General features: G+C 38.8%; 5 protein-coding genes and 2 pseudogenes across 8 annotated transcripts; 4 read left to right on the top strand and 3 right to left on the bottom strand.

Moving 5' to 3' along the window:
* The first annotated feature begins 42,144 nt into the window (after positions 1–42,144).
* Positions 42,145–71,953, top strand: SERPINI1 (serpin family I member 1). The gene is made up of 8 exons (XM_068977189.1): positions 42,145–42,394; positions 43,402–43,632; positions 45,476–45,670; positions 47,519–47,723; positions 54,386–54,483; positions 70,037–70,123; positions 71,558–71,647; positions 71,877–71,953. The coding sequence occupies exons 1-8, from the start codon at positions 42,145–42,147 to the stop codon at positions 71,951–71,953; spliced, it is 1,233 nt and encodes a 410-aa protein (XP_068833290.1).
* An 83,121-nt stretch (positions 71,954–155,074) lies between these two features.
* LOC138076626 (peptidyl-prolyl cis-trans isomerase A pseudogene) lies at positions 155,075–155,570 on the bottom strand (annotated as a pseudogene).
* A 5,894-nt stretch (positions 155,571–161,464) lies between these two features.
* LOC138076724 (uncharacterized) lies at positions 161,465–188,035 on the top strand. Its single transcript, XM_068969057.1, has 7 exons — positions 161,465–161,490; positions 168,822–168,966; positions 171,829–171,922; positions 177,721–177,839; positions 180,152–180,294; positions 185,718–185,915; positions 187,990–188,035. The coding sequence occupies exons 1-7, from the start codon at positions 161,465–161,467 to the stop codon at positions 188,033–188,035; spliced, it is 771 nt and encodes a 256-aa protein (XP_068825158.1).
* A 100,475-nt stretch (positions 188,036–288,510) lies between these two features.
* On the bottom strand, positions 288,511–371,605 carry GOLIM4 (golgi integral membrane protein 4). Of its 4 annotated transcripts, none has more exons than XM_068965257.1 (16): positions 371,279–371,605; positions 324,254–324,328; positions 322,996–323,045; positions 321,127–321,180; positions 319,179–319,329; positions 315,125–315,207; positions 314,506–314,589; positions 311,223–311,381; positions 307,071–307,400; positions 304,701–304,951; positions 304,163–304,245; positions 302,008–302,117; positions 299,166–299,333; positions 297,923–297,991; positions 290,522–290,602; positions 288,511–290,208 (listed from the first exon to the last, which is right to left on the bottom strand). In XM_068965257.1, the coding sequence occupies exons 1-16, from the start codon at positions 371,463–371,465 to the stop codon at positions 290,059–290,061; spliced, it is 2,085 nt and encodes a 694-aa protein (XP_068821358.1). In that variant the 5' UTR covers positions 371,466–371,605; the 3' UTR covers positions 288,511–290,058. The 4 variants fall into 4 exon arrangements, with proteins under 4 accessions (XP_068821358.1, XP_068821367.1, XP_068821375.1 ...); XM_068965266.1 differs by having other exon boundaries at positions 304,166–304,245; XM_068965274.1 differs by lacking the exon at positions 314,506–314,589.
* A 140,912-nt stretch (positions 371,606–512,517) lies between these two features.
* LOC138076618 (EGF-like and EMI domain-containing protein 1) lies at positions 512,518–1,128,245 on the top strand. Its single transcript, XM_068968872.1, is given in 21 exon segments — positions 512,518–512,606; positions 589,037–589,171; positions 594,483–594,592; positions 596,126–596,230; positions 947,207–947,329; positions 1,019,525–1,019,647; positions 1,066,279–1,066,398; positions 1,068,334–1,068,456; positions 1,071,956–1,072,093; positions 1,077,004–1,077,126; positions 1,079,708–1,079,893; positions 1,082,731–1,082,862; positions 1,086,879–1,087,007; positions 1,087,517–1,087,617; positions 1,093,234–1,093,368; positions 1,096,964–1,097,095; positions 1,098,497–1,098,570; positions 1,102,218–1,102,454; positions 1,104,062–1,104,294; positions 1,110,603–1,110,750; positions 1,128,065–1,128,245. Coding segments are annotated over 21 exon segments (2,877 nt in total).
* LOC138083495 (small ribosomal subunit protein eS27-like) lies at positions 922,165–922,419 on the bottom strand. Its single transcript, XM_068977351.1, has one exon. It carries the CDS (start codon positions 922,417–922,419, stop codon positions 922,165–922,167), a length of 255 nt encoding a protein of 84 aa, XP_068833452.1.
* On the top strand, positions 925,892–927,691 carry LOC138083484 (HAUS augmin-like complex subunit 3 pseudogene; annotated as a pseudogene).
* Positions 1,128,246–1,153,433: the final 25,188 nt, after the last annotated feature.

The raw sequence follows: 1,153,433 nt of genomic DNA, 5'->3' as shown, positions 1-1,153,433 counted from the left end.
GAAATTTTCAGGAGTTGCACAAAATATTATGTAGAGACAGGGATCTTGATGTAAGAGACAAACAAATGTACAGAATAGAAAAGCCAGGACTTTAAAATACAATTAATAAAGACTGACTAGCGTATTGAATATTGTAGGAAGCTATGAGAGTCAATTAAAGAGAAATTAGGATACTTTATTAAAACTTAGAGGAAAATGAAATTTTTAAGTGAATTTAATAAAGAAGAGACATTACTACTAGCCTTGGAAAAATAAAAGATAGTAGTACGGAATACTATGAAAAATAATATGATAACAAATTAGATGACCTAGATGAAATAGACAAATAAGTACAAAAACACAAACTACCAAAACAAGAAGAAATAGGAACTCTGAATGTAAACTCAAAAGTCCTTATGTCAAATCTGACAACAAATAAAAATGATATACCGTAATCAAGTGGGATCCATTCCAGGAATGCAAAGTTGGTTAAATGTGAAAATCAGCAGTGTAATATACCACATCAGTAGAACAAAAGTCACATGGTCATCTCAGTAGATACAGAAAACATCTGACAAAATCCATTTTCTTGGTGAAAACACTCAACAAACTAGGAATTTAAGGGAACCTCCTCAACTTACAAAGGACATCTGCAAAAAACCCATAGGTAACATCTTTCTTAATAGTGAAAGACTGAATATTCCTCCTTAAGATCAGGAGGGATGTCTGAAGAGATGTCTCCTCTCATCTTCTATTCAGCGTTGTAGTAGGGGTTCTAGCCAGAGCCGTTGTCAAGAAAAAGTAATTAAAAGCATCCAGATTGGAAAGGAAGAAGTAATCTCTATTTATAGATTAACATATTTTATTTAGAAAATTCTAAGAAATACACACATATACACAAACTGTTAAGTTCAGGAAGGTTATAAGCCATAAGAGCATAATAAAGATTTCAGGTGTTTTTTTTTTTATACACTGCTAAGTTGCTTCAGTTGTGTCCGACTCTGTGTGACCCCATAGATGGGGGCCCACTGTCTCTGGGATTCTCCAGGCAAGAACACTGGAGTGGGTTGCCATTTCCTTCTCCAATGCATGAAAGTGAAAAGTGAAAGTGAAGTCGTTCAGTTGTGTCCAACTCTTAGCGACCCCATGGACTGCAGCCTATCACGCTCCTCCATCCATGGGATTTTCCAGGCAAGAGTACTGGAGTGGGGTGCCATTGCCTTCACTAGTGTATAAAAATGTTCACTTTTATACACTAGTGAACATTCAAAAACAAAATTAAAAGCCATCCTTTTATAATAGCATCTAAAAGAATTAAATACTTTGGAATACATTTAATAAAGGAAACATAAACTGGAAGATAATTTGTGTTCATGAATTAGAAGACTTAATATTGTTAAGATGGCAGTGTTCCCCAAGTTTAATCTACAGATTGAATGCATCAAAATATCAGCTGCCTTTGTTTTGCAAAAATTCATAAGCTGATCTTAAAACATTTAAAAATGCAAAGGACCCAGTGGAATAGAATTGAAAGTTCAGAAACAAAACCTTATGTTTATGGACAGTTGATTTGCAACAAGAGAACAGAGAGTCATCAATAAATGATACTAAGATAATGATGTGTTGTACTTAGCTGCTCAGTCGTGTCTGACTCTTTCTCACCCCATGGACTGTAGCCCACCAGGCTCCAGGCTCCTCTGTGGGTGAGGATTCTCCAGGCAAGAATACTGGAGTGGGTTGCCATGCCCTCCTCCAGGGGATCTTCCCAACCCAGGGATCAAACCCAGGCCTCCGGCACTGCAGGCGGATTCTTTACCATCTGAGTCACCAGGGAAGCCCAAGAATGCTGGAGTGGGTAGCCTGTCCCTTCCTCAGGGGATCTCCCCAGCCCAGGAATCGAACCGGGGTCTCCTGAATTGCTGTTTTCTTTACCAGCTGAGTTACCAGGGAAGCCCATGATATCCGCATGTAAAGAGTGAAACTGGTTGCTAACTCACACCATATATAAATGTAACTCAAAATGGACTGCAGGCCTAAACAGAAGAGCTAAAACTATAAAACCCTTAAAAGAAAACATAAGGAGTAAATTGTCATCATCTTGCATTAGTCAGTGGTTTCTTGGGTATGATGCTAAAAGCACAAGTGACAAAAGAAAATAATCAAATTTAAAACTTTGCATTTCAAATGACAAAATCAAGAAAGTGAAAACATAAGCCACAGGAGAAAATATTTGCCAATCAAACAAATCTCTTCTTGAGAAGAGACGTTCATAGGACCTATATTCACAGCCACTAGATGGCTAAAATAAAAAAGACAATAACAAATACTGGTAAGGATGTGGAGAAAATTGAACCCTCCTAAATTCTTGGTGGGGCTGTAAAATGGTGCAGCCACAGTGAAAATGGTTTGTGTGCGAAGTCACTTCAGTCATGTTCAACTCATTGCGACCATGTGGACTGTAGCCTGCCAGTCTCCTCTGTCCATGGGATTCTCCAGGCAAGACAATCAGAGTGGGTTGCCATGTCCTTCTCCAGGGGATCTTCCCAAATCCAGAGATCAATTTCATGTCTCTTAGGTCTCCTGCATTGCCTGGTGGGTTCTTTACCACTAGCACCACCATGTGGGAAGCCTGAAAATGGTTTGATTAATCCTCAAAATATTAACCATATATTAAGTATATGACCCAGCAGTTCCACTCAGGACACAAGCCTGGAGAATTGAAATAAAAATATTTCCATGCAAGAACTTTTACAAATGTTTATAGTAATGTTATGAAGACAGCCCAGTGTCCCTCAATAAATAAATGGATAAGCAAAAAGTTGTACAACAATGCAATGGAGTATTACTTAACCATAGAAAAGAATAAAGTACTGATAAACGCTACAACACGGATGACTCTTGAAAATATTATTCTAAACAAAGCCAGACACAACAGGCCACATTTTATTCTATATAAAATATCCAGCATAGCCAAATCCATAAAGGCAAAAAAATGTAGATTAGTGTTAAGGGACACGGGAAATGGAGAGTGACTGCTAATGGTTATAGGGTTGCTTTCTAGGGTAAAATGTTCTAGAAATAGCAGTGATGATTGCAGAGCTTTTAAAAACTGACTTGTATGCTTTAAAAATGAACATTCAAAAAGTGTAAGTGAATATGTATGAGGTGATTGTTTTTAAAACTAAGAGTTATAGAAGATTGAATTGTAAGGAATCCAGATCAGCAGATAAAAGTAAAGAAAATATTCTCATTATATATGATTTGGCCTTAGAACACCAGGCAAAATTAATGGAGACTGAAATCTAGCCACACTTTGGTAAAGTTGTTTTATTTTTTAATTTTAAAATGAAGGGGCAGAAAAGAACCTACAGTACTCCAAGCAGATAAAAATAAAGGGAGTGAAAACATTAGCTTGTGATCAGACTTCTCTTCTGTGGCATTTAATGACGGGAGGTAATGGAATAATGTATAGAGAGCTCCAGTGAAATAAGTTTATGATTCAAAATTGCTTATCGAGATGAGCTAGGATTCAGTGTGAAGAACAAAAGAATGATCTTCTCAGCCATATAAGGGCAGACACACACACATGCACACCACCACTGCTACAACAACAACAAAAAATGCTTACTTTGCTGGCCAAGTAATCAGAATTAGGGATTCAGGACTGGAACTGTAAAGTGATGAAGTGGATGACATTTAAATAAGCTGTTCCTATTTTGTTTCTAAACAACTCAGATGTTAAAAATGATTCTTATAAGATGCCTTATGGTAGAAAAAATAATGTTCTAGGTCAAATACCCAAGATCACTTCAAAAACAGAGAAAGATGTATAAGAAAGAATATTAAATCCCTTATTTTACAGATTGTAAAGTCAGTAGATGTTGTTTTATTCTTCATATTCCAGAAAAACAGTATTTAAGAACAAAGGAAATATGTGATCTATGCAAAAAGAAAAGAATAAACAAGAAGCATGACAAAATGCTAAGCAAATATATTACAGTTATCAACAGATTTACTCTCTTATTGAAAGGTAGAATCTGCCATGGTGGCTGAAAAGCAAAAACTTGTTTTTAAAGACAATGCTAAGCAAAGTAGCATCGGTTAAAGTAAAAGAACGGCAATGCAATAATAGGCAAAAATAAATTTAATAATACAGAGTGACATATTTGTGAGGTGATAGAATTCAAAGCAAAAACTTTAATCTGGTCAATAAAGACAATTTATATTGGAAAAGATATATTACACACTGAAGCTTTAATAGCCATGAATCTATTCATGCTGGTCATGTCGCCTTAAAATACATAAAACAATGTGACACAGAAAACATGGCTTTTGTTACCAGATCTGGACTCTAGGGAAACAAATAAACATGTAAAGCTGAGAATAAGGAAAGGACAAAAGTAGAATTTGGGAGGAAGCAGAAGTGACCACAGTGGCCCAAAGGTGGTAGCAGTGATGATATAGATTCAAGGAAGATCTGGGATACAGAATCAACAGGTTTTGTCCCTTTATTAGCTACAGGCCAAGGATTTCAAAACAAGTCAGAGGTCAGCCCACACGTAAGTGTGTGTGTGTGTGTGTTTAAATGTCAGTTCTCCACAACCATTCTCTGTTGTCTTATATTGAACTCCTTGGGGCCCATTTACCTTGCCTGCTCCCACTTCCCATGCCAGCCTCTGTGGGCATTTCAGCGTGTAATCGCAGGGATGCAGTAAGGGAGATGGCTAAGGAAGAATGACTAACAAAGTTGTGAATCTGAGTAATAAGAGGAAAATGGATCATTGTAATGGTTCAAAAAGTAACAATTGTATATACTTAAAAATGTTAAGATAGATTATTTTCTACTACAATAAAAAATAAGTTTAGAGACCTAAAAATGTAGTGATAATTATAAATCAGCTGAAGCATTTAAATCTGTCTTAAGAGGATTATGTTCATTTATCTATATTCAATTTGCTTCATTTCATAAAAAGTACTGGCTTACTTGACATTGACACCTCCCTATGAAAAAAAGGGTCTCCTTGCTTTTAGATTAAGGAAGTCAACTTTAATTAAAATATGTCTCATTTCCTTTCTTTTCAGTCTTAAAATTTTTGTCGTTGCTTTAGTTTACTTTCATATCATCTTCCTTTTTCTTGTCACCCTAATTGGAAAGTTTTAGTTTTTGATTTGACACCTGCTTCTTAACTGCCACAAAACATATTAATTATGCTTTTACTATTATAGAAACATAATGTTCAGCTAGCTAACTAGCATGAATAATCCATCACTAAGAATCATTAACTACGGTAATTGCTGTCTTTATACAGGTAAAGACAGTCATTTGATGATATGGCTGACAACTTAAAATCATAAGCCCAGTTTCACTTTAAATATAATAGTGTACCAGCTGATACTTCAAAAAATGTTTTCCTCTTTCTCTCTCTTAGAATAACTTTTAGAAAACCTTTAACAGAAAGATCTTATTTATCAAGTTGATCCAGAATTCATTCACCAAAACATACCTTAGAACCCAGCTTTCTCCAGCCAGATTTCTTGCGGTAAAATTACTTTATGCATTCATTAGCCCCTCAAGCCTTTATTCATAGCCTGTTTACTTTTAATAAGCTGTTTAATTTACTGTTTAATTTGTGTGTTTAGACAAATTGGCAATGGTTCAATAATATAAACCCTCCCAATAAAAATGGGGGTGGGGGGGGAAACTGTGAAACTAAAGAAACGTGGTCATCTGAAAGGTACATGTTTTGAAACCTCAGTGAAGACTTGTTTGACACATGTGCCCTGGGATGGTGAGGTGCTTAGTTGGATGAGTGAAGAACAGTAAGCTGAGTGACAAAGAGGTTAAATAGTTACATTTCCAGTTTTCTGAGAAAAAATAGACTATATGTTTTCTTTGTTTCATGCAAATGGTAATAGAAATCTTGGTACATAAGTAGTAAATTAACAGCTATTGGTAAAATACTCAGCCAGGATGACATTTTCAGAGAAGTTCAGAAAAAAACAAAATTTTGCTTTTTCTACATATAGTTACATATCTATTTATTTGAGTATCTAAAATAATGGTGTTAATGTTGGTATATTTACTTTAGATATGTGCATATGAAATGACTAATTGTACCTTATGTCGGCTTTCTCTTGTCCTGGTTGAGTTTTAGGAAGCTCTCTGAGAAGTATAATTTTATCAGCACAGTTTAGGGTGGGAAAATAAGAACAAGATGACTGCACATAGAAATTACTGAAATATAAAAGGCCACACTGAACAATGGGTTTACAATCCTATGTTCCTGATGCTTGTTTGCAGATCATGTGGAGACTATTATTATGAGAGAAGGTAAAGTGAAAGGGTTTGAGAAGGCAGTGGATGTTGTGCAGAGGGAAATCCAGGTACTTTGTTGTTTTTTGAATCTGGGTTTTTACCTCTACCTACACACTGTGCTAGTATCTTTATATACATACATGATTCCCCTTAATTTCTGTAATAATCCTATGAGACAAGTACTACTTTAGTCCCCATTTCAGAAATGAGGAAACTGAGGCACAGAAAGTTGTGTAGGTTGTCTCAGGTATGGCCTCACAGGATCAAGTTTGTGTTGTTGCTGTTTTTAGCTTAAACATGGCTTACAGTCATTTCTTCAAAAGTGACCAAAATCCTCTGTGTATTGCTATAGACTTTTCCATAGTTACTACGTAGCATTGGTGTCATGCACCTTGCATTCTGCAACTATGAAGTCTCCTTCACTCTTAAATGAGAACATTTACGATTGTAGGTCTTACCCCTTTAAAAAATAAAATCAATATTTTAAAATTCTAACTTCAGATAAAACTAGAGGATGTCCAATGATAATACCAAAAAACCCACTACAAGGTTACTTTAAATCATATGTGTCCAACTTCCAGCTGGGCAGACTGAAATCCTGCCACCTTATCTCATCTGGATTGTTTTTGCAGAGTTTATGTTTTAGGGGGAAAAAAATTTCTTTATTTGCTGCAGATGCCACTCCTCTCTATTACACTGGTCCAATTTACTCATTTGACATCTTCTAATCCCAGCTTGAAATCATGGAAGTGTGAAAATGAAAGTTGCTCAGTAGTGTCTGACTCTGCGACACCAGGCACTATATAGTCCATGGAATTCTCCAGGCCAGAACACTGGAGTGGGTGACCTTTCCCTTCTCCAGGGGATTTTCCCAACCCAAGGATTGAACCCAGGTCTCTGGTCTTGCAGGCAGATCCTTTATCAGCTGAGCCACAAGGCAAATCACAAGTCCTTGGTAAATTGAAAGTATATTGAATTATTAACTTTTGGGGGTGAATGAAAGAGACCTATGATTATACAGAGTAATTCAAACTTTCAAAGCATAGTCCCTTACGAACTAAGATTAAATTATAGAGCTGTCAACCATGTCTATTAGTTTCCTATTAATGTTTTCTTTTTCCCTGTATAAAGAACTGGGAAGTCAGATTTTTCTTAACTCAGATGGAAAATTCAAAATGTGTGAAATTGAAAATGCTTACCCTGATAGATATGTAGATTTCCCAGGGAGTAGTGGTTTGGGGATTGTCAGTAGTCAGAGTATGATAATAAGTTGTCAATGACATTTTCAGGCTGTCAGCTTGATTGCCAGGGTGAAATTAATTGGTTAAGTGGTATGCAACATTACCATGTATGATTTTTTAAAATATCTTTTGCAATATCTAAATTAATAATGAAGCTTCTAAAGTTAAGCAAAAGATTACTCTCCATGTGTGAAAGGACAACATTTTAGAACTGTATTCTGTGATATAATGGATTTTCTTACAACTTATGTTTGTTTAATAATAAACAATAAAAATGCCAAAATTTGACTATTTTTGACCTACAAAAAAGAAAAAGACAGTTGACTTAGTTTAATGTATTACATTAACTATTCCAGCCTAGATATTATACAATTGTTTCAAATTGGGAAAGTGTTTTTCACTAGACACTAAAATATGGCTTTGTTTCTCAGCTAATAATAAAGAGGCATTGTGTCCTTGCTTTCTGCCAGGCCCTGTGCTCATGTGGATGGTCATTTTCTTACTTCGTCTTCCTAGGTCTTACAAGTATTGGAATTTTCCAATGCTTGGCCATTGGCAGGCTGTTCACCACATACCCCTCCCCCGCCACAGAAATCTCATTTGTCTTGATAGGCTTAAATGTGCTGACAACTCCCAAATATCCCAGACCTATACTCTAAACTCTGTGTGCATTTGTGTTTAATCATTCAGTTGTATCCGACTCTTTGCAACCCCATGGACTGTAGCCCACCAGGTTCCTCTGCCCATGGGATTTCCCAGGCAAGAATACTGGAATGGGTTGCATTTCCTCCTCCAGGAGATTTTGCTGACCCAGGGATCAAACCCAGGTCTCCTGGTTTGGCGGGTGGATTCTTTACCACTGCACCACTTGGGAAGCCCCACTCTGAACTCCGCTAAGTCACTTCAGTCGTGTCCGACTCTGCGACCCCATAGACGGCAGCCCACCAGGCTCCCCCGTCCCTGGGATTCTCCAGGCAAGAACACTGGAGTGGGTTGCCATTTCCTTCTCCAATGCATGAAAGCGAAAGGTGAAAGTGAAGCCGCTCAGTCATGTCTGATTTAGCGACCCCATGGACTGCAGCCTACCAGGCTGCTCCATCCATGGGATTTTCCAGGCAAGAGTCCTGGAGTGGGGTGCCATTAACCTCATTTATCTAACTACACTTCTTTGACTCTTCAAGTGAATGTTTCAAGGGCATCTCAGATTTACCTATTCAAAACAAAATTTCTGATCTCCTTCTTCACTTCTGTCTGTTCTTGGCTCAACCTCCTGCATCCTGGAGAAGGGCACCTCCACCCTGCTTTTTGGTATAGGAGAAACCAAGGAGTCATCCCTCCTTTCCATTACCTATGTTCTATTCAGTCTGTCTCTTATAATATTGAGAATCTGTCTACTTCTCTTCTATCTCTATTTTTTTTTTTTAGCCACCTTAATCTAACCACTGTCTCCTTTCACTCAGATTGTTACAGTAACCACTCAATCTGTCTTTAGGATTGTACTTCTAGACTTCTTTGAAATCCATTCTGTAAACATCAGCTTCTTAAACTGTTCTTCATTTAGGAGAAAATGCAACATACTTGCTGCCCACAAGGCCTTATATGTTCTGACCCCTAGCTACCTAAGCCAGCCTCTTCCCTCCCTTTTGTTTAATGATGTCTATCAGTTCCTCACAGTCACAAAACTCTCTCCTGCACTCATGCCTTTGTGTCATTCCCTCCATCTGGAATACTGCTTCTCTTCTTAACTCTTACTTATCCATCAACGCTCAGCTTAAGTGACGCTGGCTCAGAAAGGCCTTTCCTGGTCCTCTCTCATCTAAACTAGGGCCCCATGATTCTATGACATAGCACATTGCCAACTTTTCTTCACTGCACTTTGCACAGTTTGTTATTGTTGTTAAGTCATGTCTGACTCTTTGTGACCCCATGGACTGTAGCCTATCAGGTTCCTCTGTCCATGGGATTTTCCAGGCGAAAATACTGGAATGGGTTGCCATTTCATTCTGCAGGGGACCTTCCTGATCCACATAGTTAGCAATTAAGATATCTATATGTATGGTTTATTTGTTTGATATAAGCTCCATAAGGCAGGCCCCTTGTGTATTTGTGTCCAGGGCCCAGTACATAGTAGCTGCTATCAGCTTGAAGTGAAAAACTATCTTGACATTGGTGGTCAAAGAAAACCAGATTGTTCAGAAGAGCATGCAGTGATGAGGGGCCTCTGAAAGTGTGTGTATGATACATGAAACATGGAGTGGTCTCAAATCTCATCTTTTCTGAGCCCCTAAATTAACCTTTAATATAAGATTTTGAAAGTACATACTTTATCTATTTTGTTCACTGCTGTATCCCCAACACCTAGAAAAGTCCCTGGTGAATAGCAGATGCTTAATAAATATTTATTGAGTAAACAAACTTCTGTTTATTCTTTGGCAGAGTTCCTTTCTAGTGACACTCTGAGAGGATTAATAAAAGAAACTATAGGAAGTCCCTAGTACATGGCAAGTACTCAATAGATGTTGGAAACCCTAATGCCTTTTTCAGATAGTAATTTTTTCTTTTTTTTTTTTTTTTTTTTTGCGAATCACACAAGTGGTTCTCAAAAGCCCTGGATCCCTGTGAGTATTAAAACTGTGGGTAGGTGCATGAGTAATTTCTGTAACATTTTTCAGACTCCTTACACTTAACACCTCACCTCCACTGCTTACTAGGGAGTAGGTATTTTTAAGTATATTATATTCCTCAGGTATATTGAAGCAAAAGTTGAGAAACAATTTTAAATCTTGCCTAGAACCAGTGTCACTGGAATAATAACTGATAAAGGCTCCATATTAGAAGGCTGTCAATTTTAGGCAAAAGTACTTTTAAAAAATAAAAGAAACTACACAATGGTTTTGTATAGTAATGCTACTGTCTCTCTGTAGGTAAAACATGTCAGAACGTGTGCTCGATAGAGTGTTCCTCTGGGTGTATTACTTTGGATTTAATCCTGAAAGCAGTTGCTAGCCCATAATTTGTTTGTTTTTCTTTAAAGAAAGGGGAGAGAGGACAATAGATTTCTTAACCCTCCCAAATCATGTCTTAGCCTTACTTCAGGCCCCTTTTTCAAGGGAAATATTTATATTCCCAAGGACTGGTTGGAAGAGACTCAGTCATGCCACATTTACCTTTGTGTTATTTCAGTTTAAGAATTTGTGAGCTCTGCATTCATTTTTATATCAGTTAATTAGGCATGAAATCCAGGAGGGAGAGAAGGATGAGGGTTAGAATCACCAGAGGATGTCCACAAATCCCAGAAATAAGGGAAGTGAGAATTCATCAACCAACAGAACCACATATTACAGCCCAACCTTGGGCTATGAGAAGTAAATTGAGCCATCAGAATAAATGAATGCCTCTTAAAGCCCTCTGCTGCTGCTGCTAAGTCTCTTCAGTCGTGTCTGACTCTGTGCGACCTCATAGACAGCAGCCCACCAGGTTCCCCTGTCCCTGGGATTCTCCAGGCAACAACACTGGAGTGGGTTGCCATTTCCTTCTCCAATGCATGCAAGTGAAAAGTGAAAGTGAAGACGCTCAGTCGTATCCAATTCTTAGCAACCCCATGGACTGCAGCCCACCAGGCTCCTCTGTCCATGGGATTTTCCAGGCAAGAGTACTGGAGTAGGTTGCCATTGCCTTCTACTAGTCTATAATTGTAAAATGTTTACAAGCATTTTATGCAATTGAAATATTAAACAGTTCTAAGTGCCCTACTTCTATGGGGCATGTATTTTCACAAGCTGCAGTTTTGAGCATAAAGCTGTGCTTTCTGTAGTATATGGAGGCTCTTCAAATTTGAATACTTTAAATGTCAACATAGAATAGCATTAAATTTTAGGATCTGGGTTTAAGGAAATAGATGGTGCAAAACTTGATTTTACATATCTTTGGAACACACTGGTAGTGTCACTAACCACATTTGCCCAGTAGAAATAAAACTACTTCTGGTAGAGCTATATTCAAGAGGAGAAGTTCATGGAACACATCCTCATCATTTGTTTCATGATAGCGTAATTCGTTTTAAGTTGCGATGACTTAAGCGACTATATGTATGTGTTAGTCGCTCGGTTGTGTCCGATTCTTTACGACTCCATGGTCTTAAGCCCTCCAGGCTCCTCTGCGCGTGGGGATTCTCCAGGCAAGAATACGGGAGTGGGTTGCCATTCCCTTTTCCAGGGGAGCTTCCTGACCCAGGGAACAAACCCAGGTCTCCTGCATCACAGGAATATTCTTTACCGTCTGAGCCACCAGGAAAGACTGACTATAGTGCTCTCACATGGAATGAGCTAAACCCTTTCATTTCCTTCCACTTTGGGGTTTCTCAATGTTCCATCGACGGTCTGGGGTCCCATTTCAGTTCAGGGCTAAGTTGATCTTGGCCATGTCTTCTGCAGCTCCATTAGCTGCTTGCTTCCTGGGCTCCCAACAGAACTTTTTTCCTCTTACTGACCACCTAGTTGGTCTCCCTGAGTTACTTTTCTTCCTTTCCTGCTGTTCACAAACATCATCAAAAACCCTTTTCTGCAGCCTCTAACAGCTCAATGAACCCAATCTGTTGTCTTAACTGGTATTCCCCAAAACATATTTATTCAACGAATCCAAATCCCCCTTCACTTTCAGCTCTTTCAACTTTCAATCTTTTCAACTCTCCCAACAGGTTACTGGGTCATATCTCACACACTTACTATCCCAGGTCTACATTTCATAAGCTTATCTGTAGGGGCGCAGGAAGTGGTACATTTTTATCCATGGTACATTTCAGGATGATAGTTTTGAAGTGTTTCTCCATTAAGAAACTGAAAGAAAGCAGATGGTATTGGTACTAAAGTGATTACTCTAAACTGATCTTCCTTTAGAATAAGTTCAAATTTTTATCTGCAGCACCCCTTTTACCTCTGACTTAGAGTAGGCAAGTAACCAAAGATATACTGGTAGATTCAATATTTTAAATCAATATACAAGTGAAAAATCTGTTCTTGCTTTAAAAAATGAAATAATAGTTTTAAAACTCCTTCATCCAAGCCCATTGTGATATGGCTATGCTTTATGAAAAGATTTGTTATTTTAGACTAAAAGATTGGAAAAGAGGGAACCATAAGAAGATTGTGATTAGTATTGGGACTTTGTACAATGCAGACCAGTATCACTCACTGTTCGTATTTGGACCTGCAGTAGTGTAAAATACAAATTTGATAGTGTGGTATCAGTAGTTTTTAAAATATCTTGGATTTTGTCTGTTTTTCTACTTTTCTTCTCTGTTTTCTCTAAGATACTAGTCCTGCTGTCATCGTTTAGATTTAGGTTAGTAAACTTAACACCTGTATTGTTAACTATTAAATGTGTTGCTGATTTTCTAAAATTGTTTTCTTAATGAACTTCCAAATGAGTATGTCTTACCATAAAAAAATATGGCATCTTTCTTATTTTGGAAGATACAGATAAGCATGTGCCCCTTGTAATGAATATGACAGTCATAGCCATGAAAGCAGTTTCTGTCCACGACTAAAATTATTTAGACTAGCTATTTGATTTCTCTTCATCAAGAGAAGACAAGAAAGCGAAGTAGCTACAACATGCAATGTGTATACAGTATATAATATGTATATGGTATATTGCATATACATATACAATAAGCGTACAATATACAATACGCTCCTGACTTTAAAAACTGTGTATTCTGAGTCTCAGCTGACTTTTCATTGTGTCAGAAGTCTAAGCCACTGTGTGAAAAATAGAGTTGGTGACTGTATGTAAATGAGATTTTCTACCCCAAGGGAATCAGCTCTGTGAGACTCAGTAAGCAGCTACAAAGGATTTATTAAAGAGAAAAGTGCATCTATTACTGATTAGGATATTTTGAGAGAAAGGCACATTAAGCAGTAATTTTTAAATAATCAGTTTAGCGAATTACAATATCAAATGACTTCAATGCTGGAAAGAATCTTAAAGATCAAAGACCAACTCTCCCATTTTACTGATGAAGCCCAAAGCTTTCTCTAAGACCACATGGAACATTCCAGCTTTCTGAAATGACCTCAGTTCCACTGAACTGCAAGGTCAGCAAAGACAGTGTTTAATTGTTGCTTATATCTGTGGTGTTTGCACAGTGCTGGGAACATTTTAAACATTCAGAGTGTGAGTCCGTGTGATGAATTAATAAGTGCTTTTATGAACAAACGTGATCACCTGTCTGTTGCACAGGGATTTGTGTTATACAAATCATATTCAAGGTTGATTTTATCTGTTTTCAAGACGTTCTCTCTCATTACAGTAGCCTAATCTGCTGATATCTTAATCTCTCCCTGTACTACGTACCCTGCCCTCTGTTCACACTCGAGCACGCACAGGCACACACATGCACACAAACATGCATAAACGTGTGAGATAAAGTTATTGAACTTGTAGTTATGGCTTCTGGCTGACCTCTGTATGTTCAGATGATACAGACATATAAATATTTTCTTAAACCTTCTTGCCAATTGCCAGACGGTCAGATCTCCAGCCACAGTATAAAAGTCAGGGGTAATTGCTACCCTGAGGTTCTGTATCCATGAGTCTTTTGTCTTTCATTTTTGGAGCAGCCAGGATCTGGGTTCAGTACCCTTTGTCCTTCACACCCCGGGCATTTTTCCTTCTCCACCTATACATTTTCATTTTTCCTCCTATGCCACATCTCCAAACAGGCATTTCTTGAAGTGGATTGATTTTTAGCAAAGCACTGATCTGTGAGCTGAATCATCTAAAAAGGCCATAGCAAACCTGGGACAATTTGTGAAATAAAATAAATAATGATAGTAATGGACTGTAATGCATATAAAACAAATACCCACGAGTCCATATCATACAAATAAATAACTTAAATACATTAATAAAGAAAAAAAAAGGGACAGCTGTTGCTTGCAGGAGAAGTCCGTTTGATGAATGAAGAAAGAACGATGGAAGTGGAAGAATCACCATTTGGCAAACACTGTGTTCATTGCTTCAGATAAGAATAGTTGATGGATGTTAAAATTAGTGGCCAAAAGTATGATGAGAAATAGGATATTTTCGGTCTTAATGCATCCACTCATGAGATACTTTTTTAAACATTGGAGGATACTAAGGGGACAGACAACAAAATGCAACGTGGGAACCTGGACAGAATCCAGGATCAGGAAAAGGACATTAAATGAATAATTGGAAACATTTGAATGAAATTTATAGATCAGTTAGTAGTATTATGTCAGTGTGAATTTCCTGGTTTTGATCATTGTGAGTCAGTTAGAAGTAAGATGTTAATATTTGGAGAAACTAAGTGAAGAGTATATAGGAATACTTTGTACTTTTCTTAACCTTTGTCTAAGGGTAAAATTATTTCAAGGCTAAAATTTGAACTTAAAAATAAATAAATAAAAAAGCTCTAACATCTTCTCTGACATTTGAAAACTTTTTTTTAAATGTTAAGAAATAGAGAAGTTTTTATGATCCTCCTTCGACACAGGAAATAGATGCCTGTCATTTCTGTGATTTGCTCAAGGCTGCCCATTATAGATGGCTTCCCTGGTGGCTCTGACAATAATCTGCCTGCAATGCAGGAGACCCGGGTTCGATCCCTGGGTTGGGAAGATCCCCTGGAGAAGGGAATGGCTACCCACTCCAGTATTCTGGCCTGGAGAATTCCATGGACAGAGGAGCCTGGTGGGCTACAGTCCACGGGGTCCCAAAGAGTTAGACATGACTAAGCGACTAACATTTTCACTTTCCCCCCTAATAAAGCCATGTGTTCATCACAGCTGCTTCTTATCGTAGCTACTTTACAAAGTAGAAGGAAAAGGCATTATGATTGCTATTTTGTAGACCTGGAAACAGAGTCCCAGCAAGAAGAAAAGCTTTACCGCCACAGAGTGGTGGTTGGGGGTAGGGGTGGGGGAGTGAGAGCTCAAGTTCAGGTCTTCTCATTCTCAGCCCAATTTTCTTTTCATTCATATTCCCTAAATATAGTTATCTTCCTCTACTATTCAACAAACATCTGTTTAGAGTTTTCCAGTCAAAGCATTACACTGAACACTATACATACAAAAATGAAAATTACTTTCTGGAAGCCACTTTCAATGAGGTGAGTTTTTGAAAAGAAATAGAAGTTAGCCAGGTTAAAAAAAAAAAAAAAAAAAAGCTAAGGACATCATTCTGGGCAGGAAAGAGGGTAACGGCCTTAAAGATTAATCAAGAGGGCAACAGAATTGGCCTTGAAGCCCACCATAGTCACAGTTCCTTTTATTTACAACTCTGTAAACATTTAGCACCCATTCACTAATGAAAGGTTCTTACAGACTGCTGTTTAAATGTAAAGTTCATTTTCTTCACCTTAGCTTTGCTTTGGAAATTGTTATAGAATTTGCTTGCATTCTTCTTCACTTGCAAGCTTAAATTAGTCTTGCCTGTACATCTCTGTGATCCAACCTCAACAGTTTCTCTGTATGGTACCACCAATGGGATCATCTTTCCAAAGTTATAATAGTACCTGAGAAAGGTGGCTGGATAACTAATGTCAAGAGAAGATGCACCCGCCTGGCTTTAGAACTCAGCATCACACACTGGTTGGACAGTAGGGCAGCAGAAAGCAACTGACCAGAGAACAAGTGTGACCTCCAGTCCTCTCACCCTGTGTGTCGCTGGGCTGATCATATCTCCCAGCTTAAATTCTCCAGCTGGCAATGGGAGATTCTTCAGTTCTGATAGCTTGGCTCCAAGTTGTGTGTGTGCATAGTCTTGACTGCTTTACAAGCCTTAACCTGCTAAACCCTTTAAATAGAATGCCTTTCTTGGATTTATCTAACGTGGCCACACATTACATAGTTCAGATTGTCTGAGTTTGCCTTTCCTTCCCTGATTTCACATGCGCTTTTATTAGTCTGTGAGGGAGTATGAATTCCACATTGTGAGGATTTAAGGCATTAAACTCTTTGGAGTCATTTATCACAGTCCTGCAAATAATTGTATCCAAGTTCAGGGAGAATAAAACCAGATGATTAGTCTCTGCATAATGGGTAATCTTGGATATTTAGCCTTGGAGTGACATTGTTTTGGTGCGTATGTAATTTATACATCTATATTTGAGCAAGATTTAATACTAGTGCAACAACTATTAGGGCAGATGAACTCATTGCTTGTACAAAGACTCTGTTCAATTTGACCTAGAAGGGAAGAAGACAGTGCCTTTTGTATGGTTTATTCAGTTGTGATCTTTTGTTCTGAACCTGCCTTCAGACATTAGTATGATAGACTTTTGGGGTCATCATAGGTTTTGTTACATTTATCTGTTTAAGACTAGCCACTGAGTTTCAAGAATCCAGTAATGCCTATATCAATTTGTTAAACCATCCATTGGCCCCAGGTTGAAAACTTTATGGGCCTCTACATTATGGCTGAGGACTTTGCCCAGATTCTATGTTAATAAAACTAAATTCCCAACTTTATCAGTTTCCAATTATATTATCTGTTGTGTTGGCATAAGAACTTCAAGCCATGTCACCCTTACAGATTTGATTCATATGATAGGGTGGAGGAATGGTGAGTAATACTTTTATTATCTAACTTATGTGATGGTGGTTTAGTTGCTAAGCTGTGTCTGACTGTTGTGACTCCATGGACAATGGCCTACCAGGCTCCTCTCTCCGTGGAATTCTCCAGGCAAGAATACTGGAGTGGATTGCCATTTCTTTCTCCAGAGGCTCTTCCCAACCCAGGAATCAAACCCAGGTCTCCTACATTGCAGGCAGATTTTTTACCAACTGAACTACAAGGGAAGCCCTGATCTAACTTATATATGTCTTTAAATAGTATGCTAGCTTTCAAGGAAAATTACTTGTTTTGCATTAACTCTCCAACACTTGTGTGTTCTACTGATGTCCTAATTTCATAAGACATTAGAGTGTTTTCTGTTGCATAAATGATAGCTTTCACTGCTTATAAAATGTGCTTCAACACACTCAATAATGTCTTCTTCACACTTATACTGCATTGATTACATCTGGCAATCCCATATGGTAAAACTTAGTTACGACCCTTCCAATTAAATTATGGTAGGAAACCCACTTCTGGGGTGCAGCTCAGCTATCTACTAAATTTCTCAGTGACATTCAGGACATGAAATAATTTTGAGACAATAAATTTGCAATATGAATGAGAGCAGATGAAAAGGTTTTCAATCTGTATTATTTTTCAAAATTCATTACTTATACAGTTTACTTTCCTAGCTAATTCTAACCAAAGATGAGTAACACTGCATTGGCAAAAGTTTGTGCACAAGGTATTTCCATATGCTTAAGCAGAAACTCCCAAGTACCATGTTTATATACGAGTTGAATCCCAGGGACAGAGGGGCCTAGTGGGCTGCCATCTATGGGGTCGCACAGAGTCGGACCGAAGTGACTTAGCAGCAGAATGCAGTGACAGAGAAGGCAATGGCACCCCACTCCAGTACTCTTGCCTGGAAAATCCCATGGATGGAGGAGCCTGGTGGCCTGCAGTCCATGGGGTCGCTAAGAGTTGGACACGACTGAGCGACTTCACTTTCACTTTTCACTTTCATGCATTGGAGAAGGAAATGGCAACCCACTCCAGTGTTCTTTCCTGGAGAATCCCAGGGACGGGGGAGCCTGGTGGGCTGCCGTCTATGGGGTTGCACAGAGTCCAAGGCGACTGAAGCAACTTAGAAGCAGCAGCAGCAGAGTGCAGTGAAAGATTTTCTTAAGGGTTCTCTAGCACATGTTCCCAGCCTTGTTCTCAGCTAATGCCTCTGCATCCTATTTCATGGAAAAAAGAGAACCTATCAAAAGATTGGCACAGCCTCTCACTACCACAGGGCCCGACCTAATAGCTCTCTACCCATGTACTTTGCTTTTTTCTTCTTTTTCTTTTTTTTTTTTTTGGCTGCACCACACAGCATGTAGGATTTTAGTTTTCCAACCATGGATCAACCCATGCCCCCTGCATTGGCAGCATGAAGTCTTAATCACCAGACTACCAGGGAAGTCCCTCCATATACTTTGTCTTTTCTCCTGTTTTTGTAGATGAATTGTCTGTGTTTCTAAGGCCACCCCCTCCCAGTGCACAGGTTCTCAGCCTTCTCAACCTCACAATCCGCTCCTGCAATGCCCTTCTCTCCTGAATCATCAATTCCTGCCTCTTCCCCTGGAGCATCCTGTGTTTCCTCCTACCTTAAGCAAACAAAGGAAACTCTATCTTGACTAACCACTTCTCTTCTCTGTTCTTCCAAAGTGTTGTCTGTACTGTTTCTGAATCATCTCTTCTGGTTCTTCTGTAACTCATTCTGATCAGGTTTCACACCATCCTCCCCACTCTCTCTGTTCCATCTGTGTTGGCTTGTTGTAGATCTTTGGATTAAACAGACCCACTCCTTCCTCAGGCATTTGCTCTTGGTGGTCCCTGGCCTCTGACCCCAGGTGTCAATAGCTTGCTTCTTCCTCTAAGGCTTTGTTCAAAAAAATCACCTGTTTAGTGAAAACTTTCCATCATTTTATTTAAAATTGAAATAGTTCTTCACATCCCCTCACTTCTTATCCCCTTGTGCTGTGTTGATTTTTTTTTAACACATTCTAAAGCACTAAAAACTTTTTGTTTTCTAAATAACCTCATTAATTGGGCTTTTTGAGGATTTGATTGTTTAATAGGCAAAGCTGATATACCTCTACCACCAAATTGAATGTCCCACGACAAGGAAAGGGCTTGGGTTTGGAGCCAGCCTGGAAGGACATTCTGCTCACCCTCTGAGTGGCTTTGGGCTATCTACCCTTTCCAAGCCTCAGTTTGCTCACCTGTAAGTGGGCATAATATACTTAAATCATTCACTCAGTGAATGTTGAAGGCAGTCTAGGTCAAGCAATGGGCTAAGACCCCAGACAATCCTGAGTGAGACAGAGGTGATTCCTGCCCTCGTGGATCTTGCAGTCTACTAAGGAGGTAGGTACGTAGGTATGTTTAATACCTAGGTATGTTCAATAATTCTAGAAACAAACGTAACAATGTTACTCTCTCGCCACCACTGCCTAAAAGCTCAGTTTTACTGAGAGGCATATGCTAGTTCATAATCTTCCCAACTTGATTTTCACACTTGATTGCATCCTGAAATATCTCATGAAAAATACAGGTGAGGGGGCAAGGGGTATATGTCTAGAATGATTCAAGAGGTTGGTAATATGGCCTCCAACCTGCATTTTCACCATCTCCTAGGAAATTCTGATGCAGACCACATACTGAGAAGTGCTGATTTAGAGAAAGAGTTTTATCATCTTTCTTTTTAATAATAGGTAATAAAAACATTTTAAAGTCATGTCATTCTGAATAAATTATGCTCTCCTAGAAGCCATTTATTCCAGGACTTTGCCTCATATTAATGATATTAATGATCCTTAGAGGCTACACACATGCTATCTAATGCTACTAGGGTCTAAATCTTAAAATAACTCACCCCCCTGAGAACATCTTTGGTTGCCTCGCAGCTTTATTGCAAAAAATACAAAGGGTTTTAAAATGTCGTCCATTTATGTGGCTAAGAAGTACGGACTAGCAAAGAGAGCCACAACCAAAAAGAAGATTGACCTCAGAGAGCCTTCCTGCCACAGACACTAAGGAAAGCAATCAACAGATAGTGCTGACTGCTGCCATGATTGAGCCATGGAGATTCAAATTTGAACATCATTTCACTCAGTTAACATAATTATGCTAAGGCAAGTAATTTTGATGTATGACATGTGGCCATGTTCTACAATAAGGTCATAAACCCACAAAATTATTCCTTTATAAATATCAGAAGGTGTTAGATATTACTCAATTCAGAATGATTGAAGGTGGAAAATCTGACTTGTGAGTTAAAAGCAAAAGGCGGAAAATCTGACTTGTGGGTTAAAAGCACACCAATGACAGTTTATTATTTGTCTCTCATTTTTTTGGCCTCTCTGCACAACTTGTGGGATCTCAGTTCCTTGACCAAGAACTGAACCAGGGCCACGGTAATGAAAGCCCAGAATCCTAACCATTAGGCCGTCAGAGAACTCCCTATTATTTGTCTTTTAATCTGTGAGTTTGGGTGATCTGGGAGTTGGTGATGGACAGGGAGGCCTGGCATGCTGTAATTCATGGGGTTGCAGAGAGTCAGACACAACTGAGCGACTGAACTGAACTGAACTGAATATCATAGATATTATGCGAAGATATCATGCGAAGAGTTGATTCATTGGAAGAGACTCTAATGCTGGGAGGGATTGGAGGCAGGAGGAGAAGGGGACGACAGAGGATGAGGTGGCTGAATGGCATCACCGACTCGATGGACGTGAGTTTGAGTGAACTCCGGGAGTTGGTGATGGACAGGGAGGCCTGGCGTGCTGCAATTCATGGGGTCGCAAAGAGTCAGACACGACTGAACAACTGAACTGAACTGAATATTATAGATAGCTGTGTCCAAGGAAAAATTTGTTTTTCTGTATGTCTAGAAAAAGACAATTGAAATTTATCCTGGTAAATATCCCAGTATTTTGTGTCAGATGACTTACGGTAGTTTGTCTATTTGTTATTTATATTCCTCCAGAATCTACTGAGCAAAATAAGCTAATGTTTTGAGATGGTTCAAGGGCATCGTCATGAATATCTAAAACTGGGCACTACGTTAATACCCTGATCCTCATAAGAAATGTACCTGTAGTCAGTCGTCCTAGACTTTAAGGCCGTTGTGTTATATCTGCATAGTTTAGGCCATAATATTACTTTTATCAGTCTGATAAATAACTAATGGTACCTCAGTGTAATTTTACTATAATTAATAATTGTAGAAAAGTTTGATCACCTTTTTATGTGTTTAAGAGCTATTAAAATCTTTTGATGTCTGTCCTTTGCCTATTTTTGTGTAGGATTTCTGTTGGATTTATTGATTGATAGAGGTCTTAGTAGAGTAGAGAACTTATCCCTTATCTTTAAGATTTAAACTGATGTTTCAGTTTATCCCTTCTGTTTTGACTTTACCCATATGATTTCTGCTGTGCAGAATTTTAATCTGTATGTATATAGTAAAATTTATTAATCTTTAATGGCTCCTGGGTTTTTGTCACACTTAGGCCTTCTCCATTCAACACTGTGTATATAATACATGTGTGTGTATAATACATGTGTGTGTATAGTATATATACATAAAGATAATAAAATATAAATATCTGTAACCTATGTATATATGTATATACATATATATATGAACTATATATACATGTATTTATATGTGTGTGTGTATATATATACATATATACATATATATGTATATATACATACATACATATATATACATATATATATATATACATACATGTATCTTTACTTATGAATGTATTATTTAAAATTCCCATACTTTCTCCCTGGAAATTTCAAGTTTCAGTTTTCACTTTTAAAGTGATCTATCTGAAACTTATTTTGATTTAAAATACAAACTACTCATCTTCTTTATTTTTAATACCTGGAAATTTATCTTCACCTCTTTCTAACACCAGTTATCACTTACTGAATAATCTCTGTTACCCCACTGATTTGACATGCTAAATTTTATACCAAATTATATTTTTTATCATTCTAATTATTGTAGCTTTTTTTAAAAAAAATTATTTTAATTGGAGGCTGACGACAACATTGTGGTGGTTTTTGCCATACATCGACATGAATCAGCCATGGGTGTACATGTGTTTCCCCCATTCTAAACCCCCCTCCCACCTTCCTCCCCACCCCATCCCTCTGGGTTGTCCCAGAGCACTGGCTTTGAGTGCCCTGCTTCATGCATCAAACTTGCACTGGTCACCTATTTTATATATGGTAATATATATGTTTCAATACTATTCTCTCAAATCATCCCACCCTCACCTTCATCCACAGAGTATTATCATAGCTTTTAAGTGCATTTTAGTATCTGATCACTATTTTATCCCTAGAGCTTTTCTTGCTGTTCCTGCTTTCTAAATTTTTTCTACATAAACTTTAAATTAGTTTGTTTAATTTTTTAAGTTGTTATTTTTATTGAAATTGCATTAAATGTACAGAGTAATATAGGAAGAACTTACAGCTTTATGATATTGAATTTAAGAATAAGATATCAATTTCCATTTATCCTAGTCTTTTCCCTCAATTGTCTCATGATGCCATAAATGATTTTTACAGCTTGTTTGCCTCAACCAGCATTCAGATAAAGTCCAAAAATTATAATTTGTTGATATGTCTCTGAAATCTTTTTACACCATCTGCCTCCCTGCATCTCACTGGCCCTTTATTTTTACATTTTATTTGTTGAGACAATCACTTGTCCTGTGGAGTTTCCTGCCATCTGGATCTTGTTGATTATACCCTGTTGGTGTTGTTTAACATGTTCATCTGTCCTTATTTTAGGAAGAATACTACATAGGAGGTGAAGTATTCTGTGTTTTTTAAAATCTATTTCTCAGTGACGTTTCCATTTTTCTTGTGTATATCTTCCTTATTTCTTTCTGAGTGTATTCCCAAGATTTTTTAATAATGATATAACCTCTAAGGAGAGCAGCTTGGCACCATTTATCAAAATTGCAAGTATTTGTGTCTTTTGACCTAGCAATTTAACTTCTAGGAATTTATCCTACAGAGGTAATTGCACACCTGTGAAATGATATATTTCAGAAATTACTCATTGTCTCATTATTTGTAATAGCAAAAGATTGCAATAATCTAAATTCCCATTGGTAGGAGACTAATTAAGTAAATTATGGCTTGCCTATGCAGTGAAATACTGTGAAATTTTTAAAAAAATTAAAATGAGGGACTTCCTTACATAAGGATAAGAAATATTTTCCAAGATATATTGCTAAAGGAAAAAATGAGGTTGCAAACCAGTATGGATATTATGCTATTATTTCTATAAGAAAAGGGGACATATATATACTGAATTTCTGGAAGATAACATTGATTCACCAAGAGAAATCGGCTGACTGAGGGACAGGAGAGTGAGGAAAAGAGAATCTTCATTATATGCCTTTTCATATACCTTTGAATTTGTATTCTGTGAATGCTTTACCTATTTAATGATTTTTACTTTAAAAGTTAAAGTATTATAATGTATTATATAACAGGTTAAAATCCAAATTAAGATGCTTTATGTTTAAAGCCTGTTGTAGCATTATTTGGCATACAGAATTCACACAGAGTCAGTGTTGTTGAGGGAATTCCTGCCCAACACGGTTGGCATGGCACAGTAAAACTAGCAAGGTGTTTGAAGCCCTCAGGCAAAAGTTCAGCTGCCTTTTCTCTTTCTTAGTAAACTTATCAACATTGTAAAAATATCTTAAACTTACTAGATTGCAGTTTCTTATTCTACAAAACAGGATTACCTTCACTTAACTTCCAACTTGTTATGAGAATGAGCAGTAATTTACTTTATGCCCAGATGCCTGGTCCATTATGTTATTTTTTAGCTCTAGAATTCCATGAATTAATTAGTCCCTGGGGAGAAAACGGAGGTCAAAGGATATATTTTATGGGAACATTTCTCCTTTTTATTTTGAAGCTGAGATACCCCTAATCGTGTTCTTGAATTTTATTAGCAATGCCCTCCTCTTCAGGCTCCCAGCAGCCATATGTAAACGCTCAAGCAATCCTAGAAATGAGAAAGCAGGCAGTGTTTCCCATTCTATTTGGGTGGACTCTCACCCACTTCTCTTGACTTGAGCTCTGCCTTTCATTGTTTTTCTCCTTGGGCCTATAAAACTGTATATTTAAAATTATAGTTCTGTAGCTCTGTTACAGGGTAAAATCTATGAGGCTCAGGTTGCCCACCGTTCAGTCATTCTCTGCAAGGCCAATTATCTGAATTTTTAAAAAGCTAAGTTGAGAGAGCTATTTCATTTTATTCCAATTTACTTATAGACATCTCATCTGCAAGATGGACTCTGACAGATACCTTGGAATCATAAAAATATTCTCTGAAATTTCTCTGATACAACTAGCTTTAACATTTTATAAATCTTAAGATGTGTAAGAGGCAGCCAGCACACAAGGTAACAAAATGAAAAGCCAATATCCTTGCCTCCATTTCTCCAGACTCTTCTGGATCCTTCAATTGTTAACCCAGAGGAAGACAGCTGCACCATCACAGGGTGCCATCAGTGCTGGTTCTCACGATATAAGAACCATGAGATAAGTCCCTCCATCTAACTGTACAATGATGGGGAAAGCCTTAAGCTGCTATGTAAGGAGCACGCTAAGGACCATTTCCTGTCACTGAAGACTATTAAACTTGGAAGACATTCAAAAGAAAAGAATTAAATCTATTGATACATCTCTACAGATCTCTGAAAATAAGACACATTGGTTACCATTTGGAATGATTTAACTCTGCCTTGTGGAGAAGTACCCTAGCCGTCTCTATTTTTATCTTTATTTTTTTGCCTTTGCAACATTTCATTGGCTGATTTCCTTGATTCATCTTTCTACACACTTCCTAAAGCTGTTACTATATTGTAAATATTATTCTGAAAATTACAGGAAGTGAAACCAAGATACTTTCATATAGCCCATATATCTGCATACAGGTTTCACTTATTTGCCCACACTCAACAAGAAAAATTACAAGTTGCTTTTTCAGTCATTCACAGTGATGAACAGGAAGGGGAAACCAAAGTACTTTTAGAAATCCCCTGTTATGGTGTGTGGCAGGTTTATAAATAGAGTTATCAGGTGGATATTTTCAAATAGCATTAATACATTAGTCAATATCAGGAAAATTTTGTTTTTTAAGTTTTAAGTGTATTAAACAACAAAGCAGTGAAAATTTTTTACATGTTCTTTCTTGCTTTCACTTTCCCCACTGTCTATAGTCCAACAAAACACCATTAAAAAGTAATGTATGTATCTGCCCTTATTTAGAATGTCTTCCCTTATAGGTCTGTATAACTGATTCACTTTGTTGTACAGCAGAAAGTAACACAACATGATAAATCAACTATACTCCAATAAAAATTTAAAAAATAAAAAAAGTACTTTTTACAACTGAGGTTTAAAAAAAAAAATAAGACATATAACAATTTCCACAGGGTACAGAGGGTGTGAGCCACAAGGATTTTGTGTTTTTTCTTCTAAAGAAAGAAAAGAACCACCTAATTTAGGTTGGTGTTTTGTATTGGTTGGAGAGTTCCTCTGTCAGTTTCTAGCATTTCCAGCAAAAGATAAAGAGAAAAGAATTCTGAGGAAATCATAATAACTGTTTCCCCAGATTTCTTAACTAGGATGCCTATTAAAAATATGAAATATTGTGACCTCTCAAAACAGTGAAACAACTGTATGAAATACTAAGTAACAAAACAATCTATTAATGTTTTAATATTTGGCCTGAGACACAATAGATGCTCAGTAAAGTGAAGTTGGAAGCTTATGAAGTTGCTGATACCTAACCACTTTCACTTACAAAAATGGCAACTTCACAAGACTTGATCTAATATATTAACATCTTGCTTTATTCACTTTGGTGTCAGAATTCCATGGCCTAAACCATATTACTAAAAGGGCAAGCTGATCTTGGGAATATTATAATTATTAGCCAGGATAAAGAAGTAGACTTGTATGGCCTTAACAGACCCTGAGGCAAAGAGAACCTATGCATCTTGCCTCAGGATAGTTTAGATGTCCCCTTACCTATGATCTCTTAAAATAAGGAGAAAGGGTAAAGCTCGGGGAGCAAATTAACAATAGCTGTAGGGCTCCATTATCATGGGGAGAATCAGAGAATCAAAAAAAGAAAAAAGGAAAGAAAAGAGAGGAAGGAGGGAATGAAGGAAAGGAAGAAGGAAGGGAGAAAGGGGAGTTGGAAACACTGTAATTATAACCCAAATATAATTTTAAAAACATGCAATATACTGAATATATGAGATTCTTCTGCGTGTCTGATCAAGAGCCCTAACCACTACTTTTCTCTGTTGGAAGATCAGTTCAGTTCAGTCGCTCAGTCATGTCCGACTCTTTGCGACTCCATGAACTACAGCGAGCCAGACCTCCCTGTCCATCACCAACTCCTGGAGTCCACCCAAACCCATCTCCATTGAGTCGGTGATGCCATCCAACCATCTCATCCTCTGTCGTCCCCTTCTCCTCCTGCCCTCAATCTTTCCTAGCATCAGGGTCTTTTCCAATGAGTCAGTTCTTTGCATCAGGTGGCCAAAGTATTGGAGTTTCAGCTTCCACATCAGTCCTTCCAATGAACACCAAGGACTGATCTCTTTTAGGATGGACTGGTTGGATCTCCTTGCAGTCCAAGGGACTCTCAAGAGTCTTTTCCAACACCACAGTTCAAAAGCATCAATTCTTCGGTGTTCAGCTTTCTTTAGAGTCCAACTCTCACATCCATACATGACCACTGGAAAAACCATAGCCTTGACTAGATGGACCTTTGTTGGCAAAATAATGCCTCTGCTTTTTAATGTGAGGTCTAGTTAGGTTGGTCATAACTCTCCTTCCAAGGAGTAAGTGTCTTTTCATTTCATGGCTGCAGTCACCATCTGCAGTGATTTTAGAGGCCAGAAAAATAAAGTATGTCACTGTTTCCCTCGTTTCCCCATCTATTTGCCATGAAGTGATGGGACCAGATGCCATGATCTTCGTTTTCTGAATGTTGAGCTTTAAGCCAACTTTTTCACTCTCCCCTTTCACTTTCATCAAAGGGCTTTTGAGTTCCTCTTCACTTTCTGCCATAATGGTGGTGTCATCTGCAAATGTGAGGTTATTGATATTTCTTCCAGCAATCTTGATTCCAGCTTGTGCTTCCTACAGCCCAGCATTTCTCAGGATGTAATCTGCATATAAGTTAAATAAGCAGGGTGACAGTATACAGCCTTGACATACTCCTTTTCGTATTTCATCACTTTACAAAATTGTATTTACACTTCTGACTGTACATTATCAAGACAAGTTGAAAACTGGATTTGTATGTTCTGAAAATCTTTCTGTAATTTTTTTTTAGGTTGACACACCATAAAACTTCTCTGGGTATTTTACCTCATTTCTCAGCCTTTCAGGGTGTACTTAAGTGTTAGTAAATGATCGCATGATGAGGTTACTGCTACTTCTACTCCTTCCACTGGCAAATAATTGAGAAGCAACCTTACACCTGGGTATTCTTTAGATTTCTAGAGACATATTCAACTTTTAAAAGCTTTATTATACAAGCAATATTTTAATATTGAAAAAATAGAAAATCTAATATTTTCATTGAAAATAGAAAAAAAACTGAAATCTGAAAAAAACTGAATATCTCTTTAAACAATGTAGAACTAACACAAGGAGGAAAATAACCACAAAGGCCTCTCTTGTGTCTCTGTTCTCATCTACATCCCTAGTAACTAGTGTAGGGTGTGACATGTATCTGTCAAGGACAGGTATTTATTGAATGAGTGAATGAAATTCATTACTCACACTGGAAGTTTTGGCTTTTCCTTTAAGTGTCTATAGTAGCTCATTAAATATTGTTTGTGTACAAGATGTTCAGTACAAATGACTTTGTTTCCTCATCTCTAACATGAGTGTCTGGGCAAAGTGTTTCTGACAGAAATGTTCTACAGTCTTGTAAACAGCTAAACCTTCAGGCTAGGGAGGAGAGTGAGAGCGAGCTCAGGATTTCTTAAAACATTAATGGGTAAGCTAAGGCCATTAATGTCTGGCTTAGTTCCAAAATGGCCTTGGGCCACGCGTGACCATGATTGATGGTGACTTTTTAACCTATCTCTCTGAAACAATTCATTGAATTTTGCTGTGGGGCTTGCATGTCACTTGTTTAGCTTTCCTGACAGTATTCCAGAGGAAGTTGTTTGTTGGCAAGTACAGAGTCTCTCCCAATTGTGCCAAACAGAATTATTCATTACCATTTTATGGAAAGCCCAAATCATATTTCTAGGAGGACTAAGCACCTGCTAACTCACCAGTTTTTGCTGTAATTGACTTTGTTTTCCTCAGTAATCATCAGCATTAACCAAACGTTTTTAAATTCCAAATGGAGCCTCCTTATGAGTTAAGATCTGAAGAAAGGGAGCATATTTTTAAAGACACGTGTTTTGTGAGGTCTGTGCTGATTTTCCTGTTTTTGTTTCAAGCACTTGTATCATGGTCGGTTATGAAGAGTAGATGTCTTTCGCCTGCTTCTAGCTCTACACTTTCAAATATGGTAGCCACTTGTTGTTGTTCAGTTGCTCAAATATGTGTCTGTCTTTTTACACGCCCATGAATGCAGTACGCCAGGCTTCCCTGTCCTTCAGTAACTACTAGCTACATGTAACTATTTAAATCAATTAAAATAAAATTAAAATTCTTATTCCTCAGTTGCAGTAACCACATTACAAGAACTCAATAATTACAAGTGTCAAATGGCTATCTTGTTGGACAAGGAAACATAGGTAATATTTTTATCATTGCCAAGAGTTCTTTTGGACCACATTTTCCTAACTTTTTGAAGGATACAGAGTTAAATCCACACACATATGGACACCTTATCTTTGACAAAGGAGGCAAGAATATACAATGGAGTAAAGACAATCTCTTTAACAAGTGGTGCTGGGAAAACTGGTCAACCACTTGTAAAAGAATGAAACTAGATCACTTTTTAACACCGCACACAAAAATAAACTCAAAATGGATTAAAGATCTAAATGTAAGACCAGAAACTATAAAACTCCTAGAGGAGAACATAGGCAAAACACTCTCAGACATAAATCACAGCAGGATCCTCTATGATCCACCTCCCAGAATTCTGGAAATAAAAGCAAAAATAAACAAATGGGATCTAATTAAAATTAAAAGCTTCTGCACAACAAAGGAAACTATAAGCAAGGTGAAAGGACAGCCTTCTTAATGGGAGAAAATAATAGCAAATGAAGCAACTGACAAACAACTAATCTCAAAAATATACAAGCAACTTATGCAGCTCAATTCCAGAAAAATAAACGACCCAATCAAAAAATGGGCCAAAGAACTAAATAGACATTTCTCCAAAGAAGACATACGGATGGCTAACAAACGCATGAAAAGATGCTCAACATCACTCATTATTAGAGAAATGCAAATCAAAACCACAATGAGGTACCACTTCACACCAGTCAGAATGGCTGAGATCCAAAAATCTGCAAGCAATAAATGCTGGAGAGGGTGTGGAGAAAAGGGAACCCCCCTACACTGTTGGTGGGAATGCAAACTAGTACAGCCACTATGGAGAACAGTGTGGAGATTCCTTAAAAAATTGCAAATAGAACTACCTTATGACCCAGCAATCCCACTGCTGGGCATACACACCGAGGAAACCAGAATTGAAAGAGACACATGTACCCCAATGTTCATCGCAGCACTGTTTATAATAGCCAGGACATGGAAACAACCTAGATGTCCATCAGCAGATGAATGGATAAGAAAGCAGTGGTACATATACACAATGGAGTATTACTCAGCCGTTAAAAAGAATTCATTTGAATCAGTTCTGATGAGATGGATGAAACTGGAGCCGATTATACAGAGTGAAGTAAGCCAGAAAGAAAAACACCAATACAGTATACTAACACATATATATGGAATTTAGAAAGATGGCAATGACGACCCTGTATGCAAGACAGCAAAAAAGACACAGATGTGTATAACGGACTTTTGAACTCAGAGGGAGAGGGAGAGGGTGGGATGATTTGGGAGAATGGCATTCTAACATGTATACTATCGTGTAAGAATCGAATCACCAGTCTATGTCTGATGCAGGATACAGCATGCTTGGGGCTGGTGCATGGGGATGACCCAGAGAGATGTTATGGGGAGGGCGGTGGGAGGGGGGTTCATGTTTGGGAACGCAAGTAAGAATTAAAGATTTTAAAATTAAAAAAAAAAAAAGAAATTTCCTAGGGCCTAAACAACAAAATGGGAAAGAGTAGAGATCTCTCTCTTCTGGAGAAGGCGATGGCACCCCACTCCAGTACTCTTGCCTGGAAAATCCCATGGACGGAGGAGCCTGGTAGGCTGCAGTCCTTGGGGTTGCGAAGAGTTGGACACGACTGAGCGACTTCACTTTCCCTTTTCACTTTCATGCATTGGAGAAGGAAATGGCAACCCACTCCAGTGTTCTGCCTGGAGAATCCCAGGGACGGGGGAGCCTGGAGGGTTGCCATCCATGGGGTTGCACAGAGTCGGACACAACTGAAGCAACTTAGCAGTAGCAGAGATCTCTTCAAGAAAATTAGAGATAGCAAGGGAACATTTCATGCAAAGATGGGCTCGATAAAGGGCAGAAATGGTAGGAACCTAACAGAAGCAGAAGATATTAAGAAGAGGTGGCAAGAATACACAGAAGAATGATACAAAAAAGATCTTCACGACCCAGATAATCACGATGGTGTGATCACTCACCTAGAGCCAGACATCCTGGAATGTGAAGTCAACTGGGCCTTAGAAAGCATCACTACAAAGCTAGTGGAGGTGATGGAATTCTAGTGGAGCTATTTCAAATCCTGAAAGATGATGCTGTGAAAGTGCTGCACTCAGTATGCCAGCAAATGTGGACAACTCAGCAGTGGCCACAAGACTGGAAAAGGTCAGTTTTCATTCCAATCCCAAAGAAAGGCAATGCCAAAGAATGCTCAAACTACCACACAATTGCACTCATCTCACATGCTAGTAAAGTAATGCTCAAAATTCTCCAAGCCAGACTTCAGCAATATGTGAACCGTGAACTTCCAGATGTTCAAACTGGTTTTAGAAAAGGCAGAGGAACCAGAGATCAAATTGCCAATGTACGCTGGATCATCGAAAAAGCAAGAGAGTTCCAGAAAAACATCTATTTCTGCTTTATTGACTATGGCAAAGCCTTTGACTGTGGATCACAATAAACCGTGGAAAATTCTGAAAGAGATGGGAATACCAGACCACCTGACCTGCCTCTTGAGAAACCTGTAGGCAGGTCAGGAAGCAACAATTAGAACTGGACATGGAACAACAGTCTGGTTCCAAATAGGAAAAGGAGTACGTCCAGGCTGTATATTGTCACCCTGCTTATTTAACTTATATGCAGAGTACATCATGAGAAACGCTGGACTGGAAGAAGCACAAGCTGGAATCAAGATTCCTGGGAGAAACATCAATAACCTCAGATATGCAGATGACACCACCCTTATGGCAGAAAGTGGAGAGGAACTAAAAAACCTTTTGATGAAGTGAAACGGGAGAGTGAAAAAGTTGGCTTAAAGCTCAACATTCAGAAAATGAAGATCATGGCATCTAGTCCCATCACTTCATGGGAAATAGATGGGGAAACAGTGGAAACAGTGTCCGACTTTATATTTTGGGCTCCAAAATCACTGCAGATGGTGATTGCAGCCATGAAATTAAAAGACGCTTACTCCTTGGAAGAAAAGTTATGACCAACCTAGATAGCATATTCAAAAGCAGAGACATTACTTTGCCAACAAATGTCCGTCTAATCAAGGCTGTGTTTTTTCCAGTGGTCGTGTATGGATGTGAGAGTTGGACTGTGAAGATGGTGTCAACTGAGAATGTCGTCTACCCAGTTGCAGTGGCATGATCTCTCATGGGTGCAAAATGCAACCAAAACCATTGAAAATATTTTAATGGCTAAAAAAATAAAAAAAAAAAAAACCCTGCTTTTTCTTTGAGCTGAAAAAATAATAATAAAAATAAATCTAAGGCTTCTTGTCATCCTTCTGAATTAACACTGAGCCATTAATTATCATGCATATGATGTGATACTTTACATAATGCATTTTCTGATTTAAAACTGTTAGTGCTTTTGTGATTGAAATGTAATCTTAAGACATTTCAAAGAATAGTGATGTGTTCTCTACATTTCCGTTTGATGATTTGATTAGTCCGTCACCATAACCCTACACTCCACATAAATATATAGCTATTTTTGAAAGTTATCGGGATGATTTTGACAGCTTAGCACCTGAGCAGTAGTCCTTAGGCTTTCTCTGGTGGCTCAGAATGTAAAGAGTCTTCCTGTAGTGCGGGAGACCCAGGTAGTATCCCTGGGTCAGAAAGGTCCCCTGGAGAAGGAAATGGCAACCCCCACTCCAGTCTCTTGCCTGGAAAATCCCATGAACAGAGGAGCCTGGCAGATTACAGTTCATAGGATTGCAAAGAGTCAAACACGACTGAGCGACTTCACTCCAGCAGTCCTAGTCCTTCACAAAGCATGCATAGGTACTTCATCCTTGTTGCTTTGAAATCACTGATTTATCCTGAGAGATTTGGTGAATTCTTCTGCCTTTAATTGTACTGCTTGACATCCAGCAGACAGTTCCTTGTATATATCCCAGGGATAAAAGATTCATCTACTAGCACAAATTAACTCTTTGTATGTGTCTTCTATTGTTGGGTGCTCTGTAAAAAACAAAAACAAAAACAAACCGTTGGTTGTTCTTTTACAAGAAAATGGGTTAGTTCATTTCTCCAGTAATGAATGCTTGCATCACTTACAGTAGTTTACATTCTCAATTTTATTCTCTTCAGTATATGTGGTCCTCTTTCTTTCTAGTACTGCCATCATACTATAGTCTTTTTGAGGGCAATTCTAGATCCAACTTGAAGCAAGAATTTAATTATGGGAGCCAACATCAGTCGAAATAAGTCAGCTTAGAGAGCAAGGGTAAACAAATAGCCTAAAGTTCACATTTCCAGGCTATGATGCGTATACAGGTAATGGCAACTTGCCTCTCTGTCTGAGGACCAGCTGGTTTCATTGAACATTGTTTAAAAGAATCATTCCAATTTCAGAAAAGTTAAAATTGGGGATAAGAAGGAACACCATGCATGTTACAGTTGATGAAGCTTGCTAAATTATGGGTTGCTTAAATATATGTTGTTTCACAAGTAATGACTCTTTTTTTTTTTATGTGACAAATTCTTTGAAAAATTTCCCAGTTTCATTTCTGCAGATCTAGGTTAAACCTGTCTCTTAATCAGGAAACACAGATCTAGAAACATCAACTTTCTTGTTCCAAATTTCATCAAGTGAGCTAGAACTAACCAAAATTAGAGTAGTGATTTCCAACCACTCAATACCTTCTCATGGGGGAAAAAAAAACCTTCATGAATTTAAGTATATATACTATAAGTGACTGTCTTATTTTCATTTGGAAATGTTTGCTCTTTTATGTAATTGTAAGAGGCATTATTGTGAATTTTTTTGCCCCATCCCAATATATGTACTTTGTAAAGTAAAAATTTAGCAAACCTAAATTTAGTTCCCTCAATTAAAAAAATGTACATGCAAAAATCTGAGAATTAATAGGCCAGAGGGCTTCAAAACAGTGTTCTTTAAAAAAAAAACAAAACACTTTCTGTTTTGTGCTAGAATATAGCTGATTAACAAAAACGTATTGTGATAATTTCAGGTATTTTTTGCAGTAGACAGTTCTCCCTAGTTAAGTCCCATGGCTGTTTCTTTCTGGAGAAGGACCTTCTTCAGCTGTTTATCTCACCTTCTAAAGAACACCTCCCTTGCTTTCTCAACTCAAAATATGAAACCACTTTTTAAAAATTTCAAATAATTGGATTACCAAAAAAGAAATGTTACATATATGAATAATCAACCTCTCTAGAAATAAGACTGCTATCTTTTTTTTTATTGTTCTAGCTTTGGGTTCTGTGATTCCTCATACCTCAATTATAAAATTATTTAGTTCTCTAACCTGTTTCAGTGAAGTGTTTTCTGGAGCAAGATGCTCATACATGTGTCCACAACCTACCCGACCAATAGCAACAGGAGGAGAAATGCAAGAATTAACATAGTCTATCCACAGCTCAGCTGCCTTTGCCTTTTCTAGCACCACAACACAGTCCACTATTAGTCTGGTACTGTAGCCCCTTGTTTTTACGAAGAAAGTATTTTATTCAGTAGCTTGAAAATGATCTACAAAGTGATGTTCCATGTGAGAGTAATACATTTTAGAACGCATGGATTATTATGATTAATGATGGGACCCTGGCATTTTGTAGACAAATGTTAATACAGTAAGATTTGGGTATCACCTTTTGCAATTTTTCAAGGTGGTATACGCGTTTGTTAATGCACCCCGTATCCAGCCATCGCATTACGCCTGCATTGGTTACAGTGCCACTCTGTCAGGCTGGAAAGACAGTCTCAGACTCAATAAGGAAACACTTTATCAAAGGGAGTAAAAAATGGAAATGAGCTACTAACTGTGGGCTCAAATTAAATTAGCCACAAGAATGTAGAAGCAGCAGCTACTCTTGCTGTTCCTTCTAATGCAGCTGTGTGGGCCTTTAGATCTCATGCTGTATTCATTCACAGATATTTATTGGGCACCTAATATGTGGGAGGCATTAGGTGCTTATTCTGATTATCCTAAGACATAAAAGATGAAAGTACTTCTATTGTGCCTTCAAAAAGCCTCGGAGAAGAGAGAACACATGTACAGAATTGTCTGTAATAGGAGGAAGCAGTCGTACATGCTGTTGGAGAGGTAGAGATAAAATGTGCTAAGATTTCAGAGAAAGGGGAAATAGATGTTTTAACTGAAGAACTAGGAGGGTATTCATAAAAGAAAAGGAAGTGTTTAGGAACCCTGATAAGTGGTTAGGATTTGAACAAATGGAACCAGCTTGAAGTTGTTCCAGAAAGAAAACTACACAAGCCAGAAACAGGAGAGGGAAATTCTGGGATATGTATTGCAAAAGGGATTCTCACTAGAAATGCAGGATCCAGGAAGGAGAGGAATGGATAGAAGGAAATGCTGGCATAGCACAACAGCGAGTTATATTCAAGACTAAAGATTTGGGGGTTTAGTCTCCATCCTAAGGGTGATCTCAAGGTTTTATAAATATAGGAATACCTGTTTGTAACAGCACATCAAGACAGTCATCGGGAGGATATGCACTTGTTGGAATGAGGACTGTAGCCTGGAATTCAGAGAATGGCCGAGGGTTCTTGGTGGAGTCCTTAGGAATGCATTAAAAGGAAGAACTGCCACCATGGCCAGGGGAATGATCATGGGATGATGGCTAGGAGAAGTGTCAGGGATGCAGTATGGAGTAAGTGTTGACCATTCCTTGAACATTAGGGGAATAGAGATGGGGAAGCGTCAAAGACTTTGACATTGACATTTTAAGGAAATAAAAAAGGGTGGGTTTGACTGATAAGACAAAGATTCCTATTTGAGCCACCTTGAATTTGAAATGCTGGCAAGAGTCAAAGACTAAATATCCCAAGAATGATTTGCAATGCATATTGGAAATGAAGATAAGAATAAAGCCAGAGTTAGAATTTTACTCATTTGGGAATAATATGAATAGAAACAATAGTTAAAGTACTTTTTTGTTTTGAGACATTCACCAGCAGGAACAAGAATAGCATTACATGGGAGGTCAGGAACAGATCCAGAGAATATACCTACTTGATAGAAGGGGAAAGGAAATCTTCCCATCTCCTCTGGGAAAAAACAAAAAACAAAAACACTCAGGAGGAGTCAGAAGCAGCAGAGGTGAAGGGGGCCAGGGACCAAGGGTAGAGTAGGTGGGATCACAATAGCTGGATCAGGCTAGCAGAGTTCATTTTGCTTGCACATGATTTTGCCTTCAAAAGAAGGAAAAATCACTTAACTATAGATCAGATGTCTGTTTCCAGAGGAGTGTTCATTAAATCTTTATTAAGGAGTTTCCTGATATCACTTGCTTCTGCTAGAGAGTTTCTAATTTATTAGAATTTCTAATTCTCTAGCAGAACATGTAAATCAGTATCCTGCTGCTCACTCCCCTGGGAAGAGCCCTGTCTCACAAACATACGGTTGGTCTTTCCAGGAATCCTCTAGAAGCTTGAAGGGGCATGATAGGTTTGGACATTTCTTTCCTCCAGTAAGGCAATGTTGCAGAGCTGTGGGTCCATCGAACACTTCTTTCTGCAATGGAACATCTGCTGAAGATCAGGGATTCCTAATGCGAGGCCAGCAAAAACCCTGACTAATGAATATAATGTTCTGTTCCCCATGCGTGCATTTGTTGAGGAGATGATTTTCCCTTCACCTGATTCTTAAAAGTACCTCTTTTCTTAAAAAGATGAGAAGCACTGTAATAGATCATAAAGTGTTGCACAATGATGTGAGTTTCTTGAAGACAAGAGCCAGTCCTTATAAATTTTGGTATCTTCCTGATACCTCTATCAGTCTTGGCTGAATGACTCGGTAATGGTGCTGCATTCAGTGGGCCAGCACTAATGATAAATGCTCATTTTGTCTCTACAATCTCTTGCTTGACTTAGCAATTGTATAAGCCTAGGAAACATATTTTCTAATAATTTTCTAGTGTCCTTTACTAGTATAACTTTTAGGATAAAATGAGTGTTTCAAACATACACACTGTCTCCTTTCTTTAATAAGTGCAGAGTAGGGATTGATATCTTCATGTAATGAATGAGGAAGCCAAGACACAGAATGCATGTGACTTGTCATAAGCCATATGTCATATGTCAGCTATTATTATTATTTCATGGTACATACATTAGTTCTGGAGAAGGGAATTTCTATCCACTCCAGTATTCTTGCCTGGAGAATTCCACGGACAGAGGAGCCTGGTTGGCTACAGTCTGTGGGGTAACAAAGAATTGGGACATGACTGAGCAAGCAACACACACGCACACACACACAAATACATTAGTAAACAAAAATGTCTACAAATGTAATAGTGTTGGCCATACTTCCTGAAATATTTATTGGTTGGCAATAGGTTTTGCTTTTATATGAATGAAGGCTTTTTATTAGCTTAAAATATAACACTCATATTCAGTTCAATTCAGTTCAGTCGCTCAGTTGTGTCTGACTCTTTGCAACCCCATGAATTTCAGCACGCCAGGCCTCCCTGTCCATCACCAACTCCTGAAGTTCACGCAAACTCACATCCATCGAGTCAGTGATACCATACAACCATCTCATCCTCTGTCGTTCTCTTCTCCTCCTGCCCCCAATCCCTCCCAGCATCAAGGTCTTTTCCAGTGAGTCAACTCTTCACATGAAGTGGCCAAAGTACTGGAGTTTCAGCTTTAGCATCATTCCTTTCAAAGTATACCCAGGACTGATCTCCTTTAGAATGGACTGGTTGGATCTCCTTGCAGTCCAAGGGACTCTCAAGAGTCTTCTGCCACACCACAGTTCAAAAGCATCAATTCTTTGGCGCTCAGCTTTCTTCACAGTCCAACTCTCACATCCATACATGACCACAGGAAAAACCATAGCCTTGACTAGACAGAACTTTGTTGGCAAAGTAATGTCTCTGCTTTTGAATATGCTATCTAAGTTGGTCCTAACTTTCCTTCCAAGGAGTAAGCGTCTTTTCATTTCATGGCTGCAATTACCATCTGCAGTGATTTTGAATGCCCCCAAAATAAAGTCTGACACTGTTTCCACTTTTTCCCCATCTGTTTCCCATGAAGTGATGGGACCAGATGCCATGATCTTCGTTTTCTGAATGTTGAGCTTTAAGCCAACTTTTTCACTCTCCTCTTTCACTTTCATCAAGAGGCTTTTTAGTTCCTCTTCACTTTCTGCCATAAGGGTGGTGTCATCTGCATATCTGAGGTTATTGATGTTTCTCCCGGCAATCTTGATTCCAGCTTGTGCTTCTTCCAGCCCAGTGTTTCTCATGATGTACTCTGCATATAAGTTAAATAAGCAGGGTGACAATATACAGCCTGGACGTACTCCTTTTCCTATTTGGAACCAGTCTGTTGTTCCATGTCCAGTTCTAACTGTTGCTTCCTGACCAGCATACAGGTTTCTCAAGAGGCAGGTCAGGTGGTCTGATATTCCCATCTCTTTCAGAATTTTCCACAGTTTATCAGGATCCACACTATCAAAGGCTTTGGCATAGTCAATAAGGCAGAAATAGATGTTTTTCTGGAACTCTCTTGCTTTTTCCATGATCCAGAGGATGTTGGCAATTTGATCTCTGTTTCCTCTGCCTTTTCTAAAACCAGCTTGAACATCAGGGAGTTCACGGTTCACGTATTGCTGAAGTCTGGCTTGGAGAATTTTGAGCATTACTTTACTAGCATGTGAGATGAATGCAATTGTGCAGTAGTTTGAGCATTCTTTAGCATTGCCTTTCTTTGGGATTGGAATGAAAACTGACCTTTTCCAGTCTTGTGGCCACTGCTGAGTTGTCCACATTTGCTGGCATATTGAGTGCAGCACTTTCACAGCATCGTCTTTCAGGATTTGAAACAGCTCCACTGGAATTCCATCACCGCCACTAGCTTTGTTCATAGTGATGCTTTCTAAGGCCCACTTGACTTCACATTCCAGGATATCTGGCTCTACATGAGTGATCACACCATCGTGATATTCTGGGTTGTGAAGATTTTTTTTTTGTACAGTTCTTCTGTGTATTCTTGCCATTTCTTCTTAATATCTTCTGCTTCTGTTAGGTCCATACCATTTCTGTCCTTTATGGAGCCCATCTTTGCATGAAATGTTCTCTTGGTATCTCTAATTTTCTTGAAGAGATCTCTAGTCTTTCCCATTCTGTTGTTTTCCTCTATTTCTTTGCATTGATCGCTGAGGAAGGCTTTCTTATCTCTCCTTGCTATTCTTTGGAACTCTGCATTCAGATGCTTATATGTTTCCTTTTCTCCTTTGCTTTTTGCTTCTCTTCTTTTCACAGCTATTTGTAAGGCCTCCCCAGACAGCCATTTTGCTTTTTTGCATTTCTTTTCCATGTTAAATGCAGTCATATCCCAATAGTTGAGTTATTGAATGACAGATACTATTATCATATAGTGACTTTAATTTCTTGGTCTTGTACTAGATAACATTAAATGAAAACAACATGTCTCTGCTGGGTAGAGTGAAAATGGCACATCAGATAGTAGCATGATGTCATGATGTAGAGCATGGGCTTTTGAACCCCATTTGGATTTCAGACTTTCCCTAAATACCATTACATCTTCAGTATTAAGTACTGGATACGTTTTAAGTTCTCTTTCAGCTTAAGAGAGTACGTGCTAAATTTGTTCCATCTGAAACTAGAGAGAAAACTCATATCTTCTACTTTGATTTTCCCTGGAGGGGACAGAGGAAAAGAGAATGCCGCATCAGTCTCTATGGTGGCTGAAGTCTGTGGACCAGCAGGGCAGCTGTGCCCTGGCATCTGGCTTCTGTCTGGATGCTGTTTTCACGGCAGACTCTGTTCTGCAACCATGCGCTTCATCTCCCACCAGTAGCCATTCTTGTCCTCCTCACTGCATGGTTGTGAGAGTTCATATTTACATACAGGCTAAACGTTATCTTCCTAAACAAGAAAAAATTACTCAAACCTTACTCCAAAATGTGTGGGCTTCCCTGGTAGCTCAGCTGGTAAAGAATCTGTCTGCAATGCAGAAGACTCTGGTTTAGTTCCTGAGTTGGGAAGATCCTCTGGAGAAGGGATAGGCTACCCACTCCAGTGTTTCTGAGGTTCCCTGGTGGCTCAGACAGAAAAGGATCCACCTGCAATGTGGGATACTCGGGTTCTGATCCCTGGGTTGGGAAGATCCCCTGGAGGAGGGCATGGCAACCCACTCCAATATTCTTGCCTGGAAAATTCCATGGACAGAGGAGCCTGGCAGGGTACAGTCCTTGGGGTTGCAAAGAATCAGACACAACTAAGCGTTTGCACACACACACACACACACACAAAGTGTGTGGGGGGATGGGTGCGGTGGTGGGGGAATTTGAAACTTCTCAGACAAAAAACTGATACCTAAAACTTAACCCTAAAATATGAACGATTTGCAGAATGACTAGGCAAATTCCTCTGAAATTGATCAGAAATATTACAGGACTGGTTAAGGCATTCTGACTCAAAAACCTGTAGGAAGCATGCTGCTCTTAGATTAAATGTGTATTCACTCTGTTAACTGAGTAATGAGGACTGTTTTGCGTCATACTAATTTAAATACAATTTTCCAAATGTGTTTGCTCACTACCACTTTACTTGCTGTTTTAGTGATAATTTGTTTTTTAAAAAATATCAAGAACAAGGAAGCTACTTAATTGTTTGAATAGGTAGTTTAGCTTACAGATGCCTACAGTGACAAAGTGTCAGAGTACGGGGAGAGAGGGGATCCTGTTTCCAGTGTGTGCCAGTCAGGCTCTTTGTGGGGAGACAGGGCATGGAACACTAGTTGCCAAGAGGCAGGAATATCTTTCTAAGATATCTGGGCACTGACGCTGCTTTCTCTTCCCAAGAGAAAATGGTTCAAGGGCCAGATGAGCTTGATATTTTGAATAGTTATTTAAATAGAATCACTAGTTGACTGGTATAAGCTGAAATAGTCCTATAAGCCTCAGTATGAAAGGATAGTATTGCTGGAGCAAGGCTCCTCCCTGCACAGAGACAGGCACCTAGGACAGCAGCCTTCTAGGAACTGATGTCTAAGGAAAACCACACAGGACCTGCCAAATCTGCTTTTCCTCAGGGTTACCACTTCCTATGGGTTCAGCAGCTTGGGCTGAGTAAACTGGGGCTCCTGGCAGGTGTGTGTCTGATATCTCTCCTCTAGTTGGTAACCCAACTAGAGTTAGTGCATTAATTTCATCTGAAAATGTGAGTTGCTCATTTGTGTCTGATCCTTTGTGACCCCTTGGACTGCCAGGGGGAGTAGTATCCCCAGTAGGCCACCAGGGTTCTCTGTCCATGGGGATTCTCCAGGCAAGAATACTGGAGTGGGAAGCCATTCCCTTCTCCAGGGGATCTTCCCAGTCCAGGGACTGAACCCAGGTCTGCTGCATTGCAGGCAGATTTTTTTTACTGTCTGTGCCATCAAACTGTAGTAAATGGCAAAGGGGCATTTGAAAATGCCTAACTTCAGTAACTGATCTTAAACCCTATAAATATTTTTTGTTTTTCACTTGGGTTGTCCTGGGCCTATATAGTTTAGTGTTAGCTAGAATAAACTGTTTCAAAGTCATGACCAAAATATGTATGATGAAAGTGGTAGTCGCTCAGTCATGTCTGACTTTGCGACCCCATGGATTGTAGCCAGCCAGGCTCCTCTGTCCATGGAATTCTCCAGGCAGCAATACTGGAGTGGGTTGCCATTTCCTTCTCCAGGGGGTCTTCCCAACCCTGAGATCAAATCTGGGTCTCTTGCATTGCAGGCAGATTCTTTACCATCCAAGCAACCAAAGAAGCCTCATATATGATGAGGCTGTGAAAACTGATAAATTAGCTGCACCACACATTGTTAAATATGTATCTATATCTACTTAACCTCATGAAGAGGGGACCAGGGCTATCTTGTTCCTGGGAGTATCCTCAGAACTCAGCAGCATTACTTGCTCATTTGACTATTAATTGATTAATAGGATCTTCCAACAAATCCCTTAATGAGCTTTTGTTATAGAGACAATAACACTGCATGTGTTTAAAAACTTTTGGTTTGCTTTACAGCTTTTCCAAGAAATTATTTTTATTATTATTTTATGGTTCCATTTCTCTGAGGTAATAATTGATATGTAAATTATTGTTCTTCAGGCTTGAGATTATTCTGGCATGGCTTTTCTTGGACTCTTCTCTTTGCTGGTTCTGCAAAGTTTGGCCTTAGGGACCACTTTCACTGATGAAACCATTGCTGAGTTGTCAGTGAATATGTATAACCATCTTCGAGCCACTGGGGAGGATGAAAATATTCTCTTCTCTCCATTGAGTGTCACCCTTGCAATGGGAATGTTGGAACTTGGAGCCCAAGGGTCTACCCTGAAAGAAATCCATCACTCAATGGGATATGACAGCCTGAAAAATGGTAAGTGTGCTTAGGTTTGATTTCTCAAAATAGTTTGACTTTAGCTTTCAGCTCAATTGTGTTGTCTATATCTGAGGCAGCAGTATTTACACCGGGTAAGAAGGTGGTCTCACTAAGATGGTATGAGTAAGACAAGCATTACAAAACCCAAGAAAGTTCTTTTTCTTAGCTGCATCCCTGGCTGAGTTAATCTAAGAAAATGATATCTTTATTATTATTATCATTGTTGTTATTTAAATAAACTTCACTGTGATTAACAAAAGCAAACATGGTTCTTGCTCTGATGGCATTTCCAATTTAGAGAGAGAGGCATAAATTAATCAATTATCACATAAATAAATGAGAAATTACAACTATTAGGAGTGCTTTACAGAAAAAATTCTCTAAATATCAGAAAATTTTACTTAAAATCAACTGTATCTTCATTGTTCAACTAGCAACCATGAATTTTTTTGGAATGTTGTGTTATACTATCATGACAATCTTTTGTATTGGAGAAAATTTCTAGCTAAAATGTATATTGTAATCACTTTGCTATGATGTACAGTTTCTATTTAACATTTCTAATATACATATGAATTAATGCATTAAAAGCTTGAGAGTTAATACAATTTTGACTGGATTTTCTATTTATAAAGTTAAAAAGTTTACTAAAAGGAATATTTTGATTTTTAAACTAGATAATAAAGATTAATTCATATTTCTGATAATTATAAGACTAATTTAAAGTAACCTAAGTACTTTAAAAGAAAACAAATATCTCTACTTTATAGATAAAAAATCAATAAAAAATAAAAATAATATCACTAATAAAACTGCAAAAGTTGAACATCTAGAAACTGTACAAATCTTGCAACTTCCTCACCATGTCAGTGTGCGGAAGAAGCCAGTGCTTTTGCTATGGGCCTGTTCTCTTAATCCTCCTTGCTGTATTTTCATGCTCTTCCACTCTCCAGGATCTTTCACTGTTTGTTCCACTAATGAACTTATCCTTTGTCATTTTGCAGGTGAAGAATTTTCCTTCTTGAAGGCTCTTTCTCACATGGTAACTGCTGAAGAGAGCCAGTATGTGATGAAAATTGCCAATTCCCTCTTTGTGCAAAACGGATTTCATATCAGTGAGGAGTTTTTGCAAATGATAAAAAAGTATTTTAATGCAGAAATCAATCACGTGGACTTCAGTCAAAATGTAGCTGTGGCCAACTATATCAATAAGTGGGTGGAGAATAACACAAACAGTAAGTCATTTGGCTCCTTTCTTTCTCTAATAGCTTAGTTTGAACTTTCTTTTACTTCTGACATTATTTGTCCCTTTGTTCCTTTTACATTTTAAATGTTAGATTGCATTTAGTTGAATGTCTACTAATTGTTTTATATAGATTACAACCGATTTTAGAAACCTTGTTCATGAATAAACATTGGAGAAACATGTTAAATCTTTTGACATATATAGAATATTGGCACTGATAAATTAATATGAAATGTGTATCTCCAGTGGTGAGTTTCATCTGAACAGTAATCTTATTACTGTATGGAATTTTACTAGAGCTGACTATTTCATAAGTTAGATACTATGTAGAATGACAGTTGGTGACTCTCTTAACAGTGTGATTAAAATAGAATAGAGTTTAAAGATATTTGTTGACTTTTAAACCACAGAACTTAATTGGTAATCAAAAAATTATACAGGATTCCTTTTAAAAAGAGAAGCCCATTTTAAGTCAAATAAATGGAAAGGGATTAGAAAAAGATGCATTTGTTTTAATTTTTATTTCTAAATCTTATTATCCAAATGTATTCAAACTCTCCAAATGTTTCATATGTTACCATTCTATTTTCCAATTTTACCAACTAAATAATTGAAATTGGAATTAAAAAAAAAAAGACCAAACTGAAAGTAGATTACTTTGGCTGTTCATTAAATTAATTAACTCATGTTGTCAAGACTCCAAAAATAATATTAGTCTTAATACATTTAATGCTGGGACAGCAACAACAAAAGACCCTGATCACATACTCTTTGTCCTATAGTCCCCAAAATGCTGACTTAAAAAAAAAAAAGAAGTGCTAACTAATAAAATGAGAGAGTACCAAGCGAATATTGGTTCTATGGTTTCTAACTATGAGATTAAAATGTAACATAAAAGAAATACAATTGTGTTTTAACATTCAAAGAGTAAGTTAAGAAGAATAATTCACCTGCATCAGACTGAATTATTGAAAGCTGTTAATTCCAAACTCCCCTTAAACAATTTCAGCCATCACCAAAGTCCCAAAGTCTTTCACAACAGATTTAGATAGGAACATTTAAATGATAAGAAATAAGATATCATGAGTTAAACTGGCTTTTACACATCTGTTTTCACTTACTCAGAAGCAGTTGTTACATTTGGTAAAAAGATATCCAATGTACATGGGGAAACCATTTGAATTGGATGACATTTAAATTATATACATTGTACAAGAGTAAACTTAGAAATGTTTGTTGAATGCTTACTCTGTGTTGGGGGGCTTTCCAGGTAGCTCAGTGGTAAAGAATCTGCCTGCCAATGCAGGAGACTGGGTTCTATCCGTGGGTCGGGAAGATCCCCCAGAAAAGAGAATGGCAACCCACTCCAGTATTTTTGTCTGAAAAATTCTATGGACAGAGGAGCATGGCAGGCTGTAGTCCACAGGGTCACAGAGTCAGACACGACTGAGCTACTGAGCGCATGCACACTCTGTGTTGAGTTTTACATTTATCATTGCAACTAGGAAGTAGTGAAGCCGGAGATTCTGTTGTATGTGGTTCTGTAGTTTGTGCAAAGGTCAGAATACTACTAGTGTTATTTTAGGTGATGTGGGTGTTTTAGATTTCCTTAGTCTGTAAGTATGTGTGTGTGTGTGTGTGTGTGTGTGTGTGTGTGTGTGTGTATAACATTTTTTCCTTTGAAAGTTAGGGTACTTTTAATTTTTATTGTAAATATTAAAATGGTATAAAGTTCTTAATCACTCTGTCAGATGATAGTTTGACCATCTTTTGATATTCTTTCATCTTTTGATTTAATATGAATTTTCATCCGTTTGTCTTTTCCTGAATAGGTCTGTTGAAAGATTTGGTATCCCCAAGGGATTTTGACGCTGTCACTCATCTGGCCCTCATCAATGCTGTCTATTTCAAGGGGAGCTGGAAGTCACAATTCAGACCTGAAAATACCAGAACTTTTTCCTTCACTAAAGATGATGAAAGTGAAGTCCAAATTCCAATGATGTACCAACAAGGAGAATTTTATTATGGTAAGACATTTTGGCTTTTTTTCTCTCTTCTTACAGTATATCAACAAATTTCTAAGAAAAAACATGAAATATTCATTATTCAGATTTCTTGTCAATCTGATTTGGGCTACAATTCAATTTTCTTGGCCCCATTTTCAAAGACTTTTGATTAGATCCTGAGTGAATATTATATGTTGTGACAGTTTTCCAATATGTTTAGTTTATAAAGTTGATTACACTTACAGAGTGGCTTTATTCATGTGAAAATATCTGACCTTGTATAAGAATGTTCTGGGTTCCTCCAGAAAGCCATTCACTTTGGGGTAGTTTTCAGTGAACCATATGTTCTACCCAGGTCTTGATTTGTACACCCATCACTTTTTGAACTATAAGCATTCTTTTAAAATTTTGCTTTCAGACTTGTGTATGTATATATGTGTGTGTGTGTGTGTGTGTGTGTGTGTGTGTGTGTGTGTGTGTGCACGCTTGCCCACTTAGTCTCTCATGTCTGACTCTTTGAGACCCCATGAACTCTAGCCCACCAGGCTCCTCTGTTCACAGGATTTCCCATGCCAGAATACTAAAGTGGGTTGCCATTTCCACTCCAGGGGATCTTCCTGATCCAGGGATTGAACCCATGTCTCTTGCATCTGCTGCACTGGCGGGCAGATTCTTTACCACTGTGCCGCTTGGGAAGCCCATAAATATGCATGATCAGGCATAATTACTCATAGTTTCACTTACTGAGAGTCTATAATTTGTGATACAAGTCAGCATCTTTGGCATTATTTTCAAGGATATTTTGTTGGACTTTTCAGAAGTTTAGGGTCCTAATCCTCTCTACCTACCATGCTGAACTGTGATAATTTATTGTCTTAAGCAGAAATGTAAGTAAGCTAAATATATGTTAGAACAAATATTTTATTCTATGCAAAGGTACATTATAAAAGTAACAGATTATAATCACAGTTAATTAAATTAATAGTCAAAATATGAAAGGAAAATATCCATTTATTTGAGAACCAAAATATTTAATGTGATATCTAGAGGATATCAGTTAAATGAAAATATTCAGAACAAAAACATTACATGTGTTATTTAAACTAGTTGCAGGGTTATTTATTTTAAAGACTTTATTATTATTATTAATAAAAGCCTGGTCAATTTAGCTAATTCATAGAACACTAAGCCAATTACCTAATTATCTAATTTGGAGATTTTTAATCACCATAAATGCTCTAGATTTCATGATGGCTGTGCTACCTTGGCCTCAAAACTTTTAGCTATGGTAATTATAATAGAGTAGGCTTCCTTGGTGGATGATCCCTGGGTTGAGAAGATCCTCTGGAGAAGTGAATGGCAACCCACTCCAGTTTTCTTCCCTGGAGAATTGTATGGACAGAGGAGCCTGGTGGGCTAGGATCTATGGGTCAGAAAGAGTTGGACATGACTGATCGAGAGTACCAGGTATTACATGGTCAGTTTTTCCCTTCTTAGAAATTAGGTAGATATTGGTAAATGTGATTTACATCCAACTTGGATCCAGAGCTTTATTTTTCTAATCATGACTTTTCCTTTTTTTAATGATATCCTTAAAATATATTCATTTGAGGTATCTCATTTAAAAATAAAATGTTAAGTCTAGAGAACATGCTATGACACATGTGAAACAATTCTGGAAATCCTAAAATTAATTTGGTAGGGCTGAGGAATCACAATTTTAGGGCCTGCTTTAAAATAAATTGTCTTCTTCTCAGATGCCTGAATTTTTTATATTCTATACATTATTTTGGAAGAAAGTTATAACGAATTTAAATATTTTATTCAAGCCTTGATGGGGGCCTTTTATCTCCTTTCTGTCCTTTTTAGGGGAATTTAGTGATGGCTCCAATGAAGCTGGTGGCATCTACCAAGTCCTGGAAATACCATATGAGGGAGATGTGATAAGTATGATGCTGGTATTGTCCAGACAGGAAGTTCCACTGGCCACACTGGAGCCATTGGTTAAAGCACAGCTGATTGAAGAGTGGGCAAACTCTGTGAAGAAGCAAAAGGTGGAAGTGTACCTGCCCAGGTGAGAGACTCCTGTATAACTCCCTCTGATAACATGGGCAGAGGGTATCAATGAGGGTTCTGACTCAGAGGAACTCTTGTCACTGCTTTTGAATTTTGTCTCGTGTTGCTCGTCTCTTCCTCCTTTTCCTTCTCCTCCTTCTTCATCTTTTTAAAGTATTCTTTCACACTCATTCAGTTCTGCCCAGAGACACAGGCTGACTCATTGATTCATTCAGTGCTACTTATGAAGACCAAGTTTCAGATATGAGTCAATATCCTTAGCTTAATTTTAGAAGATTTTTCAATAGATTATCTCTGAATATCATTTGCATTGACAGTCTCTGGTAGTTCATTAATATTAGAAGTTGATAGTAGCTGGGGGAAAATAACTACTTTGTTGGAAGTGCAAACAAGTCATGTTTTAGGTGTTAAGATGCAATCATAAATAAGCAGGAAGAAGCTTAAAATTTTCCCTGTGACTGAAAGAATTAAAGCTATGCGGGGCCTAGATATTCTGACTACCATCCACTTTCTCAACCCTTTCTCTGACCACTCACCATATAAAATCCTTTGTAGTAGGTACTGTCTGTGTGCTTGTACTTATTCCACAGTCACCTGCCCTTTTATGCCTCTAGGTGTCTATGTACATTTTTGCATTAACCTAAAATGCCCTCTTGGAGTCTTTGCCAGGTATTGTTTACTTGGCCTTCAGGTTACAACTCTGGCACCAGTTCTTCTAGAACCAGGTGATGGAGCAGATGACCCTCACTTTGCCTCATGTATTCACCTCCCTGTTATGACAATGCATTTATGTTATTACTGTGCATGTTTGCTAAGTCACTTCAGTCATGTCCAACTCTCTGTGACCCTATGGACTGTAGGACAGCAGGCTCCTCTGTCCATGGGATTGTCCAAGCAGAATACTGGAGTGGGTTGCCATGCCCTCCCCCAGGGGGTCTTCCTGACCCAAGGATTGAGCCCACATCTCTTACTGTCTCTTGCATTGGCAGGTGGGTTCTTTACCACTAGTGCCACCTGGGAAGTCTCAAATTACCATCCCATAGCAGAATTAAATTTTTTGTACGTCTTGCTTTTTTTTTTCTGTAAATTCTTTTAAAGTCAGTTCTCTCTCCCATCCTAGAAACACAATAAGTGTTTGCAAAAATCAAATCCAACTGAAGATATTATTCTGCCCTGAATACCTTAAAACCTAACAGGGGAGCTAGACCAGTAAATACAAACAACACATTTATAAACATAATGTGTAAATTCTAGGCTAGAAAACAAGACATAGATAAACAGCCAATAAGTATGCACCTGTGTGTATGTGGAGTACAGTTCCAATATTCATTCCATATTAAGAAAATTTTAAAAACATGATTAATATGAATACTGAAGGATGATAAATAAGATATTAGTATTAAAATTGAATTACTTAAGTTCATTGTGCACACATGCATGCTAAGTAGCTTCAGTCATGTCCAACGCTTTGCAACGCCCCTGACCCCATCAGATTCCTCTGTCTATGGGATTATTCCGGCAAGAATACTAAAACTCATTAACTAATTCATATTTATTCCTTTAATAACATTAGGAATTATCATTTGAAAGTTACATTTTATATAAATACTTATTTTTCCAAAACTTTAGCTGATGTTTGTTTCTGTTAATGAAAGACTGTTTGAAACTATATACATTTTTAGCTAGAACTATATATGTACTTTATTTTAAAGTTGTATATTCATAATATATAGCCATATATTTCTTAGTCTACATATGAAAGTTAAGGTAATCATAACCCCAATTTTTTTCTTTCTGGCTAAGGTACTTGTATAACTTCCCATGATAATACATTTATGTAGAAAGATTTCTGTTCTCAAGGAGAGATAGCCAATGAATATCTAACAAACAAAACCAAGGGTTTTTATAATAGATGATCATTTACGTCTATTATTTAGTACATGAATGCTTCCCTGATGGCTCATTGGTAAAGAATCTGCCTGCCAGTGCAGAAGATGTGGGTTCATTAACTGAGTTGCGAAGATCCCCTGGAGAAGGAAATGGTAACCCACTCCAGAATTGTTGTCTGGGAAATCCCATAGACAGAGGAACTTGGCAGGCTATAGTCCATGGGGTTGCAAAAGTGTAGGACACAACTGAACAATAACAACAATTTAATATATGAACAATGTATCTTAACTCTAAAGGAACCATTTACTTTTAATCTTTAAATAACTAAATCTGATTTAAACTCTTATCTACTGACCTTTTATCATTAATTTTGTATTTTCCCTTGTATTTTATAAGGAATTCTTTTTGATGACATCAGAAACTCGGTACAGAATTAATGCATCTTTTACTAAATTCTATGAATTAACTGTAGCATTTCCTCAAATATTTAATTCTATGAGGATGCAGTTATTTGGTATTTTAAAAGAATTCTAAATGAATGCTTAATCAGTATCATATATTATCATTCAACCATATTCACTAGAAAATGTGGCCTCCAGGTCCTGTCCACTGAGAAATTGAATGCGGCAGCAGAAGAAAATTAAATTTTCATTTTCTAAGAGATACTCTTCAATTATGAAATAGTTTAGCTTGCTTGCTTGCTCATATTAATGCCTGTTACTAAACTAGGCACAGTTAATTACCATGTATCCATTTTGCCAGAAGTACTACCAGTTCTCCTTCTGCATGGCTAATGCACAGAGTGGGAGGCTAAATAGCTACATAAGATAAATTGGGTTTCCTTTTTTAAGAGATTGACTCTTTTCAAATGCCAGTGTGTCAGTAATAATCAATGGGAACCATCCACCCCTCCATTTTACAGCTTTAGGACCCAGCAAATGTTCATTGAGGGTAATGATTAGGGTAATGATATATGTGACTTTAATTTTAGCAAAGGTAAAAATTTTCTAATAGCTGTGTTCCAGCTTTACTCAAATGTCTGTCTTAAAGGGCTTATATAGCTTGTTTGTTTGTTTTTTCACATGGAGACACTACTCTAAGAATTGAACTTAGTATTTCTGAATTTGCCCACATTCTGATTCTATCTGACAGGTATTTACTTTCTATTATATCAGATTGGTGGTGGACAGGGAGGCCTGGCGTGCTGCGATTCATGGGGTCGCAAAGAGTCGGACACGACTGAGCGACTGAACTGAACTGAACTGATATCAGATTTTATACAAATTTATTTAAAATGCTTTCCTTAAGAGGCATAGGGTATTTGGGGGTTGGGGGAGAGTGGAAAAGGCAATTACTTTTGTATTGTTATTTTTTTCCCCTGAACAATAAATCCTACAGGAATCAGATGCTGAATTGAAATTACATTTTTATCCAAAATACAAGAATCTGTTCAAAAGAGGGTAAGATTTCTATCTCTATGTGATATTAACAAATCCAGTGAAATACCACAAGGTTTATACACAGTCATACATACATCTCTAAGATTTAAATGAGATTCCCAAATATTCTTCTAATTTATCCATGTTAGAAAATATAATTTGGCTACTATATAAAATATATTTTATTTATATATGCATAATATATGTAAAATATTTAAAAAGCACTGTGGAGTAATGCCTGCCCTAAAGTAATGATCATGTAATTATTATTTGTTATTACTATTGTTTATTTCTAAGTCCTAGTATTTATCTTTTGTTAATCTATCTCTAAGTAGGATTTTTAAAACCTGATTCTAATGAAATTGCCATCTTCATTATATATTTTTACTTTTCTGGATTTACTGATACAGTTTAGGTATAAAAAGATTTTTCTAACATCAGAATCACATCTCTACTTGGAATGCAGATGGACTGGCTGTAGTATCTTTCCACTCTGACCTTTGTAGTCTCAGATTTTTCATTTGTGATCAGAGTGCTAGAAATCAAAGGATAAGTGGTTCTCTATTTTGTAATGAGAAACCATCCTGCTACTTTGAAATGCTTGTCTTCTAATAAAGCACTTCAGTTCCATGCCTTAAAAGAAAACCGGTGCATAAGCCATCTGATTTTGTTCTTTAACATGAATGCTTTTATTAGATTTTTTTACCAAGGGTTTAATTGATTCTTACACATATTTTTTTTTACAAATATCCTTATATGTAATATATATTTGTTCTTTTCTAACACTTGCTTCACATAATCTCCAGTGTTTCTGCCCTCCATATACCTCTTTAATTTATTCAGATATAATAGAAAGTTGCAAATGCAAGATTACATCAAATGCCTTTACAAAAACAGCCATGCCTTGTGGTTTAAAAAAAAAAGCAGTGTTGTGGCTTTTTATTTTTAAAATCAGTGGGTGAAATGTAAAATCTTCCTGTAGCTTGTTTGTCTGTTTTTAAAGAAGCCGTTGTTGGAATTATGGTGATTAGTTGGGGGGGGGGGCACTTTTCAGTCAGGAAGATCTCAGCTCATATCTTGATTCTGCCACCTACTAGCTGTGTGATTAGGACAAGTTGCTTAGTTTTGTTGAACTTCAGTTTATTCTTCTGTGGAACAGAGATAATAATACCTATCTCATAGGACTGCATGAGATTATCACAGGGATGAGTAGATGAGATTCTAAGCATAAAAGAATTTGCACAGTGCCCAGGATATGGTGGCACCAGCACTGATGGTAAAAACTCTCCTGCCAGTGCAGGAGATGTAAGAGATATGGGTTTGATCCCAAAGTCGGGAAGATACCCTGGAGAAAGGAAATGAAAACCCACTCCAGTATTCTTGCCTGGAAAACTACACAGAGAGAAGAGCCTGGTGAGCTACAGTCCATAGGGTCACAAAAAATCGGAAATGACTAAAGCGACTTAGCACTGCACTGCACTGGGACTTGGTAAACACTCAGTGTAAATGTTGCACATAGCTACAATATAGTAAGTACTGTTAACAGTATCTGCCCTTTATTTCATGCCTCCTACATGATAGCGCTGTCCTAAGACATTTGGAAACCTTATTTAATCTCCTCAATGATACTGTGAAGTAGGCATTATTATTGCTATTTTCCACATCCCAAAATCGAGGCTCAGAAATTAGGGAACTTGCTCAAAATCAATCTCTATCAAATACCATCTTCATCTGAACAGCCTCAGAAGTGTGAAACAAACAAAGCTGGTTTTAAGAAGTAAAAAGGATTTCTTACTGACATCTTCCTTCGTGTCCCTATTTTAGGCAGATCAGGGTATACACACTACCTGGATCATATCTCAGTTCTGTCACTTATTAGCCATGATCCAAGGTGGAGCTGCCTTGGTGGCTCAGCGGTAAAGAATCTGCAATGCAGGAGACCTTGGTTTGATCCCTGGATCAGGAAGATTCCCTGGAGAAGGAAATGGCAACCCACGCCAGTATTCTTGCCTGGGAAATTCCATGGACAGAGGAGCTGGGTGGTCTACATTCCATGGGGTCTCAAAGAGTCAGATGCGACTTAGTAACTAAACCACCACCATCACAACTTAATCAACTTATTTCTCTGCCCCTCAGTTTCCTCTAATATTAACTGAAGATAATAATACCTACCTCAAAGGGCTGTAGTGATATTTAAATTAATCTGTTTTTATTGATCTATTTTATACTGTTGGAATCCCATGGATGGAGAAGTCTGATAGGCTGCAGTCCATGGGGTCGTGAAGAGTCGGACACAGCTGAGCGACTTCACTTTCACTTTTCACTTTCATGCATTAGAGAAGGAAATGGCAACCCACTCCAGTACTCTTGCCTGGAGAATCCCAGGGATGGTGGAAGCTGCCGTCTATGGAGTCGCACAGAGTCCAACACGACTGAAGCGACTTCGCAGCATACTGTTGGAAAAGTTTCTGTTGTATAGTAAGCTCCATCTGTGACCAATAAATAAACGAACAAATAAATAAATGACAAAGCATACACAGAAAACACTTTAAAATTTCACTCAAGTCATTGAATATATTCTGCAGTATATTTTTCTACTCATCCCGCTTTTTATTTTCACAGTCACTATCTGCTTTTTGTGGTATCAAAGTAAACAATGTTTGAGTGCAAGTTAAACTGTTGGATATAGACAACATTTAGTACTTAGTTTAATATGTTTGCTATACATTTACTCATCTTTTGGTTTTCTCCTGATCATTCCTCTTGTTTATAGCAAACATTCTCTTGTCATTCTCCTTAAAACCAGAAAATCAGAAATGATGCTAGTATAACATTTAGTGACTATTACAGACTTAGCTTTTTAAGGACACAGCCCATTGCCTAAACACTTGTATTTATGATGTTTTGATTAGAAGGCAACATATTTTAAAAAGCAAATAGTTAGTACTAACCAGCTGTTTTCACGTTTTATAAAAAATTAATAAAAAGCCTTTGCTTTTAAAAACTGTGGTTGTTTATTAATACAGTCATGGCTGGTCCATATTTTTCACTGGAAATACTGGTGATACAATGCATTGATTTGGAAGAGATTCCCGATTAAGACCAACATAGCTTCCTATTTATTAATGTAATACTATTCTGTTGTTATTCTTTTTAATACTCCCTCTTTTTACAATAATAATCAAATGCTACATGCAGTCAAAAGCCAGGTTTAGCATAATTTATCCTCTATAAAATAGACTTTTAAAAAATCAACATATCTAACATTTTATTCTTGTCCCAGGTAACAATATGCTGTAACTAAATACTTCTTCCCCTCTATGTTCTCCAGGTTCACAGTGGAACAGGAAATTGATTTAAAAGATGTTTTGAAGGCTCTTGGAGTAACCGAAGTTTTCATCAAAAATGCAAATCTGACAGCCTTGTCTGGTAGGAAATAAACATCAATTAAAATATATATATATATTCCAAAAAGCTTTTTTATAATGATGATGGTCAAGCCTCTGTTTATTACAGAGTTCTGAGGTAAAATATATTTATCAATTGCCAGATAAATATAGCAAATATATTTAACTTCTATAAGAAAATTATAAATACAGCCATAACATTAAATTTATGTTATTCTGATTCATGTCTTATCTTTGACAGTAGATTATATTCTCCAGAAGACCTGTCTTATACATCTTATAACATCTGACAAAATGCCTTGTAGATAATCAATAGATGTGTTGATTGAATATCTCAATATATCTGGTTATAATAAATCATATAGGAAAGAAACAAGGAAAAAAGGATAACTGAGTACCTGCTGTGAGAACTAGATGTTTTATAAAGAACACCTGTGGGATAATGTAAATATTGTCCTGCTGCTGCTGCTGCTAAGTTGCTTCAGCCGTGTCCGACTCTGTGCGACCCCATAGACAGCGGCCCACCAGGCTCCGCCATCCCTGAGATTCTCCAGGCAAGAATACTGGAGTGGCTTTCCATTTCCTTCTCCAATGCAGGAAAGTGAAAAGTGAAAGTGAAGTTGCTCAGTTGTGTCCGACTCTTCTTGACCCCATGGACTGCAGCCTACCAGGCTCCTCCGTCCATGTGATTTTCCAGGCAAGAGTACTGGAGTGGGTTGCCATTGCCTTCTCCTAAATATTGTCCTAAGTCTTCAATAAAAAACAGTGGTTTTGAAGAAATAGCTTCAAATATACTTGGCATATTAGCTGTTGAGTAATTTATTTTAAATATCCCACAGGAAAACAACCAGTTAAATTATTTGATTTCTTAATTTGATCAGGATAAAATATTAACATATTAGTAATAGTAATGTTGAGGTACTTAGAAATGTACAATTCTTTTGGAAATACTTTAAAGCTGCCAATTCTAAGACACTTGTGAGTATAAGTCTTAGTTAGATTAGATGATTATTTTCCATTATTTCTATAGAACATGGGAAATAATCCTTTTTCTGATGAGATAAAGACAGATCAAGAAAAAAGATACTGAATGTGTAGGGCTTCTTTATATGCAACTTACTGAATCAAAGTCTCCAACTATAGAGAGGGTAGAGGTAATTTAAAAAAAAATTCCTTAGCCTTTCATGTGTTTATAGGAAATAACTTAGATTTTTCTCTCCTGAAGCAGCAACCTATAGAAAAATCAAGCTGACTGAATAATAGCTTCTCAACCTGGAGTGTGAAGGCTCATGGACTGAATTTAGAGAAGTGGATGCCTCCACCCCTGAAATTGCATATAGGGGTGCATGTGTGTGTATGTGTGTGTGTACAAGAGAGAGAGACAGGGCAGAGATAGCAGGTGCATAGCTTTCAAGAATTTCTCAAGGGGTCTACAATGAAAAAATGCTTTATCCTCCCAGGTTTTGGCTTGGGAAGATTGTTTTCTAACCAGCATTCAGCTTCTAGCAATGAGATGATACTGATGTATTCGATACCACAACTTCTACCCGTCATTTAGACAACTTACATCCCAAACACTAATAGAACTTTTCTACATGTCTACTATATAAATGTTCCTGTCCTCACGAGAGAAGTGAATGTTCCCTGAGGAAAGGTCCTCATGGCTCACATCCAGGCTTCTAGGGCTCTGAACTTTTGAGTAGGGTTGTCAAGAAAGGACTAGTGGAGATTCAGAAGGTAATGGGTACATTGTACTTGAGTCAGAAATATATTCATGGTTCAAGCATAGGATAATTTAAAGTTCTCATGCTCCTTTCCTTAGGGATTCAGAGAATTTGTTTGCTATACTGGCCAAATTCCAACTGGATAAGTATATTTTGCTTTCTTACCATGGCTCTATGTTCAGTTTGATTAGAGATTCCTCACTGTCTCACCCAAACATCTAGGCAGTTATTTCACACACACAGAATATTTGCTGCTTTTCAGTCCTGAGGGAGTATCATTGTAGTGACAAATCAATCATTGTGATCAGTGTGGCTCAAATTTTTTCACATATCTGGAAGGTTTATAAGGTAATACTTAATTAATTGCCTTTACTGTCAGGGACAGTAGAGCATAAATGTACATATTAGTGCAGATTTGAAATCACCCTAGTCTCTTTCAGAGTTCATATAGTCTATAGTGGAAAGTCTCTGCTCTTTGAACAAGCCTCCATCAGCACTGAATTTGTCTCAGCATCCTTCCTGCTCTCAGAGGCATTCCCAGTACTTGACCCAGGGCTGACACATAGTTGGTACACAATAGACATCTGCTAGGGCTTCCCTGGTGCATTGCAGGAGAGGTAGGAGATGCGGGTTCAATCCCTGGACTGGGACAATCCCCTGGAGGGCATAGCAACCCACTCCAGTATTCCTGCCTGAAGAATCCCATGAACAGAGGAGCCTGGTGAGCTGCAGTGCATAGGGTCACAAATAGTCGGACATGATTGAATTGATTGGGCACACAGAAACATCTGCTAGAGGATAAAACAAGGGAGAGAAGGAGAGAACAGGTTTATCTGGGGCCACCTTGTCTACTATATTTCTTGGATCATTTAACTCCTTAAAATATTGGTAAGAAATCCAGGATTGGCCTCAAACACTACCCAATTCAGATTTTCAGGATAACTGATGTAAGGTTAACTTCTCAAGCTTTCAGTGAGAATTCCTTGATTCTTAAATTTCTAGTTTTGCCAGAGTCTTGGAAATCCTGGCATACCAGCCACCCCAGCTAATACCTTCTTCATTCTCTTTCTCCTTCCCTCTCTCTCTCACACACACAAATATACACATTACCTTATAAATCATTCATTCAGAAACCTTCTAGTGACACAACTATAAAAGTTGCCTCTCCATTCCTCTAAATTCAATAGCATTTATTCCCTGCATCATTTTGGGGGCACCATATGCTCTGTCTTATGTGGTTGATGTCCTTTTCACATGTATACTTCTTTTCCCCAAATAACATGAAAACCTTGCTGATTAAAATGTTTATGACACTTAGTAATCCTTACAAGTACCTAGGAAAATTATAAACATGTATATGGTTATTAACATGTATTTGGTTATTACTTTCTGCTTTAATGAAAATTTCATGGTGTTTAAGTTATACAAATTAATTATATTCAGTGCCACGTCTATTCCTTTCATTTAACAACTCTTAGTAAGGCAGAGGGAGAAGGCAATGGCACCGCACTCCAGTACTCCTGCCTGGAAAATCCCATGGATGGAGCAGCCTGGTAGGCTGCAGTCCATGGGGTCGCTGAGGGTCAGACACGACTGAGCAACTTCACTTTCACTTTTCACTTTCATGCATTGGAGAAGGAAATGGCAACCCACTCCAGTGTTCTTGCCTGGAGAATCCCAGGGACGGGGGAGTCTGGTGGGCTGCCGTCTATGGGGTCGCACAGAGTCGGACATGACTGAAGCGATTTAGCAGCAGCAGCAGCAGAAATGCAAACCCCTCTGGCCACAATGGCCAGGCAATTAAGGGGCATACCTGCATGGACTGTGCTCACTCCCCGGCTTTAGTGATGCAGGCGAAGAGCACCGGGGGAAGGGCACACCCCTGCCTTTAGAAAGATTGAGGACGAGCACTGGGAATGGGGCACACCCAAGACTTCAGCAAGGCTGAGCCTGTGCAAGCAAGGTACAAGGCGAGAGCAAATACAGCACTCATCCATGCCACTTCTCTAACTCCTGCCTTTGTGTTGAATCCTGGGACAAGCGAGACCGTGTCATTTAAAAAGGAGTGTCTCAAGTCTCCCCAGCCCCTGGGTCCTCTGGACATAAGCCCCTTAGGTTTCCAAAGCCAGATATTTGGGGATCTCACCTCTGCAGTGCTGGTCCCTAGGGTTGGGTGAGTAGCTCTGGACCAGAAATCCCTCCCTACTGGGAGTCTTTGCACCAGGGTGTGGGATTTTTGGTGAGACGGATCCTCTGCCTCTCCTACTGTCTCCATGAGGCCCTTTGACTTATTGTGGTCCCTCCCGGTGGTCAGCTGCTTATTAATTCTTTTCTAGCAGTCATTGTTCCATACATAGCCATAGATTTGGTGTCTGTGGAAGCAGAGTTCAGGATTTTGCTCCATCACCATCTTAGACCACCTCCTCGTAAGTATGTGTTTAAGCTTTTAAATGAGCAGAATATTATGAATATCTTAGAAAATGATAGCAGTGGTTGCCTCAAGGACAGAAGCTATTAGGTGAGAGAGGGCTTTTGACGTCATAGGCCGCTGTATTTGGTTTGGAAATTTACCTTGTGTATGTATGACTTCTTTAATACTCTTTGGTAAAGAATCCACCTGCTAAAGTAGGAGATGTAAGAGACGCAGGTTTAATTCCTGGGTCAGGAAAATCCCTTGGAGAAGGAAATGGCAACTCACTCCAGGATTCTTGCCTGGAAAATTCCATGGACAAAGGAGCCTGGAAGACTGAAGTCTATGGGGCCCAAAGAATCAGACATGACTGGGTGCACACATTTAAAAACTAATAAAATCCTTTTAAAATAACATTATTAGCAGAATGTATAAATTTAAAAGCACCCAGAAAACAATTCAGTACTGTTGGGATGCTGCTACATTCTTAAATCATGAAATGAAAATTTTATCTTTCTTCAAAAATAGTAAATGTATGTAGCAGTGAACAACAGCAACAACAAAACACCCTGCTTCACATTTTCTTGCTTCAGGAAAAACTGAGTGACTTGAGAGTCCTTTGCTAAGACCCCTGGAATCCGCTCTTTCATTTTCTGTTCCATGACATCTACTTTCATTTCAGACTCTCATTACTGCTGCCCTAGACTATTTCAATAGCCTCCTAAATGGTTTCCAATCTCTCTTCCATCTAATCTGTCTTATCTACCACTGCCAAGATTAATCGCCTTAAAACTCGCTCTCAGATCATTCCAGTTGCTCTTCAAAGCGTCCCTTCAATCTGCCGTACACTATCCACTTCTCATCAGGACGTTCAGACCTCAGCTCCCTCCAGCCTCAGCTCCATCTGATTCCTTAGACACAGTTTGTGCTCCAGCCAAACTGAACACTCGCTTGGCACCCCACATCCCCCCAACACCCCATCTTTATGAAATCTCTCCCACCTGAAATATCTTTTGAACTGAGCCTCAGGTCAGATATCCCTAACTTTAATAAGTCACCGTGATTACACCAACCAGAAGCTACCACTCCTTAACTACTATCATATTCTATTATTTTTCTTATGTCACATATGATGGCTGCTGCTGCTGCTGCTGCTGCTAAGTCACTTCAGTCGTGTCCGACTCTGTGCAACCCCAGAGACGGCAGCCCACCAGGCTCCCGCATACCTGGGATTCTCCAGACAAGAACACTGGAGTGGGTTGCCATTTCCTTCTCCAATGAATGAAAGTGAAAAGTGAAAATGAAGTCGCTCAGTTTGTCTGACACTTCGCGACTTCGGCAGACCACCAGGCTCCTCCGTCCATGGGATTTTCCAGCAAGAGTACTGGAGTGGGGTGCCATTGCCTTCTCTGACATATCATGTCTAATCTCCTAAAATTATGTATTAGGTATCCCCTGCCAGAATTTAAGCTCCCCCAAATTGATCCTTATGTGTTTAAGAAGCACCCAGCACTGTTGCTTTCTGCTTTGTACTCTCTGGATGAAAGAGCAAATAAGATGAGACGCTCTGTATCTGTGGTGTTTATTTTTTCACCTCAGTTTGACGTCCATTACTTTTGACGCTAAATTCCATTAACATAAAACATAGTAAAGACTCATATAATAATCATGGAACCTAGAGAGTGCTGAGAATCATTTTCTTCTCAGGCTGTATTTTAAATGCTCATCTAGTTGCAGTGAGGATCCGGTTATAGAGTAGGACTATTTTTGTAATGGAAATGAATGTCAGCATTTGGATTAATAGATAATCCTCTTGCAAGGTGTAAGGGGAAAGAGAAAGAGAGTACTAAATCCTTCAGCACAAAGTATGAGCTTTAATAAAGGAGCCAATAAAATAAAGGAATTAAGAAGATACAGCAAAAGCCATATTCAGGTCAGACTCAAGTACGTGGATTTGTGCTGTACTGACTCTTACATCCTGCCCTTGATTGTTCTCTTTCTTCTTCTGCCTGTAAGTCAGAGAGCTGCCTTTCTCTTCCAGCTATGGTTCCAACTGAAACCAGAATTCCACTTCCCCTACATTTTTGCCTGGATTTTTGCAATAGCTGACAAAGTTGATCTTCTTGCCCCCAGCTGATTGCTCATCCAATTCACGCTTTACAGCTGCCACAGGTTTCTGCTAAAATCAGGGCATTCGTGTCCTGTTCCTTCTGTTTTTTGTTTTTTTTTTTTTACTTTCTTCTTTTTTTTTTTTTGTCTTTTTATTTTTTTATTTTTTTTAATTAATTTTTTTTATTTAATTTTAAAATCTTTAATTCTTACATGTGTTCCCAAACATGAACCCCCCTCCCACCTCCCTCCCCATAACATCTCTGTGGGTCATCCCCATGCACCAGCCCCAAGCATGCTGTATCCTGCGTCAGACATAGACTGGCGATTCAATTCTTACATGATAGTATACATGATAGAATGCCATTCTCCCAAATCATCCCACCCTCTCCTTCTCCCTCTGAGTCCAAAAGTCCGTTATACACCGCTGTGTCTTCTTTCCTGTCTTGCATACAGGGTCGTCAGTGCTATCTTTCTAAATTCCATATATATGTGTTAGTATACTGTATTGGTGTTTTTCTTTCTGGCTTACTTCACTCTGTATAATCGGCTCCAGTTTCATCCATCTCATCAGAACTGATTCAAATGAATTCTTTTTAACGGCTGAGTAATAATCCATTGTGTATATGTACCACTGCTTTCTTATCCATTCATCTGCTGATGGACATCTAGGTTGTTTCCATGTCCTGGCTATTGTAAACAGTGCTGCGATGAACATTGGGGTACATGTGTCTCTTTCAATTCTGGTTTCCTCGGTGTGTATGCCCAGCAGTGGGATTGCTGGGTCATAAGGTAGTTCTATTTGCAATTTTTTAAGGAATCTCCACACTGTTCTCCATAGTGGCTGTACTAGTTTGCATTCCCACCAACAGTGTAGGAGGGTTCCCTTTTCTCCACACCCTCTCCAGCATTTATTGCTTGCAGATTTTTGGATCGCAGCCATTCTGACTGGTGTGAAGTGGTACCTCATTGTGGTTTTGATTTGCATTTCTCTGATAATGAGTGATGTTGAGCATCTTTTCATGTGTTTGTTAGCCATCCGTATGTCTTCTTTGGAGAAATGTCTATTTAGTTCTTTGGCCCATTTTTTGATTGGGTCGTTTATTTTTCTGGAATTGAGCTGCATAAGTTGCTTGTATATTTTTGAGATTAGTTGTTTGTCAGTTGCTTCATTTGCTATTATTTTCTCCCATTCAGAAGGCTGTCTTTTCACCTTGCGTATATTTTCCTTTGTTGTGCAGAAGCTTTTAATTTTAATTAGATCCCATTTGTTTATTTTTGCTTTCATTTCCAGAATTCTGGGAGGTGGATCATAGAGGATCCTGCTGTGATTTATGTTCCTTCTGAATGAACCCTGGGCTCTCTAGCATCATGATCCAAGCTCTTGACATCGAGCACATTCCCGGCCGCTCCCCTCTTCCTATAGCCCCAGCTTCAGTTGGACATTCAGGCCATCACCACTGCTTCTCTCGCCTTGCAAATATAATTCCTGGCTTGGGAATGCCCTTGTCCCCTCCTCCAACTTTCACTCTTCTACTTATTCTTCAAGAACCAGTTCAAATGTCACCCTCCCTGAGCAGCTTCCTGGACATCGTTCCCTTCCTAGATGGTTTTTCTCTCCATCATCTGAACTCTAATAGTGCAAAGTGCTATCAAAGTTCTACTTTTCTTTAGATTGTTTGTTCTCTTACCTGTCACTAAGCCAAGAGCTCCTCAGAATCCTGGAATGTGTCATAGATGTATTTCTGTCCTCAGAGCCCAACACAATGTGCGAAGCAGGATAGATGCTGGGTGGGAGCATGCCCTTAGGAGATGATCTTGGGCCCTGCCTTTCTCCAAGCTGGGGGCTTCTCTCGAGGCTCTGGCCCTCCTCACTCCCCATGCTCTGGTCACACAGGCCTTTTCTGAGTCCTTGAACACAACTGGCTTGTATCTGCATTGCACTAGCCTTTCTCCCATTTTACTGGAAACTCTGCCTTCAGGTCAGCCCAGCGCTGACTCCTCTGTATTCTTTAGGTCTCAGCTCAAATTAATCTCCTCAGACAAGCCTTTCTTAATATCTGATATCAGGTAGTTCCCCTTACCTGCCCTAGTCACAGCTAACCCATCACTTCATCTTATTTCTTATACTTAATATACCCTGAAACTGTGGTCTTTCATTGATTTGCTTTTTTAGACATCATCCTTATTATTTAATGTCTGGACTTCCAAGGTGACTCGGTGGTAAAAAGTGAAGTGAAAGTGTAAAGAATCTGCCTGCTAATGCAGGTGATGCAGGAGGTGTGGGTTCAATCCCTGGGTCAGGAAAATCCCCTGGAGTAGGAAATGGCCACCCACTCCAGCATTCTTTCCTGGGAAACCCCATGGACAGAGGAGCCTGGCAGGGTCGCATGGAGTCGCAAAGAGTTGGACGCAACTGAGCAACTGAGCACGCGTTCATTGAATGTCTGCTTTCCCTCCCAGGAAGGAACTATTTAGTGCATCATAGTATACCCAGGCCATGGGGTCGCGAAGAGTCGGACACGACTGAGCAATTTCACTTTCACTTTTCACTTTCATGCATTGGAGAAGGAAATGGCAACCCACTCCAGTATTCTTGTCTGGAGAATCCCAGGGATGGGGAAGCCTGGTGGGCTGCCGTCTATGGAGTTGCACAGAGTCGAACACGACTGAAGCGACTTAGCAGCAGCAGCAGCAGCAGTATACCCAGTGCATCAACAATATCAGGCACACAGGAGGTACTCAGTACGTGACTAAGTGAATGAGTGAATACATAAATGAATATTTGCTGGTCTGTCACAAAATCTATGTGGAAAAACAAGCAAGCAAACACTATTCCCACATTGAAGGGGCTCAGATTCTTAAAACCTTTCTAAAGGTCGTGGGTGGGGCTGAAGCTCAAAATATTTTAGCAGCTAAATTACAGAGACAGAGACGTTTTTGGTACCCCAGGGTTCTGATATGGAACTCTGCTCATTTTGTTATTTTAAGCCTGTCTTTGGTGACGCAGCAATCTATTTAAATTGGCTGTTTAGGAACAGTGCCATGCAGGAAGTAGTGGCATCCTCCTGTATGAAGGCCAGCCTGCCAGCGTTACGTCCATCGCAGACACTCAGAGCCTCTGGTGCCCTGAACAATACCTCATGCAAGCAAAGTACTCAATAAATATTTGCTCAGCAGCTGAATGAATACCTTAGTATTTTGCTCTGCTTTTTTTGGAAGAGCTTGTATTATCTCCCAGTTCTTCTCTGGGGGATCTAGGCTTTGCTGGCCCTGTTCCCATCTTATCCATTGTGAAAAGCCTTGCACCATGCTGCCTGGAGGAAAGTAGGACCAGTTATTTGGCAGCAATATCTGCAGTGACCAGAAGACACCTACTTGGGAACAGTGTGTGGATTTTTTTTTTTTTTTTTGGTGTTTCTCTTTCCCAGTGGTTTCTTTATTTCCATTTTTAGAGAATAGTTATCTTTTCTTGAAGCAATAAGATAAACTCATCAGTGTGAATCTCTGTAGCTCCCCTCACATAGTGATTCCTCAAATACCTGAGTGCATATACTGGTGGCTGGCAGTGTGCCTGAAACTGGGGATTGAGACAGAAGATGAATAGCACAGGAAGGTCCAGGCCCTCAGGGAGTAAGTGGCCTAGCAGGAAAGATGGCCTTGATTGACACATAATTACGCAAGGATGAGCCATATAGGAGGGCAAACATAGAAGCTATGAACTTGCCTGTATTCCCGCATGACCTTATCTCCTTCTGTGATGTGGTGGCGGCATACTCTTTCTTAAGCCACTTACAGCTTATATTTTATTGCAATGTAACTGCTTGAAGTTTGTCCCAAAAGAAAAAGGTTCCATTTTCTTTTGTGCCCTCAGTATTCATGATGTGATTTCTCACTTTTTACGTGTTCTCTCCTACTTGTACATCCAAAGAGCTGGCATTTCTCTCAAGGTTAAGTGTCCTGAGATCTTGTTTACAACTGTAGAAACCTGCTGTCTCTGGTGGGGTTGGGACATTGGTTTCAGTCTTTATCTGCTGTCTTTGGAATATATATGAAGACATTGGTCGTTGAGCCACATTCCCTTTGCTCTTCCACTCAGTTAGATTTTCTAAGTTTTCTAGTGTGTGTGAGGTCTTTGTCTTCTTTGTCTCTCTGGGACTGTTTTCCATCCACCCTGATTAGTGTCATATGTTTTATTTATTATAAGAATAAACTCTATAGCCAGAATTGTGGTCATGGGGCCTGTAGAGTGACAATACCCACAGTCTTACTATTAAAATATGAAATAATTAACCCCTTTCATTTGGGCTTTCCTGGTGGCTCAAACAGTAGAAAATCAGCCTGCAATTCAGGATACCTGGGTTTGATCCCAAGATTGGGAAGATCCCTGGAAGAAGGGAATGGCTACCCACTCCAGTATTCTTGCCTGGAGAATCCCCATGGACAGAGGAGCCTGGCAGGATACAGTCCGTGGGGTCACAAAAAATTGGACACGACTGAGCAACTAACACTTTCTTTTTCTTTCATTCAACAATTACTAAATGTTGGACTGTGGGCTTTTCTGATGGCTCAGTGGTAGAGGAGCCGGGCAGGCTACACAGTCCATGGGGTTGCAAAAGAATCAGACACAATTTAGTGACTAAAGAACAACAACGAAATGTTGGATTAAATACTGGTAAATTCCGCATTACCAGGAAGCTCCCTCTACTTAGGTTAGTTCACCCCTTAGGCTCACTAGATGCTAAAAGCCAGAGGCGCTAAGAGGAAGGACACAATTCTTGCCTGAAGGAGGTGCAAAATCCACTGAAAAAGAGAGATAACAGTATAAATATGATATATTATGAAGGCTTAACAAGAATTAGATCCTGGTTTCAGTGGGAAAGAGTGGTTAGTTCTACTTTAATGGGGGGTAGGAATCAGAGGAGAGCAGAAAAGTCCTGGTAGGGTTGGGATAAAAAGTGAAAGTATTAGTTGCTCAGTCGTGTCTGACTCTTTGTGACCCTATAGACTGTAGCCCACCTGCCAGGCTCCTCTGCCCATTGAATTTTCCAGGCAAGAATACTGGAGTGGGCAGCCATTCCCTTCTCCAGGGGATCTTCCCAACCCAAGGATCGAACCCGGGTCTTCTGCGTTGCAGGCAAATTCTTTACTTCTAAGCCACTAGGGAAGCCCAGGTAGGGTTGGAAGCTGAGCTTAAAAGAAGATTAGGGTCTGACTGTACAATGGTTTAGGGAGTTTCCAGGGAAACAAAGACACAGAAGTGATAAAGTGTGGTATGCTCAAGCCACTGCAGTTCAAAAAGTCTGGAACACAGTGGGTAGAGTGAGGAACACTAAATGAAAGAGGCAGAGTCAACCTCATGGAGCCTTCACACTGCATCCTGAGCAGGCATGTAGGTATGTGATATACTGAACGGGAGATGGGAGGGTGGGCTACCAGGTTAGAGGATAAGGGTTTAAGTAGGGGAGTAGCAAAAATGTTTGTGTTTGATGGTCATCCCAGAGGAAACTTGTGATGTAAACTGAAGGCAGAGAAGTTTTAACTGCTGACATCCCCAGAAACTCATTTTAAAAAAGGATTTGTATATGCTTCTGGGTTTAATTTTCTGATTTTAAAGAATTTTACCTCCATGTTAAGAAGTGAGTTTGGCCTATGATTTTCTTTTTTTAGACAGTCCCAACCTAGACAGCATATTAAAAAACAGAGACATTGCTTTGCCAACAAAGGTCCATCTAGTCAAGGCTATGGTTTTTCCAGTGGTCATGTATGGATGTGAGAGTTGGACTGTGAAGAAAGCTGAGCACCGAAGAACTGATGCTTTTGAACTGTGGTGTTGGAGAAGACTCTTGAGAGTCCCTTGGACTGCAAAGAGATCCAACCAGTCCATCCTAAAGGAGACCAGTCCTGGGTGTTCATTGGCAGGACTGATGTTGAAGCTGAAACTCCAATCCTTTGGCCACCTGATGTGAAGAGCTGATTCATTTGAAAAGACCCTAATGCTGGGAAAGATTGAGGGCAGGAGGAGAAGGGGATGACAGAGGATGAGATGGCTGGATGGCATTACCGACTCAAATGGACATGGGTTTGGGTAGAGTCCGGGAGTTGGTGATGGACAGGGAGGCCTGGTGTGCTGCAGTTCATGGGGTCGCAAAGAGTCAGACATGACTGAGTGACTGAACTGAACTGAACTTGTTTAATTTTAATAGCAAGGTTAAGACTACCCAGAGATGACTTAGATTTCTTTTATTCTCTTCCTAGAGTCTGGAATAGTTTTATCTCGGAGAATTCTATCTATTCCTAGAAGATTTGGTTAAAGTTCCCTAGAAAACCATCTAAGCTTGGAGTCTTTAATTTTGAGGGTTGGGGAAGATTCTGTCTACTGATTCAGCTACTTTAATGCTTACTGGACTATTCAGACTTTCTATATTTTTCCTTGATTCAACTTTCTGATTTATGTATGTTTGTAAAATTGTCCAGTTGATGGCAAATCTTCTGTTTCAAAGTTATCCACATAAAGGAGCACAGGAAACTTTGAGGGGAGGTGGAAATATTCTTTATCTTATTTGTGGAAGTGGGGTCATAGATATACACATCTATCAGAATTTACCAAATTGTGTATTATAGACAGATACAGTGCATAGTAAGTAATTTATACCCCTTAAAGTTGATTAAGCTTCCCGGTGGTGCTAGTGGTAAAGAACCCGCCTGCCAATGCAGGAGATGTAAGAAATGCAGGTTTAATCCCTGGGTCAGGAAGATCCCCTGGAAGAGGAAATGGCAACCCACTACAGTATTCTTGCCTGAAGAATCCCATGGATGGAGGAGCCTGGTAGGCTACAGTTCATAGAGTTGCAAAGAGTCAGATGTGACTGAAGCAACTTAGCACACACACAAAGTTGATTAACGTTTCTCTGCAGAAAATTATACACAGCATTCTTTGTGATTTTTAAAAATTCTCTTCTATGGACACTCCTTACCTAGGTACTGCCACTTGCACACTCAGGGCCATTGATGTGTGACCCTGCATTAACTGGCAGACTGATAAAAATGGACGGCAGAATCTGAAAATAATATAGCACCATTTAAATACTAAATAGTTAATATATTATACTTTCTTGGAGTTCAGTGTTTTGCCAACTAAATTGTTTTTACTAGTTACTTAATGCAATTGATATTTTTCTTTTCATTTGCTAAAAAAGACTAGTCACCTGGATTTGAGAGAGCTAGGTATACTTGTTTAATGTAAAACGTTATCCCTTCTAATTTTGTTCTAGTTATTAAATGCATTCTAGAAGAAAATATCATAATATGTGAGATGGACTATTTCATAAGTCAGGGCTTATATCTTATTGCTAAATATAAGCTGAAGAAGGAATAGATCTATGAAAAGAATAATCAGAGATGCCACCAGTTTGTCTTGAGGCTTATTCAGAACAAGCAGGAGCTTTTCAAGAGGTGTACCAAAAATGTTCTCGAACATCATTTTCTAACCGTATCAGATAATTATGTGTTTTTGAAAGTAGTACTAAGTAGTTTAATGGGAAATCAATTCTGCTTTTACTGAGTGGAGCTCGGCATCAGCAACAAAGCTAATTATCTTAAATTTGAAGTAGACCTCCTGGGGTGAAAAAAAAAAGGTACAAACTTGAGTAATCCTTTCTCTTGCTTCCTTGTGCTATTTTTTCTTTTTTCTGTATTTGAGGTACCTCCTGGTTATTTTGTTTTAATGTTGAAGAGAAGTTGGAAGCGCAAGACTGAATGCTGTTGTATTGTATCATTTGCTAGGACTCCCATAACAAAGCACTACAGACTGAGTGGCTTAAATAACAGACATTTATTTCATCATAGTTGTAGAGGCTGAAAGTCCAAGATTAAGGTGTCTTCAGGGCTGGTTTCTTATGAGACCTCTCTCTTTGAGTTATAGATGGCCGTCTTCTATGTCTTCACATGTTGTATTAGTCAGTGTTCTCCAGATAAAACAGATCCAACAGGATGAATGGATATACACACACAGATGGCTATGTGCATTTGTGTCTATATAGACATTTACACACACACACACACACACAGATTGAGATTTATTTTAAGGAGTTGGCTTGCACAATTGTGCAGGATACGTGGGTTTGACCCCTGGGTTGGGAAGATCCCTTGGAGAAGGAAATGGCAACCCACTCTAGTATTCTTGCCTGGGAAATCCCATGGACAGAGGAGCCTGATGGGCTACAGTCCATGGGATCACAAAGAGTAAGATACAACTTAGCGACTAAAGAACAACAACAATTTCCAAATACAGTCCTATCATGAAATCTTGAGGGTTAGAGCTTCAATATATGCATTTTAGAGAACAAATTCAAGCTGCTACTGCTGCTAAGTCACTTCAGTCGTGTCCAACTCTGTGCAGCCCCAGAGATGGCAGCCCACCAGGCTCCCCCATCCCTGGGATTCTCCAGGCAAGAACACTGGAGTGGGTTGCCATTTCCTTCTCCAATGCATGAAAGTGGAAAGTGAAAGTGAAGTCGCTCAGTCGTGTCCGACTCTTAGCGACTCCTTGAACTGCAGCCTACCAGGTCCCTCCATCCATGGGATTTTCCAGGCGAGTACTGGAGTGGGGTGCCATTACCTTCTCTGAAATTCAAGCTACAACAGCCATCAACTTAAAAGTAAGCATAACTGGAAAGACAATTCAAAGGGAAAAACAGCCCTCCTAATATTAAAAGTGTTATTTAGCCTGACTTTAAGATAAAGTGTGTTTTTGAAACCTGAGATAAACCAATTAACTGGAATGGGAAATAACTTTTTAATATATTCATATTTCTACAATCTAGAAGTCGAGTTTGTTTTCCTTTGCCAAGGATATTTATATTATCACAGTAATTAGAGATTAGATTTTTTTAAAATTTCTTATTTTGGTTATATGTGAATTTCTACCCATTTTCATTTTATGTTTTTAAGTTTCAAGTTAGAGAGAAACAGGTAAGGAGTTTTTCTTGAGTTATGAACTAATTTGAAATTGTTATTAAAAACAAAGCCACATTTTGCTTTTCCTGGCAATATATGAAATAAACAATGGGAATATTACCAATAAAATGGAAGAGAAAATTAGCAAGAGAATATAATATAAAAGACCAAACAGAAAATACGTCTTCAACAGTTCTCTCAAATCGATAAAAGTAATCTTACAACATTATCTCATATGTTTTATATCAGTATCTTATGTCACTTATGTTTTTCAGATCTGTTTAACTAAAGGGTAAAGTGCTTCCCTATCTCTGATACCAAAAAAAAAAAGAAAAAAATGCTTCTGTTCCCTCTCTCTCTCTTTTTTTTTGCAGATAACAAAGAGATTTTCCTTTCCAAAGCAATTCACAAGTGCTTCATAGAGGTCAATGAAGAAGGCTCAGAAGCTGCTGCTGCCTCAGGTGCCAAACTATGGTTTTCCCAAATCTCACCTTTTCTAGATTTGTATTCTTAAAGCAATCTTGGGTGGGAGAATGGGAGTCATTTTTAGAACCAAGTCATAAAACTGATGCTGCCCTCACTTAGAAGTCAAGCTAATGATGAACCTGCTAGGATTTTCCAAATAGGATATGAAACATGCATTCATTTCAGTGCCCCATGCAGAGTAACTCCCATCTCTAATGAGAGGCAGGAGGAGATTGTCAGCTCTGCAGAACAGATTTTCCTGCTGTGCTGTCCATTTAAATATTTAAAATATTTCCCTTCTTCCCCGTTAAACATTTTTCTTTCTATTTAATTATTTGTGGGAGTTAGTTCTTAATTTTGTCAGTGACGAGCTTTGATTTTTTTAAAAGCCCATGCCCAAACAAGCATACATGATAGCATGCAATACAAAATTTTAAGTTAATAATAAAATAATAATTTTAAATGAAAATTTTAAAAAATTTACCTAAATCATGCATCAAAACAACAACAACAATAACAGTAAATGTCCTTAATTATTCTGAACATTCTGATTTCCTTAGTTAAATGAGGATTTCTCTTTTCTCATTTATTTGTTTGATTTTATTTCAATATCATGTTCAACAGCCATCACCAAATTTTAGAAGGATTTTTCCCTTCTCTAGTAAAATGTAACACATCATGTTTGCACACATTTTTAACCTCGGCATATATTTACCCATTAAAAGGATCTCATCAGTTAAAACGGTGTTTGAGGGAGGAAATAGAAACAGTAGTGTCAGGCATTGAGAAAGCTTCAAATCTTACATCATTTAATCTTGGCCTTTTCCTGACAACACATCACCCTGCAGCAAGTATAAAATGATTATCCCACAATAAGGACCTCAAGGGAATTCAGTTTCCCAGCTGTAGGAAACATCATTGAATCTCTCCCTGCTGTATTTTCTCTTTAATCACTGCTGTTCTGGCCACTTGCTAGAAGCCTGGTGACTTGCTATGTGAAATCCCCATTTCAGATAAAAGAAATGATGATTTGGTAATATAAAGAAACTGGGGGAGGGGAAAACTGGAGGAGGGTATTTGGTTTTTTGTTTTTGTTTTTTTTCCACTTTCCTTGACTTAAGTCCTTTTATTAAAGCCGTAAATATTTGTCTGAGGCTGAGAATAAAAATTTGTAATAGGCAGAATAAATTATCCTCTGTTTTCGGTGGGGTGATGGGAGGAAACTGTGTGTGTGTACATGTGTGTGTACGTATTTGTTTTTCTTTAAGATCAAATAGAGATGTTAGCTCATTTACAATTTTTCTCTCTTTAAGTCTTTACAATCTTGCTTTACATAAATCATTACCTTTGTGCTGAACATAGATGGTTTGGAGAAATTGCTCATTAGTCCCTGCATATCCACAGACATGTAATTACTTTCTGTGCTACAGGAATGATTGCAATTAGCAGGATGGCTGTGCTGTATCCTCAAGTTATTGTCGACCATCCATTTTTCTTTCTTATCAGGAACCGGAGAACAGGTAAGTCTGTTGTGAGAACAGAACTTTATTTATGGCCAAAAAGAAATCATTTGTTAATTGAAAACATATTCCTGCATTTTTATCAGATAATTTCTAATGTTCAAATGATTTTTTAAGTGACAATAATTTATTCACATTCTTATCTTTAGAACATTGCTAATTGTAAGCAAGAAGGAAAATAAATAGCTTTAATTCAACTCCTTTTTTGTTCACTCCCTACCCAATGCAGGTACCATCCTATTCATGGGACGAGTCATGCATCCTGAAACCATGAACGCCAGTGGACATGATTTTGAGGAACTTTAAATCATTTTATTTGAGTAACAAAGAAAACAGTAACTCAGCACATTATGTTTGCAACTGGTATATATTCGAGACTTGTGTTTTACAATATATCTTAAAATAATATTTAAAATAGTTCCTGAAAAAATAATGTATGTAAATTATAAGCCAACTTGTCAAGGAATGTTATCAGTATTATTGAGATAATGGTCCTGTCATGTCATTGTGTTTGTTGTGCTAGTATTTAAAATAAAAGTACATAGTGAACATGTGAACAGCTCTGTTTTTCATTTTAGAAGTTGTAGCATATAGATACCTCTAGGGAGAATTTGGAAACAGTGGTACTTCTGGACTTCTTAAGTCTTTCATAATTGTGCAGAAACAAAGCACCAAAGTAAATTAGTGTTGTTCACTTATACATAACAAGCAACAACTAGTGAGGTATTTTTGTGGACAGCTACTCCACAAAAACTCTGATTGCTATTTCTCTGAAGACAGTGTATAGTTTAAAATAAAAATCTGCAAACTAAACATCTTTCATGTGGCTCCATGAAAAAACTTGTTAGGAAAAAATTGGGGCTATGCCAACCCATAGCTTATAGCTATAGCTTATTGACTATGTCTTTAAAGATCCACTTGGCTTCATAAGGGTGATATAGATTACAAGCCTGGTATATCACCATGTAGTATATCTGACCTACAACTTAGTTCCCCCAAATCCCCAAATATACCTATATCTGATATAGATTACAAGCCTGGTATATCACCATGTAGTAAAATCTGACCTACAACTTAGTTCCCCCAAGTCCCCAAATAAGCCAGATGAGCAAATTAATAAGAAAAATATGCCCTCTGGTATGTCACTGGAGAATAAACTAGAAAAACTCTGCTGATACAGATATTGGAAACTAGCAGGTCACAGGCCAAAAGCTGCTCACAGGGATGTTCTTGTTTGTTCTGTGTAACAGGTTTTCCGTTTTTGAACTTAAAAGTCTATAATTGGAGTATTGCATTCCTTGTTTTTCCCATTGGCTCCTGATGGTTCCGGAATACACTTGTGTTTGAGACCTCTTGAGAGATATGTCCTTTGCATAATGTTTTGCTTTTATTTTCTAGTACAAATGTTGTCAATTCCAGTGGGGACAATATCAATTTCTTAAGTTCTCTAGTAAATTATTTTGTTATCCTGTGGCTGAAATAGCATTCCTTTGTTGAGGGGTGGGGGGTGGGTACATGGGGGAAGGAATAATCTCATCAGATTCCATGAATAGAACCAGACTCATTTAATGCCAAATGTTTGATTCTTTGATTAATAATTTCTGAAAAAGTTTGAAATGTTTCAAAATTTAACAGAAACAGTTTGATTGTGACTTTCTTGTATGTTAGGTATCTTGCTATGATTTGGAGCTGTTAAGAAGATTGATATTATTAACTTTAATTCTGTTCAAGAGAACTGTGGTTTAGAGCAAGCAGGCCTGACTTTGACATACTGAATTCTAAACTGAGAGGAAAAACTTGAAAATCTGCATTTTTAAAAAGTTCCTTTGGTGATTTTGTTATACACTAAATCTTGAATGTTGCTAAAATAAAGGATACATGTGGAACACTTAAATATTATTTGTTTGCATAAATGAGTATTCAGTCGTTCAGTCACGTCCAACTCTGTGACCCTGTCGTCTGTAGCCCACAAGGCTCCTCTGTCCAGGCAAGAATACTAGAGTGGGTTGCCATTTCCTCCTCCAGGGGATCTTCCTGACTCAGCGATTGAACCCACATGTCCTGCGTCCCTTAGCATTGACAGGTGGATTCTTTACCAATGAACCCCTGGGAAGCCTCACTAGTTGTTTAAATGTGGTTAATTTATAGAAAATTAGATCAATCAATGAAGTATGCTAAATTGCTTTTTTATGTGTAGTGCGATCACTTGGGTATCTAATTAAAAATGCAGATTCTTATTTAGTAGCTTTGGGGTGGGACCTGAAATTCTACATTTTTAACAAGTTCCCAGGATATGCCATTACTGTTGGCCCATTGACTCAGGTTGGTAGCAAAGCTCCACTTAACATAGGTTTACATGTTTGATATTTTTACATATTAAAACAGAAAAATTTTATAATTTTCATGCAACTTGGAGAGATTCAAGAGAGAGGGTTGTAGTTTACACTGAGTGCAGTAAATTTATTGAAAAATGATTCTACTTGAGTTCTTTTTTCTATTACACACTATAGAAAAATGCAGACTTCTTTTGCATATTAGAACACTTGAAATATAGTCTTTAAAAATATAAAGACATTTATAGGCAATGCCCACAAAAGAGTTTATGAGTATCCAAGGACACAATATTTAACATTTAATCTTTTACTACTTGTATATTCAGAAGACTCATAGTTTATTCATAAAGCTGAGGTTATTGGAGACCAGCATTCTCATTTTCATTTATAATGTACACAGGCTGTTGATTCAGTATTGATATTCTGAGTTTGTGATGTTCCTTATTACCGTTTCACTACTTCTTAAACATTACCTATATTGTTATACCTGTGTAGCCATCAGTCAACTAAATGAGTTACCTATAAGGGACAGTAAACATCATTAGACAAGCATGTGAATTTTGTAAAGTCCAAAATGTAATTTTTATTTGCTGATACAAAATTAAACTTTACCATTCAGAATGTTTACCTTCAGTTCAGTTCAGTTCAGTTCAGTTGCTCAGTCGTGTCCGACTCTTTGCGACTCCATGAATTGCAGTACGCCAGGCCTCCCTGTCCATCACCAGCCCCCGGAGTTCACTCAAACTCACGTCCGTCGAGTCGGTGATGCCATCCAGCCATCTCATTCTCTGTCATCCCCTTCTCCTCCTGCCCCCAATCCCTCCCAGCATCAGAGTCTTTTCCAATGAGTCAACTCTTCGCATCAGGTGGCCAAAGTATTGGAGTTTCAGCTTTAGTATCAGTCCTTCCAAAGAAATCCCAGGACTGATCTCCTTCAGAATGGACTGGTTGGATCTCCTTGCAGTCCAAGGGACTCTCAAGAGTTTTCTCCAACACCACAGTTCAAAAGCATCAATTCTTCGGCGCTCAGCTTTCTTCACAGTCCAACTTTCACATCCATACATGACCACTGGAAAAACCATAGCCTTGACTAGACAGACCGTTGTTGGCAAAGTAATGTCTCTGCTTTTGAATATACTACCTAGGTTGGTCATAACTTTCCTTCCAAGGAGTAAGCGTCTTTTAATTTCATGGCTGTAGTCACCATCTGCAGTGATTTTGGAGCCCCCCAAAATAAAGTCTGACACCGTTTCCACTGCTTCCCCATCTATTTCCCGTGAAGTGATGGGACCAGATGCCATGATCTTCGTTTTCTGAATGTTGAGCTTTTCACTCTCCTCTTTCACTTTCATCAAGAGGCTTTTTAGTTCCTCTTCACTTTCTGTCATAAGAGTGGTGTCATCTGCGTATCTGAGGTTTTTGATACTTCTCCCGGCAATCTTGATTCCAGCTTGTGTTTCCTCTAGTCCAGCGTTTCTCATGATGTACTCTGCATATAAGTTAAATAAGCAGGGTGACAATATACAGCCTTGACGTACTCCTTTTCTTATTTGGAACCAGTCTGTTGTTCCATGTCCAGTTCTAACTGTTGCTTCCTGACCTGCCTACAGGTTTCTCAAGAGGCATGTCAGGTGGTCTGGTATTCCCATTTCTTTCAGAATTTTCTACAGTTTATTGTGATCCACACAGTCAAAGGCTTTGGCATAGTCAATATTTACCTTAAAATATTTCAAAACAATTCAGATGTCTCTTAAGTGAAAATGGAGACTACCTTATTATTAGCATGTTTATGGAGTGCTTAAAAACAGAATATTTGATAGTACCAAGATTTTCCTATTATTTTGTCTTCTTTATAATTTCTTCAATGTTTCCTTTCCATTGAAAAATAAATCTTTTTTTAGTTTCTTTTTATTTAAATTGGGACATAGTTGATTTATAATATTATATTAGTTTCAGGTATAGAACATAATAATTCAAATTTTTTATAGCTTATACTCCATTTAAAGTTATTATGAAATACTGCCTATATTCCCAGTGCTATACAGTGTATTTTTGTTGCTTGTTTATTTGTACACAGTAGTTTTTACCTCTTAACCTCCCTACTTTATCTTGCCCCTCTGCTCTTTCCTCTCCCCATTGGTAACCACTAGTTTTTCCTCTACATCTATAAGTCTGTTTCTTTTTCATTACATTCATTCATTTGTTTTATTTTTTAGATTCCACATACATGTGATAACATACAGTATTTGTCTTTCTCTTGTTTTACTTAGCAGAGTATCCTCTAGGTCCATCCCTGGTTTTGCAAATGGCAAAATTTCTTTCTTTTCATGGCTGATTAATGTTCCATACATATACGTATGCCACATCTTTGTTATTCATTCATCTGTTGTTGGGCATTTAGACTGCTTCCGTATCTTGGCTATTGTAAATAATGCTGCTATGAATCTTGGGGTACATGTATCCTTTCAAATTAGTGTTTTCATTTTCTTAAGCTGCAAGCACAGGAGTAGAATTACTGGATTATATGGTACTTACATTTTTAGTGTTTTGAGGAGAAAAATTAAAAAGCATAGGCCAGTTTCATTCCCTTTAAAATGTATGTTAGCACACAAACACATAGACAGACACATATGATGTGCACAGCCAGCTTACAAAAACTTTTCTATTTGTCTCATATCTGGGGGAGGAAATCAACAACAATGACACGTTTTCTGCTTTTACTTTAAATCATTTTTTCAGCTTCACTGAGGTATAATTGACAAATAAAATTGTATTTATTTAAACTTTACAACATAATTATTTGATATACGTATACATTGTGATTAACACAACCAAGTTGATTAATAAATATATCACCTCATATGGTTACCTTGTGTGTGTGTGTGTGTGTGTGTGTGTGTGTGTGTGTGTGGTGAGAATGCTTTAGGTGTATTCTCTTAGCAAATTTCAAGCATACAATATAGTATTCTTAGCTATGGTCACCATGCTGTGCATTAGATCTCCAGAACTTATGCATCTTATAATCAAAAGTTTGTATCCTCTGCTCAATATCTCCCTACTTCCCCCACCCCTCAGCATATAAAACCACCATTCTACTCTCTGTTTCTATGAGTTTAACTGTTTTGGGGGGGTTCCACATACAATTGATACCATACAGTATTTGTCTTCCTTTTTATGACTTATTTCACATAGCCCAAGGCCCTCCAGGTTTATCCCTGTTATAAATAAGCCCCTCAGCCCTGGCTACCACCATTCTCTTTGGTTTCTATGTACTCTTACTTTTTATTTTATTTATCTTTTACTTTTTAGATTTTTCATTATGAGACCATACAGTATTTGTCTTTCTCTGTCTATCTTATTTCACTTAGCATGGTGTCCTTCAGATTCATCCACGCTATTGCAGGATTTCATCTTTTTGTGACTGAATAATATTCCTTTGTGTGTGTGTGTGTATGTGTATTTATATGTGTATTACACAGAAATACATATATTACACTTGTATATATATGTATTTGTGTGTGTGTATATATATGTATGTATTACACAGGAATACATATATTACGTTTCTTTATCCATTCAAACATCAATGGATGTTTAGGTTATTTTATGCCTTTATGAGTAATGCTGCAATAAATGCTAGAGTACAGATATCTCTTCAAGATACTAATTTTTTTCCTTTGGATATATACTTTAGATATTAAGTCCTTGTCATATATGGTTTGCAAATAATATTTTCTCCCATTTTTAGATTCCCTTTTCATTTTGTTGATGGTTACTTTTGTTCTATAAAAACTTTTTAGTTTGATGCAATCCCATCTGTTGTTTTTGCTTTTATTGCCTGTGATTTTGGTGTCATATCCAAAAAATGATGGCCAAGACCAAAATCAGGCTCTTTCCCTCTATGTTTTGCCCTAAGAAAACAAACATAGAGAATATGAAACTCAGCTTGTTTCATGTCTGCCAACTAAGTTATTCCTGAGGGAATTCTGAAGTCTCTACATGAACATAAAAATACCTCATGTAAAGAACTCCATCTTATGAAAACTGAGAGAGATATTTCCACAAAATAAGCAGTTTACAGATAGAATATAGTTTACCATTAATAAGTGAGAAACTAAAGGTGCATCCTAAATACACTGGCTTCTGATTTTGATGAGACAAAGATGCACCGAGTTGTGAAAAAGGTGTTTAATTAATGAAAATAAAACCAATTGCAAATAAGATACATACTGTCCTTTGTCCACATCTGGGCCTTATTATAAGTGAAATATAGATAAACTTTTCCTCTTGTTGAAAATTGCAGAGATCTTTCTCTATTTGGGGGAAAATTGCATTATTATTTGTGACATATGGCATGTTCCAGAAAATGTTTCTTTAGCAGTCATCATAGCTACTGGCTGATATAGCAGCTTTTTCTCTTCCTCAAATAGAAGACAATGTTTCATCTCTCCCCTCTTCTGAAAGTTTTGTGATAATTCACAAACATACAAATCTGATATTTGTTCACACAGTTGCTCTCTGTCTGTTATTTCAGGAAAATTGCCAGTGCAGAGCATATTCTTTTCCGCATGATTGAGTCCCCCCTGCTTCAACAGTTTTCTGCTTAAGTATTTATAACCAGATTCCTATGGAAAGACACAGACCGTGTGGCAAGAGAGAAAACCAAATTTAAACACCAGATCTGCCATTTACTAGATGTCTGTCCTTGGAACCAGTTGTTTAATTTTCATATGTGTATTCAATTAGTAACATCTACTTCGAAGGGTAATCTGAGGATTAAATGAAATAATGTGTATGAGGAATACAATAAGTACTTGACACATGGCAGTCAGTCACGAAAGGCTGGTTGTTAGCGTTAATGTGACCATATTTCAGCTCTTCTAAGGCACATCACTTTTCAGATTTTAACATTAAGAGAATGGAGTGATCGATCAATGGTGTCTTACAATTGCTGGTGAAGGTAACAGCCGTAACTTAGATGGAATTGCTTATATACGCAGCAATCTTGTTACATGATGGCGGCCGAACTCTTGACTTCTCAGTCCACAAACCACTGAGAAAGACTCATAATGACTGTCGGAGGAAGCACTGTGAATTGTCTAAAAACTTTTCATTGATTTTTCTGCCAGATAAAGTGCCAGTTTCAAAACTTGTGAAACAGGTGTCACTACCTTAAGGGAAAGTCCTAGAGGCACTCTGGGAATGTCTGTGTCATGCCCCGGCTCTTAATAGCATGGAGGACAATGGCGTGGGCAAACACAGACCTCAGTCACAGCATAGGAAGGGACTTAGAGCTGGACTCTGCTGAAGAAACATTAAAGTGAAAATATGAGCAAAATGCAATGTTTCTTCAGCAGAGTCCAGCTCCAAGTCCCTTCCTATGCTGTGACTGAGGTCTGTGTTTGCCCATAAGTATGATCCATAAAGGAGAAGGCAATGGCACCCCACTCCAGTACTCTTGCCTGGAAAATCCCATGGACAGAGGTGCCTGGAAGGCTGCAGTCCATTGGGTCGCTGAGGGTTGGACACAACTGAGCGACTTCACTTCCACTTTTCACTTTCATGCATTGGAGAAAGAAATGGGAACCCACTCCAGTGTTCTTGCTTGGAGAATCCCAGGGACAGGGGAGCCTGGTGGGCTGCCGTCTGTGGGGTTGCACAGAGTCGGACACGACTGAAGTGACTTAGCAGCAGCAGCATGATCCATAATAAAATGTATTTAAAATTTAAAGAAGTCTAAGAGATATACTTAATGTTTCAAATGAATTTGAAATACACCCTCTGTTTAATGTGTCATAGTTTAACTGCAAGCAGGTTTTTCCTTCTAAGCTTACATAAAACAAAGGGGTGTCCTAAAACTGATGTCTTGAATTGGACGAAATATATTATTCACAGCAAGATTTGTGAAAGAAGCATATTTGTTAAAGTACATAGTGAGTGGAAATGTTGTTATATATAATTTTCAAAAGAGGATGCTTTTCCAAACTTTTAAAAGAGGGCAGGGAGGCAGTGTGTGAGCAAGAAAAGGAAAATGGGAGTAGAACAGCAAATATTCACAAGCTACCTGCAAATGGTAATTATTTTCAGCAAAATGACTCTACAGTATCTAAAGTAGACTGAACTTGGTCATTAAAAAACATCTGAAAGAATTTTTCTGGTATTCATCACACAGAAGTGAATGCTAATGACTGGAATATGTGTGAGGAGAGCAGAGTGGGAGGGTGGGAGTATTGAATCTAGTTTTTATTTTATTTTTTAATTTACACCTCTTAATGTAGTTTAATGACATTCTCACCTTACATACTCTATATACTAATTAGAGGCAGTCCATGAGGAAGCTGATAAGTATCAGATTAAATAGCAGAGGTTTAATTTTGTCCTGAAAATTTTTTTCCTTCCAATAAAAACCTTTCTTCCAATAAAACTGTTTTAAATTAGCTGGTCTTGACAATTCACAGAAGCTATAATCACACAATACTTCGTTAGCAATGGAATTTTAATTTTTAATTTCATTGCCTTTGCATGGATCAATTTCTAGGGCATTTCCTATGTCATAACGATGCCAATGGAAGAAAATTTTAAATGAATGCTAGATCTTGGTATTTTCGAAAAAAATATTTTTCTAAGTGAAATTATCCAGAAGTATTTACTTGAACCAAATAAACTGGATTGCATTTTATTCATGTGACTTGTACTTCAAATAGTAGTTACTGAGTTTTTTCATTAATATCTATTCCATCAATAAAACTAAAACTCTTTAGCAAGAATTAAAGTCTTAAATTTTGACCTGGGCAAGTTTTAAAAGGGAAAATGACATGCCACAAGATGTCACTGTAATCCTAATAAACCAATAAGGGTAGTACCTGCTTTTATTTCAACATTAAAAGAAGTTACGTGAGAAAAAACTCACAATAGGCACAAAGCAGTCGGTAATGTTACAATCTATCTTTTCAAATCTATACACAACTCTAAAAAGTACACCTTGGAATGAGCCTCCATTATTCAATGACGACTTTCATAGAATAGAATATGAATCTTTCATTCTTTTGAAATAAAATCATCTTCATTTTTATGACAAATTCTATCTAGCCTATTTCTGATTCAGATTTCAAGTAGAATATACTTTGGACTGATAGGAAATAAAAACTCCAAGTTTAAGATCCACTGAAAGCTCTCACCAGTTCTATGATGCTTTTGATCTCTATGGAAGACTCCATTGCCAGCCAGAATGGAGATAAAATTGTGAGAAAAACAGAGTGTGGGCCATTTAAAAAAAAAGAAAAAGAAAAAATCTCTCTTTGTAATATACTTGAGACAAAAGTCATAAATGAACTACTCATTCTTGTTAACTTCCCTGTAGAAAATCTCCTTCTGATTCACATCCTACAGTCAAAGCACACAGATTAAAAGGGCATCTATGAACCTCTGTTTCAACTATAGTGACAAACTCATGGGGAAAAGTGAGTTTAGTTAGTTATTTTACTGATAGAACAACCTGTCACTTATTAAAGAAAGTCCTTTTAATGCTCTGAGCATGTAAAATGATACTACATTCAGTTTTATGCTGTAGTTACAAGGAACTGATTGTTTCGTATATATTGATTTGGGGGCATTTTTTAAAAAGTTGTCCCGTTTTTAAAAGGAATGTCTCCTTTACAATACTGTATTGGTTTTGCCATACATCAATATGAAGCTGCCATGGGTGTACATAAGTTCCCACTCCTGAACTCCCCTCCCACCTCCCTCCCCATACCATCCCACTGGGTTATCCCAGTGCACCAGCCCCTAGCATCCTGTATCCTGCATCGAACCAAGACTGGTGATTCGTTTCTTATATGATATTATACATGTTTCAATGCCATTCTCCCAAATCATCCCGCCCTCTCCCTCTCCCATAGAGTCAAAAAGTCTGTTCTGTACATCTGCGTCTCTTTTGCTGCCTCGCATACAGGGTTATTGTTACCATCATTCTAAATTCCATATATATGTGTTAGTATACTGTATTGGTGTTTTTCTTTCTGGCTTACTTCACTCTGTATAATCGGCTCCAGTTTCATCCACCTCATTAGAACTGATTCAAATGTATTCTTTTATATGGCTGAGTAATACTCCAGTAATAATGTTAGTATATAAAATCCATTCATTATAGAAAGTTTATACTACAATGTGTCATATATAAAAATATCATTTTTAGTCTTATTAAAAGTATCTTATGCATAAACATTAATTTTATTACAAGGGAATCATGAAAATAGTGCTTGTTGCCTTTCTTTATTAGCACTCTTTCATAAAGTAAAAAAAATCACTATTTTAGATCTGCTAGTCACTTTAAGGGGAAAAATGTAAAGAGAAAAAAGTTAACACCTGGGATTCTAAGAATTGGTGTTATTTATATCATGAAAGAAGATGTTATATGTTTCTTCCCACATATGATATAATCCTGTTTGTCAAATAAACAAGAAATTTTTATTTTGATCATTTTATCAGTTTTCAACAAGTTATTCAAAATAATAAAAAACTAAAAAAAAAAAAACTAAATAAATAAATAAAAGGAGTGTCTCATCAGATACGTTTTGAAAAACAAATTCTTCTGTACACCTGAAACTAGTAAAATACTGTAAATAATTATACTTTAATTTTAAAAGTTATAAAAGCAACTCATAACCAGTTATACGAAAGCCTTTCCACCAGTAACTTTGGTCATCACTTTTCTTTTACTGAATTTTTTTCCATATGTATTCACTTAATTACTAATTTATCATGCTACAGAGAGCTACAAAGATGAATGAGACACAGAGCCGCCAGATTCTTAAGGTTCTTGATATCCAGCTGAAGAAAGCAACTCTATTAGCAGATGATGTTGGGGTGAGTTCATACTGGGTGCAGCTGGGGCAGAGATGAAAAAGTGAGTTCCCCAAGAGGCAGAGTAAAGAGGTCCAGTCTATATAAATCTGAAGCAGGAGGCAACAAAGACCTTTAGATGACTCCTTTTTGTTCACTACATATGCTGATTTATTTTCCTCTATGATGAAAAAAACCTGCCAAAATGCATCATTTCAGCTTTCTTTCTGGTTTGATAAATTTACTTAACTCGTCAAACCATTGTCAAGGTGAAAGAAATGTAAGAGATTGTTTACTTGGAGATAGAAAATATTCCTAAAGAGAAGTTCTCTGAAGCAATGCTCATGTGGCTGCATAACCATACTGAATTCCACATTTGCTTGCTTCTGCCCATAACTTACTGCAAAAAAAAAAAAAAAAAAAAAAAGTGCTTGTCTATTGATCTCCTGGTCTGTAAAAAAGGAAAAGGTGAAAAAAATTAATGGAGAATAGAGATACAGCAAAGCTTAGGAGCTTATCTTGTCAGCTAGAAGTTCTCTCCTTATTAGTAAAGCATGTTTTGATCCCCAAACCTAGTCTCTGGAGTTAGAAAAACAAGTTCTTCTCCGTAATAGTCACAGTTAGACCTTCCCTTGTGTTCTTGCCTGGAGAATCCCAGGGACGGCGGAGCCTGGTGGGCTGCCGTCTATGGGGTCGCACAGAGTCGGACACGACTGAAGCGACTTAGCAGCAGCTAGCAGCTTGGAAAGCCCCAGCACAGGCATAAACATCCCCGTTGGCCTTGACATTCAGGGTCATGTAACAAAGATTATTCCAGTGCTGGCACAGAAAGATCTCTGTGGTCAGAGGTTGTATATCATTACAAGGTGACAAAAGTTCCTAAGCGGTAGATTTAGAGCCATGGACAGCATATTAAAAAGCAAAAACATTATTTTGTCAACAAAGGTCTGTATAGTCAAACCTATGGTTTTTCCAGTAGTCATCACCTGGTCCATAATGAAGGCTGAGCACCGAAGAATTGATGCTTTCGAACTGTGATGCTGGAGAAGACTCCTGAGAGTCCCTTGGACTACAAAAGATCAAGCTAGTCAATCCTAAAGGAAATCAGTCCTGAATAGTCATTGGCAGGACTGATGCTGTAGCTGAAACTCCAATACTTTGGCTGCCTGATGTGAAGAGCTGACTCATTGGCAAAGACCCTGATGCTCAGAAAGACTGAAGGCAAAAGAAGAGGGTGGGAAAGGATGAAATGGTTATACAGCATCACTGACTTAATGGACATGAATTTGAGCAAACTCTGGGAGAGAGTGACTGAAGGACAGGGAAGCTTGATGTCCTGTCGCCCATGGGGTTGCAAAGAGTCAGACACAACGTAGCAATTGAATAACAATAACAGATACATGAGCTGTTTCTGAGCAATTACCTGGTTGGAAGTAAACAAGAAGAAGTTCATTCTTATGGTCTTACAACTTTGGGGCAATCCCTTTCCAAAAATGTCACCAAAACCACCAATTCCTGGGCAACCTCTATAAGGGAGCCATTGAGTACAGTACCCACCTACTCACATCTGGCATTTGCATCTTTTGAACAGCTTCTTTGCTATATAGGGGATAAACCTAAGTATAGGCAACCTAAACTGGGTCTGAGTTATTTCCATATCCATCCTGCAACCCCAACTATCTTCCCTGATATGACCTAGCACCTGCTATTACTTCTTTTTTTGACTTAAAAAAACTTTTAAATATTTGTATTTACAAAGTTGAATGTAAATGTTTTATCAGTCTTTAAGTGTGTGTTTTGTTTTAACTTTTTATTTTGTATTGGAGTATAGACAGTAAAGAATCCACCTGCAAAACAGGGTATTGAAGTTCAATCCCTGGGTTGGGAAGATCCCCTGGAAAAGGGCATAACAACCCACACCAGTATTCTTGCCTGGAGAATCCCATGGTCAGAGGAGCCTGGTGGGCTACAGTCCATGGGGTCGAAAAAGTCAGACATGCTGAGTAATTAAGCACAGCACACATAGCCCATTAACAATTTTGTCAGTTTCAGGTGAAGAACAAATAGACTCAGTCATACATATGTTAATACATGGATCCACTCTCCTCTCAACTCCCCTTCTATCCAGGTTGTCTATGGCTTTTCTTAGAGTAAAAACATCAGCTACTGTCAAGCAGAAGATATTTTCTTCTGAGAATTAGATTTTTAAAAATTAAAAACAATTGGCAAAACAAAAAGCCTCAATAGCAAAAAACAAACAAACAAACAACAACAACAACAAAAACCCAAACCATCTGATTATAAAATAAGCAGAGGACCAAAGTAGGTATTTTTCCAGAGAAGATATTCAGATGGCCAACAGGTACATGAAAAAAAATATTTAACATTACTAATCCCTAGGGAAATGCACGTCAAAACCTTTTAGAATGGCTGTCATCAAAAAGACAAGAAGTAACAAGCATTGGCAAGGATATAGAGAAAAGGGAATGTTGTGCCTTCATAGGAATGTAAGCTTGTGCAGCCACAATGGGAAACAATATGGAGAGTCCTCAAAAAATTAAAATTAGAACTACTACATGATTCAGCAAGTCCACTTCTGGGCATATATCCAAAGAAAATGAAATCACTATCTCAAAGAGATATCTGCACCCCCATATTCACTGTAGCATTATTTACCATAGCCAAAACATGGAGACAACCTTAAGTACCCATGGATGGATGACTGGATAAAGAAAAGGTGATATATTATTATTTAGCCATAAAAATCCAGGAAATCCTGTCATTTGCTACAACATGGATGGACCTTGATGGCATTATGCTAACTGAGATACCATATGATATCCCTTATATGTGGAATCTAAAAAAATTGAACTCTTAGAAACAGAGAATAGATTGGTTGCTGCCAGAGGCCAGGGTTTGGGGGAGTGGAAGTTGAGGGTGGTCAAAAGACATCCCCAAAGCCAACAGTTCATAGGAAAAGATATGACTAGCTCTGTGATAAAAAATGACTACTTTTCACCACTGTTTTATTTTCTTCTGGTGTTAGCAGAGGAGGGTCTGGAGACTACTCCTCCCATAGGCCTCCATTCTTGTTAAGGAGGCAAAGAAGAATCTGAGGTCTTATCCACTGTAAGAGAATTTATTGAAGATAAGGAAAGAGAGAACAGAGACAATACCACAAGAGAGAGATGGGCCTGGCCAAGGGAGGCAATGGCCCCAGAGAGCTGGAGTGCAGAGTTTTTAAGGCAAGGTTATTTGCCTAATCCAGGAGATCACTGACTGACAGTCTTGATTGACAGCTGCAGGTTATGTAACAAGAGGCTCTGCATGTCCTTCCCATAATTCAGTCTGTTATACTTAGATGCATGCATTCATGGAATATTTATGAACATTTAATGGGTACAATGGCCACCAAAGATTACCTAAGTACATGATAGTGTGAGGTGTATGCATATACCAGAGTAAGGAAAGTCCTGCCAGTCAGTCAGTGGGGGATTTTTTTCCAGTCCCCTATTTTGGAGTACTGATGGGGGCATATCTGGGGTGGGTTGGTAAATAGCTTGGTAGGATTAGGTGGCCATTGAATGTTTAGCCAGTGGGGTCACCTCTCTTTGCTTGTAGCTAGCTTCCTGCTTAACACTCCAAACCCAGCAAATCCCAGCTTGCCCCAGTTATGTGCAGTCAAGTAACTAAATTTTGACCAGCTCTTTCTCTCCCCTTATCTGCTGACTGGGTGCAGAATATCTCTAGTGGGGCTCAGGCCTTCAGAGCTGGAAGAACCCCAAGAGGGATGGAGTTTGGTTTCCTGAGCTGCCACTTGTAGAAGAGATGTCTAGAAGGGCCGTGAGACCAGGAAGATGCATTTGACCTGTGCAGGAGCAAAAGCTAAAATATGTATAGTTGAGTCACTAAATTTGAGTTTGTTTATTATAGCAGCTTGCCTACTGTGACTTTTCTAGGCATACATATGACTGATTTATTCTTATAAGTATGCTGTATACCTTTACACTTTTTTCCATTTTTCTTTTCCTTGACATTTTGTCAAAATAATACACTACGTAGTATACTTACTCCAGATACCAATGTGGTCTCCAATCAACATATTTATTTTACATTAATGTTTGATCATTATGAGATTGCTTTCATTAGAAACTGAACAGAGTTCTCCTGGTGGCTCAGATGGTAAAAGAAACTGTTGAACAATGCAGGACACTATTTTCAGGAAGGATTTTCAAATGCTGGCAGCTTGTACAGCCCCCTTGCACAAGCCTACTGTGTCAGCTAATAACTATTGATAGGATTTTTACCACTTCTGCTTTTGATTCTAAGAGCCAAGTATTTGAAATAGCTCTTCGTTTCCTGAACCCGTCAGCCCCAGGACACTGCGTCTTTTGCCCGATTATCTTTCTCAGAAACTTCAAATTGTGCTGAAGAAGAGACCTGACTGGTAGATCACCCTCCAGCACCCTCAAGCCAAGGCTGCCACAGGTATTGACAACCCTTATTCCCCTCCCATCTCTTATCAGGCCCGAGCCACCAAGAAAAGCAGCCAGGCAGGATAATAAGATATCCTATACATGAATATTTATTCACTTATCAATTTATTCATCTTTCACTGAGCACCTTCCGGCTCTGTGAGGTCACAGAGAAGCCAGAGAACTTGGCTCAGACCTTACCCTCAGAGAGCTTACACTCTTACAGAAGGAGGTAGAGACAAGTGTCCACTAAGGCAGTTAAAAGCCTTAAGAGATATGTGATAGAGGGAAGCTCAGGAGTGGGTATCTGTTAAAATTAGGTAATGCAAACTTTAGATTTGTGCGTTTTATTGCATACAATGTAAGACATTTAAAAAACATTGTCTAAAAAGGAGCCTATTAAAGCATTTTTTAAATAGCATTTGTTATTAGCCTTCTGCTGTAAGAAACACTTCCTTTAGATTCATTTTCATGCTGCATTTATTTAAACATATTTTCCTGTTATTTCAATTTTTAGTTTGGGTCTTTATTTTCCCTTAAAAATCAAGATGTTTACTGATCTTTTATAAACTAACCTACTTTGGGAGTATTTATGGCATTCTCCTTTCACAGGCATAACACAAATTAAAACAGTGCTAAGATACTTTGAAAATATAACATACAGTGGAAGCTCCAAGTGATCACAGAGCAGATGAGGAAAGAGTTGCAGGCAATTAGTAGTTTTGTGTGCCTTTCTCCACTAAGAGACAGAGTTCAAGCTATGAATATAAGAACTCAGCTCTGAATTCTTAAGTTTCAAAATCAAAACAGAAATGATGAAATCCCCAACCCCAAATGTCAAGCAAAAACAAATAAAAGCAATAGCCTAAAACAAATGATCTGCCCCAAATATTATAAGTGGCAATGATAAAAATAGATTTTAAATAAAAGTATCGGAAAATGATAGATCACTGAATATGACCTTTGAAACATATTTTAAAATTGATTTTTAAAAGTAGTTCTATTGTTTAAGTTCTAAAATCATGACATATTTAGTAAATATAATTATCAAGTAATAATTTACCTGGTATTAAGACTGTGCATATTTACAAGGTAGACCTTAAAAGTTTTGCAAGTATGAAAAGAATATAATCAGAGTTCCTCTAATGGTGACTATTCAGCTTTGATCCTGACCAAGAACACTTTTTATTTCACTGTTTTAAAGAAAGTATGACCACAGCTAGGTCTTGGCATGAGACACAGATGTGGCAACGTAAGCATTATGGACACTTAGCTTGTGCACACCTCAGGAACAGAATTTTTATCTTTGTGTGTTTTGCACTTCCAACTAGCCCTTAAAGGCCTCCCAGGATGCCTAATTTATTATAAGGGAATGGAAGTACAAACGTTTTCTGCTAGTAGTTCTTCCCCGCCCATGGCCCCCATATAATCAATTATTTGCACTTAAAGAGAACCTGGTTCAACTCTGCATTTTATAGTTGAAGAAACAGAGACCCAAACAAGTGCAGTTCTTGCTGGACTTAACCATTATATAAACTTAACCATTGTGTTGACACTTGCACGCTCTGCGCTGGCCACTATGCTTTATATATTGCACCATATCATCCTCTTACTCCTGGGTGCTATTTTCCTTTCCATTTATTAATGAGGAAACTGATGCCTGAAGCATTGTATACTGTGCTCAGGATCACACAGCTAAAATGTCAGTCATGGGGCTTCTTTCTTCAGAACCAGCATTCTGAATCATTGCACCAACTGCTTGTTGGTTGTGGAACCACAGAATCCAAGCCTCGGGACTGCCAAGTATAGTTGGTATAGTTATTAAACAACTTGCCACATTTTAGACATTCAAAGATGCTGTTGAGCAAATGAATGAATGAAAATTAAATGCATAAAACATAGTGCTTTGTCATCACAAATTTATCTGTGGCAAATTTTCTCCAACACATTTGAAGGAGTGGTTCCATCCATATAATTAGTTAGATATCAGTTTCAAGATTATCTTTCAAAAATTACTTGTACATTACAATCACTATGTTGACAGAAAATAAAATATAAGGTAGTTCAGAGAGGGGAAATATGTGTTATCTGTTGAGAATATGGCTGAGATATCTGAGTGTGTCCTGAAGAAAATAAGAATAAATGTAAGGAAATTATCAATGATAAAACTGAATCTCTAATATTTTAAAAGAATTAATAAAACATCAATTTTTTGAAATTTCTAAAAAAAATCTATGTAGAATATAATAATAATATTTATGTAAATTATATCCATATTTCCCTAAATGGGAGCTGATTTCTATTCTAAAATAGTGCCATCTGATACTTCTTTATTGAAGCTCTAATGTCATTTAGCAGATATTGAATGCAAGGGACAGCAAAGCATACAAGAATCTGTTGTAATCTACCAAACTCATGTCTCAGACTTTCTGGGAAAATATCAATTTAAAAGACAGATTCTGCCCACACTACTTTTTATAGAATACCCAAGTGTTTCTGAAATTTCCAAGTTTTGATGACAATATGCCCTCTCCCAGACATTTTCTCAAAGCCAAAAATCAATAGATTCAATATCAACTTATTTAATGAATATTTACTGGCCATCTATTATAAGCCAGGCCTCAAGAAGAAAGGAGTGAGAATTAGTCCTACCCTTAGGTTCAGAGAAATAGGTAGCTTTATGTCAACTTGATGGTAAATTGTACATTAAAATTCCTTTGACCTTTAAAAAAGGCTAAAACTGTCTCTTTCTGCTGGATGTGTGACTGCCTAGGAAGCTTCCATTACAAAGAAGTTAAAATAGCTTTTTCCTTCTACATTCTTTTTAGTATTTCAGAGAGTAAATGGTTTTTAAAATTTTTAAGTGAAAAAACCATAAGTCATTATAAGTTTAAACAGAATTTACCTTTATATAAGTGGAATTTATACAGGAATGTTTGCATTTTAGTGGTAAAATCAGATAATCCCTGCAAGATATCACAGCCAATGTATTATTTGAATTTCATCATGTAATATTTTTTAGTAGTGCTCAATAATCTCAATACTTTTGTGATTTTTAAAAGATAATATCTATTTATTTGTATAAAATATGAACTGGGTCCATCAAAACAGGAATGGATGAATAGATTATTTCAGATTCATACAATTTAACACTATATATCATGGAGGAACATGAAAAAAATCTCAAAAACACAGCACTGAACAAAATTTTTATAAAATTTTAAGCCACACAAAACAGTACCATACAGTACTAAATGGATGTACATAGTAAAAATATAAAACCCTGTTTTGATCAAAAAGATAAGAAATGAGATCAAACAAGGGTATCCAAGGGAGGAAGATATCAAATGTATGTTTCCTACAGTCCAACAGTTACCAGCAAGTAGAAGTGATTTTAGGGCTCATCTGCCTTTCCTCAAGCATCCCAGTGCTGTCTGTCTGTAGTCCAGTGTCAAGAAGTGGTTGTTTCCTATAATTTAAATTTTTAAGTGTTTAATCCTCTTATTTCCTTATGGTTTGAAGTGCAAGTATTAATTCATTCTGAAAAATAACCTGAAAGAAGGAGGGAAAGGAAGGGAAGAAATAAAGTTGACATAGTAAAACAGTTGTTAAGACTTGGCACTTTGAGTTTCCAGTTCTGGGATGGTTATTATGTTATACTCCACACTTTTCTGTAGGTTTGAACTATGTCATAATTTTATAATTTAAGATAGAAGAGAACATTTAAAAACTTTCTGACAAGCCAAAGGAAAAACGAATTTTCATTATGCTACCACAATAAGTCTACCATCTAGAAATAACCACTGCTACTGTATTCTGTAGTCATATGTATGGGAAATGACACCATGCTTTTTGTTACCATTTAAAAAGTTATGTTATAAATGTATTTTAAGAATATTAAATACTTATTCTTACATCTTTCCTGAATGGCATTTCATTATATGTCTATAACTTGCTTTATTTAATCAATCCTCCCTGCCTGGAAATGTAGGCTGTTTTAATTTTCATAATTTTAAATAATGTTTTAATGAATATTCTTGGATGTATATTTTTTATTCATAACTGTGATAATACCCTTGAATATGGTCTTATAAGTAAAATTTATGAGATTAATCATGTTTTAAAATTGCTTTCCAAAAAGATTATATTAAGTTATGTCAATAGGCTATGTGACAGCCCATGCTCTCAGAGTAGCATCTATTATTTTTTGAAAATCTCCAATAATTACATAAAGTGGAATTTTACTCTTTTGGAAAGTATTTCACATCTTTGTCTGTATCTTAACTAGACATTTATCTGTTTTTTTAGTAGTTCTGTAAGATTTTGGTATTAAATACATTAATATTTTCTCATATGTTGTAAATATTTCCTCCATGTTATGTTTTGCCTTTTCTTTAGGTGTAGAGTGTTTTTAATGTCCCATATTTTGTGAAGTTATATCTATCAATACTTCTCTTTATGTTTTTTGCATATATATGTATATATATATAAGATCACTTATGTAATTGTTACCATTTCTGTTTCATTTTGATATTCAACCCATATGGAGTTTATTCTAGCATATTTGGACATATGGTGCTAGGATCTATTTTATTATAGATTATTACAAATAATTGATCAACTGTTTCAAAAGCATTCATTGAATAATTCAGACTTAACCTGCAAATTAAACTTTTTTCAATACTTAATTTTTATATTTCCTTTTTGTGAATTCTGAATTTCTTCTCATATTCAGACAAAATATCAGTCCACAAAAAGATATATTTCTAATACAGTTTTGAAAGAACTTTAAGAATAAGTTTGTGTATGGCAAAACCAATACAATATTGTAAAATGATTCGCCTCCAATTAAAACAAATAAATTTAAAGTTAAAAAAAACTGGCTGAAAAAAAAATAAAATTTTTAACACAAACTCATTGTGGTAAAATTTTTAATGCATCTATATAACTTAAATTATTGGTTTTTCTTACTTTCACTGATCTTAGAATTCTAGTCTTACTCATGCCTAGAGAAAAAAAAGTATTGAAACACGATCTATTGGTTACTGACACTTAGAACCATTATACTCAAAATCCTAGGAATTTGAACTCATAATGAAAATAATTAAAATATACCAAGCACAAGGATAGACAATACTGGCTTAAAGGTTAGTAACAGGAAATCACAAAGCTGGAATATATTAGCCTTGACTTAGGCTACTGTATGGCTTCCCTGGTGGCTCAGACGGTAAAGCGTCTGCCCGCAATGCAGGAGACCCGAGTTAGATTCCTGGGTTGGGAAGATACCCTGGAGAAGAAGGAAATGGCAATCCACTCCAGCACTCTTGCCTGGAAAATCCCATGGACGGAGGAGCCTGAAAGGACACAGCCCATGGGGTTGCAAAGAGTCAGACACGACTGAGCGACTTTACTTACCTAAGCTACTGTATATTATCATTTAAGAGATTACCTAAGTTTTACATCTCTGTGATTTGTTTCTCCTTTGGGTCAGTGGGCAGAATGAAAATTCACAGGACATGATCTGAACGTTCTTATTCTTATCCTCTTTCTCGCCCAGCCCACATACAAGGAGTACCTGCACTCATACATTCAGTTCAGTTCAGTTCAGTCGCTCAGTTGTGTCCGACTCTGCGACCCCATGAATCGCAGCACGTCGGGCCTCCCTGTCCATCACCAACCCCCGGAGTTCACTCAGAATCGCGTTCATCGAGTCAGTGATGCCATCCAGCCATCTCATCCTCTGTCGTCCCCTTTTCCTGCCCCCAGTCCCTCCCAGCATCAGAGTCTTTTCCAATGAGTCAACTCTTCTCATGAGGGGGCCAAAGTACTGGAGTTTCAGCTTTAGCATCATTCCTTCCAAAGAAATCCCAGGGTTAATCTCCTTCAGAATGGATTGGTATTACTTTGCCGACTAAGGTCCGTCTAGTCAAGGCTATGGTTTTTCCAGTGGTCATGTATGGATGTGAGAGTTGGACTGTGAAGAAGGCTGAGCACCGAAGAATTGATGCTTTTGAACTGTGGTGTTGGAGAAGACTCTTGAGAGTCCCTTGGACTGCACTCATACATTACCTCTTCTCAAATTACATGGAATACACTGCTATGACCATGGAAGAGAGAATGCTCATAAGGTATTTCTTCATTGGACAAGCGTCCCTAAGCCTTAAAATCTATAACTGTTTGGTTTTTCATTAATTGTACTGTGTGTATGTGTTAGTCGCTCAATCACGTCCGACTCTTCGTGGCGCCATGGACTGCAACCTGCCAGGCTCCTCTGTCCATGGAGTTCTCCAGGCAAGAATACTGGCGTAAGTAGCCATTCCCTTCTCCAGGAGATCTTCCTGACTCAGGAATTGAACCTGGGTCTCTCGCATTGCAGGCAGATTCTTCTTTACCACCTGAACCACCAGGGAAGCAATGTGTACAATTTAACTGATAAAAATTTATGGATGATTAGGCTGAATCTGCTCCAAAGAATACATTTCAGACCTTATCTTTCTAGGTTTCTTCTGCTGCTGCTAAGTCACTTTAGTCGTGTCCGACTCTGTGCGACCCCAGAGAACAGCCCAGCAAGCTCCCCCGTCCTTGAGATTCTCCAGGCAAGAACACTGGAGTGGGTTACCATTTCCTTCTCCAATGCATAAAAAGTGAAAGTGAAGTCGCTCAGTCGTGTCCAAACCTCAGCGACCCCATGGACTGCAGCCTTCCAGGCTCCTCCATCCATGGGATTTTCCAGGCAAGAGTACTGGAGTGGGGTGCTATTGCCTTCTAGGTTTCTAGAAAAGTTAATTTTGCTGTATTAGAAATTTTTGTAATTGGAGTATAATTCCTTACAATGTTGTGTGGGATTCTGCTGTGCTATATGTATACAGGTATCTCCTCCCTCCTGAACTTCCCTCCCACCTGCTCAACCCCACCCTGCCGGGGTCCAGCCCCAGTGGATCCAGGGTGATTCAAAGGTGGGGATGGCGTCGGCGTCCTTGGAAAAATACATATTTAATTACAGATATATAGAGAGATTAGAAATGGATAGTGTAGTAGGAAAATTAGTGGAGAAAAAGAGGCTGACTAACTTGGTTTACATGGAATAGCATCCATGCTCCAGATGAGAATTCAGCCAGAAAAACAGGGAGCAAGAAAGAACAACATGGGGGTATCAGTCTTTCCAGAAACTGATCCTATTTCTTTATTTTGGAGTTTCCTTATATACCTTTTGTTACACATAGGGATGAATACAGAGTCATGCGGGGGTCAGCAGTCCTGACCTTTATCAAAATCAGGTGCTTCACATAAAAAGGTCTTAGGGATTTTACATCATCTTCTGGCCATGAGTGAGACCTGCTGACATTTTATGATCCTTTCTTCCTGATAACCAAAAAAACATTTCTTCCAAGGATGTTTTTTCTTAAACCAGGCACCACCCTCCAAATAAAGTTACATTCCTATAGGGTGAGGGTGTAGTGAGTTACAATCAAGAAAGGAATTTATTTAACCCAAGGCTAACATGATTAATCTTAAAGGTTAATGCTTATTTCTCCTATATGCTTAAAGGTTAATACTTATTTCTCCTATATGTTAGTTATATTCATTATAAGGGCGGGGAACATGGAGATTTAGCAGCAAACATCAGCCCAACAAATGAAAATCCTTTCACCAATGCTCCCCTTAAGATCTATTTAGTCTTAAGATAGTGATAGAGTTACATTTTTACATAGCAAGGACACAGTGTTTATAACAAAGTACAGTGATCTATTACAAAAGAGAAAATTCATTAACTCAAAAAATCTAGTATTGCTAACCTTAAAAACTACTATATTTCCTTTTCTATATTCCAAATATATTGATTAATATATTCCCAGGTGCCTAAGGATATGGAGGCCTGGCAGCAATCATTGACTCAACAATGAGAAAAGCCCTATGCTAATTTAGACTCTCAAAATACTCCAAAACTCTCTGTGCTGTTTATGGTTGAGAGGTAGTAAACAATCATGTGCTAGTGACAGGAGTATGGATAACCCTGTCACACAAGCTAGTCTGTCAGCAGAGAGGTTTGACCTGAAACACCCTTGTCACACCCAGGGTAGGGAATTAGCAGCAATTATTGGCACAACAAGTGAAAAACCCTTCACCAATATAATTCCTAACCAACCCACTATACTAATAATTTCCAACTCCCCAAAAGAATTTGCCTTTAGTAAGTCTAAAGCATCTCATGCCTCTCAGATTGGGAGGCTGTAAACGATCACATGTGGCCGAACGAACCTATACAGGTGGGCTAGATAACCTTCAGAGGAGTCCATAAGCTGAAACACTCTTGTCATGCCCAGGAATTTTTATTGCCTTGGAGATGCACGTTTACTCCTTCTCCGAGAGAAACGGTTATTGGGGAGACCCCCCTGTAAAGTCAGAGGTGTAGGTGAGAGCATAAAACAGACTCTGGTTTTGGGGTAGATGCTCGGGAACAGGGGGTTTCCTGAGGCTTGATCACGCCTTTGCATATGCCAAGCCTCCTTCCTCATGACTTTTGCCATGGGCAGAGTTCCTCACGCTGGCCCCTGGCACTAGGACATCACAGAGCACAGAGCTTAGCTCCTTGTGCTACAAAGTAGCTTCTCACTAGCTATCTGTTTTACACACAGTAAGACTGTGAAGAAGGCTGAGCGCTGAAGAATTGATGGTTTTGAAATGTGGTATTGGAGAAGACTCTTTAGAGTCCCTTGGACTACAAGGAGATCCAACCAGTCCATTCTGAAGGAGATCAGCCCTGGGATTTCTTTGGAAGGAATGATGCTAAAGCTGAAACTCCAGTACTTTGGCCACCTCATAAGAAGAGTTGACTCATTGGAAAAGACTCTGATGCTGGGAGGGACTAGGGGCAGGAGGAGAAGGGGACGACAGAGGATGAGATGGTTGGATGGCATCACTGACTTGATGGATGTGAGTCTGAGTGAACTCCGGGAGTTGGTGATGGACAGAAAGGCCTGACGTGCTGCGATTCATGGGGTTGCAAAGAGTCGGACACAACTGAGCGACTGGACTGAACTGAACTGAACTGAGTGTATGCATGTTAATACTACTCTCTCAATTTGTCCCACCCTCTCCTTCCCACTCCTCAAGTTCATCCCCTACATCTGTGTCTGCCCTGCAAATAGGTTCATCAGTACCTTTTATTTTATAGCAAATTTGAGAGAGAATAATAAGCTACCATGTGTCCATCACTGAATTTCAGGAACTATCAACATTTTGTGATTTCTGTCTCAATAGTTTTGTGATTTCTGTCTCAACACCTCCCTCCTTTTCTTCAGATAACACGTTCTCCTACTTTGCTTTTTACTCCTCTGGGAGATGCTTCTCAGTCTTTTCTTTAAATTGTTAGTTTCCTCTTACATGCAACCACTCCCATAGCTTTATTTACCAACTCCTAAATTCATATGTCTGGCTCAGACATCTGTGAGGGAGAATACTAAACTCAGTGTGACTGAATGTAACGCATCATCTTTCATATTCTCCTCAGTTCAGTTCCTCATTCATGCCTCAAGAAATGATATACCCATCTAATTATTCCATAATCAGAGATATGATTCTTAATAATCCTCTTTCACAATAAATTATCAATCAAATTACTGAATCTAGTCTCTTAAACACTTTTCAAATATGTCTACTTCTTTCCGTCTTCCTTGTCAACACAATGAACACTGTCTGATGAAATATAATGTAATCCATACATGTAAGTCACCCATATAATTTTATATTTTTTAGTTAAAAAAGGCAAAAAGAAATTGATGAAATTAAATTTAATAAGATATATGAACTCAATGTATCCAAAGTATTACCATTTTAACATATAATGAATATAAAATATTGTTAATGGAGTGTTTACATTCTTTTTTTTTCCTTACTTGTTCTTTGGAATCTGATGTGTCCTTTATACTTACAGCACACTGTCATTTGGACAAATCACATTTCACATGTGCTCAGTAGCCCCCTGTGGCTAATGCCTCCCATATCAGACTGAGCAACTCTAGTCCAACCTCTGACCATCTCTTTTTGTGGGGTCTGTTAATGAGCTTCAACCATGCCCACTTGGTACCCTTTAAGTTCATTCTTCATGGGAAGCCAGAGTAATGTTTTCTCAGTGCAAAACTGCTTTTATGAGTAAGCTTAAATCCCTCAGAGACTTGCCATTTTTCCCTTTGGCTGAAGTTTCACACTCCCAACATAACCCACCACACTTTCTATAATCTGATCCCATTTGATATCTCCAATCTGTGTATTTCAAAGATTATTTTTTCATAACATAGCCTCCATAGAAGTTTGAAATGTTTTTGCTCCTCAGTTCACTCAGTTCAGTTCAATCGCTCAGTTGTGTCCAAATCTTTGTGAACCCATGAACTGCAGCACACCAGGCCTCCCTGTCCATCACCAACCCCCAGAATTCACTCAAACTCATGTCCATCGAGTCAGTGATGCCATCCAGCCATCTCATCCTCTGTTGTCCCCTTCTCCTCCTATCCCTAATCCCTCTCAGCATCAGAGTCTTTTCCAATGAGTCAACTCTTCGCATGAGGTGGCCAAAGTTCTGGAGATTCAACGTTAGCATCAGTCCTTCAAATGAATACCCAGGACTGATCTCCTTTAGGATGGACTGGTTGGATCTCCTTGCAATTCAAGAGATTCTCAAGAGTCTTCTCCAACACTACAGTTCAAAAGCATCAATTCTTCGGTGCTCAGCCTTCTTCATAGTCCAACTCCCACATCCATACATGATCACCGGGAAAACAATAGCCTTGACTAGATGGACCTTTGTTGGCAAAGTAATGTCTCTGCTTTTCAATATGCTATCTAGGTTGGTCATAACTTTCCTTCCAAGGAGTAAGCGTCTTTTAATTTCAAGGCTGTAATCACCATCTGCAGTGATTTTGGAGCCCCCAAATATAAAGTCTGACACTGTTTCCACTGTTTCCCCATCTATTTCCCGTGAAGTGATGGGACCAGATGCCATGATCTTCGTTTTCTGGATGTTGAGCTTTAAGCCAACTTTTTCACTCTCCTCTTTTACTTTCATCAAGAGGCTTTTTAGTTCCTCTTCACTTTCTGCCATAAGGGTGGTGTCATCTGCATATCTGAGATTATTGATATTTCTCCTGGCAATCTTGATTCCAGCTTGTGCTTCTTCCAGTCCAGCGTTTCTCTTGATGTACTCTGCATAGAAGTTAAATAAGCAGGGTGACAATGTACAGCCTTGACGTACTCCTTTTCCTATTTGGAACCAGTCTGTTGTTCCATGTCCAGTTCTAACTGTTGCTTCCTGACCTCCATATAGATTTCTCAAGAGGCATGTCAGGTGGTCTGGTATTCCCATCTCTTTCAGAATTTTCCACAGTTTATTGGGATCCACACAGTCAAAGTCTTTGGCATAGTCAATAAGGCAGAAATAGATGTTTTTCTGGAACTGTCCTGCTTTTTCCATGATCCAGAGGATGTTGGCAATTTGATCTCTGGTTCCTCTGCCTTTTCTAAAACCAGCTTGCACATCTGGAAATTCACGGTTCATATATTGCTGAAGCCTGGCTTGGAGAATTTTGAGCATTGCTTTACTAGCGTGTGAGATGAGTGCAATTATGTAGTAGTTTGCACATTCTTTGGCATTGCTTTTCTTTGGGGTTGGTATGAAAACTGACCTTTTCCAATCCTGTGGCCACTGCTGAGTTTTCCACATTTGCTGGCATATTGAGTGCAGCACTTTCACAGCATCATCTTTAAGGATTTGAAACAGCTCCACTGGAATTCCATCACCTCCACTAGCTTTGTTCATAGTGATGCTTCCTAAGGCCCACTTGACTTCACATTCCAGGATGTCTGGCTCTAGGTGAGTGATCACACCATCATGAAAATCATGAAAATCTTTTTTATACCATTCTTCCGTGTATTCTTGCCACCTCTTCTTAATATCTTCTGCTTCTGTTAGGTCCAGACGATTTCTGTCCTTTATTGAGCCCATCTTTGCATGAAATGTTCCCTTGGTATCTCTAATTTTCTTGAAGAGATCTCTAGTCTTTCCCATTCTGTTGTTTTCCTCTATTTCTTTGCATTGATCACTGAAGAAGGCTTTCTTATCTCTTCTTGCTATTCTTTGGAACTCTGCATTCAGATGCTTATATCTTTCCTTTTCTCCTTTGCTTTTCACTTCTCTTCTTTTCACAGCCATTTGTAATCCCTCCCCAGACAGCCATTTTGCTTTTCTGCATTTCTTTTCCATGAGGATGATCTTGATCCCTATCTCCTGTACAATATCATGAACGTCTGTCCATAGTTCATCAGGCACTCCATCTATCAGATCTAGTCCCTTAAGTCTATTTCTCAGTTCCACTGTATAATCATAAGGGGTTTAATTTAGGTCATACCTGAATGGTCTAGTGGTTTTCCCTACTTTCTTCAATTTGAGTCTGAATTTGGCAATAAGGAGCTCATGATCTGAGCCACAGTCAGGCTCCCGGTCTTGTTTATGCTGACTCTATAGAGCTTCTCCATCTTTGGCTGCATAGAATATAATCAATCTGATTTCGGTGTTGACCATCTGTTGATGTCCATGTGTAGAGTCTTCTCTTGTGTTGTTGGAAGAGGGTGTTTGCTATGACCAGTGCGTTCTCCTGGTAAAACTCTATTAGTCTTTGCCCTGCTTCATTCCGTATTCCAAGGCCAAATTTGCCTGTTACCCCAGGTGTTTCTTGACTTCCTACTTTTGCATTCCAGTCCCCTACTTTTGCTCCTATCATTCTTAATTCTTAAAGCATAACTTACAGAAACTTTCTTTGATACCACTTTCCTTTTGCTTCCCCCAGAACAATTTTGAATTCCAATTACATAGCCTTACTACATACAGCACATTTATTTTATGGCAGAAATGATGTTATTAATTGTTCAAAGTAGGCCTCCCATTCTTTTTTGTGTGTTTGTTTGTTTTGGCAGGCACCGCACAGCATGTGGGATCTTACTTCCCCAACTAGAGATGGAACCCATCCATGGAACCCAACCTCTGCACTGGGAACGCAGAGTCTCAACCACTGAATGACCAGGGAAGTCCTAGGCCTTTCATTCTTGTTCATCTTTATTTTCTGGCATCAATAACAGTGTTTAGCAGTGAATAAATAAATACTGAATGTGTGAATTTGACCCTCTTAGTGTTATTCAAGAGAATAACGAGAAATAATGAGAAAAAGTCAAGGTTGCTATGATCAGATTAGATCAGTTGACATCCCTGGGCTAGGGAATGGACTCTTCTTCCTTGAGCACAAACCTATTCCATTCTTGAAGAAAATTAATGTTCTGCTAAGACGAAAAAGAGAAAAGAGGTGGCTATTGGGTAGGCCACCAATATCATCTAATAGAATTTCCAATTTACCATTCTGATAGACTGCTCACCTACTTTGGCTTACATCAGCACTGAGAAAAACAAAGGAGAGCCATCTGGAGATAAATTTGTGGATGGAGGAGTTTTTGTTTTGAGCTGTAAAAATAAAGAGGAAGAAATACTATTTTTGTCAGGGTTCACCAAAGACACAAAACCAATAGGATATATAAAGATACATAAAGAGATCTATTATAAGAATTGACTCATGTGGCCATGGAGCCCGAGAAGTCCCACAGTCTGCTATCTGCAAACTGGAGAACCAGGAAAGCTGATGATATAGTACAATTTGTTTTTGAAGGCCTCAGAACCAGGAGCTGTGATGTCCAAGAACAGGAGAATATGGATATCCTAATTCAAGAAGAAGGAGAGAGAATTTGCCCTTCTTATGCCTTTTGTCCAGTCAAAAAGGGACTGAAGGCATCGCTTAATCCAGTCAAATTGACACATAAAGTCAACCAATACACATGAATTATTAACCAGGATTCACAAACATTTTGTTGCATCACTGAATTTGGTGCTCCTAATAATTCTGGACAAGTTCATTAACTTGGTATTATTACTATTATGCCTAATTTGTAAAAAGTGAAAATCACTCAGTCATGTCCGACTCTTTGTGAACTCTGTATGAACTACAGCCCACCAGGCTCCTCTGTCCATGGAATTCTCCAGGTAAGAATACTGGAGTGGGTTGTCATTTCCTTCTCCATGGAATTTATAAAAAAGAAGTCTCAAATCAGGAGCATTCGGTGATTTGTCCAAGGGACTTTGGCAATCAGATGCTACAACTTAATGAGGGACACAGGTGATCCTATTCCCAAATCTAGACTCTTTTCCCTACGCCAGTGGTTCTCAGTATCAGCCTCACCAAGCAACTTACTTTGTAAGTCAAATTCTTGGGTATCACCCCCATCTAAAGAATCAGAAACTCTGGGAGTCCAGCACAGCAACTTGTATTTAACAAGCCTTCCAGAGGATTCTGATGCACGCTTTTGTTTGAGAATCACTTACAATGCCCTGCTGCCCACATTTCCTCCTCTCAAGTTGATCAAAGTTTTTTCTAGTTATTTTATGATTTGAAGAAGAAAAACACTGCTATTCTTGGAGATGAACCCAAGAGATCTTGATATGGACACTAGGGTACATCATAGGAAGCCAAAGTTGTATTTACCCTACTTTCAGATTCAAAGGGCTCTTGAAATTAAGACTCTATCCAATAGACTCCTTTCCCAAGGTTACATTCCTGAATTAAATGACTAGTGGCCAGTTATTCCCCATACATAGCTCAAGTTAAATTTTTATGTGAGCAGACAAGGAGAGCTAGGGAAAATGTCTCAGAGAACTTATTTTCTTTTACTTAACAATGAGCAACATTAAACTCTCTCCTCTGCCAGATAAGGAGAAATATTGTATGACATCCCTTCTATGTAGAATCTAAAAAGAAATGATATAAATGAACTTACTTACAAAACAAAGGGACTCACAGACTTAGAAAATGTACTTATGATTGCCAGCTGCAGAAGGGATAATTAAGGACTTTGGGAAGGTTAGGTGCCCATTGCCTTATTTAAAATGGATAACCAACAACAACCAATTGTATAGCACGTAACTGTTTAATGTTATGTACCAGACTGGATGGCAGGGAGTTTGGGGGAGAATGGATACATGTAGATGTATGGCTGAGACCCTTTACCATTCACCTGAAACTATCATGACATTGTTAATTGGCTATACCCCAATGCAAAATTAAACATTTTTAATAAAAAAATCCATAATATCCTCCTTTAAAAGAACTTGTACTATTAACTTATTATCTTGATTAAAGGTATTGTAATTATCTGGGGGAAAAAGAAAAAAAAAAACCTCTCTCCTCTGATAAAATGAAAGCCCTTTACTTTCTAGTTTTCATATTCTTCTGTGACCCAAACTTTTTACCACAACTTGCAATGTTTTCTGCTTCTTAAAAAAACAAAAACATTTCAGGGACTAATAATCATCTCTGACAAAGACGCTCTAATTTGAGCACAAGATAAATTTGTCTTCTTCCAACTTTTGCATTCTTTTGCCACATTTTCAAAACCACAAGAATCCTAACCCATAAGTAATGGGCTTACGCTTTGTGTACTAGCTATTCTCCACCTTTCCAGCATATTTTGTGAGAATAAAAGAAATCATAGATACAGGGTCAATTTCAGGCCCAGTGGATATATTGCGAACATCTGTCTCCCTCTCCTGGTTTTGGAACCCTGCTAACTCTGCTGGTAATCACCTGGCCATAATGATTATCCACAGGCTTCTGCTACTGCTGGATTTTCTGAGTCCTTCTCTGTCTTACTTTGTCATATTTTCTCCCCAACAGCACATCTCATACCTTGAATCCTATTAACATTTATCTCTTTGAAGTCATGGCTGATGACCTTGAACAAGCAACTTAGTCCTTTAGTTCCTCCCCTATGAAATGGGCATATGCAGTGGTTCTCAAAATGTAGGGTACCTTAGCATTACCTGGAAGGCTTGAAAAAGAGAAAACAGAGTGTTGGGCCCTCCACAGAGATTCTGATTCAGTAGGTCCGGGGCAAGGCTTGAGAATATGCATTTCCACAAAGGTCCCAAGTGATGCTGATACTGCATTTCTAGATCTCACACTTTGAAAATCACTGAAATAATGTCATTAGGATGAGAAATACTGTTTATAAAGTGCTTGATTCAAAGTAACCACCTTGTGAATGTTACCCTCCTGTCCTCCACCTCTACATGTCCTCAGAGCAAAGGAAATAGATGATAAAAATGAATTAATGACATTGGATTTGAATGAAATTGAGCTAAATGCAATTATCTTTGGGCTAGGCTTTTCTGGAAGCAAACCAAAAGAGATATTTCTGTGGAAAGAAACCAAAGAAGATATTTTAAGTAAATGAATCTTTAGAACCTATTAATAAATATTGGCAAGGGCATCAGACAAAGGACACTCTTATACATCATTAGCAGAAAAAAAAAATGCCTGTAATTTTAGAAGTTGATTCGGTAGTATCTACCAAAATGTGAAAGATGTGTATCTTTTGATCCAGCATTTCACCTCTAGAAATATATCCTTCAGAAAGACACATGAATGCACAGGAATATTGTACAACATATTTGCACAACAGCATCCAAACGCAAGAAATGTAATTTTTTTTCCCCCTCTAAGTCAACTTGATGTATACTTCAAGCCCATTGCACCATGTGGTAAAAATAAATCTAATTCATTTCAGGATTCATTTCCTGACATTTTTCTGGAATTGCATCTGAGAACCAGGAGGCATGCAGAGAAAAGAGGGGTTGGGGTGTGTGTAGATACTTGGCTTTTTGTCATAATCCAGCCATGCTGTCATCTTTTGACTTGGCCACCTTTGTATTGGTACTTGGTAGATTTTATACACAGATGTCTACTCCCTTATCATAAGATTCCCTCCTTGTGGTCCCATCCGGCCTGCTGTTTGTACAACCCCTATACAAGATGCCAGACACTTTTGGGAGGCTGGGACCCTCATTCCTTTGATGCTACTTTCAGATGCTTGGGACATTCTGATGTTTTTGTATCTCATGAATTCTGAGGTTATCTGGGGATCTAATTGACTACATAACTACTTATTTGAGTCCTGCTAATAAAGTAGATTAATAAAGTTCAACTGCTAATATTCAGTGTCACAGATTGCTATTTGACATCTTGAATTAATTTTAGTTTTTATCAAATACTAAAGAAAAGAAAATAACCATTTTGATGGTGAAAAATCTTGTTTTCAAGACAAATCCCAGATGTAAGCCACCCTTAATCAGTGACTCAGTGATTATAACTTAGCAACATGCAAGTCTGTGTTAACTATATTTAGCTTTATTTTTGTATGCATTGAAATAAGCCTCTGATGGTCAAAATAGTTTATGTTTTAAAAATGATAGCAGCTGCTTATCCTTAATTTTGAGAATAATTCGGGGAGCTATGGACTCCACCTTTTGCCCAAAAGACAGGAATGACTTCACTGTTTAGATGCAGAAAGAAATATTCAACCAATGCTACTTGGAATAGACTTTTTTAAAGCGTATTTTGATTGTGTAACTGTTCCGAACTAAACTTGGCTTGCCAAGTCTCTGACTGTTATGTAACCTCTGAGAAAATATTCAATACAAAAGTAAGAAATAAAGAGAGAATTAAATGAAAGACAATAATGTTGAAGCATTTCAGCAGATGCATTTTTAAAGCACACATAACGTGCCAGATGTTGCAGATTCAAAGGTAGATTGAACACAGTTCCTGTCAATGAGATCTCAGACTAGGTGGGGAGATAATCAAGCAACAGAAGATTTCATCAAATAATAAATACAAACTACAGAGCCAAACAGCCTTTGTCCTATCTGAAGAAAAGCTTCACAGTGGAGGTAATATTTAAGCTGTGATGGAAGAGACACATACTCAAGAAGCAGGGACAGAATTTTACCAAGACAAAAGTATCTTATTTATTAGACTGTTAGCTCTGTGTTGAAAGGAAATATATCTAATTTATCTATACATCCTTAATGCCTAGAAGAGTGCTTGGATGCATAAGAGATGATATACATTTGTTGAATGAATGAGAACATGATTTTAAACCAAAATGAGCAGTTCCTGGTGGTTCTATCTGGTTAAAGCAGAAAGATTGGTGTTAATAGATGAGAGGCTAAAAAGTTGGGTATGGACGAAATTCTATAACTATGGTCTCCTAATAACTATGATCTTCTAAGGAACTACAATTTTGTCTTCCAGACAGTGAGATACCATTAATAGCCTTTGAGTAAGACAATGACACAAGTGAGTCTGTAGTAGAATGTTGGGATTAGCGCTGTGTACTTGGGACTAGAGTTCATAACTGAGAACCAATGTTAAGTACTTCACATTATGGAAAGAACAGTCAGTGATTCAGGCAACAGGTTTTACCCTGACCTCCCTTAATCATCACCTCCCTTCCCACACATGCATACAAGCAGCACTGGGATGAAGAGGGAGTACAGCATTCTTGGTGAGATGGAATGTCCCCTCCCTTGGCCAGGATGCCTGGGTAAACCTATAACCTCTGCTCCCTCCTGTAGCCTCTATGCCCCTTTATAGGAAGCCATGAGAATAAAAGTGATCTTCTTATATTCTTGCTGAGGGTCATGGGACTTGGGAATGGCTTCTTCCCTTTGACTTTTCTTTACAGGAAAATTACAGAACAGTCTCTTTTTCTAGGCATCCTGCTTTCATGCATTTCTAGACTGAAAGGAGAGACCAGTTTCCATGTTTCAATCCAAAAGCCACCTTCAAGCTTTCCCAATGATTCTTTCACCACACTCTCCACTGCATTCTGATGCCCCACCAGTGTGGTGCCCAGATCCTGCAACTGATCAGACATTCAGCCAGGGATAGAAGCAAAATACATAGCTCCATCACTGCTCGTCTTGCAGTGACCTTCAAGCTCTAATTTTCACCTCCTACTTTCAAACCTTATCACTTGGCTTGAAAGTGGATGAGATATACATGCAGGAAGGAGAGGCTAAAAGCCCTTTTCTACAAACATTGTCCTTGGGAGTGTATTGTTTGGTTGAAGTTGGGATTGTAGAAGAAATAGTTCCCCTACATTCTAATTCAGAGGGTTGTTTAGCCTAGTTTCTGCTGTTTTTGGAATGTGGGGCTAGATAGCACTTGTCCTTATGTATAGGTCCTAGAAGCCAATTTCAGGGCAATAAGAAAAGTTTCACTCAACATTCAACATTGTTTCCCAAAAGAAATATAAAGTAAGCCACTTAGGCAATTCTAAATTTTTCTAGCAGCCATATTAAAAAGATGAAGAGAAAGAGTTTGGAATTAATTTTATAACATACTTCACCCCAGCTTATCCAAAATATATTTCCACATGTGATCATATAAAATATTAATTTAGATAGTTTTCATTTTTCTGTCTTCAAAATCTAGTGTGTGTTTTATAGTTACAGGACCATTTAAATTTGGATTAGACTCATTTCAGTGCCCAGGATCCCTTTTAGACAATTCTGTTATAGACTGTCTTGTGAGGAAACTTAACAATGTTTTTTTATCACTCATAGAATAAGTCCAGCTTTCTGTTACAAACATGTTTGTGATTTAGACAATTTTTCTGAAGGGTGAAGGGGCAGGCACCTTTCCTTACCACAGGCTTGGAGATTTCACCCTCTTAATATGTCCTTACCTATTAATCAATTATATAGAAACTCAGCTGTTTTAAAATATCCTTAAAAAAATTTTTTTTTCTAACTCAGGTTATTGCTCAATTAAACAGAGAAAAATATCTAGAATAAGTTTTCTTTGAACTTTGTATCACAACTTTTAGAAAGAAGCTGATGAAATTTATTATCTCTTAAAACACAAATCAAGCTTTTCTTCCATGAAGGCAGCTCAATATAGCTCTTTGCAGATGGATGGGTCTACTTCAATGCTCAGGTAATCGAACACAGGCTGGATATGCCCCATCTGTTCTGTTTCAGATTTATTTCTTCAGACAGAGCAAGAAAGAATCAAAAATCAGAGGTAAAATTGAAGTCATTACTTTTCAGATTTTTTTTTCCTGTTTTTTTTGGTTTGGCAGCTTGCCTCATTCCACACAGACTTTATGAGGTATACTTATGTCTTAGATTTTTGAAGGTGAGAACTGTGGTCTAATCTGTATTCTATAGGTTACCTAGCACACAGAGGGTGCCCAATAAATATTAAACAGGATGACTTTATTGAACCACTCTACACCATACACTTCCTAGTTCATCCATCATGCCAGCTTCCAGGGCAGAATCATTATGAATAGATGGGTGGTTGGATAGATTAATGAGAGAATTTATTTGATAGTTTGCTGCCAAAATTTTGCTACCTATAATTAAATCATATTTCTTCGTCTTCTCCCATGAATCACAAGGAGAATACCTTCACTTATATTAATAAAAAGCCTAAGTCTGTATAAATACAGAGTAAGATCCTGGTCTCTGAAAATTTTAAAGGAAGTTAAAGCCCAATAAACTCCATTTCCATCAACCCATAAAACTAGAACCCCCTAAATGACCTTCTGGCACCTCAAAATCAAAATACTTTAATGATGTCAGGATACGTGGAAGTCAATACAATACTGACTTCCAGTTATTCAATACTGAATTATACTCAGTATAGTTTTAATGCTAAAAGGATTTAATTTTTCCAAAGCTATTAATTTATTAAATTCATTGATTTTAAAAGATTATATAGAATATCTATTATCTTCCAGGCATTATTTCCAGATCTGGACAATAGATAAAAATTCCTGCTTTAAGCAAGTTTACAATCTATTGGAATACTTAATTCAATAGGTACTCAGTTAAGATATTTAAAACATTTCATTTAATCAACTATTTTCATTTAATTCCAGTATGTAATGATTTAATTCATCTTACAAAACAGAAAATCCAAAAGGTAGGTAGTAGAACCAGGACAACAATCAAGATTATTTGACTTTAAAATGTATGTTCTTTTCACAGTACTGTGACAAGCGCTAGTCTTTCTATTCCATTAGTTCAGGATTAGGTTAATAAAACTACAAGATCTCTTCCAATTCTAAGGCTTTTTTTTTTCTAGCTCTGTAATAAAATATTGTAATGCAAATTAAATTTTAAAAAATGTGGATATCAATTTGAAAGTGAATATAATAAGTCTAAAGATAATACTGAGAAAATGACCCACACCTAAAGAGTTTCTACAAGGGAAATTTATGAAAAACTTGAGCATAAAAGGGAAGTACAGGCATATCTTTATAAATTTGATTAATATGACATAAATCATATGGTAAACTGGAACAATTCTATTTGATATTCAAATATATTACCACCCACACTTCCAGAATTGTTCCAAAATGTGTTTCTCAGACTTGTTAAGATTCAATTGTTTTCTTATAAATCATATGTATGGATTTCATGAATGCCCTCCTCAAATATCACCTTCTCCCCTCACCTGAAAGCCTCCAACAGTTGGACTGCTTTATATTACTCTTAAAGGCCCGTAACAAATATATTTATGTTTTAAAAGGTGGCTCAGATAGTAAAGAATCTGTTTGTAATGAGAGACACCTGGGTTCACTTCCTGGGTCAGGAAGATCTCCTGGAGAAGGGAATGGCTACCCACTCTAGTATTTTTGCCTGGAGAATTCCATGGACAGAGGAGCCTGGCAGGCTATGGTCCATGGGGTTGCAAAGAGGTGGACACAACTGAGCAACTAACATATTCACTTTAAAATATCAGAACGCAAAGATCTTCCCTGGTGGTTCAGTGGCTAAGAATTCGCCTTGCAATGCAGGGAACAGAGATTTAGTCCCTAGTTAGGAACTAAGATCCCCGTGTGCCTGGAGTAGCTAAGCCTGTGCACAGCTACTACTGAGTCCTTGAGCCACAACTAGAGAGTCTGTGTGCCACAATGAAAGATCCCACATGATGCATGAAAATCCCACATGCTGCAACTAAGATCCAATGCAGCCAAATAAATAAATAAATGAAACAAACAAAAAATTAACTTAAAAAAAGGTGGTAGAGGGGAAAAGTAGTGTTGAGAAGGAGTTGGGAAAGACAATCTCTTAAATATTAAAGACTATTCAATTATTTTTAAAAATCACTTGTCATTTTTTTTAAAAAATTATTTTGAAAATTCTGAAAGATGTGCTATTGTTCTGGCCTCACTGACTTATTTAAATAAAGGCTAGTTTCTAAAATTAACTTGTCTTTGAAATTTGAATGACAACTTTAAGAAAATTAAATAACTCTGTTTTCTCTTAAACTACCCATCAAGTTTCACTGTGTACTGAGGCAAGCCAGGGCACCCCACTTGTGAATGAGATAATGGATACCCTCAGTGCCATGGCATTCTGAGCTCCTCAGTTTCACTCTATATTATAACTGCTTTCCCAAATTTTGGTTTCTTAAAGAATTTGCTGGTACCTCAACATCAAAATGATACCTTCAAGTTCCCTACCTGAACTTCTTTTGATTTCATACATCCCAATAGCATTTATTCAATAATTTTAGATGCTAGATGCTATTTCCCAGAGATGTAAAAATAACTGTTTTGCTACTTTCTTTCAATTTACTCATAACCTGGAAAAAAAAAAGAGATATGAGAAAAAAAAATGGAGTTGGCATAGTGATAGAGACAGGAATATCCTAACAGAAGTATCATGAAAGGGTCTCTAGTCTAACTAGGACTTAGAGAGAAGGTGTCCTCAGGGAACTGGGGAATGATGCCCAAGAGAATCCAAAAGAGCAACTGGGATTCCTTAGTTAGGCACGAAGGCAAATCGCCCCTGCATTTTTCTGGAATGTATACTCATCGTGTGCTCATGATTAGTACATTCCATATGGCAAACCTCCCATTCTAGACAGTGAGTTCTGTGAGTCAAGGCCCATATCTGGCACAAATTTTTCTTTCACTGGGCTTAGAATGATGTCTTTAACATCAGTTCTCAAACAGTCCCATTCTGCAGTACACAGGTGATTCGGGATTAAGAGATCTACAAGCTTAGCAAAAAGGTTTATGTTAATTAGATTAGAACTACATCTTGCAAGACTTGACATTTTTCTCATGTTAAAGCAGATATAGACATCTGAAGCCTTTTAAGAAATAACTGAGTAACTCAGTTTTCATTTGGTTACTACATCAAAGGCCATGAAAACAACTCTAAAGTCTCATTTCCATTTTGTGCAGTGTGTGCATTTGTCAAATCTCACCTAGGACAGTGTAGACAGCATAAGTGAATACTGAATTAACCATCCCTTTAGCACTCATGGTGCTAAAGAAGGTAACCTGTCACACCAGACATCAAAATGATAGCACTGAAAAGCAATGCAAGACAAAGCAATATCAACTGAAAGAGACTGATGATTGAGCTGTAGCCTCCTTTATCCCTCTTCTCTCTCCTCTGTGGTCAGTCCCAGGAATTCACAGCAGGATACCACACAATGGTAGTATATATAATGCGTATATATTTGAGAATAAATGCATACAAAATCCTGGTCAATACAGTCCTAAATGCTTACAGCAATTATCTCCGATTGGCATGTTAGAATCAAATAGCTTCTTTCATTATTGTTCTTTTTTTTTTCTATTTTCTTTTGTCAGTGGATACATATAACATTGATAATCAGAGGATCTACTACACCATTAAAATTTGAATCCTAGCTTCTCTTACTCCGTGTATGTGATGAGTGTCCTGATTCGGCCTGTGATTTTCTCTCTCTCCAAAGTCCCGTGACGTGGACCCTGGTCTCTGACCAGTGTATTTGTCATGAGTAGGACATCCTGTGGTGTTGGAGAAGACTCTTGAGAGTCCCTTGGACTGCAAGGAGATCCAACCAGTCCATCCTAAAAGAAATCAGTCCTGAATATTTATTGAAAGGACTGATGCTGAAATTGAAACTCCAATACTTTGGCCACCTGATGAGAAGTGATTCATTTGAAAAGACCCTGATGCTGCAAAAGATTGAAGGTGGGAGGAGAAGGGAACGACAGAGGATGAGATGGTTGTATAGCATCACCAACTCAATGGACATGAGTTTGAGTAAACTCCAGGAGTTGGTGATGGACAAAGAGGCCTGGCATGCTTCAGTTCATGGGGTTGCAAAGAGATGAACACAACTGAGTGACTGAACTGAACTGAACTGAACTGAGGACATCTTCATTTTTTAGCTTGAAGAGAAAGAGGGCATTTGAAATTAGAAATCCTGGGAGAGGCATTTTGGAGTTAATCTGCACACAAATGCTGGCTGACATCAAATATTTTATTCTCATTCTCACATTCACTGTAAATCCTGACTCTGTTTATGTGGAATGTTCAAGTTACACGTTATGTATGCAAATTATTACAGCAAGCAACAGATTCTTCTTTGACCTTCAAGGTACTCAGTACAACCATGAAACAATATTCAGTTTTCTCTATTTTGTGGATGTGATTCTAGACTGTAAACTCTTTGAGAGAGGCTTTGTTTTTCCTTTTTGTAACTCCACAGAGATGAGAATTCAGCTAGTTTAAATAGAATACCCTATTCACTTCTTCTGTATTGTGGTGGGAAAGTTGAGTGCCTTGGGGAATTTGAAAATGTGACGTTTAAAAAATATTTTTTTTTCTCCTTTTTAAAAATGGCCTCAAACATGAAACCCCCTAACACATGTAAGAATTAAAGATTTTAAAATTAAAAAAATAAAAAATTAAAAAAAAAATGGCCTCAACAAACACATGTTATAATAGATATTTGGAAATCTTCCTCATAATGAATGAACTATTTACCAATCCATACTTCATTGTAAATAAAATGACAAAGTATATGTAGTTATTGTTGAAATCATACATTAGAAATATAATAGGCTGTCTAAAACAAACCTAGGAACATAAGAAAACAAATAAAAGTGCCCCTTCCTAGGCAGTTAATTTCTGCATTTTTGACAAATCTTGGCTTGCTTACAAGAGATTGTTTCGTTTGGAAAAAATGAGTTAAACAGTTCACATACCTGACGGGTGACTGTCGTGTAGGAAACAGAAGTAGTGAATGTAAGATGGTATTTCCTAATGAATTTAGAGTATGAAACCCTGACATTTTGTGAGATGAGAATTAACTGGTTCAGGGTTCTTCATCAGGAGATAGTCCTTTGCTGTCCAACTGAGTGGCATTTGCATTACATTCTTCAAACAGTAGGGCCCCAGAGGACCTGGAGAGCTAGACATTAGAATCAGATTCAGGGCTCCAGGCATGAAACAGACAAGCCATGTATACTGACAGCAATTCTCAGTAATCCTTGGGGCTTCCCTGGTGGCTCAGAGAGTAAAGAATCCACCTGTAATGTGGGAGACCCAGGTTTGACCCCTGGGTTGGGAAGATCTCCTGGAGAAGGAAATGGCTACAATTCTGTCTTCCTTAGTTCAAGACTTTTTAGCAACTTAAACCAGAGAAAAAGGTGGGGAACCACACACCACTCAAAGATCTTAACTTTAAAACAACTTCATACTTTTTCTTGGCTTAACTCTAACTTAGAAAGGAAATGGCCTGGTAGGCACTGTTTCTCAAATCAGAACATGCACACTGGTCAACTGGAGGTCTTGTCTCCCAAGATGCTGATGCTCCTGAACGCAGGACTGGGTAGCAAGCACCTAGAGTACCATAGAGTCCTGCATGGTACACTGAATCTGTTGGGTTATGGACTGGAAAAGTTCTGCCTTTTTTCAAAGCCAGTCATGTAAATCAGGTGGCATTGGGTGGGGTATAGGCAGCCCCTGATGTGATGGGAAGCTCCAAGCCTGACCTGAACTCTGCACTTGCTCAGGCCCCATCAGATGCATGTGATGTTCAAGGAGAGGCCAGCTTTATTCCTTGTGGGGCTGGAGACCGACAGCTCCCAGGATCACAGTTTAGACAGTGGAGATCACCTGCTGCCACAGTATCACATCTACAGTCAAAGCATCATGACATAAATGACAGCGTCCTCTTTTAGAGGAAGCAAGGTGGAGCACGGGGGAGAACACTAAACCTCTGCTCTTGTGGCTTCCCAGAATCCAACTTTTCAGAAGAAACTGTGTCCCTTCCTTCTGTCCCCATCTCCTGGTGGTGTTGAGCTAGACCTTTGCCTCAGCTCATCACTGAAACATCTGCAGGGCTCCCCAGATTTCTCTCTGGGACCAGAAATGGGCAGCATCTGACCTGAACATCAGGCAAGATGCCAGGCTGTATGAATCACAAGCTGGAATCAAGATTGCGGGGAGAAATAGCCACAATCTCAGATATGCAGATGGTTCCACTCTAACCACTGAGTGGCAGAAATTGAAGAGGAACTGAAGAGCTCCTTGGTGAGGGTGAAAGAGGAGAGGAGAGGAGAGTAAAAAAGCTGGCTTAAAACTCAACATTCAAAAACAAAGATCATGGCACCCAGTTTTATCACTTCATGGCAAATAGAAATGGAAAAAGTGGAAGCAGTGACAGATTTTACTTTCTTGGGCTCCAAAATCACTACGGACGGTCACTGCACCCACAAATTTAAAGATGCTTGCTCCTTGGAAGAAAAGCTATGGCAAACCTAGACAGCATATTAAAAAGGAGAGACATCACTTAGCTGACAAACGTCCATATAATCAGAGCTATGGTTTTCCCAGTAGTCATGTATGGATGTGAAAGTTGGACCATAAAGAAGGCTGAGTGCCTAAGAATTGATGCTTTCAAATTGTAGTGCTGGAGTAGAGTCTTGAGAGTCCTTTGGACTTCAAGGAGATCACACTAGTCAAATCAACCCTGAATATTCATTGGAAGGACTGATGTTGAAGCTGAAGCTCCAATACTTTGGCCACGTGATGCAAAGAGCTGATTCACTGGAAAAGACCCTGATGCTGGGAAAGATTGAAGGCAAAGGAGAAGGAGGAGACTGAGGATGAGATGGTTGGATGGTATCACTGACTCAATGCACATGAGTCTGAGCAAACTCCGTGAGATAGTGAAGCACAGAAGAGCCTGGTGTGCTGTAGGCCATGGGATCACAAAGAGTTAGACAGGACTTAGCGACTGAATAACAACAGCCTCCCTTCAGCCCAAGACACATTTGTGCAGATCAGAAAATGACCCTTCATGTGGGGAGAAAGATGTGGGCAAACTGAGGGGCCATGTGTGTGTGGAGCAGGGCTGGTCCTGGGAGGGCACTTGCAAGGCACAACCTGCACGACTGCGTCAGTGCCTTTCCTCCGGCAGCTCCCTAACACAGAACCATCAGCCTGCTGGGAACCACCCAGATCCTTGAGAGTGTGTCTAGCTGCCAGCGAGTAGATGATGATTTGCAGGGGAAAAGTGCTTGGAGCTCTTCCAAAGAGCCCTCATCCCCCAATCCCAGCAGCATCCTGCCTTTCTTGGCTCACATTGGGCTCCACCTTTGGGTGAGGCCACTTCTCTCAGAACCCTTTCTGCCAACCTGCAGAGCCTGCAGGAGGCCTCGAGGAGAACCCAGAAGGAGGCCAAGACTGCTGGTGGTTCAGGAGCCAACAACCTGGGGGAGATGCCTTAACACTCCCCTCACTGGACTGAGATGCCTCCTCTGCAATCCTAGTGGTGAATCCGCCCTGGGCCCTGCAGGGCCAGAACAGCCTGACTCATTTTGCTGCTTGTGCCAGAAAAATCATCAGAAATAGGCCTGAATCCTTGCCAGGTCTGCATCACCATGAATTCTGTGTACTATGACCTTAAATAGCCTAGATAAGCCGGAAGCCTAAAATAGTTCAACTCTTAGAGTAACAGAATTTAGCCTTCTTCTCCTTCCTTAAGTTGAATTCTTAATTGTTAAATTGTAGGCTTTCCTTGTTGCTGTAAAAATGTTCAAGGCCACAGTTCTATAGATTTTGAAGTGAAATGCTCAGAAGATTAATTAATTTGCCATTAATTAGCATCTGATTTCCACTCTGATCTGATGGCTGTTTAGAAGAGTACTTTTGGTTATTTATTCATGATTTTGTCATTGAATCCTAGTTTTACTGGATAGATTAAAGAATATATAGCTTCTATTGCTCTTTGTGAGATGAAGTATATAACTCACAATTGACTATGCTCTAAAATATGGGAAAAGAAAGCATATTCCCTTTCAGTAAAATATGAATGTTTTAAATATATGTATGTGTAATTGTAAATATTTGAAAAGGAGTCTGCTGAACTTATTTTTAATGCATTGTATCTTTAGTTGATTAAATTATCTTTGTATTTGTGAAAGATTTTATTTTATGTATTTTCGATGCTGTGTGCCTGGCAAATAAAGATATTAACTTTGTTTTGTACTTTAGCTTTTACCATGATAAAAGAAACCCTTTGTCTCATTTAATGCTCTTATATATCTTACTTCATTTCATATATCTATATTGCCAGCCCTTCTTGCATTTTTATTTGTATTTGCCTCTGTGATCTGCACATCCTTTTCTCAATTTTTATTTTCATTTTTATTTCAGGTATGTTTCTAATAGATAGTATATATCAGTATACATCAGTATATAGTTTAAAATTCAATTTGATATTTACTGTTTCATGATAGGAAATTTATTGTGAAGATTAATAGTTTTTTTAGTCTCATCATATTTAATCTCTATTAATTTTTTCTACTTCTACTATTTATTAATTTTTCTATTTTTATCTCTCCTTATATTTTTGCTAATCATATTAGTCCTTTTTATGGCAAACATTAATCATTAAATTAATGGTGTTTGATGATTCTCCATACCTCTAAATATTACCTTACGAATGTAAGAATACTACTTTAATTTATGTGTCTTTTTTGTTGAATTGCTAAGTTGTGTATGACTCTTTGAGACCCCATGGACTGCAGCAAACCAGCCTTCCCTGTCCTTCACTCTCTGTTGGAGTTTGCTCAAACTCATGTCCATTGAGTCAGTGATGCCATCCAACCACCTCATCCTCTGTTGCCCCCTACTCCTCCTGTCCTCAATCTTTCCCAGCATCAGGGTCTTTTCTGATGAGCCAACTCTTTGCATCAGGTGGCCAAAGTATTGGAGCTTCAGCTTTAGCATCATTCTTTCCAATGAATAGGGTTGATTTCCTTTAGGATGGTCTTGTTGGATCTCCTTGCAGTCCAGGGGGCTCTCAGGAGTCTTTTCCAGCAGCACAACTTGAAAGCATCAGTACTTCAGTGCTCAGCCTTCTTTATGGTTCAACTCTAACATCTATACATGACTACTGGAAAAACCAGGGCTTTCGCTATAAGGCTGTTTGTCAGCAAAGTGATGTCTCTGCCTTTCATATGCTGTGTAGGTTTGTCGTAGCTTTCCTTCCAAGAAACAAGTGTCTTTTAATTTTGTGGCTAAAGTCGCCATTCATGGTGATTTCAGAGCCCAAGAAAATCAGATCTGTCACTGTTTCCAACGTTTCCCCATCTACTTGCCATGGAATGATGGGATCCAATGCCATGATCTTCGTTTTTTGAATGTTGAGTTTTAAGTTAGCTCTTTCACTATCTCCTTTCACCCATATAAGGAGGCTCTTTAGTTCCTCTTCTCTTTCTGCCATTGGAGTGGGGTCATCTGCATACGTGAGGGTATTAATATGTCTCCCGGCGATCTTGATACCAGGTTGTGATTTTGCATGATGTACTCTGTATATAAGTTAAGTAAGCAGGGTGACAATATACAGCCTTGATATACTCCTTTCCTAATTTTGAACCAGTCCATTGTTCCATGTCTGATTCTAATTGTTGCTTCTTGTCCTGCATACAGATTTCTCAGGAGGCAGGTAAGGTGGTCTGGTATTCCCATCTCTTTAAGAATTTTCCGTAGTTTGCTGTGATCCACACAAAGGCTTTAGCATAGTCAACGAAGCAGAAATAGATGTGTTGTTGTTTTTTTTTTCTGGCATTCCCTTGTTTTTTCTATGATCCAGTGAATGTTGGCAATTTGATCTCTGGTTCCTCTGCCTTTTCTAAATCCAGCTTGTGCATCTGGAAGTTCTCGATTCACACACTGGTGAGGCCTAGCTTGAAGGATTTTTATCATTACCTTGCTACCATGTAAAATGAGTGCAATTGTACAGTAGTTTGAACATTCTTTGGCACTGCCCTTCTTTGGGATTGGAAAGAAAATTGACCTTTTGCAGTCCTGTGGTCACTGCTGAGTTTTCCAAATTTGCTGGCATATTGAGTGCAGCACTTTACCAGCATCATCTTTTAGGTTTTTAAACAACTGAGCTAGAATTCCACTACCTCCACTAGCTTTTTTCATAGTGATGCTTCCTAAGGCCCACTTAACCTCACACTCCAGGATGTCTGGCTCTAGACGAGCAACCACACCTTAGTGGTTATCTAAGTCATTAAGAATTTTTTTTGTATAGTTCTTCTGTGTATTTTTGCCACCTCTTCTTAATATTTTCTGCTTCCCTTAGGTCCTCGCTGTTTCTGTCCTTCATTGTGCCCATTTTTGCATGAAATGTTCCTTTGGTATCTCTAATTTTCTTGAAGAGAACTCTAGTCTTTCCCATTCTATTGTTTTCCTCTATTTCCTTGCATTGTCCACTTTAGAAGGATTTTTTTTTTTTTTTTTTTAAATCTCGGCTTGCTCTTCTCTGGAACTCTGCATTCAGTTGGTATATCTTTCCCTTTCTCCTTTGCCTTTTATTTCTTTTCTTTTTTCAGGTATTTGTAAGGTCTCCTCAGACAACCACTTTGCCTTTTTGCACCTCTTTTTCCTGGGGATGGTGTTGGTCATGGCCTTTTACACAATGTTACAGCATCTGCTCCCTCTGTAGTTATTCAGTTCAATTCAGTTCAGTCGCTCAGTCCTCAGTCGTGTCCAACTCTTTGCGACTACATGGACTGCAGCACTCCAGGTCTCCCTGTCCATCAACAACTCCTGGAGTTTACTCAAACTCATGTCCATTGAGTCGCTGATGACATCCAACCATCTCATCCTCTGTCGTTCCCCTCTCCTCCTGCCCTCAATCTTTCCCAGCATCAGGGTCTTTTCCAATGAGTCAGCTCTTCGCATCAGGTGGCCAAAGTATTGGAGTTTCAGCTTCAATATCAGTCCTTCCAATGAATATTCAGGACTGATTTCCTTTAGAATGGACTGGTTGGATCTCCTTGCAGTCCAAGGGACTCTCAAGAGTCTTCTGCAACACCGTAGTTCAAAAGCATCAATTCTTCAGCACTCAGCTTTCTTTATGGTCCAACTCTCACATCCATACATGACTACTGAAAAAACCATAGCCTTGATTAGATGGACCTTTGTTGGCAAGGTAATGTCTCTGCTTTTTAATAAGCTGTCTAGGTTGGTCATTACTTTTCTTCCAAGGAGTAAGCGTCTTTTCATTTCATGGCTGCAGTCACCATCTGCAGTGATTTTGGAGCCCAAAAAATAAAGTCTGCCACTGTTTCCACTGTTTCCCCATCTATTTCCCATGAAGTGATGGGACCGGATGCCATGACCTTAGTTTTCTGAATGTTGAGCTTTAAGCCAACTTTTTCACTCTCCTCTTTCACTTTCATCAAGAGGCTTTTTAGCTCCTCTTCACTTTCTGCCATAAGGGTGGTGTCATCTGCATATCTGAGGTTATTGATATTTCTCCCAGAAATCTTGATTCCAGCTTGTGCTTCTTCCAGCCCAGAGTTTCTCATGATGTACTCTGCATAGAAGTTATATAAGCAGAATGGCACTCTGTCTGCCAGATCTAATCCTTTGAATCTATTTGTTACCTCTACTGTATAATCATAAGGACTTGATTTAGGTCATACCTGAATATAACTGTTTTCCCTACTTTCTTAGATCCAAGCCTGAATTTTGCAATAAGAAGGTGATGTTCTGAGCCACAGTCAGCTCCAGCTCTTGTTTTTCTCTGACTGTATAAAGCATGAGATGTAAGAGATATGGGCTTGATCTCTGAGTTGGGAAGATCCCCTGGAGAAGGAAATGGTAACCCCCTCTAGTATTCTTGCCTAGAGAATCCCATGACAGAGGAGCCTGGTGTGCTACTGTCCATAGGGTTGCAAAGAGTCAGACATGACTGAAGCAATTTAGCATCCACACATGTATCTTCACCTTCAAAGAATATAATCGATCTGATTTCTGTATTGATCATCTGGTGATGTCCCTGTGTAGAGTTCTCTTATATTGTTGCAAGAGGGTGTTTGCTATGACCAGTGCATTCTCTTGGCAAAACTCTGTTAACTTTTTCCTGCTTCATTTTGTACTCCAAGGCCAAACTTGCTCATCACTCCAGGTATCTCTTGACTTCCTACTTTTGCATTCCAGTCCCCATGATGAAAGGACATCCTTTTTTGGTGTTAGTTCTAGGAGGTCTTATAGGTCTTCTTAGAACTGTTCAACCACAGTCATGGAAAGCTAACCAAAATGATCACATGGATCACAGCCTTGTATATGTCTTTACTAACACATAAAAATTAATATTTTATTTGCCCACCATCTCCTGCCCCTTCTTCCCCCTCACTCCCTTTCAGAGGAAACATTTCTACTTGTCCCCTACCCTCCATTCTGAGCTAATCCCCACCCTTGCCAACAGCCAATGCTTAGGTTTTTAGTAACAGTTTCATATTTTTAATGTTTTATATCCTGGCTAAATATTCTCAGACAGCATTTTCCTTGGTTCAGGAGTAACTACTCATAACTTAAATACATTCCATGCATATTATCTTATCCATTTTTTATCTCTATATTTTAAAATCCATCTCATAGTTCAGCATTAGAAAATTCATCACTATGATTCATTAAGTAAACAAATTAAAAAGTAGAACATCATATTGCTTTTTTATGCTTTTGGTTTTAGTAGTATCCTTTCACATTCATAATCCAGATCATGAGATAGGCAAGATTTTATGCATCAAGGCTCCCCTTCATTACTCTGCCAAACAGAAAAAAACATTGCTGCCATTTTAGTCAACAGTTAATCTTTACTATAAAATATTCTAACATGAAATGAACCTGCAACTCACACAGTGATGCTTAAATCTCATTTGGCAAATCACCAAACTAGCAGATTCTGAAACACGGTATTCTATGAGCTTTAGGGTGTGGATGTGTCCAGGCCCTCCATGAAAACTGACCTTAAATACTTCACAAATACCATACCATCCAGGAATTCACATTTCCTTTATTTAATATAGAATTGTGAAATCTGTAGAAATCTGTAGCTGAATCATTATTTCTTAACTATCTCCTGCTGTTAAAACAAGAACTATGAAACAGATCAAGGGAAGAGAGATTTCTTTGGTTATATTCAATAGTTTGCCCCTGTCCAAATCACATATGAAAGGATGTAGACAAATAGAAATTGAGATTAAACTTTGAAGTGGCTGAAGAACTTCCCTAAGATATAGTAAACGTATAAACTGAAAACTGATGTATGTCATGAACTCACTCCTAAATAAATAGACTGAAGGATCACAATGGTTTTGTGGACATTTTTCTTTTCTTCTTTTCCTACTTTCCCAGACTTCTACAAAGAGATCTGTTAGGAGTAATAAAAAGATAAATAAACTTTAATGATGCTAAAGATATGTACAAACAAATTCTCTTCACTAATGGTAAAGGTGTAAATCAGCATAGACTTTCAGGAAGACTGAAATGTATATACAGATCTTTCTCAACTTACTACGATAGGGTTACATCACCATAAACCCATCGAAAGTTGAAAATAGTAAGTTGAAAATTTGTTTACACGTAAACTACTGAATGTCATAGCCTAGCCTACTTTAAACATGCTTAAACACTTGAATTAGTTCGGTAATGGGTAAAATTGTCTAACGTGAAGCCTGTTTTATAATGAAGTGTTGAGTATCTCACGTAAGTTATCGAGTACTGTACTGAAAATGGAAAACAGAGTGGTTGTAAGCTGCTGTTTACCCTCATTGTCCCATGGCTCACTAGGAACTGTGGCTGCTGCTGTCGCCAGGCATCACAAGAGACTATCACACTGTATACTGCTAAACCAGAAAAAGACCAAAATGCACAAATTCAAAGTACAGTTTCTACAAAATGCATATAGCTTTTGTACCATCGTAAAAATAAAAAAATAAGTTTAAACTACTATAACTTGGGGATCATCTGTACTTTTTTTTGGTATATAATTGCTTTACAATGTTGCATTAGATTTTACTGTACAACAAAGTGAATCAGCTATATGTACACATGTATCCACTCCCTCTTAAACTTCCCTCCGCTCCCCCATCCTACCCAGCTAAGTATTCACAGAGGACCGAGCTGAGTTCCTGGTGCATACACTTTTAAAAACTTTAATTTCATAGTTTAAAAAACTTAACTTAAAGACTACATTTAAAACTTAAGGAACTATTTAGATGGTTGGGCCAAAATGTATGTAAAAGTAGGTTCATTCATTGTTCTCAACAGAAAAGTAATTGAAAAAATTTTACAGACGTCTATTAAGAAGGGCCTGGTTAAATAATATATCGTATATATTCAGCAATTTATTAATAAAATGGCCATGTAGATCGCTATATACATTTTTTTTCTTTTTATTTTAATTGGAGGCTAATTACTTTACAATATTGTAGTGGTTTTTGCCATACATCGACATTAGTTAGCCATGGGTGTACACGTGTTCCCCATCCTGAACCCCCCTCCCACCTCCCTCCCCATCCCATCCCTCAAGGTCATCCCAGTGCACCAGCCCTGAGTACCCTGTCTCACGCATCAAACCTGGACTGGCGTAGATTGCTGTATATTAACATTAAATAATACCCGCAATATACTACTTGAAAAGGCATAAATATGTAGAGAAATATGTCTAATTAGAGAAAGTCTATGTATACATTTATAAATACAGTACGTGGGAAATGTCTGGAAGGCTGTGATCTAAAACTTTATTGGTGCTGTTTTTCACAGGAGTGGGGACTACTTTGACCATATTGATTGTACTGTGGGCGTTTTTTTATGAATGGCTGCCAGTGTTTTTTGCTTCTTTTCTTCTTTATTATTTCCTGCTTCTCATTTTCCTCCCTTCACTGAATATTGACTCATTTGAAATGAATAAAACACTCACATTCCAATGAAAAAGAGAAGAGATTAAAATAGGATAAACATGAGAAAAATAGGGGAGATATCTTATAGAGCATAAAAATGTGGATACTGGCACCTTAACTTTTGCAAAACGAACAGGAGAAACAAAAGAATCACTGACTTTTCTGAATGCTGACATTTAAAATTCATTCCCGTTTGAAGTAGCAACAAGGATGTTTGCTATCATTACTAGTATGCAACACTTTCTGGTAAAGTTATATATTACTCTTATAATTAAAATTAAAGTCCACATGTGTAAAAACAGATAGCTAGTGGGAAGCTGCTGTAAAGCACAGGGATCTCAGTTTGGTGCTCTGTGACAATCTAGAAGGGTGAAATTGGGGCCGAGGTCGGGGGTCTGTCCATGGGATCACGGAAGAGTTGGACACGACTTAGTGACTAAACAAAACAAAACAAAATGGCTGGTTCATGCTGTTGTATGGCAGAAACAAATACAAAATAGTAAAGTGACTATCAAAAATAAATTAAAAAAATTAAAATCCAACAAGCTTTCTAAACCAACATATTATAATCAAGACTAGATTTTACCTTATGGAGGTAAAATTTTAAGTATATTTCATTGCTAAAATCTCCCCAAATAAAATGATATAAATGAGAAATTATGAACTAGTGCTGTAAGATATGAATTCTTTCCAGTAGGCTGGAGTTTGGGAGGAACACGAGAGAAATTTCCAGAAACAGAAAACAGCATTAAACGTATTGCAATTTATTTGACACTTTAAGTGTAATCTCTCTTCATTTTTATAGCTACACATAGGGTTGATTCAGGCACATACTAATAAGTAAGATGTACAAGGTACATCACGGTGAAACTTCTGGTACTTTCCCAAGTCTCTGCATTTATTCTTATTTATTCATGTGTAAATTATTCATTTTACATATATCTTCCTTTCTACTAAATTAACATTTAGGATATAATCAAGTTTTATTTTTTAGAGTATTAATAAATTAAAATGTTAGTGACAAACACAAATTTTTTTGCAGCTTTTTAGTGTAAACATCAACTCTTAAGCTTTAGAAGAGGTTAATGATTAAGAAGACACCAAATATTAGATGGAAAATGCTTCCTTTACCCTGCTTTTTAGAGAAAAGGTATTGGGTTTTCTATAAAATGATAGGTCCTTAATATTCCACTGGACCAAATAAAACAAAAATGGAACCTCTTTCAAATGTACACTGTCAATACATATACTCCAAATAGTATTTTTGAAGTGTGCTGTTTTATAAATATAAGGTCCTTCAACAACTTCCCGCTTCATAGCAGAGTATGCTCTCTCTACCCAGAGTATTACAGTGCCAGCCCGAGTTTTAACATCATTCACCTCTCCTTCCAGGTCACAAGAAATTGTTTTTCATTAAGATGCTGGAAAGAATTGAGGTGTGGATGTGGCCAAGCATCAGCTGGTTAGACTCTCACCCTTCATTTTGTTCCTAAAAGCAGATATTTAGTAAATGACAAAACTGTGTTTTGAGTTGTATTCCATGGTGACTGCAGAGCATAGAATTATTCAAACATGTTATTTTAGCAATCCAGACAAGCAGATTTGTCACTAGAGAGCAGAAGTATTTCTGGTACCCATAGAGATTAGATACTCATATTTACCCATATGAGAATTTAACAAGTCTTCTGATAATATTTTCCTAAATTATTCTTAAATATAGTCAGTATGAAACATATGATATTCAACTGCACTGAAGTTTTTAACATTTGCAATTTAGGAAATTTTGAAGTAATTAAAAAAAAAACCTTTTAACAAAGGCAGTTAAAAGTAATTGCTAATTACTTACTCTGGGTCAAAAAGATTGATGTAAGCCAGAAAGAAAAACACCAATAACAGTATAATAACGCATATATATGGAATTTAGAAAGATGGTAACTGTAACCCTGTATGCGAGACAGGAAAAGAGACACAGATGTATAGAACAGTCTTTTGGACTCTGTGGGAGAGGGAGAGGGTGGGATGATTTGGGAGAATGGCATTGAAACATGTATGATATCATATAAGAAATGAATCGCCAGTCTAGGTTCGATGAGGGTGCAGGATGCTTGGGACTGGTGCACTGGGATGACCCAGAAGGATGGTACGGGGAGGGAGGTGGGAGAGGGGTTCAGGATTGGGAACACGTGTACTCCCGTGGTGGATTCATGTTGATGTATGGCAAAACCAATACAATAAAAAAAAAAGATTGATGTAAACTTTTCAAGTATCTTTTTTCCCTAAGCCCACACTTTGTTTTTTACTTTGTAAAACTGCAATCAATGACTGTCCTCGAGCTTCTTTGCTTTCTTGCATCCCTTTGCTGCTATTTCAGGAAGGATGGATATAACAATCCCTGGGGAAAAAGAGTAACAACTCAAACTTAACAGTTGAATTTTAATGTAAAAGAAAGACATTACTGAGATTCAAAACAAATATTTTCTCAAGTTCCAACTATGCTTTTTGTCTGTCTCCTTGGTGGTTTCTGACTTGCCTGTCAGAGCTGAAAAGCTCCTTCCCTGTCAGTGCAAGCCAGGAACGCTAATACATCATCTGTCCTTGAAGTGGAACAAATATCCTTTACCAGCACAACTGATCCCAAATGAAAAAGAGTATATTACAGCAAACTGTGATGGTTGTCAATAAGGACACTTTCATTGTGACTGTTCATTCACCACATCATGAACAACTGCAGTATCCTCTTATCCAAATGAGAAATACCTTTCCTACTCAATCATGTCTTTACAAAGTTAGGGAGCTCTATTTTCAACTTTGCATTGAAGACAATTCTAGTATAATAAATCATCATGTACACATTTATTAATTCATTTTTTCCCCCTGAACTTCACCCCTTCAGAAAGCTATGTGATGCCAATGATGAGCATGATGGTTAAGAATTTTGTTGGTGAAGTCTTTCCAGGCCTCTGCTAAATCAGCACGAGAACTGACAGGATAATACCCAGTTTATAGGGATTGTGAGAATAAAATAAAATAATACATCTAACATGTGCTTTAAAAAAAAAAAAAGGAACAGGGCTCAGATGGATTCTCTTCCTCCAGTACAGGAAACAAAGCTTAAGACCTAAACTAACTTCACTTTCAGCCTCTCCCAAGAATGTGAATTTTCATCAGTTAATCTGGGATTACCTGATCAGAATTAATCAATCAGCTTGATAGACTCCTGTCTCTCCCCTAAAGGATGGCGACCATGCCTGAAACAGTCCACTCTTTGTCAGAAACTTCCTTTTTCACACCCTCCTGCCTATAAAAGGCTTTGATTGCATACAGTTCCCTGGAGATCCCTCCTATTTGTTAGACAGGATGCTGCCCAACTCATGAATCACTGAACAAAGCCAATTATATCTTCAAATTGACTCAGCTGAATTTTGTTTTTTTAACAATGGAGAGTGATAAAATAAATACTAGCTAATTTTTCAGTCATAATTTGAGGGTACTATTTGTATTACTTTATTATGAATAATTGAAAAATATTTTATTTGCTGTGAAAGTAGCCTAGAGTACTCAAAAGATCTCTGCATAAATAACTCGGCCCTTAGTACTGTCTTTTGAGATACAGTTCTCATACTGTAGTCTCACAATTGTCTTTATAAAAATGTGTCAGTGCTGAAAAAAACAAAGGAAGAACGAATTTTAAGAAATACTCCTCTTTAAAGGACTAGCTTACATAAAAGAGGAAGCTGTGATGAGGGGTTGTGCCCTCTTCAGAGGGGTTGTCCACAAAGAGCAAATTCCTGACTGTTCCCTCTGTTCATCTGACGTTTCAATATTGTAGACATTAAAATAGGGCCAGCTAACCTACTTCCATTCTCATTGACCCAGTCTTTACAGTTCACCATAGATTTTAGAAAAATACTCATGAGTTATTTTAACAAACAGTTCTTAAAATGCATCCTACATGAATAACAATATTTCAGTATCAGAGACTTCTGTCCCATGAGCAAATATGTTTCACCCCAAATCCAGCATAAACGATCTAACAAAGAATTCTTTTTCCGATAATAGACATTGCGATCTGATTTGTTGCCCCCACTCTGCACTAGCAACTGCACTATATTTTATTGCCGCTGTGGAAAGGGACTGTTGCCTGGCAATTACAAGTTAACAAGTAATGCTGCCTGCCTACCAGGAGTAAAGCTTCAGCTACTGCACATACAGCCCCCTCCTTACCCATCCTACCCTCCCTACACACCCACGAGGGTGTGTGTGTGTGTGTGCGTGCGCTCATTTGTGTGCAACTTTTAGCAACCCAGTGGACTGCAGCCTGCTAAGCTCCTCTGTCTATGGGATTTTCTAGGCAAGAATATTGGAATGGGTTACCCTTTCCTCCTCCAGGGAATCTTCCTGACCCAGGGATCCAACCCTCATCTCTTGTGTCTCCTACATCTCTTGAGTCTCTTGCACTGGCAGGTGGATTCTTTACCACTGTGCCACCCTGGGAAACGCCTCCCAAGGTTGTATACCCTGAGGTGAGTTCAGGACAGAGAAAAACAGTAAGAATCTGTGCTTTGGATAGTGAGTGAAAGTCACTCAGTCATGTCCAACTCTTTGCGACCCCATGGACTGTATAGTCCATGGAATTTTCCAGGCCAGAATACTGGAATGGGTAGCCTTTCCCTTCTCCAGGGGATCTTCCCAACCCAGGGATCGAACCCAGGTCTTCCACACTGCAGGCGGATTCTTTACCAGCTGAGCCACAAGGGAAGCCCTCAATAATTTAGATGAATAGCTAAGGAACAGTTTCCATGAGCCCATAGTCTTGCATCTTTTCATACATAAAAAAGCACTAGATTCACAAATTGAAATGTCTATGCTTTGTGATTAGCAATAATCTTTTGGTATTTGACTACATGTTTTTTTCCAGCTAAAAATTCCTTTATATCCTGGCTCCTCTTTTCCTTCTTTGGAACAGTTTTTCAGAGCTATCTGAGAGGCTGTCTCCTGGGCTATAATCCTCAGTATGATCCCCAAACAAAACTTAATTCACAGCTTTTAGGTTGTGCTTTTCTCACAGCTTACATTGGCTATTTCAGGTTGGACATGAAAGGGTTAAACAGTAAACTTTCTGAAGTGTCATGGCGTTCTCATTTGCATTTCTGTTTAGTGAGGGAAATCTGCTTTCAATTCAAACCCCAATAAGAAGGTTACTCTTATTGTCGACCAAGTAAGCTAAAAAACCCATCATGGCACAAAAGACAATGGGCAAAAACCAGAGGAAGCCTGCAAGAGAAAGGCAGTACCACCAGCAGAGAGAAACTGTAAGAGCTGCGGCAACATGCGAACCCAGGGAAGACAAGTCTTATTAATAAAAGCTCTAATCTGTAGGAATTTTGTACAGAACCGATGGGGAAAAAAGCAAAGCTTCCTTAGCAGCACTCCGCTGCCCTCACAGCAATTTGTGTGTGGCAATTCATGTGAGGGCAACGGGGTAAGAAAGTCACAGCCCTGGAAATAAGTGGGTATTCATAGAAGAGAAAGTGCAGCTGAACATGGACAGCATGAGGAAGACAAAGAGACCAGCCTGGATTGAACAGAGGTCAATACATTAATTGGATAAATCTAGCAAAGGAGTTTTAACAGTTCTTCATCAAAGGGGTACCAAAACCCAAGTGTCTTGTACATGTGCATGCTTGCATCGCATGATTAAAACCAAAGTATAATTTTCAAGATACACTGTAAGTTCAGCTACTGAAAAAAATGCAGTTGTTGCCTTCTTAGAACTTGAATATAGTCTTTTTAAGACATGTTTGTTTATGTATTTACTTATTGTTGCTGCACACAGGCTTTCTTTAGTTGCAGTGAGTAGTAGCTACTCTCTACTTGCGGTGCGTGGGTTTCTCATTCGTATTCTCTTATTGTGGGCTCTAGGGTACATGGGCTTCAGTAGTTGCGGCCATCAGCTCTAGATCTCAGGCTCAGTAGTTGTGGAACATGGGTTTAGTGGCCCTGCAGCATGCGGAATCTTCCCAGACCAGGGATCGAACCTGCGGCTCTTGTGTCTCCTGCCCTGTCAGGCAGATTCCTAACCACTGGACCACTGGACTACTCGGGAAGTCCTAAGCTGAGCCTTCAGTTATCTCATTTATTTGTGGTGTATGCTTCCTGATTTTTTCTCTTATGCACTAGAATGTAACTGCAGATTGCAACAGAGGCCTTCTCTGTCTTGTTCACCTTCATGTCCCCAGAATAAATAACAATGCTTGACACAGAGCAGGCACCAAGTATCTGTACTACAATATATACCATGTGCTCTTCTAAGTTATTTAATCCTTATATCAGTGATATGATGTAGGGTCTATTATTAGCCCCATTTACAGATGGGTAAATTTAAGAACAGAAAAATGAAGTCGTTTATCTAACTTAGGAGCTGGCAAGAGGCAGAATCAGGATCTGAAATCAGGCAGGCAGTCCCAAACCACTCTTGCTGCTGCTAAGTTGCTTCAGTTGTGTCTGACTCTCTGCGACCCCATAGACGGCAGCTCACCAGGCTCCCCCGTCCCTGGGATTCTCCAGGCTAGAACACTGGAGTGGGTTGCCATTGCCTTCTCCAGTGCATGAAAGTGCAAAGCGAAAGTGAAGTTGCTCAGTCGTGTCCGACTCTTAGCGACCCCATGGACTGCAGCCCACCAGGCTCCTCCATCCATGGGATTTTCCAGGCAAAAGTACTGGAGTGGGGTGCCATTGCCTTCTCCGCCCTACTACTCTTACTCCAGCCAATAACCTCTAATAATTATGCATCTATTCATATCTGTACATATTTACTGCATAAGTAAATGAAAACTTTTTTCTGCCTGGGTGCATGAGACATTAAATTATAACTAATCCTTTTGCATTTAATTCAAACTTCTGACCATAGACAAAGTAATGGCTCATAACAGACATGATTATCCCACCACACACTTTGTACTGCAGCATTCTTTTTTCAACTTGAACTACCCTGCTTTTTCACTATTGTGGTTTTACAAAACTTTACGACTGAAGTACCACATTCATAAAGTTATGCCTCATAAATGTTACACACTCAGGCATTTTCATGAGTAGTTAAAAAAAATCTTCAGGCAGACAGATTGCGCCCAGTTTGTGTTCCCACATTTTTTGTGGGGCAACAGATTTTGTGACTAGTTCATTTTATAATGCTGACTGACTTCAGTCAGTTATTATTTTCTATAAACTAGAATTGGGGAGGGGAACACTTCCTAATATATGGGAAAATCCAGAACTGAATATTTGAAATTGGAAGTACCCGAGAAAATCATGGTGTTTGTACATCTTTGACATAAATCTCATGAAGAATGATATATTTTCTTTCCTTGTCAAGTCATGCAACCAAAGTCACACTTCTACCAAAACTGACTGAAAATGTAAACATTCAGATAATCGGTTTGGTGGATGCTTCGCCAAATTTTCTAAACTACCAGTTACTTATAAACCAGTTACAGAACAGCCATGGTCTAAAACAATATATGCATCGTTATTATGAAGAGGCTCAAGTAACCATGCATCCAGAAAACACCAGGTATGCCTGATAAGCCTGCCCCTTCTTCCAAAATGGTCCCCAGGGGACAGGGCATCTCCAGAGTATTGTTGGAAAAACACTGAAGTAGACAGATTCTAAATTCCTTTCCAGTGCTGAAGTGCTATAGTGGTCTGAGAAGACCTCAAACTTCGAACAGTAGGTCATACAGATTAAGCTTAAAGAGTAATATACTATAATTCATTGATAAATGACTATTGTTCATTTAATGCAAACAAATTTTAGAGCTAAATTTGTGGTTTCGTGAATGGACTTTTGCACACATTAAAATATTTAATTCAATGGTTATAGTCCTCTTTGAGTACCTCATAGAATAGAATCTATTGAGGTTAGCAATTTACTTGCGTTGTCTCAGACTCCATCACTCACCAAATGGGTGGCTTTGGTCCAATTACTTAACCAATCTCAGCTACAGTTTCCTTAACTGTAAAGGGTAAAAAATCATAACAATGATTGTTTTAGTGTTGCTAAAAGGATTAAATGATGCCTGTGCCTTACCTGACAAGTAGTAAGTTATACGTTAAATGTTCATTAGTAGAAGAACCAAGAGTAGTAGCTACCATACTTAGACAGCCATCAATTCTGTTTTCCATGAATTCTGCTAGTGAGAATTACAGTTTGTTTTGTTTCAGCTGCATCGCTGTATACAAGAATGGTAACTTCCATATTTAAGATTACTCAAATAGCAAGTCAGGAGAAAATCTATTTGTCAAGAGTCTGTCTCAATTGGCTAATAACCTCTAAGGAAGATAAAACTGCATGCCTTTTTTGGGATGTTGTTGTTTTAAAAGATTTTGAACAAGAGAAAGAAATGAAGGGTCCCTCTCAAAAGAAAGCCCAGTTTGACAGTGAGAAAACTTTAGGGACAGCTGAGTAGAATGCGAGCCAGTAACTAGCTTTCTCACTGTGGGGAAGAAACACTAAGAGCCCATCCAGAGTTGAGAGGCAGGAGGGAGGATGGAGGGAAGATGAAAGATGAGGCTGTGATCATTCACCACTTCCACCTGAATAATTTTGAAAAATAAAGTAGTAGAAATGAGGAGAAAGAAAAGAGTCAGCATTTTATCCCCCCATTGTGATTCAATTAGGAAAAAAAAGATGCAGATACCAATAATCTCAGGTTGTGTTCTCTTGGTGGGAAGATTTGCTTGGTTCTGTGGCCTCTGAAGTTGAAGGCAGTGTCTGCTACTAGAAATAAAGTATGTGGCAACAGTGGTCCAAGACATGGAGATCCTTAGAGTGGCTCCTGAGAGGGTTCGGTGTAAAGTTGGAAGAGTCTAGAGAATTCATATTTGAGCAATTATTGGGAAAGAATAAACTAGGTTAGACACTACTTGTTCCTAGACTTTATGTTTTTCCAACCTGCAAATGAGATTTTTTTCATATTCATATCAAGAATAATGAACACAATGTTTTGTGCAGCTCCTATATTCCAGACACAGTATTAACCACTTTATTACATTTTATCTTATTTAATATTGAGCAGGTGGAATTATTAGCTCCATTATATAGCCCAAGAAACCAAAGCTTAGAGAGATTAATTAACTTATTCATATTCACACAGCTGGTGACTGGTAGAGATGGGATTTGTAATTATTTGATGCCATACTTCACGGTGAACACAGCCTTTTATATTTTACAAGAACTTTTCATTTTGTTTTATCTTTGAAACATATGTTCATTGTAATAAACAAAATACAAATAGGCAAAATAAATATATCTTTACATTAAAGGGTTTAATTTGGTGAAGTTATTTCAAAATCTTACTCAGCAGTTTTGCACACTTCTCTTCCTAAGGAGGGTTAACTTTCTGAGGGTTTTCTTTTGTCCACCCACTATTCCTGGGATAGTTCTTTTACCCATTATGGGCAATCATATGTATGTGGACCAAATAAGTCCAAGAGAAAGTTGCTTGTTGGGGCTGTCACACCAGCATGAGGTCACATTTTTTAAACTGTAGTTTCCAGAGTTGGGTGATGATACTTGCCCAGACAACCCAATTTCCTGGATACAGAGCACTGTGATGCTATAATACCTTCACAAGTGCCATCTTGTGAAAACTTGGTGAAGAGTGAATATCATGGAAGTGCTTGCTCCATAATTTTCTACTCTCAAAACATCTTTGAGTGGTAACATTCACAGACAAGAACATTTTTTTAATCTTCAATTTTCTCTTATTTTTGAATACTGTACTTGATTTTGCAGGAAATGTGCTCGGTGAAAGAAAGAACAAGAGAATATGGTTGACAAAGAATAAGATAATAAAAAGTATGTATCAAACTTGGAAAGTTTAGGTTAGGGAATTTTACTCTTTTTTTTTTTAATAAATTTTTATTTTTACTTTATTTTACTTTACAATACTGTATTGGTTTTGCCATACATTGACATGAATCCACCACGGGTGTACTTGTGTTCCCAAACATGAACCCCCCTCCCAAGGAATTTTACTGTTTAGGTGAGTCCTTATTTAAAAAATAATTAGAAACAAGAACCCAAAGATGAAAGCATTCAAATAAGATTCCTAGTCAGCTGTTTCTTTTGATGGATATATTTTATCATGCATTTGAGCTACAATATTTATTTATCAGGAAGAAGAAAATTTTAATTATAAAATTATATTACATTCTTTCAACATTTGATCTTACTAGTTTCTTCACATGCATGTTGGAGTCATTCCTTTGTATTACTATGTCCAGACAAGATCTTTGTTGTCTTGGGGAGCTGCTACTCTCACTTTCCAAAATATGGTCCTCATGGGGGCTGCTAATCACATTATTCTTCCCCCTTCTCGGCCCCAGGATGGGGCACGGGTGCCAGACTGGGATCAATCACATATGTCACCTTTCTAGTCATGGAAATTAGCTAAGGGACAGATGTGTCCATAGGACTCAGGCCAATCTGAATACCTGCATGGAATTTTTCTAACAGAAACTGGCAGGAAATAGCTTTGTTTCTTGTTAGTTACAAGCCTTCGGAATACAAGCCCAGAGCTTTCTGTTACCAGTTCTTGCCTCATGGAGGTCATAGGCCTAAGATGATGAAGACATCAATCAAAAATGGAAAGAAGTGTGCGTATGTGTGTGTGTGTTTGTGTGTGTGTGTGTGAGAGAGAGAGAGAGAGAGAGAGAGAGAAATCCAGTGTCCCTGAGGCTAAATCTACTCTCCAAGCTTTGCCTTTTTGCCTTTCAGAGCAAACAATTTGCCCACTTGCAGAGCAAGTTCAAGCTAAGTTTTTGTCATTTAACTAAAAGTCCTGACTAATAGCCAAAACTCAGGGTGCTAAGTAAACAAAACCTGCAAGACATCTATTTTCTAGCTTCTATTCCCTTTGACATCTGTCTTGAAAGATTTATATAGGAAATGTTGAAGTCTTTTTGGCAACAGCATAAAAATCATATTATTCAACAAACTTATTCCATGCCTCTTTTGGTCCAGGCATTGTGCAACTAAGCACTTAAAATACTAAAGAAACTGAGGCAAGAAAGTACCTTGTGTCCATGGCAGAAGCATACATGAAAGCCAGTTACTAGAGAACTGTGTAAGAAAGGCTTTGTTTCTTTTTAGCTTTTTGGCAGAGCTGGACAGCACATGGGATCTTAGTTCCCTGACCAAGGATTGAACTGGAGTGCCCGATGTTGGAAGTGTGGAGTTCCAACCAATGAACCACCCAGGAAATCCCAGAATGGCTTTAATAAACATCTGTGGCAAGTGTCATGCGAACTCAAAGGAGCAAGCAAGTTCAAACAATTGAACTCTCGAGTGTATTTTGAAGAACAGTAAAATTTTACCAAGTAGAGAACAGAGAAAAGGGCACTATGGACAGAGGAAATAACAAGTTGCTAGGTCATGGACATATGAAAAAGATACATGTCATGTCTGGGGAATAACAAAACCTTTGATGCAACTACAGCATAATGTTTTAGAGTTGGATAATGGTAAGAGAGAAGGAAATGGCAACCCACTCCAGTATTCTTGCCTGGAGAATCCCATGGACAAAGGAGCCTGGCAGGCTGCAATCCATAGGGTCACCAAGAGTCAGATACAACTGAATCGACTTAACAAGGACAACAATGGTAAGGGATTTGGCTAAACAATTGAGCAGAACTCTGTCTAAGAAGTCTTAAATGCCGTGCTACGAAGTGGACTTCATCCTACAGGCTATGAGAAGCCATCTGAAGTTCTCAGTCAAATGAATGACACAATCAAATTTGGACATACATGAATGTAATGAACATGCGCAAACTCATCACGCAGTAAACAATTATATCAACTCATGTGTGAGGTTGGACAACTTTTCATACTGTTAAGAGCAGTTTATATATCTTTGTCTATGAATTTTCTGCAGACCACTTCTTGGCCTTTTTCATCTCAATTTATATATCAGTATACCTTTCATTGTATATTTTGCAAATATTTTTCCCAGGCTGCTACTTGTATTTTTTTTTTTATTTTGTGAATGGTATGCTATATTTTTATAATGAAAAAAATTTAACTTTTACAAGGTAAAAATCTGTCAATCTTTTTTCTCATTGCTTCTAGATTTTGAGTCATATTTAGAAATGTTTTCTTATCTCCTGACTATAAAGGAATTCATTGAAGCTTTTTCTGCATGGTGCTTTTTTATATCTTCGATTTAAATATCTGATCTGTTGGGAATTTATCCTGGCTTATGATGTAAGAAATGGATCCAATTTAATTTTTCTCCATATGGCTACCCTGTAATCAAAATAACATTTATTTAAAGATCCATCTTTTCCCCAATGATGTGTGATGGCACCTATAATGTATATTAATTTCCATATGCAATTGGATCTATTTCTGGATTTTCTACTTTTCCCTTTGGTTTATATGCCTATTCATGTGCTAATGTAAATTGTTTAACTTACAGAAGCTTTATAGTTCTGTAAAAAGTCTGATATGGGACTTCCCTGGCAGTGCAGTGGCTAAGACTCTCTGCTACCAATGCAGGGGTGCTGGTTCAATCCCTAATCAGGAACTAAGATCCCACATGCCAAGTGGTGCAGACAAGAAAACAGAAAAAAATCTGACACGGCTTTTTCTCCCAGCCCTTAAGTCAGGGAGAATTGACATCTTTATGATGTTGCCTGTCTTTTTCTCTCCCAGAATTGATGTTTTTCCACTCATTAAGATACAGATTTTTTTCAAAAACAATCCCCAGTTTTGCTTACTTAAGTTTTGGATATTTATGTTATTTTTATGTTAAATTTATATTATTTTTTCTCTTTATTTTTTATCATAAATGGAGTCTTTACACTTTCTATTTTTGTTTATGCATATATATGTTTATAAACATAAATACATACATATATATCCTATTAATTTTTGTATCCTTACTTTATAAACTGGGGCTTCCCTGGTGGCTCAGACAGTAAAGAATCTACCTTCAGTGCAGGAGACCCAGGTTCGATCAGTGAGCTGGGAAAATCCCCTGGAGAAGGGAATGGCAACCCACTTCCATATTCTTGCCTGGAGAACTCCATAGACAGAGGAGCCTGGCGGGTTACAGTCCATGGGGCTGCAAAGAGTCAGACACGATTAAGCAACTAACACATACACATACACGCACACACTTAACTTATTATTTTATCCAAATTCTCTTACTGATTGTTGTATTTTTTCCATGGATCCTCTTGAATTTTCCAGATATATAATCACATCTTAATAGAGTTTTACCTACTTGTTTCCTTGTCATAATCCAGTAATTGCTTTCTCACATCTAACTGCTTTGGTTAGTATCTGCAATATGATGCTAAATGTTATGGATGTGGTAGGTATCTTTGTTTTTGACTTTAGAGGAAAAGCACTACAACATTAAATATTAAACATCAGTTTCCTCAGCTTTGGGAAAACTGATTCAGGGATTGTAATTCAGGGATTGTATATTGATCTGTAAGATTTAAATCTATCGTCTTAAGGCTTCAGTAAGAAGATATCAGAGTGAGGGCCTCCAGTGGATATGGACGGCTGTTTTTGAAAATGCTCTAGATGGGATATTTCAGTTCAGCTCAGTTCAGTTCAGTCGCTCAGTTGTGTCCGACTCTTTGTGACCCCATGAATCAAAGCACGCCAGGCCTCCCTGTCCCTCACCAACTCCCAGAGTTCACTCAGACTCACATCCAGCGAGTCAGTGATGCCATCCAGCCATCTCATCCTCTGTCATCCCCTTCTCCTCCTGCCCCCAATCCCTCCCAGCATCAGTCTTTTTCCAATGAGTCAACTCTTCGCATGAGGTGGCCGAAGTACTGGAGTTTCAGCTTTAGCATCATTCCTTCCGAAGAAATCCCAGGACTGATCTCCTTTGCTGCTGCTGCTGCTTTAGGTCCTTATTTTTTGCCCGATACTGTGCTAAATGCATTACATGAATTGCTTCATTCTAACCTAATCACAAGATATTAGAGTTATTATCATTCTCAAATTCTAGGACAGGAAACTGAGACAATGAGGTTAAGTAATTTATCAATATCACCTAACCATTAAGTGGTCAAACTAGTATTAGAATACAGGCAGCCTAATGTCAGAGCTTAAATATAACTCCTATGTATGTGGTGCTGACTCATAGGATTTGGAGAGAAACTATTTATTCATTGCAGCTGAAACACGGGGAATGCATCATATCCTTAAGATAGTATAGAGCAATAGTGAAGAGTGATAAGAAAAGTGCTGAGAGCCAAAGCATGAAAAAGCAGGCAGAAGAGGAATCCAGCGGAGACAGTGAGAAGAGGCAGGCAGAGAGAAACCATGGAATTAGAGAGAAAAAAGTCAGGAGTGATGGAGAATTCTTGTAGGGAATATGGTTTATTTTCTGACCCTGATTCTTTATTTTCAGGTTCCAAAATTTTCCACCATGTTAATCAATTATTGTTTGTTTGTTTGTTTTCATTATTTTCCAGGCAAGAATACTTGGCTGGTATGAAATATTGCAGGATAGTTACAACCATCTTAATGAAATGTTCACAAAATTGTAAAACTTCAAAAAAAAATCCCTTATCATAAGGGAATATCAGTATGTTACCTTAGGAAAATTGCAAACTAACAAAGGTGCACGTTTTGCTTAAAGATATTTTAAGTAATCAGTCAAAACATAAGTAATATGAAATTCCACAAAAGGAATTTGGTTAATTATAATTATAATCTCTATCAGATTCTAAATGGTGGCTCACAGTAAAGTGTCTGCCTGCAATGTGGGAGACCCTGGTGTGATCCCTGGATGGGGAAGATCCCCTGGAGAAGGAAATGGCAACCCACTCCAGCACTGTTGCCTGGGAAATCCCATGGACGGAGGAGCCTGACAGGCTACAGTATCTGACTTGCAAAGTCAGATACGACTGAGTGGCTTCAGTTTCAGTTTCAGCAGATTCTAAAAGTCAACTTTTGCATATGGGGGACAACATTAAATGCTGCAGTATAACATTATTTTAACAGCTCTGGTTTCTTCCTCCTCACCTACTCTTCAACTGGAACTGCCATATGAGGAATAATAGCGCAGTGGTCAAAAGAACAAACGCCTTATCAAAGCTTTTTTTAAAAAATGTTCTATAAGTAGTTTAGCGTAGCACTAAATATATTGGCTTGTTTTGTGATGTTTATGTCATGTCCTTCTTTGTAAGATATAAAATGCAAGATCAATGTGGTTATCCATTTGGCTTTGGTTGAAAACATTCCAGTACAACATTGCCATTCATCTTCATAGTCATTTAAATGCAATCTGTTACTCAGTTTTGTGATTTAATTTTATATTTTATGGAGTTGATAGGATTCCAGAATTGCTTTCTGAATCATCTGTCTTATACACATGTAGGAGAAAGCTTTAATCCTTCCATCTCTATGCAAGGAAAACTGTCACAGAAATCAAGCCCCCAAAAAGAGTTCATCAAGAGCGGGGAGGGTGGAGAGATGAATCAATAGGGTTTTATGTTTCCGCAACTCATAATTTTGAGTAATCTTATAACCAGTTTCCTTTAGAGAACGATTTGTTGAATATGGTAACATCTGCCATCTACTGGCTGAATTGAAGTACTACATAATGAACTCAGTTCAGTTCAGTTCAGTCGCTTAGTTGGGTCTGACTCTTTGGGACTCCATGGACTGCAGCATGCCAGGCTTCCCTGTCCATCACCTACTCCTGAAACTTACTCAACTCATGTCCATCGAGTCGGCAATGCCATCCAAATATCTCATCCTCTGTTGTCACCTTTTCTTCCCACCTTCAATCATTCCCAGCATCAGGGTCTTTTCAAATGAGTCAGTTCTTTGCATCTCTTGGTGGCCCAAGTATTAGAGTTTCAGCTTTAACATCAGTCCTTCCACTGAATATTCAGGACTGATTTCATTTAGGATGGGCTGGTTGGATCTCCTTGCAGTCCAAGGGACTCTCAAGAATCTTCTCCAATACCACAGTTCAAAAGCATCAATTCTTCAGCGCTCAGCTTTCTTTATAGTCCAACTCTCACATCCATACATGACTAATGGAAAAACCAAAGCTTTGACTAGACAGACCTTTGTTGGCAAAAAAATGTCTCTGCTTTTTAATATGCTGTCTAGGTTGGTCATAACATTTCTTCCAAGGAGCAAGCCGTCTTTTAATTTCATAATGAACTAGAAAATTTTATTCTTATGTAAATAATATGGGGATGGGGTAGCTTCCCAGGTGGCCCAGCAGTAAGAATCAAAGAATCTTCCTGCCAATGCAGGAGACACAGGAAACGTGGGTTTGATCCCTGGGTCAGGAAAAATCCTCTAGAGTAGGAAATGGGAACCCAGCTCAAGTATTCTTGGCTGGAAAATTCCATGGACAGAGGAGCCTGGCAGGTTATAGTCCATGGGTTCACAAAGAGTCAGACACAGCTGAGCAACTGAGCATGCACAAAGAGGAGGACAAAGGTTTTGGTCATTGCATTTCATCTACATTTTCTGTTGTTGGTATCATACAGATTTTTAACAAACTATTTTTTTGTGTGCCAAATTTGATCTAAAAACAATTTACTTTCTTTGTTTACACATGTTCAAAGCAAAGGGGAAAAAAAGCAGAAAGTAAATAAAAAGGAGAGAAAGAAAAATAAACATTTTTTAACCTGCCACGACAGAATATACAAACAGTAATAATTTAACTATATTTCTTAAATTGTTTCACTTTTAGGAAGATTCCATTTTATCATTGAACGAATGCTAATTTATTCTTGAAACATAACTAAATAGACTATTTAAATAAAAACATCACAGATAAAAATGTGTATAAATCTTGCCCTTTATTTTTACTATTGTTAACCTATTATACAGATGGTTAAGAATCTGCCTGCAATGCAGAAGACCTGGGTTCGATCCCTGGGTCAGGAAGATCTTCAGAGAAGGGAATAGCTACCCACTTCAGTATTCTTGCCTGGAGAATTCCATAGACAGAGGAGCCTTGCAGGCTGCAGTTCATGTGGTCACAAAGAGTCAGACATGACTTAGCTACTCACACAAACTATTACATGCAATACTTTACCATCTCTGACAGAACTGACTTTAATTGGATAGTCTCCATCGGAGAAGGCAATGGCACCCCACTCCAGTACTCTTGCCTGGAAAATCCCGTGGGCGGAGGAGCCTCGTAGGCTGCAGTCCACGGGGTCGCTAAGAATTGGACATGACTGAGCAACTTCACTTTCACTTTTCACTTTCATGCATTGGAGAATCCCAGGGACAGGGGAGCCTGGTGGGCTGCTGTCTATGGGGTCACACAGAGTTGGACACGACTGAAGCGACTTAGCAGCAGCAGCAGCATGGTGAAAGTAATGATCGATTTTCTGTCCTTACCTTATTCAGTTCTCAGCAGCACTTGACGTAGTTGACAGACTCCTCCCTCCTGGAAACACTTTCTTCACTTGGATTCCAGGACACCATATTCTTCCTGCGGCGCCAGCTACATAATTTGTGGGCCCAGAACAAGATGAAAATGTGGGCTTCCTTGTTCAAAAAGCAAGGGGAAAAAAATATCTAAAGGTCATAAATCATAAAAAAGCTTTTTCCTTTCTTCCACTGTGTCTCCGTCAACTTATCATTTTTTTTTTGCCTTTCAATGTTGTTCATAAATAAAGAAATATTTAGAATTTAAATTATCAACATGAATTTTACCATCCAGTTTTACAATATGCAATGCCAGAGTTAATGAAAATATAAGAGCGTTTAAGTCATATGAATTACACAGTTCATGCATGCATATATATTTTTTATTTTTCCCAGAACAGTGGAAGTGCTGCACAGAACTAACTCAATTATTTTTATTTCACTTCTTGTGATGCATTCATTCTATCAATACTCTCTACTTTGGCTAATAGATGAGAAAAGGAGGACTGAAAGGAAAAGGCTCTATGGGTTCTTCTGTCTTTCCCACTCTTGCTACATCACCCTTTCCAGTGTAAATGCTTGGCTAACACAGAGAAGTAATGTAAGCAGCTCTTTGCAGTAGACAGCCCTCAGCAGGAGGTGCCTTTTCTTGTCACTTTAACGAAGCTATACTGTAACTAACTTTTAAACCAAGCACCACCATCCTCTACTCATCTCTGGCTCTACCACACCTTTCAAATCTCTTACTCACACAATGCCTTGCCTAACCTGTTGGTTCTTTTTGTAGATCAAAGTAGAAATGAAGAATAAGTAATGAACAGATGACTAGATCTCTTCCCTAGCTTCCCTTTCAGTAATCTTCCTAACAAATTGTGTGACCAAACCATGCGAACAAGGTAACTTCTAGGGGAATGTCTTGAAGGGTGACAAGCCCACACACAAGTCTGCAACAGTGGGGGCTGGTGATGACCCCCTATCTCAATGATTAACTGAAATTACTTCCTTCCTTTCCTTTAAAACTTTCATGGCCCAGCAGAATCTACAGAGATGGTTTTCAGGGAACACTGAGTCTACCTCAGCCTTTCCTTTCTACCATTTGTGAGAAAATAATTGCTTTTGTAAGTGATGAACAGCAGGACCCCATCAAATGTTAACAGTAACATAAGTAAGAAAGGACAGGATACGGTTCTTTGGTTGTTCATGCTTTTAGGTCACCATTGCCTTCTTCTGCTCTAAAAGCAACTTTTGGTTTGAATGGAAAGTACCGCTCTAGGCGCTGTCAGCACCAGCACCACCACTTGCTCTGATGTAGGTGTAATTCGCTTACCTGTCCTTGATTTGAGTCTCACTGAACACCCAAGCAACATGGGTCCCCTAGAACTCTGTGCTTATGCAGCATCAGGAATATTAATGGGGGTGTCAAGGAATGGCCTATATACATAATGTGTGTATCTTCTCTCCTCACTTGCACACTCCATTGTCCCATCAAACTTCACCTACAAAACATAAGTTCAAAGATAAGTAAGAATTGGTGGCAGCTGAGCAACCAAGTATGGGGCCCTTCTGAGTGCAAATCGCTGTGTGCCGCATGGGTTACACACCCAAGAAGCTTGATCTGCTTCCTGGGTTTCTGCCTATATCATTGGCTGCACCTTCTCCATCTTTCTCATCGGCTCTAGATATTACGACTTGCGTCAGAGCTAAGCCTCTTCTTTCATTTATTTCTTCCTTAGGTGATGTCATCCAGCCCCTACGCTTCAAATGTCATCTATGTGAGGATTACTCCTTAATTTGTTCTCCCAACGCTGACCTGTCCTCCGAGCTCCAATTGTACATATCAAACTTCCTGCTCAGCCTTTCCACTTTGATGTCTAGGGTGAGGGTGAAAGTCGTTCGGTCCTGTCTGACTCTTTGCGACCCCATGAAATTCTCCAGGCCAGAATATTGGACTGGATAGCCTTTCCTTCCTCCAGGGGATCTTCCCAACCCAGGGATCGAACCCAGGTCTCCTGCTCTACAGGCGGATTCTTTATCAACTGAGCCACCAGAGAAGGAAGCCTCTTATATCATCTCAATTTCTCCACAGACTTCTGCCTCTTCGTACCACCTTAGCTCACTATTCACTATTCGCTTTATCACTTAAACACAGAAGTCTTTATTATTACTATTATTATTATTCTCCTCCAATTCCCTTAAATCTAAATCAGACACAATTCCTATCAGCTTTACCTTTACAGTATATCTCCAATTTAATCACCTCCCTGGTGGCTCAGATGGTAAAACATCTGCCTACAAGGTGGGAGACCTGGGTTCGATCCCTGGGTTGGGAAGATCCCCTGGAGGAAGGAAATGGCAACCCACTCCAGTATTCTTGCCTGGAGAATCCCATGGATGGAGGAGCCTGGCAGGCTACAGTCCATGGGGTCGCAAAGAGTCGGACACGACTGAGCAACTTCACTCATCTACCTATGGGGGCTTCCCTGGTGGCTCAGTGGTAAAAAATCCTCCTGCAAGGTAGGAGATGCCAGTTTGATCCCTGGGTTGGGAAGATCCCCTGGAAGAGGGTGCAGCAACCCACTCCCATGTTCTCACCCTGGAGAATCCTGTGGACAGAGGAGTCTGGTCGGCTACAGCCCATAGGGTTGCAAAAAGTTGGACAAGTCTGAAATGATTGAGGACACATGCATGCGCATCTACCTTTGGAAAGACATTTAAGACACCTGAGACACTTCTATTTATTTCCTGAACTGCTGTAATGGCCTCTTAGCCCGATCTTTGCTTCCACTTGTTTCTCTGTGATTATTTCTCCACATGGTACCTGGGGTGATCTTTCTAAAAAGAGAATCATTTCACAAACTTTCCCCACTTAAATCTCTTGAGTGGCTTCCCAGCATATTTTAAATAAAATCCAGACTCATCAAATGATCCTCACTCAGGTCACGTCTCCCCTCCTGACCTTATGTTCTACCAGCTTCTACCTGGGTCCCTGAGTTCCTTCACCTTTCTCTTTGCTGAAAACACCCCAAGTTCAGTCTCATCTTAGAGTCTCTATATCTGCTGTTGCTTCTGCCTGGAATACCTCTCCTGTCCCATTCTTCAAATTGCTCACTTTTTCAGTTCTCTGTTCGGAAATTGTCTTCTCAGAATGGTCTTTCCTGGCTATTGTACCTAAAATAGCATCCTCTCCTGCTCCCCGACCTTATATACTCTATGCCATTACCCGTCTTATATTTTTCAGATCACCTATCTGTAATTGTACTCCTTACCCATTTGTGTACTTGTCTGTCTCACCCACTAGAATATAAATTCCAAAAGCACAAGTCTTTGTCCATTCACTGCTGTATCTTCAAGGCTTAGGACAGTGTCTGGCATGTAGAAGGTGCTGAATATTTCTGGAATGAATAAAGGAATGCCTTATCTTTGTATCCATGGAACCTAGCATAGCACAATGTTTTGCTCAGTGCAACCATTCAATAAACATTGTGGAAGGAAGGAGGTTGGAAAAGAATTTCCATTTCTCAGTTTATTAGTTCTGTGTAAAATAATAAATAGCTTACTTAGTTCTTGTGATTGGCATCTAAAATATTATTTCAAAATTAGATGAATTCTGCCAACATACTTTACTTTTTTAAAAAACATATTTTATTATTCTACTAATAAGATTAAAATTGCTTTTTATTGGAGGGTGAATGGAATTAGGGTTTAAATTGCAAGAATTTTTTTTATAGTCCATGATAAGAATTATTAGTCTCTCTTTTTTTTTCTTAAAGCTCTGATTTACACTACTACAAAGGTATATACACAAAATACTTAATTTTCTATTTAGTTGTAATACTCTCACAGGCAAAAGTCAAAATGAGATTTGAATTATGTTTTGTTGATGGGTGACTGATTGCCTAATGAATATCTAAATAACATTTCATTGCCTTTGTTGATAAATATGACATTGTATTTTCATCTATTATGCATGAAAACTGATAAATATGATTGCTATAACTTTTGGAAAACAAGCATTTAGGAGATATCTTTAAGTACTACAAAAGCAATATTACATCTTAATAAGACTAACCTTGTTCTAATAGATTCAGTAAATATATGGTGATAACATTTATATGGCTTTATCATTTGAATTCAGTATATACACAGTTAATGAAATAGCTATTTTATTATGAATAAATTCAGAATCTGGAAAGTAGATATAGATAGGTAGATATAGTTAAATGAATGTAGCTGTAGTAAAATTTGGTTTTCCTTGTTTGCTCGCCTTTCAGCACTCTCTTTCTGAACCAACTCTCCACAGCTTCAGGAATAGTCACCTCCTTCTGGGTTAAGTTCAATAAGCCTTTTTAAATAACTCACATCCACAACACGAAGTGTGCTAATACTTGGGAATGTAATGAATAAGATACGTTTTCTGTTTGTTTGTTTGTTTTTTTTTTTGAGATTCACAGCTTATTGGGAAAAGTAACAGATTTCTTCTTATCCCAAAAAAGTTAAAATATAGGGGTACTATAAAGATATTGCCAAAGTAATAAGAAAGCAATGTGAACTAAATTATCTTGAAGGACAAAGACGGCAGTATTAGGTTGTGTTAAGGTGTGTGGAGAGTGTTAGAGAAAGGGCAGTTAGAATGAGACACAACACATGTGCCTTGGAAATATTCATATTTGAAATGTTCTAAATAAGCAACCACTCTGAAGTTCTCAGATATCACACTGTATACAATGAAACCCACTGAAGTGTTTCAGGCAATGGAGGGATGGAGGCTAAAGTTATCATATACAGCTGAGCTTCTCAACACTTCAAAGTTTATACAAATTACTTGGGTATCTTTCTAACTGTGAATTCTGATTTAATATGCCTGGTGAGACCTGCATTTACTACAAGCTCCCAGGTGATGTGCTGGGTGATTACTACTCTGTGAACTTCTCTTTGAGTAGCAGCATTTTAGGGGACTTTCCTTAGGAGTACCCACTAGGGGCAAACATGATAGTTTAGGTAAGAGATGAGGGTCTAAGGTAAAGCAGTGGTGGTAACTAAAGACTTCTTGGGGCAAATTGAAAGACTTTTCTAACAGATTCAATAATAAAAATAAACTTACAAAATGTTTAGTATCTTACAGTGAGTACCCATATTTGTTGTTGTTCAATAGCTAAGTCCTATTTGACTCTTTGTGACCCCATGGACTTAGCATGCCAGGCTCTTCTGTCCTCCGTTATCTCCTGGAGTTTGCTCAGATTCATGTCCATTCAGTTAGTGATGCTACTCAGCCATCTTATCCTCTGCCGCCCTCTTCTTCTGCCTTCAATCTCTCCCAGCATCAGGGTGTTTTCCAATAAGACAGCTCTTCCCAACAGGTGGCCAAAGTATTAGAGCTTCAGCTTCAGCATCAATCCTTAAAATGAATATTCAGGGTTGATTTCTTTTTGGATTGACTGATTTGATCTCCTTGCAGTCCAAGGGACTCTCAAGAGTCTTCTCCAGCACCACAGTCTGAAAGCATCAATTCTTCCTTGGATGCTCAGCTCGGCCTTCTTTATGGTCTAACTCTCACATCTCTACATGACTACTGGAAAACCATAGCTTTGACTATACAGACCCTTGTCTGCAAAGTGATGTCTCTGCTTTTGAATATGCTGTCTAGGTTTTGTCACAGCTTTTCTTCCAAGGAGCAAGCGTTTTTAAATTTCATGGCTGCAGTCACCATCCACAGTGATTTTGGAGCCCAAGGGGGGAAAAATCTGTCACTGCTTCCACTTTTTCCCCTCCTAGTTGCCATGCCATGAAGTGATGGGACTGGATGCCAAGAACTTAGTTGTTTTTAATATTGAGTTTCAAGTCAGTTTTTTCACCCAATCTTGTTTCACCTTCATTAAGAGTCTCTTTGGTTCCTCTTCACTTTCTGCCATCAGAGTGGTATCATCTGCATGTATGAGGCTGTTGATATTTCTCCTGGCAATCTTGATTCCAGCTTGTGATTCATCCAGCCTGATATTTCCCATGATGTACTCTGCAAATGTTAAATAAGCAGAGTGACAATATAGAGCCTTGTCATACTCCTTTCTGAATCTGAAGCCAGTCTATTGTTACATGTTCAGTTCTAACTGTTGTTTGTTGAATCGCATACAGGTTTTTCAGGAGACAGGTAAGGTGGTCAGGTACTTCCATCGCTTCATGAATTTTCTACAGTTTGTTGTGATCCATACAGTCAAAGGCTTTAGCATAGTCGATGAAGCAGAAGTAGATGTTTTTCTGGAACTCTCTTGTTTTCTCCATGACCCAATGAATGTCGGCAATTTGATTTCTGGTTCCTCAGCCTTTTCTAAAATCAGATTGTACATCTGAAAGTTCTCAGTTTACATACTGGTAAAGCCTAGCTTGAAGGATTTTGAGGATTAGCTTGCACGCATGTGAAATGAGTGCAATTGTACAGTAATTTGTACATTCTTTGGCATTGCCTTTCTTTGAGATTGGAATTAAAACTGACCTTTTCCAGTCCTGTGGTCACTGCTGAGTTTTCCAAATTTGTTGACATATTATGACTTTTCTTGTATAGTTCTTCTGTGTATTATTGCTCCCTATTCTTAATCTTTCCTGCTTCTGTTATGTCCTTACCATTTCTGTCCTTTATTGTGCCCACCCTTGCATGAAATATCCCCTTGATCTCTCCAATTTTCTTGAAGAGATTTCTAGTCTTTCCATTCTGTTGTTTTCCTCTATTTCTTTGCTTTGTTCATTTAAGAAAGCCTTCTTATCTCTCCTTGTTATTCTCTGAAACTCCGCATTTTGTTGGGTATATCCTTCCCGTCCTGCCTGTACCCATCACCTAATTCTACGATTAACATTTCATTATACCTTCTTTATCATATACCTATTCATCTATCCATCTCTCAATACCTTCACCTGTTGTTCCTTTTTCAATGTGTTCCAATGTAAGTTGCAAACATCCCCTTGCAATAAAAATGAAAATTTAAGATTAATTGAAAGTGTGGGTAAATTGAGTTTGGGTTGTTTCTTAAGTTAATGTTGATGAGGAAGAATGCATAAATAAAAGTTTATGGGGTGTATTGAGCTCAACCCAATAACACTGAACTAGAGACGACCATTTAATATGAGTATTATGCATATATGCATGTAACATCTGTTGTTGTTGTTCAGTCCCTCAGTTGTCTCCAGCTCTTTGCAATCCCATGGACTGAAGCACGCCAGGCATCCCTGCCCTTCACCATCTCTCAGAGTTTGCTCAAATTCATGTCCATTGAGTTGGCGATGCCATCCAATTGCCTCATCCTCTGTCATCCCTTTCTTCTCTTGCCTTCAATCTTTCCCAGCATCAGGGTATTTTCTAATGAATCAGCTCTTCACATCAACTGGCCAAGTTATTGTAGCTTCAGCTGCAACAGGAGTACTTTCAACGAATGTTCAGAACTGATTTCCTCTAGGATTGACTGGTTTGATCTCCCTGCAGTCCAAGGGACTCTCAAGAGTCTTCTCCAACACCACAGTTTGAAAGCATCCACTCTTTGGCGCTCAGTATTCTTTATGGTCCAACTCTTACATCGGTACATGGACCTTTGTCTGCAAAGTGATGTTTTTGCTCTTTAATACGCTGTCTAGATTTGTCACAGCTTTTCTTCCAAGAAACAAGTGTCTTTTAATTTCATGGCTGCAGTCACTGTCTGAAGTGATTTTTGGAGTCCAAGAGAATAATATCTCTCACTGTTTCCCTTAGTTATTCTTCTCAGTTAAAGATACGGACTGGGGATCATTAGTTGGTAGTTAAAATAAGAGTAAATGTTAGTTTTCAGACATAAAATGCACAAATAAAAGAAGATCAAGGGTGATAGTTTGAAAAAAAGATACTTAAGACATTAACAGAAGTTAAGTGATAAAATAAAGGAAATCTAGAAGAGATTAGGGAAACAAAAAAGAATCAGCAGAGGCAACAGGGACAGAAAACTTTTCCTTGTAAATCTCTTCACTGCTTGGGAATAGAGGTTTTAAAAATGCTGACATTACACTGTATATTTATGATATAATCTATATTATATTTATATATTTATATTTTAAAATGCAGACATTATACCATCATTAGTCAATCTCAACTTCACACTGCTTTGTGTAGTGGGAGTAAAGAGCCATTCAAAAAAGATGTTATTAAGTCACTTTCTCACTGAAACATCAATAAATGTTCCTTGTTTTGCCTGAAAAAGGGAAGGCAACTAACTGGACCCCCCGATTCTTGTTTCTCAAGTAAGAGGTCCTTTTCTTTAAGGATCACTGACCCATAGACATAGGTATACATCACAATGAAAAGTAACTTCCACTTAACTTTAGACTCTTAGGGCATTAGATGTGGTGAGAAAAAGGTCTCTTCTTACTTTAGATTTAATAAGAAATCTAAAAATTCATTTCATAAATTACTTTTAAAATTTTATATTTCAATTCCACATTATAGCTATTTAATGGAGAAAGAAAGAGTTAAAGAGGAGGAAACATATGGAAAAGAATTGTGGATGACAGGAAAAAAAAATGGGGTAAACCAAGTAAAAGAAAGAGAAGAAAAAATAGAAACAGGAAAAGCAAAAGATCTTCCCAGGAGGATTACTGCATGTTTTATTGGAGAACCATGTATTGTCTAAGGAGGTATAGCCAAACTTTTCTTAACAAGGATCATACAGTCAATGTTTTGGCTTTGCTCTGTTGTAACTTAAATTCTGCCACTGTAGTACTAAAATAGCCATAGAGAGTAAATTTTTAAAAATGCATGTGTGTGTATGTCTATGTTTCAATAAAACCTGACTTATAAAACTCATGCAACCATCTGGATGGCTGGCATGTTTTGCTGGCCTCTGCAATAGAGCAAAGGTCAGCAAGTTGGATCAACAAGCTATTTCTATAAGGACAGCATATACCTCTGTAGCATATTCTTCTTTGTTGCTATTGCTTGGTTTTTGGTTTGTTTTTACAACCCTTTAAAAATGTAAAAAGGGTTCTTACCTACAGGCCTTATCAAAAGTAACTGTAGGGCAAATTTGACCAGAGGTCAGGAGGTTGCTGGCCTTTATCTAGAACACACCTTCCTGTCTTATCTAATTTCAATTTGATGGGAGCTATTAACTCCGTGCTTTATAAATAACTGATACAATGTGGAATAATTTTTGTCTATAAACAATGATACTCAAATTCTGTTCCACAGAAGTCCAACGGTCTCCCCTCACTTACTATGGAAGAAGCTAGTTTCACTTCTCTTTGCATATAATTTTAATATTCCAGATTTATGCCATTCAGTTCAGTTCAGTTCAGTTGCTCAGTCGTGTCCGACTCTTTGTGACCCCATGAATCGCAGCACGCCAGGCCTCGCTGTCCATCACCAACTCCCGGAGTTCACTCAGATTCACGTCCATTGAGTCAGTGATGCCATCCAGCCATCTCATCCTTTGTCGTCCCCTTCTCCTCCTGCCCCCAATCCCTCCCAGCGTCAGAGTCTTTTCCAATGAGTCAGCTCTTTGCATCAGGTGGCCAAAGTACTGGAGTTTCAGCTTTAGCATCATTCCTTCCAAAGAACACCCAGGGCTGATCTCCTTCAGAATGGACTGGTTGGATCTCCTTGCAGTCCAAGGGACTCTCAAGAGTCTTCTCCAACACCACAGTTCAAAAGCATCAATTCTTCAGCACTCAGCCTTCTTCACAGTCCAACTCTCACATCCATACATGACCACAAGAAAAACCATAGCCTTGACTAGATGGACCTTAGTCGGCAAAGTAATGTCTCTGTTTTTTAATATGCTACCTAGGTTAGTCATAACTTTTCTTCCAAGGAGTAAGCGTCTTTTAATTTCATGGCTGCAGTCACCATCTGCAGTGATTTTGGAGCCCCCCAAAATAAAATCTGACACTGTTTCCACTGTTTCCCCATCTATTTCCCATGAAGTGATGGGACCGGATGCCATGATCTTCGTTTTCTGAATGTTGAGCTTTAAGTCAACTTTTTCACTCTCCTCTTTCACTTTCATCAAGAGGCTTTTTAGTTCCTCTTCACTTTCTGCCATAAGGGTGGTGTCATCTGCATATCTGAGGTGATTGATATTTCTCCCGGCAATCTTGATTCCAGCTTGTGTTTCTTCCAGTCCAGCGTTTCTATGCCATTCAGGTATGACTTAAATCAAACCCCTTAAGATTATGCAGTGGAGAAGATACATAGATTCAAGGGATTAGATCTGGTAGACAAAGTGCTTGAAGAAATATGGACAGAGGTTTGTAATGTTGTACAGAAGGCAGTGACCAAAAGTATCCTGAAGAAAAAGAAATGCAAGAAGGCAAAGAGGTTGTGTGAGGAGGTCTTACAAAGAGCTGAAAAAAGAAGAGAAGCAAAAGGCAAAGGAAAAAGGGAGATATACCCAACTGAATGCAGAGTTCCAGAGAATAGCAAGAAGAAATAAGAAAGCCTTCTTAAATGAACAATGCAAAGAAATATGGGAAAACAATAGAATGTGAAATACCAGAGATCTCTTCAGGAAATTTGGAGATACCAAGGGATCATATGCAAAGATGGGCACAATAAAGGACAAAAATGGCAAGAACCTAACAAAAGTAGAAGAGATTAAGAAGTGGCAAGAATATACAGAAGAACTATACAAAAAGGTCTTAATGACTTGGATAACCATGATGGTGTGGTCACTCACTTAGAGCCAGGTATCTTGGACTGTGAAGTCAAGTGGGCCTTAGGAAGCATTACTACAAACAAAGCTAGTGGAGGTGATGGAATTCCAGGTGAACTATTGCTAAATTAGAAAATGCTGCTGCTAAAGTGCTGCACTCAATATGTCAGCAAATTTGGAAAACTCAGCACTTGGTCATGGGACTGGGAAAGATCAGTTTTCATTCCAATTTCAAAGAAATGCAATGCCAAAGAATGTTCAAACAATCATACAATTGCACTCATTTCACATATTAGTTTTACTGAGTCTAAGCTTGCTCTGCTTGCCACAGGATAAGTCAATGAATCCAAGACAAGGTGTTGGGATCAGGAAGGGACTTTATTCGGAGCAAGTTGACTGAGAAGATGGCAGGCTAGCGCCTCAAAATAACCATCTTATCAGGGCCTGATTGCCAGATTCTTTTATGGATCAGAGATGGGCAGTGGAGGTGAGGAAACAAAGTAAAAAAAACTATTCAATCCTTGCAAATGTCCCCTAGTAGGGCAAGCCTTATCTTACAGAAGTGGCAAGATGAAGGTTAAAGTCACAGAAGCAGATCCAGCAAAAATTCAAAATTAACCTTTCTAGCATGGTAAATGAGTGCAATTGTACAGTAGTTTGAGCATTTTTGGCATTGCCCTTCATTGAGATTGGAATAAAAACTGACCTTTACCAGTCCTGTGGCCACTACTGAGTTTTCCAGATTTGCTGACATATGATTGCAGCACTTTAACAGCATCATCTTTAGGGATTTTAAATAGCTCAACTAGAATTCCGTCACCACCACTAGCTTTGTTCGTAGTAATGCTTCCTAACGCCCATTTGACTTCACACTCCAGGATGTCTGGCTCTGGATGAGTGACCACACCATCATGGTTACCTGGGCCATTAAGACCTTTTTAAAATAGTTCTCCTGTGTATTCTTGCCACCTCTCCTTAATTTCTCCTGCCTCTGTCAGGGCCTTACCATTCCTGTCCTTTATCGTGTCCATCCTTGCATGAAATGTTCCTTTGATATCTTCAATTTTCTTGAAGAAATATCTAGTCTTTCCCAATTCTAATAATCTTCTTCTCCTAAAAAAGCTGGAGGGCATGGCAACCCACTCCAGTGTTCTTGCCTGGAGAATTCCATGGACAGAGGAGGCTGGCAGGCTATAGTCTAAGGGTTACAAAGAGTTGTAAGTAACTTAGCATGCACACCCCTAAAAGAGCAACTCTTTATGACTGGGAAACATTGCTCATTTTACTGGACACTGGCAAAACCAAGTAGAATTCTTGGCATATATATTTTTGCAAATGAAAAAATTTTTAAATGAGTTTCATTGGGATTTGGCTGGTTGCCACTTCTGTAGAGAGCATAATTTTCATAACCTATTGGTTAGCATGTATTAAGTAAAAAAGATGATATATGTATAAGAAAAATTTTAGTATTCTAAGAATCAGCAGTAATATAACATCAGATGTGAGGCAACTCCAAATAGAATACTATTTAGTTTATTTTCTTACTTCTTTTATCAGAACCATCCTGTACTCAAAATTTAGGTCTCCAGAGCTGAGCTGTTAACTCATCCCATTATTTATCTGAAAGCAAGCAAGACTTCATATTTCACATAAACCCCTTGTGTACACATGATGTTATCATACCATAACACATGAGTTATATTAGCATGACATGCCCTATGGCCCTCTGTGAGTTTCAGGATGATAAATCTGCTAAATAAATATCAATAAAATGTTCCTACTCCATTATGCACAGTCCAGCAGCCTGCTTCCTTCTTAGAATTGACTCCAAAGCAGTGACTGCCAGGGGCCCAAAGAAGGACCACAAGTTAGTATCAGCAAAGCCAAGCGTAAGCAGGGAAAATAAAGAAAACATAGTAGAGGTTTCTTGCTTTCTTTTTTTTTTTTTTAACAGAGACAGTTTGTTAATTTAATGAAATATTTTTTATTTTAAGATAATGTTTTTCTTACATGGATTATGCAATCTTTTAATTTTAGAAATGATGAATGCGTATAGTATTTTTGCTGTTTTTGGTTATTTTATGTAAAAAACTGTTAATTCATTGCCAATTTACTAATTTTTTGTGTGTATTTATAAAAGACTCAAAATGGAAAGTACTACTTTACGACTTTGCAGCATGAGCTACTTTTAAGTGAATTAAACTTTAGATTAAAAATTTATATTATATATAAACATACACATGCAAAGGAGTTTCCCAGTGGCTCAGAGGTAAAGAATCCACTGGCCGTTTTCGATCCTTGGGTTGGGAAGATCCCCTGGAGGAGGAAATGGCAACCCACTCCAGTATTCTTTCCTGGAAAATCCCACGGACAAAGGAACCTGGCAGGCTATAGCCTACAGGGTAACACAGAGTTGGACACGACTGAGCAAGTGAACATAGCACAGTACATGCAAATATACACATAGCTTTCTCATGTAGCAAGGATATTTAAAAAGATTTAAAATGACAGAAACCTGACCCATCTCATACATTCTATCAATCATTTTTGCCTAATAATAATTTCTTCCAGCTTAAGTTTAGAACTCTCTTAGTCTGCCTTTTAATGGGTCCTGCTGAAGTCCTTTGGAGAAGGCAATGGCACCCTACTCCAATACTCTTGCCTGGAAAATCCCATGGATGGAGGAGCCTGGTGGGCTGCAGTCCATGGGGTGGTGAAGAGTCGGACACGACTGAGAGACTTCACTTTCACTTTTCACTTTCATGCATTGGAGAAGGAAATGGCAACCCACTCCAGTGTTCTTGCCTGGAGAATCCCAGGGACGGGGGAGCCTGGTGGGCTGCTGTCTATGGGGTCGCACAGAGTCGGACACAACTGACGTGACTTAGCCGCAGCAGCAGCAGCTGAAGTCCTTGTTCTGCTTCTCTGAAGGTAAGATCTTTTTCTCTTCTAATTAATAAAGTCATTTCTCAAAGAACTCCCAATTCTCTGGTGTCACCTCATGATTGAGTACCTGTTACGTACAAGACCTTAGCCAGGTCCTCAAAATTCTGCTACACGGAGCACAGAACTGTTCACATCACAGGAAAAAGAAAGGGATTTGTCTCCAATTTAACCTTACAGGGAGGAAATGAATGTTTTTTCTCATGGTTATTTTCTCCCCAAAGAATGGAATGTGAGGCAGAATCCATACATCTGCATTAGAAATGCCATGGAATTTTTCTCAGTTTTTCCCTTATTTGCCTATCAGTTATTCTTCACATTCTCATAGGAAAATATGCACTTCTTTTTCTGAAGATTCTAGATCAATCTGTTAGGGACGAAAGTGAGTTTCTACTGAAAGAAGGCTCTTGAAATGTTTTCCTTAAGCAATGCCTTTGTAAACACACAAGCTTTTCTCAATAGTAACACAGTGAAGCATTCTGCAGCTTAGTGACCACTTCTCAGCTGTGGACTCCCTCCATCTTCTGATTCAGAAGGATGGCTCTAGACCCTGTACTGTCACTCATTCCTTTAACCAATGCTTATTTTATGCTGATAATATTCTAGTCACTATGTTTGGCATGAGAGATATCAAGTAGTGAATGATATACACAGGGAAACTACTACAGATATTAGCTACTTAGTATAAGGCAAAAAGATCATTATGGAGAAAGAGCAGAGGACGGCTAGTTAGTTACTCATTTGTATATGTCTGGAAGATTTTGGTAGAGGTGTAGAAGGCTATGCCCAAGTAATCTTGTTTGATAGTACTCATTATAGGGCACCATCTCCAAACCTACCCTCTTCATCTCACCCTTCACTTCCCGAGGGCCCCTCTGCTTTCCCCTGCTGCAGTTTTGCAAACTGGCCTGCCCTTCCTGGTATCATGTTCTGAGTTCATTTTTCTGCTATTCTCTGGTTTCCATTTCCATGGGAATTGCCAATTATTAACCAGATTTTTATCAATCTAAATCTTATGCAGAAATCCATTTATAAAATAGATACAAGCACAACTCTGCCTCAAGTGTTGAAGGGGAAGTGGGGGCTTAGATGGATCACCTTGCCTGCCTAGCAAATCACCATTTCATGATAAAATACAATAAGTCAAAATGCATCAACAGTACTCCTAGTAAATATTCAGGTTCGTTTTAGAAGGGCTTTCTGAGTGTCAAAAACAAAGCAAAACAGTATTTTTTCAATGTCTGTAAGCAATGTATCCTTGTAAAGAAATAACCACTTAGTGGAACTCACATGTATAAAAGAGATTAGAGCAGTAGGCTGTTCATTTAAGCTCATTTTGAAGTTCAAATATACATTACTGATAAAGATAATCAGTGAGGAAAACAGGGCTATTTCCATGAGCACAGAAATTTGAGCTTATGAGTGGCTGTTATAGTTTTATTATACCTCCATATCATTTTACTTCTCATTCTATTTCCTTTTTCCTTCTCTCACTTCTCCTCCTTTCATCCTTCCTTCTTCCTCTCTGTGGCTCTGTCTTTCTCTCATACACACACACACACACACATGCACACACATTGACACAAACACACATACTCTTTCCCTGTCTCTCTGTGTATGTGTGTGTTGACATAAACTGCACAGATTTGAAACAAACAATTTGATAAGCTTTGACATATGTATATACCTGTGAAACCATCACAATCAATATAACATACATGTCCATTATCTGAAAATGTTTTTAAGTACACCTTCATAATCCCACTCTTTTTTTTTTCTTAAAGATAGAACACAAGTCAGATTTGCTGGGTTTGTCCAGAAAAGTCAGCAATGGTGATATTGCTGGTTTTTCCATTTCACGGCTCTCCATGGTGTCCACAGTATTCTTGCCCTCTTTCACCTTGCCAAAGATTACATGCTTGCCATCCAACCACTCAGTCTCAGCAGGGCAGATGAAACACTGGCAATCAGTTTTGTTAGGGCCAACATTTGCCATGGATAAGATGACAGGACCTGTATGCTTCAGGATGAAATTCTTATCATGAATTTCTCCCCAGAGGTGGCATTGCCACCAGTGCTATTACGATGTGTGAAGTCACCACCTTGGCACATAAATCCTGGAATTATTCTGTGAAAGCAGGGATCTGTATAACCAGATCCTTTCTCCCCAGTTCTCAGAGCATGAAAGTTTTCTGTTGTCATTGGAACTTTGTGTGCAAATAGCTAAAAGGAGATGTGGCCCAAGGGCTTGTTGTTGACAGTCATATCAAAGAAAATGATGAGGTTGACCATGGCTGGGCAGTGCAGGGGGCTTGGGGGAGGACCGTCTGTAAGGCCGCAATCCTATTCTTGCCCTGGTGAATGGTGGGCATATTCCCTGCCCAATTTCCAAACAAACAGATCTGCTTTCTGTCACTACAGATTACATTTCATTAATTAATTTGTTTTTATTGCTGTGTAATTCCCTAGTATGAACATATCATAATTTTTAGTCCATTCACTTCTTATGGCTATAAATTTGGTTTGTTTGCAGTTTTTTATTTTTAATTTTAAGCATTCTAATAGATGTGTAATGGCATCTTGTGATTTCAGTTTGCATTTCCTCAATGACTGATGAAGCTGAGCATCTTCTCACATGCTAATTCATAAGTACTCTAGTCAAATTTCCTTTCAAATATTTTGCCCACTTTTTTAGTTCCTTTCCCTCTCTCCTTGCTATTGAATTTGAGAGTTCTTTATAAATTCTGGATATATGTATTTGCAAATATATTTTTCTAAGTTGCTTGCCATTTCTTTTTCTTACAAGTGTCTTTTCAAGAGCATAAGGTCTTAATTTTGATGAAGGCTAGTTTATCAATTTTTTCTCTATTATGGATAATGCTTTTGCGTTACATGGCCTCTTTATTTGGCACATAGCCTCTTTCCATCTGCAAAGCCAGGAATGCCTAGCTGTTTTTCTCTGACACCGATTCTCTTTACTTCCTCTTAGGTTTAAGGGCAATTGTGATTACATTGGGTCCACCTGGAAAATCCAGAGAATCTTCCCTGTCTTGAGATAGGCTAATTAGCAAGGTTAATTCCATCTGTTATCTTGCTTCCGTTTTTCTATGTAAGGTAACACATTCCCAGGCTCTGAGTATTCAGATGTGGATATCTTTGGGGGAGATGGAGTTCCCTGGTGGCTCAGACAGTAAAGTGTCTGTCTACAATGCGGGAGACCCGGGTTCGAGCCCTGGGTTGGGAAGATCCCCTAGAGAAGGAAATGGCAATCCACTCCAGTACTATTGCCTGGAAAATCCCATGGACAGAGGAGCCTGGTAGGCTACAGTCTACGGGGTTGCAAAGAGTCGGACACGACTGAGTGACTTCACTCGGGGGAGATATTACCTGACACAGGATGAATTGTGAGTCCTTCCATCTAGAGACACTATTTCATTTTATTAGACCTTACATTTTCCCTTTTATCTTTGTCTCCACCTCCTAATTGCCAAAGGGAAGTTCTCACTTATTTTTTCACATTTTTTTCCTCTCCCAGAAGTTACATATTTCGGAGATGTCCCCTTTACATCATGCCTGGGCTTTTTCATCTGGCATACTCTGAAGTCTCTTCCCTAATAATCCTTCTGATTTGTGTGGATATTTTCATAACACATCCTGGTTAGGCTGGACTCAATCTTTTCTTGTGATAGTTCTAGATCTACTTTGGACTCCATCTTTTTCTGTCCTTTTCACAATTTTTCTTGCTCAGCTTTTGCTTTCCTTGAAGTACTGCTGTGGAGTAAGGCTAAGACTGACAAATGAGAGACACATGAGATGAAAAAAGATTCATCTGTTTTTTTAAAATTCATAGTTATTTTGAAGTTTTGGTACTGTCTGTTCTCAAGGTCTGCTGAGTTTTTGTGTAGACACACTCTTCCCTTTCTTTTGTTTTGTATACTTCTCGGAGGACTTTGTGCACGTGTGCTGCATGCTAAGAGGACCTCTTAGGGATCTGGTAACTAATCTGCTACCACTGTCTGAAGCTACCCACAAACTCTACCTTTTGTTTTTATTTCACAATATTGAGAAAATACTCCATTATACAGAGAAGCACTTGTAAATGGTAGCCTTTTTTTTAATAGCTCACATTCCAAATTTGGGACATTTCTTATTTTAACTGGTCCTGAAACTTAAGAGAAAAGTAGTGTGCATGCTTAGTCACTCAGTCGTGTACAGTTCTTTGCAGCTCTTTGGACTGTAGTCTGCCAGGTTCCTCTGTCCATAGGATTTTTCAGGCAAGAATGTTGGAGTGGGTTGTCACTTCCTACTCCAGGGGGTCTTCCCTACCTAAAGATCGAACATGAGTCTCTTGTGTTTCCTGCATTGGCAGGCAGATTCATTACCAAAAGCACCACCTGGGATGCCCATAAGAGAGAAAAGTAGAAGGATTTTTTTAAAAGAGTTAATTGTCTAACATCATGTATCAACCTGGGCTTCCAGGTAGTTGTCAAAGAACCGTAGTCAACTAGAATTTTGATTGTTTTGAGGACATTTCAAAAGTAGTTTTACTTTTGAGATATTACTTTTTTTAATGCCAGATATATCAGTGCCTTGTAGTTCCTTGTAAGGATGCTGGTCCTTTCTTTGTGAGATAGATAACCGTTTGGGTGTTTTATATGAAGAATGACTAACAGGATCACTCTGCATGCTGTGTTTGAGGAGAGAATGTGGGGGGCATTGTTTGAAGCAGGAGACTAGTGAAGTGTCTGTTGCAATAATACTGTTGAGAAATATGGGGGTCTCACATCAGTGTTCACAGAAGCACTACTTACTATAGCCAAGACATGGAAGCACTCTAAGTGCCCGTGAACAGATGATTAGTTTAAGAAGATGTGCTATATATGTACATTGGAATATTACTCAGCCATAAAAATAATGAAACATTGCTATTTGAGGCAATATGGATGGACCTAGAGATTATCATACTCAGTGAAGTAAGTCAAGCAGAGAAAGACAGATATGACATGATATCACTTATATATGGAAACTAAAAATATGATACAAATGAGTTCATTTACAAATGAGAACTAGACTCAAACTTAGGAAACAAGTTTATGGTTACCAAAAGAGAAAGTGGGGTAGGAATAAATAGTTTGTGATTAACAAAAATACACACCACTATATATAAAGTTGATAAACAACAAGGACCCATTGTATAGCACAGGGGACTATATTCAGTATCTTATAATAACCTATAATGGAAAAGAATCTGAATATATATTCTGAATATCTTTGCTGCACAGCCAAAACTAACACAATATTGTTAGTGTTCATTACTATAGTTTCTATAGTTCAATAAATAAATGAGAAATATGGAGTCTTATGGTACCATAAGTAGCACAGGGAACTTTGCTCAATGTTATGCGGCAGCCTGGATGGGAGGGGAGTTTGAGGAAAAATGGATACGTGCATCTGTATGGCTGAGTCCTTTTGCTATCCACCAGAAACTATCACAACACTGTGAACTGGCTATATTGCGATACAAAATACAAAGTTAAAAAAAAGAAATATGGGGTCTATGGTAGCCATAGAGTAGATGGGAAGTGGCCAGATTCTAAATATATTTTGAGTTAGAGCTGAAAGGATTTCATCAGGGACTGGATGCAATATTTGAAAGAAAATAGTAGTTAAGGATGATTCCATGGTTTTTGGTTTGTATAAATGAAGGATATAAAAGAGATTGATCTGGATAGGAGATTTAGAAGTTTATTTTGGGAATATTAAAATGGAGGTGACTATGAAACATCCAGAGGAATGTCAAGTAGGCAGGTAAGTAAATAGGCCTGGAATTCAAGAGAGAGAAAGGGGGGTCTAGGATGGAGTTATAAATATTGGAGTCATTAGCATATAAATTGTTTTTGAAGCCATGAGACTCGATAGGATCATTAATGGAGTGAGTTAAGAGAGAAAGAAGTCTAAAGACAGATTTGGACACATCGGTATTAAGACATTAGTCGGATGAGTAGGGAACAGCAAAAGAGATTATAAAGTAGAAGGAAAACCAGTGGAGTGTGGGGTTCTAGAAGCCAAATGAAGAAACTGCTTCAGGGAGAGAGTAACTCAATGTTTCCAGTACAGTGGTTAAATCAAGGACATGAGAACTAGGAACCAACCATTGAATTTAGTGACTTGAAGGTCATTAGTGGCCTTGCCAGACGTCGTTCCAGTGAAGCAGTAGAGGGAAAACAACACCTGAATGAGTTCAAGAGGGATGGGAGGAGAACTGAACGCAGCAAGCATAGGCAACTCTTGCAAAGCTTTCCCCACACTGTAATGGATGCAAAGCAATGGGATGAAGCTGGCTCGAGAAACGGATCCAAGGCATTTTTGTTTGGTTTCTGCTTTCAAATCACAGCATGTTTATATGTTTGTGAGAATGATGCTGTGAGGAGGAGAAATTGCTGATGCAGAAGAATTTCTGGACCAATGGTCTTGAGTAGAGATGAAGGGATAGGCTCTAGTCCACAAATGGAGATAGAAGTGCTGATGTCATCCCTGTAAATGAGGACAAAGCATGGAAAACAGGCAGGAAGATGAGAGTAAGTGGATGCATGGGTGATGGGACCCTGAGGAAATTTCTTTCTGTTTGCTTTGTGGAAGTAAGGATGGGAGCAGAGATCTTGGAAGTTAGAAGATAGAGAAGGTGTGAGGATCAACTGGGAGAGTAGGGGAGACATTGGATCTGGCAAAGTCAGAAGGAAAACATGAGTATGAATAGCTTTCGCCTGAGGTAGTGGAGCTATGGTGTGTTCCAGGGGGCTATAAAGCTAAAAAGATGAATTAAGACCAGTTTATAATTTAATTAATTCATCTTGGGATAGTACTGGCTTACAATTTTTGGACTTGGGGAAATTCTGAGGATGTTTAGAAATGACAAGGGTAAAGAAATGTCTGCCATTTGGCGTCACTACTCATCATGGGAAAAATAGAAAATTTGAGATGTAATTATTATAGATATTTGATAGATTTATTAATTATACTAACTGGGACAGAAACAAATCAATTGTGGATCTTTACCAAATATATCAAATGATATTTTTTAGCTTAGGAAGTTTTTATGCTAAGTTTCAGCCTGGATAAGTTCTAACAGAAACGTAATGTAGAGATGTGTTTACATTCTTTTGATATGAAGCACATCTCTAAGGTTACTGAAAATTTTTACCCTATGGATGGATTGCCACTGCATGGAAAAAGAAATGAAATGGAAACATAATGCTCTTTTCCAGGACACGCCAAATATCTTGTTTCGAAATGAGGTTTTGAATAAAATGGTTTCCCAAATGTCTTGTTCTCTGAATCAGTAGAGACTATGAAAGTGTTTACTGTGCTTCTGGCAAACAACAAATTCGCAGTCATCAAAAGCACAGCTAACATTTTCTATTTGGAGGAAAGAAGGCATGCAAGTAGCAGGCTGACAGAACTTTTGTTTTATCAGCTCCTGAAGTTAAAAATTCACAGTGCTATCTATATACATAGCAGGCACTCTAAGCAGACTTCTTCAATCAGTAAATGAGAATACAATATGATATTGTCTTCTTTTTCTGTGACAGGTTGCAAACATTTGCTTTGAAATACTTTCTCTTTTCTTGTGCTGAACAAGGCAGAATTCCCTACCTTCAATTCCAAGGTGTTTTATCTGAGCAAGTTTCAAACTGGATTTAGATATCTTCCCTTTTGCTTCTTCTGCTTGTTCTGAAACTACAGAAGAGGAGTACGAAACCAAATACTGAGGGATACATTGCATGAGTGCCACTTCAACTAAACCCAAGCCAGATGCCGACAATTCAAGAAATAATAGAGCTGAAGACAGCACACTTTTCAGGGATGCCAGGGCCATTTGCTCCCTCTGCTATAATTTACGTCTCCGTAGTCAAGGTTCAGTTATACCACAGTTTAGAAAACTCCCTGGAAACAACATTCACCATTAGCTGCTCCAGGAGCACAGGAATTCCTTTGATGGGCTCTAAGAGATTGGTAACAATACCTCCTCAAGGGCCAGGTTGCTAGGTAACAGCTTGTTTCCTTGGTCACGGTGAATCCATGCAAGACCCCAAAAGGAGGCTGCTGATTCTTGCTGGACAGCTCTTCTGGGAATGGGATGAAAAATGTCTTCAGAAAAATAGGCTTAGGAAGGCCAGAGGAACTTTATGCACCAACAAGACATGTCTGAAAGGTAAGCAAACGAAATGTTACAAGTAATCTTATTCATTCCTTACGAGAAAACAGACAACCAGAGGTTTGTGTGTTCCTGGATTAAATTTCATTTACAAATGTAAAATAATGAAATCTGGGTTACTGATGACTGTTGCTTAAAGAAATGAGCCACCGCCTCTCCTATACGCAGGCAACTGGCTACAAATGCAATTCAGGTAATCATTGCTGTAGCAGAGAGCTGGACTTACTGTCTAGTACTGGTACATTTATAGCTACACACAGCACTTTAAGAGAGCGTGTGTGAACTTCAGGAGGAAGATCAGATAGGACAGCCAGAAGGAAAAATCTATTAGTTAATACCCACTAATTATAGTTCATATTAGTTTTATCTATGAGTTACATTTAAATGAAATAACTACCAGAAAACAGGACTTTTACTAGATCAATAAAAAGTCATAAATCAGATTAAATTAGAGGCCAAAACCCAATACTTATTTTCTCATTCCTAAATTTTATAGCTGTTTCATAAATGTTTCTCAAAGCATGCTGATAATTAGACAATATATGATTAGGTCTCTTAAGGACTTGAATGTTTTGTCCTTATATGTGTTTAAATTGGCTCGAATCCTTAAAAAAGTGAGATTTGCACCTTCAGTTTTCAGGATGAAATACATTGTGCTTTCATGACTGTGTGAAATTTATTTATAGCTCCCTAAATTTACTGCCTATAGTTAAGATAGGAATCCTGCTTAAGTAGGGATTTAAAGGCTGAAGCAGTTATATTACAGAAGTTTTCTTTTAGTTAGCAAACTCTGAACATCTCATCTCAGCAGTATGTAGATATTATGTTTATTTTAATGTCAAAAACTGTGAAATAACTAGAAATGGGCAGGTGAATCAATAGTTTTTAAATGTATAGAAATTTTGTGACCAGGTATAAATTTATTTGTCCTACTTGCTAATACACTTAATACACTGTATCAAGAGGAAGTTTACTCATGAATTCTGTAAAAAAATTATACTTATGATCAATGTGATTATTTTTAAGCTAGTACATTTTATAAAATTATTTCAGAGACAGGGTAAAAAGTGATGCCCAGGCTGCAATTTAAACTTTAATCTTCAAATTCTGAAGGAGTGGGGAAAGAGTGGGAGGGAGGGAAAGAAGGAGAAAAAAGGAAAAAAAAAGTTTTCATAGTGCCAGTATTTGTTCAGTCACATTTCTGCACATCATGAAATAAGTCTTAGTCCATAGTACCTTCCTAACACACTGTTAATTTCATTTGAAATTTTCTAGTTTTATCTCTGTTAACAAAACTACCTAATCACACATTGTCCTTTGGTGTCTATATTCTTCTTCTCCCTTTCAGTGTTGTATGTGGTTGAATTTTCAAACTGTAACAATATAGGTCGTAGTAAAACATTCCTCAAGTACTGGGAACCTTCTAAATAGCAGCTATATATGTGGTTACAATAACATTCTAAAAATTTCTAACTATAATTTTATAAAGAAAACATAGAGGTATCTCAGTTTATCTTCATTGTTCCTAGGATTTTAATATAACTCTGTGTTTCTAAAAATATCAATGAACCCATTAAGAGGTACAGAAGTTTACAAGCTTTTCCTCTAGAGAATTGTGATACGTAATTGTGATACGTTTGTCCTCTTACTTTTGTTGTGCCTTGATATGGGGGCCTCTTTGTGTTTATAGGAATGCATATGGAGCTAGAGCAACAGGAACAGGAAAAATTCATTAGAATACAAGGTTACATAAAATTAAAATCTGACCATTGAGATAGAAATAAAGAAATGACAATTTTAGTTGTATATTTTTCAAAATTATAATTTGTTCCTCTATGTTTTTAGAATCAACAATCTAAATAATTTCAGATATATCTGTTAAAATTCTGGGCCTTAGGTACTAAAATTTTAGGGATATTTGTAAAACACAGGAGTATTTTAGAACATTCATTGCTATATGATTATTTAATTTATGAATTTAGTTCTAGGAACTTAATTTAGAGCCATCAGAAATTCGAATGCAATAACATGGTATACCAAATTTGCTATTTCAGACACTAACATGTTATAATTGCAAAAGACTTCTTGATTTCATGAAACCTCCTTTCTCAGTGTTTTACAATATCTCATCACCATCCCTAACATGTAGATAGCACAATCATCACCTGTCTTACAAATGAATAAACTTATACATAGGCATAGAGAGGACAGGGTTTGGGGATTGTAAAAGATAAGAAGAATGGTCAGAGTAATGAGAGATTGGATTGATATCTTCTTCCAGCAAATTTAATGCTCTAGAGTTCATGGTAAGTTTCCTCTAGCTGATAACCTAAGTGCATGGGTTTAGCAAGATCCCACTAGATCTGAGAACCTCGCTCAATAATCTGGGGCGGGGAAAGAAAGCATCTGAGAACTTGGGGAGTGTCCTTCGCTAACTGAAAAATGCAATTGAGCTTCTTCTTCTAAATACAAAGCTCTCATGATGCAGCACTAAATATAAATGGAACATTTAGAAATGGAGTTGTAAGCAATGCCGTCTTGACCAAGCTGACTGTCTGAAGCAGCCCCCTGGCCTTCTGGATGGTGTGTGTTCAATATGGCCTCCTTCGCTTCACCTTAGAAACTAGGCCATCTGCCACTTCCTCATTTCCTTTTCCTGCAAAGCTACATAATCACCAACTTGACATTTTAATTAAACAGATAGCATCCCTTTGCAGCCGACAATTTATGAGGCTTATAAATTCCTGATTGTAAACAACAATGCAATCTTCCAATGAAAGGGGCTCAAGAATTGATAACTTATATTATTGTTGTTTTTCATCCTGCAGTCTCAGCTCACCAGATTCCTTCTTGTTGGCCATTCTACACTTTTTGAAACCAAGAACAGATGGCCAATTCAGATAATACCACCTATTTTAAAGACATCATAAATCACTCCTGATAAATGCTGTACTGTTTCAGTCATGGCAACTTTATATTACAGCATTAATAAAATTAATTTCTCTTTCATAAGGTTTAGTTTCAATTTATGATAATTGTTTGTTCAATGCAAGCAGAAAGATTAAAAATGAGTAAACCAAAACATTAACTAACTACAAGCCTGGTTTTATTTTTCTTGGGGAGGGGAGACATGAGAAGGTTTTTAAAACAGCTTGATATCACCTGGAATGATGTTCTCATAGGTTCTACTACTAAAGGCTTACCTTTTATTTTCAGTAAAGAGTCACTGCTCAGATTTACATGTTCTATTAACTAGTGAATTATTTATCTGTAGTTAAGTGAAGTAATCAAAATAAGAAAAATCAATATTAATGATTTTCCTTAATAACTGCATCTGAATAAATGATACAGATTTACAGTTATTTAAAGAATCACAGTAACTTGTCTGAATCTTATTTGAATTGTAGTAATTAAAAACACTTGATCATTTACTTGTTTGACTTGGACAAGTTATGCCACTTCTTTGAGTCTCTGCGTCCTCAACTCTAAAATCAAAATAACAATGTTACGCATTTTGGTGATTTTAATGATTAAATACTTTGGCCACCTGATATGAAGAGCCGACTCATTGGGAAAGACCTTAATGCTGGGAAAGATTAAAAGCGAAAGGAGAAGGGGGTGGCACAGGATGAGATGGTTGGGTGGCATCACTGACTCAATGGACATGAATTTGAGCAAACTCCAGGAGACAGCAAAGGATAGGGAGGCCTGATGTGCTGCAGTCCATGAAGTTGCAAAGAGTTGGACACAACTTGGTGGCTGAACAACAATGATTAAATGAGTTAATCTCTGTAAAGTTCTTAGTGTAATGCCTAGCACATAGCATATGATTAATAAACGTCAATTATAAAATTATTATATTAGTAATAGTTGTCATCCTGTTAATATTATTGCCAAAGAAACACAAAACCAAACCAGAAAAGCTTTTTACTCAGGCAGAGTTCACATCATCTTCTAAATATGAAAGGTAAGGATCCACCAGGCGTGCTAAGTGACCCAAGGTCACAGTAGTAAGAGTTTTAGATTCCCAGGACTCATGGTTTTGCACTCTGAACATCAGTGGCATGTGCATGAAGGCAGATGGGGTAGAAGTTTGGATTAGTTAGATAACCTGGAAGATGCTCTACCTTTTCTTTTTTTAAACTAAAGGATCACAAATTATCTTTCTTTGCTAATATTTTTCCCCTGAAACCAGACCAAAGTAAACTTCTATATGGAACTTATGATAGAAGTAATGGAACAAAGAAGAGCTTCAGAATTCCCCAAAGGTTTTACTTCACGATGTCAGCACCCTGCTCTTCACCACTGACCTCTGATGTGGTGTTCAGGAGGAATATATGCATATGAGAGGAAGAATTCAGCCTTTGGGACTCACAGAAAGTAATCACACTGAAAGAGAGTCAGGCTAGTTATCTACTGGTTAGAATCTTCTCAGATAATCTGTCCTTAGCTGAAACTCTAGACCAAATTTATTTCATTCCCTTCTGGCAGGAAAAGAGCCGGTGAAAGAGAAAGAAAGAGTGTGGATGTTATTTGCCTATTTATTTCTGTTACCAAAGTTTTACTTACTTTCTGTTATTCATAAACGTCTAGTAGAAGTCAAGATAATGGCACAAATGGTTCTTCTAGTTTAAGCTCTCCAATAATCTAATGTAAACTAAGGTGATGAGATAATTTTCAGTTACTTGTAAATGTGATTTTCCCTTGAAGCTGTCGTACTTGGTCTTGCAGCACTATACAACCAAAGTACAGTGAAAACCCAATCAGCTGGCTCTTTCTTATCAGACATTTTGGCTCTGTGAACTTACGGTTCCCTGTGCTCTCCTTTAAACAAAATAAGACCGTTTTTCACACTTTAGGTTTAAAAACAAAAGAGAGAGAGACATGTCCAGATTTTCCTATTGGGTCTGCTTCTCATCACTGTGTTTTTGTTCAGTTGTGAAGTCGTGCCTGGCTTTTGGTGACCCCATGGACTGCAGCACGACCCCATGGGCTTCCCTGTCCTTCACTATCTCCCTGAGTTTGCTCAAACTCATGTTCATTGAGTCAGTGGTGCCATCCAACCATCTCATCCTCTGTTGTCCCCTTCTCCTCCTGCCTTCAATCTTTCCCAGCATCAGGGTCTTTTCCAATGAGTCAGCTCTTTGCATCAGGTGAGCAAAGTATTGGATCATCAGCTTCAGCGTCAGTCCTTCCAATGAATATTCAGGGTTGATTTCCTTTAGGACGGATTGGTTGGATCTCCTTGCAGTCCAAGGGACTCTCAAGAGTCTTCTCCAACACCACAGTTTGGAAGCATCAGTTCTTTGGTGCTCAGCCTTTTTATGGTCCAACATGGTCTCACATCCTTACATGACTACTGGAAAAACCGAAGCTTTGACTAGACAGACCTTTGTCAGCAAAGTAATGTCTCTGCTTTTTAATACACTGTCTAGGTTTGCCATAGCTATTCTTCCAAGGGCCAAGCATCTTTTAATTTTGTGACTGCAGTCAGTGTAAGCATTGATTTTGAAGCCCAAGAAAATGAAATCTGACACAGTTTCCACGTTTTCCCCATCTATTTGCCGTGAAGTGATACAACTGGATGCCATGATCTTAGTTTTTTGAATGTTGAGTTTTAAGCCAGATTTTTATACTGTTTATAAAGTTCTTAAGGCAATAATACTGAAGTGATTTGCCATTCTCTTCCCCAGTGGACTATGTTTTGTCAGGCCCTCATCACTGTGTAATCATGACTAAAGTTCAGAATCACAGAAGAGTCAGTCATGTCATTATCCTTATTGTCCTGATTTCATTTTGGCAGAAAACAGCTAGCATATTTTCATAAAGACAAGAGAACCAAAAGTCAGTTAAATGTTTACCCTCTGTTTATCTCCTGAAATACTATTCCATTTTACCTTATTTTATTCCCCCGATTGTTGGCAAAAAAAAACTCTGGTTAGAGATAGCAGGATTTACCTGCTTCAGAAGTAATTTTGCACACGGTAATGTTTTTCTAATGTTTGTTAATTTGTTGCCATAGCAAGGTATTCTTTGATGATGTCAAGAAAACCATATCCGGGTTATTAAAGAATTGCTGAATTGGGGAATATTGGAGAGATATATATTTTCTGACTTTTTCACATGATTAAGACCAAATCTTTTGCTATTTAGTGGTAGATGGAGGGATAATTTTTTCCTTGATAACAAGGCACAGTTGTTTTATTTTCTTAATGGCATAGTAGCACTATTTTTAGAATATGATGTAATGGCTATGCTCTTCTACTCTAACGCATCAGTTAATACATGAAAAATGAAAGACATTTCTACATTATACTTCATGAAGGCAACTTCAATATACAAGAGATGTGTCAGTTTCTTGTAAGCAAAATTGCTACAGAGCTTCATAATAACTGTGCCATAAAATATAGAATGCTGTCTCTTAAGATTCTCGGAGCCTGAAAAATAATCCATCAAGCATAAAAAGAGGCCAGAGATAGATACAATTTCTAGTTTTATTTAACATGGAAAAGCATACTCAGATATCATTTTTAAATTGACCTAAAGTAATATACAGTACCAGTTACAGAAAGAGAAATATAACCACTCCTGAGGAGAAAGGGAAAAGTGCAAGAATAACAGTAAATAATAAATGCAGGAAAGCAAAAAGACATTTTATATCTCAGTGGCATAACAATGGGAATACAGAGAGAATAGGACTGTTTTTAAGTGAACTATTTGAGCAGTATTTCAAAGTGAGTAAAATTGATTAAAGAACCTGAATTTTTAATATGTTTGCCACCAATTTGAGGAAATATAATAGGTTTGGGGGAAATTTCAGGGAAAACAGAAGACCCAGATCAATGGGAAAACCAGTAAGAAGTTTAAAGCTTATCTGGCACAAGCCAAATCTGTAAGAGTAGTTCTACTAGGAATGGTATTCCAAAATTAGGGCTGATTTCCTTGTTTATATCCTATGAGCATGTATTTGTGTGTATCCTTAGATTTACTTTTCTAAGATGTTCAGTCTCTGTAGACACTCTTACCTGGAGAAGAATTTTCCTTAAGTGACTGTCAGCCATAAAAAATGTGTTTAAGACTATGACAGAATTCCTAGGGTATCATTTATCTCTCCTATAAATGGAAAAGCTGGTGCTTATAATTTGTGGCTATTGTTTTATACAAAGATATTTACATTTAAAAACTTCAAGCATTTTTTAAAATGTTTAACTGGAGGATAATTGCTTTATAATGTTGTATTGGTTTCTTCCATGCAAAAATGTGAATCAGGCATAAGTATTCATATATCCCCTCCCTCTTGAACCTCTTAAGCATTTTCTTTCACTCAGCTCCTCAGGTCAAAACACAAGCGATCAGGAGACTTGTCCATCTAATTCATCCCACAGCTCCTATCTAAGTGAGACACACACCCTGTGGGCTCTCTCCAGGAACAGAACACTATATTCTCGTTTGGATTCTGGAATATCATCCCTGGTAAGAATTTTTTAATTAGTTCTTTACTTAGTCGTAAGTTTAACATGCATTTTACTTAACATTTTACACTTTTTAATAAGTGTATACATGTCTTCCAAGGGGGCACTAGTAGTAAAGAACCTGCTCGCCAAGGCAGGAGCGTAAGAGATGCAGGTTTGATCCCTGGGTAGGGAAGACCCCCTGGAGGAGGGCTTGGCAACTCACTTCAGTATTCTTGCTTGGGAAATCCCACGGACAGAGGAGTCTGGCAGGCTACAGTCCATAAGGCCACAAAGAGCTGGACATGACCAAAGCAACTTAGCACACACGCATACGTGTCTTAAACCAATCCTTGTAACTGGGGAGAAAATGAAAGTTGCTAACTCTCAGTCCCAACTCAGAAAGGAAAGAATCTGGGGTGGAGGAAGGAAAACAAAAGAGATAGAGATGAATAGAAAAGATAATGACCAGAGATAACAATGGTGTCCCTTCCTTTCCACACTGAGTTCAAATTCTGTCTGTAGTCTAAGAATTATCTCGTTTCTTTATGGAATATCCTTTGTCCACAAGATAAAAAATTTTCCTCCTAAACTCACCATTTCCAAGATTGTTCTTTAACCCATCTAAGTGGAATCACAAAGTTTTGTCCCTCCTTTCCTTCATTCAAAAATTTTCCACTTGTTCCTTGGATGAAAATGAGTTATTTCTATGTTTGCCTCTCAAATTACAGAAAATGAGTTTTTCAAGCACAAATACCATATTTTATTTAACTTTGTATCTTTAGTGTCTGAGATAGTCCCTGCCACATAGCAGGCACACCATATTTATTTTTCAATAAATTAGTGAGTTGAAATGAAGCATTCTAGTTTCAAAAATATTTATTGAACCAATGGATTAATCACTTGGTTCATCAAAATCAAAAAGGAAAAAGAACAGGGTAAGACACAGGAATATTCATCAGTCCTTTAAGAAGAAAGCATGGTCACACAACTGCAATATGTTGACAGCCTTTCATAGATATAAACAAAGAAATGCAATGGCTCATTTTCCTGTGATGTTAGAAACCCTCAAATCAACCACATAACTCCTTTAAAAAACTACCAGTTTCTTTTACACAACATTATATATTAGTTGAAAAACAGAAACTTTATTTTCAATATAGCTCTAGCTTAGATTCATTTTTCCCCAGCTAGAGTCTCATGAAATAGCACAAAAAGGCTATTGGATGTGGCAACTACAGGAAATTTAACTTAAAAAATTTTTTTATTCTATGACAGTAACAAGCAAAAAAAAAAATGCAAAAGGACATAACAGATTGGGAAAGATGCTTCCACAAACATGTAAACTGAATAGCCAAAGATAGACTACATTTTTCAAAAATCTAAAATGTGTTTGTGCTTCTTAGTTTTTAAAAATATAGTTCTGAAGAATAAGTGAATTATTTGAAAGTATGTTAGCAAATCCTCAGATTGTCCCAAAGAATTGCTCAAGCATTAATTAACTTTTAAGTGTTGCTGTTAATCAAGTTAGAGAATTTTGTTGTTTTTAAATGAATATGTTTAAATGTTTATGGACCAACTAAGGTCATCCAGTAAGTAAGTAATGAAGGTAAAAGATCAAAGCTAAATGATTATTAAAAACCCACCTGTTCCCAATTTATTTTGAGGCAGCTTGCCCCAAATCTTGCTTTATAGGATAGGCTAGTTCCATGTGCTATGCTAAGAATGAAAGGTTCTATGGTTTACAACTCCAGGAAAATACTTTGTAGTATAGACTCAAAATATATCTTAAGATACTAAAGGTTCAGAGCAGTCCTGTAGTAAAGATAAATGGTTAGCTTTGTTTAATCCAGTGCCTCATAAGCTTATTTAATGATGACAATGTTTTTTATGTTAGTCACACAGCCTCAAGCAAAGAAAAACTATACAAAATACTGTTCTGTGAGATGAATGTAGTTGTTCCAAATACTGTAATGGCATTTCTTCAAATCAAATGTCCTTGGTTTGTCTGTATAGGTATAACATGGCTAACAGAAGAAAGAATCTATGGTGTATGTATTCAACATTTTCTGTGCTGAGTAATATGCCTTTTTGTTTGTGCTAACCTTGAAACTAGCATAAGTCATGTAAGATACTAGGAATTTTGATTGGCTACAGCTTCAGTAGCAATAAACAGCATAAAATTGCCCCAGATGTGATCTTGACACATATTCTGGTCAGCAATACATTGTCCAGAACAAGAAAGTTGACCAGAGAGCTGAAATATCTCATTCAATATTGGCCACACATTTTAGGAACAATGTCAGTAAAATGGAACTCTTCCCAAGGAGAACCACGCTTTTCCTGAATAGTCAATAATTTGTAAACCATGGTCTATAAGTAATAACTAAATGACAAAGAGGATGACAACTATTACCAGACACTTAAAATAGTAGTCACATGTGAAGGGATTCTTCTGGGTAGCCTCAAAAGGCAGAGCTTTTGTAACTGGACTAACTTAGAGGGATTACTTCAGGTCCATATAATGAAGAACCTTTAGCAATTACAACTATTCTAAAATAGAATGCGATTCCTCATGAGCTATTCAATAAATAGCAGAGGACAGATTATTAGAGGTGGTGTAAAGTGGATTCATGAATGAGTGCATATATTTATTTGTGCTATCATTTGTCATCAAACATAAATCAGTTGCAGGTATTGGAAGATGCAAAATTGAATAAAAATAAATAATTTAGATTGGACTAACATAACATCAATAAGCATGTCATTAGTTACCTAGAGTTCAATTTAGCTCAATGTTTGGATGGGTTCACATTACTTGTACACATGAAGTAAGTGAACTATTTATCGCCAGATGATATTTCTCTTCTCTCTTACTTTAAAGCTTCCATCAGATTCTTTTAAGTACCTCACTTGGCACAAAGTAGAACAAAATGACATCCAAGGAAGTCAACTGCGTTGCCCACGAGTAAGAGAAGGTAAAGGAACAGAAGTGTGTGATCTTTTTGTACATGCTCTTGGTAGATGTTTTTTGAAGATAACAAGACATTACTTGGGGATAAAAACCTGTATGACCTAGAGGTAGAAAAATTTCCTTATAGTTGTTGATATAGTGAAATCACCTTTAAAAGCACACTCTCTTTCTTTTAAGATTTATTCCTTTATTTATTTTACTTTTGGGCTGTGGTGGCTCTTTGCTCCTGCGTGTGGGCTTTCTCTACTTGCCGTGAGGGGGCGCTACTCGTCATTGCAGGGCACGTGCTTCTCACTGGGCTTCTGCATGGGCTCTTGGGTGCAAGGGCTTCAGTAGCTTCAGCGTGTGGGCTCAGTAGCTGCTGCTCTCAGGCTTTAGAATGCGGGCTCGGTTGTGGCGCATGGGCTCAACTGCTCAGTGGCATGTGGGATCTTCCTAGACCAGGGATCAAATCAGTGTCCCCTGCATTGCGAGGCAGACTCAACCACTGACCACCAGAGAAGCCCTAAGAGCATAATCTTATAGCTGATCATATACATAATAATGTTCTATATTAAATATTAGAAAACAAAAACAGAAAAACCTGTAATTCAATTATCCAGAAATAGTCGCTGTGACTTTTATTTCCATTTAGTCTTTTTTTGAAAAGCACATATATATTTCCTTACAAAATAATATGGACATCTGTATTTCTTGAGTTTTTTCATCTGATACTGTGAGCCTTTCTTTGCTCCATGTTATAAACATTACTCTAAACAAATTGTTTAGAAGTTGCATATCCTTCCATCATAAGGATATTATTAAATTTATTTAACCAATGATCTTTGTTGGAATTTTATGGTCGTGAATAACACTGTTACTTCAGTGGATGACTTTAAGCTGGTTAATCCTACATTGATTTAAAAAACATTAAAAGAGAATCTAAATAAACCAGTAGTTTCATTACGCATTTTCACTAAACATTTTAAACTTGGTAAAATAACCAACGCTTTATTATTCCTCTTTCATACTGTCAGATTTTATAAGTGTGCTGGTGTGACAGTATGAAGGACTTTTAATCTGAAGTCCTTGATATACATAATGTTTGATTTCTAGAAGTAGCTGCAATAGATTAGAAGTTCTGTAGGAACAGAGACTGTTATCTTTTTGCATTCTTCATAAGCGGATGAAATAATATTAGACATAATTCCTGCTGCAGTGAGTATTTGGTCTTTATAAAATATCAAGTATCTTGGCTAATTTACATCTGTATTTGTAGGCTTGCAGATACATTGTCTATCATACAATTGTAATATTGATATAAGAAAAGTTGCTATCATCTGCCCATTTCCACCTCTCAATTGCGTTACTTTATCCACTAATTGCTTTTCTTCTTTCACTCAAACTCAAATGACAAAGGTGATCAAAATACCATCTTGTTATCAAATTGTGAGTTAAATATGTTCTTATGGTTTAACTCTACCATATCTATTTGCAGCTAAGCATTCACTGGCTTATATAATAAAACATTATTTTATGTAATGATTTAGATTATATATTATGTTAATATATTTTATAATAATAAAATGCTATTAGATAGTACTATTAGAGGTAAATTATACTTTCCTTTGGAGAACTTAGAATATTTTTCTAAGAGCAACAAATTATGGGAAATTAGTGACATGTATGCACATCTATATTTAAAGTAAATAACCAATAAAGACCTAGTATAAAGAAATTTTAATGAAAAAATAAATAATAAAAATAAAGTATGGGGAATTAGGAAGGAAGGAGATCAGAGGCCATGAGGCCATGTATGTCACAGGTATAGAGTTCATCAACAAAAGAAAGAGAAAGGGTTACATCAGGGGCTAAAGAAGGCAAGGTTTAGTAGGCTCTTAAACTTCGGTGTGTGCACAAGTTACCTGGAAGTGTGCAGAAAACACAGATTCCCAGGCCCTATGCCTGAAGCATCTGATGTAGTTAGTATGCAGTGGGGCCCTGGAATCTGCATTTATTAAAATTATTATAAGTGATTCTGTTGTAGGTGATCTGAGATTCCTACTATGGGAAAAATTAAGGGGGCTTGGAGAGAGGCAGGAAATGAAGACATTTGAATAGGAAGTGAAACACTGGGAACGGAATGTAAGAGTATTGGCATTTATGCAGGCGTATGTGGGTGGAGGTCATTGATAATTGTGGTAGCCACCATGAGGCAAAATAAATTGTATTTGGAGTGACAGGTGGAGAGTTGAGATTTAGAGAGAACTGCAGAACTGAAGAAAGTGAAGAAGATGACAGAAGAATAAAACTCTAGGAGTAAACTGAAAAGGAGCATGTGTAAAAAGAGTCCAGCTGTCTCCCGCCTTCTCTGATCTAGGCAGCCAAGTCATGTGCTGAGGTCATCAGTCAGCAAAATCGGCCCTCATGAAGATCCCAGTGGTCATTCACGCAGAGGATATCATCACTCTCCAGAGATAAGGCACATTTTGCTTCCATTAGGCCATTAACAACACCCAATCTCTCTCAAGTGACTGGTCGTAAAAGGAATAGAGCATGATCTAGGGGATAGGAAACAGTGAAAAATCCCATCAACTCAAGCCATGAAGAAAACAGATGTCCCTTGCTCCTTGCCCTAAATTTTAAGTGTTTTTTGTGTGAGATGGAGAACAAGTGCATTTCAAAAGCATTCTAAGAACACCCCTCTTTCTAGATTAGATCCTGAAACACCCATCAAAATTACTGCAGTTGATCTCAGTTGCCCCAGTTGTACATTCAGGAAGAGTTCCCAAGAAAAGAAAGGTTAGCTGGTGTGTGATAAACAGCAATTTCCCAGGGCTTTGATTGCCAGATACAGACTGACTTAACTCCTCCCAATTAAATGAAGCCAAAGAGCATATTATTGGCAGAATTATTTTAAAGAATAGATTCTTCCTGGTCGAAAATCCCCCAGCAAGTTAATTCAGTCACTGCTGTTAGGAGTTAGAAATCCAATGAAGGGACAAAGAACAAGCTCAGAGATGGCAGGTGAAAGCCAACGTCCCTGGGCTGTCAGATATTCCAGACTTCAGTTCTCAGCTGCTGAGATATATCTTCAATTACCAAGCAGGTCTGAGGTTTTTTTTTTTTTTTTTTTTATAAAAAGAATCCAATTTAATACATCTCCTCACAGTGGAAGTGACCTTTGGCTTCTAACTTCAAAGAAATATTTGCAAGCTGCTTTAAAAAGAAATAATTGAAAGAGCAGAAGATCAATAGATATCAAACAAAAAATACAGGGCAGAGTTTAATAACTCTGGTATAGCTATTGCACAAAGAAACTACCAAATTTGGTGTGGGGGAGAGGGTGTAAATAAAGACAGTAAAGCCTGAGATCTCCCCAGTCAGTGAGTTGACTGGTCCAGTTTTTCCAGTGCTATAACTTTTAATTCCAATCATCCTAATCAATGAAGAAGGTGATTTCCTAGTACAAGGATATTTAATTTGTAAAGTAGTTGGGATACTACCACCTTCAGGCTATGTAATTTCCTGAGTGGCAACATTACAGCTTGTTATGAGAGAAATGCCTGAAAGCGCAGGTGAGATTCTTGGTTTCCACCTGTGTCTGATGAAAGAACTGATGCTTTTGTCAAAATAATGAAGTATTGGTCTCTTGCTCTTATTGCCTTCCATAAATCCTTCATAAATGGGCTCATTATCACCCATCAGAGTCCAGACAGACTTGCCACAAAAAGCAAAGTTTGTTCTTGATACCTTCAATATCGTTTCTGTGTTCTTTTCACCTTTGAAATCATGCATTCCAGAAAAAATGGAGTGAGGAATAAGTGGGTACAAATGATGCCAGGTCTGACTCTTAGAAATACAAGATGTTAGAGTTGGAAGCAAATTAAAAGCAAACCTGGTGGCTCGGCAGTAAAGAATCTGCCTGCCAGTGCAGAAGATGTGAGATTGATCCCTGGGTGGAAAAGATCCCCTGGAGAAGGAAATGGCAGCCCAGTTCAGTATTCTTGCCTGGGAAATCCCACGGACAGAGGAGCCTAGTGGGCTACAGTCCATGGGGTCTCAAAAGAGTCAGACATGACTCAGTGACTAAACAACAATGTTTAGGGTGGCTTTCAGGGGCTTGATTGGCATCAGGAAAGAGTGAAGTTTGCCTGTGGCAGCATGATAAGAGTGTCAGGGTCTATGACAATAAGAAAACCTATGTTGGTCTAAAAGTATTAGAAATAATTTTATAAATTAGAAATTTATAAAATCTTTATAAAGTATTGTGAACTTCAAACACAATTTCTCACCAAATTCAGCCCTTGTTGGGCCCTTGATGCTAGACTTCCCCATATTTTTGCAGATGTGGAAAACTGAACAGCTCAGAAAAGTAAAATTAATCATCTGGAGTCAGACAATTACCTGCTACTTAACTCCAGACTGGAAACAAAATACCCTTTCCCCAACCCCGGAAGTTATGTGCAAACCTGATTTAGAGGACAATAAGGCTGGAAAATAGCAGGAAATGAGTTTGGAAATGGGGACTGGGATAAGATTGTAGAAAACATTGCCTGATGAACTAGGCTTTTCCATCTTTATTTGGTAAGCAATAAGAAACTTCTGAAAGGTTTTGAAAATATCAGTCCCATGGTAAACATTGTTTTTAGGAGAGCTGGATAGCAATTTGTGTCATTTATGCTGAAGAAGAGAAGATTACAAAGCAGGAGATCTAAGAGAAAGTAGCTACGGTTCAGGTAGGAAGATGTGAGTGTCTGGACATTGAAAAGGAAGGGACAGATTCTCAAGAGGAAAACTGGTAAGATTAGGTGGTTCATTGAATTAAGAGGCAAAAGAGAAAGAAAGTCAAGAGTGACTTCATGATCCCTAAAGAGAAAATTATATGAAGATTAAAGCTACTATACTGGTGATTTTTCTCACTTGCTTGAGCTAGAAGTAATTGATGTAAGATTAAAAGTTAACTCTACATGTTGACTTTTCCCTACAGTTAATAGAGGTCATTCCTCCCTTTTAATTACTCTAGAAAGTCATCAAATTATCTCTGAACCTCACAATATTTGTCATAGTAATGTGCTAAATTGCATTTAAAAAGAAATCTATATGTGAGAATTTAAGTTAAAGCTGACTTTTGATCCTCTACAGAAACCTAGACCATAGGTAGCAGACTTGTGAACAATTTAAATTAAAATAATCTACAGCCCTATTTTTTTCTGATAACTGTATTCACTTTACTGTAAACTGAAAAAAAAGTAAGACAGATGAAAAAGAATTAAAATTGCTGATTTGTTTCCTATTTCCTCTCTCTTGGATAACTCATCTGGTGATGGGAAGGCCTAGGAAGTAAGCTCATCAGAGATGGCCTCAAGGCTTCTGGCAGCAGGAAGAGAAACACAGAAACTGGGGGGTTTAAATATTTAATAATATTTCTTGATTAATCTATTATTGTCATACCTGGACATCTGATTTAGTGTTTTCACATTGGCGGTTTCACTGTATTTTGTTTGGACAACATGAGAGTTATTCAGCAAATTTCAGGGAAAATAATTTTAAACCATTAGAAAGTGTTCATAGTGGTCAAGTCCTGGCTCCTCTTCTGTCCCCATCTCTCCCCCAGCCTGATTAGGCAGGCAGAAGTGTATTTAGTCACACACACCACTTTTTGTTAATGCTCACACTATTGGGGCTTAAGAGTTCAATCCTGTCTCCCTCAGTCCTAATATCAAGCGGAAGTTTAAAACAACCAGTCATGCATCCAGTGAGGGTGTTGATCCTGTCTTCGGGAACCTACTTCCAAGATCTCACCTTGTGATTTCTGCTCAGGACCCTCTGCCGAAGAGCTGCTCTTCAGAGAGGAGGAATGTACTTTGCCTTCACAGAAAAGAGTCCTTGAAAAAAACAAATGGGAAACATGGCTGCAGGAAAACTGGGAGGACTGCACGGTGAGAGCTTAAAAAAAAAAAAAAAGCATATTTCCTTCGTTGACTAAGTTATGGCATTTAAAAAAAAGTCAATTGCCAGAATAAACAACAAAACACATTTAAGCACATCTCTAGAAATTTCTCTGAAAATAGTTGTGACTGGTGCTACATCTCTTTTCCCCACCCTTTATCTTCATCAAGACATGCTACTTGTTTTCTAATAGTCATTTTATATTGATATTGCTGAACTTTGGAAAAAGTTTAAAAGAACAGAGAGTGAAATTGGATTTTTTATAATAAAAAGTTAAGTGTTGAATGATAATTCTTATCAATGAGTTTATGATGTAATCTGGACTCCTTTGAATGATGTGGTAAAAGCTAAAAGTTTTGATGATCTGGGCAGCCATTGGGGTCTGAACAGAGCTATCTTGGAACAAATCAAACTTTCAACATTGAAGGATTTGAGGTGTGGTTTCTTGGTGCTGAAAATGACTCAGCTGGCTGAGCCACTAGCATTGAAACAGTTCCCATAGTTAGCTCTCAACCATTACCTACCTGTGGGGTTGCCATCACTCAAGTGTTCAAGTCATGGTTAAGCAGAGGACTGAAGACTTACTGTGAAAAATAAGCATTGGTAGCAATAAAAGAATAAATGAACTTCTTTATAACAGAGTAAGATGCCAATATTTGCGAGGTTTTTCAAAGTGATCAAATTGCATGTGAGGATTTTAGGAAATCTTCCAGAAATGAGACTTATTGGGATCTCCCAGTGCCTCTTCTGTGTCACAGATGAATCTTGTATGTCATAGAATTCTAGAATTAGGGGTTGGGAATGAGCTTCAGATTGGGTCTGGTCCAAACACTTTCCTTTCAAAAAGGAAAGGAAAGTTTAGAAAGAGAAACAATTTGCCCGAGGTCACACAACTTATTAAGGGAAGCTAGGAAAGTAGAATACTGTTTCCCAGTATAATGTTTTCTTTTCTTTCTAAAATTAATTTTAATTAGCCACATATAATGGATACATTCCACTCTTTAAAATTTATATACTGCACCTACTTATTTATTTGAAAAATGTAAACAACACACCTAAAACTTTAACCTCCACTCCCAGGATTCTTTTAAAAGTAATCATTCCAGTGTATACAAGCATTTGTTCTTTATAGCTGCCATTTAAACCATAGATATATTGCAAAGGCCAATGGTACCTTGCTAAAAATTTCTCATAGAAAGTTTAATTGGCCTTTAGATAATTATACTGCAAGAGAATGGCTAAATGAACTCTAATCTATTACATAAAAACTTGTTGGGAAAGCAGCCTATTTGAGAAGGTGATGTTTAATGTGGAAATGATAGATATAATCTCAATATTTCTTTAGTTTTGTTTACAATGAAGACCTTTTATACTTTGGGAAAATAGAAATTAAAGTATCAAATTTCATAATGTTTAATATCTGAATATATCAAGACCTTTTTTAGATAGAGATATCTGTATTTCTTTAAAAATGGTAAATTGTCTTGCTTCCAATTTAAAAAAGGAATGTCATCTTATGCAATAATTTCTAGTCACAGAAATTGACGGCAAAATTTTGGAAACAAAAAAAGTAAACTTGACTTTTAGAAATAGAGTTTATAAGACCAATGCTACCACTGAGAGTGGTTTTAATCTCTTTGACATCAAAGTTGACTGATGTTAAAAGTAACAATAAAATATCCACTATCTCAGAAATATGTCACACTATGTATATGTATATACCCCTGGTTATTTTAAAATAAAATCACATTTTCCATCTTTTGAATGATGACATCTAACTCTGAAATTTTTATAAATGAAATTTCTGAGAATTTCCAAGGAGGCTAAAGACCTGGGTTCGATCCCTGGGTTGGGAAGATCCCCTGGAGAAAGGAATGGCTACCCACTCCAGTATTCTGGCCTGGAGATTCCAGGGACTGTATAGTCCATGGGGTCACAGAGTCGGACACAACTGAGTGACTTGCACTTTCAAAGATAACTAATCATATAAACCCAAACAGTGCTTTACCCCCTCTACTTTTCACATCAGAAAAATTTCAAAATAGAAGGATCTTTCCATCTCTACCTGCCACCTCCCACCTGGTGTTTAATTCTAAACAATCCAGTCAATATCTTTACCCTGCTTTCCCATCTTGAAAATCTCTGCAATAATTCTGAGTGTTTGGATGTGTGAATATTTTAGAAGACCAAAAAACAAAACAGTAAAAACTGCTAACTTAAGTATATAACAGTTAAAATTAATAACAATTTCCAAAAGTTGACAAAGCACTTGCTTTTTCTTTTTCTTTGTTTTTCCCTTCAGAATTTGAACCTTTCATATCAGGATTTGGGGGACCCTTATCAAGTTAAAAATTGTAACAGGATTCTTAGAAGACTAATTCGAGTTGAAACCCTCTGGTTAGTGGACAATTCACTGGTGGATTTAAGTGCCTTAAGATTGCCAAGGTACCTTCTCCCTAGCATGTCCAGTTTCTAAGTTAAAGTCAAGTCTTTATTATATGGGTACATGTGATCAATGTCTTTACCTAATGTGGCTCTGCTCATGCGGTCAGGCCTTGAAAGTGAGAGTGCTAAGCGATGTCTGAGCAAGGCAAAATGGGAAATTTATAAATCAAACTGTCACACTTTAGCAAGAAAAATCTATTCTTTTTCAAATTAATATTGTTATTACCAGTTCTTAGGGGAATAATTAATAATCATAGGACATATTGGCAGAAAAGCTTGCTATCTTCCTTGTGTAGTGAACTGGAAATACAATCACATTATATACACATTATCATTGTAAGATAGTGATTTTTAGTCATGTTTATTGACCATTTACAGGGAAAGACTCTATAGGTAGTTGACAAGAGTCTTGACTTCAGGTTCACTTGCTTTAAAAAAAAATTTTTTTTAACCAAGAACATTTTATTTATTTTCAGTTTACTCTCTTATTTGATTTAAGATAAAATTCTTTACATTCTAATAGAGGGGTAGGAGTTGTCAATCAGAACAGTGACAGAAATAAAAGAATTTTTAATTCATATGGACTCTTTGATGTCCCAAGGACACTAAAGATAATAGCAAAGATAATCTGCCTCCTTGCTCAGGATTGCTTGAGAACTCTGTGGAGAGCTGCCCTTTGCTTCACCAAGCAGGTGTGTAGCTAGAGCAAGCTGTGGTAGCCATCAGAGGGGCAGACAGAAGTTCCCAGAAAAGAATTAGGAAATATCAAGCAGCCACAAGAAGGAAAGGTAAATCCTTGAGCGGATTAAGCTACATCTCTGAGCCGGGGCTGAGGCAGGGCAATGAAAAGAGCTCATCACAGTTACCAGGAACCATACGGCCCAGCAGACAGAGAAAGTGGCAGAATATGCAATGGTCCCTGAAGAGCTACAGTCATTTTCAAAGTCCCTTCCCAACTTTAGACAGACTTGTATAACATTTGATTTTACTTATATTCTTTTCAAATGACAAATTTTAAAATACCAAAATAAAATTTTTCAGAGGAATCTTAATATCACTGCCATTTTAATTTATTCAGTTGGTTGTTGTTGTTCAGACACTAAGTCATGTCCGACTCTGTGACCACACAAATTACAACATGCCAGGTTTTTCTGTCTTTCTCTATCTCCCTGTCCATTGAGACAGTGATGCCGTCCAACCATCTCATCCTCTGTCACGCCACTCTCTTCTTGCCCTCAATCTTTCCCAGCATCAGTTACTTGATGTTAATTTGTTCAATTTTTCCCCCTAGCCTCTCTTCTAGGGATAAAATAAAGATGTATTGGTTATTTTATGTAATATTTATTTAAATAAATGTACAAGAACAAATAGTAATAGTCACATAACATAATTTAAAATACTACACTAGAAGACCATTAATTTGGGGTATGTGAATTTGACTTGATCCAAATCAGTAAACCTCCAAATTTTTCCTATCTTATCTAAAAAAGAAGAGAGAAAAAGGGAAACTCTTATCATTAAAGAAAAGACTTGACCCAGTTTTAGTATTCTTAAGATGTATTCTTTTGGCCTTTCTTTCTTCAGAAATACAATGTTAATACAAAATTATATAATTGCAATTCAGACTCTACATCTGTCAAATCAATGTATCAAGAGAGTAGAAAATTGATGCATGTATATTCATAGCCTCCTCTTCTGCCCCAGGAGAAAAATCAAACTTGGTTTGTCAGTCATGTCCCCTAACATTATCTGATTGAGGATCTGTGATATGGTGAATATGAGAGGCTGATTTGGCCTTGGAGTATAGAATGAAGCAGGGCAAAGGCTAGTAAAGTTTTGCCAAGAGAATGCACTGGTCATATCAAACACCCTCTTCCAACAACACAAGAGAACACTCTATACATGGACATCACCAGATCGTCAATACTGAAATCAGATTGATTATAATCTTTGAAGCCAAAGATGGAGAAACTCAATATTGTCAGCAAAAACAAGACTGGGTGCTGACTATGGCTCAGACCATAAATTCCTGATTGCCAAATTCAGACTTAAATTGAACAAAATAGGGAAAACCACTAGACCGTTCAGGTATGACCGAAATCAAATCCCTTACAGTGATAGTGTAAATGACACATTCAAGGGATTAGATCTGATAGAGTGCCCAATGAACTATGGATGGAGGTTCATGACATTGTACAGGAGGCAGGGATCAAGACCATCCCCAAGAAAAAGAAATGTAAAAAGGCAAAATAGTTGTCTGAGAAGGCCTTACAAATAGCTGTGAAAAGAAGAGAAGCAAAAGGCAAAGGAGAAAAGGAGAAAGGAAAAAAACAATAGAATGGGAAAAACTAGAGATCTCTTCAAGAAAATTAGAGTAACCAAAGGAATATTTCATGCAAAGATGGGCTTGATAAAGGACAGAAATGGTATGGGCCTAACAGAAGAAGATATTAAGAAGCGGTGGCAAGAATACACAGAAGAACTAATACAAAAAGATCTTCATGACCCAGATATTCACGATGGTGTGATCACTCACCCAGAGCCAGACAGACATCCTGGAATGTGAAGTCAAATGGGCCTTAGGAGGCATTACTATGTACACAGTGAGTGGAGGTGATGGAATTCCAGTTAAGCTATTTCAAATCCTAAAAGATGATGCTGTGAAAGTGCTGCACTCAATATGCCAGCAAATTTGGAAAACTCAGCAGTGGCCACAGGATTGGAAAAGGTCAGTTTTCATACCAACCCCAAAGAAAGGCAATGCCAAAGAATGTTCAAACTACCTCACAGTTTCACTCATCTCACATGCTAGTAAAGTAATGCTCAAAATTCTCCAAATTAGGCTTCAACAGTATATGAACCATGAAATTCCAGATATTCAAACTGGATTTAGAAAAGGCAGTGGAACCAGAGATAAAATTGCTAACATCTGTTGGATTATTGAAAAACCAAGAGTTCCAGAAAAACATCTACTTCTCCTTCATTGATTATGCCAAAGCCTTTGACTGTGTCGATCACAACAAACTGAAAATTCTTCAAGAAATGGGAATACCAGACCACCTGACCTGTCTCCTGAAAAGTCTGTATGCAGATCAGGAAGCAATGGTTAGAACTGGACATGGAACAACAGACTGGTTCCAAATTGGGAAAGGAGTATGTCAAGGCTGTATATTGTCACCCTGCTTATTTAACTTATATGAAAAGTACATCATGAGAAACGCTGGGCTGGGTGAAGCACAAGCTGGAATCAGGTTTCCTGGGAGAAACATCAATAGCCTCAGATACACAGATGACACCGCACTTATGGCAGAATGCAAAGAAGAACTAAAGAATCACTTGATGAAAGTGAAAGAAGAGAATGAAAAAGTTGGCTTAAAACTCAACATTCAGAAAATTAAGATAAAGGCATCTGGTCCCATCAATTCATAACAAATAGATAAGGAAATAATGGAAACAGTGAGACTTTATCTTTTTGTCTCCAAAATCACTGCAGATGGTGACTGCAACCATGAAATTAAAAGATGCTTATTCCTTGGAAGAAAAGTTATGACCAACCTAGACAGCATATTAAAAAGCAAAGACATTACTTTGCCAACAGAAGTCTGTCTAGTCAAAGCTATGGTTTTTCTAGTAGTTACGTATGGATGTGAGAGTTGGACTATAAAGAAAGCTGAGCACCGAAGAATGATGCTTTTGAACTGTGGTGTTGGAGAAGACTCTTGAGAGTCCCTTGGACAGCAAGGATATCCAACCAGTCCATCCTAAAGGAAATCAGTCCTGAGTATTCATTGGAAGGACTGATGCTGAAGCTGAAACTCCAATACTTTGGCCACCTGACATGAAGAACTGCTGACTCATGGGAAGAAAAGACCCTGATGCTTGGAAAGATTGAAGGCAGAAGGAGAAGGGGACGACAGAGGATGAGATGGTTGGATGGCATGATTGACTCAGTGGACATGAGTTTGAGTTGGTGATGGACAGGGAGGCCTGGCGTGCTGCAGTCCATGGGGTTGCAAGAAGTTGGACACGACTGAGCAACTGAACTGAACTGAACTGAGAAGCTGAGAGAGTGGCAGCTGAAAATGAGAGAAAATGACTAGCACATAAGGAAATAACAGATTTCAGATGAAGACAGAGAGAGAGGCAGAGAGACAGAATCTGCTTGAGATAGGTTTTCCATTAGAAAGTGCAATAGGACTAAATTGCATCTAATGATTATGTGTGGGGCTCTCCAATGGCTCAGCAGGTAAAGAATTCATCTGCAATAAAGGAGACACAATAGGCACTGGTTTGATTACTGGGTTGGGAAGATCCCAGGGAAAAGGAAATGGCAATCTACTCCAGTATTCTTGCCTAGAAAATTCCATGGACAAAGGAGCCTGACAGGCTACAGTCCATGGAATGGCAAAGAGTCAGATACAACTGTTTACATGCCACACACCTAGGAAAGAGCGGAAACCTGAAATTATCAAAGATATGGTTAAGACTGCAAAATATCCCTATGGAGAATGGAAGGAAACAAGGGAAATGAAAATAATGGATGTGAAAAATTATAGTGAAATGTGTGGGGCCGTTCAAAGTGAATTTGTATTTGTCATGCTGCTGTGTGACTGTCATCTCTCTGTTTAGCACCATGTTTACTATTAGCAATAATTATTTACCAAGTGTCTTTGTGGGCTATGAGGTTTATAAATAAATACCCTGTGTTTCCCTCAGAGTATTAAATCCCAGCTTATGCATAAAGGAATTTTTCTGTAAGGCGAGGTGTCAGTGATAGATTTGGAATTATTTTCTTTAATGGCATGGTTTTATACAATTATGGTTTTAAGGCAAAAATATTAAGAAGCATTATATTCTGTCAGGAAAATGTATTCAACCTCAATGCCTAACACATATTTCTGTTTCCAAGGGTAGCTTTTAGCTCTCTTTTGCATAAAAAAAAGTCTTAAAATTTTTTTTAAATGCTCTTTTCTCAATATCGAATTTAAGTACAGAAAAGTAGAAAGAAAGGAAAACAATTATAATCTCACTACTTAGGGGCAATACTCTTCAGAAGCTTTCATGTGTCTTTGAGTGAACTTTCATATTGCTGAGATTTCAAGCAGCCCTTTACTCTTTCATCCAGGACTTATTGAGAAGTCACCAGGGACCAAATACAGTGCCAGGTACCTAGTATATACATTGGAAAAGAAAACGTATTCTTGCCTTCGACAAGCTTTCAGTCTTATCTGCCCTGTTTATTTTCTCTTGATACTTTAATACACATATTTCTTTTTTGTTCCCAACCATATTTGTAGAAAATGTCACTGTCACACCTTTGAGGGGTCATAGTCTAGGTGAGGCATGCTAGTGCTTTGAAATATTTGGTAGTTTACCATCCTCTTTAGGAGACAAATGACAAGATGTTTATACTTTATATACAGTTGCAGAGTTTTAAACATGAACAAAAATCATCTCACATCTTTCAAGCAATTGCCAAAGATACCTCAGATACAGCATTTATCCTTGGCTGACAACCATATTGAGACTCTGACTGGGCTGTCCAGTTTACGGTGCACACCACTGGAATCCCTTATGCTCAAGAGGAACCCTTGTGAATTTCACCAAAACTACCGAAAACGGTGAGGTCCCAAATGCTTTGTCATCTTTTCTACTTCATTGAATATTATATACTTTTAACCATTGTTCCCATCTTGCTTAAATTTGCTCAGCAGGTATTTAGCTTATCTAGTGTGTGTTGAACAATTCATGCTTCTAATCTCACCTAAAGAACTTTGAACTGATTTTGTGTGTGTGTTTAATTTTTAATATACTCTTCTGTCAGTTAATTTATGATTCTGTGCAAATTTTAGTCCCTGTAATGGGACTCTACATAAACTTAGATATTTAATTTTAGACTTGTAAATCCTATGCATTTTCTCTCATGATATTCAACAGATGTCTTTTATAAAATTTCTAAATGTAGGTTCCCATCAAGGCCCAAGTGACCATCTTATAAACTGTTTATTCTCTGGTTTTGCTTTCATATCTTTGGGCCACAAGTGCACCATTAATTAAGTGAATGCCAAAAAGTAATTGATTTGATCTACTCTAGTGGTTGAAAGAGCTGGAAACCTGCCAAGAATAAACCATTTTTATTTCTTTGTCAGTATTAGGAACATTCTTAATGATGATAATAATGGAATCTAACAACCCTGAGTGTGGACCAAGTAATATGCCCACCTATTTATCTGCAGCTAATTCCTAGCACCACTTTTAGTATGTGTGTGTGCTCAGCTGCTTCAGTTGTGCCTGAGTCTTTGAGACCCTATGGACTGTAGCCTGTTAGACTCTTTTGTCCATGGGATTCTTGAGGCAAGAAAACTGAAGTGGGTTGCCATGCCCTCCTCCAGGGGATCTTCCGACCCAGGGACTGAAATCATGTCTTCTGCATTTTCTGCAATGCAGGCAGATTCTTTACCGCTGAACCACCTTGGAAGCCCACACTATTAGTATACTCATAGAAATCAAAAAGGTAGAAACAAGCAACTGAGTTCTACACCAATATTTGCCCCCAGATGACCGCAAGGCATCTCGTCTCTCACTCTGAATCTGTCTCACAAAGGGTTAGATCATTTCTAGGCTCCATTCTGGTCTGTGATTATAGTCCTTCCTCCACATCCGATTTCTACAAAAGATAGTTCTCTCACCACTTTCCTTTCTCACACTGACATTTCCCCATAATAGCAACTATATTCTAGAGGCCTGTATAACATCAGACTCTTCAGTCCATGACGTGCAATGAAAATTGTCAAAATAAAAATTCTAATCTCTGTTGTTACTATGTAAATCTCATTACTGCAATTGTTTTCCCTTTGGCTATAGTCTGAAAGCAAAATTTCATATTCTCTGACAATAAATTCTCAAATTGATACTATATAAGCAAAATCTAGCAGCACAGTTGCTTTAGATTGAACTAATATTTAACCAAAATAATGTTTTGAAGCTTAAAATTGTTTCCTACAGTCAGAGGAGTTTTAGTTAGACATTTCAATGTCATTCATAAAATAGCACATATCTGTCTTAAAGATAATTTATTAGTATTATATTTCAGTTTGGTTAATTAATATGTGGGATTTTAGAAAACACTTTGGTCCCAACTCAGTCACTTGCCTCTCTTCAAAGAATGCCTTATAACAATAGTGTTAGATTAACTATCTGAAATCGGATATGCCCTGAGGTCTCACTATAAATCTGTCTTCAAAATTCATGAGGTGGTATAGAATTATGTGGAAAAGAAGGATGTAATGAGGTTCTTCTATTTTTTTAGTATTAATTCTATTGGATTGAATCCAAGGTGTATAAATACTGACAATCAGGCTACAAAAAGCCAGGTTGTATTGACCAAGGTAATGCAGGGTTGCTTTAAACAGAAAGATGTGGTCATTTTAAAGTATGAAAGAATTTAAGTATTCACTCCAACTGAAGAGCTAAGCTGAAGTCTCAAGTTCATCCAAATTTAGGTTTAATTATCTAGCCAAAAATCCACATGAGGATTATAGCAGCATTCATTTTGTCACTGGGTACTTTTGTGTTGAGGATTTAGGCCAGACTTTCAGTGACCCTTTACATCACGATCAGAATATTTAAGCATAAGCTTTTCTTGATCACTGACACCTAGAATTGTGACTGTCTTCCCTTCCTCCTTTGTTTCAGATCCTCCAATAAGAAGACAGCACAGTTCAAAAGAGAAAGGACTTAATGATAGAGCTAATGGTGTAAGTCCCAGGAGGTAGAGGACAGCCCACTTCTTGGGACACCCACACGCAAATTCTTTTACCATTCTTCAGAAGTCAGGGTTACCTTAGTTCACCAATAGTTTGACTTTAAAAAAAGAAAGGGGGGGACTAGGAGTTCCTGCCAAGTCTGAAAACTGGAGCCAGAAGACAGATTTTAATCTTTACTCCATCACCTACAGTCTTTATGATCTTAGATAAGTTACTTAAAATAGGGGGTAAAAACTAACTTGACAGGATTGTTGCGAGAATGAGATAATGTGCAGAAAGCATTTAGAGCTAAGAAAATCATGCAGCCAATGGGAGCATTCCAGGAGGTTGGCACCATCATTAGTTGACATGGCATGTCTCCTGAGAGGTTCAGCATCTTTCATCCTGGGCCAATGCCACTGCCATCCATTTCCTCTGGCCCGAGCCACCAGAACTCCCCAATCAGGAAAGCTGTCCACTTGAAACAAAATGCTGCTTTATAAAGCTGCTAGGCATATGGCTACTGTTTAACTGAGCTGACATGAAAGACCACCTCCTGAAGCTGGAAGTGACTGTCTAAACTTGAAATGTGAGCTTCTCTGTTAAGAGAAAATAACCCAGCAAAAATTATTTCCCACCCCCTCTTACAACTCTCATGCAGAATTCTTCCTTAACTATCACTAGACAACTTGGACTTGCTTTATTTTAAAAAACAGCTTCCAATTTTGTAATGTGTACATATCTCATGATCTCATTCTTTCTCTCATGGTTAGTTAGCTAAATCCACTCATTGATTTTTTTTTTTCTTTATAGGACATTGTAAAAACCGGAATGATGTTCTCTTATGAAAACAGTGTATACAGTTTCACTCCCTGCTCAATACTTAGAATCTGCTGAATGATCTAGTAGCTTCCAGAGAGGCAAGCTATGACAGGGTCATCAGCTCAATCAACACAAATTGTATTTTACCTTAATGTCATTGCAAAGATAAGGAAAACAGAGTAAAGTTATAGCCACTCATCTTTCTTTTAACAATAGGCAAAGTCCACTCATTATAGAGTAAGTGAAATACAATTCTTGTACAGTTACTTTTTTTTCTTTAAATTTTGCTTTAGAGTGTTCTCCTGTTTGCCAAACTTAAAAATGCTGGATGGGATCCTGAAGCTACCAGAAGATACTTCACCACCAGAAACCAATATTTTTTCAAAACTATGTATTGTATCCTAATGAAATCTGTGTAGAAAGAAAGCCATCACCATTGTTTTTAAAAATGAATAAACACGAAATGTATGACTAAATATTATGACTTCTTATGTATATATATATATACACACATATATCTATTGCTTTCCTATTATTCAGTTTTCTCCAGTTTTTTAAATTCTATGCCTTATCTGTAAATAAATTTTGAGCACATGAATTTTAAATAATTTTTAATAATTTTATTTTATTAATTTATTATTTAATTTTTTAGAAATTGTATACATAAAATACTAAAGTGACTGTATAACATCTATTTTAAAACATACAATTAAAGATTTTTAAATGATGGCAATAAAAATTTAACATAAATAAGGGCTCTAAGGTTTTCCCATGCTCCAAGGACTCATCTGGTCCACCCCTAAGACTATAAGCTCCTTACTTAGAATGTACTGCTTTAAATATCTGAACCTATCAAAAGGAAAAGGGACAATTAGAAGTAGCTTGTACAGTTTTAAACCACACGCACTGGAATCTTCATTTTAAATATTCTGTCATTTATTAGTGATTTTCACACAGCAGAAATTTAGGGAGGTCCTAAGCCATATGCTATTCATGAAGTACTTAGAAATAATGGCAAAGCTTCTTTTTGATCAGAGAATTTCACAAATATAATTTTAAGACTGCCTTCCCTACATGCTAATAAGAAAGAACACAATTCACTTTAATTGCTTTCAAAATTTACAGAAAGTTCAACACCCAGAACAACTTATGACTATATTGTTTTTATTTATAAAGATCAATGGAGTTGCAGAATTAAGATTTTCCTAAGATGGTTTATTGATTATCTAGAGATCCTAGCATGAAATAAATAGCATGCTTTCTAAATCATTTTGCCAAGTAAATTCTGCTTGTAAAATTATATAACAAAGATTCTAACAAGACCAAGACACAGGCCCTTCCTTCAAGGATCTTATGAATGATTGAAGATTGCACACAAAGACCTTAAATTCAAAGAACTGTGTTATGAATAGCTGTTATACATGTAAGTGAAAGGAAGAGATTTCATTTTAAATTACAGGAAGCCATCTGAGATGGATGTTGAATAGTAGACCTTCCCAGGTAGTAAGCACGTTCTTCCAGTCAGATAACACAGCATGCAAAGGGATACAAACCTAGAAATGGTATCTAAGTTAGGAATGGGCTTGGCTAGAAAAGTCAGAGAAGTATATTGACAGTGGTTTAAAAAAGAGTAAAATATTAATAAAAATAGCTGTAACTTTTGAATGTCTATTATGCATCAGACATAGGACAGATACTGTACATGCATCTTTCAGTCCTCAAAAAACTGAGGTTGTGGCTACTATTTATAGGCAGGAGTATCTGACGCTCAGAGGGGTAAGTAATTTGCTTAAGATAAAAGTAGGTCACTACCACATGGCAAACCCAAGATTCAAACCCTGAACACCTTTCAGCACTTTTGCTGACTCTTCTAATAATTTGGTTCTAATTTTAAAATTCAAGATGGCACTTTTGTATTTCTAGGAACAGCTTCATCTTCCCAAATTCTAGCATCACAAATCCTAGTATTTAATCATAATCAAGAATTCACTGTTCCTTGAACGTATCCTAAACTTTTCTTGTTCAAGTTTTTCAGTTTCTGCAATACTTTTCCCTTGAAAGCACCCCTGAGAACACCTTTCTCCTTTCAACGCTCATTTTGAATAGTATTTCCTCCAGAAATCTTCCCTCATCATTTCAATCAGATCTGTTTTCTCTGTAAAAAGTACTTAAAAAAAATATTGGTCTTATGGTATATTTTCTCATTACTGCTTCAATGTGATTTTGAAAGATTTAGATTTTGCCTGCTTTCAAAAAAACAGGGACTTTACTCATGAAGTAAATAAGAAAGGGGGACACATTTCATTTTAGGTGTTTACACATGTAACCTTCTGCCTCTCTAACTCAGTGTGGGAAAATATTTTCAGTAAAGGCCCAGAGAGTAAATACGGTAGGTTTTATTGGCCATATGGTCTCTGTACTACCACTTAACTCTGCCATTTTTAGTGCAAAAGCAGCCATAGACCACGTGTAAATTAATGGGTGTGACCGTGTCCCAGTAAAACTTTTGTTTAAGAAAGTATATGATAGGTTATCATTTACTGACCTCTGCTCTAAATTTTAAGGTCATATGGTTGGGTTTTTTTAAGATTTTTTTTTTTTTGATAACGTGTTTCTGTTTTATGTTTTGATTTTGGCTGCTAGGCTTGTGGGATCTTAACTCCCTGAACAGGGATCAAACTTGCACTCCCTGCATTGAAAGGTGAAGTCTTAACCAGTGGACCACCAGGGAAGTCCCTCACGTGGTTGATTGTTTTACTCTTTATCAGTATTCACTGCCTCCCCAGAAGAGGTGTATACTTCCCCCTTTAAAGTCAAATGTGTCAAGCAAATTGATTTGGCCAGTGAAATGTAAATGAGTCTGACGCAAGTCACTTATAGGCAGAAACTTTGAAGATGAGTTTGTGCTTTGTCACACTTTCTTTTCTTGCACTTACATTAGCAGGCAAATTGCCAGATAATGGCTACTCCATCAGTCTAGGTCCTTAGGTGAATATGATGAGGCAGAGCTACGGTCAACCTACAAAGGATGTGCAGCAAGAGAGGGTGGACACATGTCATCAACCTATAAGATTCCATTTGATGATACACCATAACCTAGCCTTTCCCAACCAACAAACCTCCTCAAATTTCAGTTCAGTTCAGTCCCTCAGTTGTGTCTGACTATTTGCGACCTCATGGACTTCAGCACTCCAGGCTTCCTTGTCCATCACCAACTCCCAGAGCTTGCTCAAACTCATGTCCATTGACTCAATGATGTCATCCAATCATCTCATCCTCTGTTGTCCCCTTCTCCTCCTGTCTTCAATCTTTCCAAGCATCAGGGTCTTTTTCAATGAGTCTGTTCTTCCCATCAGGTGGCCCAAATATTGGAGTTTCAGCTTCAGCCTCAGTCCTTCCAATGAACACCCAGGACTGGTCTACTTTAGGATGGACTGGTTGTATCTCCTTGCAGTCCAAGGGACTCTCAAGAGTTTTCTCCAACACCACAGTTTCAAAAGCACCAATTCTTCAGTGCTCAGCTTTCTTTATAGTCCAATTCTCACATCCATACATGACTACAGGAAAAACCAAAGTTTTCACTAGAAGGACTTCTGTTGGTAAAGTAATGTCTCTGCTTTTTAATATGCTGTCTAGGTTGGTCATAACTTTTCTTCCAAGGAGCAAGCATCTTTTAATTTCATGGTTGCAGTTACCATCTGCAGTATTTTTGGAAACCAAAAGAATAAAGTCTGTCACTGTTTCCATTGTTTCCCCATCTATTTGTTATGAATTGATGGGACCGGATACCATGATCTTAATTTTCTGAATCTTGAGTTTTAAGCTGACTTTTCACTCTCCTCTTTCACTTTCATCAAACGGTTCTTTAGTTCACCTTCACTTTCTGCCATAAGGGAGGTGTCATCTGCATATCTGAGGTTATTGATATTTTTCCTGGAAATCTTGATTCCAGCTTGGGCTTCATTAAGCCCATCATTTCTCATGATGTACTCTACATATAAGTTAAATAAGGAGGGTGACAATATACAGCCTTGATGTACTCCTTTCCCAATTTGGAACCAGTCTGTTGTTCCATGTCCAGTTCTAACTGTTGCTTCTTGACCTGCATACAGATTCCTCAGGAGGCAGGTCAGGTGGTCAGGTATTCCCATCTCCTTCAGAATTTTTCACAATTTGTTGTGATCGACACAGTCAAAGGATTTCACATAATCAATAAAGAAGTTGATGTTTTTCTGGAACTCTTGCTTTTTTGGTGATCCAGCGGATGTTGGCAATTTGATCTCTGGCCCCTCTGCCTTTTCTAAAACCAGCTTGAACATCTGGAAGTTCACAGTTCACATACTGTTGAAGCCTGGTTTGGAGAAGTTTGAGAATTACTTAGCTAGCATGTGAGGTGAGTCCAACTATGCGATAATTTGAACATTCTTTGTCATTGTCTTTCTTTGGGATTGGAATTAAAAATGACCTTTTCCAGTCCTGTGGCCATTGCTGAGTTTTCCAACTTTGCTGGCATATTGAGTGCAGCCCTTTAACAGTATCCTCTTTTAGGATTTGAAATAGCTCAACTGGAATTCCATCACCTTCTCAAATTTATGGACAGAAACTTTACTTATTCAGTGCAATAAAGTGTTTGATATTTGATATTGCCAACCAAAATAGAAGAACTGGCATGTAAAATGTTGAATAAAGAGATAAATGCCTACCATCAGAAACCATAAATGGGGTGGTATAACTATCAGGTAGGATATAATTAAAATAGTTTTGGTGAAATGTATTAAAAAAGATTTAATTAGGGCAATAGTGCTGGAAATAGACGTAAGTTATTGAAAGGTTGTTGCTGAATCATGCAAAGACGCCGGGATTCTTGGCCTCCAGAGGAGAAGAATTCAATCTGGGCCCAGAGACAAGGCTTGATCGCTCAGAGCTTTTATGTAATAAAGTTTTATTTAAGTATAAAGGAGATAAAGCTTCTGACATAGACATCATAAAGGGGTAGAAAGAGTACCCGCTTGCTAGTGTTAGCAATGGAGTTATATACTCTCCAATGAATCCAAAGATGTCTGGAGGTTGTAAAGACCTCACCAGACCCACTCCCATAATTTATATTTTAAGATAACAGAAATAGCCAGAAGGTTTAATCCAGAGACTGTCCTCAGGCAGGATACAGTATTGTTATATAATCTTAGGGAATGTAGAGGGAAAAAAAAGGTTTGTCCTTTCTTCCTCCTTGAGAATTATAGACCCCTTTCTCCTTGGGGAACCCTAGACTTCTTATCAACCTGCCTAGGAAATGACTCTCTAATTATGAAGACATGAAAAGCTGGGGAGTTATGACAGCCAGTAAATTGTCTTATTATTTAAATTACTTTGAATTAAGTTATTATCTGCAAGCAAAAACAGTCTAATTGCAAGGAAAATCATGGGTTTCATAAGAGGTGCTGGGTGGTAGATAGCTATGAAGAATAATGGCTAAATGCAATGCAATTAGGGTCTCAAAATATGTGTTACACTATTTCTAAGAGAAAGCTTGTATTGAATAGCAATCTGATTTTCTGATCTTAAGAGGTATAGGTCCTATGGTCAGTGTGGCCAGAGCACATTGACTGAAGTTGGTGATGCTTACCTACACCAGAGGGAACGAATTCGACCAAAGGCAATGGACTAAATAAAAGCTAAATCCCAAATTGAGGCCATTTATTCATTGTGGTGCCAGCAGTTCTAATAGCTATCAGCAATGATATTATATGTCCAATGGTGATATTGCTATTATTTCAAATAAATCTATTCACTTGACCTGTGTAAAATACTTCCTTGTATATTCTATAATCCCCGAGATCTGAACCACTTACTCTCATAGCCTAAACATACTAGCAGGCATACTTTGTTAGGAAATATGCAGGGATTAAAAAAAAAAAATCAACAACAGAGCTATTTTTGTAGGAATTTTGTACATAGGCACCAAAGATTTTCTGGCCATATTCTATTTAACTCAACAGAAACATATAAAGTTGCTATTATAAAAACTTTAGGTACATTCATCCTTCTAACAGTTCTAATATTCAGTTCTTCTTCAATACACAGGGTGATTGGCATAAAAGGATCTCCTAAAATCGTTTACTATTTCACGTCTGTGTTTGTGTCCCAGTTTCATTCTTCCCCTGAATGAAACACGTGTGTAGGTTCATGATTATCTTAATGGCTTTAGTTCAAAATAGTGGCAGGAATTAATTGTGTAGATACTATTCACAACTACAACTTTCTGGGAGACAGCACAATGCAAATAACTCCTTCATTAGAAAATAATTTCAGGGAGAGAAGCTCACTCATGTACAAAGAAGTTTTACATATCAACTAGTCCAGCTTCTCAACAGCATCCAGTGAATGTTTGAATCAACTCTATATTATCCAGTAAAAGGCTTTCCAGCTTACATTTGAACAAATTGAAGGATTAGAAACATTGAAGAAAACTATTTTTGATCCATCTGAATCTCTGGGATGTTCATCCTGTATTGAACTGGTATCTGCCTTTTGTAATTTCCAACTAACTGTTCAAATCTTTCAAATAAGTGTAATTAATTTAATCTTGTAGGGAATTTTCTTCAGCTTCCAGGTTCTTAAAAATACCCTGATATTTTCTCTTGTATGACAAGGAAAATTTAAATGATTAAACTAATTAATGGAGTGAGGATGACGAAGGAAGGGCAGAAAAGCTAACTAGAAATCTCCAAAGTTAGAAAAGAATTTTACCTTCTTCGAGTGCTATACATCTAAAGAGGAAAATTCCTCAAATAAATTCCCTGTGTCAACTTTAAAAAAACTAAGTTAGCAAGCTCACTCTTCAATTCCTTTAGAAGTCATCTGCTTCCAATTATTATTTCTTTCCAGAATAGCACAATTATAACTAATTGCTTGTCATTATACTAGCAAACTATGTTTATAGATGCTCATCTTTTTAAAGGCGAGTTGCAGTCATGAAACAAAATTTCTAATTGGTTTTAGAGCTTTGGAGCAGATGCATCAATATTTGAATTGTGCAGGTGTATATTTGCTTAGCTGCTTTTTTCTCTTTAAAAGATGTATTCTATCAGTTCTGTTCAGAATTTCTAAAAGGTTGTGCTGTGCTGTGCTGTGCTTCATCGCTCTGTTGGGTCCAATCCTTTGCGACCCTATGGACTGTAGCCAGGCAGGCTCCTCTGTCCATGGGGATTCTCCAGGCAGGAATACTGGAGTGGGATCTTCCCAACCTGTGGAATCAAACCCAGGTCTCCCACATTGCAGGAGGCTTCTTTATCATCTGAGCCACCTCCCAAACATACTACATTATAATTATCATAGTGAAATATATTATTGCTAATTTTTTAAAGAAATATTTCTCTAAATTCTGTGTCCTTGAGCTATAAATATTTTAAAGTACTTTTCAGTTTCATATTGTATACTCTAGCTATTTTGATAATGTCTAAAATGCAAGTTGCTTCAAGAGCTGGATTCATCTTAATTCTCCTTTGAAACTGAAATGAAGTCTCTCAGTCATGTCCGACTCTTTATTATCCCATGAACTGTAGCCTATCAGGCTCCTCAGTTCATGGAATTTTCCAGGCAAGAGTACTAGAGTGGGTTGCCATTTCCTTCTCCAGGGGATCTTCCCAACCCAGGGATCGAACCCGGGTCTCCTGCACTGCAGGCAGACGCTTTACCGTCTGAGCTACCAGGGAAGACCAAAGAAGGTATAAATTCTGCTTTATACCCCTCCAAAACAAAATTTTGTTCTTAATGAGTATTAAGTGGATGAAGGTGAAATCTGAGTATATTCTCCTTGAGGTCAAATCTCTAGGGTTGAAAAAAAGTTATATCTAAAGAAATACATTATAGGGCTGACAAAATATTTTATGAACACCAAAAATCTCACTGAGACAAGGGCTCTTGTGGGACAAAGGAGAGCCTTGGCATTGCTCCAGCTTCTTTTCTGCCCATTTTCTCACTCCTTCCCTTAACCAAATCAGACCTCAAGGCAGCAGTTCTGCCCTCCCTTTTCCTCCAGCCCAAGGAAAGAGGGCTGAACTGCCTTGACACTGATTACTGACTCCATTGCAATTTTTATGGGTGGAGGTTTTGAGGCGGCTAGTATGCCAGTCTGGTAGTCCAGGTGTGGTCATTGCTGGGCAAATAGAGCCAATGTTCTTTTGTTTGCTTTTGTTCTATTACAATGGTCATTTCCTAATGTTAAATCTGGGCTCAGCAGGATGGCACCCCCTCACATATCTAGCTGGATTTAGTAAATTCTACTAAATCACAGTGTGTGTAATTTACTAGACTTTGCCAATGGTCTTTGGGGCAGAGACTTAATTTATAATAAGATGTCCTTTTGTTTAACTAGTTATTGCTTTTTTCACTTATCACTTTCCTGAAAATTGTGGGAGGTAGGATTCTAGCATTCCTGAGTCCCATGGCCAAAATGCCATTTTAATAAATCTTACTCTACTCTAAATATTAGAGTATGTGTTTGCATTTGTGTGTGTGTGCATGTGTGTGCTGTCACTCAGGTGTGTTAGACTTTTTGAGATCCCATGGACTGTAGCCTGCGAGACTCCTCTGTCCCTGGAATTCTCCAGGTGAGACTATTAGAGTGGGTTGCCATTTCCTCCTCCAGGGGATCTCCCCAATTCAGGGATCGAACCCACATCTCCTGTGTCTCTTGCATTGCAGGCGGGTGCTTTGCCACTGAGCCACCTAGGAGGCCCCATGTGTTTACATATATACATACAAATATGCTGATGGATTTTGCATTAAACATTGAATAGAATTTTACCTAAGTAAAACCTGTAAACAAAGAAAACAATACCTTGATTAAGTTTTATAGATCCAGCTCTTACAGATTCTCAACCTATTGCCAATCTGGTCCAAGAGAGTTAATGCTATTCTCTCTGCCTATTGTATAACACAGAAAGCTAATAACAGCAAAGCTTTGTTGTGTAAATTAAGGATTAAAATAAGGAACCAAAATGAATGTACATTTATCTCACACAGAGCTATAAAATTCAAGCAAATAGCTAAATATTGGTCTGTATTATTCAAAAGAATTATGGCTTCTCTCTTTGGATTTCTAAACTAAAAATAAAGACAAAGCAATTGATCACTAGGTAAAAAGATCTAGGATGCCTTTCAAATGAATTTATATTAAGTGTCTGCAGGGTATATTGCCATCATTTTTTAGAAGTAAAACTCATTTTGGTGAAAAATTGTGTTTTAAAAGGTTCATTTATTTCCCTTTTGCAAGCACACACCTGTTCAATGACTGAATATATTTCCCCTGCTTTTAAGACCATTATCTGTCTAAAACACATTTTTTAAAAGCTGTGTGTCTTTTCTCTCAGTAAATTATCATGGATAAACATAGAAAATGGCTCACTGGTGAGAGGAAATAAATTTATGAAAAGCAAATGAATTTTATCGTGCATTGTTGTTCTAATACTCTAAATTTTAGGTGAGGGTTTATGCACATCTTTGGCCTGGCTCCTCCCACTCTTAACTCTCCACAGTTCTGTACCCTACACAAAAGAGCACACGTAATCTAGCTTTGATTTAAAAGTTGTAACAGTGTGTGTTTCACTAGATAAAAATCTGATATTTTATAATATTTTTATGGCAACTAACATTTACTTAGCACCCACAACATGCAAGACGCTATGCTCAGATTTTTCAAGTCACCTGTGTAGCTTCTACACCATCCTGTTTTGTTCATTTATTTAGTTTTGGCTGCACCGGGTCTCCACTGCTGCAGGGGCCACTCTCCAGTTGCGGTGTGTGGGCTTCGCATCGTGGTGGCTTCTCTTGTCACAGAGTACAGGCTCTAGGCACTTGGGCTTCACTAGTTGCAATGCAGGCTCAGCTGTTGTGGCATACGGGTGCAGCTGCCCCACAGCATGTGGGATCCTCCCAGACCAGGGATCGAACCTATGGCCCCTGCATTGGCAGGTAGATTCTTCACAGGTAATTCTAGCAGTAGATAGGTTTAGGGATTTGAGGATCCTCATATTTGCTGTTCAGTCTACAAACTCTCAGGATTTTTTCTTTTTTTTTTTTTTGGCATTTGGGCCTCAAATCCACCTGGGAGCAGATATTATTTCCCCCTGAGTCTTGACTGGGCAGAGTGGAAAGGAGAGAGAAGGAGGTAGATGTGGTCCAATTGGGTATATATCAGATGTGATGGTTAATTTTATCTGTCAACTTGATGAGATCATGGTACCCATTGTCAACTTGACTGGGTCATGGTGCCTAGATATTTCATTTGGCCAAACATATTTTAGATGTTAAACATGTTTTAGATGTTTCTGTGAAGCTTTTTTTTTTTTTTGGATGAAATTAATATTTAAATCAATGTATTTTGAGTTAAGCAGATTGCTGGCTATACTGTGGGTGGCCTCATCCAATCAGCTGAAGGCTTGAATATAACAAAAGACCACTTCCTATACTCCCTTCTCTCACCCCTACTGTACCCACCCACCCCCTCACCTCCCAAACTTCTGCCAGTGGGTGGGCGTCTGACTGGAGCTGCAACATTGGCTGTTCCCTGGGTCTCCAGCCTGCCAGTTTACCCTGCAGATTTTGGACTTGACAGCCTCTATAATTGTGTGATCCAATTCTTTAATAATAAGTACATAAATATGTTATAAACAAATAAACACACACACGCACACCCTATTGGTTCTGTTTCTCTGAAGAATCCTAATAGAGTAGATAACCAGCCTATGATGTGTATCTCTTGTGTGCTTCCTATTCTCTCCGAGCCTTCTACCCGCCAACCCGGATAAGTGATCATCATTTCTGTTTTTATCCTAATTTCTGTGTGGTTGGAAATGACTTCAACATATCCCTAACTCTTTCTCTCCTGTGGTTTCCTTATATGCCATGCCTGAGTCCACCAGCATCTAACTTTTGATACTTAAGGTTATTTTGAAATTCAAGAAACTCTTTTCTTGCTCAAGTGTCTAGTTCTTATCATTGAAAGGCAAGTTTTCAAAACTATTCTTTTTGCTATATACTTTCTGAAGTTCATCTTGAAAATCAGGGTGGAACAAGTTTTTTTATCCTTGGTTTTCACCTTCCCACCCTAAAGCAATGGCTGCTTCATCAGTTATGCTAACAGAGGCAAAGCAAAATAATTTATAAAAAAAATTTTGATCCATGAGCCCAGTATTTGTAAATATTCTCACTCTGCAGTAGTTGCATAAATGTGACTCTCAGCCTTGGGTTTACACTGAAATCATCTGGACCTTCAAAACTATTAATTCCCTAGCTTCATTCCCCAGAGATTTTGATCAGGTCTATGAAGTTCAGCTGTTAGGATTTTTACTAAATCTCTTAGGTGATTCTAATGTACAACCAGAGGTGGGAACTGATATTAAGCAAAGGCTCAAGGACTGGGTTCCAATGCTTGTTTTGTCAAGAACCAGCTCTGAGACCTGGAGGGATGCACTTCATCTATCTGGGCCTAGTTTGAAAGTGAAAGTGAAGTTGCTCAGTCGTGTCCGACTCTTTGCACTCATGGACTGTAGCCCACCAAGCTCCTCTGTCCATGGGATTCTCCAGGCAAGAATACTGGAATGGGTTGCCATTTCCTTCTCCAGGGGATCTTCCCAACCCAGGGATCGAACCCAGGTCTCCAACATTGCAGGCAGATGCTTTAACCTCCGCACTACCAGGGAAGCCCCAGTTTACTCATATGCAAAATGTCAAACTGAGTTTCAAGGTCTTCAGTGAACTGTCCAACACTAACATTCTATAAATCCATCACTGTGATACCTAAAAGGGTGACCTCCTTCAGTGACTAGTTGGAGTATCACAAAAAGAGTTAGTGTAGTCACACAAACAAGGTTTCTACTTTGCTCTGAAGTAACATACAACAGGGCTTCCCTGGTGGCTCAGATGATAAAGAATCTGCCTGCAATGAGGGAGACTCAGGTTTGATCCCTGGGTCAGGAAGATCCCCTGAAGAAGGGAATGGCAACCCACTCCAGTATTCTTGCCTGGAGAACTCCATGGACAGAAGAGCCTGGCAGGCTACAGCCCATGGGGTCCCAAAGAGTTGGACACGACTGAGCAAGCAACTAACACACACAGAACATATAACAGCTAAAAGAACTCAATGCTCTTTACAGTATAATGGTCTTTCCCTGTTGTAGACTGTGGGATTATTGCTGCTGCTGCTAAGTCTCTTCAGTCGTGTCCGACTCTCTGCAACCCCATAGATGGCAGTCCACTAGGCTCCCCCGTCCCTGGGATTCTCCAGGCAAGAATACTTGAGTGGGTTGCCATTTCCTTCTCCAATGCATGAAAGTGAAAAGTCAAAGTGAAGTCGCTCAGTTGTGTCCAGCTCCTACAACATCAATTTAGAAACACTGCTCTATGCAGTGCCACACCCTCTGTTCCTCAGCTAAGTTCAACGAGATAAGACTGTATTAATATTACAGGAATTTTTTGTTTGAGGAGTTATATATTCTGTTGCTGTCTAGCTAGTTGTATGTAATGTTCAGACTTCCCTGGTGGCTCAGCGGTAAAGAATCTGCCTGCAATACAGAGCATGCAGGTTCGATCTCCAGGTCAAGAAGACCCCCTGGAGAAGGGAATGGCAACCTACTCCAGTATTCTTGCCTGGGAAATCCCATGGACAGAGGAGCCTGGTAGGCTACCATCCATAGGGTTGCAAAGAGTTGGACACGACTGAGTGAGCATGAATGAAGACATTCTTTTTACTTGCCAAACAAGTCCATTCTTCTCACCCAAATTATTTTTAGTGAATGGGGGTTTTAGGTGAGGTTCTGGTACTTTGGCCTAAGGAGCTTATTGGTATACCCACCAGTAGGTAACCACATCATCTGATTTGTATGTAGCCCAGAAGACCTAAAAAAGACAACCTGAGCTTAGTTTCTATTGAGGAACAGGAGAGTCTAGACTAGGGAGAGCCCCAGTGAAATTCCTGAAAGAATAATCCCTGTAAATAAGGAAAGACCCTGTCCTGATAGACAAGATTCAACTGTGTCGTCTGTCCCAGGGAAAACTGCGACAGACTGGAAGTGAGGGTGAAGTAGCCACGAGGTGGGTCTATGTGGAAAGTCCATAGGCATGCTCTCAGTAGAGACCTAAAAACTTCCCCACTGGGCAACTTCATTGTCTTCTCCAAGAGAAGAAAGTGAAGAGTATAATCTAATCAACTGGAAAGAAAGGTAAATTAGACTCTGATACTGGGTGGGAAAATGGATGAGAGACTAGATTATCCAGAGATGCCAGAGGTCAAGTACAGATCAGGACCAAGATGAGAAGCCTGAGGGAAGCCTGAGCTAGGCAGCCTGGAGCTGTGTACATAAGCAACTAGCTCACAGCAAGAGCGGATGCTTGAGCAGGGGAAAGGCAGATCCACCCGAAGGCATTCAAACTGAGCTTGAAAAGTCTTTTGGGGGAACCCAAAAGAGAGATTCAAAAGGACTAGAAATGCCAAAAAAATTCTAGAAAATTATACAAAGTTCAAGGAAGTCCATGTTTCATCCATAGCGACTGATTGGTGCAGCAGCCTTAGGCAGAAAGTGCAAAATGAACTCATGAGAGAAATTGAGAGGACCTATTACTATGAAGCAGTATATCTGTGTACACTGTGTAAAACATTTCTTCATATATGATCATATGTAATCTTCACAATTTATCCACGAGGTAATATTATTTCCATTACATGGCTCAGGAAACTGAGTCTGAGAGGTTAGAGTGACTTCCTTAATATAACCCAGCTAGTAAGTGCGACTGCTGGCTCAATCCCAAGTCTTACAACTCCCAAGCCAATGGTTTTGCTGCATCACCTCCAGTCTTCACAGCTTTCAGTATAGATCTACCAGGACCCAATTTTGTAGACATTCTTCAGGAGCCCAATGTGCATTTTCATCACTTACAATGAACTTCACAACAGACCTAGTAAAAAATTGATAACATGCTGCCTGGAAGGCAAGATTACTTTCATCTGGGGCCTAGACCTAAAAATCATCCTCCTCATCCCAATACCGGAGAAGGCAATGGCACCCCACTCCAGTACGCTTGCCTGGAAAATCCCATGGACCAGGGAGCCTGGTAGGCTCCAGTCCATGGTATTGCTGAGTCAAATGCGACTGAGCGATTTCACTTTCACTTTTTGCTTTCATGCATTGGAGAAGGAATTGGCAACCCACTCCAGCGTTCTTGCCTGGAGAATCCCAGGGACGGGGGAGCCTGGTGGGCTGCCATCTATGGGGTTGCACAGAGTCAGACATGACTGAAGTGACTTAGCAGCAGCAGCATCCCAATACATGTAAAGCCTGGACATTGCCATTCCCTACTGACATATAATCTCAATAGCAGAAGCCTTTCAAACTTATAAAAGTGCAATATCTGGAGAGATATATTGCACATTAGGGTGACTGTCAGGGAAGCAGAGAGAGAGGTACATGTGTGTGGTTGGTGTTGTATATGTGTGTGTGTTCAATTGCTCAGTTGTGTCTGACTCTTTGTGACCCCATGGACCGTAGCCCACCAGTCTCCTCTGTCCATGAGATTTCCCAGGCAAGAACACTGGCATGAGTTGCTACTTCCTTCTCCAGGGGATCTTCCCGACCCAGGGACTCAAGATTAAATGTGGGGGAATAGATCTTCTTATTCTTTAATCTCTTGGACTGAACAAAAAATAGAACTATGATTTGCTTCAAAATCTTCAAACACCAGTATTCGTGCTGTAATATGGATCATTAAGGTGGGATCTGGCATCTTATACTTGCACTATTCTCCACTAAAATGCCATTTTTAAAGCTGCTGTTGCATTATACCAAGATATCTCAAAAGACTAAACGCATCACTTTTGGTGACAGAGTCAAGTGGTGCACTCAAAAGTAAAATTTGCTATTCCAGGAAGAGAACAAAAGAGACACATATTTTAGATTTTTAAATTATAGTCATCTACAGCAGTACCATCAATACCCCAATCACCACCACCATCATCATCATTAGGGACCATTGTGGCACATATGACAGGGAGGAAAAATAATTTAATATACCCCAAAAAAGTTTAGGTTTCTTTTATTTTTTAGCAAAGAAATGTAATAAATATTAAATGACACATTCTTTATGCTATTTTAATATTTCTAGAAATTAAACAGAGGGGAACCAACCAAGAAAGAACAAAGGCCAAGGTGAATAGAACAAGAGTAATTTCTTATGAGACTTTTTTGGTGGCTTGGTGGTAAAGAATCTGCCTGCCAGTTCAGGAGATGCAGGTTTGGTCCCTGGAGAAGGAAATGGCAACCCACTCCAATACTGTTGCCTGGGAAAGATCATGGACAGAGAAGCACGGCGGGCTACAGTCCATGGGGTTGCAAAAGAGCTGGACATGACTTAGTGACTAAACAACAACAATTTCTTATGTGGTAGATATATATCCATATCCTAAAACAAACCCACTCCATTCCTCATTTTTCATCTCTATAACCTATGGAAATTTCACTTAGATGATGTGCTTCATCACATACTTTATAGAAAATTGTTCAATTACAAGACATGCCATAACAATCTATGGAAACTTTGTTGTTCTCAGCTTCTAGTTTCCATTTGGGGCTTGGGTCTCATCTTCCACTGGAAAGCATGTTGCATTTGTTCTTTGCATGGAAAATCTAATATAATGTAAAATATCTCAGATATTAGACAAAGAAAAAAATATCTTGTTGGTATCTTGTTGATGATCTATAAAAAGCTGAGACCAAATCTGGTTTCCTACATTGTAAAGCATTGAGTTTATTCCATAACTCAAGCTTTCTTGGCAGAACTTTGCCCGTGGGTAACCATGAAGCATATATAGTTGGTTACAGTGAGCTTCCTTTCTATCATAAAATACAAGGAGTCTTCTAGAACTGAAGATATTTGCCCTTATGTTATTCACAGTTTTTACTAATTAGCTTGCTGTTTAGTTTAGTTGACTTTTTTCTCCTTGAGGTAAGACTTTAATGATATGTGAAACAGAATTTATTTACATTCTACCACAACATACTCCTTAATCTGGGGAACTACTCCAGACTATTCTCATGTCATTGCAACTGCATTATCAGAATTTATTCTCAAACTAAAATTAAATTCTGACCCATATTTGCTGACAGAGTAATCACCATGATGTTCACATCATATGTATATATATATAATATATATTTATATACATACATATATAATAATATATTTCTATGTAATAAATATATTCATATATTTATTATATAATATACATTTACATCTAAATTATATATATGTATATATATAAAAGAATTGCCATATTGGCAATATCTGTTCATTTGCCAACTTGTATAGGAAAAGGAGTACGTCAAGGCTGTATATTGTCACCTAAGTATATTGCTTATTTAACTTATATGCAGAGTACATCATGAGAAACACTGGGCTGGAAGAAGCACAAGCTCGAATCAAGATTGCCGGGAGAAATATCAATAACCTCAGATATGCAGATGACACCACTCTTATGGCAGAAAGTGAAGAGGAACTAAAAAGCCTCTTGATGAAAGTGAAAGTGGAGAGTGAAAAAGTTGGCTTAAAGCTCAACATTCAGAAAACAAAGATCATGGCATCTGGTCCTATCATTTCATGGGAAATAGATGGGGAAACAGTGGAAACAGTGACAGACTTTATTTTTGGGGGCTCCAAAATCACTGCAGATGGTGATTGCAGCCATAAAATTAAAAGACTCTTACTCCTTGGAAGGAAAGTTATGACTAACCTAGATAGCATATTCAAAAGCAGAGACATTACTTTGCCAACAAAGGTCTGTCTAGTCAAGGCTATGGTTTTTCCTGTGGTCATGTATGCATGTGAGAGTTGGACTGTGAGGAAAGCTGAGCTCTGAAGAATTGATGCTTTTGAACTGTGGTGTTGGAGAAGACTCTTGAGAGTCCCTTGGACTCAAGGAGATCCAACCAGTCCATTCTAAAGGAGATCAATCCTAGGTGTTCATTGGAAGGGCTGATGCTGAAGCTGAAACTCCAGTACTTTGGCCACCTGATGCAAAGAGCTGACTCATTGGAAAAGACTCTGATGCTGGGAGGGATTGGGGGCAGGAGGAGAAGGGGACGACAGAAGATGAGATGGCTGGATGGCATCACCGACTTGATGGATGTGAGTTTGAGTAAACTCCGGGAATTGGTGATGGACAGGGAGGCCTGATGTGCTGCGATTCATGGGGTTGCAAAGAGTTGGACACGACTGAGCGACTGAACTGAACTGAACTGAGTGAAAAGAACTTTGCTAGCTTTGTTTGTTATAACTTGCTTCCTTTATCTTTTATTCATTCCTGAATAGGCTGTGGTGTCACTGGAAAGTGCTCCAGCTACCATCTTTGTGGCAGAGTCATAGAAAACTTCCAAGCAAAGTCTTTACTACAGTCTTCTGCCTAAGCATCAGCAAATATATGTAATCTACATTGCAGAACCCATACAGCACTAATATTCATATGTGAAATATAATGTTTATGTGTGAAAGACTGAACATATAGAATATATATCAATACTTCTCTCAGCTTTTCATTTCATTATTTTTTCTTATAAAGAATTCTTTTAGATTTAAATATATTTCTTTACACTATGAATGCAAATCTTGCTTAAATGTTTATGATTTCATTATTTCTTTAGCCAGTACCTTTTCACTGAAGTTTTAGTACTTCTCCATCAATAATGGCCACAAAATTAAACACCATATATAAGTTATTATTTTTCCAGTTAAAGCAAGTGTTAGTTTTTTTGGTCTTCCTTTCTTGGTGAGTGAAGTGAAGTTGTTCAGTCATGTCCGACTCTTTGCGACCCCATAGACTGTAGCCTACCAGGTTCTGAGGAGCCTCTCAGTCCATGGAACTTTCCAGGCAAGAGTACTAGAGTGGGTTGCCATTTCCTTCTTCAGGGGGTCTTCCCAACCCAGGGATTGAACCCCGGTCTCCCGCACTGCTGGCAGACGCAGTAATCACTTATTTTACTGCAACATTCAGAAAAAAACAGTCTTTTCTCTTGACAAAAAAAAAGAGAGAAAATTCAGTGAACTAGGCTCAGAAAAAGGCCATCTGTAAATTAGGGTTAAGTATAAACAATATAAATCTGACATCAACTTTTGCTAACAATCTTTAAAACTATAAACTTAAAATTCTGAATCAAAATGTAAAATAACTAAAAACAATGTCTGAAGTATCTAATACTTACTTGTTCTCAGATTTCTATACACTTTTGGATTATGAGTGACAAACTATCTTTAAGATATTACCCATGACTGTATGCAGCTGAACCAAAAGCAAATTACCACCCAGCTTCAGCAGCATCTGTACTGATCTATATGCTATTAAACAAGATGTGTTTGCTACCATGAACTTGGTTACCATTGTAGCCAACTGCTATAATGGTTTCTATATTCTTCCTCCCATTTTCTCTATTTTCTCTGTATTATGTTGTTACAAGCCAATAATCAACAGCTTGCACACTGCTACCGAATGCACAACCCACTTTGTCACAACATAGTTATCTATCTACGTACCTACCTATCTGTCTATAAGGAAAGAGATTGAAAGACTTATTTTAAATCTGTTGTTTGTATTGTTACCTTTCATTATATGTTTTATTATAAATCTCTATATGAATCAAACTTATTTAGCCATTGAAACCCTAGCATCCTCTTCTATTTCCAGAAGTGTGTCCTGGTGTGATTTTCAGTTAACCCTTAGCAATGCCCCTAACCTCACCTCAGAACTTTTCTTTAGTAAAGCTAAGGCTAGCATTTATTGTAAAGGGGTTTTTTAAATAGAAAATCTGACTGTTTCAGTATCTCCAGATGCTCTATTTAAAAAACCCTTTTGTAATAAATGATATCCTTTGTTCTACTAAAGAAAAGTTCTGAGGTGAGGTTAGGTCCCCAGTGGCTTAGTGGTAAAGAATCAGCCTGCCAATGTAGGAAGAAATGGGAGATGTAGGTTCAGTCCCTGGGTCTGGAAGATCCCCTAGAGGAGAAAATGGCAACCCACTCTGGTATTCTTGCCTGGAGAATTCCATGGAGGAGCCTGTCAGGGTACATTCATGGGGTCACAAAGAGCTGGACATGACTAAGCAACTTCCCAGAACACACATCAGTATCTCCTTTTCTCATCTTATGAGAAAAACATTACCTTCTTAAAGGGTTTTAAAGAAAGAGATCACACAAGACTCCTTCAGAGAGGAGAGGGAAAGGTGCCAGCAGCCGTGGATCTCAAAGAGGAAGGTATTTAAGGGTTTTGTGAGAATTAGCACATGCCTCACTTCCTCACAGCTACCATGGAAGGTAGCGAAACTGCAGGATGCATGACTTAACAATGAACCCAGGGAGACAAGATCCAAGACATCAAGGCTCTAAACTTGGCAAACTCTGTGCTGTCAGAGCTTGGCAGAGAGGCAGCCCAGCAGATTGCCTCCAAGGCAGCATGTAAGTCTATCAGGAGAAGAAACCAGAGGCTGCTTGCCAAATTTTCCGGACCTCATTAGATTCCCAGGACCTTTACACATGGCAAAGGAGAGAGGAGGTCAGTGATGAATAATATATCCTACAATTTGGGCCAGATAGGGGCTCAGAGCAGAAATGTGACTTAGAGAAATGAAGAGCTATGGAATCTGCAAATTAATATCTACCATAATATCTATATAATAACAGCTAGCAGACAAATTTCACATTCAAGAGATTTAGAAAACCTTTTTAATGCTATTGGCTATGTGACAAGTGATCTCAACACATTCAACTCCTAGACAGATCTTCATGATATTCATTCAATTATTTGCTCATTCACCAAAATAAATCAAATATCTTCTATGTTTAGGAACTGTTTTAGGTGCCATGGATACAGCAAAAGAGACAATAGCTGCTGTGCCCCATGGAACTTTTAGCCATTTAGACAGTAAACAAGGTAGGCACAACCTGTAGTATCTTGCATGCCAAGTTGCTTCAGGCATGTCTGATTCTTTGCGACCCCATGGACTATAGCCTGCCAGGCTCCTCTGTCCCTGGGATTCTCCAAGCAAGAATACTGGAGTGGGTTGCTATGCCCTTCTCAGGGGATCTTCCCATACCAGGGGCTGAATGTGTGTTTCTTATGTCTCTTGCACTGGCAGGCAGGTTCTTTATCACTAGTGCCACCTGGGAAGCCCTGTGGTGTCTCACAGAGTCATAAGTCCTAAGGAGAAAAATAAAGCTCTAAAGGAAAACTTGAATTGTTGCATATAGGCTTCAATTTTAGAGGGCTAATCAGGAAAGGAGTCACTTAAAAGGAGAAATCTGAACAAAGCCCTGAAGGAGGTAAGCAGCATGGATATGTGGAGGGAAAGTATTCCAGGCACAAGGAATAGCATGTAGAAATCCTGTATTTGGGGAGATGCTTGCTGTGTTGGAGGAATTGGGAAAAGGCCACTGTGCCTGAAGCAGAATGAATAAGGCAAGAGAAACCAAAGATGAAACCCAAGAGGCAGTGAAGGTCAAATCATGCAGGGCCTTGTAAGCCAGTGTAGTTTCTGGCTTTCATTCCGAGTGAGATGGGAATGATTGGAGGCGTGTGCATGGAGGAGTGACATGATTTGACATATATTTTAAAAGGTCATTCTGGTGACTACAAAGAGCTTTTTTGTTTTCCCAGCAAAATCCAGCTGCATGGATTCAAAGTGAAGTAATCACATGATGAAAGGAAGGTTCACTATTTAATTCCTGTTCTTTCTTGGTGTTGTATTTAATTCATTCTTCTTCCAGTCTGGCCAACCAATACTGTCATTATTAGCAGACACAAAAACCACAATCTGTATTGTTGACAGGAGTGAATGATGGAAGGCTTCCTAAAAAGCAACTATATTTACACTCTTTAATTGGTTTTTGAAAGACTTGGCTCTGACAGAACTGCTGCTTTGGGACAATGACAGCTCCAGCCAACCCCCTGGAAGGAAATGTGCCTCTAGGTCTGCTGATGTGTGAGAGTACATCTCACTAATCCCTCCTCTCTTATTGAACAGTAAAGTTACTAACACAGAGGAACAGATTATTCAAATAAATCTAATACTCTTATTCCCCTTTTTTCTTTCTTTTGGTAAGTAGTCACAAATGTAGGTATTTAATTTCATTAACTGTATTTCTTAATAATACTTCTCAAATTTTTTGTGGGAAGCAGCTAAAGGAGTGCTAAAGGGAAATTTGTTGCAATAAGTTCATTTACTAAAAAGGAAGAAAGATCTAAAATCAATAACTTAAGCACCTCCAGAAGCTAGTAAAATGAGGGTAAATTAAACATAAGGCAGAAACAAAAGAGACCATAGCAAAAATCAACAAAGCCAAAAGCTGGTTCTTTGAAAGGATAAATAAAATTGACAGACCACTAGCCAGACTCATCAAGAAGCAAAGAGAGAAAAATCAAATCAATAAAATTAGAAATGAAAATGGAGAGATCACAACAGACAACACAGAAATACAAAGGATCATAAGAGACTACTATCAGCAGTTGTATGCCAATAAAATGGACAACGTGGGAGAAATGGACAAATTCTTAGAAAAGTACAATTTTCCAAAACTGAACCAGGAAGAAATAGAAAATCTTAACAGACCCATCACAAGCACGGAAATTGAAACTGTAATCAGAAATCTTCCAGCAAACAAAAGCCCAGGTCCAGACGGCTTCACAGCTGAATTCTACCAAAAATTTCGAGAAGAGCTAACACCTATCCTACTCAAACTCTTCCAGAAAATTGCAGAGGAAGGTAAACTTCCAAACTCATTCTATGAGGCCACCATCACCCTAATACCAAAACCTGACAAAGACGTCACAAAAAAAGAAAACTACAGGCCAATATCACTGATGAACATAGATGCAAAAATCCTCAACAAAATTCTAGCAATCAGAATCCAACAACACATTAAAAAGATCATACACCATGACCAAGTGGGCTTTATCCCAGGGATGCAAGGATTCTTCAATATCCGCAAATCAATCAATGTGATTCACCACATTAACAAATTGAAAAATAAAAACCATATGATTATCTCAATAGATGCAGAGAAGGCCTTTGACAAAATTCAACATCCATTTATGATAAAAACTCTCCAGAAAGCAGGCATAGAAGGAACATACCTCAACATAATAAAAGCTATATATGACAAACCCACAGCAAACATTATCCTCAATGGTGAAAAATTGAAAGCATTTCCCCTAAAGTCAGGAACAAGACAAGGGTGTCCACTTTCACCGCTACTATTCAACATAGTTCTGGAAGTTTTGGCCACAGCAATCAGAGCAGAAAAAGAAATAAAAGAAATCCAGATTGGAAAAGAAGAAGTAAAACTCTCACTGTTTGCAGACGACATGATCCTCTACATGGAAAACCCTAAAGACTCCACCAGAAAATTACTGGAGCTCATCAATGAATATAGTAAAGTTGCAGGATATAAAATCAACACACAGAAATCCCTTGCATTCCTATACACTAATAATGAGAAAGTAGAAAAAGAAATTAAGGAAACAATTCCATTCACCATTGCAATGAAAAGAATAAAATACTTAGGAATATATCTACCCAAAGAAACTAAAGACCTATATATAGAAAACTATAAAACACTGATGAAAGAAATCAAAGAGGACACTAATAGATGGAGAAATATACCATGTTCATGGATTGGAAGAATCAATATAGTGAAAATGAGTATACTACCCAAAGCAATCTACAAATTCAATGGAATCCCTATCAAGCTACCAGCCATATTTTTCACAGAACTAGAACAAATAATTTCAAGATTTGTATGGAAATACAAAAAACCTCGAATAGCCAAAGCAATCTTGAGAAAGAAGAATGGAACTGGAGGAATCAACTTGCCTGACTTCAGGCTCTACTACAAAGCCACAGTCATCAAAACAGTATGGTACTGGCACAAAGACAGACATATAGATCAATGGAACAAAATAGAAAGCCCAGAGATAAATCCACACACATATGGACACCTTATCTTTGACAAAGGAGGCAAGAATATTCAATGGAGTAAAGACAATCTCTTTAACAAGTGGTGCTGGGAAAACTGGTCAACCACTTGTAAAAGAATGAAACTAGATCACTTTCTAACACCGCACACAAAAATAAACTCAAAATGGATTAAAGATCTAAATGTAAGACCAGAAACTATAAAACTCCTAGAGGAGAACATAGGCAAAACACTCTCAGACATAAATCACAGTAGGATCCTCTATGATCCACCTCCCAGAATTCTGGAAATAAAAGCAAAAATAAACAAATGGGATCTAATTAAAATTAAAAGCTTCTGCACAACAAAGGAAACTATAAGCAAGGTGAAAAGACAGCCTTCTGAATGGGAGAAAATAATAGCAAATGAAGCAACTGACAAACAACTAATCTCAAAAATATACAAGCAACTTATGCAGCTCAATTCCAGAAAAATAAACGACCCAATCAAAAAATGGGCCAAAGAACTAAATAGACATTTCTCCAAAGAAGACATATGGATGGCTAACAAACACATGAAAAGATGCTCAACATCACTCATTATCAGAGAAATGCAAATCAAAACCACTTCACACCAGTCAGAATGGCTGCGATCCAAAAATCTGCAAGCAATAAATGCTGGAGAGGGTGTGGAGAAAAGGGAACCCTCCTACACTGTTGGTGGGAATGCAAACTAGTACAGCCACTATGGAGAACAGTGTGGAGATTCCTTAAAAAATTGCAAATGGAACTACCTTATGACCCAGCAATCCCACTGCTGGGCATACACACCGAGGAAACCAGAATTGAAAGAGACACATGTACCCCAATGTTCATCGCAGCACTGTTTATAATAGCCAGGACATGGAAACAACCTAGATGTCCATCAGCAGATGAATGGATAAGAAAGCAGTGGTACATATACACAATGGAGTATTACTCAGCCGTTAAAAAGAATTCATTTGAATCAGTTCTGATGAGATGGATGAAACTGGAGCCAATTATACAGAGTGAAGTAAGCCAGAAAGAAAAACACCAATACAGTATACTAACACATATATATGGAATTTAGAAAGATGGCAATGACGACCCTGTATGCAAGACAGCAAAAAAGACACAGCTGTGTATAACGGACTTTTGGACTCAGAGGGAGAGGGAGAGGGTGGGATGATTTTGGAGAATGGCATTCTATCATGTATACTATTATGTAAGAATTGAATTGCCAGTCCATGTCTGATGCAGGATACAGCTTGCTTGGGGTTGGTGCATGGGGATGACCCACTGAGATGTTATGGGGAGGGAGGGAGGGGGGTTCATGTTTGGGAACACATGTAAGAATTAAAGATTTTAAAATTTAAAGTAAAAAAAATAAATAAATAAACATAAGGCAGATAGAACAAAAGAAATAATCAAGATCAGAGCAGAATCAATGATATGCAAAATAGAAAACAATAAAGAGAAACAAAGAAACCAAAAAGTTGGTTCTTTGAAATGTTTAACAAAATTGATAAAGCTTTAGCTAGATTTTCCAAGAATAAAAGTGAGAAGATATAAATTACCAAAATCAGGAATGAATGAAAGGATATCACTGGAGACCTATGAAAATTAAAAATAATGTAAGGACAAATCAAACAATGTGATACACTGTATTAACAAATTGAAAGATAAAAACCATATGAAAATCTCAATAGATGCAGAAAAAGCCTTTGACAAAATTCAGCACTCATTTATGATTAAAACTCTTCAAAAAATGGGCATAGAAGGAACCTACCTCAACACAGTAAAGGCCATATATGATAAGCCTACAGCAAACATTATTCTCAGTGGTGAAAAACTGAAAGCATTTCCCTTAAGATCAGGAACCAGACAAGGGTGTCCACTTTCACCACTATTATTCAACGTAGTCCTGGAAGTCCTCACTACAGCAATCAGAGAAGAAAAAGAAATAAAAGGAATCCAGATCAGAAAAGAAGATGTAAAGTTCTCACTGTTTGCAGATGACATGACACTGTACATATAAAACCCTAAAGATACTATCAGAAAATTACGAGAGCTAATCAGTGAATTTAGCAAAGTTGCAGGATACAAAATAAATACACAGAAATCACATCTGTTTCTATTTACTAACAATGAAAAATCAGAAAGAGAAATTAAGGTATCAATCCCATTCATCATTGCAGCAAAAAGAATACAATATATAGGAATAAACTTACCTAAGGAGACAAAATAACTGTACCCAGAAAATTATAAGACACTAATGAAAGAAATCAAAGGCAACATAGACAGATGAAGAGATATTCCATGTTCCTGGAATAATCAATATTGTGAAAATGACTATAATACCAAACTCAATCTACAGATTCAACATGATCCCTATCAAATTACCAATGGCGTTTTTCACAGAACTAGAACAAAAAATTTCACAGTTTATATGGAAACACAAAAGACCCCAAATAGCCAAAGAAGTCTTGAGAAAAAAGAATGGAGTTGGAGGAATCAGCCTTCCTGACTTCAGATTATACTACAAAGCTACAGTCATCAAGACAGTATGGTACTGACACAAAAACAGAAATATAGACCAATGGAACAAGATAGAAAGCCCAGGAATAAACCCATGCACCTATGGGCACCTTATTTTTGACAAAAGAAGCAAGAATATACAATGGGGCAGACAGCCTCTTCAATAAATGGTACTGGGAAAACTGGACAACTACGTGTAAATGAATGAAGTTAGAACACTTCCTAACACCATACACAGAGATAAACTCAAAATGGATTAAAGACCTGAATGTAAGACCAGAAACTATAAAACTCTTAGAGGAAAACACAGGCAGAACACTCGATGACATAAATCAAAGCAAGATCATCTATGACCCACCTCCGAGAGTAATGGAAATAAAAACAAAAGTAAACAAGTGGGACCTAACTAAATTTAAAAGCTTTTGCACAGCAAAGGAAATTATAAGCAAGGTGAAAAGATAACCCTCAGAATAGGAGAGAATAATAGCAAATGAAACAACTGACAAAGGATTAATTTCCAAAATATACAAGCAGCCCATACAAGTCAATACCAGAAAAACAACCCAATTAAAAATTGGGAAAAAGAACTAAACAGACATTTCTCCAAAGAAGACATACAGATGGCTAACAAACACATGAAAAGATGCTCAACATCTCTCATTATTAGAGAAATGCTAATCAAAACTACAATGAGATATCACCTCACACCAGTCAGAATGACCATCATCAAAAAGTCCACAAACAATAAATGCTAGAGAGAGTGTGGAGAAAAGAGAATGCTCTTGCACTGTTGGTGGGGATGTAAATTGATACAGCCACTATGGAAGATGGTATGGAGATTCCTTAACAAACTAGGAATAAAAGCACCATATGACCCACAACCCCACTCCTAGGCATATACCCTGAGTAAACCAAAATTGAAAAAGACACAGGTATCCCATTATTCATTGCAGCACTATTTACAATAGTTAGAACATGGAAGCAACCTAGATGCCCATCAACAGATAAATGGATAAAGAAGTTGTGGTACATATACACAATGGAATATTACTCATCCATAAAAAGGAGTCAGGTGGATGAACCTAGAACCTCTTATACAGAGTGAAGTAAGTTAGAAAGAGAAAGATAAATATTGTATTCTAACACATGTATATGGAATCTAGAAAAATGGCACTGAAGAATTTATTTACAGGGCAGCAATGGAGAAACAGACATAGAGAATAGACTTATAGACATGGGGAGAGGGGAGGAGAGAGTGAGCTGTATGGAAGGAGTAACATGGAAACTTACATTACCATATGTAAAATAGATATCCAACAGGAATTTGCTGTATGTCTCAGGAAACTCAAACATGGGCTATGTATCAACCTAGAGGGGTGGGATGGGGAGTGAGATGGGAGGGGGTTCAAAAGGGAGGGGATACATGTATCAGCTCAGTTTAGTCACTCAGTCGTGTCCAACTCTTTGCGACCCCATGAACTGCAGCATGCCAGGCCTCCCTGTCCATCACCGAATCCCAGAGTCTACTTAAACCCATGTCCATTGAGTCAGTGATGCCATCCAACCATCTCATTCTCTGTCATCCCCTTTTCCTCCTGCCCTCAATCTTTCCCAGCATCAGGGTCTTTTCCAATGAGTCAGCTCTTCGCATCAAGTGGCCAAAGTACTGGAGTTTCAGCTTCAACATCAGTCCTTCCAATGAACACCCAGGACTGATCTCTGGTTGGATCTCCTTGCAGTCCAAGGGACTCTCAAGAGTCTTCTCCAACACCACAGTTCAAAAGCATCAATTCTTCTGTGCTCAGCTTTGTTCACAGTACAACTTTCACATCCATACATGACCACTAGAAAAACTATAGCCTTGACTAGACGGACCTTTGTTGGCAAAGTAATTTCTCTGCTTTTGAATATGCTATCTAGGTTGGTCACAACTTTCCTTCCAAGGAGTTAGCATCTTTTAATTTCATGGCTCAGCTTTCTTTATATTCTAACTCTCACATTCATACATGACCACTGGAAAACCATAGCCTTGATTAGACGGACCTTTGTTGACAAAGTAATGTCTCTGCTTTTTAATGTGCTGTCTAGGTTGGTAATAACTTTCTTTCCAAGGAGTAAGCGTCTTTTAATTTCATGGCTGCAGTCACCATCTGCAGTGATTTTGGAACCCCCAAAAATAAAGTGAGCCACTGTTCCCATTGTTTCTCCATCTATTTGCCATGAAGTGATGGGACCAGATGCCATGATCTTAGTTTTTTGAATGTTGAGTTTAAGCCAACTTTTTCACTCTCCTCTTTCACTTTCATCAAGAGGCTCTTTAGTTCTTCTTCACTTTCTGCCATAAGGGTGGTGTCATCTGCATATCTGAGGTTATTGATATTTCTCCCGGCAATCTTGATTCCAGCTTGTGGTTCTTCCAGCCCAGTGTTTCTCATGATGTACTCTGCATATAAGTTAAATAAGCAGGGTGACAATATACAGCCTTGACCTACTCTTTTCCTATTTGGAACCTATGACTGATTCATGTTGAGGTTTGACAGAAAACAACAAAATTCTGTAATGCAGTTATCCTTCAACTAAAAAAAAATAAAAAAATAATGTAAGGAAATGAGCAACTGTATTCACTAAACTAGACAATTTAGATGAAATGGGTAAATTTGTTAGAGACACACAAATTACCAAAATATAGTCAAGAAGAAATAGTGTATCAGAGCAGGCCTTAACAAGAAATTAAAATAGTAACTTACAATTTTTCTCACAAAGAAAATCCCAGATCTAGATGGCTTTACAGGTGAACTCTATTTAATATTTAAGGAAGGATTATGCCAATCCTTCACCAATTCTTTCTGAAAATAGAAGAAAAAAACACTTTACTTAATGCAGGGACTGCTCAGTCAGTGTTGTGTTTAGTCGCCTGGTTGTGTCCAACTCTTTGTGATCCCCATGGACTGTAGCCCACCAGGCTGCTCTGTCCATGGGGATTCTCCAGACAAGAATACTGGAGTGGGTTTCCATGCCTTCCCCCATAGGATCTTCCCAACCCAGGAATCGAACTGGGGTCTCCTGAATTGCAGGTAGATTCTTTACCAGCTGAGCTATGAGGGAAGCCCGCTAAGGATACATCTCAATGTTGACCAAGAGTGTACATCACCACTTAATATATAAATGCCTCTCCAAAGAGCATCAATGTCATCAGTGTCATAAAGAAAATACACTTCCACAGAGGGAAGTGCCTATCAAATATCAGTGATAATAATATATCATCTGGGTGGGTATAATTTCTGTTCATTCAATAGTTACTTCTTGGAACAGAATGATGCTCAATATAATTTATATATTAGAACAGCTACAGTATCTCAAAACATAGATCATAGTCAACAAAATCTGAGAATATCTTCTAAAATTGTTTATTTCCATGAAATCGCACTATAATTTTTTTAATTGTTTCCTTTGACTTCAAGGAATTCTACAATAGGAAAGGAGACACATCCAGTATTTTTGCAGTACAGATTTTTGCCAGAGGCAGTTTTGCTGTGGAACTAATTGGCTGAAACGCAATTTTCTCATTAAAGATAAAATAACAGTTGACAGTTTGGTTTCAAATGGCTGACATTTTGATTTGATTTTTCCATTGACAGGGCACTCTTATTTTTATGTTATGTAAATCGTAGGCCTCATAATAGTCTATACAGTGACAAGGAAATATGGCAGTCTTAGAATAGTAGGTGATAAGAACTATGTATATGGACTTGGAAAAAAATATGGAGATAAATAAACTTACTGGAGGTGTGAAATAACAGAGTGTAAAGCCAGATTGCATATTATACTAAAACATGATAACACATTGGTTTGCAGATCTTTCGGTGACCATAGTAATCCTTCCCATCCTCAAAAACCAAAGTTTACCAAGCTATGGCAAATATAAAAGATGTCAGTGGTAATTCACAACAGTATTCAAGAGCATTAATTATCCATTATTTCAGCTACAACAATTCAACAGCAGCTTGTCTTCTAATGCCGTCTTTACCAAATTCATCATGCAATATTATAAACTGGAGGCAAGTGAAGACTCAAGTTCTATCATGATTCTGAGGCAGACAGAATTTTAGTATTTGGCATGGATTCAGGCTTGGAGAGTTTGGTGAAATATAAGGACTAGGCTTGTGATAGAACATTTAAATGTAGTCCAAATATGTACTTCCAGTTACAGACATTACATTGATAAGAAATAACAGCATCTTTCTCTTCCCTTGTGGCTCAGCTGGTCAAGAATCTGCCTGCAATGCGGGTGACCTGGGTTTGATCCCTGGGTTGGGAAGATCCCTTGGAGAAGGGAAATGCTACCCACTCCAGTATTTTGGCCTGGATAATTCCATGGATTGGCATCACCACGAGTCAGACACGACTAAGCAACTTTCATTTTCACTTTTCTCTATTCGTTTTACTTCAGATTTATGGGTAAATCTAAAGAATCTTACAGTAGATTTTTTAAAATATGATAAAAATAAGATTTTTAATATTTTTGTTATTATTAAAAATTTATCCTGACTTTAGAGACTAAATCCTTAATGACTGACTTTGACAAATTATCATTGTTTTCTCTATAATATTCCTTAATACAACTGTAACCATGAATCTACAGACATTTTACATATATTGAAATATCGTTTGCATTTTCATTTTTCAGAAGACATTGAAAACTTTTATTCTTTTATGTTTCATTATGTTCTTTTTAATGTCCCTCTTTTATTTGACTTTTGTTAATGTACATTTTATGTCAAAGTTTCCTTCTGATCAATTGGTTGTGCAGAGAAACTGTAGGAAACTACTTGAGCAAAGATTCTTATTGTGAAAATACCTAGATTCTTATTGTGAAAATGCCTAGAACCAAAACAGGGTTTCTTTACAGTAGCTATTTGCATAATCTATATATAATCCATGCCTATGAATGTGGTTTTTTCCAAGAAACTGAACTGAACCAATTTTTAAAAATACACATATATTAAAGTGAAAGAGTTGCTCAGTTGCATCCAACTCTTTGTGACCCCATGGACTGTAGCCCACCAGGCTCCTCTGTCCATGGGATTCTCCAGGAAAGAATACTAGAGTGGATAGCCATTCCCTTCTCCAGGGGCTTTTCCCAACCTAGGGATCGAACCCAGGTCTCCTGCACTGGAGGAGTATTCTTTACTGTTTGAGCCACCAAGGGAAACACATATACATGTGGAAATCCCATATAAATATGTATATATTCACATACAGGATTTATTGTAAGAAATTGGCTCATGTAATTTTGGAGGCAAGAACTCCATAACCTGCAGTTGACAAGCTGAAGTGCCAGGAGAACCAATGATATAGCTCCAGTTGGAGTCCAAGTCCAAAAGCAGGGTGAAGGCCAATGTCCCAGCTTGCAGCAGAGAGTAAATTCTCTCCCACTCAGCCCTTTTTATTATATTCAGGCCTTGAACAAACTGGACAAGGCCCATCACATTGAGGGTGGCAATCTGCTTTACTCAGTCTGTTGATTCAAATGTTAATCTCATCAAGATACAGGGACACACTTAGAAACATGTTTAGTCAGGTATCTGGGGCACTCTAGTGGCTCAGTGAAGTTAACACATAAAATTAACGATTATACCCTGTCTTATCAAGCAATCTGCCTGAGATAATAAATGAGATCACAGTCATTCAACAAATTTGACAAATATTTATGAGTTCCTATCATGAGTCTGTTCCCCGTGTAGGCCCTAGGGATATAGCACTAATTAAAACAGACAACTCCTTGAGTTCTGGAGACATTAAGCAGTATATTCCCTAGTTTGGAGGTGTTGGTTTTCCACTGCCTATGAAAGAACCACCAGGCTCTAGCAAAGTTGTTCCACCCTACAGAGTCCAGTTATTCCAGGGGAAGAGGGTGATTTCTCTCCTTAGAGGCACTTCATTCCTAATAAAAATAGACTCCGGGTGAAGTCGCGTTGCTTGTCCTCCAGACATGCCTGGTCATGTTTTAGCTCCAGCAGTGTACATAACTGAAGATCAAACTGGCAGCCCAACTCCACACATAATGTTTGAATCTGAACTCCATTTCCTTGAACAAATCAATAGCAGACTTGTTTGGCCTCCCTGAGGTTTGAAGACAAATGTGGTTGAGGTCTTGCCATCTCAGTAAAAAAATTCAATTTTGTGAGTCATGATGTATCTGACAAGTTGATTCCATTCGAGGCCATTAATTCCACAAAGTTCTCAATTTGAAAAGACTTTTCTGCAAAGTTTCTGCTATGCATTCTATGTGACTAAAATCTAAAAATTACATTTCTAGAATTTGCTTTATTTTGTTCCCATGAGCCATTCAAAAAATATATGGTAATATTTAAACATCAAAATAAAAATTTCAAACTTGATGTCTCCTTTCTGTTCCACAATAAAAAATCTGACTCTCAAAGTTGCCAGCAAAGAATCTCTTACTGAATGATGCAAAAGACGTGTGAGACAGGTCAGCCTCCTTTCTGGCTTGCACAAACTGCTAAAATCTTGCTTTTTGCCTCTTCATTACAGATGCTCCTTCTATGATACGTTAACTCAACTATTCCAGGTATATAACACATTTCTCAAATTCTTCACTGGCAAATGTGTTAAACCCCTTCTAGTCTTTGTGTGCCTGTATATTGAATTTTATTTTGCTTCATTTCTGTATTGAATAGATAACCAACAACTACTATTTATTGAAAGCTAGTCATGGTTATGGGCTTCCCTGATGACTCAGATGGTAAAGAATCTGCCTGCAATGCAGGAGACCCAGGTTCAATCCTTGGGTTGGAAAGTTCCCTGGAAGGGAATGGCATCCACTCCTGTATTCTTGCCTGGAAAATTCCATGGACAGAGGAACTTGGTGATGAGCTACAGTCTATGGGGCCGCAAAGAGTTGGACACAATTGACCAACTAACACACAGGCATGATTGTAAAATGTTTTCTCTAATCCTTATAACAACCATGTATTATTCTTCACATAGAGCAATTGAGGTAACTGTGGCTGAAAAAATAACTTGACTAATTTGCCCAAGGTCACCAACCAAACACTGTAAATTGAGGTTTAAAAAAGTTTTTGCTAAACATCTTCTGGTTCCTGTGTATCAGTGATAGTGTAATAACGTATGATTCTATTACAACACAGCTACGGTTAGAAAGAAAGAATGAAATTTTGTGGTTTAGTTAATGCTTTGGAAAGATGTTTTGAAAACCAACCTTCACAGTTTCCTGTTCTTCTTATTGATAAGGGCCTACATGAAGGAGATACAATACTATTAGCTCTCTCTGATGGATATGCACAAGGACAATTTGCACATGAGATGCCCAATATGAACTCCAGCCGAAGCCAACCCGGTTTGTTTTTGTTTGGCGTCGGATTTTAATATATGGTCATGACTATGCCTTTACGTTTAGTAAAAATAAGATGATATAATAGTGGCAGTGACACAGTGGTGAATGTTGTATTCAATATTGCTATAGGAGCTTTAGAATATGAGAAAACCAAAAAGGGCCAAGGCCAAAATTTTTAAGTCGCAGAGACCTTCAGTTCAGTTCAGTTCAGTCGCTCAGTTGTGTCCGACTCTTTGCGACCCCATGAATCGCAGCACGCCAGGCCTCCCTGTCCATCACCAACTCCCGGAGTTCACTCAGACTCATGTCCATAGAGTCAGTGATGCCATCCAGCCATCTCATCTTCTGTTGTCCCCTGCTCCTCCTGCCCGCAATCCCTCCCAGCATCAGAGTCTTTTCCAATGACTCAACTCTTCACATGAGGTGGCCAAAGTACTGGAGTTTCAGCTTTAGCATCATTCCTTCCAAAGAAATCCCAGGGTTGATCTCCAGAATGGACTGGTTGGATTTCCTTAAAGTCCAAGGGACTCTCAAGAGTCTTCTCCAACACCACAGTTCAAACACATCAATTCTTCGGCGCTCAGCCTTCTTAACAGTCCAACTCTCACATCCATACATGACTACTGGAAAAACCATAGCCTTGACTAGATGGACCTTAGTTGGCAAAGTAATGTCTCTGCTTTTTAATATGCTATCTAGGTTGGTCATAACTTTTCTTCCAAGGAGTAAACGTCTTTTAATTTCATGGCTGCAGTCACCATCTGCAGTGATTTTGGAGCCCCCCAAAATACAGTCTGACACTGTTTCCACTGTTTCCCCATCTATTTCCCATGAAGTGATGGGACCTTACCCTTTACTAATATTTACCAGGAGGGAAGTCAATGATTGGGAGGAATAGAAAAATACACCGGGAAAAATGTACTCAAAAATTATTTAAATGGGAATTTACACAAAACTGGCTGTATTAGCACTGATCTTGACTACTAATTTTTTAACTATGGATATTAATGCTGTAAAAATTCTCATGGGTGAATCTTTAATTGTCAACTGTCTTGTTGTTATTTTTCTGACTATTCAACCTATATTTCAATTGAAAAGATGATTAACATTTTGAGTAGACTTGACTATTGTCTGATGTTTAGGTTGAGACTAATGTATCTCATGGGGTCTTATTTCTCTTCAGAAATTAATTTGTCACCAATTAATCTTTTCAATAAGCTTTTTGGTGAAAAATTATTTTTTGCTTTACAAATATAAACCGCATATAACTCCTCAGGGAATAAAATTGTAATAATATATGGAAGTTAATTTGAAACAGAAGAAATAGCAGAAATCATAGCTCTCAGTGTCAGTTGTTGACATTTGAAAAGTCCCCCAGAAGAACCAATTGCTACAGCAAAGTTTATTTTTATCAGATTTACTGCTATAAGAGAGAGTATCACCTTCACAGGTGGCTCTTTGGTAAAGAATCCATCTGCCAATGCAGGAGATGTGGGTTTGATCCCTGGGTGGGGAAGATTCCCTGGAGAAGCAACCCACTCCAGTATTCTTGCCTGGGAAATCTCATGGACAGAGGAGCCTGGTGGGCTACAGTCCATGGGGTCTCAAAAGAGTCAGACATGACTTAGTGACTGAGTATACATGCATATATACATCACCATGATAGAAACTTAATAGTGTCCTTAGAAGGGGGAAAGTGAAGTCGCTCAGTCATGTCCGACTCTTTGTGACCCCATGGACTGTAGCCTACCAGGCTCCTCTGTCCATGGGATTCTCCAGGCAAGAGTACTGGAGTGGGTTGCCATTTCCTTCTCCAGGGGAGCTTTTCAACCCAGGGACTGAACCCAGGTCTCCTGCATTCCAGGCAGACGCTTTAACCTCTGAGCTACCAGGGAAGCCTAGAAGGGGGAGGCCAGTGGAAAGTATCTGAAGGGTTTTGTCTGGGAGAGTTTGGGTAGGTTTTGTTGAGGAGAAGGACTGATTGGTTTTGGGCAAAGTTCATGACATGATAGGTTTGGATTGCAAGGCACAATAATGTGAGGACTTCAAAGTACTGATGAGTAAAATATTAGTCTTTATGAGTCAGTTATTGTAGTTGGTTCACCATCTTAGCTTACAGTAACAGTAATTCCCTGGAGCAAATGGCTGCTATTTTTGCTTGATTGCACAATCACTTTGCACAGAGAAAGAGAGTATGTTGGCTTCTGGTGAACTTGATTCTTTAACTCTGATGCAATCATTGCCAAAAAGTAGATGGACACTTAGCTGTAACATCCTCAAAAATATGAAGATATCTTCCCAGCTCCCGTTTCACCTACTCCGAGAACTATGTTTAAAACTGGTACTAGATGGGACTTCTCTGGTGGTCAGTGACTAAGACTCCATGCTCCCAGTGCAGGGGCCCCAGGTTCAATCCCTGGTCAGGGAACTAGATCCCACATGCCACATCCAAGAGTTCACATGCCACAACTAAGAACCAGTGAAAAGTAAAAATAAAAAATAAAAATGGTGACAGAGTAATATTTCTACTACATGTCCCTGCCCTCTCTACCCATCTTCCCACCCCATCTAATTGGGTTATGGGTAGACATCTGGCCTAAGCCAGTCTATTCCTGACCCAACTCTTTTGTCCCAAGTATTCAAAACTGGAATTTAGAGCACTTTGTTCTCTTTTCTGATCTGAATATGTGTAAACTCCAGAGTATAAATATATGCTGCTTATTAGTATATGTTTATTAGTCTCAAGTTATTTGTGTATAAACATAATATTTAAAAATAATTGCCTTCAATGGAACCATGTGGGCACCCATTTCCTGCTGGATGGTGGCTCTCTTGAATATATTTTGTCCCGATTCCATAATCATTTAGTCCCTTTTTATTATTTAAATAGTCTCATATTGGCATTTTAAGAATCAATACCAATTATTTGTAAAATTCAGCCTCATTATCTAATTTCATACCTCTTTCCTTTTCCCAATTGTAGGCTGTCTATTTCTCTTGGAGCTTAAATAAGAGGTATAATCTACTCTTCCCACATGTCCCCCTTTACCTTCTCTGAGTTGTTTCCTCTATCATTGGGGAAGAGGAGAGTTGGACGGGGTGCACATATGATATCTCAAGAGTCAGATGGGAGTCGTCTTTTATTCTTTATCACTGTTGCTTAACATTGTCTGGCCAACTAATTCCCATAAGATGCTGGTATCTAAATATTGGCTTTGTCATGGGACACAGGTTTCCTCCTTCCCTTCCCTGGAATAGAAGTTCTGATATGAGTTTGACCACTTCCTGAGTTCCTGCAAACTGCTGATGCTGCAACCTCTGGCTGTTGGGTCTCAGTAAATGGCTCTGTAGGACTGGGGGAACTGGTAGAACTGATCAAGCCCATGATCTTTTGGAGTCCAGTCCCTACAACAAACTCCATTTACATGACTGTCAGAAAATGAGAGAAAACCACAATTAGAAAATGTTTGAAAGGAGACATATTTCCAAGAAAAGGGGAGCAAGACAGGAAACAGCAGTAGAAAAGGTAGCAATTTTTTCCCCTAGCAACAAGACAGCTCAGACTCCAAAACATGAGACAAGCACAAATTGATGCTGTCATTCTGAAGGGAAGGGTGCAGAGTGGGGCTTGAAACAGGAGGAATTTTTGAATTTGTTAACCTTCTCTCTGCATCCATTCCCACACCCAGCATATCCAGGCATGTACACCTTCCTTTCCTTGGCAGAAAACTCAAGGTTCAGTCTTGCAGAGACAAGACAATAATTTCAAGAGCATCGGATATAGCTATGGAGACATTAGAGGCATGCAAGCATCGTATTAAAAACAGCTATTGGGACTTTCCTGGTGATCCAGTGGTTAAGATTCCAAGCTTCCAATGCAAGGGGCATGGGTTCAATCCCTGGTCAGGGAACTAAAATCCCATGTATCAAGTGGCCAAATTAAAAAAACAAATAGGTATTAAGAGAAAGAGAGATTCTGTATTCATCTGCTTGGGTTGCCATAACACAATACTATAGACTGGGTAGTTTAGACAGCAGAAATTTATTATCTTACAGCACTGTAGAGCAGAAGTTCAAGATCAAGTTCTGGTAGGACTAGTTTCTGGTGAGAGTTTTCCTGGCTTACAGACGATCATTTTCTCGCTATATCCTTACATGGCAGAGAGAGAGAGCTCTCTGGTGTCTCTTCTTGCTACTGCTGTCCAGTCGCTAAGTTGTGTCTAACTCTTCAACCCCATGGACTGTAGCCCACCAGGTTCCTCTGTCCGTGAGATTTCCCAGGCAAGGATACTAGAGTGGATTGCCATTTCCTTCTCCAGAGGATCTTCCCAACCCAGGGATCAAACACACGTCTCCTGCTTGGCAGGTGAATTCTTTACCACTGAGCCATCTGGGAAGCTCCCAGTGTCATTTTAAACAAAGACTCTAATCCTACTGTATCAAGGCCCTACATTTATGGCCCTGTGCATCTGTGTGCATACTCAGTTGTGTTCGACTCGTAGTGACACCATGGAGCCCACCAGGCTCCTCTGTCCATGGGATTATCCCAGCAAGAATGTTGGAGTGTGTTGCCATTTCCTCCTCCAGGGGATCTTCCCAACCCAGAGATCAAAGCCGTGTCTCCTGTAGATCCCGCACTGGCAGGCAGATTCTTTGTCGCTTGAGACATCTGGGAAGCCCATGGCCCCATTTAACCTTAATTACCTCCATTAAAGTCTTATCTCCAAGTGCAGTCACACTGAGGATTAGTGCTTCAACATGAATTTTGGAGGACACAGATGTTTTGTTTATGCTACCCTCTAGCCCTTTTCATAGTTAAGTCGCTCAGAATATTGGCTGTAGACCTTATCCAGGGCTTCCCTGGTGGCTCATAGCTCAGCGGTAAGTAATGCACCTGCCAATGCAAGAGACAGGAGTTTGATCCCTGGGTGAGGAAGGCATTGAATAAATTTGTATAAGTCAAGGTTCTTCAGAGAAATAGAACCAATAGGGCATATATAAGTATAAATGATTCTATATATGTGTACTATAAGGAATTAGCTCATGTGATTATAGAGGCTGAGAAGCCCTGAGATCTGCAGTGAGCACCATTTAGCAACTTTCATAGCAATAATAGATTCAGGAATGAATCATTAATGGATTATAGCTAAGTGGATGAAAGTTTATTGAATGACAGGAGGTATATACTTATTTATTAACTTTAGAGTGGATAACACTCTATTCAAAATATTAGAAGTTAAAATAATTTTGCCCATTGGGCAAAGCAACATCATGTGCCTCACTGAGAACACAGAACCATTTCTGTGGATTTCCTACCTAAAATCATTACTTAAATCTGATCATTAGAAATGTTAGATAAGTTCATATTGAGGAACATTCTTTCAAATTGCTAGCCTGAACTCCTCAAAAATATCAAGGCAACAAAAGAAAAGAAAACATTGAAGAAATCAGATCGGGGGTGAACTGATGAACTGTTATATGTAAATACAGCACATAATCCTGGATTGAATCTTGGATCAGAAGGGGAAAAAATGTTAGATATAAAAGTATTATTGAATTTCTAGTCAGGTAAATCAGGCTTTTCCAGATAGAAACTAAAAAGTGAAACTATTTGAATATGAAATAAACTTTTATGTAGAAAATCCTAAGAAATTCACTAAAACCTATTAAAGCTACTATATGAATTCAACAAAATTGCAATTATAAAAGGTCAATGTACAAAAATCAATTGCATTTCTATATACTAGCAATGAATAATCTGAATATGAGTTTAAGAAAACAGTATCATTTATAATAGTATATAAAATAGAATAAAATATTTAGGAAAGATATAACAAAAGAAATTTAAGACATACATTGAAGTCTATAAAACACTCTTGAATAAGGAAAACATTCATGTTCATGAATTGAAAGACATAATGTTAAGATGACAAAACGCTTTAAATTGATCTATACGTTAAATGCAATCCCTTTCAAAATCCCACCTGGCAGCTTTTTTGTAGAAATTGACAAACTGATTTTAAAATTCATATGGAAATGCAAGGGACTCAGAATAGCCAACATAACCTTGAAAAACAAGAATAAAGTTGAAGGATTCACACTTTTCAATTTGAAAACTTGCTATAAAACTACAATAATCAACAAAATGTGGTAATGACATACAAAGAGAGACATACAGATCAATGGAATAGTATTTAGAGTCCAGAAATAAATCCTAACATTTATGGAAATTGACTTTCATCAACAATGCCAAGAAATTAATTGGGAAAAAACAATCTTTTTTCAACATATACTGCTGTGACAACAAATATCAATATGCAAAAGAATGAAGTTGGACTTCTACCTCACATGATGAAAATTAACTCAAAATATATCAAAGACCTAAATGTAAGAACTAAACTGTAATACTTCTTGAAGGTGTAAATCTTTATAACCTTGAATTAGGTAATGTTTCTCTAAACTTAAAGCACAAGGCATCAAGAAAAAAAAACTAGATAAATTGGACTTCAGATTTTTTTTTAATGTCGTACTTTAAAGAATACTATGGATACATAAAAAGTTCTTGGATATACAAAGAACCTACAGTTCAAATACAGCTTGATATAAAAATAAGCAAAGTATTTGAATAGAAAATTCTACAAAGATATACAAATGATCAATAAGAACATTAAAAGATGCTCAGTATTATTAGTCATTCAGTTCAGTTCAGTTCAGTTCAGTTGCTCAGTCATATCCAACTCATTGTAACCCCATGAATCGCAGCACACCAGGCCTCCCTGTCCATCACCATCTCCAAGAGTTCACTGAAATTCACATCCATCAAGTTGGTGATGCCATCCAGCCATCTCATCCTCTGTCATCCCCTTTTCCTCCTGCCCCCAATCCCTCCCAGCATCAGAGTCTTTTCCAATGAGTCAACTCTTTGCATGAGGTGGCCAAAATACTGGAGTTTCAGCTTCAGCATCATTCCTTCCAAAGAACACCCAGGGCTGATCTCCTTTAGAATGGACTGTTTGGATCTCGTTGCAGTCCAAGGGACTCTAAAGAGTCTACTCCAACACCACAGTTCAAAAGCATCAATTCTTTGGCACTCAGCTTTCTTCACAGTCCAACTCTCACATCCATACATGACTACTGGAAAAACCATAGCCTTGATAGGGAAATTCAAATCAAACCATGCTGAAATACCACTTCACACGCTCTAGAAAAACTATAAATAAAGAGACAGACAATACTAAATGTTGACTAGGATCTGGAGAAATTGGTATCCTCATACATTGCTTGGTTGAAATGTAAAATGGTACAGCTGCTCCAGAAAACAGATTGTCAGCTCCTCAAAAGGTTACACAGAGTTGCCATATGACTCAGAAATTCCATCTCTAAATATATAACCCCCCAAATGAAAATATATGTCCATATAAAACTTGCATACAAATGTTCACAGCAGTATTATTCATAATGACGAAGAGTAGAGACAACCCAGCTAAGGAATGGATACGCAAAATGTAAAAACAGAATACTATTTGGCCATTAAAAGGAATTAAATATGAGTAAGTACTAAAACGTGGATGAACCTCAAAAATGTTACACAAAATGTTACGCTGAAAATCATTGAATTGCTGACTTTTAACAGATGAACTTTAAGGCATGTGAATTATATCTCATTGGAGCTGTTAATAAAAAATACACATGTGTAGAACCAGACTGATAAGGTAAATGTGGCAAATGTTTACAATTAAGGAACTTTGGTGACAGGTATATGGGATTTCCAAGGTTTGAGGATTTTCTGAAAGTTAGATTTATTTTTAAATAATAGAATAAAAATAAACTTTATGGTACCCTCCCACTTTTTAAACTAAATGCATGATGATAAATTTTTAAAATTGTAAAATAGATATGGGTTTAGAAAGGGCATCCCTGTGGCTCAGTTGATAAAGAAACTGCTTGCAATGCAGGAGACCACCTCCAGTGTATTAGACCTGAGTTTGATCTCTGGGTCAGGAAGATACTCTGGAAAAGGAAATGGCAACTCACTCTAGTATTCTTGCTTGGGAAATCCCACAGACAGAGGAGCCTGGTGGGCTCCAGTCCATGGGGTCGCAAGACTCAGATCTGACTTAGTGACTAAACCACCACCATGGGTTTAGAATGAAGCAAGAGATAATATCATCTAGTCAGGACCACTGACTCCAGAACTCCAAGGGGCACCATTCAGTAACAGTATAATGGCCAGACAGTCCCCACTGATCGGTAGCTTTAAACTCCATAATCAGGCCCTATATGGAAAAATTAGCAAAGCTCTAGAGTTAGACAACCGTGAGTTCAGATCTTGCTGCCACCAGTTTTTAGCGGGCTACGTTGGAAAGTTATTTATGCTTTCAGGGTGTAGTAGGTACCTCCTACAACACTGCAATGACTCCATCCTTGTATAATGAACCCCCCCCCTCCCTTCAGTGTGGGTATGAACTATGAAGGCAGGAGAGACACTCCCTTGATTAGAGTACGTCATATGTCATTGTTAGCTTTAAGAAAATTAGTTAATTTTAAGAAAGGATGGACCTGACCTGACCACCTGAGCCTTTGAAATATGGGTCTCGAAGTCAGAGAGAAAGAAGTCTAAGATTTGACATAAGTCATTCCCATTGCCTGCTTTAAAGATGGAAGGGCTATCTTTAAAGATGGCAAGGCATATGGGCGGCCTGCAGGAGTTGAGAGTGACCCCAGCTGACAGCCAGCAAGGAAACTGGTACTTCAGTTAGTTCTACTTTCTCAAGGAGCTGGATTCTGCCAATAGCCTCAATGAGAATGGAAGTGGATTTTTCCCCAGAGGCTTTGAATGAGAAAGCAGTCCAGTCCAGATAACACCTTGATTTTAGCATTGTGAGATCCTGAGCAGAGAACCAAATCATGCCATGCCTGGAATTCTTTTAAACAGACTGTGAGCTAATACATGGGTGGTGTTGTAAGCTGCTAGATTTGTGGTGATGTGTTATGAAGCAATAGAAGACTAACACACAGAGCATCCATTTCCTCACATATAAAATGAAAATAACAGCACTATCTACCTTGTAACATGTGTTTTTGTCAAATAAATAATCATGCGACCACAGCAGCCTTTCATATAGTATCTACTTAATTTAACTTGGCTCTCATTTTCATTACTACTGCTATCATTATTGAGATCAGGTAAAGCAAAATCTCAAAAAAGAAATCAGAATCTTCTCTAGTAAACCCATAAAAAACTTAATTTATTCATTAATGTGCCAACCAAGGTATTTTGGCATACCCAGGATATGAATAGTATTTCTAACATCATTCATATTAAAGCTTTGGCTTTTATTCAAAATCTGATTCATCTCAATGATGACACTTCCTAGTGAAAGATAACTTTCTCAGTCCTTCAAAGTATTCATCATAAGGCTACCTGTCAAGTTTTGAAGATGGGTGGGAAATGATGCAGACAGCAAAGAGCACTCTTATAAATAAAAGTCCCCTGAATAAGGTATTTAAAACTTTACACATTAACTGTAAAACTGAAATACTTCTGTCAGCTAACAGCCCCAATGTGATATTCATGACACATACAAGCCCACTACCTGAATAGAGTCACATTTGTAAAATGGACTGAGAAGTTTTGTGTCACCTAATCCCAGTTGTGGGCTAATGCTCAGTGCAGCTAACGTTCATATTCTAAAACCAAGGGACTATGAATGTGCACTTGTGCATTTAGAAAGCAAAATAGCACTTATTTCCAGGGGGTATTTGTCTTCAACAATGAAGCAGAGCTATTGCTAACCCATATAACATTAGGCTAGGCTGAACTTACCTAAAATACTCCATAACTTCCATTTGTTTCATAATATTTATTACCAAGATTGCTATGGAATTATCCTTCTAATCACTGACCAGGGGCTGCATACACTCCTTGATCTCAATTTTTATCAAATTTAAAACTATATCAGTATTTTAAGATATCTAGAATTAACAGAAATGCACCATTGAATAATCGGATCAACAGAGGATGCCACAGGTCACAAGCAGATCCATTGATCTGCAATAAATTTCTACAAAATTAAAAACACTAGAGAAATGAAATTGGAACATACCTTCTCAGCAAAGTGAAGCTGTCATTAACCTGCATGACTGTTTCTGAGATTGACTAATTTTGAGAAAATCATTCAAGAGGTATTAAATATCTGCCTTTGATAAACAACTTTTGATAACTGACATTTCTAGGTAAAAATTAATTTAAAAATTTTCATTTAAAGTCATTCAATTTTCCTCATCTTAGACATAAATCCACTCTGATTCATTAGAATTATTTCACATTGACTTTTATATTCTGAACACTAACAATATTCTTACTTTAATCATTCTTGAAACATTACTAATTTTTGGAAGAAAGTTTTCTCATAATTTTTATCAAACACCTTTGCTATTCATCAAAGGAGTGTTAACTTACAAAGCTTTTTTACTTATATATAATTTGTAACTTGTTTATTTATATGCGCATCACATTCAACATACTAGTTAAACAGAATGGTGCATCAAAAAGTCAAATCCAGACTAAATCTTGGTATCTGAATGATGACATAGGGAATGTTTCCATATGCCAAAATAGCTGGGGAAGTTGATTTTTCACATTAAAAGACTCAAAATAGCTTAAGCACTATTTTAATAAATTTAGTCAAGATTTAATAAACTTGAAAGGCATGGGTAGATATTTGAGAATATAATCTCCAAATACAGGGAAAATATAAATTTGATGTGTATATTTTTATTGTTCAGTTAGTCACTCAGTCATGTCCGATGCTTTGCGACCCCATGAACTGCAGCATGCCAGGCCTCCCTGTCCATCATCAACTCCCGGAGTTTACCCAAACTCAAGTCCATCGAGTTGGTGATGCCATCCAGCCATCTCATCCTCTGTCATCCCCTTTTCCTCCTGCACCCAGTCCTTCCCAGCATCAGGGTCTTTTCCAATGAGTCAGTCCTTCACATGAGGTGGCCAAAGTATTGGAGTTTCAGCTTCAACATCAGTTCTTCCAATGAACACCCAGGGCTGATCTCCTTTAGAATGGACTGGTTGGATCTCCTTAAAGTTCAAGGGACTCTCAAGAGTCTTCTCCAACACCACAGTTCAAACGCATCAATCCTTCAGTGCTCAGCTTTCTTCACAGTCCAACTCTCACATCCATACATGACTACTGGAAAAACCATAGCCTTGACTAGATGGACCTTTGTTGGCAAAGTAATGTCTCTGCTTTTTAATATGCTATCTAGGTTGGTCATAACTTTCCTACTAAGGTGTAAGCGTCTTTTAATTTCATGGCTGCAATCACCATCTGCAGTGATTTTGGAGCCCCCAAAAATAAAGTCTGACACTGTTTCCACTGTTTCCCCATCTATTTTGCATGAAGTGATGGGACTGGATGCCATGATTTTAGTTTTCTGAATGTTGAGCTTTAAGCCAACTTTTTCGCTCTCCTCTTTCACTTTCATCAAGAGGCTTTTTAGTTCCTCTTCACTTTCTGCCATAAGGGTGGTGTCATCTGCATATCTGAGGTTATCGATATTTCTTCTGGCAATCTTGAATCCAGCTTGTGCTTCTTCCAGCCCAGTGTTTCTCATGATGTACTCTGCATATAAGTTAAATAAGTAGGGTGACTTGACGTACTCCTTTTCCTATTGGGAACCAGCCTGTTGTTCCATGTCCAGTTCTTAAATAGCATCAAATATTAAAATTATTAAATGGTCTTACCACAACATGTATCTCTCTGGTAGCTCAGATGGTAAAAAATCTGCCTGTAATGCAGGAGACCCAGATTCAATTCCTGGGTCAGGAAGATCTCCTAGGGAAGGAAATGGCAGCCCACTTTGAACTTTAACCTATTACTCAGTAACAGTGACCACAGCTTTGGTAAAGTCTTATCCTTCTACAAAAATTACACTATTAACCTACAGTCTGAAACTGGAGCTGCTTATTCAGACTTGCAGACTAATTGTTCTGAATCATTCACATACTTTTGGATCTCATCTGCATGGAAACAGGATGCAGTTTATATCAGGGTACAAACATGCCCTGTGTGAAGGGAAAACAAACCAGTAACTAATGCAACAGGACACTTCGTCATTGCTTCTGTCCACTAGCTAAAGTCATTGATCTGGGAACAGCATGCAGTCTCCTAAACAGTTCAGAAGTTAACAAAATTCATAATCCCTGAACTTTTGATTTATATAACAGCAACTTACAAGTAATCAAACAGAATAGAAAAAGGAATAGGAAAATGTCCCATTTTAATTATCATTCAATAATACTTCTTAATGCCCTGTGTACTTAGCATGATTTTAGGCTTATGTAGGTCTTCCCTGGCAGCAGAGCTGGTAAAGAATCTGCCTGCAATGCAGAAGACCTAGGTTTGATCTCTGAGTTCGGAAGATCCTCTGGAGAAGGAAATGGCAACCCACTCCAGTATTCTTGCCTAGGAAATTCCTTGGACAGAGAAACATGGAGGGCTACAGTCCATGGGGTTGCAATGAATCAGACATGACTGAATGTCTAACACCAATTGTAAACAAGCCCTGCCCTCAAGGAGTCTGCATTTTGCTTAGCATCCAAGGAGATTGATAGAAGAGGTAAAAAATAAAAGGTGGCAATTTGAGAAGGTGTGGTGCTGGAGAAGGCTCTTAAGAATCCCTTGGACAGCAAGGAGATCAAACCAGTTAATTCTAAAGGAAATCAATCCTGGATATTGGAAGGACTTCATTGGAAGGACTGTTGCTGAAGCTGAAGTTCTGATACTTTGGCTACCTGATGCGAAGAGCCCACTTACTGGAAAAGACTGTGATGCTGGGAAGAATTGAGGGCAGGAAGAGGAGAGTGACAGAGGATGAGAAGCTTGGATGGCAAGCTGATTCCACGGACATGAGTTTAAGCAAACTCTGGAAGATGCTGAAGGACAGGGAAGCCTGGCATGCTACAGTTAGTCCAGGGGGCTGCAACGAGTTGGACATGACTTAGTGACTGAACAACAACTACTACTTCTAGAGGTGAATTTAATGATGCCTCATAGCAGTGCTATTATAAGAAATTATAATGAGCAGTATTCATTACAGCAAACACAATGAGATGATGAGAGAGCTGGCAGAGCTCAAGGAAGTTTCCCAGATGAATTAAATTCCCAGATATAGAGGTCTAAGACACAGGTCATGAGTTAGCATTCTGGTTTCTAACTTTCTCCTCAAATTAACATATTTACATTTACTCAGATACTACCATTTATTTTTTAAATTTTTTCATGAAGAAAAAGTTAATTTTCAACTTTCTAATGCCTCTGAGCATCACATATTTGCATAAATAGGCTTCAAAAGGCCTATACATTCTTTAAAAAGACTTTTTGTGAAAGAACATTCTTTAAATGGTATTGTTTTAATCCCAACAAAAGCAGGGCACTAGTCAACTCCCTCACTGGTGAAAATCAATATCCTTTTTGTATTATGTAAAAGTGTCTGCCAACGATCTCAAAGGCATTAAGCTAGAGTGAAATTTTTACACAAATTCTTAGAAGACATGAGCTTATATTTGTCTGTGCTCTCTGTATGATATTGTCCCATCATTTATCTTAATATGTTTTACTACACAACTTCTATTTTATTTCTTTATTGGAAAGGTACTATCACGTTGTTGAACCTGGTAGATAGTCAGCCAGAGGCTCACTAATGACTCAACTCTATAGACATTGATTGAACACCATCTGTGTGCAGATTAAAATGGTAGCTGCTAACGTAAATACTAAGATGAATTAATCACAGACTTAATTCTCCTAAAGTTCGAAACCAAGTGGCAGATATTGTGACAAGATAGATAATTCAGTGCCTGGGTAAGATGCTGAGGAAAAAAAGGAGGAGGAGACAGTGTAATCTTTAGATACTGAAAGTTCCTAAGTTACTGTCAGCCTAGAATTTAAATCGTTACATGAGTTTCATTGCAAAAAAAGAGGAAAAAAAAAGAACTCTGAACTTTCTATTTAAACATTTACTATGTTTCTCATTGGAGAAGGCAATGGCACCCCACTCCAGTACTCTTGCCTGGAAAATCCCATGGACGGAGCTGGAAGGCTGCTGTCCATGGGGTCACTGAGGGTCGGACACGACTGAGCGACTTCACTTTCACTTTTCACTTTCATGCATTGGAGAAGGAAATGGCGACCCACTCCAGTGTTCTTGCCTGGAGAATCCCAGGGACGGGGGAGCCTGGTGGGCTGCCATCTATGGGGTCGCACAGAGTCGGACACGACTGAAGCAACTTAGCAGCATATTTCTCATCCTTTCATTTGTTCTGTATGCCATCTGTTAGTGAGTGCCTCCTCGGTATACAATGCTGCACAAGGATATATCAGAATACTGAGTAATATAGTAGTATATAAAGATAAAACAGAGTTAAGGATTGTTATTTTCATAGAGATGCTTATCCTGAATTTTCTTCAAGATCAAAGCTTACTTTCATAGAAACTGCCTGTTATAGTTTATTGAACATTATTTTTATTTTAATTTTTAAATCTTGAAGTTAATGTTCTTGGACTTTTCATTTAGAAAAGACTTTGGATTAATGAGAAAAGTCAGTTTTCCTGTAAAGAGAAACACAAAATGTCATTCTAACACCTATGAATCTCAGTATTTATCTAGCAGATTTTGCTAGAAATGACAATATCCAAAACAGAGCTCTAATCCTCCTAACTGGCAACAGATATCAAGTTACAAGTCCAATTCCTCTTATATTAGTACTTCACGAAATTTTCCTAGGTCTGGAAGAAGATAGCCAAAGGGCTATAAATTAATATTGTTAACATTATTTTGATGATTTGCAAAATATTTAACAATATTGACACTGTAAACTACTTAAGTCCTTTCAAAGGTGGCAAAATACATTCTGATATGAAAATTCCCACTTAAAATTGCAAATGACAGTTATACTTACTTCAGTAATAACTGGAGTTAACAATTAATTTGCATTAAATCACAGTTAAAAAACAATTGAGAAAATTAATTCCTTCTTCTTAAAAAGAGAAGTGCTGCTCATAGAAAAATGCTGTGGGAACAATATTCAATTTTATAGCCAAATGGTAAAATGTGAGCAGTGATACAGAATTTGCAAAATTGTGCAGGGACTCAAAATCTCATATATTCATTTTCAGGAAGATACTATAAGATATGCTCTAGCAAAATGGGGCAGTAAAACAAGAAAGAGGCAGACTGGTGCCTAGAAAATAGAGGATCCAACACAAGAAAGCTACAGAATGGAGGATAGCCATCCCAAAGGCTAGAAAGCAACCAGCACAGGCTAAAACAGTGAGGGTAAGATCTCCAAAATATCAGATTTATTAGAACATTTGAAAAAACTCCTAGCAATGAGTATTTGAGTGAGATGACAGAGAATTAAAAGATATATTAAACAAAAAAATCAAACAAGACAAGGTGGGGAGCAAGAAAAATTATAGACTCCAGAGAAAATGAAAGGGTATAAAAAAATAAAATGATAGTATACTACTTGGCTTATTAATAAACATATCTACATAGTGAACACTGACCAGTGATTTAAGCAAATATTTTATAATGATATGGAGAAGATACAGGAAAGCAAGAGAGGTGAACGTAAAAACAGAAATCCATAATCAATTTTGGCCAAAAAGTTCGTTCAGGCTTCTCCATTACACTTTATGGAAAACCTGAATGAACATGTTGGCCAACCCAAGAATATCTAGCTATGATAAATAGTTATATACACATATAATTTATATGTGGAGAAGGGGAAAATAACAGACCAAGCAACTCAGTTGTTGAAAGTGAATGTTTCTAGGTAATAGGATTGGAAAAAAAATGGAGAGATGGCTCATGTTTATTATAATCCTTTTATTTTAAAAAACTATGTGCATAGTGTTTTTATAAAATCTAACAAATAACAAAATACATTCTGCTTAATCTAGTAGAGAAATCATTTGTTAAAGGATATTAAGGAATGCATAGGTTCATTAAACAGGGTTAGTGAAACAGGGTAGAGGTTAAGCATCCAGGACACACAGATATTTGGCCAATAAAGAGACTCCTATTGCCAAAAGCCACATATCCAAGCTACTCTTTCAGAAAAAAAAAAATGAATTTTACATTCTCAGGTGGCTTATTTTTGCTTATCTTCCAGAGTATAGATTCTGGAATCACAAAATGTAGATTCTATGCCCTTAGTCTGGGGCAAACATGTCTAAAAATAGATTCTACAATAACAAACCAAAACTCAAACTGTGGGAAATTATCAAAATGCAAAGAAGGTATTCAAAATATACCAGAAACGCACAAATGATGAATTTTTGCTACACCTGGATAAAATGAAAAAGAAAAGCAAAAAAGCAAAATGGCTGTCTGAGGAGGCCTTAAAAATAGCTGTGAAAGAATGAAAGTGACAAGCAAAGGGGAAAAGGAAAGATCTACCCATTTGAATGCAGAGTTCCAAAGAATGGTAAGGAGAGATAACAAAGCCTTCCTCAGTGAAAAATGCAAAGAAATAGAGGAAAACATTAGAATGGGAAAGACTAGAGATCTCTTCAAGAAAATTAGAGATACCAAGGGAACATTTCATGCAAAGATGGGCTCAATAAAGGATAGAAATGGTAGGGACCTAAGAGAAGCAGATGATATTACGAAGAGGTGGCAACAATACACAGAAGAACTGTACAAAAAAATCTTCATGACCCAGATAATCATGATGGTGTGATCACTCACCTGAAGCCAGACATTCTGGAATGTGAAGTCAAGTGGGCCTTAGAAAGCATCACTACAAACAAAGCTAGTGGAGGTGATGGAATTCCATTTGAACTATTTCAAATCCTGAGAGATGATGCTGTGAAAGTGCTGCATTCAATATGCCAGCAAATTTGGACAACTCAGTAGTGGCCACAGGACTGGAAAAGGTCAGTTTTCATTCCAATTCCAAAGAAAGGCAATGCCAAAGAATGTTCAAACTACCGCACAATTACACTCATCTCACACGCTAGCAAAGTAATGCTTAAAATTCTCCAAGCCAGGCTTCAGCAAAACATGAACCATGAACTTCCAGATGTTCAAGCTGGATTTAGAAAAGGCAGAGGAACCAGAGATCAAATCGCCAACATCCTCTGGATCATTGATAAAGGAAGAGAGTTCCAGAAAAACATCTATTTCTGCTTTATTGACTAGGCCAAAGCCTTTGACTGTGTGGATCACAATAAACTGTGGAAAATTCTGAAAGAGATGGGACTACCAGACCACCTGACCTGCCTCTTGAGAAACCTGTATGCAGGTCAGGAAGCAACAGTTAGAACTGGACATGGAACAACAGTCTGGTTCCAAATAGGAAAAGGAGTTCATCAAGGCTGTATATTGTCACCCGACTAATTTAACTTCTATGCAGAGTACATCATGAGAAACGACAGAAAGTGAAGAAGAACTAAAGAGCCTCTTGATGAAAGTGAAAGAGGAGAGTGAAAAAGTTGGCTTAAAGCTCAACATTCAGAAAACGAAGATCATGGCATCTGGTCCCATCACTTCATGGGAAATAGATGGGGAAGCAGTGGAAACAGTGTCAGACTTTATTTTGGGGGGCTCCAAAATCACTGCAGATGCTGATTGCAGCCATGAAATTAAAAGACACTTACTCCTTGGAAGGAAAGTTATGACCTAGATAGCATATTCAAAAACAGAGACATTACTTTGGCCACAAAGGTCCATCTAGTTAAGGCTATGGTTTTTCCTGTGGTCATGTATGGTTGTAGAGTTGGGACTATAAAGAAAGCTGAGTGCCGAATAATTGATGCCTTTGAACTGTGGTGTTGGAGAAGACTCTTGAGAGTCCCTTGGACTGCAAGGAGATCCAACCAGTCCATTCTGAAGGAGATCAGCCCTGGGATTTCTTTGGAAGGAATGATGGTGAAGCTGAAACTCCAATACTTTGGCCACCTGATGCAAAGAGCTGACTCACTGGAAAAGACCCTGATTCTGGGAAAGATTGAGGGCAAGAGGAGAAGCGGACGACCGAGGATGAGATGGCTGGATGGCATCACGGACTCGATGGATGTGAATCTGAGTGAACTCCAGGAGTTGGTGATGGACAGGGAGGCCTGGTGTGCTGCGATTCATGGGGTGGCAAAGAGTCGGACATGACTGAGTGACTGAACTGAACTGAACTGAACTGAACTAAAGCCAACTTTTTCGCTCTCCTCTTTCACTTTCATCACAAGGCTCTTTAGTTCTTCTTCACTTTCTGCCATAAGAGTGGTATCATCTGCATATCTGAGGTTATTGATATTTCTCCTGGCAATCTTGATTCCAGCTTGTGCTTCTTCCAGTCCAGCATTTCTCATGATGCACTCTGCATATAAGTTAAATTAGTCCGGTGACAATATACAGCCTTGATGTACTCCTTTTCCTATTTGGAACCAGTCTGTTGTTCCATGTCCAGTTCTAACTGTTGCTTCCTGACCTGCATACAGGTTTCTCAAGAGGCAGGTCAGGTGGTCTGGTATTCCCATCTCTTTCAGAATTTCCCACAGTTTATTGTGATCCACACAGTCAAAGCCTTTGGCATAAACAAGATATATCCAATTACAACATACACAAAGATTGTGAATATAGATTCTGGGCCTGATTACAAGAAAGCAAGTTAAAACAGGTTGCTGAGTAGGAGTAAGAAACTGGTTATATATGAAAAGTTGTAGATCAGATAAATACCTTGGTATCTTGTGGAATAGTTACAAATTCTGTCATAAGAATGGATTTCTACTGTTTTCTCTTCTACATACTACACACTGAAAGTTATTTTTACTTTAATTGGAGATTGAGCATCTTTAGTATAAACTTTGGTGACTGTATTTTTCTTTAGCTAAAATTATTATAAATTACTTCATTCATTATAGCAATTTGTGAAAGTGAACCATATTAAGAAGTAAACATATTTGTCTCCAGTGTAATTATGCACAGAGACAGTGACAATAAATAACAATGCAGATAATATAATTATAATATAATTTTTATGTGATAAAATGATAATCCAGATTTTGTTTACTAATTTGAGTCAACAATCATATATATATATATAAAACAACTCCTTGGAAGTAGTATCACGCTAAAATTCTTCAGATCTTCAAAATAGAATTAAAGAATGTAAATATACTAATCCAGCAGTTATGCTCTGCTTCTAGAAACATTACAGTAGTCATTGATTCCCAGTTGTACATTGTGGAAGTTAATTTAGAGTAGATCTGGAATATGACATCTTTAGATTATAAAACCCAAAACCTTAGAATTGGAGAAATTCATAACTTCATTTTATGTAAGTGAAAAGAAAAGCTCAGAAAGTAATAGCAATCCTATATGTATGGAAGAAAATGCTGTAGAACTCAGATTTCTGGATATCAATTTAGTGTGGAGCCAGGATATTATTTCAGACACTATACTCTTTCTTAACGACTACATTGTACTGCCTCTTGACAAAGAAGAAATATATATGCTCATTACATATAAAAGAGCTTCCCTGATGGCTCAGGGGTAAAGAATCTGCCTAGGTGCAGGAGATGCCAGTTCAGTCCCTGGGTCAGGAAGATCCAGGGAAGAAGGAAATGGCAATCCACTCCAGTATTCTTGTCTGGAAAATCCCATGGACAGAGGAGCCTGGTAGGCTACAGTTCATGGGGACGCAAAAGAGTCAGACATGACTTAGCAACTAAATAACAACAGCAACAATTAAACATGGAAAGGCCAATATCAGCTACAATAAAAGATGCATGTTAAAAATACGCAGAAATAGAACAGGTTCTTGCAACAGTCACAACATTTTCTTCAACTGATAAGTATATAAGTTTGTTCAACCATAGGCAGTGTTTCTATAATAAAACATCAGTTGAGAACATTATCTTGATGCTGGGTGACTATAAATTTATTTGGCTTTCAACTCGCAACAACTCTATCTACTACGGTTTTTTAATCAGTCATCATACCACTAATCCACAAATTTAACTGTCCCATAGCTTCATCTCGAACTGGTGGATGTTATTTCTGCAGTTTCCAGAGAAGCCTCACATACAGATCAGTGAATTTCCTCTCCCCTTCTCTGGATACATCATACCTTGATTCATTAACACTGAACTCCCAGCCAACAGTACTATAACTCATGCCTGAATAAAGCTTATCTACACTCGTATTTTTTCCAGAAGGCACATCACAGCTTCTTACACATGGGAACAGTAAACAGCACTTTAGCATATACTAGGGGACCATTTAAACAGCAAAATTAACAACAAAAGCACAAAATGTGATAACTGTGGCACTAAATTAACTGTGAAAAAGACACTTGTTCACAGTATAAAAGTTGAAACAAGAAAGCAGGAGATGGCCTTGTTTACCCATATGTGATTCAAATTTTTCACCACTCTGCACATATCCACAAACAACCAGGAAAGTGCCCTGAGTACTGACTTTCGAATTTCAAATAGACTTCAATGAGTTAGAAAATTCACAAATACAGAATTCATGAATAACTAGGATTGACAAGGATTTCAAAAGATTGATAAGACTAGTGTTGGCAGGGTGGGGAACAGTGGACATTCTCCGCTGCTGGAGTTTGCCTTCCGAAATAGGACAGAATTTTCTGAGGCCAACTTGGAAATACAAATCAGAAATTTAAAAACTGTTCACCTACTCTGATAATTTTATGTGCTGCTTGGACAGAACAAAAAGGCTGAACCTTCCCTGAGTAAGAGAGAATTCCTCTTATCTGATAGCCTTTCAACTTGGCGGACAGTTTTTTCCTGCCTTCAGAGTTGAAACATTGACTCTTCTTAGGTCGTGATCCTGCTGGCATTCTGATTGGAAACACAAATGTGGCTCTGTTGGGTCTTCCATTTGCAGAATTAACCTGCAAATTTTGAGAATTCTGAGCCTTCATAATCTTATCAGCCAATTTTTTATAAACTACTTCTTACTACATAATAAATCCTATTGGTTCTGTTTCTCTGGAGAAATCTAACACATATGCTTTGTTCTTGGAGTTGAACTTCTAGGAATATATCTCGAGAAATTAATCATTCAGTAGATAGATAGATATAGAGATAGACTGACAGATTGACAGAGATGTATATATACCTCTTGCGTTATAAGTTGTATAGAAGTATTATTATAATGGCAACGAATTAGAAAGAACCTAAACTTCCACAAAAAAAAGGTTTTTGTTTATTGTACTATGCTGATATAAAAGATTATGATATTGATATATATTTTGTATTCAAACACAGGTATTTATAAAATATTAAGTTAAAATGATTACAAGTTAGTATACGTAGTACAATTATATTTTAAAAATATGTGTGTGTGTTTAGTTGCTCAGTCATGTCCGACTCTTTGTGACACCAAAGGCTATAGCCTGCCAGGTCCTCAGTCCATAGGGATTTTCCAGGCAAGGATACTGGAGTGGGTTGCCATGCCCTCCTCCAGGGGATCTTCCCAAGCCAGGGATTAAATCCAGCTCTCCCACATTGCAGGTGGATTCTTTACCATTTTAGGCACCTAGACGAGCATATATGCATACGAAGAAGTCTTAACAGAAGCGGTTATCTTTAATGGGAGGAATTTGGGTAAATTCTATTTTTGTTACCCACTATATATTTATATTTTCTTTTTTTCTATACTAGGGACTTCCCTGAGAGCTCAGGTGGTAAAGAATCCACCTGCAATGCAGGAGACCCTGGTTTGGTTCCTAGATCAGGAAGATCTTCTGGAGAAGGGATAGGCTATCCACTCCAGTATTCTTGGGCTTCCCTTGTGGCTCAGCTGGTAAAGAATCCGCCTGCAATGCAGGAGACCTGGGTTCGTTCCCCGGGTTGGGAAGATCCCCTGGAGAAGGAAAAGGCTACCCATTCTAGTATTGTGGGCTGGAGATCATTCTGGCTACCTAAATGAACATACTACTACTACTACTACTAAGTCGCTTCAGTCATGTCCAACTCTGTGCGACCCCATAGACAGCAGCCCACCAGGTTCCCCCGCCCCTGGGATTCTCCAGGCAAGAACACTGGAGTGGGTTGCCATTTCCTTCTCCAATGCATGAAAGTGAAAAGTGAAAGGGAAGTCTATGAACATATATATGTAGAAAGAAGTCCTAACATAAGTGGTTACCTTGAGTGGGAGGAATGCAGGTAAATTCTATTTTTATTACCTGCTGCTGCTAAGTCATGTCAGTCGTGTCTGACTCTGTGTGACCCCACCAGGCTCGCCCATCCCTGGGATTCTCCAGGCAAGAACACTGGAGTGGGTTGCCATTTCCTTCTCCAATGCATGAAAGTGAAAAGTCAAAAGGAAGTTGCTCAGTCATGCCCGACTCTTAGTGACCCCATGGACTGCAGCCTAACAGGCTCCTCCGTCCATGGGATTTTCCAGGTAAGAGTACTGGCGTGGGGTGCCATTGCCTTCTCCATTTTTATTACCTACTACATATTTATATTTTCTTTTTTACTATATTAAGCCTATATTATTGTGTTTGAAATGAATCCCATGATCGGCAAAGACATGGTATAAAGAACTCTAGATTTGATGTCAGGTGACCTGGATTCTAAAACCCAGATCTTCACTAACTTGAGACAGTAGCTTAAGTACCCCGGTCCTTGTTTTCTCATCTATAATATCATAAAACTGAATTAAGAGATCTCTAAGACCTCTCCCAGTACCACACTCAGTCTTCCCTGGGCCCATATTTCTTTGGATTTTAAAGGTTCTAAGCGTTAATACCCTTGTGATTTCAACCCGGGGATGATAGGGAACACAAAAAGAGCAACTTCCGTACATTGGCTGTTGGGACTTTACCAACCTGTGAACCTACCTGGACCTAACTGGCTCTGTCCTGGGCTTGTGACAGCAGATTGGAGGGTCACAGATCAGACACAGCTTTGCACGTTTGGTGGCATTGTCCAAGTGTCCTAGAAAAAGAAAGAAAGCACATAGTAAAAAGAACATGGATGTTGGTGTTTGAATTCCCATTCAAGCCCTTGCTAATTCTAAGAAAGCTTTTCCTAACCAGTAAAGAGAAACTGTTCTTGTGGATTCTGAATTCACCAAGGTAGCAAAAGTATAGAATATATACTTTTGCACAGTCTACTATGTATATACTATATATACTAAAGAATATATACTTTGCATAGTATAGCATAGGCAGAAACTTGAAAAGATAAGTAATTGCTTCCTCTTCTTCCTTTCAAAGATGATACATTCTAGAATCAGGTTGATTCCAGGGAAAATGGGAAAAAGGAAGTGCGTTTTCTTCATAATTGTCCTAGAAGCTAGAGGTAATCCTGTTGTTCTACCTAATGATTATGTTAGACAGTTGATAAATTATAACTTCCAATGAATTTGTTGTCATAGCAATTTTTAAAAAGCAAGTTAAGCAATAATAGACAGGAAACAAGGATTTAATTTTGGGATCCAATTTAGAACACAATTAAGGTGATGTAGGAGCCTAATATTTCATTCACCTAATAAAATATCTCCAGGTTCAGGAGTGATTAGATGCAGAGTCATTTCCTGGCCCCTCTAGTAGATAATACATCTGACACTGTGTCCTTTAACAAAGCCCCAGAGGCACAGCTCAAAATACTCTGAGGAACAAATCACAAACTGTCGAACCTACACGAGCCCTGAATCCTGCCCACAGAAGCACTGACCATAATCTGATCTTATTTTCTCATGGGATCTTAGGATAAGAGGTTATTGCTTTATCTTGAAAACTCATTGTATTCTCTTGAAAGGGGGTTATGCAAACTCATGTTGATGCATAACTGGAAACAAATTATGATGCCTCTTATGAACTCAATGAATCTTCGTTTCTCACAGTGAGGAAACCACTTGATTATCCAAAGAGATGAGCTACGTGTTCTGTTCCCTGATCCCACACTGATTTTTGACTACCTCCTAATTCCCTAAAGCTGCAGTTCCTTAGCTGTATGCCATCTTCAGATGGCAGAGAATTTTTAGGGGTGTCGTGGAATTTTTACATTTTTAATGGAAACACATTGATACTGAGCATCTGTCAGAGAGTCCATGAATGACAAGCTAGAGGTAATTTTCAGACCACGTGACATTCCTTTGGATGACCTCTTTTAGAAACTGGGTTTTCTGTAGTGAGCAGTGCACAAAAATTAATCAGGAGCAGGAAATGAGGATAGTGAGGGATACAGTCTGATTCCAAGGTTCAAGAAGTTGTGTAGTGCTCAACAGAGGCATAGATCATTTTAGGAGGTAACTGTGGTTATTCAAGAATGATTTAAAATAATTTTTCTTTTAATGTATGTGTAATACTTTTTTTAAATGGCTGCTAAATTGCTAAGGCATAAACACTTATGAAGTTGTTTGGATCTAGATACTTAAAGCACCGAACTATCAGGTTCTTATTTTGGCCTAAGGATGCTGTGGGGAAAAAATACTGAGACACTAAGGGCTCCATGAACAAATAAAGTTTGGTAGCTTCTGCCCTGTAGCCCTTTTCTGTCTTGTCAATACGGCTCAGGTCGATATTTTATACTCAAAGGCTTATCCATCACAATACGCTGCTTGAGGAGGTAGGTGTTCACTTTCATTGAAGCAGAGAACGCTAAAATAAATTTTAGGTCATTAAGATCTTGTCAACCTACTGAGAAATGCCTGCTATAGCTCGTGTTAAATATTTATCACCTGAGGACAGCCATCTGTTCTTTCCAATTCTCATTTGGCCTTCGCCTCCTCTCTTCCTGCCAAAAGCATTAGATGCTTGATGGTTTGATTCCCCAAATCAGAATGCTTTGGGGTTGCCTATTGTATGCATTTATTTATAGCAATATTTATTCTGTCTGACTTGCTTCCTGCATTTCTCAAAACAAAACATCCACATCTCATAAATGTGCTATGAAATTTCTAATCATGTTGCAAGCTACAAGCACTCTAAAATAATTACTTCTCTTTCTGCTTAAATTGGAAAGCTGGAGAATAAATATTCAGACTTTATTAGTCATTCATATTAGAAATAAGGCAGAGAAACTCTAAGTTATACTTGCATATTAAAGATCCTAGGAATCTGAAAATTTTCACTCTTTTTCCAAAATGCATTCTCTGGGAGAACTCCACTAATGTAATTATTACCTCAGGGTGATACCTACATGGATGGCTCTCAGATGTCCATCCCCTCCTTTATCCTCTCTGCTGAGTCGCAGCCACACATTCCAAATTGCCTAGATATGCCACAGCCCCACAACCATCCTGGGCCTTAAATGTACTCACCACTTTTCCTCTTTTACTCCGCTTCCTTCCTCCTTCCTTTACATCCAACACAGGCTCAAAATCTTGGTTACCCTTTTCCTCCTTATTTCTCCTTCCCAATAACCAAAAGATTTCAAATCATAGCAATCTATCTCTTCAATTTTGCTCCCCACTTACAACTAATATTATTTGGAATTATTGGGATATCTTCCCAAACATATTTTGGACATATCAACAATATATTACGTGTGATAAATTTATAAACTTACTTATTTTTCCTTTTGTAACACAAATAGTAACATTTCCTACATGCTGTTCTGCCCATTGATTTTTCACTCAACAAAACACATTGGAATCATACTGGGGAGTGTGTACACTGTTTCCACTCTTTTTATGCCACCAAGTCATCCTCTCTATGGGTTTACCATGATTTTTATTTAACCCAACACATTGCAACTATAGGCATGTATAGTTTAGATTTTGATGGAGAAGCCAAATCATCTTCCATAAATGTTCCAATCTGTGCTCCCTTCAGTAGCGTCTGAAGTAAACATTTATAATTAAAATATAGTCATCCTATCATATAATCATATAAAGGTGCACTTCTGTGTTGGAGAGAAATACTGTTTTCTATTATTTCTTGATAATTACAGGATAGATACAAGATGCTACTCTTTCATTAAGTAAAAAGCTTTCTCTGACTAAAAATCTCTTTTGCAACTTTTTTATTCTCACTGGTAGGGCTTTGTACAAAATGGCTTCACTCAAACCCTTAGGAAAAGCATTTATAAGATTCGACACGAGAGAAATCTTTTTTGTATTCACTTCTCCATATGCCTTTTCTATCTCGTTATTACCACATGCACACAAAAAAGTACAAAATGATGTAGAGAATCTAAGTTAGGCACAGATTTATCAGAAAGAGCAGGAACACACATTTAAAATGCTCATCTTTATAAAAAAGAAGGAACAAGTTTCTTTAAATGATTTTACTGTACATCCAACAAAAGAATCAATATCTGGCTTTTGCAGAAACAGTCCCATAGTGAAAATAAAATCACTCACCCTTGTAGCTTGAAACAACAAACTTCTATGCCTAGGAAGAAAAGGGCATTTTAGAGAGAAGCTTTAAAAAATAATGAGAAGTGGAAATTAATCATGTTCCATTCTTTTAAAAGGCTTGTTTCTTGAAAATGAAATAATTAATGCACCATTTCTAATATCCCAAAACTTAAATAATTCTCTACAAGGTTTGCTAAACAGTCAAGACTGGAGTGCATACATGTTAGCGAAGAAAAATAAAAGAGAGAGAGAGAGAGAGAAAGACTACACTTCCATGAAGTATTATTTAACTTTATTATTATTTAGAAGACCTCAGGCAGGCAAAATGTCAGTGGAGTTAGAATAAGCTTTTCAAAAGCTAGACAGGCAACCAAAGAAAAGATACACAATATTTTTTTAATGAAATAAGGTAAAATGCAAAGAGGAAGAAGTCAATATTTTACAACAACCAGCAGCCTTTAGGTTGTGTCCCCTAAGCCTTTGATTCTACCATTTAAGGTACTTTGGAAATCTACAATATCTTTTAAAATTGAAAAAGGCGATAACGAGATTCATAGCATCAGCTAATACAAGCTACTACATTTCTTGCATCTAAAAGCACTTGCATATATAGGCTTGAATAAAACCTCTTTTTGTTGCATTGACTCTGGAAACCTATGGTCCAGCCCTGAGGACAAAGGTCCCCTTTACACATGCCTCTCACAGGATTCCTTTTACTACAGCATGTATTCGTTTCTTGCCTTCTATGTGTTAAAATGTACTTAAAAAGTTAATCTGGAGCATCTGAGCCAAAAGAAGTTCAGAAACAGGAAGCTGAAAATGCTCATATGAGGCTCAGATACATGTTCATGGTACTCTTCATAAAGGCCACAGTTAAACTGTGCAGTGAGGCAGAATGAGGGGAGGAGCGTAATGAAATAAAAATTACAAGGGAGAGGGAGCCAGTGAACAAACCAGGAGAGACCAAGGGGAATCTGCTACATTGGAAAGCAGCTGGCAGAGGCAGCCTAGCAGGGGGCCATCGGCAGAGCCCAATCCAGTCCTCAACCCTCTCTCCATTTCACTTCCCCCATCTGAAAGTTGAGGGCAGTGCTGTCCAGATCTGATACCCTCTGGTCTCCGAGTCTATGCTTATGCAGGTGTGTGACAGGAGGATGGAGCTGAAAGGCATGCCTAGGATACTGATTTCCTCCTTTCCCTCTGACAGCAACTGAGACATAAACACTGCTGCTCCACAAGCATTCATCCCATGTCCCAGCCCTCTTGCACTAACAGTGAAGCCACGACCTAGATCTGACTACTGAGATGTGAACAGCTGTGTCTTATACAGGCTGAGGCATAAGAGCCCAGAAATGGCCCTCCAGTTGTCTCCTTCCCACAACCAATGCCTTAGCCTGGGCCCTGAATGATGAAGTCGAGACAGAGGTCTCTACCGACTGACATGGGATATGTAACATGAATGAGAATAGACTCTGCTGTAGTTGTTACATGTATATCAGACATACCTCACTTTATTTAGCTTCACTTTATTGTGGTTTTTATGAAGTGAAGATTGTAGCAGCCCTGCACTGAGCTATTTTTCCAGCATCATTTGCATAGTTAGAGTCTGTGTCATATTTTGCTAATTCTTGAACATTTTATTATATATTATGCTGGTATGTGATTAATGATCACTGATGTTACTACTGTAATTCAATGAAGCCTCATATAATGACTAATATTTTTCAGCAGTATTTTTTAATTAAGGCATGTGCATTGTTTTTTAGACATAATACTACTGCATGCTTAATAGAATACAGTATGATATAAAGATAATTTTTATGTGCATTGGGAAATCAAAATATTTGTGTGACTTGCTTTATTGAGATATCAGCTTTATTTTAGTGCCTGGAACCAAACCCACAACATCTCAGAAGTCTGTCTCTATGTGTGTGTGTGTGTGTGTGTGTGTGTGTGTGTGTGTGTGTTTATATAGGCAGGGGGGGCTTCCCTGATAGCTCAGTTGGTAAGGAATCTGCCTGTAATGCGAGAGACCTGGGTTCGATCCCTGGCTTGGGAAGATCCCCTGGAGAAGGGAAAGGCTACCAATTCCAATGTTCTGCTTGGAGAATTCCATGTACTGTACAGTCCATGGGGTTGCAAAGAATAGGACATGACTGAGCAACTTTCACTTTCACATATAGGCAGACACTCTTATCTGATATGACAGCTTAACAGTAAACAATGGACATAAGAAATGTTTGAACATATGTGAATGAATAGAAAATAGTGAAAAGAAAAGTGAAGAAGAAGCTGTTACACATTAAATAAGGAAATTACTAATAGAAAGAGACTATGTGCGTGCATGCTAAGTCTCTTCAGTTGTGTCCCACTCTTTGCAACCCTATGGACTGTAGCCGACCAGGTTCCTCTGTCCATGGGATTCTCCAGGCAAGAATACTGGAGTGGGCTGCCATGCCCTTCTCCAGGGAATCTTCCTGACCCAGGGATGGAACCTGTATCTTTATGGCTCCTTCATTGGTAGGTGGGTTCTTTACCACTAGTGCTTCCTGGAAAGCCCAGAGACTATGAACAGAATACTCTAGAAAAGTGGTCAGACCCAGTGGGAACCACTGTTCTATATACTCTCAAGGAAACTCCAGTCTGTAAATCCAACTTCACAGAAAATCCACAAGAAATAAATAAGTGTAAGTTTCATGGGGGAGGAGAATATTAAATGGTTAATCATCCTGTGTTTCATGCATTGGTTCAGAATTCAGATTTTTTTTTAAAATATTCATCCTTTCATTTATTTCCAGCTAAAGCACAGTAACTAAGATATTGGCATTCAGGGGAAAGATCACACCTCAGGGGAACCTGTTCAAAATGAAAACTCAGAAACGGGGTGGTGAGAACATGTCTTCAGAGACCTCATTCAAAAATGCTAAAAATAAGCAGACAAGGCTAGCTTTCTGAGAAAAAAATCACTAAAAAATAGTGTCACTTCAAAAGAGCTGTTGCCTCCACACTGTGAGCAGTCATTTTCTCTGTCCAGCAGGATGTTGGAAGTGCAGAGCTGATGCGTAGATGCACATAGATCGGGAACTCTTCAACACGAAGGCCACAGTGAGGCAGATCTTCTTGTTTATGCAACAGCCATCCTCATACCTATCTCGCTTGTCTTGTTCTGCAGACGAGGCACTCTCTGGCTAGTGCTCCATGTGTAGCCTGTTTCCAGCAGCAACGAGAGGCAGCTGCCAGCGACAGGAAGAAGTCATTTTCCTATAGACAGGCATACTGGAGAGGTCCCTGGTCTCCTAGAGTAGCTGTCGTCAAGTGTCTGGCAACCCTTCCCTAGCTTCCTCTGGTCTGAGAATGGTAACTGGTTTTTACTGGACTTTTCTGCTGCCTTTATTATTGCTGGTTTTACATCTCAGCCTACTTCCCAGGACTTCTCTGGTGGTTCAGATGGCAAAGAATCTGCCTGTAGTGCAGGAGACCCAAGTTTGGTCCCTGGAGAGTGAACCAGAATTCCAGAGTCAGACACAACTGAGTGACTAACACTTTCACTCTCACTAGTTCCCAGGAATCCTGGAATTCCTGTAAGTTACCCAAGAGTGTTTTATGAGTCTCCTTATGTTTAAATTATTTGGAGTAGATTCTAGCCTGCATGTGAGCTCAGTTGCTCAGTTGTGTCTGACTCTGTGCAACCCCATGGACTGTAGCCAGGCTTGTCTGTCCATGGAATTCTCCAGCAAGAATAATGGAGTGGGTTGCCATTTCCTCCTCCAGGGAATCTTCCCAAACCAGGGGTCAAATCTGAGTCTTCTGCATCGGCAGGCAGATTCTTTACCACTGAGCCACTGGGGAAGCCCATCCTAGTCTGCAACTAGGAATAAATTACCTAAGGATTCAGTGAAATAACAGATCCAGGGTAAAGGTATTTGCCATTGCTAATGCAGTATCTGAGAAGAAGAGATGAAACAGGAAAGTTCAGAGTGCTTGTCCTATCCCCAGGTGAGCTTCAAGTTTATATACTATTCTGTCATTAGAGAGATGTCCTCCGTGTCCTCTGTTCCCCTTGTTTTGTCCAGGAGAAGACAGTCTACGAGGCCCTCTGTCAGGTGCCCTTCATCTTTTGCAACTGTTAACAGCATACTGGCCATCACTGCTGATTACAGAATCTTGGCTCTCTGTGGCTCTCTGGGCCCAGATCCATTCCTCTTCTCATCCTCTGCTTTTGAGCATGGTGTAGGTCCCAGAAGCTCTCAGGAGCTTTTTCCATGCCTTATTGGTAAGACAGAGACCCTTCAAAGCTCCTCTCAGACTCAGATCCCTGGAAACTCTGTCTGTTTACTGCCTGCTTGCCACGTGCCATCCAGAGCCATGGGAACTGGGAACTCTCTGAAGTTCATCACCTCCTCCAGCAATGGCCAGACAGTGAGCACAAGACTGAACGTCTGTTTGAATGATAATCTCATTGTCCCCTTTCCTGAATTTCAAACCAAGTTGGTGAAGCCAAAAACAGATGTTTTATGTATACTTCAGAAAATCTAGTTTGAAGATTTTCCACACATTTCCAGTTGGCATATCAGTTAGTACCACTTCTATAGAAAATAATTTGGCAATATTTTATAAATTTTTAAAATACATGGCCTTAAATGGCAATTAGGAATTTATACTATAGATACAATCATGCTATCAGAAAATGACTTTTTAATGAAGTTACTCACTATGTGACTGTAATCATGAAAGACAGTAAATGACTATCAATATGAGACTAGCTAAGTAAAAATTATGGTAAATCATGCAACAGAATATAATGAAAGTATGAAAAATAACAAAGTGACTTTTCATATACTAATTTGTAAAATCTCCAGGATATGTCTAGAAGGTTACACCAAAACCATTAGTATTGATTGACAGTGCAGAGAGGAAGTAGAATAATCTTCATTAGATGGGAAATTTTTCACCAGATAGTCTTTTATACTTCTTGACTTTTGAACCATGTGACTATAAAATCTATAACTACATTTTTTAATCTTCAAAAGCATTTGTTTAATTTTAAAAATAAACCTTTTTCCTAAACAAGTGTGTATAATATCTATATATATATGTGTGTTTATATAAAAAATTGCTTCAGGCTGAGCAATTATTTTGGAATAGCTACCTTCCCCTGAAGCTGCTATTGCTTCAGTTTTAATGAGAGAAGAGCCTCAGGGCAAAGAGAAGCAATTATTAATTCCTCAGAATAAGCACTTACTTGCTTCAGTTTAATGTTTCAAAAAATGCCATCTCTTTACCTATGGTCAACAGTTGGGATTTGCATCACCTTTACTCAGATCTTTGTGTGTTAAGTGTTTCTCCTTAGTTCGTCTCAATATTTATATCAAAAACCATTCTAAACCTTTCATTCTACAGTTAAATTCAAAGAAATTATATCACTTAGATATTAAATAACAACCACAAGGCAATCTTTTGGGGGCTCTCAGACAATTAATACCAGCTCTGTTTTATAGCGTGGTTAGCATGTAATAAGTATACTCCAGAAGGTTCTTTGCTATACTTGTTTGTTTAATCATCACTATAACCCTATTAAGCAAGTATTGTTATTAACTTCTCTTAGATGAGTAATCTCAGTCACAGAGATGTTCTCCAAGGTTACACAGATAAGAAGTGATGGGAGGAGGATTCAAACCCTTAGATCTGGCTCCAGTAAAGATGATTGTGACAACTAACATCTATTGAGCAATAACTATGTATCAGGTACTGTCCTAAAATTTTTCCATGAATTAATGGTTTTTTAAGGAATTAACCAATTTAAGCCTTATACCAGTTCTGTGGTAGTTACTGTTATCCTCTCATTAGATATGAGGGTATTGTCAAATTGCCAACATCTGCTGGATCATGGAAAAAGCAAGAGAGTTCCAGAAAAACATCTATTTCTGCTTTATTGACTATGCCAAACCCTTTGACTGTGTGGATCACAATAAACTGTGGAAAATTCTGAGAGAGATGGGAATACCAGACCACCTGACCTGCCTCTTGAGAAATCTGTATGCAGGTCAGGAAGCAACGGTTAGAACTGGACATGGAACAACAGATTGGTTTCAAATAGGAAAAGGAGTACGTCAAGGCTGTATATTGTCACCCTGCTTATTTAACTTATATGCAGAGTACATCATGAGAAATGCTGGGCTGGAGGAAGCACAAGCTGGAATCAAGATTGCCGGGAGAAATATCAATAACCTCAGCTATGCAGATGACACCACCCTTATGGCAGAAAGTGAAGAGGAACTAAAAAGCCTCTTGATGAAAGTGAAAGAGGAGAGTAAGAAAAATTGGCTTGAAGCTCAACGTCCAGAAAACGAAGGTCATGGCATCCGGTCCCATCACTTCATGGGAAATAGATGGGGAAACAGTGGAAACAGTGTCAGACTTTATTTTTTTGGGCTCCAAAACCACTGCAGATGGTGATTGCAGCCATGAAATTAAAAGACACTTACTCCTTGGAAGAAAAGTTATGATCAACCTAGATAGCATATTCAAAAGCAGAGACATTACTTTGCCAGCTAAAGTCCGTCTAGTCAAGGCTATGGTTTTTCCAGTAGTCATGTATGGATGTGAGAGTTGGACTGTGAAGAAGGCTGAGCGCTGAAGAATTGATGCTTTTCAACTGTAGTGTTGGAGAAGACTCTTGAGAGTCCCTTGGACTGCAAGGAGAACCAACCAGTCCATTCTAAAGGAGATCAGCCCTGGGATTTCTTTGGAAGGAATGATGCTAAAGCTGAAACTCCAGTACTTTGGCCACCTCATGCGAAAGGTTGACTCATTGGAAAAGACTCTGATGCTGGGAGGGATTGGGGGCAGGAGGAGAAGGGGACGACAGAGGATGAGATGGCTGGATGGCATCACTGACTCAAGGGACGTGAATCTGAGTGAACTCTGGAAGTTGGTGATGGACAGGGAGGCCTGGTGTGTTGCGATTCATGGGGTCGCAAAGAGTCAGACACGACTGAGCGACTGAATTGCACTGAACTGAACTGTCTTAGTCAGTTCCAGCTTCTATAATAACAGCAGAGACTGGGTAGCTTAAACTGCAAACATTTATTTCTCAGCGTTTGAGAGACTGGAAGTCCAAGATCAAGGTGGAGGCAGATTTGGTGTCTAGTAAGAGCTGGCTTCTTGGTTCACAGGTGGGGAACTTTTCCTTGTGTCCTTACATGGTAGGGGAACTGGGGCATAAACATTCAGTCTAGAGCAGACACCAAGGCAGAGAAATTCATTATATTCTTAGCCGCTATGATAACCACTACAGTGTTTCATCACAAACAAACCCATGAGACAAATATTTTTAATGAGTAATGGCGACAGTCTGAACTCGGCTGTCTGCCTCTACAATCTAGACTCTTTCCCACTGGAACCCAGGGCAGAATAATGGGGGTTTGGCACTAATCAGCTCTTTGCTTTGTCCAAGTTGCCTAACCTCTCTGAGCTTTAAGGGGCACAATTTTGAAAGGAGAGAGGAGAACCAGAAATTCTCTACAAATACTGACAACCCTGAGAGTTTCTGTCACTTGGCTTTCCCACTCCATCCCTTCTCTCAGTTTAGAAAATCTGTACAAAAATCTCCATTAACTTCATACTCTGACACTACTAGACTCAGGAAAAATGAGTGCTGAGCAAGAATGAGTGCAAGAGCAAGGTTTGAAATTACAGAAGAGAATTACCATTTGGACATGGGTTCTAATCATGCCTCAACATGTACCCTACTTAACACCCCTCATACCCACCACAGTCCTGGGCCTTAGCTCATGCTGAACTTTCTGCTTCAGGCTTTCTCCTTTCCTTTCTACTTTGAGGGCCCAAGTCAATAAAATTCTTCAAAGATTATTTTAATTGTCTCTTCTGTGAATCCTCCCCGTTCTCTCTCCATACTGGAAGCAATATTTCTTGCATCTGGTTGAATTTTTCTCTACAGGCTAATAAAAGTCAAAAGCACAGAGACTGCTGCCATTTCAATTATTTTGTGCTATCACTCTAACAATTTTTCTGGTCAAAAAATTCTTCATCATTTCAGATCAATTTTGCCTTCTACCCATCTTGATTTTTTATATGTGAAACCTAAAACAAGGTTATTTCTTTAACAAGAAAATAATCCAAGTTCCTTTGACCTTTTCTAAAAGGGCATTTTCCCCCAGTTAATATCTTGGTTGCCTTTCTGTGCCTCTCTCCAACCTTTCTCTCTCCTCATCATTCTCAAATCCTCTCTCTCAATCTCTCTCCCTCCCTCCCTCCCTTCCTTCCACCTTCTTTCCTCTCCTCCCTTTCAAAATCTCTCTCCCTCTCTCTCTCCTTCTTTTCCTTCTTTTAAAATCTATAAATTCACTGAAATTTAGAAAGTATTTGTTGAAGTCCAGCTAGGTACAGGACTCTATTATTGGTATTATAAAAGATTTAAAAATTCAGAAGTCATCTCTCCCCTCAAGCAATTTAACAATATACTTGGAAAGAAATATGTAAAAACTAATTATGACACAGTATAGTCTAAGACATATTTGGGGCTTGGAGATTAATCTTTCAAAACAATGCAATATGCACACAAAAACTATCTTAAAAACAAGCTAAAGAAATTTACAAAACATTGAAAAGTAGTTATTAGTTCTACTAAAAGAGGACCCAAGATAAAAATTAGTTATAATTTGAAAGGTTTTCCAACTTTAATAAGACAAAAAACAGTTTTGCTATTGTTAGTTTAAAAACTAATCGGATAAATTTATATCTAAATACGAAGTGCCTTTATTCTATAGCATTTAAGCAAAAAATTAGTGTAATTTTCATTTATGGTATAAAATTTCTTTTTATTTTTTAGGTTGGCTAGAAATCAAGCAGAATTTGAATGAACCCCAGGTGCTCTATGACTATATTCAGAGTAAAATGTTTGCTTTATATGGAAGGGCTTCAAGGGAACAGTGCAATGAAACGGTGAGAACGAATTAGCATCCCAGACAGTCCTGTAGTTATTCTTTACTCTAAAAGGCCAAAGAATGGTTTATTATTTCCCCAGGCTTATATTCTTATATTCTAGAAAAGGCAGCTTTAAAATCTTAGGAATCTAAGTAATGGTAGAGACTTCAGTGACCCATCTTGTCCAGAGGTACGCTCCCATCAGCCAGCTGAACCCCCACAAAGGCTGTACAGTCTCCTTCCCTGATAGCGTAAAGTGAAAGTGAAAGTTGCTCAGTCATGTCTGACGCTTTGCGACCCCATGGACTATACAGTCCTTGGAATTCTCCAGGCCAGAATACTGGAGTGGGTAGCTTTTCCCTTCTCCAAAGGCAGTTTTATTCACTTCTTTGTTTCAAATGAGTTCTTCCATATTTTATAACCACCACCACCACAAACACACACAAAAAAGAGTCTTCATGCACCTATTAATATATTAGGTAATAACATAATCAATGTATTGATATTTTTTCTTCTGTATTGAAGAAATAGAAATAATCTAAATGACATTGTCGAGGCAACATAGTGCATGTCTAGCAATTGTTATTGTAACATTTTTATTGTTGTTGTTTTTTGTTACCAAGACTGGAATGTCTCAAACATTAGACAGTATGCTTACTGAAATAAATCAAAATAATAGAAAAGTGTGGTTCAAGCACACGTATGTAAACATAAATAATTATACACATATATAAGTAGAGGAGGACTTCCCACATGGCGTAGTGATAAAGATTCCACTGGCCAGTGCAGCAGAAACAATAGACGTGTGTTCGATCTCTAGGTTGGGAAAATCCCCTGCAGTAGGAAATGGCAACCTGCTCCAGAATTCTTGCCTGGAAAATTCCATGGACAGAGGAGGCTGGTGGGCTAGTGTCCACAGGGTCACGAAGAATCAGGTATGACAGAGCACATACCAGCCAACAATATAAGCAGAGAAAGAAGTATCAGGAAAAGAGAGGTGGTTATTCCAGCCATCCCTTACTGTATGAACAAAACTCTACTATTGTATTGGCTTACATTTTTTTCTTCAGTTCAGTTTAGTTCAGTACCGTCACTCAGTCGGGTCCGACTCTTTGCAACCGCATGGACTGCAGCAAGCCAGGCTTCCCTGTCCTGAACCATCTCCCTGAGCTTGTTTAAACTCATGGCCATTGAGTTGGTGATGCTATCCAACCAGCTCATCCTGTTGTCCTCTTCCCCTTCCGCCTTCAATCTTTCCCAGCATCAGGGTTTTTAAAAAGTCGATTCTTTGCATCAGGTGGCCAAAACATTGGAGTTTCAGCTTCAGCATCAGTCCTTCCAATGAATATTGAGGACTGATTTCCTTTAGGATGGAAACTGGCTGGATCTCGTTGCAGTCCAAGGGACTCTCAAGAGTATTCTCCAACGCCACAGTTCAAAAGCATCAATTCTTCAGTGCTCAGCTTTCTTTATAGTCCAACTCTCACAACTATACATGACTACTGGAAAAACCATAGCTTTGACTAGGTGGACCTTTGTTTGCAAAGTAATGTCTCTGCTTTTTAAGATGCTATTTATGTTGGTCATAACTTTTCTTCCAAGGAGCAAGTGTCTTTTAATTTCATGGATGCAGTCACCATCTGCAGCAATTTTGGAGCCCCCAAAAATAAAGCCTGTCACTGTTTCCATTGTTTCCCCATCTATTTGCCTTGAAGTGATGGGACCAGATGCCATGATCTTAGTTTTCTGAATGTTGAGTTTTAACCCAAATTTTTCACGCTCCTCTTTTACTTTCATCAAGAGGCTCTGTAGTTCTTCTTCAGTTTCTGCCATAAAGGTGGTGTCATCATCATATCTAAGGTTATTAATATTTCTCCCGGCAATCTTGATTGCAGCTTGTGCTTCATCCAGTCCAGGATTTCTCATGATGTACTCTGCACATAAGTTCAATAAGCAGGGTAACAGTGTACAGCCTTGACATACTCCTTTCCCGATTTGGAACCAGTCTGTCGTTCGATGTATAGTTCTAACTGTTGCTTCCTGATCTGCATACAGATTTCTCAGGAGGCAGGTCAGGTGGTCTGGTATTCCCATCTCTTTAAGAATTTTCCACAGTTTACTGTGATCCACACAGTCAAAGGCTTTGGCATAGTCAATAAAGCAGAAATAGATGTTTTTCTGGAACTGTCTTTTCAATGATCCAAAGGATGTTGGCAATTTGATCTCTGGTTCCTCTGCCTTTTCTAAAACCAGCTTAAACACTTGGAGGTTCACAGTACATGTATTGTTGAAGCCTGGCTTGAAGATTTTGAGCGTTACTTTGCCAGCGTATGAGATAAGTGTAATTGTGTGGTAGTTTGAGCATTCTTTGGCATTGCCTTTCTTTGGGATTGGAATGAAAACTGACCTTTTCCAGTCCTGTGGCCACTGCTGAGTTTTTCAAACTTGTTGACATATTGAGGGCAGCACTTTCACAGCATCATCTTTTAGGATTTGAAATAGCTCAACTGGAATTCCATAACCTCCACTAGCTTTGTTCATAGTGATGCTTCTTAAGGCCCACTTGACTTCGCATTCCAGGATGTCTGGCTCTAGGTGAGTGGTCACACCATAGTGGTTATCGGTAATGAAAATCTTTTTTGTATTGGTTCTTCTGTGTATTCTTGCCGCCTCTCCTTAATATCCTCTGCTTCTGTTAGGTCTATACCATAGCTGTCCTTTATTGTGCCCATCTTTGCATGAAATATTCCTTGGTATCTCTAATTTTCTTGAAGATATCTCTAGTCTTTCCCATTCTATTGTTTTCCTCTATTTCTTTGCATTGATCAGTGAGGAAGGCTTTCTTATCTTTCCTTGCTATTATTTGGAGCTCTGCATTCAAATAGGCATATCTTTCCTTTTCTCCTTTGCCTTTCGCTTCTCTTCTTTTCCCAGCTACTTGTAAGGCCTCCTCAGATAACCATTTTGCCTTTTTGCATTTCGTTTTCTTGGAGATGGTCTTGATCCCTGCCTCCCGTACAATATCAAGAACCTCCATCCATAGTTCACTGGGCACTCTGTCTATCAGATCTAATCCCTTGAATCTATCTGTCACTTCTACTGTATAATCGTAAGGGATTTGATGTAGGTCATACCTGAATGGTCTAGTGGTTTTCCCTACTTTCTTCAATTTAAATTTGAAGTTGGCAATAAGGAGTACATGGAGCCACAGTCAGCTCCTTGTCTTATTTTTTGCTTATTGTATAGAGCTTCTCCATCTTTGGCTGCAAAGAATATAATCCATCTGATTTCAGTATTGACCATCTGGTGATGTCCTTGTGTAGAATCTTCTTTTGTGTTGTTGGAAGAGGATGTTTGCTATGTCCAGTGTGTTCTCTTGGCAAAACTATTAACCTTCGCCCTGCTTCATTTTGTACTCCAAGGCCAAATTTACCTGTTACTCCAGGTATTTCTTGGCTTCCTACTTTTGCATTCCAGTCCCCTATAATGAAAGGACATATTTTTGGGGTGTTACTTCTAGAAGGTCTTGTAGGTCTTCATAGAACAGTTCAACGTCAGCTTCTTCAGCATTTCTGGACAGGGCAAAGACTTGGATTACTGTGATATTGAATGGTTTGCCTTGGAAACTAACAGAGATCATTCTGTCATTTTTGAGACTGCATCCAAGTACTGTATTTTGGACTTTCTGTTGACTATGATGGCTACTACATTTCTTCTAAGGGATTCTTGCCTACAGTAGCAGATATAATGGTCATCTGAGTTATATTCATCCATTCCAGTTCATTGATTCCTAAAATATTGATGTTCACTCTTGCCATCTCCTGTTTGACCACTTCCAGTTTGCTTTGATTCATGGACCTAACATTCCAGGCTCCTATGCTATATTGCTCTTTACAGCATCAGACTTTACTTCCATCACCAGTCACATCCACAAGTGGGTGTTATTTTTGCTTTGGCTCTGTGTCTTCATTCTTTCTGGGGTTATTTTCCCACCTATTTCCAGTAGCATATTGGGCACCAACTAACCTGGGGAGTTTATCTTTCAGTGTCTTATCTTTTTGCCTTTTCATACTGTTCTTGGGGTTCTCAAGGCAGGAATACTGAAGTGGTTTGCCATTCCCTTTTCCAGTGGACTTCTTTTTGCCAGAACTCTGCACCCATCCATCTTTGGTGCCCTACATGGCATGGTTTCATTGTTTCATTGAGTTAGACAAGGCTGTGTTCTGTGTGATCAGATTGGTTAATTTTCTGTGATTGTGGTTTTCATTCTGTCTGCCTTCGGATGGATAAGGCTTCTGGAAGCTTCCTGATGGGAGAGACTGACTGAGGGGGAAACTGTGTCTTGTTCTGATGGGCGGGGCCATGCTCAGTTCAGTTCATTTCAGTTCAGTAGCTCAGTCATTTCTGACTCTTTGCAATCCCATGAACCGCAGCACGCCAGGCTTCCCTGTCCATCACCAACTCCCAGAGTCCACCCAAACCCATGTACATTGAGTCGGTGATGTCATCCAACCATCTCATCCTTGGTTGTCCCCTTCTCCTCCTGCCCTCAATCTTTCCCATCATCAGGGTCTTCTCAAATGAGTCAGCTCTTTGCATCAGGTGGCCAAGTATTGGAGTTTCAGCTTCAACATCAGTCCTTCCATTGAATATTCAGGACTGATCTCCTTTAGGATGGAGTGGTTGGATCTCCTTGCAGTCCAAGTGATGTTCAAGAGTCTTCTCCAACACCGCAGTTCAAAAGCATCAATTCTTTGGCGCTCAGCTTTCTTTAGAGTCCAACTGTCACATCCATACATGACTACTGAAAAAACCATAGCCTTGACTAGATGAACCTTTGTTTGCAAAGTAATGTCTCTGCTTTTTAATTTGCTGTCTAGGATGGTCATGACTTTTCTTTCAAGGAGTATGCTCAATAAGTCTTTAATCCAATTTTCTGTTGATGGGCGGGGCTGTGTTCCCTCCCTGTTATTTGACCTGAAGCCAAACTATGGTGAAGGTAATGAAGATAATGGTGCCCTCTTCAAAAGGTCCCATGCGTGCGCTGCTGCAAATTTTTCTTTGCATAACCAAAAGCCTACATTTAAAAATATCTCACACATTGGAAAGTTACTTAATTCAAAACTCAGTGAACAACTGCTCTACTGAAAACAATTTTGGAAAATGATTGTCACTATACTGGCGTTATTCACCTGCCTTGTCAGTCACATACATATTTATAATGTTCCAATTCATCAGCTTAGAAAACTCAAACAGCATTTAAGTGAAACATACTAGAGCTCTCATATTATTAACAACAACAGAAAACATAAATATAACCCTCTCTTTCATCCAGGGTGTCCTTAGAAAGATTTGCAATGCATTTTATTATTATATTCACATAAACTATGCCCAAGGAAATTTAAAGTAGAATGTAGAGGTCTGATTTATTTCTATTCTTTTTCAACATTGTCTTCTGATGTTGTTTGAAATAGTGAGTAACACTATATTTTAGTCAATAAGGTCAATATTCTGCTTTTAAGAAACGAATTTTAGAAAATTAAAAAATACTCAACAATAGAAAAAATAATACATTGCTTTGGATGTTCTGTGAATTTTAAAAAAATTCTGTTAACAGCATAAGTATATTTTAGGGCTATGAGACAAGAAAAAATTTATTAAGCCTATGAATTTATTTTTTTCTCTACAAGTCTTATTTTGAGAAACATTGATAGGACAGTTTGTTTCAGCCAGAAATTTTTTTTTTAAAGAAATCAAATGAAGTTTAGAAGTTTTTTTGAAATTTTGTATAATACAGAAAAGTAGAAAGAAAAATAATTGCCTGTAAGACCATTACTAGTAATATTTTTGGTATAATTCCTTTTTTTTTTAATGCATAATTTTGGTTTGGTGTTATTTTATCCCCATAGCTTTAAGTACAAGGAGAGGGACATTAGAATGCTATTTAAACCTCCATCTCAATGAGTTCTGCCTCTCACTTATTTTTGTTACCTTAACAAATCATGTATTTCTCTGTCTTTGGTTCTCATCTATAAATGAAAGTGAGAGTGAATGTCACTCAGTCGCGTCCCACTCTTTGCGACCCCATGGACTGTATGGTCAAGTCCATGCAGTTCTCCAGGCCAGAATACTGGAGTGGGTAGCCTTTCCCTTCTCCAGGGCATCTTCCCAACCCAAGGATCGAACCCAGGTCTCCTGCACTGCAGGCAGATTCTTTACCGAGTCACCAGTGAAGTCCAAGAATACTGAAGTGTGTAGCCTATCCCTTCTCCAGGGGAATCTTCTGGACCCAGTAATCAAACCAAGGTCTCCTGCATTGCAGGTGGCTTCTTTACCAGCTGAGCTATCAGAGAAGCCCCATCATCTATAAAATGGGGATAATACTGACATTTGTCTGTTGTGATCTGACCTCACTGAATGCATGTCCTCACAACTGTCAGGCTCTTTTTGGTAAGTATTGGTGATCTACCATAATTAGAATTCTTCTCCAACATTCTGGCTGTTGGGGGATCTGTAGCAATGAAAGCAAAGCTCAGACTGATTTTTGTCAAATATGAACATTTCATGACAACCAGGTAACACAGGTTCTCCATCTCTTTAGGTAACCTCCCAGCAGTTTTCTTGGAAGTTACACTCCAAGCCAAGGATGTTAACACTTTTCCAAGATGAAGATCAACAGTCCTTCTCATGGGAACAGATGGTTTCTAAAACACCATTCCAGAGATGTAGGCTTCCCAGGTTTAATACACTATTCAGGCAAATTTACAGGTGAATATAAAGTATTTATAACTGATCAACATAGTTGGAACATCACTCATTTCACCCATGAGAAATAACCACTAGCATTCCTTATGCTAATTAATGAATTCTCTAATAAAAAAGTAACAGTGATACATGAAACCTGGTATAGATTCCCCTGCAGGATAGATTCCTGATCAATGTCTTTCAAATACTACCAATCACCTCTGGAGTGTTTTTTCTATATGAATATTGAATTGTTGAACAAATGACTTTGGATTAGAAATAAAAATTAAAATACATACTTGCAGTCCACTGTGTAGAATCAAGTATTTTAGAGAAAATTATGGACAATTAAAATTATCTCTTTTACTGTCAAAAAGATTAAATGAAATTATTTAATAAATATTACTGAGCTGCTCAAAATGAGCCAGGCACTATTCTTGGCTTTGAGAAGATGGAAATAAAGAAGAAAAATTTGACTATCATGGATATTTATATTGACAATTAGTCCCTAGACATTGTGTTCTCAATAAACTCTCTGTAGAATGAATAAATGATTGATATTTTTATTTTTGTTGCTATCATGTATATGTTGATGATATTAATAATTTATTATATATCTACTATATATACAGTATATGTATATATAGATACATATATAAATATGCATATAGAAAATATATATATTTATTATGACATAAGCATTATTTCTAAACACTATTGTTAATTATTACATAGTATACCAAAGTCTGAAAGTGCAGCAATTTGCTTAACCATTCTCCCATCCTTGGAATAGGAACTATTTTTGATTTTTTATAAAGAAACTACTATTGTGAAAAACACAATAGTTTAATTTACTTTTGTGAGACATCCTATGAAAACTAACATAGTAAAACTCCTATAACTCTTTCTTTCCTTCTCTCAACTATATTTAAATTGACATACTAAGAAGGGGGCAGCAGATGATGAGATGGTTACATAACATCACTAACTCAATGGACATGAATTTGAACAAACTTCGAGAGAGTGAAGAACAGGAAAGTCTGGTATACTGCAGTCCATGGGGCTGCAAAGAGTTGGACATGGCTTAGTGACTGAACAACAATTTATGAGGGCCAAGAAGCAGCTCACATCTCTGAAAATTTTGTCATGTGTTCATATTAGAGTGATACTGCAAATTTTACTTTGTAAAAGGATAGCTCTGGCAAAGCCATGATGAGGAGCCACATGCTTGCACGTGCACACACACACACACACACACACACACACACATATAGGCAGTTAAAGCTGCCTACCAAGCATTGCCACTTCTCTTAAGTGGTGGGAGATGCAACATGTGACAATTTGTTCTTTATTTCTGAGAGGATATTCTGAAATGCCCCACATATATATACACTATATATGCATATATATATATATATATATATATATATATTAGAGAGAGATCTTAAGTATGGGATCCTCTCCCTTGTATTGTTCTTCCTCTTCCTAGTCATTTTCTTTATTTTTCCTATTAATTTTTGTTTTTTATAGTAGGGTTTCCTTAGAAAAGAGTCCTCTAAACCCACTGTCTTTTCCCGCAGACAGTTCCTTTGTACTAAAGAGGCTCTGGGTGAGCAGCTCCGGCAGCAGCCCCCTTGCCTGAGTCTGCTGCAGAAACCTTTCCTATGTCACATTTCACTCAGTGCTCGAAGCCTTTCTGTCATTTGGTAAATTAGTTAGATTCATTTTCCAACCCTGGAATATACTGCTGAAATATACTGCAGAAGCTGAAACTGCCTACCAAGCATCACCCTTTCTTCTAGGTCATGGGAGATGCAACATGTGACAGTCTGTTCTTTATTTCTGAGAGTACATTCTTGCCCCAGACCACTAGAGTCCTATAATATACACTGATGAGGACAAGATCTTGAACCTTCATCAAAGGGAGGGTTTATTTCCTCTCTTTCTGGCCTTTATTTGCCAATTCTTGTTTCTCTAGTCCAATTAACATATCATTTGCTGTGATGGACCAACATGATGTTCCGCACTTCATTTCAATAGTCCAGGTTTTTTGTTCTATTATGACAGAAGAGAAAAGTTAGCATAACTCTGGAACAAGACCCTAAATGAATATTCTAGTTTATCACGAGTGAAAACTATCTCTGACTCTCTTCCTAATACAATTGGAAAAGAATGAATTCACCAGATCAATGACTGCATTCTGTATACGTTGGGTCAGATATTCTGCTCTGGCAAGGATAATACCTGACACAGTTTATACTCATCCTTCAGAATTTATCTGGTTTCATTAGAATATGATGGGGATCACTAATTCTGTATCCCTTCGTTTAAAGGCCGCAATATACTCTAACATTTCCTTTGGAGCTTAAAATTGTTGTGGTTTGGTAGGTGACTGGGGAGCAGTTTTAAAGGCTTTGACCTGCCCTTTTCTTTTATGATAATTCTTACTTCACAGACAGGAATCTATATGGAGGATCTTCCAATTGCTGAGTATGTCTATGACAGCTATTCATTTAGGAATGAGAAAATGGCCACTGGTGGGTCTGTGGACCACTGTGAGTAGGACCCGGGCCAAGATTCCATTTATTATCTGACCTCAACCACTTTCACTACAACAGGGGAATTCTACATTACTACTTTGTAGGTCCTTCTGTGAAACGACTAGGGAATCCTCATCATGTATCTTTCAATCAACTTTCTCTGAGGAACTTGACCTTTGTTTCATCTTTAAGTGGTCTCTAAGTTTGAAAACTGACTCAATTCTGAAAACTAGGCAAAGGATCATGATTGTTTTATTGGTGACACTCCCTTCCATCTGCTGACCAAGTATCTTTGATTTCTTTGCATACATTTTGAAATATCTGTATTGGTTGCAACCTACCTTGCCCCTTAAAATACTACATTCCATTAATCATCTCCATAGCTCTCTTTATTCCTAAATAGAAAACGCCAAAAGGCTATTTGTAAAGGATACTGATTTATGAGAACTATGAAATGCCTGAGATTTTACCTAACTTGTATGCTAACAAGTTGGCCAATCCCAAGTTCATGAAAGACTATAGAAGGCTCAAGACTTCTGGGTTAAAGACATAGAACAGTTTATCACTCACAGCAATAGTGCAGTGGTCAGAGTATTAACATATTTTGTGCTGGTTCCCTAACCCCAAAGGGCCATGCAAAGGGAGTGAGATGATATCTGAGTATGCAGCTGGATGTGTTACAGGAGAGGAGCTCTGAATTTGGGGAATCTGGATCTTTTATAATGGGCAATAAGATGCCTGTCCTTCATTTTGGAGGAAGATGTTAACTATTAGACTGGGAAGTAAGCATGCCTGCCCTTTGTTCTGGAGGGAAACACTACCTCTATCTTTCAAAGGTGTTTACTATGCAAAAATCCTTGAAAAGATAATTGAAGCAAAGGACAGTTTGTGCTTCACTTATCAAGATGTCAAGAAACACAAGAGACTAATGGAGAATTGTGTCCCCAAACTGATAATATATATTGAAAAAGTATATAATATTTGCTCAGTAAAATATGTACAATCTCCTGAGGGATTACATTGCTGGTCCAGGGAAGTAAAACATCTATGAAGAAGTCACAATATTTATCTAGATGAGTAATTCAACTGTAATTACTTCATTAGTTGAGATTTTAAACTTCTAAATTATGTGATAATGTTTTGTTGATTATGAAGAGGATTTTTTTTCTTGACTTTACCTGGAATTATATTATAGTACTATATTCTATTGACGTTGAGAGCTGAAAGATTATAAGATATATTATTATTCCATTTACCACTGAGGGAAATAGTGTCTAATAACTATACATCGCAAAGCTATCATATGCTATAAACTGCTTGATAATTTTAGAAACATTAAATTAGGGGAAATGTATGTGTCTTCAAATAAATGAGATGTATTGTCTGCTTTTTCAAACTAGAATAGACACAAAAGGAAGAAATAGATTTTGTCTATGTTAATCATCAATATGTGCCAAGTGCCTAAAACAAGGTCTGGCACACAGTAGATATTTAGGAAATATTTGCTGAATTAATATAGGGAAAAACTGTAGGCTCTGCATCCCTCCCCCTTATGTCTCTCCACTCCCTGTAACTCTGTTCTAGAATAGTAATTCTGAACTCTACCTACATAGAGAATTATCTAGTGAGCTTTAAAAACATTCCAATGCCTGGGACCTATTCAGACTAATTAAATCAGAATTTCTTGAAGCAAGATACAGACACAGGCATGTTGTAAAAGTTGTCTGACTGAGCTCTCAGGGAAGCCCAAAAGTTGTCCAGGTGAATCTAATGCACACTGAGAAGTTCAGGCCCACTGACCCGTGCCACTCTACTAACAACACATACACACATGGCTCCCACGCATCTGTGCATTGCAGCTTCTTCTGCATATGCAGAGCTCTGATCACTTGGGAATGAGAGAAAATCTTCTAAAGGAAATCACTGATATTCTCTCAGAATAATAATCCAATATGTTTGTATAATATATCCTTATCACCTCTTTCATTTGATCCTCAAACAGGTGAGGAAGGAAGAGCAAATATTATCATTTCTAATATTAGAATCTGAATCTCGATGATTTACTCAAAAGAAAAGGAAGAATGTGCACATTTTTTCTTCTTTTCTGTTTTATGATTTAAAAAAAAAAGAAAAGTTGTTCTAAGTGATCATTTTTATGTCTATATCCAAACAGCATTTCTTAATCAGTGTGTTAGCACTTGCAAAATGCTAAGAGAAGATCTGATTACTACTGTGAGTCATCAATTCATTCAACAAATACTCACTGAATATTGACCTATTTGTTGGGTGTCTATTGCATTCCAGCTGTTATTCTAAGGCAGCTGAGCTTCTCCTGGAACTTTTACTCGGCTCAAGCAATCTGTACCTTTCCCCAAGCTCCGCCTCTCACCACCTCAAGACCTTCCCTTGTCTACCCTGTTTCAAACCCATACTCTATGTATGGCAAACAGCGCAAGTATGTATAGTCATATGATTCTACTGTCTGAAAGACAGTAATTTTCTTTTGAACTGCTGTGTCCTACTTCTTCATGCTTTAAATCATGATTCTCTTCTCTTTCTTTCCTCCTATTAGTTTTTATTCAGTGAGCTTGGAACAGACTGAAACATGCAAAGAATAATATCCAACTAACCACTGGAGAATTAAAGTTTGAGAATGGGGTCAATTTTGGTTTTTGTCTTTCCAGAGAAAGCAAAGTCCTTGTATCTCTAATGTGTTTGAAACCATTTTTCCTCTAAGGGAAAGAGAGTCATTAAACTCTCATTATCATTTTATAAAATTGGGAACATTTGCTAGAATTATAAGAGGGATACTTCCAGCAACTGGGAAATCTGCACCTAAATGATCTCATACCCATAAGTGAATGGGACTTAACAATAAACCATTTTTCTGAAACAACCGTAAAAGACTCTTAGAATCAAAAGTCACCATGAAGAAAATGTAGACAAAATAGGCAGACTGTTTTAATGATCTTTAGGGACAGACTTAATTTCCTCCTGAGGTATTATAACATTATTAAAAAGTTAATGGGTTATCAGCCATCCTTAGAAACCTTTAATCCCAAAGATTTGTATTACCCAGTTAATGTCCTCATTAAAGAATTTAACATTATCCATAGGCATTTAAATTGATATAGAAGTTATACTTTCCTCCTTTGGCTTTCATGTAGCTTCTTTTAAAATCTGAATGAGGATGGGAATGGAAAATTCATTATTTCTAAGTACATATTTGAAACCATTTCATAAACATGTTTTGTTTCATATAACATTTCAGACAGTGGTTCACTTAGACCCTTAATGTGTTCCAACAAAATTTTTGGAAATGCTATATATTATCTCCTTCCTAAACAAGTATTTCTTATCACCCTAAATAGGATCTAAGATGACATAGTTGGGTGACCATACATCCATGTTTGCCTGGGACAATATTGGACAATTTAGTCCTGTCTTTTTCTTCATAGCAACTGTAAAAAGCACTTGCAGGAGGTAGGTGTAATAGAAAGAAATGACACATTTAAGCAGGATGCAGATGCATCCTATCTTTTTCAGTTTGAAGACATTGTTAAATTGTAACTACGGAATATCTGGTCCTTCATGATCCAGTGAGTGGCGGAACCAGGCTTATCGCAGGTTTCCCTAAACCTTAATAAACACAGAGTGGATGACAGCTATAGCATCAGGTTTTGCCTTAACCACCTCCACTCACTTCCTCCCACTGCTTACAACTTATTCTCCCCTTAAATATTGCTGGTCAAGGCACCACCAATAAAATATGCACTGCTCAATAGCCAGTGGTGGAGTTTCACTCGTAGAAAGTTTGTCGTCACTCAGATTTCATTTCAGGTCACCTACTTAGCCTTGGCCAAGTTGGGGGAAGAAAACATTAAATCAGGATAATTCAGCTTCTCTAGTCTAGTACATTTTTGTCTGTTTCAGTAGATGTCCCAGAATGTATAGCTGGTCTGAGAAATCGACAGCAGCAAAAGATTCCACTCTAGAGACAAGAACACACGACCAGAGTATGCTCAAAGTAACCTGCCTATTTCGCTTGAACCAGTGTTTGTTTTTTTTTAATGGGGTGAAAAAAGAAAGTCTAGACTTTTATCATGGCCATCGTCAGAAGACCTCACAGAGTGCAATAAATTCACATGACCCTAAAAAAAAAAAATCATCAAATATTTTAAGATTTTTTCATTTACTGACTTTTCTGATTTACTTTTAACAGCAAACTCAAATCCAGAATGAATTATTATACTGTTCAAGCAAAAACCACACATTACATTGAAATAGACAAACAATTATTACTAATAAGAAAATAAACTACTGTCACAAATAATTTGTTTATTACTACCAAATTATTCAGGGCTCTCTGGAAATCATTTTTTGGAGACCATCTGGGCCCCGAAAGACCAAAAAAGGCCCCATATTATCCTTAAATATTTATATATACTAGGATTTCCCTGCTGGCTAAGTGGTAAAGAATCTGCCTGCCAATGGAGGGGACACAAGTTCAATCCTTAGTCTGGGAAGATTCCACATGTTGCAGGGCAACTAAGGCCTTGTGCCACAACAACTTAGCCTTCTCTTCAGAGCCTGTGAGCTACAACTACTGAGCCTGTGTGCTGAAAATACTGACGCCCCCATGCCCTAGAGCTCATGCTCTGCAACAAGAGAAGCCACTGCAATGAGAAGGCTGTTCACCACAGGTAGAGAAAGCCCTTGTGCAGCACTGAAGACCCAGAACAAATATGAAATAATAAATAAAAATTTTAAAAATATATTTATACATATTAGCTTTTCTTGTAACAATAGCTAATTCATATAAGACCTCCTGGGTCCATTCATGGTTCTAAACCCTCTTCACGCATCTACTCATTTAATCGTCCTAATAATCTTGGGTGGCATATAACACATATTACTGCCTTTACAAATGAGGAAACTGAGATGTGGAGAAATTTACTCACATGGCTAGTCAGTAGCAGGCTGTGATGTCCTCACCACACTGCTCTGCTCTCTTTATAATACAGTATATGATTAGTCACTCAATTGTGTCTGACTCTTTGGTGACCCAATGGACTGTAGCCCGCCAGGCTCCTCTGTCCATGGGATTTCCCAGGCAAGAATACTAGAGTGGGTTGCCATTTCTTTTTCCAATAATATAGCATATCTTTATTTGAAAGCTTTTGAAGAAAAGTAGGATATCTGTTTTTCTTCTTTTTGCCAATATCTCATGTCTTTCTTTGCAAGAAGGACATGGTGACCCACTCCATTATTCTTGCCTGGAGAATCTCGTGGACAGAGGAATCTGGTGGGCTGCTGTCCATGAGGTTGCACAGTCGGTTACAGCTGTAGCGACTTAGCCTACATGCATGCATTGGAGAAGGAAATGGCAACCCCCTCCACTATTCTTGCCTGGAGAATCCCAGGGACAGAGGAGCCTGGTAGACTGCTGTCTATGGGGTCGCACAGAATCAGACATGATTGAAGTGACTTGGCAGCAGCATGTCCTTCTTTATATACTGCAAGCAATCAAGAAGCGATACAATAAATATGTTAATCAATAGTAATCATGTTTCAGATAAATGAAAAAACCGATATTCCACAAAGACGTGCTTTGAGCAAGGTAAATATTTGTTGACTCTTTCTAATAAAGACTATGCCAATATTTCCTAAAAATAGTAAGTATTATTAAGTTACTTCCTAATTCTTTAGTTTGATAAAATTCAATAAAAACTAAACAACATCTTTCCCAAGTAAAATTATTTAACTGCCACTTCAAGTATTTAATACATGAATACTAAATATATATTCTGAATCACTTTTTTAAAGCTTCCGATTTTTCCTTTACAGTAGCTAAAACACTGTACTGGGCTGAATAATTGAATCATGTCCCCCCTCCCCCCACCCCCACCAAATTCATATTTACCTAGACTCTCAGAATATGGTCTTACTTGGTCATTTGCAAATAGTCTTTGCAGACATAAATAAATAAGATGAAGTCATACTATATTAATAGATTAGATTTATCCTTATAAGAAGGAGGCAGAGACAACACAGGGGAAACGCCATGTAATGACAGAGGCAGATTGTATACTGATGCGTCTATAAGCTAAGGAAGGCCAAGGACTGCCAGAGGGAGAAGCCTGGAGGGAAGAACAGAACAGATTCTCCCTTAGACCCTAAAAAAAGAACCAACCTTGCAGACACCTTGATTTCCAACTTTTAGCCTCCAAAATTGTGAGATTAAATTTCTGTCGTTTTAAGCCACTCAGTTGGTGGTAATTGGTTACGACAGCCCGAAGTAACTAATCTAGACACTACATTACATTTTAGTATTCGCTCATGCTTAGATAGAAATTTGCTGTTGCCTCAATTGTTGAGACATGAGCAAGAAAAACCATTTCATAAATGTCACTGTTTTTATTTCTGTTGTAAACATACATGGTCTTTATTTATCTAAAATGATCACTTTTTTAAGCAGTATTTAAATATCTTATTTAAGTTTTTGAATAAGCTTAATTTCTGCCAGTTAATTATTTGTTGCTCTGCAGTGATTTGATTGAGTACTATATTTTCACTATTAATACTAACAATAGATTGTTTCATTCCTGCCTAACAGAAAAAGTTTTGGGCTTCTCATACCGTACAATTCATTCAATAGAACTTACAGTCAAAAGCCAGTCAGACCTACCCGAGTTTTCAAAATGATGACCTTTCCTTCCTAATTTTTTATAAAGGTAATACAAGAGCTTTTGAAATAATTTCAAAAGCTACATTTAACCCATTTATTCATTGAATGTTAAATTATTAAATAATAAATTTGCTGATTATTTTACTGAATTGACAAAAAAATTGCTCAAGTCAGTTCTAACTATATGAAGCCTTTGGTAATTATACAAAACTGTTTTATTTACTCACACACGTCTCATAAATATTTTCAGCTTGAGATAATGAAAAGAAAAAGTATTGATATTTAGGTTTTGCTTCTGATACCACTTAGCAACTGCATTAAATTCTGAAAATATAAGTTAAATATTCTTAAAAATAATGACAATGATAATTGTAACCTAGAACTACTGACTTTTTTCTTATTTTAGCAATTTCTTGACTTTCTAAGAAATACCACTTAAGAGACTAACTGCATTTCCAAGCAACAGGGAGAAATACATGCTTTTTCAACTGGTAGGAAAGTAATATTTACAGTTGTAATTTTTTTCAAATTTTTCATTTGGGTTTTGTGTGCTCAGATCACTAGAGAACTTACTTGCTGGTATCACCTATAGATTTAAAGACATACAGGTACTGTATTCCTGGAGAAATAACACAGAGAAATTCATGGGAGAAGAGTCTGAGATGAAAGTATGACTAGTTCTTTATTCTAAATATAAACTGCTGCTGCTGCTAAGTCACTTCAGTCGTGTCCGACTCTGTGCGACCCCAGAGACAGCAGCCCACCAGGCTCCCCCGTCCCTGGGATTCTCCAGGCAAGAACACTGGAGTGGGTTGCCATTGCCTTCTCCAATGTATGAAAGTGAAAAGTGAAAGTGAAGTCGCTCAGTCGTGTCCAACTCCTATCGACCCCATGAACTGCAGCCTACCAGGCTCCTCCGTCCATGGGATTTTCCAGGCAAGAGTACTGGAGTGGGTTGCCATTGCCTTCTCCGGCTGTTCATTAACTTTTTATATATCAAGTGAAAGCGAAAGTCGCTCAGTCATGTCCGACTCTTTGCAATCCCATGGACTGTTCATGGAACTCTCCAGGCCAGAATACTGGAGTGGGTAGCCTTTCCCTTCTCCAGGGAATCTTCCCAACACAGGGATCGAACCCAGGTTTCCTGCATTGCAGGTGGATTCCTTAGCAACTGAGCTGTCAGGGAAGCATGTAAAGGAAGTATTAAAGTGGTAGTATAGTAACTGAATGATTTGCCCTCAAATTGTGAGCTGGTGACAATCCTAAAGGAAATCAGTCCTGAATATTCATTGGAAGGACTGATGGTGAAGCTGAAACTCCAATACTTTGGCCACCTGATGCAAAGAACTGACTCATTGGAAAAGACCCTTATACTGGGAAAGATTGAAGGCAGGAGGAGAAGAGGATGACAGAGGATGAGATGGTTGGATGGCATCACTGACTCAGTGGACATTAGTTTGAGCAAGCTCTGGGAGTTGGTGAAGGACAGGAAAGACTGGTGTGCTGCAGTCCGAGGTGGCAAAGAGTTGGGCACGACTGAGAGACTGAACTAAACTGACTTCCCTATGTGCAAAAGTCTTGCTTTCTAAAAATTTTGTCTCAAAATCTTAATTTCTTCCCTCTCCACACCTTTATTTCCAAATGTCTGGACAAAGGCATGAATGACTAAATTTTAAAAGCAGGCAATACAACAACGAAACTAAGTGAACAATTATCTAAATCAATATGGATGAATGTTAGGTGTATAACATTCAACTGAAAAGCATCTCAAAAAAACTAGGATGTGCAACCATGTTAATAAACCTCAAAATAAGTAGAACCAAACAATCACCATTTACAGATTTGTAATTCACAGCAATAAGATTTTTTAAAAGGCAAAATAGTGATACATGTTCAAAAAAAAACTGTGAACTGGGGAATAGACAAAAGTAAATGCAGTTCATCTTAATTCATCAATTCTATATATGAATGGGACTGCTAAAAAAACCTCTTCAGAAGAATTCCATAACCAGAAGAGCCTGGCAGTGTACAGTCCACATGGTTGCAAAGAGTTGGACATGACTGAAGCAACTTAACACACATGCAAAAAAGACTGTATGGTCAAAACAGACTCTCAGATATACACAAAATTAATGCTACACTGTGAAGTTTTATCATATATATTTACTAATGTCTATGGCCATCTTAAATGGCCACTGAGAATTCTATATTAAATAAGGAAACTCTCTAGAACATAGACATTATATAAAAATGTGTAGAAAAATTAGTACCGATCTTGACCACAGGTTGTTTTCCTAAACTATCTAAAAGCAAGAAAGTATGACATTAACAATCCTTTCAGAAGTCAGTTCTTGGATTAATTTAAATTTTGTCTTATTTGTTACTCTTATGATATCACATTTAAAAAAATAATAAAAGGTCAAGAAAGCAGACCAGTGGCCAGGTGATCCTTCACACTGAAAGCTGGCTCACAGAATCTTGGTTCTACCAGGCTACCAGGTAAGGAGAATAGGTGGTAGGGTGGAAAGGAATGAGCCCACAGCCAAGCTTGCCTATGAAGAGGAAGCATGGGTTAATTCAGGAGCCAAGAACAATTCAAGAGCTGAGAATGGGAAAATGTCAAAAGGATTAAAACCCATATATGTCCCCTCTGTGGTATGTGCATATGCACAGGTATTTATTAGTTCAGATGTGTGTCCTCAAAACCAAGAATATTTAAAGATGTGGAGCAGAAGGAGTGAAAAGCAGAAGAAAGGAATTGGAATCATGGTCTCCGTTCCACTAGCTTTGACATCGCAGCCAAGACTCTATGATGAAGCAGAATAGAAGAGGCTCCCAAGGGTTGTTAAAACCCACTCCAAAGCAGGGGTGCCAGACAAAATTATTAACCCATTTAAGAAATCAGGTTCAGCAATCTATTGGGATGAAAGTACTACTCCTAGACTTTGCAAAGAGTCAAAATCTTTGAACTTTAATGTCAGTTTTTTGGTTTTTTTTTTTTTTTTTAATTCTACTCACAGCTAAAGGCAAACAAGGAGAGTAGACTTTAGGCAAACTGGTCGGCCCTCTCTTTCTCTTTCTCTAGCCTTGAGGCACCAGCATTCTCTGGCTCTTTACCCAGCAGCATCTCAACTCCAGATCACCAATATTCAGTGACACACATATGGTTACCTGAAATTTAGGAGGTCTACTTCATCCAGACAGAACCCTGTACTAACCCACTCATGCCTCATTGAGGACATGAAGGCTTCAAGTCCTCCTTCAGTTAAGGACATTTCAAATATTAGTAATTTAATTAGCAAAAAAAAGAAGAAGAAGAAAATAAGAAGGAAAAAGAACAAATGGACAGTACCTGGTATAGTTCATTCAAGTTACAGAAAGCCTGTGAGCTTTAGGACACAGATGCCTCTGTAATGGGCTGTCCTGTGGTGTAACCAACTGACAGAATACAAAAGTCAGGCGTGTACATTCATGTTAAATTCAAGTGCATTTTCTTTCTATTTTTTTGGCTGTGCTGGGTCTTTGCTGCTACCCACAGGCTTTTCATTAGTTATGGAGATCAGGGGTTACTCTTTCTTCTGGTGCATGGGGCTTCTCATTAAAGTGGCTTCTCTTGTTGCAAAGCACCAGTTTTAGGCACAAAGGCTTCAGTAGTTTCAGTATGTGGGCTCAGTAGCTGTGGCACAAGAGCCTAGTTACCTGGAGGCATCTAGGATCCTCCCTGAACAGGGATCGAACAGGTGTCCCCTGCACTGGCAGGCAGACCGCCCCCAACCACTGGGCTGCCAGGGAAGCCCCTCAAGTGCCTTTTCAAAATGAGAAGACAAGATATCATTTTGCAGTCCTTTCCTGCCTGTTCTCTGGCAGATACAATTTATCACCTTCAGGGTCAACACTGAAGTTTCTTCCCTTTCTAAAATGTAGGCTATAAAATGCTAATTTTCCTCCCAATTCAGTTTCATTCTTATTAAGCATGGTTTGTGGTTTTTCCAGTAGTCATGTATGGATGTGAGAGTTGGACTATAAAGAAAGCTGAGAGCCGAAGAACTAATGCTTCTGAACTCTGGTGTTGGAGAAGACTCTTGAGAGTCCCTTGGACTGCAAGGAGATCCAACCAGTCCATCCTGAAGGAGATCAGTCCTGGGTGTTCATTGGAAGGACTGATGTTGAAGCTGAAACTCCAATATTTTGGCCACCTGATGTGAAGGGCTGACTCATTTGAAAAGACCCTGATGTTGGGAAAGATTGAAGGCAGCAGGAGAAGGGGATGACAGAGGATGAGATGGTTAGATGGCATCACCGACTCAATGGACACGAGTTTGGGTAAACTCCAGGAGTTGGTGATGGACAGGGAGGCCTGGCGTGCTGCGGTTCAGACATGACTGAGTGACTGAAATGAATTGTGCTCTTTAGCCACCTTAGTCATTTTGTGGCACTTTAAATAACCTATTGCTCCATCTGCTGGAAGAAGTCATGGGGAGGATGTGGTCATGTTTGACCCGGAAGCTGGATCAGAAATGGGTGGCTCCTCACCCTCTCAGGGTCCTCAGAGTGTACCTTCTACACATTGTTCCCGCAGGAGAAGATGGTTTCCAGGAGGCGGCTTTGAGAAAGCAATGTGGTGTTGAGACCATGTGGACTGAAAACGTGATTGAACCCAGTTAAGGCCTCTGTATAAACCATTGAGTTTCTGGCAGACGGGTGGGTGTGGAGATCTACTTGCCGTGCAGACATGGAAGACAAGCCTCCTGTGTAAGTTTCCTTGCTCATCAAAGCTGCCACCTGTCAATCTGGAGTGGTTGGCATCTTTCTTCCATCGCTCCCTGACCTTCTGTGTACAGGGGCTAGTTTCAGATTTTACCTTGCGGGTCGGAGGGGGATTCCCAGAATTGTGAACCAACACCTGCATTTCTCTCAAGATTAGCAATATGTTTGATAATCTAAACACTAAGCAATATGTTTCACAATCTAAACACTGACCTGGAGATTTCAATGTATTGTGTGTAAAGAACGCATACCCTAATTTAGCTGTAAAAGTTTTATCAGAGTGGCGATGTTTTCCTCCTTGTCTTGGAGAAATTTCTGGTCTTGACTTGAACACACATTAGGTTGAACAGCACATGTTGGTTAGTGCATTAGATTCCGTTGTCCAATCCGTGTGGATCAAAAGCAGGACTGATTGGCTGAGACAACCACCGTCTACCCCCTCCACTCTGGCAGCTTGTGCCCAAAATAACAGAAGTGAGAAGCTGAACAAGTAGATGTATTGCCTTGTGATTTGTTTCTTAGTATTCACTTACATTTTGTGTGTTTTATATTTCTATATATATATATAGCATATTTTTCCATGTCTCTGAAGCTTTAGGAAGTGCCCTAGTGAGCATGTGAATAAACTCTGCTTTAGTCAGCCGTGTCCCCAGATGCTCTGGGACCCCTTGGAAGTGACTGAATGTTGAGGAATTCAACTCAAACTGTTTGTGTGGCCATGCCCTTCCATTGAGACTGCTTGTACACCTTTTCTTTTCCCTAGAATAATCGTCTCATTTTTCCTCATATACTGTCGGTTTTCCATAAGGCAAATTCATAAAAGTGGTTTACTGGTTATTTTAAAGTAAGGATGTGGATGGGATAGATCAACCTGGATCACCACTCAATTGTCTTTGGCCAGAACAATTGCTTAATTTATTCTTCTTCCTCCAGACAGAGTATCTCAAATTACTGAGGATTAAAGGGTGTTCATACTATTTTTTAGATCCTTGGATGGTTCATGTATTGAAAGCTCTGCTAAGAATTAGCTACCACATTACATCATTCAAGGAAAAAGATCATAAATTCAGGTATAGTCTTCTGGCCTCTAAACTCCGAAATAGTTTAGGGCTTCTGTGTCCTGTCTCTGTCTTAATGAGTCTTATAGGTAGAGGGAGAGAAACTTAGGCATTGGGTTCCTCAGATGAGGACTCAGTGATCCCAACCACGGCATGAAATTTTCTGTGATCATTCCCATTTTATGAGTGGGAAGTGGAAACACAGAGATCAAGAAACTTGTCCAGCTCCAGAAAGCTTGAGAGTGGTGCGTGCTGTGGTCAAATTCTCATCTGTCTTCTTGCTGCGTGGCATTTACAAGCATTAAGCATCTGGTTATATTCTCCCCAAGCGTTTTAACTATGATTCTCTCACCTTTGTAGCAAGATACTGAGTCACGACCAACACTGCCATGAAATATTGATAAAATGAAGTAGAAGAGACAGCGGCTTCCCAGGTGGCACTAGTGGTAAAGACGCTGCCTACCAATGCAGCAGATGCCAGAGACATGGGTTTGATCCTTGGGTTGGGAAGATCCCCTGGAGGAGGCTATGGCAACCCACTCCAGTATTCTTGCCTGGAGAATCCCTGGACAGAGAAGCCTGGCAGGCTATGGTCCACTGGGTCAGAAAGAATCAGACACGACTGCAGCGACTTAGCATTAGGAGAGACATGAGCTGTTTCTTGAAATTTTGTTTCATTTATCTAATATAAACACACATATTCATGCACACTGTTTTGTGATATAAAGTGTGTTTATTTCTTCCTGTGATCCTACTCAGAAATGAAACTAATTAAACTGCCAAACTCCTCTCCTTTTGGGATTTTTTGTTATTCTATAAAAATCCCACTTTATGGGTTTGCGAAACATTGTTTTGAGGCAAAGCAATTGCATTGCAAGTGTTTTTCTCCACGAGCAAGAGATTAATAGAGCTATTCACTTGTGCAATGCCCCACTGTAATATTCTAAAATTCCTCAGTGTGAATCTGAAAAAGATAGCTAAGCCTTACTATTACAATATTTATAATTCACTTTAAAATACTTCTGCATAGACTATGTGGTGAGCTTATGTATGTGGATATGTGCTGGCAGTACCCTATGGATGTCCATCTCAGAAATGGTAGATCTGCCCTTGAAAGAATCTAATCAGTGACTTCCAACCCTGCCTATATGTTAGACTCTGAGACTTTTATAAAGAATTTAATAGATATAATATTTTGTTTTTACAATTATCATACAATAAGGTTGACCTTTTCCTTTGTTGCCATTGTACAGTTTTATGTGTTATACATGTACAGATTCATATAAAGCTCTCACAATCAGAACACAGATTTTCACCATCCAAAACCCTCCCTTGTATGTATTACACCCTTTATGAGTTGTACCTCCCTGCCAATCTTGATTTGGTGAGAGATTTTTTTAAAAGTACCAATGCTGAGGCTCTGCCCTCAGTGTTTCTGATTAAATTAGACAGGTTAGTATTGGAAATTATTTTTTTAAGTTTCTTTGGTGGCTCGAATGTGTTTCCAGGCTGAAAAGCTGGTGCTCTTACCTGGGCCCAAGTCCAGAGGCTGCTGTTAAAAGATCTTCACTTCCTTCAGCTCAATGTATTTAGTTACATAGGACCATGGATACTAAAGACTTTTTTTCACTGTAGAAATTAATGCTGCTCAAAACATGAGTATGAGCTGGAGGCAGTCTTGCACAGGCACCTTCCCTGCCCACAAAATAGTCTGGGAACTGGGGGAGCCCAGCATCTATTGCAGAAGGCTATGGGCTACATAAGGGAAGATTGTCAGGCAGGATCTGATCAGACATTCAGCCAAATTCTGTCTGTAGAATATTACAGGATCATGAGCAAATCCTTTAAGCCTCATGCCTGTCTAGAGTGCCTAAAAGGATAGATATCTGAGACTTCCTAAAAGTTTGTAGTCTGTTTCTGCTTACTTTTAAATGTTTGCTTTGCAAATTTAGTCTGAGACTTGTTTTCATTGTAATTTACCATCAAATAGAGCAGGAGACCCAGGTTTGATCCCTGGATTGGGAAGATCCTCTGGAGTAGGAAATGGCAACCCGCTCCAGTACTCTTGCCTGGAAAATCCCATGGACAGAGGAGCGTTGTAGGCTACAGTCCATGGGTCACAAAGAGTTGGACACGACTGAGCGACTTCACTAACTCAGAGTGTAGCTCAGATGGTAAAGAATCCATTTATATTGCTGGAAACCCCAGTTCGATCCCTGGATTGGGAAGATCTCCTGGAGAAGGGAATGGCTATCCACTCCAGTAGTCTTGCATTTACCTGGTGGCTCAGACAATAAAGAATCCACCTGCAATATAGGATACTTGGGTTCCATCCCTGGGTTGGGAAAATATATTTTGGGCTTTCCAGATGGCTCTAGTGGTAAAAGCTGCCTGCCAATGCAGGAGACATGAGAGACATGGGTTTGATCCCAGGGTCAGGAGGATTTCCTGGAGAAGGGAATGGCAACCCACTTTAGTATTCTTGCCTGGAGAATTGCATGGACAGAGGAACTTGACGAGCTACAGTCCATAGTGTCGGACAAAGGATCAGACATGACTAAAGCAACTTAGCAGCATGTACAGAGCGATATTGGGGGAAAACATAACTCTCTCAAGCTTCTAACTTATAAAGCAGTAGTTCTCAGTCTTAGCTGTATATTAGAAACAACTGGGGAAATTTTTAAATCCTGATGCCCAGGCTGTAGCCTAGTACAAGTAATTCAGAGTCTTTGGGAGTGGGACCCAGGTTATCACTACTTTTGAAATTCCTCAGATGTGTAGCCAAGGCTGAGAACCACTGTAAAGAGGCTACTGATATCTGGCACAAATAATCTAATAATTTTGGACAAATAAACTGGCTTAAATTTTTCAGCTAATTAAGCTGAACTTCATTTTCCCTCACCTGCACATCTGGCCCTGGCAACTGGCTGGATGCTCAGTTACACTGTGCTGCTACACATCACCACTGGCCTCTCCACTTAGAGCCATAAGCATTCTTAGAAGATGTATTAGCTAGCTTCAGTTGTGCAACCAGTTACTCTAAAACCTAAACAATAAACATTTATTATCTCTTAGTTCCTGTGGGCTAGGCATCTAGGAATGACTTATATAGGCAGTTCTGGGTCAGGGTTTCTAATGAAGTTAGTCAAGTTATAGTCTGAAGGCTTAATGGGGCCAAATGGTCCACTCTAAAATCACTCATGTGTCTGTTGGTGGGAGGCCTCAGTTCCTCACTGGTTGTTGCCCAGAGGCCTCAATTTCTTGCCACATGGATGTAGGTCTCAACATAAGGCTGTTTGAATACCATCATGACATGGTAGCTGGCTTCCAAGAGACAGCACAAGAGGAAGCTATATTGTCTTTTTGACCTAATTTCTGAGTCACACCATCACCCCTTTTAATTTTGTTAGAAGCCAGTAACTAAGTCCAGCTCACACCCAGAGGAAGGGAAATTAGACTCCACCTCTTGAAGGAAGATTATCAAAGATAATCTTTCGTGGCCAAATCTTAAAACCACCTCAGAAGATAATTGGATAGGGCCATTGTTGTTCAGTTGCCCAGTCATGTCCTGTTCTTTTCAGCCCCATAGACTGCAGCATGCCAGGCCTCCCTGTCCCTCCCACCATCTCCTGAAGTTTGCCCAAGTTCATGTCCACTGGTGATACCATCCAACCATCTCACCCTCTGATGCCCTCTTCTCCTTGTGCCCTCAGTCATTCCCAGCATCAGGGACTCAGTCAGCTGTTCACATCAGATGACCAAAATGCTGGAACTTCAGCTTCAGCATCAGTTGTTCCAAAAAGTATCAGGGTTGATTTCTCTTAAGATTGACTGGTGTGATCTCCTTGCTTTCTCCAGCACCGCAGTTTGAAGGCATCAATTCTTTGGTGTTCTGCATTCTTTATGGTCCAGCTCTCACAGCCATACATGACCCCTAGGAAGACCATACCCTTGACTATACTGACCTTTGTTGTCTCTGCTTTTCAACATAATGTATAGGTTTAAGGAAACATAAAAGGTGCTTGCATTACTTTTATGGAAGAAAATGTCTATTTCTATTAGGATTCATCAGCTTAACAGCAATCAGACTCCTACAGCACTCAAAAAACTCTGAGTTGAGATCACAAATTGCATGATTTTTAATACTTTAATGGGATCCATGGAAGCTGGTTTCCCTACCTTCAGTCTTTAGAAGGAGAAAGAATACACCAGACCAAGGAAGTCATCTCATCATATTCAAACCCCTGTTTTCCAATGTCCTTAAAAGACATGTACTTTACGGGGAATGCTATGCATGTGTTAACAGGTAAACAGAAATGACGTTTAATTTCAAGCTCCATTAGTAGCATACAGGGAATGGTGAGAACAAGGTCAGCCGACATGGTAAAGGACAAAAGTATTTCATTTCCAGTTACTTAAAACAGTGTACAAATGCAGCAGCTGGGATAATGTTGGGTGCTTGCCAACTCAAAATAGAAGAAAGGATTGTAGGAAAGAACTGGAAAGCCTTGATACCTAAAGATCTTAAAATGCTCTATTTTCTGTTGAAATAATTATTTTTACAGCAAACATTTGGATCATTTAAACTAGATAGCTATCATCTGTGGGCTGAATCTGGCTTGCTGTCTGTTTATGAAAATAAAGTTTTATTGGAACACAGCCATGCTCATTCCTTTACACATTGCCCCTGGCTGTTTTCACAATACAGTGGCAGAGCTGAGTAGTTTCAAAAGAGGTTCTATGGCCCACAGGGTCAAAAGATTTACTATTTGGCCCTTTACAGATAAAGTTTGCCAGTCTTTGATGTAGACTAAAGTTGAGAATATATAAGTATTCTTAACTTCATTACAATAATACCAAAGCTTTTGTGATGAATTCTCTGGGCTTAAAGACAGATCCAAGAGAAAAACATGATGATCAAGAGATTGGCAAAAAGCAGGGCCACTATTTATTAAAACTTGCTACATTTAGGGCAATATGACTAGAAGTTAATGAGAGTATTTCCTCTCGATACATAAATTAAAATATAATGTGAAACTCAGTCAATGCTGCTGCTGCTGCTGCTAAGTCACTTCAGTCATGTCCGACTCTGTGCGACCCCACAGACAGCAGCCCACCAGGCTCCCCCGTCCCTGGGATTCTCCAGGCAAGAACACAGGAGTGGGTTGCCCTTTCCTTCTCCAATGCATGAAAGTGAAAAGTGAAAGTGAAGTCGCTCAGTCGTGTCCAACTCTTAGCGACCCCATGGACTGTAGCCCACCAGGCTCCTCCATCCATGGGCTTTTCCAGGCAAGAGTACTGGATTGGGGTGCCATTGCCTTCTCCGAAGTCAGTCAATATTCTTCAGTATATAATTGATAAAAAAAAAAGACTCTTAAACTAGTTCAATGGGACAAAAGGGAGAGAAACCTTGGAAAATAAAGTCAGAACCTGGGAATCTGAGCACCATTCTCTTTCTTTGTGACTCTGTCTCTCTCCCGTTTTCACCTTCCCTCTGCTCCTCCACTCCTGCCCCAATCCTATCCCTCTCTGTTTTGACTTCATTTCTTCTGCTTCAACTGAGTTTTCTCCATGTCATAAAGGAGCATGACTTCTGGAAGCTCCACATGGATGATTCTGTCATCACTAGAGCAGCCAAGAGAACATTTCTCCTATCTAGCCTCAGTATAGAAATCAGAAGTAGAGAATCAGTATAGAGACAGAAGATGAAGTCCAATGATTGGTTGGGAGCCTACTCTAGCAGTTACAGGGTTAAGCCTTCCTGCAGATGAAGAACAAAAGAAATGGTGTGGAGACAAAAGGGCAACCAGTGGATGGATACACAGCCGACTCCAACATACCAGCTGGGCCTCCTACAATAGTTAGTGACAAGACCCAAGGAAATTCGAAGAGGATATTGCATCTGTTTTTTTGCTTAGGCATGGCTGTTATAAACTGAAATTATTTAATATATTCTGATTTGAAAACAACTCTAGGTTTCACAGCTTCATTCACTCATTTCTCAAGACATTCTTTATTCCTCATGTTACAATTGATGCTTCATAGAAGACAGACGTGGAGAAGGCAATGGCACCCCACTCCAGTACTCTTGCCTGGAAAATCCCATGGACGGAGGAGCCTGGTAGGCTGCAGTCCATGAGGACGCTGAGAGTCGGACACGACTGAGCGACTTCACTTTCACTTTTCACTTTCATGCATTGGAGAAGGAAACGGCAACCCACTCCTGTGTTCTTGCCTGGAGAATCCCAGGGATGGGGGAGCCTGGTGGGCTGCCGTCTATGGGGTCGCACAGAGTTGGACACGACTAAAGTGACTTAGCAGCAGCAGCAGCAGCAGAAGACAGACGTACAGTGTTACATCTTCCTTTGACCATATCTTTCTCAGGTCAAGTAATTGAAATTTTTTGGTTCTTCCTCAAGACCCTATGCCTGTGACTTCTTGCTTTTTAGTACTGTTACATTTATTTTTGCAAAATTTAAAACAAACCTTAATATATGAAACTCAGAATGAGACACTGGATAAAGATCCATACAATCCTGGCTGTATGTGGAATTAACATTGGAATCAGATTCACCTGCAGACTTCCTAGCTCTGCCATTTACTTGTATGATCTTGAAATAATCAATATTTTCATTTTACAGGTAAGGATTTTGAGATTTCATTTAGTAAATATATATTGAAGATCTTAGTGCTTGGGTTGCAACAGTGAACAAGCAAAATGTCTCCACCTTCACAGAACATTTATGTCATGGAATGCACAGACTTGTTGCTAGTCTATTTCCATGTTCTGTGGGAGGTACCATGATATGAAACACAGGTGCTATAGGGGAACAGGGAATATATATTCAACCTAGACAGGGGTGGGATGAGAGGTAGACACGTCTCAAAATTGGTATTAAGGTGAGACTTCAGCAATAAGCCAGGTAAAGGAGAGGAAAGCAAACTGATTGAATAGTGTTTGGTGGGGGGAGAGCAAATTTATCATGCTACAAGAGAGCACAATGATTTAAAGGAACTGAACATTAGTCAAGTATTAGTCAGGAATCTTCAGGTGGCAAGTGACAGAAATCAATTTCCCACTAGCTCAACTGAAAAAAGTAGAATTTATTGGCTCATTAATCAATCTGTGGGTGGACCTGCCCAATATCTGGGATGGCAGGATAAAGGGACTGAAAAATTGTCACAGTGCTTTTCTTCCCTCTCTCTGCCTTTTGCTTCTCTTTGCAGGTTAGGTTTGTTCTCTACCCCTGTAGACTATTTTCTCCACACAAGTGAGAAAACAGACATCAGCTGATGGGAATTTACAAATGGTAGCTTTGCTATTGGAAGGAAAGAGAGATGCTATTTTCCATTTGCTCAAGCCTGCAAAAATGTCAGTAATTGTGCAGAGTCTGAGATTCACCTTATGAGTTAACGAGTTAGACTGCCACAGATCCATGGATGCTGGTAGAAGACTCTAGACTGCTCGCTTAAAAACAAGTATTTCTCATGGCACAGCAGGCAATGTGAGCTTCGTGTTCACATCAGTTCCTCCTTGCTCCCCTAGTGTCATGAGGTTGATGTGGAACCTCCCAGGTCAGAGGATGTACCCACAGTGCTTGTGTCCCTCCTAGGGATCTCTGATCTTAAGAAATTCTCCATCTTACAAAAGGACTGCTAGTAAATCTGCCCAAATTTCACCCTGCAGGGAGACATTATCTTTTTTTATTCCAGCCAAGAACAAAAAAGCCCTCTGACCTAGCAGGAGATACTGTCTCTAGCAGCTGGCTGTTTGATAGGTAAATACCCTTGAAAAGATTGGTCAGGATAAAAGCTCACAAGATGTATAGAAACACTGTGGAGAATTGCCCTCCAACAAAAAAAATCCCAGGAAAGGAATTGAACTGGTGTGTCATGAATCGTGTGCCCATTTTGGATCAAGCACTTTGTTCCAAGATGTGGGGTAGTATTATCGGCTCTTGTCAAATCAACTTCCCACCCAAGGGCAGGAGTCAAGGTCAGTTACTAAGACATCAGTGCTTGACAAAGATGAGTCATACTTATTATGATACAGAATTAGAGTATAAATTACAAGGCTGAAGCAGTTAAGATGGGTTATGAAGAACTATGTCAGTCATGTTAAGGAGTTTGGAACTTTTTCTATGTGCAACAGCAATTTGTTAAATAATTTTATAATGGGTTGGTGTGTTATCTTTGGAAAGATCACACTGACACAGACTTTAGGGACAGGAGAGGGTAAACAAGGAAAAAAGTTAGGGGACTATTACAATAGTCCACATAAAAGATAACGAAGGCCTGAACCAGGACAGTAGGGATGAAAAGAAATGGGCAAATGATATATTGGTAACATCCATAGGGAAAGAAGACAGAATCAAGGACAAACTTTGCTTCTGTTTTGGGAAACTTTGTGAGCTGAGATGCAGAGCCTAGAAAGAGAATTAGGTTTCGGGAAGGCAACAAGACAGATTCAGCCTTGAAAATCATAAGTTTAAGGTAGGATGGGTCACAGAGCGCTAGGCTGAGGAGATAAATTGGGAGACATGTCCAAGACATGGATAGAGTCGAGTCCAGGACAAACGCTGAAGAGCACTGATATTGCTAGGGGCCGACAGAAGAGAAATCTGAGGGAAAAAAAGTTGGGAAGAGTAGCCAGGACGGTTAGAGGTAAGCGAGGAATGGACAGTACAAGGGAAGCCAGAAGAAAATTCAAGAGCAGAAATGGACTTTTTTTTTTTAATGCTGTGCAACCTGCCACAGGACAATGTACCAAAATGATGTAATGAGAACTAAAAGCAAAATAAAGAACTCAAAGCAGTTTAAACAACCAAAATTCTTCAGCTGTAAGGGAATTCCATGAGCCTTAAAAGAGCACTGTGGGGATAAAGTAGACCCTGTTTTCCCATTTCTCACAGTAAGAAGACAGCGAGTCCATCGTCATCCTTTACCACATTGAGTCACTGTGACCTCCATGTGGCTCAGATTATTCCTAGATCTAACTCAACCACTCTTAAATATCCAGTTATTCCATTTGTACTAGTATTAATATAGCTTTTTTTGTGCTCCATTCTACTTGTCCTTTAAAAATGTGCCCCCCCCCACTACCACCACCTTCTTATTATGTCACTGGTACCAAGTCACAGATTAATTGGCAAGGTAAATACAAGTGACATTTTATTTCTGCTCATCTCATTAATGTAGATCAGCTCTGGCTGATTAGTGCTCCTCCAAACATTGGCTAAAACAGCTCTATAACTTGGTGCTATCCAGAGTAAAATGGTTTGTGATTGCTTTGTTTGCTTTTTCAGGGAAGATATAATAGTTTTTTATTTTGTGTGTCACTGTCTTACATTCCTTTTTTCTTCCTCCAGAACTAGCTCAAATGAAATAAATATTTTTAGCTCTTTCATTAGAAAAAGGGGGAGAAAAACTCATGTGCCAATCCAAGCAGAGAAAGAGATAGCAAAATAGGAATAGATTGGGAAAAGCACTTTATAATTCTTTACTATATATTGGTAACTCTTAAAATTTTTCCTTTTATGAAAAAGAACTGAAAAATGTAAGATCAGAAACTAATAAAAAATCACATACTTTTAGAAGATTTACCACTTGCTCCTTTTCATTTTATTGACTATTACCAAGTTTCAATGTGTTTCAAATAATTAAATACTGCAACTGGGACATTAAAAATACAAACTAATTTACCAAAATAATTGTATTCTGAATATTATGTACAATATCATACATTTTACATTATATAAAGGGTTTTTATACATAAAGGTAAGATTTGATTCATGATTACTGAAAATCCAAAATACATTTGAACAAAGCATTCCTATGCATACATAATTAATGACTCATATGGGATAATCAAAAACCATACATGAGTGTGGTTATTAAAAAATAAAGTTACATTCATACAAAATAATAGTACAAATTGAAATCAGTTTTAATTTGAAAGTACTATTATAAAACCACATATATATGAATGAATGATATAACCTAATTCTATTTAGTTAAAAATTTTCATACTTGAGACTGAAATATGTCTCTATCCCATGGGAAATTTTTTATTTTTAATTTTAAGGGATTTGCATAATTCATCATCATTAAACGTGTATCCATGGATATAATGCAGACCTAATCCCAGCAAATAGAAAAGTCATGAGGGTCAATCATATCACCTTATGTACTTCACCATATAGCTTTTGAACAATATACTGTTCAGTTGTATAGTTTGGTACTTCTTCATATTCATGCTTGTCATCAATGATTAAGTGTTGAGGCACAGAGTTTACAGGGAAATATGTATTACTGTCAAGAATTAGATACTAAAACAAGGCTATCACTGGGTGACTACCGAAAAAGAAAGAAGGGGTGCTCATGTGGAAAATGCCACCCATACATACCAAATTCGTCATTAAACAACGTGTCAGTCCTTTCAAAAGGTTAATATGGTGATGTGTCATACCTTGTTTGAATCCTGAAATAGCTAAGTCCAGAATAGTGCCACGTAAGTTTTAGTACTATTTCACTTTTAAATTTAATTCAAGAGGAAGACCTGTGATTTTAAGTAAAATCAAACATTTTTCTAACTGATCCGAGAAGCCTGAAAAACAGTTTCTTTGTAACAAAAACGTCTTTCTAACTGTATGTCACTATGAATCTTATCCCAGAGATACACAGACAGGTGAAAATTCTATCAGAACTATACATAAGAACCTTGGAAAGGCACCAATTAGTAAATTGGCCATTCTCCTTAAAATGTGTACAGCATTTTTCAGTATTCCCTATCTTGAAATTCTGCATTTCATCAAAGGCAGACAGCAGAACATTTAGAAACTGGAAGAAAGAGAAGGAACAAGTTAAAACATATACAAAATCAAGGTCTTTTCCAACATCACATAATCTGTGAAAAATAAGATTCAGAGCCTAACGTCTGCTATATCATTTTTCTTTTCGTTCAGGTCTTGCTTGAATATAAAAAGAAGCTCTAACCTAGGTTATCAAAATATATTCATATAAATGTATGAGCATTTCTAATACAAAAGTTAAAAAAGGTCTAAATTTTTAATTTTTGTAATTAAATATCCTAGAGTTCAGTAGGCAGATTTATTTTTGAGCAGCTTGAAAAGCATCCGACAGCTGAGCTCTGCCTGTGAAATCGGGCATGACTACATTTCAGCTCTTCGCCGTGACTTCTCAGCGGCAGCAGCCCCATCCTCCTCCTCGTCGTCCTCCTCCTCATAGTGCTCCTCTCGGCCTTTGGGGTGGTTGTCATCTCGAACTTCTTGCTCTTCTCCTTCATTATTTTTCTCATCGGCCTTAAAAGTTAAAAGACAAAAAGGAAAACTGAGAGACAGGACACTGAGTTAGCGGTATAAATAATCCCTCTTAAAAAAAAAAAAAAAAAAAACCAAAACAGAAAGAAAACAAGTGAAGAAAATATTCCAATAGGCAAGAGTGCTACTGTCTTTTCTAATCTTCACACTGTCACACAATTTCCTAATTCCCAATGTTATACTCCGTGGCACCTCAGATGTACCCACTGGGATCTTTCCAACTATACACAGGTATCTCCTACTCATATGCACAAAGGCACACATGTGCAATGGAAATATGTATATCCTCACATACATTTTCATCATTTTCACCATAGGTCTCTTCAGCATTATGCTCCAATTCCCTTTTTTTCTCCTCAGTCAAATCTTCCTGAACCTAAAACAAACCAGAGACATCAAGTGGACACTTGTATCATTTCAACACTTGAAGCAACATATTCTGATTTCCAAAAAGTTCATTCAAATCAGTAAAGACAAAATTAAGCTAAAAATAAATCTGGAAAGACAAAGATTTGACTTGCCTATTGGCCATGAATAAATGTGTAACATACTTACTAAAAAGTTAGTGTTATTCAGAATCTAGGACTTTTGTGTGTTGAGTTTCTGATTTGTTTGAATAAGGGTTAACACTCCAAGTATGACACCTGAAGAAATTCACGTTATAAAGTTAAAAAACTCCTCTTTTCCAAAAGAGAGAACTGTGAAAGTCTGAAAGTTCTGACAGAATGTAAGTTCTTGTGAAGAACAGGAACCATCAGTCTTACTCAACTAACTACCTTCAATACCTAGATGCATGCTTGGCATGCTGCAAGTGCTTAATAAATACTGTTTTAAATGAATCAATGAATGAGTCAATGCAAAACATATCTGCTCTCACAGATATTTACAAGTCACAGAAATCAGGCACCACCACCTACACTTTAGTGTAATCGAGAACAGAGAAAAACCTGTATATATACATTTCTATAATTAAGAATAAACTTTTTTGGCTAAAATATCTAGAACACAGAACATAATCATTTCAGTTTCTTCATAGAATAGTTATTAAGCTACCTCAAATCTCTGCATCTCTTTGTATTCTAACACATTTCTGTTTTAAGTAGTTCTCTTTCATGTATGCTATTACTATTATGTGTTATTGATTCTGATTATCTCAAAATGCAAATCAGAGAAAGAATCCAAACGTTTTTGATCATTAAATCTCTATTTAATGATCACATCTATGAAAATAGAGGGCAATATATTTTATAATTTAACTATGACAATGGCATAAGAGTAAATCTTGAGTAACACAAAATTACCTAATTTGGGGAGGGGGCAGTGTATATGTGTTAAATATCCCAGAAATGGGCAAGAAAAAGAAAGTATACTGGTGTTATAATTAAGGAACAACAAATTAAGGGCTGTGTCAAGGTGTCCATAGCCCAGGTTCAGCGGAATGAACTGCAACCACCAGACCCACTCTGGAGGGACCCTGACCTATTAAGAGTCTACAAAGATGAACCTTCAGAGATGCCAGCCTAAGATGCTGGCCTTCATGAGTCTTGTCTAACCAGTCCATTATTGGCTGGACTCACAGCCCCTATACCACACTGGCACCAAATAAATACATTGTGGTGACAGATATAGAGTATATTTTGTATTTACGTGTCCTGGTAGAGCGAGCTATAAAGAAGACACTTCTGCCTCACCCGTAGGCTGTAGCAGTGGCCAATGACATCTCTTTGGCCCTTAGTCACAGAATAACAACACTCCCCAGGACATTATAGCGAAACCAGTGAAGCACTTATTTCAGATTGTACTAAGGTCTCACTAATTGAAAACTGCTAAAGTGTCTCGGTTGATTTCAGTGAGAAGACATGTCTTCTATGGCCTTTATAATGAAAATATACTAGTGAACAGTAAATACTGTTGTTGGGGTTGGGAGGGAACTGCCTTGAGACTGTGGTACAGTGAAAAGAATAAATCAGGGTTAGCAAATGTTTGCTATAAAGGGCCAGTTAGTAAATATCCAGGCTTTCTTGGCCATCAGGTCTCTAGCAATTACCCATCTCTAGCGCAGCAGTGGCCTTAGACAACACGTACACAAAAAGGCATGGCTTTTGTTCCAGCAAGGCTTCACTTATAAAATAGACCCAGGCCTATAGCCTGCCAACCCCCTAACACAGACCATGGAGTCAGACAGAGCTAGATTAGATCCTTGGCTCTGCAACTCTCCAAGCTGTATAAACAATAAGGTCATTTGTTTTTACTATGAAAAATTTCAAGCACAAAGACAATGATTCAATAAACTCCCTAATAGCCATCACCAAGGCTCAAAGGTTATCTCAATGTTGCCATGCCTGCATCACCTATCACTTTATTTTCTGATGAATTATTCTTAAAAATTCTAGATATCATGTAATTTCAGCCCTACCCATCTCTAAACACATTGCACTTTTCTTATATAACCATAATGCCATTATTACATCTAATAATAATTCCATGGCATCATCTAATGTCTAGTCCTTACTTACATTTTCTCAATTGTCTTAAATATGTCTATTTACATCTGGTTTGTCCTAATCTAAACAAAAGTCATATCCAACACCAATTCCACTTCCTTCTTTTTTCCTTAATGCTATATTATTGTCCAGTAGAATGACCCAGACTCTGGATTTATTTGCTTCTTTGAGGTGTCAGTTATTTCTTTAGCCTCCACATTTCTTACAAAAGGAAGGTAGCTTAAAGGCTTGAATGAATTCAGATTCAATTTGCAAAGTAAAGATTTCTCAGCAACGATGCTGTAGACTTCATATTTCCATCACCTCAGGAGGCATATACTGTCTGCTCTACTTTTAGTGAAGCTAAAGTTAGTCAGTGAGCTCAGACAGCTAGATCCCTCCATGGTAAAATCCCCTGACCTCCATTAATCTGGTGATGTCATCCACTGATGACTGCTCCTAAATCAACTGTTTTAATTAGGGGTTACAAAAATGGTGACTTTCTAATTCCATCATTCCTTCTGTATTCACTCATTTCTAAAAAGAAAAACTTGCCTGTATCAACTATTTAGTTACTATGCTTTAATGTAATGTGCATGTGTGTGCATGCTCAGTCATGTCCTAGTCTTTGTGACCCCATGGACTGGAGCCCGTCAGGCTCCACTGTCCATGGAATTTTCCAGGCAATAATACTGGAGTGGGTTGCCATTTCCTTCTACAGATCTTCCCAACCCGGGAATCGAATGCATGTCTCTTGAGTCTCCTGCACTAGCGGGCAGATTCTTTACCACTGAGCTACCTGGGAAGCCCAGTTACTATGCTTGGTATACTTAATTATGAGAGCTTTTAAAAGCAGACCCAGGTAGGGTCTAATCACGGTTCTAACAACAACAGCTGTGTGACCTTTGAAAACTTATGTAACCTCTTTGAAGTTCAAATTTCTTACCTGTCAAAGAAAGGGTTTAGATAAAAATCAGTGATTTTTAATTTTCTGTGTGTGTGTGTGGTATGGTGGGGGTTAAGGACCGCTTTGATGAGAAAGTCTTCAGTAAGTAGGCATACATCATTTTGGATAGAAGTCTCAAGAGGTTCAGACTTCTCTAACAGCGTGTTCCTGAAACATCAGCATTAGCTGCGAGCTTGTGGAAAAACTCCGATTCCTAGGTCCCACACAGATAGGAACAGAAGCTCCAAGAGTAAGAAGGTCTGATCCAGGGATCTATATGTTTTACACACTTTCCAAGGGGATTCTCATCCACAGCAAAGCCTGAGAGCCACTTGAGTGACAATGAATGTCTCTGGCTAGAGAGATAAATACTGTTTCACGAGTTCTTTCCTCTCTTGGAATCTACTGTAGAAAATCTAGGTTGTGGACCAACTGACAATATAAACTGAGGTGGAAACCATTGATTTAAGTTACTCTTTAATTTAGGTATTACACAAATGAAAATTTTATAATTTTTCAAATTTATGAATATGCCTTTTCTAATATTCTAGTAATATATTCTTTACATTTAGGGGCAAGAGTAATTCAAACTCATCTTAAAAGCATTACTGAAATGGGACAAAATGATATGGAGCTTGTCATTTTAAAATATGTTTTGACTAACAGCCGCCAAATGTTACTTTTTTACAATGTGGACATGCCAGTTATGTCTTCCACACTTGATCCTCTTAATTATCCTGCTAAATCCGATGGAAACATTTTGTTAAATATCTCCCTGAACCATTCCTTATTACTCATTCAGTTCAGTTCAGTTTAGTTCAGTTCAGTCACTCAGTCGTGTCCGACTCTTTGCGACCCCATGAACTGCAGCACGCCAGGCCTCCTGTTCATCACCAACTCCGGGAGTCCACCCAAACCCATGTCAATCGAATCAGTGATGCCATCCAGCCATCTCATCCTCTGTCATCCCCTTCTCCTCCTGCCCTCAATCTTTCCCAGCATCAGGGTCTTTCCAAATCAGTCAGTTCTTCAACATCAGGTGGCCAAAGTACTGGAGTTTCAGCTTCAACATCAGTCCTTCCAATGAACACCCAGGACTGATCTCCTTTAGGATGGATTGGTTGGATCTCCTTGCAGTCCAAGGGACTCTCAAGAGTCTTCTCCAACATCACAATTCAAAAGCATCAATTCTTTGGTGCTCAGCTTTCTTTATAGTCCAACTCTCACATCAATACATGACCACTGGAAAAACCATAGCCTTGACTAGACAGACCTTTGTTGACAAAGTAACTCAAATTACTGATTACTAAAATCTAATGATTCAGGCATTTTAGAAAAATGACCCTATGTGATGTGGCAAAGTATAATAAATAGTTAAAACAAAACAGATCTCCTGAATCTGAATGGACTTGGCTAGCTACCCAGTCCCCATATGTAATCATGCCTTTCTCTGATGCATCAAAGATCTTAGGGGGTGAGCCAGGAACTGGAAGGATGCCCTTAAGTAACCAAGAAGCCTAAAATCCAAAGAGATGGATGGGACATGATCACGGAAAGACCTTCAATCTGTGATGGACACCCCTGCTTGCTGGCTTATGTTTAGAGTTTCTGCCATCTGGACAGTTTCTCGATGTGGTGATTCCCAGGCCGACAAGCCACTAAAGGCAGCCAGGAAACCTTGTACCTGTTCTTATGTGAGTGTTCAGATCAATCTGGTTTTACTCAGATTGGGGAAACAGAGCACTTGGGTTTTTCACAGTAGTCATTTAAGCTCTCTATATTTTTAAACATTTAAATCATTTTAAAGTACACACAGCACTTTCTGGCAATGTCACAGTTTGTCTCATTTGCTCATAAGGAGATTTAAAAAATCTGTAAAGTATGCAACACGCGGATGGCTTTTCATAAGAATGTCTTATCATAGGAATGTCTTTCTAAGGATCCCAAAGCAAAAACAATCAGTTAACGGTCGTTTTTCGATCTCAAAAGGAAAACACTGTTGCACTACGATAAGAGAAGGCAGGGAGAGGGCAGATTTCCTAACATCACACTTGTTTGGGGTTCGGTACTCTCAAAGTTCAAGTCACAAGTCTCATGGGCTGTGCCTCTGAACAGGTACAACCCTGGCAAGATGCAATTCCTCCTTAGAGGCAAATGTGACAAGGCGGAAAGTTGATGGACTGGAAGGGAGTCAAGCCAATGGTGGCAATGGGCCTTACATCTCAGGGGCCAGCTGGAAGCCTCTGAGGCTTAAGGAAGAGAACGATGCACATTACCCTGCATTTTACAGTTTTGAGTGCTCACATACATGACACTCATAGACAACAGGCTATGTCTTCTCACATACAGCATCCCTCTTTGTTTTTCTCATTTTGCTGCACTCCGCTGAGAACTTCGTCTATTACTAGGCCTTGACTGGTATGTGGAAATTCTCCCTCCTCAAGGGAAGAACTGAGAACAGTGGAAAGAGGTGGGAAAATCCAATAAGCACCTCAGGAACTGCCAAAAAAATAAAATACAGCCTGAACAAGGGACGCTTAGAGGGCAGAGGTGAAAGGTACCCAGGGAAGAAGAGAGGCAGGCTGGGCTTCTGCTGAGAGCTCATGTGGTAGCCACCCTAAAGGAAAAGGTGTGATGACCTGAGTCTGTCAGGGTCCAAGAGCAGGGACAAAGGTGCAGAGCTGGGAGTTCTGGGCTGGGCGCTGGGGGGCCTCCGCCTGTCACCATCCTCCTTCCCTCCCACCTCTCTTCCTTTCTTCTCTATCTTTGATCCCTCTTGGATCCCATATTAACTGATAGAATACAGAAGTAAAAAAAAAAAAATTAATCAGTAAATACTGATTAAAATTTTATGTTTACCCTTCTGAATTTTTAAAAAGAAGCCAAGGTGAGCCTCTTCTCTTTTAATCCCTCAAAGATCCCTGGCAGCAGACATAATGAAACAAGTAATATTAGTCCAGACATCCTGGACTAATGATGGACTAAGAGAGGTCCGGATGAATATCTTTCTCTTGCCAGATGTCTTCATATTCAAGGCTGCCGGGTTCTCTAACACTCTCTTCTGATGACACGGCTCAGGGGTTTGATCAGGATGAACAGCAGGATGAGAAAAAGGAGAGAGAATAAGAGGATCAAGGCAGGTAGCCTGCATGTGAAACTACAGGCATATGTTGCCAATGCCTGCAGAGAACGACGAAAACACAAACTTCAGCATCAGCTCTGAAAAGCTGACAGATGCAACCAGGCAAGGCAGCAGCCTTAGCTGAGGGAGCCCTGCCCATGAGGCAGAAGCACGGGCCTCTTAGCAGGCTCTCAGGCAGGTTCAGACTGCCACTTGTCCATCTTCTCCTGCCGCTCCCCTTAGGGCCAGAGTCACACATTTGCAAAGGCCTGGTTGAGAAGCGCCTGTGAACTAGGGCTTTAATTTGCTAGACCATTTTCTGGTCCAGAGAGACATGGAGCCTGGGGCCTGGGCCTCATGTGTATCATATTCCTGTGTTCTGAGCGCCAGTGGTCCATACAGTACCCTGCTGAGACTAACCAGCTCAACCAACAGCATTAATCAGTCAACTACACAACTGTGGCACTACACGCAACAACACTACACACTACACACAACTACACATGGTAGATGCTCCACGAAGCTAATTTACAGTAATATGCTAGGGGTTTGCAATAAAAAGCAAACTGAAATGGAATGCTAAGAAATTCTACCCGAATGCATTTTACTCAACTGAGCTCCTTATCAATTTTCCCTTTTCTTCTTTGTTTAAGACACTAAATTTTTAGAAGGGAAGAGGCTAAAAGTGAAAATGTTTTACATGTCTAGAGGGTGTTAAGTGTGTTCTGCTGGACACCATGGGGTGTCGCTATGAGGCAGGAGCAGTGGCCATGTCTACAGAGAAAGTCTCTGAGGTTTGTCCAGACTCTCAAGGGGCAGAGCTTTGTTCTTCTTTCTTGTGAGGGAAAGAGACACCAGAAAATATTTTTACAAAGATCACATAAACCTAAGTATGTCATTCCTGGAAGGTCAGTGTCTTCTTAATTCAAAATTTCTAGGGAAAACAAGAGAAGAGAATTCTATCATCCTGTTTTTGTTATCTTCCAACCAAATGTCTCCACGGCTATGGTCCATTTCTCCTCGAAACCATCCTTCCTTATCTAGCCTATGGCTCTAAACCGTTCTATGAGAGCCCATTCGGAGAGGTCTTGTTCAGGTGAGTGTGAGACCTCGAGCAGTCTGGCCTCCTGCCCTCCCCCTTCCTACCTCCTCTTCCCCTTCTTCCTGATACTGCTCATCCACGTTGTCCTCCTGCTGGTCTGGGTTTCCTGCCATCTGTTGAAACAAAAGGAGAGGTTCAGGTTACTGAACACTGGAGATGCATCTTCCAGTCCTCTGGGACAAAGAACAGGCAGGCCACCATGAACAGTGCATTTCAATGCCTCAGTGGGCAGGAAATGGTGACTAATCACTCCCAACAAAGTCCAGGATGCCCATGACCCACTCCTGAGTGCAAGCACTGCATGTGAGGTAAACTTCCTGTCCACACAGGTCATAGCTAAAACCTTTTGCATAAAACCTGGCCTTTATAGGGCTTCCCTGGTGTCTCAGATGGTAAAGAATTGGCCTACAATGCAGGAGACTCGGGTTTGATCCTTGGGTTGAGAAGATCCCCTGGAGAAGGCATTGGCTACCCACTCCAGTATTCTTGCCTGGAGAATCCCATGGACAGAGGAGCCTGGTGGGCTATAGTCCATGGGGTCGCAAAGGTTCAGACATGACTGAGAGACTAACACTTTTCACTTTAGGCATTTATAAAATCCCCAGGTTAATACAACCCAGCAATCCCACTGCTGGGCATACACACCAAGGAAACTACAACTGAAAGAGACACATGTACCCCAAGGTTCATCACAGCACTGTTTGCAATAGCTAGGACATGAAGCAACCTAGATGTCCTTTGGCAGATGAATGGATAAGAAAGTTGTGCTACATATACACAATGGAATATTACTCAGTTGTTAAAAAGAACACATTTGAGTCAGTTCTAATGAGGTGGATGAAACTGGAGCCTATTATACAGAGTGAAGTAAGTCAGAAAGAAAAACACCAAAGTGTATTAATGCATATGTATGGAATTTAGAAAGATGGTAACAACGACCCTATATGTAAGACAGCAAAGAGACACAGATGTAAAGAACAGACTTTTGGATTCTGTGGGAAAAGGCAAGGATGGGATGATTTGAGGAAACAGCATTGAAACATGTACATTACCATAAGTAAAATGGATGATCAGTGCAAGTTTGATGCATGAGGGACAGGGTGGGGAGGGACGTTGGGGGCGGGGTTCAGGATGGGGGGACACATGTACACCCATGGCTGGTTTATGTTGATGTATGGCAAAATCCACCGCAATATTGTAAAGTAATTAGCCCCTAATTAAAATAAATTAATTTAAAAAAATGAAATCCCCAGGTTAAAACCACCCTCCATCACAGCACCTACTTACCACCAAATGTTCCTCCATTTCTGCATTCTGTTGCTTTTGGTGACTTTGTTTTTGCTCTTCATTTTCATCTGGCAAGTTTTCTTCCCTCACTTGCCCAGCTTCTTCAAATTCATCCTCGCCTTGATTATTAGGGTCATCTGCTGGGTTTATATCCTCTACAGCTGCCCTCTGTAAAATTTTAATGAAAAGCAAGCACCACTTCAAAAATCCAAGATCAAGTTTAATTTCATTTGAAAGGCCACAGGCTGACAGAAAATTAAATTGTCCTTTACCAGACTGCTCAGGTCTATCCTTACCAAGACTCACGGGTACCCATCCTGCTGTCAAAAGATAAAGCCTCTGCTTTGTCAGAGACGGATGCATCAGAAAGAAGTTCAAAGAGCACTTCTTTCCTGTGAGTGATTCCAAAACAGTTCTCAAAGCTCCAATGCCATAAGTAATATGAGCATAACTAGATGACAAGAAAAACAGTTAATGAAACCCAAAGGACCAAATAGGACAAATAATTAAAATGAGAGATTTAGATAGGCAAATGGTAACTGCTTTCACCAGTACATCGATTTTTACAGACCAGTTATTCTCTGCAAACCAGCTGATGTAAACGGGTGAAAAGCAGTTGAGGAGAGAGGAAGCCCACACCAGCAGGCACCCAAGAAGAAGGCCTGTGAGGAGACAGTTCAGTTCAGCTCAGTTCAGTCATGTCCGAGACAAGAGCAGGCTAATTCAAGAGTAGGCCATCACATTCTAGTGTGGGTCACATTTCTTTATAAGGAACACTAATGTGAAGCTAAGAGATGCTGCACTGATAAGAGACAAAATAAGGGGACTGGGCTTAACTTCTGGTGATATAAATATTTTGAAAAATACCTCCCCCAACCCATCCTACCTCTCAAGTAGTTCTCGGTTATTATGTTCAACGAATGCCCTTCATATTATCAACTTTAGAATTATCTGGATGTCCCACTTATGATCACAAAGCACCTTTCAAAATAATATACACCGTCATAAAGATTTTTAGAGTGTGAGCTGGGCGGAAATGATGATGCTTGTAGGAGCTTCCCTGATCACACTGGGGTCATCAACAGGACACTTCACTGAAGCAGCAAATGCTTCCCAGAGACAGGGAAAACTGAGTGAGATTTAGTCTCCAGACCACAACATTCTACGTCAATTCACTTCAGAGCCTTGAACATGTTCAAGAGCTCAATGCAGTCTCAGCTGATGTATTATCTACACCACCCTGGCTATACACTTCGTTCAAGAACAAAATGACACTTTTCTTGGGGATACAGAGTGACAAATCGTAACCTTCACACTAAACTCCAGTTACTCCACAATCCTGTCATACGGATTTCCTTTTGTGTGTTATCAATAACCTGTGCAGATATATAGGGAAAATGTAACATGTTTTCTTCAGGGAAAAATGTACTGAATGTCCTTTGCAAAAGTTTATAAAAATATACAGATTGGCTCTAACTCTAACCAAGTAATAAAAAAGATTTAATAGGCACAGTTGTTAGATTTTTTTTTTAAACAAAGGATGATTCATTAAACCTCAGTGAAGCCAGACAAAAACGTTCCTAATTAAAAAAAAATAAAATAGGTGAGACAAAGAGAGAGATAAGCAGGCTAATAATTTCTAATTAAGGGAAGGCACGGTAGAAAGGCCAACATTTCCCAACGTGTTATCATGAAAGGAGAGTGAAGGATTATGCAGTCAGGTAACCAATCGAGACAGACAGCATTTCCCCAAGTCAGGAGCTGGAGTACCCACCCTTCCCCTGTGCCCTCCATCACTCTCGGGCTCCTGCAGACTCGCTTTCTTGCTCCCTCATGGACACTCTCTTGCTCCTACACATCCTCTGGCTCTCTCATACTCTCCTGATATCTACAGCTCTTATTCTTTCCTGACAATATTTCAGGGCTAGGTTTCCCTGGAGCATACTTTGAGAACTGCTGATTGAGGAGCTGGTGGGTAGTTATGTCCTACCACCTCTCCATGCAAGTTATGGGGGAAAGCCATTTCCACTGAGGTTGCTTCAAGCAGCTCAGGAAGACTTTGTCAGTGCTTATCAAGGAAGAATATCAATCCTCCTCCTCTCAGTCCATAAACAGGGCCCAGAGGACAGCAGGCTACACTCTATAAATGTGGTGGTTGATTTGCTAGCAAACGATGATAGGAGAGCTACAGTAAGTTGTTAAAATCATCTATGCATAAGTGCAAAGACACACTTATAGGCAAGGTCAAGGTCCCATACCACCCAACTGAACTGGGAGTCTTGGTCCTTTCTTGGGTAAATAAAAAGAATAGCTTTGGTTATTATATCTCTACCTGTTAATACTCTAATTTTTCTATGGCATTATGGTATCTGAGAAATGTTTTTCATTTCTCAAACCTCACATTCTTAGCTGTGTGTTTACTAAAATAGTCACTGGACTGCTGAGAGATTACACAGTCGCAGGACACACATTCACAACCAAGCAGACTGCTCACAGTGCTCCATGGTGGCTGACCTCCTTTCTCTGGTTCTCTCTCTAATTCCCACATTTGCTTTGTTGTGTTTCATTTTTCATCTTTCAGAATTACTACATACTACATTGCCTCTTTTTGCTCTTCTATTTTAACTTTACTAAATGCCCCAGAGGGAGACTCCCTGGATGTTTTCCCTGAGCAACCTTTAACCCATTCTCATCACACAAACACCCCATGGTTGACAGTTAACAGTTACCATATAATTATGTAAACCATCTGGAGCTGGAGGTACAGAGTCAGGTAAACCTTTACACTTCCTTTCTGCCTTGTGAGTTCCCAAGTGCCATGACCGGATGAGAGGACACTTACATCTCCCTCAGGTTCCGGGTCAGCTTCATGGGGCCGTTGTTCTTGCAGCTCATGTCCATTCTCTGGGTCTTCTTCTGCCTCATCTTGGTGCTGATTGTCTCTCTCATAGGCTAGCAAATCAAAGGAACCCTTATCAGCCCCAATGAACCAGACAGGATTCTTCCCTTTCAAAGCCAAGCCAAGCCACTGGTGGGCTTTCCTACAAACCACATCACTCACTCTTTCCTCCTTTTAGGTGAGCTCAACATAAAGTACACATCTCAGCTTTTCTGAAAGTTATGTCTTTTGCCCAGTCCTTGTATCTACAGAGACAATATCAATAACTGACATATTCTAACTCTCTAAAACACATGTTTACAACAGAAGCTGCATTTTCCCCCATTATGCCAAAAACAACGATAGAAACTTTCTCCATAAAATAAAGCCCAATCAGTTGAACATCACTAAAATTATTGACAAAATTTTGGTAATGTCAGAGAAAATAGCAAGGTACCAAAAGAAGAAACAGATGCTACTTCAGGAAATGAAAGAAATGGTAACCCCATTTGTGAAGATCAAAAACAAATTCAGCCCATCCTGTGTTCTCTGAGGTGGTAGTGATGACGATACCACAAACATCACATATTTATACTCACACATTTACTTGTTACTTTTTGAAAAAAATATTTTAATACCGAGAATTTAGACAAGAACACACACAGAGATATCAGAGGAAAGGTTAAATATATGGAGAGTATTTAGCCTGTAGAAAATAAAGATACAGGTAACTTACCATCACGTTTCAAGTGCACCAAGGGATCCATTAAATAAAAGGAAGAACAAATGGTTCTCTAGTCTTAAATAATGGAACAAAAAAGCTTCAAGTGTTGCATGGGGGCACATAAGGAAAACAATTTCTTGACTATCAGAGCTATAAAATATCAGAATAGGCTATAGAGGGAGTTCGGTAATCACCTTCCATTAGATTCTTTAAGGAAAGGATACACAGCTAAGCGTTAGCGTTACCAGAGAGATGGTTATTCTCTAGTTCTGTTATCACAGTAAGCAGTATTTGCTCAGTGACATATAGATGTGTACCACAAATGAAAGCTGCTAATGACTTAATTTGAAAAACTTTCAAGGCAATAATCTATATGTCTCCAAGGTAAGAAGAAAATGTAGAGGTTTCCCAAAGTCTAATATTCCTATGACAATGTGCTAGAAATAAAAATAAGTATTAACATATAAGAAGTTTAGGGGTTTTCCAGGTGGCACAGCAGTAAACAATCTGGCTCAGGTAAACAATCTGCTTGCCAATGCAAGAGAAACACAGAAGATGCAAGTTTGATCCCTGTGTTGGGAAGATCCCCTGGAGTAGGAAATGGCAACCCACTCCAGTACTCTTGTCTGGAGAATCCCATGGACAGAGGAGCCTGGCAGACTACACTTTACGGAGCTGCAAAGAGTCAGACACGACTGAGCATGCAAGCATGCCTTCCATATAAGAAGAGTAAAGCACTATTTCCTCTCTACTCTAACATGTTAGAGAGCAAATAGATTATCTTGGGTTGATTTAGGCCATCAATGTGAACTTATTGGGAGGATAAAGGAAAACGTATCAGTGACAACAAAAGACATATGGTGCACAAGTCTCTGTATGTATAGGTACCCTCCACTTTTTGAAAGTTTGTTTCATGCCACTTCGCTTTTATGAAAGATCTACATTGGTACTTGTTTTGGCTAACTGAAAGAAATCGGATGAGGATTTTCAATTTTATGAAAATAGGTGAAACCAAAAATAGCCATTTAGTGTTTCATCTGTAGCGATAGAAAGCAGGTATGGAGGCAGCACACACCTGAGCAGAGAAGCAAGAATGGCACCACACCCCTCCTTGCCCAGGACCTACATTCTGCATCTCAACATCACACCCCCAGAGCTCTGAATGTGCCAATGAGCATCTGTGCTTTATCTCAATTTATTTTGTGTCTCCGTTAGCAAGATGTGTCCTAAGGTAATTGTTTCTTCGATCTATTATCATTTCAGCTTACAAATAGTTTCAAAGGGACACTCTCAGAGAGCAGGAGACACCTGTACACAGGCATGCATATGTCTCTGAGTTGACATTATATATTACCAAGCAGTTTTATTAAAACATTCATCATCTAAGAAGCTCACCACCTCCTTCCTCTTCCTGGATGCCCTGGTCCTCTGCTCCCTGAACGATATCATTATCCACAGCATTGTAACGAGCTTGCTGCCTGCAAGGAAACAGTCATCAACTCCGGGACACAACTTAAGTAGCACAGTTTGACATAAGTCATTTATCTTTAAAGAGAGTCATCAATGAATTTTTCAACATTCTTTTAAAAGCCATAAATATATTTCTTAAACATATCCAATTAGGCTTAATAAAGATTCCAGGTACACTTTCAAAAGATATCTTATAAAAGATAAAATGCTTTTCAAAAACTAAAATGAAGTTAGCACAAAACCTGACAGGTTACTTTGAGATGTAAACTGTTACTTTTAGGCAGAAAAAAAAAAATGTTGATTATTTTGGAAGTTAAATATTTGGAATTTGATTTTTGGTTCTGCCTCAGCTCCCATGAGCAAGAGGAGCCCCTCAAGTTCACAGGGAAGGACTATGAGGAGCTGTCTTTAATCTGCCTGTGGACACTGGAGGCCAAGCTATCCAGGTTGGTCAGAAGGCTACCGTGGCTGCTCGGGGCGCTGCAGCCGGCCCTCCTGGAGCCCATCCTGCCGCTGTCGGGCTGTCTCCCTGGTGAGGAGCTGCTGCTGCTGGTGCTGCCCCAAGTGTCCCTGCAGCCGCTGCTGGTGCAGGGCCTCCTGCTCCTCCCTCAGCCGCTGGGCCTCCTCCGCCCGCTGCGCCGCCAGCTTCTGCTGTTCCAGCTGCTCCTCATACGGCGACTGGAGTCTGGTAACCGGCTTGGCTGAAGGATGCACCTGGGGAAAAGTGAGCAAGAGCAGTCAGGTCCCCTGAGTCTGACCTTCACCCGTTTCTCATGACACGGGCAGAAGGCAGGGCTGGTTTATTAATACCTCTCTGTCAGGTCAACTGTTTTGTATGTTAGGTCCAACACCACCCACTGCCGGACTCCACTGCTATTTCCTTACTCTGTCTGAATCACCCTTGGCTTCTTTTAGCAAGAAGCAGCTTGGCTTCCTTTGACCTTCCCCCGCTGTTGGCATTAATGCAGATTTTTTTAATGTGCTCCCTCTCAAATGGAAAAGGACACAACAGAAGAAATGTTTCAGCTTTAATTAAATGTGTGCTCAAAAGACTCTGGTATAAGTGGGCACTTAATAACCTCAGACTAATTGGGGCAATGTGTGAGCTGAAGTTGAGGCTAAGGCTTTTCCATGAAGAGCTGAAGACTTTGGAAAGCTAATTAATTCTAGCAATGCATACACCAATCTCAGGTTAAGCAGAGCCAAAAAACATCAAATTTCAGGTTAGGGTGGAGAGGCAGAATCAGTTTTCTTCAAAGAAATAAAAAATGGATGAGAAGAGAGTATTTTCAGATTAAAGGAAAATCTGATCCAGGAATTCTTAAACTCTGTTTCCATTAAGCAATCTACCACTCTCTCCTCCATCCCCTAACTAATACAAGCATGTACAATTCTCACCAAAGGAAAGAGGGTACATGGTTGAGAGAAATGAAACCTAGTGGGGAATTATCTTGGAGGAAAGCTTATGGATGCAAGACTGGGAGAGGCTTCTTCACACTAAGTGTGCAACAGTCTAACAGTAAACCTACAGGAGCCTTCACACCTGCTCAGCCAATCCTCTAGCAGCTTGAAGTCTTGAAAAGTTTGAGAGCAAACAGAGCTTCAGAGCTGTAAATAAAAGATGATCAGCATCCATGAAAGAGCCAGGTAGCCTGTTGCCAGGTATTACCTTAGAGGCTGTGTAAGAAAAATACCTGACTGCTTCAGTGTTGCTCTCAGTTCTTTTAAAATATCATTTATAATAATAATGGCTGTTTTCATGAGTCTTACTTATGTGAGAGGGGTGTGCTCAGTGGAATGAGAGGGGTGTGGGGTGAGAGGGGAGTGCTCATATGGAGAAGCGAGTGCTCAGTGGAATGAGAGGGGAATGGAGTGAAAGGGGAGTGGAGTGAGAGGGCAGTGCTCCTATGCAGAGGGGAACGCTCAGCTTGAGCAGACACTGGTTAAACACACTCACCCAGTGGCATATCTTCAAGTAATAAGGTCACTTTTTGATGACTTACTAACCACCCTGAATTTGAATGTGTGAAAGCCAACATAGGATTTAACAGTAAGTGAACAGGGAGACAAGTACCCTTGATCACAGAAAATGAGTCACTTCTTGGCATCAAGATGCCCACAGGCCTTGAGCACAGGCTGAGAAAGTGCAGGATGAGGTGACCATCTAGTTTCCTAGTCTGTTAAAGGGATGTGCCCAAGTCTCCCTTACTGTGCACTCTTTTCTCTTCCTTTTTAAAAGATTTTTAATTGGAGGATAATTGCTTTGCAATGTTTTGATTTCTGCTGTACAACAACTTGAGTCAGTTTTAATATACACATATCCCCTCCCTGTTGAGCCTCCCTCCTACCCCCGCCCTACTGTGCATTCTTGACAAATAAAACACCTACAGCACCTTCTCTTTTCCCCAATCACCTTTCTGGGGTAAGGTAGCTATGCTACTAATATCACAACAGAACAATAAGTACATAGAAGATTTAGTGAAATCACCCTCATTTTATTTTAGAGATTGTTACACATGGGCTTTTTCCTTGATACAGTTGACCCTTGAACAATGTAGGCATTAGGGGCATGGACTCTCAGCACAGTGAGAATCTTCATATAACTTTTAGTGAGCCCTTATGTATGTAGGGATCCTCCACAGCCTCCCTGTGGGGGCCCTTCTGTCTCAGTTTCCCATGTTCAGATTCGACCAAACAGATTTTCTAGTGTTTACTAGAAAAATCCTTACAGAAGTGGTCCTGCAAGGTTCAAACTCTCCTTGTTCATGGGTCAACGCTAGGTAGCGACAAAGGCACAACCCCTACCCCGCCGACTGGCTGGGTAACCTCATACCTCAGCACGAGCCTCCCCTGCCACGCGTCTGGCTTCCTCTCGTTCGCGCTGCTCCGCCCACTCCCGATCCTGCTCCTCGGGTGATGGGTCGTGCTCCTCCTCGAGGTGCTCAGGCCGCCCGACCTGCTCCATGGCCTCCTCCTCCAGGGCCCGCCTGTGCTCCTCCTCCACCTGTCGCTCCTCCGGCTCCCTGGGTCCCGCTTCTTGCCGGGTCAGTTCCGCGGGAGCCTGAAATTCTGCCTCCCTCTGGGTGGAAGGGTAAGGTTTTGTTTCCTCTGTTCTTCCAGGGGCTGCTTCACGGTTCTGCCACACTTCACTATTTCGAGACACCTAGGTCAAGCACATCACTGGAAATGACACTCCTCTAGTTCGAAAGTAGTGACAGAATTTCTTTATTACCACGTCTATAGGGTTACAACATAAGCAAAATCCTGGAGTCTAGAAATATAGAGTCCTGACTGAAAAGTATGGCTGCAATGGAGTCACTTAACTCTTCTCACTGTGTAATCTCACCTATAAAATAGAGATAACATAAGCAAAATTTCATCACGGGAAGCATACTGTAAGTAACCTAAAAGTAAAGCCTGTAAATGACCACATCTCAGTAGACTCTGCCCTCAAAAGTAGTCTAACTCCTGTTCTCTCAGAATAAAAATGGAAAATCCTCATACTTCAAGGGACTGAATACTTATGCAATTTTCTTTGATGTAAATTTTCTCTTCAGGAATTATTTGAAAAGAAAAGGATAAGATTAAATTGAGGATGAGTCAGGTTTGTTTTTTGTTACCTAATATAAAAAAGAATTCCATTACTAATGGACATTCATGTTAGCTAAAATAGTGTCCATTAAATCAGGTACAATAAAACATTTTTAATGTATTAAAAGTAATATTTCATTGTACACCAGAGAAAGTCTGTGAATATTTTATATTATTAATACAGAAAACTCTGAAGAAAAAAGATATGTCTTTTCTACAGAGAACTCCTCTTCTAAAATTGGTGAACTTAAATCAGTTTTCTCTGAAAGTGTCAGAGATTTCTATATGGTCTTCATTACTCAGAAAAAAGGGGCAAAAGAAAGTAAATACAACATCAATAGGAAAATGTGTCACTGCTCTTCCTCCTGCCAAATCCTCCTGATTTTTATCAGAAAAAATATTTTGTTTGGTCAGACTGTCCCATAATTGAAATAAATGTGAAGCTCTCTTCTTAAATTAGCAGAAACATAACTGAGAAACTGGAGTGTATAAATAAACAGACCAAGGGAAAAAGTCTTTTCTCAGACACTTGAGGACAGCTTTTGGAGGTACACATTTTATCAAGTCCTTGCATACCTGGCAAGTGTGAATTGATACTGCCCTGGCTCAAAGTAATACTCAAAATTCTCCAAGCCAGGCTTCACCAGTATGGGAACTGTGAACTTTCAGATGTTGAAGCCGGTTTTAGAAAAGGCAGAAGAACCAGAGATCAAATTGCCAACATCTGAAAAAGCGAGAGAGTTCCAGAAAAACATCTATTTCTGCTTTATTGACTATGCCAAAGCCTTTGACTATGTGGATCACAACAAAGTATGGAAAATTCTTAAAGAGATGGGAATACCAGACCACCTGACCTGCCTCTTGAGAAACCTGTAAGAAGGTCAAGAAGCAACAGTTAGAACTGGACATGGAACAACAGACTGGTTCCAAATAGGAAAAGGAGTACGTCAAGGCTGTATATTGTCACCCTGCTTATTTAACTTATATGCCGAGTTCATCATGAGAAATGCTGGACTGGATGAAGCACAAGCTGGAATCAAGATTGCTGGGAGAAATATCAATAACCTCAGATGTGCAGATGACATCACACTTATGGCAGAAAGCAAAGAACTAAAGAGCCTCTTGATGAAAGTGAAAGAGGAGAGTGAAAAAGTTGGCTTAAAGCTCAACATTCAGAAAACGAAGATCATGGCATCTGGTCCCATCACTTCATGGCAAATAGATGGGGAAACAATGGAAACAGTGACAGACTTTATTTTGGGGGGCTTCAAAATCATTGCAGATGGTGATTGCAGCCATGAAATTAAAAGACCCTTGCTCCTTGGAAGAAAAGTTATCACCAAGCTAGACAGCATATTAAAAAGCAGAGACATTACTTTGCCAACAAAGGTCCGTCTAGTCAAAGCTATGATTTTTCCAGTAGTCATGTACTGTGATGTGAGAGTTGGACTGTAAAGAAAGCTGAGCGCCAAACAACTGACGCTTTTGAACTGTGGTGCCGGAGAACACTTTTGAGAGTCCCTTGGACTACAAGGAGATCCAACCAGTCCATCCTAAAGCAAATCAGTCCTGAATATTCATTGGAAAGACTGATGCTGAAGCTGAAACTCCAATACTTTGGTCCACTGATGTGAAGAACTGACTCACTGGAAAAGACCCTGATTTTGGGAAAGACTGAAGCCGGGAGAAGAAGGGGACAACACAGGATGAGATGGTTAGAGGGTATCACCAACTCAATGAACATGAGTTTGAGTAAGCTCTGGGAGTTGGTGATGGACAGGGAAGCCTGGCATGCTGCAGTCCATGGGGTCGCAAAGAGTCGGACACAACTGAGCAACTGAACTGAACTGGCTTTATAGTGGTAAAGAACCTGCCTGCCAATGCAGGAGAATCAAGAGATACAGGTTTGATCCCTCGGTTGGGAAGATCCCCTGGAGAAGGACATGGCAACCCACTCCAGTATTCTTGCCCAGAGAATTCCATGGACAGAGGAGCTTGGCAGGGTACAGTCCATGGGGTTGCAAAGGGTCAGACATGACTGAGGCAACTTAGCAAGCACGCTGGCTGGCTTTATAGGAAATATTTCTCTGAAGGACTCTAAGTGCTTTCAAATACCTGTCATTTATCTCCACAACATCCCTGTGAGAAAGGTTAGGGCAAATAACTATTACCTCCATTTCATTGATAGAAAAACTAAAAAAAAGTCAGAGTCATTAAAAGATCAATCCAGTTGAACTTGGATGGAGAATAGAACCAATTCCCACATCAGGGCGCTGACTGTGTTTCCTGAAGTACAAAGCAACATAAGACCCAGACAAAGAACAAGTATCCAGGACACAGAACTTGTCCGTGAAGGAATGCTTTGCTCAGACTGAAGATTCAAGAGAAGTCCACTTATACCAACTTAATTATTGCCATAAGATGATAAGAAGACGAGTTGGGGAGTCTTCTCAAACATTCATTGTTTAAAGTGTCTTTGTCAGGGGAAAGATCTGATTATGAAAACAACTCGGTAAGAATTAATCATATAGGTGACACCATTTGGGATGCTCCACTTGGGAGATATTCTCAAACAACAAGACTTGATTTTATAAAGAACGGGAATACAAAAGAGTGGATTCTGTGACGAGAACTTACTCTCTTGCAGTTTCATGAAGGGCTTACAATACAAACTTTGACATATGCTGTATGGCCTAGTACAGTATCAAGTTCAAATATGCTATCAGCTCTAGTACTTGAGTGGGATGATTATCATATAATACCCTCACAATCATTTACCCTTCTTACTCTACCCCAGTCCTTCCCCCCCCCCCGAAAAAAACCTTAAAATACTCAGACATGATAGCTCCTTTCAACCAAATAGACCCATATGAAGAAAGATAAAACTAATGTAGTGTTTGTCAGAAAACAGGACAGCAGTTCTCATAGTGAACATCACCAGGCCAGCTGAAACAGAAACGCAGATCCTCAGGTTTCATCCAAAATTAGCTGAACTGTAACCTGTAGGCTTGTTGTTCAGTTGCTCAGTCATGTCTGACTCTTTGTGACCCCATGGACTGTAGCCCACCAGGCTCCTCTGTCCATGGGATTCTCCAGGCAAGAATACTGGAGTGGGTTGCCATTTCCTCTTGCAGGAGATCTTCTCGACCCAGGGATTGAACCTGAGTCTCCTGCTTTGGCAGGTGGATTCTTTACCACTGAGCCACCTGGGAAGCCCAACCTATGGGCTGAAAACAGCTATTTCTGTTTTAACAGCCCTAAGGGGAAACTCTTGATATTTGCTAAAATTTGAGAATCAATGTTCTGCAGGAAGAGCTGACCATATTTAGAGCAGTTCCCCTGAGAACAGCTTGACAGAGAAAAGGACGACCACAGACCAGTCCCCAACTCTTACCTCCCGAGGCTCTCCAGGTGACTCGTCTCTTGCTGTGCTGTCACCTTGTGGAGAATGTGCCACCTGGGTAATATTTTGCTGTTCTGTTTGTTCTGGTTTTCGAAAGCTTGGAATCCTATTCAGTGTATCTTTCAGTTGTTTATATTCTGCAACTTGAGTCTGCTCACAAATTGCACAATTGGATGCAAATTGCACAATTTGAGGAGGGAAAAGGATATCATTCATAGATGGTTCAGTGGAGGACTAGATAAAAATATTACACCTAAATGCGAGAGATGAAAAATATGCAGACTGTTTCCATGCATTAGCTATACTTACTTGGACATGCTCAACCATTTTTAATCACATGCAAATTAGAATTAGAGTTAAAGGGAACAGAGAAAAAAATATCTAAGACAGATGTTAGTTTTCCATGCTACATTAAACTAAGTCAGAATTTTTATAAATAACTCTCTAGTATAAATATCATTATTAAAAGACAGCTATGCAATCAGTTTTATAACATTAAAATCTATTTTAAAATTCCACATTTATATAAATCTAAGTGCATATATCTTTTACCAGTATGGTCTGAGTAACACTTTTCAGCAGAAAGAACCATATGCTTCAAATAAGTAACTGATTATATATGTAAAATCACTCAGGCCACCCTCTTTCCCAGTCAATCTGTGGTCACATAAGGTCCCTTCCTCTCCAAAAAGCTCCCTCTATTGTGCTCTGCAGTTTTGGAAAACAGAAGCATAGGCATGAAAGGAGGCTGGATTTTTATTCTTATTCTTTGATTCTGAATATCCTTTTCTTCTAAAATAACAAAGGCACTAATGCAGGTATAGGACGAGAATATACTTATGTGTGTGTTATCTGTGTGTATATGTGGTAAGGTGTGTGGGTGTGTGTGGGTGTGTGTGTGATACTTTAAATACAAGAAGCTATAAAGATGGAAAAAAAATATGTTAAGAAAACCAATAGACTGCTTATACTTATTTTATCATATGCACCAGCACTGTTATCCTAAAACAGAAGTGCTATCTGTGTAAACACACATTTCCATAAGCACATACAAAGAACCCAGAGCTCTCTTCTGAACAAGCTTCCCAGGCAGGGTGCCCCCTTACTGGGCCCAGCAGAGCAGAGAGGAGGCTGGCGAGTCTTGCTCCCTTGGCCACAGTTGTGCACCTGAATGGCACTTGCCCACCCGCCTCCTGCCTTTTTCTAATTCACACAGAGGTGTTTGCCAGCTAAATCTGTCTCAGGGGCATGCTTCTTTATCATTTGTACAAATGTGAGCCATATGGCTAACAGTGGCCCTTAGCCGAAACCTATCAAAACATTTGCAAACCAACTTTGGAGGTCAAAGGGGAAAAAAATGACATCCACACAGCGATGCTTTTAATAAGATAAATATTCTACCCTTTCTTCTTTCTCCTCCTCCTACATATACAACCTTTGAAGGGAGAAATACTATGGTCCTCAAATATGAGCATGCATGAAGAATCATGTTAAATTATGGAATGATCATGTTAAAAATGCAGGCTCCTGGATGCCCACCCTAGAAATCAGTATTCAGTAGGTGTGGGGCAAGGCCTACATAACTGTAATACAGGGAATCTCCACAAATCCCAGCTTCAAGGTGGTTTTGGGCACTAATATTGGGCCAGCTTCTCTACTCCTTTTGACCTTATTTAATTATAAAAAATATATACAGTTATTATATAACTCAGTAGGTTGTGAATATTAAATAAAATTCTGTATATAAAGTTATTGTGATAATCCCTGACAAATTCTAAACTCTCAAATTCCACTCAGTTTCTGCTTTCTACCCCCTTAATTACATTTAAAAATCAGATTGTCAAGACAGAATCTCATAAGATGATTTACATGAGAAACGTATATGCCTGAAATAGCAGTTGTTTGCTAAGCAGATCTGGGGAAAGTTTCAACTGAGGAGTAAAAGAACAGGAGAAACTTGACGACCTCATCCAGAAGAACCAAAAAGATATTCAAAGAAACAGAAAAATATATGTACGTTAAATTAAAAAACTTGTTTTCTATTACAAAATCTCGCGAGTAATATTCCCCAGTGAGCTTACAAGAGAATTTGGTTTTGGTCATTAAATGAACTACTTTACTCACATTTTTCTGAATTTTCAAGTTGTTGTTTAATTTAATACCTATTGTTATTATAGTACCTAGAGTATTCAAATTGGTCTGCCATATTTTTCAGTATGAAAAGTAGCCTCAAGTAACAATGCTTGGCAGAAATTTTATAAAGAAGATTTTCAATGTAATAATATCCTCTAAAGCCAATTTAATTGATAAACATGTAAAAAATTACCACACAGCTACAGTTTTATAGGGGGATAATCAATGACTGCCTTGAAAAGGGATCCCACAGACCCAGATGTTACAGTCTCTGAAACAGATTAGGGCCTTGTATATGATTCTTTTAAAAATTTTATAAAGACAAAAAATAATGCACAGTCTCCTGGTAAGAACAAATAGTTGGTTTTCCTTTGCTCTTTTAATTCTTCCAAGAGAAGAAAAGTGAAGACCAGTGATTAAGAATATACAGTGACTGAACTAGCCATTCCTATTTGCTTCAATGATAAAGCTGTAAAACAGTCAGTGTGACATAACTTCACTAAGCTCTCTAACACCTGTATTTGTTCCTTTAAGACATTATCTACTGAGGGCCTGCCTTCATGCGAGGACTTTTGGAGGCTTTGAACAAATGAAACTTACAACTCTGGTTTTTCTTCTCTATTTACCTGAGATTTCTTATTTCCTGTAATTTGACCTAACAACACATAAGCCTAGGCCCAAAAGGAGTGTATGCAGGTGTAAAGCTGGGAGCAAGGGAAGGAGGAGTAAAATATAGAGTTTTACAATAATTTATTTAGGTAGTTAGCATATAAAATCCTATAGATAGTATAGCAAGAATCTACATAGGTCTATATAGTGGCAAAAAACCACACGTGGGATGAATTCTCTGAATCAGACAAGTATTAGCCTACTGCATGTAGGAGTTGGTGGCGGGTAGAAAAAGTCATATGAACCACACTGCCAGTGCAGGGAAAAAAAAAAAAAAGAAAAGAAAAAAATCAAAGCTTTACTTAATATTGTCTTGATTGAGTTTTGAAAGCATGCATGATCTTCAGGATCAGGAAAGCTCTGTCCTAAGGAATTCAGTGAAGACTGGCCTTTAAGAGACTGCATGCATAGAGGAATTCAGAAATGTTAAGCAGACTTAAAAAGAACCCAGAGAGGCTGCTACCCTTCTAACCTGTGCAGCAGCTAGTGCACTCTTGTGGTCTTCCAAAGTCACTACAAGTTGCTCATGCTCGGAGAGTAAATTCTTATGCTGTTGCTACACAAAAAAGAATTTTACATGTTGAGTTTTGACATTCTGGGACAAACTCCTCTTGGGCAGGTAGTGATATGGCCACTCAAACATTGCTCACTTGCTGGCTTGTTTGCTGTTGTAGCATTTGATAAGCTCAAAAATCTTTGCAGAGGGAAGACCATGGTTAAGGTGGTAATCCACAATCTAAAATGTGTTACCCAAAAATCATAATCACTTACAAGGAAATCAAAACAGGAAGAAAAATACCTTTAGTTATTAATAAACCTTTTCAAATAAAAAGCTTACTAAGATTCACCCATGTAGCAAAAGAATCATTCCAGTGCTAATGCAAATGCTGAGATTTCCAGATCATTCTTTAGCTTACAATGCACAAGAAGTAATGGGCAGGTTTACTTTCTGCAAAAGCCCAAAATAACAGTGTGGATTGTAAAGCAGGTCAAGTAGTGAACGACTTTTAAAGTCACTGCAAAGTAAAGCAGGCAAACACAAAACAATCAAATGCTGGGGTTTTTAGGTGGTTGTTGTTGCTTTTTTTTACCTTGACATCTTGCAGCTGTGTGTGCATGTCCTGATGCGCTCTCCTCAGTTGCCTGTTCTCTTCTCTCAGATTGTACACAGTTTCTATTTTAGAAAAAGGAAAAACATGCATAAAGCCCTGGGCCTCTCAGGCTCTTGATTCTGTTATTTTCCTAACTAAAGCCTCACATAACTTTTTCGAAGATCGTTTTGAACTTTGACAGTACAATACTCCAAATCAACAAAGCTCGGCACCATTTTGGGATGTGGCACAGGTTCAGCTGGACAGCCCAGTACAGTCCGGCTCAGGGGCTTAGCTATGCTTGAACAAGCCATCTGGCGGAGAGGACAAGGATTTTAATTACTCCTGAGCTGAAAATCAAATATTTCTGTTAATAAGCAAACCCTCAGGAATGAAATATAATGGGTAGGGGTCATCTGAGATTTTAGTCTCACCATAAATTAAAAACAAAGCTATCAAAAAGCACAAACTGCATCTCTCATCAGTTCAGTTCAGTTCAGTCACTCAGTAGCGTCCGACTCTTTGCGACCCCATGAATCGCAGCACGCCAGGCCTCCCTGTCCATCACCAACTCCCGGAGTTCACTCAGACTCACGTCCATCGAGTCCTTGATGCCATGCAGCCATCTCATCCTCTGTAGTCCCCTTTTCCTCCTGCCCCCAATCCCTCCCTGCACCAGAATCTTTTCCAATGAGTCAACTCTTCGCATGAGGTGGCCAAAGTACTGGAGTTTCAGCTTTAGCATCATTCCCTCCAAAGAAATCCCAGGGCTGATCTCCTTCAGAATGGACTGGTTGGATCTCCTTGCAGTCCAAGGGACTCTCAAGAGTCTTCTCCAACACCACAGTTCAAAAGCGTCAGTTGTTTGGCGCTCAGCTTTCTTTACAATCCAACTCTGACATCCATACATGACTACTGGAAAAACCATAGCCTTGACTAGACGGACCTTTGTTGGCAAAGCAATGTCTCTGCTTTTGAATATGCTATCTAGGTCATAACTTTTCTTCCAAGGAATAAGAGTCTTTTAATTTTATGGCTGCAGTCACCATCTGTAGTGATTTTGGAGCCCAAAAAATTAAAGTCTGACACTGTTGCCACCGTTTCCCTGTCTATTTCCCATGAAGTGATGGGACCAGATGCCATGATCTTCGTTTTCTGAATGTTGAGCTTTAGGCCGACTTTTTCACTCTCCTCTTTCACTTTCATCAAGAGGCTTTTTAGTTCCTCTTCACTTTCTGCAGCCATGAGTAATTTCCACAGTCTTCCAAAGGGATTTCAGTTACAAAAGCAACTCAAGAAACAAATAAGAGACAGACACCCCATCTGCTCAAAAATTCTAAATGTATTTTCTTTCTCCCACAGTTGAGTTATTGACTGGTCTAAATTCTTCCTCCAATAGCTACTGGACAATTCTTTCCACAGTTACAATGTAAGACTGCAGTGATCATAGTGAAATCTTAAAACCTCCCCACCACAAGCCCTACAATTCAGGGAACAGCCTCTTGGTAATTTACCCACATTCTCTGTATCTGGAGATTATTTGTTATGAACTGGTTGCCCCTGGGCCAACACACACCTTTTTTTTTGGCCCCTGCAAGTGTTAGCCAACATACAGTGTCTTCCACATTTGAAGGGTAGTCACCAAGTAAAAATCAAGAAGCTGGGTCTCATAAGATTCTGGCAACATCAGGCTAATTCTCAGCAGAAGTTAAATGGCAGCTGGGTCATCATATGATTCATTTTCCAATGGGAGATATGGTCGACAGTGAGAGGGGTGCTGTTTTAGAATGCTGCTGGGACAGCAGCAGGTGTGGGCTTGCATGGTGCTTGGCAAACTGTCCCCAGAGTGGCAGCCACTCCCTGCAGGCAAAACTTTACTGTCTCCAGGGTGGCCCTCAGCACTGCAGAAAACTGCCGGTCACCACGTCGCCTCACATTCTCTGCCCTCTTTCACTCCGTTAAGAGTCCCTGCTTGATGCCTGGGCACTGGCTTTATGACTACATTTGGGAAGAGATCAAGAAGAAGGTGAGAATGTCGCTAGTGGCTGTCCACCTATTTGTAACAGCGGATTTTCTCAAACATCAAAACAGGACACCAGCAGCAATCCAAGAGGACCCCAAGTGTGTCATAGGCTGGATGGGCCTTCAGTCTACACACGCACACATGCAGTTGAAATACAGGGCTGACTTTAAAAGGAATTCAGTTTATAACCTTAAGGACAGTGTCTCCTGTGCCTTTGCTGTGTGACTGTAAGTTACTTAACTTTTGCAGGCCTCAATTTCTTCATTTGTTGAACTGAGTTAAACATAATGCCTACCTGCCAGGTTGTTATAAGGCTTAAATAAGATATCCGCATGAAGAGTTTCACCCAGTACTGACACATGGCAAACATTAGTTGAGTGTCAGCTCTTATTATAACCATAATGATGAGAAGAATCATCTAAGCTTACATGGTATCAACTCATCGTTATCCATATTCTAAATTCTAAACTCTCTCCTCGTGTCACATTAATCTACCAAAGATCACTCGGACTACGCACATCATGGTTTGCCATGACAGACCCTCGTCTATCACAATTTACTGTCAGGGACCATGATCAAACAAAACTGCTGATGTGGAAATCACTTATCAAGTGTCATCAAAGGCACTGCCATGTTAAGTTGTTTAAAATTTCTGAGAGATGTCTTCTAAATATTAACTGGTACCAAAAACACTGCTCTCTCTCGCTCTCCGTGCTTCTGTCTCTGTCTCTCTCTCACCCTCCATGAGACTGGTAGATTCTCTCTTTTGATGACAAGAGCCCCAGAACTGACTGCACTTCTCCTTTTGTTCTGGATCCCAGGATGTTCAGACCAGCCATCAGGCTTGAATTGTCTGAGTATGCAGAACTCACATACAAGTGTCCTCCTATTTTCCCTGGTTCTGATTTCTTGATAAAATTTTACTACACATGCACTGAGTTTCAAAGAAGGGCATAAACATAGAGTAGACATAAGGTAACATGCCTTTTAACCCTCTCACTAAAATTAAATGAACTAAATTATGTGAAGTATGCCAAGGTCAGGAACCTAGAGAATACTTACAATGTATTCCTATTATTTTGGAATACCATTATTAACCTATTATTTTGGAATACTGAGAGAAGCATAGCAAAAGAAAAGTGCAGAAAGTCCAAAGGACCTATCACACAGCAGATTTCTATGACGATGTTTTACATAAAACCAGGAAATTGTTTGGCACAGTACAATTAACTAGATTATAGAAAACCTTACTCTGATTTCATCTTTGTTTATGTAAGCACCATGTACCTTTTTAAACCAAATCTCACACTTCAAACTTATGCAGGACCTGAATAGGTGATTGTAGAATATGCTGTTGCCCTTTTTCAGAACTCATATGTACTCAGAAGTGATTTATTTCATTTCATATTACTGTGAAAATACCTGATGCTGATATTTATGGTGGTTAGCATATATTGAAGGTTTACCATGTACCAGTAACTGTATTAGGTGCTTTGCATAATTTAATCCTCATACCACCTCTATAAGGTTAATACTTTTTATGAATATCCCACTTTTACAGATGAGGACAATTAAGTCTGTGGAGATTTATACAACTTGCCAATGGTCATAAAACTAGTCATTGATTCACCAGGGCAGGCAGATTTCAGAGCCTGAGCTTTCTGAAGTGACTATTAGTGATCAATAGAGTCTTTGTGTCCCAGTGGAGATCTGGAAATCCATCACTGTGACTGGGGAGCACTAGTGGCATTCTGTGGGTGGGTTCAGAGATACTAAAAGTCTCACAATGCACAAAAAGAACTGTCTTGCCCAACAAGACCAATATGCCCCATTGAGAAACACTAAGTATTCTTTACTGTTTCCCTAAACAAACCCAGAGAGATCAGTGTGAAATATCATAAAAGAAGTAGCTGGTAAAACACCACATGTAATATAAATAAATCACCAAGCAAACAAAAGTCTCTTATTCCATTCAAACATTAATACGAGTATTCATTTCCATGCACACTGGCTCATTAGGTTTCCAAATACCTTTTAGCTTAGAAAGCTCTTGTTCTTTCTCCTGCTGCAGCTGCAGGTATCTCTGCTTGTGGTCATTAAATGTCCTACTGAAGTCTTCTCCTTGTCTGCGGTGTTCCTCTTCCAAGTCGCTGTGTTGCTTCTTTAGCTCCTCGTGTTGACTCTGCAAAGATGAAAATTTGAGCAGGGATATACATTTGTAACTGAGCAGGACCCCATGGGGCTTTCCTGGGACAGGCCTACCCTGTATCCTCTGCTTTAGCTCCTCTCTCAATTACCTAAACAACAGTATTTGATGCCCTTTTCCTGAGTTGTTTTGTAGATGTGAAACCATCCCCCTGCCTTCCAAATGGAAGATGTTAACTGCCTGATGACCATGAGCATACAGCCTCAGGCCTCCTGGAGCAAACTCCTGTGACACCACCCTGCTACCTCACCATCAACCAATCAGACACTTGTGCACAAGCTAATCACAGACCCTGCAACCCCTCTCCCTCACCTGGCTTTGAAAAATGCTCTGCCAAACCCTTGGGGGAGCCTGAGGGCTTTTTAGGGCATGAGCTACCAATCTCTTTCATGGCTCTGCAATAAACCCAGCTCTGCTCCAAACTCTGATGGTTTGGTTTGTTTGGCCTCACTGTGCGTTGGGCACAGAGAATTTGCACCAACACATTCTCTAAATCAGTCTGTCTCTCGATAGCACTGCCTTTCTCTTGTAAGAAAGTAAGCACAGATGAAGCAGGCTTCATTTTCCTGACTGCTTTAAATTTGTGCAGCTCTCTTCCACTTCCTTTCCATTTCAAATGAATAGTTTGGGATCATGGCCAAAAATAATTTTCTCCTTAATTTTTAACATTAATGTGAACAACAAGAAGTTGGAAGTTTACAAGAATGATGGAAAAGGAAAGGATCTGGGAAAATTCCCAGGGACTCAAGTTACTGTGGAAACTAGGCAAAGCTAATGGAAAAATGACCCCTCCATGGAGCCTCTAGACTGTTTTTCAATCTGATGTTTTCCCAGCCAAGTTTTTTATTTCCCTTCTTTGATTATCAGCCTTTCTGGTAACCCAGTTTATAGAAGGGGGAAAAAAAAGACTTTTTTCCCTTTGGGGGAAGTAAAAAAAAAAATCGATTATTTGTAAAAATGATTCTTACTTATACTACTCTAGATTATAATACTGTAATCACAACCTAGATAAATTCTATAGTCTCCAAATGCTTAACGTGAATGGGTGGTCTGCTTTAATTCACGTATTGCTTTCCTGAGAATAGTAAAGATTCTGGTTTCAATAAAAGACATATACCCTACTGATACAGGAGGAAAGACAATGCCAAACAAAAAGCTGGGCACTGGTTGTTGGAGACAACGGCACAGATTTCCTGCTGTGTGGGTGGCATAACAGCCGCTGCTCACCTCTTCTGGCCTGACACAAACAGTGCATCTCTCTCTCTTTTCTTCAGTCTTCCTGACACACAACAATGAGTTTCATCCAAGAACCAAGGAAGGAATATCTTTAAATATAAATTGTGCTCCTGTGGTAGGTGGGCCACTTATGACACATTAGTAACAGGAAGACAGCATTCTAATACTTCTACTGCCTCCACTGTGTCTAAGATTACAAAAAAAAATTTTTTCAAGAAAAACCACTCTGAGAAATTAGATAAAAAACAAACGAAAATCCTTAAAGGATAAAGAACAAACTCAAAAATTAAGTGACCAGAGACCCTGATTTATAAGAAAATGAATAATGAGTTAAATATGTCCTTTGCTATCAGGTGATAAACACAATGGAGCATTACAATTATATATCACCTTTAGCCAAAAATGACTTTATTATACCATAGCTAAGCTAAGTCACTATCATGGTACAAATCAATTATCTGTAAACTTTCCTCAATCACGTAAGTTACTTAGTTAACCCCTTCATTCATTCATGAAAAACACCTCTAAATTACTCACCTTCAGCATCTGATGTTGAACATTCAATGCGCTGTACCTGCTATTAGAATCTTGCTGTAAATTGAAAAGTAAATAATTAACAAAAAGATAACACATTTGGTTCTTTTGTTAAACAGAACTTAAAGCTCTTAATGAATGGTTTTCACTTGTTCACGTGTGTAAGTAAAAATGAATTCTAAGCTGGAGCCAGGATGCTTCTGAGGTCCTCTCTTTACTTCATAGCAGAAATGAAGTTTTACATTCCTCTCAGTTTGCTAGACTTTAATGATGAAAAAGCAGGGCGTGGAATTATAAAACAGCAGTTTCAAAGGGCCCTTGGAGGTGATTTACTTCCACTCTCATATTCAGAAGAAAAACTGAGGCCAGAGGCACAGGAGAGCTTGTCCTGAGACACAGGACTACATATGGCTGGTACCTTGTGCCTGGTGTTCCAATGGGAACAGGAGAGAAACCAGCAGAGACCAGGCCTCACAAGCTTAGAATGGGTTCCAGAAAGGGACAGAAAAGGCACTTTTCTTCCTTGAGTTCCCATGGGTAAGAAATTCCACACACATTGTTTGTGTGTATACGCAGTCATGTCTGACTGTGTGTGTGTGTACTCAGTCATATCTGACTCTGTGATCCCAGTGACTACAGCCCTCCAGGATCCTCTGTCCATGGAATTTTTAGGGCAAGAACACTGGAGTGGGTCGCCACTTCTCCCTCCAGGAGATCCTCCCTACCCAGGGATTGAATCCACATCTCTTGCATCTCCTGTATTGCAGGCAGATTCTTTACCAGAGCGCCAGCTCACAGAGAGAAACAGAAAGGTTAAAGGAACAGGCCTAGGGCAAACGTCTCCTTTAGCAGCAGAGCCAGGACAGAACCCTGAGCCTTAGTGACCAGCTGAACTCCGTGCTCCAGCAGTGTGTTCTTACGTAACAGTGGAGCATCTTCACATTTGGAGCTCACACATGTCCACTCCTGGGCAGCCACAGTGGGTCAGTGTACAAACCACACCTGCCAGTTTTCTCTCCCCAGGCTGCTGTGTTTTTCCATCTTACGTGCCCCACCTCTTACTTTACACCATCGGCAGTATAAGCACAGCTTCATTTATTTCTTTCATGTTCTTGCAACTTCTAAAATGGACCACATTTTTGCTTTAACACTTTTTTTTTTCATCATCACTTTACCACTTTATTTTAATTTGTAACATATTACATTACAAAATGCATAACAGAACACACATAATTTTGACTAGGTCTTAAAAATGCAAGTAAGAGTGAAAAGCCAGTAACCTCCTAGTTATTCAAGGAACTGACTCTTCTCAGTTCTAATACCCCACAACACCAATGTTTTCGTCAACCAATACTTACACGTTTTTCTTACAGTAAGAGGAAAAAAGTGTTTTTCCCTAGTTAATTTGGACTTAAAAACTTTTTTAAAATGTCAATATCATTTATTTATCCATTCATTTTACAGATGTTTTTGAACATTTGAACATGTGAACTCTAGGCCAGGTATTGTGTTAGACATTACACAGTAATGTCTCTGCAAGTGACAGTAACATTGTGCAAAGGCAAATCAAACTAAACATCACATTCTATAGAAAAGAGATTCTACGGATGAATAAATAAATGAATCTCTTTATTGTGGAACATTAAGGATATTTTCAATCTGCCAATAATGTGATAAGCAAAGGAAGGTAGGTTTTAAAGGAACAATTTTTAAAGTCTTCCTCTCAGAATTTTGGGGGAAGGAAGGAAGGAAAGGATGGAGGGAGATGTATTTCAGTCCTAATGATCAACGGAGTAAAATGTCTGGAGACTTTATTTCCCTCTCTGTCAAGTTTTGTGAAATAAAAAACTAAGGGAGAAAAAAACAACTTACCCTTCCCTTATTCAGTGTTTCTTGTGCTTCTAATTTATAAACCAGAAAATCTAGAAAATACAAAATGGAGAACATAATTACATTAATTAACTCTATTAGTATAAGTTAATTCATTGTGGCATTTTTAAACATCTAAAAAAACAAGGGCACATTTTACTCAGACCTAAACAATCTACTTGATGATACACTTTATTTTGCCTTTTAATGCTTGAAAAGTTTTCCTCCATACCTTAAAGTTGTGAATCTTGTATCAACAAAATACACACTATAGCCAACTGACTAAAAGTGCACTTAAAGTGTGGACTTGGTGATGAACTCGCCTTGAAATGAAGGAGAAAAAAAACAAAACCATGCAGGGAACTTAAGGACAGAGATGATTTATGCCAGCCACTAGATGGCACCCTAAAATCATTCAGGACCTGAAAAGGAACGCAGGCCATGGAAACCATCTTTAATGCTCTTAAAGCTTTATTATCCACTAGATGGCTCTACAAAATCACTCTGCATTTGAAGACAAGGAAAATCCAAACCCTATCAGAGCATTTTAATAATCTTAAAACTTCTCAGTAAAACATTCCAGCTCATACTGTCCTCCTCTGTTCTCCCTCCTTCTACCCCATACCAAAGTAATCAGACAAAACACCACTTCAATCTAATATTTAACCAAAAAGTTGAAAATGAAAATAAGAATGCAGGTAACTTCAAATCACAAGCTATACAAAGTCCATGCTTTTTAGAAAAATTCTGATAAAAATCAACAGCATTGATTTTTATTTAACACCTGTGCTAAATGTTAACTTTTCAAAACAAACCAATCGGCTATGCCAATAAAGTCTTTAGCACAAGAGAAAAACAGGTCTATAACTTAAAAGATGTCATGCAATGAGATCGAAATTGATTATGCTATAAATGCATATATACATATATATATGTATACATAAAGTTTGTCATATTCTGGACTGCATGGTATTACTTTCCCATATGTCTGTTAACAGATGTTAATAACATATACAATATTCAAATGAAAAACTGTGTGCTATTTCTGATATATGAATGACCTCAAAGAGGCACAAACTAAATGAAAAATTCTAAATCCAATCTTGAGCAGGAATTATTTTGTTGCACGATGTATAGCATATTGCTTGACTGACTTCGGGTGATTTGAAAAATTTCTAAGCAAGAAAACAGTAAAGCAAGTACAATGTACTTCAAAAAAGAGCATAAAAAATGTAAAACACGAATGATATTATTTACTTACCTTCCTTTGCTTTCTTATGCTCAAGTCTTTCCTTTTGCAAGGATTTCTCCAATCTTGATCTGTGTTCATACACAACTGGGAAAAAAAAGTTGCAAACTTTTCTTCAATAAATCAGATATTCTAAAGTAAAATCAACATCAATTTTCAAAACAGGAAGAAGACAGTTTAGGGTCCTTTCACAATTAAAATGAAAATACACGCCTTTAATCTGCATAAAAGATGAAAACAATAATAGACGTAATGCTCAACTGACTCCTATATGGTCTGCCCCTCTGCAGAAACAACACTGTGGAAGAGGCTTCCACCTTCTTGGCCAGTTCCTTATTCTCCTGCTTCTGGAATATGAGTCTCTGTGGGGTTCCCTGTCTCCCACTGGATGAGCATGTCCACTCTCCACACTTCAGCCACCATCTGCACAGCATTTACCCCCATCTGTGTGTCCAGCTCCCACCTCACTTTCAGGCACTAGGAGAATATTTACACCCAGAGATCCCATAAGTGCTCCCAAGTCAACATGAGCTGACAGTGAATTGGAGCTGCCTGACACAGGTTCCACCCCTGGGTTGGGAAGATCACCTAGAGTAGGAAATGGCGCCCGCTCCAGTATTCTCGTCTGGAAAATTCCAGGGACAGAGGAGCCTGGCGGGGCACAGACCACGGTGTCACTGATTCGGACAGGACTGAGCAGAGCACAGCAGCGGAACGAGCTGAGCAAGGGTGGGTGTGGAAAGCTCAGCAGCATACCAAGGTTTGCTGAAAAAGGAGGTGTATTCCCCATGTCAGAGAAAATACGGGCGAGAGGGCCACAGAGATGAAGGAGGGAGACTGTCCCCACTGAAGAGCCTATAACCTGTGCCATGCCTGCATGTTCAGCTGTGTCTGACTCTGCGACCCTGTGGACTGTAGTCTGCCAGGCTCCTCTGTCCATGGAATTTTTCAGGCAAGAAAACTGGAGTGGGTTGCCATTTCCCACTCCAGGGGATCTTCCTGACCTGGGCTCGAACTTGCATCTCTGGCTGGGCAGGCAGATTCTTCACCGTTGAGCCACCTGGGAAGCCCACAGGATTGACATCTGCCATGGCAGGAAACCCAAGGCAAGCTGATGTCGTGCCATAGGACCTTCCTGCACTTTACCAAGCCCACCTCCCCAGTCTATTCTGAAGAAGTGGGAGTTGCCTGGTGAGGGGAGGAAGGAGTGCTGATGATTTAGGGGGAAAAGAGAGAGAAGCCCATGGGTACTTCCTCCCTCACTACAGGCTTCACGTCTCCAGGAAATAGGAGCTGCAAGTTTTACCTTTAATTAAAAAAAAAAAAGTATTATTATACTGGACTAGGCCAGATATTACTAAACCAAGACTGTATTTATGGATAAAAGTTATTGAGAAAAAATATATATTTTTAATCTGAGAGAAACTGATACAAAGTAGTGAAGTCTGTCTTAGATTTCATGCAGGGACAGAAAACTCAAGCCCACAGAGTAGTGGTTGGAACAGGGGAGAGAAGGAGAGGATAAACCAAGTTTCTGATGTGCCCTTTAATCCTGTTTGCTCAGCATTATGGTCACAGATGACCTCACTCCCTGGCAAGCTCAGCCAAGCTTGCCACTGGGTTCTTTTTACCACCTCCAGCTCTTCACAGCTACCTAAGATACAATTCAATTGTCAACCACTGACTGACCCTTCAGTGTGTCAGTTCAGTTCAGTCAGTCATGTCCAACTCTTTGTGATCCCATGAACCACAGCATGCCAGGCTTCCCTGTCCATCTCCAAATCCAGGAGTTTATCCAAACTCATGTCCGTTGAGTCAATGATGCCATCCAACCATCTCATCCTCTGTCTTCCCCTTCTCCTCCTGCCTTCAATCTTTCCCAGCATCAGGGTCTTTTCCAATGAGTCAGTTCTTCACATCATGTGGCCAAAGTATTGGAGCTCCAGCTTCAGTCCGTTCAATGAATATTCAGGACTGATTTCCTTTAAGATTGACTGGTTTGACCTCCTTGCAGTCCAAGGGACTCTCAAGAGTCTTCTCCAACACCACAGTTCAAAAGCATCAATTCTTTGGTGCTCAGTTTTCTTTATAGTCCAACTCTCACATCCATACACGACTACTGGAAAAACCATAGCTTTAACTAGATGGACCTTTGTTGGCAAAGTGTGTACAACTGCCCCAAACTGCTGGCCACTCAAAGTTGCCACGGCCACAGCAATCCCCTCCCTGACCCTCTTCCCCACCTTTCCCCACTGCCTGTCCCCCACCCCCTGCCAGGTACCAGCTATGGCTGTCCTTCTTCCAATATGGCCATCATCTCCAAGGTCCTTCTCCTCCCAACACTGCGTCTCTCATCTTGCCTCCCATGGACAGCTGCTACTGCCAGGGCTCCATCTGTGACTCCCACAGCCCCTGCTCCTCTGCTCACACCTCTGCTTACTTCTCAGTCCACGACTGCTAAAATGCCTGCCACCACCCAGACTGGCCTGGTGTTGTCTCCTTTGGCCTGCCCCAGACTCATCTTCCCTCTCGTCTCAGCCTCCCAACAGTCATCCAAATAACGACCTGCCTCATTTCCTTTCTCCACTTGGGTCTCTATTTTCTTCACCAGATGATCCTTCCCTCTCCTCCAATGCTGTTAGTATAAAGGGATCTCATCCGACTCCACTTTACCCAGCACCATGATATGAGTAGAAATGCAATGTGAATAGACATGGGCCTTGGCCTCAAGAAGCTCTAGTCTAACAAGGGAGATATATTCAGTAATTTTAAATAATCAGAGCCAACTGCATTTGGCATAATAAAAGCATATTTAAGCCCAGTGAGAGAGAAGGGTGAGCTCTGGAAGGAAGGAGAGTGAGGGAAGACTCCTGGCTGGTTTTGAGAGTGAAGAACAATTAGGTAGGTGGGGGCGCCACAGGAGAAAGGCATTCCTGGAAGACACCACAGGGACAAAGATGCAGAGGTGATGAGATTGGACCAAAGGTGGTTGTTTTCCAAAAAGCTGGTTCCAAGTCCACTGCTGAGAAATTACATTGTTTTTCAAACATATAGGTGTATAGTATATACGTTTCTTGGCCAATTTCTAAAAGTCTATTAAAACCAAGAGTTTCCTTGGATTGGTGCTAATGCTACCATCTTGAATGACATTTGGAATGAGGCATGGAAAACAAAGATTAGTGCTGTGGAACCTCACCAAGCCAAGCCCAGAACTGTGTGCTCACAGTCTTTGAAATTTTCAGTCAGGTGGGAGAAGCCTACAGGGAAACATAAATTACAATGTTGTCATGATATACACAGGTGAGAACAGGATGCCAGGAGAGCATCTAAGCTCCCAGCTGGTAGGAAAAACACTCCCTCATCTCCAAGCCACTGGCCAAAGGGCCCATGGTCTGGGCAGTGGCTCACAGGAACATAAACATGCCAGGTAATAGGGCTTAAATATACCTTTATTATGCTAAATGGGTGCACTAACTGGACATATCATGGACAATTTCAGCAAGCATGTGCATCACTTTCAAAGAAAGGTCTTGCTCTAAAGGAAGCAAAGTGGCAGCAGGGGTCCTTAGTCCAGGGGCTCCTGAATGGAGGTCAGCATCTCTAGGGGAAGACAATCCAGGCTAGCAACACCCAAGATAAAAACAACAAAAAACCCAGCAGCAGCAGCACAGTCAAGAAAACATCTGTGAAGGAACTGTTAATCACCATCCCCAGACACCTCAGACTCTAAATATTAACTATTACCATGGGAAGGTAAGAATGTGGGAAAACGCTGCATTTACAAATTATAATCCTGTGAAATTCTTGACAATAAAGTACAGCAGCATCACTCAACATTATGTGGTACTTGGTCATCATGTAATGCTTATCTTTGGTTTAGGAAGCAGAAAACACATCTGCATCTGCAGAAATGCATCTTAATTGGGGTGGAGGGTCCACAGGGAGTTGCTGGATAGGATGAAGAGAACTGGGGGATGGAGGAGACATGGTTCTGCGCTTTACTCTCTTCCCTACGATTCAGTCAGGAGGATAACATGCAAACAGCTGGTACAAAGTACCCATCGACCAAACTTAATCACACAGCTGTCTGACAATTATGTGCAGAATGGGAATTTACACATTTGACGTGTAAATTCTAGTTGTCTCAACAGCTAGAAGATTCTAGGATACATGAAAGTTAGAAACTTTCATAAATAACCTGAAGAGATGCTATACAATGTCCACAAAGAGGTGAATATATCTGTGGATTACAGTCCACAATCAAAGGTCTTAGGAAATCTGAGGCATGATCATGAATACATAAAATGGCATCATTCATAGCAAAACCTAAGGCAAGAGAAATGTGTTTTTGCAAACTGCAGCAGAAAAAAGATGTGGTAAACAGGAATAGAGGGTATGTGTAGAAACCATGATGTAGCTGTACTATTAATATTAACTTACTCAGAATTGGTCAAGCCATTATTAAAGCACCAGCTTCTCAGTTCAGTTCAGTCGCTCAGTCGTGTCCGACTCTGCGACCCCATGAATTGCAGCACGCCAGGCCTCCCTGTCCTGATATATAACCTAAGAATTCAGAAATAGTTTGAGGCTTGCAGAATATTACTGAGGAGGCAGGTGAGAGAATGGAACAGCAGTGACTGACAGAAGGTTGGAGAAGTGCTCAGGGAAAAGGAAAACAAACTGAAAAGGAACATTCAGTTCAGTTCAGTCGCTCAGTCGTGTCCAACTCTTTGTGACCCCATGAATCACAGCACGCCAGGCCTCCCTGTCCATCACTACCCAGAGTTCACTCAGACTCACGTCCATCGAGTCCGTGATGCCATGCAGCCATCTCATCCTCTGTCGCCCCCTTCTCCTCCTGCCCCCAATCCCTCCCAGCATCAGAGTCTTTTCCAATGAGTCAACTCTTTGCATGAGGTGGCCAAAGTACTGGAGTTTCAGCTTTAGCATCATTCCTTCCAAAGAAATCCCAGGGTTGATCTCCTTCAGAATGGACTGGTTGGATCTCCTTGCAGTCCAAGGGACTCTCAAGAGTCTTCTCCAACACCACAGTTCAAACGCATCAATTCTTCGACACTCAGCCTTCTTCACAGTCCAACTCTCACATCCATACATGACCACAGGAAAAACCATAGCCTTGACTAGACGGACCTTAGTCGGCAAAGTAATGTCTCTGCTTTTGAATACGCTATCTAGGTTGGTCATAACTTTTCTTCCAAGGAGTAAGCGTCTTTTAATTTCATGGCTGCAGTCACCATCTGTAGTGATTTTGGAGCCCCCAAAATTAAAGTGTGACACTGTTTCCACTATTTCCCCATCTATTTCCCATGAAGTCATGGTACCAGATGCCATGATCTTCGTTTTCTGAATGTTGAGCTTTAGGCCAACTTTTTCGCTCTCCTCTTTCACTTTCATCAAGAGGCTTTTTAGCTACTCTTCACTTTCTGCCATAAGGGTGGTGTCATCTGCATATCTGAGGTTATTGATATTTCTCCCGGCAATCTTGATTCCAGCTTGCGTTTCTTCCAGTCCAGCATTTCTCATGATGTACTCTGCACAGAAGTTAAATAAGCAGGGTGACAATATACAGCCTTGACGTACTCCTTTTCCGTCTGAGAAAACCATGTTAGGTAAAGGAAAGTGAGAGTAAAAATTAACCCTTATAACTGGAAATTCTAGTAAGAGAGAGAGAAGAGGCAGGTGGTAAAAAGCACACACTCTGGTGTCTGGGTTCGAGTTCATGATCCAGTCCTTACAGGGCAAGATGCTGAACTTCTTTGCATTTCAGTTTCCTTATATGGCACATGGGAATAACAACAGTGCCCATCCCTTTGGGTGGCTGTCAGGGCTAAATGAGTTAATTTACATCAACTGCTTCAAACACTGCAGGGCACAGAGCAAATGCTAGAAAATACTAAAATATTTTTTCATCTGTCTGTGATGGCTTAAAAGTGTCAGAAAATGAGTCAGGTGATTCCCTGAGCTCTTTCAACCCTACAATTAAAGTCTAATAATAACAAAGCAATTAAACATACACACACATATACATATGAATTGAGAGAGAGACTTGAACAACAATAAAATATTGGTCTCAGTTTCTTCTTACTTAAAAAAAATTCCCTTAAAAGGGGGGAGAGGGTTGTGAATATACTTTCTAATAGTTTAGTAAAACTTTTAAGCCTATTTTTAATAAAACTCGAAGGGCAGCAAAACAGACCAGATGGAATCTTTGTATTCTCACAGTTCTAGAAAATGTCCATATCAATTAAACACATACATATACCCACACTACCTTTAATTCTTTAACACACATTCTCCAGGCTTTGCGGCTGGTGATTTATCTAGGTAGGTTTACTGTTTCGCTTAGGAGGAGGATTGCTAATCAATCCTTGTCACTTATCTCTATTTTTCTATTTATACTCTGAAGTCAAGGGCATCAGTCAAGATGAAATCATACTGTTAGAACTTTTGCAGCAAAAAAATGTATATAGTGAATATGCTCAAAGCACCAAACAGGTTCCAGGAAAAATAATTTTAAAAATAATGGTTCAATCTTGGCATTCAAGATCGCTAATGCAGACCAATACTGTAACCAGGACAGGATGTGAATCACAAGAACTCACAAGAAAAAGATGAAAACCCACAATACTCATCATCTCCCCTGCTTACTGACAAGGAGTTTAATATTTTCCATGCAGTCAAGAATGGAAAGAGTTTTTATACCTCTCTCAACACACTCAAGAGTTTAAAAACATGCCAGCTTCCTACAGCAATTTTCCATTTTAACTGACTTCCATTTGAAAGGCAAAGAGAAATTAGCTGTCCTCTGTCTATGGGACTTCTCAGGCAAGAATACTGGAGTGGGTTGCCATTTCCTTCTCCAGGGGATTTTCCTGACCCAAGGATCGAACCCACATCTCCTGTGTCTCCTGCACTGCAGGTGGATTTGTTACCTCTGAGCCACCTGGGAAGCCCGTGTATACCCACTTAAGGGCAAAACATACCATCTATAACACTTCAGGGTAAACTGCTTCCACTCAGAATTAGAAAGCAACACTTTAAACAGAAAACACTGCTAAGCATTTTAACACCTTAAGCCAAGAGAGGGCAATGTTTCTTTGGAATTTCTGTGAAATTTTGTTCAGTCCTGATGATAACAGAAAATTTTATCTTTATTTAAAAAACAAACAAACAACTGAGTCTTGGTAGGACAGGCACACTGTTCAACTTGTGAAAGCACTGACTTGTGTCTGTATCATTTTAATTGCTTCCATTTCACCACCATCACCAGGCCAACCACTGGCAACAAGAAGAACCAGGAGATATGGGGCATCAAGTGCCGACTGTCACTGGAGAAGCCCAGTTGTCTATGAAGCCTCTATTGCAAGATGGTGTCTCCTCTTTTCTTTGAACAGGGAAAGCAAGCAGGAAGCCCAATTGTTGAGAGCTCGGCTATTTTTATTCTTGGTTTTCTGTTGCCTTCCTTCTACAAGTATATTAGAGAACCACTGGAGACAGAAAACTAGGAAGTGATGCTTTTTAGAAATGACTATGAAAGCTTGTATCACTGCTATACCCTTAAGAGCCTCAGCTCTACGCTTTTTGAAATTTTAGGGAGAGTGAGCCTATAATTTCAAAATACCTTAAATAGCAAAATTTGAACCACGTCTTCCAAGTGTCATTCTTCATAAATCTACTTAGAATCAAGCTTTAAAATCACCACCAGCAAATCATTTTCGTAGCCTATATGGCAACCAAACATTCTTCTATTTAATTTTTCAGCACTGCTTTATTATAAGACATAGGTTGCAAAAAATAATAAGCTATTTGTATTGTAAGCTGAAAAGAATGAGAATCATAGAGTAGATCTGCAGCAATCTCTTCTGAGGATGGCAAGTAAACTAGACATTTCAACTGTGCCTTCAGATTGATGGAAACAAATAGGCCCAGGTCATTCACCTTGAAACCTAAGTAAAGAAACAAACAGTCGGCCAACCAGAGGTGTAGAGTTGGTATAGAATTTAAAGGCTCAAGAGAGTTTTCTGTGACAGTTAACCTGGGGTATCCTCTAATGCACATTAATGAAGTCTCCTTTATGTACAGTTGGGAAGGTCCCCTGGAGGAGGAAATGGCAACCCACTCCAATATTTTTGCCTAGAGAATCCCATGGACAGAGGAGCCTGGCGGGCTACAGTCCATAGGGTTGCAAAAAGTCGGACACGACTGAGCGACGGATATATTATCATTTTACAGGTGATATAAGTTAAAATGAACAAGTCTGTGCTCTGATAATTGTGGCTGAAGATCTTTAGGATAGCAAGACAAATGACATAAAAGGAAAATCAACTGAAATCATCACAGTTCTCAAGACACAATACTTTAGAGGTTTCATTTTATTTTGGATTTTTAGGCCTAAAATCATTGTTATTTATCTTTAAGAACATTTTTGATTGTGTTTCTAATTAGTCAGAAGTGGGGTGGAACTCCCCAACTTGCCTTCCTCTGCTGAACAAGTTAGTAATTTACACAAAGTCAACATCATCTTTTTTCCTTCTATCTTTCCCTCTTTCATAATTTAATTTCATATGAAGTCTAAGAAAGAATATCAAATATCTTCCTAGAAAACAACCCAAATAAAACAAGTACAAAGACAAAAGAAGGGGGACAATTATCACCATTTGGAGGATCACATAGGATCCCCCCACTTCAGTGCCCGTAAGGCTCTTCTGCAGTGTCTCCGCCCCGATCTTCCCTCGAGGTCTTCTCAAGCTCTCTGCCCTCCCCATGACTCCACTAGGACCTCTAACCCCTGAACAGTTAAGACCAGCTTTGGCTTTTCACCCATTCCGGTTTTAGTTCTTCCAGTACAATTCCGCATTTCCAGTCTGCTCAACAGTGCATGTGTGAATTGAATTATTAAAGAACCCTGTCCTGTGGTTAGTTCCCTTTGCCAAATTACATCTTTGTATTGCAGGCCTGGGGGCAACACTTTCCAGTGGCTTCCTGTCATGCCTTGAATGAAGCCCAAAGCCTCACGAGGCTTCACTCCATTGTCCATCCTCTGCTCCAGCCACAGCAGCCTCATTATTCCCTGAACACACCAGCGAGCTTTCACCTCAGCATCTCACACTGCCTCTTTCTCGTGCCCCGCTGCTCCTCCTCTGTGTGACTATCTCCCTCACCTCCCTCAGATCTTCACCAAAAAGACACCTTCTCACCAACAACTTTCTTGGACAACCTAAGTTTGCAACCTGCTTCTCACCCTCAATGCTTCTAGGGTCCTCCCACACTTCATTTTTCTCCTTACTCTTTTACCTCTTTCTACTGTATTTTTTGCTTTATTTATTGCCTTGCCATCTCACCAGAATATAAGTTCAGACAGGACAAAAAATGTCTGGTTTGATTTATCCCTGTTACAGTGAACTACAGGCACTGAATAGGTAATGAATGAACAAATGAATGACTAAATGAATGGACTATATATGCCATGAAGGCTGGGATTGGCTGCTTCTCTTTCCTTCTCTTCTATATCCCCAACCCTTACTACCACTTCAGTTCCAACCCCCCAAGTCCTAATATCTAGCAGGATTCAATAATACTTGTGAAATGATTGAATGCATTTAGAAGATAGGTCATTCTCTTCCTCATTTGCCTGCTACCCTTTAAGTCCCAGTATTTTTAACTGAATTTCCATATTTTTAGGCTCACTGGTACTCACACATCCCAGAGGACAGGTAACAGAATAGATTAAATATACATATAGGCTCATAAGATTAGCATTTAGTTAAATCACAGCCCTGAAATACAGACGCTTTCAGAAAGCCAAGAGGAAAAAAGGACAGTCTGATTAGGTATTTTTTCTACTGCATGGCAATTGCTATACTATTTTTTTTTAACTGCACAATAAACTTTCTATAATAGTTCACACAAGTGTCTATTTTTAAGTTTGCTAATGCATACAGTTTGTGAAGTCGTTTAAATGGAAATTTTAACCATGATTTGAATTGGTGCTTTACTGCCTTTCCTATTTTGGATAAAACTATACCCAAGCTTTCCCTCATGATACTATCTAACTGAGATTTGCCTTTTTTCAAATATGTACTGGCTGATTTAAGACATATGTCTTCACACAAGTCTTCTCCTTGGCATTATTTCACGTGGTGAGCTACTAATAATCATTCTTATTATTATAGGAAACCTACTCATTTTTCCTGAAATAATTCTTCTCTTAGGTGCTCAGAGGTATCACAGCCCAGCAGTATTCCAGGCACCTTGGGAGACACTAAAGTATAAGATTTACTCTTACAAAAAGGCTCTAATCAATAAATTTGGATTGGGAGAGGAGGTTAAGAAAGGTAAAACAGTAAGAAAACAATCCCAACCCAGGGATCGAACCTGGGTCTCCCACATTGTAGGCAGATGCTTTACCATCTGGGCCACCAGGGAAGTCAAGAAGACAACTGGAGACAACCGAAGGCTAGATGTCCCTGGTGCCTCAGAAGGTAAGGAGTTTGCCTGCAATGCAGGAATCCTGGGTTCAGTCCCTGGGTTGGAAAGATCTCTGGAGAAGGAAATGTCAACCCACTCCAGTACTGCTGCCTGGAAAATTCCATGGATGGAGGAGCCTAGCAGGCTACAGTGTATGGGATTACAAAGAGTCAAACACGACTGAGAGGCTTCACTTTCATTCTTTCTAAAGGCTAGGTGAGCCAGGATGACAGAATAACCTGCTGAGCCAGCAGATTTTTACACCTAATCTCTATGTAAGCTAAAAAAAAAATTATCCTCCTGTCCCATGGAAAATGTAAAAGTTACATTCTTGAAGGCCTAAATAAGTACATATGAGCAAATATTGGCTTCTCTGGTGGCTCAGACAGTAAAGAATTCACCGGCAATGCAGGAGACCCAGATTCTATCCCTGGGTCTGGAATATCCCCTGGAGAAGGAAATGGCAACCCACTCCAGTGTTCTTGCCTGGAAAATCCCATGGACAGAGGAACCTGGTGGGCTACACGGGGTTGCAAAACAGTCAGATATGACTGAGCAAATAACACTTCACATGCATATATATTAGAAACTTAAGAACTCACAGTAACAGAAGTTTTTCTAAAATCAGATTAATAAAAATAGACCCTCCAAAGTAATATTCGTATCTAGAAATCAGATTTCAGATGGACTACATCACAACACTTCAGGAAATAATGCATGACAAAGATGATTAGGTTTCTGGTATCCCAAAATTGAGGGCATATAAGAATGCTCTTCGGATGGGCTAAAATATGCAAAAGCACACTGGTTTTTTAATGAATTTATGCATAAACTTTCAAAATCTATGTGCTTGGACCAAACATGAAAGACATTATTTAATTTTCTTAAGTTATCTAGCTTCTTCATGGAAACCTGCCTCTATGGACACTTCAAGTAATGCCAACAAAGAGGGAAAATCCAGAACTCAAGTATCAACCCCCTTGTATAAACCTGTATCTAGCAGCACACCCACAACTCAGAAAGGGTGAGCTGGGCTGCAACTGGCTTCTTCAAATTGGTGCAGCAGTACATAAGCACTCCCCAAATCATCCAGACTCCCAGTGTCAAGTCTTCACTTCAAATGTGAGAGTCTGCAACATTTCTTGGGAAAGTCTTCATGAAAACCTGGCTTATTAAGAGATACTATGTAAAATCTCTTTATCTATTGGATCCTAACTATTTCATTCAACAAATCAAACAAATATTTACAGAGCATTTACTACTTTGGGAATATATCCTGAGCACAAGGGTAGAAAATACCATATTTTCTACCATTCTCTCTACTCATATTCTGCAGAGAGATAAAAATAATGACACAGTCAATGGTATATAAGAAGTTAGTGAATGCCACGGGAAGAAATAGAAAGGGTAAAAGAGACTGGAGCTGTGGGAAGAATGGATCAAGTTTCCCTTTTAAATAGGGTGGTCAACATAGACTTCATAGAGAAGAAGCCAAGACTTGAAAAAAGTGGAGTTGGCCCTCCAGACTCCTCAGAGTAAGTGTTTCAGATATAAGGAACTGGAAGTGTGAAAGTCCTACAGCGAAAGTGTATCTATTAAGCAGGGAGGCCAGAATAGCTGAGGCACAGTGAGCCTAGAAGGTTAAAGGGTGAAGGTGGGGAAGGGGGCACATGGCCACGGGTCTTACAGAACCTCGTGAAGACTTGGCTTTTACTCTGAGAGAAACGGGGAGCCAGTGGAGAATTTTGAGCAGTAACGTGTGATGTTCACTTACCTTTTAAAATAATGATCACTCTGACCACATGCATGCAAGATGCAAGTGGGAAAGCTAGTTAGTAGCAGGTTTCTGCAGTCATCCAGGTCCGAGTGTAACGACAGAATAGAACGGTGCAGAAGCCTCAGCCAGTTCTGCATTTAAACTGAAGGTAAAACCAGTGCCTGTGATCAGCTGAGATGAGGAAAGTCACCATGGACTAGGGTTATGAGGAAGACCAGGAATAAGACTTTGGTGACTACAGAGTGATTTACTGGGCCTGCAGGGGTCAGTCTGGATTCCCAGAGGGAACGTTTGTGTGGATGTTTCCTTCCAATGGAGGAAGGATGTTTCTTATCTAAAGGAGAGCAGCAGACAGAGACAGAAGACAGAGAACATGTGAAAGCACTGGGGCAAACACAAAAATAATGTTCGTAGTATTCCTCAGACTTCCCAGCAAGTAAGAAGAACCTGCAGTGCCTGTTCATCACACAGATTCCTGGGGCCCAGCTAGAATCTACTGAGTCAGGATTTCCTGGAAAGAGTCTTGATAATCCCAGGTGGCTTATAAAGTAAAGAACCTGCCTGCCAATGCAGGAGTTGCAGGAGACGTAGGTTAAATTACTGGGTCAGGAAGATCCCCTGGAAAAGGAAATGGCAGCCCACTCCAATATTCTTGCCCGGAGAATTCCAAGGACAGAGGATCCTGGTGGGCTACCATCCACAGGCTCGCAAAGAGTCAGACATGACTAAAGCGACTGAGCACGCATGTGCCGTCTACGGTGAGAGAAGGCAGGACCAGCTCAACCTCGCCTGTGGCAGTGGGAGACAAGCAGGTGGCTCCCGGAAGAGGGCAGGCGAGCACAGTTTTGGGTGCTGGTAACATTGATTCCTGGTCTGATTCCACACTGTCTGCTTTGTGAAAATTCACTGAGCTATATATTTAGAATTCATGTACTTTTCTGAATGTATATTTATCTAAGATCATGGACTTACTATTATCAGTTGTTGTTTAGTCGCTCACTTGTATCCAACTCTCTTGCAACCCCATGGGCTGTAGCACATCAGACTCCTCTATCCATAGGATTCTCTAGGCAAGAGTACTGGAGTGGGTTGTTATTTCCTTCGCCAGGGGATCCTCCTGACTCAGGGATCAAATCCGTGCTTATGTCTCCTGCATTGTCAGGCAGGTTCTTTACCACTGAGCTACAAGGGAAGTCCTATTTTGAGTTACATATTATAAGTGAAATTAATAGTGAAATAGAAAACATTCAGATAGATCACTTTTCCCCTCTATCTGTGTCACTCCAGCAGTTTGATTCACATTCTTCACAGGCATGTCTGGCATCTGTGTCTGCATCACCTCAGGTCAGTATTTCAGTCCTCTGACAGTTTGCTAGAGCATACTCATCTTCACTAGAGGAACAGCATTTGTGAAATTTTCCATCTGATGCTGTCACTAGGTAAGTCCTAAGTCACAGATATTTGGTAAAAATTAGGAGAGCTGACATCTCCGTTTGTCTTGTAGGTGCAGATTCACGCTTTCAGTAGCCCTAGCTCCTGAACGTTTTAGGGGTGAAGGTTTTCCGTTTTGTTTTTGCCGGGTGGGGGTAGTAAAAAGGCTTATGTATAAAGACATTTTGCATTTATAACTGTGAGATCACATTCCTGGGAATAAATGCCCACACTATCTTTAATGCTGCCACATCCTTTAAAAAAAATGATTTTGTCAGGTGCCCTCCATAAATATCTGGCAGCATTAAACAAGGTCATTTTGGGCCAATGTATCTTCCTCACACAGTGCTCTGCTGTTTAAAATAAAGCAATTGGGAAAGCACCCAGAAATAGCAGAGGCTTTGTACTCACACCAGTACAACGAGATCCCCTCTTTTCTGAGGAGTAATCTTGCAGGGTGAAGGGAATTTCTCTTTATAATATTCAAGTATAAGCAGTAATCACTGACAGGGAGATGAAGGCACAGAAGCAAAATATATTTAAGAAATAAATGCAAAATGCCTGAGTGACTGACTCAAAGTGCGTTATGAAAGTGGATCCAAGGATGATGCAAAGATTTCTTCCTTATGCTCCTGTGCAAAAGGAGGGTCCAAGACCAAGGAAGACAGCAGGGGTTGTAGGAGGGGGGCAGGGTATCACGCATCTCGTGGTGGACATGTTTAATGCCTGATATGGATACCAGAAGAGTACCAAAAAGTTTTAAGAATAATCAAGGAAACACTCAAGTGGCTGATAGCCAGAAGGTCAATGGTGGAAACATTTACATCACTATCACAAGTCTAAGAAGATGCAACACAAGGACCCCTATAAGGGAAACTCCCAGCCAACCCTCTACAGTCACCTCTTACTTTTCCTGACATTTTTTGTTCCACCACAAACTGCTTATCCCAGTTATCACTGAGGGAACTTAAGAAGATAAGACACTGTGGGGACAAGATCAACACCAGATGTCTAAAACCTGCTTCACCAGTTTGATTGGAATTGTTAGTGATAACCTGCATTCTTTTTCCATTTTTTGACATTTTAAGCTCTCCTCTGAGATAGGAATATAATTAGTATAATTTCTTTTATTTTCTCATATTTGCTATAGAGCAATGAATAGTTTCCTGATGGTTTGCTAAGAAGATCATATGCAACTCTAAATAAGAATATCTACTGTACTGAAGGCAACCCACTCCAATATTCTTGTCTGGAGAACCCCCATGGACAGAGGAGCCTGGCAGGGCTGCAAAGAGTCGGACACGACTGAGCAACTAACATACACACACATACATTGTGCTAAGATCCTGGGCACTGTCTGATGTAGGGTGAGGTTAAGAGTTTAATCTCTATTCACTGCACAGCACATAAAAGCCCTTCAGTAGAAGGATAAGTTCACTGGTTGAGACCCCCAAAGGTCAAATAAAAACATCCTCTTTTCAGCCTTTAAGAAAGGGTACAGTACATACATATCAGGACATCTGGATTTCAGCGTGATAGCAAGAGACTTTTGATCATGATACGACATGAGGAGGACACAGAGGGTTTTTGGGAAATTCTGGTGAGTAGGCCTTGAAATACTTCCATTATACTGGACTCCATCAGGTAAACGTAGTCACCTACATGACACCTGGCATGTGGGATCAGTGTCCACCTTCACCGTGGTCCCCAGAGGCTTCTGCAGGTCGTCTGATGCCCCACGCCTATTCTTCCACAGGGATCTAAGCAAATCTCTATCCATGGTCTTATTTTAATACTTTATGTAGGGATTTGTCATTCCTACTAATCTGTAGAATTACTCATAAGAAAATCAAATCTGTGCAGTGTTACCTAGCCTTGAGTCTGAGTACCTGCTGATGGTTTATGAAATGACTGAATGAAGAGAACTAGCAGGTTATGTTTACAATGTACTCTTCATATCAATTATTTCATAAAATTTACCTACAAAACATGTAATTAGTTACATACCAAGATAGATTCATGCGAGTCCAGTGAAATTTGATACAGTTGACTTATACCAATATAAACATAGAAATTCACTGGCAACCTCTAAAATTTTTCTGTGAGAGCTAGAGACAAAGTCTATATTGTTTAAATTAACAAAGTACATGGGGATTTTTGAAAGTACAGTAAAATCAACTGACAGTCCAGATCTGTCAGTAGAAAGGTGAATATGTGGATGCTAGTGAAGTCGCTCGGTCGTGTCCGACTCTTTGCGACCCCATGAAGTGTAGCCTACCAGGCTCCTCCATCCGTGGGATTTCCCAGGCAAGAATACTGGAGTGGGTTGCCATTTCCTTCTCCAGGAGATCTTCTCGACCCAGGGATTGAACCCAGGTCTCCCTCATTGTAGGCAGACACTTTACCGTCTGAGCCACCAGGGAAGTCCAAAAAGAAAAAGAAAAAAACTTTGATGGTACCAGCATTCTAATTAAAGTGAGACTTCCAGTTTCTTTTTTCAACCTATTTCACAGTTAGTAGGCGTATTAAATCCACTGAAAATTACTTAAGTAGGACTGATATGAATTAACCTGAAAGAATTAAAAAAGAGGAATAAGGAAAAAAGGGACAAATGGGCAGAGAAACAGATGGAGCCAAGAGACAATTTAATGAGAAAATTTTCAAGTAATTTAGGGAAAATAACACTAGCCTAAGCCAAGATTCCTGAGCCCCATGCTACCATACACAAATCAGTTCTGTTGTCACATTTAAGAATCTTCACATTTTGAATTCTGTTTCCTGAGCAATAAAATGAAGTAGTTGGACATTTGAGTCACCAAGGTCCTTCCAATGCTAAAATTCTCCATACACATATTTAAAGCAAAGGAGGCATCAACAGTACACTCATCATTTCAAATTGAACTTGAATATTCTCAGTACTATAAGTGTGAATATGAGAGGAAAGATTTAATTTGGCAGAATGCTGGGAATGGCTCTGATTTTTCAGGGAATGGTTTTTGACAAAAATAACACTATTCTGGATTTATCTGTCACTTCTGATTTTCAATTAGTTGAAAATTATTATGTATAAACTAAGACCCTGTGTCACACTTAAAGTGTCCTATAGTGGGGCTCTCCTTTTCTATAGGTACGACTCTGAAAAACTACAAGCACATTATCCTTCTCTGATACTGAATGAATTTTGATACTGAAAGAATAATAAAAGCAGTAAAGTGCATTTACTTTCACAGTTACTACTTCCACTGTAAACAGGTCTAAGGAACATGCTTGCCTCCTTTTTTCCCCTGCCTGATATGTGTTTCAGTTTGCTCTCTTCATGACTTTTCTGCATACCAGGGACTAATATCCAAGCATAGTTGGTGAAAAGCCTGGACACAGAGGTGGGAAAATGCAAATGTCAAGTGTTTTTCAGAGTAGGCAGATGTCTGCATATGTCTACTTGAGCATATCTTCCCGCAACATTCCATAGTGGAGCAGGTCAAAGGCTAGAAGTCCAGAGATTTGGGTTTAATTTTTAATCTGAAAAGTATTTATCTAATGTCATACATTTCATCACTGGTAAAATAAACCTGGCATGGCAACTGATTTCTCAAGCTTCCTCCAGCTCTAAAATTCTCTGCTTCTCTGATGTGACTTAACAGGCAAGGACACAGAATCAGCACTGTGGAATGACCTGAATAAATGTTTAAGATCTTATAGCAGAAAAGTGATGCTCAAAGAATGCTGGCCGGACTAGAATAGGGGGGCCCAGCAGGGCTATAAATGAAGACAAGAGGAGGGGCAACATCTTTTTTGGCTGAAGGGCTTAAGTCCCTTTTCTTCTGCAAAGTATCTGAAAATGATTAAAATTATTTTGACAGCTGCAACTAATTGGGAGGTGGGTGAAAACAGGAAGTTTGGGCAAAGAATAACCTCAATAGTTCCAGATTCTAACAATTCAATATTTATAGTAATTTGGACATGAGTAGTTGACATTTATTATTATACTACAGCTTGATTTTCAAATGTAGAATAAAACTAATTATAACCATAGCTTAAAACAAGATTCATTAGCATACTAGACACTTCACCTCTGATGTGATGCTATTTCCCTACTGACAAAGTGTAAATCAGAATTTCTCTGAAAGAGTAAACAGTTATTCCACTAAAGATCCCAGTTCTATTCTTTATTACCTTATAGATAAACCTGTCACTAAGAGGTTAAATACATTTGCAGATGAGTGCTCATCTATTCAGGGGGAAAAAGTGTCCTTTAAAACCCACTTTGGTAGCAATCATCATAGACTATGCTTTTATACTCCTTTATAATTTATACACAAAGAGGTTTTTACTCCCAATTCACAAGTAATTTGTGGTGGAACAAGGTGCTAATTAGAAACTACTCCTATTTATTCGTTAGATGATCCAGTGACCTTTCTTTAGCCATTAGCTCATCTTACATGTATAGTACTCAAAAAGGTATTTACTTAAGAAGCTTTAAACTTTTTAGTGAATTAGTGTGGTCTTGTTCCACTATTCTAAATTTCTGTAGAGGTACTTCATAAGAAAAGAAATTCATTTATTATGGTAACTTTGTGATTGTCATTCAAGAGACTGTGAGAAAGGAAATTATTATCTTTAAATTTACCTTTAAGTTGTTGATACAACATACCTGCCACCATGCCATAAAGCTGTATGAATCTAGGTATGTAGATAAAAGAAATGGTTTTATTAATTATTCTTGAATATGAATTATCATAGAACTGGGACAAATTTTAGTTAATATTCATGCTTGGTTCTTTCATCTTTGCTTTAGAATCTTGGGAACTCACTAGGTAAATTTTTAAACATTTTATGAAACTCACTTTTGAGTTCTACTTTTAATGAAGATAATTTTTTGCTACTTTGTTACTTACTCCATGATAAAATAAAAACTACAGTACTTACAAGTATCCTATCCCTTCAACACTACAAATTTATGAATTAGGAACTGCAGTCCCTGATTCAAAACAATAAACCTAGAAATATACATTAGACGGTTACCTAAATAAATAGCAGTATATGTAAGCAAATAAAAAATAGCACTAGTTATTATAGTTTTTCTTCTGCGGTTAACACACACATGCACACACACGCACTCGCACATGCGCGCGCGTGCACTCACACACACACACACATACACAATATAAAAAGAACCAAAAAAAAAAGCCCCAAAACATAAAAATAAAACCCTCCGATCTAAACATAGTTGCCAACATACTGTCAACTTAGTAAATCATCCTTGTACTAAATGCATGAGAGAAAACAACACAGGCATTCGAGGGGGAAAAAAAAGGCCAGGACTCATTTTAAAACATTCCTATAAAGCAGAAAGGAAAAATTCTACACTATCAATATACAAAATATACATGATATTTATCTGAGGCATACAAAGCGAGTATTTCCATTACCTTGTCTTTTGGAATTTCACGAATTTGAAAAGAACATAAATGAAATCTAACAAGAACATATTAATATTTTCCAGCCTGGTGTTTCACTAGGAATATACAGAAGTAATTTTATAATGTCTTAACTTCATAGTTAAGAAATAAAAGGTATTATAAGCTTAATTTATCATTCTGAGTTAAAAGAATTTATCAGCCTAGAGGAGTGGGATGGGGAGGGAGGTGGGAGAGAGGTTCAAAAGGAAGGGGATATATGTATACCTATGGCTGATTCATGCTGAGGTTTGACAAAAAAAAAAAAAAATTCTGTAAAGCAATTATCCTTCAGTTAAAAAAAAAGAAATTAACCTAAGTAAGATAAAGCAAATATTGATAATTCATGAATGCATTTATCAGTTAGGCTTACATTCCTTATTGCAGTGGAAAACCCTGAAAGCAAATCAACAAAAATTATTGTGATTAAAATTTTTCTTTCAATACTCCAAGTAAGAAAATAAAGTGAAAATAAAAATCTCTTACAATGGTTCTATTCTTCAGGGAAACTTTTCCCTAAATTCTGAAAGCAGGTACGTGACTTACTATTTTATATATCAGTTTCTTGCAGCATAAAAAAACTTTAAAAAATAATGTTATTTTTTTTCTGTTTCCCCAATAAGATACTGCAATGTTGATTAAGTGAATGGCAGATTTTTTTAAGCCATAAGGGAAGCTTCATTTCTATTCTTCTCATCCATTTTAAAAATATTTCTCTAAAACTTAAAATGGAAATACAAATAAAGTAAAACATCAACTTAAACAGGTCTAAAAAAACTTAAACTAGTAAAAAAAAAAACAAAACAAACTGTACATCCACTTGCCTTTAATTCTATAAAAAGACTAAACATTAAAATTTGAGAGCTAGCCCTGGTTGTTATTATGTGAGTTTTTGTTTCTTGAAAATTTTCTGCACTTTTCAAATTTCTACACAAACATAAACTACTCTTAAATTTGTATCATAATAACTATGTTGATGCTAATTTTACCATACCTTGACTAAATGGAGGGTTTGTTTTTTTTTTGTACTCCTCTTCTAAAATAAAGGGGCTTCCCTGATGGCTCCCAGGCTAAAGCGTCTGCCTGCAATGCGGGAGACCAGGGTTCAATTACTGGGTCGGGAAGGTCCCCTGGCGAAGAAAATAGCAATCCACTCCAGCACTCTTGCCTGGAAAATCCCATGGACGGAGGAGCCCGATGGGCTACAGTCCATGGGGTCGCAAAGAGTTGGACTCGATTGAGCGACTTCACTTTCACTTTCTAAAATAAAGGGAGAAATCAAAATCTACTGACAAGTTCATTGCCATGTCTAACGGACAGTATACAGTTAGCCGAACCTTCTTCATATCCGATCTACGTTTCCAGCACTTAGAGGAGAAGATTGTTTCTAATGATGACCATTCTTAGCACTTAAGTATAGCAATTAGTACAGTTTGGAATGTCTTTCAATAATATAACAGGAAACAAAAAGTAATTTAACTGATTTCTCTTTCTTTTACCAGAAAAACACTTGACATACAGTTTTCAATATAATCTCAATTTCAACAGAATGGTTTAAATATACAGACCAGAAAACATATGGGTGGAGAAAGTGATACTTTTCCTATTTAACACTGACAACTGAATGTACCAGAATATGCCATTTCCTGATTATTTCACTGTATTACTGCTTTGATGTTTATAATTGCTGAGTAAAATGAATTAACAATTGAAACAGGAGCCTTTCAAAGTTCATTCCAAAATATGCTTCGTGAGAGAAATAAAAATGCCTGTTAAAAAAAAATCATGTCTTTTAATATGCTAAACTTACTCTCCCTAACAGAGATTTTAAAAGGGCCTCATTAAAGCTTTATATCCTATTTTTATTTTCTAAGTTGGAGTTAAATAAAAACTTTGATGTAATGTAGCTAGTTTTCAAATATGAAGCCTTTGTATAGAAAGATGAAGTTACGTCAGTTCAGTCACTCGTGTCCGACTCTTTGCGACCCCGTGAATTGCAGCATGCCAGGCCTCCCTGTCCATCACCAACTCCCGGAGTTAACTCAGACTCATGTCCATTGAGTTCTTGATGCCATCCAGCCACCTCATCCTCTGTTGTCCCCTTCTCCTCCTGCCCTCAATCCCTCCCAGCATCAGGGTCTTTTCCAATGAGTCAGCTCTTCGCATCAGGTGGCCAAAGTATTGGAGTTTCAGCTTCACATGAGTCCTATCAACGAACACACAAGGACTGATCTCCTTTAGGATGGACTGGTTGGATCTCCTTGCAGTCCAAGGGACTCTCAGGAGTCTTCTCCAACACCACAGTTTAAAACCATCAATTCTTCGGTGCTCAGCTTTCTTTACAGTCCAATTCTCATATCCACACATGACTACTGGAAAAACCATAGCTACTAATTCACCATTAAAAAGGCAAATATTTTAATTTGTTTTTTGTATTTTGTGTGTGTGCTTAGTCATCTCCAACTCTTTGAGACCCCATGGACTATAGGCTGCCAGGCTCCTTTGTTAGCCCACAAAGGAATTTTTCAGGCAAGAATACTGGAGCAGGTTGCCATGCCCTCCACCAGGGGATGTTCCAGACCCAGGGACTGAACCTGTGTCTCTTGCACCTCCTGCGCTGCTGGTAGATTCTTTACCACTGCACCGCCTGGGAATTTGTTTTTCTAGAAGTTGTAATTGCTCAACTAATTAAAATGGAGGTGGAGTTGACTACCTTTTTCAAAATGTCTACTATGGTATTAGACATAGAACTGATGTTTTCATTAGACTCATTAACTTCAGAGAGTAAGTTTAATCTCTACTTGAATAGGCAATCAAACAGGCTGAGTGGCTAGGTAACCAGTCAAAGCTTATCCAAGTGTTTAATTATGGAGTTCAGATTTGAACCCCAGGCTACAGTCATTTCAACTCTGGGGAAAGTGAATAGTTTCCTCATTTTCTTAAGTTTGCTGTTCACACTGTATCTTAAAGTCTCTGACATAATCATCTACCTCATCAAATACAGATTCACAGAATCTCTAAAAACTGTTAGAAAACCCAAAAAGGATTTTTTGGGGGGCCACTCTGCAAGGCTTGTAAGATGCAGGATCTTAGTTACCTGACCAGGGATTGAACTTGTGCTCCCTACAGTGGAAGTGAGGCATCCTAATCATTGGATTGCCAGGAAATCCCCCCAAATGAATTATTTTTAATACTCTCATCATCCAATGATATAATTAATCAAATAATGGCCTAATTTTCAACTCATGGAAACCACCTTCATTTTCATTAAGGTTATTAAAGAAGTAATTTTAAAAGAAAAACAATTTCTATGGCCTGCCTAGACAGAAGTATACAACTTTATAACTTAAAAGGGAAAGCCTATTTATTCAATGTAACATCTTTCTGATGAAAGAGTAAAATCATATTCTGAAAAAAATTGAGTTAGGGAGTTCCCCCGACTTTTTTGCTTTTAATAAGTTCATTCCTCATAATGAGTGGAGGTTTCTTTCCCTAAATTATTAAATCTACTTTTAAAACCAGTCCTTAAAAAAAAACAAAAAAACAAATCAACAGTGAAATAACAGCATTTTCTCCATCCTATAGGCCAGGAGCTGGCAGTACGGACTCCAGGTGGATCCAAAGATTGGTACCCGGGGACATCTGCCACACACTGCTTCCAGCAGCCTCTTACATCAGCAGAAGGATGATGCCCAGGGGCACAGACTTAAGCATGACCTAATGAAGCCTTCCAGTTCGTGTCATCAGAGGTTCCCAACACCCTGGCAAACCTAGAGGAAATGGGAGTTGTGCTAAAGTGGAAAGAAAACTGAATCTGCGGTGGGCAGATTTCCATTCAGATTCCTCCTCTCATATACTACTCTTGTCATTCTGAACACAAAACCTTTCTGAACCTTATTCTTTTATTCCATAATGCAAGTAATACAGCTTATTTCCACGTAGGGTACAAAATAGATACTCAATGAATTTTAGTTGAATTTAAAACAAGGGAAGAATCTTGGTATGACTCTCAAGGCATGAATGATGAATAAACACAAGAAATGCAACAGTCGAAAGACAGCAACAGGAGTGAAGAAACTGGCATGGTGAGAAGTTCCCGACGGGTCAGTGGAAACCACCCAGGAGGAAAACAAGGAAATATGGCAGCAGGAAGAGACCTAAACTGAAATGAGATTCTCCGGGGGGACACCAGACAATCCAGCAGGTACGGAGATGACCTGTTTTGCTTGATGACTAGAAGGGAATGCTGATGTCACTGATTTTGCTACCGAATGAGTCACAAGGGTGGGTAACCCAAGAAAATATGTGAGGGAGTGGAAAATATGTAAGTAATTACATGGATGTTGTAAAACTTACTTTAATTAAAAAATTCCTTGCTCTGAATGTTTTGTTAACTCTGAGTATGCACAGGGATTGATACATCTCCCCCAAGGAACCCCCATGGTCTTCTTCTTCTCAAGGGCTGAGCTGCCCCTGTTTAAATTTAAACAGCTGAATTCCACTGTTATAAATCCCAGGCAGGGAGTGAAATACCATGTAGCAGTTAATACCTGCTTCAGAGGATCAAATCTCTAAAGGATACCTAGAAAGTAAGTTTAATATTACAGTCAATCTTGGACTGTGCATGTTCCACTGGGCCAAGTTACTGGTACCAGTCTGCCATGAAACTCAATCTTGGATTGCTCCCCAGATTGTGCTGACAATCTTAGGAAGGAAAGGTATCCGCAGGATTGGTCTTTAAGTCCAGCCCAACACGGGGGATAAACTAGGAGTCCTTGTCCAAGTGTCACACATACAGAAGCTGCTCACTGAAGCATTTGTCTCCAGGCACCAGGTGGTGAAGTGTGAAGCCCAATCCACCTGGTGGGGATAACTGGGGAAGGAAGAGAGGGTGGAAGGAAATTCATGCCAGGTAACATTCTAGGCCTTGAACATATTTACTCTTTACATCAATACTGTCAGATATATTTTAAAATAAGGCTCAGAAAGATTCAACAACTTGTTTAAGGATATAAAACTAAAATTTGGCAGACTCATGAGTCAGTCTGACTTCAAAGCCAACTATGATACATTGATCATAAACACAAAGTTCAACAGCAAACCTAAGTAAAACAACACCTAGCAAATAAGAGAAGTTGTTAAAACACAGGTGAGCATGAGAAAGATGAAAATCATGAGCCAGAGAGAGCTAAACTAAAAATAAATCCTCCCTTAAAACGTAATTACTCGAAAACTCTTTTTAGAGTCTCATTTATTATTATACATAATTCTGGGGCTTCCCTGGTATCTCAGTTGGTAAAGAATCCACCTGCAATGCAGGAGATCCCAGTTCGATTCCTGGACTGGGAAGATCCAGTGGAGAAAAGACAGGCTACCCACTCCAGTACTCTTGGGCTTCCTTGGTAGCTCAGCTGGTACAGAATCCACCTGCAAAGCAGGAGAAAGTGAAAGTGAAGTCACTCAGTCGTGTCCAACTCTTTGCGACCCCGTGGACTGTAGCCTACCAGGCTCCTCTCTCCATGGGATTCTCCAGGCAAGAATACTGGAGTGGGTTGCCATTCCCTTCTCCAGGGGATCTTCCCAACCCAGGGATCGAACCTGGGTCTCCCGCATTCCAGGCAGACTCTTTAACCTCTGAGCCAGAGACCCTGGTTCAATTCCTGGGTTGGGAAGATCCCCTGGAGAAGGGAACGGCTACCCACTTCAGTATTCTGGCCTGGAGAATTCCATGGACTGTACAGTCCATGGGGTCTCAGAGTCGGACATGACTGAGCGACTTTCACTTTCACATACATAATTCTATCTAGTGTGGTAACTGGGCATTCAAGCCACAGCAAAATTAGATGAAGCAACTTTAAGGAGATGGAGACAGAAGGACTACCCTAACAAACCGGTAACAGTGAAGAATACTATAAACCTAATTATTACTCAGAACTAATTCCAAAGGTACACTGATTGAAGGCTGAAGTACAGGCAACTGTCTATATGTGATGACAACCATATATTATGAAATTAAATTTCCTGTATTTTCAGTCAATTCAGCAAGGTGACGTTTAACAATATATAACTTTAAAATATATGTAACTAAATAATTTACCATTTCTACTTCTGTAGAACAAGCTTCCTGACTTTGTGTTGTTCAGAAAATACAGTTTCTTTCCTTCTTGCATTCTGAGCATGCTAAAAGAAACACAATATTATGTAGCACAAAATAACATGCTGACCCTAAGACATAAAGAAGACCTTCTATTGTGAAGCCTTTTCCAATTTTCACCCTGCCTCCCACCTGCCATCTCCTCCTCTTTTACTTTACTTGTTCTCACACGGCACACACCAGAGTCTGCCCTTTGTCACTAAAAGGACTCCTGGGCAGGTAAAGACCATGTCTTATTTGGCTGGCAACTTCAGAGTATCTAGCACAGTGCCTTCTACATAAGGTAACTCGGAAAATAATAAACTGATGAAATTTACGTTCAGTACACCAAATTTTAGAAACAGTGATACATGTAAAAACAATTTTCCATATGAAATGGTTAAAATAAAACTTTCAGGGCTCAAAAAGGGAAACCTTTTTTTTTTCAAATAATGATCTACTATATTTATCAATAAAATTTATCATTTATCAAATAAATAATATAAGCACCACCGGGCTTCCCTGGTGGTACAGAGGTTAAACCGTCTGCCTGCAATGTGGGAGACCTGGGTTCGATCACTGGTTTGGGAAGATCCCCTAGAGAAGGGAATGGCAACCCACTCCAGTATTCTTGCCTGGAGAATCCCATGGATGGAGGAGCTTGGTGGGCTACAGTCCATGGGTCGCTAAGAGTTGGACACAACTGAGCTACTTCACTTTCACTTTCATATTTATCAAATAAAATTTATCATTTATCAAATAATCTACTGTATTTCAGGCATTGTTCTAAGCCCAATGATTATAAAATAGTGGACATGAAATATCAGTTTTTTTAATTCAAGGGTCTCATGCTCTCATAAAAGAAGACAGACAGACAAGATACAATTAACAAGAAGACACAATATGGGATTTCAGAAGGTCGTTAGTGTAAATAATGAGAGAGAAAGTACTTGGGTGGATGAACTCTCATCACCATTCAGCTATTCCCTTATCAAGGAAGAGACGCAGCTATGACTTCTAAACACTGCTCAGATGTTAAAAAAAAAAAAAAAATTAAACACGTAGACTTCTCAAAAGTAACCAATGCAATTCTCATGGGCTGCTATAGTAGCCAGCCTTACAGATGGCTCCCTATCACACCCCCAACCTCCTGGTAATCATACCCTTGTGTACTCTGCTCCAACACTGTACCATGGATGGTCTGTGTGACTAACATCCAATACAAGTGGATTAGGTTACAAAAGACTGGCTTCTGTGCTGGGCTCTTCCTCTGTTAGACCCCTCACTGTGTGGGGGATGCCACATCAGGAGGACACTCGGGCAATCTATGGAAGGCCATTCCCTTGCAAAAACGGAGGTATCTCACCAATAATGAGAAGATGAAGCCTGCCAGCAGCTTCTTCCTGAGTCAACTACAGCCCAGCCAACTGTTTGGGTCCAGCAATTCATGACCCTCAGGAAAATGTGTGGAATAGTTAATGGTTACATGTGTTTGTTACTTGAAAGCGGTAAGTTTGGGGATAATTTCTTATGGAGCAAACACAGCTAACACAGCTGCCTTTGTAGGAGCTGGCATCAAAGCTGAGGCCTGAATAAAAAAAGTCAGTCAATGAAGAAAGATTCTCAGGGAAGAAGCAACCAGATAAGACAGAATAGCAGGTTTAAAGACTCTGAGAAGGCTGTGAGCTTGGAAGGTCACTGCAACAGCTAAAAGGTCGGAAGCTTGTTGGTACAACTAAGTGGTAATAGAAAAGTTCCTCTACATAGACATGGAAAATAACATTACCTAACTTATATTTTACAAAGAATAATCTTTATAAACTACTGAGCTACCATGTGGGAGATAAGGGTGGAAGCAAGAAAACCAGATAGAAGCCTACTATAATCAGCCCAATCAAGAGAGGACAGTGAATCAGACTAGGATGTTAGAAATAGTACAGATTAGTAAGAGGCAGGATATGTATTTTAAAAGTAGGGTCAACACAACTATAAAAATAATCCATGTAGTCTACACCATGCCAGTAGGTTTTTTGAGTGACCTGGATAACACCAGAACAGACCTAGAAAGAGGGGAAATTAGATATAATCGAATGAGACACAATTCAAAGTTCAAGACATAATTCTGGGTATGATAGTTAAAAAACTGTAATTTCTTGCAGTTAAAATGCTATGGGGCCTGGTAAGACTCTTCTCTTTACAAAATAATTACTCAGAAATGTTCTTTTTGGTGTCTGTTCCAATTGATGCCAACCAGACTTTTTTTTTTTAGTAATTAAGCAATCAATTAGCAGAGTTAAAAAATAAATAAGTAAAAAGAGATGAAGGGAAACTAAAGCCAGACTTTCTTTCCACATCAACATATTCCCAAAGGAACAAAGTTAATAACAAGAAATATTTCTTTAGTAAGTTAAAGAATAAATACACAGTAACTGGCCAATTATTCACTGGTTTCATACAGTATTAGTTTCAGTAACTGGCGCTTAACAAGAATCTACATGTTCCTACTCTGAAAACTTTCTGAGCAGGCATTGTTCACAAAAAGTACAGAAATAAACTTGTCGGAAAAAAAAAAAAAAAACAACCTGCCTCTTCTTACTGCTTTTTCTAGTGTAAGCACAAAAAGCATGTCAGGACAACTCACAGGAAATTAACTATTTTCAAATTAAGGCCATTATTTGTGTACCAAGGGACCAGCCTTCAGCTTCCCTTTTTTAGCAAAACATTTTGATATTCTCAAGCTGAAACATGAGGAATCAAGCTTTAAAAAGTAAAAATATAAATTGCTACTAGGATTATGTAATTAAAGACCAATATCATTCGTAAGTGATTAAACATATACACACACATACATACAATCATACACAATCTCACATTAAATGGAAGGAGTTAGTAAATATGTGGGGCTTCCCTGGTGGTCCACTGGCTAAGAGTCCGCCTGGCAAAGCAGGGGACACTAGTTCAATCCCTGGTCTGAAGATCCCACATTCTGTGGAGCAGCTAAGCCCCTGTGCTACAACTACAGAGCCCGAGCTCCAGAGCCCCAAAGCCACAACTACTGCGCCCATGCACTGCAACTACTGCGACAAGAGGAGTCTCCGCAATGAGAAGTCCACATGCTGTGACCAGAGCAGCCCCAGCTCACTGGAGAAAAGCCTGCCCAGCAAGGAGGACCCAGCACAGCCAAAAATAACAAACTAAATAAAAGATTATTTAAAAATTAAAAAATATGCAACTTGAAAAATGAGGGTATTTTGAAGAAATGCTTAAAATTAGATATACATATTAAAAATATAGAAAGAAAAACAGAAAGACTGACAAAAAGGCTATCTATTTCTCTCAATTTTCCATATTTTTCCCCCAAAGCCTTGGTATAAAAATATAAAGCCTTGGGTATAAAAAGATATAGCTGCCATAGTAGGTGCTAGAACCTTCAAATAAATACTAGTGGCATAATTTGCCATTTAATTTTTTTTAAAAAAAGAATTCCCATGGATATATAATGAATTTTTTTTAAAGCCAAGCATTATTTGAATATCTACAAGAAATCTACAAAAAATTTTAAATGCCCAAACTTATCCATGGGTCCATGTTCTAAGTTATTCTAGCTTTTTAAAAAAACCCTTATAAACTAGTATGTAAGGTTGAATCCTATATTTTATCACATCTGGTTTTGCTGCTAAAATCACCATATTAAACACTGAAATACTTCAGCAGAGAAGTTCTACTAATTCTATGCCACTGAAAGAGCAGTCATAAAAACCTAACAGATAAGCCTTCAGCTTTAAAGGATACTTCATTTACATTCTATCTCTTAATGGCAGCACCTATAAAATTATACCCTCTGAGAAAGCCTGTGGACAGCAAGCGCTTCAGAAAAGTCTGTTGACTGAAGAAAAAAGGAACATATTTACCTACTGCCTTTTGTTTATAATTTCTGCTACATGTCTTTTCATTATGAACTCAAACGTTTTGCCTAGAAAACCAAATATGATTAAAACTATGTTTTTTGTTGTTGTTTAGTTGCTAAGTTATGTCTGACTCTTTATGTTAATCAATGTTAATTTTTGAAAAAGTCTACGTCAAATCACCATAAAGTGTTTCTTCAAATGAAAGCAGCTTTCTTTTATCTCACACTGTACCAATTTTGAAACTGACTCTGGTAGATAGGGTCATCACTCCAAATTTTTTAACCTTCATTACTGTAATTATATACTCACACCCTGCCAACCACAGAGTAGTGCTTACTGTTGTGGGCAGAGTACTCTTCCGCCCCCCAATCCATCAGTGTTGGGACTGACCATGCTTCTTGCTTGGCCAATGAGGTGATAAAAGGACAGTGAGCCAGTTCCAAGTTTGTCTACCCCTTAGGTTCAGATAAATCAGGCCAGGTCAAGTCCAGGCCACAATGTTCAAATCACAGACAAGCAGTAAGCAAGAATATGTATATTCTTTAACTAATAGACTTTTAAACTGTTACAAAACAAAAAAATACTGATGTTCAGTATCTTTATATGGCTACTCATGTAATATTAGTTGCATCAAATCACACCTCTTTGGATTACCTATCCTAAATTCACAACAGTAATTTTCCTTGACTGGATTTTGTTGATGTATGGCAAAACCAATACAATATTGTAAAGTTATTAACCTCCAATTAAAATAAATAAATTTATATTAAAAAACAGAATCAGAAATCTTTTCAATTAAAAAAATTAAAGAAAATGTCATGGAAAGACATTCATTCTATGTAGTCTAATTTTTAGAAATAAACTATAATATATAGAATGGGCTATATTTTAAGAAACCCAAGTTATAATTTTTTAATCTCAGATGTCTCTACTAAGCAATTCTCTAAGTGAACTGAAAGTATCTCTCTAAATACCTGATAAGATTCCAGAACCACCCATATGGATTTTTGAGCAGTTACTGAATAGCTTCCCTTTGAAACTTCACAGGTGTAAACTAAGTAGTGTTGGGGACGGGAGCCAGTATAAATCACTAAAAATCTGAAATTAAAGAAGAGTTTAGTACATACAATCTTATTCCTTTTGAATACTAATACTTCTAGGGCCTGCGTGAATCACAAGATAGGAAGTATCTGTTAATTCTGTGGCTAGGAGGATATACTCATCAGTGATTTAGAAATCTACCTAGAAATCTATGCTTTTAAAAAACTAGGGTAGATTTTGGTTAACATAAATACCTTATTAATTTTTTTCTATCATAATTTGTACAAAGACAAACTGTAGCATAGCACAACACAAGTTCTATTATGACAAGTTATAAAAGTAACATTAATGAATGTTCATGAATCAATTCCAAGAACATCATTGCCTTTTTAGCCATTTATATGTAATAAAGCAAACTCTAGTGTGAAATTGCTGAGCATGTCACTACAAATAATTCTTATTTTCATTATTGTTCACTTAAGCTAGCATCTCAGAATTTTAAAATGACATTATTCTAGTTTAGAAATATTCTGAAGGCTAGTTCAACCACCCACCAGATATCTGAGTTAACTCTGTAACACTCCTCTCAAATGCTTAGCTATCCTCTGGACACTTCTAGTGAGAGGCAATGTTCCCAAATCAAGGGATTGTGAACATGTTTCGGGACATTAGCAAAAAGGAAGAATCGGGCCTGATGTAATTTTAAGTTTTTAAATAAATTAGTTACTTTAAAATGACCCTTTTACACAGTACAAATGGAAAAAGAATGTATCAGAAGAGCAGAAATGATGGTAAACAGAGAAAAGATAAGCCAGCTCATATCTGGACAGATCCCTAGGCAGCTTATCCTTATCCTTGGCTGAACAATAACACCAACGCTTGCATTTTCAATGTTAAGTTTTAGTTGCTTTTATTTTTGGTCATATTTTTTAATGTGTAGTGGTAATAGTCCAGTGCATACAGACAGGATGCATAAGGATATTAAATTAGCGCTAATAGTGGAGAAATAATAAAATAACAACTTGGCAAATGCACTCCAAGTAGACCTTAAGCTATAGTCACTGAGGACATCAAGCAGTTGCTAGCCCTTAAAAAAAAAGTCAAAAGGGACTAGAGCATTCATAGCAGCAGACCTATTACTCAAATGCTTATCAATCACAGAATGGATAAATTGTGATAGACTTATAAGATGACATACTAAAAGAAGTGAGCAATCTACAACTACATGTAATAGCTTGGATGAATCTCACAATGTTAAGAAAAAGAACTGTTTGATTCATTTGTTTGATTTCACTGATGTAAAATATAACAACAGGCAAAATCAATTCATAGCAATTATCCTTAGGGAGGGAGGAACAGTTCATGACTGCAAGGGGCTCAAGGAAACTTCTGGGATGCTGGTGGTGCTGCATTTTGATCAGGTTGCTGGTTATACAATGAGATACAATATGCAACTAATTTTAGACTAATATAATTTGTGACAAAATCAAATACAATGTTATTTTGAATATGTTTAAAATTATTTTCTTAAATAATTCAGAGACAACTAATGGTCAGTATCACTTAAAATGAGAAAATAATTTTAGCCTTTATATATCATGAATAGTAACTGTATTATCTTTAAAATTACCTTTATTATATGACCACTATAACACACAAAGCTAAATTTTTATTTGAATAAAGTCACCTCTGTATCATGCGCCATGCAAGAATGAGGAAAAATAAACTCCTAGAGGAGTTTGTGAGATTGTCTGGTACAATGAAAAGGTTTTGAGAATTAGAAGAAAATTTGGGCAACACTTTATAAAGTATTGAAAATAAAGAAAAAATATGGTTAGAACAGTGGATATCAGCTGACATATTCCAGATTTTCCACCAACACGCTGTGTGACCTCTGTCAGGTCAACACCATCCAACAGAAATACACCATGAACCACATTTGCAATTTTTAGATTTCTGAACCCACATTTTAAAAAGTACAAAGTATACATGCATTGCAATAATATCTAATAATCCAATAATATCTAACATGACCCAAGAGTTAATTGAAATACAGTACCACCAAAATGATAAAGCTGTGCTTAATTGAAAAATATTTCACAGTGCTTCAGCTTTAAATTTTAAGTTTAAATAAAATATGAAATTCCACTCTGTCACATACTTTCAGAGCTTTTTCCACACAGCACCAGTGGCTACCACACAGCACAGCACAGTTGTCAGGTCATTTGATCTCTCTGAGGCTTGCCTTTTTCGTTGATAAACTAAATAAGTTATTCGAGAGGAAGAATTCCAGTGGAAATTTTGCCAACCGAAGCCCGCAAGCCCCACTCAAAGTGCAAGCCACACAAGAATGCAGACCAGGCTCAAGAGATCCTATGACTTTTCAAACAGTCTGAAATCTAGATGTTTACATAAAATATCTTTCTTTTTCCATGTAGACAACTACCTTGAAATTCTTCCGGGCACTGTGTGGGCCAAACCAAAACATATCCATATGTTTCTCTTTGCAACCTGGTTTCTACAAACATTCTTTCCTGCTTTTCCAATCTGTGACTTATTTAGGAGTGATTTGGCTTCTACATCTGGAAGCTAAAAAACACAGCTGGAGAACCAGTTGACTGGAGAACTTCAAAGCCCCCCTGTACAGAGCCTGTGGTGAAAGTTCCAATAGCAGGATCTGGGTATGGGCTTCAGTTCAATTCAGTCGCTCAGTCGTGTCCGACTCTTTGCGACCCCATGAATTGCAGCACGCCAGGCCTCCCTATCCACCACCAACTCCCAGAGTTCACCCAAACTCATGTCCATCGAGTTGGTGATGCCATCCAGCCATCTCATCCTCTGTCATCCCCTTCTCCTCCTGCCCTCAATCCCTCCCAGCATCAGAGTCTTTTCCATTGAGTCAGCTCTTCACATGAGGTGGCCAAAGTATTGGAGTTTCAGCTTTAGCATCAGTCCTTCCAAAGAACACCCAGGACTGATCTCCTTTAGCTTACCCCTGTCTATACCCCAGGTTGCAGAGGAGTCTGAGAAAGAACCATCCAAAGGTAAGAGACCCTTTAAGCCCCTAATTTTGGAACAAGGACTATGTGCCAGAGAGAGATGAGAAGTGTGGGGGAGCCAAGTTCATCACGGTGACTATCACTCTTATTACCCTGGGATCCAATCCTATGGAGCCTACCTCCATCCTCCAGGGCACTTGTGATGCAGAAAGGAGCAAGGGAAACATGCCATTGAGTAAGTGGAAAGCTCTAGAGTGGAGCAGGAAGTGGGAGCATGAGCAGCCAGCAGAACCTTTCGTGGACCCAGAGATGGGAAGTGATGGGGGATGGCAGGTGGGTCCCAAAGAGACAAGTTCTCAAGTAGAGCTGAGTCACCATCTGGGGATATTCTTAACTATGACTTAATTCTTAAGTCAGAAACTCTATTTTGTGAATAGATACTGTCAAAACCTCCTTTTATCAAGAGTTCCAGGGTGATGGAGCTTTGGAAACTGAGGATTAGTAAAAGCCCTGAATTAGGATTCAAGCAATTTGAGCATTATGCCCAAGTGTGCCATTGTCTTGCTGTGTGATTTCTGTTTCCCCAAATTTAAAATGAAAATAATTGTTGCATATTGCTTTAAATATCATGAATATAAAGCAATCTGAAAAGCCTAAATTTCTCACGTGATAACATTGAGACATTCTTTTATTATTTACTAAGCAATTACTAATGGGTTTTGCAGGTGGCTCAGTGGTAAAGAATCTTCCTGCCAATGCAGAAGATGCAGGTTCGATCCCTGGGTCGGAAGATCCCCTGGAGAAGGAAATGGCAACCCACTCCAATATTCTTGCTTGGGAAATCCCATGGACAGAGCAGCCTGATGGGTTACAGTTCCTGGGGTCACAAAAAGAGTTGGACACAACGTAAAGACTAAACAGCAACAAGTAATTACTAGTAGATTCTAGGAATGCAATTTATGAAATGTCATTTAAATCTCTAATCAGGATTCTTACACTTAAGCGGGGTGGTAGGGATTTGGGCTTTAGAGGAACAGCATTAAGCATTGAGAACCCCATTACAAACAGGGCCACTTTCCAGAGGATTCATGAGGTAGAACCAGAGGATGTAAAATTCCAAGATGGACTTTAAAAACCTCAGGAGGAGGAATTTGCCCTAAAGCAGTGGTTCTTAACCTTTTTCAGGTCACTGATGCTTTGAGGATCTGATAAAAGCTATGACTTCTGTCTTGGAAAAAGGCACATATACAAAATTGACATAAATTTTCAGAAAGTTCATGGACCTCTCACTGATTCCAAATTGAAAACGCCACCCTTGAGGAAGAGAGGGCCACAGACAAGACACACAACATAGTCTCAGGACTGAGTTGTTGCCTGGTAGGAGGCAGTTTTGAGATCAGCTGGAGGCCCACCATAAAAACAAAGCAGTCTTTCTTTAAAAGCTCAGCCTCTGCTCAAAGTATTGCTACTGTGGGACCCTCAGATGAAGACTTCTTGGAGGCTAAAAACAGGGTCTCACATGTACTCATAAATACCATCGTTCTAGCTAACTGGGTTAGTAGCTACTGCTTCCTTGGGCAGTATCAACAGAAAAGAGCATCCTCTGGCTTAATCCATACGGACCCTAACCAACCTGAGTAGCAAAAGGTAAATAAGAAAAACACAACATGCAGACTGTAAGTCTCCCTAAGAACTACACTGTACCCTATAGAACACATAGGGAATTTTCTACGTGTTCAGACACAGAACGAAGACCATACGTCTCAAGGGCCTTCAATCTATGAGGGTATCACTAAGACATGAGGCCCACAGCAACCTAGCCTAACAGTGAGGATCATGGCAGCAATCTGGTACTCACATAGACAGCAGTAGGGGCAGGAAGATGATCACTGATCGCTAGATACTCAACAGCAACTTCTCACTTACAAGAATGGAAACTCCCCTTGATTTTTAAGTGAAGTATGGCTTCAAACATTTGGACAAAGTATTCTCTATCCACTTCCTGATGATCCCACCTCTTTTAGAAATCTGTTTAGGAAAGTACAATGGAAGTAAAATGGAAAATAGAAATATTCAACTCAAGTATCTTTAATTACTAAAGTATGTTTGGAAGAGTGAGGCCAGAGTATGAATTTGAAGTTTCAATTGTTCATAACATTTAATGATGTTTTCATAATATGCCTATATGCTCTATTTTTTAATTTTATCAATAGCACAAAAGACTACCTCATGTATTACAATATATAAAAGGACTTTCAAAACAGGAATGAATGAACAAGTTGAAATTACTATTCATACAACTGATGCTCTTTCTTTAAATCAAAGATACCTATCTTTCTAAAACCAGTTGAACTCCATTAAAAATATGTATCTTCCGACTATCAAATAATAAGGGCTGCAGGCTATATAAAGCCAAAAGGAACACATTCAGAAGCAAGTGAAAATACCATATGGACAAACACATTTTATTCCATTCCTAGCTACTAACCAATGAAATACAGTTATTTGCAGGAACATGAAATTTTCACAAATTGTTAATGGATTTTGAAACTCCCTAAAGGACAGGATGGCTTCAACTTTGGGATTTTCCCTAACAACCTCCTAGTTAGGTTTATACTTCAGAGAGTTACCTGGAAATCTCTTTTAATTTGAATTCTTCCTGGTCAGATAGTTTAAAAGACCAGATAATTTCCCTCTGAGGTGCCATGATTTCAAATGTCATTTTTTACTATGTCAAATTAAATGGTAAATCACATTTTAATATACAGTAAAACATTTTTTTACAAAATTACAATCACACTGGATAATCCAAGAATATAATTTAGAACAGTACCTGCTACATAGCAAGTACTCAAAGATGACTTTGGTAAGGATATTTCCAACAATGACATTCTTATACCGTGGGAGGCAGCTACTAAGATGGCCCCAGATGATTCTTGCATTCTGTTATTCTTACCCTTGAGCACAAGCTAAACTTGGTGACTCAATAGTAATGAACAAAATAGGGCAGGAAGTTGTGAGTTATACCTTCAAGATTAGGTTATTAAAATACTTTCATATTCACCTTGGGTTCACACAAACTCTCCCTGGCTGTTGCTCTTCGATCTCTTGCCTTGAGGGAAGTCAGCTATTCTGTTGAAAGTTCCAGGTTGGAACTATGGAAAATCCTATGGAAAGCCCTGGAAGAGTGAGACTAGAATTGGATATTCTGAGGCCTGCCAGCAACCACATTAGTGAATTCTGAGGCAGATTCTCCAGTCCTGGTCAAATTTTGAGATAACTACAACCCTGATTCTCTGGTGGCTCAGATGGTAAAGAATCTGCCTGCGATGCGGAAGACGTGGGTTTGATCCCTGGGTTGGGAAGATACCCTGAATCCTCATTTGCACGGCACACCACTGCAGTATTGTTGTCTGGAGAATTCCATGGACAGAGAAGACTGGTGAGCTAAAGTCCAAGGGATCGTAAAGAGGCGGACATGACTGAGTGACTAAGCACAGCACAGTACACACAACCCTGATCAGAAGTTTGACTCCAACATCCTAAGAGATCTTGAATTACTCAGCTAAGTCAATTCTTTTCCAGCAAATACTGAGATAGTATTTGTTGTTCAAAACCAATTCAGTCTGGGGGTAATTTGCCATTCAGCAGGGTAACTAGTCCAGATTTTGGAAGCAGAGCACTGCCATGACAAAAATCTAAATGGCAGTAGTGGCTATGGAACTGTGTAGTGGGCCTAAGAAGGGCATGAGTCAAAGTGTAAACCATCTCAAACACACTGTTCACAGAACTTTGGACGTTGAAGAGATTTCTAATAAGGGCATGAATGAAAGTGAAGAAAATCTTATTGGAAACTAGAAATTATGTAGTGGCAGAAGGTTTAACAATACTGACACTTAACATGTAGTTACGTAACCTGCAGATTTGTGCAGTTAGATGAGATGTTTTAAAAGTGCCAAATGAACTGTGTAATTTAGCTGAGGAGACTTCCCAGCAAAGTACTGAAGAGGCTACCTGGTTTCTTCTTGCTGTTTAGGGAAACCTGTGAGAAGATAAATTGGGGGAGGGATCACTAAACAAAAAAGACAAGACTTGAAGGTTTTGAAGATTCTCAGTAACGCTAAAATCAAGAAATAGCTTCCAACCAAAGATCATTTCTAGGGAACTGTCTGAAAAAAAAGTGTGAAGTGAGGTCAAAGTTGTAGCTTCTGAAATCCTTTTGGTAAGCCCTGGGAAATGTGGCATGTCAGAGTATTATTCAATCAGGCCATAAGACCTCCTACAACTTTTAAGGGTGTGACTCACACAGGTTCTCTTAAGCGCGAGTTTCCTTAATCAAGCTCACCTAACACAGGTTCTCTCAACAGGATTTTGCTAAGTTAAAGGGCATTGTCTCTCCCTTATTTTTGCAGAAACCCAAGGTAGAGAAGGAATCATCTCTAAGATGGGTGTGCTTTTTGACTAACAAGAGTAAACCTCAATAAGCCTCATGGGAGACCCACAAAAGTTTTGACAGGATTTTATCAGGAGAAACACTGCCAGTTTTGACTAGAAGGAATGGAGAGGGTCCTAAATAAAAAAACACCATAAACCCCCAACTTTCTACAGGTAAGAAACAGGCTGAGAAAACTCAAATGTAAACACATACCACCCTTTATGAATAGGAAGGATAACTCAATACTCCAAAGGGTAGAATCAAGAACCATGAAGGATTATTCCCAGGTCTGAACCTAGTTGAGGAACATTTGCCTAACTGGATTTCAGAATTTTCATGGACCAACAACTCCCACATACCTTGTACTTCGTGCTTTTTTTTTGAATAAGAAGATGTAGGTATCTTATGCCTGCTCCACTGTTGTATGTTGCTTGAATTGAGGTTTAGTTTCACAGATCCATCATGAAGAGGAATTGAACTTGAGAAGTTATACTCGAGGAACTACTTCCAAGGAGTCGTACCCACACCCAGATAAAACTTAGATGACTTCTGGATTTTGAGCTGACACTTACCTATAAGGAGGATTTTTTTTTCATTTTCTAATAAAAGTGATGTTTGACATCAGTAGAATTTAACATGTTTTTCAAAAACAAATCTTTATAAAGGATATAAAATCCTTTTTAAAATTTCCTCTAAATATTTGTTATTAGGTTGAGAGGTCAATGCCGTAGGAAATATAGATTTATAATACTAAATCTCACTAATGTAAAGCTTAATAAACTGTTCCACACTAATCAAACTAAATAACCAATTTACCAACTTCCCATTTTTAATCTATATTTAGAATATTTTTATAGTATCATAGCTATTGTCTCGGAGAAGGCAATGGCAACCCACTCCAGTATTCTTGCCTGGAGAATCCCAACGACAGGGGAGCCTAGTGGGCTGCCGTCTATGGGCTCGCACAGAGTTGCAAACGACTGAAGCAACTTAGCAGCAGCAGCAGCAGCAGCTATTGTCTACAGCACATAAGCAATGTCAAAGTTCTCTTACATAGCTTGAGTTGTAGATTTTTTTTTTAACATTTCACTTAAAAAAGGGGCTTTAAATGAGATGTGAAATAGGAAATGAAATGTTTGACTCTCCTAAAATGATAATATATTTTTCTTAAATTCACTTATTCTCAAAGGAAAGGAAATGGTGTCATTCAAATGCTCTAAAATGCCTCATCGTTCAGAGTGACAGCACATCTTTCTATTCATTACCTATCATATTATGACATTTTATATACGAAAAATAGCTAAAGCAATACTTTTTAAAATGTCACACTATTATAACGAGCAATTTACTTCATGCCTGCATCCCTCCAGGCTATGAGCCTATTTAGTGAGGCTTATTAGCGTAGGGCAATGGCTGGCATGTCCTCTGGAAAAGCACCCATAAGCCAATAAAAACAAAGAACACAAGTGTGCCATTCACAACTACAGAGCATTGTTTAAAAATAGCAACACCCATTTCAGCTCAAACTGCAATGAGGGTGCTGCTGGTCTCCAGGGGCTGCAGGGTGCAGCCCTAGAGGAATGCTATGTGGCTCGGGAAGTCAGTGTTTGTGGACTCTGGGCTCAGCTTGAGACACATACTTAGTGACTCATCCTCTTCCAAACTGTTTTCTTAACTGTAAAATACAGTTTCGGTATCACGAAGGGATTTGATCTGTTCCTAAACTTCGGAGATGCAGGTACTCCTGCATCTCATTCTTATTCCGTGCACGCAAAACCTGTACTATGAAATGCCAAATGTTCACTTTTTCCCCTATAATAAACTTCTAAAAGGGAAACTTTACATTACTACCTTGTAAATGAAAAATCTGACTTATGTGGCATCAATGGGTGATAACTGTGAAATTTAAATGCAATAAAACAACAAAACAATTATTAAAGTCTAGCTATCAGGCTGTTTGGCTGCCTGAAGTCTGCTCTCTTTAAGAAAAACAAATGAGCAGCTACATCAACGAAAGGTTCTACAATCAAACTGAGTTCCTCCTTGACTTGTCAAGAAAACACTGAAAGGGAATTCAAAAAAAACAGCCGTTTCTCATGTGATTCTATGTTATTTCAAGCAGCATGTGCAGACCACCTAAAATCAACTCAAGAATCAACTAAAATCACATTCTGTAACTGCACCAAATGCCCTACACTCTGGAGATGCTGTATCAAATAATCAGACTTGTTACTTCTGATTCTAAATTTTATCTTAAATCCTCACACGACCCACCTAACCCACTTTCTCCAAACCATTAATATCATCATGAGACACTAAAATAATTTTGAGGGCAATGTAGTACTGTGGAAAGAACCCAGGCTACAAAGTCACATTAGGGTTCCAAATTCAGATTCATTAGATTCGACCTTGACGCTGGAAAGTTAATTAACCCCTCTGAGCCTCAGACTGCCCCTTCACACCACAGTGCTTGGTTCAGTGTTAGTGAGAAAATGCAAGTATCATGCTTAGCACAGCCCATGAATGTGGGAGACAATAAATGGAATGTACTTCACATAATTTAATTCTTCCAAGGAAATTTCCAAATTTCTGTCAAAATAAATTCGCTTTAATGGCTTGAAAGACAAAATACAGTTGGCCATTTTTATATTAAAGTACAGTTATATTATGCATAACTTTCACTTCCAAACACAGCTACAAAACCCACAAACCACTGACTGGCAAGAGTAGCAAAAACATTTTGTCCTCAGTGATAAAATAAGAACACTGAGTTGTCAAAATGAAAAACAGCAACACTTAGTTACTACCATGTACAGCATTCTCAGGTCCTTTCTTACCAAAAAAGGGTCAATACGGTAGAAATGACAGAGCGAGAGCGTCTTAAATCAAGTAAGTTTCAGCCAAGTTGAGCATATGGCTCCAAAAGGAGCCACCTTTAGACCACAGCTAATAACTGTTACCTTCCAGATGTAATATGGTGGGCAAATGAAATGAAAAGCAGCCAATGCTAATACTACAACAGCAAGTCCTGGTTTCCTAGTAAATGTCATAGTGACACACTCTGGGATTCGTGCCAGTCACATTCAATGTATTATTTCTAGTCCATGCAAGTGTGCAAAATAGACATTGCTATCCTCGGGGCACTATGAAGAAACCAAAGTTCACAGAGGTTACCTGTGTGCTCAAGGTCACTCCACTGGTAAACACAGGAGTTGTATTCAAACAATACCTGATGCCAAACCCACATCCCCTTCCCTATTCCCTATTTTTTTCTTTTTAGGACATGGAGGTGGGGGCAAGAATCTTCTCCAATGTTCTGAAATGTCATAAACTGATGTTAGTCCCCTTGCCTCTCTTTCTCTCTTCCATCTTCTGGTTCCTCTCAAATCCTCTGCACTTTGGTACTCTCAGCTTCAGTCTTCATTCTCAAACTCCCAATTCACCCATTCCTTAAGTCTCTAAAACCTAGTCTTATGCCCACGCTCTTAGTGAGGCAAAAGGGAATTTTAAAAGCTCAAGGTAAGGTTTCCAGTCCATGTGGATGTAGTCAACTGTACAACATACTTGAGACTTAAAAGGCTCACTCACCCCTTATACATGGAATCTAAAAAGAAATTATACAAATGAACTTACTTATAAAATAGAAAGAGACTCAACAGACTTAAGAGAACAAACTTACTGCTGCCGGTGGTGCATGGTGCATGGGGTTGCGGGGGGGAAGGAATGGTGGGGAAGAGATAGTTAGGGAGTTTCCAAAGGTCATGTACACAGTGCTATATTTAAAATGGATAATCAACAAGGACCTACTGTATAGCACATGGAAGCCTGGACAAGAGGGGAATTTAGGGGAGAACGATACATGTGTATGTGTGGCTGAGGCCCTCTGCTGTTCACCTGAAGCTGTCAAAACGTTGTTAATCAGATGCTTTGCTGTTGTTGTTCAGTTGCTCAGTCATGTCTGACTTTGCCACCACACGGACTGCAGCACGCTAGGCATTAGCTTTACCCCAATATAAAATAAAAAGTTACAGCAAAGCAAAAGGCTCACAGATAATGGGCGATTCTCTTCCCTGGTCAACCAATATTGGTGAGTTCCATTACAGGGATGACCAAGGCAGGTATAATGTGCAGAAGCAAACATGTCCATGCATGTCACATATATTCAACAGAAGTCTTAATTGAGTCATACTTTCCAAAGTTTTATCTTTTATTCAGGAAATGAATTTTTTTTTTTATTCAGGGAATGAATTTTAAGGCAGGATTTTACATACAAATAAAACTGACTGAACTTAAAAAGTTGTCATTTCTGTTCCGTTTTTTAAATAGAACAGAATTAAACAAAAACAGCTTGATAAATTTCACCTTTTAACTACAAGATATATGTACTTCAGTGAAAATGTTCATTTAATAGACAATATCTGTTTGTTGTTTGGACTTCCCTGGTGGCTCAGAGGTTAAAGTGTCTGCCTGGAATGCAGGATACCAGGGTTCGATCCCTGGGTCGGGAAGCTCCTTAGTCGTCAAGTTGTGTCCGGCTCTTTTGCGACCCCACAGACTGTAGCCCACCAGGCTCCTCTGTCCATGGGATTTCCCAGGCAAGAATACTGGAGTGGGTTGCCGTTTCCTACTCCAGGGGATCTTCCTGACTGAGGGATGGAACCCACGTCTCCTGCATCGGCAGGTAGATTCTTTACCAGTGTGCCGCCACCTGGGAAGGCAAAACCAAGATCACCAGCTGGTTTAAAAAAAAGAAAAATATAGCAAGACATCAAATCCAAGCACTCTGACTCCTCAGCCCACATCCACTACATTTCACTGCCCACCTTATATACGCATATTCATCAGCAGAGAGCCAATACCACATAGGTATAGACCTACTATTTATTGAGCACCTATCATGCCAAGCACCTGGCACTGGAGATGAAAGAACAACAGAAAGAAGAACCACCACAAAAAAAAAAATCTGGCCCTTAGCTGAAGGACACTTTTATTCTTTAAAACAGATTCAGGGGAGGTCGAAAAATAGTAGCCAGAAACAGTATGCTTTCATGCTCAGGTAAATGGGTCATCCCATGTCTCAGGGGAACACCATGCAAGGGACAACTAACTTAAATTAACCATGTCAGCCTTAAGCACCAAACTTGTTTATTTTAAGTAACTGTCACACACTGATCTGAAATAGAAGCATCAGTCATGTCCGACCCTTAGCGACCCCATGGACTACAGCCTACCAGGCTCCTCCGTCCATAGGATTTTCCAGGCAAGAGTACTGGAGTGCGGTGCCATCGCCTTCTCCAGAAATAGAAGCATAGAAGACAACATATGAACTTTTTCTCGATGGTTTCTGGTCATCCCTGGGAAGACCAAGAGCACTGCAATAATGTAATACAGTGTTTTAAGAACTAGTGACTGTCTGACCCTACTTAAAAAATTTTTTTTTACATAGTTACATCGCTCTCCCAGATCTTATTGCACAAGGTTACTCCTATCTCTGGCTATCACTCCCTCTACTAATCTGACATAATATACAGTTAATTAGTAACCAGACTTGAATTCTAACTTTAAATTATCAGGGAAGGTCCCTTCTCCAGAGTAAAGTACTTCGATTTACGCCAGTCTACCTATTTTCTTTGATGTGCATTTAGGTACAACAAAAAAGGAGCTAGTTATAAAAACAAAGTCTGTGAATTTCAAAATTTTACGCACGGTAACCGTGGGAAGAAAAAGAGGTCAAATCTCTTAAACAGAAACCGTAATGATAACAAAAGCTAATCGTGAATGAGCAGTACCTACTATGTGCTAGAAGCTTCCTTTGCTGTTGTTTAGTTGCTAAGTTGTGTCTGACTCTTTTGTAACTCTATGGACTGTAGCCCCCCAGGCTCCTCAGTCCATGGGATTTCCCAGGCAAGGATACTGGAGTGGGTTGCCTTTTCTTCCTCTGAGGGATCTTCGCAACCCAGGGATCCAACTGTGTTGGCAGGTGGATTTTTTACCACTGAGCCACCAGGGAACCCCAGAAGCTTCATAGATATTAATTATTTTTTTAAATTTAAATTTATTTATTTTAATTGGAGGCTAATTACTTTACAATATTGTATTGGTTTTGCCATACATCAACATGAATCTGCCACGGGACTTCATAGGTATTATTTTATCCTTACAGTATTTTATTAAATAGGCCATTCGAATCTCCATTATATAAATAAGAAAAATGAGGCCCAAGATCACACAAAAAGTTGCAGGGCTAGAATTTTAATCACATGCTTGGGTTAAAAGAAAAAAAAAAAAGTCAAATGTCTTTTCAGCCAAGCCAGTGAAGTCAATGTGTGAATCAGCTGTCTCAAGACTACAGACCTGTGGTTCTCAACCTTGGCTGCGGCACTGCAATCACCTGGGGAGATTGCCAGAAGGTTTCCACCCCCACAGATTGTGACTTAATAGGCCTGGGAGCTGCCCAGGTGATTCTAATGGGCAGTCAAAGCTCAGACACTCTTTATAGACATAGAAAATAGTGGGTGACCCCAAAAGTGTTTTTTTCTTAATTTTTAAGTTAGCTAAAACACTGAGCTAATCAAAGGTTGTTACTACTGCCTCTGCCACCAGAGGTAACCTCTGCTCTACTCCTCAATATAATTAAGGAATATTATGGGTGGAAGACAGAGAGGCTAGGCTGGCAGACACAGACATTTGTTTTTAGTGGAGGGGGCATTGCTAAGTCTTGAACTTTCACATCACCCCCACCATTTCCTATTTACAAGACTGTTTGACTCCAAAATGCACTTGGAGTTAGACTTAACCTACTTTTAATGTCTAGTGTACAACCCATTATTAAACTGAAGATGACTCAAATATGTTCATTTAACAAATGACACCTTCAGAATACATGGCCAAACTAAAAGTTTTTCAACCAGCTTTTTCTTTTTTTTGCCACTCATATTAACTGATTTTAATCCAAGCCAGGTCAAGAGATTTCACATAGCTAAATAAGTCTAATGTCCTAAAAACAAATCTATGCTGGTCGTACATAGCACTGCCAAGTAAAATGTCATTTGTCATTGGAAAAGGGAAGAAAAGCTACCTGCCATCAAAAAATCTTCATTTTGATAGGAAATCCAAAATAAAATGCCACAGAATAGAAGTCAAGTGTGAAAAAAGAAAAACTGTAGAAGAGGAAACTAATCTGAGTGGGAAATAATTCTTCACACACAATCATACTGCAATTGCTGCAGCACCACAATTCAAAAGGAAATCGCAAAAGGGTAAATTAAGAAATGGACTGTAAGGTCACTCATTCAAACTGGCTACATTTTTGTTTTCATCTCCTGCAGCAAAGCAACTGCTACGCACTATAATGGTCTTGGATACCAAGAACTACTCCTCTTCCCCACTACCACCACCAAAAGAAGGGAAATAAAAGGAGAAAAGACACTGAGCCTGATCTTCTAAATAGAATACTGCAAATAAAGGCTACGACTCAGAAATTGGGACCTCCTCAGTCAATGAGTTCTACCACTGGGAATTAAGGCAAATATGGTGCTTGGGTTAATATTTCACTGCTGTTACTTGAGTTTTTTCGGGAAATGAAATCTGAGAAAGCAAACAAAAGTACTTGGAACTAGTTTTCTTACCACAGTTAATTTTTGTTTGTTGAGTGAATAAATACATTGACCCTCCCTCAGGGTTGGACACTGCTCAGAGCGGAGGGTGTTTTGATGAACTATTGATAGCACCTGCTCTTGAGTCTCCAAAGAACAAGGCACCGACCTTGTACCATCCACCATACACCCTTCCTATCACAAGTGTGAAAATGCAGTCCTGCCATTGTACTCCTAAATGGCAAATATTTCCCTGGATCTAACTGCACTGAACTTCACCAGGAAACCACTAGTATCTTCTAAGTAAATAAATAAATATTCATACTTTGCAAACCAACAGTAATTCATGAGTAAATCTCAACACATTTTACAGAAAAAAACTTTTTAACCTAAGGCTGAATCAAAACAGATTTTCCTTTTGAAACAAACCCAGCTCACATATTTTCATTGCCTGTGGTGACACAGCTTCAGTAAGCTAAAAATACTTCCTTTACTTCTAAACTGGGAAAAACAAATAAGACCAAGAATCAGCTGTGGATCATTTTCTTATTATTTTTTAACTAGAGAGAACATTCAAAATAGCTAAGTCCTGAAAAGGCATCTGTTTTATATTTGTATAAATATACAGTGACAGAAACCAGCCATGCAGCTTGTATCTTCCTAGTAATGTGAAATAAGCTCTATTTGCATTATCAGCAAAGACTGTCAACATTTCACTACTCACAGCCCTTTACTATTATTACTTGTTCTGGTTAGGGAGAGGGCTGCATGAGTGTTGAAAACTAACCAAGAGTACAAGAAAAAGCTTTCAAAAAATACGTACAGGATGACGCTGCTCTTAACAAGGCCACCTGGTTCTGAATTTGCAGTCACGCATCATTTATGTGCCTGAAATTTACATTAAATGGGATTCTAAAATAGAAGAATAGGAGCTTAAGTCATTCTGCAGGTCTTGCTCGCATTGTGCTTGCTGTATATTTGGCAAAGTGAAAAACCAGGTTTCTCCTCTTGTGCTTCTCAAGGCTAACTGTAACACACACACACAAACACCCCACACCCAACCACCCCCCTTCTGGGATAAACTCAAAGTTAATTAGGAAAACAATTCAACCTTTTTTAAAAAATGTTTCCAAAAACATATGTGCAGGATGGTGAACAGTAGTGTGGACTTTCCCCAACACATTGAACATCTCTAAAGTCACACTACCGAGTTAGCAGAAATAAGATATTAGCAAGTGTAGGCTACATTCATCTAGAGCATTAGTTGGGACCACTGGGGCAGGTTTAATTTCCTTGGGGGAAAAACAGCAGAGTTTGAGAAGTCTCGGCCAAACTGCCCATTTCTTAGGCTACTGACAAAGTCAGCTGAAAAGCAAATACCTAGAAACCAGAAAACCAAGCTCCTCCGGATACACTGGCAAAGCGGAGGCAGGGATCCTGGTTTCTCTGCCTAGATGGCTGCTGGGCCTTTTGACAAATGACAAGTGCTGGGGTAAGAGACTCAGCGTGCACCCGCCCATCCCATCGCCCAGTGGGACATGGGTTGTGCTACCAGTTTCAAATGTAACCGCCGGAGGAGGCCGGAGGGTGGGGAGGTGTCATCCCCTCTGACACTCCGGGGTCCGGAGGCCCGGAGAGGCTGCCTCTGCGGTCCCTGAAGGTCAGAGGTGGCGGCGCCCGCAGGGCCAACGGCTCGCCAAAGCCACTTTTCCAGCCAGGGCGGGAGGCGCGGGGCAAACTTGGCCACTGGCCGCGTGCATCCCGTTAACCGTACCTTGTAACTGGGCGGAAAGGGACTCCTGGTGCTGCTGGTACTTGAGCGCCACCGCCTCGGCTTTCCGCAGCTGCGTCTGCAGCTCGTAGTAGAGCATCGCGCCATAGAGAAAGCCGAATACCACGGTTAGCAGCAGCAGCGTCTGAAAGATCCGCTTCTGCTTTCGGGAGCACATCCCGTTTCCCATAGTCCCGCCGGGGCCCCGCGCCGCGGCCGTCCGCGCCGCCGCCGTGCCTTCCTCCCCTTGGCCCGAGCAAGCGCCTCAACTGCAGCCGCCGAAGGAGGTGGCCGGACGCAGCATGAGGAGGAGACGCGAGACACAAAAGCCGGGCCGGAGGGGAAGTGGCGCCCGCTCAGCCCCCGCGCGCGGCGGGGCGCGCAGCCATCGACGCCGCCGAGGCGGCCGCCGCCGCCGCCAAACTTTTGCGAGGCTGACTCTCCGCGAGTGCCCGGGCCCGGGAGGGGGCCCTCCGCATACTTTCCGGCGGGCTGTCCTCGCGCCGGTCCCCAGACGCCGCCTGCCTCTCTCCCTCCTCCCCACTTTTTGGCCCGGCTGCCCCCAGCGGCGCTCGGAGTCCCGCCCCGGCCGCTCCCCGCCCCCTCGCGGTGGCTCCCACTGCGCGACTGTGGCCACCAAAAGGAGGGGGTGCGGCCCCAACAAAGGGAGGCGGACTCCAGGCAGCCTCTCGGCGTGCGGCTCGCGGGGGTGAGTAGCTGGGTGGGCGACTGGCTGTCCCGGCCGAGTTTGGGGGGGACCGCGGGCCGGTGTCACTGACGGGGCTGCCGAACCTCGGCGGCCGCCGCTTCCCACCCAACTTACGTGTCACCCACGGCCCCGCTATTCTGGCCAACGGGATTCCGGGAGGAAGTCCCACTCGGGCTCCCCGCTCATTGGGCCGGTCAGAGCCGCCGTTCCCTCCCTTCGGGGAGGCAGTACCGGGCTCGATTGGACGCCCGCTTTGTCCGTCCGACCCCTGGGCCGCGCCCTCCCTCGAGCTCATGGTCGGGCGAAGGGCTCCTTGGGCAGCCTGGCGGCCTGGCGCCGGGTTACGCCCACGTGGAGTGCGGGTGATGGGGAGAGGCCGTGGAGCCAGCCGCAGGGAAGTTGGGGTGCACGAGAGACCAGTCCCGGCTGCCGTCTGGGAGAGAGACGGGGTGTGTGTGTGTGTGTGTGTGTGTGCGTGGGTGTGCGTGGGTGTGCGCGCGCGCGTGGAAGTGTATCTGTGATCCTGCACTTGGAAAGCACGTGGGGAGATTACAGTGTATGAAGTGGGGGAGAGTGAATGGGAACAACCGTGTACTCTCCACCGAGCACCTTTCCTTCTTTCCCTGTCCAGTGGGCAGATGCGGCAGGCACACATAGCTAAATGACCACAGTTTTCTTGTAAACCAGATGCCTTGCCTACTGAGTCTTGCCCCATCCCGTGTCCTAGCGCGTCCCCACAGGTGGCAGGGCACTAGTCCGGAGACTCGAGCACGCTACGGTGATAGACGTAGCGCTCGACTGCCTACGTGGGTTGGGGAAGTCAGCTTGTCTTTGGCAGAAGGGAAAGAAATGATCTCATGTTTTTCTCCTGGCTGCAAACAGCATAATTTAAAAACAAATCTTAGAGGCTGAAATGAGTATGCATTCATTTTGTCATATGTATTGGTTTTATTGGTGGCAAAAAATACATCAGTTACACTGCTAAGTTGCATTTTAAAGGCCAATAGATTCCCTATGTAAAAAAACAAGTAAAACAAACATAATAACTATAAACCTCTTCAGAGAAAATCCATAGCACATTTGTTCTAAGTTCTTGAAGGGAAAGAAAATTGAGTTTATGCATAACTGATAATTTTGCTTTTGCTCTTGACCTAAATTCTAAAAAAGTAAATTATTTCTCAAAAGCCTTAGTAGTGTAATTTATCATATGCTGCATAATTTTTTAGATACTTTAACCAGCTTTTAGTCACCACTGTCAGTAATAGCCAGTGAATGCTCAAACTGAGAGTAGATCTGTTTAGCCACAACTACTGCTTAAGGACAGCCCCTGTGCAGAAAATTTTTAGGTGGGCTCTGATATTAAAACCCATAAAATAAACCGAATTTACAATCTAGCTAGTCTATGAGCTTCCCTGGTGGCTCAGATGGTAAATAATCTGCCTGCAATGTAGAAGAACCGGCTTTGATCCCTGGGTCAGAAAGATCCCCTGCAGGAGGGCATGGAAACCCACTCCAGGACTTTTGCCTGGAGAATCCCAAAGACAAAGGAACCTGGTGAGCTACAGTCCATAGGGTCTCACAGAGTCAGACACCACTGAAGCGACTAAGCAGCAGCAGCCTGTGATGTTAATACTATGGTGAAAACTCAGTGTGCCTGACTTGTGCTTTTCCCTAATAAATGATAACTTACATTATTTTTTAAATGCTTTTATTTATGAATATACTATCTTACTTATCACAACCAGGTTAAATATTTGCTTCACATATTGGTAAATAAAGCAAAGCTTATCAAAGTACTGTGATAGATCTAGAACCTTCTAGAAAGCTAGGAGCACAACAGGATCATAATCCAGGTCAGAACCCTGTCCTTTCCATCTCTTTCTCCTATAGAAGCCATGTTCCCATTCTTTTGAAACAAGTTATATTAACAGATTATATCTGGTCCATTAGAGTGAGAACCTAATTTAAAGAGAAAAAGATCTAAAGTTTCAGTGTTTTGTCCTGTCACGCAAATATTAAGTAGGCTTACTTGTTTTTGAATCTACCATGTTTAATCTACAGTGTTTAAATTTCATTCTTTCAATGTGACTCTTGAGACTGAAAACCTGAGACTGGATAATTCCTGTGACCTTGTCAGAATTCCTCATAACTAAAAATTCCTTACCATTGTCGGTGTGCAATTTGTTAAGCAAACTTTTCCTCCAAAAAAACTACCTAAACTGCTCTGGAACAAATTAAGTTTTATAGCAACAATCCTGGCCCATACATGAATAGATAATTATCCTAGCCACAAAAGAAAAAGAAACTGTATAGAGAGTTGGAAAATTATTGCTCATATATTACACAGTACGCAATATTTGGTTGTTTTTCAAAATCTTTGGAAAATTCCTCAGCTTCCAGAATATATGATTACCCATTTTAAACCTCTGATTTCTTCCCCAAGTCTTATTTCTGACTGCAAAGATAGTCTTTGCCTAAGGCGGCTGGCTGACTGTACAGAATATAATAAATGTAGGTCATAAAACACAACTCAATATTTTAGTCATAAAATTTGAAAGAGAACAAAAATTATTACCTGAACTTATCCATTATTTCAAATTCAAGAAGGGTATGTAGAAGTACATAAAATCACTAATGGCAATGTCTTTATAGTATTACTTTTCCAAGGTGAAGTGTGCTGCTAGTTTCTTGAAAATATCAGTGTAGAGCTTTTCAACGGCCAATATTGGGGAAGCTATTCAAGGCCTATAAATTGAATTTACATAACTCTGCCTTTAGGTAGAGCTCTTCATATTGGTCTTGCTAGGTCTGTTGTAAGTTCTATTTTGTTTTTGTTTCTTTCAGTTAAGTTCAGTCGCTCAGTCGTGTCCGACTCTTTGCTACCCCATGAATCGCAGCATGCCAGGCCTCCCTGTCCATCACCAACTCCCGGAGTTCACTCAGACTCACGTCCATCAAATCAGTGATACCATCCAGCCATCTCTCTTCCCCTTCTCTTCCTGCCCCCAATTCCTCCCAGCATCAGAGTTGTTTCCAATGAGTCAACTCTTTGCATGAGGTGGCCAAAGTACTGGAGTTTCAGCTTCGGCATCATTCCTTCCAAAGAAATCCCAGAGTGGATCTCCTTCAGAATGGACTGGTTGGATCTCCTTGCAGTCCAGGGGACTCTCAAGAGTCTTCTCCAACACCACAGTTCAAAAGCATCAATGCTTTGGCACTCATCCTTCTTCACAGTCCAACTCTCACATCCATACATGACCACAGGAAAAACCATAGCCTTGACTACACGGACCTTTGCTGACAAAGTAATGTCTCTGCTTTTTAATATACTATCTAGATTGGTAATAACTTTTCTTCCAAGGAGTAAGCGTCTTTTAATTTCATGGCTGCAATCAACATCTGCAGTGATTTTGGAGCCCCCAAAAATAAAGTCAGCCACTGTTTCCACTGTTTCCCCATCTATTTGCCATGAAGTAATGGGACCAGATGCCATGATCTTAGTTTTCATTTTTAGATAGTATTAGATATTTCTATATGCCATATATTTAACAATATGAATAATTTCAAAATTGTAAATCTAGACGGATTTCACCAAGTTAATGTTTTATTCCTAAAACTGGAAGAAATTCAAGAGATTCAAGATCTTATATTTGAGAAGGACCAACACCCTTCTTATTTAACTTATATGCAGAGTACATCATGAGAAACGCTTTCAAGATTGCCGGGAGAAATATCAGTAACCTCAGATATGCAGATGACACTACCCTTATGTCAGAAAGTGAAGAGGAACTAAAAAGCTTCTTGATGAAAGTGAAAGAGGAGGGTGAAAAAGTTGGCTTAAAGCTCAACATTCAGAAAACAAAGATCATGGCATCTGGTCCCATCACTTCATGGGAAATAAATGGGGAAGCAGTGGAAAGAGTGTCAGACTTTATTTTGGGGGGCTCCAAAATCACTGCAGATGGTGACTGCAGCCATGAAATTAAAAGACGCTTACTCCTTGGAAGGAAAGTTATAATCAACCTAGATAGCTTATTGAAAAGCAGAGACATTACTTTGCCAACAAAGGTCCGTCTAGTCAAGGCTATGGTTTTTCCAGTGGTCGTGTATGGATGTGAGAGTTGGACTGTGAAGAAGGATGAGTGCCGAAGAATTGATGCTTTTGAACTGTGGTATTCGAGAAGACTCTTGAGAGTCCCTTGGACAGCAAAGAGCTCAAACCCAGTCAATCCTAAAGAAAATCAACCCTGAATATTCACTGAAAGGACTGATAATGAAGCTGCAATACTTTTGCCACTTGATGCAAAGAGCCAGCTCATTGGAAAAGACCCTGAGGCTGGGAGACACTGAGGGCAGGAGGAGAAGAGGGTGACAGAGGATGAGATGGTTGAATGGCACCATTGAGTCGATGGACATTAGTTTGAGCAAACTCCCGGAGACAGTGAAGAACTGGATAGTCTGGCGTGCTGTAGTCCATGGGGTCGCAAAGAGTTGGACATGACTGAGTGAACAATAACAACCAGAAGCAAGGAGAGCATAAGGAAAATAAATAAGTGGAACTACACTGAACTAAGTTTCTTCCCAGTGAAGGAGACCATCAACAAAATGAAAAGGCAGCCTATGGAATGGGAGAAGACATTTGCCAATCATATATATGATTAAAGGTTAATACTGAAAATATATAAGGAATTCATACAGATCAATAGCAAAATAAAATCCAATTAAAAATGGGCAAAAGACCAGAATAGACACTTTTCCAAAGACATACAGATGGCCAACAGGCACATGCAAGATGCTCAACATCACTAATCATCAGGGAGATGCACATGAAAGCCACAATAAGATACTACCTCATACTTGTTCAAATGGCTTTATCACACAATGGAGTATTACTCAGCCATTAAAAAGAATACATTTGAATCAGTTCTGATGAGATGGATGAAACTGGAGCCGATTATACAGAGTGAAGTAAGCCAGAAAGAAAAACACCAATACAGTATACTAACACATATATATGGAATTTAGAAAGATGGCAATGATGACCCTGTATGCAAGACAGCAAAAAAAGACACAGATGTGTATAGCGGACTTTTAGACTCAGAGGGAGAGGGAGAGGGTGGGATGATTTGGGAGAATGGCACTGAAACATGTATACTATCATGTAAGAATCGAATCGCCAGTCTATGTCCGATGCAGGATACAGCATGCTTGGGGCTGGTGCACGGGGATGACCCAGAGGGATGTTATGGGAAGGGAGGTGGGAGGGGGGTTCATGTTTGGGAACGCATGTAAAAAAAAATAATAAATAAAATAAAATATATCATTTATGCTCATGAAAAGAAAAACCACAAAAAATAACCAACAATGGTGAAAATCTGGGGGAAAGGGACGCTTGTGCACTTTTGGTAGGAGTGTAAATTGGTGTAGCCAGTATGGAAAACAGTATGGAGGTTTCTCAAAAAATTAAAAATAGAACTACCATATGACCTAGCAATTCTGTTCATGGGTATTTGTCCTGCTGCTGCTGCTACTGCTGCTAAGTCACTTCAGTCATGTCTGACTCTGTGAGACCCCATAGACAGCAGCCCACCAGGCTCTGCCATCCCTGGGATTCTCCAGTCAAGAACACTGGAGTGGGTTGCCATTTCCTCCTCCAATGCATGAAAGTGAAAAAAGTGAAAGTGAAGTCGCTCAGTCGTGTCCGACTCTTCGTGACCCCATGGACTGCAGCCTACCAGGCTCCTCTGTCCATGAGATTTTCCAGGCAGGAGTACTGGAGTGGGTTGCTGTTGCCTTCTCTGGGTATTTGTCCTAAGGAAATAAAAACATTAACTCAAAAAGATCTCTGCAACCTCCCTGTCATTACAGTATTATTTTTTAATAATCTAAGTTTTTACTGATAGATGAATGGATAAAGATGTGGTAAATGAGGCTTCCCTTGTGGCTCAGACAGTAAAGAATCTGCCACAATGCAGGAGACCCAGGTTTGATCCCTGGGTCAAGAAGATAGTATATATAATGGGTCATATGTAATGAAATACTACTCAGCTAAAAAATAGAATGAAACCTTGCCATTTGTGACAACATTAATGGACCTTAAGGGTATTATGCTACATGAAATAAACCAAAATACTGATGATTTCGCTTACATGTGGGCTCTAAAAAATATAACAAATGAACAAACAAAAGAAAACAAACTACATAGAGAATAGATCGGTAGTTGCTAGAGAGGAAGTCGGTGGTGGGTGGGACAAATGAGTGAAGAGGGTAGAGAGGTACAAATGACCAGTTATAAAATAAGTCATGAGGATGTAATGTACAGCCTAATGACTGTAATCAGTATTGTAATATTTATTTGAAAGTTGCTAAGGATCTAATCTTAAACATTCTTATCACAAGAAAAGAAACTAATTTTGTATGGTGATGGATGATAGCTAGACTTATTGCAGTGAGCATCTCACAGTCCACATAAATATAAAATTGTTATGTTGTACACTTGAACCTAATATATTATATGTCAATTAAACCTCAATTTTTACATGAAAATTAGCATCTTTATTAACTAAAAAATCAATAAAATTAAAAGTCAAACAAAAATGAAGTAGCAATAATAATAATTGCTGAAAAAATTTTCATAACTATTTCATTTAGCACAGCAACTATTTCCATTTTTGCATATTACCATCTATTTCTCATCTGCAGTTATATTTAATTAAAGCTATAAAATAGCATATTGTTTTGTATAATACTTTTTCATGACCACTACCTTTATAATATCTTTTTGTTGTTGTTGTTGTAAATCATATTTTCAAATGTCTTCCTTTTCACTGAAGTAACTGTAGTGGTAAGCAACCTGTCTGCCAGCGCAGGAGACAGAAGAGATACGGGTTCAATCCCTGGGTGAGAAAGATCCCCTGGAGGAGGGCATGGCAACCTACTCCAGTGTTCTTGCCTGGAGAGTTCCATGGACAGAGGAGCCTTGTGAGCTACAGTCCACAGAGTCTCAAAGAGTCAGACACCACTGAAGTGACTTAGCACACGCACACACAATACCTACTTAGCCGGTCTCCTGTATTTGGCCATTTGTATAGCTTTTAAATAATTAACAGTGAATATTTTTATTTGGTTTTTGTTTGTTTTCTTATCTACCAATTTATATTTTTTAAGGATACATTCCCAGGAATGCCATTTATGAAACAGTATACAAGCAACTTCATGGGTCTGAGTAGTTTTACCAGTTTGGAAGTGCACTAGCAGAAATTTTCATTCAACATCACTTAAGTTCAGAAAATATGCTGGTTAAGTTTCTGTTTGTGTGATTTATTTGTTATTATAGTGCAAATGGTAAGTAAATTTAGACTTACAAGATGAGGAAGACTAGGACTAAAGGAATGCCAGAAAAAAATCAGTATTTGCCTAGAAATTTTATTATGATGCTGCAAATTCCCTGTTGAAAGCATAAGAAAAACATTCATGAACTAAGGACAGAATGATGGTCCCAAACAAGTATAGCCAAAATGTATATAGCAAAAAGACCAAAACAAACAATAAAAACAATTTCAAGTAATATCAGTTTTTATTTTGGTAAACACGGTGTCAATCTTAGATGGAGAATGATGCCTGGAAGCCAAAGATGGCTCCATCTTCAGCAAAAGTATTATAGTTTCAAAAGGAAAGGTTTTTTTACTCAGACAAGAAAACTCAATTTTTTTTAATGCAAAAAAAAGATAACAAATTCTTTCTCAAAATGCCTGTTACTTTCCTTTCCTTTTCCTCAGGTAATTACTTAAAGGAAAACAAATTGGATATATTTATTAATAGAAAGATGTTAAAGAATGAGTGAAAGGCAAAATGATAGGATAATGAAAGAGGAACTCCCCAGGTCAGTAGGTGCCCAATATGCTACTGGAGATCAGTGGAGAAAGAACTCCAGAAAGAGTGAAGGGATGGAGCCAAAGCAAAAACAATACCCAGCTGTGGATGTGACTGGTGACATAAGCAAGGTCTGATGCTGTAAAGAGCAATATTGCATAGGAACCTGGAATGTCAGGTCCATGAATCAAGGCAAATTGGAAGTGATCAAACAAGAGATGACAAGAGTGAACATCGACATTCTAGGAATCAGTGAACTAAAATGGACTGGAATGGGTGAATTTAACTCAGATGACCATTATAACTACTACTGCGGGCAGGAATCCCTCAGAAGAAATGGAGTAGCCATCATGGTCAACAAAAGAGTCCGAAATGCAGTACTTGGATGCAATCTCAAAAACGACAGAATGATCTCTCTTCGTCTCCAAGGCAAACCATTCAATATCACAGTTATCCAAGTCTATGCCCCAACCAGTAATGCTGAAGAAATTAAAGCTGAATGGTTTTATGAAGATCTACCAGACCTTTTAGAACTAACACCCAAAAAAGATGTCCTTTTCATTATAGGGGACTGGAATGCAAAAGTAGGAAGTCAAGAAACAACTGGAATAACAGGCAAATTTGGCCTTGGAATGCAGAATGAAGCAGGGCAAAGACTAATAGAGTTTTGCCAAGACAATGCACTGGTCATAGCAAACACCCTCTTCCAACAACACAAGAGAAGACTCTACACATGGACATCACCAGATGGTCAACACCAAAATCAGATTGATTATATTCTTTGCAGCCAAAGATGGAGAAGGTCTATACAGTCAACAAAAATGAGACCAGGAGCTGACTGTGGCTCAGATCATGAACTCCTTATTACCAAATTCAGACTCAAATTGAAGAAAGTAGGGAAAACCACTAGACCATTCAGGTATGACCTAAATCAAATCCTTTATGATTATACAGACATAGATTTAAGGGCCTAGATCTGATAGATAGACTGCCTGATGAACTATGGAATGAGGTTCGTGACATTGTTCAGGAGACAGGGATCAAGACCATCCCCATGGAAAAGAAATGCAAAAAGCAAAATGGCTGTCTGGGGAGGCCTTACAAATAGCTGTGAAAAGAAGACAGGCAAAAAGCAAAAGAGAAAAGGAAAGATATAAGCATCTGAATGCAGAGTTCCAGAGAATAGCAAGAAGAGATAAGAAAGCCTTCTTCAGTGATCAATGCAAAGAAATAGAGGAAAAGAACAGAATGGGAAAGACTAGAGATCTCTTCAAGAAAATCAGAGATACCAAGGGAACATTTCATGCAAAGAGGGGCTCGATAAAGGACAGAAATGGTATGGACCTAACAGAAGCTGAAGATATTAAGAAGAGGTGGCAAGAATACACAGAAGAACTGTACAAAAATGATCTTCACGACTCGGATTATCACGATGGTGTGATCACTCATCTAGAGCCAGACATCTTGGAATGTGAAGTCAAGTGGGTCTTAGAAAGCATCACTACAAACAAAGCTAGTGGAGGTGATGGAATTCCTGGAGCTATTTCAAATCCTGAAAGATGATGCTGTGAAAGTGCTGCACTCAAAATGCCAGCAAATTCTGAAAACTCAGCAGTGGCCACAGGACTGGAAAAGGTCAGTTTTCATTCCAACCTCAAAGAAAGGCAATGCCAAAGAATGCTCAAACTACCACACAATTGCACTCATCTCACATGATAGTAAAGTAATGCTCAAAATTCTCCAAGCCAGGCTTCAGCAATACGTGAACCGTGAACTTCCTGATGTTCAAGCTGGTTTTAGAAAAGGCAGAGGAACCAGACATCAAATTGCCAACATCCGCTGGATCATGGAGAAAGCGAGAGAATTCCAGAAAAGCATCTATTTCTGCTTTATTGGGGAGAAGGTAATGGCACCCCACTCCAGTACTCTTGCCTGGAAAATCCCATGGATGGACAAGCCTGGTAGTCTGCAGTCCATGGGGTCGCTAAGAGTCAGACACGACTGAGCGACGTCACTTTCACTTTTCACTTTCATGCCTTGGAGAAGGAAATGGCAACCCACTCCAGTGTTCTTGCCTGGATAATCCCAGGGACAGGGGAGCCTAGTGGGCTGCCGTCTATAGGGCCGCACAGAGTCGGACACGACTGAAGCGACTTAGCAGCAGTAGCAGGTGCTTTATTGACTATGCCAAAGACTTTGACTGTGTGGATCACAATAAACTGTGGAAAATTCTGAAAGAGATGGGAATACCAGACCACCTGACCTGCCTCTTGAGAAATCTGTAAGCATGTCAGGAAGCAACAGTTAGAACTGGAGATGGAACAACAGACTGTTCCAAATAGGAAAAGGAGTACGTCAAGGCTGTATATTGTCACCCTGCTTATTTAACTTCTATGGAGAGTACATCATGAGAAACGCTGGACTGGAAGAAAAACAAGCTGGAATCAAGATTGCCGGGAGACGTATCAAGAACGTCAGATATGCAGATGACACCACCCTTATGGCAGAAAGTGAAGAGGAACTAAAAAGTGAAAGAGGAAAGTGAAAAAGTTGGCTTAAAGCTCAACATTCAGAAAACGAAGATCATGGCATCTGGTCCCATTACTTCGTGGTAAATAGATGGGGAAACAGTGGAGACAGTGTCAGACTTTATTTTTGGGGGCTCCCAAATCACTGCAGATGGTGACTGCAGCCATGAAATTAAAAGACGCTTACTCCTTGGAAGAAAAGTTATGAGCAACCTAGATAGTATATTCAAAAGGAGAGACATTACTTTGCCAACTAAGGTCCGTCTAATAAAGGCTATGGTTTTTCCAGTAGTCGTGTATGGATGTGAGAGTTGGACTGTGAAGAAGGCTGAGCACTGAAGAATTGATGCTTTTGAACTGTGGTGTTGGAGAAGACTCTAGAGAGTCCCTTAGACTGCAAGGAGATCCAACCAGTCCATTCTGAAGGAGATCAACCCTGGGATTTCTTTGGAAGGAATGACGCTAAAGCTGAAACTCCAGTACATTGGCCACATCATGCTAAGAGTTGACTCACTGGAAAAGACTCTGATGCTGGGAGGGATTGGGGGCAGGAGGAGAAGGGGACGACCGAGGATGAGATGGCTGGATGGCATCATGGACTTGATGGATGTGAGTCTGAGTGAACTCCGGGAGTTGGTGATGGACAGGGAAGCCTGGTGTGCTGCGATTCATGGGGTCGCAAAGAGTCGGACACGACTGAGTGACTGAACTGAAAGAATGAATATTAACTCATTCCGTTCAGTTCAGTTGCTCAGTTATGACTCTTTGCGACCCCATGAACTGCGGCATGCCAGGCTTCCCTTTCCATTATCAACTTCTGGAGCCTACCCAAACTCATGTCCATCAAGTTGGTGATGCCATCCAACCATCTTATCCTCTGTCATCTCCTTCTCTTGCCTTTAATCTTTCCCAGCTTCAGGGTCTTTTCCAACGTGTCAGTTCTTCGTTTCAGCTGGCCAGATTATTGGAGTTTCAGCTTTAGCATCAGTCCTTCCAATGAATACTCAGGATTGATGTTCTTTAGGATGGACTGGTTTGATCTCTTTGCAGTCCAAGGGACTCTCAAGAGTCTTCTCCAACACCACAGTTCAAAAGCATCAATTCTTTGGCACTCAGCTTTCTTTATGGTACAACTCTCACATTCATACATTACTGCTGAAAAAACCATAGCCTTGACTAGATGGACCTTTGTTGGCAAAGTAATGTCTCTGATTTTTACATGCTGTCTAGATTGGTCATAGCTTTTCTTCCAAGGAGTAAGTATCTTTTAATTTCATGGCCATAGTCATCATTCGCAGTGATTTTCAGTTCAGTTCAGTTCAGTAGCTCAGTCATGTCCGACACTTTGCAACCCTATGAATCACAGCATGCCAGGCTTCCCTGTCCATCACTAGCTCCCAGAGTTTACCCAAACCCATATCCATTGAGTCGGCAATGCTATCCAGCCATCTCATCCTCTTTCGTCCCCTTCTCCTCCTCCCCCCAATCCCTCCCAGCATCAGGGTCTTTTCCAATGAGTCAACTCTTCGCATGAGGTGGCCAAAGTATTGGAGTTTCAGCTTCAGCATCAGTCCTTCCAATGAACACCCAGGACTGGTCTCCTTTAGGATGGACTGGTTGGATCTCTTTGCAGTCCAAGGAACTCTCAAGAGTCTTCTCCAACACCACAGTTCAAAAGCATCAATTCTTCATTGCCCAGCTTTCTTCACAGTCCAACTCTCACATCCATCCATCACCACTGGAAAAACGATAGCCTTGACTAGACGGACCTTAGTCGGCAAAGTAATGTCTCTGCTTTTGAATATGCTATCTAGGTTGATCATAACTTTTCTTCCAAGGAGTATGCGTCTTTTAATTTCATGGCTGCAATCACCATCTGAAGCAATTTTGGAGCCCCCAAAATAAAGTCTGACACTGTCTCCACTGTTTCCCCATCTATTTCCCATGAAGTGATGTTACCAGATTGGAGCTCCCCTACACCCAAATATCAACTCATTATTCCTTCCAAAGATTTTGTGGGGAAATGCGTTAAAGGGCTGAACTCTAAAGGCATAGTTCTAGCCAGCCTGATGAAAAGAGTGATCTTTGTGGATTGAAGAGTCTGACTTTTCACTATTCAGTTTCCGTTCTCCTGACCAATTGTAAAGGAGCATTGGAACATTTAAAAGTGACTCAGAATACCTAGTGCCTGGTACAATATATTTGTAAGTCACAAACTATCTATAAGGTCAAAGGTGAGTCTGGAGCCATTTATTCTCTCATTTATTCAGTGGAAGAAATTATCATATCTGTCCTGCCTATTTCAGATGAAATTGCTTCTGAGAGAAGAAATCCCCAGGATTCAAGAGACTAGCAAAACTTCAGACTTAATTTAGATAAAATTGAAAGCTACAGTGTTCCTTGTCATTGTTCACCCAAATTTGTGTACATTTCTGGAAAACTACAGTTGATTCTTAAAAATTAGCTTTAAGGTCTTCCCTGGTGGCTTAGTCGGTAAAGAATCAGCATTCAGGCAGGAGACCACCTGCAATGCAGGAGATGTGGGTTCAATCCCTGAGTCAGGAATATCCCCTAGAGTAGGAAATGGCAACCAACTCCATTATTCTTGCCCAGAAAATCCCATGGACAGTGGAGCCTGGTGGGCTACAGTCCATGAAGTTGTGAAAGATGCGGGCATGACTTAGTAGCTGAACCACCACCCAACTAAAACTGATAATTTTGCAATTATAATTATCAATTGAGCTTCTTTTGATTGCTGGGAAGGGGCAAATTATGACCTCAAAGCAGAGGAGTTTTCTTGTAATACACCACTATCAACCAGATTTCTAATTCTTGGGTTGTAATTTGTGGACTAATATTTTCATTATGCTTTAAATCACAACAATTTTTGAAGTAGTTATTGCATATAAGGTCCAATGCAGTGAGGGCAGCAGAAGGTGGGGATTTAATGATGAATGAACCTTGGACCCTCTGTGAAGAGCTTACCAGTGTGGTGCTTATTTGTTTAAAGTCTAAACTGAAGCTCTGGTTAGAAATTTAAATTTCTCAGGGAGACAGCAGAGCAAGGAAAGAAGAGGGCTCGTGATGCAGTCAAGATCCTTCTGATGAATGCTTCTAAGACAATGAAGTTGGAACAGGTTAATCAGAGTCAGTTCTAACTGGGAAAAAATGATACATAAACATCTTAAAACATAGAAATGTACTTTCCTTTAATCATCTCTGAATGTCGGGCCAAGGTCTTTGCTTTGTGTGTGAATCTGTTGTTGGCTGGAGCTCAGCTTTGTCATTTAAGCCATAAGAGCATCATTCAGATTCCAGTTTTATCTTTATTGAGTGGTGTAAGAACTTAAAGACATATGTGGTAAGGTCACTAGATGTAAAACATATCTATATTTAAAAAAATATTTTTTCCTGGCCTTGTTTTCCACTTGACTATAATTTTTCTTTAAGCTACCAACCATTATGAAGCATTTCCAAACCACTCATATTAACTTTCATAGAAAAAACTCTTTTTCTACTCTTATATCTTGTTAGTTTATATAACATTTGACTAAATTACATAATAAAAATAACAAATGCAATTGCATAAACAGTTTTTAGAACAATTTGCCTCTACTGAGTGTAGAGGTTCTTAGGTATACACAGACGACTTGGAGATTATTTTTCTTGTACCAAAAGCTTTCAGCTGTGATGTGTGGTGGGGAAGGAATCCATTTACAGAGAGGGGAAGAGCCTTCCCTAATCCTATGAATTCCTTATCTGGAGTTAAGGGTTTCTACTGTACATTCAAATGCTCTTCAGATAAAAGAAGGAACTGGTGATTAAGAACAAGGTTTATGAGAGAAAAAACAGTGGAAACAAAGGTGTTGGGGAAGAGAGTGCTTTGAAGACAGATGGAAGTGTTATTGATAGAGTTACAGAGAGGACAAGTTAAGATAAAGCCTAAATAAGACCATGAAGTTAACTGATTAGGGGTAGGCTGGAAGATTGCAGAATTTAGGAAATAAACTGCTTGTTGTTGTTCGCTCGCTAAGTCGTGATCCGACTCTTTGATACCCCCATGGACTGTGCAATGCAGGCTTCCCTGTCCTTCACAATCTCCTGGAATTTGCTCAAACTCATGTCCATTGAATTAGGGATGCCATCCAACTGTCTTATGCTCTGCCATCCCCTTCTCCTCCTGCCTTCAATTTTTCCCAGCATCAGGGTCTTTTCCAATGAGTTGACTCTACACATCACATGGCCAAATTAGTGGAGCTTCAGCTTCAGCATCAGTCCTTCCAATGAATAAATTGGTAATAGATGATTAAGGGAAGAGATTTGGTAAGAGTGAATCTGCTTTTGTTTTTGTTTGGCTGAGAAAGAAGATTGGGTGGAGTTTGAGGTCCGAGAAACTAGGTTGAGAAAAAGTTTGGTTTTAGAGTTTGGGATTTTGTTTTAGATTAATTCAGTTCAGTTCAGTCGCTCAGTCATGTGCGACTCTTTGCAACCCCATGAATCGCAGCACGCCAGGCCTCCCTGTCCATCACCATCTCCCAGAGTTCACTCAGACTCACGTCCATCGAGTCTGTGATGCCATCCAGCCATCTCATCCTCGGTCGTCCCCTTCTCCTCCTGCCCCCAATCCCTCCCAGCATCAGAGTCTTTTCCAATGAGTCAACTCTTCGCATGAGGTGGCCAAAGTACTGGAGCTTCAGCTTTAGCATCATTCCTTCCAAAGCACACCCAGGACTGATCTCCTTCAGAATGGACTGGTTGGATCTCCTTGCAGTCCAAGGGACTCTCAAGAGTCTTCTCCAACACCACAGTTCAAAAGCATCAATTCTTTGGCGCTCAGCCTTCTACACAGTCCAACTCTCACATCCATACATGACCACAGGAAAAATCATAGCCTTGACTAGACGGACCTTAGTTGGCAAAGTAATGTCTCTGCTCTTGAATACACTATCTCGATTGGTCATAACTTTTCTTCCAAGGAGTAAGCGTCTTTTAATTTCATGGCTGCAGTCACCATCTGCAGTGATTTTGGAGCCCAAAAAAATACAGTCTGACACTGTTTCCACTGTTTCCCCATCTATTCCCCATGAAGTGATGGGACCAGATGCCATGATCTTCGTTTTCTGAATGTTGAGCTTTAAGCCAACTTTTTCACTCTCCTCTTTCACTTTCATCAAGAGGCTTTTTAGCTCCTCTTCACTTTCTGCCATAAGGGTGGTGTCATCTGCACATCTGAGGTTATTGATATTTCTCCCAGCAATCTTGATTCCAGCTTGTGCTTCATCCAGTCCAGCATTTCTCATGATGAACTCGGCATATAAGTTAAATAAGCAGGGTGACAATATACAGCCTTGACGTACTCCTTTTCCTATTTGGAACCAGTCTGTTGTTCCATGTCCAGTTCTAACTGTTGCTTCCTGACCTGCATACAGATTTCTCAAGAGGCAGGTCAGGTGGTCTGGTATTCCCATCTCTTTCAGAATTTTCCACAGTTTATTAGGATCCACACAGTCAAAGGCTTTGGCATAGTCAATAAAGCAGAAATAGATGTTTTTCTGGAGCTCTCTTGCTTTTTCCATGATCCAGCGGATGTTGGCAATTTGATCTCTGGTTCCTCTGCCTTTACTAAAACCAGCTTGAACATCAGGGAGTTCGCAGTTCACATATTGCTGAAGCCTGGCTTGGAGAATTTTGAGCATTACTTTACTAGCATGTGAGATGAGTGCAATTGTGTGGTAGTTTGAGCATTCTTTTGCGTTACCTTTCTTTGGAACTGGAATGAGATTAGCATAGACTTAAACAGTTTTGGAAAGGAGCTAGTAGAGAAGGGTAATTTAAGGATGTAAAGTGCTACAGTTAAGTATATTGGACTATATGGAACATTATTTCATAAGGAAGTGCCCTATTATTGATTGTATTCCATTTAGAGACTCAATAAATTATTGACTGAATGGTCTTAAGAGTTATGAAAGAAGAAAATTCAAAACATTGTCTGGTTAATAGAAAAATAAATTTGCTTGAGGACCTAAGATAATGTGTGCTTGTGTTAATTCACTTGGATTCAATGTGTATACCCTAAAAAACAGGCATGATATCTTATAATATCTCAAGTAGAGAATCTGTTGGAAATATTCATTTAAGAAAAGAAACTAACTTTACTTTGAAAAGAGTAATTGGTCCACTTAAAACCACTTTTGTATCACGATTAGATACAGTGTTTACTAAGAAGCTTATAGCATAGGCAAATATCTCATAATGTTAAATGGAAAAGGTAAAAGCTAAAATCACATAAATAGTATGATTGAAACCATGTTAAAATACTTATAGAAAAGATAATTTGTTATATCTTGCTACTTTTAAGTGATTAAATGAAGTTAAGGGGCGATGGGAGGGAAGGCGTATATTTCTACTTACTCCTGAGAACCTGTTTATTCTCTTCAGGATGATGATGCTTTCTACTCATTCATAGTTTTTAATGTTATGGAGCACATCCTCTGACCATCAGGTCTGCTTTTCTATGAGGAGTAAGTTGATATCACAACATGCAAAGAGGGCAAACCCCCAGCACTAGGCTGCCAGTCCACTCATTTCCCCTCCTCCCCACACTGGCAATCAGTGAAATGCACTTTCTCACTGAGGGACTTCCAATGAGACCTGAGTATCCATCTCCACATTTGCCTCTACAGTCATGTCTAGCACTGTGCCTGGTACATAGTAAACACTGCATATATTTTTATTGAGTGAGTGAATCAACTTGGCATATGAGGTGGAATCTATTTTCAATCTCTGCCATATGTCAAAGTAAATAACAGAGGGATTCATAAGATAAATGTTAAAGAGAGACATTGTAAGGAGAAAAAAAGTAAGAGAAAATTTATCTGATTTTAAATGTAGGACAACTTTCTAAGTAGGGAAGCATTAGAAGAAATCACAAAGGAAAACAAATAGATTGTATTACTTGAAAATCAAATTGTATTTTAAATAATATTAAAAAACTTAAAATCAAACAATATTTGCATAGATTAAATAGATTGCATTAATAACAGATTTAATAGTTTTAAGTTGTATAATTGTATATTGTTTGAAAAAATCTAGGATAATTTAAAATTGTTAAATTTATAAGCAGAAGATAAACAGACAGTAAATGTGTAAGAGAATATTTAATCTCATCAATCAAAGAAAATAATTCTAGTAATCTCATAACAAATAAGATAAGCAAGTTTTAGTAAGATTGGCTTAATGTGGTAAAAATATTTTTAACAGATACGCAGATCAAGCACCGTAAACTGTGTCTTCATGCCTTTTGATTTAGTAATTTCCTTTCTCAGAATCTACCTGTAGGAAACAGTCTAGAACTCATGAGAACATTTTTGCATGCAAAGATAATCATTGCAAAGCTAATTATTGTAGAGACAAATAGAAACAACATAAACACTGCACTATTGGGAAATAGTTAAATTATAGTATAAATGCTATATAAAAATATTAACCAGCCACTAAAACTGGTTGTCTAAGTTGGAATCCTCAGAAAGGAACCTTGAAAAACCAATTTGTGTGAAAGTATTGTTTAGAAGAATCCCTGTGAAAAATCAGTATAATTGCAGGAATGATGGCAAACCTGCAGCCCCATAGGAAGTTACTTTTTGTTTGATCTGCCTTATTCAGACTACCAAATGTTAATCTCATCCAGAAACATCCTCACTGACACACCTAGAAATAGTATTAATTGAATATCTGAATCCTGTGGTCCAATTGTGTTGACACATAAAATTAACCATCATGTGGAGGATAAAGAAGAAAGAAATCAGACAGTTATTTGAGTTCTACCTTAGATCTCTGTGTGGACAATGGGTCCATGATTTCTGAAGCAAGTATGGAAAGAACAGACTCAAGGTACCCAAGGGAAGCTCAGTATTGGACATGTTTTTTGGAGCATTTGTGGGGCATGTGTGTATGTGATCAGTCATGTCTGACTCTTGTGAACTTATGGACTGTAGCCTGCCAGGCTTCTCTGTCCTTGGAATTCTCCAGGCAAGAATACAGGAGTGGGCTGCCATTTCCTCCTCCAGGGCATCTTCCCAACCCAGGGATCAAACCCACATCTTCTATATTGCAGGTGGATTCTTTATCCACTGAGCCATCAGGGAAGTCCCAATCTGTGGGGCATTCGATTGTAAATATACCACTTTGGATTTAGATTGGAGATATTGAATTGACAGCTGTCTGTATAAAAGTTTTAGAAGGAAAGAATGAAATTCCCCAGAGAAAGTGTGTTGAGGATGAAGGATGGAATTCTGAAGGATTATAGACTTGAAGGGACAGGAGAAGTCAAAGACACAGAGGTGAGATAATGGAATGAGGTCAGGAACCCAAGGCAGGAGTTTCAAGAATGATGAAGAAGGAAACAATCATCCACTACCAAGAAGTCAAATATGGAAAATGCTGAAAAAATGACCAACAAAAATAGCAAATAGATTTGTGTTAACACCAGGGAGAAAAACTTGCACAGGTGGGATGGATTGAGAAGTGCAAATGCAAAGGAGATGAGAGACATAAAACAGACACTTAATGCTGCCAGCAGCTTGGATTGATGGAAAGTGAAGAGATGATCCAGAATGGAGGTAGGTTAAAGAATGTTTTTCTAAAATGCTGAAGAGAAGATCAGGGATGGGAAGAGGAAAGACAGGGAACATGGTCTCTGAAGAAAAATGAGATCCAGAAAGAAATAAGATCCAAAATACATGAAAAGTTTGATATTAGAGATCCTGGTATTACTGCCTGTTCTTTTCTGCTCCAAATAAACACATGGAAGTTTGTCATTATAATATTACATTGCATTCTATAATAGATGATGAACAAACATTTCTGCATTTTACATGTTGAAGTGAAGTGAAGTGAAGTGAATTCGCTCAGTCGTGTCCAACTCTTTGCAACACCATGGACTGTAGCCTACCAGGCTCCTCTGTCCATGGGATTTTCCAGGCAATAGTCCTGGAGTGGATTGCCATTTCCTTCTCCAGGGGATCTTCCCAACCCAGGGATCAAACCCGGGTCTCCCACATTGTAGACAGACGCTTTACCGTCTGAGCCAGTTCAGTTCAGTTCAGTTCAGTTCAGTCGCTCAGTCTTGTCCGACTCTTTGCGACCCCATGAATCGCAGCACGCCAGGCCTCCCTGTCCATCACCAACTCTCGGAGTTCACTCAAACTCACTTCCATCGAGTCCGTGATGCCATCCAGGCATCTCATCCTCGGTCGTCCCCTTTTCCTCCTGCCCCCAGTCCCTCCCAGCATCAGAGTCTTTTCTAATGAGTCAACTCTTCGCATGAGGTGGCCAAAGTACTGGAGTTTCAGCTTTAGCATCATTCCTTCCAAAGAACACCCAGGGCTGATCTCCTTTAGAATGGACTGGTTGAATCTCCTTGCAGTCCAAGGGACTCTCAAGAGTCTTCTCCAACACCACAGTATATAAGCTTAAGACTGCTTAATTTCATGATTTCAGAAAGCATCTATACTCAAATGGAGTAATATATTTGAAATTACTCTGTAAACTCTAAAGAACTGTGTAACTTCCAGCAGTGAAGTCATTGGGAGCAATTTAAAAGAAATATAATTTCTGTCCCTTATTCTGCACCTAAATAACAACAATATGTCCCAGGGCATATGTTTCCGTTGTGAAAGATTCGCAAAATCCCACTTTCTTGCCTTTCTTTCTTGTTACCACTTTTTTTTTTCCTTTCAAAATACCTCCATTACTTTCTATCCTATGGTCCAGTTTTTTTCTGAACTGTTCTAGTGATCTTTACATAGTTCTCTCTTTTGCTAGTTTCTGCCCCCTTGAATTGATCCTGGACCTGTAGCTTAAATTTAATTTTCCTCAAACACTGATTCTAGTCAAAATCCTTTAGTGGCTCCTGAAACTGCTTCCCTGAATTAACCACAGAATAAAGTCTGTGTTCCTTAGCCTTAAGCACTCCATAGTCTGCTCTCCACTTTTCTCTTCAACCTTTTAATTTCTTCCTAGTACCTACATACCTACTACCCCTTTCAAATTGATGTGTTTTGTTTCTTGAAGTCATCTAGATGGACCATACATCTTTATAAGGATCATGTATTTCCCAGCTTTCGGAAGCACCATTCACATTGCAGCATGGTTGGTGCCCACTAGCATTACAAGCATGTATAGCTTACAATGTGCATAAGTGGAACTGATGGCCTCTATTTCACAGGAGAAATATTAACCCAACTTCTGAACTTCAATTATATCATGACCTGCCGCTGGATTTCCTTCTTTATTCTTCTTCAAACCTACATGTACAGAAATTACAACTGATCAAATTCAAAATTTTCTATCAGTTAACTTCTCTGTAACCATTTTACTTTATCCTCAAAATGAACTCTCCATTATAAATGGGCTGTTGTCTATGATCAGGTCTCTACAAATAGAATGCCCACCTCTGAGTCATTTCATTCTCTTTCCTTCCACTCTCATCCTTCCCACCATCTTCCAACAATTCAAAGACAATCTACCTTTCATTAAACAAAACAACTTGCACCATCTCTGTAAACCTTCAATAATTTTCTACTCTGCAATCATCCTTTCTTTTCTCAGTTAGTGCTAAGATTATAATATGTGCTGCAATATTTAACACTTGGTTAATATCACAGCTTATTTTCATTTGTCATGCATCAAATTTTGTCAGTCACCAACTAGACTATGATTCTTCAGTGGTCTTAATTTTGGCTTTTGTAACATGTATATGCCTTGAGCATAGAATAGGAAAAGGAGTACATCAAGGCTGTATATTGTCACCCTGCTTATTTAACTTCTATGCAGAGTACATCATGAGAAACGCTGGACTGGAAGAAACAAAAGCTGGAATCAAGGTTGCCGGGAGACATATCAATAACCTCAGATGTGCAGATGACACCACCCTTATGGCAGAAAGTGAAGAGGAGCTAAAAAACCTCTTGATGAAAGTGAAAGAGGAAAGTGAAAAAGTTGGTTTAAAGCTCAACATTCAGAAAACGAAGATCATGGCATCTGGTCCTATCACTTCATGGCAAATAGATGGGGAAACAGTAGAAAGAGTGTCAGACTTTATTTTTTTGGGGCTCCAAAATCACTGCAGATGGTGACTGCAGCCATGAAATTAAAAGACGCTTACTCCTTGGAAGAAAAGTTATGAGCAACCTAAAGAGTATATTCAAGAGCAGAGACATTACTTTGCCGACTAAGGTCAGTCTAGTCAAGGCTATGGTTTTTCCAGTAGTCATGTATGGATGTGAGAGTTGGACTGTGTAGAAGGCTGAGTGCTGAAGAATTGATGCGTTTGAACTGTGGTGTTGGAGAAGACTCTTGAGAGTCCCTTGGACTGCAAGGAGATCCAACCAGTCCATTCTGAAGGAGATCAGTCCTGGGTGTGCTTTGGAAGGAATGATGCTAAAGCTGAAGCTCCAGTACTTTGGCCACCTCATGTGAAGAGTTGACTCATTGAAAAAGACTCTGATGCTGGGAGGGATTGGGGGCAGGAGGAGAAGGGGACGACCGAGGATGAGATGGCTGGATGGCATCACAGACTCGATGGACGTGAGTCTGAGTGAACTCTGGGAGATGGTGATGGACAGGGAGGCCTGGCGTGCAGCGATTCATGGGGTCGCAAAGAGTCGCACACGACTGAGCAACTGAACTAAACTGAACTGAATATTTCTTGATTTGATATTTTCACTAAAATTAAAAAATTATAAAGCTAACCCTTATGTTAGTCTGTAAAATTCTTAAAAAGTTAATCTATAATATATAGTGTGATTTTGTAGGTATTTTTTTATTGTCTGATACATTTCTTTTGTCCTTCAGTTCCATTAGGAAATTAGGCTTTTATTTTTCTATCTGCTGTGACTTTATGAAGCCCAAGAAGAGTCAATGGTTTTTTTTCTGGAGTTTGTGACACAAGGCTGCTTGTGCCTTTCTTGACCTCCATGGGGAAAATATCTCCTTAAATAATGAAGACAAAGAAATATAGAAAGAGTAAAGAGATTCATAGAGGGAAATATAACGAAATTCTTTGAGGCCATAAATCCCTTAATAGTTGAGGTCAACTGAATCCCTGGGTTGGCCATTTATATGAGTCGCTTTTAGGAACTAAGCTTCTTTAAATTGGGTGGGTTTCTGCTATTTTGTAACTGAGAGACATGACTCATACATTTGTAATATCATTCAATCCTCTTGTATTTTGTATATGAATGGCACTCTGTTAGGTATTGTGAGTGATAATCTTTTGGGCAGATAACTCATATTCTGCCCTTAAGTAACTTTACAATCTAGTAAGAAAAGTAAGATGTATACAGCTAATAAGACAACACAATACATGATGGATGACACATGGGAAACGCAAAAGACTACAGAAGTCAGATAAAGGACTAAAAACTTTTGTTAGAAAGAATCACAGAAGATTCATGGAGCAGGTAACTTTAGACATAGTCCAAGGATAGTACAAGGCTTTCTCAAAGAATTATAAAATATCTAATAATATGGGTGTATAGACTTTGTACAGAGAGGATTAGAAACTGAATTGGAAAGACAAATGAGGCCAAACAGTGGACAAACTTAATAATGCTAAAACATGGGCTCCATTAGGAAAAAGGGAACTATGCCAAGATTTTGAAGAGGATCAAAGTATTGCAAAATACAGCTACTATTAAATCAAAGAAAATATAAGCTAGTATATAATGCAGAAACTTGGGAAAGAAAGTGTATAAATTATATTTGAACCATAATATTTATAAATCTCTATTTTATCCATAATGTTTTCTTAAAATGTTTCTCAACATCTGTCGACAAAACTTATTTCTAGGAAACTATATCCAATAGGTGAAGAGATTTGAATTAGTATATTTCTTATAGATATTTAAATCATTTAGACTATCGGTATTCTTCAGACATTTTCCCTTTGCCCAAATCATAGAAAAATCATCACTATGACTGTGTTCAAATTATTTTTTGGTATTTGACAGCCTGTTTATAACCTTTAATTATCCATTTAATTCAAGGATGGTGATGATTATGTTTATCTGAGCTAGCCATTCTTCGGGTTGTATTACACAAGGTGTTTTTAGAGAATGGATGATCTTATGCCTTTGTCCTTTATTCACTTATACTTGGCACTCAGAAGCCTAGTTTTTGCATTGCATGCAAATGCTCAAAGAGGAGCTTAGAGAAGTTCTCTTTTCACCAAATTGTGGGCAGAAAATGACATACTGTGCAGTATAAGCCAAGTAAGGAAGCAAATTTCCCACAGAATCATGAGACAGCCCCATCTGTAACTTGGTGTAGCTGTGGTCTCATGCCAATTCTTTGCTCTGGAGGAGTTAAATAGGACTCTTTCCCAGAACGTCTGAGAATAATCATGTCAGTTGAAGGTCCTGGTGCCAAGGATCTGATAACCACTGGCTTGGACTCACAACAGCCCTTTCTACCTTGCCCAGTTCACTTAGGAGAGGCCATGTTGCTCTTTGATAAGTGTGTTAGTCACTCAGTCATGTCCGACTCTTTGTGACCCCCATGGGCTGTAGCCCACCAGGCTCCTCTGGCCATGGAATTTTCCAGGCAAGAGTACTGGAGTGGGTTGCCATTACCTTCTCCAGGGGATCTTCCCAAACCAGGGATTGAACCCAGCCTCCTGCACTGCAGGCAGACTCTTCACCATCTGAGCCACCAGGGAAGTCCTACTATTTGACAAAGCAGTGTCTTAATCCGGAAGGAAGACCAGGACCCACTTGGAAAACCCTGAGATTATAGCAACAAATTAAAGTATGTCACATTTACTCTGCTGGTAGAGTCATGAAGCCTTCTTATGCATTTAAGAAAGATTTCCTCTTAAAATATGCTGAAATAGGAAAATTTTGTATGGAAATGATAGTTGTTATCTGAGAAAAAACAGCTGGACTTACTTTCTCCTCTCGGTGACTGATCAAATACAAATCACCAAATGGGCATTTCTATACTGAATTTGTCTTGCAAACTGAAAAGCTAAACCAATTTCAAGTTTGATAATCTGTCAGGGAGCAATTATGTCATTTTAAGGTGAGGCAGTAAGTAATCCATTTTACATACTTCTGATTCTGCTATTCTGTTGTGACTGACCAGAGCCTGGCTAGTCTGTTGTTGTTTAGTTGCTAAATCGAGTCTGACTCCTTGCAACACCATGGACTCTAGCCCATCAGGGTCAACTGCCCATGGGATTCTCCAGGCAAGGATACTGGAGTGGGCTGCCATTTCTTTCTCCAGGGTATGTTCTTGACCTAGAGATGAAACCCACATCTCCTGCATTGGCAGGCGGGTTCTTTACCACCCAGCCACTTGGGACATCCATTGGCTAGTTTACTTAGGAATAAACTAGGGTACTGAGACAGAGCAGTAGAAAGTGTGACATTTTAGAGACAAGGGCCTGAGAGAGAATGCTGTTTCTCAGGGTGGCCTTTGAGGGAATAGTGCTTTATTGTTGCAAGCCTGCCTAAAGGGCTTCTTCTTTTTGTTTATTTCTTTTAGCTCCTATGAAATCATCTGTGTTGGTATTAATAAATTACTCTTTGCTTAAGCACTTCATGTAAGAGCCTATTTTCCCCATAGCCTGGAACAATGCCACCACTACCACAAGATTAAACAGGCATGAAAGATTGAGGAGTGCCTTGGTGAAGCAACATTCTGCTTTGTTTTCTTTGCTCTTCAGATAATGACTCTGGGGAAGAAGAGAAACTCCAGAACTACTTTGTTCTCTTCAAAGCCTGAGCCTCAGGAGAAAAAGTAAAAAGACAAGACATGTTTCAGGCTGAGGGGCCTCAAAACAGGTCGGCTCTGGGCCTTTATTTATTATATTGATGATACTGAGTTCATAAATTACTTACTTTTTCAAAAACAGCTATGGGTAGTGGATAGAAAAAAAAAATCAATGGTAGCAGGTAAATCAAAATTTAGTTTGTTCATATACATTTTCTGTTGTATTTACCCTGGAAGAGTGCAGAATTTCAGTGCAGATGAGGGGAAAAAAAAGCAGATGAAAATCATCTAAATCCTCATCATGCAATCAAGTGAACAAAAAGCATATCTTAATAATTATTGGACATATACAGATGAGTAAAGAATTGCTGAGATTTACTGTCAGTTGATGTGCTAATTTTCAGTTAAAAAGCAAACTTGAGGACTTTCCTGGTGGTGGAGTGGTTAAGAGTCTGTGATTCCACTGCAGAGGGCATGGATTTAATCCCTGGTCAGGGAACTAAGATCCCAGCAAAAACAAACACAAACCCTTGGACTGTCAGTAAGTACACTGTGGAGTGAAACTTAGGGGAGCCTAATGATGGGCTTTTCAGGTTTTGGCTTGCCCACCTCCAACCATCTGCACTTTCTGTGACCTTGAATAACCAATTTCACCTTTCCTGCCCTTGGATACATACTTGTTGTTATGAACTGAAAATTTGTATCCCCTCAAATTCATACGTTATGGCCCTGACCCACCTCATGACTGTATTTGGAGAGAGGGGCCGTGAGGAGGCTCTCTGAGGTCATCAGGCTGAGGTCCTGATCTGATAGTGTTAGTGCCCTTATGAGAAGGGGAAGGCACACCAGAGCCTTTCCTCTCTGCCCTGCGAGGACAGCATGACAAGTCAGCCTCTGCAAACCAGATGTGGGCTTTCACCAGAACTGAATCTGCCAGAACCTTGGTCTTGGACTTCCCAGTTTCCAGGACCATGAGAAATGTTTGTTGTTTATGGTAGTTTGTTACCGCAGCCTGAAATGACTAAGATGACTGTAAAATAAGAAAAATGAGGTAGATGATATACATTTTCAATGCCAACATTATATAACTGAAGTTAGGAGTTTGAAACAATAATGTAAGATCATATTTTGCTTCTTCTAGCTGAATACACACACACACACACACACACACACATATGTGTGTATATATATATGAATTTATATATACACATATGGGCTTCCCTGGTGGCTCAGACTGTAAAAGAATATGCCTGCAATGGAGGAGAACTGGGTTTGATCCCTGGATTGAGAAGACCCCCTGGGGAAGGGAATGGCTACCCATGCCAGTATTCTTGCCTGGAGAATTCCATGGACAGAGAAGCCTGGCGGGCTACAGTCCACGAGGTCGAAAAGAGTCAGCACAACTGAGCACACACACAGAGGGAAGGGGAAGGTTGTTTACACACATGTAGGCGGTCTTCATTTTGTACAGTAGCATAGGGCCATAAAAATGGCTAATATATGTATACTTATATGGGGCTTCCCTGATGGCTCAGCAGGTTAAGAATCCAACTGCAATGCAAAAGACACAGGAGACTTGAGTTCAGTCCCTGGGTTGGGAAGATCCCCTGCAGAAGGAAATGGCAACCCACTCCAGTATTCTTGCCTGAAAAATTCCATGGACAGGGGAGTTTAGTGGGCTACAGTCCTACTAAGCATGCATGTATATATATGAACTGAAAAAAAGTGTTAGTCGCTCGGTCGTATGTGACTCTTGTGAGTCTGTGCACTGTAGCCTGCCAGGTTTCTGTGTCCTTGAAATTCTCCAGGGTATAAATTCTCCAAGAATCCTGGAGTGGGTTGCCATTCCCTTCTCCAGGGGATCTTCCCTACCCATGGATTGAACCCAGGTCTTCTGCATTGCAGGCAGATTCTTTGCCATCTGAGCCACCAGGGAAGCCCCTGGGCAATTAATAAATCCTGAGATAGTTTCAGATAAATATAACTAAAATGTTCTTCTTATTGCTATATTTTCCTCACAATTTTTTGATACTCATTAGACATATGAGCCTTGTTAGCTAGAATTCCCTCAGAGTCCTTGCAACAACTTTCCTCTTAGCTGATTAGGTAGTTTGTTTGGACTTAATGCTGGCAAGACTTGGAGCTATGGCTACTTTTCTTTGAATCTTGAATGGATGGAAGAAATCCAATATGCACTTTTTAAAAGAAATTTATACCATGAATTAACATGAAAAACTGTTTGTTATAATATTAAAAACCTTTCTGATGCTAAGTTGCTTCAGTCGTGTCCAACTCTGTGCGACCCCATAGACGGCAGCCCACCAGGCTCCCACGTCCCTGGGCTTCTCCAGGCAAGAACACTGGAGTGGGTTGCCGTTTCCTCTCTATCTGATATTAAATACTTAATACTCTTAAGGAAACCTATAATATATTATAGAACTTAATCTGACTTCAATTAAGAAGCCTTGTAATAGCAGAATTAACTCTTTTATTATCAAAAATATTTTTAAAAAGCAGCTCCAAACTCATCTTGAAATAGGTAGGAATGTAAGTTTTGTGTGTTTACTGAAGCATATTATCGGCATTTCAGCATTTGTTCTTGTGTCATTTTTTTTTTAACTTTGTACACAGAAAAGTGATGGGTAAATTATTGATCTTTGAACTGGAAAGCCTAAGAGTTGGGCCAAATTGAGCTGGTCAGTGTATGTATCTAGAGCCCCAGCTTTGTGAATGTTTCTGCATGCCAATATCATCTTTATATAGAGGATGAGCTTTTGTGTTGAGAATTTTAATACAGAATAGCTGCATGACTGGTTCCTGAAATATGACTCCATGTCACTTCATAAAGTTTTAATAAGACAGTACTTGTGTCTGGATGGAAAACTCTTGGCTGCTTTCTTTATGAGAGTGCTAGAGTCAAATGTTCTGGATGCCAAGGGAGGACTCTTTCCAGTAGCTGGCTGATTCCAACAGAAATCAGATGATGATCCCTGACAGGTTTACTGAGGAGATGCTTTGCACCTTCATCAGGCAGATACCGGAGACTTGAACTTTCAAATATTCACTGGCATGACTTCAGAAATGTTTGATGTGAGACAGTTTATCCTCTTCTGTTCTATTATGCCTTTTCCCAACATAACACCAATAACTACTTTACCTCCTGTCATTGATATACTAATGTTATTTCCCATATGTATACCACCTAATGAGTCAACACAAACACCCATTTTATTTCATTTTTTTTGGAAGAAAAGGGGACAATTATCAACATCTCACTTAATTATAATACGTGATAGGCGGGCTTTAGCTAAATTCCATGAGGAGCATGACTAGGTCTGTTTTGTTGAATGAATGATGAGTGAATTCACACATCTCTCATATACTTCGACTCCCTCTTATGATCTCCAACAGTTTCTCCTGCCAGTCCTCTGAAAGCCCACCAACACATTTTGTTTTCCTTTCCCTAATACTTACCAGTTTGACTGGAGGAACCAGCTTGACCAGAGATACCCATTCCATTCTCCTTAATCCATTTGATTCTACTTGTGATAATACCTTTGTTTATATTTAAAGTATAGATTATAAAGCACAGTCACATCTCACTGAATCCTCATAACCACCTCCAAGATTAGCTTATGTGGTCAGACTATGCCCTCCCTTAGCACCTGCCTTATCTTTGCAAGATTTAGTAACTGGCTATTTAATATCTATCTGTGTGCCTTACATAGTACTTAGCAGTCTCTGTTCCATCAATACTTGCCAAAGGAATGGATGACTTGAATGAATGATAGTTTCTATCCTGATTTTATAGTTGAGAAAACTGAGAATCCTAAGAGCTGAGTAACTTGCTTAAATTCAGAGTTCAAAATAGGCTGAGTCAGGGCTCAAACTCTTCTGGACTTCAAGCTCTTCCCTTTCCCAACCCAGCTGCTAGACTGTGTAGAAAACGCCAAGACAATTTTTTCAAACAAATAGAATCAATAGAAGTCAAATAGGAAGTATGATTGTGTGTTAGTCTCCTAGGGCTGAGGAAGCAAAGGACCACAAATTGGGTGGCTTGAAACAATATAATTTTATTTTTTCACAGAGCTCGAGGCCATAAGTCCAAATCAAGGTGTCAGCAGGCTTGGGTTTTTCTTGGGGGCCTGGGGAGGATCTGTTCTAGGACTCTCTCCTCGCTTCTAGCGGTTCCTTAGTTTGCAGCTCTATCCCTCCTGTCTCTGCCTCTGTCTTTACGTGGCTTTACTTGCATCTGGTATCCTATGTTTTTCTTATAAGGATTGGGTTTTGAGCCCACTCTAATCCAGTATGAACTCATCTTAACTTATATCTTAATTACATCTGCAGAGACCCCATTTCCAATTTAGCTCTCATATTCAGGTACCAGGCTTCACTGGTATCTAAGATGGTAAAGAATCCACCTGCAATGCAGGAGACCCGGGTTAGATTCCTGGATCATGAAGATCCCCTGGAGGATGGAATGGCAACCCACTCCAATATTCTTGCCTGGAAAATCCCATGGACAGAGGAGCCTGGCACCCTACAGTTCATAGAGTTGCAAAGAGTAGGACACGACTGAGCAACTAAGCTAGCATGCACCTAGGCACCAGGGCTTAGGACTTCAGCCTGTCTTATGCGAGAACACAATTCAAACCACAACTGATGGTTTTTTAAAGAAGGGACTAATATATGAATAATTTAAATAGGGTTGAATTATTTCCACAAGTAAACTTACCATAAGACTAAGGTTATAACTTTATTAAATCACTTGGTACAACATTTCCTCGGGTGTGTTTTCTAACACTAGTCTGCAGAATATTAGGAAGTACTGCTTAGGGGAAAAGGGGGCTTTTATTATTAATAGTTTTAAGAAACAGTAGTTCAAATAGAGTTAAATCGCCTTACAGGGTATTTGCAGGACTCCTCGGAAACTTTAATGTGCCAGAGTGTATCACAAAGACGTAGTATATGCTTCCTAAACTCATATAATGACAGACCATTTTTTAACTTGAGTGCTGTTCTAGGGAACACCCTTTCCGAGACCTTGACTTCACAGATAACAGTATGTTGTAACTATCTGTTTACAAGTTTTTCTCAGTAGGTTATAAGCTTCTGAAAGGCAGAATCCATATTTCACTAATCTTTGAGTCCTCAGAACATGCCTAGCATCTGACAGCTATAGGGCCATGTGGTTGTACTGCTGCTGCTGCTGCTGCTAAGTCACTTCAGTCGTGTCCGACTCTGTGCGACCCCATAGATGGCAGCCCACCAGGCTCTGCCGTCCCTGGGATTCTCCAGGCAAGAACACTGGAGTGGGTTGCCATTTCCTTCTCCAATGCATGAAAATGAAAAGTGAAAGTGACGTCGCTCAGTCGTGTGCGACTCTTAGCGACCCCATGGACTGCAGCCCACCAGGCTCCTCCGTCCATGGGACTTTCCAGGCAAGAGTACTGGAGTGGTGTGCCATTGCCTTCTCCATGTGGTTTTACAGGATACAAATAAATGTTGCTTCCTGGACTGATATGACCCAACCATACCAGACGTGTAGAGGGGTGTTTTATCGGTTAGGATTTCTTTCAGCCATGTCACAAGTCCTGGCCACTCTTCCCTGACAATTAAAGGGGTTACTTTTTTTCTCAGATAATAGGAAATTGGGGAGAAGGCAGTTCAGAACTGATGCACAGCTCTGCTCAAAAGAAATCATCAAGGACACAGATCTGCCTTGTTTCAACCGTCAGTAACAGGAGGTCTTCTCTCAAGGTTACAGAATGGCTGCTTCATAGCCAGCCTCCACTTCTGGGCTTCAGGCAGGGTGAGAAAGTCTATTCTCTCTCACTCTTTATCTCTCTCTCTCTTTCCTTCCTTCCTTCATTCCTTCTGTATCATTCTTGTTCCTTCTCCCTCCTTCCCTCCCACACCCCTATCTTTCCCTTTTTTTCCCTTTTAACATTTAAAGAAACAGTAGCTTTCTCAGAAACCACACCAAGAATTTCAGCCTATATTTTATTGTCCAGAAGCCTGCCACAGTCTCCCCCTAGATGCAAGGGAGTCTAACTAGATGTACTGATAGGCCCATTATCAAGCCCCACCCAGCTCCCCAAAATGGGATCCCATTGGCAAAGAAGAATGAGAAAAAGGCTTTTCAGCAGCAGGCTCTTGAATCCCATGCCACATAGGTTTGTTTGGCACTATTGTTATTGTTTACAGTACTGGAGTTGTGACTGGTGCTGACCTATTTATAGAAAAAAAAGTTTTAAAAAAATTTAAATATTTTTGTATTTTTAATTCCATAAAAAAGAAATGGGTTTCAGTAATCACTGAAACTGTTAGGTTATGTAACCTCCTAGTAATAAACTATCTTGATGGGGGAGAAAAATGTGTTGGAGAGTGTCCCAGGAATTCTGGACCCAGAATAGTAGGCTAATTGAGTGCTTATGCAATCACTGGATAAATTCACAATACAACTGAACAAGAAATTGAATATATAACCTCAAACTATTTCATTGATTCATTGCATTGGGAAACCAGTGTTAACTTACTTCATCTTATTGATCCAGCATGATAAATAGAGCATTTTAATTGGGACTTGGATTCCATAATAATTTAGTTTCCAACATCTGTGGAAATTTTAGATCAGCCAGCAAAACAACTACCAATCTTTTTTAAATTTTTAAAATTTTTAATTGGGAGATAATTGCTTTACTGTGTTGTGCTGGTTTCTGCAGTATATCAACATGAATCAGCTGTGAGGATATATATATTCCCTCCCTTGTGGGCCTCCCTCCCAATCTTGAGCCATGGTGGTATGAAGTTTGCTTTACAAAATTGGTGTCCTTCCCCTCTGAGATACAGCCATACTCAATTAAAATCATGTAATGTTAGCTAAGTAACAGGGCAGCAACCAAGATTGAAATTGTGGAGAAAAATTTCGAAGCGTGTCTGAATAATAGGAAGCAGAACTCAGAAATAGAAACTGCTTTCTGCTGTGATCACACCAGTGCAGCTGTTAGAGATTCTCCAATTGATTTGGAGAGTGTAGGAGACATAAATTAAAAATAAATAACTGTAGCAGCATTGCCATGACTTTTTCTGTCACATTTAATTAATTGGAAGTTTGGGACAACTTAGGACTTTGATATAGCTGCATTATTTGTCTTTCTCTCTATTCTTAGGCTTCCTGTTCCTATTTAGAAGGTAGCTCTCCTTCAGTTTTTTTTAAATTTTAATATCAACACAATTAATCGAGGAACAACTCATGATTAAATAAGATGCTCTAGTACCTCTGACTTCTAAAACATGAATGAAGTGGGACTGATCTAACTCTCCCTCAGATGACAGCTCATAAAACCCTATTTTTAGGGAGAGAATGCTGAAGCTTTTAGATCACATCTCCCAAAGATTATGGGATTGCAAAGAATATTACCTGCTTGCCCCCGCCCCCCGGCCCACAACTCATTAAGACCAGATCGAGAGACTTGGTCAAACCTCAGCCCCAAACTCTGTGGCCAAATTTTCTGATAGGCACATGGTACATTTTCACTGCATTTCACTTCCTTCAGGTTCTAAATGAAGCTTTATGTATCGGGCTGAGGACGTCCTGGGCCTTAGGCTCCTAGATAGCTTCTCAGGGTCCTTTCTTCATTTCTTCTTGCCTGAGGGCCTTTGCATAGGCTGTTCTTTTTATTCCATCTTGGTGTTTTTTTTTTTTTAATTGGAGTATATAATTGCTTTACAATGTTGTGTTGCTTTCTGCTTCCAACAGTGTGAATCAACTGCTAGTACACATATGTGCGCTGCCTCTTCAGTCTCCCTCCCCGACCCTGCCCCTGCCATCCCACCCTAAGCCATCACAGGGCACTGAATTTAGCTCCCTGCGCTACACAGCAGCTTCCACTAGCTATCTGTTTTACACATGGTAGTGTATATTTGCCTAGAATATTCTTCTCTTTTCCCAGATTTCCTTTTGTCCTACATTCCTTTCAGGTCTTCTAAATTTCATTGGCATACTAAGTGAGTTTTCCTCAGTTATGAGCTCCTGAGTACATTTCCACCTTACATACCACATGTAGAATTATTAATAATTATATCATCACATATTATTAATTGTTATATTATTAATAATAATTATTAAAAATTTATCTGGCTACCACCTTATTTTATTTCTTGTGAAGTGAAGAACTAAAAGTGAAGAAGAACTAAAAAGCCTCTTGATGAAAGTGAAAGAGAAGAGTGAAAAAGTTGGCTTAAAGCTCAGATTCATAAAACTAAGATCATGGCATCCGGTCCCATCACTTCATGGCAAATAGTTGGGGAAACAGTGGAAATAGTAGCAGATTTTATTTTGCGGGGCTCCAAGATCACTGCAGCCATGAAATTAAAAGACACTTACTCCTTGGGAGAAAAGTTATGACCAACCTAGGCTGCAGTCCATGGGTCGCTAAGAGTCAGACACGACTAAGCGACTTCACTCTCACTTTTCACTTTACTGCATTGGAGAAGGAAATGGCAACCCACTCCAGCATTCTTGCTTGGAGAATCCCAGGGACGAGGGAGCCTCCTGGGCTGCCATCTATGGGGTCGCACAGAGTCGGACACCACTGAAGCAACTTAGCAGCAGCAGCAGACAGCGTATTAAAAAGCAGACAATTACTTTGCCAACAAAAGTCCATCTAGTCAAGGCTATGGTTTTTTCAGTAGCCATGTGTGGATGTGAGAGTTGGACTATAAAGAAAGCTGAGCACCAAAGAATTGATGCTTTTGAACTGTGGTGTTGGAGAAGACTGTTTAGAGTCCCCTGGACTGCAAGGAGATCCAAGCAGTCTATCCAAAAGGAAATCAGTCTTGAATATTCACTGGAAAGACTGATGCTGAAGCTGAAACTCCAATACTTTGGCCATCTGATATGAAGAGCTGACTCATTTGAAAAGACCCTGATGCTGGGAAAGATTGAAGGCGGGAAAAGAAGGGGACGACAGAGGATGAGATGGTTGGATGGCATCACCGACTCAATGGACATGAGTTTGAGTAAGCTCTGGAGTAGGCAATGTACAGAGAGGCCTGGCGTACTGCAGTCCATGGGGTTGCAAAGAGTTGGACATGACTGAGCGACTGAACTGAACTGAACTGTTTTAGTCCTTGAGTGCAATGTAAAGTAGGTAGAAGCAGGTCTGAAAGATGTAGGAGAGCAATAGAGAACTATGGATCGGACCCAGCATAGTTTTCCCATTTCTATTACTATTTTAACCCTTATAACAGTGTATTACAATAACCTCTGTACATGATTTATTTTTTTTTCCTATTGGGTTGTTTGTGCCCCAGTCCAGAATGCTTGTTCTCCTAGGCAAACACTTACTGGCATTGGCTATTCCCATACCATAGGAACTGACAATCTAGAGTCTAGTCAGCTACTCATGGAAAGTAACTAACTTTTCAAGCCATCATAAGCCACATACCAAACAAATCAGCAGCCATGATAGACCCGTATTGTCCATTCTGGTGGCTTCTAGCCACAAATGAGACGGATGGAGGAGCAATTTATTTTGATAATCATTTTAGTTCCTGGAAAGGGTACCACATTAGAATAATGACATAGCATAAAGTTTGTAAACAGAAATTTAAATGCTGCATAGTTTATAAAGCATGTCATAATGAAATTCTGCATATTGGCTAAAGCAATGCCTCAAAAATACTAAAGATACAGATGCAGAATTTAAACTAGGGGGCTAAAATATTATAACAGGATGTGGAAGAAAAGTAAGACATGGTATTAGTGAAAGTTTACTATTTTTAGGACTTGCTTGGGGCATAGTTACATCTCAACAGTACATAGAAGTTTGTAAAATATTATTAACTTCTAAATCTTGTACTATGTAAATGAATTGCTTGTTCAAAAATAAAACTAAGACTAGGGAAGAAAAGAAAAATGTTAATATTAATCTGTTTTATTTTTAACTTTTGATTTGCTAATACATCTTTTTAAGTTGTTATGTAAACATTATGAATTCTTCTTAGAAGATGATTTCTGAGATTATAAACATACTTTTTAAAATATATATTGTGAAGATTGGCTTCAGGAAGCAAAGATAGAAATAAGCAGCATACATGATGATAGAGATTACTATACATTTGTGGTAATTGTGAAGACTTTGCTGAGAGAACAGTTATAGAACCACTTCCCAGGTAACTGGTTTCTTGAAGTCCTTCCATGATTATGTGGCAATTCCCATTTTTGTCATCATTGTTCCATAATTAAGACATTGTGGTTTTTCAAGAGTTTTTCCCTGATACATCTGATGTGTAGAATGTTTTTATTATTCTTTACCCTCAAAACAACTTCCCACCCAAATATTTTTCATTATAAAAGAATTTAATGTTGATGTATGGCAAAACCAATACAATATTGTAAAGTAATTAACCTCCAATTAAAATAAATAAATGTATATTTTTAAAATATTTTAAATATAAAAGTAAAAAAAAAAAGAATTTAACTTTTTAGAAATCTCTCCATGACTGAAATGTCTGCTTTTTTAATGAACTATACCTGTTTTTTTAAAGAACATAATGGATGTGCAAGTTCCAGTCAATATTTCACTTTAAAGTTTGGTGGATTTTTAATGCATTCAATGAATGCTACTGATTGCATTAATGCAGTCCATTTACAGAACAGCTGCATTTTATAGTCAATATATCAATATTAGTTACCAGACAAGTCTTCCAAATCCTCTAAATGAGAAAGTTGAGATTTCTTTTATAATATTGCAAGAACACATTTCACTCAAGAATCATAACTTAAAATAATTTTTAAAATATACCTTTTTTTGTTTCCAGTTTATATAGAAAATTTGTCTATTTCTTACAAATTGTAAGTTGAATGGGAAGTTTCCTTTACTAGGACTGAGAATTGATTTATGGGAAAGTGTTAAATCTCTTAGATTTTCATTTGTGTATTTGAAACTTGGCTCTTTGTTTATTTGGCTCTTCATGTGACATGGGATTTTATAAAGGAATAGATTTGTCATACCAAATCCCCCTTTTGTAATGACAACATGCATGGGGCAAGAAATCATATAAAAATTGCTTTTGTATCTCTCTGGAGTATGCAGGTTTGTGACCACTAAAATAATTGTTTCTTAATAACATGTTTTAAATGAAAACTCAAAGAGTGGATACACCTTCCAAAATATTATGTGTTGCAGTAAATTATGGTTTATTGGCCATTCTATCAACCTGGCATTTCTCTTAATAAAGACATTTGTGTTTTAGCAATAGTAGGTTAAGTTGTGCTAATTCGTGTTTATTATTGTGACCCTGAAAATGTGTAAGATTTTTAAATACCCTCTGACTTATCAAAGAAAGATTAAATTATATTTTCAAGTCACTTCAGTTTCCAGAAAACTGTAATTCTTTGAATATATTTATTCTCTATATAATAATAAGCAATAATCCTCTATTTATTACAATGCTTTATCCCTAGAATATATTATTAAAAGAAACCCTTGAATTGGCAGTCATTTTCCATTTCAAGTACTTCTTTATAGCACGTTGCATTTCTTGACGTACTAATTATTATAAAATATGACTAACTTACTTTCCTTTTATCCATATATTCTGTGGAAAACAAAGTTAAAGTGAAAAAAGATTTGAATAGTTTTCTATTTAGGAGAACCCCAAATGATGAAGTATTGTCAAGTTGTTAGATCCCCTTAACAGTATCATTATTAGTGCCTTTATTCTAACCCAGGAACTTATAATTGCATAAGAGATCATTGGACTTTTCTAAGTATGAGAAATAGACTCTGAAAACCTTAACTAAGGCTAAGTCTTTTTTTCAGTGTAGTTAAAACCAAAAAGAACATATTAGATTCAGCATTAAAAGTGGATAATATAATCAGCAAATGGATGTAAATCAGGATTATTTAAAGGACCTTGTCCCAGAGTATGTCTCAATATGTCAGCAAATTTGGAAAACTCAGCAGTGGCCACAGGACTGGAAAAGGTCAGTTTTCATTCCAATCCCAAAGAAAAGCAATGCCAAAGAATGCTCAAACTACGGCACAATTGCACTAATCTAACACGCTAGTAAAGTAATGCTCAAAATTCTCCAAGCCAGGCTTCAGCAATACATGAACTGTGCACTTCCTGATGTTCAAGCTGGTTTTAGAAAAGGCAGAGGAACCAGAGACCAAATTGCCAACATCCACTGGATCATCGAAAAAGCAAGAGAGTTCCAGAAAAACATCTATTTCTGCTTCATTGACTATGCCAAAGCCTTTGACTGTGTGGATCACAATAAACTGTGGAAAATTCTGAAAGAGATGGGAATACCAGACCACCTGACCTGCCTCTTGAGAAACCTATATACAGGTCAGGAAGCAACAGTTAGAACTGGACATGGAACAACAGACTGGTTCCAAATAGGAAAAGGAGTATGTCAAGGCTGTATATTGTTACCCTTCTTATTTAACTTATATGCGGAGTACATCATGAGAAACGCTGGGCTGGAAGAAACACAAGCTGGAATCAAGATTGCCGGGAGACATATCAATAACCTCAGATGTGCAGATAATACCACGCTTATGGCAGAAAGTGAAGAGGAACTAAAAAGCCTCTTGATGAAAGTGAAAGAGGAGAGTGAAAAAGTTGGCTTAAAGCTCAACATTCAGAAAACAAAGATCATGGCATCTGGTCCCATCACTCCATGGGAAATAGATGGGAAAACAGGGGAAACAGTGTCAGACTTTTTTTTGGGGGGAGGGGGCTCCAAAATCACTGCAGATAGTGACTGCAGCCATGAAATTAAAAGACGCTTACTCCTTGGAAGGAAAGTTATGACCAACCTAGATAGTATATTCAAAAGCAAAGATTACTTTGCCAACAAAGGTCCGTCTAGTCAAGGCTATGGTTTTTCCAGTGGTTATGTACGGATGTGAGAGTTGGACTGTGAAGAAAGCTGAGCACCAAAGAATTGATGCTTTTGAACTGTGGTGCTGGAGAAGACCCTTGAGAGTCCCCTGGATTGCAAGGAGATCCAACCAGTCCATTCTAAAGGAGATCAGTCCTGGGTGTTCTTTGGAAGGAACGATGCTAAAGCTGAAACTCCAGTACTTTGGCCACCTCATGTGAAGAGTTGACTCATTGGAAAAGACTCTGATGCTGGGAGGGATTGGGGCAGGAGGAGGGGACGACAGAGGATGAGATGGCTGGATGGCATCACGGACTCTATGGACGTGAGTCTGAGTGAACTCCGGCAGATGGTGATGAACAGGGAAGCCTGGCGTGCTGTAATTCATGGGGTCGCAAAGAGTTGGACACGACTGAGCGATTGAACTAAACTGAACTGAACTGAACTGAAACTCTTGAATGTTTTAAATCAACCGTCCTTCAGTTTCAAGAACTTCAATTCATCTTCCCAACTGGGTTGTCCTCCTTCACTTAACAAGGACTCAGAGGCCTAGTGGAATTTACACTAATCAAACAGTGCTGGCAACCAAACAGCTCAGTTTCAATAGGAGCAGAACCCAAGTTACTGGTGAGTCTCATACTTTGCACCACTCAGCAGGGCAGACAATCTTCTCCAGTTACACCTTGAAGCAAAAGACAGAACAGTGCTTACCCTGTTGCCCCTGTCTGTAAAGGTAAGTTGCTCAGTCGTGTCCGACTCTTTGTGACCCCATGGACTGTAGCCTACCAGGCTCCTCCCTCCATGGGATTCTCCAGGCAAGAGTACTGGAGTGGGTTGCCATTTCCTTCTCCAGGGGATCTTTCCGACCCAGGGATCGAACCTGGGTCTCCCGCATTCCAGGGAGACGCTTTGACCTCTGAGCCACCAGGGAAGCACCTGTCTGTAATCCGGGGAAAATGTAAACTGAGCTGATAGGACTGGTAACAAGCCCGAATAACTTGTTTGGGACCCAGGATTTACTCTTTCAGTAAAACTGCTAAAGGATGGAATGCATCTTTGCCACATTTTCAGCTGTTTTACGTATTAATTTCTACTTCATGTTGCCCTGGCTTGTAATTTATTGCTGTCGTTGTTGTTTAGTTGCTAGATCGTGTCTAACTCTTTTGCAGCTCCACAGACTGTAGCCTACCAGGCTCCTCTGTCCATGGGATTTCCCAGGCAAGAATACTGGAGTGGGCTGCCATTTCCTTCTCCAGGGGATTCTCCTGAACCAGGGATTGAACCCATGTCTCCTGCTTAGCCAGGTGTATTCTTTACCATTGAGCCATCAGGGAAGCCCTGTGATTTCCTATAAGACCTTAAACTGGACTTAAACTTAAGAAGCTCAGATCTGAAGATTATTTCCGTTTGTTTCAGGAGATAAGACTGACTAGAGTTGTAGAGCGTGCACTGGCAGTAGATTCACATTCCAGCTCTGCCAAATGCAGGTCTGGCAGGGTTAGCCCTCGTAACCCAAGTCCCTCATCTCTAAAATGAGGCTCGTAACACCTTCCACGGAGAATGTTACTGGATGTTTAAAAGTCAGATATACCTGAAGCCCTTGGCACATAGGAAGGACTCAATAATTTATTGTTCTGAAGCTCTTTCTTCCTTTTCTCATTTCCCTTTTAAGGTTGACACAAGGCTACTAGTAATGTCATTTTCTGCTTTTCTGTTGCTCTTTACTTTTGTCCCTCTGATTCTTCTTTTCCTCCTTCTCTAAGACTGAGCCCTATGCTTTTTGAAGAAAATGAGATATGCATCTTATTATTAACAGAAAAATGTCTTCCTGTGTGTGGGTGTGTAAGTGTGTGTGCTGATATTTATGCTATACGGAGTGTCAGTTCATATATTCTGGCCAGAATTTCTTTATATCATGGATCTTAATCCCTGAATTTTATCTTTTCTGAAATGGTAAAATGTTGCAATGGGGCAGTAATGGAGTAAAAGGGCAGGGAATGATATTGGAAAATGACAAGTTAAATTTTCTTCTCTCTTCTAGTCCTGTCTTGGTGTGTTGATATGTTTACTTTCTCAATGGAAGGAAAGGAGAATATTTTTCCTCTACCATTTTCAAGATAAAATCAAGGCTCCTGAGCCTGTAAACTGATCACTGCTGAAACAAGCAAACTGACAAGGAGTGAAACTGTAGAGTTCACATATGTTGTGTTTAATATGTGGGAAACACCATGATAAGAATTGCATGAATTATCTCATTAATTTCACGAAAACTCTATCATTATCTCTCTGTTACAGATGAGCAAGCTGAAGTGTAAATGGGTTAAGATAACTCCTCTCAAGGATCTGAACCCAGACAGTCTAGTGCTGAGGAGAACCTAATCTGCTTTCTAATGTATGATGTGGACACACCACTGAGGGCTACAATCAGTGTCTATGTCCGGAAATTGTGCTACTCACCGGATCTGCCAACATGACCTGGGAGCTTATGAAAAATACAGGATCTCAACCTCACCCCTGACCTACCAAATTTTAATTTGCATTTTAAGATGACCCCCAGGTAAGTAGCATACATATTAAAGTTTTGGATACACAAGACTAATGCATTATTTCTGGGTTCATGTAAATATTTTTGTGTGATGCAAGAAGAAAACAATCAGGATTTTAGATATCTCAAAGGGATTAAGATTTAGAGACAATGCAGTTCAACCTCTTCCTCTCATAGACATCGAAAATTTTACATGGTGGTTAAATATGTGTTTAAAAATAAATTTAAGAATTCAATAAAAATTTATTGAGGGTCTGTCACCTGCCAGACTGTATGTCAAGTGGGATGGAGATACAAAGACACATAAATTACATACCCTGGGAGACCAGTGGAAGGGACAAAGAGCATGAAATTTGTAGGTGCTATGGTATATAAAGTGTGTATAATGAAGCACTGAGGAACAAAGAGGTTGAGATCGGGATCAAGACAGACATTTTTTTTAAAGCTCTGACATTCAATATATTTAATTTTGTAAATTTAATTGATTTTTGGCTGCACTGGATCTTTGTTGCAGTGCGTGGGCTTTCTCTAGATGTGGTGAGTGGGGACTGCTCTCTAGCTGTGGTACATGGGTTCTCATTGCAGTGGCTTCTCTTGTTGCACAACACAGGGTTTGTTGTACACTGTTTGGGTACCTGGTTTAGTTGCCCCATGGCATGTGGGATCTTCCTGAACCAGGGATCAAATCCATGTCCCCTACATTGGCAGGTGGATTTTTAACAGCAGCAGCAGCAGCATCCTACCCCTTCCTCTCTGGTAACCACTATATTTTCTCTGTGTCTATGTACTTATTTTTGTTTTATTTGTTCATTTATTTATTTTTATATTCCACATATGAATGAATTATACTGTTTGCCTTTCTCCATCTGACTTTATCACAATACCCTCAAGGTTCATCCACATTGCTAGAAAAGGCAGGGTTTTATCTTTATTATGGCTAAGTAGCAAGATCAAACAAGTCAGTCCTAAAGGAAATCAGTCCTGAATATTCATTGGAAGGAATGATGCTGACGCTTCAGCTTTGGCCACCTGATGTGAAGAAATGACTCATTGGAAAAGACCCTGATGCTGGGAAAGATTGAAGGCAGGAGGAGAAGGGGACGACAGAGGATGAGATGGTTGGATGGCGTCCGCAACTTGATGGACAAGAGTTTGAGCAAGCTCCAGGAGTTGGTGATGGACAGGGAAGCCTGGCGTGCTGCAGTTTATGGGGTCGCAAAGAGTCGGACATGACTGGGCAACTGAACTGAGCATTCCATTTGTGTGCGTGTGTGTACATCTATCATCTATAACATCTTCCCTATCCATTCAACTGTGGATTGACACTTAGGTTGTTTCCATATTTTGGTTATTGTAAACAATGCTGTGATGAACATAGGAATGCATATATCTTTTCAAGTTAGTGTTCTCTTATTATTTGAATGCATCCCCAAAAGTGGACTACCTGGGTCATATGGTAATCGTATTCTTAATTTTTTGAGAAATCTCCATAGTGTTTTCCATAGTGGCTTCACCAATTTACATCCCCACCAACAGTGTATGCAGGCATGCTTCTCTCCACATCTTTGCTGACACTTGTTATTTCTTGATTTTTTCATAATAGCCATTCCAATGGGTGTGAAGAAATATCTCATTGTGGTTTTGATTTTTGTTTCCCTAATAATTAGTGATGATGAACATCTTTCCATGTGCCTGTTGTCTTGTTTGGAAAAATGGCTAATCAGATCCTCTGTACATTTTTTGTTGTTTGCTACTGAGTTGAGTTCTTTGTGCATTTTGGATATCAACACCTTATCAGATATAAGATTTGGAAAAATCTTCCATTTGGTAGGTTGTTTTTCTGTTTGTTGATGTCTTTCTTTGCTGTGCAGAAGCTTTTTATTTTTAAGTGGTTCCTTGTGTTTATTTTTTATTTTATTTCCCTTGCCTAAGGAGAAATATCCAGGAAGATATTGCTAAGACCAACATGAGCATATTCTATGGTTTCCTCTAAGAGTTTTGTGGTTTCATGTTTTACTTTGAAGTTTTTAATCCATGTTGAGTTAATTTTTGTGTATTACCTGACTGGGGTCTCATTTTGTTCTTTTTCATGTGGATGTCCAGTTTTTCCAACACCATTTATTGAAGAGACTGTCCTTTTGCTCCATGAAATATTCTGTGTAAATCTATTAAGTTCATCTGGTATACTGAGAATATATCTCATTTAAAGCCACTGTTTCCTTGTTGACTTTCTGTCTGGATGATCTATCCGTTGGTAGAACTGGGGTGTTAAATTTTTCTTGATGATTGTGTTGCTCTCAATTTCTCCCTTCCAGTTCAGTTCAGTTCAGTTCAGTTGCTCAGTTGTGTCCGACTCTTTGTGACCCCATGAATTGCAGCACACCAGGCCTTCCTGTTCATCACCATCTCCCGGAGTTCACTCAGACTCACATCCATCGAGTCGGTGATGCCATCCAGCCATCTCATCCTCGGTCTTCCCCTTCTCCTCCTGCCCCCAATCCCTCCCAGCATCAGAGTTTTTTCCAATGAGCCAGTCAACTCTAATAATTGCTTTATATATTTTGGTGCTCTCATGTTTATCTGTAGACATGAGATAAGTCTCCTAGAGGCAGCATAATGATGAGTCTTGCTTTTAATCCATCCAGCCACTCTGTGCCTTTTGATTGGTAAATTCAGTCAATTTATATTTACAGTGACTGTCGGTAAATGAGAACTTCGTTCTGTCATTTTGTCCTTTGTTTTCTGGTTGCTCTATAATTCCGTTGTTTCTTGTTCCTTGTGTTTCTGTATGCTTTTTCTAGTTTGGTGGTTTTCTCTGATATTTTTCTGTTTCCTCTTTTCACGTTTGTATCTCTGCTCTAGATTCATGTTTTATGGTTACTGTGAGTTTTGTACAAAACGTCTCACAGATAAAATAGTCCTTTTCCTGAAGATAGCATCATATCTTCATTTGGTAACTGAGTTCTGTTTTTCTAATTCTTCCCCACTTAAGTTCCTGTTGTCTCAAATTATCCTTTTTTTACTATTGTGAGTTCGTTACCAAAGTATTTATTTTTACTGTCCCTCTTCCTTTATCTTTTATACTGTAATTATGTGTGTAACAATTTCCTCTGATATAGAGTTACAATTTCCTTATTCTGTCTAGTTAACACCTTACTCATAGTTTTGTGTACTTTTACCTTTTCATTTCAGGTACAAGAGCTCCTTTCAACATTTCTTGTAAAGCAGGTCTAGTGATGAAATTACCTAGCTTTTGTTTGCCTGAGAGAGCCTTTATTTCTCCTTCGTATCTGAAGATTAACTGCTGGATATTCTTAGCTGACAGTTTTTATCTTTCAATATTTAGATATGTCATCCCACTCTCTCCTGGCATGTAGAGTCTCTGCTGAGAAATCTGCTAATGGCTAAATGGGGTTCCTTCATAGGTTCCTGCTCTTTTCCGCACCTCCTGCCCCATAGCCCAAAGGTCTTTACTGATGACTTTTAATAGCATGAATATAGTATGTCTTGGAGGAGGTTTTGTTTTGCATTCAGAAAATTAGATAGTCTCTAGCTTCATGGACTTTGATATCTAATTCCTTTCCTGGATTTGGGGAGTCTTTAAATGTTATTTTAAAAATAAACTCTGAAAAAAAATAAAATAAAATAAACTCTGCTCCCTTCTCCCTCATTTCTCCTTCTGGGATTCCCAATTATCCTTATCTTGCCTTTCATAATGGAGTGGGAAAGTTCTCATAGAATTTCTTCAGTTTTGAAAATCAGTTTTCTCTCCTCTTCTACCTAAATGATTTCTATATTTATATCTTTAAGCTCACCAATTGTCTTCTATATGGTTTATTCTGTTCCCAATGCTTTCTAATGCATTATTCATCTCATTTATTGGGTTCTTCAGCTCTAGAAACTCTTTGTTTCATTTTTAGAGTTCACTCTGGTAAAATGTTCCTTCTGTTCATTAACTTTACTCCTGAGCTCACTGAGCTGAACTGCCTTTCTTAGTTTTCTTTTAACTCACTGAGTTTCTTCTTTATTGTTATTTTGAATTTTCTTTCAGTCAGACTGTAGTATGCCATGATTTTAAGTTTGATTTCTGAAGAACTGTCAGTTTCCTTTTGTGATATCGAGTTTCCATGGTTTTTCATAGTGCTTGATTAGTTTTTCCAGTGCTACATTTGAAGCATCAAGCACCTGTCTTAGTTAGAAAAAGCTTTTTAAATTTTGATTTTAACAACTCAAATGGTTAGCGATTAAAGCCTTTCTTTGGTTTTTCAGCAGGTGGCATTATAGCATGAGGTTTTGGTTTCTCTCTTATCAGGGCAGCCTCTGGCTACATTAGAGAATGGACACTTTTCCACCCTCCACTGCCTCTTTCAAAGGTATCGCTGGGGCCCTCCTTGCCACTGCCTGTGCCTCTGAGGGCGGGGGGTCACTGGTGCCTTGATGCTGCCAACGTGGAGTTGCCATTCAGAATACCAGGAGGGCAGACGCTCCCACTGCACCCAGGGTCATCTAGATTTCAGACACAGATGCCATGGCAAGGAGAAGGGCGGGGTGGGGGAAGAGCCAGGGTTACTAGCACCTCTACCACACCTGGGGCTGTGGGGTGTGAGGGTACTGCCAGCGGTGGCAAGGGTGGGGGGACTGGAGTCAAGAGTGCTGCCACAGCTGGGGGAACCGGGGTCATAGGTCCTGCCGCTGCCACTGCCCAGCTCACTGTGCTCACAGATTCTGATGTGACCGAGAGGCTGGGGTAGCGTGCACTGCTTCCCCTACCGCTATGGGGCTCTCTGGGGCTACAGGCTCAGCCACTGCCGGGAGAGTCCAGGACTGTGGACTGGGTTTGTCTCCACTGCTCCCCGGTTCTGCCTCCTCCATGCATTCCAGTCCACCCACCTTCAGATACACAGAGGTGTGGCTGTGTCTGGTGTCCTGGTGGATGGGGCAAGGAACCTCTGTTGAATTCCAGATCTTTTAGGGTTGCAGATTGAAAAGGAGAAACAAAAAGAGCTTTTCATGCCCCCATGATGCTGACTGCCATCAGTCTCTGGATAGTTTTGATGAGTCTAATTTCCAGACTAATGACATCTGGATTCAGTAAATTCGTTGTGTGTTAGTCACTCAGTTGTGTCTGACTCTTTGAGACCCCATGGACTGTACGCCACCACACTCCTCTGTCCATGGGATTCTCTGGGCAATACTGGAGTGGATAGACATTCTTTTCTCCAGGGGATCTTTCCAACCAGATCTTTCCAATCAGATGCAGGACTGAACCTGCATTTCCTGTGTCTCCTGAATTGTAGGCAGATTCTCTACCCGATGAGCCATTGGGGAAGCTCAGAATTCAGTGAGGGAGGAAGGAATCAAAAATCTTTGTAGATGAGACAAAAGTTGGATACATTTTAATGATATACTATGAACCAAGTACAAAACAGAGAGTTCATTTTCCCAAAGCATGACCCAAATGGGCCACCAATATCAGAAGTACTTGGGGAAGCTAAGCACAATTCAGTTTCTGGCTCCTTCCCTAATCCTATTGGATAAGAAACTATGGAGACAGGTCCCAGAAGGCAAATGTTTAACACTCACCAGATGTAATTCTGATGGGCATCAGCTGAGGGAATGACTGAATAAGTCTGTTATTTAATATGAAATCATTTTAGTAATCTGGAAAGTTTATGTTTTTCATTATCTTCACTGACTTTTCTTTCAATTGTATCCAAAAACAAATGTGTCATAAGCAGTCAACAGAGCATTATAAATAACCATAGAATAGGAAGTACATTTCAAATATTTGAACAGGCAAAATATGTTGCTTAATTTTGTATTGGGACAATTTAAAGAGGCATGGTGTGATGAAGCCACTGAAGAGTTAAGGAGTATTCATCTTTTTAATGTCTGGAGCACATATTTGTTGATGTGATTTCATTTTAAAGCAGTGATTTTGCTGACTAAGAGTGCCCAATGGAATTGGCAATAGGGAGAGAAAGTGGCACAGTGCCCAGGAATCATTAATGTTAAAGGCTCCAAAGGTGCTGCTAATGGACAGTACTGGTGAGAAGTTCTGCTTTAAATGCAGAGATATGTAGAGTGTGTTAAAAAAAAAAAAAAAGAAAAATGTGCTACCCTGCACTCTTGTAAGGGTGGGGAGCAGTTCCTGAAATTAGACAACTTGGTTGGAGTCAAGTGAACTGAGGGAAAGTTCTCCTGCTACCAACAGTATTTCTCTTGCTTAGTTTCTGCCATTCTCTCTTCATTTTTTTGCTGTTTTAACTTGGACTCTGTTATACCTACTCTGGTGGGCTTCCGTGATGGCTCAGCAGGTAAAATATCCGCCTGTAATGCAGGAGACACAGGAGACAGTGTTCGATCCCTGGGTCAGGAAGATCCCCTGAAGTGGGAAAATGACAACCCACTCCAGTAGTCTTGCCTGGAAAATCGCATGGACAGAGGAGCCTGGCAGGCTACACTCCATGGGGTCTCAAAGAGTAAGGCATGCCTGACTGACTCAGCACAATCACACAGCTCAATACCTACTCTGGATTATTGCCAAAACCTTCTAATGGATCTCCTGGTATTCATTCTCTTTCTTCTACTTGCTGCCAGAATTCCTTTCCCAAATTAGACCTGTTTCACTTTTGAGCTTAAAATCTTGCAATGAATAGTTTCTCGCTGCCTACAGAGTCAAGTCCAACGTCCTTCCCACCCCAGCTAAGACACCCTGGCTCCTACCAACCATTCCCCTCCTTGACTTGAGTCACTTTTTTTATGCCATTTACAGCCATATTTTCCTACATCGATTGTAGTTCACTGAGCCATTTGTGGACTTTCCTCTCTGTTTCTTCCTCATAAACAAGAGATAAAACAATGTAACAAACCAAACCTCTTGAAAATACACATTTCTGGCCAAGGTCTTATAGGCCAGAAATGTAATATTTTCACTTCCAACATCCCAAATTACATGACTACTCCTGGGGGAGAGAACACATTATTTCAATCCCAAGGATTTTCAGCTCAGTCCATGGAGTTTCTCCTGGGAAATCCTCTTATCTTTATATGAGCTGCTGGCATCTAATGACAGGCCTTTTGGCAACAGGGAATTTTCTGGGAAACCTTGGCACTCAAATCCCTTTCCCATTATCCAAGATGCCCTATGTCCCACATATCAGCTGAGGGAAAAATGAAGCTCTTGAGACAAAGGAAAAGGGCTCTTACATGGTGTGAGTTATAGATAAGGAACCTAGAAGAATGGAATCTAACCTTGTTCAATCTTGCAGCAGTTCTTACTCCAGGCTCCTGATTCTGCCTAGATTGGGAGTTTAGCATGTTTGGAATAGTCAACTAGAAGACAGAGGAATTGTACTATTCTCAGTCCTGATTGCTAAAGATATACCTGGTTTAAATATTAATGAGACACAAGACTAATAATTCTGCTCAATTCCTTTTCTTCAAAAAATCCCCAGCTGTCTGCAAAATGCCTAGATGCTTGCTTTCCAAAAAGACTCTTAGATACTTCAGGGCAAATATTCTTTCTGTGTTTCAAATAAAAATTCTCTTATAAGTTTCCTTAACTTAAAAAAATTAAATGGTAAGCTTTAGGAGCTTGGTGTGTTTCTAAGACAGACAGTGACAGGCCAACAGCAGAATATGATTTGAAAGCAATTGTAAAATAGTGCTTCCAAGAACAGCCTGTCTTTTCTTCCTCCTTCCTTCCCTTCTTCTTTTCCCTTCCTTTCTTTCTTCTCTTTTTTACTTCCTTTTTCTCCTGCACTTCTGCCTTTTCAATTTTTCCCTTTCTCTTTCTCTCTCTTTTGTTTTTGCTTCCATTCATTTATTGGACGGTACAATAGGCCAGATTGTATGAGAGATAGAAATATTTTTTAAAAAACCCACTACTGCCTTTAAAATCACACAACCTAGTGTTGGAAGAAACATATAGGTATGCAATTAACAAGGATGTTTGAGGTTGCTGACTTCTTTTAAAGGAAGGAAGGCATTTTCTCCAATTGAATGACATACTTATTCATTCATAGTACTAGATTATTTTCATGGTACTTAGAACCATAACTTCTTGTTGTTGCTATAGCATAAGGACTGAGTTGAAAAGTGCTCATAAATAGGTTTGAAAGGGAAGCAAGAGCAGATAATAGTATTATCAGTTCAGTTCAGTTCAGTCGCTCAGTCATGGCCGACTCTCTGTGACCCCGTGAATCACAGCAAGCCAGGCCTCCCTGTCCATCACCAACTCCCAAAGTTTACCCAAACTCATGTCCATTGAGTTGGTGATGCCATCCAGCCATCTTATCCTCTGTCGTTCCCTTCTTCTCCTGCCCCCAATCCCTCCCAGCATCAGAGTCTTTTCCACTGAGTCAACTCTTTGCATGAGGTGGCCAAAATATTGGAGTTTCAGCTTCAACATCAGTCCTTCCAATGTACACCCAGAACTGATCTCCTTTAGGATGGAATGTTTGGATCTTCTTGCAGTCCAAGGGACTCTCAAGAGTCTTCAACACCACAGTTCAAAAGCATCAATTCTTCAGCGCTCAGCTTTCTTCACAGTCCATCTCTCGCATCCATACATGACTACTGGAAAAACCATAGCCTTGACTAGACGGACCTTTGTTGGCAAAGTAATGTCTCTGCTTTTTAATATGCTATCTAGGTTGGGCATAACTTTCCTTCCAAGGAGTAAGCGTCTTTTAATTTCATGGCTGCAAACACCACCTTCAGTGATTTTGGAGCCCCCAAAAATAGTATTATAGTTGATAATAAAGGATTTGGCATTTGTCCTGAAGTCTGTGAGAAGCCGCTACTAAAGGACTTCAAGCAAAGATATGAGATAATCATAGCATTAGGAAAAAAAGTTATCTGGTAATAGTGAGGAGAATAGCTAATAGTATACTAATAGTAGTGGGGAGAGGGAAGGGCATTAGGTGGAGGTAAGGAGACCTTCAAGGAGGGTGTTGCTGTCATCTAGACAGTGATAAAGTCATTACCAAGTTGAACCTTTAGAGAAGATATGAGGTTTTAACTCACAGAAGAAGTGTGGGTGAGTGGCAGAAAGAGAGGCATTCTGAAGTCACCCAGGTCTTAAACACAGTGTCATTAACACAGGTTCAAGTCACAGGAGGAAAAGACCTAGTGCTGGGGTTGAGGGGGCATGATTTGGGGTTCAATTTTGAGCATGTTGAATTTGAAGCATCTTACTGGATAGCTGACATATATTTAGGGGGTAAATGGCTTGGGAACTCAGAAGAGAGGTAGATAAAAAATGTATCTTTGGAAGTTGGTAGTCTATAGGTGGTGGTTGAGACCATGGGCTGGATACAATCATTCAAGAATTGGGCAGTGTAGGGGAGAGAATAAGGAAGAGGGAAAAGCCCAGAACCTTGGAAACACCAATACTTAAGGGAATAAGAGATGGAAGCTGGGGAGATTGAGATTAAATGAGCTGGGAAGTAGAAAGAGGGCTTTAGTAAGTGATCTCAACAGGAGCCAAGGAAGAAAACTTTCAAGAAAAGATGATGCTAGCATTGACTATTGTAGAGAATTCAAGAACAAAGGACCCAGAGAATGTTAATTGAATCAAGCAACAATGCTTTCATTGGGGACTTCAGTGTGAAAGATTTCCATAGATTAAGGTAAGGAGTGGAACACAAAGTTTGTGGAGGAGAGAAGGGGTGGGGCCTTGGAAAGCTGGGCAAAAGCTAACGAGGGCACCAGCATGGTGACGCTGGAAAACCTAAGCTGAGGGCAGTAAGACTGAACCAGGGTCCATGATGGGATGTAGGTGACCTTCAGTGGAGTCCCAGGAACTGAAGAGAACAATGCCGTGTCAGTGCTGAGCCCCAGAAACAGACAGAAGGGGCTGGCTGTGCACCCACATGGGCTGCCGTCTGGGAGCACAGTCTCTGGGGACTGACCTCATGGCCTCTTTTTCTGCGACCCAGCTCCAACACTGGAGAAGGAGGAGAAGCAGGGAAATACAACCTGGGCCCCTCTTTCTGTTCATGTCACTGTACTCCTCACATCGAACCCCCTGTTCTCCCCTCAACCACCCACCTAGCCAATCCCACTAACAATACTCAAAGAAGAAAGCTGTGAGCTCACTTATGGAGGAGGATTCATATTGAATTCTACTCTGGGGTGCCTTTTTATTAGTTTGTTCTACTGGGTTAAAATATATTCTTTTTAATATCTTATTTTATTATTTTTGGAGGGGTTGGAAAGACTTGAGCCTGTCTATCTAGAAAAAAAAAAAGAAAAAAAATGCCCAAAGAGAGAAGATGAAGATTCTGGAGAGAAACAAGCTCTGGAGAGGTGAGAAGTATTGGACACAGAGCAGTAGCGAAGACAGGGAGAGCCCTTTCTGCTAGGAAGGAGGTCAGGCAAGAGAGACACCGAGGGGCAAAGTCAGGCATTTGACTTCCTGTCTACTGGCCCCGGGTTATCCAGTTACCCAGACTCATCTGGGGCCTGGGTTCATGACTGAGCTAAGGCACAATGGCTAAATTCAGGAAGCAGATTCTGGAGCAGTCAGTTATGTGAGTCAGTTTTCAGAAGAGAGTTTTATTTGGTTGAATGTTGAAGAAGAAGCTTTATTAGCCTTAGGTGGCTGAGGTCCTGAGAGGGCAGATGAAAGCCAGGGTTAACTTTTTAAAAATTTTTATTGGGGAACATCCCATGGACAGAGGAGCCTGGTGGGCTACAGTCCATGGAGCCGCAGAGAGTTGGACAAGACTGAACAACCAACACATACACATACATAGTTGATTGACAATGTTGTGTAGTTTTAGGTTACATAGCAAAGGGAAATCAGTTATACACATACATATATCCACTCTTTTTAATATTATTTTCATTTATAGGCCATTACAGAGTATTGAGTAGAGTGGGTCCTTATTAGTTATCTATTTTATGTATCTGCATGCATCCTCAGTTGCTACAGTCATATCCAGTTCTGTGTGACCCAATGGACTCTAGCCCACCAGGCTCCTCTGTCCATGGGATTCTTCAGGCAAGAATACTGGAGTGGGTTGCCATGCCCTCCTCCAGGGGATCTTCCCAACCAAGAGATCTAGCACCCATCTTCTGCACTGCTGATTCTATACTGCTGAACCACCAGGGAAGCCCATTTTATATATAGTGATGTGTTTATGTCAGTCCCAATCTTCTAATTTATCCCCCCCTTTTATCTCCAAATAAACATATTTATTTTCTATATCCATAACTCTGTTTCTGTTTTGCAAATAAGTTCATTAAGCAAGGGCTATTTTAATGCAGGTTATTGTTTTCATGAAGAAAGAAGATAGGCCATCCCCAGGAAGTGAGGTGTGGGCCTTGAGGAAAGGAAGAAAGTTAATGAGGAAGAAGGCACAGCTATGTCTAAGGCTAATGAAGGACTGTTAAAAAGTGTGGAGGACCTGGCTGGGGACAGCAAGAAGAGTAGTTAGTGCTGTTATTTACCTGATTTTCTTCAGTGTTCAGTAGCTTAATGGAGCTTCCCTGGTGGCTCCAGATGGTAAAGAATCTGCCTGCAATACAAGACACCCAGGTTCAATCACTGGGTAGGGAAGATCTCCTGGAGAAGGGAATGGCTACCCACTCCTGTATTCTTGCCTGGAGAATTCCATGGAAAGAGAAGCCTGGCAGACTACAGTCCATGGGATCCCGAAGAGTTGGACCTGACTGAGCGACTAACACTTTCACTTTTCACTTAGTAGCTTAAATAGAAGAATGTAAAAAGCAGACAGCCAGCTTAATACAGGGATAAAATAATGTCCAAAAAGAAAAGAAAGGTACTAGTTTAAAGATTCCCAGAAAGATTTGGTAGAGGAAGGGCATCTAGAATTCCCGCAGTCTGAACAGGAGAACTCAGATGGTTGGAGAAGCAGAAAACCCCTGTTCTGTTAAAGGTTATTGAGGCTGGTGTGGCCTGGGGGAAATCTTTGTTACACATTTGTAAGGCAGCCTACAATCACATAAGCATTTTTGGCAACCACATCACACCTTGGGCTTATGTTGAATTCACTGTCGACCAAAAATCCCTAAATCTTTCACACGTGCTGCTCTTAAATCCTGTTTCCGCCATGTTGTACTTATAAAATTAATTACTGTTTGGGGCCTAAATGTAGGGCTTTACATTTATGGTTATTAAATTTCATCTTGTTAGGTTTAGGCCATTGAGCCAACTCTTAGAGAATATTGGATATCTTGACTCAAGTTTTCACACATTTCCCCCATGACTTTCAATGAGACAGAATCCAGAGGAATTCCTTATGCAACATTCAAAAGTGACAGATTTACACTATGTCTTATTTTTTAGTTCACATCTTTGTTTTGTCTAAAAGGAACTTGGTCATATTTCTTTCTAACATCATAATTTGCCAAAGTGCGCTGGTTAGGATGTTTGTGCCTGCAAGGGTGGAACTCTGAATCAGCCTGGAATAAACAATAAGGACATTTATTTGTGCACAGAGGTAGGGAGGGCTCCAGGCACAGCACAACCAGGGCTCAGACTGTTCTGCTGTTTGGAGTTTACCTTCTCCGTGTCTTGTCCCCAGGCCAGTTTCCTTTGTGGATATAAGCTGGCTGCCAACAGCCATGGGGATAGCGTGCTTCCTTGTCTGTGTCCAAGAAAGAGGGTGGGAAGGGGAGAAAGTGTGAATAGAAGACCATTCTTTCAATTTGACCAGGACAACCTCCTATATTACCTTTACAGTGACCAGCAATCCTAATGTGCTTGGAAGTGAGGGGAGTCCCAGGATGTGGGACTTTCAGTGCTAAAACCAGGAAAGTCCTGGGCAAGCAGGGACCGTTGGTCACCCTGGCACCTACACCTAGACCAGTGACCTCTACCAGGATGAAACCTGACTTTGACTGGCTTAACCCAGTCAAAGCCCTTGGCAAAGGGCTTCCCTCATGGCTCCTTGGTAAAGAATCCACCTACAGTGCGGGAGACCCAAGTTCAATCCCTGGGTAGGGAAGATCCCCTAGAGAAGGAAACGGCAACCCACTCCAGTATTCTGGCCTGGAGAATCCCATGGATAGAGGAGCCTGGTGAGCTACAGTCCATGGGGTCGCCAGGAGTCAGATACGACTTAGTGACCAAACCATCACCGGAATTGGCAAAAGGATGGGAACACATGGTTGGTTTGCAGACATGTTTCTGAAGTGTGACTCTGGTCTATCGGATTCCACTGGGTGCAGATTCCTTGGCATCAAACTCACTGATTCAGAATCTCTTAGCATGGAAATAGGAAATTAATTTTTATCAAGCACTGCAGACAGTGCCCTACACAGCAATGCTTAGAGAAACACTGGTTTAGACTTGATAGTACTCACTCCTGAAGCTTGGGTCAACACCCAAAATGGCAGGGCTGCTATACAATTGCCAGGGCTGGGGAGGATACTGGGGAGTCACAGTTCCTTGGTTTTCTTGTTAAGTAATCCTGTCTTCTAGAAGGGAAGGAAGATGCTTTGGGATTCCTTGTTCTTAGCAAAATCATACTTCTTCCTGGTAATACCCAAGGGCATTAGTAAGACTCCCTTCAGTAAGTGTTCACAAACCATGCTTGAGAATCATTCTTGCTTTTTTTCTTGGAATCAGTATAAAACTCTTAAGTAGCCAGCTTGCATAATCCATGACCTTAAAAAAAAATTTTTTTAATAGAATAGTATTTCCTTGTATTTAGTTCCTATGGAAGTAGCATACATTTGAAGTTAAGCGGCATATATAAGAGATTGAGCTCTGGTCAGGAAAAGAAGCAGAGAATCTAAGCTTTTCATTTGCATATATTGATTTTGCATATATTTCTTAACTTCATGAAGCTTATTATCTGCAAAATAAAATAAATATAGAACTTACCTCACTGGGCTGTTGAATTAAATGAGACAATGTTTATAAAGTTTGAGCACAGTGCTTGTCTCAAGTAGTCAGTAAGTTTTGGTAATTAATATCCTTCCTCTTCATTCTTTCATTATTTGAGATATTCTGAGGACTAAATAAGGCCAGGCACAGAGCTTGTCACTAAAGATCACAAAAATGAGGATCAGTCCCTGCTAGCAGGGAATTCACAGTATAGGCATGATAATGTAATGACACTGTAGCAGACTTATGTACTGGATATCAGGAGAAAACAGAGGAAGGAATGCTCAATTTAGAGGATGACCTGGGTCTTGAAGAATGATCAAGAGTATTCTGGATGAATATGGCAAAAGGAGGAGAGAGGAATTCCAGATAAAGGATATAGCATGAATATTAATAAAAGCAGAGAACATGAAAGAGTAGAGCCCCTTTGTGAATATATGTGATTTTGAAAGCTGAAAAGCAGCATTCATGGGACTTCCCTGGTGATCCAGTGGCTAAGACTCCACACTCGCAAAGCAGAAGGCCCAGGTTCGATCCCTGGTCAAGGAACTAGATCCCACGTGCCACAACTAAACATCTCAAATGCTGCAACTAAGACCCTGTGCGGCCAAATAAATAAAAAGAAAAGCGGCGTTCTGGTCAGGAGCAGGGGTAGATGATGCATAGGAGGAAAGCGCTGATTCAGGGCTTTGGGCTTCTGTTCTACGGATGGAACAGAGTTTTAAACAAAGGAGTTAGTCATGTGGTTACCCTTGTGTTTTAGAAAAGTCAGTCTAGGGACAGTGGATGAGGAGGTGGAGGATGGTGAGACAGGGAAATTTCAGAGCTTGCAACATTACTCCTAGTGAGAGTTGATAAATGTTAAAACAAGAGAAAGGTATTAGGAACAGAGTGGAAGGATGCAAACAAGAAAGGTAGGGTAGATACAAATGACAGGACTGAGTGACTGATTAGGCATCAGGTGGGGAAAAGGAAGATTTGAGGAAAATTCCTGTTTCTGTCTTGCTGAATGGTGATGTCATTGTCCAGACGGGACTACAGGGGGCGCTGCTGGTGGTGAAAGAGTCAAGCTTTGAACCTATTGAATTTTAGTTCCACGGGAGACCTCCAGGTGGAGGTGCGCTAGATTGTCTGTGTCTGGGGAGTACGTTCTGGGCTGGAGAGATGGCTGGGGAATCAGCAGGGAATGATCTTCAGGCACTGGTATCTGTGGGTGACAAAAATTGCCTGGGATGATGCCTCAGCAAAGCATGTTGATTAGAAGGAGAGCGAGTACCCTCAGAGACTACCAGATTCCACAAAGCTCGTGAATGATTCAGCGATATAATCTGTATGTTCCACCAGGGTCCAAGTGAAGTCGTTCAGTCGTGTCTGACTCTGCGACCCCATGGACTGTAGACTACCAGGCTTCTCTGTCCATGGAATTTTCCAGGCAAGAATACTGGAGTGGGTTGGCATTTCCTTCTCCAGGAGATTTTCCCGACCCAGGGATTGAACCCGGGCCTCTTGCATTGTAGACAGACGCTTTACCAATTAAACATGTTTAAGCTCTGTATTTTTCACACTACTCTTTCCAAGATTTCTTGCTGATCTGTCTAGTCCTTCATTTACTCCCCTTCAAGTAACTGAGATTTTTCTGTCAGTTTCCCCCCTCCCCCAAGAGGGTAAACATATGATAATGTTCTAAATTTTTAAATTGCATTTTGTTTTCTAATTGACTGTCTAGTTTCTTTGGAATTTCGTATAGCTGTTTTCTTATGTTCCTGTCCAAAATTCAAACAATTCTAAATAGAAAACTTAAGAAAAACTAAGTTAAAATACAATGTTACTTCTGATGAAGAAATGGGGATGAGAAGAATAAAAGTGACACAGCTCTGAGAAATATATGCAGGAGAGAGAAAAATACTACAAAGTCTACGTCCAAGAACATTTTAAGAAAGTGAAATGGATGTGTTTACTGCAGCTGCCCTGGTATTTAAATGAGCTCTTGATAAAAGTGAAAGTGGAGAGTGAAAAAGTTGGCTTAAAGCTCAACATTCAGAAAAAAAAGATCATGGCATCTGGTCCCATCACTTCATGGGAAATAGATGGGGAAACAGTGGAAACAGTGTCAGACTTTATTTTTGGGGGCTCCAAATTCACTGCAGATGGTGACTGCAGCCATGAAATTAAAAGACACTTACTCCTTGGAAGAAAGGTTATGACCAACCTAGACAGTATATTCAAAAGCAGAGACATTACTTTGCCGACTAAGGTCCGTCTAGTCAAGGCTATGGTTTTTCCAGTGGTCATGGATGGATGGGAGAGTTGGACTGTGAAGAAGGCTGAGTGCAAAGAATTGATGCTTTTGAACTGTGGTGTTGGAGAAGACTCTTGAGAGTCCCTTGGACTGCAAGGAGATCCAACCAGTTCATTCTGAAGGAGATCAGCCCTGGGATTTCTTTGGAAGGAATGATGCTAAAGCTGAAACTCCAGTACTTTGGCCACCTCATTCGAAGAGTTGACTCATTGGAAAAGACTCTGATGCTGGGAGGGATTGGGGGCAGGAGGAGAAGGGGATGACAGAGGACGAGATGGCTGGATGGCATCACCGATTCGATGGACGTGAGTCTGAGTGAACTCTGGAAGTTGGTGATGGGCAGGGAGGCCTGGTGTGCTGCGATTCATGGGGTTGCAGAGTTGGACACGACTGAGTGACTGAACTGAATTGAAGGTAAATTCTTCAGTCTTTTCCCTCAGCAGTTAGAGAAGCAGTTTGGGAAAAATTAGAGGGGAAACCCCAGTCGTTTTGCGTGAGAAGAAAATGTATAAGAGTTTAGTGAAGTAAAAGACCTGCCAACTGCAAACTAGAAACCATTCCTGTAGCTATCCAGGAAGTAAAGAATGCCAGCTAATGGACGCCACCTAGTGGGAAACAAGGATTTGGAGAAAATGGACTACCAGAGGATTTCAGAACTTGAAGGTGACCAATGTGAGCTTTATTCACCCTTTCAATAAAAATTCATTGAGGATCTGCTCTGTACCAGGCACATAAATAATTTCTAGGCATTATATAGTAATCATTTGCAGTTATGTCCACAAACCCAGAGGTCCAAGAGTTCCAACTTTATTTTTCTGTGACATAATTACTATCTATTTTAAACTTCCACTTCATTGGTGATGAAAACTTAAGTCTCAGTCACTTTAGCACCCCAACACCTTCTGCTCTGGTTGGGTCTGAGCTCTAAGGTTTAGTTGCAGTGGGGCCTCTGCACTGCTGTCTATCCAGTCTTCTTCTGAGATGGTTTTATTTCTGTGTGTTGTTTGGACATTAGCCCTTATAAGTCACTGCTGAAAAATCTGCTCTTGTTTCTGTGTGTAGGCTTTAGACCAATTAGGGGAAATTGATACTTAACAAAACTGGTATTTCCTCATTTACTTAGGGATTCTTTAATTTCTACTAGCAATGTTTTGTAATTTTCAGTGTGTGTGTTTTGCATGTTATTACTAAATTTATTTAAGTATTTTATATTTTTGATGTGATTGAAACTTTAAATCTCAATGTCAAATTTTTCTTTGTTAGTACATAGATTATAATTGATTTATTTATTGATCTTGTGTCCTGCAACCTTGTCAAATTCATGTATTCTAGCAGTTTTTTCTAGATGGCTTAAGATTTGCTACATAGACAATCACGGTGCCCGTGAATAATGACAGTTTTGCTTCTTCCTTTCCACTTTATAGGCCACCTAGTTCTTTTTCTTACTTTATAATACAGGCTCAGACTTTGAGTATAGTGTTGAATGTAAGGGTAGAGTGAATACCCTTGCCTTGGTACCTATCTTACGGAAAAAAATATTCAAACTTTCACCACTGAATATTATGTTAGATTAAGAAAGTTCCCTTTGGTTCTTAGTTTGGTGAGAATTTTAAGTCAGAAATAGGCTTATAGTTTATAAATGCTTTTCCTGTTTCTATTACAATGATCATAAGATTTTTCTTTTTGGTTTCTTAATATTGGACACCCCTGGGAAAGATGCCAGAGGCCAAGCTATTTTTTTCTATTTATATATGTATGGGATTCTCAGGTGGCTCAGACAATAAAGAATCCATTCAGATAGAGGAGCTGGTGGGCTACAGTCTATGGGGTTGCAAAGAGTTGGACATGACTGAAAGACTGACACTTTCACGTCTTCATATATTGCTAAATTCCATTTGTTAATATTTTGTTGAAGACTTTTGCATCTATTTTCATGAAGGATATGGGTGTATAATGTTTTTAATTGTATGTTTATTAAGTTTTAAGATTAGGATAATGCAGGCCTTATGAAATGAGTTGAGAAGTATTTCCTCTCTTTTGTTTTCTGAGATTTTGTGTAGAACTGGTATTATCTACTTCTTAAATATTAGGTAGAATTCATCTGTGAAGGAATCTGAGACTGGAGGGTTTATTGTGAGGTGAGATAGGGGTGGGGAGAAGGATAGGAGAAGGAAGAGGGACTTTTAAGTTGTTACTCTGATATTTATTATCTATTGTGTAGCAATTGTTGATGTTAACATCTTCAGGCCCATTAAATTTTTTCAGATTGAGTTCCTTAACAGTAGTATAGTAATTTCAGATTTTAAGTAATTTACTTTGGTCAACTCTTTTTTTTTCCCCCTAATATCTCATATTTATAGCCTTCCAAATGCCACCAAACTCAATTCTGCCTTCAAATGAGTTCATTTTGCCTGTAATTGAGAAACCATTAAGGTCTAAGAAGAAGTTTCCCTTGCCAGTTGACTTTTCTTTCCATGATGGTATTGATAGTTAGGATTCATCACTTTTCATTTTACCCAATGGGCATTTGAAGTATCTTATTGCAGCAGCATGATAAGAGAGTATGAGACTTATCAGTTCTGGAAAATTAATTTAATTTCTTGGTAAGTTGAATGCTGGCCCTTTTTTGCTCACTCTTCTTTCATTGTTGACCTCTTGCTAATTTTGACCCCTGTCTTTCACTATTTTGCTTTTTCTGCCCTTTTTAAGTAAAACTTGGAATCTAGGCTGTTTCAAGATTTAGTTGCCTTGGATAAGAAGCTACTTAAAAAATAAATGCCTTTGAATCACTGAGACTTCTATTTTCCACTGTAATCTTGAGACTGGCTTTTTAAATATACTTTTCCACTACCATATCCTTCTCACCTTCCCCTCTCATATTTGTAAATACCTAAACAAAGGTCCGTCTAGTCAAGGCTGTGGTTTTCCCAGTAGTCATGTACGCATGTGAGACTTGGACTATAAAGAAAGCTGAGTGCCGAAGAATTGATGCTTTTGAACTGTGGTGTTGGAAAAGACTCTTGAGGGTCCCTTGGACCGCAAAGAGGTCCAGCCAGTCCATCCTGAAGGAGTGTTCACTGGAAGGACTGATGTTGAAGCTGAAACTCCAATACTTTGGCCACCTGATGCGAAGAGCTGACTCATTTGAAAAGACCCTGATGCTGGGAAAGATTGAGGGCAGAGGAGAAGGTGACGACAAGGATGAGATGGCTGGACGGCATCAATGACTTGATGGACGTGAGTTTGGGTGAACTCTGGGAGTTGGTGATGGACAGGAAGGCCTGGTATGCTGTGGTCCATAGGGTCACAAAAAGTCCGACATGACTGAGCGACTGAACTGAACTGAACTGAACTGAAACAACTCCAGGTAAAGTTGGAAACAATGGAACTAATGCCAAAGACAGAAAATTAAAGTAAGCCATGATCATTTGTTTAGAAGTGAAGTTAAACACAATGAAAAAAAATTAAGACCTTAAAGTTTCTGGAAGTTCATATTGGAATCTTTACATTGAAATATCCACCCACCAAGTCGTACTTCTTTAATCAATTCTAGCTTCTTCAGCCACCAGCATTCAAGACACATAAAAGCAATATATTATTAAGATATATTATTCTGGTTTTGTTTTATTACAAGTGTTGGAACATTTCTCTCCTCCAGTGTGAATCATAAATCTGCAGTTTCTGCACTTTATTATGGACTAAATAAGTACTGTAGGCTGATTTAGGAAATTAACCTCTAATGTAGCAATTTTTCCCATGAGAAATTACATTTGAAATAATAATCTGTCTTCATTCAACAGGATTCCTTGGTGGCTCTTTAGTAAAGAATCCACCTGCCGATGCAGGAGATGCAGGTCGATCCCTGGGTCAGGAAGATCCCCTGGAGAAGGACATGGCAACCACAAGGCATCAGACATGACTCAGTGACTGAACAGCAACAGCCATTATTCTTGCCTGGGGAATTCTATGGACAGAAGAGCCCGACGAGCTACAGTCCAGTGGGTTTCAAAAGAGTAAAACACAACACCCGACTAAACAACAACAACAGCAACAGCAACTTCATTCAAAAACAGATTTCATAAGAATCTCGGCTACATTTTTTAACACTCAGTTCAGTTCAGTTGCTCAGTCATGTCCAACTCTTTGTGACCCCATTGACTGCAGCATGCCAGGCTTCCCTGTCCATCACCAACACCCAGAGTGTACTTAAACTCATGTCCATTGATGATGGACATGAGTGATGCCATCCAACCATTTCATCCTCTGTCACTCCAGTCTCCTCCCACTTTAAATCTTTCCCAGCATCAGGGTCTTTTCCAGTGTGTCAGTTATTCTCATCAGGTATCCAAAGAGCTGGAATTCCAGCTTCAGCATCAGTCCTTCCAGTGACTACTCAGGACTGATTTCCTTTAGGATAGATTGGTTGGATCTCTTTGCAGTCCAGGGGAGTCTTAAGACTCTTCTCCAACACCACATTTCAAAAGCATCAATTCTTCGGTGCTTAGCTTTCTTTATAGTCCAACTCTCACATCCATACATGACTACTGGAAAAACCATAGCTTTGACTAGACAGACCTTTATAGGCAAAATAACGTCTCTGCTTTTTAATATGCTATCTAGGTTGGTCATAACTTTTCTTCCAAGGAGTAAGCGTCTTTTAATTTCATGGCTGCAATCGCCATCTGCAGTGATTTTGGAGCCCCCCAAAATCAAGTCTTTCACTGTTTCCATTGTTTCCTCATCTATTTGCCATGAAGTGATGGAACTGGATGCCATGATCTTAGTTTTCTGAATGTTGAATCTTAAGCCAACTTTTTCACTCTCCTCTTTCACTTTCATCAAGAGGCTCTTTAGTTCTTTGCTTTCTGCCATAAGGGTGGTGTCATTTGCATATCTGAGGTTATTGATATTTCTCCTGGCAATCTTGATTCTAGCTAGTGATTCATCCAGTCTGGCATTTTGCATGATGTATTCTGCATATAAGTTAAATAAGCAGGGTGAAAATATGCAGCCTCAATGTACTCCTTTCCCGATTTGTAACCAGTCTGTTGTTCCATGTCCTGTTCTAACTGTTGCTTCTTGACTTGCATACACATTTCTCAGGAGGCAGGTCAGGTGGTCTGGTATTCCCGTCTCTTGAAGAATTTTCCACAGTTTGTTGTGATCCACACAGTCAAAGGCTTTGGTGTAGTCAATAAAGCAGAAGTAGATGTTTTTCTAGAACTGTCTTGCTTTTTCAATGACCCAACGGATATTGGAAATTTGATCTGTGGTTCCTCTGCCTTTTCTAAATCCAGCTTGGATATCTGGATGTTCACGGTTCACATACTACTGAAGCCTGGCTTGGAGAATTTTGAGCATTACTTTGCTAGCCTGTGAGATGAGTGCAACTGTGCAGTAGTTTGAACATTCTTTGGCACTGGCTTTCTTTGGGATTGGAATGAAAACTGACCTTTTCCAGTCCTGTGGCCACCGCTGAGTTTTCCAAATTTGCTGGCATATTGAGTATGGCACTTTCGCAGCATCATCTTTTAGGATTTGAAATAGCTCAGCTGCAATTTCATCAACTCCACTAGCTTTGTTCATAGTGATGCTTCCTAAGGCCCACTTAAATTTTCATTCCAGTATGTCTGGTTTAGGTGAGTGATCACACCATCACGGTTATCTGGGTCGTGAAAATCTTTTTTGTATAGTTTTTCTGTGTATTCTTGCCACCTTTTCTTAATATCTGCTGCTTCTGTTAGGTCCATACCATTTGTGTCCTTTATTGTGCTTGTCTTTGCATGAAATGTTCCCTTGATATCTCTAATTTTCTTGAAGAGTCCTCTAGTCTTTCCCATTCTGTTGTTTTCCTTTATTTCTTTGCATTGATCACTGAGGAAGGCTTTCTTATTTCTGCTTGCTATTCTTTGGAACTCTGCTTTCACAGGCTTATATTTTTCCTTTTCTCCTTTGCCTTTAGCTTCTCTTCTTTTCTCAGCTATTTGTAAGGCCTCCTCAGACAACTCTTTTGGCTCTTTGCATTTCTTTTTCTTGGGAATGGTCTTGATGCCTGCCTCCTGTACAAAGTCACAATCTTTCATCCATATTTCTTCACTCACTCTATCAGATCTCATCTCTTGAATCTATTTGTCACTTCCACTGTATAATCATAAGGGATTTGATTTAGGTCATACCTGAATGGTCTAGTGGTTTTCCCTACTTTCTTCAATTTAAGTCTGAATTTGGCAATAAGGAGTTCATGATCTGAGCCACAGTCAGCTCCTGGTCTTCTTTTTGCTGACTGTATAGAGCTTCTCCATATTTGGCTGCAAAGATTATAATCAATATGATTTCGGTATTGACCATCTGGTGATGTCCACGTGTAGAGTCTTCTCTTGTGTTGTTGGAAGAGGATGTCTGCTATGACCAGTGTGTTCTCTTGCCAAAACTCTGTTAGCCTTTGCCCTGATTCATTTTGTACTCCAAGGCCAAATTTACCTGTTACTCCAGGTGTCTCTTGACTTCCTACTTTTGCATTCCAGTCCCCTATAATGAAAAGAACATATTTTGGGGGTGTTATTTCTAGGTCTTGTAGGTCTTTATATAACAGTTCAATTTCAACTTCTTCAGCATTACTGGCTGGGGCATAGACTTGGATTACTATGATGCTGAATGGTTTGCCTTGGAAAGGAACAGAGATCATTCTGTCATTTTTGAGACTGCATCCACGTATGGCGCACAGAATGCAGGTGGCTGCGACAGCGCACAGAGTGGGGCCAAGAGGAGCTACCCCACGTCCGAGGTCAGGGGCGGCGGCCGGGAGAAGCAACCCCACATCCAAGGAGCGGTGGCTGTGTGGGTGCAGGAGGGCCTAGAGGAGCTATTCCATGTTCAAGGTCAGGAGGGGTGGTGGTGAGGAGATACCCTGAGTCCAAGGTAAGAGATACCCCAGTAAGATGGTAGGTGTTGCAAGAGGGCATTAGAGGGCAGACACACTGAAACCATAATCACAGAAAACTAGTCAATCTAATCACACTAGGACCATAGTCTTGTCTAACTCAATGAAACTAAGCCATGCCCGTGGGGCCACCCAAGACAGACAAGTCATGGTGGAGAGGTCTGACAGAATGTGGTCCACTGGAGAAGGGAATTGCAAATCAATCAGTATTCTTGCCTTGGACAAGTATGGAAAGGCATACATGGACAGTATGAAAAGGCAAAATGATAGGATACTGAAAGAGGAATTCTCCAGGCCAGTAGGTGCCCAATATGCTACTGGAGATCAGTGGAGAAATAACTCCAGAAAGAATGAAGGGATGAAGCCAAAGCAAAAACAATACCCAGCTGTGATGTGACTGGTGATAGAAGCAAGGTCCAATGCTGTAAAGAGCAATATTGCATAGGAACCTGAAATGTCAGGTCCATGAATCAAGGCAAATTGGAAGTGGTCAAACAGAAGATAGCAAGAGTGAACATTGACATTCTAGGAATCAGCGAACTAAAATGGACCGGAATGGGTGAATTTAACTCAGATGACCATTATATCTACTACTGCAGGCAGGAATCCCTTAGAAGAAATGAAGTAGCCATTATGGTCAACAAAAGAGTCCGAAATGTAGTACTTGGATGAAATCTCAAAAATGACAGAATGATCTCTGTTCCTTTCCAAGGCAAACCATTCAATATCACGGTAATCCAAGTCTATGCCCCTACCAGTAATGCTGAAGAAGCTGAAGCTGAACGGTTCTATGAAGACCTACAAAACCTTTTAGAACTAACACCCCAAAAAGATGTTCTTTTCATTATAGGGGAATGGAATGCAAAAATAGGAAGTCAAGAAACACCAGGAATAACAGGAAAATTTGGCCTTGGAGTACAGAATGAAGCAGGGCAAAGGTTAATAGAGTTTTGCAAAGAGAAAGAACTGGTCATAGCAAACACACTCTTCCAACAATACAAGAGAAGACTCTACACATGGACATCACCAGATGGTCAACACCGAAATCAGATTGATTATATTCTTTGCAGCCAAAGATGGAGAAGCTTTATATAGTCAGCAAAAAGACCAGGAGCTGACTGTGGCTCAGATCATGAACTCCTTGTTGCCAAATTCAGAATTAAATTGAAGAAAGTGGGGAAAACCACTAGACCATTCAGGTATGACCTAAATCAAATCCCTTATGATTATACAGTGGAAGTGAGAAATAGAATTAAGGGACTAGATCTGATAGATAGAGTGCCTGATGAATTATGAATGGAGGTTCGTGACATTGTACAGGAGACAGGGATCAAGACCATACCCATGGAAAAGAAATGCAAAAAAGCAAAATGGCTATCTGAGGAGGCCTTACAAATAGCTGTGAAAAGAAGAGAAGTGAAAAGCAAAGTACCAAAGGAAAGATATAAGCATCTGAATGCAGAGTTCCAAAGAATAGCAAGAAGAGATAAGAAAGCCTTCCTCAGCGATCAATGCAAAGAAATAGAGGCAAACAACAGAATGGGAAAGACTAGAGATCTCTTCAAGAAATTGAAAATCTAGAGATACCAAGGGAACATTTCATGCTTTGATTCATGGACCTAACATTCCAGGTTCCTATGCCAAAGAATGTTCAAACTTCCGCACAATTGCACTCATCTCACATGCTAGTAAAGTAACGCTCAAAATTCTCCAAGCCAGGCTTCAGCAACACGTGAACCGTGAACTCCCTGACGTTCAAGTCGGTTTTAGAGAAGGCAGAGGAACGAGAGACCAAATTGCCAACATCTGCTGGATCATGGAAAAAGCAAGAGAGTTCCAGAAAAACATCTATTTCTGCTTTATTGACTATGCCAAAGCCTTTGACTGTGTGGATCACAATCAACTGTGGAAAATTCTGAAAGAGATGGGAATACCAGACCACCTGACCTGCCTCTTGAGAAATCTGTATGCAGGTCAGGAGGCAGCAGTTAGAACTGGACATGGAACAACAGACTGGTTCCAAATAGGAAAAGGAGTACGTCAAGGCTGTATATTGTCATCCTGCTTATTTAACTTCTATGCAGAGTACATCATGAGAAATGCTGGACTGGAAGAAACACAAGCTGGAATCAAGATTGCTGGGAGAAATATCAATAACCTCAGATATGCAGATGACACCACCCTTATGGCAAAAAGTGAAGAGGAACTAAAAAGCCTCTTGATGAAAGTGAAAGAGGAGAGCGAAAAAGTTGGCCTAAAGCTCAATATTCAGAAAACAAAGATCATGGCATCCGGTCCCATCACTTCATGGGAAATAGATGGGGAAACGGGTAGACAGTGTCAGACTGTATTTTTTTGAGTTCCAGAATCACTACAGATGGTGACTGCAGCCATGAAATTAAAAGATGCTTACTCCTTGGAAGAAAAGTTATGACCAACCTAGATAGCATATTCAAAAGCAGAGACATTACTTTGCCGACTAAGGTCCGTCTAGTCAAGGCCATGGTTTTTCCTGTGGTCATGTATGGATGTGAGAGTTGGACTGTGAAGAAGGATGAGTGCCAAAGAATTGATACTTTTGAACTGTGATGTTGGAGAAGACTCTTGAGAGTCCCTTGGACTGCAAGGAGATCCAACCAGTCCATTCTGAAGGAGATCAACCCTGGGATTTCTTTGGAAGGAATGATGCTAAAGCTGAAACTCCAGTACTTTGGACACCTGATGCGAAGAGTTGAGTCACTGGAAAAGACTCTGATGCTGGGAGGGATTGCGGGCAGGAGGAGAAGGAGACAACAGAGGATGAGATGGCTGGATGGCATCACTGACTCGATGGACGTGAGTCTGAGTGAACTCCAGGAGATGATGATGAACAGGGAGGCCTGGTGTGCTGCGATTCATGGGGTCGCAAAGAGTCGGACACGACTGAGCGACTGAACTGAACTGATGCGATATTGCTCTTTACAGGATCAGACTTTACTGCTGTCACCAGTCACATCCAAAACTGGTTGTTTTTTTTGCTTTGACTCCAGCTCTTCATTCTTTCTGAAGTTATTTCTACGCTGTTCTCCAGTAGCATATTGTGCACCTACCAACCTGAGGAGTCTATCTTTCAGTGTCCTGTCTTTTTGCCTTTTCAAGCTGTTAATTGTGTTCTCAAGGCATGAAATCTGATGTGGTTTGCCATTCCTTCTCCAGTAGACCACATTTTGTCAAAACTCTCCACCATGACCCATCCGTCTTGGGTGGCCCTACGTGGGATGGCTCATAGTTTCATTGAGTTAGATATGGCTGTGGACCATGTGATCAATTTGGTTAGTTTTCTGTGATTGTAGTTTTCATTCTGTCTGCCATCTGATGGATAAGGATAAGAGTCTTATGGAAGCTTCCTTTATTACCTTCATTTTTATATTACCTTATTACCTTTATTCCTTTACTAACACTAATTACTCACTTTTCATTCCTTCTTCACTCACTACAATCTAACTTCCATACCAATCCCTCCATAGACTTTCTACTCTAGCTGATGTTACTGAAGACCGTGTACACTTATCAAAGCTCGTGACCTCTTTTCAATACTTATTTTCCTTGACTCATCTTTACTCTTGAGAATATGAATTGCCTCTTTCTCTTAAGAGTTTCTCTTTGTTTCTATGACACTTTTTGTTTTAGTTCTCTTAATATTCTATGACCATTTTCTATTTGTGTTTCTGATTACTTTTCCCCCTTTCTGTCTCTTCAGGGCTAGGTTATTGGTTTTTTTTATCCCTGAGTATATTCTTGCCCATCATCTGTTTGGGCAGTCTCATTCACTCTCACAAATTCAACTCTCTAGACTTGCACCCTTTACTTTTCTTTTGAGTTCCAGTCTCATATTTCCAACACTGAAGTGTTACTTATCCTTATCCTTTCCTTCTCTGTCTGTTAGTGGAGTCATTCACCATGAACTGCATTTCTCTTAGTCACTCAAGGATTAGTTTGGGCTACTCAAAGTTGGACTTGAAAGTGACTGCAATCAGTTCTAGGGCTGTTGAAGATCCACACAATGCCTTTTTGCAAATTAGACAAAGTCACTCCCTTACATGAAATACAATACTTCCTAAAACAATAGATAATAACTTCCATCATGCAATGATTTATTTATAATGAAACATTTTATATAACTCTATAGTGAGTAAGATGTAAATGATTCTCCTTTCACTATTGTGCTATCTTCTGTCAAGCAGTGTACAACCTACACAACTATACAGAGCAGAATAATATTTCATATCCTTATGGCTAAGAAACAAAAGGCCAAGATGGTATTTATTATTCCTATGAGGCTGTATCAAAATTTAAAAGATGTCCCAAGGAATCTTATGAATCCTGCTACTTTTTATTGGTTTATGGGAAAAAATGATTAGTGATGTGAGTTGTTGGGAAGGACAAGCTTAAATAGATGATGTAATTATCTTAGAAATATGTTGCAGCAAGCAAGCAAACAAATGTCTTGCTGATAGAATCTCAATATTGTTACTTGAGTGATATCTTGAGATATGTGAGAAGTTCAGTGTCCAAACAAGTGCTAAGCATAAATCCTGAGAAAATATAGGTCATAATCTTCTGCTATATTCTGTAACAAATATCAGACATCTCAACTGTTTTGATTCCAGTGATTTGCTAAGCCTTTCAATAGTTTGAACTGGTGGTTCCAGATAGTCAATAAGCCATCGTGAAAATAGTACATGAAAACAGGCATCTAGAATGTTTTAGGGGAGGCAGAACTTATTATTCTTTGGGGATATTGGGAGTCTATAGCTTCTCTTTTTTTGAGCATTATTTAGTCATTTGGGAATAGTGTCTGAAAAAAGGTAATGGAGGCAATTCCTGGCAGAAGACTGCAGTGCTCAGTAGGGCAATCCCAAAAAAAGCATTGTGAAGGAAGTGGGTAGTGGTAGTTAAAAACATATTCATGTAAACTTCTAGATTACTTTCAGAAATACTCAGGAACAGTTTTGTAGGGGGTTATGTAATACATACATATATATTACATGATATATTAATATATTACATATTTATTAGATCTACCAACTAGTGAGACATAAGAAAGGCTAGTTACTTATTATATATACACATTTATACGTGTTAAATATACTTAACAAAATTAGATTGTACTATATCCTTCTTTTTCATTTCTTTTATCATAAGCATTTTGCCCGTCAGTATATATACATATAATCTCAAAGTCATTATTTAAAAGTCTGTATAGTAGCTCATTTGTCCCATAATGTAATTTATAATTCTATTTTTAATGTTTGCTTTTTTAACCTTTATAAATAACACAGAACACAAGTAGAAGAATTATAAAAGAATGTAAAATCCAGAAAAAGATTTATGTACAAAAAGTTAAATTATTTCCTTTGCACATATTTCTGAAGGGAGATTTTTAAGATGGTTGAATAAAAGCATTTCTGTGAGCCTTGGTATGTATTTTTAAATCAGTTTCCAGAAAGGTTATACAACTTCTTTTTGACAGATAGTGTGATTGCTTTGTCAAGGGAAAATAGTAAGTGTAATGTAATTGGACATACACAAGGATTTGGAAAACACTTATTTCATCATTACAGAAAAGTTTGAGAAATGCAGAATATATAATTGTTCAGTAAAATGGATTTAATACATCAGGGGTGTTAATTAAAGTAAAGATATGAGCTTTAGAAAGGGTTTCTTGAAGCTTGCCACTGGTCTCTCTTCTATATAGTATTTCTTTTAAAATCAATGATATAAATGAATATATAGAAAATCTTCTTAGAAAATTTAATGATCAGGAGAATTGACATCTAGGGAGCAATTGTTTGATTAGACTTTGGAGGCACCAGAGCATAGTAGTTAGATTTGGAGTCCGACTGGGTTTTAAAGATCAGCTTTACCACTTGCTGACTCTGTAAATTTGGCCAAGTCACCTAACATCTCTCAATCTCATTACCTTTTTTTTTTTTTTTAAATAAAAGGAACCTCATTTTTGGTGCATTTATAGGGTCACAGCAAAATTGAGAAGAAGGTATAGTGGTTTTTCATATACTCCCTGTCCCCATATATGCATAGCCTCCCCCATTATCAACATTCCCCACCAGAGTCAAACATTTGTTACAATTGATGTACCTGCATTTTCATATCATAATTGCCCAAAGTCTATAGTTTACCTTGGGCTTCACTCTTGGTGTTGTACACTCTATGAGTTTGGACAAATGTATAATGACATGTATCCATCATTATAGTATCATATAGGATATTTTCAATACCCTAAAAATCCTCTGTTTTCTGCCCATTCACCCCTCCTTCTCTCAAATTCCTAGCAACTACTGATCTTTTTACTGTCTCCATAGTTTTACCTTTTTCAAAATATCATGTTGTTGGAATTATAAAGTATATAGCCTTTTCATATTCACTTCTTTCACTCAGTAATATGCATTTAAGTTCCCTCCATGTCTTTTAATGGTTTGATAGCTCATTTCTTTTTGGTGGTAAATAATATTCCACACTCCAGATGTACTACAAGTTATCCATTCACCTCCTGAAGGATTCTTGCTTGCTTTCATGTTTGGGCAATTATTAATAAAACTTCTATCAACATCCATGTACAGTTTTTTGTGTGGAACTAAATTTCCTTCTCCTTTGAGAAAACATCAAGGATCACAATTGCTGGGTCATATACATTAATTTTGTAAGAAAATACCAAACAATCTTCAAAGTGATCATACTGTTTTGCATGTCAACCAGCAATGTGTGAGAGTTCCTGTTGCTCCAAATCCTTATCAGCATTTGGTATTGTCAGTGCTCTGGATTTTGGCCATTCTAATAGGGGGGCTTCCCTCATGGCTCAGCAGTAAAGAATCTGCCTGCAATTCAGGAGACACAGGCTCAATCCCTGGATTAGGAAGTTCCCCTTGAGAAGGGAATGGCAACCCACTCCAGTATTCTTGCCTAGAGAATCAAGGACAGAGGAGCCTGGTGGGCTATGGCCCATGGGGTTGCAAGAGTCAATTTAGCAATTAAATCACCACTACCACCAATAGTTGTGCAGTGGTGCCTTATAGTAGTTTTAATTTGTGTTTCTGTGATGAGACATAATACAGATTTTTCCAAATGCTATGTGTCATATGTAGATTTTTGGTGAGGTGTCTATTAAGGTTTTTGGTTCATTTTTTAATCAAATTGCTTTCCTTATTGTTGAGCTTTTAAGAGTTCTTTGTATACTGTGGATAACAGCCCTTTTCAGATGTGTCTTATGCAAGTGTTTCCTCCCAGTTTGTGGCTTGTCTAAATTCTCTTGACATTTTATTTAACGGAGTAAAATTTTAAAATTTTAATGAAGTCCAAATTATCAGTTATTTCTTCTTCCTTTGGTGTCTCATTATCCTTTTAGTTATGACCTTCCCTCCTGTTCTTATTTGTTTACATAGTATGGATGCATTTTTTATGAGATATTTTATTTACTTATTTATTTAATATACAGCTGTTCGTATAATTCCATTTTGGTAAGATTGCTATTCATGTCCACAAAGAAAATTCACTTCAATCAAAAGATTTATATTTTTCTTTCCAAAGGTGAAGGGGTAGAGAGTGGAGGAAGCTGGGAACAAATAAACACACTTCTTATAAGACTGTTGCAAAAAATTGAAATAATGCAGATGTAAAATGCTTAACATGCTTCTATCACGCAGAAGCTATATAATTAGTTATTACTAATCCATAAATTTCTTGGCAAACTGGAAAAGTGAGTATATTAATAAAATCAAATATCTTAGGGATAAATATAAATTTATATATTTGGGTCCAAAAATGATAACAAAACTGAGTATCAGCTATAATGATAAAAACAGGATTGATTTAGGTAAATGTAAGGTCAATAGTATGATGTGTCTATCAGAAAAACTAAACATGACCTATAGCTGCATTAGTAAAGTGTTTAGAATAAGAGAGTTAATAGTCTTGTCCTACTCTGTGCTAATCACACCATGCCTTAAGCCTTGTGTTCAGTTCTCCCTATAAGATTTTAGAGGGGCTCTGGGGTCTAGGTTTGGGATTAAAGTCTATTTTTAAAAATATATTTCTTTAGACTGTTGAGACTTTTCTATCCCAGTAAAATAATTTTAAAGTCAGGGTAAATTAAGTATATTTTATGTGGAGAAGGGAAGTTTAGTGAGGTGAAAGTCACTCAGTCATGTCTGACTCTTTGTGACCCCATGGACTATACAGTCCATGGAATTCTCTAGGCCACTGTACCAGGGTGGCCTTTCCCTTCTCCAGGGGATGGTCCCAACCCACAGATCAAACCCAGGTTTCCTGCACTGCAGACAGATTCTTTACCAGCTGAGCCACAAAAGAAGCCCAAGAATATTGGAATGGGTAGCCTATCTCTTCTCCAGCAGATCTTCCTGACCCTGGAATCCAACCAGGGTCTCCTGGATTGCAGATGGATTCTTTACCAACTGAGCTATCAGGGAAGTCCAGGGAAGTTTAGAGGGATGTGCTAAATAGCCCCTTAAGTATTTGAATATGTACCATCTGGATAAATTGTTTATTTGGATACAGGTAATAGACATTAGGAAAGGATAGAGGATTTCACAAGATCTAAGGAAGATCTGAACAATAGGCTTCTATGAGGTGGGCATCAGGGAAGCTTTGGTGTTTAAGTTTGAGGCTCCTTTTTCTGGGTGCCAACACTGATGTGTCTCAGCGCCAGCATTCCAGTCTCTTCTCAATTCTCTAGAGAGAGAATGTGACCATCCAGTTGTATCAGGTCCACTCTTGGAACAGCAACGTCTGGTCAGTTAGTAAAATGGGCTTTAGGTTTAGTTTCCTAGAAATCAGAATGAAGTGTCATATTCACAGCTAGAACTGCCTCCTTTACTTTCTCTTTCTGCCTTCTCTGAAATCCAAGTAGATGGAAAAAATTTTAAAGAAGGCTTATTGACATTCTCATTTTTTCTTTCAGTATAATGCCCTAAATCTATTATCTGACAGCTGCTGTTAATCTGTCCTTAAGACTGAGTAGGAGGAAATGTACTTTATTGAGAGACTATCTTTCCTCTGAAATTAATGATTAATGTGATGCACCTTAAAAGGTAGAAGACTGTGTAAGGGATAACTGTTAGGAAGTGGATTTTTTTAGGTTTGGGCCTATAGGGGCTTCCCTAATGGCTCAGCAGTAAAGGATCTGCCTGCCAATGCAGGAGATGCAGGTTCAATCCCTGAGTTGAAAAGATCCCTTGTAGAAGGAAATGGCAACCCATTCCAGTGTTCTTGCCTGGAGAATCCAATGGACAGAGGAGCCTGGCAGGCTACAGTCTATGGGGTCACAAAGAGTCAGATACAACTTTGCAACTAAACAACAACAACTGGGCCTATAGAGGCAGTCCCTTTTTAGACTAATACTTTAGGAAGATATTGAATATATAGTGTTTTATTTGTACAAGAGATGAGCTTTGGGCAACTGAGATTTACCGTGTAACATAACTGCTAATCCATTGGTATGGAAAAAAATAAATATAAATTTCATGGCAAAAATATGAATTTTTATAAGCATTTTAATTGATATCAATGCCTTTTAACAACCTAAAGCAGTTGGTTGTTTGTTTTTTTTTAAATTCACTGAGCCAGGGAATTTTTTTTAATCCCTTAGATACTGTAATATTGTGATTCAGGGGTTGGCAAAATTTTTCTTAAAGACCAGACTGCATTTTCATCTTTGTAGGCCATACTGTCTCTGTTGCAATGACTCAATCCTGCCATTGTAACCCACAGACAGCTATAGACAATAGAGAAACCAGTCAGCACAGCTGTGCTCCAGTGAAACTTTATTTACAAAACCAGGTGGCAGATGGGATTTGGCTGAAGGACTACAGTTTGCCACCCCTGTTGTAACTAATTATACAGTCGTATTTGTTTTGGCTGTTAGGAAGCTCAGACCCGACTTTGCAGTCTGTTTCCAGCATGGACCACACGGTCTGCAGGCTGTACATCACTCCATTCATGTATCTTTCCTTTATGCCAGTGTCCTTGGCCACCTTTTAAATATTCTGTTTATTGTTTACATCTCAAACCACCACATGAATTCATTTTTGAAATAAGATTCATATAATTGAGTTAGATTTAGCATAGCATTTAATTGGGAATTGATTTTGTATTACTGTAGACATAATTCTCAATTCATAGGACGTAAGTTTGTCAAGCAAAGACCAAAGCGTAAATTTGGTAGATTCAGACATCTGTATCTACCATGTGCTAGTGTAGCTGACTTTTATTATATCTCTTTTTAGGTAATATTCAAAGTTCTTAAGTGGTACTGATGTTTTCTGATTCATCTTCATCTTGAATATTGGGGAAATAATATCTTTTTTTGTTTATTGTCTTTTGTGCTATAGTCATAGGACGTAAAATTAAAAATACCCAAAGATAAAAATCACAATCCAGACTCCCCACCAAATTTAGTTGTTCTGACAGGTCTTTACCCCAGAGTCTTGGAATGTCATTCACATGCTTACGTTTAGACATGCTTCAATTTTAAAAAGATGTATTCTATTTAAAAAAGGTGTCTTCTATTTAAATTGAAATAAATGTCTCACAAACCAATCATTCATACTCAACTTTCATAATTTTTGTCATGTTTTATAAAACTTTTTTCACTTAACCTAATAAATGTAAAACAAAATTCTGTATTACCAATATAAAAGGAAAATCATTATCATTGGTCATAGACATGATAATTAAAATTATTAATATATCATATTTTATGTGATCTAATTTTATGTTTCATACCAGCAGTAAGTGCTATATTTTTGGAAACACTAGTTTTAAGTAATTTTTGCCTCCTGCTGCCCTGCTGATCCTAGCCTAATCCACCAATCAATCAATTTATCAATCAGAAACTTGGGATTCACTCCCCACAAGTTCTCTCCTACCCCTGCCCAGTCATTAGCCATGTTAATTTCTTGGGGCCCAGGATCTAATAGAAACTGGCTCCCCTTAAAATCCGTACTTGTTAAAGCTACAGGGTACGAATCTGTCCTGCAGGTCATACATCCGTCTAGTCAGCATCCACCCAAGGACTGTAGAAAACCCAAAGCCAAGGACTGCACATGACAAAGCTGTGGATTTCTTTCTTAAAGAGAGAAATGACAGTTTTAGACCTGATTATGTTTTCTTTGGTATACTGATTTCTAGAAATCAGACTTTTCCCCCCTTAACTCACTTCATGCAATTTCTGGAAAGGATGTTGGACTTTTATCATTTATGTATTCAGAACTAATCAGAAAATAGAATTTGGAGTAAAAGATGGTCCTGCTCTTCTTTTCCACCTTAAAAAGGACACACTGTATTTTTCACAAAAATATGTTATATAAGATTATATAAAAGTTGAGACTTTTTCTTTACGATGTGAAATAAATTTTAAATAGACCAAAATATTGTTTGTACTATGGATGCATTGATTTAATTCTCTATTACCATTAGCATTTGAGATAATTATGAAAAATGTTTGAAAAAGTTAAATCTCAATTTCGTCAAACCAAGTGCCCCCAGTTTTTCACCTTCTGCTTGGCAGGGAGGACTTTATGGAAAAGGCACAAAAATTTGACCTACTTAGTCTGACACAGAAGTTGTCCTTCTAAATTTGAGAACTGTCCAGTTGGCAGTGTGACACTGACAGGCTTAATCCCTCCAACTAGCTGCCATTTCTACAACTAAGAAAGATTGCAGGGGGTCACACTGTCCATCTGTCATCCTTTCCAATGAGTAAACTAGATTTAATTTTAAAACCCATCACTGTTCCCCTAAACTAGTGGTAAACTTGCTTCATGTACTTTTGTAAGGTACAGTTCTGTCCTTTTACTGAAGACCTACTAAAGCCTTTGAGGAACTGCCTTATCTGAGTATAATGTTCCCCTGTACCCAGCAGCAAGCAGAAATGCAGTCAGAGAGCAAATGTCTATCCTAAAATTAGTAGTTCAAATTGTTTGTCAATGTCAGCTTCGTTATTGTAATAATTCATACCTACTGCTTTTCATCTGTGTCAGATATCACACAGACAATTATATATCATTCTAACAACAGTCTAGCAGATTGAGTAATTATACTCATGTTTCTGATGGAAAAACTGAGACTAAAAATTATGAAAGCAAAGCTGTGCTTCACGTTGAGTTCCAATTGGCATCATCCCTAACATTTCTATTTTACCCCATAATCTTCCCTTTTTATTCTGCATGCTTTCTAAGTCTGGAGTCTACAGGATTACCAGCTTTGGGATGCCTGAAACTTAATCTGTTTATTTAAGTTTTGAATCAAGAACGCCTAAACTACTAATCAGAGGTACTGATTGGCATGAGATGATCAGGTCAACAGCTTTGAAATCGTATAATGTGATTAAAAATGACTTGAAAAAAACGTTGTTTAACCTATCCATTCTGATTGACAGGATTCACTGGCCTTGAGCTGTATCCCCCCATCTCTACCTGCCAATCCATACACAAAATTGTTGCAAATAAAGTTTCTGCCTTCTGTACTTTCCAGGACTTTCTAGAACACTGGACTTGGCTTGCCTATATAAACCATGATTCTAACAAGCTCTGTCTACTAAGTTCTGTGTCCTTGACTGTTCTTAACTGGATTTGTGGATAGATGGCGACTTAGCTTAATTCCGTGCCCTTCTAGAGGACGTCTTTTCCAGGCTCCTCCCTCTTGATCAGTGCCCAGTTGTGGTCCCTTCTATCACTCTGCATCAGGGCAGAGGCTATTCACTAGTAGCAAGCAGACCATACTTCCCCTCACATGTGTTTGGTTTAGCTCACCCAGTGTTGTTGTTGTTGTTTGGTATTGCGACCACATTTAAAATGCAGTGATTTCAGGAGCCAGACACAAAAGATCATGTGCTGTATGCTTTCATTTATATGAAATATCCAGCATAGATAAATCCATGGAAGTAGAAAGCAAATTGGTGGTTTTTAGTGCCTGGAAGGAGGAGAGTGGGGAGTGATTGCCTAATGGGTATGGTGTTTTATTTCAGAATGATGAAAGGGTTTCAGAACTAGATAGAGGTAGTGGCTACACAATACTGTGAAAGTACTACAAGTACTAACATAAGTTAATTTTATACTATGTGAATTTCACATATATAAGTGAGTGGAGTGATTTCAGATTTTCTACCTTTGTTGGGAAATTGTCCTCCCATTCTCACCATGTAGCTGTCAGTGCTGAGCGAACTCTAGTCCTTAGATGAGAAGAGGTGCTTTAGGGACCACATTGCCAGACCCTGAGTTGTTGACTTGAGTCTGAGACTAGAGAATGAGGACCAAAATTCTACACGCCCTAGCTGTTGACTATACTGTAGCTGAGAGATCTGCACCATTCAAGAATAAAGGAGGGGTTAATGGGAAAGTGAGGAAACAGATTTCCTTTGTGAAAAAGGTGTTCTTTTGTATATCAATACTGAACCAAGGTCAAACGGGAGCTTCACTCCTTCAGTCACTTCTGTGGGCATTGGTACAGTTGATCGCTACCTCTGAGGGACCAGTTCAGTAATCAAAGCACAGCAGTGGAGGTGGAGCTGGAGAGCAAAGGAATCTAATGAAACAGAGACCTATAATGACAAAGAGGAAAAGCATAAAACAAACAGAATCCATCCTCCCCTACTACCCCTGATACTCTGTTGGTGGCAATAAGACAGTTAACTGGTTCTCTCCTTTAAGGAACATCATGAAATAATGTCTGAAATTAATTGAAGATAATCAGTTTGGATACTTTTACTCCTCTAAAGTTTTTTTTCTTTCCCCTACTAGGAAGCCTGTGTAGTAAATAATTTAACCTTGCTCAAAAAGAGTTCTGGTCTTTGACCTTAGCTTCTGGGAGGTAATCACTAAGCCTTTGGAACTACAGGGCTGAAAAAATGTCTTTATTTTTACCAGATAGTCTAACACTATGATACATAATGGGGACTGGCTAAACCCAGATAGTCTTAGGATGGGACTGGCCACACTAAAAAACCCAGCAATGTTATTTAGGGTTATTCTGGGCCAGACAAGCACATGAGCAATGAAGCCATCCATCGTGCCTATGTAGTGGATCCCCAATAAAATCTCTGGACACTGAGGCCTGGATGAGTTTCCCTGTTGGCATCATTCCATGTGTTTTGTCACATATTGATGCCAGGAAAGCAATGTGTCCTGACTGTGGGGAGAGGACAGTGAGAGCCCCATGTCTGATATTTCCCTGGACTACACCCCAACAGAGGAAGTTGACTGATTTTCATGTTTCCTATAAAAACTGTAACTGTGAGTATAACAGTTTCCAGTGAGTTCTGAGAGTCCATCTAGACATTGTCAAAATTGAGAGTGGCTCTGGGATCCCTACAAACGTTAGTGTCAGAAATGTTAGTGTCATATATTCTGCATGCCTTCTAATTTTACAGTTGTCTAAGCTCTTCCTAGTTCTACTTGATTCTAATACACAGGCATATCATACCGTGATTACTTAAATAGTAGAGATCATGGGGACAGGGACAGGTGTTATCTACTTCTGTAGTGTTTTAAATTTTTATAAGTATGCATTATTTATAATAAAAAGCATTAAAAAAATTTAAGAGTCTCATCATTTCAGCATTACTCCTTTATCAAGCAACAAATATGGTGGAGAAGGAAAATGGTTTACAAAGATAACAGAAATAGTGAAGCTGGAAACCAATCACAGAAATACATAATTAAGGAGAAAGTATGTACTATACATTATAATTTATTTTAATCCTTGGCAATATTTTAAAGTGGTATATTGAATTGGGCATATAATGTGTCTGATTCTGAATAGCAATTAGGTCATTTAAACTATAATTAGAATTGTAAAAGAAATCATCATAATTTCTCTAAATATGCACACTGAGTCATAATATTGCTTTATGGAAACCACATCAGAAAACTATTTAAATAAAGCTTGGAAAGTTTTATGAGTATGTATATGTATATATTGGACAAAATAGAGGTTTTCAGTCTGAAAAAAAACTCCTCTCTAAATGCCAAATTTTGGACTAAAATAAAATAAGTATTTAGAAATAGTATTGGGAGATAGTAGAGTTTAAGAAGCACAGAAAATACTAAAATAAAATTAAATGCAATAAACTAAGCATCTGGTGATTTCTCTCTCTCCTCTTCCCCCTTCATCTTGGGAGGTGGGGTAAAACAGGGCCCTGCACTTAGGCTCAAGTTGGAACTGTTTCATGAGGTCAAAGACAAAACTGTGTCAAAGATAAGATGTGCAAAGGCTGTTGATTCATAAATTGGGCAAGGGAATCCATCTGTCATCACTGTCAGCAGCAGTATAAGGTGGTAGAGAGGAGAATACATTTATAGAGTAAAGAGAGGAAACACAGTCTCTGATTGGTGGGGTCCTCTTATGGTGGGATTTTTGGAAGTGAGGGGCACCTGCTGCTTGGATTCCAGGCACACTCATAATTCTTTTGTTGGCTTCAGAGGGCAAGTGAGCCATCCAGAGACATTTCTAAAGAGAAAGACGTGCTTAGTGTTTGACGTTTAAGGGGGATCTGTAGCTGACTATTTCCTGGAAGAAGTGAAGCTCCATGGGATCCTCTTTTTGAGGTCAAACTACCTTAATGGTGGTAAGGTAGTTTCTCGATGAAGACAGGGTTTGGCAGCTATGCACTATTATTCTAGTGGAATCATCCATTCTTTTTTCCTTCCATTTTTTCTTCTGTGCCACCCTTCCTCATCCACCGTGCATCCATTATTTGACTTCCTTCTGATTCTTAAACATAAAACACTAATTTCTGTGCTGAATCCTGTGGTCTCTCGCTTTCTCTGCCTGGAATGTTCTCCTTTTCACCTGGCTCAATCTTTCTGCTACTCAGACCTTACCTAATCACCCCTTTTAAGTCAACCATTTAAAGGAAGGGGAGAGAAAGAATCTATATGTAGATGTGCCTATGCAGGTATACTGATATTACAGAAGCTATGTGAGAATCTAACAGTGGTTCCTTCCGAGAAGGAGCAGGAGAACACCTAAGAATATGAAGGAGGAGATTGGAAGGGGAGATTCACCATGTATTTTTTTTATATATTCTGATTTTTAACTATATGAATAGATCTCCTATTCTAAATTTTTTTTTAAACTGAAAGTATGTTAACGTGAATGGCAACCACTTAACCAGCCATCGCTTTACTTGTATGTATATGTGTATGTATGTGTGTTTGTCTGAAAATAACATTTTTCCACCTTCATAATTAGTTAATAATTTGTCTAAATATAGAAGTTTTAACTTGAAAATAATTTTAGCACAGAACTCTGAACATGTTTGTTTTTTCTTCATTATTTTCTGGTATCTGATAAGAAATTGAATGCTTTTTTTTCTTTTTTTTTTTTTGGTAGGAAACCTGTCTTTTTGGAAACTTTTAAGACATCTCTTTATCACTAGTGTTTTTTTTCCATTTGAAAAATTGTGGTATAATACAAATAGCATAAAATTTACCATGCTAACCACCTTTAAGTGTGCAGTTCAGTGGTATAAAATACATTCATATTGTTTTGCACGACCATCACCACCAACCATCTCCAGAACTCTTTTCATTTTATAAAGCTGAAACTCTGTCCACTAAATATAAACTCCCCATTCCCACCTCCCCCCAGTCCCTGGCAACCACCATTCTCTTTCAGTCTCTATGAATTTGACTATTCTATATGCCTCATGTACATGGAATGATGAGGTATTTTATACCCTGTGTTTTTACAGCACTTTTCAGCCTTTTCCTAGTTATTCATTTGTTTATTGTTTATTGTCATCTCTATTGTGTTTTAGGTTCCATGAAAGCTGGGTCATTACTTTTCTGATTCATCCCTGTGTCCTCAAAGTTGAGAGCAATGCCTAGAACACAGTAGTACGTGAGCTGATGAATGTGAAGTGGTCCATCAGTGGGCAGTCTTCCTGGGGGAGGGATTCTCTATACCACTTTGCGGAAAGAGGTTTGAATCTGGCAAACATTTGCCATGTCATCAGCTGCCTTGGATGTGGGGTGGGCTTGGATTTGTTCTATACTGACTGAATTTCTGACTTGCTGCCTTTGTGATGTTATGATGAAGTTACCAAAACAAGTCTCCACTTTGTATAATTAGGAAAAATGACCACCATAAGACAGTTTGGGAAAAACTCATGCTGCAAAATCAAGTGGAATTTCTTAGCTGGCAAAGAACTGGTCCTCTTTATCTTCTCTCTTGTCTTGGAGCAGATTGTTCTACAGCCAGCTTACCCTCTGCTTAGTGGAACTTGGCTACGATGTTGTTAGAGTGCCAATCTTCCTTTCTTTCTGGAATAGATTTAGGCCAGACAGGAGGATCAGCCACATTTTCTTAAAGAAGCAGATACTAAATATTTTAGGCTTTGTGTCCATATGACTTCTGTCCTAACTACTCAATGCTGCTGTTACAGTGCAAAAGCACCCAAGACAATAGATAATATGTAAAGGAATCTGCATGACTATGTTCCAATAACACTTTTTTATGGATGGCTTCAATTTTAACTTTCATGTGCCATGGAACATTATGCTTCTTTAGATTTTTTCCTACCCATTTAATCAAAAACATCCTTAGCTTGTCAGTTCAGATCAGTCACTCAGTCATGTCTGACTCTTTCTGACCCCATGGACTGCAGCACTCTAGGCTTCCCTGTCCATCACCAACACCCAGAGCTTACTCAAACTCATGTCCATTGAGTCAGAGATGCCATTCAATATCTCATCGTCTGTTGTCCCCTTCTCCCCCTGCCTTCAATGTTTCTCAGCATCAGGGTCTTTTCTAATGATTCAGTTCTTCACATTAGGTGGTCAAAGTATTGGAGTTTCAGCTTCAGCCTCAGTCCTTCCAATAAATATTCAGTACTGATTTCCTTTAGGATGCACTGGCTGGATTTCCTTGCAGTCCAAGGGACTCTCAGAAACCTTCTCCAGCACCACAGTTCAAAAGCATCAATTCTTCGGCACTCAACTTGCTTTGTAGTCCAACTCTCACATTTATATATGACTACTGGAAAAACCAAAGCTTTGAATAGGTGGACCTTTGTTGGCAAAGTAATTTCTCTGCCTTTTAATATGCTGTCTAGGTTGGTCATAGCTTTTCTTCCAAAGAGCAAGCATCTTTTAATTTCATGGCTGCAGTCACCATCTGCAGTGATTTTGGAGCCCAAAAGTATAAAGGCTCTCGCTGTTTCCACTGTTTCCCCATCTATTTGCCATGAAGTAATTGAACTGGACGCCATTATCTTAGTTTTCTGAATGTTGAATCTTAAGCCAACTTTTTCACTCTCCTCTTTCACTTTCAGCAAGAGGCTCTTTAGTTCTTCGCTTTCTGCCATAAAGGTGATGTCATCTGCGTATCTGAGGTTTTTGATATCTCTCCCAGCAATCTTGATTCTATCTTGTGCTTCATTCAGCCTGGCATTCTGCATGATGTACTCTGCATATAAGTTAAATAAGCAGGGTGACAATATGTAGCCTCAATGTACTCCTTTCCCGGTTTGGAACCAGCCTGTTGTTCCATGTCCTGTTCTAACTGTTGCTTCTTGACCTGCATACACATTTCTCAGGAGGCAGGTCAGGTGGTCTGGTATTCACATCTCTTGAAGAATTTTCCACAGTTTGTTGTGCTCCACACAGTCAAAGGTTTTGGCATAGTCAGTAAAGCAGTAAATGTTTTTCTGGAATTCTCTTGCTTTTTCGATGACCCAACCGATATTGGAAATTTGATCTCTGGTTCCTCTGCCTTTTCTAAATCCAGCTTGAATATCTGGATGTTCACGGTTCACATACTATTGAAGCCTGGTTGGAGAATTTTGAGCATTACTTTGCTAGCCTGTGAGATGAGTGCAATTGAGCAGTAGTTTGAACATTCTTTGGCATTGCCTTTCTTTGGGATTTGATGAAAACTGACCTTTTCCAATCCTGTGGCCACTGCTGAGTTTTCCAAATTTGCTGGCATATTGAGTGCTGCACTTTGACAGCATCATCATTTAGGATTTGAAATAGCTCAGCTGCAATTTCTTCAACTCCACCAGCTTTGTTCATAGTGATCCTTCCTAAGGCCCACTTGACTTTGCATTCCAGGATGTCTGGCTTAGGTGAGTGATCACACCATCATGGTTATCTGAGTTGTGAAGATCTTTTCTGTATAGTTCTTCTGTGTATTCTTGCCACCTCTTCTTAATATCTTCTGCTTCTGTTAGGTCCATACCATTTCTGTCCTTTATTGTGCTTGTCTTTGCATGAAATATTCCCTTGATATCTCTAATTTTCTTGAAGAGATCTCTAGTCTTTCCCATTCTGTTGTTTTCCTCTATTTCTTTGCATTGATCACTAAGGAAGGCTTATCTCTCCTTGCTGTTCTTTGGAACTCTGCTTTCAGATGCTTATATCTTTCCTTTTTTCCTTTGCCTTTAGCTTCTCTTCTTTTTTCAGCTATTTGTAAGGCCTCCTCAGACAACTGTTTTGGCTTTTTGCATTTCTTTTTCTTGGGAATGGTCTTGATGCCTGCCTCCTGCACAATGTCACAAACTCCTGTCAATAGTTCATCAGGCAGTCTCTGTCAGATGTAATCCCTTGAATCTATTTGTCACTCCAGTTTATAAATGTAAGGGATTTGATTTAAGTCATACCTGAATGGTATAGTGGCTTTCCCTACTTTATTCAATTTAAGTCTGAATTTGTCAATAAGGACTTCATGATCTAAGCCACAGTCGGCTCTTGGTCTTGTTTTTGCTGACTGTATAGAGCTTCTCCATCTTTGGCTGCAAAGAATATAATCCATCTGATTTCGGTATTGACCATCTGGCGATGTCCATATGTAGAGTCTTCTCTTGTGTTGTTGGAAGAGGATGTCTGCTATGGCCAGTGCGTTCTCTTGCCAAAACTCTGTTAGCCTTTGCCCTGCTTCATTCTGTACTCCAAAGCCAAATTTGCCTGTTACTCCAGGTATCTCTTGACTTCCTACTTTTGCAATCCAATCACCTATCATGAAAAGGACTTTTCTGGGGGGTGTTATTTCTAGAAGGTCTTGTAGTTCTTCATAGAACCATTCAACTTCAACTTTTCAGCATTAGTGGTTGGGGCATAGACTTGGATTACTGTAATATTGAATGGTTTGCCTTGGAAAAGAACAGAGATTCTGTTGTTTTTGAGATTGCATCCAAGTACTGCATTTCAGAATCTTTTGTTGACTATGAGGGCTCCTCCATTTCTTCTAAGCAATTCCTGCCCACAGTAGTAGATGAATGGTCATCTGAGTTAAATTCACTCATTTCGGTACATTTTAGTTCACTGATTCCTAGAATGTTGATGTTCACTCTTGTCATCTCCTGTTTTCCACTTCCAATTTGCCTTGATTCATGGACCTAACATTCCAGGTTCCTATGCAGTACTGCTCTTTTTTAGCATCAGACTTTACTTCCATCACCAGTTACATCCACAACTTGGTACTGTTTTTGTGTTGGCTCCACCTCTTCATTCTTTCTGGGGTTATTTCTCCTCCAATCTCCAGTAGCATATTGGGCACCTACCAACCTGGGGAGTTTATCTTTCAATGTCCTATCTTTTTGCCTTTTCATACTGTTCTTAGCTTGTAAGCTATATAAAAATAGGCAGTGAGCTCCATTTGTCCCATGGGCAGGAGCTTATCCACCTTTTTGAGGGAAGGATTGCCTGTGAAATGTAAAACATAATTCTCATATAGTACAGGGTGCACAGAAAACAATGTATAAATGCTCACATTTCTTTCAAACCAGATATTCTTGAAAACAACAGGGAGAAAACAATTTTGTTAACTCACAGCATGACCACTATGTATATAAACACACAGGTACACTATAATATCCCTAGAGGAGGAAATGGCAACCCACTTCAGTATGCCTGCCTGGGAAATTCCATGGACTGAGGAGCCTGGTGGGCTACAGTCCATGGGGTCGCAGAGAGTTGGACACGATTGACTGACTGAGCAAGCAGCACTAAAACATGCCACTGCAAGGTAATGTTTTTAACTTCATCCCTAAAAGAAATTATTCTAGCTTTAGTATTAGATACTAACTATGAAGCGTATCTTGGGCAAAGTTGGATAAGCTATTGCATCTTTGTGGAAAGGAAAAATATGTCAAATTTGTTGCACAAAGAGTTTGTGCACGTATATAAATTCTCATTGTTGCCCTTTCTGTTCTTTATATTTAACCACTCAGCTTAAGGATTAAATCTACAAATGCTACGAGTATTTGTATGTATATGCCACAAGAGTTTAAAGATGGGAGAGCCAAAGCACAGAGTGGTTAAGAAAATTTCGTAAAGTCACACAGCTACATGCAGAACCTGAGTTAGACCCTGGCAGGTGACCCTAGACCTTGCTCTTTTCACCACTTTGCTATTTTTTAAATCATCACATCTTTAAATTTTCATGCTAATAATAGTCTTTCTCTCCAGGGGAAATTGTTCCCTCTATAAAAACAGAGTGAGAGTTTAAAAATATTTCACCTCCTTCAATAAACAAACTGTGATATGTAAAATTTCAGGTTTTTAGTACAGTCTATAATATTCTCATCAGCCTGGGAAAATGAGTCCTAACAAGGATCTATGCAGAGTACCCACCTGGGTTCTACACACAGATCCAAGATAGCATTTTTAGATGGAGGTTTAGGAGGGTTTTTTAGTTTTGGTAAAAATGTAGGATAAAAATTCATTCTTCGATAGAACTACTCACTTTGCCAGTTTCCATTATATTATAAAACATATATAAAATTTCAAATTAGTGCTAGTAAAATATCTCTGATGGAAATGTTTGCATCTAAATATAAAAATCAAATGTCCATGTTATTTTTAAGTACTAATTGTAGAATATAATGCAGGGGCTGTTATCTCATGGAGAAGGATGGTTGTCAAAGATCTATTCCAGAATGCTGATAGAGGGGCTGGCAGGTAAGCTCCTTTGGTAATTTTAGTGATTTTCTCTCCATCAAACATAACTGGGCAACTATATCCTAAAAAAAATGAGACCCTGTGGTTTCTTCTTTTCCAGTGATTATTATATTTTTAATCTCATATTTTATCACTGCCATTGATAAGTTTTTTAAAAAGGTGATATAGATTAACCTTGAGTAGTAAGGATAAAATTAGCCAGAAAATGCCTCTTTTTGATGAGGCAGCTATTCAGTGTATTTTCTTCTTATATTTAAAATTACATCATATATCCTCAGTTGCTTCTGTGCCAAATAATAAATATTTGAACGTATACTGTATCATGTAATTTATGAAGCATTTTTACATATTTGAACTAAGTTTAAACAGAAAACACTGATACATGTCTTTGCTCCTTTGTATGTATAAGGGATTTGAGAAAGATTAGGTGAGCTTGCTAGGATAATTTTATTCCTATTCTCTCATTTTTAAGAAATGGATCATTTTATTACCCACAGTCTTATAAAAGGACATTGTAGAGAAATGAAACTATTATGAGTATTCCATAATTCTTCCTGGTAAATGGGTAAAGATACTTACCTCTGGGAGGGATAGGAGAAAGAAATATTGATGTTTGTCCTCTGGCTTATCTCTCTTAATAATATTAGCCTATTGAGTTCTTACTCTACAGTAGGCTTTCTAAAAAAGCATTTATTTAGAACACTTAATCATCACAACACCCTCAGTGGTGGGTATATAATACAGATGTGGAAACTGAAGAGTAGAAGTATTCATTTATCCCAGATGCTGCGTCTAGGACAGTAAGTCCCCTACATACAAGCGAGTTCTGTTCTGAGAGGGCATTTATAAATCCAATTTGTCTTTACGTCCAACGAAGTTAGCCTAGATACCAAACTAACACCAGCGGCTATATAGTATTGTCCTATAATACTTTCACACAAATAAAATGTGAAAAACACACACATAAAAAACCTTTTTAATATTATAGATCCCCTGGAGAAGGGAATGGCTACCCATTTCATATTCTTGCCTAGGAAATTCCATGGGCAGGAGACCCTGGAGGGCTACAGTCCAAGGAGTTGCAAAGAGTCGGACACGACGGAACTACTAAGAGTTTCACTTTCACCCTGAAAAGTACAGTAGTACAGTACAACAGCTGGAGTACAAGGGCTGGCATCACGTGAACAGGCAAGAAGAGATACTGACTAGAGGCGGGAAGAGGAGGAGGGAGATGGTAAGGCCGAAAGATCGTCAGCAATAGGAGACAGAGGGCAGTGCTGCAATTTCAGTCATGCCTGATGGTGGTTCATATGTAGGGGCCAATTGTAACTTGTTAAACAGGATTCAGTGAGGCTATCTGATCCTAAAACTTGAGCTTTTTTATATTCTCCGCTAATTCTTTAGAATACTAATGCTATATTCTGTATTTTCCTTAACTATATATACCAAGTTTCCTGTATCTTATATAAAAACTGAATAATTTGAAAAAACCTGAATTTGATTTTTGGCTATTAAAAATTTTTTTTAATAATATCATATGTTGTGGAGGTTAGAAAGATAAAGCTATGAAAAGGCAACTCTCAGAGGTGTCTACTTTCTAGCATTCATTTTGGAATGTAGGAGGGAACTTCAGAGACACACTAGAGAAAAGATTAGGAAGCTATGAGAGATAATCTTTAAAAAGTGGGTGGGTTCTCATCAATAAAATCTTAGTGAAAGTTTTCGTAAATAAAGGTTAGGCTTAGGACTTCCCTGCTGGTCCAGTGGCTAAGATTCTGTAATCCCAATGCAGGGGGCTTGGGTTCGATCCCTGGTCAGGGAACTAGATCCTGCATACTTGCATGCATGCATGCTGAGATGCTTCAGTCATGTCCAACTCTTTAGAACCCTATGGATTGTAGCCCACTGGGCTCCTCTGTTCATGGGATGCTCCAGGCAAGAATACTGGAGTGGGTTGCCATAACTTCCTCCAGGGGATCCTCCCAACCCAGGGATCGAACCTGTGTCTCTTATGTCTCCTGCATTGACAGGTGGGTTCTTTACCACTAGCACCGCCTGGGAAGCCCACATCCCACGGGCCACAGTGAAGATCTCACATGCTGCAACTAAGACCCACCCAGTGCAGCCAAATTCAAAAAAGAGAGAGAGAGAGTCAGGTTTAAGGTAAGGTTAGTCTACTACCGTGGTATCTTAATATTATGGGGCCACATGTTCCCTAAAGATTTTAACAGCAGCCCCACACCTTAAAAAACGTGATGCCTGAGTGAGGCTTCCAACAACAGGGACAGTTCAAGTCAACTTTACCCAATTTGAAATATGGCAGAGCTAGGTCTCAAGCACAAGTCCTTTAAACATACATTTGAAAGTAGAACATTATTGGCAAATTTCATGGAGAAAGGACCAACTCCAGGCAAATCACAAGAGGCACACTTACAGATTGTCACCTCTTGGCAGCCTCACTTCCCTGGACCCCAAGCACTCAAGACCTGCAAACTTCCTTGGTGAGTAAGAGGCTTTTATTCTCCTAGCCCTTCCTGAGCAAGGCAGTGCCCCCAACCACACCTCCATTTCTGCCCTTCAAAGAACGTCCCCTTCATCTAGTTCAGCAAGTGGTACAGCACCACTGATGACTCATGCACAGTAAGGTATGAAGGACTGACAGCTGGTGTCTCTGGCCCAACAGTGTTTTAATGCAAAGGAATAATTCTGGTGTTTAATTAGTGATAACTTCCCCACAGAAAAGAATTCTGGACGGTGGAATTTCAGCAGTGATATATGGCTGAGAGTGAGAAATGGAGTAGAGAGGAGGGAGAAATTATTTTTAGGAGGAAGTCCAGCCTAGAGTTGTCAGAACTGAATTTGAGTCCAAGCTGTATGGTGTCTTTAGACTGTGTTTTTGTTGTTGTTCAGTTGCTTAGTCATGTTGGATTCTTTTGCATCCCCATGGACTATAGCCTGCCAGGCTCCTCTGTCCACGGGATTTCCCAGGCAAGAACATTGGAGTGGGTTTGCCATTTCCTCTTCCAGAGAATCTACCTGACCTCTCCTGCATTGGCAGATGGATTCTTTACTACTGAGCCACCAGGGAAGTCATTTAGACTGTGTGTGTGCATGCATGCTAAGTCACTTGAGTCGTGTCTGACTCTTTGCTACCCTGTGGACTGCAGCCCGTGAGGCTTCTCTGTCCATGGGATTCTCCAGGCAAGAATACTGGAGTGGGTTGCCATGCCCTCCTCCAGGGGATCTTTCTCACCCAGGGACAGAAACTGCACCTCATGTCTCCTGAACGGGCAGGCAGGTTCTTTACCACTGTGCCACCTGGGAAGCCCTTAGAATGTGTGATTGTGTTCAAATTATTTAACTTCTCTAATTCCTAGCTTCTTTAATCTGTAAAACGGAGCTAATAATGAAATTGTGGAAACCATGTAATTTCTTGTGTGTAGAGCACAGTGTTTGTTATATGAGAATTGCTCTATAGAAAATGATTATGTTTTGGGACTTGGAGCTAGAATTGTGGCTGGTTCAAGTGGATAAGTTCAGCTCAGTTGCTCAGTCATGTCCGACTCTTTGCGACCCCATGAATCGCAGCACGCCAGGCCTCCGTGTCCATCACCAACTCCAAGAGTTTACTCAAACTCATGTCCATCAAGTCAGTGATGCCATCCAGCCATCTCATCCTCTGTTGCCCACTTCTCCTCCTGCCCCCAAACCCTCAAAACATCAGGGTCTTTTCAGATGAGTCAACTCTTCGCATGAGGTGGCCAAAGTATCAGAATTTCAGCTTTATCAGTCCTTCCAATGAACACCCAGGACTGATCACCTTCAGAATGGACTGGTTGGATCTCCTTGCAGTCCAAGGGACTCTCAAGAGTCTTCTCCAACACCACACTTTAGAAGCATCAGTTCTTTGGTGCTTGCCGGGAGCCAGTGTGAGGAATCCCGCCCGTGACAAGGTCATGAGGAAGGAAGCTGACATACACAAGGCGTGCTCAGACTTCAGGGGCCCCTCTGGAAATTCCTAAGCATGTACCCCAACAAAAATCTGCCGGTTTTTGTGCTCTGCTTTTCCACTCTTCTGACATTCTCTGGAAAAAGTCAATTCAGGGCTTTAGTCTTCTGCATTTGAAAGAGTGTTTCAATCCAAAAACCCCTCTGATGGCTTTCTAGCCTGCCTGCAGGACTCCTACAGCTGCGCATGTGATTGTTTGAGGCCTCCTGACCGCAGGAGGCACAGGAAGCTTAAAACATCCTAGGAATGTAGGGGCTTCCAAGGAGTCAAAATCTTTAGAATAGGACTGATTAAAGGTTTCATTTGTTGAGCCAATGCTTGCTGCTAAATTTTCATATCCTTTATTTTTAGATATAGTTGGTATATAGAAAAACAAATAGTAGACCTGATATTAGCAACATTAGATCTTTGAGTTAAGTACCTTCTTTGTTATAACCCACCGCACCTTTGTTCAACAGAGATGTAACTTTAATGCTTTAAGGAGATGCAGATTAAAGAAAAACACTTCAGGGGAAACGAAATTAACATTCATTAAGGAAGAGAGCCAAAAAGTGTTAACAAGCCTCTTGGCCAGAAGATAATGTAAATCACCTGAGACCTTTTGTATACAAAAAGATATACAGAAAGAGTCTGGGCTGTGAACGCTACATAATTTTGTATTACCCATTGATCTCTATGTATAATCAAAAGTATAAAAGGCCTTGAAGGACAATAGAAGGAGAGCCAGTTGCTGGACTGGTTTCCCCCGTGTCTCCTCTTTACTCTAATTTCAGGCTGAATTCCCATCTGGGGCGTGGAGGCTCACTATGTCTACTTACTTGTCCAGGCTCTTAAGATCCTTAAGAGAGAGAGCCCAAGGCGGGGCACCTCCGATATTCAAATGGATGCCCGCGGCCTAACGCAGGTGGTGCAAGCTCCTTGTCTGGAACTTTATTGGCTTTCCACGTAACCCAAGTTAATCAGCCTCTTCTCTCCACTTAATCTTCCTACTACACTATTGTTTCTCAATCTAATCTTATATTAATAAACAAGTCTTTCCACGCCAACGCTGTCCCCGCTTCGAATTCCCTGGATCCACCGGGGCTGGACCCCGGCAGATGCTCGGCTTACTTCACAGTCCAACTCTCACATCCATACATGACCACAGGAAAAACCATAGCCTTGACCAGACAAACCTTTGTTAGCAAAGTAATGTCTCTGCTTTTTAATATGCTATCCAGGTTGGCCATAACTTTCCTTCTTAGGAGTAAGCATCTTTTAATTTCATGGCGGCAATCACCATCTGCAGTGATTTTGGAGCCCAAAAGCGTCAGCCACTGTTTCCCCATCTATTTCCCATGGAGTGATGGGACCAGATGCCAAGATCTTCGTTTTCTGAATGTTTAGCTTTAAGCCATCTTTTTCACTCGGCTCTTTAACTTTCATCAAGAGGCTTTTTAGTTCCTTTTCAGTTTCTGCCATAAGAGTGGTGTCACGCGCATATCTGAGGTTATTGATATTTCTCCCGGAAATCTTGATTCCAGCTTGTACTTCCTTCAGCCCAGCATTTCTCATGATGTACTCTGCATATAAGTTAAATAAGCAGGGTGACAATATGCAGCCTTGACGTATTCCTTTTCCTATTTGGAACCAGTCTGTTGTTCCATGTTCAGTTCTAACTGTTGCTTCCTGACCTGCATACAGATTTCTCAAGAGGCAGGTCAGGTGGTCTGGTATTCCCATCTCTTTCAGAATTTTCCACAGTTGATTGTGATCCACACAGTCAAAGGCTTTGGCATAGTCAATAAAGCAGAAATAGATGTTTTTCTGGAACTCTCTTGCTTTCTCGATGATCCAGCGGATGTTGGCAATTTGATCTCTGGTTCCTCTGCCTTTTCTAAAACCAGCTTGAACATCTGGAAGTTCACGGTTCACTTATTGCTGAAGCCTGGCTTGGAGAATTTTGAGCATTACTTTACTAGCATGTGAGATGAGTGCAATTGTGCAGTAGTTTGAGCATTCTTTGGCATTGCCTTTCTTTGGGGTTGGAATGAAAACAGACCTTTTCCAGTCCTGTGGCCACTGCTGAGTTTTCCAAATTTGCTGACATACTGAGTGCAGCACTTTCACAGCATCATCTTTCGGGATTTGGAACAGCTCCACTGGAATTCCATCACCTCCACCAGCTTTGTTCGTAGTGATGCTTTCTAAGGCCCACTTGACTTCACAATATTGGATGTCTGGCTCTAGGTGAGTGATCACACCATCGTGATTATCTTGGTCATGAAGATCTTTTTTGTACACTTCTTCTGTATATTCTTGCCACCCCTTCTTAATATCTTCTGCTTCTGTTAGGTCCATACCGTTTCTGTCCTTTATCGAGCCCATCTTTGCATGAAATGTTCCCTTGGTATCTCTAATTTTCTTGAAGAGATCTCTAGTCTTTCCCATTCGTTGTTTTTCTCTATTTCTTTCTGTTGATCACCGAGGAAGGCTTTCTTATCTCTCCTTGCTATTCTTTGGAACTCTGCATTCAGATGCTTATATCTTTCCTATTCTCCTTTGCTTTCTGCATCTCTTCTTTCCACGGCTATTTGTAAGGCCTCCGCAGACAGCCATTTTGCTTTTTTGAATTTCTTTTTCTTGGGGATGGTCTTGATCCCTGTCTCCTGTACAATGTCATGAACCTCCATCCATAATTCATCAGGCACTCTATCTATTAGATCTAGTCCCTTAAACCTATTTCTCACTTCCACTGTATAATCATAAGGGATTTGATTTAGGTCATACCTGAATGGTCTAGTGGTTTTCCCTGCTTTCTTCAATTTAATTCTGAATTTGGCAATAAGGAGTTCATGATCTGAGCCATAGTCAGTTCCCAGTCTTGTTTTTGTTGACTGTATAGAGCTTCTCCATCTTTGACTGCAAAGAATATAATCAATCTGATTTCGGTGTTGACCATCTGGTGTTGTCCATGTATAGAGTCTTCTTTTGTGTTGTTGAAAGAGAGTGTTTGCTATGACTAGTGTGTTGTTCTCTTGACAAAACTCTATTAACCTTTGCCCTGCTTCATTCCGTATTCCAAGGGCAAATTTGCCTGTTACTCCAGGTGTTTCTCGGAGAAGGCAATGGCGCCCCACTCCAGTACTCTTGCCTGGAAAATCCCATGGACAGAGGAGCCTGGTAGGCTGCAGTCCATGGGGTCGCTGAGAGTTGGACGCAACTCAGTGACTTCACTTTCGCTTTTCACTTTCATGAATTGGAGAGGGAAATGGCAACCTACTCCAGTGTTCTTGCTTGGAGAATCCCAGGGACGGCAGATCCTGGTGGGCTGCCATCTATGGGGTCACACAGAGTCAGACACGACTGAAGCAACTTAGCAGCCAGGTGTTTCTTGGTGTCCTACGTTTGCATTCCAGTCCCCTATAATGAAAAGAACATCTTTTTGTGGTGTTAGTTCTAAAAGGTTTTGTAGGTCTTTGTAGAACCATTCAACTTCAGCTTAATCAGCGTTACTGGTTGGGGCATAGACTTGGATTACTGTGATATTGAATGGTTTGCCTTGGAAACAAACAGAGATCATTCTGTCGTTTTTTTTATTGCATCCAAGTACTATATTTCGGACTCTTTTGTTGACCATGATGGCTACTCCATTTCTCCTAAGGGATTCCTGCCCATAGTAGTAGTTATAATGGTCATCTGAGTTAAATTTACCCTTTCAAATTCATTTATGTTCGCTGATTTCTAGAATGTCGACGTTCACTCTTGCCATCTCCTGTTTGACCACTTCCAATTTGCCATGATTCATGCACCTAACATTCCAGGTTCCTATGCAATATTGCTCTTTACAGCATCGGACCTTGCTTCTATCACCAGTCACATCCACAGCTGGGTATTGTTTTTGCTTTGGCTCCATCCCTTGATTCTTTCTGGAGTTCTTTCTCCACTGATCTCCAGTAGCATTTTGGGCACCGACCGACCTGGGGAGTTCATCTTTCAGTGTCCTATCATTTTGCCTTTCATACTGTTCATGGGGTTCTTAAGGCAAGAATACTGAAGTGGTTTGCCATTCCCTTCTCCAGTGGACCACATTCTGTCAGACCTCTCCACCATGACCCACCCATCTTGGGTGGCCCCAGATGGCATGGCTTAGTTTCTTTGAGTTAAATAAGGCTATGATCCATGTGATCAGATTGGCTAGTCTTCTGTGATTATGTTTCAGTTTGCCGCCGTGAGGAGATTCCCCTCGTCCAAGTTAAGGAGCAGAGGCTGCGCTTTGCTGGAGCAGCCATGAAGAAATACCCCACATCCAAGGTAAGAGAAATCCAAGTAAGACGGTAGGCACTGAGAGAGGGCATCAGAGGGCGGACACATTGAAACCATAAGTGCATAAGTAAAGAGAGCCAAATATAAACAGATAGATAGCATGCACTGGTTAGTTAGCAAATGGTGTCTAGCCAAAAATAGGCATATCCAGTTCCTCACATCTACCTGCAGATGATTTTGTTCATAAGCTTTCGTTGTGCTGTCTTATGTGGCACAGTGTTCCTTGTGTATATGTGTGGGAGGGTGGGTTGCCATGTAACAACAATCATGTAATGATCGGTAACTGTAACTGTTCCATGTTTTTCTGGCATGTGTATTTCAAACGTTGATTTTAACGTAAGAGTTATCACCAACACTATTTTTTTACCCTCTGTAAGGCTATGGTTTGAGATGAGAGATTCTAGTCAATAAGCATTCTACATATTCTCCATGCCAGAGATTCTCAAAATTTACTGTGCCTTAGAATGACTAGGAAGGTTCAGGTTAAGAATTCTGTTTCATGGGCCCCTCCCCCAGAGGACTGGATACAGAACATTGAGGATAGAGCTTTGGCAGCTGTACTTTTAATAAGCATTCCCAGGTGACCTGACGCAGTGGTAAGAAAGGCCTGTTTCAAGAAGTTGTTTTCTATTACTTTTTTTCAAGTCTGGAGAGAAACAGCTGTTTATCTGCCCCAAGTTTCCCATTTTTCCCCAGCCTCATTCTCCTTTCACTCTCAGTTTATGAATTTGATGGCCCAGCTTAGATTTGCATGAAATTTTGATTTGAAAGAACAAACTACCTGCCAGGCATCTCCTGAGACCGAAGTCCAGACTTTGAAATGCTTAGAGAACCTGCATTTGAATCTCAACAGAGACACTTTTCTCCCCATTCTGAGGCTTAAAGTATCCTTACACATACGTAATTCTAAATCACTCTTCTCTCAGTAAGACGTTTTGTAACTGTTATTTTCAAAAATTTGGACTTCAATTTCCTTTCTTTTTTTTCTGTGAAATCCTTAGTAATTCTTGTTCCTGAGTTAAGACAAAATGAAAGACGGGCCGTGTATGCTAAAGCATATAATTAGAAGATGCTAATTAAGTATCAATACTTTAATGATTAAATGAAAGCACCTTATGCATACTTCCAGCCTCGGCCAAGAGTGTGGCTTCAGGCTAACTCTGGGAGTGATGGAGTTGTCTTCCCTGACCCAAAGTACTTTTTTGCCATCAGTCCTCTGAATCTTGCATTCCAGATTTCATTTCTTCCCTCAAGCTAGTATAAGAACAGAGCATCTTCCTATCCCTTAATCAAAAACCATAATGCTGTGAGTCTTCCCTGGGCCTCCCCAGAGTGCTTTAAAGGTGCCAGTGGAGGCCTTGGTTCAGGGATCCATTGTGAATCGAACCATAAGTTAAAAGCAGCGATGATGTTTTAAACTCACATTTCAGCTACTCTGGGACTAGGAACAAGTCACTTCACCTTTTTGAGCTTTGATCCCAGGAGTCGTTGTGAGACCTGATGAGATAATATTTAAAACATATACAAAATGTTTAGCACTTGCTAGACGATCAATGCATGCCAGTTATTATTATTACCTACCCCTGTAGATGCCAAACCCAGATGGTCAGCCAGCACAACTACTGTAGTAGGTAAAAGATCTGGGTTTTAAAACAGCAAGTGAGATCCAAAAATGTAACCGGTCTAGTATTTGTTACTTTAAGGCCTCAAATGATTTAATCCTTGAAGTATGTTTGTCCTGTGGAAAAAGCAGAAAAGGAAGAAGGAAGATGGTTTGGAGAGCTGGCAATGTGCTGCTCGGCTGAGCTAGACTGGTAGCAAAAGCCAGCATTAGAGAGAATTCTTGGAGAGGCAGCCTGTAATTAACTGTGAGGGCAATGGATGCTCTGAAATAGCCTCCAATCATAGAGCTCTCATTGTTTTCCACATTTCCTTGCTATCATTTTCTCTTTCTTGGGTCTTATGTGCACACATTGAATTACTTGGAAAATGTAACCAAAGAGGGTAAGCCCTTCTTTTATTGACAAGTCAGGAGCATCCTTACCCAGAGGAAATGCGGGGTTACTGAATTTATCCAGATAATGCTTCAGAATCCTTACTTACTTTGTCTGGATTTGATCTGTATAGATGGAACATCTGGGATAAACTGACAGCTTTCTAAAGACTCCCTTTGAAATAATGTTTTTGGGCCCAGAGAACTAATTATTTAGCCATCAATCAAATGTGTCTTTCTCACTTGTATACTTTGTATTTCCAAAGGGTGGGAGTTGGCAAACTTGTTAGCTCATGTGAGTCTAGATACAGTAAATGTTTCTAGAACACATTCTTGCCTGTGTTTAGGCACGGATGATTGGGGATGATTGTTTAGTCACTTAGCCCTGTCTGACTGTTTGCGAACCCATGGACTGTAACCCTTCAGGCTCCTCTGTCTATGGGATTCTCCAGGCAAGAATACTGGAGTGGGTAGCCATTCTCTTCTCCAAGGGCTCTTCCCAACCCAGAGATTGAAGCAGGGTCTCCTACAATCCAGGAGGATTCTTTTACTGCTGAGCCATCAGGTAAGCCCTTTAGGCATGGAAATGACACACAAAGTGAAAGTCACTCAGCTATGTTCTGCTCTTTGTGACCCTATGGACTGTAGCTTGCCAGGCTCCTCTGTCCATGGAATTCTCCAGGCAAAAATCCTGGAGTGGGTAATTCATTTTTCCAGGGGATCTTCCCAATCCAGGGACATAACTGGGGTCTCCTTCATTGCAGGCGGATTCTTTACCAGCTGAGCTGCCAGGGAAGCCCTTTAGGCATGGATGCCGACCTTAAATATGTTTGTACTAATCTACTTGGGCACTTGATTCAGCAAATATTTACTGAAGACCTACATTGTACACTCCCAAATGCTGAGTATAGCTGTTGTATTTCTCTGGGAGCAGGTGGGCATTTCATATAACAAACTCAAGCGTAGAAGGCAAGTCAACTTTCTTTACTACAGAGATATAGAAGATAGATCAAATTTTGAGAATTTTTCCCCCCTCTTGCCCTGAGTCTTTTCGCCATATCATCCAGAAAAGCAGGGAGTATGTTCTGCTTCATCTCTTCCTGGGAGAATTATGACACAGTCCAAAGAAGTCACAGCAAACCTTCCTGGATTTTGTTTCCAAATGCTTAAGCCAAGGTTAAACAAATCCAAACACTAAGAAGGGTCTGACAAATAAATCGATGGGAGGTGTAAGCTGGATGGGTCTGTGATGAGCTAGAGGGCATGTGGTTTGAATAAAGTGGCTACTGCATAGCCCCAGCTTTTGCTCTGTGGGATGTGAGCCTAGAGAAGCCAGATGTCCAATTTTTTAAAGGAAATCCAACTTTTGATACGAAGGACTTCTGGCCACAGCCTCCTTGGGAGAGGAGAACTAGATAAAGAAATAGGTTCTCCAAGACTAAAAAGGGATTTTCCTGGCTTCAGAAAAGAGGGTAATTTTGTGGGCTCCAAAGAAATAGAGATCTTTGCCCATGGCCTCATGGCAGTGCCTGTGTGGGTTGATGGGTGAGAGGCAACTTCCTGGTGCTCTAGGGAATTGGGATCCCAGATACTGAGATTTCCAGGGAAGCTCCCGCACCACCAGATTTCAGTCAGCCAAAAAAATGAGCTTCAGTGTAGAATCCTGTTTTAAGCAAAGTCAAGAAACTATGGATATAAAAATATAGAATGTTTAATTGCTTGCACAAGATAGTATTAAATCGAGGCACTTATAGCAGAGTGCTTAACCGTAATCTGGTTTCAATTACTGAATTCATACCATGGATCTCAAATTTACTTGCTGTGCATTGTGAGGAAACAAGTAAACTCTCAGTGCATCAGTTTCTTTATTTTTAAAAATGGGAATGATACTTAATAATACTAAGCCTACTTTCTTTTTCTTTTATCAAGTCATTAAGCCAGGCTGTGTTGGTCCCAGGATATAAAATGGTGAGAATTAAAGTAAATAATATATGTGTATCTGATCTGTTAAGCAACCAAGACTCATGAAATACACTTAAAAATCATTTTTATTTGAACTTCCCTCTGGCCTTTTAAAATTTATTCAGTTGGGAAGTCCGTTTGCTGCCACTAGTTGAAAACACTGCCTGATGGATGACTTTTTTACTTCGTTTTAGACATTAAGACATTTTTCAGATTTCAGAGTTGCAAACACGACCTTCATTCTGAAAACAGTTCCACATAGCAATAACTCTAAATTTGAGTTAAAGTTCAATCTTCTTTCACCTGAAAGATGGGAAAGGAAGGCTAGAAAGCTCTGGTGTATTTGGTGGGCTGAAGATGGCACTGTGTACATGGGGCCCATCAGTTACTTGTGGATGACTCCTTGGCCATTGTATATGTCCTTCAGGGCCTCCACTGGAACCTACCAACACAACAGTGCCTTGTTCTAGCTGGCCACTTCCTTCCTTACTCCTTCAGCCCCCATTTTCTTTGTCTTTCTTCTTCTAAAGGTCCACAGAACAGCCTCTGTTGCCTTCTGTGCTATTATTTCCCCAGACCATCCTCTGGGATAGCTTTTAAAACAGGCTCCATGCTGGCACATGGGTAAGTGTTTTTAAAAATGTCTTTATTATCACTACAGTTGGAAATAACAGGTTTGAGAGGGGATTGTATAAAAAGGCCTATTTACCTAGTTCAGACGAGGCACCTCATACTGTAGATACATTTTATGTGTTTTTCTTTAAATGAAAATTTAGCAATTGGATACTTTCCCCCATACCTTTTGTAAGTACCATACATGAGTTTACAAAGTTTGAGTGGGCCAACACTGGGTTCATTAACCTAATCTGCGTGGATTTTTCTGAAAGGAGCATGGAAGGCTTCCTGAAGGAGGTGGCATTTGAATAAGGCCTTGGAAGGTGAGGAGGGTTTTGCTGTGATAGGCCCAGATGGCGGGGAGGAGAAGGAGTGGATAAGCAGAGGCAAAAGAAATCGTCCGGAGGTTGCTTATGGGTGAAGATCAAAGCTGCTCTCAACTGAGGATTTTCTGAGTGCTTCATTTGCACTGCTTCACTTATTCTTCTCAAGTCTGTGAGCAGATGCTGGGAGTATCCCCTTCTAATGCCTAAGGATGGAAACCTTAGAGAGGTGAGGGTGGTGGCCTGAGGTCTCCTAGCTGGGGAGGGCAGGAGATGGGATTGGTTCTGCTGTCTGACCTGAGCAGGGCTATCTCTCACTGCTGCATTAAGCAGGACCCTTCATTGTTAGGCGTTTGGGGTGGCATTCACAATACACACTGGATCAGAAAGAAGTTTCAGGATGGTCTGCTTAAGAAAAAAAGATAATTTTATACATCAATCTTTGATCAACTTAAAGCTTTTCACTATATAATAACTTTTTAATAATTTCCTGCCATTCCTTTCTTCTTGTTTCCTTCCTCCCTCCCTCTCTTCTTTGTTTCTTTTAAATTAAGTTATTCATCCAAGGACTGTGTTGGCCCTAGGGTATATAAAGGTGAACCAAAGTATGTGCAGTCTCTGCCCTCATGGGAGTTATATTCTTTGTCGACAGGAGGCAGGGAGCTAGATATTCAAATAGTTTCTAGATTAAGATTGCAAGTGTGACTTTTACTTTTGCTGTTGTTGTTTGGTCATTAAGTTGTGTCCGACTCCTTGCGACCCATGGACTGCAGCCCACCGGTCTCTTCTGTCCATGGGATTCTCCAGGCAAGAATATTGGAGTGGGTAGTCATTTCCTTCTCCAGGGGATCTTCCTGACCCAGGGATAGAATTTGTGTCTTCTGAATTGCAGGCAGATTTGTTATTGTCTGAGTCACCAATGAATGGAAATTAGAGCCATTAGAGCTTAAGATAGGGGCTTTGATTTGAAAGGCCAGGAGAGAATTAGTAACTTTGAATGGAGTTCTGAAAGATAAATGAGAGTTAACTAGAGGAATCAGGAAGAGACAAGTGCCCAAGCAGCAGGAGCAGCATATACAGACCTGTAGCAGCCAGAAAAATGGGCTGAAAAGACCTGAGTGGCTAGAGCTGAGCTCACTGAAGAGGGAGATTGGAAAGGTGGGGGCCTATTCATGCAGAGTCTTTCTGTGCCTGTTAGAGCTTGATCTTTTTCCCAAAGGCAAGGGCTTCTGACTTTGAAAATGAAGCATTTTAAGCAGAGGATGCACCATGATCAGATTTCATTTTAAAAATACAGCCCTAACTGCCCTGTAGAGAGTGGATCAGAAATGAGAGAAGTGGAAGGAGTGGAAGTAGATGTAGTTCAGCCAACCAGGTGAGAGAGGCAGGGCTTAAACCAGGTGGTGGCAGAGATGAAGGGAAGTGGGTGGATTTGAGAGATGTTCAAGGCATGAAATCAACAGGACTTTTGAACTGTCTGCATATGAGTGGTGAGAAACAGGGATGGCATCAAGCAAACTGTGTTTCTGACTTGGAAAATGGATAAATTGCCATTCTTGAAAAAGGAAGACTAAGAATAATTTTGTTTGTTTTGCTTTGTTAGGGGTTGGGTTGAAAGTGGCAGAGAAGACCAGAAATTTTAGGTTAAAGCACCTTTAGGATTGTGAAGATTTTTGGTAATGGAGTTTTAGCTTTGACTTAAAACTTATCCTGCCAGCACCCTATTTCTAAATCCTGGCTCAGTTCCTTTCCTGTGGGAGAAAGGGGTCATCACAGACTGACAGTCAAGGGCTGCTGCCCAGCCCTGCACTGGGCATGCCCTGAAACTGAAAGTGTTAGTCCTTTGTGTCCGACTCTTCGTGAGCCCACGAACTGTAACCCGCCAGCCTCTGTCCATGGAATTCTTCAAGCAAGAATACTGGAATAGGTTGCCATGCCCTCCCCCAGGGGATCTTCCCGACCCAGGGATCGAACCTGGGTCTCCTGCATTACAGGCAGAGTCTACACTCTCTGCCACTAAGGATATGCCCTACAGCCCCACAGATTCAACCTCTCCCTCCTGCAGATCCCAGAGCTAGCCCCGCTGCCAAGAGTAGACCTCAGATGGCTCAGGTGCTCCAGGCTTGAGACCTCAACTCAGACCACAATGTGCGACCCATCCCAATGCTGATTAGGGTTGTCCAACCGCTCCAGCCTCGCTTCAGCTCTAACTGGTTTGGGTTCATCATCACTGGCTCCCCTCTGCTTCCATCTAGACTGCTGCCTCCTCGCCACCTCCTTGCCAGTAGTTCTAAGCATGTCCTATGGAGAACTCGATAGTACATCACTGCTGCTGCTGCTAAGTCGCTTCAGTCATGTCCGACTCCGTGCGACCCCGTAGACGGCAGCCCACGAGGCTCCCCTGTCCCTGGGATTCTCCAGGCAAGAACACTGGAGTGGGTTGCCATTTCATTGCTGCTGCTACTGCTGCTAAGTTGCTCAGTCGTGTCCGACTCTGTGCGACCCCAGAGACGGCAGGTCACCAGGCTTCCCCGTCCCTGGGATTCTCCAGGCAACTAGTAGAGATTAGCTGCCCCCTTCCTCTGGTCGTTCTTTCTGTCATTCCTCAGAAACATACCAGGTTCTTAACAGAGGCTGCCAACCTGAAAAGTATCCACCAGATGGCACCAAAACATTGTATTCCAAGAGTTCAGGCCTCACTACACCTTCAAGAAAACCCAAAGGTTCCACTTCTGTGAGATGAGAAAGTACAGCCCCAGGTGCCAGTTCAACAGAGATTAATATTCACACTCCAGCTTCCCAGAGTATTTAATTTTGGGTTTTATCAGAGAGAGAGAGAGAGAATCTTTCTCACATTCATTTTTATTTTCCCCTTTTTAGACTCTGGAGTAAAGGCTGTGATAGACATTACAAAATGAGGTTCATGAATATTTTCAGGGACCCTATCATTTTCACTTGTGTTTGTTTCACTGTCCTTTTCTTAGCGTTAAAAGCTCTGCTTGTTACAGAACTGCATGTCAATAATAGAAATACAATCATTCCCTCTTATCTAAGGAATAATTAAGATTAATTGAAGACAAATATATGTATCCAGCATCCTAGTTAAACAGATGATTAAAAATAACCATTTTCTCTAATTTTAGTGTAAAATTTTTTCAGTTTCAAAATTTAATTATCGTTGATGACAGAGAAAATAGTATGAGTGACCATTTAAATTATTAAAACAGGTAATGAAATTAGTATACTGATAAATCTTGGTATTATCTCCTAACTGTGGGATAGATGGTTTTATCTTTAATCAACATAATTAATAGTTACATTGCAGATGACACAGCTTAAGAAACTTCTTTCTTATTGTTAGCCATATTTCAATGGCTTAAAAAATACCATGCCTTTATAAATTAGTACTGTGTATTGGATGATCAATTGTCTATTGTGCGAAATTTAGTCAAATGTTCACGTGCGGAAAGTTCTGTATGGATTTGTTCTTTCAAATTTGGAGATCCGGGTACTAAGTGATTAATGACTTTGCCAGGGTGATGGGAAATGGATAAAGGAACAAAGATGTTAACATCCACTGTTTTGAGTCTTCTTTGGAGGAAGGAGAAATGATCTTGTGTAAATGCACAGCATGAAATGAATTTTTAAAATGAAAGCAGGTTAAAAAACAATTTGATGTTAGCTCAGTTTTGTGCATATATTTTTATATTATTTTGCATGTATACTCTTTTGTAAAATTTGGCCAGCAACACGCACATGTATGTGCACACCTAGAGTGCATACGTATTCCTTGTTTCTCAAAGGTGTGTATGCATTGGGGCAGTGCTGTCTTTTTACACTGCACAGAACAGAATGTGTCTTGCTCTAGAGCTTGGATGAATGTCTGGCCACTTCCCTACACGAGGGAGTCATCTGAACATCCATAGTTCCCAAAGTGCTTTGGGATCACTTAGGCTAAAAGATGCAATTTACTGTGAAGCTATCTTGTTTTATTCCCAAGGGAATTTCATCATTTTGTATTTGTGAAAACTGTCAATGCATCTTTCTCAAAATGCAATTATCTAAAAGAAGCAAACCAACACAGAGTAGACCCCTTGTCTTCAAAGTCATTTTATTAAGAGTAAATTAGACTGGAAAAATGATAGTCTGAAATGCATTTTCAATAGATTGCTGTCAGCCTTGCTACCTGTCAAACAGAGAGGCCTGAAGTTTCATAGTGACATATGGATTAGCCCAGTCTTCCCCGCAGCGTGAAAACAAAAGACAATTGGTGATGCATGGGGCAAGCTCATCTTAAAACAGAGATATCAACAAAGGAATATGACAGCATGAAAAGACAGAGTGCAGTCTGCTGTCCACATTCGCAAAGAGATTCTGTCTGAATCTATAACTTCAATACACTATGAGACAGAAAAAGAGAAAAATACGCATTAAGGGTAATTGTTCATTGGGTTCTTTGCTTTAGCAAATGCTGAATTTCATTCTCAGAAGGGAGGAAGAAGTGGGAACAATGGAAAAAATAGCTGCAGTTGTAGAGTCATTAAGAAGAACCATATGGAATTAGAATTATTTGATTTTTTAAAATCATCCATCTTAGAGACTTTAAATGAATGTTCAAAATTCTCATCTGCTAATCAATTGAAAAAATAAAGGCTGAAGTCACAAAAGAGCCTCAAGAGCCAAAAAACTCTTTTCCCAGTTAGAGCTTTAAACTAGGCTAGTGAGGTCATTTAGTTCAGGGTTTGTTTGGAAAAGAAGTGCATATCAAAGTTAAAGAAAACCATACAGATCTGTTTAGGTCTGGGAAAATACGGTATGGATTTTTTTTTTTTCAAACACTTCATCTGAACAATTACACAGAACACTTGTCTGACCAGTAACTTTCAATTAAATAAAAATGAAAAGTTCCTCTTATAACTATTTTAATCCATACATCCTAAGAGACTCAACAAACAAGTGTAATAACACAATGCAAAAGTCAGTGAAGGAAAATGATGTATTGAACTATAGAAACTGCTGATTTTCTAAGTTTGGGATTAGATGCCAAAAAAACAAAGATTGTTTTATAGTCACACAGTGCCCACCGGAGACCAATGTAGAGCTCAGAAGGAAATGTCCAGGAAAGGACAATGTTGGGGTATCCTGAAGTAGTTTGCCTAAGGGTGGGGGATCAGTGATGAGTGATATTTTGTTAGAATCATCATTTGTGTGGAACAGGGCTGGCTCTGCAAATAGTAATAGGAAGCTGCCCACAGAGGGTCACTCAAAATGGGGACTGGAAGGCTCATCAGGATGCCCTGAAACAACTGTGATTAGTCATGTGTTAAGTGTTTGTGGATATTTTACACGAATGGAGGATGGAGTAATATTTTCTAATTAATATATTAGAGAGCTTTAGGATATCCATGTCTTTCCCAGAAAAATGCAGGGTACTGAAGGTTTGAAAAATGGAGCAGATGAGTTTTGGGTATTGTCCTGGGCTGGGCCAAAGGACACACATATGAAATATTACATCAAGAGGGAGGGACATATGTGTACCTATGGCTGATTCATGTTGATACATGGCAGACATCAACACAATATTGTAAAGCAATTGCCCTTCAATTAGAAACAAATACATTAAAAAATGATACTACATCAGATGTCATGAGGCTTTGGAGGGGGCTGAGGTTATTAGGAATCAGTAGAGAAGTGGGAAAGAAATTAGGGACATCAGTGGAAGCATTTCCAAAATTCATAGTCTTGCTTTTAAGTGGAGTTTTTCCCCGGGAATTTAGTTTATTGATATTTGCTTTAGTACTATAAGGTTAAACATGTGTAGGAAAATTACATAGGGAGAACATAGGCTCCAAAACTTTGGCCACCTGATGCGAAGAGCTGACTCATTGGAAAAGACCCTGATGCTGAGAAAGATTGAAGGCAGGAGGAAAACGGAACAACAGAGGATAAGATGGTCCGATGGTATCACCAACTCAATGGACATGAGTTTGAGCAAGCTCCAGGAGATGGTGAAGGACAGGGAAGCCTGGTGTGCTGCAGTTCATGGGGTCACAAAGAGTTGGACATGACTCAGCAACTGAACAACAACAATAGACATGTTTGTTGTACATTTTGCAAGATTTTAAAACACGTGTCTTCCTGTAATATCCCTTTGTTTTCTCTATTGATTATGCCTCTTATCAATAAATGTCTCTTTTTTCTACAGACCCACAGGGATCAGCTTTGATTTCTCATTTTTGGAGAAAATCCCTGAAATCACAGTGTGTACTCTTTGTCACAACTGCTGTTGATTTCGTTGCTGTTAGATTTGCTCTTGCTATTGTGGTACCAGTGTGGCTACACTACTATCTCAGCGTTAACACACTGTGTCAGATAAGATAATTTTCAACTACATAAAATGAATCATAGTCAATTATTCAAGTAAGAGTTTGTTTTGCTCTCATAGAAGACAGACCAGGATCAGCCATCTAGGACTGTCACAGCGGCTCTTAATGACATCAGAGTCTAGATGCTTCCTCTCTTTCTGCTCCTCCATTTTTGGCTGATGACTTTGAGCCACAGGGTCACCTCATGAATCCCAGCTATTCAATCTCCAGCCTTATCTGAGCAGTACAAGTGGATGGAGGACAAAGCCACATGGAGAAACGGTGATGTCTTTATCAGGAAAGCAAAATTCTTCCAGGTATCCCCAGGCATCTGCCTACATTTTGTTCACCTGTGCTTTGCCTGATGACCATCTCGATCTTGAGAATGCTTGGAAATACAGCTTTTACAGCTGGGTAGGAAACCAGTGCTCTATTTGTTTGGAAGAAGGAAAGACTAGATATTGGGCTGTGACTGGCAGACGCTACTGCATACTGACTTCTCCACGGAGTATGTAGTATGTGTAGAGTGGGATAGGAAAATGCATTTCCAGAAAGATCCTATGGTTAACCACTTAGGGTATAAAGAAAGCAACTTGGAGGGAAACAGAGCAGTGGATTGATGGTTGAAAATTCTAACTGGGAATGTTGAAAAGGTTGATGTTTGGCCCAGGTGCACCAAGAAAGCTATTTTTTATTTTAAAAGGGTTTGAGGTTGACTTGTGCGGAATACAGGAAGAGGAGTAGGAAAGAACACTAGCAGGAAGGAACAGGAAAAGGTAACCATGACTTGCTCCTTCATAATGTTTGAAAACCAAAGCTAGGCAGGTGAATTTCACCTGCCTGCATCTCACATAGGGCTGTAATGAGGACAAACAAAGGCAGGCAGACGGACCAGTTCCAGCTTCTTGACTCTTTGCTGTTTGGGTGACTCAGTTACTCAGCTTCTAATCCGGAATGTCTGTGCAACTGAGATGTTGACTATTCCTTCCCCACTGATGTGCAAGATTACTTGTTATAATGTCCAACCCGTAACTATCCATCACAATATGTTAAATATAGTCATCATTCACCTTATGATGATAGATCTGGAAATTATTTCACTAATTCTGGTTCAGTCTTCACATAGCTGTTCTGTGTGATTTTGGACAAATCATTTAACTCTGGGCCCAGATTTTTTTATTTCAGTAAAATGAATGTAGTAATATCAACCTCATGCACTGGTTGTTACAAGCAAATAACAGACTAATCTAAAAAGTCTTTAAATTAAAAAAAAAATAAATAAAAATTTAAAAAAGTCTTTAAATAGACAATCTTTATATCCAAGTGTGAAATATTATTAGCGTTAATATATTGTCTGTACTTTTCCCCTTTCCTATTTGTTAGGCTTCCCTCTTGGCTCGGTGGTAAAGAAATTGCCTGCAATGCAGGGGGACTTCCCAGGTGGTGCTAGTGATAAAGAACCTGCCTGCCAATCAGAAGACACAAGAGACTCAAGGTTCAATCCCTGGGTTGGGAAGATCCCCTGGAGGAGGGCATGGCAGCCCACTCCAGTATTCTTGCCTGGAGAATCCCATGGACAGAGGAGACTTGTGGGCTACAGTCCATAGGGTTTGGCAAAAAGTCAGACATGACTTAAGGACTAAACAACAACAGCAACAACTTACTTTCTTAGATGAAATTGATACAGGGTAGGGCAGATAATATATACTTGAGATATTTCTAAAAATTAGAGTTGACAAATATGTCAACTCCATCAATCTGTAGCCACAGGTGCTCAAATATTTATATATAAGAAACTGAACTGTGGTCTAAAATATTCCTTGTGATTTTTAGCTCAGATGGAAAGACTGTGTTTTCAAGCTGTGTGTGCCAGAGACCGATGTACTATTCTGACATGTTACAAGTCATCCTTCCTTTCTCAACTGCTTCTTTTCCTCACGGAAAAGTATTAAAGTTGCCTACCGTTATGATAAACAATTCCCATTTAAAATAGTCGTGGCTTGGCAAGTCCTCAGAGAAGATTGCTGCAGACAGTCTGCCTCTGGTGGTGGGAATTGTCACTGATATCTTCTATCCCCTGCCTCAGCCCTGGGGGCAATTCTATGTGCACTTGGCCTTAACAGCACCACAGCTCCCACAGACATTGTCAGCTTTAGTCACTTTAAGTGGTCTTGGTAAATAGTAAAGAAATGGTTTCAGTAGGATATTCCTAATTTTAGAGCTTAGGTAGATTCCAACACATGCCTTTTATGCTTCCTACATAATTTTCTATTTGTGCAATATATTGAATTTCTATTCCAATTTTCCATAATTTTACTTAAGGGACACTTAGAACTTGATAGCAGCTTTTTCCAAATTCATGCATCAGAACTTTTGTTTTTCGCCATTAATTCTAAAACTTTAACAGAGAGGGTGAGTAATGGCTGGCATTTTTCTTTTTTTATGTGTTAGAAAGGTTCTTTACATCTGGCTTTAGCTCTCTTTTAGTTTATCCCTGTTTTCAGGTATTCTTTCTTATTCTACATGTAGACAAGATCAGTGTCCTTTGAGATGCCAGCCAGCAATTAGGAAAAGTATGTGGGTTCTGTTGTCTTATATGGAGCCTATGGTTTGACCTTTGCATTCTTTTATTTTTGGGGTACACCTAGCAGCATATGCTGGAGAAGGCAATGGCAACCGACTCCAGTACTCTTGCCTGGAAAATCCCATGGACAGAAGAGCCTGGTAGGCTGCAGTCTATGGGGTCGCTAAGAGTCAGACACGACTGAGCGACTTCAATTTCACTTTCACTTTTCACTTTCATGCATTGGAGAAGGAAATAGCAACCCACTCCAGTGTTCTTGCCTGGAGAATCCCAGGGACAGAGGAGCCTGGTGAGCTGCTGTCTATGGGGTCGCACAGAGTTGGACATGACTGAAGTGACTTAGCAGCAGCAGCAGCAGCAGCAGCATGTGGGATCTTAGTTCCCAGACCACGGATTAAACCTTCACCCCCTGAATTGGAAGCATGGAGTCTTGTGACTATGGTTTGGATCTCATTCTCAAGGACACAGGACTAGGGGACTCAATTGATAGGATGCTGAGGAAGTGGTTTACAATCAAGAAACCAACCAGGGATTTTTTTATATATATACATAAATAAGAAATCCAATACACTAATTCATAATATAAAATATTTCTTATCACCAGAATATTTATGACTAACCATCGTTGGTATCAGCAGGTTCACCCCTAACTCATAGGGCCTGAGGAAAGAGTATAAATCATGACCTATACCATCTAAATATTTACAAATTATGCTAATATATGATTAATTAAAATACATTCTGTCTTCCTACCTTGACGAATATACCTTCATTATAATCTAGAAGGCCAGGTTAGGGTTAGAATTCTCCACTTTCCTTGTGGGGAGGAGATAGCTTCATGGCTCCCAGCCTCCGTACCTGTGCTCTTCAGCTTCTCACCCATCACTTTTCATCCCTAGTTCTTTCCATGTCCTGCCAAACAGCTCACATCCATGTTGTGAGTTCCCACAAGCAACCAGTCACCCACCGGCCATTCATCTGCCTGCCTTTGGAGGCAGAAAGCCAGGATAGACTCTTGAGGCAAACCTGGAGCCATTTGGGCAGAACCCCTACGTTCCTGGGCACTCAGAATATGATGCGAGAGCCAGCCCAGCTGCCCCGAGTAGACTTAGGTTGTCTCAGGTGGTCTAGGCTGGTGACCTTGACTCAGACCACAACGTGGGGTCCCTCCTGGCACTGATTAGTGCTGTTCAGCTGCCCTGTTCTTGCTTCAGTTCTTGCTGGTTTGGTTTCATCACCACTCACTTCTCCTCTGTCCCCACCATCTTGACTACCGCCTTCCTCCACCTCCTCATCGGTAATTCCCACACTTTCCTTGCCCTCTCCCCGCACCCAGAAAGCTTTAGATACACTGTCAGATCCTTGTTTCCAGAAAGGGAAAACACTGATTACAGTCAATCAAGTAAACTTCAGCCCTGCAATATCTTTTAAACATAATTTTGTTTATTTTTTGGCCGTGCTGAGTCTTTGTTGCTGCTCCGACTTTTCTCTAGTTGCAAAAGAGCAGGAGCTACTCTCTAATTACTGTGGTCGAGCTTCTCATTGCGGTGGCTTCTCTTGTTGGGGACCACATGCTCCAGAGTGTACAGTCTTCAGTAGTAGTGTGGGCTCAGTAGTTGTGGCTCCCAGACTCCAGAGCACAGGCTTAATAATTGTGGTGAATGTGCTTAGTTGCTTCGCAGCATGTGGGATCTTCCCAGACCAGGAATCAAACCCATGTCTCCTGCATTGGCAGGCAGATTCTTCACCACTGAGCCACCAAGGAAATCCAGGTCTGCAATCTTGATGCTCCCTCGAGTTACTTTGCCTGCATTTGAGATGGATCTCTTAACTCAATCATCCGTTCTTAGGAATTTCCTGGGTTTATATGCCTATCATGGATCTTGTCTATTGGATGAACTTCCTTAAGCATTATGAAAATTTGTTAAGAAATATTTCACTGTATATAAAGATGCTCTTAATATAAATTTCATCCCCACATTCTTTTTTTTTTCATGAAGTTCCTTCTTAAAAAAATAAATTTATTTATTTTAATTGGAGGCTAATTACTCTACAATATTGTGGTGGTTTTTGCCACACATTGACATGAATCAGCCACAGGTACTCATGTGTCCCCCTGTCCCAAACCCCGCTCCCACCTCCCTCCCCACCCCATTCTTCTGGGTTGTTCCAGTGCACTGCTTTTGAGTTCCCTGTTCATGCATCAAACTTGGACTGGTCATCTGTTTCACGTATGGTAATATACATGTTTCAATGCTGTTCTTTCGAATCATCCCACCCTCGCCTTCTCCCACAGAATCCAAAAGTCTGTTCTTTGCATCTGTGTCTCTTTTGCTATCTTGTATATAGGGTCATTGTTACTATCTTTCTAAATTCCATACATATGCATTAATATACCATATTGGTGTTTTTCTTTCTGACTTATTTCATTCTGTATAGTAGGCTCCAGTTTCATCCACCTCCTTAGAACCGACTCAAATGTGTTCTTTTTAATAGCTGACATATACTCCATTGTGTATATGTACCACAGCTTTCATATCCATTCATCTGCTGATGGACATCTAGGTTTCTTCCATGTCCTAGCTATTGTAAAGAGCTCTGCAATGAACATTGGGGTACATGTGTCTCTTTCAGTTCTGGTTTCTTCAGTGCATATGCCCAGCAGCATCCTCACATTCTTTAAAACAATTTTTTTAATTAAGTATAGTTGGTTTGCAATGTTGTGTTAGTTGCTGGTGAATAGCAAAGTGATGCAATTATACTTGTATATATTATTTTTCATAGTCTCTTCCATTATGATTTATTGCAGGATATTGAATATAGTTCCCAGTGCTATACAGTAGGACCTTGCTGTTAATCTAATTTATACATAGTAGCTTGTATCTGCTAATCCTAAACTCCTAATTTATGCCCCCCAAATTATTAAGTACAGACTTAATATAAATTCCTCCACATTATTCAAATAACCACTTTAAATTCCTCACAAGAATCAGTGGTTCTCAAACCCAAGGAAATATGAATCATCTGAAGGGCTTGTGAACCCCAGATTGTTGGCTAGGGAAGTATGTGTGTACATATGAGAATCTGCATTTGTAACAAGTTTCCAGGTGGTACTGATGCTACTGGTCCAGGGCCACTTTGGAAACCACTGCTTTCCATGTGTGCTGCTCATTTCCTCTCCTCTCATTCACTCTTCAGTACAGCACAATCCATCTTCTAACCTCCCCATCTAATGACCTTGCTCTGACCAGTGTTCTCCTAGGGCTAAATCCAATGGCTAATGGTTAAGTCTAACAGACACCTTTCTTTCTTTCTCTCTTTCTCTTCTCTCTCTCTTTCTTTTTGGTCAAGTGGCATGTAGAATCTTAGTTCCATGATCAGAGTTTGAAGCCACATGCCCTATATTGAAAGCTTGCAGACTTAACCAGTGGACTACCAGGGCAGTCCCTAAAGGACACTCTTCATGTCCAATAGGTTCTTAGGAAATTTCTGGTGCATTCAATGTGATTTACCCCTACTTCCACATTCCTTCTTTTGAGTTTTATTTCATACAACTTTCTGGTCCTTTTATGTGTCTGAATGCTATGTTTTCTTGCTTTGCTTTCCACCTGGAAGGCCTCTACATACTATTCTCTCTAGAGTGGGGCCCAGTGACACTTCAAAAAGTGGTTCCTTTTCTTGTTCCAGAAATATGAATAACCCTTTCTTTTCCTTTCTCATTCCACTCTGTGTGCCATGTGCTAGGTCGTTTCAGTCGTTTCCGACTCTTTGCAGTCCCATGGACCATAAACCTCAAGGCTTCTCTGACTGTGGTATTCTCTAGGCAAGAATACTGGAGTGGGTTGCCACACCCTCCTCCAGGGGATCTTCCCAACCTAGGGATCAAACCCATGTCTCTTATGTCTCCTGCACTGGCAGGCAGCTTCTTTATCACTAGCACCACCTGGGAAGCCCTTCCCCTTCCATTCTCCTTATGTTTGTATCATTCTCTCTGTGATGCCTGTAATGGTATGTATTTATTAATCTCCTGGTCAGGAAAAATTTTGACCAGGTTTTATACTAAGTACTGCTATACAGTAGGTGTAAAGACTTGCTCTGATTCCTGGTAATCCTGTAGGTACCAGAGCTCATTTGCATTTTCTGGGATGTAACAAAGGTATTGGAAGCAGGTAGGAAGGGTGAAAGCTAAGTCTCTGGATTGGGACAGTGTCAACTGCTATGTTTTCCCTTGACAAAGGTTTGGCTGCCCAGGAAGGGAAGTCCTCCCCAGATGCAGTGGCCAGTGGCAGGGACTGCCAGCATTATCTTGGGAGCCTGCAATGTTTTGCAGGCCTGGGAGTCTAAGGATGAAAATTCAGCCCCCATTCATCTCCCCAGTGCCTGAACAGTGCCACAGTTGCCCTTTGCTGAAATAGATTTCAGTTTGCCTGGCTTTAGTAGATTTGGCCCTCTCTATCCCCTTCCTCATTAAACTCCCTGCCATCATCCTCTCCCCTTTCATCTCTCCTCCCTGAAAAAAAAAGGAGAATCTTTATCTTTTAAGCAAATGTTTTATCCATTATAAGAGCTCACTGTGTCCTCAAGGCTTAAATCTTTGGAAGCAAAGTCAGAAAGAAGGAAGACTTTTTTTCCCCCTTCTTTGGTTTTTTCACCCAATTATGGTCACTCTCCTGGGTAATATGCCCAGCCCAGAGCGGGTGCTTCTCTGTAGGATGATGTGAGGGTGAGAAGTACTCTATTGCAAAAAGAAAACATGCTGGTTATAATGTCAAACCATAGCCTATAATTCAGTTCATAGTGCTGCCAGAAACTTGACTATAGCCATTCTGTGGCCAGGAACTCTGTGCTATTCATCTTTGTAGCTACCTTGCCTATTATGCCTGTCATGCCTGTTGTGTTTACTAGGCAATCAGAGAGTATCATCATTTTACACAAAATGATAGCCTGTTGCTGCCATCTTTAGAAGAATGTCAAAGAATGAACCGTTAACTCCTAATATCCATGCACCCTTGGAGCATTAGGTCCACAGGTCTGAAAAGAACCTTTTGAGTGATCATCCCCTCCTTCATCCAGGGCTGTGTTTCTCCATCTAATCCAGGGTCAGTCTCAGCAGTAAGAGAGCCAGCAGCAGCTACATATGTGCAAGTCAAGCTTCTCTCCATCTGTTTCCTCCTTAGGGAAAATCTAACGCTAAAATGACTTTCTAAGGGGCGGAAACACAGCTGTTGTCACCACCATCTCTACAGAGTCATGGGATAAAAAAACCTGCTTCCTCTCCTCCAAAGCTCTGGTGTCTTTTGGACCTGTTCTGAATGGCAGCGATGATTCACTTCGCTGCTGGGACACTGGTGCCAACAGCACCTCCTTCACTGCTCTGGCCTCCACCCCATTTCTCTCTGGCCCTGAGAGCCAGGGAGGCTGGGCTATTTCTATCTCAGGCATCTGTGTTTCTGATCAGCTCCTGTGTTCGGTCAATCTAAGCGTGAGGAGAAGCTGAAACTACTTCCCGTTTGTCTGAAGTAGTTCTTTCGTTTGAGCGTGGGACAGAAAAGTGGGTGCTGATGCTGGGGATATGTAAGTCAGAGGTCAGAGATTCGGGCGGGAAAACCGTTGCTTCTGTGAGAGTCCCGGTGGAATCCAAAAAATGTAGGTTACAGAGGAAAACTTTGGACTAATCTGGCAAAGTCTTCGTATTTCTTTTGCTAAACATGAAGCTATGTCTAGATGGAATCACTTTTTATTTCTCCAGCCCTGAAAATAAGATTAGAGCCTGGCTAAGAGACCTCAGGTTTTTTACTCTAGTTTACTCATCTATATGGAGGTCCTGATTTTCCAGAGAAGCTCTAACTTTAAAATTTTATATGAATAACTCCTAGATACTTATATTTCTTTCATATAATATCATTTTTCTCAAGAAGGAGCACTTAATTCTAATTTAGGTAGTTTGAAAGACCTGACATTAGTATGATTTCAGTGGTCCCCACTTGATTCTGTTGTATAGCCAAGGCTGAGTATCACTGATTGAGAATCCACGAGAGACTCTCACTCTAAAATGTAATTTGATGAGTCAAAGATTTACTAATAACTTACTGATATAATCTGAGTGCTTTCTTGCTCCAGATTATAATAGTATATAGTTGGCATTTTTAAATTCAATAATTCGTTTTCTGTACAGAAATATATTGGAACTGGAATATAGGGCTAAATGGATTGTTTTCTTTGTGACTTAACAATAACACTATGAGAGCTTACATTTTATGGTCCTTTACATTTTATCAACAGCTTTTATATTGATATAACCGCATTTTATTTTGGAAACAATTTCACTAGGTCAGTGTTTTGGTATTCATAAGGAGATGAGAGAAATATTTCTGGAATGCTTCCTGAAGAATATTATCAGAAAAGTAGCTTTTCTCTTTGCCCCCAGTCCATACTATGGTCTTAAGTGAAGTGAAGTGAAGTCACTCAGTCGTGTCCGACTCTTTGCGACCCCATGGGCTGCAGCCTCCCAGGCTCCTCCACCCATGGGATTTTCCAGGCAAGAGTACTGGAGTGGGTTGCCATTTCCTTCTCCAGTGAGTTGCCATTCCCTTCTCCAGGGAATCTTCCTGACCCAGGGATCGAACTTGTGTCTCCTGCTTAGCATGCAGATTCTTTACCCCTGAGCCACCTGGGAAGCCAGACTATGGTCCTAGCAAAAGGTCAAAGTCTGGAATGTGAAATAGAAAAGCACTTGACAAACCTGAAGATATGTAAAGCCTGCCTTTTTCAGCCCATGTGGGAAAGGGAAGAAGGAAAGGCTAAGAAATGAGGGGAAGTGATTGGTCAGACTGGGTTGAAATGTCTTCCTTTCTCTGGGTTGGAGACCCAGCAGGGCATCTGGGAGTGTGGCCTCCATTCTGAGGAGATCTGACAGCACAGCTGCACTCTGGCCTCCTGCTGAAACACAGGGGTAGAGTGAAAGTGGAAGCAGGTGTGTTGTACAGAGCTTCACACGGCATGCAAAGGATACGGACGTTCTCTTGGCCCCTACAGGAAAGGGGAGAGTTGACAGCCATTGACTTACTCTGACACTAAGAGGTGGAGAATATAGACAAGACTCGGAGAGCTCTGAATCAGTGAGAATGAGAGCAGGCGAAGCCCTTGGCGGGGCTAGCAGCTCCATAGCTAGTCTAGTTCTCCTTTAAATTCATGGGCCTTGCTCCAGACTTGGTTATCTGGGGCTTCCCAGGTGACACTAGTAGTAAAGAACCTGCCTGCCAATGCAAGAGATGTAAGAGATGCCTAGGTTTGGTCCCTAGGCGGGGAAGATTCCCTGGAGGAGAGCGTGGAAATCCACTCCAGTATTCTTGCCTGGAGAATCCCATGGGCAGAGGAGCCTGGGGGGCTACTGTCTATAGGGTCACAAAGAGTCGGACATGACTGAGTGACTTAGCATGCACCCGTCTGGGTTATTTAACTGCTTCTTATTTGTCAAAGTTACCTGCCAGTGTCTCTTCTGCATGGGCACTGGTCTAGAGTAAGTCGTAGCTGAGTGATTTAAGGGGATGATTCACATTGAGAGTGGTGGATTAGAAAGACCATGTGCAGATGGAACTCATCCAGTTCCAAAACTTTCTAGTTTCTTCTTCTTAAACAAACCACTTAGCACTTTTCAGCTAAGACTTCTCTCAGCATCAAACATATCTAGCTCTTAGACTGATATGAAAATTAACTACATAATTCTACTCATTAATTTTGGCCTCTTTGGTTCATTGTAGAACATGGCCTGGTAAATCAGTTCAGTTCAGTTCAGTTGCTCAGTTGTGTCTGACTCTTTGTGACCCCATGAATCGCAGCACGCCAGGCCTCCCTATCCATCACCAACTCCCAGAGTTTACTCAAACTCACGTCCATTGAGTCAGTGATGCCATCTAGCCATCTCATCCTCTGTCATCCCATTCTCCTCCTGCCCCCAATCCCTCCCAGCATCAGAGTCTTTTCAGATGAGTCAACTGTTCGCATGAGGTGGCCAAAGTATTGGAGTTTCAGCTTTAGCATCATTCCTTCCAAAGAACACCCAGGACTGATCTCCTTTAGAAAGGACTGGTTGGATCTCCTTCCTGTCCAAGGGACTCTCAAGAGTCTTCTCCAACATCACAGTTCAAAAGCATCAATTCTTCAGCACTCAGCTTTCTTCACAGTCCAACTCTCACATCCATACGTGACCACTGGAAAAACCATAGCCTAGACTAGACGGACCTTAGTCTGCAAAGTAATGTCTCTGCTTTTGAATATGCTATCTAGGTTGGTCATAACTTTCCTTCCAAGGAGTAAGCATCTTTTAATTTCATGGCTGCAATCACCATCTGCAGTGAATTTGGAGCCCCCCAAAATAAAATCTGACACTGTTTCCACTGTTTCCCCATCTATTTCCCATGAAGTGACAGGACCGGATGCCATGATCTTTGTTTTCTGAATGTTGAGCTTTAAGCCAACTTTTTCACTCTCTTCTTTCACTTTCATCAAGAGGCTCTTTAGTTCCTCTTCACTTTCTGCCATAAGGGTGATGTCATCTGCATATCTGAGGTTATTGATATTTCTCCCAGCAATCTTGATTCCAGCTTGTGCTTCCTCCAGCCCAGCATTTCTCATGATGTACTCTGCATAGAAGTTAAATAAGCAGGGTGACAATATACAGCCTTGACGCACTCCTTTTCCTATTTGGAACCCGTCTGTTGTTAGCACAAGAAAACAACTGTCAAATGAATTGAATGAATGGCTCAGTTCAGTTTAGTTCAGTCACTCAGTCATGTCCAACTCTTTGTGACCCCATGAACTGCAGCACGCCAGGCCTCCCTGTCCATCACCAACTGCAGGAGTCTACCCAAACCCATGTCCATTGAGTCAGTAATGCCATCCAACCATCTCATCCTCTGTTGTCCCCTTCTCCTCCTGCCCTCCATCTTTCCCAGCATCAGGGTCTTTTCCAATGAGTCAGCTCTTCGCATCAGGTGGCCAAAGTGTTGGAATTTCAGCTTAAACATCAGTCCTTCCAATGAACACCCAGGACTGATCTCCTTTAGGATGGACTGATTGTGTTGCAGGAAGAAGGACCCCTTCCAGGGCCCGAAACTGGGCTCTTATCTGACACTTGGAAATTAATTGTCTGAGGAGACACATGTGCTGACAAAGCAAGAGATTTTATTGGGAAAGGGCACCTGGGTGGAGAGCAGTAGGGTAAGGGAACCCAGGAGAACTGCTCTGTCTCATGGCTTGCAGTCTCAGGTTTTATGGTGATGGAATGAGTTTCCAGGTTGTCCTTAGCCGATCACTCTGACTCAGAGTCCTTCCTGGTGGTGCATGCCTTGTTCAGCCAAGATGGACGCAGAGAGAAGGATTCTGGGAGGTGGTTGGACAGACGGTGTCTCCTTTTGACCTTTCCCAAACTCTTCTAGTTGGTGGAGGCTTATTAGTTCCCTGTTCCTCACTAGGACCTCTGTGGTAAAACAACTCATGCAAATGGTTACTATGGTGCCTGGCCAGGGTGGGCAATTTCAATCAGTGTGCTTCCCCTAACAGTTGGATCTCCTTGCAGTCCAAGGGATTCTCAAGAGTCTTCTCCAACACCACAGTTCAAAACCATCAATTCTTCGGTGCTCAGCTTTCTTTATAGTCCACCTCTCACATCCATACATGACTACTGGAAAAACCATAGACTTGACCAGATGAACCTTTGTTGGCAAATTAATGTCTCTGCTTTTCAATATGCTGTCTAGGTTGGTCATAACTTTCCTTCCAAGGAGTAAGCATCTTTTAATTTCATGGCTGCAATCACCATCTGCAGTGATTTTGGAGCCCAGAAAAAAAAAAGTCAGCTACTCCTTCCACTGTTTCCCCATCTATTTCCCATGAAGAGATGGGACTGGATGCCATGATCTTCATTTTCTGAATGTTGAGCTTTAAGCCAGCTTTTTCACTCTCCACTTTCACTTTCATCAAGAGACTCTTTAGTTCCTCTTCACTTTTTGCCATAAGGGTGATGTCATCTGCATATCTGAGGTTATTGATATTTCTCCTGGCAATCTGGATTCCAGCTTGTGCTTCCTCCAGCCCAGCGTTTCTCATGATGTACTCTGCATAGAAGGTAAATAAGCAGGGTGACAATATACAGCCTTGACGTACTCCTTTTCCTATTTGGAACCAGTCTGTTGTTGCTTCCTGACCTGCATACAGGTTTCTCAAGAGGCAGTTCAAATGGTCTGGTATTCCATCTCTTTCATAATTTTCCACAGTTTATTGTGATCCACATAGTCAAAGGCTTTGGCACAATCAAGCAGAAATAGATGTTTTTCTGGAACTCCCTTGCTTTTTCAATGATCCAGAGTATGTTGGCAATTTGATCTCTGGCTCAGCTAGGAGGCTTTTAGCTACAAGTGGTAGAAAACCCAACTCAAATGCTCTTCAAAATGAATAAATATATAGAATAACATAATTGAGAAACTTGGCAATGATTAGTTAATGGTTGAATTGATAGCCCTCAGTTTTTTAATTTAAAAAAATTTCTTTTTTATAATTCTCTAACTTTGAGTTTCAGGGCTAGAAAGGCACTGCAGTGTAATAAGGAGGGATGTGTAAATATCCCTAGGACTGAAGGGGCAATGGAGGAAACAGTTACTAAACCAGAACAGAGTAACTGTCAGTTGGTCTCAATAAAAGGGGTCAGAGTGGGAGATGGGAGGGGATTTTTCCCACTGGGGGACATTTGGCAATGTCTGGAAACATTTTAGGTAGTCATGACTTGTGAGATGTTATTGACATCTAGCGGGTAAAGGCCAGGGATGCCGTTAAACAGATCCATACAATGAAGTATTATCCTGCCCAAAATGTCAATAGTGTCAAGACTGAGAAACCCTATACCAGAGAAAGCAATGTGAAAACAGAGGGCTGCTGAAAGTCTGGCCTTTGCATGTAACTCCAAGCAACCAGAGACAGGGAGCAAGATGGGGCAAAAGACACCCTCCCTGTCTCCCGCTGGCCCATATTCCAAGGGCTCCCACTGAGTTGTTATTCAGTTGCTCAGTCATGTCCAACTCTGTGACTTAGCAGTCTCATTTTTGTAGTTCAGTGATTGTTTAACTAGTTTTGGTGGCCTTTGAAAGTCCATCCAATGATAAAGACAGGAAGTAGTATATCATCGTCATCATATGACTTTTCTCTTTAGTTTTACATAAGCATTAATAAATTACTTTCACCTCATTAAGAAAACAATCATTTGAGACTGTCCTATGTTAAGAAATGAAAGACTTATCCTTCACTGAGTTTTGCCGCTTTGGCCTCTGATCGGTATGTCTGAGAATTAGATGTGGGTTTTTTGTTGTTGTTGTTGTTTAATAGGGGCTTTTTTTCCCTTTAAGTAAGTATGGAGCAAATTTTGTGTAGTTTATTATAGTTATTACCTGAGCATGTCGTTTATCAATAATTAGTTAGAAAAAGTAAAAATGGAAAATATGGATATTCACTCCTTTCTTACTTCTGGCATTTTTGAAGGTGTTCACTCTGTTTTCTGGGTCTTTCCCGGTGACTCAGTGGTAAAGAATCTGCTACAATGCAGGAGACTCAGGTTTGATCCCTGGGTGAGAAAGAAAGATCCCTTGGAGAAGGAAATGGCAACTCATTCCAGTATTATTGCCTGGGATATCCCTTGCACAGAGAAACCTGGCAGGCTACAGTCCATGGAGTCACAAAGAGTCAGACAAGGCAGCGAGTAAACAATGATAACCACAGACTCTGCTGTCTGAGACATTCCACTTCAGGGTGTTTCATTTGGAGGACAGCTTGAAAGTAGGTGCTCTGAAGTTTAAAGTAACTCAAGACTTTGTGGCCCTTGCCTAAGTAGTAAAGCCATGCCATGTAGAATGATCATCAGGACTGCGGCCATGTAGGCATTCAAGGCTCTTTTAAGGGAGATTCAAAATAAAAGCGAACTTATGAGTGAAGTAAGAAGCCTAATTTGTGCTTCTGAACATTAGCTTCTTGTTTGCTCCTTTTTAGAATTTTTGCTATTAGATATATTTATTTACAGCTAAATGAATGAAGTCATGTAGCACATTGTAAACAAATATGGACATATTTATCAAATTGTATCTGTGAAATGTCTAGGAGATTTGTAATTATTTTATCTTAAAATTCAAACCCAGACAACTGCTCGCTTCATGCAGTTCTAATAAGCTGGTAGCAGCAATGAACAGAAGGTACAGTCTGGGAGACCCTGATAACTCACTTAGGAGTCCCCCCCCGCCCCATACATACAGTGATAGAAATGACACATGCAGCCCCGTGGAAGTAAAAAAAAAACACACTGACAGAAGCATCCTGGACCTAGAAATACGTGTGTAGAAATAGAAATCTGGAAGATTTGCAGTAAATTTTTTTTGTTGCTCCACCTGAATTTCTGTGTGAAGCTATTGTAGTTTTGAGGGTTTTTTTTAAAAACTAAATTAATAACAGGGTATTAACTATAGATCACAAAAACATGAAGGAAGTAGGCAGAGGTTCATTTAGCGTGCTGTTTATTCCTCAGCTGAAAGAGCAAGGTCTCTGTTTTGTTTTTGACATGCCAATGACTTGAAATTAAGATCTGAATATCCAAAATGAAATTAGAATTTCAGGAGATAAACCAAAACGACTAAAACGCTGAGAGAGAAAAAAAGTGTTCTTTTTAAATTCTATGACTGTCCTTCTATTTTCAGCCTCCCTGTGGTCTGGCAACAAAATCCTTCAGAAAGTATCGATAGTTGCATGTAAGCATCAAATATAATGAGCCACAATTTTTTCCTAAAGAGAATATATTCAAAATGTTTTCAAAACTTCTTTAAGAAGGGAGGTAGATAGTGTAAACCTTGAAGACTTTGAAGTGAGAATCCAGAGAGGGAAAACCTCCTGCAGGCAGCCCACATGAGTCACCAGAGAGATCTGGTAAGAAAATATTTCACTGTGGACGTAGACATCCAAAATTTACCCCCACTCCCTCATGCTTTTGCAATGGAAGCATTCCTTTGAACAACCAGGAAATACCTTGACTTTATCTTCAGTGCTTTCCAATGAAGTAACATACCAATGACACCCACGGATATTCCCTCACTCCCCTGCCACTCCAGGGCAAGACCTCTTGTCACACTGCACATAACACAGGCATATATAGAAGGTATATATGCAAATAATGCACCATACACAATATTTGTTGAGTGGGGATATTACTCTATATTCCAAGTTACCTGAGGCTATTCCCTGTGGTGAATGTGCTGATAACTTTCTGCTATTATACATCTGTTTGTCCAGTCACCTCTTAGCACATCTTCTGGCTCCCATGGCACACACAATCACAGCTTCTCTCTTAACCATACATTGTAGCTCAACACAATTTTATCTCTGAAACTACATACTGTAGCAGGTGTATCTTTCACTATGCCTTTGCCCTTTTTACTCATCTTCCTGGACAGGGAATCCTAAAAGTGGCAGTCTTGGTAAGCATGGTAATGAATCACAGGTCCTACAACACATCTGCTCTCCTTCCAGACCATATAAAAGTGCTTGCTATAAAAGTGATGGACTTCCTAAGCTTTTGGTTCATCTCCTGTGGCACACTCCACTGGGTATTCAGATTCTATCTGATTCTCTGTGTGGCTCTGTGGCGTTGGGAGCGTAGGGAACCAGCACATACATACTGATATGTCTACTATTGCCTCTGCTGTGAGTGATAAAGGTCTTTGACGAAGTCTTGAGTCTAGCAACCACAGGACTGCAGAAGGCTACCTATTCACTTGTTTAGTTGTTTCATTCAGCGTTCTACTGCTTTCAGCCTCCCTCCACTCTGTCAAACTTATTTAAGTGGTGTAAAGTATCCAGAGTTGTGAGCCCATACATCTGCCCAAATATACAGGTATTCTCTTCCTCCCTTCCCTCCCTCCTGGCTTCCTATCAGTTATATCTTTCTATCTATCAATATCCATCTCTATCTAATAATCTGTTATATACCATGTTTTTTTCATCTATTTAACAAATATTTACTGAGTGCCTCCTTTGTTTCAGGCACGGTTGCACCTTCTGCAAATTCAGCAGCAAATACAACAAGCTAAAATCTCTCACCATTGAATCTTTATCTTCCTCTTTATTTGAAAAAAATATTAAAAATAGATGTCAATGAATACATACAAATAGCACAATCCTTAATAGATAGAGGTAAAGATGAGATGAAAATGAAAGAGAAAAAGGGTAAAAACTAAAGCAATGCTGAGGGGTGAGATTAATATAAAAGACCTAACATACTTGTTTTTGCTCTAAATTTGGCTGGAAATTTCCAAGTTCTCTGGCTATGAGAAAGTTTCCAGGAACAGTTACATCTTTCAAGAAGGCCCAATGGTCAGGCACATAGTTATTTTCCCTGTGAGATTGCCTCAGAGTTGAAAAATGTTCTGCTATTCTGTGGGACCATCTAATCACAGGGACCATGGGAATAAGTGCTCATCTAAGCCATTCTCATTTCCTGGACTTAGGCTCTTCGCTGTGCTGTTTATTCTTAGCGGCTTAGTCATGTCTGACTCTTTGCAACACCATGGACTGTAGCCCTCCAGGCTCCTCTGTTCAAGGGATTCTCCAGGCAAGAATACTGGAGTGGGTTGCCATGCCCTCCCCCAGGGGATCTTCCCAACCCAGGAATTGAACTGGGGTCTCCTGCATTGCAGGCGGATTCTTAAATTGATCTATTGTACTCTATAGCTTGTGTGTCTTCACTCTTGTGCTGTTATATATGTTGTAATATACAAATGCAGAGACATATGAAGGTGAAAAATGATAATGACTCTGAGGGATAAAAAATGGGGCTTTGGATAGGTTCCTGTATGTGTAAAAAATTCATAATAATTCCTTCACTTGTCCTTCATGGTACCCAAATTCTATCATTTCAGTTCCTTAAGATGTTTATTTGTTCTTTAAGACATCCTTCATATATTAGACTCTTGCAATAAGGGTTGCTCAGCATGTTACTTGTTAATAAAGGACATCTACTTTTGTTTTAATGCTTATTTAAAAAGAAATTGGGATTTAGTGCTTGTCGGCACTAATGGAATCAATGGTACTTTAATATGTGTTAATGGTACTTCAGTTCCCTTAACGGCAGAAAACAGTTGAGGTTATTAACCCAACACACTGTTGTTCCAAATGAAAGAGAAAGCGTGTGGAATCTAGAAAAGGCAAAGATGGCACAAGATTACGCCAGTGTGAGGCCATCTGAACCTAAATGAAATGTATACAGTTTTCTTCTTTGATGTGTTTTAGTCCAAAGAACAGACAAAATTGTAACGGCAGGTGTTGGCGAGGATCTCATGCATCGTGTTGAATTCGAAGGTAAAAGAGCTTGCTTAATGCTTCTCCTTATGAAATTTCAGTGAGATGCTGGCTGTCAACTGCTAGCTTTAGGAAGGACTTTTCCTCCCTATTGATGTAAATATCTTTAAAAGACCATGTGAATAAGAGCTCAATAAGGAAAAATGTATTATAAAAGAGCAGAGAAGTGCACTGCACTGGATTAGACTTTAGCTCATCATATTAAACTCAACAAAATAAGCAGGCAAATGAATGGTTGAGGCCTTATCTTGTATACCTTGCTTTTGAACCTTCAAGTCTCCCTTTAGCTTGCACCTGTATCAAGATACATCTTTTAGTGTTCATTTCTGGATACATATATTACATCCGATGGAAGATTTTATCATTTAGACACTGCATGTTGTTAAGTCAAAGGCTAGAAATATTGTTTTAAGAAAGGACATGATTACCTTCCAAAAGAAAGAGCTACTTTCCCAATAGCTATCTATATCAAATGATGCTTAATATTTCCTGACATGGCTAATCCTTAGCTTTTTTTAAAGTCTGGTGGAAATTTTCTGCTGTTAAAAGATTGGTCAAGCATTTTGAATTAGTAGAGAATATTGAAATATTTTGCGTAGTTATTAGAAAATATCTATTCTGTTCATCTTTCCTTAACATTTGTAGTATTCTTCTTTGGGATAGACTATAATAGACTTAAATCACTGGCTCAAAGAAAAAGTCACTTGAACTCTCATACAATTGATTTTTAAACTTTTACTTAATAATTTATGGACTCTAAAAGGATCATCTCTGAAATAAAACCTTTCTCTAGTCTTGTATAGACTGGATAATTTTTGGCATTTTTGGAAACTGAAAGGATGTCTAATGATTAAATGTTTGAAATACAAAATTAGAAATCAGGAAACTTAAGGTATTATCTCAGCTCTACACACTGTGGTGTCAGATACTGTGCATTGCTGAGTTGTTACAAAACCCAATAAGGCAATTTTAAGAAAGTGCTTTGTACTTTTTGGAAGAAAGGTTTTATATCAATATAAAGCATTAATACAAGTCGCTTGAAGTGCCGTTGCTTGAAATCTGGGAGTCAATAGTGTATTCTCTCTATTGCTAGTGTCTAGTTATATAAAACACTCTAGGATTACACTGTCAATTTAATATCCATGCAGGGTTTTTGTTAATGGACACTCTAAAAGGGGATGCTAAACAATGAGATCAATGAACTATTAGAAATCACTCTGCATGTGGGCAACATTTCTTCCTGTATCATCCTTCCTGGTTTTCTAAAGAAGTATTTTCCTACCTTGAATTTCAACAGGTTATATTTACATTCACATCACAGAGACAATCATAGTGTTTAATACATTTTTCTCTTTTGAAGAACAATGGAAAACAAAAATCAGTGGTTTTGAATATTTCACAAAAGATGCCAATAATTCCCTTGTGAAGCTGTACCAGACTGCTGGACACAAGTCAACTGAATTAAGTCAATAATGCCACAGCCTCATATCCAGAAAGATTGGACTGCTTCGAAGGCAGGTTTATATATAACATGATTTCTGCCAAAAGACTGGAGCTATTTTCAAGTTTTAAGAAAATGTATTTCAGGTAGCATTCCTAGCATTTTAACATGGGGCCATTTTTTCTGTGTTTTCTTCAGGGTGATTAGTTATCATCCTACAAAATGAGAATTCAGGGCACATGTCAAACTTTCAAGGAGGGACACTGGGAGGTGATAATGCCCAAAGATAAATTGGAAAGATACCATAGGTATTAGCCTGTGTAAATGCTGCTTCCAATTTGTGTAGCAGCCACTGTAGCACTTTCAGAAGAAGATAATGAATTAAATGTAATTCTTGGCTGTCTCCTGAAGTCCTAACAAGGACCAAATAGCTGAATCCAAACTGATTTGAAGCCTATCCTGGAACCATTCCATAGAAGCCTCACTTTCATTCATAATTGGGCCAAGACAAGCTTTAATATAGCTTAATTTCTACCCTTGAAAGCACTGACAAGAATGGCTCTTGAATTATAGCAAAATCTCATGTGTTTTCTTGTTCTATGAAGGACTCAACAAATGCCAAGACTTGTCCTTGGTTCTCATTTCTCAAGTGGGACTATGTTTATATTTTACTCCAAAGGGGCACTGCTATTACCTGATGGTTCCTTTTTTTCTTAAATCTGTTAACCAACATAATAATGACAGTATAAATCAGCTGACTTATTAAATAGTTCTCTAGGTTGGCCTTAAGAAAATGTTGGTTTTGACAAACATTTCAGTCATTCAACATGACTTCGCCTGATACAGTCTGGTATTTTGAAAGGTATAAATAAGACATTTCTCCTCTTAAGGAGCTCAAAAAAAAGTTAGATGGAGGAAGTGGACAGTAAAACTGAAACACTTGAATATTAATATAAAAAAAACTCAGATTTTATCATATGAAATTCATTTTAAGTGGAGAAAATGCTGCAGCTTTAAAAAATTTTTTTCTGTGTGACCTTCCAATATTAGCTATTGCTCAGAATATATTGGAAAGGAGTTTGCAATGAGGAAAAATTCTGAGGTTGAGTTAAGAAAGGCTTAGCTTCTTTGGACTATGCAAGCTAATATTTTCTAAATTCAATTTGTATTTTAATTCATGCTTTGCAGGGCTTTTCAAAAGTTGGTTCAACCAACCAGTAAATCAAAAAAGATTCATTAAAGCTTTTCACTGCAAGGCACTGTTTATAAAGAACTAAGTAGATAGCATCATTTAGGTCTGAATGCCCTACAGAGAGAGCCAGCCCAGCCAAGGTTTTCTAGAAGAGGCAGGGTGACTCAGAGCTTGCTCTTCTACAACCAAGAGGTCAGAGCAACTCCACTTCCATGAGGACACTCAGGTGACTGCTTTACTCTTTTTGAAGCTCTCGCTGATCAAGAGACCACAATCTTAAATTTCTGTATCTGATCTCTTGCCTCCAGTTTGCAATTCACCCTCTTGACTGTCTCTATAACCAGTCTCCAGGTTCTACCCAACTCTGATTGTTTTGTCAACCTGTTTTCAGGGTTATTCCCGGTTTTTGTGGGATTTCCAGTTTTTAGTCTGTGTGGGAGTTTCTCTCACATTGTACTCTAGACATGTTTGGTTCAAACCCTCCATGTTTGACATGCTTCCTAGTACCAGGTGGACTTTTTTTTTTAATTAATTTATTTTTTATTGAAGGATAATTGCTTTACAGGATTTTGCTGTTTTCTGTCAAACCTCAACATGAATCAGCCATAGATATACATATCTCCCCTCCCTTTTGAAACTCTCTCCTCTCTCCCTCCCCATCCCACCCCTGTCGGTGGATACAGAGCCCCTGTTTGAGTTTCCAGAGCCCTACAGCAAATTCCCTTTGGCTATCTATTTTACATATGGTAATGTAAGTTTCTTTGTTGCTCTGACTTTTGAGACTCTGCAGAATTCAGACCCAGAAGCATGGTTGCTAATTAAGAGGTGAATCTCTCTTTTGAGCACTGATCCTGAGGGGCTGGGCTTACCCCCATGGCTCACCAGTAAAAGAATCTGCCTGCAATGCAGGAGACACAAGAGATGAGGGCTCTATCCCTGGGAGGGGAGGATCTCCTGGAGGAGGAAATGCAACCCACTCCAGTGTTCTTGCCTGGAAAATCCCAAGGACAGAGGAGCCTGGCGGGCTATAGTCCGTAGTGTCTTAAATAGTCAGATACAACTGAGTGCACACACACACACACACACACACACACACACACACGGGCGCGCACACACACACACACACACACACACACACACACACACATTGAGGGGCTGGCTGAGCTGCCACCAACCACTGTATAGAGGTCAGGATCCTGGATCCTTTTGGAAGGGAAGGAAAGTTGTACCTCCTCATTTGCCAGAGGGCCTAGCATGCTCTTATTTGTGTGGCTTCTGCAGAATTAATATAAATCAGATAGCGTTCTTTCTGTTGTCTCTTACAACCAAATACTTAAGACAGTATAAATCCAGAGCTTTTCTGGATTTAAAGAAATGTGGTCATATTAAGAAGGAAAATTATTGCCTCTGGAAAAACAAAGTGAGAAAAAAGCAATGAGATCTGAACAGTAGTAAATTTATTATTTTATTCAATGAGAGAGAAGACAAAAAATTCTTATGTACTTAATGACTTCCTATAAGTGGAGTTTTATTTATTTATTTTTGTACTTGGTCTCTGCTTGTGGTTTGGAACTTTTCATTACAAAATTTTTAATAAAATGTTTCCTATTAAAAAAAAAAGAATGTCTTTGCATTAACAAAAGGTATGCTGTAGAAAATAACTTGACAGAGATGGAGTCCAGCCAAAAGCAGAGTTGGTTGGGAAAACCTGGGGTCAAGCATCAGATTGGCATGTAGTCTTGACAGCAGGTCAGTAAATAGGAATTCACACAAGGAAGCACCAAGAGTCCCAGAGGGAGATTCAGGATACTAAAGTCAAGGTCTTCAGCTGAATTAATAATCAAGTGGGAATTCAGGTGTCATGAAAAAGAACAGGGCTTTCAGGTGTTTCTTAACAAATTTCTTCAGTATCAGCCAGCTTTCACTGGTCCAGTCTAATTTGTAAACAGATAAACCAGTGGTGTCTTCAGGGTAGCTGAGGCTTCTGACACAATCTCTGTGACAAAATTTCATTATGCGAGGATACGAAGAGAAATATGCACATAAAAACTAGTCAAATAAGTCCATACATCTAAAAGACATTCTGTGTTGCTTGTAATCTATGTTTCACATGTGTGAGAAAGCCTCCCTTCAACAAGAAAAAAATTGTTTAAAACTGGATATTCATTCCAAAGGATGAAGATCCTATATCTTCTGTGCTTCCCTCTTACATTACCTATCAAACAGCAGATAAAGTCATGCGCAAGGTTTGGGGAGAGTCCCCAGTGAGGGCTACTGTGAAGACAAATGGTTAATGTCTGTTCTCCCAGCTGCTCAGTTAATTACTGTAATAGAAAACATCTTGAGGGAAAACACTGCATACAGTTATTAGCAATTAACCCACAACTCTAAAAATCACAATTCTTACTAATAATAGAACATTGCCCAGCCAGCCTAATTAGAATCTCTACACAAGAGTCATATCTTCAGAAAATATAAAATCTTGTAGGTTACTACTATTTAAAATGCAAATAGGAATTTGGGGTGATGAAGATGACATTGAGAAATGCAGAATGGAGTGGAATAGATAGCAATGGAAGGTGCATGATTTATGTGGTGATAAGCTAATTTCAAGACATGCAAATGACTCAGATATATTAGCCAAAAGAACTTCCCTCTGAATATTTACTACAGTTACAGGACTTGGTGGTAGTAGTGGTTGATGGGGGTTTTTGTTGCTGTTTAATCGCTTGGTTGTGTCCAAATCTGTGTGACCCCATGTAGAATGGCATGTCAAGCTTCCCTGTCCTTCATTATCTCCTTGAGTTTGCTCAAATTCATGTCCACTGAGTCGGTGATGCCATCCAACCATCTCATCCTCTGTTGTCCTCTTCTCCTCCTATCCTTAATCTTTTCCAGCATCAGGGTCAAAGTCCTCGATCATGTTCAACTCTTTGAGACTCCATGGACTGTAGCCTGCCAGGCTCCTCTGTCCACAGGATTCTCCAGGCAAGAATATTGGAGTGGGTTGCCATGTCCTCCTCCAGGGGTAAAGAAGGTAAGATAAAATAATGCAGGGCAGAAGAAATCCATGAACGAGAGTAGACAGATGTGGCATTGCTCTGTTTTTCTTTGAAACATGGATTTTTCTTTGACACAGCAGGTCATGAAGCTCCAGTGCTTTTTCTCCCATTTGGATATTTTTCATCTACTGTTCCCCATTATTATTGACCTCACTCAATGCTTACCCGTCTTCTTGCCTTTCTAGAACACACTACATTTATCGTTGTCTCAAAATCTTAAAACTTGCTATCACTTCTGTCTGGAATATTGGTCCCTTGGATTTGATATGACTGTCTCCTTCTAAGAATTCGGATATATACTTAGAAAAGGTCTGATCACAATACACAATAGCCTGTTTCTTTCTCTTTCTTCATTCTCCTATTTTTCCATACACACATCTCAGTCTGATAGAGTAGCCTATTTTTTTTAAGATTTGTTAATTTATTTTTGGCTGTGGTGAGTCTTTGTGGCCACATGTGGGCTTTTGCTTGGGCTTCTCATTATGGTGACTTCTCTTGTTGCAGAGCACAGGCTGTAGGTGTGAGGGTTTCCCAGCTCACAGGCCCAGGATTTGTGGGTCCCAGGCTCTAGAGCACAGCCTCAGTAGCTGTGGCTAACAAGCTTAGATGCCCCAAGAAATGTGGGATCTTCCTGGACCAGGGATTGAACCAGTGTCCCTTGCATTGCAAGGCAATTCTTAACCACTGGACCACCAGAGAAGCCCCTATTATTTCATAATTTATCATATTAGGCTGTATTTATTGACTTCCTTCCTGTTTTGGATCTGTTATACCTGATTCCCAAAGCTTCCTTTCCACTCTGCCTTCTGTAGTTGTTTCACAAATCTGCATCAGTATTTGCATTATTTTACATATGGCATATTGCTTGCAACTACACCAAATTACAAAGGTCCATCTAGTCAAAGAAATGTTTTTTCCAGTAGTCATGTATGGATGTGAGAGCTGGACAACAAAAAGAGCTGAGCACTGAAGAATTGATGCCTTCAAACTGTGGTGTTGGAGAAGACTCTTGAGAGTCCCTTGGACTGCAAGGAGATCAAACTGTTTAATCCTAGAAGAAATTAACCCTGAATATTCATTGGAAGGACTGTTGCTGAAGCTGAAGTTTCAATACTTTGGCCATCTGATGCAAAAGCCAGCTCATTGGAAATGACCCCGATGCTGGGAAAGATTGAAGGCAGGAGAAGAAGGGGACAACAGAGGATGAGATAGTTGGATGGCATGACCAACTCAATGGACATGAGTTTGAGGAAACTCCAGGGGATGGTGAAGGATAGGGAAGCCTGGTGCTGCAGTCCATGGGGTTGCAAAGAGTCAGACATGACTGAGCAAAGAAACAACAACAACACACCTATTATGTCTTAGGCTATTTACTTTCCTCAATAAACTTTTTTTTTCCCATTTAATAATTTTCTCACGTTTTTTCTCACTTATCAGTAGTTCTTTTTTTTTTTTTTTCCTCAAGGGCTCTAATGCCTAGAAATAATTTCTGTAACTCCCAAGCACATTAAATGACCTTCCTTTCCTTTTATCTCCCACAGATTTTTCCCTAGACTCTCTCCTTCCAGACTATAGGATGTTTTTTAATTCTGGTTCACAGTTTTCGTTGTAAAACTTTCCTTTGTCACTTTCATGGAAATACTCTTTACCATACTTTCTGGTTTCTATATTTTCCTCTCTCAGTTCATGTCCTCATTTTGCTGGACTATATCCTCCATTAGCTTCCTATGAAACTATATGTGAGTGGTTAGTTTTTTTGATATTTTGTATGTCTGAAAGTTCCTTCTCTTAAACTTGATTGACAGTTTAGATGAGTATGGAATTCGATGTTGAAAACTTTCCCTCAAAACTTTGAAGTTGGGCTTCTCTGGCGGTCCAGTGGTTAAGAATCCACCTGCCAAAGCAGGGGACACGGGTTCAATCCCTGCTCAAGAAAGATCCCACACGCACAAAGCAACGGAGCCTGTGTGTCACAACTATTGAGGCTGTGCTCTAGAGCCCAGGTGCCACAGCCGCTGAAGCCCACGCATCTAGAGCCTGTTTGTGACTCCTACCTACCAGTGTGATTGATAACCCTGCATCAGGCTTCTGTCTTCCACACTCTACTTGAAATAGTTGATCATTTGTCTCCTCTCTCATTCATATTGGAGGATAACATCTTAAAACATTCTTTACTCTTCATTTAGTAAAGTGTGGGGAAGGAAAAGATATAAAACTGTGTGATCAATTTACTGTATTAAACTGAAATGCTTTTTTTCAGGACACAGCATCTCTTTTTTAAACTGGTTGCTATATTTATCTAAAACAGGGGTTTTCAAACTTTACTGTGCATCAGAGTCATTTGAAGGGCTTGTTAAATTGCTGTGCCCTACGTCCAGACTGGTTGTTTCAGTTGTTAGGGGATAGTCTGAGAATTGTTTTCGACAGAGTCCCAAACAGTGCTGATGCTGCTGACTTGGGAACCACACTCTGACAAATACCAGTTTACATGCATGACTTTCACTTTAATTAACTCTGGTTCTAGTCTTTCATATGCAGAGGTATGTGCATGCCTAACTCCTGTTCATCCTTTATCACCTACTCCATATACACCCTCTGGAAGGTTTTTCAGGCCATATAGAAAACATACCCTGCCTTCATCCTCTATATTTTATTTCTACTTGTTACACTATGCACATTGGACAAGTCACATGTCTGACTTCCATAGAAGAGAGTAAACTCTTTGTGCATGTAGCTCCTGGCTTATTATTTATTTACATTCTTCCTCCTCCTCCTCCACTTTCTTCTCTCACCTACATCCCAGCCTCATCCTCTTACTCTTTCCCCTGCTTCTCCTTCTTCATTTCTATTCCTGGACTTATTGCCTCACATATAGAGACATGATGAACTGGAGTTATGTTACCACATGCAGTCGATACATAGGACGTAAGTTCAAAATAATTTGTCTCAGAAATTGGGAATGTCTTAATTCATTCATCAGTGTGTCATGTAACCGATGGCAGGCACGCTCTTGAAGTCAGACATGCAGATTACAGCAGCTTTACTCAAAGTAGCTGATCTGTGACCTCTTCATTACCTGGTCCCAAGGATGATAAGGAGCTTACCTCAGAAGGAAATCAATGGACTGGTTACTTCATTGGTAAAGTCTTGCCATTAAAAAATGTCAGCTGAACTAAGTGGTGCTCTCCGTGATGTAGCCTGCTTTCATTCCGGGAAAAACTTCTGGTCTGGTCAGCGACCAGTGTGAAGCACGCTGCAGCCTGGCACTGTTCCGCAAACTACATTTGAAAAAGCTGGGCTATAATTCACATGTCACAAAATGTATACTTTTAATAAGTGTACAACTCAGCGCTTTTTTGTATTTTCACAAAGTTACACAACTATCACCACTACCTCATTTCAGAGTGTTTTCATTATCTCACAAAGAAACCCTATACCCCTCAACTCCCCATTTCCCACTTTCTCCCAGCTCCTCTTAACCACTAATTCACTTTCTGTTGCTATGGATTTGTTTGTTCTGTACGATTCCATAGAAATAGAATCATTAAATATGTGGGCTGTTGTATCTGTTTTCTTTCACTTAGCATAAGGTTTTCAAGGTTCATCCATATTTTAGCATGTATCAATACTTCATTCCTTTTTATGACTGAATAATATTATAATGTACTGACATGGCACATTTTGTTTATCTGTTCATCAACTAATGGTCATTTAGATTCTGTTTGGGGGCTTTTTATAAATAACACCGTTACAAATATTCTTGTACAAGTTTTTGTGTGGACATGTGTTTTTCATCCTTGTACAGTGTAGTTGCTGGGTCATATGGCATGTGTGTGTGCCTGCATGCAAAGGTAGTCTCTTCAGTCGTGTCCAACTCTTTGTGACCCCATGGACTGTAGCCCACCAGGCTCCTCTGTCCGTGGAATTCTCCAGGCAAGATTACTGGAGTGGGTTGTCATGCCCTCCCCCATGGGATCTTCCTGACCCAGGGGTCAAACTTGCATCTCTTATGTCTCCTGCATTGGCAGGGAGTTCTTTACCACTAGTGTCACCTAGGAAGCCCGGGTCAAGTGGTTAATCTATATTGAACGTTTGGAGGAACTACCAAACTATTTCCAAAGTGGCTTCATGAGTTTACATTCCAACAACGTTATTTACCAACAACGGGGTTTTAGTTTGTGGTGTGGGTTTTAGTTTCTTCACATCATTGTCAACCCTTTTTTGATTGTAACCATCTTAATAGGAGTGAAGTTGTACCTCACTGTGGTTTTGAATTGCATTTCCCTAGTGGCTAATGATGTTGAGCATCTTTTTCACTGTGCTTATTGAGTATTTATGTATCTTCTTTGACAAATGTCTTTTCAAGTCATTTTTCCATTTTTATTGTTGAGTGGTAAGTATTACCTATAAACATTGGACACTAGTCCCTTATCGGATACGTGATTTGCAAATATTTTTTCTCATTCTGGGAGTTGTCTTTTCACTTTATTGATAGTGTGCTGACTGCACTTTAGATATCAGAGTGACATAACTGAAGCTGCCTGACTCTTAAGCAACAGAAAACACATAGTCAAGGGACTTCCCTTGTGGTTCTGTGCCTAAACTCTGCTCTCCCAATGCAGGGAGCCTCAGTTCGATCCCTAGTTAGGGAACTAGATCCCAAGTGCTGTCAAAAAAAGATCACACAACCAAAAACAAACAAACACAAGACACGCGCGCACACACACTGAAAGTTACAGAAAATATTCCAGATGCAAGTATGTACTGTGTTTGTATGAAAATGGAGGACAATGAACTTTTAAATACACTAGCTTGGGGGTGGTGATTTGGAGTCTCAGATACGACTAGGGCTTATTCTTCTAGAGAACAACCGATGCTTCCTATCTTCTTCTGCTGCTGCTGATGCTAAGTCGCTTCAGGCGTGTCCGACTCTGTGCGACCCCATAGACGGCCGCCCACCAGGCTCCCCCGTCCCTGGGATTCTCCGGGCAAGAACACTGGAGTGGGTTGCCATTTCCTTCTCCGATGCATCTTCTTCAGGTGGGGTTTAAATGGATAGGACTATGACCATATTAGGTATGATAATTTTTCCTTAAGTGGATATTTTTCCTTATTTACACTGAGGTTCATTAGTTATTACTTTGCTCACTTATTCACTCTTGTGAAATCCCCCTCTTTTATCCATATTGAGTTGGAGAGGGATGGTAAATTCTGTACTATCAATACTTGATTTTGGTCTTTCCTGGGCAAAAATGCTTCATTTATAAAAGGTAAGCTAAACGCACAGTATGAGTAGCTTATTGCAGTTGGAGCCTAAATAATTGGGTCCACTATGAAGCACACATCAGGCTGTGTTGCTCCATCTGTGCATCTTTAGGACAGATCTGTTCAACATTCTTAGCACTAGTTGTGCTTACAACTAACCATTGTAGAAGCATTGATAGTGGCTTTGTTAGGATTTGATCAGTTACCCAAGACATTCAGACGTAAAAAATTGGAATTCAGAATAAAAGCTACCAGGGAAGGAATTTTGGTGTTCACTTTTTCTTCTTTACAGAAAAAAAAAAAAAAGTGGAAAAGTGGGCCTTATGCAAATAATAGCAAGGAACATTTTTATGTACAAAAATTAGCTTTAATTCACCCCAAATAGTCAAAGCCATCATAAAAAAGAATAAAGGCTTCACATTTCCTGACTTTAAAACATATTGCAAAGCAATAGTAATGAAGATGGTATGGTTCTGTCAAAAAAAAAAAAAAACCAGATACACAAACAAATGGAATAAGATAGAGAGAACCTAGATATAAAACTCTTGCATATATGGCCAAACTATTTTGACAAGGATGTCACAGCTACATAATGGGGAAAAGGCAGTCTCTTCAACAAATGCTGCTGGGAAAACTGAACATCCATATGCAAAAGACTGAAGCTAAACACTTACATCATATACAAAAATTCATTCAAAATGGATTAAAGATCTAAACATAAGACCTAAAACTATAAAAGTCCATGAAGAAAACAAAGGAGAAAAGCTTTAGGACATTAGATTTGGCAGTGATTTCTTGGGCATGACACCAACAGCACAGGCAACAAAAGTGAAAATAGATGAATGGGACTACATCAAAATTAAGAACTTCTGTGCATCAAAGGAAACAATCTATAGAGTGAAAGGCAACCTATGGAATGAGAGGAAATCTTTGCAAGTCATATAACTGAGAAGGGGTTACTATCTAAAATAAATAAGAAACTTCTACAATTCAACAACAAAAGCCAAATTGCTAGATCAAAAAATGGACAAAGGAATTCATAGACAATTCCTTAAATAAGGTATACAAATGGCTAACAAACACATGAAAAAGTGCTGAGCATCACTAATTGTAAGAGAAATGGAATAAAACTTATAATGAGGTATCATCTCATACCCATTAGGGTGGTGACTATCAAAAGAATAGAAAATAACAAGTGTTTAGAAGGATGTAGAGAAATTGGAACTCTTGTGCACTGTTGGTGAAAGTATAAAAATGTACAGAAATTATGTATAACAGTATAGAGGTTCCCTCAAAATAAAAAGCAAAATTATCATATAATTCAGCAATCACACTTCTGAGTATATAGCTGGAAAGATTTAAAGCAGGTGGTTGTAGACATATTTATACACCTATGTTCATTGCAACATTATTCATAATAGCCAAGAGGTGGAAGCAACCCAAATGTCCATCAACAGATAAACAAAATGTGGTATATACATACAATGGAATATTATGCAGCCTTATAAAAGAAGGAAATTTGTCACATGCTACAGCATGGATGAACCCTGATGACACTATGCTAAGTGAAATAAGCCAGTCATAAAAGATATGATTCTACTCATGAAGTGTCTAAAGTAGTCAACATCATAGAAACAAAGTAGAAAGTTGTTTGGTAACAGCTAAGCAGAGAGAGGAAGGGAGAATTAGTGTTTAATGGGAATAGAGTTTCAGTTTTGCAAGATGAAAAAGTTTTAGTGATATTGCATAAAAATGTGAATATACTTAACACTACTGAACTGTATATTTAAAAATGATTGACAGTAAACTTAATGTTACATGCTTAAAAACACACACACACACACACACATGAATTAGCTGTGCAAAGTATGGTTTCCAAAAAAGTACAAGTTAAATGTGTCTTCTAATTGTGTCCTATCTCACAAATACACATAATTCTAGAGTTGGTAATTCTATTATAACTTACATCAAACTGGTCAAGTCTTAATGCCAATGAGTAGCACAGTACTGAGAAATTATGTATTAATCAGTAGACAGGGATCTTAGGATTTTTATGCTAAATTTATCACTTTCCTAAAAAAGAGAGCTATTGGTATGTACAGACAAAATTAGTGGCAGATGAAACCAAAGCGAGAATGATTATTCACATCTTGGTGTGGCAATTCCAGTTGGTTCCTGGGTGAGTTTCATTCTATTTTGCCTGACGTCAAGGTTTCATTGTACATGGCTCATTAGTGCTTGTAGGCATTTCTATAATGGCAATTTATTACACTTTTAGGTGACAGAATCTGTCCTTTGAAGAATTGCTTTCTGACTTCCTCTTCTTTCAACCCACAACACCTGCCAGATGAAGTGGCCTGCTCTCTTTTTCTGTCCCCATACAGACGCTGGAAGTTTCTGTGTGCAGGAGAGCAGGGCTGAAGAGCTTTGGCAGGAAGGTTTTTGCAGCAGCCTGCCTGTCGAATTGCATGGATCAACAATTTCTCAATTAGAAGAAGATAGACGAGAAGATAAAGTATGCAGTGACTGTAAAGCTTCAAGCAGCAGCTGAGGAAGATTTTGGAACATCTGGTTGGAATCTATTTCTTTTTAGGTAAGCATTCCTTTTTACAACCAGCATACATAAAGCATGAAATTGGCTTACTCCGCCTCCTCCTAACAAGGGAGAAGCTAGTTATATTTATTACTCCTTTGATGCAGCTCTGGAGAGAGTGGGGTAGCATGTGGCATTCCCACGGGAGGTCCCCTCAAATCCTTTGGATTCTTCTCAGAGAACATTTGTCTGCTTGATAAATCCATTTTTAAGAACCTATTCAGGTTGACAATGTTAAAGACCATTCACAAAAATAAAACCCAATTCATGATGTTTCTGAACAAGGGGTAACATCAACATAAAACTTCTCTCTCTCTTAATTTAAAAAAATCATGCTTTGTGTATATGCCTCATTCTCTTGCTTTATTAATTTAAAATTTTCTTTCACTTGGACAATAAATGCTGAATGAATTGTTTGTATCTGGCTTCATTTTGTTTATTGATAGCATCCCCAAACCACCAAACTGCTTTGCTCTTTTACTATGTATGACTGTAACAACAAGTTTCATAATTCACCCTCTTTTTACAGAATAAAATAACTAACTAATCAAACCAAATCACCAATTATTTTTAACTTGTATGAATAGATTGCAAAAGGAGAGCTGAGCTCAAATTAGGGCTTCCCAGTTCATGGAAAGTTTTAAATCCTTTTGCTGGAAGAGTATATTTCATTTGATGATAATTGCTTACATGGCTATATTGTTATCCATGCTAAAATATTTGAAATCAATTTCACTTCTTGAAATATGCACCAATCACATTTAGCATCACATCCAAAGTGCTTTAAATGTTCATCTATAATAAACATAGCTTTAAATTAAGGTGCATAAAAGGAAACTCCTAATTTGGGATTTTCAATTTACTGATTCACTTCCTCCTTACCCAAATTAAACATGACCTTTACTAAACAGCCATGCAATCAGATAATTTACATATATTTCTGTATTTCCCCATTATTCTTTAGCTCTTAAAATAATTCTGGGTTTCAGCTGTGGCTTACATAAAATTTAGCCTTGTAATAAAGAAGGTCTATTATTTATGCAAGGCCTTCTGTAACATAAAGAAAGAAAATGATTAGAAACTTTTTACACTCCAGGAGGGAATGAGATTAGTTGAAGATAGAGCCCTGAAGTGTAAAAACTAGTCCAGAAGCAAAGAAAGGCTTAGCAGATCACAGAAATTTCAGGGCACAGTTAATCTATACTGTCATCTTTAGGTATGCTATACATTTTCATTAAAACAATTAAGATCAAACTGTATTGAAATAACCTGAATTCTTTGGGTTTCATCTAAAGACAAACTAGAAATTGAATCAATGGAAAGAATTAATCTTTTCACCTCTACTTACATTGAGAAGGGAAGAAAACAGTCTCACCTTATGTAGTCAGTACACACAGTTCAGGAGTCACGATTACTGTGAATTACCAGTTTCCTTTTCTTCCTTTCTGCCCTCCCCCTGCCCTGCTTGCCTTTGGTCATTTCACTGTTCATTAGCACCTCACTAGAAGAGGGACAACAAGATGAAGAGGAGGTGAAATTAGGCATTCAACTTTGTTACCTGGTTACAAAGGTGGCAAAGAGGTTTAGGAAAAGTTAAAACTAAGAGTTAAAAATAGACATTAAAATTATCAATGTGTTTCAGCAACCCATGCTGGGCAGCCATTATCAGAACTAATTAAGAGTTAGCCAAGTGACAATGCATTTGTACAACAGATGTCAGAACTTTCCCTAAGTCTGCCCTGTGATTGGAAAAGGTTTAATTCATACATAACTAGTATTTAGGAACAAAAAAGAAAGAACAAATCCTTGTTTTATAAAGTAAAGGGGTTCAAATAAAGATTTCTATTGTGCAAATTGCCCCAAAATTCTGTTTGTTAAAGCCATCTGTCAAATATTGAGACATCATCTAGTTGTATATTTGATTTTTCACTTTGAGTTAAATAAAAGAAGTAAAAAATATGAATATGTCTAAAAGAAATAGAAAAGACTGCAAGGTAGTGTGAATTCCAATGCCACAAGTCAAGGAGGACAAAGTCATAGAATGTGAAATAACTCAGGAGTGTAATGGTTCTATCCCACCCTAATTTTTTTCTTTCTTTTCATAGAAACCCCAGAAGTTTGCTCCTCAGTCTCTCCTGTATATGCCCAATTGCTTCTTTAGTTGCAGAAAAAGCAGAAGGGAAAGAAGGGAGAACAAAGGCTCAGAAAACTGAATTGAAGAGCCAGATGGTTAACTCAACTAGGAAGGGCAAAGGGAAGCCCCTAACACCATTTGGGGAAGATCTTTTTCGGACTCATAGGACAGAGCAAATCAGGTGGTACCACTTTAAATGCTTGACTATGAATGAGTCATTGGAGAGCTACTTTTGGTTAAGTTTAGGAATCAGAGAAATAAGTTCTCTCGCTGCAGATTGATCCGATTCCTGCAGTGCTGAACTGCAGATTGTGGCTTCGGAGCCGGGCTGTCCTTGTTGGAGGGCACAATGCACCATAGATTTTTATTTTCTAGAAACAGACTCCAGAGGTTTGTGGCCTTCCAGACAGCAGCTGGCGCCGGGCAGAGGCATCGCTTCGGGCCGGAGCTGCTGGCGACCGCGCGGCGCTTGGCTGTGCGTCCAGGCAGGCGGGCCAGCACCGCAGCCGGAGCCTCCGGTTCCGAGCAGACACTGTTCCCTTCTGGAAGGGCTCTGGGGGCTCGCAATGGACTGCTCCTCAGCAAATCTGTGGGAAGAGAAGCTCGTGTGAAGGAAAGGTGGGGGTAGGTTTGGAAAAGGGTTGGCTTCTCCTTCTAACTCTGGTGCCTAAATTGGGTGAGATAGATGGGGACCAAATAAAAGGAAGGGAGATGATCCCATTTGGAGTGACGAGGATTTCTGGATGAGCCGACGGTGTCCTGCAACTGTCAGTTTGGCAGGAGATTTGACTCAGTCAATTGCTCTTCGGTTCCCACTTCAAACACACATAACCCCCACTCCCACCCCCTGCCCCTAGCCTGTGTTCTGAGACTCCTGAGACTCGGGTTTGGAGCGGAGCGAGAAAGAATCAAAAGTCAGCTTTCCTTTAGTCTCTGCTGGTGGCAGATTATATCTGGCTTGGTTTTGAGCAGGTTGGTTTGTGAGGGGTTCGAACCGCTTCGCGTCTTTGGCGAGGTTTCGGTGTGTGTCTTGCATGTGTAGGTAGGAAGAGGTAGGGAGCGGGGTAAGGCGAGATGATTAAGCAGAGCCCCCTAAATCTCATTTTAATTGCGCCCCCAGCGTCCTGCCGCGCTCCGCACCTCCTCCAGGCGGCACAGGGGGGAGAGGAGGGAGTGAGAAGGGCGAGGGGCGCAGGGCCGCTCAACAGCTAGTCTAGCCAAGGTGGCAGCGGGACTGTCTCTTTAAGCGCTCCGGAGGGGCCGGGCCCGGAGAGCAGCGAGCGCGTTTCCATGGCACCGAGGCTGCGGGGGCTGCGGGGCCCCGGGGCTAGCAGGTTCCAGTCGCTCCGGTCGGAGCAAGGGCGTCCATCTCTGCGGCCCGAGCGCCACCCAGGCGTTCCGCCCGCGCGCTCCTCCTCGTCAGTGATGCCTAGTGGGGCCGAGCTGCTGCCGCGCCCTCCGCAGGGAGACGCATCTCAACGGGCCCGCGAGCCCCGCACACCAACTTCTGCCCTGCGAGCTCAACTTCTGCACGGGGCTCGGACTTGCGGAGCCGGAGTGGCGCGCGGCGCGCAGCAGGGGTGGCGGCTGGAGCCGCTCCACCCCGCGGAGATGACCTGGCGACTGTGGCTCTGGTGCTTCTGCGCTTGGGTGGCCGCCGGCTGGCCGCCAGGCAGCGCCCTTCAGCTCCGGCCAGGCATGTAAGTGTAGCCCGCGCGCTCCGGGATGTGTGGGGAGAGTCGGCCCCGTGTGCCTCCGCCCACTCCTAACCTGCTGCGGTCCCTGTGGCTGGAACTGTTTCCTCCGGGTAGAGGTGGAGGGCGGCAGTGGCGGGCAGGCACCGGGCGATGGTTCGAGGGCTGTCCCAGGCCGAGCGAGGCGGGAACGCTGTCCCCTGCGCGTCCTCGGGGCAGAGACCCGGACCCGGGTGCTTCCTACCTGACTTACTTTCTCAGCGCCAGACAGGATTTCTCCGTAGGTGTGTGTGTGTGTCAATGTCCTTTTTGGAAGAGTAATTGGCTAATGACAAGTTCCAGTTTTCGAATGGGTGTTGAACGAAATCCTGTTGAACAGCGCGTTACTTGACATGTCCTTACTAGAGACCAGAGTTTATGTAATAGCCAGTCTTTTTTTTTTTTAAAGAAGTATCTCTGAGTCCGAAGGAGTGGACTATTCCACAGGTTTGTTGAGAGGCGAACCCTTTGATGGCGAATGACTTTCGCCAGAGTGAGGAGCTGGGGGAGGCGAGTGTGCTAAAGGCTGAGTGCGGGGCCACTTAGATGCTTGCGGGGGTTAGGAGAGAATGAAAGAGTAGCAACATGATTATAACGCAACCTCTGCGGGTGGGGCATGGTTTCATTTCCAGAACAAAAGTGAAGGAGGCAGGAGATGCTCATTCTTGGTCACTGTGCCAAGTGTTGCCTGAAGCTCAGGGCAGGTGTGAAATCTTAACCAGCTGCCCTATCCCCGTGACTAGCTGGAGAAGTTTGCCCCGGAATTCTGTCTTCTCGGGGGGATGGATCATCATCAACTGTCTGAGAGAGAAGCCAAACATAACTCTGCTTCTCCTTTTTACTCTTAAGCGGTTATGAATACACCTTTAATGTCTTTGCTACTTCTTCGCTTCATCTTTGATTTTCTGAAATGTGAATGCTTTATAGTGGAAAAATGGTTTAGATGAGTACACAAAGCCATCTGTACCTTTCTGGGTCTTGAATTTTTCTTGTCAGAAAAATACTATTTTTGGATTCACTTTACATTTCCATATTTCATCCTTCTCCTGTGAGATTCGATTTGCTACCTGGTTACTGCGAATGTCACTAACTATAAATCTTGAGACATGACCAGTGTGCAGTGTCCTCGCAGAACAACTCCTTGTCTACATAGTTTGTAAATACATTTTGGCAGAAATGCAAGAAATTTCTGGATAGGTGATTTCTCTTCCATTGATAAGATGGGTCCTGTTTATTTGAATAGGCGTTTCCTCTCCAGTTTATTTCAGAAAACACATCTTACTTTGGGTAGCTTGTGCATACATAAGCCTCCACTTTTTAGATACTGCCTTTTTAGCTAGCTGGCTGGCTATCTCTTACTTTTACAAGTGCTGTTATTAAAGTGGACCCTGGCTGACGTATTAGGTAGCTACCCGTGCACATGAGGTAGAATAATCCCTTTCGGGGGGCACTGAAAAAGAACAGAGATACTGCATCACTTTTTATATTGCTTAGATATTTTACCTCGTGTTTCAGTATTGGTACTTTTGTTGAAAAGGCTGGAAGGATGACATTGCATTTTTTTTAAAGGACACTGCTACTGCAGCTCATGCATTTATCAGGTGAGATGAGATCAGATATTAAAACCAATATAAATCCTTGGGTGTTTAATAGAGATGCTCTTTCTGGGAGTTATTGAGATCACTCTGATGACTCTTAGTACTTTGTGAAATCTGGATGGGAAAAATCCAATCAACTTTGTATTTAGTCCTCCCTGGTATTAGAGTTAATGGTTTCTTCAGCAGGAACCATGTTGGGATTTAGTGCTAGTTTTCTGCAGATGCCTTTGCAATTGTTGTAGACATGTGGAATATAGCCACACAAAGCACTTGGCTTCCACACACCTGTCCATCTATTAAATTAAAGAGAATTCTTCCTGAGATTTTTATTGACCTCTGAGGTCCATTATCAGTGAGAGCAGGCTTCTAATGAGGTGAGGGCCACTAATGAGAAGGCACCATCCTACTGACTGGCACTTATAGGTCATTACCACAGGTAAAAGTTTTGTGTAGCTGATCTTGTCCTTGAGCAAATTTTGGAGCTGGAATGACAACTGAAAAGAAGAAATGACTGTGCAGCTAATAATGGTCAGCCTAAGTGTAAAGAATTGTATTTATGGTATATTCTTCCATGGGCAAGCTCACTTTCAAAGGAAATTCTATCAATGAAACAAAAGATATAATGTATGACTTATGGGTCCTCCAACTCTAATGATAATCGATCTTGCTGATGATCTTGTCATCACTTTAAGCAAACCTTTGGTTTCCTAAGGTTAGGCAAATTTATAAAATCATTATTCCACAAAGAATGCCTGTATACCTACTATGTGACTCGACATTGGAAATCACAGGTAATGAATACTGAATCTTTTTTGAATTCTTAGTTAGATGTAAGGCAAATTTCTAACTACATGTATTATTTCATTTTGTCCTGGAAATAGCCCTACAAGAAAGGCACTGTTATCGTCTCCATTTACACTGAAGAAAGAGACATAGTAAGGTTAAATTCACACTCCAAGAATCCATGAGATTTGGATACAGGTAGTTTGAATTCCAGTGCTGGAGTTCTTAACAAATATGATCCCTTTTAGAACACCCAAGCCCAGCCTGTGTTTCTAAGAAGTTCTTTGTAATCACTGCCCGGGGTTCTCAGTGGGAATGCAGCTGGTGTTTTATACCTAGTGGGAACCTGTGGGGCTTTTTTGACTGTTGTAAAAGCTGTAGGGTTCTATTGGCATTTGGGCTTGGTATGGAGGTGGGCTGGTGTGCTTCGTCCTGCAGTGGGTAAGATTGTTCCTCACAAGGAAGATCTGATCTCTCTCTTCCTCACCGAGACTCTTCATAAGAAATTCTCCTGCTCTCTTATAGCTGTAGACACTGAAGTATTAAAACAATGGGCTCGGCTTAAACTGGGAATTGTGGAATAGGGAAAGCTAGCCTTGGCAAGTACATTATGAATTGGAGAGTTGTAACTGATGATGGCATTTTGATAAAGGGATATTGAAGCGTTTACTTATGTTAATGGTACTCTGCAAATGTTTTCTCAAGGATTAAATAGACGGAAATAAACTCTACTCCAGATCTTTGAGACATCAAAGGAAAATGACTGGCTGTAATACACTCTATTAAAATTTATCCTTTGTAATGCTATCTTGTAAACACTTGCATAACTATTGTATGCAACATGATGGAAGTAGTGAACATGGGTGTGGTGCAGATAGATACCATTCAGGCAGAATGTCTATAAAGCCAGATCTGCCTATAAAGGCAGATCCCGTAGCTGAAGCTCCAGGGACTTGAGGTACTGGGCATTCTCTGACACTTAGTGGGGATTTTAGAAAGGTATGGCCTCTCTGTGACTCAGTAGTCTCCTAACTATTTCATCATGTGACCCCATGGACTGTAGCCTGCCAGGCTCCTCTGTCCATGGAATTTTCCAGGTGGAAATACTGGAGTGGATAACCAGTTCCTCCTCCAGAGGATCAGGATGGCTCACATTCATTCCCTAATATAGGTCTCCAATACACGCTGATGTAGAAATCCGAAATGTGCCTGACACAATACAGCTTACCCACCCAAACGCCACCCCCAACACATATGCGTAGAACTGTTTCCCCGCAGCCTGCTGTAGATGATATGGAAACTTCTGGTCATTGTGGCAGAGATTTAGCTTTTTGAACAATCAATACATTTAGAAGTAGAAAAAGGGAAGAAAATATAATAATCCAGAATCGTGAAGGGGAATCGACAGAGGTGTCTTGTGAACACACACAATGTTGGTATTTATTTTATTTACTTTAGTTTTTTTTTTGTTGTTGTTAATTCTGATAAAGCCTGAAATTGAGCCAATTAGAGATGTCTGGGGCTGAGAACAGAACAGTCCACTTTTAAATTCACAGATAATTTAAGCACGGCCTGTGGTCTGTCCTTTACTCAGTGTAAATTAATTAAAAAATACTTTTCTTTTTTGTTGAGATCAGTGATACTTAGTGAGCACAACATAAAGTGAGGTAGAGAAGACTATGTACACCCTCCATGGGCAAGGCATTATTTCTGGCAGTTTGTGTTTATTGTTTTAAGAATGATCCTCTGAGGTTGGGAATACTGTCATCTCTATTTTTCAGATAAGGACACTGAGACAGAGGGAGAGATTAAGTAACTTGCTTTGGTTTCATAGCTGAGAAGTGGTGGGATGGGCTTTGAACCCATTGTAACTCCAGAGCCTTCTTCCTGATCACTGTTACCTGTGATGGTCCCTCTTCCCTTGACCTTTCCTTCCTAGGCTTCCCTGGCTTTCAAACTGCCATCCTCCCAGGCCCTCCTGCATATTTTCAGCAGTGGCTTACTCTTTCTCCTATTGCCCCGAGTGGACCTGAACCTCACCTCTGCCAGGGAATTTTAGGAACCAACTTCAACCCATACTTTATTGATGACATTGACATTGCATTATTTAATATGTAATATTTTGACAGACTCTCTGTCCTCAGCAGGGAATGCTCAACTTCCTGTCTTCAATATTTTTTTCTGTTTTTTTTTTTACTTCTTTCTTGGGTATCTTGTAGGAAAAACTTTCCAGATTTTCAAGGTAATTCCTTCCCTGCAGGTTCCACATCCTACCTTGAACAGTGTTCTTTATTAGTCATCTCTTTTCTTCCTTTTATTGCCAACTCCTTCCTTCCTGCTATTTTTGCCTTTCCTCCCCCCATGTGTTCGTGTCTTCCTGTCTACGTCTCCCTCTGTTCCGTGTTTCTGATATGTTTGTGTCTATATGTGGATCTGTTTTGACCTTGCTTCTTCTCTCCTTCGCCTTTAATTTCTCAAGAACAGTTCTTTGATGCATATCAATGATTTTATCATTGATCATTTAACCCACTGCAATCTGTCCTCCTCTGCTGAAATTCCTTCCCAAGATGCTGCCTTCTTTCCAGAACTCACCCTACTCCCATTTTTCTACTGGCTACCCCTGTTTCCCGCTTCACTTCTTCGCTTGTGCATTTCCTTTGTACACTGAATTTCATCTGCAGTTCTCCTGCACTAGCTGCTGCTTTCTCTCACCTTGTATCTTTAATCCCCTTTCCACTCTATATACTTCCCTGCTTTAGCTATTTCTTTCCCTGGCTCCTACCATGTGTTCTATTCTGGTGAAACCTAGGTCTGCACATTTAGCCCCATTCTCTTCAGAGCTACAGAGTTGCATTTCTAATAATAGATTTATTATCACTGTGGGGTCAAGACTCAAAATGTCCTTAGATCATTTTTAGTTATCTTTGTCTCCCTAACATTTTCTCCCTCCAAAGTACTTGACTCACCTTTTTTCCCTTCATATTTGAATTCCTATCTGTCACTTTTCTCCTAGTTTATCTTGTAGTTACATTATGAGCTTTAGGTATAAGATGATCATGAACAAGCCTTTGCGTATGGTGATTGGATAACTAGAAATGAATATTTATATTTCTCTCAGGTGTCAAATTTTAGAAACACCAGCAATGAAATCTCTTGAATTAGTTCTCTTTCCCATTGCCAGCACTCAAGCCCAGCCATGCTAGTTTTACTCCTAGGTTGCTATGGTTGTCTCTTGGTTGGTCTTCTGCTTCATGGATCCTCTTTATTTTTCTTATATATTCAATTTCATCAAAGTTGGTTTTTATTATATATACAATTTCATCAAACAAAGATCTATGAACATCATTTCCTTTGTAAAAACTTTGATTTTCCATGGAGTAAAGTTCAAGCATCAGAATATTATTCTTAAATAGCACTTATTCAATGCCAGGAACAATATAAGTACTTTCCATATTTAACTCATTTCATCCTCACAACAACCCTATCAGAATATTAGTATCCACATTTTATAATGAGGATATTGAGATTTAGAGAAGTTATGATTTTCTCAGAAATTACATATAAGGGTATGGAGCTCAGGAGAATTTATGTAGTTAACAATTTTGAAAGCTAGGCTATGAACCCGGACTGTTTGACTGTAGAATCTGTGCTTTTAACTATTACACTCTATTCAAGATTTTATCTTTCTGGTATTATTCAATTTCATAAACTTTTATAGGACAATTTTAAAATTTCCTTTAATTCTTTTCTCCTCATCAAGAATTCTGATGAGGTGTTCTTGTGTCAGATTTTACTCTGCCTGCAGGGTAACAAGTTAGTCTGCCAGAGTTCATAACTGCTGGCAGAAGACATGAGACCCCTGGATGAGAGACAAAGGACTTTACTAATCAGTCAGGCCATAGCAGGTAATTGGAGCTTCAGGTTTGCATCAGTCACCCCTCCCCCAGTTCCATGAGGCAATGAGGAGTGGCCCAAATGGATACTGTGTACACAGTGGGGTTAAATCACAGATGAGGAACCCAGGCCTTATAAAAGTCTCCAGTATTATAAGGGGGACATTAGCAACCTTGCTAAACTTTTGGCCATAGAGGGAGACATCATCTTTCTTATCCTGCTCAGGAAACAACTCTGACCTCAGCCCTGGCAGGACACACCCTCTAAATCTTCCAAGGCTGTTGCTATACAAAAATCCTTCTAGAACAAAAGCCCCGAAAACTTCTTCACAAGATATGTAGAAATGAGTCCCAACACCTCTAACATTTTCTTTCCCCATTTCACCGGCATGGGCTTTGCTAAAGCTTAAATCTAGTTTTGTTCTCTTGTTAAATCCAGCACTTGTGTTTCCATTTCTTTTTCAATAGGTGGGAAGACTCTGGAACTAGTTGAACACAGAGGTTTAATGAGCGGACTCAAGGGGCTATGTTCAAGTCTCAAGTATCTGTCTTCTCTCCACTGAAGCTGAAGTTAAATCACTAACCCAGCTGCTTAGTATGTAGCTGATTTCTTGTTACTTCCATTTAACACATGTTTATTCCTTGCCCAGTGTTTTGCTAGGCTTTGGGGATACAAAGAGGATAAGCTGATTCTCTGTCATCGAGCAGCTCATAGACCTGGAAGGAGATCAATGAACAGATCAGAACCTATCAAAAAAAAAAAAAAAGTTGGCAGAGATGTAACATATAACCTAACTGGAGGGAAGACAGAATCCAGGGCTTCAGTTATAGGTTTTCAAGAGTGCATTTTTCTTAAGCTAATTCACTGAGTAAAGGTTAGGATGGATGGATGGATGGATGGATGGATGGATGGATGAGAAAAGTGGTGGTGGGGTTCTAGTTGATGAGAAGAGCATGTGCAAGAAGGAAGTCCTTTCTCATTTAGGAAAAACCATAAATCATTTTCTTAATGGTATGTCTGGAGGGGAGGATATAAAAGGAGCCCCAGTAGAAGATGAGTTTAAGGCAGTTAAGAGGGACTAACTCAGGGTGGGTCTCACAATCTCAAGGTGAGAACTTTGGACTTCACAGTACACCAGTGAAGAACCAAGCAGAGCCTGACTGAAAGCGGAGGAGGAACCTAGTCAGATTTGTGTTTATTGAATGAAGAATGGGCTGGGGAGGGAAGAGGCCAGAGGTGGGGAGCCCAATGAGGAGATTGCTTCAGTAGTAGGAGAAGTGGTGTGAGTCTCATAAACAAAGGAAGCGGTGGTGGTGATGAAAGGAAGGATCAATTCCAAAGGAGTTGGTGAATGTGTGGTGGAAAGGGAGTGAGAGAGAAAGAAGGTGACATCTGGGTAATAGAGAAAATCAGACACACAGGAAAGAGGAGAAGAAGGTGAGTTCCGCTGTGACCCTGTCGACACTTAACGCATCTGTGGGCTCTCAGATGGGGACCTTCTGGGGAAGCTCCACAGGAGTGTCTGAGGCCAGGAGATTGGTCTGGGCTAGATGTATATTGGGATATTGAAGTGTCAGGAGACAAGTATGTATAAAAAATGAGGAGAAAAGATTATTGAAGAAGGAAACCTGGGGTACTTTAGTATATGAAAGGAGAGCTTCCCAGGTGGCACTAGTGGTAAAGAACTTGCCTGCTAATGCAGGTAGATGTAAGAGACCTGGCTTCAATCCTTGGGTGGGGAAGATCCCCTGCAGGACGGCATGGCAACCCACTCCTCTATTCTTGCCTGGAGAATCTCATCAATGGAGGAGCCTGGTGGACTGCAGTCCATAGGGTCACACAGAGCTGGACATGACTGAAGCGACTTAGCAGGTACACACATGAGGAGCACAGATGAGAAAGGACCCAAGGAGGAGATTAAGAAACTGCCTGAGAAGAAGGAAAGAGGGAGGGAGTGTAAATGCCATGGGAGGTGTCAGGGAATTTAAATAAAAGAGGAGTATGGAAAGCGGAGAGTGTTGCTACTGAAAAGTAATTGACTTAGCTGCTAAGTCACTTCAGTCGTGCCCGACTCTGTGCGAACCCATAGACGGCAGCCCACCAGGCTCCCCTGTCCCTGGGATTCTCCAGGCAAGAACACTGGAGTGGGTTGCCATCTCCTTCTCCAATGCATGAAAGTGAAAAGTGAAAGTGAAGTCACTCAGTCGTGTCTGACTGTTCGCGACCCCATGGACTGCAGCCCACCAGGCTCCCCCGTCCATGGGATTTTCCAGGCAAGAGTACTGGAGTGGGGTGCCATTAGTTACCCCCAACAAACCCAATGGAAGAACCTTGTTTTAGTTGAGAAAACTCTGGTAGCCATCACTTTTGGTCATGGTTGGCAAGAAGTGTAGACTCCTGGAGAGCAGCTGGAGGTGTCTGAGCTCCTGTTGGACTCAGTTTGTCATCATTGCCCCCACCCCCCACGCCCTTGCAGGCCCCCCCAGTGCTCTCTATACTTTACTCTCAGTGAACTTCTGCTTCCTCCAGGCCAATCTCTTAAGACCCAGCACAAAAATCATCTGTTTCACAGATAAGTTCTGGGTCCCTCACACAGGGTTAGTTGACTGTCCCAGCAATCTGAATTGACATTTGAATTTTCATAGGTATGCAAAGATCTCTAGATTTTTTTTTTTAAAGAAATCTATTTGAAAACCATGCGATAATGATGAGAACATGTTTGAAATTAGTAAAGGCTTTCCCGGCCAGCTGTTTGGAAAGTCAGCTCCTGGTATATAAATTATGTGGCTTGTCAACTGATGATGTGGGAAGTGCTGTCACTCCTCAATAGACAATTTTCAATGGTGGTAAGTGTTCTTCTCACTGACATGGTTAATTAAGAATTGACAGTAATTCTGAGCTTTAGTGACTTTGACTCTTGAGAGAAGAGGCAGTCCCAGGAGATTTGAAGTTTGGTTTCTCTGAATTATTAAGAAAACCATTTTTCTGGTTTAGCATAGTAGATTCAGATCAGTATCAGGAGAAAGGCAACCTAATTTTGATTTTTTTTTTTTTTTCTTTCTGGAGCTCAAAACACTAATCTTCATTTGCAGTACTTCCAAATTTTTGTTACATTGTAAAGGGTTTGATTTATAGACAAGTGTGTGATAATAGAATGACAGTCAAATTATATTACTTTTTTATTTATTGTGGAGTTTAAACAAATTTTGTCTAGCCCAGCTTACAAAGTCCCAAAGTTTTCTCAGTGTGAATAAACTGGGAATGTATCTTGACATCAAAAATTTATTTTCTAATGCCTTTCACGGTTTATTCATGCTGAGAACCACTTCTTATCTTTTGAACTTTTGAACTCTCTCTGTATTGGGATGCACAAAAATGAACACGGGTTTCCTTTCAATGTACTAAAATACCGCATGTAAAATAAAACAAGTAGAAACTCAAGACACAGCAATACACACTGGCCAATTATGTGATAACAGAATAGTATTTGTACTGGGCTTTAGGCATGTTATATGCAATATGAAATGAATTTTGAAATAGGAAACACAACAGGCAGCAGCTGTTTAAAGGTATGCCTTACATCTCTTATAAAGCACATCTTGCTTGAATTCAACTGACAGTAACAAGTTAGGGCTAGGAAACGACTCAGTTGGCATTCCCTTTCATAAATCTATTTACAGTAGAAACACCGTTAACATTTTAATTGTTTCACAGCTAAACTTGCTCAAAGTGCCACCCTTAAAAGGGCTCAGTTTCATTAAAATTTGAGGGACCAGGGAGTTCACAGTCTACTCTAATGACCCAGCGATCGTTGTAAAAGTTCTAAATGTATTTTTGGCTCACAGTACAACTGAGGGATTCTTTGTAGTGGCCAGATATACTCCCAGTAAGTTGTTGTATCTCCCCATTTCAGTCCCACCAGAAAACTGTCTCCGCTTCTCCCTCATCTGAATTCCAGGGTCTCTCTCCTAAAGTCCTGTTGAGCACCTTCTGTCAATTTTTATTTAGTTGCTCATGTTAATTCTGTAGCTAGATTTTAACTGCATTATGGGCAAAGTGTGAGCCCAATAATTGTTTGTTGAATTTAAATTAGTCACTGATAATCAACCTTCAATCCATGTTTCTGTGTCCCCTCTATTGCTCCCTTGTTGATAAAAATGTACCCCAAACTTATATTATTTGTAAGCATTGGGAGTTCTTGTTCTAGCTGGGCTACAAATTAGCTCAGTGAGACTGGTAAACTCTCTGGTGTCTATTTTCTCATGGATCTGTTACAACAAATGTTCCAAGAGATACACGTTCTTCAAGGATTAATCAGCCTTAAAATACATTCCTAATCTGATTTGTTATGTACAATAATTTAACATTGGTCACTTAAATGTAGGGAAATGTCTGCCTAAGACATTATTTTTGCTCTTTGGCTTTATTCTATGTTAAGCCCTCCTTGACAAGGAGTGTTGGTAGTTTTTGCTGTTGTTGTTTAGTTGCTCAGTCGTGTCCCATTCTTTGTGACTCCATGGACTGTAACCCTCCAGGCTCCTATGGGATTCTCCAGGTAAGAATACTGGCGTGGGTAGCCATTTTCTTCTCCACTTGGTAGTTTAAAGGATCCTTTTTCTCTAAAGCATGTTTCTGGATATAATGAAACATGCTCATTTGCTTAGAGAGAGATAATAATTTTATTTTTTAAGGGAAAACTGAGATGGAGAGATATAAAGTCTTACATCAAAATGATCCAGCAGCCTTATACCATCAACGTGCATTAAAAACTAGGAAGATCCAAGATCGTCTCACTATAAATTAGTATTTGGGGTGCTAAAGATCTGTTCCTAATCCTGGGATTTGGCAGTGATATTAGGTTCAGATTATACAACAGTGGTAATGAGAGGGAGCATGGTTCTTGTATTTTTACCATGTAATTTTTGTGTGTTTATAAACCTATGTATGTCTCAGTTTCTGGATGTGTCTCCTGCGGGCTTTGCCTACACTGTGTGTTCAGTTTCCAAGGACTCTTTTTCGCCTTCGAAAAATAGTTTCAGACTCATTGCCAGAAGATTTTGGTTAGTGGTAGTGAATAATGACCAGAGTAGATTTTAAGAAATCTTAGGTCAGTGTGGTACTTTTGCAGGCCTGATCTGCACTAGCAACTCTTGAAATTCTTTTGCTTTGGAAGGTACATGCTTCAGATTCACCAGTTCTTTTGTGCCTTTTCATTAAAAGGTATTTCTATTTCAACTAGCATTTTGTCTCTATGATATCAGCACATAAGCTACCCTTTTTATTTCTTAAATTACCCATCTTAAATTTCCACACTAGACTGATTTGACTGTGTGTGTTCAAATCAAAAATAGTTTCATAATCTCTTATTCTTAATTTTGAAATCCCAAAAGCTCTAAATACTGGCAGGTACTTTTCATTGTTGCTATTTGTCACAAATTAATTTGGTAGGAAAATCTACACTGAGCTGATGTGAGTCTTATTATAGAATTTATTTTATTCAATATGAAAATCCTTAAGTTTCTTTTATGGGCTTCCCTGGTGGCTCAGAGGTTAAAGCGTCTGCCTCCAATGCGGGAGACCCGGGTTCGGTCCCTGGGTCGGGAAGATCCCCTGGAGAAGGAAATGGCAATCCACTCCAGTATTCTTGCCTGGAGAATCCCATGGATGGAGAAGCCTAGTTTGTTACAGTCCATGGGGTCGCAAAGAGTTGGACACGACTGAGTGACTTCACCTTAAGCTTCTTTAAGTAAATGTTAATGGATTTGGTTAGGGTGTGACTCTAGACACTTCTGGGCACATATGTGCCATATTGTCTTTCTAAAATCTGAAAAATTCTGAACTCCAAAGCAGTTGGGCCCCAAGGAATTCTAACCAGTATGGGTAAATAAGATATTTGAAGATCATGCTGATTTTCACAGAGTAAATTTTTAGACATTTGTTTTTTAGAATTTTTAGACCATTCTTTTATAAAATGAGGAATTGCCTTTTAGCAAAGAAATACCCACCTATTTTTGTTTGTTTAAATTCTGGATGTTGGTTTGTGTAAAGAAGGAAGTTTTAGCTTCTTGTGTCCATCAAAATAAAAAAGACCATTATCAATATTAATGGATGTTTTTATATGAAATCCCAACATTTTGTAATATACCTTGCCAAAAGTAAAAAAATTTGTATAGCAGATTTTATCATTTAAAAATGTTCTCATTTTAATAATCGGGAAATAAAGATTAGAAAGTCCCTTAAGGGTAATGGGTAAAATGAGTTCCGTTGTCGTTCTTTTAAACCCATTGCTTCTGTATGAAAGTAGCAGAATCGGTGCCATCCATTGAGCAGGATCTTCCTGCCAAGCAATGTGGCAAGGGTTTCCTGTATTGTTTCATTTTATTTCATCTGAACAACAAACACTGTGCAGTTACACTATGCCTCTAACGTTGAAAAATCATTATTTAGGGATTATGATAAGGCCAAAAGTCCTCTCATTTCTAAAATTTAGATATTTTATTCATTTCAATTTCATTCTCTGTGCAGAAAGGATAAAACTTCTTTGGTTCTACTCTTGATTACTTTTGCTGATGTCTAATTCCAGAAGGTAAACTAGTCTTTTGAAGGGTAAGGCTGTCTGGTTAAGCTCGGTCTGAGGGACCCCCTAGTACCAGATTAATGTTAATAGAAGTGGACTTTGAAGGCTTTTGCTCCCCTCTGCTTCACAAACTTTCCTATTTCACTGTCTTCATACATTTTATTTTGTATTGTGAAGTCCTAATTTTGACTCCAACAAGCCGTTACAGTTTTTAGATTGTGTCTGTGATAGCTCCATATCCGTTTAGAGTCTGGTAAGCTATTAGTTTCCAAAAACAGTCAGTCGAAATTCTTAACTCACTTGGCTGTAGTCCTTGCATTTCATATTAAATATGCTTATGGTATTCTCTTTCGAACATGGAATCCGCATGACCACGTGTTGCATTAGTAATGGCCTCCCCAAGGCTTTGCTTCTTGCTGTGACTACTTCAGTTACCTCAGGGTTTAAGCTCTTCATCAGGTAACATAGGTGGGGCATTTATGTTTCTGACATGACTCTCTAGCATAGCAGGAAAGAGGCCTGTTCTGAAAAAAATAAGAGTCCTCTTAAGGTGGGGTGGTGGAGAAGGCAATGGCACCCCACTCCAGTACTCTTGCCGGGAAAATCCCATGGATGGAGGAGCCTGGTAGGCTGCAGTCCATGGGGTCGCTAAGAGTCGGACACGACTGAGCGACTTCCCTTTCACTTTTCACTTTCATGCATTGGAGAAGGAAATGGCAACCCACTCCAGTATTCTCGCCTAGAGAATCCCCGGGATGGGGGAGCCTGGTGGGCTGCCGTCTATAGGGTTGCACAGAGTTGGACACGACTGAAGTGACTTAGCAGCAGCAGCAGCAAGGTGGGGTGGAGTCCCTTGGTATGGCGTTCTGGTCCCCATGGAGATAGACTCTTCAAGAGAGCCGAATGGCCCAGAAGCAAAAGTTAATTTTTAAGGACCCCAGAAGCCCAAGCAAGGCACTTTAACATCTGACAGACTGGCCAAGAATTGAACATGAAGAAGAAGTAAATTGTCTCACAAAGGAGGAGGATTACACATGGGTAGGACTGCAGGTGACACTTCCTGCCTCTGTTCAGTGTGGCAACAAGAGATAGTATGGCTTTTGACCCACAGACAAATTAAATGCCACCTGTCAAAAAAGTGAGCTTTATGGCTGAGTCTTTGCAGTTGTGAGAGATGGAAAACATTTGTGAGGAAGCATGTACTAAGGGGAAGTCTGAATTAAAATGAATTATTGCTTGAAGGAAAGATAAATGCCTATTCTGATCGAACCTGAGGCTGGCAGTGAATCTATTACACGAACATATCATCACTGTCTGTTTCATTGGGTACTTCATTTGCCCACGAAATAAAACTTGTTTTCTCTTGAAAACCATCTTTAAAATTTCTGTGTGTTAGCAAAAAAATTGGAAATGGCCTCAATGTCCAACAGTGAGGAAACAGTACGTAAATTATGGTATATCCTTATGATGGAACATTTATGCAGCTATTAAAAACGATGTTTACAAAGAATTTTAATGCTCTGTAAAATGCTTATATTATAATAAGTCAAAAAGGAAGCAGGATACAAATGTCTGTAACAGCATGGTTTTATATAGAAATGAATAAATATAAAGACAATAAGCACAAAAGGAGGGAAATGCATCAAAATGTTTTAATAGTGTTTATCTCTTGGTGGTGAATTATGGATAATTTGTAATCCCCTCATCTATAGTTCTCAGTTTTTGCCAACTTTTCTGTAATGAACATCTATTACTTTTTTATTTGGATAGATACTTTAAAAAATTCAACTTGTTTCGGAAATAGTTTTCTGACTTGGCATATATTACTGGCCAGAGCCACTTGAAGTATTGTTAAGGCCACCAGTACCACTGAATTATTTCTGGTAAGAACTTTTATGGTTCATTTGTATTTTTCATTAAAAACATGTTATTGTGTGCTCTCTATCTGGGTTGCTCTGATTTATTCCAGTGATGATCCAAAAAAAGACTAAAAAGTATACAGGCAAATGTCCTCTGCTTAAAGGTTTTGGAAGCATCCCAGAGCAGGGGGGAATAGGTAGCTTACCACATGGGCTCCAATTTTGTAATCTGGTTCATAGTTAACGGACATAGGCATATTTAGAAACAAGTAGGCCATAAACATGGCTTCTTCAGAACTAGAGTTTTACATTTAATTTACTAACTCTAAATTGCTAAATTACCTTAACAAATTTATGACCTTTTTTCCTGCTCCAAAGGGTGAGATTAACCTGCCTTGGCTTTTAGATGACTCTTATTTCTGTAACCAGTTGATATAGGTAGAAATATTTTGCTTACCTAGAACTCAATTTTCGGTCAGCCTTTCTACCTGGAAAATCACTGAGAATCAGAGGTAAATAATAATAGTAACATGAATTACAATGTTAAGTGTTAGTCACTCAGTTGTGTCTGACTCTTTTGTGGTCCCGTGGACTGTAGCTTGCCAGGCTCCTCTGTCCATGGGATGTCCCAGGCAAGAATACTGGAGTGGGTAGCCATGCCCTTCTCCAGGGGATCTTGCCAACCCAGGGATCGAAGTGGGGTCTCCAGCACTGCAGGCAGATTCTTTACTGTCTGAACCACCAGGAACCCAATATAAATTAGCTGTTAATAATAATAGCTAACCTATATTGTATACTTGCTATTGTTTCAAACTCTGTGGGTTCTTTACCTCATCACTTCATTTAATCTTTATAAAAATGGTGCAATTGTATTGCTCTCCCAAGTTACAGAATAGAAAACTGAGGCTCAAAAAAGTTGAGTAGCTCATCCAAGGTCTCATAGCTAGTTATTCTGGAGCTGGAAGCTGAACTATATTCCAAAGCCCAACATACACCTAACTGTTACAGTAAATAAAAAGTGCAAATGGATGTCACAGAATCTCTATTCAGAAAATGCTGGATTTTAAACTTCAAGTTCCCAAGAAATGAGCACTCTATTTTTCAAATGACTTTAGCAGACTTACAAATAACATATTTGAAAAGAATAAAAGGGGGCTTCTAGAAGTCAGAATCGATAGCAAGAAAAGAACATACAGTTTTAGACTGATAGTAAGAGGACCTGAAAAAAACTATATTCTCAAAATCTCTGAAAGCATTATATTCTGGATTGGTTAGATAAGGCATCATGTTTACTTTATTGTGTACCAGTGAGTAAATATGGAACTTGATCATGGTAGATTTATTTTGTCAATAGCATGTTAAATTCAATATAGTCCTAATTTTATTTACAAATCTCTAGTTTTATTATATAACATATACATTTTATTGTGGAAATATTAGAATATCCAGATGTGGTAACAAAATAAACATCTCTTATAAACTCACAACCAGAGATTTCCATTGTTAACATTTTGAAAGAGTTACACAATATAAATACAAATATAAGTATTGATGTAAATATATATGTTTATGTTTTAACAAAATACTTTAATTATTGCCTTCACTTATTATCTTGTGAGCATTTTTAAAAATGTTCTTTGATTATGAAAGTAGAGAGGTGTCTAATATATTTGAGAATGATTTTCTTCCAGAAAGGATTTAAAAAAAAAACCCACGAAACATTTATTTAGTGCTTTAAGGAAAAATGAATATTAATCCAGAAAACTGTTTCATGTGAATCAATTCATTTCTTAATTATGCTATATCAATGAAGCACTGATGTACTTGAGTTATCTTCATGCTACAGAGCTCTCATTGTTCTCCTCTATTTAGATTAAACCTTTTAAAGTAATCTTTTTTTTTTCAGTAAAGAAAAAAGGATCAATAATGAGAGTGATAATTTAAGAGTGTTTTGAAAGGAAGAGTGTATATTCCCTGGCTGGAGCTGATGTGATTTAAAGCCATCTGCTTCTTTCACTTGAAATGCAGTCAGCTTTGTATCCATCAGCCTACTTAATTCAGGGGGAGGGGCAGGGCCAACTTTCAAAAGCTGTGTTTTCATTTGCTATTTCCTTTGACAGAGATTTATTGAGCATCTGCTTTCTGTGGGTCCTATCTATGGTAGATGCTTATTTAATGCAAAGAGGTATAGGATTTGTCCTCTGTACTCAGAGAAGTCCAATCTGATTTTGAAAAAACACCCAAAAGATTATTACTATTCAGTATAATAGGTGCAGAGAGAGAAGTGAGCTTAGAGGGCTATAGGAGCACATGGGCAAGGTTCTGTGGCCATAGAGATGCCTGTGGAGACAAGTGGCTTGAGAGAAAGAAGATAGGTGAGCGGTGAGGGGAAGGGGTGTGATGAAGTATGCTTCAGATAGAGGGGCTGCCATGTATAAAAGGTTTTGGGGACTAGAGAACAAACAGGCTGTGTTGAGTCATGGAGATTAGAGTCTAAAGTGGAACAAAGCTTGAGACATGACCATTGCCTATCAAAGAGGCATTGTATGCTGCACTGAGCAGTTGGGATCTTATCCTGAAAGAAAGAGTCTTTGAAGATACTGTCAGTGGAGTCTTGAGAATAGCTGTGGTTCTGAGAGATCACTCTGGCAGTTGTTTGAAGAAGCTCTCCATGGTGGTGATAAGGAATGATCAGATTCTGAACTAAGGTGAAAAAGTAGTTGAACTGATGAACTTGCTGATTGTTGGATGTGGGAGGCAAGGGAGTGGGTGGGAAATAGGATGACTGTGTGGATCACAATAAACTGTGGAAAATTCTGAGAGAGATGGGAATACCAGACCACCTGACCTGCCTCTTGAGAAATCTGTATGCAGGTCAGGAAGCAACAGTTAGAACTGGACATGGAACAACAGACTGGTTCCAAATAGGAAAAGGAGTACGTCAAGGCTGTATATTGTCACCCTGCTTATTTAACTTCTATGCAGAGTACATCATGAGAAACGCTGGACTGGAAGAAACACAAGCTGGAATCAAGATTGCTGGGAGAAATATCAATCACCTCAGATATGCAGATGACACCACACTTATGGCAGAAAGTGAAGAGGAACTCAAAAGCCTCTTGATGAAAGTGAAAGAGGAGAGTGAAAAAGTTGGCTTAAAGCTCAACATTCAGAAAATGGAGATCATGGCATTTGGTCCCATCAGTTCATGGGAAATAGATGGGGAAACAGTGGAAACAGTGTCAGACTTTATTTTTTGGGGCTCCAAAATCACTGCAGATGGTGACTGCAGCCATGAAATTAAAAGATGCTTACTCCTTGGAAGAAAAGTTATGACCAACCTAGACAGCATATTCAAAAGCAGAGACATTACTTTGCTGACTAAGGTCCATCTAGTCAAGGCCATGGTTTTTCCTGTGGTCATGTATGGATGTGAGAGTTGGACTGTGAAGCAGGCTGAGCGCCAAAGAATTGATGCTTTTGAACTGTGATGTTGGAGCTGCAAGGAAATCCAACCAGTCCATTCTGAAGGAGATCAGCCCTGGGATTTCTTTGGAAGGAATGATGCTAAAGCTGAAACTCCAGTACTTTGGCCACCTCATGCAAAGAGTTGACTCATTGGAAAAGACTGTGATGCTGGGAGGGATTGGGGGCAGGAGGAGAAGGGGCCTACCGAGGATGAGATGGCTGGCTGGCATCACTGACTGGATGGACGTGAGTCTGAGTGAACTCCGGGAGTTGGTGACGGACAGGGAGGCCTGGCGTGCTGCAATTCATGGGGTCGCAAAGAGTCGGACACGACTGAGCGACTGAGCTGAACTGAGCATCATCTGCAGGCTAAGTGATTGGGTACATTCTGCAAGGGAAGAGTGCGCAGAATGGAGCAGATTGAGAGGACAGGTTGAAGGTGATGAGTTTGTTTAGCATGTGCTCAGCTGGCAGCTGGGTGCGTACCATCTTGAGATGAGAGGAAGCTGTGGACGAGAACACTGGGAATACCAGCATGAAACCAGGGAGCAGAGTAGAGTCACTCAGGAAGTATCTGTGGATTCAGAGGGGTCGCTGAGGACCACCATCAATGAAAGAATCAGCAAAGAATAAGGGTGTATTCTTTGCTGCCTGGGTCCAAATCTTAGTTCCACCAGTTACCAGAGAAAGTAACTTAATCTATGTCCTTTAGTTTCCTCATCCATAATGTGGAGATGACACATATTTTGGTTATGGGTAGTTGTGAATCATAAAGTGAGTTTATATATTAAAATATATGTAGTAGGACGGGCTTGTAGTTTAAAAAAATGATAGATGTAGCTTTACTCTGTAATGATTAAGAGAAATTTGGTCAAAAAAAAAAATGAATACGCGAAGAAGACAGAATAGGTACTGTCAAAAGGGTAGAGAAGGACATCCATGGGTGGGGAACTCATAAAAATTAAGGTGGGCCAGAAAGAAGATGAGGTAAGAAGGAAGATGAGCTTCCCAGGTGGCACTCGTGGTAAAGAACTGCCTACAAATGCAGCAGACATAAGAGGTGTGGTTCGATATCTGGGTTGGGAAGATTCCCTGGAGGAGGGCATGGCAACCCACTCCAGTATTTTTGCCTGGAGGATCCCACGGACAGAGGAGCCTGGAAGGCTACAGCCCATGGGGTCACAAACTGAACACGGACATGACTGAAGCGACTTAGCACACATGCAGAAGGAAGATGAGTTGTATTAATGTTACAGGAAAGACAAGCCACATAAGAGCTAGGAAGTGTCCTTTGTGCTTTGTTCCAAGAGTTTACTGGTGGCTTTGGTGGTTTGGGGCCCAGTTCCTGATCCTGGTCTGAGAAATGAACAGAGGGTGAGAGTGGAGTGAACAAGTGGAGACCATTTTTCCAAGGGGCTTGGTTGAAGCCAAAGAGTTAGGATGGTGGTCAGGGGGAAAAGGAGAGTTGAGAGAATATTTGTGGTGTTTTAAATTATGGGTGAAGATGTTAGTTGCTCAGTAATGTCCAACTCTTTGCAACCCAATAGACTGTAACCCAACAAACTCTTCTGTCCATGGAATTCTCCAGGCAAGAATACTTGACTGGATAGCCATTCCCTTCTGCAGGGGATCTTCCCAACCCAGGGATCGAATCAGGTCTCCTGCATTGCAGGCAGATTCTTGACCATTTGAACCATCAGGGAAGCATGGGTGAATCTGAAGCATTTTATATTTGTTAAGAAAGAACTAGGACAGGGGAGAGGCTGGAGTATTGGATTAAAGTAACCCCTCGTTAATTCATCAGATTTCCCTCAGTATTTTCTGTGTCTGGCATGGGCCATAATCTGAGTATTCTCTCAAGAAAGTATAGTCTGAAGCTGTGGATGAGGGGAGAGGCCAGAATTCTAACATCCTTGTGTTCGGGCTGACGATGAAGTACTGCATTGAGAGGACCTCTGCTTCTTCATGGCTGAGGCCCTCTCCTGAGAGTATTTGTCTGGGTTAGGGGTGCTGGAATCACTGGGTGAATGGTAAGGCATGGTGTTGGCTTGAAGTATATAAGATCATCTCAGTAGTTTCTTCAGCAGGTCAGACTACCAGGCAGGGAAACGCCTGAGATGGGGGAAATCCCCTCTCCAAGCTTGGCTACTTGCAGTCATGCTGACTACACCTTCATTGGAATGCCTCATTTTTCAAAGGCACAGCAGGGTATTGGAAAGAATATGCATCTAGATAACAGAAAAGGTATTAGGTTCATTCATTCATTCAGAACTGTATCGAGCACCTCCTGTGTGTCAGATGATATTCGATGGGCTAGAATTACAATGGGGTCAGGAGAGCTGGAGTGCCTGCCCCACGAAAGCTTGAATTCCAGTGAAGGAGACCAGCAATGAAACAAGTGATCAGGCTCCTCCAGGGAGAGCAGAGGCCCATAGTTCTGTGCAGAGAGGTCAGGGCATCTTCCCGAGGAAGGGCTGGCAAGACTCAGCTGGAAGATAGGTTGGGATTAGCCAGGTGAAGGGAACAAGAGGAGAGCTTTCTAAGTAGAGGAACCAGCATGCGTGGAGATGATGGATTTATGAAAGAGTCTGATACTTCCTAAAATGCATGAGAAGTTTGCTTAGGCTAGAATATGCTCTCCCTCCAACAAGTTAAGTGATATTGGGCAACAGTGACACCGATCTTGTATCTCCTGCTCTCTAAAGGTGTAAATGGGAAAAGGATGCTCCAGGAGGCTGCTGTTCTCAAAAAGTACTGAGATTCCCTAGTGGCTCAGATGGTAAAGAATCTGCTTGTAATGTGGGAGACCTGGGTCTGGAAGATTCCCTGGAGGGGTGCCTGACAACCCACTTCAATATTCTTGCCTGGAAAATTCCATGGACAGAGGAGTCTGTTGGGCTACAGTCCATGGGGTTGCCAAGAGATGGACACGACTGAGAGACTAACACTTTCACTTCCAGAGATAAAACAAGATTTGTGGGAAAGGCCCCAGAAGACCATGTGTAGGATGGACTAGAGCACAGGGAAGGCAAGGGGGAAACCAGAATTAGGGTGGTCTGTTGGGAAGTTACCTGTTGATGAGACTACTGGGCTGGATATGTAAGTGGAGAAAGGAGTGGACTGGAAGAAGAAATCAGTTTGCTAAAGAACAGGAGGTGCTGGGATGAGCAGTTCCTTGGAGATTACTGGAGGGAGGCTCATTTGAGAAGGGTCATGGTGTTGCAGTGGAAATGAACTGCATTTTCAAAGGGATAAATTTTAGAGGACCGAGCAGAGGACAGAATCTGGGAAATCAATGAAGAGACACAAAAGGGTACAGCATGGAATGAACTCAGTTTGTGTCAAGGAATTTTAGAAGGGAGTGTTTTAAAAGAATTAGATTGAATTTCAACATTCCTTTGATGAATGCTCTTTTAAACCTAGTGAATTGGAGGACATTTTAAGCGTAACATTAAAGAACTCCCAAGTGGTGTTTGCAGCCGGCAGAAGCAAGCCCAACAGACAAGTCCTAGATGCTGCTCTGGCAACTTTAGACCTGGTTTTGTCTGTTTCATTTTTATTGCCAGTTGGTGCCTACTAGCTAAAATTTTCAGTAGTCTGTTTGGGGGCGAGGGGGGGGTAACATAGCAGGAGATACTCATATTCCTTAGTACAAGTGTTCCTGAGCAAATCCAGAGACACTGGAATTTTGTGTGAAGGTTTTCTAGCAATTATTTGCAGTGAAGTGTGTGGAAATAGAGCTCTGTTAATGTGCTTTTAAATTCTGAAAGAGATGAAGGATACTGTGAAAATGCACTACGCTGCGTTTGTTAGGAAATAGGATTGCCCGGGGCAGCATGGGCAAGTCTGGTCCAAGTTCACCGGGGATCCACCGGGTGCTGACAGGAGGCGGGCGCACGCGGGTCGATAGGCAATCACCGAGCCGCGGGGAGGCTCCCTGGCGGCCAGCCAGGCGGCAGCGCTCCGCGACGCGCTCTCCTTGGAATTCAGAGATCTCCTTAGCGTGCGGATAGACGTCTGCCTGCTTTAGCATTAACACTGAAGAGGGAAGAAACGTGAGACCTTTAAAACCATGCCATCTTGGGTTGCTATGATTTGGCTCTGGTTTCATTTTCCTCAGTGGTCAAAGAATGTTGTTTCCAGCCAGGAAAGCCTTCCTATGTGTCCTTCAGAAGACTGATTTATGGTTTCTATGGGAACTGGTTAATCAAAATTTGAAAATTAGTATATTTTAAGTTCTTGGACACTGCAACACTGTGTGTGTGTGTGTGCGCACGTGTGTGTGTGTGTGCGCACGTGTGTGTGTGTGTGCATGTCCCCACGCCCAGCCGTGGGCTTCTTCCATTTGGAGAAGGAAGGAATAGATTCTTTTTCATCTGTCATTATTAAGTGACATGCACCTTTGTTGAGGTGAATTGTGAAGTGTGTCATGTAACATATCATTCACTCATTCATTCACATTTATTGTTTGTCTCCACTATATCATTCCCATAGGGACAAAGAAACTAAAATGCGGAGATAGGGGGAAATTACTTTGATGTGATTATAACTCTATTCAGAGTGAAAACCGTAGTATATATATGAGTATATACATACACATACAACATTTTATGGGGACTTTTGATGATTTGACTAGATCTGATTTTACTTTCCTCCCCTCTGGAATATTATATGCTGGTATATGAGATTTGGGGGCTGGGGGAAATACCAGCTTCCCTGAGGTTCTCTTAAAAGCAATTCAGGACCCCCTTTGCTTCCAGAATTCAATCAGTGGTCGCCTTTCCTAGGATGAGGACATTTTGCATTTCTTTACTGCTCTTCCTGCCCTTACTGCCAAGGGACATTGTGTCCAGCAGCCTTAGGGAACTCTGGGCTTCCGTTTCTTTGATTGGGAGTATTCCTCCTTCCAGTTGTCGCTTCACTCCTCAATGCCTTGTATCGCTTCTTCTGTCACCCTTGATCTTGGTTTTCATTTGAACAGGAGTATCTTCTTACATCCTTTCCTAGGGATGTGGGGTCACTAAACTCTAGTGAATACATGCTCCATTTTACAGTATCTTTTATGCTTTTAGACTGTGGTCATAGGATTACTTCTTTGTAGTGATTGCGGTGTTTTGCCTTAGGTCTTGGCCAATAGTCACCCTTGATTCTTCAGAAGTTGGCACCTATAGTTTAATTTTTAGAACCTTGAATAACTCATAGTTCATTAAATTATTTGTCTTTCAAAGTATTTAGACATTAGTTCTTGACTCCTGTCTTGCACCCCATATCCAAACCCATGAACTTTACCTTCCAAATAGATCTCCTGCTTTTCAGATGACAAAGCTCAGCTTCAGTATGGTAACATAGGTTTCCCAAGGCTGTGCAACCTGAAGGTTAGAAGTTAAGACTGGTTCTGTCTAGTCTTTTTCTTTTTCTCCTAAAACCATCCTCTTTTAGTGTTTTAAAACTCTCCAACCTGTTTCTGTGCTGTTCCCCAGAGAGCGAGTTCTGACGTCAGTCTGCTCGGAGAACATTATGGGGTGAGATGGAAGTGTCACTTTATAGCATTGCAGAAGCATCTCAATATGCAACTTGCCTCTTCTGGTCTGTTCATTTTTCTCCTGATATATAATTACAGAAAGTTCAAAAACAAAACCGAACTACAGGGTATAGGGATATATAATAAGCTGATAAAACTAAAAAGATATACAAGGAGTAATTAGCATAAAGTCAGGAAAACTGTTACTCTAGAGAGAGGGTTATGAAATGTAATGGGAGGAGGTGGTTCTAGGATGATAACAGTGACCTGGCTGGTGAGTACACAGGCTTGGTTTAGAATGGTTCCTTAGGCTCTGCATGTACTTGGCCCTCACTTGTCTCTCTGTGCATAATTGTTTATCACAAAATAACATATCACTCTGTATTTTATCCCTTTGCCTTTGAGAAGAAATGAAATGAGGGAGGGATATAGGTGTGAGGTTTGATTGTGTGAGAAAAGGTGGTGCTTAAAAATCTGAGGTCAAAATTTAAAACCTGTGAAGAGAGAGAAAGGGAGAAAAAAGTGGCTGTGTTTAGTCTGAAAGCCCAAGCTACAGATGTCACTTTGCCTCCTTTGGTGGAGGAGTGTTTGGTATTGCTGTTTAGTTACTAACTTGTGTTGGGCTCTTTGTGACCCCATGAACTGTAGCTCACCAGGCTCCTCTGTCCATGGGATTCTCCAGGTAAGAATACTGGAGTGGGTTGCCATTTCCTCCTCCAGGGGATCTTCCTGACCCAGGGATCAAACCCATGTCCCCTGCATTGCAGGAGGATTCATCACTGAGCCACCAGGGATGCCCAGAGGAGTGTTTAACTTTATACAAATGCCAGTTGTATCTTTCCTGATAGTCCCAGTGCAGGTGGCAATGTGTGTTTTTAGGAGACTTAAGCGTAAAAACCTTTAGCGTTTCTGGGGTAGAGATTGTTTAAATTCCCCTAATTATTTCTAATCATTAAATATTCCTAAATAGTGTGACAAGGGCTTTATGAATGGGAACATTAGGGACTCATTCTTTAAGGGTTTTCTTTGTGCAGCCTCTGAAACCTCTGGGTAAAGTTCAACTGCTTTGTTCTCCAGGCACCTGTAGTAGTTGCATGCATACTTATTCATTATCAGATTTTGGGGTAAATGTACTTTTATTTAGATATCTCCTCCATCAGATGGGAAAATGTCTTGAAGGTGGAGTTTTTATCTTATCTCTCTGTGCCTGGTGCTTTTGAAATGTTTAAGGAAAACAAATCCATAGAAAGAATCCACAGTTCAACCTATAAATCCTCAGAAAGCATCCACTATGGGCTGAAACTGGTATTTCTTAATCTCTGTCTAATAAAGCAGGAGTTGGGGACCAAAGAAAATTGTGTTATGTTTGTGAACCATCCACACTGAGCTGGACAATGACAAGATGTAGGAAAAATTGATTTCTAAAGTGGAAATGCTATTGACATTAGGAGAAATTTAAATGCTATTGACAGGAGAAAATTAAAGCAAAATTTCTTTCATTTTGATTTATAATTGACCAAATGCTTTCACAAATGTTATTTATTATCACAAAATTCAGTGAGATAGAGAGATATAATCCTGTTTTACAGACAAGGAATCTTCAAAGAGTTAGATAACTGTGAGCTTGACCAAGTCTACAGATAAATTAGAGTCCACACAGAAACTCCCGATTCCAAATCCTGGACATCTTCCACTATACCATGTTCTTTCCAGAACAGGAGACTTTTGTGTCAGGACTTTTGTGTAGGACTCTGACTTAAGTACTCCATTCATGATATCGCAAAAGGAGTTATATATTGTTTTTTCATATTTTCTTCTTTCAAAATGCTTTCATATATGGTTTAATAAGACTCAAATGCATGTTAAATCACGTTTTATATTTTATCCTTCTTTCATCTGTTAAATGGAATTATGCCTCTCCATCTCACTGAGTAACTTGAAGTGCTTTAAAGTAGATAATCTTAGGCAAAATCCAGATGGGCATACAGTTTTGTAAATTCAGAAATTGATTTTATATTCCTAGTATGATTTCTCTCTTGCATGTCATGAACTTTCAAAGGTTTGTGGTTAAGCCCAGAGTAACACACTCCCAATGTTATTTGCCTGAGAAGCTGTTAGTATGAGATTTATATATGTGACAGGAGGTAGATGTAATCCTTGCATTTAACTACTAGGAATATGAAGGAGAAGATGTTAATATGAGAAGTGACAGCTTCCTTAAAAATACCAAGTGAACGTTTGACTTAAAGTTAATCCAGCAGGGACCACAAAGAATAGATGGGAGGTTGTGTTTCACACCTGCATACTTAAACATCCAAGTCTGATTTCCCTCCAGCATTACCAATTACACTGATTTTATAGTTTTTATTTTTCTTTGCACTTCAATTCGAGTTTCCAGACAATCCAAAGTATTTAGATGATCAATCTGTGTGTATGTGCTGATTAATTGCATCTATCACAAACCACAATGGAAAAAGTTGCCATAAAGATCTCAATTAAATAATATACAAACTACCATGGACAAACATCTCATAGTTGAATTTTGGCAGAATACACTGAACTTCGGTTTTTTACTTTATATTGATTGGTTAGCCTTGTGATTTTGCAGATAGGGGCTGTAAATAGCTCTCTAGTGAAACTCAACCCGTACTGTGTATGTACAAGTATGTTTATCTCTGAAGCTAGGGTGAGAATGCTGAGAAAGTTCATGAATTAACTGTTGGTCTGGAATCTGGAATTCACTCAAGAGAGTTTTGAGGAACATAGGAGCCTCTGTAAGGATAACAAAATGACAGAAGTTGGAGCTGGTTACAAATCATAATAATTGGTAATATTAGTGTAACCAGACCCTCTAGTAAGGGCAGAACAAGGTTTTTACTTCTTTTTCTTGTTAAAGAACAATGTTTATACCCTTTGTTTAATTAGTGCTCTTTACAGAGAAGCTCTTTTCATCTTGATGGTCCATCACTTCATGGCAAATGGATGGGGAAACAATGGAAACAGTGAGAGACTTTATTTTCTTGGGCTCCAAAATCACTGCAGGTGGTGACTGCAGTCATGAAATTAAAAGATGCTTGCTCCTTGGAAGAAAAGCTATGACCAACCTAGACAGCATATTAAAAAGCAGAGACATTACTTTGCCGACAAAGGTCCGTCTAGTCAAAGCTATGGTTTTTCCAGTATTCATGTATGGATGTGAGAGTTGGACCATAAAGAAGGCTGAGTGTTGAAGAACTGATGCTTTTGAACTATGGTGTTGGAGAAGACTCTTGCGAGTCTCCTGGATTGCGAGGAGATCAAATCAGTCAATCCTAAAGGAAATCAACTCTGAATATTCATTGGAAGGACTGATTTTGAAGCTGAAATTCCAATATTTGGGCCACCTAATGCGAAGAGCTGACTCTTTGGAAAAGACCCTGATGCTGGGAAAGATTGAGGGCAGGAGGAGAAGGGGATGACAGAGGATGAGATGGTTGGATGGCATCACTGACTCAATGGACATGGGTTTGAGTAAGCTCTGGAGATGGTGAAGGACAGGGAAGCCTGTGCAGAGAGTCGGACATGCCTGAGTGACTGAACAACAACTTCTTCTCTAAATGAGTAACCCAAACTATGGGGAAACTGTGTCAGCATGAAGATAGTCTAACTACTTTGTTTATATTAATGGAAAGGAGAAGCTGAAAGAAGCCTATAGGACATGATGCATCCACTTGACAGAATTTGGGAGGCACTGAAAGTTATGTTTATGAGGTCTTAGCAACATGGAGACTGCTTGATATAATGCTAGGTGAAAAGTTATTTTACACACATTGTAGATAACCATTGTATGTTTTTACACAGACACACACACATATGAAAATAGAAAATATTCTAGAAAATAGTAGTCATTTGGTTATTCTTATTATCAGCATTTTGCACATTAGTGCTGCTAAGTAACTTGTCAGGGTCACACACTGAGAGAGGCTGCACCTGAACCCAGCGTTGCCTGCCTCCCAAGATCATGCTGTAACATTATAGTAAACTTATAACACTGCTTCTTTGACATGTAAAATATACATACCAGTTATAAGGAAAATTAATAAGAAATCCAGAATGGTCCCATACACATGTTTTTCTTTGACTTAAGTTGTTCAACTTTAATTTTATTTCTACCTTCATTTTTTTCCTGTACTCATTCATTTTTATCTTTCTTTTCCTATTCTTTTCTCCTTCTCCATATTTTTGTAGAAGAGGAAAAGGTCTTCCTTGACTCTCTTAGGTTCCTTGACTGGGTCTGAAGATAAGATGAGCAATGGTTAATAAGACTAAAGCATACACATTTATTTAATATCAGTTTTCCATGATATAGGAGCCTTCATAGGGAAATAAAGAACCTCCAAAATGGTAAACCCAGGTGTTTTTATGCTAAGTTTGATGAAGAGTGGATAGTTGTGGAAAGGTATGACAGAAGAGGAGATAAGTGTGAAAAAAATGTGGAAACTTAGGTTGGTTCCTTCAGGTTCTTCTCAAGGTCTCTCCAACTTGGCATGTTGGTATCTTGAATGTTCCTTTTTTCTCCAGGTATAGGGAGGATACTCTCACAGGAGGGTCTTAAGACTTGCTTTAGGGAAGAAGGGAAGATGGGAGGCTAAGGTCAGAGAACCTTCTGCTTCTACTGTTTTCTCACACTTCTTCAGTTTAAAATATTCGATATGCCAAGATGCTATATTTTGGGATTATGTGTCCTGAACTTTCACTTCTCAACCAGCAAGAGCCGTATTTCTGGTAAGACCATGGTTTGGGGAATAACTGAATCACCCAATCTCCCTTCCCCTCCTCCTCTGTTCCTGAGTGGTCTTCTGCATATGTTGGCCATTTCCTCTTGGGTGCCTCCCACCTATCTTAGTTTATTCCTTCTCTTCCACTGGAAGTAGCCAAGTAAATTTCCAGACCCTCTTTTCGGGGGTGAGGGGTGGCACTCATTTTGCATCATATATTTTAAATCTGAGCAACTAGAAATTTCTATTCCTGCTCTTTAATTCTCATTTTAAGAGCTGCCTTTCTTGGAGGTAATTATTGTGTGGAGCAAATGTTAACTGTTTCTAGAGAGTTCATACTATTGATAATTTGGCCCTTTAAATGTTTTAAGCAGGAAGACTATTTTCCCTGGCCTCCCAAGGGTAGTGGGTAGAGGTAGAAGATGCTGGTGGTTATCTCGTGTTTTTAATTAACATGTTTGTTTTTCGGGTGTCTTTTCTTCTCTGACATTTCTCCCTCTGGACTCAGCAAGTTTTTGAATCGTTGGTTCTCCTGCCATGAGAACATCCTTTGAGACAGGCGCTAGAGTAGTTAAGAGACCCTGGAGATCTCAAGAGATGTTAATTAGTAGGAGTAAATAAGTGGCTTGTTTATTTGTATGCACATTTTAATGCTATCCTTTCCTTTTTTAAATTAAGAAGTGGAAAATGTGCTTGTGCTTAAATGTAGTGTAAAGTTTCCCATATTCCTTTGGGTGTTGGTGTATTTTCCCTGGTTGCAGAAAATATTTTCAGAAAGAATTTTATCTCTTGAGAATGGCTTTCCCCCATTTTATTGCCTTTTATTGTTACCCCTACCCTTGCATAAAAATATCATCTGAATTGTAGCAATATTAATATTTTATCATCTGCTACAAAACTAGACAGCATGTTAAAAAACAGAGACATCACTTTCTGACAAAGGTCTGCATAGTCAAAGTTATGGTTTGTTCAATAGTCATGTATGAATGGGGTTTCCCTGGTGGTTCAGATGGTAAAGAATCTGCCTGCAATGCAGAGGACCTGGGCTCAATCCCTGGGTCGGGAAGATCCCCTGGAGAAGGAAATGGCAACCCACTCCAGTATTCTTACCTGGAAAATCCCATGAACAGAGGAGTCTTTTGGGCTACAGGCCATGGGGTTGCAAAATTGGACATGACTGAGTGATTGCCACACTGTCCCATACATGGGTGTGAGAGTTGGACCATAAAGAATGCTGAGCACTGAAGAATTGATACTTTTGAATTGTGCTGGAAAAGACTCTTGAGAGTCCCTTGGACTGCAAGGAGACCAAACAAATTAATCCTAAAGGAAATAAACCCTGAGTGTTCCTTGGAAGGAATGATGCTAAAGTTAAAGCTCTAATACTTTGGCCACTGATGCAAAGAGCCGACTCATTGAAAAAGTCCCTGATGCTGGGAAAGTTTGAAGGCAAAAGAAGAAGAAGGCAGCAGAGGATGAGATGGTTAGTATAACTGACTCAATGGATATGGATTTGAGCAACCTGAGAGATAGCGAAGGACAGGGAAACCTGGCATGCTGCAGTCCAGGGGGTTGCAAAGAGTCAGACGCAACAGAACAGCAACAGTAACCACGTGTGTGTGCATGCGTGGTCAGTTGCTCGGTTGTGTCTGATTGTTTGTGACCCCATGGACTGTCCAGGGAATTTTCCAAGCACGAATACTGAGGTGGGTTGCCATTTCTTCCTCCATGGTATCTTCCCAACTTAGGGATCAAACCCGAATCACTTAAATTTCTGCATTGACCAGCAGATTCTTTCCACTGCACCACCTGGGAAGCCCTATAGTAACCATACTTAATTGTTTTCAAAAATTTACACAAGACTAGAGCTGAAAAAACAGAAGCTTGGAAATTGCCCATGCTTTGCATGAAACTCTTTTCATCCAAAAGTTAAAAAAAAAAGTTACAGTGACTGAGTAAGACGGAACCTTTAGAATGTCTTCCCCATTCTTATCTTTAGGCAACCTCACCCTTAAGACAGCTCAATAAAATGAAGTGCTGTCCTGTTTTGGAAGCCATTAAAATTATTTTCAGAACTTCTTCCTGGTATCCTCTTCCAAAATATAGTAAGTCAAGCTATTGAAACTTTCTTATTAATATTTTACTTAATCTCTTACAGCAGAAATCAGATTTGTTCTCTGACATCCTATTGAAGAGAAGCAACATGAAACAGTGGTCAAGAGCATGAATTCTAAAGTTAGACCACCTGGGTTCAAATCGTGACTTGGCCACTTACAGCTGTGTGACATGGGGTAATATAGTTTATTTCACTTAAAACTGGGTATGACAATTTCATGAAGTATTATATATAAGATACTTAGTGCCTGGTACACAATAAGCACTAAATGATCGTTATTAGATTAGGCTTACCATTAAAAGAGGACAGTGGTCTTCAAACTAGAAAGGGTAGAACAATAGTTGAAAGGGAATTGAATCTCAAGATGTCAGGAGATAGTAAGAAAGTCCCAGTTTGAGGTTTTCAATCCTAAACTAATTATACTCCAGATTCTTAAGATAATGTGTGTAGGTTATAATAGGACCATTTTTGGTAATTATCTTGGGAGCTTGGAGATATATTTGAAGACAGATAGGAAATAAATTATATTTTCAAAAGCCATCCAACAAAACCTAATGCTAATGTTATGGCCATGATAGACTTGATTATAATACTGTTAGTTGAATTTGCAGATTTGTACTCATACAATTACAGTGTTAATGAATGGCTCATGAACATTTTTTATCCCTTTAAGAATTTGAAGGGGGTTATGATTAAAATACCAACAACGGTAGAAATAAAATGTAAATAAAAGTAGAAAACTGACACAATGGCACAGCAGAGCCCAAGCATGGGACCTGAGATCTAACGTTGCATGTTACCCCTGAAGTTCACACTGAGCTTTGAGGTTCTTGGTAGCCAAGATGACAAAGGAGATATGATCAGTTGTTTCATTGTCATTATTCCAAACTAGAAAGTAAATAGGTTCCTCAGGGGAGTTTTTCCTAGTATGACTTTTAGAAGAGATTTATCACATAAATAATGATTTAACAGGCAATTCCCTCAATAATATTTTTTGAAACAACTGGGCTTTTTAAAGCAACCTTAGGAAAAAAGTTTAGAAGTTGTTATTAAGTGTCATTTCAGCAAAAGCACTATTATGAAAGGCTAAACTAATTTTGTCTACATATGTGAACGTCATGTGGTCTGAGGTGATCCAAAGTTTGATTTAAAGTTTGACTGTAAATCCTTGACAGTTTTTCTCAGGTCTCTTCTCTCAGCCAGACTTTGAGAGGAGCTGGATAATAGGTTCTAATTCAGAAAGGAACAGGGATAGGAATATTTTCAGTTGGGAGTTTTAGCAAGATCAGTATGCTTTAGAAATAAGCGAGGAATCTGGTAAAATAAGTCTCCTAGAAGGAAAACCCCCTACTCCAGTACTCTTGCCTGGAAAATCTCATGGGTGGAGGAGCCTGGTAGGCTGCAGTCCATGGGGTCGCTGAGGGTCGGACACGACTGAGCGACCTCACTTTCACTTTTCACTTTCATGGATTGGAGAAGGAAATGGCAACCCACTCCAGTGTTCTTGCCTGGAGAATCCCAGGGACGGGGGAGCCTGGTGGGCTGCCGTCTATGGGGTCGCACAGAGTCGGACACACTGAAGCGACTTAGCAGAAGCAGCAGCAGCAGAAGGAAAACCATAATTTATTTCTCCACCAACTTGAATCTCTGAGCTCATTATAGAGCTGCTGGGGCACTGGGTTGTGTGAAGGAGTGAGGGAAGAGAAAGACTTGAGAGGTGAGATAAAACAATACAGCTTTACTTATTTTTTTTACATTGTTTAAAATGCTTCCCTTGTGGCTCAGCTGGTAAAGAATCCACCTGCAGTGCAGGAGACCTGGGTTTGATCCCTGGGTTGGGAAGATCCCCTGGAGAAGGGAAAGGCTTCTCACTCCAGTATACTGGCCTGGAGAACTCCATGGACTCTATAGCCCATGGGGTCACAAAGAGTTGGACACAACTGAGCAACTTTCAGTTCACTTCACTTCATACACTGTTTATGTATAAAAATATTTTTTACATCGTTTCTCTATTATTTGTTTAAAGATTTGGAAAGCTACTATCATATTGTCTGGCCATAGTGGTATTGGTCTATCTGTGCTCAGTCGCTTGGTTGTGTTTGACGTTTTGTGACCCCAACTGCCAGGTTCCTCTGTCCATGGAATCTTCCAGGCAAGAATTCTGGATTGAGTTGCCATTTCGTACTGCAGGGGATCTGCCCAATCCAGGGATTTAACCCATGTCTCTTGAGTCTCCTTCATTAGCAGGTGGGTTCTTTACCACTAGCGCTGCAAGTTGGCAATAAAAAAATCTGAAATAAATTCCCTTGGATTGGTTTACTTCAAGAAGAACTTTTCTGAAGATCCAGCCAAATGATTAGTTGCACAGAGTACCTTCTGAAAGGAATGGAGAAAGGAGAAACAAACAAATAAATTCCAATAGACTTTTGAATATATTTTTCTGCAGATAACTGATTTTAGTCAGAATAATTAATAATAATCTGTAATCTATTAATTTTAACTTTGGCTAGAACAGAAGGAAATATATATTTCTAGACCAACCTAGAATTCTAGATTCCTGGATAAAGGTTAATGAAAATAAAACCATGTATCAATATACAGGATCATAATTATTTTTCTAATTCTATGGCAATGGAAACTGTGAAACATACCTGATTATTTACGACAGTGTGTATCTGATGGTGAAAGTAAAGTGTGATACTGTAAAGAACAGTATTGTGTAGGAATCTGAAATGTTAGGTCCATGAATCAACATAAATTGGCAGTGGTCAAACAGGAGATGGCAAGAGTGAACATTGATGTTTTAAAAATTAGTAACTAAAGTGGACAGGAATGGGCAAATTTAATTCAGATGACCAATATGCCTACTACTTCAGGCAAGAATCCCTTTGAAGAAATGGAGTTACCCTCATAGTCAACAAAAGAGTCTGAAATGTAGCACTTGGGTGCAATCTCAAAAACAACAGGATGATCTGGGTTCATTTCTAAGGCAAACCATTCAATATCATAGTAATCAAGTCTATGCCCCAACCACTAATGCTGAAGAAGCTGAAATTGAATGGTTCTATGAAGACCTACAAGACCTCCTAGAACTAAGATCAAAAAAGATGTCTATTTCATCACAGGGGATTGGAACGCAAAAGTAGGAAGTCAGGAGATACCTGAAGTAACAGGCAAATTTGGCCTTGGAGTACAAAATGAAGCAGGGCAAAGGCTAACAGAGTTTTGCCAAGAGAACTCACTGGTCATAGCAAACAAGCTCTTCTGACAATACAAGAGATGACTCTACACAAGGACATCACCAGATAGTCAATACCAAAATCAGATTGATTATATTCTTCACAGCCAAAGATGGAGAAGCTCTATACAGTCAGCAAAAACAAACTGGGAGCCTAATATGGCTCAGATCATGAGTTGCTTATTGCAAAATTCAGACTTAAATTGAAGAAAGTGGGGAAAACTACTAGATGATTCAGGTATGATCTGAATCAAATCTCTTGCAATTATACAGTGGAAGTGACATATAGATTCAAGGGATTAGATTCAAGAGATTAGACAGAGCGCCTGAAGAACTATGGACAGAGGTTTATAACATTGTACAGGAGGTGGTAATCAAAACCATCACCAAGGGGAAAAAAATGCAAAAAGGCAAAATGGTTTTCTAAGGAGGCCTTCCAAATAGCCGAGAAAAGAAGAGGAGTGAAAAGCAAAGGAGAAAAGGAAAGCTAAACATACCTGAATGCAGAGTTCTGAAGAATAGCAAGGAGAGATAAGAAAACCTTCCTCAGTGAACAATGCAAAGAAATAGAGGAAAACAATAGAATGGGAAAGACTAAAGATCTCTTCAAGAAAATTAGAGATACCAAGGGAACATTTCACGCAAAGATGGCACAATACAGGACAGAAATTGTATGGATCTAACAGAAGCAGAAGATATTAAGAAAAGGTGGCAAGAATATATAGAACAACTATACAAAAGAGATCTGCATGACCCATATAAACACAGTGGTGTGATCCCTCACCTAGAGCTAGACATCCTGGAGTGTGAAGTCAAGTAGGCCTCAGGAAACATCACCAGAAACAAAGCTAGTGGAGGTGATGGAATCTGAGCTGAGTTATTTCAAATCCTAAAAGATGATGCTGTGAAAGTGCTGCACTCAATATGCCAGCAAATTTGGAAAACTCAGCAGTGGCCACAGGACTGGAAAAGATCAGTTTTCATCCAATCTCAAAGAAAGGCAGTGCAAAAGAAAAGAATGATCAAACTACCCCACAATTGCACTCATTTCACATTCTAGCAAGTTAATACTCAAAATCCTTCAAGCTAGGCTTTGACAGATGTACAAGCTGGATTTAGAAAAGGCAGAGGAACCGGAGATCAAATTGCCGACATCTGTTGGATCATAAGATAAAGCAAGAGAATTCCAGAAAACACCTACTTCTGCTTCCTTGAATACACTAAAGCCTTTGACTGTGTGGATCACAACAAACTGTGGAAAATCCTTAAAGAGATGGAAATACCAGACCACCTTACCTGCCTCCTGAGAAATCTGTATGCAGGTCAAGATGCAGCAGTTATAACTGGACATGAAACAATGAACTGGTTCAAAATTGGGAAAGGAGTGTGTCAAGGCTATATATTGTCCCCCTGCTTATTTAACTTATATGCAGAGTACATCATGAGAAACGCTGGGCTAGATGAAGCACAAGCTGGAATCAAGATTGGTGGGAGAAATATCAATAACCTCAGATATGCAGATGTTACCACTGTAATGGCAGAAAGTGAAGAGGAAATAAAGAGCCTCTTGATGAAGGCGAAAGAGGAGAGCGAAAAAGCTGGCTTAAAACTCAACGTTCAAAAGACAAAGATCATGGCATCCAGTCCCATCACTTCATGGCAAATAGATGGGGAAAACAATGGAAACAGTAACAGACTTCTCTTGGGCTCCAAAACAATGGAAACAGTGGCAGATTTCTCTTGGGCTCCAAAATCACTGCAGATGGTGACTGCAGCCATCAAATTAAAAGATGCTTGCTCCTTGAAAGAAATACAGTGACAAACCTAGACAGTGTATTAAAAAGCAGAGCCATTACTTTGCCTTCAAGGGTCCATGTAGTCAAAGCTGTGGTTTTTTTCCATTAGTTGTGTGTGAATGTGAGAGTTGGACCATAATGAAGGCTGAGTGCCAAAGAACTGATGCCCTTGAACTGTAGTGTTGGAGAAGACTCTTGAGAGTCCCTTGGACTGCAAGGAGATCAAACCAACCAGTCAATCCTAAAGGAAGTCAATATTGAATATTCATGGAAGGACTGATGCAGAAACTGAAACTCCAATACTTTGGCCACCTGATGCGAAGAGCCAGCTCATTGGAAAAGACCCTGATTCTGGGAAGGATTGAAGGCAGGAGAAGGAGATGACAGAGGATGAGATGGTTGGATGATATCACCGACTCAATGGACATGGGTTTGAGCAAGCTCCGGGAGATGGTGAAGGTCAGGGAAGCCCGGCATGCTGCAGTCCATAGGGTTGGAAAGGATCAGACACAACTGAGCTACTGAACAACAGCCACAAATTTACCACAAACTTAAGACACTAAAACAGTACCAGTGCTTCATACACCAATAGAGATTATTTGTTCTACTTTGAAAACTCTCATTCTTGAATGTAAAAATGATGCAGGTTTTGACTGTGTCAATAACTGGTGTCCTTACTAATATCATTCAGCTTACAGGACAGTTCAAGGTGAATAAAAAGCTATGAGATAGACAGATATAGGTAAATAGAGATGAGTCCTCTCTCTCTTAACCTCTTCTCTGGACTTGGCCTAGAGCTTTAGCACATCTTTAGACAGAAGACTGGTTGTATATTAGATTTTTTTACCCCTCCTCAAGCCTTTATATTCCTAATCCTGCAAATTCCGTTAAGATAGGGTCATCATTAATATGTGATGTAAACCAGAATTCCTTTGAATATGGAAGTGGTTAATGACAAGCAAAAATGGAAGGGCCTTTTCTGAACAAGTTCCATATATAGTGTCCCAAACTGTAGGTATATAGAGGTGTCAGAATCCTAGTGTGTGAAGGCTTAAGAAGGTGTAGAAATATCTTTGATTAAAATGAATAAAACACATTCACTACTCACTAGTGGGAATATATAAAAACATAAATAAATCACCTGTAAACATACTCCACAGAGATTGCAACTGTTAATATTTAAGTGAATGACTTTCTACCTAGAATCTTCATACAGAGTGAAAAACACATATCTTTGTTTCTTTTTCAAAAAATCAGGATCCCATTTAATCAGTGCTTTGTATCTGTTACTTTAACTTACTTCAACCATCAGCATTTCCCCAAGTCAAATATTATTTAAAATATATGTTTTAGGGTTGCTAGCTATTTTATCTTGTAGTTTTACCTATAGCATATTAATCTCTCCCTATCCTTGGGTATTTTAAGATATTTCTAATTTTTTTACAGTTATAAAATATGATGAGCATCTTTATACCTCATCATTTGAGTGGAAGTCTCATAATTTCATGAGAATATATTTCTGAAAGTGGAATTCTTGAATCAAATTTTTTGAAATTCTTGATACATGTGTATATATAAATTAAATTCAATTATTTATTAGTCAGTCTTTCTGTCTAGTTTAAATTGTTGTCCTTCTGCAAACCTTAAAATGCTAGGAGTAATATATTAGGTTGCCCCAAATGGTTGACTTTTTTCTTATAAACCATCTGTAAAACCAGTACTTAAAATGGAAAAAAAAAAATTATCAGTAACTAAAATAGAAAAAAAATGCGTGTGTCTCTCTGTGTGTGTCTGTATAAGTTTCCCTAGACATCTCATAAATTGCTATGCAGCGAGTAAGTAGGAAATAATTACTTCATTGAGCCACCATTTGCTTTATTAGCTTTGGAGAAATCATGAGATCCTTTATTTTTATCTCTTAATGTTTTTATGACATGACAAGCAGTTTGTCTGCAGTTGGTTATGAAAATATAGAAATGTGTAGACATTTCCTACATGTCTGAGTAGCTTGAAAAATGAAGGGGGATTAGGCTGCTAAATAAGTGTTCAGTTGATACTTTAGCCTCTGAGTTATGTGGCGCAGTAAGTGAGTGGTGGTGTGGACATCAGGGCTTCTAACTTGAATGGACATTCCCAATGAACTAGTGGACAATTTGGTGCATGAGAGCAACATTGCAGAAGATAGATTATTTTTCAGAAGCTTACGTCTATCAGACCGGCCTTGTTCTTTACTGGGAAGATGGATAAACAATGACAGGGCTCATCCTTGACTGCTATTGTGATCTAGACACATACCTGAATATAACATGTAGTGCATTCTAACAGACCTCAGGAGCTGTACGCAGATCTTGACTACCTGTGAGAGTTCTTATTGGTTTGTTTGTTTTCTAAGTTTATGGGTGTCATCAGCAAAGTCTCTTCTTGCTCCATTCCAAATAATCTATTGGGAACAATTCTAGCTCTTGCTAACTTTTCCTTGTTTCTCAGTTTGAGGGAAGAGAGTTGAATGAGCCACTGTTTGAAAAGGATCCTTTTGTAACCATGTCATGTTCGAGGCAATAAGATGAGAAACCTTCTAAACCTGGTCGTAGGTCTTCCATGGTGATCTTTAGGGACTTCTCAGGGTGCATCCTCTGACTTTCTCCCCATCTTGTGAGGACACTTCATGATACAGTGTCCAGGGCTGTCTGGGACAGAATCTCTAGACTCAGGTGAGTGAGTAGAGCGTGGTTGATGTATTTCATGAGAACACAGTGTTAATCTTTGAATGTGCTGCTAGTACATGTAAATCCTCTAAGCTAATAAACTCTTTGGATTTTTCCATTTCTTCATTAAGGTCACATATATCTTAAGCAGAGCTGGATATAGTGTGTGCCTTGTTGTGTGGAGGTTGGATTAGCAACCACAGTCCACCAAGTTTAAATCTTTCATAGACTTTTGAAATAAGAGCCATCACCTTAGATAGGATAACTGTGCAGATCAGGATAAAAGAGGACAAAATATGACATATTCACTCTAACAAATAAGTGATATAAAAGACAATATTATCCAAGAGAAAACCAAAATAATATCAAAATATTTCTTGGGACATACTTTGAGTTCACCCTTTGCCTATTATACAGAGGATTACTGCATTTTGCATCTACCAAGATTAGAAAAGGAAGAGAAAGTGTCTTTAAACTGCAGCGTACAACATAAGAGATTTAGATTGGATGCAAGGGATAATATTCTGCTAGGATAGTTAAACATTGGAAAGAGTTACACATGAGACATTGCAGGCCTAATGGTGCGGCAGAGGAGTTGCTGGCACATCTAACCCCTGAATGCATCATGGTAAATAGTGTTTGAGAGCAGTCAGCAAAGTTACGTGAAAGAGGTACATATGTTATGGTTACAAAGAATTTTTGGAACTTGTTAGAAAGTAAGAGGAAGAGCAAAGAATCACTCCTAGGCTAAAAGAACATCATCTCAGGGGTGGTGGAAGAGTGAGGGTGCTATTGCACATCAGAATATAAAAGAGGCGCAGAGGGAACTGTCTAGACAAGCAAAACACACTGTGAAAAAAGGATGAAGAAAAAGGGAGGGGAATTAAAAAGCTAGCTTGCTGTATTTACAGGAAACAGTTATGTGCTTGTAGAAATGTTTTGGTTTGGTGCCTGGAAAATATGTATAAAATGTAAATATCTATTTATTTGAATTACTTTCTTTGAAGAATATTAAATAGTAATAGATTCTGAATGGACTGAGGTATTTATGTGTCTTCAAAGAGAAGGATAAAATTAACCGTCTCCTAGAATCAATTTTAAAATTAAGGTTTCTTCATCATTATTATGAATTTTGGTGCTGAGTGTGCTATGAGGTTCCAAGTACATGTGGCTATCATTAGACAAATATTTACTAAGCAAACCACCGAGGAGAACATCATGGGATGCAAAAATGTGATGCATCTTTCAAAAGGAGCTTGCAAGATCCTCAGGTAGATTTGACTGTAGCAGATGCCATACGGGCCCCCAGGAGATACAGGGGATTTTTATAAGAGCCAAGAGCCAGCAGCAGTGAGTTTAGGCTCCAGGAGAACATACAAGGCTTTCCTGGAGGGGTGGCACTTGGGCTAAGCCTTTGAGACGAGATGGAGGTTTTGACTGATGGAGTTGTGTGGGCAGAGGGAGGCAGGCATTCTAGGAGCAGAGAACGGTGGATAGTAGTACAGAGAAGCTGTATGCCTAATGTGTTGTGTTTTCTGAAAGCTTTTGAGGAGAAAAGAGTACCATAACCTTGAAGGGGAGATAAGACAAGAAGCCCCGTTAGCCAACTACTGAGTTAGTTTAGGCAAAGGAATAATTGCTTGTGCTAGGTAAGGAAATGAAAATGAGAATCCTGTGGGAGAATCTGTGAGAAAGACCTAAGGAGTGCAAAGAGAACCTAAGGTGGGAGGAGGCTTGGTGGGATATTGAGGCCACTGATAACAACTAGAGAGAAGGAAAGGCTATTGATAAGCAAGTCCTTGAACTCAAAACTTGCTTCTCTCTGGCTGCTTTCTTTTCTTCCTTTCTTCCTTTCCATACCTTTGCATGAAGCCTCTGCTTTGTGTCTGGCTCTGCTCAGTGTAATGAAGGGAGATGTTAAATACATCCCTTTGCCTTTTCATTGCTTGCCATCTAGTTTGGGGAATAGGTCTATGCATACTTAGGAAATAATTAGCACCCAGTTAAAGAACTACTGTGTGAGTGCAAAAGAGAAAAATGGTGGGTTGAAGTCTCTGTCCTGCAGAAGCTAAGCTTAGATGCAAATATGCAAAGTGTGCTCTATTTCATTTGCTCATCGGGTAATAAATGGGGTCAAACTCATCCGTTCCAGTTCCAGTTTGCTGTGAACAGATTTCTCTTTCAGGTACCCTTGAAGATACTTGTATGTCTCCATGTGTTGTCACCTTTATATTCAGAGATCAGAAGAATATTAAATAAGTTTATGACAAGCTCTTCCTGCCCTCTTGTTATTTATGGAGATTTCTCTCCCCCAGGAATTACTTTGCAGGTGCTTCGTTTTGAAAGCTTTTCTGTATTTCAAAAATATTTGTTGACTGAATGAACAGAATGACTTTTTAAATTAATTTAACCCCAATTTTCAAATAATAGCATTCCTGGGTGAAGTAAAGCCTTCAAATCATTTCAGGGTTGGATTTATCATGCTCCAATCTTCACGTAGGATTCCAGCTTTGGATTTCACATCTGACAGCTGTGAACTAGAATTCTTAAATACCACACCACACATCCATCCCCTATCTTTAAAGGACCTGAGACTTCAGTAGAAACTCTGAGAATTTATTTTATCCCCAAATTTTAAAAGAATTCAAAATGGGCTGGTTATTTTGCACTTCCCTCTTAATAGCACTCAGGGATAAATACCGGTGTCTTTCGTTGCCATCTGTTTTCTAGTTTCTCTGTCTATTTTTGTGTCCCTGGTCTATTCTGTTAAAAATTCCTTTCTATTTATAAAAAAGTACATGTAGTTGGCAATATGAGGTTTCTTTTGCATCTTCGTGTATCCGATGAGACAAACTACTAGATCATTTTGGAAAACATAGTGATTTGTGAAATTTGAATGTGAAAAACCAGTAGCAAAGAGAAGAAAAGCAGTGGGGGTATTTGCCAGATGGGAGATGCCTCACTGCTCTTTCGAAGGCCAGGAGAGCCACTTGTTAGGAAAAGGCTCCCTGAATCTAAGCTTTGATATTCACTTGGGGAAACTGCAGACTTCAGAACAGGTACTGTCTCTAGGAGGAGTAGATGGTGATCCCTGTGGGCACTGGCAGGCCTTTCCCCCAACTCTTTTCTCCTCTTTCGGGTTTCTGTTCTCTAATTAAAATTGGTGTTTTGGAAAAAGAGAACATGAATTCTGAATACAGTAATAAATTATATCCTTGCCTCGGATGGAATTAAAATGACTGCAGACTTGAAATTTCCCTGCCTCTGAAAACTTAATTTGATATTTTCTGTTACACACCAAGTAGTGATTTGCAGAGGCACAGACTGTAAGATTAATTGAGGCAGCCATCTCTTCTGGCGCATCTAATCTTACATCTAATTATCTGATCATCTGAATCGCAAATACAGTAGTTAAAGGGTGTCTGCTTAAAGGGCAGCCACAAAATGTAAATATTAAAAAGGAGAGCTGTCTGATTTTCAGGAAGCAGACATGGAGATTTATAATAGCCATTATGTTATTCGCGGTATTAGGTCAGCGGGTCACATAAAAATGTGGTTATGTTGTTCTCTCACTAAAATGTGAAGACCATTCTGACATCTTTGCTCAGTTTGTTTTGACAATTAACCTCCATTAGTATTCTAGACCGCATAAGAGCAAAACTCTTAAAAGGCTCTCTTTTTCATGAATGTACTGTCAAATTGACTTCATCATTTAAATAGGACTGTAGTCACAGTAAATGATGAGTTGATATTTATACAAAGCATAACCTTAATTAAAATATTATGAGCAATTAAACCCAGTGTTCACGGAATTATTGTACATTTATGTGTAATAGAGTAAAAACATGGCAAGGGACTGTTAAGCTTTTTGTGTGAATCTAATTAACTTTGACAGGCTCTGGGCTTTCCTCCCCCTTATTTTTAGAAGTGTTGGTGAATAAATGGTCTTGCATCTGGAAAACTTCAAACAGTTTTGATCAGCAATTCAGATCTGATTTAAAATGTACGTATCGAGACGCTGTTTTAAATACAGACTTGATAGACGTGCAGGGCTCCGCTTCTTGTGGCAGGAAGGCAGATGTGGAAGGCAGAACAGCTGCGGACTGGTGCCGCCAGCGGGTATTGTTTTTGTCACAATTTAATGTCAGGCCACTAAGGCTGTGAGTAGGTCTTTGTATATTAGGCTCTGGTTAATGAAAAGGTGAACTCACTGGGTTGATTCCCTGGAGGGCGATTAGGAGGGAGATGGTTCTCCTCGCCTTTACACAGCCCTGAGGGAACAGAAGAACCAGGAGCAAATCCAAGTTCCCATGGAGCCAAGGGACTTCCTGTTTTGTAAGTGAGGGAAAGAGGCCCTCCTGCAAACAGTGAGTTAGAACATTGAGGATAATGCAGTTTTTGTTCTCCTGTTGATTCTCTAAAATCCCACCAAGAAACTAGGAATTTCCGTGTGGTTCAAGTTAATAACAGTAACAATGGTTATATTTTATTCAGCACCAGTTGTGTAGCAACTGATTGGCAAACATTATTTTTATTTTTTTAAATTTTATTGAAGTATGGTTGATTTACACTCTGTACAGCAAAGTGATTCAGTTATACATATATATGTATATAGATGTATATTATTTTATAGTTGTTTCCATTATGGTTTATCATGGGATATTCAATAGAGTTCCCTGTGCTGTATGCTGCTGCTGCTGCTAAGTCGCTTCAGTCGTGTCGGACTCTGTGTGACCCCATAGACGGCAGTCCACCAGGCTTCCCCGTCCCTGGGATTCTCCAGGCAAGAACACTGGAGTGGGTTGCCATTTCCTTCTCCAATGCATGAAAGTGAAAAGTGAAAGTGAAGTCGCTCAGTCGTGTGCTGTATAGTAGGAGCTTATTATTTATCCATCCTATGCCTAATAGTTTACATCTACTCATCCCAAGCTTCCAATTCTTCCTTCCCCAACCCCACTTCCCCTTGACAGCCACAAGTCTTGCAAACATTATGTGATTTAATCTTTACCCATCTCTTTGAAGAAGGCACTAGTTCCAATTTACTGATGCAGAAACTGAGACCCAGGGCGTGTGTCATCCTTGTAAAGGCATATAACTGCAAAGTGTAAGTGCTGTTAAAATGCAAGGTTAAAGTATGCATATATATAGTATAGTCACTGAATATTGAAACAGATAAAAGTTATCTGAAAAATGTAACACAGCAATTATATTTAATATGGACCTATTTAGGGGCCACCCTGGTGGCTCAGTGGTAAAAAATCTGCCTGCCAATGCAGGAGACATGGGTTCGATCCCTGATCCACAAAGATCCCATATGTGGCAGAGCAACTAAGCCCATGCGCCATGACTACTGAAACTGTGCCCTAGAGCCTGGGAGCCACAACTGCTGAAGCTGGCGCACCCTAGACCTGGTGCTCAGCGATAAGAGAAGCTACCTCAATGAGAAGCCCGGGCACTGCCATTATAGAGTAGCTCCCACTCTCTGCCACTAGAGAAATTCTGAGCAGCAGTGAAAACCTAGCACAGCCAACAATAAATAAATAAATAAAATTATTTTTAAAATATGGACCTATTATGTAAAAAATACAAAAGAAACTATGTATAGATGTATGCACACACACACAGAGACGTGTGTATTAATGCAGAGAAAAAGTATCAGAATTGAACACACTAGATGGCTGACAATGATTATTTGGAGTGGCTGAGAAGGGGGGAGGGACAAGTAGAACAATTTTTTTTCAAGTTTTTTCATTAATTTCTTGCAATGTTATAATCTTTAATTCATATATCACTTGGGTAGGATTTCTGCTGCCAAAGTGAACATTTGGAAATGAGAATATTAAGAAAATGGTCACAGGTCTGATTTCAGCCAGGGCTCTCTAACCCCAACATTTGTGTTTCTTCTAAACTAACATGGCTTTTACAAATTGACTAATGCTGGGAAAAGAAAAAATCCCATGAAAGGGTATAGTGACCTCCCTTTGTCCTCAGAAAACCCTGCTTATCCATACCTGATTTAAGGATACATCAGAATTCCATCCTTAATCTATTTTAGCCAAGCAATATATACTGAGTCCCTCTGATGCACCAGTTGCACTGTAAACCCCAGAGGAGGCTACAGAAATGAGTAAGTCACTGACTCTGCCCTTAAGGTGTTCAAAGCACCATGAACTGACATACTCATATCCAAAAGCTTCATGTCTTACGGTGTGGTAACAGTGAGAAAAACAATGTGTCTCGGGGCATTTAGGAGGGGACAATTATAAGGACAAGGCTCATGTGATAATTTATTAGGTACCTGGATGGATGTCATTGGAAAAGGCCCTGAAGCTGGGAAAGACTGAAGGCAAAAGAAGGGGGTGTCAGAGGATGAGATAGTTAGATAGAATCACCTACTCAGTGGACATGAATTTGAGCAAACTCTAGGAAATAGTGAAGATCAGGGAAGCCTGGCATGCTGCAGTCCAGAGGGTCACAAAGAGTTGGACACAACTTAATGACTGAATAACAACAAAGTGTCTCGGACCTGGGTGTGATGGAAGATGCTAATATATGGTCTCTGTCCTCAAAGACTATGTCATGTTGTAGGAAAGAATATTTTCACATGAGAAAATAATCAGTTCAGTCACTCAGTTGTGTTCAACTCTTTGCAACCCTATGGACTGCAGCACACCAGGCCTCCCTGTCCATCACCAACTCCCAGAACTTACTCAGACTCATGTCCATGGAGTCGGTGATGCCATCCAACTGTCTCATCCTCTGTCATCCCCTTCTCCTCCTGCCTTCAATCTTTCCCAGCATCAGGGTTTTTTCCAGTGAGTCAATTCTTCATATCAAGTAGCCAAAGTATTGGATTTTCAGCTTCAGCAACAGTCCTTCCAATGAATATTCAGGACTGATTTCCTTTAGGATGAACTGGTTGGATTTCCTTGCAGTCCAAGGGACTCTCAAGAGTCTTCTCCAACACCACAATTCAAAAGCATAAATTCTTTGGCACTCAGCTTTCTTCATAGTCCAACTCTCACATTCACACATGACTACTGGAAAAACCATAGTTTTGACTAGACAAACCTTTGTTTGAAAAGTAATGTCTCTGCTTTTTAATATGCTGTCTAGGTTTGTCATAACTTTTCTTCCAAGGAGCCAGTGTCTTTTAATTCCATGGCTTCAGTCACTATCTGCTGTGATTTTCAAGCTCAAAAAAATAAAACTCTCTCATTGTTTCCCCATCTATTTGCCATGAAGTGATGGGGCCGGATGCCATGATCTTAGTTTTCTGAATGTTGAGTTTTAAGCCAACTTTTTCACTCTCCTCTTTCACTTTCATCAAGAGGCTTTTTAAGAAAAGCCAGGAATAGTATGTAATTGACTACTTTGTAATGTAAGTTAGGCCCTAAATGAAGTAAGAATTCAGGAAAGGGGGGATGACTCTACATAACAACTGTAGAAGAGGGTTTTATAAGGAATGCTTCTGAACTGTGGTGTTGGAGAAGACTCTTGAGAATTCCTTGGACTGCAAGGAGATCCAACCAGTCCATTCTAAAGGAGATCAACCCTGGGATTTCTTTGGAAGGAATGATGCTAAAGCTGAAACTCCAGTACTTTGGCCACCTCATGTGAAGAGTAGACTCATTGGAAAAGACTCTGATGCTGGGAGGGATTGGAGGCAGGAGGAGAAGGGGATGACAGAGGATGAGATGGCTGGATGGCATCACTGACTCCATGGACGTGAATCTGAGTGAACTCCGGGAGTTGGTGATGGACAGGGAGGCCTGGCGTGCTGCGATTCATGGGGTCGCAAAGAGTTGGACATGACTGAGTGACTGAACTGAACTGAAATCATAGCACCAGTATTTTTTTCTGCAAGTACCAGTATTTTGGCAATTGCTTAGTGAAAGAGTAGTGGCCAGGGATACTAGTCTGCATGCTGAAACTGGCCTTTGAGTGGAGTCTCTCTTCATTCTCTAGCCCTTGTTTAAAAAAGGAACTGAATAGCAATTCAATCCATTCATAGCCCATGAATTTAATTTATATATATATACACGTATACATGCCTGGAGTAGGAAATGACAACCTGCTTCATATTTGTGCCTGGAGAATCCCCATGGATAGAGGAGCCTGGTGGATACTGTCCATGGGATCACAAAGAGTTGGACATGACTGAGCGACTGGGCACACACATACACACATACATACATGCATTTATGTGCTGTTTCATATAAATCACGATCACAGATGTTTCCCTTTCTCTGTTTTCTCTCCTTCCTTCATCCCTTTGCTCTCTCCACCCTTCTTCCTTCTTCCTCCCCCGCTTCTTTCCTTTTTCTTCTGCTAGTATTTCTAACATATTCAGCATAGGATCCGGCACACTTGGTTAAAAAAAAGGCAGAGAGAGAGATTTCTGCCTTAGGAAACAGGAGACTGGAAATGTAGAAGAGCTGGTTGTTCACAGAGTTTCATCAGATGTTAAACCTATGTTCTGGATCCTTCTGGTAGTACTGTGATCGTGTATATAAAGTTCCTAGCACAGTGCTAGCACATTCTAGATGCTTAGTAAGCATTAGCTGTCTTCTCAGCCCACTTCTTCCACCTTTCTACAAGCCTTTCTCCCCAAATTCAATCTGGGGAGAAGAGAGAAAAACCCACGTGGGAGGGACTTTGGAAACTAAGACTGAGAGTTGCATATTAGAAAGAGTTTTGATGTCAATAGTCAGTTCCTGCCACTGTCTCAATATTACAGTGATTGGGTCAATTATTATTGAGCAGCTCTAGACTTCTTAGGGGCTTCCCTGGTGGCTCAGCAGTAAAGAATTTGCCTGCCAAAGCAGGAGACCCAGGTTTAATCCTTGGGTCAAGAAGATCCCCTAGAGGAGGAAACGGCAATGTACTCCAGTTTTCTTGCCTAGAAAATCCCGTGGACAGAGGGCCTGTGGGGTCCAAAGAGACATGCCTGGGTGACTGAGCACACACGTACGGACTTCTTAGAGGGAAGATAACAATGTAAGTATGTTAAAAATGCATATGCATCTAGAGCAAGCCACAGATGCTGGTAAGTAATTGGGTTGGTTATTTTTGAAAGATATTTCTATCATATTAACTTTTTCTATTTTTTTGCTTTTAATCATTCTGAAACAGATAAAAATCTTTCATAGTCAGTATGATTCATACTTCTTTAATTAAAGATTGAACTTAAGACTCAGCCCATCCAAGCATTTTTTTAAATGATAATTTTTCAAATTTTATAAGTATGCACTCTCACCAAGGAGAATCTGTAAAATAAATAAAGTATAAAACAAACAAACAAACACAAAGATATATTCCTACAAGCCGGAGAAAACTATTGTTAGCATTTGGTTCCAAGTTCTTCTAGTCTTTTTGATGCTTATTTATAATATAGGTAAGGCTTACCTCGTGGCTCAGTGGTAAAGAATCTGCCCACCAAGCAGGAGACGCAGGTTCAGTCCCTCAGCTGGGAACATCCTGTGGAGAAGGAAATGACAGCCCACTCCAGTATTCTTGCCTGGGAAATCCCATGGACAGGGGAAGCTGCCAGGCTACAGTCTGTGGGTCTCAAAAGAGGTAGACATGATTTAGCAACTAGGCAGCAAAGACAAATAAGACAACAAATAATAATATAGGTATTACATGTATTTTGTTGCTATTATACCTTTTAAATTTGGCTGCAGAATTTTTTAGTGTGATTCAGTTTAAGGTCACTTCTCATTTTCACAATAGTCCTGAGCAGGGCATAGAGAAGAGGCCTGTCATTGAAATTGACCGGGCTCCATACCAAGCCTACTCTTTCCTCTAATGTCATCCCTTAGAGTGTGGATGGCCAGGGAGTGGCCTAGGAGGGGCTTCTGCTCTGTGCCTGGGGAGGGTAGGCAGACTATGAGGGCAGTTGCTCAGTCTGGGAATGGAATGTGGCACCTGGCAGGCACACAAGTACTTGGAGGGTTGACTGGGCAAGGTCAGAAACAGGAAACATGAGTTGATTAGCACATGTCTTGGGACTGGTGTTCAAGTAGAATGACAAGTTAGGAGCTATAGCACCTGAAGTTGGTGAATTTGTGGGGTTGACACAGAGATGGAAGCAGAGGAAACATTCCAAGAGTATCATCTTTGGACAGACAGAAGACTTTTATATTTAGCAGTCTTTCTGGGTCCTCTCTGAGTATTAAAGTGACTGAGTACATTTATGCCAGACTGTGGTGGTTCAGAACTCAGCCATATGAATAGTTAAGGTGTCAACATGTTTGAAAAAGAGACAAGGTGTTTACCCAGATCTTTCACTTATATATATTCATTTAGGAGAGTTTGACATAGAGAAGGCAATGGCAACCCACTCCAGTACTCTTGCCTGGGAAATCCCATGAACGGAGGAGCCATGGTAGTCCATGGGGTCGCGAAGAATCGGACACGACTGAGCAAATTCACTTTCACTTTTCATTTTCCACTTTCATGCACGGGAGAGGGAAATGGCAACCCTCTCCAGTCTTCTTGCCTGGAGAATCCCAGGGACGGGGGAGCCTGGTGGGCTGCTGTCTATGGAGTCGCACAGAGTTGGACACGACTGAGCGACTTGGCGGCAGCAGCAGCAGCAGGAGAGTTTTGAAGCATCTTGTGGACATTGCAGGGGAAGGGAATGTTAATCTTCCTTCCTTAAATACCACTTAGTGCCCTTACTGATTATTTCTTGGGAGCTCAAGAACTACCTTTATCTCAGGAGAACTCTTGAAGCCTTGTTTGAGAAAGATGTTTTTCATCTGAACAGACTAGGGATTCCTTACAAAGTCCCTAGGTCCATGGTGGTCTAGAAAATCATATCCATCTATGTTGGATGACTGATAGCAGATATTCCTAGATTTAATAAATATTTATTAAGCAACAACAATCTATCAGAAGCTATTCAGAACACTGTGGATATCAAAGCTAATAGAAGTGGTCCTTATACCCAGGAAACAATACACAGAGAGGTAGATTTGTATGGAGATTGATATAAGCCTTGGAGTTACTTAGAGGTGGATTTATGCTTTTTGTCCAGTCATGGGAGTTCAGTAGTGAGTCCTAATGAATGATTATTGAATGGTTACATATTGCGTTTGTTGTTGCTGTTGAGTTGCTAACTTGTGTCCAACTCTGCCACTCCATGAACTGCAACATACCAGGCTTCCCTGTCCTTCACTGTCTCCCTGAGTTTCCTCAAACTCATGTCCATTGAGTCAGTGATGCCATCCAAATATGCAATAAAAGCTGGCTTAAAACTCAATATTCAAAAAACGAAGATCATGGCATCTGGTCCCATTGCTTCATGGCAAATAGATGGGGAAAAAGTGGAAACTGTTGGATTTCATTTTCTTGGGCTCCCAAATCACTGCAACCAGTGACTACAGCCATGAAATTAAAAGACACTTTCTCTTTGGGAGAAAGGCTATGACAAACCTAGACAGTGTATTTAAAAGCAGAGACATCATTTTGCCAGCAAAGGTCCACATAGTCAAAGCTGTGGTTTTTCCAGTAGTCATGTACAGATGTGAGAGCTGGACCATAAAGAAGACTTGAGTGCTGAAGAATTGATGCTTTCAAACTGTGTTGCTGGAAAAGACTCTTGAGAGTCCTTTGGACATTAAGGAGATCAAACCAGTCAATACTAAAGGGAATCAACCCTGAATATTCACTGGAAGAACTGATGCTGAAGCTGAAGCTCCAATACTTTGGCCACCTGATGTGAAGAATTGACTCACTGGAAAAGACCCTGATGCTGGCAAAGACTGAAGGCAGAAGGAGAGGGGGCAACAGAGGATGAGATGGTTGGATGACATTGCATATACATATTGCATTTACCTACTGACTGTCATCCTTCATCAGAAGCAGAATTTTGCACATAGCTTCATTTATGCAGAGCTTCTCATGCTATTTCTTGTGTTTTGAAACCTGAGCAAATGCATAACTGTCATTTTTTCCCTACTGTTTCTACAATGTGCTTTCTTTGGCCTAGTCCTCTTCATGTACTGCTTTCTCCTCAATTCTACATTTTATTTCATTTATAAACAGTAAACCAAGAACTTGGGATGTTGCCAGTTCTATTATTTCTCTAACGATCTTTAGAGGCAGGTTTCAGTATTATAGTGCCAATTCCAGAGACACTGAAGTGGAATAGATTCTCTGAGCCATGATTTTCCACTTTTGGTGTTTGTCAGGTGCCTGAGATGATCAGCTCAGTGTCACAGCTGGAGCATCTTTGGGGATGTGGAGCTACAACTGAGATTGTTGCTGGGTGTGTGTCAATAAAACATATATTTCATGACTCCAAATTGCATAACACTGTGAATCTGTCACTCTAGACAAAACTGGATCTGGCTTTTAACATTTTTAGAGTAAAATAAAAATGTTTAGTTGATGGAAGTTAGCTAGTTTTCTTATGACCATAGGGAAAGTATGTGTGCTACTGATGGGGTTGATCTTTGGTAGGTCTGTAGGGTTGCAATTCTCAAGCTGTAGCATGCATACAAATTACATGGAGGGCTGGTTAAGACATGGAGTGCAGGACTCCACCTTGAGAGTTTCTAACTCAGTATGTGGAGAAGCGGGCCATGGATGCAGAGTACATCATGCAAAATGCCAGGTTGGATGAAGCACAAGCTGGAATCAAGATTTCCGGGAGAAATATCAATAACCTCAGATATGCAGATGACACCACCCTTACGGCAGAAAGTGAAGAGGAACTGAAGAGCCTCTTAATGAAAATGAAACAAGAGAGTGAAAAAGCTGGCTTAAAACTCAACATTCAAAAAACGAAGATCATGGCATTGGGTCCCATCACTTCATGGGAAGTAGATGGGGAAACAGTGGAAACAGTGACAGACTTTATTTTCTTGGGCTCCAAAATCACTGCAGATGTTGACTGCAACCATGAAATTAAAAAACACTTGCTCCTTGGAAGAAAAGTTATGACAAACCTAGACAGCATATTAAAAAGCAGAGACATTACTTTGCCAACAAAGGTCTATCTAGTCAAAGCTATGGTTTTTACAGTAGTGATGTATGGATGTGAAAGTTGGGTTATGAAGAAAGCTGAGTGCCGAAGAGCTGATGCTTTGAACTGTGGTGTTGAAGAAGACTTTTGAGAGTCCCTTGGACTGCAGGGAGATCAAACCAGCCAATCTTTAAGGTAATCATTTCTAAATATTCATTGGAAGGACTGATGCTGAAGCTCCAATACTTTGGCCACCAGAAGTGAAGAGCTGACTCATTGGAAAAGACCCTAATGCTGGGTAAATTGAAGGCAGGAGGAGAAGGGGATGACAGAAGATGAGATGTTTTGACGGCATCACTGACTCGATAGACATGAATTTGCACAAGCTCCGGGAGTTGGTGATGGACCATGAGGCCTGGCATGCTGCAGTCCACGGGGTCACAAAGAGCTGGACTTGACTGAGCAACTGAACTGAACAGAACTGAACTGAGCAAGTCCCAGGTATTGCTGCTGTGGGTCCAGAGACCATGTGTTGAGAACCTCTAATCTAGGAGATTCCCTTACTGTGTGAAACTATGGTTACTTTAAAAATATATAAACGGGAAGAAAAAAAAAAAAAACTATTGCAGATTGGGTTCTCTTTTGGAATAGTCATGATTCTGTGGAAGATTAGAAAATCTGCTGTGTTCAAGTATTTTGGGGAAGGGAGACAATATCTTCCCTCATAACTTATTGAAATAATGTTTTAGTGAAAAAATCTATTATAAAACCTTTACCTGAAACTTCCCTCATCTTTGTCATAGAATTTTTGACCTTAGAAAGGTGGCATCATTGATAATTAAAGGTCATTATCAGTCTTTTCTTTTTCCTCCCATCCCACATCTCCAGTCTAAATAATATTTTGCTCTAGTACCCTAATACTGACCTTAATATAATTGTTATAAACAAAAGGATGTTGAATAGTAAGACCAATTATCTTTGATGGGTAAAGGCTGAACTCTTTCAACCTGTTCAAGAAAAATTGTACGGAAAACATCCAAGTTCCTGGAAGGAAGTTTATTTGACCCAGACATGACAGGCAGAAGTGATTTCAATTTAGCCTGCCTCTTTCAAGTAAGGCTTTATATCAGGGATTTATTTGGATACACTTCAGTGCCATTTGTGTTTTCTAGTTACTGAATGAATATCCCATGTAACACCTAGCCTGTGGAATAGTTGTGTAACTTTTCCTTAGATATCAGGAGTACATTTCAATTTTTATGTAGCCAGGAGGCCTTCTTAAAGAGTACACATATATTTTCAAATTTTACAAAAACTTAGGCTAAAGTGAAAATACCAGTTTAACTTCTTCCAGAGCTGGTAGTGTTCAAGGCTAGTGAGGGGTCCTGAAGTTTAAATTTCATTAGTTTCAAGGACAATTCACTTCAGACTGTATTACAGGGCCCTGCCACAATTGATAATACATTGCAGATGCTTAAGGAAATTTTGTAGAGTGAATTCATGAATTCTTCATCACAGTATCTTCAACGCAGTGTGATTTCCATTATTTTTGAGGTATTGATGTCACTATCTATGACTTGATGTTGAAGATATATTAGCATTTCATTGTTGTTTAGTCGTTATGTCCAACTCTTTTGGACCCAGTGGACTGTAGGCTCCTCTTGTCCAGGCAAGAATATTGGAGTGGGTTGCTGTTTGCACTAGGTTGTTTTTTTGTTTTTTTTTTTTTAAAGAGATAAAGAAAACAGAGAATCTCAATCAATCAGTGTTTTTCTATGTAGAATCAATAGCATATTCATAAGGGACCTCCCATCTTAAGCTAAAGAGATTAGCAGTAAAGACAAAACAGTGATGATGAATGGCTTAGGGCAGGAAGGATGTCAGCTGGATAGACCTGGTAAATAGCGCTTAAGGCTGGTCAGCTTGGAATTCTCAAGATTCTTTTGCTTTGTCTTCTGATTTTTAGAGGAGACAGAGTGAAGTTTTAAATGGTGGAGAATTTGCTGTAGTGAAGTCCATAATTTCTGCATGATTTCAGTGGAGACTTGGCTACTGCAGTGGGCTTGGCAGGCCAGGTGCAGGTGAGGCTGGACTGGCAGGAGGAGAACAAGTCATCCTGGAGTGTGGCCAGGACTGTTTGTCTTCTTTGCTCTCGAGGATGTGTCATCAGGTGAAGATTTATAAGTGTTTCTGCTTTGAGATGGAAGTAAAAAAATAAGTGAAGAGTATAGTTGCAGCTTTCTCTTCATTAAGGTCAATAGGGTGGCTTAGGTCTTTGCAGAGATTTTGAAAGGAAATAGAGTAAAAGTAGAAGATTAAGGAGGTAGCAAAACAATTTAAAGATAGTCACACCCATTGACAAGGTTTTCCTTAATGACTGAATTTGGAGTTGTGAGATCATTTAAAAGGAAGGAGGATGGAATTACTGGTACATTATATTCCTGATCAATACTGACCACCCATTCCTTTTAAATAGTTTATGCATAAATAGCTCATAGATTGCCCAGGGAAAGCAAAGTATTGTTTATAATTGCTATTTGAATATTTTATGTAAAAGTTAATCTTCTGAAGACTGGAAGAAATTATTGTAGATTAAAATAAGAAATAAAGATTTGCATTTATAAGAAATTAATGATAGTTCTGAAATTGAAGAGCTATTTAGTGCTGGGGGAAATAAGTACAAATTGTAACATCTATCTGATGGAGTTTTGTTTAGATTGCTTCTGGTGATAAACCATCTATAATAATATAAATCAAGGACTGGTGTTTGCCATAAATTTGCAATGTTTAGCATAATTTTCTTTTGCATTTCATACTGAAGTGACACCAAGAAATATGAGATTAATAGTTATTAAGTGAAAATGACTTTCATGTCTGTAGTCATTTTTAGAAACAGTTACATGTAATTCATTTAGGGAGCAGAGAAAATTAATTTGTGGCTGTGGTGGGATATAGCATATTAAAACAAAGAGGAAAGTGCCATATAGTAATACACTTTGGAACATAAGGATAGATTCATTTTTAACTCCTCCTTTTGATTTCTCTGTAACTTCTTAATACCTTATAGTGCCCTTCAGGTCACCACACTTTTGTTTGTTGAGACCAGAACATTGTGTGAATAGCTTAAGGAACAGGAAAGTTGATACAAGTTCTCAAATTATGTCATAATATTGGAAAGCACAAGCTTAATCATACCCAGAGGGAATAGAGGGTCAGATGGCAGCAGTAGCAGCATGGTGCCTTTTATTAATTTTAATTAGTGTTTTCATTAGAAAGTGTCATATTAGATTCTGATTTTTTCAAAAATTGCACATTATCTACTTTCATTTGTTTCACAGAACTACAAATTGACAATGCCATTGAAGATCAAGTCTATAAGTTTTTTCCTAAATCTGGCCTCAGATTTTATGAGCTTAAAAATTACATATGTACTATGCTAAGTGGCTTCAGTCCTGTCCAACTCTTTGAGAGCCTTTGGACTGTAGCCAGCTAGGCATCTATGCCCATGAGATTCTCCAGGCGAGAATACTGGAGTGGATTGCCATGCCCTCCTCCAGGGGATCTTTCTGACCTTAGGATTGAACCTGCATCTCTTAATGTCTCTCACATTGGCAGGCAGGTTCTTTGCTACTAACCCCACCTGGGAAACCCCATATAAATGCATTATATGAATATAAATAGATTGTAGAGAAGAAAGAATATAGAAAGCATTTTCCATCCAAAAAACTTGAGTGAAAGAGAAAAAGAGTAAATACAAAAATGTAAGAATACGAAAGACTAAAGACATTTGTTTAAATGCTTTATATGTCTTTACTCATTTATATTATCTTGAGTACTGGAACCCTTTTTAGGCAATGTGATGTATTTACTCTTTCAGGTTCTACTTACTAAATTCTGTTTCAGTGTCCACCTTGGAACTAGATTCGAAGCATTAATATTTTAGTGGAATGTGGAGAACAGAGATCATATTTAAGTTTATAAGAAATAGGTCAAATCTGATTGATACAATGTTATAAGTTCATATTTTGAGCACCCTCTGCTTAAAGTATATACCAAAGCTAGATAAAATATTTTAAAAACATAATAATAAACATGTAATGTGAAAATTTAATATTAGATCTTTAGGTGGACCAGAGAGGGGACAGAAATGCCAAGCAATGGTGAACTGAAGTCCAGTGTGGGCTTTCTAATTTCTAGGGCTAAAAGCAGATAGAGAGAGCTTAGGGACTGGAAGGGTTGAAGGAAAGTAAAGTGAAAGTGAAAGTTGCTCAGTCATGTCCAACTTCTTTGCAACCCCATGGGTTATATGGTCCATGGAATTCTCCAGGCTAGAATACTGGAGTGGGTAGCCTTTTCTTTCTCCAGGGGATCTTCCCAACTCAGGGATCAAACTCAGGTCTCCCACATTGCAGACAGATTATTTGCCAGCTGAGCCACAAGGAAAGGAAAGTAAGAGTGCTATAAGGCCAGAATTAGAAAGCAACATGAAATTAGGAGCAATCCCTTCCTAACTGACCCCTCCTCCCAACTGCTGCCGGGGACACTGACTTCTAGGAGGCTGTGTATCTAACCCTTGGAGGACAAAATCAGCCTGTGACCAGGATTTAAGCCAAGCCACCTGCTGCCTTGGTTTATGGGTCTCTAGAAGGCCCAACCATATCACGGGGCAGTCACTCTGAACTAACAAGATAAGACACCTGACTGTGGACTGAGTGCCTAGGACGACAGGTGGAGGGAGCTACAGTTCAACCAGGGCTACTGGTATTGAAGACATCTCAGTGTGCTGGGGTATATGGCATATATGGAACTGTTTTTATTTTTTTCTAATGATTACTTTCAATTATGTTGTTTCCTCCTTTCCATCGTTACAAGTAACTAGCAGACTCCAAAGTTTTCCAGTTACTTTCATTTATTAATATTAATTTAATCCAGCTCAGTGTAAAACTCAAATCTTCAAAATCTGTCATCCTCTTTCTGCCATTACAAACTAGAACTGTAGCTCTGGGAACTTGAAGTAATCAACAAGAGCAAAGGCTACTTGTGGTCTGGCTCCAAGGCATGCTGTCTTTTCCCCTTGTCCTCCAACAGCTCTGTCTCCTGGTTTGGGAAGGCTAGGAAGAAAGAGGCAAGGGGGCTGATTTCCTGCTAGTCATGAAGGTGATGCCTGGTGTTACTTGGATTTAGTGGTTCTGTCTGAAATTGGGGTGCTCTCTTTTAGGTGCCCTGTGTTCTTGGAGAAAGTAATCATCTTCAACCCAGGCTAACTTCAAAACTCATTGCAGAGAGGGCCTACATAATTTCCCTTTGGGTCCTCCCAGTGGTCCACATGCCCAACAGCTTCTTTGGTTGGGTGTGTGATCACTTGACTCAGTAGCCACATGAAGCCTGATGACTTCTTCCCCTCCTCTCATCTCAGTCTCTTTGCATGAAATCAAAGTGACCTTCCAGCTTTGTGAAGGATTGTGATGGGGTGGGATATCTGCAGCTTGGTACTTGCAAGCCCTACATTTTGAATTACTTTGCAGAGTCTCCCAGATTTGGATCTCACATCTATGGACCAGAGTCAGGCTGTTATTTACATAAGACTCCTTTGCACTAATTACTTCCAAAAATGCACTTACTAATGTAAAGAAAACCATTGAAATAGTAGAAATATAATTTAGAACTAGGTCACATAGATTGTGGAAAACAGAGAATACAGAAAATATTTTCCATCCAATAGCCATAAGAGCGAGAGGGGAAAAGAGTCAATACAAATTGCTGGTATATAGAAGTCATAGAATAATAGGAAAAATAAGTACCTTTGTAATAAAAAATATATTAACTATATTTACTGTACCTATTAAAAGACAGCAACTAACAAATTGTTTTTTTAAAGGCAGCTAAAGTTGTAAAGGCAGTGGCACCCCACTCCAGTACTCTCGCCTGGAAAATCCCATGGACTGAGGAGCCTGATAGGCTGCAGTCCATGGGGTCACTGAGGGTTGGACACGACTGAGTGACTTCACTTTCACTTTTCACTTTCATGCTTTGGAGAAGGAAATGGCAACCCACTCCAATGTTCTTGCCTGGAGAATCCTAGGGACGGGGGAGCCTGGTGGGCTGCCATCTCTGGGGTTGCAGAGTCGGACACGACTGAAGCGACTTAGCACCATCAGCAGCAAAGTTGTAAAAGAATGCATAGCATGTTTTAAAATAAAGTAACAGAATAAGTTATGCCTAAAAAATGCAAACCAAATGAAATTTAGTATACAAATGTTAACATCAGGCAATCAGATTTTAAGGTAAAACAAAACAATGAAAAACACATTATCATGGGTTAGAAGTCACAATGCTTACTCACTCAGGCATGTCCGACTCTGCAAGTCCATGGACTATAGCCCAGCAGGCTCCTCTGTCCATGGGCATTCTCCAGGCAAGAATACTGGAATGGGTTGCCATGCCCTTCTCCAGGGGGTCTTCCCCACCCTGGGATCAAACCCAGGTCTCCTTCATTGTAAGCGGATTCTTTACCATCTAACCCACCAGGGAAGCCACAGTGTATAATGATAAAAGGAATAATACACTAAGTATATCCAATACAGTTGACACCTGAATGACACAAGTTTGAATTGCACAGGTCCATTTATGTGTAGATTTTTTTCAAGAATAACTACTATGGTGTTGCAGACTGTATGGTTGGTTGAATCCAGGAATGCAGAGGAACTGGCGGTACTGAGTTGAGGGCTGTTTGGATTTTTGAGTGCATGTAGGGTTGTTGGAGAAGGCAATGGCACCCCACTCCAGCATTCTTGCCTGGAAAATCACATGGACGGAGGAGTCTGGTAGGCTGCAGTCCATGGGGTCGCTAAGAGTCGGACACAACTGAGCAACGTCACTTTCACTTTTCACTTTCATGCATTGGAGAAGGATATGGCAGCCCACTCCAGTGTTCTTGCCTGGAGAATCCCAGGGACGGGGGAGCCTGGTGGGCTGCTGTCTATGGGGTAGCACAGAGTCGGACAAGACTGAAGCAACTTAGCAGCAGCAGCAGGGTTGGTGCTTCTAACATGCATATTGTTCAGGGTCAACTGTCATCATCAACTTGTGAACTCTTAATAACATAGCCTCAAAATATTTTAGGAACTAAACTGTCAAAATTACAAAGAATAATGTTCAAGGTAACTAATGAAAGATTTCAATATGCATCTTTCATGATCCAAAACAAGGCAGAGAAAAGTATTTATATTTACTAAGTATAGAGATTTCATCAATAAAATGCACAAGCTTGAATCTGTGTAGTGTGTGTACATTAGTACATATCCATGTCCTTATTAACAAAGAATGCATATTATTAAGTGTACATGTAATACATGTACACAAAACTTTTAAACACAACTACAGAAGAATGAAAGGTATTTTCATATTCATAGATTTTGAAGGATCACCATCATCTGGGTGACAACCTTTGACATCTGTATGATTTAATTAGATATCAACGGTAGTCAGTTCTTCCATGTGTCAGGCAGGAAAAAAATCTATTCTCTATCAACTTAGGTTTGGGGGTTTGGGGACCTGCAAATTAACTGACAACAGACAGATTAACAGGAGAACAGTTCATTATTCATGCATGCAGTAGTCCTCTGTAGGGAGTAGAGCACAGAACAGCTAGGGGTAAAGGTTTATATACCAGGTTAATAAGTGGGGAGGAGGGGCTTAAGGCTTCAAAGATGTAAGGCTCTGATGACATTTGTTTACACAAGTTTTTCTGGAATGTCCTGATGCCCAAGGTTAGTTGCATTCCTGATCACTCAGGAGTAAAGGTGGTGGGGTTTGTGGCAGATGTCTCTTTAAATCTTTGCTTTAGACAGATAGGGAAAGCTCATATCAGATTACTTTTTGCATCTGTAGCTCAGATGCATTCACTTTGAAGTAATCTTTGTATCATCATTTTAGTGGGTTGTTGATTGCTTCGTTTCTCCCTTCTGAAACTTCTTGGAGAGAAGCTGGGTTGGTGGCTCAGGAGAGAAGACTCGAGTTAGAAATTATGAAGTAAGAGATCTGTTGTTGTTGTTCAGCCACTAACTTGTGTCCAACTCTTTGTGACCCAATGGACTGTAGCACACTGGGCTTCCCTGTCCTTCACTCTCTGAGTTTGCTCAAACTCATATCCATTGAGTCAGTGATGCCATCCAACCATCTCATTCTCTGTCGCTCCTTCCTCCTCTTGCCTTCAATACTTCCCAGTGTTAGGGGCTTTTCCAAAGAGTTGGCTTTTCATATCAGGTAGACAAAGTATTGGAGCTTCAGTTTCAGCATCAGTCCTTCCAGTGAATATTCAGGGTCAATTTCTTTTAGGATTGACTGGTTTGTAGAAGGAGAGAAATGCATAGATTAGAATGAGAAAAAGAAAGAAAATCAAAGATGATATCTCAAACAAACTATAAATCCAGTTTCTGAGTCTATAGTCAATAAGATTATAAATATTAGCTTTGAAGTATTTTTAAGTAGTGGAGGGAGGATGTCAATGGCAATCTGATGGATTTCCTGGTTTGAAGATTGAACGTCTTTGGTGATGGCATAGGTGTCAGTGTGACAGTCATGGTTATTTCCTGAAGCAGAGCATGAAAGAATGAAGGTGTTTTGGTGAACTTCCTGAGCAGTCCATACAGCAGAGCTCCAGCCGCAAAGGTTGCCCATACATGATCTGTTGTAATGATGGGTCCTTTGAAGTTTATGTCACGTCATTCAGCTTCAGCTTGCAGGGCTTCTTTGGATCCTGTGGGAAGAGCATAGCTTTCTAGAATTATCTGGGTTAGTCAGGCTTTGGTGGTCCAGTTCTTTTGTGAACCATGAACTGTAGCATACCAGGCTCCACTGTCCATGGGATTACCCAGGCAATAATACTGGAGTGGGTTTCCATTTCCTTCTCCAGGGGATCTTCCCAACCCAGGGATCAAACCTGGGTCTCCTGCATTGCAGGTGGTCTCCTGCATTGCAGGTGGTCTCCTGCATTGCAGGCAGATTCTTTACTGACAGAGCGACTAGGGGAGGCCCTTAGTTCTCAGTTATATCCAGTCAGGAGGATGGGATAAAATTGGAAATGTTAACTAGGAGAGGAAGAGCTAGATATTAAAGGGAACTAGAAAAATCCAGAATTTGGTAAGGATTGACAGAATGTCCAAGTTAGCAGGATCCAGTCCAGTTGACTGATAGAGAGTAAAACTTCAAAGACATTGAACAGGACTATAACTATAATATATAGCTATAATATAACCCATGTTGCAGTCTTTTACAGACTGGGACCTGGGGACCAGAGTCGACGAAAAGAAAGAGAGAAAAAGAGAGAGAGAGCAGTATCTCTCGGGTTACATGGAAAACCATAAAGCCCATGTACAGGACTTGTACCGCTCACGAAGGGACAGGGTGTCCTCTCAAGGAGGTCTTGAAAGCCCATGCGAGAGAGTGAGTTCAGTAGGCTTCCATGCTCCAAGAGAATGAAGAGAGAGAGAGAGAAGGTTGTGGGGGAACCAAGTCTCTAGTGGAACAAGAGTATTTTATTAGCAGAACTGCATGCTTATATATCTTCAGTAAAATGATTACTCAGCCATTACAAAGAATGAAATTACACCAGTTGCAAGAAAATGGATAGTTGAAAAAGCAAGAGAGTTCCAGAAAAACATCTATTTCTGCTTTATTGACTATGCCAAAGCCTTTGACTGTGTGGATCCTAATAAACTGTGGAAAATTCTGAAAGAGATAGGAATCCCAGACCATCTGACCTGCCTCTTGAGAAACCTATATTCAGGTCAGGAAGCAACAGTTAGAACTGGACATGGAACTACAGACTGGTTCTAAATAGGAAAAGGAGTATGTCAAGGCTGTATATTGTCATCCTGCTTATTTAACTTATATGCAGAGTACATCAAGAGGAACGCTGGGCTGGAAGAAACACAAGCTGGAATCAAGATTGCCAGGAGAAATATCAATAACCTCAGATATGCAGATGACACCACCCTTATGGCAGAAAGTGAAGAGGAACTAAAAAGCCTCTTGATGAAAGTGAAAGAGGAGAGTGAAAAAGTAGGCTTAAAGCTCAACATTCAGAAAACGAAGATCATGGCATCTGGTCCCATCACTTCATGGGAAATAGATGGAGAAACAGTGGAAACTGTCAGACTTTATTTTTGGGGGCACCAAAATCACTGCAGATGGTGACTGCAGCCATGAAATTAAAAGACACTTACTCCTTGGAAGGAAAGTTATGACCAACCTAGATAGCATATTCAAAAGCAGAGACATTACTTTGCCAACAAAGGTCCATCTAGTCAAGGCTATGGTTTTTCCAGTGGTCATGTATGGATGTGAGAGCTGGACTGTGAAGAAGGCTGAGTGCTGAAAAATTGATGCTTTTGAACTGTGGCATTGGAGAAGACTCTTGAGAGTCCCTTGGATTGCTAGGAGATCCACCAGTCCGTTCTAAAAGAGATCAGTCCTGGGTGTTCATTGGAAGGACTGATGCTAAAGCTGAAACTCCAATAATTTGGCCACCTCATGTGAAGAGTTGACTCATTGGAAAAGACCCTGATGTTGGGAGGGATTGGGGGCAGGAGGAGAAGGGGACGACAGAGGATGAGATGATTGGATGGCATCACCGACTCTTTGGACATGAGTTTGAGTAAACTCGGGGAGTTGGTGATGGACATGGAGGCCTGGCGTGCTGCGATTCATGGGGTCACAGAGAGTTGTACACTACTGAGAGAGTGAACTGAACTGAATACATACATGGTCACTGAAGAGAGTCACTGAAGGGAGTCACTGAAAGGAATCCAAGTGGGTGCTCTTTCCCAGGATCTCAGTCCTGAGAACTGTGTGCAGCTCTACTCATTCCTATATTCCAGGAACTGATAAGGAACAGAGAATCCTTGAGAAATGGCACACAAAGGAAAATGCAACATATTGGATCCCTTAAAGTTGAATGTCCCCTGAGAAACCAACATGGGTGGGTTATAGTTTTCCATTGAAACATAAAATTTTTCTCTATGATAATCTCAATCAGAAATAATAAAAGTACGATTAGTCTTGGTTAAAAAATGAGCCTGATCTTATTACATTTGGCCAGATTAATTACATAAGTGCTCCAAGAATGGTAATTTACCACATAGGCCTTTTTAGAATTTACTTTGCTGGAACTTTTATAAGAAATCTCACATTGGCCTTTAACAGTCTCTCAAGGCTAGAAAACCAAGACAGAAACTTGTCACTAGACTTCATTTACATTATATACATGAGTAAATTCATCTGTTCTCAAGGTCCCCCTAATTTGAAGGCCTGTGAGGAAGTGAACGTCCTGATTTACCTGTATAGCTGGGAATACTCTAAGCCAGGTGACAGGTCAGTTTTTCCAACAGGGCTTTCAAGCTTTGGTTCCACAAAGTCAGACTTATTAATGCAAACTGTCTGGACATATGTGATTCTATGAATCATTTTAAAATGTGAAATTCTAGTCAAAGCCTTGATTTTATAACCCATGCTTCCAATTATGTTTTGTTACAAGGAAGATAGATTCTTATCAAATTTGTGCAAGTAACTATATTGCCATGAAACTAAGAATACCTAATGAGAGTTTCTAAAGTCTGAAAGGATCAGAGAGAGAAAAAGATAAATGTTTCATTTTTGTTTACAAAAGTATAATTTACAAATTTGTAAGGTATAGATGGCTTACGAGAAAAGAGAAGGATGTTCTTTAAATCCAGAAGAAATATTCCAAACAAAAGCCATAATCATCCTTTCTGAGTTCATTTCATTTCAGTTCAGTTCCATTCAGTCTCTCAGTCATGTCCGATTCTTTGTAACCCCATGAACTGCAGCACGCCAGACCTCCCTGTCCATCACCAACTCCCAGAATTCACCCAAACTCATGTCCATTGAGTCAGTGATACCATCCAACCATCTCACCCTCTGTCATCCCCTTCTCCTTCTGCCCTCAATCTTTCCCAGTATCAGGGTCTTTTCAAATGAGTCAGCTCTCCGCATCAGGTAGCCAAAGTATTGGAGTTTCAGCTTCAACATCAGTCCTTCCAATGAACACCCAGGACTGATCTCCTTTAGAATGGACTGGTGGATCTCCTTGCAGTCCAAGGGACTCTCAAGAGTCTTTTCCAGCACCACAGTTCAAAAGCACCAATTCTTCGGCACTCAGCTTTCTTTATAGTCCAACTCTCACATCCATACATGACCACTGGAAAAACCATAGACTTGACTAGACAGACCTTTGTTGGCAAAGTAATGTCTCTGCTTTTTAATATGCTATCTAGGTTGGTCATAACTTTCCTTCCAAAGAATGTCTTTTAATTTCATGGCTACAGTCACCATCTGCAGATTTTGGAGGCCCCTAAAATAAAGTCTGATGCTGTTTCCACTGTTTCCCCATCTATTTCCCATGAACTGATGGGACCAGATGCCATGATCTTCGTTTTCTGAATGTTGAGCTTTAAGCCAACTTTTTCACTCTCATCTTTCACTTTCATCAAGAGGCTTTTTAGTTCCTCTTCACTTTCTGCCATAAGGGTGGTGTCATCTGCATATCTGAGGTTATTGATATATCTCCCAGCAATCTTGATTCCAGCTTGTGCTTCTTCCAGCCCAGCGTTTCTCATGATGTACTCTTCATATAATTTAAATAAACAAGGTGACAATATACAGCCTTGACGTACTCCTTTTCCTACTTGGAACCAGTCTGTTGTTCCATGACCAGTTCTAACTGTTGCTTCCTCTGCTGCATACAGATTTCTCAAGAGGCAGGTCAGGTGGTCTGGTATTCCCATCTCTTTCAGAATTTTCCACAGTTTATTGTGATCCACACAGTCAAAGGCTTTGCCATAGTTATTAAAGCAGAAATAGATGTTTTTCTGAAACTCTTGCTTTTTCGGTGATCCAGAAGATGTTGGCAATTTGATCTCTGGTTTCTCTGCCTTTTCTAAAACCAGCTTGAACATCTGGAAGTTCACGGTTTACGTATTGCTGAGTTCATTTATTCTTATGTAATTCTTGTGCTTGATCTTGGATTAGCAGTTTTATGAACCTGACAACTTTTCCACTAGAGTTCTAGAAACTGTCTCTTAGTTCAGTGGTATGATCTCATAGTTATTTAAGCAAAACCATTAAAGCCTGTATCCCAGGGTACCTGGCATAGTCCTTTTCATGAATCTTTAAGAAAATTCCTTTTGTTAAACACTCTAGCCTGTAGCTACTTGCAAGTGCTTTCAGAAAAGCATCAAAATAACTATCTATGTCTGAAAAGGATTTAAAATAGCTGAGGTTAAAAAGATCTGTTGAGAATTCATTATAAAAGTAATGCAGTTGGCAGAGAAATTTGGTTGTTTCCTCAACACACAATATTTTAAAATAAAAACTGGAGATTAATAACATTTACTGTTGTTTTCTAATATCAGGCTAAATATTACTAGGACATATCATGGGCAATGAGGGCACTGATAAATCTCTAGAAAATTCATGCAGTTTCTGTATACTTATATTAATAATATTTACTCATACAAATATAACCTAAGGAAGGTTAAGCATCTCTTCTTATTTGACAATACTTATTATGCAATTCAACATACCTAATTAATTTTTAACATCTCTCTTTTTATAAGGTGAAGAGCAAATCCTTTGATATTGTTTGGGTCCCTCTGGGACATTTCAAAGTCAGTTCAAGATCAAGATTTTATTTAGGAGTTGACTTTAAGAATGTAAAATATCCAAATTAAAAAATGTCAAAAGGTTTGAAAACTTGATTAATAATAGGATCATAGGGCACTGTTTAGCAATACTTAACCTATTCAACAAAGTGACAAAGAAAGATTGTAAAAATAATGATTAAGAAGTTACATGATTATACGATAAAGCTTAGCTGTTTCGGTAGTGAAAAGACTTGGTTCTTTTAAGCAGTCAGGAATAAAATGAAAACATAGGAAATTATTCTGAAAAGACACAGAATCTTTGTTTTCTAGGTGAAAAAGGGTACTTAAAGGATCAAGAAGAGCAGACCAGTAGCCCAATCCAAAAACTAGAATCTGGTTTTATTAGAGAGAAAAAACCAAGTTCTAGTTTTGCATTCAGGTACTGTTAATAATAAATCTCATATTAGAAACAGAGAAGGCAATGGCACCCCACTCCAGAACTCTTGCCTAGAAAATCCCATGGATGGAGGAGCCTGGTAGGCTGCAGTCCATGGCGTCGCTGAGGGTCGGACAGGACTGAGCGACTTCACTTTCACGTTTCACTTTCATGCATTGGAGAAGGAAATGGCAACCCACTCCAGTGTTCTTGCCTGGAGAATCCCAGGAATGGCGGAGCCTGGTGGGCTGCCGTCTACAGGGTTGCACAGAGTCGGACACGACTGAAGCGGCTTAGCAGAAGCATATTACAAAAGTATAAATAAACCCATTCAAGTGTATACAGATTTGACCATTCAACATAAGATTCCTTTTCTACAAACCTTGTACAACTTTCTGTACCATTCAGATTTTGTCCTATTCTTTCCTTCTTTCTGATTGTGGAACAACTGGTCATCTTACTTTTGGGACAATATTACTCTCGTTTTTCTTTTAACAATAATGTGTGTTACGTTCCTTGCATACTTTTCATAGAAAGTTGCTTTTTGTTTCTCTATTATTTCTATTCATATTTTTATTAAGCTGTGTTTTCATTATTAGTAACTTGTGGACTGAATTAGTAACGGTTATGCACCTTCCCTCCCTCAAATTCACATGTTGAAGTTCTAACTCCCAAAGTGAGTGTATTTGAAGATAGGATTTTTAGAGAAGTTACCCAGGTTAAATGAGGTTATAAGCGTAGTGTGTTAGCTGCTCAGTGGTGTCTGACTTTTTGCGACCCCATGGACTGTGGCAGGCCAGGCTCCTCTGTCCATGGAATTCTCCAGACAAGAATGCTGGAGTGGATTGCCATTCCCTTCTCCAGGGGATCCTCTCGATCCAGGGGTTTCCAGCATTGCAGGCAGGTTCTTTACCATCTGAGCCAGGGAAGCCCCTAGGTTATAAGGGCAGGGCCCTAATCTGATAGAACAGTGTCCTTACAAGAAGAGACACCAAAGTCTTTTTGTGTATACAGAGGAAAGTCTTGTAAGGACATTGGAATATGGCAGCTGTCTAAGCAAGGATAAGGGTTTTTAGGAGAAACTAACCTTGCTGGGACCTTGATCTTGGATTTCTAGCCTCCAAAACTGCAACGAAATTAATGTCTGCCTTTTAAGATACCCAGTTTGTGGAATCTTGTTATGACAACCTGAACTAATACAGAAGACTTTCTTTTATGAAGACATCTAGGAAGTAGGCAGTTGTGAATTGTCTGCCATATACCAGCATTTTGTAGCAGATTAGTAAAATTTATGAATATACCATCTCACAATTTTAAGCCTATATGCTTCTTTATAGTGTAATTTCTTAGTGTGGTAAAATATTATATTTATAGATTCATATCTTTAAGCTTCTTTAAGAAGCTTGTGAAAATAAAAAGGCAAAATTACATAGAGTTTATCTGATGCTAATAATGAATGTGTCAGCATTTTATCTTAGTTATAATTGATTTGTGTATTTAATAAATATCTGTTACTTATAACTTTAAGGCTATAAGGCAAAGAGATTTTAGAAATTATTTTTAGAGATACATGTTATAAATCATTATTATTATAATAAAATTTCAAAATAATGACTCAGTTTGATTAAAATGAAATTCATTATGTTTATAATTTTAAGTATCTAGTAGATACTCAAAGCTAAAGTCAATTCTGTTGTGTCCAACTCTTTGAGAGCCTATGGACCATAGCCGACCAGTCTCCTTTGTCTATGGAATTCTCCAGGCAAGAATACTGGAGTGGGTTGCCATGCCTTCCTCTGGGAGATCTTCTGGATGTTTCTTACATCTCCTGCATCGGTAGGCAGGTTCTTTACCATTAGTGCCACCTGGGAAGCCTCTCCTAGTAGGTATAATATTAGCTTACTTGATGAGTAAATGTGGTAAGATAAAATTCATGCTTATATTATAGTTAATGCTGATAATTCAGAAGACAAACTCATTTTCATTAAACTGATAATAATATTATACCAATCTTATTTACCAAAGATTTATCCAAGTTGCATGACTTTGACAAATATTTGGGATAGTCTTTATACTTCTGGGAGATTTAGAAATATTTTACTTATAAAAGAGCTTATTTTTGTCTAAGTCAGTTATAATAGAACTCTTTTGAGGGATTTTATAGGTTGATAATATCATCCAGAGATGGGATAATATGACCTGTAGATAACATAAAACAAGCATAACTATACAAACAGATGCAAGTCGAGATCTTATGGCTTTCATTCTAAAATTTTAGCTGTGAGTCAGGCATAGTACAGTCTTGCAGAATGCACTAATTTAGAGTTGGGTTCTTGTCTTTGACCCACTTTGTGTTTTATTCTAATTACATTTCTGGCAGATGGGACCAATTGTTAACTGCTCAATATGAGAGCAGAATCTTCCCACCAATATTTAAGGAGAAGATTCTTAAGATTTCTTTTTTTTGCCTTGATCTGTAATACAATCTCATAGAGGTTGTAGACTAGAATTTGGACAAAGGATTGAAGAGATATCAAGAAGTTATGTGGGTGTTTCCAGATTCTTCTGAATGGATAAAATAACTAGTCTGTTTCCAATTGGCCCCCTTGCCTCCCACTTTCAGCTTCAGACTGTTGCTTTTTGGAATTCCTTGTGTTCTTAAGAATCCCTGAGGGGGGCAGGGGAAGGGGCCAAAATTAGTTTGAATGACTTCTGCCCGTTAATTTTGTTTAGGGGGGCATTTTAGACTAGCACTGATGCTTTTTGTGTTCTTTCCATTTCATCTTTTATAGGTAGTAATAGGACATTTGCTTAGAAAAGAAAATCCTCTAAAAATTATTTAAATATAAAAGGTTTTCAGAAAAAGTCCATCATCTGGCTATTGATGATTAGGATCCACATAGGTATACTCATCCCAAATGTGACCCTAAGGTCTTTTGTGGCTTCAGTTCAGTTCAGTTCAGTTGCTTAGTAGTGTCTGACTCTCTGTGACCCTATGAATTGCAGCATGTCAGGCCTCCCTGTCCATCACCAACTCCTGGAGTTCACTCAAACTCACGTCCATTGAGTCAGTGATGCCATCCAGCCATCTCATCCTCTGTCGTCCCCTTCGCCTCCTGCCTCCAATCCCTCCCAGCATCAGGGTCTTTTCCAATGAGTCAACTCTTTGCATGAGGTGGCCAAAGTACTGGAGTTTCAGCTTTAGCATCAGTCCTTCCAAAGAACACCCAGGACTGATCTCCTTTAGAATGGACTGGTTGGATCTCCTTGCAGTCCAAGGGACTCTCAAGAGTCTTCTCCAACACCACAGTTCAAAAGCATCAATTCTTCGGTGCTCAGCTTACTTCACAGTCCAACTCTCACATCCATACCTGACCACTGGAAGTATCATAGCCTTGACTAGACAGACCTTTGTTGGCAAAGTAATGTCTCTGCTTTTTAATATGCTATCTAGATTGGTCGTACCTTTCCTTCCAAGGAATAAGTGTCTTTTAATTTCATGGCTGCAATCACCATCTGCAGTGATTTTGGAGCCCCCCAAAATAAAGTCTGACACCGTTTCCACTGTTTCCTCATCTATTTCCCATGGAGTGATGGGACCAGATGCCATGATCTTAGTTTTCAGAATGTTGAGCTTTAAGCCAACTTTGTCACTCTCCTCTTTCACTTTCATCAAGAGGCTTTTTAGTTTTTCTTCACTTTGTGCCATAAGGGTGGTGTCATCTGCATATCTGAGGTTATTTAGGCACATGCCTATATGAACACAATAGATATCTTTGAAGAGGGCACAGAAGATGCATCCTCTATGATTCAAAATAACTCTCAACCAGAGGAAATGAAGGAAACCAAGTTGCCACTGGTGCTAAGAATGTTTAGTCCCTGTCCTCCCACAGAAGTGAGGCACATCTAATCACAGACTTTCAACGCTATGCTGCCAGATGGTGATACAGAATTGGAAGTCTCAGTGCTATGAAGGCATTGGGAAGGAGGTGACAAGGGTCCTTATGAGTTGAGACCCTTTAGGATTTAGGCTTAGACAACCTCCCTGAGAGTCAGCAGTGATTGGCAGGAAGTTTTGCTAGTGTACCTCGTGTCTCAGTTCTCTCTTTGGTTCCAAGTCAACCTCTTAGGACACAAAATTGAGACAGAAGGAAAGACTTACCTGGATATACTGGTGACCTGCAGCAAATTTGTCCAAGCAGTTACTGGTCCAGTGAGAAATGCAAACTCACCAGTCTACGAGGGTGGCTCAGACAGGCTTATGGAACCTTTATCTGTGTTCTTTGCTATGACTGTCCTTCTTAGGACAAGCAACACTCTAAGATGAGCATGTGTGCATATGCTAAATCACTTCAGTTGTGTCTGACTCTGTTGTGACCCCATGCACTGTAGCCCTCCAGGCTCCTCTGTCCGTGGGATTTCCCAGGCAAGAATATTGGAGTGAGTTGCCATTTCCTTCTCCAGGGGATCTTTCCAACCCAGGGATTGTACCTGCATCTTTTGCATTTTCTGCACTGCAGGGGGATTCTTTTCCAGCTGAGCCACCAGGGAAGCAAAAGAACAAGAGTAATCCTAACCAAAACACTTTCTCCTGTAAACCTAAATTTTGGAAAATCCCTTTCTAAAAATATGAGAAGGTCTTGTCACTTTTGCTCCCAAGAGTTCAACTGCAGAATCCAAAGGAAGCAATGATTTCTAACCATTCAATCCTTGTTGCAAAACTGTTGGGAGGAAAACCTTTTCCTTTATCATCTGAACTTTGAACATTAATCTCCTAAAAGATTAGCAGGAGAAAAATTCATTACTCCTGTATGCAAGAGTATGCTATAGGGAGTAGCTCCCTGAACAACTTGGGATACAAACTAGTAAGGATTTACATAGTAGCTTATTAAGGCTGTTTAGGGCTTCAAACAGAAAAGGAAATGGCAACCCACTCCAGTATTCTTGCCTGGAGAATCCCAGGGACAGAGAAGCCTGGTGGGCTGCTGTCTGTGGGGTCGCACAGAGTCGGACATGACTGAAGCGACTTAGCAGCCGCAGCAGGGCTTCAGAGAATGGAAGGTTCTGATGAAGTTTGTTTACACAGATTGGCTTTGAAATGTCCCACTGCCCAAGATCAGTTGACCTCCTCACTGGAGACTTCCTTGGAGTGGTGGTGAGGAGGTTGGGAGGGGTACTTGAGGCAGGTGATTCAGGTGTATCTCATCTTTAGTCAGATAGAAGTTCAGGAAAGATTTCTTTCTGGACCTGTAGCTCAGATATTTTTACTTTGATGTAATCTTTATGCCATTCTGACAGGTTGTTGGTCCTTTCACATGGAATCCCAGAGAGGTTCAGCATTAAGCATTTAGAGTGCAGGTAAGCAGTGCACCGGGGGCGATGCGTGGGGATGGAAGCAGAGATGTGTTTGAAAGACTGAATGTAAATTCAGTCTGGCGGACCTGGTGGAATTCCCAGGTTCCTTTCTCCAAATTGTAGAGCTGGATAAATACCATGCTTTACTCCCACTCAGGAGAGAGAGAGAGAGGGAGAGGTTGGATTCTCTCCAGTGAAGGAGACGAAACAGAGAAGGTTCCGTAGGGATGCACACTGATACTGCCTAAGGGTAGGGGTTCCCTTCTGCTCTCTGGTCCTGAAGCAGCAGCCATAGGCTGTCTGCCTCCATGGGCAGGAAACTGGGGCTACTTTTCTGAAAAATGGAATGGCCCTAAAAATCAGATTTCCATACAGGGACATCCATTAGGTTCACCCCTAGTCACCTAACAGTGAGCTCACCAATTGTAAGCCCTTTCTATCACACAGAACTCCCAATCAGCTTCCAGTGCTCCATGCTTAAAATATAATCAAGCACTGACAACTGCTATTTGAGAAAGAGAGATGGACTATAAGGAAAGCTGAGCACCAAAGAATTGATGCTTTTAAACTGTGGTGTTAGAGAAGACTCTTGAGTGTCCCTTGGACTGCAAGGAGATCCAACTAGTCAATCTTAAAGGAAATCAGTCCTGAATATTCATTGGAAGGACTGATGCTGAAACTGAAACTCCAGTACTTTGGCCACCTGATGCAAATAATTGACTCATTGGAAAAGACCTGATGCTGGGAAGGATTGAAGCGGGAGGAGAAGGGGATGACGAGGATGAGATGGTTTTATGGCATCACCGACGCAATGAATGTGAGTTTGAGTAAGCTCTGGGAGTTGGTGATGGACAGGGAAGCCTGGAGTTCTGCAGTCCATGGGATCGCAAAGAATCAGACACAACTGAACGACTGAACTGAACTGAACTGAAAACACAGGAGAGGCTAAAAAAATCCTGAACTGAAACAACTCAGAGAAAAACAAATATTTCATAGGGAGATATAATAAAAAGATTAATCTGTAATTCAGTTGTTTCTATAGGGCAACTGACGTTGGAGTTGTTTATAGTCACAAACTATTAGAAACAACTGTGTATCTATCAATAGGGTGTTGGCTGAATTAATTCTCCTATATTATTCTAAGTTCATACTCTAGGAAAAAAAAAGGTTAAAGTAATGCTACAAATTTCAAAAAGGAAAAATATTCATACCATGTTATTTGCTAAGTTAAAAAATATTTTTTACATAATTTTAAAAATAGTAGATTATGATTCCATGTATACAAAAATATGTTTGTGCGTGCAAAGAATTGGATATAAATCTATCATTTTACTAGCAGTGGTTACATCTGGTAGCATGTCTAGGGACAAACTTAACTTTCTGTATTTGTTCATTGTTCAGGCTTCTATATTGTTAGCATTTATGACTTTTGTCCTTAAGAAAGGAGCATAATTTAAAAAAATTGAAATATACTCAATATCTGCAGAATAACCAAGCGACTGATTTAAAAAAAAAATTTGCTTATTTATTTTGTTGCACTAGAAGGTCTTTGTTGCTGTGAGGACTTTCTCTGATTGCAGCTAGTGAGGGCAGTTTATCATTGCTGTGCAAGGGCTTCTCATGGAGGTGGCTTCTTTTGCTGCAGACCGCAGACTCTATGCTCTTGGGCTTCAGTAGTTGCAGCACACAGGCTTAGAAGTTGTGACTTTTGGGCTTAGTTGCCCCATGGCATGTGAAATCTTCCCGGACCAGGGATCGAACCCGTGTCCCCTGCACTGACAGGAGGATTCTTATCTGCTCCACCAGGAAGGTCCCAAGTGACTGGTTTTATGTAACCACATCTTTAGGGGCGTCGAGGATGATGCTGCTTTACCAAACATTCTCTACTATGAGTTAACCTAAACTAAAATTTCATCTCAACCAAAGGTTGCTTGCTAGCTGTGACATGTGAAACTATATATAACGTGAAGTTCTGAAGTCACATTGATGTTTCTTATCTTGTTAGAGAGATTATTTGGTGACCACCTGAATTACATATAATTTTCTAGAAACTTTAGACTAATACCTTTTCCTTGTGATGCATAAAGTTTGTGCTGTGCCTTTTCTTATTCACTGGTGCTGCTAGGTTTGAGTCTTCTTAAGGTACAGTTTCCTTGGGGACTTCTTTGTAGGAATCAGGAAAACCTCAAGGAATTTTTGGTAGATTACTGGGACTTGTGGGTCAATTGCTGGATTGGGCTGACTTGTTACTTGTAGTGCCCAAGAGCAGATATAACCTAAGTCATTATCAAGGAGGGGACCTGGGTGTCAGAGAGAATCACAGATCCATCCCCAGATCCTGTCTGTGTTAAAAAAAAAAAAGACCAAAAATCAAAATTCTAAAAACTCTCTGTGGCTCACAATGCCCTGAGAATAAAATCAGAATCCCTCAGCCTGAAAGGCCCCATTTGCCTTACCGAACATCTCATCAATTGAGTCAATTTGGCCTCCTTTCAGATCTCTGGAGGCCAAGTGTTTCCCCCTTTTAGAGCCTGAGTTCATTCTCCTTCTCTCTGCCTGAATGGCATCCCCTGGTGGTCCTGGTGTCTCTTCACCCTTTCAGGTCACAATGTCACCTCTTCAGTGAGGCCTTTCCTAATCAATGAATCTTAGTAAAATTCCATTCTCTTTTTCAGTTCCTTGATTGTTTCCATCTTAGCAGTCTACCTTTTGTATTTTTAAAGCGTTTTTATTTATTGTCCTTTCTACTTAGATGGGGTGGAGGTGAAGTCGCTCAGTCGTGTCCGACTCTTTGCGACCCCATAGATTATAGCCTACCAGGTTCCTCCGTCCATGGGATTTTCCAGGCAAGAGTACTGGAGTGGGTTGCCATTTCCTTCTCCAGAAGATCTTCCCAACCCAGGGATCGAACCCGGGTCTCCCACATTGTAGGCAGACGCTTTACCGTCTGAGCCACCAGGGAGTAGTTCTACTTAGATGGTCAGTGCAAAGGGACCGAGGACTTTCTTTCATTCGTACCACCTGCAGCTGAAAGTGTCCGCACAGCACCCTTGTCCCTCTCCTTTATCACTGCACACCTGCCACACTTCCAACTGCCAATATTTGCATTTCTGTATCTGAAGACTTTGGCTTCTGGAAGCAGACTCTGCCTACCTGGGCTTCTGCCTGAAATGCTGGAGAAGATGTAGCTCTCAACCAAAAACTGATAGGAATTAGTGTATGAATACCCAGGCTCCTTCCGACTTTGGGGAGCTCATTAGCTAGTGTTGCCTGGCTTGATAATATATCTTTTTTCTTGGCTAACTCTCTTTCCTTGTCTCATTTCATCACTTCCTCACTGGTGTTTTCTTCACTTTCCAAAGAAACTACTTATACTCAAATGCTTGGTGGTAGTGGGTGCAAGCTGGGCGGTGGAGGGTGGAGATTGGGGTGGAGCAATGCTTCTGGCACATGTAGGTTGCAGTATTTGTTGAATGGATGAATAACTAGATGGGTGGGTGGCTGGATGAATGGAATAATAGATTTAAAAAATAGGTTATAAATTAGAGGTTAAGACTGTATTAGGTATAAAAATTCAAATTATGGACAGATGAAGTAAATGTTTGGTGAACTCATTCTAACAGGGCTAGTCTGTCTCCCCCAAGCACGTAAGTCCACGTGAAGGTGAAGATAGAGGACAATCTAATATGACATTCAAAATTATTTCTTTCTTTACTTATTTCTGATTGTTCTGGGTTTTCCTTGGTGTGCAGACTTTTTTTCTGTAGTTGCAGCGAGCGGGGACTACACTCTAGTTGTGGTGGGTGGACTTCTCATTGCGGTGACTTCTCTTGTTTTGGAGCACATGCTCTAAGGCACTGGGGCTTCAGTATCCGCAGCACATGGGCTCAATAGTTGCAGTTCCCAGGCTCTAGAGCATGGGCTCAATAGTTGTGGTGCATGCGCTTTGTTGCGCCACAGTATATGGGATCTTCCTGGACAAGGGATTGAACGCATGTCTCCTGCATTGGCAGACAGATTCTTTACCACTGAGCCACCAAGGAAGCCCCAATATGGCATTTTTAAAAGCTAAGGTTTTCTTTAGGCCCACTGCCCAATTATTGAGGATTTTATGGATGCCTCATTTATGTGTCGTTTTTGCATTTATTGTTTTATTACAGTATTTACCTAAAGCACTAAAATGTGCTATACAAACTCATAAATAACGTTCAACACAAATTTTTATTTCATTTAGGTAATGTTAACAGTTCCCAAAATCACCTTTCAGAAGTATATCTGGAAGTGAGAATTGGACTGTAAGTGAAACCAGAAGGTGAGATTTAGTCAGAGCCCCGGAATGAAGTGATCACAAAAAGGGACTGCAGCTGTGGAGGGTGAAGTAACTGATTTTAGTGCAGGCAGTATATTAGGTGTTGTTATCAGTGTTATCACTAGACAGGTTCACAGAGCTGTTTAGAGACAGACTAGCGTCCTGAATCAGGAGCCATTTCTATTTTCAGCAGATTATGAGTATGGAGAGTTGGCTAGACTATGAGCTTCGTGACTCATAAAAAAGAACATCAAAGCCTGCCCCTAGGGAGGTTCATGTGTGCCGTACAGGTGACTTTGAATGCAAGAGAAGTCTGAGTGTTTGGTCAGCTGACTGTTATAATTAGTATTGTTTTCAAAAGCCATGCAATTGGTATGGACTAGTAAATCATTCAACACTAAGTGAAGCATTCCTCAAATTACAAAAGAATTTAATTCTGGCACTCTAAGTGGTAAGTGTTATCTGTGTGCTGTGCTGAGTCACTTCAGTCATGTCTGACTCTTTGTGACCCCGTGGACTATAGCCCACCAGGCTCCTCTGTCCACGGGATTCTCTAGGCAGGAATACTGGAGTGGGTTGCCATGCCCTCCTCCAAGGCATCTTCCTGACTCAGGGATTGAACCCGCGTCTCTTATGTCTCCTGCGTTGGCAGGCGGGTTCTTTACCACTAGTGCCACTTAGGAAACCCTGAGTTTTATCTATCCCCAGACATTTAAAAATTAAAGATAATATGTCTACAATCCTGTATGTTTGTATAAGCTTCCCATAAGGAAATGTTGATATAATTGTGCTGGTTGAAAAGTATTTGCGTTTAAAGAAGTATTGGGTTGGCCAAAAGGGTCTCTCGGGTTTTTCCCATACCATCTTACAGTAAAACCTGACTTTTTGGCCTACCCAATATTATGGGTGAAACTGAATTAACTAAGCATGCCGATGGAAAATAGTGCTCAGGAATAATTTCCAGGAAAAATTTAACTCCTTTTGTTGAATCAGCCTGTCTTCTTATTCATGGATATTGAGAATCCTGGACTTGTGTTTCTTTATACATTTTGGCTACCAAAGAGCTTAGAACTTAATTTTCAGCTCGGTTTTCTCAAGTACATGGGAACTTACGACTTTCACATTTGTCTTCTAAATTTCTCCTTGTTTTTTAAAATCTGTTCTGATTTTTCTTTTTCTTGGGTCTGTTTTCTTTTTTTTTCCCTGCTTCGCCTGTATTTTTCTTTCTCACTTTATGTAAGTCACCACAAGCTTTTTGTGGAAAATGAAGGAACAAATGATTCATGAATAAAACATAAAGATGTAGTCTATTTTTATTGCATTATTATTCTTTTTTTTTTTCAAGGCCAAATGTTTGCGAAGAAGAGCAGCTGACTGTGGTGGGACTGTGACGCCCGTGTGTCCAAGCGTTCACGTGCGCCATCAAGATCTGGAAACAGGGCTGCACCAGCCCACGGTGGTATGTGGGTTATGAAAGAAGGTAAAGGTGTTCCGCTGTTTCGTCTTTGTTTCTAAAAATCAAAGCCAAAGCCTAAACCTCATCTAAAGATTTCATCCAATACATTTGAGAAAATAATTATATAAGTACACAAGCATAAGATATGCCCATGAGGAACTTTAAAGGTATATATTTTCCTTCAGAAACATAATATATTATTACTTTAGTTCAAACCTCATTTCTTTGTGAGGTATTTGGGTTAGATGTCATTAATTTTACTTTTTGACAGGATAGACACTGAAAGCCGTGGATCAGAAGGCTGAGAGACACAAGAAATATTGTGTTAGTTTGCTAAATTTAGTGTAACTTGGATCCAAGGCATCTATGATTCTGAACTACCATCTGACCTGCCCCTGGTTCTCTTGTAACACTTTGAAACCTAGAACTTCTTTAACTTCATTATGGTCTTTGAATTAGGGTTGACTCAGCTGCCTGGGAGAGGAGAGAAATGTGTTTTTTCTATGCGTGAAGACTTCATAGGGACTTTTAAAAACAGATTTATAAAATATCTAAGCATTTCTTAAATATTTGCTAAGGGGTTCAAGTTTTACGTAAATGAATCAATTTTGTCTGAATTCAGGAAACAAAGTTTAAAAATGTAACTTTAGATTAATGAATTTATTATTACTAATATCACTAGTATTACTTAAAGAAAATTGATGGCATGTGTAAATAAGGGCATTTGCCACTATACAAAAATGGCAGAACACTGGTAATATAAGACTAGATTTAATAAGACTAAATCATTTATAATTGTGGATATTTACATATACACTGTGTGTGTGAGTAGTGGTTTTTTTTTTTTGTTTTTGTTTTTTGTCTATACTCAGGACCTTTAAATTAATTTAAATCAGAAAAAACTTCTGGCTTTTGCTAGCTGTGTGACACTGAAAATTTTCTACTTTTCCTGTTCCTTAGTCTGTAAAGCTAGAAAAATAATACTGTACATGGATATTACAAGGATTAACTAAAAACGTATTTAACACATGTGACACGATTCTTGGTACACAGTAGATATTCGAGTCCCTGATTTTGAAAATGACTTTTCGATTAGATATTTGGCATCCCTTCCATGAAGTTTATCTTCCCTGGAGACTCAAACGGTAAAGAATCTGCCTGCAATACAGGAGACCCGGGTATGATCCCTGGGTTGGGAAGATCCTCTGAAGAAGGGAATGGCTAACAGGGCCAGTATTCTTGCCTGTAGTATTCCATGGACAGAGGAGCCTGGCAGGCTACAGTTCATCAGGTCAAAAGGAGTCAGACAGGGCTGAGTGACTAAAACTTTCACTTTTTTTTTCACTTCCATGAGATTTAACTCTTGTTGATATTAGTCCAAACCAAAGAAAGTCCACTACTACATAGACATTCAGATTTGGGAAAGCAAACATGAATAAATAAAACATGTTTTATGTTTATTTTCAAGAGCTTAATAGTTTTATGCATTCCTTTATTCAGCAAGTATTTATGAAATTGAGTTTGGAGTTGTGGCATGCCAAACTAACATCCCTTTTGTTTGTATGTAAGTAAACAAACATATACTTATATCCTTATTACAGAGATGCACCTCCAAAATATTAGGGGGCACTTCGAGATGGTGAATAATCAAGTGTCATAAAAAGAAAGAAAGTAAAGTAAAGCGTCTGCCTGCAATGCAGGAGACCCAGGTTCAATCCCTGGGTCGGGGAGATCCCCTGAAGAAGGGAATGGCAACCCACTCCAGTATTCTTGCCTGGAAAATCCCATGGTCAGAGGAGCCTGATAAGTTACAGTCCGTGGGGTCGCAACCGGATACAACTAAGCGACTTCACTTTCTTTCTTTCTATTCTTTCTTCAAGATGGTGAATAGTCAAGTGTTACAAAAATGACATTAAATCCTATTTTCAAGAGAGGAGAAAGAACACTGTACATTGACATGATGCAAACAGAGAAATTGGAGAATGTGAAATTTGAAAGTGGCTTTGAATATGAAGGGGATTGGGCTTCCTTAGTGGCTCAGTGACAAAGAATCCACCTAAAATGCAGGAGACATGGGTTTAATCCCTGGGTTGGGAAGATCCCCTGAAGGAGGGCATGGCAACCCACTCTAATATTCCTCCCAGGAAAATCTCATGGACAGAGAAGCCTGGAGGGCTACAGCCTATGGGATTGCAAAGAGTTAGACATGAGAGAAGCAAATGAGCACACAGGCACATATCACAAGGTGATATGGACTGGGGATATGAAGATAGGTGAGAGGAAGACAATATAATACTTTGGGGATAAAGAATAAATAAGACATCAATTTGATAGAAAGGAAGTTATCTGGGTTAGTGATATTATGGTTCAGTTCAGTTCAGTTCAGTTGCTCAGTCATGACCGACTCTTTGCGACCCCATGGACTGCAGCACACCAGACCTCCCTGTCCATCTCTAATTATGGTATTATGGTCTAGAGCTGTGAAAAGAAGAGAAGCAAAAAGCAAAGGAGACAAGGAAAGATATAAGCATCTGAATGCAGAGTTCCAAAGAATAAGAAAGCCTTCTTTAGTGATCAGTGCAAAGAAATAGAGGAAAAGAACAGAATGGGAAAGACTAGAGATCTCTTCAAGAAAATTAGGGATACCAAGGGAACATTTCAGGCAAAGATGGTCCCGATAAAGGACAGAAATGGTCTGGACCTAACAGAAGTGGAAGATATTAAGAAGAGGTGGCAAGAATACACAGAAGAACTGTACAAAAAAGATCTTCATGACCCAGATAATCACGATGGTGTGATCACTCATCTAGAGCCAGACATCCTGGAATGTGAAGTCAAGGGGGCCTTAGAAAGCATCACTATGAACAAAGCTAGTGGAGGTGATGGAGTTCCAGTTGAGCTATTTCAAATCCTGAAAGATGATGCTGTGAAAGTGCTACACTCAATATGCCAGCAAATTTGGAAAACTCAGCAGTGGCCCCAGGACTGGAAAGGGTCAGTTTTCATTCCAACCCCAAAGAAAGGCAATGCTAAAGAATGCTCAAACTACCACACAATTGCACTCATCTCACATGCTAGTAAAGTAATGCTCAAAATTCTCCAAGCCAGGCTTCAGCAATACGTGAACTGTGAACTCCCTGACATTCAGGCTGGTTTTAGAAAAGGCAGAGGAACCAGAAATCAAATTGCCAACATCCGCTGGATCATGGAAAAAGCAAGAGAGCTCCAGAAAAACATCTATTTCTGCTTTATTGACTATGCCAAAGCCTTTGACTGTGTGGATCACAAGAAACTGTGGAAAATTCTGAAAGAGATGGGAATACCCGACTACCTGACCTGTCTCTTGAGAAATCTGTATGCAGCAGAGGAAGCAACAGTTAGAACTGGACATGGAACAACAGACTTGTTCCAAATAGGAAAAGGAGTATGTCAAGGCTGTGTATTGTCACCCTGCTTATTTAACTTATATGCAGAGTGCATCATGAGAAACACTGGACTGGAAGAAACACAAGCTGAAATCAAGATTGCTGAGAGAAATCTCAATAACCTCAGATATGCAAATGACACCACCCTTATGGCAGAAAGTGAAGAGGAACTAAAAAGCCTCCTGATGAAAGTGAAAGTGGAGAGTGAAAAAGTTGGCTTAAAGCTCAACATTCAGAAAATGAAGATCATGGCATCTGGTCCCATCACTTCATGGGAAGTAGATGGGGAAACAGTGGAAACAGTGTCAGACTTTATTTTTGGGGGCTCCAAAATCACTGCAGATGGTGACTGCAGCCATGAAATTAAAAGATGCTTACTCCTTGGAAGAAAAGTTATGACCAACCTAGATAGCATATTCAAAAGCAGAGACATTACTTTGCCGACTAAGGTCCATCTAGTCAAGGCTATGGTTTTTCCTGTGGTCATGTATGGCTGTGAGAGTTGGACTGTGAAGAAGGCTGAGCACCAAAGAATTCATGCTTTTGAACTGTGGTGTTGGAGAAGACTCTTGAGAGTCCCTTGGACTGCAAGGAGATCCAACCAGTCCATTCTGAAGGAGATCAGCCCTGGGATTTCTGTGGAAGGAATGATGGTGAAGCTGAAGCTCCAGTACTTTGGACACCTCATGCAAAGAGTTGACTCATTGGAAAAGACTCTGATGCTGGGAGGGATTGGAGGCAGGAGGAGAAGGGGATGACAGAGGATGAGATGGCCGGATGGCATCACTGACTCCATGGACTTGAGTCTGAGTGAACTCCAGGAGTTGGTGATGGACAGGGAGGCCTGGCGTGCTGTGATTCATGGGGTTGCAAAGAGTTGGACATGACTGTGCAACTGAACTGAACTCCACTGAAGATGGAGATGGCAATGGCACCCCACTCCTGTACTCTTGCCTGGGAAATCCCATGGGTGGAGGAGCCTGGAAGGCTACAATCCATGGGGTCACTAAGAGTTGGATACAACTGAGCGACTTAACTTTCACTTTTTACTTTCATGCATTGGAGAAGGAAATGGCAACCCACTCCAGTGTTCTTCCCTGGAGCATCCCAGGGATGGGGGAGCCTGGTGGGCTGCCGTCTATGGGGTTGGACACGACTGAAGTGACTTAGCAGCAGGTCTATTAAGAGGTCAGCAGAAATAGTGTAGTGTTTTGTTCATTATTTTGTTCATTGTTCAATCTTTTGTTCCTTATTGTCCTCCCCCCCAGGAGACTTTGTAAACTTTTCTTTTTCTTTTAGTAATTGTCCTCCTTCTCCATGAAGGTTCAATATCACAGATATGCTTGTTTCTGTTTCTGTTCTCTGCTCACGTGTAGGACCACAGACCATTGTATTACTAAGATATTTCTCAAGAACCAAGAACCAATTGTTCGCCCCTTGTGGGTTATGTCACCACTGATGAGAATGCACACTGTCATGGGACTCATGATGAGGGGATTTCACTGTCAAATTGAAAGCATGTGACTTATTATCATTCTAGATTTCATTATTCTCTTCATAATCATGGGTTCCATTTTTCATAGCTTCAGTGACCCTTAGGATAGTTTATACTACAGGACTTGCAGTCCCTCTTAATTTTCAGTAACCTGTATCTACATTGAATCTTGGTTATGTATTTAGTGAGGTGTGTGTGTGCATGTGTGCACGTGCATGTATAATGCATACAAATTATATATTGTTATATTATATATATATATATATATATATATATATAGTGTGTATGTGTGTATAAATGTCAGGATTTAGGTTCCAGCGAGAATTTGATAGTGGGTTTAAGGTGACAGCTCTGGCCTTAAGACGAAGCATTACCTTAAGAGGAAAATAGGATCAATCTCATTCTTATTCCTTAGGACCCGATACTACACCATCTACAGACAGGCATACAGCCTGGAGCAGCAGACCGTCTACAAGTGCTGCCCCGGTTGGAGCCGGTGGGACAATGAACCTGGCTGCCTATGCTGTAAGTTATAATTCTTCCTGTCTAACTCTCTGTCACTAGAAGTAATGGTCTCACTCTGTTTGGGGCTTCAATCATATCATGCTTGTCAAGCTTTAGGCATCTTTAGACTCACCACAGATTCAGAGCATCTCTTTGGACTGAAGATGCACACATGGCATGTACAGAAATCTGCAGAAGCCTTTCTGTTAAGCATTGCTAATGATAGGTCAGAACTCAGGACCCACGGAACTGCTGCTTTATATTCTGTCTCTTTATGTAAAAGGCAGTTTATTTAAAGCCAGACAGGTTACGCCTAGTAAGCTTCCATCTCCCTTTGCTGTTTGCCCCTTTCCCATATCATCAGATTTGTAATCCATGGCTGATTCAAAAGTCCAGAGGGAAATCTAAATGGGATTTCTTGACTTGTGCTTGTCATGATTAATTGCAGAACTAGGGAGGCAGTTTACTTTTTAAGATGAAGTATGCTGTCCTTTCACAAACCTCTAGTGAGGGTATTTCAGGACCTTTGGTGTCTCTCTGACAGCCCTTGAGCAGCGGAACTAGCAGCATTGTATAGTTCATCCACACCAGAGAAACGAATCCGTTTAGCGACTCTGTTACCTATGTGTTTATGGTTATTGCCAAGTCACTTAAAATGCTTCAGTGTGTTGCAATCAATGCAGACCACAGCACAACCATTCATCTCTCCTGTTATCCTGCACCTTCGGGACTTTGTCGGCATCCTGCTCCCTTCCCCACCATGCTTTCTGCTCTTGCATGATTTTGGTGAAGTTGCCTCAGGCTTTCTATATTAAGCAGGCTTAGGGTTGAGGGGTACAGTGGGTGGGGGGGGTCATTGTATTTTCATGCATTGCTAGGCCACTGAAGATCAGTGGCTTCAGCTCAGTAAATATATCTGCCCACATGTCATCTCAACTATATTATAGACTCCTGGAAATTAATGACTGTGAGATGAATTCTTTATCTTGTGTGGCACCTAGCACAGTCCTTTGCCTCTGATAAGTGTTTGTATTTCCTGCTCGTGTTTATTTGCTTGGGTGGCACAGCCATCTTCATGGAGTTCCTTTAGACTAGTGCTTCTTTTTTTTTCCTTTAGTTTTATTGGAGTGGAGTTGATTTACAATGCTCTGTTAGTTTCAGGTGTACCACAAAGTGAATCAGTTATACTTATACATATATCCACTCCTTAACAAATTTGTTTCCCATAAAGGCCATTACTACTCAAACTTGAATCTGAATACAAATCAGCTAGTACCTTGTTAAAGTATGGATTCTGATTCAGTAGGTCTGGGGTGGGGCATTTCTATGGGCTTCAAAGTGATACAGATGTTACCACATATAGAGTTCTACAAGGCTTTAGAAGGCAATGGCCTTAATTGGTAACGAAAAAAACTGTTTTTGATGGAGAGGCTAGAGGAGCTGGTAGAAATTTCTAGATGGTGTCTATACCAGCAACTTGATGCATACACTGAGGATTTTATTTCCTTCCCTATACTCTGTTCTCTCCAGCCTTCTTGCCTACCTTTGTTTTAGCTGGCTCTGCAGTGGGGACTTGTGTCCATGGGAAGAGATGCTCAGAGGGTGAAGTCCAGCGGTGCCAGTGTTCGGAGGGTTTTCAGGGACCCCACTGTCAATATGGTGAGTTGCCAACAAGACCATTTTATTATGATTTGGAGCTGTCTGCCTTGCTTTTAGGGGCCAGCCAATTTTGTCGATTCAAACTAATGGCAGGGTTATCCCTCTGGGGATTGGTGAGCATTTGAAATCAGCCACTAAGCAAAAACCTACAACCTACAGTGTACTCAGCATTGAAAATTATGCTCTGCAGTTTAGTTTTAATTATTCACTACAAGAGTTCAAAGGGTAGCAGTAAGTATAAAATAGTCTATTTTGTAAGGGAAATGGCAGCTTAATAAGAAAACCTCTTTCTGACTTTCAGAAGTTAAATCTTTAATGGAGCCATGGTTTGAAAATGCTGGTACAGTATTCTGTGAGATTTATGTGATTTATGAATGAATGAAGTGAGGATTAAGACAAATTCAACATGATGTGATATTTACTACTTTTCTATCCTTTGTGTTTTGTAAAAAAAGCACAAAAAACCTGACACTTGCATGATTCTCAATGTGTCAAAACTTGGTAAGCTAGTTTTCAAGGTTGGAGCTTAACAACTGTCAATTTTGGACATGTGTGTTTAAGATGTTTCTTGGGCAGGAAATTCTCAAAATGGCCAATGATGTGTCTTTTACTGCATCTGCTATGAGATTGGGTGCTTTCAGAAGGATTTGTTTCGACTTGATCATCTGATTCTAGTCTCTGGAGGATGTGAATCCATCTGCATTTATCTTTTCAAGTCAGGGAAAACAAAACCAAACCTATCACATAGAAGTTAAAGAAATAGGTATAAAAAGTGAACAAAAATATTGTCTTCATTATCTTCTGCTGATACATTTGCCGTCTCTTATCCATTACTTGAATCTTTGTCAGTGAAGCTGGAAGGTTGCTGAGAGCTCATCACTCATATTCATTTGTCTCCTCTGCCCTTGGCATAAGGGTCAGGCTCACATTTTTTTCCTGGGCACCTCAAAGCTATTCTTCTTGTAAATTAATCTTGGTATTCTTCTCTAGGTTGTTTCCTTTTTTGAAAATTGTGAATTAAAATAAAACTGATTTTCTATCCCAATTTATTCTTTGACTATGGAACACTGATTTGAAAACAGAGGTCTGAGCTCTGGAGAGTGTCTTCAGTTGTTTCTAATAATTTTAAGATGGTAACCGAAGCTATACATTGTTCCATGAGACCAAATTATTTGCCCCTAAACACATTGTTTGAACTATTTGTGCCACACTGGTCATCTTGATCATTATCTGTGATGGGCAATTACACATGTCATTGATTCATTAAAATTTTTAAAAATCAATTATTACTTTATTAATTCATTTGTTTTGGTAGGCTAGATTTTGTAAAACATCAAGTCCCTGAGGAGAAAGGTAATCAAAGAGACATATGGTAATGATAATAGCCTCAAAATTATACCTGGATTAATTTATTCTTTATTTTTCTACATTAGTACTTGAATATTTTGATTATTCCAATTTCTTAACAACTTTTATTTACCAAAGTAATTAAAATGCTTTTTGAAATTCAAGTAGCTAGATGTATTCTTTAGTTTGGAGTTGGTGAAAATACTGGATGATTTTAAACCCATGCAGAATAAGTATATATTTTCACAAGTTTTTTTTATACAGAAAGGTTCAGAAGTCATGAGGAAAGGTGGACCACACAAAATACCATTTAGGATTCTGCATTGCTCTTTTAAGTACTGTTGTCCAAGTGTGTTTACCTATGGATTTTGACAGTGTTTCATCTCTCACTGTAGAACTCCTGTTGAATGTAAAAAGAAAAATTGATGAACCCCAAGGGATATATATCCTGAAGTAGAAGTTCAGGAATCTCCTACATGATTTCACATTTCATCCAGCAAAATGAGATATCGTAAAGTATAGAAATTTAGGAGTTTGATGGAGGAATTTTGAAGACTTTCTAGGAAATCAAATATTTGGTGAGACAAGTGGAGAATAGAGTTAAGAATACAGTTAATATATTAGATGAGTCTTGAGAGTAGATTAAAAATAGAAATTAGAAAAGATTGTTTTAAAAAGAACAGAATTGATAAGATATATATATACATATTCTCTCAATCAGGTGGATTTTAGTTTGGAAGCACTGCTTGAAGCCAATCTCTTATCCAGTGGCTGGATTTGAGTTCTGAATTATGAGTATATAAACCTTGGTCTGATAGGCATTACTCTCTCTCCCTCTAGATATATTATATATATCAAAATGAAAATTAATTTGATGTTTTTCAAATTATATAAACAGTGATTCAAATGATAAAAATAATTCAAATTTAAAATGTTTTAATTATTAAAAATTAGCAGTTCATACAATATAAGAAAGTAAAAATCTATAGTCCTATTGCCCTCAGAAAATCATGTGGTTATCCTTTTATGTATATTTAATCATATTCATATAACATATGGAATTTTGTATAGATGAGATCGTCTCTTATATAATGGTTTTTATCATAAATGCCCTCCTTTTTTTCTTAATTACTTTTTCTGCTTTGCTCTTCCCATCCAGTATTTTCTCTCCTCCCTAGTAACAATCTTTTCAATACTCTTTTCTATATTTCCCTGCACATCTGGAAACATATACAAACAGCTGCATACCATTCCATGGTATTGATATGCCTTAAAATTTCAACCACCCATGTATTGATGAGCATTCATTTTGCTTCCAGCTTTTTGACACAATATCAGTGCTGCAATAGTATGATGCTTTTAATTCTGTGAAACAGACTCCCAGCAGTGGGATTGTTAGGTTCAATGAATATGTGTTTTTTTAAATTACAATGTACTTAAGGATCAAAATATTCATTTTAATTATTTGTGAAATGTTTTGTGGGCCATGGCAATGACTTTATAAGCTTATTTGGTTGGGATGGATTAAAACCTAGATGAGTGCTAATTATTTACTTATTTTTTGACATGGCAACATAATGGAGAATCACTTGCATCTTCATCTAAAATGAGATGTCTGATAAAATATCTAGGATCAGTGTTATTGTAAACATGGATTGCTCTCAGTATAGAATAAAGTTGACTTTATTTGATATGTATGGGAAAAATAAGTCAATAAAATGAGCCAGATGGGCCTTATAAAAATGGAGAAAAGAATCTAGTCCAGAGAGAGAAGGGACATGCTAATAACTGAGAGAAATGCTTGAAGTTGATAATGATTCTAAAATTGCTGATCTACTTAACTCATTTGAAAAATCTGCCTCTAATAAGGAAAAATGAAGAAAATGAATTTGGACAATTAGGAAGTAATGAAGAGCTTTCTAAAATAGCTATTGATTAAAGGAATCAAAGGGAGTACTTTGAAGATTTGAACACATGCAAATCAAGCTAGATAGCTAGTGGTTAAATTTTCTCTTTTTTAATTCTATGGATCCAGGCAAAACAACTTGGAGCTCCATTAACTGATTAATATCACACACAGAGTCACTCCTTTTATTCCTCATCACTTATTCCATCTTCCTTTTCCCTGGTCAGAGGTCAAGTTAAATTATAATGTGCCTAATAGTGAGATGCTAAGGCTCAGACATCTTCTTATTTCTTTCATTTCTATATTCATTCATTCATTCTTCTAGCCAGTCTTTCAGTTAGTCAGTAGATATTAATATCTCACGCCTAGTCTGTGTGCTAAGTGCTGCAGATTCCAAAACAAATGTGGTATCCTTAGTGTGATAGGAAATAGAGACCAGGAAATCAGTGATTCTACTATAGCTCATGAATGCTATGACAGAGGGTAGTTCTGTCCTAAAGAAAACAAGAGAGGGTTGCTAAAGGTGATGCTCGGAAATAAAGGAAGTTTTAGGAAAAGATTTGAAAACACAAAGTACAACTTATTCTTAAAGAGGAACAGAACAATAATATGAAATTTGGCATAGGAGATAGAATATTTCCCAGATATATTAAAAACAGAGCAAACTCAAGGGATAATAATAATAATACAAGTAGTTCTCTTGGCTTCAAGAAGAGATGCACATGGGACATGGCAAAAGCAGCTTTTCTTATGTCCAGGGCAGCAGTTCCTTAGCTTTTCTTTGTCCAGTCAAACTAGCTTTTCCAGAACCTCTTACAAAGGTGGTTACTGATTCTTCAAGGACTTTGCCTTCCCTAAAATCAATCCCTGAGCAGGCAGGCTTTTAGGCAGAGTTTCTTGAATATACAACCCTACTGTTTGGTACTTTATTCCTATACCAGAGTCCCCAGACCTCTCATTTTCTTCAAGTGTGATGTTTAGGCACTTTAAAAATAGAATGTTGCTGGAATGCTGTCTGTTGACATGGAAAACCTCTGAAGTTCTGGGCTAGAGGTTGGGTCTTACCAATGACCATTTGCAATATCTTGGAGATGGCGTTTTATAGCCCTACAGCTTATTGTCATCATTTGTAAAATAATGAGCTCTAATTTTCCTGTGTACCTTCCATGTACCAAGCACAGTTCTAAACAATTTGTATGGATGAAATTGTTAATCCTTACAAGTCTATGAGGCGAACACTCTTATTTGTCCATATTTGTACCCAGCTGAAGCATATGAAACGAATCAGCCATATGCATATGTATATCCCTTCCTTCTTGGGCCTCCCTCCCACCCACCCCCACATTCCCACCCCTCTAGGCCATCACAGAGCACCAAGCTGAGCTTCTTGTGGTTTATAGCAGGTTTCCAGGGGCTATCTGTTTTGTGGATGGTAGTGTATATATATCGATCATAATCTCCCAATTTGTCCTGCTCTTTCCTTCCCCTGCTGTGTCCACATGTCTGCTCCTTACGTCTGCATCTCTGTTCCTGTCTTGGAAATAGGTTCATCTGTATTATTTTTCTAGATTCCACATATATGTGTTAATATATGGTAATTAATGCATTGCTTCTTTTTATTGATTGTATATTCCCTGAAAATCTGTAGGGGAAATGCACTAAGTGAAGGGGGAAAGGCGCCTGTGGTTGTTTCGCTTCCCATTCTGTGGGAAATCGGAGCAAACTTTGGGTGCTGGGTCACAGGTGTGATTTTCAGCCAACCAGTGGATTCCAATCAAGGAGCCCAGCAAGCTCTTTGCAGGATATATCTCTTCTATGCAGATAGGAGATCAGAACAAAGAATCTCCTTAAAGTGGCTTGTCCCCATGAGCATTTTTAATTTGAGAAGTGGTACAGGTTGAATTGTGTCACCCTAAATTTGTATGTTGAAATTCTCATCCCCAGTAGCTTATAATGTGACCTTATTTAAAAATATGATTGTTGTAGGTATAATTAATTAAGATGTGATTGTATGAAAGTAAAGTGGACCCTTAATCCAATATATACTGATTAAAAGGGGAAATTTGGACATGCAGGTATGCACACAGAGAGAATACCATGGGAAGAAGAGGGCAGAAATCAGAGTGAGGCATTAATAATCCAAAGAATGCCAAGGATTGCTAGCCAATCACAAGAGGCTAGAAGAGAGTCATGGAAAGGATTTTTCCACTCAGCACTCAGATGGAAGCAGCCCTGCTGACACTTTGATCTCAGGCTTCCAGCCTGTAGAGCTGAGAGACAATACATTTCTGTTGTTTAAACTGCTCGGTTTGTTACAGCAGCCCTGGTGATCTAATCTAGAAAGTTGAGAAAACATTTCCTATCTCCACAGCTTCATTTCAGCGGTAGGCCTACTGAAACAATGAAAATGGGGGAAAAGTGGCAGGGGGTTCATAAAGAGCAAATCATGCTAAGAAAACTTGATGGCTTATTTTAATTGAATTATAAAATTAGTGGGGGAAGAAGATTTAATTGGGAAAAAATGCAAAATCATTAATTGAACATGCCTATTAATCTGCAGTCCTAAATGAGCATTACTAGGAGATAGTCTGAGATGAAACACAGGTTATATTATGGAGATAAATTGATAGGCATTCTTAACATGAGCTGACAGTGTAAAATTCAGTATTATTTTGTTCACCACATAAAGATGCACTGAGTTAGAGCCTTAAGCCCTCGGCAGGGTTCTAGCAAGTCCATGTCAAGGCGATTGCATTCTGCTTTACATAACTTGACAGAAGGATTTGGCAGTATTGACAAGGATTGAGACAAGTACAGGAAAGGGACAGCTAGACTGTTTATGAGGAAAGTAAAGCAATAACTGTTTGACATCTTCCTGTGAGCATAATAAAGGGACATCTTATTAGAAATCCACACAGAAGGTTTACTACCCTGACATTGATTTAAAAATAGAAGCTTTGACAGTGATTTTCACTAAAATAGCCTTCCAGGTATGCTTTGCATGGCCAGTGTTAGCAACCATGAGGTAGATACACTTAAAAAAAAAAGGCTGCATGAGAATTACCCAATATTACAAGCATGGCAGCCTTAGAAGAGGATGACCTAGCACTATCCAGGTCATCTGATTCTACAGGATATCCTTAGTGATGGGCTAGAAAAGTTTGAAGATGGATAGTAATGACTGTAAGAGCTAACTCAGAAATCATGCTTTTTACATGGTAGGTGCTGTCCTCAATGCTTTATGCATGTTAGCTCATTAATTACTCACAACAGTTTTCTAAGGTGAGTCCCATTTTGCAATAACACACTGAAAGTAAGGGGAAATTAACTTACTTGAGGTCATACATGTAATAAACGATAGAGCTAGGATGTGAACTCAAGCAGTCTGGCTCCTGAATTTGTCCTTTGAGTCATTATGTGATGTTGTTTCTTTAAAATATAATAGATCTCTTGTTTATGAGAAATAATGTTTATATCATTTCCCTGAAAGGGACATAAAGGATTTATAGTTTAGTTTTAGTGTTTAAACCTGTTCAGTATGCTGAGAAAACAATATTCCTGCAAAAAGCTTGAGCTAAATGACTTTTTTTCACTTTAAGTTTTGCTTGTTATACATGTATTGAGGGATTTTTAGAACCTGTGTAAGAAATATATAGCTTTGCTATTGAAAAGGCTGCATTCTCATTACAGAGATAGTAAAACAAATCATTATAATGTGATGAATGGTGTTCTCAGAAATACACTAAAAGAAATCCAGGGACTAAGTCATAGTGGGGAGCAGGACTTGGGGGGTTATGGCAAGTAAGATGTGTATTAACTCCATATCACTCATTATTGCCAAGTGAATAGTTTGGGTTTCAACTCCTTGGATATGTAATGTCATTGAAGAGTTTAAGATGGGCATTTTATGTGTAGAAGTGTGTTTCAAAGATATAGCCATAATACAATGGAAAGTGAAAGTGAAAGTGAAGTCGCTCAGTCGTGTCCAACTCTTTGCAACCGCGTGGACTACCAGGCTCCTCTCTCCATGGGATTCTCCAGGCAAGAATACTGGAAGTGGGTTGCCATTTCTTTCTCCAGGGGATCTTCCCAACCCAGGGATCGAACCTGAGTCTCCCACATTACGGGCAGACGCTTTAACCTCTGAGCCACCAGGGAAAAAGGCTAAAAATCCAAAGGAAAAGAAATGTTATATCATTCAAATGGCCAAATCTTGCATGCAGTCATTTGTTATTCTATTCTGTTGCTTGCTGGGGCTTTCCTCATAGCTCAGTTGGTAAAGAATCCACCTACAGTGCAGGAGACCCCGGTTTGATTCCTGTTTCTGGAAGATCCCCTGGAGAAGGGATAGGCTACCTACTCGAGTGTTCTTGGGCTTCCCTTGTGGCTCAACTGGTAAAGAATCCACCTGCAATGCGGGAGACCTGGGTTCGGTCCCTGGGTTGGGAAGATCCTCTGGAGAAGGAAAAGGCTACCCACTCCCATATTCTGGCCTGGAGAATTCCATGGACTATACAGTCCATGGGGTTGCAAAGAGTTGGACACAACTGAGGGACTTTCACTCACTTTTGTTGCTTGCTGCCGAAAGGTTTTGTTGCTGTTATTGTTTCTAAAATACCAGACCTCTCTTATTTTATCATGTACATAACTTAAAATGCCCCTTTTAGGCTTTTGATTATATAAAGTGCCATTTTTCCCTTAAGAAATTTGATAAGCATAATTTGAAAAAGGAAATCCTGGATTAAAAAATCTGTAACAAAAATCAATACTGTTTGGTATTTTTTGAAATAGTATAACAAATTTTTGCTTGCCATTTGAATTTTAAGTATATGTTGCATGTGTGTGTGAAGGGTAAAATTTTACTCAAAGTTATTTATATCTGGGCAAAGTGAACTGGGCATACACCCATAGCATCACCACCAGTAATGGCCACTGGGATGGGTCAGTTGGCCTGGACAGTGCAGCTTCATTTCTTAGTCATTTTTGAAACCATAAATTCCTTAATCTACTGTAAAATGGATGGAATGGAATGGAACTTTCCACACTTCTGTATTAGAATTTAAGCTGGTCACTGTTAGAAACTACCAGTATGATAGTCAATCACGAAAATACCCTAGAATGATTAGGGTGTTTTATGTTGAGAAAAGAAAAAGTGAGATTTCTTTACAAGATTCTCTGCTCTCAGGCTAGTCTAGTAACACTGCGCTGGAGAGTAGGAGTAAGAGATAGAAGGAAGCATCTTGTGGGTCTGTTACCTCAGTGATGTTCACCAAACAGGATGGTCCTAGGGACCCAGTTAACCTGGTTGTGGGCATCTTCGAGACTTATTTAAAGGTACATTTCCTGAAAGAGGCAAAGTACAAGACTGGAAGAAATACAGTCAAAAGTCAAATTCTAGGTAAGATAAAAGGTAAAGAGTAGTGATAATCAAGAGAATTGAGAGACTAGATGACACTGAAGCTAGAAATTTAGCTGCACACATTTAGCTCTTTTCTCAATCTGGAGCATCTTGTGCAGGGTGCCCTCTTCCTTCTTGGTTGAACTAGTATAAAGCTGGATGTGCAGGATGTAATGCCTTATATTTTTCAAGGGCTTCCCAGTTGGTGCAGTGGTAAAGAATCTGCCTGCCAATGCAGGAGACACAGGAGACTTGAGTTCGATCCCTGGGTGGGAAAGATCCCCTGTAGTAGGAAATGGAAACCTACTCTAGTATTCTTGCCTGAAAAATTCTGTGGACAGAGGAGCCTAGTGGGCTATAATCCATGGGGTCACAAAGAATCAGACATGACTGAGTGACTAAGCACACACATACACATATTTTTAAAATCTGAATAATATGAATTATTATATTTCTTTTTAAAATATAAATTTATTTATTTTAATTGAAGGTTTATTACTTTACAATATTGTATTGGTTTTGCCATACATCAACATGAATCTGCCACAGGTATACATTTCTTAAAATTTATTCTCTGGGTCACTATTTCCACTGGATTTTAAGAAGTGTTGTAGGAAATGAAGTTTTTGTGTTTAATAAGTTCAGGAAATTCTAGGTCGAATAACCTTATATCGTGTTCATTCTTGTAGGATTTTCTAGAGCCTGTGTATGTGTGTATATTTGCGTGTGTGTGTGTGTTGTGTTTGACTCTTTGTGACCCCATAGACTGTAGCCCACCATGCTTTTCTGTCCATGGAATTTTTCAGGCAAGAATACCAGAGTGGGTTGCTACTTCCTCTTTCAGGGGATCTTCCCGACCCAGGGATGAACCCGCATCTCCTGTCTCCTGCATTGGCAAGTGGATTCTTTATACTCCATCACCTGTGCTGTGCCGCGCTTGGTCACTCAGTCATGTCTGACTCTGCAGCCCCATGGACTGTAGCCCCCCCACCCCAGTCTCCTCTGTCTACGGAGTTTTTCAGGCAAGCACACTGGAGTGGGTTGCCATGCCCTCCTCCAGTACTGGGAAGCCCTTAATGTGTTAAGGGAGGAGTATCTAGATTCCTGCATTTTCCAAATGCATATGACCATATAGCCCTTTTATGGAGGTATCTTGAAGTATTTGTTTTTGATAATATTCTTCAAGTATTATTATTTTGTGGGACTCAGTTGCTTTGAAGGATATATTACATATATATGTATATAAAACATATGTATATAACATGTAATATATATATTTCATGTTCAAAACCATTCAGTTTTATTAATTAACATATATTAAGTTCACAAATAATCTAAATAAGCCCTTTCATAATATACTGCATGATCCTAGATCAAAGTACAGATTACAAGAATTTAGAAGCATTCTTGATTTTCTGATCTGCCAATTGCAATTTCTATGGCTTATAAAACAGAGTCTAATTATTTAGTAAATCTATGTACACTACTTTTATAACCTCTCAGGAAAAGTTTGCGTATGTTTTCCTTGAATATCTTTGAAGATATCTTTATTTCATCCATGTCACCTAACATTAATTTCTATTGCTTTTGTGAATATACATCAAGATTTTAATGAACTGCCATCTTTTTATCCTGAAAAAGCAACTGGAACAACTATTTAAAATTTAGAGTCAGCCTATGTCTTATTTTAATAAAAGAATTTATATACACATATATATATAGATGGGCTTCCCCCCTGACTTTGCAGTAAAGAATCTGCCTGCAATACAGGAGACTCAGGAATTGCAGGATCGATTCCTGGGTCAGGAAGATCCCCTGGAAGAGGGTATGGCAACCCACTCCAGTATGCTTGCCTAGAAAATTCCATGGACAAAGGAGCATGGCCAGCTACAGTCCATGAGGTTGCAAAGAGTGGGACGTGATGGTAGCTACTGAGCATGCATGCACTCACACATTATCAGAAATTGGAAATAAAAAGTTAAAAGCTATGTTTTCCAATCTACTCAACTGATAATAACCTATTTGTATAATAGTTAAGAAAATGTACATTTAACAGAAGCTTTCCCATATGCTATCTCTTTTAAGCTTCAAACTACTCTTTGAGGGAGTTGATATTATTCCCAAACTAGAATTGAAGTGACAGGAACTCAGGAAGCTTTGTTGAGGTGCCCTATTCACAGGGTATTAGTAGCAGGTTTTTACCCAGATGTTTAACTCCAGTGTTTATGGTATTCTCTGTTCTGTATAGTTGCCTAAGGATAAGCAAGTAAGCAATACTTCCCATGAGTCTTTTTTTGTTTGTCTTTTGAACCATACTATGAGCTCTGCTGGACTAACAAATAGAAGAGGCAAAGTGGGGTTGGGAATTATTTCTCATCTTTTTCCATCAGGCCCTCATGGAGTTTTCATGATTTATATATTAATATTTCTCTTTTCTTTCCTTCATCTGTCAGAATTTAGTTCCATTGTTTCTCCTAAAAACAACTTCAGACTCCTGTCTAACATGCAGTCAGCCCTCCATATCTGTGGGTTTTGCATCCACAGGTACAGAGGGCCAATTGGACCAAGCCATTTTATAAGTAACTTAAGTACCCACGGGTTTTGGTAACTTTGGTGGAGTCCTGGAACCAATGCCCAGTAGAGATATGACTGGAGTAGCTTAACCTAAGTGGTAACAGAATTCCGGAAGTCAGAAGGTAAGGTGATCTTGTTAGTTAGGGGAGCTTTGAAGAATACCTCTATATGTATTGTGTAGGCTACTGTCCACGCTCTTTTCATCCTGAGGTGCAGAACTAGCTTTCCCTCCTAGGCCAATACTAGATCTTGGTGGCAGTCTACTCCTTCAATATTGCCATCAAGTGAAAGAACTCCTGCAGTGTTTGTTCTAGGCCATAATACCAAGGTCTGGGTTTTTGACAAGCATGATACAGCCTTTTAGGCTTCCCTTGTGGCTCAGCTGGTAAAGAATCCACCTGCAATGTGGGAGATCTGGGTTCAATCCCTGGGTTGTTAAGATCCCCCGGAGAAGGGAAAGGCTACCCACTCTAGTGTTCTAGACTGGAGAATTCCATGGACTGTATAGGGGTCGTACTTCTTTGGGGTCGCAAAGAGCTGGACATGACTGAGCAACTTTCATTTTCACTATACAGCCTTTTGGAGATTCCTCAGTGGCTAAGTGGTAAAGAATCCACCTGTAATGCAGGAGACACAGAAGAGATGGATTTGGTCCCTGGATCAGAAGATCCGCTGGAGGAGGGCATGGAAACACATTCTTACCTGGAGAATCCCATGAACTGAGGAGCTTGGCGGGCTACAGTCAATAGGGTCAAAAGTCAGACACAACTGAACTGACTGAGCATGCACACACATACAGCCCTTTACACCTATCACCCTCAGCCCCTAGTCCCTTGCCTCCATAAATCTTGTACTATAAACTAATTACCTTACAAAGTTAAAACTCTACAAAAATCTTCATGACCCAGATAATCACAATGGTGTGATCACTTACCTAGAGCCAAACATCCTGGAATGTGAAGTCAAGTGGGCTTAGGAAGCATCACTACAAATAAAGCTAATGGAGGTGATGGAATTCCAGTTGAGCTATTTCAAATCCTAAAAGATGATGCTGTGAAAGTGCTGCACTCAATATGTCAGCAAATTTGGAAAACTCAGCAGTGGCCACAGGACTGGAAAAGGGCCATTCCATCACTAAGAAAGGCAATGCCAAAGAATGCTCAAACTATCGGACAATTGCACTTATCTCACATGCTAGTAAAGTAATGCTCAAAATTCTCCAAGCTAGGCTTCAACAATACATGAATCGTGAATTTCCAGATGTTCAAGCTGAATTTAGAAAAGGCAGAGGAACCAGAGATCAAATTGCCAACATGTGCTGGATCATCAAAAAAGCAAGAGTTCCAGAAAAACATCTATTTCTGCTTTATTGACTATGCCAAAGCCTTTGACTGTGCGGATCACAATAAACTGTGGAAAATTCTGAGAGAGATGGGAATACCAGACCACCTGACCTGCCTCTTGAGAAATCTGTATGCAAATCAGGAAGCAACAGTTAGTACTGGACATGGAACAATGGACTGGTTCCAAATAGGGAAAGAAGTATGTCAAGGCTATATATTGTCACCCCGCTTATTTAACTTTTATGCAGAGTACATCATGAGAAATGCTGGGCTGGATGAAACACAAACTGGAATCAAGCTTGCTGGGAGAAATATCAGTAACCTCAGATATGTAGATGATACCACCCTTATGGCAGGAAGTGAAGAAGAACTAAAGAGCCTCTTGATGAAAATGAAAGAGGAGAGTGAAAAAGTTGGCTTAAAGCTCAACATTCAGAAAACAAAAATCATGGCATCTGATCCCATCACTTCATGTAAAATAGATGGAGAAACAATGGAAACAGTGTCAGACTTTATTTTTTGGGGTTCCAAAATCCCTGCAGATGGTGATTGTAGCCATGAAATTAAAAGACACTTACTCCTTGGGAGAAAAGTTATGACCAACCTAGACAGCATATTAAAAAGCAGAGACAGTACTTTGCCAACAAAGTTCCATCTAGTCAAGGCTATGGTTTTTCCAGTGGTCATGTATGGATGTGAGAGTTGGACCATGAAGAAAGCTGAGTGCTGAAGAATTGATCTTTTTGAACTGTGATGTTGGAGAAGACTCTTGAGAGTCCCTTGGACTGCAGGGAGAACCAGCCAGTCCATCCTAAAGGAAATCAGTCCTGAATATTCAATGGAAGGACTGATGATGAATCTGAAACTCCAATACTTTGGCTACCTGATGCGAAGAGCTGGCTCATTGGAAAAGACCTTGATGACGGGAGGGATTGTGGGCAGGAGGAGAAGGGGGTGACAGAGGATGAGATGATTGGATGGCATCACTGACTCAGTGGACATGAGTTTGGTAAACTCTGGGAGTTGGTGATGGACAGGGAGGTCTGGCGTGCTGCAGTCCGTGGGGTCACAAAGAGTTGCACACGACAGAGTGACTGAAATGAACTGAAGTTCCTTAATCTCTGTTGTATTACATACATCTACCTTGAACCTCAGAAAGCCCAAGGGCATAGTTATAATCATAATGAATATATTTACCATTGAAATCCAAATCAAAGGCTTATGAGAAAAAGATGAGTAGTAAATGCTTTAACCTTATGCAGAAAGACTTCTGCCCTTTGACCTTAGCTTCTGAAAGGTAATCTCTAACTTCTTGGAATATCATTTTCTGATTGGAGCATTTTATTTCCCTGGGTACCTTAGGTCATTGGATTGTCTGACAATAGCACTATCCCTGAATATCACTGGAGGGCTGGACACATGTAGATGGTCTTAGGTTGCCACCAGAGAAAGACCACCAACATGATCTAGGGTCAGGGCTCCGGGCCACTTTTAGAGAGGCTGGAGACAAGACTGAAATCCCACAAGTGGGCAATTAGTAAGTAAATCAATAGGCCTATGTGATGGACTCTTAGTAAAAACTCTGGACATAGAGCTCACTGGGCTTCCCTGACTGGCAGCCGTCTGTGTGTATTGTTACCCACTGATGTTAGGAAATGAACGCCTTCTAATTCTCTGTGGAGGGGATGATGGCAGGTCCACTTTCGATACTTCCTGCCTTCACCCTATGTACTTCTTTCCTTGGCTGATGTTAATACAGTAGCTTTTAGTGATTTCTGTGAGTCCTTCTAACAAATTACTGAATGTTGAGAGTGATTTCGTGAACCCTCTGAACTTGAACTTGGTGTCAGAAATGAGGGTGATTCTTGTGGGGACTGCTCCCTCTAACTTCTCAGTTGGACTAAACTTTCTCAGAAGAGGAATCTCTTCTCCCTTTTCTTCTCCTTCAAGAATGAAATGCGTTGAGTCTCTCCTCTTCCTAGTGTGCGGGGTGCACAGGGAAGATTATGTAGCACTTGGTGGCTGCTCACTTGTGCAGCATGGTATTGGATGAGGGTTTTCCTCATCACTGGTGAAGAACAATAGTGTCTGGACTGCCTATGTGGGTTGGAAGTAATGATTTAATCCATCCATTTATTGAATCAGATGGTAAACCACAGAAGGCAAGTGCAAAAATAACATTTTTCTAATCTGTTAGTTCTGAACAACGCAGGAGACTGAGGGACTGTGGAGGAGTAGGAGAATACAGTACATGAGACCTGAAGTTTTAAGAACCTGCCTGCATTTTTTATGAACATTTGTTTAAGTCATTGTAGTGGTTTAAAATGGCTTTAAAACTATCTGCTGAAGAATATTTAACAACTGGAGATTTAGTTATGAAACTTAAATAAAACCTTTTTTTTTTTCCATTCTGACAGAGGAGATGATATGTTTTGTTCTGTTGTTAGTTCCAGTGACCCCTGCTTAGCTTTCATTTATCACAAATAATCTTCTCCAGGATACTGCAATTGCTGCATTGTTGAGTTGCTTATATTACATCTAACCTTGGTGAAGGGTCAAAATAAATCTGTGAATTAAGTAAGAATACATTATAGCTGGCTGAAGAGCGTGTCAGGAATACCTGAAGAGAAAACAGAAACTATTTTTTCCCTACAGGCTATGTATGATTCGATGTGACTCTTTTTCTGTCTACTTAGAGTTTAATAGAGAAATACTGTTCTTCATTTCAGCCCTAATGTGAGTAAATGTCCATCATGGACAGAGCACTCTCCTAGAATAGGTAAAGCACATGGTTGCTGGACTTGGCTTACTCATGTATACGGAGGAGGAGATTCTCAGATCATCCTCACTGACCCAGAAATAAAAATACACAATGAGAAGCTCAAATGCCTTGACTATATAAATGTATGGTTGGCAGTGAGTTGGAGGAGGTCTGAATATCAGATAACCTCAATGGTAACCTCATTGTTAACTTAGAGCATTATGGCTAAATACTGATGGCAGCTATAGGGGAAGCCATGTTATGGAAGAATACTGGAAGAGTGAGCAAGATGGAAATTAAACTTGAAGCAAATCAAGAGACTTATATGGGAGGATATGGGAATTGACTAATATACTAATGTACTAATATATACTAGTATTACTGTTAGTAAAATATATACTATTATACTAATATATACTAATTTAAGGAATACATAATTGACTAGATGGTCAATATAAACATCAGATTGATTATATTCTTTGCAGCCGAAGATGGAGAAGCGCTATACAGTCAGCAGAAACAAGACTGGGAGCTGACTGTGACTCAGATCATTAACTCCTTATTGCCAAATTCAGACTTAAATTGAAGAAAGTAGGGAAAACTACTAGACCATTCGGGTATGACCTAAATGAAATCCCTCACGATTATACAGTAGAAGTGACAAATAGATTTAAGGGATTAGATCTGATAGACAGAGTGCCTGATGAACTATGGACAGAGGTTTGTGACATTATACAGGAGGCAGGGATCAAGACCATCCCCAAGAAAAAGAAATGCAGAAAGGCCAAATGGTTGTCTGAGGAGGCCTTAAAAATAGCTGTGAAAAGAAAAAAAGCAAAAGGCAAAGGAGAAAAGGAAAGAGATACCCAGTTGAATGCAGAGTTCCAAAGAATAGTAAGGAGAGATAAAAAAGCCTTCCTCCGTGGTCAATACAAAGAAATAGAGGAAAATAGAATGGGAAAGATTAGAGATCTCTTTAAAAAAGTAGATATACTAAGAGAATATTTCATGCAAGATGGGCACAATAAAGGACAGAAACGATATGGACCTAACAGAAACAGACAATATTAAGAAGAGGTGGCAAAAATACACAGAAGAACTGTACAAAAAAGATCTTCATGTCCCAGATAACCACGATGTTGTGATCACTCACCTAGAATCAGACATCCTGGAATGAGAAGTCAAGTCGGCCTTAAGAAGCATCACTATGAACAAAGCTAATGGAGGTGATGGAATTCCAGTTGAGCTATTTCAAATCCTAAAAGATGATGCTGTGAAAGTGCTGCACTCAATATGCCAGCAAATTTGGAAAACTCAACAGTGGCCACAGGACTGGAAAAGGTCAGTTTTTATTCCAATCCCAAAGAAAGGCAATGCCAAAGAATGCTCAAATGACTGCACAATTACACTCATCTTACATGCTAGCAAAGTAATGCTCAAAAGTCTCCAAGCCAGCCTTCACCAGTATGTGAACTGTGAACTTCCAGATGTTCAAGCTGGATTTAGAAATGCAGAGGAACCAGAGATCAAATTGCCAACATCTGTTGGGTAATCAAAAAAGCAAGAGAGTTCCAGAAAAACACCTACTTCTGCTTTATTGACTATGCCAAAGCCTTTGGCTGTGTGGATCACAACAAACTGTGGAAAATTCTTACAGAGATGGGAATATCAGATCACCTAACCTGCCTCCTGAGAAATCTGTATGCAGGTCAAGAAGCAACAGTTAGAACTGGACATGGAACAACAGACTGGTTCCAAATTGGGAAAGGAGTATGTCAAGGTTATATATTGTCACCCTGCTTGTTTAACTTATATGCAGAATACATCATGAAAAATGCTGGACTGGATTAAACAAAAGCTGGAATCAAGATTGCTGGGAGAAATATCAATAACCTCAGATATGCAGATGACACCACCCTTAAAGCAGAAAGCGAAGAACTAAAGAGCCTGTTGATGAAAATGAAAGAGGAGAATGAAAATGTTGGCTTAAAGCTCAACATTCAGAAAACAAAAATCATGGCATCTGGTCCCATCACTTCATGGCAAATAGATGGGGCCACAATGGAAACAATGACAGACTTTATTTTTCTGAGCTCCAAAATCACTGCAGATGGTGACTGCAGCCATGGAATTAAAAGATTGACCAACCTAGACAGCTTATTAAAAACAGAGATATTACTTTGCCAACAAAGGTCCATCTAGTCAAAGCTATGGTTTTTCCAGTGGTCATGTATGGATGTGAGTTGGACTGTGAAGAAAGCTGAGCGCCGAAGAATTGATGCTTTTGAACTGTGGTGTTGGAGAAGACTCTTGAGAGTCCCTTGGACTGCAAAGAGATCCAACCAGTCTATCCTAAAGGAAATCAGTCCTGAATATTCATTGGAAGGACTAATGCTAAAGCTGAAACTCCAATAATTTGGCCACCTGATGTGAAGAACTGATTCATTGGAAAAGACCCTGATACTAGGAAACATTGAAGGCAGAAGGAGAAGGGGATGACAGAGGATGCAATGGTTGGATGGCATCACCAACTCAATGGACATGAGTTTGAGTGGGCTCCAGGAGTTGATTATGGACAGAGAAGCCTGGCATGCTGCAGTCCATGGGATTGCAAATTTTGGGTACAACTGAGCGACTGAACTGAACTGAAGGAATATAAAAGTTACTATACTAAGCATATCTTGAAAAATGTGTTCAAAGTTTCTTCTTTTTCACATTTTTGTTCCCCTCATTTAGATAGTCCTACATTATTGTAATGACACAATTAAAGGAGGACAAAATGTGTTTTCTATGAGTGTCTGTTGAAAACTGTTTTTTCATTACCAGCAGTGATTAAAAATGTATAATTACAGCAGGTAAATACTGTCCTTGGCAGGTTTGTAGCCAACTTACAAATAAGAGAAGTTAGGTTCATAGCCAACTTACAAATAAAAGCAGTTAGGTAATAAGAAAATTAAAGCTGAGGAAGTATAATAGTTTAATAAACAGGAAATGATAGCTGATATTTTGCATGATTCCAGGTCATTTTTTGTACTGAAAAGCAATGAAGAATGAAGAAGTCTCATGAATCACTGACATAATACCTAATGGGTATTCTGCTGCTGTGTTGTATTTTTACATATTTATTCATTCAGCAAATGCTTATTTTAGATATGTAGCTAAATCTTTTGACCACAAGAGTTAAATACTCTTAGAGTTGAGAAATTTTCTTAGTGGTTAAGAGAAATGGTTCAGTGCCTTTAGAAACTTTAAGCATAAACTAGTAGCAAATATTCAGAGAAGGCAATGGCACCCCACTCCAGTACTCTTGCCTGGAAAATCCCATGGATGGAGGAGCCTGGAAGGCTGCAGTCCATGGGGTCGCTGAGGGTCGCACATGACTGAGCGACTTCACTTTCACTTTTCACTTTCATGCATTGGAGAAGGAAACAGCAACCCACTCCAGTGTTCTTGCCTGGAGAATCCCAGGGACGGGGGAGCCTGGTGGGCTGCCGTCTATGGGGTCGCACAGAGTCTGACACGACTGAAGTGACTTAGCAGTAGTAGCAGTAGTAAATATTTATATTGCCTTCTTAAACATTTTGAAATCCCTCTGAAATGTATGTGACCCTGTGCTCTGTGCTCAGATGCTCAGTCATGTCTGACTCTTTGTGAACCCCTGGACTGTTGCTTGCCAAGTCTCCTCTGTCCCTGGGATTCTCCTGGCAAAGTAGAGTGGAGTGGGTTGCCATTTCTTCCCCCAGGGGAATCTTCCCAACCCAAGAAGCAAACTGTAACCATATGTGACCTTAAGGTAATAATATTTTTCAGAGAATAAGGATAGTCTTCAACTATTCTGGATCAATTGTATTTTACTGTGATAAAATGTAAAGATTATATTCAAGAAAAACAATATCACAGTAGCAACCTAATGAGTTTCCCAGGAGGCGCTAGCATTAAGAACCCTCCTGCAAATTCAGGAGACATAAGAGATGTGGGTTTGATCCCTGGGTCAGAAAGATCCTCTGGAGGAGGGCATGGCAGCCCACTTCAGTATTCTTTCCTGGAGAATCCCATGGACAGAGGAGCCTGGTGGGCTTCAGTCTGTAGGGTGCCAAAGCGTTGGACACGACTGAAGTGACTTAGCTCACACACACAACAACCAAATAGCCTTTCAAAAATCAGGAAAGTTAGTCCTCATCATACCCAAAGGTACACCGGTACTACACTCAAAAATTTCCCCCTTTGTCTACAAAGGTATTGTCTGATTTCCTTACTCTGTTGGTAGAAATATAGTACATACTATTCTATGGACAGAGGAGCCTGACAGACTAGAGTCCATGGGGTTGCAAAGAGTAGGACACAACAGTGCGAATAACACTTCACTTTCATCCTGGCCCTGAGTCCTGGAAGAAGTAATCATGGTAGACAGAAAACAAACTTTCAGGAGATTTCTTTGTAACTTTAAGCTATGTTATGATCCTCCTGGCTTCAGTTTATCTCTGTTGTGAAATGTTGCCTGTGAGAACCAGCTTGGGATCAGTAGGTGAGACTAAATATTGTGATTCTAACCAGCTTTTTATGTTAAAGACAGTTTTTTAAATCTGATTATTGAGAGAATGTATGTGTGCTATTTATTGAAGTACACAACATTTTTGCTAAGCAAAAAGAAAATGCATGAAATCCAATTGCAGAGGCTTAATTAACGTGGCTACTTCAGTTTATTTATTTTGGGGCATGTCATTGAGTCCTACTTAATTTTTTTAGTTAAATGGAAGAACTTTCTTCCCACGAAGGTAGTAAGTTTCCTCTCGTTGAAGCTGTACACCTAGATTATGAATGACCATGTGGTAGGACCGCCAGAGAGAAGGCTGCAAAGTTAGAGGAAAAAAATGACCTTTCAGTGCACTTCAAAGTCCAAGCTTCTATGATCTTTACATGGTGATTTTGACTCCAGGTTTGAGTCTTCACCACTTTATGTCTGGTCCCCAGCAAGGAACCTGAAACAAATAAAGCTTTAAATGTGCTTTTTGAATGAGTGAATTAATAGGTTAGTAAGAATTTTATTTAGCTTGTTGTGTAGCTTTAACTTGGAGGCTGCAAAGTGAGGCTTAGAGATGGTTTCTTTTTCTTTGAGTCACTATGTCAGCCTTTGGGTACTTGTCTCGGGATGAACAGCGCTGCCAGGCTGAGGCTGTCTGATCAGCCCCACTGGGCTTGTTTTAGCTTCATCTCACTTTCATGACCCAATCAATAAAGTTATCTTTTGAGAAATAAACATTGTATTCAAATAAAACATTCCTATCAACCAGTCACTAACACTGACATATGTTTGTAAAGATGTAAAAACTCTGGAAGAAAACTGAAATAAATATAAATATTTAGCTTCAAATTAAATGCTGTTATTTCATTTTAGAAGCAACTAAACACTACTTAATCTCACTCCTCTGTCCTCCCAGGGATTAAGTAACCAGTTCATTCCACAATTATTTGGGAATTAACAATCTTCCCAGCTGCATTTGTGGCTCCACAGCGCTTTGGGGCTACGGAGCAACTTGGGCATCAAAGCTTTTATTTCAGTCTTTGATCCTTCTCTTCAGGTTAGACCTTTTTCTGCCTGCTTGCAATTTCTCAAAGAGAAGGCATTAATAATTTGCCATCGGAAGACTTCCAATTTCATTCTCTTGTTTCTTTGTCTACTCTGCAACTTTTATTTTTCTCCTCATAAGGAGAAAGTCTTTTCTGACACTATGCGCTTGGCTTCCCTAACATGGAGGAGGATTACAGAAGCATTCCTATGATTCTCTGTATTAGCATTTTTAGTCCATTTTACCTATTTCTCTTGCCTTATTCCTAACCCTGTACTCAGGAGTTGTGAAGTTACTATGTATTGAATTAGGATTCCATTTTAACAACTCTTGCAGATTACTGTAGTTGTAATGGATAATGTTAAGCTCAAATTAAAAAAAAAAACAAATTGGATCTTCCTTTTATCTGTAAACATTTAAGTAGAATAAGACTAACTCTTAAAATGTAGATTGAGTGGATTACTAAGTGAAAATTCTGGATGATTCCTCTCCCTCTGTAGAAACTCAGTATATATTTATTATTGGCTCAGTGAGAGTGAGAATCTTAGATACTTTCGGTATTTCTCTTTACTGATTTCAAGAGTGAGACTGTTGGGTTAAAGAAAGAGAATATGCATTTATGGTTTATACTTCTTTTTATATTTCTCTAGAGGTGATCTTGGTACTTAGATGAAATTGTAATGGACATTTGAAAATGAAATCTTTTTCCAAATTGGCTTATTTCAAACTGAAACTAGTTGGATGCAAATCTGCCTATCTAATCTTCTTAGTATAAATTTGCCTTTGATGTTGTGGTTTCATAGTCTAGTTGTGCCTCTTTCTCATTATGTCTTCTGGCACACTGGTATTTGGGGAGACATTTTCATTTCTTGTGCTCACTTGATTAGGGGTGAATGGAGGGAGGGGGAGAAGGGATTGGTTTACCAGATGCCCCTGCCTGATCGTTGTTCACAAATGCCTGCCTGCATTAAACGTGCGTGTCTATATCCGTAGGCATAAGCCTTTGGAAAGCATCTCTGCCCATGCCACCCCAGTGGCATTCTTTATCTTCAGTTCTGCCCCTTTAGGGGGCTTCTCTTCAAAGCGGCATAAGAACAATACATTCACTAGTTACTGCTGGCAATTTAAATTCATCCCACGTTTCTGTAATTATTTTTCAAAATTTCTATTTCTTATTTTATTTGTTGACAGTTTTCAGGTTAAAATGTGAATGCTAAAGACAGATGATAATTATTTAGATTCTGGTAAGATGCCAGTTTAAAATAGCAGAAATCTTCAAGCCTTGCTACATGCTTTATCATAAAATGTGAGTTTTCCAATATTGAAAATATACTTTTCTATTTGAGAATAAGAAAGAAACAGGCATATTTTGAAGGCAAAACATTTGAAATGAAAAGAATGAAACAGAGAGATTTAGTTAAAAAAGTCAAAGATATGAGGGGGGAAATTCTGCCAGTTTTGTTTGTAACTCTTCAAAGGTATTTCTTCAGGCTGATTGCAGTTGCAAGAGGATTGATTAATCATGCTGAGTGGCTTTATATTTTCTGTATTGAAGTGGATGAGTTGAGGCATAAGCACATGAGATGTAAAAGGGCCAATCCACTACTGGAGTTCATTTTATTTATTTTTTAATTGGAAAATAGTTAATGATGATTTTTAGTTAGTGATGATTTTTGCCATACATCAACACGGATCAGCCATAGGTGTACATGTGTTTCTTCAAGAGAACCCCTCTCCCACCATCCTTCTCATCCCACCCCTCTAGGTTGTCACAGAGCACCAGCTTTGGGTTCACTGTGTCATACACCAAACTCCCTCTGGCTATCTGTTTTATGATATGTTAATATATATGTTTCACTGCTAATCTCTCAAATCATCCCTCCCTTTCTTCCCCCACTGTGTCCAAAGGTCTGTTCTTTGTCTGCTTTGTTCCCTTGCATGTAGGATCATCGGTACTATCTTTCTAGATTCCATATATATGCATTAATATACAGTATTTGCCTTTCTCTTTCGACTTCACTCTGTATAATAGGCTCTAGGTAGGTTCATCCATGTCATTAGAAATATCTCAAATATGTTCCTTTTTTATAGCTGAGTAGTATTCCACTGTGCATATGTACCACAACTTCCTTATCCATTCTTGTCAATGGCCATCTAAGTTGCTTCCATGTCTTAGCTTAGAGTTCAATTTAATCTGAAACTCTAGGTGACCTCCAATTTCACAGATAAAAATTAAAATATACTTGGTGTTTACTATGTGGCATACAATAGTATAAGTATTTTAGAATAGAGTAGTTTGCATTTTTCTCCTAATCAAAAGGGAAGAGACAGACTGCTTACTCCCCATAGCAGCTCTATGCAAGAAACATTTTATTATCATTTCTATTTGAGAGATGAGAAGATGGGGGCAAAGAGAAATGAAATTAATTGCTTGAGATCAGTGTATGTGTAGGTGATGGGGCTCAAACAAAGAGCCCATGATTTTAATTTTATTCTGCCTCTTAGTCTTAGACTGAATGCTCCTGTGAATTCATGTTTGTGGTTGATACCCCTCTGTTTCTGATCTCACAAAGCTCTTGTCATCTATCCTGTTAGAGATCCCATAGTTTAACTGGGCAGTGCAAATTCTCTTGCCTCTGGCTTTTAACATGACGCCTGGGCAAAAGGAATATCTTCTATAGATTTGAAAAGATGTTTGAGGATTTTTATCACATTATAAATCATAGTTAGTGCCATTTATCAGAAGTCATTTTATTACTCAAGAGTGCACTTATCACAGATTTACATGTTTTATGGAGCCTATTTAAAACTGAGGATCTTCTGTCCCTTTTTACTATTTCTTAAAAGAAAGCAAAATGGTGATTGAAAAATCATCAGCTGGCTAAGTTCCGGTTGTAATAGTCTATCTTGAAGATGCCCTCACAAGTTTCTGAAACTTGTCCAGCTGTTCATTCAAAGATGCAGGGAGATAGACAGTGTACAAAATAGCAAACAAAGGCACTGCGGCCTGCAGGAGAATTGGGATTTCATTGTGTGTGTCAAAAGTAAATGAATTCAAGAATAACCACTTGAAAAGGAATTCTCCCTTAATGTCTTTGGTGCAAAAATGTGCTCAGATTGTACTGGCTCTGAAGAGTGAGACTCAAAGAGGTAAATTACTTTCTAGCTACTAGCTTTCAATTGCTACTGGCTCAAAGTGCTAGCTAACCTTGTAAAAGTGGAGCAGAGAGGAAAGTAGTTTGCATTTTTCTCCTAATCAAAATGGAAGAGACAGGCTGAGTGAGATCCCATAGTAGCACCAAGATTTCTGATGGCAGAAGTTTATAAATAGGCATAAACATCCCATTGCAAGCCTCAACAAGAACCACTTAAATGTCCTGTATACATTTTTCAAGCAATTTTTCTTTGGAATAAAAGGTCTAGGAAATAGTTTTGAGGTGTGAAAACTGATGTTTATAGAGAGTAAACTGTTTCCTTTTAAGACTTTTCAAGCATGTATTCAGCAACTGTGTAATTATGTAAAATTTCCTGGGACAGTTACAGCAGTTAGAAACCAGTATTAATGAAATGATGGGTCATGGGTTCAACTGTGTTCTGGGCCAGTACGCTTCAAGTGGAGAGAGCCTTTAGTACAGCCCAGAAAGCATCTCTGAGGCTGCCCTGCGATCTCTTGGCCTTCTTTGGCCACAAGAGGACTGAGGACTTATTAAAATCAAACTCCTTTTCCAGGAAACTTATCCCACTCCTCACCCTGCATGATAGTTGCATCCTTTGTATCCTAATAGGTAGAACTGAATAAAATTATATATGTTCAGGAAGAGAGGCAGCTGTGCTGAGAAGCTGCACACAGTGGAATGCACATGGCGTAAACAACACTGGACATCTTTATAATGTGGTTTCGTTTGAATTAGTTTAGGAAATCTGCTCACAAAATCACTCCAAAGTATTGCACACTTCTTGAATTGCTTCTGCCTTGTTTTCATCTGTAAAATGGAGCTACTAATGCCTAGTTTTGGGGTTGTTGAAGGATTAAATAAGATAATATGTGACAGCACCCACTTCAGTGGCAGATAGTAAGTACCCAATAAATGATGCCTATTATTATTTTCAGAAATCTCCAACAAATGTCATTGTTAACTAGATACCCCAAACACCACTTTGGAGCATTGATATGGATTAATGAAAACAAGAATCGCTATTTATTTACAGAACATTAATACCTGGATTTTATGGATCTCAGGAATTTGGCATGCCCTTCCTTGGTGGCTTGGTGGTAAAGAGCATGCATGCCAATGCAGGAGACGTGAATTCGACCCCAGGGTTGGTAAGATCCTCTGGAGAAGGAAATGGAAACCCACTCTAATATTCTTGCCTGGAAAATTCCATTGACAGAGAATCCTGGTGGATTATAGGCCATGGGGTCACAAAAATGTTGGACACAACTTATGACTAAACAGCAACAGCAACAACTTGTATGGTAGCAGATAGCAAGGTTTTAAAGAATTCTTTGACTATTAGTATAATCTGTTTCATTCTGAATGTTGTGGAGCTAAGAAGTAGGCACATATAACATGGAACGTATATATGAAAATATGTTAGTAAGTTAGAAAACATTCAGAGATAGACACCTGTAAATATTCAAGTGCATTGCAGGAGCTCTTGGACAGATTGAGTGAAGGAGAGGGCAACCAGTGCAGGTTGGATAGACCAGAAAGGTGATACATCTTCTTGTATCCCTTGGTTTTCTTTTGTTTGTGCTTGGAGAGGTGATGGGTGATTAGAGCAGTCCAAAAGAGCATGTGTTTAGAACTTCTAAGCCTTAGCTCCGTTTCTGTTATAAAATCTTTGTGTTTTCCTTGAGAAAATGACTTGATTTCCTGGGCATGATTCATCCTCCTTCGTACAAAGAAGAAATTAAGCTTGACTTCTGCTGTTTCTTTCTGTTCTCACATTCTGTGGAGTCTATGGATCTGAGAGAGGCAAGCAATAGTACTGGCAATTTGCTGTGTCCGAATCAGCAACCTTCATGCCCCTCTCATGTTGTTGAGACCATACCCTAAGTAAGCCTAAGTAGTAGTGTCATTGTGGTGATCACAATGGTAAACGGTTGAGTTTCCAAATTGCGAAACCAGGGCTGAGAAACTAGCTACTTAACAGTACTGAGAAAGTCTGGAGCTTCAGTTGGATAAGATACGGTGTTTGGTTGGTTCCTTAAGGGGAAAAAAAGGTAGCTTTGTTGACTTGCTGGAAAGAACCAGGAATGACAGAAACTGTGGAAAGAGGAGGCAGCGAGGGAAGGAGACTAGTGGATAGTGGCCCCAAAGGAGGAATAGGAGTAGGGAGCACAAGGGTGGGCAGGCAGCAGAGCTGGGCAGGAAAGGGCAGAGCTGGCCCCTCTTCATTTCCTCCTCCTCCCGATGTATGATGTACGAGTCTCCCAGTCGTGTCTGGCTCTTTGCAGCTCCATGGACTGTAGCCCGCCAGGCTCCTCCATGCATGGGCTTTTCCAGGCAAGAGTACTGGAGTGAGTTGCCATTTCCTTCTCCAGGGGATCTTCCTGGCCCAGAGATCAAATCCAGGTCTCCCTCATTGCAGTCAGACTCTTTGAGCCACCAGGGAAGCCCCTTCCTCTCCCAATAGCAGATGTTAATATCACTTACAGGATTCTTTCCCACCGAGTCCACGTTTCGCTTCAGGATCCTTCTGAACACACAGTTCCACAAAGTCACTGTCAACAGGATGAGCACGTTACAAAGAAATTGCATTTTGGGATCAGGCAATGAGTTCAGGTTTATAAGTTATCAGTTTTTTAGGCATTAGTCCAGTTTTTCTATGGCATTCACTCCAATTTCACCAACTCACAGTTATTTTTCTGTTCTCTCAAATCCTATAGCACTTCCTGTCTGTCTGTTATTTGGCACTTACCCCCTTCTGTGGTCTGTAATCTATTTGTGGTATGAGTCTTGTCCTTCCAACTGGATATAAACTCTTTAAGCCTGAGATCATGTCTTCCACGTCTTTTCTCTCTTCACAGTATATGCTTGACACTTGAAAGTTCATGGTTTATTTGTGACTGTATCTTTGCTGAAAATGATGTAACTAATTTTGGTAAAGTCTGTAAATAGTCGAAGTAAAAGTTTTAGCACCAAAATGAAATTATCTGCAATGTGTATTTCATTGACTGTTCTGAACAACAGACAACGTCATTACAGAATGCTAAGAACAGGCTAATCAACAAAGACACATGATAATTTGTGGAATGTTAAATCATTTACTAGTTTTCAGAAGAGGTACATTTGAGTGCTGGCAGTTAGTGACAGACAAGACTTGATCTCACATTGTTGAAATCCCAAATAAAGATGTGCTCTGATTTCCTTCTCTGCTGCTGAGATTTTCCAGTTGCTGAATCTGATGGAGAAAACTGTCCCCACAATATCATGGCATGCGTTTTTTAAATGACAGAGTGTTTTCCTCATTAGTGCAGAAGAGATATTAATAACTCATTGAACACATAATATTTTCCAGGCATTGTTTAAAATATTTTGCATATAAACTGTGTATTTAGTCTTTGCCATGTCTGTAGAAAGTAAATACTCTATCAGTTCTTGAAGCTGAAACACAGAGTGGTTATGTAACTTATAAATGAAGTAAAAGTCAACAGTTAGTAAGGTCACACAGCTAGTAAGTAGAAGAAAACCTGGATTCAAAGTCAGCCTGTCCCCAGAGTCCAAGCTCCTCACTGACATAGTCTCCCGGTGAGTACAAGCCCCTGAGGGCTTGTCTTCGATTGGTTTCATTAGCTAATCGACATTAGCTAATGTTCTCTGCGCCTCTCAATGTGGTGAGCAGAAGACAACAGTGAATAAGTGAATTACTTTCTGGAAGGTGAACATCCATATAAAGACTGCTTCATCTTTTAATTTGGGGCATAGAGTGAAGTGGTTAGAATGGTGTCCTTAAATTAGACTGTATGAATTTTTAGTGTGTTCTGTGATTTTCTTTTAATGACTTGGGAAGAGTTATTTATACTCTTGACCTTAATTTCTTCACCTATAAAATGGAAAAAGAGTTCATACCTGATAAGATTATTGAATAATTAAAGGAAAGCATCTATATAAATTGCTTGATATAGTTCCTGACTATAGCAAGCACCCAGTCAATGCTACTGTCATCATCATTATCATCATCATCTCATTGCCATCATCACTGATTTGGCAGGAAGGTAGCTGGACTGCAGCATCTGGCAGCCAGCCACATTCTTTGTTTGCCTTTATGTGAAAGGGACCAGTCTGTCTGAGAGTCCGGATAAATAAAGCAACTGTTGTTGCACTTATGCTTTAAACATATTCCTTAGCACAGAAAAATTTTACTTCCTTACTAATAATGTCAAATGCTAATTAAAAGGATTATATTAAGTGCATTTGGGGTACTCTTATGGTGCCATCACAATTTAAAAATCAGATGGATTAGAAATATCTGAACTGTGGCAGATTAAGTCAGTTGAAACCTATTTCTTTTGCATGGTTCATTCAGATGATGTGAAAGCACTTCGATATCATTTTAGTGGGTATGTTTCAATGTTTGATAAGCTGACTTTTTGTGTTGTGAACTATGTCTTGTTTACATATTCCAGAGTTGATTTTTCATGAGTGGTAAATGGTTGGTTAACATGAGAGCTTGCAAGTGAAATCTGAAACTACACCTATGGATTGAACGTAATGTGTGTTAGATCAAATGGTTAGACACAAGTAAGTAATGCATTAGCACTCGTTCTCTATCTTCATGATCCATCTGCATTCCTTTGCATGAGTAGTATTCACAATAGTTTTAATTCATAGTATTCTTTAGCTCTCAGTTTTGTTTAATCTGAGAAGGCTAGTGAAGTTAATTATGTTGTCTAGAAATGGAAAAAGAAACCCACCAACAACCACTAAGATTGCTGCTAATGTTGATATGATTGAATTCATAGTAGAGGCAGCTGGATTTAATTATCAGCTTGCAGTGTTGTGGTTTCAGCAGCAATTGCTGAGGAATGGATAATGCAAGTAGCCTTCAAAGCCACTTACATTAGAGATAAAAACCTTGTCATTCAGGCAGACAGCTGACTGAACAAGTATTAAAATGAACAAAGATTTCCCAAGGGAGGCTGCAGACTATGGTTTGGTTTTGTCTCCTTGGCTTCAATTCAAATATGTCAGCGACACAGGATCTTATTCTTTCTAACTTAAAATGTTAGCCATTCTTTAGCATGAGAGGTGAATTGGGGGAGAGTTAGAGGGTGGGGGCATTGTGGCAGCTACAAAAATTCTTAGTTAGCTAATGAATCCATCCCTTATTCGGCTCATTTATGGGAGAAATGTAGAAAAGAATCCTTAGGTTCTAATTATCTTGGTAGCATTGTCTAAGTACCAACTTAAATTCTGTCACAGATGTGACAGAGCTGGCTAAGAGCAACAGTGGCTAGTGGTAGCAGAAATCCAATATTTTCCCTCTAAATCAGGATTTTTCAACAGTGGCACTATTGACATTTTGGGGCCAGATAATTCTTTGTTGTGGGGAACTGTCCTGTGCCTTGTACATGTTTAGCAGCATCCCTGGTTCCTATGCACAGAATGCCAGCAGCTGCCTCCCCCAATTGTCGAGACCAAAAATGTCTCCAAATATTGCCAAAAGTGCCCTGGAGAGCAAAATCACCCCCATTATGAATCACTGCCATACATCTATGAGAGGGGTATGGGTAAATTACTTTTGGATGGTATTACAAGTTTTTACACACACAAACATACCCACATCTCAGACCTCTATATATTAGCTCTGTTTGCTTTTATAAGTAATATCCTTACAATACTCTAGACAAAGCTTTCAGAAGCATAATGTCTATCAACATAAATTCTGTAGCTGGTGTTGCTTCTCTGCACAGCAGTCCTTCGTACTCTCAGAAGCAGCCCTTTAGCTACATAAGATATGAAACAGCAGGATGCAATAAGGAACGAATGAATCTTTAATGAATAGTTTTTAATAGAAGTCACATTGTTTTAATAATAGGGATGATAACATGTTATTAGTGCTGGCAATTAATTAAGGAATCCTTGCCAAGATAATTGGTAATCATTTTCTTAATTTCTTTCTGTGATTCAATAAATACATTTTTTTTAAGTGTGATAACATTAGCTGACTGAATCACAGTTCCCTTTGCATGTAGCTTAGTTACCAGATTGAGGTTCAAAAATATTGAGGGAGTTTGTCCTGCATTGTGTGGATGAATAAATCAAAAGAATGATTGCAGTAAAATGATTGCCTGTTTTTTAAAAGTATGATTCAAAAATAAGGGCCCCTTAAGCCCCACATGGATGTTTTTTGTTTGCTTTTGGTCATATGTGTAATCCCTGTTTATTTCAAAGCCTTACCTAAAGAACATAGGTTTGGGGCAGTTTGAATGCAGGAGAAAGAACCCAGAAATCTGAGCACTGATCTTGAGTTTCTTACCTGCCTGATCTTTAGCATTCTGGGGTCTACTGTTCCTGCTTTCTTAGGTCTAAAGGAAGATAACTCCCCTTGCCTCAGGCAACTGGTCCATAAATCTTGTTAGAATTAATTAGAAAATTCACATGATCTGTTTTGAAAGCCTGGAAGAAAAGTACTCTCTCTAACACCAGAAGAAAAAATTGGGGTTTTTCTTCCTCTTCCTCTCTCTGCCAGGTGGCTCTGCTTCCCTGTCTATTCTCATCCATCCTTTTTGCTGCTGGGGGTTGATGAAACTGTTACACTCTTTCCCAGTGTGCGTTCAAGGAACAGTATTAGATTCATTTTGTTGAGAGATTTAAACCCTACCTTGTCTGACAGACTCTGAATTCACCTCTTAAATGCATTCCTACAAGCCCCAGTCAGAGTATCAACAAAGTTGAAAATACCAACTTTATTTTTTAGTCACCTTGAATAAAAATGATGCCATTTATTTTTTAACAAGTTTGGAATATTCTCTTACAAACACTATCAGTTCTGATATACTTCAGTGATGGGAATAGTATCTGTGCTATTTTTTGTGTGGAAAACTTATTTCTAACAGTTTCCTTTTTCTTTTTTTCTTGTAAATCTAATTGCTTTTGGTTCACCAGGAATTCATGGGCAATTGCTTTTCTCACTATTACAACTATATTGCAAGTGGAGCTTTTATATTCAGGGTTGCCGACCTGAATCTGTTTTCCTTCTCGGTAATCTTGTGCTGTTTCCAAGTTTAGGAAAACTGACAGAGTTTGAAAAGACAATATGCATCAGTCAGACTAGGAGTGCTACTGTTGCATCTTTCTACATAATTGTCAGAAAATCCTATTAATACCCAAGTGGGGGCCAATACGTGAAAATCTAATTGAAACGTTGCAGAGATGATTCAGAGACAAACAGGAACCTTCATTTCCGACCCCAATTTACTGCTGTCCCACACAGATTTCATGTTCTCCATTTCTGAAGAAATTATCTATATCAGACCTGTAGACTCATGATCCAGAGGTTATAGGAAATGTCACTTTATATTAAAAAAGGGCCCACCTCATACCTGGCTTTGTGCTTTACTCCTTGCATTAATAATGATGTCTTCCCAGCTTTAATTCTACTTCTCAGTCCTGGGGGACACATATTTTAATTTTTTATTGGTTGTGGTACATTTTCAGCAGATTCATAGGACGGCCTTCCCGTATGCTTCCTGACCCATTCAACCTGTAGAAAGATGTAAATGCTTCCGTGTCTGTGTGTTTCTGTGTGCTTGTGTATGTGTTTGATGAGAAAGAAGGAAGTGGTAAAAGTTGATTTCACCTGAAGGAGCACCTTTGTGTCCCTATTTAAAATGGATATAAATCAGAATTTTTTATGCACTTAGTCATTTTTTTTTCCTCCTAGTAGGCCTCAGCCCTGAAAATTTGATAGCAAATAGATTAGGAAGATGAAAATAATAAGGAAGTTAACTTATCCATGATTTAATCAATATGGTAATCCACTGAAATTCTAAAATTTATAAAGTCAAACTTTAGTAAAAATTTATGATTCCTTATGTAGTCAGCTGGTTTCCACACTTTATCTGATGGCCTGGACTGATAGCATTTGGAAGGTAGGGCACTGTGTATGCATAGGCATAAGTTTTACTCCCTAAAATCTTTCTGTGCAACAATTTTTACACTTAAGTGCTTAAGACTAAAAATATGTCTAGAGTTTTGAAAAAAAAACCTCTAAAAACATAGAAGTTTGGAAAAAGTAGAACATAACATGTGTAACAACTTGCTGTTTAAGAAATGACTGGGCTTTTCAAATAAGTAATTGTAAGGCCTGGCTCTTTAGGTGAGAACTGCTTTGTTGATTAACAGCCCGACAGACTGAGATTCTCCAAGGAGGCCATCTTGAGTTCAGGTGTAAATTACTTGGTAGAGCAGAAATCAAGCTCAGAATATCTGTTACAAGTATTTACATCTGAATTCTAGTATTTATTCCTCATCTAGGCTACAATGTGTTCTGGAAAAGGGTATCTGTGCTTGCTTCTTTGGCCCAAGGTATAACATTACTGGATGATAACATGTTAGAATTGTCCAAAAGGGTTTTTGTGAGCAGATTTGAGTCATATTCTCTACTGGAATGTTAATGATTAAAAAAAAAAAATCTAAAGTGTTGCTTTTCATGTCTATAACTGGAGGAGCTAACTAAAAATGATTGTATCATTGAAGTTAGTGGTATCTTCCCTTCTCAGACATCCTAAAACTTATCTGTGCCATATGTTTTGATATTCAATGCAGCACTTTATATATTGAGCACTAGCCCTTAATTTTATTTTAAAGTCATTTTAACTGAAGTTTGCTTCCTCTTAATAGCATGGGAATGATAGTATGCCTGTAATAATTTCTTTAAAGATAGGGAACGTATGGTATTTAGAATTTTCTTGGGCATCAAAATTTTAAAAACTGCAATAGTCTGCACTGACCATTTCCCCTACACTTGGTTTTATAGAGAGGGCTGGTCATGACCCAAAGTAAGCTCCCCATCTTCCTCCTGAATCTGACTACTCCCAGGGGCTTCCTCTTTTCCTTGATGGTGACAACTTTCAGTGGCTCCAGCCAAACATATAGATGGCAGCCTTGACTTATCTTTTTCACATCTCTTGCCCAGTCTTTGAAAAATATACTTTTGATGCTATGTTCAGCTTATGTCCAGAACCCATCACTTTTCTCCACCTGCACTGCTACTACCCTCCTCTAAACTGCAGTCATCTTGTGCTTTGATTACTGTAGTGGCTTCCTCCCTGGCTCCCTGCTTCCACCTTTGCTCTCCTTTCTCTTCTTACAAAGAAGCTGGAGTGATCCTGGTGAAAGCATAGCCAGAGCTTCAGCTTCTTTGATCAACTGTGCTGCCTCCCGTCACCCCACACCCCCGCCCCCCACTCCACCACTGCCCTGCTGCATGTAAGGCTCTCCGTGATCTGCCCCTATCACCCTGTTCTCTCTCTGAACTCCCCTCTCCTCTGACTTCTCTTCTCTCGCCCCTTTCTGACCACACTGGCCTCGTTGCTGTGCTTCTCAGAAGCCAGGCGTGTTCCTGCCTCAGGCTGAGCAGTGGCTCTTGCTTCCACCCGCATGGGTCCTACATGTTTAGATGCTGCATGATGGGCTGAACAATCTTAAAAATCACAACTGCTTCCTGGCACTCTCTGTCCTTATTCTGCTCAATTGTTTTCTCTCTGGCACTTGCCTCTGACTAGCAGACTATATATACTGTTTGCTTATTTTAGAGTTTCTGTCATCACTTAACTAGAATGCTGACTAGATGAAGGCAAGAATTTTTGTTGGTTTTTTTCAATGTCATAGGGGCTTCCCTGGTGGCTCAGATGGTAAAGAATTGTCTGCAATGCAGGAGACCCAAGTTTGATCCCTGGGTTAGGAAGATCCTCTGGAGAAGTGAATGGCAACCCATTCCAGTATTCTTGCATGGAGAATTCCATGGATGGATGAGCCTGGAGGGCTATAATCCATGGGGTCACAAAGAGTCACACTCCCAGCCTGAGCAGTACTTGGCACATAGCATGTAATCATAGTATGCATTGCATATAAAAAATAATCACTCTATTTTCTTACTGCTCAATGTGGATAAATTTTCATTTTCATCCTTTAACTTAAGTCTGCTCTGTGCAGCTGGGACCATTTGAACAAGAAGAGTTTGATCCTGACTTGCTTTGACCAGATTGAGTAAAACAGGAGACATCTAGACAGCAGGAAGAGATTTTGCAAGACAAGAAGTGAGAGAGCAGAGTGTGCAGATTTGGGTACAAAGGGCTGTTACAATGTAGGGCAGCAATGGGAGGGTGACAGCAGGTAGATGGTCAGAGCGCACGTATGTCGGGTCAGCACACCTAGGTTTATCCCAGAGGCAGCAGGGAATCATTAAAAGATTACACAGGGATTGACTTGCTCAGCTTAGCATTTTGGGAAAGAAAAATCACTGAAGTATACATTCCTTTGAAAACCTGCTAAATCTTCAAATGTATAGATGAAAATAGAGAACAATTTTCCTCACAACATAATTATCATGAAACAGTACCCTGGAAAGGTTTACAACTTTAATAAATTTGGATCAAAGTCACAGACACAACTACATTTGCACATCTGAGCATGAACAAGGGCTTGTATGGCCTATGTGAAATAAATGCCTTTGGACCTTATCACAGTTCTAGGAATTTTAAGAACTGATGTGAATGTTCCTGTGTTACCATCACAACAGGCTGGTTATTACTGCACTTCATTATCGTTGAACGTGCTTTGATATTATTTGCAGCTAAAGGGCAAACGATAACTTTCTTTTTAATTAGCAGTGTTTTCAATTACTTTTCACTCTACATCTGTAAAGAAAAACTGGCTAAATTTTTCAGTATGAAATCCTCTTGCTTTGTGAAAACAAGGACTTTTCTTATTGGCAGAAAAATAGCCCCTGGAGGAAGAAATTTTATTTTTGGAGGAAGTGTTGGAGGATGGTATTTTAGAGATAATATGTTGGTTGCCAACCATGATTGCATTTTTTTTTCCAGGTAAAGAGAGCCTCTAACAGGTGGACAGTCTCTGGAAACAGCCACATGTTCAATTAAAATGTTTTAACAAATTTAGTGAGAGTCGGGTAGTTTTTCATCTTTATCTCAACTTCCAGCACATCAAAAGAATTTAGCTTTAATTGCCTCTTATAGGAATTAATCTGTATGGCAGCCTATCTCTAAATAGCCAGAAAGGCCATGCCCAAATGTGAAGCCAATCTTCTCTCCACACTCGCAAGTGCCCCAAAGAGATTTGCTCACATGTAAACAGACCCCTGTTGGGTTCCTATTAGTAGTGCTAACAGTAACTTATTTCAAGTTGAGAATTTTAGATTCTAATAACTTTTTGTCAGTTAGGATTCTTGGTTCCAAGCAAGAAACTGGCTGGTATTTTAAACCCAAAAGGATTTCCCTGGATGGCTGGTGGGGGAGGAGAAGGCACACAAATCTGATGGAGGAGAAGCAGAGTCTCAGAGGGAAAACTTGCAGAAGGCAAGGAGTTCCTGGGGAAGCAGGAAATACAGTCAGTGAGTAGAAGGTCTGTTTTGTGCACAGTTCAACTGCTAGAAGCAAGTGCCTGATAGGCTACCAGGGAATGGGCGATGGAAAACTTTGTCTTCTTCTTAGAGAAAGGCCACAGTACAAAGTAGGTTCTACTGCCAAGACTATGACAAATGGATTGTTCTTATTGCTGGGTTGCTGAGTTGTGTCCAACTCTTTGTGACCCCATGGATTGTAGTCCACCAGGCTCCTCTGTCCCCGGGATTTCCCAAGCAAGAATACTGGAGTGGGTTGCCATTTCCTTCTCCAGCAGATATTCTTGACCCAAGGGATGAACCTGCATTTCCTGTACTGGCAGGTGGATTCTTTCCCACTGAGCTACCAGGGAAGCCCATGACAAATTGATTGTTTATCTTAAAAAGAGACCACAGTGTCCATAGATATTGGGGACTGGGATGGAGAGGTTGAAATCTATCAAAATGACCTGTATATACTACTTTGGGCTTTTTATTGTTTGCTGCTTTTTTTTTTTTTTTTTTTGTAAGTGACTGATATGATGAGGGGTGAGGAGGGCATGGCAACCTACTCCAGTATTCCTGTGTAGAGAATTTCTCCCCATGGACAGAAGTACCTGGTGGGCTACAGTCCATGGGGTCACAAAGAGTTGGAAACCACTCAGCAACTAAATACAGCACAGCACATGGTGAGGGGTAAAGGTTCTTCCCTTTGTGAATTGGTTTAAAATATCCATATACCTGTCCATATAGCATTTAGTTATTTTTTTTCTTGAGGAAAAAGAGTTGTGGCTTAGAATGAAAAATGAAGATACAGACCAAATTAACTGTCTGCCTATAGTAACTCAGGGTGATCTATAGTACTACACCCAAAATTTTTGTTTTGAATTATTCCTGAACTTCTCTACTTTTTCCTTGCCTGTTCCTCCTAAATTACTAGCAAAAAGGAAACTGGGAACACAAAAAAGTCTTTGTTTTTCTTAGTCAAATCAGATTAGGATCAAAAGGAAACATTGATTAAGATATAGGCAGGTATATGCATATGTATACAAACATATTTATATATTTTGTTTAAGTTCTTTAACTATTTAGTGACATACAGGCCTGATGTATTTAAACACTGAGTGCATATTAAGAACAAATAAATTATTTTATATATCCAAGGATGAATATCAAAATCAGGAAATTAACATGGATATGGTATTATAATCTGTAGATCTCATTCATTCTTCCAGTGGCTAGATGTCCAACTGGCCGGATGTCCTTTATAGCATAAGGGAGTCTCTGATCCTATGTTCTGTTATCATATCTCTTTGGTCTTTGTAATATGGAATATTCCTTCATTAATTTGAAAAGAAAATGTTTCTTTGTATTTTAAGATTGATATTTTTGAACAATATAGGCTATCACATTGTAGAATATCTCTCATTTTGGCTTTCTTTTGTAGATTTCTTTATTAATGAATTTAGGGTAGTTTGGGCAGGAGATTTGCAAAGTGATCTGTTCTCAGTACATCATCTCAGAAGTTTCATGAGGTCACTGCCCATTTCTGAATGTTAACTTTAACCAGTTGCTTCGGGTGGTGTCTGTCAAGTGTCACCACTATAAAGTTACTATATTGTTCCTTTGTGATTAGTAAGTATTTGGATTGGAAGTGTTTTGAAGCAATGGAAATAATCCGTTGCTTCTCAAACTTTTGTCTTTTAGCTTCTATGGATACTTCTTGCCAGATACTGATTTTTCTATTTTGATTGTTCCTTATTGGGTTTTGGTAGCTCAGATGGTAAAGCATCTGCCTACAATGCGGGAGACCTGGATTCGATCCCTGGGTCGGGAAGATCCCCTAGAGAAGGAAATGGCAACCCACTCCAGTACTCTTGCCTGGAAAATCCCATGGACCGAGGAGCCTAGTGGGCTACAGTCCACGGGGTCGCAAAGAGTTGGACACGACTGAGTGACTTCTCTTCTCCTTCTTCTACATTTATTAGTTGTACTCCTATTGTAAGCAAGAATTTTTGGGGGGCATTTGCATAAGTAATGTGGACTAACTGATGCTTATTTATTGTGTTATATAATCCTTTACTCTTATTTATTTATTTCGATGCTCAAAATCTCCCAGAGTAAAGAATCCCCCTGTAATGCAGGAAACGTGGGTTCAATCCCTGGGTCGGGAAGATCCTCTGGAGAAGGAAATGGTAACATACTCCAGTACTCTTGCCTGGAGAATCCCTTGGACAGAGGAGCCTGGTGGGGTCGCAGAGTCAGATACGGCTGAGCGACTGACACACACACACACACACACACACACACAGCTCTTTTAAAATGACTCTGGTGGGTGTCTATACTTCTTTGCCTCTTTCAGGTAGGAAGATATTGTGCTTGAATTTCACAGTGCATTGTACAACATGCATGCTATGCATGCTAAGTTGCTTCAGTCGTGTCCGACCCTATGCGACCCCATAGACGGCAGCCCACCAGGCTCCTCTGTCCCTGGGATTCTCTAGGCAAGAACACTGGAGTGGGTTGTACAACATAGATGCTTCGTAACAATTATATTGAATTTGCCAATAATTCATGCATTGTTTCCTCTAAAATTCTCAGTCTTAACATTTTGTAAAATTACCCTTTTGTAAAATAAGCTTTTTAGGAAACCAACTCAGGAGAATATATAAAACTGTGTTGTTATTATTATTCTCACTGTGACTTGAATAACATTCGTATTGTTTCAATTTTATCTACATTTTATTTGATTTTCTTATTAATAATGTATTTACATATATTCTTCATTTTACATAATGTAAGATCATTTGCAAAGTTTAGAGTAAGGATCCCTTGTCTAAAATGACTTTCAGACAAAGTGATTTGTGTGTTATCTGTCCATTTGCCATCCTAAGGGATAATGGGAAATTTGGGGGTGGGTAATGACAACAGACATTTTCCTCCATGATTAACTTCTGCCCTGCCAGACATCCCTTTGAAAATGGTTTTAAACCTAATTTCCCATGTTCATTTCATAGCCTAATGTTTTCAAAATTAGTCATCGTTGACCTCTTATTTCCTTTATAAAAAATAAGAAGTTGTCAAAGGGATAAAATACCAAATACCAAAAGTATTTTCAAGGGAGCCTTCAGCTTCATCCAGACTTAGTGAAATCTCTTGAAAAAGCAATGTTAACTCATCTGGCATTAATAGAGTGCTCATTATGTGCAGGCATTGTGCCCAGATCTTAATAAGTTACTGTCCATCTTCAAAAAGCTCATAGTATAGTTAGAGAGACACATAAGCAAAAAATCTGAAAATGAGGCAATAAGGGCGACATCTACAATGTTCTGAGATCAAAAGAAAGGTGTTCACTTTGCCCAGAGAGCACTGGTTATGTTGATGCTTTTGAAAAGAAGTGCAAATCAATGTGTCCAAGAAAGGAGAGATTTTTCTCCATACCTTTTTGAGTGGTTGAAGGTTTGATAATTTATGCTAAAAGAGGCTGTAGTTTATTTGAACAGATGTTCTGATCATTTTAAATCATAACAGAGACTGTTATATAACCAGTGCTCTGAGTGTATGAACTTGTTTAGTCTGAAATATTTGTTCTTGTATAATAAGGTGACGTTAACGGTCATGTAAGTGAATGGAAGTAGTAAAGGAAAGCTATCCAAAAGATTATAAAGATTTTTGAATATTTTTATATGCCATAATTGGATGATTATGAATTTTTCATATTGGAGACTTGAAAAATACTGAGCCTGGTGACTATGGCTCCCTTTAAGATGGGCTAGGATAAACTTCATGAGTGTATGAAATCCTTTAAATTATAAGCCGCTTTTTTTGTGAATTCACATTTATGTATATTTTTCTCTCATAGGGACTATAGCTTTTATTAGATTCTCAGTGGCTTCCTTGAATCCCTCTAAATTAAGAAGCATTTGTGAAGTGGAATGTTGAACGCAGAATTAGACCACAATTATAGCCCTAGATTAGCTATACTCCATGCAATCTTAGACCAATAATTTAATGTTTCTAATCTTCAGTTTCTTCTTTTCTAAAATAAGAGTTTTAATTAATGTCAAGCCTCCTCAATAGATATATCTCAATCAACATGGTTCTTAAAAATTTTGCAAGCTAGGTGGATGCAGGTGAGGGTTTTTAGCCATTGCAGTGTTGGCGCTCACAGTATGTAATATAGGTTGATGCAAAGATAATTGTGGTTTCAGACCATGAATTTTAAACCATTATAACTAGGTTCCAACACATCTTTATTGATCAAAATAAGAACCATTACAATCAGCACATTTTTGCCAACAAGAAATAACTCTATTCATTTCTGCAGCATGAAAATCCATACTTCAGGATTCAACAAACTCTTGGAAAGCATTTTCTGCCTCCTACTGGTTGTGGAAGCATTTTCTCTGCAAAAAGTTGTCAAGATGCTTGAAAAAGTGCTAATCGGTTGGCGAGAGGTCAAGTGAATATAGCAGATGAGGCAAAACTCCATGGCCCCATTCATTCAACTTTTGAAGCATTGGTTTTGTGATGTGCAGTCAGGCATTGTCATGGAACAAACTGGGCTCTTTCTGTTGCTGGTTGCAGACAATGAAGTTGTCAGTGCATCTCATCAATTTGCTGAGCATACTTCTCAAAGGTAATGGTTTTGCCGGGATTCAGAAAGCTGTAGTGGATCAGATGGGCAGCAGACCACCAAACATTGACCATGACCTTTTTTGGGTGCAAGTTTGGCTTTGGGAAGTGCTTTGGCTCCAAAGCACTGCTTCTTGGTCCAACCACTGAGCTAGTCATTGCCAGTTGTTGTATACAGTCCACTTTTCATCACATATCACAATCTGATTGAGAAATGGTTCGTTGTTGTGTAGAATGAGAAGATGACACTTCAAAACGATGATTTTTTTTGAATTTTTATCAGTTCAAGATGCACCCACTTATCGAGCTTTTTCACCTTTCCAATTTGCTTGAAATGACCATAGTATTATCAATGTTGAGTTCTTCAGCAACTTCCCATGTAGCTGTGAAAGAATCAATTTCAATGATCTCTCAATTGGTCATTGTCAATTTACGATGGCAAGCAACTACACTCCTCATCTTCAAGGCTCTTGTCTGGTTTGCAGAACTCCTTTAACCACCACTGCACTGTGCGTCCATTAGGAGTTCCTGGGCCACATGCATTGTTGATGTTGCAAGTTGTCTTCACTGCTTTATGACCCATTTTGAACTCAAATAAGAAAATCACTTAAATTTGTTTTTTGTCTAACATCATTTCCCTAATCTAAAATAGAAATAAAATAAACATCAAGTAATAAGTTATCAGCAAAAAAACATAAAGCAAGAAATGCACATTAAAATGATGTATAACATAAATGCATTTGGGCTTACCAGGTGGTGCTAGTTGTAAAGAACCCATTTTGACAATTCAGGAGACACAGGAGGTGCAGTTTCGATCCCTGGGTCAGGAAGATCCTCTGGAGAATGGCATGGCAACCCACTCCAATATTCTTGCCTGGAGAATCTTGCAGACAGAAGAGCTTTGCAGGCTACAGTCAATAGGGTCACAAAGAGTAGGATACAACTAAAGTGACTTAGCATGCATAACCACATTTATTTAAGAATGTATTCCAGTATCAAACAGCAGAGTTCAACAATGCAAAATCACAACTAGTACTACTTTTGCACCAACCTAATATTTAGAAATTTGAATCTTGATTTTCAGGTTCCCTTGAAAAATTCAAAGATCTGTTGGATTAGGGCTCACACTGTGGCCCAGCAGTAGTTTGGAGGTCAGTGCTAACATATTTGGACCAATGCATGAACTCAGGTCTGCCACAGTATTTGTCCTGCTCTGCAGTCTCACACCAGCCTGCTCCACTCATTAGTATTGGTTTCCTGCCCCTGGAAGCATTTTATATAGTGTCCTCATAATATATTCTTTAGCTGGCGAAGGAGAACAGATCATAGAGAGGTGGCCAGTGTCAGGCCACCATACCTCCTTGTGCCTTTACTGAAAGAATTCTGAAGTTCTCTGTATTCCAATGTATGTCCTGATTATGGAGGAAGACTTACCACTTTTTAACTGAAAAGAGTCCACCTGCTTAGGGAAGATGCTAGAGACTGCTCATGAACTTTACTGCTCATATTATATGACACTGTCAAGCATTTGCCATCCACCTATATTTTAAGATGGGCTTCCCAGGTGATGCTCAGTTTAGTTCAGTTCAGTTCAGTCACTCAGTTGTGTCGGACTCTTTGCAACCCCATGAATTCCAGCACACTAGGCCTCCATGTCCATCACCAACTCTCGGAGTTTACCCAAACTCATGTCCATCGAGTCAGTGATGCCATCCAACCATCTCATCCTCTGTCATCCCCGTCTGCTCCTGCCCTCAATCTTTCCCAGCATCAGGATCTTTTCCAATGAGTCAACTCTTTTCATGAGGTGGCCAAACTATTGGAGTTTCTGCTTCAGCATCAATCCTTCCAATGAACACCCAGGAATGATCTCCTTTAGGATGGACTGGTTGGATATCCTTGCAGTCCAACACACTCTCAAGAGTCTTCTCCAACACCACAGTTTAAAAGCATCAATTCTTTGGTGCTCAGCTTTCTTCACAGTCCAACTCTCACATCCATACATGACAACTGGAAAAACCATAGCCTTGACTAGACGAACCTTTGTTGGCAAAGTAATGTCTCTGCTTTTGAATATGCTATCTAGGTTGGTCATACCTTTCCTTCCAAGGAGTAAGTGTCTTTTAATTTCATTGCTGCAATCACCATCTGCAGTGATTTTGGAGCCCCCAAAAATAAAGTCTGACACTGTTTCTACTGTTTCCCCATCTAGTTCCCATGAAGTGATGGGACCAGATGCTATGATCTTAGTTTTCTGAATGTTGAGCTTTAAGCCAACTTTTTCACTCTCCTCTTTCACTTTCATCAAGAGCCTTTTCAGTTCTTCTTCACTTTCTGCCATAAAGGTGGTTTCATCTGCATATTTGAGGTTATTGATATTTCTCCCAGCAATCTTGATTCCAGCTTGTGTTTCATCCAGTCCAGCGTTTCTCATGATGTACTCTGCATAGAAGTTAAATAAGCAGGGTAACAATATACAGCCTTGACGTATTCCTTTTCCTACTTGGAACCAGTCTGTTGTTCCATGTCCAGTTCTAACTGTTGCTTCCCGACCTGCATATAGGTTTCTCAAGAGGCAGGTCAGGTGGTCTGGTATTCCCATCTCTTTCAGAATTTTCCACAGTTTGTTGTGATCCACACAGTCAAAGGCTTTGGCATAGTCAATAAAGCAAAATCACATGTTTTTCTGGAACTCTCTGGCTTTTTCCATGATCCAGTGGGTGTTGGCAATTTGATCTCTGGTTCCTCTGCCTTGTCTAAAACCAGCTTGAACATCAGGAAGTTCACGGTTAACGTATTGCTGAAGCCTGGCTTGGAGAATTTTGAGCATTACTTTACTAGCATGTGAGATGAGTGCAATTGTGTGGTAGTTTGAGCATTCTTTGGCATTGCCTTTCTTTGGGATTGGAATGAAAACTGACCTTTTCCAGTCCTGTGGCCACTGCTGAGTTTTCCAAATTTGCTGGCATATTGAGTGCAGCACTTTCACAGCATCATCTTCTAGGACTGAAATAGCTCAAGTGGAATTCCATCATCTCCACTAGCTTTGTTCATAGTGATGCTTTCTAAGGTCCACTTGACTTCACATTCCAGGATGTCTGGCTCTAGGTGAGTGATTATACCACCATGATTATCTGGGTCTTGAGGATCTTTTTTGTACAGTTCTTCTGTGTATTCTTGCCACCTCTTCTTAATATCTTCTGCTTCTGTTAGGTCCTTACCATTTCTGTCCTTTATCGATCCCATCTTTGCATGAAATGTTCCCTTGGGTGTCTCTAATTTTCTTGAAGAGATCTCTAGTCTTTCCCATTCTGTTCTTTTCCTCTGTTTCTTTGCATTGATTGCTAAGGAGGGCTTTCTTATCTCTCCTTGCTATTCTTTGCTAGTTGTAAAGAATCCACCTGCCAATGCATAAGACACAAGAGATGCAGGTTTAATCCCTCAGTCAGGAAGATCTCCTGAAGAAGGGAATGGCAACCCTCTCCAGTATTTTTGTCTGGATAAGTCCATGGACAGAGGGCAGGCGGGCTACAGTCCATGGGGCTGCAAAGAGTTGGACATGACTAAGCACACACACACACAACATTTTAAGATATTATTCTTGGTCAGTTTTAATAGATCCTAGATTAGACCATAGAGCAAGTCTGAAAAAGTTGGAAAGGATATGATAAATTTGCTTATGCCCTAGTTGTTCACACATAAGATGAAACCTGAAGTAATTGTGCATTTTAAATAACTTCATTGGGAAGGTCATGTACACATTGCTTTATTCAAAATGGATAACCTACAAGGACCTATTGTATAGCATATGGAACTCTATTCAATGTTGTGTGGCAGCCTGGATGGGAGGGAGGTTTAGGGGAGAATGGATACATGTATATGTATGGCTGAGTCCCTTTGCTGTTCACCTGTTAATCAGCTATGCATGTGTACATGCAAAATCACCTTGGTCATGTCCGACTCTTTGTGACCCTATGGGCTATAGATCCCCAGGCTCTTTTGTCCATGGAATTTTCTAAGCAAGAACACTGAAGTGGGTTGCCATTTCCTTCTCCAGGGGATCTTCCCAACTCAGGGATTGAACCTGTGTCTCTTGCATCTCCTGCATTGCAGGCAGATTCTTTACCACTGAGCCACAAGGGAAGACCCAATCAGATATATCTCAATACAAAATGGAAAGTTTAAATTTTGGAAAAAAAAAAAAAAAAGCCTCATGGACCAGATCAGCAACCCACACACTTCTGTAAAGGGCCAGAGAGTAAACACTTATGGATTTTTAGGCCATACAGTCTCTGTTGTAAACACATAAATCACTTTATATAATACATACATATATAAATGAATGATCATGACTGTGTTCTAATAAAACTTTATTTACAGAAATAGGCAGATTTGGCCCAGTTGTAGTTTGCCAGCCCCTGGGCTAGGTGCTAATTAGAATATTGAGTCTAGTCTTCAGAGGGGTTTAAAAATCTTAGAGAGTAATCACAAAGATTAAGACAGAGTGCTAACACAGGATGTATTAGAAAAAAAAAAGACCCACAGGAAAAGTGATCTGGGATTGCTTAAGTTCACCGAGAGGAGGCAGCTAGATGACATAATTTATGTTGGACAAAAATAAATGAGAGGTTATATTTGAGAGTGAATTAATAGGGCAGTTTGTGGAGTCTCCCTGAAAGGTTGTAAAAATAGTATAAATTTTCATCTTTCTCAGATAGCTTTCTATAGAAATATGGACAAGGATAATCTATAGTCATTGGGAGATGAACAACTTGGAAGTAGAACTCTCTTTGCAAATAAAGTTGGAACAGGATTGGACGGAAGCAGACCAACAATTCAGAATTTTGTTATTTATATCAGTACTTGATGCACTTGTATTCTTAGGCAAGGAATTAGAAAAACATAATTTTCCGAGGAACATGGTTGATTAACATCTAATAAAACTATTACCAGTGTGTCTAATGATTGTAAAGTGCTACATGAGGTTTTTTTTTTTTCAAAAGTTTTAAATATCAGATAAAATATCTATGTAACAGATTTATCCTTAAATTCTTTTGAAATCTCTAGAGTTCATTTGCCTATTCTATTAAGTTACCTGTGCAGAAACTTGTGATTTTGTAAAGGGGGAAATCAAAGGTATGCACCTATATTTCATTTCTTATTTGGTCACATTGTGTGTCACTAACTTAAGACAGTAATTGCAATAAATTTAATTGGTTTCAGGTTACTATCTCACTTATGTCAAATAGATTCATAGGAAAATATTATGACAGTGTTGGCACGGACTTTGGAGGATGTCTAGTTCAAACCGTTCATATTTAAAACAGAGGAACTATAAGCCTGCCTTGGGTTTCTCTGCTCCTGAGTGAGAACTAAAATTTCAAATATATTGCTTATTCCCCAAAGCTAATTCAATTTGGCATTGTTTTTGGCCAAAATGTTTTTAAATCATAAGACAGTAATTTTAAATTTCATAGATAGATCTACTTAGCAAAAGAAATATATCATTTTATCAGTTTAGTTCAGTTCAGTCACTCAGTCATGTCCGACTCTTTGCGACCCCATGAATCACAGCAGGCCAGGCCTCCCTGTCCATCACCATCTCCCGGAGTTCACTCAGACTCACATCCGTCGAGTCCGTGATGCCATCCAGCCATCTCATTCTCTGTCATCCCCTTCTCCTCCTGCCCCCAATCCCTCCCAGCATCAGAGTCTTTTCCAATGAGTCAGCTCTATGCATGAGATGGCCAAAGTACTGGAGTTTCAGCTTTAGCATCATTCCTTCCAAAGAAATCCCAGGGCTGATCTCCTTCAGAATGGACTGGTTGGATCTCCTTGCAGTCCAAGGGACTCTCAAGGCAAACCACTTCAGTATTCTTGCCTTGAGAACCCCATGAACAGTATCATTGTATACAACCTGTTTAAGTTTAAATCCTCTAACAGGACTGTTCTGTGGTCATTCTGGCAAGTGCTTCTTTTATTTTTTCAGTGGATGTTTTTCATTAAGGGAATCTATGCTATCCATCCCAATAATAGAATAGAATAAGGTCTGAGAGGAGAAACTACTATCCCATGTGACGAGTTAAAGATTCATTCTATCCTGTTACAGTCTTACTGAGGAGGAAGAATAATCCATGGCAGATGTGATCAATGTGTTATACATAGTAGATGATAAATAAAATTTAGTAGAGAAGACTGCTTCCCTGTCAGTAGGGATTAAATTGAGCATAATTGCAAATTGAAATTTTATTTGAGAATCTATGTCTTTCAGATATTATATATAATGATAAAAGACATGAGATATTTCTTTTTTTAGTAGAGTACATCACAAAATAGGTATAATTAACTTATCATGGCAGTTATGTGCTATCATTGCTTCTGTGTGTGATTAAAGTTGCCCCCTTTAAAGTAGTGCATCAGGGAGGTTTTGACACTTACATTCAAGATTCCACATTTAGTCAAAAAGTTTTGAGAATGCTTTAATTGAATTTACTGTATCAGTTGGTTACAACTGTTTATGTTTTTGTGAGAGAAATCATCAGTGTGTGAGAAAAATCAGCCTCATTATATTAGTCGGTATCCCAGTGTGACAAACAGAAGTTTTCTTCTCTAGTTTAATCACTTGGAGTGAACCGACTTGACCCTGAATGATGCTGGCTGTTTCTGAAAGTTAATTCCACTTTTATGAAGTTTGTGGCCATTGATGTCAAAGAAATGTGTTGTAGCCACTGAATGCAATTCCAAAAGAGGAGTTCCAGAAACTCTGTTCTACAGTAACATCAGACTAGGAGGACTATCTTAAGATGAATTATGTCTGGTAAATATTTACTTTTCAAAACTTGAGATGTAATTTACACACAGTGAAATGCGCAGATAGTAAATATGAAGTTGAATGAGTTTTAACAATGGCATGCACCTGTGTAATCCACACCCCCATCAGAGTGCAGAACAGTCCCATCACCCGAGGTTTTTCCTGCTCCTTTCCTTCGGTCTCTGAACTGAACCTCACCGCAACACAGGCAATTACTGTTTTGATATCTTTTACCATAGTCTTATTATGCTGTCCCAGAAATTTATATAAATGGCATCATTAAATCATCCCTCTATGGCTCCTGGTTCTTTGCCTCACTTTCGAGGTTCATCCATGATGTTGCATGTCTTGGCAGTTTGTTCCTCTTTATTGCCGATTAAGAATGCTTTTGTTATGACTGCTTGTTTTATAATGTAAGTTAAAACTATATATTAAGACTAGACTATCTTCTTAGAATTTAGAGAACAAGGTCACACTTAAGTATTTTCTTCTCCATGTAGACCAATTCTACTATAGTATATCTGTTATACAAAGTATTTCTCTCTAAACAGTTGAATAATGAAGGAATAATTTAATAATGAATTTAATAATAAATAATGATTTAATAATTTAATAATGTCAATCATCAGGACAACTAATAGTTCACATGTCTTGCTATAAATATTTTAGGAAAAATTGATCCAGACCCTTAGTGTTTTTATTAATTCTAATTGAAGGCTAATTACTTTACAATATTGTGGTAGTTTTTGCCATACATTGACATGAATCAGCCATGGGTGTACATGTGTCCCCTGGTCCTGAACCTCCCTCACCACCATCCCATCCCTCCGGGTTGTCCCAGTGCACCGGCTTTGAGTGCTGTTTCATGCATCCAACTTGGACTGGTCATCTATTTCATATATGGTAATATACATGTTTCAATGCTATTCTCTCAAATCATCCCACCCTCGCCTTCTTACACAGAGTCCAAAAGTCTGTTCTTTATATCTGTGTCTCTTTTGCTGTCTTGTATATAGCCTTGGTGTTTTTAAGTGATACCTATCTAATACTTATTAATTTAATTAAATGAATTCCTGTCAGGAGCACACTGTGTGCCAGACATAATACTGTATGTATTTTCTCACATGTTTTGAAATTGTATATAAAACCGCTAGAAGAAATGAAGCATCAGTAAGTGATCTAAGCCTGTATACTTGTTTATAATTGATGATCATCAACTTTAGTACAAATCTGTTACTTTGTAGGCTGATGAAAATGAAAAAGAAAATTGCTTGAGAAGATCCAAGATTTATTAGAAAGGTATGTTGTTGTTGTTTAGTGGCTAAGTTGTGTCTGACTCTTTTGCGACCCTATGGACTGGCTCCTCTGTCCATGGGAGTGCCCAGGCAAGAATACTAGAGTGGGTTGCCATTTCCTTCTGTAGGGGATCTTTCCCATCCAGGGATTGAACTTGTGTCTTCTGCATTGGCAGGCGGATTTTTTAACACTGAGCCACCTAGAAAGGTATGTGAAGTTGCTCAGTCGTGTCCAACTCTTTGTGACCCTGTGGACTGTAGCCTACCAGGTTTCTCCATCCATGGGATTCTCCAGGCAAGAATACTGGAGTGGGTTACCATTTTAGGTTCTAAGAAAAGTGAGTATCTATATACCATTTTCAAAAAAATCATTTGTCCTGATGGCTTTCTTTGTTGCTTGCTGTTGAAAAATGGACTCCATGGGGTTGAAGCATCATGGAAAATTTAATTAAGTTTTAATTAAATGTTTTCCATGGTTTTGAATAACAGGGAGATAATATCAAATCTAATTCCTGTAAACTCTAACATGAATCTAGATAATCAACACAGGAAACTCTAAGGATCCACATTGTTTTGTATTATATCTATGAAGAATATTTTAAAAGGATAGTCTTACAATGTCTCTAAATGTGTTTATTAGAATCACTGAACTCAGAACTCTCCAGGGGAGAATTTTTAAAATTATTACTTCAAATTTCATTAGTTTACTGTAATGGCAATTTAATGATTTTAATGTCTCTGAAATTAGTGTGTTTTGGTGTTTCCTAATTAAAAAATTTTACATGAGTGCTTTTTTTGATTTTTGAAAGTTAAAGGGGTATAGAATCTAAGGTGTTGCATCACTTTCAAATGTGTGAACAGGATGTGTGCATGCCTGCTCCATCACTTAGTCATATTTGACTCTTTGCAACCTGAGGACTGTAGCCTGCCAGGCTCTTCTGTTCATGGGATTCTCCAGGCAAGAATACTGGAGTGGGTTGCCATGCCTTCCTCACGGGGATCTTTCTCACCTAGGGCTCCGATGCATGTCTCCTCTGGCTTCTGCATTGCAGGCAGATTCTATACCACTGAGCCACTGGGAAGCCATGAACAGGATCAGTTCAGTTCAGTTCAGTTGCTCAGTCATGTCTGACTCTTTCTGACCCCATGGACTGCAGCACGCCAGGCCTCCCTGTCCATCAGCAACTCCCAGAGTTTACTCAAACTCATGTCCATTGAGTCAGTGATGTCATCCAACCATCTCATCTTCTGCCGTCCCCTTCTCCTCCCACATTCAATCTTTCACAGGGTCAGGGTCTTTCCAAATAAGTCAGTTCTTTGCATCAGGTAGCCAAAGTATTGGAGTTTCAGCTTCAGCATCAGTCCTTCCAATGAATATTCAGGACTGATTTCCTTTAGTATATATTGGTTGGATCTCCTTGCATGCAGTCCAAGGGACTCTCAAGAGTCTTCTCCAACATCACAATTCAAAAGCATCAATTCTTTGGTGCTCAGCTTTCTTTATAATCTAACTCTCACATCCGTACATGACTACTGGAAAAACCATACCTTTGACTAGATGGACTTTTGTCAGCAAAGTAACGTCTCTGCTTTTGAATATGCTGTCTAGTGTTGTCATAGCTTTTCTATGAACAGGGGAGAAGTTGCCTAAATTCTTTGTTGCTCTGTAATTGAAGGTCATGATGTATCAAGACAATAGGGCTGTTGTTAAGCTAATTTTAGAAAAGGCAGAGGAAGCAGAGATCAAATTGCAATATCGGATGGATCATCGAAAAAGCAAGAGAGTTCCAGAGAACATCTATTTCTGCTTTTTTGACTATGCCAAAGCCTTTGACTGTATGGATCACAATAAACTGTGGAAAATTCTGAAAGAGATGGGCATACAGACCACCTGACCTGTCTCTTGAGAAACCTATATGCAGGTCAGGAAGCAACAGTTAGAACTGGACATGGAACAACAGACTGGTTCCAAATAGGAAAAGGAGTATGTCAAGGCTGTATATTGTCACCATGCTTATTTAACTTATATGCAAAGTACATTATGAGAAACGCTGGGCTGGAAGAAACACAAACTGGAATCAAGATTGCTGAGAGAAATGTCAATAACCTCAGATATGCAAATGACACCACCCTTATGGCAGAAAGTGAAGAAGAACTAAAGAACTTCTTGACGAAAGTGAAAGTGGAGAGTGAAAAAATTGGCTTAAAGCTCAACATTCAGAAAACGAAGATCATGGCATCTGGTCCCATCATTTCACGGCAGCTAGATGGTGAAGCAGTCGAAATGGTGTCAGCCTTCATTTTTTTGGGCTCCACAATCACTGCAGATGGTGATTGCAGCAATGAAATTAAAAGACGCTTGCTTACTCCTTGGAAGGAAAATTATGACCAACCTAGACAGCATATTCAAAAGCAGAGACATTACTTTGCCAACAAAGGTCCATCTAGTCAAAGCTATGGTTTTTCCTGTGGTCATGTATGGATGTGAGAGTTGGACTGTAAAGAAAGCTGAGCGCTGCATAATTGATGCTTTTGAACTGTGGTGTTGGAAAAGACTCTTGAGAGTGCGTTGGACTGCAAGGAGATCCAACCAGGCCATCCTAAAGGAGATCAGTCCTGGGTATACATTGGAAGGACTGATGCTGAAGCTGAAATTCTAATACTTCGGCCACCTAATGTGAAGAGCTGACTCATTTCAAAAGACCCTGATGCTGGGAAAGATTGAGGGCAGGAGGAGAAGGAGACGACAGAGGATGAGATGGTTGGATGGCATCAGTGACTCAATGGACATGGGTTTGGGTGGACTCCAGGAGTTGGCGATGGACAAGGAGGCCTGGCGTGCTGCAGTTCATGGGGTCACAAAGAGTCCTACATGACTGAGCGAATGAACTGAACCGAACTGAGTGAAGTGAAGTGAAGTCGCTCAGTCATGTCGGACTCTTTGTGACCCCATGGACTGTAGCTTACCAGGCTTCACAGACCATGGTATTTTCCAGGGAGGAGTACTGGAGTGGGTTGCCTTTTCCTTCTCCAGGGGATCTTCCCAACCCAGGGATCGAACCCAGGTCTCCTGCATTGTAGGTAGACGCTTTACCCTCTGAGCCACAGAACTGAAAGCTTATTTGAGATATTATCTCTTTGTATTTCATTGTCACACACATTAAAACTCATACTTTTTAGGCCTTATGTCCAAATAAAGTTGTAGGGATAATTAGTAAAATGGATTAACAAAATTGAACATTTAAAATATGGCACAGTTTTGTTACTTTTCCATTTTTCATATAGTATAAGTTTTAAACAAATGAAAGTACCTCATGCCTCTCTTGACATTTGGGAGACTCTAGTTTAAAAAATCTATAACATGTAATATAATCCAATTGACCAAACATATATTGAGTTTTCACTTTTCTGGAGGGCTGTATTAAGTACTAAGAATCCAAAGATGTATGATTCAAGATTCCTCACTTCCTTTTCTCTATTAAGTTTTTTTTTTTTCCCTATGCTTCCTTTAGCTTTTCATTCAATCTGTATTTTTATCCCTAATGTAAAGACTTATATTTTAACTGTAAATGAATAGGGTCGGACTAGGTGGTTTCTAAAATCTCTTCCGTTTCTTTATTTCTATGTCTTTTAAATCTGTTCTCTGAATACCAACATGGATCTTCACAAATACTGAAGCAAACTTTGTTGAGAAGTGCAGAAAATTTGAAATTATTTTATATCCAAACTAAAGAAACTAGACTTTGGTGTCAGACAGGCCTAGATAAAAATCTTTACCACTTGGGTAAGCTACTGAATCTCCTTGAATTTATCTCTGTGGAGTAATTCATAAAATAGGGATACAAATGCTATTTACCCTATAAAGTGTTATGAAGATAAAATGAGATAATGCATGTAAGACACTGAAACAGATGTGTTCAGAGCTTAATATGCTCAAGATAAATATTCATCTTTATTATTCAGGCCATATAAATATAGATAATTTATATAATATATAGATATATAATTTATAGATAATTTGGAAAAGTATTTGTAAATAGTCCCAAATTAAATAAAATATACTTGTCTTCGTTTTACAAGAACTTGGTGATGATGATAAACTAAATGTATTTTCTGTCTGTTTCAGTCAAGCTGAGATGCTTTGTTGGCTCTGTTGACAGAGGAATATGGCTCAGTAGAAATATCTCATAAATTGGCTTCCTCATTGCTCAGCACAGTACTGAACTCAACAGCTCTGCCATGTGTTTGCTGATTGAAGGGATGAATAATTGGCTGGAAATATGAATGAAAAGGATTCCACAAGATCAGCTGTCAATACACTAGGGAAAAAAAAAAGACATCTTATTTGTGACAACATCAGTGAATAGTTGAGTAGGAACTAGAATCCAAATTAGCCTACTTGTTCATATTCTCCATAATTCTTTAAGCTTCTGTTTCTCACAGTGACCTAAATTCATGGACATGTTGCATTATGGTGACTTCATAAAACATGAGATAAAAATCACTTTTTTAACTCATCTATAGCGAGAATCCAAAATACTGAGTGAGACAGTTAGCATCAGTTTTTCTGTTTTATTTTCAGAAAATGTGAGACTAGGAAAAAAATAGATGACCTGGGATTATAAACCAGTTTTTAGTATCCAGAAAATGTGACTCTGTTCCAGAGGAGCTGCTTGTCACCCAGAGTTTTAATGTTTCATCTATTGAAAGTCAATGATGGACTGGTGACTTTGAGCTGGACTTTTCAACAGTGCCCTGTGACTCTTTGGCATTCCCCTGGACCTGTTATGATTATGGAACCCCATTAAGAAGATTCCCTTTGAGATCTTGAGATAAAGACCCTGAATGTGTATCATTAGGAGTGTAATATTGGGCCAAAGTCAAGCTTCCTTTTATCTATCTTTGATCTTAATGATCTGAGTTTGGGCCAGAATGGAGTTATGCTCTTAGAACAGCTGTTGGAGTATGAAAGAGCATTTTTGAGAGAGATAGAGATTGAGGAATATGAATTGAAATCAGGAATAGTAAAGTCATTCAGCAGCCTCGTATAAAGGAGCATTTTGAAATCTAGTATGGTAGTGCATCAGTACTTATGGGCCAGGTGTTTTTAATTAAACATATCTTAAGGTATTAAAAATTTGAAATGCATGCATCCTTCACACTTTTCCCTGCATATTTTATGTGTGGAGTTAGATAGATAGCAAAAATATAAGAAGGAACTAAAGAAACTGCCAGTAGGAAAATCAGTTGAAATAATTCACAGGCTGCTACCATTTTTAAAGATCAAATTTGGTTTGCTCATAAAGACCTGAGTAGGATGAGAGATGTTTAAAAACTCTTGGAATTTGGTAGTAGAAGAAAAGCGATGAATTTACAGACCTTAAGCTCGGTTGCTTGGATTGTCACATTTTGCTATCTAAGAGAGGAAAAGATTTCTTCCAGCTGCAGAACTGTGGGTTAAAAGAAATGTCACACTAAAGTTTTTTTTTTTCTTATTTAAAAGAATATCCATATGCTCTGAATGTTATCAGATTTTCAGGCTTTAGAAACTGAAGGCTTTTTATTCATAGGACAGGCTTTGCAAGAACTACTATAGTGCAAATTCATCCCCCAAACTCTCCCAATGCACATAAATTTCTCTTTGGAAATATCAGCTCTTGGGTAGCAAGAATAATTTCATTATGGCCTTCCTAACTTTTGGCTTTTGTCTGAAAGATCCAGAAAGTGCAGAGGTTATAATGTATCACTTCAGTGACAGGAACACTTGTCCCTTAGGATTGACATTTCAGGAGCTTCTTCATGTGTTACAGAGCCACCTGCGGAGAGTGTTTGAAAGTCGCTGGATAGCTAGCTTCACCCACAGGGAAAGTGACAGGGACCTGGAGTAGTAGAGGCTTTTCAGTGGAAACCTTTAGGCATAATTAGATTATTCTAGCAGGTAGTGGATTCATGTCAATCTAGCCATCTCCAGAGGATGCTGGGGGCTACCAGCACCGTGTGACAGCTTTCACTGGCTGGTTGCACTGAACTGAGTCAACTTCAGGGGCCTTGAACTGTGCTTAGGGGATGGGGTAGGAATGCAGCCGGTTCAAGAGACTTTTTAAAGATTCACTCTTCATCTGACCCTAAAGATTCAGAGAGAACCTGGGATAGTGGAGAGAATTCTAGGGTCCCCTGAAATGAGAGCCAACTATAAAATACTGATATGACATATAGTAAGATGTTTGTCTAATACTGATATATATTATTCATAAAATATGCCTAAAATATGGGCTGATATGTAGTAAAATATACATAAAATATTGGCATTGCAACATGGTTGATAGTGTGTCTCATGGTTAATTTTATGTGTCAGTTTGGACTTAGGATGTCTAGATAGTTGGTAAAATGTTACTTCTAAGTGTGTCATTGATACTGGGTTTGAAAGAGATTAACATTTGAATCAACTAACGGAGTAGAGAATATCTCCCTCACCTGTGTAGGCAGGCATCATCTGATGCATTGAGGGCCTGCCTGAATAGAAAAAAAAAAAAAAGACTGAGGACCAGTGAATTTTCTCTTTTTGCTTGAGCTGGGACCAGTGAATTTTCTCTTTTTGCTTGAGCTGGAACATCAATCTTTTCCTGCCCTCAGAAGCCATGGACATTCCTGGTTCTTGGGCCTTTGAATTTGGAATGGGATTTACGCCACTGGATCATCTGGTTCTTGGGTTCATTGTTGTTGGACTGAAGACTTGAAAGACACTAATGGTTCTTTATCTATTAGTAAAGAGAGAGTGGAGAGTCCATGATGTGAACTGCTCATAGAGATAGATAAAATATCTGCATTGGTTACTCCTAACCAACCACTTATAAGAAGAGACAAGTGATTTTTATATTGATACTTTTGAAAATTATTGGAAAACTTAGAAATATCATTAAATCATTGATTGCTTCTAATGTCTCTGGACAAAGTGGTGAAAGAAAAGGATGAGCTCAGAAATTCAAATTCCCAACTCAGGCACTAGTGGCATAGATGTGATCTAAGAGCTTCTAGGTGTGCCTTGAAGGGAGAACCTTATCTCCTATAGCTATAGGGCTGAACCTCATCCTGTGGATGACTATATGATAACACAAGTTGAACTTTCAGCCTCAAAGGGTGTCACTATTAAAGTGAGGGTAATGGTATTCTGCAGTTTGAGATGAATGTGTATGGGAAGATCCTGATTAAGCTGGCTCAAACTGTAAAGAATCTGCTTACCATGTGGGAGACCTGGGTTTGATCCCTGAGTTGGGAAGATCCTCTGGAGGAGGGCATGGCAACCCACTCTAGTATTCTTGCCTGGAGAATCCTCATGGACAAAGGAGGCTGGTGGGCTACAATCCATGGTGTCTCAAAGAGTTGGACATGACTGAGTGATTAATACACACACACACACACACACACACACACACACACACACACACACTGAACCCTTAAATTCTGATGAGTCTTCTTTTGCTTTAGAAGTTGCCTCTTTCATCCGCTGTGCTGCTTTCCTACTCCCAGGAGAAGAGATCTCTTTGCCGAGATCTGAATGAAGGGATTAGTCCTGCTTGGTCTAAGGACACTGTACTCGCCTCCTCTGAAGCAGCTGCCATGGAAAACAATGCTAGTTCTCAGCAGCCACTCCGCCATGCTTCTAGACCTACATTTAGAATCGAAAAGTAAGGAACAAGGGTGACCTATGAAAAAGTGTGCCACAGTCCAAAAGAACCACTTATTTTCTAATTTATACAATCAGAAATCCAGGGCAGGTATGTGGGAGTGAATGCTAAGGATGTAGGTTATGGGGGGAAGGTACATGAATTTGTATCAGGCTCTCTGAGCAGCTTCAGGAAAGGCTTTAACAGTTTGGTTGGTTGGACCAAAAGATGGCCCACTGGGAACCAGTAAAAACATGTTCAAATTTGAGAGTGCCCCAGCATCCTTGAAGAACGCCGTGTTTACTCTTCTCTGTAGGTTAGACCTTACAGTGAGAACTACAGCCACTCAATTCAGAAGCAAAATGCAATGAGAGTAATTGGATCCCAAAGTGATGGAGGCCATGTGGCAGCAAGGTAGATGGTGGTTACCATAATGCACAGCAGATGCATTGATAAATGACTAACAAATAGAGAATATATTTTAGATATTTAAGTGTCTATTTAAAGCCGATCCTATATTTGGAGAAAGACTTGACATGAAGTCTTAATGAATTTGAAATACCTCAGTAGACTATGGAAGAATTCATTTAAGAATGTCAAATTTTATTTTTAATAAGCCATGTCCTAATGTCTAAAAAATATCAGTCTGATGTGTCAAAGTTTCACATTCAGAGGTATACAAGTGACTGTTTCATTATTTCAGCAGAACCTGGTGTGGGTTAGATGTTGCAAAATACCAACGGTGAGGAAATCTGGTTCTTTCAAGTCCGTGGTTTTGGCTGAGGCTCCAGAGTTTCCCAGTGGTGTCTGTTATAAAGCAACGTACAGGAGCTGGCAGCAAGTTAGAGATAACGACTTCCATCCCAAAGACTGTCCAAGCTGCATGTTAAATTTTCCCCATCTGTCACCAGTCTCTGCTGTCCCATGTCAGAGTCAGCTTTGGAACTGGTGACATTGGAGGTACTTGTTATGCCTGTCAAAACTAGACCCAGGGGTCTTATTGTTATGACAGTTTCGATATACTGGAACAGTAATTACCATTCATATGGCCTTCCTGTGGTGTCCTCCTGTTTCATGCTCCCATGTCCCCTTACATGGGTCCCAGTGTACATGGCACTGAGTAGTAGAATCAGCAAGAGATGGTACCACAGGTGCTTTTTAGGATATTAAGTTATGTGAGAGCCAAAGAATGCTGGTGCCTAACATTTGAGTGCACTATATTTGTTGCTTTTAATAAGTAGGTAAGTAGGTAAGGATAAGTAATATAGGGCTATAACTATATTTCCAGATAAACTATGGTTTGAAACATTTAACTGTTATGAGTATATAATTGACAATGTTATGTTAAAACATATCCGTTTACATAGAACAATATGGATGAATCTCAAACATTGTTGGATAAAAGAACCAATACATATAAGTAGTTGCAGTATGATTCCATTTACAGAAAGTTCATGTACAGGCAAAATTATTGTATGATCTAAGAAATCAGGTTAGTGGTTACTCTTGGGGTAGGGCAGAATGGGTCTTTGGAGATGCCAGTAATGTCCCCTTTTCTTGATCTCAGTTATAGTTACATGTTGAATTAGAATTTATCAAGTTGTATATTAATAGTACTTTATGTACTTTTCTATTTGAATATCATTCTTCAATTTGAAAAGTGAAAAAGGAATTACCTTCTAAAGTTAAATAAGTTATTATTTTTAAAAAGTTCACAAAACCATAAAGCAAGAGAATTATCTTTCAACATCATTTCACATTATTGTAAGTGATGATAAAAGTCACTTATGGAGTATATCTCCTATGCTGGAATAGCTTTAAGTGTTTGAAGTAGGTTGCTTATTTAATGACTTCATCAGTTTTTGAGGTGCTTATTATCCCAGTTATTTGGTGTGCTAAGGAGGAATTGAGACTTGGAGAAATCAAGCAGCTTGATCAAGGTCTTATAGCAGGTCGGTCGTGTGTGAATTTGAATTCTGCTCTGTTTAACTCCAAAGGAGGAGGAGCTTCCAGCTCACCATCACACTTGCACATGGAGAAAAGTTATTGATTTCAAACTCTGGACTTAATTTTCATGTTGGGGACAGGTAGTTTCTTTATGCATTTAACTTTCATTTCCCATGGTAATGAATGGTTGTCATTACTAGTATATTTTGCACTCAATCTGTGCTCAGAATTTATAGAACTCAGCATCAAATAAAAGCAGCAAATTGCTTGAACCCAAAGTTTAGAAAAGCTAAAGAGTAAGTACTATTTCACAGACAAGTCAAACAGGTAAACTTGGACATATTTTTCATTTTAGGAACTTGCTTCTCTTAGTGTTGGCCTTGGTGCTTCTAAGCTTATGGTTGAGAGAGAGAAGAAGTGAGAGATGGTCAGATAAAAAGCTCTGAATTTAAAAACAGTAGTTTTTTTATTTACTAGGGCAATACTGGATGATGAGATTTTGGAAAACTGGGTAGTCTAAGGAATCACATTTATTTCTCGTTAGAAAGCTGATTTCGCCCCTTGGGCCACACATGGTACTGGTGTAGGGCAAGAGTAAGGAGGAAAGGGGTATTAGGAAAGTAGGCCAGTGCCTTGAGAGAGGCAGGCATTAACTTTCCTCCAAGTCAGAATCAGGTAGACGTTTTAGTTCTTTTAAGCTGCTGTAACAAAAATGTCATTGACTTAAATAACAAGCATTTATTATCCAGTTCTGTAGGCTGGGAAGTCTAAAATCAAGGTTCTGGTACACACACAGAAGTAGAACATTAACCACCTCATGCGAAGAGTTGACTCATTGGAAAAGACCCTGATGTTGGGAGGGATCGGGGGCAGGAGGAGAAGGGGACGACAGAAGATAAGATGGCTGGATGGCATCACTGATTCGATGGATGTGAGTCTGAGTGAACTCCAGGAGTTGGTGATGGACAGGGAGGCCTGGCGTGCTGCAATTCATGGGGTCGCAAAGAGTCGGACACGACTGAGCGACTGGACTGAACTGAATACTGTATAGTTATAAAAGCACTATCACATGTCATTTTACCCTCATGATTCTGAGAGATTGCTATCATTGGTATGTCAGTATTATGGCTACAAATGTGAGGCTCAAGGAACCTAAGTAGCACGTACACATTTCAGGAGTAAGCAACAGAGTGAGAAAATGAAGGAGGAACACTTAATCATGACTAGAGAAGTTCAGTCCATATCACTTCAGTTGCTCAGTTGTGTCCGACTCTTTGCAGCCCCATGGACTGCAGCATCCCAGTCTTCCCTGTCCATCACCAAAGCCTGGAGCTTGCTCGTAGTCATGTCCATCAAGTTGGAGATGCCATCTGCCATCCAAACATCTCATCTGTTGTCCCCTTCTCCTCCTGCCTTCAATCTTTCCCAGCATCAGGGTCTTTTCCAATGAGTCAGTTCTTTGCATCAGGTGGCCACAGTATTGGAGTTTCAGCTTCATCATCAGTCCTTGCAATGAATATTCAGGGCTGATTTACTTTAGAATTGACTGGGTTGATTTCCTTACAGTCCAAGGGACTCTCAAGAGTCTTCTCCAACACCACACTTCAAAAGTATCAGTTCTTTGGTGCTCAGCTTTCTTTATAGTCCAACTCTCACATCCATACATAACTACTGAAAAAGCCATAGCTTTGACTACATGGACCTTTGTTGGCAAAGTAATGTTTCTGCTTTTTAATATGCTGTCCAGGTTGGTCATAACTTTTCTTCCAAGGAGCTAGCATCTTTTAATTCCATGGCTACAGTCACCATCTACAGTGATTCTGGAGCCCAAGAAAATAAAGTCTGTCACTATTTCCATTGTTTCCCCATCTATTTGCCATGAAGTGATGGAACCAGATACCATGTTCTTCATTTTTCGAATGTTGAGTTTTAACCCAGCTTTTTCACTCTCCTCTTTCACTTTCATTGAGGCTCTTTAGTTCTTCTTCACTTTCTGCCATAAGGATGGTGTCATCTGCATATCTGAGGTTATTGATATTTCTCCTGGCAATCTTGATTCCGGCTTGTGCTTTGTCCAGCCCAGCATTTCACATGATGTACTCTGCATATAAATTAAATAAGCAGGGTGACAATATACAGCTTTGACATACTCCTTTCTCAATTTGGAACCAGTCTGTTGTTTCATGTTCAGATTTAATTGGTGCTTCTTGACCTGCATACAGATTTCTCAGAAGGCAGGTCAGGTGGTCTGGTAGTCCCATCTCTTTAAGAATTTTAAAAATCTAGATAAATTGGGAAGGCTTTCATGAAGGAAATGTATGAATTAGCATTTGAGGAGTTAAGTGAGGTTTAAGCCCAAGATAATAAGGGGAGGACATTGTTGGCTGGATGAGTTGTGGAAACCAAAATCTCAAATGTAGAGAAGCAGGGCTCTTTTGGTCTTGTGGCCAGCCATCCCCTGTGGGTGGGGATTTGATCGCAGAGTCGTTTTAGTTTAGCTACCTTTAAAATTATTTTGTAGAGGAAACTTTAAGTGCATCACAAGAGAGTTAAGTAAAATTAAGAATTACTTAAAATAGTATTCAGGATGCTACTAGAGTTACTGAGTTTATTAAGATATATGCGATTGCTGGGAGAAATATCAGTAACCTCAGATTTGTAACAAAGTTTGAAAGCTTCCTGTAGTCACTTTACTGAACTCAGGGACCTATAAGGTAGCAAATGTAATTGATAAGTCCTCTCCTACTTATTAGTAGGGCAGATGGTTCCTCAGGACTACTGAGAGATGTTCTTAGTAATAATAATTACAATTAAACATTTCTGCTTTATTAAGATGTGCTTCTAAGGGAAACTCTTCCATTTTAAAAGATAAAGAACTTCTAGCATATCCTGTTCACCAGAACCTGAAGTTCTTTTATGATCATGTCATCAGGTCCTGGCTCTGTAGGCTGTAGAGAAGGTATGACCCTCCTGTGTGTTAGGAAACAATGCTATTATGCGTGGTGTTGGAGAAGACTCTTGAGAGTCCCTTGGACTGCAAGGAGATCCAACCAGTCCATCCTAAAGGAGATCAGTCCTGGGTGTTCTTTGGAAGGAATGATGCTAAAACTGAAACTCCAGTACTTTGGCTACCTCATGCGAAGAGTTGACTCATTGGAAAAGACTCTGATGCTGAGGGGGATTGGGGGCAGGAGGAGAAGGGGACAACAGAGGATGAGATGGCTGGATGGCATCACTGACTCAATGGACGTGAATCTGAGTGAACTCCGGGAGTTGGTGATGGACAGGGAGGCCTGGTGTGCTGCGATTCATGGGGTCGCAAAGAGTTGGACATGACTGAGCGACTGAACTGAACTGAACTGACCAGAAGTGAAGAGGAAGAAGAAAAGAGACCAGATAGTGAATTATTATACCAGTTCAAAGGGGTGTTGAGCTAGGATGAGATAGAATCAGGAAAGAAGGGGACTGGAGAGGATTCCAGCTGTGACTGTTTCCCACTGAGGCCCAGGTTCTCCTTGCTTTACCTCACGTTTTCTTTGGCTACCATTACAAAGGCTTCTTGAGGGATCTCATCTGAGAATTTTCACTGTAGCTCTGTTTACTCAGTGTTTTGAGAAACTATAGTTCTTTATAAATTTATGAAGATTATATAAAAAGTAAATGTGGCAGTTTTCAGTTTATTAAATTATTTTTATTTTACATAAATGAATTATGAACCAGAATTTTGAATTACAAAGCTTTGACTTTACAACTATCTGAGGTAAATACATACTGCTATGATTTTCTGTCTTCATAACTTGCATATCTAGCACATTTGACACTAGAGCACACTGGTGTTTTTTAACACTCTCTTTGATATATAACAAGATTATTTTCAGTAAGAATTATGGGTTAATCAGTAATATAGTTTTTTTTCCTATTTGTACTTTAAACAATTATAATATATTTTAACTTTAATGCAAATATTATAAAGTAGTTCACAAATAAAATATTAAACTTTATTGTTTATACTGCTTCCCTGTTTTAAGCACAAAAATTCCAAGTCATTGCCTAGAAGGACAGAATTAAAGGTTTTCTCTTTTTCTCATTGCAGAGACTGATATTTTGGTTACCAATTATATATAGAAATATATAATACCACATATACTGGAGAAATGAATTGCACCTGGGAAGGAGGCTCAAATGATTCTGAACTTTTATAAAATTACACTTGATTATGTGTAGCTTGGGCTTCCCATGGGCACTAGTGGTAAAGATTCCACCTGCCAATATAGGAGGTATAAGAAACGTGGGTTCGATCCCTGGGTTGGGACGATCCCCTGGAGGAGGGCATGGCAACCCACTCTAGTATTCTTGCCTGAAGAATCCCATGGACAGAGGAGCCTAGTGGGCTACAGTCCTTAGGATCATGGAGTTTGACACGACCGAAGTGACTTAGCATGCACATGTGTATACAGTTTAGTCCTTATCTATTGGAGGTTAGTTGTATGCTTGTAAGTTTTCCAAATTGTGTGGAATCCAGTGTTTATGAAAGAATCCATAACAAAAGTATGTGACTTTGAAACTTGCATATATCATTCAAAATCAGCCATAAACATGCAGTTGTTTAGAAATTAGACCAATAAAATGATGTTTTTCAGTGTATTTTTATCACTGAGAGTTTTTAAATTGTAGATGCATGGGGATAACAACAACAACAAAAAAACCGACCTTGTTAAAGTTTTTACCGTAGCTACAGTTAGTGTACCCCCTAATTATCTGTGCCCAGGGTAAGCTACTTCCCATCCCTCACCCTTATATGCTGCTGCTTTGACTGGTATTTTTCTCCTCCCAAAATGACTGCTTTCCCCTTCATCCTGCCTCCTGCCGTATACCTCATTGCCCTTCCCTTCTCAGACACCACCTCCATTAACTGATTCCCACAAGTGAACGCTATTGATATGTCTCCTTCCTTTGAACTCACAGTATACTATTATCATTATTCTATAGACCACCTTTAATATTAATTTTGTGAATATTGTCATGGAAAGTAGAGCCTTACTTCACTTTTTATTTGTTATTACCTAGCATTAAACACTTTTTGATTTAGTCAACCAGTCCTCAAACACATCATATTGATTAAATACAAAGGAAATTATTATAGTAACCAGACCACATTTTGTTTTATTTTGTGATTTTTACATATACTATTTTTTAAATTTCCATAGATATTTTGAACATACTTGTTTGCAAATCATTTTCAGATAATAGTTTTGTGTTTGGCCTTCTTCCAAAATGAATTATTTCAAAATGTCTAGAATGTCAGCTGTGTTTTGTGGCATTTGCCTCATATGGTATGAAATTTTTGTTTGCTGGCTCATTTTGAGTAGGAATTTTATTGATGTTGCTGTTATTTTATTTTTAATGCTCTTCTCTCTGGGCTTATATACCTTGCCTACTGTTTTTTGCCATTACCTGTTTCTAGCTCCTTGGAGCTCTCTGTCCAGAACTAGATCACATATTGCCATGTCTGGTCTCCAGTTCTGCAGAGTTATTGGTGTTACAAGTCTTGTTTCTGAGTCTGAGAATGCCTGAACCCTGGTTGAAGTGGGAAGGAGTCTTGGCTCCCACTCATTTTCCTGAATAGAGTCTCAGCTCCTGGCAATGGTCACCATTTTGTTGAAACTCCTTTCTCACAGCTCAGGGAAATTAAACCCAACTTCAGGTTTCATAGCCAGAGTCTGGCCCTGGTCCCCTGTCAGAAGAGGAGTGCTTTGGGCTCCTGTTAGTACCCCTCCCCATTTTGCAATATCTTAATTTTACCCTGGAACCTATTAGATTAGTTTTACTCTTTGTGTTTCTATTCCAAGATCTTTACCTTGTTCCTAAATCCAGTTTTGTGTTTCTAAATACTAAATATATAGTATATAACATAAAATTATAAATTTGTGAGTGTGTGTGTGTGTTTCCTTAATTACTATGGGTTCAAAGCAGAGGTGGTGAGTGTTTATACCTGAACTCACTATTTTGTCTTAATAAAAAGTCAGAGACTTTAATTTAAATGAGATTAAACTTCTGACTCATCATATGGTGATCCTTCTTTTATTACAAATTACAGAGATTTCATTTTGATTCAGTTCCTTCCCAGTGGTTTTCATTTGATTTTTAAAAAGATTTTCTGATAAAGAAGAGGGATTTTTTTTTTTTTGGTGTGGGGCAGGGCAATTTATTGACTCCAAAAGGCCATCTGAGCAGCCAAGTCAGAATCATTAAATGTACCTTCCACTCAGCTTTCTCCTTTGTTACAGGCAATGAGTGTGGGTTAACTAAGCTTTTCAGTCTGCCCATATTTGTTTTACCCTTCATTCAATAGTAGAATTAATGATAACTTAAGTAAAAAAATAAATGAAAAGGCATGTGGACATCTAAAGTAAAATCACTTAATAAAATGTCAGTAGCAGCCAAGTGAAGAGGTTATGCTATTGTACATTCATTTTCTGTGTTACTGTGAGTGAGATGAAAATCAGACTCTCTCATTCTGCTCTGGTGAGCCTTCAGGTGCCAGATCTCTGAAGTTGATAGAATATAAAATGCAATATTTTTCCAAAGGAGCACTCATAGAAATGGAATTATGTTTTACTTTTAAGATTAGGTTTTCTTTCATCCTTCTTTTGCTAAGTGTTTCCAATCACACATGGGAAAAATTTTTATAGGGAATCAAAACATTGAAAACAATTTCAGGGGTAATTTTCCACATTATTATAGAAGCCTTTCCTTTATTAAAATACTTAAAATTAAACTTCCCCAGTGCATTTACTTGTTTTTAAATAATTCCTTCTTTAAACAAAAAAAAAATTTTACTTTACAGAAGATAATCATTTTGGTAGAATAGTTCTAAAATGCATGATATAAATGTTACCTTCTGTACTGGGTACAGAAGTACCAGTGTTCTTTCCAAAATTCATGTTCTGCTAGAACCTGTGAATGAGACTTTATTTGGAAATGGATCTTTGTAGATGTAATTAAGTTAAGGTGAGTTCATATTGTATTACGGTGGGCTACTATAATGGGAGAATATGATGTCCTTATAAGAAGAGACACCAACACACAGAAAGGGGAATGACATGTAAAAACAGAGACGGAAGTTGGCGTGATGTATCTATAAGCTTAGAAATGCCAAGAATTACCAGCAGTCACTGGAAGCTAGGAGAGAGGCATGGAATAGGTTTTCCCTCACAGCCTCTAGAAGGAATCAACCCTCCTCATACCTTGATTTTGGACTTCTATCTTCAAAAATGTGGGAGCGCAGACTATTGTTTTAAGCCACCCAGTTTGTGGCACTTTTGTTCTAGAAACCCTAGGAAACTAATACATCTTTTTACATAGCATGTTTTACTGAGCATAATGCTACTTTTATCTATGGCATAAACAATGTGAGTTTGTTTTAATGCCATGAGTGTTCCAAGGGACCTTTGAAGTGTCCTGGATTTACCTTGCCCCTCAAAGAAAGTAGATAAGGCAATTTTGATATTCTTGCTGGTCTTTGTGTCTTGTGGTCATTGGCTATTATATTTCTTTATATAACTTGCCTTTTCCTCTTCCTCTCTGTGTCTATATAATTGTCATACTTTAAGAAGTATTGCAGGTTTCCAGGAGAAAAAAAACAACCCACCTAAGTTTGTTAAATCAGTTCTTGATATTTACATACAATTCTAAGTTTATTGGCTCAATTCTAAGAGTTCATAATTTCCCAAATTGTATTTGGTCCATAAATACACCCTGGAGAAACCCTGCTGGTTTGTGGTCAAGAATCTGCACACAATGCCGGAGATGCAGGAGGACCTGCATTGGATCCCTGGGTTGGGAAGGTCCTCTGGTGGAGGGCATGGCAACCCACTCCAGTATTCTTACCAGGAAAAGCCCACGGACAGAAAAGCATGGTGGAATCAGCCCGCTGGGTTGCAAAGAGTTGGACAGAACTGAAGCGACTGAGCACAGAAGATCTCGAGTTTCTACAGAAATCACTTTGAGGAACACTGTCATAAAGGGGAAAATTTCTGTTTCTTAATAAACAGTTTCACTTAAGCTTAGAGCTGAGGTGTTCTCTGTGGGCCTTCAGCTCTGTGACTTTATTTTGAATATTTGAGGTTACTGAAAACTGGAATGTCAAGAGACATGAGGAGTTGTTCTAATTTTTTCTTAGCAATAATTAATCTTCCTAAAGTACCAGTTATTTAGATAGGAGTTAATTTTTTGTTCTTTTCGTTTTGGGGAGGCATTTATTTTCCTGTCATAATTTAGGTGCTAAGAAAGATTAAGTGAATCTCTATTTGGAAAATTCTGCATAAAGTTGAAATTGAAGACAGGCAAACAACACTGTAGTTGAACTAGTTTTTTGTTTTTTTTTTTTTCCATGTCTGTATATTCAGTCCCTCACATCTTCTATGCTGTTCTAATTTTGAGGCTGCCTTTGAGTTAGTGGTGGTTTAGTCGCTAAGTCGTGTTCAACTCTTACGACCTCATGGACTGTACCCTACCAGGCTCCTCTGTCCATGGGATTTTCTAGACAAGAATACTGGAGTGGGTTGCCATTTCCTTCTCCAGGGGATCTTCCTAACCCAGGGATTGAACCCAGGTCAACTGCACTGCAGGCAGATTCTTTACCAGCTGAGCTATCAGGGATAACCTATGTTGCATCCTGTCTATATCTAATTATTTAAATTCAGTAATTTAACAGGGTTGCTGAAGCAATGTTTTTCCCAGCCTTATGAGGAATCAGTAACATGCCATGTATGTGTTCAGTCAATCAGTCTAATGAAATATCCTCGTGTGCCAGCTATTGTTCTAGATGGTAATGGTCCAGGATCCTAAAGAAGCACACGCCCTATTGAAGAGAGACCAACAATGAACTGTACGTGGGTAATATTTCCAGTCGGTTAATTGGCAATAAGTGTGATGGAGAAAACTCAAATAAGCTAGAGGGTAGGAATAAGGGTTAGGGCAGGTAAAAGTTTGCAACTGGGATGATGGTGGTCAGAAACGGTATCACAGAGAGGGTGGAATTTGATACAAACATTCCAAGAAGGTCGGGAGAGCATTCTAGGCTAAAGGAACAACCAAAGCAAGGCCCAGAGCCAGGAAAATGTCTGACATCAGCACCAGGACAGGCTAGTATGTACAGAGCAGAGGGGACAGAACATAAGTAGGCAGGTGTAAGATTGGAGAGAGGTGGTGGTAGGCATGATGTGGAGGTCTTCTAGATCATTATAAAAAATTTAGCTTCTCTGTTGAGTGGGATAAGAAGTCATTGGAGAAATCTGAGCAGAGAAATAACATGATCTAGCTTACTTTTTTTTTTTAGGTTATATAAGAGTTTATTTTTATTTTGTATGCAATTTTAAATGTTACATTCTGTTTATGGACTATATTCCTGATGTTTTACATTACACCCTTGAGTCTATCTTAAACCCAATAGTTTGTACTTCTCACTTGCCCACCCCTAGATTGCCTTTCCCTTACCATTGCTAACAACTAGTTTGTTCTCTATATCTGAACTTGCTTATTTTTTTGTTATATTCTTTAGTTTATTGTATTTTCGGATTCCACATATAAGTAACAGCATACCGTATTTATCTTTCTCTGTCGGGTTTATTTCACTTAGCATAATGCCATCTAAGCTTATCCATGTTGCTTCAAATGGAAAAATTTCATTCTTTTATATGGCTTAGTAATATTCTATTGTGTACACACACACACATACACACACACGCACACACACACACACATACACCACATCTTCTTTATCCACTAATCTATTGCTGGAACTTAGATTGCTTCCCAACCTTGGCAAGTGTAAATAATATTACTATGAACGTTGGAATGCACACCTGTCAGAATGACTATTGCTAAAAAAGCATAAACAAGATATGTTGGCAAGAATGTGGAGAAAAGGGAACCCTCATACTATTGTTGTGAATGTGAACTGGTGCAGCCATTGTGTAAAAGACTGTGGAGATTTCTAAAAACTAAAAATCAAATTTCCATATAACCTAGCAGTTCTACTACTAGGTATAAGAACAAAAACAAGTGATACATGCACTCTGATCTAGCTTATATTTTACATCATGCTTTTAGGAGCATGATGACTATAGGGCTGTTGGCAGCCAGGATCATATATCAGCTCTCATAAAGGCATTTTGAAATAGACTGAGGTAGTTTCTTACAGAGGGGAACTCATACTTTGGAGGCAGATGTCATAGAACTATCAGTTCAGTTCAGTTCAGTCTCTCAGTCCTGTCTGACTCTTTGCGACCCCATGAATCGCAACACGCCAGGCCTCCCTGTCCATCACCATCTCCAGGAGTTCACTCAAACTCACGTCCACCGAGTCGGTGATGCCATCCAGCCCTCTCATCCTCTGTCGTCCCCTTCTCCTCCTGCCCCCAATCTCTCCCAGCATCAGTCTTTTCCAATGAGTCAACTCTTCGCATGAGGTGGCCAAAGTACTGGAGTTTCTAGCATCATTCCTTCCAAAGAACACCCAGGGCTGATCTCCTTCAGAATGGACTGGTTGAATCTCCTTGCAGTCCAAGGGACTCTCAAGAGTCTTTTCCAACACCACAGTTCAAAAGTATCAATTCTTTGGCTCTCAGCTTTCAAGATTGCTGGGAGAAATATCAATAACCTCAGTTATGCAGATGACACCACATAGAACTGTAGGAATGAATTAAAATGTTTTATTTTCTTAGGGATGTCAACATAGTCACACTAGTAGGAAAATGTTTTCAGAAAATCTGACTTGAAAGTTTATATCTTTTCTTTAGGTCTCTGGCAAGGGCTGCTCAGGCTGATATGTGTTATTATGAGTTCTGAATTCATCATTTGTTTTGTTGCATTTAATACTACAAGAATAAAGAAAATCTTGTCATAAGAAATCTTTGGTTATGGAGATTCTAAGGGAAGTTAAAACTCAAGATATAACCTTCTCAACCTTCAGTGTGTTTAACCATTGTTAAATAGAATTTTGAAAATTGGTTAGCATATGGTATTTGTCTTTTTCTCTGACTTTGCTTAGTATGATAATCTCTAGGCCCGTCCATGTTGCTGCAAATGGCATTATTTCATTCTTTATGGCTGAGTAGTATACCATCCATATGTGCACCATATCTTGTTTATCTATTCCTCTGTCAGTGAACATTTAGGTTGCTTCCACTTCTTGGCTATTGGATATAGTGCTACAGTGAACACTGGGGAGGGGGCACATGCATTTTTGAATTATGGTTTTCTCTGAATATATGCTCAAGAGTGGGTTTGCTGGGTTATATGGTAGTTCTATATTTAGTTTTTTAAAGAACATCCTTACTATTCTCCATTGTGGTTATACTAATTTACATTCACATGATATCATTTCAATAAACTGGAAAATTCTGAAAGAGATGGGAATACCAGACCACCTAACCTGCCTCTTGAGAAATCTATATGCAGGTCAGGAAGCAACAGTTAGAACTGGACATGGAACAACAGACTGGTTCCAAATAGGAAAAGGAATACGTCAAGGCTGTATATTGTCACCCTGCTTATTTAACTTCTATGCAGAGTTAACGCTGGGCTGGAAGAAGCACCAGCTGGAATCAGGATTGCTGGGAGAAATATCAATAACCTCAGATATGCAGATGACACCACCCTTAAGGCAGAAAGTGAAGAGAAACTAAAGAGCCTCTTGATGAAAGTGAAAGAGGAGAGTGAAAAAGTTGGCTTAAAGCTTGACATTCTGAAAACTAAGATCATGGCATCTGGTCCTATCACTTCATGGGAAATAGATGGGGAAACAGTGGAAACAGTGTCAGACTTTCTTTTGGGGGGCTCCAAAATCACTGCAGATAGTGATTGCAGCCATGAAATTAAAAGACGCTTAAGCCTTGCAAGAAAAGTTATGACCAATCTAGATAGCATATTCAAAAGCAGAGACATTACTTTGCCGACTAAGGTCTGTCTAGTCAAGGCTATGGTTTTCCCAGTGGTTATGCATGGATGTGAGAGTTGGACTGTGAAGAAAGCTGAGTGCCAAAGAATTGATGCTTTTGATCTGTGGTGTTGGAGAAGACTCTTGAGAGTCCCTTGGATTGCAAGGAGATCCAACCAGTTCATTCTGAAGGAGATCAGTCCTGGGTGTTCTTTGGAAGGAATGATGCTAAAGCTGAAACTCCAGTACTTTGGCCACCTCATGCGAAGAGTTGACTCATTGGAAAAGACTCTGATGCTGGGAGAGATTGGGGGCAGGAGGAGAAGGGGACGACAGAGGATGAGATGGCTGGATGGCATCACTGACTTGATGGACGTGAGTTTGAGTGAACTCTGGGAGATGGTGATGGACAGGGAGGCCTGGCGTGCTGCAATTCATGGGGTCACAAAGATTTGGACAAGACTGAACGACTGAACTGAACAGATTCATTTAAGTGGAATCTGAAAACAATGATATAAGTGAGCTTATTTACAAAACAGACTCACACACATAGTAAACAAACTTATGGTTACCAAAGGGGAAAAGAGGGATGGGAGGGATAAAGAGGAGTTGCAAATTAACATACACACACTACTGTATATAAAATAGATAATCAGCAAGGATCTACTATTTAACACAGGGAACTCTACTCAATATTCTGTAGTAACCTATATGGGAAAATAATCTGAAAATTGATGGATACATGTATATGTACAGCTGAAACACTTTGCTATACACCTGAAACTAGTACAATGTTGGAAATAAATCATACTCTAAAATTAAATTGAATTAAATTTAAATATAAAGCAATAAAGCAGGAAGAAAACTGATTAGTAAACCCGTTATATCTTTGGATAATTAAATGGTTGACAAGAAGAATGATTTGATATAGAACTATGTTAGTTAACAAAGAAGAACAAGAGTCATAATGTGAACCATCCATTGATGAGCCAACGCCTTATAAAATGTACCCCCACTCAGATATCCCTTCTTGCAGATGTCTTTTTCCATACGATTCTGTCACCCTCTTTTTTAGTCAGTATATCTCATGTTGTTAGATGTGGCTGTACTGAGCTGCAAAAGGTAAATCATTTCTAAATGAAAATAGTCATCATTCAAAAAGATATGAGATTTCATGAAGTCCACAAAAGCACTTCTGCAGAACTCTTTGAACCACCCTCAAAGTTATTAACAAACAAGGGTCTGGCAGAGTTATACTGGTTATTATTTGAAGGAGAGAAAAATCACCATGGATGATCATAGATGGTGCTCTTAAAGTCCAAGTGTTGAAATGTCAAAAATTAATAATAATATAAGTTATTATAATATTAATAAAAGTTATCCACTATTAATGTATACTATATCCTGAGGGCTATTCCAAGTGCTTGACATGTAGTCTTAGTTGGGCTATTAGTTTGGCTAAGTGTGGCACAGGGGCACACTAACCCTTTTGTAGATAAGCTAGAAAGTTTTCTTAGCCTGAACTGGTATTGTTGTTCTGCTCAGCAAAATTCTGGAGACCCGGTTCCTTCCATGCTGTTTCTCTGTTTTCTTAGAGTGCTTATGTCAGGGGTGTAATCCTAGAAATCTCACTCTGTGTACATTTCTCATAGTCACCGTTTTCTTCCCTTTCCCTTGTGGCTCAGCTGGTAGAGAATCTACCTGCAGTGTGGGAGACCTGGGTTCAACCCCTGGATTGGGAAGATCCCCTGGAGAAGGGAAAGGCTACCCAGTCCAGTATTCTGGCCTGAGGAATTCCATGGACTGTATAGTCCATGGAGTTGCAAAGAGTCTCACACGACTGAGTGACTTTCACTTTCACTTTCAAGTGTCCACACTGGAAGTTCATGTATCACCTTTGCTTTTATACACTGTTGAGTACTTAATCCCCTGGCCGCCTCTGGATGCAAGGATGGAGGCAAAGTGTAGTATTTATTATTGCTGGCCAGATGCCCAGGTGACCACTGGCAGGCTCTGCCCCTCTGGGGTTATTTTATTCCATCCTTGTAATAATTCTATGAAGTAGGTGCAATGGACAGAGAAGTCTGGCAGGCCAGCCAGCCAGTCAGCCCCCAGACGGGGGGGCTAGACCGAGTGAGCACACACACACACACACAGGTGCCATTGCTATTACTGTATTATAGATGAGATTACTTTGGCATGGAAAGGCTTGACAGTTTCTCAAGTCAGGGAATTAAGTGTTTTGAAAATATGACGCTTGTTATGATTTTGCTGTGAACATCAAAAGAAATGTTAATGGTTCTCAAAGGACCACCTTTTTTCTTTTTCTTTAAATAATACTTCTGTAAAATGCAAGAAAAATACCCCCAATCGCTGTAAAAGTTTCTAAATATCTACTCTCAATCCTGTATATATCTTGCTGTAGACCAGGAAAAGTATGAGGTGATGAATTGGCACCAGTCCTCAATTTGTGTAGCCCTAAATTAGGTTCCATAGTTTAACAATCAATGTTACTGGAGAAAGTAACAGTGTTCTCTCACCCTTGACACATTTGATCTGATCATCATTTGCTTTAAATAGTGCACAGTTGCAATTACAAATATATATATATATATATGTATATGTATGTATGTATGTATATGTATGCATATACATAAATGTTTAAGTTTCTTACTGTAAAGAAGTATAAAGCTTTAGAAACTCATTTTATTTGTAATTATCCTGAGACCTTTTCATGTGCATTCACAATCTGACTCATAAGTTTTGTCAGTCATGAGAGTTAAGGGAGTTAATTTTCAAAAAGAATTTGGTTACACTTATGATGAAAGACATATGTCAATAAACCTATCAAATAAACAGGACAAATTTAAGAAATCACATGCAGGAGGAGTAGCAAATATAGTTATCATCTAGGCTAGTTGAAGACTTTTCACATCATGTATAAATTCTGCTCAATTGGTCAAGTACACCCAGAAAAAATATTGAGAAAGATTTTCAGCCCAAGTGGGTTCAGCTTGTGAAAGCCTGTCATGGTTGATTAATGATGTCTGGAAGAGGAGCAGGTGGGGTGGCAGGCATGCCAGGTATTTTCCTCCATCAACTCTGAGACTGGTTCTGAGTTTCCAGAAGCAAAGGAAAAGCATTCTACATAGTGGGTTATATTCATTATCTAAAGAAAAAGAAATGTTCACATTCATTAAGAGAAAAGACCTTTTCCTTGCTCTTAATTCTAAAATAATTTTGTTTTTCTAGATGGAAAGGATATTGAAAAGTATGAAAGGTATCCTAAACAATGATTTAATGATTTTTTTTTCAGTTGATGTACAGGTATATGCCTTTTACAAATATATCAACTCTTGATAATCCAAGAGCGTATCAGAAAAAAGAAGCTTGTCTTATTTTTTATGAGAATATCTGCAAAGATTGTACTGTACTTATAAAAAGTAGCAAGGAAGGCTAGAATAATTTTCTGAAAGGTTAAGTGATCAATCTGTTGGACCCTGTCTTCTCCCTATATAAAGTTATAGGTTTATATCTTAAAAAAAAATATTCTCCCTTTTCCTCTGTGGCCAACAAACGACATGACATTGCATGGAAGAGGAAGGAGTTCAGTAATGAGGAATGGATTGGACACGCCTGGGAGATGAGACAGCCCTGTTACTAACTTCCAGCTATAACTGATGTCCTAACATTGGTTTTGACAACCTGTGACAATGGTAGAAGCAGCATGGAGATGATTTTTAGCAATGCACAGAGGCAGTAGATATAATTGTATACCCTGAGTGTCTTTCTGCTTTCTTCTCTAGGCACCTTTCCCACTTTCCTCCTCCTCTTTCCTTCTTCCACTTACCCATTTCTGTTACTTTGTCCCAAGTCCAATGTTTTCTACCCAGTTCTTCCATTCCTGGACTTCCCAAAGGATTAAATTATTGAATTTAATAGGAGACATTAAAGATCATCTCTAACCTAGTTATTAAGTTGACAGGACTGACTTTAAGTTGATAATTGCTTAAGGTATTACCTCTTACTAATAAAACCTAATATTGATTCTCTTTAGAGTTTTCTCTAATATTGCAATGCCTCAAGCTCAAACTAACATCTTCTTCTTTGATTTTCTTTAATCAAAATTAAAAACCCATCAGTGCTGTCCGCACAGTAAGTAATACTATATTATAAATAACTCTCCTAATGGGTAACTGACTTTTAAAGTACTTAAAAATGTTAATTGGAGAGACTTCCACTTCTGGTTAAGATAGAGTGGCAGTAACAAATGAGTTCTCTGAGAACAATGAAGTTTAATGTAAAATCAGTAACAGAAAGATATTGGAGAAATCCCCCCCAAACACTTGGAAAGCAATTGTAATACATTTCTAGGTAATCTAAAGGTCAAAGGAGAAATCAAAAGGGGAAATAAGAAGTAATTTGAATTGAATATAAATAAGTATACAACATTGGCTTCCCAGGTGTTACTAGTGGTAAAGAACCCACCTGCCAGTGCAGGATACATAAGAGATGCTAGTTTGATCCCTGTGTTGGGAAGATCCCTTGGAAAAGGGCATGGCAACCCACTCCAGTATTCTTGGCTGGAGAATCCCATGGACAGAGAAGCCTGACAGGCTATAATCCATGGGGTCGCAAAGAGTCAGACAGGACTGAAGCGACTTAGCACGTGCACACACATGAGTATATAACGTAAGTAGAATTTGAAGGATGCTGTTATAGCAGTACTTAGGGGTAGAGTTTTAGGACTCAGTGCCTATATTGGACATGAAAAAAGGTCTCCAATCAGTGACCTAAAAAAAAAAAAATCACAAATTAAACTCCAGGTGAGCAGGAAAAAAGAAATACTAAGGGTCAGAGAGGAAATCAATGAAACAGAAAAACAATAGGGGCAGTCAATGAAACCAAAAACTGGTTCTTTGAAAAAAAATCAATATAATTGTTAAACTTCTAGACAGATTGTAAGGAAAAAAGAGTGAAGATGTAATTACCAATATCGAAAATGAGAGAGGTAACATAACTACAAAAGTTACAAGTATTAAAAAAACAGAAATGGCATATTTTGAATACTTTTATGCCAGTATATTCAACAACTTAAATATGATGAGCATGTTACATTTGATCTTCATGAAAGACCAAAGCTCAATCAAGAAGAAACAAATAACCTAAAGAGTTCTTTATGTATAAAGAAATTATATTTGTAACTCACAGCTTCCAACAAAGAAAACTCTAGGCCCATAGAGCTTCCCTGGTAAATTCTGCCAAAGATTTAAGGAGGAAGTCATGCCAATTCTGCACAAATTATTTCAAAAAATTTGAAAGAATACTTCCTGGCTCATTCTTTGTAGCTTGTATTGCCCAAATATCAAAACCAGACAAGGACATTCAAAGAAATTAAAAAAAAAAAAAACTTGAAAGAGCAATATCTTCATAAACATTGATACAAAAATTCTAAATAAAAATTTTAGAAAATCTAATCTAACAGTAAATTAGAAAGATAATCTAAAATGCCAAATAGGATTGTAATATAATGCAGCTCACCACATGGCTAAGTTTTTTAAAAATCATCATTTAAAAAGATATACTGAAAGCATTTGACAAATCCAACATTCCTTTTAATAAAACTCTGAGCAAAGTAAGAATAGAAAAAAAACACCTTAGCTTTGTAAATGGCATCTACAAAAGGCCTCTTGCAGCTAATGTTATAATTAATGGTAAAAAAAAGAAACAAAAGCAAAAAACTGAATGTTTTCCTAGAAAGATGAGTAACAAGAGAGGACTGTTCACCTCACCACTTTTGTTCAATATTATAGAGGCTGTAACTAGTAAAATCAGGTAAGAAAAAGTGTCTTGATTAGAAAAGAAGTAAAACTTTATTTACAGATGGTTTTATTATCTAAGTAGAACATTTGATAACATCAATGGAAAACAATACTAAAACTAACATATGAGCTTCATAAGGTTGCAGGAAATCAACCCTGAATATTGCTTGGCAGGACTGATGCTGAAGTTGAGGCTCCAATACTTTGGCCACCCGATGTGAAGAGCCAACTCTTTGGAAAACACCCTGATGCTGGGAAAGATTGAAAGCAGGAGGAGAAGGGGGTGACAGAGGATGACATGGTTAGATAGCATCACCATCTCAATGGACATGAGTTTGAGCAAACTCTGGGAGATAGAGAAGGACATGGAAGTCTGGTGTGCTGCAGTCCATGGGGTCACAAAGCATCAAATATAACTTAGGAACTGAACAACAACCGTAACATGCTATGCTTTTTCTACCTCAATGTCTTGAAACCTCTGCTGATCTGATTATCTATAATAAATAATAGAGACAGGATTGTGTTGGCACAAAGATTGACTAATGCATCGATGAAACAGAAAAAAAAACCCTCAAAAGTGGCCTAAAGACAAAGAGTTGATTTTATACAAAGCTACAAAACCAATCCAGTGGATAAGGGATAAGTCTTTTCCTTCTCCCAAAAGGGTGCTGGAACTATTGGATATGCATATACAGCCCAACAAGAACAGAAAGGAAAAATAATTAATTGAAAATGGATAACAGACCTCTATGTAAAGCAAAAAATATAACACTTCTTAAAAGAATCATAGGAGAAAATCTTCGTGATCTTGGGTTAGGGAGAGATTTCCAGATATGACACAAAAAGCAAAATTGTTAAAAAGAATTGATAAATTAGACTTTACCACCATGAGAAACTTTAGCTATTGGAAAGACACTATTAAGATAAGAAAAGTCACAAAATGGGAGAATATTTTTATAAAGCATGTACCTAATTAACGGATATGTATCCTAAAATCTGTTCATGGGGTTTTTGTGGCAGGAATACTGGAATGGTTTGCCATTCCTTCCTCCACTGGACCATGTTTTGTCAGAACTGTCCACTATGACCCTTCTGTCTTGGGTGTCCCTACTCACAGCTTCATTGAGTTACCCAAGCCCCTTTGGCATGATAAAACTGTGATTCATGAAGGTGTCAAGAACACTCTTGAGAGTCCTTTGGAAGGCAGGGAGATCAAAACAGTCCATCCTAGTGGAAATCAACCCTCAATATTCACTAGAAGGGTTGATACTGAACTGAAGCTCCATACATTGACCACCTGATGTGAAGAGCCTACTCATTGGAAAACACCCTGATACTGAGAAAGATTGAAGGCAAAAGGAGAAGGTGGAGACAGAGTATGAGATGGTTAGATAGCATCACCGACTCAATGGAGATGAATTTGAGTAAACTCCAGGAGATAGTGTAGGACAGGGAAGACTAGCGTGCTACAGTTCCTGGGGTTGCAAAAAGTTGAACATGACTTAGTGACTGAACAATAAAATCCTGAGCACATAAAGGACTCTCGAACATCAACAATAAGAAAACCTAATTTTAAAATTTGGCAAAAGATTTAAATAGAGACATCATGAAAGATGATATACAGATGGCAAATAAGCACATGAAAAGATGTCCAACATTATAAGTCATTCAAGAAATTCAAATTAAAACCACAAGGAAATATCACTACACACCTACTAGAATGTCTACAATTAAAAAAGCCGACAGTGTTGGCACGAATGTGGAGGAACTGGAACTTTCACATGCTGTGAATGGAAATGTAAAATCGTATAATCATTTTGCAAAGAGTTTGGCAGTTTCTTAAAAATTAAAGCACACATCTGTTCTGTCACCCATCCATTCTCTTGGACAATTACCTAAGGGAAATGAAAGCATATGTTCATACAAAGATTTATACATTAATGTTAATGGCAGCTTTATTTATATTAGGCACAACTGGAGAAAACCTTACAGTTTATCAATAGATGAGTGGACAAACTGGAATATAGTCATACAATGCAATAGGACTCAGCAGTATAAAGGATTGAACTATTGATACACAACACGGATGAATCACAAAATAGTTATGCTGAATGAAAAAAAACAGGAAAAAAGAGAACATACTGCATGATTTCATTATGTAGAATGCAAACTGATATTTAATCACAGGAAGTAGACCAGTTTTTGCCTGGTGGGGCTAATAGGGTGGGGACCAAAACTGAAAGGATAAATTGCAAAGAAGCAGTATGAAACTATTGAGGGTAATGACTGTGTTCATTTTGCTGATTTTGATGGTGATTTCAGAGGCATATTCATATGTCAAAACTTATCAAATTGCATACTTAACGTGCAGTTTGTTGCATATCAGTTATAAGTCAGTAACACTGTTAAAATGCTAATTGTAAAGGCTTTCCGCTACCTTTTGCCAGCTCTCTTAGGGAATATCTTCCCAAGCAGCCAATTTTAGCTTTGAATAAAATGAATAAAGATGCATAATTGGTGTTGCTTAGTACCAAGCAGCCCTACTCTCTGTTGAATTATTTTTCATCTTTAGATGTGACTCTGTAATACAGTTTTTGTAGTAAAAAAAAAAAAAAAAAACTCTGCAAATTCAGTTTCTAATCCCCATGCATGAGACCTTCATGTCCTCACCAACCACTTTGCCAGGTGCTTTGTCATTCCAGCTATGCTTGAACAGGGAACTCACTCCTTAACAGGAGTATATAATAGCGTGGACAGTTCTTGCACTTAGAAACTTCTTGGGTATTTTGACAAGTTTCTACTTATGTTTTGATTGATTGGGAGGAAAATACAGATTGTCAAAGAAAATCTTTGATATTTGAAAGCCCAAATCTGAGAATGAGATAAATCTTAAAACCAGCAGCGCAATATGCTGCAATGATTGGCTAACGGTGTCCCTCTTTAACTGCCACCAAAGAGAGATGTTTGGTGTGGGGAGTTTCAGGGGAATGGCCCAGCTAGTGGGGTGATGGGTTCCTGACTCTCACACATGCTTAATTCAAAGCAGACTTCTTTTGATCTGTTTTAAATACCCTGCTTTTGTGCAAGTTTTCTTTTTTTTTTTTCTTTTAAATCATTGGAGTGGTGAAAAGACCTTGTTCTTTGAGCAGAGAAAAATGAATTTATGTCTTTCTCATGCATTACCTGGGTATTTTACACATTAGCCATGTCAGCAAGCCAGGTTAGGTGAAATAATCAGCTATTAGCATTGAGAGTTGCTACATCAACATTGTTTCTATATTAGTTCACGTTGGCTGCCATGACAAAACACCACAGTTGAACGGCTTCAACAACAGAAAATTGCTGACTCCTATTTCTGGATGTGAGAAACTCAAGCTCAGGTGTCAACAAGTTTGGTTTCTTTTGAAATTTCTCTCCTTGGCTTGCAGATGGCCATCCTTTCATGTATCTGCATGTGGTTATTCCACAGTTTGCATACTGTCTGTGTCCTAATTTCCTCTTGTAAGGAGACTGGTCATACTGGCTTAAGGACCACCATGTATCCTCGTTTTACCTTAATTATCCCTTTAAAGTTCCTATCTTCAAATACAGTCACATTTTAAGGTATTGGGGATTAGGACTTCAATATATAAATTTGGGGAAGCAACACAATTTATTCCATAGCAATTTAATGTCTTATAAAATGAAGACTTGCTTTTTAAGATTCTTTTCAACAGTGATAAGATAATCCATATAAAGCAATAGTAAAGCATCTGGCACATTTTACCTACTTAGTAGATGATGATGATGATTGTAATTGTGAAATAAATGTATAAATCTGTGCTTATATAGAGAAAATATTATTTAGACCATTGATATCCTGATTGTAAAATGTACTGAGAGGTAAAAGGAGTCTATACAGACATCATGGAAAATGTTATTCAGGTTACAGTGCATGTTTATTATTGTTAGCAGGCTGAATTTAATGGCAATGGCATGACTCAACTGTTAACACAGCTCTTTGCTCAACTGAAGAGGAACAATAGCACACAGTTCTCTAGAGCACTCCAATTAAGATGCCCAATGAGGAGCACTGGGTATGCAGAATGCATGGGGTGGCAGTGGTGGCAACTGGCACAGTCTTCAATTTCATTCGTGTTTATCTCCATTCTAGACGAGAAATGAAAATTTGCACCACTGCATTTTAAGCTGGGGTCATAGGAACAGTTATTTTTGTTTCTTTCCCTAGTGAGGAATTTAAGAAGTTGGAAATTCAAATACATTTTCCAAATGCAAATAGTTTTATTTATTAATGGCTACTAATGGCCTGTAATCATCACAGCTGACTATGTAAATAAATCATTTATGAGAAGAGTTTGCAGAGTTGAATTCACAAATTTTCTAATTGTTTTCTCTTCATATAGGTTTAACCATATCTGATCTTGAATTGAGTTAAGGGACCAAGCTTCAAAAGAATACAATTTGAGGAAGCAGAGGAGTATCTTGTAATTATAAAACATCATGATACTCTTTAAAATTCTATATGTTACTCATAATTTCTAAGCTCAATGATCTGTGCTGTTATATTAATTAACTCTCAAAATTCTAATAGCTGAGCAGATCACTTGATTTTGCTTGCCTACACTACTTTATGTTAATTAATGAAAACCATAAATTCAGAGCCTTTGCAAATTGTGCTGCTCCATTGCATTTAGTGCTCTTGTAATTTCTACTCTTAATTAAATAATGAGCCTCCAGAGCACATTCCTAGCTGTGAGTTACACTATGTTGTGGATATGGCTGGGATTCCTACCAGCCAGTCAGGCCAGTATGTCTTTTCTAACAGGTAGAAGAGTTTATTTTTCAGTTTCAGTGCCTGATGTGGGGAGAGACATGTTATGGCAAAATCCACCTTTGTTTTGAACAGGTTGCCAGGATTGGGTTTTTATTTGCTCTTTCCTGTTGAGGCCACCCATACTGGAAGTGGTGAATTCTTTTCTTTCTTTGTGATTGGGGCAAGCCACACTATTCTGGAGACAGAGCAATTAGCGTAGGTGTGCTCTTTTCTTTCTTTGAAGACACCTCTTTTTAATTCATTCAGGAGTCAACAAATATGAATTGTGCAACCAAGTAGTACCCTGGGGGGTGGGTAGATACAGCAGTGAATAAGACTGTTCCTTTGAGAAAACAGTTACATCTCCATTTACATCAATTCCAAATTCTGAACCTTTTCAGTGGGAAAACCTGTACAGTATTTTGAGAGTCTCTGCATACAAAGGAATTTGAAAAACGCAATATTCATAAGAAATTGCCATAGTAAAAATGCATAATAGAGGAAGAGTAATTTAAACTGTAAGATCTTACAACTAATGACAGGCTTGGGTTTTACCTATGTTTATGGCATTAATCCACTTTCCCCTCATTTCCTAAATACATTTCCTGGACTGGTTCGTCATATTTTACTTTTTTACTTACAGGATCTTCCATTTTTTATGGGATTGTTTAGCACAGAGTGAGATAAGGCATATTTTGTTCTTTTTATGGCATAAGTTATTCAGCTTTACTGTTAGGAACTAAACATCAGTTACAGTTTATTTTTAATGAGTGACCAAATCATTTTTCATACACAAGTTTTACTGCAGAACAGAAGCAAGTTATCCATAAGATAACTCAAGGACCAAAATAACCGAAAATAGCAGGAGTTACTAAATGACTGCACTTGCAAGTCAGAAATATTTAATTTAACTGACACAGCTAATTGTTGATTATTCATGAACCATGTTTCAAATTGGTGGATTATCCAGTATTCTTTCTTTCTTCTTGATCCCTGCCCTCAGCCATTTAATTCATCTGTGGCAAAGAAAGTGAAATAGTTGATTATACTACTTGTCCCAATTTAAGAAAATATGTTGAAAATCATGATTAAAAATTGTGTGCAATAAAATATTGATTATAAAGGATTCAAAATTATATGCAATAAACTTTAGTTACTTAAATATTTCATTGATTCTAACACAGTGCTACTTAAAAATGTGGTTCACCAACTGTTAAACATGCATTAAAAGAATTAGAGAGAAGCATTTAGAAGTGTTAATAGCAATTTGCCTTTTTCAAATAACTCGCATGCATGTTGTTGTTCAGTTGCTCAGTTGTGTCCAACTCTTTGCAACCCCATGTACTCCAGCACACCAGGCTTCCTTGTCCTTCAGTATCTTCTGGAGTTTGCTCAAACTCATGTTCATTGAGTCAGCGATGCCATCCAACCATTTCATCCTCTGTCGCCTTCTTCTTCTCCTGCCCTCCTTGTTTCCCAACATCAGGGTCTTTTCTAATGAGCCAGTTCTTCACATTAGGTGGCTAAAGTATCAGAGCTTCAGGTTCAGCATCAGTCCTTCCAATGAATGGTCAGGGTTGATTTTCTTTAGGATTGACTCGTTTGATCTCCTTTTTGTCTGAGGGACTCTTAAGGGTCTTCTCCAGTGCCACAGTTCAAAAGCAAGTGGACTCATATGGAACAGGGTAGAGCTATATAAGAACTGTGCATGCCTACTCAGTCATGTCTGACTCTTAGCGACCCTATGTACTGTAGCCTGCCAGGCTCCTCTGTGCATGGGATTCTCCAGGCAAGAAATCTGGAGTGGGTTGCCATTTCCTCCTCCAGGTAGTTTGCCAACTACTATTGTAAGTTGTCCTTGATTGATAAATGTTCCACCAATTTTAAGATGTATCTCAACTTTAGAGATGTTAAAATGTGAGGAAACTGGTATCTTGGAATTGTTGATATGGTAGCTTTCCATTATTAATTTATGCCTTTATTTCTCCATAGGGAATTTCCTAATGGTGATTATTTCATATTTTTTGTAGTAATTCAGTGGTTGTGTGATATAGTAGAAAGTGAATTCCCTTTGACTGCATTTCCTGAATTTGTGACCTTGGACAAAGTTCACATTCCTTACTGATTAAGAGGAATAAGAAATACATCTCAGGGTGTTCAGATTGTTTTCTCATCTCAACTTGACTCATGGAAGAGGGTGGTCAAACATATTTTCTTTCATTTATAATTTTAAAAATATGTGTACACATAATTTTGAATATAAATTTAGAATATAAATTAACATTTTCAAAATGTAGCTATATTTTAAATATTTATTATACAAAAAATTAGACTATATGAATACTGTGGTCAAGTTTTAAAAATGAAGTCAAGAATTACCTCTCTCAGTTTTGATCCTTCTGACTCCCATTATAAGTAATAGCTCATTGAATAAATATTGTAAATAAAGTGTTTGATTGTTCTCTTAATCTTAGCTAATTTTAAAATTATTCATGAGTTGAACCAAAAAGTTTGAAATATGTCTTATACATAAATAATATTTTGTAACACTACATTTTTAAGAATAATTGTACAACCCCAATTTCTTACTTAGTTTTTAGTTAGAGGCTTATTTTAAAAATTTCAACACTAACTGTTAGCTAATGAAGATTTCTTAGGAGTGTGTAGTATTTTCTCTAAAAGAATATAACACTAACAAATTTTCTATAAGAAAATAAAGCCATCTAAATAATCTCACCACCGCACTTTATAAACATTCATGTTTAGATAGCTGTTATTTTGAACTCTCTGATTTTATCACCAAAATTGTATACTAACATCTGAGTTAGTTAAATGACTAGAATCATATTATATTTACCTTATGCTTGATAGGTATTAATGGTTTAATATCTCAAATTTAAATATTGGAATAATGGAACTGATTCCTTCTAGATTGTTACGAAACTTGAACTTATATTTGGAAATGAAACGAACTGCAGAAAATAGACTTTCTTATTTACCTTAATCTTTATTCAAGTATTTAACTAGCATATATTTTGGTAGCATATTCTGACGTACAAAGTATTCTCCATATATTTTAAATACTTTTCCAGTTATAGAAAAATGTATCTATTTTGGAAAAGTATAAAACAAAGAAAGTTATTATTATTTTATGTTGAATGTGACATTTATGTATTTTCCCAACTTTATTAAAAAATTATTAAGTAATAACTCAACTATTAGTGTCCACTGATAGCTACTGTTAACATTATGGTGTGTTTTCTTTTGGGATTAAGAAAAAGATATATTAAGAAAAATATATTTTATCATTTAAGAATAATATTATATGTATCTTCAGTGTGATGAAAGTCTCTTTATAAATATCATCCATCATCTAAATATGTTAACATTTAGAAAATCATACACCTTTTATTGAATATGTAGTTCATTTCAATTTTTAAGCACTATAAATAATGTTCTGCTCACATCTTTAGGTATGCTTCATGCGGCCTCTTTTGATCATCACAACAACTCTGTGGGGGTAGGCAAGGACTGGTCTATAATTTTTTTTACCATTGCTGCCAGGGAATTGAGAGGTCAAAATTCAGACTCGATGAATATCTCAAAAACAGAAACTTTAGGTGCACATTGATAAACCCAGGTGTTTAATGTTTAAATAATTGCTTGTTCTCTTAAAATGCCTTCCTCTTTGAAAGGGTTTAAAATAGAGGTGGTACTCATAAAACATCTATAACAGCTTTGTAGCTGCTGCTTCTGCATAGAATGGGTGGCTATGTCATGAATTATGTGGCATTGTTTAGATGAGGTCTCAGTGTTGATGGAGATTGTGACCTGTTGAAGGATGAGATGTCATGTATCATAAAATTAATAAATATATAGAATAGAATCTTTGACAGAATAATGATGGCTCTGTACCACCAGGGAAAATAAAAGGGGGTTCTATTTAATCCAAACAGGTCAGATGAAATCTGGTAATTAAGAAGTGAACAGATGTGTGGGCAAAGCTGACCTCATACATGATTAACCAGAAATGTAGAAAATATGTGACTCAAGAATTGATAAGTGTACAGATTTAACAGTGTATATTCCACATAAGCATTTCACATTAAACTACAAAATTAGAACTCAGAGCATATATCTTTTAGAAAAATCAAATGTATTTTACCCCTTGTTAGGCTAGCATTGTTTTTTCCCTAATACTCAGTAAAAGGTATGGTGGTACTATTTCCCCATAATGGTATGGATTTCATCCTGTCGTCTGGTGCTCTTTAATTTTTACTGGTGCTCTTTAATTGAATCAAGGGAGTTATTTGTGTTTCACACAAAGAAAGTTGGCACATGTCATGGGCTGTGGACAAGCAAGTAGGGCTATAAAGAGTGTACATTTAGCTCTGAGCAAAAAGGTAACTGGCTCATTGGGACCTTTCACTTCTCAAAATGCTGAGGGCAGCTGAGAAGATAACCATATAGAGAAGGATGATTTACGATTTATTAATGAGAAGTGCTGGCGTGCAGTTGGGTGCTACCTTGACTGCCGCATGAAAAAGCTACATCAGAATACATGTTCACATAAGCATCTCCTTGAGGCCATCCTTGCTTGGCCCCTGCTACGAGGTGAGCGCTGTTAGTTTTTTTTGCTTTCTAAAATAAGAATTCTGACTTGATTTTTCATATATCCAATTCTCCATAATAATGTTATTCTTCAAAGGTATTTCAAGGTAGATATCACACTTAACTATCTGGCTAAGTCACAGACATAGTGATTTGAAGCAATGTACATTTTTTTGTGCTTTCATGAGTTGTTAATGGACCTAAAATTTCTGAGCCTCAATTTCCTTTCTGAAAAATGGGAAAACTGTATCTAGAAGAGTTGTGAAAATCAACTATGATCATATGGCTAAAGTATAGCAAATACTCAGTATTCTTAGCTCTTGTTATTTATACAAAAGTAATCAAAATAATAACAGAAAAAATAAAGGTTTTGGTATTAAGTTCATTTGGAAGTTTTATTTTTGCCTTATTAGCTACATGATCTTGGGCAAATACTTAGTCATTAAGCTCAAATATTATATTACTTGAGGTTTCACTTGAATTCTTTAGATAAAAGAGAAATTGGGCACACATATTTTGGAGAATGCTTACAGTGTCAGAACTCTAATGAAATTATTTAGGAGCAAATTGAGAATAATTTTATAGTAGCTATTGGTTTTGGGGAAATACATGGGGGAATTTGGTTGTCAATATTTTGTGATGAAGGTATGTATCATGAATGGTTGACAGTCACTGTTGCAATAATAATTTAAGCCCATATAATGAATCAGTTCAAATCACTGAGTGTATTCACGAAGATGTACACATAATTGACATTTTAATTCCCCCGAATATCTTATCTCATTATCCACACTAGTTAGGAAAATATATTAAAATAGACTCTGGCAACCTGGAAGCTTAAGCTCTGTTAGACCATAAAAAGGACATTGAGTTTCTACTAGTGACCAAGTGGGTTTTTGTTAACTTTTGAAATGAAATTAGAGAAAATTGCATGTTTTTATGATTATACCCACTAACCAGAGCTTTGAAATAATGAGGGTTGGAATTTGGAATGAGTAGGTAAGATTTGGAAGTGGACAGTTTCGTTAAGAAATGTCAGTTTGTTCTAGTACAAATTAAACATTTTCCAGGCCAACAAACTGGTAATTTTACCAATGTCTTTCCCTCCCATCTTCATCCCATTCATAAGTCTACTTCTGCTCTTATTTTTCGTAGTTGAACTGCCATCAGATTCTGAGTTTTTATTTCCTTTGCTTGGTATTTATTTTCTTTATGTTACTTCTTTTTCTGAAGCTTATTTTCAAAAGAAAAACCTGAATGTTCAGAATGTGATCAATTGTTAGGTAAGAACCAAATATTCAAGTTATGAGGGAAAATGTGAGCAGTTCCTTAATTTCCATTAAAATTCCCAAAAGGACATAGTGGGGGAAAAAAGCCAATTCGGAACAGTGAAAGCCAAGATTTATAGTCAGTCTATTGCCAGAATATGGGAGCAATACGTGATAATTACTAAAGTGAAAAAATAAACAGATTTCACTTGGATAGGGCTCTTTGCAATTCACAAAATTGTTGAGATATGTAAATCTAGCTATCCACTAGTAAAAATTTTGGAAAGATAAATAGAAATTACTGTTTCGAAAAATTTAATCACTTTAAGGAAAACTTCTGCCAGTTGAAATGACCTAAAATTGAGATGTTAAAAATGAGGAAATCTGTATTTTTTTATTAAAGACTTAAATTTGAGTTAAGGTTTAATTAAAACTTAAATCTAAAAAAAAAATGATTTTTAAAAATTTGATAACAAGATTCAGTGGAAAAGCTAAAGCATTTTAGAAGTGCTATGGGCAATGTAAACATAGCAACTTAATTGAAACTAGGTTAAACCAAGAGATTATACTAACTAAGATCTGAATGGAGAGAGTAGAGGAATAAAGAGAGGTAAACAGGTCTTCTCTTCCTTATCTTGTGTGGTGAAGTGTGCAAAACTACACATCTTTAGATTACTGGAAATTTGGGATCTATCTGTTCAGTTCAGTTCAGTTGGTCAGTTGTGTCCGATTCTTTGTGACCCCAGGGACTGCAGCATGCCAGGCCTCCCTGTCCATCGCCAACTCCCAGAGTTTGCTCAAACTCACATTCATTGAGTTGGTTATGTCATTCAACCATCTCATCCTCTGTTGTCCCCTTCTCCTCCAGCCTTCAGTCTTTCTCAGCATCAGGGTCTTTTCAGATGAGTCAGTTCTTTGCATCAAGTGGCCAAAGTATTGGAGTTTCAGCTTCAGCATCAGTCCTTCCAATGAATATTCAGGACTCATTTCCTTTAGGATGGACTGGTTGGATCTCCTTGTAGTTGAACGCACTCTCAAGAGTCTTCTGTAACACCACAGTTCAAAAGCATCAATTCTTCATAGTTTAAGTATAAACACTATAGTATAAGTATAAATAAAGGTAAGCATTAGTGGAGTTACATAAATATTTAGTCCAATTCACAGGTTATTGGGGAACATAAAAAGTATTACAAGTTGTAAATCAAAGTAAGCATTTAGAAACAGCATATGACTATAAAATGGAAGATTAAATATAATAATTAAAATATAAGTCTTGCACATTTGGTTAAAAACTAAACTGTGATGCTTTCCTACTTGTCAAAGGAAAGAGAATTTTAAAGAGAAACAATAGTTAGGGTAATATCCTAATAAATACAAACAGCAAGAGAACAGAGATGGCTAAATCAACTTCAGACAAATTTATTTTCCAAGAAGACTTTATTTTTGGTTTAGAGAAAAATTACAATCTCAGTGAAGCTATATTTACCAGTGTTTTATTTTTTAGTTTTTACATGTAAGTTATATCATAGTGTTTGTCTTCTTCTGTCTGACTCATTTGCTTAGGTTAATACCCTCCGGGTCCATTAATTTTGCTGCGAATGACAGAATTTAATTCTTTTTTATGATTAATATTCTATTCTATATGTATATTGTGTGTATGTTTATACATTGTGTGTATGTTTAGATATATGTATATATATATATTGATCTATATATCTACATGGATCTCTATATAGATATATACATAATGCCCATATCTATCTCACATCTTCTTTAGACATTGATGGACATTTAGATTGCCTCCATATCATCACAATTGTAAATAATGCTACTATGGACATTGGGGTTTAGTTCAGTTCAGTTCAGTCGCTCAGTCGTGTCCAACTCTTTGCGACCCCAAGAATCGCAGCACGCCAGGCCTCCCTGTCCATCACCATCTCCCGGAGTTCACTCAGACTCACGTCCATCGAGTCCGTGATGCCATCCAGCCATCTCATCCTGGGTCGTCCCCATCTCCTCCTGCCCCCAATCCCTCCCAGCATCAGAGTCTTTTCCAATGAGTCAACTCTTCGCATGAGGTGGCCAAAGTACTGGAGCTTCAGCTTTAGCATCATTCCTTCCAAAGAAATCCCAGGGTGGATCTCCTTCAGAATGGACTGGTTGGATCTCCTTGCAGTCCAAGGGACTCTCAAGAGTCTTCTCCAACACCACACTTCAAATGCATCAATTCTTCGGCGCTCAGCCTTCTTCACAGTCCAACTCTCACATCCATACATGACCACAGGCAAAACCATAGCCTTGACTAGACAGACCTTAGTCGGCAAAGTAATGTCTCTGCTTTTGAATATGCTATCTAGGTTGGTCATAACTTTTCTTCCAGGGAGATAGTGTCTTTTAATTTCATGGCTGCAGTCACCATCTGCAGTGATTTTGGAGCCCAGAAAAATAAAGTCTGACACTGTTTCCACTGTTTCCCCATCTATTTCCCATGAAGTGATGGGACCGGATGCCATGATCTTAGTTTTCTGAATGTTGAGCTTTAAGCCAACTTTTTCACTCTCCTCTTTCACTTTCATCAAGAGGCTTTTTAGTTCCTCTTCAGTTTCTGCCATAAGGGTGGTGTCATCTGCATATCTGAGGTTATTGATATTTCTCCCAGCAATCTTGATTCTAGCTTGTGTTTCTTCCAGTCCAGCGTTTCTCATGATGTACTCTGCATAAGTTAAATAAGCAGGGTGACAATATACAGCCTTGACGTAGTCATTTTCCTATTTGGAACCAGTCTGTTGTTCCATGTCCAGTTCTAACTGTTGCTTCCTGACCTGCATACAGATTTCTCAAGAGGCAGGTTAGGTGGTCTGGTATTCCCACCTCTTTCAGAATTTTCCACAGTTTATTGTGAGCCACACAGTCAAAGGCTTTGGCATAGTCAATAAAGCAGAAATAGATGTTTTTCTGGAACTCTCTTGCTTTTTCCATGATCCAGCAAATGTTGGCAATTTGATCTCTGGTTCCTCTGCCTTTTCTAAAACCAGCTTGAACATCAGGGAGTTCATGGTTCACATATTGCTGAAGTCTGGGTTAGAGAATTTTGAGCATTACTTTACTAGCATGTGAGATGAGTGCAATGGTGCAGTAGTTTGAGCATTCTTTGGCATGGCCTTTCTTTGGAATTGGAATGAAAACTGACCTTTTCCAGTCCTGTGGCCACTGCTGAGTTTTCCAAACTTGCTGGCATATTGAGTGAAGCACTGTCACAGTGTCATCTTTCAGGATTTGAAACAGCTCAACTGGAATTCCATCACCTCCACTAGCTTTGTTCGTAGTGATGCTTTCTAAGGCCCACTTGACTTCACATTCCAAGAGGTCTGGCTCTAGATTAGTGATCACATCATCATGATTATCTTGGTTGTGAAGATCTTTTTTGTACAGTTCTTCCGTGTATTCTTGCCACCTCTTCTTAATGTCTTCTGCTTCTGTTAGGTCCATTCCATTTCTGTCCTTTATCGAGCCCATCTTTGCATGAAATGTTCCCTTGGTGTCTCTAATTTTCTTGAAGAGATCTCTAGTCTTTCCCATTCTGTTGTTTTCCTCTATTTCTTTGCATTGATCACTGAAGAAGTCTTTCTTATCTCTTTTTGCTATTCTTTGGAACTCTGCATTCAGATGCTTATATCTTTCCTCTTCTCTTTTGCTTTTCATCTCTGTTCTTTTCACAGCTATTTGTAAGGCCTCCCCAGACAGCCATTTTGCTTTTTTGCATTTCTTTTCTATGGGGATGGTCTTCATCCCTGTCTCTTGTACAATGTCACGAACCTCATTCCATAGTTCATCAGGAGCTCTATCTATCAGATCTAGATCCTTAAATCTATTTCTCACTTCCACTGTATAATCATAAGGGATTTGATTTAGGTCATATCTGAATGGTCTAGCAGTTTTCCCTACTTTCTTCAATTTAAGTCTGAATTTGGCAATAAGGAGTTCATGATCTGAGCCACAGTCAGCTCCTGGTCTTGTTTTTGTTGACTGTATAGAGCTTCTCTATCTTTGGCTGCAAAGAATATAATCAATTTGATTTTGGTGTCGACCATCTGGTGTCGACCACATGTCCATGTGTAGAGTCTTGTGTTGTTGGAAGAGGGTGTTTGCTATGACCAGTGCATTTTCTTGGCAAAACTCTATTAGTCTTTGCCCTGCTTCATTCCACATTCCAAGGCCAAATTTGCCTGTTACTCCAGGTGTTTCTTGACTTCCTACTTTTGCATTCCATTCCCCTATAATGAAAAGGACATCTTTTTTGGGTGGTAGTTCTAAAAGATCTTGTAGGTCTTCATAAAACCGTTCAACTTCAGTTTCTTTAGCATTACTGGTTGGGGCATAGACTTGGATAACTGTGATACTGAATGGTTTGCCTTGGAGATGAACAGAGATCATTCTGTCATTTTTGAGACTGCATCCAAGTACTGCATTTCGAATTAGTGTTTTGGTTTCTTATCAGGAGTGGAACCACTGGATCATATGGTAGTTCTATTTTTAGTTTTTTGAGAAAATTCCATACTGTTTTCCACAGTAGCTACACCAGTTTACATTTCTACCAATAGTATTTGCTTTTCTTTACATCATTGCCAACATTTGTTATTTGTGCTTTTTTGATGAGAGCCATTCTGACAGGTGTGAGATAATAGATCTTGATTTGCATTTCCCTGATGATTAGCAGTGTTGTACATCTTTTCATGTGCCTTTTGGCCATCTGCCTATCATTTTTGCAAAAGATGTCTCTTTAGATCTTCTGCCTAATAATTGGGTTGTTTCTTTCTTTTGATGTTTTTTTTGAGAAAACAGCAATTCCCCAATACTAGAAAGCTATACCATAGATAAGGAAAATGGGAACTAGAACTATTTTAATTTAAGCTATGTAGCCAAAACTGCATGTAAGGAAACTATCTTAGCTTTAGATCTTTTCATTATTAAATAAGAATTAATAATATAAATTAATTAAGGATTAAAATAACAAATTTAGAAATAGTAAAACAAAGCAAGCTGAAAAAAATTAAGTACAAAATAATGAAACTCAAGGCAGATATCAATGAATTATTGAAAAGGAAAATAAAACATTCAAAAACTTGTTCTTTAGAAAATAACAATACATTCAGAAACTTATTCTATTAAAAATCACAAAATAGCATACATATTTATATTAGAGGGAGCATACATGTATTATAAATGAAATATTAAATTTTGTCAGTAATATATTAAACTCCAAGCTTAATACTTGAAAACATTAATGAAGCATTTCTGAAAACATACCAATTATCAAAGTTTACTGTAGCAGAAATCAAAGATTAGATAGACCAATAATCTTAACAAAGTCATACAAATAAAAGGTTGTTCCCTCCACAAAAGTTTCTAGAATCACATGATTTTACCTTAGTTCTGGTGATATCCTTGTGTAGACCATTGCAGAACATGGAACATTTAAAATACTGAACATTGCATTTTAGGAAATCAGCATTAATTTTGATTATTGAAAATGATAAATTCAGTACAAAAAGAGTATGGATCCTACTCACAAAAATTAAATTGGGAGAGTGGGAGACATATTATTAATTTTATCCTTGAACCATCTTCATTCCATCTCTTTCCTTGCTGATAGAATCCTTATTTTCTTTGTGCTGTGATTTTTCCAACCCAAGGTGATTAATTATGATTGGTCTAACTCTAAACTAAAGATGACAATTATGTTCCTCTTTGCCAGCAGTTCACTTTGCCAGCCCTCCTTAGAGCATGAGTATGGCTGACTGATTCAGTTCTAGCTAATGGAACTTAAGAGAAGCTTTGCTGGTGAGCATCTGGAATAGCTAAATTAATGTCCTAATAGTAGGATCAAATGGAAGGGGAAGGCTTGTTAGTGTTGTCTGGAATGGGAGCAGACATTTTGCAAATATGAGATGTCTAGTGTGAAAAACAAATACCTTTGATTGTTGTTAAAGATGATGGAGGAGAGAAAGATATAAAACTTAGATCACTGATGACATAATTGACCTACTGAAGCAGCTTGAAGTCACCTCTGTGTTTTTCTTATTAAGTGAGTTAACATATATATACACAGGCATGTGTGCACACGTGCACACACACACACACACACACACACACACACACACACACCACATGCCACTGTCACTGTGATAAGTATTTTTATTCTTACAGCTGGAAGTGTTCATCTGAAATAAAGGCCAAAATCCAAGCTAAAATACTGACAAAAATAAAACAATAATTCTTGCAAAGAATCATTCACTATAATAAAATGATTCAAAACTGAAAAGTTATTTTAAGACACAATGATGGTCCAATATTAGGAACTCTATTAAGATTATAGCACATCATTAAGTCTGATGATGCTACAGAAACTAACAACCATTACTAATTTTTTAAAATGTAAATAAATTTGAAAGAAAGGTGATAAATTTCAAGAGTAAGATTCTACATCCATTAGATGTAGTTTGGGCAAGTTGAGGGTGCTAAGTGTCATTATTATAATTTAAATACTGTTCTGTAGTTTCTAGTCAATAGAATATGTGCTGAAATAGAAATAAAAGTATGAATTTTGAAAAGGAAAATAGTACTGTTATTTGAAACAAACATGATCATGTTCCTATAAATCTCAAGAAAATGCACTGAATTGATAAGGGTGCTCATGGAAGTGGCCAAGGAGAAACAGATATTGTCTCATCTAAGGGGATTAATAGAATATACACAGATCCCATAGAACATAGTGATGATAACACCAACACATCTAACATTGAAGTTTATCCAGAGACAAAAGCTGTAATGAGCATCTATTTCTATCCAGGGGAGTGATTCAGTCACTATGAAGGTCTGTTGAGCTATGTTGTAAGACTATTTTATCATCTTCTATCAAGACTCAGATGAAATATCCTTAAGAACATTTATCATCCTTCATCCTGATTTCATTTGCACCTAGCCACATTCTGATGAATTATTTGACTTCTCATATATCTTGGTCCTGGGAAGGTATGAACGTGTGTGTCCTATGAATGAAGTCTTTGAGTATTTTCATTACTGATAAAGGTTTAGTTCTGAAAATACAGTAAAAAATTGGAATTCTAGTTAACCCTAATAGAACAGGAAAGATATAATTTGTTCAATAAATGGCATCTTGAAAATTGATTCTATGGAGAAAAGTCAAGATAGTATATTCACCTTTATATGTATACATGCAGCATTAATTCTATATGAATTAAATGGAAAATTTTAAGAGAAATAGATAAATAAAAAGAATTTTTTTTTAATCTAGAAAGAACATATGCATGAAGATTTAACTTATATCCCAGGTTTAGGAAGAATCTCCCAATTGGGAAATGATGTCAAGTGTGATGAGACCTTTCCTAGATTAGTATTCAATAGATAATATTCACCAGAAGTGTATTTGAAATTGAAATACCCTAAAGTAGTCCAGTAGACCAACTTATTTGAGGAAAGAATGTCTCCTCTTGTGAAGCTAAAAAAAAAAAAAAGATAAAATTCCCAGTATGGTTTCTGCACTGCCTGGCCCTCTTGGAGCCAGGAAACCTGGAGGACTTCTGAGATCTTCCAAGGACTTCTAAAAACTTTTTACAAGCAGTGGGATTCTTTGGCTGCTGCTTTCAAGTTCTGTAATCAATCACTTTTCATCTAGGATTCAAGTCAGACAAACATCCCCTTTTCCTATCCATGACTGTCCCCTCATCTCTTCACAGTCAAAGACCAGATAAAATCTCAATTTTTGAACCTCTGTGCCTGGACCTACTACGTGCCTGGAGCAAGGAGAGAGGAAAAGACAGGACTTTCTGCATCTCAATGGATTATACTTTGAGTTTCTCCCTGAAGCCTTCCCCCAGCATTTTTCCATAGAATATGGCTGTTCAAGGTGCCCTATTGAACCCTTCCTTGTCACCATGCATTTGTCCTTGTGGTCTTGCCCCACAGTGAAAATGAAGAAAAGAATAGCATGAGGAGAGGGGTAAGAAAGTTGAGTCTCCTGGGTATGACCTGTGATCCTGCCTGAGTAAGCTAGCTGGAAGACCCAGATATCCGGAGGCTTTGTGAAAGACCACCACCCCTTCATCTAAGCTTAGCCTGAGACAGGTCTGGATGAAATTCTGTCCATATTTAATGTCACAAAAGCAAGTCTTCCCTGTCCTACTCTGGCAGTCCAGATGCCATGTTGGGTACCTAGAATTGGTATTCCAGATCTGTTGAATGGTTCAGAAGCATCCTTCACCACTTAATGTGTAAAATGCAGATTCAGGTATAGGAAAGGCATTTTAACGGTACATGCCTGTGTGCTAAATTGTTTTATTCTCATCCGACTCTTTGAGATCCTATGGACCATAGCCCACCAGGCTCCTCTGTTTATGGGATTCTCCGGGGAAGAATACTAGAGTGGATTGCCATGTCCTCCCACAGGGGATCTTCCTGACCCAGGGATCGAACCCTTGTTTCAGGTGTCTCCTGCATTGGCAGGCGGCTTCTTTACCACTAGCACAACCTGGGAAGTCCATCTTAACGGTATCAGCATGTAATTATGAAAGTGTAGGGTGTCTGAAAACTGTCCATATCTTTATTCACTTTAGACTAAAAATCAGCAAACGTGATTGAAAGTGTTACAGCATTTCAATTATGTTTGCTGATTTTTAGTTTTTAGAATCAATCTACAGGCAAAGCACAAAATAAATATAGAGGATAATGCAAATATTATAAAACTTGACAATGTAGTAATAATAATAATGGAGTGAATTTTATAAAATGAAGGATGAAAGAGAGGGGAAGGTTATGAAGATAAATCATATTTTTAGATTATAATAAATTACATATATGTAGAAAATAAATCAAGAGACCTAGAAGAATGGAAAATAATAAGAGTTTACAAAAATTGGCAGGAAGTTTGGGTGTTTTGAACTTCTCGTTTTTCATAATGGGTGGTGATAAATACTATCTAAAATTAACGGTTTGAGGGCATTAAGATTTTAATAGTAGTTGCCTAAAAACTATAACTATTGATAATAGTGATTATCTCTAGTAAGTAGGACTTGAAGGTTAGAAAATAGAGAAAAAAAATCTTTCATTTTTTTTTCTTCTATACTATTTGGGTTTTTTACCCTTGTGTAAGTGTATGTATGTGCTGTGCTGTGCTCAGTCATGTCCAGCTCTTTCTGACCCCATCGACTATAGCCCACCAGGCTCCTCTCCCCATGCGATGCTCCAGGCAAGAATATTGGAGTGGATTGCATGTCCTTCTGCAGCAAATCTTCCTGACCCAGCAATCAAACCCACATCTCTTATGTCTCCTGCATTGGCAGGTGGGGGTCTTTACCATTAGTGCCACCTGGGAAGCCTCAAGTTTATGTATGTATGTGTATGTATATATATATATATATATATATATATATATATATAAAGAAAAAGATGAATATTGTGCCTCTTGGATTTTTTTTTTATCTATGACTCTTACTTATTACTCTTTTTATCCATTTCTTTGCTTTTCATTCTTTGACATGTTCTTATTTAACTTTTATCTTACAGACTAATCCTTTGATTTTGTTTTTTTTTATTCTACAATTAAACCAACTATTTTAAAACCCTGATCACAACACATCAATAAATCACAAGTCTTTTTGACAAAATAAAAATTATCATACATGAAATAATGGCTGGATGTAACATATACCTACATATAAACAACGTGTCATAATGGTAAATGTATTTATTGGTCAAGAAAGCTTTAAAACCGATGATTTAGTGTGTAATTAATTAGCTGTGCTAAAGAATTTTCAACTCTTACCTTGTTTGCCCTTGAAGAGCTTCCTAGTCATGCAAAATTCTTCTTAAATTATGGATGTATATAATATCCTCTTGTATCTCTCTGAAGACACTAATATTCTTAAGAAGTATTTTCTCTCTAATTTGATTCAGTTTTATCGCAGATTTACTAGTTTATTTCTTTGTTTTGCTTCCTTATTTCCATGCTTTTAATATTCCTCTAATATTTGATGACCCTTATTTGACTGTTTGGATTTTGGAAGAAAGAACTAGAGTTAGCTTGCATGGGATTATTATGCAGTTTTGTATGTCTTTGTTCCCAACAGCCCTTGAGTGTGAGATTCTAATTTAAAACTCTAAAAGCACAGTCTGGGTGATATCCTTGTGGTCCAGTGGTTAGGACTCGATGCTTTCACTGCCAGGGTCCCAGGTTCAGTCCCTGTTCAGGAAACTAAGATCCTGCAAGCCATGTGGTGTGCCAAAAAACATAAAATAATATAAAATAAAAATGAAAGCACAGTTGGACAGGAGGTACCACACAACAGTGTTGTTGGGCAGCGTCTACTGTCCTGTGACATTCTCATTGTCAAGAGAGTTACTTTGGGAGAAGCAATCTTAGTGAATCTCATTTCTGAGTCAGTATATTCTTTCTTGGCATATGTTATAGAGCTTTGACATGACCTTAAGCCATGTTCTTTCTCTCAGATGTTGACACCCACATGCAGAACCGTCCTCTGGGAGATGACCCATTTTCTTCAGAGAAAGGTTCTCTGGGTGTAGTTGTGAGGAAAAGGATACTAGCCTCTGTCTGCAAAGGAACAGAAAGGGATTTCTGGTCCCTTCTCTTAAGTAAATACAAGAAATGCTTTAATTAATCGACTCATATCATGTATCCTAGCTCCTTTCTGTTATTGTACGCATTGACTTTGAACTCGACAGAGCTCCCTTGAGGAGAATCCTGCTAACAATAGTGTTTGATGCTGTGGTTTTCTCTTCTCGGTATATCCTATAATCAGATTGTACCTGATTTTTATGTTTCAGAATTTCTCAAATACATGGAGGAAATTGACAGTCTTTCTTCCATTTTCAAAAACAGCCTATTGAATGAAGAAACAGATATAAGAATCCAACTGTCTTCTATTAAGTCAGAACACTCAAGATATTTACAAAATATCAATATAAACATGATATTATTCTTACATTTTTGGACAATATATTTGTTTTTTTTAACATGTGTCATAATATGTAATGGGCTTATTATTTTTATATTTAAATAAAGACTAAATAATGTTTTTTAAAATCTCAAGTTAAATTTCTAGTATGGTGAATATTGGGCTTTCCAGGTGGCACAGTGTTAAGGAATCAGCCTGCCAATGCAAGAGATGCAGGAGACGTGGGTTCAATTCTTGGGTTGGAAAGATCCCCTGGAGTAGGAACTGGTGACTTGCTCCGATATTCTTGCCTGGAAAATTCCATGAACAGAGGAACCTGGCTGGCTATGGTTCGTGGGGTCTCAAAGAGTCAGACACGACTGAGGACTAAGCACACATATACCCATAGAATGAAACTCTGTGGGTTCTTTAATAATCTTTAAAATGTAAAGAAGTATTCAATATATCCACAGCTTCTTTTGACTTGTAACATTGTACAATATTCTGTGACTTTCCCAAAACAACATGCTGCTGAAGGGCAGAGGCAAACCTTGAACTAATATCTGATTGCTCCAAAGTTCTTCTTTCTAAATATTTCTGCATTCGGTTTGAGAACTAATGGATTTTTTTCAGATGTCTGTCAATATCTCATCCTGAATAATTTCTTGCTTGATTGTCACTTTCATCAGTCTGGCATCCAGCAGGTTCTGAGAATTGATGGAATGTGTTTCTGAATAGAACTTTTGAAGAATCTTGTATACATTTCTGAAATATCCTTGACATCGCCAGCAGTTATCAACCACTTTTTCTTTGGATAGGGCTGACTTTTGGTTATCACACCTGTGCCTATTCAGGTTTTCAGACACTCTACAAACTTTTTTTTTTTTTTCATTTATTTGTCTCTTCCAGATTTGAATGCTCTCAGTTCTTAGCATATTGTTATCACAGTTGTTGTTAATGATTGCTATTGTAGGTTACAAGTAAAACAGATATTGTTAAGTGGCTTCTATAATATGCTTCCAATCACTATTGTAATATATCTCATGCAATATTAACAATTGGGATTGAAATTTCAGTATTCCTATACAGCATTCATTTGACAGTTCAGTGTCCAATGTAATAGCACTCCCTTATTCATAGTTTCAGTTTTCATTTAAAAATATGCCAAATTATAGTACCACCAATATGGCCTTCTTCCCAAGCCATGAATTATGCAGCACTGTAGCTACTGCTGGCTCTTCTGGGAATTTATTATCTGTAGCTTCTCCATCCCAGGTGGATCACTTGCTCTCTTCCTGCCAAACCCTTCTCTCTGTCTGGACTCTGACTCGGCTCTCTCTTTGTGGCCCCCAGAACTCTGCCAGCTGTTTTAGAGCATTTGTAATAATAAGAAAATGGCACCCCTTCCTCCTGGCACATATGATCTGGAAACAGAGACACATGAACCCCTCATGCCATCTGCCAGGCCATTGTGGAAACCACACTCCTTAACTCTGAACACCTCTGGGAGGTCATGCTGGGAAAAAGAAGTTTAATGACAGTGACACTGATTTCTGAACATCATCATTTCCAGAGCCTTATAGTTGTCTCCCACCTTCTATGTAAGAACACAAACCATACTCTAACTTTCCAAAGAAAATGCGTATCTGGTCTCTGTAGAAAAAGATGTGATACTTCAATAGAGAGTAACTGTGTATTTCAAGCATTCAATCCCTTGGATTTTAGTCTCAAATTACCTACTTTCCAGAATGTTACCAAAAAATCTAGCTATCATTTTGTCAGTTAAAAGATACTGTGGAGCTTAAATAAAGTGAATGTCCTCGGGGTTAACCATCATTTGTGTCCTCTCTCTGTCCTGTTTCTCTGCTGATGCATTGCTGTTTTCTCAGCTTCAGCCCTTGCTTGCTCAGACCCTTCCCAATTGGTTATGTCGATCCTGACAGTTTCTTCTGTCCTTCTGGCCTCCTGATCTTGGATTTCTCCACCTAGCAAATTTATGTGGAGATTTCTGTAGGCAACCTTATCCTCATGCAGAAGGTCTGATGTCTTTCCCTCATAAATACTTTCTGGTAGGCAACCTGCTATCAGGATAGCTTCTCTATGTGAATATAGAGGTACCAAATCTCTATTCTTCTGTATGCTCAAGCCTGGGTGAAGTCAGACTTCCAAGTAGCCATATATTTGGACCTCATGTAAATAGTTATACTCTGCTTTAACATAATGCTTTTGACTCCACTGAGAGTTAGATTAAGATATGTTCACATGAAGAAGATTCCTAGAGCTTTTACTAATACCATTTTTGAGTCTTCCCTACAGCTCAAATGGTAAAGAATCTGCTTGCAACACAGGCGTCCCCCATTTGATCCCTGGGTCAGGAAGATTCTCTGGAGAAGGGAATGGCAATCCACTCCAGTATTCTTGCCTGGAGAATTCCATGAGCCTGGTGGGCTACATTCCATGGGATCGCAGAGTTGGACACAACTGAGCGACTACCACTACCACTATTATGAGAACACCTGACCCATTGTAATTATTGTTATTTTTTGGTCATCTTTCTATAAACATCCACATGATAAGTTAATCTTAACATATTTTGCTGGGTGAAGTATGTCTTCCATAATGAAATGGTACTTGCAAATTATTACATAATTAATGGCAACTAATCTGTCATATACCATGCTTTGCATTGTCTACTAAGAAGCATAGAGCTATATGTTAGTATCATTTTTCTGTAGGTATATTTAGCTTAGGTTTATTGATACCTTTATGTTTTATGTTTATGAGATTCCTTAATTCAAGCTGGTGACTTACTCTTATGATTTTATGCTTTGCCTCATTCCTAAAGTCACCTAAAAGCACAGAAATATTTTTAAAAAAATCAGAACAGGAGCTATGCAATGAAAATAGCATATAGTTATAGAGACCCTGCCGGGTTCAGAGAAATTAAAGGAAATTAGAGATACGAAAATAAGCTAATTTTATCTGGGCCAGTAATAATCAGTTGCAGGTCATCTTGTCAGCAACACATGAAGTGTTTCCACCAGCCTGACTTCCCCCTCAGTGGCACTACCGGCCTCTTGTCTGGACTCTTGGGGAGTACACTAAGATGGGGGCTTTCCCTTGAAGTCTTTTCCTTCTGGCCTAACCTGCTTGGCCATTGGAGGGAATGTCACAGAAGGAAGAAGTGGTAGGAAGCAGCTCTTGCAAAGTCACAGGCCTAGTGGAGATGGCTGTGGCATTAGAGTGTGTTCAGTTCAGTCGCTCAGTCGGGTCTGACTCTTCATGACCCCATGGACTGCAGCACGCCAGGCCTCCCTGACCATCGTCAACTCCCGGAGTGTATAAAGATGTATATACAGTCACCAGCATCAGTATGAGAATACTTTCATACATTATTTAAATCTCGTTCTAAAAACATCTCAAAAAAAGCTGTACATGATGATTAGTGGAGTGGATTAGATCTTGTCAGTACTAACTGTCTTATTGCATGGGGAGTTTAAAGACTGCACTTGTTTTCTCTCTGCCACATTTTAATTCAACTTTATGAATCCCTTTACAGCTGTAGAAGAAACTACTGCTTTTTCTCTTTTCCTCTTCAACCACATCTTCTTAAAAGGCCCAGGGACTTTCTCTGAGGCTGCAGCTCTTAGGTAATTTGTCCTGTGATCTTTATGCCACGGCTTATATGATTTTTTAAGAAGCTGATTGTTATTTTCTGTGAAGAAAAATGGGGGAAATTTTTTTTTCAAACGTTAAACTTTTTATTTTGCATTGGGGTATAGCAGATTAACAATATTGCCGTAGTTTCAGGTGAGCAGCAAAGGGACTCAGCCATACATACACATGTATCCATTCTGGGGGAAATTTATCTATAAAATATAAAAACTAGGGTACATAAGAGTTAAGTGTTTATCAAAGCTTCCTAGCAAGGAGATCAGAGTGAGAAGTCACAGCTGTGAGTGATGAGCCTACTGCGTACCTCTGGGGACATGTGGTACCGGCCTCTCGCCTGTTTCTTGACATTTCTGTGGACTTATTTGTAACCTTGGTAGTCACAGTGTGGGAGGGGGAGGGAAGAGGCGAGCTAAGTAAAGAACGATCTAATACATACTTTCTTTCTCTTCCTAGAGGACATTTTATGATCTTTAATGTATTCCTACAAAAGGAAATAAAATTTTTAGCAATTCACATAGAAGCTCAGAGAATCACCATATGCAATGCTAGCTTTTAAATCTCACATATATGCATGTATATGGAGAGATGTACGTTTTTCTTTTTCTCCATCCTCACATCCTTCCTGACAAAACTCAGATTTGTATTTTAAGTATTCTCTGCTTGGTTGTGGCTGCTGCCATTTTCAGAAAATTTTTCACTAAATACTTTTTTCAAAATTTGTCACTTGGAAAAGTGTTTCTCTCCCGGCCCCCGCCAGGGTTATGTATGGTGGAGGTCTACACAATTATTATCTGCTCTCAGCAAAACTGAATAGCTGGGAGGGAATAATTCTACACTCCCTGGTGCCAAAAGCCACTTCTGAACATATTGCAATATATACTGGATTCATTTTAAAGTGGTTGTAACTAAACAAATCACAACTTTTTGGGGATAGGGTAATAGTATATTAAGACTGTGTATAGTCTATGAGTAGTCAGTATATTAAAATCTGTCAGAAAAGGTCATCATTGACTATGGGTTAATATCTGCAGTCAGTACCTTGAATAGTGCCAATATGTGTTGGCCCTTATCTTTCCCAGGGTTCAGCTCAGGAAATGAGATCTGAAACTTTAGCTGAAGGGGTGTGAACCAGATTGCCAAACCTCTTAGTGGAGAGAAGTTTCTGGGTTTTTTAGTTTGCTTCTTTATTTTTGTTGTTGTTGTTTAATGATTCTGAGTATTTTAACGTTGAAGAGTTGAGGTATATGTAGGATTTTAGTCTTTGGCCTTTTGGATCCAGGGAGAGAAAGGATATGCCCTTTTCCTCTCACGCTACCCGCAACCAATTACCTTTGGAGAGGTATCAGCTGTGTTTTGCTAATGAGCATTGCCCGAGGACGTACTGGAAGCTCACTGAACAGAGACTTGTGAGCCTCCTCACAGTGGAATCAGGCAACCTGTCAGTCTGTTTATACGTGTGCTGGTGTTTTCTTTGCAAGGCATACAAACCAATTAGAGTGTGGCTCTCTTAGAACATTTCTGAGGAGGTGGATACTTCTTTTCATGTTTGGCGTGGGCATCTGTTGTATTGGGGAGAGTGAGATCAAGAACTGTACCATCAATTTCAGGAGGAAAATTAGGATGAAGGGAAGAACCAAGTTTGTTTTAGTAGATTTAGTAGAGGATTTAGTAGAGAAAATGATCTGAGTTCCATATATCTGTACAGTTTGAAAGTTCAAAAGAAAGAGGACAGACATGTTTCCTTGACTGCCTTTCATTAAGTGCCTATTGTTTTGATAATTAGTTCATTATGGAGGAGAGAATGTGAATGGTGACCTCTGTCCAGTCTGGCTCATGAAAAACAAATGGACTGATTTCCTCTGGGCAGTGTGATCAATTACCAGTAATGAAGCTGAAATGAATGATCCTGATATGCCTTTGCACATTTTATTTTGCAAGGAAATCAGTGTCTTATGCAGCTTGAGAGATGGCTCCGACTTTACATCAGCAACATAATGTTCAGCCTTCCTACCCTCTCCTCCCCAAATCAAGACTTACTGTCAGAGAAATTCAACTAGTGCCTTAAGGAGAAGTCAAGTGAATATGGGGCAAAGATGCAGAGTTACATTTCGACAGTTTCCCACTTTGTGAATCGCAGTCAGCTATAGAATAGATAACCGTCAGCAATTTTAATTCTTTGCTATATGGAACCTCAGGGAGGAGATGTTTTTGTGTAGAGGTGAAAAGTTATTTTTTTTCTAAATCGTAAAATGATTGAAAATTGTGGCTATCATTTCTTGTAATTTTACTGTTTGCACTTATAATAAAGTGATGGTGATGCTATTTAGAAGTTGATGCTGAGGATCTATAAATGTATATTATAAAAGCTAGTGTTTAGCATCCACATTCCAGAAATACTGCCAGTGAATCCCACTGAAAAACTGTTAAGGATCTCCAACAATGGATGGTACCTGGGTATTGTCATCTCATTCTTTTTCTCTTTTGGCTGGAAATATTGGAGCTAGTAACTGTAACTCTCTAAGAGGTGTGGGACTGAGATAATTTTTAATCTCCCTCTAGTTTTGTGTGTCCTGTTTGCTTCTTGGACCAAAGTCTAATTTTAAAATGTACACGTTTTCTTTGTTATAGCAGTGATGCAAAAATAAGAGGTCTAAAAAGACTTAAGCTCATTATTTGCTTCTAATGGTTGGAGAAAGAAAATTGGCGGTCTTTCAGTTCCTGGTCCATATTACTGCAGGATGAGGGAGTAATACATGCATTGATTTAATATCCTTATTTATAGGAAAAGCTTATTAAAACTGTGAGTTTCAATGTAGCAGCCCTTAGTGTTTTAAAGGGGAGAGAACTGATTAACTGTCATCAATAGACCCAGTCTGAGTCTTTGTGGTTCTGTCACGTATTAGCTATGTGATCATGAGACAGTTGTCTAACTTCTAGAATATCGTCTCCTGATGTATTCCATAACATTTTTGTGTTAAATTATCTTTAATATCACTTCTAACTCTAATATTCTAGGGTTTAGTGGCCATTAACTGCAATCATTTGTTAATATGTTCAGTAGACAATATTTAGAGTCACCTGGGTATGAGAACTTTACTCCGTAGTACTATCTGTGCTGGTGTTTAGTCAGTAAGTCGTGTCTGACTCTTGTGACCCCATGAACTGTAGTCTGCCAGGCTCCTGTCCACGGGATTTCCCAGGCAAGAATATTGGAGTGGGTTTCTTCTCCAGGCGATCTTCCTGACCTGTGGATCGAACTTGGGACTCCCGCATTGCAGGAGGATTCTTTACTGACTGAGCCACTAGGGAAGCCCAGAGTACTATCTGCTGGTACCTGTTAGGAAGGTTATCAATGAAATGCAACATACTCTCCCTTTCAGAAGCTTATAGCCTAGAGGAGAAGACAGACAAGCAGTGTGCGGCAGATACTGGTAAGACCTATCTGCTTGTCTACTTCTGAGATAAGTACCTAAGGAGGTTTCTTAGCCTGTGGACCTCACACATCTTTTGGGAAGACAGATGAAAAGACTTAGGGTCTGACCCTCTGGCTGTAGGATTCTTCTTGATAGGAGTTTTCAAAAAAGGCAAGGAGCTCATCCTGGGATAAAATAGATGCCTGCTCTTTATCTTAAAAAGCATGTCAATTTTTAGAATTGACAGATATTTTGGTGTGACTCTGGATGCTGCCCCTCAAAATGTCCTCTAACCTAGCTCTGAAAAGATAAGCTCAGTTTTATCAAGAGAGTGAGAGAGAGAACTGAAAAAAAGAGACAGCATCAGCAGTGGAAGAGCTGCTGTACTGGTGGAAAGGGAAGGTCTCCTTTTCTGTGAGGGCAGCATTAATGAATACAGAAGTGGCATGATTGGATTACTAGCTGTGAAGACAACACCCCACAAATGAGATCAAGGCCAGTGAAACTTCTGTGGGAGCCCTCGGGTACTATACCAGCGGAGATAAAACAAAAAATTAATGATCTTAAAATTTTTAATGTGTGTCACAGCCCATTTAAGAGGGCCAAAACATCCTTTGCTATGCCCTTCCCAAGGATTCAACTTGCCTGCCATGTATAAAATTTGCCACTACCGCCTATTTTTAAATCAGAAATAAGTTTCATTAAATGTAGACTATGTCATTATTTCAGGTATCACCGAAAAAGCAAAATATACCAAGTAAACTAGGCTTTTGTTATCACTTTATTTTCTATATACTGAAAGAGCTCTTTAGAAGGCATGTGCCAGGTAAGTTTTATGATTCAGCTTTACTGAACTTAAAGAAGAGTCTTTGGCTTCCACGATGGCTCAGCAGGTAAAGAATCTGCCTGCAATGCAGTAGACGCTGGAGACATGGATTTTGATACTTGGGTCAGGAAGATCCCCTGGAGGAGGAAATGGCAACTGACTCCTGGACGAAAGAGTCTGGTGGGCTACAGTCCAGGGTGTCCCAAAGAGTCTAACTCTACAAGCATTCACGCACCTTAGCTGGCAGAGACCAAAACCCAGCAATGGTGCGAAGAAATCTATCCATTCCAGCAGTGTGTGTGCTTGGCATACAACTCCCAAGTTTATAGTCCAGCGGTTCAGAAAGGGAAGGATGGAAAAAGGAACAACAGCTCTAATCTCATAGACGGAAATATGAGGAAAGCAATATTAGAGCAATTTGCAGTTGCCGCCAAAGGCTACCCTGATTTCAGAGATATTAAAATGATGAGAAAACTGCATTTTTGAACAGAGAAAATAGGATATGTGTGTGTGTGGTGTAGTAAGTTGGAGCTTTGCAAAGTCATCTGCTAGAAGTCTAAAAGGCAACTAGACCCCAGAAAAGTGAAAATTGATAGAATGGCTCATTCTTCTCTGTGAATGAGAGAGGGAAGAGAAAAGGAGACCAGAGATAAGGATTGACTGTTTTCTCCATTGAGGACAAGCTTCCTGGACTGATGTTCAAACATTTGTGGAGCCTAATAGAGGGCTTTCTTGGTGGCTCAGATGGTAAAGAAACTACCTGCAGTGCAGAGCACCCAGGTTTGAACCCTGGGTCAGGAAGATCCCCTGGAGAAAGGAATGGCAACTCACTCCAATATTTTTGCCTGGAGAATTCCATGGACAGAAGAGCCTGGTAGGCTATAGTCCATGGGGTCACAGAGTCAGATGTGAGTGAGCAACTAACAGCTTACAAAGAGAAAAGAGTAGTGGTCAAGGATCTGACTTTAAAAATCATTTGGTGGTTTAAAAGACCACTGTCGTGCCTAAGAGCCACCTGCAGCTATTGAGGAAAGAGACATAGGATCTGAGTGGTGTAGCAGATGAAGGACCTAAGTGAAAAGAATTATTATTATTTGTGCTTTTGTTGGAACTCATGTACTTTATAGTTTCTCAGATTTTCCTGGGCTGTAGTATCATGGATGATATGATAGAAAAAGATGATAATGTATATTCCTTTCATGCCCTCCATTCCCCTTTGAGTAAACCTATTGTGTGTGCTTTTAAACTAGATGGGCAATTGGGAAAAAAGCTATTAACAAATATTTTTTTGCATAGAAATATATGTCTTGCTAGAAAATTTTCGATTTCACGTTGTAGTGGCAAGCTCAGTACTTCAAAACACTTTTCATTACTCACTGCATCCAGGCACTGCTGGGCTGCCCAGTTGCAAACATCATTCCAATATGCAATGCTCCTTAGCTTTGAAGGCTACCAAAGCACATTCAGTCTTTTCTGAAAAATAACAGAAGATACATTCATGTGTTAAATTATTTGCTTGGTAATACATTCACAGGGAAGAAAACATACAATGACATTGTTAATTGGGTGATACAAACATTCGTGATAATGAGCACATTGTGCAGAGTATCTAAGGTGGATGGTTGTGTGGTGTGGATAAAAGTATGTCAGCTGGCTTCCAGCCTACTGGTGAAAGGTTTGGACCGTTTGTGTTGGGTAATTTTATGGTGGATTTAAGAGAATTTATTTTCCTTCAAGAAGGAAATGGTGCATGCAATATTCCATATGTAATTCCTTGAGTAAGAGATAATTGCATTGCATATTAACCAACTATTTGCATTTAATTAGCAACGGTTTCTGCTACTGTAATTTTTCTTTAAAGTAAATGTTTGGAAATGTGTTTGTCTTATTTAGTAACTTTTTAAATATGTTGCCACACCTCAGTGCTTGTCAAAGGTTATCTAAATGTATACTACTCAAGGAAAACATTTTTAAATTACTCAGCATCATAGGCTTCAGTTTCCTCATCTGCACTCGGTAATGGGTAATAGTCTCACCAGCAGAGTCATGCAGTTGCAGTTATGTATGTGATGTCCTGGGGTGTCCCTGGTGGCTCAGACAGTAAAGAATCTGCCTGCAATACAAGAGACCTGGGTTCAATCCCTGGGTCAGGAAGATCTCCTGGAGAAGGGGATGGCAACCCACTCCAGAATTCTTGCCTAGAGAATTCCGTGGGCAGAGGAGGCTGGCAGGCTACAGTCCGTGACATGTACTTAGACATGACTGAGTGACTAGTACTTTCACTTTCACATATGGTGTTATAGAACATGTCTTAGAGTTGCAATCAGTGACAAGTTTGTTTTCCTTTTAGGAATAATGTTTTGGGAATAGGTTCTAAAGCAGGACCTCTCAAAGCCAGGTTCTTAGACTACTTGCCTCAGACTCTCCTAGGATGCTGGCTGAAAATGCAGATTTCCTTGGTGCTATGGACCAAATTGTGTTCCTGTCCCCCTACCCCATTCATACATTAAAGCTCTACTCCTCATTGTAACTGTATTTGACAATAGGGCCTTTAGAAGATAATGCTAAATGAAGCCATAGGGTGCAGTCCTAATCTGGTAGAATTGGTGGCCTTATATGAAGAGAAAGAGAGAGATCTCTGGTTCCACATGCACCAAGGGAAGGCCAAGTAAGGACATAGCCAAAAGGGGGCCATCTGGAAGCCAGAAAGAGAGCTCTCTCACCAGGAACCAAATCAGTGGGCATCTTGATTTTGCACTTGCTACCTCCAAAACTGTAAGGCAATAAATTTCTGTTGTTTAAGCCATCCAGTCTATGGTATTTTGTTATAGCAGCCTGAACTGACTATGCCACTTGGTTCTACCCCACTTTTACTGGATTCAAAACACAAGGAATGAGAAGCCCCCACCCTGGACACATGAGGACAGCAATTCGTGGTGAGCATACAGGTGAGGACAGATGGTGTTATAGCAACGGGATGGCAGGGGTTGGAGAACAGGTACAGTGGAAGTATTTGGTCTCCAGGTTTAAGTGTCTGAGAGTCCAAGACTTCAAGCACAGTCAGGGACCTGAAGGTGGGTTATGGTTTCTGCTTAGACAGCCAGTCAAGTGTTTAGATGGCATATAGAAGATCCTGATGACCTCTAGAAGAAGCCAGCCACACCCTGAGCCACCCTTGCTTTCTAGGAAGTAAGAGATGAGATATGCCACCACAGAATCTGATGGATCTCAGGACTTTGACTTCTCCCCTGCAGAACCATAGAATGTGTGAGAGCCATCTGGGGTAAACCTGCCAAGGGGTAAGAGACTGGATTTCATATTGCAGTTGTCTCCGAAGGTGACTTTTTATTCTCTCTCTAGGTTCTTGGCATTTTTTATACTTTATTTATTTATTGTTTTGGTCTCACCACATGGCATGTGGGATCTTAGTTCCCTGACCTGGGATCTAATCCACACCCCTTGCATTCAAAGTGCAGAGTCTTACTACTGGACCACCAGGATGTCTCTCTTAGCATTTTTATATGGTCCCTGATGCAATCCTCTCAGACAGTGTTTCATTTTCCAGGCTTTGTTTCCATCACTATCTATGTTATCATCCTCTTTCATAGAACTCTGGGCTTGTGCCTGTGTGCACACACTCACACTTGTAGTGAACTTGTCTTGGCCCAGCCCTGAGTTAGGGAATTGATAAAGTTTTCCTTACAAATACATTAATGGATTTGCATATCATGACTTTTCAGGTAACTTATTTACATTTTGATAGAGAGTCTTTAGAAGGCAAAGCCTCAAAACAACAAGTATCAAGACACCAACTACTGACAAAAATTTCAGGCCCTTTCCTTCTCAGATTATCATGTAGGGAGCTGTCTTGTTGACTTAAGTCCAGAAACAACTGATCTCAAGTTATAAATGATACAGATCCAAACTAGTTCTGGTCAAAGTCATGAAAAGTAGGTCCAACACACATGCACCTGGATACTGTTCCTTCCCTTGTAGCCACGTGTTCTGGGAAGCAACTCACTCAGAAGGACAATGCATACAGTGGAGTGCAGTTTATTACACCGGCAGGCCCAAGGCAGAGTCTCCTCTTAGCCAAGGACCCCGACCAGTTTTTGTGAAAACATTCTCCCCTGTGGAGAAGGCTATGGCAACCCACTCCAGTCCTCTTGCCTGGAAAATCCCATGGATGGAGGAGCCTGGTAGGCTGCAGTCCATGGGGTCGTGAAGAGTCGGACACGACTGAGCGACTTCACTTTCACTTTTCACTTTCATGCATTGGAGAAGGCAGTGGCAACCCACTCCAGTGTTCTTGCCTGGAGAATCCCAGGGGCGGTGGAGCCTGGTGGGCTGCCATCTATGGGGTTGCACAGAGTCGGACACGACTGAAGCGACTTAGCAGCAGCAGCTATATACCCTATATATACACATGGACCTTATATACACATGGACATCACCAGATGGTCAACACCGAAATCAGATTGATTATATTCTTTGCAGCCAGAGATGGAGAAGCTCTATACAGTCAACAAAAACAAGACCAGGAGCTGACTGTGGCTCAGATCATGAACTCCTTATTGCCAAATTCAGACTTAAATTGAAGAAAGTAGGGAAAACTGCTAGACCATTCAGGTATGACGTAAATCAAATCCCTTATGATTATATAGAAGTGAGAAATAGATTTAAGGGCCTAGATCTGATAGATAGAGTGCCTGATGAACTATGGAATGAGGTTCGTGACATTGTACAAGAGACAGGGATCAAGACCATCCCCATGGAAAAGAAATGCAAAAAAGCAAAATGGCCGTCTGGGGAGGCCTTACAAAATAGCTGTGAGAAGAAGAGAGACAAAAAGCAAAGGAGAAAAGGAAAGATATAAGCATCTGAATGCAGAGTTCCAAAGAATAACAAGAAGAGATAAGAAAGCCTTCTTCAGTGATCAATGCAAAGAAATAGAGGAAAACAACAGAATGGGAAAGACTAGAGATCTCTTCAAGAAAATTAGAGATACCAAGGGAACATTTCATGCAAAGAGGGGCTCGATAAAGGACAGAAATGGTATGGACCTAACAGAGGCAGAAGATATTAAGAAGAGGTGGCAAGAATACACAGAAGAACTGTACAAAAAGATCTTCATGACCCAGATAGTCACGATGGTGTGATCACTCATCTAGAGCCAGACATCCTGGAATGTGAAGTCAAGTGGGCCGAACAAAGCTAGTGGAGGTGATGGAATTCCAGTGGAGCTATTTCAAATCCTGAAAGATGATGCTGTGAAAGTGCTGCACTCAATATGCCAGCAAGTTTGGAAAACTCAGTAGTGGCCACAGGACTGGAAAAGGTCAGTTTTCATCCCAATTCCAAAGAAAGGCAATGCCAAAGAATGCTCAAACTCACAATTGCACTCATCTCACATGCTAGTAAAGTAATGCTCAAAATTCTCCAAGCCAGACTTCAGCAGTACGTGAACCATGAACTTCCAGATGTTCAAGCTGGTTTTAGAAAAGGCAGAGGAACCAGAGATCAAATTGCCACCATCCACTGGATCATGGAAAAAGCAAGAGAGTTCCAGAAAAACATCTATTTCTGCTTTATTGACTATGCCAAAGCCTTTGACTGTGTGGCTCACAATAAACTGTGGAAAATTCTGAAAGAGATGATAATACCAGACCACCTGACCTGCCTCTTGAGAAACCTCTATGCATGTCAGGAAGCAACAGTTAGAATTCGACATGGAACAACGGACTGGTTTCAAATAGGAAAAGGAGTACATCAGGCTGTATATTGTCACCCTGCTTATTTAACTTCTATGCAGAGTACATCGTGAGAAACACTGGACTGGAAGAAACACAAGCTAGAATCAAGATTGCCGGGAGAAATCTCAATAACCTCAGATATGCAGATGACACCACTCTTATGGCAGAAAGTGAAGAGGAACTAAAAAGCCTCTTGATGAAAGTGAAAGAGGAGAGTGAAAAAGTTGGCCTAAAGCTCAACATTCAGAAAATGAAGATCATGGCATCCAGTCCCATCACTTCATGGGAAATAGATGGGGAAACAGTGGAAACAGTGTCAGACTTTATTTTTTTGGGCTCCAAAATCACTGCAGATGGTGACTGCAGCCATGAAATTAAAACACACTTAAGCCTTGGAAGGAAAGTTATGACCAACCTAGATAGCATATTCAAAAGCAGAGACATTACTTTGCCGACTAAGGTCCATCTAGTCAAGGTTATGGTTTTTCCTGTGGTCATGTATGGATATGAGAGTTGGACTGTGAAGAAGGCTGAGCCCCGAAGAATTGATGCTTTTGAACTGTGGTGTTGGAGAAGACTCTTGAGAGTCCCTTGGACTGCAAGGAGATCCAACCAGTCCATTCTGAAGGAGATCAGCCCTGGGATTTCTTTGGAAGGAATGATGCTAAAGCTGAAACTCCAGTACTTTGGCCACCTCATGCGAAGAGTTGACTCTTTGGAAAAGACTCTGATGCTGGGAGGGATTGGGGGCAGGAGGAGAAGGGGACGACAGAGGATGAGATGGCTAGATGGCATCATGGACTCGATGGACATGAGTCTGAGTGAACTCCGGGAGTTGGTGATGGACAGGGAGGCCTGGCATGCTGTGATTCATGGGGTTGCAAAGAGTCAGACATGACTGAGCGACTGAACTGAACTATATGCCCTAAGTGTACTTGCTCAAACCAACCTCCCCAGATTCCTTGAAACTAGTCTGGGCAAGGTAAAAGAAAGATACGATCAACGGTAACCCATGATTCATGTGTCACAAGACTAGATAAACAGTGGACATTTATCAATAGGACTGTGGTCATATCCCAATAAACATAATGGAATTTACAACTTTGTTCTGTTACAGAGATAATTAGCATATTCTTTTAAGCAACAGAGAGTCCAAAGTACAAGTCCTGAGGCTCTTTTATCCGGGGGTCTGGTTTCCCATTGGTATGCCACTTCTATAGACACCGGGCACAAAGTTCAGAGTCCACTGGGAGGGTGACCATGTTTGTAGCCTAATGTCTGCAGCCTGGCCAGGATGGAGTCCAGCTCTGTCTGTTTCCTCCTTCACTTCCTGTTCCTATTTATTCAAGGGTCATGCTTTACCAAAATTCAGCCTTTGTCTCTCTCTCTATCCACTTAGTCTGCTTTCTTTGCCTATTTCCATTTAAACTTATTCCCGTCTTTCCCCACATAAGACCTATGACCTTTCCCTCTCCTCTGTGCTTTTGAGACAATTGTTAAGAAAAATGAGGCTATACAATCACTGTGCCTATATTTTCTCGCTCATTTGTTAATCTGGCCTCTGCTTACACTTTCACCATTTACACAGCTCCAACTGAGGTCATTAAACATGTCTTTTTCTTTTAACTTAACGTGTCCTAATGATTAGACCTTGAGCAATATTGCCCACTGCTAACTCTTCCCACCTTGTCTAAAACACCACCACCCACACAAACACCCAGGGCAATTGTGTGTCTACCATATCCAAAAGAGAGAAATTCCAAATTATCACTGTAACAACTCTTAAGAAATATGTTTTTGATCCTCAGTCCCTTATTCCCCAAGCCCAAATATGAGGGCCAGAAACTACTGATAGGAGTGGTAGGGAAATGAATGTAAGACAGAAGGAAGAATCTTAATCCCCTCCTCCCTCATTGTCTTTGCATATTTCCAGGTCTCAAAGTCCCAGAAAGAAGACAGGAGATTTCTTAAGGTAGAATTTCTCAACTTCAGCATTACTGAAATTTTAGGACGGAGAATTCTTTATTGTGGGGGCTATCCTGTGCATTGATCCCATAACATCAGCACTGGCATCTACTCAGTTGATGCTAGTAGTATCCACATTACCCAGCTGTGACAACTAAAAATGTCTCCAGACAGTGCCAAATATTCTGTGAGGGCAGAATACCCTTCCCCGTTCATACTTATTTCCTAGCTGAGAACCGCTACCATGGGAAATGAAATTTGGAGAATCAGTGACTGCACTATAGATTACCAAAGTGAAATTTCCTGGTAACTGAAGAAGACAGGAAAAGTTATAGGATCTGCTGAAACTTCACACGGTGGTAGGGAAGCAAAATTTGAAAAGATCTGTGCAAAAAAGAGTTTTTGTAAGGATTGTCCCCTTCCTCTTGTCATCTTTTGCATAAAATTGTTATACTTATTTCCTTATATGAAGAGTAAATATATGAATATATATTCTAATCTGCCCCAGGTAGTTTTGTCCTAGCTTAATTATTAACAGAACCTCCTTTCATTCTCACAAGTGTCCCATTTTGGATGAAAATGACATGATCATATATTATTTTCTCAACTACCCTAAAGGCATCAAGAGGGAAGCTAATTCTTTGTTGTATGCTGATGGATCCCTATGGTACTGTCATTGTGGCTAATTTTATGTGTTAACTTGACTGAGTCAAGGGATGCCCAGATTAAACTTTGGACTGTGTCTGTGAGGACATTTCTGGGTAAAATTAGCATTTGAATCTGTTTACTCAAAGTAGTTTCATTTCCCTGATGTGGGTGGGAATCATCTGATCCATTGTCAAACCTACAGTGAAAATAAAGCTAAATTATGTTATGTGCTCCATCAGCAGGATTGGCCTGGTCCTTAAGAAACTGCATCACTGGTGGCTCAGCCATTAAAGGATCTGCCTGCAATGCGGGAGATGTGGGTTTGATCCCTGTGGGAATATCACCTGGAGAAGGGAATGACTACCCACTTCAGTATTCTTGCCTGGAGAATCCAATGGACAGGGGAGCTTGATGGGCTACATTCCACAAGGTTGCAGAGTTAGACACGACTGAGTGACTAATGCTAAGAAAATGAGGCAAGCATGTGTACAAGGAGTCACATGCTCTAAGTGACAGTGCAGTTTAGAAGTCCTTTCTAGAGGATACTGGGGTTTTCTGGCTGTGTTTCAGCCAGATCACCTTGCTCAGGTTCAGTGAAGAGAATAGACTGGTTAAACCCACAACTAAATGCATTTCACTGTCATTGCTCTACAAGCCTAATTATATTTTGAAAAGATAATCACTATTCATACCTACCTATAAGTCAGTCCATATGATTTTTTTTCCTAAGCAAAATCAATGAATCTAGAATTTAGATTGTAAAGGATATTTCTTATATAATAGTACAGTGCCAAAGAGATGTGCCTTAAATAATTTTTCTAGATTAATAAACTTGTGCCCTCATCTTTACTTTGTCACTCATCATTGTTGAGCATGTACTGGCCCACTCATCCATAATGCTTTCAAAATCTTTTACACTTTACCTTCTCATTTTCAAGCTCCTATTTTGGAGTTACTTGCTAAAGAAATTGAAGAGCTCTTCATTTAAGAACAAATCAGGAATGATATGTAATATGACTGGTAAAATCTTCAACATGGCCTTTAATAAGGACTAGATGCCATAATTGGGATGCCCTTATCATCTCTTTGAGGAAAAGTTTGACATCCTAAGATTATAGCAAATATATATCTGTAATAGTACCCTGAAAAATGCCTTAACACCTCTGGAATTATTGACATGTTGCCTTCCAAAATAATAGTAAACTTCTGGAATCGTTTATGATTCAAGTAGATTGAAAATGAAATAATATAACTTTTCTGCTCTCTATGGAAGCTTTTGATTGTATTCTTTTCAATTGTATTATAATACCTGTGAGTTCCGGTATTAGTAACCTCATTGTATGTTTGAGTAAACTGTGATTCTTGAGAGTTTAGGATTTAAATACAGGTCTCCTTGACTCTGAGCCTTTGCATCTTTCAGCATTTCATTGGGAAACTTTCAGCCAACATTAGAAAGTAAAAGAACAAATAATGTAACATATTTATTGCGTTTAATGTGGAGAAATCCTTGTGGAAATTCTCAGACACATTGCTTCACCAAGCCTCTATATCGTTCATTTTTTTATCTGCAGATTGAAGATAGTAAGAGTAACTCTACCTTATAGGATTGTTAAGAGAGTGTGTATTTATAGTAAATGAATTTACAGAACTTAACAATGTCTGCACACAGCAAGTGTTCAGCCTTTTTTTTAAAGAGCAGAGCAAGAATGCATTTGATACACCTGTAAATTATTTTTAATATATATAGGAAATCATTTAGGGACATTAGTCATTCTTCTAAAATTATGTCATGATTAAGGATTTAACAACAAGCTATTACTTTTGCAGCAATATGCTAGATATCACAGACAATGTACAGAATGTACGAAAGCATCCTGTCTGCCTATGAGCCTCTTATGTCCTGGTTATGAAGATAAAATATACACACAAGATAGAGAACATGGAATTGTGAGATTCTACCTGGAAGAACAACAGGAGTTTGGTGGAGAGAGAAACTATGGACCCTAAACCGAGATGGGGTTGATGTGGTTAGTTGGTTCCTTAAGAAGTATTGACTATGGAGAAGGAGAGAGAGTTGGGGGTGGGGGGATAGGATGGAGTGTGGGGGGTGGAGGTTGGGGGCAGAGTTAGGGAGATGCGAAGAGCAAGGCCCTTTGGGGAGGAACAGCCAGACTGAGCCAATGACTCTGCCTTACTGGAAGAAAAGAGGAAAGAAGGAAAAAAAAAAGAGGAAAGAAGGTTCCCACCCTCCCCAAATGGCTATTCTGTTAAGTGTTTTGTCATTTTCCTTACAGAAATCTTGAGAACTAAATTTGTAAACTAGGCCTAACTGGAAATATCTGTTTTTCTCCCTTCCATACGGCAACCGTTACTGCAGGGAAGGAAATGGGGAGCCTGTGGGAGCCTAAACAATGAATAGACTCCTAGTGTGAGTTTCCTCCACGGAAATTAACATTTACAAAAATGCAAAGACTGTGCTGTTCTGAAACATTTTATATTTACATGTGAAATAAATTGTCTGAAAATGTTACTCGATTATTTATATGCATTTCTAAGTAGTCCACCTACCCTTTGACCTTTGCTTTCACCAAGCAGGTGGGGAGTTAAATTGATTTGACCCCTTTGTTTCTTGACTCCAGTACCTATCACTCATGCTTACCTATCACTTGTGTCGTATAATGCCTATTGCAATGGATGGAAGATTACTTTTCTTCAGATAAACTTCTGGAGAGATTTTTTAATAACTTTTAAGCCTTTGTGCTTACATTCATCTTATCTATGCTTTCAACTGTCCTTTCATATTATCTTTTAACAGCATTATTGAGATATAATTCATATACCATCCAACTCACTCATTTAAAGTGAACAATTCAATGAGTTTTAGTATCATCATAGAATTGTGCAACCATTATCACAATTAATTTTAGAATATTTTCATCATCTCAGAAAGAAACCCTGTACTTTTCAGCTATCATTCCCTCAGCCCTGGCCAATGAAGAAGCTGCATTCTATAGGTTTGCATATTCTGGGCATGTCATAGAACTGGAATCATGTAATAAGTTGCTGGCTTCTTTCACTTGGCATGATGGTTTTAAGTTCATCCAGAGTTATAACCTGTATCATTACTTTATCTCTTTACTATTTCATTGTTTGGAAACACCACATTTTACTTATTCTTTGTCAGTTCAGCTGAGTTGGTTCAACTTCTTGACTGTTATGAATAATTGTGCTGTGAACATTGATGTGCAATTTCGTGTGTGTGTGAGGCTATGTTTTCATGTTTCTTGAATATATTTCTAGGAATGGGAATGGCTGAATCATATGGTAACTGTGATCAGCCCTTTCACGCCTTTTTGAGTCAAGATGGCCTCACGACATACCTGTATCCAGGCACACTGGACACAGGTACCTGCCCTCAAATGCTCTCGTTTTGCTCGACTTCATAGTAGGCTCTCTGCTCTTCTTGTGTTCGTGTTCTTCTTTATGTCTCCTCACAAATCCAGTGCTTAGAATACCACCCATTTTTTTTATCTCTAACCTAGACTGTTTCTCTGGACTCTGAATCTCCGTATCCATACGTTCAATACCAGACGTTTTTGAATACTTTACAGGGACTTCTAAATCAATCTTTTATTATCCTCCCTTCCAGCATGCTCCTCCTTATGTATATTCTAAGTAGGGAATGACATATCCTAATAAGAAATCCAATAGTCATACTAGCCTCAGTCTTTCCCTTACACCATCCATCACCAAGCCCTATTGATTCAGTCTTCTAAAGATTGTGAGTCTATCCTCTCATTCTTACCCTCTCTGTCATTGCTTTGGTTTAAGCTCTCAAGTCTTTTCCATGAAGCAGGCTCTTAACATATCACTCTGTGGTTCATCCCCTTCCTCCTCTCTCTGTTCTTCCTGAGGCTTCCAGAAGAGTTGCTCTGAAACCAAATCTAATCATATCACTCCTCAATGTTTCCCCAGAGTCTACAGAATAAAATACAAGCTATTGGGCCTGGTGCACCGAACCTTCCATGAAGTGATAGTCACTCAGTCGTGTCCAATTCTTTGTGACCCCATGGAGTGTAGCCCACCAGGCTCCTCTGTCCGTGGAATTCTCCAGGCAAGGAGTGGGTTGCCACTTCCTTCTCCAGGGGATCTTTCCAACTCAGGGGCTGAACCTGGGTATCCCCACATTACAGGCAGACTCTTTACCAACTAAGCCACAGGGAAGCCAAACCTTTCATAACCTGGTCCTAATAATCCTTCAGATTCTTTGATTAGGCCCGTCTTGCGTCCAGACACAGCAAAGTCTCTCCGGGACCCCATGTGATCTGCACGTATTTGCACTTTCATGTCTTCACATTGGTCTCCTCTACCTAGACTGTCCTGGCCTTAAGCCTCTTTGTGGTCTGACGAAATTCCACCACAATTTTTTACAGAGGAAACAAGTAATCATGTATCACAAAGATAATAGTGTTTTGTGCTTTAGGACATCTTGAGCCTTTAATAAGAACTTTCCATAATCTCAGTTTGCTTTGGTTTGGTTCTCAGAGCATCTTGTACCTTCTTTCATCATAGATATTATTGGGCTATATTTTAAATATATCCCTTCAGTAAGCTGACTTTCTTAACTCACTGATAGTTCTTTCAGATATAAAGCCACATGTGTGTTATCTTTGTCATCTCAATACTCAGTGCAATAATAGGTACTGAATAATATGTTGAATGAATTCATGAATTCTGTCTGCTCCAGATATTCCAAGAACCCCCAGATCTTATATGTTTCAAATTCCCTGCCTGTGTTTCATTTGACCCAGCTTCTTCCATGCCTAGAGCTAGTGACAGTATTAAGTACCTGGTGTTGGAGAAGACTCTTGAGAGTCCCTTGGAATGCAAGGAGGTCCAACTAATCCATTCTGAAGGAGATCAGCCCTGGGATTTCTTTGGAAGGAATGATGCTAAAGCTGAAGCTCCAGTACTTTGGCCACCTCACGCAAAGAGTTGACTCATTGGAAAAGACTCTGATGCTGGGAAGGATTGGGGGCAGGAGGAGAAGGGGACGACAGAGGATGAGATGGCTGGATGGCATCACTGACTCAATGGATGTGAGTCTGAGCGAAGTCCGGGAGCTGGTGATGGATAGGGAGGCCTGGCATGCTGTGATTCATGGGGTCGCAAAGAGTCAGACACGACTGAGCGACTGAACTGAACTGAGGCAGTACTGGTGGTCCTCTTATTCAGATGGCCTTTTCTTATACCTGCTTTTCTGCCATCTGCTTAACGTGCTTTTCTTTCTGGTTTTCATAGTTGTTCTTGCTCTTTTGCCTCCTTTTAGCAAGGATGGCTATTGGAGAAGGAAATGGCAACCCACTCTAGTGTTCTTGCCTGGAGAATCCCAGGGACGGGGGAGCCTGGTGGGCTGCTGTCTTTGGGGTCGCACAGAGTCGGACACAACTGAAGCGACTTAGCAGCAGCAGCAGCAGCAAGGATGGCTGCTTAGACTGATCTCCAAAGGCCGTAGGACTTGAACTCACTCTGTGACTGGTAAGGGCTCTGTGTGCACCTAGTCTTCATGCTGTGATCCTATTATTCTGTGTCACCCTTCAGGTGATGCTCTTTGCAAATGGACATAAAGAGAAACCAAACATTTACCTGTGCAATGGCTCTTGCTTAACAGCCAAAGAAAAGCCCAGACAGTTTTATAAGCTTTCTGTAAATTTCTTTTGATTCTTCCTTTAAACAGTTGAATTTATTAGTTAGAGTTTTAAAAAAGAAGGCGAGTGGAATGATGCAGAAATTTAAGCCCTGTGTACCTCTTACCCCCACACATAGTTGTAGAATCACTTCTTTAAATATTTGCTTCACTGAAGAAAAATAGCTTTTATTTCAGTACCTCCCATTGGACTCACGATTCCTCTCATTAAAATGAATGTATTTGCAGGTTGGAAGAAGAATTAATAGGGCCATCCTTTTGAATGTGGAATGGAAGAGTGAAAGGCAGAAGAGGCTCTTGCTGTATATACATGAAATGTGAAATACTGTATAAAAACAGAGCAAACATCTAGTTTCAAAAATGTATTACTAGGCTATTAATCTAACAAAACATCTCAATGGTTTTTTGGTCATTTGAGTTTTGATCGGTAGCTTTACAGCTTCTTGTATTTGGATACTGATTAGCATGAAGTATTAGAATAAAACAAGAAATATGTTAGCTTTTTTATATTTCATACAGTGTTCCAAATGGACAAAATAAGCAATTACATTGATGCTTGTGTAATTCAGTATTTATCATCAAAAAGCTTTATCTCCATGCTTTTTACCTCTGAAAAGATTATGGTTTAAAGACATTTGTAAAGATTTCAGACAACAAATAGAAAATCTATTTCATAAAGCAACGAGAGATAACTATGGTATTGTAAGGATTGGAAGTAGTTACTCCACAGAATTGTTTTCAGTTTTAAACACAGTATTTTGAAGAAAGATGAATAGGTTTTCAAGGCTACCAATTCTCCAAGACATTGCCAATAATGTCCAGAGTGGTAGGAATGAAAGCAAAAGACAAAGTAGTAACTTTCATAATGAGACTTTGTTCATTCCAGGAGATAGATGGGATTCACAAGTGGATACACATATTGCATTAAGTGCAATATGCTGAATGACTAGTTTGTAATTTCCTTTTGTCGTTTCTTTTCTGAACCTTTGAAGTAATTTTCATCTCTGAAAATTCCCACAGGTTGTTTCAGAATTGTCTCCTTCATGTCTTGTAAATATGTGTACAGAGATTACCACCCAGATTGTCTTAAATTTACAAAAATCAAACAGAATCAGTTTTTTAAAATCCGTTGGAAAAAATCCAACATTCCTCTAAGTTCTGATTATGTATCTCCTCATCCTGAAAAAAGCAGCATCTAGTAGAAGATAGAGTTCAGAAGCCCAGATTTATCGCTGAGACCTGTGACCCATTCTGTAGTGATTATCCCAATGTGGAAACAACAGCAGCAAGCATTCCCCAAACCAACAGGATTGAGGAAGGGTGAGGGGCAAAGAAGCATCTTCTTCTGTTACTTTTGTTGATGACAGTCAAGTCAAAATCTGTAAATACAACTCGGGGTGTAGAAAGAGTCAATGCTGACTTGTCTTTTATAGCAAAACTTGTGAATACAGAACACACTGGAAAGGATGTTTTATGAGGAAGGAGTTTTTTGATGGAAGGCATCCCTTAAACTTTATGCTTTACTGTATAAAAAGAGATAAACTGAAAGACCAAGTCATTTTCCAAGTTAAGAGCAAAGATTTATTGAAATGACACATTTTTTTTTTTTTTTTATCCTTTGCACTGGAGTTCACACCATAAGACAAGGCTTTTGGAGTGTTGGGTTAGAGCTTTTCAAGTATACTGACAATAGAGATGTTTTGTTCAGCTTCTGAGTAGATTGTCTTTCTTTTTATGTATTAGTGTTAAGTAGTGTTTCCTATCCATTTTATCAAAAAGGAAATGGCTGTCAGTAACTCAGTTCCTGCTACCAGTGGTGTAAGCCTGATGTTGGAATATTGACTTAGATGAAACAACAACATCAGTTCTGACTCTTACTGTGGAAACTGATGATAAAGTTGCATATCGGGCCTTGTAAGCAGTATACCATGAAATTTAAAGGAAATTGAAAGTTACCCCACTCCCTTCTTACACAGCCAGTATTTCACAGCAGTCTAAATCCTGATATTCCCAATATGTGTATACTTTTATTTGTTTACTCATTTATTTAACAAATGTTTATATGCTCTTATGTTTATCTAGTCTTAAGAGAACCCAACAGGATAGATACTCTTATTATTCTTAATTTGCAGATGAGAAAATGGAGACAAAGTAGGGAAACATTTTTCTTCCAAGACCACACACTGTAGGTATCCAGATTCAGGTAGTCTGACTCCAGAATCTGTATCCTCAGTTTCTAAACTTCAGTTTTTCTAAGCTAAGTGTTTGTGTGTGTTTTTGCTCGGTCGCTCACTAGTGTCCAACTCTTTGCAGCCCCTTGGACTGTAGCCCAGCAGGCTCCTATGTCCGTAGAATTTTCCTGGCAAGAATACTGGAGTAGATTGCCATTTCCTACTCCAGGGGATTCTCCCAACTCAGGGATCGAACCTGTGTCTCTGGCATCACCTGCGTTGACAGGTGTCTTCTTTACTACTGTGCCACCTTGGAAACCAAACTAAGTGTTTATACATGTGATTTTTAATGATGAAAATGCCATAGTGAAGAGGGAGAATATATTAATAACCATAAATATACAACTCTGAAGAGTGCGGAGGTCTTGTAGAGAGCTGACTGGCTTTCCCAGAGGGGAATTGAGACCTAGACATTTATTGGAGGGAGGAAGGAAGCCGGGAAGAAGAGGAAGAAAGGTTTAAAACCCCAGGATGCGAGTGGAGTGAGCAGACTTCAGAAAGTTTCTAGGACTCTCTAGGAAAGGGAATTGTGGAAAGTAAGATGGGTGCCCACATGGGCTACTGAACAGATATGAACCAGGTCTGGCCACTCTAATCAACCTGCTGATTAATTTTGTTGTTCTCCTCTCCCTCATCCTCTCCTTTTCTCATCTCCTCCATCCTCTCTTCTCGTGGCCTTTCCCATCCTTCTACACTAATTAATACCGGGACCATACATTCTATTAGCCTGTACGATTTTTTGTTCAAAGAACCCAAAGTACTTGTGCTCTTGTATGGGTGTGCTCAGTATGACCTGTGGCCAGTAGGTAAATTCTGCCCTGCATTGGTGTGTGAATCCTTGTTCATTGACATTGTGTTGTATTTGTGTTTTTAGTTGAGTTAGTGGCTGTATCAGTCAGGAGAAGCTATTTAGGGCAAACACAGGAGCGCACATGTTCACACACACATCTCAGCAGTTTAAAATAATAGTTTTCTCTCACTCATGTGGCACGTATATCATGACAATTGTACTGAATTGTCTTCACTCTGGACCTACTTTGATGAAGGAGTCATTATCTGAAATACTAATAGTTGACAGAGTAGAAAGAAAAGAGCTTTGGAAGGTCTTACATCCACAATTAAAATCTGGTTTACAAGTAACCAAACAGAACTACTCACATGGTGCCATCCAGGAGAAGCTAGGCAGCCCAGTTCTACTATGTGCTTAGAATCTCATGACTCCTACAGTTGTGGACATTTAAAATTCAGAGGGTTCACATAATGATTGGAAATTTTAGGAATCAGAATTTGTCAACATAGCTCCCCAATCCCTGCTAGGAAGTAGCTGGCCAGAGCTGAAGTAGCAGATATCCCCTTGATATGTTTTATGGCTAATCTCCCATTTACCAAATCACTCTAACCGCCCTGATTAGAAGCCTGTTTGTGCGTGCATGTGTGTGTTAATTGCTAAGCCATGTCCAACTCTTGTGAAACCATGGACTGTAGCCCGCCAGGCTCCTCTGTCCATGGGATTTCCCAGGCAAGAAACTGGAGTGGGTTGCCATTCCTTCCTCTAGAGGATCTTCCTGACCCAGGGATCAAACTTGTGTCTCTTATGTCTCCTGCATTGCAGACAAATTCTTTACCCACTGATCCATTTAGGATATTATTCAATATATATGTCTTTTGCAGATATGAAGTAACAGTAGTTGATCTTTGAAAAGAACAATAACTCAGGTGGAATCCAAAATAAACTATGTATGTGATGTCATGTTTTTCCCCTCCTACTCTCTTAAATGTTTTAGAAGAGCTTATTTTCTTTAAAAAAGTTCTCTAGGGAAGTAAATTTACATTCATATATATTTTCAGCTTTATGGTAATAGGGAAAGAGTTGAAGTTAGTTGATGTTAGTTTACTTGCTAGATAAAACAGTTATTAATGTGTACAGACTGACTGTGAAATTTTGTTAAAAACATTGGTCAACCTAATGTTTTTGAAGTTTAGCTGAATCATTTTCGGGATTTTTGAATGCATAGTTGAAAGGAAGGTTAAGAGATTTTCCAAGGGGCACTGAAGTCAAACCATAAACTTTGTTTACCATTTCATATCATAAGGTGATAATTCTAAATGATCTGCGTTTCAGGAACTGGTTCAAAGAGACTAAAAATTTGGCATTTCACTTCCCCCTAGAGGTGAGAGGACCTCTACATATTGCAGAGAAAAACTGCTTTTTTTATTTTTCACTATTAAATTGGGATGAAATATGCTATTTTACTCTGTATATGAAGTATCACACTTTAAAGCATATTAAAATTTCATTGACTCAATACATATTGCCAAATCATATGAATGGCTATGGGCATCTCAATGAATAATTTTGAGGAATGACAACTCAATGTGTAATTCTTTTCAAATGAAAACTGTAAAAACTCACTCTGCCTAGTCTTCTCTTAGAAGTTAATATAAGTTCAATCTATTTTCGTATTTCAATTGTGCCTGAATTTAAAATGCCAGGTTTCATCCATCTCTTATGGTAACTCTTATGTCTAACCATTTCCCAAAATATTTTCTAAAGTGCATATGAAAGCCTACTGGAAAAAAAAAATATGGTATATGGGCTCTTGTTCAGGTTAATCAAAGTATGGGTGGTTAAAATGACTCTCTTTAAAACAAGGTTATTAGCATTTTGAGTGAAGGTATATCTCATAGTAAAGTGTGATAGGGTTCATTTTGCTTTTTCTAAAGGGTAGAGTTGAAGGCACAACATATTCAGGGAAAAGCAGGGATCCATGGTTCCTGGAAGAGAGGGAACTTTGAAATTTTTCTCCTATGGTTTTCCTGGTGGCTCAGATGATAAAGAATCTGCCTGCAATCTGGGAGATCTGGGTTCAATCCCTGGGTTGGGAAGATCCCTGGAGGAGGGCATGGCAACCCACTCCAGTATTCTTGCCTGGAGAATCCTCATGGACCGAGGAGTGTGGCGTGCTACAGTCCATGGGGTCACAAAGAGTCAGACACAACTGAGCAACTAAGTACAGCACAAGGCAAAAGAAACAAAACCACAAATAAACAAATAGGGACTATTTTGCACAGCAAAGGAAACCAGCAACAAAATGGAAAGACAACCTGTGGAATGGGAGAATATATTTGCAGATGACAAGACTGACAAGGAGTTAATATCCAGAATACATAAACAGCTCATACAACTCAGTATTAAAAAAACACACACAACCCAAACAAAAAAATGGGCAGAAGATCCGAATAGACCTTTTCTTAATGACATACAGATGGCCAACAAGCTCATGAAAGGATGCAAGAGGTAGCACATCACATGTGTCAGAATGGCTATTATCAAAAATTATATAAATAGTAAGTGTTGACAAGGATATAAAGAAAACAGAATCCTTTTATACTGTTGGTGGTGATGTAAACTAGGGCAGCCACTATAGAAATCAGTGTGGGGGTTCCTCAAAATCTAAAAAAAGAACACACACAATGGAATACTACTCAGCACATAAAAAGAGTGAAATTCTGCCATTTGCAGCAAGATAGATGGATCTAGATGGAGAAGCCAATGGCACCCCACTCCAGTACTCTTGCCTGGAAAGTCTGATAGACAGAGGAGCCTGGAAGGCTGCAGTCCATGGGGTCGCTGAGGGTCAGACACGACTGAGCGGCTTCACTTTCACTTTTACTTTTCACTTTCATGCATTGAAGAAGGAAATGGCAACCCACTCCAGTGTTCTTGCCTGGAGAATCCCAGGGACGGGGGAGCCTGGTGGGCTGCCATCTATGGGGTGCACAGAGTTGGACACAACTGAAGTGACTTAGCAGCAGCAGCAGCAGATGGATCTAGAAAATATTAGGCTTAGTGAAATAAATCAGACAAAGACAAATACTGTGCATTATCACTTATATGTAGGATCTGAAAAATAACACAAGCTAATGTGTACAGCAAAACTGAAAGAGACTAGGGACATAGCAAACAAACTAGTGGTTACCAGAGGGGAAAGGGAAGGGAGGACAAGATAGGGGTGTTGAATTCATAGATACAAATTACTATGTATAAAATAGAGAAGCAACAAGAACATATTATATAGCATAAGGAATTATAGCCATTATCGTATAATAACTTTTAATGGTGCACAATCTGTACAAAAAATGAATCATTGTGCTTTATGCCTGAAACTAATATACTATTATAAATCAAATATACTTCAATTAAAAAAAATAATGCAGTATGGCATAAAGGCAAAAAGAAAGTGGGTTATTATGAATAAAAAAGAGCAATTGCTCACCCGTATTATTCTGGAGAGAGGAGCCTGGCGGGCTACAGTCCATGGGGTTGCAAAGAGTTGGACACGACTGAGCGACTAAGCACATCACTCAAGAAATTATTTTACAAGGAATTTATGAACTCTGTATCAGGAACTGTGGATAAAGGACCAAATACATACTTTTTATTTCATCACAACACCACACTTTTAATACTTACCATCTTTGCATATTAAGGATAGTTTTATGGAGAAATCCCTAAGCACTGTTTGTTTCCTTTTGTTTTCCCCATATATTTATTATGCTCCATTACACATTATCCTCATTTTTTTTGCCAGCTACTTGTCTTCTTCTTCATTGACTTTTAATTTCATCATTTCAATCTGTTGAATTTCTTGTCATATATATTCTTACCAGTTTTGTGAAGTTCACATAATCTCTTGGTAGGAGAGAGAATACTTAAACATTACTTAAGACATCATTACTTAAAACATGATCTGAAAAGTATTGAATCTTTCCTTTTTTTCCCTTTTCTGTTACTTTTCCTATGAAATATTCCTCTGAATATTTTCCTGAATTTTGAAACTTTTGTAAATTTCATACGTGATACCCATGACTATTTTGATATCCTATACAATGGTGTTCATTTTCTCCCAAATTATTATTTGGAAAGAATATTATTATTTAATAACAATATTCAATTATTTCCTCAGTCAACCACTGAGTCAAAATAGTGTAGTGAGAGGTGCTTCTCATTGCTTTATCAACTCCCTGAGATACTAAGTTGTCAGCTAGACAAGTAAAATGCTCTGCTCTTAGCTGGATGAGAACATCAAGCTAGATGGAAAGCTTTTTTTTTTTATTTGGAGCCACATCTGAGTTCATCTCATCATGTTTAGGGAAGCACTGTGGACACAAAATCCAGGTTATCCAACTGCCTGTAATAGTGCCACGTATGATACATAGTTGCTCCATAAACTCTTGTTGGATAGTGTAATGAATCACTGAATCTAGCCCAGTCTTCAGTGTACTGAGACCTCTTCTGTTTCTTCCCTTCTTTTACCCACACGTTTTCTCCCTCAGGTATGTAGATTTCAGTGCCTGTCTTCTGCATATGCAGTAGTCCATTCAGGATGCCACTTCCTGTTGAGTTGTGAGTTCTATCCAGTGCATTAGGGGAATCAACGAGTTTGTTCACTAACAGTCTTGCATCTTCAAGTTAATTTATTGATGATTCATATTAGCTAAACTTTCATTTTCCATTTCTTCACTTTTAAGGATTGTATTTGACCATCTTTCCAGTTATTTGTAACTGAGAATGGATGAGTTCCAAGGTATTCTTTTCAGACTGTGTGTGCTACCTTCAGAACATCCAGTTGTACAGTTTATTTGATCATTTTATTACTCCTCTGCCTCATTTCAGTGTAGGAGAGTCTACAGAATGCCTACTTTATGATCTCATGTCTTTGAATTTTATGTAGCTTTTACAATAAGAAACACAGTAGAATTACCATAGGGGTTCACATATTCAAAAGATGCTTTCCAGCATGTAAAAGTGACAGTGTACGTTCATTACACAAGAAGTTAAAACATGTGTGTTGTGGATTTGAGCAAAGACCTTTCACCTCAGACTCAGATTATCTGATTATTAAAACACACTCACTTCTCAAATCCTCAGTTCTCTTATAATGTCATGACCTTTAACTGGAAGAAGAGATGCAAATACCACTTGTTCTCAAAAAATACTTAAGCCATTAAAGGAGCATTTTAGATTTCTGTAGGCTTTTCCACTTATTCTCAGAGGATTACCTGAATTGATGAGCATCTGATGGGTTTCGCACTTGGGGAAGGAAGAGAACAAACCTCTCTATTAGTCAAATCTGTAATAATATGTGGTGCTGTCCCTGAATTAGCAGCCATTCACTAAATCATCACCCACAGTTCTTTTCATCCGCTGGCACCTTAAAGTTTTGTGGCATACAGAATATTGGGGCTTAACCAAAAAGGTCAGTGGCCAACTTTGAAAGAAGCCTAAGTCTTATACCTGTAATGTAACTTTAGAACTCCAGGGATATAAAGTTGCAGCTTTCAACCTTGGCCATACATTTGTAGCTAAGTTGTGTCTGACTCTTTTGCAACCCCATGGACTGCAGCCCACCAGACTCCTCTGTCCGTGGGATTTCCCAGGCAAGAATAGTAGAAGGGGTTGCCATTTCCTTCTCCAGGGGATCCTTCCAAACAAGGATTGAGCGTGGGTCTCCTGCATTGCAGGCAGATTCTTTACCACTGAGCCACCAGGAAAGCCCTGGCCATACATGGAGAGCTCTAAAACGTGCTGGTGCCTGGATCTATTTCCAGATAGTCTAGAGTGAAAATGTGGGGCATCCCTGGTGGCTCCAGTTGGTGAAGAATCCGCCTGCAATGCAGGAGACACAGGTTAGATCTCTGGATTTGTTAGATCCTGGAGAGGGAAGTGGCAACCCACTCCATTATTCTCACCTGGGAACCCCATGGACAGAGGAGCCTGGTGGGCTACAGTCCATGAGCTTGTCAAAAGCCCATGACTTGGTTGGTGGTGACAAAACCACCTGGGGACCTTGTTAAGCTTGCAGACTCCTTCTCAAGAGGTCTTTCCATGGAGCCTAAGAGTCTGCCTTCCTAACAAGCTGACAGAGGAAGTGGATGCTGCTGGTTCATGGACCACACTGTGAGTTTTAGGCCTTAGAATTTCTCTTTCTTTTCCTTCTGTGTAATATTTTTGCACCATTCAGAAGATTGATGCCAGTTTAACCTTATACCGCTTTCCTAGAATTTTTTTCTTCCCTACTTTGTGGGTTGTTGCTCATGACTCTTTCTAAGAATGTGTTCTTTTCTAATAAACCAGGGCACTGAGAGGCATTTCTCAAACCTTGTGGTTTTTTTTTTTTTTTTTTCTAGTAGGGAGGCCAACTTGCATTTATAGTGCACATAATTGGTGAGTGCCTTAGGCAGAAAGATAAATATAACTCTGGTCACTGAAAGGTTTCCTTCAGTGGCCCTATCTCCCAGGTCTAGCATTGAAAAAACTGCCTTTTATGGCTCCCCTGGGACTCCTTTTTGTTAACTTCTTGGAAAAACTGCATCCAAGTGAACCAGACAAACTTCTTCCCCTGAAGCTAACCTCTCCTTAATTGCTTGTTGTTGATAATTAACGCTAATTTACCCCCACTCTCTTGAACTTGGAAACCAATGTTCCAATATTCAATGTTCTGCTTTAAAATTCATAGCCTTTTCTGTCTCTCTTGCTCCCTCTGAGTTAGATTGAATGGTGGTTCTCTGATTGTATTTTGGATAGGTATCACCATCCACCAAAAAAATTGTACTGCTGATGAATACTCATGATTTCTTGTTCCATTTTCAAAGATTCTTGTTTGGTAGACCTGAAGTAGGCCCAGGTATTTATGTTTTTATTAAGTGGCCACTAGGATGATTTTTGAGACCCAGCCTTTGAGAAACAGTATTCTTGACCTGATTTCTCAAGCTTTAATGTGTATTTAAATCACCTGGGGTTCTTGTTACCATACAATTCTGGTTTAGCAGTTTGGGGACAGGATATTTTAAAAAAGACTTCAGGTCCTAGGAGTCACAGTATTTTGACTAATAAGCTTTTAGACCATGCAGTTCATACTATACTATTCACACTTATACGTATACACTACCTTTAATGTATTATGCTGCTGCTGCTGCTGCTGCTAAGTCGCTTCAGTCGTGACCGACTCTGTGCGACCCCATAGACGGCAGCCTACCAGGCTTCCCCGTCCCTGGGGTTCTCCAGGCAAGAACACTGGAGTGGGTTGCCGTTGCCTTCTCCAATGCATGAAAATGAAAAGTGAAAGTGAAGTCGCTCCATCGTGTCTGACTTCATGATCCCATGGACTGCAGCCTACCAGGCTCCTCCATCCATGGGATTTTCCAGGCAAGAGTACTGGAGTGGGGTGCTGTTGCCTTCTCTGTTAATGTATTACAATGTATATTTAAAATCTTATGTGTATGGTTGAAACATGAGTTTCTTAAGGGAAAAAAATCTCAAATCATGGAATACCAAACTTAGAAGAGAATTTTAGAGAACTGAACTAGAGATCTTTTGCCCAATCCAGACCTTCAGTTCAGTTCAGCTCAGTCATGTCTGACTCTGCAACCCCATGGACCGTAGCATGCCAGGCTTCTGTGTCCATCACCAACTCCTGAAGCTTACTCAGCCTCATGTCCATTGAGCTGGTGATGCCATCCAACCATCTCATCCTCTGTCATCCCCTTCTCCTCCTGCTTTCAATCTTTCCGAGCATCAGGTCTTTTCTAAGAAGTCTTCACATCAGGTGGCCAAAGTATTGGAGTTTCAGCTTCAGCATCAGTCCTTCCAATGAATATTCAGGACTGATTTCCTTTAGGATTGACTGATTTGATCTCCTTGCAAGTCCAGGGGACTCTCCAGACCTTCAGTCCCTTTTAAAGGGAACATAGTAAGGCAATAGCAACCCACTCCAGTACTCTTGCCTGGAAAATCCCATGGACGGAGGAGCCTGGTAGGGTACAGTCCATGGGGTCACTAAGAGTCAGGCACGACTGAGCGACTTCACTTTCACTTTTCACTTTCATGCATTGGAGAAGGAAATGGCAAGCCACTCCAGTATTCTTGCCTGGAGAATCCCAGGGACAGAGGAGCCTAGGGGGCTGCCATCTAGGGGGTCGCACAGAGTTGGACACGACTGAAGCGACTTAGCAGCATCAGTGGCCATACAATGCTGTTTATTGCATAAATTAAATCTGTATCAGAATGCTGATTTTGAAGATTTTGGGGGTCTTTAATCTCTTATATAAAAAAAAATTATCCTGGATTCATTGTTGATGGATATAAGTTTAGTCTTTGCCTTTTTCTTGCTTTAGTGGCTTTAACCTAAGACTGATCCATCTAAAGCATCAATAAAGTGGCATTGCTCATATTGAAAGGAAGCCTTGGCTTGTCAAAACATCCTTTGCAAGATTTTTTGCAAAATTCTTTTCCATTATTTCCTGTGAAATTTATTAGAGTGAAGAAAAATAAAACACTTTTATTTGATAGGAAAACTGAATATAGGAGCCTGGTATGAACTGAGCAGAAAGTTTGGAGCTGAATATAGCTGGATTTATGCCCTAGACAACTTATTTTAGCACTCTGAACTGATTTTTCCATCTGTGAAATGGATATAATAATTGCTATCCCATGGTCGGAGGAGCCTGGTAGGCTGCAGTCCATGTGGTCGCTAAGAGTCGGACATGACTGAGTGACTTCACTTTCATTTGGGAGAAGGAAATGGCAACCCACTCCCACTGTTCTTGCCTGGAGAATCCCAGGGACGGGGGAGCCTGGAGGGCTGCCGTCTATGGGGTCGCACAGAGTTGGACATGACTGAAGTGACTTAGCAGCAGCAGCAGAACCATATATAATTAGAAAACATAATAAAAATATCTGTAACATAATTCATAATAAAGGGCAATCATTATCTTTCTTCCTAGATTTGTTTTTATACATATTATTGCTACTATAAAGTCTCATTATTTTCACATATTTGCTCTGCGTCAAACATATAATTTTAATCTATTTAGGTTATCTAAGTCCTAGAAATTTTACACAGATGACTTAGAAGACATAAATATAGGTGAAGGACTGTGGTAAAAACATTCAAAGTTACATATTGTTATAGGACCTCTTCAATAAAAGCCAGGTCAGATATTCAGAATACAGTTTATGAGAGGCACAAGGTGATTAATTTGTACTGAATTTAAAAATTGAAGATTATTAGCTTTTTAGAAGCTGATAATTTTCTAGGAAAAATCATTTCTCTGCAACATTTGCTATAAACTGTATACTGTTTTTCTTTTTGAGGACATTTTTGGTAAATGGAATACTACTTGTTTGTAGTGGAGAATTTTCTTATTTTTCTTGTGTCCTTGGAAACATAATTCCCTTATATCCATTTTTTTTTTTTAACTCAGAAATCCTCAACTAGGGAAGAATTTGCTCCCCTTACTCCCAAAAGAGACATCTGGCAATGTTCGGAGACATTTTTTGCTCTGTGACTGGTGGGAGCTGCTATTGGCCTCTAATGGGCAGAGGCCTGAGATTCCGTTAAGCACTGTACAGTGTGCAAGGCAGGCTCCCCACAGTAAAGAATTATTGGCTCAGAAAGTCAATAATGCAGAGATTGAAACCCTGTTTTAGTCTATGGGTTGATTAAAGTAAATGCTACAATGTTCAAAGTCTGTGGGTCAAACCATGCTTTCTCAATGGCGGCAACATGGTTTTCAAGGGACCAAAAACTGGTCCTTGGTGTGCAAAAAAAATGTTTAGATATTACTGTGGATTGCTGCTAAGTCACTTCAATCGTGTCTGACTCTATGTGACCCCATAGACGGCAGCCCACCAGGCTCCCCCATCCCTGGGATTCTCTAGGCAAGAACACTGGAGTGCGTTACCATTTCCTTCTCCAATGCATGAAAGTGAAAAGTAAAAGTGAAGTCGCTCAGTCATGTCTGACTCTTAGCGACCCCATGGACTGCAGCCTACCAGGCTCCTCTGCCCATGGGATTTTCCAGGCAAGAGTACTGGAGTGGGGTGCCATTGCCTTAGGCCCTCCGAAAGTCAATCCTACTCAATAAAATAAAAATATGTATACACACACTCACACATATATATACACACATATACAGTATATCTGTGATGTTAAAATTTCATAGGTATGTGGATGGTCTATGTCAGAAAGAAAAAAAAAAAAAGCCTAAATAGGCTCCTTGTGCATGGTTGCTAAGTCTCTTTATTTGTGTCCAACTCTTTGCAACCCCATGGACTCTAACCTGCCAGGATTCTCTGTCTATGGGATTTCCCAAGCAAGAATACTAGAGTGGGTTCCATGACCTCCTCCAGAGGATCTCCCTGACTCAGGGATTGAACACACATCTTTTATATCTCCTGGATTGGCAGATAGGTTCTTTACCATCAGTGCCACTTGGGAAGCCCAGGATCCTTAGAGGGTGGTATTGAAAAAAGTTTGACAAGACTGCTCAAAAACTGACCCTGGACAAGTCATTTCCATTATTTGTGCCTTAGTTCCCCATGTGCACTCAGCTCATAGGGTTGTTTTGATGGTTAAAGTAACATTAAGCATCATTTATTTATTGAGTACCCATCATGTGTTAATTATTGCCAATATAAGGAGAGTGTCTGTACTCAGTCATTAAAAAAAAATGAAAAAATGCTATTTGCAGCAATATGGATGGACCTAGGGAGTGTCACACTGAGTAAAGTAAGTCACACAGAGAAGGAGAAATATTGTATGACATCCCTTATATGTGGAATCTTAAAAGAAATGATACAAATGAACTTCAAAACAGAAATAGACTAACAGACTTCGGAAACAAGCTTATGGTTGCTAGGGGGAAGGACTGGGGGAAGGAATAGTTATTGAGTTTGGGATGGGCATGTACACACTGCTGTATTTTAAATGCTGTATTTAAAAACCAACAAGGACCTATTGAATAGCATGTGGAACTCTGCTCAATATTATATGGCAGCCTGGATGGTAAGAGGGTTTGAAGGAGAATGGGTACATGTATATGTGTAGCCTAGTCCCTTCTCTGTTCTCTTGAAACTATCACAACATTGTTAATTGACTATACCCCAATACAAAAATAGAAAGTTCAAAACAAAACCAAAAAAGATATATACCAAAAATATATAAGGAGAGTGTCTAGACTGACACAAGAGAGAGAGAGAAATGTTGTTATCTCTGTAGAGGTGAAGAAACCAGGCCATACTTAAGGACCCAAACCAAGCAAATAGAGAGGACAGCATATGATTTTGTATCTGACTTCAAAGCCTCTCTCTCACTCACTCACTCTATAGTAGGTGTAATTGCAATGTTGCAAGGCATAAAATAAGCATATGTCTGGGATTTTCTCTAGGGAAGTAAATATTATGGTAATACTTGTGGCTTTTACAAATTTTACGCAGCTTCAGGAAACATGTCCTTGCTTCCTTTTGAGGTTTACTTGCCATCTCACTTCTTGATCCAGCATTTTCCTTTTCCACTGGGACCTGGAACAACTACCAGCATTTTTTTTTCTCTCTCTCTCTCTGTTGCCTGCATTTTTCACTCTGTCTCCTTACTGGCTCAGATTCTACTGCCTGTAACTTGCTCAAGTCTTTTGAATCTTAGGAAACCCTTCTTCAAACCCACAACCCACTGAAAATACCACCTTATTCTACTCCTCCCTTTTCCAGGCATCCTCTTTACGTCTGTTTTTACTTCCTCTGCCTCTGTTTGCCCTTCAACATCCCCAATTTATGCTTCCACTCCTAATTGCCAGATCTCACTGGACTTGACCTGTTTCTGGGATTGACACTGTGGACACACTCTTTTGCTTGAAGCTCCCCGCTCTCTTAGTTCCTGGGAAATGCTCCTCTCTTGGTATTCCTCCTACTTTTCTGGCCATTCCTTGTCAGCCTTTTATGCGTGTACAGAAGGGATGGTGGTCCGTAGGACTTAGCTCTGACTGTCTTCTCTCCTCGCACTGCTCATCCTCTCACTGCTCGCCTCGTGTCCAGTCTCATAGAATCTCCAGCCAGCTCCCAATCCACGTAGCAATATCCTGCTACTCACTGAATATCTCCACAGGGGTCTCCAGGCTCCCCAGATTCATCTTCTCTGAAGTTAGACTTCTTCTCCTTCTTTTGCACATTGATTTCTCCCCTGGTCATTCTTATCTTGGTACTGACATCTCCGTTGAAGCGGTTACCCGAGATAACACATGTACCAGGTGTGTTCTACACATGACAGTCACTAAATAAACTGCGCTACTACTGCTACGTCACTTCGGTTGTGTCCGACTCTGTGCAACCCCATAGACAGCTGCCCACCAGGCTCCCCTGTCCCTGGGATTGAATTTAATCCTCACACAATGCTGTGACATGAGTACTATTATTAGTGCCATTTTATGACAAATTAAGGCACTTGGTGGCCTGCCTATGGTCACTTTTACTTTCTGCATTTTTCTAACAACAGTCAGCCAGTCAGCAAGATCTTTTCATCGACCGCATTTCCCCATTTCTGGCTGGCTGTGGTCAAGTTCATTTCATTCCTAACTTATAATAATAACCTGAAAGGGCTATTTCCTTCCCCTTTGACCTTTCATTTTCTTCATCACACTTACCATTGCTTGACGTGCTAATCATTCTGCTTATTTTCGGCCTCTCTCACTCACTACAATGTAAATGTCATGACTTTGTCAGGACTTTTGTTTATTGCTATATCTTCAGGTTTAGAATAGTGCTTGACCTACGGTAGGTTCTTAAATACCTTACTTGAATGAACAACTGAGTAAATCAGTGGATGGTATTATTATTACTATTTATTGCAGGTCATGAATGGTAGAGATCAGATCCTCTTTGACTTCATACACCAAGTTCATTGGTTTGTAAACTGTGTTCCTTGACCACACTTAAGGGTTTCTACCAACATTCTTCTGGAATTTAGGTGTCCTGGCTTTAGAATTATAGTAGCTCCAATTTTATTTGTTGTACAATTTAATCTGTGGTAGTGGTTTCACTGCTAAAAGGCTTTGAAATCCACAGGCCTACTGTGATTCTTAACACATTTCGAAAGTCAATCAGTAAATATTTGCTGGGTGAATAAATAAGCTGGAAATGAAACTGCCAGAAATGCTATCATCAACACATAGAATAATAGAGAGCTGACATGTTCTCTAATATCTTATGCATAATAAAATATCCCCAATAGCATCAACCTATTTTATTCATCCTTACAAAGCTAATTTAGTTTTTAAAATTTAAAAAATATATTTAAAAACATTTTCCTAATACACCATAATGGCTGTTCTGCTCCTGTGGCATGACTTTTATTGTTTTCTTGATATTATTAAGTAGTCAATGAATACCAGTGCTAGATATGTTAATGGCACTAGTTTAATTACCATTAACTAGTAAGATTACCATTAAAAAGGTAAGATAATTGCTTTACTATTAGCAAAGCAAAAGAAGATGATGACTCAACGTTCCCCACATCTTACTAAAATATTTCTCACTAAAAATATTCTATATCTTCAAAATGTCTGATAATATTTGATTTGGATGGGGTTAATTTTTTATTTGTACTTAATGACGCTTTTGAAAAAATTACCTATTAACACTTGACTGACATATATATCTAACACAAATAATCTCATTTGGTTTGACAGAATTAATAATGGCCATAATGAAGTCACATTTTTAATTTATTTTACCTATTTAATTTAGTTTAATATAACATCTAAATGGTAACATATAAAAAATATGGTCATAACAGGATCAAAAGCAATTCCACATTTTAACACAGAGTATATTCCTAGTATTTGTGACTAGAATAATTTCTATTCTTCAGGATCTTTCCACTACAATAATTTCCAAAAAGGATTTGATTCTCACCAGGTGATATAGTTTCCTTTTTCTGAGGAAGAAAGAAAAGGGTGTGGTGGTCATGTCAGTGGGGATTTGAGAGAGATGTTGAGAATTCACAGATATCAGGACAATGTGATATGAGTACATTATATAAAATATTGGAATGCACATATATATTTGTTCTTGAAAGTGTTAGTCGCTCAGTAGTACCTGACTCTTTGGGACCTCATGGAGTGTAGCCCACCAGGCTCCTTCTGTCCATGGAATTCTCCAGGCAAGAATACTGGAATGGGTAGCCACTCCCTTCTGCAGGGGATCTTCCCAACCCAGGGATTAAACCTGGGTCTCCTGCATTGCTGGCAGATTCTTTACTTTCTGAGCCCCTAGGGAAGCCTCAGCCTATTACAACAATTTACCATAAACTTGGTGGCCTAAAACAAACAAACAAACAAACTTATTTTCTCATAGTTCTGGAGGTCTGAAGTCTGATATTAAGGTGTTAGTAGGGCTGCCGTCTATGGGGTCGCACAGAATCGGACACGACTGAAGCGACTTAGCAGCAGCAGCAGCAGCAGCAGCAGGGCCACACTCCCTCTAGAGTCTCTGGAGAGAATCTCTCCTAGCCTCTTCCAGGTCTGGTGGTTCTCCTTTTCTTTGTAGCTGCCTTGCTCCAATCTTTTGCCTGCATTCACATGGCTTTTCCTTCTTTGTTCACACTTTCTTTCCTTCTGTCTCTTGTAAGGACACTTGTCATTTGATTTAGAGCCTACTCTGGCACTCTAGGATGATCCCATCTCATCCTTTTTCCAAGTAAGGTCACATTGACAAATTCTGGATGGACATGTCTTAGGGGAAGGATGACTTCACTCACTACCACATACAAAATCATGTTCGAGTATGAGACCCAATACAAACTGTGTTCTATAAATGACAGGTGGTCTGAGGGCTATTTACATTGCCATAGGGTGAATAATAGAGAGTTGGCATGGAAATGAATAAACATAAGTTGCTGATTATTTTGCAATTCATGCTTTGTCTTCAGGACATTGATTCTCAAAACGAAATGTTCATGTAAAGTCACCCTGGGTCTCCTATTAAAAATAAAGACATTTTGGGCTTCATTTCCAGAGAATTGGATTTAATAAATCTGGTGTGGGGCCCAGGAATCTGCATTTGGATAGACAGAGAGGAGGAAAGATTAGTTTTGTAGGACCAGGAAAAAAAAAAAATGTTTTGTAGGGCTAGGACTTAATGCACGTTTCAAAGAGCTCTTCTGAAAGAAAATAACACAAACTTATAAAATTAGGCACAGTGTCACAATAAATATTCCAGAAAGTTAAGCTTGACCAGCAGGTTTTTGGGAAATTTGCCCCAGCAGATACCACAAGAATCTGGTATATCATCTCTGGAGCACACTTTGTACAATGCTGTTTAAGAATACTCCTCCTACCTATCTTTTCTTGTTGTTAAACATCGTCTCTTGTGGAAATACAGTGCTTTTACAAATGGAACTTCCCTTTGCAATCTTATCCTGCTGCTGCTACTGCTGCTGCTAAGTCGCTTCAGTCATGTCCGACTCTGTGCGACCCCAGAGACGGCAGCCCACGAGGCTCCCCCATCCCTGGGATTCTCCAGGCAAGAACACTGGAGTGGGTTGCCACTTCCTTCTCCAATGCATGAAAGTGAAAAGTGAAAGTGATGTTGCTGAGTCGTGTCCGACTCTTAGTGACCCCATGGACTGCGGCCCACCAGGCTCCTCCGTCCATGGGCTATTCCAAGCAAGAGTGCTGGAGTGGGGTGCCATTGCCTTCTCTGAATCTTATCCTGAAGTTAATTATTTAGCAGAGACCTTCATGTTATTGAGAATCTGCCTGCAATGCAGGAGATGCTGGTTTGATCCCTGGGTTGGGAAGATTCCCCTGGAGGGAGAAATGGCTACCCACTCCAGGATTCTTGCCTGGAGAATCCCATGGACAGAGGAGCCTGGTGGGCTACAGTCCATGGGGTCACAAATAGCTAGATACGACTGAGCACAGCAGCATCAAAGCTGCAGTAGCTTAATGTTATTAGAATTATGACTGTATCAGGAGATGAATTGATCCCTGGCATTAAATGTAAGACTTGTGAGCTTCAAAACTTCCTCTGACATAGTCTTCTTGCTACTATTAGTATTCCGTACTTATAGCTTATTTTCTGGAAGCACCATTGGATAGAGAAAGGGGCACGTGTTAAAATCCATGGTATTCTTTGAGATCTTTCATGCATGAAATAAATGAGTAGCATCTCTCCAGACTGATCCAAGGATTAAGTAAAATCATATATGAGTGCCTGACACAGGGGCTGCACAGATTCTTGGTAAATATTTCCTTCCTCACTTCATGTTTTTTCTTCCCCCCCTCCTCTTGTCTCCCCACGTTCTCTAAAGTAGCTTTACCCCTCAGTTACTAAAGAACTCCTAAAGAAAGAAACCATAAGTTTACTGTGGAACTTTGCATTTTAGTTCTTACCCATTTCAATCATAAACAAACCAATGACATTCTGTTACTTTTGCTCTATGATAGAAAAATTAAGTTCATAATAATTGTCATATTAAAGGTTTTTCTTTGGGGCTGTCTCTACGTAAGTCTTTGCCATCAGTTCTCCATACTTGTTACTGTATTCAGTTCCCGCAAAAAACCTATAATGTAAATGCAATGGTCTCCCATTTTGATGATGAAAAAACTGAGGCTTACAAAACTTTATGTAATGTTTCCAAGAAGTTATACAATGAGGAAGTGACAAAGCAAGGTAACTGCACTGGTCTGACCTGAAGTCCACCTCTGGGCTGTAATTCTAAGATAACATTTCATAGACCTGAATCAACTTATTTATAATGACTGATTTATTTTACTTAACAACAAACTTCTGTGTTTATTAGCTGCTAGTAGTAATAGAATGATGCTTGCCTTATTTAAAATACTGGTACAGAGATATTGTAGTTGTAGGCACTTTAATCCAGGAAATTACTGAGAGTACATTTCTCAGTGATTGGGTAGAAATGCTTTTAATTTCCATCTTCTCTTGGCAGTTATACTTTTAAAAATAAAATTCTTTGCTGTACATTTCAGTTTTACTAATGTGATTATGTGGTCTAACATCAAAAGGGTTCACTGCTTAATGACCAGGAACCAAGCATGTCAGGATGCAGGAGTTGGAAATGGTTTTAAATAAATCAATTTCAAGTGAATTAATCTTTGAAAACAGTGCTTGAGCATTTTCCATATGAAAGTTATTTCCATTATGACTTCATAGAGCCATTCAAAGTGTCTTTTTGATGTTTATTGTCTTTATGGTACCGAGAGTAGCTACATTGTGTTATAATAACATGGTTTATTTCTGTCTCTAAACTATCTTCAGATGAGAGTGGATTTATATAGCTGTGTATATTTGCTCAGCGTCTCTTCAATATCATTCTAGAATCACTCATATATCGCCTTTGGTTGTATATGTATCTTTGTGAAAATGACAGCAAGCACTGAATCAGCGTGATGTGCCATTTACAGTGTGTGCTTTATGTATTGTCACTACAGTGGCATACTCTCAGGCAGCTTGTGTACTTACGATTTACTAGTCATTTGTCTGCTTCCAAGTAGTCATCAGTGATGACACTGTATATTAAAGTTGCTAAACTAATTATATTTTTGTTCCTAAAATTTCAGTGATTCAAGTTGTATCAGCATCTTCCTTTTCTTCCTTCCTCTCTTTTCTTCTCCCGTCTTTCTTCCCTTTATTTCTTTCTTGCTTTTTTTTTTTTTTCCTTCCAGTAAGCAATGTATCTTTTATAATTTGTTGGGTAGCTTCATGGAGAATTTGAAATTATTTTTCTTAGAAATCCCCTTTCTTCCACTTTTTGCCTTTGCAATTATATTATCTCTGCAGCCCAACTCAATATTTAAGTCTCAAAGCAATTCACATGTTTCAAGCATTTTCTTCACTGGTATTATTAAACTTAGATTTTATCTTTCTCCATTCAATCACTAAATCAATAAAATCAAAATCTCAGTTATAGATGTGATATACCTTTAAGAATAAACTTTTAAACGCTAAGTGTATATAAAAAAGAACAAATGAAGCCAGGGTCTGAGAAAATATATTGCTAGAAAAACCTCTCCAAAAACTAAAAAAAAAATTATCTTAATTTCCATTAAAAAACCAAATGAAATTCTCACACATGTTTTAGATAAACATTGAAGCAACCACTTATTAAAATGATACTTAAAACTTTTTTTTTCTTTGAGTAGTCTTAGGTGATTTTAGGTAAGTTGTGACATTTTAGTTTTTCCATTTTTTTGTGTGTTTACTTAGAGTTTTTCCTCTGTCTTCCCAAATGAGAAATCTATTGCTTATTGTTAAATTCAAAGAAAGAATTGTGCCACTATGATAGTGCTTTATGTAGAACAATGCAGGGAATGATAACCACAGGCAGAATTGGAGAAGCCTATATAGTATTTGTAATTTGTGCTCATGACATGTAACTTCTAATTCTGATAGTTCCAGGTAGGTAAATACAGAGACTGTAATTAATATCTGTGTATTTCTTCTTCTTTGTTTATTTCTGCTTCCTTCTTTCTTCTGATCCTAAATATAGTTTTGAGTTAGAAATGAAAATACATACAGATATCGAAAACAAACTACACTTACATAATGGGGAACATGGAGGGAAGGAGTAAGTCAGGAATTTGGGATTAACAAACACACTGCTCCTGCTGCTGCTAAGTTGTCAGTCGTGTCCGACTCTGTGCGACCCCAGAGACGGCAGCCCACCAGGCTGCCCCGTCCCTGGGATTCTCCACGCACTGGAGTGGATTGCCATTTCCTTCTCCAATGCATGAAAGTGAAAAGTGAAAGTGAAGTCGCTGAGTCGTGTCGGACTCTTAGCGACCCCGTGGACCGCAGCCTACCAGGCTCCTCCATCCATGAGATTTTCCAGGCAAGAGTACTGGAGTGGGGTGCCATTACCTTCTTTGAACAGATGCACTACTATATATAAAATAGATAACGAACAAGGACCTACTGTATAGTACATAGAATGCTACTCAATACTCTGTGATAACCTATATAAGAAAAAAAATCTGAAAAAGAATGAATATGTGTATATGTTTAACTGAATCATTTTATTGTGCTCCTGAAACTAACACAACGTTGTAAATCAACTATTTTTGTTCAGTCAGTTGCTCAGTCGTGTCTGACTCTTTGCGACCCAATGGATTGCAGCATAACAGGCTTTCCTGTTCTGCGCTATCTCCTGGAGCTTGCTCAAACTCATGTCCATTGAGTCAATAATGCCATCCAACCATCTCATCCTCTGTCAACCCCTTCTCCTCCTGCCCTCAATCTTTCCCAGCATCAGGGTCTTTTCCAGTGAGTCAGCTTTTCACGTCAGGTGGTCAAAGTATTGGAGCTTCAGTTTCAGCATCAGTCCTTCCAGTAAATATTCAAGGTTGATCTCTTTAGGATTGACTGGTTTGATCTCCTTCTACTCCAAGGGACTCTGAAGAGTCTTCTCCAGCCAATTATACTCCAATAATTTTTTAAATGAAAATTTTAAAAATAAAATAAAAAAGAAGAAATGAAAATACAGAAGTGATTGAGTACTATAGGGTGCCTTTCAGATGTAAACTTCTGGTACCTGTTAATAACTTTGTCATATAATTCAATCTCATTTGAATTGTATAGGCTTTGAATCATCAAATTTGAAGGAATTTTGCAGTTACTCAGTCCTTCATCTACCTCCAATAAAAGCCGTTATTATTAAGTCATCCCAGTGAGATGGGAATCTATGCTTTCTTTTAGGCTTTGAGAGAAAATGATTCAGTAATCTCTTTTATAACTTATTTCAGTGTTTAATAACTGGAACTGTCAAAAAAGATTTTTTCATCATTAGCCTAAATTCTTTTTATTGTCATTTAAGCCCAAGAATCAGATGAACAGCCTTCTAGAATTAATCTACAAGTACAACATCAAAGGACACAATAATCATAATCCAAGATGTTTTGCATCAGTCATGCCATCCTAATTCTAAAAGTCCAGAACTGGGACTCTTATTAATAGTGATTAAGTTTTAGGGTTTAATACTCCTAATACTTTTAAGTACAAAATATGTTGGATGTGTCTCTGAATACCTGTTAACTTGGTTAAAGCCCTGTTCAGAATGCTATTTATTAATGATGTACATATTGTTACCCTTTCTGTTTACTATGGCTGGAATTATGAGTCCCCAGTCTAGATCTATTTCCTCTGATCAACTTTCTGAGCCCTTTGATACAGGTTCATTCTTATCTACTTTTATTCCACCCAATTCTGCCACTCCAAGCCCATCAGTTACAGGCCTTGGTCCTCCAGCTTCTGTCTTCCTGTTGTCACACTGTTGTTGGTCTCTGCTGCCAGTCCCAGAAAACCTGTAGTTAAGACCTCAATCCTTTCATTGCAGCTACTTTCATTGCTGCTGCTACACTTATGCCACCTGGTGGGTAGGTGCCAGAAACCTGAATAGTGCTGGACCTGATCCTGGGACAAGAAGCAGAACCAGAAATGAATACACTATCTAGATGTTTTGCTTATATGTATTATCCAAAATAGATTCTATTGTTTTAAAGAAAAACTGTTACTCATTAGAATTTACTTGAGAAGGAAAAAAGCTTTATGTGTTTGATTTTAAAGTTCATCCTGCAGTATTACACATTGATTGGAATGGTTGAGGTTCCATCAAGAGAGAAAAACCCAATTCAGAATCACTCAGGCAGAGGTGTAGATTGTACTAGCCTATGTAATCAAGTGATGGTAAGGAGAACACACACACATCTGGCACTAGGAATATCAAGATTGGAGAAACCAAGTGACACCAGAATTCGCTCCATCTCCCTTTTTTTTTTCTGTTTTGGCTGAGTGATCTCTTTCCTCTAGACACATTTCCTACAAAGGGTGGGTCTGGTGCTTCATAATTCATAGTTTTGCCATTCCTTGTGTCATCTTAGAAGTCTTTCCTTAGCTAGAGTGTAGAAAATTGTGATTTTTAGCAAGTGATATTTGGTGATGTTAAGCAAGAGTGTATCTTGATCTGTTTACATCTGAGAAGAATCACCTTGGCTCCTCTGTTTGATGGGTGGAGGAAAGACGATGGGAAAAGAGGGACGCCAGATAAGAAGTTTTATTACTATAATTCTGGTGAGAAATAATGGTGACTTGACATAAGATAGTTAGAAATGATGAGAGTGGTTCAATTGGGATGTATTTTGGAGGATAACTAACAGGTCAGAATGATGGCTTGGTAGTAAGATATGAGGAATCAAAGAGAAACCTAGGGTAACTCGTGCATGCTGGGCCTAAACAATTAGATAGATTATGATATCATTAATGAGAAAGAAAGCACTGTGAGGAGCATGAATGGGAACAGCACTTGATGTATGTTTAATAAATATTCTAGTGAAGGTTCAAGTGATCAGTTGGTTATCCAGTTCTGGAGCTCAAATAAGAGACCAAGAATGGATATACAGTTATTGAAAAGGAGTTATGTGATTAACATCATATGAGGATAACATAATTCTTTACCTATAAAATCTAACAGAATCATCATGAAAGTTCACAGAAGTGGAATAAGGGAATTTAAGACTATGGTAACTCAAAAATAATTATATTTTTAAATATACTACTAATAATCAATAATCATGATAAAGTGTTTATTCTAAATTGTATGAAAAATCCAGTTACTGCCCTTATATGTAATATGTGGCACATATCTTTCAACAAATATTTGTAGATTTCTTTTTCATAGATTCAAACAAATGGAGAAATACTATGTCTTTATATCCAAAGACAGAATGTAATAAGCATTCTATCCAATTTAAATTGATACTCAATTTTGCCTTTTAGCAGAATCAGAATGAGGCAGAACAATTGGTAGGGACAACTTTATCAAATATAAGACCTCACCCCTCTCTGCCCATAAATTATTGGACTTGTCATGGACCCATATAAAATCAATAATGTGCTTAGTGTCAAAATGTTAGTTGTTCAGTCATGTCTAACTCTTTGTAACACCATGGAATGTAGCCGACCAGGCTTTTTGTCTTTAGACTGCTCCAGGCAAGATTACTTGGCAAGAAGCCATTCCCTTCTCCAGGATATCTTCCTGACCCAGGGATCGAACCCGGGTCTCCTGCATTGCAGGCAGATTCTTTACCACCTTTAGTGTGTGATTTTGACTAAGTAATACAGAAACTATTCCAGTTACATGGAAGGAGAAGAAAGTTGGTCTTAATATGGGGCTTGGGTTCATGCAAGAATGCTAGAATCACTGGAAAACCAACCTAAGGGGAGAAGAGTCACAAGAAATCCAATAAATGGCTCTGAGGGGAAACTCAGGACAATGCAGCAGAAACAGAAATAAGGCATGCTCCGTGCTATCAGGGGATAAGACGTTGCTTCCATGCCGAGCTCCCCTTTCAGACAGTGTTGCTGTTGTTCAGTCACCCAGTTGTGTCCAACTCTTTGTGACCCCATGGACTGCAGCACGCCAGGCCTTCCTGTCCCTCACCATCTCCCAGGGTTTGCCCAAGTTCATGCTTATTGCATTGGTGATTCCGTCCAGCCATCTCATTGTTAGATGCCCTCTTCTCCTTCAGCCCTCAGTCTTTCTTAGCATCAGGGACTTTTCCAGTGAATCATCTGTTCACATCAGATGACCAAAATACTGGAGCTTCAATTTCAACATCAGTCTGTCCAGTGAATATTCAGGGTTGATCTCCCTTAAGGTTGCTGGTTTGATCTCCTTGCTGTTCAAGGGACTTTCAGGCATCTTCTCCAGCACCACAGTTTGAAGGCATCAATTCTTTGGCGCTCTGCCTTCTTTATGGTCCTGCTGTTACAACTGTACATGACCACTGGGAAGACCATAGGCTTCACTGTAGGGATCTTTGTTGGCAGAGTAATGTCTCTGCTTTGCAGCAGCCTGTCTAGGTTTGTCATTGCTTTCCTTCCAAGAAGCAGTCGTCTTCTGATTTCATGGGGGCAGTCACCGTCTGCACTGATTTTGGAGCACAAGAGGAGACCTATCACTACTTCTACCTTTTCCCCTTCTATTTGCCATGCAGTAATGGGGCCGGATGCCATGATCTTAGTTGTTTTTAATATTTAGTCTTAACTGGCTCTTTTAACTTTCTTCCTTCACCCTCATGAATAGGCTCTTTAGTTCCTTCTCACTTTCTGCTATTAGAGTGTTATCATCTGCATATCTGAGGTTGGTGATGTTTCTCCCGTGTATCTTGATTCTAGCTTGTAACTCATCCAGCATGACATTTCTTATGATGTGCTCAGTGTATAAGTTAAACAGCGGGGTGACAGCAGACATCCTTGTCGTACTCGTTTCTTGATCTTGAACCAATCATTTGTTCCATACAGGGTTCCAACTATTGCTTTTTTATCCACATACGGATTTCTCAGGAGATGGGTAAGATGGTTTGGTATTCACATCTGTCTAAGAGCTTTCCACAGTTTGTCATGATCTACACAGTCAAAGGTTTTAGTAGTCGATGAAATAGAGATAGTTGTTTTTCTGAAATTCCTTTGCTTTTTCTATAATCCAGCAAATGTTGGAAATCTGATCTCTAGTTCTCTTCCTTTTCTAAACCCAGCTTGGACATCTGGCAAGTATACTGGGGTGGTTTGCCATTCCCTCCTCCAGTGGACCACATTTTGTCAGAACTCTCTGCTATGACCCATCCATCTTGGGTGGCCCTGCGTGGCATAGAAAATAATTTGATTGAGTTATGCCAGCCCCTACCACAACAAGGCAGTGATCCTTGAAGGGGCAGACAGTGTTATAGACAGCCAAATTTCTGTTTCATGTCCTTGAATATCAATATTTCCTGTCCTAGATGTAGACTTGGGATAACATCCCTCCTCTCTTTAGGCAGAATCAGTAATTCTGATTCAGATAAGAAAACTCACAGTTGCAGAAAAATATTCATATACAAAGATATGCATAACACAATTATTTAATAGCAAATAAAAATAACTTAAATCCTCAATATATAGAAATGGTTAGTTTGTAGTATTCACACAGAGGAATATTATACAACCAGTAGCACAAAGACAGTTTAGTGATATATACAGATGCTCATATGTTAAAGCAAAAGCAGAATACAAAACTGGAAGTGGATATAGTAACATATTTACATATGCATTCCCATCAGCCTCACCAGCCTAAAATATGATTGGATATTATTTGTATATACCAACCACTGGCCAGCAAGCAAGCCCTTACACTATCTCTTAGAGCTTCTTGTGATCAGATCTATTCATGCTCTGTAACAGTCCCTTCTCTGGCCTTTGTTCACATGTTTGTGTCTTGACCTTGCTGCTTAATGGATGTTGTGAGATCTCCGCAGGGGCTGGCTGCCATCTCATGACTGCTGTCCAGTCTCAGAGTGGGGCTCTTCTCTTCCTAACACCCCATAGGACAGTGCCTCCAGATGTAGGCGAAGCCATCAGACTCTCAAGAGTCTTCTCCAATGCCATATGTCTTCTCCATATGTCTTCCTGAAGACATATCCTACCTGCCAGGATTGACTCTCCCAATTTCTTTGTGACTGCATGTTTGCCTGAGAATACACCATATCCTAAAGATAAATTTGATCATAGGGTAAACCAAATGTGGATTTAGGAGACAAGATATTTTCTAATTTTGCAAAAATACAATCCTGCCAGTAGAACTTTTTAACTCTACCAAGAACCCCCATCCCCTCAATCTGATGCAGGTTTCCCAACGACAATGGAAAGGCACCAACCAAATCCCTGATTAGCTAAAAGGCTTGCAAAATAGACTCTTTCAAAATGAAAATTCTCTTAAGTTTTCCCTTAAGGGAAATATCTCTTTTCTACCCTAGAATTCATGAATTGCCTACAATTTCTGATTTGTTATTCAAAATAAAATAAGTTACAGTCTGGTCACTTGTGTACTGTGATTATATCTAGGAAGGGAAGTGATGACAAACCAGTGAAAGTAGAAAGTGTTAGTCTCTCAGTCATGTCTGACTCTTACAACCCCATGGATTGTAACCCACCAGACTCCTCTGTCCATGGGGATTCTCCAGGCAAGAATGCTGGAGTTGGTAGCCATTCCTGTGTCCAGAGGATCTTCCCAACTCAGGGATCAAACTCAGGTCTCCTGCATTGCAGGCAGATTCTTTATAGTCTGAGACACTAGACAGCATATTAGAAAGTGGAAGCATCACTTTGCCAGTGAAGGTCTGTATAGTCAAAACCATGGTTTTTCCAGTAGTCATGTATGGATGTGAGAGTAGGACCATAAAGAAGACCGAGGGCTGAGGAACTGGTGCTTTCACATTGTAGTGCTGGAGAAGACTCTTGAGAGTCTCTTGGACAGCAAGGAGATCAAATCAGTCAATCCTAAAGGAAATCAACCCTGAATATTCATTAGAAGGACTGATGCTGAAGCTGAAGCTCCTATCCTTTGGCCACCTGATGCTAGGAGCTCACTCATTGGAAAAGAGCCTGATGCTGGGAAAGACTGAAGGGAAAAGTAGAAGGGAGCAGCAGAGAATGAGCTGGTTAAATAGCATCACCAACTCAATGGACATGAATTTGAAAAAACTCTGGAAGATACTGAAGGACAGGGGAGCCTGGCATGCCGCTGTCCATGGGGTCACAAAGAGTTGGACATGACTTAGTGACTGAACAACAATGTGATTATACTTTTTAAAATGTGTTGAACATGTATTATGAAAAAATAATTTTAAAAAGTCTATGTTGGAGTGTCTTTTCACTGCTATAAATATTTAATAGTTATTTGGCTGATTAACTTATTAATGACTTGAACACCAATGATTTGACAGTTTTAATTTTAATAAAAATTTCTAATTCTGAGGAAAATCACATGCTTCTATTTGTAAAGTTATGATTATATCTGTAAGAATTTTAGTCAGAATTTGTAGCAGTTAAAAAAAAAGAGTTGAAAAATTCTAGAAAGTAGCAAGCATGATAAGATTTCTCCTCCCATTAGCTTAGAAGATGATTAACTCTGTTAATTTTTGTGTGTATTTCTGTTTTGATGATGGAGAAGAGCTTTATCCGAATGAAGTTAACTACTTGAACTGTCAAATGTACTGTTTTAAAGTACAAACCCATGGATAATTCTATAGCATGGGCTCTGAGGTCATCACAAGTTTTCAGTATTAATGAGATTATTATGTTATTGTTTGTGATAACATTTTATGTATTGAGTTTAAGTAACCATCTAAGCTCTAACTTTTCAGCCAATTAATAATTTACTTCAAACCCAGATCCCTTTGATTGTGGTGAAAGGTGGCAAGAAACTTTAATTCACTTTTAAGTGCAAAAATACTTAAATAAATTGAGCTTATTAATGGAATCTTGTGATTGAAAATGCCAGGAGGTCAGTTAAGTAGTTTTAGAGGATTTCTGTAAGTTAAAACATATCTCCAAGTAATGTAATAAATTTTCACTTTATAGGATTAAAGCATTGTTGAATTAACTGTTTATCCTTTAAATTAGGCTGGATTTTATGATTTCTTAGATCTTACAAAAACCACTATATATTTTTGAAAGCACAATTTCTTAATATAGATTTGATGAGAAAATCTTTATCATCCCTTTTTCTGGACTTATATAAAACTCTTCGGAGATAATTTATTTTGATTTCTTTTCTTTACTTTATTTTCATTTCTTTTACTAATGTGATGTTTCTTTGCCAAATGTTATGAAAAGTATATAAACCACATAGTTTTGTATGTTGAGATTCAATTCAAATGGGTATCTTTTGGCTACAGTGAAATAGCTTTTTCATAAATGCTATAAATACTGCGGTTAGAATCACATCTGGAACAGTATGATCTTCCCATTCATTTGAGGTATTTTGAAACAATGTATGTAGCACTGTTGCTCTTGGATTCTTATCTCCTTCCATCAGTTGAAATGTCAGCTTTATAATCATTTCTTAATTTCACTTGCTCACTTTCTTTTTCAGTATGTAACTTATTCATTCTTTTTACTGACCTTGATAAATGGTTCTCTTTGTAATAAGAACAAAGTAACTGTGCCCTGTAACTTGATAATTATCAGGAAAGGAGATCAAAGAAGGAATAGCTAATTTCATGTCTTCTTCTTTCTCTAAATCTTCTGTGCTCTTTGATGTCACTCCTTATGGGCCAGAAAAGAAAGACTACCTTAAGTGTAGGGGTACAGGTCAGTAAACATAGTTCCTGAACTCAGACAAAGCCCATCTTTTAAGATACGAATTGAGTTTTCCTTTAATTATACTTAAAGAGGTAAACTACATTTTTTTTTTTTCTGTCAAGCAAATAGCAAACAGGTCAAATTGAAATTTTTTCCATTGAAATTCACATAATCTTTGTATTTCAATATTGAATTTGCCTATGTTAATTAGCCAAGGACAACTCCATTTCTTATAGAATAAATAGAGTAGTCCAAAAACGATAATCCTTGCCTGCAATTTATGATTATCTCTGCATAGAGAGTTAGCAAAAGGAGTAAGTTTGTTGTCTTGGATTTTTTTTTCCTAGGTACATTCTTATGTGTTAGGTAGCTATCATTTCTGCTGGATAGTTTCTGTTAATTAAAGTTTATAATCCCAGAAAATGAAGCCTGGTGCATTCATGTCTTGAGTCATTACTGCCTTCTCTAAGTTTTGCCTAACGAGGTCGACTGCCTCTGAAATGCTTCATGACTTAGTGTTCAGAGAGACTGTCCATCTAAAACAGACAGCATGAAGCATAGAGACACCTCTTCCACCTCCTGGTGAAAGACAACATTCTCTTCTTCTGCTTAGAAATGATATGTAGAAATGAAATTATATATCTAACATTTTATGACTAACCATTTCTCCTTCAGAGTTACTGTTTTTCCTGTTTCTAGTCTAATATTTTGTGTTAAACAATGAAGCGGGTAACACTAGTGTTTGGCTTTAATGAGTGGTTTCTGAAAAGCCTCATCATTCATCAAATTTAGTTTTAAATTATGGTTCCCAAGGCCATTCACAAGTATATGTTAAAACCATTTCTTATTGTAAAGATTAATTGTAGTAATTTCATTGTCTGGAGATTAGATAGAGACCTTCAAAAACTCCTTTTGATGAAATAAGTAATAAAATATAGAAACAGTTCTGTGGTTTAATATTTATGTGTCTGTGCTAAAGTTTTTACATGAATTTGAAAACTTTTAATAGATATTTTCAAAGTGAAAATATGCCAACACTTTTGGCACACTTATAAACCCCTCTTGTCTTCAGTCTTATAGCCTGTGTCCAATAAAGTTCTATATCTCCTGAAGGACCACTATGATTTATTGGCTTAATGAAGCAAGTTGGAAAAAGTTTTGTACAGCACCTTTGCTGTGCTCTGTGTGCTTTATAAAGTTGCAAAGTATGTTCCAATTTTAAGTAAAGTTTCAATGATGGATTTATTTCTAGCATGGGTGAAACTGGACCTGAGGGAATAGTTACATGAGTTTCTTAAACACACACACACACACACACACACACACCAGCTCCATCACCTCTGTTAGATCACATTAACTGCTCCAAGGAGACAATACTTCAAGCAGTGATGAACAAAGGATTAATTTCCTCTTTTGGAAATTTGCCAGATATCATCGTCAGCATAATTGTTTGGGGAATGGGTTAAGAGTTTGATGATTAGCATTTTCTTATACAGAAGATTTCTAAAAAACAGATCCATTCCCTATTATGCAGATTTTCTCCATATACAATTTTCACAGCCAGACCATTAGTGTTGGATGCTGAAGAATTCTGATTTTCCTCACGAAGATCAATGTCTAAAGGAAAAACTTAGAAATGTAATTTTTGATTTAGAGGAAGGAAATAAGGAGAAAATAATATCCAAATCTGTTTGGTGTTTAAATAGGAGAGATGATGCTGGCAAATGTCTGCCAGTAAGCGTGAGCAGCAGTAAATCTTTTCCTCTTGTATTTTTCATTTTGATTTTTAAAATACTGATTTCCAAGCCCTTATTTGTAGCTTGAAGGATACATTTTAAAGATACTTTATTTTATTAATTTCTAAATTTATTTTCTTAATATATATTAAGTTATTATATCCTGGTACAGTTAAGAGCTAAGTGTCAGAAAATATGTCTCTAAAAAAGTGAGTAAGTCTCTAAGATAACCTGTTGTTGTTGCTTAGTTGCTAAGATGTGTCTGCCTCTTTTTTTGTGACTCCATGGACTGTAGCCACCAGGCATCCTTGTTCATGGCATTTCCCCGGCAGAAATACTTTTGAGTGGGTTGCCATTTCCTTCTCCAGCGGATCTTCCTGACTCAGGAATCTAACCTATGTCTCCTGCATTGCAGGTGGATTCTTTACCCCTGAGCCACTGAGGAAGCCTCAAGATAACCTCTTAAGTTTATGAAGATACTTGAATGATCTGGCTAGAGAAAAACTCAAAGTGTATTGCTAAAGTATAACTTTTTAAAAAGATAAAATCATAGTTCTTATATAAAGATGAACTGAACATATTTCAGAGATTTTATTGGACTCAATGAGTAAACCAATAAGAAGCTACAACTAGTTCAAAGGAGAATTTACAGAAACATGTATCTGAGCAATTAAGAAAGCAAAAATGAATGTACAAGTAGATGCAAAATTGCTCTGTCCATGAGGCAATAATGAATTGCATTTCACAGGTCTCATTTTTCAGTTGCATTTCTATAGCGAGGAATGATCGGACATATTTTCAGTAATTTACAGGGTTGTCAGATAGCTCCAGAACAATGAAAGGCAGAAGTCACCAAGAAAGATGCACCAAACAGGGCATTCAGCAGTCTTTTTGCCATTTTAAAGCTTTTCCCAACTTTTCCTGAAAGTAATTAAGCTGTTGACATGTCCTCTTCCCATGAGCTCTCTCATTAGGTGAAAGTCATGCATTTTTTTCTGTTATTTTTAATGAGAAAATATCTGGCAAAAATAGTTCAATTAGATTCAAACCAATAATTTTAGGGCAGCTATTAAGAACTATGATTCTTAAAATGAGTAGAGTACACTTGCTGCCACCAGAGGCCATTTAACCTACTGAGATCAGCAAGGTCTGACATGTTATGCACTCTGTGTAAATTATAAAGTGTGGTTGAATGTTGGTGGAAGTGTTAACTTGGATGGATCAGAGAGGGTAGCCTTTAATGATATTAAACTTTTGACTTCACGGCACCCGAAAGGGATCTTCAGGTAAAAAAAATGATCTTTTATCATCCATATCTGATTTTCCTCATGTGTAACTACTGCAATTGAGGACTTATCCTTTGTGAAGGTAATCAAGTGTGTAGTGTTGTACCTCAAATATATACACAAATTTTAATGCAAAGGTACTCCAAGTGGAGAATTTCTAGATCCAAGATACTACACCTACTCTGAAGATGTAGAAAAAAATGTAATGAATGAAAAAAATGTTTTAAAGGTCAAAAATGGAAATTGGGAAGCTCAGAAACTCAGGTTGAAGAATACTGTGCCCAAACTGGGATCTTACAAGTATGGGCATGTTTGAAAACCAGTGGATGAGGCTGCCAGTGAACCTGATGAATATAGTAGAGCAAGCATTTAGGGGAATTAAAGACCGTAGCCTTGTATCTTCTCACAAGAGAGGGAAATTTGAACGCTTCCTGAAAGAGTTTAAACTCTTTACTTTAGTAAAGTAGTTTTTAGTATGCTACTGTAGTCATTGAGTTCATTAGGCTATATGTGTATTCATCTTGCTTTTGCTGGCACATTAATATCAAAATTTATTATAGCAAACTTTAACTGTGTTCTTTTTTTGTAACAAAGTTTGAAAGCTTCCTATAGTCACTTTACTGAGCTCAGGGACTTACAAAGTAGTAAATATAATAGTTGAGTCCTGTCCTACTCATTAGTAGGGATAGATGATTCCCCAGGACTACTGAGAGATGTTCCTGCTGCTGCTAAGTCGCTTCAGTGTGTCCGACTCTGTGCGACCCCATAGACGGCAGCCCATTAGGCTCCCCTGTCCCTGGGATTCTCCAGGCAAGAACACTGGAGAGGGTTGCCATATCCTTCTCCAATGCATGAAAGTGAAAAGTGAAAGTGAAGTCGCTCCGTCGTATCCGACTCTGTGCGACCCCATGGACTGCAGCCTACCAGGGTCCTCTGCCCATGGAATTTTTCAGGCAAGAGTACTGGAGTGGGTTGCCATTGCCTTCTAAATTACAATAAAAAATCACTGCTGTTTTAAGATACGCTTCTGAGGGAAAGTCTTTCATTTTAAAAGATAAAGAGCCTCTAATATGTCCTATTCATCAGAATCTAAATTTTCTTATGCTTGCTGCTAGAGTGTCCTAAACACAAATACTTGGGATCTCTTTCCTTAACTGGCATGCAAAAAATTACTGAAATGAATAAAATAGAGGTAGTTAAGAAATCAATTTTGACTCCTTCTAAACTAATTACATCAATAAATCTTATTTATATAAAATAAAATTGTACATACTGATTATTATACTCTTCCTCTTTATAAAACTCTGCTGCTATAGTCCCTAAGTTGCTGGCTAAGTATTGTGGAGACACTTTGGTCCAGCATGGAGATTGATTTCTATTTCTCAGACTGTCATTTCCTAACTTTGCAATGTTCTTCTTGACTGGACAGGATACAAGTTCTCGATAAAGGTTTTTGGTTTTTTTTTTCTTTTAATAAACTTTGCATTTTCTAATACAAAAGAAAGAATACAAGATTAAAGATAAACGTTTTTGCAAACAGATTTCCTGGAAATTCCAGTATGCTTGAGCACTGAAGATATGGCTATAGAATTAATAGCCATATTAAAAAGATAGTTAATAAGAATTGATTAAATATATGTGAGATTTGAATCTGCAGGTGTATAGTAACCTAAAAAAGAGAACTTTGCACATATGTTGCTGATGGACTTTAAGGAATTAGAGGAAACAGAGATATTTTCTGCACCTCAGGAAAAAAGATGATGATATCCAAAAGATGATGATATCCTCAGTTTTTAACTAAAATATCGTCTATGTAAGATTCTTCTTTCCTCTTGAGGTAATGTTAAAATAAATGTTCTGGTTGATTGGTAATATAGAAAATGAAATACTTTACCTTCAATTTGGGAAAAGAATCCTCTTTAGTGAATATAAGTGACAAATAGGAAAGTCTCTGTAGCATAAAAGTGATTTGATACTTGATTCGGAGTTGGGAGGCATCTGTTGGATGCTGTCTTGCTACTTGTTAACCATTTATCCTTAGGAATATTGTGAAACGGTATCCTCTATCTTCATATTTGAAGTGAAGTCAGTGATACCACCATAGGATAGTTAGGGATAAATTAAATACAACATGACTTCATTTCTAGCATAGAAGAAGCATTCATTAAGTATTTATTGACATTACCTCTTTCTAAAATCTGGCTGGAATGACCCATGAAACAATTCAGTTTGTTTGTTTTGATACTGTGAGAGCCATCCTTGTCTGTTTCACCACAGCATAGAGGTACCACTTCCTATCATATTACTAACAGAGACCTATGCTAGCATTCCCGGATGATGCTGATATATCTGGGTGAAATAGTGAAAGCTACAAAGATGTGCAATTTGAAAAAAGCCTCTTAACTGATTCTGCTATGATTCTTTCTAATTGGAAAGTTAGCATAATTACACATTTTTTTCTGAAGTACATTGATGACAAGAAGAGGGCCTGTGAATGAACTGCACAATTTGTCTGACTCTAGAAATATACACAGTGTAATTGTCACATTATTATTGTGGATTATAAATTAATCTCTCATCATCTTCAGGTGAGCTATTAAGATTAAAGCTAGTAGACTTGAGGACTCAGAGCATCAATGTGGTGTGGCCAGGGAACTGATTTTTTTCTTTCACTTATTTTAATCTACTTTTTTGCCCAGAAATGGACTATACTTTTCCCTCGAAATCTGCACTGTCCAATTGGCCAGCCATCTCAAACCAGAGATAGTCTTAGGCATAGTTTTAAAAACAAATGACATCCCATCAGTGGAATGAGAAGTTCTTTCTCGAAGACTACTTACTGGTTTTAACAAAAGGGGGAAAAGTTTAATAATAGAGATTGGACTTTTAAGTATGTTGTTTTTCTTGGGCACATTGTATATGCTGAAAAGTTAATGCTGTTTTTAAAGTTAATTCATGATAATTGAACTGAAGTGCCGGGAAAGTGCTGTTAGAGAGTCTATTTATGAACTTGTGCCCTCTTTGTCAATTCAGTAAAAGCACTGCTCCGGGAAAGAAAGGAGAGGGAGCTGACTGCATGGTGTGCACTTAGTCATATGTGCCTCCTTCTCCCCGAAAGTATCTGTTTTTCTAAGCGCCACTTTTCTTTTAATCCGTCCACCTCATTGAGTCAGCAGGCCTGCTAGCCCCATTATCACTCTACTTTGAAGTCCAGGAAGGGCTGCTAAAATGTATTTTGGTAGTGACTCACTGCAAATCCCTTTTGTTGCTCTGAGGTGTAGATCAGAGTGGACAAGATGAATTGGGGGAGGAGAATGTGTGGGGACCAGTGAATTAAATAAACTACTGGTTAGATGATCACATTGACAGGTATTTTAAGTAAATACAATTTCCAGTCTTTGTTGGGCTGTGGGATATTGTTTTCTCCTAAGTGCTGCTGGGGGCGAAGCCTTCGTAGGAAGCGTTACACTTTTCCCCAGCAATTCCATTTTATAATGAATGACTAAAATTTGGTAACAACTTTTATCTTCAACCATAGCAGGTTAATTGGCCTATGCTCTATTCAAACACTGGGATACCAAGAGAGCATTAAAATGGTTATTTCAGGTAATATTTAATTACATCCTGATAAGTTACATGAAAACAAAGAGTAAAAGACCATATAGTAGTTTTTGTTCCTTTAAAAAAAAATTTATGTATAAGAAATGAGACTACTAGAATATGCAGATAATAGTAACAGTAAATTTTTGGTGATGAGATTTGACCTTGCCTTCCTTGCTTTCCTCATTACCTTCAACAAGTATGAATTATAAAAAATTATAACAAAGTTATGAGAAAATTATAAACAAATAACTTTTAAAAAGAGTACGTACATGTCAAAGAAATCATGCTTGTAAGTAAAAAGAAATTAGAAAGCAGGAAAGGCTGATTACAGTATATTTCTAATTAATTACCCAACTGTATTATTACACTTTTCCTAAGAATTGAGCCTTCCAGAAGCCTCTTTGCAAATAAAATGATATTAAAGGAGAAACATATCGACCAAGAACATGTAATTGTGAAAGAAATGTAGAAACAGTATCAATGTGTAAAGTCAAAAAATAATTGAATCCACAGTTGCTTCATAACCTGAAAGCAAAATCACATGGCAATTCTTTAGAGGTGATAAATTAGAGTATGTTATTGTGTGTAAAACTGTTTTAAAAGATTTGTAATACAAAATATTTATAATAAAAATTATTTCATGAACCAACAATATCATGCAAGCAAAGACAACTTCAGCTTATGGGGGAATTGGCTGAGGTGCTCACAACACCACAGTTTAAAAATGGTTAGTCTGGGAGTTGGTCTGGAGGTGATGGAAAGAACAAGGAGTCAGAATGGCTTTCTGTTCACTTCATTGGATTGTGTGACTTCTTTGGACCTTGAGCTTCTAATCTGAAAATTGGAGAAAATAATAATAAATAACTATTAAAGTTGTTAAATAAAAAGCATTTTTAAGGTGCCTAGGGAAATGCTTGCCAGAAAGCAGTGATTCAATGAATATTAGCTCTGTACTTGAATTTGGAGTCTCCCTTGGTGATTCAAATTTAATTATTGAAAAGGCTAATGGCTTCAAAAGTAGCCATTTTAGAGAGTGAATTCACAGCAGGGAGAAAAAACTCAAGCAGTTATTTTTTCACAGAACTCCAAGAACAGGTCTTGGGCTAATTTATTCAATTTAGTACCAAATGGCCATGGAACAGCAATTTAAAAAATTTTTCTCATTTGTTTGGGTTCATATTTGACTTTGATAAGTTCACAAGTGCAGAGATTCTTTCAGCTTGAGAACAAGTTGAATTTTCATCATAGAAACTTCATATCCAGCAGGTTGATTGGCAACCATTCTAAGGGAGAGATCAGAAGCAGAATAACAAGGTGGTGGCAATTAAAGACCCAACTGTTGAGTAAGGAAATTAGGTTGGAATTTCATCATTGTGAAATCTATTTGACTTCCATCATCCTTACAACGTATTAAACCTAGACAGTGTATTAAAAAGCAGAGACATCACTTTGCCGACCAAAGTCCATACAGTCAAAGCTATGGTTTTTCCAGTAGTTGTGTATGGATGTGAGCATTGGACCATAAAGAAAACTGAACTGCAAATAATTGATACTTTCAAATTGTGGTGCTGAAGAAGACTCTTTGAGAGTCCCTTTGGCCACCTGATGTGAAGAGCTGACTCACTGGAAAAGCCCCTGATGCTGGGAAAGATTGAAGGCAAAAGGAAAAGGGGGCAGCAGAGGATGAAATGTTTGGATAGACTCTGGACATGAATCTGAGCAAACTCTAGGAGATAGTGTGGGACAGGGAAGCCTGGAGTGCTGCAGTCCATGGGGTCGCAAAGAGTTGGACATGACTTATTGACTGAACAACAACAACAACAAAAATTCTTACATCGAGAAAAAAAAATCATGTCTAACTTTTCAAAAGAATAATTTTTGTAGGGGAAAGGAAATGCTAAAACAGCTTTATGAAATTATATCCTCTGAAGTGTTGTATAAAACAGTACTCTCTCTGACATGTAATTTGCCTTTAAACCATTCAGAAGAGTCTGAATGGTGACTGTTACCCAAGTCTTTATCTAAAAAATTCAGTGATAGGGCAGTATCTGTACCTGGTGAAGTCTCTGATGGAACATCTATTCAGCTAAGAAGACACGGAGGTGAAGGCTTTTTCTGGGATTCACAATGATACCACAGTTAAATCCAGCTTGTAAAAGCAGAGACTTACTGGTTTTCTATCATGCATCTTTGAGTCCATTTTGTTTTAAAATCATTGCAGCCTAGATTTCTTTTACCTATTTTCAAGTTGCAATAATTCTGAAATAATCATTCACCGATCACAACACAAAATATTCTCTAAGACTTTCACACTACTCTATAAAACAAAGCAATTCTATGATCATAAAAAGCTTTAAACATCTGAATTGGGTCTGGGAAAGAGTACTGTGTAATATCTTTTCAGAGTTGTAAAGCACAGAGAAATGGATAGTATTTGACATATGGAGTTGTTCATTTTGCAGAACACTTGCTATCAGATGTTCTTAAATAACAGGATGAGGAACACATGCTTAATTAGCTCAATTGTCTGTGGATAACTGTGGTGATGCTCAACTTTCCTTTCAGTTTCAAGTTTATGATGCCTTGGAAATTCTCTCTGAAATTTGCTCTAGCACATAAAGCTTGTACATTGTGCTTTAATAAAATTATCCAGCCCTAATGAAATCCTGCTGTAGTCCATCAAAATATTTCTACTCAGCAGTAATATTATCACATAAAGCTACACCCATACCTTAAACTTACAATTTTATGGGCTGTTTTGAAGATATAATATTCTGCAAATTTTATTCAATTGTGAACACATTTTCCCCATTACCTTTTATTTTAAAAAATTATAACCTTTGCCTTTAATATTAGATCTAATAATATTAATATCTCTTTTGGTCATCTAGTCATTGAATGGCTGTTTTAGGTGTCATGAAATAAAATGCTTGTGATATCAGCAGCAGGAAGAAGAAATAATTATGGAGAATTGGAACTGTTCCACTGTAGCAGCAGGGGTCTCGTGTGTGCATATGTATCAGTTCCCTGTTGCTGCTGTAACAAATTGCCACAAACTTGGTGAGTTGACCACAAATTTATTTTCTTACAGTTCTAGAGATGAGAAGTCTGAAATGGGTCTCACTGAGCTAAAGCCAAGGTGGTGGCAGTGATATGGAGGCTCTAGGGGAAAGTTTTTTCCTTGCCTTTTCTATCTTATGTACGCTGCCTGCATTTCTTGGCTCCTGGCTGTCTTCCATCCTCAAAGTCACCAGTGGCCAGTCAAGCCTTTCTCACCCTATACCACTCTGACCCGGATTCTTTTTCTTTCCTTTCCCATATTTGAAGGACACATATGCTTATGTTGGGTCCACCTGGATAATCCAAGATAATCTACTTTAGCATCCACTTATTAGCAACCTTAATTCCATATGGAACCTTGATTCCTGCTTTCTATATAATATATTCACAGGTACTAGAGATCAGGGCATGGCTATTTGTGGGGTTGGGGCTTCCCTGGTGGCTACTGGTGAAGAATCTGTCACTGCAAAAGACTGGGCTTGGAAAATCCCCTGGGGGAGATAATGGCAGCCCATTCCAGTATTCTCGACTGGGAAAATCCCACAGAAAGAGAAGCCTGGCAGGCTATAGTCCATGGGGTCACAAAAGAGTCAGATGTTACTGAGTGACTAAACAATAGCAAATTGGTAAGGTGGCAATTATTCTGTCCAACATGGAATGTATTTCCATTTTAAAATAAGCCTCAAAGTGATGTTTCAGGTAAAATATCTTGATATTTAAATATTTGAAACTAATTATAGCTTTTAAAAACTATACCATATATGGGATCTCAGTAGGACCGTTTAAGTCTACAGGCTGTCTATTTACAGCCACTTGTCTATCTCATGTCTGACTCTATGCAAAGCATCATGCCTTTTTTACTTATGGTTTTTCAGTCTAACTGAGGAAGAAGATGGCTCAGCAGCTAAAGAACCCACCTGCAATGCAGGGGACATGGGAGACGCAGGTTTGATCCCTGGGTTGGGAAGATCCCCTGGAGAAGGAAATTTAAACCACTACAGCATTGTTGCCTGGAAAATCCCATGAACAGAGGAATCTGGTGGGCTACAGTTCATGGGGTTGTAAGAGTTGAATACAACTTAGCAAGTAAGCAAAAAAACATTTAAGCATGTCTGCACAACAGTATGTGAACAACATTGTATGAGGAACATTATGTAGGGGGGTGCTTAGGAAATGATCAGGGTAGGGTAAAATAAGGTAGTTCTTGGGAAAAAAAATAAGGATCTGTATTGATGAGGGAAATTTAAAAGATGTTATGATTAGACAGAGTTAGCCTCTAAGCAGCAGGCATAGGAAAGAACAAGGTGTGTATTGATAGACACACTTGGAAGCTGATCTTGCTGGGGTAGGAGGGATCAGTTTGGGGCAGATTAAATGATGCAGCGACGCGGGTAATACACAGCTTCAAGGCTTTCTTTAGAGTTTGGCTTTATTTCAATAGACATTAAGTTGTTTTGGATTCTTGGGCAAAAGAAACAGGTAGATATAACACTGGCTAAGAGAGTTATTCTGAGAGTTATCATAACAGAAATGAAAGCATAAAGACCAGAAAGGTGACTCTTTCAGTTATCTAGGTGTGCAATAAGGGGAAATCTATACTGAGGTGCTTGATGTGGATTGAAAAACATCTAAAAGCCATTTCGGAGAAAGGATGAGCAGGGTTAGTGAATGACTGGCTTGGAGGAACCAATGAGATAAAGGTAATGATAAGATTTCAAGCCCAGGGACCAGGAGGATGATGGAATCACAGGCTGAGATACATAGATTTAGGTAATTAAAAACATTGGATCAGATGGCTTTTTTCCCCCCAAGGGAAAAGAACATGGGGCCAAGGACCAGGCTTTAAGTCATGCCTGTGTTAGAGCAGTAGGAAAAAGATGAGGGAGTAGAAGAAGGAGGGAAAGCAGAACCATCATATTACGGTGCCTGGACAATCAGGGAGGCGGGTAGTTTTCGGATAAGAAAAAAAGTATTCTGTGATAACAAATGCAGTTTTGTTTTGTTTTTCCAACATGAGAATTGTTTGATAGAGAAGGTGAGGGCAAGATAAAGAAAACTTGTTCAAAAGAGTCAGCAGTGAAATTTCAGGTAGAAATGGAATGCTCATTAAAGGTGAGAAGAGAAGTTCCTAGATTTGTTCATCTTGAAATGGTTACAAGATAGAAACAGGCCATGGAAGAACAGAGAGTGATGTTCCTGATGAGGTAGATGTGATAGATACCTTTGAAGTACGTGCCAATTGACAGCATCTTTCAGACGTGCTCGTCTGCCTTTAGGATGAGCCCAGGACACCATGTCTGGTCTGTGACCTCACCCTACTGGCTGAAATATATTTTCAGAGAGAAGGAATGGGCACCTGACTCAACCTAGGTCAATCATAATCTCTTTTTCTCAAAATTCCTCAGGGAGCTGGAGAAATGTGTCATTTATTTCTGTGGATGATCAGGAATGTGGACACTTAAACATAGGCTCTGAATGTATTAATTTAACTATGTATGCATACATCACAGCAGTGAGAATCAGTCCAGTGATGAGAGAGAGAGATGGGGAGCAGAGAGTCAGGGAGAAAAAAGCTAACACTATGTTCCTGTTGGCTTTCTTTTCTCTACTTTGAACATCTGAAGTTTTCCCTCTTCCTCTGGTTTTCTGTGTTTAATTGTTACCTTTCCCACACATTCTCTTCTTGGCTTACAATCAGTTCAGATCAGTCTCTCAGTCGTCTCCGACTCTTCGCAACCCCATGGATGGCAGCATGTCAGTCCTCCCTGTCCATCACCAACTCCCGGCGTTTACTCAAACTCATGTCCCTTGAGTCCGTGATGCTATCTAACCATCTCAACTTCTGTCATCCCCTTCTCCTCCTGCCTTCAATCTTCCCCAGCATCAGGGTCTTTTTCAATGAGTCAGTTCTTCAAATCAGGTGGCCAAACTATTGGAGTTTCAGCTTCAGCATCAGTCTTCCAATGAATATTCAAGACTGATTTCCTTTAGGATGGATTGGTTGGATCTCCTTGGAGTCCAAGGGACTCTCAAGAGTCTTCTCCAACACCACACTTCAAAAGCATCAATTCTTCAGTGCTCAGCTTTCTTTATAGTCCAACTCTCACATCCATACACAACAACTGGAAAACCCATAGCTTTGACAAGACAGACCTTTGTTGGCAAAGAAGCTGAAGTTGAATGGTTCTAGAAGGTCTTGTAGGTCTTTACAGAACCATTCAACTTCAGCTTCTTCAGCATTACTATTTGGGGCATAGACTTGGATGCCCCTAAGTCTTAGAATAGGGTTAGAATAGGTTGAGGGAATTCTAATACTTTAAACCAAAAGAGCCATGAATAAGACACTGGCTTAGATGATGAGGAATAAGACACTAGGAAAGGTTAAATCTAGAACATTGACATTTTGAGAATAGTTCTTCCTCAAGTAATAGCGAAGTGAAGAGTTGGTACAATGAAAGATCTGGGAAACCAAAAAACCTCAAATGGTACTTTGGAAGCTTGCATTCTTTACCCTACAATTAGTTCAAGACTGACTTTAAAAATACTTCTGAGAAGTCTTCCTTAAGTCAGTATTCTAGTTAAGGTGCCCTTTCCATATATTATCGCCCACAAGAATGTCCCCAGCACAGCATTTCTTATACTGTATTTAAGTTGCATCTGGTCCCATCATTTCATGGCAAGTAGAAGGGGAAATGTGGAAGCAGTGACATATTTCCTCTCCTTGGGCTCTTAAGTCACTGTGGATGATAATGACTGCAGCCATGAAATTAGAAGACAATTGCTTATTGGCAGGAAAGCTATGACAAACCTAGACTGTGTGTTAAAAAGCAAAGATACCTCTTTGCTGACAAAGATCCGTAGAGTCAAGGTGATGGTCTCTCCAGTAGTCATGTATGGATGTGTAAGCTGGACAATAAACAAAGCAGAGTGATTCTTTGATGCTTTTGAATTGATGCTTTTGAACTGTGGTGCTGGAGAAGATTCTTGAAAGTCCCTTGGACAGCAAAAAGATCAAACTAGTCAGTCTTAAAGGAAATCAACCCTGAATATTCTTGGAAGGACTGATGCTGAAGCTGAAGCTTCAATCCTTCAACCAGTTGATGCAAAGAGCCGACTCACTGGAAAAGACCCAACTCATTAGAAAACAGACTGATGCTGGGAAAGTTTGAAGACAGAAGAAGAGGGTGACAGAGGATGAGATGGTTGAATGGCATCACCAATTCAATGGACATTAACCTGGGCAAACTCTGGGAGATGGTGAGGGACAGGGAAGCTTGATGTGCTGCAGTCCATGGGGTCGCGAAGAGTCGGACACGACCTGGTCAGTGAACAACAATAGTTGTGGGTACACTTGTCTATACCAACCTCCAGACTTTAAGCTCCATGAAGTCAGGGACCATGTACATTTGTTAAGAATATTTCATATCATCCCAGAGAGACCAATACTTTTCCATTTTGCACAATTGAAACAGCTCTTCCCTAAAATGTTTAGGATAGAAATTTAGAGTAGAATCATGCACTATCATGAGAACATGCTTGAAGATGGCAAATATGTTAATATGTTATTACAATTATGAAGTATTTAAACTAATTTACTTAGAGTCTTTTTGAAAATAGTTGATTTGTTTTGAAAGTAATTAATGGTAGTAAATCTCAAGATGTTATTACTCGATGATTTTTAGGGGTCTAGATCTTCTAAATACTAATATAGAGGGAAAGGAAAAGACAGAAGGCTCCTGATGATTTATTTTAGCAGAAAATCTGTTAAGGTATAGGATGTGTAGTTAAAGAGAATGTGATTAAAAAAACAAATCAAAAAAGGAAATAACCAGCTATCTCCTTTTAAATAGTTTGGGCACTTTACTGGTCAGTACTAGTAGCATCCAGCTTTTGCAAGCTTTGGATCAAGAATCCCTCCCTTTCAAGCAGGTCTTCATGTTCATTGCTTACTCCTCAAATGATTTCAAAGTAGAAGAAGTTGACATGTAGCTCTTTTTCACATTAAGGCCAGAGACCTTTAATAGTAAGGAGAAAGTATAATAGTGGTATGACTAGGGACATAGTTTGAATCTTGCATAGATTATTTTGGATTTTTAAGGTATAAAAAACATGGTAAGCTTAACCTTTGTTTTCAGGACTCGATCATTATAGACTCATGCCATAGGTCACAGACAAATTTACCATCCCCTAAGAACTAATTTTAGCAGAGTTGACTTGTGTGTTTGACAACAGTTTTGAAGATGCAGAGTCCTTGGTTCTAAAGATAATAACCCATTTATTCATTCATCTCCACAGCCTGCCTTTACCCTGCACTAGAAAGCAGCTGATGTCTAAGGCAGAAGCCTTTCTTGTCTCTGCTGCCTGTCAGGGCTGGCAGGTATTAGATTGTCAGTCCATCTGGGTCTTCCTGTACGCACTCGAGCTATCTGAATCAATTTTTTTTCCCTCATTGAAACCCATTCCATCATCTTCTGAACGTATTGATCCTCAGTCATTCACATACTCATCATACTCTTCGTGGTGTTTCTGCCTGCAGGCCTCTCCTTCTCATTATTTCTATATTGGTCACTCTGTCCTTACAGCTGATGCCAATCACACTTCTTACAAGTACATTTCAAAGGCGCTGAACCTCTGGTGTTTCACTCACAGGAAAATAACACTGAATCTCTCCTTTGTACCTGCAGTGTACATTCACTTAGCTGATTTCATTTGAGCACTAGTCCAAAATTTCAAGAACTTTTGTAAAGTTAATGCACTTTCAACAGCTCCCCATGTTCCCTTTTCACCTGATATGCAAGTGAAAAGAGAAGGGTTTCATGTAAGGCACACAGAGAACAATTGTATCATGGGAAAAAGAAAGGATCAAAATTAATCATGACCTGCAGTCATACTACCTTTGGCTATGATCACCTCAGATCTCTTATCTGAGAGGGGCCCAGCTGCTTGCATCTTTTAAATAGAGGACCCTGTGGGAGAGCCATGCGGTGGTTGGAAGTACTTCTCATGGTTCTGTTTGTGGCCCTGCATTCTGGCACTCTTGCATCTCTGCCTTTCCTCGCTGAATTTCTAGTAGAAATTTTCACGAGACTGTTGCTCATCTGTTGTGGTCAATGTGTATTGATCCTACATTACCAGTTAGATAGTGTGTATTGACTCTACATTACCTTTAAATGATTTGGTCTAATTAGATGCAATAAAAATAACAAAAATAGTAATAGTTAGACCTGATTGAGATGTTAAGAAATGCCAGCTGTTGTGCAGCTTGCTTCATCTCGTTAAATTCTCAATAATTTTAATTACCTCCTAGCCACAGACTACAGGTGAGGAAGCTGTGAATTAGAAACATTAACATCCAATTTCATCAATTTTGAGATATACGTCGTCTTAGTCCATTCATGTTGCTAGGCTTGTGTAAATGATAAATATTTATTTCTCATAGTTCTGGATGTTGGAAGTCCAATGTGAGAGTCTAGCATGGTCAGGTCATGATGAAGGCTCTCTCTTCTGCCCTGCAGACTGCTGACTTCTGTGTCCTCCTGTGCCAGAAGGGGTTATGGAGATCTGTCAAGCCCCCTTATAAAAGGACACTAACCTCATTTATGAGAGCAGAGCCTCCCAAAACTCCCACCTCCTTAAACCATCACTGGTGCACTAGGTTTTCAAGTGTGCATTTTGATGGGACACAAACATTCAGACCATAGCATACATTTTTTTCCACATTTCCCATCTCTCAAATGGGACTGTTGTACTATTAATGTATTTTATGAAGGTAAGTGGCAGTTCTGTTTTGTTTTACTGAGTGGCACATAAACTACTTGTATATCTTACTTACATTCACTGGTGGTTTTAGTTTAACAAAACATGGCACCTTGGCAAAGCCATCCAGTTAATACATATTAAGGCATACCAGAAACTCCATGCAATATTCTCAAGTGTTACACTTCCAATAAATAGGAAGACTTGGAATGAGGTGGAGGCACGCCAGCTGATTAAAAGTGGCCTGTTCTTAATGAAGTTGTGATATTTTTTCCATGGCAAGAGTTGACACTGGTAAAGGGTTTGTAAAGACTTTTATTATTCTGGCTCTGGTTTTTAGAGAAAGCAATTAGGCAGGTTAAAGGCCGCTATCTTAGTGTCACTGGATAGAGAAAATAATCTTGGAAACTTCTTTCCAAATTCCAATTCTGATACTTGCTATCAGATTCAGGGGAAGACCTTTGAGTCTCTTTGATTTTTTTGAATCATATATTCTCTGAACCTTTCCATCCTCTCTTCTGTGGTCCTGAGCAGTCCTTGAATATACAGGTTATCCTCCCAGGATCCATAAGCCAATTAATCAAAGGCAAGGGCAAACATCTCTTTGCTTAGGGACTGATAGTTTTCTGTTACACATTAGGAAATGTGTCTCAGAAGGCATTTACCTTTCTTTACTTGCTGTTCACATTGAAGAGTGAGAGAGTGAGAAAGGCAATGAATGGTCTCTCTTCCTTCTAAGTGTCTCAGCATCTTTGTATGGTTTCCATGTTCCCCTGCCTCCTGTTTTAGTAGCACTTCAGAATGTCTCCCAGTCTGTTTTAGAGACAGTTTATTGGCTGTGATACTTAGAAAAATGTAACTTATGTTTCTTAACTTTTTTCCTGCTGTATTTTCCTTTCCAAAATAATACCACAAATGGCAACCATTTTAAAAGTGGGAACTTGTCAAGAGAATTTGGAAAAAAAAATCATCCAATCCCCAACTTCTGTGATACAATGTTAATGAAATATTTTGGTATGCTGAAACCTTAATTTAACACTGCCCTGGTAAGTGAAACTGTCTTGTAATGAGTTCTCTTCAAGTCACAGAAAGTCTTGAGACATTTCCAAAGATGATCAGAGTTCTATAACATAAAATTTTATCCTGTAATAAGTCATATAAAGACTTTCAAATATTTAAGACATTCTCTCATCAAAGATTAACCTCACTTTAGTTGTTATATCAAATTTCTTATTGATCTTTGATCATGGTAAATGCTTATCTTGGGGATCTTTATGTAACTGGGTCATTTGTGATAAGATGGGTATTCTTAAAACCAGAAATTAGATGCCAATTTCCAACTCTAATAACAGCTTTTTATATCACAAGATTCTTTTTTTAATGACTTGTGGGTTATTTTAGACCTTCTAAAACCATTATTCCAGCCTGTTCACTTATTCTTTGCCTGGAGATTATTTCTTTTTATTCAGCCTTCAAAAAGTTAAAGGTCAAAATCCCACCTGAAAAAAGTTGGGGAGTTTCCAAAGAGAAGTTATTTCTCTTTCATCTTTCTCCCACCTGCCTTGTAATTTCTCATCCCTTGTCTGCCATCCAATTAATGCACATCAGCTTTGTTTGTCACCTCTGTTGAGAAATGTGGTTGAGTGATTAGTCCAATTTTATATTACTATCTGACACATCACACATACGTTATTGAAACAAAATGCTGCAGAGAGACTCGCCTGATTCTGTACTTCAGTAATTTCTCACACAGTGTTGCTGTAAGCATCACTTCTTCTGAAACAAAGATAACTAGGTCTAGGTACATAATTTGTGGAGCTAAGTGCCCCCTCCCCCCAAAAAAGGCACCTGGTCCCATCTGGAGGTGAGGAAGTCAGTCTTTCCCCCTCAGTCTAGTGGCCAGGTGACTTCCAAAGGATTGTACCCTCTGGCACCAGATACTGGCTTAGGGGTGGATAAGAGGTGGCTCAGGAGGTGGTAATAGATTCTTGCCAGGTGGACCGCTGAGTACCTCATGGAGTTGGCAGGCTACCTGAGTACTGGGGTATACCTGACCTGCCTCCCTGCAATAATACTCAGGCTCCCTACCGGGGGCCAACCCGGCCAATTACCCCCTCACCCCAGAGAGAGAGCAGTAGCAGCTGACAGTGGAGCAGAGGCTGGTCTGGGAGAAAGAGGCTGAGAACCTTCAGGGGATGCAGGATACTATGTGAATTAAAGTTCCAAACTCTGGTGCCGCTCCACTGGCCCATTGAATTTCACTTACAAAGCACAAGCTCAAAAATAAAGTGAGTAAGAATTTTAAGATGAGGGAGCTTCCCTGGTGGTCTAGTGGCTAAGACTCCACACTCTTAATGCTCAGGGCCAGGGTTCGATCCTTGGTCAGGGAACTGGATCCCACATGCCACAACTAAGACCTAGCACAGCCAAATAAATAAATGTTTTTAAAAGAAAGAATTTCAAGATGGTGACCACAGACCACTAAAGCCATTTGCAAAACTATACTAGATGCAAACCCTTGAAACCTTCCCTGAAAGATAATTGCTTCTGCCGTGAATTACTTACTTCAATTACTGTATTTTTTGTTTAATGTTATAAATATTTATTCACAAGCATATCTCCCCACTAGATTATTCACTGATGAGCAGTCTGCTGGAAGAAATGGTATCATTCTTGGATTTCTCCTATTATATTTATAGTTGCAATATTGCATATAATAGGTTTATTAATTAGATGAGCAAAGCAAACAAAAAATATATGACATGAATGCTACCTAAATCCTATCTTCTAGATTATTTAATTCAGGAATAGGGTAATATGTGTACAATTTCCTAATATCTGCTTGAGTATTATATCCCTTTTTGGGTTTGAGGGCCCAGAGAGACTAGAAAGAGGTTGCTTATTTTCCTTTGAGGGTTGTACCATGCTATTAGTCCATGGCTTTCCATCCTGGCTGCAGATTACAATCACCTGGATATCATTTTATGAACACTGTTGCATGGGCCCTTCACTCTAAGATTCTTATTTAATTGGCCAGAAGATGAGAGCTGTTCCTTAGAGCTTTTCAAAAGCTCGCAGAATGAAAGGAGAATGTGGGCAGGGTTAATCCTGGTTGTGGGTTGGGGCTGTCAACGAGAGCCTCTATATCAGGCCCTCAGTAGGGCTTGGCGTTCTCACAGCCTAGCATCTGGGTTCTGAGGAAGAGTCTCCCAGGAGCAAATGTTAGGAGACCCAGGTAGAAACTTTAAGGCTTTCTCTACTCCAGTCCCCAAAATCCCAAAGCATCACTTCTGTCACATTCTACTCATAAACAAGTCACTAAGGCCAGCCCAGATACTAGAGGAGAGGGATTAGACTCTGCCTCTTATTGGTGGAGTGTCAGGATCACAGTTGAGACAAGCATGTGCAATGAAGATTATCACTGCAGCTATCTTTGGGCTTCCCTGATAGTTCAATTGGTAAAGAATCCACCTGCAATGCAGGAGACCCCGGTTCAATTCCTGGGTCGGGAACATCCACTGGAGAAGGGATAGGCTACACACTTCAGTATTCTGGCCTGGAGAATTCCATGGACTATATAGTCCATGGTGTTGCAAAGAGTTGGACATGACTGAATGACTTTCACTTCACTATCTTTGGGCATACAGAAGTCATGCACCCTTGAAAGTCATTTTAGGCAGGACTGCAATATTAACAACATTAAGAAACTAGCCCAAGGTGTGCTTTGTTCTCCATTTCTTTTTCAGTTCACAAGCTAGGCCTTCCTTGAAGAGTTATCAGCCAGTGATTCCCAAGTCTGTAAAAATTCTATGCATTTTTAAAGATATTTGTGATGGTGAAAGTACATTGTTGAATTAAAAAAAATTAAACACATGATAGATAGCAAAATTCCTTTATACTACTATACTACTACATTTTTCTTCCCAGCTTTACTTCATAAATGGCAGTGTGTAAAACCTAAGACTTGGACAATCAACCTAAATTTCCAATTTTATACCTGTGTATTAAAAAATCCAGAATACTGAAAAGCCAAAATTATCAACCTTCACCTTGGCACTACCTCTCGGTACCTACCGCTTTGATTAAGAGGCTTGCTAATCCTTTGTCCAACTTGATTGACCCCAACCACAAGGCTTATGTGGCAACAGATGTTCATCCATACCTGCCTCGCTCTAGGTCTTTCCTGGACATGGTCATGTTCTGGAACTTCATGGAAGAAGATACTTAAGTTCAGTTTGTAGAAGCATGATGGTATTGTTTTAATGTTATAAATGTTCAACCAAAGTTAGAAAACAGTAACATAAAGTTTCCTCATTTGGCATATTTATAATATCTGTTGAGTAACTGAAAACCATTTAGGCAACCTAAACTCAGTGTACAGTACACATAATATAAAGATACTTTATGTGACTCTAAGGAACATTCATCTTTGCTGAGAGCACACTCAGCAGCACTAAATGCAGGCTACAGAAACATCTGTGCATTTGTTTTTTTCCTAGGTAAATTTATGCTTATGTCATATTTTCTTTCCAAGAACATTGAGCTATAATTAGTAGCAGCTTCCTTGGAATAGATCACTAGGCCAGTTTTGAAGTGTAAATTGCTATATTCATTTTATGGGCCAAGATTTAACTGTAGCAGAGAATCATGAAATTGGACTGCAGGCAGTCAGTTAATGGTACCATTCAAAGACATTAGTCTGTTACTGTCATTTTGGGCATTTTTTTAAAAAAATTCTAATTGAAGGCCTCCTTGTATACTTCCACAAGGAAGAGCTTGTTAAGAATACAGAGTTGTCCCATCCATGGGCTTCCCTCATAGCTCAGTCAGTAAAGAATCTACCTGCAATGCAGGAGACCAGGGTTCAATTCCTGGATCAGGGAAGATCCTCTGGAGAAGGAAATGGCAATGCACTCCAGTATTCTTGCCTGGAGAATTCCATGGACAGAGAGCCTGGTGGGCTGCAGTACATGGGTTGCAACGAGTCGGACATGACTGAACAACTAACACTAAAGTCTGCTGCTGGTGCTGCTGCTGCTAAGTCGCTTCAGTCGTGTCTGACTCTGTGTGACCCCATAGACAGCAGCCCACCAGGCTCCCCTGTCCCTGGGATTCTCCAGGCAAGAGCACTGGAGTGGGTTGCCATTTCCTTGTCCAATGCATAAAAGTGAAAAGTGAAAGTGAAGTCGCTCAGTCGTGTCCGACTCTCAGCGATCCCATGGACTGCAGCTCACCAGGCTCTTCTGTCTATGGGATTTTCTAGGCAAGAGTACTGGAGTGGGGTGCCATTGCCTTCTCCGCTAAAGTCTGAGAAACACCGATGTTGACAGTTCAGTCCAAATTCATAAGACAAGGCTCAACATAATAGTTACTACCTACATCTCCAGCTCCGTCTTCTGCCTTTTTCCTCATGCTACACACTCCACTTGAGTCATTTCCAGCTAGGAAGATGAACCTTTTAAAGTTATGGATATTCTATCATTTTTGAGCTACAAAATAGCAAATTCTATTCATAGCATATTTAGGTTCAACCTATGTGCAGTCCCTTGTATAAGGGTTAATACTTCATGATTCCTCATCTTTGGGCATCTTGAACAACTGCTGCAATACCCCTTTTCCCACTTGGTGAATCATCATTCATTCTTGTGTTTTTTTAATCTTTATTAGAGTATAATTGCTTTACAATATTGTGTTAACTTCTGCTCTACAGTAAAATGAGTCAGTTATATATGTACATATATTGCCTCTTTTTTGGATTTCTTCCCATTTGGGTCACCACAGAGTACTGAGTACAGTTCCCTCTGCTGGACAGTAGGTTCTCATTCGTTATCTGTTTTATACCTAGGTCTCCTGCAGTGTATGTGAATTCTCTACCACTGAGCCACCAGTTTATACATAGAAGTATGTATGTGTCAATCCCAATCCCCAAATTCACCCCCTCTCTTCTCCCACTTCATATCCATATGTTTGTTCTCTACATCTGTGTCTCTATCTCTGCTTTGCAAATAAGTTCATCTGCACCATTTTTCTAGACTCTACGTATATTATATGATATTTGTTTTTCTCATTGTGACTTACTTCGGTCTGTATTACAGTCTCTAGGTCCATCCATGTCTCTGCAAATGGCACAATTTCATACCTTTCTAACATTCCATTGTGTATGTATACCACATCTTCTTTCTTTATTCCTCTGTTGATAGACATTTAGATGGCTCCCATGACCTGGCTATTGTAAACAGTGCTGCAGTGAACATGGGGTGTATGTACCTTTTTGAATATGCTTTTCTCCAGGTATATGCCCAGGAATTAGATTGTTGGGTCATATGGTCATTCCAGTCCTGTAAAGCTTGACTTACATCTGCTCATCTGAGGTCCTTGTAGGCTTTTTTCTGCTTGTTGTCCACTGCAGTGCCTAGAATATATAGGGTAATATTGAACTAATATTTGTTAAATGAATGAATGAATAAGTGAATGAATATTTCACATGTTTTCAAGCTATCTCCACCATTACTACTGATAATGGAGGCTTTTATTGTAATTTCCTTTGTAACATGTGTGCATGCTCAGTCTCTCGGTCATGTCTGACTCTTTTGTGACTCCATAGACTGTAGCTTGCCAGGCTCCTCTGTCCGTGGGATTTCCCAGGTAAGAATACTGGAATGGGTTGCCATTTCCTCTTCCAGGAGATCTTCCCAAACCAGGGGTCAAGCTTGCGTCTCTAATGGCTCCTGAACAGGCAGGTGGATTCCTTACCACCAAGCCACCTTTTCTTGTAACATCTAATATCAAAAGGAAACAGCAGAAATATATTTTCCAACTCTAAATATGTGTTTTATAAGTGTACTTTGCATCATATAAAGTATATCTCCCTAAAAAATTGTAACTAATTACAGTCTTAGTCAAACAAATTATGCCTTTAAGGGAAATGCTCGTCTTTCTAAGATTTGAACCCTACAGAACATTCTTTTTATAAGTGTTGACTCTTAAGATGGTAATAGTCACCCCTAATTTACCAATTTTGTAACTAGGTTTATTGCTACTGCTACTGATATGGGAGAGAATTGGCAGGGCACCTCTGATTTTATGCCAGAAGAAATAGGAAAATTAGAGAACATCTTTACATTTCAAGTTTTCTGGATTTTTTCCCCCATGATATGACAAAGAACACAACTTGAATTAGTTTTAGCTTGGCTAGAGAATACACACTACACATATGCTCTTTGACTTTGGCAGTGATATCTTGTGATTTAAGGATTTTCCTTTTGGTTGGCAGGTTTTTCTTCAGATGAATGTATCTTTGATGAAAATGAGATCTTAATGAAACCTTAATTCAGATACTGTAAAATCACAAACATACTCTTTGTATAAAAAAAAAAAAAGGAATCCTGAATAGAAATTTTCACTTTACACCAGATACTAAGAGATACATTTCCCCAGATTGCCTAGTTCTGAGTACCCATTTTGATAAAAAATAAAACAAAGCAAAAACATTTCTTTATTATTTTCCTGCTTGCAAAAGTGTTTATTATAAAATTATAAATTATTTGGCGATACAGTAGAAAGTTCAGGTCTGTGGTAATAAACACTATTAAAATTTTAGCGTATAATCTTCCAGATTTCTTTCTTTGTAGATACTTACTGCTGCTGCTGCTGCTAATTCGCTTCAGTTGTGTCCGACTCTGTGCGACCCCACATACGGCAGCCCACCAGGTTCCCCCGTCCCTGTTACTACATATGTTCTAATCCAGAGGCGCATGAACCACTGATCTAAAATGTACTGCAAAGAACCTCTGTGTTTCTGGCCCACAGCCATGAAGTATTTTTGATCCAGTGGTTCATCCTATGTGTGAGCCTTACTTAACTGGGGGCAAGGGATGTGCTTTTTCCTTTTTGTGTTTTGCATGCATGTCAACATTATAAATAGTTTTTTAAAACTATACTTTCAGCAGTAAAATGTTAGAAATTAATATAGTGTTAAATGAAGTGATCACTTCAGATTTTCATTTAACTCTATATCTTTTCCTGGCATGTGTGAAGTTTATTTATTCTTTTTCATGAGCAATTGATTAATTGGATTTTGTGAAAACTAATTGTTAAATAATTCTTTTTCTTGGCAACTGGAAAGCATTACTAAACTGAGAGCACTAATTTTAGGATTAATTGTAGAATTCTTTGAACTAAATATTGTTTCTAAAGGGAAAATTGGAAAAAAAAATAATGGTTTCTTACTAATAAGTTTTGTTAGTCAAGAAAGTATCAGCCCTTTGTGATTCTCATATTTTGAATTTCATTCTTTTTATTTGACAATAGCTTATGTTTATTCAAATGTTAGTGCTTTCTAATTTTTTAAGAGTTTGAGTTTACTTGCTTAAATTGTCATCATTATTTAGAAGTTACCACAAGTGAAATCACCAGTTTCCATTTTATTTTCCAAGATATGTGTGACTCACAGAAAATCTACTTAAACCATTTACACACGGGCACACACAGACATTTATTCACTCACAGATGTTGGAAACATATTTCAAGTTCAGAGTCAAGGCCTAAAAATTTCAGTTGATTAAACATAATGAGGATAAGGCATTTGAGATACTTAAATAGACAATGCTATTCATAGTTCCAGTGATTACATGATAATTATAAAAAAGTAGACCCAAAGACCTTTACTCTGTGAAATTCTCTAAAGAAGGAAAAAAAAGTCAAGTTATTATCCTAATATGATATTTTTGTTCTTTAGGATGACTCCTAAAATGGACTTTTCATAATAATTACCTTGGAAAACTTTTTAAATGTGATTCACCAATAGCTGTGGGCTATGTTTAAGGCTTAGATCAGGGTCAGGAATAAAGTCACTCTGCTCAGCAAGAATATTACCTTGGTAACTGAAATCTGAGAAGACATACACTAAGTATTTTTATTTCATTTCTCTGGTGAGTGGGAGAGTCTTTGTTGTTGTTGTTTTTTCTATCTTTTTAATAAGCTGAAATGGAAATATTTCCCCCTCTGCTTAGGATTGTATGGTCTAAATTCAGAAATGTAAGAGACAGAATTCACCTGTGTCTTGGGAGCTTGAGTTTTGACAAAATTGGATTCCAGATTTTTTTTTCTCTGTAGATACTACTATATATGTTCTAATCCAAAGAAGCACGAAAATGTATTACAAAGAACCTATGTGTTTATGGCCCACAGCCATGAAGCATTTTGAAAAATGAAATATATTCTTTTTTTGTTGGGGGCATTTTCATATGTAACTTTTAGTCTTTAATTGTCTTAAATATTTGCACAACTTATGAAAATGGGAGGAAAATATCTTTATTAAGCTGACTACTTTGCAACAGTCAAGCCCAACTTTGTTATGTTCTATTGGGTTGGCCAAAATGTTTGTCCAGGTTTATTCCATAAGATTTTTTTCATTTCCAAAACCCAAATGAACTTTTTGGCCAACCCAGTACTTCTCTTTGAAATGTCACAGCTGTGATTACCCTCTTGCTCAGGAGTGTCAGTGGTCCCTTGGCATTCTCAAAGAATCTGGAGATCGGAGATGAAACCAACACACAGTGGTTTACTGATGCTTTTGAACTGTGGTGTTGGAGAAGACTCTTGAGAGTCCCTTGGACTGCAAGGAGATCCAACCAGTCCATTCTGAAGGAGATCAGCCCTGGGAATTCTTTGGAAGGAATGATGCTAAAGCTGAAACTCCAGTACTTTGGCCACCTCATGCAAAGAGTTGACTCATTGGAAAAGACTCTGATGCTGAGAGGGATTGGGGGCAGGAGGAGAAGGGGACAACAGAGGATGAGATGGCTGGATGGCATCGCTGACTTGATGGACGTGAGTCTGAATGAACTCCGGGAGTTGGTGATGGACAGGGAGGCCTGGCATGCTGCGATTCATGGGGTCACAGAGTCGGACAGGACTGAGCAACTGAACTGAACTGAACCATGAAAAAAGGTGTGGTTTGTGAATTCATGCATGCATGCTAAGTCGCTTCAGTTGTGTCAGACTCTGTGTGATCCCATGGACAGCAGCCCACCAGGCTCTTCTGTCCACGGGATTCTCACCACATATAGCAAGCATTGTAATAGAGGTGGTTCTTGCCTCTATGGGCAGAATTTCAAATTTGTGAATTAGGGTTTATGAGGGAAAATAATGACAGGGTGGAGCTAGAGGGAAATGGGGTATTTTACTAGAGGGAATGGGAAATGGTTACAAGTGTTAGAGAAGAACTTTTTTTTTTTTTTTTTTTTACTGCACTGGCTCTTCGTTGTGGTGTGTGGGCTTCTCTAGTTGTGGCACCTTGGCTTAATTGCTATATGGTACATTATATCTTAGTTCCTCGATCAGAGATTGAACTCACATCCCTTGATTTGGAAAGCAGATTCTTAACTACTGGACCATCAGGAAAGTCCTGGCTCTCTAGCAAAGTTCCTAGAGAAGAGCATTTTGAGTAGATGTTGTCATAGATTGGGGTCCTGGGAAATAAACTCTTGAGATTTGAGGTCAAGAGTTTGAAGTCAAGAGGTTGATTTGAAGATGACATGATGAAAGATGAGGGAAGCAGAACCACAGGCAGAGGCTGAACTGTGATGCCGTTGCAATGGAGGCTTAGCCATTCCAATGGAGGGCTCTGGAGCTGAGGATGTTCTTCTGAGTTGTCCCTGCTTTGAAGCAATTGGGGCTGGCTTGGCCTTTCTACAGTATCCACCACCACCAAATACCTTCCCAGGCATTGAGTATGGGGATGATCTCAAGAGAGATCATCTCGGGCAAGATTGCTCTTCTCAAATGAGAATAATGTCTGGTTAGAAACTCATTCATTCCCACCAACACAGGCAAAAACCTCAGTTCTAAAGAGGAATCAAAGCAGCACACTAGAGCATCCACTATAATATAACTAATACCCGAAGAAGGAGAAAGCCAAAATGAAATGGAGGAGAAGTGCTTTCTAGACAGATAAAGCATCATGGGCAAAGGCCTCCAATTGGGAAAAAGCTCCAGTTATTGAAGTAACTGAGAATGTCAGTGGGGCAACTGCTATTACTGTATGGAGAATGGGTTTTGTAGGAATAAGAATGAAAGTCAGGGCATTGCTAATGGTTCAAGGAAAATAAAATGATGACTTAGATATGATGGTAATAGATATGAAGAAAGCGGATATTTTCAAATTATATTTAAAAGTAGACTGAGTAGAACTTGGTGATGGATTGGGTGGTGGTGGAGTGAATAAGAGGGATAAGAGGAAGGAATAAGAATATTTTCCACATTTCCTGGTTGAACAGCTAAGTGAATGTTGGTGTCATTTACTAAGATGGAGAATACTGGAAAAGGAACAGGTTTCAGAAGCCTATTATATAAGAGTGATTTGATTAAGTTTATATAAATCAAAATACAAATGAATCACACTTCTTCTGGGACACTACAACCCTATGGCTCTCCTCATTACTGAAAGAGTTCCTAAAAAACAGTAGATTCATTATTGGGAACTACCAGAGAAGCGACGTGGCAAAGTCGAATTTGTGTCAATTCAGAAATGTGTGTATACTGTTGTTATACGATGACAACAGCAAAATTCCAGCTGGTTCTGGATACACTGTATGGATGTCTTGGCACAGAGCATATCACTTTAGATATCCATTATGCAAAACATTGTTATTCATCCAATCACTCATTCAATTGTATTTTGGTTTTTGTACTTACTATATGCCAGATACTCTCCTAATGTGCTAGAGTATAGTTCTGAACATGGCAGAAAAGCTCCCTGCCTTCTCAGGAAGCTTACCATCTCAACAAAGGAAAAGGATAATAAACTACTGGGTAACAAACTAAATAAAATCATTTCAGTTAGTGATTAATAGGTAAAAATAAAAAGGGCAGTGTAGGGGTGAGTGCTCAGTGTGATGGGGTGTGCAGCATTTAAGAGGAGAGGCACAGCTCTTTTCACAAGGTGACAGGGGAGTTGGAAACTGAACAGGAAGAAGGAGGCATTATGTGAACATCTGGCAGATATTTTAGGGTGAAGGGATGAGAAAATTCAGCTACCCCATGTAGTAACAAGCTGGGTGTGTTTGAGAGGCAGAAGGAAGACCAGTTTTTGCTCAAGCACAGTAAGTGATATGGTGACTAGCAGGACATGAAGTGAGAGAAGTAATTTGGGACATGTTTGGGGAGCCATGGAAAGGATGTTGTCATTCAAAGAGCACTGGAAAGGCACTGAAAAGTTTAAGTAGCTCAGTGAGCTGATCTGATGGTTGGTTTCAAAAATCACAGGCTGATGGAAGAATAGATTTTAAAGGGGAAATGGGTGGGGTGGCAAGAAGCTCTTTAGAAGGACTTGGCAGTTGGTGGAAGCAACATGAATGTGACTTAGACTAAGGTGGTGGTAGTAGAGATGGAGAGAGGAACAATTTAAAACATATTTGGGAAGCAAATCCAGTGGATATGGCTCCCTTATCTGGAGATAAGGGAAGAGGTCAGTCCTCAGTTTTCAACTTCATCAGTGAGGAAGCTTGTAGAGTACAATAGGAAATGAGGGTCAGTGAAAAGAACCGTTTTGTGCAAAGAAGCCAGATGTTCTTATGTACTGATGTTAGAGATGCTATTGGGCTTTGTCTGGAGTTGAAGGAAAGAAGTTTGAGAAAAAGTTATAAATCTAGCAGTCTTCAATGGATGTTGCTGTTGTTCAGTCACTAAATCATGTCCAGTTCTTTGTGACCCCATGGACTGCAGCATGCCAGGCTTCCCTGTCCTTCACTATCTCCCAGAATTTGCTCAGATTGATGTCCATTAAGCTGGAGATGCTATCTAACCATCTTATTCTCTGTCACCTCCTCTCCTTTTGCCTCCAATCTTTGCCAGCGTCAAGGTCTTTTCCAATCAGCTGGCTCTTCAGTGGATAAATACTAATTAATACAGCAGGACTGACTGGCATCATCTCCAGAGAGAGAATAAAGGAAGAAAGAACACAGCTCAAGACCAAGGCTGGGGTAGCCTGTCATCCAGAGGCCTGGCAGAAGAAAAGAGTCCAGGAAAGACCCTTTGGTGTAGGTGTGTCACAGAATGACATTTAACTAAGTAATGAGCTCAGTGGAAAACCAGAAGAGTACACTGTCACAGAAATCTATTTTTAAAAAAAATTCAATCAAGAGAAGACAGTCAAAGGTATTGGTATAGGCTCCTACCAAATGATATGGGCTGCTAAAAAGACGAGATGGGTAGGCTTGGTACAAGCAGTTCAGTGGAGGAGAGGGAACTGAATCCTGATTGCAGAAGAGTGAATGGGAGACAATAAAGTGCAAATACCAGTAGACCACTCTTTTGATTAATTTTACTGAAAAAAAAAAATGGAGCAGAGAAAGGTAGTGGTCAAGAAGGAAGGGATGAGAAGACCAGAAATGAGTTTGCTAAGACAGAAACCTTAGTGCAATTTGTGTGCTCATGGAATATTCCAGTTGAAAGAGAATAAATAAAGATGCAGAAGAGAGGGGGATAATTGGTAGAATGATGTTCCCAAGAGGTATGTTGGGTAGAGAAAGTGAAAAAAAGTGAAGTCGCTCAGTCATATCCTACTCTTTGTGACCCCATGGACTGTAGCCCACCAGGCTCCTCCATCCATGGGATTTTCCAGGCAAGAATGCTGGAGGTGGTTGCCATTTCCTTCTCCAGGGTATCTTCCCAACCCAGGGATTGAACCTGGGTCTCCCAGATTGTAGGCAGACGCTTTACCGTCTAAGCCACCAGGGAAGTTGGGTGGAGAACTAAGGCTCAAATGAAGAGAGCCAATCAGCTCGCAACCAGAGCCTCCATCTGAGCAGGACCAGGATGTGTCTTCCAGAGAAGGAATGGAAAGAATGCAGGTACAGATGCAGAGAGACTGGCATGTTTAGTGATGAGAAGATGAATGTGTTAGTGTCTGTTGCATCCATGCTTTCCCCCAGTGAACTATGAGATTCTGAGACAGGCAACAGTGATGGCAGAGGCTGGTGTGTTGTAAGTGGAGATCAGAGGAATACCCAGATAATAAATCTTGTGTACCCTTTGGAAGAAAGATTGTCACCAATTAACTATGAAGTGAAGTGTTAGTCCCTCAGTTGCGCTTGACTATTTGTGACCCCATGGACTGCAGCCCACCAGGCTCCTCTATCTGGGATTTTCCAGGCAAGAATGCTGAAGTGGGTAGCCATTTCCTTCTCCAGGGGACCTTCCTGACCCAAGGATCCAACCTGGGTCTCCTGCACTGCAGGAAGATTCTTTACCAACTGAGCTATGAGGGAAGCCTGCTTAACACTAATTATAAAGAGTAAGCAATACTAACCGTAGCAGTGATGTTCCCTCAAGTTTGACTGATGCATTTCCATTGCTCCTAAGGAGATGTAACTGTTTCTAATTATTGAAAATTATGGACACAGTCACTTAATTTTTTTTTTTTGCCTGATGGCATGTGGGATCTTCCCTGAACAGGGTTGGGATCAAACCCATGATACCTGCATTGGCAGTGCAGTCTTAATCACTTGATCGCTAGGGAAGTCCACATTCACTTAAGTTTAGTATGACTTTCTTTTAAGAGGTTTCTAAATGTAGTGGGAATATTTCACTATTACATTTGTTGTAACCTTATTGAAACCAAGAGAATATTCTTTAGGGAAGAGGGTTTTCAATTTAATGTGCCTTCTACTTCTCCACAGGCTTCCCTTGTGACTCAGATGGTAAAGAATCTGCCTGCAGGAAACTCCAGTTTGATCCCTGGGTTGGGAAGATCCCCTGGAGAAGGAAACGGCAACCCATTCCAGTATTTTTGCCTGGGAAACCCCATGCACTGAGGAGCCTGGTAGGCTACAGTCCATGGAGTCTCGAAAGAGGCAGACATGACTTAGCAACTAAACAACAACATCAGTTCAGTTCAGTCGCTCAGTCGTGTCCGACTCTTTGCGACCCCATGAACCGCAGCATGCCAGGCCTCCCTGTCCATCACCAACTCCCAGAGTTCACTCAGACTCGTGTCCATCGAGTCAGTGATGCCATCCAGCCATCTCATCCTCTGTCATCCCCTTCTCCTCCTGCCCCCAATCCCTCCCAGCATCAGAGTCTTTTCCAATGAGTTAACTCTTCGCATGAGGTGGCCAAAGTACTGGAGTTTCAGCTTTAGCATCATTCCCTCCAAAGAAATCCCAGGTCTGATCTCCTTCCGAATGGACTGGTTGGATCTCCTTGCAGTCCAGGGACTCTCAAGAGTCTTCTCCAACACCACAGTTCAAAAGCATCAATTCTTCGGTGCTCAGCCTTCTTCACAGTCCAACTCTCACATCCATACATGACCACTGGAAAAATCATAGCCTTGACTAGATGGACCTTTGTTGGCAAAGTAATGTCTCTGCTTTTGAATATGCTATCTAGGTTGGTCATAACTTTTCTTCCAAGGAGTAAGCGTCTTTTAGTTTCATGGCTGCAGTCACCATCTGCAGTGATTTTGGAGCCCCCCCAAATAAAGTCTGACACTGTTTCCACTGTTTCCCCATCTATTTCCCATGAAGTGATGAGACCAGATGCCATGATCTTCGTTTTCTAAATGTTGAGCTTTAAACCAACTTTTTCACAACAACATACTACTCCGTAAATAAGGAATGAGCACTCTTCTCAGAGCCTGTGAAAGTCACTAATAAAGTATATATTTTACTGCAGTAAAATTCACATAGAATGATCTTGTACCTCTGCTTCCTCAAGTCCTTTGTCTTTTTCAGCTTCATGTGACGATCACAAGGGTGGGAGGCAGGGTGCAACTTGCCCATGGAAATCCTTTAGTATTATTGTTTTTTCGTTTATTTGGCTGCATCGGGTCTTAGTTGTGCTGCATGGGATCTCTGTTGCTTCATGCAGGAGCTGTTGTTGTGGTGCCTGTGCTCAGTAGTTGCCCCACAGCCCGGGGGATTTTAGTTCCCTGACCAGAGATCGAACCTCCATCCCCTGCACTGCAGGCAGATTCTTAATCACTAGACTACCAGGGCAGTCCCCATAGAAGTACTTTTGAGAGCAGATTTTATCATGTATGATATTAATTCCTATTATAGAACCTAGTCTGTCATTGTAAGAACAGGGGATTCCAAAGTTATGGTTATTTTGAGCATGGTTGATGCACCTTTCTGGATAACTCTGAGAAATAGGAAGGAAAGTCAATTCTAGCTGAAGATATTCTTCTATTCTGTTTTTACTGATGTTGCTTGTTTATTGAATATTAATAGGTGATAGACAGGAAACCAAACCTGGGTTTTGAGATAAAGGGGAAAAAAAAACTCGCCAAAACTTTATACCATCCACAAATTTGAGTATGTATGTATATATGTTGTTTGCATGTATATATTTCCTATGTTCCTTGACGTTGGTGGTGATTCTGGTTGGTTTTTTTTTGCATTTTTAACATTGTTAAATTACAGGAAAATAACTTGAAGAATTAATATATCATTTTATCCAATGCAAAGACGAAAATGGAGAATGGGGTATCACTGAAATTCGATATTGTGGAAGTACAGATTTGGAATACCTCAGTACTTTTAATTTAAGTTCTAAACTATTTTTTGAAAGTTTGGTTACGATTTACAAGGTGATAGTAATGGAAGTTTAGTTTTAAGTCTAAGTTTGCAAAACTCTGAAATCTGTAACCTCTGGAGAACAACAGAGGCAAACACCTAAAAAGTTGAAACAGTACCTGGGTACATAGAGTAAAGCAAATATGACCATAAATTTTAAAGATTCGTAGGCTGAAGCCAATTTGTAAAACATTTCTGAGTCTTCAGTGATCTTATTAAAATGCAGAGTCACACACAGTGTGCTGTAATGATATGCATTTAAGCACCAACTTTGTATGCCTCCAAGTTTGTTATTCTCAGCTGCAAAAGGATTTAAAATATAAAATTCTATTTAATAGTTATTTTGTGCCTGGGTATTAGAATGTTTGTTATTGCTTAACGCTTGCTCATCATACTCATTATATGTATGTACACATGTTAAAAGCACAGTCTTTGGAGACAGGCTGCACTGTAAGTCTAGGAAATAAATATGTACCTATCATTAATATATAGCTTCCAGTGTTTATTTATGATACATGATATTTTTCTTTGCTCTTTTAGAATGATTGATTTTTGTCTCTCTGTAGCTTTTACGGTTCGATTGAATGATGATTTTCTCTCTTAGAGGTATCAGTAGAAATATTTCTAGCTGCCCGAGGCAGTCATATGCCACAGCTGGCACCATATTTAAGCTACTTCCCCACGTAAGTGCATAATTTTGTCACCTGGTGATAAACCGGGAAGAGCTACAAAAGGAAAATTTGCAAAAATGGTCCTATTTTCACTGAGCTAATGCTGCAGCTCTGTCAGTTAGGCCTTTCAAGGTAGATGAAAACGTTTGTTTGCAAATTAAACAACCTAGAAAATTTCATCAAGACTCAGCAAAATTCAGAATGCTGCTTCCTACAGATGCAGCCACTTTCTATTGGGTATGGATGAACAGACACTAACTGTGATATTTAGTGGCTCCCAAGGTATTGAAAAGCTTTTAAGACAAGGAAAATCAACACTCTTAACTAAGAGATGGTCAAAGAAGATAACACATGAAATGAAAATAATGAAAAATAGGAAATTATTTTTCAAAAAGATATATACTGAGGAAAAAGGTGGGAGAGATGATTAATTGGAATAGGTAGATGGTTTTTAAGTGTTTTATACTTTTTAATATTAAGTGATTTTTAGCTGTGCTGGATCTTCTTCGCCACAGGTGGGCTTTCTCCAGTTGCACGTAGCAAGCTACTCTGCAGTTGTGGTACAAAGACTTCTCGTTATGGTGCGTTCTCTTGTTGCGGCACAGGCTTTAGGGCATGGGCTTGAGTAGTTGCAGCTCATAGGCCCGCAAGACTTACGGGATCTTTCGAGACCACGGACTGAACAAATGTCCTCTGCGTTTGCAGGCAGATTCTCAATCACTGGACTACCAAGGAAGTCCAGAATTGATAAATCTCATTTTAGTTTTCAAGGTTTTGCTCTGATTTCTTTGTTGCTAAACAAAAAGCTTCTCAGTGAAGTAACAGGGATATCTGTTGTCTGAATTAGTATGTTGTCAATAGTTTAAACCCAGGATGATGATTTAGTTGTGTCTGACTCTTTGTGACCCCATGGGCTATAGCCCACCAGGCTCCTCTGTCCATGGAGTTTTCCAGGCAAGAATACTGGAGTGGGTAGCCATGCTTTTCTCCAGGGGATCTTCCCAACCCAGGGATCAAACGTGGGTCTGCCGCATTGCGGGCAGATTCTTTCCCAACTGAGCCACCAGGGAAGCCCAAACAAATAAACAAAAATCCCCTAGCCATGTGCTTAAAGTGACATTTTGGGAATTACCTAAAGAAAATCTACTTTTAAAATTGTATACTTTTGAAATTTCTGCCTATTTCTTACAATCCCCTCAAAATTCATTTCTGTTCCCAAGAGAAGAAATAGGAAAATAGTCACAGTCATGCTGTACCAAACCACCATCTACTGTGATCTGCTCCCTGGCTTTCCCAATGCTGTCTTCTCCCAGGGTACCTGAGTCCTGCTTCCAAACCTTTCCTGACCTTTGGCTCCCTATTCACCCTTTCCAATTTGGGATCCATTTCTTAAATTCTCTACTTTCTGCTTATTAATATTTGCTTCTGTGGCAAAATGAAACCTTTCTGCAGTGAACATTTGTCTCCTTACAAAAAAAAAAATGAAGTTCAAGGTATCAGTGGATGTGTTGATCCCTACAGGAGCTGGTGAAATGATTTGCTGGTCTTTCTCCCCTCTGTCCTCACCAAATTACACTGGGTTGAAATCTGCTACTTTTGCTTGTGCAGCTTGACCCTACATCTCTCTGCAGAGAATTGAACTGTCACACTTTGAAATAACAGCATAATTTAGGTGATGAGGTTTTATTTATTTTTTTTCTTCTAGGAGGATCATACTGAAGAAAAGACTACTTTATATAGAGAAACAAACCCAAAATTCTAACAGATGAGTAAGAATAGTGCTTCTTTCAAGACAGCATTTATAAATAAAGTGAATAGTTCCTGTCATACATTTGAGGTAAAAGTTTCTCTCAAGAACACTAATGGGACAGCAAGATAATTAAGCTTTGGGGGAAGCAGAAGATTAAGAGAGAGAGAGAGAGTTGCTTTGATTCTGGATAAATAGTGAAAGTAATTTCTCATAAAAATTTTAAAAACATGGTTATTTTTATTAGATAACAAAATAAGAGACTGGATTGGAGTTCAACGGATAGCATTACTTTTAAGAAATGTTAGTTTTTACTCAGAGTTCAGGAAAAAAGACCAGACATAATAGTCAGCTTGCTATAAATGTCTTCCAGATTTTCTCAGGGCCCCAGTGGGGGTGTAAAATGTACAACTATGAATTAGCAGGGTCAGTCTCAGCTGGTGGTTGAGGTAGTTTGTGCAGCTGAGTCAGCTGTTTAGCAGGCTAAAAATAGGCCAGAGAAGTCAGTTTTAAGGGACAAAGGACTCAATGGTAGTTAATAGGAATTCAAGGTAATGTCAAATCTTCAATTATTCAGAAAGAGCCAACAAGTAGTTCAAAGAATGCCAAGTTTGAACAGCAGATTCAATCTAGGCACAAGCTAAGCATTTGGGGCTCTCTGCTTATTTACATCAAAGAGAAGTTGAGCAAAGTTTTCAGAATTTGGGTTTCTTGGAGTGCAAAACTAATTAAATGATGGAAACTGTATTTAATAAAAATAATACAAAATTATGAATACAAAGGTCTTCCCAAATGGCACAGTGGTGAAATTATCTACTTGCCAGTGAAGGAGATGAAAGAGACATGGGTTCAATTCCTGGGTTGGGAAGATGCTCTAGGGTAGAACACAGCAGCCTGCTCCAGTATTCTTGACTGAAATTCCATGGACAGTGAAGCCTGGCAGGCTACATGGGATCGCAAAAGGTTGGACTGAGCAACTGAGCATAAATACAAAATTAGACCCAGGTCCTTAGAAGGGGTTAATGGAAATGAGGAAGCTTGAAGCTTAACTTTGAGAAACTGTATATTAAATTTGTCTCTTGAGTGTAGAGATAGTGCCCCTGTCAGTTTATTTTTTATTATTATTATTATTTTCTAAATTTTTATTTTTACTTTATTTTACTTTACAATACTGTATTGGTTTTGCCATACATTGACATGAATCCACCATGGATTCCAGAGAGAGAAAGGGCTGCTGTAGGAACAGGCAAGGAATTTACTCATGTTCAATCAGCGGTTCTCAGGCAGGACAGAATATTAGAGTCCTCTGGGGGATTTTGAAATACAACCTGCCTGGTCTCCAGATTTCCACCCAGAAAGTCTGGGTTGGTGCTCAGTCATTGGTATTATTTAGCCCCCCTTCTCCATTTAGTTCTAATATGCAGTCAAGATGGAAATCTACTGAGAATTCATAATGATGGTGGTAAAGATGATCTTGTTATCACCAATGGAACATCTGCTTTCTGTGAGAAAGCAGAGTATCAAACACCTGGCAGGCATTATCTTCTTAGTATCCATGATTCCCCAGAGTTATATGTGTCATCAGCATTCTAACGTGGAAGATTCTGAGACTCAAGGAAGTGTCTTGGGTCATACAGCAAATATGAGATCTAAATGCAGGAGCCAGGATCTAAACTCTAGTCTGGCCAGTTTTCTGGCTCTGTTTATTGCTCTATGTTTCTACCTTCTTAGACAATAGCATGTTTGAAGGGGTCAGGGAAAGCTTAAGACCTCATAGACTGAGCCAAGGACCAACTGACTACCCGTTGGGATAATTATAAGGACTGCCCACCTGTCAAAGAAGTTCTTGGAAGTCCAGAACTTCCCAGCACATGCATGGGATAGTTCAGTTCAGTCACTCAGTCGTGTCCAACTCTTTGTGACCCCATAAACCGCAGCACGCCAGGCCTCCCTGTCCATCACCAACTCCCGGAGTCCACCCAAACTCATGTCCATTGAGTTGGTGATGCCATCCAACCATCTCATCCTCTGTCATCCCCTTCTTCTCCTGCCCTCAATCTTTCTCAGCATCAAGATCTTTTCAAATGAGTCAGCTTTTCACATGAGGTAGCCAAAGTATTGGAGTTTCAGCTTCAACATCAGTCCTTCCAATGAACATCCAGGACTGATCTCCTTTAGGATGGACTGGTTGGATCTCCTCGCAGTCCAAGGGACTCTCAAGAGTCTTCTCCAATACCACAGTTCAAAAGCATCAATTCATGGGATAGAGATGACTATTAATGTTTCTGTATCTCAAAGAAATAATATGGAGCCTGAAGTTATATATTTTTTTATCCTTCTTACTCTCCCAACTCCAACAATGAGGGTTAAATTCACCATCAGGAACAACAGCACAACAAGCCTTTCTCACTCCTTTTCTCTTCATTCATTGTGTCCCTTTTGCTGCTCGCAGAGGGTTCCTTGCTTCCTGGCTAGGTTTCATTGCTCCTGTCTATAGATTCCTTTTTAATTTTATTTCTTTGCCTTAATACTCTTCATGCCTCTCCCCTCCTCTTTCTGCATCAACTGTAGGCTAATACATTGTGTTTGTGTCAGTCACTCAATCATGTCTGACTCTTTGTGACCCTTTGGACAGGCTCCTCTGTCCATGGGGTTTTTCAGGCTAGAATACTGGGGTGGGTTGCCATTTCCTCCTCCAGGGGATCTTCCCAACCCAGCGGTTGAACCCACGTCTCCTGCATTTCCTGCATTGCAGGCAGATCCTTTACCTGCTGAGCCATCGGGGAAGCATGGGTACACACCTAACTTCCCTTCCAGTTCCTGACTCATCAACTCTTTTATTCAGCTACTCAAATGAAGGGTCTATTGCTGCTCTCATTTTCTTATAGCACTTAATTTTAAAATTACTTGCTCCTATTTTCATGACTCCTTTTCTCCTGATATCTGGACATTCCATATCCTAGAAACTGAATGAATGCATAACGGACCAGAGGCAATTTGAAAAGTATCTTACCTGTGCTCGAGATCACCTGTAGCTACTGACCACCATTCTATGTTCTGAGAGCAGGCTTATGCACTGTATTTTCCCCATTTAGCTGCTGGTGGCCTCACAGTCAGCCAGGATCCCCACTGGCTAATAAAATTCATGAGAGAATTTTATTTTTCCAGGCATGGGAGAATTTCCATAGTGGTGGTTACTTGGTGACTTGCTCTGGGTCTTTCACTCCAAGTATATATAGAAGAGAGAAGCAGAGGAGGGAGTATGGGAGCTAGAGCAGAGACTTGGATTTAAGTGTGGCCCTACTGCTTTCTAGTTATGGGGTCTTGGGCGGGTTAGATGGTCTGTCATCTCCTGTATAAAATGGAACTAGAACGCCTATCAGATGTAATTTTTAACTGTGGTAATATGAAAAAATTTTTTTGAAATATGATTGATACGTGGGGCTACCTAATGTATTTTCAAATCGTATTTTAAAATAAAACGTTTCCCTTTATTAAGAAAGATGTCTGCCATTATAAATTTTTCACAGAAATCTCCTTTCCTAGAATATAATTTTTAAAAAGTTTAGTGACCCTGGTTATACTTCTCTTATGTGATTTCAATAAGCTGTCAAAAAAAAAAGCAATGCTTGTTTTTTGAGGGATGAGGTATAGAGTTAGAGATTCCAGATATGACTAATTTTGTCATTCCTCGTCTGTTGATTTGAGGTCCATAGTCAGCTCTAATACGTAAATCAAGAGAAAGCATTAGAAATATTTTAGGCTCTCCTTTCTTGTTAGTGTAGTTGTGTAACATGTCTTCAGTCAGTTGTGATTTATGCATAGTACTGAATTTTTCTTTTCTGTACTGAAAATGTGCTCTTTTTTCACTTTCAGGTAATTGACTAGATTAAATGATAAAATATTTTATGATGTATATGTAGCAGAAATAAAAATATAGAATACTTTGTATCAGATATATATATTTTAGGAAAAGGCAAAAGGGAAAGTTATATATATATGTGTGTGTGTATATATATATATATATATATATATGTATATATATATATATATGTATATATATATATATATATATATATAAAACATTGATTGATTAGATCAGTGAACTGTTACTGAGTTCGTACTCTGTGCCAGGAACTGTTCTAGGTGCTAGAGATATAACTAAGAACAAACCAAACAGAAACCCCTGCTCTCATCTAACATAAATTCCACGAACAATTAAAGAAATAGAGCACGGAGATGGATTTTTTCCTTGTTTATCTTGCATATTACCGGTTAGCATCTAGTTAGCATGTTCTTCTGTTTTATAGCATGTTTTCACTTCATAATTTAAATCTAATTAAGTAGTCTTAGTAAGTTGGTGAAAGCATCCTTGTATTTAATCTGTTCTCTGTGTGAGATGAGAAAAGCCCAGCTTGGCAGTAGCCTACGTTCTCACAACAAAGCTAGCATTAGCGTTGACCATAGATTTCAACTCTTGTGACTTACAGTGACTTCCACTTTCTGCTGTTTCTATAATTCTTATTTTAATATTCTTTCTTCTCCTATGATTTAACAGTTAATGCTATTGCCAGAAAGAAAGAATAATAGAGATCTGTTTTCTTCTTGCTTTGCCACACTACAAATACAAGAAGTGCAGTTATATCCATCGCAACTGATGGATGTAGGGAAATCTAAGCATTTTAGAAGGGAATAAAACAAAATTAGTTGTATTAATCAAACAGTCTTACACAGTTGGCAGTAGTTTACATTTGACGTGGATTTATTTTTAATTTTTTTTCTGGCTTTTTAGTGGTCCAGAGACCCCAGAATGTTGTGTTAACTACACAGGCAATTTAAGATAGGTTTCAACTTAGGTTTTTGTTTTTGTTTTCTGTTCTTGTTAGTTTTACTGTTAGCATAATGTAGCTATTCCTTGTATGTAGCCTCAGTGGTTTCTTTTATTGCTAGTTAACATTCAATGGCTTACCCAATGGCTCAGTGGGTCAAGAATCCACCTGCCATGCGGGAGACACAGAAGATGCGGGTTCAGCCCCTGAGTCGGGAAAATTCCGTGGAGGAGGAAATGGCAACCCACTCCAGTATTCTTGCCTGGAAAATTCCACCGACAGAGGAGCCTGGCGGGGCTACAGTCCATGGGGTTGCAAAAAGTTGGACATGACTAAGCACGTGACACTACTACTACTAACATTGAATGAGTATCTACAGGTAGATAGATGCTCCCTCCAGAAAGTGACAGTGATTATGATAGAGTGTCTTTGGACATGACTTTGGGAACAAGAACCATCTGTTAGGAAATCTACATTAAAGCCTTTTTTGCCTAATAATCCTTTATCAGCTATTTTATAGATGCATTATTGTGGGGAATTTATGGATTGGAGAGAAGCACACTTTTATCTATAGGACAACAGTGTTTGGCTTCATTATCAGGAGCAATTGACGAACAGCTAAAACATTCTTTTGCATTGATTGTGCATAACTAAATGCTGATAGTATGATATTAATAGAGTGTTCTTGTCTCCTTGCAACAGAGAAAATGGTCCTCTTCTTCACTCTCTAAGAAATGTCCTTTAAGAAGGAAAGCAAAAATATCAATGTGAGGAATCCAGGAACAAAAATTCATAATCAACAGCTGAGAAAAATGAGTTGAGTGTTAGCATACACACACACATTCCCCACAGCCTTCTTCAGGTTACCCTATTTAGTGCCCTAAGAGCCAGTAGCCATTCTACAAAATGTATGGAATGGAACTGAAAGGTCAGAGGCCCTCAGAACTTGATTCTCTCCCTCTCTGAGCATTGGCTTTGAACATGAATGACAGAACCAGTCAAGTCTCAGTGAAGTGAATGCACTGTCAGAAAAGGACATTATACAGGTTTCTTTTATTCACTTATCTTTTAAGTTCTACAAATGGTACAAGAATATGTAAATGGATTTTTAAAAAGAAAAATTTAAGACATAATTCTAACTTACTATGTTTTTGTTTTTTTTAACCTGATTTGTCTCTGTTGGCCTCACTGGCCATAAGCAAAATTTAGTGTAGAGATACTGTGATCACTCACCTAGAGCAAGACATCCTGGAATGTGAAGTCAAGTGGGCCTTAGAAAGCATCACTAAGAACAAAGCCAGTGGAGGTGATGGAACTCCAGTTGAGCTATTTCAAATCCTGAAAGATGATGCTGTGAAAGTGCTGGGCGCAAATCTGGAAAACTCAGCAGTGGCCACAGGACTGGAAAAGGTCAGTTTTCATCCCAATCCCAAAGAAAGGCAATGCCAAAGAATTATCAAACTACTGCACAATTGCACTCATCTTACAGGCTAGTAAAGTAATGCTCAAACTTCTCCAAGCCAGGCTTCAGCAATACGTGAACCATGAACTTCCAACCAACCGTAAACTTGTTGGTTTTAGAAAAGGCAGAGGAACCAGAGATCAAATTGCCAACATCCGCTGGATCATGGAAAAAGGAAGAGAGTTTCAGAAAAACCTCTATCTCTGCTTTATTGATTATGCCAAAACCTTTGATTGTGTAGATCACAATAAACTGTGGAAAATTCTGAAAGAGATGGGGATACCAGGCCACCTAACCTGCCTCTTAAGAAACCTGTATGCAGGTCAGGAAGCAACAGTTAGAACTGGACATGGAACAACAGACTGGTTCCAAATGGGAAAAGGGGTATGTCAAGGCTGTATATTGTCACCCTGCTTATTTAATGTATATGCAGAGTACATCATGAGAAATGCTGGGCTGGAGGAAGCACAAGCTGGAATCAAGATTGCTGGCAGAAATATCAATAACCTCAGATATGCAGATGACACCACCCTTATGGCAGAAAGTGAAGAAGAACTAAAGAGCCTCTTAATGAAAGTGAAAGAGGAGAGTGAAAAAGTTGACTTAACACTCAACATTCAGAAAACTAAGATCATGGCATCTGGTCCCATCACTTCATGGCAAATAGATGGGGAAACAGTGGGCACGGTGGCTGACTTTATTTGTTTTTTTGGTCTCCAAAATCACTAGAGATGGTGATTGCAGCCATGAAATTAAAAGCCGCTTACTCCTTGGAAGGAAAGTTATGACTAACCTAGACAGCATATTAAAAAGCAGAGATACTACTTTGTCAACAAAGGTCTGTCTAGTCAAGGCTATGGTTTTTCCAGTAGTCATGTATGGATGTGAGAGTTGGACTATAAAGAAAGCTGATCACCAAAGAATTGATGCTTTTGAAGTGTGGTGTTGGAGGAGACTCTTGAGAGTCCCTTGGACTGCAAAGAGATCCAACCAATCCATCCTAAAGGAGACCAGTCCTGGTTGTTCATTGGAAGGACTGATGTTGAAGCTGAACCTCCAGTATTTTGGCTACCACTGCAAACTCCAGTATTTTGCAAAGAGCTGACTCATTTGAAAAAACCCTGATGCTGGGAAAGATTGAAGGCAGGAGGAGAAGGGGACGACAGAGGATGAAATGGTTAGATGACATCAGCGACTCAATGGACATGAGTTTGGGTAAACTCCGGGAGTTGGTGATGGACAGGGAGGCCTGGCATGCTGAGGTTCATGGGGTCGCAAAGAGACACGACTGAGTGACTGAACTGAACTGAACTGTTCACCTTTGGAAACTTTCTATCCTGTTCTTTAAATTATCTTTGTTATCCAGTGAACTTGACTTGTTAAAATTTCAAAGTATTTATAAGGACATTAAAGTTACATGAGAGTTGCACCAGTTTAGCACATCTTAATGTCTTCAGTGACTATCAAAGTACCTGGCACAGAGTAGGTGCTCATGCATGTTCGTTAAGTGACTGAGACCATAACCTCCTGTTCAAACTTTCTTTTCCAAGATTCTCTCCCTATTTCCACCTCTGCCTTCCAAACTGTGCTTTTTTCCCCCACTTAGATATAATTTACATGTCATAAATTCACCATTTTAAAGTATGCAATTCAGCAATTTTTAATAAATTCACAGAGTTGTGGAACCATCATGACCATATAATTCAAGAATATTTTTTTCTCCCCCAAAAGAAACCTCTACCCATTCATAGCCATTCCCCATTCTTCCCTCCCTCTAGCTCCTGTCAACCATTAATCTAGTTTCTGTCTTTTGGGATTTGCTTATTGAGGACACTTCATATAAATGGAGTAACACAATATGTGGGTGTTCTCCCCTGTCCCCACCCCTGACTTCTTTCATTTAGGATACGGTTTTCAAGTTTTATCCATATTTTAGCTTTTATCAGTGCTTCATGCCTTTTTATGGCTGAATAATTCCATTGTAAGTGTATACCACATTTTGTTTATTTATTTATTAGTTAATGGACATTTTATCCATTCATCAGTGATGGTCATTTGGGGTTTTCCACTTTTTGGCTATTATGAAGAATGCTGCTATGAAAATATGTGTATAAAATTTCTTGAGAACATATGTTTTTATTTTTCTTGGGAAGATGCCTTGTTGTGGAATTGCTGGGTCATATGATAACTGCATTTAAGTTTTGGAGGAACTGATTTTCCCCACCAGTTGCATCATTTTTCATTCTCATCAGCAATGTATGAAGTGCCCATATCTCCACATTCACATCAAACGTTTTCTCCATTAAAAAAAAAATTAGAGCCATCATTGTTGGTATGAGGTGATATCTTGTAGTTTTGATTTACATTTTCTACCGACTAATGATGTTGAGCATCTTTTCATATACTTATTGGGCATTTGTATTTCTTATTTGGAGAAGTGTCTATTCAAATTATTTGTCTATCTTAAAAACTGAGTTATTTGTCTTTTTGCTGTTGAGCTATAAATGTTCTTTATATATTCCAGATACTATACCCTCATCAGTTATGTGCTTTGCAAATATTTCCTCCCATTCTGTAGGCTGTCTTTTTCCACTTTCGTTCTGAATGGATGCATGAAAGTCTTTACCCATGTAGAGTTCCAGTTTATTTATTCATTTATTTGGTGGCTTATGCTTTGGGTGTCAGGTCTAAAGAACCACTGCCTTATCTAAGGTCATGAAGCGTTACACCTATGTTTTCCACCAACAGTTTTATGGTTTTAGCTTTTATATTTAGTTCTTTAATTCATTTTGAATTAATTTTTACATATGGCATGAAGTAGAGGTCTGGGCTCATTTTTTTGCATGTAGAAATGCAGTTGTTCTACTACTATGCTCTTCTAGTACCTTCAAGGCTTTTCTCTCTGTGGCTGCTAAAATATCATTTCTCCAAATGTGGCTCTTCATTATTTAAAACAGTAATGTGGATAATTAAGTTATTTAATTGTAATGGTTATATAGTTATTTTGGGAAGAATAAACTTTCAATTTTTATGCCTAACTTTATTGTGAAAACATAATTATTTGTGTTTGTTGTAAAAATATAATTGTTTCAGTAAAAGTAATATTGATTTAAAGAAAAATACTAAGAATACCATAATGTGGAAGTTACTTAGGTTGACAAATATAATGACAGTTAGGTAGGGTTAAGAAAAGTATGGAAAATACTCTTTCATAGGTTGTAATTGACTAATCTTTAGATATTAAAAGTTAATGTATTGCAGGAGGGCAATGAGCTGTTAAATCTTTTTAATTACTAAGAGCCACGAGTTTGGCACTCAGTGAGTGCTCAGAAACAGTGATATAGGCACTTCTGCATATATTATTGGGGCTTCCCTGCTGGCTCAGACAATAAAGAATCCACCTACAATGCAGGAGACCAGGGTTTGACCCCTGGGTCAGGAAGATCCCCTGGAGGAGTAAATGGCTATCCACTCCGTATTCTTGCCTGGAGAATTCTATGGACAGAGGAGCCTGGTGGGGCTACAGTCTGTGGGGTTTCAAAGAGTCAAACACAACTGAGAGACTTTCACTTTCATATATTATTACTGCTTTTAATTTGTACTCAGTTAACTCCCCTGACATCAAAATGGCCAGGAAAGAGCAAAGCCAGCTTGTGAGTCGAGGTCTCTGTCTTCCCTCTAAGCCCCTGCCGTATCCTCTGTGTCAGGCTTCCTTTCACCACTTAGGACACATGACTGGCCACGCTGCTCGTGGTAGTCAGGCCACGTGAGCATGGGAGGCCAGGCGAGGAGTAAGCTGTGAGGTTCTCAGTCGTCTCTTAACACCCTTGAGGTGGGTATTTGACCAGCTCTCCCCTTCCTCTTTCACCATTCTCTCTTTTCTTTTTCCTCTTCCTGTTTTCTATTCTGAGAAGCTGGAGTGAATATTTTATTATTTTGTGCATGTATGTGGTTACCTCTCATTTACCGAGGTTCACATTTGAAATAGGGCTGCATCAATGAAAGATTATATATTCATTGTTTTAATGAGTTATTACAATACATATGTAATCTCAGATTCTGACACTTCGTTTTAGTTTTGTAAAGTTAATCTTGAATCTGTTTATTCCCTTTATTCTTGCTTTTTTCCTCCCTGCTTTTCCTCCTTCCTTCCTTTCTTCCTTCTATCAACAGCACTAAGAAATCTGAAATATACAGAAAAAGGACAACTTCTTTATTGTTTCTTATTATCCTGAGAGACAATGAGACAATACATTTGCTTTTGAGTTTAAATCCTAGGATACTCCACTAATTATTAAATCTTTCTGAACTTTTTTCCTCATAAAATAGAAGCCATAACATATACCTCATAGAATTATTCTGAAAATTAAAGGAAATATATTTATAGTTTCTACTCATAGAGTGGGTTATATAATAAATGTAACCATTATTCATTTTTTGCAAATTATATTATCATTAATGTTCTTAACCCAAAAATTTTGGCAAAAATTAGAGTGCTTAAAAGTCTATACATGACAGAAAACCCTGGTGTTCTATTGATTGCTAAGTGGCTCCTTGTACAAATAGTTTGAGACTCTTGGATGGGATGGAAACGTACGACTAGTATTCTGAATGTGCAGATATTAGAAGTGTGCTTATGACTCAAAAAAAGGCTATTTTGTCCTTTTGTTATCAAACATGATATTAAGTATATTTGTTGGCAACATCAACATATTCTTAATAACCAGAGATATATGAGCTAAAATATAAATGAAGAGTCATGATCCTTGGCTAATCCATTTCCAAAAATACCCTGCTGAATTGTACACACTGTCTTTATATTAAGTGATATACACTAGAGGATCTGTAATTTATATTTCTGTAGAAGAATTCTACAACACTTCGCAAACCATGATACTCTGAGCATATAGAGCAACATTGTAGGTATTGTTTTGTCACTAGAACCTGACTTGCTATGTGCTGATAGGATGATGTGGGCTTCCCTAATAGCTCAGTTGGTAAAGAATCCACCTGCAATGCAGGAGAACCTGTTTTGATTCCTGGGTCAGGAAGATCCCCTGAAGAAGGGATAGGCTACCCACTCTAGTATTCTTGGGCTTCCCTTGTGGCTCAGCTGGTAAAGAATCCACCTGCAATGAGGGAGACCTGGTCCTCTGGAGAAGAGAAAGGCTACCCACGCCAGTATTCTGGCCTAGAGAATTCCATGGGCTGTATAGACCATGGTGTCACAAAGAGTCAGACACAACTGAGCAACTTTCCCTTTCACTTTCATTAGGGTGATGTAAAATACACTGGTGTAATTTTCAAGCATTTTGGTCTAGTCTGGCACAAAGTGAGTTAATACATTTTTTTATTTTGCTAGCTAGCACATACGCATTCTTAACAACAAAAAAAGTTCATCTTTGCTGTGTGCAATGTTCTGTTTTTTCTGATCTATTCTATTTCATTAACTAATGTCACTAAATTGGCTTCACAAGCCACTAAAATGTTGCTACCTGCAGTTTGATAAACATTTCATTTTAAGATGTAACCACTTCATTTTTGAATCCCTTCCAGAATCAAACCAAGGAATTGTTTGAAACACCTAGAAAAATCTTACAAACATTTATGAACTTTTAAAGTATTTTCCATTTTGTGCCTGATCACTCTCTTTCACATTGGTTAAAGGTTCTTTATTTAAAATAAGAGAACAAAAGCACTCAAATGCACTGTAGAATTGGATTGTATTCCCTTTAAGTACAATAAAAGATAATTCCACTGAATCTATATTATGCTCTTTCATTTTTGCCTTTATAATTTCTATTAATTTTCCTGCACTTGATAAGGTTTGCATTTCATATGAAGTTCATCTTAACAAATGATTTGTATTGAATGTCATGTTTTAAATGTAAAAACAGAGTATATTATCACAATGAAAAGGAAACATGTCAAATAAAAGAGCAGACGGACAGGGCCTGATTGATGTTCGAAAGTTATTTTTGCTGTGAACTCCCGTCAGCCCAGAAATCATAAAACAGAAAGGAGGCTTGGTTCAGCTCACATGCCCTTAGGGGATGTATGGAAAAGGATTTAAAATTCTGATAGAGTAACTTCAAAAATGTAGCAGCTGAAATAATTATTTCACTACAGAACAGCCAACTGAACTTTTACATTGAAATTATTCTTTTTGAACTTGCACGTGGTGGCAGGAGAGCTCAGTGGTCTCTGCATCTCTGTGCGAAGGGTACCTGCCTTCCTGTTCCCAAACCAAAGAGTAGCGCCTTCTCTGGGTTCTCTTGCACTTTCCCACTGATCATTCCCTGGCAAAAACAACCAAAAGTCTGTGCTTTCAAATAAAGGTGGTGAGGGGAGGTAAAGAGGAGACGTTTGAGGCTAATGGAGAAGTTTTTCTTTTCTTCCTTAGGAAAAGTTTCCAAAGGTTGTTTTGGGGCACTGTGTGAAAGGAGTAGAGAAAAAATTGGGGCATTTTCCCGTGTAATGACTGCTACATCCAATTAGCTGGAATTGTAGCACTTGATCTGGATGGACCTTCAGATCATCTTAGAAGAAGAAATGGAAAAGTAATGAACCAGGCAAGGGCCACTGCCACTTGATACATGGCATTCCTTTTCATTCTCTGTGGTCTTTATCAAGCTACACCTGGGCAGCTCCATGCATCTCTTTGTTCTGAGAGACACTGAGATGATGACCACCAAGGTAAAAGCAACTCTGTAGCTTCTGGAAAATGTTTCCCAACCTGACCCCATCTATGATGGTTGTATGTTTCATCTAGTGTACCAGAATATACAGAATAATGACAATGATGACGCCAATAACCTATAAATGAACTTCTATTGTATTAGTCAAAAGCAACAATACATTTGATAAAGAGTAGATTTCTATGTATATTATGAGGATATGTAACCTATCATGTATTTAATCTACAAAAAATTTCCCCATAAAAATTGCCAGACTGTTTGTAATCATTCTACTTATCTGCGTGGTCTGAAACTCACATGTTGAAAACCATTGTTCTAAAATTTGAAAGATCACTATCAATCAGGTGAGGCAAATGCAGCTCAAAGGAATCCCTGAATTACTCATTTAAATGGTCAGACGCAAAACAATAAAAATAAAAAAGAGAATGAATAAAAAATGTATTTATAATTTGCCTGTATTGATATCCTTAGATACTAATAGGGAAAGCCCAAAAGGAGAGAAAGTTGTATGCTTATTTTTAGACAAATATTTCCCTGGAAAATACAGATTTTATTTTTTCAGATGAAATCTCTCTATACTGCTGCTATGAATGGTGTTTGAAATATGTGGTTTATTATTAAAAATTGCTGATGCAGATAATTGGTACCAAAATAAACAAAAAAATACACAATGACAGTAACGATATTAATAAAACCAAGCTTTCACATACACTTCCAGCAGATGTGAAAGAATTAAAATTATAGAGTACATTTTTAATTTATATCATTGAATTTTTAGTTTGTTTTTTTAATTGAAGAGGAAATATTTTCATTCTAAAACAAACATTTTATGGTCAGATATAGAACTTGAAACCTGGAAAATTTTGCTTTGAGGTAGAAGTTAATATTGAATCACTTCATGATTTATAGTTAATGAGCATTTTTCTAATGTTGAATAGAGATAGTTAACTGGAAAGCGATCTCTAGTTAATAAGCTTTTACAATTAAGACTAATTTTTGTCCCCCATTGAGGAATAGCTGGATTGCATTCTATGCTAATGAAACTGTTTTTCAGTGAAGCATACAGTGATTTTCATAATTCTAGTCCTGGCTAGGATGTTGGGAAAATGGTGCATAGCAAAAATAATTAAAATGGGATTTAAAGCCATATTTTGGAAAGCTTCTATTTTTCAAGATTGTTATTTGTGAATGCTTTACTTCTGAAGTCTCAAAAATTTCAGACCTGAGAGTAAATTTGGTGTTGAGGAATGTTGTGAGCTTTGATTCAAATTCCAGCTTTGTTATTATTGGATCAGTGATCTTAATCAATTTGCTTAATAATGTGATATATAACTTGCAGGGTTGTTAGGAAGTTGTATATCATATCTAAAGTACTTGTCATGCTATATTCAATAAGTCTTAGTTGCTATTATTACAACCACTAGTATTATTACCACTATCACTCACAAAGTGGTTATTATTCCCATATTATTTAGCAGTTGAGCCTTTTGCTGAAAGTAAACTCCTTCCTAATGAAGGCATCAGGTTAAACATATCCAGTACAAAATAAACAAATGAACTTTGAATACATCGGTGTAGCCAGTGGCTGATTATGAAATGCTGAATCTAGTAAGCTGTCTCAATTTCTCTAATAAGACAGAAGGGGTGAACTTTCTAGAGGGACCCAGATCCTCACAGCATGAGTTGTTTGGTCACCTCTAGGACGTGCCCTCTTTAAAGTGAGTATTGCTGCTCTCCCAATCGTACTTTTGGTGTCTAGTCACTAGGCTGTGTCTCACTCTTGCCTCCCCATGGACTGTGGCCTGCCAGGATCCTCTGTCCATGGGGTTTCCCAGGCAAGAATACTGGAGTGGGTGGCCACTTCCTCCTCCAAGGGATTTTCCTGAGGCAGGGATTGAACCCAACTCTCCTTTATTGGCAGGCAGTTTCTTTACCACTGAGCCACCAGGGAAGCCGCTTGGCAATTGTGTGAAGTGAAGTGAAGTGAAGTCGCTGAGTCGTGTCTGACTCTTTGCGACCCCATGGACTGTAGCCTACCAGGCTCCTCCCTCCATGGGATTCTCCAGGCAAAAGTACTAGAGTGGGTTGCCATTCCCTTCTCCAGGGGATCATCCCGACCCAGGGATCGAACCCGGGTCTCCCGCATTGCGGGCAGACACTTTAACCTCTGAGCCACCAGGGAAGCCAATTGTGTACAAGGTTGTAAAATATCAGTACATTCCTTTGAATGCCCCAGCATCCCATCCAGGACTTTTCTCTTACTCTTGTCCAGACTACAGTATTGATTTATCCAAGAACATTTCAACCTACAATATAATTTCCTCTAGAAAGGTAAAGTGTTTACTAAGGAAATAGCAGGGTGGATGAGAGCTTTGTATGGCAAGAACAAGGAGAGGTGCCAGGAGCACATCAACTTGGATGTGGTGGTTGTAGGTCTCTCCACAAGGTGGCACTCATTCTCCCTTCTTTATTTTATTTTATTTTTCTTCAATTGACAAAAATAAATTTGTCGCTTAATTTCCACCATCACAGAACACATATTGTTGGTTTATGTATTAACTGTAGCTGGTTTCAAGTAATTTAAAAACACCCTATCATGTTTCTTACTCTTAGTAGTAAGTATAATTTTACCTCCTCTAAGGCTCTATTTGGGTTTCCCTGGTGGCTCAGTCAGTAAAGAATCTGCCTGCAGTGCGGGCAACCCTGGTTCGATCCCTGGGTTGGGAAGATCCCCTGGAAGAGGGCCTGGCAACCCACTCCAATATTCTTGCCTGGAGAATCCCCATGGACCCCTTGGACATGACTTGAGTGACTAAGCACAGCACAGCAAGGCTCTATTTGGATGTGAATACACTCACTACTAATACTGAAAAGTACATGCTTACCCCTACTCCCACTTCCAGATATAACAAAACTGATTTTAACCTCCTAATTTTTTTTTTGCTAAAATCTCTGTAGAGTATAAACTATGAAAAATACAACTGAAAAGCCAAAAGGCACAAACTTCCAAGTTATAAGATAAGTACTAGAGTTGTAATGTACAATGTGATAAATATAATTAATGTTCTTGCCTGGAGAATCCCAGGGACGGGGGAGCCTGGTGGGCTGCCATCTATGGGGTCGCACAGAGTCGGACACGACTGAAGTGACTTAGCAGCAGCAGCAGTGAATGTTATTATATGTAAAAGTTGTTTAGACAGTGAATCCTAAAAGTTTTCATCTCAAGGAAATTTTTTTTTCTGTTATTTAGTTTTGTACCTATTGGACTAAACAATCACTAAATGTAATAATCATTTCATTTTATTTGATAACCGTTTCATGATGTATGTAAGTCAAATCATTATGCTGTGTATCTTAAGCATATATAGTGCTGTATGTCAGTTGTCTCTCAATAAAACTGGAATAAAAAAGTGAAATACAGTTGAAGACTAAAAAGAATCAGAATAACATAACCCCCCTTTTGTTTTCATTATCATTTTAAATTTTAAGTGGACATACTTTTCCATTTGAAAGAAAATCTCTGATACCTCTATCTGGACATGTGTCAGAAGCTTATTTACCATCAAAGAGCCTTGGGTCTCCTTACTCTTTTTAGTGATGGGAAAAGTTACCACTATAGTCTTGTCACTTCAAGTTAACTTCACTGGAGTCTGTGAAACCATTCAGTTTTCCTTAAAGCAGGTAAAACACTGATTCATTAGATTATTTTAGATCAAATACAAAGTAATACATGTTACTTCTTCAGACATTAAAGTTATGCTATCAGTTTCCTTAAAAACAGGTTTTAAATGATAGATGCTAAGTAAATAAACAAAAGGGGATTTAATGGACGATTTCATGCCTCTATCTTTAGCACTTGTACCAGATTTTCTTTCAAAAGATTTAGAAGATTGGACTATAAGTGGGCAAAATGATAGCTTACTTGATTTTTAACATGGTGATAATGAGCCCCTACTGAGAAACTCTTATTCTCAGAGTTCACAGGGTCTAGATTTCTTTTGGAGGGTAGACTTTAGGGTAGTTTATGGTGACTGTAAGACAGATTTCTGAAGGTTAGAGTAAATTCTTTCCTGCCTTGATCATAACAACTATTATTAGGGAGTCTTTGCCTCATCTTTTAGGACGCTAACCCTGTTGGAAGCTGATGTTGCAGAATGCTTGCCCTCACATAGCCAAAGTCATACTTTGAGAGGAGGCATAAAAATCTTGAAAAGGTTCTAAGAAGCAAAAAATATTCCAGAGAAGAAACTAAGACATATCAGAATGTTCAACGGAAAACAAAGCTAAAGCTTCAGTAACTTTAGTAAAGATAAAAGACACTGCTCTAACTTGTTACATGGGCTAAATATTAAACTGAGCCCTTCCTAGTTACTAGCTCATTCATGCTGCCAGTGTTCCTAATATGACAAAAATCATCATCCTGCTTGTTAACAGAAAGGATGGCTGAGAATCAGAAAGGATTTAGACCTAAGATTTTTATTCCAAAGGCTGAGACTAATCAGTATACATCCCTGGCTCAATATACATCACTGGACATCAGTGATGGCCAACTCTTTGCAACCCCATGGACTGTAGCCTGCCAGGCTCCTCTGTCCATGAAATTTTCCAAGCAAAAATAACTGGAGTAGGATGCCATTTCATCCTCCAAGGGATCTTCCTGACCTCGGGATCGAACCCACATTTCTTGTGTCTCTTGCATTGGCAGGCAAATTCTTTACCATTATGCCACTGACTTAGAGGAGCATAGAATGGTAAAATCTGATGACTGGCATTAAATCTAAGTAATATTTTTATTTAAGTATAGCTCAGTTAGTTGTTCCACCCTTTCAAGTTATAAGAGAAAGTATGCTTCCCAGGTGGCGCTAGTGGTAAAGAACATGCCTGCCAATGCAGGAGACATAAGAGATGTGGGCTCAATTCCTGAGTCAGGAGGATCCCCTGAAGGAGGGCTTGGCAACCCATTCCAGTATTATTGCCTAGAGAATCTGATGGACAGAGGAGCCTGGAAGACTACAGTCCATGGGACTGCAAAGAGCTGGACATGATGAAGTAACTTAGCACAGCACAGCATGCTTTCAATGAACTCAAGAAAAATTTTGATTTGATGCATGGAGGGAGGTCTAAATCCTCAGGGTGCAAAAACAGTGAGTAAACTAAAAAGGGCCTTGTGGATCTGAATGAAAGATATTCAAGAAGCAAGGGGTCATAACTTCTTTTCTAGTTATGTGGGTCAGTCTTTAGAACATAAGGAACTGCACAAGTATCTCCTTTTAGAGATTTTTATTATGAGTGTAAACACCTTATGTGAAATATATTTCATACATATTGAACTCAGCATCATTCCTCATTCACTTCTCACCTCTGTCAGTATAAAGCCCTAGAACGTTCAGTAGTTGGCACGCCCCAATATGATCATTTTTCTCATTAATCACTTTTTTCATATTCTCATCAAACTAGGCACACCATCTTCTTTCATTTGTTATAACTGTGTGGAAGTCTCTTCTTGCTTTCATTTATTTAGCTATTCATATACTGTGGGAAAGGTAGATTTTTCTCCATGCTTTTTGCTATTTTTGAGTGAGTATGTACTGTTTCTTTTGGCTGAAGTGGAGGAGGGAAGGAGAGTTTAAAGAGATACATGTAAATTTCTTTGAAATAAAGTGAAACTATTATTATTGTTGTACAGTTGCTAAGTTGTGCCCAAATCTTTGCAACCCCATGCAGCAGAATTCCCTGTCCTTCTCTATCTCTTGAAGTTTGCATAAACTCATGGCGATTGAGTTGGTCGTGGCCATCCACCCATCTCATCCTCTGTTCCACCCTTCTCTCCTGCCCTTAATCTTTCCCAGCATCAGGGTATTTTCCAATGAGTTGTCTCCTCACATCGGGTGGCCAAAGTATTGGAGCTTCAGCTTCAGCATCAGTCTTTCCAATGAATATTCAGGTCTGATGTCCTTTAGCATTGACTGGTTTGATCTCCTTGTTGTCCATGGAACTCTTAAGAGTCTTCTCCAGCACCACAGTTCATAAGTGTCAATTCTTTAGCACTCTGTCTTCTTAGTATCAGTACAGAATTTCAAAAATTTATGGGGACTCTAGAAATCCAGGTTTTAGAGGAGATCTCACAACTTTCCCACACTGACAAAACATTGGAAGTCTTTGAAAACTGTGAGGAAAAATATGTTGCTGGTCTGATCCAGCCATAGACTGGTCTCAGTGACCCTGAAGTATAGATTCAAATTTCTGAAAGTCCCACTTTGAACTTTGTTGTTATTGTTGGTCAGTTGCTAAGTCATGTCTGACTCTGTGCGACCCACAGACTATAGCATGCCAGGTACCTCTGTCCTCCACTATCTCCTGGAGTTTGCTCAAATTCATGTTCATTGAATTGGTGCTGCTACCTATTTCACCCTCTGTTGCCCCTTTTTCTTTTCGCCTTCATCTCCACTGAACTTTAGTAATCTTATTTGCCATCTCAGTAGTTATGCAAAAAATGTGCCTGCATACTCAGTTGTGTCTGACTCTTTACAACCCCAATGGACTGTAGCCCACCAGGCTCCTCTGTCCATGAAATCTTTCTGTTAAGAATACTGGAGTGGGTTGCCATTTCCTTCTCTAGGGAATTTTCCTGACCCAGGGATTGAATCCCCATCTCCTGCATTGGCAGGTGGATTCTTTGCCACTGAGCCACCTGGGAAGCAGAATTATGCAAAGATACCTTAGTGTTAGTTATTATTTTTAATTGTTTCTACGGCTATGTTTTAACCCCCCTTATGATAGTTCTCTACCTCACTATTCTTGTGAACTTTTGTGTAGCCCCTTTATTTGTGAGGCACTGCCTGGGTACTGATTTGTTATTTACTGTTGTTTGTTGTTGTTGTTGTTGTTTTTGAGCACAGCATGACATGTAGAATCTTAGTCCCCTGATAAGGGACCAAACTCGAGCCCTCTGTAGTGAAAGCATGGAGTCCCAACCACTGGGAAGCTCCTGAGTACTGATTTGTATAACAGGTCAATTCTTTATACACACACAAATGTATGTGTGTGAGTGTGTGGGTGTGTATGATAATATGTTTTAATCAGATATCAGTGTATTTATTACATGATCTCATTATGTTGCTTTATTCTTTTATGTGTTGTAGATCAGATATTTTAGTTTTATATATCTGTGCTCATCCATCTTGCCTCTGATGAGATTCTAATAGACTCCATTTTTTCAGTGTTAGGAATTTATCTCTTCTTGGTAGCTGAAGAGGAACTGTGTGTTTTTTTTTTTTTCCCCTAGTTTTCAATAAAATGTTCAACTCTGACTCATCTGGAATTAATACACTGTGTGATATGAGAAATGACTCTAAGATTTTTTTTTCTATACTGATATCACATTTGCCCAGTGCTATTTACTAACAGTAATTTCTTTCTCTATTGTTATAGATTATTATAATCATCTGAATTATATCAATCTTGAATTTTATCAATCTTGGTTCTATTCCATCAGTCTGTTTTTTGAACTATTTTTAATATATAATTATTGCTTTGTGATTTTAATCTCTAATAGAATAAAACATGCAGAGATGTATTAAATTATTTTATTCTTTGGAAAAAATGATCCATTCACATCTCCTGTTTCCTTCTTCCAAGAAAAAGAAAAAAGTTATATTAACTTCTAAAACCAACTAAAATGGTCAAGGAGAATTAAATGTTATGAGTTGGGAATGAATGACAGATTATTTAGGATAACACAGTATGCCAAGTGAGTTTTATCAGCTGATGCAATAGTGTGATTGACAGTTTTCACTGAATCATTTTATGTATCTGTGAAATTAGGAAATGGAATCTGTGGTCTCTGAGCTCCTTAGAATGCTAGAAATCTTATGACTTTTTTTTCTAAAATACTATAATCATTTCAACACCTCCAGTGTCTGACAACATATAGGCTTTGTGATGGGAAGACAAGCTGAGACATTGTCTCCCGTAGGAAACCATCCCTAACTGCCACCACAACCCCTATACCCAAGTCTCCTGCAGCCTCTCCCCCTCTATACCCCTTTGGTACCCTGCAGGTATTACTGCACAGGCCCTGGAACAACACAGTAGAAGAAAAATGATTTCTTAAATGAATTCAGTCCATGCAAGGCCTGTGGAGTGACCTTCACTTATAATATTTTCCCCTGTGGGTGGAAGCAAGACTAATTTTCCAGACCTGAAAAGTTGGAGGTTCAGGCATCACAGGAATCTTCCTGAGTTGCTTTCAGGAGGCAGCTTTATCCTAGCTATGGCTCAGATGTTCAAGATCGGAGTGAAAGCTAAAATGAGAACTGAAATACCTGATAACCACAGTGACAGGATGAACATATGTGGACGCTTTAATCTCTCTTCTTAGTCCAGGAGGAACAGCAGGACCTGTGTATACATACCGAGTTAGAAACTTAGAATATTTTGGTTCTCTCTCCCAAAAAAGCTATAAAAATACTCTAAAGTTTCAAACTTGAAGCCATTGCATCTTTGCACTGTAATTTATTGTCCGCTGCCAGTGATAAACTGGTTATTCCTGTTACAAGAGCATGTGGCGCTGAGACTCTGTAAACTGTATTTATCTAGACAATGATAATATATAACGCTGCAAATAGAAATGAAATTTTCCCGTCTAGCATGTTTTCTGATTACATCTTAAAGAAGACTATTTTGGTAAATATATCTAAAGAGAAGGTGGGGATATTTTACAACTGTAAACTATCCTTGCATAGCAGAGATGTAGTCCATTAATTCTCAGAGCTCCAGGCAAGGCTGACAATTCATAAGTGGTAAATCCGGAGAGTTATGAAGATATTAAATCTCACATCTGGTGAAAAAATGTGTTATTTCACTGGGTTGATTGATGGACACTTTCCCGTTACAGTGCAATTTGGGAAATCGCACTGTTAATTGCTACGGTTTTAGCAAAGCTCTGTAGTTCAATTCCAATTACTTTAGTTTTGAAAAACAGAACAGCTGGATGGTGAAATTGCCTGGAGCTGTCACCAAGGGAGGGCACAAGCCAGCCACCCGACCTCTGCCATTCCTGCCTTGGATTTTCTACAGAACTGTTAGGTAGTGAAATCGCAAGCTCCTGGTATTATGAGATCTCCTTGCCCTGAGCTTTCTTTGGGCTCAGGAGCAAGTCTGTTTGCTTACCACTCAAGTGATCACTACCCCATCAACTGGAGCCCTCCTGTGATTACTCAATTTGCCTCAATCCTCACCGGGGAGAGATGAGAAAAGTTAAATTTCATCACTTCCTGATTCCTTACTACAAGGTGATCACTTTCTTGCCTTAGAGACAAGCAAAGCTTTAAACTTCCTCCTCAGAGTTTTCTTTTGCTGTCATGTTGACCTTTCAAGTCTCTGTCTATGGGGCAAATTACATGTCTCCACACACTATCTCTTTGTCTCTGGCTAAATATAGAATGAACAGCTCCAGCCATGGTTTGGAAGTAGCCTGGTACCTGCAGTTAACTGTAATCAAATTGGGCGATTCAGCCCCCACTCCCTGCATCGCCCAGGCTCACTGACGGAGCCAGATGTGTTTCAGATGCTTTCTTAGGTTAATATAATATGGGCTCCAGGAGGCTCTGCCTGACTTGGTACAACTATGAATATATAAGAGGCTTTCTACAGTAGCTTCAGAATTTAAGAGCCATAATGAAATGAGGGCAAGGCAACTCTGACAAAATCTTGATGAGGACAAAAGCTGGGGGTTTTCAGGGGAAAAATTTGTGAGAGAAGAAAAGCTTAGTTATGTAGATGGGAGATTTAGAGAAAATATCTTGCTTTCCAGAATCTCTTCTTACTTTCAAAATCTATTTTGAAATTGTAAATTCAACAAAAATTTTAATGCCCTGTTGACACTCTTGAGCTATGTGTTCAGTGTATTTTGACAAGTTAAGCTGAGGGACAAGGGCTGCAGAGAAGGGGTCTACCCCTCTGGAAGCTGTCCTGAGCAATGGACTCTGCCCCCAAGCCTACATAATATTAATACTTGGTAAATCAAGTACCTGCCCAAACTACTGTTACTCTTGGGGGAATCCTTTTTGGGAGCCTTACTCCTCCTCCCTTCCTTGGAAGCATGCAACATGACTATATATCTCTGTGATTTGTTCCTTGTTTTAACAAAATTATTAGTATGCATGCTCGGTCACTCAGTTGTGTCCCACTCTTTGCAGCCCCATGGACTGTAGCCCACCAGACTCCTCTGTCCGTGGGATTTCCCAGGCAAGAATACTGGAGTGGGTTGCTATTTCCTACTCCAGGGGATCTACCTGACTTGCATCTCTTGCATCTCCTGCATGGGTAGGTGGCTTCTTTACCACTGTGCCACCTGGGTTAACAACCCCCTGTACTCTCAAAAGAGTCTAGAATAAGATAATAGATTATATAGTCACCATACCCATTATTGTATGTGTTTTGAACCACAAACAACATTGAACCTGAGAGTAAATCTTATGAGTGAAATTTTCTCAGTCTCCCTAGATTGTCCTGTCCTGCTCTGAACCTTTGTAGACAGATTCCCCAGGGAGTGGCCCATCCCTCAGTCAAGCCCTGTATAAAGTCCAAAGGCCATGAAAATTTATATCTGGTAGAACCCTTAAAACAAATTAAAAAAAAAAAAAAACTCTCCTCTGCAAATTAAAGGGATTAAGTACTTTCAAAACCAAGACTTAATGGTGTTCGTCAACATTCATTGTTATCAGTTGTCATTATTTTTTACTTTGTATTTTGCATCAGTGGCAAATCTGTCACTTCTGACATCTTGATATATTAACTTTCTAAGCTGTTGAATTACTGCCTCTGTTTTCTTTTACACTTAACAAGGCGCATTCCTTTCACTCTTCTCTCGTAGGTCCTCTTTTCACCTTCTCATCTCCGGGTGTCTCTCCTGTTATCTTTCCATGCTTTCCATGCTTCTGGCTCATTTATTTTCTGAAGACTGGGCAGAGCTTTTGATCAAGGTGTGTCTGGAGGTGAGCAGAGGTAAGATTGTTTATGTGTACCTTTTCAAGAGAACCCAAGCACTGCCAACCATTCTCTTCCTTTCCAAAACTGTGGTCCTAATATGCATTTTAAAAATGGAGACTTGACTCTTCAATATATCCTTCCAAAGCCATTTCTTGACAGTATGGATTTTATCAGCTTCTTTAAATGTATGTACTATATATTTTTCTTCATTGAAATTAATTTACACTCAGCCTTCTGTATCCACTGTTTCTGCATCTGTGGGTTCAACCAACCACAAATAAAAAATATACCAAAAAAATCCCAGATATTTCCAAAAAGCAAAACTTGAATTTGCTGCACTGGCAAATATTTACATTTATATCAGGTATTATAAGTAGTCTAGATGATTCAAAGTAGACTGAAGGATGTACAGAGAATATATGCAGATACTATGGCATTTTTTCCAAACTTAAAACTTTTTATTTTGTATTGGGGATTAGTCAGTTAATAATGTTGTAGTAGTTTCATGGGAACAGTGAAGGGACTCAGCCATACATATGTATGTATCCATTCTCCCCCAAACCCCTTCCTATCCAGGCTGGCACATAACATTGAGCAGACTTCCATGTGTAGGTCCTTGCTGATTATCCATTTTAAATATAGCAGTATTTACATGACCTTACCAAAGTCCCTAAATGATTCTTACCCTCAGCAACCCTGTTTGTTTTCTAAGTCTGTGAGTCTCTTTCTGTCTTGTATGTTCATTTCTATAATTTCTTTTTTTGATTCCACATATAAGGGAGTATAATGTAATATAATACTTCTCCTCCTCTGTCTGACTTACTTCACTCAGTATGACACTCTCAAGGTCCATCCATGTTGCTGCAAATTCTCGGCCATTAATAAAAATGAAACTATGCCATTTTATATAAGGCACTTGACATCCACAGATTTTGGCATCTGTAGGGGAATTGAAACCAATCCCCCACAGATACTGAGAGACAACTTGTGTAATACTCCTAATAACAGGGGTCATTTATTTAGATTCCAGTTTGTGCTGTCAACCAAAATAATGTGGGAGGCTGCAAAAGAGAGAATAGTTTATTTGGGGTTTTAAGAATTGAAGCATGAGAGACCCAGATTTCAGTAAGGTGGAAGTTTGTTTTGAAGAAAGGAGTAAGTCAGAGGCTTGTAAAGACAGAAAGCACTAGGTTATTAAAAGTTGCCTGGTGAGAATTTTTATTAAAGCTAGTCAGAAAATATTTGTCCTTAAGGAATCATGAGTTATTTTAGGGTAAGGGTCAGATAAGTATCTTGAGTTTCTGGCAGGTGTTCTGGGTGATTTCATCATGTCGGTAGGCTGAGACAGTGCATAAGTCACACGTCCTTAATGGCCTCCTGGCTCCATTTAAGAGAGCGCTCTTAGCAACAGCAACTCCATTTTGATTTTCCTTTCATAGTACTCAATCTTGATCTTCTAGAAAGTCCCCAGTATTCCATTGTATTTCATTCTCTTCCTTTCCAAAACTGTTATTGCACAGAAAATTGGATATTTTTTATTTTTAGTAGTTCAGTTATTCATAGTTTTGTAATCATTTCCTATGTGTGATTTCAGTCTCCCTGGCCATATTTAAACCATACTGGGTAGTGGAAACCATGTCTTCATGCAATTTTCAGACGTCTTACGGAACTGAGGTGAATGCCAAATGCATGTAAAAAATTGCATTATTTTTTTCGCTTGACAGATTCTTGACCAAAGATATCAGTATCATTTTTTTTTGATAAAGGAACTGTTTCAGTCAGGGCTCTTTGATTAGAAGCATTAGAAACCACTTCTTACTTAAGTAAAAGTGAGAATGTTGCTGGGGGCTTCCTAGGTTGCGCAGTGGTAAAGAATCCGCCCACTGATCCAGGAGACGCAGGTTCAGTCCTTGGGTTGGGAAGATCCCCTGGAGTAGAAAATGGCAACTCACTCCAGTATTCTGGCCTAGAAAATTCCATGTTGATGGGCTATAGTCCATGGGTCTGCAAAGAGACACGACTGAGCAGGCGCATGCGCACACACACATACACACACACACACACACAGAAAGGTTACGAAGGTTGCCCAGAAAATTGAAGGAACAACAGGAAACCTAATCTTAGAAACTGGTGGGCCTATAGCAGCCCTGAGATTACACATAATTGTTATTAGTAAGAAAAGTCTTTGTTCTTTGTGTTGTTTGGTTCAAGATTCAAATTCTAGAGCTGAACTCAGGTCTTGTATTCACTTTTGAACAAGGGAAAGTGAGCATCTGGATCAGGGTTACCTGACTGGGACCAGCGAGTGAATAGACTTCAAATAGCCCTACCTCTAAGCCCTTCTCTTTCCTCTATGCTGCTTCAGACTCCACACATCTAAAGGTACAGTGATAGCATCACCAATCCATTGAGTGTCCTTGGATCTATCTCACTGTCTTTTGTTTTGCATTTCTTATTCAAGCAAACATGCATAGAGCTTGACTACTCTTTCGTACATTTACTTATAGATCATCCTATGGCTTTCTCCATTTAGAGGTTTTATTATAAGATTTTATATCTCTGTGGCATCTACTGGATTGCTGTGCAAGTTAAGGGAATAAATGACAATGCAAAGTTGCTAGTTTTGATAGAATTCTATTAACAAGGGGAATTTGTGCATGATTTGAAAACTGAGTTACAACAATTTTATTATACATTCCCTTTAGTCATATGTTCAAAGTAATGTGCTGTCATATTATACTTACCAGCTACATTTTTTAAATGGAATTTCTTAAAATAAGTGAAGTTGTTAAAAAATTATTTTGTCTTTATTTTTCATATTACTTCTAGATAACATTAACCTCCTCATTCTTAAAAGTTAGATATTTTCTACAGAGTGCTAATATATAGAATATATATAGTCAAAGGTAGCCTCTTGGTAAACATGAAAAGAGAAGGTATCATAGACTCTGAAATTATTATGTCCTATACAGTAACATTTTTTTCTTTGCACAATCAAGATATTGTATTAGATATAAAAAATTACTTTTTAAAGTTGTGTCATCATATTATGATGAATGCAATTAGTTTATTAACATTGAATATTTTATTATAAAATTGTCAATTTATCACTAATAATTAAAATAAATTCTGTATTTTTTTAACCATTTATCATTTATTAATTATTATTATTATTTACTTTACAATATTGTATTGGTTTTGCCATATATCAACATGAATCCACCAAGGGTGTACATGTGTTCCCCATTCTGAACCCCCCTCCCACCTCCTTCCCCGTACCATCCCTCTGGGTCATCCCAGTGCACCAGCCCCAAGCATCCTGTATCCTGCATCGAACCTGGACTGGTGATTCATTTCTTATATGATATTATACATATTTCAATGCCATTCTCCCAAATCATCCCACCCTCTCCCTCTCCCACAGAGTCCAAAAGACTGTCCTATACATCTGTGTCTCTTTTGCTTTCTCACATACAGGGTTATCTTCCATATATATGCGTTAGTATACTGTATTGGTGTTTTTCTTTCTGGCTTACTTCACTCTGTATAATCGGCTCTAGTTTCATCCACCTCATTAGAACTGATTCAAATGTATTCTTTTTAATGGCTGGTAATACTCCATTGTATATATGTACCGCAGCTTTCTTATCCATTCATCTGCTGATGGATATCTAGGTTGAACCAGGAAGAAATAGAAAATCTTAACAGACCCATCACAAGCACAAAAATTGAAACTATAATCAGAAATCTTTCAGCAAACAAAAGCCCAGGTCCAGATGGCTTCACAGCTGAATTCTACCAAAATTTTAGAGAGGAGCTAACACCTATCCTACTCAAACTCTTCCAGAAAATTGCAGAGGAAGGTAAACTTCCAAACTCATTCTATGAGGCCACCATCACCCTAATACCAAAACCTGACAAAGATGCCACAAAAAAAAGAAAATTACAGGCCAGTATCACTGATGAACATAGATGCAAAAATCCTTAACAAAATTTCAGCAATCAGAATCCAACAACACATTAAAAAGATCATATACCATGACCAAGTGGGCTTTATCCCAGGGATGCAAGGATTCTTCAATATCTGCAAATCAATCAATGTAAGACACCACATTAACAAATTGAGAAATAAAAGCCATATGATTATCTCAATAGATGCAGGGAAAGCCTTTGACAAAATTCAACATCCATTTATGATTAAAAAAAAAAACTCTCTAGAAAGCAGGAATAGAAAGAACATACCTCAACATAATAAAAGCTATATATGACAAACCCACAGCAAACATTATCCTCAATGGTGAAAAATTAAAAGCATTTTCCCTAAAGTCAGGAACAAGACAAGGGTGCCCACTCTCACCACTACTATTCAACATAGTTTTGGAAGTTTTGGCCACAGCAATCAGAGCGAAAAAGAAATAAAAGGAATCCAAATTGGAAAAGAAGTGAAACTCTCACTGTTTGCAGATGACATGATCCTCTACATAGAAAACCCTAAAGACTCCACCAGAAAATTACTAGAGCTAATCAATGAATATAGTAAAGTTGCAGGATATAAAATCAACACACAGAAATCCCTTGCATTCCTATACACTAATAATGAGAAAATAGAAAGAGAAATTAAGGAAACAATTCCATTCACCATTGCAATGAAAGGAATAAAATACTTAGAAATATATCTACCTAAAGATACTAAAGACCTATATATAGAAAATTATAAAACACTGGTGAAAGAAATCAAAGAGGACACTAATAGATGGAGAAATATACCATGTTCATGGGTCAGAAGAATCAATATAGTGAAAATGAGTATACTACCCAAAGCAATCTATAGATTCAGTGCAATCCCCATCAAGCTACCAATGGTATTTTTCACAGAGCTAGAACAAATAATTTCACAATTTGTATGGCAATACGAAAAACCTCGAATAGCCAAAGCAATCTTGAGAAAGAAGAATGGAACTGGAGGAATCAACCTGCCTGACTTCAGGCTCTACTACAAAGCTACAGTCATCAAGACAGTATGGTACTGGCACAAAGAGAAATATAGATCAATGGAACAAAATAGAAAGCCCAGAGATAAATCCATGCACCTATGGACACCTTATCTTTGATAAAGGAGGCAAGAATATACAATAGAGAAAAGACAATCTCTTTAACAAGTGGTGCTGGGAAAACTGGTCAACCACTTGTAAAAGAATGAAACTAGAACACTTTTTAACACCATACACAAAAATAAACTCAAAATAGATTAAAGATCTAAATGTAAGACCAGAAACTATAAAACCGCTAGAGGAATACATAGGCAAAACACTCTCTGACATAAATCACAGCAGGATCCTCTATGACCCACCTCCCAGAATACTGGAAATAAAAGCAAAAATAAACAAGTGGGACCAAATTAAAGTTAAAAGCTTCTGCACAACAAAGGAAACCAGAACCAGGGTGAAAAGACAGCCTTCTGAATGGGAGAAAATAATAGCAAATGAAGCAACTGACAAACAACTAATCTCAAAAATATACAAGCAACTCCTGCAGCTCAATTCCAGAAAAAATAAATGACCCAATCAGAAAATGGGCCAAAGAACTAAATAGACATTTCTCCAAAGAGGACATATGGATGGCTAACAAACACATGAAAAGATGCTCAACATCACTCATTATCAGAGAAATGCAAATCAAAACCACAATGAGGTACCATTTCACGCCAGTCAGAATGGCTGCGATCCAAAAGTCTACAAGCAATAAATGCTAGAGAGGATGTGGAGAAAAGGGAAACCTCTTACACTGTTGGTGGGAATGTAAAGTAGTACAGCCACTATGGAGAACAATCTGGAGATTCCTTTAAAAACTGGAAATAGAACTGCCCTATGACCCAGAAATCCCACTGCAGGGCATACACACCGAAGAAACCAGAATTGAAAGAGACACCTGTACCCCAATGTTCATCGCAGCACTGTTTATAATAGACAGGAGATGGAAATTCTGTATTTTAAATAATGATTAAATTATAGCATGATGCCTCTATTTTTTCTTTATGGTAGAACCTGTCCAATTTTTTAAAAGAAGTCTATAGGAAAAACAAAAACAAAAAAACCTGATACCAGCTCTTGTTTGTAGTGTAATTACATTTTGAAGTACTTTTATATATATTGCTTAATATTTTGGTCATATCTGTGATATGGGAATGACAGGTGATTTAGGATTGGGGCTTTGAGTCACATGGTACCAGTCAACATGGAGATGGGAGTCAACCTTGTGAATAATCAATTAATTTTACTACATAATGTAGCCCCAATAAAATCTCTGAACACTGAGACTTGGGTGAACTTCCTTTGTTGACAACACTATGCATATTGTCACCCACCATTGCCAGGAGAGGAACACAGAGAGAAAATAATGGGGGCCCCATATTTGATACTTACCTGTACTCCACCCTGCCTGCTTCCTCCCTTGAGTGGTGTTCATCTGTTTCCTTCTTTGTAATAAGCTGTAACTATGAGTATAGCTTCTTTCAGGAAGTTCTGAGAGCCCTTCTGGAGGATTATTGAGCCTGTGGGTGGTTTCATAATACCCCAAACTTGCAGTTAGTGTCAGAAGTGAGGGCATATTTGGAGACTGTGCCCTCTAATTTTGCAATTGCCTGAACTCCCAGGAAATTGGTCTAAACTCTCACAATAATGTACTGATCTGTCAGATTTTTTGAATCACTATAGTATTGAAATCCTGAAGATACTCATTTTCCTATTCTATCCTACCATGTAGTTATTTTATAAAAAGAAACTAATTATGGATTCAATTTGGCATATTTATGCCAGACTTCACTCCTAAATTAATTATTTTCCACATTTATTAAGATGAATGCATTTATTTAAAGAAACTAGTCAGCTGAGGCTATGATACTGAAATTTTTCTTTCTAAAAACTGTCTTATCAGAAAAATTTGTTTAAAAAGCTAAAGAGAAAGAAGGAAAGGAAAGAAAAAGAAAAGAAGTTCACACATAAGGTAAAAGGTCAGACAGTACAAAAATTTCAGTCTATGGGAAATTAATCTCCTGCCTTCTTCATCTGATGGAATCTTTAAAATTTCTTCAAACAAGAATTGGTTCTCCCCCTTTTAGTTCTTACATTTATGTATTTATTGATGTTAAAGTATCCCTTTCAGATCAACTGAGGTCCTGAAGCTATTATTGTGTGCGAAATTTCAAGCCACATACTCACTCACAATTTCTCAGTGTTCTTTCTGTCTCCTTATCAGTAATTAGCAGGCCCCACTTCATTTTGTCTCTAATCTCTATTTACATTGCTTCTTTGTCATCCTTCTTTTATGCCTGCTAGCTACCATTTCTTTAGCCTTTTTGATTTGGTGCCTCTTTTTAAAAATATTTGTTCCATTATTACCATATCAGTTCAGCTACTGGTTAGTTGTTGAATGCCTACTGTATGTGAGACATCACTTAATATTTGAGTCATATTTTGGAAAAATCCAAGTCTTAGGTAAGCCTCTTTATTGTGCTTTCCATTCTGATGTTAGATTCGGTGTATGTGTGTGTTGCCGGGCATCAGCAATGAATTGTATGATCATATCAACAACTATTGTCACATTTTAGGTAAAGGAACTGAGTAAATTAAATGACAGCTAGTTTAAGGCAAAGCAGAAATCAAATTATAGATCTCTGGACTTCAGTGTACATCATTATACTTGCATTTCCTTTTCTTTCTACATGTTTTTGGTTCAGAAAAATCCCAGACTCAAAATTTTCAAACTGGAGACATACAGGACAACTTCACATACATTACAACTCTCACTGTAATTTCTAATACCAAGGTACGTGTTCAAGAAACAAAGGGATCCATTTCTCTCAATATTTAGATTACCAAGCAGCTTCCTTAGGAATGGTCGAAACTTCTTTTCATTGTTGCTAATTAATCTCCAAGTTGCCCTAAGCAAATTGCTAGTTGACAGAATTCAATGCTTACCCTAAAACAAATAAGAAAGATTCATACCTGAACTTATTTAAATCTGGATAACTAGGACTACAGTATGCATTCATGGTAACAGTGAAATATGTGGCTTCTTGCAGAAGACAGAGTGGGCAAACAAGCTTTCTTTAACACAGTGTGTTATTTTAGGCATATTCTGTTCCTTTTTATTTGTAACTGATAAATCCAAACCTAAGAAGGCATATAACTTGTTTTCAATGCTGGACATGCTGCTGCTGCTGCTGCTAAGTCGCATCAGTCGTGTCTGACTCTGTGCGACCCCATAGACAGCAGCCCACCAGGCTCCCCCCGTCCCTGGGATTCTCCAGGCATGAACACTGGAGTGGGCTGCCATTTAGTTCTCCCCAGATTGGAGACTGCACTCCTTCTCAAAGATTTCCATGGAAGTCATCTTTATGGCAGAGGGAAGTGACTTCTAGTTGTTGGGTAGAGCATTTTTCCTGAGCAAAATGGCTTTGAAGTAATAGCCTTTTCTTTGTTTTTAATTAAAAAATTATGTTTACATTTCTTATTCTTTAGCAAAATAACAATCAAAATTGTTACACTAGAGGTAGGTATCATAATTATTTTGTAATTTAGGATATGTCTGTCACATGGTAGTCCAACTTTAACTCAGGTAAATTTATACTTCATTTTAAGAAGCACCGAGATGGAATATGTGAATTTTGGAGGCCATAGGTTTCTGGTTATAGATGTTCCCAGCATTTTTTGCATATTAATATAGATTGACAGTCAGAAAGAAAAGACTTACTAAGCAGTATTTCTGAAGCATGTTTTACTGTAAAATCTTTTTCACATACACACTTACTGGCATCTTATGGAATGAGTGTTCCAAGGAACAGAGCTTGAGAAAGACTTGTGTTACCTCTTCATTTCATTATGTAAATATATTTTTTTCTTAAAACAGTTTTTGTTATTTAAAAAGTTAAATACTAAAATACTAAGTCTATTATAACATCCAAAGTGATCTATCTTGTTATTTCTTTTAGAGCTTGTCTGCTATTTGAATAAAGACTTTTTACAAAATCTTCTCAGTGTATGAAAATAATGCCATTAGGTCAGTAGCCTAGAAATCAGAATAACTTGTTGCCTAGATTATGACACTTACCTGCTCTGGGATTCCAACCTTTCTAGACATGTAACCTCTTGCCACCTCAATTGCTTGTTTAAATTTTGAAAATTTAAAATTAAAAAAGGTGTTATTCCTGTCCTAACACAGTACATTTTATATTGAATTAGTTAAATTTACTGTGTAAACTCGGAGAAGGCACTGGCGACCCACTCTAGTACTCTTGCCTGGAAAATCCCGTGGACAGAGGAGCCTGGTAGGCTGCAGTCCAGGGGGTCGCTAAGAGTCGGACACAACTGAGCGACTTCACTTTCACTTTTCACTTTCATGCATTGGAGAAGGAAATGGCAACGCACTCCAGTGTTCTTGCCTGGAGAATCCCAGGGACAGTGGAGCCTGGTGGGCTGCCATCTATGGGGTCGCACAGAGTTGGACATGACTGACATGACTTAGCAGTAGCAGCAGCAGCAAGTGTGTAAACTAGAAAGTATAACAATGTAGGACATACCAATATAACTACCATTTTTATATAGCTAATCACATTCTTTTAACCTTTTGTAAATGTTGGGTACAGGTGATGGAGATGTAGGAACATTGCTGAAAACCATGTGAAATACAGTGAAAAAAGTGAAAGTGTAAATCACTGAGTCGTGTCCAACTCTTGGTGACCTCATGGACAGAAGCTCACTGGGCTCTTCTGTCCATGGAATTCTCCAGGCAAGAATACTGGAGTAGGTTGCCATTTTCTTCTTCAGAGGAGCTTCCTGACCCAGGGTTCGATCTTGGGTTTCCTATATTGCAGGGGGATTCTTTACCATCTGAGCCATCAGGAAAGCCAATGGTTGATTATCAAATGTGAGTTTCTTTTAGCAGTTTTTCCATCATCTTTTGCAGAGAATGTTCTCTATATGTTTACATGGGTTATATACCTGTAACTTGTTTCTTCTTATTTCCTCTCAGCTATCACAGGTACCATTCCCATGGGAGGCTTCCTTTTCTGGTAATTTATTTTTAAGTGATATGACAAACTGTTTTAGTTTAATGCATTTTTTCTAAAGTTCCATGTAAGTGGCATTTACGAGCAATTTCAGATTTATTCTGTTATAATGGCATTTAAAAAAGATTATCCTTAGGCTTTATGATGGTTTTAGAATAAATATAGCTTAAAAAATCATCTTTGTTGTGAAAAAGAAAGCTCCTAAATGTCCTTAAACATAGTCTGTCATTCAGGGACCTTCTGTCTGGAGACAAGTTTGTCTGAGTAAATTGAACAACAGTAATGCATGGCCTTTATTCAGTATTGTGTATTTTCAAAGCAATTTGCAATCATCAATTCATTTAACCACCCAGCAATGCCAGCACTGAGAAACAAATGTAGTCTGACCACCACCTGGGCTTGTGTTAGCACCTCAAATTGCCTCTGTGCTCACATTATCCAGCCTCAGTTCAGTTCAGTTTAGTCATTCAGTCATGTCCAACTCTTTGGAGACCGCAGCACACCAGGCCTCCCTGTCCATCACCAACTCCCGGAGTTTACTAAAACTCATGTCCATCAAGTCGGTGATGCCATCCAACCATCTCATCGTCTGTCGTCCCTTTCTCCTCCCACCTTCAATCTTTCCCAGAATCAGGGTCTTTTCAAATGAGTCAGCTCTTTGCATCAGGTGGCCAAAGTATTGGAGTTTCAGCTTCAACATCAGTCCTTCCAATGAACACCCAGGACTGATCTCCTTTAGAATGGACTGGTGGATCTCCTTGCAGTCCAAAGGATTCTCAAGAGTCTTCTCCAACACCACAGTTCAAAAGCATCAATTCTTTGGTGCTCAGCCTTCTTCACAGTCCAACTCTCACATCCATACATGACTACCATAGCCTTGACTAGACGGACCTTAGTGGGCAAAGTAATGTCTCTGGTTTTTAATATGGTATCTAGGTTGGTCATAGCTTTTCTTCCAAGGAGTAAGTGTCTTTTAATTTCATGGCTGCAGTCACCATCTGCAGTGATTTTGGAGCACAAAAAATAAAGTTTGACACTGTTTCCACTGTTTCCCCATCTATTTCCCATGAAGTGATGGGACCAGATGCCATGATCTTAGTTTTCTGAATGTTGAGCTTTAAGCCAACTTTTTCACTCTCCTCTTTCACTTTCATCAAGAGGCTCTTTAGTTCTTCTTCACTTTGTGCCATAAGGGTGGTGTCATCTGCATATCTGAGGTTATTGATATTGATTTTTGTCCAGCCTACTTTTGATGAAAAATCACCCTTGGGACAAATAAATCACTAAATCCAAGCTACTCCCCTCTACTTCTTTGTCCTTTATTGGCTTGTAAGTATAATAATCTATTACCATTTCAGTGGGAGCCATCTGAATATTGGGGAGTACTCCTTGGAGATGGTTTGCTAGTGTTAATATGATGACAGACTGTTGTGGGAAGATCCTCTCAGGGAACATTTTGTACTCACCTTTTGAGGTCCAACCCAGATGTTATTTTATAACAGTAATGTTCCATGAAACTTCTCCTTCCATTTTCCCATGATTTAATTAATGTCTCCCTCCTGTGTTCTCACAGAATTTTGTACATATTTCTGTTACAGCTCTTGCCACAATTTTGGTGTAGCTTCAAGTCGAGACTGAGAACATTTCTATGGCCCATAACAGTGTCTTAAATCAAGCCTTATTCCTTTGCACATTGTCTGGAATATGTGGAAACCCAAGAATCTTTAAATCCCATTTTAGAACTCAGCTTCTCTGGGTGGCTTTCACCAAGTCATCTACCCTTTGCTCTAGTTAATGTGAAGAATAGGAGCAGGGTATCCAGATCAGTTGTGTTTAGTGCCATCTCCCTGAAGGCATTACTGTTTGGGCCACTTTCTCATGATGAAGTATGATATTTTTTTGAAACTGATAGGAGGAAGCAAACAGGGTGTATACAAGTGCCAGGGTCAGAAGCAGCATAATAGCCTGGACTGTGAATAGTCTTAATGACCGTGGTCATCATATGTCATCATTCTCTTCATCATCATCACTGCCACTGTCATCACACAGTTACCAGTTATTGAACACTTTCTGAGTTCATGGTCCAGTCCTAGGTGTCTTATAGACTTCTTTGTCTCACATGATAATCATAATGGCCATGCAATGTAGGAATTATCATCATACTCAGGCCAAAAAAAAAAAAAATCAGAAGCCAGATTCAGAGAGATTAAGAAATACTCCCAAGCTTGTGTAGCTAGTAAGCGAGGTAGCCAGGATTTGAACCTCATGGCCTGAGGGTTGTGTCTTTGTTGCTCACTATCATTTGGATACATTCTCAGGCCTGCTTGCTTCTTGGAATACCGGCTGATTGTATTGCTTCTCTTTTCCCCTTTGTCCATGAACATGCAAGTGGTGAACAACCCAGAGACTATATTCAGTGATGCTTTTCAGTTCTCTCGTTCTGTTCAGAATTCACTGTTCCGAAAGGCCTCCTATAGAAGGAGTTGCCATTAACTGCAAATGGAGCTCTGATCACAGGAGGAATGAGGACAGGAGCTGAGACCATTATTCTGTATTCTAAGATGTCAAAAGCCGACCAGAACAGCTTTCATGTTTTCATTCTTGCTTTGAGGCCTCCACCTTGAAGGCTGCCTTTTTTCTCAGGTCTCCCAAATGGGTTTTATTCTCAAAATTATAAAAGGCAATGCCATTAGTGCATGTTCTTGCTGTTTAAGGAAGCAAAAACTTTTCAAATCTTGAGTACAATTACGGTGTGTTTAATTTAAAACAAGGCAGATTGAGCTCTATTGCTTGAGGTTAAAGATGTGACATGTTCCTCCTAGTACTTTGGACCATGTAGAGGCTCATTGCAGAGTCAGCTGGAACCATTTGAGAGCTGCCTGACACAATAGAGAGTCACTTGCAATTTACATCAGTCAAAGAAATCAATGAAATTTGCAAAGCTTTGTGGCTCTCTGAAGACTTAGGAGTTGCTTACAATTCCAGCAGAGAGCTGCTTACTGTATTGAAGGGTTCCATTGTCTCCCATCCCTAACACACTATGTCATAAAATTAATTCAAAGGACATTCAGTTAATATGAACAGGATATAGAAGTGTGTGATGTGAGGATAGGTGGATAGGTGTGTATAAGTGTCTTTCTATGTCTTTAGTGTGTGTGTGTGTCTGTGTGTGTGTGTGCGTGGAACATGCCTTTAGAGTTTTAGAAAACAAGTGGTTTTATCATCTCTTCCTTTTGCTTTTTCTTTTGTTTGTACATTTATTCCCATAAGTTGCTTATAGGTCCTTGAGTAAATCTTCATTCTTTGGCAAACAAGCATATTTATTTGCAAATTAATCTTACCTCATTCATCTTATGTATAGTTTGTTAAAAATTTACCATTAAAGGTTATATTCTTCATCTTGCCCTATAAACATTTTTCTCAGATTGTAAAAATCTAGGTTTGAAGTCATGGATAATGGCAAGGTATGAAATTTTGGAAGCATTAAAATTTGTGAGCATCCAAAATATGAGGAAAATAATATAGAGCATTGAATTTGTAGCCTTGTCACATTAATGGATAGAGAACTAGTTGAGTTCAGTTCAGTTCAGTTTCTCAGTCGTGTCTGACTCTTTGCGACCCCATGAATCACAGCACGCCAGGCCTCCCTGTCCATCACCACTTCCTGGAGTTCACTCAAACTCATGTCCATCGAGTTGGTGATGCCATCTAGCCATCTCATCCTCTGTCATCCCCAATCCCTCTAAGCATCAGCGTCTTTTCCAGTGAGTCAACTCTTCGCATGAGGTGGCCAAAGTATTGGAGTTTCAGCTTCAGCATCAGTCCTTCCAATGGACGCCCAGGACTGAATCTCCTTTAGGATGGACTGGATGGATCTCCTTGCAGTCCAAGGGACTCTCAAGAGTCTTCTCCCAACACCACAGTTGAATAGCATCAATTCTTCAGCATTTGGCTTTCTTCACATTCCAACTCTCACATCCATACATAACCAATGGAAAAACCATCTAGATGGACCTTTGTTGGCAAAGTAATATCTCTGCTTTTCAATATACTATCCAGGTTGGTTATAACTTTCCTTCCAAGGAGTAAGTGTCTTTTAATTTCATGGCTGCAATCACCATCTGCAGTGATTTTGGAGCCCAAAAAAGAAAGTCTGACACAGTTTCCACTGTTTACCCATCTATTTCCCATGAAGTGATGGGACCAGATGCCATGATCTTCGTTTTCTGAATGTTGAGCTTTAAGCCAACTTTTTCACTCTCCACTTTCACTTTCATCAGGAGGCTTTTTAGTTCCTCTTCACTTTCTGCCATAAGGGTGGTGTCATCTGCATATCTGAGGTAGTAATTGGTATTAAAATGTCCTTTGAAGTGTCAACTTGAACATTGTCATTATGATTAGGTTAACAAAGGCTACCCTGAATAAAACAAATATACAGTGGCTTTCAAAAATATATGTGGTCTAGATATGAAATTGCAGAAATAGTAACACAAGTTATAAAGGTCTTTTGCTTGGTAAGAGTGAAAGAGTGTCTTTCAGGTAAAGCAGTGGAGGGATAGAAATGGGACTTTCTTAACTGGGGTGAGAAAATAATAATTTTCTAATACATTGTGGAACATTTAATAGAACAGTTGGATTTCAGAAACAATTTTTTAAAGGCCATAATGATAACTTACAAAAAAAAAAAACCAGAAGATATGTGAGGTATATTTATCATAATGATTAGGTTTGTGAAAGTCTCTCAAGTAGCCAGTCTAGAGTTTGAGTTATTTGAGATCTAATGAGAAAAAATAGGATTGGGGGATAACGGTAAGGAGTAATCTACCAAATGCCTTTGTATAAATATTTTATGTACATTGAGGTAGAGCAATTATGGCAGCACACTAAATATGCATCATATCGATGCAATATATAGGCCTTAAAATTAGTAAAGCTTTTTACAGTATTTCAGAATTTCCATCTACCATTTCCTTTCCCATGTGCTCAGTTATTCAGTTGTGTCCAACCCTGTTTAACCCTGTGGACTGTAGCCCACCAGGCTCCTCTGTCCATGGGATTCCCCAGGCAAGATACTGTAGTGGGCTGGCATTTTCTATCCAGGGGATCTTCCTGACCCAGGGACTGAACCCTCTTCTCTTGCATCTCCTGCACTGGCAGGCAGATTCTTTACTACTGAGCCACCTGTGAAGCCCTTCCTTTCCCATAGTAAATATTTTATTATTTTTTTTAATATTTGGGGTATTTTCAAATTTTTTTCCATTATGAAGAGCATGACATTAATAATCTTTCATTGTTGTGTGACATATTAAATATTTTCATATCTTATGTCTTAAGAAACTGCTAGTAAATATCCTATGCCTTTTCAGTTATGAGGTTAAGGCTCCTCCAGGCACCCTCTCAACATTTAATGGGTTCTGACTGAATCACTGAGAGTTGCTAACTCTTTGTCCCAGGATCTATGGCTCTTCCCTTCCCTCCCCTCCCCTCCCTTCTCCTCTCCTCTCTTCTCCTTCTTTCTCTCCCTCTCTATCTCTTTGTCTCTCTATCTATATCTCTTTCTCTCTGGGAAATATGTATATTTCTAAGACTTCATGGAGGTAGAGAGTCAGAGAAGAAAACCTCTTACTCTAATTTTCCTTATTTTTTTAAATTTTCTTTTTTTAAAAAAGAGTGTCCATAGATCTCATCCTAATTATCCCCACTTGTTAAGTCAGGGAATTTATGCATATTTGAACTGTTTTTTCATAATTGCTGACCAAATGTTTAAGAGTATATTCACAATACAGTACCTGAACTTAGAATAAAGAACTGGTTGACAACAGAGTTGTTAGGGAACCGTAAACCAAACCCTGTTGTCAACCAGTTCTTTATTTTAAGTTCAAGTACTGTGTTGTTTCAAGTACTGTGTTGTGAATATACTCCTAAATATTTGGTCAGTAATTATGGAATTTTAAAATTTTCCTGAAATTGTTCCCATGTTAGAGTTCCCTAATTCTGATTCTTTTGCTTCCCTTCTTCTTACTGCATTCTCTTGCCACACTTTCACTTGTTTTCATAAAGCAATATGGAATTTTGTGGCCAATTTGTGCCCACCAAATGCTCTGACTCCTTTGAGAAGACATTTCTGAAAGGGTCCCAGAACTGGTGAAGCCCCTAACTTCATCTAAAACTGGTATCCTGCATTCCAGAGGAGTCTGGTTCAGTGCTTAGGTTTTTGGTTCATAGTCCTACAGAGCTCACGGATGGTGAAAGTCTTTTCAAGCTTTTAAAAAATTTATATTCATAGGGGAGCTGAACTTTATCTCCCCCCCATCTTAGATTTTCAGCTGCAACTCAAAGAAAAACAAAGATTAACAAAGGAAAAGAGTTTATTAACGCAAGCAGCATGTATCACACAAGAGAAAAAAATTTATTATAAAGAGAAGCTCAAAATGGTGATTTAAAACTCTGGCTCATATATCATTTTCAACAAAGGATAATACATTTATGGAGAAACAACAGGACAAAGGAAAGTGACTTTAGGCTCCCAAGGGTGGTGAACCGTGGGAACATAAATATATAGGCGGGAACTTGCCGAATTTGGGTTGTTTACTGATTCCTCTGCTGCCATCTCTAGATTGGATAGGAGTCTGTCGAGTAAAAGGAGAATTTATATCCTCCCTTTAGGCAGATCTGGAGGAGGGTAGAGAGAGCTGTTCCTCCTTTTGCTGCCTCTTAATTGCCTTCAGCTCAAAATAATTTTTATGTCAAAGAGGCATGTTTGGGGGTGACATATTTTGTTTCCTTCATGTACACGAATGGAGCCCCTATTTCAAAATGGTTTGGAATAATGCACACCTGATCTGTTTTAAACTATTAGGGATTAAGGCTCCAGGAACAGGTGATATCAGCAGTAATTTAAATTTGGAGAAAAATGTTGACCCTTCCCTGAGTCTTCCCCAAACTTGGAGTTTTCACAGTGTTGATATTTGCATACTTTGTGTCACAGCATGCCACCCAATCACTCACCCCCACCCCCACCAACCCTGCCTGCAGATTTTCTTTTTGTTCATATTCAAGATGAGCAACACTGAGAGTCAGGCTTCTTGATTCTAGTCCCAGCAGAATGTTAATTAGCTTTGTAGTTTGTACAAAGGCACTTCAATTCTCCGGGCTTTAGTTCTACAGATGTAAAATGACTCCTTCTTCATGACCTTTAAGATAATTTACAGTTTAAAGGTCTTTAATTCCTTGCACGTCTGGTCTTCAGGTATATCTTACAATCTCCATTAGGTCATGGCTCTATATCTGACATATCTAAAATCGTGCTGGTTATAATTTAGGTATTCAAGAAATTGAATGCATTCAAAGTACATAAGGTATAAGGAATACATTCCTATTGTAAGTTAAGGACTATCATATTTCCTTGTTCTCAGTGCTATGTTTTGTTGGTATATGGAATTGGGTTAACTCTGAAATTGTTTTTGTTGAGATAAGCCTTCTTTAGACTCAAGATGAAAGACTGTAGTAATGATGTTTTGGGCTCGTGAGCTATATGTCTATACAGATCAAGGACAGAGAGAGTAGTGGATCACCATGAATTTGCACTATTTCCTATTCAGCAGCAGAGAAAATGTAAACCCCGCCTATCATACACTACCACCCAAAACCCTCCTAAACAAATTTATTTATAACTCATAGATAATCTATGGAGGATGATCCATTGCTTGCCTGAGAAATGTAACTCTTTATTTCACTAGATTAGGGATGATCTCAATGAAGCATCATTTTCGGGTTCAGTTCAGTTCAGTTCAGTTCAGTTCAGTCGCTCAGTCGTGTCCGACTCTTTGCAACACCATGAACCGCAGAATGCCAGGCCTCACTGTCCATCACCAATTCCTGGAGTCCACCCAAACCCATGTCCATCTAGTCGGTGATGCCATCCAACCATCTCATCCACTGTAGTCCACTTCTCTTCCTGCCCTCAATCTTTCCCAGCATCAGTATCTTTTCCAATGAGTCAGCTCTTCACATTAGGAGGCCAAAGTACTGGACTTTCAGCTTCAACATCAGTCCTTCCAATGAACAACCAGGACTGATCTCCTTTAGGACAGACTGGTTGGATATCCTTGCAGTCCAAGGGACTCTCAAGAGTCTTCTCCAACACCACAGTTCAAAACCATTAATTCTTCGGTGCTCAGCTTTCTTTATAGTCCAGCTCTCACATCCATACATGACCACTGGATAAACCATAGTCTTGACTAGACGGACCTTTGTTGGCAAAGTGATGTCTCCACTTTTTAATATGCTATCTAGTTTGGTCATAACTTTCCTTCCAAGAAGCAAGCGTCTTTTAATTTCATGGCTACAATCACCATCTGCAGTGATTTTGGAGCCCCAGAAAATAAAGTCAGCCACTGTGTCCACTGTTTCCCCATCTATTTCTCATGAAGTGATGGGACCAGATGACACGATCTTAGTTTTTTGAGTGTTGAGCTTTAAGCCAACGTTTTCACTCTCCTCTTTCACTTTCATCAAGAGGTTCTTTAGTTCTTCTTCACTTTCTGCCATAAGGGTGGTGTCATCTGCATATCTGAGGTTATTGAGATTTCTGCAAGCCATCTTGATTCCAGCTTGTGCTTCTTCCAGCCCAGCGTTTCTCATGATGTACTCTGCATAGAAGTTAAATAAGCAGGGTGACGATAGACAGCCTTGAAATACTCCTTTTCCTATTTGGAACCAGTCTGTTGTTCCATGTCCAGTTCTAACTGTTGCTTCCTGACCTGCATATAGGTTTCTCAAGAGGCAGGTCAGGTGGTCTGGTATTCCCATCTCTCTTTCAGAATTTTCCACAGTTTATTGGGATCCACACAGTCAAAGGCTTTGGCATAGCCAATAAAGCAGAAGTAGATGGTTTTCTGGAACTCTCTTGCTTTTTCAGTGATCCAGCAGTTGTTGGCAATTTAATCTCTGGTTCCTCTGCCTTTTCTAAAATCAGTTTGAACATCTGGAACTCACAGTTCACGTATTGCTGAAGCCTGGCTTGGAGAATTTTAAGCATTACTTTGCTAGCGTGTGAGATGAGTGCAATTGTGAGGTAGTTTGAGCCTTCTTTGGCATTGCCTTTCTTTGGGATTGGAATGAAAACGGACCTTTTCCAGTCCTGTGGCCACTGCTGAGTTTTCCAAATTTGCTGGCATATTGAGTGCAGCACTTTCACAGCATCATCTTTCAGGATTTGAAATAGCTCAATTGGAATTCCATCACCTCCAGTAGCTTTGTTTGTAGTGACGCTTCCTAAGGCCCACTTGACTTCACATTCCAGGATGTCTGGCTCTACGTGAGTGATCACACCATCATGATTATCTGGATCGTGAAGATCTTTTTTGTACAGTTTTCTGTGTATTGTTGCCACCTCTTCTTTTTTTTTTTTTTTCCTTTCTCTTTGTTTTTTTTTTTTAATTTTTCCACCTCTTCTTAATATCTTCTGCTTCTGTTAGGTCCCTACGATTGTTGTCCTTTATTGAGCCCATCTTTTCATGAAATGTTCCCTTGGTATCTCAAAGTGATCTCTAGTCTTTCCCAATCTATTGTTTTCTTCTATTTCTTTGCATTGATCACTGAGAAAGGCTTTCTTATCTCTCCTTGCTGTTCTTTGGAACTCTGCATTCAATTGGGTATATCTTTCCTTTTCTCCTTTGCTTTTCACTTCTCTTCTTTTCACAGCTATTTGTAAGGCTCCTCAGATAGCCATTTTCTTTTTTGCATTTCTTTTTCTTGGGGATGGTCTTGATTCTTGTCTCCCGTACAATGTCATGAACCTCCATCCATAGTTCATCAGGCACTCTATCAGATCTATTCCCTTAAATCTATATCTCACTTCCACTGTATAGTCATAAGGGATTTGATTTAGGTCTGAATGGCCTAGTGGTTTTCTCCACTTTCTTCAATTTAAGTCTGAGTTTGGCAATAAGGAGTTCATGATCTGAGCCACAATCAGCTCTGAAAATCGCAAATGGGACTAGATTTCTAGTTCAGGGATTTTCACTGGCAGTAGTTTTTCTTTCTTTTACTTTTAAAATTTTATTTTATTTTTGGCCACATCTCATATCTTGTAGGGGCTTCCCTGGTGGCTCAGCTGGTAAGGAATCCGCCTGCCAATGTGGGAGACCTGGGTTCGATCCCTGGGTTGGGAAGATCCCCTGAAGAAGGGAATTGATATCCACTCCAGTATTCTGGCCTGGAGAATTCCCAGTCTATGTATAGTTCATAGGGTCACAAAGAGTCAGAAACAACTGAGCAACTTGCACACTCACAGCATGTGTAACTTCCCAAACCAGGGATTGAACTCATGCCCCCTGCAGAGGAAACACAGACACCAGGGAACCACTGGACCACCAGGGAAGGCCCTTTTATTTATTTTTAACCAGGAGCTCCTGAACTTTGTTAGTTGGAAATGCATATCCAACAGTTACAGTTAGATATGTAAGAATATTATTAACAGTACATTTTCAGTAGAGGAAGTCTCCAGAAAGTGTTATTGCTAATCTTCTGAGCCATTAGTGGCATTCATATGATAAAATGTTAATGTTTCCCTCTAATTTAAGTGCATTTCTGAACATACCTCAAAGCCAAGCCATGCTGGGTTGAAATGAGGAATGTGATTGCATTTGATTTTAATAGAACATAACATTGATGGAATTGAGATTGACCTCATTATGATGCTCAATTCCATACTAGATCTTTGCTTTAGGCATTAAAGAGCATATGGTAATAAGTTTTTTTTAAGCTTTGCTGTTAAAGATTTAGTAGAAAGATTATCTGGAATACTTTTTATCAAATATCTTATTTAAATAAGAGGAATTCTTTAAAGCATTAGCATTAAAAATTCACAGAATGCATGAAATTAAATATAGAAAAATCTATTAGGTTATCTTCTCTCTCCCAGAAAAGGGTTACTTCAGAGGAAGTTGAAAAATAATAACTGCAATAATTATAATATCAATATTATAGATGAGAGAGTAAAGGATAGATTGGATTGGTTAGGGAAATAAACTAAAATAAATATTTTATTCTTTAAGAAGTTTTTTACCCCATTTTTATATATTAAGTTTACACATCTGAAACATTAACAATTGAATCATCAGTTCTTTTTGTTGTTTTTAAATTTGGTGGCTCAGAAGGCAAAAAATCCACCTGCAATGCAGGAGACCCTGGTTCGATTACTGGGTTGAGAAGATATCCTGGAGGAGAGCATGGCAACCCGCTCCAGGATTCTTGCCTGGAGCATCCCCATGGGCAGAGGAGCCTGGTGGACTACAGTCCATGGGATCTGGATTGTAAGAGTACGACATGACTGTGAGTTTCACTCACTCACTCACTCACAAGTGATTCTGAAGCATTTCATTACAAATAAGCAACCAAAATAAAAATTTAATTGAAAATTCTTAATGCAAATGATCTGCTTGCAATTAATATGCTCTGCCTTTTTTGTTTATGGATTCTCAGCACAGAATCCTGTTTAAACACTACATGGTATTTTTATTTTGTTTTATAATATACATAAAGATCAAAATGACTTGAAGTATTAGAAATTATTAACAGACTTATAAATGGAACTGTTTCTAACTTTATTTTTAAGAACTAATGAGCGCTCATCCTACTGAACATATGATAGATGCATACAGGGATGGAAATGCTTGACTTTTTTTCTTACATTCATTTTAGATTCAGTGGCTAGGCCCTGTACATTGAACTGACAAAAGACAAATTGTCAAAAGAAACACAGAGTTTATTAATGTGTGCATCCTTTGTAGATACAGATCACAGTGGTAACTCCAAAGGGCAGTTAGAACCTGGGCTTATATAGCATCTTAATAAAAGAACAGTAAATTTGTAGAGAAGTGACAGGACAACAGAAAAGCTCTTTGAGTTTCCAGGGGTGGCGAGTTGTTAAAATGAAAATATATGGGGAAAGTAATTGTAGATAAGAGGCAGTTAGCAAGACTTATTTGTGTAGATTCTTGGTGCCATCTTTTCTGCAGAAATCAGGTTGTTATCTCTGGGACAGGAAGTAGGGGACCTGGACACCTTCACAAAAGGAGCTCACATATTTATGTTCTGCTTTTCTGGCAGATGGATGGGTGGGCAGAGACCTTATGTCTGCTTTTTCTCAATTGCCTTCTGCTCAAAATAATCCTTTGGCCAGAGCAGTATATTGGGGGTGGTATACTCTGAACCCCTTCATAGTTATGCAACAAACTTTACATTTGTCCACTTAGAGCATTACTGATGCTTTCAATTCTGATAACCTCTTTTGAATGACTGAGTATCTTTTAAGAAGATGTTTAAATTTTTAGATACCCCCTGACCTGACCCTGCTTCTCTCTCACTGGTTATGTGTGGCTTTGCTGCTTGTGGTGAGGATATAACTAATTAGTAACAGTGTGGCTGGTCTGGTTTGCTCATGAAGCAGGTACCAATGGGATATGACTTGTCCCATCTGGACATTTGAGTGGAATATTGATACCGTCGTTGGAATCTGTAGTCCAGCCAAGCGTCACTCAGCATGATGTTCTATGTTCTGTAGCCTTTTCACAGTTCTTATTTTCAAGATTGATCCTACAGGTTTAGGTAGAATTGATGCTAAGGGTCAGGTAGTCTTAGCTCTGAAGAGAGAAAATATGATTGTGCTAAATGAAATATTAGATAGTATTAGACTTACTTCATGCCAGTAAACTTACAGGTCCTACTAAGTAGGCAAGGGGCCTAGTAGTGTTTGCTCTACCTGTCTCTGCAGACTTGTCCTCCTCTCTGGCCTTCTTTCAGTTACTCCAGCTTGTCAGACTCCTGAGACGCTGGTCTCTTACCCTAGAAAGCTCTCTGTTGGATAATACCTTTTTATCCTTCCTTATCTCTGCACAAATGTTGCCTCCTCAGTGGTCTGTGTCTTTTATTCATTACAGTGTCCCTAGTGCCTAGAATATTGTCTGGTGTATGTCATAATTTATATTAAATGAATGAAAGTTGAATGGATAAAATAATATAATTTAGTCTTTATAATAACTTGTTGAAGTTTACATTGTGATTCTCAATTTACAATGGGAAAACTGAGGCTTATTAAGGTTCGGTGACTTGTCTGAATTTACCGTACTAGTAAATATCATACTAGTATGAGGCAGGGATAAAATTCTCATTCAGGTCTATATGGATTCAAAGCCCATCTTTGGACACTAAACTACACTGTCTGCTTCCATAGAGCAAATTTTGTTTCTTATATCTCCTAGCTTGATCTGTATGCTAATAGGCTAATATATTATTTTTTCTCTAGAAAGACATATACCCAGAATAAGCATATAATTTGAAGTAGATTTCTCTCCTTACATTTTTTGTGAGAGCAGAACTATATCTGCATATTCATTTTTCTTAAAGCCTCATAAAAGGAGTGGTTGAATTGTGTTCTTCACAGTAAAGTTGAAAATATATCTACCCAGGTAAGGAGATAATTTTCTTAAATAATTCAAAGAGATGGAAACATTTTTAAGCAGTAACAACTTGCTGCAACTCTTAAAAATGTGAAATTTCATATGATATTTGGCTTCCTTAAGCTCAAGTTCAATTGAAAATGTTATCATGGTGTAATATTTCATTTCATTGAATGAAAATTTCAAGTTGAAGAATAGAGTTACTAAGGAATAACCAAAGGCTTTCCTGATAAATTAACATGAGTTTATTTGGTTTTGGATAGAACTCCAAGTCTTCTTCCTGACCATGATTGTATACACTGCTTCTTGCTTTCTTAGCCACCAACACAGCAGATGATAGATAACTCCATTGAAAAGGTTTGTTTTTTTTTTTTTTCTTTCCCAAAATCCTTGGAATGAAGGCATTTGTGCCTCTCCTTGATACAGATACTTTGGAGCACTTCTGGCTGAATACTTCTTTTATTTTATGGATGAGACATGGAAATATAAAAAGATTTTTTTTTTCTATCAAATTTCCAACCTATACATGTTTTGCTTCAATGACTTGTACAATGGCAGGTAGAAAACCTGAGCAGTTGCCCGGTAGCATCTTTCTGTAGATCAATCCACAAAAGACAGGAAAGAGAGCATTCTGAGGGGTAGGGATTGGAAAATGAAGCCAAATCGGCGAAACAAAGCAAAACAAAAAGCCTGAGTCAAATTAATCATGACAAACCCTGTATAAACACTGGAGAACAAATTGCTGTACCTTGAGCCTTCAATAAACAAAATCATTTTGAATTTTACCAGAATGAGAGATTTAAATGCAAACTATTTCTAGTTGTAATCTCAGTTCAGCTCAGTTCAGTTCAGTTGCTCAGTCTTGTCGGACTCTTTGCGACCCCATGAATCGCAGCACGCCAGGCCTCCCTGTCCATCACCAACTCCGGAGTTCATTCAAACTCATGTCTATTGAGTCAGTGATGCCATCCAGCCATCTCATCCTCTGTCTTCCCCTCCTCCTCCTGCCCCCAATCTCTCCCAGCAACAGAGTCTTTTCCAATGAGTAAACTCTTCGCATGAGGTGATCAAAGTGTTGGAGTTTCAGCTATAGCATCAGTTCTTCCAGTGAACAACCAGGACTGACTCCTTTAGGATGGACTGGATGGATCTCCTTGCAGTCCAAGGGACTCTCAAGAGTCTTCTCCAACACCACAGTTCAAAAACATCAACCCTTCGGTGCTCAGCTTTCTTCACAGTCCAACTCTCACATCCATACATGACCACTGGAAAAACCATAACCTTGACTAGACGGATCTTTGTTGGCAAAGTAATGTCTCTGCTTTTTAATATGCTATCTAGGTTGGTCATAACTTTTCTTCCAAGGAGTAAGTGTCTTTTAATTTCATGGCTGCAATCACCATCTGCAGTGATCCAGTTGAGCTGTTTCAAATCCTGGAAGATGACGCTGTGGAAGTGCTACAATCAATATGCCTGCAAATTTTGAAAACTCAGCAGTGGCCACAGGACTGGAAAAGGTCAGTTCTCATTCCTTCCCAAAAAAGGCAATGCCAAAGAATGCTCAAACTACTGCACAATTGCACTCATCTCACATGATAACAAAGTAATGCTTAAAATTCTCCAACCCAGGCGTCAGCAATACATGAACCGTGAACGTTCAGATGTTCAACCTGGATTTAGAAAAGGCAAAGGAACCAGAGATCAAATTGCCAAAATCTGCCGGATCATTGAAAAAGCAAGAGAGTTCCAGAAAGACATCTATTTCTGCTTTATTGACTACATCAAAGCCTTTGACTGTGTGGATTCCAATAAACTGTGGAAAATTCTGAAAGAGATGGGAGTACCAGATCACCTGACCTGCCTCTTGAGAAACTTGTTTGCAGGTCAGGAAGCAGCAGTTAGAACTGGACATGGAACAACAGACTGGTTCCAAATAGGAAAAGGAGTACGTCAAGACTGTATATTGTCAGCCTGCTTATTTATCTTATATGCAGAGTACATCATGACAAAAGCTGGGCTGGAGGAAGCACAAACTGGAATCAAGATTGCAGGCAGAAATATCAATAACCTCAGATATGCAGATGACACCACCCTTATGGCAGAAAGTGAGGAAGAACTAAAGAACCTCTTGATGAAAGTGAAGGAGGAGAGTGAAAAGTTGGCTTAAAGCTCAACATTCAGAAAACGAAGATCATGTCATCTGGTCCCATCACTTCATGGCAAATAGATGGGGAAACAGTGGCTGAATTTATTTTTCTGGGGTCCAAAATCACTGCAGTTGGTGATTGTACCATGAAATTAAAAGATGCTTGTTCCTTGGAAGGAAAGTTATGAGCAACCTAGACAGCATATTAAAAAGCAGAGACATTACTTTGCCAACAAAGATCCATCTAGTCAAGGCTATGGTTTTTCCAATGGTCATGTATGGATGTGAGAGTTGGGACTATAAGGAAAGCTGAGCGCTGAAGAATTAATGGTTTTGAACTGTGGTGTTGGAGAAGACTCTCTGAGTCCCTTGGACTGCAAGGAGATCCAACCAGTCCATCCTAAAGGAGATCAGTCCTTGGTGTTCATTGGAAGGACTGATGTTGAAGCTGAATCTCCAATACTTTGGCCTCCTAATGTGAAGAGCTGACTCATTTGAAAAGACCCTGATGCTGGGAAAGATTGAGGGCAGGAGAAGCGGACGACAGAGGATAAGATGGTTGGATGGCATCACCGACCCAATGGTCATGAGTTTGGGTGGACTCCGGGAGTTGGTGATGGACAGGGAGGACTGCTGTGCTGTGATTCACGGGGTCACGAAGAGTCAGACACAACTGAGCAACTGAACTGAACTGAACTGATAGTAATAATTGAAATTGTGTTACTTTATAGATTAAAAGGGAACATTTAGTAAAACATTGTTACTGCAAAGACCAGAAAAATGACAGATATTTTTTCTTTCTTAGAAAACAACTTTGTTATCCCTTGTATAATGGACTATAATTCCACTAAAATAAAATACTAATGTTTGATAATATTGTATCATAATATTTTGTAATTTTGGATTATTGTGTAATAACAATTATTTGATTTTTGATATAGAAACTTGGACAATTTTTAATGCAAAGCTGTCATGTTGATGAAGAGAAATTTTGTCTATTAAAAGCAACCTAAGAACTCCCGGAGTTGGTGATGGACAAGGAGACCTGGCATGCTACGATTCAAGGAGTCACAAAGAGTCTGACACGACTGAGTGACTGAACTGAACTGAACTGAATACTTACTTTTTACCACCATCTATTTCAATTTGTTAAAATGTTTTCTATTTAAGTGATCCAGATTTATTAGTTATCACTTACTCTGGTAACCATCTGAATTGATTGCAAGGTAAAGAGCTTTATATATGTTTTAAGTTGCTTTTATGTCTTGGTTAAAAATAGAATGCTAAATTGTTAGTGAAATGCTCAAGACTCAAAAACTTGTCCCTGTGACGTTTTGTTTCTTTTTCTCAATGCTAGAAACAGATTGCAATAACTGGAGATTCTCTGTTAAGTTAGAGACATAGATGCAATGGTACATATAACAAAACTGGTTCGTGATAATGACATGCATGTCAAATAGGTAACATCAGGAGGCAGGATTTGCTGAAATACATATTTAGGTATTGGGGCTACTACCTCTTATAATAATATATGAAAACTCAAAGAAAACATTGTTCTTTTTAAAGATGTAGGCAGGAGACTGAAGACTGGGGAGTGTGGCTTGCTCTTTGCTTCTTTTAGTAAATGGCACGGACGAAGGAAGAGAGAAGACAGGTCGGGAAATGAATTGGCTTTGAATATCTGTACCTGGGCTTAAGACACCTGTGGCCTCTGAATAGGAATCTAAAGAATGGCAGGCAGATTTCTTCTCTCATAATAACTGTGTAGCAGTTTTCCTAACAATGGAATGGGGCTGTACCAGAAGGTAGAAGTCCTTATTTCTGGGCAATGTTGAAACCGATGAACAACTTTTTAGTCAGAGAACTGTAAAGAGGGTTCAAATATATGTGATAGGACTAGACAATTATCAACTGTTCTTATCATCTGAGGTTTTATTAGTTAGTTAATTCTACCTGGGTGGTTCTTTCCTTATTGGCTCAGAGGTTAAAGCGTCTGCCTGCAATGCAGGAGACCTGGGTTCGATCCCTGGGTTGGGAAGATCCCTTGGAGAAGGAAATGGCAGCCCACTCCAGTATTCTTGCCTGGAGAATCCCATGGGCAGAGGAGCCTGGTGGGCTACAGTCCACGGGGTCGCAAAGAATCAGACACGACTGAGCGACTTCACTTTCTATATTAAAACATTTTTTTCAAGGGTATAATAAAACACCTGACTAGTTAACCTAGGTCACAGGATATAAATATAAATTTCAATCTTTTGAAAAGAATACTCCAATACACAGAATTTAATATTTACATAATTAAAAAGAAACCTGTGTTTTATATAACTCATCATTTCAGAGTACTCAAATTTTCAGAGTACTATTTCATGTGATGCTGCACTAGGGGATTGTGATATTTCGAGTTAGTTCTATTAGGAGGTCTAAAGTAAGGAAAAATCTGGAACAATGGAAGAGTGAGAAGAGGACTAGATCTCCCAGATGAGAGGAATGGCAAAGGAGGAAGGTGAATTTTCAGATGCTGGTAAAACTGTTTGCAGAAAGTGAAGTAACCTATGTTAGATCAAAATTCCAGTTCTCATTAGACCACATGTAAACTTACATGACAATTGTCATAATTCCAGTTCAACTCGTATTTTTCCAGTCTTTTAAGACAATGTATTATGCATTTGCTTCCCTGGGGCTCAGTAATAAAGAAAAAATATTGCTTATGTAGGAGATGCAGGTTTGATCTCTGGGTCAGAAAGATCCTCTGGAAAAGGAAATGGCAACCCACTCTAGTATTTTTGCCTGAGAAGTCCCATGGACAGATGAACCTGTCGGGCTATAATCCATTGGGATGCAAAAAAGTCAAACACGACTTAGCAACTAAACAACAAAAATATTTATGCATTTAACCATGTGGGACAATGTCTTGATTTTATAATTAAAAAATTAATAGAATATTTGAATTATAACCAAGTTTTCTGAGATATAGTCTATAAAATTGGAGGACCTTTGTTTCATGTTGCAGGATTTAATTGTCATGCCTTAATTCTAATTAATGAGTTACCTGAGTCAACATACTCTAATTTAATGAAATACAACTAAATAAAATTCAAATAAAGTAAAATATAAGCTGTCTACCATAATATATCATTTAATTTTCATTTTCAAATAATTTCGAGGAAAAGCAAGTTGTCAAATGGGATATGCTATAGTTTGAAAAACCCTCCTTATAGTGGCTGAAATCAAAGCCTTTGACCTATGAGGTAAGGTTCTGAAATGACACATTTTCCATTGCCTTCAGAAAGTAGTTCACATTGTCATGGGTCCTTAGAACCCTTTTACTCTTCAGCTTTGGGTATGTCTCTATTCTTAATGAATTCTATAAGTCATGTGACATCTAAAAAAAAGAGAGAAAGAGAGAGAAAGTGTTAGTCACTCAGTCCTGTCTGACTCTTTGTGACCCCTTGCACTGTAGCCTGCCAGGCTCCTCTGTCCCTGGGTTTTTCCAGGGAAGAATACTGGAGTGGGTAACCACTTCTTTCTTCAGGGGATCTTCCTGACTCAGGGTCCAAACCTGGGTTGCCTGCACTGCAGGCAGATCCTTTGCTGTCTGAGTCGCCAGGAAAGCTCCAATAATACTGGAGTGGGTAGCCAATCCATTCTCCTGGGGGTCATCCCTACCCAGGAATCCAGTCTGGGTGGGTCTCTGGCATTTCAGGAATAGTCTTTACCCTTTAAGCCACCAGGGAAGACATCTAAAGACCTTTCCAAACTCATGTGCTAATATTCTATTCTATGTTTCTTTTCTTGAGGATCTGCATCAATCTTTTTTTTATGTATTAGAATTTACTTTTTTCTATGTTAACAGTTAGCTCAGTGGTTTAGAAAATAGTTATCAAAAGGATGAGCTCTTCTCAGTGGTTTAGAAAATAGTTATCAGAAGGATGAGTTCTTATGTAAAATCTTTAATATCGGGCCAGTTTTTTTGTTTGTTTGGTTGTATGTTTTGTTAAACAGAACCAGCCACCTTGGAAATGTACATTATCAGTTAGTTTTCCTGAACACAGCTGGGGCCCTTAGGGGAAAGAATGTGACTAGAACAGCATATCTATCATCATTCTAAGGGAATCTGTTCTAAACATATCCCCTGGGGCCCAAGTGACTTCTGTAGGCAGAAGAAGCTCTCTCATTCAATAAGATAAGGACTAGTAGTTGGTTGGGTAATGGGCATATTAGTTAGAATATGGAATTGAAAGTCAGTGATATATACAAACTATTGCATTTATTTTAATCTAAGACATAGAAATGTATTTTTAGTCATGAAAAACTAAGACTTTTCTTTGAATATGAGCTCTCTTATTTGTTTTGTGTTATATATTTTAGTATAAGCCTCATTCATTTAGTATCCTCTCTATATACAATTTCATTTTCTTGAAAAAGGAATAAGAATGTAAAGATATTTGCAAAAGTTATCTGTGAAAAATCCTTCTAGGTTTTTATGAATGTTTTTCATACCTAATTCAACAGTTTTTTCAACTTTAGCAAGTCCACTCAAAACTTTCAGCTAGTTCTAATTTAACACTCAGATTTAATTGACTTTTTTAGTATTTAATCAAATGTTTGTAATTATAAATGTATTTTAAAAGAAGAACATAAAAGCTCCTTGTGAAGATGTCCCCTCCCCATTTCCCATACAAAAAAATGGGTAACAGCCTTATCATTGGAGGCAAGATGGCACCAAGAAAGAATTTAAACAAACAAACCTTACTAACTAGCCCTTATCCACCATTAGTTTCCCCATATATTTACTTTCCTTCATTGGTCAGACTTCCCTAGTGGCTCAGTGGTAAACAATCTTCCTGCCAATGCAGGAGACCAGGGTTCAATCCTTAGGTTGGGAAGATCCCCTAGAGAAGGAAATGGCAACCCACTGTAGTAGTCTTGACTGGGAAATCCCATGGGACAGAGGAGCCTGGTGGGCTACAGTCCAGGGGTCCCAAAAGAGTTAGACACAACTTCGCAACAAAACAACAACAAATTGGCCACCTTTAAGTCTAAATCCCTTTTTCTTTTTTTTGTCACTTCCCTGTAAAAGTTTTGCTCTTTGTTAAGATGCCGTATAAACCCAAGTTCTAATCACCTCTGAGTTACTCATCACTGAATTCTCTCATGTGTATGTGCAGTGTACATATTAATAAATTCTGTGTGTTTTTCTCTTTTTAGTCTGCCTTTTGTCAGATTATTTTACAGCCTCAACTACTTAATTAAGAAGTTAGAGGAGACTTCTTCCTTCCCTCCATAGGCAAACAGTTCAAATGGTAGTTGAAGAAGCTAATGGTGAAAGAGTAGCTGCTAGCTTGAGTGTGCAGCATGCCATGGGGATCAGTCATATTTCAAGGAGAAAACAGCTAGTGACGGTTAGTCTGACAAGTCACATAAATGGAGCTCAGTTGAGAGAGCTTCTAGTGTTTTAGATTCTTTGATTACAAACTCCTCAAAAGAAGTGTCTGCATCGTATTGCATCTTCCTATTTCCTGTTTATCCAGCACAGTGACTGGCATATAATAAACATACACATTTCTTTCTTCGTTTGAGTTCATACATTTTGACAACACACAATCATCCCAATGGGAACCTTTCCTCCGCAGGTGTGAGTGGTGGTTGTATTTTGTTTTGTTTTCTCTCGCTCATTGAGCAATAAGGCAATATTAACATCCTGTTTGTGTTTCATGTTGATTGCCATTTGGTCAGCTTGAGCCTGGGTCAATTTATGCTGAAAGCTTTGGAATTATCTTAGAGCCATCTTGAAGCCACTGCAAATTGCAATTGCAGTCATAGAAATACTAGAAAGCAAATGAATAAAGTGACATTTGGAATGCAGTGTCAAAACATGTTTGGATTTCTCCCTGGAAAACAAGCATTGAAAAGAGCTGGTCATTAGTGGATTATAGGATTTTACTAGATGTTAGCTTTATATAAAAATGTGTTTGTATTTTGTGAAAGATGTACACATTCATAGTTTTAAAAGTCAAAGAGTAATGAAAGACCGATTTTTTTTTTTAAGCTATCTACTAAACCACTACTCTCATTCCTCCATCTCTAGTCCCTGGACTGGACCTAATTTAAACTCTTTCATAACTATCTCTTCTCATATGTAATTCTGTGTCTAAATAATATGATAATATTTCTATTTTCTGATATTTTATTCTAATTGTCTGTCTCCTTACTATAGAAAATGAGGATTGAGCTTTCTTACTTCTCTACTTCTTGCTATATACATTTTTGTTTGTTTGTTTCATTATCCCCAAACTTACCCCAGTGTTTCCTTCAATCAATATTCTGTTATGTAAATAACTATATAAATATTGATCGTAGATAAGCCATTTCGTGTACTATTTAGTGTACTGTAATGACTACATTTTTTTTCTTTTCTGAGTTTTTTTGTGGAGCCAGATTTTGCTTCATTTTTCTCATTTGTTTATTTTTCTCTGTTAGTTCAGTCACTCAGTTGTGTCTGACTCTTTGCAACCCCACGGACTGCAGCTCGCCAGGCTGCCCTCTCCATTACCAATTCCTGAAGCTTGCTCAAATTCATGTTCATTGAGTTGGTGATGCCATCCAACTTGCGTCCTCTGTCATCCCCTTTGTCATCCCCTTCTTTTTCTGCCTTCAATCTTCCCCAGGATCAAGGTCTTTTTCAGTGAGTCAGTTCCTCACATCAAATGGCCAAGCTGATGCTTCAGCTTCAGCATCAGTCCTTCCAATGAATATTTAGAACTGATCTCCTTTAGGACTGACTGGTTTGATCTCCTTGCTGTCCAAGTGACTCTCAAGAGTCTTCTCCAACACCACAGTTGCTTCTTTTTCTGTGTTGTTTTCTCCAACACCACAGTTTTTCTCTATAACTAACACTAATTCAGTGCAAACTTTCTAAGAAAACTTAAAAAGAAAGTGATGTTGCTCAGTCGTGTCTGACTCTTTGTGACCCCATGGACTGTACCTGCCAAGCTCTTCTGTCCATGGGATTTTCCAGGCAAGAATACTGGACTGGGTTGCCATTTCCTTCTACAGGGGATCTTCCCAACCTAGGGATCAAACATGGGTCTCCTGCATTGCAGGATGATTCCCTACCACCGGAGCCAAGGCATCCTTCAGTAATATCAAACACAGAAAGGACTCTAACAGTCCTGTTTCATTTCTTCTTCTTCTTCTTTTTTTTTTTTTTTTTTAAGAAACAGATCTTTTACCCACCCAGTGGCTCTACTGGAGTTGGTTTTCCATAAAGTTGTAGCTTAGGACAGTTTTTGCTTAGGATTTCTCTGTCATTTGGAGGAAAAAATAGCAACCCACTCCATTTGTGCGTGGGAAATCCCATGAGTTGAACAGGACTGAGTGACTAACACTTTCACTTTCACTTTCTTTGTCATTGCTCTGGGAATTTCCTCTGCCTTTCTCTTGTATTGGGTCCCTTGATTTCTGAATCTGGTTAGCTAGTTATTTCTTATGGAGACTACTTTCCAGTACTTACTTGAGAAAAACTGATTGAAGGGTGAATTCCTGGAAATTTTCATTGTCTCAAAAAGTCTTCCTGTACCCCTACAAGAAATTGATCATATCACCAGTTATAGGATTCTAGGTTTTTTTTTAAAAAATTGCCCCTCAGGATTTTATAAAGTAATGCCCCATTCTATTCTCTATCTTCCAGTTTGATAAGCATTATAGCCTCTGTTGTATCTCACTGGTTATTTTTAAAAGCTTTTCCAACTTTTTTCTTTTTCCTGATGTTCTGAAATTGCACAGTCTCTCACTTAATATAAGTCTTTTTCATTCCTTTGTGCTCTGCGTTTGGCTGACTCTTTTAAACCGGAAATGCATGCTTTCAGTATGGGATAATTGCACTCTTATTTTTAGGGGTTCCATTTCTAATCTTCTGTTTTCTCTTTCTGGAACCCTAATTCATCAGATACTGATCTCCTGGATTGATTCTCTAATGAACGTAAGTTTTGGACTCCATCCATTTGTTTTGTTTTTACATTCCTGAGTGATTTCTTCAACTTTTTTATGGATTTTTTTGATAGTCATTCAATTTGTAAGCATTCTTTGTTGTTTTCTAAGTGCTATTGTTTATAGTTTCCTAAAGAGATGGGAATACCAGACCACCTGACCTGCCTCTTGAGAAACCTACATGCAGGTCAGGACGCAACAGTTAGAACTGGACATGGAACAACAGAATGGTTCCAAATAGGAAAAAGAGTGTGTCAAGGCTGTATATTGTCACCCTGCTTATTTGACTTATATGCAGAGTACATCATGAGAAACGCTGGCCTGGAGGAAGCACAAGCTGGAATCAAGATTGCCAGGAGAAATATCAATAACCTCAGATATGCAGATGACACCACCCTTATGGCGGAAAGTGAAGAGGAACTAAAGAGCCTTTTGATGAAAGTGAAAGAGGAGAGTGAAAAAGTTGGCTTAAAGCTCAACATTCAGAAAACGAAGATCATGGCATCTGGTCCAACACTTCATGGCAAATAGATGGGGAAACAGTGGAAACAGTGTCAGACTTTATTTTTTGGGCTCCAAAATCACTGCAGATGGTGATTGTAGCCATGAAATTAAAAGATACTTACTCCCTTGGAAGGAAAGTTTTGACCAACCTAGATAGCATATTAAAAAGCAGAGACATTACTTGGCCAACAAAGGTCCGTCTAGTCAAGGCTATGGTTTTTCCAGTGGTCATGTGTGGATGTGAGAGTTAGACTGTGAAGAAAGCTGAGTGCCGAAGAATTGATGCTTTTGAACTGTGGTGTTGGAGAAGACTCTTGAGAGTCCCTTGGACTACAAGGAGACCCAACCAGTCCATCCTAAAGGAGATCAGTCCTGGGTGTTCTTTGGAAGGACTGATGCTGAAGCTGAAACTCCAATACTTTGGCCACCTCATGTGAAGAGTTGACTCATTGATAAAGATCCTGATGCTGGGAGGAATTGGGGGCAGGAGGAGAAGGGGATGACAGAGGATGTGATGGCTGGATGGCATCACCAACTCAATGGACCTGAGTTTGGGTAAACTCCAGGAGTTGGTTATGGACAGGGAGGCCTGGCGTGCTACGATTCATGGGATCGCAAAGAGTCGGACACGACTGAGTGACTGAACTGAACTGAACTGAATCAAATTATATAAGCACAGTATCTGCAATACCTTTTCTTCTTTTATGTCTAAAGATACATGAATACATTCACACTCACAAATACACATTTATTTAGTTTCTTCTTCTTGCAGTGTTTGTTTATAAGGTTTCCTGTTGTTTTGAATCCATACAGTACAGAAAAGGCTATTGACAAATGTGTCTGTGTCTGTGTGTGTGTGTGTGTGTCTGTGTGTATGTGTATGTAAATGGGTAAATGGACAAGAACCAGATTTTTTTTTTTTTTGAGGACCTTCAAATGTCACTTAGAATGTCAGGATCTTTTGATTGGACCACTTGGTTTCCCCAGGGGGAAAAAAAATTCTTTGATTTCATTCAATATAAACAAGTATTTTTAATCTTTGTTTTCAGTATAATGGGCTTCCCTGGTGGCTCTGTAGGTAAAGAATCTGCAATGCAAGGGACCCGGGTTCAATTTCCTGTGTGGAGAAGATCCTATTTCACCCCCACTCTCAGAATCTTTCCCGAAGTACACTTCCTGTCTTTTGTGAGGGTGTAGAAAGAGTTCCTGTCTTTTGTGAGGGTGTAGAAAGAGTAATTAACTAGTCTTCTGTGTAGCCCATGGGATCTGAGGCTCTGCATATGCTTTTATGGACTTAAGCAAACAATCCTGCTTTCAGTCCTTCTCTGAACCTTGGACTCCCAAGGTCCTGATAGCTAATTCCTAAACCTAGCAAGGATTGTTCCTCTGAGCTTGGTTTCATTCTGTTGGTAAATTTACTTCCCCTTCCCAGGCAGTGAAGTCTGTTTGGCTAACTGGGTAACCTGACTTCCACTCACTTTCTTTATTCAAAATTTGCTGCCATCTCTTATCTGATGATGCCCCATCTCCTGTTGTCTATGTGCTTCTGTATTTATACTTGATTCCTTTATTTTCATTTTAGTGAGATTTAGGGGAAGAATGAGATAAAGATTTTGAGAGTTTTTTTTTTCTCTCACTAGTAAGAGGAAACTGTTCAATATTTGCTTTTAAAATGCTAAATACATTATACATTGATAGTAACTGCTGTTAATTCATTTATCAGTTCTGACCATGAGTTAATAGTATTTTGACTTTGGCTATTAACTTTCCCAAATTATATACTCCTAAAACCATTTATCATTTATTTTTATAACTTTTTGTAACTTGAAAAATAAACAGTCTAAGAGCTACCTTAAAGTGAAAACAGTTAATTTGCACAGTGTTTCTTCTGAATGTTAGTTTAGATTATATTCTAGTTTATTTTATCTTATTCTATAATAAGATGTTTTAATGCATATATGATTCCCTATCATTCTCACAAGTATTTGCATTTAATGCTTTGTTTTCTTTATTTGATTTACCTTATGAAATATTCCCTTTGATAGAGATTATTACTTATTTTCTGAGTCAATGAGATTTCATACATGTAAATATTAGAACTTAGTTATAGGGTCAAAACACTTCTGCTTACATGCTTGAATCATTCTCTCTGCTAACATAATTTTCAATTGAAATATATTGCTCTCTTTTGAAGATAAAATGTATTAAGGGGTGCTTTTTTAAAATAATATATGAATTATGAATCTGTGCTTATAAGTTTATGATGCCTTCAAGTAGGCCACATTGTCAGTGGAAAAATTATAATATGAGTTAGGTTTTATGAAAGTATGTTAGGTTAGGTAAGAATACATTAAAAATGGTAGTTAAATAGGATGGCACTGAATTGTGTTTGTGTTTAGATTGAAACAAAAAACAGTATTTACCCAGCATTCCCTGAAGCAACCATTCCAGATGAAGTTTTTATTGAACTTGGCAAACAACTGATGACAGTCATATTCTTAGGTAGAATAAATTGCCGGAAAAGGGAACAGCTCCATCTCAATGACCAATTTTACTGTTCTTTTTAACTAGTCAGATTTTGGCTTTAGCTAAGTTTAATTGATGATTTAATTGTTGCTTGTGTTAAACAGGATATTTATTCTGTACTGTGTAGGATGCATAAATTAAGGATTTTCATTGCTATACCTCCATTGAGCTAGTTCAAGACAAAATTTACTTGAAGAATCCTGACTTCAGGACCAAACAGTACAAAATCAAAGGCAGTGTAATAACCTAAGTAATATCCCCTAAATCTGCATCTTAATCCCTTGACCCTGTGCACATGTTACCTTTTATCATAGAAGGGACTTTGTAGATGTTATTAAATTAGAGGTCTGGAGATAGGAAATGTATTCTGGGTTATCAAGATGAGCTCAATGGTGCAATCACAAATGTCCTGACAAGGTGGAAGCAGACAGGAAGATGAGACTACAGAAGAGGAAACGGGGATATGATGATGAAGATGACACTACAGAAGAGGAAAAGGTGATGTGATGATGAAAGCAAAGGGATGTGATGATGCTATGCTGCTGGCTTTGAAGATGGAGAAAAGGGCCATGCGCTAAGGAAACAAAGAGTGCTACTCTTGAAGCTGGAGAGGGCCAGGCAAAGGATTCACTCCTCAGGTTCCAAAGCCTTAGCTTTAGCTCCATGAAACTGATTCCAGACTGCTGCCCTATAGAACTACAAAAGAATAACTTTGTATTGTTTAAGTGTAATCTGTTGCAGCCGGAGAAGGCAATGGCACCCCACTCCAGTACTCTTGCCTGGAAAATCCCATGGACAGGGGAGCCTCCTGGGCTGCCATCTATGGGGTCACACAGAGTTTGACATGACTTGAGCGACAGCAGCAGCAGCAGCAGCAGCAATCTGTTGCAGCAGCAATTGGGAGACTAATACAGCTAGTTACTCCCCAAATTACTACAAACAGTATAAAACAAAAAATAGAAAAAAAGCCACAAGGTCACATTTCCCTTCAGTCAGAACCTAGATCTCTACTGAAGGAAGATTCCAAAGGAAAAATTAAAAAATGGTCCACTACCACTGTTTTTGTAGAAAGGTTTCTGGGGTTTTCCATTAGGTGGAATATTTAGGGAAATGGTTTATTAAAGTTATCCGAGGTAGCGAATCTTGGACATATCCTTAGGTTCAGCAGCAGAACAATTTTGTTTTAATCCCTCCTGGAATTTTCCTTTTTAAACCTGTTCTCTAGGGAGAAATGAAGTGAATTATATAATTTAGTAATTATAGAGGAACTTCAGGCTAATTTGTTGCCTAATTTTTTAAGAGATGACTATAGCAGGGCTTTTTTTTTTTTCCTCTACAAGTAATGATGGAAGAAAATGAGAACCAAATGTATGATTTTATGGAATGTAATGGAGAGAGATTGAATTGCAAAGCGCTTTATGAAGAAGAAACTTCAAAAATGTGTTACTTATAAATTGCATGCTGTATACATACATAAAAGCAAGCACAGTAATCAGTTCTTTTGAATATTACATAAACTTCCATATCAGTTATCTCTTGTAAAAAATCACCCCAAAACTTATTAGCCCCAAACTGTAACCATTTCTTTGTTCATGATTCTGCAGTTTGGGTATAACTCAATTGGTGGGTGTTTTTTGCTGATCCTGAGGAGAATCCTGCCTGTGCTCACCCCTGCAACTGGAGAAATTTGACAACCCAGCCTAGATGGAGGAGTCCAGAAGAATCTCATTGACAGACCTGGCAGCTGATGTTGGCTATTGGCTGTGGCATGGGCTTCCCAGCTGGTACAGTGGTAAAGAATCTGCCTGCCAGTGCAGGAGACACAGAGATACGGTTTGATCCCTGGGTTGGGAAGATCCCCTGGAGAAGGAAATGGCAATCAACTCTAGTATTCTTGCCTGGGAAATCCTATGGACAGGGGAACCTGGTGGACTACAATCCATGGTTCGGAAGGAGTTGCAAATGACTGAGCATGCATGCATGCACGCATTGGCTGTGGCACCCTGGTTCTCCTCTGTGTGGCCTCTTATGAGCTGATAAGCTAGACTAGATTTCGTCACTGGAAACATTTCAAAAGGACAAAAACAACACGAGCTGCAGCTCTCTTAAGCCTTAACCTGAAAAGTCACACAGTGGTACCATCACATTCTCTTGGTAAAAACAAGTCACGAAGAGTAGAAAAATAATGTTCACTTCTGAATGGACAGAGTGTAAAGTGACTCTGCAAAGAATGTGGATATAATATAGTATGGTTCATTAGGAAATACTACTGTAATCATTTACCACAGATCCTAAAACACATAATCACCTTTTATTTTTACCCAGACAAGGTGGGTCCTTATTTTTGTCTTTTCTCACTTAATCAATGATGAGTAAGAGTAAGAAATAGTAGGTATGGGAGAAAGGACTGTGGTAATTTGGTTGGGAAGAGCAAATTCATTGAATAGTTGAGGGTATATATAATGGGCATTTTTCCCTTGCTTTTTTTCACCACTTTTGTTCAGATATGTTCTTTGAATATAGAAATACTCTATTAATATTTGTATACAGAAAATGTTGTGATGTTTTTTAAATTACTTGTTAGAAATGTATTGAAAATCAGAGTCCTTTGATTGCTGGTTCTGTATGTTTGTGAAGGGAATGTGGTTAAATCTACAGTGTGGGGAGGTAGGCTGTGAAAACAGATGATAGGAATTCCAGAAAATTGCTGTAGCGCAGCAGTTCTCGACCCAGCTGCACCTTAGATCACCTGGGTAGCTTATAAAAACTTCAGTGCTCAAGTCCTATCCCAACTCAATTACATTAGAATTTCCAGGTATCCATATTCTGTAGAAGTTCCCTAAGAGAGTCTGACATGCAGCCAGGATTTAGGACCACTCACTGCTATAAAGGTTAGAGATTTGGAAGAGTGGTTTGAAATAATGAGGTTTGGGGATATAGGATAGAAAGGCTGGACTTGGACAGGAGCCTACAGCCAGAGCTGATAAATTGACAGTGCCTCAAGTTGGAAAAATTATTAACCTTCCTGTTTGATTGTATAAGAGAGAAAGTGTCCTAATTTTCTGATGGGACGCCTAATTTTTTAATATATTTTTACAAGGCAAAATAACATCAATGGCAGGACATTATTTTGAGCTAATGTAAGTAATTGAAACTTCATAGTGGAAGTGGCTAGAGATAAAATAATGGTGAAATAATTTTCATATACCTAATGCATTTTTATGCTCTCTGTTTAACAGAACAGAACTCATAACTAGAGATTTGTAATTTGCACCTTCTTTCCCCAATGACATTATTCTTCATTCACTTATAACTAGAATCAAAAGTATATAATAGTTTAAAAGTCTGAGGCTTTTCAGAGGAGCAAGGGACGATGCTATCTCTTCTTTTAATAATTCTTAAATATATTACCCCCAGGAAATGGAAAAAAAAGATCTGAAAATAGTATGCAAATCATTTTTCCAGTTGGACTGTAATATATGGGAGAGAACTGTTAGCCAGTTGGGGAATTTATAAGAATCTAGAGTAATCTGACAGAGGAGCCTGGTGGGCTACAGTCCATGGGGTTGCTAAGAGTCGGAGACGACTGAGCGACTTCACTTTGACTTTTCACTTTCATGCATGGAGAAGGAAATGGCAACCCACTCCAGTATTCTTGCCTGGAGAATCCCAGGGACAGTGGGACCTGGTGGTCTGCCATCTATGGGGTCGCACAGAGTCGGACAAGACTGAAGCAACTTAGTAGTAGTAGTAGTAGTAGTTGAGTAATCTAGGTTGTATAGAAATGTACTCCTATATTGATGCCACTGCAGTTTTGCTTGTTACTAGCAAAGCTCCTTTCTCACTAACATTTCCATAGTGAACAGAGTGCTTGTTTCTGAGCTATTCACAATGAACTGAAATAATCGGACTACTCATTTGTCGACCTTTAAAAGTTGTTGATTAAAAACAGTGTCTGGATGGCTCGATCCTGTCATTCCAAATCAAGACTTGATTGTGAGTGGGGACTGTAATCTAATACTGTACCTGAAGTGAAAGATTAATGACTTAGACTGGGTGAAACCATCAAGTAGGTAATATTTTTTTTTTCATAAAAAGTAATTACTGGTGGAGTAAAAAATATATTCAGGCATTCAAAGATTTAAGATGACATGAAATCTTTGGAGTTAGAGTTATAAAAGTTGATTTATACCAAAGGATCCAGAAAAATGATTCAATGAAGCCATCTTTGTATATTGAGACCATTTGCTTCAACACAAGTCTTTATGATAGAAAAATCAGCATGGAGATGAAAAATTCCATCTAAGGAAAATACTCAACGTTAAGGCTGAGGATTAAAAATAAAATACAATAAAATTACCCCTTTGATCCTGAAGCTAAATCTAAAGTAATCTGCAGCAAAAGACCTTTTGTGTTTAAGGATTCCCTGTTCTTTGAGGTGGGGTGTGTGCTGTGTTTAATAAAGATTATGTGACTGATTACTTTTCACATACTGACAGCCCCCTGTGGTGTCTTTTATGTGTGTCTAGGGGGGTTATATTAAAGCTCTATTTTTCTGTATAGTGGCCACCTGTTCTTACAAAAGGTTGTATCAGACTTCCTTGGAAATAATGCTGGGCTCCAAAGCCTACTGCAGGCTGAGGAGACTGGTCTGCATGTGAACTGTGCAGTATTGTGAATAGCAATGAAGTGGGGAGGACGGAGGCCTAGGCAAAGGAAGATACCTGCTCGGCTGTTATATTTATCAAGGATTATACTGAAACCCAATTCTGATTATGGACAGTGTGATATCTTAAAGTAAAGATGATGAATAAACTAGAACAAGGAAGAACCTTCATTTTCTGTAATGTGTATGCGTAAATGAGCTTTACAAATTTACTTTATTTCTCTAATTGATTTCATGGAAGAATCTTATTGCGTAAATATGGAGAAAGCAATTTTTACAGCAAGCCCTAGTGTAAAGTAAATGATTACTAGAGGTGCTCAAAGTAATTATATAACATGAAAATCAATATAAAACTATATTACAGTATTTATTTTGCTTATGAATCTGTGTGTGTATGGTTGAGAATGATTTCAATCTTGCTATAAACTAAGCTTTCAAGATAAAAAAATGAATATCTTCTAGGGTGATGCCAACTATAGTTAAAAACTGAGACTTAATAAAATAATATAAAAAATTTTGTGTGTTAAAATATGTCTAATAAGATAATATAACTTCCTATGGCCTACACAAAAGTTGGCATATTCTTTCTCTCAATTTTTTTTCCCTTTGCGCTTAGTTGTTCAGTCATGTCCAACTCTTTGTGACCCCATCGACTGTAGCCTGCCAGGATCCTTTGTCCATGGGGATTCTCCAGGCAAGAATATTGGAGTAGGTTGCCATGCCCTCCTCTAGGGGGCATGTTCTTCCTCTCAATTTTGTTTTTTTTTCCTTTACTGTCTCCTAAAATTGGAAGTACCTGCTTTTCTGTCCTCCAGTCATTACTTTGTCTCTGCATGTTGTCCTTGGGCTGTTTTGACCATTCTTTTGGTTTTCAAGTCTAGGATTCTCAAATCTTTTATTTCAAATTTGCTTCCCTGGTGGCTCAGAGGTTAAAGCATCTGCCTGGAATGCTGGAGACCCGGGTTTGATCCCTGGGTCGGGAAGATCCCCTGGAGAAGGAAATGGCAACCCACTCCAGTACTCTTGCCTGGAGAATCCCATGGAAGGAGGAGCCTGGTAGGCTACAGTCCATGGGGTCGCGAAGAGTCGGACACGACTGAGCAACTGCACTTCACTTCACTTCTCCAAAATCAGATTATCTACCTCCTTTAAATCTCTTTATGTTTCGTTGCTTACTCTCAACAAACAGCATCACAATCCACATGTTCAGGTAGACTGGAACCCCAGGTATCATCACGTATTCTGTCTTTACCCAGTCTTCAAGCTCTATAGATGTGCAATGTTCTTTCCCCATTCTCTACAAGTCTAAATTTAGGACCTCCTCATTTGGCAATGGCACCCCACTCCAGTACTCTTGCCTGGAAAATCCCGTGGATGGAGGAGCCTGGTAGGCTGCAGTCCATGGGATCGCGAAGAGTCGGACAAGACTGAGCGACCTCACTTTCACTTTTCACTTTCATGCACTGGAGAAGGAAATGGCAACCCACTCCAGTGTTCTTGCCTGGAGAATCCCAGGGACGGTGGAGCCTGGTGGGCTGCTGTCTATGGGGTTGCACAGAGTCGGACACGACTGAAGTGACTTAGCAGCAGCAGCAACAGCAGCATTTTTACCTAAACTTTATAACAGCTGTCTAAGTAGTCTCTAGTATCCAACCAGTTACTGGTAAAAACATCCAGGTTCTTTAGCATTGCATTCAGAGTAATTCATAGAATAGCCCTTGCAAGCCTAATCTTTCATTGATTTTGTATGATTCACCACAAGCATCTCTCTCTCTTACTTGTTCTCTGGTTTTAATGAATTTCTTGGAGCTCCTGAGTCATTCATGTCTCTTGCTTTCAGTTCAGTTCAGTCGCTCAGTTGTGTCCGACTCTTTGCGACCCCATGAATCGCAGCACACCAGGCCTCCCTGTCCATCGCCAACTCCCGGAGTTCATTCAGACTCACATCCATCAAGTCCGTGATGCTATCCAGCCATCTCATCCTCGGTCGTCCCCTTCTCCTCCTGCCCCCAATCCCTCCCAGCATCAGAGTCTTTTCCAATGAGTCAACTCTTCGCATGAGGTGGCCAAAGTACTGGAGCTTCAGGTTTAGCATCATTCCTTCCAAAGAAATCCCAGGGCTGATCTTCAGAATGGACTGGTTGGATCTCCTTGCAGTCCAAGGGACTCTCAAGAGTCTTCTCCAACACCACAGTTCAAAAGCATCAATTCTTCAGTGCTCAGTCTTCTTCACAGTCCAACTCTCACATCCATACATGACTACTGGAAAAACCATAGCCTTGACTAGACGGACCTTAGTCGGCAAAGTCTCTTACTTTGTACACCTTTTTTCCTCCTTCTGGAAGGCCTTTTCTATTTTAATCATAGTCTTGGTAAACCCCTTTTCATCTTTTGTAGCATCACTTTTCTACCTCATATCATGCATTAGTGGTGGTCCCATCAATTTATATTGTGACCTGTGCCCTTTGAGCAAGTGTTACCTTGACATGAAACTTTCTACAAAGTTAATGTTGTTAAAATTCCACTTTCAAATTAAAGCATAGTACTTTGAGAAGTACAGTCCAGTGACCTTATAAAGAACTAGAAACTGTTAGCAATGCTGCAATCTCTCTTGAGCCTGATATACTTGCAAGGCATGGTGTCTGTATGGGGGCTGAGTTCATGTGTGTGTGTTGGGGATTGTGGAGAGGTGATCATGGTGGAAGGGGAAGGGAAAGACCCAGACAGGATGGGTCTTTCCTTTCCAGGAAGCCAGAAAGGTAAAAGCCAAAGAGATAGTATAAGATAGTCTTTAGGGAGCACTAAAGATCAAAGCTAAGACACAAAATGCTGGTAATCAGGCTTAAAGGTTGATGCAAGGGTTGACACAATGAGATAAAGTTGAATGGGGAGTCAGGTAGAAATGGAACTCAGGGAGGGAATAGAACAAGGTGGTTTCTAGGCCACTGTCAGGATCAGGCATGGAATATTGTTTGACTGTCATTGATTTTGGAGGGCACATGGAAGGTACCTTACTTCTTGGGTGCCTTGGACAGGCACAGGCCACTGATTTGAGCAAACCTCTCCTGCCCAATTTCTAAATTCATAATGAAGGCTAACAGTTCCTGCTTTGTGGTCTCTAAATGATTGAACTTGGAATTGGACTACAGATTTATTTCTCAGGTATTTCTCAGCTCTTTGTTGTTGCTGTTCAGTCACCAAGTCATGTCCACCTCTTTGCCAGCCCATGGACGGCAGCATGCCAGGCCTTCCTGTCCCTCACCATCTCCCAGAGTTTGCCCAAGTTCATGTCCATTGAATTGGTGATGCCAGCCAACCATCTCATCCTCTATCGCCTCCTTCTCCAGACCTCAATCTTTCCCAGTATCAGGGCCTTTTCTGTGTGACAAATCTCGATATATTTTTAATTGATTATTTTATGTGGACCATAATTGCATTTTGCTAATTTAGGGGTAAGTGTCATATCAGCATGTTTTTTTCTGTTACTTCATTTCTATTTTCCTTTTTATATTGAAAGCTTGTGATACATCTGTGACATCCTAAATTAACAGAAATTACTTATCTTTAGAATTTCTTAAAATTATATGCTCTACATTTTCTAAATCAAATTTGTTAGATGAAGATCTATATTTATGAAGAAAATTCAGTGGATTTATGTATTAACAATATATCTTAGGTGTTTTTTAAAGATTTTTTTTCTTTTGGTCCCTCAAACAAATATACTCATCATTAGAAGACCTATATAGAAGTGCATACTTTGTAAACACAATGAGATGATTGAGAAAGTTAGACATTAAAGTCTAGATTGATTGGAGTAAAGTACAATGGATAAGACCATGCAGTTGAATTTCCCAAATGATAGAAAATAGGTAGTAAAGAAACATATACAAAATAAATTTCAAGGTTGTTGAATGTCTACCTGTCACTAAAAGTGACAGTACAGATAATCTTAATGGAAAATTCCTCTGGGGCATTTTTAGCAGCTCTTCTGTAAAATGTTATTTATCCAGTGATTGTTATGGTATCTTCTCTTTATTACTCTACCTCCTTCCGCTGATTCTTCTGACATCGGACCTCTGTAAGATCTGCCAGAGAAGCTCTCCTGGCCTAAGAAATCAAGCGTGGGTGAGACCTGGTGCAGAACAGGAAGGCGACCCATACTTGGTTTCAGAGGCTGTGAGAATACCTACAGTCTAGAGAGAAAAGCTTTTATGTTAATGTAAGTCTTTCAGAGAACAAAGACTTCCAAATTAATCTTGCCTTATTATAGATAGAAACAACTAAAACACAGATATAATTCATAACCTTTCTATAATTCCATTCCAATGGAATTTCTCAGAACTTTCTAAAGGACAGAAACTAGGTTGACAGATAATGATTTGACACCAGTGCTAACGATTTTTGTATGTGTGAAGCAGATAAAGCCTTTATTAGAGGCAAACTATGTGTGAAAGAACACAGGGTGAATTCAGAGTGAGCTGCATGGAATGGAAGTGACTTAGGTCACTTATGTGGGGCAGTCATCTGCATTGTCTATGGCCAGATATCTTGCTCATGCCCATATTTGGTCTGACTCAGGGCACTCCTCGATATATATGTGCATCTTTCAGCCAGGATGGATTCCACTGCAAGGGTTTCTGGGAAGTTAGCAGGACATATTATGGGCTGGTGACCCCTCCCTCCTTTGACTCATGAGGATCTTCTCTGCTCACGAGTGAGTGTGGTCATTCTTGACCACAAGAATAAGAAAAACTGTACCTCACTTTGAGTTGCTGATGTTATTGTTTTTAAACATTATCTAAAGAAAATACAGGGCTTCCCTGGTGGCTCAGTGGTAAAGAATCCACCTGCCAATGCAGGAGACGCAGGTTCAATCCATGGGTTGGGAAGATCCCCTGGAGAAGGAAATGGCAACTCACTCTAGTATTCTTGCCTAAGAAATCCTATGGACAGAGGTGCCAGAGTCTAGCTCCAGCAGCCAGGGAATCAGCCTGAATGGGTGAGCGGTGTGGGTGGATGATGATGTAGCCTCTGACTCAAAGTAAGAAATAAACTGAGGAATGTGGTGTGCAGCCCAGACGTAAGCATGAGTTAAAATGTAATCACAAGTCAAGTATAGGACACATGAGAGGAAGTAGGTAATAGATAGTAAAGCCAATTCTGCGAGAATCGCTGAAGCAGGAGCTCTGTTTGAAGGGCAACAACGATTTCTGGAGATAATAAATCTGGGTGGGGGGAACTAAAAATGTCAAACCTCTGACCTAATGCTTTTGTCAAAGTATAAAAGAAAACCTGAAGCTTGAAATAAATATGTAGTCCCGTACTTTGAGTCAGAGGCTACACCATTGTCCGCTGACACCACTTACCCCTTCAGGCTGATTCCCCCGGCTGCTCGAACTGGACTCTGGCACAGAGGAGCCTGAAGGACTGTAGTCCATGGGGGTCACAAAAGAGTTGGACATGAAGGAGTGACCTCCTCCAAGAGGGCCAATGCCGTACCCAGGTCTGCTGCACTCAGCCGCTGCCCCTGCAGCAGTCCACTGCTCGCCCGTACCTCTGCAGGAGACACTCAAACACAGTTCTGTCTCCGTCTCTGTGGGGTCTCTGGGCCCTGTTGTACAGAAGGTTTGTCTGAGCATCTCTGGCGTGTATGGAGTTTGATTCTAAATACAATTTTGCCCCTCCTACCATCTTGCTGGGGCTTCTTCTTTGCCACTGGACATGGGGTATCTCCTCAAAGTTGCTCCAGTGCCACAGAGCCACTGCTCCAGTGCCTACTGAAGGAGTGACTTACCACAACAAAACAACAATATAACCCTTAGAATCTGCACCTGAATGGTGTTCTCACATCAACTTTCCTCCGCTCCCCGTCATGTACTTCCCTTCCTTGGTCATGAAAGACATAATTTTGAGAAATTCTGCTGATGATTTTTAAAGCACTGTGCGTATGAAGCTCCTTACTCCTTAAGTACATACCTCCTATTCCCTGACCTGTCTAGCTGTGATTTGTTAGTTGTCCATGGTTTTGTGGTAGCTCTTTAAGGGCTAGGAGAGATGGATGGAGATGCATGGACAGAGTAGGATTTCGCGGGGGTCCCATTTACACTTTGGCATCTACCCACCCTTTCTCTAACTGCATATTTTTCACACACCCAGCCCCACTCACAGCTGCTTGCCTATAGGGCCAAAAATCTTTAGTTAGTGATCTGCCAGAATTCTACTTTTCTATGTAGGAGATTGGAGTAGTTTCAAATAACCCATCTGGTGGGATGAAGAGAAGTAAAGAAAGTGAGGTAAATAAAATATGTATTGTTAAATACTCGGTCGCATGCATTGTATCTTGACTCACAATTTCTTTGTAGACTGTATCTGTTGAGCTGGTATCTGTTAATTTTTATTTGTTTGTCTTATACTCTTTAATGTTGCTGAAAGGGTGGATTGGGCATGGTAGTGTGACTATGTCTTATCATCTCCTAGGCCAGAGGAACGGTTCAAAATTTCTTTTTATTTTCTCAGTCAGAATTCTGAAGACCTGAATCCTTGGCATAAAAATTTAAACTGGAAAGGCAAGTTCTGCCAAGTATATACTACATACCTCTTGGCCATGGATTTTGGTAGGCTTCCTTAGAGAAATATGAAACTTGTTTCCAATAAAGACTTATTCTGTATTTCCGTAATTTAATTTCACATTTGTACATTTTAATTTATAAGCAGTATTACTCTATCCCAGTTAGGATAGTTTAATTTATAAATATGCAAAATTAATAAAGGACACATCGACGTTTTGTTGAGTTCTGATACTTAAAGCAAATTCTTTGCTTAGACTTTTCGTTTGTTTTGAAGTGAATTAAGAGAAACTCAGTTTCTTTTAAACTGTTATTTCAACTAAAGAACTTCTCTTGGATGGTCTAGAGGAGTGTTTTCCAGTGGATTTTTCTGCAGTGATGGAAGTGACCCTATTCACTTTCACTTTTCACTTTCATGCATTGGAGAAGGAAATGGCAACCCACTCTACTGTTCTTGCCTGGAGAATCCCAGGGATGGGGGAGCCCAGTGGGCTGCCATCTATGGGGTCTCACAGAGTCGAACACGACTGAAGTGACTTAGCAGCAGCAGCAGCAGCATGATAACCAATAGCCAAAGGATACAGGAAATATGGCTGGTGCTGTTGAAGAACTAAATTCTTAATATAGCTTCGTATGGCTAGTGGATCCTGTATTGGATGGCAGAGTTCTAGAGTACGTTAATCATTTAGACAATTTCCTCTAGATTAAAAATTCACTAAATGCATAATTTATCAGTTATTTTATGAATTTCATATGTTTTGATTAATAGCCTAGCTTTATATGCTGTATTTTAGAATAGTTTTAATTCATTACCATGTCCTTATACAATGAACTGTCCATGAAATAGTGATATAAAGCAGTTTTCCAAGTTTTAAACTAATTCTGTTGATGCTACTTTATTTAATAAAAACACTCATTAGATTTCTACTGAAAACTAAAAGCTGGACAGTTACCAAACAGTGACCAACACAATAATTGGGTGTTAGTCTTTGGCCAGTATTGCATAAAATCTCCATAAGTTTCAAAAAATGATTTGATGTGACTCCTCTCCTCAACAATCTTACAGTCTTGCTAAAAAGACAAAACTGGCAGGCACGAAAAAATTAGAAATCAATCAGTGCTAAACTTAATTATGCAAAATAGGAGTGAAGAAGAGAGTGAGATTGCTGTAAGCATAGCAGCCAATCCTTCAGTACACTTTAAAGGATCCTTCAGTTCAGTTCTGTCGCTCAGTTGTATCCGACTCTTTGTGACCCCATGAATTGCAGCACCCCAGGCCTCCCTGTCTATTACCATCTCCCGAAGTTCACTCAAACTCACGTCCGAGTCCGTGATGCCGTCCAGCCATCTCATCCTCGGTCGTCCCCTTCTCCTCCTGCCCCCAATCCCTCCCAGCATCAGGGTCTTTTCCAATGAGTCAACTCTTCGCATGAGGTAGCCAAAGTACTGGAGTTTCAGCTTTAACATCATTCCTTCCAAAGAACACCCAGGGCTGATCTCCTTCAGAATGGACTGGTTAGATCTCCTTGCAGTCCAAGGGACTCTCAAGAGTCTTCTCTAACACCACAGTTCAAAAGCATCAATTCTTTGGTGCTCAGCCTTCTTCACAGTCCAACTCTCGCATCCATACATGACCACTGGAAAAACCATAATCTTGACTAGACGGACCTTAGTCGGCAAAGTAATGTCTCTGCTTTTCAATATGCTATCTAGGTTGATCATAACTTTTCTTCCAAGGAGAAAGTGTCTTTTAATTTCATGGCTGCAGTCACCATCTGCAGTGATTTTGGAACCCCAAAAGATAAAGTCTGACACTGTTTCCCCGTATATTGCCCATGAAGTCATGGGACCAGATGCCATGATCTTCATTTTCTGAATGTTGAGCTTCAAGCCAACTTTTTCACTCTCCTCTTTCATTTTCATCAAGAGGCATTTTAGTTCCTCTTCACTTTCTGCCATAAGGGTGGTGTCATCTGCATATCTGAGGTTATTGAGATTTCTCCCGGCAATCTTGATTCCAGCTTGTGCTTCTTCCAGCCCAGCATTTCTCATGATGTACTCTGCATAGAAGTTAAATAAACAGGGTGACAATATGCAGCCTTAATGTACTCCTTTTCCTATTTGGAACCAGTCTGTTGTTCCATGTCCAGTTCTAACTGTTGCTTCCTGACCTGCATGCAGGTTTCTCAAGAGGCAGGTCAGATGGTCTGGTATTCCCATCTCTTTCAGAATTTTCCACAGTTTATTGTGGATCCACACAGTCAAAGGCTTTGGAACAGTCAATAAAGCAGAAATAGATATTTTTCTGGAACTCTCTTGCTTTTTCGATGATCCAGCAGATGTTGGCAATTTGATCTCTGGTTCCTCTGCCTTTTCTAAAACCAGCTTGAGCATCTTGAAGTTCACGGTTCACGTATTGCTGAAGCCTGGTTTGGAGAATTTTGAGCATTACTTTACTAGCGTGTGAGATGAGTGCAATTGTGCGGTAGTTTGAGCACTCTTTGGCATTGCCTTTCTTTGGGATTGGAATAAAACGGACCTTTTCCAGTCTTGTGGCCATTGCTAAGTTTTCCAAATTTGCTTAAAAATCATGTATTCTCAATTGCAGACATGATGCCATTGTATTCTAGTGGGCTTACTTGTTCAAGATATCACAACCAGCTGAACACGTGCCCAGAACTTGAGTGAAGGTTCTCTTGTCCCTCAGTCTTTTATTCTTTCCACATTGCCTTTAAGACTGCCTCCTAGAGGAGATTGTTTTTAAACAGTTCATTTAAAAAAAAGTTTGAAGTCAAGCAACTATAAAACAAATTCCATTTCAAATACCCAGTTTCCTCTAGCAGAGTGTCTTCCAAACTTATTGTTCACGTAACACATTCATAAGTTTTGCCATATCATTTTACCACCTCAACTGTTATTTATAAATACTTCTTTTATTTTAATTTAAAATTTATTACAAGGAAAATGGAAAGCCAATATCACTTATCATAAATAAATGGTAACTGGGAAATAAATACAAGAAAAATGAAAGCTAAGCTATGGTAGATAAATTCCTAGGCAGACACTTCACCTAAGCCACAGGACGGTTTTCTTAAGAATATTAGAAAGTGCTGGAAAGCCTTAGAAGCAGTAGTCTTCCATTACTATAAAGAGTAATCCTTTTCTTCACTTTCAGTTTTAAAACTGGAATTTACGAGGTTTCATTGCTGAATCTAATGCCTCATGGCTCTTTAAGAGTATGTTACAAAGGAATGAGCCATGGATCCTCAGTTCTCTACCACATATATACATGTTGACATAAATTTGTATAACTGTGTTGGTTAGTAAAATGGGGTTAATTTTGCTTATACTTGCAAATGATATAGTTATGTAACTTTCCTGATTATTTTCCTTATTGAAATGAAGATTGTTTGATCTATTGGATGATACCTTTGTGTTGTTATTTTTTACAGGGAAAGTAATAATTGTATAATTAACTAATCTTTTAAAAATATTAACTAATGGAATTTAGATAGATTATCTCTCCATCTACAACCATATGATCCTATTTTTCATTAACTGAAAACAACTTTTATGGTTGATGGTGGAGCTGTCAGGAGTCACAGGAAACTGTGATTTATGGAAATGGTTTATTAGGTAGAAAGATGACATGCATGATTTCTTTAAAAGGTGGAAAGGGCTTTCAAAACATAGTTTTAAATATCTTGGAAAATATGGCCCTTATTCAGATATCAAGTAAGGATATCTCATGCATATTTGTTTGCAGTTTTGTCCAATTCTGTGCGACCCTGTGAATTATAGCTCACCAGACTCCTCTGTCCATGGGATTCCCCAGGCAATAATACCAGAGTGGGTTGCCATGCCCTCCTCCAGTGGATCTTCCCAATCCAGGGATCAAACCTATGTCTCTTATGTCTCCTGCACTGGCAGGTATGTTCTTTACCACTAGTGCCTGACTTTGTTTTTCTGGGCTCCAAAATCACTGCAGATGGTGATTGCAGCCATGAAATTAAAAGATGCTTACTGCTTGGAAGGAAGGTTATGACCAACCTAGATAGCATATTAAAAAGCAGAGGCATTACTTTGCCAGCTAAGGTCCATCTAGTCAAGGCTATAGGTTTTCCAGTGATCACGTATGGATGTGAGAGTTAGACTGTGAAGAAAGCTGAGCACTGAAGAATTAATGCTTTTGAACTGTGGTGTTGGAGAAGACTCTTGAGTGTCCCTTGGACTGCAAGGAGATCCAACCAATCCATCCTAAAGGAGATCAGTCCTGGGTGTTCATTGGAAGGACTGTTGTTGAAGCTGAAATTCCAATACTTTGGCCACTTGATGCGAAGAGCTGACTCATTTGAAAAGACCCTGATGCTGGGAAAGATTGAGGGCAGGAAGAGAAGGGGACGACAGAGGATAAGACGGTTGGAAGGCATCACAGACTCAATGGACATGGATTTGGGAGGACTCCGGGAGTTGGTGATGGACATGGAGGCCTGGCGTGCTGTGGTTCATGGGGTCGCAAAGAGTTGGACATGACTGAGCGACTGAACTGAACTGAACTGAACCACTACTGCCACCTGGAAAGCCCGAAGAATTCGTTATAGCTTGTTTAACTCATCCATGAGAGAATCCTTGGGATGGCTGAAGTGGTTTAAGGAACCTTTAAAGAAGTGAGATTATATAGTTACTTGCGAAAGGAGATAAAATAAGTTTGCTAAATTAGAGAAAAGGCCAACAGGGCAATAAAATCATAAACTTTGATTATATCTTTTCTACCAGAGAGAAATTATTTGTATCTCTATCAGACAAAAAAACAAACAGAAAGCCCTCTACAAGCAATTTGACTGACTTGGTACACTATAATGTGTAGTAAATCAAATCAAGGTGCCTTTCTCAAGTACAGCAGTTGTTGAGAATCGAAGTGATTTTGCCTCCAGGGGATATTTGGTGAAGTCTGGAGATGTTTTTGTTCTTGGCAACCTGTAGGGTGCTAGTGGCATCCCGTGAGTTGAGTCCAGGGATGCTGCTAAATATCCTACAATACACAAAAAGCCTTCCCTGGCCCCTCTCATACCCCCAGTGAAGGATCGTCCAGTCTAGAGTCTCAGTGGTGTTCCAGTTGAGAAATTCTGCCCCAGGAAATTAAATAACCTTTGTTAGCCTTGTTATTGTTCGAGTCTGACATTGAAAGAACCCATAGTCATCCTTTAGCCTTCTTTCCAAGTTTTGGATAATTTTTCTCAACAATGCGAAGAGATTTTTCATGCAGTACAAGGGTTTTTGAAGGATGCAATTTATATTTTCTGAACACACCTAGAGAATTGTGAGCTAAGACAATTGTCACCTAGACATTGTGAGCTAAGCTCGAGGTCTCCTTTTTTATATTGTCTTTCTCATTCATTCTCTGGTTGCTTTTGTACATTTAAATTTTTTAATCTGAAAATAAGTGGTGATGAAATGTTAAAAGATACATTATCTGTCACTATGACCATTTTTCACAGCTATTTGTAAGGCCTCCCCAGACAGCCATTTTGCTTTTTGGCATTTCTTTTCCATGGGGATGGTCTTGATCCTTGTCTCCCGTACAATGTCCTGAACCTCATTCCATAGTTCATCAGGCACTCTTATCTATCAGATCTAGGCCCTTAAATCTATTTCTCACTTCCACTGTATAATCATAAGGGATTTGATTTAGGTCATACCTGAATGGTCTAGTGGTTTTCCCTACTTTCTTCAGTTTGAGTCTGAATTTGGTAATAAGGAGTTCATGATCTGAGCCACAGTCAGCTCCTGGTCTTGTTTTTGTTGACTGTATAGAGCTTCTCCATCTTTGGCTGCAAAGAATATAATCAATTTGATTTCGGTGTTGACCATCTGGTGATGTCCATGTGTAGAGTCTTCTCTTGTTGTTGGAAGAGGGTGTTTGCTATGACCAGTGCATTTTCTTGGCAAAACTCTATTAGTCTTTGCCCTGCTTCATTCTGCATTCCAAGGCCAAATTTGCCTGTTACTCCAGGTGTTTCCTGACTTCCTACTTTTGCATTCCAGTCCCCTATAATGAAAAGGACATCTTTTGGGGGTGTTAGTTCTAAAAGGTCTTGTAGGTCTTCATAAAACCGTTCAACTTTAATTTCTTCAGCGTTACTGGTTGGGGCATAGACTTGGATAACTCTGATATTGAATGGTTTGCCTTGGAGACGAAGAGAGATCATTCTGTCGTTTCTGAGATTGCATCCAAGTACGGCATTTCGGACTTTTTTGTTGACCATAATGGCTAGTCCATTTCTTCTGAGGGATTCCTGCCTGCAGTAGTAGATATAATGGTCATCTGAGTTAAATTCACCCATTCCAGTCCATTTTAGTTCACTGATTCCTAGAATATCAGCGTTCACCCTTGCCATCTCTTGTTTGACCACTTCCAATTTGCCTTGATTCATGGACCTGACATTCCAGGTTCCTATGCAATATTGCTCTTTACAGCATCGGATCTTGCTTCTATCACAGTCACATCCATAGCTGGGTATTGTTTTTGCTTTGGCTGCATCCCTTCATTCTTTCTGGAGTTATTTCTCCACTGATCTCCAGTAGCATATTGGGCACCTAATGACCTGGGGAGTTCCTCTTTCAGTATCCAATCATTTTGCCTTTTCATACTGTTCATGGGGTTCTCAAGGCAAGAATACTGAAGTGGCTTGCTGTTCCCTTCTCCAATGGACCACATTCTGTCAGACCTCTCCACCATTACCTGCCCATCTTGGGTTGCCCTGCAGTCATGGCTTGTGAAAAGAAGAGAGGCGAAAGCAAAGGAGAAAAGGAAAGATATAAGCATCTGAATGCAGAGTTCCAAAGAATAGCAAGAAGAGATAAGAAAGCCTTCTTCGGTGATCAATGCAAAGAAATAGAGTAAAAGAACAGAATGGGAAAGACTAGAGATCTCTTCAAGAAAATTAGAGATACCAAGGGAACATTTCATGCAAAGATGGGCTCGATAAAGGACAGAAATGGTATGGACCTAACAGAAGCAGAATATATTAATAAGAGGTGGCAAGAATACACGGAAGAACTGTACAAAAAAGATCTTCATGACCAAGATAATCATGATGATGTGATCACTAATCTAGAGCCAGACATCTTGGAATGTGAAGTCAAGTGAGCCTTAGAAAGCATCACTGTGAACAAAGCTAGTGGAGGTGATGGAATTCCAGTTGAGCTGTTTCAAACTCTGAAAGATGATGCTGTGAAAGTGCTGCACTCAATATGCCAGCAAATCTGGAAAACTCAGCAGTGGCCACAGGACTGGAAAAGGTCAGTTTTCATTCCAATCCCAAAGAAAGGCAATGCCAAAGAATGCTCAAACGACCGCACAATTGCACTCATCTCACATGCTAGTAAAGTAATGCTCAAAATTCTCCAAGTCAGGCTTCAGCAATACGTGAACCGTGAACTTCCAGATGTTCAAGCTGGTTTTAGAAAAGGCAGAGGAACCAGAGATCAAATTGCCAACATCTGCTGGATCATCGAAAAAGCAAGAGAGTTCCAGAAAAACATCTATTTCTGCTTTGTTGCCTATGCCAAAGCCTTTGACTGTGTGGATCACAAGAAACTGTGGAAAATTCTGAAAGAGATGGGAATACCATACCACCTGACCTGCCTCTTGAGAAATCTATATGCAGGTCAGGAAGCAACAGTTAGAACTGGACATGGAACCACATACTGGTTTCAAATAGGAAAAGGAGTACATCAAGGCTGTATATTGTCACCCTGCTTATTTAACTTCTATGCAGAGTACATCATGAGAAATGCTGGGCTGGAAGAAGCACAAGCTGGAATGAAGATTGCTGGGAGAAATAACAATAACCTCAGATATGCAGATGACACCACCCTTGTGGCAGAAAGTGAAGAGGAACTAAAAAGCCTCTTGATGAAAGTGAAAGAGGAGAGTGAAAAAGTTGGCTTAAAGCTCAACATTCAGAAAACGAAGATCATAGTGTCCGGTCCCATCACTTCAGGGAAAATAGATGGGGAAACAGTGGAAACAGTTTCAGATTTTATTTTTTGGGGCTCCAAAATCACTACTAATGGTGATTGTAGCCATGAAATTAAAAGATGCTTACTCCTTGGAAGAAAAGTTATGATCAACCTAGATAACATATTCAAAAGCAGAGACATTACTTTGCCGACTAATATCCGTCTAGTCAAGGCTATGGTTTTTCCAGTGGTCATGTATGGATGCGAGAGTTACTGTGAAGAAGGCTGAGCACTGAAGAATTGATGCTTCTGAACTGTGGTGTTGGAGAAGACTCTTGAGAGTCCCTTGGACTGCAAGGAGATCCAACCAGTCCATTCTGAAGGAGATCAACCCTGGGATTTCTTTGGAAGGAATGATCCTAAAGCTGAAGCTCCAGTACTTTGGCCACCTCATGCAAAGAGTTGACTTATTGGAAAAGACTCTGATGCTGGGAGGGATTGGGGGCAGGAGGAGAAGGGGACGACCGAGGATGAGATGGCTGGATGGCATCACGGACTCGATGGACGTGAGTCTGTGTGAACTCCAGGAGTTGATGATGGACAGGGAGGCCTGGCATGCTGCGATTCATGGGGTTGCAAAGAGTTGGACATGACTGAGCGACTGAACTGAACTGATGACCATTTTAATGAAGGCTTCATTCCATTTTCTACAGGATATTTTTCTCAACTGACTGTATGTTTTCCTGATTGACACTTATGGTTCTTGAAAAGGAAGTAAAGGCTGATGCACAATAATAGGAAAGAAGAGATATTAGTCAAGCAGAGATTTCCCACACTTCTTCTGACTAAATTTCCTCTCTGGCTGGGAAGTTAAGGAACGCTGACACATTCTCTATAAGGAAATATGGTATTGATGACATCATACCCTAGTCTTTTTAATACGTTAGTGGATTGAACCAAGAGTCAGAAATCAAGGGTAGTCTTCTCTAACATCTAACTTACATCTAACATCTAAAATACATCTAATTTGGTGTAAAGCTAAAAACAGTGAGAACATTAATTCATAATCTATTATGATAATTCAGCAGCAACCACTATCATTTTTTGTGTATTAGTTCAAGCTTTTACTTGGTACAGCCTCATAATTTTTTTTTTCTTTTTATCCTTATGTGATTCAGCTCACCATAAGCTTTTTGGACCAGGCACAGGTACAGAGAGATGAGGGGGAAGACTTGCTTCTGCACTAAAGAAATTCTGAGACTAGCACCTAAAGTTGCAACATGTGATTTTATAGACTAGTTTTTCCCTTCGTGTTGGACTTTCAGCATTTTTTTTTTCATGTTACTGTATTGTCTTCCTGATTATCATTTTAAAAGATTTTTTTAATATGAATAATTTTTTAAAAAGTCTTTATTGAATTTCTTACAATATTGCTTCTGTTTTATATTTTGGGTTTTTTTGGCTGTGATACATGTGTGATCTTTGCTTCCTGACCAGGTATTGTACACAGATCCCCTGCATTGAAAGGCAAAGACCTAATCATTGTTCCTTAATCAGGAACATCCCTCTTGATTATCATTTCGATATATAAAGGAGTAAGTTTATCCTCCAAGTCATATAGCAAAGTATCTGTTACTTGGTGGATGCTCAGAAAATGTTCCTTTACTTCTGCTCAAACAGTCGAATTTCTGTACTGGACAGAACTTTTGGTGTAGAAACATTTTTATTTTTATTTTTAATGGGGAAAAACCTGAGACCTTGTCAATTTCACCAAAGGAAAATATCCAGCTCTGTACTTGAGCTTAAAAAATTGGATTCAACCCCTGTTACTGCCGCTTATTGACTGTGTGACATTACCTAAGTCACTTTACTTCTTAGGGGAATTTTTCTGTATATTTAGGGGAGGGAGTTGCACTAGATAATAGGAATGTTTAAGAGTTAACATTATTTTGCTTCTATCCAGGATCTCACATTAACAGAATTGAAATAAAGATCTGTGGTTTCTTAAAGAAAATCCATCTAACAATGTTAATCTTAATTTATCAAATAAGCTCACTTTATAAAAAGCCCCAGAGTGCTACAAAATAATACAGGAACAGGAACGTCGCTCAGTCGTGTCCGACTCTTTGAGATCACAGAAACACAAAAACTGGCATTTTAAGAACACACCATGTATTAAGGATGTCTTTAAATATTTTCATGTGGATTTTCACTCTCTTCAATTATGCTCTCGGGTAGGTATCATGCTTGTAACTGAAACTCATGGAAATTAAGTATCTAGTATCCTTTCTAGTATATCATGCCAGTGTCAAGAATATGAATGTGTTCACTGAAAAGTAAGTAGCAATATTTCTCCTTCTTTTAGGTTCTAGAAGGACCTTTTGAGAATGGTTTTGTGGACCACAGCTATTGAAAAGCTCTCCAGGGAAGTAGGAAATAACTTCTTTCTGATCTGATGTGATTTGTTCCTGTAACAAGGAGACCATGAAAATCATTGTCTTCATTCTTGAGGAAATGTCAAACCTTGAGGATAGATAGCTCCTTAAACTATGAGCCTAGTGCTGCAGTGGAAGGCACTCCAGAGTTGAAATCAATGTTCTATGCTCTTGCATTTGCTAATGACTTGGTGTGTGAGTTATCTAATTTGCAGGAGGCCATCTCTAGAAGTAAGGGATCTATATCTGATGATCTCCAAGATGTTCAACTTGTCTTCTACCCCTCCTTGGGCATCCATTTTATTTATCTCTTTGCTGTTTTGTGTCTGAGAAGGGAGTGTGGGGTCTACACTTCTGTTGGCAACCATTCAATGAATCCTCTGTTTAGTAACTTCAATCATCCACTCTTATCTGATTGTCTGCAAGCATACTCAGTCACTTCAGTTTTGTCCTACTCTTTGCGACCCAATGGACTCTAACCCACCAGTCTCCTTGTCCAAGGAATTTTCCAGACAAGAATACTGGAGTGAGTTGCCATGCCCTCCTCCAGGGGATCTTCCTGACCTAGTGATGGAACCCACATCTCTTATGTCTCCTGCATTGGCAGGTGGGTTCTTTACCACTAGCACCACCTGGAAAGCTCCCTTATGTGATTCTACAAGTCCTAAATCTCTTTAGATTTTTGTCTGGCAACTCACTCCTTTCAGTGACCACTTTTTGCTTCCACTCCTATTTTTTTCTCTGCTCAAAAGAATTTCCAGAATTTAATGAGAGCGCTCATCAAGAGATGGCCCCTTCCTCATTCTCTTTGTGTGTGTGTGTTGTTTTATTATCATTATACCTTTTCAGTTATTGCAGTGTCATTTCTAGGCAGAAAGGAGATTAGTATATGTAGGGATATACTATATTATAGCCTTGAGAAAGTAAGTAGAGAGTGGAGATTATCTATAAATTGGAGTGAAAGGCAAATGATGCCACTAGAATGTTCCAAAGAAAATTGAGGGACCAAAGTTGTTGTTCTTCAGTCACTAGGTTATTTCTGATTCTTGGCAACCCCATAGACTGCAGCATGCCAGGCTCCTCTGTCCTCTACTATCTCCTGGATTTTGCTGAAATTCACCTCAATTGATTCATGTCCATTCATGTCCAGTGATGCTATTTAACCATCTCATCCTCTTCCACCTCCTTCTCCTATAGCCTTAAATCTTTCCCAGCATCAGGGTGTTTTCCAGTGAGTCAGCTCTTCACATCAGGTGGCCAAGTACTGGAGCTTGAGCTTTAGTCAGTCCTTCCGATGAATATTTAGAGTTGATTTTGTTTAGGATTGACAGATTTTATTTCCTTTCCTTCCAAGGAACTCTCAAGAATCTTCTCCAGCACCATAAATTGAAAGCATCATTTCTTTTGTGCTAAGCCTTCTTTGTGGTCCAACTCTCACATCTGTACCTGACTACAGGTAAAACCATAGCTTTGACTATGTGGGCCTTTGTCGGCAAACTGATGTCTCTGCTTTTTAATACTCTGTCTAGGTTTGTTATAACTTTCCTTCCAAAGAGTAAGTGACCCATAAAGAAAGTGAAAGTGAAGTTGCTCAGTCGTGTCCGACTCTTTGCAACCCCATGGACTATAGCCTATGAGGCTCCTCAGTCCATGGAATTTTCCAGGCAAGAGTACTGAAGTGGGTTGACATTTCCTTCTCCATGGGATCTTCCCGGACTCAGGGATCGAACCCGGGTCTCCTGCATTGCAGGGATCAAATCTGGGTCTTCTGCATTGGGGGCAGACACTTTACCCTCTGAGCCACCAGGGGAGCTCTAAGTAACTCATCGATGACTAGAAATGCCTCAAGAGGAAAAGGGGGAGGTGTGATGAATCACAAGAAAATTGTAGACTTTTTCTTTTGCTGGAAGAGCTTAATGAAATGTAAAGTCATTTAGTAACTCAGATATTTACTGATGACCTGTTATATGTAAACTCTACCCTGGGTGCTAATTCCATGAGGACCAGTAGGTACAGCTTCTGTCTTCTATTTACTTGTGAAATTGAGGTAGAGCAAAAGGCTTAGATAAACAGAATAGAAATGCAACACAGTTAGTATTAATGAGAAGATATCATAATTTAGAAGTAACTAATTGCCCAAACTGAAAGGGAAAATTCCATAACACATATTCTGGTTAATATTTTATAGAGTGAAAGCTAATTACTTTTAAACTAATCAGGGGTTTGAACAATATTCATCAAAGAGTGGTTCCTATGATATGTATATAAACTAATCAGGGGGTTGAAAAAATGTTTATTAGAGAGTGGTTTCTATGATACATCCAATCTATGATTAATATGTGACACATAATTCCAAGAGTCATGTTTTTAGTATCTAATCATAAGGCATATGAAATGTGGAGTGTTAGAAGGGAGAGTTAATTACAGTTGGGATTCATCCTTATTTTGGAAAATACAAAAAACAAAAGTCAATGTTGCATCATTATGCACCAGGCATTACAGCTCAAGGCATTTACACTGCTCTGTAAAGAGATACACCTTAATGCAAAGATAATGCTTGCAGGGTTATGGGGGATTGGCTCAGGTTTCCTTTGGTAGAGAGGAGACTGTGGTTCTCCAAAGTGGGTAGATGTTCCTGAAGTATTCCCAGAGATCATAACAACTTCTATCCAGGCTTTGAAATAATGAGGACTATAGAATGTAGGTGGGATCTCCTGAGAGGGAGAGATAACCAAATAAAGCAAACTGTTGTTACTAACCTTGGGATTTCTCTGTGGCTTCCCAATCCATTGTCTACTCCAACAATCCCCCTTACCTTGTAGCAGGAGAGGGGCCCCAGAAGGCCAGATCCACGTCGCCTGCTCTCTCCAAACCCCTTCCAGTGATCAGGAGGATGAGGCTAGGAAATGGGACACATTCACTCCCAGGCACTGCCTTCATTCATTATTAATAAAGAATTCTTACCAGAACAAGTCATGCTGTTATTAATTTCAAATTAAAACTCAGACTATGTATGACCTCTTTAAGTCAGCTATTTTCCAATTCATTTATTTTGGCTGTAATTATGACTGATTTCTCAATTCTTACTGGAATGGCTAGGGTGCATTTTAATTTTAGTTGAGGTCTTTACAATAATAACCAGGGAATCTTTCCCACATATCTGTATAAGATACTTAATTTTATTAATAGAATTAAAATTACAGACTTGGGTACCTGATATATTATTTCTCTTTACTGAATTGTGGAAAATAATTTGTCTGTTTATTCTGTGGCTGTACCTTAGCAGCTCCAACAATTTGAATTTTGTTGTATTTAAAAGAAAAAAGAATGAAACCTATCAGGAATATGTTTATTCATGTCAGTGCTTAATTTATTGATATTATATGTGTGTGTGCATGCACATACTCACGTATGCATACACACAGTAACATATATAAATATGTCCAGAGGTTGGAAGCAAAGTGTTCCTTGATAAAAAAAAAATATATTTTTTAAATCCCATATCAAGTTCTGGGATATTCCCCATCTGAAAAATAAGTCCTTCCCCTTTTATTGCATATTGAAACTAGCAAAGAAACTTCATTGATTGCTTTTATTATGTTAAAAGCCTCACCCTTTCTGTCTGACATTGTGTTCTATTTAAGCTCATCCTTTATCAACTGACAAAAATCCATTTTAAATATTGTTTGGAAGCCAGATTTCTGATACTCTCCACTGCTACTAGACTTTATTTTTGTGTGTGTGATGTACTGCACAAAATTGTCTATTGATATGAAGCAGGCTGTGGAACGATTTTTCAGCTTTGATCACTAGAATGAATCGATTTTTAACAAGCCCTCGGTATGGCAGCAGCTGCTGATGTTGTGTGTCTAACAGCTTCATTGAAGGGTTCCATTTGATTTGCTGTTGCTAAGTACTCTCTTTCAGTGAACTTGTCTGTGAAGACTTCCTCAACCAACTGAAGCTCTTTTATTAGGTTAGAAACTGCTGTTACATGTTATTTACTGATTAAAAAATAATTATAGGCAGTCTACATTACATGGAATCATCAATTTGCCATTAGTGCTATTTGGTAGAAGCTTTGAAAATGGGAATGAAACTCAAAACTAGCTTTCCCACTGAACATGCTAATTAAAATAAAAAGGTATTTATTTGTTCATTCTGAGTATATAATATTAGTGGCAGAATTGTATGGTGTGACTTTCCCTTAGTGCTTATTATGCACTGTGATCAGCTAGTAAGTTCACTGTTGTCTTCACAGAAGAGCCATGCAGTTGGAATTCAGCATCCTAACATCACTGGAGACATGACACCATAAACCACTGGTTATTTATGTCCAGTTGTGAGCTATAATGTAGGCCAGTATGCTAAGTGGGACAATTAAAACTATCACTGGCATCCTGACTACAGCAATATGGTTCTTCAGATATGTTCTCAGATTGTCAGTTCCTTTCCCTTTAGTCTTTATTTGATTTCTAATGGTCAGCTCAACATTCAGAAAACTAAGATCTTGGCATCCAGTCCCATCACTTCATGGCAAATAGATGGGGAAACAGTGGAAACAGTGGCTGACTTTATTTTTCTGGGCTCTAAAATCACTGCAGATGGTGATTGCAGCCATGAAATTAAAAGATGCTTACTCCTTGGAAGGAAGGTTATGACCAACCTAGACAGCACATTAAAAAGCAGAGACATTACTTTGTCAACAAAGATCTGTCTGGTCAAGACTATGGTTTTTCCAGTGGTCATGTATGGATGTGAGAATTGGACTATAAGGAAAGCTGAGCGCCAAAGAATTGATGCTTTTGAACTGTGGTGTTGGAGAAGACTCTTGAGAGTTCCTCGGACTGCAAGGAGATCCAACCAGTCCATCCTAAAGGAGATCAGTCCTGGGTGTTCATTGGAAGGACTGGTGTTGAAGCTGAAACTCCAATACTTTGGCCACTTGATGTGAAGAGCTGGCTCATTGGAAAAGACACTGATGCTGGGAAAGATTGAGGGCAGGAGGAGAAGGCGACGACAGAGGATGAGATGGTTGGATGGCATCACTGACTCAATGGACATGGGTTTGGGTGGACTCTGGGAGTTGGTGATGGACAGGGAGGCCTGGTGTGCTGCGGTTCATGGGGTCGCAAGGAGTTGGACGTGACTGAGAGACTGAACTGAACTGAATGGTCAGTTAATAAACCAAACTGGGTAAAATGTCAATAAAGACAGAAATCCTTCTTTTTAAAAGGAATTCTCATCAATGTTGCTGCAAGTTTTATTCACCAAAGTACATTACCCTACTTTTTCTCTTAAGCTCTGTTAAGGAGTTTTTTATCAGGAGTTTATGTGTATGAGTATGTGAAGTGGGCTTCCCCAGTGGCTCAGTGGTAAAGAATCCAGCTGCAATGCAGGAGGAGATGCAGATTTGCTCCCTGGGTGGGGAAGATCCCCTGGATGAGACATGGTAACCCACTCCAATATCCTTGCCTGGAGAATCCCACGGGCAGAAAAGCCTGTTTGGCTACAGTCCATAGGGTCGCAAAGAGTTGGACATGACTGAAGTGACTGAGCATGCACATATATATGTGAAGTATGAACTCTCTGGAGTATAGAAAAGGTTTGTTTCTCTAAGAAAGTTTTTAGCTTTGTGTCAGGTATTTAGGCATTGTAGTTTTCTTGTTGGATTCCCACTAAGAATATAATGTCCTTTAAATATATTGACAGCATGACCCAGAACATTCATCATTTCCTCTTTCCACTTAAAAATATAGTTTTGCTCTTTTCATTAATCTTCAGATTTTCATCTTGACCAAAGATTGACAATTTTAAGAGTATTTTTGACAGCTGTGACTGTCCGGAATAGAACAGAATCCATGATTAAATGGATAAGTGCAGGAAAACCAACCTGATGTAGCAAAGAGAAAAATTATATTTCTAGTTTTAGAAATAAATATGTCAAGCTAAAATAACTTCATTTGTCCTTAGCCCACTTTCCTGAGAAGTTATCAGCCACTTTAAAGCCATGAAAGAATTCAGACCAGAGAGGGAGCAGATATTTTGCAGTTTCACAGCATAATCATGTCACAGAGCAGCACAAAAAATCACTCTCCTATTAAAGTGGTTTAAGTAACAGAATCACAGTAAAACTGAAGTTTGTTTTATAGGCAAACAAAATATGAAGGGGAACCAGATATTGGCAACATTGCTTACAAATTCATATTTACCATTTTCCTTCTTGTCTTTGCCCTTACTTTTTGTTTTTTTTTGTGTTAGATTGACCAGAATGGGCTCCTAATTTTCTTGGGCTTTTTTTTTTTTCCTGTTCAATGTGTGATGAAGCACCAAGGGTGTTAGGTATACAGAATGCCAGTTGTCAATATTTTTCTTGTCAGCTCTCATTTTGCTCACTGTTAATAAGATTGATCAAAAGAAACAATTCATTGAGCTTCTGTGTTTTATTTTGTTTTCTTGGGTGGTCTCTGAGTATCTGTATTCTTTTAGGAACACATTCACATTTCGTTCTTGAACATGTAAATATAGAGCACAGTTTAAGGGCACAAGAGACATGGAGTGGACTGTTTGCTTTTATTTCAGGTTATCCAGGCATGAAGAGCCCTCAACAGTTTGGCTCAACCCTGCCTTTTGTGAATGAAACACCCCAGACCCAGTACCATAAATGTATAATAATTACCCATGCAGTTAGTAATAAGATCTCTTGGTCCTCTCTTATTTATTCACCAAATCAGATACTTAATGATTTACTGTTTACCATTTTGTCACACTTCAGAATAAAATGAGACACTCCCTCTAAGTCCTTTCATTTTCTTTCATTCTTCGCTGAAAAAGGAAAAGCACTTTGTCTCCGTGGCCACATGTTTGAAGACCATCTTTTTTTGAAATTTTTTTTCAGAAAATACCCAAAGTTTCCATCAGTTTTCTAAAATGGCAATTCTATCTTCCTCTCTGAAAACATGTTAGAATAAAAGATTCCTGACAGCTGATTAGGAAAGTGACATATATTTTACTTCCTTTCAGATGAAGCCTTCTAAAAACGTATTTACTTACCAGGGGCAGTGACAGCCTGTCTGGCAAAAATAATTGATATCCTTTCTGCTTATTGTAGGAAGGGAACAATGAAACAAGAAAGACCTTTCTCATACCTTCTGAGAGGAAGAAGCTGGAAGAAATTGATTGTCATTAAATTAAGGTTTTCTTTTGGATACTCTGGCCACTGACACATTTTTAAAAAATTGTAGCAACTCTTTGCCTCACTGGTGTTAATAATTAGGCTTGGTGTGCTGTTTTCAAATATTTCTTCTAGAGAAGCATGCATATTCTGTCTTTGACAAAGGGTAAAAATATTTGAAAATTACCAGGTTTATAGTTCACTATATATCCTTGAAATATCCCAAATAAATATAGTGCAACTTTAGTAATTCAGATTAATATATACAAAAGTATTTTCTAAATTAAAGCTCATTTGCTTTTGAATGAAATTTGAAATTGATTCTAGTAGTTATAAGCTAAGTAATCATAAGGAAGATTATTGTACTTTTTGAAATTTTGAGTTTTGAGGTATATAAAATAGGCTGTAGTACTCATTTTACAAAGTTGTTGTTGTGAGGCTTATCTACAGTCATGTAAATATTATTAATTATTATGAGGTACTTTTAAAGAGATATAGTTTTGGCATGTATCAGTACAAAGAGAAAAAATTAATGCATATATATATATATATATATATATATATGTATGTATTCTGAGAGAAGGTCTGTCCTGTCTACCTTAAGAAACCAATAAAATCTGATTTTTTTCAGTCCCAGCCAAGTCAAAAATTGTTCTTTTATGCACCACAAGCATTTTCACAGGTATATTTACAACGTTAATTTCTTAAAGATTTTGTTGCAAATACCTTTTTCTTAACACTTCAACCTAGTCTAGATCAAACCATCACCAGCAGAGATATTCATATATATGTTTTCTTGTTTTTCAAAATGCAGTAATGGATCAATGGTGCTTGCTTTAAAGCTGGGCAGTATGTGGCTTATTCACTATTCAAGAAACTTTGACAAATCTATGGCAAATCTAGAGAGCAGACACTGAGCTACTCTGCCACATCCCATATTTTACAGGCCTGTGAAATCTTTGTTTCTATATGAAGCCTTCTGCACACACATCCTTCTATGGCAGATGCCCTCTGGTCAGCCTTTGGTTGTGGGGCAGCTGTGGGAGTCATGCTTTGTTGGCCTAATGGAAGCTCTGTCTTCAGAGAAGTAGAAAATTGGTTGTTTCTATGGGTTATAAAGTTCCAAACCGTTGCTTGCCACCTGAGAGCATTAATTTCCTTTTATTGCTTGTTTCCATAGTTAGGGAGTGGCTTGTCAGAGGGCTAACTGTCGCTGTCTCTTCTCCAAGCCGTTAGGTAATAAATTGGATATCGTATGTAATTTTTCAGTTTTTTTTAATATATATAATGAAAGATACTATGTTAAATTCTGTGCCCTCAAATGCTCTTTCACCTCATATAATCTTCCTTTTCCAACCTGTGAAAACTGCAAAAACTTCAGTTTTCATGAGAAACTTACTAGGTTTGTCACCAGATTTGTTTTCTCCTTTTAAGAATGTTTGACTTTGGGGAATCCCATGTAGGGTTGTTGACTTGATTAGATGTATATTTTATCAAATCTGCCCTTGAGACCTTTAACTCCTAAATAGCTGTTCCAATTTTAATGAATTCTAAGAAATCAGGAATTTTGCTTAAACTTTATATTGCCAAGCTAATAACGTTTTGATGGACATCCATTATAATCTTGAAGTTTAACAATGTAAACCATAAACACATTAATTGAAACATCAAATATGAATATAAAATGTTTCTTAAGATATGTGTTAAAACATTTTATATTTTCGAGCATGTTATAACCTGTAAACACATTCAGTTATATGATTTCACTTATTTATTATTATTATTATTTGTCTAAGTATGGAAATTGAACTATTTGTTTCATCTGTGAATTGAGCAGATTGAAGTGAGAAGGTTGGTTTGATCAATGAAAGGTCATATGACTAGTCATTGGCAAAAGAAAAGCAACTAGATGTCATTAAATATCATCTCTGCTGTAATATACTGAAAGTAATATATAATTCCTGTTATCAGAAAGGTATTTTATGTAACATGTCAAGCTTCCTATCTCAATAATTGTGGCTATTTATTGTTTTCTGATAACAGGAATGAATCATGATGCTGAAGAATTTTACATAATACTATCTGTCCAGTTTACCCACTGTCAAAATTTCAGATTTAGAGTCTGTCCTATTGCAGATACAGGTGTTCTGGGTTACCTCATGAAAAAAGAAAATGTGAATGAGAACTTTTTCTTAACAGCAACAATGACAAATTTCAACTGAAATGTTAAGATGACTGTATTCAAAACAATGCCATTTTATGACAAATCGGAGCAAATTCCAAAGCATCCACCATATTACCAGTTGCAATTCACTGCATTATTTTTTTCTTCCTTAGAACAATGTAATTTCTGATTGCAGATTCTCAAATAACTGAAAAAGCCACAGAGTTTTCAATCAAAATTTCATCAACTTTTTGCATCCCACTTGTTTTGGTTGAAACTCAAAGAAGAGAAACTGTGTTCCCAGTAGAAAAGCCACAAGAAAGGCTTTTTGTAGAAGCCAAAGTTAAAATGTTGCCAACAGGCAGATGGAATCCAAGTCTGAATGAGAAAATCCCAAACCAGGCCTCTTGCTGTGGCTTTAATATAGCCTACTTGTGTCCTGATTTCCTGTCTTTATTACTGGGGTTCCAGTTATTTATGAATTGAATTCCCATGTAGTTATCTTACTGTTATTGTAAAATGCCACATGATATTTTGTGCTAAGTCAATAAACGACTTGTGCCACCACTGTATTTACTTTGGGTTGTAATCTCTGTGCTCTTACCCTTTTTCTGACATTTTCCAAGCCTCTCCCTGAAAATCAGCTGGCCATAGAGCAGAGCTTTCTTTGAGCAATTGACAGTCTGCTGCTGCTGCAGGCCTAACCACCAATTCACACCGCAGGGCACTGTCCGCCCCAGGAAGAGATTTGTTCTCAGTTGTCTGACACTTTGGTTACTTTAAAAATTACTCCCAGGATTTAGACTTCTTGCAGGTAATTATTAGAGAAACATGAAAAAAATATTGGTTGCTTGATGCTTAAATGAGAAATAAGGAGAAGCAACAATGCAGAATCATTTGAATTGGAGAAATAGAGGTGATTCAAGAGGTCATGGGATAAAATTTCTAATTCAGAAGCTTTCCAACTCTTTTGAACAAGATCCACAAAGAAGTGCAATTTACAGTGTGACCTCTCATATTCATCTCTATACTACAGTTGTGTATAGAGAAGGAAATGGCAACCTACTCCAGTATTCTTGCCTGGAGAACCCCATGGACAGAGGAGCCTGGTGGGCTACACTCCATGGGGTTGCAAAGAGTCAGACACAGCTTCACTTTCACTACAATTGAAACCAAAGTTTTATAAAACAGTACTTATCTTTATTTCATAGGATTGTCAAAGTGTAATATTTTTAAAGTTAAAGATATAATTTTCCTACAAAAAATAAAATGAAACCCTAACCCCTAATTATATATATATTTCATTTAGCTTATTACTTATTGAGGAAACCAATACAATGTTGAGATTGATTAAAAGATTATTTGGGGAGCTGAGTATTTATAGACAATAAGATATTAAAATGGCTAAGTTAGATATAAAACTAGCCAATGTGCTAATTTAAGAGTTAGCTTTTCTACGGGACAGAAATTATTAGTGTAGCTACTGTACAAAACCTACAAGGTAATGTGTACTTTCACTGAATCTGGGACTTTACATTAGTAGCAGAGTCAAAGTTTATTCCTTTAGGTAATACTTGTTCAGACCTTTCAAACGATACCCTCATATAATGTTGAAAAGCATAGTGCCCAAATATTTTACTCATTTTTTCTAAATTTGACTAACTTTTCTAATAGGATATACTCTGATATTTTATTTTCTATCTTATTTTTAAAAGGTGATATATCTCCCTAAATTATTTTCATCTGCCATAAGTAGTTCATGACTTGGTTTAAATACTACTGTACCAGTGTACAAATAGGATACCCCTAAGCATTTTCAGGAAGAGGCAAGTTTTTTGCTCTGTCTTATGAATAAAAATCAAAAGGAAGGAGGAGGGAAGAGGAAAGAGCCTCAGCCAGCTGTCTTCAGGGACCTCAGCATTCTATAAAGTGGTATGGCTCTTTATAAAAGTCATAATTCTTTTCTCTCACAAAGCACACATTTTGCTTAGGTTGCAACTTAGACACTTTTCCTCCTGATTAGAGTCGAATTTAGACAACTTTGTAAAGTTCATATAGCTTTGGGAGAAGGTGAATTAGTTATCCGGAAAAACTACCTCGATTCACAGAGGCAGTTCAGAAAACTGAGGTGACTGGCTCCATCACACAGAAGTTTCATGGGGAAGCCCAGCAGGTAGCCAGGAGCAGAGGATAGTCCCTGGACTCAGAGGGTGTGAGTGACAGTCACCTAATAGAGGATCTCAAGCAAAGGTCTGTTCTTCTTAATCTGAGCTGCCTTATCTCTAATGTAAGGAGAGAACTGTAATGAGAATTGAAAGATGGACTACAAGTAAACTTCTCTGTAAGACTAAAAAGCACCCTTAAAATGTAAATTCCAATCACTCTACCCAGGATATGTTTTTCAATCCTTGTATACCTTCTAACATATAAGATATAAATGTTGACCTGCTGCTGCTAAGTCGCTTCAGCCGTGTTCGACTCTATGCGACCCCATAGATGGCAGCCCACCAGGCTCCCCCATCCCTCGGATTCTCCAGGCAAGAACAATGCAGTGGGTTGCCATTTCCTTCTCCAATGCATGAAAGTGAAAAGTGCTAAAGTTTAAACTATAAGAGACAGTTCTTTTTGTTGCTGGTTTAAAACAATAAAAGTATTCAGTGTGTACAGAAAAGAAATAAAATAAAATTCTATTAAAAAAAAAAAAAGAAAGTGAAGTCGCTCAGTCATGTCCGACTCTTCGCGATCCCATGTACTGCAGCCTACCAGGCTCCTCCATTCATGGGATTTTCCAGGCAAGAGTACTGGAGTAGGGTGCCATTGCCTTCTCCAAAATGTTGACCTACTTGAACATGTTTACCAGGAACTGAGGCAGTTCCCAGGTGGCGCCAGGGGTAAAGGACCCACCTGCCAATGCAGGAGACATAAGAGATTCGAGTTTGATCGCTGGGTTGGGAAGAGACCCTGGAGGAAGGCATGACAATCTACTCTGGTATTCCTGCCTGGAGAATCCCATGGACAGAGGAGCCTGGTGGGCTGCACTCCATAGGGCTGCAAAGAGGCAGACATGACTGAAGTGACTTAGCATGCATGCACATTCCAGTGATTGAGATAATGGGTACAATGTTCCCTAAGTCTAGTGAATTTTGTAAGTGCTTTCTCTCTTTTACACACAGTTCTTTGTTAAAGTATGTAAAGTTGTGCTAGTTATTATTGCTAATAGATCATCTCTGTAAAATGCTCTAAAATTTTCAAATTAAAGTGCACCATTCTGATTAAATAGGGCTTTCCCAGGTGGTGCAGTGATAAAGAATCCTCTGGCTAATGCAGGAGACAAGGGTTCAATCCCTGGGTTGGGACATGGCAAGCCACTCTAATGTCCTTGCCTGGAAAGTTCCATGGACAGAGGAGCCTGGTGGGCTATAGCCCATGGTGTTACAAAGAGTTGGACACAACTGAGCACTCACATTCTGATAAAATGTACTGTAAGACTTTCTACCTGTAGAGGCTTCTAATTATGCTTCCCATGCATTAAAAAAAAAAATGCACCTAGAAAAACTGGTAAATGGTGAACATCAAATTCCCTGCTGATTTTAACAAAATTTCATTAGAGTAGAACATTTAACAGTTTAATTCTGAACTCTCTCAGGAATAGTCTGTAAAATGTTTTGCTTAGGTCTCTTTTTAAGCACTGAATTCTCAGCTTAAATAAAAGGTACATTGAACCTTTGCCATAAGCAAAGTTAAGTCATTAAATCACAAGAGGTGAGCTTGAAGATGACAGATGAAAACAGAAAAAATAAATGCAATCAAAACACGTCTGAATGTGGTGTTCTCTCTCATTCTTAGACAATAATTGCTGAGATGGAAATGAGACAGCTTTACTGAAAAGGCTACTCTCTTGATTCCTAAGAGATGTGTTTTTAAATAGCCTATAAATATTAGGAAATGTATTTTAGATGTATTTATGTCTTTTGCAAAGTACTTCAGATAGTTGAAGTAATGGTCTCCTGAGTTTTCACTTTTTCAGTGCTTTCTTCCCCCTTTACCTCCTCCCCTGATTCTTCTGATTACATGAGAGAAAAGAGCAGGCTTCACTTAGGCACTAATGTGTCTATTGTACTTGCTGTATCAACACTGGGGAGGTGCTATCCCCCTGTTGTTCAACTGAAAAAGCAGGCTCCAGATGTATCATCTTGGGACCACTGCAAGCAACAGATTGGTACCCAGACATGTGGAGAATGAGTCTGAGAAATGGCACCAGTGGAGCCTAGGTTGGCAAACTAGGGAACATTTATTCATACCTTTGCAGCTTGGCTCCAGCAGGTTTCTATGTCATCATAATCACAAGAAATTTCCTTTGGTTTTTCCGTTATGTGACTTAAATCACCACTTTGCACACCATTTCCCGTTGCTAACTTTTAGGATCTAATATTCTTCCTTTCTAAGGATGCTGGATAAAGACTAGTTACTTCATTCACACCTGACAACATTCCCTCTTATTCCTACTAAGATATTCTGACCCTCTGTTATTGACCCCTTCTTAGGAATACTTCTGTTCTTGTTTTACCCTGCACTTCAGCCACAGTACACACCGCATACTTTCTTGCCCATGCAAAGGGAAGACATTTAGTGTAGAGAAAGTCATCAACTTGGAATCAGTTTAATCTGTGCTTGAATCTGGGCACTTACCAGGCACACAAACTTGTACAGAAGGGAACATACTTTCTCTTCCTTTCTGTTCTAGGTTTTTATGTTCAGTGTCTGGGACAATGCAAACTAAACTGACAAAAGGCAGATTAGTAGGATAAATGGTTTATTACATAATACACATATGGAACCTTCACAGAAAAAGAGTGAAGACCCCAAAGAAGTGGCTGGGATCTGGGGCTTATATACCATTATAACCAAGAGCAATAAACTTGAGAAAAGTGACAAGAAAAAGGAAAAGAGGTTTAGGCTTTTTGGACGGCCAACTTTGGGAAGGTAAATATACAAGAACACTAATGGAAGAGAAGAATTGTCTGTAAGGTTTGTTATGATACCCCTTGGTGCCCATCTCTGGGCTGATGAAAAGTCCAGTGTATGTGAATAAGAGGAGGGCAGAGTGGAGAGCTATTTTTAAGTCTGTTGCTTCTCAATTGCCTTCAACTCAAAATAATCCTTCCACTGAAGTGGTGTATTTTAGGGTGATGTATTTTGATTCCCTTCAACCTTAACAAGGTTACTTACTCACTCCTTGGAACCCTAGCATCATACTCTGTAGAAGAGAGTGAAACCTCCTGTGATTGTTGGGGGAATAAATGCCTCTTACTCAAAGCTTTCATAGGGCTCTGCCCTCACTTTAAAGCTTCTGAGAAAGTGCTTCCCTGCTCCTAATGTTCCTGGACTTTGCTGTTTCCAAACTTTGCTGTTCGATTCCCTTGGTCTTTTCTCTCTCTCCCTCTCTTTTCTGTTAACTTAACTTCTCATCCTCCAGTTGGGCAGTCTTACTTAGAGGCTGAAGGAGCAGAGAGAAGCTGAATAGGGATAAAGACAATCATGTGGTAGGAAATGAAGAAATTTTAAATGTTTGTTGTTTTTGTCCTGCATAATAAGCCCATAGAAACCACATAGTAACCTTGACCATAATACCCCCATTTTACCCTGCATTTCCTCCATCCACAAACAGTGCATTGCTCTAAGTCTCTGAAGACCCAGTCTGTTGTTCCATGTCCAGTTCTAACTGTTGCTTCTTGACCTGCATACAGATTTCTCAGGAGGTCAAGTGGTCTGGTATTCCCATATCTTATAAGAATTTTCCACAATTTGTTGTGATCCACATAGTCAAAGGCTTTGGTGTAGTCAATAAAGCAGAAGATGTTTTCTGGAACTCTCTTGCCTTATTGATGATCCAATGGGTGTTGGAAATTTGATCTTTCCTCTGCCTTTTCTAAATCTAGCTTGGACATCTGGAAGTTCACAGGTCACATACTGTTGAAGCCTGGCTTGGAGAATTTTGAGCATTACTTTGCTAGCGTGTGAGATGAGTGCAATTGTGCAGTAGGAAGGATTGATGCTAAAGCTGAAACTCCAATCCTTTGGCCACCTCATGCGAAGAGTTGACTCATTGGAAAAGACCCTGATGCTGGGAGGGATTGGGGGCAGGAGGAGAAGGGGACGACAGAGGATGAGACAGCTGGATGGCATCACCAACTTGGTGGACATGAGTTTGAGTAAACTCCGAGATTTGGTGATGGACTGGGAGGCCTGGCGTGCTGCGATTCGTGGGGTCACAGAGTCGGACACGACTGAGCAACTGAAATAAACTGAACTGAACTGAACTGAATAAGCCTTCTTTGGTGTTGCCTTTCTTTGGGATTGGAATGAAAACTGACCTTTTCCAGTCCTGTGGCCACTGCTGAGTTTTACAAATTTGCTGACATATTGAGTACAGCACTTTCACAGCATCATCTTTTAGGATTTGAAATAGCTCAACTAGAATTCCATGACCTCCACTAGCTTTGTTTGTAGTGATGCTCTCTAAGGCCCACTTGACTTCACATTCCAGGATGTCTGGCTCTAGATGAGTGATCATACTATCGTGATTATCTGGGTTGTGAAAATCTTTTTTGTATAATTCTTCTGTGTATTCTTGCACCTCTTCTTAATATCTTCTGCTTCTGTTAGGTCCATACCATTTCTGTCGTTTATTGTGTCTATCTTTGCATGAAATGTTCCCTTGGTATCTCTAATTTTCTTAAAGTGATCTCTAGTCTTTCCCATTCTATTGTTTTCTTCAATTTGTTTGCATTGATCGCTGAGGAAGGCTTTCTTATCTTTCCTTGCTATTCTGTGGAACTCTACATTCAATTGGGTATCTCTTTCCTTTTCTCCTTTGCTTTTCGCTTCTCTTCTTTTCACAGTGATTTGTAAGGACTCCTCAGACAACCATTTTGCTTTTTTGCATTTCTTTTTCTTCGGCATGGTCTTGATCCCTGTCTCCTGAACAATGTCATGAACCTCCATCCATAGATCTTCAGGCAGTATGTCTATCAGATCTAATCCCTTGAATCTATTTCTCACTTCCATTGAATTATCATAAGGGATTTGATTTAGGTCATACCTGAATGGTCTAGTGGTTTTCCCTACTTTCTTCAATTTAAGTCTGAATTTGGCAATAAGGAGTTCATGATTTGAGCCACAGTCAGCTCCCAGTCTTGTTTTTGTTGACTGTATAGAGCTTCTCCATCTTTGGCTGCAAAGAATATAATCCACCTGATTTTGCTGTTGACCATCTGGTGACGTCCATGTGTAGAGCCTTTCCTTGTGTTGTTGGAAGATGGTGTTTGCTATAACCAGTGCATTAGCTTTTGCCCTGCTTTATTCTGTATTCCCAGGCCAAATTTGCCTGTTACTGCAGGTAGCTCTTTACTTTCTACTGTTGCATTCCAGTCCCCTATAATTAAAAGGAAATCTTTTTTGGGTGTTGGTTCTCAAAGGTCTTGTAGGTCTTCAGCTTCAGCTTCTTCAGCATTACTGGTCATGGCATAGACTTGGATTACTGTAATATTGAATGGTTTGCCTTGGAAATGAAAAGAGTTCATTCTGTCTTTTTTGAGATTGCATCCAAATACTGCATTTCAGACTCTTTTGGTGACCATGATGGCTACTCCATTTCTTCTTAGGGATTCTTGCCCACAGTAGTAGATATAATGGTCATAGGAGTTAAATTCACCCATTCCAGTCCATTTTATCTCACTAATTCCTAAAATGTCGATGTTCACTCTCACCATCTCCTGTTTGACCACTTCCAATACACTTAGTTCATGGACCTAACATTCCAGGTTCCTATACAATATTGCTCTTTACAGCATCAGACTTTACTTCTGCTACCAGTCACATCCACAACTGGGTGTTGTTTTTGCTTTGGCTCTGTCTTTTCATTATTTCTGGAGTTATTTCTCCACTGATCTCCAGTAGTGTATTGGGCACCTACTGACCTGGGGAGTCTATCTTTCAGTCCTATCTTTTTGCTTTTTCATACTGATCATGGGGTTCTCAAGGGAAGAATGCTTAAGTGGTTTGCCATTCCCATCTCCAGTGGACCACATTTAGTCAGAACTCTCCACCATGACCCATCCATCTTGGGTGGCCCTACACGGCATGGCTCATAGTTTCATTGAGTTAGACAAGGCTGTGGTCTATGTGATCAGATTCCAAATAGGGAAAGGAGTAGGTCAAGTCTGTATATTGTCACCCTGCTTATTTAACTTCTATGCAGAGTACATCATGAGCAACGCTGGGCTAAATGAAGCACAAGCTGGAAGCAAGATTGCCAGGAGAAATATCAATAGCCTCAGATATGCAGATGACACCACCTTATGGCAGAAAGTGAAGAGGAACTAAAGAGCCTCTTGATGAAAATGAGAGGAGAGTGAAAAAGCTGGCTGAAAACTCAACATTCAGAAAACTAATATCTTGGCATCTAGTCCCATTACTTCATGACAAATAGATGGGGAAATAGTCAAAACAGTAACAGACTTTTTTTCTGGCACAGGGTGTGGCTCCAAAATTACTGCAGATGGTGACCACAGCCATGAAATTAAAAGGCTCTTGCTCCTTGAAAGAAAAGTTTTAACCAACCTTATTTATTATTTGCCAACAAAGATCCATCTAGTCAAAGCTATGTTTTTTCCAGTAATCATGTATGGATGGGATGCGAGAGTTGGACTATAAAGAAAGTTGAGCACCAAAGAACTGATGCTTTTGAACTGTGGTGTTGGAGAAGACTTGAAAATACCTTGGACAGCAAGAAGATCCAACCAGTCCATCCTACAGGAAATCAGTCCTGAATATTCACTGGAAGGACTGATGATGAAGCTGAAACTCCAATACTTTGGCTACCTGATGTGAATTTGACTGATTCATTTGAAAAGACCCTGAAGCTGGGAAAGACTGAAGGCGGGAGGAGAAGGGGACAACAGAGGATGGGATGGTTGGATGGAACCACCAGTTCAATGGACATGAGTTTGAGTAAACTCTGGGAGTTGGTGACGGACAGGGAGGCCTGGCGTGCTGCAGTCCATGGAGTCACAAAGAGTCGGAAATAACTCAGCAACTGAAATGAACTGAACTGAACTGAAGACACAACCTAGATTTTTCTCTCTGTTGCATTTATTAAAGCATGAGAGGTGGAAGTAATTTTTCTTACTCTAAACTTTCCTAGAGGTTTCTTTTTAAATGTTATTCTGTTCAATTCAGTCATTCGGTGGTGTCTGACTCTTCGGGACCCCATGGACTGCAGAACACCAAGCTTCCCTGTACATCATCAATGCCTGGACCTTGCACAAATTCATGTCCATCAAGTTGGTGATGCCATCCAACCATCTCATCCTCTGTCATCCCTTTCTCCTCCTAACTTCAGTCTTTCCCAGAACCAGGGTCTTTTCCAATGACTCAGTTCTTAGCATCAGGTGGCTAAAGTATTGGAGCTTCAGCTTCAACATCAGTCCTTCCAGTGAATATTCAGGACTGATTTCCTCTAGGATGGACTGGTTGGATCTCCTTGCTATCCAAGAGACTCTGAAGACTCTTCTCTAACACCACAGTTCAAAAACATCAATTCTTCGACACTCAGCTTTCTTTATGGTCCAACTCTCACATCCATACATGACTACTGGAAAAACCATAGCTTTGACTAGATGGACCTTTGTTGTTAAAGTAATTGCTCTGCTTTTTAACATGCTGTCTAGTTTTGTCATATCTTTTCTTCCAAGAAGCAAGCATCTTTTAATTTCTTGGCTGCAGTCACCATCTGCAATGGTTTTAAAGCCCAAGAAAATAAAGTCTGTCACTGTTTCCATTGTTTTTCATTTTAATTTATTTTTTGTTAATTTTATTGCCTGATTACTTTTCATATTTTAGGATACATGCATGTCTTAAGTTTCTGCTTAACTGACCCATAGAATGACCTCTCTCCCAGTGTTTTGCAACATGAGAATGAGATAAATGATTGCACTTGAATAGTTAAATTTAGGTCTAAATTTAGAAATGTTAGATTTAACCAAGCCTTATTGATGGGTAGCATACTGATACGAATACTGTCCTGCCATCCCTGAGTGTTGTAGAAGGAAAAAAAAATCTCTAAAAGGTTAATTCCTTCTTTGGGTCTGTGTTTTCTCTGTCCTTGCCACGTGGGTTGCCCATTGTGCCAACAATTCAACAGTGTGAGAGATGATTATTTTTCTTAGATTTTTTTCATGGGTTCACTGCTTGGTAGAATTCTGATCACTGCTGATTTAGGCAGAATTCAAAAGAGGAACCTTACAATGAAAGCTGCTCTACAATTAGTAAATATCTGAGAGCCCTCATCTTCCAGTATGAAAGTTTCAAATGAAGGTCTTTTTTATTCCCTTCGTATTTCACATACACTGTGTTTCAAGTGAAAGCAGACCACTCCCAAATCTAACCTTTTCTTGAGTTTTAGAAATTGAATAAGAAGACAGTAACTGATTTCATTTCAACTGAATTTCCCATAGGAGGGCCAAGGAGAGTCCTGGATCATGTTTCATGTCATTTGATGAGAATGAATCCATGATAATCTATGGTTTAAAGCAAGATAAATTCGCCCATTATGGCAACGAAGTCTTGTGTTAAAATATGACACTTTACTACAGGTCACTGCTTTATTTCTTTAAGACTTTTGGTGAATTGCCTTTTGTAAAACATCAAGAACCATTTGTACATTCTACTTATTTAATGACCAAAAAGCACAGTGTTCCAGATATTCAAGGAAAAGAAAGTTATTCTTTGTGAGAAAATGACTATATATATACTTGAAATTTAACTATCATTCAGTTATCTAGAAGGTTATTCAATAAATCCCCCTATGTTCCTATAATTGGCTCCATTTGCAAATTGAAATTTTGCAAACAAAACTCACTTACTACTTTCTTGACACCACTGACTTTGTACAATTAAATTCATATGTATGCTTCAAGGGAAAAAAAATGGAAAACATGTCTTTCTTTTACCATCTACCTGTGTTACCATAAATTTATATTCATTGTGATTTTTCTTTTACGGGAAGGTAAAGCATGAATGATTTTCCTTGTAACATAAAAAATTCTGATTTAATTGTTTTTAATAGTTGATTCTGGTTTCTGACTTCAGTTGTGTTCTTCTTGACAAGCACCTATTTCCTGATCCCCCAGCCACCCCCCTTCCTATCCTGTAGCTTGACAGGAAGACATTAAAAGACTGATGTAAAACTGCCTTATGCCTCTGGTGCTCTGCATTTTGCCCTAAGAGTTATTCAATAATTATTTTGTTGAATCAGAGCTCAACTTTCCCTTTTATGTAAGACTTGGTGTGTGGTGGACAGCAGTAGTTTGCAGGTGGTAGCCTATGCGTGGGGCTGGTGAAATAGTACGTCAAACACCAGTGAAAAGCAAGGCACACGGAGAGAGGGATGGATGCCTTTACGTTTGTGCCCCTGACCTGGAAGCTTCCAGAACATTATCTAGCCATTCAGGATCACTAGATCTGTGGGATCCATGAGGTTAGATACTAGCCTTTGTTCTTGTCCTCATATAGCTCATACATCTGACAGGATACCTGGGATGGGGCATAGAAAAATTCTATTAATAAGCTCACTGTTAATACAAGCAGAAGTAACATTCTAAAGATGCAAAGTGGAATTCAATGAATCTCTTTTTAATCTCTGAGATAATGTAAATTCTTTCAGAGTGTTTTGAAAGATGATTCTCTTTTGATAGAAGACATGTTCATAGAGAGAAAAAAAAAGACATTAATGCTATCTGAATAATTACAATAGGAACAAATAGCAAAGTTTATATATTTTAAATCTGAAGTGGCACCACAGTAGCTAACACTGTACAATAAAATATTTGGTGATGCACATGCAGAACTTTTACAATTTCTATTTTTGGAGCAAAAGAAGGATTTCTAATCAGCACAGCACCCTTTAAAATCATTCAATTGATGCCTGTGTGTTTAGGGAGAAAAGAAATGAGGAACATGAATAGATTTCCTGAGAGAGTTAGAGCGAGCAGTGATTAAGCTTAGAACATAAAATTACCATTTATGATTAGTTCAGTTCAATTAATTCCATCCATCTATCCATCCCTTAATTCATTTATTCAATCAACCGGCATTTATTGAAAAACCTATTTTGTGTCAGGCTCTGTGCAAAGCCCTGGGGATTGAGGACTCAAAGACACCATCCAAGAATTCATAGTCTGGCGATGAAGTCAGAGATGTCATTGCAGTACCTGAGGGTAGCATAGTATTTCTGCTAGGGGATGACGGGAGTAGGGAGGATTGGGGGCTGAGAGCACCCAGGGCAGGAAGGTGGTGTAGCTGTAAGTTACAGATTAGGTGAGAGCCACAGAAGACAGGATGATTACGTACCTAATGGTGACCAGACATAGTCCCCACCAAAATGGAAATTATTTCCTGCCCTCAGAGAGCTTAAAATTCTTATTTCTCTTAAATTTTAATGTGTATGCTTATAGGCAGTCATCTTTGGAGATATTTTTGGCCCTGAGTGGCTTCAGCAATGTTTCTCTTAAAAAAAACACTGGGTATGTAATCCTGGGTTTCCACTTGCTTTTTTGTCCCAGGATTTCTGGGTTTACATACCACCATTCCCCTCCACCAAAGAATTCCAGCATGATTATGATTTTTATTCACTGCTGTATTCAAAAGTCACCCAGAAATACAGCAAGAAAATCCAACCAACTAATGTTAAGTTTGGTAACTGGGATATATTCATACATTTTTGATATGGTGTAATCCTGTTTGTCCCAAGAAAATTCTTGCATTTCGTCTTAGTTAAATCTCTCAAACCAAGTAGTTTTCTGCAAGATATAATCCATTCATTCAGGTATGAAAGGACGGAACCTATTTACATATTCACAACCCTGATGGCTCTGTCTGGGATCAAATAAATTTATTTCTGAGTTGTCTGGGTTCTGCAGTTATTGCAATTTTAGTACTATCGTATATTCAGGCTTTCTCCTAGAAGGCTTATTTAGGGCAGTTTTGAAAAATACTGGAAATTCAAAAATAGATTGTAAGCTCTTGGGGCAAATACCATACCATGTTTTAATTTCAGTTTACTGCTCTGACAGTGCTGTATATGTCTAAAGATGCTTATAAGTATGCAAATAAAAATAACATGATTAGCTGAACTGGGATAAAGAAAAGGGACCTTTATAAAAGCACATTTATTAGCAAAAATAACCAGATTTTAGAAAATACAGCCATTGGGAGAAAATGTTCTGTGTTATATAGCTTTAGTTGTACTTTCTTGGACTTATCACAATGGGAATAATATTTGGTTGAAGTTACACAAATGACTTTCCGTGGAAGAGGCTACAAGCACATCAGTAATTCAGTACATGGCAAGTAGAGTAATTACAGTCCTGGGTTAGCTGTTCAGATAGTTGTAGTGGGAGGTGGAGCTGATGACAGATACTAAGGAAGGGGAGATACCAAGGATCACAATTCAGAGAGGGATTAAAACAGTCATGGCTGAGCTTAGCGTGTTTGAGGGGCCTGTCCGCTGGACACTGACACTCAGAGGAAAAAGTGGTGAAAACTAGTTCTGGGAATTTCTTTAAAAGTAAAAAACAAACAAGAAAAAAAAATGACGGTATTAAAGGCAAAGCATATAGATAGCCATGCTGATGAGAAGAAAGATAAGAAAACAGTAGGAGGTCGCCTGTAGAGCATTGGACTGTTTTCAAGATCTGAAATGCAAAAAGCAATTATCAGCTGGATAGAACAAGGGCGGATCAGCAAGGACAGGAGGAAGGAAACAGCAGAAGCCTGGGGGATGGTCAGAGAGGCCGGGACACAAAATGAGTTCCAATTAGAGCAGGTCAGTGAGGAGGAGAAGGAACCTGCCTTTCATAACACATTTGAAACAAGAGCAAGGCCCAAGAAGTACTGGCTCACCAGTTAATAAGGAGAGGAAACAACACACGAGAAGCCTTAGGTTTTATATCTATTTATTTTTAGATTATGAGCAAGAAAATAAACATCTACACTAAGAGACTTAACATAGCCCACAAATAGAGGCTCACAGGTAGGCATTACAGGAATGATCAAGCAATTGAAATTTTTCTCATTTTAGCTAAGTGCAGTAGATTATCTATGCTAATCAGGGAGGTGGATGAGAGTATTCTTTCTGAAGAGAACATTTTTAACTGAGTCGTTTAAGCTCAGACAGAGTTCTGCAAATCAGAGGTTTGAGACACCTTTTGGGAAAACTCACCCATTATTATCAACGAGCTAGAGCTTAAAACCATTGTAACTGACTTTAAATGTAGGAGATGCTGGGAATATGTACCTTTTAACCAAATTTTTTTTTTCCATTCTTAGAAAGAAACTGGACCATTTATTCCCAAGTCAAGTGTTCATGTCTTAATTAGTAATAAATTTAGGGTTTTCATTAGAAAATTAGATGAACTAACTAAATATTTTTTAAGAAAATTACTGAGCATCTGCTGCTGCTGCTGCTGCTGAGTTGCCTCAGTCGTGTCTGACTCTGTGCAACCCCAGAGACGGCAGCCCACCAGGCTCCCCTGTCCCTGGGATTCTCCAGGCAAGAACACTGGAGTGGGTTGCCATTTCCTTCTCCAATGCATGTACTGAGCATTAAATAAGAAATGTGTCTGTATTTGACTTTATATTATTTTCAGTTAATACAACACAAAGGATAAGGTAAATAACAATGTTTTATGTCTAGAAATATGAGAATATGTAAAAATGATGAGTAGGTGGTCCCTAGTCCCTTCATAATTAACATTATTTTATTAAAAATTGATTAAGCCTATCCTGTTGACGTGTAATCAGTTTATTGAACAGCTGAGCTCAGTAGGACAGTAATATGAAATGGTTTTGTTTTTCCAGTCTTCTCCTTTAAACATTCATTTATGTCTCCTTTTGTAACTCTTATTTTGTAGAGGTAGAAGACTGTGGTGATTAATAGGGAAGACCTGAACTGCCTGGTTCTGACATATGCTAGTTGTTACTTAACTTTTAATGCATCTGTTTCCACATCTATAAAATGGGAGTAATAATTGTATTGGAAAATATTTTCCTCTTACCCTTCTATGTTCTGGCTGGTTTAAGAATTAAATTGACATGAGACATATTAACAGGAGAAAATCAATATTTTAATTATGCACATACAGGGGTCCCATAAGAAAAACAACACCCCAGGATAAGTCAGGCAACTGAGGCTTATAGCTTATCTAAAAGGTGAAGGGGTAGGAGTTTTAGACCTTAAAGGGAAAGAAAGAAATTTCTGGGAAAATGGGAAAAAACAAATGTTTGGTCAGCAAATGTTTATTATGATGCAGAGATAATGGGATGCAGAGATGACTGGTCAAACAGCCTTGCTGAGTACCTTTCTGACTCCTTATAGTTATGGTTGGCTCTGGAGATGGCTCCCTTCCTGTGATAAGTTGTTGCCATTGTTTCATTGCTAAGTCATGTCTTACTCTTTATGACCCCATGGACTGTAGCAGCATGCCAGACTCCCCTGTCCTTCACTATCTCCCAGTTTGCTCAAACTCATGTCCATTGAGTCAGTGATGCTATCTAACTATCTCATCCTCTGCTGCCCCCTTCTCCTGTTGTCTTCAATCTTTCCCAGCACCAGGGTCTTTTCCTGGGATAAGCCCCTATCTATATCCTACAAAGCTATTCAGGGGAAGGCAGTAAAAGCTCTTAGTGAGATTTTTGTTTTTCAAAAGCAACCAGCCTAAAATAATCCTCATGCAGAAAAGACATATTTTGAGGTGGCAATGGGGTCGCAAAGAGTCGGAAACGATTGAGCGACTGAACTGAACTGAACTGAATTTAGCTTTTTTACAATTAAAATAATGATTTAAGAGATTGTTGTGAGGATTCATTGGATTACCCTATTTAAATCACAGTGCCTAATACATTAAACTTTTGAGAAGTATTCAGTTCAGTTCAGTCGCTCAGACGTGTCCAACTCTTTGCGACCCCATGGACTGCAGCACAACAGGCCTCCCTGTCCATTACCAGCTCCTGGAGTTTACTCAAACTCATGTCCATTCAGTCAGTGATGCCATCCAACCATCTCATCCTCTGTCATCCCCTTCTCCTCCTGCCTTCTATCTTTCCCAACTTCAGGGTCTTTTCAAATGAGTCAGTTCTTCACATCAGGTGGCAAAAGTACTGGAGTTTCAGCTTCAGGATCAGTCCTTCCAACGAATATTCAGAAAGTGTTAGCTTTGGTATTATCTCAGTGAAAGCCCATCTTTTCTAGTCAGGTTGGTTTATCAAAAAAATTCATCTAAGATTTTTAAAAATTCTAATCCCATCTCTTCTCTTCTAGGTTTGACCCTAGATTTCAGGAAACTACTTTAAAGAACAAGGCAAGATCTCGTTCTTCCTTTAGGTGTTAACTCTTCTGGTATTGAGACAGGCATTAGAGTTCTTGGGGTGAAGGCAAGAATTCCATGAGAAAGCCAGACTTGGGGTTCCCACCACATACAGGGATCAACACAGTAGGTAGTGGTGGGAAAAGCAGGGACTGTATGGCAAGAGCCCTTCACCTGGGCATGTAGTTCTTGGGGGAGGTTGCAACGGGAATTCCCCAAAGCCTGGTTCCTGGATGGAGATTACAGCTTCTGTCACGTCTTTGACTCTGTATCACTCTTGCTTGCCGAATTTCCTCTTAACTGGTGAACCCTTTAGCTGGGGTTTCCTCAGCATGTGGCCACAGACTTGGAAAGGCATTGACTGTGCAGCCAGGATGCTGTTTTTTTCAAGTTCTCTCAGCAATCATAAGATTGCTGAGCCAAGTGGCAGGAAGACGGGCTACTCTATCCACCATCAGCCTTCTGCTTATAAAGGTTGAGAACAAATGGGTAGCAAAGAGAATGTGAGAACCTCTTAAGAAGCCCCAGTTGTTGGTAGTTCTTCTCAGAACAAAAGATGTTCAATAGTTATTTGGTCTTAGGTTGGGAGCTAGTCACCAGTTCCAGGGTATCAGGAAAAATCTCTCAACTTGTCACAAATTCAATAGTTGGAAGCCAAGTTTACTTATCATAGTCTTTTTAATTTTAGAAATTCTCTTTATTTCATTCCCTTCTACTGTTGCCCAAGAATGCCATTCCTTCTTTGGGTACTATATATCTGATTTATCACTCTTCACCTCTGAGTCTCATATGAAACTAATTTTTAAGGAGTTCTTGGGAATTGTCATTAAGAGCACGTGATGCAGAATGACTTATGTGTATGTGGATAATTTCAAGACTAGTCTATTACAGTTTTCTCAGCCTACATGTATATAATTTAAGTCCATTAAATATGGGATTTTTAAAAAAATATGTTTATTTATTAGATTTATAGGCAGAAAGGATAAGATGGAGAAGTTTCCATTCATTAATCCCCTATTCCTGCACTCTTGGCCCCATGTTTCCTCTCACATATCTGAGTACATTACATGATTGTGGTTGATTATGATGCAAAGAGATCCACTTATATCACTGGTTGGCTCTTTTCACCAATTTTTTACATTTCTAAGAGAAAGATCGGACAAGCAATAGGTAAAGAGCCATCATTATATTAATGGCAGAAATGTGTCATCAACTGTAGCTTCTCTGAAAACAGGACACAGACTGTATAATTCTCATCCAAGGACTTCTTTTGGTTCTGTGTAAAGTCAACTTTTCCCTAGTTCCTCTCCCCTATTATTATTACCCTTGAAAAAGTTGTTTTATCCTTTGTTTACTTCCTTCATCCCAACATTCATGGGAGGAAAAGGTAGCTGATATTGAGTCTTATTTGGAAAGTCATGTTTAATGATTCAGGTCTTTAAAAATACAGCCTCAGTTCGTAACTTTATTTTTTTAAACAAGAGGGGAAATACCCATGAGGAAAAGTTTCGAATACAGACTGGAACTTCTTCAACTTTTGTATTCTAACTATCAAGTTTCAGTAATAAAAGAAAAATTTAAGAAGTCTTTTCAACAAGACACTGCCATTTCTCTGCATACTTCCTGTATTAATTCATTATAGCAACTTTTCCTTTGATATTGTATGGTAACCCCTTCTCAATTTAAGGCTGGTTTAAGAAAATTGGGAAACAACCTTTTAATCCAGGAGGACCAATTTCATTAAAGATCTTATTACATGTTGGTGATCCAACCTTGCCCTCTTAAGTATAGCTCAGAGATGACATTGTGAAACTTCTCCTGTCATTAAAAGTCAGGCCTAACATAACTGCCAGAGGCACAAAAGTGCAGTCATGTCAGTTCAGTTCAGTTCAGTAATGCAGTCGTGTCTGACTCTTTGCGACCCAATGAATTGCCGCACGCCAGGCCTCCCTGTCCATCACCAACTGCCAGAGTTCACCCAAACTCATGTCCATTGAGTCGATCTTCATGACCAAGATAACCATGATGGTATGATCACTCACCTAGAGCCAGACATCCTGGAATGTGAAGTCAAGTGGGCCTTAGAAAGCATCACTACGAACAAAGCTAGTGGAGGTGATGGAATTGCAGTTGAGCTATTTCAAATCCTGGAAGATGATGCTGTGAAAGTGCTGCACTCAATATGCCAGCAAATTTGGAAAACTCAGAAGTGGCCACAGGACTGGAAAAGGTCCGTTTTCATTCCAATTCCAAAGAAAGGCAATGCCAAAGAATGCTCAAACTACAGCACAATTGCACTCATCTCACATGCTAGCAAAGTAATGCTCAAAATTCTCCAAACCAGCCTTCAGCAGTACATGAACCGTGAACTTCCTGATATTCAAGCTGGTTTTAGAAAAGGCAGAAGAACCAGAGATCAAATTGCCAACATCTGCTGGATCATGGAAAAATCAAGAGAGTTCCAGAAAAACATGTATTTCTGCTTTATTGACTATGCCAAAGCCTTTGACTGTGTGGATCACAATAAACTGTGGAAAATTCTGAAAGGGATGAGGAATACCAGACCACCTGACCTGCTTCTTGAGAAATCTATATGCAGGTCAGGAAGCAACAGTTAGAACTGAACATGGAACAACAGACTGGTTCCAAATAGGAAAAGGAGTATGTCAAGGCTGTATATTGTCACCCTGCTTATTTAACTTCTATGCAGAGTACATCATGAGAAATGCTGGGCTAGAAGAAGCACAAGCTGGAATCAAGATTTCCGGGAGAGTCATGTCAGAAGACTCCAAATTAAGAATTTAATTTTTTGGTTTCTACCGGTTTAGAAAACCATTCAGTCTTCCTGGACCTCAGCCCCAAATGAAGTTGGGAGTAGTTTGAATAAACTAGAGAGATAAAGAAAGAACAGCTCTTTTCATTACTACTACTTCAGTTGAGGTCTCAACTCAAAATTAGTCTTGTATTTTGTCATTTGTGTTTCCAAATAATTTTTACAATGCTGTAATAATATTAATATTTACTATGTACTAGGCACTGTGTTAAGTACTTCGTATGCATTAACTCAGTTAATCCTCACAACCTTTTGAGGTAAATCATATTCTGTAACTGAAGAAAAAATTAGAGAAAATAGCCATCTTCCTCAAAGTCTAAAAGTTTATGAAGTGAGAATCCAGATCTTTTTTTTGGCTTCAAGGTTCACATTTTTAAGCAGATTACAAATGTTGCTATTAAAATTATTTGGACTGTGTTCCTCATTTCTTTATCAGTTAAATCACTTATTAGGATGGGACATGCCTGCATGCTAAGTCACTTCAGTAGTGTCTGACTCTTTGTGACCCTATGGACTGTAGCCCACCAGGCTCTTCTGTCTATAGGGATTCTCTAGGCAAGAATACTGGAGTGGATTACCATGACCTTCTCCAGGGGATCTTCCTGACCCAGGGATCAAACTCACATCTCTTACGACTCTTGCATTGGCGGGAAGCCCCAGGATGGGACAGGATAAGGTTGAAATTCTTACTGACAGGTTCGCAGATCTATAGTACAGAGACTCCGATTCTCACATAGAACAATTCTCACATCCACCTCATGGATGATGTCGTTTAATTTATTCAGATTACATTGTTCTGTTTTTATTCAATTTTGTTGCTTCAATTCTGTTGACATTTTCACTTTTTCTCTCTTAATGTCCTGTTTATGTTTATCCCTTGTAGTTTATTCAGTTGCCAAGCTTTTGTGAAGTATCTGAGGCAATGTTGTTAGTAAGCAATTTTAAATTACTACCTGAAAAGGGTACTTATCTATTGTTACTGGGGCAATAGCAAATGAAAAGAAAATTCTTAGAAAAATTTATCTTGTAGAGAAATTTAGACTTTTTATCAACCAGGAATAAGTGTAGATGCTACTGTTGGTAACAAGTGGCACCATGCTCAATGATCCTGCCATGTGCCAAGTGGCTCACATGGAATAGTCTATCAGAGTTGCTATTACCCTAGGGCTTCTCTTTTTCCTGGGTTGTGTGTGCTGTGCTGAGTTGCTCAGTCATATCTGACTCTTTGCAACCCCATGGACTGTAGCCTTCCAGGCTCTTCTGTCCTTGGGATTCTCCAGGCAAGAATACTGGGGTGGGTTGCCGTTCCCTTCTCCAGCCAATCTTCCCTACCCAAGGGTTGTGTTCTTGTTTGTGTCACAGCAGCAGCTTCACTGCAGTAGATGAAGTTGGGAGTAGTTTCAATACACCAGAGAGATAAAGAAAGAACAGGAAAAAAGAGAATTCCTTTTGTGAACACACACTCAGCCGATTAGAGAAATCTTTTTCTGGCCCTCCCCAGATATCTAAAGGAACCTGAAATCTTGAGGCTATATAGACTAGGTTTGGGCTAAGCCAGATCTGCTAATGCCTAGGTTTTTGAAGTGAGTGTGTGAGTGAAAGTCGCTCAGTCGTGTTCAACTGTTTGTGACCCCGTGGACTGTCCATGGAATTCTCCAGTCCAGAATACTGGAGTGGGTAGCCTTTCCCTTCTCCAGGGGATCTTCCTGACCCAGGAATTGAACCAGGGTCTCCCACATTGCAGGCGGATTCTTTACCAGCTGAACCACAAGAGAGGCCCAGGTTTTTGAAAGTTGCCTGTCATCATTTTAAAGTTGGTCCTGCCATCATTTTCTAAAATAGATTCAGATTTGAGGGAGATTATTTTGTTTCATTTTTATTTTTAATTGGAGGATGATTCCTTTACAATGTTGTGTTGGTTTCTGCAGTACAACAAAGTCAGTCAGCTATAAGTACACATGTATCCTCTTTTTCTTGAGCTTCCCTCCTGTCCCTGATCCCACCCCTCTATATCATCACAGAGCGACGAGTCGAGCTCTTAAGGAGATTCTTGTGTGTCTGTTAGTCAACTGCATAGGCTGAGTGCATCATCTTTTCCTAAGATATGTTTTTTAGAGCATGTTTATAAGTCAAAATGAGATCAGGTGCTATAAAAAGATAGAGGTATTCAGTGAGAAGTGTATTTGAGAAATATGTGGTTTAACAAAGTTAAACAATTGTCTTTCTGATGGGTATTACAGAACTTTGAATATGCTATTGTGTAAAGCAAATCTCTAAGAGGTTAGTGAGAATGTACTTTCCTTATATTTGACCCTCAAACTTCTTCAGGAAGCAGCAATGGAGAGGAGTGTTTCTAGGAATGCTCTATGGAAAAGAAATACAATTGTAGAAAATGATATTTGAAAGGTTCCCACCTGCTTGGGTACCAAATGTCATATTCCCTTTGCTAGCAGAAATTCTTAATAAATATCCCCCACCTATTTGTGATGGAGTGTCATTGTTAAAACCATTTTAGAAAGAATATGGCAGCACCTACTGAAAACCATTAAAGTGTTCATATCCTTGACCCAGTCATAAGACCCACATTGGAAAATATATCCAAAATTAGAAATCTAAAGCAGAGAACAACTTAAATACCCAAGATAAATTAAAAAATTATACTGGATTAAATGTGAATGATATAATCATGAAAACAATGATTATAAAACTACAGCAATATGAAAATCCTCTGGTCAATATTAGTCAAAAATTGTTATAGAAAATGTTGCTCAGTCCTGTCTGACTCTTTGCGACCCCATGGACTATATAGTCCATGGAATTCTCTAGAACAGAATGCTGGAGTGGGTAGCCTCTCCCTGCTCCAAGGGATCTTCCCAACCCAGGGGTAAAACCCAGGTCTCCTGCATTGCAGGCAGATTCTTTACCCGCTGAGTTACCAGGGAAGCCCCTTGCTTATAAAGGCTCTCATTTTTCAAATGAAAATTAAGATATGATTTATTAAGGTACTTTAAATATATGTTTTCACTTTGTTCACATGAAACTTGATGAAAGAATTCATTTTTCAGTGACCTTGACTGTATTTTGTAAATCTGAAATCTCCTTGGGGAATACTTCAAGGATAAAACAAATTCAATGGAATCTACCTCTAAGAGAAATCATTTGTAAGATACTCGGGCATGGTGTAGAATATGCTCAACTTTAAAGAACTGAGAGATGCTTATACAGTTAACAGTTTGTCTCCCATTGCACGTGTTTTAGGGGAAGGCACACAGCGCTAGTAAAACGGCTTAAGAATGCCTCCGAGTACCCAGGCTCTTTTAACTTTCCCACTTCAGCATCTATAGAACGCTCACTTATATTTCACCCATTTCATTCATGGTTTCAAGATGGCTTTTGCATCTCCAGGCCTCTCATCTACATTCTATTCCCAAAGATGGTGCATAAAGTAGGGTGGGTCAGTGCTTATATTAAGAAATGCCCCTAGAAATCCTGTACAGACTTCTATTTACATCCCATAAACTGCCACTGTGTCACATGGCCACCACCAGAATCATTAAAGCTTTTGGACATCTGTAGAAAACAAATCCTATGGATGGAGGAGCCATGGGGTTGCAAAAGAGTTGAATATGATTTAGCGAACAGAAGACAAAAGCAACATGGTGGGGAATAGATGTTGAATCATCTTGTCTCCAAAAATTAAATTGTCCACATATCTCTCTAGAACATTCCTTAGAACCACAACATTATCACAAACATTTTCCCCCAAGCAATATTAGATGTTTCAAAGGTCAAACACTAAAAGTTATGAACTTTGCTTTCATGCATCAAGTATGTTGCCGAGTTCTTACTGGAATCATTGCCATGTGAAGAGGCAACCAGAATAAATGAACTGCAGCCGGCTCTAACAGGTTCACTAATAGTGAGTAAATCAGAAGTAAATGATAAAGAAATATTCAGTTCAGTTCAGTCTCTCAGTCATGTCCGACTCTTTGTGACCCCATGGACTGCAGCACGCCAGACCTCCCTGTCCATTACCAACTCCCAGAGTTTGCTCAAACTCATGTCCATTGAGTTGGGGATGCCATCCAACCATCTCATTCTATGTCATTCCCTTCTCCCACCTTTAATCTTTACCAGCATCAGGGTCCTTTCAAATGAGTCAGTTCTTCACATCAGGTGACCAAAGTATTGGAATTTCAGCTTCAATATCAGTCCTTCCAATGAATATTCAGGACTGATTTCCTTTAGGATGGACTGGGTGGATCTCCTTGCAATTCAAGGGACTCTCAAGAGTCTTCTCCAACACCACAACTCAAAAGCATCAGTTTTTCGGCTCTCAGCTCTCTTTATAGTCCAACTCTCACATCCATACATGAGATGGAAAAACCATAGCCTTGACTAGATGGACCTTTGTTGGCAAAAGCAATGTCCCTGCCTTTTGATATGCTGTCTAGGTTGGTCATAAGTTTCCTTCCAAGGAGTAAGCATCTTTTAATTTCATGGCTGCAGTCACCCTCTGCAGTTATTTACCCCTGTTTATTTGGCCCCTGTTATTCTGCTTTATTGACTATGCCAAAGCCTTTGACTGTGTGTATCACAATAAACTGTGAAAAATTCTGAAAGAGATGGGAATAGTAGACCACCTGACCTGCCTCTTGAGAAATCTGTATGCAGGTCAGGAAGTAACATGTAGAACTGGACATGGAACAACAGACTGTTTCCAAACAGTAAAAGGAGTATGTCAAGGCTGTATATTGTCACCCTGCTTATTTAACTTATATGCAGAGTAAGTACAATATGAGAAACACTGGGCTGGATGAAGCACAAGCTGGAATCAAGATTGCCAGGAGAAATCTCAATAACCTCAGATATGCAGATGACACCACCCTTATGGCAGAAAGTGAAGAGGAGCTAAAAAGCCTCTTGATGAAAGCGAAAGAGGAGAGTGAAAAAGTTGGCTTAAAACTCAACATTCAGAAAACAAAATCATGGCATCTGGTCCCATCACTTCATGGCAAATAGATGGGGAAACAGTGGAAACAGTGGAAACAGTGGCTGACTTTATTTTCAGGGGCTCCAAAATCACTGCAGATGGTGACTCCAGCTATGAAATTAAAAGACTCTTGCTCCTTGGAAGCAAAGTTATGACCAACCTAGATAGCATATTAAAAAGCAGAGACATTACTTTGCCAACAAAGTTCTGTCTAGTCAAGGCTATGGTTTTTCCAATAGTCATGTATGGATGTGAGAGTTGGACTATAAAGAAAGCTGAGCACCAAAGAATTGATGCTTTTGAACTGTGGTGTTGGAGAAGACTCTTGAGACTCCCTTGGACTGGAAGGAGATCCACCCAGTCCTGGAAGGACTGATGTTGAAGCTGAAACTCCAATACTTTGGCCACCTGATGCAAAGAGCTGACTCATTTGAAAAGACTCTGTTGCTGGGAAAGATTGAAGACAGGAGGAGAAGGGGATGACAAAGAATGAGATAGTTGAATGGCATCACCGACTGAATGGACGTGAGTTTGGATAAACTCTGGGAGTTGGTGATGGACAGAGAGGCCTGGCATGCTACGGTCCATGGGGTTGCAAAGAGTCAGACACAACTGAGTGACTGAACTGAACTGAACTGATTTACCTGGGGGCCAAACTATGATGGAGGTAATGAAGATAATGGTGACCTCCTTCAAAAGGACCCATGCATGTACTGCTACACTCAGTGCCCCCAACTCTACAGCAGGCCCATGCCTCCACTGGAGACTCCTGGACACTCCCGGGCAAGGCTGGGTCAATCTCTTGTGGAGTCAGTGCTCCTTTCTCCTGGGTCCTGGTGTGCACAAGGTTCTGTCTGTGCCCTTCAAGAGTCTATTTCCCAGTCCTGCGTAAGTTCTGGCAGCACTATGGTGGGGTTAATGGCAACCTCTTCCAAGAGGGCTTATGCCATACCCAAGTCTGCTGCACCCAGAGCCCCTGTGGCAGTCCACTGCTGATCTGTACCTGCACAGGAGACACCCAAACACAGTTCTGTCTCAGTCTTTGTGGGGTCTCTGGGTCCTGGTGCACACCAGGTTTGTTTGAGCCCTCTGAGCATCTCTGGTGGGAATAGGGTTTGATTCTAAACATGAATTCGCCCCTCCGACTGTCTTGCTAAAATTTTATAGAAATATTCAAGTAATGAGGCAGCCTGGATTCATTTAAGATAGACTTAAGTTCCTTCTTGTTATAGTAGAGAACAGTAAATAATGAGCATAAAGATGGCCTCTGAGTTCTCAAAAAGAGCAATATTATATTGAGTATTCTTTTCTAATAAGGAAGAGAAGGCAAAGAAATTTATCATCTATGTGTTCATAGTTGAAAATCTAATGGTAAGTAAAGGAGCAAACTCCAATAGGCTATCTAAAATACTTTGTTAACTAGTAAATGGTTTCTAAGAGTTAGATTTCATGAGTCTCTACTTTTAAAAAAAAATGAGGAATTAACCTAGCAAAGGTAATAGGGGGAAAAATCTATTTAAATGATTAGCATCATTTATACAGAAGAGCATTATAGTACTTCAGAAAGGAATGACACAGTCTAAGAATTAAATCATATTTAAATTTAGAAAAAGGTAAAGTTTATTTTTTAAAAAATCATGCTTTTCATTTTTTCTCTCCTTTTGGTCCAAATGAGCATAAAACTTGGTTACAGACCAGCGCCAGTCCACAGATGGGTGTTTAGGGACTACTGACATATTTTGAAGGATTTGACATCCTTGAGACATGCTTGTTTTTGCATCTTCTACATGCAAATATGCAATTCATAATTTTTTGGTAGCTGTTGTGTTTTACTGGCTCATTGTCAGTCACATGCTTGGTGTGAATTTTTGTGTGTGGCAAATTATTTTCCTTCCATTGTCTAAAGTAACTGTCTAGTTTTCAGGAGAAGTCTGGAATGGCCAACACTATCTGTGTGTCATCACTGCTCTTAGCCTATGCCCATGATAAACTTACTCTTCATGGTATTCTTTATTGCTGAGACCAGATATGGTACCAGGTCCTATCCCAGCACGATATGTAGGAAGTCACATTCAACCCACTGGAGCTGACAGATAAAATTCTTTTGTCCTTTTTTAGTTAGGTATTATCTCAGAAGACCTCTGCTACAATATTGCTGGTTATGTGAAAGGGGAGGCTTACTGACACATCGGTTCAGTGTAACCAGCAGTTTACATGGCAGAACGAGGAGTGCTAAGGGAGTAAAAGTACCAATCAATTACGTTAAAGGCAGGGGGAAGAAACCTCAGAGAGGTGGTGAGGGCACTCTCCAATGTGTTGGTTTGAGGTCACACATGTCCCTTCCTCAAACAGTCCCAGTGGGTTCTCATATACTTGTTATTCAGTCTGGATTTCCAACAAATGCTCTAAACCATACACTCTAGCAAACCTGTCAGTAATCCCAGAACAATGATCTATTTGCTTCTCTGGGCTTTGATATGACTGTTCTTAAGGCTACCTGTTTAAGTAGCCCAGGTGCTTATAGATAAGTAAAACTAATGATATATATAGTAGAAATTTGGAAATGCTAGCCATGTCTCAAACATTAATGCTTCCAAGAGTTCTTTCCAGAAATCCATTCTTATTTTTTTCTACCTCCCAAATAAGATAGGGGATTCATTTACTGAAGAAGTATAAAAAAATAGATTGTAAAGCAACTTTTTCCATGTTTCTACAAGGAACATTCTCAGAATTAGGAGAGAGCACTGTTAAATAGAACAACTTGGAAGTATTCAAACTGTTCTAGGATAGTCTAAAGGCCTTCTCAGGTGGCATTAGTGGTAAAAAACCCACCTGCCAATGCAGGGGACATAAGAGACATGGGTTCGATCCCTGGGCCAAGAAGATGTCCTGGAGGAGGGCATGACAACCTATTCAATCTCAAGTATTCTTGCCTTGGAGAATCCCATGGACAGAGAAGCCGAGTGAGCCATAGTCCGTAGGGTCACAAAGAGTCAGACATGACTGAAGTGATTTAGCACACACACACAGGAAATCTAAAATATTGTTTGTTGAATCATAATTTTGCTTTTAAAATTAATTTAATTAAAAATGAAAAGTGATATAGGGACATGAAAAATAATCACCCATGATACCACCACATAATACATATCTTTGGCATTTTGGTATATTTCTTTCCAAACTTTTTTTTTATTAAAGCATTATAGAGCAATTATTAAAACATAGACTGGTCATAACCTGGAAAATATTCATGAAATACTATTATATTTAGCATTGCTAAAATATATTTGTATTTCATTCATGAATTCTCAAGCCAAGTACACTGTGCTAGCCAGCCATGGGAACAGTTACTTGTTTTCACTTAATGAGGTTTTATGTTTATATACTTGTATATATGTGGCTTCATCATTTGATATTCACTTCAACATGAATGTATTCAAATTTACACAATATTATTAGCTATTTATGTTATTTTTTCAATAAATGAAGGCATATGCATTTCTAATAGCATCTGATTGATATTAATGTATATCTTTACAGAAGTTTGGGTGACCATTGTACTAATATCTGGAAAAGCAAACACTCCTTTATTGTACCTCATCTTCTTTTTTAAATAGTCATATTTTGTAAGTTAAAACATAATGTTTCATCATTGTATTAATTTGCTTTGTTTGGTTTCTAGTGATGATTTTTTTTTTTTTAATGTTGGGAATTGCCAGCTTTTGAGTTGCCTCTATAGAATTTTTTTAAAAATCTCCTTAGTGATTTTCTTATCAACAATTATGTTCTTATTAGTCAGGATGGTAATCTGTTATTTTGTACTGTTTTTAAACACAATTTTCTCTTATTCAATCTATGCTTTTATAGCATGCGAAAGTTTAAAACACAATTTCCTGAGTAGAAAGTCATTGATTAATTTCTTTGTGATTTTTCTAACTGCTGATTGTAAAACTCTTTCCCTCTTCAGAGATTCAATAAATATCCAATTCCAGTTTTTTAATAGTTTGTTTTAGAAAATATTTAACTCTAATCCACCCGAATCTATTTTGGTAAATGGTGTGAGGTGAGGCTATAAATGGATTTTCCTCAAGATTGCTTATCATTTATTCAAACACAAATTATTGAATAATTTACCATTCCCTGGTGATTTGTGATGCCCTATCTATGATTCACATTTTACTGAGAATACAACCATCTCTGGTCTAAAGAATTATTTTAAGTTTAAAATTTTATAGTCAAACACTTAAAAAAATGCAAAATATTGTGATATTCATTTCTAATGCAAGGTACACATGGCAGACACTTTGAAATAGCTCTCTGATGAGAGAACACTGAAATCATTATTACAGTATCCAGTGCAGAGTATGCTTGCAGTATTTCCTTTGCAGACAGAACTTTCAGACCAGCATACAAATGACAAGTTAGTCTCAGTTGTGTCTGATTGTTCTCAGCAGCACTAAACCGAGTCTTATCATAAGCATGAATAGGCAGAAATATTTAGCTGGGAGGATGTTAATAGGAGTATTCTAAATAATGAAAAATAGAAATAGACTAAACTCCATTAATAGAAAGCTTTCTGTGTAAATCGTGAAACTGCCTTACAATTATTAAATCATTATAGAACGGTCATAATCTGGAAGATATTCTTGGAAATTATTATATTAATAAAATTAAGTAGTTCATAAAAAAGAATGTACAATGTGATCACATATTGGTAAAACAACATACATATAGTATTACAGCAATATATTATTTTCTTTGCTCTACAGAGAGGAAATAGTAGAAAGATATACAACATGATGTTAGTGAAGGTTACCTAGTTATCTCCATGTGGATATGTCATATATCTATAGAAACACACAAGGATTAAGCAGCTATGTGCATGGATCCTTTCTTTGATTATCTCTGATTTTTACTATAAATAGACAGTTGGTTTTAGATGAAATTATTCTAAGGAGGTTGCCTCCACAACATAAAAATAAAAATGGCACATTTCACTTTTTTAGGATACTAGGTTTTTGATCAGATAGGAAAATGATACCCTGGAAACAAATGCTACTATCTTATCTTTCTTTGGCTGTACTATTATCAAAGTTCAGTAATAAAATTTCAGGAAGCACTCAGCATCCTTTCAAACACACCCCAAAACATCATGCCATTAATTTCTAAACTCAGCAGAAGAGAATGGAGAGATTCCTCCCAATAAATAAAACTGCAGGGTAAATTGAAGGATCCATGCAAAATTCTCTTGTTGCTACTTTTGCCTTCTTACATACATTGTGGCCACTGTCTGAGGAGTTATATGAATGACTGGTGGTGACAAGACCAAACCACGTAACATAATTGATTTGTCATCCTTTGAAAATTCTATCCTCAGAAAAACTTATTCTGAGAATGATTTTGCTATTTTGGTCCTTAATTGATTTGCTGACCAATAGGGACCCTGATAGTATTCTATTATGCCAGACAAAATTCTGTGTAATGCTAGCAAAGCAAAATATTTTAAAAGAGTAGATTGACAGTGCAAAAAAAAAGACTAATTAGACTTTGGAGTTTGCTATAGCACTAAATTTTCCTAGGTAGAGATCCTTGTGAGCGTGAGGAGAAGAATGGATATTTTATTTGAGCCATGTAAGAAATCTTCCTGCTCAGAAGACTGCTTTTACCTTCTGGCTAATACAAGGCATGACTAAGAAGTAATCAGGGAAATCCCACAAGCCACATGGGAAAATCAGTTTCATCACGTTATAGCCACATCTTGTATTTCCTTTATTCCATGCTGTGCCAGTCTCAGAAAGGGCCGCTGGTATTGGAAACAGTAATTGGAGCTTTGCATTCAGTAACAAATAGTGAGATTAATATTCCCTTTGGTTAACATTATAGATACAAGTGTATGGAAGACTAGTATGAAAGGAAGGGTGGTTGCAGTGAAGAGGGAATGGGAAAACCAATACAATTCATTTTAAGTGTTATTTAGTAACCTGTATGACACAGGAAATTTATAAATTCAGAGCAGATGCCAGAGCCACCAGGGTTCTCAAGGATCCCTGCTTTAATCATTTATTATCTGAACTGAGAGAAGTCTGAGAGGTCCTGGGGACTAGGAAGGCCATCCAGTGGGTGGGGTCACTCAGTGATTTCAGGACAGAGACTGTTTTCCAACTAGTGTGGAAATACATCAGTATTTTAACAATCAGTGTGCATATCAGTGACTGAATTCTTTCATGGTGTTTTACTTGGGGAGTTTGTCCAGGATTTCAGATTCCTAAGTATTATTCTGAGCTTGAAAGTGTAACAGTTTTGATTCTAAGAGATTTCTTCTAAGCATTTTCTGGTATCTCTTCCCTTTGAATCACAGAATCCTGATTTGTTTCTTCTTCTTCTTTTTTTTTTTTTATGGCTGACCTTGGTTGGTCATGCTTCCCAGCTCAAGTCCTAGGAGAGTCAATTATTACTGGTCTGGTAAAACCATCAGCAAGATCATTTCCTGTGTGGCTTTTGATGGAAACAACTGTCAAGGCACTGACCTTGTCCTAGGATTGGAGGAGAGCTCTTCCCCTGAACCCCTCCTCTGAGGCCGGTCCCTTGTACCCGCGGTCACCTATCAGTGCTTCTCGTTCATTCACTCAGTAGCACTGATAGCCGCACTGAGCCGCAGCATCTAGCCTGACTTGGAAGAAACATGACTCATCACAGGCATCTTTCTAAATTATCGTTTGGAGGTGTCAAAACACACATTTGTCCAGTAGACAGAAAAAAACCCACTGGCCCAGGGAAGACACATTTGTCATTCCTGAAACCCATTAATGGTTTGACTTTACATTTGTGTTTTAACATATCTCCTCTTATTCAGAATTTGGATTCCCATCTCAATTCTTTGTCACTTTTGGGAGAAGAGAAAATTTGTTTCTGAGTATCCATTGTTTCCCATGGACCTTTGTCTGATTTAATCTTGAATAACTTGTTCTAAAAACTAAGTTTTCTCTTTGTCAAATTTAAATCTGAATCACCCTACATCATTTTAATGACTTTTTGCAGTTAAAAAATTATTTTGATTAACTAGATGGAAAGATTCTTCTGTTTTTAAATCTTTTTTTAGCATGCTAATCTTATATTAAGTCCCTACAAGTTTTCTAGGAGAAAGAAGTAAGAGAAACAACCCCTGGCTGAGATAATTTATGAACTGATGATTTCACACACAAAAAATACAAATACAAAAGTGGAAACAGTGATAAATTCTCCTGAAATTAGTATAGGGAAATGCAAATTACCGTAAGAAAAATCATAGGAGAAGTGCTTCTGATAGGTGTCTTTTAAATTCAGTTTTTAGTTCCCCTACAAGTACCTTCCTGAAATTTAAAACTCTTAAAATAAGCAAAGAATAGAAGTCATTTTCTAAAACCTTTCATAAATGTGACATTGATTCATTTATATACAGCCCATTAGCGTAGGGTTTCATCTCTTCATCTATCACTTCACTTATCTCCTGATTTCTCCAGGGCATTTGATAAATGAAAGACCATTTACATTTGGTGCATTAATGACCTTGGTAAATTTTGAAAATGTACCTCCATATTACATGTACATATATTTTTCAAAGTGACCTACCAGTTCTTTGTGCATACCAAAGGATAGAGTGGCATAGGGCAGCTTCATTACTTGGAGATGATTTTAAAATGAAATTCTGAAAATATGGGGTTTATGTTGTTATATAAGTACATAACAATAAGTAATTGTGTAGGTATTAAAAGTTACCTATAGGCAAAAGAGGCAGAAGAGCATTGTTCAAGATAAATATGACCCTTTGAGGGTTTTCTTCCATATTAGAGTTCATTCTCCAAAACTTTCCACAGACATGGTTACAGAGCATATTTTTGTTTGTCTGTTTCAGTGCTAATGTTTTTTTGTCATTATAATTTTCTTCCTATGATGAATTGAAACAGAAATTTCTTTCTAAAATCTTTTGTTGGCTTATCCCAAAATGTACAACAACCCAAGGCAACACACACACACTGTATATATATATATATATATATATATATCCTTTATGTATGAGTGAAGTGAAGTAAAAGTCACTTGGTTGTGTCGGACTCTTTGCTACCCCATGGACTATACAGTCCATGGAATTCTCCAGGCCATAATACTGGAATGGGTAGCCTTTCCCTTCTCCAGGGAATTTTCCCAACCCAGGGATCGAACCCATGTCTCTTGCATTGCAGGTGGATTCTTTACCAGCTGAGCCACAAGGGAAGCTATTTATCTGTATCCATATTGATATCTACTATATATTTATTACCCTATTTTTACCTTATTTGTAGTTGTTTCTTCCTTGGCAGAGGGGATACTGGGGTGATAGAAGAACGTACCGGTGTACTCTACTATTACTCTAGCACTGGAATGTGCTGGAAAAGTTAAAAAAAAAAAATCATTGCTTTATAGCCCTCAGTGGTTGAGTTTTTAGAGGGCAAGGATATATTTTGTTTATCTGTATATCTTCTGGTTCCTAGTACAGTGCTTAGCACATATGAGGCATTTAGTACTTTTTGACAAGTGAATGAATGAGTGAATGAGAACTTTGTTTTACTTGAGGTTACCAGAGCTGTTTTCAAATCCCATGACAAATACCCAGCACATAGACAGTAAAGGAAAGGAGCCTCTGTCAGTGAGTCACATAAGAGACTAAAGGTCAAAGAGAAAATTGGAAATCTTGACTTTTATATGAAAAATTTCATCTCTGTGCAGTGACTCAGATCTACCCTCTCTTTTTGGGTAGCTCACCTGAGCACCAATCAAATGATTAAAATGAAACTTGGGTTCTTGTTTAGGAAGTTTCAGAAATTTCAAGTGGTCTATGTGGAGTTCTCACCATCTCCCCAATTGTCCTGCCTAGCTCCTGGCACTTAAGAAGCAAACGGAGGCCCAGAGAGGAAAGGAGAATTGCTCAAAATCCCATGCTTTGTAAGGGCCAGAGGCAGGCTTTGAATTCAATTCTTCTGACCCAGGTACCAGTATTCTTTCTGCTGCATCTCTATTGGTTGGCTGAATGACTGACCTGACTACTTGGGATGGTTGGCATCAATCTTGCATGTGGGCCTGGCCCTGAGGAGGAGGAACCTGCAATTTAAGACCAAGGACTTCATCTGGACAAGAAGACACTCATCTCACGATGACCAGCGCCACTGAGAAAGTGAGGTCTGGACCATCTCCCTAAGACCACTTGCTCTAGACTGGAGCAAGCATTTCCTACCAGATGTATCAGCTGAAATCTTGGATCAAGGCGTCAGTCTTGCAGAAGGCAGAAACAGATATAGACACCAGAAGAGAATCATAAACACCATATGTCAAAGTCCAGGAAAGTAAAACCATGTCAAGAATTCAGAACCAAGCTTTTAAGCCCATTAGATGCAGGCGGTGGTAGTGGTGGTGGTGTTCAGTTGTGTCTGACTCTTTGTGACCCCATGGGCTATAGCCCACCAGGGTCCTCTGTCCAGGGGATTTTCCAGGCAAGAATACCGGGGTGGGTTGCCATTTCCTACTCCAGGGGATTGAGATCATAGTAAAGTAGGTTGTTGGTGAGCAAGGAGGAGGGAAGGGGCTGAGTCCTGGATAGTTCCTCTAATTCTAGCCTGTGATAGAGTCTCAATCTGATGAGCTTGCTGATGTCGTATGTGCAATGATCAAGCAGAGGTGATAAAAGAATTCATAGCTGCTCCTCTACTGATGTGCATACTCAGCCCTTGAAAATGCACTTTGGACTTTCTCCCTTGTTTCTTTAACACTACATCTTTAATCTACCTAACATGAACCATAACTTCCATATTTATTGTCAGAAAAAACAATACAGTGCTTGGGAATCAGCCAAAGAGATTACAGGTATCCATTCTCTGACTGAGTATTGGACATGCCTAAGGGACCATATGGGTATTATCTATTTCTATAGAAATGTGCATATGTTCTTGTCTTTCTATTGACTGGATTATTTTACAACTGTAAAGATGTAGAAGTTGTAGAAAACTGATAACTTGCAAATGATTTTTCTCCACAGTGAAGGTATTTTGTCCTACAAATAAACATTTGATAACTGCACAATGAAAAAAATGACCCCAAAAATATTATTACCCTTTATAATAAATTAACCAGTTTGTCACTTATTAGTAAATTAATTGCCCATTGCCTGATTGCCCATTGCTATGTGTATATATGTATATCACTGTTTTTTTTTCATTAACAAGCAAGTTGAATATGATGAAATCTTTACCATATATATTCTATATGTACAGCAGAGTCATGTTTTTCAAATTAAAATGAAAAATTACACTGACATCCTTATTATTAATATCTCTACCATGCTAAGCACTTGGTATCATTGAGCTTTCTTATTACCTGGCTCTCCCTTATAAAATCATTTGCTAAGTTAAATATATTTTACTTCAATTGTCATTGTCACTATCAGTGAGCCAGTTAAAGTCGCAACTGTTTTGTGCTTAGGCTGATCCAAACTGACCATCCAAATTTGTCTCCTCCACCATCACAATCTAAACACAAAAAAAGCCAAATCTTTTCATCAACCTCAGGTCTTTGGGACAGTCTCAGCTTACAAACCTAGTTTGACTTTCTGTTGACTATAAAATCATGTCCCCAAACTTCATCTCCTTGACAAAAGAGATCCAAGGTATCATCTTAGCCCTATAATCAGTGGCCCCTTATATTAGTCTGCTTGGACTGCCATAACAAAGCAACAAAGATTGGATGGCTTGTTGTTTTTCAGTCACTCAGTCATGTCTGACTCTTTGTGACCCCATGGATTGCAGCACACCAGGATTTCCTGTCCCTAACCATCTCCTGGAGCTTGCTCAAACTAATATCCATTGAGTCAGTGATGCCATCCAATCATCTAGTCCTCTGTCGTTCCCTTCCCCTCCTGCCTTCAAGCTTTCCCAGCATCAGGCCCTTTTCTAATGAGTCAGCTCTTTACACCAGATGGGCAAAGTAATGGAGCTTCAGCTTTAGCATCAGTCCTTCCAGTGAATATTCAGGATTGATTTCCTTTAGGATTGGCTGGTTTGATATCTTTGCAGTTCAAGGGACTCTCAAGAGTCTCAAACACCACAGTTCAAAAGCATAAATTCTTCAGTGCTCAGCCTTCTTTATGGTCCAACACTCACATCTATATATGACTACTGGAAAAACCTTAACTTTGACTATATGGACCTTTGCCAGTAAAGTAATGTCTCTGCTTTTTAATATACTGTCTAGGTCTATATCAATAACCTCAGATATGCAGATGAAACCACCCTTATGGCCGAAAGTGAAGAAGAACTAGAGAGCCTCTTGATGAAAGTGAAAGAAGAGAGTGAAAAAGCTGGCTTAAAACTCAGCATTTGAAAAATGAAGATCATGGCATCCGGTTCCATCACTTCACGGCAAATAGATGGGGAAACAGTGGAAACAGTAAGAGACTTTATTTTCTTGGGCTCCAAAATCACTGCAGGTAGTGACTGCAGCCATGAAATCAAAAGACACTTACTCTTTGCAAGGAAAGTTATGACCAACCTAGACGACATATTAAAAAGCAGAGACATTACTTTGCCAACAAAGTTCCATCTAGTCAAAGCTTTGGTTTTTCCAGTAGTCATGTATATGTGAGAGTTGGACTATGAAGAAAGCTGAGCACCGAAAAATTGATGCTTTTGAACTGTGGTGTTGAAGCACACTCTTGAGAGTCTCTTGAAATGCAAGGGAATCCTTGCATTGAATCCAGTGAATCCTAAAGGAAATCAGTCCTGAATATTCATTGGAAGGACTGATGCTGAAGATGAAACTCCAATACTGTTGCCACCTGATGCGAAGAACTGACTCATTTGAAAAGACCCTGATTCTGGGAAAGATTGAAGGCGAGAGGAGAAGGGGACTACAGAAGATGAGATGGCTGTATGGCAGATGGCATCACTGACTCAATGGACATGAGTTTGAACAAGCTCTGGGGGTTGGCGATGGACGGGGAACACTGGCATGCTGCAGTCCATGGGGTCACAAAGAGCTGGACACAACTAAGCAAATGAACTGAACTGGGCTGAATTTATCTAGTCATGATTAACTGCTCCTCCTCGTTCATTTTCTCACTCTATTGCTTACTCCTGAAATGTGTTTGTGTTACTTAGGTTCCTTGAGCCTCACATTTGCAATCCATAATATTGACATGCAAATGATACCAGTCTCTCAGAATCATGAGGGTAAAATGAGGTGTGATAGAGCTGGGATGCCCTGATGCTGGGAAAGATTGAACGCAGGAGAAGGGGATGACAGAGGCTGAGATGGTTGGATGATATCACCGACTCAATGGACATGGGTTTGGTTGGACTCCGGGAGTTGGTGTTGGACAAGAAGGCCTGGTGTGCTACAGTTCATGGAGTTGCAAAGAGTCGGACACGACTGAGCGACTGAACTGAACTGAACCAGAAAATGATGCTTCATTGAGATCATCCCTAATCGAGTGAAATAAAGAGTTATATTTCTCAGGCGAGGAGGATGAGGGAAGAGAAGAGAAAGAAGCACAAGAGAGATGTTAGATAATTGCCACAACTATAAAACTTTAACATTAGAGGCCAGTAGTATCCCACTTTGGGAACCTAGAGTTTCTAATACTCTATATTTTAATTAATGATACTCTTAGTAAGTCATATTTCATTTAAGTAGTTTCATGCCTTTGAGTGATGGAGAAGATTATGTTTTGTGGATCACAGTGACTTTAATATTGATCCCCATTCCCACTGTATCACATTGGCTTGAAGATCTGATTTCAGCTAATTTGTCTTTCACAATCAGCTGGGGTGTGATTTGCGAGGACAACTTATTGTGTTGCAGCAAATATACTTGGCAATGCAGCCAATCTGGTCTTGTTTGTGAAGCATGAAAAGATTTGAGGTCTCAGCTAATGTGCATTACACATGTCACATTCCACAGACTAGGCCTAAGACTTGTGAGGGTGTGATCCATAACTCCATCTACTGACACCAGACTGTGATATTTATTGCTGTGAAAATTCCCATGACAAATTTGTTTCTGTGGCACATTTACCATTATAAATTGACATGGAGCCATGGATGTGATGGCTTCAGATGTAGCAACCCCAGCACTTTATTATTTTTTTTCAAGTCTTAGACTTAGGCTGCTGTGAAATTTTTAGAAGTTCCTGTTTCCCTGGGTTATTTTAAAAATAACCAGCAAATCATGCTTTTAATAGAGTATATTATTATTCAAACCTTTTCTAAAGTTTCATCTGATTTCTAAATTTAACAGTATGCTCTTATCTCTAAATTTTAGTCACTATCCACTTAACATGTATTTTTTTCATTATTGAAATATTCCAGACACTTTCTTGTGAAAGAAATCAGGACTAAATGTAACAGTCTGTACAGGGACATTTGTGAGGTGGGGTTTAGTTCAGTTCAGTTCAGTCCCTCAGTCATGTCTGACTCCTTGTGACCCCATGGACTGCAGCACGCCAGGCCTCCCTGTCCATCACCAACTCCTGCAGTTTACTCAAATTCAGGTATATAGAGTCTGTGATGCCATCCAACCATCTCATCCTCTGTTGTTCCCTTCTCCTGCCTTCAATCTTTCCCAGCATCTGGGTCTTTTCAAATGAGTCAGTTCTTGGCATCAGGTGGCCAAAGTATTGGAGTTTCAGCTTCAACATCAGTCCTTCCAATGAATATTCAGGACTGATTTCCTTTAGGATGGACTGGGTGGATCTCCTTGCAGTCCAAGGGACACTCAAGAGTCTTCTCCAACATCACAGTTCAAAAGCATCAATTCTTCAGTGCTCAGCTTTCTTTATAGTCCAACTCTCACACCCATACATGACTACTGGAAAAATCATAGCTTTGAATAGACAGACCTTTGTTGGCAAAGTAATGTCTCTACTTTTTAATATGTTGTCTAGGTTTGTCATACCTTTCCTCCAAGGAGCAAGCTTCTTTTAATTTCATGGCTGCAATCACCATCTGCAGTTATTTTGGAGCCCCCAAAAATAAAGTCAGCCACTGTTTCCATTGTGTCCCCATCTATTTGCCATGAAGTGATGGGATCAGATGCTATGATCTTAGTTTTCTGAATGTTGAGTTTTAAGCCAACTTTTTCACTCTCCTCTTTCACTTCCATCAAGAGGCTCTTTAGTTCTTTACTTTCTGCCATAAGGGTGGTGTCATCTGCATATCTGAGGTTATTGATATTTCTCCTGGCAATCTTGATTCCAGCTTGTGCTTCTTCCAGCCCAGCATTTCTCATGATGTACTCTGCATAGAAGTTAAATAAGCAGGGTGACAATTTACAGCCTTGTCTTACTACTTTCCCGATTTGGAATCAGTCTATTGTTCCGTGGAGGGGATAAATATGATTTCCCATTAAAGTAAACCTTCTACGTTGATAATTGTAGAATTTGATTTGTGGCTGCAGTTTGTCTGGGAGCCCTCTACTGTTTCTGAGGGACCCAAGAATGAATGAGACATTGAGCTGGCTTACAGGAAGTTGACAGTCACCTGAAGAAAGACAGAAATAACCATAGAGAAGTTAGCAGCCTTTTCTCAGTTGGGAGTGATTTTATTCTTCAGTGACATATTGCCAATTTAAATGGGGGTCTCCCTCAGGAGTTAGATGTATACATATAAATCAATCCTAAATATTCATTGGAAGGACTGATGCTAAAGCTGAAACTCCAACACTTTGACCACCTTATGCATAGAGCTGACTCATTAGAAAAGACCCTGCTGCTGAGAAGGATTGAGAGCTGAAAGAGAAGGGGTGACAGAGGATGAGATAGTTGGATGGCATCATTGACTCAGTGGACATGAGTTGAGCAAACACCAGGAGATAGTGAAGGACAGGGAAACCTGGTGTCCTACAGTCCATGAGGTCACAAAGAGTCAGACATGATTCAGCTACTGAACAACAGCAAGAGCACTGGACTGGAGATATAGATGTGAGAGTCATAATGTGATAGTTGTTGAAATCAAAAGACTGGTAAGATTACCCAGCAACAGTGTGTAGATGATCAGGACCCTGGGTAAGGGATGCCAGCATTTAAAAGGAGACACAGAAGAACTCACAAGGGCAACTGAGGAAAATATTAATACAATAACATTAGTAAACATTTTTAAGGAGTCCATACTATATGCAAAAAGCTGTACTAAGCACTTTATTTACATTAGTCTGTAACTAGCCTGGAAAATCCCATGGACGGAGGAGCCTGGTAGGCTGCAGTCCATGGGGTCGCAGAGAGTCGGACATGACGAAGCAACTTCACTTTCACTCTTCACTTTCATGCGTTGGAGAAGGAAATGGCAACCCACTCCAGTGTTCTTGCCTTGAGAATCCCAGGGATGGCAGAGCCTGGTGGGCTGCCGTCCGTGGGGTCGCACAGAGTCGGACATGACTGAAGCGACTTAGTAGCAGCAGCAGCAGCCTATTATTACCAGCTCTTTTTAACAGTGGTTGAAGAAGGGATCAACAATATCAAACTTTCAATACAATGAGGACTAAAGGTGTTCATTAACTGACAATTGGAAAGCCATTGGAAGTCAGGATGGCAGCTTCTGTAGAGGGATGGATCTGGAAGCTAGAGTCCAGGGGATAGAGAAGCCAGAGGTGTGGAAGTGGCGATAAAGGAGTTTGCATTAAACAGATAAGAAAGAAAAGGACAATGTTTTAATAGAAAGAGACTAAATGGAAGGCATTGTTTTAGGATGGGAGAAGGTTAAGAGTTGCAGATACTGGTTATAGACCTTCAGGAGAGAGATGAAAATTCCTTTCAGACTGGAAGAGAACTGGCAAATTTTACAAGAAAAGACAGGGCAAGAGACTTGAGAGGCATTGCCTGGGGCCAAGCTGAAATAGGATACCACTGTCACCAGTCCATCAGTCCCTTTGAGCCCCTTTTTGGAATTTCATCCCTCTTACCCAGTTTGGGTTTATCTGAGCTATTCTTGCTGGAGGACCTCTAAGTGTTTTATCTTCACTTACCAGGACACCATGCTACAAAACCATATCACACGAATAATATACAATTGTCTACCTTCTCTATACCTGCAAAGTTGGGAGATCAGGGCAAAGAGGAAAAACACTTACTTTGGGACTATTGCCTATCCCGAGAGATGAAGGCTTCCCAAATGAGTGTTGTGTAATTTGCTTATTTTTTTTTGTGTGGTCATCTTACTTTATAGCATGTTAATGTATATTGGATATTTCTTTCCATTAATACAGTGCTAATATGGAATAGTTTTCCTTCCCTAAATATTTTCCCATTTCTGCATCATAGTCTGACCAAAAATGTGTTTTCATTACTATTTCTAGTCTTTATCTTTTATTTAACCACAAAATTTGAGTATCTGCAATGTACTAGGTCCTAGTTTGTAAGATACATATAATAGGGTTAAGGCACTTGAATAGCTCACAGTCTATAAGAAAAACAGATAAGCAAATAAGCAAATAGCCATCTAGAATAGAAAGAAATCAGTGCTTTAATAGATGTAATATATAAAATGATTATGCAAGCCAATGCAGTGAGTAACTATACATTCTCCCTCATGAACGAAGTCTTCTACTCAAATACTGAATTACTTACATTTTTTTAAATGGGCTGTCAAGAATAGAAACACCCCCTCTCTTTGCTTGATGGATTCCCCCCACCCTCACTTTTTTTCCCCTCTTTTCACTCCTTGGCTCTTACCCTGCCAACTCTCTGCACGGGCTCCTTTTATATTCTGAAATCCCACTTAAGGGACTTTCTCACTGATTATAATGACATAGGTCTGTTTTCACAGCTGCGATCTTAAAGTTTCTTAATAATGCCATGTTTTAAACATTATCCTGAAATGCTAGAAGGTTTGAAGGTACTCAAAAAGTAAACAGTCGGCTCATATGAAAGGAAGAGAACAGTTGTAATATAAAACTTTCAACAATTTGTATAAAATCATTGGCACTTCATTGAAAATCTCAAGCTCTTGAGACAACAAAATTTTCCCCCAAGGGGAACTAATTCACTAGACATGTGTGTACATTAGAACCAGATGAAGGTGATGCAGTAAATTTGGAAAGACAATTCCTGAACTTATATGAAGCTGGAAACCAAGCATTTGTATTTCTATTGGCTTCTTTGGGCTTGCTAAGAATAATATTCCCAGCAGAGCAGATTTTGGGAATTTGCATTTATGTTCATGGTCACCTTTGACGTCTGAGACCCTGAGGACTTGACATCACATACTATTATTATTATAAACAGAGCTCCCAAGCTGTTCAGCTCAAATTACTACTTCGGTGTTAACAAGAATGGTGCCACGTGGTGAGCATATGCTGTTTGTGAAAGTAAATGAGGCTTTAAGAATGTGTGACTCTCAAAAGGAAGTCTGCTAGCAGATATCTTATATTGAAACCCTATGCATGCTCTCATTCGACTATCATGAACAATGTTTAAAGACTCAAGGTTGTTACTTGAGAATAAATCAGGGAGCTCTTGAACATTTGGGTGGATATAACCAGTCCATCCTAAAGGAGATCAGTCCTGGATGTTCATTGGAAGAACTGATGATGAAGCTGAAATTCCAATACTTTGGCCACCTCATGCGAAGAGTTGACTCATTGGAAAAGACCCTGATGCTGGGAGGGATTGGGGGCAGGAGGAGAAGGGGATGGCAGAGGATGAGATGGCTGGATGACATCACCGACTCAATGGACATGAGTTTGGGTAAACTCTGGGAGTTGGTGATGGACAGGGAGGCCTGACGTGCTGTGATTCATGGGGTCGCAAAGAGTCAGACAGGACTGAGCGACTGAAATGAACTGAACTGAAACTGAACTGATTCACCATAGAGCACGACAGACATTTTTCCTATGTTTATCCTCTTAAAAATGTATGTATTTCACTTCAGGGCTCAATAGATCTTTCAGATGTTATCTTAATAGAGCTTCCTCAGCACAGAAGTGATTTATTTCTTTCAGTGAAGGATTTACTTAAATCTTCTTTTTGGGCATTTAGCATTATAACTGGGTGTAGAATTCCCTTACTTTGGACAGACTAAAAAAACTCCCAAGACTAATTAGGCAATTTAAATGGTGAATAATGCTATTTCCCTATGCATTTGCTTTGTGAGTTAAGATGATGAAGATTTAATCTTCCTTTTTTATGGTCTTTTTTGTCTGCAAAACTAAAGATCCACTTTTATAAAAGATTTTCCTTTGTTGTGTTTTAGAAAGGGATTTGACACCTGAATGGTAGTGGTAATGAAATTCTCTGTGGGTTAGGCTTCAAGGAAGAAATATTAACATGAAACTAATGAAGTATTAATAAATAAACTGAGTTCATAATGGTAGCCATTTCCCTATGTTATATGTGATAACCATAGATGCAGGTACCAGTAGTTTGGAGCTTTGCATCTGATCAATGCCATCAATGCATTTCTAAACAAGGTGATTGGGGAACACCATAAGAAATATTTTTTATCAGAATGAGATTATGAATACTTCCAACTGTTACAAAACTTTTTTCCTTTCAAGCAATTTATTTTTTTGTTTGTAAGGACTAAAGTTCTAATACATGATAACCTGAAACTTGACATTAAATATAAATACAACTGAAATCAAATAAAGAATATTACATCTCTTCTCATATACTATATATTCTCATTCTTCACAGGGAATAACCTAAGGTGCCAGGTTAATCTTGTTTAAATTGAGCCCTCAACTTCTGTCCACAAACTGATGGAGGATTATGTGAGGCAACAAAGGAGTGTAGTTCTGATGTAGTGATAGAGGGTGAGTTACTGATAGTATCAGAGCACGAGAATGATAATATGCAAATGCCTTTTAAGCGCAATTAGTGTGGAAATCAAGAGTAAAATAGAAATGACAGATTGAAAAGATGGAGACAAAGAGGCAGTGTTGTATCCCAGGGAGAACTTGGCATCATCTCAGAATCCTTTTTACCTAGTCTGGCTCAAGGCAAATTACAGTGGAGGAGGCCATTGGGCTCACAATCAGAAGGCTCTTGGTGACTTAAGAATGTATTTTTATAGAAAATTATAGAAACAGCTGTCAGCTTAAAAAGAATTTGATGAAGTTTCTGGAGATGTAAAGAGATGTAATGGAGAGATATAATAGAGAATGAGGGCTGAAAGAGAAAGTAGAAAAAAAATGAAAAGTAACCAGAGAACGAAACAATGTTATTTCTAATTTTTAAAATCCATGAGCAATTTATTACAATACAAGAGTGATGCACAATGAACCATGAGTGTGTCAATAGTGAAACTGGTGACGTTGGGAGGAATTCATGTGGCAGAGAGTACAGATCCTAAAAAATCAATTCCTCACCCAAGTGGTCCCCAAACCTGGGGAACTAACTATTATATGTTTGGGCATATCTTGTATTGGAGGGTTCAGCACATGTTTCAATTTCCTGATGATAAATTTTGTAAACGAGTCTACTTTTCAAGGCACAGATGTTTCAAGACAGCCCATAAAAGAGGTAAACTGGGAGATCCCTTGGTTTCTCTTTCTAAAAGCAGGAGTGAGACAGTTATTTATTGTCTCAACAAACTAAAAGCATGAAAGGAAAATAGAAAGTTCATTAATATTTTCATGAGACAGGTTTTATGGTTATCACTGTCCCCAACAGGAGGGGATTCATAGAATTGGGAGGGGGCAGAGTGGAGGGAATAGATGGAAGTGAAGGATAGTTACAGCGTGTCTGAGAAAGTGAACTAATTTGCCTACCTATCAGGAGGTGATTTTTATACCAAGAGTTTCTCAGCAATTAAAATGCTTTAGATGCTTCATTTCAAAGACATACAGGTTGACCAGCAGTTTAAAGAATGGCAAGTTGTTGGATAATGATCTCAATCTAGCGCCTTCCCTTCACCCAAACAGGACTCGTCAACCACCAGCAGTAATTACTCGAATTTTAGCTTCCAGGCACCAGACAGTATGTCAGGATCAATAGCAGGTTTGCCATTTGGGAGATGCAGCTGTAGGGGAAAGGTGAGAGGCACTTCTTACTTCCCAAGCTTCAGAAAAGCAAGTCTCTTCTCCCATCCTTGGTCTGCTCTACTAGTGGTGTGTGTGCCTGCCTGTATAAGTGTTTAGTCTAGGTCGTTTGTTCCTTTTTATAAAAGTAATTTAAATTGGGATCTGTGATATGCCAAATTGTAGTTGATTCTGTTTTTGAGAGACTCTGGTCCTTAAATAAAATGAACTAAGCGCAGTGTCTAATTTTTTTTTCCTTTTATCTAAGATCTTTTATTGAAAGTCTTCTCTATTTTAGATGTCAAAATACAATTTAGCTCATAAACAGCTTAGAGAGTTTATTTTCCTGATCATTCTACTTATGAAAAATGTACTATTTGAAAGACATGTATCTATCACAAATCAAAATTGATGCTTAAACACAAAAGATATGCTTGCCAAATTGCTGCTTCTCCCTGGTTCTCCTTTAGGGACATATGGTTATGGTAAATGGAAATTAGGTCTTACTATCTGCATGCCTTTATTCTTTGAATTTCACTGTTTTATTTCAAATTTGAAGATTCCAGATTTTTTTTTTCTGGTCTTCTGTGCTAGGCTCTAACCTCTGATTGTCCTGACTCCAATCCCCTGATTTCTCTGCAGTCCTGTTACTGTGGCAGTTTAATGTTTTATTTTCCTCATTTGGAAGATTTGTTTTCATTGTTGTGGTTCCTATTGTCTTTGCCTCTGAACTGTTACTTTTGGCCAAAAAGCCCAAAACATCTCTTAGCAGTTCACTGTAACCTTGGCTTGAAGCAACAGGATCAGAGAAGGATTTTGCCTTAGACTGAGTGGGGGACAATTAACCAAGAATCACAGGGTCAGAGAAATCAGACAGATGTTGATAAAGATTAAAAAAAATTATGATCAATTTGGATAGCACTGAAAGAATATATACTTAACAGAGCACAAAAATCTGACTGCATTTAAAATGCCATTACACTGACTCTTTGAAGACCTATTGGGCTTCCATCCTAACATCTCTGCTTACCAGCTAGGTGACCACAAGCACTTAATGTCAGCGGATTTCATTTTCCCTCTTGGAATGTCTGGATCATAGCAGCTTGCCAGGATTACTATAATGCAAGTGTGAATCCTTATGCAAACAGTGCTTTGAATACCATTTATTCTTAAAGCCATATTATGCTGTAACTGTGGAGGAGAACTGAAGCTAGCTAGAGAGGGGTCATAGGGAATCTGATTTTCTTTCTTTCTTTCTTTAGAGTTTGGCTTTGGCAGGGGTAGCTTTAGAATTTACCCTTAATTTGGCTTGAAATCTAGGTGCTATTTTTTAAGCTGAGTGACAATTTCCACTTACTGCTTTTATTAGCTTGACCTTGCTTTTCAATCCAAGTACTCGCTTATCCTTCACTCTCTAAATAGCAGATTCTTTCAGAAAACAGAGTCTCATTTTCTCTTACCTTGGAAATGGCCATGGTGTTATTTTTGCCCTTGGTTGTCTTCTAAGTTGAGTACAGAAACTCTGTCCAATCCATCCTCCTGGTGACTTCATGTTCTTCCTGCTTGGGAGCATTCCTCCCCAGCAAGCTGTCCTCTTCAGCCCTCTCACACTGTCAAGGCGCTGAAACCATGGTTCATGAAAAGCTCTCAAATTACTGAAAAGCTGTTCTTCACATTTAATAGTTCTAAAGGTGGCGTAGAAGATTTTGTGCCATTTCTCTTTTATCTTATGCCATATTACTGTAGCTGAAGGTGAGAATGCTGAAAGGCATTATGATAAAACAGAGCTTTCATTCTCACCCTCATATTTAAACATCCAGAGGATACCAGTAAAGTGGGTAATTGCAGATTATTAGAAAAAACTCTTACACATTTTAGTTGCCATCACAGCACAGCAATTTACGTCAGCTCTTAAATTGTAAAGCTTCTTTATCCCTCTGTTGATTTATCAGCCAACAAAAACATGCATTTGCTATGACAGTTAAATTCTTCATAGAGGTTTGTGTTCCATTAAGCCCTTTATCTGGGGCCCATCCTGGTACCTATGATTTTAAGAAGTCAAAACAGATGGCTTGAAGATTTTTCACTTTGGTGTAAGTGTTGTCAGAATTCATTCATTTTTTTTTTAAGTGTAACTGATGTATAAAGAGTTCATTCATTCTTAATGTTATTTCTGGAACTTTATTGTTCCCTCCTCTGTGAATAGTACTTGTAGCTGGTTGTCTGATAAACCAGTTTTCTCTGAGTCCCTGAGCTGACCAGTGTCTTCTATAACCACCAGCTTTTTCTTGTCACCTTCTTCTTGATAACTCTCCTCTCACCCCAATCTCTCTCTGCCATTTGCCCATCCAGTGATCTCCAAGTGACTGATTTGGCTTACTTAGTTTGAATTGCCTCCCACTCCAACCAGGTTTCCCCATGAGGCTGTTGGGAATAGGGTTCTATTTAGCTTGGTTCAGTTTTGTCATCAAAGAGAAACTTTCCTACAGTTAAAGTTGCAGGATGATGGATTTCTGAATATCTTAGGCAAAATTACCATATCGGTGAATAAATTTGCATTGTATCAGATTGAGTCTAGAAAAATGATAATATATACATGTTAAAGAAACTACACAAAGTACTAATGTATAAGATGTGTGTGTGTCTGTGTAACCTTCTAATGACTCATGTTATTTCTCTATTTTATTATAGTTAAGTGGAATATCCAGGGCAAGCATATATACACAGTTGTAATGATAAATTATATAGTTTAATCCAACTTCACCAGTGCTAACTCAGATACCTTTTACAAATGTATTTCAAGAACAGCTTTTTTCATGTTTGCTCCTAATTCCAGAAAAAATACCTAATTATAGAACAACATTAGTTAAAAAAAAAAAAAAAAGATTTGCTTAGGGAAAAGGTTTTATAAGTAATCAGTGCAAAGCAGAAATCTCTTGCTGGGAATAATGTGGGCCAGCCAAGGTTTCTGTAAGGGTTTTAAAAATTCTTTTTTTTTTTTGGTTCGGTACTGCCTGGGTGACCTCTTCTCATCCATCACTTAATCAGGAAATCAAAAGACGGCAAGCTGCAAGACAGACCCTCATTCAGGATAAACCCTGTGACCTCTTAACAGGTTACTGAATCTTTTGTGGAAGTTCAGCTGGCCAAGGGACTTTTTATATTTTTTGGATTTATTCATGTACCCACAGGCTTCCTAGTGGCCCAGATAGTAAAGAATCTGCCTGCAATACAGGAGACTTGGGTTCGATCACTGGATCAGGAAGATCCCCTGGAGGAGGAAATGGCAACCCACTCCAGTAATCTTGCCTGGAGAATTCCGTGGACAGAGGAGGTGGTGGGCTACAGTCCATGGGGTCGCAAAGAGTCAGACACGACTGAGTGACTGGCACCTTCACTTCATGAACCAGCAAAGCTTTGGCTGATGTCACAGAACCTGAGAGTGTAAATTCTATTCCTGGCTTCATCTTTAGGCATGGCTGCTATATTCTGTTTTCTTTAGAAACTCAAATGAGGTGCCATATCTTTAAATTCAAAGATATCAGATAAAACAGAGCCTATTTTTTTCTCTATGAGCATATGTGTATCTCCTATTAACCTTAATGAGCTAGAGACATTCTGTAAAGAACAGCCTCATAAGGCAATAGTACTGAGTGTTTGCTGAAAAAGAAATAGGTTTTCTGTGGGGATTGGGGAGGAGGTGGAAAAAGAACAAGAAGAAAGGACCTTCATGTATTAAATGGTTTAAAGATACAGTATATTAAAAAGAGATGCTTTTATTCCTTTTGTATTTTCCAAATACAAAAGTTCTGCCTGCAAATCCGCAAAATGGTACAGATACTAAAAGATCACATTTGCCTACTGTGATTAAATTTCACTAATTACATAACCACACTTGGTATGTGGGCCTGATGCATCACCTCTTTTTTTTTCTTTTGTAATCATTGTTATATCCGTGCTCTATAATCAACATTCATCACAGCTAATTAGAGTTTCTTTGTCTGTTGTTTCTGAGATCTGACATTCCTAGGGTTCAACTGCAAGATTCATTTTTAAACATTTCTGAGCTCTGTAGGAAAAAAAAAGAAAATTCTAAAGCTGTATTATTCACAAATGGCTTTTTGAAATTTTAATGTATTATGAGTTTCTTATTTTATTGGATTTAAATGATTACTCTTGGTTCAGGAGACCAAGTCTTACATGATTTTGCATGACTATTCTATGACTTACAAGTACATTCGTGTTGGTAAAGGCACTGGCAGTCTTCCTCATTACTCAGAATCTTGTAGATTTCTATATGATACCTGAGGACAGACATTTTTGCTGTATTTGTTTGACATTAATGTTGATTTATCTTCTAAAATGAATAGAATGCTGCAGATTTATATCGTTTATAGGCTCAAAGCTTATGTTCATTCTCAAATGAATTTTTCTTTCAGCAAATGTTTTTAATTATGGACACTTTAAATGTGAAATTACAGTGATAAGAAAGCTAGCTGAATTTTAGCTAGTGTATTACAACCAATTTCATCTAATTTCTAGCTGTTGGAGCCCAAAGCTTTCAACTTACTCCTCTGTTTCTCATCTGTAAATCCCACCATCTCCTACAACCCCTTATTAAGGCAATTGTAACCTTTAAAGCTTTGGTGGAAGGGTAAACCCAAGTGGAAGTCAGACACTCATTACCTGTGTACATCCTACCTTCTTTATATTGCGTTATCCTACCTTGTTTTCACTGTCTTTTAAAATCTACATTTTCATTGCTGCTGTTTGAGCCCGTAATTTGGTCTAAGTCAATCCCTGATAAACAAACCCGTGTTCAGCTTACACTGCAGGATCTTGGCCTGTGAACATAGAATTACAATACAATCAAAGAGTTGGACACGACTGAGAGACTGAACTGAACTGAACAATTACAATGCAATCTCTAATCCACAATCTGTAGATTAGAAAAGAAGCAATATGAAGTCATAGTAAGCCTGAAGAGAGAATGAAAAGTCACTGTGAATAGTAGGAAATCTCCACAGAAGTGATACTTGAATTGAGACCTGAAGATACTAATGATAATAAAATATAAATTTTATTTTATTTTATTTTTTTTATCGAAAACGTGTTTGTTGGGATGATTTCCCGTTCATCTTGATACAGGGTACTTTTAGTGCTGCTTCCGTCTGAAAGAGCATCCTTCTGTAAGCCTTGCTTTTCCTCCTGTAGGCTGGCAGAGGACAGTAGAGCAGCCAACATGCGAAACTACTGTTGGTGCATGGCTAAAGACGGTGGTGATTTTATAGCATCCTGGGCATTTTACATCCATGAAATAGGAATTGGGGCTCTGCACCAGGCGCTTCTTCTTGTGTTTCCTCTTCTCCTCTTCTGGAGAGGGATGAAGAAGATCCTTTGTGAGAGGCATGTTCTCGTGAGGAGGTCGTCACCACCGGAAAGGGCTAAAATCTAAATTTTAAATTAAATTTAAAATAAAATATATGAAAATGACATCTTGCACTGTTCTGAGCAGCTAAACTAAATTAACTCCTTTAAACCTCAAGAATACTGTGAAGGGCCATATATTATACTTATTTGATAGATAAGGAAACTGAGGCACAGAAACATTAGCTAACTTTACCAAGCTCACTGAGGCAGATTTTATTTTCCATAGATGCTGTATTTTCCAAAGATTTTATTTTCCAGCAGTGCCTCCTTTTCGACATGTTCATACTGAACTTTGCCATCTCCATATGAAAAGAGGAGGTCTAATTCCTCTGCTTGAATCTGGATGGGTTTGGGACTCTGATGAAACTAACAGAATGTGGCAGAAGTGACAGCGAGTGACTTCCAAGGCTAGGTCCAGAAAGTAGATACAGTACCCACCTTGATCACTGGAACACTTGCAATGGAGCCCTGAGCTGAAATGCTGCCAGTCTGCCTGCCTGAGACCAGTATGCTTTGAGGAAGTCTGAAGTAGCCTGAATGAGAGACCTTCTTGGCAATGTTGAGATCACAAACAGAGAGTGAGGTGTGCTTGGCTAGTCCCAGCAGCTCCATTCCCCTCTGTCCTCTACCTCCAGCTGCTATCTGACTACAACTGCATGGGTGGAGCCAGAATGACCTCGCCAGGCCTGTCCCAAATCTGTGACCCACTGAAACTGAGACAATAAAATAACTGTTGTTTTCAAACTACCAGATTTTGACGTTTTTTTGTTATGTAGCAATGCTACTGGGAACAGTTATACAGTGGACAAGTATTAGAGCTGGAATCTGGACCCACTCTGACTCCAGAGCTACTCTTACTCCTTAGCCAGAAAGTGAAGTTCAAGATTTATGCACATTCCTTCAGGATTAAAGGGATTCCCAGGTGGCATAGGGGTAAAGAATCTGCCTGCCAGAGCAGAAGATGCAAGAGACATGGGTTCAATCCCTGGGTCAGGAAGATCCCGTGGAGGAGGGCATGGCAACTCACTCCAGTATTACCTGGAAAATTCCATGGACTGAGGAGCCTGAGGGGACACAATCTGTGGGGTTGCAGAGTTGGACATGACTGAGCATGCAACAATCACACTCAGGTTTAAGTAAAGCCTTCATGTTACATGAATGTACTGCAAAAATCTCTCTTTACAAATCATTATTTCTAAGAGAACAGAAAATGCTTTTGCATAGTGAACTTTTCCTTTTATGACTTAAAATTAAATGATGGAAGAATAAGAAAATGTTTAATGGGATCATAAACATATCAACTGTCATCATTGTAAAAACTGACTGTCCAATGATTGGTAGATATATGTTGCATCATGTAAGTAATGATTTCTAACTATAGTAAAATGACGTGGCAGTTTAGATAGAGGGGGAAACAGTGATTTTTTTTTTTTTAATGGTGCAATAATTTCTGAATAGGCAACTTGGAGTAGAAAAGACTGAAAATGCTTTGGAGCCAGAAAACTTAGATTTTAGTGAGCTTAAATTTCAATCTTGCCTTTAGTTTATTTACAGCAACTTGAATCATATCTCCCACACTAGCCAGTAAGCTTACTTAGTATGGGAATGAGGCTTATCTTAAAAAAAAAAAAAAAAAAAATTAATGGGTTTTATCCTTGGATCCTCCAGGCCCAACATGAAGAAGCCGTTGAGTAAATATTTACTGAGGAAATGATTGTATAATATTGTTAGCCATCATCATCATGCTGTTCGTTAGATCTCCAAAAACCATTCATCGTATACAACTAAAACTTTTTACTTTGACCAGTATCACCTCATCTCCCACTCTTCTCTTTCCAGGCAACCACCACTCTACTCTGCTTCCACGGTTTCATTATTTTCGATCTCACATTAAAATGAGGTTATGTAGTGTTTGTCTTTCTGTCCCTGGCTTGTTTCACTTAGCATGATGTTCTCCAGATTCATCCATTTGTTGCAAATGGCAGGATTCCCTTATTTTTAAGGCTGGATAGTATTCCATTCTACATATATACCATATTTTCCTTATCTATTAGACCAGGGTCCCCAGCCCCTGGGCCGTGGAAAAATTGTCTTCCAGGAAAACTGTCCCTGGTACGTAAAAGCTTGGGGACTGCTACATTAGACCATTGATGAATGCTTATTTAGGTGGCTTTCATGTCTTGGCTATTGTGAAAAATGCTGCAAAGAACTTAGAAGTGCAGATATCTCAGGATTCATATTTCACAACATTCAGATATACATCCAGAAGTAGGGTTACTGGATCATCTGATAATTCTATTTTTTTTAATTTTTTTAGAAACCTCAGTATTGTTTTTCATGATGGTTAGACCTATTTACACTCCCCCTAGTTCCCTGGTGGCTCAGAGATTAAAGCGTCTGCCTGGAATGTGGGAGACCCGGGTTCGATTCCTGGGTCGGGAAGATCCCCTGGAGAAGGAAATGGCAAACCCACTCCAGTACTCTTGCCTGGACAATCTCATGGAGGGAGGAGCCTGGTAGGCTACAGTCCATGGGGTCGCAAAGAGTCAGACACGACTGAGCGACTCCACTTCACTTCACTTCAGTAGCGCTCCAAGGTGGCTTTCTCTCCACATCCTCACCAACACTTGTTACTTGTTTTGTTCTTGATATTTGCTATGCCAACAAGTGTGAGGTGACATGTCATTGAGATTTTTCTTTTCATTTACCTGATGATTAATGATGTTGAGTACATTTTCAACACTTGTTTTTCTATGCTTTCTTTTAAGAAATTTCTATTTAGTTCCTTTGCCCATTTTTAAAATTGATATATTTTTATTTTTGCCATTGAGTTGTATGAGTTCCTTGTATAGAAAATCTTCACACACACACACACATAATGGCAATTATATAGAAGTAAAAAATATGTTTTTTTATGTTGACTGATCTTTGCACAGTGTACGTATATACATCAAAACATCAAATTGTATACCTTAAATATGTACAATTTGTATTTGCAAAAGATATCTCAATAAATTATTAGGAAAAAGGTGTAATTATAACTCATTGACTATCAGTTGCCTTATTTCTAGAATATAAGTCAGCAGTTTTGTTTGCAATGCAGAAATTATCAGCACTTGTCATACCCTGGATTGGGAAATTTTCTAGGTCATAGAGGGACCTGTACTTCATAAATAAATAAATAGTTCCATTTAAAATTTGTCTTCTTGGGCGGCGGGCTTCTGAGGGTGGCGAGCTGAGCTTCCTGAGGTTGGTCGTGTCTGACTTTGCATTTTGCATGAATGCGGCTGCTGATTGAGTCATTCAGGATAAATTATTATAGATTCTAAAAATATTTTTCCCCTTTCTCTATGGACTTAACATAAAATTAGTTTTGTATGTAGTTGGACTTATTTTCTAAATAGCAACACCATTAAAGCCTTATCAGTTACAAAATTTTGGGTAGTTAAACCATGAGCTGTGGAAAAGAATTTGTGGAAACATTAAAAAAAATTGATTATCCTAAAGCTGATATTCTTAATGGGGAATATTTTGACTGGTTGTTTGTTGAAAATGAACCGTTTTTGAAGTGGTTTTGTGGGAATGTGAATGAACAGAACATATTGTCTGAAGAGGAATTGGAAGCTTTTAGCATTCTTCAAAGACCAGGCAAGCCTATCCTAGAAAGAGCAGCATTGGATGAAGTTCTTAAAACCTGTAAAACTTCTGATTTGAAGACACCTACCTTGAATGACAAAGAGCTAGAGAAATTAGAGGATGAGGTTCAAACTCTTCAGAAATTAAAGAACCTAAAAATTCAGCGATGTAATAAATGCCAGTTGATGGCTTCAGTAACTAGTCACAAATCTCTGAGGTTAAATGCTAAAGAAGAAACCAATAAAAAGCTGAAACAGAGTCAAGGAATTCTAAATGCTACAAATACCAAGATCAGTAATGAACTTCACGCTCTCAGTGATGGAGTTGCAAAGTTAATGATGTTCTTCAGACGGTCTAATTTGGGTCAAGGAACAAATCCACTGGTGTTTTTATCTCAGTTTTCATTGCAAAACTATCTAAGCCAAGAAGAGCAAACTACGGCAGCATTAACCTTATATACCAAAAAACAGTTCTTTCAGGGTATACATGAAGTAGTCGAAAGTTCAAATGAAGAAAATTTTCAACTTTTAGATATGCAGGCACCATCTATTTGTGATAATCAAGAAGTTCTTGAGGAGAGACGGCTAGAAATGGCTAGGCTGCAGCTGGCATACATTTGTGCTCAACATCAGTTAATTCACTTGAAAGCAAATAATTTGAGCCTAAAGTCAAGTATAAAGTGGGCAGAGGAGAATCTTCATAGCCTTACTAGCAAGGCTCTTGGCAAAGATAATTTGGATGCTAAAATTTCTAGCTTGAACAGTGAAATTCTGAAACTTGAAGAATAAATCACTCATATAAAAGACAAAATTTTGCCTGCTATGGTAAAAGAGAATGCCCAGTTATTGAATATGCCAGTTGTAAAGGGAAATTTTGATCAACAGATTACTAAACAAGACTTACACAGCAAGACAAGAGTTAGTTTTAAATCAGTTGATAAAGCAAAAGGCATCGTTTGAACTTCTTCATTTATCATATGAAATTGAATTGAGAAAGCATTGGGACATATATTGTCAGCTGGAAAATTTGGTTCACCTACTTAATCAAAGTAATTTGATGTTCCACCAGCGATTAGAAATGCTAACAGATCCATCAGTATCTCAGCAGATAAATGCAAGGAATACCATTGATACCAAGGATTATTCTACTCATAGGCTTTATCAACTTTTAGAAGGAGAGAATAAGAAAAAAGAATTGTTTATAACCCATGGAAACCAGGAAGAAGTAGCTGAGAAATTAAAACAGGATGGTTCTTTGGTACAAGAGCAGTTGGAAGTATCTGCTCAAGAACATTCTTTTTTCTGTCCAAACTCAACAATGATATGAACATGCTTTGTGAAGTTTTGTATCAAGGAGGAAATCAGCTTTTGCTTAGTGATCAGGAGTTAACGGAGCAGTTTCATCAAGTTGAATCTCAGCTAAATAAACTAAATCATCTTCTTACTAATATTTTTGCTGATGTGAAGACAAAAAGAAAACTGTTGGCATCTAATAAGCTGCATCAAGTGGAGAGATAATTATATGTATATTTTTTAAAAGATGAAGATTATCTGAAAAGTATTGTGGAGAATTTAGAAAACCAATCAAAGATTAAGACCATTGGTCTTGAAGACTGAAAATTGCCAAAAATGAAGTCTTCACTGCATGTGCTTTACGTATTACGAGAAGAATACAGATAGTAAACATCATGAAAATTTTAAAAAAAAATAAATAAATAAATAAAAGAAAATTTGTCTTCTTGACACATTGGAGGATGGATCAATGTTATGAAGAAACAAACATTATTAGCACTAATGTGACATCTGTTTCTCCCATTGTCCTATAATGAGGCATGAATGAAAGAGGATTTGGGAATCTGGCTAAAAGACAGATTTAGACTATCTCATTTTATTTTAGGTGACAGAGGTTCATGTGATTTCTTAATACTCTACTGGGATAGAAGTTTCTCAACAATGGCTATCTTAATTTAGAAAGTTGTATTATACCGTCATTAAAAATAAAGCCTACTCTACTTCCCTGGTTTGTGAAGTTTAGATGTAACCCAGAATATGAGAATATGATGTAAATATACAAATGTTAGTTATGTGAAGCAATATATAATTGGTAATTATAATTATTAACTGTGACTAATTTGTGTTGTTGATAGCATAAGGGAAATATAGACCAAACGAGCAAATTGGTTTTAGTTCCTCATCTGATTTTTTAGCTGTGTTGTAGACTTGTCATAACTTTTTGTCTTCCTGGATAAGAGCTAACAGTTCGGGAGGACTGTGTTTTGTACAAACTTTCAGCTTTCCAACATATCATACTGTGAAGCTATTTTTTTGCAGCCACTTGGTAAGAGTTATACATAAATTACATAGGGAATTTGAATTAAAGGCAATTGCACTTGGAGGTGGTAGTGGTTTAGTCACTAAGTCGTGTCCAACTCTTTTAAGACCCCATGGGCTGTAGCCCACCAGACTCCTCTGTCCATGGGATGTTCCAGGCAAGAATACTGGAGTGGGTTGCCATTTCCTTCTCCAGGGATCTTCCCAACCAGGGACTGAACCTTAGTCTCCCACATTGTAGGTAGTTTCTTCACCTGTCTGAGCCTGCTGGGAAGCAATGTGACTGTTAGTTTCAATAGAAAATTTTCAGTTAAAATTGCTTTGCAAATGCACCCAAATATTTCAAACATATCTAATTATTAACAGATAGGACTATAATTGGGCTTTCCTGGCGGCTTAGCAGGTAAAGAATCCACCTGTAATGCAGAAGACACAGGAGATATGGATTCAATCCCTGGGTCAGGAGGAGCCACTGGAGAAGGAAATGGCAACCTGCTCCAGTGTTCTTGCTTAGAAAATTCCAAGGACAGAGGAGCCTGGCGGGCTACAGTGCATGGGGTTATCAAGAGTCGAACACGACTGAGCAACTGAGCACACACGAGGACTGCAATAAGAAGGTAGTAATTTTAGAATTGTTATTTAATGTCAGCATGACATTGATTTTAATATTTTTTCACATTTTGAAAAATTCTTGAAAAATAAATATATCTCTAGAAATGTAAGATGTGCTATAATGGCCTTTTTTCAATGTCTCTGGTTTCATTTATTTAAAGTAGCCATTGTTTAATGTAAGTTTTTCCTATAAAAATCTAATTTTCCACTTACAGCCTCATGGATGGGCCTAGAGAATGTTAAGCTTAGTGAAATAAGTCAGGCAAAGAAAGACAAGTACTATATAATATCACTTATAAGTGGAATCTAAAAAATAATACAAACAAATTTATATACAAAAAAGAAACAGACTCACAGACAGAGAACAGAAACTTATGGTGACCAAATGGGGAAGAAGAAGAGAGGGGGGCAAATTAAAAGTTTGAGACTAGCAAATACAAACTACTATACATAAACTAGATAAGCACCAGGGATTTACTAGATAGCACCGAGGATTATGCCCAATATCTTATAATAACCTAAAATGGAATATAATCTGCAAAAAGAAGAATCACTATGTTGTACACCTGAAAATGACATAATATTGTAAATTAGAAGGCTTCCCATGTGGCGCTAGTGGTAACAGAATCCACCTGCCAGTGCAAGAGATGCAAGAGATGTGGGTTTGATCCCTGGGTCAGGAAGCTCCCCTGGAGAAGAAATAGCAACCCAATGTAGCATTCTTACCTGGGAAATCCCCTGGACAGAGGAGCCTGGCAGGCTACAGTCTGTGGGGTTGCAGAGTCCTTGGAGCAGGAAATGGCAACCCACTTCAGTTTTCTTGCCTGGGAAATCCCATGGATGGAGGAGCCTAGCATGCTATAGTCCGTGGAGTCGCAAAAGAGTTGGACAGGACTTAGCAACTAAATAACAACAACAAAATTAATTAACTATATTTCAATTAAAAATCTAATTAATTGTTTCACAACTCCTCTTGCTATACGAATTTCATTTTTTAAAATTTTTTTCAAATTTCTGATTAATATTTTAAAGAAGTTTTTTAGTAGACATATGAAAGAAAAACAAAGCAATTGTGTATAGGACATGAGTGCATTTATATTGGGCTTCAAAATTTGCAAAGCATTTTTGTAGATGTTATCATAGTTATATTTGTCAACATTTTTATGAATTGTCATCATATTCTTTTTCAAATGAATAAGAGGCAGCTCACAAATGTGAAGTGACTTGCACGGTTTCTCACAGAAGAGTTAGAACTTGGATTCAAACTTCGAGCCTCAGAGACTGAATGAAGTTCAGTGCATGTTGCCTTATAGCTGTGATTGTTTCTTCCCTTTTGTCTAGGGGTCATGTAAGGAGTGAGGTCACTGGACTATAAGGACTGATCCTCCTCTGTGGTAGTCTAACACATTTCCACATTCCTCCTTTCTTTCCACTGCCAATAATGAATAGTAGAAGAAGGAGCTTGGCTGGGCCTTAGGAGACTCATGAAGGTCAAGACATTTGTTTGAGGTTCTCAGTTTGTTCCCTAGTGTCTAAGAGTTGAACAAGGTGCTGAAGTCTTGAACTGGAGCCACAGATGCACTATTTCAAGGAACCATACATACTAGTTATTCCATTGGCATTTTCAAAATTATTCAGAACACACGCATTGTTAATATAATTCATTCATAATTCTGTAATCTCAAAATGAGATCATAATGACCATGTACATTGTTTAAATACATTTCCCAGTTATATCTGGGCATGTATGAATTTTCCAGAAATGTTGATTACTGTCGTATCTTAACCTATACAGAATTACAGTAAGTCTGGGACCTAAAGAGAAATAGACTAATGTGCTGGAAAAGCTAATTGCAGTAAGGAGCTTAAGTCTTCACTCCAGGAGATCTATTGATTTGAAAATTACTATGATATGTAAGATATGTCTGAATTTTGGGGGTAATTTTCATAAAACAGTCCTGTAAGAACAAAAATATGCATGATAAACCGGACCAAATACATTTAGTTTAGAGAAAGATGTGAGTAAAAATTGACACACTTCTGATTTTGCCTCTTCACTTTGTTCTGTGGCCAACTCTATTCAGCACTTGCTAGTTCTTGAAGGCAATATAAGCAATCACTGAAACCCAATAACTATAGACTAAATAGAACATGTGATTTTCAAAATAAAAGCATGTTTTAGGAGAATGGTCAATGTAAAAAATCCAGATTCACAAATTTGTTTAAATATAGAAATTAATAGCTTATTTGTGTAGGTAATTTAACAGATCTTTTTGTGTGTTTGCAATTCTCTTTTTTTCCTACAACCAGAAATGCAATACTGCTTTTGCAAACATCATATTTAATTCTTTAAGAGACTGCAGTATGTCATTACAGATGGATTGATAGCCTTGATGATATCATTGAACTTTTGTCATGCCTAACCTGGAAGACATGCTATATGTCAGAGAATTTTTGTCATTCATCTTGCTTTTGAAAGGCCAAATTTATTTGCAACCTTGAATGACATTGGACACATGAAACAGCCTGAAATCTATCATGCAGTGAGTATTTTATAAAACTGCAATTTTAAGTCCTTAAGTATTGACTTGGTTTTCAGAACCATCTTCAAATCCAATGACTTTCAAGTTTTTTACTTATGAACACTGATTTTTCAGCAGATAAAAATTTTATATTTTCATATTTATTTTTTCTGAGTATTTGAGGTCACCAAATGTGCACCTTGCTTTCTTTTACTTTTTAAAGAAAGGTGAAAAAATAATACAGTTGGAAATGCATGTTTACATTTTTTTATTTACTAAGTCAATATGTAACTGACCAGTGAACTAGTGATGAAGCTTATCTTCTGGTTGGATTATTTAGGCAATTAAAAACAACACCTCAAATTTTATATAAATACAACAGGATTATACAAAAGTAGTGTTTTAGGAAGAAGAGCAAAATTGTTTTTAAGATTTCTGTCTGTAGAGCAAGAAATATGATATATGTTACTATAAATTTATAATTCCATCCACATTAAGACTGAATTCATGTTCAATACAAATTAAACAAGAACAATCGAGTGCTTTCTATGAATCAGACTTGACTTTTCAAGTATAAATAAATAATAATAGCTAATGTTTAGTTAATAATAAAAGCTACTATTTAAAGAGCTTATTTTAAGCTACAAACTGTGTTATTTTAAATGTTTCATATCAGTTGATCCTCAAAATAGTCTTAATAAAGTACCTTTCCTGCTTACTGTACAGATAACAAAATTAAGAACTATGAATAGAAAGTGAAAGTGTTAGTCTCTCAGTAGTGTGTGATTCTTTGAACCCTATGGACTGTAGCCCTCCAGGGTCCTCTGTCCATGGAATTCTCCAGGCAAGAACGTTGGAGTGGGTTGCCGTTTCCTTCTCCAGGGGCTCTTTTCCTCACCCAGAAATTGAACGCAGGTCTATCGTATTGCTGGCAGATTCTTTACCATCTGAGCCATCAGAGCCCAAGAACTGTAAGGTTAGCCTCAAATATCTCATAAAGGAGTTCACTTTTGTTCTTATCTGTGCCCTGGCAGATCCAGACTTAAGCTTGATAATAAGAGCCATTGCTTTTGAAAGTGTGGCCTGCCCAGAGAACTCACCTGCTTGTTATATTTGCTTGTCCTTAAAGGGTTTCTACTTTAGCCCTGGTAGGAGGTTCTTGGTATAAACAGTGTGACACCCTCTGCTTTTATCAACTCTTCAGTACATAAACATGGGTCTAGTTTTCAGGAGGATAGTGATCTCCTGTTTAACTTCCACAGAGCATATTCTAAAATGCTATCTTTATCATTTGAACGTGACGATTACTCCAGAAATCAGAAGCATTCACATGCATTGTTGCCTTCTCAAGTAGGGACCGTCCAACTCATTGGTTGCTACAACCTTGGCCACAGGAAATGGACTGAATAGAATGCCAACATTCTATATCATTGAGCACTCTAAGCTCATTACAAAGCAGCTTAACAAGCAAAATTATAAGGCTCATTCATCTACTTTTTAATAGCACACTACATATTCTAAAATTCAAGTAAAAACACTAAAAATGATATAATTGTGCACCATGGCAAAGAGTATATAAAAAAAGAAAGGAAGATGGTAGGAACCTTTTAGCCTTAACTTAAAATATATATATATTGCATTTGAGGTGAGGTGAAGTCGCTCAGTCGTGTCCGACTCTTTGCGACCCCGTGGACTATAGCCCGCCAAGCTCTTCTGTCCACGGGATTCTCCAGGCAAGAGTACTGGATTGGGTTGCCATTTCCTTCTCCAAGGGATCTTCCTGACCCAGGGATCGAACCCAGGTCTCCCACATTGTGGGCAGACACTTTAACCTCTGAGCCACCAAGGAAGCATTTTATTGTGCTGTTTTTCTGAAAGTATGTTCGTTGTAAAAAAGTTGGGAAACACTAAAGTGTATAGCAATAAAACAAAGCAAAAGCCATCTGCAATCATTTCAATCAAAGATAAGCACTTTAGCATGTTTGAGTATGTCCTTGCATTTTAAAAAATGTATTGACAGATAAGTAGATATGTGGGATGGCCATTATGTATGTATATGTAAATATACACACTCTTTGTGTGTCATAACATTTGCAGAGATAGATATTCTCCTGGAACATGATTGCTGTATAGTGGTCCTTGAGTCATACGTGTCATGACATACTTACTACTGTTCATATTCAATTTCTATTTTTCCTACTCTGGCATTGAAAAATAAGGAATCATTATGGACACTTTTGACTGTCTCCTTAAGTTATATTCTGGAAAGAATTGCTGGGTGGAAAAATATATGCATGCATATACAGATTTTTGTGGACCCTTGAATCTCAGAAACTATTGCTCAGTTTGTGCTCTTACTAGCAAAGAATGTATGGTGTATTCCTTTGTCACACCCTTATAATTTTACACATTAGCATTGATTTTAATCTTTGTAAATCTAATAGAGAAGGAATAATATTAACTTTATTTTCATTTTAATTTATTTGATTATTAATAGGGTTCAAAAACATTTGACATTTATTAGACATCTGTATTTTTTATTTTTTTTCAGTTTATTTCATTGTACCATATTTCTGTTTGGAATAGTTCACCTTTTCCTTTTGATTTATACTAGCTTTTTAATAAATTAATGATTTCTGCCCTTTTGCCTTTTATGTGTCAATGTTGTCTTCATTTCTTGTTTGTCTTTTAATTTTGGTCTCAGAATGATAGACTTTAAAGTTTATGTAGGGCTATCTATCAGCTTCTTTCTTTTCTTTTATTTTTTTACTACTGCTGTTATTTTAGTTCCAAAAAATAAAACATATTTTAAAATATCATTAGCTGTTTTTTGTGCTACTAAAATTCTTCCTGAGCAGAAGGTATTTTAAGCCCTTTTAATGTTATTTTTACATACTATTTTGACCAATTATTTTACGTACTAATTATTTTGTCTTTCATTTCTTTAACTCTTGCTCATGTGTAAACTTTATCTTATCAATCTGATTATGAGATTTCTGAATGGTAAATTCAGTTTGACATTTGTAAATAGACATAAGTGGAAAGGGATTCTTCCACATGATATTTATTATTTTGATATTTCAGAATCAAGGCTGGGTATCTTTACTGACAGTTTTCTCTCATATTATCTCCTAGAGATACATTTATTTACATTCTTTAGGAGTAAAAAGCCTTGTCTTCAATTGTCCCATGATCAGATGTCACAATCTAGGAAAAAGATTTTCAAATTTTTTAGTAACAGTTCTTCAGTTCAGTTCAGTTGCTCAGTCATGTCCAACTCTTTGCAACCCCATGAACCGCAGCATGCCAAGCCTCCCTGTCCATCACCAACTCCCAGAGTTCACTCAGACTCACATCCATCGAGTCAGTGATGCCATCCAGCCATCTCATCCTCTGTCGTCCCCTTCTGCTCCTGCCCCCAATCCCTCCCAGCATCAGAGTCTTTTCCAATGAGTCAACTCTTCACATGAGGTGGCCAAAGTACTGGAGTTTCAGCTTTAGCATCATTCCTTCCAAAGAAATCCCAGGGCTGATCTCCTTCAGAATGGACTGGTTGGATCTCCTTGCAGTCCAAGGGACTCTCAAGAGTCTTCTCCAACACCACAGTTCAAAAGCATCAGTTCTTTGGCACTCAGCTTTCTTCACGGTCCAACTCTCACATCCATACATGACCACAGGAAAAACCATAGCCTTGACTAGACGGACCTTAGTCGACAAAGTAATGTCTCTGCTTTTGAATATGCTATCTAGGTTGGTCATAACTTTTCTTCCAAGGAGTAAGCGTCTTTTAATTTCATGGTTGCAATCACCATCGGCAGTGATTTTGGAGCCCAAAAAAATAAAGTCTGACACTGTTTCCACTGTTTTATTTAAACAGATTTTAAGTTGAGAGCTACCCAATATAAAAGCAGTACAAGCAAGTCAACCCACTTATTGAATTAGAGAAGTTATGCTACAGTGTTCCTTCTCCTTGTCCTCCTCTCCATTCCAATCCAGGCCTTCCCTGACAGAGATATGTGAATCTTCAAGGATTTGAAGCCAGGTCTTAAGACCAGGAAGGGTCAAGTCAGATGCCTTTAGAGCCAGTTAAATAAAATAAATGAATGAAATAAAATAAATGAGTGAGAAGGGATAGGTTGTGGGAAAGACTGTGTTGAACTGGAAAACACATAGAAAGTATAAATGTGGTCCAAAAGCATAGATTATTTTTCAAAGCCCTCTTTGGGGTATGCAAACCAGCATTACTTTTCTTTTAAAAATTCTACATTTATTTTAGGTAAAAATCTGGCAGAGGCAATTTGGACCATATTGATTCAGCTTTCAATTGAAGTAATTTTGTCATAATATGCTGTTTTAGGTTAGGTCTTGGGCTTCCCTTGTGGCTCAGATGGTAAAGAATCTGTCTGCAATGCAAGAGATCCTGACTCGATCCCTGGATTGGGAAGATCCCCTAGATAAGGGAATGGCAATCCACTCTAGTATTCTTGCCTGAAGAATTCCATAGACAGAGGAGTCTGGTAGGCTACAGTCCATGGGGTTGCAAAGAGTTGGAGGGGACTGAATGACTAACACTCACAGGTTAGGCCTTATCTTTAAGTACAGGTCAATATTAGCCAAAAATTGTTGTAGAAAGTGTTGCTCAGTCATGTCTGACTCTTTGCAACCCCATGGACTGTAGTCCATGGAATTCTCCAGGCCAGAATACTGGAGTGGGTAGCCTTTCCCTTCTACTGGGGATCTTCCCAACCCAGGGATCAAACCCAGGTCTCCTGCCATGCAGTCAGATTCTTTACCAGATGAGCCACAAGGGAAGCCCCAAAATACTGGAGTGGGTAGCCTATCCCTTCTCCAGGGGATCTTCCTGACTCAGGAATCAAATTGGGGTCTCCTGCATTGCGGGTAGATTCTTCACCAACTGACCTATCGGGAAAGCCCAGAAAATGTTAAGATTTTGGAAAAGCTCTGTTGAAAATGTTCATTGTCTTATCCAATGGTCGTTATGTTCAAACAGATTTCCATAGGAATTTAATGACAGCAAAAATCTATCCCTCCCAAAAAAAGAAATCATTTCCCTTTGAATGGTTACCAAAAATTATATTTTATTGTTTTATTCTGTTTTTTAATATAAATGTATTATTTTAATTGGAGGCTGATTACTTTACAATATTGTATTGGTTTTGCCATATATCTCACACCTATTTTTTAAAGTAATGATGGCACAAATAATATTACATCCAAAACTAAAATTTAAAAGATATAACTCTATTATTATGTCAGATTATTTAATTTTTAATCTTTCCAAGCTTTCTTCATAAGAATATGTAGCTTTTATAGTTGTAACTAAAACAGAGAAACAATTTGCAATCTATTTCAATATAATAGTTCTCCATGTTGATTTATAGCCATCACAATTATGACTTGTAATGACTGCACTGAAGTGATACATTTAATTTACTTATTTCCATATTGATGAACATTGCAGTTGTAATAAATGCTTTGTTTAACACATATATGACTTTCAGTTTTCTTTTTAATGACCATAGCTTTTTCGAATAAGCACAATTTTAATGATTTTATCAGTTCTTTATGAGGTCTGTGTGATGTTAAGTACGGAAAGGTGCTAACAGAGTTGAATTCCACTGGAATATATTTTTGGACAAATTCTTAAATGTGAAATCACAGAACTCTTGATACTTAACCTATCCCAACACATGGTTTTTTTTTTTTTTTCAGTTAACTAAGTTTAGAGAATAATATGTAAACTTGTACTCAGATATTTCTGAGGAAATCAGCTTTCACTGTTCTTTCTCTCTATGATATTTTGCAAGGCTCTGGACCTATTTTTAGAGTCTTGTATTCTTTGTTAATCATGAATTCCTTCCTTATTGACTGATTCATGTTGTAAGAAAAATAAACAAGCACATAATGCCTCCATTAATGGAGTTTTCTTTGGTTTAATACAAGGAAAAGTAAGGGGGACCAAGAAATAGTATAAACAGGCATTCTTTTACTGGCTACAATGGTCTATATGGTAACAGGCCAATTCTCTAGCTGAGAACAAATAAAAAAGTGGTATGTAATATTAAAAAAAAAATCACTCATCTGAAGACATTGGAGAATATCATGGCAGCCAGGAATATCAGTGAGACAAGGTTTCCCCTTGAGGGACTGATTCATTAGTGACATAGTAGGAAATTCCTAAAGATGAGAAGAAAATTGCTGCTAATAGGAAGAAAGGTAGAAAGAAGAGTCATCAGCCTCACTAGGTTGGGAAGATGTAAATTCAAATTCAGACCTATCATGGAATCCAAAGTTTGAGAGCTCAAAATTCTGGAGATAAGGTATCCCAGAGTTGAGTAAGACTGTGAAACCACAGCAAAGAAGTAATCAGGCAAAAAGAAAACATACTATACAACTTATTAATTGGAAATTGGAGATAAAGTATTAAGAATTGTTAAAAGAATGTTTAAAAAATATAGGACTAGCAGATGTAGGGAAAGTCACTATGTCCAGGACTGAAAGAGAATACCCAAGAAAGGAACAAACTTAGAAACAGTCTCCCGGCTTTCACACCAGGTTGAAATTTACATCTAACTGGAGAGGTCTAGCTGTTGCCCAGTGGGTGGTATGAAAGCTTGGTGAGGTGCTGCTGGCCAGGGATGCTGGGCAGAAACCTGTGACTGGGGTGGCAGTGAGATTCAATGGAAAGCTGATGGAGCACTGGTGAGACTTGCTGAAGGGTGTGGACCACTGGAAAAATAGCTGCTTGCTGATAGGTAAGCTTCCCAATGAGAGGGAAGTAGCCTGCTGACAGCTGCAGTGTACATGCCTTTGAAACAGAAAACACTGGAGTCAAACTAATGTCTCAGTATCCTTTATCATTGTACCACCTGGTAGAATAAAAATATTTACAGGATCCAGCTTCAATATTATAAAGCAAGTCAAAAAGGAGTAGATTTGTAAAAATGAACAAATTGTTGGTGAAATGAAAAATTTCACCTAAGAAGTAGAATTTACAAAATAATCAACTATATATTTTATAAATTAAAAATATAATAACTTTAATGGAGAATGCAGTAGATAGAACTAAAGGTATATTATGAACAGTTGTTTAAAGAGTTAATGACTAAATGACAGGTCAGTAGACCATATCTTGGAGAAGGCAATGGCACCCCACTCTAGTACTCTTGCCTGGAAAATCCCATGGACGGAGGAGCCTGGTGGGGTGCAGACCATGGGGTCGCTAAGAGTTGGAAAACGACTGAGCGACTTCACTTTCACTTTTCACTTTCATGCATTGGAGAAAGAAATGGCAACCCACTCCAGTGTTCTTGCCTGGAGAATCCCAGCAACGGGGGAGCCTGGTGGGCTGCCGTCTATGGGATCACACAGAGTTGGACACGACTGAAGTGACTTAGCAGCAGCAGAGTCAGACACGACTGAAGTGACTTAGCAGACCATATCTAGATGGAAGCAAATAAAGAAAAAAAAAAAGTAGAACAAAACACAAAGTATCATAAGAAAAGTGACATAAAAATCAAAAGTCTCACAAATAAGAGTTATGCAGTGCTAAAAAGAAGAGAGATAAAATGGGCAAAATTGTGAGAACAATTTCTGCAAAACTTAAAGACATCAAACCATAAAATTGTGATGTACCTTAAATTCCAAGGAGGAAAGTTATTAAAAAAAGAACCACCACACATTAAAGCATATCATAGTAAAACATCAGAAACAGAACAAAAAGAAAATCTTAAAAGTAGGCAGAGAAAAACAGTCACATTACATGCAAAAGGAAATTTAAATGATAATGAAATGTCACTTTCAAAATGCTTAAAGACAATGGCTGTCAATCTATGATTCTATTCCACTGAAGATACTTCTCAAAAATTATAGTGTGATAAATGGGAGGCATAGGCAAATCTACACAGAAGAGTTTCAAATAACTTACATATATACCTCACCCTGAAGGAGGAGGTAGGATATCTTCACTCCTTAAATGTCAGCTGTGCTTAATGACCTCATTCCAGCAAATACTGCTGCAGAAAGGAAGAAGAATGAGTGGAAAAATCTGACACACACTGTCAGCCTGGGTATCAAGGCTGACATCAACAGGGCTAAGTCAGGTGCTGATAGTGTGTACTCTTGATACGATCATGAAAATGGCACTCCACCGCTGTGGTCTTCCTCCTCAAAACACATCATCCCAGTCAAACAATAAGATAAACATCATAAAAATCCAAATTGAGAGACATTCTGTAAGCTACCTGGCAGTACTCCTCAGAACTGTCAAGGTCATCAAAGGCAAGGAAAATCTGAGAAACTGTTAAAACCAACAAGAACCTAAGGGAACATGACAATTACATATAATATGTTACCCTGGAAGGGATCCTGGGACTGAAAAAGGACGTTAGGTTAAAAACTAAGAAAGACTAAATGAAGTGTGGATTTTATTTAATAATGTACCAATATTGGCTCATTAATTAAAACAAGTGTACCATACTAATGTAGATATGTTTACTAATGGAATATGAAATAAATGGGTATATGGGAACTCTCTATCTTTGCAATTTTTCTGTAAATCTGAAAATGTTCTAAATTTTTTAAGTTTATTTAAAAATTAAGTGAAAAAATGTCATTTCCTAACAAAATCTGAAAAAATAGCATTGCCAGCAAATCCATAGGAAGAGAAACACTAAAAGCAGTTTTCAGACAGTGGGGAAATTATTCCAAAAAGAAGCATAGAAGTAAAAGAAGCAATGATAAATATCAGAAAAGGCAAATATGTAGATAAAGCTAAATTACTATTGACTGTGTAAAATAGCAACAATAAATCCTTATGCCTTCTAAATATCTGAAATTCAAAAACATAATAAAAATAATATAAAAAGCAGGAAAAGCATAAAGATGTTAAAGTATAAGTTTCTAGGATTGTCAGGGAAGTGATTAAAATACTAATTTATATTAGACTTTAATAGATATTGTAATATCTACAGTAACCACCAAAAGGATAATAAAGTAATATTTAACTGACAACCTAATAAAGAGTGCATATAAAACACTAAAAATAATAAGTTTAAAAGGATATAGAGAAGAGAGTAAAAGTAATGTAAATATATGGAAATTTAGAAAAATAAGAAAATGAATGGTAAATTTAATCAAAATATGTGAGTAATTACATTAAAAGTCAATGATATAGTACTATAGTTTAAAGATATTAGTTATTTAAAGTAACACATACAAAGATACATGAACATAATTTCTCAATTTAGCAAATGCACAAAAATTTAAAAGTAAAATTTAGAAATAAAATGTTTTTAGACAAGACCAAGTATCTGGGACCTTTTGGTGTGAACCAGATGTCTTATGGACAAGATGTCTAATGGAGTTTTTGTACAAGACCAAATATCAAGAATTTTTTGGCATGGACAAAGTGTCTTAGGCATATCTTAGACAGGACCATATTTTCTAATACCTCAATTTTAATTGAAAAAGTATAGCTGGAGCTAAAGAGGAACATTTTACAATAGCAAAGGTTCAATCTGTTGGAAGATGTGGCAGTTCTAAACTTGTTTGCCACTCATAATAGGGCTTCAAAATAGATAAACCAAAAATTGCAGTTATAGAAGAATAAATGTAAAATCAGAGAGAATTTACTATGCCTCTCACTAACTGATATATTGACAAACATTAAAAATTCATAAGGATACAAAGATATGAGAAGCATGATTAATAAACTTGACCTGATTATACATTTTTCCTAAATGTATAAGTATCATACATATATCATCTGAATCTGCCTGCAATGTGGGAGACCTGGGTTCGATCCCTGGTTTGGGAAGACCCCCTGGAGAAGGGAATGGCAACCCACTCCAGTATTCTTGCCTGGAAAATTCCATAAACAAAGGAGCCCAGTGAGGTATAGTCTGCTGCTGCTGCTGCTGCTGCTACTGCTGCTGCTAAGTCGCTTCAGTTGTGTCTGACTCTGTGCGACCCCATAGACGGCAGCCCATCAGGCTCCCCCATACCTGGGATTCTCCAGGCAAGAATACTGGAGTGGGTTGCCATTTCCTTCTTCAATGCATGAAGGTGAAAAGTGAAAGTGAAGTCAATCAGTCGTGTCTGACTCTTAGCAACCCCATGGACTGTAGCCCACCAGGCTCCTCCATCCATGGAATTTTCCAGCAAGAGTACTGGAGTGGGGTATAGTCTATGGGGTCACAAGAGTCAGACACGACTGAGCAACTAACACACACACATAATTATATGTTCATATATATGTACAGAAAACATAGCACCTGGCAACTGTAAGATATACTTTACTTTCAAGTAAATATAGATTTTTTTAAACCAAAATTGAGCATATGCTGGAATATAAATCAAGACAACAAATCTTGAAGAACTGAAGTCATGAAGAACATATTCTCTGTACACAGGAGAATTAATCTATCATTTCATAATAACAAGATGATTCGAAGTTTCTCAAATGTTTGAACCCCCCCCCCAAATATACCTAAAATGACCCAAACAAAAAAATGTTAATTTAGATTAGGAAATATTTTGAGTTGAATGATAAGTCATAACACAGCAAAGCCTGTGGGATGCAGATAATCCTTATTTTTTAGGAAAATATAAAGCCTTAAATGAACATATCAGGGTGATACACTCTCTCCAAGAAGGCTACCATCAATTTCTTGCTTCACTGGAACACCTACAAAGCCCATATTGTGAGAAGAAATTCTTCCATCTCCTGGAATCTCAGCTCACCTGTGCCTGCATTATCCAATAGATGTCTAAGAAGGGGCACTATGTGACTTTCAAAGCTAGGTCATTAGAAGCGTTATAGCCTCTGTTTAGATCTCTTAGAATTGTCTCTCTGGGTAATGATAACCACCATGTATTGGTAAAATGTCTCTATCCTCAGACCACCAGGCAATGAGAAATTCAAAGTTAGGCATATGGAAATAAAGAGAGGTGCCCGAGCAGTCTGTCAGCTCAGCTGCAGTCTATGGGTGCAGTCACCAACTGCAGTGCTTTTGCAGCCATGAAATTAAAAGACGCTTACTCCTTGGAAGCAAAGTTATGACCAACCTAGATAGCATATTCAGAAGCAGAGATGTTACTTTGCTAACAAAGGTCCGTCTAGTCAAGGCTATAGTTTTTCCAGTAGTCAGTATGGATGTGAGAGTTGGACTGTGAAGAAAGCTGAGTGCCAAAGAATTGATGGTTTTGAACTGTGGTGTTGGAGAAGACTCTTGAGAGTCCCTTGGACTGCAAGGAGATCCAACCAGTCCATTCTGAAGGAGATCAACCCTGGGTGTTCTTTGGAAGGACTGATGCTAAAGCTGAAACTTCAATACTTTGGCCACCTCATGCGAAGAGTTGACTCATTGGAAAAGACTTTGATGCTGGGAGGGATTGGGGGCAGGGGAAGAAGGGGATGACAGAGGATGAGATGGCTGGATGGCATCACTGACTCGATGGACGTGAGTTTGAGTGAACTCCGGGAGTTGGTGATGGACAGGGAGGCCTGGCATGCTGTGATTCACGGGGTCTCAAAGAGTCGGACACAACTGAGCGACTGAACTGAACATGCTTAAATGAAAATATTCTTATTCTTATTCTTATTTATTTTAAAAGTGGAATCAATAATTAAAAGTCAATGCACACATACACACATACCCAAACACAATCCCAGGCCCAGACAGTATTATAACTGAATTCTTCCAAACATTTAAGTAAGAAAAAACCTTAAAATTTTTCAGATAATAGAAAAAAGAGAAATGTCCTCTTTGTGATACAAATACTTAAGAACTAAAATAGACAGGAACTTTCCTAATCTGATAAAAGTAATCTATTAAAAAAACACCCTACAGTACACAGTATTCCTTACAGTGAAATGTTAAAATGTATCTTTATAATTTCAGAAGCCAGACAAGGATAAACACTGCTACAATTTCTCTAGCATTCTATGTGATCCACTAGTTAAAAAACCAGTATTTTAAGAACTGATTGAACAAATGGACAAAATATTTGAATAAGCACTTAAACAAGATTTTATCCAAATGGCCAATAACATGAAAAAGGTGCTTAACCTAATTAATTATCTGTAAAATGCAAATTAAAATTACAATGTGATGCTATTGTATACTCTCCAGAAGAGCTAAAATGAAAAACAAAACAAAATAGAATATCCCAAGCACTACAAAGGACGAGTAGCATCTGGTCTGTAACACACCACTGATGGGAGTGTAAATTAGAATCGCCCCTTTAGAAGACTATTTGGCTGTACTATTAAAGCAGAATCTAACATAGCTTTTGACCCAGCAATTCCAACCCTAGATATATTATCCAACAGAAATGTATATGTAGGTCTATCAAAGGCATGTGTGAGGATGTTCATTGAGACACTCTTTACAATAACCAAAAATAAGAAAATAGCTAAATTCCCATTAACTATGAAATGGGTAAATAAAAAATATGGTATATTCATACTTGTGAATGATATACAGGAATAAAAATGAACAGGCTACACGTACAGTCTCATAATCTCAAACAGAATACTGGACAAAAGAAGACAGACACAAAAATATGCACAGTATGATCAGTTATGTAGAACTCAGAAAGACAAAACTAACCTATCGTGTTAAAGATTAGGCTGGTTGTACCTTCAGCTAGGCAGAACACTCTGGGTGTTAGCAATGGTCTGTTTCTTGGGGTTGCATTGCTATATTTTATGTTTGAAAACTTATCAAACTGTTACAGGAAGGGGGACCCCTTCCAGGGCCCAAAAGTGGTCTCTTGTCTTACACTCAGAAATGAATTGTCTGAGGAGACACATGTGCTGGCAAAGCAAGAGATTTTACTGGGAAAGGGCACCAGGGTGGAGAGCAGTAGGGTAAGGGAACCCAGAAGGACTGCTCTGCCATGTGGCTTGCAGTTTGGGTTTTATGGTGATGGGATTAGTTTCCCAATTGTCTTTAGCCAATCATTCTGACTCAGAGTCCTTCCTGGTGGTGCACACATCACTCAGCCAAGGCAGATACCAGCAAGAAGGATTCTGGGAGGTGGTCAGTTTCGTGGTGTCTCCTTTTGACCTTTCCTGAACTCTTCCGGTTGGTGGTGGCTTATTAGTTCCATGTTCCTTGCCAGGACCTCCTGTTGTAAAACAACTCAGGCAAATGGTTAGTAGGGGCCTGGCCAGGGTGGGCGGCTTCAGTCAGTGTGCTTCCCCTAACAAAACATAAGACAAGTTTACTTTTGTATGTGTATGGCACACTTCAATAAAAATTTACCTGCTGCTGCTAAGTCGCTTCAGTTGTGTCCGACTCTGTGCGACCCCATAGATGAGAGCCCACCAGGCTCCCCCGTCCCTGGGATTCTCAAGGCAAGAACACTGGAGTGGGTTGCCATTTCCTTCTCCAGTGCATGAAAGTGAAAAGTAAAAGTGAAGTCGCTCTTAGCGACCCCATGGACTGCAGCCTACCAGGCTCCTCTGTCCATGGGATTTTCCAGGCAAGAGTACTGGAGTGGGGTGCCATTGCCTCCTCCAAAAATTTACCTAAAATCTAATTAAATTTATTTATACAGCTGCAGAGCCAAGCCTCAGGCAAAATCACTTTTATCGAGTTGTGCACCAAACCCCACTCTGCGTCATTTTTTTTCAGTTATCAGGGCTCTGCAGTCTTGATTCTACCATTATGGAGACTCATCTCCCCTTTGGCAATGCTTCTACATTGTCAGCTTCTTCATCTGGTCCTGACTTAACTCATTGCCCACCCCCGTCTCTCTCTTCTTCACTCTCCCATCTTTACTTGCTACCTCCCACTTCCTTTCTGCCCTCTCCACCCTCTCTCTCTTCCAGCCACAATTACCTCATAAAACAAATACCATTGTCAGCAAGTCAGTGTACAGAAGTGGCTACTATGAGCAGAACAGGCCACTCACTATCAAACCTATAGATAATTTGGAATGCTTAACAACTGCAAGCTGGTTGGGGTGTACATAAAATCAAGCCTTATCTGTAAGGATGCTTTCTGACCACAAGTTAAGAAGTGGGCTGTGGACATATCCAGCACATGGACACAATCACATCACACTTCTGTTTAGTCCTCCACCCCAGCTGGATTTGAACCACTGGAAATCATGAAATTATCCTTTTACCTTCCCTTACACTGTCTAATGCAATGCCAAAGATAGAGTAGTAGTGTTAGTTGCTCAATAGTGTCCAACTCTTTGCGACCCCACAGACTGTAGCCCGCCAGTCTCCTCTGTCCATGGGATTTTCCAGGCAAGAATACTGGAGTGGATTGCCATTCCCTTCTCCAGAGGATCTTCCTGACCCAGGAATCAAACCGTGGTCTCCTGCATTGCAGGAGAACTCTTAACCCTTGAGCTACAGGGAAGACCTAAAGATACAGTGGTTCAGTTTAATTCAATTCAGTTCAGTTCACTTGCTCAGTCATGTCTGACTCTTTGTGACCCCATGAACTGCAGCACACCAGGTCTCCCTGTCCATCACCAACTCCCGGAGCCTACCCAAACCCACGTCCATTGAGTCAGTGATGCCATTCAACCATCTCATCCTCTGTCGTCCCCTTCTCCTCCTGCCCTCAATCTTTCCCAGCATCAGTGTCTTTTCAAATGTGTCAGCTCTTCACATCAGGTGGCCAAAGTATTGGAGTTTCAGCTTCATCAGTCCTTCCAATGAACACCCAGGACTCATCTCCTTTTGGATGGACTAGTTGGATCTCCTTGCAGTCCAAGGGACACTCAAAAGTCTTCTCTAACACCACAGTTCAAAAGCATCAATTCTTCGGTGCTCAGCTTTCTTTATAGTCCAACTCTCACATCCATACATGGCTACTGTAAAAACCATAACCTTGACTAGACGGACCTTTGTTGGCAAAGTAATGTCCCTGCTTTTTAATATGCTGTCTAGATCAGTCATGAGTTTCCTTCCAAAGAGTAAGCGTCTTTTAATTTCATGGCTGCAATCACCATCTGCAGTGATTTTGGAGCCCCCCAAAATAAAGTCAGCCGCTATTTCCACTGTTTCCCCGTCTATTTGCCATGAAATGATGGGACCAGATGCCATGATCTTCGTTTTCTGAATGTTGAGCTTTAAGCCAACTTTTTCACTCTCCTCTTTCACTTTCATCAAGAGACTCTTTAGTTCTTCCTCATTTTCTGCCATAAAGGTGATGTCATCTGCATATCTGAGGTTATTGCTATTTCTCCTGGCAGTCTTGATTCCAGCTTGTACTTCAATAATTATTTATCTGAGAAGCCTACAACCAAACATTTAATGGATAAATAAGTGACCTTGTGTTCTAACTTGCCAGTTCCTTTTCTCAATCTCATCCTGAAATGATGACTTGGATGTGAAATTTCTTGATCTGCACCGTAAGCCTCCAAATTCCCTAAACTTAGACAAGCCCTTAGGACATGGTTCAAAAATATATCAAATACCAAAGATTATGACCTGTCTTTTTCTTTACACCAAAATTGAAGTATGTTAATTAAAATAAGGTATTATAATTTTATCTCATTTCCTCTGAGGTCAAACGGTGATGTCATGCTGTGATGGTATATTTTTAGGAGAGCCACTGAAGTCTTTTTGTGTGTCTAGCTATAGGAAGCTAATTTCTGTTTATATATTCAATTGCAGATATAAATGAATGTAGCGCTGACAATGGTGGCTGCCAGGACCAATGCTGTAATACAATTGGCAGTTATTACTGCAAGTGTCAAGCTGGCCAGAAGCTGGAGGAAGATGGCAGAGGACGTAGAGGTAACAGTTGGGACTGTCTGCTTCCTGATAAGAGAGAACATATATGTAATGCAAAAGAGGGGGATGTCTTTGATCCAGAGCCAGTTGAAATGCCTGGGCTGAATGTTGTCAAGAGCACAGATCTTCCTCTCATGCCTAGATTACAAAATTGTAACCCTAAGAACACTTCAAGTAGCTTATTATAAGAAACATATGATTATACACTGGTTTGGCTGTGTCATGTTCTGATTATGGAATTTCAATCGTTCATTTAAATCCCTGGGTAAAGTACATATTTGTGAAAGCATTTTGTTTAATTCTAAAGTGAAAATGGTGCTTATCAGAAAATACTCGTGTCTTGTTACAATAGAAATAAAGAGCCACAAAAGCAACCACAGGAACAGTATTTTTTATATAGAATTAGCTTTTCCCCCACAAACTTCCATTTTCTGAATCCTTTTAAAATTAATTCCCTCCTTCCTTTATTTATTAACTCATCATTTTGTTCATCTGACAGTCATTGAGTTGCTGCTCTTTATCAGGCATTATTCCATGCTCTAGGGATATCAAAATTAATGAGAAATAAATTCTGCCCTGAAGGAGCTCACTGATTAGAGGCAAAGATTGAAACATAAGCCAAAAACTTTACAGAATAGTGTTTTAAGACATTATAGAATGAGGTTAAGTGCATTGAATTCAAAGAGACCTGGATTTTAGTCTCAGCTCTGTCACTTGCAATTTCTGTAACCTTGGGCATGTTATTTAATCTTGCTAAGACTCTTTCCTCATCTGTAAAATTTAGGATAATGGTAGCTCCAAAAACCACAAAAGTTGCTGTGGGAATTAAATAAGATAATGCATCTAAAGCCCTTAGCATAGTGAGTGGCTATTGTAGGTATTCAAATGATAACTATAAATTGTACTTTAATTTATGACCACATTGTTTCCCAGATTGGGAAAGTAACTAGGACCAGAGACCCCTTCCTCGTCTTCTTCTAAAAAAGAAGAAATACCCAAAATATAATAATCTCTTGTACCATGCTTTTTTAACTGTTCTTTCTGACTTTTTCCCTATCTGTTTTTACCATTTAAATGCTTGAGCATTTAATGTATTCAGCCTTTTTCTTTAGATCACATAGAAATGCATTTATTTGGTTTCCCCATCGACCTTACAAAATCAAACTCAATTTTTCCCCTGACGATGTCAATTCCTAATGGGACATGTATGAGTAAGTTAATGGGAGAAAACAAGAGGAACAGTCATTCCACTGAAGGTGTCTGGGACTGGGGCTGTGGGATTGTTGGGACTGCCAAGACAACACAAGTTGTGGATGTGAGTAGGTTGGAGAATTTCTCAGATTCTCAGGAAGCAGTATAGCTCATTCTCTTCTGGATCATCTCTGGCACATAGCAACAGGACAGGCTGCAAGTAGACAACCATATGTTTGAGGGTGACTACATCTGGAACTTTCTGAGACAAGTTTCATTTCAGGCACGGTCCTCTGTTTGTAAGGGTGTGCATTTATAAAGGCAAGTCCTAAATCCAACCAGGTCCTTTTTCATTCGAGTGAGATCATCTTTATTTCTGGTGAGACTGAAATGATGTTTTCAGTATGGATTCAATATCAGAGAACCAGAGGGATCACCACCTCATTTTGTCCAAATGATAGGTAGGCTAATGCCCATTGAAGTTAGCATGATCTGTCTGATGAGAATATAATTTTCACAAACCTCTCCACTGCCTGACAAGCAGTGAACTCTTTGTTTCTTTTTGGCCGAGTATTATTATTATCAACATGATCATTATTATGATACATTTGAAATGCCAGTAGAGCAATTAGCTGTGTTACATTTGACAATTATTGTTGTCATTTTTATAGCAACTATTAGTCTGATAAGGCATGATAAACTTTATATCCACTGATTTATTTATATGCAATTATCTCATATTTTAATTGAAATTAGTCACTCTTCATATAAATAACATATTTAGAGAAGTGATTTCCATGCTTTCATATAACTGATGTTCATTTCTGCACAATATATGCGAATAACTTGGGTTATCTGTGAGAATTAAGAGTTTGACACTGAATTAACTCTGACTTCCTGTTTACTGAGATGTAGAACTGGGATTGATGGTGTGGGATGGAGCAACTTGCCTATAAAGAACTACCTCTCTCAGTCCCCTACTTCCTAGCATCTTTTCTTATTCATTTCTTTGAATGACCATTTGATAGATATAGTGATGTTAATGATTCATTTTGGTGGATTGTTGAACATGCAATGATCTCAGATCATAATTTAATAAAAATAATAGAGGTTGTTTTGAAATTAAATCTATCCTAAAGCCATTGCAAATGGGCATTTCAATTCATGTGAGGGCACTAATGAGTCATTAATATGTATTGACTTGATGCTAACAGTAAAGGTTGGTTGCTTTCAAAGTCTATTCTGTTGAATGCTGAAGATATAGAATTAAACAATCATTTAAAGAGACTTTTTCTTTACATTTATATAAATTGTATTTAACTACTTGAATTGCTTTTTAAAATACAGATCAGAATTTTAGCAGACATTTATTGTAGCATTAAAATACATCTAGAGTCTACCCTTTCAATGGAATTGAAGCATTTATAAATGGCTAATCTTATTCCTTAACCTTTTCTCTAAAGAGCTATAAACTTGTGGAAAAGGCTTCTGATTAGCTCAGGTACATGAGTATCCCCTTCTCTCAAGCATAGCAATGAACCTAAAACACAGTTTCTAACTCACTCTGCAGATAGATTATTATAACGTGTAAATTAAATCTATAAATAACTGCATGCCACTGAACACTAAGAATATATATATATAATTTTTATATATATGAAGGACATACATTTTTCTTCTTTAATTTGTTAATATCGGGTAAAATATTTAAGGCTTTTCAAAAATGCGACCATCTTTGCATTTCAGGAAACAAATAGAACTGGATTTTGTCACTTTATTTGCTATTAAATCCATTTTGCTATAATTTTATCATATTTGCATCATAATCATGAGTGAAATAGGCCAGTAGTTTGTGTTTCTCATATGCTTTTTATGGCAGTGGTTCTCAAATGGAGGAATTTTGTCCCCCAGAGACATTTGGCAGTGTCTGAAGACATTGATTTTCACAACTGAGGGGAGGGAGTACTATTGGCATCTATTGGGCTGAGGCCAGGCAGGATACTGCTAAATGTCTTCTTCTGTTACTCTGATTGTATATATGCTGGACCTTATTCTATCTCACATGCTGCTTTCATATGTTCTATTTTCTTTCTCTCTTTACTACATATGCTCAGTCTTATTGAGTTTCAAATATCAACAATTCAACTTTGTATCTTTAGAAGTCTCATTTTTCTCAAATCAGTAAGGTCCTTTATGTTGTATGTTCAGTTTTTATACTTGTATCCTTTTCTTTTGATATTTTGCAGGTAGCTATTCTATATTCTGTGTCTGATGCCAACTTCTATGGTCCTTGTGTGGGAGACTAAACCTATTGCTTCTTATTTCCAGGCTACAAGTTAGATTGTTTTTTTCTTTCATGTTGCATATGCTTCTCGTATGAAACTTCTCCCAGAGCACTGCATTTGTTTAAACATTTAGACTATCTAGAATTACTTAGAAGATCGAGACTATCTCCTAAGTAAGAGCCATGTCTTATCACTTTTTCATAACATCACAGGTGTCTAGTGCCTAGCAGAATTCCATAAATGCTTACTGAATGAATAAATAGATGAAAGAGTACATGTCCAACCAGTCAGAAATGCATACAGACATAGTCAGTACACCTCTTATTCATTTCCTTATGTACAACTTTTAATCATGCTGGGTTTGTCATTTAAAATCTGACTAGTTAAATCATTTGGTTATTAGTAGGTCTGTGTAAATATTTGCTGATAACAGATCTGTTTCATTTGAAAGGGCAAATCACATTTTTTACATTTAGAGGGCTAATCAAAATCTTAATTTGAAAATTCTGACATTTCTCCTTGTGCAATATCTAAATTATTGGCATGGCAACATAACTAGTGTGACTGAGCATGGTAGTACCATGGAGTCAAGGACTTTTTCTAAATTAATGGTAATTAACATTGCTGTACATTATAATCAGTGAACTGACAAAGATAATAAATACTGAGTGAATTGTTGGGATATAGTTTTCCATTTGGAAGAAATAAATGAACCTAAGGGTATATTGTTTAATGAATTGACAGTCAAAATATTTTAAAGTAGTTTGATAATATTTTAGCCAATTTTTTTTTCTGAAACACATTAGAAATAATGTGAATAAACAATGAATCTCAGCAAACTGTTGCTATATATGTAACTATAGAATTTTTGACTAAAACAAAAGTTTTTATAGGTGGAATCCCAAGGAAATTAAATTATTTGAACAGTCTCAAAATGCTAATTGATAGACGAAGTGCTATTGGAAACCAAGCTTTCGTATTTCCCCTCTGTGAGACTGAGAGGCAGTATGCACTGCATACAGAGCAGATTAATCAGAACCATGGAGTCTAATTGCTACAGAGGCCCAGAAACCCTCAGCTCATAGAGACTACAATCTACAGAGGAGAGAAATTAAAACCTGAAGAAACTGATTGATTTCTTCCAATTCCCAGATGGTTTACTTACAGAGCTAAGAACGAAATCAAGCTCTCTTTTTTCCAATTGCCATGCCATTCTTCCAATTATGGTCAATAAGCATTTATTGGGTAACTAGTAACTGTTCAGCATTGTGTTGGGGGTAATATGGGGAGGGAGAGGGGAGGGGGGATGAGGATGGGGAACACATGTACACCCGTGGCAGATTCATGTCAGTGTCAAAACCAATACAATATTGTAAAGTAATTAGCCTCCAATTAAAATAAATAAATTTTTTAAAAAAAGTAACTGAAAGTGAAGTCACTCAGTTGTGTCCAACTCTTTGTGATCCCATGGACTGTAGCCTACCAGGCTCCTCAGTCCATGGAATTTTCCAGGCAAGAGTACTGGAGTGGGTTGCCATTTCCTTCTCCAAGGGATCTTCCCAACCCAGGGATGGAACCCAGGTCTCCCGCACTGCAGGCAGACGCTTTACCATCTGAGCCACCAGGGAAGCCCTAAGAGTAACTAAATTAATGCAAAATTTGGTTTCTTTCATCATAGTGTTTCAGTATCATTAAGCATTGAGATATAGCCCCTGCTGACTCAGCAAGTAAAGAATCTGCCTGCAATGCAGGAGACACTGGAAATGCGGCAAATCCAGGTTTGATCCCTGGGTTGGGAAAATCCCCTGGAGAAGGAAATGGCAACCCACTCCAATATTCTTGCCTGGAGAGCAGCCTGGTGGGCTATAGTCTACAGGGTTACAAAGAGTAGGAAACAACTGAGTGACTAAGGACACATACACGAGTAATTATACTATACGCTTTGAGAGCTCACCTAGGTCTGCTTCTTGCCTCCAAGCAGCACCAAATCTAAACGATCTCCTTGTTTATCCTGATATTAGACATCTCGGATCAGGGAGGTTCTGCACGTCCTTTTCACAGTTTTGATAAGCCTGTCTATCAAGAAAGCTTTTCTTATGTGTAATCTATATTCCTCCTGCTGAAGTTTAAGCCTACATTTTATGTTTTTCTTAGCTCAGAAAGACTTAACAAGTCTTTATATTAATTCCTTACACACTTATGGAGCATTTCTGTGCCCTCCTCAACTTACTAAAAACATTGTAGCAAATACTGGAAGCTGTTGGCACTTGAAAAAATATCGCCTATCTTTCCATCCCTGTATGTATCTATCCATCTATCTACATACATAATACATCTTAGTTTTTGAGTTCATAAAGCTCCACTTGAAGAAATCATTATTAAGGATTTATCTACTTTTCTATGTTGCTTCTTTTAATAGTCATTTATAAAGGGCCTCTTGAACTTCTGCTGGTATTAGGGTGGATATACAGATATACAGATTGTAAAGAATCCGCCTGCAATGAGGGAGACCTGGGTTCGATCCCTGGGAGGAGGGCATGGCAAGCCACTCCAGTATTCTTGCCTGGAGAATCCCCATGGACAGAGGAGCCTGGTGGGCTACAGTCCATGGGTTTGCAAAGAGTCAGACATGACTGAGCGACTAAGCACAGCACAGCACAAAGATAGTAATACTAGTTCCCTGACCTCCTTGAGCTGACAGTCTGGTGGGGGGATGGGGAGCAATATAAAATGAAGAACAATTTGAGTAAATTCCCATACGGTGTATCCTCATGTATTAAAAAATGGTCTGTTTTGAATTTATCAACACATTTATAATATGGAATTCATTATGTTGAAAAAAAACCCATGAATTACTTAAAATTCTTGGGACTTATCATATTTGAAACATAAAGCTATACAAATATCTTTCTTTTCATCCATTCATCCATCTAACAAATTATGTATCTGGCCCATACACTGTGGACCATGTTGAACAAAACACCCACTTTGGGTTTGAATATTTAATCTGACATTCACTAACTGTGAGATTTAGGGGAAGTTACTTAATATCCACAGGCTGTCCCTTCTTTATCTATAAAATCAGAATAACAATATTTAACCTGATTGAACTGGGAAATTAGAGATGTTGTAAGCAAATAACTTGGTGGTGATAAGGCTCCTTTCCCCTACTTCATGACCACAAGAAGAGGGATATTCTCAATCCTGAGATCACTCATTCCCTTCTTCCCAGGGAAGGAGTTACTTCCCTCTCTGGGGAGTTTGGGGAAAGGAATACGGAATTCAGTTCACCTTCCTGTCTTCTCTTCAGGATCTGCAAAAGGCCAGGAAATGGCCATGCTGGTCTGCTCTGATGCGCGTTTAAGTAGGTCAGGACGTCAGATCAGGAAGACATAGGTTTTCCCATTACACTTGTAACCAGCTCTGAGCATTTGCCTAATTCTGCATACCTCTTTAGGAAACTTCTAAATCCTTTTCTCCGGGTTCCACTTTAACAAAAATCAAGTTGCTATTTTGTCTACCCCCACCTATTTTGGATTAAATCTCAATTAATTCAAAAGTCAAGTAGGGAATACACATTTGTTAATGTATCTTTTTATATACTAACAACTTGCATCAGCCTAATGCATAATATGTGCTCAAGTTTTTTTCATTTTTCTCTCATTTTAAAAAAATTTCCTCCTATGCTATATGTTGTTGAATATAAAAATATATGTGAGGTGGTTATCTTTCTCTCTAAGGAGCTTCCAACTCAATAAAGGAGATGAGCATAAGATAGTATAAGATAACAGGAGTAACTATGTGCTGCTGCTGCTGCTAAGTCACTTCAGTTGAGTCCGACTCTGTGCAACCCCATAGATGGCAGCCCACCAGGCTCCGCCGTCCCTGGGATTCTCCAAGCAAGAACACTGGAGTGAGTTGCCATTTCCTTCTACAATGCATGAACGTGAAGTCGCTCAGTCGTGTCTGACTCTTAGCGACCCCATGGACTGCAGCCTACCAGGCTCCTCTGTCCATGGGATTTTCCAGGCAAGAGTACTGGAGTGGGGTGCCATTGCCTTCTCCAGTAACTATGTGCAGGCACAAGGAAAATGCTATGGGAATTAAGCAGAGAATGAGATAACCCACTGTTGAATCAAAAGGGGCTACAGGGAACAATGAAATTGAAAGTCGCGTGTCCAACTCTTTGCAACCCCATGGACTTAGTCCATGGGATTCTCCAGGCCAAAATACTGGAGTGGATACTGTTTCCCTTCTCCAGGGGATGTTTCCAACCCAGGTATTGAACCCAGGTCTCCCACATTGCAGGCTGATTCTTTACCAGCTGAGTTACAAGGGAAGCCCAAGAATATTGGAGTGGATAACCTATCCCTTCTCCAGTGGATCAGGGAACAGGGACAGGCACTAATCATTCAGTCCTGGGACTGAACCGCATTCCTTCCACTTCTTTAATTTCCTTTAAAAAAATTCCTATCAAAGTACTACTTCATGCTACTTGTCCTGCTGTCTCTCTTCCTTCTTGTTTGGCACTGGAAGACATCTGAGATTTGAACAGCAAAACTGCCACTGCCACTGCCACACCACAATCATTCTTTGTAGAAGCTCTGCATGTTTTCTTAAGTGTCTGTGTCTCTTCATCTAGAGAGAAAGCACATATAATTCAAATCTGAAACTCTGCTATGAAAACGGAAATCCACTTTATCTCTTTTGAAGTTAATCTTTTAACTAAAGCCCATCATTTCTCCCCTAGTAATTCAGAGTAATCAGTTCAACACCTCAGCTTTCAGCTAATACATATTACAGTCAAAAGTGTATTTGGAAGTGAGACAAGCTGGAAGAAACCGTAACTGATATAGATTCTCCAAGATGAGCTGACCCACTACCCAAATTTCATTAGAGGCACAGATCTATGGCATAACTCCTATAGGTGGGGCTTTCCTGGTGGCTCAGATGGTAAAGAGTCTGCCTGCAATGTGGGAGACCTGGATTTGATCCCCAGGACAGAAAGATCCCCTAGAGAAGGAAGTGGCAACCCACTCCAATATTCCTGCCTGGAAAATCACACGCATGGAAAGTCTGGTGAGTTACAGTCCATGGTGTCACAAAGAGTTGGACACGATTGAACAACTAACATTTTCTTTCCAATAGGTGATGCCAAAGGAGGGACACTGGAAAAAAAGAAGTCCCCAAAGTATAAGGCAGATAAGCAAGACATTGCTTACAGGGGCTTCTTGTTGGTAATATGCCAGGACAAAAATCCTAAGGCAAACCTACTGCCTCAATAGCTCCTGCCACTTGCAAAAATGATGAAACAGAACAGCCAATCAGGACAAATGTCTGTATGGGAGTGTCTGGGAATGGCGGGCAGCAAAGAACCTTCCTTCCCAAGTTTGGCTCAGTTCAGTTCAGTCTCTCAGTCGTGTCTGACTCTTTGCGACCCCATGAATCGCAGCACGCCAGGCCTCCCTGTCCATCACCAACTCCTGGAGTTCACTCAAACTCATGTCCGTCGAGTCAGTGAAGCCATGCAGCCATCTCATCCTCTGTTGTCCCCTTCTCCTCCTGCCCCCAATCCCTCCCAGCATTAGGGTATTTTTCAGTGAGTCAACTCTTCGCATGAGGTGGCCAAAGTACTGGAGTTTCAGCTTCAGCATCAGTTCTTCAAATGAACACCCAGAGCTGATCTCCTTTAGGATGGAATGGTTGGATCTCCTTGCAGTCCAAGGGACTCTCAGGAGTCTTCTCCAACACCACAGTTCAAAAGCATCAATTCTTCTGCGCTCAGCTTTCTTCACAGTCCAACTCTCACATCCATACATGACCACAGGAAAAACCATAGCCTTGATTAGATGGACCTTTGTTGGCAAAGTAATGTCTTTGCTTTTCAATATGCTATCTAGGTTGGTCATAACTTTTCTTCCGAGGAGTAAGAAGAGTCTTTTAATTTCATGGCTGCAGTCACCATCTGCAGTGATTTTGGAGCCCCCAAAAATAAAGTCTGACACTGTTTCCCCTGTTTCCCCATCTATTTCTCATGAAGTGATGGGACCAGATGCCATGATCTTAGTTTTCTGAATGTTGAGCTTTAAGCCAACTGTTTCACTCTCCTCTTTCACTTTCATCAAGAGGCTTTTTAGTTCCTCTACACTTTCCGCCATAAGGGTGGTGTCATCCGAGGTTATTGATATTTCTCTCAGCAATCTTGATTCCAGCTTGTGCTTCTTCCAGCCCAGTGTTTCTCATGATTTACTCTGCATACAGCGATCAATGCAAAGAAATAGAGGAAAACAACAGAATGGGGAAGACAAGTTCTCGTCAAGAAGTTTGGCTCATGTTTCTTAAATTTTACTGTTTATCAGGAAGCATAATATAAATTTATCATTCTTAAGAATAAAAGCTTTTAGTTTCATTCACCATTATTTTGAGTTTCTCTATTTGATCCTCTTAAAAATAAGCTGATCTTTCTGAAAAAATGTAGTTAACATTTTTCCTTTTTTTCTAAGAAAAAATCCCCAACTGAAGCCCCCTGCCTGAATTCAGATTTTTGTTTTCCATATATATATATATATATTGGCCATATGGAATCACACCCTCCAAAAGATCGATATGATCCTGTATTCTAAAGAGTGGTCTTTTTAAACCTGTGAAATGTGGAGGTTTGTTTCCTACCTGTCAAGACCCATATTATTTCTGTTACTGTCATAAATAGTAATGGATAACTAATTTTTAAGATTTATTTCCTATAAGAAATTTGTCATCAATTTCTAAAACATAGAAGCATCAATTTCTAAATAATGGAAGAACTCTTTAAGGGGAACCCTGAATATATATAATTTTTAATTTTTAATCAGGAAATAAGCCAGTTAAAATTGACTTGCTGGTTTGCTGTTGGCTTTCATGTGTTTATTTTCAGTGACCTTCTAAAGATCAGAATTTCCTTACTATGGGACCTCATAGGGAGAATAGAAACCACTCATTTCTGAAAAAAAAATTATACTTTAATTCATAAATTCAAATTAACTTTGTTTTTATTATTTATTCTAGTTCTTCATTTATTCATAGACCTAGTCTGCATTTCCTTGAATACAGGTAATATCAATATAAAAAGACAAAATTCAGTTTATTTATTGTGGATGCTTGATGGATAATTCCACATGCATCACCAGTAGAAACCAAGCACATGAAAGATGCATATTTATTTGTATTTTTAGTTTATATCTTCTATACATGTGTTTCACTGGTAACAGTATATGCCTAAGAATAGGAAATACTGTAAATATATAGAGTGTGCCATACTATTACAAACATTAACATCTTTACCATTCCCCACAGGTAGTAAAGAAACATTTAAAAGAATCATATCTGAGAATTTTTCTAATTATCAGTATTATCTTTGTTAAAAGAGGTTTCATGGACCTCTGGCATTATGAAAGCTTATGGTTCTGTGATTGTTTTTCTGAATACTCAGGATAATTGATCATAAATTGTTATTTGCAGCTGTCTTGTGGACTGAGAAAGGCAGCTAGATTTTTCTAAAACCTATTGTTAACTCTCCAATAATAGACAATCTGACAATGCTGAGTGGTCCTGCTTGTCACAGGAGACCTTCACTTCCCTAGCACACACTTGTGATGGGGAAAGGAATTAGCCTTGGTTGGTTAAAATTTGCCGCTGGGTCCTACTGACCCCCGTTTCTGGGTTGGGATAGAGACCCACAGAATCCAGCTTCCTAAGGCTTCCCTGTCTGTGTGGGTATAAAAGGTCAGGAGCAGGAAGGAGGATAAATGAGAAAAATCCTTGAAAGGAGTGCATTTTATATGTATATTTATTCTGTGATTAGGGCTTCTCTGGTGGGTCAGCAGTGAAGCATCCATTTGCAGTGCAGCCAAGCATATGCAATACAGAATCGATCCCAGGGTCAAGAAGATCTCCTGGAGAAGGAAATGGCAATCCACTCCACTATTGCTGCCTGGGAAACCTCATGGACAGAAGAGTCTGGTGGTCTACAGTCCAAAAAGTCACAAAGAGTCAGACATGACTGAGTGACTAAACATCTACCACCATCATGCTGTAATTAAGTACATGCTTCTTAGTTATAAATTTCTCTAAATTCTAACAAGCTTTTAGATATGGGGCACTTCAAGTCTTACAGTATTCCCAGCAATAGCACAAACTATTCAGTATAGTTCTAAAATATATATATATATGTTCTCTGCTTCATGTATATTTAATATATTTTGAGCATGACCAAAATGACCCATGCTAATTAATCAAAAAATTTTGACAAACTAAGGGAAAAAAAGGTGATTATAAATTGCTTTTCGCTCATGAGAAAATAAGCTGGTTAAAAACAATTTGCTATGTATCTTTGAACAAGGTAACTATAATCTTTTGCATTTAAGTCAGTGATCATAAAAGATGGCATGACTGTGAAATTCAAGGGACCAAAAGACCTGAACAAGTCATCTATTTATTTTTATATGATTTCTACTGTTTTAAATAATCATCACATTTTGGAGGCTTGACTGAGTACTGGAAACATATTAAAACCACGGCTGAGAAAATTAGGTTAATTATAATTCGTTAGACATTGTTCTTATTAAAAGTGAGCTGATTAATCCCTATTAAAAGCCTTAAGGCATGAGAAAGCAAAATGGCTATGCAAAAGTCTAGTGTTCTCAACAAAGAGAAGATACTACAGTTCTTTAAGACCTGAAATGCCTATAGGAATCACTCTGTGTGCTTAGTCGCTCAGTCGTGTCCGACTCTTTGCAACTCCATGGACTATGGCCCGCCAGGCTTCTCTGTTCATGGGATTCTCCAGGCAGGAATACTGGAGTGGGTAGCCATTCCCTTCTCCAGCAGATTTTTCTGACCCGGGGATTGAACCCAGGTCTCCTTCATTGCAGGCAAATTCTTTACCATCTGAGCCACCAAGAATAACTTTAGATCTTGCTAAAATGCAGATTCTGTTTCAGCAGGTGTGAGAACACCCTGATAATCTGCATTTCTAACAGGCTCTCAAGGCAAGTGATTCTGTCATCATAGACCACCCTGAGTAGAAAGCCTTTTGTTAGCTTTTCTTTCAGTTCACTTGTTTAATAATTGTTAAGTGAAGTAAGTAAGTGAAGTCACTCAATCGTGTCTGACTCTTTGAGACCCCATGGACTGTAGCCTACCAGGCTCCTCTGTCCATGGGATTTTCCAGGCAATACTCTGGTGTGAATTGCCATTTCCTTCTCCAGGGGATCTTCCCGACCCAGGGATCGAACCCTGGTCTCCCGCATTGTAGACAGACGCTTTTACCATCTGAGCCACCAGGGAATTCCATAATTTGTTAATAATTGTTAAGCCCTCGCTAATTAAAATAGGCCATAGGAAGGGTTACAAAATGGTGTAATACCTGCTCTTCTCAATATTTTAAAAACTTTTCTTTTTTCTTATTATTGTTAACAGTGATGACATTTGTTTCACATAGAAAGACAAAAGGCGATAATAGTGATATATTACATTTGTGTAGCACTTTATACAGTATAACAAACTTTTCTTAAAAGCCAGTTTTACTGAAATGTAATTCACATACCTTCCAATTAACCTTTTGCAAATGTGCTATTCATAGTGTCTAAAACATTGAAAAATATATACAGTTATTACCACAGTTGATATTAGAACATTCCTATCACCTTAAAAAGAAAACCTGTAACATTTAGTATCATGTTGCTATCTCTCCTTTATTCCCCTCTAAACCTAAGCACCCACAAACCTACTCTCTGTCTCTATAGATTTCTCAGTTCTGGACTTTTATGTGAATGTAATCATATAATGTGTGGCTTTTTGTGACTGGCTTCTTTCATACAAATTATAATACATGTCAGAATGTCATTTTTGAGGCTAAATGATATTCTATTTTATGGAATAATATTCCATTCATTTTTACCACATTTAAAAAATCCATTTGTCAATTGATGGACATATGAGTTGTCTCCACCTTTGGGCTATTATGAATAATACTACTATCAATATTGATATGCAAGCTTTTTCATGTACATATTTTCATTTCTCTTGGGTATATACATAGGAATGGGACTACAGGTTATATAGTGAGTCTGTGTGTAATTTTTCTGAAACTTTTAATGTATTTTTCTTTTAGATAAGATTTAGAAATATATATTTTTATATGGATATGCATATGGATAGATACATATCAAACAATTGGCTTCATGAAAAGAGGTCCATGGTCAAATAATCTTGAGGAACACTGATACCAATACTCCTTTAAGGAAAATAAGGCAAAAGAGAAATCATTTAACTTTGTTCAACCCAGGTTTCCCAAACATGTTGGGAAAACATGTTTGGAAATCTTTAAAAGTGAAATATTTATATCTCAAGGATGTATTATGTTATAGAATGCATTTTGAGCAATTGTTTAATTCTGAGATATAGATTGCACTTCCCTAGTGGCTCAGATGGTAATGAATCTGCCTGCAATGCAGAAGACCTGAGTCTGATACCTAGATTGAGAAGATTCCCTGAAGAAAGGAACAGCAACCCACTCCAGTGTTCTTGTCTGGAGAATCCCATGGACTGAGGAGTCTGGTAGGCTACAGTCCCTGGGTGGAAAAGAGTGGGTCACAACTGAGTGACTAACACATTCACTTTCATGACATAGATTAACTGTTCTTCCAGATATAGAAGAACTTTTGGATGGGGCAGAGAGTATATTCAGGGAACTCAAGAATAACTTCTTTGGCTAAAGAGCAAATGGCTTCAATTTAAGAACTACATTCTATAGGTACATGGGAAGAAGTATTTTTTCAATGGGAGATATTTGAATAGAACAATAATGGTATGCAAGTTGTTCTGGCCAAAGTATATAGGATGAAATGGAAAGACAAGTGTATATGGAAATGGTAGGGAGATCACTGAAATGGAGTACAATACTCTTTGTAAATAAGGTGTTAAGTAATATGGAATAAATTATTGATAGCAGAAATGCCACTTGCAATGTAATAGAAAAAATACTGAACAGAGATATCACATGTAAACCAGATTTATTAGCATATATGTATAAAAATGTATACTATAGTAAGAAAATTTCAGTCCTTTTCCCCCCCTCATTTCTTATTTGAAAATCAGTACTTGATTTCTGTGTATGACCTGCCATGGGTTTTGATATTGCCATCTGGCAGAGCCTGCTTATCATCTTCATTATGGACCTAGTATTTCTTTATGCTGATTCCTAATTTTCTTCATTAAATCCTAAGTTAAGCCAATTTCAAATTAATGAGAAATAAGATTAAAGATGAAAACTACCTCTGAATGTTATTATTAATTATGCTGTTGGGGCACATTTTTTAGCACTGCTCAAATCTGGTTGTAAATACGTTCTCTCTTTGAAGAGCTGACCTGCCTTTACTTTTGTTTCTTTTAGTTTAGTCACTGTTTTCGTTTGTCATTGAAATTGGAATTGCCAGATGGTTTGCAAAGACTGAGCAACAACATTTTTTTAAAGACTCTTTATATACAAACAAGTTAGCAAACAAACAAAAAAGAACGTTAGCTCAAATTAAAAAAAAGTTCTTAAAAAACAAAAACACAGGCATAATATGAGTGTAAATTGCATCATCTCATTTATAACAGGAAATGTATAACAAATATGGGTCACATTTCTTAAATTATCAGAAAAATGGATCTCTAGGATAGCTACACGTTGTCAGTGTCACATACACAGCATTGCAGACAGCCTCCGGCAAGCATTTTTCTCTTCAGCTATAGCTATGTAAGTTTCCATTCATTTTCACAAGTGGTGCTCTCCAGTATCAGTAGAGATTTTCCCTTGTTGCCCACAGGAGTAATTGAAGATTGCTGATGTGGACATTAGGAAACCACTGTAATGACCACTTCACATCCCCCTACTGGGAACTCAGAATATATACCTTCCCTTCTATGGGCTTCCATTTCCTCATCTGTAAAACACTTTTGTCACTTCAATCCCATTTGTTAGATTTCTATGATAGATTATAATATGGTTCCTATATGAGCCTGGGTCCAATTACAAGAGACAGAAAGCAAAAATTTGAACATGAGGAGTTTAATGCAAAGAATTATTAACCATAAGAGGAGGTTAGAGTGAAGAGGACCTGGTCAGTAAGAAGGGGTCCAATTAGGAGAGAAAGACACCACACAGTAATTTAACATGAGAATGTTAATACAAAAAATTATTAACAGAAGGTTGGAGTACAAAGAATTTGGTCACTGATAAATAATAGAGAACTTTAAAGAATAAAGGATTACAACTACTACCCCAAAGCTAAAAAGTAGAATAACTATGGAAGAGACTCCCCAAGACTGAAATCCAGACATTGTTGGAAAGGGAGAGTTCCTGGCTCACTGGATGGCAAAGAGGCCACTGCTATGGAACTTGCTGGAAATATGACCTTTGGAACTTGCCTGAAGTCTGCTCTAGGGTGCTAGAGAAAACTGTTCATGAAGAGGTGTCTCTTCTCTACAGTGTCACCCAAAGTGTGTGTCAGGGGAAGTGCTGGGTGTTGGGGACTGCTGACCACCAGTCAGTGTGGGAGCTGGAGCTGAAGAAGCTGCCTGCATTGGCAGAGCTGTGCATGAATGCAGCATCCTGATGCTAGAGAAGCTGCCTGTGCTGCAGAAGTGTGATGCTGGACAAACAGCCTGCAGTACAAAACTGAGCAGTAAGAGAGCCCGCACCCGGCAAAAGCCAGATGCTGGTGAAGACTTCTGTGCTACGGGACCCAGGCAGTGGAGAAGCTGCATCTAGAGAGGGAGCTGCCACCGGGAAGGAAAAAACCCTTCTTTACAATGTCTCTCCAGTGCCCTCTTCTGGCAAAGCTTAGCATCATGTCTGCTCAGGAAAGAAAATCATTTAAAAGGCCCAGATCCATTTTCACAGAGAGGACAAAAAGTACACTTGGAGCTGGGGAGTAATAAATCAACAATCAGCACAGTTCCCAACTATGCTCATCCCACACCATACAGGTGCTGTAAATAAATGTCCTTCACTGTGTAGACGTGGGTACTCCCCTGAAGGCAAAGATACTTGCCCTGCTCATTGACAGCTTGATCATGTGACTTGCTGGTGCCAGTTGTGTTTGAGTGGAAATGATGCAATGCCAGTTCTGAGCAGGGTTTTAATGTGAATGTGCAGTTCAGCAAGGCCTCTTGCATCATTGCCCTCTGCCCTATAGAAACTGAGTCCCAGACAGAAGATACTCTTTTTTTTTTTAATTAATTTTATTTCATATAGTTGCTTTACAATGTTGTGTTAGTTTCTACTGTACAGCAAAACAAGTCGGCCATACATATACATATATTCCGTCCCTTTTGGACTTTCTTCCCAAGTCACCAGAGTGTTGAGTAGGGCTCCCTGAGCTATACAGTATTTTCTCATTAGTTGTTGTTCAGTTGCTAAGTTGTGTCTGACTCTTTGTGACCCCATGAATGGCAGCACACCAGGTTTTCCTGTCCTTCAGCATCTCCTGGAATTTGCTCAAACTCATGTCCATTGAGTCCATGATGTCATCCAACCATTTCATCCTCTGCCACCCCCTTCTCCTTTTGCCCTCCTTCTTTCCAAGCATCAGGGTCTCTTCCAATGAGTCAGCTCTTCACATTTATTTTGTACGTAGTATCAATAGCGTATATGTATCTATCCCAATCTCCCAATTCCTCCCAGCATGTAAATAGAATCTAGAAAAATGGTATAGATGGTTTTTTATCTGCAAAGCAGAGGCTACTCTTTCATCTGGGTCCCAGGGTAAGGTCCCAGGGTATGGTCCCAGAGCTGAGTGGAACTGAGAGAGTCATTTCCTAGGCAGGTTGATAAGAAGTCTAGGGGTCCCCAAGGAGAGAGGGGTCTGGAATTCAAAAGAAGGAAGAAAGGACAAACTTTTTTTTCCCTTCTCTACATTGCTTAGGATTATATAACAATAACGTATTCTGCCTGAGGATAGTCTCTGGATTAAACCTTCTGGCTAATTCTGTTATCTTAAGATGTAAATTATGGGAATGGGTCTGGTGAGGTCTTTACAACCTCCAGACATTCTTTGGATTCATTGGAGAGTATATAACTTCATTGCTAACACTAACAAGGGGGTACTCTTTCTGCCCCCTTCTGATGCCTATGTCAGAAGCTTTCTCTATCTCCTTTATTGTTTAATAAAATTTTATTACACAAAAACTCTGAGTGATCAAGCCTCGTCTCTGGCCCCAAATTGAATTCTTCTCCTCCGGGGGCCAAGAATCCCCGTCGTGATTCAACAACAACCTTTCAGAAGCACGGCCAACCTATAGACCACTAAAAGAAAAAAAGGTCTGGATACATGCCTGAGATCTTGCTTGTTTTTTATTAGCCCCCAAAAAGGTGACTAATGCAGTCTCGTTGCTTAACAAACAACTCTGATTTTGGCTTGGCTAATTATTATCATGCTGCATAAACTATAGTTCAAACCATTATGTTATTTTCTGATTTTACATATTTACCTGCCTTAAGAAAATAACATGGAGAGACAAGACCTGTCCTTGGATTGAAAGAAATTCATCCCAGCAGTGTCATCTGAGAGAAGTCTCCAGAGGCTTGCTAGCTGCTATTTGCCAGATGACACTTTCTTGGGTGTAACTCCCTGGTGGAAGAGTAGAGGTGGAAAGGTTACAGTTAACTGTTGCTTTAATAAAAAAAGGTTCCTCTGCACTGCTATCACACCTGTCTTTTTGCCAGTGTTGTTGATCCACTGTCAAGATTATCATTTACTTCCTTTTACCTTATCTTAATCAAATGTCTGCAAATCAGTTGGGATACTGGCTTGTGGTTTATCTTTGGATAACTTGTCATTCTTAACTAGACTTGATAGACTTCCATACAACTTTTTGTGAAGGAAGTGGTTTTCTGACAAATGATGTTGAAAACTTATTCTTCAGTTCAGTCGCTCAGTCCTGTCCAACTCTTTGCAACCCCATGGACTACAGCATGCCAGGCCTCCCTGTCCATTTCCAACTCCCAGAATTTACTCAAACTCATGTCCATTGCATCTGTGATGCCATCCAACCATCTCATCCTCTGTCTTCCCCTTCTCCTCCCACCTTCAATCTTTCCCATGGTCTTTTCAAATGAGTCAGTTCTTCTCATCAGGTGGCCAAAGTATTGGAGTTTCAGCTTTAGCATCAGTCCTTCCAATGAATATTCAGGATTGATCTCCTTTAGGATGGACTGGTTGGATCTTCTTGCAGTCCAAGGGACTCTCAAGAGTCTTCTCTAAGAAGACTTTTGAACCACAGTTCAAAAGCATCAATTCTTCGGCGCTCAGCTTTGTTTATAGTCCAACTCTCACATTCATACATGACTACTAGAACCCATCTAGCTTTGACTAGATGGACCTTTGTGGAGCTTTGACTGACCTTTGACAGACCTTGGACTAACTAGATAGTGCTGGAGCGGCAGCTGCACGGTGCTGAAGCGTCTTTGAAGAGATACCCCATGTCCAAGGGCAAAGGAGAAGCCCCAGCAAGATGGTAGGAGGGGTGAAATCGCATTTAGAATCAAACCCCCTCCCTGCCAGAGGTGCTCAGAGGGCTCAAACATACCTTGTGCCCACGAGGACCCAGAGACCCCACAGAGACTGAATTGTTCTTCAGCTGTCACTAAATCTGACAACTTCATTTTCACATGAATTTTCTCTTTTCTCATTGATCTATTAGGAAAATAAATTATATTTTACCTCACTGTTCTGCTAACCATTATAACTATAGTTGACCCATTACTACATTGCAATTATTAATTATATTTGGTAATCTCAAAGCACCCCCAACCACACACACACAAGCACACATGTACACATATATACTCTCTCACACACATACACACACACACACACACACACACACACACACACACACACAAGCAGCCATTTAATAATAGATATTTCAGGCTTCATATAACTGCAAAATCATGCTACTCAATGATTTTTTAAATTAAAATCAGAAATAAGCATTCACAAGCTCTGATTTTAATCATTGACTATTTAAAAGTATGAGCCAAATACTAACATATATGTAAAATATATGTATGACTCACCACTTTGGTGATGACCTGATATCACTTTGCTGACCAAGGCCCATATATTCAAAGCTATCATTTTTCCAGTAGTCATGTACAGATGTGAGAGTTTGACCATAAGGAAGACTGAGGGCCAAAGAATTGATACTTTTGAATAGTGATACTGGAAAAGGCTCTTCAGAGGTCCCTTGGACTGCAAGATCAAATCAGTCAATCCTAAAGGAAATCAGTCCTGAATTGGAAAGACTGAAGCTGAAGCTTCAATACTTTGGCCACCTGATGCAGAGAGTGATGCTGGGAATGATCGAAGGCAAAAGGAGAAGGGGATAGCAGAGAATAAGATGGTTAGATAGCATCACTAACTCAGTGGACATATATCTGAGCAAACCCTGGGAGACAGTGGAGGACAGAGGAGCCTGGAGTACTACAGTGTGTGGGGTTACAAAAAATTGGACACAACTTAGTGACCGAACAGCAGCAAATGTATAACTCAAAAAAAATTAAATAGTTCTAATACTTTGAGTGTGAGGGATAGTCCCATGGATATTAAAAAAATATTGGCTATGGTTTTCCGACCCCCTTTCTGTGCTAATGATCAGTTCTAGAATTAATTTAATTGGACAAGCGAATGAATGGAATCACGAGGAAGTAGAAAAAGTCACAAAGTCTAGTCTGGTCCCTGCCCCTGGACTGCAGAATCTTTTTTCTCATCTCTAAAATGGGGATAATATGATGGGATTTGTTTTTTAAGAATCAAATAAAAATGTGTCAGTGAAAAGGATATGTAAATTATCAAGATGTTTGCAAATGTGAAATTTTTGATACTATGAAATGATTGATGATAGGTTGGTATCTTTCTAAATCCCATTCAACCTGGAGCATAGACAGAAGATAACAGTCAATCAGAAGAGTAATTTTCAAAATATATCCTCTTCAAACAAAAAAGGTAAGATATTGGGATAGGCCTTAAAGGTAAGTATAGGTAGCAAAATAATTTCTCCTTTTTCTGAAGTCATCAATAACCTAATTATAATTTTGACTATAGGGAAGTATCATATTTGTCAAAGTCCCATTTTGTAAAGATGTGGTCAAGCAGTAGAGAAATTCACTGCCAATAAGCTCCCTAATAATCATATAGTGAAAGTCACTCAGTTGTGTCCAACTCTTCGTGACCCCAAGGATTATAGCCCACCAGGTTCCTCTGTCTGTGGAATTCTCCAGGCCAGCATACTGAAATGGGTAGCTGTTCCCTTCTCCAGGGGATCTTCCCAACCCAGGGATCGAACCCAGGTCTCCTGCATTGCTGGCAGATTCTTTACCTGCTGAGCCACCAGGGAAGCCAAGAAGTGAAAGTCACTCAGTTGTGTCTGACTCGTTGCGACCCCATGGACTATGCATTCCATGGAATTCTTCAGGCCAGGATACTGGAGTGGGTGGCCTTTGCCTTCTCCAGGGGATCTTTCCAACCCAGGGATCAAATCCAGGTCTCCCACATTGCAAGCAGATTCTTTACTGGCTGAGCCACAGGGAAGCCCAAGTTGTACAGTATTATTATGCAAATGGGATGACAGAGAATCTTCATAGGAATCTTCATTGGAAAGAGACTTCATGGCAGATTGGTGTTGGGGGAGGGAAGGGATAAAGGAAAACTTGAAGCCCATGGTCACCTTCTCTTTGAACTTTCCTGGACTCCATTTTCCCAAGAATCTAGTGAACACTTCATCTCTTTGTTTCTTGCAATTTGCTAGTCCTTTGGGCAAACCCTCTATTAGAATGTCACATGGTATACTGTATTTGTTTGCTAAACTGTCTGTCTCACCCATCAGACCCTAAATGCCTTGAAGTTGAGAATCCTCTCTTAATTCTCTAGTAGTCCTGACTGATGCTTTGCAAAGTGCCTGGCATATAGTAGATATTCAGTGAATTTTAGATGGAGGGATGAATAGGTAGAAAATAGATCATAGTAAATTCACAGGATTTAGTGAAGTTTTAACAAAGCATCACACTTCTTAAATATTAAGGAACTTTTTTCATGACATAGTCCAATACATATTTTATATTAAAACTGAGTAGAAAATGAGTCCATCAATTTGCAGATATTTAGGGGTAAGACTCCTGGAAAATATTAACTTCTAATGTCTTAGTTCCTATGTTTCAGTTTAGTCACTCAGTTATGTCCCACTCTTTGTGACCCCATGGACTGCAGCATGCCAGTCTTCCCTGTCCATCACCAACTCCCAGAGCTTGCTTAAACTCATGTCCATCGAGTCAGTGATGCCATCCAACCATCTCATCCAACTCATCATCTGAGTTCCTATGTTTATGTTAATGAATTTCTTAAAAATAGACTTAAAACAACTATGATATCCTATTCAAAAATTAACAATTATTTTTTTGAAAAAAGGAATATACTTCTAGGTTAGAATAAGATGGAGGAGGAGGTGTTATAAACTTAGAGAGGTATGCCCACCATATAAACTCAGAAGCTTAGGAATTTTTGTCATAAGGTACAGAATACTGTAATTATTTTGTAAAAGAAGAGTAAGCTTTAAAATTGGCTTGAACATATTCTAAATTATAGTAGGGCATTAAGTTTCATTTTTCTCAGATGTCTTAAAGACAATGTGAAACTCTCAAACATTTTCTAGTATTTTTATATTTGAGCAAGCTTGCCTGTTAACTTTCTATAAATGGGTGTTATGTACATACTCAGTCACTTCAGTCATGTCCAATTGTTTGCAACACTATGGACTGTAGCCCTCCAGGATCTTCTGTCCATGAGATTCTCCAGGCAAGAATACTGGAGTGGGTTGCCATGCCCTCCTCCAGAGGATCTTCCTGACTCAGGGATTGAACCCCTGTCTCCTGTGTCTCCTGCATTTGCAGATGAATTCTTTACCCACTGAGCCACCTGGGAAGTCCATAAATGGTCATCTCATTCTTAATCTTAAGCATAATGAAAGAGTAGGTGTAATCCTTGGATGTGCTTGCAAGAAATATTTGGAGGAATACCGTATCTGCCAGGCCGGAGAGATTTGACTTTCTATGGAAATGTTTGGTAAGGTAAATCTTGCTTTGTCTTACATTGTCTGCTATGTGATTTAAATTCTTTGCCTAAATCACAAATCTCCAGATCTGGGAAATGGAGTTCCCTAGAACAGGCTATATATTTTTTATTGCCATCTCAAATCAAACTGATGTCATTTATCATGAGAGGGCCAATAAAAGTCACATTCTGTATTGAAACATCCCTGTATTTTATGGACCCATCTGATAGACCCTTAATAAAGTTTTAAAACAATCCATAATAGATTTTGCAAAAAGCTCAAATCTGCCAGCACTCTCATTAACAGCCCAATTTGAAGCTCGACTTTAGGCATGATTATCAGCCAAATGATGTTAGTGGGGTTGTTTAATATTAAAAGACTAGCTGAAGGGACAGGAGGCTCAATTATTTAAAAAAAAATCCAGTTAAATTGCTATTTAGAGTAATTTAACAAACAAAATTAAATTTTGTTCTTATTTTCAAAGTACAGGTGTGTATTAATCTCCTCAAATATGTAGTTCATTGAAAATGCCAACTAAGTGATTCTGCATGAAAAGAAATAGTTGATTAAAAGAAAAAGATCCCATAGCTTGTTAAAGCATAAATGTATTACAAATGACACCATGCTCACTCAATGTTTACCCAGTTAACTATATGTTACAAAATAAAAAGACCAGAGTTTTTGCCCCAACTAATATCCACAGAAAGGACCAACAATGAGCAAATTCAACACATGCAATTGTCTTTTTATTAATTACTCTATCTAGGGAGGCTATCCTTTGGGTCTCAGAACCTGTTTACCAAGTATTCACTTACCAAGACTTTCCTACCTTAGTAAAAGATATTAGCAGATTGAAAAATGAGATAATCATCAAAAAGGATAACAGTTATCTTTGTTGCAGTGAAATGTATTCTGCCTTATATTAATCCTTGTGAGTATGTGTGCAAGTGTGTGTGTGTGTATAGGTATTGGAAACATGTGAATTAATTTGCAGGAAATTATTAGGAATATGGTTTCATGATCTGAGAGGGGAGGCAAGGACAGTAGAAAAGGAAGAAGTTTTATTTTCAATTGTTTCTCCTCTATACTATTTATTATTTTTTACCTTGAGCTTTAATATTTTTAATGAAAATAAAGCCTTTTCAAAATGGCACTATTACGTTTCCTTAAATTTCACTGTTTTACATCCAGTAAAAATATTCAAAGAAAAGTTGATAAAATATACACTATTACATTCAAAACACAGAAGCATATTTTTATTATTATTATTAACTACAATGAAAGGAAATCCAGACCATAATTACTAGATGACCAGGACTCACAGGGGACTTTACAACAAAAATACAGAAAGAGACTTAATACACCTACAACCAGTTATCCTTCTCTGCTACACATATTAGTGGAATTTTAGCCAATATTCATTCTTTATTGTACAACTTAGACATTAGACACCACTTTTGTATACTTTTGGCATTAAGCTCAGCAACATATTCAGCTATTAGTATGTCGGTTGAGCCACTGAAGTAATTTTGGATCAGGTATTAAGATTTGGAATTACAAAATTAGAATGAATATTAATAATTTACTCTTGTTCACAATTCTTAGTTTTAAAATCACAGACGTCTAACTCTTGAATCTATTTACTTCAGAGTTCTGATCATTTATCCAAAATAATTTTAAATTCCCAAAGAATTATTAGACCAGATGTAGGGCAAAGTTACAAACATATCATATTTGAAATCATTTCTCCTCCGGCTTTCATTGGCTGTCCTCATTGTTTCATCCCTAATGACTACCTTATCCTGGATGAGACAAGAGGATGAAATGAGATAAATTAACATCCTGGGCTCTTGGGTACAGTTCTGTCAATGACAGTTTTACCTGCCCTGCAGAGACAATCTAGTTTCCTTGCAAGTATTACTTCTTTTACTTTAGAAAGTGCTACCCTACCTTACTATGAAAGGTAATAATTACCTAACTTGTTTTTCACTTTGATGTATCTGTTTGGTTTTTTTGGATATTGCTTCTGGGCTATTACTGTAACTTACAGTTTCAAACACTAGCTTATACAATATCTCTATATGCCAAGCAGCACCTGGACTTTTCAAATTAGACTGTATATGACTCACTCCCACTTATGCTCATGGCTTTCTCTGTGACCAAATCGGCAATATCCCTTTTTAAAATTTCGTTGCTCAGTTAGTGCTAATTTTAATTTGCTATTTTCAATATTAAGGGAGTTAGAAACACTCTCTTTCAGGTTAATGACACCCTTTCAGGATGATTTGGGGATTTATTTTTATATCAAGATCATTACTCTTTTTCTAAAGCTAGAGGAAAATAATTTAGGATCATTTTGGAATATCCATCAGATGATTTGTAATTTGGAACTACTTCAGGCATTCTTTTTTTTTTTTTTAACACAAATGAAGACATTACCCAAACTTTCTATGAGTATGTTGAGTTAATGAGCTTATTCACTTTAATGAAAGCAATTTATTAAGGGCATTTGTTGTTCAGTTGCTAAGTTGCAACCAGCTCTTTGTGACCTCATGACAGCAGCAAGCTTCCCTGTCCTTCACTATCTCCCAGAGTTTATTCAAACTCATGTCTGCTGAGTTGGTGATGTCATCATCCTCTGTCACCCGCTTCTTCTCCTGCCCTCAATCTTTCCCAGCATCAGGGTCTTTTCCAATGAACTGACTCTTCACATCAGGTGGCCAAAGTATTGGAGCTTCAGCTTCAGCATTAAGGGCATTACTAAATATTTATTTATTTATAACATTTATTGTTTAAATAAATTTTATATGTAAAATATATTTTTAGTTAATGTATACCAGATCTTGGTTCAGGAAATATAAGCCATATTTTCCTCCTCTCTGGCAGACAGGCAATATGAAATATGATTATAATAAATTAATTTGGGGCATTTAATGGCATTAAAGGCCTTTCTTTTTACTCTCTTTTAATGAGGGAATGGCAACCCATTCCAATATTCTTGCCTGGGGAATTCCAGGAACAGAAGAGCCTGATGGGTTACAGTCTGTGGGTTGAAAAGTGTCGGACATGACTGCGTGACTAACACACACACAGTGAGATGGTGGGTTAAGATTCCACAGGGAGCCGCTGGGAGTTTCTTGAGGATCAAAATCTCTTCTCATCCTGGCTGAGTTTTGGTGCACTGCTTGGAAATTGTGTACTCCACTTAAATATCAATAGAGAGAATCCTATGGCTAATGACTGGAGGGGACTTCAAGGATAGTTGCAATGATTCCAGGAGTGGCCCTGTAGGTAGCTGCCATAGACAGTGGGCCAGGTGAGTGCTGCAGTTATAGTAAGATAATCATTACATTTATTGCCAAAACTAGGAAAACTTGTAGAATAAAGGGAGGAATACCTAAATAATTAAAATTTTATAAATATTGAAACATAAGAAAATCATTGCATGCCATAAGGTAGATATATGTGAATTATAGCATATAATAAATTAAACACAAGAGTAGCGGGGACATTCATACTATTCTCTCTAAGCTCTGTGGCAGGACTTTTCAGCCTCCCATTAACGAGCCTATGATTTCCCAGGTACCGAGCCTATGATTTCCCAGGTTTTCTACTGACCTTGTCAACTGAGGGCCTGCTAGAGCGAAAAGACTATTGGAATCAATCTTCTATAGATTTTAGAGAACAGTGTGACGTAGTTGATATGTGGGTTACACCTCTAAATCCTGGAATTTGTTGGAAGTATTAAATTGAATGGGATAATATGTGGAAAATGCCTATTGTCCTTCCAATCTTAGCGCCCCCAAAATGTCAGCATCTTTTTCCTTCTTTTTTAACCACTCACCAAACATTCACAACATTTACACAAATTCACTTCACCTTATCTTTATTATAGCTAGTGTTTCACATGTTTGTCTTTCTAGACTCAAAGGTCCTTGAATACAGGTCTTTCCTCACACATCCTTTTATCTACCCAGGGCCCAGCACATTGTTGGATCACAGAAAATAAATGCTGGCTAATTGATGTTTCTGATGCTCCCCAAAGAGCCTACTTTTCTAGCCATCCCACTTTGAAAAGGAGAAATAATACATAGTAGAGGATGGCAATTCACTGGGTTTTTGAGCTTGAGGGCACTAAGTGTTAAAGGCAGATGACTTTCTTTGTTCAGATGGACACTGGCAGCTTCTCATCTATAATTTGGTTTCCTGAGTACATCTACTCTCCAGGCACCCAATTCGCTGTGAAGAACAGTCCTGGTTTTTTAGCTGCTAATATAAACATAAATAGGAATTTATTTGAACCTCTATGTCCTTGTTCTCCCAGCCCCTCCACGTGAACTAACGCATTCAGACTCTGAGTGGGCCATGCTCAGGTCAGAACATGAAGCAGAAAGATCAGGCCCAGGCTCTCTGAGCCCAGTCTACTTACCCCAGTCTCCAGGATATTCTTACTGGGCACATGTACACCCTTTCCCAAGTGGAAATAACAGTGCCACTGTGTGCTTTTACTCTTCAAAAGGATCATTAGTCTATGCCAAATTTCATTTTTGTTTTCAGGTTTTCAGATTTTTTTTTTGGCCTAAATATTTATAATAATGTAGATAAACACATTGTTGAGTAACACTTTGTAATTCATATAATCTGCTATCTAGGTATAGAAGGCATTATTATTGCTATTACCAGTTGGGAGGAAAATGGGGCTTGGAAAGATTAAAAGATTTGCTTGTGATCAGTAAATGGTAGAGTCAGTCTTTTTTGTTTCTCTAAGTCTGACTCTCTTTCCACAAGGCCACCTGCATCTCTGTACTTACTGTGCAAAGATATTTATAATCCCTCTAGTGAAAAATCTAAATTGAAAATGTGAAAGCTAATATCCAACAAATGCTCCCTTTAATAAAAACAATAAAAATAAGAATTTAGTGAGAAGATATTCCATTGCTTTACTGGATGGAATTATAGTCTATTTTTTATGAGTATGACCTAGATCCCAGGTTTATGAACATTTTTAAATGCAGGTTCCAAACTAAGTTCAAGTCTATTTAAAATTTTCTAGGCTGCTTTGATTTGTTTCTGGGTCACGACTGCTGTTTACAGACATTCTGAATCTGGGATCATTGAAAGATTTTATTAATGAATCCTTCTCAAGCTGTTCATCAGTGAAAATAGCACCAAGGCATATGGATGTTTGTCCCTGGGTTACAAAGCATGTCATAATTCCTAGCATCCCAAAAGACCTGAGAAGTTCGGTGCCACCCATACCATCTCTTAGGGAGCCTGATTTAATGTTGTATATTTCTTTCTCTAGACATGTGGGTGAAAGCTTGTCAGTGAGAGCAGGTAAGGGAACCATTGGACCTAAAATAGCAGATTAGAAAAATTTTACTTAGTTAAAGACAGACAGAAATAAGTATAGATTTTGATTATTGATGTTTTTTCACCTTACCTGCTCCTTTAACTCTGTATAGAGAGGCATCTTGACTTATACTCTAAAGAGGAATAGTACCTTTTTTTCCTTATTTCTTCGAGCTGCCTCTCATTTCTTTCCTTCCTAATATTTACTTTTCCTTTGTGAAATATTCTTAAATCTGTGGATAAGGATATACTTTGTTATATGTAGCTTTCCCTATTGTACAAAGGATATATGTTTCTCACAGAATACTTAGAAAATAGACATTTACAGAAAAGATTTTATGGTGAATTTTCATATTAAACATCATCTTCTCCAGAGATTTAGTATTGGTAAGTAGACTATATTTTTTTAAAATTAAGTAAGAATAGACAAACTTAAAGAAAAGACAAACTTTTCCATATTAAAGACAAAAGACACCAGTTCACACATGTGTAAATGGGTGTGGATGGACTTGGCTAACTTCAGTCTTTGGAAGTTCCAAGTCTGGAAGCAGGCAAGATAAGAGGAACTGGACTTAGAGACTGAAAAAACTAAATAGTGATTTTATTAGTTTGTTAGGGATACCTTAACAAAATACCACCAGCCGAGTGGTTTAAACAACAAATTTATTGTGTTAAGTTCTGATGGTAGCACTCTGAGATTTAAAATATCAGCAGGGCCATGCTACAGGCATTAGAGGAGGCCTCTCTCCTAACTCTCGTACTTTGTTGGGAGTATACAGTGTGTGTCAGCTTGTAGAAAAGAAGAGTCATGCTCATCTCTGCCTTCATCATCACATGACACACTGCATTCTTTTCACATGGCATTTCTTTTGGAAAGTTTGCAAGTATTGGGTTAGAGGCCAGTCCTTCTCCAGTATGATCTCATCTTAACTAATCACATCTGCAGCAACCCTATTGCCAAGTAAGATCACATTCTGGGGAGCTGGGGTGTTAGGGAGAAATACAACTCAACCTGCAACAACAGGATACCAAGGTCACTCTCCTGGCATGAAACCAGGAGCCAGGAAAGGATTTCCCTAACTTTGAAAGGAGGCTGACTCTAGCTCCTTGTTCTACTTTGCATACCTCAGATGTGGAGTAATCAAAACTAGACCATCTGCTTGTTGAGAGACTGTTTCTATGGTAGCCCTATTCCAGAAATGTTGTTGTTTAGTTGCTAAGTCATGCCTGACTCTTTGAGATCCCATAGATTTTACTCCACCAGGCTCCTCTGTCCATAGAGTTTCCCAGCAAGGATACTGGAATGGGTTACAGTTTCCTTCTCTAGGGGATCTTCTTGACCCAGGGATTGAACCCAAATTTCCTGCATCTCCTGCATTGGCAGGCCAGTTCTTTCAAACTGAGCCCCAGGGATGCATATGTGCTAACGTAACACCTGTTCTCCAGAGTCTAGGTGCAGGTAACCCCAAATCCAATAGAAAAATCTCCACAATTTTTATGAACACTAGTTTATGACCCCTTTTTCAGATTCACATCTGCCATTTTCCCTTTCCTTCCAGCAAAGGAAGTAAAACGCTTTCACACAAATTAAAATTGTCAACCAAAATTCTAAATCCCATAGGAAAAAAAAAAAAAACAATGTTAAGGAAAAGAGCTAAGAAAGCTCAACAGTTAATTACTGAATTTAGTTTCATTGGGCTTCCCTCATAGCTCAGTTGGTAAAGAATCTGCCTGCAATGAAGGAAACCTGGGTTCAGTTCCTGGGTCAGGAAGATCCCCTTTAGTTTCATCAACAAAAAATAACAAACCAGTCATAAATGGGTTTTAAATAAGTGTGTTCAAGATCATCAAAAAGAAAAAAAGGGAATACTTAAAAGGAACAGGGCAACAAAAAATGGCAGATGTGAATCTGAAAAAAAGGGTCATAAACTAAAACTCATAAAAACTGTGAATGTGCATGGGTGTGTGGTATTTGTGTGTCTTAAGAACTGAATTAGTTCTGAAAATTTCACTTAGCATATAGTCAAATAATATGAAGTGATAAAAACATGAAAGAAGAGTTAAGATGTATAGATTTATATTGAGGAGTTATAATATCTGTATATTAGGGGTCTCATAAATAAGAAGTGAAGTGAATTGAAGTCACTCAATCGTGTCCGACTCTTTGCAATCCCATGGACTATAGCCTACCAAGTACTTCTGTCCATGAGATTTTCCAGGCAAGAATACTAGAGTGGGTTGCCATTTCCTTCTCCAGGATATCTTCCCAACCCAGAGATTGAACCTGGGTCTCCCACATTGTAGGCAGACATTTTACCCTCTGAGCCACCAGGGAAGTTCCATAAATAAGAAATAAGGGGAAAATGGCAGAGAAGTAATTTTTAAGGAGATAATGGTTGAAAGGTGTTTTTTCCAGAACTCAACATATGCACATATATAGTTATCTCCAGATTGGAGATGAACAACAAGTATTGTGGAAGTAATTTAAACTCATACCTCTCTATGTTTTGGTGAAACTTCAAAACATCATGAATAAAGAGAAAAATCTAAAAAACAGCAAGATAGAAAAGACAAATGGCCTAAAATGACAGATGATTTGTCATGGAAGAATCTAGAAAAAAAGATGGAGCAAGATCTTTAAAATAGTGGAGAATATATAGTCAATCTTCATTATTTGTGAGTTCACCAACTAACCAAAATTTATTTGTAACCCCCAAATCAGTACTCCCAGTGCTTTCCCAGTCATTCAAGGACATGCACAGAGTAGCTAAAAACTTGAGTCACCCAATACATATGTTCCCACCTGAAGTCAAACAAAATAACACTCTGCCTTCTTGCTTTAGCTTTCAAACTGTAAACTTGTAAAATGTGGGGTTTTGGGGTTTTTTTTGCAGTCTGTTTAATGGCACTTTTTTTTTTTCATGTATACGTGATTTTAGCTGATGGTTTTGGTGTTCAAAATAGTCCAAAAATACATATTGAATATGATGTCTTAAAACAGAAACACATATAAAAACAGTTTTATGTATTGATTGGTTGGTGAAAATGTTGTGACCAGAGGCTTGCAGAAAGCTAACCTAATTTTCCCCTTTGGAAATATAATTAAATCTCCCCCAGGAATTAAAATCCAAAGAATCAAGTATATTCTTCATACACTTGAGCGGAGCATCACATTCTTAGCAAGAAACTAAAAAGTAGTCACTTTGCACATGGACATTCTATAAGTTTGATTGTATCACCTAATGTTTAAATAATTTGGGATTTAGATTTATTTCCCACATTGTCATATATGTGGCAAAGAGCCCACCTATAAGAACATCACCTTTTTACATTAACCTAGGGTAGACATCATCTTTTTTGGGTTTAATTGTTGTTAAGGGATTTTAATATACTTTACATTTAAAACAAGTTACCTTAATAAAAAGCACTTCATGTATTCCTTTTGGACTATATATACCTCCATTGGCATTTTTCAACTTCCAATGGTATTAAGATTTCTGCAAAACCCGGAGAGAGAGCCCTTGGTTAGTTGTTAACAAGAGGCAACTGTTTTCCATGGGAGATCAATCATTATTTTCTGTATTTCTTATTTAATAACCTTATTTTCAATGTGTCATGTCCTGCTGAGGGGACATTCAGGGGGCCTGTCATGTAATAGAACTGGACACAGCTTGAATTTTGAAGCTACAGACCTTCAACTGAAAAGAGGAGTCCAACATTTTTGTGTTAAGTGGGAATAGAACAGACTTCAGAAAATATTCTAAGTTCCCTTTGTTACTTTAAGCTTTTTTTGTTTTTGTTGCTTCTGGTTTTCTGCACGATAATACTTTCACCTTTAGCAACACCTGCTAGAGCCTTAGTGATCTCTACCTTATCAAAGGCAGAATAAGGGAAGGCTATGATTCCTCTGATTTAATTCCTAGTATTACTGGAAGTAAACTCTCCCAGAGAATTTTATTTAATTTTTATCAGTTTGTCTTTGGCTAAAGGGATTTCAGACATTCGGAAGTAGGAGAGAGAGAATTTGGATAAATCCTTCTGAAACCCCTTAATAATAATGAAAATAATAATAGAAGCTAACATTTGTTGACTTGTCACTAGGTACCAGGCACCGTGCTATTGACTGCTTTTATCCTCAAGACATACCCATAGGTTAGGCACTATTACAAAGATCCATTTTTACAGACAAAAAAAGCTTGTGTGCATGCTATGTTGTTTCTGACTCTTTGCAACCCCATGGACTGTAGCCCACCAGGCTCCTCTGTCCATGTGATTCTTCAGGCAAGAATACTGGAGTGGGTTGCCATTGCCTTCTCCACTGGATCTTTCCAACCCAGGGATCAAACCCCAGTCTCCTGCATGGCAGGGAGATTTCTTTACTGTCTGAGCTACCAGGGAAGCCTGATAAAAGCTTAGTGGACTTGAATTACCAACAGCCTCAGCATCACTAGGAACGTTGTTAGAAATGCATATTCTCAGGCTCCACCCAGACCTAAAAAAACATGAACTGGGGAGTTAAAACGGCAACTATTTTAGCAATTCCTCCAGGTACATCAGATATTCTAATTCTAAAGTTGGAGAAACACTGCCCTAAATGGTGCCTTTCCAGCGAAACTCATCAGGGTGTTTTTCACCTGTGCTGATGTAGCAGAGGCTGTGCTGTGTTTGTATCTGTGTTCTAGTACCTAAAAATGTGCCTGAGTCATGAGAGGTGTTCAATCAATACACCCTTTATAGTTGCAGATCAATCAGTAATGATCTATCCTAGGTAGTTCTAAGGGGGGATGAGATGATTCACTAATTCACAAGCCCACTTTGTCCAGATGTATTTTCTCTTCTCACAGGTAGAAAAATCTGTAATTCCTTTCAAGCAAACATCAGGACTACTGAAACGCCGGGGTCAGTGTGCAGTGATGGAGTTTTCACTTGTGAATTGGAGCATTCTCCTTAAGACCTCAAGGCCTGAGCAGTACAGTGCATGTAATTCATTGTGTTTGTGTTTGGACAGAGTAGGGATCAGGAGGGTAGAGGAGAGGCTTCTCCTGTACTCTAGCTATCCAGGGAGTCACAGATAAGAGCAGCCAGGGAGACAAGTTGTGAACACACAAAGCAAATAATCATTAAACTTGAAATACTAATTTAAAGCAATAAGAGAAGCCATATTATAAAGCAGGTCATAATTATAACAGTAATTTATGCAGATAGTCATTGGAAATGTATATTCTGATATTGTGTCTCAGTTCAGTTAAGTTCAGTTGCTCAGTCTTGTCCAACTCTGCAACCCAATGAATCACAGCATGCCAGGCCACTCTGTCCATCACCAGCTCCCAGAGTTTGCCCAAACACATGTCCATCAAGTCGGTGATACCATCCAGCCATCTCATCCTCTGTCATACCCTTTTCCTCATGCCCCCAATCCCTCCCAGCATCAGGGTCTTTAACAATGAATCAACTCTTCACATGAGGTGGCCAAAATATTGGAGTTTCAGCCTCAGCATCAGTCCCTCCAATGAACACCCAGGACTGATCTCCTTCAGGATGGACTGGTTGGATCTCCTTGCAGTCCAAGGGACTCTCAAGAATCTTCTCCAACAACACAGTTCAAAAGCATCAATTCTTCTGCGCTCAGCTTTCTTCACAGTCCAACTCTCACACCCATACATGACCACAGGAAAAACCATAGCCTTGACTAGATGGACATTTGTTGGCAAAGTAGTATCTCTGCTTTTCAATATGCTATCTAGGTTGGTCATAACTTTCCTTCTAAGGAGTAAGCGTCTTTTAACTTCATGGCTGCAATACCATCTGCAGTGTTTTGGAGCCCCCAAAATAAAGTCTGACACTGTTTCCCTATCTATGTGCCATGAGTGATGGAACCAGATGCCATGATTTTAGTTTTCTGAATGTTGAGCTTTAAGGCAACTTTTTCACTTTCGTCAAGAGGATTTTTAGTTTCCCTTCACTTTGTGCTATAAGAGTGGTGTCATCTGCATATCTGAGGTTATTGATATCTCTCCCGGCAATCTTGATTCCAGCTTGTGCTTCTTCCAGCCCAGCGTTTCTCATGATGTACTCTGCATAGAAGTTAAATAAGCAGGGTGACAATATTGGAACCAGTCTGTTGTTCCATGTCCAGTTCTAACTGTTGCTTCCTGACCTGCACACAGATTTCTCAAGAGGCAGGTCAGGTGGTCTGGTATTCTCATCTCTTTCAGAATTTTCCACAGTTTATTGGGATCCACACAGTCAAAGGCTTTGGCATAGTCAATAAAGCAGAAATAGATGTTTTTCTGGAACTCTCTTGCTTTTTCCATGATCCAGCAGATGTTGGCAATTTGATCTCTGGTTCCTCTGCCTTTTCTAAAACCAGCTTGAACATCTGGAAGTTCACAGTTCATGTGCTGCTGAAGCCTGGCTTGGAGAATTTTGAGCATTACTTTGCTAGCATGTGAGATGAGTGCAATTGTGCGGTAATTTGAGCATTCCTTGGCATTGCCTTTCTTTGGGATTGGAATGAAAACTGACCTTTTCCATTCCTGTGGCCACTGCTGAGTTTTCCAAATTTGTTGGCATATTGAGTGTAGCACTTTCACAGCATCATCTTTCAGGATTTGAAATAGCTCCACTGGAATTCCATCACCTCCACTAGCTTTGTTCGTAGTGATGTTTTCTAAGGCCTACATGACTTCACATTCCAAGATGTCTGGCTCTAGGTGAGTGATCACACCATTGTGATTATCTTTTTTGTCGTGAAGCTCTTTTTTGTACAGTTCTTCCGTGTATTCTTGCCACCTCTTCTTAATAAATTCTGCTTCTGTTAGGTCCATAACATTTCTGTCCTTTATTGAGCCCATCTTTGCATGACATGTTCCCTTGGTATCTCTAATTTTCTTGAAGAGATCTCTAGTTTTTCCATTCTGTTGTTTTCCTATGTTTCTTTGCATTGATCGCTGAGGAAGCCTTTCTTATCTCTCCTTGCTATTCTTTGGAACTCTGCATTCAGATGCTTATATCTTTACTTTTCTCCTTTGCTTTTCGCTTCTCTTCTTTTCACAGCTATTTGTCAGGCCTCCTAAGACAGCCATTTTGCTTTTTTGCACTTCTTTTCCATGGGGATGATCTTGATCCCTGTCTCCTGTACAATATCAGGAACCTCCGTCCATAGTTCATCAGGCACTCTGTCTATCAGATCTAGTCCCTTAAATCTATTTCTCACTTCCACTGTTTAATCATAAGGGATTTGATTTAGGTCATACCTGAATGGTCTAGTGGTTTTCCCCACTTTTTTTCAGTTTAACTCTGCATTTGGCAATAAGGAGTTTGTGATCTGAGGCACAGTCAGCTCCCAGTCTTGTTTTTTGCTGACTGTATAGAGCTTCTGCATCTTTGGCTGCAAAGAATATAATCAGTCTGATTTCAGTGTTGACTATCTGGTGATGTCCATGTGTAGAGTCTTCTCTTGTGTTGTTGGAAGAGAGTTTTGCTATGACCAATGCATTCTCTTGGCAAAACTCTATTAACCTTTGCCCTGCTTCATTCTGTACTCTGAGGCCAAATTTGCCTATTACCCTAGGTGTTTCTTGACTTCCTACTTTTGCATTCCAGTCCCCTGTAATGAAAAGGACATCTTTTTTGGGTGTTTGTTCTAAAAGGTCTTATAGGTTTTCTTACAACTCTTCAACTTCAGCCTCTTCAGTGTTACTGGTTGGGGTATAGACTTGGATTACTGTGATATTGAATGGTTTGCCTTGGAAATGAACAGAGATCATTCTGTCATTTTTGAGATTGCATCCAAGTACTGCAATTCGGACTCTTTTGTTGACCATGACGGCTACTCCATTTCTTCTGAGGGATTCCTGCCCACAGTAGTAGATATAATGGTCATCTGAGTTAAATTCACCCATTCCAGTCCATTTTAATTCACTGATTCCTAGAATGTCAACGTTCACTCTTGCCATCTCCTGTTTGACCACTTCCAATTTGCCTTGATTCATGGTCCTGACATTCCAGGTTCCTATGCAATATTGCTCTTTACAGCATCGGACCTTGCTTCCATCACCAGTCACATCCACAGCTGGTAATTGGTTTTGCTTTGGCTCCATCTCTTCATTCTTTCTGGAGTTATTTCTCCACCGATCTCCAGTAGCATATCGGGCACCTACCAACCTGGGGATTTCTCCTTTCAGTATCCTATCATTTTGCCTTTTCATACTGTTCATGGGGTTCTCAAAGCAAGAAAACTGAAGTGGTTTGCCATTCGCTTCTCCAGTTGACCACATTCTGTCAGACCTCTCCACCATGACCCGCCCGTCTTGGGTGTCTAGAGCACTCAACTATGAATCAACAAACAAGGGTGACTGTTTACCATGTGCTCACCACATGCTAATGGATGAGTCATTCAAACTCCCCACACCTCATTTCATCTGTAAAATGGCCTGTGTGCTAAGTCACTTCCATCCCGTCTGACTCTTTGGGACCCCATGGACTGCAGCCCGCCAGGTTCCTCTGTCTGTGGGATTCTCTAGGCAAAAATACTGGAGTAGGTTGCCATGCCCTTTTCCAGGGTATCTTCCCAACTCAGGGATTGAACCCACATCTCTTATAGTCCTCCTGCAAGGGCAGATGGTTCTTTACCACTAACAACATTTGGGAAACCCATAAAATGCCCTGTGTTAAGTCACTTGTCATATCCAAATCTCTGCAACCCTATGGACTGTAGCCCACCAGGCTCCTCTGTCCCTGGCATTTTCCAGGCAAAAATACTGGTGTGGGTGTAAAATGCCCTACTTACCTCATAATTGTATTAAGAGAATCAAAAAGCATAGTGCCTAGGTCATTCCACTGTAGCATATGTTCATAAAAGCATTCATAGCCATAAAAAATAATTCAACTTTAAAGATAAGAAGGGCACAGTTCTAAAACAAATGCAGTTTTATAATTTGAGCTCTGCCTAAAACAACCAAACTCATAAAAATACTACTGCAGTTTAAAAGAGCAATTAAATTCCAAAAAACAAAATCCCGCAATAAGTATAGGAAGTTACATTAGAAAACAGAGAGAAATGGTATTTTGATGAAAAAGTAATATGAAGGTGCTGGAGCCTTTGAATTATGAGAACAGATCAAAGTATACCATGTGCATGGGTACATGATTTCAAGGGCAAGTAGGTGGATAATCCTATGTGGATTTAGGAGGAAGTTAAGAGGAAAAATATAGAATGAATGGCATTTCTTATTGTACCACAGAACACTGCCATACTTTCTGTATTTCAGTTGTGTAGTATATATTTAGCTCCTAGAACTTGGGGGAACAAAGCACTAATATGCTATAAAATTTCTGAACCAATCACATTAAATTGACCCAGTTCCCTTATGTACCAATATCTTATCAGCTAATTCTTCCAAGAACTCTTGTAACTAAACAGTCTGTATTTTAAAGTATTATAAAGCGCATAATGCAAGTAGGCTATTTTTATTAGCATTATTATGTCTAAGTTTATGAGGACCCAACATAACCAAATTCATCAGTGCAATCAATTCTTCTATGAATTTTTCATTGAATCTTAGACAAAATGCAAATGGGAGTGTGCTGAATGACTTAAGGACTATTAGTCAAATGAACTATTTGTGATCTTTAAATTCTATTCTGAGTGATTGGGACATATCTTTAGATTAAAGAAATCAGTTGTTATACTACTGTTTATACAAATTCTACAGCAATACCAAGATAATCTTAATGTCTCTAAGAGTTAGTCATTTTGAATAACCCAGCTTTCTAGAGGTATTGTTATTTTATGCACAAAATCTTATTAATTTTATGGAAACTTTTCTAAATTAAAATTAGAGGAAGTGAAAATAATACACTGCAACAGTAATTTCAGGACTGCATTTCTTGTTTCCATGGCCTCAGAAGTCAAGAAAGTAAGAAAGGACTTCTCCATCCATTCCTTTACCTTGTCTGCTTTCCCCTGGCTTTAGGGGGATCAGGTAAAGATACCCTGATCCCAGAGGTTGGACCCTTTCACCTCATAAAGTGGTTACCATGCTGTGCCTTTTGAAAGACTAGACACCTGAAGGCAATGTTACTGGGACTCTAGAATGTGGAGAGAATACAGGGCAATATAAAAAGGAAGAAGAGGCAGAGGCAGCCTGAGGAAGAAGAGGGAAGAAATTGCAAAGCACTTGGGGAGGACATGGGCACATTAGTGTCTGCCATGGGAGACAGCATCATACCCCATGGCTGCAGAATGCCAGGCACTTGACAGTGCCACCAGAAAGTGGCCTCTTAGTGTGGAGACTCTAAGTCTCGGCAAAAGGGCCCATCCTATTCCCACACCTGGCACAGGGGTAATACAGAAATGCTGCCTGCAAAAGGCCTTTGAGAACCCTGCATTGGGGAGACTGTTCTGGACCAAAGAACAAGACCATTTCCTGGCAGTTGTGTAAGTCTAAGGAAGAGGAGAAGAATTTTCCCCAACCAAAGGACCCAGAAAGAATTTCCTGTCTGATGGAGATCAGTACAGGTTATATTTGGTTTAGCAAAGAAAGTAAAACTGACATGCATTATCTTTTGTGGTGGGGATATATAGTGAATGGCTTCCCTGGTGGCTCAGAGGGTAAAGCGTCTGCCTGCAATGCGCGAGACCCAGGTTTGACCCTTTGGTCGGGAAGATCCCCTGGAGAAGGAAATGGCAACCCACTCTGGTACTCTTGCCTGGAAAATCCCAGGGACAGAGAAGTCTGTAGAAGGCTATAGTCCATGGGGTTGCAAAGAATCAGACACAACTGAGCAACTTCACTTTCATTTTATGTAGTGAATATCTAACATGAACAGAAAACACCCCTGCTTGGCTTCTTTGCAGTGCATGAAATGATTTACCTTTGCCTATCCATGAACCTTACGTATATGCACATATATTCACCTTTACAAAACAATGTAACATGACACTATTTTTTAGAAGTCTTGGATTCGCTTTTTGTAGTTATTTCACCTCTTCTTCATTTTTAGTAAATGTTTCCTAATTTCTGATCAGTTCCTCTTATTTAGCTCTGGACTTACTTTTAGACAATAAACTTAATTATAAATATAAATAACACATTGGAATATTAAAAAGTAATTTTGAAAATATACTTACAACATTCAGAAAATGCTTATGAGACTGTTCAGTGAAAAAAAGCAGAATACAGATTTATGCAGAATGATTTGAAATATTGGAAAGAAAATAGAGCAGATATAACTAGTACCTCAAGCAAGACTGAAATGGACTTGAGAAACTCTGATTAGCTAGAGATGGGGTTTTGCCAGGTTGAAGTCCAGTTGATTGGCATGAGATGGGAGAACTTAGCTTATAAGAAAAAGAGGGAGAAGGTGGTAGGGAGAAAATTTCCTCAAAGAAAGCCTTGAAGATGCAAGGAAATGGAAGCATGACTTGGGGTTCACCCTAAGATTCACGGTCTGATAGATACATGTTCACAGAGTATCACAGAAAAATAAAGCAGAAATTAAAGTAGACATGGGTGTAGATGTTCTCAGTGAATTTGAGGTTCTTGCCTCATTGTGAAAAAATCTGGAGATGAAGTGATAGGTTAGAAGTGGATTTATTTAAAGAGAAACACGCTCCACAGACAGAGTATGGGCCATGTCAGAAGGTGAAAGAGCTCTGAAATGTGTGGCTAGTTTTTATGGGCTGGGTTATTTCACAGGCTAATGAGTAGGAGGATTACTCCAATTATTTTAGGGAAGGGGCAGAGATTTCTAGGAATCGGGCCACAGTGCACTTTTTGACCTTTTATGGTTAGCCTCAAATCTGTCAGGGCTCTGGTGGGTGTGTCATTTAGCATGCTAATGTATTACAATGGGCTATAATAAGGCTCAAGTTCTAGTGGAAGTGGAATTTCCCTCTATCTTGGACCTAGATGGTTCTAACCAGTTTTTTTTTTTTTAATTGCTTTGAAGTTCTTTTAAATGTTTTGCCCTGTCCCCTCCCCTCCTGCTTCATAGATAGATATATTGTTGTTGTTTAGTAGCTCAGTCATGTCCAACTCTTTGGGACCCCATGGACTGCAGCACACCTTCAACCATCTCCTGGAGTTTGCTCAAACTCATGTCCATTGAGTTGATGATGCCATCCAACCATCTCATCCTCTGTTGTCCCCTTCTCCTCCCACCTTCAATCTTTCCCAGCATCAGGGTTTTTTCATTTTTTTTTTCCTTTTTTTTTTTTTTTATTAAATTTTAAAATCTTTAATTCTTACATGTGTTCCCAAACATGAAACCCCCTCCCACCTCCCTCCCCATAACATCTCTCTGGGTCATCCCCATGCACCAGCCCCAAGCATGCTGTATCCTGCGTCAGACATAGACTGGCGATTCAATTCTTACATGATAGTATACATTATAGAATGCCATTCTCCCAAATCATCCCGCCCTCTCCCTCTCTCTCTGAGTCCAAAAGTCCGTTATACACAGCTGTGTCTTTTTTCCTGTCTTGCATACAGGGTCGTCATTGCCATCTTTCTAAATTCCATATATATGTGTTAGTATACTGTATTGGTGTTTTTCTTTCTGGCTTACTTCACTCTGTATAATCGGCTCCAGTTTCATCCATCTCATCAGAACTGATTCAAATGAATTCTTTTTAACGGCTGAGTAATACTCCATTGTGTACATGTACCAAAGCTTTCTTATCCAAATGAGTCAGTTCTTCGCATCAGGTGGCCAAAGCATTGGAGTTTCAGCTTCAGCATCAGTCCTTCCAATGAATATTCAGGACTGATTTCCTTTAGAATAGACTGGTTGAATCTCCTTGCGGTCCAAGGAATTCTCAAGAGTCTTCTCCATCCCAACATTTCAAAAGCATCAGTTCTTCAGTGCTCAGCCATTTTCCAGTCCAACTCTCACATCCATACCTGACTACTGGAAAAGCCATAGCTTTGACTATATGGACATTTGTTGGCAAAGTAATCTCTCTGCTTTTTAATACTCTGCCTAGGTTGGCCATAGCTTTTCTTCCAAGGAGCAAGTGTCTTTTAATTTCATGGCTGTAGTCACCATCTACAGTCATTTTGGATCCCAAGAAAATAAAGTTTGTCATGGTTTCCATTGTGTCCCCATCTATTTTTTTTGTCATGAAGTGATGGGACCAGATGCCATGATCTTAGATTTTTGAAAGTTGAGTTTTAAGCCAGGTTTTTCACTCTTCTTTCACTTTCATCAAGAGGCTCTTTAGCTCCTCTTCACTTTCTGCCATAAGGGTGGTGTCACCTGCATATCTGAGGTTATTGTTATTTCTCCTGGCAATCTTGATTCTGGCCTGTGCTTCATCCAGCCTGGCATTTTGCATGATATACTCTGCATATAAGTTAAATAAACAGGGTGAAAATACACAGCCTTGATGTACTCCTTTTCCAATTTTGAACCAGTCAGTTGTTCCATGTCTGACTCTAACTGTTGCTTCTTGACCTGCATACAGGTTTCTCAGGAGGTAGGTAAGGTACCTGTGAGTGACTGTCTCCTCCAGATTCATGGGTCAACAGTGGCCTGCTGTGGGGACAGGGGCTCTGGCTGCAGCAGACCTGGGAAGCACAGTATGTGGCATAAGTTCTCTTGGAGGAGGTTGCCATTAGCCCCACCAGATAGCCAGTTAGCAGGCCCGCAAACTGGAGAACAATTATACCAAAGAATTTCTCAGTTCAGTTCAGTCGCTCAGTCATGTCCGACTCTTTGCGACCCCATGAATCGCAGCATGCCAAGCCTCCCTGTCCATCACCAACTCCTGGAGTTCACTCACACTTGCGTTCATCGAGTCAGTGATGCCATCCAGCCATCTCATCCTCTGTCATCCCCTTCTCCTCCTGCCCCCAATCCCTCCCAGCATCAAAGTCTTTTCCAATGAGTCAACTCTTTGCATGAAGTGGCCAAAGTACTGGAGTTTCACCCAGGGCTGATCTCCTTCAGAATGGACTGGTTGGATCTCCTTGCAGTCCAAGGGACTCTCAAGAGTCTTTTCCAACACCACAGTTCAAAAGCATCAATTCTTTGGTGCTCAGCCTTCTTCACAGTCCAACTCTCACATCCGTACATGACCACTGGAAAAACCATAGCCTTGACTAGATGGACCTTTGTTGGCAAAGTAATATCTCTGCTTTTCAATATGCTATCTAGGTTGAAGAGTAAGTAAATTTTAGAATGAATACTACCAACAACATCTGAAAGAGAACCATCCAAGAGTTTATCAACTGGAGTTGTCTGTGTCTTTCATATTATGGATGAGGGAATAGTAGAGGAGGAGGAAAGTGAATTAACTCCCTCTGCTGTTCCTTACCATTTCAGAAAATGAGTATAGAAAATGATTCCTTATCTCCATCCCTTAGGGATGTTGTCAGGGTTTTTAATAAAGTATTCTAAGAGGTTTGTATAAGATGCTAATGAGCATGCTAAAATAAACTCTATTCACTGTACTGCAAACTAATTTTCTTCTCCCTTCCTGTGTTCAGAAATATTTTTAAGACCAGTTGCTACCTTACTGTTGTATTTGCCCATGTTAATTAAAAAATAATTTTGTTTATGGTATTGAACATTGTAAGTTTGGTATGAAAGAATAAACAGATAGCTTTTTAATATTCAAGTTGCTTCTAATCAAAAGAAAAGCTTTCAAAAATTGATAATAGAAAGATTCAGCCTATTACTTTTGAGATGACATTCTGATAATATGTGATTTAAAATAGAAAGATATGCATTCACTTTCTGTGAAGTTATTCATGAAAATATTAGACATACATTTTGATGTAATGATATTTAAAAGTAATCCAAGGTATTTTTCTGGGCTGAAAATATATTACTGAATAATTAAATTTGTCAAGCCCTATTATTAGATTTTTAATAAAGGAAAGAAAATTACACAAAATATTAGAATTTACTTTCAAATAATATATTTTTAAAATAAATCTTTAATATCCTTATTATATAATTTTTATACTTTTACCAAATGTTATTACTTTTATTTCAAGAATTTTTTGAGGGGATCTTGAATTATTATGTTCAGAGTTGATAACAATTATAGTTACGCTTGTATAGTGGATGATTCACATAAAGCACTTAGATATTTTTTAGTAAGTCAAAATAATGGCAATTCCAATAAGCAAGAAAGTATAATTCTTTCTCCTTGGAATGTTCATTAATAACTAAAAATGGAGAAAACATATCTTTCCTTTATATGGCTTTAAAATCAGTTTAAAAAATTATGTCTTTAGTTAGAAGTGAATTTACAGCTCATAATTTTTTTGGATTTATTCTTCAAAAAATTTTTTCTTAGGGAAGTTTTGATAAACTACATTTTAAGTTTCATGACAGTGAGGAATAAGTGTTTATATTTTGTATCTTCCACAAAATTTCATACAGTGTGATTACTATCAATTATCTTTTATAGGTTCATTTAACCAGAAATTTATCTGCCATTATTATTTCCAAAAATGTATTTCAAAATAAAATCTACAGTTTGGAATGTTTCTTAACAATATCTATTGAAAATAGTTTTTTTCTAAATGGTGTTTTATGTATTTTTTCATTAAAAATTTGTCCTTCTTTGGCTGTGTTTTATCATTTTCAGTTATAATACCCATAGTTATCCAGGATCCTAAACACAAATTTCCACTAATGATGACTATGGCACTTATTTTCAAGTATCAATAATTTTATTTACATTTAATAGCAATAAACATCTAGTCCTTATTGCACTTTTATCTCTCATTATAAACATATTTAGTTTTCACCTTTTGAGAGCCATACTCATAAAGGAAATTTAATAACTTTTCCCCAAAGATTCCTTCTCAAAAATTAATGGTAAAATGTTACATGTTCAGAAATAGGATAAAAATTATTTCCAACATTCACATTTTACCATATTTTTCAAATGTTTCTTCTAGTGAATTGTTTTGTTCCAAATTTGATTTCTTGCCTGATTTTTAACGAAACTGTCACTAGGTAGGTCCCCAGGAAGCAGACTCTGAGATGGAGATTAATGTGCATGAATTTTATTAGAAGCTACCCTAAAGATCAACAAATGTGGATAGCAAGGAAGGGTAACAGGAAGGGGCAGAAAGAAGAAAATTGTGTGTTGTGTGATGCAGTCACACAAAAATTTTAGCAGAACTCATGGGTAGTTCTGAAACTAGGATGACCCTTCAGAATTGTGCTGACTTCAAGGCCTGGGTTTTCTACTCTGCAAGCACCAGTCATTGGATTTAGGCTGCCCCCACAAATTTACGTACTCTTGGATAAAGAGGCTGTCTTCATTAGAGGAATTTCCTGAAGAGGGGTGGCAGCTGAAGGCTAGATATTGGCTGCACTTCTGGCCACTAATTTGTAAGTCCTTCACTCATAAAGGCTGATCTGGGTGGCATATCCTAGCATCCAATACACTAGTCACTACCACGAGCAGAGTTAGACACATTCATCTCCATCAATATGTTTTGAACTCTCACAACCCTGGCGCAGGAAAGCAGACCACCTGACCTGCCTCTTGAGAAATCTGTATGTAGGTCAGAAAGCAAGTTAGAACTGGACATGGGACAGCAGACTGGTTCCAAATCAGGAAAGGAGTACATCAAGGCTGTACATTGTCACCCTGCTTATTTAACTTATATGTAAAGTACATCATGAGAAATGCTGGACTGGATGAAGCACAAGCTGGAATCAAGATTGCCGGGAGAAATATCAGTAACCGCAGATATGCAGATGACACCACCCTTATGGAAGAAAGTGAAGGACTAAATAGTCTCTTGATCAAAGTGAAGGAGGAGAGTGAAAAAGTTGGCTTAAAGCTCAACATTCAGAAAACTAAGATCACGGCATCTGATCCCATCACTTCATGGCAAATAGGTGGGGAAACAGTGGCTGACTTTATTTTGGGGGGCTCCAAAATCGTTGCAGATGGTGATTGCAGCCATGAAATTAAAAGACACTTGGTCCTTGGAAGGAAAGTTATGACCAACCTAGACAGCATATTCAAAAGCAGAGACATTACTCTGCCGACAAAGGTCTGTCTAGTCAAAGGTATGGTTTTTCCAGTACTCATGTATGGTTGTGAGAGTTGGACTACAAAGAGAGCTGAGTGCCAAAGAATTGATGCTTTTGAGCTGTGGTTTTGGAGAAGACTCTTGAGAGTCCCTTGGGCTACAAGGAGATTCAACCAGTCCATCCTAAAGGAGATCAGTCCTGGGTGTTCATTGGAAGGACTGATGTTGAAGCTGAAACTCCAATACTTTGGCCACTTGATGTGAAGAACTGACTCATTGGAAAAGACCCTGATGCTGGGGAAGATGGAAGGTGGGAGGTGAAGGTGACGACAGAGGATGGGATGGTTGGATGGCATCACCGACTCAATGGACCTGAGTTTGAGTAAACTCTGGGAGTTGGTGATGGGCAGGGAGGCCTGGTGTGCTGCAGTCTATGGAGTCGCAAAGAGTCAGACACAACTGAGCGACTGAACTGAACTCTCACAACCCTGGCCAAGAAATCACTGAGCAGATGCCGCTTTCTTTTCCTACCTCTTTGCTTCCCTGACATTTTAGCTTTCTTTGCATATTTAGAAGACCAACCAGTGATGTGCTTTGTTTTCTCATCTTTTGTGTATTAAAAATCATCATGAAGACTGCAGATAGATTTAGCTGACAATGAGTCTGTGTTATTGTGCTCTACATGTAGTTCCCCTCAACGTATTCAGTAGATCTTAATATAGTGTCTCTTTTGACCTTGTTTAATTTGAATGGACACTTTTAATTAGAGCTGGCAAAATTTCTAAATGTGCCATATGGTTTGCATAAAAGATTAAGAATAGGAGGGTAATTATTATCTGTGGAATAGCTAAAAGAATGTTCCATGCCAACTATCAAATGTGATTCAGATGTAAAAGACAAACTGAAAGAACAAGTAATGGGTTTTCAATTACATGTAATGGTTCTTTTCTGATCTTTACATTTTCTATAGAATTTGTAGGTAAAACCTGCATACAACAGTACATAGACACCCCCTAAAATTTCATGTCCCTTATAGTGATCAGCTGTGATTTATTTCTGTCATGCATTTGTAGCAGTTATGTGTGAATACACTACACCTTGAAAGAAGAGCATTTGTTCTAAAATTATATCAAAAGTTTGAAAAATCTTAAATGTGGCATAAATATTGATGCTCTTTCTATAAGTTCAGATTTTGAAATGTGTGCTATAGGCTTTTTTAGTGAGCCATCTTAAGTTACTGAGGAAGTTTAAAGAAACCCTAGGCAAGGTTTAGTGGTAGTGATGATATTTAATATAGAATATGAAATGCATTCACTCTCTGATAAATAGAGATTAGTAGCCAGGTGCCATTGGTGATTTCAGTTATCAGTTTTGGAGATAAAAATGCATGTAATTTTTAAAATATGGGAGTGATTCATTCTGATTATAATATGTATAAATAAAAAAGAGAAAGTGCAGTGCTGTTTGGTAACTCTTTGTGCTTGCTTTTCTCTTTAGATGACACCAGTTTATCACTGGAATCAGTGCTATGTGCATCCTTAGTGGTCTTCTAAGCATTGCAAAAATATACATATATATGTATCTGCATGAAAATATATATGTATATTCATAGATTACAAACATTTGCATAAATGTATAGGCATATGTAACACCTTCATATCATGCCATATATATTGTTCAGGAACTTTATCTCTCTCCTCTTTCTCTTACTTAAGTTTATGACATCAACATATTTTCATGCCAGCCCACTTATTTTTTTTATTGATTTTTAATTGGAGGATAATTGCTTTACAATATTTTGTTGGTTTCTTCTGTACAGCAATGTGAATCAGCTATAAGTATACATATATCTCCTCTCTCTTGAGCCTCTCTCTCACCCTGCCCATCCCACCCGTCTAGGTCATCACAGAGCACAGAGCTGAGCTCCCAGTGTTATACAGCAGCTTCCCACTAGCTATCTGTTTTACACACGGTATTGATATATGTCAATGCTACTCTCTCAGTTTGCCCCACCCTCTCTTTACCCCTGCAGTGGCCAAAAAATCTGTTCTCTGTGACTGTATCTCTATTCCCATTTAAATATAACTTTTGATTTTTTAAAAATTGTTGCATAGTATTCCATAGGGTTGCTTTAGCAGGTTTAATTAACCAGTTTAAAGCATGGAGATAACCATTTGTTGACGCTATTTTTGTTTTATTACAGTTAGTTTATTTTATTAAATAGGTGAATAATTTTATTTCCTTCTAAGATCAGAACAATATACTTTTCTCCATTTTTGATGGTTAAATTTTGCAAAACTTTAAATATTGCATTTTTATTTAGATATTCATACTAATTATAAAATAGACCTATTATATTTTAGAAATGCTTTTAAATCCTTCTTTTTCATATATTTCTTTTCTCTGAATTAGCCTCTTCTGTACTTTTCTTTTTTTCTGAGACTGTAAGTTCCTCTCTGACACTGTGTAATGTGTAATAATAAATGCCAGGTTTTTCAAAAATAGGTGCAATCCTAAAAATTAAAGCCTAGCTTTAAATAAAGTTTGTATTTGGGGTTAAACTTCCCAGTTTTGAGACATGCATTATGAAAACCTGACCTACTGGAGCACATTCTTCCAATTTCTAATCAATGTCCATTCAACCAGAGCAATAACTGCTTCATAAGCTAAATTAGAGTGCCTTCTTACCGCTGATAATTCTTGGTACAGCCTCTTGAGCATCAAGAGCGAATTTCAAGAGAATCCATCCCTAGACAAATTCAGCCTTATCAGCCTGAATCCAGACAGCTTTTGCTTCCCTTTGAATGTAACTAGCCTGTACTTTTCCATCTCTTTCATTTGTGCTGCCTTTGTGAATCCACAAAATCATGTTCAGAACACTGGGGGAAGAAAGAGCATAGGGGCCAGAACGCATGTTTTCTTTACTAATGTACTTCAGCCCCTACAGGTTTCTCTTCCTTGTTCAATTCTCAGTGAGAACCTCATCTATGTCTTTTGCCCGCAGTCAGAAAGTCTTAAATGATAAACCTGAAAATGTATTTTCTTGTACTGTCACACCAGGTGCTAATAGAGTTCTCCCTTTTAAAATCAGATCCACTCTCTAAAATGAATGACTTAAATCTAAGTCCATACTGTGACATTTGTTGGAATATTCCTAACATTATCAACCGTATTATTGGCATTGGTGACTCTTTTTGATTGAAGATACGTCTCTTGATAAACAAGTTGTCTTATTAGATCTCTTTTATGTTAAGCAAGGTATCTTTTTTCAATGTAAGTATATTTGTTTATATTCTTTATATTATCATTCATTTATTAATAAATCTCTCTTAGGCTATCTATTAAGCCCAAAATATTATACTAAGGGCTGCTGCTGCTGCTGAGTCGCTCCAGTCGTGTCTGACTCTGTGTGACCCCATAGATGGCAGCCCACCAGGCTCCCCCATCCCTGGGATTCTCCAGGCAAGTACACTGGAGTGGGCCGCCATTTCCCTTCTCCAATGCATGAAAGTGAAAAGTGAAAGTGAAGTTGCTCAGTCATGTCCGACTCTGCGACCCCATGGACTGTAGCCTATCAGGCTCCTCCATCCATGGGATTTTCCAGGCAAGAGCGCTGGAGTGGATTGCCATTTCCTTCTCCAGGGGATCTTCCCAACCCAGAAATCGAACCCGGGTCTCCCACACTACAGGCAGACACTTTACCATCTGAGCCACCAGGGAAGCCGATACTAAGGGCTAGGGGTCATTTATTTTAGACTACATAAGAATAGTTGTCGGCAGCATAGTATGAAGGAGAAAGAGCACTGGATTCAGCATCAGAAACTGTGGGTTTGAATCCTGGCTTTGATATTTAAATATCAGTGCTGTCAGATTTTGGCCAAAGTATTTAACCTACAATTTTTTGATGTGATAGCAGAAGTACTGTTCTGCCAATGCATCTAATTTACATGGCTAAACTGAATGTTTCATGTCTCAGTCAAAAGTATCTGCATTTGAATTACCTCATTGATTTTGAGATTCCTAAAGGACTTCTTAAATAAAAGAGTACAGACACTGAATAAATCTCTTTTAGGAAGAAAGCAATATTAACCCCAATGGAGAATTACAGTCTCTACTCTGAAAAGCGTACATTACTTGTAGGCCAGAAAATGGCATATTCCAACTTCAGATATGTTCAGATCTTTACTGGACATTCTGTTAAACTTCCTTTTGGTGACCAGTAGAATGGAGAATAGAAAATACCCAGAACTGGGAAGAAGTCTTCAGGAAAGTGAGAGAGAAGCACTGAAGTGCCAGGATAACAAATCCAAGGTAGGAGTGAGAACCAAGCCTGGAGGTGGTCAGTACTATTGACATCTATAGAAAGGTCCAGAGTACTAGGTCCTCATTTTCAGGCATACTGCAAGGCAGGTGTTATCATTCTAATTCAGAATATTTGAATTCTAATTTACCCATTTCTTCATTCTGAATTTAATCATTTCCCCACAGACAAATATCTTCTGGATGTGGAAACCCAAATAGCCCCTTTGAGCTTGCAAAACTGAAGCCCAGGCCTGGAGGGCTCCATGGGGGTGCCTAGAGGGCCCATCCCAGGCACTAGCCATCTGACATAGGTTGCCACATCTATAGGTTGCCACAAGATATGCCTGAATCTGCTTATTATAGCATCAACACAGTGCTTTTCCTTGAAGGATTTCTTTCCTTTGACAAAGTTGATATTGACTAATAGGATGCAGGAGCCTAGTAGGCTGCCATCTATGGGGTCGCACAGAGTCGGACACGACTGAAGTGACTCAGCAGAAACATATAATGATAAATTGTTAACATTGCTTGTTTGATGTGTAGCCTCCTGGGTATCTTCATATTCATTTTTTAAAAAAAGCAAAAACAAAAATGGAATTTTCTTTTATGTACAATTCTTGCTTTTTCATATATGATAGAAATCTTTGCATGTCAAAATATAAAGCTCTACATTGTATTTTAAAATCTACATAAAATACAAAAGAAAAGCAACACATTACTAGGACCATGGTTGTAAAGCCATCTCAGGTAACCTTTGATTAGGCAGTTTTAGCAATATGATGAATGATGGCCAGAGGATGTCAATGAAGCAAAGATAGTAATTGGAGCCAACTCCAACCGGCTTTTAGAGTTGGAGGAGCAGCAGCATGGTTAAGAGAGAGGTTAGAAAATTGAAGACACAGGGGGAAACAACTGATTACAAGGGAGAGAGGAAGAGTTAAGCTCAATAGAATAATTGATGTTATGAAACCTGAAGGATGGAAATGGAATCCAGTTGAAGGCATCATGTAGAGATACTGATTTTAGAACCCATAAAAAGGAGAGAAAGGGAAGTGGAAACAGGAGGCATTTTGTGACAGAAAGACAAAAGTCAAAGGGATTCTCATCAACTAGCTCATGTTTCACAATAAGATCAAAAAGTTGTAGCTCTTGGAACCTGAGAAATGTGTGCAGGGTGACCTACATAAGTCAGTGTCCAGAGCAAAAATGAGAATGTGTAGTTTTTGTTCAAAAAGTAAGAAAAAATATTATAGGCACTGAAATGTAAGGCTTTTTTTAAAAAAAATAATGTCTTATCCTATTAGGATGTTTTTTATTTACTATTGTGCTTCTGGGCACAAGATACTTGGGGAAATGCAGATACTCACACAGGCCTATTGTTGTCCTGTGTAGCTCAGCATGTGTGCACCTGGGAACTCACACAGTGCCCTGGCTGGGGGCCAGGAAACCAATCTCCCCTTCCTACTTGCTTACAACCCTACCCAGTGTGGATGGGCAAACCCCATGTCTATGCTTGGACGTGTTCAGTATTGGATCAGAGCTAAGTGGGAGGCTCAACCCTGCAAAGTCACCCTCCAGGTGTGCTCTGTATCTGCCAGCCTGAACTGAGGCCAGCTGCTGCTAAAACTCACCAAAGTGTCATGGAAACTGTTCACCAAACGCTTAACCCTCTCCCAACCCATGGTCAGGCCTTTACTGAGTGGGGAGGGGAGCAGAGAGTAGCACTGGTCACTGGATATGGCAGGGGAAGGGCAGCCTGGTAGAAGCATTCCAAAGAGAAAACGAGTTCATAGAAGATGAAAAGACATGAGTTGAGGTTCCAGGTCCCTGGGTCCTGCCTTATTGTCCCACATGCCTTCACTTATAAAACACAAAGACCAACATTAATAATATTAGATATTTCCAGATGGTGAACACGGAACATTAAACCCTAAATATTGGACCCTTCTGAGCCCAACACCCTTTGCCATTACAGTTGTCACATGTGTGTGTGCACAAGTGCCTGTGTGTGTGTCATATTAAAAGCTTAGAATTCTCACTGTATAATTCAATGAAGCATCAGCATAAGCCAAATTGTTTGTGAAAGTTCCTTCATCAATGCTGTCCTTGGTTGTTGTCTTTGGACGAAAAGCAGAGTAAATAGATGATAGAGCCATATTATGATTTTCATGGACCAAAGGCATTTTTCCCTTAATGGACCCTTTCTGTCTTAGAAAAATGTATATTTTATGATTGTAATGATATTAATATTCTACATTAAAATATTTTTTCAACCTAAAAGGTTACACTAGTAAAAAAATTTATGTGGTCATCAGAAAGTATTATGGGCTCTAGGCACTGTGCCTGATGGATAAGTTGGTTCCTCCTGGATGGTGGTTGTCATTCAGAACTGGCATAGTAAGTATGGGATGAGATCTGGTAAAGGATTCTGGAGAGCCTTTGGGGACAGCATGAGATCCTGGCTGGGTGGAGAGGAGTATGGGAACTCTAGGGAATGAGGAATTGCTAGATGAGGGCCTGGAGTCACAGAGAAAGGAGAGGGAAAGAGTCACTATGAATATATCAAAGAGTAAATGAAAGTTTGGAGTCAGAGTGGGAAATAATCTAGGTCCTAGGGTGTTGAAACATTCAAAAATATAAAGATTAAAAGCTTTGGTCTAGATAAAGACCAGTTATGGGCCACAAAATGTTTTATCTTTATGTTTTCAGTTTCAATTCAGTCACGCAGTTATGTCCAACTCTGTGACCCCATGGACTGGAGCACACCAGACTTCCTTTTCCATCACCAACTCCCAGAGCTTACTCAAACTCATGTCCATTGAGTCTGTGATGCCATCCAACCATCCCATCCTCTGTCGTCCCCTTCTCCTCCCAGCTTCCATCTTCCCCAGCATCAGGATCTTTTCCAATGAGTCAGTTCTTCATGTCAGGTGGCCAAAGTATTGGAGTTTCAGCTTCAGCATCAGTCCTTCCAATGAATATTCAGGACTGATTTCCTTTAGGATGGACTGGTTGGATCTCCTTGCAGTCCAAGGGACTCTCAAGAGTCTTCTCCAATACCACAGTTCAAAAGCATCAATTCTTCAGCGCTCAGCTTTCTTCATAGTCCAACTCTCACAACCATACATGAGTACTGGAAAAACCATAGCTTTGACTATATGGACCTTTGTTGGCAAAGTAATGTCTCTGCTTTTTAATATGCTGTCTAGATTGGTCATAACTTTTCTTCCAGGAAGCAAGCACCTTTTAATTACATGGCTTCAGTCACCATCTGCAGTGATTTTGGAGCCCCCCAAAATAAAGTCTGTCACTGTTTCCATTGTTTCCTCATCTATTTGCCATAAAGTGATGGGATCAGACATCATGATCTTAGTTTTCTGCATGTTGAGTTTATCTTTATGTTTAACTTTACTCATTTAAATTTGCTCACAATATATTAAGTCATCAGTAGGACATCCCTGGTGGTTCAGTGGTTAAGAATCTACCTGCCAGTGTAGGGGACACAGGTTTGATCGCTGGTCCAGGAAGATTCCACATGCTGCTGGGCAGCTAATTCCATGTACCACAACTACTGAGCCTTCACTCTAGAGCCTGTGCTGCACAACTAGAGAAGCCACCACAGTGAGAAACCCGATCACCATGATGAAGAGCAGCCCTTGCTTGCTTCTAGAGAAAGCTTGCACATAGCAAGGAAGGCTCAGAACAACCAAAAATAGATAAATAATTTTTTTAAAGTTATCAGTAAGTATTCCCTAAGAAATAAATTCTGCAGGAAAGAAATCTTTTCAGATGATTTTTAATTTTAAGAAGGAAAATCACTAAATTATACTCTCCCAGTTCAAGTCTATTTGGACTTGATCAAAGAAAGAAATGGTGACTGCAGCCACGAAATTAAAAGATGCTTACTTCTTGGAAGGAAAGATATGACCAACCTAGATAGCATATTAAAAAGCAGAGACATTACTTTGCAACAAAGGTCCATCTAGTCAAGGCTATGGTTTTTCCAGTGGTCATGTATGGATGTGAGAGTTGGACTATAAAGAAAGCTAAGCGCCAAAGAATTGATGCTTTTGAACTGTGGTGTTGGAGAAGACTCTTGAGAGTCCCTTGGACTGCAAGGAGATCCAACCAGATCATTCTAAAGGAGATCAACCCTGGGTGTTTATTGGAAGGACTGATGCTGAAGCTGAAACTCCAATACTTTGGCCACCTCATGTGAAGAGTCGACTCATTGGAAAAGACCCTGATGCTGGAGGGATTGGGGGCAGGAGAAGAAGGGGACGACAGAGGATGAGATGGCTGAATGTCATCACCGACTCGATGGACATGAGTTTGAGTGAACTCCAGGAGTTGGTGATGGACAGGGAGGCCTGGCGTGCTGCAGTTCATGGGGTCTCAAAGAGTCAGACACGACTGAGTGACTGAACTGAACTGAAAAATATGAAAGAAGGGAATATTGTTTGTTCCAGTTGAGACTTTTAAGTATCGTCACCAATTTTTGTGAATAGAAACTTCAGGCTTTGAATTCAGCACATTTCTACTTAATTTACAAGTGCAAATGATTCTGAGATAAATTTAAGCAATATAACATCAGATTATATATGACCTATTTTATAATAATAGAAATCACTTTTAACTACAGGTTAAGTGACTACATTAAAAGGGAATACAATTATTTTAATGGATTTCTAATTAAATGCTTAAATCCTGGATAGTCTAGAGGTGCACTTTAAATTAAATTGATCTTTCTTGGAAATTTGGTTGAAAGCTGTTGGCAAAGGAGAAAAAAAATTGGAAAAAATATTCTATTTTTAGTGTGTAATACTTTATGATAAATGGCACGTGTTTAGGTAAACATCAGAAAATAAAAGGTACAGAGAAAGAACTGGAGAATGTAATTTAATAATGGGTGTAAAATATAAATACATATTTTTCCAAAAAATAATAATCTACAAACAAACATAAAATGTTTATTCTCAATGTCATGCAAATTAAAGAAGGGGACCAATTTTACTAAAAGTAAAGTACCAAAATGTCACATTATTTTATTTGTACAATTATGTTTATAATTTTTTGTTTTAAAATAACTGTGATGGAAAAAATACATAATTATTGATTTTTATCGTCCAAATATTTGGTATGTGGTAACGTTACATAAGGGCTTCCCTGGTGGCTTAAATGGTAAAGAAACTGCCTGTCATGCAGGAGACATGGGTTCAATCCTTGGGTTGGGAAAACCCCCTGGGAAAGGGAATGGCAGCCTACTCCAGTTTCTGGCCTGGAGAATTTCATAAACATAGGAGCTGGAGAATTATAGTCCATGAGGTAACAAAGAGTCAGACAACCAAGCAACTAACACACACAGACACACAACCTTACATAAATACGAGGACAAAAGGGAGGAGAAGAAAGCAAGAGTAGGAGGTAATACAAAAGATAAAACAGTGTGTTCTCTGCAGTTGAAGCTTTGTAATCGGAGTAAGAATGGCCATTTGTTAAAAATGCTGAAGGGACTCCTAGTTATGACCAACCTAGATAGCATATTCAAAAGCAGAGACATTACTTTGCCAACTAAGGTCCGTCTAGTCAAGGCTATGGTTTTTCCAGTGGTCATGTATGGATGTGAGAGTTGGACTGTGACGAAGGCACTGAGCACTGAAGAATTGATGCTTTTGAACTGTGGCGTTGGAGAAGACTCTTGAGAGTCCCTTGGACTGCAAGGAGATCCAACCAGTCCATTCTGAAGGAGATCAACCCTGGGATTTCTTTGGAAGGAATGATGCTAAAGCTGAAGCTCTAGTACTTTGGCCACCTCATGTGAAGAGTTGATTCATTGGAAAAGACTCTGATGCTGGGAGGGATTGGGGGCAGGAGGAGAAGGGGCCGACAGAGGATGAGATGGCTGGATGGCATCACCGACTTGATGGACGTGAGTCTGAGTGAACTCCGGGAGTTGGTGATGGACAGAGAGGCCTGGTGTGCTGCAATTCATGGGGTCGCAAAGAGTCAGACACGACTGAGCAACTGAACTGAACTGAACTGATGGTATAAGAGTTGGGACTTGTTTATCTTTTAATGTTCTTTTGAATTTTACAATTAGGTAAATAATTTATTTCTAGCAATTAAATTCGAAAAATTTCCTAGAAAAGAATTAAAGGTAACAGAAGTGGCACACAATTTACATTCATGAAAATATAACGTTAACTCAAGATTTTGTAATATAAAGAGAAACTCAAGCATCATATAGAAAAAGTAGTGCTTCTTTCCTCTGTTGCCTGTGCAAAAGTCACTGGTGACTATTTCATCTGGATCACATGCCCTTCATTAATCTAACCATGTAGCTGCTGCTGCTGTTATTTTGTCCTTGAACCCATGGGCTGTAAGCCTGCCAGGCTCTTCTGTCCCATGGATTTCCCAGGCAAAAATACGGAGTGGGCTGCCATTGCATTCTAGAGGGAATCTTCCCAACCTAGAGAATAAACCTCCATCTCTTGCTTGGGAGGTAGATTCTTTACTACTGAGCCAATGGGAAGCCCAACCATGTGGCTCAGAAGATGGAATTCTCAGGTTGTCCCAGCTGGGGTCCTATGCCAGTCCTGTAGTTTGACAGTGGTCATGGGACAGATGGGTGTCAACAGCCTTCATGTTACCCCAGTCCACGAGAAAGAAGCTCTGTAATCAGGGGGAGGAAAAGAGAAAAAAGTTGCATTTAGATTAAATCATGACTCAGTTCAGTTCAGTTCTGTTGCTCAGTCATATCTGACTCTTTGAGACCCCATGAACAGCAGCACGCCAGGCCTCCCTGTTCATCACGAACACCCGGAGTCCTCCTAAACCCATGTCCATTAAGTTGGTGATGCCATCCAACCATCTCATCCTCTGTCGTCCTCTTCTTCTCCTACCCTCAATCTTTAGCAGCATCAGAGTTTTTTCCAAAGAGTCAACTCTTCGCATCAGGTGGCCAAAATATTGGAGTTTCAGCTTCAACATCAGTCCTACCAATGAACACCCAGGACTGATCTCCTTTAGGATGGACTGGTTGGATCTCCTTGCAGTCCAAGGGACTCTCAAGAGTCTTCTCCAACACCACAGTTCAAAGGCATGAATTCTTCGCCACTCAGCTTTCTTCACAGTCCAACTCTCACATCCATACATGACCATTGGAAAAATGATAGCCTTGAATAGACAGACCTTTTTTTGGTAGAATAATGTCTCTGGTTTTTAATATGCTGTCTAGGTTGGTCATAACTTTACTTCCAAGGAGTAAGCATCTTTTAATTTCATGGCTGCAATCACCATCTGCAGTGATTTTGGAGCCTCAAAAAATAAAGTCAGTCACTGTTTCCAATGTTTCGCCATCTATTTGCCATGAAGTAATGGGACCAGATGCAATGATATTAGCTTTTGGAAGGTTGAGCTTTAAGCCAATTTTTTCACTCTCCTCTTTCACTTTCATCAAGAGGATTTTTAGTTCCTCTTCACTTTCTGCCGTAAAGGGGGTGTCATCTGCATATCTGAGGTTATTGATATTTCTCCCGGAAATCTTGATTCCAGCTTGTGCTTCCTCCAGCCCAGTGTTTCTCATGATGTACTCTGCATAGAAGTTAAATAAGCAGGGTGACAATATACAGCCTTGGCATACTCCTTTTCCTATTTGGAACCAGTCTATTATTGTTTCCTGTTCAGTTCTAACTGTTGCTTCCTGACCTGCATATAGGTTTCTCAAGAGGCAGGTCAGATGGTGTGGTTTCCCATCTCTTTCAGAATTTTCCACGGTTTATTGTGATCCACACAGTCAAAGGCTTTGGCATAGTTAATAAAGCAGAAATAGATGTTTTTCTGGAACTCTCTTGCTTTTTCCATGATCCAACTGATGTTGGCAATTTGATTTCTGGTTCTTCTGCCTTTTCTAAAACCAGCTTGAACATCTGGAAGTTCACTGTTCACGTATTACTGAAGCCTGGCTTGGAGAATTTTGAGCATTGCTTTACTAGCATGTGAGATGAGTGCAATTGTGCAGTAGTTTGAGCATTCTTTGGCACTGCCTTTCTCAGTCCTGTGGCCACTGCTGAGTGTTCCAAATTTGCTGGGATATTGAGTGCAGCACTTTCACAGCATCATCTTCCAGGATTTGAAATAGCTCAACTGGAATTCCATCACCTCCACTAGCTTTGTTCCTAGTGATGCTTCCTAAGGCCCACTTGACTTCACATTCCAGGATGTCTGGCTCTAGGTGAGTGATCACATCATCGTGATAATCTGGGTCATGAAGCTCTTTTTTTTACAGTTCTTCTGTGTATTCTTTCCACCTCTTTTTAATATCTTCTGCTTCTGTTAGGTCCATAACATTTCTGTCCTTTATCGAGCCCATCTTTGCATGAAATGTTTCCTGGGTATCTCTAATTTTCTTCAAGAGATCTCTAGTCTTTCCTATTCTATTGTTTTCCTCTATTTCTTTGCACTGATCGCTGAAGAAGGCTTTCTTATCTCTCCTTGCTATTCTTTGGAACTCTGCATTCAAATGGGAACATCTTTCTTTTCTCCTTTGCTTTTTGCTTCCCTTCTTTCACAGCTATTTGTAAGGGTTCCTCAGACAACCATTTTGCTTTTTTGCATTTCTTTTCCATGGGGATGGTTTTGATCCCTGTCTCCTGCACAGTGTCACGAACCTCTGTTCATAGTTCATCAGGCACTCTATCAGATCCAGTCCCTTAAATCTATTTCTCACTTCCACTGTATAGTCATAAGGGATTTGACTTAGGTCATACCTGAATGGTCTAGTGGTTTTCCCCACTTCCTTCAATTTAAGTCTGCCTTTGGCAATAATGAGTTCATGATCTGAGCCATAGGCAGCTCCCAGTCTTGTTTTTGCTGACTGTATATAGCTTCTCCATCTTTGGCTGCAAAGAATATAATCAGTCTGATTTCAGTGTTGACTATCTGGTGATGTCCATGTGTAGAGTCTTCTCTTGTGTTGTTGGAAGAGGGTGTTTGTTATGACCAGTGCAGTCTCTTGGCGGAACTCTATTAGCCTTTGCCCAGCTTCATTCTGTACTCCAAGGCGAAATTTGCCTGTTACTCCAGGTGTTTCTTGACTTCCTACTTTTGCATTCCAGTCTCGTATAATGAAAAGGACATCTTTTTTGGGTGTTAGTTCTAGAAGGTCTTGTAGGTCTTCATAGAAATGGTCAACTTCAGCTTCTTCAGCGTTACTGGTTGGGGCATAGACTTGGATTACTGTGACATTGAATGGTTTGCCTTGAAAATGAAGAGAGATCATTCTGTCATTTTTGAAATTGCATTTCAGACTCTTGTTGACTATAATCATGACTAGAACCCTGCAAAGTCATAATATCAACTTGACACAGTTTCTATCAGACTCTCATTCATGGATCATGAGGTTTCTGTATGTTATAACAGCCAGTTCCCTTTAGCTAGTTTGACCCTTGGGTTTGGGGTTTAGAGATGAAGCCAACTAAAAGGAGATAGGGTTAATCAGATGTAGGGAAGGGACAGAGGTGAGCTCATTTTCTGAGTCTTAATTCCCAGCTTCTGAATCCTCTTTCCACTCTATTAGCTTACCCTGGGATCTAGAGGTTTTTAAGTCCCCAAGGCAGGCACTCTCCTAGTTTCTCTGCTGGCTGCCTCAACTTTTGTCTCCTTCACTCACTGCCATTAAGAGATCTTACTCTTTCCTTGAATCTGATATGTGAAGATAAAGCTAATCAAAATCCACTCTAGGAGGAGAATCCAGCCTCACATTCACTTTCCCATAAAAGTTTTCCCATTCACTCATATAGTTACTGGGAGAGAAAAGGCTCCCCATCTATCATTTCTCTGTATATCTATCAGTTGATCATTCAGTCAATCAATACTCCATTAATAGAACCCCAGTGTGTATTCTGTCCTGTATCCCAATACTTAGGAAAAGATGCACTTCTCAAGCAGTGATTTCTACAGTATCCAGAGCCAAGTGCCCCCCACTCTCCATATCTAACCCTTAGAGTTAGATATTCCAAGGTCTTTGAACAATTTCTAGACCAACCCAGTTATCTCGATCAAGCAGGCAGTCAGTCAGCCATTTTTCATTACCCACCTTTGATTTCCAAGCCCTGCATTAGTCCTCCTTTCTCCCACGGCCCCTCTTCTAACTCTCTAGATGTGTCTCCATTCACCATTCATTTAGGAAACATTAAGTAGCACCTTCTTACTATCTTCTGCTTCTGTCAGGTCCATACCATTTCTGTCCTTTATTGAGCCCATCTTTGCATGAAATGTTCCCTTGGTATCTAATTTTCTTGAAGAGATCTCTAATCTTGCCATTTCTGTTGTTTACCTCTATTACTTTGCATTGATTGCTGAGGAAGGCTTTCTTATCTCCCCTTGCTACTCTTTGGAACTCTGCATTCAGATGGGAATATCTTTCCTTTTCTCCTTTGCTTTTCACTTTTCTTCTTTTCACAGCTATTTGTAAGGCCTCCTAAGACAGCCATTTTGCTTTTTTGCATTTCTTTTCCATGGGGATGGTTTTGATCCCTGTCTCCTGCACAATGTCACGAACCTCTGTCCATAGTTCATCAGGCACTCTATCTATCAGATCTAGGCCCTTAAATCTATTTCTCACTTTCACTGTATAATCATAAGGGATTTGATTTAGGTCATACCTGAATGGTCTAGTGGTTTTCCCCACTTCCTTCAATTTAAGTCTGCATTTGGCAATAATGAGTTCATGATCTGAGCCACAGGCAGCTCCCAGTCTTGTTTTTGCTGACTGTATATAGCTTCTCCATCTTTGGCTGCAAAGAATATAATCAATCTGATTTCGGTGTTGACCATCTGGTGATATCCATGTGTAGAGTCTTCTCTTGTGTTGTTGGAAGAGGGTGTTTGCTATGACCAGAGCATTCTCTTAGCAAAACTCTATTAGCCTTTGCCCTGCTTCATTCTGTACTCCAAGGCCAAATTTGCCTGTTACTCCAGGTGTATCTTGACTTCCTACTTTTGCATTCCAGCCCTCTATAATGAAAAGGACATCTTGTTTAGGTGTCAGTTCTAAAAGCAGAGATATTACTTTGCCAACAAAGGTCCGTCTAGTCAAGGCTATCATTTTTCCAATGGTCGTGTATGGATGTGAGAGTTGGACTGTGAAGAAAGCTGAGCACTGAAGAATTGATGCTTTTGAGCTGTGGTGTTGGAGAAGACTCTTGAGAGTCCCTTGGACTGCAAGGAGATCCAACCAGTCCATCCTAAAGGAGACCATTCCTGGGTGCTCATTGGAAGAACTGATGCTGAGGCTGAAACTCCAGTACTTTGGCCATGTGATGCAAAGAGTTGACTCATTGGAAAAGACCCTGATGCTGTGAGGGATTGAGGGCAGAGGAGAAGGGGATGACAGAGGATGAGATGGCTGGATGGCATCACCAACTCGATGCACAAGAGTTTGGGTGAACTCCGGGAGTTGGTGATGGACAGGGCAGCCTGGCGTGCTGTGATTCATGGGGTCGCAAAGAGTCGGGCACGACTGAGCAACTGAACTGAACTGCAGTAGGGTCTAAATGCTAGAGTTATGTTAGACCTCCAAGGAAAAAAGGAGAAGCTGAACCAGTCACTGTCCAAAAGATAAAAATCTCTCAGAGGATGATACCTTTCATTATAGAGAGTGAATCTGGAGTTTGGCTAAATGTTTCTGCTTTTTCTAACTGAGTGTCCAGAGTGAATGCCTTATCCATTTCTGGACATAATATCCTTAGCTCTCAGCCTATAGTGAGTTTGGCTGTTTCTTGACAACTGAAAGAGAATCAATGTATTTGGACTGTGGGTTGAAATGGTTATAGAGAAAAGTAACTAAGCAAAATGAACTATTGATAGATGAATTTCTGTTTAGCTCAGTTTTACTGGCTCACTCACCTTTCTTTGCCATTTGTGCTTGACATTATAAAGTATGGAAATGATTTTGCATATCATTAAGTATATGTCGAGTTCATGTTTTCAGTAGCCTCTGTGTACATGCTTTATTTTCATTGTTTGCAGCCCCTCACAGAGAAACTGTGATAACAATATTGTATCACTATATACCAGAGCCTTGTCACACTGTGGTCTTCAGGGATGCTATTGGTTGTGTTATAGATGAAGCAGCAATACAATAGATCCAAGAAAGCCTGGCTTTGGAAGCTCTGGTTTCAATAAGAAGAATAGATTATTCTGAACTCTGAAAAACCTTTTGTAAAAAATAGTCATCCCCAAAGGCTAACTTGCTACCCACATTCTACTATGTGGCAGAAAGACTTTATAATTTACCAATCTACCAGATTGTTGTCAGTTCTCATTTGATTTGATTTTCACCAGCATTGATTTTGTTGTTCATTCCCTTTTAAAAAGACATTCCTCCTTGGGTACCAGGATTCCACACCGTCTGTTCCTTTCCACCTTCCTGATTCCCCTTTCTCAGTCTCTTTGCTGAGCCTTCTCCCTTTGCAGTTTTATCTACCCATCACTTATCTGTTCATTTATTCACTTTCATCTGTGGAATCTTAGTTCCCTGACCAGGGATTGAACCAGTGCCCCCTGCAGTGGAAGCATAGAATCTTAACCACTGGACCACAGGGGAAGCCCGGTTTTTTCCCTCTTTTTCAGCAAATATTTATTGTGCATACTATATGACAAACACTTCCTTAAGTACTAGAAATATAGCAATAAGCAAAACATATACCATCTCTGTCCTCAAGGAGCTAACAATATAGTAAAATTGTTGGTTCCCTGGATTAGGTATTTGTGCTCTCACTGCTCAATAAAATCTCATGCGGGCCCACATGCATGACATCTTTTCCTTCTTCCTTCCTGAGCTAACACAAAGGATCAGCTTATCAAATCAGGCCCAGGAAGATAAGGGATCTTTCCTGTACTGTGCTTTACTAATCATGTCAAGACTACAAGCAATCAAAAGGACTAAGAAGAAACAGGGAGAAAACAGTAACATCTCTGTAGCTGCTCATATGGACATGCTCACTGTAACCCAGAGTAACAGGTGATTTTGTGTGTGTGATTTCGTTTCTGTGTACTAGTACAAAGTGTGCAGGGTCTCATATTCTAGAATACCCTACTATATACTAACCAATTAGGCTATAACTGTTTCATAGATGGTGACACAAGACATGAGGCTCTAGGGTCAGAAACAAAGGGCTTTATTACTCCTGGCATAGCCAGTAGCCAGAGCTTTATATGTCTGTGTCAATTCCCCGTGTCCCCCCAGATGCTGTAGCAGTGACACAAAGGGCTCATTATGGATGCCTGCACATCAACTGGCTGCATTAAACAAGGGAAACACTGAGCTTGGGGAATCCACCACTTTTAGAGTTAGCAGAAACAAGCCACTTTATTTTCTCAGGGGATATGTTAGCTTGTCTCTCTGTGCAAACAGAGCCTTGAAAAATGGCTTGGGTAAAGAGCGATCTGACATAAAATATGTAAGGATGTTCCATGCACAGGGTGGATTACTTCTCTCAGAATATACTTTCTCATGGACTGCACTAATATGATTTGAGATTCTCAATAATTTTAGAACTCCCTCTCATATCTTCAAGTCAGCCCTCTCCATTGGTCCCTTCTCGTCAATATTTAAACTACTGCAAATCTGGTCCACCTTAAAAACTCCCTCTACTAAGCTCTCCAGTCCTCCTTTTCTTAATAGTCAAAATTATTGCAATATGCGTCTTAACTTTCTGTCTCCCTTTCTTTGTCTCCCACTTTTCTTCAACCCAACACACTACAACCTGGGATCGATCTAGTACTCTATTAAAACAGCCTTCTAAGTCTCAGCTTCCTCCTCTGTAGGTAGGAGTAATATTAGTATTTATTTCTTACGGCTGTCTTGAGTATTAAATGTGTTAATGTGGACGGTTTAGAGTAGTGCTTGGTACATTGTTCGTGTTCAGTAATTGTCAGGTGGGTTATTTTTGTTGGTATCCTCACTTTCCAGTTCCTATTTGAAATCCCTGTGTTGCCCACATTTTCCTTCTTGAAACTCGCCCTCCCTCGGCTTCCATGAGGCCAGACTTTCTCAGTTTTCCTCCTACTTCTCTGGATGGCCATCTGGTTAGATTTGTGTGTTCTGTCCTAAATGTTGATACTTCTCAGAGTTCTCTATTAACCTCTTTTATCTTCTTTATCTACATACTTTTGCTTATTGATATTATCCCTACTCTTGTGCTCTGAGTTACTGTCTATATGGAGATGCTCGATATTCTGTGCCTTTTCATCTACTTTTTTAACAGGTATTTTTATAACATCTTCATGTGCCAAACACTGAGATAGGTATTGTGAGTAAAACCAGCAGAATTCCTACTCTCACTGAATTATTCTTGAACAAGGAACACAGATATAAAACAAATAATCACACATATGATTCAGCAGCTATATTCTCTTAGTATCAGGTGTTCCTCCTCTGTGCTATTTTAATGAATGTGGTAAGTGCCACAAATATCCATCCAGTTGTTCAAGCCACTTCACCTTGAGCCTTTGTTCTTCATCATGCATGCATGCTAAGTCGCTTCAGTTGTGTTTAACTCTTTGCAACACCATGCACTGTAGCCTGCCAGTTTCCTCTGTCCGCAGGATTCTCCAGGCAAGAATACTGGAGTGGGTTGCCACGCTAATAAACAAATCATTTTGATTTTCTCTTCTCTTTTATATCTGCCCATGTTTCTCTGTTTCCACTGCTACTAGCTTAGATCAAGTCTTCAACATCATTCAGCTGGATTTTGGCAATTGTTGTTCCTTGATCTCCCTGCCTTCAGTCTCCCACTTACCTATCCTTTGCCCTGCTGGTGCCCATGGTCTATAAAGTAGACCCCTGATTCCTTAGTATGGCCAAAAATTCCTCAATAATTAAGCCCTAGCCACATCTTTAGCATAATCTCTCTCTCTTTTTTTTTTTTTTTTTGCATTAATCCTTATTCTCAACAGATCAAATCAGAAAAATCTCTCAGAGCAATTGTAAGGAAATCATGCAAGATGGCACCTTCAACCTTGTAGGCACTATCAGATATAATACAGCTTTGCACAGGCAGTTTGATAAACTCTTTATATTTGTAATAAAATTGAACCAAAATTGTGATAAATCCCCAAATTCATTAGAATCTTAACAGAGTATAATTGCTCCAGTAATGTTAAGAGGAAGAACTACATCACTTTTCCCAATCTTTGACAAAACATAGATTAAAACATTTCACTGATTGGAGGAAAATAAATCTTTTTGGAAAGTGTGTGCTTAGTTTGGGTTGTATTTGGTGACTTCCTCCTGCAAACCCACTTTACAGTATGCATGCATCAGTTAGGATGACTTACTTTACAAGCAATAGGATCATGTGATTTAAAACGCCTAAACAATAAAAGGGAGGGTATTGAATCACTTAACTGAGAAGGCCAGAGGTGGGAAGGCTTCAGGCATAGCTCAATCAGGACTCCAACTCCTATACTCCTATCCTTCAGTTCTTTCCCATTTGTTGGCTTTTTTAGTGTAGCTTCATTCATGGGAGCAAACTGGCTACTGTAAAATGGCTCATATACACACATTACAATTTCTAGAGCAACAGGGTCTCTATATTTCAGGTTCCGGACCTATATGTTGAGCTTCATGGTGACTGGATCACATCTCAAGGAATTCATTCATTCCTGAGACAGTCACATGCTAATGAAGACAGTACCTGGTCCAATCACTGTGACAGATGGAGGGAAATTTATGCCAAGAAAAATCCACCTCAGATTTGAGAGCGGAATGTTATTCATCAGTCCCATGTAATCTACATGGTTTCTCTAAAATCACAGGGATAAATTTCCCCAAAGGAAAACCTCATAGCTATTGAGTATTAGTGAAGAAGAAAAATGGATTAATCCTAAGCAGTCAAGCAGTGAATATTCACTATAAACACAGTTTAAGTTTGTTCATTAGCAAACAAAAATAATTCTGTGCCCTGGATTTTTTAAAAGAAACTTGTGAAGGGTCAAAAACAAACCAATAGTCTATTACAAGGGTAAAGAGAAGGCAAGTGGAACAGAGCCCATTCCTAAGAAAATCCATTAATGAATATGAGTGAATACGAAGACTAAATGATGTGAAGGGCTCTCAAACCACACATTTATTCATTCACTTATCATTTATGGAGTATAAACTCTATGCCAGAATATGCTTAATATAACAGGATCCTTGACCTTAAGGAGTTAATTCGATTAGGAATTATAGAATTAAAATACAAGTGAAAAGTCAGCAGTATTGCATATCAGCAAAAGTAGAATAGTAAAACAGAGTGAAAATAAAGCCACATGTAAAATCTAGTGGAGTCTTCAACACATCCTTTAATATTCCCTCCACACCTAACACTTCTATAATGCAATCTTTAATATAAAGCAACCCAGGAATACTTATTTCCAATCAAAAGATTCCTGAGAACAGTACATTAAAAAGCAAATGGAAGAATAATTTATCTTACTCTGGCTGCACACTCTAAAAAAACAATATGAAATAATCCTGAATTGTTTAGGAAAAAAATGGATCATTGTTGTTTCAGGGGGCTTTTATGTGCAAAATACATTGGATAATGATGTGAATTATTTTAAGCTATTATATTCTGTGACCATCTGGGGAAATAATTTGGGGGATAAATACAGCAGAAGTATTAAGAGAAAGGACACTAAAAAGGAAAAATAGCAGACATAGTTGATTCTTTTTGACATTTTTTACAGTATAAAAATCATCATCCTTGGTCCATATCTCAGTGATAATGCTGAAAAAATTCTAATCATTTTATCATTATTCCCAGCAGTGTCCTGGAGCTCCAATTCTAAGGGCAGGGCTTTCTGTAAGCATCTAACATGAAGATATAACTGAGAGAAATTTTGGAGAAATGGTTTCTTCACATGAAGTATACTTGATAATAACATTTTAATGTAATATTGACATTCCTAGTTTTTAACTCTGTTGGGCAGAATCTTGATAGAAAAGAAAATCACTTGTGACAGCTTCAGCATGAGTGTCTAATATCTTGGCAATTTAGCCCAGTTTTATTCTATATCAGAGGTACTTCATCAGAAAAGAACTAAAATATCCCTCATGTTTTACAGAAGAAAGTCATTCCTCATAACAGATAATACTAAAGTTTTCTTAAAGCTATCAACTATTACTGAGAGAATATTGTGGGAAATATTAGTGGTTTATTTTCAGATGATTTCAGCATATAATTTAATGTATGTGTGTATGTATATAAGGCTTCCCTGGTGGCTCAGTGGTCAAGAATCTGTGTGTAATGCAGGAGATGCAAGAGACATGGGTTCAAACCCTGGGTCAGGAAGATCCCCTGGAGGAGGAAATGGCAACCTACTCCATATTCTTGCCTGGAGAATCCCATGGACAGAGGAGCCTGGCAGGCTACAGTTTATGGGGTCACAAAAAGTCAGACACGACTTAGCAACTAAACAACAACAATATATATGTATACATTTGTGTAGTGTATATACACACTTGGTTGGAGTATTGATGTGTCTCTTTAAACTGAATTGGTATGCTTTAGTCAAGCAGCTAAGAAGTTGAGTCAAATCATGACATCTATGATCCATATGACATTTACAGTTGAACAGAGGACTGTCTGCAGACTCATTACTCAGAGTGTGGTCCCCAGACCAGCAGCTTTAGAATAGACTTGGATCTATTAAAAATGCTAAAATCCAGCCCCTTGGCTCTTTGCATCCTAACAAGATCACTAGGCAACTAAAGCAGAAACAACATCAGGGGATCTCAACTCTGGCTCCACATAAGAATCACTAAAGGTGCTTTTTTTTTTTTTAATAAGTAACTTTTATTAAACATTTGCTGTAGTCTATTGTTTACAATCTTTTATACTGAAGTTTAGTTGATATGCAATATTATGTAAGTTCAGTTCAGTTCAGTCGCTCAGTCGTGTCTGACTCTTTGCGACACCATGAATCGCAGCACACTAGGCCTCCCTGTTCATCACCATCTCCCGGAGTTCACTCAGACTCACGTCCATCGGGTCCGTGATGCCATCCAGCCATCTCATCCTCTGTCGGCCCCTTCTCCTCCTGCCCCCAATCCCTCCCAGCATCAGAGTCTTTTCCAATGAGTCAACTCTTCGCATGAGGTGGCCAAAGTACTGGAGTTTCAGCTTTAGCATCATTCCTTCCAAAGAAATCCCAGGGTTGATCTCCTTCAGAATGGACTGGTTGGATCTCCTTGCAGTCCAAGGGACTCTCAAGAGTCTTCTCCAACACCACAGTTCAAAAGCATCAATTCTTCAGCGCTCAGCCTTCTTCACAGTTCAACTCTCACAGCCATACATGACCACAGCAGATATTTAATATTCACAACTTTCAAAAATAATACTCCATTTATAGTTATTATGAAATATAGGTTATATTCCCTGTGTTGTACAATGTATCCTTATAGCTGATTTTATCCAAAATGTTTGACTCTCAAGTCTTACCCCGGACCAGTTAAATTAGATTTTTTAGAGGCAAGACCAAGGCATGGATAGTTCTAAATGCTCACCAGATTATTCTAATGCCCTGCCAGATTTGCAAACTGTAGGTCACACAATGCCCAAGCAATCTGTAAATTCAGTGTATTCTGAAAGGACAAAAAGTAAGAAAGTCAAACCAATTACTCTGCAGTTGGTACCAGTTTATAAATGATTGATTTTTTTAACTTTTAATAAGTTTGCTTAGCTACTGTGTGAACACAGCCTATTATGTCTCCACCTGCCCACAAGTGTATTGTATTGCAAATCAAGAAAAGGAACATGTTGCTATCTCAATCAATTAAAAGAAGATTTTAGATTTGTTTTTTTACTTTACTTTCTTTTGCCAACCTTCTTCTCCAACCTGACAAGTCTGAATACTAAATCTCAGACACTGCATGTTGGCAACCCACTCCAGTGTTCTTGCCTGGAGAATCCCAGGGACAGGGAAGCCTGGTGGGCTGCCGTCTATGGGGTCGCACAGAGTCGGACACGACTGAAGCGACTTAGCAGCAGCAGCAGCAGCTGCAGCATGTTTAAACAGTTGTAACTTAGGATTGTGTGTCCAACTCTTTGCAATTCCATAGACTGTAGCCTGTGAGGCTCCTCTGTCCATGGAATTCTTCAGGTATTGCTCATCCTTTCCTCCATGAACTCAATTTTCAGTTTATATCTCAAGCATCCCCTTATCACTGCCACCCAAATGCATTTTCCCTTCCCTGAATTTCCATGTTGCTCAGGACCTCTATCATGTGCTCTCATTTTATGGATTCTTAAAAATATTTTATTTATCTGTGCCAGTTCTTAGTTGTTGCACAAGGGGTCTTCAGTCTTCATTGGAGCATGTGGGATCTTTAGTTGGAGCATATGAACTCTTATTTGTGGCATGTGGGATCTAGTTCTCTGGGCTCCTGCATGGAGAACACAGAGTCTTAGCCACTGGACCATCAGGGAAGTCCTTCACTTTATGGTTTTGTCTTGTTGCTTCAAGTTAGTGGAATACAATTGACTGATTCCTACATACAGTCTCAAGTATGAGTAATCTATTCCAAAATCATATATATGAATAAGAAAGAAAAACATAAACCATAGTGTCAGGGGAGTGTAATCTCTTCGGTTCTGTCTCGTCACAACAAAAATTTGAAGTGACGGACATTAAAGCCTTTGGTGCGTCACAGCTCTCAGACAGTCTGTGTTACAGTTCTCGGACAGATCAGTTTTATTTAGAAAATAAAGGAAAATACATCGAAGGCACTTTAGTTTATAGGCAAGCACAGCACAGGGCCAGGGTCCTCCAGCCAAGCCATTAAGTGTGATCATTAAGTGTGATCAAACAGAAGCAAGTCAAAGAAACCATTTTCTACATGGAGTCAGGATTGGCTTCCTCCCTGCAACAGTGTAACTATTAAAATATAGTGTTGTTGAGCAATATTTAGGGGGGGATACGACTGAGCGACTGAACTGAACTGAACTGAACTTTTGTTCTTGGAGAAGGAAATGGCAACCCACTCCAATGTTCTTGCCTGGAGAATCCCAGGGACGCGGGAGCCTGGTGGGCTGTCGTCTATGGGGTCGCACAGAGTCGGACACGACTGAAGTGGCTTAGACTTAGCAGAGGCTTGAGGACATGTCGACGCAAAAGATGCGAAGAGGAGAGAGAGAGAGAGTGAGCATGTGCGTGGGAGAGAGAGAGAGACCCCTGGCCCTTTGGCTCCTCTTTTTATATGTTTTTTCCTCCCCCGGGCCTGCCCTATGTAAACTGGGCTAGCCAGGAATGCTATTTGTTCTACCTGAGGTCCTCACTCCAGTCCTCGGACTTTTCTTTGTTCCATTTTTGCTGGCTTTTCCCTTCCTTGTTTTTTTAGCCACCGCCATTCTGGACTCCTTTTTCCTATTCAAACTTATGGTAGTCATTGTTCTTACATCTTACAGATGAGAAACCTGAGTCTCAGAGAGGCAAGGTTAACAGGCTAATATGCTTTGACACTAAGATATTTTTCCCAAGGCTCTCTGACCCAATGTCCAGAGGAAGTTTGATTTGCTTTTCTTTGAGTGTTATGTATATTTTAATATATTATGGCACTTTAATTATAGTTCTGGGGGCAGATTCAGAATAGGAACACACTAAAACATATTAAAAGAGAACTCATCCTTAAAATCAATGTCCACTCTAATCTTTGGAGTGAGCCCAGTGTTGTTTTTTTTTTTTTCAATTGTACACTTACTTGGTTTCTTTGGTCAGAAAATTATTGAAGCTTAAGCAGGAAGGGAGGTGGTCTTATTATGCTTCTTTCTTTAAAATTCCTTTTTAATTTGCACATAATACCTTAACACCTTTCTTGTGAAACAAAACAAAACAAAACAGAACATTTAAAATGTGGATAAACTTTCTTGTCCAACACACTTATCCTGTACCCCACCCAATCTACATGCCTTCCTTCCCTCAGCAGTCATCATTTTATCTGTGCACACTTTTTAAGACATTTTAATTTATAATGCTTATGTATGTGGAGAAGGAAATAGCAACTGACTTCAGTTTTCTTGCCTGGAGAATCCCATGGACAGAGGAGCCTGGCAGGCTACAACCCATGAAGTCTCAAAAAGCTGGATACTACTGAGTGCACACACATACACACACACACACACACATGCATCTGTATCTATATATCTATATATATATGATATATTATGAAAATTTTTGATGATTGCAAGTGCTGAAGTGTTGATCATTATACTGGAAAAACATATGACTCTTGAGAATTAAGAGTTTTATTTGTATGTTTAAAATCAAAGACCTGGGAAGGAGATCTGATTCAGCGGCTGACAGAACTGAGATTCAGAATTATATCTCAACCTTGCGGAATAATTCCCTAAAGCTAGAAAGAATAAAAATTTAGCTAGCATAAATATTAAAGCCCTGCACAAAGTATGAGTAACAAATGGAAAATTCTGATTTGATGTTGGTTCATATGGGAAAACTTAGTGTTTTGATGATCACAGACTCAAAATTTAATAACAATTCTAATACTATGAAAAGTCCATAGTTCTTATCTCTAAAATAAGATTCCTTTAAAAAATATCAGAAATTAATCCAGCATAGCTAATTTTAGAAGGAAAATACAGTAAACTAGTAATTTTTAAATGTGGGACTCATTTTATGATTTACATTTTTCTTTTCACATAAAATGGCAAGCAGAAGGAAATTCTTTTTCTTTCCTCAGTACAAATGCCCTAATTTTTACCACAGTACAAAATATCCATGAGGATTTCAAGGTCCTATGATAAGACACTGCAATAGTATTCTTTCCCAATATTGATGTCTTGAATAAAGGTCTTGCCCTGTGGAATTAAGTCTCACTCAATGTAAAGCTAATTATCTATTATGATTACATATTTTAGTGAAGCATATTCATACTCCACATTCTTTGCTGGAAAGGAAGTTCGGGCAGGGGACTCAGGGACATTATCTGCATGAGACACACACATACTCAATCTTGACCACAGCCTGATTTTTACTTTAACACGTCACAAAATAGATTCCCCAAACAGGAAAATTTAGAAGATCTTATTTCACTGATTATCTGAAAAACTTGACCTATGTTTGTGGTTGTCTTCTTGTGATTTTAGATATGTAAGTACTGACTGTATAGGATACAAGAAAATATAGGTTCTGAAATCGATGTTCCTTTCCAAAGGAAGACAAACACTATCTTCATTTATCATGAATTTGACTGATCCAAATACATCGGTGACCATGAGTCTTGACCTGTTTCTATTTATTCTAAATTAATATCACTTCATGCATAAGCATACTAAGTATTTCAGAAAATGAAACCTTGAGTGATAAGGAAGAAGCTGAGTCAATGGAGCAAATATATTGATGTGTTTTTAAGAACTCCAAACCATGGTTTTATATGAATTTATCTCACTCTGCCCTAATGTCCACCGTAGCACATAAGAAGGAGAGTCAAGGTCTTAACTTTATTACTGACTCTTTTCAGCAGCATCAGACCAATAATATGTGTTTATCTACTTGCCTGTGCTGCTCCAGATAGAGTAAGTAGCTCATTGTAATTCTCCCCTCCAGGTTTCCTTCCCTAAGGACATATCTATATCTCGGATCTGTCTAATTAATCAGGATGTGAAGAATAGAAAATTGTGAAACAGTCCCTATGCTCATCGCGGCTAGGCTTTAAAAAGCTCAATAAAGTTTCTGTCTACATTTTCTTGTTTATACTGTGGAGTAAAATGGATCAAACAGGCAAAGATTTGTGGCAACAGAGATGGTGCCTTTGCGCAATAAAACACATACTGTGTATCAAACAAATATTGTACCACTTCTATGAAGCTGACATTGGAATGACATTGTAATCTTGGCCATCTGTCTTCCTCCTCTAGATGTCGATGAATGTGCGGTGGTGAATGGAGGCTGCCAGCAGCGCTGTATTAACACTCTGGGCACCTTCCACTGTGAATGTGATACGGGATACAGACTCCATGCTGATGAACGCACCTGCATAAGTGAGTAAATATTAGAACCAGCTTGAAGTCGTTTTCAATGAAAATCGACCTGCTCTTGTAGGGGCAGAAAGAAAAGGTCTTTCTATTGTAAAAATACCTATAGAAGCTGACAGTGTTCAAGTACAATTCTCTCTCTTAGAATAAAAAGAAAAGATATCTTGCTATTAAAATACTAAAAAGATGGGGAAGGAAATAGAGAAATTAACATTCACAAGCAAAACTCGGATTTCCAAACGTGTGGCTATTTCCATAGGGCATCTTTTCTGCCACATGTAGTAAAGTATAAATTTGTTAGTTGTTGTTTATATACCAGTTCAGCACAGACTTTCAATGAAGAGAGGAGGCTATAACAGTCACTAGCTGCAATGCTCACTCATTTCAAACCAGATTCAGAATTGGACTTGTGATTATAATAGCAAAAGTTATAACAGATTATACACCAAGGAGCTTATGGTTGCTCAAGAATAGTTAAAACTACACACATTAAATCTGAGGTTACTATATACTTATTGTATAGCAGAATGTTCTTAGATATCAGTTTGGGGTGGTAGAATTATTAAGTCTTGGTATGTTTTTGAATTTTATAAATTCGCTAAAATGACTTTGTACACAGGAAAAAAAATAACTTTTAAAACACAGTGCTTCCTGTATGATTTATAAATGTTTTTTAATTGAAGTGTTTTTTCACCGAATGATGAGCAAGCACATTTTGATTTCATCTCCAGGTCCCTTTAAAAAATATCTATTACATTGAAAGAGTAACATGTTATACAATAACATTTAATTCCTGGTTTAATTGGTATAGGGCTTGTTAGCTTGCCCATTTACTCAAAATTATTAGCATTTTATGGATATTCTATAATTATGATGTTTCAAAGAGAAAACAGCCAGTTTTGCCTAACTTCATAGTATATACTCTCTCTTTTTTGTAGCATATCTTATAGGAAATGAGAGAGAGCCAGAGGAAACAGGTAAAGATATCCTAGTCATAGATCTGATTTTGATATGAGAGAATAGAGGTTTGGGGAGCAAAAAAAGACTTTTCCAAAGTTGAGTGAACTTGCAGATAGAAGCCATATCATAGTAGCCAGGGAACTCAGGATCGTGGTAACTGTGTCTACAGCAAGCACCCTAGTGGGACAGCAGCTCTTGTATATTTAGTTAGTCCCTGAACTACTCCCTTCTTTTTTGCAACTTGACTGCTTGTTGCAATAGGAATCCCTTTCCCATCTCCATCTCCAGCCCCAACCTGTAAGGACGTTGGCTATTGCATCTTTAAACTGCCGCTCTAACTTCTCTCAGGCACAAAATGTTTTGGAACAGGATTACCAAAACAAGCAGATATGGCATTTATTGGTAAAGGTTGACTTGGTGAGTTTTTGTGTCTTATATAAAAATACTTTGCAAAGTAATGCATTATATACATCTATGATATCTGATTTTTGCAATAAAAGCAAAATGAACACTCTAGTACCCAACTAAAGTACTTTTTCAGGTATAATTGATTTTCTAAACTCTAGCAGTTATTATCTGCTGCTGCTAAGTCGCTTCAGTCGTGTCTGACTCTGTGTGACCCCATAGACAGCAGCCCACCAGGCTCCCCTGTCCCTAGGATTCTCCAGGCAAGAACCCTGGAGTGAGTATTTATTATCTTTTTCTTAATAAAATTATTAAGCTCTTTCCTTGTTCCTCACCATCATTGCTCTGGAAGTTTTCAATTTTCGTTTCAGTGAAATCAGGTCAAAAGTAGACTTGGATAAGAATATTATGGTTTATCTTTTCTGTTTCTATTCCTTAAAAGCCAATTTCTATTGTACAAATACATGGATACTATGGCAAGATGGTAGTCCTCATCTCTGGAGGAAGGCAACCCACTCCAGTATTCTTGCCTGGAGAATTCCATGGACAGAGGAGCTGGTGGGCTACAGTCCCTGGGGTCACACAGAGTTTGATGTGACTGAAGTGACACAGACTGATCCTCTTTTATGCAGAATTTCAATGCAGTGTACAAATTAGAAACTAAGTTAACAAGAAGTATGGATTTCATGACTGCACCATTTTAAAGCTTTTCACCCGTTGGATATCATTCTACAGAAGGACTGGATTGAGAGCCCAGGAAGTGACCTTTATGGATATTTTCATGTCTCTCTCCTATGAGTATATTGAAATTTTGGTTTCAAAGAGTGGTCCTAAAAATCTCAGTTGACACAACTACAGCAGTCTTGTTAAAACGAACTCAAGTAGAATTTAAGCAGTTTGTAGATAAATACTCATTCTGTGACCTGGAGGATAAGAACTGTTTGTTTGCTTATTTGTTTTGAAAGAAAGAATGTTCTATAGAGAACTGAGTCTTACATTGGTTCCTATTTTGAGTAATATTGTAGGAAGGGTCAAATATTTTAAAACACAAGAAAATCCAACTGGCTCACATCCCCTTTGGGATTTTTTTACCTGGCAGGGAACTGAGAATGGTAGCTGATGCTTACCAGGATATTGTGTAGACAGATATTAATCATGACCTGTGGCAGAGTCACAGAGGAGAAGGTGAAGTTATAGAATTTTATGATTCCACTACTTAGAGTCTTGAAATTAGGTGTCATTTCTTCCCTCCTCCTTACCTTCTTTCTCTTCCTTTGCCCTGTTCTGCCCATCAGTCAGAGGCTTAGGTTAGTGTGAATTTTTGAGCCTCTGGTGTTTTTTGCACTTTCTCTTAATTACAGCTACAGCAAACTTCTTGTACTCCAAACCCTTACAGAGTTTAAGATGACTTCATTTCAAGAAAACATGCTGTCTCCAAGGACTGTGCACTTGTGGTGACATATGGCCAGCAGTTAGTGGTCAGCCTCTGCCAGAAAAAGTTATACAAAGTGGTGTTAAGAGAGGGGGTCCATAATATCCAGCTACAGTGTACAGGCCACTTGGCTCCCCATGTAGTACAGCCTGGACTGCTGATAAAATATGATCCCGGTAAAACTGGAATCTTGGCCTCAGTGACCCTCAGTTTGAGTACCTGAATTTGTTTGCAAATTTTTGGAGTGCATGTCATTTTTCTGGTGGTAAGGACTTCTTATTTTCATCAGATTTTTAAAGACATCTATAATGCTTCGGAATATCTCCCATATCCTTTTGCCTTAAGATGGTGGTTCTTTAAAAGGTGTATATGTAAGAGGATTCCATGATACTGTTATATAATGATCCAGTCACACAACTCTGTCAATGTGAGGCAAAGCTTGTCAATGACCGCTTCTCCTTATAACTTCCTTTATAATGGAATTCTGGACCAGAGGTCTAGGTCCGTGACCTTGGGCAGCACAGTTACACCTGGTTGATGAAGGGTCCAGACCCAGCATAGGAAAGCAGTTAAAATAAAATTTTGTCTTTGCTATCAGTATTTGCATTCAGATTTGCTTTGCTATCAGTATTCTACATTAACACAGCTATTACCAAATAATGCATATACTTTTAAATTTCCCTTTACTTGGAAACCAACAGCTTAAAAAATAGAAACTAGATTTAGCAACCACCTGAGAAACAGGAATATTCATATTAGTCCACCATTGATTCTCATCTATGAGCTAGAAACAGTGGCACAGTCGACTCCAAGTTGTCGTGTGTCCTTTAGCAAGTCACTTAATCTCCCTTCATCCCGTATTCCTCATGTGATAAGTGTAGAGGTTGGACAAAGTTACTGCATCTCCAAAGCATTTTAATTTTATGGAGTTCCCCAAATTCCTAACTTCTTACAAAGTATCTGTTAACCTTTATTTGTTAAAATCCATGGGATTCTGTGGAATTTTATATCCAGTTTAATAAAAATGTAAAATGAGAATTTTATATCCAGTTTAACTTAAATGTTCTTAAAAACAGCAATAATTATATTCTGGTCCTTTTTGGAAAATACTGTTTTCTATATCATAGAATCTTATTTTGGAGGAATTCAAGGACTAATCCAGCCTAGTCTACCTTAGAGATAAAAGATCAGAGATCCAAAGAAATCAAGTAAATTTTACTTTGAAAATAAAGGAAATTAATTTTCAGAAAAATCTGGCTAACTTCACTTTTTATCAAATGCCTTAAAATAATTTCTGATAAATATTTTTAAAGACTAAGAAAAACCATAAAAGTACTATGAAATGAAATTCTTACATTCTATTTTAGTGGAGCTCAGGGTTAAAATAATGTATTTTCATGACAGCGATTGATGAAAGAAATCCACCTTATATTATCACCCTGTAAGTACAAATTTATCACTTCTCTCTTATATTTCATTCATATGCTGCAATAAACCTGACTACTCTCAGTTCTGCAAATAAGTTATGCCCTTTTCCGCTTCCACACCTTACCTCCTCAACCTAGACTCTACCCCCCAAGTCTCCACCTGTCAGAACTCTACTTACCAAGTTCCATGTTCAAGGTCAATTGTCCTGTTAAGCCTTCTCAGGTGACCCCAGCCAAAAGCATTCCTTCTTTTTCTTCTAATACCATATAATTTAATGTTGCCTGAATGACACATTAGACCGTATAGTTTTATATGTGTGCAGTTGGGCTTCAGACCAAATGAAAACACTAATGACCTTCTAATTATCAGCTTTCACAGAAGTCTTTTCCATGCCTTTTTCAATGGCCTCTGACACTGTTAACCACTCATTTTTCTAAATCTTCCTCTTGACTTCTTGACAGCACAATTTTCACCTCTGACTGCTGCTTCTCTCTACTTACATTCTTGTTACCTCATTCTGACTTTTGATTATCTTCTTTCATCACTATGGACTGAACTGTGTCCCTCAAATGCATGTTTTAAAGCCCCAAGTTTCAGCATGATGGTGTTTGGAGGTAGAGCCTTTGGGAAATAATTAGGTTTAGATGAGCTCATGCATGTGGAAGATCTCATGATGGGATTGGTGCTTGAATAAGAAGAGATACCAGAGAGACTGGGCTCCCCACCATACCAGGATCTGGCTGAATGCAGACATCTGAAGCCAGGAAGAGAGCACTTACCAGAAACCAAACCATACTAGAACCTTGACCTTGAAATTTCCAGCCTCCAAAACTGTGAGAAAATTAATTAGGCCACCCAGGCTGGGGTATTTTGTTACAGAAGCCCAAGCAGACTAATGTACTTCTCTTTTCTCCTTTGTTCCCCCTTCTCTAGTCTATCTCCGTTTAATTCCATCTTTAGACAAAAGTCTAAATGTTAGCTATTATTATGCTGCTGCTGCTAAGTCGCTTCAGTTGTGTCCGACTCTGTGTGACCCCATAGACACACACCCAGAGAGCCCACCAGGCTCCTCTGTGCCTGGGATTCTCCAGGCAAGAATACTGGAGTGGGTTGCCGTTTCCTTCTCCAGTGCATGCATGGTAAGTCGCTTCAATCATGTCCGACTCTGTGCGACCCCATAGTTGGCAGCCCACCAGACTCCTCTGTCCACAAGTTCTCTAAGCAAGAATACTGGAGTGGGTTGCCGTTTCCTCCTCCAGGTTATTATCATAAAAAAATGTAAAAAAATATAAGGACTTTACTCAGATGGATTTGCTTGCTGGGGAAAAAATTCAAACTTGCAGTATTTCTAGCTTTTGGACCCTGGACAAAAAAATATATTACATTTGATAGCTTTGCAGATTTTCTCATTGTTGACAGGCAGACTTTAGTAGATATGACTAAAAATAAGTACAGATAATGTAGACTAAACTCCTTTTATCGCCAGTGGATATTTTTTAGGAGCCAGGGGCTAGATACCAAAATAATTTAATTACCCCCAATTTTTGTATTTAGCTGTGTAATTTGCATTTAAAGTAACTTGTAAGATTTTGTCTATAATTTGTTGTACCTCACAAAGTCTTTGTCTTTCTATTTTTTTGTAACAACCTTGTTAAAACTGCTCAGCTCAAATCTCCATTCATAATCATGTCCTTCTTCTGCTATATTTGTTGAAATTAGCCTTCTCCGAGGGGTGAAATAATTAAATGATTGAAAGTTTTAATGCTTGCATAGTTCTCTTACCTCTCTTTCATGCTTTCAGCACATGGGTTTATTAACATGTGTACTCACACATAAGCAAATGGAATCACTGGTGTCTGCAGAGAGAAACCTCAGATAAACAACATTTTAATTATTTTAGTCTTCAATACAAAAATTCTTTATTTCCACTTGCTGGAAATGGTCAGGAACTCTTTTTGTTCAATGGTTCCTTTTTGTTCTCACAAAATGAGTTGGGGGAAAGGAAGAAGTAAGGTTACCTGGAGGCTGTGATATGTGAAACATAGTAGAATCAGAGGTCATATTTTAATTCTAAATAAACAGAAGTTAGGTGTCGTCACGCAGAGGATAGATGTACAGCCTGGAAGCTTGATTAAACAGATATTCTGAGTAAAATTTTGAGCTTGAATAAATTTTCTTTCATCGGATTTTTATGTTTCATATTTTAAGATAATACTAACCTTAGTATTCTTGCCTAGAGAATCCCATGGACAGAGGGCATGGTGGGCTGCTGTCCATAGGGTTGCACAGAGTCAAACATGACTGAAGTGACTTAGCATGCATGCATGCATTTGGAAAAGGAAATGGCAACCCACTCCAATATTCTTGCCTGGAGAATCCCATGGACAGAAGAGCCTGGTGGGCTGCCATCTATGGGGTCTCAGAGTCAGGCACGACTGAAGCGACTTAGCAGAAGCAGTAGCAACCTTAGAAAAGGATTGAGAACACAATTAGATGTGGTGGTCTTCACATAATAGATTCTTTTGTTTTTTATCTCAATGTTCTGATCCATGATGTCTAGGGTTTATTTGATAAAAGGAGTGGAAGATTCTTTTTAGGGAATGCAAAGAGATTGCCCTCAAATTGGAGATGAAAGAAGTTAAAGACTTTCATTGTAACTACCTTTCAATTAATTGCATTATTTATGAAGACAAATTAGAAACAGAATTCATTTCATATGACAGCTGATGTCTTGAATAGGGCTATGTCAGGTTAAAAAAATTGTTTAGTTTGTCAGGTGGATGGCATCTCTCAGTCATTATCAAATTCATCGCCCTCGCAGTATTAATCACTTTTGTGTGCTAGGTAATAAATTTAATTCTCCAAAGTTGAATTTAGGGAACACATCTCTTCTTCCCTCCTTGTCCCCATCTGTGGCCTTGAAAAAATACCATGAACTTTCCAAGTTTTTATCCATTTTGTTGATGATTAATCCAATTCTGGCAACCCACTCCAGTGTTCTTGCCTAGAAAATCCCAGGGATGGGGGAGCCTGGTGGGCTGCCATCTATGGGGTCGCACAGAGTCGGACACGACTGAGGCGACTTAGCAGCAGCAGCAGAGGCAACCCAATTCAAAACCTTTTCTCAAATTCAATGGATTTTAAGAATGCATTTAGAAATCTTTCCTTTTCTACAGTTTTTCTATAGTCTTCAGACTTAGGAAGACATGTGTGACTTTGGACTTTCATTTAATTGTTCAGTTATTCCACTTCTCCACATGTAGGGATTGATGAGGAAAAATTACAACACAGGAAAAATCCTTAGTGCAAGGCCTGACACAGAGCAAGTAATCGGTAAAAATTTGATCATGATATTGATATTAGTTCTATACTTGCAGTTGGCTGTGTGAAAGTCATTCAGTCGTGTCTGACTTTTTGCAATCCCATGGACTATACAGTCCATGGAACTGTCCAGGCCGGATACTGGAGTGGTTAGTTGTTCCCTTCTCCATGGCATCTTTCTGACCCAGGGATCAAATCCAGGTCTTCCACATTGCAGGTGGATTCTTTACCAGGTGAGCCACCAGACTAAATAAAATTATGAAGGGCCAGACACTATAGTTATTATTATAAGCTTACTTTGCTGATCAGATGGCTTCCTTTGGGCATCCTGGTTGCTAGCTTTTTAGCAAACATATATTGATTCTTTTTTTTTTTTTTTTACTGGTATATGATTGCTTTACAATGTTGTGTTAGTGTCTGCTAAACAGTGAAGTAAGTCAACCATGTGCATACATATATCCTCTACCTCTTGGACCACACTTCCACCCCACCCCCATTCTTTCAACAACTCCCTGTGTCACTTTTCTTTCTTTTTTGCATTTTGGAGTTTTAAAGCAATATTCAAAACTATATTTCCATTGTATGGTAAAATATTCTCATTTATCACTGGGTTGAAGATTTATATCTCCCTGTTTCCAAAAGCACTGGAGGCAGCAAGCTTTAGGCAGCTTATGCATTTTCACAGGGTCCAAAGTGCAAAATGACAGGAAACAGAAAATAGGACTGCCTCCATCTAAAAGAAGTGAAAGGATTAAGTGCTTGCAAATACCAGATATGAGCGTAACATTTAAATCCAAATCTAGTAACCTGGGATAGCGTTCTAGTGACTGACAAGAGCTGCATGGTTTAAACCAGGTTTGCATTTTCTTACAACAATAATCATAGAGGCGTTTTTTAGAAAATCCAGTGATTTCAAAATCTCTAAGGTATGCATTCCTTTCATTTTGAAGAGAAAACAGAAAATTTCAGCTAAGAGCCCACCCAGCTTTTACTCCCATCTAGAACTTTTGGTATTATTAATAACTCTCAAAACTGTCTGCTTTGCTCTTTCACTGAGTAGGAAAGCACTCTGATGTTATTTCAAGCTAATCCCATCCTGCCCCAACTTAGAACCTGGCTCAAAATTTTGGAGGTATATGGAAGGAAAAGACTATTATTGTTCAGGCACTAAGTTGTGTCCCCATGAACAGCAGCATGTGAGGCTTCCCTCTCCTTCACTGTCTCTTGGAGTTTGCTCAGACTTGTCTACTGAGTCAATGATGCCATCCAATCATCTCATCCTCTATTGACTTCTTCTCTTCTTACCCTCAATCTTTCCCATCATCAGTGCCTTTTCCAATGAGTCAGCTCCTGACATCAGGTGGCTAAAATATTGGAGCTTCAATTTCACTATCCGTCCTTCCAATGAATATTCAGGGTTGATTTCCTTTAGGATTGACTGGTTTGATCTTGTTGTCTAAGGGTCAAAGAGTCTTCTCCAGCACCACAGTTCAAGAGCATCAGTTCTTGGGCACTCAGCCTTCTTTATATGAAAGAGCTTATAGAGTCATCACAGAAATGGAAGGCAGCTGGGAGGGAGTTGTGTCTTGTAATCCACAGAGGAGAGAATGTCAGGAAGGAAACAGAGGTTGTTACATTCAAGGTTTAAGGAAAACAACTGAAAAATGTTCCTTGAAATGCTCAATGGATAATGTATGGATGACCCTGGCAAAACCAGCTTTAGAGGGGAGTTTGAAGATAGAAAGATATTGATGATAGAAGAGAAAGCAGGGCATATTAGGAGCAAGGTTCTTTATCTTAAAACAAAGTTCCTCCCTAAAACTACTTTTGCCAGACTTGTTCTTACATTGTCCACTGATAATTTCAAGGAATACTTTTCAAACATTCTGCTGAACATACTGAAAGTAGTGACTCTCCTTCCTTTCTTCCTGACTTTCTCTCCTCCTTGTATTGTAGGAAACAGCTTTCTCTTGGTTCTCTTCCATCTCTGTGATGACTCCATAATCTTTCTCATCCAGTCTTTCCCCTCTGTCAAACTCCAGAATTTTTCTAGGTCTTCAGAGTTCTGGTTTTGGCCATTTCTTTGCTCCCTCCTCTGTGATCATATCCACTGGCAAAACTTTACCCACTCTAATTAGCTATATATGGATGAGGTCCACATCAATATTACTAAATCAGATCACTCTCCTTGTTCTCTGAACCCAGAGATCCAGATACTGCCTGAAGCCCTTCTTGAGGATCTGAGGCTCTCATTGAGGGCGTCTCGAGCATCGGAAACTTAGTGGACCTAAAATTAAATCTATCTTCTTTCCTACCCTCCACCTCCCAAACTTCTTCTTCTCTGAGTAGTAAGGACAGCTCAGGTCACCCTTTTTCCAGGGCAGTCTAGTGTTTCTGAAGTTACTCATGACTCCTCCTCTCTCTTCTTCCTCACATCAAGCTCTCCAGTAAAACCAATGGGCAGTTTCTCCTCAACATCCCCCAAAGAGCTGGCTTCTCTGTGACTACTTTCATTCATGTCCTCATCATTTCTTACAGAAAGGTTTACTGTAATTGCTTCTTTCCTGATATCATTCTTCATAACTGACCCCTTCAATTAATTATCTAAACTAATGCCAGAGATATCTTTGGAAACTATAACTTAAAAATTATTTTACCATCCTTAAAACCTTTGTTCTCTATAGACTCTCCATCTCATACTCCAGGCTCAGACACACTGAAAATGTGTAGTATGTAAAGTGTGCCAGGAGTTTCCACATTCTTCCACCTTGGTCTTAGTGTTCCATCTGTCAGACACTCCCTGTTTCTGCCCGTACTTGTTGCCGGGTTTGAGTGCAGTCTACACTTTCCCCTTTCTCATTTATTTTGTCTCTAACTTCCCTCACCTGACTTCTGTCTTTCAAAGCAAAGGTTAGAATCACCTTCTCTGAGGAGACTTTCCAGATCTCTTCTCATACTTAGAATCCACATCTGTCACCTGTCTTATAAGGTTGATAGATCCTTTCAATGGTGGGACACAATATCAAGACACTCAGATAGATGACAAGAAGAACCTTTGTTATTTACCGCTCCAAATAAAAACTCCTTGGTAGCTCAGATGGTAAAGCATCTGCCTGCAGCGCAAGAGTCCTGGGTTCGATCCCTGGGTTAGGATGATCCCCTGGAGAAGGAATTGGCAACTCACTCCAGTCCAGTTGCCTGGAAAATTCCATGGACGGAGGTGCCTGGTAGGCTACAGTCAATGGGACTGCCAAGAGTCCTACACGACTGAGCAACTTCACTTCATCATCATGTCCTGCATTGCTGGCAAATTCTTTACCATCTGAGCCGCCAGGGAAGCTCTATATGTGGCAAATGGTGAGGGGGTCAGGCTAAACTCACAGTCTTTCTGGGGTTTAGGTATTTTGAATAACTCCACTAGCCCCCAGGAAGACTGGGTCTAGGGACCTCTAGCAGTTGACTCTGTGTATATCTTAACTCTGATATATCTGATAAGGGAAGTAGTTGGGGTGGGGGCTTAGTCTGTGAAGGGGAAGAGGGTTTTCAGCCATGACTTCAAAACAGCATTTGTGAAATATTACATCGTACACCACGTAGAGTCAAAGACAACTCTCTAACAGAGCCTCTCACAGTGGATTATAAAGGCTTATTGTCTATCTCTCCCACTAGCATGTAACTAAAATGTTTACTTTTATTAAATGACTCTTTTTATTCAGTGTTTTAAATATGAAGATCCTTGTAAAAAATTATGCTTTGTTTAGAAGTATGAGCATTTTGCCTCTTATGACCCGTTTTTCTTTATTAGATAAGAAGAATTATATAGTGCATGATTTTGGCTCCTAGAAAACCCAGCATTAACTTGAAGGGTTAATTGCAGAGACTTTTTAGCCTATATTCCTAATGTAGCTTTCTCTACTCCATTAATAGCATGGTTCTTAATTTGCTGCAGTGGTTATTTTTTGTACCTTTCCCCTTTCTTTTAAACTATAGCTTTGGTGGATCTATTATAGGTATGTTTAGACCATACACAGCCACAAATTATCTGTGGAAGTAAATGGAATATAAATGGAATCAGTTCAGTTTAGTTCAGTTGCTCAGTCATCTCCGACTCTTTGCGACCCCATGAATCACAGCATGCCAGGCCTCCCTATCCATCACCAACTCCTGGAGTTCGCTCAAACTCATGTCCATCGAGTCGGTGAAGCCAACCAGACATCTCATCCTCTGTCGTCCCCTTCTCCTCCTGCCCCCAATCCCTCCAGGCATCAGGGTCTTTTCCAATGAGTCAGCTCTTCACACGAGGTGGCCAAAGTATTGGAGTTTCAGCTTCAGCATCAGTTCTTCCAATGAACACCCAGGACTGGTCTCCTTTAGAATTGACTGGTTGGATCTCCTTGCAGTCCAAGGGACTTTCAAGAGTCTGCTCCAACACCACAATTCAAAAGCATCAATTCTTCAGTGCTCAGCTTTCTTCACAGTCCAACTCTCACATCCATACATGACTACTGGAAAAACCATAGCCTTGACCAGACAGACCTTTGTTGGCAAAGTAATGTCTCTGCTTTTGAATATACTATCTAGGTTGGTTATAACTTTCCTTCCAAGGAGTAAGCGTCTTTTAATTTCTTGGCTGCAATCACCATCGGCAGTGATTTTGGAGCCCCCAAAAATAAAGTCTGACACTGTTTCCACTGTTTCCCCATCTATTTGCCATGAAGTGATGGGACAAGATGCCATGATCTTCGTTTTCTGAACGTTGAGCTTTAAGCCAACTTTTTCACTCTCCTCTTTCACTTTCATCAAGAGGCTTTTGAGTTCCTCTTCACTTTCTGCCATAATGGTGGTGTCATCTGCATATCTGAGGTTATTGATATTTCTCCCGGCAATCTTGATTCCAGCTTGTGTTTCTTCCAGTCCAGCGTTTCTCATGACGTACTCTGCATAGAAGTTAAATAAGCAAGGTGACAATATACAGCCTTGATGTACTCCTTTTCCTATTTGGAACCAGTCTGTTGTTCCATGTCCAGTTCTAACTGTTGCTTCCTGACCTGCATATAGGTTTCTCAAGAGGCAGGTCAGGTGGTCTGGTATGCCCATCTCTTTCAGAATTTTCCACAGTTTATTGTGATCCACACAGTCAAAGGCTTTGACGTAGTCAATAAAGCAGAAATAGATGTTTTTCTGGAACTCTCTTGCTTTTTCCATGATCCAGCAGAGGTTGGCAATTTGATCTCTGGTTCCTCTGCCTTTTCTAAAACCAGCTTGAACATCTGGAAGTTCATGGTTCATGTATTGCTGAAGCCTGGCTTGGAGAATTTTGAGCATTACTTTACTAGCATGTGAGTTGAGTGCAATTGTGCTGTAGTTTGAGCATTCTTTGGCATTGCCTTTCTTTGGGATTGGAATGAAAACTGACCTTTTCCAGTCCTGTGGCCACTGCTGAGTTTTCCAAATTTGCTGACATATTGAGTGCAGCACTTTCAGAGCATCATCTTTCAGGATTTGTAATAGATTTACTGGAATTCCATCACCTCCACTAGCTTTGTTTGTAGTGATGCTTTCTAAGGCCCACTTGACTTCACATTTCGGGATGTCTGGCTCTAGGTGAGTGATCACACCATCGTGATTATCTGGGTCATGAAGCTCTTTTTTGTACAGTGCTTCTGTGTATTCTTGCCACCTCTTCTTAATATCTTCTGCTTCTCTTAGGTCCATACCATTTCTGTCCTTTATCAAGCCCATCTTTTCATAAATGTAATAAAGCTAACTAAATTCAAGCCTAGATTTATCACCAGGCTTCTTGTAAAAGCATCATAGACAGAATTTTAAATCCCAGATTTAGCAAAGATATGAACCTGCAATTCAATGGGATGGTCTGCCTGTTGGTTCTCTGAAATCCCAGGTCTTGCTCTCAGTGTCCGAGCATGTGAGGAGATCAGATTGGCCTTCACACAAGAATGGGCAGAGTACCTAGGGCTTTGTAGACCTATAGACATTGATGCAAAGCAGCCAGTTCATAAAGACAGAATATATGTTTGATTATACATGGGAGTGAAGGGCATAGCTCTGGTAAGAATCCAGGGTGTCATTTCCAATCATTTCCTTTTCATGGGACAAGGAATTAGACACAAAACCTAAGGGAAAGTGCTAGGAGACCATTTGGAAGCCAGGCTGTGTACAGAATCTTCAGGCGATACATACATATTCTGAATTTGAGTTCTGAAGGCAAGTGGAGGTGTTGTCTATAAGCATAGGCACAGAATAAGGTTCATGTTTGAGCCAAAGAAGGAGATAGGCAGGAAAGGAATTGAACTCTGACACAGAAAACTTTTCAGGGATCATCTCTTTAGTAGTCACAAGACAAGAATATAACCATTGACCTAATAATCAAGATCCCATGACTCCTTCCCCTGCGGGCTTGCTGGTTGGGTGGATTAAGGCTACTGGGATGTGGAACATCCCCAGGGAAAGGCAAGTCTCCTCAAGCTTGGTCCTCTGGGTTGACATTCATCCAGAGGTTGATCAAGCCTAGTCTTTCTTCAGACATATTAATTCATTGAGACATCAAATTATAGAATCTAAGTAATTACAATTTGGGAGTAATTTTGGTTGTGTCCATTAGTAATACTAATGACCATGATTTTTAAAATTTTATCTCTAAACCTCACAACAACCTTAAGAGGTAGATATTATTACTCTCATTTTAAAGATAATGAAACCCAGGTTCACAGAGGTTAATATAGTCTTGGAGTCACAGGCTTTGGTTTACAGCCCTATAGAGGACAGCTCTGAAATCAATAAGCACCATGAGGAAGCAGGCTGCAGTGTGCTTTATACTTTTTGAAGGGGAAAAGAAGTTGAGTACATCTGCCATGTAACCTTTGCTAAGCTTTTCTCTTTTCAGCTATGTGATATGGTAATTTAGTCCTATTTCATCCCAAGTTTGGGAATTTAAGAAGATTCTCTGTGTTCCCTCTTGAAAATAAAAATTGGCTCCTTCTGTAGACTCCCACACTGGTTGGTCTGGGCTGTGGTGGGCTGGCCTTCTGTCTAGGCAAGAAAACAAGTCAAACTCTTAAGCGTTCACAACAGAATGTCAACCTTGCCTCCCCAGTGTCTGGTGTCCAAATCTTATGGGTCTCACTTCAATTGAAAATGTAAAGATGCTGCTCTACAGGCCTGTGTTAGAGGATTTTGACTGTGAACTGAATGGGAGCCAACATTCATCCAAATCTCCCTTAAGACATCTGATATACAGAGTGCATAGTGGGAAGATCATAAGGCTTGGCACCAAACAGCTCTAAGTTAGAATCCCAGATTTGCACCTAACAAGCTGTGTGAATGTGGGGCCTGTTTTTACATGATAACAATGACTAATATTCATAGTGTATGTTATCTATTGGGGAACAGTGTTATGTTTATTTTCACTGTTTCATTTATGCTGCATAAAACACTGTACGGTGGGTACTCCTGTTTAGCAATGTAAAGAATGAGGTTTAGAACGTTTAAGCAACTTGAGGAAGGACACTCAGCTTGTAAGGGGTAGATATGGGATATGCCTTTTAGACGGAGCTGGTGAATTGAATCCAGTTCTGAAAACAAACATCTGTTCAAAAGGAAGATGTTTGGATGATCGGACTTATTGTTAAAGCATTTTAAGGAAAGAAAAGACACCAATTAAAATGTAAAGGGTTCATAATGGAGTGCTATGTGGAAAATGGCTTACAAATTAAGGAGAACAAGTCGAGCTTATTGCCTTGTGGCTGGTGAGCGATCCTGGCACTTTGGACTGTCACAGTTAAGAAACTCGGAAGCTACAGGACTTTTACCTATGTATATTCAGCCATTTGAATTGTTAAAAGAAATCTATCAAGACAAAAAATTATTCTGATGACTCTCTTTTTTACAGACTTTTAAAATGTTTATTTATCTTTCCACTTTTATTTTATATTGGAGTCTTTATTTTGGGGGTTTACTGGGTGGCTCATACAGTAAAGAATCTGCCTACAATGCAGGAGACCTGGGTTCAATCCCTGGGTCGGGAAGATCCCCTGGAGGAGGAAATGGCAACCCACTCCAGTATTCTTGCCTGGGAAATCCCATGGACAGAGGACCCTGGTGGGCTACAGTCCATGGAGTTGTGACAGTCAGACACTACTGAGCAACTAACACACACACACATATAGTTATTTACAATGTTGTGTTAATTTCAGGTGTACAGCAAAGGGATTTAGTTATACATATACATATACCTATTCTTTTTCAGATTCTTTTCCCTAATAATATAGATTAACACAGGGTATTAGCTATCCGAATTTTATTTTACCAAAAAAGTCATATAAACCATATACAAATTTGTAGTTTGATTTTTCAGTTTTAAAATTAGTTTTATCAAAATCAGTTTAACAATTTGTATATTTATTCTAAGAACATAAGATTTGCATCAAATTATAAAGTTTTACTGTATTATTTAATAACAAGCCCAAAGCCTTTGACTGTGTGGATGACAATAAACTGTGGAAAATTCTGAAAGAGATGGGAATACCAGACCACCTGACCTGCCTCTTGAGAAATTTGTATGCAGGTCAGGAAGCAACAGTTAGAACTGGACATGGAACAACAGACTGGTTCCAAATAGGAAAAGGAGTACATCAAGGCTGTATATTGTCACCCTGCTTATTTAACTTCTATGCAGAGTACATCATGAGAAACGCTGGGCTGGAAGAAACACAAGCCGGAATCAAGTTGCCGGGAGAAATATCAATAACCTCAGATATGCAAATGAAACCACCCTTATGGAAGAAAGTGAAGAAGATTTAAAAAACCTCTTGATGAAAGTGAAAGAGGAGAGTGAAAAAGTTGGCTTAAAGCTCAACATTCAGAAAACGAAGATCATGGCATCTTGTCCCATCACTTCATGGCAAATAGATGGGGAAACAGTGGAAAGAGTGTCAGACTTTAATTTTGGGGCTCCAGAATCACTGCCGATGGTGATTGCAGCCATGAAATTAAAAGACGCTTACTCCTTGGAAGGAAAGTTATGACCAATCTAGATAAAGGTAGATACATTACTTTGCCAACAAAGGTCTGTCTGGTCAAGGCTATGGTTTTTCCAGTAGTCATGTATGGATGTGAGAGTTGGACTGTGAAGAAAGCTGAGCACTGAAGAATTGATGCTTTTGAACTGTGTTGTTGGAGAAGACTCTTGAGAGTCCCTTGGACTGCAAGGAGATCCAACCAGTCCATTCTGAAGGAGATCGGTCCTGGGTGTTCTTTGGAAGGAATGATGCTAAAGCTGAAACTCCAGTACTTTGGCCACTTCATGGAAAGAGTTGACTCATTGGAAAAGACCCTGATGCTGGGAGGGATTGAGGGCAGGAGAAGAAGAGGGTGACAGAGGATGGGATGGCTGGATGGCATCACCAACTCGATGGACGTGACTTTGAGTGAACGGGAGTTGGTGATGGACAGGGAGGCCTGGCATGCTGCGATTCGTGGGGTTGCAAAGAGTCGGACACGACTGAGCGACTGAACTGAACTGAACTGAATGACTTGTAACAAATTAAAAAGAAAGGGATTCCAAGGTTTGTTATTGTCTGACATTGTTTCAATTTTGATTTGAAGGGTTTGTATTGTATGGTTTCACATGTACTAGAAGCCTTTATTATGTTGATCCCTACCAAATGAAATTCACAGCTTATGAACCAATAGCAATAAGAGTGACTGTTTTTTTGTTATAACAGGCAAAGTAGCTCTGCCTGTTACTTTGCCATAATCTCAGTGCTCACATTCATTTATTTGAGAAGTGAATATAGTATATGGCTCAAACTTTTAGTAATTACAGTAGAATGGTTGGATTGATTTTTTTGCCTCTAATATTTTTCTCTGTCATATGTTGGAAAAATATTTACAATTTCAATTTTCTCCTGAATTCAAGGGAAAAGAATGCAAATTTTATTACTTTTCAAACTGACTAATTAGTCCTCTTTGTCTAGAGGCAATGCTCTGATTCCTACAACTCACATTTTTAAAATTTCTTGAGTTTGAAAACAGTTTAGTTTCAACCTGGCCTTATTTCCAAAAGCAAATAATTTAACAATATTATGTATTTCTCATTATAACTTTTATGAGACCCCGTGGTATAAGAACTACACTATTTCATCTCTTAGTATTTCCATGAGGCTAGTGATGTTTTTACTAAGTGCCATATCACAAAAGTATCAGAACAATGAATTAAAACCAGAAAGAAAAATTTGTGTATTAGTCCTTGAAGCCACACTCTGAATGTCAAAATAGACTGTCTTGGTTTTTCAAACAGTTGATTAAACTCACAGTACAAGGAATTTAAATTTGTATGGAATCATTGAAATAGAAAATATAAAATGTGGGAGAATAGGCTTCCTTCATTCCAATGACTGACATATTTGCTAACCCCTCTCCTTGTAGAAAGCATAAATTAATAAGTGCTGAATCTCAAATTCAGTAGGATACATCCTACCTTGGAAGCAAGAATTAGGAGAACAAGAATAATTGATCTTCCACGTGACCCATTAAAACAGGTCTCATTTAATGCAATACTGTTTAAAACTGTGTCTCTTTCAAGTAGGCTAACCTGAATGTAGGCCCCCTTTTTTGCACTTTACAGCGAAACTGAGCAATTCCCTCAACCATCCTGATCAGAAGACCTTGAACTGAGAGCACATGTTTAATGATGCCTGGACTAGCTATTGATTAAACACTGACAATGTTCAGAGGAATTGAGAATCAAAAAGCCTCCCCATGGCCAACTCTGCCATGCTCACTTCTTAATAGATGGCAAAGGAGGATTCTAAATGAGATCTGCTGCCCTGCACATCCTCAGAACTCCACAGGCAGTGGGATTAATTTCTGCTTCGCAGTCCTTTGGAACTACCATATCTAAAATGTCCAAAATGAATACAGATATCCATCCTTTTTTATTTCCTTATTTCTCCTTTTTAGGAAAAAATTTTCTTTTATGAGTTTAATGCATAGAGTGATACTGCTTTAAATGTGGAATGATGAAAGTTCACCATTAATTTAAACATAAAGAATTGGACAAATGTTGGGACTATAATTTAAGTTGAATAACTCCATAAATCAAGCAAGCAAACAAAAAGGTTAAAAGAAAATAAAAAATAAGAGTAAGTAAAAAGGAGAGAAATGATTTGAAGCCAGAACTAATAGTCACACTGCCATTGCTCTGTTGGTTAGTATTGAGAGGCTTAAATTATTTTTAGGATATTCTTTTGTCTGGGTAGGAGATTGTGACCCAGAACTGTGAAGTGAGGTTGTTTCTACACTTTAAAAATGTGATTTTCAATGATGGAACCACCCAACTGTTTTACCTTCAACAAACATTGATGGAACCCCTAAAGGGTGTCAGACACATGGCTTGATGCATCCCTTTTAAAGTTATTTAATCCCCCCAACGATGCTGTGAAATTCACATTATAATCATTTTAAAGATGTGAAACTAAAGCTTGGAGGAATTAAATAAATCTCCTATTATCAAGCAATCAGTAAATAGACAAGATTTAAGTCTCACTGCTAGAAACAGTTAAAGCAAGGATTTAAATCTAGATATTTTGAATAATATTCTGTTGAGCTCAATACCATATAATACCATCTTTAGTTGAATAATATACATTTAATGAAAGATTTTGTGGGAACCTAAGATTTATTTTATTGTTTTATTTTTCTTTTCTGATTTCCTAAGGATTACATACCTTGGGTAAAAAATTTTTGGAAGTGAAAAAATATAAATAGGGAGAGAATAAAGGAAATCACAAACCCTCTAACTTGGAAACAGTTCTTATTATTTGGACTTCTTTCATTTCAGTTTTTTCTCTTCTTTACTGAGACCATGTCACTTTTTGCTATCTACTCCTATAAGAGCACACATAGTACACACATATACACATATACACCTATACACGCATGCAACCTTAATGTATAATAAGTTAAAACTATTTGTAACTGACTTTAAGGCAAATATCTTTTGATATTTACATAAATATACATATCATGGAATGTTTTTCTTTTCTAAGTAATACTGACAGTGTATATTTGCATATATTATCTGGATATTTTTAACTATTTCTGTTTTCTAGGCAAGATTTCAAGCAGGAGGATTAAAGTAAAAGAAGTTAAAAGAAAGCATATTTTTAAAAATTCTTGAAATCTCTTGTCAAAATGTTTTCAAAATTTTAATACGATTTCTTGATCCATTACCAGTATGATAGTTCCTATCTTATTCTTACTAGCATCACATTTTATTGTCCCTTTTAGTGTTCACTAATTTGATAAGTAAACCATGTGTATTTTTTACTTCCTTCATTTAGTTCAGATTCTAAAAATATATGTGTAATTTGTGTCTTTTATCAGTTTTTTAATGGTACTTTTTCTAATTTTAATTTTTTGTGAATTTTGTCCTATACATATATATATGTATATATAGCGCTTTATAGAGCAAGTATAATAATTGTCTGTTATACTTATTACAAATATGTTGTCATAATTTTTCTGAGCATAAAAGCAATATATGTGTATCACAACTTAGAATACATATGTATAAGAAAAAAATGGAAATGAGTAAAAAATCAATATCATTATTCAGAATTTACCATTGTCAACATTTTTGTTATACTGCTGGAAATTGGGGTATTGAGTCCTAGAAAGCTAATTGGAATAGACTAGAAACAAACCTAACAGAGATTCCATGTACTTCAGCATTTTTGCTGTCTATCTATCTACCTATAATCTATCACCTGTATCTATCATCTGTCTATTTCTCTAGTATCAATCAATTATCTAGCTAGTCTTAAGAGTTTTTGAACTAGTACTGCCTGTCCTCCTTTCTCAGCAGGTGAGATTCTGTCTTAATAAGTGTAACATAAGGGAAAACCAGAACTCCGAGGGAATGATTCATCAGAGGGTTCCAGCTCTCCATATTCCCTAATTCTAACAATACCATGCTTCATCGGCACTGACATACCTGCTACATGACAGTGAGAGTCTTCTCCAGGGCCTCAGCACTAGTGCAGAAGAAATTGTTTGCAGAGGATATGCTAAATACTGAGGTTTTCTAGCCGGTATAACCAAGCAACTGTTCAGAGAAACACTTCTGACCTTTCATATGCTTTTATTCAGAAAGGGTCTGTGACCACATTAAGTCGATATATATTTAAAGTTTGAGACATTAGTGAATAATTATTTCCATGATATTATGCAGAAATGCATAATTTTAAGAGCCTAAAAGTATTGATCTTAAAGAGAAAATTTTGAAGAGAACAATTAGACAAGCATAATCATCAATCTTCAAAAGGGACTATTAAGATGATACAGAATTCCCAATTTTTGGCTATAGATTTGGAAACCAATTTCTTAAGAGAGCCGTGTAAGCCTTCAGGAGACAGTTGCCCTCAGTTTGCTAAATTCAACCTTTTCCTACAATGCAGAAAAATGACAAAGTGGAAGATTCTTGAATGTGAGTTAACATACACTTCTTTTTCTTTCCCAACAGAAATGCAATCATACTTTATATAACTTTCAGCAACTCTTTTAAAATTTAATATGTACCCTCTTCCATATTATTATGTATTTGATAAAATCATTTTAATGACTGATATTCCTTTTTTCTGTAAAATAATTTCTTTAATGATTTACCTGTTTGTAGATTTTTTTGTGTGTTTTCTCTCTCTGCTACTATAGTGAACACAGTAATTGCTAAGCACATTTATGCCAAATCTTTGAATATTTCCATTATTTCTTTAGTATGAGTCAAGATACAAAAAATGATGACCTCAGAAATGATATTTATTGTTAACTTGTCCTCCAGAAAATAACAAGTTAAGTTTCTATCAGCCATATTTTAGGAAAACCTGCCCTTTTTCATTATGCCCAAATAAAACATTATGCATATTTTAGGAAAACCTGCCCTTTTTCATTATGCCCAAATATATAATTTTTTTTCATCATTTCCTAGTGTGATTGGTGTCATTGCTTGGGTTCTCTAAAAACAGACTCCAAGATTTTTGTGCAAAAGATTTACTAAGAACAACACAAGTGAGGGGTAAGGTCAGCAAGATAAGACAGAGGGAGAAATTGAAGTACAATGCAACTTCAACAAGGGTTCTATTGACCTTTCAAGAGAATTTGAGAGCTGGGGTATCCCTTCAAAATTGTCCAGTCTTGAGGCAAAGCAGTTGGGACTCAATAGCCTATAACAACCTGCAGCCTGACCTGGGAGGGGCATGACCTTAAATGAGGAGTTTCCCTTTAGCTGAGGGCTACTCTTCTGGAGAAGAACTTGGTTGTGAGCTGTGTGCTGCCATGTCCAGCAGTTGAGGAATGAGTGTGGTTCAACTGAGTGATGTTGCTGGAGCTGCTACTGCACACTATGTCTTGTGCCACTCAGATCTGCTAGCTTTGTATAATGACTAGTCCTCTAGGCTTATGGTTGCTGTCTTTTCCAGGAAAATTGGCAAGAGTAAAGTTAGTGAAATGAGCTATAGTCCCTGCACTGAAGCTGGTCTTGAAGTTGAAATTGATGCTTAACACTTTCTCATTGCAGGTCTAGATTTTTCTCACCCTCCTTTTACCAAGTATCATAGGTAGAGAACTCTGGGAAACAGACTCTGAGATGTGCATATAGGACATTTATGGAAGAGAGCTCTTGGGGACAACACATGTGAGAGATGAGGGAAGCAGAATTGTATAAGCAGATGAATGATTTGAGATGCAATTGAAAGAGCCTCAGGCAATTTTCTGGAAATGTCAGAACTAGAGTAGCTTTTCAGATCGACCCCAGCTTTGCACAAGGCAGCAGGACTTTGTACTCTAACATTGGGCTAGTCATTAGGTGAAGGCTGCTAGAGCAGGGCATGTGACCTAGGGCAGGGTGTCTCTCTTCATCTAATAACCTTTCTGGAAAGGGACACAGCTGAAATCTGTCTGTTGCCAATACCCCTAGGAGCTGAAGTAATGAGAATTTCAGTCCCAAAATGGAATCTGGGCAACACACTATGGTATCCATTATAGTAATTTAAAATGGCATCTCATTATTATTGAAATTTATTAATATATTATTTTCTGTGTATTAATGTACTTTTTTGAAATTGCTTGCATATTTTTTCTTGCATTTTTCTGTCAGTATATCATTAATTTGTTTTTTTGGTCACATATGTTGTAAATATTTTGTTTTTCAGTATATTCGTGTTTAAATTTTATATAGCACAAAATATTTATGTTTTGTTTTGGCATTTGTTTCTTCCATTTGAGTTTTAAGAGTCTTATATCTAGCTTATAAATAAATATAGATAATTTTATCTAGTGATTTTGTAGTTTTATTTTGTTAGATTTGAATGTTTAATCCATCTGGAATTTACTTTGGTGTATGATATTAAGCAAGGACTTAAATTATATGTGTTTCCAGATAGTTCAATATTATCCCAGCATCATTTTTGAATGATCTTTCTCTTCTTTAATGATTTTAGGCTATCTTTGTGAAATATTAAGTACATTAAGTTCTTTTATGTACCAAGTTTTGTCCATCAGATATGATTTTGAATCAATCTACTTGTTTATACTAATATCAGAAACATATTGCCTAAATTATTATAGTTTTTTAGTATGGCTTACTACATTAGAAGGGACTAGAATGCAAAAATAGGAACTCAAGAAACACCTGGAGTAACAGGCAAAATTGGCCTTGAAATGCAGAATGAAGCAGGGCAAAGACTAATAGAGTTTTGCCAAGAAAATGCACTGGTCATAGCAAACACCCTCTTCCAACAACACAAGAGAAGACTCTACACATGGACATCACCAGATGGTCAACACTGAAATCAGATTGATTATATTCTATGCAGCAAAAGATGGAGAAGCTCTATACAGTCAACAAAAACAAGACCAGGAGCTGACTGTGGCTCAGATCATGAACTCCTTATTACCAAATTCAGACTGAAACTGAGGAAAGCAGGGAAAACCGCTAGACCATTCAGGTATGACCTAAGTCAAATCCCTTATGATTATACAGTGGAAGTGAGAAATAGATTTAAGGGCCTAGATCTGATAGACAGAGTGCCTGATGAACTATGGAATGAGGTTCAGGACATTGTACAGGAGACAGGGATGAAGACCATCCCCATGGAAAAGAAAGGCAAAAAAGCAAAATGGCTGTCTGGGGAGGCCTTACAAATAGCTGTGGAAAGAAGAGAAGTGAAAAACAAAGGAGAAAAGGAAAGATATAAGCATCTGAATGCAGAGTTCCAAAGAATAGTAAGAATAGATAAGAAAGCCTTCTTCAGTGATCAATGCAAAGACATAGAGGAAAAGAACAAAATGGGAAAGACTAGAGATCTCTTCGAGAAAATTAGAGACAGCAACGGAACATTTCAGGCAAAGATGGGCTCGATAAAGGACAGGAATGGTATGGACCTAACAGAAGCAGAATATATTAAGAAGAGGTGGCAAGAATCCACAGAAGAACTGTACAAAAAAGATCTTCACGACCCAGATAATGACAATGCTGTGATCACTCATCTAGAGCCAGACATCTTGGAACGTAAAGTCAAGTGGGCCTTAGAAGGCATCACTAGGAACAAAGCTAGTGGAGGTAATGGAGTTCCAGTTGAGCTATTTCAAATCCTGGAGGATGATGCTGTGAAAGTGCTACACTCAATATGCCAACAAATTTGGAAAACTCAGCAGTGGCCACAGGACTGGAAAAGGTCAGTTTTCATTCCAATCCCAAAGAAAGGCAATGCCAAAGAATGCTCAAACTACCGCACAATTGCACTCATCTCACAGGCTACTAAAGTAATGCTCAAAATTTTCCAAGCCAGGCTTCAGCATTACATGAACCATGAATTTCAAGATGTTCAAGCTGGTTTAAAAAAGGCAGAGGAACCAAAAATCAAATTGCCAACATCTGCTGGATCATGGAAATAGTAAGAGAGTTCCAGAAAAACATCTATTTCTGCTTTAATGACTATGCCAAAGCTTTTGACTGTGTGAATCACAGTAAACTATGGAAAATTCTGAGAGAGATGGGAATACCAGGTCACCTGACGTGCCTCTTGAGAAATCTGTATGCAGGTCAGGAAGCAACAGTTAGAACTGGACATGGAGCAACAGACTGATTCCAAATAGGAAAAGGAGTACGTCAAGGCTGTATATTGTCACCTTGCTTATTTAACTTCTATGCAGAGTACATCATGAGAAACGCTGGACTGGAAGAAACACAAGCTGGAATCAAGATTGCCGGGAGAAATATCAATAACCTCATATATGCAGATGACACCACCTTATGGCAGAAAGTGAAGAGGAACTCAAAAGCCTCTTGATGAATGTGAAAGAGGAGAGCAAAAAATTGGCTTAAAGCTCAGTTCAGAAAATGAAGATCATGTCATCTGGTCCCATCACTTCATGGGAACTAGATGGGGAAACAGTGGAAACAGTGTCAAGCTTTATTTTAGGGGGCTCCAAAATCACTGTAGATGGTGATTGCGACCATGAAATTAAAAGACGCTTACTCCTTGGAAGGAAAGTTATAACCAACCTAGATAGTATATTCAAAAGCAGAGACATTACTTTGCTGACTAAGATCCGTCTAGTCAAGTCTATGCCTTTTCCAGTAGTCATGTATGGATGTGAGAGTTATACTGTGAAGAAGGCTGAGTGCCAAAGAATTGATGCTTTTGAACTGTGGTGTTGGAGAAGACTCTTGAGAGTCCCTTGGACTGCAAGGAGATCCAACCAGTCCATTCTAAAGGAGATCAGTCCTGGGTGTTCTTTGGAAGGAATGATGCTAAAGCTGAAGCTCCAGTACTTTGGCCACCTCATGCGAAGAGTTGATTCATTGGAAAAGGCTTTGATGCTGGGAGGGATTGAGGCAGGAGAATAAGGGACAACAGAGGATGAGATGGCTGGATGGCATCACTGATTCAATGGATGCGAGTCTGAGTGAACTCCGGGAGTTGGTGATGGACAGGGAAGCCTGGTGTGCTGCGATTCATGGGGTCACAAAGAGTCAGACATGACTGAGCAACTGAACTGAACTGAACTACTTAGTTGAACCAGCCTATCAGAGGGCAAAAGTTATTGACACAAGAGTAGATGATTATGATTATCTTAGATGCTGAAATGTCTACTTTTTTCAGCTTCTATGAACATATCTGTTTTTCTTCACTTCTGACCTTTGGTCTATGCATTTTACCATTTGACAAATATTAAATACATTAAGAAAATGTCACACTCTTGTCCTCTATTTTTTCCCTCTGCTTTTCCTTTACAGTCAATTTTTGGACAATAATGTAGCTGCATGTTTCATTTAAATTCCTTGTATTTTTCTGTTTTCTGTTACACATGATACAACTTAAATATTTATCACATGTTGGATGAATAAGATCATTTCCTTTCTGTGTCAGCTCCTTGGTTCTCATGTCTAGAACACTTTACAATGTGGTAAGCAGATAATATTGGGACTTCACTGGTGGCTCAGACAGTCAAGAATCTGCCTGCAATGCAGGAGACAAGGGTTTGATCCTTGGGTCAGGAAGATCCCCTGGAGAAAGGAATTACAACCCACTCCAGTATCCTTGCCTGGAGAATTCCATGGACAGAGGAGCCTGGCAGGCTACAGTCCATGGTATTGCAAAGAGTCAGACATGACCGAGTGACTAACACTTTCACTTTACTTTCAGGCAGATATTTTTTAATAGTGTTATGTTGAAATACACTGAAATAACACTAGATGTGTGCTATACTTGCCGTTTATTTTTCTAAAGGGATGCCATTCATGAAACTTTGAATATTAAAGCTGGATTTACTTTCAGGGAAGTTCTAGAGACTAAATTTGAGGACCTCCAAACTTAATGGAAAATTTTGGAACTCATAGGATGGAAAGGCCATGTAGTCATTGTTTTTGTTCACTTGTTTTTATTCATTCCACACATGTACTGAGTGAAGGACTGGCTACATAACAGGCAAGGGTGAGTGCAAAACTGAAAAGTGGGATACCTGTTCAAAAAGTATTAAGAATTTCAAGATGATGATAGCGAAGCATTCAGCCAAGTATGGGGCCCTTTTGAAGCCACACAGGCTTTTAACACTCAGCAGAGCTGGATATGACTAAACACAACCCATACGTTGTTCTAAGCAGTGCCATTAGTGCTGGGAGGAAACTGACATGGTGGTTACTGCCCTCAGGAACTCACAGATGCAATGAAGTTGAAAGCAGAAGAATGTTAATTCATTTCCTTGAGTAGTTCTCTAGTATCTTCTTTAATTCATAATCAGTTTTAGAAAACTGATGACTTTACACTCCATTCCAGTCCCCAACATAGTTTTTCAACTGCCAGGTCCTTGGATATAATTTTGCAGGATTTGTTAAATGATCACTGTGTGCAAGACACCCTACTATGACCTAGGTGAAGATAAAATAAAATTAAAAACTTATTTTTATCATTAAAAAAAATCATTTCCAGTAAGGCAGTATAAAGGCCCTTTGTAGAGCATTTTTTCATATTTCCAGTGGACATGTGTGTACTATGAATTGTAGCAGCAGCTGGAAATTTTCTTCTCATTACTCTGACTCCCTGAAAGGATATTGTCCTCCAAATGTGAGAAACTCTGTCACTAAGGAAGAAATACATCTTATTAGAATGAGAATGTTGTAGATAATGATTGTATGGTTTCTCATGAGTTTGGGACTATTATATATGTGATGGTTTTCTTTGGGGGAGGGGGATCATATCAAAATATTTTAGCCAAAAACCTCAGGAGTAGGTAGGAAATAGATAGAAATAGATTTTCTTTAGCAATTGATTCCTCAGCATGCTAGTTATGCCCAGACAAGCACAGGATATTTTGACATCTGTTTTACTTTGTTTCTTGCCTCTTCCAGCATTCAAGCTGTCAGCTCTTGCTCTGTTAACAATGGGGGCTATGAGCGGTGATGTATTCAGATCACTGATGAACACTACCAGCCCTGGAGCCTTTCACACCACCAGCTGAAATGAGATGGCAGCTACTATGAGAGGAAGTCACAGTGAACACATATTACCTGCTGCAAAGGAGCAACGTATTGAGAGCAGTGAAACTTTTTCCAGCCTTCTGTACCATTTTGCAAGACTGTGTGTTTGAAACAATCATTTTTCCCCCCTACAATCTACTTCACACGTTGCTTTCCATAAACAGCTGTTGCCTTTTTTGTCTCTGAAACCCTGTGTGTCCTTAGGTTCACATTCACTCACGTTTAAGGCGGGGCAGCCAGAGATAGCAATATAATTCACAGTAATGAAATGTGACAGAATTCAAGAATTTAAAGTGATGTTAAGTATCCCACTGAGTTTAGAAGAATCACAAACAAAGATATCTCGAAAATGTGGAGATGCACAAACTAAGCAAGATGAGTGAGGGCTTTTAGTCTCCACTGCATATTTTGTTACTTATACATCAAGAGGAAATGGTCTGCAGACTCAATAGAAAAAGCTATATGTATACATGGTAATGTTTTTGATAAAAAACACATCTCACTTGTATTAATATATTTATTTAATTAAAATTCCCTGAAGAGACTCTGCATGCTAGCTTCAATTCTTTCAGTTCAGGAGGCAGGGGAGGGTCACGGGGAGGCTTTAGCCCTCCTCCCAAAATTTTTATCCATTTTCCAATTGTACCCAAAAATGATAAATATTTTTTAAATATGAGCAATATATGTTTTCTCAGTCCTAAGGAAAATGCAAATAAACCATCCTTTCAACTTTTCATATTTTTGTTAACCCCTAGCATAACATCTAAATATAAATGGCATGTTTCCTTTTATGAAAATGCAGCTTTAAGACTACATTCTCTTCCAAAAGTGAGACGTGAAAGCTACTCAGTCCTGGCCAACTCTTTGCGACTCCCTGGAATTCTCCAGGCCAGAATACTGGAATGGGTAGCCTTTCTCTTCTCCAGGGAATCTTCCCAACCCAGGGATCAAATCCAGGTCTCCTACATTGCAGGCAGATTCTTTACCAGCTGAACCACCAGGGAAGTCCTTCTCTTCCAAACTGGCTGTTTTTGTCTGAAGATACTTCTGTTGAAATTCTGGAATCACTGCCTATTCCCTAAATGGCTCTAGCTTTTTTTTTTTTTTCCTTCAAATTAAGTGTATTTTTTTGTTTGTTTGTTTCTTAACATCTCAATTGTTTCTCCCCTTCTGGTCTCCTAGATCAGGTTCTTGCCAGAACTGATCTCTTCGCTATGGAAGGATATGGGTTACCACCTAAACTCAATAAGTCAAAGACAGACTTCTTTTTAACTTGGTAGGAGTTGGACTGGTTTTGCAACAACAAGACTATAATTAGAGTCTGTTACTATTATTCCCTATAACAAAAAATAAGGGTTACCAAGATAATCCCAAAGGCAGAATTTGTCCTGGGTTTTCTCCCAGGATCTGTTTAAACCATGTTTTCTTTCTTTCTCCCACTTGCTCACCATCCTGGGCTTCCACTCCAGTTCTTTTAGCAACATTAATATGACTATATTGAACTTGTTTCCTTCTGATATTCTGTTTGGATTTCTGTGTGACAACACACTTAACTTTCTCTTGACCCTTAGCTGAAATGTTAAGGTAGGTTCTGGTGATACCTTTTCATAATTTTATATCTCTTAAAAGGCTGATGGATTTGATACTTCATAGAAGTGAGCTTTGAACTGTAGATAACTCTTAAAGAAAATATCACTTTACAGAATTAAAATATTTGTGCTCAGCTGCTTGAACTTTTTTTCATTTTGTATATTTGGTTCCATGCAGTCTTATCACATGTATGAATTTGTGGGTGGGCTTCCCAGGTGGCTCAGTGGCGAAGAATCTGCCTGCCAAGCAGGAGACATGGGTTTGACCCCTGGGTTGAGAAAATCCCCTGGAGAAGGAAACGACAACCAACTCCAGTATTCTTGCCATAGACAGAGGAGCCTGTCTGGCTACAGTCCATGGGGTTGCAAAAAGAGTTGGATGTGACAGACTGACTGACTAAACAACAGCAAGTCTCCTAGTCAACATATCTCCAACCTGAAAACCAAGCTCTCCTTATCAACCTAACTGGATTTAGTGCTGCACACTGCTTCTCTGTCACAGGCATCTTACTGTCAAAGACATGAGCTCCCTTCAGTCTATATACTCCAGGGATTCTTTAGAAATCTTTCTTAGACCACTTTAAATTATAGGAAAGAATGACAGCTTTTAATGAACCCTAGATTTTATTTTCTTAAGACTAGAGGGCAATTGCAATCAAGTTTAAAATACTACAAGATGGGTAGGGTAAGGGAAAGATACCCATTATACACTGAAAGAAAAGATACCCTACCAATTACATACATATATATATATGGACTTCCCTGGTGGCTCAGATGGTAAAGCATCTGCCTGCAATGCAGAAGACCTGGGTTCCATCCCTGGGTAGGGAAGATCCCCTGGAGAAGGAAATGGCAATCCACTCCAGTATTATTGCCTGGAAAATCTGACAGACAGAGGAGCTTGGTAGGCTGCAGTCCATAGGGTTGCAAAGAGTTGGACACGACTGAGCGACTTCATTTTCATATATATATATATTTATATATACATTTAATTAATTGTATGTATATATACAAATGTATATGTATGTATATATGTGTGTATTATATATGTATGTATGTATGTATGTATATATAAAATGTATTTATATATACATTTAATTATTTATTTGGCTATGCCAGGTCTTAGTTGTAGGACATGAGATCTTTGATCTTCGTTGTGGCACATGGGATCTTTATTTGTGGCATGTGAACTCTTTAGGGGCAGTATGTGGGATCTAGTTCCCTGACTAGGGATGAAACCCGGGCCCCCTGCATTGGGAACACAGAGCCCTAGCCACTGGACCACCAGCAAAGTTCCCTATCCTATTTTAACACCATTTGCAAAAAGTGATCTTTGTAGTTGAAATTATGCATGTTTTATTTCAATGACTGTGCACATTTTAAGTTGTGAATGATTCTGCGGAGTCATTCAGTGTAATCAAAGGAAAGCGACAGAGGACATTTTGCTGGACACCAACAGAGATAGGTCTGAATTTTCAAGTGCCAAGTTCATGGTCTTATGCTGGCTAATGTTCAGCATCTATAAAGTCAACAGTTTGCCAGCAATGAATAAGTAACAACTGGTGATTTTGGACAGAACTGGGAAGAAGAAAACAAATATATTAAAGTTTCTTGCTTTTAAAATTATGTGGGTGAACTAAAGCTTGATATATGTGTAGACAAACTTCCCAGGCCAGTTGTTTTGTTGTACTTGGGATAAAATCAGGATGCAGAGTCATTTTCTTCTGGCACACTTAGTAGGAAATTCCATTAGTCCTTCGAAAATGCTGCCTTCCCACAGCTGACATTAGCAATCACTGTGAATAATTAAGTTCTCTGTTGACAGAAGCAGATTCTCTGCCTACAGTCATCTAATCCTAATCCAGCAAAAGATGGGAAGGCTCTTCTTTATTTGTTCAACAAACGTTTATGGATCTCTTCTTTTTTTGTTGTTTGGCAGTGAGCATGAGAGTGATATTTCCGTCCCTCTCTCTTCTTTTTTTGTTGTTTGGCAGTGAGCATGAGAGTGATATTTCCGTCCCTAGGAAGGTGATTATTAATTTGATTGAAAAGCTAGTTCAGCCATAAACTGAAACTAGCACCTCTTTTCCTTGAACTCATGGAATACCCAATAATAGGGGACAGGGAACTGAGGCCTTTTCCCAAGCACTGACTTAGACTGTCTCAGTATAGTTTACTTACTTTATTTCAATGTAATATTTGGGATTTTGCTGGCACACATACTTTTTTTTTCTACAAAAAACTATTGGGATTATTTAAACATTCTTCTGTTTCCAGTTACAAAGTCATGTGGTTGGAGTTTCATGGATTTAATCACATTGTACCATTTTTAATAAAAGCTCAAAATCATGTAATTATGTCAAAGGAGTTGACTTTAGAAAATGTTAAAGCCTATGGGATGATTCACAGTTCAGCTAAATTTTTATAAAGAACCCACAAATAATCATATGTCAGTCAGAAGGACATTTGCCGTGCTCATGGACACAGGACTGTGATTTTGCTGATAACACATCACTGTCCAAGGCAATAAAGAGAAGGCAACAAGAATGTGATATTATGTGTGCGTGGACGCTAAGTCACTTCTTTCCCGTCCGACTCTTTGAGACCCTATGGACTATAGCCCACCAGACTCCTCTGTCCATGCATTCTTCAGGCAAGAATACCAGAGTGGGTTGCATGCCCTCCTCCAGGGGATCTTCCTAACCCAGTGATCAAAACCACATCTACTACAGTTCTTGCAGGTGGATTCTTTACTGCTGAGCCACTGGGAGATATTATGTATATATACGTATTCATATATGTGTGTGTGTATATATATATATATATAATATATACATGGATGTGTGTGTATATATTATATATATATATATATATATATAATGAAATTTTAGAAACCAGCAACCAGCAGTGATTTTACCAAACAATTTGGCATCATAAAAGGAGTACCAAAAAAAAAAAATCAAAGTTAAAGAAGGTACATTAGGGAAACCAACACTGAAGGTGTAGAAACACCATTTGGAATGATGAAAAGGTCCTTCCAGTTTTGTCTCTTACCATGGGGGTGGATAGTCTCAGTCACTGAAATAACACCTAAAACTGAACTGAAAATAAAAATAAGCCCAAAGAAAGCATAAAGAGGTTAATGAATTTAATCAGGGCCTTACATATTTAACTCAAGGTAAGACCAGTCTATTTCCAGATTATTAGAAACAATTATTTTCTACTTCAGTGATAGTGATCTTGAGGTTGAAATTGCACATTTTTTGTTTTCAGCAGACATTGACTTTTTGGTCCTACTGTCATCAACCTCGAATTCTATTACTTTGTATTGAATGCACTAAGTCCCCTTCACCCCTCTCCTCTCCCTGTGGTCTTTTTGGTGTCATTAACATCTCTTGCCTCAGGATCTATTGACATGCTGAAAGCAGCAACTTCTCCTGAAGTCCTCTTAACTTTGTAATGGATCAATATATGCCATGCAACTTATTTTATTTTTATTGCTTTACACTTTCTATTATAAAAACAATACATGTTCATTGAAGGAAATCTGGAAAAAATGGGTAATAAAATAACACAAAAGAAAAATAGTAGAAACAATCCATACCACCATACAAAAGTAACAGTTTTTTATGTATTGGTATATATCTTTTCAAGCATTTTATTTCCATAAATAAGTGACATAAGATTGTACAGTGTCTATTATCTATTTTGCCCTATTAAAATATGTAATATACTATTTTATGTAATATATTTAATTACAAACATTTAAAGTTTAATTTTTACATATAATATTTAATGATTACATTATAATAGCTTATACTTAGAATTACCTTTGAGTCAGACACCACTGCAAAGAACATTTATATGGATTGTCTGATTTAACTTTACAACAACTGTATACAGTAGGCACTTTACAGAAAACAAAATGGAGCACAGTAGAGGTTGGGTATTTGACCCCAGATTTCATAGCATGAAAGTGGCAGAAACAGCATTTGAACCCAGGAACTGGCACTCTGGAACCCAAGATTTTTCCAGCTAACTGTATTATGCATAGCCTACCCTTGTTTTTATAATTGCACTCCAATAATCCTGATATGGAATAAATAGATTTGCACTTTTTATTTTAAAGAAAATAACCAAAAAAATATTCTTGTAGATAAATCTTTGCTCCCAAAATGATAATTTCTTTAAGATAAATTCCACTGATTAAAATTGTTAGGGTTCAGATGTTATTTGCACACTCACAGCATCATGTTTTCATGCAAACTTAAATCTTAAGGCAGCTCAGCCTGACACACATAGACTGAAAACTGGAAGCAATAAAGCACTAAATTCAAATCTTTTTTTCTTTTCTAGCAAAACACATCACCACTGTGTATCTTGTTGGGAAACAAGCCTAATAATTCTGTTCTGATCTTAGAGTTATAAAATATGTTGAAGTCTAAAAGATAATTCATATGAATTCAAATCTGGCAAAATCTTTAAGACACAAGTACCATGCATATATTATAGGCTTTCAGTAAGGGTTTGATGATTGATTAGTCCAGATCTGGAAAGTGTCCTGTGCTTCCTATTTTTGTGATATTTGCTCTAAAGAAAAGTTTGCCTAAATCCTTTGAATTACAGAGATCATCTAGAAGCTGAATAAATGATTATTGGAGCATTGAGTTTAAATGGTCTTAGTTGACCTATTGTACAGTTTGCAAATACATCAAGGAATTATAGCTACCATTGCTTTAATAGAATTTCCAACTGTGCCTGTTTGCAATATGAGTATGTCTGGAAATGCCTTTATACATGGAAATTATTGATGGCAGATATTAAGTTACAGCAGCACTTTGGAAATAATTTGAGCTTTTTGTATTTTAACTTTTTCTAAGCCAAAAATTAAATGAAAAGGATGGCATCTGTATATATATTTGAACATTTGACTTTCCTTGAAAAATGTGTATCCCAATTTGTAAATCAGTATCCCCAAATCCTTCCTGCATCATTAAAGAGGAAAATTCTTGTGAAATAATGTCTACATTTACAAAAAGCAAGTTAATGAAGATCTATTTTCATTGTCTTCTCACTTTTAAAATGATTCAAAGTAATTGAATTCTCTTCAAATCGCTCATACATATCTCATACCTTTACCACCCACCCAGCAAGTGCCCCCACTTAAAAAATTGCTCACAACTTTGGTGTTAAGTTCTTCCTGGCCAGCACTCCAACTGTGTCCTTGGGGTGGGTGCTATACATATATTCAATTTCAAATAACTGATCCCCAATTTCCACAGTTATTTTTGCTCTCAACTTCCTGCCTTCTTATATTTATACACCATCGTTGTGGATTAGGTTCTCAAACCTATTTTTTCTCTTCGATAACATCTGGAAAGAATCAGTATGACCCAGTGTTTTAAAAGACTATGGGGATCAGCTAGATCTGGCTGAAAATCCCAGCTCTCTCATTCACTGTGAAGATGAGCTGTTAATTTAAACTCATTAGTATTTCCTCATCTGTGATCTGGGCATAATAATCATATATATGTCATAAGGTTATGAATAAAGGTTAAATGAGTAATGCATGTAAGGCTTATTAAGTTTCCTGGCTCACAGAAGTTATTGCTAGAACCCTAACGCAAAGAGGAGTACATTTTCAGCTGCAGGGTGATATAACAGTTTCTTGATAGAGTCAAGGCTAGAATTCAGTTTTTGATGTCACCAAGTCTTGCTCTCAAACCTCATGTAATCTATCCAGTGCAGTCTTCCCGGGTCTCACTTTTCCAGCTCCCAGTCCTTGCTTACTGAATTTTAAGAATCAGTTTCTGTAGATTCTCAAAATTTTCTTTAATGCCATTTCTCCCATCTCCCAGGAACAAAAGTTCCATTCCCTCTGTGGCTGTCCTCTGTATTTATCATTATTATCCACCTTTAATTCTGTCATCTCATCACTTATCTTCTGGGTACACCACCTCATCTCTATAGCTATCACGGAGATACTCCAGACCTCTTCTCCTCCAGTATAGTGTAGGAGTTAAGAAACAAGTTTCTGAATCCAGCCTCCTGAGTTTGAAGCCCTCCTTTCCCCTTCAAATCCCACTTCTGTAACTTTTTAGCTTTGAGAACTTGAATTCAATTTCTGCCTCAGTTTCTTTGTCTATAAAATGGATATTTAAATTGTACTAACTTCTTTGAGTTCTTATGAAGATTAAAGGAATGAATGCACATAAAGCACTTATAATAGTTCCTGGAATATATTAAGCATATATTATCTGAATTTTAACAATTATTAATCCACAGTTATAATAATAATTATTATTTGTTGAAGATTTCCAAATGTTGCATAGTTCAAAGTTATTATCCCTTCAGGTCATCTCCTTTTTCCCTGATACCATTCAATAAAGACTTTTCCTCATCTGACTTTCAAATTATTGTACTTACATTCGTGATGTATTGAATGGATATGAGTGAAGTGCCTGAAACAGTCCTTAGTACAAGTGAAGCACTCATAACTTTCTTTTGACTGTCACCCTTCAGCAGCTGACCCAGCTTACACTTGACTTCCTTTTTGAAAATCTCTTTCCTTAGATTTTGAGACCCTGTTCTTACCTGGTCTGATTCTTTTGCTAATAATTGATCTTCTTTTTCTACATCCTTCCCCATTTGTACATACTTGTTCATCTTCCCACATAGTAGAAGTTCTTATTTATCTTTCTCTCATAAGGTCTTTTTTTTTTTTAATTTTTATTTTTACTTTATTTTACTTTACAATACTGTACTGGTTTTGCCATACATTGACATGAATCCACCACGGGTGTACATGTGATCCCAAACATGAACCCCTCTCCCGAGATCTTTTACTTAGTAGGAATTTGGTAAATCATTCCTGATTTTATTATTTGCCTTGATTCTTTTAACTCCCTACATAAAGATTTTTTTTTTTTCCCTCTCCTCCAGTCAGTTGTAGCTATTCACAAGCCTGAACACGCTCTGGATTTCATATCACTCACAGTTGTTTTACGTCAAATATATCAAATTCCAAATTCTCTTTCTGATGGTAGGTTATTATTCCTTTGTCCATTTCACTTCCTTTTCTTACTGTATTATCACTTATAATGCCTAACATTTGAGCATTACTCCAGACACTGTATTAGTTGTTTTACATACCTTATTTCACTTCATATTTAGCAACAATATCATGAAATAGTCATTATTATGCTTGTTTTTACAGAAACAGGGCTTAAAGCTTCTAGAAGTCAAATGGCTGTCCCAAGGTCACAGTGTTAGTGGCCCTGGCTGAGTCAGGTTACAAATTCATGCCTCTTAGATCTTTTTCATATGCCATTTAGAAAGTTTAACTTGTTAAATGTCAACATGAATATTATAGACAATAATTATTATAGTAATTCTGTGGAAGAACAGAATTTTTAATAATATAATTAACTTTAAAAAGTGGTTGTTTTCTGCCTATTGGTTTTCTCATTGCATCAACCAGTGCTCCATAAAGTGATAGTCTCTAAAGTACCTCAGAGAATGTGGCATTTGACTACCAGAGCTCCTGTCAGAGCAGGCTGCAATTGTGTTAGAAATTGGCTCTCCAGCTGGGCTGGACTGCAGTTAGGAAACACGATCGTCAATGGTGAGCTGCCACTGCTGGGATGTGAAGCAGACATGAATGTTAAGCAATAGTGTCCACAATTTGCAACCCAGGAACTGCCAAATTGACAGCTAGACCAAACTATAGCAGCCTAGGAAGATGTGACTAGTTTCTCCGGTCAGTCAATACAAAGTCTTATATTGCCCTTTGATGAATACAATATCCCTGTCCCATAAACCAGGATGCTGTCTATTATGAAGCTCAGTTAGAGTCTTAGCCAGCATTTCATGTCTGAGCGCCCGTGTAAGCCTCATAATGGCCTGAACTCTAGTTGGATGGGATTAGCCTTTCAAGTGAACATGCAGTTCATTAAGCATGTAGAAGCTCCAACGGCAACCGCACTTCTCGCCATGAACTAAATAGATTTCTTGCATTTTATCTAGGACTAGATGAAAGGGATATGTAATGCTGTGCTAGAAATAAATCTTGACTCTCTGAGGGACTTTGACAGATAGAGTGAGTGTAGGCATTGAATAATATTAGTAATGAACAAGACATAAAAAGAAAATCTGAAGGTTTGGGGGATTTTCTGTCTCTTTTCCAAGAGCATGGACCAAATGATTGTTTTATCTCATTTTTACTTTGAGGATTTTTTTCTTTCAGGCTTGGGATAATAATGTGGTATTTCACCAGATGAAAAAATCTGCTTATCTTCACCACTCTCTCACATGTTGCTATGCCATGCATTTCCTTCCTGCAAGGGACAATTCCAACTTGCCATTATAGACCAGGAACTGGAGGTGGAACTGAAGAGTTCTTTGATACAAAAATCAAAGGTCCCTGCCATCAAGAATATCATGGTCTGGTAGGGGAGACAAATGCATGAAGAGTTCACAGCTGTGCAAAACATAGTATAGGAACCCCAGTAAACAGATGTAAACCAGACTAAAGGGCTTAAAAAAAAAAAAAAAAAAGCTTTTAAGAGGAAATGATATCTAACTTCAATTTGGAAAGAAGAGTAGGAATTACTCCAGAGAACAGTGTCAAGGTCACAGAAATCCTCCACATAGAATTACTTCACATGTAGAGAATCACATATTTAAAACACCAACAATTAGGGATGCTATTGGGGTTATAGAGTGGAGATTTTATTAACATATATCCAATTAATTTTCACTAGGAATATACTTCTTGGACCAGAACATATTCCCTGGTACAATGCTAATATACCTCCATAGGTGAAAATGTGCATCGTTTAACCACATGGGTACTTGGTTAAACACAGACATCTTAACCTTACAAATAGAATCATTTGGTTTTCAGGCACCTTTGAAACTCAAGAAATAAGAATCTAGAGAGAGGAAGTCAAAAGACTCTGACTAGTGAATACCTTTAGCAAATGCTTTGTGGCTTATGGGGAGGTTGCTAACTAACATGAAGGTTACTAATATGTGCTTTTGAGAATGTCATTTGGAGAAAGTGTTACCTGAGAGTATTGAGAGGTCTTAAAAATAAGAACAGAAGTAGCCAGATCGTTTCCATGGCATCTTTAATTCTTCTGTACTTAATTGTTGAAAAACTGGTGACTGAAAATTTGTGAAAGTGTAACAGAACATCTTTAAGAGACAAAAATTTCTGGTATTGAGCTTGAAATCTGAATCACTGATTTATAATTAAGTAACATTTAGCTTCCTCAGTGTACATTTTCAGCAAGAAGCTTTTCTTAAAAAGTTTGAGGTGTAATTTGACTCATGTATTGTGCAAGATAAGTATGAATTTAATTTTTACAAATAAGTCAGGAATTTCTCTGTGGCTGTTTATTCCATATAGTCTTTGGAAAGCAGAGGTATATGACAAAGATTCATTTGAAATCAATATTATAATCACAATCAATTTTTAAATCTTATTTTAATATCATATTTGTTAAAAATCTAAATAAGGTTTTAAACTGTACTGGAATACATAAAATAAGATAAATGTTATTTTTTTACTTAAACATTTTCCAAAATAATCAAACCCTTAAAATGATTTCTGGCCAGAATTTGAGCTGTTCAAGATAAATTGCAATGTATTATTTTAAACTGTTCTTCAACTAACATATTTAGTGAAATCCATGCCAACTCATACATCCAAATTACCTTCTTATTTATGTTCTTCAAGTTACACAGAAAGTAAAAAAGAAACAGTGATTTCTTTGGAATTTGAAATGCCTTAACTGTGCATAAGAATGCAAGATACTGAGAGATTTTAAGATTGCAAAGTCAGTGAAAGATTTTATCCTATGTGGCTTCAGGGCTACCATTTTGTAATGAAGTATTTTCTTAATAAAATACACATATTTTAACCAACTCAATAAAGAGAAAATGATTACTGAAGCAAGATTCAGGAGACCTGGAAATTTTGCTATTGACCCTGCCACTTACCCGTTTAAACTCTTCAGTACCTTACTACTAAACTTAGTTAATTCCCAAATCTTTACTGTGGACTGCATGTGCAGCCACAGGCTTCCTTATGGTAGCTGTGACAAACCTAGACAGTGTATTAAAAGCAGAGACATAACTTTGCCGACAAAGGTCTGTATAGTCAAAGCTTTGGTTTTCCAGTAGTCATGTATGAATGTGAGACTTGGACTATAAAGATGACTGAGCACTGAAAAATTGATGCTTCTGAACTGTGGTTCTAGAGAAGACTCTTGAAAGTCCCTTGAACTGCAAGGAGATCATCAAATCAATCAGTCCTAAAGGAAATCAACCCTGAATATTCCCTGGAAGGACTGATGCAGAAGCTGAAACTCCAATACTTTGGTCATCTGATGTGAGGAGCCAACTCATTGGAAAAGATCCTGATGCTGGGAAAGACTGAAGGCAGGAGGAGAGGGGGGTGACAGAGGATGAGATGGTTGACTAGCATCACCTACTCATTGGACATGAGTTGGAGCAAACTCCAGGACATAGTGAAGGACAAGGAAGCCTGGCGCACTGCAGTCCGTGGGGTCGCAAGAAGTTGAATACTACTTAGGGACTGAACAATGGCAATAACATGCTATGCCTTTTCTACCTCAGTGTCTTGAGACCTCTGCCCCGAATTCTCTTTTCCAGTCAAGGCTTTCCTCTTAAGCTACTGTCTCTCAAAGCATCCTATTTGTTTCCTTCACAGCACTCACAATAATCTGTGATGATTTTTCTTACCGATTTACTCATACACTCTCTACCTCATCCAGCAGAATGAACAGTCTAGGAGGGCAAGAGCATGGTCCTATTCCCTTGAATGCACCTAGAGTCTACCATTGTGTATCTATTGTGCTCTTCAGTTTTTCAGCAACTGACAGACCTATACTTGAAACCAAATTTCTGATAACTGTATCCTCTTTCCAACAAACTACAGTTTATAAAATGTCTTCTATATAGATTCTAAATGTATGAGGATACCAAGGTATATAAGTCAGGTTCCAGCCTTCAAAGAATTGTATATAATCTATTCGAAGATATAGAATGTGTCCTGTAGTTGGGTAATTGCGGATGTTTTGCCTTTTTAATTTCACTGTCCATGTGTTCATTAATAGTATGCTGCTAAGTCACTTCAGTCGTGTCCGACTCTTAGCGACCTCATGGACTGCAGCCCACCAGGCTCTTCCGTCCATGGGATTTTCCAGGCAAGAGTACTGGAGTGGGGTGCCATTGCCTTCTCCCATTAATAGTATATCTAAATGCAATTTATCTTTATATGTGTACCTTGTATCCTGCTACCTTGCTGAACTCACTTTTTAGTTCTGAGAGGTTGTAGATTCCTTAGGATTTTCAAACATGTTTTTCAAATCATGTAATATGCAAATGGGAATAGTTTTATTTCTTTCTCTCTGACCTATGATCCTTTTATTTCCTCTTCTTGCCTGATTGCATGAGCTATGGTAGCACTATGTTGCATAGAGCAATGAGAGTAAGCCTTTTTGTGTTGTTCCCTAATCCCAGGGGGGAATAATTCAGTATCATTAAGCATAATATTACTTATAGGTTTCTTGTATATGTTTTTTATTAGGTGAGAAAGTTCTCATTGCTCCCATTTTCTTTTGTCGTGAATATTGTATTGAATTATGTCAAATATTTTACATTAATTAATATGATCATGTGAATTTCTTTATCCTGTAAATATGAAAAATTACATTGATTCTGAATATTTTACCAGCTGTGTATGCTGCAATAAACCCTCCTTGGTCAAGCTGTATAATTTGTGTGTATATATTACTGCTTCTATTTGCTAAAATTTTGTGAAGGATTTTTTGCATCTGTATTGATGAGTGATATTGGTATATAGTATTTTATTTTCTTTTTCTTTTTTAGAAATAGAAAGTCTTTGCTGGGCTTTGGTATCAGAATAATACTTGCTTCATAAAATAGATAAGTTAAAAAGTATTTCTTCTATTTTCTAGAAGAAATTTTAGAATTGATGTTAATTCTTCCTTAAAAGTTTGGTAGGATTATTCAGTGAAATTATCTAGGCCGGAAAATTTCTCTTTGGGATATGTTTAAATTATGAGTTAATTTTTTCAGATTTATAGAGCTATATACATTCTCTGTTTCATGTGATTGAGTTGTGATTGTTTGCATTTCTTTTAAGGAATTAGCCCATTTCATCCAAGTTGCCAAATTCAGCACAGTTGTTGTCTTACTATACTTTTGATGTCATCAGGGTTTATAGTAATACCCTGTTTCATTCCAAACAGTGGTAATTTGTATTTTTTACTTTCTTTGTCAGTCACCATTGCCAATTTTATTGATCTAAGAACCAACTCTTTGCTTCAATAGTATTATCTATCTTTTTGTTTTTAATTTTATTGCTTTCTGCCCTCATTTTTACTGTTTCTTCATTCTACTTGATTTGGATTTATTTTGCTCTTCTTATTCTGAGTTCTTCAAGTGGAAGCTTAGATTATTGATTTGAGATCATTTCCAATGGATGTAGTACCACAAATCTTTCTCCCTCTTTCTCTACCTCTCAGCACTGCTTTAACTGTGTCCTCAAATTTTTGGTATTGAATTTTTATTTTTATTCAACTTCATTTTTATTTTCCATTGAGATTTTTTATGGCCTATGGAGCACATAGAAAATGTGTTTTGTTTAGTGTTGTGTAGGCACTTGACAAGAATATATATCCTGCTGTTGTTCAATGTAGTGTTTGGTAAGTGTCAATTAGATCTTATGGGTTGATAGTGGCTTTTGTTGATTATTTTCTTTCTGGCTGATCTGTTCTTAATAGGTTCAGTTCAGTTCAGTTCAGTCGCTCAGTCGTGTCCAACTCTTTGAGACCCTGTGAATCGCAGCACGCCAGGCCTCCCTGTCCATCACCAACTCCCGGAGTTCACTCAGACTCGCGTCCATTGAGTCAGTGATGCCATCCAGCCATTGCATCCTCTGTCGTCCCCTTCTCCTCCTGCCCCCAATCCCTCCCAGCATCAAAGTCTTTTCCAATGAGTCAACTCTTCACATGAGGTGGCCAAAGTACTGGAGCTTCAGCTTTAGCATCATTTCTTCCAAAGAAATCCCAGGGCTGATCTCCTTCAGAATGGACTGGTTGGATCTCCCTGCAGTCCAAGGGACTCTCAAGAGTCTTCTCCAAAACCACAGTTCAAAAGCATCAATTCTTTGGCACTCAGCGTTTTTTCCACAGTCCAACTCTCACATCCATACATGACCAAAGGAAAAACCATAGCCTTGACTAGATGGACTTTTGTTGGCAAAGTAATGTCTCTACTTTTCAATATGCTATCCAGATTGGTCATAACTTTTCTTCCAAGGAGTAAGCGTCTTTTAATTTCATGGCTGCAATCACCATCTGCAGTGATTTTGGAGCCCCCCAAAATAAAGTCTGACACTATTTCCACTGTTTCTCCATCTGTTTGCCATGAAGTGATGGGACCAGATGCCAGGATCTTAGTTTTCTGAATGTTGAAAGCCAACTTTTTCACTCTCCTCTTTCACTTTCATCAAGAGGCTTTTGAGTTCCTCTTCACTTTCTTCCATAAGGGTGGTGTCATCTGCATATCTGAGGTTATTGATATTTCTCCTGGCAATCTTGATTCCAGCTTGTGCTTTTTCCAGCCCAGCATTTCTCATGATGTACTCTGCATAGAAGTTAAATAAGCAGGGTGACAATATACAGCCTTGACGTACTCCTTTTCCTATTTGGAACCAGTCTGTTGTTCTATGTCCAGTCTTAATAGGTAGAAGAGTAGAAATAAAGACTACAGCCAAAATTGTGAATTTGTCTATTTCTCCTTCATTTCTATCAGCTTTTGTTTCCCACATTTTGCAGTACTATTGTTTGGTGCATATGTGTGTGTATGCATGCATTCACAGTCATGTCTAACATTTTGGGACCCCATGGACTGTAGCCAACCAGGCCCCTCTGTCCATGGAACCTTCAAGGCAAGAATACTGGAATGGTTTGGCATTTCTTCCTCCAAGGGATCTTCCAGACTCAGGGATCAAACCTGTGTCTCTTGCATCTCCTGCACTGGCAGGCAGATTCTTTACCACTGCGTCACCTGGCAACCCATACATTTAGAATTGTTGTGTCTTCTTGGTCAACTGCCCTTTTTACTATTCTTTTTATTATTATTATTATTATATGTCTCTGTCTCTGGTAGTTTTCTTTGTGCTGAGATCTACTCTATCTGATATTAATGGTGCCATTCCTGCCTTCTTTTGATCAGTGTTTGTATGATATGTATTTTTTCCATCCTTATATTTTTTACCAGCCTGTATCATTATATTTAGAGTGAGTTTCATGTAGCCAGCATATAGTTAGGTCATGTTTTCTAAGTCATTCTTCAAAACCAGGCCTTTTAATTGGCGTAGTAAGTTATTTACATGAATGTAGTCATGTAATGACACAACTTGTTTGACATTTCTTTTTTTCTGTTTATTATTTCTGTTTTATTAAATTTTTCTGAATCTTTTCATGTCTTCCTATACACTACTATAACATTTTTTTAGAATTCCATTTCCCTTTATTCATAAGGAAAAAAGACACAGCGGTGTATAACGGACTTTTGGACTCAGAGGGAGAGGGAGAGGGTGGGATGCTTTGGGAGAATGGCATTCTATCATGTATACTATCATGTAAGAATTGAATCGCCACTCTATGTCTGACGCACGATACAGCATGCTTGGGGCTGGTGCATGGGGATGACCCACAGAGATGTTATGGGGAGGGAGGTGGGAGGGGGGTTCATGTTTGGGAACACATGTAGGAATTAAAGATTTTAAAATTAAATTTAAAAAAATTAATTAAAAAAAAAACAGTTTTGAATGTATATCTTTACCTAGCTTTTTCCTGATTGTCAGGTATTATATTGTGTATAACTATTTACCAGTAGTATCATTTTTACCAGTTCAAGTGAAGTATGATACCTTAACTACTTTCTCTCTACTCTTTTCCATTCCTATATAATTGTTTAACTATTCTCTCTATGTACATTTAGAACCATATTAGACAATGTTACGTTTTATTCAGTTATTAAGTATAATTTAGAAGATTCATGAAGGGAAGCAAAGTTTATTGTATTTATATGTTTCTCTATATATTGTATATATAATGCATATATAATATTTTGTATATATGTATATATTCATATTTTTCTTATTCTTGCTCTTTCTTATGCTATTGTTCTTTCTTTTTTTCTTGGTGCTCCACCATTCCTTTCTTTAAAAATCATTTCCTTTCTATTTAGAAAAGAATGACATAATTTCAGAATCATCTGCTAGAGATAAATTCTCTTAGTTTTCCATCATGTGGGAATATCTTGGTTTCTCATTCATTCTTGCAGGGTGATTTTGCTGGGTATAGGATTCTGAGCTGTTTTCTTTTCATCGGTTGAAAATTGTGTTCCCAAAATATATAAGAGGAGAAAATAATCCCAAGCTCATTCCATGAGGCCAGTATTACCCTGATACCAAAATCAGACGAGTATTTCACAAAAAAAGAAGACTACAGACCAAAATCTTGTATGCTTGTATATGTAAAAATCCTCAGCAAAATACTAGTAAGCCAAATCCAACAACACATAAAAGGAACTATACACTATGATCAAATCGGATTTATCTCAGGAAATCAAGATGGGTTCAACATCTAAAAATTATGTATTTAAAAATATACCATATTAAAACCAACCTTATCATCTCAACAGATGCAGGTTAAAAAAAAAAAAACACGACAAAATTTAATTCCCTTTCATGATAAAAGAATTCATCAAACTAGAAATAGAAGAGAACATCTGCAGCCAATAAATGGAATCTATGAGAAACACACAGCTAATATTTACTTAATAGTGAAATGCTGAAAGCTTCCCCAGCTCTAATCAGGAATGAGGCAAAGATATCTGTTCATACCACTTCTATTCATCATTGTACTGGACATTCTTGCCAAAGCAAAAAGGCAAGAAAATATAAGGCATCCAGATTAGAAAAGAAGAAGTAAAATATCCTCCTTTGCAGATGACAGGATCTTGTAACAGAAAATTTTAAGGAATATACCTTAAAAAATAAAAGCTATTAGAATAATAAGGAAATTCAGCTAAGTTACATGATAAAAGATCAAAATGTAAAATATCAATTGGATTTCTATACATTTGCAACTAAAACATCTGGAAATAAAATTAACAAATGATTCTAGTTACCATAGCATTGAATACGATAAAATACATGGGAACATATTTAACAAAGGAAGTGAAAAATCATGTAATGAAAACTATAAAACATTGTTAAAATAAGTTAGATCCTAAAATAAATGGAAAGACATCTCGTGTTCATGGATCAGATAACCTAATATTGTTCAAATGACAATACTCCCCCAAATTGATCTACAAATTTAATTCAATCTCTCCCTACATAAAAGCAAGAAGCAGAACAATGTGTATTGTATCTGTGATAGATAGATAGAAGATGTTTGTATCACTTATATTTTCATAAAGTCTGAAACAGTTTGCAAGAAACTAATGAAAGCATGTAAGCGTTTATGTATGATAGTGGTTGCATGGAACTGGGTAAATGTGGGGACAAGGTAGCTTTATTCATTGTTTTGCTTTTTTTGTATTTTGTGCATTATTTTAAAAAAGGAAAGGGGAGCATGCAAGAGTAGACATTCCCACCCCAGCAGCTTATGATGTAGACAAAGCTGTTTCTCATTCTTAAACCAGGATCACTCAGCTCATGAGTTCAACAAGGTACTCTGGATAGGACGTGTGGCTTTACATTGCTTTGGCCTTCCAAAGAGTATGACTGAGACTAAGAAAAGAGCAAGTAAGGGGAGGAGGTCAGAAGGAGGTCACTGACTAATTTCAGTGGGATGTGAATGTCTTTATTCCATCTCCATGGTAGCTGTAGCTAAGACTCTTCCATTTTACTCCAGTTGGCCTTTTCTTCACACCGTGGTTGCTTATTCCAAGGCAGAGGAAATCGAGCAGAGGTGAAAGGTTTATATGAGGATAACTGCTGTGCAAATGAGTAGAGTAAGTGGGGAGAGAAAGAGAAAAATATGCAAAAGTGTGTGGAGGATTTCCAGCTGGCTCTATTTAACTTTGGGTAGAGAGCACAGCAGATAGACTTTTAAAAAGAGTAAAATTAGCCAGTTCTTTGACCTTGATTCATGTGTAGATTTGTTCAGATTTTGGAATTCACATCAGAAAATGGGGAACCTTTTGTTAGATGAGTATCATTTGAAAGTGGGAAAGACTTTCCAAAGGCCTTATCATTCTAACGTGAGAAGCCCTCTGTTCCCAGTTCTCTTGTATCTTTATCTACACTTCTGCTCTGCACGCTTTTCTACAGTTATTGAATTACAAACTCTCACTGCTTAATTGCTTTTAGAGATGGACCCCTGCACGGGTGGGAATGGATGTGCCCACATCTGTCAGAGTGAGAATGGCGTGGCCAGGTGTGCCTGTCACCCAGGGTACCAACTATCTGAAGACAAAAAGGCCTGTGCTGGTAAGAAGTTGAAGCTGATGGATTAATTGGATAATTGTTTGCAATTTTGTGGTAATTCAGTTTTGAATAGTCAGAACAGCTAGGAGAAAGGTGTTTTCATTTATGCTTAAAAAGAAACACTTATATACTTATTTGATTATTCTGAAAGGTATTTTTTATGATACTATTCAATACAAAAGCTCAGTGAAATTTTTAGTTACAAAAAATAATCTGGTGTGGTTTCAGAATTAATTCTTTCTGTTTTCTGTTTTTCATTCTGAAGTGAATTCCAAAATTAATATTTCAAAACCTTCCATAATTGCACAGAGAGTTTTTTATTATAGGCTACAGAAGGTGGGGCTAACCTTTGAAAATCAAGTATGTGCAAATGAGTGTTCTCAGAAGTTAGGAATAATTAAAACCAAAGAGAAAGAAACTCTAGAAATACAAGGTTACATATTTCCATTTCCTAGAAATAGCAAAACAGATATACTTCAATTTAAAGATGAAAGTGATAAATTACTTCATGACCAGAACTAATAAATGAAGTCATTCCTGTGGGACTGTCTTTGTTTCAAGAACTTCTGAGAAATCACAGAATCCTTCATTTTCATCATGACATTTCCATGAAATGAAAAACAGTTTATTGGGGTTAATTAAGAAAATACAAAATGTTTCCTGACTAATGTGACTGATAAATGCTTTGAGAAGTTGAAAAAGAATTAGACAAAAAATTAGTGTTAAATTAGTTTTTTTTTTTTTTCTTTAAGCCAAAAATAAGATAAAACTTTCTGTGGATTGTTAAACATACTTTTGTGATAGAGAACATTTATGCTTTGGTCCTCTGTTTACGTAGAACCTACCTTGCTCTGTATCTGGCACAAAATAGGATCTTATTAAATACCTGTGGAAGATTGAGAAATATATACATAGCCATAATTTATAGAATATCTTTTTCAAATTTTTATTTTGATATCTAGTGTGTTATTCCTAAAAAGACTGTCCCAAAATTTACTGCCTACTTAGAGTTTTGTAAATACCTTAGAAAGATAAGCATTTCTCTTAAATTAAGAGTCCTGGTGGGAGTGACACGCAGGACAATATAAGGAGGAAGTTCTATTTGGGAAAATGATGGTGAAACCTATCCATTTAAGGCAGGGGTGGAGTAAGGGGAGCATAAACTTCCTGGGCCACAAAATGATGTTATACTGAATAGACTTGTCTATTGCTGTCGAGAAAAAGAGGGCACCAGGTTTTAAATGGCACTGTGACGATCATATGTGGAACATATACTATGGATTGTTACTTAAGAAGACTCCAAATCTGCATTGTGTGGGGCCTCTTGTACTGTCTTAAGTCAGAGAGATACCAATTTTGGTTAAGAATTTGATATATATTCACAATGACAAATTCAAGTATTCTATCTGTATTGTTAGGGGATAGAAAAGGTCTATTTTTGTTTGTTTTCTCTTTCTTCAAATTAATAGATGGCAGTAGTTTCTCATGGGGCTTCCCAGGTGGCTCAGTGGTACAGACTCCACGTGCCAATGCAGGCAATGTGGGTTCAGTCCCAGGTGGAGAAGATCCCTTAGAGAAGGAAATGGCAACCTACTCCAGTATTCTTGCCAGGCAAATCCCATGGACAGAGGAGCCTGGCAGACTATAGTCCCTGAGATCACAAAGAGTTGGACACAACTGAGCAACTAAACAACAATAAGAAGGGGGTCCTAATAGAAAAAAGCGTTTAAGAACATGAATGAGACCTGCCGCAGAGTTCTTATCATTTTACATTGGTCTATTTGCAAATATGGAGCCTATGTGATATTTTACTGTCATATTTGTTGGCATTGTTGTCAGGGGTTGAAGGGGACGGGATGCTTTCGTTCAGTTTATAATTTGTAAATAAGTCTTAATTCCAACTCCAAAGACACAGCTCCTGTGTATCTCTTTCTGCAGACCTAAATGAATGCACTGAAAGGCTTGCTCCCTGCAGCCATCGCTGTGTGAACACAGTGGGATCTTTCACTTGTGCTTGCCAACCTGGTTTTGAGCTGGGAGCTGATGGAAAACAGTGTTACAGTAAGTGACAGTGATCACAGCCCAGGAATGTGTAGCATTTTACAAGTATTAAGCAAGAGTAATAAAAGGATTGTGCTGAATAACTTGCCAAAGTAAGAGCTCCTTAGAATGTTTTCTACTGGAGTAGGGTGGGAGTGGGAGCTTAGAAGGCCAACCCCCTCATTTTAATTCGATGAAATAGGAGCCCAGAGTCCACAGAATGTGGTCAGCATCATGATCCTCTTTGGAGACCACAGGACTAAGTCTCAGTTCTTCTGGATTGGGGCTCTCTTGGACCCATGGGTCTCCTTTGTGAGGAGTCTGTCACCCATCACCACCTCTGTCCTGCAATATTTATTGGACAGTAATAACTCCAGTGTAAAACTCAAGGGAAAGGAGCCAGCAAGAAAGAAAGAACCAGCAGGGTGAGGGGCAGCCCTAGATGGTAGTACCACGTCTGATTTCTGATCTCAGCTCCAAAGATGCCCTTCCCAGTTCTCTCCCATCAGGGCCAAAGCCCAAAGTTCAATGATACAAAATTAGTCAGTGACTGAACTAGGACTTGAACTAGTGTCTCTAAGCTCCAAATATATTATCCTTTTAACTTTGTTATGTGCTTGTGTACATCATACATCTCTTGATCAGCTTTGATCATGAAGAAGAATAAAGAGAGTGACAAGCAGAATCAATCAGCTAGTGTTCTTATCTAAGCTCTCTCATGAAGATTCAGTCTTAAGGTCACTAACTTCTTCATTCTCCTCCACTGCATAAAGCTCTACATTTATTTAATGCCTGGGTTGCCAGTGTAGCCATAAGCTCTGTTGGTTTATTTCTACTGCTTAAAGACAGGGCAGTTTTGCTGCGGTGATATTTATCTTTTAAAGAGCAAACTAAATAAGATGGGAGGGAAGAATTAACTACTAATTAGGATATAACTTTTTCCAAAGTGAGTCTTTCTCTTGGTGCCCCAAGGAGTTCTTTCAGGCAGAGAGAAATGTCGATGGATTTTTCTGTATTATTAATATTTTGGCTTTTTAATGTGGTCAGAGGTTTAGGAGATGAGGACATTTTACAGATGCCTGAGATAAAAACTCCTGTGATCAGACTGGTGCATTCTCAGTTATCATGAAAGAGGGGGCCATTATTGCTAATGAGTCGTGAGGTTCAAGCTTTCATAGAATTTACTTGGGAAAGCAATTTGCCCTAGAGTTGAATACATTTGGTTGAAGTGTATTTTTACATTTATTTCCCTTATATGAATATTTGGCTAAGTTCTTTGTGTAGCTCTCACCAGACCTCAATATTTACTAACTGACATACAAAACTCTCTTGGTGAAAATGAATGTTTCAAAACTTGTAGGTGGAGTAAATGTTTGCAGAACATGGTCATATTTAACAATAAATTATGTATTCTTCATATAGCAGCCTATTTTAGGCAAATATTGTTTTAAATTTTTCCTAAGATAACGATATTTTGTACCTATGTCATTTCTTTTCAGAAGTTCTCAAAATACTGTATAGCATAAATTTTGAATCCTCAGTGTGTTCTGTGAATGAACTATCACTATCTTGTGGTTAGTAATTTAAAAATTCCAGATCCAGCATGGTTAAATAAAACTTTCTACAACTACCAGGCAATATATAACTTAAACTCCATACATATTTAATGCATATTTAATATATTGAGCAAATAATGATTATTTGCAATGAGAAAACACAGGGATCAGTTTTTAAACTTTTTAAAGAATATTTTTAAGTATGATAGTTTAACTGTATCATCCATGTCAAAAACATTTACTTCTGGTGGTAAGTTATAGGTGGGTATGTACTTGTTTTAGCCTCGTATAGTTTTTGTGAGGTTCCAATAATACCATTTATTTTTAAAGTAAATTACCTCCAGCAATCTTAGAGCCACATTGATCACAGGAGAAAAACAAGAACCCGAGCCAAAATTTGAAATTTGTCTCCCTAAAGAGTATATGTTAACATATTGTGAAAAATATCAGTTCCCTTAATTATTTCAATCTTTCCTTTAGCTTTCTCATTTAGCTCAGCTCTAAACTAGCTGTTTCTAAACCCAAAGGCATTCTTATTTTCAACAATAAATTGATTAGCATAATCCTTCTTTTGTTTAGTCAATCATTCAAAACCTAGTTTTGAACATCTGTTATGTGCTGGGTAATACAAGATGATGAAGGCAGAGAGGGATGAGCACAAAGACAGGGATATATCCTGGCTGCTCTGGGATACATAAGGCTGCTGCCTACCATAGACAGGAGGCTGAGATCTGGGAGCATGATTTCTGTACTGTAACCATACAAGAAAAATAGCAGATACCTCAGCAGTTTAAATTGTAATATAGGTTCTCAAAGAATGCCACAACTCTGAGTGTCTTTGTTCTGGTCTTTCCCATCTTTCTTCTTTCAAAGGATTCGAGAGGTAAAAATGGAAGGAAATGAACCAACGTAGTCACTCTCATTAGAGGTGTGTCCAAGCACACAAATGAGGAACGATAGAGACCAATGGTGAAAATAGCAGAGTATCTAATTCCGTATTTTTCACAATGATTCAAAGCATTCTTTTATTTTTTCATTTTCTCACTTAGAAAATGATTGATTATAATACCTGTGTGCTCAGGAAAATTGGCATCTATATATTGAGGTGGATGTCCCCTCAAATGCCCCAAATTAGTGGCATGTACCACAATCAGCAAATTGGTGTCTGAGTTAATAGGATGTTTATATACAAAATGACTCTTGTATACGTCATAGCTATGATGCTAGTTACATATAATCAGCTAACTCATTGGTTTTGTATTCATACTTTTGTTCCATTATTTTGTTCCATACACTGCTCACAGCCTAGGAAAGGGGCACATGTTAACATATCATTAGTTTGAGAACAGATAGGTCAACTGGCAAACTATTTGCTTTCTGATCATTGATTCAGTACACACACACACACACACACACAGACACACATATTTACATTCTGAAAATACCAAAAATTGCCATAGGTAAGTATTCTTTGAGATGTGTTTAATAACCATTGGTGGACTCGTTACCTTTCTGTATCACCTTGTCATTTTAATATTATTTATAGGTTTATTATTATTTTGATATGATATAAATATTTACAGGGCTTCCCTGGTGGTTCAGATGGTTAATAATCCACTTGCAATGCAGGAGACCAGGTTCAACCCCTGGGTGGGGAAGATCCCCTGAAGGAAAGAATGGCTACCCAGTATTCTTGCCTGGAGAATTCCATGGACAGAGGAGCCTTAGAGGGCTCAGTCCATGAGGTCACAAAGAGTAGGACATGATTGAACAACTAACACTTCCCTTCAGTGTCAGATATGTACAATACTTAATAGTTCTCAAACTTTCATATGCTCAGAGTGTTGACAAACTTCCAATAAAGTTTGTCCTCTTCCCAACAGAGAGAGAGCACCAATTATTGCCATGTATTCATATTTCTCTGTTGTTATGCTAATAATCCTCCCTTTGCTTGTTTTGGAAAGGGATTGAATTGGAAATTGTCAATAGCTGTGAAAAGAACAATGGTGGTTGTTCCCATCACTGTGAACATGCAGTTGATGGGCCCCGATGCTCCTGTAACCATGGACACCGGCTCGATTCAGATGAGAAAACATGCATAGGTAGTGTATGGCGAATGCTATCTTCCTTCAGAAGTTGCCCTGGATTCATTTAGCCCTTTCTTCTCTAATACTTGGTGCTGTAATGTAGCCACAACTCTCAAACTACAAGTAAAATGAACAGTGTCTTTGGCTACTGGATAATGTAAAAGAAATATTTATCATAGTGTTTCAAGATACTTACTTTGAAGTTAAAGAAGATTTAAAACTTATTAGCAATATACGTGACTTAACAGTTTTATTTCTGGAAAATATTCCAAAGCTTATCTAACCATCTAATGTAATTTGTGATTCAAACAACAAATGCTGCCATCCTAATTCTCTCCACCTCAAGCAGAAGCAAATCATGTTCATTGGTTTTCAACTTGGTGATAATTTGGATACATGTTCAACTTTGACATGGCAGGTAGCTACATTCCAAAAGCAAACATTAGAAGATATTATTCTTTGGGAAACCCAGCTCAAAGCCATAGGAAAGGATAACTTTTTCAAAATATAATTAAAATGTATCACTGGAGACAATGAGAAGAATAAATTCCACCCCAGCTTGCTCCATAGTGAAATGTTTAATCTAGAACTTCTGAGAAAAAGGAATATCTACCAAAAATTGGGAGAATGAGCATCTCTAGTGTTCCTACTCCTGCAAAAAATTTCCCTGACATCACTCTATCCCTCTTTCTTAGCCTCCCTATTGTTGGAAGCAGCTATTTTGCCTCAGACTTTCCTGGTATACTGTTGCATCTTGTAAAAAGCTCTTGAAAGAAAGAGCATTTTTTCCTTTATTTACATAATAGACTTCTCAAGGTGATGTTTCCTACAAACCTTACAGATCTCAGACCTCAGTGTGGCCAGGTATCAGCACACAGTAGTCATTCAGCAATACGTTGGGGCTTCCCAGGTCATACAGTGGTAAAGAATCCACCTGCCAGTGCCGGAGGCACAGGAGACTTGGGTTTGATCCCTGAGTTAGGAAGATGCCCTGGAAAAGGAAATGTCAACTCATTTCACTATTCTTGCCAAGAAAATTCCATGGATAGAGGAGCCTGGTGGGTTACAGTCCATGGGGTTGCCAAGAGTCAGACACAACTGAACTACTGAACATGAACATCAAACTAAATTACTATGTGCACTGGGTCTGAGAGCACCTACAAGCCTCTAGAACAATTTGGCATCATTTGCAAATTAGGATACCCTATTTGCATGTTTTCTTTTGTGACATTTTATCAAAAAATATTTCTTAAAAATTATGATATGAGTACTAAAAAAAAAAAAAAACAACTTTGACCATCTAATGCTACTCAGTGTAGCTCAAAATAAATTGAAGTACCATAAGTAAAGAGGTGAATTTCAAAAGCCTAAGTTGTTGGGATTTTTTTAGTTCGGCACTATGTAACAGAGTGAATTTTAGGGGATTTTAAAGTATTTGGGTTTCATAAACTTTTAAACCAAAACGATGTCTTTGCTTAATTTCTTAATCCAACATCACCTTCTGCATTTTTCTCAGAGTCTACAGTGGTTAGCTTAATGAAGCCAGTTGCTTGCCTTGCACCTTCTTACGTAATGAAAAATATGCTTATAGATTTCTAGCTTGCTAGCATTTGGATCTCTGGAAAAAATAAAGAACTTCTTTTCTTTTTTCCCTCCTCCCTTCTTCCTTCCCTCCCTTCCTTCCTTCTTATCCTCTTCTTTTGACTGTTCGTTAAGGGAAACTGGAATTTTGTTAAGGCTTTTGTTTGAAGCTTATAATTTGATATCTTTCCTGATTCTTTGAAAAGTACAATTTGGTAAAGTTCATATTTACAGCCAGCAAAAATCACATCTGCCAGGGTCAAAATATAGAAAATTACATATTTATGAGATTTCAGCAGTCAACATGATGACATTATTTTGTTGATGGCTCAAGTTTATTTCATTTTCCAACAATAAATAACACTCATTCCTAAAAACCAAATATTCTCTAGAGTAAAGGCAATGATTTGTTTGGAGTGTGCATATATATAGTCTGCCTACTTGCCTGAGAACAGATTAAGGGCATGAATGCTTTGTAAAAACATTCATGCATGAGAGAAATAATTTTCTTTTTAGCTTATTTTAGAGTCAACTTCTTCTTACATGAGAACATACAAATAAATGTGAAGATAAGTTATCTAGTCTGCAAATGGTCAGTCTTGCCCAAATGCAAGCATTTATGAGGGATAAAACCTAGTGATGTGTTAACACAGTTTGAAAGACAGCTATACAAAATACAAGTGTCTCACCAGCAATAAGTTGACTGATTTTAACAATTGGTAGTTATCAGAAAAAAAAAAATTATTCTACTCTTTGGTGCTTTATTCAGTGACTCTGTGTGGGAGACAGATACAGAAGATCAGGTCCTTTCAAGGTTTACTTTTGATGCTTTTCTGAAGTCATAGTTGAAATGTTTAATTGTTTTACTTGCTATAATTGATTCTGTATTTTTGATTAGGGCTAAATTTGCAGGTGAATTTCTCTGCAGTATTGTAATATTTGGTATATTGGCCAATGAGGGAAAATATGATCACCAGAGAGGCAGAGGAATTAAAAATAAGATCTTACCAAAAAAAAAAAAAAAGATCTGAGAAGGAATAAAGAAATTTAAGGAAACATGATATAAGGCTTGAAGGGACAGGGCATTTTAAGAAAGGATGCATGGGATTTCTAAAGAGTTCTATACATGAGACAAGAAATAGCCCCAGAAGAATGGTAATAGAAGAAGAATCCAAAATGGATCATAAAATGATAAATTGAAGAACTCATTTTTCCCATTAATATGATGTGATTGTGCTTCTTTCTAGCTAGAATAAGGAATAATGAGACAGATGTATTTAGAGGCTCTGGTGGTATATAATACTTCAAAAAAAAAATGTTGAAATAAGAAACCACCCCCCCAAAAAGAAAACTTAAAACATAATATTTTAACCCCAGTGTTCATTACAGCAACTATTTACAATAGCTAGGACCTGGAAGCAACCTAGATGCCCATCAACAGATGAATGGATAAGGAAGTTGTGGTACATATAACACAATGGAATATTACTCAGCTATAAAAAGGGAGTGTATTTGAGTCAGTTCTAATGAGGTGGATGAACCTAGAGCCTATTACACAGAGTGAAGTAAGTTAGAAAGACAAATATTGTATATTAATGCATATATATGGAATCTAGAAAGATGGTATGATGTTCCTACATGCAGTACAGCAAAGGAGACACAGAGATAAAGAACAGACTTTTGAACACAGTGGGGGAGGGAGAAGGTGGGAATATTTGAGAGAATAGCATTGAAACATATACATTAATACATTACCATATGGAAAATAGATAGCCAGTGGGAATTCAGTTTGTGAATTTCCAGTTTATGAAACAGGGAACCCAAAGCCCATGATCTTTGATAAGCTAGAGGGATAGGGTGGGGAGGGAGGTGGGAGAGGAGTTCAAGAAGGAGGGGACATATGTATACCTAATGAGAATTCAGGTTGATGTATGGCAAAAACCATCCAATAGTGTAAAGTAATTATCCTCTAATTAAAAATTTTTAAAAAAATTTAAAAAGCAACACTTTAGATAAAAAACTGAAGTTTTAAGTTTTTTGCCTTCTATATCTATGCTATGTAATCCAAAAGACAAAGGAAGTTTTAATGTAAGAAAGAGGAAAAAAAAAATCTAGAACTTTATGAGTAGCACTGCTTGTGACATCTTGCAGGAGAAAGAATGTTTTGTGTCCAAATGACCTTCATTTAGATATTTTATGGTGACCCCTAATGATGGTTAATTGATTGCACATTTTTTCCTTTCTCTTGTCTGCCTTTTCTTACATTGGTTCCCTTTCCAAGGTTAATTGAGACACTGATCTTTTATATATGTGGCTGTTCACGTAGTTATGGAGCAAAGGGATTTTTGTAAACTCAGCACTGACAGGCCACCCAACTTAACAGCTCAACAAAGCGGGTAGAATTGAAGGCCTATAGCCAAAAACCCTGACCACACAATTTCCAGATGTCTAGCAGTGGACAATGAGTCTGTTCTATCCCTTAGCCAAATATATTACAAAAGGTTATCTCAAAACTTAGAATAAATAATCCTTTGCTGAAAGGTTTCAGTTTGATCTATTCTGATTAATTTTTATTTTCCCTAGGGCAAATAAAGGAAGATACATGGCAGATTGTAGAATTCTAGAAGGACAGTGCCAAAGGAGACTTAAAGATCATAATTTAGGAAACTGTCTATCTGATAGGACATTCCAGGGTAATAGTGTCACCGATTTTAGTAAAAACTCATCCCCATCAATATAGCATCGAAAAGTTCAAGCAAATGCCATGAAATATTCTGTAATTTAATACATAATGTTCAAGATGCTTGTCTGTGCTCTCTCTGAATTGCCTTTAACCACTTGTCTTCCCAGTCTTGTGAATTCTTTTCCTTGGAGGCATTCTTTCATCCAAAGCTCTTAGAACATACACATAGGGGCCTAAGACTGCCTCCTTTTTGTAGCTGTTAAATGTTCACTCAATGGAATATTTTAGCTCTGCTTCTCAAGCTTTTTTTTTTTTTTTAATTGTTGTTCTTCAGGTTCTCTGTTTATTCAACCAGATTGCTGTTTAAATGGGAAAAATAGCAGAGAGCTCTTTCCCTGTGCTTATAAATGCATTTGGAGATTATTTACATGCTTTTCAAATAAATACTAGGCATAGGAGAAGCATGTCAGAAACATTACCCTAAATGCAAGCCTCATTCTTTTTGTGTTATTGTTTATTCAGTGTCTGTACTCTGTAGCCTGAGAAATAGAAAATAATTAGTAAAAATGGTTTTAATTTAGAAGTGGGGCTTATCAGCATCTCTATAGGTGGATTAAATTCCTATCTCTTAAATAACAAAAATGTCCTTTCGCCCCTTTAGACCTTGATGAGTGTGACAGTGGAGAAGCCTGCTGTGCCCAGCTCTGCATCAACTATTCAGGAGGCTATGAATGCAGTTGTCAGGAAGGCTTTCAGATCAGTTCTGATGGTTGTGGATGTGATGGTAAATTCCTGAGCTCTAACATGAAATCCCTGATGTGATGGCGCAATCAATGGAGGAGGAATATCTGAGGCAGAGGGTTAGGGTGAGAAAGAGGCTTTCACCTTAAAGAAACTTGGATCTCTCTGTGGTCCAGTCACATACTATTGTATGAACTTGGGTGACACTAAGTGCTCTGAGCCTCAAATCCTCATCAGTAAAGTGAAGACAATTATGGGATTACCAGATAAATTAAGAAATGTAATCAATGTAAAGGGCCTGCTACTGTGTTTGACATCAAGAAATCACTCAACTAAAAGTAGCTAATATTATTATTATTATTATTATTATTATTATTATTATATTCATTGGTCCATAATCCCTTTTACCTAACCTAATACACATAGGCAAGTGAGAGATTCCAGCAAGCCATAGCATAATGCTACAGGAGTCCCTTGTGGTAATCATGGCTGGAAACCAAGTTGATTATTGAAAGTTATTTTAATTAGACAGCAGCAGCAAAAGGATTGCCGTTTCTTGAGCCATAGTATCAGATTCCTTTATATATTGGATGTTAATCTAGCTAATGTAAGCTTCAAGATGAGTCATTCTATAATTTTCTAACTGATTTGTTGCTTACCTTTTAGAGGATTTCTAGCTGACATATATTTTTATAATATCATGAAAGTGAAAGTGAAGTGAAAGTGTTAGTCACTCAGTCTTACCTGACTCTTTGCAACCCCATGTATGTAGCGCACCAGGCTCCTCTGTCCATGGAATTCTCCAGGCAGGAATACTGGAGCAGATGCCACTCCCTTCTCCAGGGAATCTTTGTGACCCTGGCATTGAACCCAAGTCTCCAGCATTGCAGGCAATTTTTTTACCATCTGAGCCACCAGGGAGGCCCCTATCCTAGAGGAGTTTGAACTTAGTAAATTCACATTTTTGTGAAGGGCTCATATAAGCCATTGCTAAAAATTACTTTACCAAGTTTACCCTGAATATATAATCTTTAAATTTTTATTTGTGGTCATTATTACCATTATTTTGAACCATATTTTTCTTGAAATAAAAAATGAGAATATTATTATCTATTTCAGTAACATTCAAATTACATAAGAAGACTTTAATGCCTCAGAGAAAATAGTGTTTCTTTGATTAAAGAAGCAAATTCTTACAATCTGTTGAGGATGCTAGGTATGTTTCTTCACTTAGATGCCAAACTCCCCAGCCTTGCAGTGTCGATAACAACAAAGAACATACAACTATGATATCTATATATTCTAAATACAGTAGAACATATTACTACTTACACCTCCCATCCAATTAACAGGGCCAAAAAAAATTGAATTTTATGTACCATCTGCTGTTAAACAGAGTGAGCCAAGAGATGATTATATGGCGAGAATATACATACTTGGGTACACACATCCAAATGGAAAAGGTATTCACAATCTGAGGCCAGCCTAGAAGCTCAGTTTCATAAATGACCCTTTAGAATCATGAACACACTGACCAAAGCCTGGGCTCGGATGTGAATTTAACACCAGTAAGTTGTATGAGATCAAAACTTAGGATTCTTCCATCTCTAAAATTCTCCACAAATCATGTACAAAATTATGCATTGAATAAATGCTTTGCCATAGATGTTGAATAATTCAAGAGTGAATGAACATTCTGCTAAATGATACACAGCCTGAGACTATGTAAGTTTTAAATTCTTCATCAAAATCTTATGAACGAGATCGCAGAAAGACATTGTCTATGCATATAGATAAATGATGGTAAACTTGGAAATGAATAAAAGGAAAATAATTGGCAGGATATTCTTGAGGAAGAATTTGGGGTCGGGGAGATCCCCTGGAGTAGGAAATGGCAACCCACTCCAGTATTCTTGCCTGGGAAATCCCACAGACAGAGGAGCCTGGAGGGCCACAGTTCATGGGATCACAAAGAGTCAGACACGTCTGAGCACACAGCACACACAGACACGCACACTCTCTGTATAGCAGTGCATTGTTATTCATTAATAAAGGTGACAAATATGCCCACGAGTTCATAATATCTATTTTATCTCTACACCAAAGAGCAGACATTGTTTGAATTTTCCTAGATGTGGATGAATGTCTGGACGTCAGCATCATCTGTGACCAACTGTGCATCAGTTCTGTTGGAACCTATGAGTGTTCTTGTGAGGAAGGCTATAGAATTGGAAGTGATGGGAAAACTTGCATCTGTAAGTCTCTGTGAAGAATTCTATCAAATCTCTTCTAAATGACTTCAGCCCTTGTCTTGTTCTTCAGGAGCACGGAGACCATATATTCTTTAACTCAACCTGTCCTCCCCTTTCTCTCTTTACAGACTAAGGTCTTTTCTTTTCCCCTTTTGTCCTCCCCGTGGCAGTTTCCACTCTGTGCTTGCTGTGTCTCATCTTCATTTACAATAGACTGTTTGAAATGGTCTTCTCAAAGACTTTTACCTTTCAGCTACCCCCTGCCTTGGCTATCTAGTTCAAACGCTTCTCCTTTCTCTCATCAACCCTTGCTCAGTTTTTCCTTCTTTTAACCGGCATGTGGAATCTAGGCATTTCTCTGTGTGGTCTTAACTTTAGATGATGAACCAGAGGAAGAAGAAGAATTAGACATTGTGAAGTTTCCAGGTCTTCTATGCAAGAGCCCACCTCAACTGCTTCATTATGTGGCCACCTCTCTGCCTCTCTCCTATGAAGATGAAGACCATGAGGAAGAGGGACAAGAAATTCCAGGAGAGCTGACTGATTTGCACAATGTTGGTGGGTAAATGAACGTGTTTCATTATAATCACCTCTTCCCTCTATTTTTAGATAATTCACAGAATTTCTTTTATAGACAATTTTGTTATCAATATTTAATGCCAAATAAAAGCGTTTAATGTGATATTGACAAGAGACATGGGACCAAAATTACTTCTTCACAGCTCCCTATCAAATTCATCATCTGTTATCTTTCTTCCTATTGCCAATAAAGGATTGCTATGTATGTATGCATTGACAAGGGGGTGCAGGGTGATGGAAATTTGATACAGTGAAATGGAGTTGAAAAATATATTTGAATTAGCATCATGGAGACAAGGATTGGGGCCTTTTAGTTCTAACAGTTTAAACTCAACTAGAAGTCATTTTTGTATAGTTAAAATTTACTTTAAATAGCCTGAAAATCTAGATCCTTTTTAAATTTTAAAATGCAGAGAACCAATGGTTCAATATGCTTAAATGGACCAAGAAAAAATATCTTTACAAATGTGCACAGTTTTTCTTATATCTCCACTCAACAGAACTCAAGCATCAAATCACTTCTGATCAAAATAAATTAGCATAACTTCTTTCAAAAGTAACAGTTTGCAGCCAGTCTGCTGCTGCTTTTTCTTTTCTTTGTAAGACAGAGCTGCTCTTTTTGTTCTTCCTGTATTCCTCATATTTTAAGAGCATCAAACTTAATGATTGCCTTAGAAGGCTATCAGTAAAATGAAGATTTGTTTATATGTGATGGTCAAACAGAACATCAGTAATTGCATCTACATAAAGATAGAAATTCTTTAATGTTTCTTAATCAAGCTTCTGATACTTTGGCTACTCAAAATCACAAGTGAAATAGTTCAAGGCTACCCGGGCAGTTAGGACTTGAAGGGCCAAGGTCTAGAGAGAAGAGACATTCAGACAAGTAAGATGGACAGTCTGTGCCTCATTTCTCCTTGAGCCATCTGCTAGTGGATGGGCAGTGCAGATAGAGAAGCCAGGAAATCTATAGATAGCTGCTGAGAGGGTGAGGAGCTTAGGACAGTTATCAGCAGTTTTGTGGTGCTAGGAGGTAGACTGAAATTCAGAATCTGCCAAGGTGGAGAAGCTGCACTAAACATGACTGGCTTTCAACTGGGACATCTGAAAGACCCATTGTGAAATGGGCAAAACTTAAAAACTAGTGAACCCACAATATGGCTGAGTTTCATAAACATTATTTTGAATGAAAGAAGCTTGATAACCAAAGAGTGCGTACTTCACGATTCTATTCATATACAGTTCAAAAATAAGGGTAAATATACCATAGCAGTATAAATCAGAATGGTGCTTAATTTGTAAGGCTAATGATTCAGTTCAGTTCAATTCAGTTGCTCAGTCGTGTCCGACTCTGTGACCCCATGAATCACAGCACACCTGGCCTCCCTGTCCATCACCATCTCCCAGAGTTCACTCAGACTCACGTCCATCGAGTCTGTGATGCCATCCAGCCATCTCATCCTCGGTCATCCCCTTCTCCTCCTGCCCCAATCCCTCCCAGCATCAGGGTCTTTTCCAATGAGTCAGCTCTTTGCATGAGGTGGCCAAAGTACTGGAGCTTCAGCTTTAGCATCATTCCTTCCAAAGAAATCCCAGGGCTGATCTCCTTCAGAACGGACTGGTTGGATCTCCTAGCAGTCCAAGGGACTCTCAAGAGTCTGCTCCAACACCACAGTTCAAAAGTATCAATTCTTTGGCACTCAGCTTTCTTCACAGTCCAACTCTCGCATCCATACATGACCACTGGAAAAACCATAGCCTTGACTAGATGGACCTTTGTTGGCAAAGTAATGTCTCTGTTTTTCAATATGCTATCTAGGTTGGTCATAACTTTTCTTCCAAGGAGTAAGCGTCTTTTAATTTCATGGCTGCAGTCACCATCTGCAGTGATTTTGGAGCCCCCCAAAATAAAGTCTGACACTGTTTCCACTGTTTCCCCATCTATGTGCCATGAAGTGATGGGACCGGATGCCATGATCTTTGTTTTCTGAATGTTGAGCTTTAAGCCAACTTTTTCACTCTCCTCTTTCACTGTCATCAAGAGGCTTTTTAGTTCCTTTTCACTTTCTGCTGTAAGGGTGGTGTCATCTGCATATCTGAGATTATTGATTAAGAGTCATCAGATCACCTTTGATTTTTTTGTGATGCTGGTGATAATCTTTATCTTCATCTGGGAGGCTTTTACATGAGGTTGTTGACAATGTGGGGAAAAATTCTGAAGGGTGCATTTGAGTTTTCCATATTTCTTTACCTGTATATTAAATCTCAGTAAAAAGGCTTACTTGGAAAAAAAAAATTGTATAAAAAATGCTAGAAAACACACACACACACACACTAAAGTGCTGGGAACATTATTTCAGTGTTCAGAAATCAATGGTAATTTCTTTTCTTTTTTTTTTTTACTTTCTTGGTAAGGTAAGTAGGTAAGTTGCTCAGTCGTGTACAACTCTTTGCGACCCCATGGACTGTAGCCTACCAGGTTCCTCCATCTGTGGGATTTTCCAGGCAAGAATACTGGAGTGGGTTGCCATTTCCTTCTTCAGGAGATCTTCCCAATGCAGGGATCAAACCCAGGTCTCCTGTGTTGTAGGCAGACCCTTTACCATTACTTTCTTAAAGATCCTAAATATTTTTTAGGGATTACATTCCAAGCTCTGTTTTAAGAGGTATCTCTTTGCTACTATCTTTTTCTGGACTCTTTAGAAAATGTGCTCAAGGAGCATGTCTATTTGTTGGGGGAAGTAAAGGGTTTCATCTTCATTTTCAGTGATGTAGATAGTACATGTTGGGTTCACTAAAGTGGTATCACATTCCAGGTTGTTTAGATCACACCTTCGGACACGAATGCAGTTTGAGCTGTGAGGACTGCATGAATGGAGGCCGATGCCAGGAAGGAAAGAGTGAGTGTTCCTGTCCCAATGACTGGAGAGGCATTCTTTTTAATGAAAGTAAGTAATACTTTGGAGCATTGGTTGGGGGTGATGAATTCTCCTTTTACTGCTAGTCAACTACTGGTGATGAGTTCTTTCCATGTGATCTCCCTAAAATGTTTTAACAAGATTAACGGTTGATAGGGATGGGAAACCAACTTATTTGTTGTGCACAAAGAATGTCTGTGAAGCACTGAGGTTTCAAACTGAACATGTGATTAAAATGGGAAATTTTGTGTTCCCTGAGAAACTTGATGTGCTGTCTCTTGTTTAATAAAGGATCCTAATATCCTCAGCCTATAAAAATCCCTCCATTTTAATAAATCATTAGGCCCTGGCAAGCTACTCCCTGTGAAGAAAAAAAAGTAAAATGATTTTTGTTATGAAGTATAATTAATGGAACTGCTTAACTGTTGCCTCTTTTTGTTTGTGTTTTCTTATCTTTTTCTTTAAAACTTATGTAAGTACAGGCAATGACAATTTTAAGATTTTTATATAAGCCTCTCATGAGAAAATATCAATGATTTGCACAATAATACCTCCAATAAATGTTTTCCTTTATATTTTAAATGGAGGTATATTTGCAGGTACTAAAACTGCCAAGTAATAAAACTCAAATATATTGACTACCTTCATTTCCTTTTTCTCTTTTTAAATTTCTCTTATAAATTTTTTAATAAAAGAGTTTTCTTTGTGAATGGCTTGGAAGATGGTATAAGCAGGTTTTTCTTTTGAAGCCCCTGAATATGGGAAGAAAAAGCACAAATATTGTTTCTATTATGAAATATAAGAGAAGCAAAACCTGGATTATAACATAGTGAAGTGGTTTCAGTTAGACTGCTGAGGACTTTCCTCAAGCATCACTCTGATCTTGTCTCCCTGCTGCCCAAACAGCTTCAGAAGTGTCCCATTTCCTGATACATAAAGCTTACACTTCTAATCTAGTCACCGACAACCATCTATTATCAGGCCCTCATAAATCCTTCTCTCTTTTTATCCACAGCTCTGACCAGCTTATTATTTCCAGCAAACTAAACTACTCACTACTATTATGCTTTGTACTTTTCAGCTTTGTGCCTTTTGCTAAACTGCCATCTTTGTCTATTGCCATTTATGGCATGAAGCTTTATTTGAAGGCCCTAGTCTAACAGCCATTTATATTTCCAGTGGATTTAAAGCTTCTCTCTCTTCTTCTCTTTGTCTATCTGTCTGTCTGTCTGTCTCCATCAGATTCAAGTTAGCTATGCTCCTGTTCTATTTTCCTTGCTAGCCTGGGAGCTTATTTATGTGTTTCCAAATTGGAGGCTCCAGTGCATGAATGAATGAAGCTTTATATTGAGATGTTGAGCTATGTTGATCGGCCACTTCATATAGTCAACTATATAAAATGGATCAAATAAATTTTGGGCTTCCCAGGTGGCTTAGTGGTGAAGAATCTGCCTGCCACTGCAGGAGACACAGATTTGATGCCTGAGTTGGGAAGATCCTCTGGAGAAAGGTATGGCAACCCACTCCAATATTCTTGCCTGAGAAATCCCATGGACAGAGACTGGCAGGCTACATACAGTTTATAAGGTTGAAAACAGTCGGACACCATTGAGGGACTAAGCACACACACAAATCAATCTTGTTGCATGACTATTAGGAAGTAAATGTTTATACCCTTTATTGTAAATTTGGTTGGTAAATATGTGTCTTCCACACCCTTGATCCATAACATGTTAGCATGAGAAATAAAAGTAGAAATCTATTGCAAATCCATGAGGATAAAACATGTCTGACACAAAATTAATATACAAATGTTGAAAATGAACTTCCTGATAAAATGAAAATAACACAACCCCTTCTTTGGTTTTGGAAAAACTTAAGATTCTTTAAGTGTTCACATGGTCCTGTAACGGGCAGTCTGGCCCTGAAAGCAGAAATGTATATCTTCTTTGCATTTCCTCTCTGTCTCTTTCATTTTTTTTCCTATAAAAATTAAAACAGAGCAATCCAAATTGGAAAGAAAAAAAGTATGATCACTAAATCTTTAACAAAAAGGGAGAGTGAGGATATTTTCTTTAAAATCCCTATTAACTGTAAAAATGAAAATGACCAACCATTCATCACTAGTATTTCTAAGAGTACCAGCTCTTCTTATGCAGCAAGAGACATTAAAAAAAAAAAATTCTTCAGGGATCTGGAAAGTTAGTTTTCTCATTGGTTAGATCTTCTAACCCAGTATCTTTATTGGTCTATAATGAAAACATCTACTTGGAAGTTTTAGGAATTTCGGCAATTGGTTACAAAGGAAACAACTAAAAAATTACTACATATTAATTTTAACAGCACACTTTAGGACTTCATTTCTTTTAAAGAAATTTCATGTTGACTATCTTATTTGTTATTGTGAGGGGTCTTTCCAGTAGAAACAGAAGACTAAAGTATTCTCACATGACAAATGAATGGACTATGTATTATATGGAAGGGAAGAGTCATATCTTTTTCCAAATCATCCAGTTATGGTTTGGGACATGTTTGGTTTCAAATTTTCTTCTCTTGATAAATGTTCTCTTTGATGTTAATGAAGTATTTAGCAAATCCAGGATCCCCTGGATTAGGAAAGGGCAAACCACTCCAGTATTCTTGCCTGAAAAATTCCATGGAGAGAGGAGCCTAGCCCTGGGGTTGCAAAGAGTCAGACATGACTGAGCACTCACCTGCATGCACATACTCTGTGATACCATATTCTTTTTGTGGGAGAGCAGCAGGTGATAGTGTCAGTGTGCTGATGTAGATGCCTTGCTGTAACCCAGATACTGTTCAAGCTACTTAAACTTCCTTAGCTTCATTTTCCAGGGCTATATATATATATGTATATATATGGAGAAGGCAATGGCACCCCACTCCAGTACTCTTGCCTGGAAAATCCCATGGACGGAGGAGCCTGGTGGGCTGCAGTCCATGGGGTTGCTAAAAGTCGGACACGACTGAGCGACTTCACTTTCACTATTCACTTTCATGCATTGGAGAAGGAAATGGCAACCCACTCCAGTATTCTTGCCTGGAGTATCCCAGGGATGGCGGAGCCTGGTGGGCTGCCATCTATGGGGTTGCACAGAGTTGGACATGACTGAAGCGACTTATCAGCATATACATATATATGTATTTAAAATGTATAGTCTATAGTTGCTATAAAAATTCAGAGAGTTACTACATGTAAATTAGTAATGCAGGTCTCAACCATGTTTGTTGCCAGTTTACTTCTTTATTGCTCCTTTTTTCCCCTTTCCTGTTTCTTTCCTTGTCATAGTAACCACATGGCTTGAAAGCAAATAAAAAAGTGAGTTAGAGGTCAATTTTCCATATTAGCATCTGGAATGGTGTAAGGGGGGTAGATAGAGGAGGTAATAAAAATGTAGTTTTTTAGTATTTAGCCTATGATGATAAAATGTCAATTTAAATGGCTACTGAAATGATCTCAACAGCTGTATTTACTCAAGCTTAAAATCATAGACATTTTCCACACTGTATTTATTTCTAATGGAATACTAAGCACTTCCCCCCAAAAGAGCAAACCAAAGAACACAATTGGTTGTCTTTATCAGTCTTTGACAGTGCAGAATACCTTGTAATCCTCAAGATAATCTTAGTTACATTCATTTCTGGTTAAAAACACATGGCTCTTTTTTCCTACATTTTTTTCCTGTTTTTCAAAATGGAAGGTGCAGTTTGTTTCTCATTAGGGTTAGTGACATCTGTACAACAAAAGTGTTTATGTAGTTCCGAAAATGTGAGGGTAAGAGTTTAAGGAGCAAGGTAAATTTTGCATGTAAACCTTGTTAGCAGTTCTTTAGTCAGCATCATTTTAACTACCTGTACCAGTAATTCCCCCAGGAATGATGAACAGGCCAGAGACTCTTCCTGGGTCTGCAAGTTACAGAGACTTTAATTACTGAGAATCAATTCTAATAGGCAATCTTTTTCTCTCTCTATTTGTGTCACAGTGAGTGTGTTACACTGCATATTCACCTTCACTGTTTTCTTCATAGCTCGTTCCCCAAAGACCAGTGTGAGAGAGTATGATGACATCTGTGATTGTCAGAATGGAGGCACCTGTGACCCTCTGACTGGGCGATGCAAGTGCCCCCCAGGGGTTCATGGGAAAACCTGTGGAAACGGTAGGAATGTCTGGTCCTGTAAGACAACTCTTTAAGTTCTTGATGTTTCTAATAAGAAATAGAACAAAAGCTGAGTCTGTATTTTTCAAGGTGGGCTTTTCTGAAGACATAAAGGGCTATGTATGTATGTATATACATACACACACACACACACACACACACACAAGCACACAATTGCTTTGACTGACAAATGTGTAAGAGAACAAAATAAGTGGTATTTAAATCTCCAGCTGTGATCCATGCAGGATGAATCCTGATACAAATAAAACCTTTCTCATCCACTGAGCAAAATGTTGAGTTTGTGTGTACAGGTTTGCACACAGGGGCTTGGGTGAATTGATTTGCTCTGCATACTAAAAGAAAGAAGAAAATGAAGCTCTTTGGATAAATCAGGGAGGATGTGAGATAAAAACCAAAAAAGGAAAGGAGAGGAGACAGAGAGGAGAAATGATGCACGAAAAACTTACAAAATACCCATCCAGTGAGTGCCGTGTGTGGATTTTTCATAGAAACCAATCAAGAGACCACATTTTCTACATGGGCTGATAAAACACAAAAGAAGAAACTGCTTGTACAATCCCAGGAGCTGAAGGCAGAGAGTCATGAAGATGTAAGTCTTCAGGGATTGCCAGAAATCATGGAGGTTTATTAGATTCTTACAGATTGTAGAACTGGAGAGATAGAAAAACCAAGTTTAGTTTGCTCTCTGAGAGGTGCACGAAGGCTCATGCTCACACCCTAGTTATTTATCCCCCAATTTTTATTCATTTATTCAAAATATGTGTATTAAGTGTTGCAAGACACTGTGCCAGGCTTTATGATATGTTAAGAGAACAAAAATGAAACAGACCTTGGTCCTTCCTCATGAAACTCACAGTCTTGTTCAAAGCAGACATAGGTTACGCATATGGGTAGGTATTTCAAGTTAAATCGTAATGTGTGCTTGGAGGTTGAACCATGAGGGCCATGCAGACTGTGTGAGCCAGGGAGTGGCTTGTAGAGAAGTTACCCTTAAGCAGAAGTGTGTAAAATGAGGAGACATGAAGCAAGGCAAGAGAGAAGGAAAAGCACTGCAGACTCAGGGGGCCACGTGTGACCGGACTCTGAAGTGAGAAAGAACGAGATGATTTAGGGGTGCCTGAGAGGGATCTGCTGATAGAATCAAAGTCAGGGAGAACTACTGCAACATAAGGTCAGCCAGCGCAGGGGCTCATTTCTTGTTATATTTGGAGTTTTTAACCTGACAGCAATGGCAAGTCATTGCAGAATTTGGGGCAAATGATATAAAATCATAGGGGTCATTTTTAAAAGATCTCTCTGGTCTCTTGATTAATCAGATTAGAAACATCTTACCTTTGGCAGTCTCCTTATCTTACATAACAATAGCTCTAGTGAGGTTTGCATGTGGGCAAATATTCACTTTGTTTGTCTTTCTACCCTCCAGGATGCCCAAAAGGATTCTTTGGAAAGAATTGTAAAAGGAAATGTAACTGTGCCAACAATAGCCATTGCCACAGGGTATATGTGGAGCCTGTATGTGTGAGCCAGGGCGCTATGGGAGGTTTTGTCATTTGAGTAAGTCTAAGACACTCAATTTTCTCTGTGTGTGAAGCCAGAAAGCTCAGAAAATTACTGAATATATTTAATGTCAACTTAAAGAAACATCCAACATCAGAGTTGTGAGCTCAAGTTTTAATCAAGGTCTTGCTGAAGACTAGAGCCCAGGAGACAGCCACTCAGTTAGTTCTGAGGAAACTGCTCCAAGCAGGTAAGGGAGAAGTCTATTTATTTATATGTATTTGTATCCTCCCTTGAGCTTGCCAGGTGGCTCAGTGGATAAAGAATCTACCTGCAATGCAGGAGATGTAGCAGACACAAGTTCCATCCCTGGGTTGGGAAGATCCCCTGGAGGAGGGCATGGCAATCCACTCCAGTATTCTTGCCTGGAGAATCCCATGGACAAAGGAACCTGGTGGACTACAGTCCATTGGGCCACAAAGAATCAGACATGACAAGCACTGAGTGCGCATGTGTACACTACCTGCCCATACTCATCTCATCTAATTTTAGGGTTGACTTAATTGGCACCACACCTGTTGTGTGATATTTTACATTATTATTTATTTATGTAAAGTAAAATGCCTTATATATTATTAAAGAGGAAGTGCAATAATATGAAATACCCTGTACATTTTTAGTGTTATCACCAAGTTATGTAAATCCATCTCTCTGTAAATATTTTAAGGTAATTAAAAAAATAATAAGACTCTACTAAAAAATGTATGTTGTTGCTCAGTTGCTAAGTCATGTCTGACTGTGTGTGTGTGTGTGTGTATATACATACATGTATATATATATTTATAAATATGTTGATAAAAGAATCTGGCTCTTTGAAATTCTCCCTGAGATAGGCATCTAACCATTTAAGGGCGTGTTTATCCAAAGCACAGAGTGCCTCATCCTGTTTTTAATCCTGAATTCTCAGAGTTTACTGTTCATAAGCAACTTCAGTGGGTTAGGACTTAATGCTTGTGGAACAAAATGGTGAGCAGCACATCTCTGTTCTTTGTTTACATTAGACAAAGGAAGAAAGTAAAAAGCACAGCATATTTTATACAATCATATTATATACATGTCACAATTTTTGTTTTAGTCTTTATTTAGCCTCCTTACATTATAAAATCTATATTTTGATGAGTGAAAAAAATATCCTGAAGTCTTTTTCCTAGTTAGTGTTTACCTTAGTTATTGAGAGGGAGATGTTAATAGTTCATTTAAGTGGACATTCCACATTTTATGGAAATTAAACATCAAAAGTCCAACACATTGAGTTCTAGTGCAAAAAAAAAAAATCCCTAAAATGTCTAAATCATGCTATTCATTTTGCATTTGTGACCAGCAATCACATACTGTCAAAGATGCCAGAAAACACAATCACCAATAAGTGTTTCAGCTCATCAGTAACTTCTAAGCTATCTCCTACTGGGACAGCTCTGGGTGCCCACCTTAACATCCCACCTTGAAACTGTGCAAGTCCTTGTGAACCTGAACCAGTCTGCACCTCACTCTTCCACCTATTCCATAGTCCCACCTTTGAAAATCCTTCCTGAGGGAACCTCAGTAATATCATGACCTATTTAAAATATCAGAGACCTTTTAGAGTCTTACATTGTATTTTTAGTTGAATGTCTGTGGACCTTATCTATTTTAGAAAAGGCATGCCCCTTAAAAACAGAATAAGCAGTGAATTCTCCAATAAGAGAGCCAGTGAAGGCTTCATAGAAAAACAAGCCTGGGTCTGAAGCTCCAATACTTTGGCCACCCAATGGGAAGAGCCGACTCATTGGAAAAGACCCTGATGCTGGGAAAGATTGAGAGCAGGAGGAGAAGAGGGCAGCAGAGGATGAGATGGTTAAATAGCATCACTGATTCAATGGATGTGAATTTGAGCAAACTCCAGGAGATACTCGAGGACAGAGGAGCCTGGGATGCTACAGTCCATGAGGTCACAGAGTCAGACACGATAGCAGTGAACGGCAACAACAGGAGAAAAGGTATGGACAAGGAACAGAGAACAGAAGGAGAGAAGACATGGGTAAATGAGAACAATGCAGGTGCTGATGATGTATCACAAAGCACTGGATACCTCCTAGAACAAATCTAGAAAGAAAAAAGATAGCATCATTTCTGTTATTGTTCCAAGGTAAGAGGATACACCACATTTTAAAGTAATAATCCTTGAATTTTTCGTAAGCTAATATCAGATATTTTTGTGAAAAACATTCAAATCATAACTCATCTGCTCAAAAATTTAAAAAGCAGATGGTCGTGGTGGCAATGGTGGTTAGCAATTGGAATGTGATCCTCTTTAGAAAAAACATACACATTCCAGGTCTTCAGGGCTCATTGCTCAGACTTGAGTCTTCATTTATTAATGCCACTTGCTTGGCCCTAAGAGGCTTGAATTTGCTACCCTATATTAGCTTTCTAGTCCTGTCACAGTGAAGCACCACAAATTGAGTGGTTTAAACAACAAAAATTAATTGCCTCATAGTTCTGGAGGCTGGAAGTCTGGGATTAAGGTGCTGGCAGGCCACATTCCTCTGCAGGCACCAGGGGAGGAACAGCCCAGGCCTCTCCGTTATTTCCTGTACTTCCTTGACTTGTGACAGCAGAACTCCAGTATTCTCATGGCATTTTCCCTCTGTGAGTGCCTCTTGTCCAAATTTCTCCTATTTATAAGGACAGTAGTCATATAAGACTGTAAGTCTAGCCCACATCAGTATGACCTCATCTTAACGAATTATGTCAGCAGCAGCACGATTTCAAATACGACCTCACCTTAACTAATTACATCAGCAAAGTCATAATTTCCAAATGAGGTCACATTCTGAGGTACTAGAGGGAAGTACTTAAACGTGCATTTTGGGAGGACACATTTCAATGCATGGCAAACCCTGAGAAAACGCTAGATTACCAACAAAAGATTTCTTCTTCCGCTTTTTCCTTTTTTTCCCTCCCCAGTGCTATGTTCTTAATATACTCAATTGTCACAGTTAAGTATTCCATGGTATAAGTTGTCCACTGAACCCCTGTTCTACAAGCTGAACCAGAAGAGCAGGGCCTGGAAACTAATCTAGAAAAATGAGCCCTGGAGAGTGAGCAAGAAGCCCACATCAAGGAAGACAATAGCTTTGAAAGCTGCTGGGGGTTGGTGGGTCTAGGAAAAAACTCAACATTTAGAAAATACAGGAAGGATGAGGAGGTATCATCCAAATAGGATACTATGAACAGTGAAAACGGCCCCTGCTGATAATTCTGTTCAGCTTTAAGGGGTAACTCTGTCTGTCCCTGGTAACTGAGACAAAGACCACCCTCCATGGTGGATTGTAACCACCACTTCAGATTACCTCTACTAATAATAGCACACATTAGCAAATGCTCATAATTTCCATCTATCAGAAAGTCAAGTGGTTTATTTTGTTCTCACCAAGCAGTTTTCCACAGCAAAGCCTATACAGGTATATAATACCATTTGAGCCTGGAGGGCACTTGAAAGATCTTTTATTTGAGTCCCTTAGACTCTTGTAATGGAGAAGGCGATGGCACCCCACTCCAGTACTCTTGCCTAGAAAATCCCATGGACGGAGGAGCCTGGTGGGCTGCAGTCCATGGGGTTCCGAAGAGTCAGACACAACTGAGCAACTTCATTCTCACTTTTCACTTTCATGCATTGGAGAAGGAAATGGCAACCCACTCCAGTGTTCTTGCCTGGAGAACCCCAGGGACGGGGGAGCCTGGTGGACTGCCGTCTATGGGGTCACACAGACTTGGACACGACTGAAGCAACTTAGCAGTAGCAGCAGCAGACTCCTGAAATGTGGGAGAAAAAAATTGTCAGTTATATTTTGGAAAGGAAATTGAAACACTGCTGCTGCTGCTAAGTCACTTCAGTCGTGTCCAACTCTGTCTGACCCCATAGACGGCAGCCCACCAGGCTCCCCCGTCCCTGGGACTCTTCAGGCAAGAACACTGGAGTGGGTTGCCATTTCCTTCTCCAATGCATGAAAGTGAAAAGTGAAAGTGAAGTCGCTCAGTAACTCCTCAAAAAGATAACTAAGATAACAGCATGTTTTGCTGAATGCAAAGGTAGCACTTTCTCCAATTAGAATTCCTGTGCTGACTAGCATCCTTAAAACTCAACAGCATGGGAAAAATGATGAAGGAAAGGCAAGCACCATTTGCCAAAGATGTGGCCAAGATAATGGTGCTGTCAGGATGAAGGTTTTGGGTCATCTGCATGATGTAGAATTATTGCAGATTACCATATAATGAAAGGGAATGAAAACAATGGCGAGCCTTCCCGTCAATGCTTGTCTATAATTGCCAAACTGCGACAGGATGGATATGGGGCCTGGCAGGCGTCAGCAGCCTTTGGAGAATATAAAGTACAGGCACCAATGGAGCACATTGAGAAGCAATTTCTCTCCCAGAAGCACCAAAGCCTTTTAAGTAGTTCAGGCTTCACTGTTCACATCCAGTTGCCAAAAAGCAAATGAATTGCTTGATTTGAAAGACATTTGTTTCCCTATTTTTTTGGCAGCCAGGATGATCCCCTTGTTTTTCCCATAATCAGGCCCCACAGAACTACATGCCTGTGCACTCACAATGTAAAAGAAACAAAGCATGGTTTTCAGGTGACCGCTTTGCCTCAATCTGCTTGCAGACTGTCCCAAGGGGGCCTACGGAGCTGGCTGCTCTTCAGAATGTCAGTGTGTGGAGGAGAACACCCTGGAATGCAGTGCCAGAAATGGCAGTTGCACCTGCAAATCTGGTTACCAAGGCAACAGATGCCAGAGAGGTACAATCTGATGATAAATTTTCTTTCTTCTCTAATAACAATGCTCAGCTTTGGTTTAGCACCATCTGATCATTAATTAGTTACTTCACCCCACCCAGGTCCTTGGGAAATCAGTAAACTTTGTTAATCCCCTATTTGCAGGTGAGGAATCTGAGACAGGGGGGGCAATAAAGCCATTTAACCTTGTCTTCTTAGCCTGTGATGTTAGCTGTCCCCTTGCTGGCTTGAGCAAGGGAAGAAAGATCATACTGCAGAGACTCTTATCCTAAGAAGATGTGAGCTGGCCAATCACTTCTTAGAGCTGAATTAATCAAGTAAGGGCTGCTAGCTTTGAGAGTGAAAGAATAATTTTTTTTACATCTAAGGCTGGACTGTTCAAACAAATGCAATGGAAACCATAGAAACATTTTGAAAATTTTAAACATGATTATTAGTGTGCTCCTCTCTGAAATCTCTGTAAATAATTTCTTTATAAACCTATAAATACAAAAGTTTGTGTGCAGCATAATTCCAGTGATAAGTAACATGTATAGATACATACGTGTAGGTGCACATAAAATTTGGAAAAAGGTATTGCAAGATGTTAGTAACGGCTTTCTCTGAATTGTGGACTCACGGAATGCTTCTCCTAAGGCATCTGCATGGCTCTCTCATTTTCTCAAAATGGACTGTGTTACCTTTTTAGTGAATCTTGTCATTGCCATGCTACTCAAAATTGCAACCTGCGAATCTCCTTGAACATCTGTATTTTTCCAAAGTGCTTACCATCATCTAACATACCATATTTTCTGATTAGTTTTATGTCTAATGTTTATGGACTGCACAGTTGCTGCTAGAAGCTGAGTCCCAATAAGGGAAGGGTAGTTATTTATTTATTTTTTACCAAAGTATCCCCAGACTACTAAAACAATCAGGACATATAGAGGTTGCTCAATAATGACTATATTTTCTTAAATAAATATATTCAGTAATTTTTGTTCTTTTTCTCTTGTTATTATACATTATGAATTAAGCAGTTCTTACTCTTTTATTTAGGGGGAATTATCACAGTGTTTATTTCCTTTTCACACATAGCAGGTCTGAACATATAAGTACAGTTATCACAACTAATGGCAAGTGAACTTTTTGCCTGTGAAGTGATCCAAAGCAATCTTGTTTAAAATCAGGAGATAATAGATTTGAATGGAAACCATCATAGTATTGGATCCACTTACAGAGGCTGGGCCTGGGGTGGAAGGCTGTCCTTGACGCTTGTATGTTACACGTTGCCCTTACATTATCATCTGCACAGGGTCTGCAGGGTTTGTCCAAGCTGACTGAAAGGGAATTGGGGTCTTCCAGGTTGGCCTGTGGCTGTGGACCCTGTTGTGGAACTAGAGTATGTAAACAGCAATGTTCATCAAGATTTTGTAGAGATGAGGGTTTATTATGTAGCTGGATTGTGACTGTCTAGGTAATGAGGAAGAGAACTTGAGGGAACAGAAGGCTGACATTATACAAATGCATTGAACATGGTATGAGAGTGGGTCCCATTCCAATATCTAAACCTCCTTCTGCTTCAACTGATTTTAAGCCTAGAGTCAGCCCCTCATTCATTTCCCTACTAGAGAAGTTGTGCCCTAGAAGTCAACACATGGGAGACAATATCATATATACACACCTGCGTAAATTTAATTTATTCTGATAACATTTTCTCAAAGCAACTGCTGAATATACTATATTGGAAAATGCTTTTGAGATTCCCACTGTGAAGGAAAATGAGTTGAAAGTATATGTAAATCAGCAAAATAGAGAGGTCACCATCGTCTCAGGAAAACATATTATTTTTTAATCAGATAACTTTGTCCAATTCTGATATTTTTGTCTAACCACAAAATGAAATTATGACTCAGACTGGAGCGGGTGAACAGGATCACCATGATTGGCAGCTAAAATCAAGGCAAGAAAAGCTCTCCAAGTGTTGTTCATGATGAAAATCAGGCCTGTTGTTCTTCTTTCCCTTTTTTCAAAGAGTGAAGTAGCCCAAGTGCTCCTAGAGCCAAGCATATCTTTAAAAATCTTGACTCCAGACTTGTGTCTAGATTGCAGATGAATACTTAATTAAAGACTGCAAATTGTTTCAATGGCACTAATGAACAGTGCTCTCCATAATCAGCACCAGGCCTTATTTAGCCCATCAGTGATGACTTTTAAGAGCAGTAGAGCTGGTTTCTACACTAATCTGTGAAATAGCAAAAAAGAGAGAGAGGGGGAAAAAAAAAAAAGAAAAAACTAGCGTCCTTGCCTTGCATTGATTAGTTTGTAGCCTGGGGTATTTTGGACCCCAGGTGCAGACAGACTTGACTATGGAGAACTCTTGCCCAGCAAGTCTCTTGAGTCTCTCTAAAGAGGCCTGTTCAGCCTTTGTGTCACCATTAAAAGGGCCGATTTTTCTTAGACTAGTTCCGTATTAATGAACTTGAAAATTTGGACACTGATGGAACCCTAAGAGCTGGTTAATTGACATGAAAAGTGCTGAGTACTAGTAGTATCATTACAGAATTTGGGTGTAGTGACTGAGAGCACCAATTTCACACACCAGTTCTGGATTCCAATACTGACTTTGCTACTTATTAACTGTGACCCAGAATAAGTCACTTAACCTCTCCAAGTCTTAGTTTCTTATGGAAGTGGAGATAAAGTTGCTATGTCATAAAGGGATTTTTATGAAAATGTCAGCTAATTTATGTAAAATGCTTGGCACAGAAGAAGTGATCAATAGATAATAGCTAAGAATAGTATGAACATCCTAAAATAATTAATAATTCTGTTATTCAGAAGCTCTGCCCAAGACTCGAAGATACTTCACAGCCAAATTTGGTTTTATGCAACTTTCTATAATTATCACATGTTTAAGAAAGTCTTACTGTCTTCCCTGTGTTAAAAGCATGCTTTCTACCAGGTTTCAAATTCCAGTGGTCTCAGTGGAGACTGAAACCTCTAACTAAGCCCTCAGTGGTCCCTGCACTATTAGCCATCCTTTTCTAGTTCAAGAACATTCAACAAAGCAGCACAGGTCTCTCTGTCTCTCCCTTATACATTGCACACTCTTATAAAATACAGAAATTACAAACCTCTGGAATGATTATTCTGGCTTAGAAAATAAGTAAAGACTGGGAAAAGAGGGTTCAGATGGAACAAATCCCAAGCACTGCACCTTCCAAGCTTCCTTTATAAATTACATCTCATTTCACATTTTGTTCTGTGTGACTGCCTCCAAAAATATACATCAAAATTGCTTCCATTGTTTCTGTCTGAAAAACCACGTTTTCAGCAAAAAGCCAACCTCTGTATGTGTGTTTCTAAAGTGACAAGATATGGCCTCATGTTGGTTTCTTCATGGAATATTTTGGAAGTGTGATAAATCCTTAGGGGCCACTCTGAATGCTTCTTTCTTTGCAGCTCAGTCACACACACACACACACACACACACACACACACACGCACGCATTTTCCTACTCACTTAGGCAACAGCAGAAATCCGGGACCACGTTGAGATTTATTACAAGGTGGTAATAAATAGCTCCTTTCTTTCCTTCTCGTTTTATTTTACAAGCCTGCCCTGATGGCCTCTGGGGATCAGCATGCCAATTCTTCTGTGGACCCTGTGAGAATGGAGGTCAGTGCAACAAAGAAACTGGAAACTGTGACTGTCTTCCTGGTTACACGGGAAAAGCCTGTACCCTACGTAAGTTATTAACCTAGACTAGATGACCAACAAAGTTATTAAAGTTGCTAGCTTTATAAATGCTTTTCCAAAACTGCTCTGTGAGCTACAGTGTAAGAGTATGTTTTAATTATCTGTTGTATAAAAAAACCTCAATATTTGGTAACAAATCCTGCCAAAAACAACTTTTAATTTGATTCTTTGGATTGATTAGATGATTCTTCCTCTTGTCTCACCTGCAATCACTAGTGGCTGCTTCTAGCTAGTAAATCAGCTGGAAGCAGGGATATCCAGCCTTTCTTGTACATAGCATTTCCACAAGGTTACCTTTGTTGTTGTTCAGTTGCTAAATCTTGTCTGACCCTTTGCGAGCCCATGGGCTATAGCCTGCCAGGCCTTCTTCTCCCTCACTATCTCCTGGAGTTTGCCCAAATTCATGTTCATTGAGTCAGTGATGCCATTCAACTATCTCATCCTCTGTTGCCCCCTTCTTCTGCCCTCAATCTTTCCCAGCATTAGGGTATTTTCCAATGAGTCACCTCTTTGCATCAGGTGGCCGAAGTATTGGAGCTTCAGCTTCAGCATCGGTCCTTTCATTGAGGATTCAGGGTTGATTCCCTTTAAGATTGACTGATTTGATCTCCTTGCTGTCCAAGTGACTCTCAAGAGTCTTCTCTAACAGCACAGTTCAAAGGCATCTATTCTTTAGCCCTCAGTCTTCTTTGTGGTCCAACTTTCATATCCATACATGACTGCTAGAGGTTAGCTTGGGCTTCCTCAAAGCATCACAGCCTTAAGACAGCAATCTAAGAAAGAGCATCCAAGGGTAGAAAAGCAGAAAAGACAATGTCTCCAAAAGCCTACCTTTGGAAGCCACACAGTGTTACTTCTGCCACTTTCTGTTGGTTAAAGTAAGTCATAAGGACAGCCAGATTCAAGAGGAGGAGAAAGAGATTCTACTTCCTGATGAGAGGGGTAGCAAAATCTCATTGCAAAAGATCTGCAAGCTAGGAGATATTTGGAAACCATCTATCATAGCATACTATTTAAAGTTATACTGAAAGGCACTTTAAAAATCTGCTAGACTGTATTTCTCATTCTTGTCAGAGTGGGAAAAGATTAGAGACTGATAAAAAGTGATTAGTCCAACTGAATCTGCTTCAAAGAGTGTGTAGAACTACTACTTTGCTATCTCCTTTTCTGCTTGTAATTCTTGCATAACCTCTGTTAACCATTGCCTTCTCTACTCAGTCCACCATGAAACAGTTACTTGAAAACTTGAGAAAAGCTGTGGGCTGTATGGCAACGATAGTATTTTTACGTTACTATTTCAAATGTTTCTGATCAAGGTTAGCAGAAATCTAATGTTTGGATTGTCTATGATATTATGAGATGTAAACATTGATCTGAATTAACTGCTAGTGCTTAGAATTTTCTATAAACCAGCAAGCAAATAAAAGCAGAAACTTAAATGTAAATATAAGGTGTAACATTGGGTTAGTATTTAGCACTTAGCTAATTATCTGATCATTTGGGGAAATGCGTGACTGCCCCAAGGATAACCCTCAAGCAAGAGTGATAGAACAAGGTTGTTGCCTGATGATTTTTCTGGATATAACTAGATCATTTGTACTTTAGGACTGTCATTCTGGCACTGTTGACAGCCTTTCAAAAGGTATAAATTTTGCTAGTGCAGCAGTTGGCTATCCTTAGCCTACTTGTTTCCTTTAAAAAAAGCTTAAAGGTAATAATTTACATATTCAAAAGGTAGTAACTTTCTATTTCCAAAGTGGTGACATTTTCTCTTGTCTAACTCAATTTTAATGAAATAATTATTAAGCAGATAGTGATATATCTGTTTCACTTGTCAGGTGATATAAATAGACTATTTAGAAACGAGAGAGAAAACTATTCATTCTTTAAAATATTAATTTTAATATGTTGCAACTATCTTCCATTCGAAGATTTCAAAACCAAGGAGAATATATTATGAAAGTCCTAAGAGAATTTTAGGTGACTATTCTAACTTTATTGGCAATCTGATACATAAGATAATAAATTGATTTGGATAGGCAAAAATATTCCCCAACTTCTAGACCAGTACAATTTTAATGTTATATGCTGTTTTCTGATTTTATACACACAGATAGAAACACAAATTATATAATAATCCTAATAGGATATTTAGGAAAATGAATGAAACCAAAGCATAGGACTCATTAAAAATGCTTCATGTACTCCACAAGAAATGTGTGTGGCATTTAAAAAAGGGGTTTATGTTTGAAGAAACGCTTATATATTTTTATAAATACTCTGAAAATGGTGCTTCCTGAATTTTAAAACTTAGTTATTCTGCATAATGAACTGTAAAAATACTTGTAGGCTAAACAAGGTAATATGTTTTAGAGGTAGTAGAGACCAAAAAGCATTTCTAAAGATATTGGCTTTATATAAATTCCAATGATTAGAAGTTATAAATACAAATACTTGGGCTAAATAATTCCTTTTTAAAAGTGTTGCTTTCACTGTGTGAGAAAACTCTCCGGATTATGGTAGACTATACATTTTCTTTCTTCTTGATAGTCAGTATCAGGGTTGGTGACAGTTATGGTTGAATAGACACACACCCTTGATGAGAACGTACCATCTCTATGAAGGTTTAGTCTCATATATCAGGCCTGTTACCAAATAATCTCAGAAGTGATCCCAGCTTTTTCTTTACCCCAGTATTATTTCTACTAGCTAAAGTACAAAATAAAAGTAACCTAAATAGCCACCCAGAACAAGAATGAGCAAACAAATCCTATAACACATTAATGGACTATTCTGAGGCCATTAAGATTCATGTTTTGGATGAATGTGTAACATCAGGAGAATTGACATTAAATGTACATTAAAAATTGTATCTAGAGAAAGAGAATGCTCCAAATTTGTAAAAACCTGTACACATATATGTGTGTGGGAAATTGTAGTAGAAAGGAAAGCAGTTGTTAACAATGGCCATCTCTAAGAACTATTAGTGAATATTTTTCTCCTTTTTACATTTCTGCCTTTCCCATATGTACTTCTTAACTATTTTTCCCATTTAAAGGGAGAAAATTTATCATCTTCAGACCAATCACACACTAAACAAGTAAGATAGTTGTCTATTCTTAAAGTATCATCTGGTGGTTTTAACTGTTCCCATATAGTGAAGATGTGTGTTCTTCAGTCCAATTGATCTTGTGGCTCTTTAAGATTGTTTTCTCCTTTTTCAGATGAGGTGGATATTGAGCATAACTTGACAATACCACTAAAATGCTTTAAGAAAGTAGTAAATGTTTCCTCTGGACACTTCACTTCCCTTTTTTCAGAAATCCTCTATTCCTTTCCCTTAGTCGTTGTTATTACTTCTCTAAATTCTGCCATGATTTTTTATGAGTGTTTACAAAATAGACCCCTTCACTAGGAAGAAGAGAAAGTTAGAAGAGAATAAGGGAGAAGATACTAAACGGGAGATGTGTATGTGTGTGTGTGTGTGTGTGTGTGTGTGTGCTTGGTCTTGTTCGTGTCCAACTCTGCAACTCCATGGACTGTAGCCCGCCAGACTCCTCTGTCCATGGAATTTTTTAGGCAAGAATACTTTTGCGGGTTGCCATTTCCTACTCCAAGGGATCTTCCCAAACCAGGGATCAACCTGCATCTCTGTCATCTCCTGCATTGGCATCACTGTGCCACCTGGAAAGCCCCAGGTAGGGAGATAGCAATTCCAAATACAACTTTTAAACATATGATCAAACAAGTTTTAAACATTATATGATCAACTATCATGAAATGATGATTCATCATGAGGTGATGATGGTCAAAATCATTAAATGCCACGAAACCCTAATGAACACAGGTGTGAACCTTCTGTAAACAAATTGATAAATGTTTAGCTACTGATTCTCTGAAATATAAAAACCCTGTTTTGGTTCATTTGACAATTTCCTGTGCAATTTCAAGCAACCGATGTGATGTCAACTGTCTCAGAAAATTCCCCCAAATTTAACAGGTTGCAGATTAACCATTGGCTTTCTGAGCTGGTATTAACAGCTCCAGTATACCAGTGGCTGGCAAATAATTGTAGTCTGAAAACTCTTAAAAATCTGAAAGTGAAAGTGAAAGTCGCTCAGTGGTATCCGACTCTTTGTGACTCCATGGACTATACAGTCCATGGGATTCTCCAGGCCAGAATACTGGAGTGGGTAGGCAGCCTTTCCCTTCTCCAGGGGATCTTCCTAAACCAGGGATTGAACCCAGGTTTCCTGCATTGCAGGCAGTTCTTTACCACCTGAGCCACAAGCAAAGCCTAAGAACACTGGAGTAGGTAGCCTATCCCTTCTCCAGTGGATCTCCCCGACCCAGGAATCGAACCGGATTCTTGCATTCTTGCATTCCTGCATTGCAGGTGGATTCTTTACCAAGTGCACTATCAGGGAAATCCTAGAAATCTGAATAATTTCTTAATCTTTACTTTCTCTTTTGATATTAAGAATTTGTAACTTTTCAGGTGTTGATTTTTCCTGTTTCTAAGCAGGTGACTAAGTTGACATTTGGGTTGAATTAAATTAACCAACAAATAGCTTCAACCAACCAAATATTTGCTATCAAGCTACTCTTTTTTTTTTGGAACAAAATTAATTATTTAGCTTAATTGATTTGAGATTCAAAAAATAGACTAAAAACCATTGCATTGCTTTCTGTGTAGATTCATACCCCTTATCCTTTTTCTCTCAGTTCATGTAACTGGAATATTAACTCAGATCATGAGGAAACAAGTGTTGCCTCCAACAACCACTAAGCTGTTTTCCATCTTCCTGTAACATACCTACCCTAAACTAGGGCTAGCATCTCCTAAAAAAAGACAATTATCTAAGGTAGAAAAAAGAACACTTGTAAAGTAAAATAAGATAAAACAAACAAAAAACTATTAGAACAATTTTGAGTGTTAAGCATCACCAGGCACAAAGAGGTGAGGTGCGATAATATACTTCCAACCTCTCTGAAGCAATCGTCACTTTGATTTTTAAAGTTGCTATAAAATAAATTGTATTTAAATAATACATTTCCCATCCTTCCCAGCAGTGAGATGCATATCCTTTACCAATCTGCTTCTCGGCAGGCGGTCCAGCCTGATGAAGTATCAGCAAAATGTCAGCTCCCACAGAGAGGTGCGACGAGAGGCGACACAAAGCAGTGACAGGCCTTTCAAAAAGCTATTGTGCAAATTCAGTTTTAAAATAGGGATGTGGCTGAGGGCTGCTGGGTATGTCGTTACCAATGCGTTCATCTCCACATCGTCTATGAGAACGGAAGAGAGTCACAGTGCAGTGATAGAAGAGCTTTACGTTGAAGAGTGGTGGGTCCCGGGGCTGCTCTTTCTCCTGCTTTTATCAACTTCCATAATGTCTCAGTTAGATCTTTTTAAAAACATTCAAACTCTTGTAAATTTGTAACCTTCAACAAATTACTGATGCCTTACAAAATTCAATAAAGAGTTTTAAGCCCATCATAATTTGCCTAGTCTCACCTGTATCCCACATACCTTTGGCATTCTCCCAAGCACATGTGCTTTAAAAATATGGTGCTGTTATTCATTGTTTTTCCTCCAAATAATTTTTTTCTTCCTTCATTTTGCTGCATGTTAAAATACTTCAGGGATTTTTAAACTATGTGTAAACAAACAAACAAAACCACTAAATCCTTTCATTGCCCTATGTAGCATTGGCCATCATAGTATAATTGTCTGTTTATACATGATTAAAATGATCATTCATTTTTTGTATTCCCCAGGTCTTGGTTTACAAGGGATGCTCATTAAAAATTTTCTAAATTCAATTAAAGAACATTCTTGAAACTTAGTAGAGCAGTTTGGAATGAAAGTTTCATAGAAATAATCCATCAAGTCAAAAATAGACATGAGAAACAGAGTTTATGGAACTGAAAAAAAAATATTCACTAGCCTAAATAAACCAGATTGAATTGCTAGAACTTTTAAGATAACAGCAGTGGTGTAAGGAGAAGGAAAGCTTTTGCCCAGCACCATAGCTTAGTTGGTGCTCCATTTCTGAAAGAACTTTTCAGAAGATTTTTTTCAAAGGTTTTAATGACTAACACCACCAAACACCAATGGAGTTTTCTGTGGTTCTTTGCTTCTTCTCAAGACTTTAGATTTATGCTTTTCTGTACTCACCTCCAATGTATGCAATCATTTCTTCTGAATATAACAGAGCCACATTAGCATAGCGAATAAATGTCTGTGGCTTTTAGTTTTGATAAACAAAAGGGATTTAACTAGATAATATACAATATGTAATATCTATGTAATAATATATAATCCAATATGTAGTAACACTGTACAGTAACTATAGGTATATGTTGTACAATGATAATAAATTGCTCAAAGCTCATGCTAGTCGAGTGCCATTTGTGTGTTCACTGTATACGTCTTTTTCTTCAATGTATGTGTGTGTGTGTATGTGTGTGTGTGTGTGTATGCTCAGACATGTCTGATTCTTTGTGACCCATGGACTGTAGCCTGCCAGTCTCCTCTGGCTATGAAATTTTCCAGGCAAGAATACTGGAGCCAGCTGCCATTTCCTACTCCAGGGAATCTTTCCAACGCAGGGATCAAACCTGCATCTCCTGTGTCTTCTACATTAGGAGGGAGATTCTACCTGGGAAGCAATATCCCCATTTTATGAATGAGGAAGCTAACTCTAGGAAGAATTAAGTAACTTGTCAGGAGTTATGTAATTAGTAACTGAGGACTAGATAAACAATAAAGTTCATGCAAATGCTAGATATAAGGTGAGACTATAGTTATCGATATTAAATAGTGTAGCTGCCTGCTTGTAAACATTTAAAGAAAACAGAGAAAAATTATGAAAAACCTAAGAAGTCAGGAAGTTTCATTAAGGTTGTCCTTCCTTTTTTTTTTTTTTTTTTTTGGCCTCATATTTGCAGGTTGACAGACATAGCTAAGAACATTGTTGAAATGTCAAGTGCCATAGGAGCCTATGCTCAATTTAACAACGGAGGGAGGATGTTTTTTGTTTGTCTGTATGCAGCATGTCCAGCTTATTTCCACAACCTAAGCTGCCTGCTGTACCACATCAGTAATGATAGTTCTCAGCAGGACCTTGATACCAGCCGGTGTATCTGCCTGTCCAACTGGACTGAGCCCCCTGACAGAAGCTGTAAATCAGAAGCAGATTATAAGTCCTGTTCATCATCTAACATAAATGATGACCCAAAGAATTTTCTTTGCATTTTGCACTTGCTGAGTGGTCTCACTGTTTTTATTTGTTTTTATAGATCTGCCCACTCTAAACAGTGTTTAAAATTCTCTTTGTGTGTTGGTAAATATAGCTGGCTAGTTGCCTACCATAATCCATGATTACACTTGCTGCTTGCTTCCAGAGCCCTAAATTGAATATCTGGCAGAGCACAAAATAAATTCTTATTTCTACATAGTGAGTCATCAAAAAGTTCTACTTTCCAGTACACACAACTTTCATATATGTAGATACACAGACCCTTTGTGTGTTATTAGTTTTGTTTGTGGTCCACTATGTTTTAGAATTTTTTGTCTACTATGACTGAATATTTAGTTACATGTTGAACATGTATTCATTCTAGTACTATAATTTTTTAGTGTTTAAATATAAGGACTAGTATGACATGAAGAACAATTTATGTTCTAATTTGGTTTGAAGTGTGAAAGTGTCCAAATGCCATTATTCCCTTCATAAGCAAAAATTTTGTAAGTCTTGACCTTATATCTTCTCCACTTAGAATAGATATGTAGTTATTTTGCCTTAGTTTTCTCATCCATAAAGTGAGACTAATAAAAGACTCAACTCACTAGCTTCTTCAGGATTAAATAGGTTAATACATATCATACCTTTGGAAGGCCATTTAGCACAGAGCTAAAATAATCACGATGGTGTGATCACTCACCTAGAGCCAAACATCCTGGAATGTGAATTCAAGTGGGCCTTAGGAAGCATCATTACGAACAAAGCAGGTGGAGGTGATGGAATCCAGTTGAGCTATTTCAAATCCTTAAAGATGATGCTCTGAAAGTGCTGCACTCAATATCCCAGGAAATTTGGAAAACTCAGCAGTGGCCACAGGACTGGAAAAGGTCAGTTTTCATTCCAGTCCCAAAGAAAGGCAATGCCAAACAATGCTCAAACTACCGCACAATTGCACTCATCTCACATGCTAGTAAAGTAATGCTCAAAATTCTCCAAGCCAGGCTTCAGCAATATGTGAACCATGAACTTCCAGATGTTCAAGCTGGTTTTAGAAAAGGCAGAGGAACCAGAGATCAAAGTGCCAACATCAGCTGGATCATGGAAAAAGCAAGAGAGTTCCAGAAAAACATCTATTTCTGCTTTATTGACTATGCCAAAGCCTTTGACTGTGTGGATCACAATAAACTGTGGAAAATTCTGAGAGAGATGGGAATACCAGACCACCTGACCTGCCTCTTGAGAAATCTGTATGCAGGTCAGGAAGCAACAGTTAGAACTGGACATGGAACAACAGACTGGTTCCAAATAGGAAAAGGAGTACATCAAGGCTGTATATTGTCACCCTACTTATTTAACTTATATGCAGAGTACATCATGAGAAACACCAGGCTGGAGGAAGCACAAGCTGGAATCAAGCTTGTTGGGAGAAATATCAATAACCTCAGATATGCAGGTGACACCACCTTTATGGCAGAACGTGAAGCAGAACTAAAGAGCCTCTTGATGAAAGTGAAAGAGGAGAGTGAAAAAGTTGGCTTAAAGCTCAACATTCAGAAAACTAAGATCATGGCATCTGGTCCCATCACTTCATGGCAAATAGATGGGGAAACACTGGAAACAGTGGCTGACATTATTTTTCTGGGCTCCAAAATCACAGCAGGTGGTGATTGCAGCCATGAAATTAAAAGACACTTACTCCTTGGAAGGAAAGTTATGACCAACCTAGATAGCATATTAAAAAGCAGAGACATTATTTTGTCAACAAATGTCCATCTAGTCAAGGCTATGGTTTTTCCAGTGGTCCTGTATGGATGTGAGAGTTGGACTATAAAGAAAGCTGAGTGCTGAAGAATTGATGCTGTTGAACTGTGGTGTTGAAGAAGACTCTTGAGAGTCCCTTGGACTGCAAGGAGATCCAACCAGTCCATCCTAAAGGAGATCAGTTCTGGGTGTTCATTGGAAGGACTGATGTTAAAGCTGAAACTCCAATATCTCGGCCACGTGATGCGAAGAGCTGACTCATTGGAAAAGATCCTGATGCTGGGAAAGATTGAGGGCAGGAGGAGAAGGGGATGACAGAGGACGAGATGGTTGGATGGCATCACCGACTCAATGGACATGGATTTGGGTGGGCTCCATGAGTTGGTGATGGACAGGGTGGCCTGGCGAGCTGCAGTTCACGGGTTCACAAAGAGTCAGACACAACTGAGCAATTGAACTGAACTGAACTGAACTGAACAGGATTAGGTAGTGAGGGTGTTAAGACTGGAACTCAAGTAGCAAGTTTTAGTGAATAGATATGGAAAATGAAAATTTGAAGTTTGAAAACTATTTGGTGTATATAGTTTGAAATATACTGAATGAGACATATGTGAACAATTACTTGTTTGAAAGTCAGATCCTAAAAACTCAAAGGAGAAATCAGAACTAGTAGGTAGAGGTGCGAACCATCAGCATAGATGATTTGGGTGAGATAACTAAGGAGAAGACACTAAAGGGGAAAGCCAAGAAGACTATGAGAGAAATTTGCTAAATTCCCTACATTCAGGGGGATCTAGAGAAAGGGAAACCGACAAGTGAGATAAAGATTTACTTAGAGCAGATGTTGCAAACTGGCAGCCTTAGAGCTGAATTTTACTTGCAGATGTATTTTGAATGGCAGGCAAATTCCATTTTAAAATATATGATTCAATATTTTAAAAAATCAGATGTAGGAACTCTGGACACATCTTCCCGTATGGGAACAAACAGTTACATTTGATCAGTTCACACCTCTTTATTGGAGGGCAAGCCCTCTCTTATTGGTCCTGGGCCCACAGCTCTGTGGGAATTAACCCACAGGGATTCTACCCACTTTCTTCTGGGGGCAGGACCTGTGTTTGTGACTCCTGCTTTAAAAAGATGGAAAAAGGTGGAAAAGAAATAGAGTGACCCAGATATAATTCTAGAGAAAGATGACTTTCAAGAGGATAAGGACAATCACTGACTTATATATGTTCAAAAAAGAAAAGGAAAAAAATAGAAGGCCACTTCAGGATTTGTTATTTAGAACTTGGTAATTTTTGAAAAAAAAAAATACATGAAATATCAATTTAATTTAGGATTAAAATTGAATGGTAAATGAGTAAATTAAAATAGCATCCCAGGAAGCTTGACAATGAAGGAAACAAAATGTTTAGCCCATTTTGTTCTCTACCAACAAAATGTTTAAAATTGTCTTGCCTTTCCAAGGATACATTATCCCTTCTGACCATCAACATACATCATTTTCTGTTGATGGATCTTATTCATTCTTGGTCCCTTTTACTCCTGAAGGTCAGGTCCAGTGTAGTCATGATGGAAAAGATTCAGAATCCCTGAGAATTATCGATGTTGAAATGAATCAAATACCTGGATATTTGCTGTCATGTCAAGCATGCAAAGAGTATATTTAAATGATTCTGCTGATATGTATTTGGAAAAATATGTAACTTATAAAACTCATTGAATTTTTCTATTGTCAGATTTTAACTTCTTCTTCCTTTCTTACACACACACACACACACACATGCACACACACACACTATTTATATCATATATACTGAGAGACAGTTTTTTCACATTTTACACACTGAAGGCAAGTGTCTTTTACTATATTATGAATAATTTCCATCTTCTGGGCCCAAAAGGAGATAGAACATAGAGGGAAAAATCAAATGAAATCTGTGTATTAATTTTAAAGCAGCTTGAAGTGACTCAATTGTAAGTGCCTGATGGATCATAATAGCTCTTTCCAAGTTGGAATAAAAAGCTGCCTATTGGCTTCAGAAACAATAATGATGCACAGGCTGGGAGATATCTGAATTTTTTCTTTCTGTATTAAAAATGATAGGCCCAAGAAACTAGGGAAAAGAAATTGTCCTATTTTAAGATACTGTCGATCTCACTGTGTTCTTGTGCCATCATTAATCAATGGTCTGAATGTAGAGAAGAAAGGGAAGGAAGCTTGCAGACAACAAAATGTGTCTCACTTCAGCACAGCAGCAAGGAGCTCAGACTTCCTGGACAAGCCTACCTTTGTGAGAGGCTCCACATAACTAGTGTTTTGCAAGCTCAGTCTGAAACTTTGTAAACTTGAGGAGGAAGTTCTGTAGTATCACTGAAATTGCCTATGTATTCCCATAAGGATAAAGTGTGTTGGCTATTACTAGCAAATTATGTTTCCTTATATTATAGAATCGTGAAATATCTCCGTTGTATATTTCAACTCTGTGTTGCTAAATTTACATTTAAACTTACGAGAATGCAAAGTGATAGTGCTAGCCATACCCATATATAGTATACATAGAAGTGTGCATTTTGCAGAGAATGTCTATAATTTAAACTATGTGGTCCAGCAGTCTGATGTATTTGAATAATCATATCATCATAAAAGTTGCTTAGCACTTTATGCTTTACAAAGGATTTTCATCTCTATTATCTTGTTCAAAATTGGAAAATTATCTAAGGAGAAACACTGGTATCTACCTTAATACTACAGTTCTGTTGAAATGGTGAAGATCTCAATTCTAGTTATATTTAGCCTCAAATTATTATTGCTATCAATCTTGAAATATGTGTTCTTTATGGTATCTAATATGAAGTCTTAAGATTCAACTGTCTTGAATCTTATGTTTTCTTTTCTCTATTATTTTAGCTTTTTGAAAATGAACAATAAGACTATTTTGGTTGAAAATATATGAAAAGACTAGAGGACAAATAGTTTTAAAAGTGCAAATGTTTGCAAAGGCCAGCCTGTGTAAAGTAGCACATTCCACATACTTAGTATTCAAATACATTATCCACCTGACAAGATAGTAAAATATCCTACTCATCTGTTCAGGACTAATTTTTTAAATTTTAATAATTTTATTAGTCTCTAGCATGGCCTTTTAAAACTTTGCAAAGAATATTAATAACTCATTAAAGATTAATTATGTGTCAGTTTTGAGGTCAAAGAGTTGGAGTGGTTTTTAGTTATCTGAATTAAAACGCATCTGCTCTGAAAAGGACACATAGTGTAAGACTTTCTGCCTTCTTCACCAATCTAAAGTTCTTATTTGTTAAAACATGTACACAGAGACGTTAAACAAAGGTCTTTGACAACAATTAAATGAGAAAGTGATGGCCATATGCATACTAGTCTAGAAGTTTGGGACAGAGAGATGTCTTCAAAGACCGGTTACCTTTGGAAACTTGTGTGACTTACAATGCTAACTGGAGGACCAGTCACAGTTAGACTAGTTATGATGAAGGCTTCCTCACAATCTAAGATCTGCTTCTTGTTTTCATGGAGTGGAACCATAGAATTTAATGGAGCAAGAGTTTGAGAATAAGATGATCAGTGAAAAACAGATGTCTAAATGGAGAATAGAGGAATTCTGAGACATGAATAGAAAGGGGAGATGCAGAAGAGAAGAAAGTTCTTAGAGGAATCTGTATGGTTACAACTTTGATGTCTTCATAGAGCCAGAAGAAAATGAAAAAAAGTGAAAGACACCAAAAAAAAAAGCATTAAATTTTGTTCTAATCAAAAATATTTATCTAAATCATTCATGTATTTAGAATATGACTCCTGATGAATCAGTTTTTTTTTATTTCCCCTATTTTTCAAGTTGGAATAATAATAATACCTTTGATGTGGGATGCTGAGTGGACCAAGGTTATGTTAAAAAATCAGCTACATGGCCTTCACATTTAGATCTTCAATAATGAGTAGCTCTTATTGTGATAGTTAATTTTTGAAGTATCCAGATATTGCTTTCCAAGAACTTTAAATTTTTTTAAAAAAGATAATCTGATGAACTGTGCTATGTTATTTAGCATGATTGTATGAATTTCTATAGTCATTTTCACTGCCAATTTGGGGGAAATGATAGTTTCTCTGACTTTCAAAGAGTGCATTTCTTTCATTGTATATGCCTATAAGTCCATTCCCAAAGCGTCCTGGTTTCCTTTCTTCATAAAAAAAAAAAAAAATACTTTGGGAGAATTATATTCCTTCTTGGACTTCTATAGCTTAAATGAAAGACTCTGCCAGTCAGCACCACCAGTTTTCCCTTGTTCTTGGCATACAGACCATGAACTGGTTTCCAAGGCAAAGCATTCAATAATCTGTATGCAAAGTAGTATTTTTACATAGCTCTGAATGTCATATCCAAATGTAAAGCTGCCTGTTGCCTCAAGTGTGAAATTCACTCTCATTTAAATTTTGTGTTTCTTTGCAGCTAGTGATGCTGGTATTTGCAGACTTGGCCATGAAACACATGTGATGGTGGTTAAAAGTAGTAATAACTGTGACCTCTCCCTTCCTGCTTCTGTCTTCATGAAGAGGGTTTCATGTGGCAGCTATCCTTGGGCCAAAGCAGGAAATCTGTAAGAGTCAAGGGAATAGAAATGTTTATTTATTTATTTTTTTGCCTTGATGATATTTTACAACCTCTTCCAAGTTGTAGATTTTTCAATATGTTGTGATCACCAGTGTTTTTAGAGAGCCCATGTTTAAAATTTTATGGTTTCTTTTATCATTTAAATTTAAATATGTAATAGATTGGATACTGGGTTAGTTTCAGATGTCTTTGCCTGGGAACAATCTGCTCAGTAATTAGAATTTGTTTTTTAGGAAGAAAGAATATTAGGATGTTTGTCTCTGTTCGCTTGCAGAGGAGCACCCTGGGACCAACGTCCCACTTGGTACCTGTTCATGATGATTTAAAGATACTTGTCATTTTCTGAATGCATTTCATCCTGAGCTTTTGAGGTTGATTTCAGTTCAAAGTGCCAATTGAGGATGAAAAGGTTACTAGAGAGTTTGCCTATTCATGATGCAACTCCCTTTTCATCTGGGTCCCCAGTTACCCCATGCCAGGATCACTTTTAATCTTCCCACTGCTTTTCTCTACTGGCTGCAGCTCCTTTGAACTACCATTTCTAATGCAAAGGGTCAATGACAAGAGAATAATAGTGTCTCTGTGGTTAGAGCCAGACCTCCCATTTAGGTAAAGCACTTTACCAGAAATCAGAATTTTTAAAGCCATTAATTGTAGTAATTGTATGAGTTACTTTGAACTGTATCTCACATGAGATAGCAAAAATGATAATAGTGGCTATAATCTAGGATCAAAAAAAGGATGCAAAAAATACCTTTTCTTTAGAAAGGGAATTTCTTCACGATAATGCTGGGCAAGATTATGTACTTACTGCTGTTTCACACATTGCCTTATAATTTAATGACAGGAAACAATAACTATTCATTATTTATTTAGAGTCCACAGATAGACTGGGCAGTCATGCTCTCAGACAATGCCAGACTCAGCTGGACTCTCTTATGTGTCAGTGGGTAGCTAGCAGAGCAGCCATTTCTGGCTGGTGCAAGCTGGCCTCTTAGGTCTAATCTCACAACTGGCACACCATCACTTCTGCTGTAGTCCACTGGCCAAAGCAAATAACAAGGCCAGCCAAGGTCCAAGGGATGGGGAAGAAAACCTCACCTCTCGAAGGGAGAAACTGCAAGTCACATTGCCAAGGGCAGGGGTTCAGGGATGGGAGGAGAATTGGGGATGATTTTTATGATCGGCCAGCCACCATTCCTTTCTCAGATTATGAGGGGCAGTGTTGAGAACCCCTCGTATACTGCATCTCACCCATTCTTTTATGCATGATACTCTCCATCAGTCAAAAGTGAGATGTGAGGTGTTGAATTCTCTCTAGCCTTCAGTGAAGTTAGTATGTGAGAAAAATAACTAGGTAGCTCCAGATTGCTGTTTTGCACTGGTTAATACATTTCTCCTATATTTAGTTTAATATAGATATAACTTCTCTAATGGAATTTTGATTTTGTTCTGAAAGCGTTTCGTCTTCTTTCTTTCATGTATGTATGTGTGTGTGTGTGTGTGTGTGTGTGTGTGTGTGTTTATATATATTGGAGAAGGCAATGGCACCCCACTCCAGTACTGTTGCCTGGAAAATCCTGTGGACGGAGGAGCCTGGAAGGCTGCAGTCCATAGGGTCGCTGAGGGTCAGACACGACTGAGCGACTTCACCTCCACTTTTCACTTTCATGCATTGGAGAAGGAAGTGGCAACCCACTCCAGTGTTCTTGCCTGGAGAATCCCAGGGATGGGGGAGCCTGGTGGGCTGCTGTCTATGGGGTCGCACAGAGTCGGACATGACTGAAGTGACTTAGCAACAGCAGTGTTTATATATATATGTGTGTGTGCATTAATGGCCTTATATAGATGTATATTTGCACATATATGTGTTTTTATATATATCTGTAAGTATACGCATACACACACACACACACACACACATTTCCTATTCCACTTCTGCCAGCTTGCTAGCATCCTTGCTAGTCTTTGGCCCTTTGAGACACTACCTTGACTACTGATTACCCTAAAGTTCACTGCCCAGAAGGGGAGATGTTACCTGCTTCAACAGGGCAAATAGTTACTCTGTAGAGAGGGAAGGTGTTAATAATCCTATTTATAAATCCCTTCATATGATAGTTCTAATAAAAAATCCATAGGGCTCAGCAATGGGGGCTTGAAATCTGGCCCATAATTTTGCACCTAGGGTAGCTGCATTTATAATCTTCTTTCAGCTGTAGTGTCATCATCCCCATTAAGAATTTAATGAGCACCAACAGGCCTAGCTAATGTACAAAGCACAGAGGTAGCCATATCACCTTCCCAGTAAGTTGTTGCTTGATTACAGAGTTACTGGTGTGCATGAGGACCCGGAACCTCCCTGTTTGCACTTACTTCATAAATCTAGACACAGACCTCACTTTGGAGCTCATATTGTTAAGAGGAGACTACAGAGGAAAAATAAACCCCGTTTGGTAAAGTAAATGGTATGCCTGCTTCTGTAGCTACCCATCGTTTATTACTGCTGTATGTTATTTCCAGCAGTACTTATAGCAGTGATCATAAGGGACCTTTAAAGACTTGCTGATGCCTCTTGGGCAGTTTCACAATAATACAGTTTATAAATAATTCTGCCTACCTATCTTATATATTCAGGATACCTCTTGCCTTGCTTTGTTTGTTATGAGTGTATTTGCATAAAAACAGGTTATTTGGATATCTGTCCTCTGAGAGCTATTGTTTTTTCTTCCCTCCAAGTCAGAATCACATGTTCTCTCAGCTACAGTCACATCACAACCAAGTGCAGATTTGTGAACTGTAGTGAGGGACACAAACTAGGAAGAGAGAAACTTCTAAGAAACCCTGTGATCTTGTTGGAAATTGTTTTGTTTGCTTTATAAACATTTTTGTAGGCGTTTTTATCTGAGGATTCAGTTGTCATTTGGGCCGCAGTGTAAGTGTGTATATGAGAGGTGGTGTTCATATGAGAGTGACTTTTTATTGTGCATCACATATATGTATTTTATACATGTCACCCCGTGCAAAAGAAGTTATATGTCAGAATCAGCAAAGTATATGTGATTCTTTTTAGTTCATATCATCTTTATTCTCCAAAGAAATTTAAAATACAAGCTTTTATGTTCAAGCTTTAATTTTTTTACCCTCATTTTGATAGAAGTTAGAAAAAAGTATTGAATACTGTGTGTGTGGTTAAAACCATGGTTTCTATTTGGAATTTAGAAATGTATGTACCAAGGTTTGCAAAAACACCTGTACAGTTTTATTTTGGATTTTACAAAGTGTTTCACTGGAACATCTGTTAAAAATACAAATTAGTGGCTCTTTCTCAGTCCTGCTGAATCAGACTCTCTGGGAATAGAAACAAAGTATCTCCCATTTCTAAGTCAATCTATTAGGTATTTCTTATGCATATTAAAGTTTGAGAAACACTGCTAACCTTATCCCAGAATTAAATTTAATTATTAGAAAACTATATACTGGGACCTTATTAATTCAATTCCATAGAGAGTGTTCTTCATGTTACAATGATTCACTATTTTGTGCTTGATTTTTGTAATCAAGAATCAGTATAAGAAACACATGAAGTGATTCTGTACTTTTAAGAAACTATAATCAGACAGTTGTTCAGTATGTTGTTCAAAGACACTCACCCAGAAATTCACATGATACATCCTCTTTTATCCCAACTAACCTGCAATTTTAACATACAATAGAAAAGTGAATGAATCATAAGCTTTCAGGGTGGTACATTTTTCAAAATGAATACATCCATGTCACCAATATTCAGATTATGAAATATAATGTCAAAATTCATAGAAGCCCCCTTATGCCTCATAGAAGAGTAAGTATACTGACTTCTGTTACTATAGATTCATTTTGTCAGCTGGTTTTTGATCTTTATGCAAATTAAATAATGATGTATATACTCTTTTGAATATCTGGTTTCTTTTATAAACATATTTGTGAGATTCATCTGTAATGTTGGATATAGTTGTAGTTTGTTCATTCTTATTGCTGTTCAGTGTTTCATTTGATAAGTGATTCATAATTTTCAGTTTTATTATTGATGATGGATATAGTTATCTATTTCTGCATATAGATTATTCCTAATTGGCAACAAACTTGCACCTTAAAAGTGCAAACATTATCTTACAATGCTTCTGAGAATCAGGAGCCTGAGAGTGATGCCACTGGGGGATTTTGACTGAGTCTCTTAGGAGATTTTGTTTAAGCTGCCAGCCAAGTTCAATCTTTGAAGAACTGACTAAGGCAAACTGCTCCCAAGTTCACTTATGTGTCCACTGGCAAAAGGCTTCAGTTCCTCCTCATATAGATGTCTTCGTAGCATTTCTTCTGATATGGTGGCTGGCTTTCCCAAGAGAGCGATAGGGGAGGAGGAGGGGACAGGAGAATCCAGGAGAGAAGCTGCAGTCTTTGGTAACTGAATCTCAGAAGTGACAAACTATCACTTCTGCCGTATTCTGTGGTTACACAGATGGTTTCAGTGTGAGAGTGGACTGCAAAAGAAAGTGGACACCAGGAGGCAGGAACATTGCATACCGTCTCAGAGGCTGGCTACGGCGGCAGTCATTGGAATCGTTTTCCATTTTTGGCTAAAAGGAATAGTACTGCTTTGAACATTCCTTTACATGTGTTTTATCAGTCTATACCTAGTATAAATACCTAGTAGTGGAATTCCGACATCAGATAGATACCAAGAAAAACTTTTCCTAAGTGCTTGTCAAACTATTCTTTTACAAGCAATACTCTACGTGCTCCACCTTTGATAACACTTGATATTGTGTGTATTTTTCATTTTATCAATTCTAGGGGGTGTTTAATGGTGTCTCATTATGATTTTAATTTAACCCCCTCTGATAGTTAATGATATTTATTCTTTTTTCATATACACATTGTGATTTGAAGTTTTTCTTTTGTGAATCCATATTCTCTGTTATGGCTGGTTTTGTACAGTCCTTCATAATCACGTGTATTACAAATATCTTTTCCCACATTGCATACAATTTAAGTCTGTTAATACTTATTTCCTTCAATGAGTAGAGATTCTTAATTTTAATATGGTTGAAATTTTCATCACTTTTTTTCTTTTTTCTTTGTGTTTAACTTTTGGAGAGTTCTTTAATAATACTTTGCCTACTCAAACTCTTACATATATTTGCTTATATTTTTCCTAAAAACTTTGCTGTCTTATCTTTCAAATTTAAATCTACAACCCATCTAGCAATATATAAAACATAATATTTTTTCCCCAAGAGGGTTTGTAACAAGCATTCAAAGGTAGTTTTACAATTGATAATCATCTCTCTGGTGCACCATTGGATTAGGGGAAAATAGAACACAATTATATATGTTAATAGAGTCAGAAAAGCATGTGAAAAATTCATCACTCATTATAATGAAACATATACACATATTCATACATATATTCACAGACATAGTCTTAGAAAATGAGAAAATGAACTTGTCTGAATTTTTAAAAAATCTATAAAATTAAATACAGCAAACATACTTTGTGGTAAAAGGCTAAAAGCGTCCTCTTAAGATTAGAAATCCAAGACAGAGATGCTGCTGCCACCACTTCTTCACAGCATTGCACTTGAGGTCTCGTCCATTGTAATAAGGCACGAAAAAGACGGACTAGAAAGAGAGACTTAAAACTGCCATTATTCTTACATGATGTAATCATGTGCTTAGGACACCTCATGAACTGCATACTGTTGGAACTAATAAGTAAATTTACGAAGGTCACCTGGATATTATATCAATGAAGAGACTAATTGTATTTCTGTATCCAAAAAACAAACAAATAAAAAAATGAATATTTTAAAAGAATCAGTTTATAATTGCATTACAGAATATCAAATGTAAAAAATACATTATATGCAAGCTATTATAATGCCTCTAACTTAAAACTACAAAATATCATTGAAATAAATTTTAAAAGAACTAAATAATGGAGGCACATACTCTGGCCATGGACTGGGAGATTCAACCCAAAGTGGTTGATAGTGTTAACTCAATCAGAATCAAAATCCCTCCAGTTAGTTTTGGAATTGAGAAGCTGGATCTAAAATTTACTGGGGAAAGTAAAGATCTAAGAAGAACCAAGACAATCTTGAAGAATAGGAATAGAATTAGAGAACTTCCATTACTAGTTATAGGAATAGTAATTAGATAAAATAGTATTGGTTTAGATATAGATGAATAGACCAATGAATGAAGCACAAGCTAGAATCAAGATTGCCGGGAGAAATATCAATAACCTCAGATATGCAGGTGACACCACCCTAATGGCAGAAAGTGAAGAAGAACTAAAGAGCCTCTTGATGAAAGTGAAAGAAGAGAGTGAAAAAGTTGGCTTAAAGCTCAACATTCAGACAACTAAGACAATGGCATCCAGTCCCATCACTTCATGGAAAATAGATGGGGAAACAGTGGAAACAGTGTCAGACTTTATTTTTTTGGGCTCCAAAATCACTGCAGATGGTGACTGCAGCCATGAAATTAAAAAATGCTTACTCCTTGGAAGGAAAGTTATAACCAATCTAGAGAGCATATTAAAAAGCAGAAACATTACTTTGCCGACAAATGTCCGTCTAGTCAAGGCTATGGTTTTTCCAGTGGTCGTGTATGGATGTGAGAGTTGGACTCTAAAGAAAGCTGAATGCCAAAGAATTGATTCTTTTGAACTGTGGTGTTGGAGAAGACTCTTGAGAGTCCCTTGGACTGCAAGGAGATCTAACCAGTCCATCCTAAAGGAGACCAGTCCTGAGTGTTCACTGGAAGGACTGATGCTGAGGCTGAAACTCCAATACTTTGGCCACCTGATGCAAAGAAGTGACTCATTGGAAAAGACCCTGATGCTGGGAGAGATTGAAAGGGGGAGGAGAAGGGGATGACAGAAGATGAGATGTTTGGATGGCATCACTGTCTCAATGGACATGAGTTTGAGTAAACTCCAGGAGTTGGTGATGGACAGAGAGGCCTGGCATACTGCAGTCCATGGGGTGGCAAAGAGTTGGACACGACTGAGCAACTGAACGGAACTGAATTGGTAGGCCAATGGAACATAATAAAAGTCCAGAAAAATGACCCTTTCATACAGAATTAATTGATTATCATAAAAATCACCCCACAGTGCAGTTGGCATGTACTGGCCTTTTCAGTAAACAGCATTGGGTCTCTTGAATATTTGTACTGGAGTGGGTAACCATTCCCTTCTCCAGGGGATCTTCCTGACCCAGGGATCAAACCTGAGTCTCCTGCATTGCAGGCAGATTCTTTACTGTCTGAGCCACCAGAGAAGCCCTTTGAATATTCATATAGGAAGTTTTTTAAAAAAGAATCTTCACTCTTACCCCACACCACACACACAAGCCAAAACATAATTTTAATATTAAAAAATATCTGTCTTTTATTTAAAAAATATTATTTTTTAATCAGAGAGCTATATTTTTATTTGCTTATTTGAGTTTACTATCTAAAAACTCATGGATAAAGTATGTCTGATTACAGTAATTTTCTTTAATCTAAAAATTTTGTCCTTTTTATTGCATGGTCCTTTTTCTTTCATCCTTGCTTTAATGATTCTATTTTATGGGTCTTTCCTTTTTGTGCAAGTTATTTTAAATCCTTTTTTTGAAATAGGGTATAAATAATGAATAAGTCAATCAATGAGGCAAGTTAAACTTCTTTTGAATTTTGAAGCCTGATTGAATTGTCAAAAAGAATGATAGCTCATATAGTACTCCTAATAAGTTCACTCTGATAAAATCATAACTGTCCAACATCATATGCCAATATGTATTATGCATATAAATATTACATGGAATGTTCTTTAAATGTTAACATATGTGTCAGAATTAAAAATACGTAGCATTCACATGGAGTTTGCTTTTTAGAAATTGCCTGTAATAAATGCTTGAACCAAAAAATAGATAATTTGTTCCTCTTTAGTCATCACAGTGGAGGAGTGAAGTGGGAAGAAGGAATAGCTGTTTTGAAAGTAGGAAGTGTAATGACTGATAAGTCTTTCCATCTCTGTTAATGATTAAGAACACAGACTTTAGAGTTACCGAACCAGCCTGCATAAGAATCCCAGCACTGCCAGTTAGTAACTGTCTAATCCATAGACAAGTTACTTTTCTTTTTATATCCAGAGTGGGGATAATAATACCTGCCACATACAAGCCTGGCTCTGGATGGCTGAATGTATGCATGAGGCCAATTGTCTTGCAGAGTGTAATTTTTCAAATCTTAATATCTATCCTACTATAAGTGGACGATCTCGATTTGAGATTCTGGAAGAGAATAAATTGGACACCAATGCAAAACAAGCTAGCTGAATATGGAATAGCTCAACTAGGAAAGCAGGTTAAAAACCCAGATGACATGGGGCAAATAAGAAATTCTGAACACTGTGCAGCCCATCAATTGCAGTGAGGCCCTGGGGAGTTGTAACCTCTGAAACTGGATGCTATTGCTGTGCTGTGAAGCACAAAAGCACTGGTGGGCTCTCTGAGTTCCCATTACACCTGATCCACGTGGCAATAAAGTGCAGCACACGGTACCCACATCAGAGCAATAGCTACATCCTCAAAATAATATTTTAATGACTTCTGTCTGCATTTGGGGAGATGATCTTAGACACTGGGTTTTCTCTTTTTGTAGGTTAATACACCTTCCCCTTCAGATCTCTGCATTTGGGGAAATCTCTTTCACAGTGTATTTCCCAGAGAGTATTTTATCTAATTTGTAATGTGAGGGAACCTTTGATCCACAATGTACGGGCAGCATCCAAAACCAGAATCAGGGTGTCCGTGGTTGGTCGGGAAAGTCTGCATGTGTTCAAGAGGACGGATAAGGACAGTTTGTGAAAAGGTATTGTTTCCTTCTTCCCCACTTCTGTCTGGTTGCTGCTGTTTTTTAAGTCCTATAATCTTTGGCAAAGACAGACTGCTGTCATCAAACTAGAACTGAACCTTGTGTGCTTGGGAAGTTTGTAGGGTCTTTTTTCCCATCTGCTGACACCCATATCTACTGACATTTGCAGTGGTCTTATTTAAATATTTTAATTGCTCAGCTGACCTGAGCACTGTATCAAGAGGCAAATAAAGGAGCATTTTTAATATTTAATATTAAATCAACCTTTCCTCTTCCCACCTCCCCATACCAGAGACCTACCATTTCTACTGACAGTACAGAATATTTTGCAACAGGACAGGGATTGAAACAATGGATTATGTCTTTCATTTCAACAAGATCCTGTTCTAAAACTGCTGTACATCTGATATGATAATGGGGTGTAGATTATAAAGTACAGATTACTACCCAACCAGCCAAATTAAAATGCACCAAAGACTTAATGCCATCTTAAAATATCACCATAGAAAGCAAAGCTCTGAGTAGATGCTTTAGTAAACAAATCTAGAAAAAGTTCCATTTTACTTGCTTGGAAGAAGTTTATAGGCATGTAAATATCTAAAATTAAGCAACGCTAGAGAAAAAATAAATTCACTTTTCAAAGATGATTAAAGTCTAGAAACGAATTTGCTATCACACAGTAATTTGCTAAACTAAAGCAGGAGTTATTTTGGATTGAATTTGTTACATAGCTCATGCATGAAATGATCTGTTGCTTGTTCTTGTGAAGTTGTTGCCACACTGAAACAGCAGAGGGGGTGAAAACTGTATTCTGTCTGAGGCATTGTAAAAATACTGAAAGCTCTGACTGAGGGTTTTTGTAGAGGTATCCAACTACAACTTGTCATTTACACTTTATGGGCCAATAGCTGTTAAGCCAAAATTGCAGATGCTTAGCTTTCCGAATTATTTATTAATGTAGACTTAGGTTCAAAAGCCCGATTCAGGCACCTTGAGACAGTCACTCATGTGATTACACTGCCATCGTGTGGTTTCAAAGATTCTTTTCAATTTTAAAAAACATCCAAAGAAATGGTCTCTTAGTTGCCAAAGGGAAATTATAATAATCCAAGTACTGTCTCTTATTTGTTTGTTCTCTGTCAGATACCATATAGTCCATAGATGACCATGGGTAGTAGGAACTAGGGGGATAATAACATAGAGATGGCAGTATGGGTATGATTCTAATAATTCTTCAAAATTTGCCAAGGATTCAGCTTCTCCCCAGTGAATGCCATCAAGAAGTTTGTTAAGATATACCCCAAAATGCTGTTTATTGACCTTTCTGCACAAATCTGGCATTTACAGCGTCCAGAAACCATCTGAAAAATTCTCTGTAGATATCTGTAGGCAAATGCATCTCAGACTGAGGTCCCCCAAACAGTAGCATCAGCGTCCCTGGAGAACTTGGTGGAAATTCAGATTCTTCAGTTCCATCCTGTACCAAATCAGAAACTCCAGGGGTGGAGCCCAGAACTCTGCGTTTTTAACAACCTTTCCAGGTGATTCTGAAGCTTGCTAAGGTTTGAGAACCACTGCCATAGAGAATGGTACCTGTCCTGCAGTAGATTAACACGTTTCCCTAGATAGAGCTATCTTTAGGAAAACCTGCCCTGGTCATCTGAAAAATTCTGAAGGAAAATGGAAGAGAAGGGCCCCAGGACTTCCTATGAATATGTTTGCCCAGCACCCCGAGGCTCCCCTGGAAAGGAAGATGCAGAGCATCTCTGTGAGGTCCCTGTTCTCATCAGCTGGTATGTCAACTCTTTACCCGATGAAGATGCTGTACAGCTGGTGTATCAACTCTTTAGCTGATGAAGATGCTGTAGTCAATCAGGCACAGATCTTTCAGTCTTTGGGGATTATTGGAGATACTGGAGCAGCAGTCTGAGTGAATATTGTAAATATCCACTTTTTCAGACATTAAAAATACAGTTTTAAGAAGGGGAATTAAAAACATGAAAGTACCCCAGGCTCTAAGAAATACTAAGGGATATAGGGATGGCATGAAGATTCCCTGGCTGTCATAGCAGCTTCTCAACTCCACTGACTGTGGCCAAGTAGGAAGGTGGGCCCTGAGCTGCCAGGATTTCTGACAGTTTCAAGAAGAACCAAAAATCAGAATTTTTATGTGAAATATTCCATTTTTTAAGTGTGTTCCACTTTGAGTGCATGTCTAGTTCAAAAAGTGGAACCATATTTAGCTTTTTGATTCAGTCTACTGACCTTCCAGATTGTGATCTCTTAGCTGCACAGGTAAGGAAAACTGTGGATGTCAATTTCAACACACATTTGAGACCACCCTCATATCTTGTACTTAAGTGATCTGTGTCCATGTCTTTTCATCTTTATAAGTGTAAATGCATACATATGAAGCCTGGAAATCCAGTGTCTCAACACATGAGGGAAATATTCTATGCAGCAAGGAAGTAGCTTCAGAGTGAAAAAAGATGAATAATCTGAAAGATGCCTAAATTTAAAAATTACATGCTTTGGAAGAAAACATAAACAAATGATATTTCTACTAATTTGAAGTATGCTTTTACAACATTAAAAAATGTTATAAATTTCACAGCATACATAGAATAAAAGTAATGAGGATATACAAATTACTTGGAGGGTGACTTATTCTTAGAGATAAATAAAGTACTTCAAATATATAAAGCTCATCAATAAATTTCGGTACTCATTTGGAGAAAAAAAGTCAGGTCTTATGGTTCAGCAGTAAAGAATCTGCCTGCAATGCAGGAGACCAGGCTTCACTTTGGATCAGGAAGATTCTCTGGAGAGGGAAATGGCAACCCACTCCAGTCTTCTTGCTTGGAGAATCCCATGGACAGAGGAGCCTAGTGGGTTTCAGTCCATGGAGTCACAAGAGACTCGGACATGACTAAGGTACTAAACCACCAACTACCACCTATGTGTGTGTGCGTGTGTGTACACGCATATGTTATTCTTAGCTCTGAAAGAAATCCTTTATGAACAGCTGCTGCACTAATAGAAGTTTAGGCATTGGTTCAGGTATTATCAAGTGAATTTGCTTTATCAGGAATGCTCTCTCCTGGCCTGATCCTCACTGTGGTCACTAGATTCAAGATTCAGAGAATGCTGCCTTGTTTATTTCACTACTACTTGTAGATTTTTTGAATGACTTTAAGAATAAAACCAACTTTAGATAGACTCTGTTTTTCTCTCTAGTTTCTTTCCCAAAATAGTAAAATTCCAGTGACTCCACCACTGACAGTATCTTTCAGATTGTCTGATAGGAGAGCTCATTCTGGAGTAGGTTACAATATTCACTAGGAGCTGAAGCTCATTCTTGTTGCTGGAGGCCAATGCCTGGATATATCCCTACCATTCTGGGTAACAATAGACTCTCTCGGAGAGCTAGTTCTTCGGGTGTGCTGCTGAATTTAATGATTTCCTCACTGAAGTCTCTGGCCCAGCAGTGTGCCACCATGCTTAGGATTCTGGCCATGGGACTCCTTTGCTTCTTTAAAGGAATTTGGGGTTTCAAGAGTACCTCACTAAAATACACATCTTGGGAGGGAGGAAAACATGATGTTTGAGAATGTTTCACTGGAAGTGGAGGGAAACATGGGTATGTTAGAGGTACTACATGGTTCCTGACCAGGAGACGCACATAGACCAGAAAGCAAAACAAATAATCGCACCACAATATATTTAAGGTGTTAAAAAAAAAATGCTCGGGACTCACTGAGAAAACAAACTAAACCTGTCCCAAAGGATCTAGAATGATTGCACAAGTAGTTAATATTTACACTGGGTTTCACAAGATGAATAGGCACATACCTGGTGAAGGAGGAAGAGACACAATGTGAAGAAATGCTGGTCATTTCTTGTGACTAGAGTGTTCGTCAGCCATCAGATCTTTGAAATACAGCACAGGGTCCCTATAAGGAATCCAACAGTTCTTTTTTTCATGCTGGAATAAATGAGTGGAAGAATGATTATTGTGTTTGTAGGACAGTGTGAGTAATGGAGAAATAAGGTAAGACTAGAAAGATTGGTTAGAGAGATACCATGAAGGCATCATTGAGGAAGCTAAATTTTACTCTGTAAGTTTTTAGTATCATTTTTTTCTGTCAAGATCCATTTGCATCATGATCTGTTGAAGTGCTTTTTATAATAATGCAGGTTCCTGGCTCTTAGATCAACTGAATCAGATCTCTTGGAGATCAAGCCAAGAAATCTTTTGCACTCTGAAAGCTACTGCCAGAAACAAGGTACAATTCTTAAAACATTATTTTTCAACTTTTTTGGTTGTTCATCATCTTAAGAGAATCTGTCAAAAGCTGTAGAAACTCTCCTCTGAAAAATATATATGCACATTCATTTTGACTAACAATTTTATAGAGATTATGAAACCCCTGAGATTAACTCATGGGTTCAAGTTAATAACCCCTGAAACCAAGCTGATTAACAGCTAATTTACAGAAAGTCAGATGAGAATCACTGTTACTAATGAGAGAAGGTTTTTAGATGCAGGTGAAGAATACAGACAAATCACTTCTTAAAAATTTTGTGTAAGACTAACCTGATTTCTTTCTGACTATGTTGACTATAAAAGAGATATATTCACATTTAAAAGGAGAAGAATTTATGCTGGGAGCCAGGAAGCTTCTTGGTCATTTCCACCCCAAGTAAAGCATTTGATGAAAAATTGGAATGTTTCAAAAGGAAAAAAAAGTATTTATTGGGCATTTAAAAACTGATATGTTGTTTTGCCCTGTTTCAAATAGCAAATGAAGTTGTTGGCATTCTAGAAAGTACATGAGCTAACTGTTTATATACTTAAAGCCTCACATATTTAGAGTGTATCTAAAAATCTTGGTCTCTTTCTGATAATCTAGCATTTGGGAACCATAGTGCATTTCTATTTCCTCCAAAATTGAGAGACATATCTGCAGATATCCGCAATAGACCAACTAAAACGGTCTATTGCTGGAGATATGTCACGTGGAACAAGATAAAGTCTATGAAAGCAGCCTTTTAGAAAAGTCATGGCTGAACTCTAATGACCTAAATTATTTAATGCAAACATTGTGTGCAATTTTGGAGATTTAGGGCAGCCCTCCCTCTAGTCAACTAAAACAATCCGGCTTATGTAAAACCAACATGAAAACATTTCAGAGCCACAACGTACTATTCTATGTACCTGGAGCAGAATCACTGAACTTCATCCAAACTTGGAGCAGAGTCAAGACAGGTGAGGGAAAGAGAGTGGTAGGATATGCAGAAAGGATTTATAAAGTGGGGAGCCTTATACAGAGTTAAGGAGTTAATAATGTATTCAGTTAACAACATGTAATATTATTCTGTAAGTTTCTAATGTCTTGATTAACAAAGCCCATCATACTGAGTTTCTCCACCTGCATCTTTTTTTGCCACTCAACATTCTTTTGGAAGTTAGTTTGTATTTGATGTATGTTGACTGAGTCCATTTCTTTTAAGTACTTAAAAGGATACTGTTGGGTAAACATGCTACAGCTTCATTCTTCATTTTCCTAAAGAGGACGCTGAGGTTGTTTCTGATTGTTTGCCATTAGCATCAGTGTTTAAAGAACACCTCAGTGAGTGTTTCCTTGTGACATACATTGATGTTTCTTTAGGGTTTGTACTAAGTGTGGATTTGTTGGGTCACAGGATATTCTATATGCAACTTTGTTTAATAATGTCAAAGGGCTCTCCAGTGTAGGGTACTAGTTATGTGAGAGCTGCAGTTGTGTTACTTCAATGTCTAACTTGTGTCAGACTTTTAAAGGAGATATTATTTTTATTTGCATTTCTCTGATTACTGGTGAGGTTTGGCATCTTTTGATGCATTGCCTCTTCAAGTGTCTTGTGAATTGTTGGTAATGTCCTATGTCCGTGTCTCTATGGGTCAAGCACTGATCTAGCCTCCTGAGATATAACCATGAACAAAAAAAAGAGCATTGCCCCTTTAGACTTTACATCCTAGCGGGGAAAAAGAGACAATAAACAATAAACAAATGCACTTATTTTAAATGCATTTTGTTGCAGGATAAGGTGAAAATGTTACTGGAAAAAGACAAAATAAAACAAGTAAAGCAGATTAGGGGTGCCGGGTAGGCAAGACAGTTCAGAGTGGTCAAGAGTGGTCAAGAGGAGGCAAGATTTGAGTTCACTGAGAGAGTTAAGAAACATTAAGAAACCAGTGTATCAAGCATGGAGAGACAAATGGGGGAAAAAAAAAAAAACTGTAGAGATGAAATCAGTAAAGTAGAGGGAAAGGATTGTTCTATCAGACCTTGTGGGCCATTGAAAGACTGGCTTTTAGTTGAACAAAATGAGGGATCCACTGAAAGGCTTTGCACAGAGGAGTGACGTGACCTGGCTTGTTATAAAAGGAGCACTCACATTAAATTTTCAAATGCTTACATGCAACAGTTTCTACATAATGAAGAACTTGGCTAAATCTTTCTTCCAATGGGAACAATTAAATGAAAGATCATCTAAGACTGGGAAAGGTTGAAATGGATTACTCCTTGCGCTTGGATGAACAACTAAGGTTTAGGACTTGGATAAGCAGGAGCTGAGTTCTAACTGTGGCTTTACACTTGTCCTGGAAGCTCTGGGCTGTTGCCTTTGACCTGGATGCTTTATAGCTTATGCATTGGTCACTCAGGGATAAAGTTACTTATTGCTATTGTTAAAATCCTATGCCAGACCCTGGGACGGCTGTTGTTAAGCATCATCTCTGATACCTGGCAGGACAACGTATTGTCATCTTCACTGTCATCTCGGCAGAGCTAGACTAGAGGTCAGATCTATTCAACCCCAAGTCCCTTATTTTTCTGTTGCCCTATGGTGTGCGGCAGGGAAGTTATAGGATCTCTGTTAGCTAGATGGCAATGGGTATTGAAACAAAATGGCATTGAATAATACATATGGCAACTGTAAGGCTTTTTAAAGAAATAATCATTTTAACATATATGACTTCTAAAGTATTCAGCTTCTATCTTCTTTGAAGTTGGTATATTAAAAAAAAAAATACAAGGGCTAGTTTTCTCTTTTCCTATTTGTTTTGATATGCAAAATGAAACACATTTATGGGATAAATTTTAGATCTCCAGGAAGGTTTATCCTAGTGCTTCAGGAAAGTAGATGTTTCAATCTAATATGCTAATCTAATATACTAATGTATTATCAAAACCCAGCATAAGTGACTAGTTCAAAGTGTTCAAATGGATTTAAATTTTTGAAAGAAAAATAGTCTCTGCCCCAGTGGATTGTGAACAACAAACAATGTCTTATTTTCTTCTACCTGAGTAAGAATACTCCCTAGGCTGGCAAGTCTGTTCTCCTCAAATGTATTTGTGAGTTTGTGTGCTTCATGTGATGGAACGCCCATCATACCAGCCCCCAAATGGGTTGCATCCATTTCAAATGAAGGCAGACATTTATGTCTGCAATTCAGGATTGTTCAAAGACAGCCTTAGCCAAGGATGCTTATGTTATTTTTTCCATAACCATGCAAAGGCCAAGTATGAGTACTCTTTTTTTGAGCCTAGAAATCTATGGTAATACATATTGCCTTTAGGTTTGTTTTATTTTTAAACAAACTTCAGAAGAGACAGGTCAGAATAAATAATTTTGAAGTTAGATGGTAATAAATTGCTAGGCATATCCTCTTTTACTGCAAATAAATGCTCGTGTCTGAAGTAGGGAACATTGGATAAATGTGAAGTCAACTAGCCAGTCATTAAATAGTGACATGAAACAGTACTGTTCACTGCCAGGTTTACCTTCCAGCTTTGTCTGGAAGAGTTCTTTCAAGTTCACCTCAGTTGGGTGGACTTGGAATCTGAAGATTGAGATGGTATGCATGTGTGTGACTGTGTCCAGTTGGAATAACATTTTCTTCTTTCAGCTCATTTTTTACAAAAAAAAAAAAGAAAAGACCACACGAAACAAAGTTTGTTTAAAATTGCATCAGATTATCTATGTTGAAAAATCTACCCCTATAAATTCATATATTAAAAAAAAGGGAAATCAGAAGTTCAACATGATATCTCAATGTATTTCCCCTCAGGGTAGCCACAGCTTAAGAAAGAAAAACAATTAGCAACCTTCATTATTTGTGGAGAAAAATATGTCTCTTCAGGAAAGTTGCCTCTATTTGCTAGGCTGTTCTAACCAAATTTCCCTTTTACACATGGGATATGTAACTGGAAATATCTGTGGCCTGTTCTTGCTTGATAACATTTCTACATAGGCATTTCATTTAAAAGGTAAGGTTCCTATGCAAAGTAGTCTGATAAAGACTTTCTTTGCAAGGGCGAAAACACTAGTTTACTTGTTCAAAATGGTAGAATTAAGACCAGAGTTCATACCATGAACTTATCCCCTGACACTCCCTCCCGCTTTCGCCTGATGAAAGCTTGCTCATGTGAACTGAGTTCTGAAACCAAATCCGCTGCTGAACACACTCAGCGTTTGGTGCCCGATTTGTGCTGTGACATTCAAGCTTCTGCCATGGCTGTTGCAATGTAAATAGGAAATTCTGTATGTGATTTGAATTGCCCTCTGGGGAGTTTCACACTCAGAGACGGTACCTTTCCAAGGTAGCCAGTACCTAATGTGGAGCAAGCCCAGTGGTAGGGTTGGAAAAACTGTTCCGCTTCAGAGCACAAGTTGACAGGAAACCAGGCATGCCTTCAACTGGACCGAAGGAATCTGGCGGCTGACGTCGTCATACATAGTTTGAAATACTTTCTCCTGTTAGAAATGTTTCAGATTAGTCCATGAAAATAAGCACCTTTATTATTCACATACAGTGATTCAGTTTTGAGGGAACAGCTACCCACATAGATCCTGGTTCAGAGACTGGCATAAGCAATGACTGGTTTTTCATTAGCAATAAGCTCTTTGTAATTATTCAAAGTCAACCTTTTCTTGTAATTGAAATATCTATGCTAGCAAATATGCTTTCACAATAAACAGAAGTGCTCAGACCTTTCCAATGAAATGCAACTGTGTGGATACTGCTGTGTCGCACATTGAACATGCATCATCAATTCAAATTTTATTAGGATGTTTCTAAGATTTTTAAAGCAAGCATTAAATTCAAGTCCATTGGATTATATATATATATTTGATATTACCTGATATAAAATTCTGGTTGAGTCTACCCATAAATAAATTCAGATTTTGCCTTTTCTTTAGAATGTGGAATTATGTGAATAGAAGTTCATAGCTAAAATTCTCCACTAGAGGGCCATAGCTCCCTCCTTCCTTGTGTGTCTGGGATGGGGCTCAAAAAAACAAAAGTAAATAGTTTTATATTATTATATTCCCCTCAAGCTCATTGTTTTTTATATATGTATATATATATCATACATACATATATGTTATATGTATGTACATAAAACAATGAGTTTTATGTGTGTTATACACATACACATATAAAACCGAGCTTGAGGGGAAAATAATAATATAAGAATATATTTAAATATAAGACAAGTAAAAATATTTTTAAAAAATAATGACACAGAAGTATGTATAGTGAAAGCTCCCTGCCAATTTAAAATTCTCCCCTCCCAACCCACTGTGCAATTTTTTTTGAATATAAATGATATTGCACCAAATATTAATTTTATTCTTGCTTGACTGTTTTATTTGCTAAACTATGTATTGTATGCATCTTTTCCGGTCAGCTCACACAGATACACCTTTTCTTCAATATGATTTCAGAATACTCTATTATATGCCCCTGAAATGATGTGTTTAATAAATCCTCTATAGAAGGATATTTAGATTGTTTTCAGGATTTTGGTATTTAAAAATGCTGTAGTGAACATTCTTTCGTTTATTTCTTTGCACGGATGTGAGAGTTTCTCTGGGAGTTAAATTTCCTAGCTACATAATAGCAAGGCTATTTATTTAAAACTTTAATAATTATTGCAAAGTATGTCAATCTCCAGGCTTCCCAGATGGAGCTAGTGGTAAAGAGCCTGTCTGCCAAGGCAGGAGACATAAGAGACGTTCGATCCTTGGGTATGGAAGATCCCCGGGAGGAGGGCATGGTAGCCCACTCCAGTGTTCTTGCCTAGAGAATCCCGTGATGAGAGGAGCCTGGTGGGCTGCAGTCCATGGGGTCTCAGAGTCACAGATGACTGAAGCGGCCTAGCACAAGCACACGTCAAGCTCCAAAAAGAAGAAAAAAGATGTGCTTCAGTGACTTAAACTCATACTATGCGTGAAAGTACCTTTTAGCCCTAACCCTAGCAAACAGTGGGTATGTCAAACTTTATAATCCTTGCCAGTTTATTAAAGGAAAAATGACATCTTGGTCTAGGTCCATGATAACTAACTTCAATGAATAAGTTGAATTTAAAGTTGAAAAGATCAGAAGATGGAAGTAGGATGACCAGTTGTTAATGGTTCCAGAAAAAAAAAATCGTTGGACAAACTGACCTGACTTCCATAAACCAGTGGTAATAAAAATCCATGCTAGGTCTAAATAAATATTTAAAATTTTCCACATACTTTATATCACTTTAAAAGTTATAAATTTTTTAAATGATAAAAAGGAAGGGTGGGTGGATATTATTATTTTTAACATTAAAATGAGAATGAAACTTTAACAGTGTTCTTTTTACTTCATCAGTCTTATGATTTCCAGCATAAAGAACTTTAATAATGAATCTTGAATCTTAAAGTGAATCTTACTTCACCTGCTAAGCCTGTTTCTCCCGTTCTCCTTAGAGACCGCCTATCACAATTTACCCATTCTTTTCTCTCCATTCTAAATTATAGCACCCACCCTTTCCTCTTGGTTTTTAGCAAAGAACAAAATGCCAAGAAGTGAAATGCCAAATAGTTTTTCCCTAACAAATATTTTTGTTACTAGGTTAAATATACACCCAAGTAGTAGGTTAAAAATAATTATAACAGAAGTTGGCTAGTTTGGTGTACCAGTTTTGTTCATTTTGCTCTGACAGAAACCAGTTCCTTTCACAGTAGCTATATATATCCTACCTGACCCAAAAAGTATGCTATGAAGGGACAAGGCCACCTTGGAAAATTGCAAAGCAGGCAAGGCTTGTTCACATACCTCCTCCTCCTTCAAACCCGCCATATTGCCCCTACACTGTACCTATTTCCTCCTTCCACCCTCCACCTAGCTGTGTTTAGCTTTATCTGAGTAATCTACACTGGAAGGGAGATATCTGAACTTCAGTAGTAGTTGACTATGTCTTCTAGGGTGTGGAGAGTATATATATATATATGAAGAACAGTCAGAGATTCAAAGGAGAGCTTTTCTTAAGAGGATCGTGAATAGAGAGCGGGATGTTTTTTCCAGCATAGAGAATGTCCCATGTGGTTTCTATGCCAGCTTCTATGGAGCTTCTCTGCTGCTGCTGCTAAGTCGCTTCAGTCGTGTCCGACTCTGTGAGACCCCATAGACGGCAGCCCACCAGGCTCTGCCATCCCTGGGATTCTCCAGGCTAGAACACTGGAGTGGGTTGCCATTTCCTTCCCTAATGCATGAAAGCGAAAAGTGAAAGTGAAGTCTCCCAGTCGTGTCCAACTCTTCGCAACCCCATGGACTGCAGCCTACCAGGCTCCTCCATCCATGGGACTCCCCAGGCAAGAGTACTGGAGTGGGGTGCCATTGCCTTCTCTTGGTCTGTGTAAACGTGAAATTCCAGATGTAGAAAAATATAATGGCAAAGAACAAATAGATGTACCGGGGCATCATTATTTCTTTCACTCTTTTGTATGTGTGTATGTGTTCAGTTTGGTTTTGGGTACCCATAACCTCAGCCTTTATAATGGAAGGCTTTAAACCACATTCCAGCCTTCCTAGGTATGGGAATTTTGTTGGACTCTGGTCAATGCTAATTGAGGAAATAACCCTCTCCTTCCTGCCCCTTTCTCTAACCAGATAGGAATCTGTGTGACTTATCTCAATAATTTCTCATTTTGAGGTCTCTGGATTTTTAGGTTGTTCTATGTAAGTTCCATTTTTAGTAATTAATATATTTCAAATAAGGGAGATGAAATGAGGCAGAACTGTAATTATTGGCTGCCAATTTATGAACTTGAAAAATACGGCTTTGCTAGAAAGAAAAATACATATGAATAAGGAAAAATGAGTTATCTACATACATAGATATGGTTTTTGTTTGTGAGAAATGAGTTATGTATATGGGGTGAATTCCTGAGTGTGAATGTTATTGTAAAAAACATAATTTAATAAAAATTCATTTATACAAACCAGAAAAGAAAGAGATTTGTGTAGATAAACTTGAATTTATTTCTGCCTTGTGCTGTAACTTTCTGTGTTGAAAATGTGATTTTAGATTATGAAGCTCCAGCTAAGCAGTAATTTCTTATCAACTGTGTAAAATAACCTTTGGACTGAATGTTTTTAAATTGTTGTATATTCTCTATAACAGATAATGTGCATAAAATTCTCCATGCTCTGTGTTAGACAAGTAATGAATAATTTGACAGAGGGTCAAATGCTTTTCAGTGTGATTGGGGAATCTATTTTACAAATATTAGAAAGTTTTCCAGTAGTTGAAAAGTTTATGTCCAGAAGCCTAGTAACATCGTTGCTTCATTTGACCAGCACTGGAATAGTGCACGAAAACCGGACTGATATTTTTTAAAAGAAAGGAAGGAAAGTGAAGAAGGAAGAAAAGAAAGAAGGAAGGGAGAAAAGGTTGATTTGTATTTTTCCATATTCAACTTGTCCAGACGGACTTTTGGGGGTTGAATTGTCACTGTCACCAGCTGTGTCACACTGCCAGTCCATCTCTGGGATGTTCTTCTCTCTCCCTGGCTGGTTTGGAGCCAGAGGCCACAATGGAAGTGGACTGAGCAATTCTATCCCACACCTTGCACGTGGGGCCAGTACACGTGCACCCTTTTTTGTCCAACAGATTCCCATAGTTTAAAATAATTCAGATTCTGGTTAATGAGCATACACCCAAATGTGGCCATTTCTTACACTCCATTCTAGTGTTGACTTGTAATTACTTTAAAAACATTATCCTTAAGTTGCTATTAATATTTTGGGAAAGACACTGTATTATTTCCAATCAATGATGACATAAGCTCAATTCCATTGTATGAACATAAGTCATCAGCTCAGTTAATTTAAAAAGGAGAGAAATTTTTAAAAAGACCAGTGAATGTAAGCAAAATAGCCAAAAAAATTTAATTCTTCTTCATCAGCAATTTGGACAGTAGGTTGATGAAGTCACACAGTAAGAGATACATGAAGGCATTAGGATCCTTAGGTGTGCATCTGTCTTGCTGGTATCCTTAGGTGCACATGGGTATCTCTTTGTATTAAGTTGCATTCTCCAGGAACCTCCCCCCCCCCAAAAAAAAGTGAAAATGCTCATATGTTTCTAAGTAACTGGCTTGTGCCAATGTTTAAAACCTTCAGATGTCACAAGAGCTTACACACTGGCAGATTATAAAAATGAGAAATATCTCTCGTGTTTCTGGGATAGATCACCTTTTGTTGGAAATGCTGAATTTACAGAGCATTTTGGGATGAACCTCTGAAGCTCTTATTTGCTGTTTGTGTGGAAAAGTGCAGTTTTTCTACAGAAATTTTCAAAAAGATTTTGTTTGGAAAAAATCAGTACTTTTATGGAGATATCAAAACTAATAATACTGATTGTCACACATTTCTGGACTGGTAGAGTTCTGTCTCCTCCCAGATCTGAAGCAGAAAGTATATAAGAACTATGAGTGAGTGAGTGTTAGTCACTCAGTTGTGTCCAACTCTTTGTGACCCTGTCGACTGTAGCCCACCAGGCTCCTCTGTCTATGGAATTCTCCAGGCAAGAATACTGGACTGAGTAGCCTCTTCCTTCTCCAGGGGATCTTCCCACCCCAGGAGCTGAACTCAGGTCTCCTGCACTGCATGCAGATTCTTTACCATCTGAGCTACCAGGGAAGACAAATAAGAACTATAACTTTCTAAAATAGTAGGCTCAATATTATCTCTTGCCAATATTTGATATTTTTCAACATTTAATTTTCATTTATTTTGGTTTCAAGCTAACCTTGAAGGTTGGGTTTTATAAGTATTTTTTAAAATCATAGACACATTTTACTTTTTACTTAGTTAAAACTCACTGGAAAAAGTAGAACTGGAATCATATACCAAAAACAATAATGATTTGTTATTATTTAAACTTCCAAGTCTTTCTTTTCCTCAATTGTGGATCCATTGCCTCAATTCAGTTCAACCAACATTGTATAAAATTGCAGTTTAACTCATGACATGATGAGATTTAACATGCTCATAAAATTCTTCCTTGATGATCATGTTTGGCCTGGCTTTAGCTCTCCCATAATCTCACTACACCTCTTTCACTTCCCAAAATTTGTCTTCTCTGTTCTCTGGAACAAATATATTTTCCCCTGTCTCCTCGTGGCAGCCTTTTCATTCCCTCTCCTCTACCCATATCTAAAAATCTTGCAAATATGCTGATTAAAACAATATAGTTTGATTCGGTTGTAGTAAAAATAATAATAATAATGAAGGCATTATACACATCTCTGGATAGTTTGTCTCTTTTCTCGCTCCTACTCTTAGAAAAACTTTAGTTACAAGAACTGTGCAGTTAGCAAGCTCTCAGCATGACCCTACTTATTCATCAAACTATTTGAAATCATAGCAAAGTTTGTTCCTCCATATTTTATTAAACTCAATTAAGTAATGGGATCTTTTGTCATCAACTTCATCTTCTGTGGAAAACCCACTGCACTTTACAGTTCATGAGATGCCAGCCATTCATTTCTTTGTGGTGTTGAAGGTAATTTGATTTATGTCTTGCTCTAGTTAAGATGCCCATGTCTTCCAGCATTTTTGACTTGGAGTTAGAGGCTGAGGTCAAGTTAACAATGGTAATCTGTCTCTCTGTAAGCAAACAATGAATCACCATTTGGGTTTTAAGACTATGGTAAGATTTGACTTGGCAGCTTGGTTCAAAGGTTGTCAGCAAAATGTATGAAAGTGGCCTGCATCTGGAACCTCTGATCACTGATGTCAAGGATTTCCTAATAAGGCCACCAATATAGTTCTGAATAATTGGTAAGAAGTAGGAGTGCTTAAAGAAGCATTAGTTCTATGCCCTATTTGGACTGGATTGATTTGATCTAGACTTAATAATATTAAAAGCTCTTCTAGCCATTCCCAGGGCACAAATGAAAATGCTTTCAAATTATTAAAAAAGAATGTGTCGTATTCAGAACAATGTGTAAGGCAAGAGGGATAACATGCAGTAGTTCATTTCAGTCCCTTACTTTGGCCCAAGTAAACCTCCTTTAGAAAGGGAAAGAGCTTCAGAAGAGTTGCAATATTTTATTACTAATGAATTGGAGTTTGTTTTAGAAAGTTGGCAGGTAAAGCAGCTGAAGTTGAGAGGAATAATTTGTAAAATTTAGGGGCCAATTTCTTTCAAGTATCTTGTTATTAAGGAATTTGCACAAGGTGATGACTTTACTATGAAGAAAACTCTGAGATCTAGCAATTTTGAGTTTTTCATAAATAAATTCAATGCCTGCTACATAGTAAGCATTGAATTAATATTTGCCAGTGAAATGAATGCAGCTTTAGTGGTTGTTTATGAGTGAATATTTATATGTCTTTAAAATATCAGCATTAAGAAAAGGCATTTGTTCTCAAAAGCCATGGCCTAAAAGCAATGATTTTTATGATTTGAACTGACAAGAATCTACTTAACGCTGCTACAGTTATTTGATCTTATCGCATTGTGCAAATATAACACTAACAGGTTCTTTTGTGTTTCTGTTTTTGATGCTTTATTTCTCTGTACTGATAAAGAGGAGATAATATTCAAGATAGACATCTGTTTGCCAGGTGAGAATTTGAGTGAATCTCTAACAGAGAAGTTTCATTAGTATATGTGAGTATCACTTGTTGACTTTCATTGACCTTAACACTGATATGAAGAAAATTTTCATTAAGGATTTATTTTACATGAATACCAAAAATTAACACTCTAGGATAATACTCAAAAAACAATTTCCTCTCTTCTGGTAGCAAATCTGCGAAAAGAAAATAATTACTATTAACTGTGCAGAGTTACAAAGAATAGCAAGGAAAGATAAGAAACCCTTCCTCAGCGATCAATGCAAAGAAATAGAGGAAAACAACAGAATGGGAAAGACTAGAGATCTCTTCAAGAAAATTAGAAATACCAAGGGAACATTTCATGCAAAGATGGGCTCGATAAAGGACAGAAATGGTATGGACCTGACAGAAGCAGAAGATATTAAAAAGAGGTGTCAAGAATACACAGAAGAACTGTACAAAAAGAGCTTCATGACCAAGATAATCATGATGGTGTGATCACTCACACAGAGCCAGACATCCTGGGATGTAAAGTCAAGTGGGCCTTAGAAAAGCATCACTACAAACAAAGCTGGTAGAGGTGATGGAATTCCAGTTGAGGTATTTCAAATCCTGAAAGATGATGCTATGGAAGTGCTGCACTCAATATGCCAGCAAATTTGGAAAACTCGGCAGTGGCCACAGGGCTGGAAAATGTCAGTTTTCATTCCAATCCCAAAGAAAGGCAATACCAAAGAATGCTCAAACTACCACACAGTTGCACTCATCTCACATGCTAGTAAAGTAATGCTCAAAATTCTCCAAGCCAGGCTTCAGGAGTACGGGAACAGTGAACTTCCAGATGTTCAAGTTGGTTTTACAAAAGGCAGAGGAACCAGAGATCAAATTGCCAACATCTGCTGGATCACTGAAAAAGCAAGAGAGTTGCAGAAATACATCTATTTCTGCTTTCTTGACTATGCCAAAGCCTTTGACTGTGTGGATCACAATAAACTGTGGAAAATTCTGAAAGAGATGGGAATACCAGACCACCTGACCTACTTCTTGAGAAACCTATATGCAGGTCAGGAAGCAACAGTTAGAACTGGACATGGAACAACAGACTGGTTTCAAATAGGAAAAGGAGTATGTCAAGGCTGTATATTGTCACCCTGCTTATTGAACTTATATGCAGAGTATATATCATGAGAAACGCTGGGCTGGAAGAAGCACAAGCTGGAATCAAGATTGCCAGGAGAAATATCAATAACCTCAGATATGCAGATGACACCACCCTTAGGGCAGAAAGTGAAGAGGAAGTAATAAGCCTCTTGATGAAAGTGAAAGAGGAGAGCGAAAAAGTTGGCCTAAAGCTCAACATTCAGAAAACTAAGATCCTGGCATCTGGTCCCATCACTTCATGGGAAATAGATGGGGAAACAGTGGAAACAGTGTCAGACTTTATTTTGAGGGGCTCCAAAATCACAGCAGACGGTGACTGCAGCCATGAAATTAAAAGACACTTGCTCCTTGGAAGGAAAGTTATGACCAACCTAGAAAGCATATTAAAGAGCAGAGACATTACTTTCCACAGAGGTCCGTCTAGTCAAAGCTATGGTTTTTCCAGTGGTCATGTATGGATGTAAGAGTTGGACTGTGAAGAACGCTAAGTGCCGAAGAATTGATTCTTTTGAACTGTGGTGTTGGAGAAGACTCTTGAGAGTTCTTTGGACTGCAAGGAGATCCAACCAGTTCATTCTAAAGGAGATCAGTCCTGGGTGTTCATTGGAAGGACTGATGCTGAAGCTGAAACTCCAGTACTTTGGCCACCTCAAGCGAAGAGTTGACTCATTGGAAAAGACCCTGATGCCTGGAGGGATTGGGGGCAGGAGGAGAAGGGGACGACAGAGGATGAGATGGCAGGATGACATCACCTACTCGATGGACGTGAGTTTGAGTGAACTCCGGGAGTTGGTGATGGACAGGGAGGCCTGATGTGCTGTGATTCATGGGGTCACAAAGAGTTGGACATGATTGAGCGACTGAACTGAATTGAACTGTGCTGTTCCTGGGTTCTATAAACTTATCTTGAGTATGCTCTGAAGGGAGTATTAACACACTTGAGTATTAACACACTTGGGTTTTGGGGATTCCAGGGTTCCTTGCCAAGTGTATGGAATCATCTCCTGTACCTGGTCTGCCCCCTTTGTCTAACCTCCATACTGCACATGATCCAGTCTGTGAATTCTAAGCAGATAATACTGAATGTTTCCCTCTTCAAGGAGAATTCTTGCGTCTAGTATGATTAGTGCTATCCACCAAAACAGAAGATTGGACCTGGGTGTCCTTTCTAGATTCTATTCTTATCCCTTAAGTTTTATGGATCTTGGGGAAAGCAGTCATTGGTGACATAGCCTCTCAAGCTTAATACGTAATTATTTCTAGAGAAGCAGAAAATTCTGGAATCTAATCTTATTTATCAGTTTCTGTGGTTGTGAATATACCATAGCTAACCACTTGCACACTCATACTAAAGTAGAATGTATCAGATTTCCATCATTGTAGATGTTTTTCTGAACATTTTCATAATAAAAGTTTTCTGAAAAATAAAACTAAATAGAGTTATGGAAATAACAAAAAAAACAACATGATCCTCAGAGAGGTGACTTTCCCAGGGTAATACGGGTAAGAACTGATAATTCACAAATCCCCATCCAGGTCTTCTCTCTACATATTACCCTGGTTCTGTGAAATGAGGTGAGAACATGGATCTCAAGTCCTTTCTTGAAAAGTGAAAGTGAAAGTCGCTCAGTCTTGTCCGACTCTTTGTGACACTATGGACTATACAGTTTATGGAATTCTCTAAGCCAGAATACTGGAGTGGGTAGCCTTTTGCTTCTCCAGGAGATCTTGCCAACCCAGGGATCAAACCCAGGTCTCCCCCATTGCAGGCAGATTCTTTACCAGCTGAGCTGCAAGGAAAGCCCAAGAATACTGGAGTGGGTAGCCTATCCCTTCTCCAGTGGATCTTCCCCACCCAGGAATCGAACCCCGGGTCTCCTACATTGCAGGCAGATTCTTTACCAACTGAGTTATCAGGGAAGCCCTTCGGTCCTTTCTTAAGGGCCCATAAACCAATAGGGTATGTTCCTACCCCCACCCCACCCCACCATTAGTGTAATAACTCCTGGGAAGAAGTATAAAGTCATGCCTAAGAGAGTGATACTGAGTCACCAGTGCTGACCCAGACTGTGCATACTTTGAACAAATGACTTCACTTTAGTTTCCTTAGTTTTTGCTGTAAAATAAAAATAATAATAGCCATTCCCTTGCAGAGTTGTTCAGGTTATAAAGTGAAATAATACAGGGATAGAGTTTAGAACAGATCTGATGCACTGTAGGTAGTCAGAGAATGTCAGCTCTTTATTCAGGAGCCTTTCTTCAGTTCTCCAATGCACTAATTTGTCATAACCTACTCTCCAGTCATTCTTACCTTCTTTTATTTCTATAAACTGTTCCCCTCTCTCTGCTTGAATTCTTATATTCTGAACATCTGCTGGGGGTAAAAGTCTCCTAACCACAATTTTAACCATGCTACTTAATTCACCTTTTAGTACCTGAATAAAACATAAGATTGAAAAAATAGGCCTGCATAAATTAATCCTTGGTTTTCAAAATGGATATATTTCTCCTGGGCCTTCTCAGATGGTGCTGTTCATAAAGAACCACCTGCCAATGCAAGAGATATAAGAGACTTGGTTCTATCCCTGAGTCGAGAAGATCCCCTAGAGAAGGATATGGCAACCCACTCCAGTATTCTTGTCTAGACAATCCCATGGACAGAGGAGCCTGATGGGCTCCAGTCCAGAGGCTTGCAAAGACATGACTTAAGCAACTTAGCACGTACATACAGATGCCTATTTCTCCTGTGGGTATTAATATAATCCATCCACAGTAAAGTGAAATTGTAAAGTTCTCAAAATTTTATGTATTGTTTAACTTTTATCTGGAGCACTGACAAGGAGGAAATATTGTTAACAGATATTTGTTAGTACCGTCCACGCATGTGGAGGATGGCAATCACCAGGTTCCACAAAAAGGCGACAGCCATCATGAAGGCCCCAGTGAGATAGCATGCTGACCGTGGCATAGCAGGTTCCATTACAAAAAGGAACACTGTCACTTTGACTAAAACACTCTGAACATTTCCTTAATGATTATGTCATGTATGAGCATACACTCAGAAAACAAGCCTTAAAATGAGCCAGGTGGAGCTTGCTTTCATCACCTATGTGAGCCCCAGGTCTTAGCCTCATTTCCCTTTTCTGTTTCACACGCTTTTTTCCAGTTCTGAGCCACTGAATTATCCACACTCTGAAGCTCTTCCAATGACCTTGCCCTCTCAGCCTGCCCTCTCCAACTAGTGCTTTAATTGCCAAGGTAAACTGAAAAGGCCTGTTATCAAAAAATGTAAGGATGACTGCATGCTGATTCAGATTTGCTTATTTGCTATGAACTTATGCAATCAATGTCTTAAAATTTTCCAGCCTGTTTGCAACTCAAATATAAGTGTATTGGGCTGTTTTGGAAGAGAGATGTCATATGGCAAAAACAAGCAAACGTATAACAACAAACAATGAGAGAAATACTTAGGAACCAAGAGCATTTCCTCTAATCTCTTACACAATCTGTCATATGGTCCTATTTATTCCACCTCAGAGAAAGTCTCTTGGAACAACCCGCTTAACTCCATCCTTTTCCACATCTCCAGTTCAGGTTTTTGTCTCTCTCTAAGATGCCTACAATGGCACCCCATTCCAGTACTCTTGCCTGGAAAATCCCATGGACGAAGGAGCCTGGTAGGCTGCAGTCCATGGGGTCACTAAGAGTCGGACATGACTGAGCGACTTCACTTTCACTTTTCACTTTCATGCATTGAAGAAGGAAATGGCAATCCACTCCAGTGTTCTTGCCTGGAGAATCCCAGGAATGGGGGAGCCTGGTGGGCTGCCATCTATGGGGTCGCACAGAGTCAGACACGACTGAAGCGACTTAGCAGCAGCAGCAGCAAGATGCCTACAATGGCCCCCGCAATGGGCTCCCATCCTCCAATCCAATATGCACACTGTCATCAGTTTGACCATGATGTTTCTATGGCAACTTGCAAGCCCCAGATCAAGGCTTCAGTGTGATATTAAAAATGCCTCACTTTTAAGGACCAGCACAACTCTTCAACATCATTCTTGTTCCTAAACCCTGTCCTGTAACCATGAAGTAATATGTCTATCACTTTCAATAAAAGACTTTATTCATTCATTCTCTTCCTCCTGACAGATGAATTTCTACTCTTCTAGACCCAGTTCTAATGCTGTCTCTCTGAGGATACCTTGATTCCCACCTGATAGGATTAACTATTCATTTCTTTTAGATTCCTTAGCCTTTCTTACATGTCTGTATGTAGCACTTGTTAGAATGTTCTATATCAATTTTTCACATGTCTTCCTGAATCAGTTCTCTTGGAGTCTCCAAAACAGATAATAGGCTTATTCAGTTTTATATCATCAGTGCCAAGCACAGGACCATGTGAATAATGTAAATGTTGAAGAAATATTTAATAAGCAAATGAATGTATACACATACCAGCCAGGGGGCCAGTGTTCTGTTTTTGTGTAGGATCAGCCTTGCACACAGTCATGCATATTGGACTAGAGAAGTATCCCTTCCTTCTTTATTGTTTCCTTCAACAAATATTTATTGAGCAACTTCTGTGTTCTAGGTTATATGAGAGACATCAGGCATATTAAAAATAATAAAACATTGTCTCTTCCCTGGAGATGCTTTCAATTTTAATATGAAGGAAAAGCAATAAATTAGTCATATGATTTGGGTACCAATTTCTTAACAGTCACCCCCTCTATGTTTATTACTGGACAACGGACATGTCTTCTCTCTGAGCATTGAAGAAATAAGCCAGCATTTGAAATAAGCCTTGAGTTGCACATGGTCCATCCATCTTATGCCCTGACACCTTAGGATGTGCAGAAGGTCTTGGGAGAACCTTCTTGAAGTGTCTCAGTAGCTCAGAGAATGGTATCTGATGCAGAGAATGACAAGGTCATTGATCCAAGGGTCAGGACCCCTGAGTTCTAGTTTTACCTCTGTTCTTAATTGGCTATGACCTTGGGCAAATGATTCACTCTATTTGGATGTCTTGTCTGTAAATTGAGTGTGTTGTTCTATACTCTAGATTAATAGCTCTCAACCAGGAGTTCATCATGGGATTTTAAAAATATATCTCTTCAGTCCATACCAAAGAATCATTAATTAGAATTAAATCTCCCAAGTTAAGGCCAGGCTGTGTATATTTAGCAAAAAAAAAAAACAAACTTGAGGGTAATTTGGAGAGGCTCTGACTGAGCTATATCTGCTCTCGATAATATCTTGATATCTGAGGTCTCTGGGCCTCTGTCTGGCAGGTCCCCACCCTGACTGAGACATGGAGACTCTAGGCCACTCCGGTCTTTCTCCCTTAATAGGCTGTGAGAACCAGGAACATTGTTTCAAGAAACAATCAGATCAGTAGCTGACATCATAGGTCTTCCTGAAAGAGAGGAAAGAGATGCAGAACATAGATAAGACAAAAAAAAAAAAAAAATCCCCAGATACTTGTGGGATGCTAGTAATCACAACTGGCACCGTGGGTCTCCCTGCAGCTTCTTGAACTTTACCACGGACTCAGCCATTCTGATGCCCTCATCCCCATATATTTATCCTCTGACTGAGGCACAAAGATCTGAGTGAGCTAATGCATCAAGCCATGAAAAATGAACAATTAAAACAATGAAGTTGTCAGTTCTTTTACCAGATTGCAAATAAATAACCTGCCTGTCAGCCTGGCTGTTCTGCTGGACCATTAGTTTAATACAAAGACATTCTGAGAAACGGGTGGATGACAGCTGATCTATCACAAGGCCTTTGATAAGGACCTGAGCAAAATATGCTGTCATAAACCACCTAAGGTCAATCCCAAACTGTAAGAAGCAAAGTATTAGATGAAATTTGCATATACCTCTCTGACCATCATGAAAGCTATACACTTCCTTTTTTTTTTCTTAACCAGTGGGATGGTAGGTACTTGTTTTGACAGTCTAAAGCATCTTTCTGCTTATGTTTATTTAGCTTGTCAGGAACTCTGTGCTGGTATAGATGGCCTTGGAGTTTGTAACTGTCACAGTGGTCTTGGGACTACACAATGTATCTCCTTGCTAGGCTGGACAGGGTCTTCCCATGAGAAATTACTTTGTGCCGTGACAAATACTAAGACAGTCATAAATTTCCAGACAAAAAGTCAGTTCATTGCATTTTCTTCTATGTATGGTTTGAATTCTGTGTGCCATCTCAGAAAACATTTGCCAGCCAGATATATTGCTCATGGAAAATAATTATGAATATATAAGGCAGTAGACAAGACAATTAAATAAAGACAAATTCATCACATTCTCTAGTAGAGATCTCATTCATGTTTAAATTTTAGTGGAAAAAGTAAAGATATGAATGATCTCTCAGGAATCACTTTGAAGAAGATATAACCCTTATTTCTTAGAAGCAAAAAGCACTATTAGAAAGTTTACCCATTGTAAAATTAGGTGAGAAACAGTGTTCATGAGGTTTTCAGGGTTAATCAACTTGTCTAATTGACTTTGTTTCAACTTGAATTTAGCAAAATGACTCCTCAGTTTTTAATAAAAATCATTCAAAAAGCTGAGAATGCAATAAATCAAAAATGCAATATTCCCCCTTCCAAAATTTTTTGGGTATTTATCTCTATTCAAGTCATATCTCCATGGTAAAAGTGATATAAATTTTTAAAAGATAGTAACTGTCAATTTAGTCTTATTTTGGAGTATATTCACTGATTAATTCAAAGGGTGAAATCTCGCTTTAATTGTGTTGTTCAGTTACTAAGTTGTGTCTGCCTCTTTGAGACCCACGGACTGCAGCTCTCCAGGCTTCCCTGTCCTTCACTATCACCCCGAGTTTGCTCAGACTCACGTCCACTGAGTCAGTAATGCCATCCAACCATCTCACCCTCTGTTGCCCCCTTCTCCTTTTCCCTTCAATCTTTCACAGCATCAGGATCTTTTCCGATGAGTTGGCCCTTTGCAACAGGTGGACAAATTAATGGAACTTCAGCTTTAATATAGAAAAAACAACTTAAATCTAGAGAAACCACCCATAGAGGTTTTGTGGTTCAGAATGATTTAAACTAGAAAGTGGCATGGATTATACTACTTGAAACTGGTTTGACCAGTTCTTCCAGGGGCCTGGATGGCTAACTAGTAAACAAAGTGAATAAGAAATTGTCAATATAAAACTGTCCAGGCTGATTTTCATATCTACTAAGTTAAAGCACAACTTGGTCTATTATCCAACTTTGTAATCTCTTCAATGTTATATAAAATTCGCACCCTTCTCACTTCCTAAGAAAAATCCCTGAGAGAATGGAAAAAAGCTCAGAGCTCATCCTAAGGCCATCTTAGTTTTGTTCCGATTTTTCCACTTCGTTACCTTACCATTTGTGCAAGTGGTTTAATATCTGCTTATCTTACTATGTGTACAGTAGCACCTGCTTAAAGGAGACCTTACACATATTAATAAAAGTAAACACTGTTCTACAGATAGGAGAACCCCAGAATTATTTTCTTAAAACAGAAAAGTAATATTATACATGAAGCACTAAGAACAACAAGCAGTTCATGATGTGGAAAAATCCACTGTGATGTGCATATAGTCTTTTACTTCTCTCAGTTTTAGCCCTTGAGAAGTCTCTTCTTGAGTCTTACTGTAGGTGTATCTGGGCCCTCAAGCTGCTTCCCAGGTTCTTTCTGGGCTCTGACCTCTCAAGAATCCCAAGTCATTCTCAAAGTGACATTCATTACAACATGTCCTTTAGTTCCAGTAAGTAAAAAATTTTAAAAATAACTGATGATAGTTTTTCCATAATTTTATATTATATAGTTCTTTTCTTTAAAAAATTGTATTTTTGTGTTGATTTCTATAACGACTTGTGCATCAAGCTATTATTAGTAACATAACCATTTAATAACATGATCTGTAAGGATAAATCAGAAGCTACTTAAAATACTTGGGAATATAGGGATTGTGATAGGCTGAATGATAGGCTGTCAAAGATATCTCAGTTTCTGCAGTCTGTTAATATGTTATCTTGCATGGCAGATGGGACTTTTCAGAAGTGATTAAGTTAAGGACTGGAGATGGAGAGATTTTTCTGGATTACATGATAGACCTAATATAATCAAAAAGGTTCTTGTAAGAGGGAAACAGGACTTCCCTGAGGGTATAGCAGCTAAGACTCTGTGGACCCAAATGCAGGGGGACTGGGTTTGATCCCTGGTCAGGGAACTAGATCCCACATGCTGCAACTAAGGATCTGGCATACCGCAACTAAGACCCAGCAGAATCAAATAAATACAAATAATTAAGAAAAAAAAAAGAGGGAAACGGAATAAAAAGAAGAAGCTAAGCTGCTGACTTAGAAGATTTGAGAAAGTGGCCATAAACCAAGGAATATAGGTGGGTTCTAGGAACTAAAAGAGGCAAAGAAATAGATCCTATCTTTAAGTATTCAGAAAAAATGCAGCCCTGCCAACATCCTGATTTTAGACTTCTAACCTGCAGAACTGTGAGAGAATGTTTGTTTTTAAAAGCCACTAAATTTGTGACAGTTTGTTACAACAGGCATAGGAACCAATAGAGAAACATTTATAACAACATCAATTCAGTTCAGTTCAGTCAGTCAGTCATGTCTGACTCTTTGCGACCCCATGAACTGCAGCACTCCAGGCCTCCCTGTCCATCACCAACTCCCGGAGTCTACCCAAACCCATGTCCATTGAATCAATGATGCCATCCAACCATCTCATCCTCTGTCATCCCCTTCTCCTTCTGCTCTCAATCTTTCCCAGCATGAGGGTCTTTTCCAATGAGTCAGCTCTTCTCATCAAGTGGCCAAAGTATTTGAGTTTCAGCTTCCACATCAGTCCTTCCAATGAACACCCAGGACTGATCTCCTTTAGGATGGGCTGGTTGGATCTCCTTGCAGTCCAAGAGATTCTCAAGAGTCTTTTCCAACACCACAGTTCAAAGGCATCAATTCTCCTGTGTTCAGCTTTCTTTATAGTCCAACTCTCACATCCATACATGACCACTGGAAAAAGCATAGCCTTGAGTAGATGCCTTATCATTGTCTAACATACATACACAGGTACCATTGCCCACACACTATTTGAGAATTATATCAGTAACTCATAGGCTTCCCTTGTGGCTCAGCTGGTAAAGAATCCGCCTGTAATATAGGAGACCTGGGTTCGATCCCTGGGTTGGGAAGATCCCCTGGAAAAAGGAAAGGCTACCCACTGCAGTATTCTGGCCAGATAATTCAATGGACTGTATAGAATGTGGGGTCGCAAAGAATTAGACACAGCTGAGTGGCTTTCACACATCAGTAACTCATACATACTTGGATCTTTCCCTTTGGAAATTTTTTCTCCTCCCTGTTCTTTTCCCTCACCTTTCCCTTCCCACTACATATCCTCTTTCTAGTGTTTCAAATCTGTTAAACGGTAATCTCCTCACAGAGAACATTTGACACAAAACACATCCCATCCTCTCTCTGCCAGTCTAAATTAGGGCCCCTGATGTCATTCTCTCTCATAGCACCCTACCCCTTACAACATTTTAGAATTAGATATTTATTTGAGTAATTATTTTATTGTTTTCCTCTTTCTTCTGTTGCAAATTTGAAGGGTACAAGTACCATGTTTGATTTTGCTCACTGTTGTGAACCTAGCACATAGTAAGTATCCAAGAAATATCTCTTGGCTGAATGAGAATGTTCCAGAATTCTGCGAGTTCAGTTCTGTAAGATGGAGTGAAAGCCTGCCTCATAATGCAGTCTATCAGGGATCATGAGCCAACGAACTAATGCACCACCTTCTCCTTCAGAGGACAAGGAGCAGGTTTTGCTTTAAATTTGATTTCCTCAGAAGTCCAAGTCAACGTCATTCAGCCAGATGACAATTGATAGATATTTTTCATGATGCATATACAATCTAAGAAATACTATAGTATTTCTCAAAAATTCCCTTTAATAACATTCAAAGTGCTTTTGCTGCTTTTATTTCCATTTGCACTTTATTGGTTTTCAATATGGGGTTTCCCATGTGGTGCTAGTGGTAAAGAACCTGCCTGCCAATGCAGGAGATATAAGAGATGTGAGTTCGATCCCAAATTGTAAATTCCTTCAAAGACACTTAAACATCCATTTAAGAACTGACTTTGAGAACTTCAAGAGATCAATTTTTCCAGCGTAATTATTTATATTTTCTGCAATTTTGATTCCACTGGAGTTCAAGAATCAAAGCTAAGGATTTGCTTGAACTCTTCTTGGGATGGAGAAGTGATTAACATTTGTGAACATTTTTGTGAAGCTTCAAAATGCAGAACAATTAAGGAGGATGTGGATACATTTTATTTATATGTATTTCAGAGACTTCATGCCACGTGATTTCAATGTTTTTTAGAAAAATATCAATCTTTATTTCTTTTTAATTTTTTAATTGGAAGAAAATTGCTTTACAATATTGTGTTGGTTTCCGCCATACAACAATACAAACCAATCATAATTATACTGGTTATGAGAACCAGTATCACCTCCTGGTGATATATATCACCTCCTTCTTGAAGCTACCTCCCCTCTCTTCATCCCACTCCTCTAGGTCATTATCACAGAGCATCAGACTGGGCTCCCTGCATTACACAGAAACTTCTTACCAGCTATTTGTTTAACCTGTGGTAGTGTATATATGTAGGTGCTACTTTCTTCATTCATCCCACTCTCTCCTTCTCTAACTGTGTCCACAAGTCTGTTTTCTATATCTGCATCTCCATTCCATCCCTGAAAATAGGTTCATCAATACCATATATATGCATTAATATAGAACATTTGTTTAGAAAAACATTGGTCTTTAAATATTAGATACTTTCCCCATATTATTCTGAATGTGTCTATGGGTTTTGCCCATGTATAGCATCTCTGTTAAATAGTTGATCCTGATTTTAAGTATAAGGGTTTCAATGGAAAGGAAACAGATTTTACTGAGATACAGTGAGATTCCCCTATGTTACTATGTCTACTCAGTTATTCCTCATAACAATCTGTGAGATAGCGCTCATTGATCCCACTGTACAGAAGAGGAAATTGAGGATCTTATTGACTATGCCAAAGCTTTGACTGTGTGGATCACAACAAACTTTGGAAAATTATTCAAGAGATGGGAATACCAGACCATTTTACCTGCCTCCTGAGAAATCTGTATGCAGGTCAAGAAGCAACAGTTAGGACTGGACATGGAACAACATACTAGTTCCAAATCGGGAACGGAGAATGTCAAGGCTGCATATTATCACCCTGCTTATTTAACTTATATGCAGAATACATCATGTGAAATGCCAGACTGGAGAAAGCACAAGCTGGAATCAAGATTGCCAGGAGAAATATAAATAACCTCAGTTACAGAGATGACACCACCTTTATGGAAGAAAGAGAAGAAAAACTAGAGTCTCTTGATGAAAGTGAAAGAGGAGAGTGAAAATGTTGGCTTAAAATTCAGCATTCAAAAAAATGAAGATTATGGCATCTGGTCCCATCACTCCATGGCAAATAGATGAGGAAACAATGGAAACAGTGAGAAATTTTGTTTTGGGGGACTCCGCAACCACTGCAGATAGTGACTGTAGTCATGAAATTAAAAGACACTTGCTCCTTGGAAGAAAAGCTATGACCAACCTAGACAGCATATTAAAAAGCAGAGGCGTTATTTTGCCAACAGAGGTCCATCTAGTCAAAGCTATAGTTTTTCCAGTAGTCATTTATGGATGTGAAAGTGGGACTACAAAGAAATCTGAGCACCGAAGAACTGATGCTTTTGAACTGTGGTATTGGAGAAGACTCTTGAGAGTCCCTTGGACTGCAAGGAGATCCAACCAGCTCATCCTAAAGGAAATCAGTCCTGAATATTCATTGGAAGGACTGATGCTAAAACTGAAACTCCAATAGCTTGGCCACCTGATGCAAAGAGCTGACTCATTGGAAAAGACACTGATGCTGAGAAAAATGGAAGGCAGGAGGAGAAGGGGACGACAAAGGATTAGATGTTTGGATGACATCACTGACTCAATGGACATGAGTTTGAGTCAGTTCCAGGCGTTGGTGATGGACAGGGAAGCCTGGTGTGCTACATTCCATGGGGTCACAGAGTCAGACACAACTGAGCAATTGAACTGAAGTGAACTGTGGTCTTAAACAATTGTTTAAAGCCAGAGATAATGTCCATAGTGGTGCTGAACCTCCCTGGCCCAAAGTTCATGCCATTTCCTCTAGACCACACAACCTCCAGTGGATCTTGCAGACCAGCACAGTAATCATGTGGCCCCTCTCTATCAAAGCAAATCACACAGAATGTTGCTTCCCTCAAAGCCCCGTACGTCAAGACGGGAAACGGCTAAATAGATGGGGAGACTGGAGCTTATCACACAAACACTTCTGTGTTCAGCATGGCCACTTTGACTCCTTAATGTTGTTATTCTCCTCAGAGCACAGAATTTTGTGGCTGTATTTGCTGTGACCCTGTCAATCTTTATGCTCAGTAACGCCATGGCAAAAACGGGTCTTCCCAGTGATGCGAAGAATTTGTAGAACCGCAGCTCATAGCTTCTGAATTTATCAGAAGGCTTTAAAGACACACATTTGATTTTTCTGATTGTCAGCCTTTCATTAGGGAGTACCTTTCATCACGTCACAGTGAAATGGGGCTGATTCTCTTATGTGTTTACTGACAACGATGTGAAGAAAGTAAGAATATCACAAACATCCACTTCCAGTCACCTCTGAAATGCCATGACCAGTTCTTCTTGCTTTACCACTCATTAACAAGTAAACTTAATCAACTTCTCAAACCAGATGTGCTCTTTGGCATAACTAGCAAGTTCAAGATAAGAGCTTTACTGATATATATGTGAATAATTAGTGATTCTTAGAGAAAAAGGATTTTAGATCAAGAGCAGACTGTATAAACAGTTGTTCACATGCTGAGTCAGATTCCACCTAATTCTCTTACTTGTACATGTCCCAGTCAAGAAGAAAGGAAAAAAATTCTCTTTTTTTTAAATTAATCACCCATATTTCATTAATCTTTGTTTTTAATACTAAGCAAGCAACCAAGGGCCTTTAAAGTTAGCTAGAATATCTAGTGTGTCTACCATTGCTGTCATTTCTACTTAAAAAGAAAACTGGAAGATGAAATGATTTAAGGACTGTGGATGCTCAGAAAACAAATAACCCCACAGGCACACAGAGCAGCCAGTGAAACAGAGGGATACCATGAACAAGGCAGCTAATAACTTCTCCAGTGTAAGGATTTTCTAAAAGGTTTGTTCTTTCATGATGCTACACCCCCGAAGTGATAAAAGGTTGATCCAGAAATCGTTATGCAACTTTAGGTGCAGCAACCTAAATTATCTGATTTTTTTTTTTCACTGAATTTGTTTGAATTGTCATGAGATACAACCATGAAATTCAAAATGTCTGCTTGACTCAAACTTGTAAGCTGAGAAACTGAGAAATATCTAGAAAGCTTTCTCTTTTCCTAACAAAATGCTATGATATTATTTAGAAGTTGGGAAGGAAACCTTTTACTGCTTGGGCTGTTAAAAAAAAAAAAAAAAACTCAAAACCAGCAGAGTAGCTGACAAGTGACACAAATACAGTACATTCTAATGCACAGAGAGAAACAACCTTGAGAATTTAAACCGGCTGCACCAAAAAAGAAAAAAATTCTTTATCCAGATATGTGGTCCCTCATGAATTATACTATTATTTTAGTTGATTTTACCTGACATCACCCTATGAGTTTCTTTAGTGACAAGAAAATTGCAGCCGGCCCTTGACAGTCGGTCACAAATTGACTGAACAAAACAAAATCAAACACTGAAGTAATCCCCAAGTAAATTTAATGAAACCTAAATCCCAATGGGTAGAACACTTCTGTAGGCAATGGTCTTATTTAATAAATTTTTCCCTGCTTTCACTTTTAGAGCTATATATACACAGACAAATTTAATTCATTGGGTTTACATTTCCTCTTTCCCTTAGTTTGTCCACCAGGCACATACGGGAAGGACTGTAAACAGGTATGTCAGTGTTCAGCTGAGAATGAGGAGTGTCACCCAGTCACAGGGAGATGTACCTGTCTGCCTGGCTACCATGGAAACCACTGTCATCTCCGTAAGTGTGTTCTGTGCTTTAGTTGTAATTTATTGAAGAGACACTGCTGGAGTGGGTCATCACTCGGAATGCTAAAGGGCAAATGTTAATTCAAGGTTCTAATTCATTGTAAATCCTATGGGAGTTTTTATTAGAATGGTTGAAAACATACTTTCCTGTGTAACTCATTCTCCCATTTGCCTTTCCTATTCAAAATATCCCCAAGAAAAAGATAAGAATTAAAGAGAAAGAAAGAAGAAACTATGAACCAATTATTATAAATCGATATAGAGCAAATGGCAACATATTCAGAGTGATTCATAAAGTAAGTTAGTTCCACAATCTGCTTTTAGGAACAATCAAGTTAAATAAATTGTTATTCTGGAATGAAAACAGTGACTTGCTTAAATGACAAAATGCCAGTTGGCTCATTGTTGTATAATAAAAAAGAACAGTCCCTTGACCAAACACCTTATATTCATTTGTTAGGACATTTTAACATAGAAATGGTTATAGGAGAATACATGATAAAAACTCCCAAGGAACATGTTAAAATGTTCAGTCAGCTACTTAATTTTTAAGCTCGTAATTATTTATAATGTACTTTTTATAGGTTTAAGGATAAAATGATTTGGCTTTAGTTTCATTTTTCCCCCAACTTGGCCCTTGCTACTCTCTTTTCTCCCCAGTCGTTCCTATAACAGGTTTTTTTCTTTTTTTTCCTACTTTCCTTTCCTAATTCTGCAAGTATATGGATGAGTTTTGGATCTCCCCCAAAAAACACCAGCCATGAAACATAGACTCATGGTCAAACTATTGGCTCCCATTTTCCACAAGCCATAGAATATATATTTTGAGTATCAATTCTCACGTTTGTCCTAATTTTAAACTTTACCAACTAAAAACACAGTTAAGCATGTACAAAAATGGTTTCATACACCCATAGAACCCATAACCATTGCATTATTCAAACTTACAATGAAGAACTAAAGCATTAAATTAATAAAATTTAAATTATTTTTTCGGTCATGGCAAATCTCAAGCAATGGAAGAAAGGAGTGTTTTTCTCACATTTGATGCTGTCACATTTCTCAGGAAGAATTTCTTCTTGATATCGAGGATATTTCATCTGAATAAATCAAAATTAAGTTACATAAAGCTGGTCGTACTTCCATTTCAGAAAGCCAAGTACCTTGGGTTGAAGGAGGAGAGCTTTGCCTTGAAAAAGCCAGGCTGAGGCCAGGAGCCGCTCCCTGACTAGTCCGATGGGCTCAGTTCCAGGCAACACGTGGTTGGAAGTTGCTGCAAAGGTTCCTTGGCAACATGCACTGTAATTACAGGACGACAAAAGAGGGGTTCATGAAAATATCCTTAAAAGGTGTAGCTGGCCCAAAAGCAAACATTCCAGTAGCCAAAAAGAACCGGGCTTTCATCTTCCCAGGTTTGAAGTGAAGAATCAACATTTTCTCTCAGTAGAGGTCAGAGGAAGCAGACAAACTTAGAGTAGGAATCTCACCACTTTTTCCTTAATTTATACTGGGTGGTTTAGTCCCAGTCTATGGATAGCAAGAAGGGAGGAAAACAAACTTGATAGATGTAAACTCATCTTGCTATGTATTTTATGAGCAACATGAAATTAAGTGATTACAAATCCTGGAAATCTTTCATTTCTCCAACCTGCAGTATGATTTATTAGAAGTCTCTCTGAGCGAACTGAAGGCATTGGAATCCTCTAGAACCATAGACCACTCTGTTAACAGTATCTATAAGAAGACCCATAACACTTGGTTTAAGATGCTTTGAGAAACATGGGCCACAGGATAGCTCACCTGTGCCAAGAGGAAGATGTCAAGACATGAGTGGAAGCTTGGCTTGAATGGTCTTGCTCATAGCAATGACTGTTCAAACAGACCAAATCTTAGTGTCTGTTTTTAAGAATAAAATAAAACTGTGTAACAATGGCTGGTGCATATGTGAATAACCTGGTCAAATACTACTAGGAAAACAGACTGAAAAACAAGATTCATGCTTTTCATTTGCTTTGGAGCTAAGTGTCTCAAGATACAGTCACAACCTTGCTTGTTCTAATAACCTAATTAAACTTCCCAAATGTCACTCGCTTTATCATGGTATACATGGTATACCTTTAATATTTAAGCAAATCAGAATGGTGAATTCATTTCCAAGCTTCTTCTTAGTTAATCTCCTTCATGTAGAGGGGGTGGTTCAAGGATAGGGGAAAATATTAATAATCATCTTCTAAGAGTATGTCAAGGCTGTATATTGTCACCCTGCTTATTTAACTTATATGCAGAGTACATCATGAGAAACGCTGAACTGGAAGAAACACAAGCTGGAATCAAGATTGCCGGGAGAAATATCAATGACTTCAGATATGCAGATGACACTACCCTTATGGCAGAAAGTGAAGAGGAACTAAAAAGCCTCTTGATGAAAGTGAAAGAGGAGAGTGAAAAAGTTGGCCTAAAGCTCAACATTCAGAAAATGA

This window comes from Capricornis sumatraensis, chromosome 1 (genome assembly GCF_032405125.1).
Source record: "Capricornis sumatraensis isolate serow.1 chromosome 1, serow.2, whole genome shotgun sequence".
NCBI classification, from domain to species: domain Eukaryota; kingdom Metazoa; phylum Chordata; class Mammalia; order Artiodactyla; family Bovidae; genus Capricornis; species Capricornis sumatraensis.
The sequence above is the reverse complement of the archived record's forward strand: the minus strand, read 5'-3'. Positions and strand labels throughout refer to the sequence as shown.

Bases quoted from the DNA above. Each gene is read 5' to 3' on its own strand.
- SERPINI1 (XM_068977189.1), top strand. From the start codon at position 42,145: ATGGCTTTTCTTGGACTCTTCTCTTTGCTGGTTCTGCAAAGTTTGGCC. The intron at 42,395-43,401 runs GTAAGTGTGCTT...GTCATTTTGCAG, and splicing joins ATATGACAGCCTGAAAAATG to GTGAAGAATTTTCCTTCTTG. The intron at 47,724-54,385 runs GTGAGAGACTCC...TATGTTCTCCAG, and splicing joins GTGGAAGTGTACCTGCCCAG to GTTCACAGTGGAACAGGAAA.
- LOC138076724 (XM_068969057.1), top strand. From the start codon at position 161,465: ATGCACCAACAAGACATGTCTGAAAG. The intron at 161,491-168,821 runs GTAAGCAAACGA...TCTTTCACTCAG, and splicing joins CAACAAGACATGTCTGAAAG to CTCCTCAGGTCAAAACACAA. The intron at 180,295-185,717 runs GTACCTTCTCCC...CTTTATATACAG, and splicing joins AGTGCCTTAAGATTGCCAAG to TTGCAGAGTTTTAAACATGA.
- GOLIM4 (XM_068965257.1), bottom strand. From the start codon at position 371,465: ATGGGAAACGGGATGTGCTCCCGAAAGCAGAAGCGGATCTTTCAGACG. The intron at 319,330-321,126 runs GTGAGTAATTTA...TCATCTTTGCAG, and splicing joins TTCAACATCAGATGCTGAAG to AGTCAACACGAGGAGCTAAA. The intron at 315,208-319,178 runs GTATTTGGAAAC...TTTCTAAAATAG, and splicing joins AGAGCTTTCTAAGCTAAAAG to AAACTGTGTACAATCTGAGA.
- LOC138083495 (XM_068977351.1), bottom strand. From the start codon at position 922,419: ATGCCTCTCACAAAGGATCTTCTTCATCCCTCTCCAGAAGAGGAGAAG.